This window comes from Ornithorhynchus anatinus, chromosome 3 (assembly GCF_004115215.2).
Source record: "Ornithorhynchus anatinus isolate Pmale09 chromosome 3, mOrnAna1.pri.v4, whole genome shotgun sequence".
NCBI lineage: Eukaryota > Metazoa > Chordata > Mammalia > Monotremata > Ornithorhynchidae > Ornithorhynchus > Ornithorhynchus anatinus.
In genome coordinates this window covers 64,509,190-65,368,339 of record NC_041730.1, presented here as the reverse complement: position 1 = coordinate 65,368,339, position 859,150 = coordinate 64,509,190, and the positions used below count along the sequence as shown (strand labels likewise).

The 859,150-nt window shown below is 43.6% G+C and overlaps 4 protein-coding genes, 2 long non-coding RNA genes and 7 other non-coding genes across 14 annotated transcripts; 10 read left to right on the top strand and 3 right to left on the bottom strand.

The window, feature by feature from the left end:
• Positions 1 to 120,992: 120,992 nt before the first annotated feature.
• Positions 120,993 to 190,173, bottom strand: LOC114810082. The gene is made up of 3 exons (XR_003757813.2): positions 190,108 to 190,173; positions 165,128 to 165,250; positions 120,993 to 121,089 (listed from the first exon to the last, which is right to left on the bottom strand). It is a non-coding gene; the product is annotated as an uncharacterized LOC114810082 (long non-coding RNA).
• Positions 190,174 to 215,595: 25,422 nt separating this feature from the next.
• Positions 215,596 to 235,343, bottom strand: LIPG (lipase G, endothelial type). The gene is made up of 10 exons (XM_007660210.3): positions 234,965 to 235,343; positions 232,422 to 232,615; positions 231,350 to 231,529; positions 230,230 to 230,341; positions 226,855 to 227,076; positions 225,592 to 225,834; positions 222,479 to 222,599; positions 221,139 to 221,357; positions 217,487 to 217,591; positions 215,596 to 216,098 (listed from the first exon to the last, which is right to left on the bottom strand). The coding sequence occupies exons 1-10, from the start codon at positions 235,059 to 235,061 to the stop codon at positions 216,077 to 216,079; spliced, it is 1,515 nt and encodes a 504-aa protein (XP_007658400.1). The 5' UTR covers positions 235,062 to 235,343; the 3' UTR covers positions 215,596 to 216,076.
• LOC114810949 lies at positions 230,794 to 230,931 on the bottom strand. Its single transcript, XR_003758638.1, has one exon. It is a non-coding gene; the product is annotated as a small nucleolar RNA SNORA7 (small nucleolar RNA).
• Positions 235,344 to 240,385: 5,042 nt separating the features above from the next.
• LOC114810164 lies at positions 240,386 to 264,956 on the top strand. The gene is made up of 4 exons (XR_003757884.2): positions 240,386 to 240,505; positions 258,835 to 258,901; positions 261,318 to 261,381; positions 264,873 to 264,956. It is a non-coding gene; the product is annotated as an uncharacterized LOC114810164 (long non-coding RNA).
• Positions 264,957 to 280,293: 15,337 nt separating this feature from the next.
• On the top strand, positions 280,294 to 286,692 carry RPL17 (ribosomal protein L17). The gene is made up of 7 exons (XM_003429075.5): positions 280,294 to 280,351; positions 283,965 to 284,017; positions 284,097 to 284,137; positions 284,931 to 285,065; positions 285,412 to 285,510; positions 285,731 to 285,922; positions 286,605 to 286,692. Exons 2-7 carry the CDS (start codon positions 283,978 to 283,980, stop codon positions 286,650 to 286,652), a joined length of 555 nt encoding a protein of 184 aa, XP_003429123.1. The 5' UTR covers positions 280,294 to 280,351; positions 283,965 to 283,977; the 3' UTR covers positions 286,653 to 286,692.
• LOC114810521 lies at positions 283,699 to 283,763 on the top strand. The gene has a single exon (XR_003758220.1). It is a non-coding gene; the product is annotated as a small nucleolar RNA SNORD58 (small nucleolar RNA).
• Positions 284,211 to 284,277, top strand: LOC114810532. The gene has a single exon (XR_003758228.1). It is a non-coding gene; the product is annotated as a small nucleolar RNA SNORD58 (small nucleolar RNA).
• Positions 285,224 to 285,290, top strand: LOC114810511. The gene has a single exon (XR_003758210.1). It is a non-coding gene; the product is annotated as a small nucleolar RNA SNORD58 (small nucleolar RNA).
• LOC114810535 lies at positions 285,589 to 285,653 on the top strand. Its single transcript, XR_003758231.1, has one exon. It is a non-coding gene; the product is annotated as a small nucleolar RNA SNORD58 (small nucleolar RNA).
• Positions 286,032 to 286,096, top strand: LOC114810500. Its single transcript, XR_003758199.1, has one exon. It is a non-coding gene; the product is annotated as a small nucleolar RNA SNORD58 (small nucleolar RNA).
• Positions 286,693 to 290,174: 3,482 nt separating the features above from the next.
• Positions 290,175 to 297,905, top strand: C3H18orf32 (chromosome 3 C18orf32 homolog). The gene is made up of 3 exons (XM_029060509.2): positions 290,175 to 290,232; positions 296,318 to 296,506; positions 297,575 to 297,905. The coding sequence occupies exons 2-3, from the start codon at positions 296,342 to 296,344 to the stop codon at positions 297,650 to 297,652; spliced, it is 243 nt and encodes an 80-aa protein (XP_028916342.1). The 5' UTR covers positions 290,175 to 290,232; positions 296,318 to 296,341; the 3' UTR covers positions 297,653 to 297,905.
• Positions 297,906 to 309,961: 12,056 nt separating this feature from the next.
• DYM (dymeclin) lies at positions 309,962 to 829,645 on the top strand. Of its 2 annotated transcripts, XM_039911491.1 has the most exons (18): positions 309,962 to 310,003; positions 334,713 to 334,905; positions 362,817 to 362,869; positions 363,603 to 363,696; positions 368,067 to 368,200; positions 391,824 to 391,902; positions 439,588 to 439,713; positions 452,204 to 452,346; positions 527,829 to 528,011; positions 536,965 to 537,143; positions 551,937 to 552,062; positions 587,618 to 587,731; positions 588,462 to 588,556; positions 638,389 to 638,553; positions 681,258 to 681,360; positions 741,627 to 741,809; positions 768,238 to 768,351; positions 829,237 to 829,645. In XM_039911491.1, exons 2-18 carry the CDS (start codon positions 334,766 to 334,768, stop codon positions 829,384 to 829,386), a joined length of 2,181 nt encoding a protein of 726 aa, XP_039767425.1. In that variant the 5' UTR covers positions 309,962 to 310,003; positions 334,713 to 334,765; the 3' UTR covers positions 829,387 to 829,645. The 2 variants fall into 2 exon arrangements, with proteins under 2 accessions (XP_039767425.1, XP_028916780.1); XM_029060947.1 differs by lacking the exon at positions 638,389 to 638,553.
• LOC114810430 lies at positions 482,060 to 482,197 on the top strand. The gene has a single exon (XR_003758130.1). It is a non-coding gene; the product is annotated as a small nucleolar RNA SNORA7 (small nucleolar RNA).
• Positions 829,646 to 859,150: the final 29,505 nt, after the last annotated feature.

Sequence of the window (859,150 nt, the reverse complement as noted above, 5' to 3'; positions counted from 1 at the left end):
CCTAACAAACTGGAAAAGGGCAGCAACGTGGCATGCGAACCACATCTCCTGAAGTTCCCAACAGGACAAAGGGTATATTTAAAAACAAAAACAAAAAACTTGTCTCATAGGCAAATAGACATCAATGTGACTGAATGTCTGGGTTGCTTGGTCTGACCCCGTTGGCTTCTTAGGATTGCAAAGGCCAAGAGCAATGCTTCCCAGTGCTTGAGTGTGGCCTAGAGGAAAGGGCTCAGGCTGGGGAATCCAACGACCTGGTTCTAATCCCGGCTCTGCCTCTTGACCGCTGTTTAACTTTGAGCAAGTCACTTGACTTCTCTCAGTTCCTCATCTGTGAAGTGAGGGTTCAATACCTGTTCTTCCTCCCTCTTAGACTGTAAGCCCTTTGTGGGACAGGGATTGTGTCTGATCTGACTGTCCCATGTGAACAACTGATAGTCACCAAGCTATGTAAAATAGCACTGGACAACAGGTCCGATTTTTAAGAGAAATTATGCCATTGGCAAGTAAAATCTTAAATAAAAGCTGAAAACCAGTCCCCCAGCATTTGTCCTGGTCCTTCTGCAGGTTACTCAGGTTCAGAGATTGACATCTCTCTGACATTTAAGCACATGAAGAGGTGAGGAAATGTCAACAAGGGAGAAAATAAACATTGGGTATTTGAGGGACTAGGAATCTACAGGCAGGGCCAGTCAGCCCCCTAAGCAGAGGTAGTAATAGTATTCATTTAGTGCAGAACACTGTATTAAAAACTGGAAAAAAAATACATGAATGAGAGTTAGACATGAACCCTGGCCCTCAAGGGGCCCCACAATCCTAAAAAGTGTGTCCGATGTTCTGAACTGGCCTCTGAGTCTTGCTACTTTGGCTGCCCATCACAGCACAAAATGGGTATCAGCTTTCCAGAGGAAAGCAACATATCCTTTAGACTGTAAGCCCACTATTGGCAGGGAATGTGTCTGCTAATTATGCTGTGCTTAGGACAGTGCTCTGCATATAATAAATACTCAAAAATACCACTGATTGACATCCAGCAGGCCTAATAATGAGCACTGAGGCAATAAATGTTCCAGTGGGACAAGTTTATAATTGCTCCATCCTGCTGTCAGTCAGTCATTTTTTTTGAGGACTTAACTGTGTGCAGAGCACTGTACTTGGGAGAAAAGAGGCGGTGTGGTCTAGTGGGAAGAGCATGGGCCTGGAAGTCAGAGAATGTGGGTTCTAATCCTGGCTCCACCACATGTCTGCTGTGTGACCTTGGGCAAGTCACAACTTCTCTGTGACTCAGTTACCTTATCTGTAAAATGGGGATTAAGACTGTGAGTCCCATGTGGGACAGGGACTGTGTCCAGCCTGATTACCTTATATCTATTCCAGAGTTTAGAACAGTGCTTGACACCTAGTAAGTGCTTAAAACAAATACCAATATAACAATATAAAAGATACACCTCCTGCCCACAAGGAATTTGCAGTCTAGAGGGGGAGACAGACATTAGCATATATAAATTACAATGCTATAATAATAATAATAATGTTGGTATTTGTTAAGCGCTTACTATGTGCAGAGCACTGTTCTAAGCGCTGGGGTAGACACAGGGGAACCAGGTTGTCCCACGTGGGGCTCACAGTCTTAATCCCCATTTTACAGATGAGGTAACTGAGGCACAGAGAAGTGAAGTGACTCGCCCACAGTCACACAGCTGACAAGTGGCAGAGCTGGGATTCGAACTCATGACCTCTGACTCCAAAGCCCGTGCTCTTTCCACTGTGCCACGCTGCTTCTCCTATGGGGTTGGGGAATAATACAGGGAGCAAGTCAGGGCAGTACAGAAAAGAGATGAAGAGAGGGAAAAAAGGGTTTAGTCAGGGAAGGCCTCTTAGATAAGATGTGTTTCAGTAAGGCTTTGAAGTCGGGGGAGAGTAATTGTTTGTCAGATATAAGGAGGGAGGGTATTTCAGGCCAAAGGCAGGACTTGGGAGAGAGGTTGGTAGTGAGATAGAGGCACAGTGAAAAGGTTAGCATTAGAGGAGTGAAGTGTGTGGGCTGGGTTGTAGGAGGAGAGTAGCGAGGTGAGGTAGGAGGGGGAAATCACATGATTTTTTCCTTGACTCAGGGATTATTGTTTAGACCCATTCCCTTGAGAAATATTTTAGGACTGGAGTTTAATGATAATTTTGCAATCCAAAGAGTCCCCTTCTTGGGTTAATGTTTGGTCTAAGGACACACAACAGAAACCAAATCCAGTTGGATCCAATCTGAATCTAATCCAATCCCATTCTAGCAAGCACAGCTATGCTGGGGTGAGCCTGGGGGCCAGAGAGGGCAAGTGGCTTATCCTTAGTCCCAGAAGTGGTGCCAGAAATAAACTCCCCATCCTCAGATACTTAGTCCCAGCTGTGGCCCTCAGAGCAGAGACCCTGGCTCTGCCCACCATGCCCAGGATCAAGAGAGGGAACGGAAAAGTCTCCCACCGACTTAGTCGTCCCAGGCGTCAAACCACAAACATATCAGTACAAGTAGTGAGATCACATCAGGCCTCTCATTTGGGCCTCATAATGTCCCTGAGAGATAGGGAGGAACCGGGTTATTATCCACGATTTAAAGAGGGGGGAAACCAAGGTCCGGAGAGGTTAAATGACTTTTTCAAGTTCACCCAATAGGGCCTAGAACTCTGATCTGATTTCCAGTCCCGGGTTTTTTCCCACTAGACCATGCTGCTTCTAAAAGGGAGCCAACCACGGAGTCCTTCAAACTGGAATGAACCAGGAACCTAGGGATACGCTGAGCAGCTCTGCCACAGTATTCTGTTCTACCAACTGATATTTATTGAGCACCTGCTGTGTGCCACATACTGCACTAAGCAGCTGGAACTACAGCAGAAGCAGAAAAACGTAGTCTTTAACCATGAGGAGCTTAGACTCTAATGGGGGACAAAGACATATAAAGAATGGAATCAGAAAAGAAAATTTAATGTACACCTGAGTGTGCAAATAATAATTATTATGGTACTTGTTAAGTGCTTACTATGTGCCAAGCACTGTTCTAAGTGCTGGGGTAGATACCAGGAAGTCAGGTTGGGCACAATCCCTGTCCCACACAGGGCTCACACTTTTAATCCCCATTTTACAGATGAGGTAACTGAGGCCCAGAGAAGTTAAGTTACTTGCCCAAGGTCACACGGCAGACATGGCAGACCTGGGATTGGAACCCATGACATTCTGACTCCCAGGCCCATGCTCTAGCCACTAAGCCATGCACAAGTGCTAAGGATTGTTGTAAATGAATCCATAACTTCTGGAGATGGTTGTTGGGTTGAGACAACTTGGGGTTTGGGGATTCACTAAGGATTAATTGAGGATTAATTTTTGATGAGGGCAGGTGATAGAAGGGCTTTGGTGGTGGGAAGGACTGGGATCTGGCAGATCTATGGAACAAGGGAGTGGAAACAGCACAGGTCTGGGAAGCAGAGGACCTGGGTTCTAATTTCTAATTCAGGCTCTGCCGCTTTCCTGATGGGTGACCTTGGGCAAGTCTCTCAACTTCTCTGTGCCTCAAATTCCTCATCTGTAAAATGCCTGTTTTCCCTTGCTCCCAAACTGAGTCGGGGAACTGAAAGGCTCTGGGCCTGATCAGGGACCAGGGCAGGCACCAGGAGGTGAGCTTGGGCCTGGGCTTTTGAGCTGGGTGGAATGATGGCAGCATTTGACATCTGGTCAAGGGGAATTCATATTCTGAGGGATCAACAACCAAACACTGAGATGAACCAGTCCGGCAGCCTCAGAAAAACCCACACTGGTCCTGATTAGGACCAGATTAGGTATCAGTCAGGGTTGTTCTTCCTGGCCTTTTTTGGGGCCAAGGAGGAAGTTGATTTCTGGTGAATCTTCCCCAAAAAATATTTCACTGACCCACCCCTTCCTCTCCATCCATGTGACTCCCTCTCTGGCTCAAGCTCCCACTCCCCTCAGACTGATTTCTGGCCTCTCTGCCTCTAGGCTGTCTCTTCTCCAGTTTAGCCCACATTCAGCTGCCAACGACATCCTAGATCTGTTAGAATTTGAGATCAAACAGTCAATCAATCAATGGTATTTACTGAGCACTTACTGTGTGCAGAGCACTGTACTAAGCGCTTGGGAGAGTAAAGTATAGCAGAGCTGCCAGAGCTGACCACAAGGAGCTTATTGTCTAGAGGGGGAGACAAGCATGCACGTAAATGCTGAGAGGCTGAGGGCGGGGTGAATAAAGGGTACAAAACACATCACTCTCCTCCTCCAAATCTTCCAAAGGCTTTCCACTTCTTTCACATATGACAAACAGTCCTGATCTTTGGCCTCAACGTTCTCCATCCGCTGGCACCCTCTTACCAACCAGCTCTCTTCCTCTACCTCAGTCCAGCTTCTCCCCCTCTAGACTGCAAGCTTACTGTGGGCAGGGAATGAGTCTACCAACACTACTATAATGTACTCTCCCAAGGGCTTAGTACAGTGCTCTGCACATGCTAAGTGGTCAATATATACAGCTGATTGATCGATCCAGCTTGCAGTCTTCATTCTTTCCAAGTTACCCTAACATTACCTCACTTGGGACTTCCCATCTCTGACCTATTACTCACATATTTTCTCTCGTGTGGAACTCCCCCTGCCCAGCTCTCAGATCCACCAAACCACATCTCCCCACCTTCACAGCACTTCTAGAAAATCATCTCTTCCATGAGGCATTCCCTGGCTAAGTCCCAACTTCATGGGTCATGCCATCATCCCATCAACTCAAGTATATTGTTTAGTATGGGTTTTTTTTTAATATGTGCTTGGTACTATTCTAAATGCTAGAGTAGATACAAGCTAATCAGGTTGAACATAATCCAGGTTCCATATGGGGCTCCCAGTCTTAATGTCCATTTGCAGATGAAGTAATTGAGACCCAGAGAAGTGAAGTGACTGGTGTCCAGAGTCACACAGCAGACAAGTGGGGGAGCTGGGATTAGAGCCCAGATCCTTCTGACTACTAGACCCATTGCTCCATCCACTATGCTTCTCTGTTAGTTATATATTCATTTAATTATTCATTGTCCTTTTTTATAATTGATGTTTCTGATCTCACGGGTTGTATACACTAGCTGCCTCCACTTCCTGTCCTCTAACTCCCTTATTCTTGAATTACAGCCTGGTCTCCACCCACTGAGACGGTTCTCTCCAAGATCACCAAGGACCTTCTCCTTGCCAAATTAAATGTACTCTACGCTCTCCTCCTTTACCACACTTCTGCCTTTGGTACTGTGGACCTCTCCCCTCTCTTGGAAATGTTAATAACCCATGATTTGTCCAACAGACTTCTCCCCTGATTGCTGTTCTCCTCCTACCTCTCGGGCTGCCCCTTCTCATTCTTTCGTTAGCTCCTCTTCTGTTGCTCACCCTTTTACTGTGGGTATACCTCAGGCTCTGTTCTGGGTCCCAAATCCTTCCCATTTTACATCCACATCTGCTCCCACAGCTGCAACTACCACTTCTACATGGATGACTCTCAAATCTACTTTGCAAGCCCTAATCTCTCTCCTCTACATCCAACATTTCCTCCTGCCTTCAGGACATCTTCACATGGGTGTCCCATCAGTTCCTTAGCTCTTAATGGGTTCCAAACTAAATTATTCATCTTTCCTCAAAATTAGATCTATCCTACAGTTAACTTTCTTATCACAGTCAAGAACACCATCATCCTCCCCTTTTCTCAAGCCCACAACCATGGTATTTTCCTTGACTCCTCACCCTTTTAACAATCCTGTTTAAGTTTACTGCTAAATCCTTGTGAGTTTTTCCTTCAAACATTACCAGCCTCACCCCTTCTTCATCCAGCCAACCCTTCTGTCCTGGGTGCTTGTTATATCCCAGCCTACCCACTCTTGTCAGATTGTTTATTCTTTGCCCTGCCTCCAGCCTCTCCCCTCACTGGTCTTCACTTCACACTGTTACCCAAAACAGTTTTTTAAAACATCATTCTGCACATATCCCCCCACACTTCCACATCCCCCATTCCTCTCTGCATCAAGCAGAAACAAGGCACTCAATCAGTTCTCCCCATCCTAGTTATCCACTCTCTTCTTCCACTATACCCCAGCTTGCACTTTTCACTCCTCTTAAGCTAACATACTCACTGTCTCGTTCTTATCTCTCCTGACCACTTGCTCATCTCCTTCCCCCTACGTGAAATGCTCTCCCTCTACAAAGTCATACTGAGCAACTTTGTTCTGCCTCAAGTCCTTCTGAAATGCTACCTCATCCAGAAGTCATTCCCTGATTAATTTTCTTCTCCCCAGGTCTAATCTTTCAGTAACTTCTACGGCAATCAATTGATGGTATTTACTGAGTGCTTAGTGGAGGCCAAGCACTTTACTAATCAATCAATCAATCAGTGATATTTATTAAGCACTTACTGGGTTCAGAGCAATATACCAAGCACTTGGTAGAGTATAGGGCAAGAGTGTTGATAAATATGTTCCCTGGACACAAGAAATTTACAGTTTAAAGGGGGATAAATTATGGATATGAATATAAGGGCTGTGGGGCTGAGGATGGTGGGGAAAATCAATTGCTTAAAGAATACAGATCTAAGGGCAGTTACACAGAAGAAAGAGGGAGTAGGGGAAATGAGGGCTTAATTGGGAAAGGCCTCCTGGAGGAGACATGATTTTATTAAGGCTTTGAAGGAGGACAGAGTGGTAATCTGTCAGGTATAGAGCAGAAGGTCAGGATATGGGCAAGGGGTTGGTGGTGAGATAAACTAGATCGAGGGATAGTGAGTAGATTGATGTTAGAGGAGCGAAGTATGTGGACTGGGTTGTAGTAGGAATTCAGCAAGATGAGATAGGAGGGGATGAGTTTATTGAGTGCTTTAAACCTGATGGTAAGGAGTGTCTGCTTGATGCAGAGGTGGATGGGCAACCACTGGAGATCCTTGAGGAGTGGGGAGACACAGACTGAACATTTTCAGCAAAGTAGCCATATGGATAGAGAAGAAGGGGTGGATTTTAGCGCTACTGTGAAGGCAGAACCAACAGGATGTGGTGACAGTTTGAACAAGAGGGTTGAATGAAACAAATGAATCTAGGATAATGCCAGGGCTATGGGCTTGTTAGACAGGGAGGATGGGGCACTATCTACACTGATGAGAAAGACGGGGGAGAACAAGTTTGGGTGGGAAGTTGAGCTCTGTTTTGGACATGTTAAGTCTGAGGTGTTGATGGGATATTCAAGTAGAGATGTCCTGAAGGCAGGCTTAGGAACATGCAACAAAATAGAGTTTGTAGACATGATCTCTGCCCTAAAGTAATTTACAGTCTAATTTATGTCCACATGTCATTCCCATTATAGCGAAAGCTCCTCAAGGGCAGAGACTCATTCATGGGCAATTATCGAGTGCCTGAGTGCTAGGCATTGCTATAATCACATGGGAGGATTCGCCAGTAGCAAGACAGGATCCCTGCTTTCAAGGAAATTCAATCTAACAAAGGAGAGGGACAAAAATTATTTACAGTTAGTAAAAGCCAGAAGAACAAGAATGAAGCACCAGAAACATAAAAGGAAAAAAACAGCTGAACATACAACTGAATGTATAAATATAAATAAAGCTCTAAATAAAAATATATAAATGTTCATATTCACTGAGGATAGGATTAAAGTACACAGTGCTAAGGGTGAGTATTGGGATGATGGGAATGGGGAGAGTTTCAATCATTCATTCAATTGTATTTATTGAGCGCTGTGTGCAGATCACTGTACTAACCGCTTGGGAGACTACAGTTCAACAAAAAACTGTCACATTCCCTGCCCATAATGAACCTACAGTCTAGAGTGGGGGAGACAGACATCTATACGAATAAATAAAATTACAGATACGTACATAAGTGCTGTGGGGTTTGGAGGGGGAAAGAGCAAAGGGAACAGTAAGGACAATGCAGAAGGTAGTGGGAGATGAGGAAAAGTGGGGCTTAGTCTAGGAAGGCCTCTTCAATAAGGCTTTGAAGGGGGAAAGAGTAATTGTCTGTCGAATTTGAGGAGGGAGGACAATTCCAGGCCAGAGTCAGGACAGTGGCAAGACAGAGGAGATAGAGTGATGGCAAAGTCAGGGGGACGACAGGATTTGGGTGGGAAGATAAGGAGCTCTGTTTTGGACATGTTAAGTTTGAGGTGATGGGAGGATATCCAAGTAGAGATGTCCTGAAGGCAGGAGGAGATGCGAGACTAGAGAGAGGGAGAGCGATCAGGGCTGGAGATGTAGAGTGGGGTATTATCCACATAGAGGTAGTAGTTGAATACATGGGAGTGAATGAGTTCTCCAAGGGAGTGGGTATAGATGGAGAATAGAAAGGGACTCAGAACTGAATCTTGAAGGACCCCCTCAAAGGAGACTGAGAATGAACAGCCAGAGAGATAAGAGGAGAACGCGGAGAGAAAAGAGTCAGGGAAGCCAAGGATGGATAACATTTCCAGGAAAAGGGGGTGGTCCATAGTGTTGAAGGCAGCTGATAGTTTTGAGGGAGCAAATAGTTATGTTCATGAGAGAAGAGTACAAACGTAAGATGGAGAGAACTTGATGGGGAGCTTTGAAGTCAATGGTAAGGCATTTCTGCTTAATGCAAAGGGCTTTGAGTAAGCATGGAAGTACTTTGAGGAGTGGAGAGATTTGTCAAGTGACACTGCGAAGGGATGATGCATGCAGCAGCATGGAGTAAGGCCTGAAAAGGGAAAAGTCTGGAGGCAAAGAGAGCAGCAAGGAGGCCACTGCAGTAGTATAACCATAAGAAGGACCAAAGCAGTAGTTGCTGGAGCAGACAGGAAGGGTCAGATCTGGGAATGTGTTAGGCAGAAAGAGCAAGATTAAGCAGTTGCCTGGATGAGTGGGCTGAAAGACAGTAGAGAGTCAAGAACGTTAACTAGAGGAGTAGCATGACCTGATCCCAGCTCCATCATTTGTCTGCTGGGGGACCTTGCGCAAGTCACTTAAATTCTCTGTGCCTCAGTTACCTCATCTGTAAAATGGGAATTAAGACTGTAAGCCCCATGTGTACAACCCGATTTGCTTGTATTTTCCCTAGTGCTTAGTACAGCATCTGGCACATAGCAAGCACTTAAATACCATAAGAAAAACACCATTGCCCTATCGGGAGTTCCCTACCCCTTTGGAGGGGCCCTGATGAACAAGGGCACAGAAAGATGGCAAGAATGTAGGGGGAAGCTGTGGAGAGAATGCTGAAACCACAAGAAACCTCCAAATCCATTGCTCAGGCAGTAGTGCCCTTCCCTTGTCAGGGATGCTAGCAGCTGCCTGGTTCTCACAGTCATTATCCCAGGGTGCCTTCAAGGAGACTCATGCCAAAGCATTCATTGTCCTAGGGTGCCCTTAGGCACCTTACTTGGCCATTCTGCAGCTCAGTTTACTTGGGCATAATTCCCAAAACAGTCACTCTCAGATTCTTTACTAAGAGCCAGGAGAGCCTGCCTTGTCAAGCTGCCTTCTCAAACTCCAAATATAAACAGTGCAAATCACGAGAGTGCCCTTAGCTGCTACATTCCCACTTCCTTAGCATGGACTTAGTGGTCCCTTGCTGTTTTCGCGGCTTAATATATTCTCTAATGATTGACTTTATAATTGACATTCTAATAAATAATCGTATTATCTTTGTAGGGTGGGTGTGAGTTTCAATTTCCTCTCTCGTTCCGTAATTGCAAGAGCGAATGATTCTTTTGGTTGTCTTCTCTAACGTTAGTCCTCTGGGAACGTAGCTTTCAACAAAGTGTAAATAATTATGATAATCAGAAGCCACTTCATATTAGCCACTTGAACACTCCTATGGTTATTGCTAGTGCACTTTGAAGGATTATCTCAGAAGGCCACTTGGACATTAAATAATTCTTTGATTTTTCATATGTGCCTATTGTTATCTTTTCCTGCTTTGAGTTCTCTTTCTAATTTATTAAAAAAAAATAAACACCAACAGCTGTTTAAGGTCACAAAGGAAAATACTAATGGTTAGATAATTCGGTATTAAGTATCATGAAAAGAAAAAAAAAGCCAATCAGATAAACAGTTTCCTCTCTCTAGACTAAAGCAAAATGATGCCACCACAGAGCCTATTCAAAACTATGTTTGGGTCCAGTAGAGGAAAGGAGGGGAACCCAGAAAAAAAGAACATTTTGGGGGAGATTCAGACCACTAATGTTTCATGAGTCACTGGGCTTGGAGGCTACCCTAACCTTATACAAGATCCACTGATTTGGGAATCGGGCTGTTTTTAGAAAACTGTATATATGCATATTGGTGTCCTTCATACTCAAAGACGATGTCACTGACAGTGAAATTTTACCTATAAGTGCATGCATGTATAATTTAACAAGTCAATAGGGCGCCCAGCCATTTTGTGAAAAGCATTACCTAGTGGAAAGACCACAGGCCTGGGAGTCACAGGACCTGGATTCCAATCCCACTCTGCTGGCCTGTTGTGTGGCCTTGGACAAGTCACTTCACTTCACTTTGTAAGATAGCGATTCAATACCGGTTCTCCCTATATCTTAGCTCCATGTGGAAGAGGGATTGTATCAATATGTCTATACTGTCTCTACCCCAGTGATTAATACAGTGCTTGTGGCACAGAGTAAGTACTACAAATACAATTATTATTTTTATTATTCTCCTGATTCATATAATTAAGGGATTGGAAAATAATCGTTCTCCCTCCTAAACTGGGAGCCCCCTGTGAGACAGAGACTGTGGCTGACCTTGATTGCATTGTATCTACTCTAGTGCTTAATACAGTGCTTTGTAATAACACTTAATGAATACCACAATTATGATTATATTATGCAATAAGAGGGTTGTGCCTTGTACTATCACACTTAATACGTAAGGTCCTGGCATTGTTTTCCCTTATGTCTCTGTTTTCCATCCCTTTCAAAATTTCTGTTCAAAAAGAGCTGTTGCTTTCTTTTTTTAAGGTATTTGTTAAGCACTTGCTATGTGTCAAGCACTGCTCTAAGTGCTGAGGTAGATACAAAGCAATCAGGTCAGACACAGGTCCTGTCCCAGACAAGACTCACAGTCTAAGTAGGAGGAACAATAGATATTGAATGCCCATTTTACAATTTCTTGATTGCAGTACCCCACACTAGTCTTTCCACAACAAGTGACTCCCTTTCACTAACAAATATATTGATCCCATCTTCCCCTGACCTGGGATTCTCTATTCCTTCATATCCTACAGACCACTGCTTACTCCATCTCCCCTTCTGAAATCATCTCCTCCTCCATTAATCTCTAATATCTGCATGATATATCTCCCAATTGCCACTTCAGCCCACTCACATCACCTAAGCACATAGGTATGTACCATATGTTCTATGAGAAGCAGCGTGTCTTAATGGAAAGAGCATGGGCTTGAGAGTCAGAGATCATGGGTTCTAATCCCAGCTCCGCCATGTGTCAGCTGTGTGACTTTGGGCAAGTCACTTCACTTCTCTGTGCCTCAGTTGCCTCATCTGTAAAATGAGGATTAAGACTGTGAGCCTCACATGGGACAACCTGACTACCTTCTATCTACCCCAGCACTTAGAACAGTGTTTGGCACATAGTAAGAGGTTAACAAATACCATCATCATTACTATTATTTCTTGCTAAGGTGAAATAAAATTCAAGGGTCTGTCTCCCCCTCTAAGGATAAACTCCTTGTGGACAGCTTTCCCAAGCACTCGGTCCGGTGCTTGGCACATAGTAAGTGCTTAACAAATACCATCATTATTATTATTATTTCCTGCTAAACTGCAATCAAATTCAAGGGTCTGTCTCCCCCTCTAAGGATACTCTGCTTGTGGACAGCTTTCCCAAGCACTTAGTCCAGTGCTTGGCACCCAGGTTACACTTACCCAGTGCTACTGATCAACTAGTTAGTGGTGATGGTTTGCAGTGAATCATCCACACTGCCGTGCCCAGTCCCTGAAAGCTAACAGCACAGTTGGTGAGCTGGCCGGCTAAGGTACGGATGCAGTACCCAGTGATCCCTCTCAGCAGTAGACCCTGCTGTGTCCTCACTGGGGAGACCTCGTTATGTATGAGCCAAAAGGGCATTTCAAGCACATATGTACATATATTCCTAAGTACATATCTTTAAATTATACTATATATACTATATAATATAAATTATTTATTTATATTAATGACTGTAAGCTCGTTATGGGCAGGGAATGTGTCTGCTATGTTGTTATACTGTACTCTCCCAAGTGCTTAGAAAAGTGCTCTGCATACAATAAGCATTCTATAAATACTACTGATTGATTAAAGCACCCAACAAAAATTCTTGACTTGGGAGGGATCATTCAAAGCTCTCTGTGCCAGTGGAGACTGCAGTTTTAAACTTAGAGCTCAGAGTATTTGGAGAATAATAATGATGGTATTTGTTAAGCGCTTACTATATGCCAAGTATTGTTCTAAGCACTAGGGGAGATACAAGGTAATTCGGTTGTCCCACCTGGGGCTCACAGTCTTAATCCCCATTTTACAGATGAGGTAACTGAGGCACAGAGAAGTTAAGTGACTTGACCAAAGTCACACAACTGATAAATTGCAGAGCTGGGATCAGAACCCATGACCTCTGACTCCCAAACCTGTGCTCTTTCCATTAAGCTTCTCTAGAATCTCAAGAAGAGTAGAGTTAGTTGGCTTTCCCCCAGACATTTTTAAGATTGACAGGGTTCCACCACCCCCTTCTCAAATGGGCTACAGGTAACAGTAACTGGGCTGAAAACGACTTGATTCCCACTACTACAATCCAGCATTACAGTGTTGTTGATCCTGCAAATCTCAAGGAATACAGAGCCACTAATCCAACCAATAAGCAGTAACTACTGTGTATACTAAGAACTTGGGAGAGTACAATCAATATCGGAGATACAATCCCTGCCGATAAGGAATTTACCATCTTACAGGGGAGAGATACATAATGAAAGATATGTGGGAGGAAAAAATGCTTCAAAAGCAATGTCAAATGACATGTACATAAAATGTGGCGAAAACTTGTAAGGGCAAAAGTGTTGCAGTTGTGCAAAGATGCTGAGTTGATAATGGGAAAGATGTGACCTGGGAAGAAGAAAATTAATCAGGGAAAGATTATTGGAGGATGTAGGATTTCACAAGAGCTTTAGAGATGGAGTAACTGAGGTTTGATGGATTTGAAGGAGGAGGGAGTTGCAGGCAGGAGGAAGGGTGTGAACTAGGAATGGGATTGGAAATAAGGCACACTTGAGAAGGTTATCTTTGGGAGAACAGAAAGTATGATCAATCAGTCACTTATATTTATCTAATGCTTACTGTGTAAAAAGCATAGTATTGAGCACTTGGGAGAGTACAGTGTAACAGAGTTGTTAGACGTGTAGTCTCCCACAACGAGATTACAGTCTGGAGGGATCGACGGGGAGAAGGAGAGAAGCTCTTCCTTTGACCTCCCTGCCTCCTATCCATATCTCACTCTGCTGCCCAGATCATTTTTCTAGAAAAAAAAAAATTCAGTCCACATTCCCCCACGCCTCACGAACCTTCAGGGGTCATTCATCCACTTATTTATCAAACTGAAACCCTTTACCATAGGTTACAGGGTACTCACTCAGCTCGCCCCTTCCTACCTTACCCTTGCTAATTTCCTATTTCAACCCAGCCCTCACACTTCTCTCCTCCAACGCAACCTACTCACTGCATCTCAATCTCATCTATATTGCACCCACCCCTTGCTCCTTCTGGCCTGGGACTCCCTCCCCTTACTTACTAAAGGCTTTCTAAAATCAAATCTCCTCCAAAGGGCCTTCCCCATCTAAGTCCTCTTTTCCCTCTCCCTTCTGCATTGTCTATGCACTTGGCTCCTACCTTTTAAGCACCAGATATTCACCCCACCTTCAGCCCCACAGCCCTGATGTACATATCCCAAAAGCATTGTATTGTCTGTCTCACCCTTTAGAATTTAAGCTTCTGGTGAGCAGGGAAAGTGTCTATCACCTCTTCATATTGCCCTCTTCTAAGCACTTAGTACAGTGCTCTGCACACAATATGTGCCGAATAAATACAATTGATTGATTGATTGATCACTATCCTACTGGGAAGCAAGGGTTAGGGAGCACTTGGGAGAGAAGCATGATGGCTCAAACCCAACCCAGTTAACGTAGTACTCACTGCCTCCCACCCTCCTAACTGGGAGCACTACCCCTAGCCAAATGGACATGGGAACAGAGTGACCCTGACTTGACTCTTCAATTAGCTAACTTCAATTTAATGAGGATTGTACTTTGGCCCCTCTGACCACCCAGACTAGCACATCAATCCAGAGTAGACGGAAAACTCCAGATCCAGTGGGCCAAGTCTACAGCAAATACAAAATTAAGTCCAAGTTTACAGCGATGTGGAGGAGAATCAGTTCAACATTTTTCTTCCCAAATTTGACTTGGAAAATTCCTGCCTTGGGCTCTCCCAGCTATCAATCAGTGGCATTTATGGAGCACTTATTGGATGCAGAGCACTGAACTAAGCACTTGGGAAAGTAGAGTACAACAGAGTTGGTAGACACCGGCCCTACCCATGAGGAGTTTACAGTCTACAGAAGAAGACAGAATCAGAATCAAGAATCAGGCACTCTCCGAGTGCTCCAGCTGTCTCTGGTCCACACCTATCCCACCTTCCACAGCCTCTCCTCCCCTTCTACCCCTACTTCCCTGCCACTGCCCCACTCTCAGAAACTGAGCTCCTCCAGAAGTCATTCAACTTCTCTGTGCCTCAGTTTCAGCTCTGCTACCCCACCGTTCCTTGCTGGCTTAGAACATTTCTGAAATGAGATTTATTTTTTTAAATAGTATTTGTTAAGTGATTACTATGAGCCAGGCACTGTCCTAAGCATTAGGAGAGATACAAGCTAATCAGATTGGACACAGTCCTTGTCCCACATAGGGCTCACAGTCTTAATCCCCACTTTGCAGATGAGGTAATTGGGGCACAGAGAAGTAAAGTGACTTGTCCAAGGCCACATAGCAGACAAGTGGCAGAACTGGGATTAGAACCTACAAGTTCCTTCTGACTCCAAGGCCCATGCTTTATTGATTAGGTCACACTGCTTCTCCCTCTTGGGAGGAGGACCCTAGTTGGGGACCTCTGCTATGGATTCCACCCTATAAAAGAAAAAAAAAAGCACCATATAGACATGACCATTTCATAAATATTCATTGCCTGATTGCGGATCAGTCAGGGATGGCAAGGGTGGCCTCGAGGTGCAGAATGACTCCAGGAAGACCTGGATTCCCAGTTATGGTCATGCTATACCCAAGGATGAAAGTAAAAGTATTCATACCAGAATGTAGGGGTGGGGCCGATATAATCTTAAACTCCTGACTAGTCCAAAATATGCCCACCCTCCCCTCCATACCTGGAACCCCCACTCCCTTCATATCTGACAGACCACAGCTTTCCTAATCAATCAATCATATTTATTGAACGCAAAGTACTGTATTGAGTGCTGGGGAGAGTAAAATATTCATTCAATAATAATAATGTTGGTATTTGTTAAGCGCTTACTATGTGCCGAGCACTGTTCTAAGCGCTGGGGTAGACATAGGGGAATCAGGTTGTCCCACGTGGGGCTCACAGTCTTAATCCCCATTTTACAGATGAGGGAACTGAGGCACAGAGAAGTTAAGTGACTTGCCCACAGTCACACAGCCGACAAGTGGCAGAGCTGGGATTCGAACTCATGAGCCCTGACTCCAAAGCCCGTGCTCTTTCCACTGAGCCACGCTGCTTCTATGATAGAGTTGGCAGAGGCATTCCTTTCCCACAGTGAATATATATTCTAGAGGGAGTGACAGATGTTAATATAGTTTATAATATATAAAGTTGTGTTCGTAAGTGCTGTAGGCTCGAGGGTGGGGCTAATATCAAATGCCCAAAGGTCAGAGATCCAAAGCTCTTTAAAACTTCAAAGATCTTCAGAGCTCTTCTAAAATTACATTTCCAGGAGGCCTTCCCATATTACTCTCTAATCTCCCCGTTTTCTATTTCTCACTGTCACTTCAGCCCTTCCAAGCCATCTAAGCATTTGAGCACTCCCAGATTTCCTAACCCTTATGTACATATCTTACAGATGCTATTATACCCTCCTAGCTGTAATTTAAATGTCTGTTACACTGCAGATAGATAGTAAGCATCTTGAAGAGCAGGGATTGTGTCTGGTAAACTATTGTATTCTCACAAGCAGTTAGTACAGTTCTCTGTACTCAGTAGGTGCTCAGCAAATGCTCCTGAAGAAGGCAGCCAGTCTTTGGGCAAAAAGGGGGTGGCGGCAAGGGGAACCCCAGAGGCGTCCGGGGTGGGTCAGAGGCAGCAACCTGCTGGCCAAAGGAGCAGAAGTGTCAGGGACCCAGCCCAGATTTCAATCAATCAGTGGTATTTATTGAGTGCTTACTATGTGTAGAGCACTGTATTAAGGTGTATTTGGGAGAGTACACTGCAACAGAATTAAAATAATGAGTTTACAGTCTAGAGTAGGTTGTTGTTTAAAGGTGTGTAAGTGCTTACTGTGTGCCAAGCACTGGACTAAGTGTTGAGGTATAAACAAGATTATCAGTTTGGACACAGGCCCTGTCCCACATGGGGATTACAGTTTAAGTAGGGGGGAGTAGGACTGAAGACTTGCTCCCTTTACTCACCACCCCCCAGTCCCATAGTAGATATCTGATATTATTTACTTATATTAATGTCTGTCGCCCCCTTTAGACTGGGGAGCTCATCTTGGGCAGGTAATGTGTCTGTTATATCATTGTGCTGTACTCTCCCAAGCGCTTAGTACAGTGTTCTGCACACATTAAGCTCTCAATAAATATGAGTGACTGATAGGAGGAGACAGACATTAATAAGAATAAGCAATTTATAATATGTAATTTAAAGATATATACACAACTGCTGTGGGGGTGGGGAGAATATCAAGCATCCAGAGGTCCAAAGGCTTTCCCCTCCAGGGTCGCGCCTGTGACCTATCCAGAGCCAAGCTGCCGACTGGTTACCTAGCACATTTCAGTCCAGCTCCAGGCCAAGGCCCCACATGGGAGTTGGCAGCCCAGACCACGCACTGCTGTGGAATCCCTGGCACAGATGGCTAAGTGTCAAAAAAAAAAAACCCACATAAAGAAGCATCTGCACTGAAATGGTTCCAGCCTGAATCGACAGTCCAGTATTTATTCTTTCATCAGTGCCTCTTTCATCAGTGCCCCGTTCTGCCTTATTTGCAACCTTATTTTGGTTTATGGTATTTGCTAAGCCCTTACTATGTGCCAGATGTTGTACTAAACACCGGGGTAGATACAAGTCGATCAGGTTGGACCCAATCTATGACCCACATGAGGCTCACAAAAGTGAAACCATCAGGCGTGATCTCTCTAAAACCTCCTCTGCTCCTCTCCAATATTACCCTTCTCCACCCTCTTCGAATCTCTCTATATTCCCTGCAATAACTCAGGATGTAATCTCTCACCCCCTCTACCTGTGCTTCTGACTCCATCCCTTCATACCTTTTTAAAACACTCGCCCCCTCCCTTCTTCTTTCTTTGACTGCCATCTTCAACTCTTTCTAATGGCTTCCTCCCCATTGCTTTCAAACATGCTTATGTCTCCCCATCCTAAAAATTTCCTTCCCTTGACCCCATGACTCCTTCCATCTCCCTCCAACCATTTCTCATCAAACCTCTTGAGAAAGTTGTTTACACCCACTATCTCCACTTCCTATCCTCCATTCTCTCCTTGATCCCCTCCAATCTGGCTTCCTCCCCTTTCACTCCACAGAAGCAGCCCTCTCTAAAGTAACCAGTGACCTTCTTCTCTCCAAATCTGATGGCCTCTACTCCATCCTAATCCTTCTAGACCTCTCAGCAGCCTTTGATACTGTAGACCACCCACTTATGGAAATTTTATCCAGACTTGGATTCACTGACACTGTCCTCTACTGTCCTATCTTTCTAACCTCTTCTCAGTCTCCTTTGCTGCCTCCTCCTCTGCCTCCCAACCTCTCACAGTAGGGATCCCTAAAGGTTCAGTCCTCTTCTATTCTCCTTTTACACCCACTCCTTTTGAGAACTCATTCTTTCCCGTGGCTTCAATTGCCACCTCAATGCAGATGATTCCCAAGTCTACATTTCCAGGCCTGACCTCTCTCCTTCCCTAGTCTCGCATTTCTCTTGCCTTCAAGACATATCTACTTGGATGTCCCACTGGCACCTCAAATTAAAGTTGTCCAAAAGTGAAGTCCTTTTCTCCCCACCCAAACCCCGTGCTCCCCCTGTCTTTCCCATCATGGTAGACAACACCACTATCCTCCCTACCTCACGAGCCTGTAACCTTGGCATAGTACTCAACTCATCTCTCTCATTCCACCTACATATTCAATCTGTGACTAAATCCTGTTGGTTCTACCTTCCAACATTGCTCAAATCCACCCTTTTCCCGCCATCCTCTAGACTTTAAGCTCATCCTCTACACTATAAGTTCATTATGGACAGGGAATGTGTCTGCTAATTCTATTATACTGTACTCTCCCAGTACAACAGTGCTCTGCCCACAGTATGTACTCAATCAATTCCATTGACTGATTGATTGATCCAAACTGTTTCCATGCAGATCCAAGCCTTATTACTGCATCGGCCTCCTCACTGACCTCCAGGCCTTCTGTCTCTCCCCACTCCAATCCACACTTCACTCTGCTGCTCGAATCATTTATTAATCAAAATGTTCAGTTGATGTCTCCCCACTCAAGAACCTCCCTTGGCTGCCCATCCTCCTACTAAAACATAAACTCCCTACTATTGGCTTTAAAGCACTCAGTCAGCTTGCCCAATCCTACCTCATCAATGTCCTACTACAGCCCAGTCTGCACACTCCACCTCTCTAGCTCTGGTCTATTTACTATGTCCCAGTCTCATCTACACCGACAAAACTTTTCCCACATCCTCCCCCAGCCTAGAACACCTTCCCCATCCATGTACGCAAGACCACCACTCTCTCCATTTTCAGAGCATTACTAAGGTCACAACTCCTCCCAGAGGGCTTCCACAGTGAAAACTTTTCCCTTCTGCATCATCTATGCATTTCAATGTGACTTTTGGACACCTGATATTCGTTCCAACTCCAACCCCACAGTCTTATGTGCATATCTTTAAATTACATGTTATTTATTCAAAATTACATCTGTCTCCCCCTCTGGACAATAAGTTCATTATGGTCAGGGAATGTGTCTTCTAATTCTGTTGTATTGTACTCTTCCAAGCGTTTAGTGCAGAGCTCTGCACATAGTAAATGCTCAATAATTGATTGATATAAATATATGTATGTTATATATATATGTTTGCGTGCGAAAGAGAGAGAAGAGAGAGAGCCTGCCTTAACCAATGAATGCAAAATACTATGTGAGAGAACACAGTTGTAACAGAATACACATTCCTAGTTCATAAGGAGTTCACAAGAGCCAACTCATTTCATTCATTCATTCAATAGTATTTATTGAGCACTTACTATGTGCAGAGCACTTTACTAAGCGCTTGGAATGTACAATTCGGCAACAGATAGAGACAATCCCTGCCCATTGACGGGTTTACAGTCTAATCGGAGGAGCATTTCTGTTGCTCCCAACTCTTTGCTTGCTCAATTCCAGTGGTCTATTATTTAATATAAGCTTGATAGGGCAGGGAACATGTCTACCAACTCTGTTATATTATACTTCCCAAGCACTTAGTAAGTGCAAACAATAAACACTCAAATACCATTGATCAATTGGTCGAAGCTGGAAAGATTGAATCGGTGCAGGTGATATATTTTGAGTGGGGGACGGGGGGAAGTATTCTGAAACCTGGCAGGGGACACTTATTTCTGCCTATAAAACCAGCAAAATCTGAAACAGACCTTCCCACCAGCACATTGTAACCTTTACTGAGACCTTCTGAATATCATCCTCAAAGATGTCTAAAATATGGGTGGGTGCAGAGTCTACAAACTGTAATCTCGCTGCGGGCAGGGAATGTGTCTACCTACTCTATTATATTGTACTCTCCCTAGTACTTAGTAAACTGCTCTGCACACAGTAAGTGTTCAATAAGTAGCACTGATTAATTTAATTGATAGATGTCTGCTGCTGTGGCTGGAGACCAGAGATTGCACCCATTCACCCTACTGGATATTTTTCTCACCTCCTCTCTTGGGTCTGAACCTCTCTTCCCTTTCACATATGACAGACACACCACTATTCTCCCTACTTGAAAGACTCTCCTGAAAAATCACATCTCCGCAGAGAGGCCTTCCCTGAATAAACACCCTCATTTCCTCTATCTACCTTCCTCTCTTCATCAACTCTGCATTTGGCTGCGTACTCCTTCAGCACTTTGATGCTCACCCCAACCCCACACCATTTATGCATTTATACTTATTATTTTATTTTAATGGTTGTCTCCCCCTGTAGATTGTAAGTTGTGGGCAAAGATCACGTCTACCAACTTCATTATATTGTACTTTCCCAAGCACTTAGTACAAGGCTCTTTTAACTGCTCAGTAAATTCCACGGATTGATGACTGCTCTTGTAATGTGTGCTGCTGGCACAGTGGAAATGGGTGAAAGAGTGTGGATGGCTCAGTGCAAACCACCAACACTACTGCCAAAACAATTTAAGGGGCAAAAACTTTCTCCTCTCAAGTCCTAGTGTTTGAACAAAGCTCATCCTGAGTGACAAGGGTCAGATAAAATGAATTTCTGTATTTTCAGGGTCAGGGTGCAAGTAATTCTCACTTAAGAGACTCTCACGCTCACGACCGCTGCCTCACTGTCACCTTTGAACCCGAGGACAAGACCTCTACTATTTGGGGCAGAAATTTTTCCTTGTAACCCAGAAGCAGTGACAGAACTGAATCATTTGGGAGGGTCTTTTACAAAGTCTCCCCCAAGTATGCATTTCCTCTTTTTCTCCTTCCCTCATTTTCTCTCCTCCCCTACAAATGGGTTCTGGTTGATTTTTTCCATCTGGCTTTTCTCGGCCAGAATGTTTGCCCACTGGGCAGACTGGGTTTGCAGGCTGGGTCAAGTTCCTGGGGTCTGGAATTTTTCAGGAGTCATTCCAGAATGGATACTTCAAAAGGAGCCAGGATAATGGGGCCATTTGCATTAAATGGATTCTTTCTGACTACTGCTTCATATGTCAATCACTTGGCCTATGGAAGGGCTCAGAGTCTCAGTTTCCCCAACTGTAAAATAGGGCTAAAGGTTCATTATCCATCTATCTTTGAGGGGATTTATTAAAAAGGGCAGGCTTATGGACTCACACCAGAACCACGGATTGCTTTAACAATTTCAAATCACCTAGAGAAACACTTAGTTTTCAGTTAAGCCCTTACTATGTGTCAAACACAATTATAAGCGCTAGAGTAAATACAAGTTAATTCAGTTGGACACAGTCCCTGTCCCATATGGGGTTGCCAGTCTCAGTAGGAGAGAGAACAGGAGAACCTAGGCATAGAGAAATTAAGTGACTTGCCCAAGATCATACAGCAGGCATTTGGCCAAACACGGATTAGAACCCAGGTCCTCTGACTCCCAAGTCCACGTTCTTTCCATTAGGCCACACTGCTTCTAGGATGCCTGCCCAGAGTACAGGTTCCCTCTTCTTCCAGAAACAACCTAACAGAGAGAACCAGCTGGATCCCATCTCATCATAGTTATGGTGAAGCCCAGAAGACCAAGCAAGCAAACTTCAACTTGCTCTGAATGGTGGGCAAGGACCCCAGAGAAAACCCATTTTGGTGGATACTAGAGTCAGAAACAATCAGGATAATTCCCTGGCATTTGGAATAATGGAAAAAGCATTGAAAGCATGGGGGCTTTTAATGCCTCCAGCTTCTGGTCATCTAGAATCAAGTTACTTTGGTCCACCGCTTGCTGTTTAAGAAGCGATCCTAAAAACAAAACTCTTTGACCTACGGGTCTGAGCGTTAGTGCGGCTTGGCTTGGCTCCCCCTTGGCTTCTTCCAGCAGCATTCAGCGTGGAAGCAGCGTATCCTACTGGCAAGAGCATAGGAGTCAGGAGACTTGGGTTCCAATCCTGTCTCCACCACTTGCCTGTTGTGTGACCTTGGCCAAGTCAATTTACTTCTTTGTGCTTCAGATTCCTCATCTGTAAAATGGGGATTCACGACCTGCTTTCCCTTCCCCTTAGACTGTGGCCTCATTTGGCTCACCTCCTCCTAGTGAGAGCTCACCTCCTCTAGGAGGCCTTCCCAGACTGAGCCCCCCTTTCCCTCTGCTCCTCCTCCCCTCCTCTCCCCCCCACCCTCTCCTTTTTCCCCTTCCCCTCCCCTCAGCACTGTGCTCATTTGTATATATTATTTATTATCCTACTTATTTTGTTAATGAGGTGTATATCTCCATGATTCTATTTATTGTGATGATGTCTTGTTTTGTTCTGTTTTGCTTTGCTGTCTGTCTCCCCCGTTTAGACTGTGAGCCTGTTTTGGAGCAGGGATTGTCTCTATCTGTTGCCAAATTGTACATTCCAAGCGCTTAGTACAGTGCTCTGCACATAGTAAGTGCTCAATAAATACTATTGAATGAATGAATCTGGGACAGATCTGACTGTACCAAATCTACTGCAGTGCTTGGCATATTGTAAGTACTTAGCAAATATCACTATTATTATTACTATTATTTCCATTCTGCTCCTGAAAACTCCAACTACACTAAAGAAAAGGAGGTGAGGGAGGAGGGCAGGGAATGTACTTGTTTATTGTTATATTGTACTCTCCCAAGGGCTTAGTATAGTGCTTTGCACACAGTAAGTGCTCAGTAAGCACGACTGAATAGTACAGTGCTCTGCACATAGTAAGCACTCAATAAGTATGATTGAATAGATGTATGAAAGAACAGACTCATTTTGCCAGCTGCCAGGAGCACCAGTGCGTTCAGAGCTAATCACATTTGAGTGGCTACTGTGTGCAGAGCACTGCTGTAAGTGCTTGAGAGAGAACCGCATTGACAGGCACATTCCCCACTCAAAAGGAGCTAATATTATAGAGGTTTAGATCTAGGCCTTGGGGCTGATCCCAAGGACTTAGTACAGTGAACTGCACACAGTAAGCACTCAATAAATACCACTGATTGCAGCGTGGCTCAGTGGAAAGAGCACAGGCTTGGGAGTCGGAAGTCATGGGTTCGTATCCTGCCTCTGTCACTTGTCAGCTGTGTGACTGTGGGCAAGTCACTTAACTTCTCTGTACCTCGGTTACCTCATCTGGAAAATGGGGATTAAGACTGTGAGCCTCAGGTGGGACAACCTGATTACCCTGTATCTACCCCAGCGCTTAGAACATTGCTCTGCACATAGTAAGCACTTTACAAATACCAACATTATTATTATTAGTTGACAAGGTCTCAGACTAGGACTAGGTGGCATAGTGGTTACAGCATGGGCCTGGGAGTCAGAAGGCAATGTGTTCTAATCCTGACTCCACTACTTCTCTGCTGGTGACCTTGGGCAAGTAACTTCACTTCTCTGTGCCTCAGTTACCTCATCTGTAAAATGGGGATGAAGACTGTGAGCCTTTTGCAGGATAGGGACTCTGTCCACCTTGATTTACTTGTATCTACCCCAGAGCTTAGTACAGTGCCTGGCACATAGTAAGCACTTAACAAATACCACAGTTATTATTATTCCCCCAGATTGCTAGAAACTGACTCCAGAGGAACCTAAACTAAACTAAAAAAACAGTGCTCCTAAAGCAAAGGAGATATTTACAGCCAAAATTCCCAATTATCCAGAGGCTAATTATCAGCCTTTTCACATCTCCTCCCTTCACTCCAGGTGTCTGGGTACCAAGCCAACTGTGGAAGGCATGCTGAAGGATACAACCAGCTAGGGTGAAGTTTGGAAATTAAAGTTGTAAAATACCAGTCAGACTGGGGTCTAGGCCCTATTACAAGAGAAGACAGAGCCAGTAAGAGGGGATTTTCAAATTTAAAACAAAAGCTAGTCCGGGCAACTGGGGATTAAGACCTTCTGGAAAGATAATGAGTCCTCAAAGGTAAGGTCACCCTTGTTCTTGTCTCTGTCCTTTCCCACAGCGCTTACCTCAGGGCCCTGCACACAGTTAGAGGGTCAACTCAGACTGCTGGCGAACCGGCTGGTGAGTCAGACCAGCTCCTTCCGCTACCCGCTTCCTCTCACTCCTCAACTCCCCTGGCCTCCTGCTCCACCCCTCCTCGCCCACTCACCAACTTGGACACCTGCTCAATCTCATCATCTCTAGCCACTGTACAATCTCTACCCTCAATTCCCTCTATCTGACCACAACCTCCTCACCTGCCTTGTCTTCCACACAACCCCACATATCGATCCTGCTCCACCACAGAGACCTCTGATCTTTTGAGCTGCTCCAATTTTCTAAGGTTAACATGCCCCATTTGATCTTCATATCCAAACTACCTTCCCTCAATGCATAAGTCCCATACCATCTACACTGCCCTACCCACTAAACTCAACTCTCTTGCTCCCCTCTCCCTTCACTGATCTCCTACCACTAACCCACAATTCTGGATCACTGCCACATTGCTCTTCTTCCACTCCTGTGTTTGAGCTGCAGAGCACCACTGGTGGAAATCGAGACACCAGGCTGACCTCTCCCATCTTAGATTTATCATTACCTGATTCAAGTCTGTCCTCTTCTCCTCCTGGCAATAATACTTCTTCATCCTTAATGACTTTTATACCCACTGTCTGTGGATGCTGCTCCAGATGTTTAACTTCCTCCTCAAATCTCCTGTTCCCCCACCATCTCATTCCCCTAAATCTGGCCATGTATTTCCTTGATAAAATTGAAACCGTAGGTTATCTCCCTAAAATTTCCCCGTCCCCTTTTCAGCTCTCCTACCTTTCCCAGCAGTATCTCAAGAGAAGATCTCCTGCTTCCTCTCAAAACCTACCCCCCACCACATCCCAAACCATCCCTTCACATTTTATCAAAACACTAGCCCCATTTCTTTCTTCCCTTCCTGATTACCATTTTCAAATGTTCACTTTCCAAAGACTTTTCCCCCACTGCTATCAAACATGTTCATATACCCCCATCTGAAAAAAAACCTCTTCCTCGACCCCACCTCTCCCTCTGGTTTTCACCCCATCTCCCTCCTACCATTTGAACAATCAATTGTATTCATTGAGTGCTTATTGTGTGAAAAGCACTCTACTAAGCACTTGGGAGAGTACAATATACAGAGTTGCTACTACACATTATCTGCCGACAGTGAGTTTCTAATCTAGAGGGGGGAGATTACAGTCTAGAATTTGCAGCCTCTACTTCCTCTTCTCCATTTCTCTCCTGTCACCCTCCAATCTGGCTTCTACCCCCTTCACTCCTTGGAAACTCACCTCTCTGAGGTCACCAGTGACCTTATTCTTGACAAATTCAATGGCCTCTACACCTTCCTAATCAGCTGCCTTGGACAATCTGGACTGCCCCCTTCTCCTGGAAACATTATCCAACCTTCACTTCACTAACACCATTGTCTGCTAATTCTCCTCCTGTCTCTCTGACAGCTCCTTCGCAGTCTCTTTCAGAGACTCCTCCTCTGCCTTTTACTCTCTAACTGTGAGAGTCTCTCAAGACTCAATTCTGGGTTCCCTTCTATTTTCTAGCTACACCCACTCCCTTGGAGAACTCATTTGCTCCTATAGCTTGAACTACTATCTTTACACAGATAATTCTCAAGTTTACCTCTCCAGCCCTGATCTCTCTCCTCTCTGTAGTCTTACATTTCCTCTTGCCTTCAGGACAAGTCTACCTGGATGTCCCACTGACACTTCAAACTAATAATAATAATAATGTTGGTATTTAAGCACTTACTATGTGCAGAGCACTGTTCTAAGCGCTGGGGTAGATGCAGGGTAATCAGGTTGTCCCACGTGGGGCTCACAGTCTTCATCCCCATTTGACAGATGAGGTAACTGAGGCACCAAGAAGTGAAGTGACTTGCCCACAGTCACAGAGCTGACAAGTGGCAGAGCTGGGATTCAAACCCATGACCAACTAAACATGTTCAAAGCAGCACTCCTCATATTCCACCCGAACCCTGTCCTCCCCATGTCTTTCCCATCACTGTAGACAACACGGCTATCCTCCCTATCTCACAAGCCTGTAACCTTGGCTTTAATAATAACAATAATAACAATGACATTTAAGCGTTTACTGTGTGCAAAGCACTGTTCTAAGCGCTGGGGAAGATACAAGGTGATCAGGTTGTCCCACGTGGGGCTCACAGTCTTTATCTTCATTTTAACAGTTGAGGTAACTGAAGCACAGAGAAGTTAAGTAACTTCCCCAAAGTCACACAGCTGACAAGTGGCAGAGTCAGGATTAGAACCCATGACCTCTGACTCCCCAGCCCAGGCTCTTTCCACTGAACCATGCTGCTTCTCTATCCTCGACTTATAATTCTTTCATTCAGGTAGTGATTGAGTGGAAAGAGACCAGGACTGGGAATCAGAAGACTTGGGTTCTAATCCCGGTTTTGCCACTTATCCGCTGTGTGAGACTGTGGGTAAGTCACTCAACTCCTCTGTGCCTCAGTTTTCTTGCCTGTAAAATGAGGATGATATACCCATTCTTTCTCCCCGTTAAACTGTGAGACCCATGAGGGACAGGGACTGTGTCAGAACTGATTATCTTGTCTACCCCAGTACTTAGAACTATTCTTGGCTCACAGTGAACACTTAAATATTACAATTATCATTATTATTAGTTGTCTTCAAGTCTAAGGCAGTAGCCAGTATTCAGTCAGCCTCCAGAATTCGAGTTAACTTTCGGCCCTTCCTCTTCCAATTAATCAATCAGTCATATTTATTGAGTGCTTCTTGTGTGCAAAGCAATGGGTACTAAAAGCTTGGGAGATTATATAATAGAGTTGATATACATGTTCCCTGTCCACAAGGAGCTTACACTCAAGATGGGGAGACAATCATTAATACAGAAAAATAAATTTTGGATATGTACATAAGTGCTGTGGGGTTGAAGGTGGGGTGATTAAAGGTCACCAATCCAAATGTGAGGGTGATGCAAAAGGGAGAGGGAGTAGGGAAAAGGAGGAAGGCCTCTTGGTAAAGATGTGATTTAAATAAGGCTTTGAAGGTGGGGAGTGATCATCTGTCAGATATGAAGGGGGAGGGAGTTCCGGGCCAGAGACAGGATATGGGTGAGGGGCTTGGCGATCGAAATCCAAAAGATAAGACGAAGGTCTCCGAAAGGAGCCCAGCCTGATGTGACCATATGTCATGAATGTCTAAGGTCACACTTTCGGGGGGGATGACAGTAGTGATGGTGACAAGCAAAGCAGCAGAAAGTGATAGAAGGAAAAGAGAAGCCCACCTTCCTCCTCCTCCTCAGCTGCCTCTGCCTCCTGGCTGCTTTACTGGGTGTTCTGGAGAGGCTGAAACTGTGACCAGGGGTCAGCAGTGGGAACCTCCGGTCAGCTACTCATAGTCATGACCATGGAGGCAGAGAAGGGACCTCAGTGGCGGCAAATGGACAGCCTCACCTGTCTCTCCTCTCCCCTGCTGCCATTCCATGCCAACGTGACTAGGTGAACATTCCATTCTTGTCCTCACCCCTCCCTACTTGTGCGTCTCTCTCTCTCCATCTCAATTTTTTGGCCTCGTTCCCACACCTTTTCCCCATAAAAGGTCCAGAAAATAGAGTTTCTGCAGCCCAGCTGTTCTCGTGCTTTGGCACAGACCAAAGTTTCCATTTCATAGTGCCTGTCTTTCCTGCCGCTGGACGTGCAGCCAAAATTCCTAACAGGGAGGATGCCTGGGTTGGGCCAGCCAAACGTGCCTCACCTTTCCCAGGCAAAACAAGCCGCAGGAGAAACGCAGCAGAGGTTCCCAACTCATCCTCGGGCAGTGACTCAGGAGGTAACAGAGGCAGTCATTGGTTTCGGTTCATCCCAGATCTTTTAACTGCTGGGATAGCGTTACTGGGCAATAATCCAAATGACACAACAGAAAAACAAACTGTGATTTTCCTGGAGGGATGCCTGAAGAGAAAGACAAAGACTAGCCCTTCCCCACCCCAATACTCCAACCCCAAATCCTTACCCAGAAGCTCCTGTGGGCCCAACAGGACAACGGGCCTGATCTCCCAGCAACTCCATCCTCCAGCTCTCTTGGGACCCCACTGACGGTGGCCTCATCGTGGAGCTTCAATCCAGATAAAACCCCCAAGCCAAACCTATAAGGGAAGAGACAGTACAAAAAAGAAAATTTAGAGCAATAGTTTAGGGCCCTCGGTGGAACAGATAGGAGAGGGTTTTCTTCATGAGAAATGGGTTAGTCAGGGAAACTTTCTCCCCTGGTTCATCCACTCTACTGCCAAGAGGTGACTGTCAAAGCCTGGGGCTGACTGTGAGCATCATTGCCACCTTCAACGCCTGCCCCTGCGATGCTTGATCCTGAACATGATCAGGAGAAGGTTTCCAGGATGCACAGGAGCCAACAGAGACATCGTACTCTAGGTCCCCATCCTGGGATACAACAGAGCAACCTTTCTGACCATCAGGGTCAGAACAGCTGAGGCAGTGGCGCTTAATGGAAAGATCCCGGGACTGAGAGTTAGGAGGCACGGGTTCCTGACCCATTTCTGCCATTAGCCTGCGGATTGCCCTTGGGCAAGTCACTTTATCCATCTGGGCTTCAGCTTTCCCATCTGTAAAATGGGGATAAGATAGATGTGAACCCCTTGTGGGACAGGGGCAGTGTCTGATCTGATAACCAGCCATGATCATAGATCCCAGCGCTTAGCATATACCAGGGGCTTAATTAACATCATTATGATTATGGCATTTAATATGGGATGTTCCCAAAGACAAAGACAATTATTTAGGACTCTGTGGGTGGCTAAAAAGGCCAAAGACAAACTATAGTTGCCTCCCCGCCCCCCCATCTCTCTCACACACATATAAATACTGTCCTAAGCAGGTTGGACAAGGGAGAGGTATTAGAATAGTTTTTTCCCTTCCTCAGCTTTCTATTACCTCTGGTTCCAAACCAGATAACAACACAGCCCATGGAACTGGAGGGGAGAGAGAGAGAGAGAAACAGACTCCCCTTGGTAGGTCAGCCTCCAGGTTCTCCACACTCAGGAAAGAAACTGTAGTCTGAAGAGGGATCACTTAGACATATCGGTGGCCCAAACCTCTGCCCCTTCTTGTATACCAAGGTCCTAGAGTCCCTACATTCATTTGCCTCTGCTTCCTGATGTTTGTCTTCAGAGCTGGGCCGGGGCTCAGAGTTGAGGCAGAGGGCTGCTGTGGGCCTCTGAAGAAACAAATCCCGGCCTATGGATTTACCCCCTCAGGAGTGTTCTTTTAGAAACCAGCCGATATCAGTTACATCTCAGCTCCAGGTAAACGTTTGTTGGCTGCAAAGCAGAACGAAACTCACAGCCTCCCCCAGCCAGCTTGCTTTACATCCCGCCTATCATTTATCACTCTGACGATGACATAGGACCAGCGAAACCCCAGCCAAAAATCCAGGAATAAACTCCCCTCTCCACAGCTCTGTGGTAATTCAGGAAACAAGGCCACCAAGTGCTAACGAGCCATTTAAGAAGGAACCAAGCAGGGTCCTGGCAAGAGGAGGCGGGAAGAGTTAGGCTGAACTCCAAACAGTTTTCCTACCTCAAAGACCCGCAGACTCCCAGAAGGCCCAGTTCTAGGAGACCAGCAGGAAACAATGGTCAAGTGTCCTGGCTTGAAGCTTCTCTCTGGGGAAGCCAGTCAATTGCCGGGCATGTTAGGAAAAGCAGGCTGCTTGGGATTGATTTGCAATGAAGGAAGATGCCTAGGCCCTTGAATGCCTGCTGAGGTTACCCAGTAACGAACCAGCTCAGTTCAGCTCAGTTCTTCCCACCTTAATCCTGACTCTGCCCCAGGCTTGCTGTGGGCCAAGGTCCTCAGGTCACTTTGCCCCTCTGGGCCTCAGAGTCTGTCATCCTTAAAATTGGGGGAAATGAAGCTCACCCATTTTACAACCAAAAGGAATAAGTCACTCACTTCTGACCATTATAAAAATAGAGATAATAATTATAGTGTTTATTAAGTGCTTACTATGTGATAAGAGCTGATGTAGGTATGAGGTTATGAGATCAGACTCAATCCCACACATGACTCACAATCCACCCTTTCCCCATGTTAACGGTTGAAGAAGATGGGCCCAGAAATGACTCAGGAATGCTAAATTTTGATAATGACATAGGAGGAGAACTTGTTTTACTGTATCTCTCAGCATAAAAGGAAGAGTGATTAGAGCTACAGTTCATTGTTGACCCAGAAGCAATTGTCTGACATCAACTCTTGGAGAAAGTGAGCTACTTGGGAGTTACGTAAGGGTGGCTAGGAACTGGTGATGTGGGTTTCCTCCTCCCTGCGGTGGGGTAAGAAGAGCTGGAGGCAGATGAGCAGGGGCCTTTGTCTTGTCTGGTCTGAGTCATAAGCAAACACTTTCTGAAAAGGTAACGACAGGCCCAACTTTGGGATATAACAACAGTGTGGACTAGTGGAAAGAGCCTGGACCTGGGAATAACAGGACCTGGGTTCCAAGTCCAGCTCTGCCACCTGCCTGCTGTGTGACCTTGGGCAAGCCACTGAACTTCTCTGTGCTGCAGCTTCTTCATCTGTAAAAAGAAGATTCAGTGCTTGTTCTTCTTCTAACTTAGACTTTGGGCCCCTTGTGGGACAGGGACTGGGTCCAATTTGTTTATATTTACTCCAGTGCTTAGTATAGTGCTTGGAGCAGAGTTAACACTTAAATACCATCATCATCATTATTATTATTATTGCTATTCTAAGCTTCAATGACAGAGGTTTTCCCAATCTCCTGACTCAGGGCCTTAAGCCCTTTGCTTGCGGAACACTTTTCTAGGCCAGAGAGAAACAGTGGAAGGCCAAGGCAGTCAATTTCCTTAGAGTGATTCTGCCTTCTAAATGGGCAACTCCTGTGACTTCTTGTTCCCTCACAACTCCTCTACATGCACTTAACCCCTAGGTTGACTGAAATGCTGAAAAGCAGCATGGTTTAGTAGCTAGAGCATGGCACTGGGAATCAGAAGGATCGAGTTCTAATCCCTGCTCCAGTACTTGACTGCTGTGTGACCTTAAACAAGTCACTGCACTTCTCTGTGCCTCATTTACCTTATCTATAAAATGGAGATGTAAAATCTGGGTCCAAAATGACTAGTTACCTAACACTTAGTTACCAGTGCCTGGCACATAGTAAATGCTTAACAAATACCATAAAAAATGCAAATATATCAATGCCTTTAATTTATGTTCTTTTTGAATGTTGTTTCAGTTGTCCAAAGAACAAAACAACTACTCTAAACTCGTGTTTAGAGGGGTGTATTTTTTAAAATAAAATTGCACATTTCTAAATAATATAGCCTTTTAAAGAAGAGTTTTGAAGATTTTCTTTATGCTCCTTTACAACGAATGAGTCGGTAAATGCAGGGGACCAAGGAAGCAGCACCAGCTGTGTCTGTTGACCAACTCTGATCTTTGAAAAGCAGTGGGACTGTTGGATGATGTCCACCTCTTCCTCCTTTTCTTTTTTCTTTCTCCTTTCTGACCCAATCCCCTTTAGACTCCCCCATTCTGCTTTGAGTCCCACAAAGCCCCAACCTTTCCATATTGGACACATTTAAAGATTGCCTTTGTAGGGCCATTATACTTGCTGTTTTCAGCCCATCTTGTTTTAGGTTCTCCCTTAATATCCTGAACTTATGGACCCTTTGTTCAAAGTCACCCACTCTCTGACTGTGGGCATGGCAGGCTGGTCTACCTGCCACCAGTGTCTCCCAGCAGTCTCTTGCTATCCTATAGCTGAGGCTGGAAATAACCATGATAGCAAACTCAGCAGGGTGGTGATTTGGGATAGTTAGCATAAGCTGAGAGAAATCAACTCTCTTTTTAACTGCCTTATTTGAAAAAAAATCCAAACTAATTTTACTGTACAAGGTAATTAAACACAATGAATAAATTAACAGCTTCCCTTTATATTTCCTCAACATAGTTACAGGATAAATTTTCTAGCACAAGTTGATTTATTTAGTATAAGAACAGTCCCCTTTTCTGTCTTCTCCCCGCCAATGCTTCCATTCCCGGGGGAAAATTCTGCCCTGGTCTTCCCCATTTTTTAAAATGGTATTTGTTAAGTGCTTTCTATGTTCCATTGTACTAAGAATTGGAGTAGATACAAGCTAATCAGCTTGGACACAGCCCATGTCCCACATGGGGCTTACAGTCTTATTCCCCATGATGTTTCTAGGAAGCTTCCTTAATGAGAAATGAAGACAGAAAAGTAAAACACTCTGAAGGCATTCATCTACTGCAAATCCCCATTTCTGTCAAGCAGTCACAGGTGGGGAGGGAGTGAAAATCGAGCCACAGAATCTCAGAGATACAGCAAATGTGGCCTTGCTTACTCAGCTGTTCATGAGAGCGCAGTCATGACTCCTCTCAACTCTACTGCTGCAATGAACATGAGGCACCTTCGGCTAGTGACCTCTCTTCCTCTTCCTATTCCTGTCCAAACTCCTTGGGTACATCTGCTGCCTCTATTTCCGCTCCTCCAACTCCCTTCTTGACTCTACGATCCAGCTTCCGCCTCTATATTCTACTGAGACAGCTCTCTCCAAGGTCATCAATTACCTCCTACTTGCCAAACCTCCTCAACCTCTCAGCTTCCTTCAATACCGTGAATCACTGCCTTCTCCTGGAAGCAGTGTGGGCAGAGATGTGTCTGTTATATTATTATTATTACTAATAATCATATTTATTGAGCACCTGCTGTGTACAAAGCACTGTACTCAGCGCTTGGGAGAGTACAATATAACATCAAACACATTCCCTGCCCACATTGACCTCACAATCTAGAATATATTGTATTCTCCCAAATGCTTAGTTCTGTTCACTGCACACAGTAAGCACTAAATATAATTGACTAACTAGAACAGTTCTCTCCTGGTTCTCCTCTATGACTTTTCATTGGCTTTTGCTAGCTCTTCTCCTACTTCTCACCCTCTAACTGTGCATATCCCTCAAAGTTCTATTCTGGATTCCCTTCTCTTCTCACACAACACTTACTCCTTTAGGCAGTTCATCCACTCCTAAGGTTTCAATGGTCAACTGTACATGGGTGACTCCCAAACCTACCTTGCAAGCCCAGATCTCTCTCCTCTACACTCCCACATTTCCTCCTGCCTCAAAGATATCTCTATATGGATGTCCTGCCAGTTTTTCAAGCTTAATATATCCAAAATTGAACTCATCTTCCCTCGCAAATCCTCTCGTCCTAATTGTCATATCATAGTTAACAATCCTCCCATTATCCCTCTCTTTCAATCAAAGGTATTTATTGATCACTTACTGCATGCAGAACACTGTACTAAGCGCTGACATCTCCAGCATCAGCCCCCTCCTCTCCATCCAAATGTCCACTACACTGGTCCAGGGATTTGTCACATGCCAGCTTGATAACTACATCAGCCTCCTCACTGACCTCCCCACCTCCGATCTTGCCCCTCTTTCATTCATTCAGTCGTATTTATTGAGCACTTACGGCGTGCAGAGCACTGTACTAAACACTTGGAAAGTACAATTCAGCAAAAGATAGAGACAATCCTTACCCAACAACGGACTCACAGTCTAGTAAATATCGGCGTGACAAAACACCAAGTTATCAGCCTTACTGTTTCAAATGAAGCAGAATTTGCATTGAGGAAGACACTACTTTCTTTTTCCTCAGAACTGTCATAAGACAGCATGGTCTAATAAATAAATAAATAAATAAATAAATAAATAAATAAATAATATAAGGCAGACCACGCTGCCTTATAAATAAATGCTCTATAAATGAATTATCTATTCATGTCATAATGCCCATTTTCCCCTTCTAGACTGTAAGCTCACTGTGGGCAGGGAACGTATCTACCCACTCTGTTGTACTGTACTCTCCCAAACGCTTAAAACAATGCTCGGCACACACAGAAAATGCTAAATAAATACCTCTGATCAATGATCTGATCTGGTCAATGCTCTCAATAGCAACCTTGGGCCCCAAGGAATCCACTAGATCACTTACTGTGCTCTTCCAAGTGCTTACTATAGTGCTTTCCACACAGTAAGTGCTCAATAAATACAAGTGAAAAATTATGATGCCTCCTTAATTCCCACTTCAGTCTCAATAACCCCCTGCCCAGTAATAATAGTTCTTTCCCTTTTCCCAGTTCCATGCTAGGAACACACTCCAATCAAGGTGCCACTTTGAGCTGTTCCAGTGAGAGGTGAATTCCTGCTTCTAATTCCAGTCACAGTGCTCTTCCCCAGCCCCTTCCAAACTGTGCAAGCTTGACTAACTTGCCATCAAGGACATTTAAACATTGCCATCGAATAGCTCCAACATCAAACCACCTAGTTTTCTTAAAACAGGTAACTGGCTTTTTGCATTTTTTTAGCTCACAGTATTCTACACTGACCTCTAAATGAAAAGATTAAGGAAGCTAGAAAAGCATTATCATTTTAGGTAAGAACATTAAAGTTTAAGGACTTAAACTTCCAATGTGGAGCAAAAAACTACAGTCTTATGGGTTAACTTTCCCTTCATTTCATGCCGATTTCCATGTGGCCATACTGCTGACTTTACTTTTCACTATTGTAGAGGATAGATGGGGAAAAAAAAACTGGCTTATTCCAGAGGTCTTCAAAGATCTATTCATTAAATGCGGTCATTTCTTCCCTCCAGTTGATGCCTATTCCTCGCACTTGACTAAACAATAGATTTACAATTCAAAAAAAAAATCACTAAATGTGGTGTGATGGGATATGCTAAAGAGAGTCGGGGCCCAACAAAGATGGCAAATTTGCCTAATAGGCCAAATAGCAATATAAGATTTTCAGTAGTTTGGAGGATACAGTTCGGTGGGGGGGCAGAAAAAAATCATGACTTTCTGCATTATACTAGGGTGATGTCAGTGCATTAGGAATGGAGGGCCGCATTTCACTTACTCCCACTGATTCATTCAATTGTATTTATTGAGCATTTACTGTGTGCAGAGCACTGTATTAAGCGCTTGGAAAGTACAATACAGCAATAAAGAGAGACAATCCTTGACCTCAATGGGCTTACAGTCTAGAGGCGGGGAGACAGACATCAAAACAAGTAAACAGGCATCAGTATAAATATAAATAAATCTAAATAAATCCTGCCCAAGGATGTCAGTCACTACCAACTGGCCAGTACCAGGACTGTGAGCCCCATGTGCAAAGGGGGCTGAGTCCAACCTGATAACCCCAGTGTTTAGAACGGTGCTTGGCACCTAGCAAAAGTGCTTACTTGAATCCATAATTCACTCTGCTGCCCAAATCATTTTTGTATATCATTATTCTGCCCTTATCCAGCACCACAGCACGTCCAACATCATTAGTGGAATGAGCAGAGGCCAGGGAATCAGAGAACCTGGGTTCTAATCCTCACCATACCTCATTATTGCTGTGTGACCTTGGTCAAGTCACTTTAGTTTCCTCTTCTGTAAAATTGGGAACTACTTGTTCTCCCTCCCACTTTGACTACAAGTCCCATATGGGACAGGAGCTTTTTCTAACTTGATTCTCTTGTATCTGTCCCAGTTTTTATAAAAGTGCTTGGCTCAAAGTAAGCACTTAACAAATACCACAATTATCATTATTCAGTGACGTGTGTGTGTGCATGAGGCAGCTGACTAGGTGACCACGGCATGCAAGTTTTCCTTAATGTGGTTTTCCGATAGCAAAACTTTCAGGCTGTCCCCTTCAACTTTCTAGACTGTAAACTTGTTGGGGGCCGGGAATATGTCTACCAACTTTTATGTTGTAATATTATACTCTCCCAAGCACTTAGTACAGTGTTCTGTTCATAGTAAGCACTCAGTACAAACAGATTGATTGATTCAATGATTACTCATTTCACTCTGCATTAAACAGAGGCTATTAACCAGTGTCTATGGCTCCCAATCAATGTCTTTCCTTTCCTCTTACCCACTTTCTTCTCCCTCTACACTAGAACTCACATTCTCTGCTCCTCTCAAGATAGCCTACGTACTTGTCTTGATTTCGTCCCTCCCTCTACTGACCCCTTGCCCATGTCCTTCCACCTGCCTGGAACTCCCTCCTCTTCAAATTGGATAGACTATAGATTTGACCATTTTCAGAAGCCCTTCTAAAATCACATCTCCTTCTGCACCACCCAAAAACTTGCAAACTCACATATTCCCATAACACTTTGCAGAGACCTTAAATTACCTATTATCTAAGCACAAAGCCCTGTACATATGTCCCTCTTTTCTCTTTCCTCCTATTTATAAATTATTTCTGTGTCTGCCTTCCTTGCTAGAATGGGATCTCCTCGAAGACATAGACTATGTCTTCCTAACTCTCTTGCACTCTTCCAAGTGCTTAGAGAAACAACTTATCTCAGTAGATAGAGCACAGGCCTAGGAGTCAAGGACCTGGGTTCTAATTCTGGCTCTGCCTCTTGTCTGCTATGTGACCTTGGGCAAGTCACTTAACTTCTGTGTGCCTCAATTACCTCATCTGTAAAATGAGGATTGAAACTGTGAACTTCATGTGGGACAGGAACTGTGTCCTACTCAATTTGCTAGTATCCATCCCAGTGCTTTGTATAGCCCCTGGCACATAGTAAGAGCTTAACAAATACCATTATTATTATTACTACCTTGGGCAAGTCACTTGACTTCTCTGTCCCTCAGTTCCCTCACCTGTAAAATGGGCATTCAATACCTGTTCTCCCATCTCATTTAGCCCGATGTGAAACCTAATAATTATTATTATGGAACTTAAGTGCTTACTATGTGCCAAGCACTGTTCTAAGCACTGGGGTAGGTACAAGTTAATCAGGTTGGACACAGTCTCTGTACCACATGGGGCTCACACTCTCATTTTCCATTTTGCATATGAGGGAACAGAGGCACAGAGAAGTTAAGTGACTCACCCAAGGTCACACAGCAGACAAGTGGTAGAGCCGGGATTAAAACCTAGGTCCTTCAGGACTCCCAGGGCCATGCTATATCCACTAGGCTGCACTACTTTTTATCTACCTCAGTGCTTAGCATATAATAAGCACTTAACAAAAACCACAGTTATTATTAATAGTAATAAATAGGGGGAAGACAGGAGGATGAGTATTATCATCAACAGCCTTTACTACTGTCTACTAGATACAGTTATAAAAGACCTGATCCACAGCCCATCTACTTCTGTCCTGAGGCCTTAAAATTTCAGTCTCTCTCCACGGTCCCTTGAAATGTGCATCTTTCACTCATGGGTCCTTCTCTCTCCCACACGAGGACCGGACCGAGAACAGGACCGAGCAGCTCACAGCAGCAGCAGGAGCTGTTTGGCTCCTTGCAATCACCTCGGGGAAAACAGTCTGGCACTTCTCTGATGGACTGTCTTCCCTGCTGGCAATTTCACTGGAAGTCTTTCAGGAAGGAAAATAAGATAATAATGTTGGTATTTGTTAAGTGCTTACTATGTGCAAAGCACTGTTCTAAGCGCTGGGGTAGATACAAAGGAATTAGGTTGTCCCATGTGGGGCTGACAATGTTCATCCCCATTTTACAGATGAGGTAACTGAGGCACAGAGAAGTTAAGTGACTTGCGCAAAGTCACATAGCTGACTAGTAGTGGAGTTGGGATTAAAACCCCTGACCTCTGACTCCTAAGCCTGTGCTGTTTCCACTGAGCCACGGTGCTCCTCAGTCAAACCACCAAAAAGTCATCCCCCCCAACCTAGAGAATAAAGTGAAAAGATAGGGAAAAAAGGAAGGGATGGCCATCCACTTGATATTTCCAAAATACAGGAAACTTAAATCTTCTACCATGACCTCAGGGTAAGGAGACAAACATCCCAATTTCAATAGGATAATCCCCAAAGTCCGGGGTCTATTCCACCACCTGCTCTAGGTGTTTTAGGTTACTCTCAGGCTTTGGGAAAAGCCTGGAAGTAACAGGATACTGCTTCTCTTTTTAAAGGCTGACTGAGATGCACACAGTTATGAGCCAACAGAAGGGGCAATGTAGGGGGGAGGGGAAGGCTAGCAGTAGTAATAGCATTAAGGATTTACCACGGGCAGAGTACTGTACTAAAAGATGGAAAAGAATAACCAGGGGTAGGGGAGGAGTTTAGACACAGTTGGCAAGGCTGCTTCATTTAGCCCATCTTAAATGGCAGTGTCCAGTGACAGCAGAAGACGAGGCAGTGGCAGAGGGTGAATATGCCTTCTCCTTTTCACCACATCCCCTCTTTTCTGTTTCCATTTTCTTTCCTTTCCCTTATACTCTTTTCTCCCTTTTTCCATACCTCATTCTTAGTCCTTTCTCTTCCTTCTCCCCGATGTCCTTCTCCTTCTTCTTCGCCTTCTTCCCTTAAGCCTTTCTCCCTTTTTCTTTTCTCTTCTCCTCTTTCCCCTCTCTCTGTCCACCTCCCTTTACTCTGTTCCTCCAGGCCCCATTTTTAGGTCCGGCCCCCTACAGGCCCTACCTACCCTTTCTGATCTAAGATGACCAGAATTAGATGTCCAGAATTCTGGCCACTTTACTTTCGAATCATTCACGCCAATGCAGAGTCTGGCTCCTTTCTCCCCTTGGAAAGCTGCCGTGGGCCAAGATCTTAGATAGGTTCAGGCACTGGGTTGGTCACAGATCTGATTGCTTGGCGGAAATCCTGAGCGATACCTTTCGAGCAGAACCCTTAAACAGAAGATCTAGAGTGGCTTGTCTTATCATCTGCTGAAAAGCTGTCTCTGACCCATTGCGACTCCATGGATACATCTCTCCCAGAATGTCCCACTCTCCATCCACAATCATTCTGGTAGTGTATACATAGAGTTTGCTTTGTAAAAATATGGAAGTGGCTTACATTGCCTTCTTTCATGCAGTAAACTTGAGTCTCTGCCCTCAACCCTCACCCATGCCGCTGCTGCCCAGAACAGGTGAGTTTTACCTTGTAGCACATGCCTTCCACTCGTTAGCCACTGTCCAAGCTAGGAATGCAATGAATATGCTTCTGCTCGACTCTCTCTCCCATAGCCAAGACTGGTAGAGTCCTGGAAACTCTCCAGGTGAGGTCCTGAGAGGGGTCTAGTGTGGCCAAATTACATAAGCCAAGCCAGCAGTACCCTAGATCTCCCCAACATGCTTCTTTATTCCCTCCATGATTCTCAACCAGCCTCTATTTCTCCCAGATCTCAGCAGACCTGGGAAACAATATGTGGGAAGTGGAGGGTGCTGATTGTTTTAATGACCCACCAAGAGACAACGTCTAAAAATCAAAGGGATAGGCCCTTGTGAGATCATCCAGTCCAGTCTCCAGTAGGGTATAATCATACTCACAATTGTTAAGCACTTCCTATATGCCAAATACTCTATTAAGTGCTGGGGTAGTTGGACACAGACCCTATCCAACGTGGGGCTCACAGTCTAAGGAGGTAGTAGAACAAGTATCTTATCCCCATTTTACAGATAAGGAAATGAGGGGCAGAGAAATTAAGTGATTCCCCGATGGTCACACAGCAGGGAAGAGGCAGCAGCAGCAGCTGCTGCTGTTTTGTGTTTATGTACTTCCACTAGGCCATACTGCTTCTCCAGCTACCTGGAGATAATGAAGACTATCTTCCTTAAACATAAACTATCCTTGGTTTATATAAAGGAAATGTTACATGATTTCTCTCCAAATTTAAAAAATAATTTATTTATATTAATATGTCTTCCCCTTTGTAATTAATAAAAATGGCATTTAAGCACTTATTATGTTCCAAACACAGTACTAAGCACTGGGGTGTATACAAGTAAATCGGGTTGGACATAGTCCCTGTCCCATGTGGGGCCATTTTATATAGGAGGTAACTGAGTCCCAGAGAAATGAAGTGACTTGCCCAAGATCACAAACTAGACAAGTGGTGGAGTTGGAATTAGAACCCATGACCTTCTGACTCCCAGGCCCATTCTCTATCCACTACGCCATGCTTTTATACTGTAAGCTCATTATGGGCAGGGAAGACCATCCCCTTCTCCTCCACACCTTATCTCACCTTGACTTCACAGATTCCGTCCTCTCCTGCTTCTCCTCATCTTTCTGGCTGCTCATTCTCGGTCTCCTTCGCAGGCTCCTCCTCCCCCTCCCATCCTCTAACTGTAGGGGTTCCTCAAGGGTCAGTTCTTGGCCCTCTTCTGTTCTCCATATTCACTCACTTCTTCAGTGAACTCATTCGCTCCCACAGCTTCAACTATTATCTCTCTGCAGATGACTCCCAAATCTACATCGCCTCCCCGTCCTCTCCCCCTCCCTTCAGGCTTGTATCTCCTCCTGCCTCCAGGATGTCTCCACCTGGATGTCTGCCCACCACCTAAAACACAACATGTCCAAAACTGAGCTCCTTGTCTTCCCTTCCAAGCCCTGTCCTAACTTCCCTGTCACTGTGGATGGTACGACCATCCTTCCCATCTCTCAAGCCCGCCACCTCGGTGTCATCCTTGACTCAGCTCTCTCATTCATCCCACACAACCAACCCGTCACCAATGCCTGCCGGTCTCACCTTTACAATATCACCAAGATCCGCCCTTTCCTCTCCATCCAAATGGCTATCTTACTGGTACAGGCTCTTATAATATCCCGGTTGGATTATTGTGTCAGCCTTCTCTCTGATCTCCCTTCCTCCTGTCTCTCCCCACTCCAGTCTATTCTTCATTCTGCTGCCCGGGTCATCTTCCTGCAGAAATGCTCTGGGCATGTCACTTCCCTCCTTAAAATCCTCCAGTGGGTGCCTATCAACCTCTGCACGAAACAAAAACTTCTCACTCTGGGCTACAAGGCTCTCCATCACCTTGCCCCCTCCTACTTCTCCCTTCTCTCTTTCTACTGTCCACCCAGCACGCTCGGCTCCTCTGTGCTCACCTCCTCGCTGTCCTCCGTTCACACCTATCCCGCCGTTGAGCCCTGGCCCACGTCCTCCCACTGTCCTGGAATGTCCTCTCTCGCCTCTGCCAAACTAACTCTCTTCCCCTCTTCAAAGCCCTACTGAGAGCTCAACTCCTCCAAGAGGCCTTCCCAGACTGAGCTTCCCCTTGTCCCTCTGCTCCCTCTGCTGCCTCTCTGCTCCCCCTTTACCTCCCCTCAGCTAAGGCACCTTTCCCCCCTTTCCCTCTGCTGCTTCCCCCCTCCCTTCCCCTCCCCTCAGCACTGTGCTCATTTGTATATATTTTTATTACCCTATTTATCTTGTTAATGAGGTGTACATCCCCTTGACTCTATTTATTGCAATTAAGTTGTCTTGTTTTTGTCCATCTGTCTCCCCCGATTAGGCTGTAAGCCCATCAATGAGCAGGGATTATCTCTATCTGTTACCGAATTGTACATTCCAAGCACTTAGTACAGTGCTCTGCACATAGTAAGCACTCAATAAATATCACTGAATGAATGAATGACTATATCTATGTCTCAGCTGCCTTCAACACTGAGGACCACTCCCTTCTCCTGGAAACCTTATCCAACCTGGGTTTCACTGACTCTGTCCTCTCCAGGTTCTTCTCTTATTTTTCTGGCTGTTCATTTTCAGTCTCCTTTGTTGGTTCCTCTTCTGCCTCCCACTCTCTAACTGTGGAGGTCCCTCAAGATTCACTTCTGGGTCCCCCTTCCATTCTACATCTAAACCCACTCCCTTGTAAATCTCATTCGTTCCCATGGCTTCAACTACCACCTCTACGCAAATGATATCCAAATCTTCATCTCTAGCCCATATCTCTCTCTCTCTCTCTCTCTAGTCTCATATCTCCTCCTGCTTTCAAGACATCTCTACTTGGATGTCCTCCCATCACCTCAAACTTAACATGTTTTGTTTCGCTGTCTCTCACCCCTGTTTAGACTGTGAGCCCGTTATTGGGCAGGGATTGTCTCTATCTGTTGCCGAATTGTACATTCCAACCGCTTAGTACAGTGCTCTGCACATAGTAAATGCTCAATAAATACTATTGAGTGAATGTTCAAAATAGAGCTCTTTATCTTCCCACCCAAAACCTGTTCTCCCTTTCCCATCACTGTAGATTGCACCACCATCCTTCCTGTTTTATAAGCCCATAACCTTAGCATTATCCTTAACTCCTCTCCGTCATTCAACCCACATATTCAATGTTACCAAATCCTGTCAGCTCCACCTTCACAACTTTGCTAAAACCCTCCCTTTCCTCTCCACCCAAACTGCTACCATGTTGATGCAGTCACTCATCCTATCCTGCCTGAATTACTGCATCAGTCTCCTTGCCGAAATCCCAGTCTCCTGTCTCTATGTCTCTCCATACTCCAGTCCATACCTCAATCCACTGCCCAAATCATTTTTCTACAAAAGCATTCAGGACATTCAGCCTTACATTGAGCCCCCTCCTACCTCACCTCTCTTCTCTCCTAAAACACAGCATGCACACTTGGCCTCTCTGGTGCTAACTTTCTCACTGGGCCTTCAACTCACTGTCTCGCCACCAACTCCTACTCCACATCCAGTCTCTGGCCTGGAATGCCCTCCCTCAAATCCAACAGGCAATTACTCTACCCTCTTTCAAAGCCTTACTGAAGGCACATCTCCTCCAAGTGGTCTTCCCAGACTAAGCCCCACTTTTCCTCATTTCTCACTCCCTTCTGCATTGCCCTGCCTTGCTCCCTTTGCACTTCCCTGCTCCCAGCCCCACAGAACTTATGTACTCTTCTGTAACTTTATTTGTATTGATGTTTGTCTCCCCCCATCTACACCATAAACTCGTTGTGGGGAGAGAATGTGACAGGTTTGTTAATTCAATGTACTCTCCCAAGCACTCAGTACAGTGCTCTGCACACATAAGCACTCATAAATATGATTGAATTGAATGTCTACCAACTCTGTTGGATTGTACTCTTTTAAGTGGTAAATATAGAAGTCTGTGTACAGTAAGTGCTCAATAAATGCTATTGATTGATTACACGGATTTTAATCCCAGCTCCGTCACTTGTCTGCTGTGTGGTCTTGGGCAAGTCACTTTACTTCTCTGTGCCTCAGTTACCTCATCTGTAAAATGGGGATTGAGACTGTGAGCCCACATGGGACAGGGACTGTGTCCAATCCATTTGCTTGTAGCCACCCCAGTACCTAGCACATAGTAAGCGCTTAACAAACACCACGGTTTTTTTTTACCTGCTCTTCCTTCCTTCCTGAGTCTCTGCCAGATATTTCTGGAGTGGAGAATCAGGGTCAGACATTGAGAGGTGGCAGGTAAAAGAAGTTGGAAATTACAAAGAAGAGAGAATTCTTCTTGTAAAGCAAAGTTTCCTGAAAAAATGGCACTGTCTACATAAGAATAAGCAAATCACTTCTAAATGGGCCTCCTAAACATTTTGTCTGAATGAAAACCATATTTAATTTGATTCAGACTTCAAGGTCACTGATCCTGTACACCCACCCAGATGTATTGGTTTCCAAGAGGCAAGAGAGAAATTTTCACCATCATCAGCCTCATTAACAATGAGCGGCCTTGGGGGCCTTACACTATAGCCTCATGTAACTAACATGCACTAACTTTTTTTTGCCCTGAGTGAAATCCAGGCCATAGATTTGGTTTCACTCGCCACCATGTGTCCCCATGAGCCAACTGTGGGAGCTTAAAAAGCTCCCCTCCAGCCTCTAGAGGCCATTCATCTGGCCCATGTAGTCAGATTCCTGGGTCTCTGCCACTCGACCCAATGCTGCCTGGGTATTTTTCTTGTTCATTAGTGGGGTCTGTTTCCTCAGGACTGAAGACAAGCGGAGTTGGTATTCATATAACAATTTCACCCAAAATCAGAGAACTCAACTTTTCACTGTGATGTACAAGGGTGAAAACAGGGCAGGGATTTTAGGAGGGATGGAGAATGAAATCCAGGGCAGGTTCCAAAGAGCCAACAGGCCAGGAAGTTGACAACTGGGGTCTTTTAAGCCCTGCCTACAGACCCTCGGGGCTTGTCAGACTCTGGCCTGAATGAGGCTGAATGTCTAGCTCAGACCACTGAGGGGACAACTGTTGTTAACAACTCTCCCCCCTCTAGACTGTAAGCTCGTTGTGGGCATGGAATGTGTCTGTTATATTGTACTCTCCCAAATGCCTAGAATAGTGCTCTGCACATAATAAGCACTCAGTAAATATGACTGATTAATTGATTTAACTGTGACAACAATGCAGTTTGGTTGTGTGCCTGGATCAGGGCATTGGGGCGCTGGGTTAAGAGACACCAAGAAAAATAATTTATCAGACAGTCAAGCAGAATGGGAATTTTTGCATCAACTAAACGTGGAATAATTTTGTTGTTTGGGAAAGTTGGGGTCTCCCTGATAGTCCTGTTTTCAGGATAAGAGGAGAGACAGCAGCCTAGTTTTTGGTGGTCCCAGGGCTGTTGGCTTCCATAGTACCAAACCCATCATATATTAAATTTGCCTGACTAGAGCACTATGTATGGAGTGAGTGGCATTAAACTAGAACTTCAATAGCCAGCAGAAGCTACATCACCATTAATGGTAAGACTTAAGTGTTTACTTTGTGCCAAGCACTGTTCTAAGTACTGGGAAAGATACAAATTGAACAGGTTTGACACAGTCCCTGGTCCCACATGGGACTTACTCTCAATCCTCATTTTACAGATGAGGGAACTGAGGCACAGAAAAGTTAAGTGACTTGCCCAAAGCACACAGCAGACGTGGCGGAGTGAGGATTAGAACCCAGGTCCTTCTGACTCCCAGGCCTGTGCTCTATCCACTAAGCCACACTGCTTCAATCCCTCAGCTGATATGCACAGGATTTACATCTTTGATAGCCATTGGTGAAAAGCTCCTATTTCTCTCAATATCCTCTGTTGAACCCCCAAATTCGGGATAGGGGTCGGGGGGAATGTCTCAGGGGTTGGTATCCCCAGCTACTCTGAACTTTTATTTCACTTTTTCAACTACTGCTGTTTGGACTTGTTTGAATTGGCTCGCACTAAAGGTACTCACTTCACCAGGCCAACAATCCAGAAGCCATTTTTCCTACCCCTATGAATTTATGGGCCGGCCTCACTGCCTTGTTCATCCCAGGGCTCTGGCCAGGCCAGGCATTACTGTACCTACCCAAAACAGGGTCCTTTAGACCCATTAGCTCTTCAAAGCCTGCAGGTCAACCCCAACTCTCTACCCCTTACACAAACTGAAAAGTTGGCAACTACGGGTGGTCCCGACAGCGGCGATGTCAATCAGCAAGCTACTCGGAGCATCCCCAGTATGCAGAGCAAGAAGAGGAACTTGAAGGAGCATGGAAACAGAAATGTTAAAACGGGAGCCAGCAACCTCATGGACACATAGGCTAGCTGCCGACACAGCAAATTGCCCTGGCTGACACCTTGGTCTTTGACTGATATTTCAGACCCATTGCCATTTATAGTCTCTCTAGGCCATATGCTTGTTGTGGACAGGGAATGTGTCTGTTTTACTGTTATGTTGTACTCTTCCAAGCACCTAGTACAGTGCTCTGCATACGGTAAGCGCTCAATAAATACAATTGAATGAATGGAAAGTCCTATTGCCCTTTCTGATTCCAGTGGCCCTTTTGGTTTGAGGTTTCCTGCCCCTCAATCCCCAGTGTCCCACCCTCCTTGCATGCTGCCCATGCTCTTAGGATGGGCACTGTCGCATCCTGCCAAATGCCTGGGCCACTGCAAGATAGACCTAATTCCCTTTGGGAGCTCGTTCTGCAACTTAATCACTCCCCATTCACCCCTGCTCCCACAGGAAGACAAGAGAACAGAATAACCTTACACCAATGACCTTGTTTTCCATTAGTGTTTCCATCCCTGCTGCAAACCCAGGAAGCCCTGAGAATCCTGCCAAAAAGCTTGAACGTGGGGAAGTTCCAGGGGAAGGAGGCCATGCTAAGGTTTAGCTAATCACCTGAGATGAACCATTTGACACCTGTCTGAGGTTCACCAAACACTAACAAACACAACTAGGCTTGACAGTAAGTACCTCCCAAACCAGAGAATTTCCATATTTTAAGGTTCCCAAAAGAACCTTAAAAGCAATATCACCCCACAACTCAGATGTCAAAGTTGTGATATCATACATAGGTGGTGGCTCCCTTTCACATTATGAGATTTGTACTAGGGAGATCCACAGGGGCAGTGTGAAAAGGTTTAGCATGTCACAGGACACAGGAGAGCATATGTGCTGCCTTCACGCACCATATTTAGTGACTAGTTTTCACATGTTGCTGAGCCCCACAGCGAGCTATGACCAAGCAATCAGTTTCCAGGTTTGCTATACCCCATCTCATTTTTTTTTAAATCCAGTCAGGGTTGTTCCCCATGAGACAGGATACTTACAGATAATTAGAAGCAGATTTGGGCTTTTCCTCATGTTCTCTTGCTTCCAAAGTAGAAAAAATACACACACACACTGCATTTACCATAGTTTTCCAGATTATTTTTCCTTTGCTGTGTAGGAGGGAGCCCACCATTCAACACAATAAGCTGTTTATGTCCCCTAAAGAGTTTTTGACAAACATCATCAGGAATTTCATGGAGCAATGAAAACTCCAGACACAGAGGAGAAACTGCCGTGACGCAATTTAGTTTACAAATGCCCGACCCTTACAACACATTGTTGAACGTTTGTAACCTTACAGGTAACAGCTCCAGCAATGCTCCAATAGGAAATAGACAAATTTTCCTCAGTGGAATCAGGAGATCCCACAAGCCAATCAGCTGCAGTTTTCGTTGAATGAGTCACACCATAAAGAGTTGAAGCATGCGATTTTGGCAGCACAGATTGCCTTGGCCACATCAAAGGATGATATTAATACTGTGTCTATAGTTTAATGTTCCATCTTTGTTAAGAAAGGGGAAAAAAAGCGGGGGGGCGGTGGCGGTTGGGGGGAGGAAGCACAATTTATAGACACTTGAACTGCACGGGACTGAATACATCAGTCTGTACATTTGCCAGGGGGCAGCAAAGAGATTTCTCATTGCTGGGCTGACCTAGTTATTATCTGGCACTCTTCAAATTGAGTCTAACACCCATGCAAAGTGAGACAACTGCAAACAATCAATCAATCAATGGTGTTTACTGAGCACTTACTATGTGCAGAGTCCTGTACTAAATGCTTGGGAGAGTACAACCTCGGGGACAGGCAGGCAGGAGACAGGTAGCTAGGCAGCACAGCCTGGTTCCAAACTCCCCGGCCTGGGAGGCAGGAATCAGAGAGGCCGAACTGCTGCTGTGCAGGTGCTCCAGTGTGTCTGGGGCCCTGAGATCAGGACGTGGTCAGTGATGCTGGGATCACAGTAGGATGAGTGACAGAGGAGGGCCAATCAGATGCTCAGCTAACATCACTAGACCCGGGGTGGGGGAACTGTGACTCGCAAACCACGTGCAGATCTGCTTCTCTAGCTACGAGGCTACAGGGAAAACCTAGGAAATGTTTGCTTCACCGTGGTTAGTGCTGCAATGTGCTGCTCATCATTCATTTATTCATTCAATCGTATTAATTGAGCTCTTACTGTGGGCAGAGCACTGTCCACTGTCCTAAGCACTTGGGAGAGTACAATACAACAATAAACAGACACATTCAGTATCCACAATGAGCTTACCATCTAGAAGGGGCGGGGGGGGAGTCAGACTCAATACAAATAAATAAAATTTCAGCTATGCCCATAAGAGCTGTGAGCCTGGGAGGGGGTAAGAGCAAATGAAGCAAGTCAGGGTGACACAGAGGGGGTGGGAGAAGGGGAAAGGGGGGGGGTGCTTAGTCTAGGAAGGCTTCTTGGAGGAGTTGTGCCTTCAATAAGACTTCAAAGGTGGGAACGGGGGGCATAATTGTCTGTAGGAATTGGGGAAGGAGGGCATTCCAGGTCAGAGGCAGGACGTGGGCTAGGGGTCGGTGGCGAGACAGATGAGACTGAGGCATAGTGAAGTTAGCACTAGAGGAGCAAAGTGTGCGGGCTGCATTGTAGAAGGAGAATAGTGAGGTGAGGTAGGAGGGAGCAAGGTGATGAAATGCTTTAAAGCCAATGGTGAGGAGTTTTTGTTTGATGCTCCAGCCCCTGCAGTGACCTTTGCTGTCATTCCTCTGTCACATGAACTCCAGGCGGGAGAGTTGAGTGGCACATTACCAACCCCAGCCCTCATTGCCTGAAGGGGGCCATGGGATGGCGATCGAGAGCTGAGAATGGAGAAGAATTATTTGAGGAGGGGATATGGGGCCAGGAAGGACGGATCAATACCAGCCATTCCTTTCCTGCCGGCCCCAATCATGTTTAGTGGTATGTAGACCTGGGCAGCAGCAGTGACCAGCACAGTGGACAGTGGCGAGAAGAATCCCAGAGATATCGTTGCCTTGACTGCCAGGGTCACAGTCGCCAGGGCCACTGCTTGACACCGCAATCGCAGTCATGGCTTCACTGCTGTTTCCTCATTTAAAACCCCATTTTTGCATGACTCCCCATGCTTTGTTCCAAGCGAGTGTCTCCTCAGATCCCGATGGGTTGAGGGAATCAGCCCCACCCATCATCCTCTATGTGGCAGCCTGAATCCAGGGGAAGGGGCAGGTTTGGGAGAGGCCACTGGAAAGCTGAGTTGAAGAGGAAGGGGACCTAGTCTTCCCACCCTGCTGACCCTTGTCACCTGCCCAAGACAAACTCCCTGCTGCCTCCACGCCCTGTCGTGGCCAGTCCCATGTGAACACTGGCCAGACCCTCTCCCCACCGGGATCTGAGGAGACAATTGCTTGGAACAAAGCATGAGGTGTCATGCAAAAATGGGGCTTTAAATTAGGCCACAATTTGATTTTGATTTGTAGCTCTTCAGTTCACAAGGCCTGGCCTCCCCAGCACTATGTTCTACTCTCCTACCCTTGCCAGAGTGATAAAAACCATGGAGTTTCCATCAATCAATCAGAGGTATTTACTGAATGTTTACTATGTGCAGAGCACTGAACTAAGTGCTTGGGAGCATACAATAGAATTACCAGACATGGTCCTCACCTATAAAGAGCTTACAGTTTCCTTCTCCAGTGACCTAGAGCAGTCCCAAAAGAGACTTGGGGAGCATTTCTGGAGGCACTTTATGTACTTGGAGTACTCAACATTTTAGTTTTGTTCCTTTGGAAGCCGTGGGCAGGAGGGGTCATCACGATGACAGGTGGAAACTAGCTGAAAGTTGTTTCGCCTTACACAGAAGCCACTAGTTCTCCTTCTGAGGAGAGCTGGGCAGGGCTTCTGACTCACTTTATGGCCTTAGGTCTAGTCCTTACCTACTCAGCATCTCAGTTTTCCTCATCTGCAAAGCGGACATAATCATGCCTATTCCCCACCTCCTTTCCGCCCACCAACCTGCCTCCCAGCAATGAGAGAATGGGTGAGATCATGAGTATAAAGAGTGTTAAGCTCCTGAGGAGGAAGGTATGATGTAAATCCAAGGAATAAAGGCTCTCCCTATTCAGGATTAAAGGTACAGAACCTTAAGCCGTGGCTTGGCTGAAATGTATTTCTCCATGTCCTTTCCAGTTCCACCTTAAGAACAATAATAGTAATAATAATTCATAACAAATATGGTATCTGTTAAGTGCTTACTATGTGTCAAGCACTGTTCTGAGCGCTGGGGTAGATAGAAGATAATCAGGTCAGACATAGTCCCTATCCCATGTGGGGCTCACAGTCTCAGTAGGAGGGAGAACAGGTATAGAGTCCTCATTTCGCAGTTGAGGGCCCCATCTGGCCCCATTCATGTCTCTGTACTGGAGAGAAAATTGTGGCGGGAGGGCAGCAGCAGAGACCTGGGGGCGGCTGATACGCCAGACAGAAAGGCCTCCCTTCCCACTATCTCGCCTATGTGCTGGAGGTTGCTGACCTGCTCGGGAACCTGGCCCATGGCCCACCAGCTCTTTTCAGACAGAAGACACACAAACACCCCCTCCAGAGTAGCCATGACCAAAGTCCAGCTCAACCGGAGGCTGGAGTCTGGCACTGCAAACAGCCAGACCAGAGGGAATGAGTTAGCCCTGGGTCTGCTTGAGTCCGGGGCACTGCTTGTACTCTCCCAAGTGCTTAATATAGTGCTGTGAACACAATAAGAGCTCAATAAATATGATTGGTGGCTTGGTGTGGTGCTGGGACCTGTGCCCACTGCAGGAGTGCACATGGCACACTTCTGACTGACTTTGAGTCAAGTCTTCCTATCTTACACCCGGTTTAGGAGATTGGATTCTCCCTCTCACCCCTCAATAATAATAATAATGTTGGTATTTGTTAAGCGCTTACCATGTGCAGAGCACTGTTCTAAGATCTGGGGTAGATACAGGGTAATCAGGTTGTCCCACGTGAGGCTCACAGTTAATCCCCATTTTACAGATGAGGGAACTGAGATCCAGAGAAGTGAGGTGACTTGCTCAAAGTCACGCAGCTGACAAGCGGCTGAGTCGGGATTTGAACCCATGACCTCTGACTCCCAAACCCGGGCTCTTTCTGCTGAGCCATGCTGGTTCTCCTCAAAAAGATCTACATGTGAGCCCGGACATTCCCAGAACTCGTGCACTGCTTTGGACTGATCATTAATCCAACAAAGGCTGAGGCCGAAGATTAACCCGAGCAAACTGAACTTTACAAAGAACCCAAAATCTCTATTGGCAATTCACAGCTGAAAGCTATCCCCGAATCTGCTTCTTTTAGGAACCCCACTACCCACTACAATTAACAAAGAAGCCAAAATTGAACTCTAGGAATGTGTGGACATGTTATGGTGTCAGCACAGCACCAATCAGTAGATATTTAAGAGGCAGCTGTTGTGTACCTCACTGGAGCGTACAAGAGAGTTTGTAGGTATGATTCTTACTCTTTAGGACCTTTAATCAAGCTTCAAAGTCAAGGCCGCAACCTACTTCCTTCCCACTTCTTTGGCCCCACCCCAGGCATCTCCTAAGCAGTTGTACTCATACCACCTAAGGTCCAACTTAAAAATTACAGCACAAGATTGGACCTCCAGCTGAGGCTCCTGAGCAGAATTTGTCTACCAGCACTGAATTAATCTTTGCAGCAGCCCAATCTGGCTTGGTTGAACAGAGGTGAGTGTTGGATGTCAGCAGGATCCCTAAGCAGCAGTAGTAGAGAAGTGAGCAAAATTGGGGTGACCACAACAAAAATCAGTATGTCCTAGTGGAAAGACACCAGGACTGAGTGTCAGGAGGCCTGCGTTTCAATCTTACTCTGCCTTTTGCCTGCTTTGTGATCTTGGACAAGTCAATTGACTTCTGTTGCTTCAGTCTCCTCAGCTGTAGAATGTACACTAAACACCAATTCTCCCTTCCTATTAGACTGGGTCCTGTGTGGGAGCAAGGAGTATGTCTGATCTGATTAGTCTGTATTAACCTCAGCAATTAATACTAATCCCACCCAATGGGCCTCTTTCAGGAGAGGAAATATTTCTTGAAAATGCAGAGATTGCTCAAAGACTAGAGCACACCTTAAAAGGGAATGCTTGTATTTCCCCAAATGTTACGATATTTTGATATTTTGTTAAGTACTTACTATGTGTTCTAAGTGCTGGAATAGATGCAAGGTTTCCAGGCCAAATACAGTCCCTGTCCCACATGGTGCTCACAGTCCAAGTAGGAGGGAGAATAGGTATTGAATCCCATTTCGCTGTTGAAGAAACTGAGGCACAGAGAAGAAGTGACTTGCCCGAGGTCACACTGCAAACAAGTGGTGGATCCAGGATTAGAACCCAGGTCCTCTGACTCCCAGGCCCGTGTTCCATCCACTAGGTCGTGCTGCTTCTCTAGCCTCCTTCAGCCACCAGCTCTGGGAGTGCGGGAAGTAGAGGCATTAGCTGCAATCTGGGGTGGGAGGGGAAGGAGAGGAGGGCAGGGTGGGGCAGAGTGGAAGTCATTGAGGAGGAGGTCTGGCAGTTTAGGAGGTTACCCAATCAACAGGGAAAGTCACCAGGGAGGATTGAGGTGCCCATTTTACTTCTGATGACTTTAAAGTTGGCTCCCCTTCATTAAACCAATTATGGATTCAGTATCGATGCTTTCATGTAGTTATATGGTCCATCTACAATTGACTGAGTACTTAATTCTGGATAATTTGGGTTAAAAAACAACAAAAACCAGAGTCTACCCTTAGTTCAAGAAGCAATTCCCCATTTATGGCATCCTTCTATGAGAAAATAGGACCCTGCTTATGCTTCAACTTGATACACTTTTCAAAAACCACCTTAACCCTCCATCCAAGGACTGTTTGTCTCCCCAGACTATCGTCTGCCAAGAGTGGAGACGGCCTCAGACTGAAGGACAATCCTCGTTCATGTCAGGAAGGGATTTCTAGCCCAATATCGGTATTTCCTGCCACACCCATAGCCACGGCCAGCAGCGGCATCTCTGGGTTGAAGGGCAAAGTTAGAAGAAAGGATTTTCTTCAGGGAGAGTCAGCCAGTCTCTTGACGCTAGTCATTAAAACGTCAGTGTTTGATGCCTAAGGAATGGCTTGAGCCTCATAACCAGGCAGCTGTTCCAATTGCTGAAAAATTGTTTGGAACAGAAAGTGAACAATCCTGTATCTATATTAAATCGAAAGAGAAATGCAAAGCCACAAGATACAGTTAGTGAGCCAGTCAGCCAACTGTATTTATTGAGTGCTTACTATGTGCAGAACACTGTCCTAAGCACTTGGGAGAGTACACTAACAGACGCATTCCCTGCCCACGCTGAGCTTACAAGTCCAGAGGGGGAGACAGACATTAATATAAATTGTATACTTGGAACACTCATCTAAATTACTTTTTACTAAAAATACGTTCTGTACCTCTCTCCTTAAGCCCTCGGCCAGGAACCTAAAAGGACACAACAGAGAAAGATATACATTTTCTCTCTAAATCCTGTTTCCCTTGTCTTCAGAAATTCATAAAATTCCAAGCTGTGGCTTTTCTCAGAGGTGTCATGACATTAGAAAATCATGCCAACTCTTCCCCCAGGGGCATTTTGAGAGAAATTGAAACTGCTTTCCCAACCTGGGGCACAGGTGTGCTGGAAACGCTCTTCTGAGAAGACAATTAGTTGATTAGCCAAAATTAAAGCCTGGGGCAAGGGAAGGAGTTGGGAAGGGTGGGGAGGGGGAAAGGGGAAGGAGGGGTGGGGAAAAGGATAATGGGAGGAGAAGGAGTACAGGGATTTTCCTGAAAGACTGGCTTAGACAACCATGCTAATTAATCTGAGTCCCGTGCTGCCAGCACTGATGTCGAAGAAGACTGAAATGTCCTTTGCGTTTCAGCAACCATCCCAAGTTGGGGATCTTGGCTCACAGCCAAAGGGGAAAACCACAGACTCTAATATTACCACTTGCCAGGAAAAAAAAAAACCCAACAAACACAAGAACATCTGTTGCCTTCTGACCCGCTGGTTCGCTGACTAAATCAGCAGAGTGGGAGGGGGCGAGTAAGCGCCGCCCTGGCTGAGGGAGAGACCAGGGTCTGTCAGTGAGGTCTGGGGGAGCCTGGATCATTCCCCTTTCCCTTCTCTCTTCTTCCATAGTCTTCACTCACTCACTGCCCCAAAAAACCCCTGTTGCTCCAACTCAGTCTCTTGGCTGCAGCTAAGAAAATGTTCCAAGAATTTGGCTGTTTTCTTTAGAGTTGCCAAGCCCAGGCACAAAGAACAATTCAGGCCAAAAAGTCAGGAAGAAGTTCCTCGAAGGGGAATTCCATGAGACAAGGCAGCATCTCCTCAAAGGAAATCATAACCAACAATTCAGAGCCGATTCCTGACATTCTTTTTTTTAAAAAAAAGTTTTTCTAGTATTTGTTAAGCGCTTACTATGTGTCAAGCACTATTCTAAGTGCTGCAGTAGAGACAAGTTAATCAGGCCGGATCAGGTCCCTGTCTCACATGGGGTTCACAGTCTAAGTAGAAGGGAGAACAGGTATTGAACCTTCATTTTGCAGTTGAGAAAACTGAGGCACAGAGAAGGTAAGTGAGTTGCCTAAGGTCATATAGCAGGCAAGTGGAGGAGCCTCGATCCTCTGGCTCCCAGGCCTTTGCTTTATCCACCAAGTCACACTGCTTCTCAAGCCATTCTCCCAGCTTCCCAGTGGAAAGGAATTTGTGAAAAGGACTCTTCCAGGACTCCACCATGGCTATAACGCAAAATTACACACCTCCTCCCCTGTCCTGGAATGCCCTCCCTCCTCACCTCCACCAAACTCTCTTCCCTCTTCAAAGTCCTACTGAGAGCTCACCTCCTCCAAGAGGCCTTCCCAGACTGAGCTTCCCCTTTTCCCTCTGCTCCCTCTCTGCCCACCCCCCTTCACCTCCCCTCAGCTAAACTCCCTTTCCCCCACTTTCCCTCTGCTCCTCCCCCTTTCCCTTCCCCTCCCCTCAGCACTGTGCTCACCTGCTCATTTGTATATATTTTTATTGCCCCATTTATTTTAATTCATGCATTCATTCAATAGTATTTATTGAGCGCTTACTATGTGCAGAGCACTGTACTAAGCGCTTGGAATGTACAAGTCGGCAACAGATAGAGACAGCCCCTGCCCTTTGATGGGCTTACAGTTAATGAGAAGTACATCCCCTTGATTCTATTTATTGCTACTGTTTTTGTCTGTCTCCCCCGATTAGACTGTAAGCCCGTCAGTGGGCAGGGATTGTCTCTATCTGTTGCCGAATTGTACATTCCAAGCACTTAGTACAGTGCTCTGCACATAGTAAGCGCTCAATAAATACTATTGAATGAACTGAATGAAAATTACTTCACTAGGGGTTACTCAAGACTGCATCGTGCGTTACCCTGCAAAGAGGGTACTTAATGCCCAGGGCAGCCTTTTGGGATTATCTCATCTCCATCTGTCCAGCTGTTTACAATGAGTTACACATGTTCTGTCTTTTCACAGTCTGAATTAGAGCACCACATCTCCCATGGGGACTGAAAGTGTTGTTCTTAAAATTTGTTGGAGAAATAGACAGGGCTTACTCTGGGAACCCTAACTGCTTTGTTACTATCCTCTTTGCTAAGTCATCTGTAGGTTGTTAAACCACACATAATAAATGACGACAATTGTGGTATTTGTTAAATGCTTACTATGTACCAAATACTGTATTGAGTGTCGGCGTAGATACAAGATAATTAGGTTAGACAGTTCCAGACCCAGTTGGGGCTCCCAGTGAACAGATATTGAATACCCATTTCACAGGTGAGAGAATTGAGACACAGAGAGGTTAAGTGATCTGTCCAAGCTCACACAGCAGGCAGGTGACAGAGCTGGGATTAGAACTCAGATCCCTGACACCCAAGGAAATCTGTCTGGGGATGGGGGCATTAACGGAGTCTATCTGATGCATGTATAAACTTGTCATCTCTTAGAACAGGGACATGGGAAGCTGTAGAATGAGGTAAAGATGATTTTGGAAAGTTACGGTGCAAAATCATTTGCAGCCTGGAAGGAGCAGGTGTTGCACACCATTCTTACTCTTTTTTATGGTATCTGTTAAGTGCTTACTATGCAGTAGATAGAAGTTAATCAGATTGGACACAATCCAAGACCCACAAGGGCTCACAGTCTGAATCCCTAATTTACAGATGAGGCAACTGAGGCACAGAGAAGTAAAGTGACTTGCCCAAGGTCACACAGCAGACAAGTGGCAGAGCTGGGATTGGAACCCAGGTCCTTCTAACTCCCTGGCCCATCCTCTATTCATTAGGCTACACTGATTCTTGAGTCTTTTTTGGTTTTTTTAAGACCAATATACACAGTAGAGAAACAAGTGACGGCCACAAGCAAACCCAGGGAAAGTTCCCCTCTCACTGTATATGTCCAACCCCTTTTGAAGAGTAAAATGTAAAAAAAGCAATTGGTGTCTTGCAGGGCAGTGGAGGATGGTGACCCGATTAGACTGTAAACCCGTCAAAGGGCAGGGACTGTCTCTATCTGTTGCCGACCTGTTCATTCCAAGCGCTTAGTACAGTGCTCTGCACATAGTAAGCTCTCAATAAATACTATTGAATGAATGAATGGTGAAACCAAGATGAGAGATTTTGGTGGGAACAGTGAGAAACCTGGGTGGATGCTAGTCAAATGAGAAGCAGCTATTCACCCTGCATCCACTTTCCCCAGGGCCCAGAAGCTATTTGAGTTCCAGCCAAACCCAGAAGATGTCTAGATCATAAGCTCACTGTGGGCCAGGAAAGCGTCTGTTTATTTTTATACTGTACTCTTCCAAGCGCTTAGTACGGTGCTCTGCACACAATCAGCACTCAATAAATACGACTGAACGAATGACAGAAAGGTCTGCTCAGTTCCCAGCAGCCCCAGACCAGATTGTGGCCACACATCCACAGGGGCATCCATTCAGGTTGCAGTCATGAACTCGGTTGGGAGGTTTGCGGAAGGATTTGGGGGGTGGGGGTTGGGGGAAGCTGGGAGCAAGACCTATCGCGGCCCCTTGCAAGCCCATGATGGCCTCTCTGGGCCAGGCTGAAGACTGCCCTAGGAGCCTGCCCAAGTCCCGAGGACAACAAGCATGGCCAAGAAGCAAGAGGAGTCAGAGGACAAGGGTTCTAATCCCAATTCTGCCACTTGTCTGCTGTGTGACCTGGGGCAGGTCACTTAACTTTTCTATGCCTAGTTATCTCATCTGTACAATGGGATTATGACTGTGAGCCCGATGTGGGACAGGGACTGTGACCAACCTGATTACCTTGTATCTACTCCAGCGCTTACAACAGAGCTTTGCACAGAGTAAGCGCTTAACAAATACCATTATTATTGTTATTACACCTAGGACTCCTGACATTTCAGTCAGGAAATGATATCCTGCTTGACTTGAAAAAACACTAAGGAGTTTCCACTGTTACAGTTAGATGAGCATACAATGGCTGGCAGTGGTTCCAATGCCTAATCTTCAGTTTTGCCAAATGAGGAAATGTGGAAATTGCAGAGTGATCGAAATGAGGCCTCAGGGCCTTCTCCCCAGATTTCCCCCAGTGACTAAACCTTCCAGGCAATTCCTCATCATATCGTGATGCGAGTTGAACCTGGACCAAGCTTTTTTGGGGCGAGGGCCTGGCCCATTCAATAGTTTGTAGACGGCAGTTGGGGTGGGGGCCGGGGAGGACAGGCAACAGAAGGGCTCCTCCCCACCAGCCCTGTGCTCACTGCTTCACTTCTCTGGGCCTCAATCACCTCATCTGTAAAATGGGGATTAAGACTATGAGCCCCACGTGGGACAGGGACCGTGCCCAACCTGATTTGATTGGGTCCATCTCAGTGCTTAGTATAATGCCTGGCATAGTGCCACAATAATTATTGCTATTATCTTCCATCTTCCCCCAATCCCACTGCCACTTTCCTGATCTCTGTCTGAAGTTTCCCCTTACCATGGACACCCTAGTGTCCAGAACCTTTGCCCCTGGCTTGGGCCTATCTTTATGAAGTAGACGGACACGCTCCTTTCAGGAGAGCAGCTCCTCCAAGGCCCACAGGCAGTGGGGCTGTTCGATCATCCACAGTCACCCCATGTTAGGGCCAATCTGTTGAGGGCAGGGAATGTGAGACTGCTTTTCGCCTTCTAGACTGTAAGCTCCTTGTGGGCAGAGAATGTTTCTACCAACTCCATTGTGTCATATCCTCCCGAACACTTAGTACACTGCTCTGCATGCAGTAAGTGCTCAATAAATACCATTGATTAATTGACTGGTTGAGGGCTTTGCCCTTGGAGAGATGGAGGAGCAGAAGTCTGAAACACTAAAACAGGGTTGGGTTACCTATGGCGTGGGAACCATATCTGGCTCCCCTGGAACCAACTGTGGCTTGTTGGGGCAAAGAGAGGCATATTTCCTAGAGCTTCGGGATAAGGGAAGTTCCGGCCGAACACCCACCACTCACAGTGCTGCTATTACATAGGGGGTGCCACAACCTTCCAAAAAGCCATGGTAAATTAAGTATCCCTGTTCACATTCCCCTTGCCCCTGGGGTGAAGGGTTGGATGTTAACCTATCCTAGCCGCCACTGAGAGGTGCATTTTATGAGGCAGGGTGCAAGCCATTTAAAATTGTTAGATGCACAATGAAGTAAACTAGAAGCAGAAAGAGCACGGGCCTGGGAGTCAGAAGGCCTGGATTCTAATCCCGGCTCTGCACCTTGCCTGCTGCGTGACCTTGGGCAAGTCACTTAACTTCACTGCATCTCAGTTTACCTCATCTGTAGAATGGGGATTCGATATCTGTTCTCCGTCCTACTTAGATTGAGAGGCACGTTTAGAACGTAGGCTGTCAGAATTGATTACCCTGTTTCCACTCCAGCCCCAGCACTTAGTACAGTGCTTCGGCACAAGGTAAGTGCTTAAATACCATAACTCTTATTACTATTTCAATTTTGTATGATTGATTCTGTACATTCCAACTGTTTTAAGTTTTCATTATGTTTACCAGGGAATGTGTTCACTGATTTTGTTGTATTGTACTCTCCCAAGTGCTTAGTACAGAGTTCTGCACATAGTAAGCACTCAAATACCACTGACTGATTTATTTAGTTTTTTTTTCCTCCCAACAAGTTTCCCGACCTTTGTACTAATGCGAATTCTCAGGCTGGGGAATCAGTCCACTCTGTCTCACTCCCCGACTTCTCCACAAGACAGACCCGGAAGCTGTGAGTCTTGGATTCCTAACTATGATAGCAAATTATAACTTCCTTATGTCTGCATGCCCTCTATAAATTGGGGATAACCATGCCTTCTTTCCTCAATCTGGGACTGCCGTCTGAGCCAGTAAGAAAGAGGGTAACAGCAGTGGTGAAAAGAAACTGGTAAGTAGATCCTTGCTTTACCAGGTTAATGGCTTCTGGTGGCATCCTGATGGAAAATGCTCATTTTGTATCCTTTCCTCCTCCCATCTCCTCTCTGTGACTCATTGTTTGGTTCCTTTAATGATAAAATAATTTTATGGATGTCTGGCTCATGCTGGTTTTTTTTTTTTTGTAGTCCAGCACCTAACACTTAATAAAGCACGTATATGAGAGCACTTATTTAAAAGGATTCTGATTCCAATTTTGCAATTGCTCTCTAAAGTTAAGGAGTCTTGGTATCAATCTACCATCAAGCTGATTTTTTCTCTAACCCAGTATGTTTGGGATGCATTCTAATTGCAGTTTAATTCCCCATATAAGTATTAACTCCATGCAGGTGAAGCAGAGTCTAGAGAAATAATTTCCAGTGCAAACAGCATCAGGGTAGCCCAGTGGGAATTTGGGCAAATAGCCAGAGACCCTCAGCATAGCTCAGGATTTTTAAGAGGTCGGGGAGTAGGGAGGAAGCAGTGACAACCAACTGTTGAGCTTAACCTGCCCTGGCTCTTTAGTGACTTTATGCAGAGTGGATGTACCTTCAGCAGCCACTCTCAGGGGACTGGAATCAGCCCAGGCAAGTGCCCAACTTGACCCAAAAAGCCAGTCCTCATCAGTGATCGTCAAACAGTGGATTGCTGTACACACCGCAGGGTTGATTAGACTTGGAAGTTGTATAAGACTATAAGCTGGTTGTGGACAGGGAACTTGTCTCCAACTCTGTTTTACTCTCCCAAGGGCTTAATACAGTGGTCTTGTCTTTTCTTATGCTGTCGAATCTTTTCTGATAATAATAATAATAATGGTGGTATTTGTTAAGCGCTTACTATGTGCCGAGCACTGTTCTAAGTGCTGGGGTAGATACAAGTTAATGTGGTTGTCCCACGTGGGGCTCACAGTCTTAATCCCCATTTTACGGATGAGGCAACTGAGGCACAGAGAAGTAAAGTGACTTGCCCAAAAACACATAACTTATAAGGGGCAGAGTCAGAATTAGGACCCACAACCTCTGACCCCCAAGCCCATGCTCCTGATCTTTCCACTAAGCCACACATTGCAACTCTATGTACACATCTGTCCCAGAATGCCCCACACCTCCATCTGCAATCATTCTGGTAGCGTATCCATAGAGTTTTCTTGGTAAAAATACAGAAGTGGTTTACCATTGTCTTGTTCCACGCAAAAAACTTGAGTCTTCATTCTTGACTCTCTCCCACGCTGCTGCTGCCCAGCACAGGTGAGTTTTGACTTGTAGTAAATTGCCTTCCACTGGCTAGCCACTGCCCAAGCTAGGAATGGAATGGGTATGCCTCTGCTTAACTCTCATTCCTGTAGCCGAGACTGATAGAGCACTGGAAACTCTCCAGATGTGATACAGTGCTCAGCACAGTATATGCTCACTACATACGACTATTGATTGAAGTCAGCACTAGAAGCCAAAGAACCCAAGTTACAATGTGGAGAAGGGTTTGCAGGAAGTGAGGCTTGGGAGTACTTTTTGAGGATCCCAGCTAATGTAAAGGAATCCTTCTGATGCTAGTCAGCCCACTGTGAGCCCATCAGTGGGCAGGGATTGTCTCTATTTGTTGCCGAATTGTACAATCCAAGCGCTTAGTACAGCACTCTGTGCATAGTAAGTGCTCAAAAAATACTATTGAATGAATGAATGAATACAAGAGAAGCTGTAAGAATACATGGGTGGAGAGGTAACTTATTGACCCCTATTTCCCCAAATCAAATTCCTCTGGCGTTTCCCAAGGACTTGACAAGTAACAAATCATATCTGAAAGCCTTCCCCTTTTTTTTTCAGGAGGAGAATTTGTGGGTAGGAAAATCCCAAAAGAGCAGTCCAGGGAGAAGGGAAAGTGAGATAATAATAATAACAATAATAATGTTGGTATTTGTTAAGTGCTTACTATGTGCAGAGCACTGTTCTACGCACTGGGGTAGATACAGGGTAATCAGGTTGTCCCACGTGAGGCTCACAGTTAATCCCCATTTTACAGATGAGGTAACTGAGGCCCAGAGAAGGTAAGTGACTTGTCCACAGTCACACAGCTGACAAGTGGCAGAGCTGAGAGTCGAACCCATGACCTCTGACTCTGAAGCCCAGGCTCTTTCCACTGAGCCATGCTAGGGCACCAGTTTGATCTGCAGGAGAGATGCAGGGGCTACTGGGTGGCCTTTCATGAATCCATGATCCATGCTTGAGCTCTAAAGGTGCATTTGATCAATCAGATTGATGGAGTGTCTACTGAGGTCACAAGAGGCAATAGGAAATATGGTATTGCAGATTAGGGGAGAGGTCGGGGTTGAAGAGGTAGATAGAGAAGCAGCGTGGTTCAATGGACAGAGCACAGGCTTGGGAGTCAGAGGTCATGGGTTCGAATCCTGACTCTGCCACTTGTCAGCTGACTTGTCAGCTGTGTGCCTGTGGGCAAGTCACTTAACTTCTCTGTGCCTCAGTTACCTCATCTGTAAAATGGGGATTAAGACTGTGAACCTCACATGGGACAACCTGATTATCCTGTAATTCTACCCCAGTGCTTAGAACAGTGCTCTGCACATAGTAAGCGCTTAACAAATACCAACATTAATATTATTTGGGAGTCACCTGCAAAGAAGTGATAGCTGAAGCCAAGTGAGCCTCTGAGCTCCACGAGGGAGTGTAGAGAGAGAAGATGAGGGGGCCCAGGATGTAGACCTGCAGGAGATTCACAATTAGGGAATGAAAGGTGGAAGAGCCAAGCTCAATATTTCCAAAATCTAACGTCTCATCTTCCATTCCAAATTCTCTGCTCCGCCTAACTTTCCCATTACTGCCCTCCCCATCTCTGAAGCCTAACAGTTTGCCATTATCCTTGACTCCTCTTTTCCTCTGTAACATATCCAGGATTCTCTGCTTCCACCCTACCCAAATGGCCACCTTGCAGGTCCATATCACATCATATTCCCAGTAGTCTACTGGATTGGGCCTACTCATTGGTCTCCCTGTCTCCAACCTCTTCCCTGCCCAGGCCACACTCTGCTGTCCGCTTCATTTTTCTAAGATATCACTGTTTTATGCTATTTGTGAACCACTTACTACATGCCAGACATTGTAATAAATGCTGGGGTAGATACAAGGTAATCAGGTTGGACTCAGTCCCTGTCCCATTTTACAGATAAGGGAACTGAGGCACACAGAAGTTAAGTGATTTGCCCAAGGTCACAAAGCAGACAAGTGGCAGAGCCAGGATTAGAATCCAGGTCCTTCTGACTCCCAGACCCACGCTCTATGCTGCTTCTCCTACAAACATCTCCCCACTCCTCAGAAACCTCCATGCCTTAAGCAGAAAATCCTGACTGTTGACTCTAGGGCAATAAATCAGCTCTCTCACTCGTATTTGTTCATTCTCTTCTTCTTAGGCTTCATTCCTCTCCACCCTACCTCATTCTTTTTCCTTGTACCTCATTCTCTCCTCTCCCACTCTGACCTCTCATTCAAGCTTTCCCCCTGCGTAGGACTTCCTCCTGCTCCAAATTCATCAGGCACTGACTTTCCCCATCTTCAAAGCCATTCTGAAACCTTACGCAGAAGGGAGAGGAACTAGGGGAAATGAGGGCTTAATTGAGGAAGGCCTTTTGATGGAGAAATGATTTTAATAAGGCTTTGAAGGTAGAGAGAGTGTTGAACTATTGGTGAACTTAGAAGAAGCAGCATGGCTTAGTGAACAGATTCCAGGCTTGGGAGTCAGAGATCATGGGTTCTAACCCTGGCTCCTCCACTTGTCAGCTGTGTGACTTTGGGCAAGTCACTTAACTTCTCAGTGCCTCAGTTACCTCATCTGTAAAATGGGGATTAAGACTATGAACCCCACGTGGGACAACTTGATAACCTTGTATCAGTGCTTGGCAATAGTAAGCACTTTAGAAATATCAGCATTGTCGTTATTAACTATTGGTTATAAAGGAGGAAGGAGTTCCAAGCCAGAATCTCCCCTGCTCCTCTCCACTCCCTCCCTTCTCCCCCCTTATATTAAACTCTCCCATCTTTCCCAGCAGTATCTCAAGAGGAGACCTCCTGCTCCCTCTCAAAACCTATCTCCTCCACCCACGCCTCCAACCCCATCCCTTTGCACCTTATCAAAACACTTGTGCCTTCTCTTCTTTCCTCCCAGACTTCCATCTTCAACTGTGCACTCTCTAATGGCTTCTTCTTCACTGATTTCAAGCATGCTCACACCTCACCTATCCTAAAAAAAAACCACAAAACTTCCATTGATCCCGTGGCTCCCTCCAGTTATCACCCCATCTACCTCCTACCATTTCTCTCCAAACTCCTGGAGCAAATTGCCTATACCTGCTGCCTCTGTTTCCTCTCCTCTCTCCTTGATCCCCTCCAATCTGACTTCTGTTCCCTTCATGCCACTGGAACTGCCCTATCAAAGGTCACCAATAATCTTCTTCTTGATAAATCTAACAGCCTCTACTCCATCCTAATCCTCCTCAGCTTCTCAGGTGTCATTTTCGACACTGTCAACTACCCTCTTCTCCTGGAAACATTATTCAACCTTGGACTTCACCAACACCGTGCTCTCCTAATTCTCTTCCTATCTCTCAGGCCATTCATTCTCAATCTCTGTCATGGGCTTCTCCTCTGCTTCCCACCCCTTAACTGTGGGAGTCCCTCAAGGCTCAGCTCTGGACCCCCTTCTATTCTCCATCTACACTCACTCATTTGGAGAACTCATTGGCTCCCAAGGCTTCAACTGCCATCCCCAGATGGGTGATTCCCAAATCTGCATCACCACCACTGATGTCTTTCTTCATATTTCCTCCAGCCTTCAGGACATCTCTACTTGGATGTTCCACTGACACCTCAAACTTCATATGTCCAAAGCAGAACTCATCTTCCCACCCAAACCTCATCGTCCCCCTGACTTTCCCATCACTGTAGATAGCATCACCATCTCTCTGTCTTACAAGCCTGTAAGTTTGGCATTATCTTCAATTTATCTCTTTCATTCAACCCACATATTCAGAGAATATGAATATATTCAGAGAAGCAGTGTGGCTCAGTGGAAAGAGCCCGGGCTTGAGAGTCAGAGGTCATGTGTTCGAATCCTGGCTCTGCCGCTTGTCAGCTGTGTGACTGTGGGCAACTCACTTCACTTCTCTGTGCCTCAGTTACCTCATCTGTAAAATGGAGATTAACTTCGAGCCTCACGTGGGACAACCTGATTACCCTGTATCTACCCCAGCACATAGAACAGCGCTCTGCACCTAGTAAGAGCTTAACAAATACCAACATTATTATTATTATTATTATATTCAATCTGTTGCCAAATCCTGTTGGTTCTACCTTCACCACATCACTAAAATAAACTCTTTCTTCTCCATCCAAACTGCTACTATGCTGATAACTCTGCTGCCTGGATCATTTTGCTAAAAAGAGTTTATTGAATATCTTCCCACTCCTCAAGAAGCTCTAGTGGTTGCCCATCCACCTCTGCATCAACAGAAACCCCTACCATTGACTTTCAAGCACTCAATCACCTCGCCCCCTCCAAGCTTACCCCCCGGTACTTTCCTACTACAACCTAGCACACTCAAATCACTCCTCTAACCACTAATGCACACACAACTACCCTTAACATTTCTATATGTATTTTAAAATGTCCTTACTGAAGCACTAATTCATATTCATATCCCCTTTCCTTCCTCCTCCTATATAAAAATTGCTTTAGTGACTGTCTCCCCCTCTAGACCGTGAGCTCGAGGGGAGGGATCACTTCTACAACTATACTGCAGGCTCCCCAGCTACTATTACAGTGTTCTGTCCCCAATAGGAGCACAATAAATACTTTAGATTGTTGGACTGACTTAAGGTAAGACCAGGTGAGTTTTGTGCTAACAAAACCAAGATCTGAAAGTATTACAATGGAAGGAATGTTCCGCAGTGTTGAAGGCGGCACGGAGGCTAAAGAGGTCAAGTGTGTTGGCAGAGTGAAATTCACGGTCAGATGGGTTTATGGGAATCTCTCCTTCCTCACTCCCTCCCTCCTTCCAAGAGGGTCTAACCCTGGGAAACCCCTGGGCTGCAGCCAGTCCCTCTCGGGAGATTTGCGCTTTGAGCCACAGCCCTGCATCCTCTGAGTCTGGGACAGAAATCTTCAATTTCCGGGAAAGGAAGGATTCAAATCTCATCCCAAGAATCTCATTACTCTCTTAGGCGTCCCACAGGACTTAACAACACAAATTAGAGATAAAAGCAATGTGGCCTAGTGGAAAGAGTACGGGCCTGGGAGTCAGGGAACCTGGTTCTAAATCTAACTTTGCCAATTTGCTTACTGTGTAGCCTTGGGCAAGTCAGTTAACTTTTCTGTGCCTCAGTTCTCCTATTCTCCCTCTTAGACTGTGAGCTCCAAGTGGGACAGGGATTGGGTCCAAACTAATTAACTCGTATCTACCATGCTGCTTAGAACTGTTTTTGATACAAAGTAAGTGCTTTACAAATACCATTTTAAAAAAAATTGCACAACCTATTACCACTTACCCACATAAAATGTACACAACTAATAATAATAATGGTATTTATTAAGCACTTACTATGTGCCAGGCACTTTACTAGGCACTGGGATGGATACAAGAAAATTGGGTTGGATACAGTCCCTGTCCCAAGTGGGTCTTAATCCCATTTTACAGATGAGGTAACTGAGGCACAGAGAAGTGAAGTGACTTACCCAAGGTCACACAGCAGACAAGTGGCAGAGAACCCATGACCTTCCAATTCCCAGGCCTGTGCTGCCAAGCTGCCTCACCTAGAGGTGGAGGAGGAATTGGGACCTGAAGGGTGGTTACCTCAGAGGTAGGACGAAGCTTTTGATCTTCCCAAAGGACAAAACATCTGCTTGACCCCAGAGGTCAAGGCAAGGGAGTTCAGCTTCCCCAGACTTTTGCAAGGTAAAACCAAGAGGTAGCCCATCTGTGATGAGTTACTCTGATAGACTCATTCCAAGGTGGCGTCTCCAGGAATGCACACTTTCAGAGTCCTCAACTTCCCACCCAGAACTGATGCCGACCCCAGAGCCAACTTACTCTGGTCAGAGAAATCATGTCAGCTGTACACACAGCTGGATGGCGTGTTAGAGAAAATTCACCCCAAGGCCTCTCAGTTTTTCCAGTTCTGCACATCATCACTTCTGCCAAAACCCCAGGGTGACCCTAATGTATTTTTCATCCATTTAGAAAACCAGTCGTAAACAAACAAGCATCTTCCCATCCCAAACTATCTGTCCTCTCCCTTATAGGGTATAAAGTCAACACCTGGCTCCTAGGCTGTGGCTTGTTCTCAAAGTGCCAGCCAAACCCAGGTGGTTCTGAGCAAAAGGAATCATCCACCTTTGGAGAGTTTGGAGAGTCCAAGATCCCACCCAAATCACTGCTAAGCAGCTACCACTCCTGCCTCCCCCTCTGGGGGATGGCTAGTCCAAGCACCTCCTCTTAGAGGAGAAAAGATAAACTGAGAACTAAGAGATGGGTTACCTACCAAACAATGCTATTTACTGAGCACTTACAGTGTGCCAAACACTGTACCAAGCACTTAGGTCCCATACTAGACTGTAAACTCCAGCTAGACTGTAAACTCGTTTTGGTGAGGGAAGTGTCTGCTACTTCTGTTGTATGTACAGTGCTCTGCACATAATAAGTGTTCAATAAATACTATTTATTATGATGATATGTGGTGCCAGAGGGCACAAATTGCCCCAGTTGCCAGCACCCACCCTCCTTTCCTCATGGGAACCACTGCCCAATCAGCTCTGGGATATTGACTGCCGCTCGGATGGGAGGAAATCAAGACTCCGCTTGCACGATTAATCATTTAATCAATGATATTTACTGATAGAGTGCTAAACACCGTGATAATAATAATAGTGGTGGTATTTGTTAAGCACTTACTATGTGCAAAGTACTGTTCTAAGCACTGGGGGGATACAAGGTGATCAGGCTGCCTCACATGGGCTCACAGTTTTAATCCCCATTTTACAGATGAGGTAACTGAGGCACAGAGAAGTCAAGTGACTTGCCCAAAGTCACACAGCTGGCAAGCGGCAGAGCCGGGATTAGAACCCATGACCTCTGACTCCCAAGCCCGGGCTCTTTCCACTGAGCCACACTGCTTCTCAGAGAAGTGACTGAGAGAGTACAACAGAAGCAAAACACACCTTTCTCAAGGAGATTGCAATCCAAAGGGAAACAAACATTATTTAGACAGGGGAAGCCAAAGAAAGAACATGTATAAAGCAGGGAGCAATACAGAAGCATCAAGATAAAACAGATGAATCATGGAAAGCATGAAAAAATACACACATCAATAAATAAGATGTGCATATGCTCGTGAGTGCTAAAAATTGGATTAAAGTCCACAAATGTCAGTGGTGAGTGTTGACATGATGATACTTGGAAAGCGGCATGGCCTAGTGGAAAGAGCATGGGCCTGGGTATCAGAGGCCCTGGGTTCTAATCCCAGCTCCACCACTTACCAGCTGTGTGACCTTGGGCAAGTCACTTAATATCTCCATGGGATTCAATACCTGCTCCCTCCTACTTAGATTCTGAGTCCCATGTGGGAACCTGATTACCTTGTGTCTATCTTGGCATATAGTAGACGCTTAAATACCACCACCATCATTATGATGATGATGACTGGGGTGTGAGCTTTTACGAGGGCTTTAAAGGAAGGGAAAGCTGTGGACTGGAAGATTTGGTGGGCATTAAGGAGTGTTCTACTCAGGAGGAAGGGCATGGGCAAGTGGTTGGGACTGTGAGAGATGAGAATGAGGCACAGATAGAAGGAAAGTTTGGGAGGGACAAGGAGTGGGAGCTGGGAAGCAGGAGGTGAAGAGAGCTGATATGTAAGATAGGAGAGAAATGGATGAGAGAGAGCACTGAAATCAGTGGTCATGAGCAGGTCCTACTTGACACAAGAGGAAATGGGAAGTCATCAGGGGTTTTGAGGAGTGGAGAAATTTGTGCTGAGCAAAGCTGAAAAAGGAGAATCTTTGAAGTAGCATGGAGTGTTTCCTGAGGGAGGAAATGTTGAAGGAAAGGAGGGCAGAGAGAAGATCGAAGCAGCATTCTAACGGGGTAATAATAATAACGTTGGTATTTAAGTGCTTACTATGTGCTGCGCATTGTTCTAAGCGCTGGGGTAGGTACAGGGTAATCAGGTTGTCCCACTTAAGGCTCACAGTCTTAATCCCCATTTTACAGATGAGGTAACTGAGGCACTGAGAAGTTAAGTGACTTGCCCAAAGTCACACAGCTGACAGGTAGCGGAGCAGGGATTAGAACCCATGACCTCCAACTCCTAAGCCCGTGCTCTTTCCACTGAGCCACACTGTTTCAGAAAAAGCTAATACACCTGTATGTCCTTGAATGGCTGCATAATTATACTAAGCATCCTAACGACAGGCTGTAGCTCGCAAATACATGGTCCTTAGCCATTGGGAGTTAGAATCAGTTAATATTATTTATTGAGTGCTATGTGCAGAGCCCTATCCTAAGCACTTGGGAGAGTACAATACAGCAGAGTTGGTAGAAACGTCTCCTACCCACAATGAACTTATAGTTATCCTTTTTATTAGAAGACACTCCGACAGTAAAATTCACCTATGATTGTGTGTGCGGATGACAAGGCCATTGCAAGACCTACAATCCCAGCAACACTATATACACAAAAATGATCTGTCCCTTGTTGGGTTGTCATACTTAGTGCTTGAAGTACAGATGAGAAAAATCATATTAGAATAAAAACAATACTCGACTTGATATATGCAGCAGTCCTCCAAAGACAGACAAACATTATTTAGATAATGAAAGCTAAAGAAAGAATATATATAAAGCAGGGAGCAGTTCAGAAGCATCAGAATGAAACAGATGAATCACTGAAAATACGGATAAATACACACATAAATAAGATGAACATATGTTCATGATTACTAACCATTGGATTAAAGTACATAAATGCCAAGAGTGAGTGTTGGGAAGATGATAGTTGGGAAGCAGCGAAGCCTAGCTGGAAAGAGCATGGGCTTGGGGCTAGAAGACTTGGGTTCTAATCTCAGCTCTGCCAGTTGCTTTCTGAGTGATCTTGGGCAAGTCACTTAACTTCTCTGTGCCTCAGTTTCCTCAACTGTAAATTAATTCTTACTCCCTCTTATTTAGACCTTGAGTCCCATATGGGACAGGGACAGTGTCCAAATTGATAAACTGGTATTTAACCCACCTCTTAGAGCACTGCGAGACACGCAGTAAGCACTTAAGTTAAAACTGTAAAAGATCTCCCACTGCGTATGGGATCCTATCTCATTTCTTTAAGTAGCCTACTTGATAGATAGTCATATAGTCGTAGATGGCATTTGGATTTTCAGAGTGGTTTGTAAGAAAAGTTGCATTTTTTTTCACCTTCTCAGAGGTGAGGTAAAATGAAGGAAGAGGAAGAAAGGGAAGGAAATGAGACTTGCCCTTAATGATGGCACATGATTCCCCTCCTCAATCGCCAGAAATTCCATACCTATGGCCTGACAGTCCAGGAATGCACCCACCCTGCCAGGCAAAGATAGTCCAATTCGGGACAGTAATCCCTACCCAATTTTAAATATGGAGGTACAGAAAAAGGAAGTGTCTATCCCAATATGACACAGAGAGTCAGCGGTAAGGTAAGGGTTAGAATCTAGGTCTGGTCCTCCCAATTCTCTTGCCATTCCCCTATGCTGCCTGTCAGCTAGATTATTATTACTGTGGTACTTGTTAAGTGTTTACTGTGTGTCAAGCACATTTCTAAGCTCTGAGGTAGATACAAGTTAATCAGGTCAGACATAGTCCCTGCCCACATAGGGCTCACATTCTTAACTTAGCCTGCTTTCCTTCCTGTAGCATGAAGTAGTGGCTAGACCATGGGCCTGGGAGTCAAAAGGTCATGGGTTCTAATCCCAGCCCCAGCGTTTGTCAGCTGTGTGACCTTGGGCAAGTCACTTCACTTCTCTGTGCCTCAGTTACATCATCTATAAAATGGGGATTGACACTGTGAGTCCCATGTGGAACAGGGACTGTATCCAACCTGATTTACTTGTATCCTCCCCAGTGCTTAGTACAGTGCCTGGCACATAATAAGCGCTTAACAAATACCATAATACTTGGGCCCCCGGACTCCTTGGGCCCCAAGACCCCTGGATCGGCCTGTGGGTTCTGGTCTGAGCTAGGTTGGGCACAGAGTCCTGTTCAGGGTGACCCAGAACAAATCTGAAGTTGCCCAGTCACTCTGAACAGAATTAGTTGCCGACGGGCCCTTTGGACCCAGTGCAATAACCAATCAATGAATGGTATTAACTGAATATTTACGGTGTGCAGAGCGTTATATTAAGTGCTTGGGAGAGTACTACAGCACAATAGAGTTGGTAGGCACAAAGAGCTGACAAACTAGAAGGGTAGACAGGCATTAAAATAAAGTTACAGATAGGGGAAACAGAAGTGTATAAGAGATGTACATTAGTGCTGTGGGGCTGACTGGGGCGACTATCCAAGTACTTAAAGGGAACACAGACTAAGGCATAGTTGACAAAGAGAGGAGGGCAGTTAGGGAAGTTTTCTTGGAAGAGATGTGATTTCTAGGAGGATTTTGAAGGAGGGGAGAGTGGCATACTGTCAAATATAAAGGGTAAGGGAGTTCTAGGCACAAGGGAGGACAGGGCAGTGAAATGGGAAGCAGCATGGCTTAGTGGAAAGAACCCGGGCCTTGGGAGTCAAAGGATACGGGATCTAATTCTGCCTCTGCCACTTGTCTACTGTGTGGTCTTGGGCAAGCTGCTTAACTTCTCTGTGCCTCAGTTACCTCATCTGTAAAATGGGAATTAAAACTGTGAGCCCCATGTGGGACAACCTGATTACCTTGTATCCACCCCAGTGCTTAGAACAGTGCTCAGCACATAGTAAGCGCTTAATACCATAATTATTATCATTATTATTATTAAATGAATGAGCTTGAGATACCAAGAGTAGATTGACATTAAGGGGACAGAGTGTGTGGATTGGGCTGTAGTAGGAGATCAGCAAGGTAAGGTAGGGCGGAGAGAGCTGACAGTGCAGTAGATCCAACGGTTAGGAATTTCTTTTTGATGCGGAGATAGATGGGCAACCAACCAGCGGAGGTTTTTGAGGAGTCGGGAGATATAGACTGAATAGCTTTTCAGAAGAAAGGTCCAGGTAGGCGAGTAAAGTATAGACCAGAGAGGGAGGGGCAGGAGGTAGAAAGGTCAGCAAGGAGGCAACAGTCGAGACGGGAAATGGCAAGGACTTGCATCAAACTGTAAATTTGTGTTTGCTATTGTAACTATTGAATTGTCATCTTGAAGTTCCGGGTCACTTTTCATAGTACAGCATTTGGCGTACAGTAGGCACTCAGTAAATTATTTAATAATCACTTAATAATGTTGAATTTAGTGAAATACTCCTCCCCCGTTAAAATTATAAGCCCTTTGTAGTCCAAGATCAGTGTCTTAATTTCATGTAGCCTCCTCAGCGTTGAGTACAGTGGTTCCTACATTGTTAGTGTACATCCCCCCTTCAAAGCTTTCCTCCAGAAGGCCTTCCCAGACTAAGCCCCCCTTTTTCCTCAGCTCCCACTCTCTTCCCCATCTCCCTGACTTGCTCCCTTTGCTCTACACCCCCACCCCATAGCACTTGTGTATATATGTATCTATTATTTTATTTATTTATACTAATGTCTGTTTACTGGTTTTGATGTGCATATATCTATTATTCTATTTATATTGATGCTATTGATGCCTGTTTACTTGTTTTGATGTCTGTCTCCCCCTTTTTAGACTGTGAGCCTGTTGTGGGCACGGATTGTCTGTGTTGCTGAATTGTACTTTCCAAGTGCTTAGTACAGTGCTCTGCACACAGTAAGTGCTCAGTAAATACGATTGAATGAATGAGTGAATGAATAGTGGAAAAAAATGCACTGACAGGTGAGAGAACATCAAGTGAACAGCTATTCACTTCACTGAATTCCACCTACCAAATAACAACAATAATAATTTTGGTATTTCTTAAGTTCTTACTAAGTGCCAAGCACTGTACTGAGCCCTGGGGAAGATTCGAGATAATCAGATCTGCCACAGTCCTTTTCCTACATGGAGCTCACAGTCTAAGTAACCAGGAGAGCAGATACTGAGCACTCATTTTACAAATGAAGAAACTGAGGCCCAGAGAAGTTGTGACTTGCCTGAAGTCACACAGCAGGGAAGTGGCAGAGGCAGGATTAGAACCCAGATCTTCTTACCCCTGCTCTTTCCCCTGGGCTATGTTACTTCTTTTAAATACTCAGACAAGTCTAGTCACTTGAAAACAAGACCTTCTGGTGAACATCCTATCTAGGGCTTTCCTGCCTTGTTCAAGCAGCTTTCCTCTTCATTCAGGGAAACTGGGCAATGGTCAAAGCAAATACCCTTAATTCATGTTTGGTGTTATGTTAGATCTCTGCTGAAACTGTGGATTTGACCGACATCAAGGAGAACTGAAGAAGGAAATACCTGGCATTGGCTCAGCTGCCCCAATTCCAGGTATGCAGATCTGGAGTCTGCACGAGGCTTGCTCTGCCCTGCTCTGTGGAAACCCCTGCCAGAGGCATTTCATCTGACCACATGATAGCAGCTTGGTTCCAAGTACCAACTCGGTTGTAACCGTAGAAGCTGGAGGCTGAGAGGATTCATGCTTTCAGGTTACACAGGGTAACGTTAAGAGCCGAGGCCCACATGAAGGTGGAGAAAGAAGGAAGCCTGGGGACTGCTGCCATCACCCTGCTTTCTTCTTCCTTCCTCCTCTTCATGCTCTATGCTTCCTCCACCTGCTCGACCCACCCAGAATGGCTGTAGCATGGGGAGCCACAGAGGTTTGAGGGGAGCAGTTGAGAATCAGTAGTGTCCGAAGGGGTTGGGAGGAGGGAAAGAAACCTAAAAAATTGCCCTGTGGGCTGCTGGGATCCCCAGACTTGTGGGAGGGCTAAGAGCATGAGCCTGGGAGTCAGAACCACCTGGGTTCTAATCCTGACTCAGCTACATGTCTGCTATGTGACCTTGGGCAAATCACATAACTTCTCTGTGCCTCAGTTACCTGATCTGTAAAATGGGGATTAAGACTATGAGCCCTTTGTGGGATAGGGACTGTGTCCAACCCGATTAGCTTGTATCTACCCTAGCTCTTAGTATAGTCCCTGACATATAGTAAGCACTTAAATAATTTTTAAAAAGGGGGGTTGCGGGGGAAGTCCAAACCCAGATGGATTAGCCAACCCAATCTGGTTCCGGGAGCTTGGTTTCATTCATTCATTCAATCGTATTTACTGAGTGTTTACAGTGTGCGGAGCACTGTATTAAGTGCTTGGGAAGTTCAATCCAGCAACAAATAGAGACAATCCCTGCCCACAACAGGCTCACAATTCTGCTCAAGCCACAGTCTTTCTTGAGCCATTACACAACTCCATTCTTCCTCCTCCTCCCCCCGTGCCAGCTGGGATCCTGAGACAATACAAGTCTCCGTATTTTGAAATCCCCTCAGAGGATAGAAGCTCAGGCACTCTTTTCTCCTGGCCAGAGCGCACCCAGTTACCAGGAAAAATGTGTGTGATGGTCTCTCTGTGTTCTCTGGCACAAATATTTGTCCTTGTTAATGGAGCTACGTCACTGGTAGTTCTTTTCTAGGAGAGAACCATAACTAGCCCTGAGTGAACTAGTCTAGTCCAGTCCATGATGGAGATAGACAGGTTGTGCTGATGTGATTAAATAACAAACTGATTTGTATAAGCCAAGGCCATTGGTCTCAGTCCAGAAACACATATCATAATGATGCCCTGAGCCTACCCAGGAACTTTCTCAGAGCAACTGAGAGGAATTTGCAGTTGCAAGTTTCCAAGCTGGCTGTGGGCCGGGAATGTGTCCTCCAACTCAGCTATATTTTACTCTCCCAAGCACTTAGTACAGTGCTCTGTAGAGGGTAAGTGCTCAATAAATATGATTGATTAATCTTACTGAAAGCACCCTGAGAGTAGGTGTGTCTCTGTTCAAGGAGGGCAAAGAACACCCACACTGACAAGAGGGAACAAAGCAAGCCAGAGGCAAAGATGAGCATCTGGACAGGCCCCTGAACCAGAATTTGGATGCTCAATTATGACTTTTATCGACTGGCCCTGAGGGCTCCAGAAAAGATTTACTTCATAGTAATTTTGTTAGGTGGAGATACCCCCCCCCCAAGCAATAACCCCTAATTCACTTAATATGATTATTACAAGAAAGATGGTGAACAACTTCTCCTAGTTGATCATGGCATTAATAAAAATAATAACAATAATAATAGTAATGGCATTTGTTAAGCGCTTACTATTTGCCAGTCACTGTTCTAATCTCTGGGGTAGATACAAAATAATTGGCTTGGACACACTCCTTGTCCCACACTGAGATCACAGTTTTAATCCCCATTTTACATATGAGGGAATTTCAGCACGGAGAAGTTAAGTGATCTGCCCAAGGTCACACAGCAGACAAGTGGCAGAGCCGGGATTAGAACTAGGTCATGCTGCTTCTCAAACATATTATGAACACATTAAGAACATATTATGTACACAAGCACTGTGCTAAGAACTATGGTTGATTCATAATCATCAAAACAGATACAGTCCCTGGCCTACATGGAGCTCACAACCTAAGAATTGGGGAGGGAGGTTCTGAAATCTCTTTGTGTTAAAATCTTGGGATATTTTTGGGATGATCCAGCCTAGAGGCCAAAGGATGAACTGGTTTAGATGAGGAGAGGGATAACTCCTGAGTTCAAAACTGGCTTCTTTCATCTCAGCACCACTCTGGCATACAAAGTCTAGGTTCCTGTGTTCCATGAACATGTGCCTGTCCCTCCTTCCACTTTCCACCATGGGCCTCCTTTGTTTACTCCTCAGAGGGGGGAATAGCCTGCTTATGATATCTGGCCTTGGGGACTACCATCACTGTCCCATAGAAGCAGCGTGGTATAGTGGAAAAAGCCTCGGCTTGGGAGTCAGAGGACGTGAGTTCTAATCCTGCCTCCACCACTTGTCTGCTGTGTGACCTTAGGCAAGCCACTTCACTTCTCTGTCATACCTCCCCATAATAAAATGGGGATTAAGACTGTGAGCCCCATGTTGAGCAACCTGCTTACCTTGTATCTACCCCAGTGCTTAGAATAGTGCTTGGCATATAGTAGGCACTTAAGAAATGCCATCATTATTATTGTTCTATTTCCAACTCCCAATACTGAGTGTCAGGAGTGGGTGCAAGTCCATGGCATTTCCTGTCAGCTTGCCACAGGTTGCAATCTGCCTTTGGGGAGCCTAGACAAGGGAGGTGGGCCAGCTTAAAGGGCTAGTGGGCTGCAGGATGTCCCTAATAAAGCCATGGGCTGCATGCAACCCACGAGCCGGCCTCTGAAGCCTGGGCTTAGAGATGCTAAAAACCAACTCGAGGCAGATGTGGTATACTGCATTTCAGCCTTTTAACGGACAGAATTTTAGGCTCAAACTCTCAATAGTAACAGATTCAAACTTTTCTGCAGGCAAAACTCATGTCAAGAAGACTCAAATTCTTCCTAAGTAGTGTCTGTGTCACCGCTATCTGGTTTGAATACTTATTGGACTCCATAGAGAATTATCTCAAGGTCTGGGGCTCGTCATAACATTTGCAGTCCCTGGCCAAAAAAACAAAAAAAAAAGCTCTCTGCTAGGCCATGCCTCTTTAAATAAGCCCAGCTGCTGCAACGATGATCTACAGCCTGGGACATCAGATTCAGCTTTTATTTGTCAAGGCCGTTTCTAGTCTTCTGTCCCTGAAGCCAAGCTGGGAATGTTAATTCTTATTTCTGGGAGTTCCTCACCTCTTCCTTCTCCTTTTGCCCCAGACCCTTCTTTCTGTCAAGCTTTTTTTAATGATATTTATTAAGCACTTACTATGTTCCAGGCACTATACTAAGGGCTACACTAGATACAGACTAATTACATTGGACACTGTCCATGTCCCACATGGGGCTCACAGTCTTAATCCCCATTTTACAGCTGAGAACTGTGGCACAGAGAAGTGAAGTGACTGGCCCCAGGTCACATAACAGACAAGGGGCAGAGCAGGAATTGGAACCCAGGTCCTTCTGACTTCCAAGTCCATGCTAGTTCTCAGGCTTCTTTCATGCTTTTTGCAGAGCTTTAGGAATAAGCGAAGAAAGACTGGTCCCCAGTCCACTTTGATTTTCATTTGACCCTCTCTACCTCCATCTCAACTCCACTGCAACTGCTTCCCACCCTCCCCGAGTATCATAGGAAGGGAGATGGGAAGGGGCTTCAAGAATCATCTCTAGAACTTTTCAAGTGGTGGGGGGCAAATGAAGGGAGATGGGGTGGGGGGAAGAGGAGTTCTACACCAAGAAGAACTCACAAAGGATGAGGATAATATTTTTGTTTCCTATTCATTTTGAAAGCTTTAACAGATAGGAAATACTTATTTTGGTTCACTAGCTCCTTGTGGGCAGGGAATGTGTCTGTTTATTGTTGTACTGTACTCTCCCAAGTGTTTAGTTCAGGGTTTGCACACTGTAAGCACTCAATAAAACAACTGAATGAATGAATGTGACTTTTTTATTTTGACTCAGCTGGTGCAGGACAGTAGCCATGTGCCATGTAAAAGATACTTCTATGAAAGAGTTTGAAAATCCCCACTCTGGTACATCCCCCGTTTCCAGCCAAGATTGCCTTAAGACCCATGGAAGAGAACAATCTAATAAATACTACTTAGTGATTTTCTTAATAATCAGTACTATTTATTGAGCATCTACTATGTGCAGAGCTCTGTAATAAACATATGGAAGAGTACAATAGAATTAGACTTGATCCCTTCCTCAAGGAGCTGACAAAATCTAGGAGAATTAGACACCATTATGAATTACACATAGAAGGAAGTAATACAGTACAAAGATATGCATATAGGTGTTGTGGGGGAAGGGATGTGAAAACCCAAGTGCTTAGGTGGTGTGGAAAAGCTGAAGTGGCATTTGGAAGGATATTGGGTGGAGGGCATAAAGTGAAAAGATGGTAAATTAATCATGGAAGGCCTCCTGGAGGAGATGTGATTTCAGAAGAGCTTTGAAGATGAGAAGACGTAAATGGGGAGGGAGTCCCGGGTAGAAGATAGGGTTGGTCAAGAGTGAGAATGAGACTGTAAGCTCACTGTGGGCAGAGAATGTATCTGTTCATTGTTGTACTGTACTCTCCCAAGTACTTAGTACAGTGCTCTGCACACAGTAAGCACTCAATAAATACTATTGAATGTATGAATGAATGAGATTTGCTTAACAATGTATGAATGAATGAGATTTGTTAAGCAATAGGTTTGCTTAACAGGAATGAATCAAGGGCACTGTGTGGGGTAGGAAAAGAGCATGGATAATTAGCCAGGATAGAGCTGATTGAAAGTCAATGGTCAGGAATTTCTTATGTAGAGGAATGGGTAAACACTGGCAGCTTCTGAGATGTGGGGAAAATGAATGTAGAATGACATTTCATAAAAATGACCTGGGTGTCAAAAGGATGTAGGTACCAGAGTGAGGATAGACTAGACAGGCATGGAGACAGAAAAGACTGATAAATTAGTGTGACCAAGTGGAAAGAGCATAGGCCTGGCAGTCAGTGGAGCTGGGTTCTAATCCCACCTCTGCCATGTACCTGCTGGGTGAGATTGGGCAAGTTACTCCACTTCTCTGTGCCTCAGTTCCCTCCTGCAAAATGGGACTTCAATACTTGTTCTCCCTCCTACTTAGACTGTAAGTCCCATTTGGGGCCTGATTATCTTGTACATACCTGAGCTCTTAGTACATAGCAAGCACTTAAATACTGGATCAGTTTATTGGCCATTTACACAGAGGGAAAGGGGCAGATTCTGGAAATGTTGAAGAGGAAATACTGCCAGGATTTGGAGAAAGGCTGAATAGGGTGGTTGAAAAACAGAGAGAAATCAAGGATAATGTCAAGGTTACAGGCTTGAGAAATGGGGAAGATGGAAAAGTTATATACATATAAGGTTAATTTCATAATTTATTCATATTAATGTCTGTCAGCAGCGTGGCTCAGTGGAAAGAGTCTGGGCTTCGGAATCAGCGGTCATGAGTTTGACTCCCGGCTCTGCCACTTGTCAGCTGTGTGACTGTGGGCAAGTCACTTAACTTTTCTGTGCCTCAGATACCTCATCTGTAAAATGGGGATTAACTGTGAGCCTCACGTGGGACGACCTGATGACCCTGTATCTCCCCCAGCACTTAGAACAGTGCTCTGCACAGAGTAAACGCTTAACAAATACCAACATTATTATTATTATTAGACTTGTAAGAGCACTGTGGGAAGAGAATGGTAGTTAAAACTGTGAGAGCAGCAAGCTCCCCAAGCAGCTGGGGCCAAGTGGAAAGATCACAGGCCTGGAAGCCTAGGTTCTAATCCCAGCTCAGCCATTTGTCTGCTGTGTGACTTTGGGCAAGTCATTTCACTTCTCTGTGACTCAGGTCCCTCAACTATAAAATGGTGAGTCAATACCCATTCTCCCTTCTTAGACTGCAAGGCCCATATGGGACCTGATCATCCTGTGCAATTATCCCAGTGATTTTGGCAAGGTGCTTAGTACATAGTAAGTGCTTAAATACTATTATTATTATAATTGACATAGTGGATTGAGCACGGGCCTGGGAGTCAGAAGATCAGGGGCTCTAATCCTGATTCCACCACTTGTCTGCTGTGTGACCTTGAACAAGTATTTAACTTCTCAGTGCCTCAGTTACCTCATCTTTAAAATGGGTATTGAGGCTGTGAATCCCACATGGGGCAAAAGATACTTGTAAAATATACTACCATGAACACATACTTCCATGTGTTCAACTTGATTTTCTGGTATCCACCCCAGTGCTTAGTACATTGTCTGGCACATAGTAAGCACTTAAATATCATCATCAAAATAATTATTAATAATAATGATAAGGAAAGCATATATCGGAGAAGCAGCATGGCTCAGTGGAAAGAGCACGGGGTTGGGAGTCAGAGGTCATGGGTTCGATTCCCGGCTCTGTCACATGTCAGCTGTGTGACTGTGGGCAAGTCACTTAACTTCTCTGTGGCTCATTCATCATTCAATAGTATTTATTGAGCGCTTACTATGTGCAGAGCACTGTACTAAGCACTTGGAATGTACAAATCGGTAACAGATCGAGACGGTCCCTGCCCTTTGACAGGCTTACAGTTTAATCAAGGGAGACGGACAGACAAAAACAATGCTCAGTTACCTCATCTGTAAAATGGGCATTAAGACTGTGAGCCTCATGTGGGACAAACTTATTACCCTTACCTGATTACCCTCTGCACGTAGTAAGCACTTAACAAATACTAATATTATTATTATTATTATTATATTGAAAAGAGAAGGGGAGCCCAAACAGAAGCTAGAGGGACATTCAGGTAAACACTTAATAAGTACTATTACTACCACCCATAAATTAGTAAATAGGAAGCAAAAGAGCCAGCCAAAAAGACCAAGAATGATCAGAGGGTTGAGAGGAGTAACAGGAGACAACTGAGTCAGAAAAGCCAAGTCTAGGTAGTGCTTTCAGGATAAGGGAATGATCCACAGTGTCTAGAGCAGCTATGTTGAGGAGGATTACGATTTTTTAATGGTATTTGTGAGGTGCTACTGTGCGTCAGTAGATACAAGATAATCAGGATAGATACAGTCCCTGTCTCACATAGGGCTCACAATCTTAATCCCCATTGAACTGATGAGGAAACTGAAGCATAGAGAAGTGACTTGCCCAAGGTCACAAAGCAGACAAGGAGCAGAGCCAGGAAGAAGCATACAGTAGAGTTCATTAGATTTAACAAGGGGGAATTCATTGGTCAATATGGAGAGAGCAGTCTCAAAGGAGGGAATAATAGTGATAATTATGGTACTTGTAAAGCATTTACTATATGCCAAGCCCTGAATTAAGCACTGGGATAGATCAAATATAATCAGGTTGGACATAGGCCTTATCCACATGGGTTTCACAGTCTAAGCAGCTACCACATCAATACACTCATCCTATCACATCTGGACTACTGCATCAGCCTCCTTGCTGACCTCCCAACCTCCTGCCTCTCCCCACTCCAGTCCATACTTCACTACGCTGCCTAGATCATCTTTCTACAGAAACGTTGAAGTCATGTCACCTCCCTCCTCAAAATCTCCAGTGGTTGCCAATTCACCTCCTTTTGTTTGAATAATAATAATAATTATGGTATTTGGTAGGCACTTGCTATGTGCCAAGCAATTTTCTAAGCTCTAGGGTAGACAAAAGGTAATCAGGATGGACATGGTCCCTGTCCCACATGGGACTCACAGTCTCAATCCCCATTTTACTGATGAGGTAACTGAGACACAGAGAAGTAAAGTGACTTGTCCAAGGTCACACAGCAGACAAGGGAAAGAGACAAGATTAGAACCCACGTCCTCTAACCCCCAAGCTTGGGATCTTGCCATTAGGCCATTTAATCCCCATTTTAAAGATGAGGCACAGAGAAGTGAAGCTTTTTTTCCAAGGTCACAGAGTAGACAAGTGGTGGTCCCAGGATTAGAACCCAACTCCTCTGACTTCTAAGCCTGTGCTCTTTCCACTAAGCCAAAATTAGAGAGGCAAGAAAGGTTTTGGAAGAGAGCAAAAGGGACCAGCTAGGATATATAATCAGTTTGAGCAGTTTGGACAGAAATGGGAGTACGGAGATGGACGATAGCTGAAGAGCATAGTGTGTTCAGATCTGGGGGGTTTTTTGTTTGTTTCTTATAGGATGCAGAAGTTATAGGAATGTTTGAAGACAGACAAGAAGGAGGTATTGGAGAATGAGCAGGTACAGATGCCAATCAGATGGGGCAGAAGATTGGGCCCAAGTGGTTTTAGAAGACAAGGTGAGGTGGGTTCTGACAAAAGTAAAAGGGGTAGATTTTGAGAGCAAGCTGATTATCTCTTCTTGAAAGACAGGTGTGGGGGTGGTAAGGATCGGAGAAGAGAGGAGATTTGGGGGCACTCACTCCTGATGGTTTCAATTTTGTCAAAAAATTAGCAAGGTCATTGGGAGCGAGAGAGTGGGGAGGTGGGGACGCTGGGAGTTTCAGGAAGGCATTAAAGATCTGGAGTAGTTTAAGGGCTCAGAGGAGGAGTTGGGGGGTGGTAGATGAATGCAAATAATTGTAATGGGAGGTAGAGGCAGATGACAAAGCTGTCAGATGTTGAGAAAGTGAGGGACAGAGCAAGAGCAGCATTGTGGGGTAAGGAGCAGGCCAGTTCTTCTCCCTCTCTCAGTGAATCAGATGGTGTGGAATAAATCGTGCCCCATTATATTTGTTATTTCAGCATAGAAGACTCCAGAACTTATTGTTAACATATTCTAGAGCCCTGCATGGTTCAGATTAGACCCAAAGATACTGAGCCTTCAGGATCAGGCATCAAGGATGAATTCAGAAAATTCCCTGACTTTCCCCAGCCTCTCCTTCTCAAGCAATCAGTTGGACTTATTGAGCACTTACTGCATGCAGAGCACTGTACTAAACACTTGGGAGTGTTTAATACAACAGAGTTGGCAGACACGTCCTTCCCTATTTCAGGAATTTCCAGTCAGAATAGCACTGCTGAGCAGAGGGAGCATTCTGAACGTGCAGAGTTAGTTGTTCCCTGGGCTAGTAACTTCCAGCAGCCTTCGGGATATCCATATATGTGTAATCGCACCTCTGGAAGTGAACTCACAGCCTGTTCTGATTTTGGCAAGATATACTTCCAGTCCAATTTGGTATTCAGTCCCTGAGTCCTGGAGCCAGTACTGGCTTGAGCATAGCTTGGGATAAGTATGAATCTGCCCCCAGATTTCTGGCCTGGGCAGGCTCTAATATATTCCAGCCTCCGTTGAACTTCATTCATTCATTCAATCTAATTATTGAGTGCTTACCTTATACAGAGCACTGTACTAAGCACTCAGAAGAGTAGAAGGCAGCAATAAAAAGTCACATTCCCTGCCCACAACGGGCTTACAGTCTGGGGTTGGGGGGGGGGAGACAGACATCAATACAAATAAATAAAATGACTGATATGTACCCAAGTGCTGTGGGGCTGGGATGGGGGAAGAGCTCTTTAGAGCATGTTAGAGCTATTCAGAAGGGAGTGGGAGATAAGGAAAAGTGGGGCTAAGTCTGGGAAGGCCTCTTGGAGATGTGCCTTCAGTAAGGATTTGAAATTTCAGCAAGATCAGATCTTGCTTTCTCACGGCAATTGCTAGCTGGGCCTAGGAAGTCAATGCCCGGGGTGGACTAAAGAAAGCCTTTCAATTGTCATGGCTGACCACAGAGAACAAAGCCAGGGTCTTGGTGGAGCCCAGCAGCCTGTTGGTGCCCAAATTCACAGGGAAAGATGGAGAAGGGACTTATTATGTGCCAGCCATTGTACTAAGCGCTGAGGTGGATAAGAGCAAATACGGTTGGACACAGTCCTTGTCCCACATGGGACTCACAACCTTAATCTTCATTTTACAGATGAGGTAACTGAGGCACAGTGAAGTGACTTGCCCAAGCAGACAAGTGGCAGAGCTGAGATTAGAACTCAGGACCTTCGGACTCCCAGCCCCATGCTCTATCTACTAGGCCATGTTGCTTCTCATCTTCCCAGTGCCTGAGCACACAAGCAAATATAAATCAAGACTTTTCCACCACCCACAGCTCCCGCTCCCTTTTGCATTGTCTATGCACTTGGATCTGTGACCTCTGGGGCACTTGATATTTGCCCCATCCTCTACCCCACAGTATTTATATATGTATTCATAACTTATATGTTATAAACTATTTATTTATATTAATGTCTGACTCCCACTCTAGACTGCACGCTTATTGTGGGCAGGGAATGTGTTAGACTGTGAGCCCCATGTGGGATAGGGATTGTGTCCAATCTGGCTGATTTCTACCTATCCTAGTGCTGAAAACGGTGCTTGGCACAGAGTAAGCGCTTAATACCATTAAAAAAAGGAGCATAAAGCCATCAGCAAAGCTGCTACTGGAGCAGATAATAATAATGATAATGATATTTGTTAAGCACCTACTCTGTGCCAAGCACTGTTATAAGCACTGGGATAGATATAAATCAGTCAGGTTGGGCACAATCAATGACCCTTCAGCTGTGGAGGACCTTTGTCAGAGCTCTTTTACTTGATCCTAAAACATAAGGATGTGCCATCTAACATTCCTCTTTTATTCATCCATCCATAACTTTCCTCTGGGAACCAGCTCATTTTGGACCTCATATCCACATTATTCAACTATTCAACACCCTCTTGGCTCTGCTATTTTTAGTCTGCAAGATTTCCTGTAGTAATGAATCCCAAATGTTTACCATCCGCTGTGTAAAGAAGTTCTTTTTGTTTGTTTGTTTGTTTGTTCCCTTCCCTTTCCAGGGCAGACCAGACAACAGCTCTCAGCCTGGGGCTCTCAGCCTTTTCCATCAACCTAAACACTCTTCCATCAGAATAGATTGGGAAGCTGCAGTCACTCATGGACCAGGACTTCCCTGTGTCCTCTCCAACCTCACTCGCTGCTCATTTGACCCCAGTCTCCTCTCTCTCTGCTGCCCCAAAGCACCCATCCCAATAATTAAGCATATATCCACTCAGTGCTTAGAGGATGGTTTGACACTTAGTAAGCACTTACATACCACAATTATTATTCAAATCATGATTATTACCTCACCCCACTGATCACATCTGTGCTTTCTGTCCTCATCCCTCGCCCTGTTATCCATTCTACAATCCTGTCTAAATTCTGTCTGTGAGCAACTCCATCAGGAGTAAGCTCCCCTCCATTCTCTACCCATTTCTATCCTAGGACTTCTCCTCCTTGTCATCACCAAGACCTGATTTTCACCTGACAACACTGTGTCCCCTGCCACTCTCTCCCAAGAGGATTCAACTTTCTTCCATTCCCCAGGCTCATGAGAAAAGGAACAGGGAATGACCTGTTCCTCCTCCCCCTAGTGCCATTTTAGGACTATCCCCACCCCTCCATCTTTATATTCTTTTGAAGCCCAAGTCGCCCAACTCAATCCCCGACTTCAGTGACTAAACGCAGTCATTTACCACCCATCCTGGCCCAGCCTTGGCTTTTAAGAGCTATTTTGAAACCTTATTCTCCTTCCTTCTCTGCTTCGGTACTCCCAAACCAATCCTTGGGGGACTTGGATATCCGATGATCTCCTCGCTAATTATAACAGTAATAATAATGATGGTGGTGGCATTTGTTAGGTGCTTACTATGTGTCAGATACTGTTCTAAGCTCTGGGGTAGATACAAGGTAATCAGGTTGGATGTCGTCCCTGTCCCACATGGGGCTCACAGCTCTAATCCCCATTTTACAGATGAGGGAACTGAGGCACAGAGAAGTTAATTTAAGAAATTAAACCCAAGCTCACACAACAGACACACAGCAGAGCCGGGATTAGAACCCAGGCCCTTTTGCCCATGATCACGCTCTATCCATTAGTCCACTCTGCTTCCTTCAGTCCAGTGTTCACACTGCAGAGCACTGTTAGAAGAATTCCGGCTGGGCCACTTGAATTCACTCTGCTCTAATTCTCCCCTTTCATCTGTTCAACACCATTCCTTCTCCTCCCACAGTGACTTTCCATGCTTAATACCCCAACCAATTATTTCAAGATTCAATTCCCTCCCCAAACTCCCAGCATCCTCTCCTCCCCCTTCTCTTGCCCCTGATGGACTTTGCAAACTGCTTTGTTAAATCTTTGATCTGTAAACACTCAATAAATCCCATTGATTGTTCTGTCTTAATCTCGTCAAGCCTGGTTTACAGTACCTTCCTTCACACAGATTTCCCTGCCTCTGGCCCTTCCTGCTTCCCCAGATAGTCCACACAATGTAAATAAAATCACTTTTTCCTCTCGCCACTTGGACTGTCTCTTTTTTTCAACAGTATTTATTAAGCACTTACTATGTGCTAGGCACTGTACTAAGCACTGGGGGAGATACAAGCAAATCAGGTTGGATTTAGTCCATGTGCCACTTGGGGGCTCACAGTTTAATCAGCATTTTACAGATGAGGCAACTGAGGCACAGAGAAGTTGCGACTGTCCAAGATCTCACAGCAGACTAGTGACAGAGCCAGGATTAGAACTCAGGTACTTTGATTCTCAGACCTATGCTCTTTCCATTGACCTCACTATTTTGCATCAACTACTCCAGTCTCTCAAAACCTCTACTGATTACCCATCCATTTTTGCATCCCACAGAAACCTGTGACCATTAGCTTTAAGACAATCTGTCAGTTCTCTCCCCTTTAATCAACCAATTGATCATTTGTATTTATTGAGTGCTTACTGTGTGCAGAGCACCATACTAAGCACTTGGGAAAGTATGGTAAAGTTGGGAGAAATGATCCCTGCTTACAGGAATTAACAATCTATAGGGGAAGGACAGATATTAAAATAAATTACTGGCATAAGAATAAATACATAAATGTGTGGAGCTGGTGTGAGTATCAGAATGCTAAAGGGGTACAAAGCCAAGTGCATATTTGACACGGGGATGGTGGGGGCAGGAAGGTGCTGGGGGAGAGGCAGGAGAAATGAGAGTTTATTCAGGGAAGGCCCCTTGAATGAGATGTGATTTTAGAAGGGTTTTGAAGGTGGGGAGAATGGATATGAAGGGGGAGAGATTCCAGGCCTGAGGGAAGACATGGGCAAGGGGTCAGCGGCAGATGAGACTAAGGTACAGAGAGTTGATTGGTGTTAGAGGAACTGAATGTGTTAGGAGATCAGTGAGGTGAGAGGGAGAGAGTTGATCAAGTGCCTTAATGCCAGTGGTGGGGAGTTTATGTTTGATTGCAGAGGGATGGACAACCACTGGAAGCTTTTGAAGAGTGGGAAGATACGGATTGCACAGGTTTTCAGAAAATTATTCAGGCTGCAGAATGAAATGTGGACTAGAGAGGGGAGAGACAGGAAGCAGGGAGGTCAGTGAAGAGACTGATGCACTAGTCAAGGTGGGAAATAAGTGCTTGGATCAGCTGTCATACTAGATTGGATGGAGAGGAAAGAGCAGATTCTGGAGATGTCGTGAAAGTAGAACCAACAGGATTTTGTGGTAGACTGAACACGCAGGTTGAATGAGAGAGAAAAGCCCAGGATAATTCCAACGTTTTACCTATCCATCCTCTTCAACCACTCCCAAGCTAGCACCTTCCATTCCTCCCAAGCCAACCTTCTCACTATGCAAGGGGTCCAAGTGTTGTGGAATTTTATTTGCTCTGCCATTCACCTGATGACCTTGAAAGCTTCACTCCAGATTTAATCAAATCTCAATGGTCTATTCTCAATCAGAAGCTGCTTCGCCCTCTTGATCGTTTGTTCCCCTTCTCTGTTTCTTGTCTAGAACTATTTCTTTCAATTGGAACCACAGTCGGGATTCCACATATGATGTTCCTTGAGTTTATAAAATGGCAGAACTCTGCCTTTTGTTTTGTATTATATATGCTTTTTAATGATGCCCAGCATTTCTCCCACAAAGCAGGGGGTCTAGGATCAAGACAGTCAACAGACAAATGCTGTAAAGAGCTACTGAAGGTAAGTTATTGAAGATAAGTCACGTGGTCTAGTGGAAAAAGCATGAATCTGGGAGTCAAAAGACCTGGTTTCTAATCCCAGCTCTGCCCCATGCCAGCTATTTGACCTCATGCAAGTCAATTAACTTCCCTGTGCCTCAGTTACCACATCTGTAAAATGAGGATTCAATTCTCCTCCCTTCTACTTAAAGTGTGAGCCCCATTTGGGACAGGGATGTGTCCAATCTCCTTAACTAGTATTTACCCTAGTGCTTAGAACAGTGCTTAATGTGATCATAACAACAACAATAATAATAAATATAAGGCTCAGCCCCTGTCCCTGAGGATCCAATCCAAGTAGGCAGGAAGAATCAAGGCAAGGACACATAGAGAAAATAGCATCCAGATGATCAAAACAGATAAATGAACCAAAAAGCACATACAAATATAAATGGGAGAGCCATATAGCCGAAGATATTGTAGCGATACACTGATGGCAGTAACTTGCTCTTACTTGACCCTTGTTAAAAATTATTCTACTTCCTGTAGGCACTTGAGAAGCCAGAAAGTTTGCTATTAGTTTCATAAGAAGGCCAAATGAAGTGAAATTCTCAACCCCACAGGAAAGACTAAGTCAGAATCGTTATTACTAATAAACTTCATGAAACAGCTGGATTTTTAGGAAAACACTGAAGGATTTATTCATTAAAAAAAATTGATACCCTGTGGACTTTGACCTACTCAGGGTTCCCAGAAATCAAATGGTGTTTCTCTTTTCCTTTCCCTGGGTCATAGGTGCAGTGGAACTTGTGTGGTGAGAAGATTCCTGCTTTCCTTTCTATTCATTTCCTTTCCAGAGGCAGTCCAACGTTTCATTCACAAACCTTCCCTGCTGCTGGCCGGAACTCCTCTCAACACCTATGCCCAAGATGCCGCTTTGCCAAGACCCAGAGGACAGAGAGGCACAAGCCCTGGACACAACCAGCCTGGCATTTTGTCACTGAATTATCCCATTGGCTCAGGGGAAGCCTGAAACTATCTGAAGCCCCAATTCTGAAGTTTGAAAACTGTGTGTTGGCAGAAAGAAAACATTCCCTCTTTAAAGATGTCAACACCTATTATGTGACCCTCCATCTAAGGGGCCTCCACATCAGTGATGACTGAAATAAGGCTCTGAAAATTCACTCTATCACTGTTAAAAACTCCTATTCAGAAACTTGGTTTTACAAGTGAACTCAAAGCCTTGAATGACCAATTTTGCTTGGATTGTCTCAAAAACGCAAGTACGGAATGGCTTCAAGTACCTCTGAGAAGTCTGTTCTTGCACTTTCCCTTCCCATCTGCCTGGGACTGAGAAAGAAACAATTTTGGGGAAGCAACATGGATGATTGGAAAGAGCATGGGCCTGGGAGTAAGAGGACATGGGTTCTAATCCCTGCTCAGCCACTTATAATTATATTTGTTAAGTGCTTACTATATGCAAATCACTATACTAAGCACTATGGTAGACACAAGATAATCAGGTCCCATATTGGATTCACAGTCTAAGTAGGAGGGGGAGAAGGTATTGAATCGACATTTTTGAAGATGAGATATCTAAGGCACAGAGAAGTGAAGTGATTTACCCAGGGTCACACAAAAGGTAAGTGACTGAGCTGGGATCAGAACCCAGAGCCCCTGACTCCGAGACCCGTGCTCTTTCCACTAGGCCACTCTTTCATCTGAGTGACCCATGGCCTAGTGGATAGAGCACCGACCTGGGAGTCGAAAGGTCATGGGTTCTAATCCTGCCTCGTCACTTGTCTTGTGTGACCTTGAGCAAATCACTTCACTTTTCTGGGCCTCAGTTACCTCATCTGTAAAATGGGGATGCTGCTATTTTTATTATTGCAAAGAAGAACAGTGCACCTGGGGATGAAGAAGGCTGTGCCTTAGCACAGTCTCCTCAGCCAGCACAAGCCCCTATTCAAATCCGGCTACTGTTATAAGGAAAATACGATCCAGCCAGTTTTATAAGGAAGCACTGGTGTTCTTGAAGAGCATCGTGTTAAGAAAAAATCGGATTATAGTATTCCCACTCTGAACAGTGCCACAGACCCATTTATACCAACTGTACTTGCACCAACATAAAGGTCATGTTACATCCTTACAGAAGGATGTTGCAGAAAGAGCTTTACCATGCTTTTGAATACTGTTCTTTTGATTTTGTGCTTTAGAAACTCATTTTATTGCAGAACAGGGTGTATTTTTAAAAAATGTATTGCAAGAACAATTTTCAGCTTGTGAAACTAAAGCTGAATTCAGTAAACTAAACTAGAGCTAATTCAGTAGTTTCACTGGCCTTAAAACACTGGTGAATTTTTCTAATTCCCAGTTACAACTCCTGTCCTCGCTACTCTCCTACTACAACCCAGCCTGCACAGTTCACTCTTATAACACTAACTCATTCACTCAATAGTATTTATTGAGCGCTTACTATGTGCAGAGCGCTGTATTAAGCACATGGAATGTACAATACAGCAACAGATAGAGACAATCCCTGCCCAATGATGGGCTCACAGTCTTATCTGGGGAGACAGCAGAGCAAAACAGAAAGAAACAAAAACAAGACAACATTATTATGATAAATAGAATCAAGGGGATGTACACCTCATTAACAAAATAAATAGGGTAATAAATAATAGATACAAATGAACAAAGTGCTGAGGGGAGGGGGAGGGGAAGGAGCAGAGGGTGGAGGGGGAGCAGAGGGAAAAGGGGGTAGATCAGTCTGGGAAGGCCTCTTGGAGGAGGTGAGCTCTCAGTAGGGCTTTGAAGAGGGGAAGAGAGTTAGTTTGGTAGGCGTGAGGAGGGAGGGCATTCCAGGACAGCAGGAGGACATGGGCCGAGGTCGACGGCAGGATAGGCATGAACGGGGACAGTGAGGAGGTGGGCGGCAGAGGAGCGGAGTGTACAGGGTGGGCAGTAGAAAGAGAGAAGGGAGGTGAGGTAGGAGGGGGCAAGGTGATGGAGAGCCTTGAAGCCAAGAGTGAGGAGTTTTTGTTTCGTGCAGAGGTTGATAGGCAACCACTGGAGGTTTTTAAAGAGGGGAGTGACATGCCCAGAGCGTTTCTGTAGGAAGATGATCCAGGCAGCGGAATGAAGAATAGATTGGAGAGGGAAGAGACAGGAGGAAGGGAGATCAGAGAGAAGGCTGACAATAATCCTCCTCACTGTACCTCGATCTCGTCTATCTTGATTCTGACCTCTTGTCCACATCCTGTCTCTGGACCAGAACGTCCTCCCTCCTCATATCAGGCAGACAACTACTCTCCCCCTAGCTTCAAAGCTTTATTGAAGCCACATCTCCAAGAGGCCTTCCCTGACTAACCCCTCTTTTGCTTTATTTCCACTCCCTGCTGCATCGCTCTGACCTCCTACCTTTTTTCATCTACTCTCCCAGCCCCATAGCCCTTATGTACATATCTGTAATGTATTTATATTAATGTCTATCTCCCCCTCTAAACTGTAAGTTCATTGTGGGCAGGAAATGTGTCTGTTATACCGTTATAGTGTACTCCCCCAAGTGCTTAATATGGTGTTCTGCACACAGTAAGCACTCAACAAGTACAATTTGCTGACTGACATCCCATGATGGGCTTTTTAAACCCCAGGCTACAACTGTCCTTCAGCTGCTGGGATGGCCTCAGCCTGGTGAGGCACCCGGCCTGGAGGGGAAGCATGATCAATCAAACAATCACTAGTACTTACTGAGTGTTTACTATGTGCTACCTGGCACTGTAGGGGGTAGGTTTGTTCTATCCTCAGGTGGCAGGCTTAGACTGGAGGTGAAATAAAGGCCCAGTAGACCCATTACCATTCCAAGGCTACACCAGGAGGCCTCCAGGCAGATAATCTGTTGTATTTTCCTAAGCACTTAGTACAGTGGTCTGCACACAATAAACACTCAACAGATATTAGCATTATCATTAGCATAGCATAGTAAGCACTCAATAAATGATCAAAGAATACCATTGATTATTATAATTAGGATGATGATAGTGGTGGTGGCATTTGTTAAGTGCTTATTAAGCATTAGGTTGATACAATAAAAACAGACTGGACACCCTTCAGTCATTCCTATTTATTGAGCGCTTGCTGGGAGCAGAACACTGTAAAAATAAATAAATGGTGGTATTTGTTAAGCACTTACTCTGTGCAAAGCACTGTTCTAAGCGCTGGGGGATACAAGGCGATCAAGTTGTCCCACGTGGGGCTCACAGTTTTAATCCCCATTTTCCAGATGAGGTGACTGAGGCATAGAGAAGTTAAGTAACTTGCCCAAAGTCACACAGCTGGCAAGCAGCAGAGCTGGGATTCGAACCCATGAACTCTGACTCCCAAAACTGGGCTCTTTCCACTGTGCCACACTGTGCCACTGTGCCACGCTGCTTCTCTAAGCACTAAGCACTGTACTAAGCACTTGGGAGAGTACAGTATAACTGAGTTAGTAGAGAGTACAGTATAACTGAGTTAGTAGATATGTTCCCTGACAACGAGTTTACTGTCTAGAGGGGGAGAAGAGGTTCACTGGCTAAAAAGGAGGGAGAAAAAGTATTAAATGCCCAATTTACGGATGAGGAAAATGAGGCCCAGAGAAGTAAAGTGACTCTCTCAAAGTCATGTAGCAGGCAAGTAGTGGAGCTGGGATTAGAAGCCAGGTCCTCTGACACTAATTAATCACCCAGTAGGTGCTCGACAACCTTATGGATTGATTGATAGGTCTCTTCCTCCCAGGTGTTACAACTCACCTGGAGAAAGAGTCATGGTGCCTGGCTGAATCAGGAACCCCAGCCAGCTCTTCTCCAAGCTGATCAGAGCTCTGGGAATGCGATGGGTGGGAGGAGTGATTAAAGGGAAAGACAGAGGAGAGGTTGAGAAACAGTGTGGTTTAGCGGATAGAGCATGGGCCTGGGAGTCAGGAGCATCTAGGTTCTAATCCCAAATCTGCCATATGTCTGCTGTGTGACATTGGGCAAGTCACTTAACTTTTCTGGGCCTCAATACCCTCATCTGTAAAATGGGGATTAAGAGGGTGAGCCACATGTGGGACAGGGACCGTGTCAATCTGATCAATTTGTATCTACCCCAGCGCTTAGAACAGAGCATGGCACATAGTAAGTATTTCAGAGATAACATAATTATTACTATTATTAACTACTCTGGCAAACTGGAGCCATCCTCTCCTCACATTCCCAAAAAGGACTTTCCTGGAGCGGTGACCACAGCTGGACCTATGCTCCTCAGACAAAAAGGGTTCTCAAAGCCACCCTGAGAAGTAGGGGAGTGAGCTCGTGCCCTGTGTCCCAGAACCCACGAACAGCCTCGCCTGGCCTTTGGGAAAGCAGGAAAGGATGAACTGCCTGCCGCAACGCAGGCTGGAGAAGCAGTATGGCATAGTGGATAGAATACAGGCCTGGGAGTCAGAAGGTTCTGCGTTCTAATCCTGACTCTGCAACTTTGGGCAACTCATATAACTTCTCTGTGCCTCAGTTATCTCATCTGTAAAATGGTGATTAAGACTGTGAGCCCCATGTGGGACCGGGACTGTATCCAACCTGATAAGCTTGGATCTATCCCCAGGCCTTAGTACAGTGCCTGGCACACAGTAAGTGCTTAATAAATACTATAAAAAAAATGCATTGAGTCATGCTTCAGAAAACAAGGTCGGTTGACAGCCCACCCTTGGGGACCCCAAACTCCACACTGCCCTTCCCTGTGGGATGAGGGGGGAGCACAGTCACTTGCCCCATTTTATAGCTAAGGAAACCAAGTCCCAGAAAAGAAAATTACTTACTCAGAGTTACCGTGCAAGTGAGTGGACAGACCCCAGGCTTTGTGCCCAAACCCCTGTGAGATACACATTACTGCCACCCACTTCCAAAAGTAAGTGTTAGCTTAGGAGATAACTATTTCTTCAACAGCATTGCAAAAGCACACACCCTTGTCAGAAGATAATAGTCTGCCAAAGAACAAACCAGATTCCTTGCTCCAAGGAAACTGCCAGCTACCATCACAAGATGCGTGACAGTCCATTTTCATTGTTTAGCTCTCGACTGGGAATTATTGTTGCTGCAATGTTTTGTCCAGTAACCACGCTTTGGGGAGTTTTTTGTTCAAATTTATTTGTTTTTAAAACGGAGAGCAAACTGTGCACATGCCCTGACTCTTCACAGAGCCTAGCTTGAAGCCCTCTGCAGCTGAAAAGCATTTTCTTTCTTCTCTTTCTAGAATCTTGTTCCCTGGGTCAGAGGGGCTCCTATCGGCTCCTTCTTCTTCAGCCCAGAGGTTGAGGAAGGTGTGTTAGCGGGAGCCCTAGTGCCCTGTCAGTCCCCTTACATGCAGTGTGGAGACACCACAGCATGGCTGGCTGGGAGAGAGGGTTTGTTTCCCCCCGACACACATACCAGAGAGACAGATACACACACAGACACACACAACGCTCCCCTTGCCTCCAGCCCCCACTGGAAAGAAGCAGCAACGGCATTTATCCTCAACTTTCAGAACATTTAGGAAGTGAGTGGCACCGATGGCAAATGTAACTGACCGTTGGAACCGGAAACTCCTTCTAGCCACAGTGCCCTATTTCTCTGGCTGCATTTATCACTATCCTGATAGGAAAAACAGTATGGCCTAGTGGATAGAGTACGGGCTTGGGAATCGGAAAGACCCGAGTTATAATCCCAGCTCTGCCACTTGTCTGCTGTGTGACCTCGGGCAAGTCACTTCACTTCTCTGTGCCTCAGTTGCCTCATCTGTAAAACGGGAATCAAGTGAGCCCCATATGTGACAAGGTCTGTGTCCAACCCGATTTACTTGTATCCACCCCAGTGCTTACTACAATGCTTGGCACATAGTAAGTACGTAACAGATATCACAGCTATTATTATTTATATTTTAATAATATTTGTTAAGCACTTATTACTTGTCAGGCACCAAAAGAGGGGTTGAGATAGATTCAAGATAATCAGGATGAACACAGTCCATGCCCCACTTGGGGGTGACAGTCTTAATCTCCATTTAACAGATGAGGAAAACTGAGGCACTGAGGTGTTAAATGACTAGGGTCACAGAGCAGACTTGGTGGAATCAAGATTAGAACCCAGTTCCTCTGATCCCCAGGCCCTGCTCTTAACACTAGCCCAAGTAGCTTCTTGTTTTCATCTATTTGTTTCATCCTTCCTCATATGTCTGGTACCCCGCATCCGACCCCTTATTCTTAGATTGTGAGACCCTTGAGGCCTAGAACTGTATATAATTCTTACCTATGCATTTTCTTTCTCAGCACTGAGTACATTGCTCTGCATATAGTAGACACTAAATGAATACTACTACTGCTACTATCTCCAGTAAGGACTATCTTATTCTAATAACTCCAAGAAACAGATACCAGGATCTAATCTAATTAGATAATCTATCTAATCTAATGCTACTGATGTCTGTCTACTTGTTTCATTTTGTCATCTGTCTCCCTCCTTCTAGACTGTGAGCCCGTTGTTGGGGAGGGATTGTCTCTATTTGTTGCTGAATTGTACTTTCCAAGCACTTAGTACAATGCTCAGCCCATAGTAAGAGCTCAATAAATACGACTGAATGAATGAATAAATCATTGGTATTTATTGAGTGCTTACTATGTGCAGAGCACTGAACTAAGAGCTTGGGAGAGTACAATACTGACTTGATAGACAACGTTCCCTGGCCACAGGGAGCTTACAGTCTAGAGGAGAGATAAAAGGCCTTTGGTTTTCACTAGGACAGAGAAATTCCCTCATCTCCTTAGTGGGAGTGAACTGAACTGTGGAGCAAGAAGCAGGCTCAGTACTTACTGATTGTCCAGGTTCCTCTTTGCAGAACAAGGGCCTTTCTGACCATATTCCTTTAGACTCTAAGTTCACTATGGGCAGAGAATGTGCCTATCAACTCTATTATATTGTACTCTGCCAAGCGCTTAGTACAATGTACTGCACTCAGTAAGAACTCAATAAATACAATTGATTGATTTCTTCCAGCCCTCCATGCCTCCCTGACCTGTCCGAGCACGGTACCTGCAAAGGCTATTTCGGGGGGAGGGAATTGCTGTGATCTGGAACCTGTCAAATGAAGCTGCTCCTGTTGAAAACTATTTCTCTCCAATCTGCCCAACCAGCTCTGAGCTGTTTCCTGTTTGAACGGGAGTAACCGTAAGTAAGCTCACTTGGGAAGTGTTATTTATGTGTCTTAATAATTGGAACACCAGGAAAGGAGGTCGATTACAAAAGGTTTTAGGGAAATGTGCACTCAGGCTACTTTATCTCTTCTCTACCAATAGGCTTGGCTCCCTGCCGACTGGCCCCAGAAAGTACAAGAAAGGAAGAAATATAAAGTTTGCCAGGCATAGCCTGTAGGAAGCTCTTTGAAAAAAACTGGAGATGAAAAAATAAACCATTTTTCAGGCTATAGCCCTACTTTTGGGGTGAGCTGGACAACAAAACCAAATTTTAAGCTATAAACAATCATTCAAAGATTAATAGCCACAAGGGTCACAACTGCTTAATCTCTCAAGTGTGATACTAGGTGGATAATGGCTTTTACCAAACATTAGCCAGAGCTCTGCCCTCACCTTAAAGCTTATTTTCAACTTTACCTTTAATCATAGCCCTAACCCTATCTCTAACCCCATCCTTTACCCTACTCTTTCTGCCCAATCCTATCTTATTGCTAACCCAAACCCTAGTTTTGCCTTTCAAAATTGATATCAGTGTCACTCCACTCCCAATTGTCCACATTGATCAATTTCCCTGAGGGCAGAGGAGAATTATTTCCATTTTGAGTTTTGAAACATCCCTGGTTCTATAAAGCAGACATTGCCTCCGCTTGCATCTTCATCAAGCACTCTGCTGGGCATAGAAATGGCTGCCTGATGCAAGTTGATTAGTAGGGAGGGTTAATATTAAGCCAGCAACAGAAGCTCTATTGTACTGTACTCTCCCAAGTGCTTAATTCAGTGCTCTGCACCTGTAAGTGCTCCATAAGTACCACTGATTGAGGAGCAGGGGCAGGAGAAAAAGAAAGGAAAAATGAGGCCAGTGAGGGAAAGGGCTAAAGAGGTAAAGGTCTCCTTCCTGAAGGACCAGAGACATGAAGGCATCTGGGGAGTGTCTCGAACTGCAGAGGGATCAGGGGAAGGATAAAGAGCATGGGGACTTCATAGCTAGCAGAAAAAAAGAAAAACCACAGGGGAAAATAGATCCGTTCTTAAACTGGCCTTGCCCAGGGAGGGTAAAGAAAAGCTGACTTTTGCTTCCTCTTGCCATTTGAGTCATGTGTTCTAATCATCCTCTAGATTGTAAACTCGTCTCTAGACTGTAAGCTCGTTGAGGGCAGGGAATGGGCCTGTTTATTGCTGTATTGCACTCTCCCAAGTGTTTAGTCCAGTCCTTTGCACAGAGTAAGCGCTCAATAAATATGACTGAATGAATGAATCATTCCTGCTGCTGACAAATGGTGATAAGCGTTTAGTGCATCAGCTAAACCTTTCTGAGAATCAGGTTAAACCTCACTTTTCTGGTCACATCCATATTTTGCTCTTTGGTGCTAGATAATAACAATAATTATGATATTTGATAAGTGCTTACTATGTGCCAAGCACTGTTCTAAGCGCTGGGGTAGATACATGGTAATCATGATGTCCCACATGGGGCTCACAGTCTTAATCCCCACTTTACAGATGAGTTAACTGAGGCACAGAGAAGTTAAGTGGCTTGCCCAAGGTCACAGAGCAGACACGTGGTGGAGCCGGGATTACAACCCACAGCCTCTGACTCCCAAGCCCTTGCTCTTTCCAGTAAGCCATGCTATCAGTCAATATTTATTAAGCACCTCCTGTGTGTGACACTGAATTACGTGCTTGAGAGAGTGTTAATAGAGGGAGAAGACACGACAATCCCAAGTAATGATGTTGGGGAATCAATCAATGGTATTTTTTGAACGCTTACTAAGTGCTTGGGAGAGTTCAGTACAACAGAGTTGGTAGACACATTCCTTGCCCACAAAGAGCTTACCGTCCAGAGCGGGATACAGATAATATAAATGAGTAATTTATCACATAATTGAAAGTTACGAACATGAAAGCTGTGTGGTTGAGGGTGGGGAGAATATCTATGCCCAAAAGACACAGCTCCAAGTGCACAGAGAATGCAGGAGGGAGAAGGAGTTGGGGGAAAGAGGGATTTACTGGGGAAGCCCTCTTGGAGGAGATGTGACCTTAATACTGCTTTGAGGGTGGGGAGAATAGGGGTCTAGTGCATGTAGATGGGGAGGGAGTTCCAGGTGAGGGGGAAGTTATAGGAAAGGGGTCACCAGTAAGGCAGGTGAGATCAGGGGACAGTGAATAAGCTGGCGCTAGAGGAGCTAAGTGTGGAGATTGGCTGTAGCAGATAACTACTGAGGCGAGGTAGGATTGGGGGAGCTGACAGAGTGCTTTAAAATCAATGGTAAGGAGTTTCTACTGGATGCTTATATATGAGGCTGGAGGTAGGCAAATTATGGAAGGGAAATAAAAGAGCTGAAGGGCAAAGTGAGGCAGTTCCAAAGGAATAGTAGAAGTAGTTATAGTATTTGGTAAGCACTTGCCATTTGCGGAGCGCTGCACAAAGTGCTGGGAAAGAGTATACAGATGGGAATTAGTTACAGATGTGGTCCCTCAAGAGGTTCCCAATCTACGAATATAGCTGACTGTGGTGAGTGAGTAGGGGTAGGGCTGGAGACGGACACATTGGGAACAATAAAACATTAAAGCACCATACGGGACGAGGACTCTCGTATTCAGCACTCAAAACAAAAACAAAAGTCAGTAGGTGGTTAGAGGAGCAAAATTTCTCCTTGTGATTCAAAGTCCGCAGCAATGACTGAGCAGCCACTAGCTTTTCCAGGATTCTATAAGACCTCATGCTGCAAGTACAAGGGCGGTGGAACACAGGACGGGATGGGGTCTCCTCCATGGTGCGGAGGAGAGCTGGTGTCGACCATCTGTGGTGGGGAGAGGACACAGTTCTCTAGGCCATGGTGAGGGGAACGGAGAGTACGTGGGGGGAAGAGGCTGCAAATATCAGTTGTTTCATTTTTCTCCGGAGGTGAAGAGGGGTCGAGGAAAGAAAGCAGCGGCATCTGTACCTGGCCCAGCATGTGCAGAGCATGCCGGGGGCAGGCGGAGAGTGGCTCGGCGGGGGTGGATGGGGGGACGGGGGACTGAGGGAATGCAGCGGTGAGAGGCTGCTATTACCAGATGCTTCGCTTGTGAAGAGAAAAATGAAGGGCAGGATGATGGAATATGGTTGCCGTAGCAGCAGCCGCACAGAGACGTATCTGTGCAGCAGCACCGGGAAGTATCTCTAAGGACAGTGGGCCTGGATAACAGCAAGATGATGCAATCATCCCCAAGACGATGGTGGAAATCACAAACACCAAAGAGCAAAAGAGAAGTTCCTTGGAAAGAAGGAAAGCAGAAACTGGAGTGATAAGAGGATCCCTCCCTAACGGCAGATAAGAGGAGCTTTCCCAAGTGAAGGGGTCATGACAGCTGAACTAGCAATGACCTCGTGTATGGACTGCTCACCATCAAGGACAGGAGTCTTCTTTCCTATGGAACTATCCTTCCTAATCCATCAATCGTATTTATCCATTGCTTACTGTAGACAGAGCACTGTTCTAAGCACTTGGGAGAGTACGATACAACAGATTATAGACCCATTCCCTGACCACCAGCAGCTTAAGGTCTAGAGGGAGAGACAGATACTGAAATAAATAATGAATAAATATGTAAGAGCTAACTTTCTAACTGTCTAATTTCAAAGCACTTACTCTCTATTGCTGCCTACTGGGGTTTTACATTTTGGCTCCATGCATTCATTCTTCCCTGGCCTAAACTCAGGGCCAGAAGCAAAACCTGGCCACAGAAAGGACTATCTTTATTAATAACAATAATAATAATAATAACATTTGTTAAGCACTTACTATGTGCCAGGAACTGTACTAAGCACTGGGATGGACACAAACTGGGTTGGACACAGTCCCAGTCCCACAAGGGGCTCACAGTCTTGATCTCCATTTTACAGATGAGGTAACTGAGGCTCAGAGAAATTAAGTGACTTGCCCAAGATCACACAGTGGACAAGTGATGGAGCCAAGATTAGAACCTATGATCTTCTGATTCCCAGCCCCATGCTCTATCCACCACAGCATACTGCTTCTTTAAATGGTATGAGAGGTAAGCAGCACCTCAGGGCACCAAAAAATGACGGCACGACCCCTCATGAATATGGTATTCATGCTGCCCTGCTCAAAGATGGCGTCTGCCCGTTTGTAGGGGCAGTGGGGGCAAGGCACCAGTGACCCAAGTAAAGCAATTAGTGGGTGGAGGTTGAGAAAAGCTTTCCCACAAAATGTTGCTTACAATGTCACTGTGTCACTGTACACTGCATGAACACTCCCATAATCCTCCTCACCTTCTCACCATTCTGCTTTCCTATCTTGCTCTTTTTCCTCTTTCCAAGCTATTTCTAGAAGGGATATTCTGCCTGCTCTCCAACTCTATCCAGGCTACCTGGGTCTCTGACCCTACTCCCTCATCTCTTAAAGGACCTATTGCCAATTTCCTCACCTCCCTTACCACTGTCTTTGACCGCTCACTTTTGAATGGCTCTTTCCTTGTGGGCAGGGAACATGTTTACCAACTATGTTGCATTGCACTCTCCCCAGTGCTTGTAACAGTTCTCGGCTCTCAGCAAGCACTCAGTAAATACCACTGATTGATTCCCTCTGCCATCAAGCACATTCAAGTCTTCACTGAATCTCATAGATTCCCCCAGGTATCACCCCATCTCCCACCTCCCTTTCCTGCCCAAACTTCTGAAAAGCATTCTATACGCACACTGCCTTTATTTAATCCAATTAATCAGCCATATTTATTGAGTGCTGTGTGCAGAGCACTGTACTGGGTGTTTGGGTGAGTATAATGTAACAGAGTTGGCAGACACATTTTCTGGCCACAAGGAGTTTATGTTTCCTTGCTATCAATTCTCACGACAGTACTTTCCTGGTTCTCCTTCTACCCTGATTTTTAACTGATTCCTTTTCCACCTCTCATGCCCTTACCATGGGCGTTCCACATAATCCTCTCTAGCAGCGTGACCTAGTGGAAAGACCATGGTCCTGGAAGTCAGAGGACCTCTGTTCCAATCCCAGCTCTGCCACTTTTCTGCTGTGTGACCTTGGGAAATCACTTCACTTTTCTTTGCCTCTGTTCCCTCATCTGCAAAATGGTGATTCAACACCTGTTATCCTTTCTACTTAGACTGTGAGCCCCAAGTGGGACCTGATTATCTTTTATCTACCCCATCACTTAGTACAGTGTTTGACACATATGTGTTCAACAATACCACCACCATTATTATTATCATCTCTCTATTCTCACTCTCTTGGGGAATTCACTCACTCACATAGCTTCAGGTACCACTCTAAGTGGATGATTACCAAATCTTTGGTTCTAGCCTTGACCCATCTCTGGCGATCTCATTCCACCTCATCTCTTACCTCCATCACATCTGCCCTTAGATGGCCCTCATGCACAACATATCCAAAACAGAACTTATCTTCCTAAACTCTTTCTTCCAACGAGCTTTCCCAACCCTGTTGTAACTAACTTAGATGTCATTTTGGATTCCTCACTGTCATTCTGCTATCACAATGAACCAACTGCTAAGTCTTATCGATTCTTCCTCAAAACTAATTTGGATCCAAGCCTTCCTCTACACCTAAACAGCCACCACCCAGATTCTAATAATTGATATCTCAGCCAGACACTACTGTATCAGCCTCCTAGCTGGTCTCCCTGCCTCCAACCTTTTCCTGCTTTAGTTCATTCTCTGTGCTGCTGTCAGGTTGATATTCCAGAAACAGCTGATTGGCCTGTCTCTATCTCAGCACATAAGTGCTAAATACCATAATATTAAGTGAATAAAATACCCCCCACCAAGATCCACCAGACCTTAGTTCTCCCCACCTTCAAAGCCCTCCTAAAATCCCACCTACTCCAAAAAACCTTCCCCAACTAATTTATCAACATGCAACAAACACTTTGTGTCTTTATTTATACCCACTCTTAGCACTTACATATATGCATATTCAATTGAACCTTCAGTATATTTATTTCTACCCCAGCATTTAGTACAGTGTTTGGCACATGGTAGGTACTTAACATAATTCTGTCATTATTAGTTTCATCATCATTATTAATAATAATAATAATAATGTTGGTATTTGTTAAGTGCTTACTATGTGCAGAGCACTGTTCTAAGCACTGGGGTAGATACAGGGTAAACAGGTTGTCCCACATGAGACTCACAGTTGATCCCCATTTTACAGATGAGGGAACTGAGGCACAGAGAAGTTAAGTGACTTGCCCACAGTCACACAGCTGACAAGTGGCAAAGCCGGGATTTGAACCCATGAACTCTGAGTCCCAGGTCCAGGCTCTTTCCATTGAGCCTCGCTGCTTTATTAAGCTCCCTGCTTGTAGATATTTTATGTCTGTCTCCCCCAGTAGAGAGCAAGCTCCTTTTGGGTAGAGAATGTGCCTTTTGCTTCGGTTATAATTTCCTAAGGCCTGAACACTGAGCAATATATTCACTAGGTAATCAATCATTCATATTTATCGAATGCTTACTATGTGTGAAGTACTGTACTAAATGCTTGGGAAAGTACAATATAATAATGCAGCAGACTTAATATGTCTAAAACAGTGGTCAATGAATCTGGACTAATCAATCATATTTACTGAGAACTTACTGTCCCCAGAACATTGTATTAAGTAAACATTGTATTAAGTACTCGAGAGAATACGATGTACAAGAGACACACTCCCTGCCCACAATGAGCTTACAGTCTAAAGGGGGAGATGGACACTGAAGTAAATAAATACATTATCGATATGTACATAAGTGCTGTGGGGATGATGATTGGGAGTTGGGGGTGTATAAAGGGAGCAAATCAGGGCAATACAGAAAGGAGTAGGAGAAAAGGAAATGAGGGCTTCGTCAGAGAAGGCTCCTTGAAGGAGATGTGCCTTCAAAAAGGCTTTGAAGAAGGGTAGAGTAATTGCCTTTTGGATATGAAGAGGGAAGGTGTTCCAGGGTAGAGGCAGGACGTGGGTGAGAGGTCGGCAGCAAGATAGATGAGATCGAGGTAAAGTGATAGGTTGGCATTAGAGGAGTGAAGTGTCCAAGCTGGGTTGTAACGGAGAGCAGCAAGGTCAGGGAGGACAGAGGCAAGATAACTGAGTGCTTTAAAGCTGATGGTAAAGAGTTTCTGCTTCACGCTGGGCTAAAACTGTCTAAAAATGAAGCCCACAGCACAAATCCGGCTGAAAGGTAATAAATAGGCAATAAAGATGGTCCCAAGGAAAAAGTGACAGTGGGGAGGCTTGGATTGGGCCAGCCATGAGGAGCTGTCCCTCTTCCCACCGCAATCTACCCAGGCTGGGCAGATTGTTCCTGCTTTCTGACTAAAAGGACTATTGTGGAGGGAGCTGGACATTGCTTTTCAGAATCACGGTAAAGAACCCAAGCATCATGGCCTAGTGGATCAAGGATGGGCCTGGGAGTCAGAAGGACTTGAGTTCTAGTCCCAGCTCCTCCACTTGTCTGCTGTGTGACTCTGGATAAGTTACTTCACTCCTTTGGGCCTCAGTTACCTCATCTGTAAAATGGAGATTAAGAGTGTGCGCCCTATAAGGGACAGGGACTGTGTCCATCCCTGTTGTCTTGCGTCAACCCCAGTGATGATGATGATGATGGTATTTGTTAAGTGCTTACTATGTGCCATGCACTGTACTAAGCACTGGGGTAGATACGAGGTAATTAGGTTGTCCCACATGGGGCTCACAGTCTTAACCCCCATTTTACAGATGAGGTTACTGAGGCAGAGATAAATTAAGTGACTTGCCCAAAGTCACATAGCTAAGTAGCAGAGCTGGGATTAGAACCCACAACCTCTGACTCCCAAGCCCAGGCTCTTTGCACTCAGCCATGCTGCTTCTGAACGGTACCTGATGGTCCTGAACGGTAAGCACGTAACCAGTACCACAATTATTATTATTATTATCCTGTACTAAATTTTCTTAGAGTCATAAACACTATCTTCTCTGAGCCTTCCCTAACCTACACAAACCAAAAAATTCCACCAGCTTTTATACCTAGCTATATTTGAATATTCTATTCCTTTAGGACAGGGTAACATCAGCCATTTACCTGAGGAATCAATCATTGGTATTTATTAAGCACTTACTGTGTGCAGAGCACTGTATTAAACACCTAGGAGAGTACAATACAGCAGAGCTGTTAGACACGTTCCCTGCCTACAAGGAGCTTACAGTCTAAAATAGCTTACATTCCAGATGAATGAATTTACACCCATCCTGAGAACTTGTGAATATTGTCAGTTGTACATTCGATTTTTTTTGACTACTCTATTTGGAAATATTTTTGTGTGTTTTTCCTGCTAAAGTGTAAGTTCCTTGTGGGCAGGGAATATGTCACTGCTTTGTTTTTGATTTCCCAAGCATTTTCCCAGTAGGCACTCAAATGCTACACTACTCCCATTACTACAGTGCCTAGCTTACTGAGTGTTTATTTATAGATTCAGATTTTTAATTGCCCTCTCAGCTTGGCTGCCTCAAAGCCAGGAGAGCCAGACAGCCTGTGTTGGCAAGATTATCCTAAACTTACCCCAGTGACCTGAGAAGTCTGCTGGAACGGCAGTTTCCAGGTGTGGTTTCCTTTGTCCAATCTCCCCTCACATCTTTGTTAAGAGACCTGAACATGGAAGAGAGAAGTAGGACTCACAGATCCCTGGGAAAGGGAACAAAGCAAAAGATCTCCGGGGAGTTCAGAAAGGTGGGCAGAAAATAGAGTGAGGTCTTGCTTTAAAATGAGCACACAAATGCACCTGGAGAAAAGTAATCAGAATGCACTCAGAGGTCTGAGTGGGAGAAACTTGGAAAGCAGCCCTGTTGGGAGACCTTACACTGAGCACAGCAAATCAGATGTGTGTTTACTATACAATCTGACTGTAAAAAAAAAAAAGAAAAAGAAAAAAAGGGGGGGCAGGGTGATAGAGAGTCTAGGCCTCCTACAGGAAATCTCAATGGAAAGGAAGAGGAAATAGGCAGCTGAGGTTCCCTTTAACATTCTTCTTTATGGATTTGACACTTTGAAGGCCTCGCCATAAAAACATTAGATGCCTTCATGGAAGATTTTCAGTCCTCCTCCCTCCTTGCCCAGCTATGATCTCTGTGTTTAAAGTTGCAACAATTGGGCCTTGAAATTCTACAGAGTGTTTGGGCCATGAACAAATTATCCTGGGGACCTCGGAACTAGGGCTTGAAGAACTTAGACAAAGCGTAAAATAAATCAGGGCTCAGGGCAAACAGGAATTTTAAATAAACATTTAAAATACTACCTACAGCACTAATCTTATACTCCCACTGGCTAAATCACTCTACACTGTCACCCTGAAATATTGGACAAAACTTCTTCATTTTTATTTTCCTAATCAATCACTGGGAGACAGGACTAACAAAGGTTGAGGCCCTCTATTACAGCTATTAATAATAATTATTATTATGGGATTTGTTAAGCACTTACTATGTGCCAAGCACTGTTCTATGCACTGGGGTAGATACAAGGTAATCAGGTTGGACACAGTCCCTGTCCCACATGAGGCTCACACTCTAAATCCCCCTTTAACGGATGAGAAAACTGAGGCCCAGAGAAGTGAAGTGACTTGCCCAAGGTCACAGAGCAGACAAATAGTGGAGCCAGGATTACAACCCACAACCTCTAACTCCCAAGACCAGGCTCTTGCCACTAAGCCTCGCTGTTCCCTGCTGTTATGAACAGCATTGCTTCTCAGCATTTGGCCATGTAAATATAAATCATACAACCTTTTGGCTGTATTTGGCTGAGAGCCGAAGGAGTCAGCCTGACAATAGGAAGGATGGCATTTATTAAGCATTTACCAAATGCTGAAAAGTGTGCTAGACACTAATGTAAAAAAACAAGGCAATCAGGTGGACACGGTGTCAGTATCTGTTCCACAAAGGGCTCGGAGTCTAAGAGGGAATGTGAGCAGATCTGTTATCCCCATTTAACAGATGAAGAAACTGTGGTCCAGTTTCCCCTGGTCACATAGACAATTGGCAGAGCCGGAACTAGAACCTGGGTCTTCTGACTGCCTGTCCCAGGCTTCTACCATGTGCTTAGAAATGCTGGAACATTGTAATCTGAAAGATGGTACAAGGTCCATCAGATCTGGGAGGCAGGGAGGATGGGTTGAAACAGGTGGGTTTTGGGGAGATATAATTTTTTGTTGGACAGTTTTTCATTATAAATCTCATCCAGGCAACAGTAAATGAGTCTTGCTTTGAGAGATCTGACGCGTTACACTATGAGCAGCTCTGGTGAAAGATTTGATCCCAAAGGATGTTGAAACTCCAGGCTGAAATGAGGTCTGGAGATTATGTGTGGATTTCAATTATCCATATCCCCTGTTTTATCCTGGAAAATGGAGAGTTAGCTCTCCTCTGCTAGCCATCAGGCTGAATTTTGGTGGCAATAATGCAGTGTAACTGTGGATACATACAAAGCACTGTCCTTAGCTTCTAGATGGTAAACTCGTTGTAGGCAGGGAACGTGTCAACTCACTCTGTACTGTACTCTCCCAAGCACTTAGTACAGTGCTCTGCACACAGTAAGCGCTCAATAAACATAATTGACTAATTAATTCTACCTGTTTGATGTTTTTAACCCAGTCCACCCAATGCCTAATACTGCTGATACCAACAGCAGAGTCATTGTACAAGTTGATCATTCTTTAGGAAATAAGAACAATAATTGTGGTATTTATTAAGTGCTTACTATTTGCCAGGCACTGTTCTAAATGCTGGGGTGAATATAAGCAAATTGGGTTGGACACAGTCCCTGTCCCACATGGGGCTTGTAGTCTTAATCCCCATTTTACAGATGAGATGACTCAGGCACAGAAATGAAGTGACTTGCTCAAGGTCACACAGCAAGCAAGTGCCAGAGCTGGAATTAGAACCCAGGTCCTTCTGACTCCCAGGCCCGTGCTCTATCCACTAGCCCATGCTGCTTCTTCCTGAACACACCTTTAGCTCTCACCTCAGTATGTTCAACAGCCACTAGGTCTGTCAACTGCAGTTTGGTTTCCATCTGTCTGACCGAGGTGGGATCTTTGAGCTGTGGACAGGCCAGGATAGTTGAGATAATGGAGAGCTACCATGGAAATTAGTCCAAGCCTAAAGGAAACCCAGCAGTTGGCCTACATGAAGTGTCATAAACTCTGCCTCTTCTTTCTATTCTCTCTTTCAGTTGGGTGGTCCTGGGCATTTAGAAAGTGGTGGGAGGTGGGTGTAACTGCAGAGGGGTTTTACAAAGTTGCTCGTGAACTTCTAACCTGGTGATCTGAACAGGAGGAGGGACACACTGGTGAGTCTTGGAGGTGAAGGTGAACATTTTGCAGAACCGACGATTCTGGGAGAATCACAAATGATGCCCACCTCCGCATCAACAAAAACTCCTCACCACTGGCTTTAAAGCACTCCATGACCCTTCCCCCTCTTACCTCACCTTGCTACATTCCTACTACAACCCAGCCGATAAACTTTATTCCTCTAGTGTTAACCTTCTCACTGTGCCTCAATCTCGCCTATCTTGCCACCAACCCCTCATCCACATCTTGCCTCTGGCCTGGAATGTTCTCCCTTCTAAAATCTGACAGATAATTACTCTCCCCTCCTTCAAAGTCTTACTGAAGGCACATCCCTTCCAAGAGGCCTTCCCTAAGCCCTCCTTTCCTCTTCTCCCATTCCCTTCTGTGCTGCCCTGACTTGCTCCCTTCATCCATTCTTCCTCCCAGCCCGTCAGCACTTATGTACATATCTGGAATTTATTTATTTCTAATAATGTATGTCTCCCCCTCTAGACCTAAAACTTGTTGTGTGCAGGGAATGTGTCTGTTTAATGTTATATTGTATTCTTCCAAGTGCTTATTACAGTGCTCTGCACACAGTAAGTACACAATAAATACAACTGAACGAATGGATGACTTTTCCAGGTTGGTCGAGACATCACCGAACCATTGGGATGCAGGGTCCTAGCCCTTGGTAGTGTAGCCTCGTTATGGGTAGGGAATGTGTCGACCAAACTGTTGTATGGTACTCTCCCAAGGGCTTAGTACAGCGCTCTGCACACAGTAAGCGCCGAATAAATATGACTGACTGTGCTTGCTGCTGTTCGCGCTGTAAAGTTTAGAGTCTGATTCAGCCACACTGAAGTAGTTACTGCAGTTTCTGGGTTTCATTTCGGCCCCAGCCTTGGGGAGATCAGCTTTGATACACCTAAATGGTTTTAAAATGATTCCAGGAGAGCCCTACATGCTATTTACAGTCCTTGTCAACCAGTAGCACATGGTCACTGTAGCCTTCTCTCCCTTTTCCACCTAAATGGTCATTGGCTTAGATAGATCAGGCAACTAATCCTCCTCGACCTCTTAGCTGCCTTTGACACTGTGGACCACCCTCTTCTCCTGCAAATGTTATCCAGCCTTGCGTTCACTGACTTTGTCCTCTCCTGGATCTTCTCTTGTCTCTCTGGCTGTTCATTTTCTGCCTTCTTTGGGGATCCCTCCTCCGTCTACCACCCCTAACTGTGGGTGTCTCTCAAAGTGCAGTTCAGGTTCCCTTCTGTTCTCCATCTACATCCACTCCTCTGGAGAACTCATTTGCTCCCATGGCTCCAACTACCACCTCTATATGGATGATTCCCAAATCTACATCTCCATCCCTGCTCTCTCTCCCTTTCTGCAGTCTCACACTTCCTCTTGCCTTTAAGATATTTCTATTTGGATATCTTCCCATCACCTCAAGCTTAACATATCCAGAACAGAACTCCCTATCTTCCCACCCAACCTCTGTCCTCCCCTTGACTTTCTCATCACCTTAAATGGCACCACCAACCTTCCTACCTCCCAAGCCCATAACCTTGGTGTTATCCTTGACTTCTCTCTCTCTCATTCAACCGACATATTCAATCCATCACCAGATTCTGTAGGTCCCAGCTTCACAACATCGCTAAAATCTGCCCTTTCCTCTTCAACCAAACTGTTGCCACATTAATATAATCATTCATCCTATCCAGCCTGGATTACTGCATCAGCCTCCTTGCTGACCTCCCAGCCTCCTGTATCTTCTCACTCCAGTCCATATTTCACTCTGCTGCTCTGCTCCTCAAAAAAATTCAGTGGTTGCCCATCCAACTCCACATCAAACAAAAACTCCTCATCATTGGCTTTAAAGCACTCCACCACCTTGCCCTCTCCTACTTCACCTCATCATTCTCCTTCTACAACGCAGCCTGCACACTTCGCTCCTCTAATACTAACCTTCTCACTGTGCCTCCATCTCACCTATCTCACCACTGACCCCAAGCTCACGTCCTGCCTCTGGCTTGAAATGTCCTCCCTCCTCAAATTCAACAGACAATTACTCCCCCCCGCTTCAAAACCTTATTGAAGGCACACTACTCCATGAGACCTTCCCAGACTAAGCCTCTCCTTTCCTCTTCTCCCACTCCCTTTTGCATCACCCTGACTTGCTCCCTTGCTTTTTCCCCGCTCCCAGACCCACAGAACTTATGTACGTATCTGGTATTTATTTGTATTGATGTCTGTCTCCTCCTCTCTCTCTCCCTTCCAACCTTGGCTGTGAGCTCTTCTGGGCAAGGAAAGTGTCTGTTTATTGTTGTATTGTACTCCTCCAAGTGCTTAATACAGTGCTTTGCACACAGTAAGCACTCAATAAATACGATTGAATGAACTAGTCCTCTGGTTTTCTGCATTAAGTGACTGTTTAAACTTAAGATGTAAGTAAGCAGCAAAGCTCAAACATAAAATAATACACTGACATTTTCATTTCATCCACAGTCAACAAATGTCCCTTGGCTAAAGTGGCACTAGACTCACTTGATCCTCACACTTTACAAATTTGGGAGATTTGACATTTAAACTCAGTATGACAGGATCCTGCTAAATACCCAAAATCCCAGTAAGCCCATGCAAGTAAAGCCCTACCTAAGTAGCCCAGATTGCTCAACTGCTACAGTGCAATCATCTGGAAAATGCTTGCTTGACCCTCTGGCCTGGAACCCCTCTCTATTCATATACGACAGACCCCCACATTCTCCAACTTCAAACCCTAATTAAAATTATATCTCCAAGAAGCCTTCCCCAACTAAGCACTCTTTTCCCTATTCCCTCTCCCTTCTACACTACCTATGCACTTGAATCTACAATAATAATGGTAGTATTTGTTAAACTCTTACTATGTGCCAAGCACTGTTCGAAGCTCTGGGGTAGATACAAGGTTATCAGGTTGTCCCATGTAAGGTTCACAGTCTTAATCTCCAATCTGCAGATGAGGTAACTGAGACAAAGTGCAGTTAAGTGAATTGCCCACAGTCACACTGCTGGCAAGTGGCAGAGCTGGGATTAGAACTCATGACCTCTGACTCCCGAGCCCGGGCTCTTTCCACTAAGCCACGCTGTACACTTTAAGCATTTGAGATTCACACCCATCCTCAGCCCCACAACACTTAGGTACATAGCTGTAATGTATTTGATGATTTCAGTGTCTATTTCCCCTCTAGACTATGGGCTCTTGTGAGCAGGGAATGTGTCTACCAAGCCTATTACATTTTTCTCCCAAGAACTTAATAGAATGCTCTGCACTTAGTAAGTACTCAAATATTATTGATTCTAACTGATGAGTTCTAGTATTCTGTCAGGTGTTTTCTCTTTAACTTAGCAGATTTAAGCAAATAAACCAACTAGACTCCAGTCTCTTGAGGAGTTAAACATTGGTCCGGCACACGCATGCACAGGAGTACGCTGCAGATACAGGGAAGGGAACAATGTATCCATGTTCACCTAGGCTAAATTTTAATCCTGCTTTGCCCACTAGTTTGCAGAGACCCTGGGCATGCCCCTTAGTGTCTAAGGTGCCTGGATCTCTAATCTCAAATGAAATGATCATAATAATCCCACATGGATATATACATCTTTAAATTATACATTACACATTATGTATTTATATTAATATGTCTCCCCCTCTAGAATATAAACTCACTGTGGGTAGGAAACGTGTCTGCCAAATCTGGGGAAGTGGTATGCCTAGTGGCACGGACCTGGGAGTCAGAAGGACCTAGGTTCTAATTTTGGCTCTGCCACATGTCTGCTGTGTGACCTTGAGCGAGTCATTTAACTTCTCCCTGGCTCAGTTACCTCATCTGTAAAATGAGGATTAAGATGGTGAGCTTCTTGTGGGACATGGACTGTGTCCAATCTGATTAGTTTGTATCTAATTCAGCACCTAGTACAGTGCCTTAACAAAGCACTTAAATACCATAAAAGCAACTCAGTTGTATTGCGGGCTCCCAAGTACTTGGTAGAGTGCTCTGCACATAGTAAGTACTCAATAAATACCATTGATGATGAGGATGTTGCATTAGAATAGCACTCTAAAAATGAAGCGAAAAAGTCAATAATTTGTATTTAACACTTACTGTCTGCAAATCACTGTACTGAGCACTTGAGTGAGAATAAGAGAGCAAGTAGACACCATCCCTATCCTCAGTGATAATTCATGTGTGGACTTTACATGCAGTTATTCTTGTTATGGACAGAGGACGTATCCACTACTTCTGTTGTACTGTACTTTCTCAAGTGCTTAGTACAGTGTCATGGACATAGTAAGCTCTCAATAAATACCAATGTCTGACTGATCTACTACTCTAGGAATTCATTCCCCCATTAGAGTGTAAACTTCTTGTGGTCAAGAAAGGGACACAACTTCATTCTGTACTTCCCAAGCATGTAATATAGTGCTCTGTACCAAGTGGATGCTCAATAAATATTAATACTATTAATCAATCAATGGTATTTATTGAGCACTTACTACATTCAAAGCACTGGACTAAGCTCTTGGGAGAGTTTTACTTCCTTTAGCAGTTCCATCGGTGCCATGTACAGGCCATACTCAATATCACATGGCAAGACAAGATCACAAACAATGACATTCTGAAAAGTAGTCAGTCTCCTAGCACTGAAGTTACACTCACCTCAACATAGCAGTGCTGGAAAGGGTAGGGTGAGGAGAATGAGCAACAGCAAGATATCAAACAACTGCTGTGTGGAATGTTGGAACTGAGGAAATGAAGCAAGTAGGGCAGAGGAAGTGGTTTTAAACAAAATTTCAGACAGCACTGCGTCCCAGCTGAAAATTGGGAATCAACTGCTGAGGATGGCATGCTGCTTTCGAGAAAGGAGTGGCTCTTTTTGAGCAAAAGCTTTGTGATAAATGAGAATGAAACTCAGAAAATGATCAGTCAGTGGTTTTATAGAGTGCTTACTGTGCAGAGCACTGTACAGAGCACTTGGGGAAATACCACAGAATAGAGTTAATAGAGTACTCTCTTTGCCCACAAGAAGCTTACAGTCTACAGGGGAGACAGGCACAAACTACATATAGAAGAATTAGTAGAGTATAAGGATATGTACTTAAGTGCTGTGGGGCTGGGGTGAGGCACATAGTAAGTGCTTAAAGACCATAAAAAACTAACAATAATAATAATGATGATGGTGTTTGTTAGGCAAGCACTGTTCTAAGCACTGGGGCAGATACGAGGTTATCAGGTTGGATACAGTCCATTTTCCATGTGGGGCTCACAGTCTTAATCCCCATTTTGCAGATGAGGTAACAGGCACAGAGAAGTGGAATGACTTACCCAACGTCACACAGCAGACATGTGGAGAAGCCAAGATTAGAACCCAGAGAAGCCTGGATTAGAAACCAGGTCCTTCTGGCTCCCAGGCCAGTGCTCTATCCACTAGGCCACGTTGACACACTGGGCAGTTGTAAGTCTCTCTTCCTCTCCCTGCCCCTTCCCACTGGGTGATGTGTGCTCTCAGGTTGTGAAATGGCCAAAGGGGTAGGGATGGGAGGGGGGAAGGGGGGAAGACAGCAGGACTGAAAAGGAGAAGCAGAAAGCCCAGATGATCCACAGATGGAAAACCACACCCTGAATCACTGAAGATGAACAATGAGTAAAGTACTTTCTTGTTAATTTTCACTTTTTTCAAAGCTGCTGCTTCCTCTTTCCCCCAGTTAAATGGGGCGAGAATGGGGGCAGAAGAATGAGGTATTCCTTCATTTCAAAAAGTCATGGGGACTTTCGATGGAGGCAACCCAAGAGAACTTTACCTCGTGAGGATGCCTGATGGCTGGGTTCCTATGTCTCTCCTGCTTTGTCATCTTTCTGGACCAACTGCTAATGAAGGGACATTTTCCTGCTCCTCCCTCTGGCATTTAGGATTGTGAGTCGTGAGGGAGTGTAGGTGTAGGGGATTTCAGCAAGTGAAAGGAAGGAACGTAGAGGGCAGAAGAAAAGGCCAACGGAAGGAGGATAGGCAGACAAAAAGACCCAGAAAGTATAAAATGGAAAACATCCATTACTTCTTCCTGTATTGAGTTTTGCTAGATTTTCTCATTATTAAAGTTCTTGTTTATCTTCCGCCTGATTGCTTCTGGTCTCGGGGCCTGTGGGACTAATTTGTATGCCTCATTTGCCTTGTGATTTCTTACTAAAGCACTTCAACCCAGCTGGGCAAATTAGCTCTGAGCCCAGAAAAACTAGGCTGTGGGCAAGTATCAGTTTTGATTAAAATGGAGAATCTATTTCTTGTCTTTCCCCTTAGATACCCAACATCACCCCATCCCCCAGGTTGGTTCTAATTCTGTACTTTTTCAAGCTCCTGACATCCCTGCGATACTGTTGCTGACTGTAACCCTGGTAAGTGTGAGAAGGGTAGGGGAAAATTTTCAGACTCATAAAAAGTCTTGATAAAACAAGGACTCTAGACTGTAAACTCGTTGTAGGCAAGGAACATGTCTACCCAGTCATGTGTATTCTCCCAAGAGTTCTGTAGAGTGATAGATTGATTGAGAGCTGGTGGGTTTCTTGGAACCCTGTCTCCACCCTCTGCCAAAGGGGCTTACTAGTAAGAGCTGGGATTAAGCAGCATAGTGTAATGGATAGAGCATTGGCCTGGGAGACAGAAGGTCGTGGGTTCTAATCCTGGCTCTGCCACTTGTCTACTGTGTGACCTTTGGGAAGTCACTTCACTTCTCTGTGCCTCAGTTACCTCATCTGCAAAATGGGGATTGAGACTGTGAACCCCATGTGGGACAGGGCATGTGTCCAACATGATATGCTTATATCCAACCCAGGACCTCGTACAGTGCCTACAAATACCACAATTATTATTATTAGAACCCAGATCCTTCTGATTCCCAGGCCATGTTCTACTAGGCCATGCTGCTTCTCACGTCAACTTTGTCAAGACATTAAGCAAGGCCTATTAGATGTGAAAAGTGAAAGCAATTGTATTCAGACTGTACACGGCACTGTATTAAGTACTTGGGAGCATGCATTGGAAGGAAACTACATGTTCTCTCCCCTCAAGGAGCTTCCACCCAATGGAAGGGCTGAGACGACGAAGTATTTACTTACTGTGAGAGGAGGAAGGAAAACAAAGATACAGTTGGCAATAGCAGAAGTATGAAAGATGAAGAAGTGAATAAAGAAGAGGCCACTCAGTTGTTTTGTGACCTTCCACTGGATTCTCATCTCTCTGCATTAAGCAAAACATCATAAGTATCTTTGAGGTTCTCCAACTCTCAATCAGTGGTATTTACTGAGTGTTTACTGTGTATAGAGCACTTTCCTAAGCGCTTGGGAGAGTACAATATAGCAGAGTTGGTAGGCGCATCCCCAGTCCTTGCCTATCCACCTCTCTATCAAACAAAAGCTCCTCACCGTTGGCTTTTAAAGCAATCCATCACCTTGCCCGCTCACCTCACCTTACTTTTCTTCTACAACCCAGCCCATATACTTGCTCCTTCAGGGCTAACCTTCTCACTGTGCCTAGATCTAGCCTGTCTCACCGCCGGACCCCTGACCCATGACCTGCCTTTGGCCTGGAATGCCCTCCCTCCTCAAATCCGACAGACATTTACTCTCCCCTCCTTCACAGCCTTATTGAAGGCAAATCTCCTCCAAGAGGCCTTCCCAGACTAAGTTCCATTTTTCCTCATCTCCCACTCCCTTCTGCGTCACCCTGACTTGCTCCTTTTACTTTCCCCCCGCCCACAGTCTCACAGAACTATGTATATAACTTGTGAGAAGCAGCGTGGCTCAGTGGGAAGAGCCCGGGCTTGGGAGTCAGAGGTCGTGGGTTCTAATCCCGGCTCTACCCCTTGTCAGCTGTGTGACTTTGGGCAAGTCACTTCACTTCTCTCTGCCTCAGTTACCTCATCTGTAAAATGGGAATTGAGACTGTGAGCCCCACGTGGGACAATCTGATCACCTTGTATCCCCCAGCACTTCAAACAGTGCTTTGCACATAGTAAGTGCTTAATATCATTATTATTACCTGTAATTTTATTTATTTGTATTGCTGTTTGTCCCTCCTCTTCTAGACTGTAAGCTCGTGGTGGGCAGGGAATGTCAATGTTATTGTATCGTACTTTACAAAGTGCTTAGTACAGCACACAGTAAGCGCTTAGTAAATACAATTGAATGAATGACTACCCTGCCCATAAAGAGCTTACAGTCTACACATCGACTCTCTTCACCTACAACTCTCTCTGTTCTTCCCAAACTAACCTAACCGTACCTCACTCTCCACTTTCCCACCTCCCTCCCCTCACTCACCCTTCTTCCCCAGCCTAGAACTTCCTCCCCAACAACTCCAATAGACTCCTGATTTTCTCCTGTTCCAAGCCATCCTAATATCCCACCTCTTCCAACTAACCTTCCTTGATTAATTCTTCACACTCCAAGTCTCATTAACCCACAGCCACCTCCAGCACTTAAATAATAATAATAATAATAATAATGTTGGTATTTGTTAAGTGCTTCCTATGTGCAGAGCAATGTTCTAAGCGCTGGGGTAGATAGAGAGTAATCAGGTTGTCCCACATGAGGCTCACAGTCTTTAATCCCCATTTTACAGATGAGGGCTTAATGCAAATGCCTATTTGTTCCTGTAACTGGCACTTACATACACATGAATAGAGAAGCAGCGTGGCTCAGTGGAAAGAGCACGGATTTGGGAGTCAGAGGTCATGGATTCTACTCCCTGGCTCCGCCGCTTGTCAGCTGTGTGACTCTGAGCAAGTCACTTCACTTCTCTGTGCCTCAGTTACCTCATCTGTAAAATAGGGATTAAGACTGTGAGCCCCAAGTAGGTCAGCCTGATCTCCCCCAGTGTTTAGAACAGTGCTTTGCACATAATAAGCACTTAAATGCCATCATTATTATTATTATGAATAATCAGCTGGAAAGTGTGTTTCCTCTAATTACTCTATGATTTTGCCTGTCCTCCATTATAGGGTGAGATCCCTGTGGGTATGTTTGTTTCCCCCCTTCTAGACTGTGTGCCCATTCTGGGCAGAGATTGTCTCTGTTGCTGAATTGTACTTTCCAAGTGCTTAATACATTGCTCTGCACACAGTAAGCACTCAATAAATATGAATGAATGAATGAATGAATAGGACAAATGTCCCTTATTCTTGATGCACTTTCCCAAACATTTTGTATAGTGCTTTGTAGCCATTGGGCAGAACTCATCCAAAACAGAACTCCTCATCTTCCCTGTCCTCCCCCATTTTTCCCGTCACTGAAGACTACATCACCAGCCTCCCTGTCTCACAAGCCTGTAACCTTGGCATTGTCTTTGACTCATCTCGCTCATTCAACCCACATATTCAATCTGTTGCCAAATCCTGTCTGTACTACCTACACACCATCTCTAAAATTCACCCCTTCCTCTCCATCTCAACTGACAATATGTTGATTTGAGCACTTATATCCTGTCTGGACTACTGCATCAACTTCCTCATTGACCTCTCTGCTTCCTGCCTCTCCTCACTCCAGTCCTTACTTCACTCTGCTGCCCGGGTCATTTAAACAACAACCGACCACCAAATAAACATTCAGCCTATGTTTCCCCAATCCTCAAGAACTCCAGTGGTTGCTCATCCACCTCTGCACCAAACTCCTCCTCAAAAGTTTTAAAGCATTCAGTCAGCTCACCCTATCCTAACCTTACCTCGCTGATTTCCTATTACCATCCAGCCCACACACTTCACTCCTCTAATGCCAACCTACTTGCTATACCTCAGTCTCATCTATCTCGTTGCCAACCCCTTGCCTATGTTCTCCCTCTGACCTGGAACTCCCTCCCTCTTCTTATACTACCATTCTCACCTTGAAAGCTTTACTAAAATTGCATCTCCAAGAGGCCTTCCCAGACTTATCCCTAATTTCCCCTACTCCCTCTCCCTTGTGTGTCACCTATGCACTTAGATCTGTACCCTTTAAGCTGAGTACATATCTATAATTAATTTTAATGTCTATTTCCTGCTCTGGACCATAAGCTCGTTATGAGCAAGAGTAATACTGAACTAACAATATTGTGTTGTACTCTCCTAAGCACTTAGTACAGTGCTCTGCACACAGTGAGGTCTCAATAAATACCATTGACTGATTTTTTTTTAATGTTTGTTAAGGGTTTACTATGTGCCAGAGACTGCATTAAGCACCAGGGACAACTACAAGCTAATCAGGTTGGACACAGTCCATGTACCACAAGGGATTCACAGTCTTAATCCCCATTTTACAGATGGGGTGGCTGAGGAACAGAGATGTGAAGTGACTTGCTCAAGGGCACAAAGCAGACAAGTGGTGAAGCCAGGATTAGAAACCAGGTCTTTCTGACTCTCAACCCTGTGCGTGCTCTATTCACTAGACCACAATTTCTCTGATTTGTGGGCAGGGAATGTGTCTGTTTGTTGTTGTTTTGTACTCTCCCAAGCACTTAGTACAGTGTTCTGCAAACAGTAAGTGCTCAATAAATACGATTTAATGATTGGCTAAATGATTGATAATTGGGGTCATCGGTGCCATACAAATCCTGTAACTGACACTGGCAATGGTTTCTTGGAAAGGTGGGTGAGAATCACAGGATTCTTGCTTTGCCAAAAGTGTTCATTTCCTTCCTTTGGGCTAACTTCATCCAACTGACCACAAGACAAGGAGAAAAAAATCTCTATTGATGATCAAGTTCAACATTTTCAATCACTCGTATTTATTGAGTGCTTATTGTGTGCAAAGCCCTGTACTAGCACTTGGGAAAGTACAATATGACATGGTTGATAGACACGTTCCCTGCCCACAACGAGAAGCAATGTGGCTTAGTGGAAAGAGCAAGGGCTTGGGAGTCAGAGGTCATGGGCTTAAATCCTGGCTCAGCCGCTTGTCAGCTGTGTTACTTTGGGCAAGTCACTTAACTTCTCTGTGCCTCAGTTACCTCATCTGTAAAATGGGGATTAAGACTGTGAGCCCTCTGTGGGACAACCTGATCACCTTATATCCTCTCCAGTGCTTAGAACAGTGCTTTGCACATAGTAAGCACTTGACAAAAGCCATCATTATTATTAGTATTATTAAAGTGGAGCAACTTCCAGAGGAAGAGGTTGTTCCAGTAAGGAAAGGTGAGGAGGCATGGTTGGGGAGAGAAAAGATTGTGGTTTAGAAAGAACATTTTTCTTCTAACCTTCAGGACTTTGAATCTAAATGCAAAATGTCTGAGTCCCAAGCTTGCTTACTTTTCCTTGTGTGTTCTAAGTCGTAAAACAACCAGATGAATGATCACTAAAACAACCACTGCGCATAGTGGAGACCCATGGGATTGGATGAAGAATTTTCAGGTTAACCAATGTGCTTTTACACTCCACTCTTCTTTCCCCAAACTTGACGTGCCGGGAGGCCCTCTCAATTGCTGGCCCCAAAATTCATTTGCCATAGAGTCTTTAAAGGCCTGCCATCTGGGTGATGCACCTGACCACCCCCACCACCATTAAATTACATCAAGAAGAGCATACCTTGGTGTGTGACATTATATTAGAGATCCTGAAGGGTTGCAAAGTACAGTTGGAAATTCAGTGGAGACATTACTACTGAAGTAACTATGTTTTACTAGGAGAAGAGGAATGTACCATGGCCTAGTGTATAGACCATGGGCCTGGAAGTCAGAGGACCTGTATTCTAATCCTGGCTCCTCCACTTTGCCAGTTGTGTGATCTTGAGGAATTTACTAAACTTCTCTGTCCCTAAGTGTCCTCATCTGCAAAACTGGGATTAAATATTTCTTTTCCCTCCACTTAGACTGTCCCTTGAGAGACAGGGATTATGTCTGACTTGATTAATTTGTATCTACTCCAATACTCAGTAATCAATGGCATTTATTGAGCATTTATTGTGTGTAGAGCACTGTACTAAGCTCTTGAGAGAGTACAATATATCAGAATTTGTAGCTATGTTCCTTTCCTAAAAGGAGCTTACAGTCCGCAGGGTAAGACAGAGATTTAAATAAATTATGGCTATGTACATAAGTGCTCTGGGGCTGAGGGTAGGGTGACTAGAGGGTGCAAATCTAAGTGTAAGGGTGATACAGAAGAGAAAGGGAGTAAGGTAAATGAGGGCTTAGAGAAGGCCTCTTGGAGATGTGCTTTTAATAAAGCTATGAGGTAGAGAGAGATGATCTGTAAGAGACGGATAATGGTAAGGTTGTGGGGAGGGTGGTGTAGTCAACTGTGATGGAAAAGTTGTACAGTGCTTGGACATAATGCTTGCTTAAAAAATGCACCAATTATTATTATTATTGAAGTGCAACAAGACAGCAAAAGCATGGGTTGGCCTGCATACAAAAGGGTCCTGAGGGGCCTTTTTAGGGCCAGACTCAGATCCAGACAGAGGAAGGGTAGCAGGATAGGTCAGGCACCTTTCTGTTGAAAATGGTATGGTTATTTTTGGGGTCATTTCTGTTTCTTTCTTTGACTCAGGACAGGTGAGAGGCCTCCAGGCTAAAGTTGACGTGAAGGGATTAATGGAGCTGGGTGAGTTGTTCTGAGTGTAAACCTTTCACTCCTTCCCATTCAACCACTTTTCAGTCTACAAGTGTTAATTCTCCAGGATGCCAATGCCCATTTCCAATCCTAATAAAAATAATTATGGTGCTTGTTAAGCATTTATTATGTTCCACGCACTGTTCTAAGCACTGGAGTAGATACAAGTTAGTCAAGTTGGACCTTGTCCCACGAAGGGCTTACACTCTTAATCCTCCTTTTACAGATGAGGCAACTGAGGACCAGAGTAGGGAAATGACTTGTCCCAGGTCACACAGCAGACATGTGGCAGAGTGGGGATTAGAACCCATGACCCTCTGACTCCCGGCCTGTGATCTATCCACTAACCATGCTGCTTCTCCTTCATGCAAACCAGTTGAGAGCACAGCAAGATCTGCTTTTGAGGGAGTACACACAAAAATACTGTTCTCCCTGGACATCGACAACATCTGGATTTCCAAGGAAGGCCCCCAATGATTTGTTCTGCAGATGTGAATGTCTTTCTTAACAAAGATGTATGGACTGAATGAGGGCACAACAAGGTCTGCTGCTTAAAGAATGGACAGGGATGCATTGTTCTGTGGCCTCGGACTGCAACAGTAATCTAACCTTCTGTAATATGTGGTGTGTCACTGACCTCTGTGGGACTGGGCAAGAGTATGGATGGCTCAGCACAAACCATTGTCCCTAATGAAAAACAGTTCCAGCATGAGTCCTACTGACAGTGAGCTCTAGACTGCAAACTCCTTGTGGGTAAGGAACAGGTCCACCAACTCTGTAATGCTGTACTCTCCCTAGTGCTATAATACAATGCTCTGCAAAGAGTAATAATAATAATGATGGTATTTGTTAAGCTCTTACGTGTGAAGCGCTTTTCTTAGCACCAGGGTTGATACAAGGTAATCAGGTTGTCCCATATGGGGCTCACAGTCTCAATCCCCATTTTACAGATGGGGTAACAGGCACAGAGAAGTTAAATGACTTGCCTAAAGTCACACAGCTGAAAAGTGGCAGAACCAGGATTAGAACCCATGACCTCTGACTCCCAAGCCCGTGCTCTTTCCACTAAGCCAGGGCAGACCTTCCATTCAGCCACTCAGTACTTATTGAATAGGCTTTCAGTAAATACCATTGTTTGACTGACTGAGGTGACTCATACTTGTGCTCAAAAAAGTCGCAAGCAAGTAACAGTCCAGGCCATTAGTCACTTGGTCACTGAAGAGGCAACAGCATTGAAGAGGCCATGAGGTGCAGCATGGCCTAGCAGCAAAATCAGGGGCTTGGAAGTAAGAGGACGTGAGTTCTAATCCTGGCTCCACCACTTGTCTGCTGCCTAGGGCAAGTCACTTCTCTTCTCTGTGCCTCAGTTACCTCATCTGCAAAACGGAGATTAAGATAGAGACACTGTCTAACATGACTACCTTGTATCTACCCAGCACTTAACAGTGCTTGGCACAAAGTAAGCACTTAAATGCCAAAATTACTATTATTACTCTTATTATTATTAGCACTCTAGATTCAGTTATCTATGCGTTGAGTTTGAGGTGGCAGCAGGGCATCCGAGTGGAGATGGCTTGGAGGTGAGATGACAGGTCAAGGCAAGAGATTTGGACTTGGGAGTCACTGGCAAAGAGGTGAGCTCTGAAATCATGGGAATGTAAACTTGAAGGAGGGAGTGTAAAGAGAGAAGAGTAGATGACCCAGAACGGAGCCATGGGGGTTGTCCACAGATAGAGGATGAGCAACAGAGGAGAAACCAGAGAAAAAATTGAAAAGGACTCCTAGAACAAGTAGCAGTAGTATTACCAGTAGTAATAGTAGCGAAAATATCTATTAAATGCCTACTGTGTGGAAAGCACTATAGCAACGGTCTCTGGCCACCGAGAGACTCACAAAGAGGAAGGGGAAGAGGGCACATAGGGAAAGTTGAAACAGAAACATAAAAGACAAGGATTATAATAAATATTACAGAACCAGCCAGGCCCTCAGGCTCCTCACGGCTCAGATCAACGGCCACAAAAGTCGCAGCCACAGGCATAGCAGTGGTTTCCCAATGTTCAAAAAGTTGAAAAAGCCCCATGCTGCCGCTGCTGGTGTTGGAGTCCTTTCTGGACTGAAGCAGGGGCTGATGGAATTGGGACAGCTTCTCTTCCACACTCTGGACACTGGAAGTCAGGAGTTTTGAGTTCAGTTCAGGAGTTCAGTTCTGAGTACTGAGAGCTCACCTCCTCCAAGACGTCTTCCCAGACTGAGCTTCCCTTTTTCCCTCTGCTCCCTCTGCTGCCTCTCTGCACCTCCCCTTCACCTTCCCTCAGCTAAGCCCCCTTTTCCCCGCCTTTCCCTCTGCTCCTCCCCCTTTCTTCCCCTCCCCTCAGCACTCCCCTTGCTCGTCCGCTCATTTGTATATATTTTTACTACCCTATTTATTTTGTCAGTGAGATGTACATCCCCTTGATTCTATTTATTGCTATTGTTTTTGTTTGTCTGTCTCCCCCGATTAGACTGTAAGCCCGTCAGTGGGCAGGGATTGTTTCTATCTGTTGTCAAATTGTACATTCCAAGCGCTTAGTACAGTTCTCTGTACATAGTAAGCGCTCAATAAATACTATTGAATGAATGAGTAAGGGGACCAGCGGAGGGCTCTCGCTGCTGGCGGTGCTATTAATTTATACTGTCTATCAAAGGCTCCTGGATTCCCACTGTGGTTTCACGTAAGCCCATTGTGGGCAGGGATTGTGTCTATTTTAATGTACTTTCCCAAGGTTTTAGTACAGTGCTCTGTACACAGTAAGCATTCAATATATACAATTGATGGATTAAGACCATAATGCGTCATGGAGGGCACAATTTTCCTGTGCTTCAGACAAAGGAAAAGGCCCAGCACCAACATCTCGACCTAAGAAAACATTTGACACCACAGTAGATCTGGGCTTTAGCCATTATTTGGCAAATCTGACTGCCCTGATAAGTTCAACAAGATTTTGAGATGACTTAGCAATATAACAGAGTTGGCACTGTAGCTGATGGACCTCAGGTAAGTCTTAAATGTGTCTTTGAAAAGGGAAAGTAGGATGAACTTGGGAATGTAGCAAGAGTTCACGTTGGCATTACTGGTAATGTCAGAGCAGAGGGTCCCCTGTCCAATTCATTCCTCTTTGCCACAGAGGAGTGGCTCTTTATGAGCAAAAATTTCACAAGGAAGGAAATGAGGCTAAAGAGAAAAGGGTACCAGGCACTGCAAACCTCAAACATGACAGCACAACAAGAGATAGCTATTTTTGTGCCCAGTAAGCCCACACTGATCTTTTCCAACACCCAAATAGGTGATTTCTTCATCAGATGTGTCTTCAAATATGAGGACAACCAAATATAGGCAAACAAAATAATATCTTAATATAAATATATCAGTGCTACTCCACTCCATGTCCCATTCCACGGGACATCACTGTGTTACAGTGCATGTCCATCATCCATGTGCCCACAGCCTGACTTAATATGTCATAATCATCATTCTGGAAAAGCCAGTCTGAAAAGCATTTCTCCTTCTGGAATGATATCAACTTGTAACTAGGACACATATGAAGGCTACGGGTTGGATTTTAAAATGCAGACCAGCGAGAGTAATGAAAAGTGTTTGTGTCGGCATGTTTAATAATGGTGGCATTTGTTAAGCGCTTACTATGGGCAAAGCACTGTTCTAAGCACTGGGGGGATACAAGGTGATCAGGTTGTCCCACGTGGGACTCACAGTTTTAATCCTCATTTTACAGATGAGGTAACTGAAGCACAGAGAAGTTAAGTGACTAGTCCAGAGTCACACAGCTGGCAAGCGGCGGAGTCGGGATTCGAACCCATGACCTCTGACTCCCAAGCCCGGGCTCTTTCCACTGAGCCACGCTGTGTTTGATCATCACTAGCAATGAAGCTTCACCACATCTCTGGGAGGAAGGTGATGTCTCACACTCTCTCTCCCTCTGTCACAGGCAGGGGAAATAAGGCCTCCAAAACTATTTTATTCAAAGGTCAAGTGATTTGTTTAAACAAGGTCTCAGAGTGACCAAGTGGTAAAAAGAACCCTGAGTTTCCTGGTCTAATTAGCAGATGTTGTTCTAACTGTAAAATAATGGTTTCTCCTCTTTCTTTAAGTGGTATTTTTTAAGCCCTTTCTACACGCCAGGTACTGAGCCCTGGGTAGATACCAGACAATAATAATAATGTTCGTATTTGTTAAGCACTTATTATGTGCAGAGCACTGTTGTAAGCACTGGGGTAGATACAGGATAATCAGGTTGTCCCACGTGAGGCTCACAGTTAATCCCCATTTTACAGATGAGGGAATTGAGGCCCAGAGAAGTGAAGTGACTCACCCAAAGTCACACAGCTGACAAGAGGCTGAGCCGGGAGTTGAACCCATGACTTCTGACTCCCAAGCCCGTGCTCTTTCCACTGAACCATGCTGCTTCTCTATCATGTTGGACACAGTCCATCTTCTACATGGGGCTCACAGCCTCAATTCCCATTTTACAGATGAAGGAACTGAGAAACAAGGAAATTAAATGACTTGCCTATGGTCACACAGCAGACAAGTAGAGAAGCTGGGATCAGAACCCAGGTCCCCTGACTCTCAGACCCGTGCTCTATCCACTAGGCCACGATGATTCTTCCTGGTTTTACTTTATTTACTAAGCTCTACCATATTGAGGCAGGGCCAGTTTCAGACATTTGGCTGCTCTGAGGAGGGGAAAACCTCACCGCTCTCTCCCTTTCCTCAGGACATCAACTATCCTTCAGTGTCCGTACATATGGCCTGTCCCCTGGGCCTGATTTAATGACATCACCTGCAGTCTTCTAGGAAGATCAGTCCGAAAAGCTTTTCTCCACAGTTGTTGCCATAGTTTAAGGAGCCAGGGAGCTCAACTCTGAGTCCCCAACTTCCATACCACTGATGTACCACTTCCTTCCTGAGCAATACAAGGCTGTGTTGCCACTATCTTAGAGAGGGGCAGAAGAACAGGCAGCTCTTGCCTCTTCCATCTTTTTGAGGGGCAGTTCTACCACCCTCATCCCCTCCCCTCCGAGCTGCAATCAGTACCATACCGCCACTCCCGCCCCCTCTGGCACGGCTCCCTGAGGCAGTTGTTTACCTCACGAACTATTTGAAGGTGGCCTTGTGAACAGGGCACTTTAAAGAAGGCTACCCTTCTTTGAAAATCATCAAATTCAGATCTGATCCCTGCACTCACTGATTTTACATTCTAAAACGGACATTAACATATGCACGCTGAATCTTCTGGGTGGATGGGATCTCGTTTAGTTCATTCTCTTGCCCTCAGGTTGCACCACTTGTGAAATATCCTGGGCAGATGAGGATTTGGGGGTGAGATTCAAGGAGCTCTGACAATCTTTTAGGCCCCCAGGAACACTGCAAAATAACAGACTGTACTAGTGGATGTCGGGATGTCCAGCGCAGTTGCATTACTAGTTCTTAAGAAGCCCCAGAGGATGTCAGCTAATATCAGAGTGGGATGAAACTATATGACTCCCCTGGCCCTTCCCAAACACATCTGCCTTATACCTAGAAAGCATTTTATACCTGGAGTTGTGGGGTGCTTCCGTCTGAATCCACCTCATCTTAGCTAGCTCAAGAATCTCTAAGAACTCCTCATAATAATGGTATTTGTTAAGCACTTACTATATGCCAGGCACTGTACTAAGCAATGGGGTGGTTACAAGCAAATCGGGTTGGACACAGTCCCTGTCCCCTGTAGGGCTCACAGTCTCAATCTCCATTTTACAGATGAGGTAACTGAGGCACAGAGAAAGTGAAGTGACTTGCCCAAGGTCACACAGCAGACCCGGAATTAGAACCCAGGTCCTTCTGACTTCCAGGCCCATGCTCTATCCACTCTGCTATGCTGCTTCTTATAACTCGTGGCTCCCGTTGGGTCAGGATCCAATCAGCAAGAATGGCCAATGCTAGACATTACAGAAGGAAGTTGGGATCCTCTGAATACACTCCTCTTTTAGTGAGAGGGATTATTTTTTCAAAGTACCTTAGCATAATCTCCAGGCCTACTGGCCTTTGACAGTTCTTAGAGGCTTAATTCTGGGACCTTTCTTCAAATACTTGTAAATATCTAACCCTTTTTCTTTTTCACAATCAACACCCACAGACAGGAAGTTATCTGCTAAATAAACATTGGGTAGCAGATGTATTTTCCTGGATGTTGTCCTCATAAGATGCTTGAAGGATACTGAATCAGATTCTTCACATTCCATCCACATTGGAAAACATCTCCTGGAGAGTAATCGATCACATTTACTGAGCTCCTACAGCACAGAGCAGTGTACTAAGCACTTGGGAAAGTACAATATAACAGAGTTGGTTCAGTAGCTGATGGACCTCAGGTAAGTCTTAAATATGTCTTTGAAAAGGGAAAAGTGGAATGAACTTGGGAATGTATGGTTTGAACCTGCCTTGGGGTGTGAATGGGGTGGTTTGTTGTGGTTTTGACCATCTCACGGCTGGAGGAAATCATGCCAACCAGGGAAAGCCATGTGCTTTTCTGCCATCTTGCCTTGGGCTTCGGATTGGGCAGTAACCTGGTTGGTCACTGAGCACTTCTGCGATCTGTTTGCCAAGGCGTCCAATCCAGGGATCATTTCATGCAAAATTGGGGCATTTCTGACTTGTCCAGGTCATGAGAATGCTCTGACTTGTCTAAAATTCTTACCATCCTCTGAAAAACCTTTCAGCCTTTAGCACTGTGAGTGGAATATCTATGAATGTTTCCCTATGTTTGCACTGAAAAAGTGCCCCTTTTCCCATGGTATGGGATTGGGCATGAAGCAGTGAGGGCACCAGTGTTTCTATTCATCAACATGCAACACTGACCACATTGTTCCAATCTGATCCAAGCTGCCAGGGTCAGGACAATTTCATAAACATAAAGTCACTGTACAATACCCATCAGGGGTGTTTCACTGGCAGACAGAATCCAGCCCAAACAATGTCAAGCTGCTAAGCTGCATTATTAATCCTGGGCCTCTCAAAATGAGAAAATACAAGTACTTTTAAGAGGATCCATACCGAATGGATTCCGTTTTCTTTTCTCATCTTTCCAAACTGTGGGAAAAGAATCCTGCCAATGAGAAGACTAGATACTTCCCTGAGGAAACACATTGCCCACTTTCACTACTTGGAGCAGAAGGAGAATATAATATCAACCGTAGTATTTGCTAAGTGCTATGTGCCAAGCACTGTGCTAAGCACTGGGGTAGATACAAGATAATCGCTCCTACATGGGGCTCACATTCTGAGTAGGAGGATGAACAGATACTGAATCCCCATTGTGCAGATGAGGTAACTGAGGCTCAAAGAAGTCATTTAACTTCCCCAAGGTCATGCATCAGGTATGTGGCAGAGACAGGATTGGAACCTAGGTGCTCTGATTCCCAAACCCATGCTCTTTCCATTAGGCCATACTGCTTCTCAGCAGCAGAATATGTATTATGTAGGGCAACTTGTAGTTTTTTTTAACCAATACAATTCCTCTAGAGTCCTCAGTTATCAAAATGAGTTTAGAGTCATCCAAGCCTTTCATAGACATTTGCTTGCTGCTATAGGAGTTGGTGATGTGATATCTGAAATTTCTGCTTGGTTCTCAGTACTCACATCTCTCGTTGATGATGGTATTTGTTAAGCACTTACTATGGGTCAACCACTGTTTTAAGGGCTGGGGTAGATACAAGCTAATCAGATTAAACACAGTCCCTGTCCCACTTGGGGCTCATAGTTTCAATGCCCATTTTATAAATGAGGTAACTGATGGAGGTGGGGTGCTCTGCGAGAGATGTATCCACGGTCATGGTGTCACTATGGGTCGGACATGACTCATCAGCATAAGACAACAACTGAGGCACAGAGAAGTCAAGTGACTTGCCCAAGGTCACACAGCAGACAAGTGATGGAGCCCAGATTAGAATCCTGGTCCTTCTGACTCCCAGGCCTATGCTCTCTCCACTAAGCTATGACTCGTCTGATTGAATCCAGGAAAATGTGTGCACTACATTCTGCACATCTCACTCAGACACCAATTAATTATCTCCATACCTATGAAGGTAGATGTGTATCATTAATATGGCATGGGAGGGCAAGAGTGATTCACCCCTGATCCCTCACATGAAAGAGTAGGCAGAAGAATTCGGATTCTTGTTTCTGATTGCAGCTAAAGCCAGTAGCACAATCCTTCACTTGCATAAATGAGTGACGGCTTGTGTTGTATCGTTGTTCTTCTGGGGGTTAGAACTGAGTACCAATTTTCAGACCAACAGATATAAAAATTACTCGGAGGGCACGGATCTCCACATGTACAACTGCAGGGGAAAGGTTAGGCTATAAAGAGATTAATGCTGTCTGAAAACAGTGAGATGGGGAGAAATAAACAAAACTTCCACTTCCTGGCCAGAAAAATGACTGATTCAGAAGTTACAACTCCTTGAAATCTGAATCCAAATCCATTTCCCAAACCATGCTGATACCTCCCAAATAAAAGGCGAAGAGCTCACTTGGAGACCTGAGTCTTTTCCTCCAGCTACCAAGAATTCCCACTTCCAGACTATAGGAGCACAGGATAACCAGGAACATCCCTTCAGAAGACAATTTCCTACACAGCAACCCAGGAACCTCAAGCATGGGAAAGCTTATGTTTCAGAGAATGTTCCCTCCTGCTTGTTCCCTGGTAAAGGAGAGGTGGATTCATCTTGGAGTAGGAAGGATGTGGGCTAGATCTAGGGACTTGTCTACCAACTATGTTGTATTATACTCTCCAAGTGCTTAGTACAGTGCTCTGCACACAACATTCAAAAAGTACCGTTGATGATGATGATCTAAAGAAGAACAACTCAACAATGTGATGGTGAGGGTGGTTGGAGCTTGCTGGAGAATATCAATCAGAGGCATTTAGTGAGAGCTTACCATGTGTAGAGCATTGTAGTAAGCACATAGGAAAGTACAACAGAGTTAGACATCTCCCAAGCCCACAAGCTTACAGTCTGTAGGGGGAGATACACATTAATATAAATAATTTATAATATGTAATTTAAAGATATGTACATAAGGGCTGTGAGGTTGAAGGTAGGATGAATATCAAGCCCCCAAAGGTCTCAGATCCAAGTACACGGATGATGCAAGAGGGAAAGGGATCCAGGGAAATCAGGGTTTAATTGGGGAAGGCTACTTGAGTAACGAGAGAGATTATGCAATCTGCTTCTTTAGAACCATTTTTTTTAAAAGAGTCTCTAAAAACCTTCCAGATAAGTGGCCAAAAGGGTTTAGAAGGAGTATGGCATAAATGGCATCAGACCTCAAGCTCATCGTGGGCAGGGAACATATCTCCCAACTCTCTTACACTGTATTTTCCTAAGTGCTTAATACAATGCCCTGCTCAATAAATATGATTGGTTGATTGATTGACCAGTTCTTCAAAGGGATTGGAGAGAGCAGTGATTGCTGCCTTCCATTATTGTCTAGAAGAGAGTCTTGGTTTTCAACTCCTCTCCTCCAAATCTACCTGACTCACACGAGGGTTATTAACGGAAAGGATCTAGGCTCCTTAGTCCCCAGAACATTAAAAAATGCTGGAACGGTAAAAGTCCCCTGTCCTTTCCCAACAAAATAGGAGGAAAAGTCCCATTTAAGGACGATGACCAGGCGGCCTGCTTTTCTGGTCGATGGGCTGACACCCTAAGGGCTTTAAGTGGGATCCATTAAGGGCCCCACTTTGGGCCAGAACTCCTCAGCTGTGGGGATAATGCTGCTAGTGGCAGCAATCCCGGCTGTTGTTGCTACGTGCGAAGAAGAGAAGGAAGAAGAGGAGGTGGACTACTGGGGTTGCCACCCCACTCCTGGCTACTTGGCCTCGGTAGAATTGTTGGATGGTGACTGTGGTGGTAGAGAAGAAAGGAAGACCTCCAGTTTCCCTACCCCTACATTTCCTCTTCTTCCCACTTTCACTCCACTCCTCTCTTTTGCCCTTTCACAAGGCCGACCCCCATCCTACTTTGAACAGTAGCCCCCCATCACCAATGCACCTGATCATCTTCCATTTAAAACTGCTCAGTAAGTCAGTGGCAGAGCTAAGATTAGGAATTTGGAATCCTCCCGACTTTGGATTTTCTATCATCAAGATGAAAAATTCTGGATTTTGCCAGAGTCAATTAAGACAAACCTTCTTCTTGAAAGGCAGCATGGCCTAAATGAGAAGGTACAGGAGTGACTCCAGAAACCAGGGTCTACCCCAGTTCCTGGACAGCTGTGTGACCCTGAGCAAGTTACTTAACCTCTCTGAGTCTTGAGTTCCTCATTTGAATCATAGAAATAGTAATACCAAATATCCACTTTGATTCTGAGCCCTGTGTCATGCAGGAACTCTGATCTGATCACCTTGCTTTGACCTCAGTCTTCTGCATTGTCATTAAGTACTTAATAAATACCAATTAATGAATTAATTAGTTCCTGGTTTAGAAATTGCCCTGCCCCCCTAATATCCTACATTATACACTTACATTACTAGACTGTCTAAAAATAATTTTCCTATGTCCTCTTCAGATTCATCCACATGACCGAAAAATGGAGTTGGTGAAAAAACAGATATGATTGACTGTTTTCTCAGTTAGGATCTGGTCCATTTTGAACAAGATTATGTAAAATCAGTCAATGGGATTTAGTGAGGATTTGCTGTGTGCAGCACACTGTACTAAGCACTTGGGAGAAAACAATGGAATTAGTAGTCAAGGACCTTACAATCTAACAGGGGAGATTTACACATATATACATTTATGGACCCACAAGTTCATATAAGTATATGAATATTGATAAACTCATAACTCATATTAAAATACTGCTGCAGTTTTGAGAACCATTAAACTAATTTAGAAGATTTTTACTATTTTTCATAAATCAGTTCCTCCTTTCTCACTGTCTTGGCTTTGCTGGAAGAGCTGGAAACCATACTATTTGGAAATAACTGTGGCCTAGTGAATAGAGCATGGGCCTGGGAGTCAAAAGGACCTGGTTCTAATCCCAGCCCCTCCACTTGTCTGCAGTGTGACCTTGGGCAAGTCACTTAACTTCTCTGTCCTTCAGTTCCCTCATCTGTAAAATGGGAATTAAGACTGTGAGCCCCACATGGGAGATGGACTTTATCCAACCTGATTAGCTTGTATCTACCCAAGTGCTTAGTTCAGTTTCTGGCACATAGTAATTTCTTAAAAAAATACCATTAAAAAAATGCTGAAGGGAGTTAGCATACCTCCAGTTAAAAGGTCTGTATTAGTCAATCATGTTTATTGAGGATTTACCATGTGCAGAGCACTGTACTAAGCACTTGGGAGAGTACATGATAACAATATAGCACTAGGAGGGCCTGCGGAAGATTTCACACAATGAATGAAAACCAAATGATTAAATGGGTCACTTTTTTGAAGAACGACCTAGTTGCCCACCAAAAAAAAACAAAACCCAAGGCCAATATGGTGTCTACCCTCATAGGATAAGCAGCATGGCTCAGTGGAAAGACCACAGACTTGGGAGTCAGAGGTCATGGGTTCGAATCCCGGCTCTGCCACTTGTCAACTGGGTGACTGTGGGCAAGTCACTTCACTTCTCTGTGCCTCAGTTACCTCATCTGTAAAATGGGGATGAAGACTGTGAGCCTCACGTGGGACAGCCTGATTACCCTGTATCTACTCCAGTGCTTAGAACAGTGCTCTGCACATAGTAAGCGCTTAACAAATACCAATATTATTACATTATAAGGATAAATGGAGATTTCTGGTCCCATCTGGCTTTCCGAACTCCCAAGGGAGCATCTGTTTTGAAGACGGTACAGCTGTATTTTTTTGTCATTAGGCTTGAGAGCCCAAACACAGATCTCTGCAAATTCTAATCTGTCACCGTAAACCCACTAATGCAAATGTATTTAACATTCTTTAGCATGATTAAGCAGGAGTTTCTAGTGGACTTTTGGGCTGAATACAGAAGGTGACATGCCTATACTCTCCGTTTCCCTAATCACTCCATTTCCATTAAAGCTGCATTTCAAAAGAGGAGCGTTTGTTCCCACTGAAACTCGCATTCCTCTTATTGTCAGGCAGAGGATCGGGGCTGACGCCATTCAGTTGGACCCCCGTCATTTGGGGAAATGGAAACCATTCAAAAACAGAATAAACCAAGTCCAGTGTCAAGATTAAGTCCTAGAAATGATGTGAAGAAAACGTTATATATTGAAATGTAGTTTTCCCTAGTGAGTTAGTATTCACTGACAGGTTTCATTTTCGTACAGTTTACTAAGTCATCGTAAAGATGCTAAGGAAACAATGGTTTCCAGACACATTTTAAAAATCATAACATGAAATTCAGGGAAAGCAAGAAAAAGGCATTATTAAGCACAGATGTTAGCTCTTTTCAGAGGTGTCAACAATTCATTTCAAGCACTTGGGTGCTCAAGCACAGGGGCAAGGATTTTTATGGGGGGTGAGAACTGGGAGGGAGCAGGTTTCGAGACATGAGAAGTCAGAAAAACAATATCTGGGGTCTTTTCAGTCCTGATAGGAAACTGTAGGGTCTTATCAAGGATGTAGGATGAGCAGGTCTAGTAGTCTGGCTCAGCTGTGAATATTAGCTCCCAGCATGAGTGGGCTATTTTACTTCTCAGCTCAGCTGCTATGAGGGACCTCTGGCCTTTATTTCATTTTGGACTTATTATCTGCACTTAGTATTTACAGTCTAGTACCTAGTCTAATTTAATTAAGTTGATTGGCAACTAATGGAGAAATAGCATGGCCGAGAAAAAAGAATATGGGCCTGAGAGCCAGAGGACCTGGTTCTAATTCTGACTCTGATAATTGCTTGCTGTGTGACCTTGGGAAAATCACTTAAACTTTTCTGTGCCTCAGTTACCTCATCTGTAAAATGAGGATTAAATCCTCCTTCCTCCCTCCAAATTAAACTGTAAGGCACTGTCCAAACGGATAAACATGTATCTATCCCAGAACTTAAGAACAGGGTTTGACACATAGTAAGCGCTTTCCAAATATCATTAAAGCAAATGAAAACAAATGTGGCTGACATCAAAAATGCTCAATTTCGCAGAGATGGAGGTTGGAGCCAGGGAATCAAGGTCTAGAGATTACCTAAGATTCCATGCGCCCAGTATTAGATTGTTTAGGTACTCACACAGTGAAATATTAGTAGGCTGTTCTTTCAGATGAACCTGTGACAATGTGCAGTAGTATTAAGCTGCCACATAAGACGTGTAGAATATGAAATGACAAACATTCAATACCCAGTACTTCTTTCATTACAAATTAAGCACGGCTAAGAGGGATTTGAAGAAAAAAACAGAAACAACTTGCCAATTAAAGTATCAGACTGGGATTATATTTACCAAATCAATCGTTAAAATTATATCTATGTTAAGTAGTATTCATGGTTCTATTTTGTTGATCACACCTTTTCTCTATGTGTCCTTGTCAATGGATCCATTTTGAAAGCAAGCTTCCTGAGGGTGAGGAAGCTCTTTTTTGGGGTCGATCATCATCCAAATAACTAAAACTAGATCCGAGATATGGCCTTGGACTCCAGCATCTACTTAGCCAAATTATTACTAATGATAATAATAAAGGAATTTATTCAACACTTTAAATGTGCCAAACACCTTGCTCAGAACAAGGTTAGAGATCCAAAATAAGAAATCAGTCTGAATGGTGAGGAAGCACTTATGTATCTATGTGTAATTTCTTTTTTATATTAATAATAATAATGTTGGTATTTGTTAAGCACTTACTATGTGCAGAGCACTGTTCTAAGCACTGGGGTAGATACAGGGGAATCAGGTTGTCCCACATGAGGCTCACAGTTAATCCCCATTTTACAGATGAGGGAACTGAGGCACAGAGAAGTTAAGTGACTTGCCCACAGTCACACAGCTGACAAGTGGCAGAGCTGGGATTCGAACTCATGACCTCTGACTCCCAAGCCCAGGCTCTTTCCACTAAGCCACGCTGCTTCTCCATCTGTCGTCCCCTCTAGACTGTAGGTACGTTGTGGACAGAAAATGTGTGTTCTATTGTACTCTCCCCCAAACAGTACAGTGCCCTGCACACAATAAGCACTCAATAAATACAATTGATTGAAGGAGGGAAGGACCTGTTTCACTTCCTTATCAGTGTTAATTCCCCAGGTTACATCAGACTCTAACCCATCTTTCAGCCAGGGGCGAAAGTTGGCTGGACCTGTCCAGGTGGCTGAACAGGAAAACTACAGGTGCAGAGTTGCCCATTCTGGGATGCATCCTTTCAGATTAGCTTCCTGCGGCTCTGAACCTGCCATGGCTCTGGCCCCATTACTAAATCTGGCACAGATCCGGCCCCGACACTGAGCCTGGCACAGATCCGGTCTTCACCAGGCTGCAGCAGGGGAAACTGGAGCAGCTCTGCTTCCAACTCAAAGTCTGCTCTTCTCAATCCTTCAAAGCCCTACTGAAGGCTTATCTCCTCCAGGTGGCTTTCCCAAACTAAGCCCGCCTTTTCCTCAGCTCCCCCTCCCCGTTGCCCCGACTCTCCTCCTTTTTTCTATCTCCACTCCCCACCCCCCAGCATTTGTATATATATGGACATATCTATAATTCTATTTATATTAATGACTGTTTACTTGTTCTGATCTGTATATTTATAATTCTATTTACTTATATTGATGCCTGTTTACTTGTTTTGATGTCTGTCTCCCCGCTTCTAGTCTATGAGACCACCGTGGGCAGGGACTGTCTCTCTTGCTGAATTGTACTTTCCAAGCGCTTAGTACAGTGCTCTGCACACAGTAAGCGCTCAATAAATATCATTGACTGAATGAACCCTGGCCACAACAGTTATAGAAGCCCCATCTGCCCCTCCACACCCTTCACCACACACCCACACAAAACCTTCATCACCAAGGCTCCCCCCTGCGGCAGTGCTTGCTCTCCATAGTAATTTCCAAAGTCTGGCTATTCTAGTGCAAAAATACTTTTACTTTCACCCCTCTTTTAACCAAAGAGTGATCATATCTAAAGGCAAAAAATGAGTTCTAGCTTCTTAAACTGCACCTCTTCCCATTTCTCTTTCAAAAAACAAAAGAAAGAAATCAATGGCTACAACTAAGATAGTCTGCTTCCGTGTGGGATTCACACCATATGGTAGTGTTTGAATAATGTTACTATTTTCCCCCATTTAATTCAAGTCTTTTGTTTAAAACCTGGCACAGTCAAAAACCCCCTTCAGCCCTAGCCCCTCCAAAATCCGTTAAAGAAATGTAGCGATCTCATTTGCAAGGACAGTAAAATCCCTCAGCAAATAATAAAATCCTTAATGAGCAATTAATCCTGCTGCGGATATTAACTTCTCATTGTTTAAAAGAAACGTGATCCTGGGAGCTGACTCAGCTACAAAGCTTTGGAGGATTGTGCCATTACTGCTTAAGGAAACATAAATTTTAACTATTCAGACTCCATCTTGGATTAAAAAACACTAGCCATCGGACAACCCTGATTGCGCCTTGAGATGACAGCGGCCAAAAGATGAGAATGGAGTAAAACAGAGTCGGAGCAACAGGGTAGAGCCATGCCAAGACTCTAGGGAATGTGACTCTTTCATGGGCATCAACCCCAGCAGGTGCACAGCTCTACTGTCGTGGAGGGCAAGTGGTACTTCCTTCAGAAGGTACATGGGCTACATACCCAAGGCTCTTGGGGGCAGAGGAAGAAGGAGTGTGCATAATGGGTAGCTCATGGGCCTGGGAGCCAGAAGGAGCTGGGTTCTAATGCCGGCTCCACCACTTTTATTCAATAGTATTTATTGAGAGCTTACTATGTGCAGAGCACTGTACTAAGCGCTTGGAATGAACAAGTCGGCAACAGATAGAGACAGTCCCTGCCATTTGACAGGCTTACAGTCTAATCGGGGGAGACAGACAGACAAGAACAATGGCAATAGAGTCAAGGGGAAGAACATCTCGTAAAAACAATGGCAACTAAATAGAATCGAGGCGATGTACATTTCATTAACAAAATAAATAGGGTAATGGAAATATATACAGTTGAGCGGACGAGTACAGTGCCGAGGGGATGGGAAGGGAGAGGGGGAGGAGCAGAGGGAAAGGGGGAAAAGAGGGTTTAGCTGCGGAGAGGTGAAGGGGGGGTGGTAGAGGGAGTAGAGGGAGAAGAGGAGCTCAGTCAGGGCACCACTTGCCTGTTGTGTGACCCTGAGCAAATCGCTTCACTTCTTTGTGCCTCACTTACCTCTTCTGTAAAATGGGGTTTAAGAATATTAGTTCTATGTGGGAGTTTCAACCTGATTAATTTGTATCTACCCCAGTGCCTGACACAGTAAGCACTTAAATACTATGAAACATACTGAAAGCAGCTCTGATGACTGGAAAGGATGAGAACACTTAGGTGTGGAGAGGAGAAAAAAGGGAGAATGGAGGTGACCACTCTGTAATCATTCCTTACCTCTGGAACAGCAGGGGCAAAGAAAAGAAGCATTACCTAGTGGATAAAAGGACCTGGGTTCTAATACCAGCTCCACCACTTGACTGCCGTATGACCTTGGACAAGTCGTTTAAATTCTCTGTGCCGCAGTTCCCTCATCTGTAAAATGGGGATTAAGATTGGGAGTCCCATGTGGGACATGGACTGCATCCAACCTGATTAGTTTGTACCTACCCCCGAGTTTAGTACAGTGCCCTATGCTTAAGTAAGTGCTTAACAAATTCCATAAAATAAAAAGAAGTAGGAAAAAGAAAGCTGAGGGCTGGGCTTCAGCTTGGCCTCTGAGAAGACACTACTAAACGACACTAGGCACTAGTATTAGGTGGGAGGAGGAGGGGGAGGAGCTTGAAAGCTCACACTGCCTTCTTCAGTGTCCTCAGTTTGAGGAAAAGCCGCAACGTGTGACTAGTGTGGGAGAGGGGGAGTGTAGTAGGGCGGATGCATAATCAAAATGGTAGAGGAGAAGAACGATCCTGGCTAGGTCACACTCCAGAGCCCCAGTCTTTTGTGTTTATCTACGAAGGCATCCCAGACACAGACGAGCGACTCGTCGTCTCTTGGTAACGGGGGATGGATTTTGGGGTGAATTCTGCCTGAGGCCAGCGCAGAATTCCTTTATCTCCCTGTTTCCACTTGACCAGCGTGAGTGGATTACGAATGCCGAAACACTAGAGGAGAGAGAACCCAGACCGAAATCTGTGGCTGAGTGTATTCTGTGAGCCCGAGAGAAATGGTTACCATGGCGAAGGGGAGTTACGGCAAGAAGGTTTATGCTATCTGACAAGGCCATCCACTTGCCATTTTCCTCTCTGAGGTCCCCGGCTAGTCCATTTTCACTGAAGTTGGATCTGGCTCCAGACCAAACACAAGAAAGATGTTAATGGGCTCCAGAAGGAAGTGGTTGCAAACAGGGTTTAATCTGAGGAGACTTCGCCAATCAAAGGGTCAGCACGGCATAGTGGATAGAGCAAGGGCTTGGGAGTAAGAAGGTCATGGGTTCTAATCCTAATTTTGCCACTTGTCTACTGTGTGACTTTGGAGAAGTCACTTCCCTGTGTCTCAGTGTCTGTGTCTCATCCATAAAATGGGAATCGAGACTGAGTCTCACGTGGGACAGGAACTGTGTCCCACCCGATTTCCTTTATCCACCCCAGCGCTTAGTACAGCCTGGCACATAATGTTTAACAAATACCACAAGTATTATTATTATCCCTAGGACTAATCACCTGGGGGTAGCTTCCAATCAGTTTATCCACTGAACAACCTCTGATCCAGCTCCAAAACATACCCACTAATTAGGAAACATCCCCCTGTCCAACCAACCTCTTCCTCACCACTTTCTATGTGGAAGAGAGCTTCACATCTCTATTTTTTTTTTATGTGGCATTCAAGTGCTTACTACGTACCAGGCTCTGTACTAAGCACTGGGGAAGATACAAGCTGATCAGGTTAGATACAATCCAAATCCCACATGTGCTCATAGTCTTCATCCCAATTTTACAGATGAGGTAACTGAGGCACAGAGAAGTGACTTGTCCAAGGTCACACAGCACACAAGTGGTAGAGCTGGGATTAGAACCTAGTCCTTCTAACTCCCCGGACAATGCTCTATGCACTGGGCCAAGATGCTTCTCTGCCTCTGATCAGGGTAGTTGTCCACAGATATCCCTGCACCCGCCAGTCAAACTGAAGGTGGTCCTATGCCTCCCCCAATTAGCTCCTTGAGGGCAGTGATTTTATCCATCCCCTCAGTTGAACACTCCCAAGCATTCCGTCCACTTAATAATGTTGGTATTTGTTAAGCGCTTACTATGTGCAGAGCACTGTTCTAAGCGCTGGGGTAGACACAGGGGAATCAGGTTGTCCCACGTGGGGCTCACAGTCTTAATCCCCATGAGGATGAGGTAACTGAGGCACTGAGAAGTCAAGTGACTTGCCCACAGTCATACAGCTGACAAGTGGCAGAGCTGGGATTCGAACTCATGAGCCCTGACTCCAAAGCCTGTGCTCTTTCCACTGCGCCATGCTTATCACTGAATGATTGATTACAGATTGGCTGGCGGCATCCAGCAGCCCAGGTCCTGCCAGGATTTCCCTGATCCTTGTCAGGTAATAGTAATGTTGGTATTTGTTAAGCGCTTACTATGTGCAGAGCACTGTTCTAAGCGCTGGGGTAAATACAGGGTAATCAGGTTGTCCTACGTGAGGCTCACAGTTAATCTCCATTTTACAGATGAGGTAACTGAGGCACAGAGGAGTTAAATGACTTGCCCACAGCTGACAAGTGGCAGAGTTGGGATACACTCTAGGTACATTCTAGACATCAGGCTAAGGGCAGATCTTCCTGGCCCTCACAAGCAGCAGCAAGATCATGGTTCCTAGCAGGGTCTCTCTTTTAAATGTTCTTATATATTTACTCCTTTTGGGCAGGGAACATGTCTACCAGCTCCATTACACTGTACTCTCCCAAGCGCTTAGTACAATGCTCTGCCCACTCTAAATGCTCAAATACCACTGATTGATTATACTCTGCATTTATATGTTTCACCTGAAGCAAAATATGCATTTTTAAATCTTTGAATCCCCCTCCACACACACACACACAATCCATAGGAACAAATCCATTCATTTCCCAGAGCCCAGAGCCATCACTGCTGAGCTGGCCATTCTGCGCAGACATGGATCCCGTCCAAGAGCAAGGAAAGGGAGAGAGATGCAGCCATGTTCTTAGTATAATTGCCCAAAGTTGTGAATTTCCCCGTAATGAAAGTATCCATCTGTCCTTCCACTTACTAAGTATTTCAACCAAGTTCTCGGACTTGCTCCTGGACACATCCCTTGGGGTTGGCCTGAAAAAGAATGTCTGGGATGTGTGTGAGGTGGAGAAGGGGGTGGGCAGGGAAGGATGTTAATTGCTCATTCTCCATCTTTTCAAAGAGCAGCCAGAACTCCATCATTTGGGGATAAGGTTACAACAGGCATGTCCTGCTGAATCCTACTCATTTCTTTATTCCCTCTAAGGCCTTCCCAGGCCCCCACATCTTCTTCTAGGTGTCAGGAAATGAGCACTATCTGAAGCTTCCAAATTGCCTCTCTGGACTTCACAGTCAGTCAGTTTTCCTAATTCCCTAGGATTTTTTTTCCACCCATCTTATTTTCTTGAGGCTGCTTGCAGTTCTCAACTAGGAACAACCACAGCCTGAATTGACCACAAAGAGGAGGGACAGATATGTAAGTTGCTGACTGATTGCTAGGTGAGACTGCTATTCATTCATTCAATCATATTTATTAAGCGCTTATTGTGCACAGAGCACTGTACTAAGCTTTTGGAAAAGTACACTACAGCAATGAAGAGTAACAATCCCTACCCACAGTGAGCTCACAGTCTAGAAAGGGATCTTCCTCTAATCTAATCTTCCTTTGGAGTAAAGTACTTCCCTCTCATAGGGAGAGGTTGAAAGAAGCGGTAGAAGCCACAGGCACCTGGCCTACGCCTACCGCAACCTCTTCCAATAGCTGAAGGACTTCCCTGCCTTTCCTCGGGCTTGGATCTTTGGCAGATTTGAAGCCGCAGTGATTTAGGAGCGGGAGAAGGGGAAAGAGGACACGCTACACTTCACAGTACACATCCCCGCTCTCATATACAGCCCTCAGCTCAAGGAGTTCTTCTGAGTGGGAAGGTGACTCAGTCAACAGTTCCCAGTGACCTGCACATAATCTCCCCTCCACCGATCCCAACCGCTCCCCAAAAGTCCCCTCCTCTCCAGACTTTCCACTCTGAAGGAGAGAGCGAGGAAGAAATCGAGTCAGAAGAACCACCCGGCTCCATGAGGCCTTAGATCTGCCATTTGATTGTGGAGGGGGCGAGGAGGAGCCAGTCTCCCCCATCCAAGCACCGCTCTCTGAGGCAGAGATGGCCCTCTTTGAGCCCTAAAGAAGCGGGAGCCAGCCCCACCCACAAGAGGAGCTGGTGGCTGTAAGGGCTGAGGTTGCAGGACCATGTCCCATGGGAGCCAGGAGGGCAGGAGGAGGAGGAAGAGAATGGGCAGCCCACCTCCGGCCTAACTGAGCCAAGCCACAGAGCTCATCAACTGAGCCCCGCAGGACGAGCAGGCTGGGGCCGATGGTGTAGTCTGCAGCATGGCTCAGTGGAAAGAGCCTGGGCTTCGGAGTCAGAGGTCAGAAGTTCGACTCCCGGCTCTGCCACTTGTCAGGTGTGTGACCATGGGCAAGTCACTTAACTTCTCTGTGCCTCAGTTACCTCATCTGCAAAATGGGGATTAACTGTGAGCCTCACGTGGGACAACCTGATTACCCTGTATCTACCCCAGTACTTAGAACAGTGCTCTGCACATAGTAAGCGCTTAACAAATACCAACATTATTATTATTATTAACTACCACCGGGAGGTGGACATCTTACTGCAAGATGTGCATGGTGATCCGTCTTGTGCCCGCCAAAAAGAGGCGAAGAGAGAGAAAGCTGAGTACTTGCAGAGGGGAAAGGGGATCCTGAAACTGCACATGCCCCACCTTGAGCCCTGAGCTCAGGTGCCCCAGCCAGCTTGCCAGCCCCCACCTCCCCCCCGGGGCAGGGGCTCACTACCACTCCTCCCCCCTCCTCACTCCCTGTAATCCCCACTCTGGAACCCTCTCTCCCTGTTCCCATTTTCTATTAGCCACTGGAGTAGTGAGAAGAAGTGTGGCCTAGAGGATAGAAGCTCCTGGGTTCTAATCCTGGATCCACCACTTGTCTGCAGTGTGACCTTGGGCAAGTTACTTTACTTCTCTGTGCCTCAGTTACCCCACTCATAAAATGGGGAGGATTGTGAGCCCCATATGGCACAGGGACTGGGTCCAACTCCAGCACTAAGTGGCACTTAGTAAGTGCTTCAATACCATTCTTAAAAAAAGCCCTCCTAAGAGCAGAGACCTTGGAAAAAGGCATAGACTTCAACTCAGCTGAGGGAGGCAAGTAAAAATCTAGGGAAGGAAGTTGCTAGGGGTGGGGAAATGGCACCCAAAGATTATCAATCGATAAAGTTTATCGAGCACCCATTCATTCATCCTTTCATTCAATCATATTTATTGAGTGCTTACTGTGTGCCAAGCGCTGTACTAAGCACTTGGGAAAGTAGAATACAACAATAAATGGTCCCTGCCCATGGTACTTAAACGCTGTACCAAGTATTTGGGAAAATACAATAAAGTACATGAGATCTCTGCCCTCAATGAGCTTACAATCTAGTGGGAGAGACTGGCATTAAAATAAATTATAGATAGGGGAGGTTGGAGTATAAGGAGATGTTTATAGGTGCTGTATATTTCACTCACTCTTCCCCCTCCTCCAAATTCAGTTGAAGACTGCACACAATCTTTCTAATGCACCAGGGATGACATTCCAAGTCTTCTCCCCACACCTATTACACTGCCCCTTCCTTCATCTCTTCTGCCTTTCTTACCTCCCCCAGAGGGAGAACGGGCATCTTAATCCCTTCCTTCCTTTGTAAACCCCCAATCAGTACTAAATGAGTGGTTGATTATGTCAGGGGCAAAGTCTGTGGGCTGGGTTATATAGTAGGAGGGGGAGAGCTGATTGAGTGCCTTAAAGTTGATGGTAAAGAGTTTCTATTTGGTGCAGAAATGGATGAGCAAACATTGGTAGTTTTTTAACAGGGAGATGTGGACTGAATGCTTTTCAGAAAAGTGATCTGGGTAATAGAGTGAACTATGGAATCAAGTCTGGAGAAACTGGAGGCAGAGAGGACAGCAAGGAGGCTGATACAATAGTCAAGGTGGGATAAAAGAACTTGGACTAGCATGGTAGCAGTTTGGATAGAGAGGTTAATAACAATAATAATAATAATAATAATGTTGGTATTTGTTAAGCGCTTACTATGTGCAGAGCACTGTTCTAAGCGCTGGGGTAGACACAGGGGAATCAGGTTGTCCCACGTGGGGCTCACAGTCAATCCCCATTTTACAGATGAGGGAACTGAGGCACAGAGAAGTTAAGTGACTTGCCCACAGTCACACAGCTGACAGGTTATAGATGGCGGATTATAGAGAGGTTGTGAAGGTAAAACCAATAGGATTTGATGACATGCTGAATATGCAGGGTGAATGACAGAGGTGATTGGAAGATAATGCCAAGGTTACAGTCTTGTGAAATGGAAATAATAATAATAATGTTGGTATTTGTTAAGCGCTTACTATGTGCCGAGCACTGTTCTAAGCGCTGGGGTAGACTTAGGGGAATCAGGTTGTCCCACGTGGGGCTCACAGTCTTAATCCCCATTTTACAGATGAGGGAACTGAGGCACAGAGAAGTTAAGTGACTTGCCCACAGTCACACAGCTGACAAGTGGCAGAGCTGGGATTCGAACTCATGAGCCCTGACTCCAAAGCCCATGCTCTTTCCACAGAGCCACGCTGCTTCTCTGGAAAGAGAGGGCAGGGACAGTTTCCCAACACCCAAAGCCCTTTATTCTCATTCATTCTCTGACTCTCTTCCTCAAAGAATCACCCAATCAGTTTTAAGAAGAAGAATTGTGGTATTTGTTAAGAGCTTACCATGTGCCAGGCCCGTACTAAGCACTGGTGTGGATACAAGCAAATCAGGTTGGACATAGACCCTTTCTGCATAGGGCTCACAATCTTAATCCTCATTTTACAGATGAGGCAACTGAGTCAAAGAGAAGTGAGGTGACTTACCCGAGGCCACGCAGCAGACCAGTGGTGAGCTGGGGTTAGAGCCCATGATCTTCTGACTCCCAGGTTCGTGCTCTATCCACTAGACCATGCTGCTTCCCTGTATTCTCATTCAGTATTTGATACTTTTAATTGAACATAGGCAGCAAGTTGGAACCTTTTAAAAATAGCATCAGCAATTTTCAAACGCAAAGGACGTGGCGATAGATGCTCTCCAGGTCATTCATTCAGGCTGAGGGCCCAAGTCTAGTGTACTGGGCTTTAGCCAGGAAGGCAATTAGCGGATCTGAGAGGTTTATTTTGTTTGGTTTGGGAATTTTACATTAGTATTGAAGAGACTTCTGAAAGTGATGATTCGAGTTGGCAAGTTCCTACAACTCCAGGCAAGTGGATTCCTACTGCAAGCAGAAAGCCCTGTATTGTTCCACACAGCCAGCTCTCACCACTTCCGAGTTACTGACTCATCCCTGTCAAGGAAAGTTACTAGTTCACTGAGGCTTTCCTGGTCAGAGAAAAAGCTTGCCAAGTCATTGAAAACCCCTGGAACTTTCAGTTTCATTCTTCTTTCCCAGGAGTGAGACAAGTACCTCTTTCATCTCACTCGCTGACCTCCGGCCACATCCTGCCTTTAGGCCTGGAACACCCTCCCTGTTCATATCTAGCAGACAATTACTCTTCCCCACTTCAAAGTCTTATTGAAGGCACATCTCCTCCAAGAGGCCTTCCTTGACTAAATGCTCCTTTCATCTTCTCCTACTCCCTTCTAGTCATCCTGAATTGCTCCCTTTATTCATCTCCCCTCCCAGCCATAGCACCTATGTATATATCTATAATTTATTTATATTAATGTCTGTCCCCCACCCCCAGACTGTAAACTTGTAGGCAGGGAATGTGTCTGTTTATTGTTATATTGTATTCTCCTAAGCGCTCAATACAGTGCTCTGTACTTAATAAATGATTGACTGACTGGCCCAAGAAAAATCAACAACTCTGGCAGTATCAGTCAAACATGGAGTCCTTACCACTTTCCCCCACAAACCCCAACTACAGATTAATCTAAGGCTCCCCACCTTCCCCTTAACACATGCTTGCTGCTCTTGGTGTTGGGTCAGGCAGACTGATCAATCAATAGCATTTACTGAGTACTACAGTGTGTAGAACACGGTAATTAAACATTTGGGAGAGTGCAGTACTACAGAATTGGTAGATGGTTCCCTGCCCACAAGAAGCTTACAGTCTAAAGGTGGGGACAGACAAAATAAATTACAAATATGTACATAAAAATAAATTACAAATACATACATAAGTACTGCTGGGCTGAGGGTGGGGCAAATAGGAAGCGCTTAAAGAGGATTTAAAGGGACTAGGAGCAGGGGAAATGAGGGCTTATTGGGGAAGGCCTATTGGAGGAAATGTGATTTTAATAAGGCTTTGAAGGTGGGGAGAGTGGTGTTCTGTTGTATATAAAGGGTAGGGAGCTTCAGGCCAGAGGGAGGATGTGAGCAAGAGGTTGCCAGCATAAGAGAGACTGAAGTACAATGAGTAGGTTGGTGTTAGAAGAGTAAAATGTACAGGCTGGGTAGAAGTAGGAAATCAGCAAGTTAAGGTGGAGGGGTGACAGGGGCCGGGCAAGCTGATTGAGAGCTTTAAAGCTGATGGTAAGAAGTTTCTATTTGATGCAGAGGTGTATGTTCTTGAGAAATGGGGAGACATGGACTGAACACTGTTTTTCATTTTGTGGGGTTTTTTTTGTTAGAAAAGATGACCCAGGCAAAAGAATGAAGTATGGACTTGAGAGGAGTGAGACAGGAGGTAGGGAGATCAACAAGAAGGCTAATGCAGTGAAGACAGGATATGGTAAGAGCTAGGGCCAGCATATTAGCAATATGGATGGAGAGGAGAGATTGGATTTAACGATGTGGTGAAAGTAGAACTTCCAGGATTTGGTGACAGATTCAATATTTGAGTTGAATGAGACATGAGTAGAGAATAATGCCAAGGTTATGGGCTGGGGAGACAGGAAGGATTGTGGTGTTTTTTTACAGAGAAAGACTTGGTGAGGAGAGGGTTTGGGTGGGAAGATGAGTAGCTCTGTTTTGGAGGTATTTACTTAGAGATGTTGGTGGGAAATCCAAGTTGAGATGCTCTGAAGGCAGGAAGAAATGTGAGACTGCAGAGAAGGAAAGAGGTCAGGGCTGGAGATGTAAATTTAGGAATCGTCCAGAGAGATGGTAGTTGAAGCCACTGGAGTGAATGAATTCTCCAAGGGAGATAGAGACTAGAAGAGGACCCAGAATTGAACCTTGTGTGAGTCCCACAGTTAGGGAGTGGGACACAAAGAAGGACCCCATGAAAGAGACTGAGGAGGAGGATGGGGCATCTCAGGGCGACTCATGAGCAACACAATCCTCCAGGAGAGAACTGCAGATCTTCCTCATTTTGCTTTCTAAACTACAGCACCCAACCCTCCAGTCTGACCTAGTTCTTGTAATTCCTAACCTACTTCCCGAGGCTGGGTGGGGCCCAGGGAGGTGAAAGCGAGCCTTAACAGGAAACCTGCCCGAGGTGGGGCCGTGAACCAGCTTCCAGGGTGGGGAGTCAGGAACCTCTACAGGTTCCGGTTATTTCAAGAGAAACCTCTCTAGGCTCTAATGCCTCGCTCAGGAGCACTGAGGGTCCGGAAGAGGCCAGAAGACTGAGGAGTGATAGGGTTAGTGATGCGGTCTAGGGACATAGCTGAAGATGGGATGAAGAACCAGACCTCATCTCCGCTAGACCGTAAACTCACTGTGGACAGGGAACGTGTCTACCAACTCTGTTATATTGAAACAAGGGCTTAGTACAGTGGTCTGCACACAGTAAGCACTCAATAACTACAATTGATTGATAAGGAATTGAGCATTGCCCTCGAGGATCCAACCCCATGGCTGAGCTAGAGTCATTTATGGAGGGTCCCTGTGCAGAAGACCACCAGGCCCCTTCCCCGTTTCCCCTTGCCCAGCACTGACACTTCCCAGTGCTTCTATTAGATGCATCCCAACTAGTCACCACTTCCACTATCAGTACCAGAGAAGCAGCATGGCTTAGGGGTTAGACCACAGACCTGGGAGTCAGAAGGACATGGGTTCTAATCCCAGCTCCACCACATGTCTGCTGGGTAACCTTGGGCAAGTCACTTCACTGAGCCTCAGATCCCTCATCTGTAAAATGGGGTCTAAAAACGTGAACCCTGTGTGGGATAGGGACCGTGTCTAACCTGCTAATTTGTATCTGCCTCAGCTCTTAGAACAATGCTTTGACACATAATAAGCACTTAGTAAGTACCATATTTTTTCCCCTTCCACCTGCACTGAGCCCTCTTCCTTCATAAAACTCTAGTGCAGACTAGCCGTCTATAGATCTGTACCCTTACATCCCAGGACTCCAACATGGTTCCCTTGCCTTGCCTCTTCTTCACCTCCTAGGTGCTGTTCCCAGGGAGTTGTGAACCTAAGCCTCCAAAGGTTGCAGAAAATGTGAGGGATACCCTCTCAGGTCCACACCCCAAGAGAGAGGTGCTGGCCAAGGGTGACTACTCCCTAGCTAGCCCTCAAACCTGCACACGCACACAACCCTGGCTAGGTGCCGGGAGATGGACCAGAGTAGAGAAGCAGAGTCAAAGTTTAAAGTCCGTCCCCGCTCCTGGGCACTTTTGCACAGTAGAAAAAGGGTTCCCAGTCATGACACCTAATAATAAAAATTTCAGCATTTGTTAAGCTTATTATGCATCCCTCTAGACTGTGAGCTCACTGTGAGTAGGGAATGTCACTGTTTATTGTTGTATTGTACTTTCCTAAGTGCTTAGTACAGTACTGTGCACACAGTAAGTGCTTAATAAATGTGATTGAATGAATGAACGAATGGTATCAAGCAGGATACTGAACACAAGGGTAGATATGAAGATAAATTAAATCACATCAGACAGTCCCTATCCCACGTGGAGCTCAGAGTCTAAGTAGGAGGGAGAACAGGCATTGACTCCCCCTTTTAATGATGAGGAAACTGAGGCACAGAGAAGTTAAATGACTCTCCTAAGGTCATACAGTCAGCAATTGGCAAGGCCAGGAATAGAACATAGGTTCCCTATTTTCCAGTCATGTGCCCCTCTTTTTTTATGGTATTTGTTAAGCACTTACTATGTGTCAGGCACTGTTCTAATCACTGAGGTAGATATAACAATCAGGTTGGACACAGCGCCTGTCCCATATGGGGCTCACAGTCTTAATCCCCATTTCATAGATGAGGTAACTGAGACACAGAGAAACTAATTAACTTGTCCAAGGTCACAGAGCAGATAAGTGCAAAGTAGCCAGGGCTTTGTGGAAAGAGCATGGATTTGGGAGGAAGTGGGTTCAAATCCCACTCCGCCACTTGTGAGCTGTGTGACTTTGGGCAAGTCACAACTTCTCTGTGCCTGAATTCCCTCATTTGTTAAAAGGGGATCAAGACTGCGAGCTCCACATGGGACAACCTGATTACCTTGCATCTATCCCAGCACTTAGAACAGTACTCGGCACATAGTAAGCGCTTAACAAAAACCATCATTATTATTATGAAGTGAAGAAGCTGAGATTAGAACCCAGGTCCTTCTGTTGCCCATGTTCTTTCCACTAGACCACAATGCTTCTCCCCTCCCTCAAGCTGGTCTCTCTCTACATGGATTCTAGCTTTCCTCATGATCACTGACCCCACCACAGCTGAAAGGAAGGGACTTAGGTTGTGTCATCCCCAGGGACGGGAGCCTCTGCTTTACACTTCCACAAGAGTGGCAAGGTTGACATCTGCCCTTACCACATCCAAGCATGGCTCAACTGGCCAATCCCAAAATTATTCCCTCTCAGAACCCTTACAATCCACACGTCTCCTGTCTCTTTCCATTCTTCCACAAACCCCCAATTCCTCCCACCTCTGATACAACTGCATCATGGAAAGCAACAAATCAAACAAAGGCGATTCAGCCGCTGCTCTCCTACTTAGCCCAGGCCTACTCCCTTCCAAACCCAGTTACTGGAGGAAGCCCAATCAGGTATGCATCCTTTTATCATTCCCTGGAGCCATACTGAGCCCAGATCTCCAAATTTTCAATCTAAATCACCTGGAAATGGGGGAGGAGAGGATCTGCAGAAGTGTCCTGTCTCTCTACGGCCCTCAGGACTAAGGATGGGCTGAGAAGCCCATCCCAAATAGGTCCTCATGAACCACAATGATAAGGATGATGAAGGAAAAAAAGAGGGGATTCCAGGCTGGACCACTCCCAGCCCAAACCCACTAGGTCCGGGCAGACCTGGTCCGACCTCAGTTTCCCTTGCTTTCAGCAGCACTGGCTCTGAGGGCAACCTCCTCCTGATCTGCTTGCAGGTACCCACACTCAGAGAAGGAGGGGTGAAGGGATGGGGGAGGGAGAAATTCCTTTGCTGGGAGGAAGCCAAGAGATCTGGACCTTGGCCAACTCCAAGTGGTGCCCGGACACCTCGGGTGGCCTCGTGGGATGTGAGAGATGGATTCCTGGGGAAGGAGCTGCCCCACCCTATGTCAGGAATGGTCACTGAGCCCAGCGCATTGGAATTTCCCTGCTTGGCTCGAGTTCAGATCGGAGCAGAGCGGCACGGAGGTGGCCCAGTGCCTGCAGCTGGAGTGAGCAGTTAGTCCCACCGGACCAGAGGAGGTTTCAGGTGGCGGGCTGGGGGAGGTGTCCATCAGGTGACATGGGAACCAAGGTAGCAAGGTGATTCTGAGCTTTTTCCCATCTCTGCCCAGTGGCCCAGATTGACCTGACCTCAGTTCTGGGATCGTTCCTAGGATTTGGGTCTGCCCTAGAGTTTCATCATCAACAGCATTAAGCAACTCTTGTGTGCAGAGCCCCAGATTAGGAGCCTGGACATGTGATGGTGGTGACAGAGTTGGCAGTCTTCAATACCAGATGCGGCTTGGCTTCGTCACGAGAACTATCGGATGGAGAGAAACTGCGCGAGAAAAGTGCCTGCAACACTAGGGGGTGGGAACAAACAGTAGAAAACAACAGCAGGTCTCTTCCCTGAGGAGTTCAGATTAGAACTTTGTGAGTTTTTAATGGTATTTGTTAACCACTTACTATGTGCCAGGCACTGTACACAGGCCCTGGGGTAGAGACAAATAGGGCTCAATTGCTATTTTACAGAGGCACAGGTAACAGGCACAGAGAAGTGAAGCGACTTGCCCAAGGTCACACAGCTGACAAGTGGTGGAGGTGGGATTAGAACCTAGGTTCTCTGACTCCTAGTCCCGTGCTCTTTTCATTACACCTCGCTGCCTCTCCATTGAACCTAATCTCCCCGATGTATGCCAACTCTGCTCCGAATGAGAGAAAGGGGGTGATATGTAGGAGGAACAACAGAGATGCGATTTTGAGGAAGAGTAAGCCGGGTGGGGGATTTGGAAGGAGCAGGCAGAATTTGAAGAGTACATTTGGAGCCTTTTCACCCAGCACAGAAACTCTAAATATTCTTGAGCCTTGCTTGGAAGCTCTTGAGTTTTGGAAAAGGGTGGAGGTGGTGACAACTGTTGTTTCGCCCCATAGCTGGAAACTTCTGGGGGTCAATAGTCATCACTCCCAAATTCAATCAATGGTATTACTGAGCACCTGAGTTCAACACACTGTACTAAGCCCTTGGGCTAAATACAACAGAAGTAAGATATCCATCTCCTTGCCTTGAAGGAGTTAATGATTTGAGTCAAATCGGGAATGATCTGAGGCCAGAAAGTCCCAAAGTTGACAGACACTCTGGTCCTTCACCCTCAGGGCCAAGCCAAGATTGTGGACAGGGAATGTTTCCGTTATATTCTGTTATAGAGTACTCTCCCAATCGCTTAGTACAGACATCTGCATAGTGAGTGCTCAGTAAATATGCTTGACTAACCCAAGCAAAGAAGCAAAGTCATCAACGAATCAGGCACTGGTATTTATTAAGCACTTACTGTATGCAGAGCACTGTACCAAGAGCTTGGGGTGCAATAAAGAAAAGCTGATAGATGTCATCCCTGCCCCAGTGAGTTTACAGTCTAGAAGGGGAGACAGACATTAATACCAATGAATTTCCAATATGTACCGAAGTGCTGTGGAGCTAAAGGTGGGGTGAATGAAGGGTGCAAATCCTAGTGCAAGGGAAAAGTCATCTTTCCTCAGTCACTGTATTCTATACATCTGGGCTTGAGGAGTGAAGGGGCAGAAATGATTGGCACAAGAAAGCCCAGAAGCCTGGAGTAGTGCTGACAGGGGGATCTCGGTAACTCAAATGTACAGAAGAGTATAGTTGCAGCCTAACACAAGATCTTCTCCCCCTGCCTGCCCGGCCCCCCCAACCCCAACCAGGTAGTTCAGGGCTCTGTATACACCTTGCCCCTTCCCCCTCCCCACCAACCTCTAAGTGACCTCTAGGCCTGCAGAGGAAAGAGGTCTTGGGCAAGTCATTTCACTTCTCTGTGCCTCAGTTACCTCATCTGGAAGATGGGAATTTAGACTTGGAACTCCATGTGGGATAGGGAGCTTGCATCTACCCCAGCACTTAAACCAGTGCCTGGCACATAGGAAGTGCTTAACAAAAACCATTAAAAAGGTCCCCTGACTCTCTGTGCTCTTTCCATTAGGCCACACTTCTCTAACTCACAAATCTCCTTGAGACCTCACCTTTAAGCACCGTGCTTAGATTTCTGCTAACTGCAATATCCCCGCTTCAGATTTCCATGGCCTCTGCTAGCATTTTCCTCAGGGCCACATTCAGCTGGATTGAAGTTGAGAGGTCCACACTGTCAGGCAACAATGTGTAGAACTGCACTAAGTCAACCTTGATGGGCATATCCATTCTCTTGCAATGCAAATTAAACTTACTATCCTATAGGGACACTGATAAAGGCACAAATTTATCCCCAAAAGAAGGATGGGGTGGGAAAACCAGTGCTGAGAACTCGATTACTGACCACCTCAGATATTCCCTCCCAGACTCCCAGACATGTGAATGGGGCATTGATTCTGGAGTTAGCATGGCCTAGTGGATAGATCACGGGACTGGGAGTCAGAAGGACCTGGGTTCTAATCCCAGCTCTGCCACTTGTCTGCTGTGTGACCTTGGGCAAGTCACTTCACTTCTTTGTGCCTTAGTTACTTCATCTGTAAAATGGAGATTAAGACTTTGAGCCCCCTTTGAGATATGGACTTTGTCCAACCTGATTATCTTGTATCTAACTCCATGTTAAGTACAGTGTCTGGCACATAGTGAACACAAATACTATTTTAAAAAAAAGAAGATTACTTGTGTTCTCTTTCCATACTGTGCATAAGGAAGAAGTCCCTCATGGGAAAGTGGAGGGCTTTTGATCCTGGCAGAAAGACAGCAGAGAACAGAAAACATTTCTCCCTCTGCGTCATTCGAAAGGTCTTGACGGGTTAGGCTGATCCCACACAGATAAAGATTTCCACACCGCCACGTCCCAGGTTATCAATAACAGGACTGATTAGGCCAACCAGATCCAATATCCACCCAAGAAACCAAAAGCAACAGTTGTCGTGTGTTGGATCCTCAGGAGACGGTGACAACCAATCAGCCAGCCGAGACTGTTTGGAATCAGCTCTCCACTTACCCTGGCCAATTCCCCAATCAGATTAGGAGCAAAGTGTGTTTGCACAAGTTTCCCCTACTCTTAGGCAAGGCTGCATGGGCACGTGCTAGGAAGAAGACTGTTACCCCATTCCATGGTTCGGTGCCACAGTGCCATCAATCCAGCTGGATCCGGGTCTTCGCTCTAGTCCGGGGCTTTAGCAATTCAGGTGAAAACTTTTCCAGGGATGACAAGTTTGAGGAACTGAAAAGTTCCTTCAGGACCAAGGGAGTGGGCTGCCTTAAACTTGAAGTGTGATTAATCGATGGTATTTATTGAGCATTTACTGTAAGCAGAGCCCTGAACTAAGCACCTAGGAGAGGACAATATGACATAGTTGGGAGACACAATCCCTGCCTACATAGAGCTCCCAATTACCTGTTACTGAATCCAAACACAGTCACTTTTCAGAGCTATCCCTGAGATACATATCTATGTCCAGCTTGGACACCACTAGATCTCATTATCTCTAGTTACTCAGTCTTTACCCTCACCAACTCTGAAATCCCTTGATCCGACCACAGCTTCCTTACTTGCCTTCTTTCCCACCCACCTGTTCCCTGCAAATCTGTCCTGTTGCCTCTCGACCAACCCCGGAGACTTCCAGCCTTTTGACCTCATCCAATTTTCTCCATACATCATGCTCCACTTAGTCTCTATACCCAAACTATCGACTTTTGACCAACAAATTGATGAACTCAACACCACCCTCTCCAATGAACTCAACTCAGCTCTCCCCCTCCCCTATCTCTTCATCAATTTTGTACCAATAACCCAGAGATATAGATCACCTCCACAGTTTGCTTCCTATGCCCCTGTACACGGGCCACAGAATACTGCTGGCAGAAATCTAGCTATCAGGCTGACCTCGTCCACCTCAAGTTCATCCCTGCATGCTGTAACTCTGCCGAGCAAAATTACTTCTCCATCCTTATTGACACCCCTGCCCACTGTCCTCAACAGTTGTTCCAGTTATTTAACTCCCTCCTCAAACTCCCTATCCCTCCACCTCCCTCATCTCTTGCCCCTAATGATCTGACCACCTATTTCATTGAGAAAATTGAAACCATCAGGCATGATCTGCCTAACAATCAATTGTATTTATTAAGTGCTTACTGAGTGCAGAGCACTGTACTAAGCTGTTGAAGAGTACCACACAACAATATAACTGACAGTGAATTTTGAGTGTAGAGGGTGAGGCCTAAAACCTTCCCTGCTCCTCTGCAGGCCTGCTCCACCTGCTTGTTCTTCAATTCTCCCATCTTTCCCAGTGGTATCTCAAGAGACCTGCCTTCTCTCAAAATTCACTCCATCCACTTGCACATCCAACCCAATCCCTTCACAGCTTATCAAAGCAGTTGACCCCTCCCCTCTTCTCTTTGTGACCTCCATCTTCAACTGTTCGCTCACCAATGGCTTCTTCTCTACTGCTTTCAAGCATAATCATGTCTCCCCTATCCTAAAAACCCCTCCCTTGACCCTACACCTCCCTCCAGTTTTTGCCCCATCTCCCTCCTACCATTCATCTTCCAACTCGTTGAGAGAGTTGACGACACCCACTGTCCTCAAGCTCCTCTCCTCCAATTCTCTCCTTGACCCCCTTCAATCTGGCTTCTGTCCCCTTCCCTCCACAGAAACCACCCTCTCAAAAGTCACAGATGACCTTTTGCCAAATCCAATGGCCTCTATGCCATCCTAAACCTTCTCGACCTCTCTGCTGCCTTTGACACTGTCTACCACCCCCTTCCCCTGGAAAGATTATCCAACCTTGGCTTCACTGACACTGTCCTCTCCTGGTTCACCTCCTATCTCTCGGCTACTCACTCTCTTACACAGGCTCCTCCTCTGCCTCCTACCCGCTAACTGTGAAGGTCCCTCCAGGGTCAGTTCTGGATCCCCTTCTATTCTCCATCTACACCCACTCCCTTCAACTACCACCTCTATGCAGATGATTCCAAAATCTACATCTCCAGCCTTAATCTCCTTGGAGTCACACACTTCTCCTGCCTTCAGGACATCTCTACTTGGATGTCTCACTGACACCTCTAACTAAGCGTGTCAAAAACAGAACTTTTAATTTTCCTACCTGAACACTGCCCTTCCACTGATTTTCCCATACTGTAGACTGAACCACCATTTTTCCTGTCTCAAGCCCGAAAACCTTTCCTTGACTCATCTTTCTTATTTAACCCACACGTTTAATCTGTCATTTAATCTTGTTGGTTCGACCTTCACATTATTAAAATCTCTATTTTCCTCTCCATCCAAACTGCGACCCCATTAAACCAAGAACTTATCCTATCTCGCCTTGATTACTCTATCAGCCCCTTTGCTGACCTCCTGCCTACTGTCTCTCCTCGCTCCAGTGCATCCTTCACTCTGCTGACCAAATCATCTTTTTACAAAAACTTTCAGTATGTATCCTCACTCAATAACCTCCAGTGGTTAACCATCCACCTTTGCATCAAACAGAAACTCCTTTACCATTGTCTTTAAAACATTCCCTCACCTCACTGCTCTCCTACTACAACCCAGCCCACACACTTCCTCTAATGCCAACCTGCTCAACATACCTCAATCTCACCGCTGTCCTCTCACCCACATGCTGGCTCTGGCCTGGAATGCACTCCCTCCTCATATCTGACAGACAATTACTCTCCCCACCTTCAAAGCCTTATTGAAGGCACATCTCTTCCAAGAGGCCTTCCCTAAGTCATCATTTCTTTTTCTCCCACTCCCTTAGGCATTCCCCTCACACTTGGATTCTCTCCCTTTATTCACCCCTCCCTCAGCCCCTCAGCACTTATGTACATATCCATAATTTACTTATTTTGATGTTTGTCTCCCCTCTATTCAATAGTATTTATTGAGCGTTTACTGTGTGCAGAGCACTGTACTAAGCACTTGGAATGTACAGTTCGGCAACAGATAGAGACAATCCTTGCCCATTGACGGGTTTACAGTCTAATCGGATTATAAACTCACTGTGGGCAAGGAACAGGTCTCCCAAATCTGTTATATTGTACTCTCCCAAGCACTTAGTTCAGTGCTCTGCACACAGTAAGTGCTCGATAAGTATGACATATGTGTCAAGCACACACACACACAAGCGTTTCTTTCTGTGTTCAGCAATTTCTGGCTATGTCCATGTGTCTGTGGGAACAGAGGAAAGCTCTAGGGATTATTGGGAAGAATAAAATTCAGGGGAGTAGGAGAAAAGAGTTTTGACTGATTTTTTCCCCCTCCTATTGCTTATTATTTCCCTTGGATATTTTTTACTCGTCCTTTAAATGTATAAAAATTGAAGGTCATCTATTAATACTATAAATTTTATTCGTAAAACACCTCAAATAAAGTACGGTTTCAAATTTTGTTTTCTCAGGTGGCAGATTTTAGGATTATTATTTTTGGAAGCATTCATAAAATAATGCAGAAATTCTCAGCCCTCTGGGAATTGCCACATGAGGCTAGACCTACTGTAGAGTGTGCTCATTTAATGTCCTTTTCCCCCCAGACACCACAGGAAAAAACAAATAGTTGCAGTTGTAGCAGGACCATGAGAGGCAGACTCTGCATTTTATTCCCACTGAGACCTGAAAGCCTTCCTGGAGGGGTAGTACTAAGGTTAGGCTCAAATTGCAGCATCGCCTAGTAGATGGAGCACAAGCCTTGGAGTCAGAAGGACTGGGTTCTAATCCCAGCTCTGCCACTTATCTGCTGTGTGACCTAGCACAAGTCACTTCTCTTCTCTGTACCTCAGTTACCTCCTCTGTAAAATCGGGATTAAGACTGTGAGTCCTTGTGGGACATGAACTGTGTCCAACCTGAGCAACTTGTATCTACCCCAGCGCTTGGAACATAGTAAGTGCTAAGTACCATTAAAAAAGATTGGGGGAAAGGGAACAAGTGGGCTAAGAGACTGGGCTAAGGGTACAGACAGGGTTGCTGGACAAAGAGACAAAATCAAATAACAATGTTTACTGAATGCTTACTTTGCCCAGAGCACTGTACTAAACCCTTGGGAAAGTACAATAGAGTTTGTAGACATGATTCCTCCCTGTCTAGGGAGGGAGGCAGATGTCAAAATTAATTTCAGGTAAGAGAAGGAACTAAGTGTAAGGATAGCTACATAAGTGTTATGGACATGAAGTGAGTAAGTGCTTATGGGGTTGGGACTAAATGCAAGGGTGAGGCAGGACAAACAGAAAACAGGATGGGGTGGGATTGGAAGCTGTCTTGGCTGAAAGAGAGAGAGGAGTAGAGATAGGGGAAAGAAAATATACAGCAGGCCTCAAAGCTTAGGGTGAGAGCCTCCAGTCCCATCTCCTCCCAAAGCATCCCTCGACTAACTGGAAACAGGCAGCAATCTCCTCCCCATTCCACACTTGGCCTGACAGCCCATTTCCATGTCATGGGAACCATGCCTCCTGAAGGCCTTAACAGCTCAGGAGATATATTTAAAAAAGAAAAAAATGTGTCCGATAGGCACATAGATTTCAGTGCGCCTGAATGTCTGGTTAGGTTGGCCTGCCCTGGTTGGCATGTTAGGAATGTGAATGCTGAGAACAATGCTTCCCAACCTGTTTTGCTTGAGGACACACCAGAGGAGACAACCTGAGGGCTCACACACTCCCTTCCCCTCCACACCCAAAATGGTGGAGGGGAAAGGGAAAAAGGTGGGATGAAGGAGCAGTTGTACATCCATATTGCTCCTCATGGGTGAATGCCACACTACACCACAACCTTTTATTTGTTTGAGTGGGAACACTGTAGTCAAAGATGGCGGTGCCTGCAAATTTTCAGAGCATGCTGGGAAGGTGCTAATTCACCCTCACTAAGAATCACTGTCCTAGAGAGCAGAGATTATGTGTTTAGGATTTATGAGAGTCAGGACCCAGCCCAGAACCAGGATAAGTGGGTGGTAGATCCTCATGGGCAGGGAGTGTGTGTGGTAGATCCTCTTGGGCAGGGAGCATGTCTACAGTCTCTGTTGTATTGTACTCTTCCAAGTGCTTAGTTCACAGTAAAGCACTCAATAAATAAGATTCATTAATGCCGCTGACAATTTAATAAGAGAGGTGGAGAGCCAAGAGGAGGTTCTCAGGGAGGGGAATGACATCTCAGGCGGCAATGTCATCTTCAGCAACATCATCTACGGTGGCAGTATCTTTGAGAAGCACAGTGGCCTATTGGTAAGATCATGGGCCTGGGAGTCAGAGAACCTGGGCTCTAATTCCAGCCCCACTGCTTACCTGTTGTGTGATCTTGGGCAAATCACCTGACTTTGCAGCCTCAGTTTCCTCATCTGTAAAATGGGGAATCAATGCCTGTTCTCCTTTCCCCCCAGACTGTGAACTCTATGTGGGATGGGGCTGTGTCTGACATGATTATTATGGCACATAAGCACTTAATATCACAATAATAATTATAATTTGGTAGGTAAATTCTTAAATGACAAGCAATGTACAAAGCACTGGAGTAGATAATTAGGTTCCACCTGGAGACTTGAGTTTAAGTAAGCAGTACTGAATCCCCATATACAGGTGAGGAAACAGGCACAGAGACATTAAGTGATTTGACCAAGGTCACACAGCAGGTAAGTGGCAGAGTCTGGATTAGAACCCAGGTCCTTTGACTCCCCAGTTCACACCCTTTCCACTAGAACACTATATGGTAATTACCATGGACTATTCATCCATTAATTTGTTCAAACTTCCCTCAGATAACTGGTTTCCCCTTTAAGAGACTTTTGTTTTTTCATCTGCGGAATGGAGAAATTACCATTGGTTTCTGACCTAAAGTGGCAGAGGAGGCTTTTGGGGTTGATGATTGTCAAGGTCGCTCCTGCCCACATTGATGAGAATATCACAGGTTGTTTTTTAATTAATTATGGTACTTGCCAAGTACTTATTATGAGACAAGCACAGAACTAAACTGTGGGGTAGATACAAGATAATCAGGTTAGATACATTCTCTGTTCCACATGGGCCTCACAGTCTACAGGAAAGGAAGAATAAGTATTTAGTCCACATTTTACAGGTGACTAAGGAAACTGAGGAACAGAGAAATTAAATGACATACCTGCCCAAAGTCACAAAGCAGGCAACTCTAGACTATAAACTCGTCCTCTAGACCATAAATTCTTTGTGGGTAAGGAATGTGCCTGTTTATCGTATTGTACTCTCTCAAGCGCTTAGTACTGTCCTCTGCATGCAGTAAGCACTCATTATGACTGAAATTGTGATCTAGTGGATAGACCTCAGGCCTGGAAGTCAGAAGGACTTGGATTCTAATCCCACTCTGCCACTTGTCTATGTGACTTGCGTACACCTCAACTTCTCTGTGCCTCAATGATCTCATCTGTAAAATAGGGATTAAGACTGTGAGCCCTATGTGGGACAAGGACTGTGTCCAACCTGGTTATTTTATATCTTCCCCAGTGCTTAGTACGGTGTCTGGCACATGGCACAAATACCACAGTTATCATCATCAATATTGAATACGATTGAATGAACTGGCAGAGCCGGAATTAGAACTTGGGTCCTCTTACTCTCAGGCCCGTACTCTTTCCACTAAGCCACAATCGCAGAATGAACAAGCATCCCAAAGAAGCTAAGTTTACCACCATTCCAAGGGCTCTTAGTCAAGCAGCTATTTCAAGACTCATCGATAAGTCGCCGTAGAGTTGAGAGAGGATACAGGGGGAGGAGAAGCTGGAAGAGAATGGGTAATGGATATAAACCCCCAACATCTCCCTGCTAAAAAGACTATAACAGTAGCTCTGATGACCATCTGTAGTTTCTGGGTATCAGTGGCCCTGACAACGGGGGGAGAAATTAACCCAGAATATCAAGATTGTAGGAGGGAATAAAAAAAATAATAATAGTAAGATTTATTAAGTATTTTTTTAAATTAAGCACTTACTATGCTCCAGGCACTGCTCTAAGCACTAAGGTAGATACAAGCTCATTAGGTTGGACACAGTTTAAGGTCCCAACATGGGACTCACAGCTTTAATCCATGTTTTATTAATACTAAAATAATGATGGTATTTGTTAAACACTATGTGTCAAGCAGTGTTCTAAGCACTGGGGTAGTTACAGGGTAATCAGGTTGTCTCACGCGGGGCTCACACTTTTAATCTCCATTTTACAGATGAGGTAACAGACAGAAAGAAGTTAAGTGACTTGCACAAGTTTACATAGCTGACAAGTAACACAGCTAGGATTAGAACCCAAGTCCTTCTGACTCCCAGACCTCCTCTCTATCCATTAGACCACACCATTTCCCATACCAAGCACTGTTTGCTAAGTAAGCCCGTCAAAGGGCAGGGACTGTATCTGTTACCGATTTGTACCTTCCAAGCGCTTAGTACAGTGCTCTGCACATAGTAAGCGCTCAATAAATACTATTGAATACTACTGAATGAATAAGCACTGAATTTTAAACCTTAAGTTAGATAGACAAGATAACTAGGTTGGACACTGTCCTTGTCCCACACGGGGCTATTTAGGTAGGAAAACAAGTACTGATCCCCATTTTATTGATGAGGAAGCTGCAGCACCTAGAAGTGATTTGCCCACGGTCACACAGCAGGCAAGTGGCAGAGTTTAAAATCCAGGTCCTCTAACTCCTAGAGTCTTTCTATTTGACCATATTGCTTCCCGGGGTGCTTTGTGGGTTCGTGCTTCCGGTGCAGGAACCCTGGAGAGGAGGCAGATTGGCCACTCCATTAACAATGGAAAAGCAGGGCCATCGATAGCAGCCCTTTTCAGTGAAAAGGACAACTTTCATTCAACCACCTCCCCCTCTAGACTGTAGACTATCAGCTCTGATGTAATGTATTCTCCCATGCACGTAGTACAGTACTGTGTGCTCAGTACAGTGCACACAATAAGTTCTCAATCAGTATCACTGATGGATCTCAATTGAACGTTGCCAAGGAATTGCTCTCACCCTGCTGGCCAGGTGTTGGGGCTCCTGTTTTATTTTGGAAGCCAACCCCAGTGTAATATGGGACGGAAACATTCAGTGGGTTAAATGTCCTGAAGCACTAAACGGGCTTCCACTGATCAATATCATTTAAACAAATTTAGGAGGAGATCCTTACAAACACAGCTTCTCTTATCGTAGGTGAGGCAAAGATAAGGGAGAGACATTCCAGCCTCCACTCTCCTTGTTTTCAACTCTCCCATATGCATCATTCTAGAAAATTTCTACTTTCAAAACTCAGTGTTCCAAGCCACTTCAACAATGCTGAAGTCACAAATGAAAAGGAACAAACAAGAGGGAAAACAAAATAAACCTCCTCCCAGTTCCAAACCCATGATGCAATGTTGTTTCTCCCAGTACAATAACCTTAAAGGACAGTGGGACGCACCGAAGGGCAGATAGTATAAGTCTAGAAAGCAGGGTAATGGATCTGGAAGGCAGGCTTTTGGTTTTTTTGGTGGGGTTTTTAAATGATATTTAAGCACTTACTATATGTCAGGCACTGTATTAGGTGCCGGGTTCCAAGCTAATCAGGTTGGATATAGCTGATGTCCTACCGCGACTCACATTTTGAATTCTCATTTTACAGATGAGGTACCTGAGGCACAGAGAAGTCAAGTGACTTACCCAAGGTCACACAGTAGACACATGGCAGAGTCAGGATGAGAACTCAGGCCCTTCGAGTCCCAGGTCTGTACTCTGTCCTTTGGGCCACACTGCTTTAGTTCCAGGTCTGCCGCTGGGCTGTTGTATGCCCTTAGCCAAGTCAGTGAAACCAAAGTCCCCTGACCCAGGGCATTTTCATTAACTAAAACCTTCACATCTCACCACAGTCTATCATTTCCAGGGCCACTAGCTCCTGATGAGCTAAAAAACACTTCATCTGGAGTACAGTACAGTCGTATACTACATTTTTGAAAGGGAAAATAAAGTACCAAAGTACCGCCTCTAGCCACATAGAGATAGTCTATGCACTATCTCCTCCCAATGACTCCTCTCCAAACTCCTTGAGTGAGTTGTCTACAACGCGTCCACTTCCTTTCCTTCAATTTGCTCCTTGACTCCCTCCAATCTGGCTTCCGTCCCCTTCACTCCGCAAAAATTGCTCTCTCAAAATTCACCAATGTTCACAAGAGAAGCAACGTGAACTAGTGTCTAGATTGTAAGCTCGCTGCGAGGAGGGAATGTGTCTACCAACTCTTCTTGTATTGTAGTCTCCCAAGTTTTGAGTACAGTGCTCTGCTCACGGTAAGCACTCAATAAATGTAATTACCTCACTTGCATAAGGAGGTATTTCTGCTCAACACCAGCTGATTTCAAGAGATAGGTAGAGTGGGATGGGAAAACAGATGAAGGCTCCTCTAATTGCCTCCAGTCAGGCCCTCCCCTCAGTTTCAGAGTTAGTCACTCATATTTATTGGGTGTTTACTCTAAGCACAACACTGTACTAAGCACTTGGGAGAGTAGAATATAACAGAAGTGATGGGCCTATCTCCTGCACACAGCGCACTTAGGGTCTAGAGGGGGAGACAGACATGAATACAAGTAAATAAATTATGGCTATGTACATAAGTACCATAGGTCTAAGGGGAGAGTGAATTAATGGTACCAACCTAACTGCAAGGTGATACAAAAGGTAGTAGGAGAAGAGGAAATGAGTGCTTAGTCAGGGACGGCCTCTTGGAGGAAATGTGCTTTTGAAGCTGGGGAGAGTGATAGTCTGATGGATATGACGAGAGAGGGAATTCCAGGATGTGGGCTAGAGAGCAGCAGTGAGATTGAGGTACAGTGAGTAGGTTGGAGTTAGAGGAGTGAAGTGACGTGTGTGGCCCACCCCGGAGCAGTCCATCAATTTCTAACAATAAAATGACAATGATCATATTTGTTAAGAATTCATTATGTGCCAAGCACTGTTCTGAGCCCTGGGATAGATACAAGGTAATCAAGTTGGATACAGTCCCTGTCTTACATGGGACTCACAGTCATAATCCCCATTTTACAGATGAGGTAACTGAGGTACAGAAAAGTTAACTGACTGCCCAAGGCCACAGCAAACCAGTGGTCGAGCTGGGATTAGAACCCAGGTCCTTCAGAATCCCAAGCCGGTCCTCTTCAATGGCCAAGCTCATGCATCCATGCATTCATTCAGTCGTATTTACTGAGCACGTATTGTGTGTACAGCACTGTACTAAGTGCTTGGAAAGTACAACTCGGCAACATATAAAGACAATCCCTACCCAACAACGGGCTTACAGCCTCACCCAATCTAGTCACAGGACTTCAAGATGAAGCAGGCGTCCAAGAAAAAAGACTGTACTGGGGACGGGGAATAATGATATAGTCCTTGACCTTGAAAAGCTCAAAAACTAAGGGGTTGAAAAGAAACAACTCAAATTAAAATTCCAAATTTCATTTTAGAAAAAAAACACACATAACCAAAATTCTAACATCAAGAACAAACCCTGGCCTCCAAACCAGAATGAGTGAGGGGAGGGCCTCTCTCAGCCAAATTGACTTTCAGAGCACCTCCATGGGGACTGCAGCCCTTGCTTCTACAACAGGCTCTGGGCCAGAGGAGGATTAAGAGCAGCTCTACCTTAAAGCAGAGGGTGGCATGGTGTGGGCCGGGGGTGGGGGGAAAACAGTCCCAAGAGATCCCTGCCCCGCTCAGCTTCCCCTCACCTTCTGAGGACAGCATTCAACCATCCCCTTCATCACACTTCTCCTACCACGTTGCTGTCTTGAGGGAGTCCTCTAAAGAAACAAAATGGTATTTGTTAAGTGCTCACTACATGGCAGACACTGTACTAAATGCATGGGTAGAGCTCGTTGTGGGCAGAGAAAATATCTGCTGATTCTATTGTATTGTACTCTCCCAAGTACTTAGTACAGTGTTCCACATGTAGTAAGCTCTCGATAAATACCTTTGATTAATACAAGCTGATCAGGTTGGACACAATCCATGTCCCAGGCGGGGCTCGCAGTCTTAATTCCCACTTTACAGATGAGGGAATTGAGGCACAGAGAAGTTGAATGTCTTGTCCAAGGTTCCATAACAGACATGTGGTGGAGACAGGATTAGAACCCAGGTCCTTCTGACTCCCAGGCCTGTGTGCTAACCACTTGGCCACGCTGCTTAACAAATGCCGCTCTCGTCATGATTATTATTTCCAGAGCTTATCAAGGCCTCCCCTATGCCACCTAGGAGGATCAATGATCTACAGATGAACCACCAGCTGGCAGAGCAGAGAGCTGCACACACCATCAGATACACTATCAGTGCTGCCCTGAAGTCAGAAGTGGATGGGAATGTGCTTGGGCTGGGGGGTCTGGGCAGAGTCTCCTTTCCCCGGGCAGCCCTCACTTTTGCGACTATATAAACCTGCTGCCAAAGATCGAAGGTCACCATCCTCAACAAATAACGTTCCGTATCACCTGTGTGGTTAGCGAGGAGTTGGCCAAGCTACAAAGCAATGGCGGGGGCCTTATTCTCTTGTAGCCGAGGTCAGCAACCTTTTTGAGCAGATGATCCAAATGGGAAAAAAAAAAAAAAAAACAAGCTTTGAGCGGCTGGGGCACAAAGAGCCAATCTCAAATTTAAAAGACACATTAATGTAGCTAAAACAATCAATGGTATTTAAGCACTTTGTGCAGAGCACTGTACCAAGGCCTTGGGAGAGTACAATACAACAGAATTAGTGGACATGTTCACTGTCCGTAATGGACCTACATTCTAAATGTCTTAGGCCTGGGATTCCTAGGGCAGGCATGTAGGTCTAAGTTCTGCTCATGCCAGCAGTCTCCCATCTCCAGTGGGAGGGTGGAGCGAGAATTCTCTGGTCCTCCAAATGACTCAGGGTGGAAAGAGTATCATGGAGCATACCCCCAACCAGGCCATCCTTGGGTCCCCGGGCAGGGGACCGGACCCGTGGCCTTCTAGGGGATGGCGGACCCCTGGGTGGACTGCTTATAGCTGGCAGGTACTAGGGAGGTGGGGGCCTGACCTTCCCTGCCCCCAGGGAATAATGGGATGGATAAGTCCAGCAGCCCCACTCCACCTGCCGCCCTTTTTAGGGAAGGTACGGGAGCGGCACCATGCACAGTTGCGGCCCCTGGTGCCGGGGCCCGAGATATTGGGTGGCAGGCTTAGATGACTCACTCTCTCTGACTAGAAGAGATTGCAAGATGAGTCAGACCCCAAGCCATAAGTTACCGACCCCTAGTAACTTATGGACACATTGCTCTAACTTTATAGTCAGTATAGCCCTCTCAGTTGTAACTACGGCAAGCCCACATCACAAGCCAAGAAGGCATACACACCAGTCTAAATCCTTGAGGACAGGAGAGAGAAGTTACAACTATTCACCTTAGCCCTCAGTTTCCCTTTCTGCAAAATGAGAACCATGCCATTCTTGCATCATTATTTAAGTGTGAATTTGAATACAGTTAATAAAAATCCATATTATCTTCTGCTGAACTGCCAAAAATTGCTGCTCTTCTCCAATTCCCAGTCCAGCTGAGATCCACGTGGCTAAAATCAGCCAAGGCCCTACAGTTCAAAGAATGATTAAAGCTGAATTTACTATCTAATGAGCACTAAATATTTCCATTATGACAGGCATCAGCTTTTTTTCTAGTCCTAGGTGTACCAAAGAAATAATAAAGAAGTTTGACTTTTGAGCAATATCAACAACAATAAAGTATTTGTTTTGTTAAGTGCTTACTATGTACCAAGCGCTGTTTTCAGCACTGGAGTAGGTAAAAGATAATCAGGTTGGACATCACACCTATCCCACAAGAGGCTCACAGTCTAGACAGCGAAGCAGCGTGGCTCAGTGGAAAGAGCACGGGCTTTGGAGTCAGGGTTCATGAGTTCGAATCCCAGCTCTGCCACTTGTGGGCTGTGTGACTGTGGGCAAGTCACTTAACTTCTCTGTGCCTCAGTTCCCTCATCTGTAAAATGGGGATTAAGACTGTGAGCCCCACATGGGACAACCTGATTCCCCTATGTCTACCCCAGCGCTTAGAACAGTGCTTGGCACATAGTAAGCGCTTAACAAATACCAACATTATTATTATTATTAGATAGAAGGGAATAGATTTAACCCCGATTTTATGGACAAGGGAACTGAGGTGCAGAGCAGTTAAATTACTTGCTCAAGGTCACACAGCAGACAAATAGCAGAGCTGGGATTAAAATCCAGGTCCCCTGACTCTCAGGCCCATGATCTTTCCACTAGGCCAGTGAAAGACTGCTTTGACTGCCAGGTAAAAGTAAAAAAAAAAACCACCCCAAAACATAGCAAAAAAACCTAATCAGTGGTGGGCCTTGGCTAAGAGAGACTGGCAGAGGCTCCCAAAAATGGAGGTCTACCCTGGAAAGCCCTTAAGCTCCAAGTAGAAAGCCCAGGAAGAGTGAACGTGGAAGGGGCTGGAGCGGCTCACCATGGACATGGACACTAGCTCTATACAGAGCCCCAGCTCAAGCCCCCTCGCACAATCTGGCCAGGATAATGAAAGCAATAAACCAATCCCCGGCCTTCCCCACCCATTCCAGTGACAGAGTCCATCAACGGATGATAAATTCTTTCCAGGCATTGATGTTAAACTTGGGGCTTTCTCCCCCCTCCCCATCTTGGTAGGGGTGGTCTCTAGAACCAGCGTGGCCTAGTGGAAAGAGCACAGGGCTGGGAGTCGGAGGACTTGGATTCTAATCTAGGCCTTGCCAGGTGCTTCCTGTGTGACCTTGGTAAAGTCACAGTTTCTCTGTGTCTCAGTTTTCTCAACTGTAAAATGGGGATTAAATAGCTATTCTCCCTCTTACCATGGATGTCATGGGGAACAGGGACTGTGTCTGACCTAATTAACTTGTACCTAGCCCAGGGCTTAGAAGATGAGAGCAGTGTTTGACATATAGTAAGTGCTTAAAGACTACAAAAAAAAATGGTTAAATCAACTGCACATCACAATTCAGTCACTTTAAAAAAAAAACCATCCGTCAGAGAAATGACTGTCCGTGACCTAGAAAGGCAAAACTGCAGCAGCACTGAAATGCCAGAATTCATTCATTCGATCATATTGTTTGATCGCCTTCTGTGTATAGAGGACTATACTATGCACTTGTGAGAGTACAACAATAAACAGACATTCCCTGCCGACAAGGAGCTCAGAGTCTAGAGATGGGGAGGCAGACTTCAGTACTAATGACAAGAACTTCTTGAACACCTAATTCCAGGAAAACTTACATTTCTCTCCAAAGCATCTCAGGTCAGGAAGGAACAGCATGGGGGCTTCACATCCCAAGATTTTCCCACCAGCGGCTCTTACAGGGCTCCGCTACTTCACCCATGATGTGGTGACTTGGCTCCCTGAAGGGGAAGAAGATGCAGAAGAAAACTGAGCAGAGGGTGTGCCTCTTTGGGACTTCCAGAAGAGAACCAGATTCCCAAAGATGAAAGAAAGCCAAACACATTTTTCTGTGGTATTTATTAAGGACTTGCTATGTGCCCAGACACTTTACAGAGCTGTGGAGAAGATAAAAGTTAATCAGGTTGGACATAGTCCCTGTTCTTCAGAGGCTTGCGGTATTCATCCCCATTTTACAGATGAGGTAACTGAGGCACAGAGAAGTTAAACCATTTGCCCAAGGTCCCTCAGCAGAGTTCTTCTGACTCTCAGGCCTGTGCTCTACCTATTAAATAATGTTGGTATTTGTTAAGCGCTTACTATGTGCAGAGCACTGTTCTAAGCACTGGAGTAGACACTAGGGAACCAGGTTGTCCCACGTGGGGCTCACAGTCTTCATCCCCATTTTACAGATGAGGTAACAGGCACAGAGAAGTGAAGTGACTTGCCCACAGTCACCCAGCTGACAAGTGGCAGAGCCGGGACTCGAACCCAAGACCTCTGACTCCAAAGCCCGTGCTCTTTCCACTGAGCCACGCTGCTTCTAGGTCACACTGCTCCTGCAGTGCACATAGTAAGTGCTTAAATACCATGATTATCATTATTATCATCAATCCAGACCAAAGCGTGCCATTACCCTTTAGTAATAATAATTGTGGCATTTAAGGGCTTCCTACAGGACAAGCATTATCCTGAGCCCTGGGGTAAATACAATATAATAGAGAGGGAGAACAGACATTACACAGATGAAGAAACTGAGGCACAGAGAAGTTTCTTGTCACCCAGCAGGCAGGTGGTGGATCTGGGATCAGAACCTGGGTCCTTTGGCTCCCGTTCCTTTACTCTTGTCACTAGGCTAGACAGTGTTTCCCTCAGTGAGCCAGATTTCCCAAGAATGCCCACCAATCAGGACTGGCCCCAGCAGTTTAATAACAGCTGAAGCAGCATGGCCTAGTGGAAAGAGCATGAGCTTGGGAGTCGGAGACCTGGGCTCTAAGCCCAGCTTTGCCAGTTACTTGTTGTATGACCTTGGGCAAGTCATTTAACTTTTCTGCCCTTCAGTTCCCTCTTCTGTAAAAAGTGGGGATTAAACCCTATTCCCCCCTACTTAGACCCATAGGGGACAGGGACTGTATTCAACCTGATTACCTTGTATCTACCCCAGTGCTTAGTACAGTGCTTGACACAAAGTAAGTGCTTAACAAGCACCATATAAAAAAGGCCCTGAGCCAGATGGTATTTCATAGCTCAATGGGGAAAAAGATGGAGGGAGAGTAAGCAGTAACGCTTTCTTGCATAACAACCTCCTTTCCCTTTCAGTCTACATGCCATGCTGCAGCTGCCAGGATCACTTAAAGGAAAAATCACTCATCATATACACACCCACTCCTCAAACACTTCCAACTGTTCCCCACACCCTCCATTTGGATCAAAAACTCCCTCCCGTGGTCTCCAAGGCTCTCCACCATCTCTCCATTTCACACACTTTCATCCACTCCACTCCAACTTCCAGTCCTCACTCCTCCCAAACTTGCCTTCCAACTGTTCTTCCCTCTCAACTCTGTCCTTCCAACCCATGCTTGAGGTGTTCTCCTGGTCTGGAACTCCCTGCCCCACAATCAAAATACACAAGGTCTCAGTTCTTTCCCACTTCAAAGCCTCCTAAAATTCCTCCTCCTCTGATAAGGCTTCTATGATTAACTTCTATTGTTCCAAGTAATTTCAACCTAACAGTCACCATTGTCTCTTAAGCTTTTATACTCAGCATTAGCATTTATGCATAAGTGAACATGTCTATGATTTATTCTGATATTTCACCTTGGTCTACCCGCTCTACAATATGATCCTTGCTCTTTCTACTATTGGTACATAATTTTGAAGTCCATGCCTCCTCCATTACAGTATGTTCTTTGTGGACAAAGAATGTGTGTTTTACTGTTATTGTACTTCCCCTAGTGTGCTGCCTTCAGCAGGTGCTCAATAAATACCATGGCTTCTACTATACCACCAGCACTGCAGTGGTTCTACTCCTTGACCTTCCCCCTCCCCAAATCAAGATGGGGAAACTTTGGCTGTCAGTCCAGCACCACACCAAGTTTAGCCAGGGGTGGGGATGCAAGGTTGATGAGTAGTACTATTGGAGAAACAGGAAGTTCTTCTCTCAATCCCTTCCTCCCATTTTAGGACCATGGCATATCCCACCCAAGTCCACCACTCACCAGGGCTGTCAGAGGAGGGAGAGTCAGGGCTCAGAACTGTTTTGTCTGCCCCTTAAACCACGTCTGCATCATCTCACCTACTTATCCTAGAACACAGGTTCCTGTTCTTGCAAAAGTGTGTTAAGACAAATTCTTGTAATAGCATTCATTCAGTTGTATTTATTGAGCACTTACTTTGTATAAAGCACCATACTAAGTGCTTGGGGGAGTACAATACAACAACAGACACATTCCCTGCCCACAACGAGCTCATATTCTGGGGTGGGAGGTGGGGGTGGAACGACAAACATTAATATACATAAAAAAATTAATAGCATTTCCCTGTTCCTATACTGCACGCTCATAACTTCTAATTGTTTCCTCCAAAACAGTGGCATGCTTTACCCAAATAAGCCTCCATGGTCAGGCACACATACCCCCAGTTCCCTAATAACATCCTAGCCAAAACACAACTTGACAGAAGTGACACACATATCTGACAGAACGGAGTGAACCCAAAAACAGTGGCTGATACAAGCTGGTCTGTGACCTTAGGCCTGTACAGGTATTCCCCACAGGATCATATGGAGAATACAAGATTATGTGGCAAAGGAACAGAATGTGCTCTTCAGCTTTTTCCAATTCCTTAGGCGGTAGTTGGACAAAGCATTAAACTACCTTTTCCTATGTTGGCTTTCAGTGTCATGAGTCACACTGCCTCCATGCCCAGCATAGCTACAGGGCAGTGGGGAGGTGGCCCAGTTTTAGGAAGAAGCACCAAGAGAAAGAAAGGTTATGGTCATTTCTCCTGCCAATGGTATGACTTGGTTGAGTCTGTAAAATTTCTTTCTTAACCAGCATCTACACCCTGACAATGGGACCCAAGCAGTTGAAGACAACTGTTTGGCCCTAATACTGGTATTTAAACTTGTTGTGGGCAGGCAATGTGTTTGCCAACCCTGTTTTCTCCCAAGCATTTAGCTTGGTATGTGGGCAAGGAACGTGTCTCCCAATTGTGTTCTCTCCCAGGCACTTAGGACAGTGTTCTGTAAATATTAAGTGCTCAATAAATACCACTGGTGGTGATAATAGCCAAAACAACATTCTTTAGCAGGAGGGATTCCTGACCCCAGATTCCTCTCTCTCTGTGTAGGAGTTCAGGCCATTGGGATGACTGGAGGTGGAAGAGAAGGTTGTTCTAAGTCTCCTCCAAGCCATCTGGGCCATTTTATCTAGTGAGGACCTGGCTATTTGAGGGCTTTCCCCTGCCCACCATGGAATGACCCTTAAAGCTAATAGCCAGCAGCTCTCAAAATCATGGTGTTTCTCTGTTGGAAGATGCCAGGCCACCCTATGGTTACCTAGGGCACTCAAACCTATTGGGGGGGCAAAAGGGGGGCAGAGGCCATGGGCTGGGATTCCCATGCTGGGTGACAATTAAAGGGGCAAAAGGCATTAAAATGTTCTGGCCTTTATGGAATGACTGTCCTGAGGTGATGGTTATGCATTATGCTTTCTGACCTTGTCAGGGGTAAGGACTTAGTAAATATTATCAGGAGGAAATTCTTAACCCAAACCATCTGATTGCTCATTATGTGCTGGCTTTGGGGTGGGGAAGTTGTGCTCCCTTGCTTGGTGTGTTGTATGGCAAAGATCAAGATTCAGAAGCCCCCAACTTCTCACATCCCCAACACACACACACACATGTATGCATAAATATCTACACACCCATCTTAGCCTATCTATTCTCACTGACCCAAGTCTGCACAAAAAGTTGCTCAAGAGAAATTTTTAAAAGCCCTCCTCCTGAGACAGATAAATTGGATTTTTATCTGAGGAAAAAAGAGCAAAAAAAAAAAACAAAAACCTCCAAGGGAAGAGAGAATATGAAAATAGAGCAAAGTGCAATACGAAGGCTTCAAATAAATCAGAAAAGCCAAAAAGCAACATGTATTTTAGTGATTTCCCCCAAATGAAAAGAATCTCAAAATTAGGGGTGAATACAATAGGCAGTTATTTCTGTTTCCATGCACTACTAGTGCTCCTGGTGAATCTCATATTATGGGGAGATCAAAGTGTAGTACATCTCTCCTACTTCATCTGTGAACCCCATGTCGGGCAAGGACTGTGACCTGATTATCTTGGATCAATGCCTGCACTTAGTACAGCACCTGGTACATAGAGCTTAACAATGACCATTTTTCAAACCATAGTGAGTCTCCCTTCAGAAATAACAATAATAATAATAATGCTGGCATTTAAGTGTTCACTATGTGCCACACACTGTTCTAATTGCTGGGGTAGATACAAGGTAGTCAGGTTGACCCACATGGGGCTCGCAGTCTTAATCCTCATTTTGCAGATGAGGTCAGCGAGGAAATCAAATAGAGACTAAGCCTTGTTTTAGAGATTTGGGGACTGAGAACCTGAACAGAGGAGTTGACTCCAGGGCTAGTGGTTTGTCTGGTACCCATCACTCATTGTCACCCCTGCTAACTGTGGTCATGCTGGGGCACAGAGTTCGAGTGAATAGATAAGCAGGGGTGCAGTATGTCACAAATTGTATCAAAGGACTTGTGTGTGCATGACTTGGTGACTGCCACATAGTGTTGATGGGAGGTGGGGTTAATAATAATAAAAATTATGGTGTTTTTTTAAGCACTTATGTCCCAGGCACTGTACTAAGTGCTGGGGTGGATGCAAGATAATCATGTTGGACACGGTCCCTGTCTCACATCGAGCTCCCAGTCTCAATCCTCATTATACAGATGAGGGAACTGAGGCCCAGAGAATTCATTTAATTGTATTTATTAAGCACTTACTATATGCAGATCACTGATTAAGGGCTTGGGAAAGTACAGGACAACAATAAAAGTGACAGTTGCTGCCTATAACCAGCTCACAGTCTAGAGGTGGAGGGAGATGGAAATATAAACAGACATCAGTAAGTGAAGTGACTTGCCCAAGGTCACACAGTCAGGATTAGAACCCATGTCCTTTTGACTCTCAGGCCCATGCTCTATCCACTATGCCATGAAGAGGACTGGATTGGGAATGTTGGAGCTAGGCTGCAAGATGGGATCTAGGTTGCTGGGGGTTACCACTGTATTTTTTTGAAGAGCTTACTATAAAATAATAATGGTATTTGTGAAGTTTTCTCTGTGTGCCACACACTGTTCTAAGCACTAGGGTAGATACAAGGTAATCAGGTTGTCCCACAAGGGGCTCACAGTCTTAATTTCCATTTTACAGATGAGGTAACTGAGGTACAGAGAATTTAAGTGACTTGCCCAAGGTCTCACAGCAGACAAGTGCAGACCCACATCCTCTGACTCCCAAGCTCACGCTCTTGCCACTAGGCCATGCCGCTTCTCACGCCAGGCACTGTTCTAAAGTCTGGAGTAGATGCAAATTAATCAGGTCAGATATACCCCTCTCCTACATAGGCCTCACATTCTAAGCAGGAGAGTGAACAGATCTAGAATCCTCATTTTACAGGGAAGCACTATGGCCTAGTTCAAAGAGCACTGTTCCAGGCGCTGGGATAGATACAAGCTAATCAGGATGGCACAGTCCATGTCCCACTTGGGGCTCACAATCTTAATCCCCATGTCACCGATGAGAGAACGACAGCACAGAGAAGTGACTTTCCCCAGAGTCACCCACAGAGAACCTGGGTTCTAATCCAGATTCTGCCACTTGTCTGCTGTGTAACCTTGGGTAAGTCACTGTTCCAAGGTGAATTGGAGCACCCACCATCTCAAGATCAAAATGCTATCTCATAACTGCATGACTGGGGGCTGCGGTGTGGCTTAGTGGAAAGAGCACGAGCTTGGAAGCCAGAAGTCGTGAGTTCTAATCCAGGCTCCTCCACGTGTCAGCTGTGTGACTTTGGGTAAGCCACTTCACTTCTCTGTGCCTCGGTTACCACGTCTGTAAAATGGGGTTTAAGACGGTGAGCCCCACGTGGTACAACCCGATTACCTTGTATCTACCCCAGTGCTTAAACAGTGCTTGGCATATAGTAAGTGCTTAAATACCATTGTTATAATTCCCCCATTTAGACTGTGAGCTCGTTGTTGGGTAGGGATTGTCTCTGTTGCCAAATTGTACATTCCAAGTGCTTAGTACAGTGCTCTGCACATAGTAAGCGCTCAATAAATAAGATTGAATGAATGAATAACTGCCTAAGCTACCAAAGAGGAACTCAGATGTGCAAGCCGAAAACTGCCACTGCTACCAAAGCCGCTGGACACTCCAGGCCAGGAATGCAGAAAAAGGTGTCCCTACCTCCCAAGTCAACCAAATAAGGTACGGAGGAGCCGGGGCACACACGGAGATTGGACAAGCAGAATTCGGAAGCCTGAATGTCCCAGAAAGACAGGTAATAAATACCTGCCGCCTCCGACGTTCTGGGCAGCGGATCAGGACTTGCAGCAGCCAGCTGCCTGTCGCCTCTGCTCAGAGCGTGGGATGCCCGGTCTGACTGCACCAAATGAGGAGCTGTGAGAGAGGTGAATGTCTCACTGCAACCTCAAGGGGCTGGGAAGTAGGTGCTTCCCCATCTGCTCGTAATGCATAAGTCTAGTCCTCCCAAGTGGGAAGTATCTGTAGGATGCAGGGTGCCAAACTAAGTATACGCCTTCCAAGATGAAGTTCAATTCACCATGTGTGAATAACTAAAATATAAGGGAATTCCTCTGAGGGAAATGAATCAATTCACCTCAATTCAAGCGCTTAGTACGGTACTCTGCACATAGTAAGCTTGCAATAAATACAACTGACAGACCTTGCGTGACTCGATAAAAAAATGTATATTTCTCCAGAAGGGAAAGTTCAGTTCACCATGTGGAATAAATCTTGCTTGGCTCAACCTGATTTCGATCTCTCAGTCTTGCCGCACGGATCCTCGAACCCAGCCCTGCACAATGGGTGATAGTCACTTAACTTTTCTGTGCCTCAGTTTCCTCATCTCTAAAATGGGGATTAAATCCTACTCCTTCCTACTTAAGAATGTGAGCCCCATGTGGGTCAGGAATTGTGTCCAACCTGTTTATCTTGCATCTACCCCAGTGCTTAGCACATACTAAGTATTTAACAAATACCATCATTATTACTGATGAGGAAACAGGCACACAGAAGTGACTTGCCCAAGTAACACAACAAGGAAGTGGTACAGCTGGGATCAGAACCCAGGTCCTCTGACTCCCAGGCTTGTGCTCTTTCTACTAAGGCCACACTGTAGCGACTTTCTAACTTGCAATACACCGTTGGACTGAAGAAAACCCATTGCTGATCTAGACCCTACCAGTCATGTTGGGAAGCAAAATCTTCAGGGTCTCATTCAAGGTCAGCCATCTTGGGCATAATGCAGGAGCTTAGCTCTCTAATCAGTGGTATTTATTAAGCATTTATTGTGTGCAGAACATTATATTAAGCACTTGGGAGAGCATAACCTTTGTGTTAGGAAAACTTCAACATAGTAACCACGATTCAGTGGTAATTAGGCTAGGGGACAGATGGTTTGGAAATCCCACCTTGACTGATTTTGTTACTTTTAAGTCCACCATTAACAAAATACTTTAAATCCTTGCCACTTTTATTTTTACTATTAATGTGTGGTATAAGTCCTGGGGTAGATATAATCCAATCAGATCCAGTCCCTGTCCCATAAGGGGCTAACAATTCATTCAATCATATTTATTGACCACTTACTGTGTGCTGAGTGCTGTACTGAGCACTTGGGAGAGTACAATAATAGACAAATTCCCTACCCACAATGAGCTAAGTGGGAAGGAGAACAGGAATTACAATCCCCATTTTATAGATGCGGAAATTGAGGCACAGAGAAGTGACATGCCCCAGGCCACACAGCAGAGACATGATAGAGCCAGGATGAAAACTCAGTTCTCCTGAGACCCAGTCTTGTGGTCTTTCCACTAGGCCATGCCACTTCTCCAGTATTTACTGTATATAGAATTTCTTGTATTAAATTCTGCAAAGCTGCAAAAATACAAAGAAACACAGAAGTACCATCTGTTACAGTAAGGCTGAAGAAGGGAGTGGGGAGAGGGATGGAACCATCACACCATAACTGATGCCAGGAACATACAAACTACTTCCTCCTCCATCAGATCTACTTGTGTCAACTGCAGAGAATGTTACACCCAGTATTCATTAATGCTGAGATAAGAAGGTGTTCCAATACTTCCCTCATGTGCTAACCTCATTGTGGACTGAAAGTTATGCTTATACCACAACTGACTATGCAATTGTAGATTTTATATCCATGTGCATTTTTGCCCACATTATATTATGGTATTTGTTAAGCACTTACTATGTGCCGAGTACTGTTCTAAGTGCTGGGGTAGATGCAAGGTAAGCAGGTAGTCCCACTTGGGGCTCACAGTTTTAATCCCCATTTTTACAGATGAGGTAACTGAAGCACAGAGAAGTTAAGTGGCTTGCCCAAGGTCACACAGCAGATAAGTGGTGGATCCAGGATTAGAACCCATGTCCTCTGACTCCCAAGCCCGTGCTCTTTCCCCTAAGCCACGCTGCTTCCCACATTATTGCTACTTGATTCTATTTATTGCTCTTGTTTTTGTCTGTCTCCCCCGATTAGACTGTAAACCCGTCAATGGGCAGGGATTGTCTCTATCAGTTGCCAAATTGTACATTCCAATCGCTTAGTACAGTGCTCTGCACATAGTAAGCTCTCAATACTATTGAATGAATGAATATCCACACACTAGAAACAGGAGCAGATGCAGATCTTTGAAAGGTTACCTGGTTCTAAGGTCCACCTACAGTGAATCGTATTAAGCACTTACTGTGCGCAGAGCACTGTACTAAGCACTTGGGAAGTACAATTTGGCAACAAATAGAGACAATCCCTACAAAAATGGTTCCAGGTCCTCTTCAAATTTTCTCAAATAGTGGACAAATCATTCAATTTCTGTCCCCCAACCTTTTCACACAAAAAAGGTGGGGGAATAACATCACTTTCTCCTACTTCACCAGCAAAATGAAATAGATCAATTTAGCTGTATGTGGCTACTGTGTGAAGGTAGCCCTGGTTACTTCAGAGACCATCTTTCTCACTTCATGGCATACAGTAATGAATACTAATTATAGTATTTATAGAGCACATACTTTGGGCCACACACGATGCTAATCTCCACGGTGATACGAGAGAATCAGATCAGACACTCCCTTTCTCAATGGAATTCACGGTTTAAGGGAGAAGGAGAGCAGGTATCTCCTTATTTCCATTTTACAGATGAGGAGACTTTGGCCCAGAGAGGTTAAGTTGTTCTTTGTTGTTTGGAATGGTATTGTCAAGTGCTTACTATGTGCCAGTCACTTTACTAAGCACCGGGGTCAATACAAGCTACCTACCCCGGTACTTAAAACAGTACTTGACCCACAGTAAGTGCTTAACAAGTACTATTATTATTAGAACAAAAATAGGAACATGTCACACTCTTGATCCATCTGGAGCAGTCCAGGAAGGAAGTAAAGCTCCAGAGGTCAGCTGCCCCTTGGTCCCCACGCCCCCAGGGGCTACCTCTCCCCTCCCAATCCTATAGAGGCGGAGCAGCTGCAGCACATTTGAAACTACTGGTGGTACATGGGGGAAGATCCAGTGCTTGGCACATAGTAAGCGCTTAAATACCATCATTATTATTACTTTGCTTGCTTGGGCCAGAGACCACCCTGCAGCAGCAGTAAGAAACCTGAAAACTGCTCCTTGTGTGGCTTTCTGTTAGCACTGTCCTCATTTTGTTAGCCTACAGCTTGGCTTTATGTTGTTGCTCTTGCCTTATTGATTCAATGCCCATCTCCCCTGCAACCTAGATGGGCTGTAGACCCCCTGTAGGCTGAATTATAATCCATGTTCCTTTCCCTGGCATTTAGAATGACTGTTTCAGCCCTGCTAGTGGCCCAGCAGAGAGAGCGCTGCTCCAGGCAGCAGTAGACCTTGGCTCTAGTTTCTGCTCTGCCTGTAGCTGGCTGACATGGAGAAGACCCTCAGTTTCTCTCCTTCCCTTCAAAGTCTTACTGAAGACATCTCCTCCAAGAGGTCTTCTCTGACTAAACCCTCCTTTATTCTTCTCCCACTCCCTTCTGCGTCACCCTGACTTGATTCTACACCCATCGGGCATAACAGAGTCAGAAGATCAAGGGTTCTAATCCCAGCTTTGCCACTGCTGTGTGACCTTGGGCAAGTCACTTCACTGTGCCTCATTTACCTCATCTAAAATAGGGATTGAGACTGTGACCCCCACATGGGACAGGGACTGCGTTCTACCTGATTTCCTTGTATCTACCGCAGCACTAGGTACGAAGTTTGGCACATAATAACCACTTGAATATCATAATTACTGCTCCCTTTCTTCATCCCCTCTCTCAGCCCCACAGGACCTATGTACATAGCTGTAATTTATATTGTTTGCCTCCCCCTCTAGACCGTAAGCACTTTGTGGGAAGGGAATGCACCTGTTATATTCTTCCAAGTGCTTAGTACAGTGCTCTGCACACAATAAACACTCAAATATGATTGACTGATGACCGCATATGCTCTTCACAATGTGCTGGGTCCCCTCCTATCTAAACACCTCCTGCATTCTATGCCCAGCGGGCACAACAGAGTGAAAATAGCACTGTCCAAGCCATTATCACTAGAATCAATTCTTCCATGCAGGTTCTTGCTCCTGAAGACTCCTCGGCTCGTTCCTGAGGAGACATTCCCCGAGCACTGTATTCTGCACAAAGTAAACCCTTAGAAGCATAGAGCTTCTAACAGTCAATTCTATTCTTTGCCAACTACCCTGGAAGAAGGTTCAATCCAAATGACTAAATTATAATAAATGACTCTTGGATTATCTATTCACAGTACATTCTCAATAATATGGGTATCAACAGTCTCCCCCTCTAGACTGTAAGCTCATTGTGAGTAGGGAATGTGTCCATTTACTCTTATATTGTCCTCTCCCAAGCACTTAGTACAGTGCTGTGCTTACAGTAAGCACTCAAAAATGATTGAGTAAATACTCGCCTGCTGTGTGACCTTGGGCAAGCCACTTAATTTCTCTGGCCTCAGTTACATCATCTGTAAAATGAAAAGTAAGACTGTGAGCCCCACATGGGGCAACTTGATGACCTTGTATCTACACCAGAGTTTAGAACAGTCCTTGACACATAGTAAGCACTTAACAAACACCATCATTTATTATTATTATACTCCATGCCCTACTCCCTGTGGGGGTGGGGAGCCGGGTGGCACACTCAAATGAGAGCCTCCTAGCTAAAGGTGAGAAGTAGCATGGACTAGTGGATATAGTGTGGGCCTGGGAGCCAGAGGGCTTGGGTTTTAATTCCTGCTCTGCCACTTGTCTGCTGTATGACTTTGGGTAAGTCACTTAACACCTCTCCGCCTTAGTTGACTCATTTTTATAGTGGGGATTAAGCCTATTCATTCATTCAATAGTATTCATTGAGCACTTACTATGTGCAGAGCACTGTACTAAGCACTTGGATGAGACCCATGTGGGACATGGACTATGTTCAACCTGATTAACATATATCTACCTCAGTGCTTAGTATAATGACTGGTGCATAAGTGCTTAAATACCATAATTTTAAGAAAAAAAGAAACCCCTTTGCTCAGGTGCCCAGCCCACATGGCTGAGCTGGAAAGTTTCCAGTGGACACTAAGAGAAGACTTATTTGATTTTCTGGTGTTTCAGAGCCCAACTTCAGGGATAAGGTGGGTGGGGGCGTGGGGAGCAGGGAGGGGAGAGGAGAGGAAAATCAAGAGTTGTCTATATTTCACCGATCTACCATCCTCTGCTAACATGCATCAGCAAGAGTTGTCTGAATGGTCTCGGTTGGGTTGGGCACAGTAGTTCCTGTGTTTCTCTTGCCTAACACCTGCCTATTGTGTCCAAACAGGATGAACAGGCAGCTCTTCTCAGCCAGTACCATAAGCAGCAGAAACTCCACTTCAGTCCCAGTCTACTCCGCCTCCCCCAAGGTGGGACTCTGGGATTTTAATCTCATTTAAGCGCCGATTTCTCCATAGATGGGCAACAGCACTGCACTCACTGGAGCTTACTGATTCATACAATTCTAAGGCTAGAAGAAACTTCTGTAGTCATCTAGTCCAACCTCCTGCCTCTGGGCAGGGCTGAGCTCAAATCAGATGGCTCAGCTCTCTTTCACCTCTCTTTCTGTGGGGCTGACAGAGTACTTGCTAAAATTGCACATTAGCCTCAGCCTTGATTCCCAGATTGGGTTCCCAATATCTTCCCTCATCATGCAGATTTCTCCCCTTTGCTTTCAGTCGGTGTATCTCTGGCTCTTCCTCCTCTCGCTGACACCGTGCCCAGGTCTTTCTTAGACTCTAATCTTTTAGAGGTCAGGTTGTTCATTTCTATTGCAGAGACTGGGGACATTTCTGTACAGAAGATCCAGGCAGAGTGAAACTTGGAAACAGTTGACGCTCTATGAACCTGTCATCAACAGCTTCCTTCGTTGTGGAGGCTAATTATGAAATGATAATCATTCAAAGTTACCATGGTATTTAAACTCTTGCTTTCTAATGGGACTCCTGCTGTTTTAAAAGCTTTATCCTCCCTCCCCAAGCCTCCCCACTCCTGCTCCTCCAATGAGACAGCTCACCACAGTTTTAAATGCCTCACTCCTTTCACCCCCAGCTTGAATACCACATTTGATTCAGGTTCACTGAATTTGTAAGCCATAGTTTGCCAATCCCTGCTTCATAGAATTCAGCCCTTTGTTCGGTAAGGATTGTCTATCTGTTGCCAAATTGTATTTTCCAAGTGCTTAGTACAGTGCTCTGCACACAGTAAGCCCTCAATAAATACAGTTAAATGAATGCAGTGCTCTCTGTACACTTTATGGGCTCAATAAAGACTATTGATTTATGGATTCCCTCTGGACAACAAGCACATTGTGAGCAGGGAAAAGCTCTGCTAGCTCTGTTGTACAGCACTCTCCCACACACTTAGTACAGTGCTCTGCACGTAGTATACACTCAATAAATAGCACTGACTGATGGATCATCCTCTTCTTCCACTACTCACCTGAGACTTTAAACCCTCTTTCAAGGATCTTCCCTCTACTTTTCTCTGTCACCGGCTGGGATATTAGGAAGCACAGAACAAACAATTAACTAAATTTGTTAGCCCAAATCTTCTCCCCAAGGAAAATAATGTTATTATATAAAGCCATGTCACTTGGAATGGATTAAGCTTCAGTCACTCCCCAGCAAGTTGATTTGGTTTTCTATAATCCGTCTACAAAATGTGATTTAAGGACCCCAGTACTGAAATAGCCTTGGGTGGACCAGCCTCAAATCACATTGAATGTTAATTACAAATCTATGTGTTAATAACAAATCTAATAACCAGACCATTTCAGAGGCAGTTGGAGACAAAACATTTTAAAGAATAGTTTGAGGATTGTTGTAGTCAACTGGAAAACTTTTGGTGAAAGAGCAGAACTCTCCATTATTATTTACTATAAATCTAATCTGAAATGATTGATCCAAAGAAAGTGACTTTACCAAAAAATAAGGAATTCCAACTTGCAAACTACCTAGGTAGGTCTATGTGGGCTTTTATATGACATGATTAAAGTTTAGAATGACCTGACCCCTTAGAGCCAAAGTAGGGGACTGATCTTTACCATTTAACATAAGAACATAACACCAAACTGTGTCAGTCCCGTTGCACTGAAGGATGATGAGCGAGACAGTAAGACAACTACCCTATTTGACATGCAACTGTGTGATTACAGATGAACTTCCCCCTAACTTGTTCTCTAAAAGCCTATTAGAGCTCCTCAACCATGTATTAACCCAATCTTCTCTTGCAAAGCATGCTGATGGTCCACCTCAAAATGTGCTCCAGTGATACACAGACTCCAGACCTCATGGCATGGGATGAGCCCTCTTGGTATTAATTCTGCCATTTGGCCATGAAGCCCTTAGAGGGCAATGGTAATCACCGAATAATAATGACTGTGGTATTTATTAAGCACGTCAGCCTCTTTGCTGACATCTCAGCCTCCTGTCTCTCCCCAGTCCAAACTACACTCTGCTGCCCTGATCATTTTTCTATAAAAACATTCAGGACGTCAGCCTCTTTGCTGACATCTCAGCCTCCTGTCTCTCCCCAGTCCATACTACACTCTGCTGCCCTGATCATTTTTCTATAAAAACATTCAGGACATATCACCACCCCCTTCCTCAAAAAAACTCCAGTGGTTGCCCATCCCCCATCCACATCAAACAAAAATCACCCACCAGTGATTTAAAAGCACTCCACCACTTTGCCCCCCTCCTACCTCACCTCTCTTCTCTCCATCTACAACCCAGACCACACACTTCGCTACCCTAGTGCTAACCTTCTAACTGTGCCTCAATCTCACCTGTCTCACTGCTGACCCCTAGCCCATGACCTGCCTCTGGCTTGTAATTTCCTCCCTCCTCACACCCGACAAAGGCACATCTTTGTTAAAGGCACATCTCCTCCAAGAGGCCTTCTCCTAAACCCCACTTTCCCTCATCTCCCACTCCCTTCTGCACTGCCCTGCCTTGCTCCTGATGCTCTTCCCCTCTCCCAGCCCCACAGCACTTATAAACTCATCTGTAATTTTATTTGCTTTGCACTGGTGTGTCTCCCCCACCTCTAGACTGTAAGCATGGTCAGGGAATGTGACTATTGTTGTAATGGACTCTCCCAAGCACTTAGTCCAGGGTTCTGAACAGAGTAAGCACCCAATAAATATGACTGTCAGGCACAGTACTAACAGCTGGGCTGAATACAAGCAAATCGGATCAGACAGTGTCTATCCCTCGTGCAAGGTCACACAGCAGACAAGTGGCAGATGCAGGATTAGAGCTCATGACCTTCTGACTCCCAGGCCTGTGCTCTTTCCACTAGGCCATGCTGCTTCCCAGTGCTTCCTGTGTTCACAGTACTGAAGTAGGAGCTTGAGAAAGAGTCTCAGAGTTGGAAGACATGATCTCTGCCCTCAAGGAGCTTACAATCTACAGGAAGACAGACATTAAAATCAAGTACCGTTAGGAGGACTAGGAGAGTACAAGGATATGGATTTGAGTGTCATGGGACTGGGGTGAAGATCAAAGTCATTAAGATGTACACAGCCAAGTGTAAAGGCAAGGCAGAGGGGTGGGTGATTACAAGGAACTGAGGCTCAATCAGGCAAGGCCTTTGGAGGGGATGGGATTTTAGGAAGCAGGGAGAGTGGTGGATTGCCAATTATGAAAGGGGAGGGAATCCCAGGCCCCAGAGAGGATGTGGATAAAGAGAGGTTGGTGGGATAGATGAGATCAAGGTACGGGAAGTAGGTTGGCATTAGAGGAGTAGTGTGGGTTGGGTGGTAGTAGGAGATCAGACAGGTAGGGTGTGGGGAGAGAGCTGATTGAGTGTCTTCTAGCTAATGTTAACACCCTGCAGTGCAAAGAAGTGTCAGTCTAGATGTGGTTCTGAGTGCTGCAGAACATCCAGTTCTGCCCTGTAGTCAGCCATGTGCCTCACGCTTTGGCCACCCTCTGTACCACAAAACACACCAGAAGTGACAGGACCCGGCTCATCTCCCATTTTCGAGGAGAGAACAACCTCCCGAAAGACACCTGCCATTTGCTGTTCGTCCTAACTTTTCAGTATTTGGGTCTTGGATATTTCCGTCCCTGCACTTCCCCTTCCCCCATTTCCCCCTCCCCCACTCCAGAACCCTTAGGTCGCCACATGAACCAGAGGACTCGGGATCACTCAGAGAATGTGTGCCAGGGCTCCTGGCCAGCCAATAACCCTGACAGGGCCACTGAGTGAAGCAAAGAGTGAAAGTTTGTGAGCAGCATCAGTAACTCATTTCAAATGCAAATCATCAGCCACCCACACACTCTTCAGTAGTGGATTGGCAGCCGATCTACTGCCCTAAGAAAGAAAAGGTATAAATTAGTAGTAAGGCATCTAATTGGACTTTGACCTTGAATAAGACCAGCTGGACTATATCTTTCACCTCCTCAGCCTGACTGCTCCTTTGGGTAGGGGCTGGAGCTGCTATCTAATGGAATAGATCAGTCTGTCATAGTCTGCTGCTTCCTTGGCTGCCTTCCATCTGGCAGCTCCAGGAAGGCCTTTCAAAGCAAATCACTTCTCCTCTTTCACAGCTCTTCGATGACTCCGGGGCTGGACCTGGACCACAAGATTAGTCCTGCCACAAGAGGCTGGCGTCCTCAGCCCCGTCTCATTTGGGAGTCGCAAGAATGGATTCATGCAGTTCCAGCCTGTTGCTTTCCCTGCTTTCTTCGTCACCAGAGCGCATCGTGGACGACAGCGGCAGACTTGGAACCCAAATTCACCGAAGGCGCCTTCATTCATTCGTCCAATTGTATTTATTGAGGGCTTGGAAAATACAATACACCTTCATCTACCTGGAACCTTCACTAATGGCCCAGAAAGACAGGGACCAGATCAGTAAATGTCTTTGCTGCTCTAAGTAGGAGGGAGAACAGGTATTGAATTCCCATTTTGCTGTTGAGAAAAGTTAAATGACTTACCCAAGGTCTCACAGCAGGAAAGTGGTGGAGCCATGATTAGAACCCAGGTCTTCTGACTCCCAGGCCCTTGACCTATCCACTAGGCCATGCTGCTTCTGAAGTTTCATCTCCTCCAAGAGGTCTCCAGGGAATTTTTCCTATCACCCAGAACTTGACACAAACTGATTCACTTCACTAATATATATATATATATATATATATATATATAAATTATTTGTAAGTTCTTCCAAGCACAGGATAATCAGACACACTCCCTTGGCCCACGTGTGTCTCCCACTTGCCCAAGATCACAGACTGGGAAAGTGACCAAACCAGGATTAGAACCCAAGTCTCCTAAATGTTAGTCCTGAGCTCGTTCCATTAGGAAGTGCTACTTTTGTACATACTCTATTACTTGAGCATGTGTCACCCACCTTTCCACTTCCCTTCTCCTAATCTAGAATATATTTTAGTGTCTACCTCCTGCTAGATTGTAACCTGTCAAGAGCAGGATGTTATACTCTCCCAAGTGCTTAGTATAGTGCCCTGTACACAATAGGCAAATTATATATGCAAATTTATATGAATGTCTGTCTCCCCTTCTATACTGTAAATTTATTATGGACAGGGAACATGTCAGCTAATTCTGTTGAACTGTATTCTCCCAAGTGCTTAGTACACTTTTAGTATTCAATACCACTGATTGATTGAATACTTACTGATTGCAGTGTGGTACAACAGCAGATATTCTAAAATGGAAACCAAACCCATTTTGACCTCTAGACTGTGATCCCGTTGCTGGGTAGGGATTGTCCCTATTTGTTGCCGAATTGTACTTTCCAAGCGATTAGTATAGTGCTCGGCACAAAGTAAGTGCTCAACAAATATGATTGAATGAAGACTGAAGAATGAGGGAGTTTTGCGCAATTCAAGTTAATTCCATTTTGTTTACAAGTGAGGTTGCTTTTTTAGACAGACTGATGACTTTGTGTTGCCTTCTACATTACCACCTTCTTGGAAACAATTTCTGGGAGTAGTTACGGAAAAGGCCCTCAAAAGATACTTGTCTACCATTAGATAGACCTCCCTCTTATGGCCTTCTGTACAGATTTGGCAATCAACTTGATTTGCTAAGAGCAAGGAGGAAACATATCACAGAGACTGAACTTTCAAGACAAGGCTGGAGTAATTAAAATATCCTGTTTTCCTTGGAACCTAAATAAGCCAAAATGACCCAACTTCTGCTAAAAAGTATCTTTTACTCAGAGAGACATGCAGTTTGAAGTGGAGATTTGGCTATGTCTTCCAGCCCAGACAGCAACCAGACAACCCTGGACCCAGCTGGGAGGGCATTGGTATCCAGCCAAGTTAGCCTATTGTTGCTTTTTAATTAGGAGTAAAAAGCAATGCTCCTTTATCCACCTAAATGGGTTTGTAAAAATCAGGAGGATTGAACTGTGAGTGAACGGGCCCAAAGCAGCTCATATCTGTCATTTGAAAGTTTAAAAGCGGTCTGCCCTTTGTACCAAGTTTATTGACTTATGACAGACCAAGAACTAGGTTGGGATGATATCCCAGAAGATATCCCTTGCCTCGATTCCAGATCCAGGAAATTAAATTCTCATCTAGTCCTCCAGCTCTGCCCTCTGCCTTGTCTTGTCTTTCTTCCTTCCTAGAATTGCATATCAAAATACTTCCCTCTACTCTTGTTCCCAAACAGTGCAGAATCAAAGAGCAACTCTTTTGTTGTGAAGACTGTTGAGGGAAGAGTAGGTTATGTAGGTAGGGACAATTGTACAAAAGCAGTGTGGTCTAGTGGATAAAGTACGGGCCTGGTAGCCAAAGGATCTGGGTTCTAATTCCACCTCCGCCACATCTTTTGTGTGTCCCTGGGCAAGTCATTTAATTTCTCTGTGTTGCAATTTCCGCAACTGCAAAATGGGAATTCAATGCTTGCTCTCCCTCCTGCTGAGAATGCCAGCTTTATTTGGGTGAGGGACTGAGTAACATATCTACCCAGTGTTTAGAAAAGAGCTTGACTCATAGTAAGTGCTTACCAAATACCATTTAAAAAAAAACAAAACTGGCCACAGCAGGCAGTGAAAGGGTAGAGAGGGGCAGAAAGCAAAGGAATAAGAGAGATTCCCCCAATCCACATTCATTCCTGCCCACAAGGAATTTACATTCTAAAAGGAGCCCAGGAAAGCCCATAAGGAAGACAGATGCAGAAACTGTTAATTACCCGAGAGAGAACACATTGGAGTAAAATCTTGAGGTCTTCATCCCTTCTCCCTCCCCAGATCAAAAACAGTAGCAGGTCAACATTCAAAAGGTAATACCACTTTCACCAGTTTCACTCTGTCCCCCAGTTAACCAAACACCCAAAAAAATGAGAGTCTCCAGAGCTGGGTAGCTCCAGATCTAAGTACCGTTTCATCAGTCTTGCCCAGCTCCAAACCTAAACCTGCCCCATTCTCCATTTTAGCAACAACTTGGGCAGTATCAAATCCAGGCTCCCATTCCAGCACCTGTGTGAAACCACCCTATTGATCCCATGACTTCCCAAGCTAGTTTTTCTCCCCAGGCATCCATTCTTTCCACAAGACCTCTAAAGTTCGAATTCCAAGATCAGCCTTTGTCATTCAAGCCAAGCTGGCCTTCCTAGACTCTCCAGCTACTAATACTGACTCTACATATGGCTTCTCAACTTCCTCTGCTTGTGGAGTGTGAGGGGAGGGAAATGAATCAGAATGATCAGGAATGGGTCATCGGTAAAACAGTAAGTGCTGGTGAGCTTGTTCCAGTTTGAATGATTTCCAGGCAAAAGCATTTTCTTTTTGGCACTGAAAGAATTTATAGTTGACTTTATTGTCTGTGTCCCTCTGTGGACTGTAAGCTAAGTGTGAGCAAGGATATCTACCAACTCCATTATAGTGTACTTTTCCAAATGCTTAGTATAGTGTTCTGCACATAGTAAGTACTCAATATCATTGACTGATCAAACAGGTATTAAATCCCCATTTCACAGATGAAACGGAGGCACAGAGAAGTTAAGTGACTTGCCCAAGGTCACACACAGCAGACAAGTAGAAGAGGCAGGATTAGAACCCAGGTCCTCTGAATCCAAGACCTGAGCCCTATCCACTAGGCCAGGCTGCTTCTCTCTGGGATTCCCCTTGTCCTCCCAGAAGACAGCAGGGCTCCCTGCCACCACTGTAATTTTAAATGTCTTGGCTCCATCCCCTTACAGGTATGAGTCTTTTTTAACTTTGACCCCTGCAACAGAGCTCCTTGTTTAGGATGTAAAATTTGCAAAAATAATTTTATTTTCAAAGTTAACATTTTGGGTTACCTGGACTCAAAATAAAAAACATAAGCCATGGTACTTTTGGCTCCAATTAAAAAAAAATAAATTCCCAATCCAAACCCAACCTATTCATTGTGCCTCCTTTTCCTTGCTGACCTCTTGCTCATGCCCTCCCTTTCCCCAAAATTCCCTCCCACTTCATCTCCAGCAAACTGTAGCTCCTCCAAAACCCTCCTGAAATCCTGTCTTCAAATCCCATCTCCAAGATGTCCTTCCTGATTACATCTCCTCCAAGAGATGCTCTCAAGCCCTCTTTTCCCCAGCTCACTCTCCCTTCTACATCACCTATGCAATTTGGATCTGTGACCTGCAGATATTTCATATTCACCCAACCCTCCAATCCCACAGCACTTGTTTACATATATCTTTAAGTTATATAGTATAAATTACTTAATTCATATTGTCTCCCTCCTTCTCTAAACTGTAACCTCATTATGGACAGGGAATAAGTGTGCTAACTCTGTTGTACTCTCCCAAGCGTTTAGTACAGTGCTCTGCACATAAGCACTCAATAAATACCAGTGGTTCATCTCTGTTCTCACCACACACTGCCACTTCAGCACTTAAGTCACTTCGGCACTTAGGTATTCACCCCCACCACACCATGTGCACCTTCATTTATGCCCATCTTCTTAAAGTCTGTGACCTCCCTCTACCTGTAATTTATCTAGTGTGTGTTTGCTCTGCTACCATCAAGTCTAACTCTACTGTACCCTCCCAAGTGCTTTAGTACAAGGATCCTGAGAGAGTGTGCACTAAATATTAATGAAGGTCTAGATTAAAATATCAGACAGCTAAAAAGTTCAGTTCAGAGTTGAGTGGTATGTGAGGGGTACAATGCCCACTGACCTCAGGGCCTCTAACTCTAGGACTTGCTTTTTGGTTAATAAATACTATCCCTACATAACAAAAATTAGTGCTTAGTCTGGGCAGAGCATCCTTTTCAGCACTGGGCAAAAATACACAAGTGGGAATTAAGCACAGTATCTGACCCTCAGGGGGCACTCAATCTAGAAAAGAGTAGAGGTGATTGATAAAATGAGATGACACAAAAGTGCTAACACAAAACAAAGCCCACCAAGGTGCTGAGGCAGGAGAAGCAGAATTTCAGACTCCTACAGCTCAGAGTCCACAGTCATAGCTGCGGCCACAGTGACCGTTACTGCAACGACTGCCACAGCAGCATGGCCTGATAGAACACAGGTCTGGGAGTCAGAAGGACCTGGGTTCTAATCCCATCTCTGCCACTTGTCTGCTGTGTGAGCTTGGGCAAGTCACTTCACTGGGTCTCAGTTCCCTCATCTGCAATATGAGGATTAAGACCGTGAGCTTCCTGTAGGATAGGGACTGTGTCCAATCTGATTAGCTTGTATCTACCCCAGCATTTAGAACAGTGCTTGATACCATCATCAGTGCCTTCTGGAGGTTTGATGGATGCAGCTCCAGGATGTGCTACATTTAGCGTGAGTCTGGGACTCAGAAGGATCTGAGCCCTGATTCTGGCTCCAAGACTTGCCTACTGTGAGACCTTGGGCAAGTCACTTCACTTCTCTGTGCCTCAGTTACTTCGTCTGTAAAGTGAGGACTGTGAGCCCCATGTGGGAGAGGGACTGTTCCCAACCCAATTTGCTTGGATCCAACCCAGCACTTCGTAAAGTGTCTGGCTCATAGTACGCATTTAAATACCACAACTAATATTATTACTCTAGATTGTAAGCTCATTGTGGGCAGGGAATGTGAAGTTATTACACTCTCCCATGCGCTCAGTACAGTACTCTGCACAGTAAGCACTCAATCAATACAATTCATTGAATGAACTGTTCTCTTCAGAGTGGTGGAAGATAGCTGGGATGGAGGTTTAGAGTGAGATCCTAGAAAGGTGAGGTGGTAGTCTGGTAGGACGGCACAGAGGGCCCTGAGAGCTCTAGTTTAGGTGGGGGAGGTGCTCAGAGAGGTGCCTGGAAGAGCTGAAGGGTCTGCATGAGAAGTAACTGAATTACTGCAGAGAATATTCCCGTCCTAGCATGTAGCAGAGAGGTTGGCCTACAACTGCAACACACAATGAAACCAGGTCTGTTGTATGAGAGAAAACTCCCTGCTGACCCAGGTTTAACCCCTGGGGATGTAGGGTCAGTAGAGGATTTATCTGCTGTCTGATAACAACAAAGCAAACATTTTTCTTCCCCAAGAGCCAGGATAGTTTAACCCTAAGTGAAGCCCCAGCTATAGAGACGACCCCTTGTCCTCTAGTATGGACCACATCTGAGGCATCAAAACCCCTCAGCCAGGCATGTTCAATACTCTCTATGCTTGCAGATCCAAAACCCACCCAGAATTTGAGCTCTCCTTCTCCTCTCCCTCCTACCCCACAGGAGTGGATCTCCAGAATAGCCACTATGAAAGTACCAAAAGGATATTATTACTTTTGTGAAACTTTGATTTTTGGCCTCTAGCCTTGGGTGGGGGTGGCGAGGAAGGGGGACCAGACCCCCTGGTACATCACCCCTTGAATATAGCTATTTATAAAAATTTTAAAGAGTCTTAAAGTCTACAGAACCATCCCCACAGACAACAGCTTTCATGTTGCATTAATTACTGTTTGTTCCCTTTCATAATCCTGGGAAAAAGCAAAAAAAGAAGCCAAAGAATGACAGAAGTGGGGGAAAGCCAAGACTGAGTTTCCCATCTTTTTCTCATCCTTGTTGATCTGACACAGGATGGCCCGTTTTTTTTTTTAAAATGGCATTTGTTAAGCACTTACTGCATACCAAGCACTGTTCTAAGCACTGGGGTAGATACCAGCTAATCAGGTTAACCACAGTCCATGTCCTATGTGGGGCTCACAGTTTATTCTCCATTTTACAGATGAGGTAACTGAGGCATGTAGAAGTGAAGTTACTTGGCCAAGGTCACACAGCAGACATGTGGCAGAGCTGGGATTAGAGCCTAGTTCCTTCAGACTCCCAGGCCCGTGCGCTGTCCACTAGGCCATGCCGCTTGATCAGTCCAAGCCCACATTCTCCCAGTCCATGGAGTTGGGGTGCAGAAATCCCACCCTCCAAGATGTCTTTCCCACAGTTACTCCCCAGACAGTGTGGTAGTGTCTCAGGGACAAGTCATTGAGAAAAATGCGAGATATCATGGAAGAAAAGCTGGAAGCTGTTTGCAAACCTTACCTGGTGCATAAATTCTGAACCAACTATACCATGCTTATTCTTGCTCCCTGGGAAGTTACGTTACTAATAATAATGATGGTATTTCTTAATTATTAACTATTTTACACCTTGTCCTGGTTGAAGTCCCCATGGAACTGCCTCTTCTGGACAGTTGAACAGCATTCAGTATTCACCCCACAGCACTCGTGCAAATAATCCAGAATTTTATTCCAATTAATGTCTGCCTCCCCCATTAAACCATAAGCTCCTCCTAGGCAGGGAACGTGTCTGTCGACTCAGTTGTATTGTACCCTCCCAGGCTCTTTGTACAGTGCTCTGCACATAGTAAGTGCTCAATAGATGCCACTGACTGCATAATGGGGCAAGGTAGCTTCACATTATTTTGAAGGTATTGCAACTGCACTGTCTGATATTTGATATTAGATATTTGATATTAGAGAAGCAGCATAGCTCAGTGGAAAGAGCCCGGGCTTGGGAGTCAGAGGTCATGGGTTCGAATCCCAGCTCTGCCACTTGTCAGTTGGGTGACCGTGGGCAAGTCACTTCACTTCTCTGGGCCTCAGTTCCCTCATCTGGAAAATGAGGATGAAGACTGTGAGCCTCACAAGGGACAACGTGATGACCCTGTATCTCCCCCAGAGCTTAGAACAGTGCTCTGCACATAGTTAGCGCTTAACAAATACCAAATTATTATTATATTTGGCACTAAAGCCAGAATAAAGGTGATTTGGTTGTGCCCCTGCGGCAGACAACAAAATGCACAACAAGCATACCGCGACCAACCTGATAATCTTGTAACTACCCCAATGCATAGTACAATGCCTAGCACATAATAAATACTTAAATGTCATTAAACAAAACTATTAGAGACTTCCAGAGAAAAAAAGTGGGAGAAAGCAAATTTCCTTTAAGGCAATCACTTTACAGCAAATCCTTACATGGCCAGGGACTTTATAGTTTATTTTTTCTTTTTTTAAAAGGTATTTTTTAAGTGCTTACTATATGCCAGACACTACTAAGCATTCAAGTAGATACAAGTTAATTAGATTGAACACAGTGTGCTTGTTGGGGACGTACAAGCACACCACCTTTGTTATGGCACTATTGCCAAATATCAGATAGCACAATGGTGATGCCTGCAAAATAATGTGAAAAAGTTTGTCTTGTCCCATCCAAAACACCCCCCAAAAAAAGCCTCAGTCTCAGGGAGAGTGAACTGTGGCCAGCATTAAGTCTTACCTGGGATCCCCTAGAACCACTTTATCTTCAAGAAGAATAGCAATTACAAACAACTACCGGAAGCCCAACCCCTCTTTTTCTTTAAAGGTTTAACTTGATTATGCCCCTTTTTAACATGCCCACCTAAATCTTAAAGAAGAATGGCAATTACAAACAACTATCAGAAGCCCAGCCCCTCCTTTGCTTTAAAGGTTTAACTTGATTATGCCCCTTCTTAACACCCCTCCCTAAATCCTTTACTTACTTGCTTGAGAGGTATCTCAGGTCACAAACTGGTTTCTGAAACCCAAGCCCCCTCTTTGTGACCCATTACAACCAACAGCCACGGGGCAACAAAAAGGAAGGAAAAAGCTTTAACTTACTTCCTCCCTCTCCAACCACGTGCTTCTTGAAGGGCACAGAGTAGCAGCTGGCCCTTAATCAGAGTCCTGCCACACCTGACTAACATTTGATTCCAATCTGAAGATCTCCATCTCCTCCCTAAGGTGGCTTCCCTGAGAACTCCAACCCACCGAGACCCAGAAAATGCTGTTATTTCCCAAATACGAGTAACATCACGGTAACAGCCGCAGATGATGCATTCCTGCGTGTTTCTTCCAGGCATTCTTGGTTAACCGACACAACTGACCTGGATTGCATTTTGACCTGGAGGGCTATAACCTCCTCTATGACTCAGCTATCCCTGAAGTCGGCTGATTGCCTTGAAAAATCAAATAATCCATCATAGAGAACAACTATGAGGTTGTGAAATCCAAAGCATTCATGGCCTTGTTAGGGCATTTATGGTCTTTTCCTCTTTAAAACAGAAGAGATTGAGTAAACTTTCCCATCATTTTGTTATTGGGGAACTTTCATTTCATCATTAAAGTATAGTAGAAATTTGAGAAATTTTGGAAACTCTCAGAGGTGAGGGGCTAAATCCACTCTGATTGACTTGGTGATCCACGGAATAGCTCCTGCTATGTCCCTGAAGATGGGACATTGAGGGCAGCTGGCTCAGTTTCAACACAAGATAAATCAATAAACATACAAAAACAGTATGTCGGTTAAGTGGTTGTGTGGACAGGATTATTCTCCCAGATTTCCTTTTTAAATAAAAATTTCCTCTTGAGATTTAAAAGCTACAGAAGCAGACAGCCAAAAATTGCAGGAATCCAAAAGTTCTCTAGTCAGAAAGGGTTATCTAATGACATTTGCCCTGTGAAGTTAAAGGTCACAAAGCCTAAATTATGGACTGATTAGCCTGGTTTGGCAGAGACAGGCAATCTCCAGAGCACTTTCTGGCTCCTTCCCCAGGTGGAGGGAGCAAGTTAATTTTGCCATCACAGCAGAACTTGCCTAAAGTGTTGAGGAGTGTTGAATGTTGAGGGTCTCTCATAAGTGAGAGAAGAGTTCGGAAATGCATGCTCCCCAAATGTTCTGAGGTCTTTAGATGAAAGGTCATTGACATAATAATAATTATAACTGGATACAACAAATGTTGAGGGGTAGTTGGCACTAGGAATATTAACGAATCAGGGAATTATCCTTGGCTTCGAGTCATAATACTTATCAGAGATTTTCTTACCTTAGTAGTAGTGCTCTATGCACAGTAAGCGATCAGTAAATACCACTGAACGATTGATAGTAATAGGGATTAGTATAGTGCTCTGCACACAGTAAGCACTCAATAAATGCAATTGAATGAATAACAGTATATATTAAGTGCTTTCTGAATACAAAGTGCCATGTGGCTTAGCGAAAAGAGCACAGGCTTGGGAGTCAGAGGTCGTGGGTTCTAATCCCAGCTCTGCCACTTATCAGCTGTGTGTCCTTGGGGAGATCACTTAACTTCTCTGTGCCTCAGTTACCTCATCTGTAAAATGGGGATCAATAATAATAATAATAATAAATAATGTTTGTATTTGTTAAGCGTTTACTATGTGCCGAGCACTGTTCTAAGCGGTGGGGTAGATACAGGGTAATCAGGTTGTCCCACGTGAGGCTCACAGTCTTCATCCCCATTTTACTGATGAGGTAACTGAGGCACAGATAAGTCACTTAATTTATCTGACAAGTGGCAGAGCCGGGATTCAAACCCATGACCTCTGACTCCTAAGCCTGGGCTCGTTCCACTGAGCCATGCTGTGAGTCCCATGTGGGACAACCTCATTACCTTGTATCTCCCCCAGTGCTTAGAACAGTGCTTGGCACATAATAAGTGCTTAACAAATACCATCATTATTATATACTAAACACCGGGAAAGAATACCTGTGTGAAAATTAGACAGTGTCCCTGACCCTCAAGGGGTTCACAGTCAATCAATTGTACTTAATGAGCACTTATTATGTGCAGAGCACTGTACTAAGCACTTAATAATAGTAATGGTATGTTTCAAGCACTTACTATATGTCAAGCATCATTCTAAGTACTAGGGTAGATACAAGCTAATCAGATTGGACACAGTCCCTGTCCCACATGGGGCTCACAGTCTTAATCCCCATTTTACAGATAAGGTAACTGAAGCACAGAGAAGTTAAATGAGTTGCCCAAGGTCACACAGCAGGCAAGTGGTGGAGCCCACATTAGAACCCAGGTCCTTCTGACTCCCAGGCCCATGCTCTATCCACTAGGCCATGCTGCTTCTCCAAACCCTTGAGAGAGTAGAGTACTATAGAATTATCAGGCCCATTTCCTGCCCTAAATGAGCTTATATTCTAGAGGGAGAAGCAGACATTAATATGAATAGATATGAAATTTATAACATATAATTTAAATATATATACATAAGTGCTGTGAGGTTGAGGTGGGATGAATATCAAATGTCCTAAGGTCAGAGATCCAGGGCATAGAAGAACCAGAAGGGAGAGTGAGCAGAGGAAAAGAGGGCTTAATTGGGGAAAGCCTCTTGGAGAAGATGTGACCTTAATAATGCTTTGAAGGTGGAGAGAGTGGTGCTCTGGCATTTATGGAGGGAGAGGGAGTTCCAGGCTAGGTAGGGACTGATGTGGGAAAGGGGTCAGTGGTGAGATAAACAAGATCAGGTAACAGTGAATAAGTTGGTGCTAGAGGACTGGAGTGTGCAGGCTGGGCAAGTGTAAGAGATAAGTGAGGTGAGGTAGAATGTGGCAAGCTTTAAAGCCAATGGTAAGGAGTTTCTATTTGATGCAGAGGTGGATGGACAGCCAGTGGAGGTTCTTGAGGAGTGGGAAGACATGGACTGAATGTTTCTGTTGATAAATAAACCATGCAGCAGAGTGAAGTATGGATTGGAGTGGGAAGAGAGAAGAGGCTGGGAGGTCAGCGAGGAGGCAGATGCGGTAGTCAAGTTAGGATAGGATAAGCTCTTGGATCAGCACAGTGGCATTTTGGATGGAGAGGAAAGGGTGGATTTTAGTAATACTGAGAAGGTAGAACTGACAGGATTTGGTGACAGATTGAATATACAGGTGGAATGAGAGAGATGAGTCAAGGACAACGCCAAGGTTACAGGCTTGTGAAACAAGGAGGATGGTGCTGTTGTCTACAGTGATGAGAAAGACAGAAGGAGGAGAGGGAAGATAAGGAGTTCAGTTTTGAACATGTTTAATTTGAGGTGTTACTGGGACATCCAAGGAGATATGTCTTAAAGGGCGAAGGAAATGAGATTAGAGGGAAGGAAAGAGATCAGGGCTGGAGATGAAGATAGATGTAGTTATTCCTCTCAAAACAGAAGAATAATGGAAAATAAAGGGACAACAGACCCATAAGGAAAAAATAAACAATAAGAACACAGAGAATCAATATAAGGGATCAAGGATAAATACACACATAAAATAAAAGTGGCTAGGGGAGCCAAGCTTTGAGCTTCTGGCAGCTCAGAGTCCAAAGTCACGGTCACAGAAACCACCAGAATGCTTCCTGACATTCTGTATTTTGTGGCAATGACCCGCTGTCACTGCTTTTGACTTTCCCGCTGAGATAATAATAATAATAATATTTGTTAAGCACTTACTATGTGCCAAGCACTGTTCTAAGCACTGAGCTAGATTCAAGGTAATCAGGTCATCCCACATGGGGCTTACAATCTTAATCCTCATTTTACAGTTGAGGGAACTGAGGTCCAGACACGTTAAGTGGCTTGCCTAAGGTTACACAGCGGACAAGTGGCGGAGGTGGAATTAGAATCCATGTCCTCTGACTCCCAAGCCCATGCTCTTGCCACTAAGCCACGCTGCTTCTCTTATGGAGCGAGGCCGTGGTCAAGACAGAGGTCTCGGGATCTATCAGTCAAGCAAGTAAGCAATCGCGTTTATTTAAGCACCCACTTTGTGCAGAGCTCTGTACTGAGCACTTGGGAGAGGACAGTCCAACAAAGTTAGCAGACATGTTCCTCGCCCACAGTGAGAGAAGATGGTGCAGTGGTTGGGCTGGAGAGGGAAGCAGCAGCTCTTACCAGCCAGTCAATCAATTATATTTATTGAGTGTTTACTGTGTGTACTAAATGCTTGGGAGAGTACAAGTGCTTAGTACAGTGCTCTGCACATAGTAAGCGCTCAATAAATACTATTGAATGAATTAATATAACAAACACATTCCCTGCCCACAATGAACTTTCCAGCAGCTCAGAAGGCAGCTCAGCAAGCCAATGGATGGGGGGCCTGAGATGTGCATCACCGCTGCTTCCATCTTTCTCTCTGAGGTGATCTATTTTTCTGAGGTGACTCTTCCTTAAATGAGCCTCATTGTTTCTGCTGAAGGGGAAGGTGCTTAATAAATGTTAGCAGTCAAAAGCAGGGGAGTAACACTGAAGCCAAGAAAGAATATATAAACAATATCTCTGGAGCTACCTTCACTTAAAACTCCTCAACACTGGTCTCTGAGATCTATATAAAGGAGGAAACTTAACCTACACAACACTCAGGTCCAGATATCTATAGGCCTAATTACTCGCAGACAGTAAATATGGCTTCTAGCAATATTTAGAAATGAAAATTTGCCTGAGCTCCTTCATTCTGGGGCTCCTCGGAGAATAATATTAATTAAAATAATTGTGACATTTGTTAAGCACTTACTATATGTCAGTCACTGCACTAGGTGATGGGGTGGATACAAGCAAATCTGGTTGGACACAGTCCCTGCCTCATGTGGGGCTCACAGTCTCAATTCCCATTTTACAGATGAGGGAACTGAGTCATAGAGTAGTAAAATGACTTGTCCAAGTTCAAACAGCAAGACAAGTCGGGGAGCCGGAATTAGAACCCATGACCTACTAACTCCCAGGCCCATGCTCCATTTACTACATCAAAAAGTAGAATATGTAAGTGTGGCCCATGTTTCACCAATTCCCAGTAGCACTAGCAGTGGCTCGGGGAGAATCAGCCATTGGTCACAAGTGTTCTGGTTGATTTTAAATACCAAGTTTTTGCTTTTTATTTTTAAATGGTATTCATTAAAGTGAAACCATTCGTAAATGGTTTTACTTGTTGCTGCCTAGTCAGACAACTGCGGTATCCTATTTTTGACAGGTACCTGGGAAGAGAAACACATTGTTTCTAAGCAAAGGGGTCAGTTAAGGGACCTCTCTGGCAATGCAGTCTAAGGTCTGAGTGTCATATCTATCAATCAGTGGTATTTATTGAGCACTTACTGTCTAGAAACGAGCTTACAGTCTAAATATCATTACATCAGAGCTTAGAACAGTGCTTCGCACATAGTAAGTGCTTAACAAATACCATCATTATTGTTATTATTATTACTACAATACTTTGCATATTTAATTAAGATAACTGCTCATCTCTAGACTATAAACTTGCTTCTAGACTGTAACCTCATTGTGGGCAGGGAGTGTATCTACTAACTCATTCATTCATTTACTCAATCGTATTTATTGAGCGCTTACTGTGTGCAGAGCACAGTACTAAGTTCTTGGGAGAGTACAGTACAACAGGTACAGTCCCTGACTATAGCGAGTTCACTCTATTATATTATACTCTCTCAAGCACTTAGTACAGTACTCTGCACACAGTGAGTGCTCAATGAATAGGATTGATTGAGACACCTTTACCGGCAAGAGGCACCTAATATATTTGAGTACCACCTGCAGCCAACAGCCGCAGCCTGTGGTCTGGGAGCAAAGATAAATTTACTAATAACAATGGCTTTTGTTAAATGCTTACTATGTGCCAAGCCCTGTACTAAGCGCTAGAGTGGATAAAAGCCAATTAAGTTGAACACAATCCCTGTCACATGTGGGGCTCACAGTTTCAATCCCCATTTTACAAATGAGGTAACTGAGGCATCATAATAATAGTAATAACAATAATGATAGGATTTGTTAAGCACTTACTATGTGCCAAGCACTGTTCTAAGCGCTGGAGGTAGATACAAGGTAATCAGGTTGTCCCACGTGGGGCTCACAGTTTTAATCCCCATTTTACAGATGAGGTAACTGAGACCCAGAATAATTAAGTGACTTGCCCATGGTCACACAGCAGGCAAGTAGTGGAGCGAGGCCCACACTCTAATCACTACATCATGCTGCTTCTCTGTTTGAATTTGAGTACCAATAGCCCCACACATCTCTCTCCCCATCAGCTGAAAAACGTATGCATCTCAACCAACTATTTCTTTGTCTTTGGGTATTCAGAGTCATGCACATGTCACCAAAAATCTAAAGTGGGAGGCAGGGAATTCTTCCTGCCCAGATGAGTCTGTCTGGTCACCTTAGGTTAACCTCTCCTTTTGAGTTTGCTCTTTGCTTTTTCCCAGGAATGATTTGCTCTTTGTTTGGCTTGTTTAGATCCCGAAACATTTCTGCAAAGTCTAGGGCATCCACCCTGCCAGCCTGGCCAAACCAAGCCAAGTCAGCCTTGCCCAAAGAAAACTTGAAATCCTATCCAATTTCATTTCTTTTCATGAAAACGCATTCTAAAGAGTGAAGAGACAAGAAAACTCTCCTAGAATCTTTGTGTTAAATCAAAGAACCCAGAGAAAAGGCCCATTCTCCAAGTAGACCACGCCCCCTCCCCTCCCCTAATGCCCTGGCAGTGAGTTCAGTGTTTAAGTCTTTAGCTCTGTGACGCTGAAAAGAATTCCCTGGTGTGAATGCCTGAGGAACTGAGAATCAGCACTCCCACCCGAGCTCCTGGTTTGGTTCTAGCCTACCGCTGGGGCATGAATCCAAGCCCTCTCTTGTTACTGGGGTCAGCCCCAATCAATCAATTTATTGAACGGTCACTTCCCCTTGACTCTATTTATTGCCATTGTTCTTGTCTGCCTGTCTCCCCAGTTTAGACTGTAAACCCCGTCAAAGGGCAGGAACTGTCTCTATCTGTTGCTGATTTGTACATTTCAAGCGCTTAGTATAGTGCTCTGCACATAGTAAGCGCTCAATAAATACTATTGAATGAATGAATATGTGCAGAACATTGTACTAAGCCCTTGGAAGAGTATACTATAACATTAAAATATATGCTCTATAACCAGGCCCCAGAAGGTGTGGCCTGGTCCATCTGGAATAATATTAATAATAATAATTATGGTATTAAGCACTTAATGTATGCCAGACACTGTACTTAGCACTGGGGAAGATACAAGCAAATAGAGTAGGACACAGTCCCTGCCCCACATGGAGTTCAAGTTCATTCATTCAGTCATATTTATTGAGAGCTTACAGTGTGCAGAGAATTGTAATAAGCACTTGAGAGAGTACAATACAACAATAAGCAGACCCATTCCCTGTCTACAGTGAGTTTACAATCTAGAGGAGGGGCAACAGTCTTAAACTCCATTTTACAGATGAGATAACTGAGGCCCAGAGAAGTTAAATGACTTGCCCAAGGTCACACAGCAGACAAGTGGTAGAACCGGAATTAAAATCCAGATCCTCTGACTCCCAGGCCAGTGCTCTCTCCAGTTGGCCACAATGAAGCCTCAGGTAACCCCAGATAATTGAATGATTGATTAATTGATCAGCAACTAGAACAAACCTGGGACTGCTCCAAGACTTGGATTTGTTTTAGAGAGATCCTGGGAGTCCGGTTCAGATCAGGGGTGTCCCGGGCTACTCAGGATCCACACCTAGCCGGGATCCAAATGCCAAGGCCTCCCCCAGAACCAGTCCGGGGCCAGGGCAGACTTCCCACGGCCTACACTGAGATGCACATGGCATCGCATGGCATGCAGCAAAATGCGACATCACACACGCCACTTTGCAGAAGTATGCCCGTTTCACTCAAGCCTAGAGTGGTTCTTGAGGGGGACCCTGGCACCACCTCCACCCACTCCAGAGCCACTGTGCTCCTTCCCATGATCAGATGAGCTCGGGCTCTGTCCCATGGGACTTGGTAGCAGGAGTTGCGGTGGAGGGAAGCTGGGCAACTTTTGACTATTTTTATGATCCATATTTGCATATGTCCCTTCCCTCCATGAATCCAGACTGTGCTACTTGTCAGCTGTGTGACTTCGGGCAAGTCATTTAACTTCTCTGTGCCTCAGTTACCTCATCTGTAAAATGGGGATAAAGACTATGAGCTCCACATGGGACCACCTGATGACCTTGTATCTACACCAATGCTTAGAACGGTGCTTGGCACATAGTAAGCGTTTAACAACTACCATCATTATTATTATTATAGCAAACTCTTGGAGGGCAGGGAAGCAAAGGAGAAATTGGGACACAGCCCTGTCCTCCAAGAGCTTGCTATTTAATGGGGAGGGAGAGGGCAAATACAAATATGGGTCATAAAAATAGTCAAAAGTTGCCTGAGCTTAAAATCATAAAAGATAGGGATAGAAGCATATAATTTAGGGAAGGAAATAAGTGCTGGGGGAGTTGGTACCACTGGCATGCCGGAGGCATGCTGGGAAAGCTTCTTGGAGCGAGCTGATGTTTGGCACAGTTTTGAAAGATGAGATGGATATGGATTGCTGAAGAGGGATTGAGCGAGTGTTCCAGAAAGCAGGGATAATCACAGGAGCCCAGCTCAGTGGAGAGGAAGATAGGCAGGGGGCAGGAGAAAAGGCGGCAAATAGGGTGCCTTAGCTGAGGCAGAGAAACATGCAGAGGTGAAAAGAAAATGAGGAGAGGGTCAGTGAGGAGAGGGCCAGTGATGGAGAGCAAGGAAGACCACAATTTGGTTTGGTCCGTGTGGCAACTCGGAGTCACTGGCTTGTGAGGAGGAGAGTGACGAAAGCAGGTTGCTACTTGAAAAGCATGATTTTCTGCTGCCATTTAGAGAAAGAAAAGGAAGGGTGGAGTGAGGCCAAAAGCTGGGAGACCAGCAAGGAGACCTTTTAGAGGATCCAGACAGGAGGTACTTAGTCAGTATTTATTGAGTGCTTACTGTGTGCAGAGCACTGTACCAAGTGCTTGGGAGAGTACAGTATAACAAGAGGGGCAAACCCATCAGATGTTCTAAAAAAGAACAGGACTCGGTGATGGATTTGGTAAGGTTGGGTGAGGGGAAAGAGGGGCTAAAGGTCACTTCTGGGCATGAGGGGCAGACCCCATCTAATTGAAAGTAATGGGAAAATTTGTATTAATCAAGGTATTTTCTTCCAATTGCCATGAGCAAAAGGTGTGTGCGTGTGTTCCCTGTTGCCCTCCCTAACTGACAACAATCCCTAAGATCAGACTACTCTTGGTCTATAAAAGATTCCAGGGCCCTTTTCCTTGCAAAGGTCAGGATGTTAACATCCTGCTCTTGGCCAACCTTCAAAGATGATGGAGTAGCAACTGGTTTATTACAACTCTCCAGATGGACAGTAGCCAGCACTTGGAGCCACTTCACAACATTCTCCACTGGTGCTCCCAGTTGAAGATAACCAAACAGGTGACTGCTGAGCCTGCTTCTACCTGCATCTGTGGGAATGCAGGAGCCAGAAATATGTGGTGAGATAATATAATGGTATTTTGTTAAGACCCGAGATAAACCCAGGGTTCATCTCTTCCAGGGTTAATTCCATTTCACTGAGGGCAGCCCTAAGTCATTAAACAATGGGGAGATGTTCCAGATATGTTAATTGCCACCTCTCTGCATCTCAAGACTCCAAAGTGAATTTAATTAACTAAACCCAGCCACCTCCTCCATTTGTATGCATGTGACTCTAGGATGTTTCTAAGGGCCTTGTTCCCTGCTCATTCCAGGGAAAATGTGGAACCAGGAAGCTATAGAGCCAGGGTCAGCCTGCTGCTGGGGAGATTTGAAGCGTGGCTCAGTGGAAAGAGCACGGGCTTTGGAGTCAGAGGTCATGAGTTCGAATCCCGGCTCTGCCACTTGTCAGCTGTGTGACTGTGGGCAAGTCACTTAACTTCTCTGTGCCTCAGTTGCCTCATCTGTAAAATGGGGATTAAGACTGTGAGCCCCACGTTGGACATCCTGATTCCCCTGTGTCTACCCCAGCGCTTAGAACAGTGCTCGGCACATAGTAAGCGCTTAACAAATACCAACATTATTATCATTATTATTAAGGTGACAGTCAAACTACAAAGTCAAAAGCTGAACAATTTCAATTCCCCAGGAAACAGAATCCTAAAGGGCAACACTAGAGGCCTCTCCTTAATGCCCTGGAATGGAGAGTGAACAAAAAGAAAAACCTAGTCGCCACAGGTCTGATTGGGCCTTGGTGTGGCCAAAAGAATTGCGGTAGGGGACAGTAATGATCCATTCATTCATTCATTCATTCATTCAATCGTATTTATTGTGTGCTTACTGTGTGCAGAGCACTGTATTTAGCATGTGGGAGAGTACAGTATAACAACAGACACATTCCTCCTCACAACAAGCTCACAGTCTAGACATTAATATAAAGAGGATAAATAAATAAGTAGATTAAAAATATATACAGATATATATTAATAAAGAATATATACAGATATATATCTAGACATATACATAATATATACATGTCCTAATGAGGATGAGATTCCTGGAAATGATTCTCAGCCTGCAGGAGACTTTGGAGTGAAGTTTGGGAAAAATTCTGCTCCATTTAAAATAATCTTGGCATTTGATAAACACTTACTATGTGACAAACACTGGGCTACATGCTGGGCTAGAGGCCAAATAGGCATTTGGGGCACATAGTCCCTGTCCCACATGAAGCTCACAGTCTAAGGAAGAGGGAGAATAGATTGGGCTTGAATGATCAGGAAATTGTCTGTGTGACTTTGGGAAAGTCACTTAACTTCTCTGGGCCTCAGTTACCTCATCTGTAAAATCGGGATGAAGACTGTGGGCCCCATATGGGACAACCAATTACCTTGCATCTACCCCCACCTCTTAGAACAGTGCTTGGCACAGAGTAAGTGCTTAAAAACCATCATCATCATCATCATCATCAAATATCTACCAGAAGCTTTGGAATTGGGGGAAAATGGGCAATGCCACCAAGAACATACTGGAAAAGTATCATGTGAACTCTTAAATTAGAGGGCAATGGGAGTTTTGCATTTTTCAAAGTACTTTATAGTCATCATCATTATAGACAATCAATAATTTTTAAGTAGCGGCATAATACTGGTAAATACTATGTAGCCACACAAGTCTCTAGCTCCAGGAAGTTTACTTAATGCACATATAATCCCACATCACTACAGACGTTGGGCAGGGAGAGTATCTATCATCTCTGTTATATTGTTCTCCCCCAAGTGCTTAGTACAGAGTGCTACACACAGCAAACACTCAATAAATATTACTGATGGACTGATCATTCCTGCCCCTAGCAGAAAAGCAAACAGACACAGAAAGTAGAAATGTGTCCTACAGCTAACCAGTAACAGCAGCTGCATTAGAATTCAGACCCACTGACCTCTAGAAGATGGGAAGAATGCTGGATACATTGTAATTTGAAAAGGGAGAATGTTGGATAAAATCACAATATAAATTTTTAAATGGTATCCAGTTCTCAGTCATCCTACCTCATGAATTTTCATGAGGACAAAGACAATGGCAATCATAATGGTATTTGTTAAGTGCTTACTATGTGCTAGGTACTGCTTTAAGTGCTGGGGTCCATAGAAGATATTGAGTTGGACACAGTCCCTGTCCCATAGAGGGCTCACAGTGTTAATCCCCATTTTACAAATGAAGAAACTCAGGCATAGAGAAGTGAAGTGACTTTACCCCAGGTCACACAGCAAACAAGTGGCGGAGCTGCGATTAGAACCCAGAGCCTTCTGACTCCTAAACCTGTGCTCTATCCACTAGGTCATGCTGATCCCTGATTCAACATCTAGCTCCATCATCTTCTACAACCAATCAACCAGTTCTTCTCAGGAAATAAGGTTCATATCAGCAGCCCCTCTTCTCCCCTCTCCACTGTCTTTGATGGGCTGCTGGAGGGGCCCCCTCTAATGAGAGTTATTTTCAAAGCAATCCAAACAGTCACCTCAAGCCCAGGATGAAATGGTCTTTGAGATAGCTCAGAGCGGTGGCTAATTTGAAGGTTACTGAGGCCTGGAATGTCTCAGATTAGAATCATTCCTTGGGTGTGAGTGCTGGAATTCTGCTTGGAACAGACACTCAGCCCTAGTTTGAGATAACAATTGTTTAACACCGTGTAGAGGATAAAGCATGGGTCTGGGAGTCAGAAGGTCAGGGGTTCTAATCCTGACTCCAACACTTGTCTGTTGTGTGACCTTGGGCAAGTCACTTAATTTCTCTACGCCTCAGTTTCCTCATCTGTAAATAATGAGGATTAAGAGTGTGAGCCCAATCTAGGACAGGGTCTGTGTTCAACCTGATTAGCTTGTATCTATCTACCATGTAGGGCTCACCGTCTCAAGCCCCATTTCACAGATGAGGTAACTGAGACAAAGAGAAGTGAAGTGACTTGTCCAAGGTCACATAGCAGACAAGTGGCAGAGCCAGGATTAGAACTCATTTTATTTTATAGTTTTATTCATTTTATTTTGTTAGTGAGATGTACATTACCTTGATTCTATTTATTGCTATTGTTTTAATGAGATGTTCATTCCCTTGATTCTATTTATTGCTATTGTTTTTGTCTGTCTGTCTTCCCCGATTAGACTGTAAGCCCATCAGTGGGCAGGGACTGTCTCTATCTGTTGCCGATTTGTCCATTCCAAGTGCTTAGTACAGTGCTCTGCACATAGTAAGCACTCAGTAGATACTATTGAATGAATGACTTTCTGACTCCCAGGCCTGTGCTCTATCCACTCTGCCAATCTACTGTAGCATACTCTTCCAAGTGCTTAATTCAGGGTTCTGCTTGCAGTAAGTGCTCAAAAAATGCTATTGATTCACTGATTGATCTCTTCTTCTTTTTGACCTGAGAAAGCCAGGGAACATCAGAACTCAGGGAAGGACCCATCAGCTGTGGGGGAGATGAGCGTATGAGCCGAAGAAATAGGGGATGGAACTGCAGTTGAGCTCACTTAGCAGATGCTTCTTCTCATGGCTCTGATTGCTCTGTATGTTCTCTGAACTCCTTCTTTCCTTTTCCAGTGAAGCTTCCCCATGGCTCTATGGGGTAGTTCCTTAAGTGTAGCATCTCCAGGATGTTTCAGTAATGATGTCTTTCCCACACTGAGCCCGGTTTAACCAGTTTGAGAAGCCTGCTGTGCAAACATCTCTCCATTCCACGCTGCCCTAAAGCATCAACCAACAAGACTTACACACACAGACACACACACTCTCTCTCCATTTACTTAGACAGAGGCAGCTAGTGAGTCACTCCACTGCTGCCAGGATCCTAGCCAGAGTGTTCTGGCCCAGCTATTAAAATGTAACACTGACCACATGCTCTAGGAATCACAGCGTGGATTCAGAGTCAAGCATGGCATAGCGATCGCGCTCAATGCAGCGTGTCAGATACAAAAGAAAGAGGGTTTATACATCACTCGGCTGCCTGGATCATTTTTCTAAAACATCAATCGGAGCACACACCTCCCTTTCAACATCCTTCGGTGGTTCCCGTTCTTTCCTGCATCAAGCAGAAACTTCCGATCGTCAGCTTTAAGGCCCTCAATCTTTCTCCCTCTTCTTCATTCTTTCCTCTCCCACTGCACCCCCAATTCTTGCTCTCCATTCCCCTCAAGCTAACCTAGTCAAGATTCCCTGTCATTAGAGAAGCAGCATGACTTAGTGGAAAGAGCACAGGCTTCAGAGTCAGAGGACATGGGTTCTAATCCTGGCTCTGCTGCTTGTCAGTTGTGTGACTTTGAGCAAATCACTTAACTTCTCTGAGTCTCAGTTACCTTATCTGTAAAATAGAGATTAAGACTGAGAGTCTCATGTGGGACAAGCTGATCATCTTGTTTCTAACCCAGTGCTTAGAATGGTGCTTGGCACATAGGAAGCGCTTAATAAATACCATTATTATTAATTTATTATTTATTTATTATTTATTTACAACCCCAACCTTTAACTTATGCCTGGGACTCAGTTTTTCCCATTTTCAAAGCTCTTCTGAACTCACGTCACCTCCAGGAAAGCATTCCCCAATTATTTCTCTTCCCTGCAGTTTACATTCTCCTAAATACCACCTGAGACCTTTGGCAACTATTGCACTTATGCATTCATAACCACCCCCAGAACTTCTGAGAAGTAGCGTGGCTCAGTGGAAAGAGCACGGGCTTTGGAGTCAGAGGTCATGAGTTCGAATCCCAGCTCTGCCACTTGTCAGCTGTGTGACTGTGGGCAAGTCACTTAACTTCTCTGGGCCTCAGTTACCTCATCTGTAAAATGGGGATTAAGACTGTGAGCCCCACGTGGGACATCCTGATTCCCCTATGTCTACCCCAGTGCTTAGAACAGTGCTTGGCACATAGTAAGCGCTTAACAAATACCAATATTATTAACTTCTGCACATATCAACTCGTATACCATTTTACTTAAGTTCTAACTTATATACTTACCCACTTCTTCCTCCTACCTGTAATTTACTTTAGTGTCTGTCTCCCCAATTAGAATGTAAGATCCCTGAGGGCAGGAGTTTGGTCTACTAATTCTACTGTATACTACCAAGCTCTTAGTACAGAATTCTGCACAGTGTAGGAGCTCAATAAATATTGTTGATCAACTGATTGAAGTGTAGGGAACACCTCTAAGACCTCTGAAGGATTTTTTTAGGTTTTTCTTAGAAAACCTACTGAAAAAAAATCTGTAGATCTGGGTTCTGACAATCGATTAGAAAATCTGACTCCCAGATACGTTTAAGATTCTGTAATTGCTCCACAAGGGCACTGTACACAGAATTGTGCCCTTTATTCACCCCACCCTCAGCCCCACAGCACTTATGTACCTATTCATTACTTATTTATATTAATGTCTGTCTCTCCCTTTAGCCTACAAGCTCCTTTTGGGCAGGGAATGTGTCTACTGTTATATTGTATTCTCCCAAGCGCTAAGTACAATGCTCTGCACACAGTAAGCACCCAATAAATACCACTGATTGATTGACTGATTGGTTGTGTTGGAGCTAGGTACGCCTTGTGCAATCCATTCCCTATCACCGATGAGATAAAATCTAGTTATATAGTAGGTCCAGTCCTGTTCGGACCTGGAGAATGCAACTAGGGACCAAAACACTGGTATTAGAATAGACTCTCACAACCCTGGGAAAGTCTTCCAATTCAGTAGTCCTAGAGGCAGTTCTTCAAGAGTTGCTATATGTAGATGAAAGCTCTTTAGGGGCACACCCCTAGAAGACAAAGAGATTAACAGATTGATTATGAATCCTTCTTTACAGAGTTAACCTAGTGATATGGACTAATGATAAATGTAAAAAAATGAGATATTGTATAAACCTCCCCCAAGGAGACTTTACCCATAGACAACCAGCGATCATCATCGGCAATGCAAAACTGAATGTCAACACAGTCTGTTGCACTTCATTCATTCACTCATTCAGTCATATTTACTGAGCACTTTCTGGGTGCAGAGCCCTGTACTAAGCATTTGGGAAAGTACAACTAACAGTAAACAGTGACATACCCTGCCCACACCAACTTGCAGTCTAGAGGTGGGGAGGCAGACATCAATACAAATAAATAAAATTATGGATATGTGCATAAGTGCTGTGGGGCTGGGAGGTGGGGAAGGGCAAAATGAGCAACTCAGGGTGATGCAGAAGGGAGTGGGAGCTGAGGAAAAGTGGGGCTTAGTCTGGGAAGACCTCTTGGAAGAGATGTGCCTTCAGTAAGGCTTTTTTGTGGGGGAGAGTACTTGTCTGCAGGATTTGAGGAGGGAGGTTGCTCCAGGCCAGAAGCAGGACGTGGGCAGTGAGACTGGCAAGATCGGGGCACAGCGAGAAGGTTAGCACTAGAGGAGCAAAGTGTGCGGGCTGGGCTGTAGAAGGAGAGAAGGGAGGCAAGGTAGGAGGGGGCAAGTTGATGGAGAGCTCTAAAGCTAATCCGATGATGTGCCGGTGGACAAGGAAGGAGGAAATACAGTGAAGGCCAGGATATCTTTTGGGAGGCAGAGTGTGGGCTTCAATCTTCATTCAGATCAAACTGAAGGTCCCCAGACTGTTGGCTATTCAACCCTCTGTAAGGTTAAGAGATCTGGACCTCACATTCAACTCCTTGCCCAGTTTCATCAGTGTCATTTGCTAGTCAACAAAGTTCTGAAACCAAGTCCTGTCAGAGAAGCAGGACTGCCTAATGGATAGAGCACGGGAGTCCTGGATCTGTCACTTGTCTGCTGTGTGACCTTGGACAATTCACTTTACTTCTCCATGCCTCATTTACCTCATCAGTAAAATGTAGGTTAAGACACATGGTTCAGGGACTGCGTCCAACCAGATTTGCCTGTGTCCAACCCAGTACTTAGTAGAGTGCCTGGCACAAAGCAAGCACTTAACAAATACCACAATTATTATTATTATTATGTCAGTCTACTATCATTGAAACTCTACTCACATTGACAAAGATTCACTGGCTGGGACATAGAAGGAGAATGGATGTCACTGGGATGGCCAAACAGTCCTCTAGACTGCAAGTTCATTACGGGCAGGGAATGGGTCTGCTAATTCCATTGTTTCATACTCTCCCAAGTACTTAATACAATGCTTTGCACATAGTAAACGTCCAATAAATACAATTGATTGAATGTGGGCTGGAATGTGGCAATTTGAAAACAAAGGGGACAGAGGAAACCTTTTAAAAACTCAGTAAACTTGGCCAGTGGAAAGCAATCTAATCCCCCGATTAGACTGTAAGCCCGTCAAACGGCAGGGACTGTCTCTATCTGTTGCCGACTTGTTCATCCCAAGCGCTTAGTACAGTGCTCGCACATAGTAAGCGCTCAATAAATACTATTGAATGAATGAACAATCTGCTATAAGTCAAAACTCATCTGTGCCAGGCAGCAGCCGCATGGGAGAGAATCGAGGGCGGAGACTCAGGTTTCTGAACGGAAGGAGGCAATGGTAAACCGCTTCTGTATTTTTACCCTGAAAACTCTATGAATACACTACCAGAACAATTGCAGATGGAGTCGGGGCATTCTGGGAAAGATGTGTCCATGGCGTCGCTCTGGGGCAGACACTACTCGACAGCATAAGACAGCAACGACAAAGCAAGGACTCAGCTAATATAACTGGAAGACAAGCGCAGCAGACTAGCAAAGCGTACTGGGATTGAGAAAGGGACCATTCTTTTTGCACAGTGAGACAAAGAGCCAAAAGCGAAAACACCCTCAAGTCCTCCAAACACTATACATGACAGCACAATAAAGGACAGTCTTTGTGTGGACATAGATGAAACTGTCCTGTCATTCACTCCCGTTACCTTGGTTGCTTCCCACCCACAACTGTGACCTCCATACTGCTCTGCCTTGCCCTCCCAAAACACCCCTGCTCTGAAAGGGAATCGAGTCAGACTGGGATTGGGAATGCAGAGTGGGAAAAAGGAGAGAGACCTTATGCTGTGTAGTGCTCAGAAAGGTTGAGGCCAGGTCTTTTAAAAAGATGGTTCTCATCTATCTGGAATGGCTTTGGTATAATTTTGCAATGAGGCAGGAGGTAGATGAGCTCTGACTAAACTGGTAAATATTTTTATTTCTGTCTCCCCCATTAGAAGGTCAACTCCTCGTGGGCGGGGAAGATGTCTCCTCAGTCTCTTGTTCCTTCTCAAGTACTTAGTACTGTGAATTGCTCCCAGTGGGTGCTCAATAAATATTACTAGTTCTAGGACAGCTTCTATTCCTACCACTACTATTATTACCTCCTTCTACCTTTCTAGACTGTAATCTCACTATGGGCAGGGAACTTGTCTACCAGCTCTGTTGTGTAATATTAATTGCGGTCTATGTTAAGCACTTACTATGTGTCGGGCACTGAACTAAGTGCTGGAATGGATAAAGCAAATGGGGTTGGACACGGTCCCTCTCTCACATGGGACATCACAGTCTCAATCCCCAGTTTACAGATGAGGTAACGGAGGCCCAGAAAAGTAAAACGACTTCCCCAAGGTTACAAAGCAGATGAGTGGCAGAGCAGGGATTAGAACACAAGACCTTCTGAGTCCCAGGCCCATGCTTTTTCCATTAGGCCATACTGCTTCTCTAATTGTGATATTGTGCTCTCCGAAGCATTTAGCTCATGTTTATCGTTATATCACTTTCACAGTAAGCGCTCAATAAATACCATTTAATGAATGAATGAAAGTTAGCACTCCATAAATACAATTGATTGATTGACGACCACTACTATTAAATGCCAGGTTTAGGAGCTATGATCTCTGATGTTCCCAGATTTCCACCTCAGAGGGCTTCTGTGTTCCAAGATTGGAGGATCCAAGGCCTTAGTCGGCGAGGAGGGGTACATTTTCAGGGGTGTGCAATCAGCACGTGTTGCATGTTTAGAGCCAGTTGAGCAGAGCTAATCCAGAGCCTCACAGCCCACCCCATGTTCTGGATCCAACCAGGGACTCAAGGCCTGCCTATGTCCCCAGGGATCCGTGAAAACCTCAAGGACTCTGTCTGGTCCTGGTTCCCCCACCCACCAGATCTGACAGGCATTGAGCAACTCACTCCCAGCCAGCCTCTCTGCCTTGCTCCATAACCTAGCCCCACCCCACCTCCTCCAATATCAAAGCCTCGCTAAAATGCTGTCCAGAGATAGATACCATCTGCTCCAGCGCCACTCCCTGCTCTCCTTGCTTTTGGCTTGCTTCCTTGTCCTCTCAATCCGCTAGGATATCCCTTGGCACCCTCTCTTCTCTGCCTTGAACCCATCTAAAAATCCCTAAGGCAAATACGCCTCTGCCAGAGAAAGCTAACTAGGCTCTGTCCTCCCTCCTCCCTCTTCTGTCCTAGGGAGGCCCGTCCAATTGGCTTGTACTGTTATCACATCTTTATGTTTATTAGTAACAGCCAGTTGTCAGGTATTCTGGAGATTATTAGGGCAAATTGCCCACAAAAGTTTTGCTCAATCAGTCATGGCCTCAGTTTAGCACTGTCTGGATACTGAGATTCTGAATTCAATCTCCTCAAGGGCAGGGATCGTGTCTACCAACTCTGTTTTACCCTCCCAAGGGCTTAGTACAGTGCTCAGCACAGAGTAGGTGCTCAGTTTTCCCCTAGTTGCTGAAGGACCTGGAATTTGGGTCTGGAATTTGAGAGAGCTGGTAGGCCCATTCTTGTACTTTCTCAGAGATCACACTCAAACTGCAGGCCGGTCGTGGCTTATTGTGGGAGCTGTGGCCCTGGCTTCTCCAAGGGAATTAGAATTGGAGGTTCTCAAAGTGGAAAGGGGCAAGCAAAGCAAGAAGAACAGTCTAAAGAAATGAACTCAACAATGAATGAGAAACCAGGAGGAGGAAATAATAAGAAAGGCACTGAGGAAGTGCAAGAAAGCTAAATCCAAGAGAGAGAAAGGGAGTAGGGGGAGGGCGTAACTTTAGGTCACTGTCCTTTAGGTCAGTGAAGCAGCATAGCTTAGTGGATAGAGCATGGGCCTGGGTGTTGAAAGGTCAGGGGTTCTAATTCTGGCACCACCACTTGTCTGCTGTGTCACCTTAGGCAATCACTTCACCTCTCTGGGTCTCGGTTACCTCATCTGCAAAATGGGGTTCAGACTGTGGGACAGGGACTGTGTCCAACTCGATTTGCTTGTAACCACCCCACGGCTTATTGCAGTGCCTGGCACAGAGTAAAGGCTTAACAAATGCCACAATTATCTAGAAGGGAGTGAGGGGGCAGGGTGATGAGGGGACTCAATCAATGGTATTTATTGAGCACTTACTGGATGCAGAGCACTGTATTAAGTGCTTGTGAGAGTACAACAGAGTAGGTACAAGAAGCTCACAGTCTAGAAGAAGCTCAATAAAGAGGAAACTGAAGGGAATCGAATGATCCAGCACAGTCCCATGAAACTTTCTATTCTTCTTTGGGAGGCTTCTCTCAGGCAATTTCCAAGAAGAGAAATCTCTGAAATCCCCCAACTGGAATCCCAACTAATGAGCCTCTTTCAGGAGTGGAAACATTTCTTGAAAATACAGAGACTGCTCAAAGACTAGAGCACACCTTACAAGGGAATGCTTGTATTTCCCAATAATGCAACTCTTTGATTTAATAATTTTTTTAAAAATGATCATAGGGCAAATCCCTCAATACCTCACTGAATCCAGAGCTGAAATCCAGGTTAATTTTCACTATACTTCTCAGGCCACTTTTCTATTCAGGAGAGGGGACCCTTCTAGCCATATTTCTTCAAAGGCCCTTTTGCTCCTGGAGGGAATGTAGGAAGGAGCAGGAGAAGATACTGAATGGGAATAGGAATTTTATCTCCACCTGCCCTGGCATTGATGTTGCCCTGTGGAAACCTGTGTTACTTTATCTGCTGGCTCTTCTGGTGTAAATTCCCTTCAAACTGGCTCAGTCAAGAGGCTCTTCCTATAGTCTTACATAAACAGCAGGTAACTGCCCTTTTAATTACTTGCTTTTTCTGCCCCACCTCATCTCCTTTCCCCAGCATACATTATCCTGGCTTCCTTTTGCTCTAGGAGAAAACTTTCTAGTGCTTCCTCTCCACCCAGAACATTAGCAGTTAGGGGAACTGAGTGAGGAAAGGGCATTAAGATGACTCTACTCTTACATTAACAAACATCCTGTGGCTCCTCCACTGATCTCTTAAACATACTAGAAATAACTCACTCCAACTCTTTCTATTGGGACCCATTCATCCTTCTCTTTCTCCTCCAATTAGTACATTGCTCTGCACACATTAAAAGCTTAATAAATACGACTACTACTAATAATAATTTTGGTATTCGTTAAGCACTTACTATATGCCAAACACTGTACTAAGCACTGGGGTACATACAAGATACCTCTAGTGGCTTATGCAGCTGCAATTGCACCCTCTTGTTTCTACCATTCATATCTCCACTGGGCCACAGAGAGCAGTGAGTGAGTAGGGATTCAGGGTTGCAGCACATGGCGAAGTACATCAGCCAGGATGAGCAGGGACTACAACCCACATATCCTGATTTCCAGAGTAATGCTCTTACCGGTAATAATAACAATAATATTAGTTGCATTGGTTAAGAACTTATTCTGTGCCAGCCACTGTACTAAGCGTTGGGGCAGATCCAAGCGAATCAGATTAGACACAGTCCCTGTCCCACAAGGGCTCACAGTCTTAATCCCCATTTTGCAGATGAGGTACCTGAGGCACAGAGAAGTAAAGTGACTTGCCCAGGATTCAAAACAGACAAGTGGCGGAGTCAGGATTAGAACCCAGGTCCTTCTAACTCCCAGGCCCATGCTCTATCCACTAAACCAACTGCAGGGCTCAAGAAGGAAGTAGCTTTCAGTGAGCAACCCCTATACTCAGAGCACTGAGGGGAAGGGTGGAATGTGACTTAGCCAATAATGACAGGTATGATTGAGTTCACCCAGGAAGAGCTTTGTTGCAGACAGACATACATTTACTGATGTATAAAATTATGCACTATATCAATTTTTATTTCCTCTCTGTCTTTATGGTACCTTATCTTGAGTTATTATAGGATAATAAATATATAACTGCCCATCTAAGTTGATATTACCTGTTTTAGAATGCAAGCCCTTAGAAGAGAAAACCCTTGGAAATTTCTTTGGGCAAGGCCATGAACGCATATGGGAGTGCTCACCATCATTTTCATTCATAGCAAAACCATCATGAGTTTCCAAAGCACCTTTCTTTCTGGGAATTCAAAGCACTGTAATATGTGTGATCTCCATGTGTCCTGACCACATCCCTGGGAGGTATGGAGAGGTAGGGTTTAGGATCTTCGATTCATAAAGAGAAAAAAAGAGAAATTAGTGACCTGCACAAGATCACACCAGTGAGTGGCAGAGTTGTGACTCTGTTTCCTGTATATCAGGGCTGTTTGCTCGAGATCACGTTATTTAAACGTGATCACCAGGAACTTGTCTACCAACTCTGATACTGGGGTTCTCCCAAGCGCTTAGAAGAGTGTTCTACACACAGTAGACACTTAATAAATACAATTGATTGATCACCATCATCACTTAGAGTACCAATAAATTTTATTTACCTTGCATCCTCTAAACTAACTATAAGGTTCTTGTTGGTGTCTACCAATTCTCCCAGTGCTTGGGAGAGTACTGTGCTATGCACACAATTAAGTGCTCAAAAAATACTATTGATTGACCTTGCTTCCAGGAAGCTCACAGATTCTGACTTGAAAGGTCAGAAGGAGGTGACTAACAAAAACCCCCTGTCTTGGTGAGAAAAAGAGTAAGACAAGGAAGGCAGCAGAGAACAGCACTCATGCTCAGGAACTGAATAGTATCATGGAGCTGGAGGGAGTCCTATAAACTCATCCAGCCCATTTTCCTGCCTCCAAGCAAGGGGTTTCCTTGATATGGGAAAAAGTTTGCTCTGTGTGGCCTAATGGCAAGAGCACAGGCCTGGAAGCCAGCTCTGCCACTTGCCTGTTATGTGACCTTGAACAAGTCACTTCACTTTTCTGCACCTCAGTTTCCTCATCTGTAAAATGGGGATTCAACACTAGTTCTCCCTCCCCCTGAGGCAGTGAACCCCTTGTGGGAACGGAACTGAGTCTGACTTGACTACCTACCCAAGGGCTTAATAAAGTGCTTGGCACATAGTAAGCATTTAACAAATACCATAATTATTGTTATTACCATTCTTTAAAAATTCTACAGAAGACTCCCCACCCAATTCTGATGCACAGAATAAGGAAATTCTTCCTTACAGCTACCTTAAATTCCACCTGAGGAAGTTCTACTGCTTTGTCCACAGGGCAGGTAGACAATTAGGTGCCCATTTTCAATAGTAGTAATAATAATAATAATAATGGTATTTGTTTAGTGCTTACTATGTGCCAAGCACGGTTCTAAGAGCTGGGGTAGATGTGAGGTAATCAGGTTGTCCCAGACGGCACTCACAATCTTAATCCCCATTTTACAGATGAGGTAACTGAGGCACAGAGAATGATAATTATTATTATTATTATAGCATTTGTTAAGCACTGACTATATGCCAAGCACTGTTCTAAGCATAGAGCTAGATACAAGGTAACCAGATTGTCCCTCATGGAGCTCATGGTCTTAATCCCTATTTTACAGCTGAGATAACTAAGTCACAGAGAAGTTAAGTGCCCAAACTCATACAGCAGACAAGTGGCGGAGCCGGGATTAGGACCCACGACCTCTGACTCCCTAGCCCATGTTCTTTCCACATTGTATGTGAGCCAGCAGTTTAGAGACCACCAGAGTATTTTCATCTTTTGGAGGTTTCATGTCCCAAATGAGGCAAATAAGCAACTATATTTTTTCACCATGATACAACATATCTAAAGTTGTTACTAGGGTCAGTGGAAAAAGCCCAGGTTTGGGAGTCAGAGGTCATGGGTTCAAATCCCGGCTCAGCCACTTGTCAGCTGTGTGACTTTGGGCAAATCATTTAACTTCTCTGGGCCCCAGTTACCCCATCTGTAAAATGGGGATTAAGACTGTGAACCCCACCTGGGACAACCTGATCACCTTGTATCCTCCCCAGCACTTAGAACAGTGCTTTGCATATACTAAGCACTTAACAAATGCCATCATTATTATTACTAGGCAACCCACGTTCACAGCTTTTACTCTGGAACAGTTCACCATTTTTAGAAAAATGAACAATCAAGGTTGGCAGCAACTTCAAGAATTGAACAGTATTTTACTTTATTTCTTTTCTTCACATTAAAAAAAGTTACTAGCTTGTTAATAATCCAAGAGCAAAAACTGATCAAAAAACTTTTCTTGTTTACATTATATACATCTGAGAAATAAATAGTACTCCAGGTAACATACAAAAGGACATTATATACAAATAAGGCTTCAAGATAACTGTATAAATATATGGCATGGTGAGAATTCATCACCCAAAATCAATTCTCAAAGTTGTCATGACTTTAGAGTTCAAAACTGAGACCACCAACAGCTTTGGTTGGGAAACGATCACAGAAACTGACAACAATCCATCGTTGCTGGCCCTCCGATTGCAACCTGGCCCTTGAGGTCTTCCGATGTCCATGTATCCAACAGCACTACTGCTTTGGAACCTTGACATGCTTCACTTTTAAAACCATAGCCAAAGCCCCCGCCTCCCTCTTCCCCAACCTCATCCTTGACCCACTTCTCCTTCGGAACAAACCCGGCCCATCCTTCCCCATAAAAATCCCACCCTTTTCACATAGCTCCCTCCTTCCAGTCAGATACAAGTGTAAGTGCTTAGGGCTATGGTTGATACTAAGAAACCCTCTCTATCTAGACTATCTGGGTCACAGAGGACTTGATTGCAAACTTGATTCCGTCTCCTGCCCGCAACAACTCTGGTCAAAGATCTAGAATCGAGAGTTCAGCGGTGCCTTATCCGGTGAGGACATGGTGCAAAGACAAGGTATTGGAGGATGGGGAAGAAGGGAGGGAAGAAATCAAGTGCAACACAAAGCCAAGGTTTAAAATGGGCTGTTCCACAATTCAATGAACTGATCTCACTTGGCAGGTGTTCGCTTGTTCTCTAAATAAGCGCAAACCTTACCTCTCCCTGAATGGAAGAAATTTTGCTAGAAACAAGGAAACTGGAAAGTAAAGTTGTAAGACTCCCCAGCTTCCCATTTCCCAGAGGCACAGTTCAGTGCTTGGCATATAGGTGGCAATTTAGTATTTCATTTATTCATAACAGTGAACTACATAAGACGAGAGGAAACTATCTCTTTCAAAACATGACCCTCTGTAGGACCCAGCTCTAGTGGACTGGACTAGCCAGGTTGGGCAAATCGTATTAATTCTATCTAACCCTGAAGGACCCAAGTAAAATTACAGCAGCTGACCAGAAGCCTTCAGTGCACCTCTGGGTCTTGTTTAACCCTCTCTGAATGGGAAGAGGAACAGTGCTGAGCGTTAGTTTATTTCTTTGACCCTGGGTGCTCCCATTGTATCCAACCCAGCACTTAGTACAGTACCTGGCTCATAGTAAGCGCTTAACAAATACCATAATAATCATTTCAGAAGACAGGTGCCGGTGGGTCTCCGTCAGGCATATGAAGAATCCCTTTGTGTTCCTTTTGTTTTTGTTTTATAGTACTTGTTGAGCACTTACTATGTACCAGACACTCTACTGAGAGCTATGGTAGATACAAGATAATCAGGATGGACACAGTCCCTGTCCCACATGGGGCTCACAGGCTAAATTGGAGGGAGGAGGATTTAATCCCCACTTTACAGATGAGGTAACTGAGGCACAGAGAAGTTAAGTGACTTGGCCAAGGACACACAGCAGGTAAATTACAGAGCTGGGATTGGAACCCAAGTCATCTGATTCCCAGACCTGTTCTCTTTCCATTAGGCTACGCTGCTTCTGTTTGTGCTAAGATTTTGTCTTGTGTAGAACACGGCGGCACCCTTACCACTTCAACTCTAGATCTGTAGTTTCCCTCAGCCTAAAAATATGAGTCTTTTCTAGAAACTTTATACCAACTTGGTTGGCAAAACAGGATTAGGGATGCTAAAATTAAAACAGAATCCAGACTCCTAAAGGAGGCCTCTTTGGAGGTTCGAGTTAGCATTATCCTAGGAAAGCCATGTATCTCCGCATTCCTCCTGCTCACAATCACTGCCATCATAGGTGATCAAAACCCTTCCCTGGGAAGAAGAGATCCTACAAGTAGTGCAGGAATGTCCTTCTATTTGAGTAGATCTCCAGAAGTGACTTTCTTCATGTGGTTTGCCTGTTCTGGGGCTCTGGATGGAAAATTTCCAAAGAACTCTCAGAGCAGACTTTCGGTAGAACTGAAAGAAATGGAGGAGAAGAAAATGAGGACTCTTTGACGACTACCGCGGAATTGGCATGCTCATTAATGCTTAACGTTTTAATCGGTACCTTTGGAACTGAAATTTGAAAACAGACTGCATATTAAAGTGACCACATACACCTAGCTAGAAATACCCCTCTTTTCTCCCCCCTCCCCAAACTTTGGTGCCTGCAAAAAGAATTGTGGATTTTTTGAGAACTTTAGAGTCAATGCTGTTGGCCCTGAAGGGAAAAAAACGACTATAAATCACTAATGAGCAAGAAAGCAGGAAAACCAGTAACCCAAACCAACTTCATGCCTTTATCTAAGTAGACCAAGCAAGGCACATTTGCAAGTAGATTAAATTTTGTCACCTAATCCAGTTTTGACATGCAATTTTCTGGAGTCCAGAAATTTTTTTTTTTTTAACAGTTGTCCCCTGTGCTTGCAAATGTAGGACTGTCTATCCATGGTTCAGGAAGAAAAAGTTTCCAGTGACCTATTGGTCAACCCAGGTCCTGGGGAAACTGTCCCATTCCTTCAGAGCACTTCATTCATTCATTCAACTGTATTTATTGAGAATTTACTGTGAGCAGAGCACTGTATTAAGCACTTGGAAAGTACAGTTCAGCAATAGAGACAATCCCTGCCCACCAGGCTTCCAGTCTGTCGGGGGCAGACATACTTAAAAACCCAGACAGCCACTACAGGGCTAGGAATAATAGAGCTGTCTTTCAAATTATCTTTTGAGCCCAACTACTCTGTCATTAGAAGGGGGAATGGTATGGAAATGGAGTTCTACTTTCTGTGTAGCCCTGACTTGCTCTCTTTATTCATCTGCCTCCCAGCCACACAGCACTTATGTATATATCTGTCATTTATTTATTTATATTAATGTCCATTTCTCCCTCTAGACTGTAAGCTCATTGTGGACAGGGAATGTGTCTCTTTATTGTTATACTGTACTTTCCGAAGCAATTAGTACAGTGCTCTGCACACAGGAAGTGCTCAATAAATATGCTTGATTATGTAGAACCTTGTGATCTCTCAGTGTTTTGACTACACACACCTCTTTTCCTCAAAATTCCACCCAGCTGAACCTACATGCATGGCAAGATTGTTGAGTATTATGCCACCTAGAAAAAAACATTATCAAACTGTTCCAGAAGGATGCTATTGGCAGTAGATATTATAGTCAATTACTAATTTCTGCAAAATTCTATGATGTCTAATGCTTCAATGAGGTGTGCAAGTACAGGGAAGTTCTGGGTTCTCTCTTTACTTCCTGGTCTCCCCCCCAACCCAGTACTTTCAAACCAACAAGGAGCCCAAAACGGATGGATGGACTGATGACAAGTGAACACTAAGAGAGGAAGCCCATGCTACCTTGTTTGGTTTTTCACTCTCCAGCCATCTCGACACTTCTTAAACCAGAGCGCCTGGCCAGGGGTTATGGTGGTCGGCTGAGGATCTTCAGCACAGAAGGTCAATCTGAGAGAAAAAATAAATAAGCAGTGATTAAAACCTAGGAACAGAAGAGTTTTCTAAAATGGACAACAGAGAGAAGGAAATTCTCATGGGCCTAATGAAAGATTTAAGATAATTGTTAAATAAACAATTATCGAGTTCATCATTGGTTCACTGTGGGTTCAGAATGTGTCCATTTATTGTTATATTGTACTCTCTCAAGCATTTAGTACAGTACTCTGCACACAATTAAGCACTCAAATAAGATTGACTGACTGACTGGTTCATGAATGGACTCTGAGACTAATGCTGGATTCTAGATTGTGAGCCTGTTGTTAGGTAGGGATTGTTCCCAAATTCTACTTTCCAAGCGCTTAGTACAGTGCTCTGCACACAGTAAGTGCTCAATAAATACTACTGAATGAATGGATGAAGAACTGAACGATTGTATTGAGATGAATGAGATCATTTAGGCCAAAAACAGACTGTATATTAGTTTATGCCTGTCTTCCTCTTCAAAAATAATAATTGTGGGTATTTTTAAGTGCTTAATATGCATCAAATACTGTACTAAGGGCTGGGGCTGATTCAAGATGAACAGATTGAACACTCCCTGTCACTCAGGGGGCTCAAGGGCTAAGAGGGAAGGAGAACATTTATAGGTGAAGTAGCTGAAGCCCAGAGAAGTTAAGTGACTTATCCAAGGTCACATAGCAGCAAGTGGCAGAGCTGGGATGTCTTACTCCCAAGCCCATGTTCTTTCCAAGGGGCCTTGCTATTAGAGTGTAAGTTCCTAGTGGACAGAGAATATATTGTTCACCCATTTGGTACTTTCCAAGGGCTGAATACAGTGCACTGCACCCAGTTGGCCCTCAGTAAACAGCATAGACTGGTGGAAAGAGGGTGGGCCTGGGAGTCAGAGGACATGGTTTTTAATCCTGGCTATGCCACGTCTGCTGTGTGACCTTGGGCAAGTCACTTAACTTCTCTGTGCCTCGGTTACCTCATCTGCAAAATGGGGATTAAGACTGTGAGCCCCACATTGGACAACCTGATTACCTTGTATCTACCCCAGCGCTTAGAACAGTGCTCAGCCGTTAGTAAGCGCTTAATCCCAATTACTACTGCTATTGCTACTAATCGGCTGGTGTAAACACAGTCTGAGGTTATCGGTAGTCTGGTCCCAGGGCCCGAACATGACAAATTTACAGAAGGAAATATCACAACTTCCTTTAAGCTTTGGTGGCGGGGGGCGGTGCAAAAGCATGGAGTGACTTTCCAAAGTGACAGTTGAGATCGCATACAAAGAAGGACGCCCATCTTGCTCTGGCCCTGGAGCGCAGGGGTTTGCTTGGTCTCCACCCGGTTTTGATTTCAGAAACGAGCCCGCTCTCGGAGTGGCGGCCCAACGTTACGAGGTGTTATACAAGCCGGGGGACCTGTCCGGCTCTGCACGGTTTATGGCCGGGTCTCCCGGGCAGAGGTGGGAAAGCTGCCTGCTGGCAGGAATCAGAGCGAGAGCTCCCCATACGTTCGACCCAGCAGCTCCAGACAAATTCCAGACCAAGCCTGACTTCTCTGGAGGTCAGGAATGTCGTTTTTATGTTGCCATTAGAACTGTAAGAAATTCAGGGGCCAAACTCATCTCAGTCTGTTGGACAGGGTGATGCTTGCGGTGAGTCTCTGAGAGGAACTTGGTCACACTTTTTCATTTAAAAAAAATAAAAAATGGTATTTCTTAAGTGCTTACTGTGTGCCAAGCACTGTACTAAGCTCTGGGGTAGATACAAGATACCAGGTTGGACACGGTCTCTGTCCCTCATGGGGCTCTCCATCTAGCGGGAAAGGAGAACAGGCATTTAATTCATATTTTTCAGATGACAGAGGAAGCTGAACTAAAGAGAATTATAGTGACTTATTCGAGATCACCCGACAGGCAAGTGGGCAGAGCCAGGATTAGAACCCCTCTGACCCTCAGGTCTATGTTCTTTCCACTAGGTCACACTGCCACTCAGGCTATTGATCTCTTACCCTTCCCCTCTTTTTCTTCCTCATCCTTCTCCCTCGTTAAGCCTCACTGAGGAGGCACAAGTCCCAGAAGTTGCAAGCCACCCACAACCCACTGGCAAAGCTGCTGAGAGAGGTAGCTCAACTCCAGCTGGCTAAAGATAAGGCCCAATTTCCAGATGGCACAACCTGGGTCTGTACTCCTCCCCTCCACACACTAAGTCACATGCAAACATCTTGGGCATTTTCATGCCGGCCTGGTCTGCCCTGACCCGAGGTGGAGAATTGGACTCAAAGGGCCCTCTAAAGAGGGGATGTTCACTCATATGACTTAACTGCAAAGTCGCCAGTGAATTATGTACACAATATCCTTAGCCTAGACGAGCCAGTGTTTAAAAGCTTTACAGAAGACAAGGGCTAGGAGAAATGGAAATAATGATTTCTAGTCATCCAACCCAGGGTGACAGAGTGAAAGATCAGTATGAATCAGGTCTCGTGGAAAGGCATTCCATCAGTCAGTGGTATTTACTATGCGCTTATTAGGTACAGAGCACTGTACTAACCGCTTGGGAGAGTACAGTATAGCAGTATTCGTGGACATGTTCCCTGCCCACTAATGTTTCTGGAGCCATTGGGAATCAGAAGGTGACTACCCTTTTGACCCTGAGTTTTCCTGCTGGATGCCTGAACTAGAAGACCAAGAGGAATCCACCCCACAACAACACCCACTCAGAAAGTGAGTGAGTGAATCTGAAAATGGTGAGTCAGTATCCTGAAATGCCATGTCTTAACTCTTCACTGTGACACTTATTGTTGCCTCCTACTCCTGTTGCTAATGAAGGTTCAGAGCTTTTTCCAGAAACTCTCTGATTCAAAGTTGGGGTTCCACATCTCTCCCTTACAGACCATGTTTTAAGGTGGCTTAGTGAAGCAGCATGGCCCAGTGGAAAGAGCATGGGCCTGGCAGTCAGAGGACCTGGATTCTAATCCCAGCTCTACCACTTGTTTTCTGTGTGATCTTGGGTAAGTCACTTTACTTCACTGTGCCTCAGTTTCCTCAACTGTAAAATGGGGATTAAATTCTTGTTATCTCTCCTACTTAAACTGTGAACCTCATGTGGGAAGAGGACTGGGTCTGACCTGATTATCTTGTACTTAGCCCAATGCTTAGAATAGTGTTTGACCCATAGTAAATGCTTAGCAAATACCATTAAAAAAATATACTTTTCTAAACTCAGTTTCTTCCACCCTGTGACACTTGCTCTGAAATATCTCTCAACCAGTATCATCTGACATCTGTAAAGTGCATATTACTCAAAGGGAGGAGGCAGTTATGCACAATCCTTTAAGCTTTGGGGGTAAAGGGTGCAGCTAAATTCTAAGGCAATTGTCCAGGCTCTGGGCTGGATTAAGAGTCGTGGGGCCCAGAGCAGGGCTGGATTGGGAGCTGTCTGGGCAAGGACTAGAGAGCGTGAGAGATATGGGAGATAGACATACACTTTGGAATTCTTTTCCCCCACCCAAAAACCTTTGGACCCAAAGGGACTGCTGGCTTGTCACTCACTTCTGCTGAGTTTCCCCAGACTTCACCCGGATGCGTCTTATGTGCAGCTCCTTCGTAGGGTTTTGGGGGTGAGACCAGTAGCTCCGCAGCTCCTTCCACAGATTGTACCAGGACTGAGAGGATCCCTCCCAGGTGAGTTTGATCTTCAGGAGATCACCCATGTCTTCTTCAGTGTAGACCAGAAAGGTGTTGGTGGCGTTCAGTCCAATCTCCTCGACTCTGCAAGTCAAGGAAGAAGCTAGCATCACTTTTACAGTCCCTCAGAGTAGTTGGCTGGGAGCGATCCTGCTGGGGACAGAATCATCAGTCTCATTCCCACTTCCCATGGGGAGACTGGCTCTGATTTACATTATGGGTCTGATTAGAGCCAAATGCCGTCGTTTGGCCTGGAAGCAGAATTCTTGGCTGTTTCTCGAGGATAAAAAGACACCTGGACCGTACTCCACCCTGCTACAGAAATGCAGGAACTCCTATTTATATCCTCTGCTTAGTCTGGGATGCTTGGTATGCTTCAAACAAGAAAGCAGTCTCTTTTAGAATCAAAGGATCATGAAATTAAAAAGAAAAAAGAAAAATCAGCACCTTGGGGGCCATTTTTTACGTGTGCATAGAATGCAAGAAGTGCTGGTCCCTCATCAGATTTTCCAGGCCCACCCAAACCCAAGGGCCACCATCTTGGATCCCAGAGGACCGCTAACTAACCGCTGTAAGGAAGATCAAAAATGTGAGAGAGATGGAGACTTCCAGCCCCGACACCATCCGTATGGCAGAGCCATGGCAAGCACTCATCGAAACCTCACTCCAGTGGAGAAACAGGAGCAAGTAGAGTGGAAAGGACCTGGGTTCTAATCCCATTTGCCGTGTGACCTTGGGCAAGTCATTTCAACTTTTCTGTGCATCAGTTACCTATCGATAAGGTAGGGATTAAGACTGTGACTTGCAGGACAGGGACTGGGTTCAACACTATTTGCTTCTACCCGACTCAGTGTTTAATTCAGTACCTGACACATAGTAAGTGCTTAAATACTACATCTATTTATTAAGAAGTCTTCCCTGACCAAAGGGCCGAACATGTAATTTGCAACAGATCCAAGAACCCAGGATGGAGGCATGAAGATTATGCCCCTTTAACTGCCATGAAAAAAAACTGTAATTTTTAAGAACTCCTCCCAGTTGGCTCTTTCCCCAGAAGTTTCCATTTTGCTGAACTGTCACTCTCTGCAACCCACCCAGAAAACCTTTACTGCTCGCCAGGTGCAACGGTGGCATCCTCTCCATCTGCCCAAGTGAACCAACTCATTTTCCCAGCACAGATAAAGGCAGCGGCTCCATGGACTTACATTTCCAGGGGAAGAGACTGAGAATCCGTGTTGGTGCCATAAAGGGTAACAAAAAAGGTTGGTTCGATCTCTCCCATGTCTTTGTAGCTGAAGACGTGGATTTTCATTTGATAATGGTACACTAATGAGATGAGAATATTGCATATGTTAACACAGGCTCTCAATTCCTTCACGACATACTGGCTACTGGCATCTATCTATTGCTGACAAAGGCTAAACACCATCTCTTTTCCTTCTAATTAAGTCCTCCAATTAAAGAGTCAAGAGACTTCTAATCTGATGATGCTCTCCAATCATACCAATCTGGTGAAGATTTCCTTTCCTGGGGATTGGGTTGGGGTTGGATCCAAACTTGTTGGCTAGGTCATTCTGCGTTTAATCTGATTATCATATATCTACCCCAACAGTGAGTCAGTCAACTGTATTTATTGAGTGCTTACTCTATGCAGAGCACAATACAAAGCACTTGGTTGAGTAAAATATAGGAACATAATAGACACATTTCCTGCCCACAAATAATGTTGGTATTTGTTAAGCACTTACTATGTGCCAAGCACTGTTCTAAGCGCTGGGGTAGACACAGGGGAATCAGGTTGTCCCACGTGGGGCTCACAGTCTTAATCCCCATTTTACAGATGAGGGAACTGAGGCACAGAGAAGTTAAGTGACTTGCCCAAAGTCACACAGCTGGCAAGTGGCAGAGCCGGGGTTCGAACCCATGACCTCTCACTCCAAAGCCCGTGCTCTTTCCAGTGAGCCACGCTGCTTCTCTGCTGGGCATAGAGTAAATGCTTAATACATACACTGGGGAAGCAGCATGGTCTAGTGGAAGATGGACAGACCTGGGAGTCAGAGGACCTGGGTTCTAACCAGCTCATTCACTTGTCTGTCTGTGACCTTGGGAAAAATCACTTAATTTGTCTATGCCTCATCTGTAAAATGAGCATTAAATCCTACTCCTAGTTAGACTGTGAGCCCCATGGGGGAGACTGTGTCCAACTTGAATATCTTATATCTACCCCAGTGCTTGGAGCAGTGCTTTGGCACATAGTAAGCACTTAACAAATACCATCATTATTGTTATTATTATTACATACCATTATCATCGTTACTGCTATTCCATCACAAAAACCACGTCGAGTTTCAAGTTAAAGACCGTTAAAGATCAGACATACCACCCAATTAGGAATGGACAATCATCTGAAAAATGGGCCACTGTGCCCTAATTTTTCCTTCATCAGATCCCAAGATATTCACAGAAGAATATTTGAAAAGAAAAAAAACAAAAACATTCTCATCCAACTCTCAGGATTTGAAAGTACTTGAATAATAATAATATTACTAGTAATATTTGTTAACGGCTTGCATTATCCCAAGCACTGTACTAAGCACTGGGGTAGATACAAGACAATCAAGACTATGCACTCCCTGATCAATGTGAGACTCACAGTGTTGTAGTCCATCATTAATCTTTCCAATGGTCCAGGACAGAGACAAATTATTTGTTACCTTTATTTTGCAAAGATGGTAGAAAAGAAAAACTCAGATTAACTAACTTGTCCCAGGGCAAGAATTGAAAGCAGGTTGCCTTCATTAGGTCTTCAGTAGTCGAAAATTGGCTTGGCCTAGTAGAAAGAGCATGGGCTTGGGAGTCAGAGGACTTGGGTTCTAATTCCACCTCTGCCTCTCATCTGCTGTGTGACCTTGGACAAGTCACTTAATTTCTCTATGTCTCAGTTACTTCATTTGTAAAATGGGAATTGAGGCTGTAAGCCCCATGTGGCACATGGACTGTGTCCAACTTGATTATTTTGAATCTACCCCAGTGCTTAGTACAGTGACTGGCACGTTATACACACTTAAATACCATTTAAAAAAAATAGATAGCATGGGGGCTGCCACTCAATCATAATTACTACTGGAACAAGGAGTTCCAGGCATATTCATCACTCAGTTTGATCGCAGGTATGAATCCACCTGGGAATCTGGCCCCATGTTTTTCCCTAGAAAAAGATTTGGTGCCAGTCTACTGCTCTGCCTCTGGTCATTCTGGCCTTTGCTTGTCCAAGTTCTGGCATGTTATAATTGCAAAATCAGACAACTCCAACAAGACCTGTTTGATGCATTGGTGAGCCCCACCCTGCTTTTATTTGCGCTCATCTTCCCATGAGTTCTGACAAAGATCCAGCAGAAGGGAATACCCATTCAAGAGGGGGCTTCCAGTCAGTGATGGTACTTTTCTAGAGTTAAAGAAATGTAACATCATGGTGGATTTAGGAGAAAAGAAATCCCTTTTTTACCCTAAAATTTATTCAATATGGAGTCCAGGAAGCAGACCCCTACCTTCCCTCCCTTGCAAGCATCTGAATCAGTAGATGCCATTCATTCATTCAATCATATTTATTGAGCACTCACTGTGTACTAAGCTCTTGTAAAAGTACAATCCAGAAACAAGCAGAAATTCCCTGCCCATAATGAGCTTATGGTCTACACGGGGAGATGACACTGGGTCAAATTCCTCAGGGAAAACTGGCCTGATCTAGTCGGCCGAGGTTCCTCATCTCTGGCTCACACAGGTTGAGCACGCATTCTCCAGCGATGAGACAGCAGTGAATGACCACAGACATCGATGAACAGAGCAAGGCTTTCAGACCCAGTGAAAAGCCAACCTCTTAGTGAACAGTCCTGCCACTAAGCTGGCCAAGATCCCTGTTACCATCAGGAATTAGATGAGGTGGAGGAGGAAGAGCTGTCTGATTGGACACTTCCTTTACTAAGCACTGGATTTTCACAGTCTCATAGCTTTGCTGTCAAAGTAACATTAAGATTCCTTTCCCTTTAATAAGAAGTTCCTCTTGGAGGCCCACACCCCTAGGTCTCCCGCTCTGGCCTCTGACCACCTTCAGCCGCTAGCTCATCTGTTAATCTACAGGAAAGTCGCTCGCCCTCCCCCAAGCCTCAGTGTCCTCATCTGCACAACGGATAGAAAAATACCCATCCTTCCTCATCTGGCCTCTTTACAGAGCCCATCAGAAATTCGGCAATCAAGGCAAAAGGTTGCAGAATTCTATATTAAGAAGAGTCTCCCTCCCTCCGGGAAGCAATATTATTACCTTTGAAGGGCATGCCCGCTCTGGTTTTTAGGTACATCTTGCTGTTCCTCTTGTTCCTTGTTTTCTTGGCATTGTAGCCAATGTTGTTGCAGCGGTTCTTCCTGCAGCTGAGGCAGATACCCTTCTTGAAACGGTTTGAGTCCGTGCACTGGAACGCAAAACTCTGCTTATCTTGGTTCACCAGGGAGTCCACAAAGAGGTGAACGGCTCGCTCGTGCTCACATTTCACCACCTCAGGGAATGCTAGTGGAAGGAAGGAAGAAGGACGGGGGAAAAAGGAGGCCCAGTTAGTCTTTCACCTAGTCCCAGCAGGAGCCAGTCAGCCTGCCCCTCTAGACTGAAAGCTCATTGTGGGCAGGGAACATATCTACCAACTCTGCCCTACCATACTCTCCCAAGCGCTTAATACAGTGTTCTGCAAACAGTAAGCGCTCAATAAATACGATTGATCGATCCATCGCCTTCCCCTGAGAGTGGGAAAGCTCATTTTGATTAGGACTTGAACGTGGACCCAGAAAGGCAGGAGATGGCTCATGGGTACCCCCTTCAAGATCAGTGCTGCTTTTGGAAATAAAATGAGAAAAAGCTCAAACTCTTAATGCCGCCCTAAAGGTCAGGGGCTGGGGGTATGGGGATTTCTGGAAGAGCAGCTCAAGCTAACAACTTTGGACTACTTCAAGGAGCCAGACTCCCAGACTACCAAGATGTCTCCCAGATTATCCCTAGAGTGCTTGGTTCTTGCCCCTGGATGCTCCACCTGCTGAACCCATGGGCTTCATTTTTGCTCAGTTAGCAGAATTATTTCAGCTCCAAATTCACTTTACCCAAGCCTAGTTGAAAATCAGTTATCTTCCCCTATAGTACTTGTAGTGCTTATTTAAGTGCTTACTGAGCACAGAGCACATTAGTAAGCTCCTGGAAAAAATACACGGCTAAGAGTCAGAGGCCCTTCAGGAGCTCACAGTCTTCAAGTAAGGTGGTGCATGACACTAGGGAAGATGAAACAAATTTTAAACTATTCCGAGAAGTCACGTTAGTCCATTTGAAAAAATAATAACCGGATAAAGTAGCCGTGGAGACAGAGGGCGTGCGTGAGAAGCTGGCACAGTGTGGCAACCTTAACTGGCTCCCAGGATGGTGCTCTGCTTCAAGGTCACACCGCTCCACGTGTAGCCAAGGGAATGTAGAGTAAATCCAACGAGAAAGGAAGGGAGGGAGGAATGGAAGGAGGGAAGGAGGGAAAGGGAGGGAGGGAGAACTTACTTCCATATGCAATTGATCCTAAAACATCATTTAGCCCACAGCCAGGCTGGAAGTCTCCCCCATTAGGGTAAATGTCCATGTGTCCCACTGGCATCTGGATCCCGATACTCAAACCAAAAGACTTGGTGTACGTGTGGAGGACGTCCACAAAGTCCGCGTCGTCTGGAGAGAGGCGGCGGTCTGCGTCCACTCCTTCGAACATAGGGCCCGCTGGATCCAAACCTAGACCGAGGAAAGAGAAGGAAAGGATGGGTTCAGCTCCTTGGGAATTGGCGATTGGTGGGATGAACCATCGAGGGATGGGTTACGAAGGGCGGTCAGCATTCGCGACTGCTTTATTTTGATGGGATTCTGGACCGTGAGAGGTTGGGCACTGGGATCGATGAATAGGCACTGCTAAAGTTTGAGCTGGTGGAAAGAGCGTGAGACTGGGAGTCCAGAGACCTGGGTTGCAGGCCCGGCTCTGCCACTTACCTGTTTGACCTCGGACAAGTCACTTAACCTCTCTGTGCCTCAGTTTCCTCAACTGTAAATTGGAGATTGAAGACCCATTCCCCAAAACTCTCAGACGGCACAGCCCTGAGTGGGACAGGGACTGAGTCTGATCTGATTATCTTATATCTATCCCAGCCCTTGGCACAGAGTGAGTGCCTAATAAATGTCACCCTTATAAAACCTCTAGTTTACTGCAGTGATTTTTAAAAATTCCTGTTTTAAGCAGGTGTAATGGATAAAAGATCTTTGCCCTATTTCCTTTATTTTTTGTATGAAGAAAGGAAAAAGGCTCTATGGGGGGATTAAATAATGTTAGGATCTAATAGTTTCTGCAGCATCATGGAAGCTGGGATGGACTGAAGGAATGTGAACTGAGGTAATATGATGGAGGCAGGTTAGGATTCCCAGGGTCACACAACTATCAGGTCTTATACGGCTCCAGCAAAAATGCAGTTCTACAGTAGACAATTCAATGGACCGATCCAGATCCTACTGGAGGGAAGGGAGACTCCCTAAAAAGGAAGAGTTAGCCAGATGCAGAAGAAACATTCTTTATTTGCCCCTGAAGAGTCCTGATTATCCAGTAGCTTCTGCCAGAAAACTAGAGGAGAAAGATTGAGCAAGGCCTCTAATTTAAGACATCAGTCAAACCCATGCACGCCGCAGGCCTACGGAGTCATCTGTTCCCAAAATAAAACTGGCAGAGGCAGGGGGCGAGGGGGGGGGGGCTTCCTTCACTAGTGCCCCAGGAGAGGGAACTCATTAGCAGTAGGGATTCTTCTCTGCTACAGTATCACCACCTTCAGGAAACAATGCAATGTGCAGCTCCATCCCTAGTATCCAGCCCCTAAATCACATAGTCAATCAATGATATTTAATAAGTGCTGACTTTGTGCAAAGCACTGAATTATGCATGTGGGATTTAAGCAGGGCTTTGAAGATGCCGCCTCTGACACTTAGGAATTTACTGCTTCTAGCAGCTTGGCGTAGGGGATACGGCACAGGCCTGGGATCAGAAGGTCGTGGGTTCTAATCCAGGCTCCGCCACTTGTCTGCTGTGTGAACTTGGGCAAGTCACTTCACTTCTCTGGGCTGCAGTTCCCTCTTCTGCAAAATGGGTAATAAGACTGTGAGATCCATGTGGGACAGGGACTGTATCCAACCTGATGAGCTTGTATCTTCCCCAGTGCTTAGTACAGAGCCTGGCACATTGTCAGTGTTCAACAAGTACCGTTTAAAAAACAAAAACCTTCCCAGCTAAACTATCTTTAGTACTTAGCAGCCTGGAAGAACAGGCTTCTTGTCCAAAATTATACACCCTCCTCTGTCCTGTCAGTCACCTCTGTGCAACAACTCAAGGGGAAGTGATCTGTTGTCATCTATAGTAAGAGGCAAATCTTGGATCTCAGAGTCCAGTCCAAACAGGGCAAAGGGCTAATTAGGGTTCCACCAACTCCAGATGACAAGGCAAGCTAAAAATGAAGTAACAATTTGCTAACAGCTGCCACCCAGAGGGTCAGCAGGGAGCAAAATCGTAGTGCCTCCTCACTCTTCCCTGCTGACCTGGGCTCCAACTTAGTAACCCTGAGGTGGTGACTAGCGAGGCTAGCTCAGTGACTCTCCAAGGACTCCTTCTCACAGACCATTCACTGAAAGATTTTTTGCTTGTTTGTGTCACTGAATCCCATTCGCCACTGATCTCCTGCAAGGACTCTGTGGTCCACAGCAGCCAGCTTGGGCCTTAAATCTCATGCCACTCATAAGATGGCGAGGGGAATGCGGACAGTGGAATCAGGAATGGCAGAGCCTGGAACTGCCTTCCCCACCCGGAGCTAAGGGAGGCCTGTCTAAGGGGCAGCCCTCCCAGCGGATACCTTCCCATCTTGGGAAACTTTAGTTCTTAGGAAGTTATGCTACATCTACAGCAGGTAAGTGTGTGTGCGTAATAATAATTGGGGTATTTATTAAATGCTTACTATATGCCAAGTACTGTTCTAAGAAGTGGGGTGCCTACAAAGTAATCAGATTGGCCAGTCCCTGTCCCACATGGGGCTCACAGTCTTAATCTCCATTTTACAGGTGAAGTAACTGAGGCACAGAGAAGCGAAGTAACTTGCCCAAGATCACACAGCAGACATGTGGCAGAACAGTGAGAGAGAGTGTGTGTGGGGTGTGTGTGTGAGAGAGAGAGCAGATGAATGAACTCGCAATAATCTAATAATAATAGTCACTGAGTTCTCGAGACAGATCTGAGAGTTCAAGAAACAAATCCAGTTTGCAGTTTGCTCCTGAGTAGTGAAAGGAGAAAGGTCTCTTTCTATAACAATAAACTACCCAAGTGATAACGAGACTATTTGATCTAGTGCTTTTCTTCCAAAGTACTTTCCCATCTCCTGTCTCGCCTTACATTCCAGTGAAGGTGGGGAAGGAATCATTATCCCCATTTTCCCCAAGAGAAAGTTGAAGCCCAGAAAAGTTAAGTGATTTGCTCAAGGACACCCTGTTGATCATTGGCAAAGCCCAGACTGGAAAGCTGGGTTTCCTGATTCCCAGCATAGTATTGTTCCCATTAGTTCAATGGTTTTCAATCTGTGTGTCACCCCACAGCTGCGGGACAGAGAGTGGAATTCCCAGCCAACTACCTTAGCCAGTCCTTTCACAGAACCCAAGATGAACGATTTTGCAATGTTTTCCCCTTCTTCTCACTCCCTGAATCTACTCCACTCCTACAGATTTCAGGCAGTGACATGGGTACCTTATCCTGTATTGGGCATGTCCCAACAACAACAACAAAAATATTTTGAAACATCCCAGCATTAATCTCTAAGGCTTTTGGGTGGTGGGGAAGAGGATGGATCTCCACCTGACTGCGTTTCTTACCTGTGATCCTGCCGATTGTTCCCTTAACGAAGTTGCCAGCGTACCCGGCAACGTGAGCTCCGAGACTATAGCCAATCAGGTGAACGTTCCCGAGGGGAAAATGATGCTTTTCCTGAAATTGCAAAGAAGTAGTCTATCAGGAGGTTGCACTCCCCTGCCTAAAAAAGTTAAACTACCAATCAATAGTATTTACTGAGAGCTTACTATGTGTAGAGTGCTGTACTAAGCGCTCAGGAGAGGACACTTACAAGACAGTGGGCAGATACATTCCCTGCCCACCATGGAGCTTATCTCTGGCAAGATGAACCAATTAGAGGTCAGACCATCACCCTTCCAGCATTTTGTCTTACGCTGTCGAGTCTTTTCTGACCCACAGTGACTCTGTGGACACATTTCTCCCAGAACGCCCCACCTCCATCCACAATCATTCTGGCAGTGTATCCACAGAATTTTCTTGGTAAAAACACACAAGTGCTTTACCAATGCCTTCTTCCACGCAGTAAACTTGAGTCACCGCCCTCGACTCTCTCCCATGCCACTGCAGCCCAGCTCAGGTGAGTTTTGACTTGTAGCAGATTGCCTTCCGCAAACTAGCCATGGCCCAAGCCAGGAATAGAATGGGTATGCCTCTGCCTGACTCTCCCTCCCCTAGCCGAGACTGGTAGAGTACTGGAAACTCTCCAGGTGCAATCCTTAGAGGGAACCAGCATCTTAATTTGCCCGTAATCATGCTCCCAGAGAAGGGTGATTATTACCCAGATCCTCCAGCTCAAAACCCCATCTTCCCGAATGATCCTGAATAAATACAGAAGCAAAGCCAGGATTTTTGTTTCCCTTGTCCAAAAACCATTTCCTTTTCCTTGTAAAGGCCTGCCCTAGGTTTGCCCTTATCGCCAGTAAATCATTAATCTCTGAAAGTGAATTTGAGCCCTGGGGCATCCACATGTTTTGGGGGCCCCATTCACAAGGTTAGTTAATATCTAGCTACTCTCCATCAGGATCAGGGAACTCAGAAGTCTGTAGATTCCTCCCCACTCCCAGATCCCTTCCCGCTGTGGGGAGTGGTTTCCAAGAGCAGCGGGCTGGTGTCTCTCGAGAAGCAGAATGTCTTGGAATTTACCTGCAACCAGTTCAGCATCTTAGCGATGTCTTTCCCAACCACTCTGGTGTGGTTCACGGCATCTGTGTAGAGCTGATGAGCCAGAGGAAGCCAGTCCACCACGACCACATTGGCCTCCTTCTCTCTCTCCTGGATGGCTGACACGAGCTTGTCCAGCCAATTTTCAAACATGCCACTCATCTGCAAGAGGAAGTAGAAACTTTAGATTCCCCCGGGGACTTCAAGAACCTCAGTGAAGCTGTCGACAAGCCGACCTGCTGACCTTCTGACTCTCTCGACCCTAAAGTTTTCATAAACTTCCTCGATTTGGAGATCAGACATCTTACAGTGGGTGGGGCAGAGATCCTGATACCCTCCTATTCCTGAGTCCTGGTGTAAGGCCCCTCCAACTTTTCAAACCCCGAGCTGCATTCAGCTGATGGGCTTCTCAACCTTTGGGAGAATGAATAAACACGGAACACAATCCTGCCCAGTTACAGTAGCACTGTCAGGAATCTGCTCACTGCACTTTGGTACCTGGATGAAGATTGCCATCAGGATGAATGAGTATGAGTGCTACTCTGATCTGAAGGTGGCAAATCTCAGAGTTTAAATCCCTTTGTTGAAGTATCTTTCATCATGAATTGCTCTGCTAGGACACGCATAAAAGCTCTAGCACTTTAAAAGGGCAGCAGGGGCCAACACCATTCGCTTCTTTCGGATTCATGGAGACAGTCAAGTTACTCCCCTCAGCCTCTACTGACACTGGGATACTGGAAGGCAGCAGCTGACTGATGTAATTAAGTGTAATTAAATGTGTTCTTAAGGGCTAGTCATGTTACATTGCTGCTTTGAGGAGTAAAACTTGTAAGCAGGCCATAAGCCAGCATTAAATACCACCAAACCAGGGACACAGAAGGCTCTTCTTCAGTGCAGTGACTGAATGCATTCTTCACAGATGCCTGAATTACAAGCAGCCGGCAAAGAGAGGGGAAACAAAAAATCTGGAAACATTGGTGATCCCTTTAATTGATCGGCACAAAGGAAAGCAGATACTATCTATTGCTTCAGAGTGCCCTCCCTCACTCCTCACCGTCCACCCGTGGATGATGAAGAAGGTCTTGGCAGTCATGTTGAATCCACAGTCTTCTAAATGCTCGTCATGACCTATGGTGAGTTTGCAGCCTTCGTGTTCTGGGTCTGTAGAAGTGCAGACCTTAAACTTCACCTGGTGTTTGGGGTGAATGTGTCTTCTCCCGGGCTCCACGTGCTCATCTGGGATGTCGCCTGGTGATGGAAGAATGAATCAATCAATCAGTCACATTTATTGAGTGCTGTGTGTAGGGCACTGTACTAAGCACTTGGGAAAGTACCAACAACAATATAGCAGATGCATTCCCTACCCACGACAAGCTTATGGTCTAGAAGATGACTTACTGGAGCAGAGTTCATGTTTCAACTCACTGAACTGGTCTTTCTCAACAAGTCAATTTTTCTAGTCTGTTCCCCTTCCCCATTCTTCCCTCCTCCTCTGTAAACCTTTCATCCTTTCCCTTTTCTCCCTCAAATCTCTGTGCTGCCCCACCACCTTCCCAAAGTCAGTCCTAAGGAGAAATGGACAAATAGCAGAGACTGAGTCACCAGGTGAGCAAAACAGCATTTTCCAGATGGACTAGTCATTTATTTCAGCCCCACCAAGAACAGGATGCCTACATTTTAGGAAATGGACTGGCTTCCTGGGACTCTGGAAACCACTGATGCCTGTAGGTTGTTTTTTTTGTTTCATTTTTTTTTTTTTTAAGTGGCCAAGCTGCTGTTCTCTCTCCACACTCCCTCTCTCTGTCACTAGGCCATCCTAAATTTTTTCCTTGATAATATATTGAAGAGTTTGGGAAGCATGCCAGCTCTCTAACCCACTGGCCCAGGAAAAAAGATCAACTTGGATTAATATCAACAAGGATTAAAGGAAAGAGGGGAGGGGGCGCGGGGAGCAAGGATAAAGGATAAGCAAGGTTAGGCCCACCAAGTGAAGCTGGTTGAACATGAGCTGTTATGGAGGATAAGGTTTCAAAAAAAGAGTGCCCCAAATTTTTAGCTAGTGTGCACACCAGAGAAAATGGCCAGATTTGAGCATAGCCATTGCTGGAATAACGGGAAACAAAAAAGGCAGAGATTTAACTAGTCACTTTACTACCTCTGCTGCCCTAGATTTACTAAACGCTCAGCATTTAGGGTCAAGTGAGAATCTGGAAGAGAGAGAGAAGGGAAAGCTCCTGGCTCCTCTGCATTAATATGCTCAGTTTCTCTTTATTCAATCACCAGTAGCACTTACTGAGCATTAACTGTGTGCAGAGCACTGTATTAAGCACTTGGGAGAGGACGATACAAGTCCTGGCCATCTCTGCACCCAGATTTCTCTGCAGATTCCAGTTACCAACCCTTCCTTAAAGCCATTACGGCATTACCAGAGCAATTTTTCAGGTGGTTCTAAATTACTTCTCCAATCATACAAATGGGTGAGCCAGTACAGAACAGTCCAGGGCTTTGCAGAGCCCCGAAACAGCGGTTTACCACAAACTGGCAAGGGTGTGTGTAATTTGTCCACTCTCCCTTCATCAAGAATTGGCGGTCCTTCCAAAGCATGCTGCAAAAGTGTGTGTGGTGGGGGGAGGTGGGAGAAGTGAGGAAGTGGAAGAACATGTGGTCCTGGCTGAGGCCAGGCACAGGTTATATCTTGCACATCAGGGAAGAAGGGGAAGAACGAAGAGGAGAGGCAGAAAAGAGGAAAAACTGGAAGAAAGAGGAGACAGTGATGGGAAGGAGGAAGCAGGCTTCCTCCTGGCACAATTTTTCCAGTAATCTCACAAAACCCAGCAAGGCTCTGGTCAAGGACAGGTTAGCTTGCTTGGATGGCAGATACCTTGACTTTATGCAGAGCTTTTATTTTCCTGAAGGGCTTTCATATTAGAGTTTATCTCATTTTTGTCCTCAAAACATCCTTCTGAGATGGGGATAATGCCTGCCTCTCCCTGTTTTACAGATGAAGATTCTGAGGTGTAGAGAGGTCAAATGACTATGTCCAGGGTCACACAACAGGCCAGAACTGGGACTAAAACCCGGGTCCTCCTACTCTTAGACACATGCTGGGACCGAAACCCGGGTCCCTCTACTCTTAGACCCGTGCTCTCTGCCACACTTCTCCCTCACCTACCCCCCATCCTCCTAGAAAGACAAATCGCTCTTAAAACAAACCATTGTGGAATGCGGGCAGCAGGAACTTTGATCATCTTAACTTCGAGAATCAGTATAAAAGGTCCTGAGGGGACTGGAGGGGGCAAAGAGAGAGATACCAACGCTACCTCGACCAACGCTACAAAAACCGAAAAACAGAGAGAAAAGTCTAACTTGAGAGGACATAAAAAAAACCTCTTCATTTATATCAAGCTCAGAGCCCAATTAGTCACGTTTTACGGAGGTTACCCTGCTACAGAGCCCGCAAGGAACAAGTGATCGCCCCGATCTGTTAGGCAAAGAAAGAAACGCGGGCGGAGGAGGAGGGGAGGGAGAGAGAGGAGGAAGAAAGATTTTAGGACGGAACGATAGAAGATAAATGAGAAATAAAAGAGAGAAGTTTACCTTTCAGCCTTCCTTCCGCAATTCCCTGGGCAGAACTCCCCGCTAGGATGCAACAGTAGATAGTCTCAATGAAGAGCAGAGAAACGAAGGGTCTCATTGCTTTCCAAAAAAAAAAAATGAAAGAAAAGAACCGAAACACCCAGGTCGGGATCCCGATAAAGGCTTCCCTTTCTGAAGGAGCTGGGGGAGGCAAGATGGGCTGGGCTTCCAGCCCAAGAAGAAGGGGAGCGTACGGAGAGTTAAAAGGGGGGATCGGGAGGGTGTAGGGGCGGGGGGAACCCCGCAAATTAAAGGAGACGGGGTGGGAGCGTGCGGTGGAGAGTTTGAGCCCCTCGCTGCAACCTCGGCCTCCGTGGGGGGTGATGTGGGGGGGGAAAAGTCGGTGGCTGTCACATCGAGGGGCGCCGGGTTGGAGGTTTTAAAGAACCCGAGTCATCTGACCCATCGCCAGATGGTAATTTGCCTAATTTATGCGCTTCCTCGGGCGCTGATTGGTCACACCTCCCTCCCCCAGCCCCGGGGGCGGGGGGGCTCCCCAAAGTTTGAATGAAAGCGGCGCAGCGCTCGTTCCCCGCTCACCGCGTGGCGCCCGGGGCCCCGCGCCCCTCCCCATCCCGCTCCCCCGCCGTAAAAAATTATAGTAAAATAATGTTGGGATTTGTTAAGCGCCTACTATGTGCAGAGCACTGTTCTAAGCGCTGGGGGAGATACAGGATCATCAGGTTGTCCCCCAGTTCATCCCCATTTTACAGAGGAGGGACTGAGGCCCAGAGAAGTGAAGTGATGTGCCCACAGTCACACAGCTGACCATAATAATAATGTTGGGATTCGTTAAGCGCTTACTATGTGCGGAGCACTGTTCTAAGCGCTGGGGGAGATACAGGATCATCAGGTTGTCCCCCAGTTCATCCCCATTTTACAGAGGAGGGACTGAGGCCCAGAGAAGTGAAGTGACGTGCCCACAGTCACACAGCTGACCATAATAATAATAATAATGTTGGTGATTGTTAAGCGCTTACTATGTGCAGAGCACTGTTCTAAGCGCCAGGAGAGATACAGGGTCAGCAGGGGGTCCCACGTAGGGCTCGCCGTCTTCATCCCCATTTTCAGATGAGGCCACTGAGGCCCAGAGAAGTGAAGGGACTTGCCCACAGTCACACAGCTGACAAGTGGCACAGCCAGGATTGGAACCCACTCCCAAGCCCGGGCTCTTTCCACTGAGCCACGCTGCTTCCCAAGAGCCAGAGCTGGGGTTCGAACCCCTGGCTCAGTGGAAAGGGAATGGGCTTGGGAGTCAGAGGTCATGGGTTCGAATCCCGGCTCCACCACTTGTCAGCTGTGTGACTTTGGGCAAGTCCCTTGACTTCTCGGAGCCTCAGTTACCTCATCTGTAAAATGGGATCAAGACTGTGAGCCCCACGTGGGACCACCTGATCACCTTGTATCCTCCCAGCGCTTAGAACAGTGCTTTGCACATAGTAAGCGCTTAACAAATGCCATCATCATGACCTCTGATTCCCAAGCCCGGGCTCTTTCCACTGAGCCACGCTGCTTCTCCCAGACCGCGCCCCGGATACACCCGCCCGCTGGGCCACCTCCTGGCAGGGCGGCTCCCCCGAATTAAGCTTTCCTGCCGCTTACTACAGTCCCCCTCTGCGGCCCGCAGCGCGCCCTAGGGGGGAAAGACTCACGGGGCGTGGGTTCTAATCCCGCCTCCGCCGGGTGACCTGGGGCAAGCCGCTTCGCTTCTCTGGCCGCGGGGAACCCCCACGTGGGGGCAACCCGATTGTCTTAGCGTTTAGGACAGTGTTTTAATGAGATGTTCATCCCCTTGATTCTATTTATTGCTATTGTTTTCGTCTGTCTCCCCCGATTAGACTGTAAGCCCCTCAAAGGGCAGGGACTGTCTCTATCTGTTACCGATTTATCCAGTCCAGGCGCTTAGTACAGTGCTCTGCACATAGCAAGGGCTCAACAAATACTATTGAATGAACGAATGCCTTGCACGTAGTAAGCGCTTAACGAATGCCGCCATCATCATCATTATTATCCGGTGACTTAATAATAATAATAATAATGTTGGTATTTGTTAAGCGCTTACTATGTGCTGAGCACTGTTCTAAGCGCTGGGGTAGACACAGGGGAATCAGGTTGTCCCCCGTGGGGCTCGCAGTCTTCATCCCCATTTTACAGATGAGGGAACTGAGGCCCAGAGAAGTTAAGTGACTTGCCCACAGTCACACAGCTGACAAGTGTCTTCTACCCCAGCGTTGAGAACAGTGCTTGGCGCATTCATTCCTTCATTCGATCGTGTTTATGAAGCTCCCACTTTGTGCAGAGCACTGGACTGAGCGCTTGGAAAGTTAAATAGGGCAGTAAAGAGAGACAATCCCTGCCCAACAACGGGCTCACAGGCACATAGTAAGCGCTTAAGCCTCAGTTCCCTCATCTGTAAAATGGGGATTAAGACTGTGAGCCTCATGTGGGACAACCTGATTACCCGGTAATAATAATAATAATAATAATGTTGGTATTTGTTAAGCCCTTACTATGTGCAGATCACTGCTCTAAGCGCCGAGGTAGATACAGGGTAATCAAGTTGTCCCACGTGAGGCTCACAGTTAATCCCCATTTTACAGATGAGGTAACTGAGGCACAGAGAAGTTAAGTGACTTAATAATAATAATGTTGGTATTTGTTAAGCGCTTACTATGTGCAGAGCACTGTTCTAAGCGCCGAGGTAGATACAGGGTAATCAAGTTGTCCCACGTGAGGCTCACAGTTAATCCCCATTTTACAGATGAGGCAACTGAGGCACAGAGAAGTTAAGTCACACAGCTGACAAGTGGCAGAGCCGGAAGTCCAACTCATGACCTCTGACTCCGAAGCCCAGGCTCTTTTCCACTGAGCCACGCTGCTTCCCGGTCTCTACCCCAGCGCTTAGAACAGTGTTCTGCACATAGTAAACGCTTAACAAATACCAACATCATTATTATTGTTAAGCAACGTGGCTCAGTGGAAAGAGCCCGAGCTTGGGAGTCAGAGGTCATGGGTTCGAATAGTGGCTCCGCTCCTTGTCTGCTGTGTGACCTTGGACCAGTCGCTTCACTTCTCTGTGCCTCAGTTCCCTCATCTGTCACATGGGGATGAAGACTGTGAGCCCCACGTGGGACAACGTGATCACCTTCTATCCTCCCCAGCGCTTATTCATTCGTTCAATCGTATTTATTGAGCGCTTACTGTGTGCAGAGCACTGTACTGAGCGCTTGAAAAGTACAATTCGGCAACAGAGACAATCCCCGTCTACAACGGGCTCACAGTCTAGAAGACTTAGAACAGTGCTTGGCACATAGTAAGCGCTTAAAAAGTACCATACTTTGTTATTATTATTATCATTATTTACTGTGTGCCAAGCACTGTACTAAGTGCTTGGCACATAGTAAGCGCTTAACAAATACCATAATTATTATTAGTAGCAAGCGCTCAATAAATACGATTGAACGTGTGAACAACCCTAACTCTGACCGTCCTGTCCGTCCCCTCCTCCTCTCCCTCCCCACGCACACACACACTAAAAAAAAACGCTAAGAGCCTGATCGGGAGAGCCTGGTGCCAGGCTTGGTTTTTCCTGGCTCAGTGGCAAGAGCCCGGGCTTGGAAATCAGAGGTCATGGGTTCTAATCCCACCCCACCACCTGTCAGCTGTGTGACTTTGGACAAGTCATTTCACTTCTCTGGGCCTCAGTTCCCTCATCTGTAAAATGGGGATTAAGATTGTGAGCCCCACGTGGGACAACCGGATCACCTCATATCCCCCCCCCCCAGCGCTTAGAACAGTGCTTGGCCCATAGTAAGTGCTTAACAAATACCATTATCATTATTTGTTATTATTATTATTCTCTGCCTGGGGTGGGGACTGAGGGGTCAGCAAAGTTGGGGGGATAGGAAGCCCTTTAACCAGCGTGGCTCAGTGGAAAGCACCCGGGCTTGGGAGTCAGAGGTCGTGGGTTCTAATCTCGTCACCTGTCAGCTGTGTGACTTTGGGCAAGTCACTGAACTTCTCTGTGCCTCAGTTACCTCATCTGTAAAATGGGGATTGAGACTGTGAGCCCACGTGGGACAACCTGATTGCCCTGTATCTACCCCAGCGCTTAGCTCACAGTAAGCACTTAACAAATACCAACATTATTATTATTATTATCATTATTATTATTATTCCACCCTTCCCCCTCCTCCCCGGACAGGGGATGGGCGGGATGATGGGCAGAGGGGGAGAGGAGCAGTGAGCCGGGACATGGGATGGGGACTCTGCCGAATAATAATAATAATAATAATAATAATGGTATTTGTTCATTCATTCATTCAAACGTATTTATTGAGCGCTTACTGCTTGCAGAGCCCTGTCCTAAGTGCTTGAAAAGTACAATTCAGCAACAGAGATGATCCCTACCCAACAACGGGCATATTTGTTAAGCGCTTACTAGGTGCCAAGCAGTGTTCTAAGCACTGGGGAAGATACAAGGTATTCAGATTGTCCCGTGTGGGGCTCAAAGTCTTAATCCCCATTTCACAGATGAGGTAACTGAGGCACAGAAAAGTGAATTGGGTTGCCCAAGGCACCCACATCCTGTGACTTCCAAGCCCATGGTCTTTCCACTTAACCACGCTGTTTAAGCGCTTACTATGAGTCAAGCACTGTTCCAAACGCTGGAGTAGTCCAGCGCTTAGAACAGTGCTTGGCACATAGTAAGCGCTTAACAAGTACTATAATCATGATTCAAGGTAAACAGGTTGTCCCACGTGGGAATCACAGTCTTAATCTCCATTTGACAGATGAGCCCAGAGAAGGGAATCGGCTTGCCCAAGGTCACCCAGCATTCAAGCGGAGGAGATGGGATTAGACCCCAAGTCCCTGGGAGCTGGAGGTTGGAAGCTGGGAGCTGGAGGTTGGAAACTGGGATTTGAGGTTGGAAGCTGGGAGCTGGAGGTTGGAAACTGGGAACTGAGGTTGGAAGCTGGGAGCTGGAGGTTGGAAACTGGGATCTGAGGTTGGAAACTGGGAGATGGAGGTCAGAAACTGGGATCTGGAGGTTGGAAGCTGAGAACTGGAGGTTGGAAACTGGGAGCTGGAGTTTGGAAACTGGGAACTGGAGATTGGAAACTGGGATCTGAGGTCGGAAACTGGAAGCTGGAGGCTGGAAACTGGGAGCTGGGACCCCGCAAGATCACCCCACTCCTTGTCTTACGCACCAGCCTCCTCCTCCTCGTGCTCCTCCTCCTCCCCCAAACCGGGCAGAGGCTTGGCGGGTGCGGGGTGGAAAGTTTTGGGATTTTGGTTTTGGAGGCGAAAGTCTTTTTGTCAGCAGTCCGGGGGGTGTGCTGGGGGTGGGAAAATCCTCATCCGCTGGGGCTTCCCTCCTCTAATCCGGATGGGAAGCGGATGGGGGTGAAACGATTCTGAAACTGGGAAAATGAATGGGAGGAGGAGGAGAGCAGAAGGAAAGGAGACTTTGACCGCCAGTAACCCCGGCGTGTGTGTGAGGTTTGTGTGGCTTTTTTTTTCTTTCTCTCTCTCTCTCTCTCCCTCTTCCTTTCTCCCGCCTTAATTGAGTCCCTCCTTAACTCTTTCCCCCGGTCACAGCCCCTCTCCAGGGAAGAGTCCAGGCGCCTGCTCGGAAACCATTCCACTCCACCATTTCTCCTCTTATCCCGCTCCCAGCCTCTCTCCCCGCATCCCCTTCACCCCAACCCCCTCTCTTCCCTTGAACCAGAGCCCCGAACCTGTCTGGAGGCAAGAGATGGGAACTAGCCTTTCCTGAAACAGAAAAGACTATCTGAGACATATTGACACCGATAGCTCTTTCCCCCTCCTTCCAGTTCCACCCTGCTCACCCCTTCCCACGGGTGACATTTGTCACACACACACAAAAAGATGGGGAACACCCTTCTGCCCTCCCACCCTAAGGGAGCTGCTTTGTGTCTACAGATTCCCCTTGTCCCCCAGGTAACAACAGTAGCAATGCTACTATATGTTTTGGTGGCATGTGAGTTCTCAGAGCTTCTTGCAGGTTTTGTTTTATTAAAATCCACCCGAGGGCAGGAATGTGGTCAGTCTCTATTACTCCCACTTTACAGGTGGGGAAACTGAGAGACAAAGTGGCTAGGGTGTGCTGAATTCAGGACTGGATCCCTCCAGCAACAGCCCTTCATTCCACCCTGCCATCTGTCCTCTCTCACCCAGTGCTCAGAACAGTGCTCGGCATGGAGTAAGCGCTTAACAAATACCATCCTTATTTATTTATTTTATTTTATTTATCCTTATTTTATTTATTGATAAAAACCTCCACCCCTAGACCAAAACCCCCTGGTCACCTAGCCTGGGGAAACCGGCTCTCCCCCTCAAAAATATAAGCTGATTCATTCATTAACTCAATCATATTTATTGAGCACTTACTGTGTGCAGAGCACTGTACTAAGTGCTCAGAAGTACAATTCGGCAACAGATAGAGTCAATCCCTACCCAACAACGGGCTCACAGTCTAGAAGGGGGTGGACAGACAACAAAACAAAACAAGTAGATGGGCATCAATAGCATCAGTATAAATGCATAGAATTATAGATTATATATAGTAATAAAATAAATAGAATAATAAATATGTACACATATACACAAGTGTTGTGGGGCAGGGTTGAGGGTAGAGCAGAGGGAGGGAGAGCAGAGAAAAGGGGGGCTGAGTCTGGGAAGGTCTCCTGGAGGAGGTGAGCTTTCAATAGTTCATTGTGGGCAGGGAATGTGTCTATTTTTATATTGTACTCACCCAAGCGCTTAGTACAGTGCTCTGCTCAAAGTAAGTGCTCAATAAATACAACTGAATTGAATCAACAAGCTCTGTCCCCTACCCCACAGTCTGCAGAGCCTCAGCAGAATTCCCACTGCCAGTGATGCCTTCAGACATTTGGCTGCCCTGAGAAGGAAAAAACTGCCACCCCAGTCTGTTCCATATGACATCATATGGAATATTTTGCAAAGGTCTCTCCAAACCTAGGTGAAGAATCGGAGTTGAAAGAAGTAATAAAGACAAACTAGCTCAGATCTCAATTTTTGTTCCAGAAACTGATTTCCACCCCACCCCACCCTGTTTCTTCTGAAGCTGCAGGAGGAAGAGAGGAAGGAGGGGGCCAAACTGTACGGTGGAAAGCTGTCCTGTGGAAAGGGCGCCATTCTGGGTGGATGGGGCTTGGCAGAAGAGGTAGCTCCAGGGTGGGGGGAATGAGGAGGTAGCTTGGTCTATGGAAAGGGCACGGGGTTGAGAGTCAGAGGACCCAGGTTCTAATTCTGACTCCACCACCTGTCTGCTGTGTGACCTCAGGCTAAAGTCCCCATGTCTCAGTTACCACATTTGTAAAATGGGGAATAAGAGTGTGAACCCTATGAGCTGTAGCTTGTATCTACCTCAACGTTTAGTACTAGCGTTTAACAAATACCATTTTTTTAAAAAGTGTAGACAGCCATGTAACAGTGTTTGGGTGTCCCTCTGGGGGCCACAGCAGAAGGTCCAAGGGCAGGATGGGGCAGAAGGTGAGATGAGGAGGAGGTGCAGAGTTGGCTACAGGCATTTGACATCACTGAGGAGAGAATTTCAAAAATCCTCAGAGATAAAATCTCCAGAGTCATGGCGCCGTCTCTGTCATACCTCCACTATGGTGCCCCGCCACCTCTCTGACCATCCCTAACTGTCCGATGAGAAGATCTCTCTTGATTAGTCTCTCAAGCTAGCCCTACCCACTGCTTCCCAACAAGCCCCTCGCTGTCTCCGGGTCTGTGTTCTCAAGTTGTTTTTCCACTTCTTTTTCTCCTCCTCCTCTCCGTCCACTGGCCAGTTTGCCTCAAATCAAGAAAGCTTTTTGATGCTTTCATCTAGTAGTCACCAGATATGGGTAGAGAGAGCCAGAACAATAGTGGCAAACCCCAAGGGGCTTCGTGATGCTCCTCTTGCCCCAGGTCTTCCTCTTCTTAACCTAGAATTACAGCTCTTTGATCCCTCATGGCCAGAGCTTGGGCTGTTTTTGCCACAGTTTGTCCCTCTCTCTTCCCCTTCCTGACCGCCGTCTTCAGTCATTCACTTTCCAGTGGTTTCTTCACTGCTTTCTAAAATGGTCATGCATCCCTTGACCCCATAGCTCTGTCCTAACATTCATTCCTCTCTTGAGAGGGTTATCTGCACATGCTGCCTCCACTTCTCTCCGACTCGCTCCTTGAAACCCTCCAATCTGGCTTCCTCCCTCTTCGCTCCATGGAAACTGCTCTCTTTAAGGTCACCAATGACTGCCTTCTTGCCAAATCCAACAGCCTCTACTCCACCCACATCCTCTTAATAATAATAATAATTATTATTATTATAGTATTTGTTTAGTGCTTACTATGTGCCAAGCACCGTTCTAAGCGCTGAGGTACATACTCTCAGCTCTTTTAACTCTCAACTGCTTTCAACTGTGCGAACCACTACCCTCTCCTACAAACACTATTTAACCTTGTCTTTGCTGAAACCATCCTCTGCTGGTTCTCCTCCTACCTCTCTGGCTACTCCTTCTCATTCTCTTTGCAGGCTCCTCCTCTGCCTCCCACCCTTAATTGGGGGAGTCCCTCAAGGCTCAGTTCTGGATCCTCTTTTACTCCCCATCTACACCGACTCCCTCAGAGAACTCCTTTATTCCCATGGCTTCCACTACCATCTCTAAGTGCGTGATTCCCAAATCTACCTCTCCAGCCCTGATCTCTCTTCTCCTTTGCAGTCTCACATTTCCTCCTGCCTTCAGGACATCTCTATTTGGATGTCCCGCCTACACTGCAAACTTAACATATCCTAAACAAAACTCCTCACTCATCCACTCAAACACTGTCCTTCCCCTGACTTTCTCATCACTGTAGACAACACAGCTATCCTACTTGTCTCATAACCCCATAACCTTGGCATTATCCTCAACTCACCTATTTCATTCAATCCACATATTCAGTCTGTTACCGAGTCCTGCCAATTCTACCTTCACAACATTACTAAGATCCACCCCTTCCTCTCCATCCAAACTGCTACCACGTTGATCCAAGCACTTATTCATTCATTCAATCGTATTTATTGAGCGCTTTCCCTGTGCAGAGCACTGTACTAAGCACTTGGGAGAATCCAATACAACAATCAGGCACATTTCCTGCCCACAATTTCCTGCCCACAATTGACAGCCATCAGTGCAAATAAATCAATTACAGATATGTACTTCAGTGCTCTGGGACTGGGAGGGGGGAATCAAAGCCTATCTTGACTATTACATCAGCCTCCTTGCTGACCTCACTGCTTCCTATTTCCCCCCCACCCCAGTTAATAATGGTGGTATTTGTTAAGCACTTACTATGTGCAAAGCACTGTTCTAAGCGCTGGGGGGATGCAAGGTGATCAGCTTGTCCCATGTGGGGCTCACAGTCTTAATTCCCATTTTACAGATGAGGTAACTGAGACCCAGAGAAGTCAAGTGACTGGCCCAAAGTCACACAGCTGACAAGTGGCGGAGCCAGGATTAGAAACCATGACCTCAGACTCCCAAGCCCGGGCTCTTTCCACTGAGCCATGCTGCTTCTCCAGTTCTTACATCATTCTGCTTCCTGGATCATTTTGCTGAAAAACCATTCAGTCCATATCTCCCCATTCCTCAAGAATATCTAATGGTTGCCCATCCACCTCCTCATCAAACAGAAACTCTTGCCATCGACTTTGAGGCACTCCATCAACTCCCTCCCTCCTACCTTACCTCGCTGGTCACCTACTACAACCCAATACTCACACTCCACTCCTCTAATACCAACCTACTCTTTGTACCTCTATCTCATCTATACCACAGCCTATTCCTTGCCCACGTCCTCCCTTAAGTCTGGAGCTCCTCTCCCTTCACTTCTGACAGACCACCCCTCTCCCCAACTTACAAAACCTTCCTAATATCACATCTCCTCCAAGAAGCTTTCCTGGTTAAGCCCTCATTTCACCTATCTGCCCTCCCCTCTGCATAGACTACTGACTTAGCTATGCACCCCTTAAACACTTTGATACTCACCCCAGCCCTGTAGCACTTATGTAAATATCCTTCTCTTCTTCTATTTCCCCTAGCTGTAATTTACTGTAATGTCTGCCTGCTCCCAAAGACTGCATACTCTTTGTGAGCAGGGATCGTGCCTAGAAACCCGAGTATATCATACTTTCCCAGGTACTAAGTACAGCACTCTGTACACAGTAAGCACTCAATAAATACCACTGGCTGATTGATTAATTGATTGATTATTTTTGAACCTCACTGAACTCTTACTTCTACTGAGCCTCAGTGGTACTAGTAATCTGGGAAGCAGAACCAGAGTGGAAATTAAGCCATACTGCTGGTGTTTTTTGTTTTTGTTTTTTATGGTAGTTGTTAAACCTTTACTTTGTACTAGCATTTAGAACAGTGTTTGGCACATAGTAAGTGCTTAACAAATACCATCATTACTAAGAGTTGGGGTAGGTACAAGCTAATCAGGTTGGACACAGTCCATGTTCTACGCGGGACTCACAGTGTCAATCCTCATTTTACAGATGAGGTAACTGAGGCACAGAGAAGTTAAGTGACTTGCCCAAGATTCATTCAATGATATTTATTGAGCATTTTCTGTGTGCAGAGCACTGTACTAAGTGCTTGGAAGAGTACAATGCAGTAATAAGCCGACACATTCCCAGCCCACAGTGAGTTTACAGTCTAGAGGGGGAGGAAAGGTCACACAGCGGACAAGTGGCAGAGCCAGGATTAGAACCCAAGGCCCTCTGACTACCAGACCCATGCTCTAGCTAGTAGGCCATGTTACGTCTCCACCTTGTTGTCTTCGAATAAAGAAACACACCCTGTGCTGGGCAAAGCTGATTGGGCATCACCCTTACAATGAAAAACAGTCTGGCAGGCTCCAATTTGATCAAAACCCTACACTCTGATTCATATGCAATTCTTAAGAAAGCATCACAGCCTAGTGGAAAGATCATGGGTCTGGGATTCAGAAGACTTGGGTTCTAACCCTGGTTCTGCCAACTGTCTCCTGTGTGACCTTGGGCAAATCACTTAACTTCTCTATGCTCAGTTTCCTCACTTGCTAAATAATTAAATCTTACTCCCTCCCAGTTAGACTGTGAGCCCCATGTGGGTCAGGGACTGTGTCCAACCTGATTAGCACGTGTCTACAGTGTCTACAGTGCTTCGCACATAGTAAGCTCTTAACAAGCACCATTACTAAGTACCAATATTACAGGAGTAGTTGAGGGAGCAGCACAGGAACAAGTGCAGGTCATTCAAGGAGAGTTCAAGTTTAAACCCCAGTTTGAATTTCAAAAGGAACTTCATCTCACCCACACTTTGAGGAGGTATTCTGGGGAGCTAATAACCTGCACGCTTGTATATCTGGGGACAGGCAGGTAGACTTCATTTCCTAAGCTCCTACTTCGGAGCATGCAGATTCAAGAAACCTCTGAGACAAAATCTATAGGAGTGTAAACTCAGTGTGGACAGAGAATGTGTTTACTAACCCTGCTATATTGTACTCCCCCAACTGCTTAGTACAGTGTTCTGCACGCAGTAAAAGCTCAATAAATACGATTGATTTAAGATGTGAGATCACTTATGTCTACTATCGAAGCTGAGGGCCAAAGTTCTCAAACGTCACCATCATTTTGCAACACCTGGCCAAACTATTCCTAAATTACTTGAACAACATACTTACTCAAATGCAGGCTGCAATATGCAATGTGTGTCCAAGGGGTTTGTCTGAGCCACATCCTACATTCTCTGAGAGCAAAGAGCAGGTCCAGGAGTATCATTTTTTCCATTGGCAAGAGACTTCAGGCTGCTCCCAAGAAAGAAGATAATCATCAGGGTGCTGTCTCAACCTCATTGCCCCTGAATCTCTCTCAGCCCCGATAAGTTTATGGAAAGGCTCCTGCCAAAGCCACCAGATGAGCTAGCTTTGAGGATTTGGGGAGCACTAAGCCGTAATGTGTGTGTGTCCCATACTGTAGTAGCCTCCTTGTTGACCTCCCTATCTCATGTCTCTCCCCAATCTGCCCGGATCATTTTTATACCAAAATATTCTGGCCATGTTTCCCCACTTCTCAAGAACCTCCAGTGTTTGTCCACTCACTCCTCATCCAACAGAAACTTCTTATCATAGGCTTGTCCCCTCTTAACTCTATTTGCTACTCTCCTACTACAATTCGGTCTGCACTCTTCACTCCTCTTATGCCAACTCACTGTACCTTGATCTCGACTATCTTACTGCTGACCTCTCACCCACATCCTGCCTCTGGCCTGGAACGCCCTCTCTCTTCATAGCCGATAAATGATCACTCTCCTCCGCTTCGGAGTCTTATTAAAAGCACATCCCCTCCAAGAGGCCTTCCCTGAGTAAGGCCTCTTTTCCTTGCCTTCCGTTCCCCGCTATATCACCCTGACTTGCTCCTTTTACTCATCCCAGCCCCACAGCATTTACACAAGCTCGCTGTGGGCAGAGAATATGTCTGTTTATTGTTGCACTGTACGTTCCCAAGTGCTTAGTTAGTTGCACACAGTAAGAGTTCAATGAATACAATTGAATGAATAAATATTTGTAATTCATTTATTTATTTAAATGGCTGTCTCCTCCTCTAGACTGTATGTTCACTGTGGGTAGGGAGTATTTCTTTTATATTGCTTTATTGTACTCTCCCAAGCACTTAGTAGAATGCTCTGCACACAGTAAGTGCTCAATAAAGTGCTCAATAAATGATTAAATAGAAGATTTATTCTTCCCTTGTACTGACATCAGTACCCCCTTTCAAAATATCTTCTATCTCTGGCAAAGCAGCATAGAAAATGCAAGCCATTATCTGGATTACAAAACCCGCTTTAGCTTGAAATATTTGAGACGTTCTCTCTGTTCTTCCATGTTGCTTAATGGAAACTATGGCCTCTAGTTCACTTCAAGCCAGGTTTGTTGGGGCCTATGCTTTCTCGCTGTTGCCAGGATGGGTGAGAGAGGAAGGAGGGATTCATTCATTCAATCTAATTTATTGAGCGCTTACAGTGTGCAAAACACTGTATTAAGAGCTTGGGAGAGTACAGTTTAACAACAGACACATTCCTGCCCACAACGAGCTCAGCAGGGGATCCGTTACCACAGGAAATCATGTAGGCCAAAAATAACAGGATTCAAGATGATTTTTGAATGGAAGGGAAGGTGATGGAAAACTGGGAATGTTAAGTATTATATCCCTATCCATTATTCAGCTCCTAGAAGGGCAGCTATTGACATTTCCTCCAAGCATCTTGAAGTCAAAATCAGACACAGAAAACCTGAGCAGGATGCATCACTGTTCTCCCCCAGTCATGACATGGCTCTTTAAAGTTGCCGCTTAATGTCCCAGGAATCTTCCCTTTGCCAAATCACCACATTCCCTTTAAATTTCTTAAGTGCATGCCCACATAGTGATTGGGAAGAAAATAAAGCTGAGGTTATGTCTGGGCAGAGTCCAGGATATTTGCCACTCTCAGAATGGAGGGTATAGAGGAGACATATTGCCTAGGTGCAGATCTGAACTTGCAGTTTTGGAGGGAGTATTCAGGATTAGGCAGCAGCACCCAAAGAGGACGAGCTACTGGAAACCACCTAGAAAATGGTCTCACCCTACCTGCTAGGGCCAGGACAACACTGGCCCCAAGTCACTCAACAAATCAATCAATTGTACTTATTGAGCACTTATTCTGTGCAGAGTACGATATAAGTGCTTGAGAGAGTACAATATAACAGAGTTGGTAGACACATTCCCTGCCCACAGTGAGCTTACAATCTAGAGGGGGAGACAAGACATTGTTAGAAATAAATAAATTATGGACACATAATAATAATGTTGGTATTTGTTAAGCACTTACTATGTGCAGAGCACTGTTCTAAGCACTAGAACAGGGCATAACATAAGTACATAAGTGCATACCATGTATATAAGTGTTGTGGGGCTAAGGGAGGAATGAATAAAGGGTACAAATCCAATTTCAAGAGAGGCACAGAAGGTAGTTAGAGAAGAGGAAATCGGGGCTTAGTCAGGAAGACCTCTTGGAGGAGATGTGCAATGGCCCCTGGGAATTCCAAACAAGAAGATACAAATAAGAGCATATATATTTTGCCTGCACATAGCTTAGCATAACAATGTCATGCATGTCCTTCCGTAGAGCATATCAAAACGTGCCCAAACCTAGAACATTTCTTGGAGGAAGGCAGGAGGATGACGACCGAGGAGTCTCTACTTGTTACTGAACCGCTGTGTTCTTTTCCCAGGAGTCTCTGAATTTGGCCACCTTTTTTGAGCCACAGAACTTGGTGGCAGGAGTTGGAGGAAAGCTAAGCCCTTAACATAAAAATACCAGACCAAAAGTAATCTGGTGCCACAGCGCTACCAGACAGGGAAGAGACCAGCAGAAAACAGACTGACCTGTATAAAACTGGATGACTGGTCACCCTCTCCTAGAGTTGCCAGCAGAGAACCAGCCAGCTTCCCACAGAATAGAAAGATTCAAAAAGGGGTTCTGGTCTGAGCACAGTAGTGTGAAGCAGAAATTCCTGAGCTCCAAGTCTTCCCTTCAGCCCCCTCTGTGAGCGGGAACAACTTTTTTCTTTTCCTACTTCTAAAATGAAGATTGTAGTAAAACATGGGAAAATTCCCCCAACCCCGAAATCCCACCGCAGATTACTAAATCAATAGGAATAATCCAGCTTGGCCTAGATGCTGTGGGAGAGGAATAGAACAGAATATGCTCTGTTCTCTGTAGAGAAGAAAACCAATTAACTCATGTTTGAAAATTTAAAAAAATGAGAAGTACTTAGGCAGCTTTGCACACAGCTTAGACAACAGTGAGTGTCTACTCACTTGCCTCAGGGAACAAATAGTGAAAAATTCCTTTGTCGAACTGCTCATCTCATTCCCGGGGGCAAGAGCAAGCTAGGAAATTTGTGTGGGCTGCTAACAATTTTATATATATATTTATTTTAGAGGCATGCAAGCAGTGCAGTTTACAATGAGCCAGAAATCCAGTGAAATGCCTATTTATTTTACTGCAATGTGGTCATTATGCTTTCCCTCCTGGGTCCAGGTGGTACAAGAAGACCATCTCATCTCACATCACGCTACGTGAGCTCAATTTCATTCATTCATTCAATTGTATTCATTGAGAGCTTACCGTGTGCAAAGCACTGTACTAAACACTTGAGAGTACCTTTCAGATGCTCTCAACACCTGCAGGAGATCGGAGCCACCCCTCAGAAATGTAGATCCAGTCAAGTTTAGTGTATGCACAGAGTTTATCTACAGGGCAGGGGGTTAGGCATTGATGGTTGGGGAAATTTAGTACCTCACAATCTTAAAGTTGCTGCTGAGCCATGAGATGGGGGAGAGAAAGAAGACAGTAAGAGGAACCACTGGATGGGTAATAGGGAACATTGATAGGGAGTGAAAATTCATTCATTCAATAGTATTTATTGAGCGCTTACTATGTGCAGAGCACTGTACTAAGCGCTTAGAATGTACAAATCGGCAAGAGATACAGTCCCTGCCCACTGACGGGCTTACATTCTAATTGGGGAGACAGACAAAAACAATAGCAATAAATAGAATCAAGGGGATGAACATCTCATTAAAACAATAGCAATAAATAGAATCAAGGTGATGTACATCTCATTAATAAAATAAATAGGGTAATGAAAATATATACAATTGAGCAGACGAGCAGTGCTGAGGGGAGGGGGAGGGAGAGGGGGAGGAGCAGAGGGAAAGGGGGGAAAAGAGGGCTTAGCTGAGGGGAGGTGAAGGGGGGGTAGAGAGCAGAGGAAGCAGAGGGAAAAGTGGAAGCTCAGTCTGGGAAGGCCTCTTGGAGGAGATGAGCTCTAAGTAGGGTTTTGAAGAGGGGAAGAGAATTAGTTTGGTGGAAGTGAGGAGGGAGGGCGTTCCAGGACAGTGGGAGGACGTGACCCAGGGGTCAATGGTGGGATAGGTGAGAATGGGGGACGATGAGGAGGTGGGTGGCAGAGGAGTGGAGCGTGTGGGGTGGGGAGTAGAAGGAGAGAAAGGGGGAGAGGAAGGAGGGGGGCAAGGTGATGGAGAGCCTTGAAGCCTAGAGTAAGAAGTTTTTGTGTCGTGTGGAGGTTAATAGGCAACCACTGGAGGTTTTTAAGAAGGGAAGTGACATGCCCAGAGCGTTTCTGCAGGAAGATGAGCCGGGCAGCAGAATGAAAATAGCAAGAGCTATCTCCTTTAGACTGGTGATGAAGATAATAGCTGTTGCTGCTAGGCCCTATTTTCATTCCCTGATATTTCATTTGTATTTATTAAGTGTTTACTGTGTGCAGAGCACTGTACTAAGCACTTAGCACTCTACTAAGCATACCAATAAGAGCTATAGGAACAACCACAGAGGTAGATTCAATTTTTTGATGAGTTGCAGTGCGATTAGTGCAAGATTTTCTTTCAAAGCTACCATTTTCCAAGACTAGTTTCTAAGGTTGTATTAACAAGGTGGCATAACAATAATAATAATAATAATGGTATTTGTTAAGTGCTTACCATGTGTCTGTACTAAGTGCTGGGGTAGATATGAGCTAATCAGGTTGGACACCATCCATGTTCTACACGGGGCTCACAGTGTTAATCTTCATTTTACAGATGAGGTAACTGAGGCATAGAGAAGTTAAGTGACTAGCCCAAGATTTGTTCATTCATTCGATCGAATTTATTGAGCACTTACTGTGTGCAGAGCACTGTACTAAGTGCTTGGGAGAGTACAATACAACAGTAAGCAGACACATTCCCTGCCCACAGTGAGTTTACAGTCTAGAGGGGGAGGCAAGGTCACCCAGCGGACAAGTGGACCTAGTGGTTAGAGCACGGGCCTGGGAGTCAGAAGGACCTGGGTTCTAATCCCAGCTCCACCTCTTGTCTGCTCTGTGAGTTTGGAGAACTCGTATAAATTCTCTGTGCCTCACTTACCTCGTCTGTAAAATGGGAATTATTACTGTGAGTCTCATGTGCAACATGGACTGTGTCCAACCTGATTAGCTTGTATCTACACCAGCACTTAGTACAGTGCCTGGCACCAGTAAGCCCTTAAAAAATACCATAAAAAAAGAGGAGGCAGCAGATTTCTAGTCACCTAAGAAGCCCAAGAGCTAAGAGACCCTCCAGGCTCAGCCTGCTGAACCAAGAGCAATTTGAAGATAGAGATGAGGCATCAATCAATGCTATTTATTAAACGTTGGCTGTGTGTGGAGCACTGTACTAAGCACTTGGGAGAGTACGATAAGTAGATACGATCCCTCTGCTCAAGGAGCTTACAATCTAGTTGGGGAGAAATGATCAGATTTAAGTGCTAGGGGAGTTGTGGGTGGTGAGTACTCAAATTCGTTGTGGGCAGGGAAGGTGACTACTGTTGCACTGTACTCTCCCCAGTGTTTAATACAGTGCTCTGCTCACGGTAAGTGCTCAATAATAAAGTTGGTATTTGTTAAGCGCTTACTATGTGCCGAGCACTGTTCTAAACGCTGGGGTAGATGAAGGTTGTCCCACATGAAGCTCCAGTCTTAATCCCCATTTTACAGATGAGGTAGCTGAGGCAGCAAGAGGTTAAGTGACTTGCCCAAAGTCACACAGCTGACAAGTGGCAGAGCGGAGATTAGAACCCATGACCTCTGATTCCTAAACCCGTGCTCTTTCCACTGAGCCACAATACGATTGAACGAAGGAATGAATCAAGTGCTTAAGGGTACAGATTCGAGTGCCTGGGTGATGCAGAAGGGAGAGAAACAGGATGGGGAGGATTCAGAAGGAAGGAAGTCCCTGTTTGAATCAGGCGGAGCTGTAGCTGAGCCAACAGGAGCACTAGCTAGTGCTGAGTGTTCTGATGAGAGGAGCCTTGGATGGAGAGCCTGTGGCCCACTGGCATTAAGGGTCAAGTGGTCACCAGGCACATGATTCAGCCCGGCAGCTCAGTGAAGGATAAAATCTGCAACTCGGGCCACATGGCAAACATCCACTCCTGGAAGAAAACACCTGTTATCTGAAGGGCCTGGTCTTTTTTCAGTTTGCTGTTAGCCAGAATTGATACTTTACAGAGACCCTGTCTACCGACTCTGTTACACTGTAATAATAATAATAATAACAATAACTGTGGTATTTATTAAGCACTTACTATGTGCCAAGCACTGAATTAAGCAATGGCCTAGCCCACACACTCCGCTCCTCTGGTGCTAACCTTCTCACTGTGCCTCATTCTCGCCTGTCCCGCCGTTGATCCCTGGCCCACCTCCTACCTCTGACCTGGAATGTTCTCCCTCCTCACATCCACCAAACTAGCTCTCTTCCCCTCTTCAAAGCCCTACTGGGAGCTCACCTCCTCCAGGAGGCCTTCCCAGACTTTGCCCCCATTTCCTCTGCTCCTCCTCCCCTCCCCATCGCCCCTACTCCCTCTCTCTGCTCTACCCCCCTCCCTCCCCACAGCCCTTGTGTACATATATACATGTACACATTTATTATTCTGTTTATTTTATTAATGATGTGTATATATCTATAATTCTATTTATCTATTTTGAGGGTATTGATGCCTGTCTACTTGTTTTGTTGTCTGTCTCCCCCCTTCTAGACTGTGAGCCAGTTGTTGGATAGAGATTGTCTCTCTTTATTACCCAATTGTACTTTCCAAGCACTTAGTACAGTGTTCTGCACACAGTAAGTGCTCAATAAACACAAGTGAATGAATGAATGGAAGGTTGGACAGTCCCTGTCCCACACTGGGCTCACATTCTTAATCCCCATTTTTTCACAGATGAGGTAGCTGAGGCACAAAGAAGTAAAATGACTTGCCCAAAGTCACAAGGCAGACAAGTGGTGGAGCCAGGATTAGAACCCATGACCTTCTGACTCCCAGACCCATGCACTATCCACTACACCATGTAGCTTTAGCATGTAAGCCAAGACGGGAAGATGCTCCAGGGCCACATTTCTCAGAGCTTTTCTCTCCCATGATCACCAGATAGCACCTGTCCACCCTGCCCTGCACTCCTATTAATTATTATTTATTCTTATTATCATGGTATTTAAGCTCTTATTATTCACCCTGCCCTGCACTCCCATTAATTATTATTTATTCTTATCGTGGTATTTGTTAAGCTTTTACTATGTGCCAGACACTTTACTGAGCCCCGGGTAGATACAAGCTAATCGAGTTGGACACAGTCCACATCCCACATGGGGCTCACAGGCTTAATCCCCATTTCATAGATGAGTTAACTGAGGCACAGAGAAGTTAAGCAGGTTGCCCAAGGTCTCGTGGTCAAGTGGCTGAGCGTGAATTAGAATCCAGATCCTTCTAACTCCCAGGCCTGTGTTCTAGCCACCAGGCCACACTGCTTCTCCTCTGCTGAAGCTGTTGGGCTCAAAATAGTCCCAGCAGAGTCAGAGAGGGGAAGCCCCTTGGAGGTGGGGATGGATAGAGGGAGAACTTTGGCATGAGGGGGGGCGGGGAACCTGGGACTTCCCCGGCCATATGAGTCAATCATCAGTGGTAATTTATTGAGTGCTTACTGTGTGCAGAGCATTGTACTAAGCAGAAGGGAGAGTACAATACAACAGAGTTGGTAGACACGTTCCCTGCCCATAAGGAGCTTACGGTTTAGAAAGGGAGACAGACAGTAATAAAAATAAATGTCACATTTGCGAAAGTTAGCTAAATATATTGTAGCAGAGTCTCAAGAGTTCCCTTGAAAGGCTTGTTGGGCTGCAGGATGCCTGATGGAGTGATTTGCAGAGAACAAAAACCCTCCAATGAGCAAAAGGGAGTCGAACTGCCGTTTATTCTCTACGGTCACTTTGGCTGCAGCCAAGTACCAGTGAGGAATTTGAATCTGAATGATGTTGCTTCAGAAATCAGATTAGGAGAAATATATGATGTGGGTGCCTCCCGACAAAGAGAGAAAGAGAGAGAGAGAAGGCTCAGCAGAGACTGAAGAGCCATATTTAAGGAGAAAGAAAGGGAAAAAAAAGCCCCAACAAATCAGCCTGGCTTCAGGAAACCCTAGGTAGATTAACTTTGTATTTAAGGACGGGGATTCACTGCTCTTTGTTCCTCTGCATGTGAGAATGCCTAAGTACCACGAGGAGATGATATTTGAAGGGTATCGGGAGAAATCATTGTTTTTAGGCTATCTTACAGATCAATAGGCAGGGTTAATTATGCAAAAGACAGCTTCTGCCTCCCTTCCCCTCCACTCCCACCCCCACAAGGAAAGTCATGTCTGAACTGCGGAAGAATGGTTCAAGGGAATTGGTGCAGGTCCCTGGGAGGAACTTAGTCAGAGACAAAGCCCCCGGAACCCCTTCTGACCTCCAAGACAAAGGACTAGATCAGGAACGCAGAGTTCTACAGAAATGTCCCTGTTTTGGCAGGGGGTGGGGGGAGGTGAGCAGGGAATGCTGATTTGACTTATTTAATCGTGTGCGTGAGCTTAGAAATAAACTGCCATCAGGATCACTCACTAAAGACACTTGTGACCTGCAAAGGGTGTTCACTCTATTCCTCCTCCTCTTTATCCGGTACCTCTTTCATTTCTTCTCTCTGCTTGCTATTCTGTTTTTCCTCCCTCGCTTCCTATCTTTTTTCTTTCATTTTTTCATAATCGCTAGACTGCAAGCTCCTTGACGGCAGGAATGCAGTCACTCACTAGCGTAATCTCCCAAGCGTTTAGTACAGTGCCCAGTGTACAGTAAGCACTATTAAATGATATGAATATAAATATAAAATAAATTCTATAAATTGAGTTGAAACTCTATGGAGGAAAAGTGGTTAAAATATTTCGCTTTCATATAGCGGTGTTTATCGTTCCCTTCCCCCCGCTCCTTTCTTTTTCTTACTTCCCCTGCTAATGTCACTCTGAATTATTGTTCTGAGCCTTTAACCGTATGTCCACCATGAAAATGACTTAAGGAACTCATTCCTGCATTGGGGAACCATTTTTCAAATCGTGGTCTTTAAAATAAGCCTCATTTACTGAGACATGGGATTTTAAAAGGACCTCTTTTTTAATAGTTTTCACTTTTAGAAGAACGACCAGTCCCTGAACAGGCCCTTTTCGAACTGCCTTGGAAGAGAGCTTCAATCCTCAGTTAAGAACTCAATCCCCTAGAAAGACTTCCAGCTTTTTGAAATGAGGTTGTTTTCTCTTCAACACTGGATCCAGTGGGTCAGATTGATGAGCAAAGGAGTAAAGAGTGGCTTGGGAGAAGCAGTGTGGCCTAGTAGATAGATCACGACCTGTAAGTCAGAAGGACCTGGGTTCTAATTCTGGCTCCACCACTTGTCTGCAGTGTGACCCTGGACAAGTCACTTAATTTCTCCGTGCCTCAGTTCTCTCATCTGTAAAATGGGGATTAAGACTGTGAGCTCTAAGTGGGACATGGGTTATATTCAACCTTATTAACTTGTTTCTCCCCAATGCTTTCAACAGTGCCTGGTAAATGCTTAACGAATACAAGAAAAGATGAGTCTTGTCTCTCTTCTCCAGATTAGTGGGATAGGAGAACTGTCTGAAGGTTTACGGTACCCCAGTAATCCCCCATATTGTTTTCAACAGTAAAGGGGGGCAGGCAGGGATCCCCTTCATTGCGGGGGACATTACAGTCCCATCTAGACTGTAAGCTCACTGTGGGCAGGGAATGTGTCTGTTATATTGTACTCTTCCAAGAGCTTAGTACAGTGCCCTGCACACAGTGAGTGCTCAATAAATGCGATTGAATGACTGACTGACATTCAACTTACAAGATACCTCACAGTGAATTATTCCACCCCAAGTGTACACTACCTGCTCAAGACTTCTCCCACCATTACATCAGCCTCCGGTTTGTTCTTCCCTTTTGCCCAAACCCCTCCCCTGACCCCTACCTAGCATGTTGGTGTTAACAACCTGACTTGCTCTTATCAAAAAAGCACGCCCAACCTAAGGCAAGAAAGAGCTTCTCACCAGTCAATCAGTGGTATTTATTGAATGCTTATTGTGGGCAGAACACTGTACTAAATGCTTGGGAGGGTGCATTACCACAGTGCTGTAGCCAGTCCCATGACCATGGGCTTGGGAGAAACCAAAAAGCTTCCCTGTGACCATTAAATGGCACCCTTGATGGAGAATCACCAATTGTGTAATAATAATAAGGTATTTGTTAAGCGCTGGGGCCGATATAAGATAATCTGGCCAGACATAGTCCCTGCCCAGTTGAAACTCACAGTCTAAGTAGGAGGGAGAGCAGGCATTTAATGGCCACTTTACTGATGAGGAAACTGAGGCACAGAGAAGTGAAGTGATCTGTCCAAGGTTGCACTGAAGGTAAGAGTCAGAATCAAGATTAGAAACCCAGGATCTCTGATTCTCAGGCCCTGCTGTTTCCACTGGGTCACCCTGCTGCTCTGAATCTTCTCTGAATCTTCCAGGAGAGTCCTAGACAGCCAGACTTACCCTGAAGCGTCACTCCAAAACCCACCAGTGACTGCCAACATTTCCAACATCCCCTCACAAACAACCCCAAATTCTCTGGTCTAGATAGGACTGACAGGAAATGAAGTGAGAGGACATGGGGGAAGATGCAAACAGAAAGAAGACTGATTCTAAATAAAAAGACTACTGCTTCACACTTTTATTTTAAACTTGCTCCTCCACCTACCCCCCAGTTCTTTTCCCTATTTTACTAACTCATCCTCTGGTCCCTCTCTCAATAAAATGCTGCTTTCTACCTCCCCTAAAGACAGCACAATAAAAGGATAGAGACTTAAACTGAAACATAAAGAATTTAGGTTAGCTACAGGGAAGACTTTACTAGGCAAAGGAATGAATCATCTAGAAAAGTTGTGACATCTTCCTGAGAATTCTTTAAGAGCAGATGGATCCATCCTGGGATGGATTAGAATGGACTAAATCGCTGAATAGCCTCCAGAGGCCCCATGATCAGTACTATGATAGACTACCCAGCCCTACAAAGAAAGAAAGGCAACAGAAGCCAAGCAACGTGGCTTAGTGGAAAGAGCCCGGGCTTGGGAGTCAGAGGTCGTGGGTACTAATCCCAGCTCCACCACTTATCAGCTGCGTGACTTTGGGCAAGTTACTTAACTTCTCTGTGCCTCAGTTCTCTCATCTGTAAAATGAGGATTAAGACTGTGAGCCCCATGAGGGCCAACCTGATTAACTTGTATCTACCCCGGAACTTAGAATGGTGCCTGGTACATAGTGAGTGCTTTACAAATACCATCATTATGAGAAGCAGCGGGGCTTAGTGGCAAGAGCACGGGTTTGGGAGTCAGAGAACGTGGGTTCTAATCCCGCCTCCTCCAATTGTCTGCTGTGTGAACTTGGGCAAGCTACTTAACTTCTCTGTGCCTCAATTACCTCATCTGTAAAATGGGGATTAAGACTGTGAGCCCCATGTGGGACAACCTGATTACTTTATGTCTACCCCAGTACTTAGAACAGTGCTGGGCACATAGTAAGCGCTTAACAAATATCATAATTATTATTATTATCTCTTCTCTATTTCACTCACTCTGCTTCCACCTCCCCCATCCACTATCACACACAGTTCATACCCAGGATCAAATTAAGGTTAAGGAAAAAAAAAAAGACTCAGGGGACTCTCAAGGATTTTTAAGGGAATTTTAAGGTTGAGGGGGTGGGGGAGATGACTTTTCTCAAAATCTTTCAAATCACCTTCTTTTCCTGCTTGGCTGATCCAATTCTTTTTCTCCCTTCTCTCCTAGATAGAGGTACAGCACAAAGAAGAGACAGCACAAAGAGCCCAGTTTCCCTGCTACAAAGCAAACAGAGGTGAAAGAGAGAGAAGAGAAAAAAATGAAACTGGACATGTGGTTTGCGTATAATGTGTATATATAATGATAATAGTGTTGGTATTTGTTAATCACTTACTATATGCCAGCCATAGTACTACGTGCTAGATACATAGGGTGGCTGCATTTCAATTTTGAGAAGAAGGGCCTATGTCACTCAAATTCATAATAACTATGCATTCTCTCTCTGGAAAAAGAAACCAGTGAAATACAGAACTTTCATACACCTGTGCATATCTACTCGTCATACGGTACTTGGTATTCACCCCACCCTCAGCCCCACAGCTCTCATGTACATATACATACATTTTTTACTTATATTAATGTCAGTCTTCTCCCTGTTGACTGTAAGGTCCTTATGGGCAGGGATCTCATCTACCAACTCTGTCATACTATGCTTTCCCTAACATTTAGTACAGTGCTCTTCATGTAGTATATACTCCATAAATACAATTGATTGAGAGAGAAACCATGATGAGGTGAGAGCTATTGCTGTCCCCTGTCTTGGGCTCCTCTACTGATAATAATAATAAAGATGGTATTTGTTAAGTGCTTACTATGTGCCAAGCACTGTTCTAAGCACTGATCTCTAGTTTCTAGCTTGCAATCTGATTGGCAGGTGGAATCATTTCCAAGAGCCATGCCTTACCCTTACCTTTCTGCCAATATATGAGTGCTTCAAATCATCACCCAGAGTCCCAAGAGGATAATACCAGGGTAAAACAATATGGCCTAGTGGAAAGATCATGGACCTGGGAGTCAGAAGACCTGGATTCCAATCCCAGCTCTGCCGCTTGCCCACTGTGTAACCTTCGACAAGTCACTTACCTTCTCTGTGCCTCTGTTTCCTCAACCGTAAAATAAGGATTCAATATCTGTTCTCCCTCCTACCTAGACCGTGAGCTCCACATGAGACAGAGACTGTGTCCAACCTGATCAACTTGTATCTACCCTAGTGCTTAGCATGGTGCTTGACCCATAATAAGCACTTAACGAATATAATAATAATAACAAAGAGGAGCAGTTCTGAGCTACCAGCACCTTCCCACAGACTCGCCCACCAGTCCCCATAGGCACAATTTTACCAGGAAAAAAAATAGACCCTGTCTGCCATGACTTCAGTGTAATGTTTTTCACAAAGCAGTAAAGCCACAACAAATCTCCTCCATCATTAGTGAAACATTAAAATTTTCTTAGTGTTACCAAGAAACACGAATTCAGCAACAATTTTTTCAACCTGACATTAGCTTTGGACAGTGCAGATTCAACCCATGTTTCACTGTATGTCCCTGTCTTCTTACTGTTGCTTAATATTCCTTCCACATCTCCATTTGGGGCAAAGTAAATAAATGAGTCTTTACACTGAGAAGAAGAGCCCAAGTCCTGAGGACATGAGACAAAGTTGAAAATGCAGAACAAATAAAGGGCGAGAAAGGAGAAGGAACAGACCTATGCTAACTCCAATTGGAAATTTCTTTGCAAACAATGTTTCCTGAAATGGGAAACTTCCACAAAACGTGGTGTTCGCTTCCCCAGATTAGTACAGATTTATGTAGTGCACATCACTACTCAATTTTACCTAGCATTTTTGTTGTAGTAGTTTCAGGGTTTATTAAAAAAAACTTCATTCATTCATTCAATCATGTTTATTGAGCGCTTACTGTGCGCAGAGCATTGTACTCCGCAATTAGAAAGTACAATTCGGCAACAAACAGAGACAATCCCTACCCAACAACGAGCTTACCGTCTAGAAGGGGGGAGACAGACAACAAAATAAAACAAGTAGACATTCATTTTTCTTGTAGTAGTAATAATAATGTTGGTATATGTATTTGTTAAGCGCTTACTATGTGCAGAGCACTGTTCTAAGTGCTGGGGGAGATACAGGGGAATCAGGTTGTCCCACGTGAGACTCACAGTTAATCCCCATTTTACAGATGAGGTAACTGAGGCACAGAGAAGTGAAGTGACTTGCCCACAGTCACACAGCTGACAAGTGGCAGAGCCAGGATTCAACCTGACTCTGAAGCCCAGGGTCTTTACACTGAGCCACGCTGCTTCTCATAATAATAATATTTATTAAGTGCTACGTTGTGCAGAGCACTGTCCTAAGAACTGGGAGAGACTACCCAGATGGGAATTAAGACACAGTCCCTATCTCTTTGGGGGCTCACAATCTAAAAGTGAAAATGGAAGATAGGGGACCAGTGATAGAAATATATAAGAACATAACAAAATGTTTTTCCAACATGAAGACAAAAACAAATATTTCCTGGTAATGTTTACGGGTTTTATTTATTGGACTCTTTGTTCCTACTGCTAAGCATATTTCCTGGCAAATGTTTGGCTTGTCTTTCCAAAGACTGATTCTCCCTGTCCCACATTCTAATCTACAGATTTTCCTGTGTCCCTCCCCAGTCATTCTCAACTGTGTGAAAAAGAAACCTGAACGGCATTCAGGTAAGAGTTCATTTGATAGCTTGGAAGTATTTTTTTTTAAATGGTACTTGTTAAGGGCTTTACTAAGTGCCAGGAACTGTGCTAAGATCTGGGAAAGATACAGGATAATCAAGGTGGATATAGTCCATGATCCAATTATTATAATAATAATTGTTAAGCACTTACTATGTGCCAGTCACTATAGTAAGTACTGAGATATGTACAAGGTAATCAGATTGGACCCAATCCCTGTCCTACATGGTGTTCCCAGTCTTAATCCTCATTTCACAGATGAGGTAGCTGATGCACAGAGAAGCTAACTGACTGGCCCAAGGTCACACAGCTGACAAGTGGAGGAACAGAATTAGAATCCAGGGCTTTCTGACTCCCAGGCCTATGCTCCATCCGCTAGGACACACTGTTTTACCCTTGACCTGGGGCTCTCTCTGTCTGTCAGAGCCTGGACCGGACTGAGGGGGATTAGGGTTAGGTACCCGCTCAATCTGGCCCTCTTGGCTGGGATCTATGTGATCAGCGGGCCGCTGATATGAGCACATCAGGGTTATATCTTTTCACTCATTCAATCATATTTACTGAGCACTTACTGTATGCAGAGCACTGTACTAAGAACTTGGGAGAGTACAATAGTACAAAAAATGGACACATTCCCTGCCCACAACAAGCTTACAGTCTAGAGGACTCTAACACAAAGTTGTTCTTAATCACGAGCCCTTCTATAACTGTTGGGGACTACTGGGGCTCCATCTGCTCTTCTCAAAGAGCTAACACTCTACTTTTCAGTCTATTCATCCACTCTCTCTCAGAAGATTAGGTTTAAGAGGCAGTTTGGGGCCTGCTGTCTCCAAGCAGCTGCCCTCACCTTAAATACCATAATTTGCTTTTATTGTTTGTTGTTGTTTGTTAAGCGTTTACTATGTCCAGGCATGGTACTAAGCACTGGGGTAGATACAAGCTAATCAGGTTGGACACAGTCCCTGTCCCATGGAGCTCACAGCCTTAATCCCCATTTTACAGATGAGGTAATTGAGGCCCAGAGAAGTTAAATGGCTTGTCCAGGTGTCACACAACAGACACGTGGCACAGCCAGGATTAGAACACAGGTCCTTTGAACTCCCTTGCCCGTGCTCTAGCCACTAGGCAACACCGTTTCTCAAGGGGCTTTCCTTCAGCCCTTTGCTTCATGTTAATGGCGGCACACAGATGGTCTTGTCTTTTCTTACTAAATATGCCTTGGGCCCATCTCCTCAGATACCCAACTCTCCTGCTCCATAAAACACACACACACAAACCTTTCCCAGTGTCAGCATTGCCCTAAATCATACGGGACTTACAAGTCAGCTTTAAACTGAATAACAGTTCTACTTTCGTCTTCTCCAACCTGTAACCAACTTCTCCAAGGAGGTAGTTGTTATGAGGGAAAATGATTATGGGTTATTAAATTAAAAGTTCAGTATGCTGGAGGACAAAATGAAGGGTATTAGAGGGTTGATGAATGTTCTATATAAATGAGATGTTCTGCCTCTGAAGTTCCACCTAAAAAGTTTCTTCTTTGACCAGAAGCTCCCTGAACTTGGCCCCATGTCTTATGTGTTCTCTATACCTTCCCCAGCCCTATGGACTATGGGCAAGAAATAAATTGAGAAGAAGGAGGAGAAGGAGGAGAATAATGGGGAAAGAGGAGGAAGAGGAGAATAAAGGGGAAAGAGGAGGAAGAGAATAAAGGGGAAGAAGGAGGAAAATAAAGGAGAAAGAGGAGGAGAGTAAAGGGAAAAGAGGAGGAGGAGAATAAAGGGAAAAGATGAGAAGGAGGAGAATAAAGGGGGAAGACGAGGGAGAGGAGGAGGAGAATAAAGAGGAAAGAGGAGGGAAAGGAGGAGGAGAATAAAGGGGAAAGAGGAGGAGGAGGAGAAGGAGGAGAATAAAGGGGGAAGAGGAGGAAGTGAATAAAGGGGAAAGAAGAGGAGAAGGAAGAGAATAAAGGGGAAGAGGAGGAGGATAATAAAGGTGGACAAAGAGGAGGAAATGAAGAAGGAACAGAAGGAAGAGAAAGAGGCGAAGAGGGAAGAAGAGGCAAAGGAGTAGGAAGAGGCAGTGTGGCCTTGTGGAAAGATCATGACAGGGCTAGGAAATATGTGTTCTAGCCTTAGCTCCACCACTTGCCTGCTGTGAAGCCTTGGAAAAATCACTTCACTTGTCTGCATCTCAATTTTTTAACCTGGAAAACGGACATAAACTAACTGGTTTTCCCTCCCTCTAGGGTGGGAATCCCACGTAGGAGAGGAAATGGGTCTGATCCGATTAGCTGGTATCTCTCTCAGTGCTTAACATGGAGAAAGTGCTTAATAAATACCATCATTATTATTATGAAGAGCAGCTGAATTGACTAGTTGATGCCTTGACTACTGCACCAGCCTCCTCACTGACCTCTCTGCCTTCCTTTTCTCCCAACTCCAGTCTAATTTCCCTCTGCTGCGGGAAAGACCTAAAAATTCAGTCCACATTTTCCCACTCTTCGAGAACCTCCAGTGGTTGACCATTCACCTCTGCATGAAACAAAAACACTTTCTACTGGCTTTAAAGCACTCAATCAGCTTCCCCCTCCTCCCTTCTTCATTGATTTCCTGCTACAACCCAGCCTGCATACTTCACTCCTCTATCACCAACCTGCTCACCGTACTTCATTCTCGTTTGTACCTTAGTCTCATTGTTGCCCCCTTGCCTATAATCTCCCTCTGGCCTGGAACTTTTTCTCCCTTCAGATCTGAAAGACCACCACTCTCCCCATCTTCAAAGCCTTATTAAAATCACATCTTCTCCAAGAGACCTTCCCCCAATGAGTCCTTACCTCCCCTACTCCCTCTCTTTTCGGTATCACCTATGAACTTGGATCTGTACCCTTTAAGCATTTGTTATTCAACCCAACCCTCTCCCATCCCACACTTACCTACATATTTGCAACTTATTTTAATTCCTCTCTGCCCCCTGTAGACCGTAAGCTCTTTATTGGCAAGAAATGTATCCAACAACTTTGTTGCAGTGTACTCTCCCAAGCACTTAGTACAGTATTCTGCACATTGTAAGTGCTTAAAAAATACCACAGATTGATTGAGGAAGAAAACCAGAAGAAACTTTCAGGTAAAGGCTTAAAGTCCATGAACTATATTGTTAGAGGACATGAGTCTGTGAGTTCCTTCCAAAACCCTACTCACCCTCTGCAAACTAGCTTCAGTAATGGATCTGAATTTCTTCTGGGGCATAAATCAGTATATTGACTTCTATTCTTTGAAATATTTCAGTCTGATTTGATTTGATTCTCAAATCTACCTCTCCAGCTCTGACCTCTTTCCTCTGCATTCTCGCATATCCTCCTGCCTTCAGGGTATCTCTATCTGGTTGTTCTGCTGACACCTCAAATTCAAAATGTCCAAAACAGAACTCCTCATCTTCCCTCCCTAAATCCTGTCCTCTCCCTGTCTTTTTCATCACTGTAGACGACACCACTCTACGACTCAGGAGATCTTAACCCTGTCATTATCCTCAACTCAGCTATCTCGTTCGAGCCACACAAAAGATCTGCAGGTAATCCTGTCACTTCTACTTCACGACATCCCTAGAATCTTCCTTTTCTTTTCCATCCAAGCACTCATCCAAGCATCAAATTACCATGATGTTCCAAGCAGTCATCATTTCCTGCCTTGATTACTGCAACTGCCTCCTTGCTGACCTCCCTGCCTCCTGTCTCTCCCCACTTCAATCCATATTTCACTCTGCTGCCTAGATTATTTTCCTGAAAAACCATTCAGTCCACATTTCACCACTCCTCAAGAACCTTCAGCGATTGCCCATTCACCTGTGCAACAAACAGAAACTCCTGCCATCAGCTTTAAGGCACTGGATCAGCTCACTCCCTTCAACTTTACCTTGCTTATCTCCTACTACAACCTAATTTGCACACTTCACTCCTCAAACACCAATCTACTCTCTGTTCCTCGATCTCGTGTATGCATCTGCTGACCCCTTGACTCATCCTTCCTCTGGTCTGGAACTCCCTCCCCCTTCACATCTGACAGTCCACAACTCTCTCTGCTTACAAAACTCTCCTAAAATCATATCTCCTCCAAGGAGCTTTCCATGACTACACCCTTATTTCCCCTAGCCATCCTCTCTTCTGTATAGACTATGCTCTTGGCTGTGTATCCCTTAAGCACTTTGATACTCACCCCAGACCCACAGTATTTACCTAAATATCCTTAAACTCTTCCGATTCCCCTAACTGGATTTTATTTTAATGTCTGTCTCTTCCTCTTTAGGCTGTAAACTCCTGTGAGCAGTGATCACATCTACCAACTTGAATATGTTATGCTTTCCCAAGTGCTTCGTACAGTGCTCTGCACACAGTAAGCACTCAGTAAATACAACTGATTAATTGATTGATTCTCAGTACTAGATTAGAGACTGCCCCCAGATAGAATAAGATCTGAAAAACTTCAGCATTTTTAAGCTAAAGTTTAAGGAAATCAAATATTTCCCCAGGGAATGATACATGTTAACAATCTATTATCAAATTATCATGGTGATAATTTAAGCTTAAAATTTAAGGAAATCAAACATTTCCCTAGGGAATGATACATGTTAAACAATCTATTATCAAATTATCATATATTGATTTGTGTGTTCAGAAAGATCTTTTAAATCCCTTAATTTTCAACCACTTCTTATGCAAAAAAAACTATTTTTTAGCACATTTGCCCCCAAACGAATCTGGACCCAAAAGAGGTCTACATAAATCTAATTTACAAATAATCCTTGCACAAACACAAGAGAGGCTGGAGGGCTAATTGGAAGTCACTACTGTAATCCCTACTCTCTTCAAGAATTCCAACTTTTTCCTTAAAAGCAAATTTTCCTTTTTTATGATATTTGTTAAGCGCTTATTATGTTTCAAATACCCTTCTAAGAGCTGGGGTCGGTACAAGTTTATGAGATTGGGCATAGTCTCTGTCCCACATGGGGCTCACAGTCTGAATTGGAGGGAGGCGGATTTAATCCCCATTTTGCAGACGAGGTAACTGTGTCACAGAGAATTGCCTTGACCAAAGTCACACAGCAAGCAACCGGCAGAATCACCATTAGTACCCAGGAACTCTGACTTCCAGGCCCTTGTCTTTCCAATAGGTCATGCGGAGCAGAATGAAAGGAATCCGTGTCCAAGTCATGTTTGCATGTCACAAAGCCATTGTCTTATCAATTTGCAAAACATCTTTACCAAAAACCAAAAGAGTAAAGGATGTGGTTCCAATTATGATTGTCATTATTAATAATAATAATATTTTAGATAGCCATATTAGTGCCATCTAGCGGTACCTGCTTCATTTTCCCTCAAGCCACAGCTGTACATTTTCCACTAGGGCCAAATGACACTCAGTCTTGGTCCAAGCAGGAAGAGTGGAGAATGTTAGGCCTTTTTTTTTTTTTTTTGCCTTTGACTAAACACCTACTATATTAGGTCCACACCAGTTTGTTGTCCTTTTTCTATGCGAACTCTCGAAGGGCAGGGACCACGTTTCCTGTATACAGTATTTTAGACAGTGCATAATACCCGGCCTTGTCCATCGCAGCCAGCCCGCTCACCAAATATTATTTGAAGATTATGAAGATGTTGATGTTGGCTTGATGAAGAGGCCCTATAAGGAATGGAAAGGGTGGATTTCTTAAAGGAAGGGAAAGTGGAGCCACTGGGCAGAGACAAATATCAAGGAAACTGTTGATGAGGGAACAGGGGACAACATGAAAGGCAGAGAGCAGAGGATGTCTGGGGAAAATTAGGGGCTTAAAGAGACAACCTTAAAGGCAAAGAGAGTGATACGGAGAGAAGATGAAGAGCCAGTGGAAAAAAAAAATTAAAGAAAAGAGGAGGCTTCAGAAGAAAGCAGGCATACAGGAGAGATTTAGAAGAGGGAAAATCAATTAATCAGTCAATCAATGATATTTACTGTGTGCTTACTATGTGCAGAGGACTGGCAAGAATCAAAACTAAAAGAAGCCTTTAAACCTTAAAAAATTTAAAAAAGATGTAAAAATTAAATACAGTTCCCTCTTCTTCTGGGACCAAAGTTCTCTTCTTTTTCTCGGGCCTCACTTTCCCAGTCCTTTCCCTTACCCTCCTTGGCTCCTGTTGAAAGTTGTATCTGAGAAGAGGCAGGCAGACTGAGGATCTGTAGCCTTCATTTTACAATCAATAGCATTTATTGAACGCTTAGTATGTGCAGAGCACTGTACTGAGTTCTTGGGAATCAGCAGGGTGTGGGTTCTAATCCCGTCTCTACCACTTCATTCATTCACTCATCTAATCGTATTTAATGAGCACTTACTGTGGGCAGAGCACTGTAGTAAGTGCTCGGGAAAGTACAATACAACAATAAACAGTCACATTCCATGCCCACCATGAGCTTACAGTCTAGACGGGGGGCGAGACAGACATCAATACAAATAAATAAAATAAGATATGTACATAAGTGCTGTGGGGCTGGAAAGGGGGTAGGGGGAAAGAGCTGTGTGACCTTGGCCAAGTCACTTCACTTCTCTGTTCCTCAGTGACCACATCTGTAAAATGGGGATTGAGACTGCGAGCCTCATGTGGGACAAGGATTGTGTTCAATTCTATTTGCTTGTAACCACCCCACCGTTTAGTATAGTGTCTGGCACATAGTAAGTACTTAACAAATACCATTACTAATTTTTTATGCACTGTACTAATCATTGGGGTGGATACAAGCAAATCGGGTTGGACACGGTCCCTACCCAAATGGGGCTCACAGTCTCAATCCCCCTTTTACAGATGAAGGAACCAAGGCCCAGAGAAGTGAAGTGACTAGCCCAAGGTCACCCAGCAGACAAGCAGCAGAGCAGAAATTAGAATCTATGATCTTCTCACTCCCAGGCCCGTGCTCTATCCACAACACCACGCTGCTTCTCCATTATTATTATTTTTTAAGATCTAAGACCATAAACCAGGACAGGACAAGCCTAGGATCCAGCCCTAGTCCCCTGGAGACCTCTACCTTAAATGTTACAATACATCCTTTGAACACATCAGTGTTGGACCAGACTCAGCTCCTAAAGGGAAAGCTCCGCGAGTGCTTAACTTCCTTTGTAAAACAACCAGCACACTGCTATTGGCAAATGGACATATAATAATTCCTTGTGACAGCGATGACGGTAACGATGATGATGACCATGATCAAAGTGAGTCATATTGTGTCTTCTTGAGGACTCTATACTTTCTTGTTAATTTTACAGGAGTCAGAAGGACTACGGTCTAATCCCGGCTCTGGCACTTAATAATAAAAATAATAATAATTATGGTATTTGTTAAGCACTTATTATGTGGCAGGCACTGTACTAAGCGCTGGGGTGGATATAAGCAAATAGGGTTGGATACAGTCCCTGTCCCATGTGGGGCTCACAGTCAAAATCCCCATTTTACAGATGAGGGAACTGAGGCACAGAGAAGTAAAGTGACTTGCCCAAGGTCAAACAGCTGACAAGTGGAGGAGCGGGGATTGGAACCCGTGACCGTCTGACTTCCAGGCCTATGCTCTATTCACTATGCCGTGCGCACTTGTCTGCTGTGTAACCTTGGGCAAGCCAATTCATTTCTCTGTGCCTCAGTTACCTTATCTGTAAAAGGGGATTAAGACTGTGAGCCCCATATGGGATAGGTACTGTGTACACCTGAATTACTTGTATCGACCCCAGCACTTAGTATAGTGCCTGGCACATAGTAAGCAATTAACAAATACCACTGTAATTGTTGTTATTTTTTGTTTGACATGATGCCAAACGGAGAGGCAACACTAAATTTGGAACTTTGCTCAAATAACAACTTCAGGCTCAGAAGGTCCCTTCTGAAAATATTTTTCTCATTTCTAAGTGTAGAGAATGTGCTGTGTGGAATGGTTTATCTACTAGAACACTGCACAGCTTAATGGGAGTTTAGTAAACATAAATGAGGTCGAGATGCCGGGGTCTTCAGAAATCTCAGGCCCAAGTTTGTTCAGAATTCTGTAGAAATTAGCTTCAAAGATCTAGAGATGGATTTCATTTGACAAATGCTGTCTGACATCATATTGCATAAAGAAGACTGAAGCGGGGAAAGAAAGGGAAGAGGGGAACATGGGAATTCCATAAATCCAAGGCTGAATAACAAGCAAGACTGGAAACCAGAGAAGGCCTAACTCATTTTCAGTCAAGTTCCTAATGGGTAAGGAACATGGCTACTAAATCTGTCACATTGTGCTCTCCCAAGTGCTTAGTACAGTGCTCTACACACAGTAAGCACTCAATAAATACCATTGATTGAGTAAATGTGATTGAATATTCTCTGTCCCTCAGTTTTGACTGTTGAGGTCTTGAACTGCTAGTATGAATTGCAGTAACTAACAATAATAATAGAAAGTGTGGTGTTTGTTAAGTGCTTACTATGTTACGAGTACTGTACTAAACACATCGCAAGCCTGCGATCACCCAACAAGGTGACATATGAGAGATTTCCAACTCTGCAATGGTGCGGATTTGATTCTGGGAGCTGGGAGGGGATAGAATAATGGTGGTATTTGTTAAGCACTTATTATGTGCTAGGCACTGTACTAAGAGCTGGGATGGATACAAGCAAATCGGGTTGGTCACAGTCCCTGTCCCACATGGGGTTCACAGTCTTAATCCCCATTTTACAGATGAGGTAACTGAGGCCCAGAGAAGTGAAGTGACTTGTCCAAGGTCACAAAGCAGACAAGTGGCGGAGCCGGGATTGGAACCCACAGTCTTCCGACTCCCAGGCCCATGGTCTAACCACTAGGCCATGCTGACAGGAGGCAGGGCTGGGTCCAGGGGGCGTGTGGGACAGTGGTATGGATGCAACATCGGAGGGAGAAGAAAGGGTGGCACGGTGGACACTACCTCGGAGGTGATGGGAGTGGTTGGAGTAGAGAGGGTAATGTCAGAGGGGGCACAGCTTGGCAGAGGCAATGGCGATTCAAAGTCTGGAAGCACCCGCTCGTCAGAAGTGGGGTCCGTTTGAACGGGGACCCAGGAAGAGAAAGCAGTGGCTCCAGAAGGAGGTTCAGGGGTTCAAATGGACTTCCGTACCACCTCGTTGCACTGGGGTAACACGATGACATCGTGCTGCCCTGGAGGAGGCAGTTATTTTTTTCTTGTCTCAAGGCAGCCAAATGTCCTTAAACGTTCCTCCTGATAATAATTATGGTATTCGTTAAGCGCTTACTATGTGCCAGGCACTATACTAAGCACTGGAGTGGATACAAGCAAATTGGACTGGACACTATCCCTCTCCCACATGGGGCTCACAGTCTCAATCCCCATTTTACAGATGAGGAAACTGAGGCCCAGAGAAGTGAAGTCACTTGCCCAGGGTCACACTGCAGACAAGTGGCGGAGCAGGGATTGGAACCCATGACCTTCTGACTCCCAGGCCCGGGCTCCGGGGCCAGTCTTTGAAGGTCAGGAGAGATCCCAGGGCACTGGATTCTAAGATTCTCCTGGGGTGCTTTTGGTTTTTTAATGGGATTAGGGAAAAAGAGAGGGGGAGGGAGGAGGGAGAGCCCATCCTTGCCTACTGGTGGAAGCGAAAACCCCGTGTGTTTCTGCTCAACCTGGTTTAAAAACTGGCAGAGCATTGGGGTGATATGGATTACACAGGTTTCAAGTTTCAGTTTTTCAATTTGGCAGGCACAGTTCAGGTCCATTAAGATTTCACACTCAGGATTTTCCTTGTGAATTGCTCCCAGGGCTCTGCCAAAGTGATAACGCCCTCTGGAGAGAGCCATGTCTGGTGGCCATTTCATGTCACGGCTCATTTATTGAGCGGCTTACCTAGGCCCCGGACAGGCCCGACAGAGAAAACAGAGTTCTGGCTATTGTTTTAGGTTCAGGTTTCCAAAGCTGGTTCCAATTTCACAACTGTAAACTCAGATTCTCCCTGCAAACTGCTTCTTTCCGGAGCCTGGCGGCGATCACTGTCAAGGGGCGGGTTGGGTTACGGTGACGTTCTGTGTACAGAGCACTGTACTAAGCACTTGGGTGAGTAATAATAATCATAATGATGATGGTATTTGTTAAGCGCTTACTTTGTGCAAAGCATTGTTCTAAGCGCTGAGGGGGTTACAAGGTGATCAGGGGTCTCACGTGGGGCTCACAGTCTTCATCCCCATTTTACAGGTGAAGGAACTGAGGCACAGAGAAGTGAAGTGACTTGCCCAAAATCACACAGCTGACGGGGCGGAGCCGGGATTAGAACCCATGATCTTTGACTCCCACTGAGCCACGCTGCAATGGATAGAGCACGGGCCTGGGAGGCAGAAAGTCATGGGTTCTAATCATTCCAAACAACTATGTTGAAAGTTTCATTAACAGGAAATCTCATGAGCTGGATTTTGACAGTTTTTAAAATGCATACACATTGGTTCCTATAGAATAACAATAATAATAATAATGTTGGTATTTGTTAAACGCTATGTGCAGAGCACTGTTCTAAGAGCTGGGGTAGATACAGGGTCATCAGGTTGTCCCACATGAGGCTCACAGTTAATCCCCATTTTACAGATGAGGTAACTGAGGGACAGAGAAGTTAAGTGACTTGCCCACCGTCACACAGCTGACAAGTGGCAGAGCCAGAATTTGAACTCATGACCTCTGACTCCCAAGCCCGGGCTCTTTCCACTGAGCCACGCTGCTTCTCTTACCATAGAAGTGTAGAGAAGCAGCATGATCTAGTGGATAGAGCACGGGCCTGGGAGTCATGGGGTCATGGGTTCTAATGCCGACTCCGTCACTTGTCTGTTGTGTGACCTTGGGCAAGTCACTTCTCTGTGCCTCAGTTACCTCATCTGTAAAAGGAGGATTTTGACTGTGAGCCCCACATTGGACAGGGACTGTGTCCAACCCTATTTGCTTGTATCCACCCCAGCACTTACTATAGTGCCAAGTGTCCACAGTGAGATTTCAACTGTTACAATGTAACTCGGTTATGTTGTTCTCTCCCAAGGGCTCAGTACAGTGCTCTGTACATAGTAAGTGCTCAATAAATACCATTAGTGATAGTGGAAAGAGCCTGGGCTTGGGAGTCAGCGGTCATGGGTTCTAATCCCGCCTCTGCCACTTGTCAGCTGTGTGACTGTGGACCAGTCACTTCACTTCTCTGTGCCTCAATTCCCTCATCTGTAAAATGGGGATGAAGACTGTGAGCCTCACATGGGACAACCTGTTTACCTTGTATCTCCCCCAGCGCTTAGAACAGTGCTTGGCATATAGTAAGCGCTTAACAAATACCAACATTATTATTATTATTATTATATTATTATATACCGTTGATGATGGTGTCCTGCCGCCCTCTGGTGGCTGGACAGCGTAGTTGCACTTTCCTAAGCGCCCATCTTAAGCCTATCAAGCAATCAATAAAAATAGTATTGATTGATTGATTGATTGCTCTGGGCAGAGCCCTGTACTAAGCTTTTAGGAGGGTACAATAGAGTTAAGAGGCACGATCCCTGCTCTAAAGGAGTTTAAAATCTAGGAAGGGAAGCAGGAAATAAATTGCTACTAGGGGGAGGCGTCAGAGGTACAAGATATGTACAGCAGTGTACAGGGAAGGGGAGTGGTGAGCACCCAATTGCTTAGATGGCCCAGAAGAGCTGAATTGGCAGTAGAGGGAAAGTAGAATGGGGAGATGTAGGAATAATCAGGGAAAGCCTCCTGGAGGAGATGGGATTCCAGAAGGGATTCGAAGACGGGCAGCAGCTTGACCTCGCTCGACAGCACAGGCCAGGGAACCAAAAGACTTGGATTCTAATCCCGGTTCTTCACTTACTGACTGTGTGGCCTTGGGCAAGCCACTTAACTTATCCGTACCTCAATTCCCTCATCTGCAAGATGGGGATTCAATACCTGTTGTCCCTCTTACTTACAATGTGAGCTCTATATGAGATCTGATTGTCACTTAACTTCTCTGGGCCTAAATTCCCTCATTTGTAAAATGGGGATTAACTGTGAGCCTCACGTGGGACAACTTGATTACCCTGTATCTACCTCGGCGCTTAGAACAGTGCTTTGCACATAGTAAGCGCTTAACAAATACCAGCATTATTATTATTGTAGCTACGCCAGCGATTAGTACAGTGTCTGGCATATAGTGTTCTTGTCTGCCTGTCTCCCCTGATTAGACTGTAAGCCCGTCAAATGGCAGGGACTGTCTCTATCTGTTGCCGACTTGTTCATTCCAAGTGCTTAGTACAGTGCTCTGCACATAGTAAGCGCTCAATAAATACTATTGAATGAATGAATGAATGACTAGTGAGCACTTAAACACCGCATTCAACATTATTATTGCTATTATTATTATTATGAAGATAAGGTGAGCAGTAGTCTGCCAGATGTGAAGGAATCAGTCAGTCAGTCGTATTTACTGAGCACTTACTATGTGCATAAAACGAAACTAAGACCTTGGGAGAGTATAATATAACAATAACCAGACACATTCCCTACCCACAACTTTCATTCATCCAGTCAATCAATTGTATTTATTGAGTGTTTACTGTGTGTGGACCACTGTACTAAACACTAGGAAAGTACAGTACAGCAATAGAGACAATCCCTGCCCACAGTGGGCTTACAGTCTAGAGTGGGGGAGACAGACATCAAAACAAGTGAATGGGTTAAATGGGCATATTATTTATTTTAAGGAATTTTTTTTGTTTTTTAATTTGTGGTATTTGATAAGCGCTTATTATGTGCCAGGCCCGTTTCTAAACACTGGGGTCGATAAAAGTCGATCAGGTTGGACACAGTCCCTGTCCCACATAGGGCTCAAAGTCTTAATCTCCATTTTACAGATTAGGTAACTGACGAAACAGAGACGGTAAGTGGCTGGCCCAAGGTCACACAGCAGAATAGTGGTAGAACTGGTGTTAGAACTCAGGTCCTCTGGCTCCCATTTCCATAATAATAATGATGGTATTTGTTAAGTGTTTACTATGTGCCAGGCACTGTTCTAAGCACAGGGTAGATGCAGCATAATCAGGTTGTCCCATGTGGGGTTCACAGTTTGAATCCCCATTTTACAGATGAGGTAACTGAGGCATAGAGTAGTTAAATGGGTTGGCCAAGGTCAAAAAGCAGACAAGTAACAGAGCTGTGATTTGATCTTAGATCCTTCTGACTCCCAGGCCTATGCTCTATCAACTAGGGCACACTGCTGGCTCAGTGGAAAGAGCTCGGGCTTGGGAGTCAGAGTTCATGGGTTCAACTCCTAGCTCTGCCACTTGTCAGCTATGTGACTGTGGGCAAGTCACTTCACTTCTCTGGGCCTCAGTTCCCTCATCTGTAAAATGGGGATTCAGACTGTGAGCCCCACGTGGGACAACCTGATTCCCCTGTGTTTACCCCAGCGCTTAGAACAGTGCTCTGCACATAGTAAGCGCTTAACAAATACCAACGTTATTATTATTATTAATATTAATAAGGGAATTTTAGAGAAGTTAAGAGGAAATTAAGAGGAGGTTAGTTGCCCTGCTGACCACTGGGAATTTCTATTCAAGAGCCATGGACAAACTCCATTCTGTCCTTCTCCTCGATATGCACTACCCCGCGCTGTGTTTCCAAAAGGAGCTGCTTCCTTATTCGCCAAATAATAGAGTTACACTACTAGATCCCGCTGGGCTCGACGGGGATTTGTCAGGAGGAAAGCTAGTGGAGGCCTCGTGACGTGAGCAAGCTTCCTTCAGAGACAAATAAAACATCACTTGAACCCATGAAAGAAGAGATTAAGTTTTCCCTGTCAGTGAGAAAAGTAATTTTTCACTAATGAGGACAATTGTTAGGGCTTAGGCAAAAGGTACTCATGTGAGACGCTCAGACTGCGTGATGTCTTTGCAAGCAGAAACAGGCCAGATTCCCTGTTGTGAGATTAAGTTTTTCTTTCACGGAAGTTTTCTTTCAGAGAAGCAGCGTGGCTCTGTGGAAAGAGCCCGGGCTTAGGAGTCGGAGGTCATGGGTTCGAATCCCCGCTCTGCCACTTGTCAGCTGTGTGACTGTGGGCAAATCACTTCACTTCTCGGTGCCTCAATTCCCTCATCTGTAAAATGGGGATAAAGACTGTGAGCCCCACGTGGGATGACCTGATTACCTGTATCTCCCCCAGGGCTTAGAACAGTGCTCTGCACATAGTAAGCGCTTAACAAATGCCAACATTATTATTTCCACCAGCCACTAGCTGAATTCGCCATTGAAGCAGGACTTGTGTAACCTGCTTGATGTTTGATTGTTCCTGGGACCTAGAGGGTGAAACTCATCTGAAAATCCAACAGAAATTCAGACACTTTTAATGAGATGTTCATCCCCTAGATTCTATTTATTGCTATTGTTCTTGTCTGTCCGTCTCCCCCGATTAGACTGTAAACCCATCAAAGGGCAGGGACTGTCTCTATCTGTTACCGATTTGTCCATTCCAAGCGCTTAGTCCAGTGCTCTGCACATAGTAAGCGCTCAATAAATACTACTGAATGAATGAATGAATGAAGATCCAAATATGTCATCTAAACGTACACCTCTGCTGGCGTTTCAGACAGACGCTTTCCCTTTCCCTTCTTTCTTCGCCATCCAAAAGGCTACCACATCGATCGAAGCCCTTATCACATGCTTGGACTCCTACATCAGCTTCCTCACAAACTTCCCTGCTTCATGTCTCTTCTCAGTCCAGTCCCTACTCCACTCTGCTGTCCAGATGGTTATTCTAAAAAAAGTGAAGTCCACCCTCCGCATCAAACAGAAACCTCCGCATCAAGAACTAAATCATCTCTCCCCCTCCTACCCTACTTATTGATCTCCAACCACAACCCAACCCATATTTTTCACTCGGCCTACTCTCTGTACCTCATTCCCACATATCCCACCACCGGCTTTTTCCCTGTATCCTCCCTCAAGCCTGGAATTCTCTCCCCTCTTCAGTCAATCCATCAGTCGTATTTTTTGAGAGCTTACTGTATACGGAGCACTGTATTAAGCCCTTGGGACAGTACAACAGAATTGGTAGGCATGTTCCCTGCCCACAGTGAACTTATATCCAACAAACGGGCACCATTCTCCTTCAAAGCCCTCCTAAAATTCCATTTCTCCAAGAGGCCTTCCCTGATTCGGCCCTCATTTCCCCTACCTGCCAATAATTCCATTCAAATCATATTTATTGAGCGCTTTCTGTGGACAAAACACTGTAGTAAGCACTGGGGAGAGTAGACAATAGACACATTCCCTGCCCACATCGAGCCTCACCACTGTGTCACCTATTTGGTCAAATTCATTCATTCATTCAATAGTATTTTTTGAGCGCTTACTATGGGCAGAGCACTGGACTAAGCGCTTGGAATGGACAAATCGGTAACAGATAGAGACAGTCCCTGCCCTTTGACGGGCTTACAGTCTAATCGGGGGAGACGGGCAGACAAGAACACTAGCAGTAAATAGAATCAAGGGGATGAATGTCTCATTAAAACAATAGCAAATAAATAAAATTACAGATGGATACATAGGTGCTGCGGGGCAGGGAGAAGGGGGAAGAGCAAAGGGAGCGGGTCAGGGCAAAGCGGAGGGGAGGAAAGCTGAGGAGAAGGGGGGCTCAGTCTGGGAAGTCCTCCTGGAGGAGGTGAGTCCTCAGTAGGGCTTTGAAGGGGGGGAAGTGTGATAGTTTGGCGGATTTGAGGAGGAAGGGTGATCTAGGCCAGAGGTAGGACGTAGACCGGGAGTCGACGGTGGGACGATCAGGTGGATTTTATTTATTTGCTCTTGTTTTAATGAGATGTTCATCCTCTTGATTCTATTTATTGCTATTGTTCTTGTCTGTCTCCCCCGATTAACCTGTAAGCCCGTCAGAGGGCAGGGACTCGTCTCTATCTGTTACCGATTTGTCCATTCCAAGCGCTTAGTACGGTGCTCTGTACATAGTAAGCGCTCAATAAATACTATTGAATGAACAAGGCCCGGCGAGGAGGTGAGCGGCAGGAGAGGAGCGGAGCGTGCGGGCTGGGATGGAGAAGGAGAGAAGGGAGGTGAGGTAGGAGGGGGCAAGGGGATGGAGAGCTCTGAAGCCAAGAGTGAGGAGCTTTTATTTGATATGGAGGTTGATAGATTTTTGAGGAGGAGGGTGACATGTCCACAGCGTTTCTGTAGACAGATAATCCAGGCAGCAGAGTGAAGTACGGTCACCCTTCTCAAGTAGAGCCATCAGTGCCTTCACCAATCTCTTCCTTCTTGTGTTCACGGATCACAGTCACTAATAAGGCAGGTTGTTATGGGCTCACCACAGTTGTTATAATAATATAATATGATGATGGCATTTGTTAGGCACTTACTATGTGCAAAGCACCGTTCTAAGCGCTGGGGAGGTTACAAGGCGATCAGGTTGTCCCACGTGGGGTTCACAGTCAATCCCCATTTAACTGAGGCACAGAGACATCGTGACTTGCCCAAAGTGACACAGCTGACAAGTGGCGGAGCCGGGATTAGAACCCACAACCTCTGACTCCCAAGCCCGGGCTCTCTCCACTGAGCCAATTATTAATAAAAGGAATTTTTCTTTTATTTAGATGCAAGCAGAAGCCATATGAGGCTTCTGTGAGAAGCAGAATGGCTCAGTGGAAAGAGCCCCGGCTTGGGAGTCAGAGGTTGTGGGTTCTAATTCCGGCTCCGTCACTTGTCAGCTGTGTGACTTTGGGCAAGTCACTTCACTTCTCTGTGCCTCAGCTGTAAAATGGGGATGAAGACTGTGAGCCCCACGTGGGACAACCCGATCACCTTGTATCCTCCCCAGCGCTTAGAACAGTGCTTTGCACATAGTAAATGCTTAACTAATGCCGGTATTTGTTGAATGAATTATTATTGAACGAATGACTTCTATTGTTATAGTGTACTCTCCCAACCGGTGAGTACAGTGCTAAGCGCTCAATATGAATGAATAAATATCCCTAATTTATTTATATGAACATCTGTCTCCCCCTCTAGACTGTAAACTCGTTATAGGCAAGGAAAGTGCATTCATTCAGTCATTCATTCAATAGTATTTATTGAGCGCTTACTATGGGCAAAGCACTGTACTAAGCGCTTGGAACGGACAATGCAACAGTTAGAGACCATCCCTGCCCAATGACGGGCTCACAGTCTAATCGGGGGAGACAGGCGGCAAAGCAAAACAGAACAAAACAAAACAAGACAACATCAAGATAAATAGAATCAAGGAGATGTACACCTCATTAATAAAATAAATAGGGTAATAAATAATTTATACAAATGAGCACAGTGCTGAGGGGAGGGGGATTGGGAAGAGAAGAGGGGTGAATAAATAGGGTAATAAATAATACATACAAATAAGCACAGTGCTGAGGGGAGGGGAAGGGGGAAGAGCAGAGGGTGGGAGCATTCATTCATTCATTCAATCATTCAATAGTATTTATTGAGCGCTTACTATGTGCAGAGCACTGTACTAAACGCTTGGAATGAACAAGTCGGCAACAGATAGAGACAGCACCTACTGCGCACAAAGGACTGTACTAAGCGCTTGGGAGAGGACACTACATTCCTGACCACAACATTTCTACCAACTGGGTTATATTGTCCTCTCATTTAGTAGAGTGTACTGCGCACAGTAGGGGGACAGTAAATATAATTGATTGATTGACAAGTAATAATAATATTGGTATTTGTTAAGCGCTTATTATGTGCAGAGCACTGTTCTAAGCGCTGGGGGAGATCCAGGGTCATCAGGTGGTCCCTCATGAGGCTCACAGTCTTCATCCCCATTTTACAGATGAGGTAACTGAGGCCCAGAGAAGTAAAGTGACTTGCCCACAGTCCCACAGCTGACAAGTGGCAAAGCCAGGATTCTGACTTCCTAGCCTGGGCTCTTTCCACTGAGCCACACTGCTTCTCTGTCCTTATTTATTGATTTGATTGATCGACAAGTCCTTATTGATTGATATGATTGATTGACAAGTCCTTGTTGATTGTTTGATTGATAGTCAAGTCCTTGTTGATTGATTGATTGATAGACAAGTCCTTGCTGATTGTTTGATTGATAGATAGACAAGTCCTTGTTGAGTGATATGATTGATTGATTGACAAGTCCTTGTTGAGTGATATGATTGATTGACAAGTCCTTGTTGATTGATTGATAGAGAAGTCCTTGTTGATTGATCGTTTGATTGATTGACAAGTCTTTGTTGATTGATTGATAGACAAGTCTTTGTTGATTGACTGATTGTTAGATAGACAAGTCCTTGTTGATCGATATGATTGATTGACAAGTCCTTGTTGATTGATTGATAGACAAGTCCTTGTTGATTGATCGTTTGATTGATTGACAAGTCTTTGTTGATTGTTTGATAGACAAGTCCTTGTTGATCGATTGATTGATAGAGAGACAAGTCCTTGTTGATTGATTGATTGATAGACAAGTCCTTGTTGATTGCTTGATAGAGAGACAAGTCCTTGTTGACTGATAGAGAGACAAGTCCTTGTTGATTGTTTGATTGATAGAGAGACAAGTCCTTGTTGATCGATTGATTGATAGAGAGACAAGTCCTTGTTGATTGATTGATTGATAGATAGACAAGTCCTCGTTGATTGCTTGATAGAGAGACAAGTCCTTGTTGATTGTTTGATTGATAGAGAGACAAGTCCTGGTTGATTGATTGTTGGATTGATAGACAAGTCCTTATGATCCCCCCACACACTTCCGGGTCCTTGCCAGCTTCAAACCGTTCATCCTTAGCGCGCATGCGCGCCCCCCTTCCCTCTGCCTCCCCCTCCCCGCGAAGTCTCGTCCGGCCGCCGTTCAGTCTCGCGAGACTTGGGGGTTTTCATCAGCCTCCCAGCATCCCCCGCGCTCCCTCTTCCCGGCCGCGGCCCCGAGGTGAGTGAGCCATGGCGGCTCCTCCGAGGCCCGAGGGCCCCGCCGCCATCCGCCCTTCATCGCCGCCATCCCGCCGCCGGCCGGCCCCACCCCGCGCCGCCGCGCACCCTCCCACCCTCGCCGGTCGGCCTGCCGGCTTTTTTCCCCGAGGATGACCCGCCATCGAGCCGCCAAGATGGAGAACGGGGGCTCGGGAGCCTCTCGCTTCCCCGCGCCGGGGAAGGGAGGAGGGCGGCTGGGGAAGGCGCCGGCGGAGCAGCAGCGAGGGGTGGGAGAGCCTCGCTCGTTCAATCCTGTGGATTCAGCGCCTGCCGTGTGCACGGCACTGTGCTGAGCGCTGGGGATGGACAGTTGGGCAGCAGAGAGGGACCATCCCTGCTCACGGATGGGCTGGCGGTGCAAACGGGGGAGAAAGCAAAACAAAAAGACAATATCATCCAGATAAGTTCATTTAATAGTATTTATTGAGCGCTTACTGGGTGCACAGCACTGTGCTAAGCGCTGGGGATGGACAGTTGGGCAGCAGAGAGGGACCGTCCCTGCTCAAGGATGGTCTGGCAGCCCAAAAGGGCAGACAGCAAAACAAAAAGGCAATATCATCCAGATAAGTTCATTTAATAGTATTTATTGAGCGCTTACTGGGTGCACAGCACTGTGCTAAGCGCTGGGAATGGACAGTTGGGCAACAGAGGGACCCTCCCTGCCCAGAGATGGTCTGGCGGTCCAAATGGGGGAGGCAGCAAAGCAAAACAAAAAGACAATATCATCAAGATAAGTTCATTTAATAGTATTTATTGAGCGCTTACTGGGTGCACAGCACTGTGCTAAGCGCTGGGAATGGACAGTTGGGCAACAGAGGGACCGTCCCTGCCCTGGGATGGGCTGGCGGTACAAACGGGGGAGGCAGCAAAGCAGAAAAGACAATGTCATCAAGGTAAATTCATTCAATCGTATTTATTGAGCGCTTACTGTGTGCAGAGCACTGTGCCAAGCGCTGGGAGTGGACAGTTGGGCAACAGAGAGAGACCGTCCCTGCCCAGGGACGGGCTGGCGGTGCAAACGGGGGAGAAAGCAAAACAAAAAGACAATATCATTCAGATAAGTTCATTCAGTAGTATTTATTGAGCGCTTACTGTGTGCACAGCACTGTGCTAAGCGCTGGGAATGGACAGTTGGGCAACAGAGAGGGACCATCCCTGCCCAGGGATGGGCTGGCGGGGGCAGCAAAACAAAAAGACAATGTCATCAAGATAACAGTGCTAAGCTAAGCGCTGTGCTAAGCGCTGGGAATGGACAGTTGGTAATAATATATACAAATGAGCACAGCGCTGAGGGGAGGGGAAGCAGAGGGAAAGGTGGGGGGGTGCAGTCTGGGAAGGTCTCCTGGAGGAGGTGAGCTCTCAAGGTTCAAATCCCAACCCCACCACTTGTCAGCTGGGTGACTTTGGGCGAGTCACTTCACTTCTCTGGGCCTCAGTTCCCTCATCTGTAAAATGGGGGTGAAGACCGTGAGCCCCACATGGGACATCCTGATCACTTTCTACCCTCCCCAGTGCTTTAGAACAGTGCTCCGCACATAGTAAGGGCTCAATAAATACTATTGAATGAATAAATGCTTTGCACATAGCGCTGAACGAATGCCCTTGTTGTTATCGATAAGTATAGATTGAGCAGGAGGGCACATTGGTTAGAGCACGGGCCTGGGAATCAGGAGGTCCTGAATTCACTCATTCAATCGTACTTCTTGAGAGCTTACTGTGAGCAGAGCGCTGTCCTAATTCCAGTCCCAGCTCCACCACTTACTGTTGGTATTTGTTAAGCGCTTTCTATGTGCCAAGCGCTGTTCTAAGCGCTGGGGTAGATACAAGGTAATCAGTTTATCCCATGTGATAATAACGATGTTGGTATTTGTTAAGCACTTACTATGTGCCGAGCACTGTTCTAAGCACTGGGGTAGGTACAGGGTAATCAGGTTGTCCCATGTGAGGCTCACAGTCTTCATCCCCATTTTACAGATGAGGGAACTGAGGCACAGAGAAGGGAAGCGACTTGCCCACAGTCGCAGAGCTGACAAGTGGCAAAGCGGGGACTCGAACCCGTGACCTCTGACTCCCAAGTCCACGCTTTTTCCACTGAGCCATGGAGGGCTCACAATCTTCATCCCCATTTCACAGATGAGGTGACCGAGGCAACTGAGAAGTTAGTGACTTGCCCAAGATCACACAGCCGACAAGCGGCAGAGCTTGGATTAGAACCCATGACCTCTGACTCCCAAGCCCATGCCCTTTCCACTAAGCCACACTGCTTCTCACATTTGCTGGGTGGCCTTGGACAAGCCCCTTCACTTCTCTGGGCCTCAGTCACCTCATTCAGTCGTATTTATTGAGCGCTTACTGTGTGCAGAGCACTGTACCAAGCGCTGGGAATGGACAGCTCGACAACAGAGACAATCGCTGCCCAACAACAAGCTCACAGTCTAAAAGACCTCGTGTGAAACAGGGGTGACGACTGTGAGTCCTGTGCTGGGCTGTGCCCAGCTGGATTTGCTTGTTTCCACCCCAGCGCTTAGTACAGTGCCTGGCACAGTAAACAATTTGCAAATACCAGAATTATTAATATTATAGGCTGTAAGCTCGGGTGCGGGGAGTGTGTCTTGTGCTGTACTCAGATCAATCGTATTCATTGAGCTTCTACTGTGTGCAAAGCACTGTACTAAGTGCTTGGGGGGAGTGTATTTTCATTCAGTCGTATTTATTGAGCGCTCACTGCCTGCAAAGCACTGTACAAGCGCTTGGGAGAGTACAGTATAACAACAAATAGACACATTTCTGCCCACAGTAGTGCTCAGTAATTGACTGACCATGGAGATAGGCTGGACGTGCGTGAAAATGAATGGGCTGTGGTCCTGGGCTTTAGCTGAACGAGTGGTTGGTTTTTAATCCATCGTATTTGTGGCTGTCTTGTGCGGAGCACTGTGCCAAGCGCTTGGGAGAGGCACCTAGGTAGGCATGATCTCGGTTCGCGAACGGATAGTGGAGGCAGGCCCTAAAATAGTTGGGGAAGAATAGGGGTGAGATTTGAACCGAAGTGAGAAGCAGTTTGGTCTAATAATAACGATGGTATTTGTTAAGCGCTTACTAGGTGCAGAGCACTGTTCTAAGCGCTGGGGGAGATACAGGGTAATGGAGAGGGCGCAGGCCTGGAAGTCAGAAGAACTTGAGTAAGTGGTTAGGTGGGAAGTGGAGATGTAAGTTGGGGGAACTAGAAATCTTGGCCTGGAAATGATGACTTTTCAGAGAAAGGAAAATTGATCTTCCTGAGTCATTTTCGGAGAGTGGGAATGGATGCTGCGATGATGACCTTCTTAGGACACCTTTGGATTAACTGTGAAAACAAGGAAATTCTGAGCAGCTACTTTGTAAACATAGAATTCAGACTTGTGCCCGCATAAACACAGAGAATATTGTAAATTTGACACTTGTACTATGTACTAGCTTGGGGTGCACAATAAGAGGGAGGGGGAACAGATAACGTCCCCCATTTATCACATTTGTTACCCTTAAAAGTGTCACTTGGCTTGCACGTAAATCTAAAAAGAATTATCCTTCTCCAGGTAATCTCCAAAGATGGTTCGCTACTCACTTGATCCCGAGAACCCCACAAAATGTAAGTAGCATATGCTTTTCTTGCTCTTTAATTAATTGAAAACACCAGTCGCTAACATGAAATCTGTCTTTATCCTCAGCATGCAAGTCAAGGGGTTCAAATCTCCGAGTTCACTTCAAGGTATGTGAGAGAAAAATATGTGGATTTTGTTTCCCAAAAAGTTCCCATATTGACATTGGAAGAGACCTTGTAGCTGCTATGATGACTTTCTTAGGACACCTTTGGATTAACTGTGAAAATACTAAAACATTCTGAGCAGCCACGTTCTCAAGAAATAGGATTTTTTTAAGCGTTTATCTGGTTCATGGAGAACTATATGATGATTAGATATATTCCTGAAAATTATTTGGTATATTATTCAAAATGTTCTCATTTATTAATGTACTTTGGTTTGATCAGTGATTATTGAGCAGTGTTTAGCAGAGTACAATTGTATGGTATTGTACTCTCCCAAGCACTTAGTTCAGTGCTCTAAACACAGTAAGTGCTCAATAAATATGTTCATGAGGTGTTGAATGGGGGTGAGTGCTTGGGTAGTGTGGAAGTAGGGGAAAAAAAGAGGGTCAGGAGCGTTTAGTCAGGGAAGATCTGGAGATGTGATTTCAGAAAGCCTAGATGTGAACGGGGAAAGGAGGTGTGAGGAAGATGTTGGTAGTGAAAAGAGGGAGGCGCAGTGGTGTCTAGAGAGGTTTTGAAGTGGGATAGAACTACGATGAATGAAGAAAGCTTAAACCAGTGGAAGGTTTTGAGGAGTGGGAGATGGGAGCGAAAACAATCCAGACCACAAAGTAAAAAGCATGGACTGACTGGACTGGAGAGGAGCTGAGGTAGAAATGAGTGCATTCTTTTGACTTCTGTATATGAGTTTGGAAATATTTCCTTGAACTAAGCATTTGACCTGGATTTTTCACAGAACACTCGCGAAACTGCTCAAGCTATCAAAGGAATGCACATTCGCAAAGCCACTAAGTACTTGAAGGATGTCACCTTGAAAAAGCAGTGTGTTCCTTTCCGGCGTTACAATGGGGGTGTTGGCAGATGTGCCCAGGTAGTATTTTACCTTTTGCAAAAATAATCCTAATAGGCTTTCAAATCGGCAGGCAAAGAGCAAATTTTAGGTAGTAATAGGGGTCCGTTTCCACATTTGTGGGAGTGGATGTGAAGTAGTGTGACAACATAGCTCAGTTTCCTTGTCTGTTTTTTTGGTTGCTGTGATGACATTCTTAGGACACCTTTGGATTAATCGTGAAAATAAATTTCTATTCTGAGCAACCTATAAATTGTTTTCTCAGATCAAAAATAAAAACCTTAGGGGGGTGGTAGGGCCTGAGAGAGGTCCTCTGGGTGAATTCTGGCAGGAGCATACCTAACTAATAGTAGTTTTTTGTTTTCAGGCTAAACAGTGGGGCTGGACACAGGGACGTTGGCCCAAAAAGAGTGCTGAGTTCTTGCTGCATATGCTCAAAAATGCTGAGAGCAATGCTGAGCTTAAGGTAGGTTCAATAATATTAGGTACGTTTGAGTGACGTGTGTTCTACAAGCGGGAAAATGGGATGAGATGAAGAATTTGATGGCGGTGATGACATTCTTAGGACACCTTTGGATTAACAATGAAAACAATCATCGACTGAGCCATCAGTCCGTATCGGGAGAAAAGCGAAATAGCACTGCTGAAATATTGGATTGATAGGCCTGCCTTTTCCCTTTTTTCAGGGACTGGATGTGGATTCTCTGGTCATTGAGCACATCCAGGTCAATAAGGCTCCCAAGATGCGCAGACGCACCTACAGGGCTCATGGTCGTATCAACCCTTACATGAGTTCCCCTTGTCACATTGAAATGATCCTCACGGAAAAGGAGCAGATTGTCCCTAAGCCCGAAGAGGAGGTGGCTCAAAAGAAAAAGGTGAGAGCTGTCGTGGCTGACAGATGCGTAGGTTTCGGGTGTCCGAATGAACGGGGTCTTAGGAGCGTCATGGTTTTTGCGTCGTACATCGCCATAGAGAGGCTCCTGGTTGCTGTGATGACAATCTTAGGACACCTTTGGATTAACCGTGAAAAGAAATATATTCTGAGCAATCATGTCAAGAATAGTTGTGCATTTATTCGCTTTGGTGGGAAATCTGGTTCAACAACTGCAAATTTGGTTAGATGTTCAGGAACCTTTGAAACCAAAAGTTCTGGTTAACAATCTGGTTATTTAGCGTGGCTTAAATAATGAAGAATTATACAATGGTCTTTTTTTGTCTAATTGGGTGGTTGGACCGATTTCGTGTGTTCGTTCTCTGGACCCCTTTAATGGCCAGAACCCATTGTGCTTTGGAGACTGATTTAACCTGTGAAAAAGCGAGATAAATTTAAGCTTTATTCCTAATGGGTTGGGTCCATAAATTTTTATAGTTACTATGAGGGAGTTTTGTGGCTAACTCTCATCTGTAAAGATATTTAAATAGGGTTTAGTAATAGGAGTACATCGAGGGTGTTTTTAGCTTGCCTAGTTGGGGCTGATTGACTGCCTAAAATATTCAGCTTGGTAGTTGAACTCTGTGTGACCCTTGTTTGTATTTTTTGTTGTGTTTTTCCTCCAGATCTCGCAGAAGAAGCTGAAGAAGCAAAAACTCATGGCTCGAGAGTAACTCTGATGTTTGAACATCCAAATTAAAAAATGAAATAGACTTGGTCTGTTCAGTTCTAAATTTTGACATTGGTGTTAGTTATTGGCGAGAAAAGCAAGTGATGTAGTTTTGATTAGGCCCACCTACATTTTTTCTCTCCCCGGGTTGGTTATTGGGGGTGGAAGGCAATTCAGGATGATTCAACCCTAGGCTTCCAGTTCTGTCAGACTTACAACTGCACAGCTAACTTTCCCATCAGATCCCCTCAAAAAGGTCCAAGGTATCTCCCTTTTCCCAAGCAGAAGCATGTTGAAGAACTAATGAGTTCACACGTAGACCTTCTAACAGATGAATACACTGGTGTGTCCCTTTCTTCTGTAGCACATATTTGGGGTAGAATTACGGGGATAGTTCTTTCAACATCCATCTGGTTGGAGTCAGATTGTAATAGGAATAGACGTGCACGTGAGCGCAGTGCTAGACGAGGCTTGTTGAGCACTGTGCTAAACAGTTGGGAGGACCAATTCTTCAAATAGGGAGAGGCAGCAAAGTAAATTAGAGAAGGATGTGTACATTAGGTGCCGTGGGGCATAGTGTGAGTATCTAAGTGTTCAACTGTGAAGAGGGAGGGTGGGTTGGACCGACTGCCTGCACTCTGGACTTGCAGAAGGTAGGAGTAAGAAATAAACTTCTTGCAAGTAGCTCAGTAGGGTGGGTTGGATTGACTGCCGCATTCTGGACTTGCAGGAGGTAGGAGTAAGAAAAACTTTTTGCAAGTATTAGCTTGGTAGCTAGCAAATACTGCACCTTGAAGATTCAGGAAAAAATGCATTTCCCTTGTGCAAGTAGTAAAGACCTAAAATATACGCCCCGATCTCGAACCTGTTAAAAGTCTGAATTGTCTTTAATTTGATCTGTGCTTTTTTGTACCTACTGTAGACTATACTAATCACTCGCGTGAGTACAATAAGAAAGGCACCATTTTTGTCCACATGGATTGTACCTCCATCAAACCAGGTTAGGTATAGACGTAAATTTGGTAAATGTGGTTTGATTTTCCATGCTCTTTCCATGCTTCTCCAGGTACTAAAACCTGGGGGAGAGTAACTACCTTCCCTGCCCACAACGAGCTTACAGCATAGAAGGGAAATAAATGTTATAAATTCAGACATCAGTGTCGTGGGGCCGATGGTGGGGTAAATACCAAGTGTCCAGAGGGTACGGATCCACGTGCATAGACTGGTTTATTAGGGGGTACTATAGGATCATTTAGGATAGGATCACAATCAGCAAATGATTGTGCTGAATATTGGAATGGCTTTACATTTCTGAGAAGCAGCGTGGCTCAGCGGAAAGAGCCGGGGCTTGGGAGCCGGAGGTCGTGAGTTCTAATCCCGGGCGCCGCCACTTGTCAGCTGCGTGGCTTTAAGCAAGTCACTTCACTTCTCTGTGTCCCAGTTACCTCATCTGTAAAATGGGGATTAAAACTGCGCCCCACGTGGGACAACCTGATCACCTTGTATCCCCCCCAGCGCTTAGAACAGTGCTTTGCACATAGGTAAGTGCTTAACAAATGCCATCATTATTATTTCTGGAAATCAGAGGAGAGGGGAGGCAGTACTCGAGGGGCGAGGTTGTCCGACGGGCCGGGGGTCGTTTATTCTGCTGCGGTGGCAGGGTGAGTGGGTGTCACGATCTGAGGTCTGGGGTGCCAGGCCCCACTGGGGGAGAGGGTGGGAGCCCAGGTGTGAGGAAAACACAGCTTTCCGGCCCAGAGTGCGAGAGGCTACCGTTGCTGCATCCTGGGGTGGAGCCTGGGCACCTTTCCCTTGGGAAGGTCCGGGAGAGGCAGCGGGGGACCTTCCTTCTCCGAAGCTCAGGAGTCTCCTTAGCCTCTCCCCTTTTCCCCCAGGCCCCGCCGGCAGCGAAGACGAAGGCGGTCGTTCCTGTGAATCTGGATGTTGAAGGTCAAGCCCCCCTCCCTCCGCCTCACCCCTTGAAAGGAGGAGAGTTCGAGTCCAGACCCCTCCCCGGCCCCAGTCACGGCCCCTCTTGGTCAGTGGGTCCTCTAGACTGTAAGGTTGTTTGGGACGGAGAACGTGCTCTTTATTTTTATGTCGTACTCTCCCAAGTGCTTAATATCGTGCTCTGCAAGCGCTGAAGAAATACCACTGACTGAGTCCTTACGTGTAAATTTACGAAATCCTCTCCCTATTAGTGATTATTCCAAGAAATGGAGTGGTGGTCCTATAGGATTAAATTTGCCAATGAAGCCTAAGGTCTCCCAGAAGATAATGATGATGGTATTTGTTAAGTGCTTACTATGTGCAAGACTCTGTTCTAAGCGCTGGGTGGGGGGCGGTGATACAAGGTGATCAGGTTGTCCCACGTGGGGCACGGTTTAAATCCCCATTTTACAGATGAGGTAACTGGGGCACAGAGAAGTATTATTATAGTAACCACTTAAATACCAATATTATTATTGTATCTCCCCAGTGCTTAGAACAGTGCTTCGCACATAGTAAGTGCTTAAATACCAACATTATTATTATTGTATTCCCCCCCGCAGTGCTTAGAACAGTGCTTGGCACATATAAGCGCTTAACAAATATCATTATTGTATCCCCGGCCCCCCAGCGCTTAGAACAGTGCTTGGCACATAGTAAGCACTTAATGAATACTGACATCATCATTATTATTATTATTGTTGTGTGTCCCCAGTGCTTAGAGTACTTGGCTTACTTAGAGTAAAGCGCTTACTATGTGCCAAGTACTCTAAGCACTTTACAAATACCAACATTACTATTATAGTAAGCGCTTAAATGCCAATATCATTATTATTCTATCCGAACAGTGCTGTGCACACAGTAAGCGCTGAACAAATACCAACATTATTATTATTGTATTCCCCCCCCCGCAGCGCTTAGAACAGTGCTTGGCACATATAAGCGCTTAACAAATACTAACATTATTATTATTGTATCCCCGGCCCCCCAGCACTTAGAACAGTGCTTGGCACAGAGTAAGCAAGTGCTTAACAAATAACATTATTATTATTGTATCCCCGGCCCCCCAGCGCTTAGAACAGTGCTTGGCACAGAGTAAGCAAGTGCTTAACAAATACCAACATGATTGTTATTTTATCCCCACTCTCCCAGTGCTTAGAACAGTGCTTGGCACATATAACAAATACCAACATCATTATTATAATTGTGCCCCCCCCCCCCCAGCGCTTAGAACAGTGCTTGACACATATTAAGCGCTTAACAAATACCAACATTATTATTATTGTATCCCCGGCCATGATGATGATGATGATGATGATGGTGCCCCCCCCCGCCCCCGGCGCTTAGAAGAGTGCTGGGCACGTAGTAAGCGCCTAAACAGCAGCGTTATTGCCGTCGGGCCCACCCTGCTCACGTGACGGGGGGGGGGTCCGACCCTGCTCACGTGACGGGGGCGCGCGGTGACGTCAGCGCCTTCCCGCTCCGCCATTGGCCGGGCTCCGGAAGGGCGGAGGCTGGGGGGGGGGGGGGCAGGAGGGAGGTGACGTTACCGCCGGAGCAGGAGGAGGAGGAGGAGGAGGAGGCGCCGGCCGTAGGTAGGAAAGGGGCGGCGGCCCCCGCGCGCTCCTCACCATCCGAACCGCCTCCGGGACCGGGAGCCGCACCGCGCACACACTGCCCGCCCTCCTCCTCTTCCTCCTCCCCCTCCCCTCTTCCCCTTCCTCCTCCTCCTCCTCTCCCTCCTCCTCCTCCCTTCCTCCTCCCCTTCCTCCTCCCCTTCCTCCTCCTCCTCCCCTTCCTCCTCCTCCTCCTCCTCCCTTCCTCCTCCTCCTCCCCTTCCTCCTCTTCTTCCTCCTCTTCCTCCCCCCTTCCTCTTCTTCCTCCTCCTCCTCTTCTTCCTCCTCTTCCTCCCCCCTTCCTCTTCTTCCTCCTCCTCCTCTTCTTCCTCCTCTTCCTCCCCCCTTCCTCTTCTTCCTCCTCCTCTTCCTCCTCCCCTCCTCCCCTTCCTCCTCCCCTCCCCTCCTCCCCTTCCTCCCCTTCCTCCTCCCCTCCCCCTCCTCCCTTCCTCCTCCCCCTCCCCCTCCTCCCCTTCCTCCTCCCCCTCCCCTTCCTCCCCCTCCCCCTCCCCCTCCTCCCCTCCCCCTCCCCCTCCTCCCCTTCCTCCTCCTCCTCCTCCTCTACCTCCTCTTCCCCCTCTCCCTCCTCCTCCCCTTCCTCCTCCTCCTCCTCTTCCTCCTCCTCCTCTTCCTCCTCCCCCTCTTCCTCCTCCCCCTCTTCCTCCTCCTCCTCTTCCTCCTCCTCGTTCTCTTTCTCCTTCTCCTCTTCTCTTCTTCCTCTTCCCCCTTCTCTTCCTCCTCCTCTTCCTCCTCATCATCTTCTCCTCTTTATCTTCCCCCTTCTCTTCCCCCTCCTCTTCCTCCTCCTCTTCCTCTTCTCCTCCTCTTGTTCCTCCTCCTATTCTTTCTCTTCCTCCTCCTCTTCCTCCTCCTCTTCTCCTCCTCGTTCTCTTTCTCCTTCTCCTCTTCTCTTCTTCCTCTTCCCCCTTCTCTTCCTCCTCCTCTTCCTCCTCCTCCTCTTCTCCTCCCCCTCTTCCTCCTCATCCCCCTTCCCTTCCTCCTCCTCGTCTTTCTCTTTCTCTTCTTCCTCCACCTCCTCCTCCTCCTTTTCTTCCTCCTCCTCCATACTTACTATGTGCCGAGCACTGTTCTAAGCGCTGGGGGAGATACAGGGTCATCATGTTGTCCCACGTGAGGCTCACAGTCTTCATCCCCATTTTATAGATGAGGGAACTGAGGCATCAAGAAGGGGAGTGACCTACCCAAAGTACAGTGTCTGGTACATAGGAAGTGATTAACAAATGCCACAATGTATATATATATATATATATATATATATGTATATATATATATATGTATATATATGTATATATGTGTGTGTATGCATATACATGCATACATATACACATATAGGTATATATGTACACATACATGTATGTGCATACCTATACATGTATATACACATATGCATATATGTGCACATATATGTATGCGTATGCATGTATCATGCACATATACATGTGTGTATATGTATGCATGTGTATGTATGCGCGTATGTATATATATGTATATGTGTACGTATATATACATAGCAGGTGATTAATAACATATATGGGCATGGATTGTCTCTATTGCCAAACTGTACTTTCCAAGCGCTTGGTACAGTACTCCGCACACAGTAAGCCCCCAATAAATAGGATTGAACGAATATATATATGTATATATACACACACACATACTAAGCATTGCAGGGGAGAGAAAAAAGAAGCAAATCGAGTTGGACCCAGTCCCTGTCGCACACTGGGCTCACAGTCTCAATCTCCATTTCACAAATGAGATAGCAGAGGCCCAGAGAAGTGACTTGCCCAAGGTCCCACGGCAGACAAGTGGTGGAGCCGGGATTAGAACCCGTGACCTTTTGACCCCCAGAGCCTTGCTCTGTCCACTACGCCAGGCCGCTTCTACGCTGGTTTGGGTCTGGCAGGTGACCAATGCGAGGAGAAGACATAATCCACTGAAATGTGTTTGTCCAATTGCTTGGGGAGGGCGGTTGTGGGTTGTTGGGTTTTTTTTAATGGTATTTGTTAAACGCTTACTATGTGTTAGGCACTGTACTAAACGCTGGTTGATACAAGATAAGCAGGCTGGACACAGTCCAGGGTCCACATGGGGCTCACGGTCTTAATCCCCATTTTACAAATGAGGGAACTGAGACACCGACAGGTGACTAAAGTCACACAGCAGACAAGTGGCGGAGCTGGGATTTGAACCCAGTCCCGTGTTCTTATCCATTAGGTGGTTTTTCCTTGGAGGTTGAGTTGAATTCAGTTCCCAGGGCTTGGGATCTCTCCTAAAGTTACTTCCCCAGATCAGGGTTGGCGGGCTGGATGGTTCCCTGTCTCCAGAAGAGGGTATGGCTTAAAAATGAGTTGTTGCATAGATTTGAGTCGTTCTTATCCTTAGACATCTCCCACCTAAATATCGTCAATGGTTTGCTCTAATAAATGTACTGATAAATATGCCTTGCTTTAAACAGACTGAAATTCATTCATTCAGTAGTATTTATTGAGCGCTTACTTTGTGCAGAGCGCTGTACTAAGCGCTTGGAGTGAACAAATTGGTAACAGAGACAGTCCCTGCCCTGTGACGGGCTCACGGTCTAATCGGGGGGAGACAGACAGGAACAATCGCAATAAATAGACTCAAGGGGATGAACATCTCATTAAGACAACAGCAAATAAATAAGTGGGACCTCAGGCCAAGAATGCTAAGATGTGTCTTGTGGGTTAAAACAGATCCGGTACTAGTATTTTGCAGATGTCTGGTCAGTCGGTGATATTTGAACGCTTCCTTTGTGCAGAGCATTGCATTAAGCATTTGGGAAAGTACAGTACAACCGAATTAGCAGACCCATTCCCTGGCCGTCACGAGCTTACAATCTAGAGGTGTACATCCCCTTGATTCTATTCTATTCTATCTTGATTGTTTATCGTGATTATGTCGTCTTGTTTTTGTCCGTCTCCCCCCGCTTAGACTGTGGCCCGTCATTGGGCAGGGATCGTCTCTATCTGCTGCCAAATTGTCATTCATTCATTCAATAGTATTTATTGAGCGCTTACTATGTGCAGAGCACTGTACTAAGCGCTTGGGATGAACAAGTCGGCAACAGATAGAGACAGACCCTGCCGTTGACGGGCTTACAGTCTAATCGGGGGAGACGGACAGACAAGAACAATGGCAATAAATAGAGTCAAGGGGAAGAACATCTCGTAAAAGCAATGGCAACTAAATAGAATCGAGGCGATGTACAATTCATTAACAAAATAAATAAGGTAACGAAAATATATACAGTCGAGCGGACGAGTACAGTGCTGTGGGGATGGGAAGGGAGAGGTGGAGGAGCAGAGGGAAAAGGGGAAAAAGAGGCTTTAGCTGCGGAGAGGTAAAGGGGGATGGCAGAGGGAGTAGAGGGAGTAGAGGAGCTCAGTCTGGGAAGGCCTCTTGGAGGAGGTGAGTTTTAAGTAGGGTTTGAAGAGGGAAAGAGAATCGGTTTGGCGGAGGTGAGGAGGGAGGGTGTTCCGGGACCGCGGGAGGACGTGACCCAGGGGTCGACGACGGGATAGGCGAGACCGAGGGACGGCGAGGAGGTGGGCGGCAGAGGAGCGGAGCGTGCGGGGTGGGCGGTAGAAAGAGAGAAGGGAGGAGAGGTAGGAAGGGGCAAGGTGATGGAGAGCCTCGAAGCCTAGAGTGAGGAGTTTTTGTTTGGAGCGGAGGTTGATAGGCAACCACTGGAGTTGTTTAAGAAGGGGAGTGACATGCCCAGATCGTTTCTGCGGGAAGATGAGCCGGGCAGTGGAGTGAAGAATAGACCGGAGCGGGGCGAGAGAGGAGGAAGGGAGGTCAGAGAGAAGGCTGACACAGTAGTCTAGCCGGGATATAACGAGGCTTGTCCATTCCAAGCCTTTAGTGCAGTGCTTTGCACATAGTAAGCGCTCAATTAATACTTTTGAATGATTGAATGAATGGAGGGTAAAGGCAATCCTATAGTTTTTCAGGTTTATCAGACTTTTTGGATAATCGTGTGGTTGCATTTAGTCTCCTTGCTGTGATCCCTTGGGGTGAATCAGCATTTTTAGCCATGTTTTACAAAGTGATTTTCAAGTTCACTGCCTACCAGATAGCTGATAAACAGCATTGTAAATTGTAGCCATATTCTGTGGCATTTCATTTTTAAGTTTAGAAAAAAAAATGCATTCTGGATTATGATAAACTTGACATGCCTACTTAATGTTTCCTGTAATTCTGAAGCAGCTGTCCAGTAGCTGGGTGACTTGGAGAAATGAATTTGTGTATCAGAGCACTGCTAATGTGACAAACTTGAATATTCCTCATGTATTTAATGTCAAAGGCTCCTTCACCCCTTCCTTATCATCAGTGGTCTTTATTAAGCACTTATTGTGTGCAGAACACTATACTAAGCTTTAGGGTGACTTCAATACAACAGTTGGTAGACATATTCCCTGCCCACCTCTTCTTCACCTTTCAGCACCCCTTCCCCTCAAAAAAATGATTTCTCCATCACGTTACTTTGAAAACAAGTATATTTTATTGTAGAAAGGATCACATATGAAATGTTATGGAGTTATTGTAGCAAGTTAAACATCAGGAAACCCTTGATTATATTTTAATAGGATAATCATGACATACAACGAAACTTTGTAAACATTACAGTTGTGGTCTCGGAAAACAGTGATGTAAGAGAGATAAGTCAGCAGGTTGGGGGAATTAATGTTAGGTTCTCATGAGCTCATTAGATTTTTCATTAGAAGCATTTTGCCCTCTTAAAAACAGTACAGATTTAAAAATGGATATTGCGCTGCTATTTTTACAATCGTAACATTCAAGCCAATATTTTGGACAGTATAAAAACAAACTATTCTGTATCTCAATTTCTGAGCCCTTAGTACAGTACAGCTCAATGAATACCGTTGAAAGGTTAACTGCACATTAAAAATGGATATTGGGCCGCCATTTTTACAATCATAACATTCAAGACAATATTTTGGACAGTATAAAAGCAAACTATTCTGTATCTTAATTTCTGAGCCCTTAGTACAATACAGCTCAATAAGTACCACTGAAGGGTTAACTGCACATAAGCTTCCTTTTTGTGAACACTGTTAAGGGAGTTTTGTATCGCAGGGGTAGGTGCTGTGTAGGTTGGGGCACCTGAAGCAAGACATATTTCAGTTTCTGCATAATGTAGCTTTGCTCCGTTTTATTTAGTTCAATACAGTACAGCACTTTAATCACATTTAAAAGGAACGTCCACCTCAGTAGACTAGTTCCTGCCCTCCATTTTCACTGACAGCCCTGTGACTTTCCTGCTTGTTTTGAGTCATTCATTCATTCAGTAGTATTTATTGAGCGCTTACTATGTGCCGAGCACTGTACTAAGCGCTTCTCCCTCCTATCGTGAGCCCCATGTGGGACAAGGACTATGTCTGACCTGATGGACTTGTAGCCACCGCAGCATTTAGAACAGTGCCTGACACACAGTAATTGCTTAACAAATACCATAACAATAATAATAAGAATAATTTGCTGGGCATGGCAAAATGTCCTAATGCAAAAAAAAAAAGTTGAATTGCTGAAAGAGGAAAGTCAATCCTACTCCCATAGTTCTGAGGATATTTATTAGACCTCAAGTACTGGGCTGATTAAGAGGAGGGATGGCTCTGTGATTTTTAAGAAGAAATGTACCAGCGTCGTACGTGTTCCAGCAGAATCAGACTATTCGAAATAATGTTGTTCAAGGTCCAACTGTTTTTGAGAAGATAGTTCCGATCTCCCAATTTAGAAATAGTTGAAAAGAGTGGTTCATTTAACTTTTGACTTTGACTTATTGACTCATTTGACTCATTTGACTTTGAGCTAAGCAATATCGTTTGTTTTGGCTAACGACCACACTTTAATGGCAAAATTTATGTAGTAACTTTCCTTAGAAGAGAAAGTTCTTCTAAAATTCTAAACCTAGGTGAAGTTCTACTGTAAGCTCTTTCTGCAGGCATCTTATAAACTACAGAATTTTTGTTTTTTGTTTTGTTTTTTTCATAATGTTTAGTTTGCGGTCTCCAAGCGCGAGGCAATGGTGTGCATTCCCTGTATCGTCATTCCAGTTTTGCTCTGGGTCTACAAAAAATTCCTGGAGCCGTATATCTACCCTTTAATAGCTCCTTTTGTTAACCGCATGTGGCCCAAGAAAGCTGTTCAGGCAACCTCTACCAACAACCAAGGCAAAGGAGATTATAAGGTAAGAACATTATAAGTGCTTAATACAGTGCTTTGCACACCGTAAGCGTTCAGTAAATATGATTGAATGAATAATGGACTTAGAGAGGAAGCTAGAGAAAAGTCAGCAATCCACTCTAATTCAGCAATGTGATGCATTTATTTCTCATAAGACATTTGCCTACAAAGTCAGTGTTTTAACATACAGCCAGCTCATGATTAATAATAATAATGATAATGTTGGTGTTTGTTAAGCGCTTACTCCGTGCAGAGCACTGTTCTAAGCGCTAGGGTAGATACAGGGTAATCAGGTTGTCCCACATTGGGCTCACAGTCTTAATCCCCATTTTACAAATGAGGTAACTGAGGCACAGAGAAGTGAAGTGACTTGCCCACAGTCACAGAGCTGACAAGTGGCGGAGCCGGAATTCGAACCCATGACCTCTGACTCCCAAACCCGGCCTCTTTCCACTGAGTCGTGGTCTGGTTTGGCTCTTATCTGGTTTGTGGATTAGAGTCTAGGTCACTCACTTATCATCCAGTCTCCTGGTGCCCCCTTTTTGGCTGTTTTGTGACCATCAGGGCCTCCAGTCAAGTTGGAGTTGAGAGGAAGGTGAAAAGAAAAAAAAAATCATTTGTATTCATTGAGCGCTTGCCCTGTGCACAGCACTGTACTAAGTTCTTGAAAGAATAAAGTATAGCAGAGTTGGTAGACGTGGAACCACCTATTCTTATTTCTCAAACCTGTTTATTGATGCTTACAGGTCAGAAGAGTTGAACTCATATCAATTTGCGTTTTTAATGCTCTGGTTAAAAGATTCGGTGGCGACACAAATTGCTGCTACTGACTGAAATGAGATTTTAACTTAGCTGTGAGTTTCATTCATCATACCATGTTGAATCCCAGAACATTGACAGTTTGCTCTGTTTTCCTATTGGTATGTTAGCTCTCACTACAAAAATCTGGAGAGGTCCATTTATTCCAACTCTTCTTTTAGAAGTCTCGTTGCTCCTTTTATCTCTCACAGTAAGGTAATCTGTTTTAACAGGTTATCTCAAACACATTTTACAGTACTGTTTCTCATTGCAGAATGTCAGCAACGGAGTCACCAGTGGAATCTCTTCAGAGGGACCCCCCCCAGAAGCCTGTAACAAAAAGACCGACTAAAGCAAATCATTCCGAAAGATCGCATTGCTTCAGAAATGATATTCTGTTATATGTACTTTGATGATGTCTTTAGGCCCCTTTCTATGAGACCCAAATAATGGGCTAAATATTTTGGAAATTCCAAAATGCGAGTCAAACGTATAGTATTTCTATTTAAAATGTGTAAATTATATTTAATAATCTCATTCCTATTCTTTCCTCACTGGAATAATTTCCATCTCTAACTCTGTGAATAAAATGAAATTTTACTCTATTAAATGACTGTCCGCAGTTCAAAGCCGCTGAAGGAGTTGTCCTTTAGTTCAAAGCTGCTGACGGCGAGGTTGAATCCATGATTCCGCTGAGCAAAAAATTACATTTTCTGGCACCGTATTGGGGAGAATAGTGTTCAATACTCCAGTTGTGAGACAGAGCCCAGGAGGACAGCTCGAGTTTGTTTTTGCGGTCGTGGTCTCTGGCCGCTCTGTGCTCAGCAGCACTCAGTGGGAGAGAATGGTTCCTCTCTGGGGTGTCGGAACTGACTATCACTTGACACTTCAACATCGGCAGACACCGCTCTGTCCTCCCCCTTTGGGTAAGCCGTCGTTCATTACGATAGATTGGTTCGGCAAGCGGGGGGTGGGTCTTTTCTGCTTCCTTGTGAAAGCTGGGGGTGCAGAGCAGAGCGTGGAACCACCACTGTCCACGGGAGCTTGGCAGACTGCAGCTGGAACACAGTAAGAGCATCAGGGCAGGACATTTTTAGGCAAAAGCAGTCATTTTGAGGGAGCAGCGTAACGTCACCAGACACCAGCGGGGCCTAGTGGAAAGAGCTGTGACTAGGAATCGGGAGACCTCGCTTCTAATCCCACCTCCACCACTTGCCTGCTGTGTGACCATGGGCAAATCACTTAACTGCCTCTGTCTCCTCACCTCTATAATAGGGATGTAATACCAGGGACCGGGACCGACCTGATTATCTTGGATCCATCCCAGGGCTTAGAACGGTGTTGCCTACACGGTAAGCACTCGACAAATACCGCTGTTATTATTACAACGGGCAAATCACTTGATTTCCTTGGGTTCGTTGGCCCACTGGTTACGCCACTATTCCCATAGAGATGGAGAGAGATGTAGGCACCGAGAGGTAAAGTGACTTGCCCAAAGTCGCACAGCAGGCAAGTGGCAGAGCCAGGATTAGGACCCAGGTTACTTATAGCTCAGTTAATTGTGCTTATTGAGCGCTTACTGTTTGCAGAGAGTACGCTATAACAGACATTCCCTGCCCCCAACGAGCTTACAGCCAGGAGGGAAAGCTTACTGCGTAGGCTCCCTGGCAGACAGAAAATGTTTCATTTTTTTGTTCTGTGCTTCCCAAGTACAATACACTGAACCCAGTGGGTACTTTTACTACGTTTCTGTATTAGCTGTAGAATATTATGCCTCAACCTAAGAGTCATACTTTGTAGTTCAGGGGACCGTTATTGTCTTTTTCAGTGTTTAAGAAGCCTAAAAATGGTCAGAAAAAAAAATTCTCAGAAATAAAAGATGAGGAACATTCCAAACATTCTGGATTTTCTGAGGTTCACCTGTAGGGAGACATTCCTGAATCTCTTCATCAGGCAAGCCTATAACTCTCTAGTTATAGTGGGTTCTATCAATTCAGTCAGTCAATCAATCAATCCTGTTTAGTGAACACTTACTCTGTGCAGGACCTTGGGAGAGTTCAATAAAACAATCAGCAGACATGTTCCCTGCCCATAGTGAGCTCATAGCCTAGCGGATTTAGATCTTCTAGATCCACTTCTCTGGATCCTGTAAGATTTAAGAACATAAACACTCCCGTCATTGGGCAGGGATTGTCTCTATCTGTTGCCGTATTGTGCATTCCAAGGGCTTAGTACAGTGTTCTGCACATAGTAAGTGCTCAATAAATACTATTGAATGAATGAACACTATTACTGAGGCAATCCAATACTCTTGTCTTTTCCAGTAGCAACGGGATGCTTAGAGGAACATAGAGAAGGTTGTCCTCCTTAGCCTCAATCTTTGAAATAAAGCTTTGGGCTACCGTGGATGGTAGAGTTGAGCTTTACTATTGAAGAGCTGAACTTTCCTCATAATCAATCAATGATGTTTTTGATCTCTTACTGTGTGCAGGGCACTGTTCTGAGCACACGAGGTGGTGGGCACGTTCCCTGCCCGCAAGAGACAGTCTAGAGGGGGAGACAGACATTAATATCCATAAATTATCCATATGTATGTAAGTGATGGGGGGTGAGGGTGGGGTGAATTTCAAGTGCTTAAAGCGTACAAATCTAAGTGCATAGGTGATGCAGAAGGGAGAGGGAGTAGGGGAATTGAGAGCTTAATCAGGGAAGGCCTGTTGGAGGAGATGTGATTTTAATAAGTTTTTGAAGGTGGGGAGGGGGTGGGCTGTTGTAGATGGAGGGGGAGGGAGTTCCAGGATAGAGGGGAGGACGTGAGCAAGAGATCGGCAGCTGAGATAGCTGAGACAGGCACCGTGAGCACCCTGGTGCTAGAGGAGTGAAGCGTACGGGCTGGACTCTAATAGGAAATGAGCGAGGTAATGTACGAAGGGGTGAGCTGATAGAGTGCTTTATAGCCGATGGATTTCTATTTGATGTGGATGGACGACTACTGGAGATTCTCGAGGAGTGGGGAGTTGTGAACTGAATGGTTATTTAGAAAAACAATCCAGCTGGACTGAATGGTTATTTAGAAAAACAATCCAGCTGGACTGAATGGTTATTTAGAAAAACAATCCAGGTAACAGAGTGGCTTGTGGATTGCAGTGGCGAGACAAGAGGCAGGTTGGTCAGCAAAGAGGCTGGTGCAGTAGTCAAGGTGGGATAGGAGAAGTGCTTGGGTCAGCAGAGTAGCGGTTTGGGTGGTGAGGAAAAGTGTGGATTTTAGTGATGCCGTGAAATAGAACTGACAGGACTTGGTGACATTGAATATCTGGGTTGAATGGGAGGGATGACTCAAGAATTTCAAGGTTAGGGGCTTGAGAGATAGGGAGGCTACTGATACTGTCATTTGTGGGAAAGTCCGGGGGAGGACAGGATTTGGGCAGGAAGAGTAGAAGTTCCGGTTTGGATATGTGTGGTTTGAGGTGTCGGCAGTATATCCGGAGATGTTCCGAAGGCAGGAGGAAATTCATTCATTCATTCAATCATATTTATTGAGCATTTACTGTGTGCAGAACACTGTATTAGTAATAATGTTGGTATTTGTTAAGCGCTTACTATGTGCAGAGCACTGTTCTAAGCGCTGGGGGCGGTACAGGGTCATCAGGTTGTCCCACATGAGGCTCACAGTCTTAATCCCCATTTTACAGCTGAGGTAACTGAGGCACAGAGAAGTGTAGTGACTTGCCCACAGTCACCCAGCTGACAAGGGGCGGAGCCGGGATTCGAACCCATGACCTCTGAATCCCAAGCCCGGCCTCTTTCCACTGAGCCACACTGCTTGGGAAAGTACAGTACAACATTCATTCAATAGTATTCATTGAGCGCTTACTATGTGCAGAGCACTGTACTAAGCGCTTGGAATGTACAAATCGGCAATAGGTAGTCCCTGCCCATTGATGGGCTTACAGTCTAATCGATATTCATTGATACTCCTTGTCCACAAAGAGCTTACAGTCTAGAGGAGAGAGACAGATCACTCCTAATAAATAAAATGACGTATGTATATAAGTGCTGTGCAGCTGGGAGGGGAGAAGAGCACAGGGAGCAAGTCAGGGCTAAGCAGAAGGGCGGGGGAGATGAGGCAAAGTGGGGCTTAGTGTGGGAAGGCCCCTTGGAGGAGAGGGGCCTTCAATAAGGATTTGAAGGGGGGGACAGTAATTGTCGGATTGGAGGAGGGCCAGAGGCAGGATGTGCAGGCTGGGTTGTAGAAGGAGAGAAGCCAGGAAATGTGAGACTGCAGAGGCGACAGAGGTCGGGGCTGAAGGGCTGAATCATCCCCAGTTGAAACCACGGGAGTGAATGTATTCTCCAAGGGAGTGGGTGTAGATGGAGAATAGAAGGTGACCCAGAACTGAGCACTGAGGGACTCCCACCGTTAAGGGGTGGGAGGAAGAGGAGGAGCCCGTGACAGAGACTGAGAAGGAGCAGCCAGAGGGAGAGAAGGAGAACCAAGAAAGGACAGAAAGGACAGTATCATTAAAGCCGTGGATTTGTTTGTGTGTGTGTGTGTGTGTGTGTGTGTGTGTTTTTCACTATTGGGGAGAGGGGAAGGTGGGACGGGAAGAGAGAGAAAAAGAGGACAGAGAGAAGGCACTGGGATTAGTCCCATGCTTTATTGAGTAGTTCTATAAATACTTCGAGATAGTTGAGCAACCTCGATCTCTGTGCCATTTCCTCAAAATCCCTAGGAGCCTCCCATGTGTCTGCCACTCAAAGCTAAGTGCAAGAACTCCCAACCCTCTTCCTTATAAATAGAAGTTTCAACGGACATCTGCAAAGCGTAAGCGTAAAATGATTTTTAGACAGACTGCCCTTTGCGAATCTAACTTTTTACCTTAGTAAAGGCTATGGCTTTTTGTATTAAACTACTTGATACAAAATAAAGTATTGTAATCAATGACCCTTATTAACCTGGAGTGTTTTCCAAGTACAGTTCTGTCTCTGTGCAGCCCCTCTGGCCCAATTTCAGGTTTCCAAATTGTACTTTTCTGGGAAATTCTTACGGTTCCCCCTATTTGAACATGGAAGGCAGTGGAACATGGATGTTGCAGCGCATAGTTATTTGGACCCTATTGGCCCTATTCCTCATTAGTAAAATGGGATAAAATACAAGCTATCATTTGGAAAAGCACACAAAAAGAAAAAAATACAACTCTTACCTTTTGGCAAGAATACCCGTCGGGTCTATTCTACTGTATTCTCCCACGTGCTTTGTACTGAGCTCTGTCCACCATATTAAGTATTCAGGAAACACCATTTATTAATTGATTACTCAGGTGATATAGGATGGGGTCAATTGCCAACTTGTAAAGTTTTAATGTATGAGCAGGTTTAGAAGAATAGCTGTAATTCATTTATATTAATATCCACCTCCCCCTCTAGAATGTAATCTCGTTGTGGGTAAGGAGTATGTCTGTTTATTGTTACACTGTACTCTTCCAAGTGCTTAGTGTGGTGCTCGGCACACACTAAGCACTTAATAAATACGATTGAATACATGAATGAAAGAAGGTAGAATGCTCTCTTTCAGGCCAGTGATTCAAATCTGTTCCTTCATATCACTGGTGGGCAATTATTTTAGCCCAAGGATTGATGTGGATGCTACCGATGAAAGAAAGTGGGGCTTAAAGCATGAAAATGCAACTTCTAGGGCACCCGTGAGCCTCCTACCTGAATCTGAGGCAGGGGTGGGTAGCCATTCACCTCCACATGATCCTACTCTGAGGGTGACAGTGTTCTGGGAGATTGCTAACTGTAGCCATGGCTCACGGGAAGGAGACTCTCCAGCAGAAACAGCTGCCAGGCTGAATACAGCTTGCGGGTCAGATGCAATCATCTGGTGGGCTGGATGGGCCCCACGGGCTATCTTTTGTCCATGCCTACTTTATGTTGTGCTATTGCATTGAGTTTATTGGATACATCTTATTATCACGGAGCATTAAGTGCTTCTTGTGTGCAGAGCACTTCGCACACACATACAAAATACACAGGTGAGAGTTAGACATGGTCCCTGGCCCTCCACAGGCTCAAAATCTAATAAGAAGGTGGGGAAGAACATGTGCCTTCGATGTCTATGCCTACAGATACAGTAGAACAGGTGAACACAGTATTGATTAATACAAAATAACATGGAAGACAAGATAATAATAATGTTGGTATTTGTTAAGCGCTTACTATGTGCAGAGCACTGTACTAAGCGCTGGGGGAGATACAGGGTAATGAGGTTGTCCCCCATGAGGCTCACAGTCTTCATCCCCATTTTACAGATGAGGGAACTGAGGCCCAGAGAAGTGAAGTGAATTACCCACAGTCACACAGCTAAGCGGCAGAGCCGGGATTCGAACCCATGACCTCTGACTCCCAGGCCCAGGCTCTTTCCACTGAGCCACACTGCTTCTCCAATAGGACACAGGCCACATGTGCAGTGGCAAAGAGGGCACGTAGGGGCCTTCTAAATGGTGTCGAGGGTGTGGGCATCCCCTCAGACATCCCCACAGCCCAGGGCATGCTGAGAGCAGTGGCCTTGCGTGTCACCATGGGAAGGTGGTAGTTATTCATTCATTCAATGGTATTTATTGAGCGTTTACTATGTGCAGAGCACTGTACTAAGCGCTTGGAATGGACAGATCGGCAACAGTTACCAGCTGTTCCGCTGTGGAGCCTGGTAGAGAAAGAGCCGAGAGAGCTTAACTGAGAGAGGAGTTAAATCCCTGCAGTCAGGCGTGTCCAGAGCACATAATAATAATTGTGCCATTTGTTAAACGCTTACTATGTGCTAACCACCATATTAAACACTGGGGTGGATGCAAGCAAATTGGGTTGGACACTGTCCCTGTCCCACAGAGAAGCAGCGTGGTTCAGTGGAAAGGGCATGGGCTTTGGAGTCAGAGGTCATGAGTTCAAATCCCAGCTCTGCCACTTGTCAGCTGTGTGACTGTGGGCAAGTCACTTAACTTCTCGATGCCTCAGTGACCTCATCTGTAAAATGGGGATTAAGACTGTGAGCCCCACGGGGGCCAACCTGATTCCCCTGTGTCTACCCTAGCGCTTAGAACAGTGCTCTGCACATAGTAAGCGCTTAACAAATACCAACGTTATATTCATTCATTCATTCAATAGTATTTATTGAGCGCTTACTATGTGCAGAGCACTGTACTAAGCGCTTGGAATGAACAAGTCGGCAACAGATAGAGACAGTCCCTGCCGTTTGACGGGTTTACAGTCTAATCGGGGGAGACATTATATGGGTCTCATAGTCTCAATCCCCATTTTCCAGATGAGGTAGCAGGCACAGAGAGGTGAAGTGACTTGTCAGCAGACAGGTGATGGAGCCAGGATTGGAACCCATGACCGCCTGACTCGCAGGCCTGTGCTCTATCCACTGCATCAAGCTGCCTCTCACTTGACCATGCTGCTTCTCACCAGGGGCAGGAACCTGTGGTATGGTGGGGAAGGGGCAGGGTTCCTGGTGGATCAACTCAGCTGTCCATTTGATCCTGCTAGATTGTGAAATCCTCCAGGGCAGGGATCTTGTCTTCCAACTGTATTATATTCTCTAATAATAATGTTAGTATTTGTTGGGCGCTTACTATGTGCCGAGCACTGTTCTAAGCGCTGGGGTAGACACAGGGGAATCAGGTTGTCCCACGTGGGGCTCACAGTCTTAATCCCCATTTTACAGATGAGGGAACCGAGACACCGAGAAGTGAAGTGACTTGCCCACGGTCACACAGCTGACAATTGACTGAGCCGGGTTTCGAACCCATGACCTCTGACTCCAAAGCCCGGGCTCTTTCCACTGAGCCACGCTGCTTCTCTAGGTGCTCTGCACACAGTATGTATTCAGTAAATGCTACCGATCCCAGCTCTGTCACTTGTCAGCTGTGTGACTGTGGGCAAGTCACTTCACTTCTCTGTGCCTCACTTACCTCCTCTGTAAAATGGGGATTAAGACCATGAGCCTCACGAGGGACAACCTGATTACCCCGTATCTACCCCAGCGCTTAGAACAGTGCTCTGCACATAGTAAGCGCTTAACAAATACCAACGTTATTATTATTATTATCGATCGAATCAGTTGTTCTTTAATGGTATTTGTTAAGTGCTTACTTTATGTTAGGCACTCTCCTAAGCGTTGGGGTCTTGTCTTATGCTGTCAAGTGATCTTCCACCCATAGCGACTCCATGGACACATCTCTCCCAGACTGTCCCACCTCCATCTGCAATTGTTCTGGTAGTGGATCCCTAGAGAAGCAGTGTGGCTCAGTGGAAAGAGCCCGGGCTTGGGAGTCAGAGGTCACGGGTTCGAATCCCAACTCTGCCCCTTGTCAGCTGTGTGACTGTGGGCAAGTCACTTCACTTCTCTGGGCCTCAGTCCCCTCATCTGGAAAATGGGGATGAAGACTGTGAGCCTCACATGGGACAACCTCATTCCCCTGTATCTACCCCAGCACTCAGAACAGTGCTCTGCACATAGTAAGCGCTTAACAAATACCAACATTATTATTATAGTATTCTTGGTAAAAACCTGGCAGTGGTTTACCATTGCTTTCTTCCACGCAGTAAACTTGAGTCTCTGCCCTCGACTCTCTCCCGTGCCGCTGCTGTCCGGCACGAGTGAGTTTTTGACTTGTAGCGCATTGCCTTCCACTCCGCATCACTACTGGGTGTTGCACCAGACCCCGTTGCTGAGGTTCCTCCCACATTCCACTCTGAGGAGACCGAGCGGTCTCTGATTTAACATTGTTCCCCCCCCCGGCCCCAGTCTCCCGAAATCTAGATTGATTCTTCCTCCCTTTCAGTTCAGTCGCATTTATTAAGCGCTTACTGTGTGCAAAGCACTACTGAGCGCTTGGGAAAGTACAATACAACAATAAACAGTGACATTCCCTGCCCCTAGTGAGCTCACAGTCTGGGGTGTGGTGGGGGAGACAGGCATCAATACAAATGAATATGATTACAGGTAAATACATAAGTGCCGTGGAGCGACGGGAGAGCGAAGGGAGCAAGTTAGGGTGATGCAAAAGGGAGTGGGAGATGAGGAAAAGTGGAGCTTAGTCTGGGAAGGCTTCTTGGAGGAGAGCAGTGTAGTTCAACCTCAGCGTGGCTCAGTGGAAAGAGCCCGGGCTTGGGAGTCAGAGGTCATGGGTTCGAATCCCGCATCTGCCACTTAGCTGTGTGACTGTGGGCAAGTCACTTCACTTCTCTGTGCCTCAGTGACCTCATCTGTAAAATGGGGATTAACTGTGAGCCTCACGTGGGACAACCTGATTACCCTGTATCTACCCCAGCGCTTAGAGCAGTGCTCGGCACATAGTAAGCGCTTAACAAATATCAACATTAGTCTTTCCTTATTCTTGGGAACCCCGTACTTTCCTGCGCCAAGTCGCACTGTTATGTGACACGTCTGGTCCGACAGATTCCACCGTTCCCTAACGACTCTCCGTTTAGCCAGTATTATTCAAGTTTCCACTACTTCGGGTGTCCAACCCTTCTCTCTTTTCCCTCACCATTGTCATCATCATCATTTACGGTATTCAGGGAGCATTACTGGGTGCTCAGTGCTGTTCTAAGCATTAGAGAGAGTATGAGAGCCACTTCCAACCCTTCTGCTCCCTTCCTTTCATTTGGATCACTCCAGTGACTCCCAGTTGCCTTTTGTCAGTGAACACCTAGCCATGGGCTTCCTGTTTCTCTATTAGTTGCCTCTGCCAGACTCTTATTATTCATTAACCTTTTGTCCTCTTCTACTTGGGTCCTTCTTCTTCCATTAGATTGCAAAGTCCTTGTATGTTCTCCAAATGACCAGTACACTATTTCACTGCTCTTTCCTACTACCACTATTCATTATTATTATTAATAATGATAACAATAATCACAGTATTTGTCAAGCACTTATTATGTGCCAGACACTATTCTAACCACTGAGGTATATACAGTCAGTTCAGAGTCCCTGTCCCCCATGGTGTTCACGTCTAAGAGGAAGGGGGTACGGGAATTTCTTCCCCATTTTAACAGACGAGGAAACCGAAGGCCACAAAAGTGAAATGACTTGCTCGAGGTCACGCTGCAGGGAAGCGACAGAGCCGGGATTAGAACTGGGGTCTCCTGACTCCCAGTCTTCTGATTTTTCCACTAAGCCACGCTGATACGCCATTTAGGTGTCGATAAAGAAGGTTGAAACTGATGCCGATTAAACTAAGAGTGAACGTACAAATCAGCATTGAGCCGATTGCGACTTTTGGCCACAAAACCGAATAATATACGAATGTTTAGTGTTCAGGCACCGGTATTTTGGATCGCTTACAAATCCACAGTGAAAATCCACAGTGAAAAACCTGAAAAGGGAAATTAACCCCAGGATATACAGCAGATGGGGAATCCCAGTGGGGCTGGATGCCAAGGTGCTCAGCTTGCGAAAGCCAAACCCGGGGCCAAACCAACGTTCTGACTTCCAGGTTTTACCATTTCCCACTGGTGACATTTCCAGGGAAGCAGTCCAATGTGAAGAGGAGCCCAGGGCTGCTCCATCATCCTGCAATTCCGCAAGGGTGCCCGAGATGTTCAGGCAAAGCGGGTGGGCACTGTTGGGAAAGGTTGGCGTGACACTGCTTGCAGCAGGCGTTTATCAAAGCCAACTCTGCCAGAGAAAATCCCACCAACTCCTAAACAATATGGAAAACTCCAAAAGGGTCCTCCCCGAATGGGGATTCAATCCATCCATCAGTCAATCAATCAATCACACTTACTGAGCACTTACCGTGTGTGGGCCACTGTATTAAGTGCTTAGGAGAGTACAGTAATAACGGAGTTGGTAGGCGTGATTCTTATCCACAACGGGCTTACAGTCTAGAGGGAGAGGCCGCCATCAATGTAAATAAATAAATTACGGTTATTTACATAACTACTGGGAAACTGAGGGCTGTGGGAGCGAGGGACGGTTTGAATAAAAGGTGCAAATCCAAATGTAAGGGCAACACAGAGTGAGTGGGAGAAGAAGAAAAGAGGGCCTAGTGGGGGAAGACCTCTGGGAGGAGATGTGCTTTTGATTAGGCTTTGCACGAATTGCTGAATTGTATTTTATCATTTTTATTTATTGCTCTGTTGCATTATTATTTATTGCTGAATTGTACTTTATTATTCTTATTTATTGCTCTATTGGATTCTTATTTATTGCTGAATTGTACTTTATTATTCTTATTTATTGCTCTACTGGATTCTTATTTAGTGCTGAATTGTACTTTTATTATTCTTATTCATTGCTGCATTGTATTCTTCTTTATCCTGTATTGTATTCTCCCTTATCGCTGTCTTGTACTTTATCAATCTTATTCATTGCTGCATTGTATTCTTCTTTATCGCTGTCTTGTACTTTTATCTTTCTTATTCCTCGCTGCATTGTATTCTTGTGCCCTGCTGCAATGTATTCTTCTTTCTTGCTGTCTTGTACTTTCCCAAGCGCTTAGCACAGCGCTCGGCACGCAGCGAGAGCTTAATCGATACGATTGAATGCCCGCACGCATGCAAATCTCCTCCCATGCCGTGACCTCCACGAGGTGCAGCGCAAGCCCCAGTGGGGCACTGCAGGCGGCCGCCTCCTGCGGGGAACTACATTTCCCAGGATGCCCGGGGGCCCCGCCCACGTGACCCGGGACCCGCCCCCTCGGCCAATGAGGACGGAAGTTTCCGCGGGCCCCTCCTGCGGGGAACTACATTTCCCAGGATGCCCGGGGGCCCCGCCCACGTGACCCGGGACCCGCCCCCTCGGCCAATGAGGACGGAAGTTTCCGCGGGCGCCTCCTGCGGGGAACTACATTTCCCAGGATGCCCGGGGGCGCCGCCCACGTGACCCGGGCCCCGCCCCTCGGCCAATGAGGATGGAAGTCTCCGCGGGCGCCTCCTGCGGGAACTACATTTCCCAGGATGCCCGGGGACCCCGCCCACGTGACCCGGCCCCCGCCCCAACCCCCACGTGACCCGGACCCCTCCAACCCTCCACCCCCACCCCTGGGCCAGTGAGCACGGAAGTTCCCTCGGGCGCCTCCTGCCAGAACTACATTTCCCAGGATGCCCGGGGGCGCCGCCCACGTGACCCTGGCCCCGCCCCTTGGCCAATGAGGATGGAAGTCTCCGCGGGCGCCTCCTGCGGGAACTACATTTCCCAGGATACCCGGGGACCCCGCCCACGTGACCCGGCCCCCCCACAACCCCCCCCCACCCCTGGGCCAGTGAGCACGGAAGTTCCCGCGGGCGCCTTCTGCCAGAACTACATTTCCCAGGATGCCCGGGGGCGCCGCTCACGTGACCCGGCCCCGCTCGCGGAGCATGGGCGTTGCGGCGGGCGCCTCCCGCGGGGAACTACATTTCCCAGGATGCCCCGGGGCTCCAGAGCCCCCACGTGACCCTGGCCCCGCCCCTCGGCCAATGAGGACGGAAGTTCCCGCGGGCGCCTCCTCCGAGAACTACATTTCCCAGGATGCTCGGGGGCGCCTCCCACGTGACCCGGGCCCCCGCCGGGCTGCTCGTCCGGGGAACTACATTTCCCAGGATGCCCGGGGACCGCCCCCGTGCTCCCTCCTCCGGCCCCGCCCCCGCCCCCGCCCCCGAGCTCCCTCCTCCTCCTCGTCGTCCTCGTCGGTCCCGGAGAGAGCGGCGGAAGGTGAGCGGGCGCCGGGCCGGGCGACGTGGAAAGATGGAGGGCCGAGCCGCCCATCGGGCCCACGCCGAGGCGCCCCGGACGCGGGAGGGAGGGCGCCCCCCGAAGGACGGGGCGGGGCGGAGCGGGCACGGGGGAGCGAGCAGGGAGGGAGGGCGCCCCCCGGCGGACGGAGCGGGGAGGGGAAAGACGGGGAGGAAGGGCGCCCCCTGGTGGACGCGGCGGAGGGGAAGGGCGCCCATTGGCGGACGGGGTGGGAAAGGACGGGGACACAGGGTGCGGGGGGGGGGGGGGGGAAGGGCGCCCCCTGGTGGGCGGGGAAGGACGGGGACAGGGTGCGGGGGGGGTGGGAAGGGCGCCCCCTGGTGGGCGGGGAAGGACGGGGACAGGGCGCGGGGGGCGGTGGGATAGGCGCCCCCTGGTGGACGGGGCGGGGAAGGACAGGCAGGGAAGGATGGGGACAGGGTGCGGAGGGAAGGGCGCCCCCTGGCGGACGAGGCGGAGAAAGACGGGGACAGGGTGCCGGGGTGGGTGGGAAAGACACCCCCCCCTCCCCCCCGGTGGACGGGGCGGGGAAGGACGGGGATAGGGTGCGGAGGGATGGGAAGGGCGCCCCCTGGCGGACGGGGTGGGGAAGTTCGGGGAGAAGGCGCAGAGTGGGAAGGACGCCCCCTGGTGGACGGGGAATAGGGGAAGGGCGCCCCCTGGCGGACGAGGCGAGGAAGTTCGGGGACAGGGTGCGGGGAGGAAGGACAGGGAGAAGGCGCAGGCCGGGGGGAAGGACGCCCCCTGATGGACGGGGCGGGGAAGGACGGGGACAGGGTGAAGGGGGGTAGGAAGGACGCCCCCTGGTGGACGGGGCGGAGGGGAAGGGCGCTCCCTGGTGGACGGGGCGGGGAGGGCTGGGGGGGCGCCTTACATCGGACACACAACCCCCTCCCCCCCACCGGTCACAGGCATCGCACTCTCCCTGCCGCTTAGCACAGTGCTCCGCGCGCAGCCGGCGCTCAGAAAGTGCCATCGACTGACCGGCTGTGGGGGTGACCCGCCAAGTTAGAGAGGAAAGGGAGGCGGGGAGACTCCGGTGGTGGGCGGGGATGTCTCTGGACACTGTGATAGCGAACTCTCCCGAGCGCTTAGTACAGTGCCCGGCACGCAGCCGGCACTCAGTAAATACCGTCGATTGGGTGTTGGGGTGGGCAGCCAGGTTAAAGGGGAAAGGGAGCCGGGGAAACTCTCCTGGTAGGCAGGGAATGTGACTGTTTATTGTGATAGTGTACTCTCCCGAGCGCTTAGCACAGTGCCCCGCACGTAGCCGGTGCTCAGTAAGTACCAGACTGGATGTTGGGGTGGGTAGCCGGGTTAAAAGGGGAAGGGGAGGGGGGAAATTCTGGTCGTGGGCAGGGATGTGTCTGGACATTGTGATAGTGTACTCTCCCGAGCGCTTAGTACAGTGCCCCAAGTGCAGTAAGCGCTCAGTAAATACCATCGATTGGTTGGGGTGGGCAGCCGGGTTAAAGAGGAAAGGGGGATGGGGGAACTGGTTGTGGGCGGTGACGCGTCTGGACATTGTTATATTGTAGTCTTCCAAGCGCTTAGTACAGTGCTCTGCACGGAGTAGGCACTCAGTAAACTAGGCACTAGGCACTAGGCCCGATTAGACTGTAAGCCCGTCAAACGGCAGGGACTTTCTCTATCTGTTGCCGACTTGTTCATCCCAAGCGCTTAGTACAGTGCTCTGCACATAGTAAGCGCTCAATAAATACTATTGAATGAATGAGTAAAGCACTGCTGATGGACTGGGGGGGAGGGGTAGGCCCGAGAGGGGCATATTGGGGAGCAGAAGAGGAGGTTGAGGAGTGGGTGGGCAAGCCCTTCAAAGGGCAGGGACCGTCTCTGTTACCGATTTGTCCATTCCAAGCGCTTACTACAGTGCTCTGCACATAGTAAGCGCTCAATAAATACTATTGAATGAATGATGAATGAAAAGGAGCGGGTCGAGCGGAACTGAGCGAGCGAGGGGCCGGAAGCCGGCGACATCATCGGAATGGAGGGGTTGGTTTGCTCCGTTATGGCCAGGGAATGTGTCTCCCAGTGCTGTTGTCTTGGCCTCTCCCAAGTGCTTAGTACAGTGCTCTGCACGCCATAAGCGCTCAATAAATGCCATCGACCGACTGGTTGTTTGAATGGCTCAGGCTGGGTGGAAAGCCAGGTGAAAGAGAGAAGGGTGATGGGGAAACTCTAGCCATGATGTCTGTTTATTGTTATATACTTTCATTCATTCAAAAGTATTTATTGAGCACTTACTATGTGCAGAGCACTGTACTAAGCGCTCGGAAGCGCTCTGCACACAGTAAGCGCTTAGTAAATATCATCGATCGACTGGTGGTTTGAATGGCTCAGGCTGGGTGGGAAGCCAGGTGAAAGAGAGAAGGGTGATTGGGAAACTCTAGCCGTGATGTGTTTATTGCTATATCGTACTCTCATTCAGTAGTATTTATTGAGCGCTTACTAGGTGCAGAGCACTGTACTAAGCGCTCGGAAGTGCTCTGCACACAGTAAGCGCTTAATAAATATCATCGATGGACTGGTGGTTTGAATGGCTCAGGCTGGGTGGGAAGCCAGGTGAAAGAGAGAAGGGTGATGGGGAAACTCTAGCCGTGATATGTTTATTGCTATATCATGCTCTCATTCATTCAATAGTATTTATTGAGCGCTTACTAGGTGTAGAGCACTGTATTAAGCGCTCGGAAGTGCTCTGCACATAGTAAGCGCTTAATAAATACCATCGATCGACTGGTCGTTTGGCTCAGGCTGGGTGGGAAGCCAGGTGAAAGAGAGAAGGGTGATGGGGAAACTCTAGCCGTGATGTGTCTGTTTATTGCTATATACTTTCATTCAATAGTATTTATTGAGCACTTAGTATGTGCTGAGCACTGTACTGAGCGCTCGGAAGCGCTCTGCACACAGTAAGCGCTTAATGAATATCGATCGACTGGTCGTTTGGGTGGCTCAGGCTGGGTGGGCAACCAGGTTTAAGAGGGAACGGAGGCGGGGGAACTCTCATTGTGGGCAGTGAGGTGTGTTTTATTGTTCTGTTGTAGTCTCCCAAGTGCTTAGTACAGTGCTCTGCACACAGTAAGCGCTCATTAAATTTGTCTGACTAAAGATGAATCAGTAGGGAGAGCGGGAAGCTCTGACATTTGGAAGTGTCTAGACTTGAAACTTATGGGCAGGGAACGTGTAGAACAGTTCTGCTCTATTGTATTCATTCATTCGATAGTATTTATTGAGCACTTACTATGTGCAGAGCACTGTACTAAGCGCTTGGAATGGACAAATCGGCAACAGATGGAGACAGTCCCTGCCCTTTGACAGGCTTACAGTCTAATCGACTGTACTTTCCCAAGCGTTTAGTACAGTTCTTTGCACACCGTAAGTGCTCAGTCAGTACCATTGATTAGTTTGGGAGTCAGCCGGGGAGAAAAGGGTAATAAGCGAGGGTGACTTTCTGGCAGGGAATTTGAGAATTGGACTAGTAATAATGATACTTGTTAAGCTCTTACTATATGCCAAGCGCTGTTCTAAGCGCTGGAGTAGATAAAAGGTAATCAAGTTGTCCCACGTGGGGCTCACAGACTTAATCCCCTTTTTACAGGATGAGGTGACCGAGGCACAGTGAAGTGACTTACCCAAGGTCACACGGCAGACAATAATAATGATATTGGTATTTGTTAAGCGCTTACTCGGTGCAGAGCACTGTTCTAAGCGCTGGGGTAGACACAGGGGAATCAGGTTGCCCCACGTGGGGTTCACAGTCTTAATCCCCATTTTACAGATGAGGTCACTGAGGCCCAGTGAAGTGACTTGCCCACAGTCATCCAGCTGACAAGTGGCAGAACCGGGATTTGAACCCATGCCCTCTGACTCCAAAGCCCGTGCTCTTTCCACTGAGCCACGCTGCTTCCGGAGTCGGGATCAGAACCCACATCCTCTGACTCCAAAGCCGTGCTCTTTGGCCACGGAACGGGTCACTAGGTATATGTGAAGGAGGGAAAACTGAGTTTTTTGTGTAAAAAAAAAAAAAAAAAAAAAAAAGCAGCCCCAACAGTCAAAATCATTTCTAAGAAGGATTTGTCTCTAAATAAAGAAAACTATAGATGCACGTGGTAGTCAACGCAAAATCTCTTGCGCACCTCATAGAAAACTAGTTCCTGGTCTTTCCAGTTGGTCCTGCTCCCTGCCTGTTCCAGTAACTGTGTCAGTATTTTCAATATAATCATTTTAGGAGGCCAGCCCTTTTGGACGTGTCAGGGATAAGGTGAAGTGACACTTGAGCTCACTTTTTCAGAAAGCGAAACTTAAAAAATGTGAGGCAGACACATAGAACTGCGAGGAACCCTGAGTATAGCAGATAAGTTCTACCCTTTGCCAGAAGCTTGGGTATTTCTTAAAAATATTGTGTCACTTTCCACAGGGCCTTTTTATTTGATGACTTCCGATGTCCCGTATCATCACAGAGAAGCGGCGTGGCTTAGTGGATAGAGCACGGGCCCGGGAGTCCGAAGGACCTGGGTTCTAATCCCGGCTCTGCCGCTTGTCCGTCGGGTGACCTTGGGGAAGTCACTTCACGTCTCTGTGCCTCAGTTACCTCGTCATTTTTAAGACTGTGAGCCCCATGTGGGACATGGACTGGTGTTCCACCTGACTAGCTTCTCCCCATCCCCGGTTTATAGTACAGTGCCTGGCACGTAGTAAGCGATTAACAAGTGCCATAAGGGAAAAAAAAAAGCTGTATTTTTAGAGACTATGTAGTGCTCTTTGATAGTGGTGCTAAGAATTCAGTATTTTGCGATTTTCTTCGCTGCGGCTACTGCAGTAAAAGAGGCGGATGATGAGAGTGGTCCTGTTTATTTTGTTAATGAGGTGTACATCCCCTGGATTCTATTTATTTCTATTGTTTTTGTCTGTCTCCCCCACAACTAGACTTTGAGCCCGTCAATGGGCAGGGATTGTCTCTATCTGTTGCCGAATTGTCCATTCCAAGCGCTTAGTACAGTGCTCTGCACATAGTAAGCGCTCAATAAATACTACTGAATGAATGAATGAATGAATGGTCAAAACTGGAGAAAGTTGTTTCCCTTTCTTGGTTTTCAATAGGAGTGTGTGCACACCCTGTAAATAAGCTACTCCGAGGCCCCGTACAAGCCAGCTGTAAAATGATGTGGGTGACATCGGTCTTGTGCCGGTGGGACAGTATGAAATTTCAAACCAGAAGACCACAAGTCCTTGGAGACGAGACACCCTCATGAGCAGGAGGAGTGCCTGAGAGTGGCCTTTTCTCAACTCTCCACACACTTTGCCAAAAACGTTGTCTGACGGGAGAGCGTGTTTTAGAATCACTGTGACCTTAAAGTGTGAATTAGGCTACCTGATTATTTGGGATGAAGAAAAATTAGAATTCTAAGGACATTGGTCTGTAGTAATAATAATAATGATGGTGTTTAAGTGCTTACAGTTAAGCGCCGTTCTAAGCACTGGTGTAGATACAAGCTGATCAGGTTGGACATGGTCCCTGTCCCACATGGGTCTCACAGTCTTAATCCCCATTTTACCGGTGAGGTAACTGAGGCCCAGAGAAGTGAAATGACTCGTCTAAGGCTACATACAGCAGACAAGTGGGGGAGTCTGGATTAGAACCCAGGTCCCTCTGACTCCCGGGCCCGGGCTCTATCCACTAGGCCATGATTTTTTCCTAACGCAAAGATATGCAATATTGCAATCCTTGTGGTCATAGAGATCCAGGGATACTCTTAATAAGGTGATGATGATCGTGGAGGGTAGTGAAAGGATTACTTCCCGTCTCTTCCAGAACAAGAATAATAATAATAATAATGGTATTCGTTAAGTGCTTACTATGTGCCACGCACTGTTCCAAGCACTGGGGTAAATACAAGGTAATCAGGTTGGACATTCTCTTAGTAAGGAGTTGATGATCATGGAGGGTAGTGAAAGGATTACTTCGCGTCTTTTCTAGAATAATAATAATAATAATGGTATTTGCTAAGCACTTACTTTGTGCCAAGCACTGTTCTAAGCACTGGGGTAGGTAGGTTGCCCCACGTGGGATAACCTGATTCCCCTGTGTCTACCCCAGCGCTTAGAACAGTGCTGTGCACATAGTAAGTGCTTAACAAATGCCAACATTATAATTACAAGGAAATCAGGTTGGACACAGTCCCTGTCCCACGTGGGGCTTCACAGTCTTAATTCCCATTTTATAGAGGAGGTAACTGAGACACAGAAGTGACTTGCCCAAGGTCACACTGTAGACAAGTGGCGGAGCTGGGATTAGAACCCACGTCCTCAGACTCCCAGGCCCGTGCTCTTGCCATCCACCTTCAGCGTAAAGTATCCACAGAGTCAATTATTCATCCGTTCACTTCACCCAAATAGATTGATGTCACTAACCACAGCATCCTTATTCTTGCTTCCGATGTACCTACACGATTGGCATCTGATGCCCCGCTCGGCCCAAAGCAGGGATCACGGTTTTGGCACATGACTGTGCCTACCGGAACAGTAAGCACTTAAAATACCATCGACTGATTTGACTAACAATTAAACTCAGTGCAGCCAGAAGGTCCTGCCTGGTTCGAACTTTGCCTGTGAATTTCATCTTTCAGAAGTGTGACCTAGATAACACTGTAGAGTGGCTTACGGCCACAGGCATTTTTCCCTTGACCAAAGAGGTCATTTCTTGGCACCGAATCCCCGGTTTTCTCCTCATCTAATGGTGTAGTTCAATAGAAGTTTTGAACGTGCCCGGGTTCAATAGTCTTTATATTCAAAATAATATCCAAGTCATCCACTTAATGAAAATTGGAATCTCATGAGGAGACCTAGGCCTCCCGTCTATGAAGCCCACTGTCGTTCAGCTCTTGGGTTTTAGGCGGGTAGTATTACGGAGCCTCAGACCTGACCTAAACTCTAGTTGTCTGCTGCATTAAGCGTCTTCTTGTTTAAAGGACCAAGACGCAGCCTCTGCCGATGGGAGCTTTATTTGATTGCCAGAACCGCCTTCCGACATGGTTCCGCCAGTTTCGCCACCTTTCATTGGGAACACGATGACCTGCTGAAATTAGCCTGCGGCTGTTTCGAGGGGCTAGATCCCTGGCAGATGAGAGCGAATCAGCCGCTGGGCAACCTTTCTACTAGCGTCGGACCCAACTCCCTTCAGTTGGAGGACACCCGGGGAGGGCTGAGTTGGCTCCAGAAAACCGCTTCTTCCCGGTTCCAATGCAACGAGGGGCACCGTTGTCCGGAGCTGGTTCTCGGTCCCTTATTGAGTGACCCAGGCTGGTGATTTCATGCGGCCAATTGTTGGCCCTCGGGAGATGGGACGGTTCTGCACCTCTCAACATGTAGGTTGAAAGGAGAGTAAACCTGACTCAAAGAATATCTCCCAAAGTTTAATGTCGTCTGTCAGCTAATGCAGTATTGACCCTGACAGACGTCAACAGTCATTATGATTAGCGTCCACAGCTTTGCACTAGCCCAAACCAAAGCAACTAAACACACTATCGATATTGATAAACATCAGCAGTCATTCTGACTAGCATAAGCAACTTTACATTAACCCAAACAAAAAACAAAATGCAGCAATGATATCGACAGATATCAACAGTCATTATGACTAGTGTAAGTCACTTTACACTAACCCAAATGAAAATAACGGTACGAAAATCCACAGATGTTTTCTGTGCCTGGACCATAGATCTAGCCTAAAAGCTAATGCCCCAAAGTGATTAGGTTAATTGGAGTTATCTACACAACACACCAGAGGTCACAATGGAACTTGGGAAGCAAAATGATTTCTCACAGTCAAGGCAAGAAATGGTTTTCTTCATATTATATTTGATTAAAACCATAACATTACCCACAGGGCGTCGTAATTTGATTCAAACAGTGCAAGATATGGCCTGCCCCTGAGAGGAAATACAATTTACTTCAGATAAGGCATATGTTAAGAAGATCAATTGGTTTCCAAGCCTATTTCACTTGTGGTGTGAAAGCATCCGTATATTATCCTGCTAATAATTATGGTACTTGTTAATAGCTTATTATTTACCAAGCCCTCACTGTATTAAGAGCTGGGGTAGATACAAGATAACTCGGTTGTACACATTCCCTTGTCCCACTTGGGAGCTCACAGTCTAAGTAGAAGAGAGTAGGATTTAAATAATAATTATGGTATGCGTTAAGTGCTTACTCTGTGCGAGGCCCTATACTAAGCACTGGGGCCAACACAAGCAAATCGGATTGGACACTGCTCCCATGTCCCACCTAGGGCTCATGGTCTCAATTGCCATTTTACAGATGAGGTAACTGAGGCCCAGAGGTTCAAGCGCCTAGTACAGTGCCCTGCACACAGTACGCGCTCGATAAATATGTCACATGGCAGACAAGTGGCTGAGTCGGGATTAGAACACACGACCTTCTGACTCCCAGGCCCCTGCTCTATCCACTGTGCCATGCTGCTTCTGTAAGAAATCCCCTACGCCATCCGTAAAAGGTCCATTTTACAGATGAGGGTAACAGAGGCCCAGAAGTTGAATGACTTGTCCAAGATCCCGCAATAGACAAGTGGCGGAGCCTGGATTAGAACACACATCCTATGACTTCCAGGTCCGGGCTCTTTCCATTAGGGCACGCTGCTTAACTTGAGAAAAGAAAATTTGAGAGTCAGTTCCATCCAAAAGGGACTCAACCTCCATGGAACAAGAGCATTAGCTATTGCTTCAGCTCCCTAGCACATTTAACGGCAGAATTAACTTCTTCAGTTGTCTGCCACAATCCCCAGCATGCCATATATCTGTTTATTCATGCTAATATATGTTAGGTTTAAAAATAATGTTATTTTATACCATGCCCATCTTTAAGGTATAACCCACTATAACCCCCCAGCATTGACTTTCTCCTTGGAGAAAATGAAATAGTTTGAAAAAAGCCATTTTGGTGGTTATTTTATATCATTTAATCTTTTAGGTGCTCGCAGATTTTTGTTGACTTGTTATAGTAGAATCATTGACATTACACTGGCCCTTAATATCCGTGGCTTCTATTTTATTCTTTTGAAGATGGGCACTAGTTTGTTCTTTTCCTGTCCTCAAATATTTCTCTGTCTCAAGGTCCTGTCCTCCAGTTCTCTTCTTGACCCCCTCCAATCTTCATTCAATAGTATTTATCGAGCGTTTACTATGTGCAGAGCCCTGTACCAAGCGCTTGGAATGTACAATTCGGTAACAGATAGAAACAATCCCTGCCCAATGACGGGCTCACAGTCTAATCTGGCTTCCGTCCCCTTCACTACACAGAACCTCCCTCTCAAAGGTCACAGATGATCTCCTCTTTGCCAAATCCATTGGCTTCTACTCTATTCTAATCCTCCTCAACCTCTCAGCTGCCCTTGACACTGTCTACCACCCCCTTCTCCTGGAAACATGATCCAGCCTTGGCTTCACTGACACTGTCCTCTCCTGGTTCTCTTCGTATCTTTCTGGCTGCTCCTTCTCAGTCTCTTTCACGGGCTCCTCCTCTGCTTCCCATCCCCTAACTGTGGGAATCCCTCAAGGCTCAGTGCTGCGCTCCCTTCTACTCTCCATTTACACCCACTCCCTTGGGATCTCGTTCCCATGGCTTCCGTTACCACCTTTATGCAGATGATTCTCAAATCTACATCTCCTGCCGTGCTCTCTCTTCCTCTGTGCAGTCTCACATTTCCTCCTGCCTTCAAGACATCTCTCCTTGGATGCCCCCCCGACACCTCAAACTTAACATGTCCAAAACAGAACTCCTTAACTTCCCACTCAAACCCCGTCCTCCCCCGATTTTCCCATCAGTATAGACAGCACCACCAGGCTTCCTGTCTCATAGGTCCATAACCTTGGTGTTATCCTCATCTCATCTCTCATTCAACCCGCATATTCAGTCTATCACTAGATCCCGTCTGTTCAACACTGCTAAAATCCTCCCTTTCCTCTCCACTCAAACTATCACCTGAATCCAAGCATTTATCCTCTCCCACCTTGATTACCATATCAGCCTCTTTGCTGACCTCCCTGCCTCCTGTCTCTCCCCTCTCCGGTCCATTCTTCGCTCTGCTGTCGGTGTCATTTTTATCCAGAAGCCTTCAGTCCATGTTTCCCCACTCCTCAAGAACCAGCCACCTCTGCATCAAACAGAAATTTTTATCATTGGATTTAAAGCCCTCAGTCACCTTGCCCCCTTCTAGCTCACCTCACTGCTCCCCTACTGCAGTCCAGCTCACACCTTTCACTCCTCCAATGCCGGCCTACTCACTGTACCTAGATTTCATCCATCTCACCACTGACCTCTCGCTCAAATCCTGCATCTGGCCTGGAACATCCTCACTCTTCATACACAGCATCAAAGCCTTCAAGAAGACACATCTCCTCCGAAAAGCCTTCCCTTTCTAAACCCTCATTTGCTCTTTTCCCACTCCTTTCTACATTGCTCTGACTTGCTCCTTTTCTTTCCCCCCGTCAGCCCCACAGCACTTGTGCATATCCATAATTTATTTATATTAATATCTGTGTCCCCTAGACTGTCAGCTCCTTGTGGACAGGGAACCTGTCACCAGTTCTGTTATACTCTCCAGAGCACACAATAAACGCTTAGTAAATATGATTGATTGCTTTCTCTTGCCCTCTAAGGTTTTCTCCTCTGAACTTGGCTCGTAGCAGTAGAAATTTTGTTCGCTATTCACAAGCTCAAGTGTTAGAATAAGGTTCAGTCAGTATGATCAGCTGCATTTACAGAAGTCCTTGAAACAGCGAGCATTGTCCAAATGTTAACTTGGAATTCACCTACGTGAGTTTCAAGAGATTTTCTTGAAGACTGTATAAATATGCAACGGATGAATGCATTTTTGTGACTACTTTTTTTTTTTGAAATGGAATTTGTTAAGCACTTGTGACAGGCACTATACTATATGCACTGGGGTGGACACAAGGTAGTTGGGATGGACACCTGCATGGGACTTTCAGTCTTAATCTCCATTTTTCTGAGGAGGTAACTGAGGCACAGGGAAGCGAAGTGACTTGTCCAAGGTCACACAGCAGACAAGTAGTTGAGTTGGGATTAGAATCCACATCCTCTAACCCCCAAGATCACGCTGCTTCTCTAGGCACTTCCGTTATTTAAAAAATTTGGTGTGAAACTGCAAAGGAGATAATTGGGGAGAAAATTTGCAGTTGCTCTCAGGCTAGAAATCACTATTTCTGAAATTCTATTGCATTAGAATTTGCTAAATTGGTAAAAGAGGTCAAGCAAGTCAAATACAACCATATGGCAAGCTGTATAGTGTAATAGAAAGAGCTCAGAATTGGGAGCCAGAGGATCTGGGTTCTATCCCATCTCCATCACTTGTCTGCTGTGTGATCTTGGGCATGTCACCTGACTTTTCTATGCCTGTTACCTCATTTGTGAAATGGGGATTAAGACTTTGGGCCCCATGTGGGCCAGGTACTGTGTCCAACCTGATCTGCTTGTATCCACCCCAGCATGTAGTACAGTGCCTGGCCCACTGTAAGCACTTAATAAATACCAGAATTATTATTATCATTAGGCCACTTTCCAGGCAACTTTAGGACTAAGGGTTTGGGAAATCAGCATTTCAATAAAAGTTCCAGTGTGTTTTTTGCTTTCTTTTTTTGAAGGTCTTTGGTTTGGTGACTTAGATTAAGTTCATTACATTTGGGCTTTCACACCTGTACAAATTCTTCTTTTGAGTTGTAGCCAGGTTAAATGTTGGAACACCATGTTCCTGCATGTCAGAAAAGGGAAAAGGCTCTGGTATAGTGTCATGCACCTGCTGGATACTTCATAAACGTTAATTGATGCACTCGTTGATCTGCCCCGATAGGTGGTTCTTTAGGTTCCAACCAAAGAGCTAAACATAATGAAACCTCTATGCAGTTGATGTGCCAAGTGCCAGTCATACAGTTGAATTATGAATTATAAGCCATCTGTAGGAAAGGAGCTCATCTTCCACTTCCGCTGTATCGTTCTCTTCCAGGGCTCTATACACAGTGAGCACTCAGTAAATACCACAGATGATGATGATGAGTCTTCATGGTGGAAGTTAAAGTATGAAATAATAAGGCTACTTTAGTCAGTCAATGGTTTTTATGTATGGAAACCTTAATCTGTGCAGAGCACTGTACTAAGCCTTTGGGAGAGTACAGTACATTAGAGTTAGCAGAGAGATTCTCTGCCCATAACGAGCTGACAGTCTAGAGAGGTTGATATTGTAACTGCATTACCTTTTTCTAATTGGAGAAGACGGGGAGGAAGAAGAATAAAGAGGGAGAGATGGAGACCCTCAGTTGGAGGGGTGGGAGCAGAGTCCTTTCCTCTTCTCCACTCTTAGTGGAGATTGAGGTCAGTGAATGCGGGGCCCAGCCTGAACTTGTCCTATGTCCAGTGTGCGTCATCCACCCGCCCCCATTATCAGTGCTCGTGGGCCTTGGCATGGAGGTTACCCGCCCACCAGCAGCAGAGGCAGGCAGAGAAGGGGTTGGGTCACCCCCTTGTGCCCAGGGGGAGGGGGCCGAGAGCAGCCCCAGCTTTCCCTGCTGCCCTCTGAACATGATGGGGAAACTTCTCCTATCCTCTTCCTGCCGGAGCTCTCTGTGTCCTTCCATCGGAGGACAAGTTGGCCGCCATTTTGGCTCCACCTCAACCCCTTTCCAGCTCATCGGGGGTGGGTCAGATCTGCTGCCTCCCGACCAAAAATATGTGAGGTCACGCCAATATGGTGAGGCATCTGAGCGGACCCTTACGCTCAAGACCCTCATTTGATCCCCAGCAGAGCCATATATGGCGAGTGAGCCAAGGCTTTCTTACCCTTCGATTAGACTGTAATCCCAACAAAGGGCAGGTACTGTCTCTATCTGTTACCGATTTGTACATTACAAGCGCTTAGTACAGTGCTCTGCACATAGTAAGCACTCAATAAATGCTATTGAATGAAGGAAATCAGATTGGTCACTTCTACTTCTGTTCCTCAGTTCCCCTACTCCCTTTTACTTCTGGATCACCCTCGCATTTGGATTTATATCCTTTTATTCAACCCACCTTCAGCCCTATAGCCCTGGTGTACAAATCTGTAATTTATTTCAATGTCTGTCTCTCCCTCTAGATAGTAAGCTCACCGTGGGAAGGGAACATGTATATCAACTCTGTTGTATTCTCCCAAACACCATGCACAGGGCTCTGCACACAGTAAGCTCTTAAATACCATTAATTGAGTCCCGTAGATTGTACAGCCCACTCCTAAAGTGCAGTTTAGATTGGTCTTTGTAGGCAAAGATATTTTTTAATTGAAATATCTTTTCCAAATGTGACTAGAAAACATTTTCCCATAATTTTTATAAATCATTGAAGAGGTATTTTAGCAGCTAATCTAGGTTATTTTGTAGATAGGCGCGTCAACTTGCTTTGGACGTCGAGCCCAAACAGTGATAAATAGCTCAGTTAATTTATTTTTGTTCGGCGAAAGTACAACTGCTGATTCGGACAGAATCAGGATACTATAAATAAACCATAGTTTGAGGGAGGAAATGTAAAGAAATTCCAAAAGACTCTAAATTAGAGTGGTTTACGTCTGTACACTATTCCAAAAAAGCGTTTTGATTACCTGCAAAGGTGGTTTGGTTACAAACTCAGAGGGAATTGTAGAATTCATTTTGGAGCAAAACTTATGGTAAATGTGAAATGAAATCCTACCTCATCCGATTTGTCTGCTTCTAGCTAAGCTACCTTTATTTTTTGTAAAATGATTAGATTTACCGTCTCTCCTTGCAAGTTCTTGCAGGATACTGCTGAGGCGAAAAGCACACTGTGGGAATTTAAATGCAACGTGGCCTAGTGGAAAGAATGTGAGACTGGGAGTCTAAGGGACTTGAGTTCTAATCCCAGCTCCACTGCTTGACTGCTCTGTGACCCTGGGCAAGACACTTCACTTCTCTGGCCTCAGTTACCTCATCTCTAAAATGGAAATTAAGATTGTGAGCCCAAAGCAGCGTGGCTCAGTGGAAAGAGCCTGGGCTTTGGAGTCATAGGTCATGGGTTCGGCTCTCGGCTCTGCCACCTGTCAGCTGTGTGACTGTGGGCAAGTCACTTCACTTCTCTGTGCCTCAGTTACCTCATCTGTAAAATGGGGATTAACTGTGAGCCTCATGTGGGACAGCCTGATTACCCTGTATCTCCCCCAGTGCTTAGAACAGTGCTCGGCACATAGTAAGCGCTTAACAAATACCGACATAATAATGTGGGACATGATTTGTGTCCAATCTGATAAGCTTGTATTTACCCCAGTGTTTAGAACAGTGCCTGGCCCATAGTAAGCATTCAATAATTATTATTATTATTAAAAATACCATAAAAAATGGGACATATCTCAGAGGGCTCTTATTAACTTAAGTTTCAGAACTCTGATAATGCAAGGTCTTCAAAGTGAGTCCATGGGCGAGTGTGCACCGAGAGAAGTGAAATGACTCAGTTACCTCATCTGTAAAATGGGGATTAAGACTGTGAGCCCCACCTGGGACAACCTGATCACCTCGTATTCCCCAGGGCTTAGAACAGTGCTTCACATATAGTAAGTGCTTAACAAATACCATTATTATTATTATGATTATTCAGCCAAAATTATTTTCATTATTGTAATTTATTTTAATGTCTGTCTCCCCCTGCAGACTGCAAGCTCTGTATGGGCAGGGATCACATCTACCAACTCTGTTGTATTTTCCCAAGTGCTTAGCGCAGTGCTCTGCACCTGGTAGGTGCTCAGTATATTCCACCGGTTCCTTCCCATGCTCCTTTCCCCTCTTTCTTCTCCTTCTCAAAGCAGCTTTCACATCTGATGTACATTGCTCTTTTGGTGTAGGAAAACTTTGGCATGTGCTGAAATAATCAGCTATCTTTTCAGCACTTCCCCTGTGATGTGTGATGTGAAGTGAAAGAGCAGGTTTTAAGGTGCAATCGGCATGGTGGTCCCAAAGCAGAAGTTGGAAACACAGAACGTTTGTAAGCAAGTACCAAATATGCCCTCCCCAAGCAGCAACGTGGTCTGGCGGTTGGTCAGTCAGTCGATTGTATTTGTGGAACGCTTACTGTGTGCAGAGCACTGTACTAAGCTCTTGGGAGAGTGCAGTATAACAATATAACAGACATTCCCTGCCTTCAGTGAGCTTGCACTCTAGAGGGGTAGATGGACATTAATATAAAAAATTGCAGAAATACACACAAGTGCTGTGGGACTGGGACTAAGGGAGGAGGGATGAACAAAAGGAGCAAGTCAAGGCGACGCAGAAGGGAGTGGGAGAGGAGGAAAGGAGGTTAGTCGGGGAATGCCTCTTGGAGGAAATGTGCTGTCAATAAGGCTTTGGGTGGGGAGAGAGTAAAGTCAATAAATGGCTTTGAATTATGTTCCTTTTGCTATAGTGTTAGCAGTTCTGTGCAGTTGTGTCACTTATAAACTGGCTGAGCAGATTTTTGATGCCTTCCTCTGGGACAGTGCTCCCATGTACCTCGAGGCCCCAGATAGTGTTTTCATGACTCCAAAAATTTGGGCCATGCTCCTGCGTACCCCAAGGCCTCAAGGCCCTATAACAACTGTTATATTGTTATTGAGGTCCCTAGACTGAACTCCCATGACCCTCAAAATATGGTGGTCCCTATCTTTAAGAAACTTACAGTCTCCAGGGGGACAGACATGAAAATAAGTTACAGATAGAGAAATGTCAGGGTATAAGTTCCCTCTAGGAGTTTAGAGACAGGGAAGTTAAAGGACCTGACTTTAAGAAGCGAGCAAAATTGGTAAAAACATTAAATGAATCCAGTACTCCTTTCCTCAGCCTCTATAATAATAATAATAACTATTTTGGTATTTATGAAGTGCTTACTATGTGCCAAACACCATACTAAGCGCAGGGATGATAAAGCAAATCAGATTGGACACAATCCTTGTCCCGCCTGGGGCTCACAGTCTCAATCCCCATTTTGCAGATGATGGAACTGAGGCCCAGAGAAGTGAAGTGATTTGCTCAAGGTCACACAGCAGACGTGGTGGAGCTGAGATGAGCACCCATGTCCTTTTGATGCTCTGGCCCATGCTCTATCCGCTACGCCATGCTGCTTCTCTGTCGTGCTTCTGTAATTCTTCTGTAATGCTTTGGTGTTTCTTGCATACCATGCTACACCAAGAATATTGTGGTTTGATTAGCTATAATTTAATGTGTTTGGAAAATGATTTGGGAAAGTGGCTGTGATTTTTTTTTCTCTCCAGTTAGGAGCCTGGAGAAAAGTAAATATGCTTTTTTGTACCCATTGTTGCGTGAAAGAAAAGATAGATGGTCTGGGTACAGGCATTAAAACTATTGAAAGTCAAAACTCTTTTGTTAAAGATGAACTAGATGCAGGTTTAATTCAACAGAGCATTTCAGTGTAGCCTGCCCTTTCCGTCATTGGCACTCAGGGCAGAAACTAATCTCCTGCACTCTGCTGCCACTTGCTACTATTTTTAATTATGCAGTGGAGTTGAGATCATCTGCTTTATCTTCCTGCTAAGAGTTCTTCCTCATATTTTGTGAAACTGCAGTCTTTCCAGTTGTGCATTAGCAGCACCTTTTAATTATTGCTCATCATCATTGAGGTCAGAGACTCCTCTGGTGTGTATTTTGTTGATAACTTGGACATTTTGCCAAGATGTAGCTGAGTAATCAAACTTTTATACTTTTTAAATTGTCTTATAAGTTGCTGTTTAAAGCCTCTAGAAAATATGGTAGTCATTTTGTGAGACCCAGTTACTTTTTAATAATAACCTCACCTTCACCAGGTTACTCGATATGCCCCCCCAATCCATGCCCTCACCTACAGGCATAAATATTGCTAAGAGGTAAATACTTATTAAGTGTCTATATGGGTAAAACTCTGAGGTTAATGCAAAATGTAAATTAATCAATGGGGCAGGATGACATCTGAAGGAATTCAGAAGAGAAGTAGCAGAAACCCTGCTTGGTGAGACGGCAAGGTAGCTACCCTCAGCGAATGCCCTCCTTCCTCAAATCTGACAGTTTTTCTCCGCCTCTTTCAAAGGTTTATTGAAGGCACATCTCCTCCAAGAGGCCTCCCCGGACTAAGCCCCACTTTTCCTCATCTCCCACTCCCTTCTGCATCACCCTGACTTGCTCCCTTTCCTCTCCCCCCCCACCCGACCCCCGGCCCCAAAACATTTATGTATATATATGTAATTTTATGTATTTGTATTGATGTCTGTCTCTCCCCCACCCCCAAACTGTGAGCTCATTGTGGTCAGGGAATGTCACTGTTTATTGTTGTGTTGTAGTTTCCCAAGTGCTTAGAACAGGTCTTAATCCCCATTTTACAGAGGAGGAACTGAGGCCCAGAGATGTGATATGACATGAACCGGGTCACCCGGCAGACAAGTGGCAGAGCTGAGATCAGAACCCAGATCCTTTGACTGTGACCCGTGCTTTTTGCTCTAGGCCCCGCGGCTTCATTCATTCATTCTTTCAATAGTATTTATTGAGCACTTACTATGTGCAGAGCACTGTACTAAGCGCTTGGAATGGACAATTCGGCAATAGATAGAGATAGTCCCTGCCCACTGAAGGGCTCACAGTCTAATCGGGGGAGACAGCAAAGCAAAACAGAACAAAACAATAACAAGACAACATCATCAAGATATAGAATCAAGGAGCTATACACCTCATTAACAAAATAAAATAATATATAAATGAGCACAGTGCTGAGGGGAGGGAAAGGGGGAAGAGCAGAGAGTGGGGAGATGCTCAGTCTGGGAAGGCCTCCTGGAGGAGGTGAGCTCTCAGTAGGGCTTTGAAGAGGGGAAGAGAGTTAGTTAGGCGGATGTGATGAGGGAGGGCATTCCAGGCCAGAGGTAGGACGTGGGCCAGGGATCAATGGCGGGACAGGCGTGAACAGGGGACAGTGAAGAGGTGAGCGGCAGAGAAGCGGAGCCTATGGGGTGGGCAGTAGAAAGAGAGAAGGGAGGTGAGTTAGGAGGGGGCAAGATGATGGAGAACTTTGAAGCCAAGAGTGAGGAGTTTTTGTTTCGTGCAGAGATCGATAGGCAACCACTAGAGGTTTTTGAGGAGGGGAGTGACATGCCCAGAGCGTTTCTGTAGGAAGGTAATAATTTTGGTATTTTGTTAAGTGCTCACTACGTGCACGGCACTGTTTTAAGCGCTGGAGTAGATACAGGGTAATCAGGTTGCCCCATGTGAGGCTCACTGTCTTCATCCCCATTTTACAGATTTTACAGATGAGGTAACTGAGGCACAGAGAAGTGAAGTAACTTGCCCACAGTCACACAACTGACAAGTGGCAGATCCAGGATTCGAACCCATGACCTCTGACTCCCAAGCCCATGCTCTTTCCACTGAGCGACTCTGCTTCTCATGATCCGGGCAGCGGAATGAAGAATAGACTGGAGCGGGGAGAGACAGGAGGAGGGGAGATCAGAGAGGAGGCCGACACAGTAATCCAGTCGGGATATTATGAGAGCTTGTACCAGTATGATAGCCATTTGGATGGAGAGGGAAGGGCGGATCTTGGCGATTATTATAAAGGTGAAACTGGCAGGTGTTGGTGATGGATTGGATGTGTGGGGTGAACGAGAGAGCCGAGTCAAGGATGACATCAAGGTTGCGGGCCTGAGAGACGGGAAGGATGATCGTACCGTCCACAGTGACGGGGAAGTAAGGGAGAGGACAGGGTTTGGGAGGGAAGATAAGGAGCTCAGTTTTAGACCTTCACATATCAGAACTGAAGGAGGCAGGGGGTAGAACTGCCGTTCCCTGGGAGAAGCAGCGTGGCTCAGTGGAAAGAGCCCGGGCTTGGGAGTCAGAGGTTATGGGTTCAAATCCCGGTTCTGCCACTTGTCAGCTGTGTGACTGTGGGCAAGTCACTTAACTTCTCTACGCCTCAGTTACATCATCTATAAAATGGGGATGAAGACTGTGAGCCTCACGTGGGACAACCTGATTACCCTGTATCTACCCCAGCGCTTAGAACAGTGCTCTGCACATTGTAAGCACTTAACAAATGCCAACATTATTATTCCCTCACGGGAGGCAGCGAAGCTGGTTCTGTGGCCAGTTCCGCAGCTTCTGGTCTTACAGGGACCACTTTTGCCTCTCGGACTCCATTTCTCTCTCCCCCCTCTCAAACCTCTGCCCTCCCCCCAGGCTCAAAATGAAAAGATACTTTTGGATCAGTCAATAGTATTTGAGTGCATACTCTTTGAAAAACACCATACTAAGACTGTAAGAGTACAAGAGAGTTAGAAGTCATTATCCCTGCCCTCAAGAAGCTCACAGTCTAGATAGGACTACAAATTACTTCTCTAGGGTCACCACTGTCCGTCTCTAGTTCCCTGCCATTCTTTTTTGGCATTTCATTGTAAAGACCATCCTTTTTCTCCCTCTCTTTCCCCCATCCTTCTCTCTATTATTATTCATCCCTCTGCATTCTTTACTTATGAGTGTTAGACTTCTAGGGCCTGATTCATTAGTAATAATGGTCGCATTTGTTAAATCTTTAGTCTGTGTCAAGCACTGGCACTATGTGCTGGTGAGGCTTAGACTGTGAGCCCAGTTCTGCCACTTAATAATAATAATAATTATGTTATTTAAGCTCTTAGTATGTGCCAAGCACTCTTCTAAGCACTGGGGTAGATACAATAATAATGCTGGTATTTGTTAAGCGCTTACTATGTGCAGAGCACTGTTCTAAGCGCTGAGGTAGATACAGGGTAATCAAGTTGTCCCACATGAGGCTCACAGTTAATCCCCATTTTACAGATGAGGGAACTTAGGCCCAGAGAAGTAAAGTGACTTGCCCACAGTCACACAGTTGACAAGTGGCGGAGCTGGGATTCGAACCCATGACCTCTGACTCCCAACCTCGGGCTCTTTCCACTGAGCCAAGCTGCTTCCCAGGTAATCAGGTTGTTCCATGTGGGGCCCACAGTCTCAGTCACCATTTTATAGATGAGGTAACTGAGGCCTGAGAAGTGAAGGGACTTGTCATACAGCAGGCAAGTGAGAAGGAGCATGACTATGAGAAGTAGTGAGGCTTAGTGGCAAGAGCATAGGCTTGGGAGTCAGAGGATATGTGTTCCAATCCTGGCTCCTCCACTTGTCTCTTGTGTGACCTTGGGAAAACCACTGCACTTCTCTGTGCCTCAGTTCCCTCATCTGTAAAATGGGGATTAAGACTGTGAGCCCCACGTGGGACAACCTGATTTCTGTGTATCTACCTCAGTGTTTAGAACAGTGCTTGGCACATAGTAAGCTCTTAACAAAAGCCATAATAATTATTGTTGTTGTTATTAAGTGGCAGAGTAGGGATTAGAACCTACGACCCTCTGACTCCCAGGCCCAAGCTCTATCCACTATGCCATGCTGCTTCTATTTCACATCTTATGCCATAAGGCAGTTTTCCCGGGTCTTCCCCAAACCGCATTCCAGGAGTGTTTCTCCAGGGGGACCCTGCATCCCCTCCACCTTGTGCCCGAACTATTGCATTTTCTTCTCAAGTCCCGGTACCCACAGGTGCCACTTTTGTTACTTTGGCATAGGGAGACTGGCAGCATAATGGCGCACCACAAGGCAACCGGCTCACTGTGAAGCTGGCCCCGGGGGTTGTCACAGCGGGAAGATGTGGGGCAGTTCTCTCTTCTGCTACTGACTCTGAGAGAAGCAGCCAGCTGATCTCAGCTGCCTGTCAAACCAAGCTGGGTACTGCTGCGTAGAAGCAGACGACAACACTGGAGCCAAATGGAGAGTAGAGGATTCCCTCTGTTAACCTCAGACCCCAATAAAATCCCAGTTTCGATATAGATCGTTTAGAATGATTATTTATTGGTAACTTCTGCAAAACACTGTACTAAACACTGGGATGAAGATAGGATGATCAATAAACTAGGTCCCTAGCTCCAGAGGGCTCTACAATGTAAAAACAGACATATAGAATATTGAAAGTCACAGACAATAATTACGGGGAGAAACAAGAACCGTTTAAATATATCAGCAGCCCAAATCATAATGTACAAGCAAGTACCTTAGCAGTACTTGGTGGGTGGGGCAGTCTTCAGACTCCTCACTGCTTTCCAGACGACAGTCTACGTCTTCAAATCCTGTTGTTAAATGAGGCATTAATAAGCTGTGCTTCAGTTTATTAAACTGAGGATTCAGTTTGAGGGCTGGTGCTAAGAAACCTCACTATTCAGAAGGGGTGGTTAGTAGTTGCTAGTGCTTAATTTCCATGAGCGTCTTAGTGCCCGGATAATGACCACTGTCAGTTTATTGGACAGTGGCAACATTTTCTTATTAGATTTGTGGGGAAACTTGTTTGAAATCGGGTATTTAAAGAACAGACATTGTTTGAAATGATTAAGGTTGTCTTCGGCTTTCTCTCCTGATGCTGGTGGGTTTGGCACAATTTTCAGAGATGAAAGTGAATTATAATTATTCCTCATTTAATGTACCATTTGTTAGGCAGATCTGAACCTCGAATTAACTAGCTTTGTTTCTCTATGTAAAAGGTAAATAATATGAAGAAGGGTATACACCCACTTAGGGGATGGTATGAAAAATAAATGCCATTTTCTCTGAAGGTTATAGCTCAGCCTGTCACTAAGAATATTTCTTTCTACTCACCTTGTAACTTCACTAGTCATTTTAGGCTCGGTCAGTCTTTTTTTTTTTATGGTCTCTGTTAGGCACTTGCTATGTGTCAAACACTCTTCTAAGTGCTGCGGTAGACATGTGTTTATCAGGTTGGACACAGTCCCTGTCCCACAAGGGAATCACAGTCTAAGTAGGACTGAATAGGACAACTTTCAGTTGAGGAACCAGAGAAGTTAAGTGATTTGCCCAAGGTCACACAGCAAGCAATTGGAGGAGTCAAATTAGAACACAGGTCCTCAGATTCCGAGGCCCATGCTCCTTCCACTAATCCATGTTGCTTTCCTTTTAGAACTTTATTCTAAACTACAAACAAAAAGGCTCGATAAATGAACCACTTCTGTGGCTGTGAGATTGTTGGCTTTTATTAATTTTATAAAAATAGGCCAGCTGCAGCAGAGTTAAAAAAAAAAAAAAAAGTACAATTCTGACTCTAAAAGACCAGGGGGATCTTCCCTAAGTGATTGGGGGCCTATGCACTGCTGAGAAGTTTTCTTTCCCTTCCCAACTATCAAGTGCTCAAACCTTCATTTTTCCTAGATAATTTCATGAAGCCCTGGGAAGCTGAACTACAAAGTGTCCATTTTTCTAGTTGAGGAAACTTAGAAGGTAAATTACATGCTAGAAGTTATCCGGCAAGCCACTGATTGAATCAGGAGCATCATTTAGAAGCCCCCAGTCCCGATGCATGGATGAGGCACTGAGAAATGTTATCTAATAATAAAAGTGGGATAGCAATATTATCAGGATTCTTTTTCTCAGGATCCATAAACCAACACTGAGCTTTGAGCTTTTGGGGTGAAAGGGCGGTTAATGGGTGACCGTAGTAAAATTGACCTTGGCTTTTAGGTGACTCTCACGATCCACACTTAATCATGCTGTTTTGCTTCCTGGCGCCAGAAGCACTAGTGGTGGGAAACTGGTTTGATGAGAAAGTTGAAAATTGAGATACAGGGTTGGAGAGCTTGGATGGGAAATACTCTTATGACGTTTGGTTGCCACTTTGGGGGGAAATGCTCCTTCAAGGAAATCTGCCCCGGTCTTTCTAGAAGCTCAGAGTTTGGCATGTTTTTGGAGGATGGATCAGCAGCATGGATTTAGAAACTTGAGTAATTCGGCAAGTACTCTGAACAATACAACGCACATTGGGGAATTGTACCATCATGTTGATGCAGGAGTTAATTCGTATTTTCCAAAGATATCAAAATAACTTTTTGTGCAGTATGTCTGTGAAGAGGTTTGATGTATACATTTTCATATCAATGGTATTTTTGAGCGCTTACTCTTCATTCAGTCGAATTTATTAAGCGCTTACTGTGTGCAGAGCACAGTGCTAAGTGCTCGGGAAAGACAATACAACAATAAACAGTGACAATCCCTGCCCACAATGAGCTCACAGTCAAGAGTGGGGGAGACAGATATCAATACAAATAAATAAAATTACAGATATGTACACAAGTGCTATGGGGCTGGGCGGAGGGATGAACAAAGAGAGTAAGTGAGAGTGATGGAGAAGGGAGTGGGAGAAGAGGAAAAGGAGGCTTAGTCTGGGAAGGCCTCTTGGAAGAGATGTGCCTTCAATAAGGCTTTGAAGGGAGGGGGAGAGTAATTGTCGGATTTGAGGAGGGAGGGCGTTCCAGACCAGAGGCAGGACATGGGCCAGGGGTCGGTGGCGACACAGGCAAGACGGAGGCACAGTGAGAAGGTTAGCACCAGAGGAGCAAAATATGTGGGCTGAGTTGTAGAAGGAGAGAAGCAAGGTGAGGTAGGAGGGGGCGAGATCCAAAGCACTGTACTAAGCACTTGGGGGAGTATGATACAACAGAGTCAGGCGAGACATTCCCTGCCCATGAGTTAACTGAGCCAGCAGGTAGTATAATTAGGAGGTAGTGTTCAATGTGGTTTTTTATATAAGTGCACTGTAGATCAAATGTGCTCTAGGAGAGTGCACAATAGAGCAATACATTACAGCATTTTCAACCAATAGTTCTCGTTTTATCAGCCCCATGGGAACATGCTTCAGTTTTTTTTCTTGAATTTTGGTCAGAATTTCCATGAAAAAAAATCATCATCAGGATCTCTGAGGGGCCAACACGATCTCCTGGTACGGGGAGCTGCTGTAAGGCCAGCTCTTAGTGCACACTGGTACCATTCTGATTTAAATGGGTAAAAATTTCCCTTCTTACCCTTTGATCCCTTGACTTCTGTGACTGGGTATAAAGGAAAGCATCTGCACATCTGCGACAGGTGAAACTAGAGCTCCTTCAACTCATCTGAAGGCCCCTTCCATGGCGGAAATAAGTGGAATGGGAAGATAAAAGAGCTCTGACAGGGGGCACATTTATCTTTTCCTTCATGTCCAGAGCCTCCTACTGACATCCCTATTGATTCTTGAGAAGCATCGTGGCCTAGTGGAAGCACGGGCCTGGGAGTCAGGACCCTGGTTCAAATTCTGGTTCTGCCCTCTGCTTGCCGTGAGACCTTGGACAAGTCGATTAACTTGTATGTGCCTCAGTGTTCTCAACTATAAAATGGTGATTCAGTGCCTGATCTCCCTCGGACTTAGATTGTGAGTCCTAGGTGGGACGAGGACTGTGTCTGACCTGGTAAACTTGTGTCTCCAGTGCTTACAGCAGTGCTTGACAATTAGGGCTTATAAAAATGCCATAATCAATTACTATACAAATGTATTAAATGAGGGAACAGTCATCTGCCTCTGTGAGCAAGGCCACAGTGAGAATGAGACACCTGAAGCACACACTTTGGGAATTTACCTGGATGTATTCATAAATTATGCTTTAGAATACCTTCTTAAAGGGTGAGCTCTGTGTCAGGCAGGGACTGTGGTCTGACATTATTCTCTAACAAGTTTAGTCGTTCCTCTCAATCTGCAGGTGCATTTTGAAGGGATGAAGTTTTAAAAGGTGTTTACCTGTCCAGCCGGAAGATGGGAGCAAACAGCAGCAGCATTAGTGAGCTTCCTGAAAATGAATATCTAAAGCGATTGTCTGGGACAGAATCTGTGTCTGAGAATGACCCATTCTGGAATCAGCTGCTTTCTTTTTCTTTTACTGCACCAACGAACAGGTAAGAGAATAATTCTTCTTCGAGGGCTGAGCGCCTAACAAATACTATAATAATAATAAAAATAATAATTATTATTATAATGAGACATAATTAAAAGCCACATTTTCTAAAAGACTGTTGGATATGCTTGCATTCCACTTGTGCTGCTTTATGAGCGCTACTCAGTTGAGCTTGGAAATGGTTAGGGGAAATTGAAAGGTTTTGAATTTAATCATTATAACTATGGCATTTCAGATAAAAAAAATTTTGGAATCAGACACAATCCCTTTCCCACAAGAGACTAACAATTTATTCTATTCCTGTTTTAAAGGAAAAAGGACTTGTCCAATGTTACACAGCAGGCAAATGATAGAGCTAGGGTGAAAAGTTGGGTCTCCTGACTCCTTCTCCAGTGCTCTTTTCCCTAGGTCATGCTCTCTCCCAGAAGCTCCGTGCCCAAGATTAAAATCCATATAGTGCTTTATTGATGCTTCACTGAATTGATTCAGTAGAGTAGTGTTTTTCTTCCCTTTCAGGAGGATACTCTTGAGACAGGTAAGTTATCAAAGTGACCAAGCTAAGGTTAAAAATTTGAGCTCATTTATTATCCCCTGTGTATACTGAGCACTTACTATTTGCAAAACCCCCCAACAAAAAACGAAGGCACAGTTCCTGCCTGCAAGGAATTTACAATCTAATAGGCTGTAATAGTTTGGCCTTTTGCTTTCCTCTCCAACCTCATGTCACTTGATCCATCAGCCACCAGACTCTGTTATAAAGCAGAAAATTAAAAAAAAGGAAGCTTTATATCTGTTTTGGTCCATCTGATTTCCTTAACTTTCCATTCAAATGCTAAAATATTTAATAGTCTACAGTTTGCAAAAGTAACTCATGTTCCCTTGTGTAATAGGTCGCTGTAATTCTAACATCTGCTTGAAGAGCTGAACTGGTCACTGCAGTAGTTAAAATCTTAGCTGGATTTTCTAGTTTAGTACTTGTGGTTGTAATGGTATTTCTAATGTGCTGCTAGGAGCAGTACACTGTATTAATTGCAGGGGAGCCGGGGAAGCCACAAGGACGCTCACCCTCAAGAGGTGCAATCTCAAGAAGCTCTCATTCATTCTTTCATTCATTCATATTTATAGAGCACTTACTGTGTACGGAGCACTGTACTAAGTGCTTGGGAGAGCACAATATAACAATAAACAGACACATTCCCTGCCTACAATGAGCTTATCTAGTAATAAGAGTAGAGGGAAGCCAAGCACAAAACCAACCCATATGACAAGGCTCAGCATACATTCTGTTAATAGGTAACCCCTGCCTCCCCCAGCCCAACCAGGCCATCCTGGGTCCATCCTCCTGACCCACTCAAGACTGTCGGGGCCGGGCAGGATTCCCGCTGCTACAATGACGCCTCCATCAGTGGGAGAATCTCAGGAAACTGTGGTTGTGACTGGACTCACTTGGATTTGCCCCTTTATTCACCCCTCCCTCAGCCCACCGCACTTCCGTCCGCATCCATAATTATTTGTATTAATGTCTGTCTCCCCATTTAGACTGTAAGCTCATCGTGGGCAGAGAATGTGTCTGTTATTTAGTTATATTGTACTCTCCCAAGGGCTTAGAACAGTGCTCTGCACACAGTAAGCACTCAATAAATACCAGTGATTGACGGATTGGCTGACTCTGGATGATCTGGGCGGCAATGCTGTGACGCCCCTGCCGGCCGGGCCCCTTGACCACCCAACCAAACCCTTTGGAGTTGGATTATAGTTGCGCACATTGCCAGGATCCAGACTGAGGGAGAGGGCTGATTTATGGAATTGGAAGTGGTTATGGATGGAATCAAAACAGATGATTTGCCTGGCATAGATGATGAGAACAGAGCTCAGTAAGGCAATCCTGTTTATTTAGCACTTAGTGTGTGCAGAACTTTTTACTAAGCATTTGGGAAAGTACAATATAACAGATTCCCTGCCCACAGCAAGCTTACAGACTAAAAGAGATGGTGGTGTCTTTCCTGTGAAAATTCATTCAATTGGATTTATTGAGTGCTTACTTTGTGCAGGGCATTGTACTAAGTGCTTGGAAAGTACTATTTGGCAACAGATAGTGACAATCCCTACCCAACAACGGGCAAGATTATTTCTGAATGAATTCCTTAAAAATTGTATTGAATGTATTTTGTTTGAGAGGAGGTCACGTAGCTTGGATTCATTCTGTATTAGCTTTTATTGAGCTCCTACATTGTGCATAGATTAGTCTAAGAGGTTGGGGCTGTGAATATAGTATAATTGAAGACTGTTGTTGCCCACAAGGAGTTTGCTGTGTAGTGTCTAGTACCAGCACTGAGTACAGTGCTCTGCGCAAGTACCATTGATTGATAATAGAGAACATGAAAAAAAATTGGAACTACACAAAAGAAAGCATACCAGAGTAGCATTTTGATTCTCTTGTACTTTCTTCCTTACCCTCCCTTCTACATCTTTAATCTTACAAAAAATTCACTATTGTGGAAATTAGTATTCATTTTAACATCAAATTATACTATATATATATGTGCATTTACATGTAAATTTATAGCTGCATGACTTTTAAAAGGAAAAGTCTACAATGAAAGTGTGCTCTGACAGTTTGCTACCTACAAAAGAAATGCAGAGGACATTCAAGTTCGCCATCTACATTTCTTCCAAGCTAACCTACTCACAGGGCCTCATTCTCATTTCTTCCTTCTCCAACCTCTTGTTCACCCCCTCCTTCCTGCCTGGAATTCTCTCCTCCTTCAGTTTGACAGTCAATAGCCTTCTTTCCGTTCTCAGTACCCTTCTGAAATCAATCAATCAATCGTATTTATTGAGCACTTACTGTGTGCAGAGCACAGTATTAAGCACTTAGGAGAGTACAGTATAACAGACATATTCCCTACCCCCAGTGAGCTTACAGTCTAGAGGGGGAGACAGACATTATACATTACGATTATGTACATAAGTGCTGTGGGCTGATGATGAGTGTAAATGAAGGGAACAGTTCAGGGGGTTGCAGAAGGAAGTGGGAGAAAACAAAATGAGGGTTTAGTCAGGGAAGGCCTCTTGGAGGAGATGTGCCTTCCAAAGGTTCTCAAGGTGGAGAGAGTAATTGCTGTCGGATACGAAGAGGGAGGATGTTCCAGACCAGAGGCAGGACATGGGCAAGATGTTGGCGACCATATAGACAAGGTTTCCTCTAGAAGGTCTCCCCGAATCTCTAATTCCCCATGTTTATGTATTCCCCCATACTTCCAGTTTGATTCTTCTCTATCACTTAAGCACTTACGAGCTTCCACTATATCTTCTATACCCTATTACTTAAGAACTAATCCATGTGCATATACCCTTTTTCTATCTTCCTCCTATTTGTAATTTAGTTTGGAGTTTATCTCCCTCAACTAGTTGGTAAGTTCTTTGAGGGCTGGTGTCTCCCCAGCACTTAGTACAGAGCTCCAAATAGTAATAAGCACTCAATGAATGCTATGGATTGATTGGTTAGACATCCAGCCCCCAAAGTCTACCTCCTGAAATAGTAGTAGTCATAGTATTTATTAAGCACTTAACCCATGCAGAACACTGTAATAAGTGCTGGAAAAGAACACATATTTGGTTAATAATAATAATAATAATGATGATAATTATTACGGCATTTGTTAAACACTATGTGCCAGGCACTGAACTAAGCGCTGGAGTGGATATAAGCAAATCGGGCTGGACAGAGTCCTGTGTAGGGCTCACAGTCTTAAATCCCCATTTTGCAGATGAGAAAACTGAGGCACAGAGTAGTGAAGTGACTTATCCAAGGTCACACAGCAGAAAAGTGGGAGAGCTGGGATTAGAACCTAGGTCGGTCCCCTGATTCCCAGGCCCATGCTTTAACCAGTAAACCACGCTGCTTCTAACAGTCACTGCCTACAACAAGCTTACAGTCCAGAAGAGAACTGTGGGTTCCAGAATGTTATTTACTAAAACAATTTCCTCAAAACACGTCTAGACATTTTCTCCCACATCATGGTCCTGAGCAAGACAGTACTCTCACTTCTCCTGTGAACCAGCCCCCACTCCCTGTAGTGGTATTTATTAAGTTCTTACTGTGTGTCAAACATTGTTCTAAGCCCTGGGATAGGTACAAGTTAGTTAAGTCAGTCACAGTCCCTGTCCTGCATGGGGCTCACAGTCTGAGTGCAAGGGAGACCAGGTATTTAATTCCCATTTTACTGCTGACAACAGGTACCACACTATTGTCTTTATGAATGCCCTAGTACGTCATGTTTCTGGCAGCCTCCTGGGTACAGATGGAAATATCACCATCTCCATCCAATACCTTTTCATAACCTTTTGCGCTATTTTTTCTTTGTTAGCTTATTGAGCCTGGAAACTTGTCAATGCTTTGACATCCTCTTTGAGAACTGGCATTCTCTGCAGCGACTGCTACCTCTTCAGGAAGACTGTAAACTCATTATGGTCAGGGGTCCGCTAATTCTGTTACATTGTACTTTCCCAAGTGCTTACTACAGTATTCTGCACATAACACTCAGGAATTACTACTGATTGATTCAGGATGACTATTCTGCCCTTCTCTGAGTGGTTTGACTTAGGGTGATCCTTCCGGCTAAGACTGTGAGCCCCATATGGGACAGGGATTGTGTCCAACCAGTTTACCTCTCTACCCCAGGCCTTAGTACAGTGCTTGGCACATAGTGCTTAATCAGTACCATAATTACCATTATTGACTGAAGAGTGGATCTGCAGTGTGTTATTGTACCTGCCCTTCATTGATTTCCATGACAATCATAACTCTACCCATCTGGGATGAGTTACCTAGAAATGCATGCCTTTCTGTGTTCCCCTTGATAAATGAGGGAACATTCCAGTATACAAATGATCTGTTAAGAGCTATTTCAAATGATTGACTGTTTCTGCTGTGAGAAGGAGGCAACTTCATTTTTCAACCGGAATCCCTTTGGATTTAGCAAACCAGGTTAGTGGCTTTAAGAATCCTTCTCTTCAAATTTAGTTATATTACTCAAAATTAATTTTCTTCTCCATATATTAGCTTTTCTACAGTTACTTAGCTTCTGTTATGAAGACTGAAATGATTGAGTGAGATCCCTTGTTAGAAATTGTTCCAAAGTAAGAGAGAACTTCAGTAATGTATATCCAAGAACTCTGGAGATTTCAGTTCTCTTTTATCTCCAAATCTGTTTCAGGTTTGTCTAAGGCAACACAACTTTATCAAGAACATTCATATTTAAAGCTTAGAAAACTTGAGTTCCTGTATTTTCATGTATAATTTGCTTTCCTAGTAAAATAATTCTTTGTAAATGAAATTCCATTTGAAATAAAATCAATGAAGCAGAACTCTTTCAAGGTCTTTAAAATACCACAATTATTCTGTAGTCTATATAAATAGTAAATGCTTTTTGGCGTAAAATATTTTAAATATCAACTATTTCTAAGTCCTTGCTACTTACCGTGCCTATATCTCCCCTCTCTCTCCCCGTTGACTCCTTGCTCACATCCTCCCTCCTCCTTGGAACTCCCTTGCCTTTTAATATTCTCCAGACCACTTCTCTCTCCATCTTTAAAACGCTACTAAAATCACACCTCCTCCAGGAAGCCCTCCCTGACTAACTGCTGACCTCTCCCTTCTATTCTCCCTCTCTTCTGTGTCACCTATGCACCTAAGTCTCTACTCCTTAAGTACTCTGAAACTCACCACCCTCATCCCGGCAGCAATTTTGTACCTATCTTCTGTTGCTTCCCCTCCCTGTAATTTATTTAACGTCTTTGTCTCCCATTAGATTGTAGCTCTTCGAGGGCAGTGGTCGGGTCTACCGACTCTGTTTTGCTCTCTCAAATGAAAGAGTCCAAAGTAGAACTTCTCTTCTCCCAAATCCTGCCCTCCCCCTGCCTTTCTTATCACCATAGACTGCACCGTCATCCTCCCTGTCTCCTTCGTTTTTATCCTCGATTCGTCTCTCATTCAGCCCACGTATTCAGTCCATCACCGAATCCTGTTGGTTCCACCTTCACATCATCACTAAAATCCATCCTTTCCTCTCTATCCAAACTGCTAACATGTGAATCCAAGCACTTATCCTGTCCCGCCTTGATTACTTTCATCCTCCTTTGCTGACCTCCCTGCCTCCTGTCTCTCATCACTTCAGTCCCTACTTCACTCTGCTGCCCAGATCATTTTTCTCAAAAACATTCAGTCTATGTTTCTCCACTCCTCAAGAACCTCCCGTAGTTGCCTATCTGCCTCTGCGTCAAACAGAAGCTTCTTGCCATCAACTTTAAAGACCATCACGCTGCCATGTCCTACCTAACCTCTCTGATTTCTTGCTACATCAACTCCTGCACATCAATTCCTCTAATGCTCACTATACCTCATTCTTGTCTATCTCACCACCGATCCCTCGCCCGTGTTCTCTCTCTGACCTTGAAGTCCCTCCTCCTTCATATCTGACAGATGATCACTATCCCCTTCTTTCTTGCTTTCTTTTTTATGGTATCTGTTAAGCACTAATGTGCCAGGCACTGTACTAAGTGCTGGTGTAGGTTCAAGATAATCAGGTTGGACACAGTCCCTGTCCACATGAGGATCACAGTCTTTATCCCCATTTTACAGATTAAGAAACTGGGGCACAGAGAAATGAAGAGATTTGCTCAAGGTCACACAGCAGACAAGGAGCAGAGCTGGCACTAGAACCCAGGACCTTCTCACTCCCAGGCCTGTGCTCTATTCACTAGGCCACACTGCTTATTAAAAGTACATCTCCTTTGAGAGGCCTTCCCCAACTAAGCCCACCTTTCCTCTTCTCTCACTCCCTTCTGTATCGTCCTCGCACTTGGATTTGCACCCTTAATTCATCCCAACCCTTAGTTCCACAGCATTTATGTACATATCTGTAATTTATTTATATTAATGTGTATCTCCCCTTTTAGAATCTACCCACTCTGTTATACTCTCCCAAGAACTTAGTACAGTGTAAGTGCTCACTAAATATGATTGATTGCTCTGCACACAATATGTCCTCAGTAAGAACCCTTGATTGACTTAATATTCAACAGAATATATGATTATGGAATTTAGGCACTTACTATATGCTAAGCACTGGGGTAGACTCAGCATAATTAGAGCAGACACATATGTATAGCAGCTGCATTTTAGAGATGAGAGTTTTTTCTAGGAATTCTAAGGATTTCATTTATTCCAATTAAAAGCAGCTGAATGTATAAGTTCATAGCTGTAATCACTCGGTCTGTCCCTGGCAGTATTCATATTTGAAGAGTTTCAGGATTATCGAACACATGCTTAAATATATACTCTGTCTTGTTAAAATAAAAATTGAATTATATCGTTCATTCGCTAAAGGATTCTTCGATACAGAGGTAATTTGATTTCATCTGCTATACATTGAACTCGATACCAAAAGGAAGTTATTTAACTTCATACCAAGTATCTAATTAATACCGAAAGAAGTTATTTACTTCACCCACTGTACATCTGACTCAATACAGAAACATTTTTAAGCTTCTTAAAATCAGTGTCAAAAATCAATACCCATTAAAAGCAAGCATACAGAATACATTTAAATCATATGTTGAGATACCTAATTCATGAAAGGATCGGCAGGATTTCAGGCTCCTCATATCTCAGCCCAAAAGTCCCAGAACTCCCAACCGTGGTTATGGTGGTGAGAAGCAGCGTCGCTTAGTGGATAGAGCCCGGGTCGGGGAGTCTGAAGGACTTGGGTTCTAATCCCGACTCCTCCACATGTCTGCTATGTGACCTTGAGCAAGACACTTCACTTCTCCGTGCCTCAGTTACCTCCTCTGTAAAATGGGGATAAAAGTGTGAGCTCCATGTGGGACAGGGACTGTGTCCAACCTGATTAACTTGAACCAACCGTCACCTATTCTGAAATAACCTCACAGCCAGTGACAGAAACGGCATGGGCAGAGAAGAGTTCAAGAGCAGGTGTAGATGGGAGTGGGGGAGCTCCCCGGCTTTCCATATGGTGCCACACACCTTGTTTATATGATAATCCTTTCTCCGGATGAGTTAAGCTCGTGGGCAGGGAATGTGTCTGCTCATTGTATATCGTACTCTCCCAAGCGCTTAGTACAGTGCTCTGCACTCTCCCAAGCTCTCAATAAATGTGAGTGATGGAACAAATGAAAGAATTAGGGCTTTTCTGTCCATCTAACAGGCTTGGGATAGGCAAGTAGAGTATCCGAAGGAGCGGTGACACAAGTTTAACTTGATGAACACTAGATGGTGCTCCTGCCAGGCAACCAGGCAGTTTTTAAAGCAGGATATCTTCTTTTTCAATGCTCAGCTCATGTATTCGCTGTGTTCCTTAACACTATTTTCTGGGATGTTTTGGCCTCGAACTTCAGTGCGAAAGCCTCACCTTCCCCAAAGTGTAACATTCCATAAAGTTCTTTGAAACGTTTTCTTATTTCTCTCTGACGTTTTTAATACGAATAGACACAGCAGCAGCAAGTTTTCAGGCGATGGCTACCTTTCCACTTGCACTTAAGAACAGCGAGCTACGCACTTCTAAGGCTTGTACAGTGGTCCGCGTTCCATATTTTTATGTTATTTATTATCGTATTTATTTTGTTAATGAGGTGTACATCCCCTTGATTCTATTTATCTTGATGATGTCTCGTTTTTGTTTTGTTCTGCTGTCTGTCTCCCATGTTTAGACTGCGAGCCCGTCATTGGACAGGGATTGTCTCTATCTGTTGCTGAATTGTACATTCCAAGCACTTAGTACAGTGCTCTGCACATAGTAAGCGCTCAATAAATACTATTGAATTAATGAATGAATAATAGAGTTGCCCCCAATCTCCAGTGGAGCGCTACAGCAGTATTGCTCCTGGCAGCTGAGAAGTCTGAGATGGAGGAACCTAATTTCCCAAGTTACGTTGGGGAAGCTCAAGTGGCGTTTTTACTTGGATGGACCACTGTCCAGCCAGAATCCCCTTTTCCTCCTTAGAATACCTTCCCCCCTTTCCACTACTGTGGTTCCTTTTTGACTAATACAAGCCCCAGTAAGGTGGAGCCTCCATTCAGATGGAGGGGAGGCATTGCAGTCTAATTTTGTTTTGTTTCATTGTCTGTTTCCCCCCTTCTAGACTGTGAGCCCATTGTTGGGTAGGGATTGTCTCTATTTGTTGCCAAATTGTACTTTCCAAGTGCTTAGTACAGTGCTCCGCTCACAGTAAGCGCTCAGTAAGTACAGTTGAATGAATAGTGGAACGAGCACATGGCTGAAATTCAGGAGACCTGGGTCCTAGTCTCGGCTGCACCACCTCCCTTCTGTGGGACCTTGGGCAAGTCCTGAATATTCTGTGCCTCAGTTTCCCCACTTGTCGAGTACCCGCTCTCCTTCCCTTTCAGACTGTGAGCTCTGTGTGGCATAGGAACTGTTTTCAATATGATCTTGTATCAACTTCTGGACTTAGCCCAATGTTTGGCACATAGTAAGTACTTAATAATACCATCATTGTTTTAGATTGCTTCTGCCACCGTGAATGGTGATCCGCAACTCACTAGATGGGGAGTGGGGGCTTGATGGCTCGGAACTTGGTTATTGGCTTGTATAGTCAGTCACTCGCATTTATTGAGTGCTTACTGTATGCAGAGCTCGGTACTAAGTGCTTGGGAGGTACAGTGTAGCAGACACATTCCCTGTCCACATTGAGCTTACAATCTACAGTATAGAACTAATTGTTCTGATCAATAAGGCAGTGATCCCATGTTTAAGGTCGAGGGAAATAGTTAATAGTGTGATTTTCATTCATTCACTCATTCAGTCGTATTTATTGAGCACTTACTATGTGCAGAGCACTGTACTAAGCGCTTGGAATGTACAATTCGGCAACAGATAGAGACAATCCCTGCCCAGTGACGGGCTCACAGTCTAAATGGGGGAGACAGCATGAGTGTGACACTCAGAGCTGTAACAGAATATATATTCACCTTCTGAACTAGTTTTATAAATGTCATCAGGCCACCAGCACTAAAGCTTCAGTGGAGAGACAAGTTTTTGGGGAGAAAGGGATATGTCTACTCAATTCAGCTTATTGAACTCCCTTCTGTTTTTCTGTAAATAGTTGTATAATCTCGATTCTAAAAGAATGTCTCAAAGCACAGCTCAAAGTCCCTTGGTAGGTAGAGCAAGGCAGAGTTGCCATAACATTAATAGGTAGATTATTCTGGAAAGCTGAAATAAAAACTTAATCGAAGTTAAAGGGTTGGTCAATCGAGGGTAAGAGGCCAAACTACTGAGGCAGTAGTTCCTAAACTATTCTGGCTAGAGGCATCCTGCACTCACTTTTTATATTTTCACCTCACCCTCTCCTCCTCAGTGCAGTTGAAAAGCTCCATCAAACAAGTTAGGTTTTTAAGTAGTGGCAGATTTTGATTAAATATTGTTATTGATTCATTTATGATTGCATTTCCAAAATGAATGGTCAGGTTCTATTGTAAATGCTTGGCTGCAATTTTGAATTAAACTTTATATTTAAAAAGGGCAAAATCTCTGACCCTCTACTCCCCACAAAGAAAATCAGTCCTAGAATTCTGACTATATATTTCATTTTAGTGGGAACTCAGGATCGAGGAAATCAGCTATCTGAAAAAGAAAGGCACTCATTTTGGGCAAATGTACTCACGGGAGAGAAGACCCTGCATAAATGAATTGGTTTCAAAAGAATTAAGAAAAAAGAGCATACAGCAGATGAGAAGTGAATATTGACATCTGATGTAAAAAAAAAAAAAATTGCCCATTGTGCTGAAAACATCCTCTCTGAAGTGCTGTTAGAATCTGATGAAGGCCTATTTATACTCTGCAGCTATGTGAAAAGACGCTCTTAACTCATCTTTATTAATCGTGTTTACTCACAAATCTCCTTCATGGCACCCCAGTGTGTCCTGGCAACCCCACGGGAGAACTGATGTGCTAAGAGACAGACTCCACGAATGTTTAGGGGGAAAAGGATCTCAGCTCATGCATTGACCCTTTCAGCCACATTCATCCATATAGGTGGTAACTGTTGGCAGTATCACCATTGAGTACAAAGCCTGACAGTGTATGTTCGGCTGGCAAAAAAAAAACCAAAAACGAGTCCAACATTTTAATCTTTTCTTCAGTGAAGTCCTGTCCAATTTCCATCCCAGTCAAGCTGCCAACCCATTCATTTCCCCCTCACTTCTTTTTTGATGGATTTCGTGGATTTCCTCAGCATGAAAGCAGGACAGAGGTTTTCATTGAGTTAGGCCGCTGTTCTCAACTGATGGAAAGGATGCTAAGTAAATGCAAAAGCTATTCTCCTTGGTCTGTATCTGGAAAGGAAAGGTGGTTTCTGTTTATATAGTTCACTTTCGCTCGGGATCTGCACGGAAAAATCTGACTTTTGTGAGATGAAACTATAGATTCCCTCCAGCGTATGCTGTTTCAGGTGCTGAACTCGCTTTCTGATTCTCTCGATCAATCAGTAAGCAGTATTGATTCAACATCCATTAAGTTTTGTAAACACTTGAGGGAGTACAACAATAGCAAGTCATGTGTTTCTTACCCTCAAGGGGTTTGCAGTTTAATCGCAGAGATAGAAATTATTTTACAGCCAGTGAAATTAAAAAAACAACCCAAAAGCAGACAGTTTAAATACAGCAGCACAAAACAGCTAAAAAGCCAAATGTACAGGTAACTATGCACATAAAATGTGTGTGTGTGCTGAGGATAGGAATAAAAGACAGAAGTGCTAAAGGTGGGTATTGTGCTGACTCAGTGAGTGAATTACTCTGGGAAAGCTTTCATTATTAGGCTTTGCTGAATAGTGACCCAAAAGTGTGTTTTGTGGTATTTCTCAGACACTTTATTTTCTCAAATGTCAAGGGCAGGTAAGAAAGGCAATTTTTCCTTCTCTCACCAAAATTCGAGAAGCTGCTTGTCATTTGAGACACTTGTAGACTCTAACCTCCGTGTGGACAGGAAACGTCGACCAGCTCTGTCATATTATGGTCTTCCAAGCGCTTAGTACAGTGTTCTGACCCAATAAGTGCTCAGTAAACATCATTGATTAATTGAATTGAAAGATTCCTAATTTTTTCTGGTATTGATACCTCCCAAAATGATTTCGTAGTAAGATTGGGAGAAACCTTGAATGGGGGAAAAAATAAATTGATTTCAAGTAGGCATTGATGACATAGTGAAAAATTCTGTCCAGGTAATTTTAGTCAACTACCTATTCATTCCACTGTCATTGGGTTAGTGTGGTTCTGGAATTCTCACGGATATTTTAATGACAAAACTAAAACAATATTGCTGACATTTTAAACTTTGATATTTATAGTTCTTTTATTCTAGTTACTGATTGACAGCATATATAATAATCTAATGGAAAGATATAAATGTGAATAGTTTTTAGGTTGTTCTGCTTTGGTGCTTAAAATTATATGTAACTTTTATCCTTTGAGCTTTTCCTTATGAATAGTCCCTTTTTTTAAAGTCAACATTCCCACAGTATAACCACTGAATGAGCTGATTCTTCTTGTTTTGTGAATGACTGCTGTAATTCCCTCTTTGCGTAGTTAAGGGGAAAAAAAGTCTTCAGGGAAGCGTCTATTTTTTTCTGAATGCTTACTTGTTGATTTACTCTAGTTGGTCATATACGGATAGTATTTGTCAATTGTTTTGTCAGCATGTGTTGCAGTATTTGAATCAGAGGATGTTATTATCCAGGTTGAAAATACATTATCAGCAAGCTGCTCTGACAGACATACTGCCTTCCTGCAAAGCTTTAAAAGGAAAATTATTTCCATGCTCCACCCACAAACTACAGGCACAGGAAGGAGAGAACCTGTTTTGTTTCCCTTTTTATTTTTTTAAGTGGTATTTGTTAAATTTACTATGTGCCAGACACAGTACTAAGTGCTAGGGTAGATACAAGTTAATCAGGTTGGACACAGTCCGTGGCCCACATGGGCCTCACAGTATTAATTCCCGTTTTACAGATCGAGGTAACCGAGGCACAGAGAAGTGAAGTGAAGTGACTTGCCTAAGGTCACACAGCAGTCAAGTGGCAGGACCAGAATTATAAACCAGGTCCTTTTTTCGTCCAGGGCAGTGCTCTATTCCCTCAGCCATGCTGCTTCTCAGCTCTTTCCACATTCTCCCCTTTTCATCCGTAGCCTCGAACAAAGGAGAGTGAATTGACTCACCCACGGTTGAAAGCTGGATCTGAAAGTCTGGGGTCCTATGCAGACCCAAAAGTCCCACAGGACCAAGCACATGAGCGGAATTACCAGCTCTCCATGATAGTACTTCAGTCGTGTCTCTGACCTCCCCTGCCTGCAGAACTCCCAACTGAGGGCTCAGGTCTGGCCTCATTGATTCATTCATTCTGTCGTATTTATTGAGCGCTTACTGTGTGCAGAGCACTGTCCTAAACTCTTGGGAGAGTACAGTACAAGAGTAGACACATTCACTGCCCACAGTGAGCTTACAGTCAAGAGCTGAGGGAGACGGACATTAATATAAATAAATTACAGATATGTTCATAAATGTGGGGCTGGGAGAGGAGGTGAACAACAGGAGCAAATCACAGTGACATGGAAGGGAGTGGGAGAAGCGGAAAGGGGTGCTTGGTCTGGGAAGGCCTCTTGGAGGAGATGCGCCTTCATTTAGGCTTTGAATGGGGGGAGAGTAACTGTCCATTGTCGAGGAGGACGTGGGCGACGGTCGGCGATGAGACTGACAAGTTCCAGGCCCAGTGAGAAGGTTAACACTAGAGGAGCGAAGTGTGCAGTCTGGGTAATAGTAGGAGAGTAGCGAGGTGAGGTAGGAAGAGGCAAGGTGACTGGCAGATGGGCAACCACTGGAGTTTTTTCGAGGAGTGGGGGATAAAAAAATAAATAAGTAAACAATAAATCCGTCTCCCTGACAGATTTATGCTATCAGTAGGATGTCCTCTACTGGCCCCCAGAAAAGCCCTCTCTAGCCTTATTGTAGGCACATCTCCTCCAAGAGGCTTTCCCTGACTTAGCCCTCCTTTCCTCTTCTCCCACTGCGTCGCAGCCCCACAGCACTTATATACATAGCTGTAATTTATTTCTATTGATGTCTGTCTTCCCCTCTAGACTGTCAGCTCTTTGTGGGCAGGGAATGAGTCTGTTGTTATATTGTACTTTCCCAAACACTTAGTACAGTGCTCTGCACACGATAAGCGTTCAATAAATAAGATTGACTGAAGCCGGCCCAGATCCCTCTGCCCAGGGCCGAACATCTACAAATGGGTAGCTTGGCAGGGAATGTGTTTTTTATTGTTATATTGGACTCTTCAAAGTGCTTAGTACAGTGCACAAAGTCAGTGCTCAAAAAGTATATGAATGAATGAATGAATGAAAATAGTACACGGAAGGCGGGCACTGCTGTGTGTCTGGTTGGGAAGCAGTTTTGTCCCCTCTTCCCCATTTTGCCAGTGTGGTCATTAAACCATCCAATGCCCCCAATTTCATTTGCTCAGTCTTTTTCTAAAATTATCTCCATTTCGTTCAACTTTTGAAATTTCCATCTTGTCTCAACAGAGAGAGTATGATAGTGTTTTCTTTTTCAGAGAAAGTGTTGTTTGGGAAATTGGGGTTTGCGTATGTATTCTTGGAAGCTCCTCAAATTCCATTTTTTTTCCATGCTTCATATTTGGTAGGTAAGGGGGTGTCTTAATAATAGACCATTTGGTGTGGAATTACAAGTGATTGAAGTTTGTATTCATCCTCTTTGCATTCTGGAGGCTCACATCTGGGATCTGTGTATGTAAACGTGAGTGTACTTTGTAAGGGCCCCAGCTGGGTTTTTGTTTTTGCAGAATTCTTTCATCTTGATGGAATTTCTCAGAAGTCTGATAATCTAGAATTTTACATGGGAACTTATGTGCTTTGGGCTTCCATGTTGATAGGAATAATAATAATAATGATGATAATTATAATGATAATTGTGGTGTTTAAGGACTTCTTATGTGCCAAGCACTGTACTAAGTGCTGGGGTAGATTCAAGATAATAAGGTTATACACAGTCCCTGTCCTGCATGGGGGCTCACAGACTAAGTACCTACTCCATTTTTTTTTCTTAACGGTAAATAAGTACAAATAGTTGGCAGGCAGAACCGAGTATAAAATGAATCATTTGGAAGATTTTGTTCAGTATTTCAGTCAATCAATCGATCATTTGTCTGTATCGATTGCTTATTCTGTGTGGAGCAGTGTACTGAGTACTTGGGAGACTATAATAGAGTTAGTAGACCTGATCCTAGCCCCAAGGAGCTTAGAGTCTAGTGAAGACGGCACGCCCTAAAATAAATTACATAGAGGGAAAAAGATGCACCTCACGTTTCTCTAAAGTAGTGAGGGTTAGGATTTTACATAATGTATTTATTTATTTATATTAAGATCGGTCTCTGTGAGCTTGTTATGGGCAGGAATATGTCTCTTGTTATATTGTACTTTCCCAAGTGCTTAGTACAGAGCTTTGCCCTCAGCGCTCAATAAATATGATCGAATAAATGAATAAAAGACCACTATTTTACAGCTCCGGTCCCCTTTATCATGTCGGTATTTGTTAAGCGCTTACTATGTGCCAAGCACTGTTCTAAGCGCTGGGAGGGATACAAGGTAATCAGATTGCCTTTATGGTAGCTCTATCCACTGAACTATTGGAGCAGATCATTTAAAAATATTAATAAAGTAATCCCTTCACGCTTTGTACAGGACAATAATTCTGAAATGATTATTTAGTTGGTAGACTTATTTTGTTTATTTTGGTAGTGGAAACTAGAATTCCTGAAGTGTAGCCTGCAATTAACACATTAAATTAGCTTTCTCGCTAGTAAATGTCCCCTCTAGTTGGTTGGTCAGTTTTGAAAAACAGCTTGTTGTGTAACAGTGCTACCCTGTCGATCGATGAAAGGATGCGTATTTAATGTCGTTACCATCTTTATATTCATTCAATCACATTTATTGAGCACTTACTGTGTGCAGAGCACTGAACTAAGTGCTAGCACTCATTCGTTCTTTAACTTAATGGCTTTTCTCTAACAGGGTTGGGGTAAAAAGCAAATCTAATAGTTTATGTCAATGTGGAAGCTCTCATACCACCTCACGAATCCTGGCTGCTGTTACAAGGAGGCATTTTCTGCCAAAGTGGTTAATGTAGCCTGTCATTTGTCTTTATAACAGAAAGATTATTCTGGAAAATGTTTTTACTTCTTTGCACATTTTTCCTTCTTCCTTGAGCTTAACTGAGTGCCATGGCTTACTTAGCAGTTCCCTTAGTCTTTAAGTTTGTCTTACATTTCCGAGGTGAGAGTTGACATATTAGTTATACATGATCCTCTTCATAACCGGAGAATCTAGTTATAGCAGTTTGAGGGGAGTCAAGTTAGAACACTGACATAGCCCCATGATATGTGTGTGTATATATATGGTTGGTCCCTTATACTTGGAGAAAACTCCACTGATGACAAAATTCACCCATGGGTGTTGGTGGGGGAGGAGTGCTGTGGAGCCCACAGGTGTGACCTCGTAGTACACACCACACACACGTGAACACATTCCCCATTGTCCCTTTTTGTGCTGCTCTGTTTTTGCTTTTGCCTCTCTGTCTCGTAATCAGGCACACCCAAGGTTGCTCCTTTTTGTGCTGTTATGTTTGTTATTTTCAGCATCTGGTGCTGTTTTTTTCCTTCTGCTTCTCTCATAATTTGAACAGAGTTTTTGCTCCAAAAACTCCACTTTTTCCCGATTGCAGTGTGCCAGGTCGCACTACTGCGGCAATGGACTCCCAGTTTTCAGCTGGAATAGAGCATTGTCGGAAGCCCTGGTTGACGATCCCCATACATAAGCTTCTTCTGTCCTCCTTGCTGTTGATTTCACAAACTCAGCTCACTGTCATTCATCCTCCTCACAAATTCCCACCTCCTCCCCCCCAACTAGGAGACTGACTAGGAAACTGACTGTGTTCCAGGACTTCACTATTTGCAGTCCCGTCTTGTCATTTAATAGTGAGCATTAAACGACACTGGTGGAATTGCTCAAGGAGTAGGATGTGGTATTTGTGGGGAGTCTGGATGTTACAGCCGTGGAGAAGATTGGAAGGCCCAGCAGCCTGGACAGCTTTAGTTTGGTCTGAACTTGCATACCACATGGCCTCCATATTCTGTTTGACAGTCTTCCAAAGGTTGTGCTGGCCTTCGTGATCCATGGCGATTATTGCTATTGTAATTACATTTGAGAATTATTTTCCCATTTAAGTCTCTGCTTTTAGATAATTTTTTGTGAGGCGAAGAAAAGAGAAGCAACATGACCTAGTGGAAGTCCAAAGGACCCGGGTTCTAATCCCAGCTCCTCCACTTGTCTGCTGGGTAATCTTGGGCAAGTCACTTCACTTCTCTGTGCCTCAGTTCCCCCTATCCATAAATGGTGATTAAGACTGTTAGTCCCATGGGGGACAGGGACTGTGTGACCACTCTGATTATCTTGTATCTACCCCAGCACTTACTACAGTACCTGGGACATAATAAGCACTTAACAAATACCATTAAACCACTCCCCAAAACTCTCCTTGTTCTAAAATTTCTTGTAGGCATATACAGATGCATTTTAAAATGATCTTTGCAGAAAAGTTGACAAGTTGAGTAATAATTTAAGCAGGAATGAGTAGTTAATGTTGGTTTTATATTTATAACACACCTTCTGGGGATGAGAAGGCTGGAAAAAAAAAAAGTGTCCTTTTAATTTTTGTATACATTGGCAAGGCTAATTTAACTGCTTATATTACATTACGTTTTGGGTGAATTGACTTTTCTTTCATGTTTGTTGTAAATGGGAAGCTATAGCTCCAAAGGCTTTTTTTGGATGCTATTTGAAAGTGTGACTAGAGGCCACAGAGTATCATTTTGTGAGAATGAAATAGAAATTGGATGCTGTCGTTATTTGCTTCTAATTTCACCTTTTCAAAAATGGCTCATTTTCTGTGGTCACTTATGCAGAGGTGCTACAGTCGAAAATGAATATTTAAGATGTAATTGAAGTTTTTTTAGAATATTGTCAGTCATCCAAATTGATTGAGTGTCTTTCTACTGTATGCAGACCACTGTACTAATAGGAGTTTTAAAGGACATAGAGCATATATCCCGTTTCCTCAAGGATCTTACACTCTTTAAGAGAGATAGAACTGTAAACCCATAAAAGGGCAGGGACTGTCTCTGTCCGTTACTGATTTGTACATTCCAAGCGCTTAGTACAGTGCTCTGCACATAGTAAGCGCTCAGTAAATGCTATTTAATTGAATTGAATAGGACAAGCATTGGAAATATTCAGCAGGTTAACAGACATAACCAACAGGAGCAGAAACTATACCCCTGTCAAGAGGGCTACTGAAATACCTGGTCCAGTGGGGTAAATAAGGCTTCAGGAGGCTAATTTAAGTGGTTTCCTACAGGATGGGATATGATCTTTTGAGTCTGGAATAAATCTCTCCACACAATCTCCCCACTCCTCAAAAAGCCTCCAATAGTTGTCCACTGCCCTCCTCATCAAGAAGTAATTCCTGAGCATTGATTTCAGGGCACTCAGTCAGCTCTCCCCACTACTTATTTTTGCTCCTCTATGACTAGATGTCAGCTCCCATGCTTCGCTTGTCTTGAGCCAACCTATTTACTGAGCCTCCTGGTAGACTCCCTCACTGCCGTCCTTACTGATGCCTTCCCTTCTGTGGTGAACTGGTTTGTTCTTCACATCCAGCAGACCATTGTTGTCTCCTTCTTCAAGACCCTTCTGAAATCATATCTCCTCCAGGAAGCCTTCCCTATTTAATCTCTGGCCTTTCCCCACATCATCTCCCCAACTGGCATTTTAGCAGCGCTACATTCCCCCAGCACCAGGGCACTCCCCACCCCATACTCCCCCACAGCCCTTACAAATAACCTTTATATTGGGATCTGTGAGGAGTGGGGAGATTGTGCGGAGAGATGTTTAAGTTGTTTTTCGGATAAAAATGTACAAAGAGAGATGGGACAATGTCTGGATGGTGCAAGGGGCAGTCAAGAGGTTTTTTTTTAGGAGGGGGAAATGTGGTTGTGTTGGAAAGCATAGGGGAGAATGATCCAGTGTTTAGAACAGTGCTTTGCACATAGTGAGCGCTTAAATGCCATCATCATCATCAATGGAGGGTGGCCATCAGGAAGAAGACTAGATGCAAATGTTTTGGGGTTTTTTTATTAAGGGATGAAGGGAAAGGTTCAGAGGTGCAATTGGAGGGGGTCAATTTTAAAAGTAGATGAGAGATCTCTTCTTAAAGGCTGTCTGAGAACAGTGAGAGAATCCATGTGGTGGGTAAGAGGGAGCTGGGAAGTGAGAAGGTGTTTTTGGTGGACTTTACACCAGATGTCCACCAAATAGTTTGCAAGAGCAAAAGGAGTGGACACTAGGGATTTAAGGAGGGAATTAAAGTTCTGAAATAGTTGGTATATTGGATAGAGCAGGACCTGGGAGTCATAGGACCTGGTTTCTAAACCTCTCTCTGTCACTTGCCTGATGTGTGACCCTGAGCAAGTCATTTAACTGCTCTGTGCCTTAGTTACCTCCTCTGTAAATTCTACTTCCTCTACTTAGACCATGAGCCCCAGGTCAAACAGGGACTGTGTTCAGCCACATTGTCTTGTATCTACCCCTGTGCTTAGTACACTGCTTGGCACATAGTAAGCACTTTATAAGTACCATTAATGGAGACATTGAAAAGGCCTCACATTTTTCTGAACCACCGTGCCTGTGCCTTTCTCCAGACCATGCAGCTCTTTCCACTGAATGACTTAGTTCAATTTTACAGAAAGTTGGTGTAGATAAAAACCATATTACAAAATATTTGTGAATACTGGCACTACCCGCCTTTCCTCCTCCCCCCCATGCCATTTTTGATATGGAACATATGAGGTTCCATGTAGATGAGTATCTTCAAAAATCCAATGTTCATCAAGTGGAGCCCATTTGGTTCGTATTAACCGTCAGTACTCTGAACCCTGGCCAACTTTTATTTTTTTTCCCCGTACCCATCACCATATCCTTTGGTCTAAGTACCTTAACACTAAAATTCAGTCTTCCGACTGTTATTGTCTTGGAAACATTGGCATATTTTTCTGGAACATTTTATTGCACTTTTATTTAGTGTAAATAGTGATTTGTTATGCCCACTGCCAAGGCATCTGGGCGTATTCATTTAACTACAGCAGTTTTGAACATATGCTTATAGACTAGACAATGCTAGAAGCTGATGCTACTTAACACCCAGTTGCTCACTACTTTATTCTAGTCATAAATGAAGAAAACAGGCAAAAAAAATGAGCTTTGAAGTCCCTGAGCATTAGAACATTTTGGATCTGGTAGGCTGAAATTAAATGAGTCCCATAAATAAAGACTCTTCATTGAAAAGCAGAGAAGCAGCATAACCTAATAGAAAGAGCACAGGCCCCTTGGATTCAGAAGGACCAGTTTTAGTCCTGGCTCTGCCACTTGTTTGCTGCATGACCTTGGGCAAGTCACTTTACTTCTCAGTGCCTCAGTTGCCTCATCTGTAAAATGGAAAATGAGGCTGTGAGCCCCTCTAAACTGAGCTCATTGAGGGCAAAAATGCCTCTGTTTGTTGTTATACTGAACTCTCCCACGCACTTAGTACAATGCCTTGCACACAGTTAAGCACTCAATAAATACGATTGAAGAAGAAGACAGGGCCTGGGTCCAACCTGGGTAGCTTGTACCTACCTCAGTGTTTAATACAGTGCCTGGCACATAGTGAGTGCTTAACAAATACCATTAAAAAAAGAAAAACTGACAGCAGAAATTTCCCCTTCAAGTTCATCAGCAGCAGCAGCAACAGCAGCACTTGCTGAATGTCTACTGTGTACACTGCATTGTTCTAGTTGGTTGGGAACCTCCTGTAGAAATAAGACTCGGCCCTGCCCTCAACTTTATAGTTTCTAGATATGTAATAGTTAAAAGAATAAGAACAAAGATAAATCAATGGTATTTACTGAGCACTTACTGGGTGTAGAGCACTGTACTAAACACTTAAGAGTGCAATACAACAGAGGTGGTAAACACGCTCGCTGCCAGCAAGGAGCTTACAATGTAGATGGGGAGACAGACACATTGCCACAAATTACAGATATGTATATAAGTGCGGTGAGACTGAGGGTGAGGTGACTATAAGTGCAGAGGTGATATAAAAGGGAGAGAGAGGAAAAAAATGTGGGCAAAGTTGGGAAGACCTCTCAGAGGAGATGTGATTGTAATACTATTGTAATAGATATAAATGATAACAAAACTAAAGAAGGAAATTGAATTAGTAACAAAAACCTTATTCACACTATTGCTTAAGTAGTTTAAGCAGCTACATGTCCGGGAAGTAGGCACTGCCTTTTGGGTAAAGTGCATTTTTAGGAGTGCCCTGAAGGCAGTCTCTTTAGTTATGAGCAAAGGGAGAGTTAATAGCGTACTGAGATAGACTGCAGAACATGGAAAACATTTTGGAAATCAGAACTGGCAAAGTCGAGAACAACTAGTGCCTCAGTGACACACAGATGTAGGGTGATTGCAAAAGTGAGGCCAGCTGAAGTTTCCTGAAATGTCTGAAGATAACCCATTGGGCAGAATCAAATATAGCAAATCAGTGATTACCACTGCTGTTTTAGAAAGTGTTGGGAATGGTCATATATCTCTTATCTGCTTATTATTTTTTTTTGTTAATGACTCCAACCTATCTTTTCATAAACCTTAATTACAGTACTTTTCACAGAGCTCTCAGTTTCAGCCAATGAAAAATGAAAGCTTGATGTGGCATTTATGTTCATTTGAGGCCAAAGAAGTTGCATATCTAGGCTTTTCAGCCGATGAAAAATGAAACTTTTTACAGGCGGAAGAAAGTAGTTTCAGTGTACAGAAAAAAAGTACTAGTGATATAATACCATAATTCAGAATTCAATCAATCAGTGGCTTATATTTACTGAACAGTTACTGTATGCTAAACACTGTACTTAGCGCTTGGGCGAGTAGAGTATAACAGAGTTGGTAAACACGTTCTCTGCCCACATCAAGCTTGCAGTCTAGAGGGGGAGGCAGATTTTAATGCAGATAAATTAGGGATATGTAGATAAATGCTGTGGGGCTGAAGAAGGGGTGAATAAAGGGAGCAAATCCCAGTGCCAGGTTGAAGCAGGAGGGAGTAGGAGAAGAGGAAATGAGGGCTTAGGCAGGAAAGACTTCTTGGAGCTCGATAAGGTTTTGAAAATGGGGAGAGTGATTATCTGTCCGAAACGAAGAGGGAGGGTGTTCTAGGCCAGAGGCGGAATGTGAGGTCGGTGGCGAGATAGACAAGATCAGGGTACAGTGAGTATTAGAGTATTACAGTGGCATTAGAGGAGTGAAATGTGTGGTTTGGGTTGCAGTAGAAGAGTAGTGAGGTGAGGTAGGAGGGGGCAAGGTGAGGGCTTTATAGGAAAAGGTAAGGAGTTTCTGTTCAGTGCGGAGGTGGATGGGCAATTACTGGAGATTCTTGAGGAATGGGGAAACGAAACATGGACATCGTCTGATCTGGTTATCTTTGTTTCTACCCCAGTGATTAGCACAATGTTTTTGGCACAGAGTAAGGCCTTAATCTTCTTCAAATGCCGTCGAATCGTTGCCGATCCATAGTGACTCCATGGACATACCCTCTCCAGAACGTCCCATCTTCTACCATAAAGACATTCGGGTATGCGTATCCATAGAGTTTTCTTGGGAAAGATAAGGAAGTGGTTTACCATTGTCTTCTTCTGCAGAGTAAAAAAATTGGAGTCTCTGCCATTGTCTCTGATCAACTCTGATCACTTGATCATCCACCTTTGACTCTTTCCCATGTGCTGCTGCCGAGCACAGGTGAATCAACTTTGATGTTTTGACTTTTCCATTGGGGCAAACCTATACAGCGGAGTTATAAGCTTCATCAGCGTACACATTCTGCTATCACATTAAGGCATCGATTCATAGGAGAGAAACACTTAAGAGATACCATTATTATCACTGTTACAGTAGGTATTCTAATACCTGGGCCCAACAATAGATGTCTAAAATCTATAAATATTTTTGTACATACCTTTTAATGACTCTGGAGAGAACACTTTGCCTCATCAAATTCATATTTAAAAGTCCTCACCGATGAGAATAAATCCTATTTTTTTCAACAAATGGGAGAGAAGTATAGTATATGTGGGTATTTGGCAGTAGTATTTATGTAGCGCTTTGAGATGTTTTAAAAGGTAGGTTTCTTGATTATACCATTTTGTGATACAAGGAAAAATGCATTAGTGTTTTTCAGCCTCATCGATATTGATGTTTTTCGTCTGGAAGGAATACTTAAATCCTGGCAACAATGAGCAGCCAGAAGGATAATTGATTTTTTCCTCTAACCTTATTATTTTTTAAAAAATAGCTTTAGTAATTTTTTTGCCTTAGTAAATAGTAAATTGTATTTTTCCTTGTCATTTGTTTTTAATTATAGTGTAGTTTATTAGGCCACCTAGGAGTTGAAACTTTAACATTTTAGAGAAATATAGCGCAATCACCTGAAACTCAGAGTGTGAAATAAATAATAAACTAATAATAAATAAATTTCCACCATGCAGCCGTGGAGAAGATTAAAAACTGGAAGATATAACAGATGCAGATTGTCATATCTTAGTTCTCATGACAAATAGTCCTTTGAGGCTGGGTACTAGGTATTAAACTGGAGGTGTATTTTTTTTTCAGCGAATCAGTTTGTTTATTGTAAATAATTGATGTCTCTTGTCACTTTTATTGCCCATTTCTTTAAGCTCCAGGAGGGCAGGAACCAAGTCTACCAGCTATATTGTACTCTTCCAAGTGCTTAGTACAGTGCTCCATACAAAGCGTGCACTCAATAAATACCACTGATTGACTGTGATTAACTTTCCGTAGTTTATAGTCTTTTGTAGTGACAAGGCCACCCCTCCACAGATGGTTGACCCCCGGAGGGCACCGGGGCATTTATGTTCATTTGAGGCCAAAGAAGTTGCATGTCTAGGCTTGCAAGTGCCATCTGTGGTCAGTGATGAAAATGTATTTTGGCTCTTGAGGATAGCTGGGAGCACCCATGGCAGAAGCTGGGATTAAAGCCTGGGGCCAGAGGAGCCTGGCACCCTGTGGCCCTTGGGTCTTGTTGAGCCCCTGGTGAAGAGGGCTGGTTAGAGGCCAAGGGGAAGACTAGTAGAGAATGAAATTAGGATCCTCGCAGCGACAGCCGTCACTGCCAGATCAACTCTAGCCTAGTGGAGGAAGCATGGGCCGAGGAGTCGGATTTCAATGCTGCCTCCACCGCTTGTCTGCTGGGTGACCTTGGGCAAGTTACTTTGTTTCTCTGTGCCTCAGTTCCCTCATTTGTAAAATCTCTAAAATACCAGCTTACCCACTGTACCTCGATTTTTGACTGTCTCGCCGCCGACCTCTCACCCACGTCCTGCTTCGGGCCTGGACCCACCCCCCTCTTCGTATCTGACAGTCAATTATTCTCCCCACCTTCAAAGCCTTATTGAAGGCACGTCTCCTCCAGGAGGCCTTTTCTGACTAAGCCCTCGTTTCCTCTTTTCCCACTACCTTCTGGTTCCCCATGATTTGCTCCTTTTATTTACCTCTCCCTCAGCCCCATGGCACTTATGTGCGTATCCATAACTTTTGTAATTTATTTATATTAATATGTCTCCCTCTCAAGACTGTGAGCTTGTTGTGGGAAGGGAATGTGTCTATGAACTCTGTTGTATTGTACTCTCCCAAGCACTTAGGACATAATAAACGCTCAATAAATCTGATGGATCGAATGGGGATTTTGACTGAGTCCCACGTGAGATGTGGACTGTGTCCAACCTAATTAACTTGTTTCTACCCCAGTGCTTAGTAATAATAATAATGTTGGTATTTGTTAAGCGTTTACTATGTGCAGAGCACTGTTCTAAGCGCTGGGGGAGATACAGGGTAATCAGATTGTCCCACGTGAGGCTCACAGTTAATCCCCATTTTCCAGATGAGGTAACTGAGGCACAGAGAAGCTAAGTGACTTGCCCACAGTCACACAGCTGACGAGAGCTGGGATTCGAACTCATGACCTCTGACTCATTCAATAGTATTTATTGAGCGCTTACTATGTGCAGAGCACTGTACTAAGCGCTTGGAATGAACAAGTCGGCAACAGATACAGTCCATGCTGTTTGACGGGCTTACAGTCTAATCGGGGAGACAGACGAGAACAATGGCAATAAATAGAGTCAAGGGGAAGAACATCTCGTAAAAACAATGGCAACTAAATAGAATCGAGGCGATGTACATTTCATTAACAAAATAAATAGGGTAATGAAAATATATACTGTTGAGCGGACGAGTACAGTGCCGAGGGGATGGGAAGGGAGAGGGGGAGGAACAGAGGGAAATGGGGGGAAAAGAGGGTTAAGCTGCGGAGAGGTGAAGGGGGGGTGGTAGAGGGAGTAGAGGGAGAAGAGGAGCTCAGTCTGGGAAGGCCTCTTGGAGGAGGTGAGTTTTAAGTAGAGTTTTGAAGAGGGGAAGAGAATCAGTTTGGCGGAGGTGAGGAGGGAGGGCGTTCCGGGACCGCGGGAGGACGTGACCCAGGGGTCGACGGCGGGATAGGCGAGACCGAGGGACGGTGAGGAGGTGGGCGGCGGCGGAGCGGAGCGTGTGGGGTGGGCAGTAGAAAGAGAGAAGGGCGGAGAGGTAGGAAGGGGCAAGGTGATGTAGAGCCTTGAAGCCTAGAGTGAGGAGTTTTTGTTTGGAGCAGAGGTTGATAGGCAACCACTGGAGCTCTTTCCACTGAGCCACGCTGCTTCTCAGAAAGACACTGATTCGTAGTACAATGCCTGGCATACAGTAAGCACTTAACAAAACAACCTTTTTTTAAAAAGTGATGTCTGCTGCCATTTTCTTGTTTTTGGTCACTTCTAACAAATACTTTAGGAAAAATAGGAAAACCCTGGCAGAGGCTGTGCTTTTTTAGGTAAGTGACATGACATGACATTGTTCTTTTAAAATAGACTGCACAGCACTGCTATTGAAGCACATTATTAATGGAAAAAGTCAAACGCAATTGTAGAGGGAGACAGCTGGGGAACGGGCTCTGGAGATGTGTCGTCCTTCAGTAATCGAGCTCGTCTCGCAGCCTTGTTCGGAGACTAGGCCCCACTTGGACAAAATGCCTGATGGGCAAGATAAATCCATCAGGTCATTTTGAAGCCGTGACGCTGTTTTCCTTCTAGTGCTGCTACTGTGATACAGGTGAATGTGTGTTTTTACTGTATGTTTTGGATAGAGAGCAGTATCGTAATTAGAGAACGTTCTTTCACTAATGTGCATCCGATTCAGAGTGATGGAGTGCCAGAAGAAATGATTGTGTGCATGCACAGTGTCAGACAAAGGGGTAGTTCAGCACAGAGCCCCTCTGTTAAAGGACAGCTGAGTGTATGATGAAAACTTATGTTTTTCAAAAGAATTATGTGGTTGAACAAATCCTCATTCAAGAAGAACACCTAGCCCACATCCTTTTTATTTTTCGTGCTATAGTTAGCTTTTTTTACAAGAGGCATACTTTATATATCATATTTCATTTATAGGATTGGATTTCCATTTTCCATTTTAATTTTTTTTGTTTTAAATAAAGCAATAAGAAAATGGAAAGTTTGGAGTGAAGTACTGGATTATGGCCATGCAAAACACCAAAAGGATCTTCCCCTTCCCTCCCCATATCCTCCCCCTCTGGCTTCCAGTTCACTTCAGCACAAACTTTTGAACCTTCTCCCCAGGGTCCTAAATAGGATGGAATCTGAGCACCACTTGAAAACCCAGCCATAGCATCTCTTAACTGCTTTCCACAAGCCAGAGTTCCTGTTTCAGTGTTTACCACTTCTTGATGCCATCCTGCAATTAGGGAATATTTGCACATTACTGTTTGTCAGGGGCAGGGATCCGCAACCTAGGGCTCGAGAGGCATAGCTGCCTCTTCTTGGGACTAAATGTGGCTCTCAATTAGGGCCAAGGAGGTGTCTCCAATGGACAGAGCCAGTGCGGGCCTGTCACACCACCCAGCCACCCTCCTCCACTCCTCTCCTCTCTCTTCCCCTCCCTCCTGCATCAGAGGCAGGCTAGTGGAGAGGTAGACAAGGAGAAGTTTTTGTTTTGTTCTGTTTTGCTGTCTGTCTCCCCTGTTTAGACCGTGAGCCCCTCATTGGACAGGGATTGTATCTGTTGCTGAATTGTACATTCCAATCGCTTAGTACAGTGCTCTGCACATAGTATGTGCTCAATAAATACTATTGAATGAACAAATGAGAAGTTGACATTACAGCCTTAAAGGAATGGAAGTTTTTCCGGTAGGCCTAAGACAGCACTCTTGCTCATGAATAAAACAGACGTCTGCGATAACAGATAACCACCATGAGGATTTTTGTCAACTAATCATCTGAGTCCTGCTCATGGAGATCTATTAGGCAGTTCAAAATGAGTGAACTTTTTTTTTTAACGGAGATAGGTCCTGAGAGTTTTGCGTGTGTGTATGTGTGCGCACGTGCACACAAATCCCTTCTCTCCAATTTTAGGTTGTTATGGGAAGACAGGAACCTAATGTGCTGATTTTTCACTGTATTTTCCCTGGAGATACTTAATAAATGATTGTGAGGGTGTGTCTGTTACAGAGAAATTGTAAGTTTTTAAGGGGAAGAGTGCTTTCTGTATTCAGTGATTGGAATAATACCAGCATCTGAGTACATCTCCCTTTTTTCTCCTAGTGCTGAGTTGAAGCTTTTGGAGGAAGCAACCATCTCAGTCTGCAAGTCTCTAGGTAAGAGAAGTGCCGTGGACTTCAGTGTTGCGGCATTGTTACTAGTGCCCTGCTTAATCATTCTTCTGTATGCAAATGTGGCCCTTTGTCGCCTCCATTAGTAATATGTTCTTCTCCAAGTCCTTTTCCATTATGTGTGGGAGGGTGTGGGTAGGGTGAGGAAAAAGGCCTTGGACACCAACACTAGTCCCGGCTCTGCCACTTGTCTGCTGTGTGACCTTGGGCAAGTCACTTAACTTCTCTGTGCCTCGGTTCCCTCATCTGTAAAATGGAGATTAAATCAAGACTGTGAGCCCTATGTGGGACAGGGACTGTGTCCAACCCGATTTGCTCGTATCTACCCCAGCACTTAGTACAGTGCCTGGCACATAGTAAGTACTTAACAAATGCCATAATTATTATTAATATTAGGGAAGGGGAATTTGGGGAAGGCCTGGGTAAAGATAAGGGAGTTTCAACTTCTAATTGAATCTCTGTCCTGTTTAAACACTAACATGGACTTAATTTCCATTTTATCCCACCCACGATCCTGGAAGTAGATTAATATGCATCTGGATTGAGCACAAGTCTTTGCCAAGACAAAATATTCATATTCAGACTAGCTAACTTTGAAATCAGGATCAAAACTTAGAAGTGGGTCTGATAGCACATTGGCATTAGGGTCACATAATTATGACCACATGGATGCAAGATCGCAATTAACGATTGGTTTAAAAACCTTCTTTCCCCATAGTTGAAAACAATCCTCGGACAGGAAATCTCGGAGCGCTGATTAAGGTCTTCCTTTCTCGAACTAAAGAACTAAAGATTTCAGCAGAATGTCAAAAGTAAGTTGGAAAATGAAAGGATAGCGTCTTTTTTTTTTATTTAATGTAGTTTTATGGATGTCTGAACTGTTCATTTGATGGCTGAAATAGAATCTGAATGCTTAACGGGCAAACTTCCTGTTTGGGATCCAAATTCTGTATCGAAAAGATGAATGAAGTATGAAAAGGATGATGGTGGTTATCGTTATCATCATCAACCACAACAGCCTTTTGTGCCTACTTTGTGCAGAGCGCTAAACAGGGTGTATGGGTTCATATAAGAGGATTAAAAGATGTGATTCCCAGCCTTCAGCATGCTTACAGTGCAGTGGGGGAAGTGAGGCTGTGCCAAATAATAGATAAAAAAGAAAAAAAACAGATTAAAATCAAAAGTAAGCAATTAAATTGTGAAGTAGATAATGAGTCAATAGCTGTACACATTAGTGAGGTTGGTGCAAAAGTGACAGGTCTAGGAAGGTGTAGGATTAATCAAAGACTGCTTCTTGATGGAGGTGACTTTTTAGGAGGGTTTGGAAGGTGGGGAAGAATATGGTTGGTGCCAGAGAGAAAGCCCACTGTCCTGTATATTCTCCCAGTTAGACAAATTCAATGGGGAAAAGTTTTCTGCACAGAGAGAGAGGCATGAACAAGGTAGAATAGTATGAGAGGTAAGGTTGGGTTAGCTTGGGAAGAGGATGAGTACAAACTGGGGTATAGGAGAACAAGAGAGGGGATTAGAGAAGGGAATGCTGATGGAAACTTTTGAAATCACAGATTCGGAGTTTTATTTTCTGTGAGAAGAAATGGGTAGGTATTGGAAATTTTTGAGGAAAGATGGAATGTGTTCCAAATGCTGTTTGAAGGTTATTATTATCTTTATTACACTCATTAAGCACTTACTATGTTCCATATCCTGTACTAAGCAATGGGGTGGGTACTAGTTAGTCAGTTTAAACCCTGTCCCTTAAGGGCTCACAGTCCAAGTAGGATTTAGTCCCCATTTTACAGATGAGGAATAGAGAAGTGAAGTGACTTTCCCAAGGTCACACAGCAGACAAGTGGCAGAGTTGGGTTTAGAACTCAGGTCCTTTGACTCCCAGGATGTTAGTCCTTCTTTCCGATGGTATAGTCCACTAGATGGAGGATATTCTGAAAAGGGAAGAATCTTGAGGGAGGGAGATCAATAAGGAGGCTGGTACAATAATTGAACTGGGAGGTAATGGGGACTTGAACCAGGGTGGTGGCAGTAAGGGTGGAGAAGGAGAGGGAAATAGAAGAACTGGCAGAATTTATAGACACTAAATAAAAGATAAATGTCAGAGAGGCATCAAAGGTTCTGAGCTTCTGGGATGGGGAGAGTGGAGGTGTTACTGGCACATGGGGTAGGCAGGAAGGCGAGGTTTAGACACGGAAGTTGAGGAGTTCAGTTTTTGACATATCGATGGTTCACCTAAATGGAGAGTTCCCAGAAGCAAAAAAAGAAGGAATGTGGCCTAGTGGAAAGAGCACAGGCTTGGATGACAGAGGACCGGGTTTCAAATCCTGATTCTGCCACTTACCTGCTATGTGACCTTGGGCAAGTCACTGAACTCCTCTATGCCTCAGTTTCCTCATCTGTAGAATGGGGATTCAATGCCTGTTCTTCCTCCACCTTAGACTGTGAGCCCCATGTGGGGCAGGGACTGATTATCTTCTGTCTACAGCAGGATTTGTCACAGTGCTTGGCCCAAAGCAAGCCCTTAAACAAATACTACAGTTATCATCATCATCAGTGGTATCTGAGCGCTTACTGTCTGCCGAACACTATTGAATACTAAGTGCTTGGGAAAGTACAGTATAGCAGAAACGGTAGACACGTTCCCTGCCCGAAACGAGAAGCAGCGTGGCCTAGTGGAAAGAGCATGGGCTTGGGAGTCAGAGGTCATGAGTTCTAATCCCGGCTCCGCCACTTGTCAGCTGTGTGACTTTGGGCTTCACTTCTCTGTGCTTCAGTTACCTCATCTGTAAAATGGTGATTAAGACTGTTAGCCCCACGAGGGACAACCTGATAACCTTGTATCTATCCCAGCGCTTGGAGCAGCGCTCAGCACATAGTAAGCGCTTAACAAATGTCATCGTTATATCATAGGACAGGTGATAGGACAGGACTCAAGATGTAGGTTTGGGAGTCAACTGCATAGCGATGGTTGCTGAAATCGCATGAGCAGTTGAGCTTCCCGAAATTAGTGGAGGGCTCAGAACTGAACCTTGCGGGATCCCCCAAACCAAAGAGTGAGCAAAAGATGAAAGCTAGCAAATGAAACTGAGGAGGAGTGTTTAGAGAAGTAGGAGATGGGTCTGAGTCCTGGGAACTACGAACCCATGTGGGACAGGTACTATATCCAATCTGATTAACTCATACCTACCCCGTCGATTTGTACGGTGCTTGATGGTATAGTAAACGCTTATTAACAAATACCAGAATGCTAATCTCTCAGCCTCATCAGTGTATTCATTGTTTAGCAGAATGCAAATGATTAAACAATAGTACAGTTGGAATACACAGAGCTAGGTACTTTCATTCTCAGTGTTCGTTTAATAGGATTTTAAATTAGGAAGAACGGCATAGGCTCTTATTAGATTTGGATGGTTTTTTTTGATGCAGAGTGGGATAAGATGCAGGTAATTCACTTTGGGTAACACTAGGAAGGTGAATCCAGCATTTAAGATATCTTAAATCTCCAGAACAACAACAAAAGCACATTGCAACTAAATTTTAAAATTCTGATCACCAAAGGGTAATAATAATAATAATAATGTTGGTATTTGTTAAGCGCTTACTATGTGCCGAGCACTGTTCTAAGCGCTGGGGTAGACATAGGGGAATCAGGTTGTCCCACGTGGGGCTCACAGTTTTCATCCCCATTTTACAGATGAGGGAACTGAGGCACAGAGAAGTTAAGTGACTTGCCCACAGTCACACAGCCGACAAGTGGCAGAGCTGGGATTCGAACTCATGAGCCCTGACTCCAAAGCCCGTGCTCTTTCCACTGAGCCACGCTGCTTCTCCAAAAGTGTATAAGGGTAGAAAAGTGTAGTGTAGAAAATGGTCTTAAGTAAGCATGTATCTTACACAACTATTTGCAAACTGCATATCCAGGGAATTGCTATTGTTTGTGCTGGATAGGAAGATTAAATGATGAAAGCAGGTAGATGTAGGTGGTTCTGCCACTTTAAGGCCTTACCAATATAAAAGCGAATAAAAGTATTTTCTCTCGTTGGGAATATTGGCTCATAGATGATCAGCATCCATTTTTTGCAGAATAAATCTGTTAAAATGAAGTGCTTCATATTTTTGAGATGCATGTTAATCTTAGACTATCAACTGGTCAAACTTTTATCATTAGTCAGTGGTATTTATTGAGTGCTTCCTATGTGCCAACCACTGTACTGTTTGTGAGAGTACAACAGAGTCAAGTAGACATGTTTCCTGCCCACAATGAGTTTACAGTCTAGAGGGGGAGACAGACATTAATATTAATAAGTATAACAAACAGTACAGTACATAACTAATGTAAACATGTAAAATTTACTTTGAATAAAATCCTGAAAATCAGTCAAGATAAGGAGTTTGGGAGATTATACCAGTATTTCAAATGGGGCCAGTTCTTTTAATTACATTAAGTGTTTGGATGTTTAAACTGATTTTGTCTTGCCTTTACTTTCATATGAGCCATCATCAGAATGGTGGTCTTTGAGAGCACCCCTGCCATTAGTTGAAGCAGCGTGGCTTAGAGAAGCAGCGTGGCTTAGTGGAAAGAGCCCGAACTTGGGAGTCAGAAGTCGTGGGTTCTAATCCCGGCTCTGCCACTTGTCAGCTCTGTGACTTTGGGCAAGTCACTTAATTTCTCTGTGCCTCATTTACCTCATCTGTAAACTGGGGATTAAGACTGTGAGCCCTACCTAGGACAACCTGATAACCTTGTATCTCTTCCAGTGCTTAGAATAGTGCTTGGCACATAGTAAGCGCGTAACAAATACCATCTTATTATTATTATTATCCACTTGTAGATCAGCTGCAAGATTAAGAACCCAACATCAGGAATTCACTTTGGGATTATTAATTACCTGGCTGGTTTTGAGTCATTATGTATGTACACACAAACTATGTGTACTTCACTCTTATATAGGAATTGATAAGAAATGAAAAATTCTGCAGGAACAAAACAGCCCAACAAAATACAGGTGGTTGACATAGCTTTAAAAGTTTATGGAACAGAACTGTTTTTTCTATTTAAGAAACTAACTGATAAGCTTTATTCATGTATTTTTTTCCGAACGTTTTTTTCTATTTAAGAAACAAGCTAATAAGCTTTATTCATATGTGTATTTTTTTCCTGTTTCCTTTCTAGCCACCTCTTTATCTGGCAAGCACACAATGCCTTGTTTATCATTTGTTGTCTGTTAAAAGTGTTCATCTCTCAGATGACCGAGGAGGAAATGCTGCTTCATTTTTCATATGAAGAACAATCTCCAGGGACATATGGTAAGTCCTGCTGTAAAGATACCTAATGAGGCACTCGTGAAGAGAACATTCAGCTTGTTAGGACAGGATTTAAGAGGAAAGAAGGGGTACTTAGAAAAAGGAACACTGTTTCAAACGTCCTCCACTTTCTACTCCTCTTCATTTAGTCTTTCCTTCAAATCCCTTCCCCTCATTTTGACCGACATTAATTAAAATCATCGTCATCAGTTTGCGGTCGAGTGTCTGTGAGGTTCAAGCCCTTCTTTAGGTCACTCCCCTCAGTGCTCCACATGATATCCGTATCAGAGCAACTCTTCTTTTCAGAGCTTGCCTTGTAATTTAGGTGATGGAAAATGTCTGTACTTTAAAGGTTTTAAGACACTGCAGAGCAATGCTGAAGGAAGTATTTTGGAGATGAAGGTAGGCAGCCAGCAATTTTTCTGGGATGGTTTACTTGCAATCCTCCCTGAAGGTAGAGCGATGGATTTTATAACCTCATCAAGGTCCTAAGGTTGTATAATTACAGAGTATTCACAGAAATCAATATAACCGGTGTTCCAGCATGAATTATTCACTTACCATTGGCTAGCTCTAATTTAGAGAGTAGATGTTGGAGATCATTAAAAATGGGTTGAATATTTTTCTTTGTAAAAAGAAACGGCAGCTGAATACAAAACAGGCAGGGACGGCTCCGCCGTCCAGCTGCTCAGAACATGACAGGTGGGCATGTCGGCCGTTCCTGTCATGTGCGCTGGCCTTCTGTTAGCTTCAGGTGAGCAGTGCCAGAGCTGTGACTGTTTGCGTGATGCCCGCTGACCTTTATCAGCTGGGGTCAGTCTGCAGACTCAGCAGGACCCTACCCTACCGGCACAGATCTCCCTTGGGCCTGCTTGAGTTGGCACCAAACCTGAGCCCAGTTTTTCTAGGGTTGGGAAGTTCTTCTCAAGCACCCCCTAATTGAGTCATTCATGGTTTAAGTTAGAGTGGAAGTTCCTGTACAGCAAGGAATTATGTCTTTCATCCCTGAACTAAGAACGTGGAAGAGGACAGGGCTCTGCACACCATCCCTGATCAGTAACTAAGTGGATTCCATTTCACCCCTTGAATTTGCAGGTTTTCAAAATCATGGGGCGAAATCGATCAGATGTGTTTGTAGAGTGCTTACTGTATGTAGTAAGTACTTGGAGAGTACAGTATAACAGAGTCGGGCGACATCTTCCCTGCCCAGAGCAAGCTTAGAGTCTAGAGGGGGAGATAGACATCAGTATAAATAAATTTTGGATATGTACGCAAGTGCCGTGGAGCGGAGGGAGGGGTGAATAAAGGATGCAAATTTTAGTGCAAGGGCAATGCAGAAGGAAATGAGAACTCAGTTGGGCAAGGTCACATATCGCCTGGGAGAGCTTTGTAGTGCTATCAGTGGAGATGATGCATCCTGGGGCTTGTGTGGTCATACGGGTGAGCTGGGGCACGGAATGGGAGCGGAGAAACAAATGTGGATCTGCTGCTGGGAAGCTCAGTCAGTAGTTGAAAGGGAAGAGAGCCCCTTTAAAGATGACAAGTAGTGTGGCCTAGTGGAAAGAGCACAGACCTGGGAGTCAGAAGGACCTGCTGTGTGACCTTGGGCTAAGGTCAATTTCAATTTCACTTATCTGGGCTTCAGTTAACTCATCTATAAAATGGAGATTAAGACTATGAGCCCTTTGTGGGACAGGGATTGTGTCCAGCCCTTAGCCCTTCGTGGAGCAGGGACTGTGCCCTGCCCAATTTATTTTACCTTCCCCAGTGCATAGTACAGTGCCTGGCACATAGTAAGTGCTTACAAATGTCATTATTATTATCATTATTATTATTCTACTATCATCATTATTGTTATTATTATTATTGTTTAAGAAGTCACTCATGCCACAACTCCATATCTCTTAAAAGTTTAGGCCTCGGGAGAGGAAGTCCAGAATTTTACCAAGATTAATTATTCCTATTAATGTCTGTCTCCCCCTCTAGACTGTAAACCTGTTATAGGCAGGAAGCGTGTCTGCCATTTCAGTTGTATTCTACTCTCCCAAGGTCCACGGCTGTGTGACTGTGGGCAAGTCACTTAACTTCTCTGTGCCTCAGTTCCCTCATCTGTAAAATGGGGATTAAGACTGTGAGCCCCACGTGGGACAACCTGATTCCCCTGTGTCTACCCCAGCGCTTAGAACAGTGCTTGGCACATAGTAAGCGCTTAACAAATACCAACATTATTAAGGTCTTAGTACAGTACTCTGCACATAGTAACACTCAATAAATATCATTGGTTGATTGTGCAGTTTAGATCAGGCTGTTTCACGGGAGGGTTGGGTTGGGTCAAGCCCTTCCAAATTTGGCCTATGCAGAGTACTCTAAAATGAATTGCTCACTCTTTTTCTGCCCTTTAGGAAAATCCAGAAAGTTATGAATGGGGGAGAATTAGCAGGGTTCTCCTTTATGCATTCTGTTCATCTACCCTACACAATAATATCCTACCTAAAATCCATTTCTCAACATAGGATATTGTAACTTGATCACAGTGAGTGTAAGTTTATTAATGACAGGCAAGATGCCAGGAAAGGAATAATATAGAAACGTAACCATAAGAACAGCAATTGAAAAATAGAAAAAAATAGTGGCATTTGGCATCCTTAAAGCAATTGGAAGACTATTTATTTTTATTTTTTGAAACCTAACCCTTACCTTGTGCTGGGGGAATTATAGCTATCCTTATATAATTTGTATTTGTAATTCTACATAGCACCCTCCAGTGACCAAAGCTGGCCACTACTCCTCTTTCTCTCTCTCTTTCTCTCTTTTTTTCCAGGGTATCGGTTAAGAGCTTACTACATGCTAGGTACTAAGCACTGCGGTAGACAGAAGCTTATCAGGTTGTACACAATCTATGTCCCACATGGGGCTCATAGCCTTAATCCCCATTTTACAGATGAAGTAACTGAGACACAGAGAAGTGAAGCGAGGTACCCAAGGTCACACAGCAGACAAGTGGTGGAGTAGGTATTAGAACCCAAGTCCTTCTGAGTCCCAGGCCTGGCCTCTATCCACTAGGCCGTGCTGTTTTGCTCTAGGCTGCTTTGCAATCATCTCTACTAGGTACAGTTTTGATACTAGTGCTAGCTTTTAGTACTTACGAAGCTAAAAACAGCTTCCAGTATCTGTTTTTTCTGTTTTTTCTTAATTTTACTTTATTGAACTTGGTTAGCCCAGGAACAACCACCCATTTCCCTCATTCCTTTTCCTTTTCCCAAACCTGGATTTTTCTCAGTAATACTGACTGAGGTCAGTATTTTTTAGGCTTTCCGTCTTTGTTCCCAAAATTCTTTGTTCTACTATCGGGGAAGCAGAATGGCCTAACGGATAGAGCACAAACTTGGCAGTCAGAAGGACCTGGTTTCTAATCCCAGCTCTGCCACTTGTCTGCTTTGTGACAAGTCACTTCACTCCTCAGTGCCTCAGTTGCTTAATCTGTAAAATGGGGCTTAAGACTGTGAGCCTCAGGTGGGCCATGGACTGTGTCCAACTTCATTATCTTGTATCATTATTATTATTATTATAGTATTTAAGTGCTTACTATGCACTAGTAAGTAATTATTATTAAGCACCAGCGTGGATACAAGCAAATTGGGTTGCACACAGTCCCTGTCCCCCATGAGGCTCAAAGTCTTGATCCCCATTTTACAGTAACTGAAGTTACTTGTGAGCCCATCACTGGACAGGGATTGTCTCTATCTGTTGCCGAATTGTACATTCCGAGCACTTAGTATAGTGCTGTCCACATAGTAAGCACTCAATAAACACTATTAAATGAATGAATGAACGAACTTGCCCCATGTCACAGAGCAGACAGCGACAGACCAGGCATTAGAACCTATGACCTTCAGACTCCCAGGCACGTGCTTTATCCACTGTGTCATGCTGCTTCCTGTATCTACCCCAGTGCTGAGTACAGTGTCTGACACATAGTAAGCGTTTAACAAATACCATATATTGAGGCACTCAGATTGAAGCCCAATCACATCCAGGGCCAGGCTGAAGATAGCCCCTGGGAATTCCAAATCCCCATCCCAACGCCATTACGTTGTGACTAACTATAAGGAAGTCCCATGTAGCGCTGCTGCGGGTGATGCTAACATTCATGCTTCACCCTTCAACTACTGCCTCCTACCTTCACTTCCCACCTTCCACCATGTTCTACCCTTCCGGTGACTTGGCGGGCATCCCCTAGCTTGCCAGCCCTGTGAATGCCTGGACCGCCCTGGCCACTGCTGCATGCCCGTTTACTTGCTTTGATGTCTATATATCTATATCTATATATCTATATAATTATAGAATCTATAATTCTATTCCTTTATATTGATGCTATTGATGCCTGTTTATGTGCTTTGCCCCCCGCTTCTAGACTGTGAACCCATTGTGGGCAGGGATTGTCTCTCTTTGTTGCTGAACTGTACTTTCCAAGCGCTTAGTACAGTGCCCTGCACACAGTAAGCGCTCAATAAATACGACTGAGCGAATGGATGAGTGAAGCAGCCACAGACGCAGGGATTAGGGTTGATGCCAGGGACTCTCTAGACTTGAAGTCCTGCAGCCATGGATGCACGGGCTGGATTTGGAGCCGGGGCCCCTACGGCAGTCTTTTTTTTTTTAAGTCTGGTATTCGTTAAAATCTTCCTATGTGCTAGGCACTGTTTTAAGCGCTGGGTAGATATAATCAGGTCAGACACAGTCCCGTGTCCCACATGGGGCTCACAGTCTTAATTCCCAATGTACAGATGAGGGACCTGAGGCACAGAGAAGTGAAGTGACTTGCCCAAGGTTACACAGCAGATAAGGGGTGGAGTCGGGATTAGAAGCCAGGTCCTTCTGACTCCCAGACCCATGCTCTATCCACTAAGCCATGCTGCTGTCTTATTTTAAATCTCCCTTTCATAGAGAAGCCACTTTGGTCATTGTTATGGCAGCAGAGACATTGCAAGGCAAGTTTGTTTGCATTTCTGGTTATATTATCTCACCGGCAGAAGGTTCTTTTATATTTCCAAAGGTTGTTTTCTTCTGTCGAGCTATTCTCGTTTTGGGGTTTTTGTCTTGCTTGACTTTGGGCAGTGGTGTACAGGATTTGGGCCATTCTGGTCTCACTTAAGAAAAGGTCTTGGAGGAGTAGGAAAAGGAACACTAAGGGTATAAGTGAGTTTTAAAATACTTAATGTATGTAATCTGTAATAATAAAAGAAAGATTCTGTAAAAATAAATTCTGCAATGAAACTACTTTCTATCAAAAGTACACTTTGAGGGATCCCAAACAAGAGATTTATAAAATGATCCTGGGAGGAGGTAATAGTTTAAAGAATCAAAAGCCACCGTAAGTAGGACAGAGTGTTTGGGTATGTATTTTTCCTCCTCTTCTCTCACAATGGTGAGATCCTCAGGTATCTGGAGACTGTTCCATGTGCACTTCCTGGGATGAAAAATGTTTACCAGTGGGACTTTTGGTTCTCGAGGGAAGTGACTCTGCAGTTCCATTGTAGATGAAGAATTCCTTCCTTTAATTCCATCCTGTTCACTTTTTGAGCAGTGACCTTTATGTCATTTTAGTCCAGAGAAGGCAGCCAGCCAAATTCTTCCAAGGTCAGCTGAAAGCCACCACAGGTATTAGGAGATGGAACGAGTTTGGCTGTCCTGAGCAGCGACTGAGGGCATCGCTTCTCTATTTCTACCCCGGAATGAAAGCCCTCTTCGGGGCTCAATGAATAACTTTGGTTGTTGAATCTACCTCTCATCAGCTGGCCAGAGGTGCGTTTTCTCTACTTGGCACTCCCCCAAAGAAATTCCAGTTCTGAGAACCCATGGGGTGATTCCTGATTTGAACCCTGAGTAGAACTCAAGCATTTTAAACTGGCTCAGATGCCCGGCATCTTGGTAATAGTTTAGCATACACGATTCCTGTTGACGCTCAAGTCATTGTAATCTTGCTGTGATCAGTTTAGATATTAGCATCTGGTGAAATAGAACTGGCATTTCTAGTGGAACAGATTCTGATGTAAAAAGAGCATAATTGCCAGTGAGCTTTCAGCAGACTGCCTAAATTTATAACCTTTTTTTTAATTTGACAGCTAATCTGTGGCCTATGATTTGAGAGCAATTGTTAGCTAGAGAATATTGCTGTCTTTTCTGAGAGATAACATTTGCTCTGCATGTAGTGATCTTGGGCTCAGGGCCCAATTTCTTTTTGTGCCTTTTCAGCAGATGTATTTTAGGTGCAGACGAGAGCCGTGTAGCATTTTGAATGGGGTTAATGCATTACTAGCTTACCAGTGTCTTTGCTAGGAAAACTCAAGCCCGAAGAAATTGCTGGAAAAAATTTTATGATATAGTTGAAAATTAAGCATGAGGTTAGTGTTGAAGCATTTCTTGTATTAATAATAATGAGCAGCAGCATGGTCTAGTGGATAGACCACGGGCCTGAGAGTCAGAAGGATCTGAGTTCTAGTCTCGGTTCTGCCATTTGTCTGCTTTGTGACCTTGGGCAAGTCACTTCACTTCTCTGTGCCTCAGTTCCCTCATCTGTAAAATGGAGATTAAGACTATGAGCCCCATGTGAGAAGTGGACTGTTTCCAATCTGATTATCTTGTATCTACTCCAGCGGTTAGAACAGTGCCTGGAACATAGTAAGTGCTTGCTTAACAAATGCCATGAAGAAAAATAACCGAGATGGAGTAAATGTTTCACGGAAGGTGATTTGGATAATTTTTTGCCTACTTCCGAATAAAATGAATCCATCAATCGTATATTAGGAACTTATTGTGTGCAGAGCACTCTACTAAACACTTGGGAGAGTACAACATGACAGTATAACAGACACATTCTCTGCCCCACAATGAGCTTACAGTTTAGAGGGAAGCATCACTTCACTTCCAAGGTCCTATATTTTGTAAAAATCAATTTTCCCATGCCATAAAAATTAATTATCAGCATTAAAACAGAGATGTAGATGCTAGGTGATGTAAGTCAAAAGGTCCCCAAAATGCACCCCACAGGCCAGTGATGATCCTGATACCACTTGAAACCATTTCAACTAAGTTTGAATGAAATAAGATGGCTGAATTTTGTTTAAAAAGGAAAAAATACTTTCCAATAAAAGGAGTGCATCATTCAATTCTGCCATTACTCGTGTCTTAGGGAATTAAGGAAAGTTCTCCTGACACCTCGAGCTTGTTTGGGTTTGGCAGGCTGAGCTATCAGAGGAAACTCGTGCACATTTGCAACATGAGTTTTCTATGAAGTAAGGTTTTGCAAGAACTCAACCTTGGTGTTAGAGGAGAATTGAGTTGATTTATTGCTCATTGCTATTCTGTGATACAGAGAAGCAGTATGGCCTAATGGAAAGAGCACAGACCTGGGAGTTGGAGGATGTGGGTTCTTAGCTCTGCCACTTGCCCAGTGGGTGAGCTCGGGCAAGTCTCTGAACTTCTGCGCTTCAGGTTCCTCATCTTAGAATGGGGATGCAATATCGGTTCTCCCTTCTTCTTAGACTGAGAGCCCCATGTGGGACAGGGACCACATCCAACCTGATTATCTTGTGTCTACATCCTAGTCATCACTTAGATATCACAATTATTATTTTTTATTATGTGGCCCACCAGCGACTGTCCTATCTATTAAGGGGTTCACCTCTCTGGAAAGTCTGGGAGCACCTGCTTTAGAGCAGTTGTTCCCGTAACTGTTCTGTTAAGGATCCCTTTTGGCCTCAGACACTTTTGGACCTCCCATCTCCATTTCAATTCCAAACACCCGTTATGCCCTATAACCACAGTTTATATTAATGGCCCGTTTTAACCCCCTTTCCTCCTCTCCTCTCAAGCAGCATGGCATAGTGGATAGAGCATCGGCCCGGGTCATGGTTTCTAATCCTGGCTCTGCCGCTTGTCTGCTCTGTGACCTTGGTCAAGCCACTTGACTTACCTGTGCCTCATTTACCGTGTCTGAAAAATGGGGATTGAGACTGAGAGCCCCGCATGGGACAAGGACTGTGTCCAACCTGATTTGCTTGTATCCACACTAGTGCTTAGAACAGTGCCTGGCACATAGTAAGTGCTTAAATACCACTGTTATTGTTAAGTAACTGCCAGATTAATCTTTGGTTATGCAAACTGACTTTCTTATTATACTTTGTTTTTGCCTATGCGAAGAACTCTCTCCCCCTCTGAGTCTCCCTGCTATTCCTTCCCATTTTCAAAGGTTTATAGATAATTCATTCATTCAATAGTATTTATTGAGCACTTACTATGTGCAGAGCACTGTACTAAGCGCTTGGAATCAACAAGTCGGCAACAGATAGAGACAGTCCCTGCTGTTTGACGGGCTTACAGTCTAATCATCTCCTTAAGGAAATATTCCCTAATTTTTCACCATTCCCAGTCAAGTTATTCTGGACTCTACTCCCGGCTTTGCCACTTGTCTCCTGTGTGACCTTGGGCAAGTCATTTCACTTTGCTGGGCCTCAGTTATCTCATCTGAAAAATGGGGATTTATCCTGGGAACCCCTTGTTTTTGTGTCCACCGCAGTTATCTTGTGTCTACCCCAGTGCTTATACTAGGGCTTGGTCCAAACACTGCCCTTAGACAGATATTGACTTTACTCATTTATTGTTTTTTCACTCTCTTAGAGTTAGCAGTTGTTTCTATGCTTTTCTTGCTGTTCCCACTATAGGTATATAATTGATGTTAAAAAGAGAAGCAGAGTGGCCTAATGGATAGAGCACATGGGTAGAGCACAGCCCTTGGAGTCAGAAGAACCTGGGTTCTAATCCTGGCTCTGCCACTTATCTGCTGTGTGACCTTAGGGAAATCACTTAACTTCTCTGTACCTCAGTTACCTCATCTGTTAAATGGGGATTAAGACTGGGAACTCTTATATGGGATAGGTCCTGTGTCCAACCGGATAAGCTTGTATCTACCCCAGAGGTTAGTACAGTGCCTGGCACATAGTAAGCACTTAGCAAATACCATGGGGGGGAGAGGGAGGGGAAATGCCTGCTTGTCTCCTTGAGAGCTGGGGTCATAACTTTTACTCCTGAGCTCCTTATACAGTGCTCTGCAAACAGAAGATGTTCAGTAAATACTATTGGAAGAAGAATGTCTTGTTGAAAGCCACCCCTAAATGTGTCACTTAGCCTCAGCTTCTCATTTTCTCAGTTGCAGAGCCGTGGGTAGAGATTTGGGTTATTAATGTAGACCAGTCCCAGTTCCAAAATTCATTATGGCAGCATCATTTTCGACAGCATTAATAAAGACAAAAGACAGAGACTGAAATAATGGTGGGCCCATAATGAACTTCTCATGTGTTTTTCTGAAGCTCAATGCCAAGGCATTCCTGAGAAGAATGGGAGAAAGACAGCATGTCCTGCCTCAACAGCAGTTCTGCAGATGAGATGAAGGCCACTTATCCTCATCTTCATCTAAAAGCATTAATATTAGAGCTGTTCATGGTAATATGTTGGAAAGGATCATTAAAGCTGTGGTCAGTTGCTTTCGTGACCACTGTATTTCATTTTTTTATGTTACTGCTTATCAGTTACTTAGGTGCCTCTGATAATAGTAATTATGGTACTGGGGTAGATACAAGTTAATCAGGCTGGACACAGTCCCTTTCCCACATGGAGCTCAAAGTCTTAATCCCTATTTTACAGATGAGGTAACTGAGGCCCAGAGAAGTGAAGTGACTTGCCCAAGGTCACTCAGCAGACAAGTGGCAGAGCCGGGATGAGAACCTCTAGGTCCTTCTGACTCCCAGGCCCGTGCTCTGCCCTCTAAGCCATGCTGCTTCTCAGTTAGAACCTCTGTAAGGTTACCAAGTTTTGCATTCCACTTATCTGGCCGTGCGATAGGGAGAGTTACAGTCTGGCACTATTTCTTAGGCCTGCTATAAATATCTTTTATGTACTTTTGTGCATAATAATTATGTACTTATGTACCTATCTGTAATTTGTTTCTATTAATATCTGAACCCCCTTCTACACAGTAAGCTTGTTGTGGTGAGGGAATGTGTCTGTCAACTCTGTTATGTTGTACACTCCCAAGCACTTAGTATGTTGCTCTGCACACAGTAAGTGCTCAATAAATACCACTGATTAATATGTTCTTAAAATAGTCCCTAGCAAGGGCCTGACCTAGACTGTATTAGGCTGATTTTTCCCAATGTTTCCCAGAAAGAAAAATTTGGGAGGTCCTTGGGATATGTTTGCAATTTTCCTGGCAAGCTTTCCTTTCTCTTAGGCACATAGAAATCTAAAGAAAATGGCTCATGAAATAAGTCCTGAATCTCAGGAATTCGTAGATATAACAATTTCCTACTAGAGCCTGGAGACAGGATTGGAGAGCCTCGGCAAAACACTTAGGGTAGACCAGGCCATGTCTTTTAAATCTCTCTTAAATGTCACATACCGACTCTAGAGGGATAGATTAACAGGGCTAAAGAAGGCCGCCAGCAATTTCTCAAGGAAACTTTTACCTCATCTTGGTGGTGATGGGGCCCAGCTCACTGGATTCCCTCAGGGTAAACTTGTCCTAGAGATGCCTTCTCCCTCTTTTTAATGTATCCTCCCCACCCCACTTGAATATTCTGGTCAGTCTTTTCACACCTTTGAAAAACACCAAGACAGGGAAATGGAGGAGAAATTAGAAGGTGGTGAGAATGGACTCACACCCTGGTGTTTATGGTAGTGGTTACTACTTATCTTATTATGCTTTTACTGAGTAGGCATACTCTCTGGTTAAGTGTTTTGCTGAATCTTTCTTTGGTGGTGTTTCATAAAAAAAAATAATCTTGCAGGGCAGTCTAATTTACAGTATACCTGATGGATTTTGAAGGGCATTTCATTGCTCTTCATTTGATAGACTTGGGCTTTAGATTGGGTGGTCATTTGAAGACCATACTTCTGCAGCACTTGGTCTCCCCCATAAGACGGTAAGCCCGTCAAAGGGCAGAGACCGTCTCTATCTGTTAACGATTTGTACATCCCAAGCGCTTAGTACAGTGTTCTGCAAATAGTAAACGCTCAATAAATACTATTGAATGAATGAATGAATGATTGATTTGGAAAAAAACATAGGACATCAGCTAGTTGTGGGCAGGGATCAAGTCTACCGACTCTTTTGTATTGTACTCTCCTGAGCACTTAATACAATAGTATTTATTGAGCGCTTACTATGTGCAGAGCACTGTACTAAGCGCTTGGGATGAACAAGTCGGCAACAGATAGAGACAGTCCCTGCCGTTTGACGGGCTTACAGTCTAATCGGGGGAGACGGACAGACAAGAACAATGGCAATAAATAGAGTCAAGGGGAAGAACATCTCGTAAAAACAATGGCAAATAAATAGAATCAAGGCGATGTACAATTCATTAACAAAATAAATAGGGTAACGAAAATATATACAGTTGAGCGGACGAGTACAGTGCTGTGGGGATGGGAAGGGAGAGGTGGAGGAGCAGAGGGAAAAGGGGAAAAAGAGGCTTTAGCTGCGGAGAGGTAAAGGGGGGATGGCAGAGGGAGTAGAGGGAGAAGAGGAGCTCAGTCTGGGAACGCCTCTTGGAGGAGGTGAGTTTTAAGTAGGGTTTTGAAGAGGGAAAGAGAATCAGTTTGGCGGAGGTGAGGAGGGAGGGCGTTCCAGGACCGCGGGAGGACGTGACCCAGGGGTCGACGGCGGGATAGGCGAGACCGAGGGACGGTGAGGAGGTGGGCGGCAGAGGAGCAGAGCGTGCGGGGTGGGCGGTAGAAAGAGAGAAGGGAGGAGAGGTAGGAAGGGGCAAGGTGATGGAGAGCCTTGAAGCCTAGAGTGAGGAGTTTTTGTCTGGAGCGGAGGTCGATAGGCAACCACTGGAGTTGTTTAAGAAGGGGAGTGACACGCCCAGATCGTTTCTGCAGGAAGATGAGCCGGGCAGCGGAGTGAAGAATAGACCGGAGCGGGGCGAGAGAGGAGGAAGGGAGGTCAGAGAGAAGGCTGACACAGTAGTCTAGCCGGGATATAACGAGAGCCCGTAATAGTAAGGTAGCCGTTTGGGTGGAGAGGAAAGGGCGGATCTTGGCGATATTGTAGAGGTGAAACCGGCAGGTCTCGGTAACGGATAGGATGCGTGGGGTGAACGAGAGAGACGAGTCAAGGATGACACCGAGATTGCGGGCCTGAGAGACGGGAAGGATGGTCGTGATAGAGAAGTCTGGGAGAGGACCGGGTTTGGGAGGGAAGATGAGGAGCTCAGTCTTGCTCATGTTGAGTTTTAGGTGGCGGGCCGACATCCAGGTGGAGACGTCCCGGAGGCAGGAGGAGATGCGAGCCTGAAGGGAGGGGGAGAGGACGGGGGCGGAGATGTAGATCTGCGTGTCATCTGCGTAGAGATGGTAGTCAAAGCCGTGAGAGCGAATGAGTTCACCGAGGGAGTGAGTGTAAATGGAGAACAGAAGAGGGCCAAGAACTGACCCTTGAGGAACTCCAACAGTTAAAGGATGGGAGGGGGAGGAGGCTCCGGCGAAGGAGACCGAGAATGACCGGCCAGAGAGGTAAGAGGAGAACCGGGAGAGGACGGAGTCCGTGAAGCCAAGGTGAGATAAGGTATGGAGGAGGAGGGGATGGTCGACAGTGTCAAAGGCAGCAGAGAGGTCAAGGAGGATCAGAATGGAGTAGGAGCCATTGGATTTGGCAAGAAGGAGGTCACGGGTCACCTTAGAGAGAGCAGTCTCGGTAGAGTGGAGGGGACGGAAGCCAGATTGGAGGGGGTCTAGGATAGAATGGGAGTTAAGGAATTCTAGGCATCGATTGTAGACGACTCGTTCTAGGATTTTGGAAAGGAAGGGTAGTAGGGAGATAGGGCGATAACTGGAGGGGGAAGTGGGGTCAAGAGCGGGTTTTTTTAGGATGGGGGAGACGTGGGCATGTTTGAAGGCAGAGGGGAAGGAGCCCTTGGAGATTGAGTGGTTAAAAATAGAAGTTAAGGAAGGTAGGAGGGCAGGGGCGATGGTTTTAAGAAGGTGAGAGGGAATGGGGTCCGAGGCGCAGGTGGAGGGGGTGGCACTTGCGAGGAGGGAGGAGATCTCCTCTGAGGATACTGCAGGGAAGAATGGGAAAGTAGGGGAGGGTGTTGGTGGGGGGGAGGGGAGAGGCGGAGGGGTGACTTTGGGGAGCTCAGACCTGATCGTGTTGATTTTCGTGAGGAAATAGGTGGCCAGATCATTGGGGGTGAGAGATGGGGGAGGGGGAGGAACAGGGGGCCTAAGGAGAGAGTTAAAGGTCCGGAACAATCGGCGGGGGTGACGGGCATGGGTGTCGATGAGGGAGGAGAAGAAGCTTTGCCTGGCGGAGGAGAGGGCAGAGTTAAGGCAGGAAAGGATAAATTTGAAGTGTGTGAGGTCGGCTTGGTGCTTGGACTTTCGCCAGCAGCGCTCAGCAGCTCGAGCATAGGAGCGTAGGAGGCAGACGGAGGAGTGTTCTGCACACAGTAAGCTCTCAATAAATAAAACCGATTGATGGATTGATCAGCAGCTAATCTGCTCACTCCTCACCCCATTCCTGAGCCATTTGTCCCAACTAGGTTGCTGCTCCAAGCCTTTCTGCGATAGAAGAATGGGAGTAAGGATTGCACTGTGGGGTTTCAGGGTCTTTACCCCACTACTTCTTGGACTCCTGAGGGCTTTTCTACTTCTCCTTTGAAGACCCCATAGTACCTCGATTTCCCCCTTTCCCTCCTTCTCCCCTCCAGCAACCCTCACCCCCCACTATACGTTCCTAGGAGGCTTCCAAGCATCAAGTCTAGGGTTATCTCTGCCCACTGTGCCCCTGGGAAGCTTCCTTTTTTTAAAAAAAAAAACAGTGTTTGTTAAGCGCTTACTATGTTTTAAGCACTGTAGAAGATAATCAGGATGGACACAGTCCATGTCCCACATGGGACTCACAATCTTAATTCCAATTTATTATTATTATTATATTATATATAATGTTATATTATCATTATAATGGTATTTGTTAAGCACTTACTATGTGCCAGGCACTGTTTTAAGCGCTGGGTTGGATACAAGCAAATCAGGTTGGACACAGTCCCTGTCCCACATGGGGCTTACAGTCTCAATCCCCATTTTACAGATGTGGTAACTAAGGCATAAAGAAGTGAATGGGCTTGCCCAAGGTCACACAGTAGACAAGTGGTTGAGCCCAGGATTAGAACCCGTGACCTTCTGAATCGCAGGCCTGTGATCTATCCATTACGCCATGCTGCTTCTCTGTCCACTAGTCTAGGCTGCTTCAAACTGCCTCCGGGATCCCCCTCATTTTTCCCCTTTATTTCCCCTTTTACTCCTGCTTTCCAAAGATTTGACCGCTGCCTTTTCATTTATTCTAATTCTACGAGTGGTGTGACTTTTATATAAATTAAATCATTAATTATCATTAATCATTAATCATCAAATGGATGAAGGGAGGAAAAACTACCTACACAAAAATCTAAATTTTTGGCTACTAATGAGCCTATATTTAGTTTTGCTTTGGGATTTAATAAGTTACATTTAGTAAAGGTTCACAAAAATAATTTTGAAACAGGCAAAGAAAATTATGTTTAGGGGTAATATTGTTTTGAATTCAGTTCTGAGTATAATGTTTCTGTAATCTGTGGAGTGAGGTCTAAAGTAAAGTCAACAACTTTACTAACTAAGATTTTGGTGTAAATGTAATGGATTACATCTGTTTAAATCATCTGCATGCAGTTTTTAAAAGCAGCCAATTCTAGGTTCATTCATTTGGTCATTTATTGAGCGCTTACCATGTGCAAAGCACTGCTGTGGTGCTTTAATTGTACAGGCAAAGCCCCCCTTTCAAAGGACCCCAATCTGGAGATTGATCTTGCTTTAACTTTCATTCAGTCTTATTTATTGAGCGCTTACCGTGTGCAGAGCTTTAACAGCTGTCATAACCCAGGATCTGTAGGCTATGCCCTACAATATATCCAATTACTGTGCTGTAGGGAAGTCTCTGCCCCACCTCTTCCCAGACACAAGCTTGGAGTCTAGTTTCTCTGCTTCAGGTGGGGTACTGGGAGGGAAGTAGCATGGGTGGGATGCATGAGAAGGGGGCAGAGGTCCTAGGCAGCCACTTCTACCTTGCTGTTCCATATGGTCCTCTTGGCTGAAGCAGCGAAACCTCCCCTCAGTCACTTCCTTCATTCCCCCCTTGAACAGGGGACTGGGCAAGTGACTGGTTTACAAAAAATAAATAAATCAATATTGGGTGATGGAAGGGCCCTGGGGAGACAGTCGTGGAGGCCGTATTTAGGGCAAGACAGTCCTTAGGAATACCCTGAGGGAAGGGGAGAGGAAAAGGAGTGTCCAGGAATGATCTGTAACTTCATTTCTAATTACCTGTAAGGTCCAGTCATCATGTCAGGCCTAATTCTGGAATGGAACGTACACAATCACATTTAAGCTTAATGGAAAATGTACCCCATAATATAACCATTCACCAAACAGCCGCATAGTTGAGAAACAAGTTGATGTATTCTGGGGTATGTCTGTAATGGGAAAGAATGTAAGTCTTTCAATAATACATTGGTAAATCAAGGATATGTGGTAACTATAATATATTTAAGCGCTTATTGTGTGCTGAGCGTGGTACTAAACGCTGGGGTAGATACAACATAGGTTGGACAGAGTCTGTGTTCCACGTGAGGCTCACTGACTAAGCCTTTTTACGAGATGTTCTTCCCCTTGACGCTGTTTAGTGCCATTGTTCTTGTCTGTCCGTCTCCCCCGATTAGACTGTAAGCCCGTCAAACGGCAGGGACTGTCTCTATCTGTTGCCGACTTGTTCATCCCAAGCGCTTAGTACAGTGCTCTGCACATAGTAAGCGCTCAATAAATACTATTGAATGAATGAATGAATGAATTTTAGAAATTTTCCCCATTTTAGAAATGAGGAAGCTGAGGCACAGAAAAATTAAGTGACTTGCCCAAGATCATGCAACAGGCAATTGGCAGAGCCAGTATTAGAACTCATGTCCTCCGAATCCCAGATCCGTGCTCTTTCGATTAGGCCACGCTCCATCTCTGTGAGCCAATATATGAGCCAATCGATTCCCAGAAATAAATGGCATTTAAAATACTTCCTTTTTAAAGGTTTTCCTATCTTATTTTTTCCGTTCTAAGAAAAATGATATCTGGGCTATGGACCAAGAAATAATCACCCTAGTAATGCTCTTTTCACTTCTTCCTCAAGCGTTCTATCAGTCAGTCAGTAGTATTAACTAAGCACCTACTGTGTGCTGCACATTGCAGCTGAGCCACAGAGAAGTTAAATGACTTGCCCAAGGTCACGCAGCAGACAAGTGACAGAGCCAGGATTAGAACCCAGGTACTCTGATGCCCAGGCCGTGCTATACCAACTGGGTCACCCTACTTCTCTCTTGGTACCAAGTAAGGAGCCTCAGGGACATACATGTTACATTCTGATAAAAATGTGTTGCATTTGTTAAGCTCTTACTATGGGCTTCAACTAGTAAACAAAATCCCTGCCCTCGAGGATTTTACAATCTGGTAAGGGATACTAAAGTCAATTTGAGATAAGAAGAAATAATAATAATTCTGGTATTTGTTAAGCACTTACTATGTGCCAGGCACTGTGCCAGGCACTGGGGTGAATACGAGCGAAGCAGTTGGATGCAGTCCTTGTCCCAGGAGGGGCTCACAGCCTCAATCCCCATGTTACGGATGAGGTAACTGAGGCACAGAGAAGTGAAGTGACTTGCCCAAGGTCACACAGCAGACAAGTGGCAGAACCCATGACCTTGTGACTCCCAGGCCCGTGCTCTCTCCACTAAGGCATGCTGAACTATGTACATAAGCATTATGGGTGTGTTGTGAGTGCTCAAGTGGCTTGAAAGTGCTGAAGTGGCCTTTGAGGGCTTCAGAGGAGGAGACATTAGGAATTAAAAAAAAATTGATGATATCTGTTAAATGCTTACTATGTGTCAAGCACTGTACTAAGCTCTGGTATAGATACAAGGTAATCAGGTTGTCCCAGGTGGGCTCATCGTTTAATCCTCTTTTTACAGATGAGGTAACGAGGGACAGAGAAGTTAAGTGACTTGCCCGAAGTCACATAAAGTGGCAGATTCGGGATTAGAACCCACGACCTCCGACTCCCAAGCCCGTGCTCTTTGCACTAAGCCACGCCGCTAGGGAAGGCCTCCAATTTCTGAAAAGCTTTGGAGCTAGAGAATGCTGTGGTCCCTTGATTTACTGCGCCTTAGGCAGAGCAGGGCAGAGTGGCCCGGGGAGAGTAAACTTGTTCATCTTGGCTTAGTCAGAACACTTGCGCAGGGGGAGAGTGAGTAGGTGGAATGCTTCTCCACCCACATTTCCTACGCACCCCCTCCCAGCTAGGCAGACAGGCAGGGCCTGAACAGGACAGCTGGGTACTCTGCTCTATTATAATAATGTTGGCATTTGTTAAGCGCTTACTATGTGCAGAGCACTGTTCTAAGCGCTGGGGTAGATACAGGGTAATCAGGTTGTCCCACATGAGGCTCACAGTTAATCCCCATTTTACAGATGAGGTAACTGAGGCACAGAGAAGTGAAGTGACTTGCCCACAGTCACACAGCTGACAAGCGGCAGAGCGGGATTCGAACCCGTGACCTCTGACTCCCAAGCCCAGGCTCTTTCCGCTGAGCCACGCTGCATTGTGTTCCTCTGGAAGCACTTCTCCACACATTCTTCACTTTTTTCATGCATCATATTCTACTAGAGAAGCAGCGTGGGCTAATGGATAGAGCATAGACCTGGGATTCAGAAGGACCTGGGTTCTAATCCAGGCTCCACCACTTGTCTACTGTGTGACCTTGAGCAAGTCACTTCACTCCTCTGTGCCTCAGTTGCTTAATCTGTAAAATGGGATTTAAGGCTGTGAGCCTCAAGTAGGGCAGGGACTGTGTTCAACTCAATTACCTTACACTTACCCCAACACTTAGTATAGTGTTTGGCACAAAGTAAGTGCTTAACAAATGCCACAATTATTATTATTACTATATATTATCATATATTTCTATATAGTGATGCATCTACTCTACTACCTAGCGTGGTGCTTGGCACATAGTAAGAGCATAACACTTAATAGTGAACATTATTATTATGCTGCCCGGATCATTTTTCTACAGAAACGTTCAGGACATGTCATCCCGCTCCTCAAAAAACTCCAGTGTTTGCCCATCCACCTCCACCTCAAACAAAGACTCCTCACCATTGGCTCTAAACCGCTCCATCACCTTGCTCCCTCCTACCGCACCTCGCTTCTCTCCTTCTACAACCCAGCCCTCACACTTTGCTCGGCTAGGGCTAACCTTCTCTCGGTGCCTCAATCTCGTCTATCTCGCTGCTGACCCAAGAGGCCTTCCCAGAGTACGCCCCACTTTTCCTCATCTCCCACTCCCTTGTGTATTGCCCTGCCTTGCTTCCTTTGCTCTTTCCCCCTCTCAGCCCCCAGCACTTATGTACATATCTGTCATTTTATTTATCTGTATTGATGTCTGTATCATTCACACAGCATCTCTGGGCTTCTCTGCCTCTTCCTCAACCAGCTACCACCCTGGTCCCAAATTTCTGGCCATGTCACAACTAGACTACCGTATCCGCTTCCTTCAAATACCCATCTTGCTTTCTGGCCAACCACATTGGGAACACTGCAGTCTCTAAATCAGACTTTCCCCAGGAAAAGTTGCCTGTCCAGCTCCCATGACTGTGGAGGGGTGCAAGTACAATGAGTATGAGCTGACCAGTGCTCTCTGTGCCACCTGGGAATGGCAAGAAGTGCCACGGACGTTTTAAGGTGCACATGTCCATTGTCCATCTCTGTTCAAAGAAGGGCAGCAGCCCCTCATGCAAGAACCATTGTGGGAGACCTCTCCTGGCCACTGGAAGTCTATTCTAGGCTTGCAGTGTGACATGATTAATTCACGGGCGGGGGACCTCCAGCACCTCTTTGCCAGGAGTCTTTTCCACCTACGGAAACTATACCTCTTGAGCGGGGGACAGAACCCCCAGAAAGAAGTGACTATCTTTTTCCCTCTTTTCTCCCCAGCGCTCAAAGCCATGCTCCCCACAGCTCGGTGGGAGGGTGGGCCCACAGTTCAGGTCGCTCAGAGGCCAAAGGTTTGGGCAGGCCCCTCCTCCCTCTCATACCCGAGCTCGCTCTCTGTGTCTCTCTGTCTTTCTGTCTCTCTCGCCCACCCCTCTGTCCCGAGTCCATGGAACACCTCAGTGATGGCAGGAGTGTTGGTAGAAGGAAGGGAGGACGGAAGGGGCAAGCAGACCACTCTCACCTCTTTCGCCCTGAGAGGACCAGGGACTGTTGGTTGCCTGGGTGGGTGAGGAGGCAGCAGCTGTGGGGCTGTGATGTGTTGTGAGGCCCACGTGTCTGGAGGCATTGCCGGCAGCCACTTCCCCCAATGTTGCTTGCTCGCTGTGGTCTTGGAGACGTGGTACGTACCTGTCCATTTCTGACCCTCACGATCTCGGTCCTGGCCCAGAGCCTGGTTTCCTGCTCCACCTGCTTCTACTGCCGCCGAACAGTTATAACAAAAACAGCAGCTCCAGGCCTGTACCTCATCCCGGAGAGTCCCCTCCAACTTACTGTTCACACTATCAGGCAGTCGTATTTTTTGAGCACTTACTATGTGCAGAGCACTGTACTGAGCACTGGGGAGAGTACAGTACAATTATAAACAGACACAGTGGTTCTCGCCAGAGTAGTGCTGTACAGTCTAACTGACCAACTGGCAGAAAAAATGACTTCCTGAAGACCACTGTGACTTTTGATCCAGATGTGTCCCACTGACATGATCTTTGCCACTAGACAGCTTTAGGAGGAAGGCAGAGAGCAGAACCAGGACTCGAATATGGTCTTCATTAATCTTTCAAAGACTTACGACTCAGTAAATCACCATTGCCTGTGGGCCATTCTTCATAAATTTGGCTACGTGGAAAGATTTAGCATCATTAAAGTGGTTCCATGATAGAATTCTTCATAATTGTGGTGTTTGTATAGCGCTTACTTTGAGCCAAGCACTGTTCTAAGCCATGGGGTAGATACAGTATATGCAGATCACATGTAGTCACTGTCTCATATGGGGCTCACAGCCTTAGTTCTTTGCTCTTTGCTACCAAAAAAAGTGTCAAGGTGAACTGTGTTCTTGCAACAGCTCTTCACCCTGATGCTTTGCCGATTGACTTCAAGACCGTGGAATGTGGGGTTGGCGAATAGAGTTGTCTAAATTAGGCACTCTTGAATTTGTGGTGACTCTGTGCCAACGTGACCCAGACATTAATCCGTGAACTACCATTTGTAGATGATTGTATGGAAGTGGTCAACAGCCTTGAAGACCTACAGGCTCACTAAATGTTTGGCCCAAACTGCCAAATGCTTAGGGCTGACAATCTAAAACAAAACAAAACAAAAAAAACCAAAGTTTTGTACCACAATTCCTGTCCAAATGGTACCTATCGGTGACGTGCAGCTTATAGTCGTCGAAAAATCTGCTCCCTGGGCAGCATGCTTTTGCACAGTGGTGTTACTGATGATGCGCTTTCAAGATGCATCACCATGGCCAATGTAACATTTGGGAAGCTGGAACATTTGCTGTGGAAAGAAAGGGGTGTCAGCCTAAAGACAAATATTGACATGTACCAGGAAGTTTTTAGCACAGCATTGTTATATGGCTTTGAGGCTTGGGCAACATAGCAGCATATAAAATAACTCAACCGGTTCTGTTTAGTCTGCACTATCTGAAGCAGAAAGTCAGTATAAAATGACCAAACCGCATCCCTGTCACCAGGTCTTGTATAATATTACAGAATCCCAGGTTACTGAGGTGCTGACAATCAGAACTCTCCTGCAATAGGGTGATCATCTAATCTTCGAACGGAGGGTAAAAGGATTCCCAAGATGAACTGTATGATGAACACATCCCAGATGCAGCACTGCCCAGTGGATAGTGCACAGACCTGGAAGTCAGAAGGACCTGGGTTCTAATCGTGTTTCCACCACTTGTCTGCTGTGTGTGCCCTTAGGCAAGTCACTTCACTTCTCTTTGCCTCAGTTCCTCATCTTTAAAATGGGGGTTAAAACTGTGAGCCCCATGTGGGACATGGACTGTGTCCTACCTTGTAGCCCGTATCTACCCCAGCACTTAGTACAGTGCCTGGCACATAATAAGCACTTAACAAATACCTGCCCTGCCAAAGGAAAAAAAAAAAGCAAGCCAAAAAAACAAAAAATCCAGGATCATGCTGCACAGATGGCTATAGGAGAAGGTCCAAAGACATGCCAAAGGCAACCATCAATGCTCAATTGATGCCAGTATTTGAGACCTCACAGCCTTTGATATTTCCGATCGGCTATTCAGTCGTACAGTGAAGGAGAAACACACTAGGTGAAAGGCGGTTTCTCACGCTGCAGAACAATTAGTGCACATCTGCTCCAAGAGGCCTCTCTTGACTAAGCCCTCCTTTCCTCTTCTCCCACTCCCTTTATTCATCCCTTGACCCAGCCCCACGGCACTTATGTACATATCTGTAATTTTGTTTATATTAATTTCTCTCTCCCCTTCTAGACTGTAAGTTCCTTACGGGCAGGGAATGTGTCGGTTGTTTTGTACTCTCCCAAGCACTTAATACAATGCTCTGGACACAGTAAATATAATTGACTAACCGACTGACCTTTACATATTCAATCTATGGTCAGCTTTATGCCTTAGTTTCCCCAGACACCTCAGAGTACAGTGGAAGTGCGTGAAACTCGGCTTGGCTCTTGGTGAGAGTCCAATGATGGTGGGGTGAAAATTAGTTTGGAAACACTTCAGGAGTTTTCTTGTCAATTGCCATTTGTAGGAGTAATTTTATCTTTCTCTGCCCTTCTTTTCCTTTTACTTGCAAATTGGTGTAGTGTCTCAGGGTTAAGAGAGTCCTCTTAAAAATTTTCAGATTTTCTGATTTACAAACCTCTCCTCAGTTGTGCTTGTTAATGAAAAATTGTTTCCTCTATGAAATTATCTTTCTATTCATATCTCCAATATTTCTGATCGTGTGTCTCATAAATACCTGTAGTTTTGACATTTTCTTTGAGTAGACACATTTAGGTTAGGATGTAACGCTGAAAGAAATGTTCTACCACCTTCAAGGTCTTTAAGGAGTCATCTGGGAAACACTCATTCCTGACATAAACAGCTTTCAAAGCTTGGCCCTGAAATGCCACGTTTCACTTGTACTAAACCTATTTTTCTTTTTTTTTAAGTGGCAATAAAGATTTGGGCTGAATTGCTTAATTGACCCAGCTGTAAACTTTGTTCTAGTGGAGGTGAGGTCATGAGTTAGAGTGATGCTTGGAATACAGAGGCAAGAATCTTTGCCACCCTTTTTAAGTTTAAAGTCAAGGTTTATTTTTCCTCCCTCCCGCCCCCAGGAAGGAAAATTCAATCAGGCAGTTTCTGGGGTGCTGAGAGCCTGTTCTTTCACCTCGATGATAAACAAGCTATGCTGGCTTCGTTGCTGACCAGTGGGATGTTGCTAAACAGGCCAATTCATTTGGTCTGAAATCCTCTCTTTAGGGAATCAGTGAGTGACTGAAAATATTACTCCTCGGGTCTGGGTCACTGACTCCAGAAGGGTGAGCCAAAGAGTGACATTTATAAGAAGACAACTTATTAGAGTATGTTGTTTGGTCTTTTGGGTTGGTTATGTTGGCTGATTTTTTTCATCCAAGTCCTGTTTACCTACTTTTATTACAGCCATCTCAGAAGTAGGTGGTGCTCCTTCTTTCCTTCACTTTTATCGCCTCATCCTGTAATCAGGCCAAGACCGCCCCCAGCTTCAGTTCAGTTTTTATATAATTGTTGAACTCTATTCCTGTTATGTATCCATAGTTGTGGTTTTGGTGTTTTTTTGTTTCATTTTGTTTTTGCAGGGGGCAGGGAGTTAATTTTTTTTTGTTACAGGTTTCAGTGTATAAATTGATGTAGCTTTATTAGCCAGGATCTAATGAGCCAGTTCTATTCATGTAGAGTCAGGAATTAATTTCAGTCAATCCCATTATTTGAGCACTAAACGGACACAATTGAGAGAGCACAATATTACAGAGTTAGTAGACGTGTTTCCTACCCACAAGGAGCTTATGATGCTTCACACTTTCTGCAAATATCTCTTAAGATGGTGCCAGAAAAGTATTTCCATTATTTTGGGGGAGAATCAATCCTATTTGAGGTTTACTGCAGTGCAGTGCAGAGCACTGCAGGAAGCATTTGAAAGAAGACAATATTGTAGAGTTGGTAGAATCGATCTCTGCCTTCAAGTTTACAGTCTAGCAAAGCTAGGAATTTGGTTTGTGACAGTGAATCACTGCAGTGGGTCATCATCATCATCATCATCATCAATCATTATGTGGCTTTGGGTCCCCTTTAGGGATGAAAAACATATCTGAGTTTCATAGCAATAGTGGATTTTGTTTTGAATGAAGTCCTAGTCAGAGTTGTAGAAGAACGCATTCTATGTTGTTTTCTAACTAGCTCCTCCTATTTTCTACTAGGTGTTGAATCTGAATCTGAAGATCTTATAGAAGAGCTGCTTTGCTGCTTGATTCAGTTGATCATTGACATTCCCCTCTTGTAAGTCACTGTTTGATTTTTTTTTTTTTGTTCAGTGTAGATGCTTTTGGATTTTCAGGAATGTATGGATGCCAAAATAATATTTCTTTTGTGGGTCACTTTTAGTATTGATACTTTCTTAGCAGTCCACTTACAGTCCCTATTACTAATCCATAGTAGTCCCCTGGGTGTTAGGAAATAATAATAATAATATTTATGTTATTGAAGTGCTTACTCTGTGCCAGGCACTGTAGTAAGTGCTGGGATGGATACAATAAACCGGATTGGACCCAGTCCTTGTCCCACAGGGGGCTTCTAGTCTCAATCCCCATTTTACAGGTGAGGTAACTGAGGCACCGAGAAGTGAAGTGACTTGCCCAAGGTCACACAGCAGACCAGTGATGGAGCCTGGATTAGAACCCATTATCTCTGACTTCCAGGCCCATGCTCTATCCACCGAAGCCATGTGGATAGACCACGGGCCTGGGAGTCAAAAGGACCTCGGTTCTAGTAAGTGGAACATGGACTGTGTCCAACCTGATTACCTTGAATATACCCCAGCACTAGTACAGTGCCTGGCACATAGTAAGTGCTTAACAGATATCATTATTTTAAAAAAAAATTTTAAATGGTCTCCCGAAGTTGTCTCTGCTTTGCATTATAATTCTGGTTCTTGTCAGTGCTAAACTCACCATAAAGCTTTTTAATGTATTTCTCTTTAGGCAAAGGAATGTAATATTAAAAATATGAAGTAACTTCTCAAACTGCATTTTAAGATGGGTTTGCTCATTATATTAGGCAAGGAAAGTCTGAACTGTGTGTACCTGTCTTCTCTGAGTTGATAGCATCAACTTTCTGGGAGTACAGCTTGAGGTGCATCATGGATGTTGTCCTACAATGCCTTAGTTACTGTTTCGATGGAGCCGAAAGGGAGTCAAACCAAACTACTATCGGTAGACCTGTATTAGGACAATAACTGATTTCTAGGCCCTAAAAGCTCTTGTCTCTGCTGACTTAAAAGCGAAAGGGAATTATTGGAGCCTTGGCTCTGAGGGTCAGGAGACCTGGTTTTAGTCTCCGTTCTATAATAATAATAATAATTTTGGTATTTGTTAAGCACTTACTATGTGCAGAGCACTGTTCTAAGCACTGGGGTAGATACAGGGTAATATAACTGCTGTGGGGCCTTGTGCAAATCTCTGTACCTCAAATTCACCATCTGTGCTAAGTGATCAAAGCGCTAACTGGTCCTAACTCACAAGAAAGTTGGTCAGATAAAAATGAGATAATTTTAAAGCATTTAGAAAAATAAAAGTGCCATGCAAATTCAATGTATTATGAAAATTTCTGCCGAGTGCTGTCATTATTATTATCATTCAGTTTGAATCTACCGTATTTATTCGGTTCACATGTGCCGCATCCACTGTACCGTACATGGCTTATGTATAGGAGTTTGACAAATGAACAGCCAGAGCCACTGGACACTCATTTTGGCACTAGCCACCTCTGTCGGGGTTCCTGCTTAGCCAGTTTCCTTGATACTCTCCCATCAATGTCGCTGATCTTTTCTATTTGAAGGACTTTTTTTACTACTAGTAATTGAACACTAGTACTTGATTAAGTTTATCTGGACTCAAAAATAAGTTTTTAATGAGCATTTTTGAGAACTCTCCAAATAATGTCACTTCTGAATGTTAAACATATGACCATTTGGATTTTAATTTTTTCCAAATGCCCCAGTGATTCCTTCATTCAGACCTGCCCAGTGAGATGCTTGGAGATCAGTGCTGTTTTCTGTGAATACACTTTACTTCCAAATTTATTTCTAACTTTTATGTATTTCATATGAGGGCCAGGACAGGGTCTCTTTCTTCCTTTGCAGTTCACCGCAGATCGTATTGTAGAACTCAGCTCCAAGTAGTGCTTAATGAATAAGGTTAAGAATGAGGATGAACAACATTAAGTCAGTACTCTTCTCACCTCCCCATTCCCCAGTTGTAAAAACACCTTTATTTTCACTCTTTTCCACTGCAGAAATGGTGGGAAGAGAGAGAGCAAAGTGATGTTTTTGGTGCGCAATCTCTTTGACAAGTTGCCCCGACAGTGACTGAGTTAAAACATTGTGGTGCGATTTGGCAGGGTCTGTTAATCATATCAGATACTTAAGCGTAAGCACTAATTAATCATGGCTGCAAAGTTTCTGGTACCTTAAGCTGATCTAGTCCCTTGTGTGAAGCCCAGAATTCTTAATTGCATAGTTTTGAATTACTTTAGCAGTATTAATTTCCAAATAAAGCAGTTGGCCAGAAAGTGATAAACAATATTAAGATTGCACAAAATGTTTCTCATTCTTTTAGTGTAGACTAATATCTCTTGTTGAGGAAGATTTTGTTTGGAGAAATTTTTGCCTTATTTAATCATGTCAATTTGAAATTAGATATTAGATGCCAATCTAAATTGATGATTGATTGAAATGAGGTGTGGAGTTCAAAACTCCAGCTACTTCATGCTAAACAAAACAAAAAAAAAGTCTCACCTGATAAAAAGTTTTATTTTTAAAAGTTTCTTAAAGATTGGGGCCATGCATTTTATAACATGGAGCTCAGTGAGAATGCTTAAATAGTGAATGTTCAAAAGATGTGATATCTGAAACCATTAAAGGTTCCGTTTGTCAGCGGTGTCTCTCGATCACAAGAACTGGTCACATTTACTAAGATCACTGAGATAATGCCTGGCATTTTAGTATATGATTAAAAATATAGGACAACAGAGCCTTGGTTAAAGCAGCAAGGCTTCGTGGATAGGGCGTGGACTTGAGAGTCAGTGGACCTGTTGTAAACCTGCCTCTACCACTGACCTGCTGTGTGACCACAGATAAGTCATTTACCTTCTCTGTGCTTCTATTTCCTCATATTTAGGAAATATTTAAAATGGGGATTCCAAACCTATTCTTCCTCCCCCAATATACTCTGAGTCCCATTTGGGACAGGGAGGGTGTCTGACCTGATTATTTTGTACCTTAGCCCGACACTTAGTACAGTGCCGGGCACCTATTAAGCCCTGAGCAGATACCATTATCATCATTGTCATCAACTTGGAATGGAACTGTAGCATTTAAAAAAAGGTAGGTGGTTTGGCCAAAGTGGCTCTGATCATAATGACCAGACCCTTTGACATGAAATTGGGTGTCTCTCCTTCACCGCTCCCTCTTTCCGTCTGAGCTCAGTGGTCAGTGTTAGGTTGGGTTTGGGTCTATTTTTGAGTGCTTTATTCACAATGAATGTGTTAAAGCAGAGAGCCATATACGGAGGGTGGCATACATTAAATAATAATAATAAAAAAGGAATGCCATTTTGGGAAACTCCTAGTCATGACTATTGGAAGATTTGAGTCACAGGAAAAAATTCATTTTGAGGGTTTGTCCAGGCTCTGCCAGACCAGAGATACACCACATTTCCACCTTGGTAGAAAAGCACTGTGGCCTAGTGGATAGACTCAGGCCTGGGAATCAGAAGGACTCAAGGTCTCAGCTCTGCCACTCATTTGCGGCGTGACCTTGGGCAAGTCACTTCACTTCTCTGTGCCTCAGTTACCTCATCTGTAAATTATGGATTAAGACTGTAAACTCCATGTGAGACGTGGAGTCTGTCCAACCTGATTTGCTTGTGTCTACCCCAGCACTTAGTATAATGCCTGACACACAGTGAGCACTTAACAAATACCATAAAAATGAACAAATAAATAAAGACATTAAAAAAAATGCAGTGAGACCAAAGAGGAAAGGGCACAGGACTGAGAATCAGACAACCATGGCTAATCCTGGCTCTGCCATTTGTCCGCTGTTGCGACGCTGGACAAGTCCGTTAACTTTTCTCAGCTTCTGTTTTCTCATCTATAAAATGGGGATTGAGTGACTGTTCTCTTGAAGCAGTATGGCGTAGCAGGTAGAGCACAAGTCTGGGAGTCAGAGGTCATGGGTTCTAATCCTAACTCTGCCATTAGTCTGCTGTATGACCTTGGGCAAATCACTTCACTTCTCTGGACCTCAGTTACCGCATCTGTAAGCTGGGGATTTAGACTGTGAGCCCCATGTGGGTCAGGGACTGTGTCCAAACTGATTTGCTTGTATCCACCCTAGCATTTAGTACAGTGCCTGGCACATAGTAAGTGCTTAACAAATACCATAGTTATTAATTATTATTAGAACCCAGTGAGGGACAGGAACTGTGTGTGCTCTAATTGCATTGAATCTCTCCCAGTGTGTAGCACTGTTCTTGGCACCTAGAAAGCACTTAACAGATATCGTTATTATTATTGTTGTTAATAATGGCATTTGCAGGCAACTGGGAAAACCTGTCAAATAGGCAACTTGGGATATCTAACTCAAAGACGCAGGAAATGTCCCATGCTGGACACCCAGCAGCGCATGATAGTATACAGGACATCACACCAAGAAGCAGCATGGCCTAGTGGATAGGGTATGGACCTCGGAGTCAAAGGATCTGGGTTCTAATCATGGCTCTGCCACGTGCCTGCTGTGTGACCTTGGGCAAGTCATTTAACTTCTCTGTGCTTCTGTACATCATCTATAAAATGGGGATTAAGATTGTGAGCTCCATGTGAGAGAGGGACTGTATCCAACCCAATTTGTTTGTATCCACCCCAATGCTTAGAACAGGGCCTGGCACATATTAAGCACTTAACAAATATCACTATTATTGTTATTATTATGAAATAATGATACCCCAATTCATCCAAGCCTAGAGCATTTCAATGAGGGGCGTCTCATGCTCCTTTGCGATCCCATCCCAGATCCCCATGGCCACAGGGATGGTGCTGCTTCTGGGCTGGGGGATTGGGCGGCAAGATCTGAATCCCTGCACCTTTAAATAAAAATTCCCGACGTAAAACTGTCCGGTGCCATATCTCTACTAATTGGGGGACAAACCAGCTAGACTGTAAGGTCGCTGAGGGCAGGGGAACGTTTCTGCCAACTCTGTTGTATCGTGCTCTCCCCAAGGCTTAGTACAGTGCTCTGTCCGAAGGCATCCCGGATTCCTGGAACTGGATCGGACTGGACTGGTAGAAAGCTGAGCCCTAGTAGGCTTGGGCCAACCCTGGATGCCCTCCCGGCCTCCCGCACTCCCCTGTTTGGGGCCTGGGGAGTGGCCAAACTGGAAGTGCCGAAACTTGTTTTCCAAGAGCTCAGTGGTGAGCCGCCCATGGGTCAGGGAATCTTGAAGTACCTCTGAAAGTAAGCTCTGGATCACTTCCAGTTGGGACCTCCTCACCTAAAGAAGCTCCTTTAGCGTGGGACTTTTAGTCAGTCGGGGAAGAACAAACAGAAGACGATGTGATGATAAGTGGGGATTGCAGAGGAAGAAATGTTCAAAGAAATCAGAGGTAAAAGCTGCTATATCGAGGCCTGTGATGCGTGCTGGCTTTTTTCAAGAACATGGAATAGATGCTGAAACTAAGCAAGCATATTGAAAACATTAAATCTTTTACGGGCTTGGAGTGCTTTCTTGTATAATTTTGTAATATCCAGACATGTTGTCCAAAGTCTTTCTGGCTGGAACGTTTTAGAACTCAATTACTGATTTGTGACCTTTCTGATGGCCAGCATGCCCCCTCTTCTGAAGCAGAAGAGATGCAGATATCTCCATCTGGGCTCCTTCTTGAGAAGCAGCGTGGTGTAGCACAGGCCTGGGTGTCAGAAGGTCCTAATCCTGGCTCCGCCACTTGTCTGCTGGGTGATCTTGGGCAAGTCATTTCACTTCTCTGGGCCTCAGTTGTCTGTAAAATGGATATTGAGACTGTGAGCCCCACATGGGACAGGGACTGTGTCCAACTCGATTTGCTTGTATCCACCTCAGTGCTTAGTACAATGCCTGACACAGAGTAAGTGCTTAACAAATTCCATTTTTTTCTCCAGTCTTTCATCCCCTGCTCCATCTCCCTTCTGCATCGCCCTTGCTCTTGGATTTGTATCCTTTATTCACCCACCCTCAGCCCCATAGCACGTAGGTACATACTGTAATTTATTTTAATGTCTGACTCCCCCTCTAGTCGGAAAGACTCCTTGTGGTCCGGGAACATGTCTACCAACTCTTACATTGTACTCTTCCAAGTGCTAAGTACAGTGCTCTGCCCACAGGAAGCGCTCAATAAATACTATTGATGGATTGATCGATTGATGCCTCTTTCTGTCACAGCTCTCCAAACCAGTTGCTGAGAATACTGAAATTCTTTCTTGGATAATTTTCCAAAAGGTGTATAGAGATTTTCCTTCTGGCCTAGGATTAGAATCCACTAATTTTAGTTGCACTGGACTTTGTTTCGGGTGTGACCTCTCTCCTCTTGAAGTAAATACTCAGACCCAGGAGGTTCTGGCAGAAAACGTGTCTGCTTATTGTTGTATCGTACTCTTCCAAGCGCTTAGTACAGTGCTGTGCACACAGTAAGCACTCAATAAATACGACTGAATGAATGAATGAAAGGCATTGCCCCCCCCACCCCAAAAGGCTGCAATTTGGTGCTCGTCAAGATCTCAAACCGCTGGTACTGCATCCAGCTTTGCACAGAGAATGCTTTCTTGTGGCTGCAGCACCACACCCATGTCCTGGAATCAATCCATCAGTCAATCAATTGTATTTATTCAGAGCACTTCCCGTGTGCAGAGCCCTGTACTTAGCACTTGGGAGAGTACAACAAGATAGGAGACACATTCCCTGCCCCCATGGAGCTTATAGTCTGGGTGGGGGGGGGGGGGAGAGGCACTAATATGCATAAATGAATTATTACTATATACATAAATGCTGTGGGGCTTGAGGAGGGGGTGATTAGTAAAGGGAGCAAGTCAGGGCTATACAGAAAGGAGTGGGAAAAGAGAAAAGGAGGACTTAGAGGTCTCTTGGAGGGGATGCACCTTCAACAAGGTGGGGAGAGTATTTGTCTGTCGGATATGAAAAAGAACAGAGTTCCAGGCCCTAGAATGTAGGTGACAGACCGGCGGCAAGATAGATGAGATGGAGGTACAGTGAGTAGGTTGGCATTAGAGGAGCGAAGTATGTGGACTACATTGTAGTTGAGGTAGGAAGAGCTAAGGAGGTTGACTGCTTTAAAGATGATGGTAGGCAGTTTCTGTGTGATGCGGAAGTGGATGGAGAACCACTGGAGGTTCTTGAGGAATGAGGAAACATCGACTGAACTTTTTTGTAGAAAAGTGATCCAGGCAGCAGAGTGAAGAATGGACTGGAGTGGGAAGAGACAGGAGGCAGGGAGTTCAGCAAAGGAGGCTGATATAGTAATCGAGGCGGGATAAGATTAGTGCTGAGATTAACGTGGTAGCATTGGATGGAGAGGTAAAGGTGGATTTTAGCAACCTTGTGAAGGTTGAACCGATAGAATTTAGTGATAGATTGAATACGTAGGTTGAATGAGAAAGAGGTGTCAAGGATAATGCTCGGAATGGGCTTGTGAGACAGGAAGGATGTGGTGCTGTCTACAGTGATGGGAAGTCAGGGTAACTCACCCCTCTCTTCCAACAAGCAGCAATCTTGGACAGGGCATAGCGGGCATGCTCATGTTTCACTCTGTTATTGTTTATTTCCCTTCTCTCCACAACCCCCCCCCATTTTTTTTTTTACTAAGATGAGATCCCAGTTTCAGCACACAGTGGTCAGCTTGGCTTAGGGGAGGTTTTTGAATTGTCTTTTTTTTCCCCCAGCAGAAATCTATTTTGCCCCCAAATGCATACACTGTAAGGGAATCCAGTGGCCCCAAATGAGACTCTGTGAGTCTAGAAGTCTAGGAGGTGGTTTTGGAGCTAGGTCCCATTCAGTCTTGCGCTGGAGCCAGCCCTGACGTTAACATGGCTCTTTGACAATCTGGTTATGCCTTTTCCAGCCACCTCCAAAGCCTTGTTCTCCATCATCCCTGATTGACCTGCCTGCTCCCCTCTGTCAAACTGCATCCCCATGAGCACCTGTCTTCTGTTAAAGGAGGTAAATGAGACTTCTGCTTAAAAGAAGCGAAACGCAGATATGTCAGTAGATTCTCTCTGAGCAGGAATTAATGGAAAAGCCTTTTGTTCTTATCTGTTTGGAACCACCTGGTTGATTAAAGGATGAATTGGCATATTGACTGTTCTTATTATTTAATTATTAGCTGAAGGCCCAATGAGAAGAGACTCCTGGATGAATTGGTAGTCATGCCCAAGGAAGCAATCGTGATATAGGAGAATGAACTTGCCTGTAGGGTTGCAAACAAATTGCTTTCCGAGGTTTCAGCGTTGGAAACGGTATCACTGATGAGAAAAATGGGATTTGGGGATTTTTTTTTCTTCAAGGGTTATTTGTAGGGCCCCAGTACAAACTTGGACTAACGTATAAGAGGCTGGAAGAGCAGGGTAAAACAGTGTTAGTGGTGGAGAAGCAGAGCAGCAGCCTCCAGAGGCCTGTCCATTCTACTCAAAAGAGTAGACATCCTATTGGATATCAGGATGGATATGCAGAAGGGAATGGTTGAGCCCCACAACTTGTTTCTTTTCTGTAGTAATAACAATAGTATTTGTTAAGTGTTTACTGTGTGCCAGGCACTGGGCTAAGTGCTGGGGTGGATACAAGCAAATCAAATTGGAGATAATCCCTTCCCACATGGAACTCCAACCCCATTTTACAGATGAGGTAATTGAGGTCCAGTGAAATGACTTGCCCAAGGTCACAGAGCAGCCAAGTGGCAGCAGGGATTAGAACCCATGACCTTCTGACTCCCAGGCCCGTGTTCTATCCACTACGTCAAGCTGCTTCCTTCCCGTAGAGAATTACAACTAGGCATAATTGCCATCTTCATTCTTCCCTGCTCACAACAGGAGATTGCGCCCAGTGTGCGACCCTATCGGACCGTGCCTCACCCTCTTGTGGTTTGGAGAAATGTTCTGGCTAAGGAGACAGCAACTGACATGTTTAATTTTTAAGCCCCAGGAGTCCTAGCTTGCCTGAATCATTTTATTATTTAAAATCTATGCTTCAACAGATGAAAGCGATGTAATGTTTACCTCTGATTAGAAAGATAGCCATTCCAGTTTAAAGGCTTAAGTCATCTGATATTCCATTTAAATGTGGGAACCCCCCACACACTTTTAAAGCCTATTGAAGACTCACCTCCTCCAAGAGGCCTTCCCAGAGGAAGCCCCCCTTTTCCTTAGCCCCCCTCCCCTCCCTGTCGCCCCGACTCCTTCCTTCTGCTCTACCCCCATCCCCACCCCACAGCACTTGTGTATGTATATTTACATATCTATAATTCTATTTATATTATTACCTTTTTACTTGTTTTGATGTCCTTCTCGACCCTTCTAGACTGTAGGCCCGGTGTGGGCAGGGATTGTCACTCTCTATTGCTGAATTGTTCTTTCCAAGCACTTAGTACAGTGCTCTATACATATTAAGTGCTCAAAAATATGATTAAATGAATATCTGAGAAAATTTAATTGGAGAAAAGGTATTTTAGTAGTCAAGTCCAGTCCTTGTCATTAAGTAGAAGTGTTCAGAGAAATTTAATAGTTAAAAAAATATTTGTGGGAAGTGATCGTGCCCGCTTCTTCAGATTCTGTGGTTCTGAATTTGAGAACCGCTTTGATTTAATCCTTTGTTATCATGCCCCTCTGTATTTTGAGTTATGTAATGGATTCTGGCCTCCTTTGCAGCTACTTTATCTATGGCTCCTAAGTAAATGGAAAATATTAATAAGGTTAAATAGATGCATGCTTTTTCTTTAGTATTAAGGTTGATCTTTTTGTATTATATGGAAATCAAAGTAGACTTATTTCCTTAAAAATGTGTAAAATGCTCAGTTAGGCATTTCTCTCAAAAAAATTAAGATTATAACCATAATACATTTCCCTTTAGACTGTAAGCTTGTTGTGGGCAGGGAACCTGCATACCAACTCTGTTGTGCCATGCTGTACCAAGCGCTTAATATAATTCTCTGCATGTAGTAAGTGCTCAATAAATACCATTGCTGATGATGATGATAATTAGATTCCTTAAAGTCAATGGTAATAAGTTTTTGTTTGATGCAGAGATAGGCAACAATTGGATGTTTTTGAGGACTGAGGAGATAGGGATTTATTTATTCATTCAGTCGTACTGAATGCAGAGTGCAGAGCACTGTATTAAGTTACTGGGAGAGTGCAATGTAACAGACACATTCCTTGCCCACAAAGCTTGTTGTGGACAGAGAATGTGTCTACCAACTCTGTTGTGTTCTTACTCCCCCGAACTCTTAGTACAGTGCTCTGAACACAGTAAGCGTTCAGTAATTACCATTGATGATGATGTAGACAACAAGTTTATCTTGGAAGGTTTTCTTTTCCTTGTATCACTTCTTATAGCACAAAGGGCAAGGAGCTTGAGTTGCCCACATTTAAGAGTGGGTAAACTCAGCTCTGTGGATTCTGTGTTCCAAAGTTATTGTAAATGCAAAGATAGTACCACTGTGTTGTGGTGTATTAATAATAATGTGTTATCATTATTATTATGACATTTATTAAGCACTTACTTTATGCCAGGCAGTGTACTGAGCTCACTGGGGTGGATGCAAGCAAATTGGGGTAGTTATAGTCCCTGTCCCACGTGGGACTCACAGTCTCAATCCCCATTTTACAAATGAGGTAACTGAGGCACAGAGAAGTGAAGTGACTTGCCTCAGGTCACACAGCAGACATGTGGCTGAACCAGAACTGGAACCCATGACCTCATGACTCCCTGGCCCGGGATCTATCCATTACACCATGATGCTTCTCTGTGCTTCTATTACATAGGAGCCAATGTGTATGCATTTTTTAAAATGTCAAAATCCAGCTCATTAGCTTTTCTGTTAATGAAAATTCCAATATAATTGGTTGGAATGATTTATTTCCTTCTCCTTCCCTGTTGATTTATGACTGTGTAGTTACCGGATTTGAATTTTAATAGTTTTTCTTTTGATCTCTAAAGGGAGAATTTTAGAGTAAATACATGAGGTCATCATCAACAGCAGATATTGAGTTCTGACAGTTTAAAAGCGCTGCAATCAGCTCATACGAGACATAGACCAGAAGTAAAAGACAGGTTTCTGGTCACAGTCTAATGGGTAGGGTGTTAGGGGAAACTGACGCTGAATAAAGAAGGAATGTGGTATCAAGATCTGTACATAAGTACAAAAGGAAGGGGAATGAGTATCCAAGTGCTGCAGTGGTACTAAAGTAGTGCTTTGCGGGTATCTAATTTAGGGACATAAATTTATCAGAGAAAGTCTCCTGGAGGAAATGTGATTTCTGCAGGGCCTTGAAAATGGGAAGAGCAGTAATTTGTCAGATATAAAAGAGGAAGGAGTTCCAGGCAGAAGGGAAGGTGTGAGCAAGAGACCACTGATGAGAGAGATGAGAACGAGGCACAATGAACAAGTTGGCTTGAGAGGAATGAAGTGTAAAAACTGGGATGTTGTGGGAGAAGAGTAAGGCTAAATAGAGGGGAGAGAGCTGATTTAGTGCCTTAAAAGCTGGTGAACAAGAGTTTCTGTGTGATCCAGAAGTGGAATGGGTAATCATAAGAGGGTTTTTGAGGGGTGGATAATGTTTTATCAGTAATTGTGGTATTTGTTAAGCACTATATGCCAGGCACTGTGCTAAGCCCTGGGGTGAATACGAGCAAATCGGGTTGGACACAATCCCTGCCCCTTGTGGGGCTCACAGTCTCAAGAAGCAGCGTGGCTAAGTGGAAAGAATATGGGCTTGGGAGTCAGAGGACGTGGGTTCTAATTCTGCCTTCTCCACTTGTCTGCTGTGTGACCTTGGGCAAGTCACTTAACTTATCTGTGTCTCAGTTACCTAATCTGTAAAATGGGGATTAAAAGTGTGAACCCCACATGGGACAACCTGATTACTCTGAATCTACCCCAGCACTTAGAACCGTGCATGGCACGTAGTAAGCGCTTAAGAAATACCATTATTATTATAATTATTAATAGTATTGAGCCATTATTGTACTCTCCCATGTGATTAGTACACTGCTTTGCACCTAGTAAGTGCTCAGTAAATACCATTGATTGATTGATTGATCACTCTGGCTGAATACTGGATTAAGGACTTGGGAAAGTACAGTATAACCAAGTCAGTAGCCATGTTCCCTGCCCACAAGGTGCTTACCGTCAAGAGATAAAACAAAGTCTAGAGTACACTAGTTAGTGACACAATTTGTGACTTAAAGGGGTTTACAGTGTAGTAGTAAAATAAATTGGAGGTTTGGGGAAGTGGCAGAGTTTAGCATTATGTACAGAAGTACGTACACGATGCAGAAGTGTTGATGTATCATTAGTGGGGATATTAAAGTGGAGAGGAGGAGAGGTTTGTCAGGGATGGCAAGTGATCTGGGCATCAAAGCGTGGATTGGAGTGGTGTTGGCTGGAGGCAGGGGGTCTACCTGCAGTACGGCATCCAGCGGTTCTCATCTGGGCACCTTTGTGATAATGCATCTTATCAGGCTCTGCTTTTTGAGAAAATATATAATGATTTTTAACAAATAATTGATTTTGGTCTGGTCGGTATAGAATTGCCCCCACCTCCAGTTTTAACTGTACATTCTATGGTTGAGTTAGTTTCTCTTTGAACTTGCATTTGATCTCCTAATTGTTTCTGTGCCTCAAACTGACCAGGTTGAAATGCAGCCAGCTATGAAAGACAATTCTAATGCAAACGCTGAGACTTCTTAAAATATCCATTGCAATGTGAGTTTCCCTGCTCTACTCTCGTTGATCTTTTTTCTTTAGCACTGCCGATTACCAGATCGGTTGGAAAGCCGGCAAAGACATATCGGCTCCTTAAAAGCCACTGGTTTAGAAACGTGGCTCCTATAAACACAATTCTCTCAACATCTCAGGTGGTAATTTGGATAGTAATTATGATTAGTGATAGGAAGTAGGGGATGCGAGAGTAAAAGAGCTCTTCTGTGCTTCCTGCTTTTTTATTTCAAGTGGATTAGTGAAAAGTACTAAAGGGGGGAGGACTGAAATGGACAAATAGCTAAAAATAAGGCCCCTGTATTTTTAAAAATACAAAGGTGGTGGAGTCCAGCGTTGGACTCAGGTCAATATGATGGTCCTAAACCCATCCCTACCTGTGGCCTGGTTTGGGCCGGGGTTAGGGCCCAGCTGAGCCAGGGATGGGGTGACCCCATCCCTCTCCCTCTTTTTTCTTTTCCTCCTTCCTGGGCCTCCCTCAGCACAGGACCACAGTTCCTTGCCAGAACAGCAGCCTTATGAATGTGTGAAAGAATCTTGCAGGCATAGAAATGCAGCTGAGCGTGCTGGAATTGCGAGTCCCAAGAGTCCACAGGGACAACTGTGCCTACCTGCTGGGTCCCTCTTGGGTGTAGCCCGACTCCACCTGGAAGAGAAGCCAGACGGTGACGGGCTTGGCAGGGGCTTTGTGGACCATGTTCAGTTCCCCACCCAGGAGAGTTGGTCTGGGCTAGGCCAGGCCTCAAGGCTTTGGCTTCTGGAAGGGTCTAGCTGTGTAGTCCAGTGCCGTACATTTGAATTTTTGCTTCATAAAAAAAAAATAAAAACCTTCCATGCATCTGTACTCCACAAAAGCCATTTTGTGTATCCACTTTCCTAGGGTGTTCTGGTTTCTAATGTGAACAGCTGTTCAAAGTCTTGTCCACATAAACAGCAATAAAAAGTTTTGTTTTCAAATGAAGTGGTAGAATCTTACATACTCTCTGAAATATTTGGCTCGCTGAAAGAGATTATGGCTTACTCTTTTGCTTTAGCAGCTACTTTTGTCATTTTCAAAGTACTATATGCACATAAAAATATTATTGACTTCAGAATGAGGAGCAGAAGATTGGTTGGATGAGAAAGGCTTCCAGTCATTTGACCCTCCCCTTACCCTGAAAAGTCATTCCTCAGTCAATCAGTCGTATTTATTGTGTGCAGAGCCTTCTACTAAGCACTTGGGAGAGTTCAGTAGAGGTAAGTTGACATGTTCCCTGCCCTAAATGAGCTTATGGTCTCAGAGGGGAGGTAGAAGCAAAAATAAATTTACAGATAGGAGGAAGCAATAGAAGAAAAAGCTGTGTACAGACATGGCACAGGGGTTGAGAGTTATTAAGTACTTAGTTGGTGTGAAAGAGATTAAATGGCATTTGGGGATAGGAGTAGGGAGATAAGAAGTTAAGCTGGAAAGGCCTCCTGGGAGAGAAAAGATCAGTGATAACCACCCCCAGGAAGAGAAACCACGGGTCAGTAGCAATATCAGCAGTATTTATTCAGTGCCTTTTGTGGACAGAACAGTCAGTGTACTTTGGCATTTCAAAGAAAGTTGGCTGCATTAAACTCCATGCAGACTGGCTGTTTTTTGTGTGTAGTTGATTGAGCACTTACTGTGCACAAAACACTCTACTAAACACTGGGAAAGAATTAGAGAAGCAGCATGGCTCAGTGGAAGGAGCCTGAGCTTGGGAGTATGCGGTCATGGGTTCGAATCCTGGCTCTGCCACTTGTCGGCTGTGTGACTGTGGGCAAGTCACTTAACTTCTCTGTGCCTCAAATACCTCATCTGTAAAATGGGAGTTAACTGTGAGCCTCACGTGGGACAACCTGATTACCCTGTATCTACCCCAGTGCTTAGAACAGTGCTCTGCGCATAGTAAGCGCTTAACAAATACAAACATTATTATTATTATACTCGTGTTTGAATAAGCTTTAGTCCTTTGTACATTCAGTCTCCTGTAACATGAGGATTGCATTTTTGCACAACCTCACATTAAAGAAAGTTCTCAAAATATAGTCTTCACCATGACCGGTACTTCTCAGGTGGTCATTTGTCTAGTTTTGACCTAGTTTGGCCCATGTCTAGCACTGATATGGCACCGGACACCTATTTTTATTTTAAAACCTGAACTTCCCAATACCGTGCTTGCTTACTGTCAGTCAGCCATTTGTATTTCCTGAGCGTTTACTCTGTGCAGAGCACTGTACTAAGCACTGGGAAGAGTACAGCTGTTGAGTCCCCAGCCTGAAAGTGATGTCCCAGGGCCCTTGGAGAAGGAGTACAGTGTCTCTGGAGCAATGGGGAGCATCAGGGGTTGTGTTGTAGAGTGTGAATTTCCATGAAGTGTCCTTTAGACTGTAAGTTCCGTATGAGCCAGTAACGTGTCTACTGACTATGTTGCATTGTACTCTCCCAAGCGCTTAGTACAGTGCAGTGTACACAGCACTCAATAAATGCCATTGATTGATTGATTCTATATGGTGTCCTCATGCTTTATTGCAAAGCCAGTGTAATGTGTATAATATTTGCCTTCTGCTACTAGTTTGACAAAAGCGTGTCTGGTTTTCGCATCTGCTGTCAGTGGCCACCTTAGATGCTATGCACTTGTGTATGTCCACAAACCATATCTCCCGACAACATCACACCTATCCAAACAGGCTTGCACTGCCAGATGAACATTCTCTAAGTTCCTAACAATGTTCCCAGACTGAGCTCCCTCTTCCTCTGTTCCTCCTCCCCTCCCCATCGCCCCAACTCCCTCCCTCTGCTCTACACCCCTCCCAGCCCCACAGCACTTGTGTATATATGTACATATTTATTATTCTATTTATTTTATTAATGATGGGTATATATCTATAATTCTATTTATGCATGTTGATGCCTGTCTACTTGTTTTGTTTTTTTGTCTGTTACACCCCTTCTAGACTGTGAGGCCGTTGTTGGGTAGGGGTTATCTCTATTTGAATTGTATTTTCCAAGCACTTAGTACAGTGCTGTGCACACAGTAAGCGCTCAATAAATACGGTTGAATGAATGAATGAAAATGCACAGTGAAAGACACAGTAGCAGAACTGAGGGTACACCATGCTGCTGTTGTTGTTCTTCCTCTGTTTTTATCTAGCTTCTCCTCAGAGCCTTTTTCAGATGGTAGGCAATGTTAGCAGTCACCTGAAGGTAGCATATGCCTCGGGAGGCAGCCCGTCTTCCTTTCCTTCCAAGATGGTCGCGGTTTGGCTCATTCAAGATGGTGCACATATTGGAGAAGTAGCGTGGCTCAGTGGAAAAAGCATGGGCTTGGGAGTTAGAGGTTATGGGTTCGAATCCCTATTCTGCCACTTGTCAGCTCTGTGACCTTGGGCAAGTCATTTAACTTCTCTTTGCCTCAGTGACCTCATCTGTAAAATGGGGATTAAGACTGTGAGCCCCAAGTGGGACAACCTGATTACCTTGTATCTACCCCAGCGCTTAGAAAAGTGCTTGGCACATAGTAAGTGTTTAACAAATACCAACATTATTATTATTATTTTTATCACACCACCTTAACCAGATGACTGCCACACATATGCAGAGTCACTATTGCCTCTCGCTTCGCCATCCTCTGTGCGTGCAATAGCCATCGTTTGTTTGGGTTGGTTTTTTTTAACATCTTCAGATAGAGAGGAACCTTTTTATAAAGGTTGACTTTTTAAAAGTGTATTTAAGCACCAGGGAGCTAAGTATTCCCTCCCTCCACCCTCCTCCCTTCCTGATTTTTTGGGGTCCTGGGGCTGCAGGGAGCTGCTTGATTTACTGGTGGTGGTGGTTGTGGGGGGGATTCATAGCTTTCTTTCATCTAGGGTTGGGTCATCGGGTGGGCCTGGGTTGGCTTGGCTCTCCCTGCCTTGGAGGAGATGGGGTCCAGGGTTGGCTCTCCCCATCAACAGGTCATGGGAGATAGTAATTCCTTCAAACTCTGAAAGCCAGAATTCGCTAACTCTGAGATAGACTTTTTCAGGAAACTCAGGCATTTCAGAGAAAATTGCAATAATATTATTGCATGGAATAAGTTAATCACTAGAATATTCCATAATATGTTGGTCTAAGGCAGTAGCTGTGGTCATTATTTTGGTTCCCCTACCCTCTCAACCTGAGTGTAATTGATGTTCCCCTTGATGGCACAATCACTAATTTCCTTTTAATAATATAAGGTAATGCAATAATGTGTAAGGCCAACAATCATTTTGCTTTTCAAATTAATTGACTATATCAACACAACCTCACAAGGAACATTTTATGTTTCTGAAAAATCATTATGCCCCATAATACAAGATTTCCTTATGTTGTATGACAGTTAATACGGTATTGTCACTCAAAACATTCAATTAGAACCATCTGCACTGAAGTTGACTAATGGTTGGCTCAGGTGGGTTGACTGCTCAGCTTTTCCTCCCGTGTTAACGTTTGCACCTGAAGTATGTGTTGATCAGCATTACTGCACGCACAAGCGTAATGGATGAAATATACATAAAAGGGTACTGGAGTTTTGGTTCGCATAGCAACTGTTACCAAGACAAATCTTGTTGTAAATTGGAGTTTCAAGAATGTTAAAACATAAGAACTGTTTCAGCAGCTGGTTAAGACTGAGTCTACTTAATAGGAGACATCTGGCTATCTGTTCATTTTCAGTTCATTAAAAAAAGTGTAAACACATGAAAAGTCTGAAATATTTTGGTTGATTAACAAAGCAGTTACCCCTGTGGTGACTGCCTCTGTGCATTTGTGTTGCTGCCATTATTTTTAAGGTTTATAACAGTAATACGGACCTTTCCTTCTTGGTTTCTGGACCCAATTGTGGGAGTATGTGCTTTTTGTCATTTCTGAGTTAAAGAAATGGCACAACAATTTTTTTAAAAAAGCTTTAATTGATGATATTTTCATTTTTCAGCCCTGAATTTAGAAATAAAATGTAAATGCTTGAGGCTTTGGGCTTAAGTTTTTTTGATTTGACTTTCCAAAATTTGTCGTGAATGCAATGCTTTGCTCCGTGGAAAGAGCCTGGGCTTGGGACTCAGAGGTTGTGGGTTCCAATCCCGGATCCACCTAGAGAAGCAGCATGGGTAAGTGGAAAGAGGCCGGGCTTGGGAGTCAGAGGTCATGGGTTCGAATCCCAGATCTTCTACTTGTCAGCTGTGTGACTGTAGGTAAGTCACTTAACTTCTCGGTGCTTCAGTTCCCTCATCTGGAAAATGGGGATTAAGACTGTGAGCCCCATGTGGGACAGCCTGATTACTTTGTATCTACCCAGCGCTTAGAACAGTGCTTGACACATAGTAAGAGCTTAACAAATACCAAAATTATTATTATTATTACTAGTATTTTTTAAGTGCCTGCAGTGATGAAGGAAGCTACTAAAGGCTTGGGTAAGAATAGAAAAATCAACTGTCACAAAGTCCCTTGCTCCCAAAGCCCTTGGAGACACAGCCTTTCGGCACACCCAGTCTGTGACAAGTGCCTTGGATCGGCAAAACCTCATGGAAAGGGAAACAACTTGCTCTGGGGTTCTAACCTTTGCACGATGTCACGCACATGCGTGCAAACCATCTCTTCTGTCACTGCACCCAAATAGATTTGCACCATTGGATGAATATATCCTGAGAAAGTTCCCTAGACCTCTAACAGCATTCTTAGGAGAATATGTCATGAAAACACACATTATGGCAAAACTGAATGCACCACACTGCTCCAGGCAAGCTCTCTTTGGTGTAAAAGCTGTCCCAGCTTCCCTGATTTCTAAAAATTGGGAAGGCTTGGCTTCTGCCAGTTTAGCCCTACATAAGGATTGCTGTCTTGCATAGCTAGCTGGATCTCCCAATTAATACTTTAAGTTGCTTTCCTTTTATTTGACATTTGTTCAGGCTGTTTCTACAAACAGATATTTTCTCACTGAAATAGAAAAGACACAGGAAAGCCTCATTAAAACATGAAAACTAGGGAAGGTCTGCTGTCTGAAGTAAGCTCGGTGTGGGCATGGAATTTGTCTGTTGTTATATTGTACTCTCCCAAGGGCTTAATACAGTGCTTTGCACACAGTAACATTTCACATTCACATTATGAATTGCAAAAATGTCTTTTACAAAGACATTTTTATTAGGGTGCCCTGGCTGTACATCACCCAGTGTGTCTAGGGGCATAGGTTTTTGAGTCTGTGATCTAAACTGAGCTTTCTGGTATTTATTGATCAGTCTCTCCTATGATGAATTGCTTTTAAAAATCTGCCTAAAGCATCTGCAGATGAAAGAAAATGCCTCATACCTCTCTTCTTTCCTTTCCCCCATTCCCTTCCTGCTGTTTCTGCATGTCTTCTTGCAGTTTGAGACTTTACAGGGGGTTTAACCAATGTGTAGGTCAAACCAAATTGTCTTTTGTCTCCTTTTGGAAACAGGGGGCCAAATTATTATAAATTCCAGATTCCAGATTAGCCAAGTTTCCACTGCACACAATATTTCTGTTCAGTTGGCTGAGGAGTGGTATTAATTTTTAGATAGCCTTGGAGTCAATTTTTTTTAAATATTTTGTTTTTTGAGATTCTCTTTCGCCAGCTAGATGTGGGGGTCCCTCAAGGATCAGTTCTTAGGTTTCCTGCTATTTTCCCTTTTCACCCACTCTTTTGGATGTTGAATTCTCCACCACTTCAACTACCATCACTATGTGGATGATTCCCAAATCTACCTTTCCAGCCCTAACCTTTCTCCCCTGAGGTCACTCATTTCCTCCTGCCTTTAAGACATCTCTATTGGGTTATCCTGGTGAAACCTCATACTCAGCATATCCAAAATTGAACTTCTCATCTTCCCACCCAAATCCTCTCCTCCCTGTGACTTTCCCATTACTGTTGAAAACACCATCCTCTATGTCTCACAAGCCCACAACCTTCGCATTACACTTGAGTCATCTCTCTCCTCCAACCTGCACATTAGTCAGTTGCCAAAGCCAGATGGTCCTATTTTCACAACATTTCTGGGTTCTGCCCCTTTCTCTCCATCCAAACTGTTACCATGTTGGTACAAGTATTTGTCATATCCCATTTCGACTACTGCATCAGCCTTCTCACTCATCTCTTTGCCTCCTGTCTCTCACCTCTCCGGTCCTTACTTCACCCTGCTGCCTGTATCATTTTTGTGAAAAAAAAGTTCTGCACACATTGTTCCACTCCTCAAAAACTGCCAATGGTTGTCCATCCATCTCTACATCATACGGAAACTCCTTAACATTGGTTTTCTGGCACTCAATCAGCTCCCCCTAGCCTATCCTTGCTGCTGTTCCACTACTGCTTTGTTTGTACACTTCGCTCCTCTAACATCAACCTTCTTACTGTACCGTAATCTTGTCTCTCTTGCCGTCGAACCTTTGTTCATGCCCTCCCACTGCAGTCTTTACTTCACTCTGCTGCTTGGATCATTCTTCTAAAAAACATTCTGTTCACGCCTTCTCACTCCTCAGAAACCTCCAGTGGCTGCCCATCCACTTCTGCATCAAATGGAAACTCCTTACCATCTGCTTCAGTGCATCCAGTCAGCTCGCCCCCCTCCTATCTGACCTTGCTGATTTCCTTCTACAACCTAGCCCATATGCTTCGCTCTTCCAAAGCCAATCTACCCACTGAATCTCAGTCTTGTCTATCTCACTGCCAACCCCTTGTCTATGTTTTCCTTCTGGCCTGGAACTTCCTCCTCTTTCATATATACCAGACCTCCTCTCTCCCCACCTTCAGAGCCTTATTAAAATCACCTCTCCTCCAAGAGGCTTTCCTCAACTAAGCCCTCATTTCCTCCACTTCTCCCTTCTTTATCACCTAGCACTTGGATCTGTACCTTTTATGCAGTAGGTATTCACACCACCTCAGTGCTTATGGAAATATCCATGATTTATTTGAATGTCCATCTCCTGCTCTAGACATTAAGCTCCTTAGGGGCAGCGAACATGTCTACCAACTCTGTTGGTATTCTCCCTAGCAGTTACTTCAGTGCTCTGCCCACGATAAGCACTCGGTAAATACCACTGATGGATTGAGAAGCAGCTTGGCTTAGTGGAAAGAGCACAGGCTTGAAAGAAGATGTGGGTTCTAATCCTGTCTCCGCCACTTGTCTGCTGTGTGACCTTGGGCAAGCCACTTAACTTCTCTGTGCCTCAGTTACCTCATCAAAATGGGTATTAAGACTGTAAGCCCCCACTTGGGACAACTTGATTACTTTGTATCTACTCCAGCACTTAGAACAGTGCTTGGCACATAGTAAGTGCTTAACAAATACCATTATTATTATTATTATTGATCGATCTTCATATCTGACAGTCTACTATGTTCCCCATCATCCAAACCCCACTAAAGTCACATTTCCTCCAGAAAGCTTTTTCTGATTAATCTCTCATCTCCCCACCCAGTTTTTTCACCTTTCTGAATCACCTCTGCACTTGAGTCTGTTCCCTATAAATACTTTGGTTTTCACTTCACCCTCCACGCTCACAACACTTTATACTCTGTTGCTTCCCCTTTCTGTAATTTCTCTACACTGTAAACTCCTTATGGGAAGGAAAATATCTGCTAACGCTTGTATTATACTCTCCCAAGTGCTTAGTACAGTATTCTGAATAGAGTAAGCACTCAACAAATACCTTTGAATGATTATAATTTATTTTCATCTGTCTCCCTCACTAGATTTTAAGTTCCTTGAAGGCAAAGATCATGTCTACCTACTGTACTGTACTCTCCCAAGTGCTTGGTAGTGCTTGGTACAGTGTTCTGCACATAGTAAGCACTTAATAAATACTGTGACTACTACCACTGATGTATTGATATTTCACTAAAGCTCATCACAGTTTGTTTTAAAGCTAATCAGGGAAGACTCAGGGGTTCTGAAGATGAAAAAATTTTCTATTAAGAGTATAAATCATTTACATTTACCCATGAAACATACAAATCCACATGGTTTCCGTCAGAAGTTTTACATTTCAACCAATCAATCAATCTTACTTATAGAGCACGTAGTATGTACAGAGCACTGTGCTAAGTGCTCGGGGGACTACAGTATAACAGAATTAGCAGACATGGTCCCTGCATATATTTTTCAGAGCCCTTACTTTATTGCCTGACACAGGGCATGTTTTAAACTGCCTTGAGACCTTTGTCTTTATACTTTTTGCTTTCTGCTGCTAGACCTAATTGAATTACCAACAGATTGTTGGCAAAAAGGAGTTTTATCATACATTTCCTTCCTCTTCAGTCATGATCTTAGTGGTCATCTTCTTATTTCATTGGTTCTGAAACCTGAGCATATAGGAAGTATTTCTTATATCAGGTAATTTCTTCCCCCCCCCCCCCCCTTCCTTCAAGAGGCAGCCAGAGAAGACGTTTGAGGGTCCAGCCCTCAACAGCCTCCACTCTAAATAGTTGTCCACCCAATTAGAAACAAATTGTAAGGTCCAGGGAGTGCAGGAACCATGTCATTTGCTATCATTTCTCCGCTGACCTCTCGCCTCCATCCTGCATCTGGCCTGGGAATGCTCTCCCTCTTCATATCCGACAGACAGTTGCTCTCCCCACCTTCAAAGCCTTATTGAAGGCACATCTCTTCCAAGAGGCCATCCCCGATTTAGCCCTCATTTTCTTTTCTCCCACTCCCTTCCGCATCACCCTGACTCCCTTTGTTCACCCCTCCCTCATCCCCACAACACTTAGGTACTTATCTGTAATTTATTTATATTAATGTCTGTCTCCCCACCTAAATTGTAACCTCATTATGGGCAGCAAAACTCCATTTTGCTGAACTCTCCCAAGTGCCTAGTATAGTGCTCTGCACATATTAAGTGCTAAATAAATACAATTGATTAATTGGTTGATTATGCTGGTTCAAGCAATTTTAACTTGTAACTTGTAAGTTAGAATACCTTAATAGCTTTCCCACTGTCTCACTATTTCCCTCTCCTCTTTAAGTCCCTGCTACCTTATTCTCCTTCTTAAAATGTTGCTCAGTCCACATCTCACCATTCCTCAAAAACTTCCAATGACTGACCATTCCCCTTCACTCCCGTACTGTCCACCAGTGCTCTGTATCTTAAGTATGAGCTTGTTTCAGCTATTACTCCGTACCTCACAGTTCTCTCCTCCCACACTAACTTCCCCAACTCCAACTCCTTGCTCACCCAGTTCCCATTCCCTGGAGCTCCCTCCCCTCTTTCCTTCCCAGCCACCCAAATCTGCCAGAATTCAGCTCTTCTAAAATCCCATCTCCTCCAATAAGCCTTCCCTGATTAATTCACAGCACCCTGTTTTGTGTCCTTCTAAGGGCCACTTATATTCTATACCCATTCTCAGCACATATGTACATAAATATTTTCAACATTCACTTATTTTGATATTTCATCTTGGCATGTTCTTTTACTCTATTCCAGGTCTGCTGTGTGACCTTGAGCAAGTCACTTCACTTCTCTGTGCCTCAGTTACCTCATCTGTAATATGGGGATTAAGGCTGTGAGGCCCACATGGGACAGGGATACTATCCAACCTGATAAACTTGTATCTACCCCAGCGCTTAGAGAAGTTCTTGGCACATTGTAAATGCTTAACAAATGCGATCATCATCATCATTCAACATTCAGTTATTCTGATATTTCATCTTGGCATATTCATTCTACTCTATTTCCAGGTCCGCTATGTGACCTTGGAGCAAGTCACTTTGCTTGTCTGTGCCTCAGTTACCTCAACTGCAAAATGGGGATGAAAACTGTGAACCCTCTTGTGGGACAAGAGCTATGTCCAACTCAATTTGCTTTCATCCCACCCCAGTGATTACTACAGTGCCTGGTACATAGTAAGTGTTTAACAAATACCACAGTGTTATTCATTCATTCATTCAATAGTATCTGTTGAGCACTTACTATGTGCAGAGCACTGTACTAAGCACTTGGAATGTACAATTATTATTATTTTTTATTTGATCCTTGTTCTTCCTCCTCCTTTCATGGTTTGTAAATACCATGTCTCCCTCATTAGATCATTGTGAAGAGGGAACTTGTGGTTTGGCCTTTGTACTTTCTCAAGTGCTCAGTTCAGTCACTGTGCACAGGCTTTTCAAATAAATACCATCACCACGACTACTAATACTCTGCTCATATTTTTATTTTGAAGTTTACGTGCCTTCCCCTTTCGATCCTAAACTCAAAGATGAGAATTACATCTTTCATTTCTGTGTTTCCTAAGTACTTAATTCATTCTCCACACCTAGCGGATTAAAAGGCTGTTGAGACGATAGTGGTGCTCAAGTGTGTTTTTCTCCTATACTGTCCTGTGTATTGGCCTAAGGTGAAGCATCTAACATTTATGAGTTAATATGTATAACCCATTGGAAAGCAGTGATAGCTCAAGTGACCTTTCAAGACGCTAAAAATTACAAATGCAGCTAAAGCGCACATGTTTTGGGAAGAGACTGGCGATTCGGGACCCAATTTAAGAATAGCAGAGCAATGTGTGCATCCTTAAAAGTTTCAGTTTTACCCTTACTGTGCTTCATTTCGCTACTTCATATTGATCCTTCTGTGAAATGAGTCTCCTTTTGGGCATCACTTCAACAATGAAGTGTGCATGAAATGGAATAGACTGAACTTTTAACAGCCTCCCTAGAATAAGCAAATGGAGCATATTTCCATGTAAATGTGATATTGAAGTTCAATCTTTGGGTCTCATGATAAGATGCTGTTTACTGTTTGCTCTGTCCTCTCTAAGTATTGCCCAAGTTTCTCTTCCTCAGTCCATAAACTATTAGGTGATTTAAGGCAGGGACCAAGTGCCACTTAACATGAGAACACAGAAGAAGACCAAAAAGAAAAAGCTTAGATGATAGTTGGGGTTACTGTTAAGTGATGCCTTACTGAAAAAATAATTTGAAGTCAGTGGCTGCTTCTAAGTGGGTAACCAGAGGATTAAAAGCTTAGAAAACTGATAAAAATACTGAGTTTAGTACGATTCAAAATTTCTCCATTTAGTAGCCAGTTATTTATAAATCTTATAAATCCTAGAATGTATGAAGGACAGATGATATATAGAAAGGCCTAGCCTTCCCCACTCAAGAAAAGTACACTTTGAAAGAGACAAGACACTTCCTGCCTTATCAACTTCAGGCCCCAACATCAATGCTTGAGGCTATAACATGTTTTCTTCACGACATTTATAACATAGAGTTGTAAGAACATGAAAAAACACATTAAGGACCACTTTTTTGATTTACAAAATGAAACTATGTTCTGCTTCACAAAATAAAGCCTTTTTCAGACTTGACACTGAATTATATTACATTTGGGTACTAGACACTCATCACTGGCACGATATTATTTAACTGGCAGTCTCCATGGGATGTTGGAAGTTATGAAATTCAGTCACAGATTTTTAAGATGTCATAAAAATGGCAAGTTGAGAGCTGAATTTTGTATAAATTAAAAAGGGTGAGTAAGAATTGTTTCATTAACATAATAAATCTCTGTGCTGTTCACTTAATGGCAAAATAGTTCTTCACATTTTGTCATTTGCTTCTAGCCTCTCTGAACCTTTTACAGATCTGCTAGTTCTCTTGATTTCCTCCCAGGGTTTGGGCATTTAACAGTCCAAATTCATTCCAAGATGAAGTGTGACACACAAAATGTTAGTCAGGGAACATATTAAATTTTTACCACATTGTGTTGGAAAGAGGACTGAAAAACTTGAGTAACTCCTAGTCTTAATATGTATGAAACTTACTTTACCCCCTTGGACAGGATATAAATTTCTACCCTGTGATGATTTTTAAATTTAGATTAACACTTGAAAAGGTGCCTAATTTATACCCTAGAAACAGAAGTTCTCTGTTTATTCCTAACTGCAATACTGGCAGCACAACTCTGGGATTGCTGCTGCTTTGTAGCTCAAGACTGTAAATTCTAGATTTCTTTTTGATGGAAATTTTGGTTATGTCAACTCCTTGAGTACAAGAAATGAAGACCATTATCCCTCTGCACATACAAGAATTAATTTTGGAGGTCCTTTAGGGTCCAAGTTCTTTTTCTTTCACATCAATCCAACAATCCTCTTCCAAATCTATTTGTCAGTTTCAAATGACAGAAAATACTTGGGCATTTAAAAAGATTTGAGGAATGCTTATGGATATACAAATGTATCCAATACAAATATCCCCCCTTCTAGACTGTGAGCCCGTTGTTGGGTAGGGATTGTCTCTATTTGTTCCTGAATTGTACTTTCCAAGCATTAAGTACAGTGCTCTGCACACAGTAAGCACTCAATAAATACAGTTGAATTGAATGAAAATTAAAGATTGACAGTCTTTAAAATATTCCTATTGTATAGCACCTATCTAAAATGACCTAAAATTCATTGACCTGAAGTTATAACCATATACTTTGGTTGTATTTTATATTTAGTCTTTATTTTCTTTCACATGCTACATCATTTTGTGCTATGATTTAGGAAGGGGCCAATAACATTAATATCTCCATTTTAGAGAGAGGGAGAAATGAGGCTCAAAGAGGTTAGGAAACCCACCCAGGATGACACCGTGATTTAGGGCTACAGCCCGGTTTCCTGATTTTCTTCCTAGTGACCTTTCTTTACCCTAACCCCTTGTCTCACCTCCAACAGGTACTCTCTATTTCAATTCCTGAATACTGGTCTGAATTGGGTACCACGTTAGTGGCAGTGTGGGGGCCTGGGAAAACTAATGACAAGTAAGTGGAGGTTTCCTTTTTTAAATGCTCAATCATCTTTCCTATATACTGAATAATGAAAATCAGTCAATGCTGCAGCTAGGTCTCTCAGAGTACAGAAGCACCTCTGGTTCCAAACAGTTGCTTTATATAAAATTTAGAGATGCTTCGTGCACTAATTGATGGCAGAGCCAAGGGTCCCTAGGTCTCTCCCGCCATCCTATCCAGTCGCTGCAGAGAAAAATCAACCCCCTCTTCTCCCCCACTTTCTCCACGTCCCTTTCCAATCAAGAAATTAATGATCCAAACCTTCAACCTTCCCCTACATGTGCCCAGGCTTAGGCGCAGGAAGCAGCAGGGCTCTGTTTGCCGGGAAACAAAGGAGGGAGGAAGGTATGGGTGGAAAAGGTGGGAGCTTCATCAGATTGAGCTGGTGGGGAACTCCTGTCCCGATTCTGTTCTGCCTTTGTCTGATGTGGAGAAATCCTATTCAGCTACTCTCCACCTCCATTTTCGTCCCCTCTCCTCCTACCGCCTCTGTTGCTTTCAGGTCTGCTGGTGGCAGATCCCAAAGCACCTCTTAGCTCCTGAGAGTCCCTGCTTCTGGCCCCGTGTCCACTGGAGGTTGATCGCTAGCACATCCAGATTGAGCATGCTTTCCCCCAGCTGTTCCCCTCTCACTTAAAAAGCATTGTGGCCCAGTAGAAAGAGCCTGGGCCCGGAAGTCAGATGACCTGGGTTCTAATCTTGCTTGGCCACTTGCCTCCTGTGTGACCTGGGACAGTCACTTCCCTTCTCTGGGCCTTAGTTCCCTCATCTGCAAAGTGGGGATTCCATATCTGTTCTCCCTCCTACTGAGACTGTGAGCCACATGTGGGACCTGATCATCTTGTTTCTCCCCCAGCACTTAGTTTGGTACTTTATACATAGTAAGTGCTTAATAAATATGACAATTATTACTATTGCTATTGCCATCATTATTATTAATATCATTACTACCATTGTGTTGCAGGTAGAGTGCTTAATCAAACTAACTCTCCCTCAGGGAGGGGGTCATTAGGAGTGAGTTTTTAACCTCTTTTAGTAATTTCTAAGCTTTGTCCTCCATTCAAGCAATCAAACAGTGATATTTATTGAACACTTACTGTGTGCAGAGCATGGTACTAAGCACTTGGGAGAGTAATACAATAGAGTTGGTAAACACGTGCTTTTAAGGATCTCACAACCTAGTCTGGAGATAGAAGTTAAAAATAAATTACAGATAGCGGAAGCTTCTTCTGTGTATGGGGCTAGCTTGATCTGTAGGGTTCAGTCCTCATTTTAAGGCTAAATTTAGGTACATGTAACTCTGGGAGAAAATGTACACCACAATACCGCCCTTTTGATACATTCTGGCTTTCGAGGAGCACATCACGACAGTATTGTGGGGAACACCTGTACACATTTCTGAGTTTTTTAAAAAATAAAACCCATATTGTAATAGGACAAGATTGTGGACCTCAAAAAGGATCTAAATCTAGAATGTTAATAAAGCTATACTTTTTCATTTTCTTTCTCCCAGTCCCTTATTTTTTCCCTTATTCCTGTAAATTTCTTCCTATATTCCTTCTTGTCCATTATGTCCTCAAACTATTTGGTGTTGGTCTGCCTTTATGTTTCTTTAACCTTTCTCCATTTATTTTTCCCGCTCCGTTTTCTTTACCTATTGCATTACTTTCATTGCCTTTATTACTCTCATAAGGAAGCACTTTGGCCTAGGGGAAAGAGCAAAGGCTTAGAAGTCAAAGGACCTCCATTCTAATCCCTACTTTGCCACTTGCCTACAGTTTGACCTTGGCCAAGTCATTTAACTGTTCTGTACTTCAGAGGAAATATCTGCGGTCTCTCCCTTTTAGACTGTGTCCCCCACATGGGAAAGGGACTGTGTCCAATCTAATTATCTTGTATCTACCCCAGTGATTGGTACAATGCTTGGCATGTAGTAAGCACTTAACCAAAGATCACAATGATTGTTATCATTGTTAGTACTATTAGTACTATTGGTGCCTCTCCTTATTTTACCTCCTCTCACTGTCCTTTTTTCTACAAATCAGTGTTTTCCTCTTTTTAGCTCTCTCTCATCCCTTTCTGGCCTTGTCCCCACTTTCCTTAAAGGGCCCTCTGCCTTTTCTTCTTTTTGTCTTTTGGCCTTTTTCACCTTGTCTTTATTTTTCAGTTAACCACCTCTCCTCCTCACTCCTGTCTTTCAGGGTCTATCTTTGGAAAGACTCATGAAAAAATTAATATCCCTCTGCTGGATTCAGTTTAGTGTTTCGTGTACGTTTACCTCATTTCTTGTAAGATGCCCTCTCAGGTACCCTGCCCGAAAGACTTTGTATCATGACGTTTTCAATATCATGAATTGGAACACTGACCCCAATTTACAAATGGAATCAATCAATCAGTAGTATGTAATGAGAGCCTACTTTGTGCCAGACACACTGGATTAAAAGCCTCATAGAGTACAATAGAGTTGGTAAATAATAATAATTGTGGTATCTGTTAAGTTCTCATTATGTGGCAAACAGAGCGCTGGGGTAGATGCAAGATAATCAGGTCGGACACACTCCCTGTCCTACATGGGGCTCACAGTCTTAATCCCCATTTTACAGATGAGGTAACTGAGGCACAGAGAAGTTAACTGACTTGCCCAAGGTCACCCAGCAGACATGTGGCAGAGCTGGTATTAAAACCCACGACCTCTGACTTCCAGGCCTGTGCTTTTTCCACTAGGCCACATTGCTTCTCCTCCAATCCCTGCCCTCAAGGAGCTTACAGTTTAACAGCGGAGAAGGACTTATGTACAAAGTTAAGGTTCCTCAAACCTCTTTTCCTTCTGCCACACCGGGATTTTTATTTTCCCTCAAGGCCAGCTGGGTTTGATAGCACACTGGTGCAGCCCTGGGGATGGAGCGTACAGATGTTGCCGTTTGGGAGAATGGGTCATGGAGAGCAGATAGGCAGATGGAAGCTCCCGGAGTGTGGCAGTCCCTAGCGCCTATTCCATCTGCCATTGGTTTGGAAAGTGCCCGGTTGACGTTTGCGACTCACCAGCGTGCCATGTCGAATGGGTCGAGAGCTTCCGAATGAAGACATTAAGTGATTTACCCTAGATCTGGTGGCATCTTGGTGGCATCTAGGTGATGAAGTCTTCTGACATTAAGTCCCATTTTCTTTATAGAGTAAAACAGGGGTTGGAATTTACTAAAGATATATTTTTCTCCCTTCTGCCCTATACTGAAAAAAATATAAAAAGCTGTTTTTAACTTCTTGGTGCCAAGCAGATAATGTTCCCAAATGCTTTAAAAATGACTTTTAAATGGATATTTTTCAAGTGCTTATTCTCAAAATTGTGGTTTTTTGACTGTCTTTCAATTTTTAATTGTAATTTAGGCATATTGTGTAAATGGATACTCCCAAAAGGTCAAATGCAAAATTTGTCCTAGTTTGAAACAGTTGTAATCTGGCTCAAATAGTGTTTTATAGTTAAAAGTCAATGAAGGTTGTGGTAAGGTGTATTAGTTTGGAGTTTTTCAGCACACTCTCCGTACAAGCATGTAATGCAATATCAGCATTTTGTATTCTTGAAAAAAATGAATGATAAAAGTAGGTATCCCTCTCTGTTTTCTTGTTTATGCATGTTGAACTGTTACTATTTAGCTTTTACATGAAGTAGGTTGGTGATTGTCACTTGTTGCCAGTTTTTCATTTCTTATCCTTCAAAGGAGCCTCGTATTTTATATTTTCCATATGAGATTCATTGACATGGGGACAATGTTGAATTTACGTGAAGATGTTTAGTTTGATTTTTGGTTTGCCAAAGTGCAGTGCCCAAACACCACTGGTAATAAAATATCTGTTGCACACTTTTGGCTTAGAAGACCTATCTGGATTATTATTATTATTAATAATAGTAGTAATAATAGTATTTGTTAAGTGTTTACTATGTATTAAGCACTGGGGTGGATACAAGCAAATCAGGTTGGACAGAGTACCTGTCCCATGTGGGACTCACAATCTCAATCCCCATCTTTACAGATAAGGTAAGTAACTGAGGCCCCCGAGAAGTGAAGTGACTTGCCCAAGGTCACACAGCAGACAAATGGTGGAGCCAGGATTAGAGCCCTTGACCTTCTGACTCCCAAGTCTGTGCTGGTAGACAGTATTAGAGAAGTTCCCTATTGATGATCTCTAACTTGTTGGGTTAAAATTTTCTGTAATGATGCAATATTTCTTGATTCTAGATGGCATTTTTCATTGAATTTGTATTTTCATCATCTCTAGCAGGTCTCTAAACCAAGGCCATCTCAAAAGAGGATGTTTTCTTCTCCGAGGTAGTTAAATGTCAGAGTTTAGCCAACACTAACACCAGTTTCTTGAAAGCTTTTGTCTTTATCCAAGTTTTCCATTCTGCAGAGCAGGCAGTAACACCAGGTCACACAACTGTCTTATTTTTTTTAAAACAGGAGATTAATAACTTTGCTCCAGAGGTAGTGTATCCTAGGACATTCCCTTACCAGATGGTGGAAAGCTCCTTGGCTAATATGCCAGCCAAAGCAAAATTTTTTGGCTTTTTAAGGTTCACTTGATTCTGGAGACTAGTGTAATAAAAATCTTGTTAGATTATAAAGGACCATAGAAGAAAAGTAAAACACCTGCCATTTTAAAATAACGCACTTTGCTCGATTGAAATGCGAATGTACGTTTATATGCTCTTTCCCCCAATAAATTGGCACAGGAGACAAAATTTATCCTCTGAAAATCAGAGGGAATCCAACATTAGCTGAGATTCCTTTTTCAAGTTAATTTTTTATTTCAACTGTTAAAATTACTCCAAGGTCTTTGGAGAGCTTGGAAAGTATAACATTCATTACAATGCAGTTAAAGTCTTAAAATAATCTACTCTCTGCTTTCCTATTTCCAGTATTTTTAATTATTTCCTGGAATTTTATGTTAGATGTAAATTTTCTAGAGAGGAATTTACAAAGTATATTTTGGGGTCCCATTTTTCTGTTTTTTTAAATTGTAGTGGTCCTTCTCTTAATTAATTTGAGAAGCAGCATGGCCTAATGGATAGAGCACAGGCCTGGAAGTCAGAAGAACCTGGGTTCTAATCCCAGCTCTGCCACGTGTCTACTGTGAGACCTTGGCCAAGTCATTGTATTTTTCTGTGCCTCAGTGACCTCATCTGGAAAATGGGAATTAAGACTATGAGCCCCATGTGGATCATGGACTGTGTCCAATCTGATTAACTTGTATCTGCCTCAGCACTTAGTAGAGTGCCTGGCACACAGTAAGCACTTAACATATACCTTAAAAAAATTGGAGGTGAATGAACAAACTAAATATACTATTTGCAGGTTTTGCTACTTTAATTGGCCTTCTCAATTCTTTCTTACTGGTGCTTCCTCTTGAGGCTGTGACTTTTGCCCGTGTCCCACCATTTGTTTTCAGAGGGATAGTGGCAGATCAGCTGACCTCATCATGAGCAGCAGTGTTGACTTGAAAAGCTCAGCCTCACAGTTCTTTTCCTATTTATCTTCAGGCAGTACAGTCAATTTCTTTCTCTTCCCTCCTCACTGTGTCCCCTCCCCCCCCAAAAAAAACCCCACCCACCAAAATACCAAACATAAAAGCAAAGTTCCTTGGCAATTTTGGGTTCATTCAGCAAGTGAGGAAGTTTGCCTTGATCTTTAGAGTTGACTGTTGAGGAGTGGCTTTGCTGCAGAGTCTTACTGTACTGTCCTGTCATTAATGGTGACTATGAAGCATAGGGAGTGTTTGAGGAATTAGTCTAGATACTGAATATGCAGTTTGGTACCCTATTGCTGCTGTGCCCTGCCTTATTAGTTTTAATTCCAGAAATACACAATTATCTGCAACAGCAAACCAATAAACAGTTCACTCAGTTCTTCAGTAATGAAGGGATTTTGCTCTCACAGGTTACTGCATTAAGGAATGCTTGGACTGTAGAATTCACCCTGGTCTGACACTATTTACATGGGCACAACTGTTCTTTTGACAGTGGGTTGTTTTATATCCAGATAGAAGAGTGTTGATTTATGAAATGTTCCCAAATCTCTCTAGCCAAAATGTATGGTGAAAACATGGCTTCTGGCAGAACTTCCATTCGTGTTCTCAGAGTGTGAGAGACTCCTGATCCTGCATTGAGCTTTTTAGCCGCACACTTTTTGGAGATAGTGATCATCATTAGTAGCCCTATTTTTGAATGTAAAGTTTTTTTTTTAGTGGTATTTGTTAAGTGCTTATTATATAATAATTATGGTATTTGTTAAGCTCTTTCTATGTGCCGGGCACCATGCTAAGCACTAGGATGGATACAAGCAAATCAGGTTGGAACATAGTCCCTTGTCCCACGTGCCAGGCACTGGACTAGGCGCTGGACACCTGAGTTTCTTTTTGGTGCTTTTATGCCAAAGCACCTTATATTAGTCATTTTAATTTGCTCCCCACAAAGCCTCTGTGAGGTAGGGATCAGGTATTATTTCACCCTTTTTACAGATGGGAAAACTGAAGTGTGGGGAGGTTAAGTGACTTGCCCAAGACCACACAGTACACAGGTGTCAGAGCCAGAACTAGAACCCGGGTCTTCCGTTTGCAGGACTGCAGCTCTCCCACATGCCACTTCTGAACCGCAATGTTGTTCAAGTAGTAATAATAGTAATAATGATGGTGGTGGTATTTATTAAGCGCTCACTACGTGGCAAGTACTGCTCAAAGTGCTTGGGAAGAACACGGCTTGGATCTCCAGAGGTTTGGCTCCTCACGGCAGAGTGCGGCTGTGGCATCAGCAGGAAAGGTTTCTGACCAAAGAACCACCCAAAATGTGCAAAGGGAACAAACCCAGCAGCGCAGCGGCTACCAAGGCCAGTGTCCGCCGGGTTGGGCAAGGCCAAGGCCATTTCGGCCTTAAGTGGATGCTGCAAGGAAAACAACCTCTATGTGCTCTTCACGATGGACGGCACTCCTGCTCACCTGTCGGCTCATTGAGCTTGATGCCTCAGTGGGAATACAACTGGCCAGGACCAGAGAGGGAGAGTGGCTTGCCGGGCAGACCCCTATAAGTATAAATCACTCTTGCACTTCATTTCTCTCTCCTGAAGTCCAGGACTGAGGCTTATCTGAAATTAGCAAGGGGAAATTCTCATTTGTTATGGAAAACTGGGACGATTTAAACCCCTGTTAACATTTCATTGTGTTTAACTGTCCTCCCCATGACTTTCCCATCTCCGTCGACACTACCATCCCTCCTTTCCATCTCACAAGCCCGTAACCTCAGCATTATCCTCTCAACACATTCTCTCTCGTTCAACCCACCTATTCGGTCTGTCACCAAATCCTGTCGGTTCTACCTTCACAACACCACTAAACTCCACCCTTCCTTCTGCTTTCCTCTTCACTGATCAAAGCTATTATTATATCCTGCCTTAACTACTACTACATCAGCCTCCTCGCTCACTTCCCTACCTTCTGTCTCTCCTTTTCAGCCCATACTCCACACTGTCGACTGGATCATTTATCTAAAAAAAAAATTGTCGGTCAGTTTTTATCTCCCCACTCCTCAGAAACCGCCAATGGTGGTCCATCTACCTCCACATAAAACAGAAACTCTTTACTGTCGGCTTTATAACACGTAATCAGCTCTCCCCCTCCTCCTGTACTTTGCTCATATCTTACTACAACCCAGTCCACACACTTCTCTCGTCCAACGCCAACCTACTCTCTGTATTTCTCTCTGTCTCATCTGTTCCCCATATTCAAAGCCCTCCAGAAGTCAAATCTCCTATAAGGAGCCTTCGCTGACCAAAACTCATTTTCCATACCCACCACTCATCTGTGTTACGTGTACATTCAATCTGTCAATGGTATTTATTGAGTACTTACAGTGTGCAGAGCACTGTAACAAGCGCTTAGGAAATGACAGTACAATAGAGTTGGTCGACATGATCCCTGCTCCCTGCAAGGTTACAATCTACAGGAAGAGACAGGCATTAAAATAAATGACAGATGTGGATCAGTACCCCTGAAGCACTCAATATTCATCCCACCCTCAGCCCCACAGGACTTAAGTATACCTGCTTACATTTCGCTTTTCTGTAATTTGTTTTTACGTCTGTCCTTCCCTCTAGGCTATAAAGCTCCTTGTGGGCAGGGAACATCTATACTGACTCTAATGTAATGTAGTTTCTCAAGTCTCTGCACACAGTGAATGCTCAATATATATCATCAACTGAGGGGTAATGATGTTTCATATTCTTAAGTGTTTTTTTAAACTCTTCAGAACAGTAAGGTCTGCCAACTCTGTTGTATTTTATTCTCCCAAGAGCTCAAGAGAGTGCTCTGCACATAGTAACCCCTCAATATCATTAATGATGACTGAAGAGCACTGAAGGGTATTAGTAAGAATAAAGTCAATGTTTGGGCCTAAAGGAACTTGCAATTTGAGGGCTTTGGTTGCGGGGGAAGATATTCAAATATATAATTAGGTAAATGTGAAGACGAAGAAGAATAAGACATGAGTAGCCAAATAGCACATGATTACTTATGCATTCCTAAAATGCATGCTGGGCTAATTGGAGTGATGGTTAGACCAGGATTGGCTTAATCTGGGAAAACTTCATGGAGGATGTGGGCTTTGAAGGAGGAAAGGGATATGGGTCTCCAGATTGTATCGATAGCTGTGTAGTTGTCTGGTGTTAATTTTGTTTAAAATACCCCATGAGCTCATTGTCATCAAAAAGAATCACTCATGGTATATTTTGGAAAGCACTGAATGTTTTAAAGATGATTATTTTTATTAAATACATCTTAATTTAATGAGACTTAATTATCCCGCATTTTTCAAAAGACCCTGGCTTGAGCCAGTGACGTGAAGTAAGATGTCATCTGCATTATATCATTCTTCTCTGTCATCATTTCTGCTCATGTTATTTTAACTTAGCTTTTAGAATTTAATCATAATCATGTGCGGTCCTAAGGCTGGTATGCAGAATTTGGTGGGTGGGAGTAGTCGCAGTTCTTTCCATTTAGAAATGGGGTGCCAAAAAAGGTCAGCAGTGTGCTTTGCTTTCAATTAATGATTCTCGAGTCCATATTTGGGACACTTCCCAAACGTTTCTAGGCAGCTGTAACTACTATATTACATAACTGCCAACATACATGTTGGCCTCAGTGGGTGTAAGTTAGGGAGTGAATCCAAGAGGAAAGATTATGTTCACTCTGAGCTGTTGTACTTTATGTCCTAATACTGAAAACTAGATAATTTGCTACTTCTTGTGTCCCGGATGCCAGTTCGTCTTCCCGCTTTCGGAAGATGGGCCTTGGTTTCATTATAAGTACCCTCCAGTCATCCTGACTTAGAATGCCTATTAGTTCGATTTTCACACTGCAACGTTTTGAATGAAGTGAGCTAAGTTATGGGTGGGTTGACAATCAAGCATAGTGCCCTTACCATTAAAGGAATATGAACAGGAGGTTTTAGAAACGGGGGTCTTTGACCTCTTTTGGTCTAGGATGAAATCCAACGCGAGTTAGCACTCAGTGAAAGTGATCCCTATTTGAATTGCGTTGTGAAAGGTGCTTGGAATTTCACTACAGTTAACCAATCAGCTAAAAAACTGTGGAGATTTTATATGGGGCAGTTCTCATTTATATATTCATATATCATTTATTTTTTTCCAGATGAGGAAGCAGGACATTTCCCCAAATATTATACAAATATTTGAACTGAGGTTATTTTAAGAGAATGACGTCTTATTTGTATTCTTATTTGAAAGCTGGAGAATGGCTTTCAAATATATGCTTCACTAATAGTAGAAGGGAAAAGAAGACAAGTGCAAAGTTATTAAGATGTATTCTATACAGCTAATGTATTTATTTATGCTTTTTTGCATTCTACAGCATCCTATTTTCTTTCTTCCCGAACCTTAACAGCTGCAGAGTTACGGGTCTTGCTTGACATGTTGGAGTCCTGTCGCCTCCATGCAATAGGCCTAGATTTTCATAGGTTTGGGGATTTCTCTATATTCCTCCTGCCTTCTCTAGTAACCAAAGTCCTTATCTATATATCTCCTCCATCCCAGCTAGGTCTTCTTCACCAGCAGAATTAATTTAATTAATTTAATTTTAGCTTATTTTCCCCCTAAATACCTGGACTGGATTTAGATTTCCTTAAAGAACAAAGCAAAGAAGGCCAAAAAGATTATTTAGTTACCCACTCCTATCGAGGTTAACTCTGAAGGGGGTCCAAAGGATCCTCAATGTTATTATCATTATTAATATTGATAATATTAATAATGACAGTGGTATTTATTCCTATGTACTTTGTGTCAGACCTTGTAATAAGTGGTGAGGTAGATACAGGATGATCAGGATGGACATATGGCTCTCACATTCTAGGTGAAAAGAAGAACAGGCACTTAATCCCCAGTTTACAGATGAGGAAACTGAGACATAGAGAAATCAAATAGCTTGTCCAAGGTCACACAGCAAGCAGGTGGCAGAGTTGGAATTAAAACAGTAGTGATAATAATAATAATACTCATGGTATTTGTTAAAGACTTAGTATGGGTCAGGCACTGTACTTAGCATGGGGAGGATACAAGCAAATTGTGTTGGACACAGTCCCTGTCCCATATGGGGCTTACAGTCTCCATCCCCATTTTACAGGTGAGGTAACTGAGGCACAGAGAAGTGAAGTGACTTGCCCAAGCCCACATAGCAGACAAGTAGCAGAGCAGGTATTAGAACCCATGACTCCCAGGCCCGTGGTCTGTCCATTAGCCTTGCTGCTTCATGTTAAGGTGCTCAGTTGATAATCTTTAATATTTAATAGAATACCGGATGCTACAAATAGCTAAATTTGGCTTCCATTTGTGCCCCCAACACCATTTTAATATTGAATTGTAAGGTTTTTTGAGACCAGCAGGGGACTGGCTTATTTGAACTAGCTAATATGCAAGAGTACTGATGTCGAAGATTGGAAAGCTGAGGTGAAGAGCTATTTTAATTTCATCTGGGCCGAAAAAGGTTCAAACACAATTTCTTCAGCATTGAAATAGTGGGTTGAAAAATGACCCAAGTATTTTTAGTGATCTCGTATCACTTCCCTTACTACGTCTCCAACGTATACTAAAAAATGACTACACATTTAATCAGTCAGTAGTATTTATTGATTACTTCCTTATGCATACACAGCATTATACCAAGCACTTTACTGCTAGTAGACACAACTATCCCTGCCCTCAAGGAGTTTACAATTCAGCGGGGAGACTGACACTAATATGACTTTCAGGGCAGGGGAAGCAACAGAGTTTAAAGATGTGTGCATAGTTGACCTGCAGGGAAAGGTGATCAAGATGTGCTGAAGGTGGGGAAATAGGGAGGAGAGATGAGAAATTAGTTAAGGAAGGCCTCCTGGAGGAGATGTGGTTTTAGATGCCATCTTTGAGGATGGTGAGAGCAGTGGTCTGCCGCTGCCGAATGGAAAGGGGAGGGAGTTCTAGGCAGGAAGGAGGGTAGGAGCAAGAGAATGGCGGTGAAGTCTTCGAATCCCACAGGACACTCAGCCAATTCGCCACCTGACCGTCAGCTTCCTGAGGGCAGGGATCATAAGGTCTTCCTACTTTACTGTATTCTCCAAAGTACTAAGTGCTGTGCTGTACCTTCAGGCATTTAATAAACACTGTTGATTAATTGGGTTACATAAAAATTAATGTCCCTTTCATGACAGCTTTGCAATGTTTGGGACTTATTTCCAGGACAAAAGTCTGTATAAGAAATAGTGTCTTTCCCCATTATGAAAATATTTAAATTCTTGAAAACATTTGAAAAATAGTAGTCCTTAATGTTTTAAATTGGAGAAGTTGATAACTGATTCCCTTCTTGCTAGGCAGTAAGGTCCAGAATAGGATTTGCGTAATAGAAATTTAGGATATCTTTGAATGACTTCCCATTTGGCTAATGTGAGTTTGCACCCTTTTCTGATACCCACAATTAATAAAAATTATCAGATTGATTTTAGCTTTTGATTTGAGCCAGGTCTGAAATCAATACATTGACCTTCAGAACCCCCAGATTTACTCTAGGAAAAATTCTTGGAATTTATAGTCCATAAGATCATATTTTGAAAATCAAATTCACTTTTGAAGTACAAAATCATGTAAAAATATTTGAAAAAAAATTTAGATGAATTTACAGCATCACCATGCCTGAATTTTCATAATTTGTTATGAAAGCCCATTTAAATTAAACTTGAGTAAAAGAATAACAGTTTGTAGTCTCAAATCTTTCCCAATCTGTGAATATACACTTCAGTTCAAGTGGATTTAAAAGCAGGTATTACCTCAGTTTTGTTTAATTTCAAGTGTTGCCTTGGCATTCTAAGCATGTCAGCAAATTGCAACTGTTTTTTTTTTTTTCCATTATTGCCAATGGAAATTGATGCCTTGGCTTCCGGGGCATTAGCCTTCTCCCATTTCTCCTAACAGCTGGCTGAGGGTCATATGGAGTATTTCATTAAAAAGTCAAATTTGTCATGCCGGAGCTTCACTGAAGAAAAGCAGCTAAATTTATGGGGAAATGAAGGACTCCTTGACCAGCAGCATTCGCTAACACTCAATTTTGTCCTACAGTTGTCCTGGATGGGGTTCCGTAAAGTTTCTTGGGCATCAAAGTTAGAAAGATGCAGGGCTTCTCCAGAGTGACCCCCAAACCAGCTACCCATGTTTTGTTGTCTCACATGCACCACAGGACTTTATTCCCTGTTTGTCCTTGGTCATATAAACACCTTGTTACTTCACCCTTTGTGGATAGTCCTGGGCCTTTCTCTTGCTGGATTACTCCTGATGAATCTCCTTGACACCTTGTTGCATCTTGTTAAATCTTGAAAAACCACAAAACATCTTGCCTTTCACACCCTCTGTCTACACTCCTGGAGTCCTGGGCCAGACGGAAAGGGCTCAGGATTTTTCCCTCTAGACTGTAAATTTTTCCCTGCTTTTCGTGGGCAGGGAACGTGTCTATCAATTCTGTCATAGTGTAGTCTCCCAAGTGCTTAGTACAGTGTTCTGTACATAGTAAGCACTCAATAAATACCATTGATTGTTTGACTGCAGAGAAAGTCGTCACCAAAGTACTGATGATTATCAGCTCTTTGTTACACTGCTCCCAGCACCCTTATCCCTTCTCAGACTCTGGGTTGACCATTCCCCAGGGACATTCCCCAGGGACATTTCTAGGTGTTTCTATACCCTTTGGGGCATCTTAACAGTCTAGGATATAGCTCATCTTATATGAACAATAATAATAATTGTTATATTTGTTAAGTATTTAATACGTCAGGCACTATCAAAGTGCTAGGGTGGATACAAGCAAATCAGCTTGGACACGGTTCCTGTCCCACAGGGAGCTCACAATCTCCACCCTCATTTTACAGATGAGGTTACCGAGGCACAGAGAATTGATTTGCCCAAGGTTACACAGCAGACAAGTGATAGAGTTGGGACTAGAACCCAGGTCCATCTGACTCCAGGGACCATGCTCTATCCACTAGACCACGCTGCTTCTGAAATAATCAGATCCCATGTGGGGCTCACAGTCTAAGTAGCAGGGAGAACAGTCCTCATTTTGCAGATTAGGGAACTGAGGCACAGAGAAATTATGTGATTCAGTGAAGGTCTCTGAGCAGGTATGTGGCAGAGCTGGTATTAGAACCCAGATCTTGGACTCTCAGGCCCGTGCTCTTTTCACTAGGCCATGCTGCTTCCCTGAAGGGCAAACTGACTTCTTCAAGCACATACACATCCAGGCACACACCCACTGTCCATCAGAAATAGCTTACTAGAACCCTCCATCCCAGATCAAATTTAGGGGCACTTCAGAACCACCCTTTGTGGGCTTCCCCTTTGAGAGTATGGGAGCTAGGGTGGGTTCATATGGTTCAGACCAAAAACCCCATCTGCTTCTTCTGGCAATCCAGTTCATCAGCCTCAAAACCCCTACCTGGCTCCTGGACCAGCCCTTATGTGATGCCAGGAGAAGGACTAACCCGTCTCCTGTCCCTAACATAGATGAAGGTAGAAGGGCACGCGTAAAGCATATGCACACTTTGAGTAAGTCCTCACCCCATGAGCTAGGAAACATTGCTGAGCCTGGGATGTAGCCATGGGATCCTAAGCAGGGCTGCACAGACAGGAGCTTTAGACTTCTCCCGGCCGCATTAGGAAAACTCTGACATTTGTCTCTTTGTGTTTCCCGGGAGTGTGCAGCAAGATTTCCGCTGAAGTTGGATGTTTTGTAGAGACCAAAATCTCTCTTTTTGCTTGTGATGGAAAAGGTGGTGATGGTAGTAGTAGCATTTATTGAGTGCACACGTGGTTCAGTGCTCTGTAGTAGGCACTTGGGAAGTACACAGTAATGACTATTCCCTGCCCACAAGGAGCTACATAAAAAGTAAATGTATTTATGAGAGAGATCAAAATTAAATAAAACAGCGGGATGCACATGATTGCCGAGGAGGGTGTTAAATAAGTTCAAAAGTGCTAATCTTGGCAGAAGGGATAATGTGCTTCAGACTGGTGGGAAGTTAATTGGGGAAAGCTTGTTGAAGAAAGGGGGATTTAGGGAGTGATTTGAATATGGGGAGACCTGTGATCTGTCTGATGTGGGGAGGGAGGAAGTTTAGAACTGGTGGTGGTCAGGGAGAGACTGCGAGGGAAGGGCTGGAGCCAGGAGAGTCAAGAATGAGGTACAAGAAAGTGGCTTGGAGGGAGTGAAGACTAGGAGTCTTCACTAGTTGGGGAATGGGGGGTGAAGAGAACAGATAGGTAATACGGAGCCAGGTACTTTGAAGCCTACTGTGAGGTGTTATCATCTGATGTGAAGAGACACTGGGAGCCAGTGGAGGATATTGAAGAGAGCTGAGGATATTGAAAAGAGTTGTGAGCTCAACGATACTTAAGGAAGAGAATCCATACAGCAGCATGTAGTATAGGTTGGAGGGAGGAGAGTCAGTCAGTCAATCGTAATTATTGAGTACTTATCATGAGTGGGGCACTGTACTGTACACCTGGGAGAGAACAGTGTAACAATATAACAGGCTCATTCCCTGCCCACAATGAGTTTATAGTCTAAAGGAGAGGCTGGAGGCTGGGAGACCACTGAGGATGCTAATGCATTCATTCAGTAGTATTTATTGAGCGCTTACTATGTGCAGAGCACTGTACTAAGCACTTGGAATGGACAAATCGGTAACAGATATAGTCCCTGCCCTTTGACGGGCTTACAGTCTAATCGGGGGAGCAGACAGACAAGAACAATAGCAATAAAATGCTAAATAAAATAAAATAATGCAGTAGGCTAGCTGTGGCAAGACCAAAGCAGAAGGTAGTGGAGTTGTTAATTGAGATGGGAAAGGTGTGCGTGGGGAAAGTGGATTTAGGGGGAAAGATGAGGAATTTGCTTTTCGACATGTTGAGTTTGAGGAACAACTGGGAACATTCAAGTGGCACTGTCCTGGAGGCACAAAGAGATATTTGATTGCAGGTTAGAAGAGAAGTCAAGGCTTTAGAGATAGATTTGGGAGTTGCCCACATAGAGATGATAGCTGAAGCCAGGTAAGAAGATGAACTTTCTGCCTCCTGTCTCTCCCCACTCCAGTCCATACTTCATGTTGCTGCCAAGATCATTTTTCTACAGAAACATTTAGTCTATGTTTCCCCACTCCTCAAGAACCTCTGGTAGTTGCTCATCCACCTCCTCATCAAACAGAAACTCCTTACCATCGACTTAAAAGGAGTGAACACCTTGCCCCCTTTCTACCTTATCTCGCTGCTCTCCTATTACAACCTATTCCGCACTCTTCACTTTCCGACTGCCAGCCTAATTACCGTACCTCGATCTCGTAAGTCTTGCTGCTGACCTCTTGCCCGTGTCCTGCCTCTGGCTTGGGGCACCCGCCCTCTTCATATCTAACAGGAAATCACTCTCTCCACCTTCAAAGCTTTTTTGGAGGCATATTTCCTCCAAGAGCATTTCCTGGACTAAACCCTCATTTCCTTGTCCCCCACTCCCTTCAGCGTGGCTCAGCGGAAAGAGCACGGGCTTGGGAGTCAGAGGTCATGGGTTCAAATCCCGGCTCAGCCGCTTGTCAGCTGTATGACTTTGGGCAAGTCAGTTCACTTCTCTGGGCCTCAGTTTCCTCATCTGTAAAATGGGGATTAACTGTGAGTCTCACGTGGGACAACCTGATTACCCTGTATCTCCCCCAGCGCTTAGAACAGTGCTCTGCACATAGTAAGCGCTTAACAAATACCAACATTATTATTGCTATTATTATCACCCTCACACTTGGATTTGCTCCCTTTATTCACAGCCCCTCAGCCCCACAGCACTTATGTACATATCTGTAATTTATTTATATTGTCTGTCTCCCCCTCTACATGTAAGCTTGTTGTGGGCAGAGAATGTGTCTACCAACTCTCTTGTATTATACTCTCCCAGTCAGTCAGTCAACCACTCATATTTATTGAGCACCTACTGTGTGCAGAGCACTGTACCGAGCACTTGAGAGAGTACAATATAAGAGTAAACAGATATTCAGTAATCTGACTCTGATGAAAACTCTAATTCAGAAATGGTAGAAATTTTGAGTTGCTTCCAATAATCTTGACAGACTCACCTGTGCAGTACCTGATTAACTACATCTAAATTGATAGGAATATTGTGCATCTTAATATGCTTGATATAATGTACTGATCAAGCAATTAACATTCTTAGATATTTAACTTTTAATTCTAAAAGAATATTAATGAGAGGACGCCACCTTGAATCTGTTTTAAAGAAGTTGAAATGGAATATTAATCTTTAAATGATGTGAAAGTAGAAGCAGGTCCCTAATTTAAATATCTATTATCCTTGTAACATCGGTATCAGATCGGCATTAAGCTTTACAGTAGTATAAAATATGAATTATGGATCTCTTTTGAATGAGAGCAATACATTGGAGTATTTCGTATCCAAGAAATACTTAAGAGCATACTAAAATTATCTTACTTTCTCATAATGGGACACCTAAATCGGGCTACTGGAAATACAACTGCAAGATTTCCTTCAGTCCAGAAAAGCAATGGTTTAAGTCCAGCCAGGAATTCATTTTAAAACTAATAAAGCATTTTCCATTAGTCCTTCACGGTTAAAGGACGGAAAAATCAAATAGGCAATATTACCCTCATAAATGACTTCAAATTACATTTTTCTCTGTACTATTTTAAGAATTTCATTTCTGGAAAGTTAACTAGATATAAAATGTTTTTGGACAGTGAGTGTTCAGTATGGTTATGAACTCTTAAAGGTTTCAGCTGTGTAGATAAAAATCTTCATTTCCTAAAAGCAGAACTTTTTGAGAATGTCCAGATCAACTGGTTCAAGAAGGACTGTAAGGCTTCGGGAAGGAAGAAGTGTCTCCCGTCAGGAATCAGAGAAGCACCGTGGCTCGCTGGAAATAGGACGGGCTTGGGAATCAGAGGTTGTGGGTTCTAATTCCGGCTTCATCACTTGTCAGCTTTGTGACTCTGGGCAAGTCACTTAACTTCTTTGTGCCTCAGTTACTCATCTGTAAATTGGGGATTAAGACTGTAAGCCCATATGGGACAACCTGATTACCTTGTATTTCCCCCAGCACTTAGAACAGTGCTTGGCACATAGTAAGCGCTTAACAAATACCATCATTACTATGATGATGATGATGACTGTGCCTCTGTCCTGAGACTAGAGGACCTGGGTAGAGGAATTGATTAAAGTGCTAGTGACTGGCTCAGTGCCACTCAATCAATCAATCAGTCATATTTATTGAGCACGTACTATGTACAGAGCACCAGACTAAGTGCTTAGGAGAATATACTACAGCAGAATTAGCAGACGTGGGGGGGCGACAGATATTAATATGAATAATGACTATGAGACTCGGACCTCCCTGCTTTCAAAACCTTATTGAAAGCACATCTCCTCCAAGAGGTCCTCCCTGACTAAGCCCTCATTTCCTCTTCTCCCACTCCCTTCTGCGTTGCCCTTGAACATGAATTTACTCCCTTTATTCACCCCTCCCTCAGCCCCATAGCACTTATGTGCATATCGATAATTTATTTCTTTATATTAATGCTTTGCACACAGTAAGTGCTAAATAAATACGATTGAATGAATGAATATTCGTCTGTCTCCCTCTCTAGACTGTAACCTCAGTGTGAGCAGGGACCGTATCTACCAACTTTGCTATATCGTACTCTCTCAAGCGCTTAGTATAGTGTTCTGCACACAGTAAGTGCTTGATAAATACAATTGATTGATGTCACATCCATGTTTTGAGTAGCTTCACTTGTGGCCCATTATTCTCCCTGTCTATCCATAGAGCTTCTAGATATTAGAAGATGATAATAATAGCGATTGTAGCATTGGTTAAGCATTAAGGCTTTACTAAGTGTTAAGCACTATACTGAATCCTGGGGTTGAACAGGCCCTGTCCCACAAGGGACCCACAGTCTAAGAAAAAGGGAGGATAGGTGCTTTGGACAGTATTCTCTGTATGTGTGTTCATGTTGACATTTAGGGAATGCTCTTGAAGCCTCTCAAGAAGATTGGTTTGCCATCTCTGTCAAGTTCAAGCCTCACAGGCTTAAGATAGATCTTAGAATAGTGCTCCAGCACATAGAGCAGTGCTTGGCACATAGTAAGTGCTTAACAAATACCATCATTATTATTATTGAGCACTGTTTTTAAAGTGATTTGCTGAATCCATGCTCTGGGTCCTCCCTGTGTATCAACACATATTCAGTCTGTGGTGTATCTATACACGATTATATGCAGAGAATAGTAGGTATTCTCCTTCAGCCTTTACAGTTAGCCCTTGAAGGGATCGTCTCCTTCTTGTTAGTAGGGTACCGACCCTTGGTTAAGTATGTTCCGTTCCCTTTAAAAGACCCCCTAAAAATACCAGTAATACTTAATGAACAACCATTTGTGCATAGTTCTGAGGTAGGCATTGTGCAAAACTCACATTAGCCTTAATAAGTTTATTTTGTTGTTGAAGGGGAGGTGGGAAGAGATATTTGTTTAGAAATAGCTGTGAATATTTATTAATAGTATTCAAAATATTTTTCAGGGCTCAAATTTAGAAAGGAGTTATTATTTCTCCAGAATTACCATGAGACTGAAATTTCTGCCTTGGTAAAAAAAAATTAGATTTTTTTTTTAGCTAGATTACCCTAGAAAGATGAACACAAATAGTCCAGAACTGTGGACTGGAGAAGTAGTATGGCATAGTGGGGAGAGCACAGGCCTGGGAGTCCAAGGACCTGGGCACAAATAGTCCAAAACTGTGGACTGGAGAAGTAATAATAATAATAATAATGTTGGCATTTGTTAAGCGCTTACTATGTGCACAGCACTGTTGTAAGCGCTGGGGTAAACACAGGGGAATCAGGTTGTCCCACGTGGGGCTCACAGTCTTTAATCCCCACTTTACAGATGAGGTAACTGAGGCGCAGAGAAGTTAAGTGACTTGCCCACAGTCACACAGCTGACAAGTGGCCGAGCTGGGATAGTATGGCATTGTGGGGAGAGCACAGGCCTGGAAGTCCGAGGACCTGGGTTCTAATTCTGACTCCATCACTTGTCTGCGGTGAGGCCTTGGGCAAGTCACTTAACCTCATCTGTAAAAATGGGGATTAAGACTGTGAGCCTTATGTGCGACAGAGACTGTGTCCAACCCAATTATCTTATATCTACCCCTGTGCTTAGTGTAATTCCTGACATATAGTAAGTGTTTAACAAATACCATAAATAAAACAAAAGGAACCCGACATTTTAAAATGCACAAGATTGCCAAGTCCTGAGACCAGCGCTGCAAGTCTTGGGGATATCTGAGTCAGCCTCTTGGTTTTTACTTTGTATACTTTCTTTTTAAACATTTCTGGTAATAGTACTTCAGTATGTGATGTAACTTCGGTGAACTACTCTTAAGCTTGTCCAGACGTGGAATTGAGGCACCTTTAATTTGGTTAATTAGTTCTTCTCTAAGTAGGCGTTAAGTACTTTTCTTTTGGCTTTCCATGAATGAGATCAGTTCTGGAAAAATATTTTGTTCCCCATTGGGGGATAATTATTCTATTTTTTGAGTGCTGTTGAGATTTCCATCTGTCTTGCCTTTGGATACTTTTTATATGTAGTTTTCCTGACCATCGATTTATTGGATTCATCACTCTTCTTTTGTGTTATCATCTCTCTCTTGCAGCAAGAACATGTCTTTTTTTGATGCTGTAGTGTTTTGTATAACAGATTCTTTTTAAAGACATCAGTGCTTTTAGTAAGCTAAGTAAAATTGTGGTTTTTATAATTTTTCTGTTGGATCAGGACAATGAAGTGTTCGGTTCCAGATATATATTTCCAGATTTACAGAATTTACCTCGATAAAGTAGAAATGACACATTAAAATTAAGTTATTTAACCCCTCTGTTTTGCATAGTAATGATCTTCTCTAAAAGGTATTATTTTCTTAAATAAATATTTGATTTTCTTCATTTTTTCTTAGTCCCATCACCAGAGTACTTGTTTTGTTTTGTTCTGTTTTGCTTTGCTGTCCGTCTCCCCCATTTAGACCGTAAGCCCGTTATTGGTCAGGGATTGTCTCTATCTGTTGCCAAATTGTACATTCCAAGCACTTAGTAAGGTTCTTTGCACATAGTAAGTGCTCAATAAATATGATTGAATGAATGAATGAATGAATTAGTGTCTGGATTTATGGTTATTAAATAGGGACTAAAACTAAAAACAAGATCTCAAGAATGGCTTTTAAAAATGAAACTTTGAAAGTAACTTTGTTTTCATTTAAAGGCATGAAATTTAATGAAATAGTAGAATATTAATATATGCTGGTTAAGAATTAAAGCCTAGAAAGAGGTTTCCATCTCTTATAGATTGAATTCACGTTTGATGTTTTAGTGTTCTATTTCTCAAAAATTTTGACATCAAACATTGTTTCTTTTCTTAATTATGTAAGATTTGCCTTAACAGTAGCTTAATAGTTCAAAATAATGACTGTTCTAAACTTCTTTCTACAGAGACATAACGTATGGAATTTCACTAGAAGCAGTGTCAACATTGGTCGTTTTCCTTTCCTGCCAACTCTTCCACAAAGAAATTCTGAGGGAGAGTATCAGTCACAAATACCTGATGCGTGGTCGATGGTATGTTATAATTTTGAATTGTAGGTAACACTAAAGAAATGTTCTTTTTAACTGAGAACAAATGACAATCCTGAAACCATGTGGAGGAACGTCAAATCCCCCAGTTTTTCTAGACCCTTTCAAAAGGGTTCTGCGTTTTTTCAGCATGGGGGAAGAAAATCTCTAGTACTGCATGGGCCCAGGCAGAATAGCTTGGACCTCATTCAAATGTGGTTCCATCTCTCACTTGATCCTGTGAGGACCAAGAACTGTGGGGTTATAGTGTATTTTGCCAGGGAGTGACATGCTTTAGAAATAGATAAATGCCTGCAATGTAAGTTAAGATATATAGGTCATTAGTGGTCATTGGAATCCGGGTTCTTTGCGGGCTACCAACTGTGCCTCCGTAGGAGTGGCACAGTCCTGAGCATAACACATGGATGTGTTGGCGCCTGGTGGCAATTAGTTCCTAGTGGCCCTACCCCATATCTGTCAGTGGAGCAGATAACTCATTCTGCCACTTTAAAAGAAGGTGACCAGGAGTCCTGACAATAATAATAATAATCGTGGTATTTGTTAAGCCCTTACTATGTGCCAGGCACTGTACTAAATGCTGGCGTGGTTACAGCAAATTGGGTTGGATACAGTATTTGTCTCACATGAGTTTCACAGTCTCAATCCCCATTTTACAGATGAGGGAACAGAGGCACACAGAAGTGAAGTGATTTGCCCAAGGTCACACAGCAGTCACGTAGCCGAGTTGGGATTAGAATTCATGATTTTCTGACTCCCAGTGCCTTGTTCTGTCCACTATGCCATGCTCCTTCTCCTGTTATAGGCATCATTTCCCTCAGTTTTGGCATTTGTTCTACCATAGGAAAATGCCCAGTGAGCCTCCCCAAAGTCCTATTTTCATTTCTAAGATTTCTGTTTTGAGATCACTGGCCTTGTTTCCTGCCCCATTTCAAACTTCAAAAAATACAGTCCATTTAACCCCAGGGAGCCTTCCTGGTTCCCAGGGGGTCCTCTTCATTATTTGTGTTCGGAGGATTTGGTGTCCTTAGAGCATAATTTCACCTCGAGTGACTGCACGGTGGTAGGTGTGGTTCTGTATGGAAGGAGTAACACATTTATTTACCTCCCTGACCCTTTCTCTAATCCCAAGGTTCATCAGCATCACCATCATCAGTGGTATTTATTAAGCACTTTTATTGTTAATCCAAATTCTAACACTGGCAATGATTCCTGAGGGAAGCTAAGGAGTCTCTTCTGGATCTCTTTAGGAATTAGCTGGAATGGCTTGGGGTCATTTATTGGAAAAATCCCATTTGTTTTTATGAGCCTCTGAATAGGTGACCTTTGTATCAGACCGATTTTGGTCCTCTGGTCTTTGTCTTGACAAGACCCAGTAAATTCTCTTACCAATATTTGTTTACTTTGCTGCTGCTTATTTGACTGAGGTTAGGCCTTGGATTTAGGCTTTAACTTTGACTTCTGACATTGCCTCGCACCTTACTCTCGATTTTTAGCCAAAACTGTGTTGTGACTGTAAGCTCGTTATGGTCAGGAACATGTCTGCTAATTCTGTTGTACTATGCTCTCCCAAGCGCTTAGTGCAATGCTCAATAAATACCATTGATTGATGAATTAATTGACTGAATATCTACATTGCTGTTAAGAGATAGAGTTTAGTATGCCCTCCAAAAGTTGTTTCCTTCCATCCTTAAATGGAACTCTGAAATATATTTGCCATGGACAATGGGTTTTGTAAAGCAGTACTTCACCCAGTGAAATCTTAATTCCCAAGTGGTCACTCTCTGAAAGTAGAGCTTTAGTGTAACTGCTAATAGCCTTTGGAAAACAGTGTGTGAGTTTAAAAAAATATACAAAAATCCCCATAAATCCTAAAAGTATTCAGTTCTCAAGCTCTTAAAAGCAATGTGGCCAAGTGGAAGGAGCATGGGCCTGGAAGTCAGAAGACCTGGGTTCTAATTCTGGCTCCACCACTAGTCTCCTGGGTGATCTTGGGCAAATCACTTAACTTCCCTTTGCCACAGTTTCCTCATCTGTAAATTGGTGGATTCAAAACCTGGTCTCCCTTCTACTTAGACTGAATGCCATGTTGTTCAGGGACTATGTCTTGTATGTGCCCCAATGATTAGTACACAATGCTTACCACATAATAAGTTGTTAACACCTACTACAATTATTATTACTATTATTATTAGTGTAGTGCTCTGCACACAGTAAGCAGTCAATAAATATGATTGATGAACACTTATCTGCAGGGCTATCTAATTTTTGGTTGAGTAATATGACTTTGAAAGAACCAGTTACAGGCTTCATGTAAATTTTGTAGAGTCTGAATTGTTGGTAATGGGTTTTGGTTGTTCTCTTTCTCTCATGCCTTTTAGATCAAACATAATTGTTCTACATTACTAAATCAGTCATGCATTTGACTTCACCTGCATTATGGCAATGATTCTCTTATTCCATAATCCTGCTCAGCATTGAATATTTGAGAAAATACTTTAATACTGTTTTGTGGAGTAGGAATTGAATATCCCTTTTTTTTTTTAATAAAAATGAGAAAGAGTAAATAAGGGAGTATTTGCAATATTAAACCTTCATTAGAGTTGGAATTTAATAGATGCAGAATATAGAAAAGAATATTGTTCCATGCCCAGAGATCATATTCTTTAAATCAAATATTCAAAGTGCAAGCTAGAAAAATAAGGGGAATTCAATTATAAAGTTAATATTGATCATTGTAGTTAGATTTTGTGGTTGCCCAAGAGAGGTGTCATCGAAAACATGAGATTTGGGGAAGGAAATAATTTAGTGGATTGTTTTCTCCTAGAAGGAAAGGATATAGCTTCTCTTTGATATTTGTATAATGGCTAGCATGATCATCATAATAGAAGTGTTTATTATGCGCTTACTCTGTGCAAAGCACTGTACTGAGCACTGGGAGAATATATACTGGTGGGAATTAAACATGGTCCCTGTCCCTTGCATGCTGATGCTTAGTATTATTTGATGATAATTTAATAGATTGGCTTCAAATGAGTCAATCATAGGAGAATGCCATCTAGTTTTGGTTTCTCCTCTATCCTAAGGTGTAGAGACTTAGGAGAATTTTTGGAAGAGACCAGTGAAAATTATTAAAAGGTCGGTAATGATGCCAGAGATGGGATTGACGGAACTAGTCACATGTCCCCCAAACTTAATCTCTCCTCCACCCACCTATTCTCCCCTCCTACTCCCACTTCAGCACTTCCAGGTCACCTAAGCACTTGGGTTCATTTCACTTCCCCCAACACATACATATATATCTTTAAATTCTGTTGTTTCCACCTACTAGTATTTTACTTTAGTACCTGTGTTCCCATCTATAATGTAAACTCTTGGATGGCAAGGATTGTGTCTGCTAATTTGGTTGTGCTTTCCCAAGTGTTTAGTATAATAATGGTATTTGTTAAGCACTTACTGCAGCCATGGATCACCTCCACAATGAGCGTCTTCTGCTCTTGTGCATGCTTTCTAGACTGTAAGCCCATTGTGAGCAGGGATTGTCTCTATTGCTGAATTGTACTTTCCAAGCGCTTAGTACAGTGGCCTGCACACAGTAAGCGTTCAGTAAACACGATTGAATGAATGAATGAGGCTCTGCTGGCACCAGAGCAACCTTGTATCTCTAAGAATTCATCTTCATCTACTTTTATTCTGTCTCTGCTCTTTCATCTGTCCAACAGCAATACTTTTCCAGCCTTACTATACTTTTCCAGCCTTATTGGCTTCGATGCTGATTGCCTGTGACAGTGGCTTCTGTAACTCTCTCGTCAAGCCATCATGACATGAGAAGCAACATTGCCTAGTGGATAGAGCATGGGCCTGGGGGTCAGAAAGTAATGGGTTCTAATCCTGACTCTGCCACTTGTCTGTTGTGTGACCTTGGGTGAGTTACTAAACTTCTCTGTGCCTCAGTTCCTTCATTTGTAAAATGGGGATTAAAAAGACCGTGAGCCTATGTGGGACACAATTATCTTGTGTCTACTCCATCGCTTGGAATGGTGCCTGGCATATAATAAACACTTAACAATAATTTATTAAGCCCCCTGCCCCTCTGCCCCCTAGTCATCTCTTGCCCCTAATGACCTGGCCACACACTAGATTGTGAGCCCGATGTGGGCAGGGATTGTCTCTATTTGTTGCTGAATTGTACTTTCCAAGCACTTAGCACAGTGATCTGCACACAGTAAGTACCCAATAAATCCAACTGAATGAGTGAATGAATGATAGAATTGAAACCATTAGGTGTGGTCTCCTTAAAATCTCCCCTGCTCCTCTACAGTCCCTTCCTCCTCCAGCCCCTTCTCCCACTCTCCTATCATTCCCAGCATTATCTCAGGGGGATATTCCTCCTCCTTTCTAATTCTACCCCCTCCATCTGTGCTTCTGATCCCATCCCTTCTTACCTGATCAAAGTAATTGCCCCCTCCTTCCTTCCCTCCCTGACTGCCATCTTCAACCCCTCATTTTCCAATGGCCGCCTAGAAAGTTTCCTCATTGCTTTCAATCGTGCCCATGTGTCCCCATCCTTAAAAAAAAATCCTCCCTTGACCCCACGGCACCCTCCAGTTATCACCCCATCTCCCGTCTACCATTCCTCTTTTCCTTGAGTGAGGTATCTACACTCTCTGCCTCTAATTCCTCTCCTTGACCTCCTACAATCTAGTTTCTGCCCTCTCCACTTCATGGAAATGTCTGTCTTTAAGGTCTCCAGTGACCTCTGTTTTGTCAAATCCAATGGCCACTGCGCCATCCTAGTCCTCCTCGAACTTTCTTCTGCCTTTAACATTGTGGAATGCCCCCTCCTCCTGGAAACACTCTCTAACCTGGGTTTCACCAACACTGTTCTCTCCTACTTCTCCTATCTCAGGCACTTTCACAGACTCTCCTCTGCCTCCAATCATGTATCTGGTGGGGTCTCAAGGCTCAGTTCTGGTTCTTCTTCTCTTCTCCATATACACTTACTCCTTTAGAAAACTTATTTGCTCCCATAGCTTCAACTACCATCTCTGTGCGGACGATTCCCAAATCGACCTCTCCAGCCCTGATCTCTTACCTTCCCTACAGTCTCACATTTCCTCAACTTGGATACTTGGATGTCCCACTGACTCCTTATATTTAACATGTCCAAAACAGAACTCCTCGCCTTTCTACCCAAGCCCTGTCCTCCTCCTGACTTTCCTATTACTGTAATAATAATGATAATTGTGGTACTTGTTAAGCACTTCCTATGTGTCAGACACTGTATTAAGTGCTGGGGTAGATACAAGATAATCGGGTTGGAGAGAGCCCCTGTCCCAGATAGGGCTCACAGTCTAAATCCCCATTTTACAGATAAGGAAAATGAGGCACAGAGAAGTGAAGTGTCTTGCCCAAGATCACAGAGCAGACAAGTTGTGGAGCCGGGATTAGAACTCACGTCCTCTGACTCCCAGGCCAGGCTCTTTCCTTTAGGCCCTGCTGCTTCACTAGATAGCACCACCATCCTCCTTGTCTCACTAGCCCTTAACCTTAGCATTATCCTCAATTCGTCTCTCTCATTCAACCCACACATTAATCTGCCCCAAAATCCTGTTGGTTCTACCTTCGCAGCATTTCCTAAATCCGTCCTTTCCAATCCATACAAACTGCTACTATGGCTGATCCAAACACTCATCATTTCCAGCCTTAACTACTCCATCAAGCTCTTTGTTGACTTCCCTGTGTCTGTCTCTCCTCTCTCCAGTCCGTATTTCACTCTGCTGCCTAGAACATGTGTCTGAAAATCTGTTCAGTCCGTATCTCCCCATTTCTCAAAAACCTCCAATGGCTGCCCATTCACCTCTGCATCATATTAAAACTTCTTGCCATCGGCTTTAAGGCGCTCAGTCAGCTCTCTCCCTTTTATTAATTCATTCATTCAATAGTATTTATTGAGCGCTTACTATGTGTAGAGCACTGTACTAAGCGCTTGGAATATACAATTCGGCAACAGATAGAAACAATCCCTGCCCAGTGACGGGCTCACAGTCTAATCGGGGGAGACAGATGGACAAAAAGGAGAACATAATCACGTTAAATAGAATCAAGGGGATGTACACCTCATTAACAAAATAAATAGGGTAATAAAAATATTTACAGATGAGCATAGTGCTGAGGGGAGGGGAAGGGAGAGGGGGAGGAGCAGAGGGAAAGGGGGCTGAGCTGAGGGGATGTGAAGGGGGGGAAGGGGAAGGGAGACTTTTACCTAACCTCACTGATCTTCTTGTACAATGCTTCCTGCCCATTCCACTTCTGTCACACCAACCTACTCCCTGTTCCTCAGTCTCATCTGTCCCTCCACCGTCCCCTTGCTCAAGTTCTCCGTTGTGCCTAGAACTCTCTCCCCTTTCGTATCTGACAGTCCACCACTCTACCTTCCCAGCCCTCTATAATCACATAATAATAATGTTGGTATTTGTTAAGCGCTTACTATGTGCAGAGTACTGTTCTAAGCGCTGGGGGAGATATAGTGTAATCAGGTTGTCCCACCTGAAGCTCACAGTTAATCTCCATTTTACAGATGAGGAAACTGAGGCACAGAGAAGTTAAGTGACTCACCCACAGTCACACAGCTGACAAGTGGCAGAGCCGGGAATCGAACCCATGACCTCTGACTCCGAAGCCCAGGCTCTTTCCACTGAGCCACACACATCTCCAAGATGCCTTCCCAGATTAAGCCTTCTTACTGCCACTATCTGCCCTGTCCTCTGTGTCAAATGTGAATTTAGCTGTGTACCCATTCAGCACTTTGTTACTTATCTCTGCCTCACAGTACTTAGTGGCAAGAGCCCGGGCTTGGGTGTCAGAGGAGGACGTGGGTTCTAATCCTGCCTCCGCCACCTGTCTGCCGTGTGACCTTGGTCAAGTCACCTCACTTCTCTGTGAGGTGGAACCCCAGGTGGGACAACTTGACTACCTTGTACCAACCCCAGTGCTTAGAACAGTGCTTGGCACATAGTAAGCGCTTAGCAAATGCCATTATTGGAGAAGCAGCGTTGCTTAGTGGAAAGAGCATGGGCTTGGGAGTCAGAGGCCTTGAGCTCTAATCCCTGCTCTACCACTTGTCAGCTGTGTGACTTTGGGCAAGTCACTTAACTTCTCTGTGCCTCAGTTACCTCGACTGTAAAATGGGGATTAAGACTGTGAGCCCCGCGTAGGACAACCTCAATACCTTGTATCTATCCCAGCTCTTAGAACAGTGCTTGGCACATAGCAAGTGCTTAACAAATACCATCATTATTATTATTTCCTGCATCCCTTATCTCTTTTAGCATCTCTCTATCCCTGTGGAGCTCCTTGTGAGCAGGGGTCATGTCTACCAAACCTTTTGTGATGTACATTTCCAAGCACTTAGTACAGTGTTCTGTGGAAGCATTGAGTAAATACCATTGATTGATTGATTTTGTACCAAACACTGTAACCAAGTGCTGGGGTGGAGACAACATAATCAGGTTAGACACAGATACTGCCCCACATGGGCTCATAGGCTAAGAAGGAGGGAATAAGGCATTGTACCCCCATTTTACAGATGAGGAAACTGAGACACAGAGAAGTTAAGTGATTCGCTCATGATCAAACAGCAGGCAAGAGGCAGAGCTGGGATTAGAATCCAGGCCCTCTGACTCCCTGGCCGATGCTCTTTCCACTAGGCCACACTGCTTTCTGTGCTCTGCACAAAATACTAATTAAATTGATTGATTGATTGATTGATTGGAATAGGAAAGAAATTAGATTATTTGCCCTGGATAAAAGAAGAGATATTTCTTCATCAATTTAAATTGAACCGATGAGAATAGCAGCTCTCCTCCATATCCACTAACACTCCCCCCCTCCTGGTTTCATTTCATGGAATGGTATTGATGCCAATTCCAACACCGAGCTGACTTTGTCCATTTCACATTCATCCTCATGTACTGTAATTCTACCCTCCCTTCTGCAAAGCAATGTAACTACTCTCTTGTTGACTCCCAAGTGGCCACTGTTAATACCAATTATTTCAGATTTTTAACTCTTTCATTAACCCACTGGTTCTTAACTTCCCTATTCTCTTCATTCATTCATTCATTCATTCATTTGTTCAATCAATAATATTTATTGAGCACTTACTATGTGCAGAGCACTGTACTAAGCACTTGGAATTTACAATTCGGTAACAGATAGAGACAATCCCTGCCCAATGACGGGCTCACAGTCTTGCCTTTGACGATCTTGCCAACTACTTTTTTTATGATACTTCTTAAGCAATAACTATGTACTAAGCAGGGGGATAGATACAAACTAATCAGTCAGTCATTCAATCTTATTTATTTAGCACTTACTGTGTGCAGAGCACTGTAGTAAGCGCTTGGGAAAGTACAGTATAGCATTAAACAGACACATTCCCTGCCCGTGATCAGACTGGACACAGTCATTCATTCAGTAGTATTTATTGAGCGCTTACTATGTGCAGAGCACTGCACTAAGTGCTTGAGCACTACTAAGCGCTTGGTCCATGTTCATTCATTCAGTCATATTTATTGAGTGGTTACTATGTACAGAGCACTGTACTAAGCTCTTGGGAGAGTACAATATAACAGACACATTCCCTGCCCACCATGAGCTTACAGTCTGGAGGGGAAAAAATCAATATAAATAAATAAATTACTAAATTACAGTTATGTGCATAAGTTCTGTAGGCCTGGGGGGCATGAATAAAGGGAGCAAGTCATGGTGACCCAGAAGGGAGTTGGAGAAGAGGAAAGGAGAGCTTAGTCGGGGAGGCCCCTTAGAGGAGATGTGCCTTCAGTAAGGCTTTGAAAATGGGGGGTCATTGTCCCACAAGGGGCTCACAGTCTTAACCCCCATTTTCATATGAGGTAACTGAGGCACAGAGAAGTTAAGTGACTTGTACAAGGTCACACAGCAGACAAGTGGCAGAGGTGGGATTAGAACCCAGGTCCTCTGACTTCCAGGCCCATACTCTTTCCACTAGGTCATTCTGAATGAATTTGTCAGGCATGAAGTTCCCCTAAGTCTTCCTCGTCAGATCCTCCTTATTCCTCACAAAACCCTCATCCTTCCCCACTGCCTCTGAAGAGAAGATCTGTCTCCTGCTTTCAGAATCTATCCCCTCTACCTATGTTTCCAACTCTAACCTTTCTTTCACACTCTCTAAAACACGTGCACCACACTCTTCCTCTTTCCCCAACTGCCATCTTCAGTCACTAATTTTTGGATGTCTGCTTCTCCTCTGCCTTCAAACACGTCTTTCTCTGGACCCCTTATCCAGCCTTATCTGGACCCCACTGCCCTGTCCAGTTACTGCTTCATCTCCCTCCTCCTTTTCCTTCCAAACTCCTCGAATGGGTTGTAGTTATCTGCTGCCTCTACTTATTTTTCTCCAGCTCCCTTTCTGACCCTCTACAATCATGTTTCCACACTCCTCATTCCATGAGATTTCTCTCTCCAAGGTCACCAATGACCTTTTCCATGTCAAATCCAATAGACATTACTCAATTCTCCTCAACCTATTGGCTGTCTTCCTGGAAACACTAGGTACCTTAATTGTACTGACACAGTTCTCTCCTTGTTTTTTTTACTGCTTTAGCCAGGCCTTCTCAAGCTAGTTTGTCACTTCTCCCTCAAGTTCCTAACCTCCACCTCCCCGACACACACTTTTTATGATTTCTGTTAAGCACTTACTAAGTGTCAAGCACTGTATTAAGAGCTGGGGTAGGTACAAGTTAATCAAGTTGGAAACGGTCCCTGTTCCACATGGGATTTACAGTCTAAGTAGGAGGGAAAACTGGTATTGAATCCCCATTTTTCAGCTGAGGAAATTGAAGTACAGTGAAGTGACTTGCCCAAGGTCACCCAGCAGGCAGGTGATGGGAATAGAGTTGGGATTAGAACCCCTGTCTTCTGGCTCCCAGGCCTGTGCTTTATCCACTAGGCCATGTTGCTTCCCTTAGGAATTTCATCTACTCCCATGGCTTCAACTGCCATTCTTATGCAGATGACTCCCAAATCTATCTTGTTAGCCTCAACCTTTCCGTTTTCTACAATTTCACATTTCCTCTTGGCTCTAGGACATAGATCCATGGGTGTCATGTTGGCCCTGCGAGCTCAATATGTCTAAAACTGGAGAATAGAAGGGGACCAGAACTAAAGCTCCCAACAGTTAGAGGGTGGGAGGCAGAGGAGGAGCCTGCGAAAGAGACTGAGAAGGAGTGGCCAGCAAGACAGAAGGAAAACCAGCAGAGGACAATGCCAGTGAATTCAGGGTTAGATAGTGTTTCCAGAAAAGGGTAGTCCACAGTGTCGAAGGCAGCTGAGGTGTCAAGGAGGATTAGGATGGAGTCGAGGCTGTTGGATTTGGCAAGAAGAAAATCATCAGTGACCTTTGAGAGGGCTGTTTCTGGGGAGAGAAGGGGGTGGAAGCCAGATTGAAGTAGAGAAGTCAAGTAGAGAATTGGGGGAGAGGAAGTGGAGGCAGAGGGTAGGCAACTAGCTCAAGAATCTGGCAGAGGAATGGTAGGAGGGAGTTGGGGCAATAAGTGGCGGGAACCATGGGGTCAAGGAAGGGTATCTTGGATAGGAGGTATGTGAGCATGTTTGAAAGCAGTGGGGAGGAAGCCATTGGAGAGTGAACAGCTGAAGATGGCAGTCGGTGGGGATGGCGGGGAGGGGGCATGTCTTGATAAGATACAAAGATGGGGGGTCTGAGGCACAGGTGGTTGGGATATATTTTTAGAAGGCAGGAGATCTCTTTTTGGGATACTGCTGGGAAAGATGGGAAAGTCAAATTAGGGGCAGGAGGAGGGAGGGACAGATACCCGCTTTTGATGGATGAGGTCCAGAGAAATTAAGTGAGTAGCTCAAGGTCAATACTGCAAGCAAGTGGCAGAGCCAGGTTTAGAACGGAGATCCCTTAACTCCCAGTCTGTAACCTTAAGGCACTCAACCATCTGTGTCTCTCTTTTCCACTCCCACTTCTCTGCTACTACCCCCCAGCTCACACTCTTTGTTCCACTCAAGCTAATTTACTCACGGTTTCTCCTTCTCCCCTGCCTCCAATCTTTTTCCCTCACTTTTCAAATTTGACAGATCCCAGAACTCTTCACTTTCAAAAATCCTTCTGAAATCTCCTTCAGGGTCCTTTCCTGATTAATTTTGGATCTCCCCTGCGTATGGCCCTCCACTGCCAGCTAGGCTCTTCTGTGTCACTCAAGCACGCTAAGTACTCCCTATCTCCCGGAACACTTTTCTACATATATTACCCACCTTATTACCTAAGCACAAACTCATGTACATTGTCCCTTGTTCTTTTTCTTCCTAGCTGGCATTCATTTTAGTGTCTGTCTTCCTTGCTAGAATGCAAATCCACTGAGGGCAGGGGTCAAATCTACTAACTCTATTGTACTGTCCCAAGCATTTAATACAGTGCTGTGCCCTCAGGAGGGGCCCAGTAAATACTTCTTATTGATTTACAAGAGGTTTTGGGCTTAAATGCAGCAAAAGGTGTATAATGTGGATATTAGTGGCCTGATTAATAAAGCTGTTGTTGAAGGTGGTAGACTATTTTCTCTAACTTTTTAAAAAAGAATATGATCAGGCCTGGTTTGAGTAGTCATGCTTGAAATCAGCTGGGTGGACTAGATGACCTTTAGATGCCCCTTTGTGCCCTGTATGATTTCATGGATTTACTTTTGCTATTCTCTCTACTACCTGATATGGAAGAGTTGACTTAATTATGCAATAATCCCGAAAATGGGCAGTGTTCTTTTTTGTCCAACTCTTTTCTTAAAATCATAATTGAAGCAAATATTTGGATCAAAATACTGCATCTTCCGTTCTCTCTTTTTGCTGCAAGTGGATTACAGGGGTCAATGAATAAGAAATTTGGATGAATTAAAAAAAACTCAGAACATAAGGCCAGGAGGAAAATTTGATGGATTCAGGATTAACTTCAGAAGTTTGTAAAAGTGAGAAAGCCATCAATTTAAGTAGATGTTACTTTTTGTAATTTTCTTGAATATTTGTGTGCCTGCCCCTTTCTACTGCTTTCACCTGATTTTATTGGAAACACATTGAGCATTCTTCCCAATTGAATCTCTTGATCGCGAGATACTCTACGAAAGAGTCTTCCCGGAAATTAGATGGACCAAGCGTATAGCCATATCCAGAGTTTCAGGCAACAAATTTTAGAGAAGGCAAGCAAGAAAAAGAGTGAAACGTATTGATGCATTTGTTCCGTGAAGTCAAAGGTCCGCTAAATTCATATGTGCCTCAGCAGTTAATTTTTTTTTTAGATGTGTGGGAAGAGCGACATCAATCTTTGCATTGCTTTTATCAACCATCAAAATATCTTTGTTAATTCTTGTGTCATAATTTAAAACCCGGAGAAATTTGAAAAACATTGAGTTTTTCTTCCTTACAGTCTTCCTTACACCAGCAGACTTGTGAAAACGTTGCTTTACAACTTCATCAGACAAGAAAAGAGACCTCCCCCTGGGGCTCACCTCTTCCCCCAGCAGTCCGATGGTGGAGGCCTGCTTTACGGGCTGGCTTCAGGAGTGGCAAGTAAGTTCTCCGGGGCTTTTTCCCCGAACTCGTAACTGTCGCTGTAGAGTATGTGTACAAATTACTTTCTGGGATTTGTCTAATGAGGTATGAAAAATTCTGTGCATTTGGCAATCTCAATTCTCAGCTGCATAATGCCTGTGCAGCTGGTTGAATCCGAGCTACAAGACAGTAAGTGCAGCAATTATTTTTTCTGAATTGTTTCCCCTGTAATAATTTATTTTGAGTGTGTAAAAATACCTGGAGTTATTGCTGCTTTTCCAAGTGTTTGCAAGTAAACATCCTCATTATGTGGGTTCAAATGCAGAACAGCAACCAGGTATGTTGTTGAAACACTAAGTATTAATGTTTAAAATTCCTTGCTCGGAGGACTAGTATATTATTCTGGAGCCCAGCTAGGTCATTTCAAGGTCCAGTCCACCCTAAATCCACCTCATGGTATTACACCCATTCAGGCAGTTGGCAGAGTTAACTGAAGGATTTTCTAACAAACCTTGCACATTGGTAAACTTGGGTTTTGGTCTAATGCCAGGGGGAATGAATTTCACTGCAAAGGACTTCCCCAGATAATTTCATGTCTCTACTTACCAGTATTCAGTTCTAGAGCTCTTCATTATAAGATCTAAGTTACTCCCATCTGTTCCACAGGGAAAGTGGTGAAAAGCAAATAAAACCGAATCGTGGCATCATGGGGAGATTTTTAAATTCATATCAGCATCTTGTCGTATACTTTGGAGAACAAGGAAGTCAATTGTAATTTAATTTGGTCATAGCCACTAGTTAGGCAGGATGTCATTTTTTTCATTACTTGTAGTTTTTACCAAAAAGTAGTCTACCACTAGAGTTTAGAATAATCCTTTAGACTTTTTTTGCTACTTTCCCTCTTTTCTCCTTCCTCTTTTATTTCTCTCTTTTCCCCTCCTCCTTCCTTCCCTATCTCTCTCTTTTTCCTTTCCTGTATTTCCCTTCCCTTTTCTTCCCTCATTTCTATGCTCTTTTCTTTCCTTCTCTTCCCAGTTCTTCCCCTCTCTCTCACATATTCTTCTTTTCCTTTTTCTCTCCTATCTTTCCTCTCTCCCTCTCTCTTTCACACTTCCTCCATTCAACTCATTGGACAAGATTCTTACTTCCAACTCCAACACTCGGTAAACAGATCAGTTACAGTCCTGATTACAGGACTGTAACTGATCCCACACAGGGCTCAGATGAAAAGGGAAGGAGAACTTGTGTCTTATCCCTAAACATTCACATTAATATCTGCTTTATTAACTGGTTATAAAAGTTTGTTGCAGATGTTTTTAGGAATTTTGTACATTCTTTCAGGAATTACTTTCGTCAGTTTGTTTAATGGATTTAGCCCTTAAAGCCTTAGAGACCAAAAATGGAATAGCCTTAAGGAACAATCTGCCAGTGTAGCTACATATCCTCATGGAGGCAGTAAAAGAACATGCCTTTGTTCTTAAAAAAAAAAGGAAGCATACCGGCTGAAAAAACACACTATATGTGTGTCAGGATATAGGTATGCCCACCAGTCTGTTAACTTTTCCTTGTTTTTACGTCCATTAAGTAGGTGGCAATATTTTAAAAGCTGAAAATGTTTTAATTGTGTCAGTAATTTTTCTTCTGGTGCAGCAGCACAGTGATCGTTTTAAATATGTGACAACACTTTAAAGGGAACTCTGATATTTGCTTATTGATAATTTCTTTAAAATTCTTCATTTTTAACTTCTGTGTTCACCATTCATTTAAAGTCATTAAAAGCAGCACCTCATATTTGTTTTTGTTCTGTATTGGTTAAATTTTGTACAGTTCCTTTTTGAAATGATTTTGAAAAAAACCCGAGTAAAAGTTATAATTCATGATGAAATAATGTGAGCACACTGCTACAATTTAAATGACAAAGGAAAATGTTTTTTTTACTACATGTAGTACTTTTCTAAGGCTGTGAAGGAAGAAGTAGCATGGCTTAGTGGAAAGAGAATGGGCCTGGGAGTCTGAAGGACCTGGGTTCTAATCTCTGCTCTGCCTGCCACTTGTCTGCTGTGTGACCATGGGCAAGTCACTTCACTTCTATGTGCCCTTATCTGTAAAATGGAGATTAAAACTGTGAACCCCAAGTGGGACATGAACCGTGTCCAACCTGATTTGCTTGTATCTCCCCCAGTGCTTATTATAGTGCCTGTATATAGTAACCCCCTATCACATGTTGGAAAAAAATTAATAAGTAGACCCTATTTATATGAAATGCAAACAAATTCCCACAGAAAGACTAGATAAATAGTAAATAGTTTCATTTGAAGGTCATTTAACCGGGGGACTTTCTTTATGTATTCCATTTGTCTCCTGGAAATAGAGTGGCAGGCTTTGGGGACTAACCCCTTCTCCTGGAGATGGTGCAGCCTGCTGCATGTAAATCCTGGGGTCCAATCCAATATTTAGTGATATTTTCAGAGACTCAGGCATATGAGCAGGCAACAAACTTCAAAACTGCTTAAAAGTAGGAGGTGTATTTGGCATCAGCATTTGAGACACTCATTCCCAGAGTTTGCAATGCTGTACTGTCTAAGGGAAGACTCTCCATTTGCAGGTATAAATTAGCTTTTGGTATGAAAGAAATTATGTTCATATTTTACATATTTCACTTACCAGAATTCAACTAGTGAAATTAAGGATGGCTTAGAAATCAATCCCAGAATAGTGGTAGGTAATTATGGTTTAGACTGTGAGCCAGTCATTGGTCAGGGATTGTCTCTATCTGTTGTCGAATTATACATTCCAAGTGCTTAATAATGTTGGCATTTGTTCAGCGCTTACTATGTGCCGTGCACTGTTCTAAGCGCTGGGGAAGACACAGGGGAATCAGGTTGTCCCATGTGGGGCTCACAGTCTTAATCCCCATTTTACAGATGAGGTAACTGAGGCACCGAGAAGTTAAGTGACTTGCCCAAAGTCACACAGCTGACAAATGGCCGAGCAGGGATTCGAACCCATGATCTCTGACTCCAAAGCCCGTGCTCTTTCCACTGAGCCACGCTAAGTGCTCTGCACATAGTAAGCGCTCAATAAATACTATTGAATGAATGAATGAATGAATGGTTCAAGCCCTATCTAGGAAGAATGACCTGCCAAAAAAGGTATATGAGTGTTATTTTTTGTATATTTGACCATATTTCAGTCTTTTCTTCCCATCCAACTATTCTAGTCATGACCAGACATCATTTTATCCATCTCTAGTCTTAAATCACATTTTAAGGAATGCTAAGAAACTGAGATTCAGAAATCCCAATTTAGAGAGAGTTGGCCCTCTCCTTATAATCTGTCAATGACTCAAAACTAGCACTGTTTAAATCTCTCTACAGGACGTTGAATAGGCTGAAAATAAAAATAGGTTTAAGAAGATTTTGGATAAATTCATCAGTAGTTCCATCAACCTGAAGTTTACCATATTTTCAGACCTTCTTTGCACATACTGTTTTAAGGACATCAGTGTGTCCTAGTGGATAGAGCATAGGCCTGAGTATCAGAAGAACCTGAGTTCTGATCCCGTCTCCACCACTTGTGTATGTGACCTTGGACAAATCACTTATCTTCTCTGTGCCTCAGTTACCTCACCTGTATTATGGAGATTAAGACTGTGATCCCTTTGTGGGCCAGGGACTGTGTCTAATCAGATTAACTTGAATCTATCCCAGTTCTTAGCATAGTGCCTGGCACATAGTAAACGTTTAACAAATACCATTTAAAAAAGTCTTGAAGACGATGCATGCTATTTTGAGATTGTATCCTGCGGGCGTCTGTATTAGATGCCTTGCATACTTAACACACTGTGCCCATGAAAATATAGTAGACCCCCTTTTCTGACCACTTGCCTTTCAAGACATGAGTTATACGTACATCAACTTTGCAAGAAGAGGTCAGTGCGAGGTTTGGTCCCAGAGACGCCAACTTCATGAGAGTAATGTGGTGATTGCTCACACAGCTTTCTGATATGGATTCCCAACGTCATTCATCCTAGGTCTTGTCAGACTTTGTCAGCCAGGACTGAAAAAACCCCAAACAGTGGCTAACTAAACTAACTGGCCTTGCTAACTCTGAAGCCTGTCTCTTCCCCATCCTTAGTCTCTGCCTCCGCCTCCTTCTTGATCACTCACTCACTCTGTTACACTTAATCAGTCAATCAATCAGTGATATTTATTGAGTGCTTAGTATGTGCAGAACACTGTGCTAAGCACTTGGGAGAGTACGCTATAACAATATAATAGACATATTCCCTGCTCTTAATAAACTTACAATATAGGGGGATGGGGGACTGAGATTAATGCTAATAAAGAAATTGCGGATGTGTATGTAGGTGCTGTGGGGCTGGGAGGGAGGATGTAAAGGGAGCAAGTCAGGGCAATACAGAAGGGTAGAAGGGAGTGGAAGGAAAGGAAGAGAGGGCTTAATCAGGGAAGATCTCTTAAAAGAGATATGCCTTCAATAAGGCTTCAAAGCGGGGAGAAGAGAAATTGTCCATTGGATATGAAGAGGGAGGATGTTCCAGACCAGAGGTGAAGTGAGTGAACGGTTGGCAGCGAGATAGACTGGGTGCAGAGCATGTACTAAGGGCTTGGAAAAATACAATAGAGTTGGTAGATTCTGATCTTTGCCTACAAGGAGCTTACTTTCTACAAGAGAAGACACTTCAAAATAAATTACAGATAGGGGAAATAGTAGAGTATAAGGATATACAGGATATATAAGTGCTGTGAGGCCAGGGTGAATTTCAGAATTCTTAAGGAGTTCGTAGCCAAGTACGTAGGTGTCATAGATGGGTGGGTGGGTAGGGAAAATGAGGGCTTAGGGAAGATTCTGTGGAAGAGTTGTGATTTTAGGAGGAATTTGAAGATGGGAGAAGGGTGGACTATCATTTATAAAGGGGAGGGTGTTCCAGGCTAGAGGGACGACTTGGCCGAGGGATCGGCATCTTGACTCTGTGGGATCAGTGCCACAGAGTGCCGTTAAATTACTTTTTCTGTTTATCCTCAGTTTGGTCTGGAGTATGGTGCTACGTTGTTACCACAGATGTCCTGACAGTGTTTTCTCCACGCAGTCTAGTCTTTTTGTATTGATTAGAGTTTTATATTAACTGGCATAATTTAAAGAATACAATTGAAGAGATTTTTAAAAAAAATTAACTTGTGGTTTTCCTAACGTTTTCAAAGGTAAAGACCAAAAGCAAGGGTAGGTTTGGCAGTACTTAGAATGAATGATTATGGCTTAATTTATTGGATTTACGATGCATTACATGACATAACAGTATTGTTTGTTTTATTAGAGAACTTTCCATCAGTACATGTAATTGCTTAGTTTATATTCTACTGACAATTATATTTGTGTATAATAGAAACCAATCAGTAGCTATTTTCCTTTGTCGCTTCAGAATATGGTATTGCATTCTTAATTCAATATTTAAAAGCGATTATGTGTGACGTTAAACATTCATTTTTATTGGAATATGGGAAAAGTATATTTTAGATTTCAAGGATAATTTTTAAATTTGATTTTCATTAATATAAAATCAGATGTGGCATTTTGAAATGAGTTTTATATTTCAAAATAAACTAACAGACCAATTTTTAGTGTAGTAGTCAATATTGTATATATTGTTTGATTTCTGATGAAACCATATCACTGCTTATTCTTTTTCAAAATATTTATGGAATAGGATTATCTCGCATTTGGGCCTATTTAATTTAATATCATTTATCCAATTAAAAAAAAATTGACCTTAATCAGGAAGTAGGTGATGTGATTTTGCCTATGATCTTGTCTTGAGATTGATGTAAATTGATAATTCAACTGGTAAAGATTAGATGGTAATATATTAAACCACCATCCATAAATAGATTTGAGGATAGGTAATAATGTTAAATTAGTAATAATAACAGCGTCAAAAAAGAAAATAAGTAATTCAGACCATGACTATCAAATTGAAATTTAGTGACTTTATTTCTCTGACCCATCTGTGTGAAACAAGTGCCATATTAGGTTGCATTTCCCCTTTGATTTTTAAGCTGTAACCAAACTGTAAAAGAGACATAATAACTATTAGTTACTGGAATGGGTTAGGGAGATGTAGAATTTTCTTCCCTGGAGGGCATTAAAATTGGGATATAGTTTCCTCCATGTGGAATGGTAGGTTTTGCTCAGAAATTATGGAATAGATAAAAAGAGGTCCTCTCTGGGCCTTACCATCTTGGGAATGAATACAATAATTTGTGAGTTGTGTTGGATTCTTTGGGAGATAAAATGTGTCTAATAAATTCAAGGTAATTTTACTTTCTGGGCTTTAATTTCATTTTTATTGAGGTTCCAGAAAATAAGTTTGGAAAGGTAAATACTCGTTTAAAACAGACCTTACAATACCTCAGTCAATTACCCACCCTCTTTCTGAAAAACAGCCAACAAAAAGAATTTAAAAGTGGCATTTTGTTCCCTGGCATATATGAGGGATGGAGTGGGTAAAAATAATGAACCGAGTCCTAAAGTCCTAAATATCTGTCTCTCTTCCGCCTGTTTCCATGGAGCCCCTTTGATAATGACCTGAATATGGGGTGTCCTGGTCCTGGGTCATCTGCTATCCTTGGAAGTCTAAATCAACACTAGGGTTTCCTCATGACTTTGAGCCATTTCTAGAGTAGGCCCAGATTGTCTCCAAGGTTCCTGGCTTGTCCTACAGCTGTCATTTATGTGCGGAAATAAACCAGAGCTTGGCTGGACCTTCTTTTCTGCCTTTAGGAATAGGTAAGGGAATTAGAGTTCTTCGTGGAGATTTCCTCCATGGCATCACCTCACTGAGGACTGGAAAGATTGAAAAATGTGTTAGCTATAACTGATCTACTGGTGGCCCTGGGAGTGAGAGGGTTTTTGCTTCCCTATTAATGCTGATCCTGGGTGGGTGCACTAGGGTTGGGATGAGGAATGGGCTAATTGCAACCATTTATTCAGAGCAGGATATAGTTCTACTTTTCTCACAACTATAACTGTATCTCCAGTTCTAATCGGGGCCTAAAGGAATACTCATTAAACTGGGGTCAAGCCCAAGTTGTCTAACATCTGGAGCAATCAGTAGGTGGTGCAGATGGGGGAAAAGTTCAGTATATCCATGGGAGTTGCATCGCTCTTAATCCAATCTACTTTTTTTCTCTGTCTCTCGACTCTTATTTGTAAATATTGAGGCCTCTAAGTGTATAAAGAGAACTTGTCTGTGCCAGTTGATTTAACTTTTTTTAAAAAAGGGTTTAAGCATATTTTCAGAGAATCATTGGCTTTGGAATGTGGGTAAGAAGACATTTTGAATACTTAGATCAGATTAGAGTTTATTTCTTTTTTGCCTCCCCTTTCCCCAGCTAGATTCTAATTTGATATTTTGTAAAACTTGGCTCATACCAGCCAACCTGGGGAAATGTGTTATTAGACATTGTTAGCGTGAGAGCCTCATCCAAATTGAACTGCCCTGATAGTAGTTCCTATGATATTTGTTCTGATTTACTAATTGTCCTGGATCTGTTTTTATTCATTTTTCCTTGCCTACTACAGTTTATTTGTCTGTTAATAAGAATCAGCGAAGCAAACCTAAAATAATTTCATGCTACTTCCTGGGAGGCTTGTAGAAAGTAAATGAGAGCGGACATACAATCTGATGATAAACTGGTTTAATTTCAGCAGGACTAATAATTCAGGGGAATAGTGTTGGGTTGTTCAAGTTTTGTCTTTAACGAGGGGGAAATTGATTATTGTTAAGGACTTTGCATTTTCAAGATATCTAAACATAAAATCTGAAACCACATGTCCTCCCTCATCTTCTACTTCACTATCCCCATCACATTTGGACTAGATATGCAGTGACCCATAGACATTTTATTGATTGGAAAACATACCTTCCATTGTCTTCTCCATTTCAGGATCGAAAGATGCTGTGGGCCAGCCTGTGTCTTTTATTTAGGACCGTGGCGGGGCATACTGTGTGTGAGGCCACGTGTGAGGGTCCCCAAACTGTCGGGACCACTGTCAGCCCCCTCCTTTTCTGGCTGGGAGGGTGAGAGATCTCTAGCAGTGTAAATCCTCAACAGGTCCCCCTTGCCTGCACCCCACCATACCAGATTGGTAGGGCTTACTGCGTGGGAGACACTACCCATCCCTGTGCCATCAGCACCTTCTTGGCTCCTTCTGTAACTGGGAGGAAAGCCTAGTAACACAAGCTTTTTAGAGTGTTGTGAAGGCCACAGCTGTGCCTGCAACTGTGACTATTCTGACTATTGGACCGGTCTGCCAGAAGTCTGAAACTCTCCTCCTCAAACCACACGGGTCTAATGCTCTGGTCTTATTTGTGGTTGTTCTTTTTTTCTACTTTGAAGGCACGTTTTTACTGTTCCACCTTTCCTTTTGTATCTCTAGCCAACCTCCTTCTTTAGTCTTAGGTTATGAGCACCTTGGGATCCAGGGACTATGCCTAATTCTCAACTGGGTATTTTTTTGTCGAAGCTCAGTAGAGCACTTTGCCCAAGACAGGCACTTAATAAATATTATTGCTATTACTACTGCTTCTGATGTAACTTTTCAGACTTTCTAGTGTTTCAATTCATATTACTTTCCCTGCTACTTTTAAAACTTTTGAGTATCAGTGTTGACTTAGAGGCAACCCCAGTTTACATTCTGTGAAGACCCACCTAGTGTCCAGCTGTTCTTTATTTCTCCTTTAGGGACCAAGAATATGAATACTTCTGACAACTAGCTCTACCAGCTAAAGCAGGAAATAGATAGTAGAGGAGATTTATGTATCTTATAGCTTTTGTTTTGTAGTGTTATGTCCCAGGAGAGTCATTTAGGGACGGGGGGTACGTGACTCAGCTTTACAGATGAAATAAAATACGATATTCCGTATCATAGGAAGAAAACATCGATTAACATACAGAAAAACATTGATAGTAAAGGATCCCACATCTGTTAAGCCCTCAACCCAGGAGCGATCAGATCCCTGACACTATTTAAGCCCTCAACCTAACAGCATTGAGAATTTCCTACCGCAGGCTGATCAGTCCTATTGGGTGTTCAGTACCTTAATGGGCCAGGCTGGCATGGGCGTCTCCCTGCCAAGCGGTTCCTCGGGCCCAGTCTGTCCCTGCCTGCCCTTCGGAGGACAGTAAGCAGCCAAGTACGGACCAAGATCAGCATGGGCATCCCATCGGAAGGACCCCTCTGCCCGGCTGTCTTGATTGTCCTCTTGGATAAGAGCAAGCAGCAGTATCAGGCGTTTCCCCCCAGCTTTTATACTATGCTTGTTGACCGTTACATCGAACTGAGCTTTCAGAGTAATGGCCCTAATCTACTAATTACATTTCCATTGTCCTGCTCTTAGAACACAACTTGCCCAGAGCCCTGCTAGTGGGGCCACATTTAGGTGTTCTGTTGGAGCTTATCCGTCTGGCTCACCCACAATCACAGGAAGTGATATGATGATGGGCAGTAAAGTTAACACAGTTTACACGAGGTGCAAACTGCACACTTGATGTATCTACCCCAGTATTTATGGCACTCAGTAAGCCCTTAACAAATATGATGATGATGATGATTTCTACTACTACATTTTGGGGAAATTTCCAGGGACTCAAGGAAATGTCACTAATTTTGACCAACTATGTCAGAAATACACAGTAACTAGACACAAAGACTTTTTTGTCTTGTATATCAGCCTCTCCATTTGTGCCAGGGTGACAACATTTTACCTGTTTTGGTGTTAATTTTTTCTTAATACTGCTGAGCCACTGTCTTGTTGCTTAGCATCAGAGGGATGGGTTAGATGATTCCCTAGCCACCTTTTCAACTCTATTGATTTAGGAAAAGTAATTTCAAAATCATTGTTCATCCGAGAGCCAGCAATAAGGGGTAATATTGAAAGAATGTAGTAATGGTTAAAGTTTTGAATTTGCCAAGTGACCTCAAGGCCATGGCTGTAGAGGGCCTTAGTCCACATGCCTTGGAGAGTATTTGCAAGTGCAGCAAAATGACATCCTCTAACACCTCTGTTGGTTGGACTGTGGTTTGTGTTCCAGCATATGGTCAACTGTCACCCCCTAGAAAAGCAGGGAATCCCAATTCCAAAGGCCCTCAGTACTCTCCCAAGCGCTTAATTACAGTGCTCTGCACACAGTAAATGCTCAATAAATATGATTGAATGATACCTCGTCTGCACAGGTACAGGGAAACAATCATTCAGTCGATTTATTGAGCGCTTCCTGTATGCAGAACACTGTATTAAGTGCTTGGGAGAGTACACTATAACAGAGTCAGTAGAATACATTTCCTGCTCACAAGGAGTCTACAGTCTAGAGGAGCTTGGAGGTAAGGAACACAATTGATTGAAGAGGCAAGGCTATCAAGAGATATGGATATGATGCTGATCCCTAATGCTCCAGATTACTTTTTGGAAATAAATGAGCAGCATTTATGTGGAATCACTCAAGGGCCTCAAGCCATTTCTCTGCCACCTACAGAAATGATGTCAGTTGGGATGATGAGTGTTGGGGTGGGATTCTGGGTCAGCGGAGCCATTTCCTCTTTCCTTAGGTATCGGCGGTATCCTGGCAAAAGTGATCTTCCCGAGATATATGGTACTTGTTAAACACTTTACTATGTGCCAAGCACTGTTCTAAATGCTCGGGTAGATTCAAGTTAATCAGGTTGGACACTGTCCCTGTCCCCAGTGGAGCTCTCAGTCCAACTAGGAGAGAGTAGGAGTTAATCCCCATTTTACAGATGCGGTAACAGAGGTTCAGAGAAGTTGAGTGACTTGCCCCAAGTCACACAGCAGACAAATGGCAGAGTCGGAATTAGAACCCAGGTCCTCTGACTCCCAGTCCCATGCTCTGTGCACTAGATTACGCCGCTTCTCATCTCTAGAGATGTGCCGGAATCCTGGGTGGCCTCCAGCACTCCATTCACCAGTTCTCCTAGGTTATGCCAGAGGTAGGGAAGAGTCAAAGGGCTCACTCTTGTCAGTCCACTTCTATTTAGCCACCAAATAGCTGCATTGTTCATTCATTCATTCAGTTGTATTTATTGAGCCCTTACTATGTGAAGAGCACTGTACTAAGTGCTTGGGAATTGTTGAAGGGGAGGCAGGCTACTCCTCTGAATCGATTCCCATTAAATTGGCATCCGTTGTCTCAGGATGGCAGGTTTTTCCCTCTTCAGTGTCAAGTTTCCCTTCACAGTTTCCCCCCACCAGCCCCAAATTAAAGTTCTTTCTTGGGAATTGATCTGTGGCAGGTTGGTTCCTTGGATAAATTCCCAATAAGACCCTTTAAATTTAAGGAAGAGGTTGAGAGTCAGTGTTGTGTTTCTCCCCAAGCTTGTTTCCCCAGTAGATTGTAAGGTCCTTGAGGGAGGAACTGTGTCTACTACCTCTGTTGTGCTTTCCCAAGTGCTTAGTACAGTGCTCATTGATTGAATTTGCAGCTGCCTCAATGAAGGGCGAGGGTTCAGGTTGCTGATCCTTGGGAGATTTTTTGGCACTCTTCCTGAATTGCTGCTTTCCAACTATACTGTACTCTATTTTAATGCCCCATCAAAATCTGACTTTTAGCTCAAGGAAAAAACAAGGAAATTAATCGACTAGCAGAATAATAATGTAGAACAAATTTGTCAGTGTTTAGTGATACAAGCCAAACGCCTTAGTACTTGCTGTGTGATCCAAAGATCCTGTGGAAGAATCGGTATCACAGGCCTTATACAGCCCCAAACTGTCCAGAAGACTAGGGATATTAAGAGAGGTGGTCAGGATTCTATTTGAAGCCCCATGTAGGCTTTTTGGAAAACCATAAAACTATTTGTGAACCTATTAAGAGGACATTCACAGACACAATATTTGTAAGTAATAATTTACTCAAAGAATATATATTTAGAAGAGGATGGAAACTCTATGGAAAGCTAAAAGTACCAATTCCAAAACCAGAAATCCAAACCTGTATTTCTTTGGATTAACCTTTCCAACGAGCCAGGAGAAAAAATACCAGTTTACCAAATGGAGTCTTAACTGGCTTTTTTCTCGGGGCAGGGTGGAGTCAGTTATTATCAGCAGTTCAGCTAGAAATACTGAGTGGGAGAGGGAAAGAGCAAGCCGAAGCCATCCGCAACTCCTCTTGAAGGATTCCTTCAGTTTGGCACCATTTCCCACAAGTTGGGATAATCTCCCTAAGGAAGCAGACGCAAAACTCTACTTGGAAGCCCTTGGTGGTTAGCAGTCTACTGGATGTCACCCCCTTTGCCCACTGGGAAATGTATTTTCAGCTCCTTTTTCTGCAGTTCTGATGCCCCCCTCCAAGAGAGGTTCAGTCGGCAGTTTTTAGAATGCCCCACAGGCCAACAAAAAAGGGTAGATGGGAAACATAAGGTCCTTATGGGCCCAATGAAACTGTTGGGCTATAAATTTTTAGTGGTAAGAAAGGGGAATTAATGCAGAAGTTCCCCAAATTTCTAGCCTTTACCTTTTTGGCCTTAGGGTTGTCTAATATTTTCAAGTTCTGTAAGTCTTTTCAATTCCTAGGAAAACATGGGTGAAATAAGGATATACTAAGAGTCATGATGAAAAAAAAATTTTCCATTTTTAGTTTGAGACAAAGCCGTAATGTGATTAAAACTTTTCACATGTAATATTTTAAAAGAGCCAAGTCTAATTAAATGTGTTCTGCCAAAATAGAATTTCCATCACAAACATAATGTTTTTGCAGAATAACCCTTGATATATGTTTTTTTTTCCATTTGTGCAAGCCATCAAAAACATTTTTTTCCTTTGCTGCTGTTATGGTTATGCTGACCAAATTATAATAAGCCAAAGTAATGATTCTTTGCTTAGGCAAATAATAATGTAGCAATGAAATTAACTTCTTTGGTATAGAAGATTAAATCACATTCCTTCCAGAAATAGCTGACAAAGAAATTATTGTATTTTTTTTGAGATAGTTATTACAGTATAGAAATGGTCATATGGTTTGCTTGATGGGTTTTATTATTTTGAGCTCAGAAGAGTTGACTTTCCTGGGGTGACTCACTTGGGGAAAGAAAAACTATATTAAATGTAGAAGAATGTGGCACCTTGAAACAGGCATCCTTGTGAAAAGAATAGGTTTCAATTTATAGCAGTTTGGGCTTTCATGAGGAAAGTGGCCTTCTAAATATAAAGGTGTAGTTGTAGTCCAAAGTTTTAATTTTTGTGAATCCTTGGGAAGTGCTTATGTGTTTTCACTGATTATTGCTTTCAATTTCAATTTTTCAATTTAGTACTGAGCTATTAAAGAGAAAATAGTATCTAGGTTATTGTTATAATAAAAATAGCATTCAAGTTCCAATGTCCAAAAGTCCTAGATGTTAGATAGGAATGTGGATAATTTTCTTTGTAATTGTTCATAAATCAGTAGAATAGATTTAATGATCCTCTAATGGAGTTTAAAATATTTTGAAACTTTCCCTTTAATGGTATTTGTTAAGTGCTTATTGTGTGTCAAGCACTGTTCTAAGTGCTGGGGTAAATACTAGAAATGTTATAAGATCTAGAGACTTCAAGAAGTGTTATTGCAGAATTGCAGAATAATAGAACTATTACCAAGCTTTCTTGTGGCTTGTTGAGGGTCACCCCTGACAGAATTTCCTGCAATGACTTTGAAAGTCACCATATCATTTCTCTTTTGCCAGACTTCTTGTTCATTCATTCAATAGTATTTATTGCATCCTTACTATGTTCATTGTGGCACTCAGCTCAAGGAGGTAAAATAGTGAATCTAATAGACAGTATTTCTATATTAGATTCAACCCTTGTTCTTATTTCCTCCTAATATTTCTTTTTGATTACATTTATAGTTTGAGAAGGGATTAATTGATGTCATTCAAGAACTTTAATGATATTAATCAATTTGTATAAAGAGCAAAAAATGTAATCCCTAAACCATATCCCATTTCCTTGGACTTTTAAAAACTTACAGATTTTATAGTTCCAATAATCTTTTGTAAAATGGTGAATAAAAAAACTTCAAAAATTTATTAAAATAAGTCAGCATGCTACTTTATAAAAAGTAACCTTCTAATCTAGTTCATTACTAAAAATGTCACTTCTGAAATACAAAGTAGTTATAATTTATTCACTGTAAAGCTGATAAATTCCATCTCAAACAGGCTAGTGTTAAATTTTTATTAAGCAGCTGTTATAATTTACATAAATCACAATATGTGTCCTTGGAGTAAAGTCAAGCCTTTAATTTAGTCAAAGTTTTTCTTGCTGACAGAATTTGTGAATGGCAGCAAGGGCTCTTAAATAAAATTCAACCTTTTTTCATTCTGAGGCCATGTTTATGTAAATACACAGTTTTAATATTTAAAATTGAATAACATAAAAACTGGCAATCATTCCCTCTGCTCTTAACATAGTATCACTAGAAGAAAACTTTAGACTTGGCCCTACTGATTACAGTCCATCCTTTTAAAAGCCACATTAGCCAAACTTTATGCCAGTGTACTTAATTATGGTTAGGTGCACTCTTTGTATATAATCTTAGGGTTTTTTTATGGTCTTAGGCACGTACTAAGTGCCAGGCACTGTACTAAGTAGTTGGGGTAGATACAAGATAATTGGGTTGGACACAGTCCCTGTCCCACATAGGTATCACAGTCTTAATCCCCATTTTACAGATGAGGTAATTGAGGCGCAGAGAAGTGAAGTGACTTGCCCAAGGTCACGCAGCAAAGTGGCGGAGCTGGGATTAGAACTCGGTCCTCTTACTCCCAGGCCTGTGCTCTTTCCACTAGGCCACGCTCCTTCTCGGACTGGGATTTTGAAACTATTGATCTTCCTCTCCACTACCTTCTTTCAACATCTTCCTTTAAAAACGGCAATCCAAGTAGTTAAACAGCAGTAGGGAGGGAGGACTGGGGTGGTATAAGACTAGGACCGTGTCCTGATCTGACTGTAGAAAAACTTGGGCATCTGCAAAAAGTAAGTTGGGTTCTCTGAACAGCTGTACTAGACCCATTTATGGGACTGTATCAGGAAGAATAATTCAAAGGACATAATTGCTGCTGCCCTACTAGCTCTATGTAGGGGTGGGAAACCTACAGAGAAGCAGCGTGGCTCAATGGAAAGAGCCCGGGCTTGGGAGTCAGAAGTCGTGGGTTCGAATCCCAGCTCTGCCACGTGGGACAACCTGATCACCTTGTATCCCCCAGGCTTAGAACAGTGCTTTGCACAAAGTAAGCGCTTAACAAATACCAGCATTATTATAGAGAAGCAGCATGGCTCAGTGGAAAGAGCCCGGGCTTGGGAGTCAGAGGTCATGGGTTTGAATCCCGGCTCCGCTACTTATCAGCTGTGTGACTGTGGGCAAGTCACTTCACTTCTCTGTGCCTCAATTACCTCATCTGTAAAATGGGGATTAACTGTGAGCCTCACGTGGGACAACCTGATTACCCTGTATCTACCCCAGCGCTTAAAACAGTGCTTGGCACATAGTAAGCGTTTAACAAATGCCAACATTATTATAGTGAGGTAGCTGTGGCTCTTCCTGATAGCAGGTGTGACTCTTGAGCACAGGTGTCTCATCTGTTAACAGACTGGACTCAATACGGCTGGTGCCGTTACCTCCTTCTAACACCTTTCTGGGTAGGAAGTAGCTTGTCCCTTCCTGCCCTCTGGAGCTGGAAAGGGGCTGAGGAAGTTAATAGCTCCGTTCCTCGGCCTCTGCCTGCGGAACATAGCTCTGGATCAGGTCCCACCCACCTCACCAAATAGTAGGACAAGCTCTAGTTGGTCATACCTGTCCTTTCCATCTACCCCCAGTCATCACACTTGCAATCCTCCTCAGGCTCTGGACTCTGTGCACACTGGCATGTGTCAGTTAATAATAATATTGATAATAACAATAATAATAGTGATGATACTTGTTAAGCACTTACTATGTGCCAGACACTGTACTAAGCTCTGGGGTGGATATAAGCAAATCGAGTTGGACACAGTCCTTGACCTTTGTGGGGCTCAAGGTCTCAATCCCAGTTTTACAGATGAGGGAACTGAGGCAAAGAGAAGTGATGTGACTTGCCCAAGGTCATACAGCAGACAAGTGACAGCTTAGATTAGAACCCATGACCTTCTGACTCCCAGACCTGCGCTCTATCAGCTAAGGCATGCTGCTTCTCAGCTGCATACTAGATAGGAATGTACAAGGGCAATCAATCAGTGGAATTTTTGAGCAGTCACTGAATGCGGACTTAGGTTTAGCACTAAGGAGAGTATAATAAGAGTAAGTAGGCCCTCAAGTAGCTCCCAATGTACTGGAAGGGACAAGAACACGTGCACAATAACCCAATTGATTGACTGTGAGCCCGTTTTGGGCAGGGATTGTCTCTCTTTGTTGCTGACTTGTACTTTCCAAGCGCTTAGTTCAGTGCTCTGCACACAGTAAGTGCTCAATAAATATGATAGAATGAAGGAATGAAAGAACATCCTTGCTCCAAGCTTGGTGCTTCCCACAAGTACCGATATAACAACTGGTGTACTCTGAGCGGAAGACAAAGAAGGACCCCTGTGCTAAGCACTGCATTTCCCAATCATGTTTAGCGGCATGACAGCGGGTTGTGGCACTCCAGGCGAGGGGCCACAGTTTTCCCCAATCAAACCAGGTCCAGAGCAATGGCAGCAGATGCACAGGAGGAGGAGGAAGAGGAGAAAGTTAAATGCAACAGCAGTAGACATGGTGCTTTGTGACTCTGGCGCTCACCCTGCTTCACCAGTGAACCAGGAATAAGTTGATTTTATCTCTCTGTTTCTGTCTCTGTGGCTCTGTCCTCTCTCCCATTCTGCTTTGATCCTCCACCCACCACTGTCTGTTTAAATTGTATGATTGGATCTGTGCACACCAGCTGCCCAAAGATATTCTATTTGGCTCTTCTGCATGAAATGGTTGCAGATGCCTGCTCTAAGTCATGTCCCATTTGTATATGAGATACATTTGTATTGGGTTCAGGGGATAATGCATGGCATAAGAACTAGAGTGAGCAAAAGGGGGAATTCAGTCATCCAGAGTTGAACAGAAAGCTGAAACTATCTCTATCGAGATTGATTTGTTACGGTTGCCACTGAATGCTAAAATGGTGATTTTCTGTTGCAGTTCTGTGAAAGCCCAGTTCCAGTACAGAATTACAGGAGTGGCACAATTGTGATCACCTCCAATTAATCATATTTATTGAGCACTTACTCTGTGCAGAGCACTGTATCAAACCCCTGGGAGAGTCCAGTATAACAAGAGTTGGTAGACACATTCTCTGCCCACAACAAGTTTATAGTTCAGAGGGGCTGGTGAAATGGCATTGTGGTGCTTTGGGAACCTCAGGAATAGAAGGGAAGGTAACCGTTTATTGGAAATTGGTCAGAGAAATCTTGTATCTTCTGTCACCAGGGTGAAATATATTTAGTGTGGCGGTTCACAAAAGTACCGGTGTAACCCTCACCTTGTTGAGATAACTTGATAAAATGTTTTTTGAAAATAATCTTTGAGTTTCAGTTGGATTTTTCACCTTTAAAAATATACAGTGCAGTATAAATGATCAGATTGGGTTATACTTTTAGATTCAGGAAAAACTGCGTTCAAAAATTGCAAAGCTAATGGGTTTTACTATTGCTTTTATTTTGAGGAATTACAAAGAACATGTACATATTAAGAGTTTACTATTATACTCCCTTTCCAGCAGTTGCCATTGGCAAAAAAAACATTTGATGACATAGGTATCTGTTAACGTGCAGAGCACTGTTTAGGCAGTGTTGCGTACTTAATTTGAGTTATTGGACTCAACTGAACAATAGCAAAATCTTGCCTTTGGGGAAAAGAGCTCTATATTGAAAAAAGAAGTTGATGTTCACCCAATAGCTAAACTTGTGCGACAGATTATGGGTGTCAGTTTTTTAAGGAAATTTCAGATTCTTTATTGAATAGGAAGAAGGCAAATCCTTCAAGAAAAATTAAAAGTTACATTTAAAAAATGACCAGTCCTTCCAGACATAACATTTCAAAATGCATTTTAATTCTGTTGACAACAGGGAGATATTGGCAATTCACTACACCACTGCTTTTATGTAAGTTGGCTGTGGCAGGGTTAGGGTATATTTCTAAATCAGTTTCAGCAGGGAACATATCAAGAAAAACTCGATATCAGTGTAGCCTTTGTTTTTTTTCCTCACTTTTAAAAAAATGACTTGGAGTTGCAAATTGGTTAATCCATACCCTATTTAGAAATTTTCTTTTGCTGAAATATTTAATGTTTGAAAAGCATTGTGACCTAATGGAAGAAGCACGGGCCTGGGAATCAGAGGACCTGGGTCCTAAACCTGGCTTTGCCAATTACTTGCTCTGTGATATTGGGCAAGTAACTTAACTTCTCTTTGCCTCAGTTTCCTCAGCTGTAGCATGGGGATTAAATACCTATTATCCCTCTTTCTTAGACAGTGAGCCTCATGTGGGACTGGGACTGTTGTCTGACTTAATTAACTGATACCTACCCCAATGCCTAGAACAGTGTTTGACATGTGGCATGCATTTAATAAATACCACATAAGCAAACAAACAAAATAGCTAGTAGGTGGCTTTTTTGAGGAGTTGGGAATTCTATTTTAGGAAAATTTAATTATTTGTTCATAATTTCCTCTTTTGGAAATTGTAATATCAATATATTAAATATATTTCATAGCAGTGTGATGTCAGTTTAATAGGCCTTCTAAGTGATCCTGCCCGAGATGAGTGGCTGTTCAGAAGATAACACATCCCCTTAGCTTTCATAGATATATGAGGATTACTCTCTCATTCAATCCATCAGTGGTATTTATTTAGCATTTACTATGTGCAGAACACTGAACTAAGCACCTGGGAGAGTACAGTACAACAGAATTTGTGGATATGTTCCCTGTCCATAACTAGTTTACAGTCTAGAGGGGAGGCTAATTGGCATAAAAAGAGTTGATAAATTTGCAATTCTATTACAATTTGTTTTATCCCAGAAATAATCTTGGGATTCAGGATTATAGTGGGGAAATAATTTTTGGAGAAGAAATAGTCTTAAGTTTTTGTTAAATTTTGAACATTTTAACCCAGATAAAGCACTTTGTAAAAAGGATGAAAAATGTATTTGATAGTAGTTATATGTTATTTAGCCAAAACTGAAGCGTTATAATTTAAAGGTTCAGTATGGAATGCTGTGCTTCTTTTGTGGTAAGGATCTGTATTACTTTCCTTGGAGATGAATATGAGTTAAAGTACTTGGTGTTCATGAAATCTTTGACAGAATGGATGAAAGAAACTTTGTATTTCTTTATTTCTATACAAACAAAATGTCTTTTTAATAAAATGTGATACTAGTAATGTCTGCTGTCTGGTAGTCATCCAATAAATATTTGCTACTGATAATTATGGTGATAATGATGATGATGAAATGCAAACTAGCTAGAGGAAATGTGAAATGTGGTCCATTTAAGGAGGATGCATAAGAATACTAGATTGAATTAAGAAAAAGAAAACCTTAAATGAGGTACGAGGAGATCTAACAATATTATCTATTAGTCTGTGAAGTAATATCCCCAGGGAAGGGCTGAAAGCCATATTTCTTGAGAAATTTCAATGCCGTATTGTTAAGTCAACTATAAAATATTCTGCATGGCACCAGATCCTGAAAAATGGCTTCAGCAATATTTTAGACTGGTTCTTATCTCTTATTTTTATGACATAATACTAAAGACTCAGATATACAGAAAGCGTGCTGTTTTTCTGAAGATGACACTATGGAAGGTGACATATCCATGCATGTGAAACCTGCCAATATTTTGATATGAAAAATTAAGTGAGAGCTAAACACTTTTTACAGTCCATAAAACATAAACTAGCACACTAGAGTTTTATTTGTGCAGTGTTAATACTCTTAAGACATCATTGCCTTTAGAACTTTACATCTTTGTGATTCAGTGTCAGTTTAGTTATTGAGAATGCAAAAAAAATCCATAGAAATATTCATAGAAATCTATAGCTCTTCAGTTTGGCAACTGCTTGCATATTCATCTTGATGCTTTGAGTAGTCTCAAGCTTAGAGAGATAATAAAACGCTACCGTTTATTCGGAAAGCTTTATGGTGACTTTTAAAATAAGAATGGTTCCAATGTCTTGGGAGATCTGACTTTTGCATCTTTCATTTTAATTTGGATGTACCAGACAGTAGTGTCAAATATTGTGAAAAGCATCATGGTTAGTCGATAGACCATGGGCCTGGGAGTTAGAAGGTCATGGGTTCTAATCCCAGCTCTGCCACTTGTCTGCTTTGTGTCCTCGAGCAAATCACTTAGCTTCTCTATGCCTCAGTGAACTCATCTGTAAAATGGGGATTGAGACTGTGAGTCCCGTGTGGGACAGGGACTGTGTCCAACCCAATTTGCTTGTATCCACCCCAGTGCTTAGTACAGATCTTGGCACAAAACAAGCACTTAACAAATACCATTATTATTATGGTATATAATAATAATAATCAAGTGCATCACTGATAATAGTGTCCCAAAGAAATGAAACATACTCAAAGAATAAGGAACAAGCTGTTCTGCGAAGTGGGTTGTTTTTTTTTTTTTTTAAGATTTACTGTGTTAAAGCCAATGTTGAGAAGATGGAATAATACCATCACCATCAGGAGAATGGAATAGTTTTTTTCCCCCCCATGTATGACAGTATGCCCAATTTTATTTCATTTACATTTTTGCCAAAACATCCTGTCAGAAAATGTTGTCTTTAAGGTCTGAAGGATTGAAGTGATTTTGTTCAAGTCACTGTTGTTGCAATTGTCAGAATTTCCATTAGAAATTCTGTTGAAGAAAATTCCCTTTGGCTAGAAACTCTTTCCAAGTTCTTACCCCAGAAGCTTAGTTTTTCTTTTTAAAATAATTTGAATGGAAAACTATCTGGTTGGATTTAAATGATGGGACAGTAGAATAAGTGGTTTCAGCTGTTTTTAGTACTCTTTAGAATTCCAGAACTGCTTTGTTTTGTAAAATTAAATTTTGAAGATTATTAGAGATGCATTTTTTAGGAAAAATGTTTAAGAGCTGAAGTTATTCGACTCAGCTATTTTTCAAGTATATCACTGTAAAAATGTAGCTCCATCCCTCAGAGTCATAATCATTTTTAAGTTAATCTGTCTATAATAATTTCAGTTTATGGTAATGCCCTAAAGATAAATGAGGCAGTTGCACCTGACCGACCCAAAGAGGAATTCAGGCTAATGCCACAAGGGCCAAGAACTAGCCCAGTTTACTTTAAATTGGGAGCTGGGATGGAGATTGGCTGCCGGACTCTGCCTCCAACTAAAACTCAGTGTGGGTAATGTCCTTAAAGACACTGTATGACCTAAGATCTGGATTGACCCAAAATGGGAACTTGGAATCCCAAAGTTGAACTGAGAAATTGAAATGGTCTTTACCAAGAAAGAGTGATTGGTCTAGGTAAAAGACCAGTGTCATATTGAAAAGCTGGAAGCGAAAAGGTGTTAATTGTTCACTCACATTCAGTGGACTTCTGTTTCTGCTTTTCTTTTGTCTTTTAAATGGTATTTGCTAAGCACTTACTATGTGCCAGGCACTGTACTAAGCGCTGGGGTAAATACAAGCTAATCAGGTTGGACAAAGTCATGTCCCACTTGGAGTTCACAGTCTTAACCCTCATTTTGAGACACAGAGAAATGAGGTGACTTGACCAAGGTCACTTTTCAGACAAGGGGTAGTCAGGATTAGAACTCAGGTCCTTCTGATTCCCAGGCATGAGCTTTATCCGCTAGACTATGCTGCTTCTCCCTAAATCACTAGTTTTAAATCACATAAAATGTGATTATTAGTCTGTGGACCATAAATGGTCCGTGATACTGTTTTAAGTTGACACACATTTTTTTGTCTAATTAAAGCAGTATCAAATCCAGGCCGAAGAATAGGTTCAAAGACACTTATTCATAAGAACTTAAACTGTGATATTTCACTGCAATTAAGCTATTGCATCAGTGTTATCTGACCCCAATCAGGTAATTAAAACCTAATCAATGAGATTCAGTGAGGGTGTATAAATTGTAGCTTCCTGTTTGGTCTATCTCAGTTTTTAAAATTTTCAGGTGAAGCACATCTTACACTAGTGACACAAACCTGGGGAACTCAAAGGAGAGATGGACATTTCCCTTGGCTTCACGGACTCTGTCCTCTCCTGGTTCTCCTCTTAGCTCTCTGGCCGATCATTCTCGGTCTCCTTCGCCGGAGCCTCCTCCCCCTCCCATCCTTTAACTGTTGGAGTTCCTCAAGGGTCAGTTCTTGGCCCTCTTCTGTTCTCCATTTACACTCACTCCCTCGGTGAACTCATTCGCTCTCACAGCTTTGACTACCATCTCTACGCAGATGACACGCAGATCTACATCTCCGCCCCGTCCTCTCCCCCTCCCTTCAGGCTCGCATCTCCTCCCGCCTCCGGGACGTCTCCACCTGGATGTCGGCCCGCCACCTAAAACTCAACATGAGCAAGACTGAGCTCCTCATCTTCCCTCCCAAACCCGGTCCTCTCCCAGACTTCTCTATCACGACCATCCTTCCCGTCTCTCAGGCCCGCAATCTCGGTGTCATCCTTGACTCGTCTCTCTCGTTCACCCCATGCATCCTATCCGTTACCGAGACCTGCCGGTTTCACCTCTACAATATCGCCAAGATCCGCCCTTTCCTCTCCACCCAGACGGCTACCTTACTATTACGGGCTCTCGTTATATCCCGGCTAGACTACTGTGTCAGCCTTCTCTCTGACCTCCCTTCCTCCTCTCTCGCCCCGCTCCAGTCTATTCTTCACTCCGCTGCCTGCATCTTCCTGCAGAAACGATCTGGGCCTGTCACTCCCCTTCTTAAACAACTCCAGTGGTTGCCTATCGACCTCCGCTCCAAACAAAAACTCCTCACTCTAGGCTTCAAGGCTCTCCATCACCTTGCCCCTTCCTACCTCTCCTCCCTTCTCTCTTTCTACCGCCCACCCCGCACGCTCCGCTCCTCTGCCGCCCACCTCCTCACCGTCCCTCGGTCTCGCCTATCCCACCATCGACCCCTGGGTCACGTCCTCCCGCGGTCCCGGAACGCCCTCCCTCCTCACCTCCGCCAAACCGATTCTCTTTCCCTCTTCAAAACCCTACTTAAAACTCACCTCCTCCAAGAGGCCTTCCCAGACTGAGCTCCTCTTCCCCCTCTACTCCCTCTGCCATCCCCCCTTTACCTCTCCGCAGCTAAAGCCTCATTTTCCCCTTTTCCCTCTGCTCCTCCACCTCTCCCTTCCCATCCCCACAGCACTGTACTCGTCCGCTCAACTGTATATATTTTCGTTACCCTATTTATTTTGTTAATGAATTGTACATCGCCTTGATTCTATTTAGTTGCCATTGTTTTTACGAGATGTTCTACCCCTTGACGCTGTTTATTGCCATTGTTCTCGTCTGTCCGTCTCCCCCGATTAGACTGTAAGCCCGTCAAACGGCAGGGACTGTCTCTATCTGTTGCCGACTTGTTCATCCCAAGCGCTTAGTACAGTGCTCTGCACATAGTAAGCGCTCAATAAATACTATTGAATGAATGAACATTTCCTCCTTTATATGACCATTTTCTCATTATGGTTTGAGTCAACATTTTACCTGGGGAAACAGGTAGATTTTTCTTCATGATATGATTGTTACATCATATCACAAACAGATGCCCCTCATTATGTTCTCAGCTTAGAATAAGACCCTACAATGCCAACTGACTCTAGAGATACATGCTAGATATCTGGCAAGTGATAACTGAAGATATTCCCTGCAAATTATTACCATACTTGAAGTCTTGTTTGTAGCTCAAGTGGATTTTTTTTTCTTTTTTAGGGTTAATGCCAGTTGGCATCCTGGCACCCATTCATCTTTTAGTGCCTGCCAGCAAACGCTCTTTCTTGCATTTGCAGCCAGTGAAAGCTGGCATCATAAAAATTGTTAGAGAATTTCTTAAGAGGACACTTTACAGTGTTTCCTGATCTACTTTTCAGAGGAAGTGAAATGCCAGCCAAGTGACTCTTTCTTGTGCGATTCACTAGAATTTGGTTGATACTTTCTAAAGCCACCCCAAAAGTCATTTCCACTGTTATTAGCGATTTCCTAGAATCACATCTTTCTATTTACCAGTGGTAGTTTTCAGATGGTGTCTGAGCATCACCAGGGGGTTAATATGCCATCGAGTCTAGGTGATATGGAGTGTGAGGCAACTCACCTGTGCTGAACCATCAGTTGGTTTTGGCGGTGGCGGGGATGGGTTTATTTATAAACCGAAATTACTTGTCAATTCAGTAGTTTGCCCTTTAATTATTTCTGTTTCTAGCCAGTTGTTCCTTCCCCATGTTCCATGGCACAGTGGAGTTCACAGAAACACTCTGCCACAGAAAAGAATCCTGTCACTTCACTTCCCCAATCCTTTTTCTGAGTGCTTTTTACAAGCAGGAGCATTCCCATTCCCCGATCAAGAGTATCTTCTTCTTCTTATGCATGCCCCAGTCAGTTGTTTCACCGCCGCTCCCATCCCTCTGATCCTCCACTTGTGTGACGTTGCTGGCAGCTTGTTGGGAAGGGCTAGCTGGCCAATTACCCTGATTGGCCCAGCTTTAGGAGTGCAGTTGCTTGGAGCAGTGGTTCAAAGCATTGTGCCCTGGAATGGTGGTGTGATTTTGGAATTGGTGAAATAAGTGCCCAAGAATTTCAGGGTGCCACAGTATTTGATTTCTTCATTGCTGTATACTTCCAAGCATAAGGTATCACTTAATCAGTTATATTTATTGAGTGCTTACTGTGTACAGAACACTCTACTAAGTGCTTGGGAGAGTTCAGTACAACAGAATTGGTAGACACGTTGCCTGCCCACAATGAGCTCACAATCTAGAGGAGGAGACAGATATTAAGATAAATAAATTACAGATATGTATATAAGTGCTACAGGACTGAGGGAGGGGGGAATAAAGGGAGCAAATCAGGGCGATGCAGAAGGGAGTGGGACAAGAGGAAATGAGAACTTAGGAAAGGCCTCTTATCTTAATGCATTATACTGAAGGCACTGAGCTCTTAAATCCAGCTTCAACTCATTGAGGTTTTTGAAACTGGCTTTGCTGTCACTATTAGAGCTGAGTGCCTGGCAGGTGCACATGGAGAGACAGGTGTCAGGTGAGTTTTGTTATCCCTGTGTAGTGGGGCTGTTTGGGCATGACAGGAGGAAACAGCTATTGACCTGATGGAATTCTGGAGGTGGGAGTTGTGGGTTGGTAGTAGGGGTGGTTTCCTTTGCTGGAGAGGTCATTATCTCCTCATCCTATTCACTCACTGCGTCCTGTCGATGACAGAATGGCTGTCCAGGGTGGTGGCCCCACCGCCCTGGGGGGTGGGATGGTTGCGTCCAGGCTCCCGACAGGCATTGGAATGGGTGTGTTTGTCCAGTTATGGGAAGCAGCATGGCCTAGTGGATAGAACACGGGCCCAGGAGTCAGACGAACCTGGGTTCTAGTCTCAGCTCTTCCACTTGTCTGCTCTTGTCCTTGGGGAAGTCATTTCACTTGTCTATACCTCAGTTCCCTCATCTGTAAAATGGGGATTTAAGATTGTGAGCCCCGTCTGGGACAGGGACTGTGTCCAACCTGATTAGCTTGTATCTACTCCAGTGCTTAGAACAGTGCCTGACACATGGTTAACACTTAACAAGTACTATCATCATGATCATCATCAGTTGTTACATGTGCGAGTTATACTGAGCCAGGAAAGTAGCAATGGTGTCGCACTGCTGCACGTTGATCAAGCATGCTTGCTTCTCGGTTGTGTGCCTCAGGTTTATTCCATTAAACTTTACTCAAGGCCTGCTTGAGTAGCAATTCTTCCGCCTTTTACTTTAGAAAGGAATATCCCTCTCATAATGGAAATCCCCAGTGGCTCAGAGCTCTTTGGCATTTTCATATGATCACATGGCTCTTCCATGTAGGGCCTCTCATTCCTTGGTGTTCTGTTAGTAATCGGTGGAATCAGTCTCAAACTGCAAGTAGTCTCCAAATAACTCTCCATCTTTCTCCCATCCCTATTCCCAAGGTCTTCTGGGTTTCAGGGAGGAGGTGACAAAGTATGTGAAAGTCTGCTTGGATTGTAAATTCAAGGGTGACAGTATACTCTTTCTCACTTGTTCTCAGTGCTGAGAAGCAGCGTTGCCTAGTGACTAGAGCATGGGCCTGGGAATCATTCATTCATTCCTTCATTCAATAGTATTTATTGAGCGCTTACTATGTGCAGAGCACTGTACTAAGCGCTTGGAATGTACAATTCGGCAACAGAGACAATCCCTGCCCATTGACGGGCTTACAGTCTAATCGGGGGAGACAGACAAAAACAAGACAACTTAATCACGATAAATAGAATCAAGGGGATGTACACCTCATTAATAAAATAATAAACAGGGTAATAAAAATATATACAAATGAATACAGTGCTGAGGGGAGGGGAAGGACAGGGGGAGGAGCAGAGGGAAAAGGGGGGAAAGGGGGCTTAGCTGAGGGAAGAGGAAGGGGGGAAGAGGAAGGGGGCAGAGGGCGGATGGGGAGCAGAGAGGGAGCAGAGGGAAAAGGGGAAGCTCAGCCTGGGAAGGCCTCTTAGAGGAGGTAAGCTCTCAGTAGGGCTTTGAAGAGGGGAATGGGTTTAAGAGACAAATCTCAGGGGCCTTCCTGGCTCCACGCTTGCTGCCCGTGGCGTTCGGCAACACTTGCCTGTCATGGCCTTGAGAAAAGCAGCGTGGCCTAATAGATAGAGCATGGGCCTGGGAGTCCGAAGGACCTGTGTGCTAATCTCGGCCTCACCACTTGTCTGCTGTGTGTTCTTGGGCATCTGTTCTTTAACTCATCTGTGCCTCATTTACCTCATCTGTAAAATGGGGATTGACTGTGAGCCCAATGTGGGACATGGACTGTGCCCAACCTGATTAGCTTGTATCTATCCCAGCACTTAGTATGGTGCCTGGCACAGAATAAGCGCTTAACAAATACCATTAAAAAAAAAATCCCTTTGCAGGGATTGCTCACTGTTTCTGCCCACAGGGCAGGAAGGAGCGGACGCAGGTGGAAATTGCCATACTTATAAGTGAATCAGTAGTCCAGATTTCCTCAAATAAGGCACTTTTGGACGCGCCGAGGCAGGCATTCTCACTCACTTCTAGACGGTAGATACTTAGTGAGAGGCACCTTGAGTCAGAGAAGCAGCAATGATAACAGAAAATAAAGCAGCCTGGCCTAGTAGAAAGAACATGGACCTGGAAGACCGAGGACACGGGGGCTAATTCCGGCTCTGCCATTTTGTTTGTTCTGTGACCTTGGGCAAGTCACTTAACTGCTCTGTGCCTCAGTTTCCTCATCTGTAAAATGGGGATTCACTCTCTGCTCTCCCTTCTATTTAGACTGTGGGCCATGTTTGGGACAGGGACTATGTCCAATCCGAAAACCAATAATCAATTCCCTCTTGGGCTGTTTCTATTGGACTTCCACTCCTTTGAGAGGCAGGGCTCTGGCAAGCAAGAATCAGTTGGCATATGCATACCAGGTACCCCATCACTAAATTCTGTCAGTTTTACCTTCACAACATTGCTAAAATCCACCCCTTTCTCTCTATCCAAACTGCTGTCACGTTAATACAAGCATTTATCATATCCTGCCTTGATTATTGTATCAGCCTCCTCGCTGATCTCCCTGCCTCCTGTCTCTCCCCATTCCAGTCGATGGTCCATTCTGCTGCCCGGATCATTTTCCTTTAGAAACATTCAGTCCATGCTCCCACTGCTCAGGAAACTCCAGTGGTTGCTCACCCACCTCCTCATCAAACAAAAACTCCTCAACATTGGCTTTAAAGCATTCAATCACCTTGCCCCCACCTACCTCACCTCCCTACTCTCCTACTGCAACCCAGCCCACACAGTCTTAGTACAGTGCTTTGCACACAGTAAGTGCTTAGTAAATATGATTGAATAAATTGCCTTATATCATTAAATTGTGATTGAATAATTGAACAGTCATTTAGTATTCATTGCACAATCACTGTGTGCTGAGCAATGTATTAAGGGCTTGGAATAGTACACAGTAGAGCTAGTTGACATTAACCATGGACTGATCTAACGGGATCAGTCTCCAAGTTAATCAGAGGCATCACAGGCAATGAATGACTTAGACTAACAAACAGACACTTGTGAGAGCCATGTAAAACAAGGAGGAGAGAATATAACATCTTTAAGGAATGTTGTTTGATCCCTTTAAGGTGAAGAATCTGTTCCTTTAAGAGATGGGAAAAGAATTATGCTACAACCAAACTGTTACTTGATTTCATGCATTGTAAATTTGCATAATGCTCAATTTTATGCTTTCTGAAAGTAAACAATTTGGTCATAATTTTAGTGAACGAAGTAACATTTCAGTACATCCTGACATTTTTATAATAACATAATAATTTAATGCTCATTTTCATTGCCCGCCGTTTTAATTGGTTTTAAGTTTTTGCTCATACCACATTTTCCCCATCTTAAATACCTTCCAACTCTTCTCACTACTATCACATTTACTTGGCAGCTTTGAAAGTAAGTTGAATTTTGAAAATGCAGACTTTCATTTCCAGCGTCACTAGTTCTCAAAATGAAGAAAGCTTTTTAAAGATCCAGAATTTTTTTAACTTATTACTCTACATGTAATAATTTTGAGTATTAAAGGAAAGAAGTTATTTTGATGATTAAGGTGCCTTTTTAAACAGAATAAGTGCTATCTATGGGTGGTGAAAACCTGTGATCAAATGGGAGGCAGGCATTTAACAAGGAAAACTAAAGGGGGATGGGTTGAGGTGGGTGGAGGAAGAGGACTGATTTCTTGAAAAACCAAAGCCATTTCACAGTTAAAGGAACATTAGTTCTGTGGGGGTGTTTTTAATGCAGTTGCTCTTCAAGGAGGTACTTCAATAAGTTTTCTTCAATAAGATAGATGTTAGTTACATTTTCTTCACCAACATCCATATCTCAACCCACTAAAATTATGGTATTTGGGTATATGTATTTTTTCATGGTAGTTGCTAAGCAGTTACTCTGTGCCAGGCACTGTACTTAGTGCTGGAGTAGATACAACCTAGTCAGGTTGGGAACAGTCCATGTCCCACATGGGTCTCACAGCCTTAATCTCCATTTTACAGATGAGGTAACCGAGAAGCGAAGTGATTTGCCCAAGATCACAATGCAGAGAAGTAATGGAGATGCGGGGTTAGAACACAGAGCATGTAACTTGTCAGTGTCTTCAAAAGTGTTCTCCTATTTAAACTGTGAGCCCCTGTAAGGCCCATGTGAGAAAAGGTGTATGTGGCTAATACTATTGGAGGAAGAGGACACCATGGCTAAAGGAGGAGTTTGATGCTCATCACCATCTTATCTCAGGCATACTCGAATCTAACCATCACGCACCCACAGTTTCAAACCCCTCAAGCCTGCTGCTCCCAAAGTTTGTAAGGCATGTTATCACTTCCTCCTCACTTTGCTTCAGAGGAGGGACCAGGGTGGTGCCCAATCAATTATTGAGTGCTTACTGCTTGCAGCCCCCTCTCAGGGTCACACCTAGAGGGTTTCCAGTACTCTACCAGTCTCGGCTACAAGAGGTAGAGTCAAGCAGAGGTCTGTCCATTCCATTCCTAGCTTGGGCAGTGGCTAGCGAGTGGAAGGCAACCTACTACAAGTAAAAACTCACCCACGCTGGGCAGCAGTGGCATGGGAGAGAGTAGAGGGCAGAGACTCGAGTTTACGGCGCAGAAGACGCCAATGGTAAACCATTTCCCTTTTTTTTACCAAGAAAACTCTCTGGATCCACTACAAGAACGATTGCAGATGGAGAGCAGGCCGTTCTGGGAGAGATGTGTCCGTGGTGTCGCTATGAGTTGGAAACGACTCCACAGTGTAAGACAAGACAGTATTGCTTGCAGAGCACTGTAATAGCATTTGGGAAAGTGCAGTGCAAGGCAGTTGGTAGACATTATCCCTGTCCACAAGAAGCTGAAAATCTATCGGGGGAAATGGACATTAAAGTATATTGCAGAAAGAGGGAATAGAATATAAGAAAGAGAACGTAACTGCTGTGGGGCTGGGTTGCTTATCACAGTGCTTAAAGTGTACCGAGCCGAGTGCATAGTTGTTGCAGAAGGGAGGGTGGATAGGGGAAATGAGAGGTTAGTCAGGGAAGGCCTCTTGGAGAAGATGTCAGTCAGCCAGTCGTATTTATTGAGCTCTTACTGTGTGCAGAACACTGTACTAATCATTGGGGAGAGGACAAAATCTAACGATATAACAGACACATTTCCTGCCCACATTTGGAGGGTTTGGAAGGTGGCGAGAGTGTTTGATTGTTGGATTTGAAGGGGCAGGGCGTTTCAGGCCTGAGGGAAGATGTGGGTGAAGGGTTGGTGGTGGGATAGATGAGTTGGAGGTACCAAGAGTGTGTTGGCGTTAGAGAAGTGAAGTGTGCGGATTGGGTTGTATTAGGGGATCAACAAGGTAAGATAGGAGGGAAACATAGGGGAATGGCAGCTTGGCATGGCTTTCCTGAATGATGGCAGTGTTCAAGGGCCCAGCTCTGGTCAGAGACCTTGTTTCTTTATTCTCCAGAAGCTTGACATTTATCCACTTGGCTGCCCCGGATGTCACTTTGTGATTTCCGGAGCAGGAACAGAAGCGGCATGGCCTAGTGGATAGAGCTCGGTCCTACAAGAGCTCGGTCCTACAAGTCAGAATGACCTAGGTTCTAGTCCCGGTTCTGCAGTTTGTTAATTATTCTCTACAATTCGGTATCAAGGCCCACGTATGCATTGCAATTCCCTTGAGAATCAGGTTGTGGTACTGCTTTGAAAAGTCAGACCAGATTCATTCAAATTGAGCACCCCCTAAGTGCATAGCACTGTACTAGATGCTTGAGAAAGTACAATTGAAAATTTCAAGCCTCAAAGATGCATATTGAAAATTTAAAATTCTTATACCACAACTGTGAATATTGGATGTTATTTTGATCTAGGCAATATATGAAGTTAACTTTATCCATTCCAGGACTTGCCAATTTTTTTTTCTGCATAGAAGGATTTTTGGGAGAGATAATTTTGCATCACAGTTCTCCCTGGTGTGGTGGAGGTGACCGATGACCTGCCCTCTATACTGTAAGCTCTTTGTGTGAGGGAATGTATCCATTTATTGTTATATTGTACTGTCCCAAGCACATAGTATGGTACTCTGCACACAGTAAGGGCTTAATAAATACGACTGACTGATTGACTGACCATTATCTTTTCCCAGATGTAAGTTCATTCCTAATGTTTTACATTCCAAAAGCTTTAGGCTAGATGTGATTATGTTCTACCATCCACACATTATAACCATACCTTGCATGTTGATGTCTTTGTCATCAAATTGAAATGTCTGGGTTTCAGCAATGAAGGTGGCTATAAAACCTTGGAACACAGTAGTTAATATCCTAAAGCTATCTGGTTAAAATGTTGTGTGAAGCTAGTTTAGTTTATTGGAAAGAATAATCCTAGGTTAGGCATTCACATGCCTGCAGTGAACTGAATGCTGCCTAAAATGCATTTTTTTCCCTACTCCGTACTTCCTTGTTCACCTCCCTCCCTTCTGCCTCTCCGTGTGCTGGCAGGCATCTGGTCATTTTACGGTGAATCTTTATAACTACTATTGATTCAGTGACAGCGTCGTCAAGTTCCTGTCACAGTTTGTCCCCTAAATTATCTCTGACTCTAGAACTGTTTAAACTAAGTTCTTTATGCAGGACTCCAGTTCAGTCTTATTTGGATTTCAAATGGCAAATGAATCATGGAGTAACAGCAGAGATAAAATAATACTGTCCAGCAAAAGAAGAATTCGTCCAACTCTATTATTTTTAAACAAATAGCATTATTTTTGTAACTGATGCAAGTACATTATGATTTTCCAATATTCTGTAGAAAGCTTGTCTCCTCTCTCCTTGCAAGTTTCTGCAGAAACCCAGACAGCGCTGAATTTATGGGAATTCTTAATAAAAATTGAAATCTAAAGCGTTAGAAGAAAAAGTAGGTTTGTGCATTTTATTAAATCAGTGGACTTGTGGTAACGATTTTGTTGATGTATCAAATCAGATATTTGACTTTATCTGATTAAATCTGCAACTGCATGATGAAAAAAATATATAAGAAAAGACTATATTGTATGCAAAGAGGTACTATAAAATTTCCTCTCTTTACCCTCTCCCTACTCTTTTTTTTATGGTATTTATTAAATGCTATATGCCAGGCACTTTTCTAAGCGCTGAGATAGATACAAAGGTAATCAGGTTGGACACAGTCCATGTCCCATATTGAGCTCACAGTCTTAAAAAGAGTACTGAGGTACAGAGAAGTGAAGTGACTTGACCAAGGTAACACAGCAAACAAGTGGTGGAACTGGGACTAGAACCCAGTTCCTTTTGACTCCCAGACCCATGCTCTACCCATTAGGCACGCTTGCTTCTCATTCTACTTGTCCCCCTACCACTTCCTTCCCCCTAGAAATGTGGGAAAATCTCTATTCCATTTTTTTTTTTGGAGAGTTAAGCTTTATTTATTTTAGTTTCATCATTTACTGGAAAATTTGCATGATGATTCTCCAGTGAAGTTCTGCCTAAGTGTGGTCACTCTTGCCAGAAAAGTGCATACAGTCAGGATTTTCAGTTGTCAGCATGTGGGGACTAGGGCTAATGTACTGTAAACATGGAAGTTTTGGAACCATAACAACTGGTGTATGTTAGTAAGGGAATATTTAACTCCCTGGAGCATAAATCCCCAAGGAAATAAAATCTGCTGCATATAGTATCTGCAGCATCTATTCCATCTTTGAGGAGGTGGGTTTCCTGATGAAATCCAGTTCAAGATCCTTGTTTCTTCTTGCAAGGGGTAAGTTTTTTTTCAGCTGAGGAGTCATTGGTCCAGTTTCTTCTTTAAATTATTTGAGGCTACGCTAGAGGTAAAAGTGATTTTTTGAGTCATTTTATTTTTAATTAATCGAAGCACTTCTCTTATCCCACCTTGATTACTGTATCTGCTTCCTTGTTCATCTCCCTGGATCCTGTCTTTCCCCACTCCAGTCCATAATTCAGTCTCCTTCCCAGATCATTTTTCCACAGAAACGTTCAGTCCGTGTTTCCCCACTCCTCAAGAACCTCCAATAGTTGCCCACCCATCTCCACATCAAACAGAAACTCCTTACTGTCAGTTTTAAAGCACGCAATCACCTTTCCCCCTCCTACCTCAAGCACTCTCCTACTGCTACCCAGGCTGCACACTCTGTTCCTCTAATGTCAACCTACTCAGTGTACCTCGATCTCATTTATCTTGCCACTGATATCTCACCCACGTTCTGCCTCTGGGCTGGAACACCCACCCTCTTCATATCCAGCAATTACTCTCCCCACCTTCAAAGCCTTATTGAAAGCACATTTTCTTCGAGAGGCTTCCCGTGATTAAGCCCTCATTTCCTCTTCTCTGCTTCTCCCTGATTTGCTCCCTTTATTCATTCATTCATTCATTCATTCATTCATTAGTATTTATTGAGCACTAACTATGTGCAGAGCACTGTACTAAGCGCTTGGAATGGACAAATCGGCAACAGATAGAGACAGTCCCATTGACGGTCTATTCGCCACTCCCCCCTCGCCCCAACAGCACTTACGTACACAAGAAGCAGCATGGCTTAGTGGATAGAGCACGGGCCTGGGAGAAGGCAGGTCATGGGTTCTAATGCCGGATCTGCCACTTGTCTGCAGTGTGACCTCGGACAAGTCACTTCACTTCTCTGTGCCTCAGTTACCTCGTCTGTAAAATGGGGATTGAGACTGTGAGCCCCACATAGGACAGGGACTGTGTCCAACCTGATTTGCTCATATCCACCCCAGTGCTTAGTGCAGTGCTTGGCACAGTAAGCACTTAAATGCCACAATTATTATTATAATTATTATTACATTTCCATAATTTAATTATTTATATGAATGACTGTCTCCCCCTTTAGACTGTAAGCTTGTTGTGATCAGGGAATATGTCTACCAACTCTGTTATATTGTACTCTCCCAAGTGCTTAGTACAGTGCTCTGCACGCAGAGTGCTCCATAACTATGACTGATTGATTCAGTTGGATGCATATAAATAGGGTACTTGAGCTTATTGTTTTTATTCAAAATAAGAGAAACTCTTATAAGTGCCATAGAAAGATGCACAGTAGTCCGTTTCCTGGAATGTTTTACATAATTACATACATGAATGCATATTGTTTTCATGAATATGTACAGTAAAAACTGGAATTCACAAACCTGTGTGTTGGAATTGGTACCATTTTTCTGTGGGGACTATTCTATATAAAGGCAAGGTCAATACAATCCTCCAGCAACTTCCCTGAGTTAAGGGAATTGTCAGTTCACTAAATAACAGTAATTATCCATTTCCTGCAGGGAATTTTGATTCAGATTTTAATGTCATGGATTACATCAGTTACATCAATGGAAAGTAGCATTCTTTTTTATATATTAGTGATAATTTTAAAATGTTACATTATTTTTCTTAAGCCAATTAAGTTGAGGAAAGTCCTCTTTTAACGCAGATTACTTCAGTAATTTTAAGTCATTTTAAGACCTAGATTAGGGCTCAAATGCTTTGCTTCTGGTCTTGTGGCTAGCCCAGTAGATTATTCTCCTTCTCTCGACAACACCTCCAATTTAAAAAATGAAACGCTTGCTTGGATGTCTCAGACAATTTTACTTCCCTCAGTTCTGAAACGGTGATATTTTGGCAAATAGTGTTGCAGCTCCCTTGGCCATTTTAGGGGTCAATTATTATGCAATTTGACAAACTAGTAAAAAGAAAAAAATTCCACTGTGCCATGGAAAAGCAGCACTTTGAGAAGACTGAAACAGTAATGATCCTTAAAGAAGAGCAGCAGTGGTTGCAAATGAGCTGTCCAGTAGAGACTCAGCGTCCCAGCATGGAGTGAAATTTATATTTACTGAGGAACTGCTTATGGAGCCAGATGCTGGGAACACTTTCTTCTGGAAAGCCTTCTCCTCTTTAGAGAAACAGGCTACAGAAATGATTATCACAGTCAGACAGTCCTTTGCCTCAAGATGATTTTACAGTCCACTAGATTGTAAGCTCCTTGAGGGAAGGGCTTGTGTCTGTTAACTATATTGAACTCTCCCAAGAGCTTAGTACAGTGCTCTCCCAGAAGAGGGACTTGATAAATACTACTGATTGAGGTTGCAGCCACCTGAGTGTAGTCAGTGATGATGATGGTGGTATTTGTTAAGTGCTTACTATGTGCCAAACACTGCTCTAAGCGCTGAGGTATATAGAGGTAATCAGTTTGTCCCACGTGGGGCTCACAGTCTTTATCCCCATTTTACAGATGAGGTAACAGGCACAGAGAAATTAAGTGACTTGCCTATAGTCACACAACTGACAAGTGGCAGAACCAGGATTGGAACCCACAACCTCCGATTCCCAAGCCCATGCTCTTTCTACTAAGCCACGCTGCTTCCCAGTTATATTTATTGAGCGTTTTCTCTGGACAGAACACTCAACTAAGCACTTGGGAGAGTACAATATAAGAAGAAACACGCTCCCTGCCCACAGTGAGCTTACAGTCTAGAACCCATATAGATAGGGCAGAGATTGCATCAGCCAACTCTATTGTACTGTCCTAAGCCCCTAGTACAGAGCTCTGTACCCAGTAAGTGCTCAGTAAATACCATTGGTTGATTTTTGATGGCCACACACCTAATTTTAAAGGGTAAGCACATTGCCACCATTACCAGCTAATAGGTTCCCACAGTGGCGAATACTGATGAAGAATACCATTTCTAATGCAATGTTATTGCAGCCCTCCTCCGTTTGACTAACTGATTATCATATGAGGTTTCGATTCACAGCCCGGCAGGGAGCAATGCTAAAAAATTGGATAAAAAATTATTAAACCCCATGGAATTGTAAATTAAACTGCACTTACCCCTTCAGAGAATGTGCAAATAACAGGCAAGGTGGAGGAATCCAAGGCACAAATAGTGACATCTCACAAATCTAGCTTCATTAAACAATGAGACCTGAGAGATGCACAGAGCCCAAGTATTGGCTCTCACTAGGAATACAAGGGATATATCAAAAGTAGCATGCACACCATCCAGAGCTCTGTCGGACTGCTCGAGAATGAAGACATCTACAAGGTCCCGTTGGAACCAGGTAGCTCATCTGAAACCAACAACATGAATAGCAAGTTACATGTAAACCAGATGGCCATCAAGACAGCTTTGCAAACAATGTAGAGATCATAATTTACCTACAGGCTCAGGTCTGGGTCCCTTTTATTCTCCATCTACACCCACTTCCTTGGAGAACTCGTTCATTTCCAAGGTTTCAACTACCATCTTTTTGTAGGAGATTCTCAAATCTCCAGCCCTGATCTCCTTCACTCTCTGCAATCTTGCATTTCCTCCTGCCTTCAAGACATCTCTACTTGGACGTCCCGCTGATGCCTCCAGCTTAACATGTCCAAAACAGAACTCTGTATCTTCCCACCCAAACCCTGTCCTTTCCATGATTTTCCTATCATTTTAGGCAGAATCACCATACTTCCTGTCTCACAAGCCCAAAACTTTGGTGTTATCTTCTACTCATCTCTCTCATTCAACCTACGTATTCGAACTATCATTAAATTCTGTCAATTCAACCTTCACAACTTCACTAAAATCCATCCTTTCCTCTCCATCCAAATTGCTACCACATTAATCCAAGCACTCATCCTATCCCACCTTGATTACTGTATCATTGCTTTCCTCCCTACCCCCTCCTGCCTCTCCCCACTTCAGTCCATACTTCACTCTGCTGGCCAGATCATTTTTCTACAAAAATGATGTTTCCATCCTCCTCCTCAAGAACGTCCAGCTGTCGCCCATCCACCTCTGCAGCAAAGAAAAACTCCTTACCATCAACTTTAAAGCACTCAATCACCTTGTCCCCTCCTTCCTCACCTCACTGCTCTTCTACTACAACCAAGCCCACACACTTCATTCCTCTAATGTCAGCCTACTCACTGCATCTCAGTCTTGTATGTCCCGCCGAGGACTTCTTGCCCATGTCCTGCCTCTGAGCTGGAATACTCTTCCTCCTCATATCTGACAGGCAATTACTCTCTACACCTTCAAAGCCTTATTGAGGGCACATCTTCTCCAAAAGGCCTTCCCTGACTAAGCCCTCATCCAAGCCCTTTGTACAGTGCTCTGCACACAGTAAGTGCTCAATAAATAGGAATAAATTTACTCTTCCCACTCCCTTCTGCGAGGCGCTGATTTCCTCCCTTTATTTACCCCTCCCTTAGGCCCACAGCACTTATGAACATATCTGTAATTTATATTAATGTCTGTCTCTCCCTCTAGTCTCTAAGCTCGTTGTGGGCTGGGAATGTTGTACTCTTCCTAGTGCTTAGTACAGTGCTCTGCACACAGTAAGTGCTCAATAAATTTGATTGATTGATTATAGCAAAGCCAGCAGTGTATCTTCAACACCTCGAAACTCTATATGGTCCTGCAAATAAAATTCCTAAAAAAGCGTGAGCTATCATATGCGGATTAAGTACGGAACATGTCTGATCAGTTGTGGGATACCATGGGTGAAGAGATTATAAAGATACCTCAGCCCCCACCAAACCTTGGACTCCTCTGTGAGCTTTTGTGCCTGATACTTGCTGAATTTATTTGCTCCATCCATGAATTCTGCATTCTGCCAGAATTAATATTTGAAATCATAAGGAAAAATATATTTGCTTAATAAGGGATAAAAATTCCCTGCTTATTTTCTTATGTTTGTGTCAAATAAGCATGGAATTTTCCCCATTTGAACAGTAGTAGAGGTGCTAACTGAGAAAAGCATGACTTTCTGCTATGATATCTCTGTAGAGAGCTTACGCTTTTTGCTTTCTTTGTCAGTAAATGAATAATAATAATTTAAGCACTTACTGTGTGTCAAGCACTGGTATGATAATTGTGCTATTTGATCATAAATACAATACAATTGTAATACATTGTAATACAATACATTGTAAATACAATACAATGTCACAATACAGTTGTGGTATTTGTTAAATGCTCACTATGTGCCAAGCCCTGTAATAATAATAATAATTGTGGTATTTGTGAAGTGCTTACTATGTACCAAGCACTAGGGTAGATCCAAAATAATCAGGTCAGACACAGTCTCCGTCCCTCCTGGGGCCCGCAGTTGAAAGGGGAAGAAGCACAGCTATTGAATCCCCATTTTACAGAAGAGGAAACTGAGGGACAGAGAAGTTAAATGACTTGCCCAAAGTCAAACAGCAGGCATAGGTAGAACAGGTATTAGAACCTAGGGACCCTGACTTCCAGGCCTGGATTCTTCCCACAAGCTCACGCTTTTCCTCCAAATGAAGTTTGGTGTTTAAATACACAGTGCTGGTGTTCTTCTAAAGATTCTGGTAATGTCACTTTTTCCAAAGAACTTTCTCATTCTAATTAGTTTAGAATGCCGCTAAGTTGTAATTCAAAAAATCCTACTAGAGATTTGATTGCATGAAGATGTAAATTTATAGAGCCTAAAATTGTGTTTAAAGTACCCAAACAAACCAGGCAGCCTCCTCAAAAATGTGATTTCAGGAGGTAAAAAGGAACTAGCCAAGCCAAAGGAAGAATGAAAGGGGAATTAGAAGTTCTGGAAATGGTTCCAGTCAGTCGGGAAGCAGCCATGCCAAAGCTCTGGAGCCTTGGTCTAGTCTCCCTGGTGCCAGTGATGTACAAGGGTCGGTCACAAGACCATGTGCTCTTTGAGCTCCCTCTGTCAGTTCCCTATGTGCAGTTGGATATGGCTTATTAGACAGAGGATGTCCGTTTTGAGGAGCTTGGCAATCAGACCGAGGCACTCTGTTTTGCATAAGGGTGAAATGAACATGATCTCCTTTAAAATTGTTCAAGTAGAAAGAGAACTTCAGGCATAAGTGCGGAGGTGTTCAAGAAGCATATTCAGCTGGGAATGAATGTTTGCATTCAAATCTAGAAAGAAGGTGTGTTCAATAAAAAAAAATCAGTACGGTACGAAAGCATGATGGGCAGATTTTAAGGGAACATTTGGCTTGCATTCATTATCTTCTCACTTCCAGATTGCAAAGTGCTTCATAAAAAATAGGCAAAAGTAGGTGAAAATTGATACTAACATTGACATTTTACATAGTTCTTTTTATAATCTCTAGACTGTATGCTTGTTGTGGGCAGGTAACATGTCTACCAACCCTGTTGTATCTTATTCTCCGGAGTACGTAGGAGAATGATCTGTGCACATTAAGGGCTCGATAAATTCCACTGATACCTGTGGGATGTATTATTGAAGGACCCCGCTTGAAGACAAACCTACATCAAATAAGCATTGTTTTTGCCTTGACTGACACCTCCGTTTTTTCATCATGACATGACATTCTACTTAGAGTCTCACTGTCAGAAGAATGATGCCTAATACCCCAACAACATTCTATTCAAAACCCGTAGTTAAACATGCAATATGAGAGAAGTGACTGTGGTTTGCTTACCTAATCATTGGTGATGTGAGAGAAAAATTCAGGTTTCCGTGGTCCAGTCTAAATCAGCAGATCATCCTTTTTTCAAAACAAATTTAATGCAATAATATTCTCTATGGGATACAATAATTGAGTTTCTATTACTGTATTTACATAGTCATGCAGTAAGGTGAACATGGCTAGTTCAATTTGACTACTAGTCCATTTAGTCTGGGAAATATATCCAGTTCTCCTACAACATGGGGATTTAAGTTTCTGCAGAACCCCACAGTAGGAAATCTTGCACTCTAGTAGTCATTCATTCAATCGTATTTCATTCAATTTGTATTTATTGAGCACTTATTGTGTATTTTTTTGTGTATTTTTTGTATATTTTTTTAAATGAAAAACAATAATTAAACTCCCTGCACTTGATAATCACCCCTCCCTCAACACTTCTGTACGTATCTGTAATTTATATTAAAATTTGTCTCCCCTCACTAGACTGTAACCTCTTTGTGGGCAGGGAATGTGCCTACCAATTCTGCCCTACTTTACTCTCCCAAATGCTTAGTAGAATGCTCTGCACAGAGTATGTGGTCAAAAATACCAATGACTGATTGATTGCTTGAAAGCATTTTTGTGGTTTCAGTTTTGTTCTTTTATATTTGAATATGCATGTGTATATCTGTCAGGGTTTGAAGATGATACTACCGATAGATTTTTATCAGCGGTTGCAGGTGTGGCTGCAAATCAATTTTTACAGTTTTTTAACATTTCCCTATGCTCATGTATTTAAATTCCTTTATTAAAACACCTTTTATTGAAGATTTTATATGCCAATATGCAAGTAGGTTTTCCACAAGTTCACTTTAAGCACTAGGGTTTTGTTGCTGTTGTGTGCATATGTTTGGTAGGTCAATAAGGCAGAATACATAAGCTTAGTATATGGAAAAGGCGGCAAGCCTTTAAGCAAACATGATTGTTTTTGTTTTTAAAAAAAATGTATTATCAGGGAAAGATTGTATATAGGACAAGAAGATTTAGGAGTGAAGATGGTTTTACTGTCCTGAGTTTTAGATGCCATATGTCATCCTTGGGGAGAAGTCCAGGAGGAAGGAAGAAATTCAAGATTGGAGAGCCAGTGGTAGGTCAGGTTTAGTGACATGGCTTTTGTAGGAAGGGGTGAGTATCAAAGAACTTGGAAATAATAATAATAATAATGATGTGGTATTTGTTAAGCGCTTACTATGTGCAAAACACTGTTCTAAGCGCTGGGGAGATACAAGGCAATAAGGTTGTCCCATGTAAGCCTTACAGTTTTTAATCCCCATTTTACAGATGAGGTAACTGAGGCACAGAGAAGTTAAGTGACTTGTCCAAAGTCACACAGCTGGCTAGCGGCCAAGCTGGGATTCAAACCCATGACCTCTGACTCCCAAGCCTGGGCTCTTTCCACTGAGCCACGCTGCTTCTCAGTGTTCTGGGAACACTGGCATAGTGCATAGTGAAGCAGGGAAAAGGAAGAATGGGGTGGAGAGATGAGCGGATTAGTCAGGGAAGGCCTCTTGGAGGAGATGGGAATTTTAATAGGACTTTGAAGATGGGAAGAGTAGTGGTATGTCATATGTATGTACATATTATGTACCTATCTTTAAATAATATAGTATAAACTATTTATTCATATTAGTGTTTGTCTCCCCCTCTAGACTGTAAGCTCAGTAAGGGCAAAGAACACGTCTGCTAATTCTGTTGTACTCTCCCAAGCGCTTAGTACAGTGCTCTACACATAGTAAACGCTAATAAATATGATTGATTGATTGATGAAGGGGGAGTGAAGACATGAGCAAGGTGGTCTATGTCGAGTGAGATGAGATCAGGGCATGTAATTAGTTTAGAGGGCCAGAGTGTGTGGTCTGGGTTGTAGTGGGAGAGGAGTGAGGTTAGTTAGGAGGGAGAGAGCTAACTGACAACTGCCTCAAGCTGATGCTGAGGAGTTTCTGTTAGATACAGAGACGGATGAAAAGCCACTGGAGGTTTTAGGGGAGCCTGGGGATGTGTGCAGAATGATTTTTGAGAAAAAGAATCCAGGCAGCAGAGTGAAATACGGACAGGAGAGAGGAGAAGCTGGAGCCAAGGAAGTCAGTGAGGAGGGTGATGCAGTAATTGAGAGGGGATATGAGTGCATGGTAGTAATTTGGATGGAGAGGAAGAGCTGGTTTATGAGCGCCAATATAGTTTTTAAGAAATGCAGTGGAAATATCAGGGAATAGAGAATACTGTATAGAAGTATTGAAGTTAGGCTGTATTGAATGCCAATTCTGTAAAACTTCATTACTTCATATCCCAACTACTCAGAATTTATGACAAACCATTCATAGAATTTACTCTTTATTCCCAAACTTTTCCATCATTTCTCCCAGAGAAAGGCAGGATTTAACTGAAGCTAAGAAACCTTTGCTCTCTTCTGTGTTTATCAAAACCTCAAACTATATGCGAGTCCTTTGAGTTAGAGAGGAATGTCCTGAAGCAGTGGGGATTTGGTGAGGGAATAAGTACAGAGGAAGTCTCTCTAGCCAGTTGCTCCAAAGTAAATTTAAGGAGACATAGAAAGGGTACATGGAGACCCTAGGAAGGTAAGGAATGTTTAGTAGTAGTAGTATGGTATTTGTTAAGCGCTTACCATGTGCCAAACACTGTTCTAAGTGCTGGGGTAGATACAAGATAATCAGGTTGTCCCACGTGGGAATCACAGTCTTTTAATCCCCATTTTCCAGATGAGGTAGCTGAGACACAGAGAAGTGAAGCGACTTGCCCAGAGTCACAGAGCAGGCAAGTGGTGGAGCCGGGATCAGAACCCACATCCTCTGACTCCCAAGCCTGTGCTCTTTCCACTAAGCCACGCTGTTTCTCTAAAGTAGTAGTAATGGTAGTGATAATAGTTGTAGTAGTAGTGATATTTATTGATCCCCGAGAACTACCACAAGAGGATGGAGAATGAATAGGTCAGAGAAGGGAGGGGATGACAAGAAGGGATGTGGGTGTGGTCCTTGTCACAGTACCCCATTTTCCATGGAGATAGTTTGGAGAGAGGTAAATAAAACCATGGGCCGAATAAACTTTTCTCCCTCGTGATTAAAAAAACTGTATGGCCACGAATGGGCAGGGAATATAAGCTCTCCATCATCTTGCCCCCTCCTACCTCACCTCCCTTCTCTCTTTCTACTGTCCACCCTATACACTCTACTCCTCTGCCGCTCACCTCCTCACGGTCCCCGTTCTCGCCTGTCCCTCCATCGACCCCTGGCCCAAGTCCTACTGCTGTCCTGGAATGCCCTCCCTCCTCATGTCCACCAAATTAACTCTCTTTCCCTCTTCAAAGCCCTACTGAGAGCTCACCTCCTCCAGGAAGCCTTCCCAGACTGAACCCCCCTTTCCCTCTGCTCCTCCTCCCCTTCCCTTTCCCCCCTCTCCTGCCCTCTGCTCTTTCCCTTCCCCTCCCCTCAGCACTGTGCATATCTGTATATATTATTACCCTATTTATTTTGTTAATGATGTATCTATATCTATGATTCTATCTATCTTGATGACGTCTGCACCAGACTACTTGTTTTGTACTGTTTTGCTTTGCTGTCTCCCCGTTTAGACTGTGAACCCGTTATTGGGCAGGGATTGTCTCCATCTGTTGCCAAATTGCACATTCCAAGCGCTTTAGTACAGTGCTCTGCACAAAGTAAGTGCTCAATACATGGCTCAGTGGAAAGAGCACGGGCTTTGGAGTCAGAGGTCATGAGTTCGAATCCCAGCTCTGTCACTTGTCAGCTGTGTGACTGTGGGCAAGTCACTTAACTTCTCTGTGAGTCAGTTACCTCATCTGTAAAATGGGGATTAAGACTGTGAGCCCCACGTGGGACATCCTGATTCCCCTGTGTCTACCCCAGTGCTTAGAACAGTGCTTGGCACATAGTAAGCGCTTAATAAATACCAACATTATTATTATTATTACTATTGAATGAATGAATGAGCAGCTTGATGAGAAATTTAATTCCGGTTTTCTCCTTCAAGGCTGCCTCTACAGGCTCACATGCTCCTGCCTTGGAGAAGCAGCGTGGCTCAGTGGCAAGAGCACGGGCTTTGGAGTCAGGGCTCATGAGTTCGAATCCCAGCTCTGCCACTTGTCGGCTGGGTGACTGTGGGCAAGTCACTTCACTTCTCTGTGCCTCAGTTCCCTCATCTGTAAAATGGGGATTAAGACTGTGAGCCCCACGTGGGACAACCTGATTCCCCTATGTCTACCCCAGCGCTTAGAACAGTGCTTGGCACATAGTAAGCGCCTAACAAATACCAACATTATTATTACCTTCTAATTTCCTTCTTTTTCTTTTCCCCTTCTCGTATTGGGCATCACAACCTTTCCATTGTCCTTTTCTTCTTTTCATCCTTTTTACTGTTTCCTTGTTTTTTCTCATCATATGCATATCCTCCGTCACTCATCCTCACACATAGCTTCTGGGCTAGTGGTCTGACCGCATTCCAGGATGTCATTTTTTTAATAAAGCTGTAGTGCCTCTTGATGTGAAATGTTTTACGTAGATAGCATGGGTGGAACTGCTTTAGGAATAGGTTATGGTCCCTGTGGTTGGTACAGGTCTCACAGTTAAGAAGATCAGACATTTCAGCTATTTTATAGCCTCCATCCTGTTGCCATCCCCTCTCTTTAATCTCCCAAAGACATACTGGTTTTGATTGATTCTGCTCAATCTCAGATTTTTACCACTGAACAGTTTACTACCCAGGTAACAGAATTAACCCCACTTCAGATTATTATACGTATACTCTTGGATTCAAAACTTTAAGTGGTTCATATTGAAGTGTTCCTGATCATTAGCATATTACCCTGGAACCCTGGACAGAACTTGCTAAAATCAGATGCCCCAGGAGAGAAAAATTATTAATTCGTACATTTATCTTTCTCCACAATTCTCCTAGCTTGTCATACCTGCTGTCCATGTTGGTCACTCCCATTTACATTCTAGATGCTTGCTGTTTTCCTGAGATTTTTTCACTTAAAAGATCATGTAAATGTGATTTTGACACTTTTTTCATTACTCTGTCACTAGTCTATCATTTTTTTGGCATTTATGACTGCAAAAACAGAGGTATCTCCTGAAATGCTTTCCAGTATATTTTTGACTTGATCCTTTACCCTGGGAGAAATAACTAGCCTCACTCTAAGTTACTGTCATCTTAGAACCTGAAGATTGCACACATAGTTGGATGCACCCACATGCACACACGTACACATGTACACACTATAAGCATATCAGACACAATCTTCTCCATCCTAACACTGTGAGCTCTAGACTGTAGAGCTCCTCTAGACTGTAAGCTCGTCAGCAGGGAATGTGTCTGTTTATCGTTATATTGTACTCCAGTGCTTAGTACAGTGCTCCTCGCACAATAAGCACTCAATAATTATGATTGACTGACTGATTGTGAGCCCTTGTGGGACAGGGACTGTGTCTGATCTGCTTATACAGTATCTACAGTATCTACAGTATCTATTGTGTTTAGTACAATGCTTGATGCATAGTGAGTGCTTAGGAAGTACCACTGTCACTAGCATTATTGTTATTATTTTTTATGGCATTTTGTTAAGCACTTACTATGTGTCAAGCACTGTTTTATGCGCTGGGAAATATACAAGTAAATCAGGTGGGACACAGTCCCTGTCCCACATGAGGCTCGCAATCCAAATAGGAGAAAGAATGGGTATTCAATCCCCATTTTATACATGCAGCAACTGAAGCACTGAAATATTATTTGATTGGCTCGGTCACACAGCAGGCAATTGGCAGAGGTGGGATTAGAACACGGGTCCTCTGACTCCCAGACCCATGCTCTTTCCACTAGGCCATGCTGCTTCTAGTTACAAACTATTCTAATTATTAATATTAGACTGTGAGCCCGTCAAAGGGCAGGGACTGTCTCTATCTGTTGCCGATTTGTACATTCCAAGCGCTTAGTACAGTGCTCTGCATATAGTAAGCACTCAATAAATACTATTGAATAATATTAAACATTTAAGATTGAACGCAATTAGGGAATTAGGAAACTTCTTCCAATACCGCAAGCCTCTGTACACGTATACGGCGTCTGACATATGAATACTTCAGCGCAGGTTTTCCTCAAAGTGAGTTTTGGCAGGAGAACTGCATGTGCAGGTAAACTTTCAGCCTTAACACATAATTACCATTAACAGATCATTGATGCTAACCGAACTGCTATCTTCAAAACAGAATTTGGACATTCGACTAGATCCCAAGACACCAATTTTTCACTCCTTCTGAGATTTACTCACTGACTTCGAGTTTAATTCAGGCTTAGCTGCAGTGCTTGGAGAGCATCACAAAGATGAGATGTCTTTGCCTATTATTTTGAATTTACTTGAGTACTTTCTTCTTGTTTGTTAAGATATGGTTGGGTTTTTTTTCACCACCCTCCCATTCCTATTTTATTTCATGTTTCTTTAGAAAAAAAATTGCTGTGTCCAGGTAGAGCAAGTTTTTCTTGAATTTTATTTTTTTTTTGTAGTCCATCTTGGAAATTAATGTAGCTGATTTTTGAGTATGCCTTTGTGCTTATTTCATTTTTTGTTAAACACACATCTGACTCCAAACACAAAGGCTTCCAGGCACAGTGCAAAAATTAAAAAAAAGAAGAGACTAAGCAGTCAGGAAAATAAACACTAACAGGGGAGCTTTCGGCAAAAAGGTTTTTCCCTTAACTCCACACTCTGTGGTTTTCTCTTTGGCTTGAGATTTTGTTGCCCCAGAGTTGATATCTGATTGAATTAGGCAGTTATTACATAATTGAATTCAAGTCTGAATGGACTTTCCCACATTTCTCATAGCTCACTTGGCTGTTCTCTTCCTCCCTTTTCCACAGTTAAAGAAATCCTTGATGGATACTATGTTCTCATACTGAATAGTAAAACCGTGATACAAATAAGCCGAGTAAAACTAATGATAACCAAGAACTATCTTTTAAAATGGTCTTTACACATCCATTTGCATTGGAATGTTTGAAGTTTTGTAATTATAGCATGGTTCTAAAAAATCTGAAATTGTTTTCTAAATCAACGGTTACAAAACATGACAGCCTTGATCATTGGTATGTAAGTCATCTGCCTCAATGTTTTTGAGTCGGGTATGGCAGCAGTTCTCATTGTTGGCAATCACCTAATAGAAAATCATAGAGTCCTAGAGCTTAAAGGGATTTCAAGAAGTAATCTAGTCAAACCCTCTGAACTCCCTGCAGGATAATACTTTAAATCATCCCACAGATGGAGATTCCTTAGTCTCCCACAAGAAATTTGGGCCAGTATTAAATCATTCTGACTTGCAGGAAGTTCAACATTTCTCTTATTACACACTTGGAGGGAGGCACTTCAAATTTTTGTTGTCACTACATATCCTTTTTGTATCATAGTGCAGACTAAAGAAAGGGGCAATTAAAGTTTTGTCTGGACAGTGTTAATCTATTAGTACCTTCTACCATAGCTTATTAAAAATACAAAATAAGTGGAGGAAATTATATAGAAAATAATCAATGAGGCATGTATTTTATGAGGAGAAATTTTTTTAAAAATGTATATAGACAGTGACCAAAGAGAGACTCCCTAAAACTGGTTGGGAGGGCACAAACACCGAGAGAGTGACAAATGGTTGAAAGGCATCTAAAGGAAGTGTGAGAAATTTTCAGAAAAACAAGAAAAAAAGGTCTGTAAGGTCTGCTAGGAAATGGAATAGTTTCCTAAAGATAGAAGCCCTTTTATCTCAAATGATATTATAGTTATACCATAAAATGAACTGGAGGAGTGCTATTTTTTATTGGCTGGAGCTTTGGATTCAGAGGTGAATAGATTTTCCAAGCCTCTTTGATTCATTCCTCAGAATTACAGCCATCTTGACATCATTTTCCTTATTGATATTACTGCTGGGATTTCTGTTTCATGTGAAAAATCAGAACCCAGATCAAGAAGTCTATTGCTTATGAAGTTAGTCATAAAAGAAAATGTGAAATCAAATCACGGACTGCTGATTATCCTCTCTCCTCACCGCCTTTTCCCATTAGAACCATAGGAATGGTATTCAGTTTGTTTATAGATGTGTGAACTGTTTAGAAAATGAATTATTTGATGAAACCCATTAAATATTGGTAGGAAACACGAGATGTGTTGTTTTCTTCTCCTTTTTTTCCTGCTCATTTCTACCAATGATTTTTTGTCTTTGTTTTCTTTTTTTCCTGTCTAATTTTCAGCTGTTTTGAGACCCTCACCTCAGGTGGAGGAAATAGTATTTGCAGAGCACTCAGTGGTTGCAGTGCACTGTACTAAGTGGCTGGGCAAGCACATCAGAAGCAAGAGACATTTGCTGCCCACAGGGAACCACTCTGATGCAGACAGACATAAATTATTTACACCAAGTTCCGAGAGGGTATAGATAAATGCATAAATGCTAGAGGTGGCTTTTGGGTTGATATCACCTGGAATATTGGGAGTTAATTGGGGTAAAGTTTTTGGAGGAAGTGAGAGTATTCTCTTCTAAGTGCTTTGCACATAGTAAGCGCGCAATAAATATAGCTGATTGATTGAATATAGAATGTAGCCCTCAAGATTGAGGGCTTTATTGACTCCCTCTAGCTATGTAGCTATTTTTTTTTTTAAATGGTGTCTGTCAAGCACTGTTCGAAGTGCTGGGGTATGTACAAGTTCATCAGCTAGGACACAGTCCCTGTCTCATTGGAACTCACAATCTAAGTAAGAGGGAGAACAGGTATTGAATCCCCATTATAAAGCTGAAGGAACTTAGGCACAGAGAAGTTAAGTGACTTGCCCAAGGTCACACAACAAGGAAGTGGTGGAACCAGGATTGGAACCCAGGTCCTTTGACACCCAGGCCTGTGCTCTGTCCACTTATTCGCAACACTCCTCTGCTTTCAGGTGCACCCCTGGAGGTCATCCTCAGTTGTCTTTTCTTTGAATCTCCTTCTGCTCCTTCCTCTAAGCCCTGGCTTCAGACCAGGCATATTCAGAAAATCAATCAGTCAATCAGTAGTATTTATTAAGCACTACTATGTACAGAGCCCTGTATTAAATGCTTGGGAAAGTACAATACAATTGGTGGTAGTCGCAGTCCTTGCTGAAAAGGAGCTTACATTCCAGAGGGGGAGATGGACATTAAAATAGATTCTGGAAAGGAGAAATAATAGAGTATAAGAATACTGGCATTAAGTACTGTGGAGCTGTGGGGAGTATCAGTGTGTATGAGGGGTACACAGCCAAGTACATAGTCAACATAGAGGGGAGAGTGGATAGGAGAAATAAATGGCTTAACCTGGGAAAAGAGCTTAACCTCCTCCTCTTGGAGGAGATGCAATTTTAGAATTTTGAAGGTGAGGGGAGTGGAGGACTGTTTGATAAGAAGGGTGAGGGAGTTCCTGGCCCAGAGGAGAATTTGGTCAAGGGGTTGGTGGCTTGATAGATGAGATTGAAGTTACAGAGTATGTTGGCGCGGTTTGTGGCGATTGGGTTGTAGTAGGAGATCGACACAGTTAGATAAGAGGGGAGAGCTGATCGAGTCACTTAAAACCAGTGGTGAGGCTTGTTACGGAAGTGGATGGGTGCAACCTTTGGAGATTTTGAGGAGTGGGGAGATATGGACTGAAACATTTTTCAGAAAAGTGATCCAGGCAGAAGAGTGAAGTATGGACTGGAGAGAGAGGAGAGGAAGGTCAGTGAGAAAGCTGATGTTGTATTCAAAGAGGGAAATAAGTGCAAGGATCAGTATGGTAGGAGTTTGGATAGAGAGGAAAGGGCATATTCTAGAGATGTGAAGGCAGAACAGACAGGATTTTGAGACAGGTCGAATGCCAGTTAGTTATTCATTCCTCCCAGTCTTGGCTTTAAAGTCTCTTGCAAATATGGAAGGTAGTGTTTCATACGGATAGATAATTTTGATTTTTGTAAAGTCCTCACTATATGCCAAGCACTGTCCTAAGTGCTGAGGTAGGCACAAGATAATCAGGCCCCACATGGGGCTCACAGTCTAAGTAGGAGGGAGAATACTTATTGAATCCCCATTTTGCAGATGAGGGAACCAAGGCAGAGAGAAGTTAAGTAACTTGCCTGAGGTCACACAGCAAGCACATGGCAGAGCGAGGATTAGCCTATGCCCTTTCCACTAGTGCCACCCAAAGCACACTGCTTGTATTAGTTATTTTCTTACATTAATGATTGTGAATAGGTTTTAGGAATATCAAAGAAGGTTGTGCTTATTCATCCTTAAGGTATTTTGTGCCTAGTTAGTGGCAATTAATAATATTAATCTTTTGTGGGTAAAGCACAAAACCTGAAACATAAAATAAATGAAGCGAAGTACTCAAGGACCGCTAATAAGTTCAAAGCTCTAGACTTCCATTACCCCGCTGGATTCACATAAAAATATCTTTTAATTTTTTTAATCAACTGTAAAATGTTTTAAAGAATGTCATTGCCCTAAATTACCTTTGGTTCATTATTTGCTTTGAATGTTGGGTGGAGGATTTTTTAACATTATCCTCAGAAACCTGTTAAAATAACACTGATAAAGCATTTTTAATAGCTCATAAGGTTCTTATATTTAATAACTTAAACAGATATTTTATAATATATAAACATCCAAGCTAACATAAAGGGTAGAAAAAGTGCTGCATATTATAATGCATGTATAAGTCAACCCATTTTAGAGAAGTGCTTGAAAGTAACCACCACGTGTCAAGCCAAATGAATAATCAGTTCCATTATTATTGAGTTGAATGAATTCTCATCTTTCTCTTTTTTTAAAAACTTGAGTTATTTTGACATTTTAATTTTGCCCTCTCTTTTTTCTAAACTATTTTTTAATTCAAGAAGAAATTCAGTGTTTCTAAAACATGCGTGTGGTATATTTTTTTCAGAATTATAGAAATTAGAAAAAGGAGTTGGATTGGGGATGACTCCATATTTCCTCTTTTGCTTTACACATTTCTCTCCCCACTCGCTGTTTTTTCAGTGACTTACAATGGGACCTTTTCTAAGTTTATTTAGCTGGGAAAGCATCCAGGTCATGGTTCCAGAAGGCCAGTGGTGGGATGGCACTATTTAACCTTTAGCTTTATTTTTGGGCAGTGTGACGCCATGAAGGCCTCTGTCGGTTCCTAAAGAAGTTCAGTGAAATTATATAAATGTAGAATAGTTACATAAACATCTAAGTTTCTTAACATTGCTTTTTCTCCTCTACGTGCCACTCCTGCACAGAGAGTTTTAGGCTTTAGTATGAGCGAATTGTGTTCTTAGATCAAAGCAGGGACCATTACATTTTCTTTGGTTGTTTTCTCTTTCATAGATTTTTTTTTCTTTAGAATTAGTATCTTTAGAGCTGGCATTTATTGAAAAAAAAATTCCTCTTCTTTTGGCTTCTCCAAATCCTCTCCCTAATTCACTTACTCTACAGGCATTTCTTAGCTTCCCCGCTGTCTGAAACTTCACAAGCCCTCTCAGGGGCTCAACCACAGCCTTTGGAAAAGTTTCACTTGCCTGACTGAATTCTGTAAAACTGTTAGGCTTTGAAGGAAAATCTTCATTAAGATTGAGTTTGGGCCTCCTTAAACTGTATCACACCAAACTAGGGTTATAAATGACCATCCACTTTTCAGAGCAATGCAAGGGAAATGAAGTTAGATCGGAAATTCCAGTCAGGATCCCGTTGCTAGCTCTGCAGAGGTGCCAGCAATCATGGCTGAAAGAGATTCCCAAACAGAGTGATGGCCAAAGCCAAGACTTAATCAATTTTACAATTTGGAAGGAATACCAGTTGGGGAACACAAAGATTGAAGTTGACAGAATGATATTTAAAGCCACGTAGGTTTAAAAATACAAATGCAGAACTTGATTGTCTAAAGCCATTCACTCTGTGTTTGGTTATGGACCAAAACTTTGATGACCAGTTCCACTGGCCCCCACACTTAGGAGATGGAGGTGGACGCCAGGAGAGTCACTCCATGGACCTTCCCCTTGAGGGAATTGTAAAGATGAATCTGAGCAATCAGAAAAAAAAATACTGTGGAGGAAGTAGATGGGCCAGGTAGTTGGAGAATCAGACTCGAGGCCATTTTGAGGTAACTGGGGTAAGGAGCAATGTGCCTGGAGAGCAGGATACAGGGAAAGTCTGGGCTCTGGACCCTGGATGGATACAGGACAAAGAAAGGGGTTGAGAGGATCCCAAAATGGGGTTTGGATACCCTGACCTGAGTCCTAGAACCCCTTCAGGGGTAAGACAGATCAGAGGGCGGGAACGGGGGTGAGGAGGGAATGTATTGATGATTATGATGATGGCATTTGTTAAGCACTTATTATGTGCAAAGCACTGTTCTAAGTGCTAGGGAGGATACAAGGTGTCCCAAGTGGGGCTCACAGTCTTAATCCCCATTTTACAGATGAGGTAACTGAGGCATAGAGAAGTTAAGTGACTTGCTCAAAGTCACACAGCTGATAAGCGGCTGAGCTGGGATTTGAACCCATGACCTCTGACTCTCAAGCCCGTGCTGTTTCCACTGAGCAACGCTGCTCTCTTTATTAGATCCTGAGAATGTATTAGATCCAGAGAAAAGCAGTTTGAATGGGATTTTTTTTTTTTTTACTTTAAGAAACCATTTAACATGGTTGAGAGCTCAAAATTTGGTGTCTGATGGTAGGGTCTGGAGGAGAAGCTCCGAGTAGTGTGGGAGGCAGTGGATGTAGGAAGCCATGGGTGCAGGAGCTGGTGCTTTGTCTGCGAACATCCTGTAGTCAACCCAGGAGGAGAGCGGAGACTGGTGCCTGTTGACTCCTATGCCCTTGAGAAGAGGCCTGGACTTCAGTCACAGGGTGGTAGCAGCAGTAGGGGTGCCTGGCTCCGCCACTCATCTGCTGTGTGACCTTGGGCAAGTCACCTCATCTGTAAAATGGGGGGATTAAGATTGTGGATCCTTTGTAGGGCAGGGACAGTGTCCAACCTGATTTGCCTGTATCTACTCCAGCACTTAGTACAGTGCCTGGCACATGGTAAGCATTTAACAAATACCACTATTATTATTATTACTATTATTATTAGTGAGAGCACTGATTAGGCTCCAAAACCTTTGTGTGAAGAATGACGAGGCTCCGCGTGCTTTCATTCATTCATTCAATAGTATTTATTGAGCGCTTACTATGTGCAGAGCACTGTACTAAGCGCTTGGGATGAACAAGTCGGCAACAGATAGAGACGGTCCCTGCCGTTTGACGGGCTTACGGTCTAATCGGGGGAGACGGACAGACAAGAACAATGGCAATAAACAGCGTCAAGGGGAAGAACATCTCGTAAAAACAATGGCAACTAAATAGAATCAAGGCGATGTACAATTCATTAACAAAATAAATAGGGTAACGAAAATATATACAGTTGAGCGGACGAGTACAGTGCTGTGGGGATGGGAAGGGAGAGGTGGAGGAGCAGAGGGAAAAGGGGAAAATGAGGCTTTAGCTGCGGAGAGGTAAAGGGGGGATGGCAGAGGGAGTAGAGGGGGAAGAGGAGCTCAGTCTGGGAACGCCTCTTGGAGGAGGTGATTTTTAAGTAGGGTTTTGAAGAGGGAAAGAGAATCAGTTTGGCGGAGGTGAGGAGGGAGGGCGTTCCGGGACCGCGGGAGGACGTGACCCAGGGGTCGACGGCGGGATAGGCGAGACCGAGGGACGGTGAGGAGGTGGCGGCAGAGGAGCGGAGCGTGCGGGGTGGGTGGTAGAAAGAGAGAAGGGAGGAGAGGTAGGAAGGGGCAAGGTGATGGAGAGCCTTGAAGCTTCTAAAGTGGCTCTGGAGCTCTTTTGGCTGGGTGTGCCAGGAATGTACCTAATAACTCTGCAATATTATATTCTCCCAAGTGGTTAGTACGGTGTCCTTTACACAGTAAGTGCTCAATAAATGTAATTAATCGATTTAGAGTTGAAGACCCCCACTGTCATCATGACATCCTTCAGCTTTAGCTTGCAGGAGGAGGATGGGACATGTTTTAGATTAAAATAACCCCAAATTAGCCCATCCAAGCTTCCTTTTTACCCCAAACTTGTGATACGGAGAGATAAATACCTTATTATATGGAACTCTTATTTCATCCAAACTGGAGGGGAAACTGGAGGCAGGAATGTGAGTTCAAAGCAACACACCAAACTAAGGCTTTTTTCCAAAGTAGTCTCTGAGGAAAATCCCACCCTATCCAGAGGTGGGTAGAGCTTTCTTTCCCACTATTGGCAGAAAATCCATACACCCTCCAGAATGTCCCAGTGGGTTCTGGGAATGTAAGTGAAACCACCCCTTTGCAGAATGAAAAACTACTTGTACTTACAGTGCACAGGCCTGAACCTGAGCTCAACTCTCAAGTTTTACCAAAAGGGATAGGATAAACCACAGTTTGAGATGATTTTTCTAATTGGAGACATTTATGATTATGATTAACCACTAGATTTCACAGCAAACTATTGCTTGAAGGTTAGTATTGTTTTATTCCCCCTTTTCTTCTGGGCTTGGATACTGATGCAGTCATATAGTAGGTACTTGGAAGACAGTATAAAGAGTGATAATAATAAAGTCTCTTGCCAGATATGGGAACCTTTTCTCTGCATAGAACCTATGCAGAGAAATTGATTATAGGGCCAGTGGCTTGGGCAGCATTTTTATCTCTCTCTTGAAGCTGCCTGTCACATTTCTCCTGGTTTTCTGAGTGCCTTTAATGAGGAGGTGAGCAGGGTTGCAGCCTGCTGCTAAAGTCTATGTGGAGGATTTTTACATTCAGGACCCAACTGCAGCCAAAGTGACCATAGCATAGTACGGATGCTGTGCCTTAGCACTGTATCTTAGCAGGCAGTTGCCTTGGTAACTGCCACAGTCTTCCCCACCCACATTAGCCAGCTAATTTTCAGAATTTCTGCTGGACTTGTCCACCTCACAGAGCAATGCCCTGGGTGTTCATTCAGAAACCATCACCACTGATGACAAAGCTCCAACAGGCAGAACTGGAAATAGAACCCAGGTTTCCTGGTTCCCAGAGAAGTGACCTTCCCACTGCTGCAGAGCTAGTATGTCAATCAGTCAATCAGCGGTGTTTATCGAATGTTTAGTGTGTGCAGGGCATTGTACTAAGCGGTTGGAAGAGTACTATTCTGGAGTTGATAGACATGTTCCCTACCTACAAGGAGCTTACAGTCTAGAGGAGGAGTTTACAGTCTGCAGTCTAGTCTAGCTTTTCTTCCAGGTCTTTTTGAGTTTTCAGTGGTAACCTTAAGGCAAGTATTTTTCGGTCCCACGGTTAGAGGAGAGGATAAACAGGAACTTTTAATTGCCACATCCCAGACGGTCCAGTTCCTCAATCCAATTCCCAAGAAGCCTCCCCCACCACAAGAGGAGTCTGTGGTTGGGTATGGAAAGAGAAAACTGCTGATTAGCAGCCACATCCTGCTGCCAGTGACCCATGCTAAGGAGGCAATCCTCTTTTCCCTTAGCCATAGCAACTTCCATCCATTTCCTCAAAGAATGCCACTGAAAAACTTTTGGTTTGCTACTGCTTATTAAAGTAGACTAACTGTCATAAGCTCCCTATTGCTCAATCTTTGATAATAGCAGTGCACACTATTAGCTTCCAATAAATAGAAAGCTTAGGAAAGTCAAAATTCTGCCAGATCTTAAAACTTTACGTGGGGACTTTTTTTTTTTAAAGAGGCCACAAATTATGGAAGTTTTACAGAGGTTATTCTCCCTCTGCCAATGTAAACCCACAGTCCTTTACGGTTGTTAAAAATGATCCTCTTATCCATTGAATACACTGATGATGGGGTCGACCATCAGGAATGATGGATGAGTCTCAGTCTTGAAACTTCAACAGTGAGAACCTGTACAGAGGACTTGATTGTTACGCTAGTGGCTTTTGCAACACCAGTTACACTCTCTTTTCCCTGCCAGTTATCATCTAACTAGGGCATGGAGTGCAAGAAGTGAGAAGGGGGCCAGTGCAGTGGTGGAGCACACAGTGGTCTTTGTGAGGTCTTTGTCTTTGTTTGTGAGTTTCAGGGAGAACCGGGACTAAAACCCAGGGTGAAAAGTCCTGACTTCCGTTGCTCTCTCCATTGGACTCAGAGCAGGATTTTTCATTCAGTATCCAGTTAGTCAGTTTGCATAGGAGTTGTTATCTTAGAGGAAATGTGACAGGACTGCGATCGTCGGGAGCTTTATTCTTGTAGCACAGAGGTCTGTAGAATAGCACGTACATGAAAACGGGAACTACTGCAACGTGAACATTAGGACGAAACAGAATCCCTCATCTTCCCTCCCAAACCGTGTTCTTCCACCGACTTGCCCATCACAGTGGACAATGCCACCATCCTCCTTGTCTCACAAATCCATAACCTTGCCATTATCCTCAACTCATCTCTTTTGTTCAACCCTTAAATTTAGTCTATCACTAAATCTTTTCGGTTTTACCTTCATAAAGCCTTTAGAATCCACCCCTTCCTCTCCACACAAACTACTACCCTGCTGATCCAAGTACTTATCCTATCACGCCTTAACTATTGCTTCAGCCTCCTCGCTGACCCCCTGCCTTCTGCCTCTCCCCTCTCCAGTCCATACTTCACTCTGCTGCGTGGATCACTCAGTCCATGTTTCCCCACTCCTCAAGAATCTCTAGTGATTGCACATCCACCTCCGCAACAAACAGAAACTCCTTACCATCGGCTTTAAGTCACTCAATCAGCTCTCCCCATCCTGCGTTACTTCACTGATTTCCTATTACAACCCAGCCCACACACTACACTCCTCTAACACCAGCCGACTCATTGTACCTACTTGTCTTCTTGCTGTCAGCCCTTTGCCCACATTCTCCCTCTGCACTGGAACTCCGTCAATCAGTGGTATTTATTGAGTGCTTACTAGGTCAGAACACTGTACTAAGTGCTTAGGAGAGTACAATACAGCAGAATCAGCAGACACATTCTCTGCCCACTTTTCCCCACCTAGACCACACCTCCTCCAAGAGGTCTTCCCTGATTAAGCTTAAATTTCCTCTGTTCGTCCTCTCTTCTGCTTGGCCATGGCACTTGGCACTGTGCCCCCTCAACACTTGATATTCACCCTTCTCCACCCCAGTGCACATATGTACCTATCCCTATATGCTCCCATTTCCCCTCTTTGTAATTAATTTTAGTATCCATCTCCCCCTCTTGACTGTAAGCATCTTCAGGGTAGAGATTGTGTCTACCGAATCTATTGTATAGAGTTATCTCAAGTGTTTAATAATGTTAATAATAATGTTGGTATTTGTTAAGTGCTTACTATGTGCCGAGCACTGTTCTAAGCGCTGGGGTAGACATAGAGGAATCAGGTTGTCCCACGTGGGGCTCACAGTCTTAATCCCCATTTTACAGATGAGGGAACTGAGGCACAGAGAAGTTAAGTGACTTGCCCACAGTCACACAGCCGACAAGTGGCAGAGCCGGGATTCGAACTCATGAGCCCTGACTCCAAAGCCCGTGCTCTTTCCACTGAGCCACGCTGCTTCTCCACTGCTTAGTACAGTGCTCTGCCCATAGTAGGCACTTAATAAATATCATTGATTCAGTGATTGGGGCAATACTATTCAATGAGAACAGTAATCACTAAGAAACACATTTAGATAGATAGATAGGACAAAAATGGAGTTGTTATTACAGCTTCAAATGAAGGACAGCTCAGTGACAAGTTCTGGGTACTCCTTAGGGAGAGTCTTCCTTTTTCATAGTTGTCACTTGCAGGGGAATGGATTCCCATCAGGATAATTGAGAAACAGTGTGGTCTAGTGGCTAGAGCACGGGCCTGAGGGTCACTAGAAACTAGGCTTCTAATCCTTTCTTTGCCACTTGCCTGCTACGTGACCTTGGGGACGTCACTTCACTTCTCCGTGCCTCAGTTACCTCCTCAGTAAAATGGGGGTTAAGACTGCAAGCCCCACTTGGGACAGGGACCGTGTCCAATCTGATTAGCTTGTATTTACCCCAGTGCTTAGTACAGGACCTGGCATATAGTAAGCATTTAACAAATGACTCCCCCCCAAAAATGGTCTGTGATGTGCTAAATCTGCTAGTAGGTATAATTAGCCAACTGATGACCCTTCACTTTCCTGCCTCTGAAATAAAGGGCCTTTTTACCACCTTCAGTACACATATCCTGACAACAAAAAAGGAGAAGTTTCTGCAAAGATTTGGTTAGCCATCACTCTGGTATCGATTTCTGACAGTACAGTTATTATAAGAAAGTTCAAAGCTTGGATTGGTGGGAATGCCAAAACATAGAAAAGGTCATCCGATCAAGAGGTATTGATAAGCTAAATAGAATGGTCTATGCTTCCTCAGAGAGGTGCCTAAAGTCAGCTATGATCACAGAAAGTAGTTTCTCCATAATAGACATCCTTAATATATCTAGGTTAATTAATCAATGAACGGTACTTCTTGAGTGCTTTCCATGTGCCAAGCACTGGACTAAGTGTTGGGAAGGTACAGTGCCATGGAGTTTGTAGATGCAATCACTTCTTTCTAGATTCAGAACAATGTTAGCTCATCATTTATATCTTAGTGCAGCAGAGGGATTGCTGCAGTTGTATTTGATGTTAAATGTGAAGCCAACTAATTTCAAATATGCTCTAAATTATCACGGGCACTGAAAAATTACTGGTTAATGGAAGGCTCATGGAGAAGAAAGTCACCTGAAAACCAGGCAGATTGTAGCTGTCCGTAACCAAAGACTGTTGCCCTGGAAGGGTGAGGAGCCCGAGGACTACTCCTGAAAGTATCGATCAATTGTATTTATTGAGCACTTACTGTGTGCAGAGCACTGTTCTTAGCACTTGGGAGAGTACAATGCAATAGAGTTGTTGAACATGTTCTCTGCTCCCAAGAAACCTAATGCCCAGAGGAGGAGTTTACAGTCTTGTTTTGTGCACTCCTTCTAATCTTCTTCATTTGGACTGCTTCATCTTTCATTTCCTCACTTTATGATTTGTAATTTATCGTTCATAATTTATTCTAACTTTTTTATATGTCTTCCTTCCCCACACTTAGATTGTGAGTTTCTTGTGGGGAAGGGGACCATGCATTTATCCCACTGCTTAGTACAACACTCTAAAGATGCCAAAATAATGATCTGAAAGGAGTTCTGAAGCAATATTAGAATAAAGAACTATGTCTACAAATGTCATCATAAATAGCAAGAGGACATTTTTCCATAATACTGTTTATAGTGCAGCCATCAAGACTGTAGGCACAGTGAGTCAATACCCCCAAGCTGGTTTGCTGAAAATGACTCAGAGGTTAAGGAACCTTTGCAGTGAAACAAGCAACACATTGTCCAACCTGCAACTCCTTCTGAATCTGACAAAAGGAAGACTCCTAGAGTTCTTTATCATGCCATGAAATTCAAGTGAAGAAACATGCACCACAAGTGGAAGGAAGCCAGAGCTGAGGAGAGCCAAGGCTTCACAGACTGCCATCAAACCGAGGATTTACATAAATTCCAATAGACGTTGTTTGACCACAAATAATGCTGTAGAGGCTCTGTCCTCACCACAAATGAGAAAATACTGGAGAGGTTGAAACAATATTTTCATAATCTTTTGAATGTACCTTTTACTATTGAAGATCAGGTCCTACAAGGGTTGAAAACCTGCTAGCTTGGGAAGATTTGCTTGATCAGTCAATCAGTGATATTCATTGAGTGCTCACTGAGCGCAGAGCACTGTACTAAGCTCTTGGGAAAGTAGGTTGACTTTCAAGTAGGCTTCGATTATGGGAAAGCCTATTTTCTGTCGGATTTGGAGAAGAAAGGATTTCTGAGCCAGGGAAAGTAGCATGAGAGTTGAGAGCAAGATACAGTTAGATTAGTTTGGGAGGAATGAAGAGAGTGGGTTGGGGCATGGTGGGTGAACAGATATATAAGGTGAGGCTAGAGAAGGCAGCGTGGCTCTGGGGAAAGAGTACGGGCTTGGAATTCAGAGGTCATGGGTTTGAATCCCAGATCTGCCGCTTGTCAGCTGTGTGACTGTGGGCAAGTCACTTAACTTCTCTGTGCCTCAGTTACCTTATCTGTAAAATGGGGATTAAGACTGTAAGCCTCATGTGGGACAACCTGATTACCCTGTATCTACCCCAGCGCTTAGAACAGTGCTCTGCACATAGTAAGGGCTTAACAAATACCAACATTATTATTATTATTAGCTTGGAAGCCAGTCGTCAGGACGTTTTACATGGTGTGGAGAAGAGAAGCAGTTAGACTGTGAGCCCGTTATTGGTCAGGGATTGTCTCTATCTGTTGCCGAACTGTACATTCCAGGTGCTTAGTACAGTGCTCTGCACATAGTAAGCACGCAATAAATACTATTGAATGAAAGAGCATGGGCCTGGGAGTCAGAGGACCAGGGTTCTGTTACCGGCTCTTCCAATTCCTTGCTGTATAATCTTGGGCAAGGCACTTAACTTCTGTGTGCCTCAATTTCCTCAACTGCAAAATGGGGATTAAATCCTACTCCTTCCTATTTAGACTGTGAGCCCCATGTGGGACAGGGACTGTATCCAACCCAATAAACTTGTATCTACCCCAGCGATTAGAACAGTGCTTGACACATAGTAAATGCTGAACAAATAGTATTAAAACACACACACACAGCCAGTGGGGTGGGGGTGAGAGGGTTGAAGTGAAGGGATTTGGGTGCTGAATGTTTTAGGGTGATGATCTGTGTGGCAGTTGGTAGTATTAGATTGAAGGAGCAAAGTCTAGTCCTTAGACTGTAAACTCGTTATGGACAAGAAACATGTCTACCGACTTTGTTATATTGTACTCTCCCAAGTGCTTAGTATAGTGATCTGCACACAGTAAGTGCTCAATAAATAGAATTGATTGACTGTTGATTGAGAGATTGGAGACAGAAAGACAAGTGAGGGGGCTGATTCAGTCCTCCAACCATGGTAGGACTAGGGTTTACAACAGAGTGGAAGCTGTTTAGTTGGAGTGGAAAGGGTAGATCTGAAAACTGTTCTGAAGGAAGAACGGTCAGAATTTAGCAATAGATTGAATGTGAGAGTGGAAGGATAAGCAGCAGATAGTCTTCATGTTAATTTACTCAGTTGGTAATCTGTTTATCTTTTACCATTTAATATTCATACTGGACACTACTGATAGGGAAATTTGAAATGGTTTCTGAGACCAAGTCTATTTAAGCTAGCCAGTGTGCAGGAGTACTGATGTCAAAAATTGCAGAGCTAACGTGAAGAGCTATTTTAGTTTCATCTGGGCTAAAAGGGTTCAAGAACTATTTCTTCAGCATTAAAATTGTGGATTGAAAAATGACCCAAGTATTTTCAATGATCTCTTATCCCTTCCCCTACCATACCTCCAACATATACTAAAAAATGACTACACATTTAATCAGTCGGTAGTATTTATTGATCACTCGTTCTGTGCATGCCTAGCATTATACCAAGAGCTTGGGAGAGTTCAGTAGAGTTAATAGACACAATTATCTCTGCCCTCATGTAGTTTGCAATTCAAAGGGAAGACTGACACTAATATACTTTCAGGATAGGGGAAGCAAGAGAGTTTAAAGATATGTGCATAGTGCTACAGGGAGAGGTGATGCAGAAGTGCTGAAGTGACAGTAGGTGGGGAAATAAGGTGGGGAGACGAGAGATTAGTCAAGGAAGACCCCCTGGAGGAGATGTGGTTTTAGATGGACTTTGACGATGGTGAGAGCATTGGTCTGCTGATTGGGAAAGAGGAGGTAGGCAGCAGAAAGGGCATGAGCAAGAGGATGGCAGTCAAGGATTCCCCATCAGACTGTCAGCTCCTTGAGGGCAGGGATCAGGTCCTCTTACTTTATTGTATTCTCCCAAGTAATAATAATAATAATAATAGTGATACTTAAGTGCTATGTGCCAAGCACTGTTTTAAGCACTGGGGTAGACACAAATTCATCAAGTAAGACCACATGGGGCTCACACTCTTAATCCTCATTTTACACATGAGGTAACTGAGACACAGAGAATTTAAGTCACTTGCCCAAGGTCAGGCAGCAGATGAGTGGCAGAACCAAGATTAAAACCCAGGTCCTTCTGACTCCTTCTGACTCCTAGGTCCATCCTCTATCCACTAAGCCATGTTGCTTCTCACCAAACCACACTGCTTCTCAGTACAGTGCTATATCTTCAGGCACTTAATTAGCCCTATTGATTGATTGGGTCACATAAAAATAAATATCCCTTTCGCAACAGCTTTGCTATGTTTGGGGCGTATAATTTCCTTGACACAAGTCTACTAAAGAGCTAGTGTCTTTCCCCATTATGAAAAGTTTTAAATTCTTGAGAACAATTAAGAATTAACAATTGGAGAAGGTGATAACTGACTCCTTTCTTGCTAGGCAGTAAGGTCTAGAAACAGATTTATTTCATAGAAATTTAGAGTATCTTCGAATGACTTCCCCTTTGGCTAATGTTAGTTTGCATCTTCTAGACTGTAAGCCCATTGTGGGCAGAGAATACGTCTCTTAATTGTTGCGTTGTACTCTCTTAGTGCTGTGCTTGGCATACAGTAATCTCTCGATAAATACGACAATGAATGAATGAATATCTATGAGTGGCTTCCCATTTGGCTAATGTTAGTTTCCACCCATTTCTGATACCCACAATTAATATAATTGTATGTAAAGCATCAGATTGATTTTAGCTTTTGACTTGAGCCCTGTTTGAAACCAGTGCATTGGCCTTCATAACGCCCAGGTTTACTAGACAAAAAATTTTCTGAATTATTAGTCCATAAGATCTTATTTCGAAAATCAAATCCATGTTCAAAGTGCAAAATCATGTAAAAATATTTAAAAAAAATTTTGGGTGAATTTTGCAACCTGCTGCAATTAAGACTGTCCTCCTTCTAGACTGTAAGGCCGATGTGGGCAGGGATTGTCTCTTTATTGCTGAATTGAACTTTCCAAGTGCTTCAGTGCTCTGCACACAGTAACCGCTCAATACGACTGAATGAATGGATGAATTTTAATAATATATGTTGATGATGTAATGAAAATCCATTTAAAAAAACTTGAGTAAAAGAGTAACAGTTTCTAGTCTCCAATCTTTCCCAATCTGTGAATATACACTTCAGTTCAAATTGATTTAAAAGCAGATATTACCTTAGTTTTGTTTAATTGTAAGTAATTGTCTTGACATTCTGAATCCAGCAGCAAATTTCAACTGTTGGGTGTTTTTTTTTTCCATTATTGCCAGTGGAAGTTGATGCCTTAACTTCTGGGGCATTAGCCTTCTCCAATTTCTAACAGATGGCTGAGGAGAAGTTTCATTAAAAAGTCAAATTTGTCATGTCAGGCCTTCTCTGAAGAAAAGCAGCTAAGTTTATGGGGAAATGAAGAACCTCTTGACCAGCAGCAATCGCTAACACTCAAACTTGGCCTACAATTGTCCCAGGTGGGGTTCTGTAAAGTTTATTGGAGTCATAGCTAAATAGATGCAGGGCTTTTCCTTCAGAATGACCTCCACACCAGCCACCCATGTTCTGTGGTCTTATACACATATTAGGACTTTCTTCCCCACCTCTCCTTGGACATACAGAAAACATCTTTACTTCATGCCTAGTAGATAGTACTGGGCCTTTGTCCTGCTGGATTACTTTTGATGAATATCCTTGACACCTTGTTGCATATTCTTAAATCATGAAAAGCCACAAGCATCCTGCCTTTCACTCCATGTTTCTCCACTCCTAGAGTTGGACACTCCTGAGCCTTCTTCCTGGGCCAGAGAGAAGAGGCTCAGGATCTTCCCCGCTGGATTGTAAACTCGTTGTGGGCAATGAACATGTCTTCTATACCCGTTATCTTCCCTCCCAAACCCTGTTCTCTCCCTTCCCATCACTGTAGACGGCACAACCCTCCTTCTCGTCTCACAGGCCCGCCACCCTGGTGTCACCCTTTACTCTATTCTCTCATTCACCCCTCATATCCAATCCATCACCCATGCCTGCCAGTCTCACCTTCATTCACAACATTGCCAGGATCCGCCCCTTCCTCTCCATTCATTCAGTCGTATTTATTGAGCACTTACTGTGTGCAGAGCACTGTACTAAGCACTTGGAAAGTACAATTCAGCAATAGAGAGACAATCCCTGCCCACAGTGGGCTTACAATCTATAATGGGGAGACAGACATCAAAACAAGTAAACAGGCATCAGTAGCATCAATACAAATAGAATTATAGATATATACACATAAAACAAGTAAACAGGCATTCATGTAAATAAATAGAATTATAGATATGTACATATATACACAAATGCTGTGGGGCAGGGAGGGGGATAGAGCAAAGGGATTGAGTGAAAGCTATGGGGAGAGGAGGGGGACCTGAGGAAAAGGGGGGGGTTTAGTCTGAGAAGGCCTCTTGGAGGAGCTGAGCCTTTAGTAGGACTTTGAAGGGGTAAAGTATGAACCACTTCCACATTAGTACAATTACTCATCCTATCCCGACTGGATTTGTGCATCAGCCTCCTTTCTAACCTCCCAACCTCCTGTCTCTCCCACTTCAGTCCATACTTCACTCTGCTGCCCAGATTATCTTTCTACAGAAACGTTCTGGACATGTCACCCCCTTCCTCAAAAATCTCCAGTGATTTCATATCAACCTCCATATCAAACAAAAGCTCCTCACTATTGGCTTCAAAGCTTCTTACCTCACCTCCCTTCTGTCCTTCTCCATTCCAGTTGGCACACACCACTCCTCTGGTGCTAACTTTCTTACTGTGCCTCGTTCTTGCCTGTTCCGCTGTCGACCCCTGGCCCACATCCTACCTCTGGCCTGGAGCACCCTCCCTCCTCAAATCTGCCAAACAATCACACTTCCCCCCTTCAAAGTCCTATTGAAGGCTCACTTCCTCCAAGAGGTCTTCCCAGACTAAGCCCACCTTTTCCTCAACTCTCCCTTCCCTCCGCGTCGCCCCAACTCTCTCCCTTTGCTGTACCCTGCCACAGCACTTGTGCATATATGTACATATCTATAATTCTATTTATTTGTATTGATGCTTGCTTACTTGTTTTGATGTCTGTCTCCCTCCTTCTAAACTGTAAACCCAGTGTGGGCAGGGATTGTTTCCCTTTATTGCTGAATTGTACAGTGCTTAGTACAATGCTCTGCACACAGTAAGCACTCAATAAATACCAATGATTGATTGACTCACTGAGACCATTGGCTCCAGGGTTCAGGACTTCTGGGACAGAGACTATGGTGGCTTGTGACTTAGTTAAGGGAGTTAGAAGAAGTAAATTTAGGAGGGAAGTTTTGTAGTTTGGTTACATGTAGGATTCCCCATTGAATGGATTATCTTTGAGTAGTTAAAGAAGAAATGAAAATAGCATTGTTTAGGAAAGTAGCAAATTATGATTTATTGAAAAAATTTGTTTAGACAGCTGGAAATCAAAGTTCCTTTTTCTAATAAGGAAAATCACCTTTCAATTGTCAGAGATATGGTAAGCTTTTAACTCATTTCCAGATGAGTTCACTTATATTTGCTTTACTACAGACTCCAACACTTGTAATGTATAAGGGTTTATTAGGTAATGATAACAAAAGAATTGCTAGACACAATAGAGCACTGCAGTTGGTAGTGATAATATATAATGAAATGGCTAGATATCCTCATTGGAAATACCGTAATAATATTCATGGAGTTCAAGTTCATTGATGAATGTTCTTATGATTAATTTTCTCTCTTTTTCCTCCATTAACTGAAGCTTGTAGTAGTTTTCGATTTAATGAAATAGCCTGCTGCTTCTTATTGCTTTATTTCCTCTGTCTAACCAGAAATGGTGAATGATTTCAGTGCATTTTTTTTACACTTTTCATCAGGAGTGGCTCCATTTTCTCCTAAAACAGGATGTACATTTGAATGTCTGCTCTATAATTTACAAAGCAGAGATTGGCAGATTAAAGATATAAAGGTGGATAAAATCTGTTTAGCTGCACATTGGATGTTATGAATTATTTCACCTTTTTTCCCCTTCTTTCAAATTGTAAATGTATTTCTTTCTATGGGGATAGAAGACGGATAATAACCTGGTTTGCGTTAGGCTAATTGAATTGGACTTAAAACTGTTTTAGGAACTAACAGTCACCAGATACTTCAAGAGACTTGGTAAATGTAAACATATGAAAAGAAATATAAAATAAAATAATTGAATGGCACATTTTTCTCTCTATATTCTGGAATGATTGTATGTTGTTTTTTCACATTCACTGTCAAGCAGAAAAATCATTGAAAATCATATTTGACTGTGCTAAAACATCATATTCAAGAATAAGATCCTATTTGAAAGCAGTTGAAATATTTTTGTTTCTCTATGACAGTGCCATATCAAACTATGTTGAAAAGAGGAAGGTGATGGCAAGAGTTTTTTTTTTTGATGTGAAGATTTCAGTTCTAAAATTTTGTTTTCCTCTATTAGGAGAAAAAATTCCAATTGGATGATTTATGTTTTTGAGCACCCAAATCCTTTTGTAAAAATACGTATTTGAGCAGTAAAGGTTAAGTTGAAAGGTTGGGAAAGCAGTGGACTGTGTGATACGGATTGGGAGAAAAGTTTGAAACCAGAGGGAGGACATAGGTAAGGGGTTGATGGTGAGAAAGATGAAACTGAATTTTTCTGAGTAGATTGGTGTTAAAGGAGTGAAGAGTGCAGGTGGGGTTATAGCAGGAGGTCGACAACGTAAAATAGGAGGGGAAAGAGCAGACAAGCTTTAAAGGCAAAGATAAAGAGTTTTTGTTTGATGCAGTGATTGATGGGTAGGCCTTGGGGGTTTTTGAGGAGAGGAGAGATGTAGACTTGAGCTTTTTAATTAAAAAATATATATTTTTTTTAGAAAAATAATCCATGTTGCAGAATGGGGTCTGGACTGGAGTGAGGGGAGACAGAAGACAGGGAAGTTAATGAGGAGGCTGATGCAGTAGTCAAAGCAGGGCATCATTCAGTGTTTAGAACAGTGCTTGATGCATAGTAAGCACTTAAATACAATCATCACCATCATCATAATTATGTGTGTGGATTAGCATATTGGCAGTTTTGGCTGGAGAGGAAAGCGTGGATTCTAGAGATGTTGTGAAGGTAGAATCAACAGGGTTTGGTGACAGTCTGAATATGCAGGTTGAATGAGAGAGATGAGTGGGATAATGCCAAGGTTATGGGATTATGAGACGGGGAGAATTGTGGTGATTTCTACAGTAGTAATGGAAAATCACGGGGAGGACAGGGTTTGTGTGGGAACCTAAAGAATTTGGTTTTAGACATCTTAAGATTGAGGTAGCAGCTGTAAATCCAAGTAGAGATGTCCTCAAAGCAGGATGAATTATGAGATTGGAAAGGAGAAAGGTCAGGGATAGAGTGAAGTTTAAGGCTAGAGTACTCTAATACCACTGCCCCACAATAGTTATGTAAATATTCTTATCTTCTAATATTTCCCCTATCCCTCGTCTATTTTAATGTCCTATAGACTGTAAACTCCTTCTGGGCAGGGATCTCTCTCAGCTCTTTGGAATTTAAATCTTGCAAGTGCTGTGTACAGTGCTCTGCGTACAGTAAGCTCTCAATAAGTACCAATAATTGACTGGGGAGGTAGATTTGGAAATCATCTGCAGAGACTTGACATTTGAAGCTGTGGGAAGTAAATGAGTTCTCCAAGGGAGAATAGAAGGGAACTCAAAACTGAGCCTTGAGGAACTCCTAATGGGAGGGGGTGAGAGACGGAAGGAGGAATCCATAAAAGACATTGAGAAGGAGCAGCCAGAGAGGTGGGAAGAGAACCAGGAGAGGATACTGACAGGAAAGCCAAGGTTAGATAGTGTTTCCAGGGGAAGGGAATGGTCCACAGTATCAAAGGCAGCTGAGTGGTCCAAGAGGATTTGCCTGGATTAGAGGCCACTGGATTTGGCCAGAAGGAGGTCATTAGTGACCTTAGAGAGGGCAGGTCCAGTGGAGTGAAGGAAGCCGAAGACAGATTGCAAGGACTGAAGGAGGGAATTGGAGAAGAGGAGATGGAGGCAGTTTGTGTTACCGACTCACTTGAGTTTGGAAAGTAATGATAGGAGGGAGATGGGGTGATAACTGGAGGGTGCGTGGAGTCAAATCATTACTAAAATGGTTACTTGAGTTATGGGTTCTTGCTTGGTGGTCACTGTTGCCTTGGTCTCTGATTGGCTAGTACAGTAGGAGAAATTCCTCTGAATAAGACATGGGCCCTGAGACTGCATCTACTTTCTCCCTGGATCCACTGGTTCCACAATTGAGCCGAAGCTTCACTCAATACTCAAGTTTGGGCAGATGGGGAACACAAGAGAGGAAGGGCAGGAAAGAAATGTGCACCATCTGCCCACCAAAAATGACAGGTAAATGCTCTTCATTCAATTCAATCATATTTATGGAGGGCTTACTGTGTGCAGAGCACTGTACTAAGCACTTGGGAGAGTGCAATATAACAATAAACAGACACATTTCCTGCCCAAGGAATAGGAGGAGAGTAATAAGCAGTGTGAGAGATGGTTGGAAAGCATGAAAATTAAAAGGATGAGAGAGAGAGAAAAGAATATAGGGATAGAGTTATAGGAACAGGCAAAGACAGAAAGGAAAATCTAAAAGAAGGCAAAAAAAAAAAGAATTGAGAGGCTCTGGAAGGATACAACGATAGGAGCAGGGATAAAAAGAGAGACACCCAAAGAGAGACAATTTGAAGAAAAAAAAGAAGCCAACAAAATGTCAGGTTTGTTGAGTTGCAGAAGAAAATAAGGATTAAATGTCAGGAAATTAAAATGTCAGAGAGAATTATGGGGGAGAAGAAAGGGAAAAGAAAGAAAAAGAGGAAAAGTACAGCTACAGCCAAGAGTCATGATCCAGTTATTTCTTTTAATGTGCCATTGATACTTATTTCTGAAATTCCCATACTTCTTGAGTAAATTAATCTAATCCTGTTGAAGATTGGGACGTCCTGGTAGTTACATATTGTAGGTCTGTTGATTGGATTTTGATGGCCTTGATGAGAATAGAATGTGCCCTCAGTATTTTATTTCATATTCCTTCCTATGTATTTAAATTTATGAAGAAAATACCATTTAGACAAATCATATCTTCAAAATAATCTGATTTAAGTAAACAGACCTGTGCATATTCACTTTAAAGCATTTCAGTGATGATCAAAATATTTTAGTGTCATGTTTTTATCTGTTCAGTAGTGCCTAAAGTAACAGGTTTTGCTGACACCTTTGCAGGTATACCCTGGTGATTTTAATTGTGTTTGGTATTGTCTTTGTGTCTCACACCTAAATCTTTACAGATTTTATATCCAGGATAAATATAACAATGACAATAGTGATATTAAGTTATTTCTATGTGCTAAGCACTCAAGTAGATACAGGATAATAGAACTGAGGCAATACCTATGCCACAGGAGGCTCACAGTCCAAGAAGGTTTTTTATCCCTGTTTTACAGATGAGGAAATCAAGCATACTAAAACTAAGTGATTTGCCCAGGTTCACAAAGCAGGCAATTGGCAGAGCAAGGACTGTAGCCCAGTGATTTTCCCAGTAGGCCATGCTGCTAACAGTTTTTAAAAATGATATTTGCTAAATGCTTACTACATGTCAAGCACGTCGTACTAAGCAGTGGGGTAGATACAAGCTAATAAGGTTGGATACAGTCCATGTCTCATGTGGGGCTCACAGTCCCCATTTTACAGACGAGGTAACCGAGACACAGAGAATCTAAGGGACTTGCTCAAGGTCACCCAGTAGACTAGTGATGGAGCTGGGATTAGAACCCAGGTCCTCTGACTCCCAGACCTGTGCTCTTTCCACTAGGCCATGTGATTCTCTAGTGTATATGCAGATAGTATACATTATATTGCCTTGGTTTTTGGGTCAAAATCTGACCAACTATTCCTTTATTTTTAGGATAAATTAATTTTCCTTAACCTAACATGGAGAACACTAGAAGGGTAACTTTAAAATCTTCATGGAGAAACTATAACCTGTAGAAACATAGTGGAATCCTGTTTTAGGATATTTCTTCAGATGTAGGAAAATAATTTTGCCAACAGGAAAATGAAGCCTTATTAAGAGTTTTGAGTCATCCCAACCAGGCATCAGCTGAAAGCATAAACTTTTTCTTTTCTGTTGGAAGATTCCTTTTGCTTGCAGTAGATCAATTTACTTTATGACATGGGTTGTGGAATGTGTCCAGTTTTTTCCTATGGAGAAAGATGTAGAAATGATGTTTACCACTAAAAATAAGAAAAAGGAAGACAGAGATGTAAAATGCTGTCTTAAATATGCAGACTGCTTCAGAGCACAGATAAAGGTAGTTCGAAAGATCACTGATTCAAATGGGTTGAAAAGCTAACATAAAATGAATGAGTTCAAAGTTTCTCAACATTTTCAAAGAAATATATTCATATATGCTATTTCTTCATTATGATTCTTTTGCAAGACCACTGGCTGTTTAGTGTATTTTTTAACCATATTTTTCTTTGATGAGTTTAAAACTCATTACTTGAAAAGTATCTGCTGGTCATTTTTCTCCTTTATGCCCATATTTTCCAAATGGATCAAGTAGATTACTACATCTTTTTGCGGTTCTTTACAAGTGCAATGTCTGATGACACCCGTCTGTCTACTAGCCCTGGTTGTTCTAATGAGTAATGGGCGTGGGCTTCCGAGCTGATGAATACTTAATCATCCCACCTACTTGGAGAAAGGAAGCCAGTAGCCTGTGGTAATAATACCATCACTTCTCCCAGCTCTTTGGAGTGCAGTTTTACAATCTGCTTTTGAAAATATCGTCTTAGAGTGCGTATCGAAATCTAGATACAACCTTTCACTGCTAAATATGTTTTGTGCAAGTGTAACCGATGAATCTTATAGAGTCTCTAGCCTGTAAACTCACTGTGGGCAGAGAACATTTCTACCAACTCTCTTACAGTGTACTCTCACAAACAGCATAGTGTTCTGCACACAGTTAACACTCAATAAATACAATTTGATTGATTGATTGGTTGATTGAGGTGCTGGAGATATTAGTAGCCCTTTTGGCAGGCTGTGGGCCTGTGTTGAAATCACCGTCCCTTGAGAGAGGAAACTACATGTAGTAGAATTGGTAGTAGTAGAAGAAATAGAATTAATTAAGCACTTACTGTATTAAGCACTGGGTAAGAATGCCCAGGTGAGAATTAGACACGATGTCTGTCCCTCAGAGGGCTGACAGTCTAAAGATAAAAAAGGGGAGAATTCTGTCCGAGAACTTTTTGATTTTACAGTGGCCGTGTTTGAGGAAGAAATGATTTAGAATCAAATGTTGATATCTGTCCCATTTTGTAGTTAATGATTAAATCAAAAAGTATATTGTCAAAATGAGAAGCAGAATGGCTTAGTGGAAAGAGCTTGGTCCTAGGAGCCAGAGGACCTGGATTCTTACCCTGCTTCCATCAGCTGTCTATTGTGTAACCCTTCATTGCTCTGTGCCTCAGTTCTCTCATCTGTAAATGGAGATTAAGACTGTGAGCCCCAAGTAGGACAAAGACTGTGTCTGTTCTGATTTTCTTGTATCTACCCCAGCGCTTAGTTCAGTGCTTGACACATAGTAAGCTCTTAAGTAGCCATTAAAAAAACAACAAAAAAAACCCCCTTGCAGTTCCTGGCTCCTAATCGTGAGTACAGGGAGACCCAAACAAATATCTGAGACACTATACAAACAAAACTAAGGAACATTGGTAAAATGCTAAAATAGATTTTGACCACCATCAAACCAAGGATTATTATTCATAAAAAAGAAGCTCCATGGCCCTGTGTGCACTTCCACAGCACTACGGAAGAGTCCATGTGTGTGACCACACCCGATCTGCAAACACAGACAAGGAGGGGATTCTGCAAAAATGACAGCAACCACCCAGGAATTTTCTGAGTACAATATCTACGTTCGTGAGTGAGACCGTACAAAAAGAACCTGCCAAATGTGAAAGCATGGCCTTAAACTCTACTGCACCTAGAGCCCTGAAGCAGCATGGCATGGAAGTCAGAAGGACTTGGGTTCTTATCCCGGCTCTGCCACTTGTCTGCTCTGTGACCTTGGGCAAGTTACTCCACTTCTCTGTGCCTCAGTTACCTCATCTGTAAAATGGGGTTTAAGACTAGGATTCCCACGTGGGGCATGGACTGGATCCAACCTGATTAGCTTCTATGTCTCCCAATACTTATTACAGTGCCTGGCACATAGTGCTTAACAAATACCATAAAAAAGCAACATGGCTTGGTGGCTAGAGCATGGGCCTGAGAGTCTAAAGGACCTGGGTTCTAATCCCGGCTCTGCCACTTGCCTGCCATGCGTCCTTGGATAAGTCACTTAACTTCTCTGTGCCTCACTTCCCTCATCTGTAAAATAGACCTTTCAACCCTAAGGCCCATGCAGAAGGTAGATTGTGTCCAACGTGATTGCTTTGTATCTACCCTAGTGCTCAGTACTGTGCCTGGCACATAGTATACACTTAAATAATGCCAGAGGTGGTATTATTGTTGCTGTTGTTGTTATTATTAACAGGAGACAGAAGTGACTGGTGATGCGAGGTTGTCCACTGAAACAATCCCTCTTGCCTGCAAATGCCCTGCTCTAATGTTCTGCCATTTTTCAAGCTCAGTCAAGTTGTCTGGAGGTTAACTATTTATTTTTGTTGATGATGGCCTTTTTGTGTTTGCTTTTGCCCTGGTTTTTGCAAGTAGTTACTGATGGTATTCAAAATAGAAGAACCAATCTGTAGTATTGAGGGCCTACTATGTTGAGAGTACTGTAATAAGTGCTTGGGAGAGAGTACGATGGTGTTTGCTTCCTTTAAAGTCTTAGAGATATTTTATTATGTGACCAGAGACTGCACCCTTTGTCCCATCCAGTTGTAATTCGCTCTGCTAAACTTCAGGGTTCTGGCTAAGAGGGGGGATGATTAAATGCAGATCAGCACCGCTATTGCAAAGATGATGAAAGCAGTGCCTGTCACATAGTAAGCATTTAACAAATACCATATATATAAAAAAGAGACTATTCAAGCACCTTATAATATTATGGTATTTATTAAGCACTTACTATGTGCCAAGCACTGTTCTAAGCATTGGGGTAGATGCAGGATAATCAGGCTGTCCCACCTGGGGTTTACAGTTTTAATCCCCATTTTCCAGATGAATAACTGAGGTACGGAGAAGTAAAATGGCTTGCCCAAGGTCACACAGCAGACAAGTGGCATAGGTGGGATCAGAATCCATGTCCTCTGAATCCCAAGCCCATGCTCTTTCCACTAAGCCACACTACTTCTGTAGCAAGCCCGTGTTTGTAAACAGTAGGACTTGCCTTCCCCTTGACTGTCAGTGTTTGAACTGTCCTCATTCTGATGATGAGAGGCCAGAAAATGCACCCTACATTTTCACAGGTTGTCATTTTGCAGGATGTCATTTTTCTTTGTCAGTGACACATTGTCCTTAGCACTGCCTTTGATCCCAAAGCAAATTCCATTAAGCTCAATGGTTTGCCACAGCTGGGGCTTCATAAATTCTATTGATTAGTTGATGTAATAGGGGAGAGTTAGGCTGTTAATGCCTTTGTTTTAGGGTCACTGAAATCACTGTACAAAAGAACAGTTGCCTGAGGCTGAAAGGCTAGGTAGTCATCCAGGTGGCACCATTCCCACCTTTCTCCGCCCTTCTGGGTGGCTCACAATAACCCTACTAGCAGGGGGGAGGGAAGCCATAAAATGGGGAGGAGTGAGTCACGAGATCTTGAGACAGTGTTAAGGGAGGAAAGGTGGTTGGAGGAAAGGTGGGTGGAAGGGGCACCAGATTTCCTCTTCCTTGGGCTCACCAGAGTCTTAACATGGCCCCCTTTGGACTGGAGAATTTTCGTGGATGAAAGAAAACCATAGAAGGAGGCTGGGAGAAAGGAAGGGGGCAGAACTCTAGGATAACTTTTGTAATGTTTTTAACAGAAATCATCTCGCCTGCTACATTTTAGGAGCCAGGAAACCCAGATTCAAGTTTCAGCTCCTCCACTGGCTTACTGTGTGATCTGGAGCAAATTCTGAGAAGGAGCGTGGCTTAGTGGAAAGAACACAGGCTTGGTAGTCAGAGGTCATGGGTTCTAATTCTGGCTCCGCCATGTGCGACTTTGGGCAAGTTACTTAACTTCTCTGTGCCTCAGTTACTTCATCTGTAAAGTGGGGATTAAGACTGTGAGCCCCACGTGGGACAACCTGATGACCTTGTATCTACCCCACTGCTTAGAACAGTGCTTGGCACATAGTAAGAGCTTAACAGATACCATCATCATTATTATTATTAACCTCCTTGTGGCTAAGTTTATTCATTTTAAAAATGGGAATAAGATAGATTGCTTAACAATTCTTATTGCCGGTCCTGTATGGGACAGAGAGACATGACTGATTGCATAACATTGAATTTACCACAATGATTAGCACGTAGTAAGTGCTTAATAAATGCCATGGTTATTAACAAATAACTAGAGGGAAGTTGCTTGCCTTTCTTGACGTCATTAAGGCTGCATTACCTAAAATCTGGTCAACCTCTCCACCCAGCAAAAAAAATTGCTTTCCAGGTACATCACCCTACATCCGTGAAAAGTTGCATTAAATGTGAGAATGATGTGAGAGTTCATCCAATTTAATTCTTGGTTTTTCAGACTCCAAACTGGGCATATTTCTCAGACAAAAGCAGAGAATTGAACAGCAACAAAAAGCTCTAAAATGTGTTTTCACTATATATACTGGATTTAGCATGATGGAAGAACTTGGTAAAGTTCTTCCCATAACACAAGCTCTTACTGGTATGATATGATCTCCAGGTTTGCAAAAGTCCACTCCATATAGGAAGAAATGTGCACTTGTATGAAGTGTCAGTCAAATCAATCAAACGGGTAATCCTGCTGCACAACAGAGTATTTTGAGTTTTTTTAAATGTTTCTTTAACTTTGCAAATTTTAATTTAGTGAAAGATCAATGGGTAATAAGGTTATAATCAGTCAGTGGTATTCATTGAGTTCTTCCTGTGATGGTAGCACTGTTCTAAGGGCTTGGGAAACTACATACAATAGACTTGATTGCCATGATCCCTGTCTGCAAGGAACTTACAGTCTGCCGGAGGAGCTTACAGTCTACAGGGAAACGGAATGTTTCACTTCTTTCAATTGTATTTTCCAAAGTGCACACCGGGAACTCAATAAATGTCATTTCTGCTGCTGTTACTACTACCGGTACTATAGGAATTTAAATCAGAAATTGTCAGTCATGATGATATCTTCAAACCATTTACATCCTGTCCCATTCTCACTGATTCAATAGATAATATAGTAGAATTTTCTCATAACACAAGGTTCGTCGAGAACACAAACTCCTGTGTTGTAGAACTACCAGTGTGATAAAGGTGGTTAAATGCCATTTGAATCAGTGCTCGTTTTGATTGCTTTCTAGTTGCACTGTGGATCTCCCAGTCCACAAAATTCACGGTTAACTCTTAAAAAAGGGATTACTCAAAATTTTCTCTCATCTTTCCTCTTCAGCTGGGCTGTGGACGGTCTTCACTCTGGGTGGAGTAGGAAGCAAATCAACCCCCCAGCAGGATGAGGCCTCACCTCTAGCCAGTCAAAGTGTCCTGCTTCTGCTCGTGTTGGCTAACCTGACCGATGCTCCGGATACCCCAAACCCCTACAGACAAGCCATTACATCATTTAAAAATACGCAAGGTTTGTACCTTTAAAAGATTTTCTCTTTTAACAAGCAAATAAGTCATCACAGTCCATTTTCTTTTTCTACTTGATCCAGATAGTTGACGGAAGTGGGAACCTCATTCAGACCAAGGAAAGCTAATCTGAAAAAAATAAATAAATAAACTCTATGCACACACTACCAGAATGATTGCAGGTGGAGATGGGGTGTTCTGGGAAAGATGTGTCCATGGAGTCACTACGGGTCGCAGACAACTCAAAAGCATAAGACAAGACAACCCCTTATTCTACATTTTGTCTTCATCCCTCTAGACTGTAAGCTCAGTGTGGTCAGGGAACTCTGTTATGTTGTAATTCTCCAAAGCACTTAGTACAGTGCTTTGCACACAGTAAGTGCTCAGTATATAGGATTGATTGATTGATCCTTCCAAGGAAGCAGGAAAAATCCCAGACTTGGGATGCAGCACTTTGATTTCACTGAAAGTCTCTAGATTTTACATCTGTGCTTTCCCTATAGTGATCGCCCTAATAATGAGTCTGTATTTTAAAATTGTACTTGTACATCTAGGTGCATTATTTATATAACAGCGTTAGAACTGATTACATAAGGTACAAAATCACAGATCTGTGACTCAGAAATAATGTTGTATTCCTCTGAAACCAAGATAAGGTTTTGACCCATTTCTATTCTAGATAGCCTGTAATCGCTTATGTTGAAATTTTAATCCACTTTAGATTACTTGCAATAATGAAGCGATGCCACTTTGCAGGTAATTAAAAATCCAAGGAGGAATTAGTCAATTGTTTTTATTGAGAGCTTACTGCGTGCAGAGCACTGTATTAAGCACTTGGAAGAGGACCGTATAACAGCATTGGTAGATGTGATCCCTGTCCACTAGACAGGGAGCCTGTTGTGGGCAGGGATGGTCTCCCTTTATTGCTGTATTGTACTTTCCAAGCACTTAGTACAGTGCTCTGCACATAGTAAGCACTCAATAAATATGATTGAATGAATGAATGCCCACAATCCTCATAGTCTGGAGGGTTACCTCTATAAAGATATCAAATTGTTCTACCCTGTGCTGATTTTAGAGTCACCTGGGCCCCTGAAAGAAACCAAACAAAAAACACCCCCAAAAAGCTAAATAGCCTAACTAGTTCCAGGGAAATTATTCAGAGAAATGGATTTCATTTGGTTTCTGGAAATCTATACCACTATTTGCCATGCCTGAGTGATTATAAATTTAGCCAGCACAGGTGACAGTCTTTTTCCTTTTGAGGGATATGTTTAAGTGTATCTCTCTGTGTGACTGTTTCTCAAGAGCTGGAGAAGCAGCGTGGCTCAGTGGAAAGAGCACGGGCTTGGGAGTCGGAGGTCATGAGTTCGAATCCCAGCTCTGCCACTTGACAGCTGTGTGACTGTGGGCAAGTCACTTAACTTCTCTGTGCCTCAGTTACCTCATCTGTAAAATGGGGATTAACTGTGAGCCTCACATGGGACAACCTGATTACCCTGTATCTACCCCAGCGCTTAGAACAGTGGTAGAACAGTGCTCGGCACATAATAAGCGCTTAACAAATACCAACATTATTATTATTATTAAGAGCTGAACATCTAGGAGTGAATGTTTTTGTAGGGAGATGGAAGGTGATTGAATGCTTTAATGCAAAGTGTTTGATGCAGAGGTGGCAACCATTGAAGGTTTTCAAGGATTGGGGAAACGTGGACTGAACTTTTTTTAGAAAAATGACCTGGGGTGCAGAGTGAAGTATGGACTGCAGTTGGAAGAAACAGGAGGAGGGGGGTCAGCAAGGAGGCTGGTGCAGTAGTCAAGGCAACCCACCTTGGGTTAAGGATAAGTGCTTGGATCAGCATAGTAGCAGTGTGGATGGAGAGGAGAGGTTGGATTTCAGCATTCTTATGAAGGTTGAACCAATAGGATTTGGTGATAGACTGAATATGTGGGTGGGATGAGAGAAATGAGTTGAGGACAATGCCAAGCTTTGGGCTTGTGAGACAGGGCGAATTATGGAGTTGTTTACAGTGATGGAAAAGCCAGGGGAGGACAGGGTTTGGGTGGGAAGATGAGAAGTTCAGTTTCAGACATGTTGTTTGAGGTGACAGCAGGACATCCAAGAAGGGCTGTCTTGAAGGCAGGAGGAAAATGCAAGACTGCAGAGAGGGAGAGAGATCAGGGCTGGATGTGTAGATTTATGATCCTCAAATGTATGCTGCCGAACTGCGCTGGTAGGATACATGAAGTTCTTCTTGGTACTGACCACTAGGAAAGAAGTAGATGGAAAGGGGTGAGCTTTTTGTAGTGTGGGGGTTCTCTAGTTTATCATATTTCCAGATAATGCTCTTGTTTAGGAAGGAGTTCTTGTCCCAGATAGAACCACAGTGCCACCATTATGAGAACTGCAGATATGACCTAGAGAAAGGGTGAAGATTTAAATGGACTTTTTTTGGAAACTAAAAAAAAACTGGGGGTGTGGGTGAGTTCTTTCTCAAATTTTACCAGTTGTTGGGTCCTAAAATTTAGGCCCAGGTATGCGTGTGAAAATGAAAGACAAAGGTGAAGAAAATGTTGAAAGCTGGGAAGTGAGTGTATTAGCCTTCAGTGGAAAGGGTTCAACACTTGCAGTCATATCCATAAATCATTGACTAAGTAATATTAAAAGAGATCTTGGTTTATAATGAAAAAAGGATGCGAGTGGTCAAGATTGATGGTCTTTTGAGTAATCATAAGAGTTTACTCTTTTGTTTTGTAAAATTATTTTCCATTCTGATGCATCAAATTTGGGAGAGTTCATCCAGGGTTGTCATGGTTTAAGAACATTGTGGTAACTGATGCTGGGTATTGTGTCAGAAAAAACCTTCCATTTTTATGTTGCAATGATTCCTGCCAGTTTCTTTGGGAAAGACTGGAAATACTGCTTCTCATAGCTAGTTGGATCTTTCTGTTCTACCTTCCTGCCTCCCTTCTCTGAGTACCTTTGGATGATTCATTTTTCCTGTTCAATCACTGGTATTTATTGAGCCCTTACAGTGTGCAGAACATGGTCCTAAGGGCTTGGGAGATAATAATTATGGTGTTTGTTAAGCACTTAATATGTCCCAGGCACTGTACTAAGCCCTGGGGTGGATACAAGCAAATCGGAGTGGACATAATCCCTGTCCCACGTGGGGCTCACAGTCTCAATCCCCATTTTCCAGATGAGGGAACTGAGGCCCAGAGAAGTGAAGTGACTTGCCCAAGGTCACACAGCAGACAAGTGGCACACCCGGGTTTAGAACTCCCGACCTTCTGACTCCCAGGCCTGTGCTCTATCCACTACACCATGCTGCGTGAGAGTACAGTAGAATGGAATTGACAGACATGTTCCAAGTTTATAGTCTCTAGGGGGGAGACAGACATTAATATAAATAAGTAATTTATAATACACAATTTAAAATTATGTACATATTTGCGGTAGGGTTGAGGGTGGGGCAAATATCAAATGCCCAAAGGTCACAGATCCAATAGCTTAGATGATGCAGGAAGGAGAGGGAGCCAGGGAAAAGAGGGACTAATCAAGGAAGGCATCTGAGAGGAGATGTGGCCTTAATAATGCTTTGAGGGTGGAGAGAGTGATGGTCTGGCATATTTGGAGGGGGAGGGAGTTCCAGGACAGGGAGGGGACGTGGGAAAGGGGTCAGTGGTGACCAAAGCAAGCTCACGGCCCAGTGAATAAGCTGGGGCTAGAGGAGCTGGGCTGTAGTGGGAGATCAGTAAGGTTAGATAGGAGGAGGTGAGCTGATTGAGTGCTTTAAAGCCAGTGGTAAGGAGTTTCTCTTCAGTGCGGAGGTGGATGGGGAGCAACTCAAGATTCTTGAGGAGTGAATAGATATGAACTGAAGATCTTGTAGAAAAATGATCCGTGTAGCAGCATGAAGTATGGACTGAAGTGGCCAGAGACAGGAGTCGGGGAGGTCAGCAAGGAGACCGATACAGTAATCAAGGTGGAATAGGATACGTGCTTGTATCAGCATGAGAGCAGTTTGGATTGAGAGGAAAGGGCAGATTTTAGCAATGTTGTGAAGGTAGAACTGACAGGACTTAGTGATGACTTGAATATGTGGGTTGAATGGGAGATGAGTCGAGGACAATGCCGAAGTTATAGGTTTGTGAGATAGGAAGGATGGTAGTATTGACTACAGTGATGGGAAAGAGGGAGGACAGAGTTTTGGGTGGGAAGATAAGGGGTTCTGTTTTGGACATGTTATATTTGAGGTATAAGTGGGATGTGCAGGTAGAGATATCCTGAAGTCAGGAGGAAATGTGAGACTGCAGAAAAGGAGAAGGATCAGGGCTGCAGATACAAATTTGGGAATTTTCTGCATAGAGATGGTAGTTGAATCCGTGGGAGCAAATGAGTTCTCTGAGGAAGTGGGTGTAAGTGGAGGTTAGAAGGGGGACCTAAGGGTGGCTCTGGGACAAGACAATAAGGATGGGGTAGGGGTGGCACAAGGGGTCTGGAGGGGTTGGATATTTGGGGAATTTTTCAAACAAGTAACAAGGAAAATCACAAGAAAGTGAACTCACATGATGTAGGCTGCAAAGTGGGAGAGACCAGAATATGAAATGTGTGTACCTATAAATGCTTAGCCTGTTCCCCTCTGAGACATTTTCGAAAAATAGTTCTCAATACTTGGAGTGTTTTGACTTTGTGTAAATATTTACTATAAAAACATGTTAGAGAACAAATATAATTGCCCATTTTCAAGAAGCTAATAATTATTGCCATCCACATCTCTAAGTAAGCAGCATGACCTAGTGTATAGACCACTGGCCTGGGAGTCAGAAGGACCTGGGTTCTAATCCTAGCTCTGCCAAATGCTTGCTGTGTGACCTTGGGTAAGTCACTTAACTTCTTTGTGTCTCAATTTTCCTGATCCCCCTCTTACTTTGACTATGAGCCCCATGCGGGTCTGGGATTGCACCCAACCAAATTCACTAGTATCTACTCCAGGGCTTAGAACAGTGTTTGACACATAGTAAGCACTTAACAAATACCATGAAAAATTTGTTTAAATGAAACTTCTAGATTGAATGATTAGATTAAATTAATTTGATTATTGCTCTTGCTCTTCTGAGGCATTGCCCTGCCTGGGACTTGTGGGTCAACACCTATGTAAAGGCATGGGCTTTTATAATCTCATTATTGTTTTCTTCAATAATCATGCTTATAAAAGCTACTCATCGTGAAAATAGCTGCCAACAATGAAGGATTCAGAAATGGCCTTTTTAATCTGAGTAATTGACATAATTGATAGAGTATTATTTTGTCAGTTCTCCAATAACAAAGGGAGTTATATTTTTGAAGAACCTTTTGTTAAGGAAAACTGATGTTATGATACTCTTGCATTGACTAAGGCCATGCACATACATAAATTTGTTTCAATATAATTTCGTGTTCTAACCAGATAGGTGTGTGTTGTCTGAAGAAAATTGCTTAATTCCCCAACAATGTGTTACCCAAACTATTTAGTGAAACATACATTATAGGAGAACTGATATGTGATGTCAGTTTTTCATTATGTGGCCCCTGAATCTAGCTTTTAAAATGTCATTCATTCCTTTAGTAAAATGTATTAAGCACCTATTTTATGCAAAGTACATAGCAGCTGTGGCCAGAAGGACCTGGGTTCTAATCCCAGCAACGCCACTTGTCTGCTGTGTGACAGTGGGCAAGTCGCTTCACTTCTCTGTGCCTCAACTACCTCATCTATAAAATGGGGATTAAGATTGTGAGCCCCAGTGGGACATGGATTGTGTTCAACTCAATTAGCTGGTATCTTTCCAAGTGCTTAGTTCAAAGCCTGGCACCTGTAAGTCCTTAACAAATACCATTAAAAAATTATTGAACTAAGCACTTAGAACGAGTGAATTTTGAGAATTTGCAGTGGTCCCTGGCTCTCAAGCGCTCACAATCAAAGATTAAGGGTGGGGAAAGAGGACTGGTAACAGGTACATAGGAAAGATAAAAGTTTTAAAAAACCCAATATGAGTCAACGACTGTGATGATTAGTTCAAAAAGAGCAATAGGGTCAACAGTCATAACCTTTTCAATGTTCTAGGGGTTTTATTGTACTGTCTGAAATGCAATTAATCATTCATTGGTATTTAATCTCTTCCTGTGTGCAGAGGACTATACTAAGCATTTAGGAGAGGCAATAAAATAGATTTGGTAGACTCGCTCTCTGCCCACAAGAAGCTTACAGACTAGAGGGAAAGAAAGGTATTAAAATTAATTAGAGATGGGGAATATTAGAGATGGGGATGACAGGGTATAAGATATGTTCAGAAGTGCTGTGGGGATGGGGTCAGTATCAAAGTGCTTAAAAGGTACAGACCCAAGTGAAAGGTCGCACAGAAGTGAGTGTGAAATAAAGTGCGAGCGTAGTCAGAAATCTTTTAGAGGAGGTATGATTTTAGTAGGGTTTTGATGAGGGGAGAGTAGTGGCCTGTCAGATATGAAGGGGGAGGGACTTAAAGGCCAGAGGGAGAACATGGACACGGGGTTGGCTGTGAGACACGGGATCAAGGCACAATGTGTAAGTTGGTACTAGAAGAGCCAAGTGTGTGGCTGGGTTGTAGTAGGAAGGGGCGAGCTGATTGAGTGCCTTAAAGCAAATGGTAAGGGATTTCTCTTTGGAGCAGAGATGGATGGGCAACCATTGGAGGTTTTTGAGATGTGGCTTGATCAAGATTTTTGACAAATGACCCTGGGAACATAGTGAAATATGGACTGGAGTGGGGAGACAGGAGGCAAGGAGGTCAGTGAGGAGGCTGAAGCAGTAGTCAAGGTATGATGTGATAAGTGTACGCGATAAACACTCAGTAAATTCCATTGGTTGATAGAGTGACTGAAAACGCCTCATACTGATGTAACTTTTTTTCCCTCTCCTGATGGAGCAGAGCAAGGGCTGCCGGGAAGTCTTGGTGGTATGGCCATAAGGCAGTTTCTTTTATAAGAAATATATTGATGACTGGTGAATAAGGGACCGCAGAATCTCTCACTGTTACAGCTTCTCAATCTGAGAAACATTAGGTTTTGCAAAGTCAATTATGTTTTATAGTTTTGGGGTTCCTCTTGGGTGGGGCAAGATTTCTTTTTCCATTGCAGTGACTGGACTCCCTCCCATCTCTTTCACATATTGATTGGGGAGGTGCCAGGAAGTTCTCGTGGCTTGGTGAATAGAGCATGGGCCTAGGTGTCAGAAGGACCTGGGTTCTTATCCTGGCTCTGCCACATGTCTGCTGTGTGACCTTGGGCAAGTTACTTAAATTCCCTGAGCCTCAGTTACCTCACCTGTAAAATGGGGATTTAGCATATGAGCCCAATGTGGGACAGGGACCGTATCCAACCTGATTAACTTGTATCTACCCCAGTGCGTAGAACAGTGCTTGACAAGTTCCACAATTATTATTATTATGATTATTATTCTCCCAAGTCCCGCTGCCTTCCTGGAGGGGAAGCTGAATGCCTACTGGCATTCAGAGAAGCAGCGTGGCTCAGTGGAAAGAGCACGGGCTGAGGAGTCAGAGGACATGGGTTCAAATTCCAGTTCTGCCGCTTGTCAGCTGCATGACTTTGGGCAAGTCACTTAACTTCTCTTTGCCTTAGTTACCTCAACTGTAAAATAGAAGACTGTGAGCCCACGTGGGACAACCTGATCACCTTATATCCTCCCCAACATTTAAAACAGTGCTTTGCATGTAGTGAGTGCTTAACAAATGCCATCATCATTATTATTATTATTATTATCTTGTTCCACAGAATACTAGTCCTAAATTGCCTTGGATAGCATTATTTAAATGCTCATAGTATCACCCAATTCTCCTCACCTCCTAAAAGGAACTAAATTAAGATACGAGCCAAAGGTTTTCACAAAGTAGCAATTATTTCAAAATGATAGGAATATCCTGTTAAGATAGGAAAAAATGACTCTAGTTTTAAGCGTGGAAGGAAAAGGGAAGGATAATTATCAAAGTGGGATGAGAGGAGTTTTGTTGCTTTCTCACACTATTGTAAAGGTCAGAAGGGAGAACTTTAGTGTCTGGCACATAGCAAGCGCTTAACAACTACCATAATTATTATTTAGAGCCACAGTCACCTCTCCAGAAGGATAAACTTGTGTTGGCTTTACATCACTTTGCTCTAAAGAGCACAGATGGTGGAACTGTTAAAAAATCTTTTCTCTTTGTGGTGGTTTTCATAGTTGATCACGGTTTAAAATATTTGGGCATCCTGAAAAATAACGAAATTGCAGGCCAAAATTTGTAGCCATTTTCCAGTATGTATGTCAAAGTTATTTTAGTGATTCAAGGTTATGCAGTTAAAATACAAAGTTTGTGAGCATTCAGTCTTACCCTGGAAATCAAAAAACATCAATTCCCCTCCCTTGGATTTTTAAATATATCAGTACTAGATAGAGAATAATACCTTTTCAGGAGTGCATATTGGCAGAAATCTTCCAAAATGGGCAGTAGGATTGTGCAGGGCAACACTATTCAAAGTTAAGGGGAAAATATTCGATTTTTTGCATTCACTTAAACCATAAAATACACCCATATACTTTAGTATTTACATTTAAATTTAAGTATTTATTTAGTGTTTGTATTGAGTCTCCGCTTTCTCTGGGTAGAAACTCCCCCTGTATCCCTAAATTTCAGCTCATGCGAATTTAGGACTCATCGTGGCTTTTTTCCCCACTGAAAGAATATACTAATTAGAGTAGTTACAATAGCATCTTCCAGATGGGATGTTTCCTTGCAATAGAAATGTTACGGTAAGAGAATGCAAATGTGAGCGAAGTCAAATGGATCTGCATGTTTACTTAGCTTGAAAGATTTTTTGTCTCCAAGAAAGAAATTGTTGTGGTATAAATGCTTTTTAAAGTTTTTGTCTGTTTTCTATATTCCAGATAGCACTGCTTTTCCCACTTCCAATCCTCATGCTTTCCAGATAAATTTTAACAGTTTATATACAGCTTTGTGTGAACAGCAGAAGTCTGATCAAGCCACCCTCCTCTTGTACATGTTACTCCATCAGAATAGCAATGTAAGGACGTACATGTTGGCTCGTACAGATATGGAAAATCTCGTAAGTATTAAATTGCATATTTCATTCTCTATATTTTGTACACCCAACACTGAAAAGCAGCTACAGAATTGTGTGTTCTAGTTAATATTAAGAAGTATTCTTACTAGTTGGTTCTTTGTAGAGAAGGGAAGAAGTATAGGTAGACTTCCATTTCATGGGTACAAGGTAATGTACATTTCTAAATCTACTGCTGGTTTCAATCTCACCACACACCGGCTTCCTTACGTCACAAACTTTGGGGGTCTAAGCGGAGAAAGGAGGGGAGTCACTTGGGAGTTGTGGAGAAATGGGAAACTATTTTGATTGAAGGTTGGGATGAGGGGTGAAAATGGAGAGGAAAGTTTAATGAGGGCGTGGGGCAGTAGAGTAGAGAGGGTGGAGAGTGGGGGTTACCCACCCATTAAGCAGACTCATCAGGGAGGGTCAACATATCCATTTTACTTGCGCCGAAGTAAAAATTGGATATTCTATCATGGAACATGTATGAATCACTGTAAATGTATTAATGTAGCTGTATTACTCATCTACAATTGAGTACACAATGCTGGCTAACTTTGGTAAAAATTGGGTATCCAGCCTTGGTTCACAAACCAATTCCCCAATTGTAACATTGGTCTTCAAAGCGTATTCCTACATACAACATTTCAACTTAAATCTTGGTTTCCAGAATCCAATTGCTTCTCAAGTCAGAGAGCTCCTTCTAAAAATCTGGCAGTGCGGCTGTGCCATTTCTTTATAGTTAAACTTCATACCAAGATGTGTGGAATGTGAATGTTAGGCTTCTCTAATCCTGGCTCTGATCTACCAGCTTCACCTTTTGCCTGCTGCGTGATTTTGAGCAAGTCACTTAACTTCTCTGTGCTTCAGTTTCTTCATCTATGTACTTGAGAGTAAATACCTTTTCTTCTCCCCACCTTAGACTCTGAGCCCCATGTGGTACTGGAACTGAATCTGATCTGATTGTGTCTTCTCCAGTGTTTTGCACACTGCTTCACACATAATAAGTGCCTAGCAAATACTATTATTATTTATTATGTACGAAATTAGGCTGGAACAATTTGTATCTGTATCCACTTAATGTGCCAGCATTTTATGTTTTTAAAGTTGCTTGCTCTTTATATAAAAATATATTTTTAGTGAAGAACTCAGGAAGACAAAATAGCATATTGGCTAGAAGGTTCTCACACAACCATTTCTATTGTTTTAGCATTTTGAACCTATTTTAATGTCCCATTCTAGTATAGGGGTTAAAAAGAGACAGTATTGTTTCTAAAAATAATACATTGCACTTTATACATCCATTAGCCTTAAGAAACTTCCCAAATTTGGTTTCAGACTATTGCAGGGAACACATCAGATTTACTAACAGAACCAAATAGACTGTAAGCCCGTCAAAGAGCAGGGACTGTCTCTATCTGTTACCGATTTGTATATTCCAAGTGCTTAGTACAGTGCTCTGCACATAGTAAGCGCTCAATAAATACTATTGAATGAACTAAACAAAGTCAAACTTGACTGACTTAAAAAAGCCTACAAAATAGTAAACAATCTGGCTTCACCACGTGTGGAGGTTTTGTAATGGACATCCACTGGGATGAGAATAAAACCTTAACCTTGGCTCACTCAATTAGCCTTATGTAATGACCTGCAAGCTGAGAGCAATCAATACGTATTAATTCAATTGAGTTGAATATTGGCTCTTGTGTCTCTTTTACCTGGGTGCCAGGTCTGTTTTCCTTTATTGACTGAATATGAGTATGATTTTCAAAATCAGCAAAGATTAAATGCTTGCATTGTCCTGTTAAGTTAATGACTAAGTAGGTGAGGTGCTGTTTGTATTGTCTTCAGCAAGAACAACTTGTACACCTGACCCCAGAAATTATTAATTGGTATTTGATTTCACAATTCAAGTTGTAATAGTCATAGTACTTATTAAGTGCTTACTGCATGCAGAGGACTGTACCACTTTCCTTATGTCTGCAAAACCCATATTTGGACTGATTAGATTTGAACTTCCAGGAGTGTATAAAAATATCTGCTCTAATCAATCATTGCTGTCTATTGAACCCTTACTGTGTGCAGAGCTTGGAGGAATAGAAAACATAGAGTTGGTAGACACTTTCCTTGCCCACAAGGGGCTTACTTTTTTTCAACAGAATTTATTAAGCGCTTACTACGTGTTGTACTAAGCACTGGGATAGATACAAGCTAATCAGGTTGGGCACAGTTCATGTCCCCCACGGGGCTCATGGTCTTAAGCCCCATTTTTCAGATGAGAGAAGTGAGCCACAGAGAAGGCCTGTGAGTTGCCCAAGGTCATAGATAAGTGACAAAGCCAGAATTAGAACCCAGGTCCTTCTGTCTCCCAGGCCCAAGCTCCATCTGCCAGCCCACACTGATTCATTTTGAGAAGATGACAGATGTTAAAATAAATTGATATGAACATAAGTGCTGTGGAGCTGAGGATGGGGTAAATATCAAGTACCTAAGGTTACAGATTCAAGTGTATAGGTGACAAAGAAAGAAGAGGGAGTAGGGGAAATGAGGGCTTAGTCAGGGAAGGCCTTTAGTAGGAAATGTGGTTTTCATAAGGCTTTGAAGGTGCAGAGAGTGGTGGTCTGTCATGTATGGATGTGGGAGTTCCAGGCCAGAGGAAGGAAATAAGCAAAAGGTTGACTGTGAGATAGGTGAGATCGAGGTACAGTGAATATGTTGACTGGGTTGTAGTGGGAAATCAGCTAAGTAAAGTAGGACAGGGAGAGCTGATTGAGTGCTGTAAAGCTGATAGTAAGGAGTTTCTGTTTGATGTGGAGGTGGATGAACAACCACTGCAGGTTCTTGAGAAGTGGGAGATGTGGACTGAACATTTCTTTAGAAAAATGATCTGAGCAGCAGAGTAAAGTATGGACTGGACAGGGGAGAGACAGGAGGCAGGGAGGCCTGCAAGGAGGCTGATATGGTAGTCAAGGTGGTATAAGATAAATGCTTGGGTCAGTGTGGTAGTTATTTGGTTGGAGAGGAAAGGGTGGATTTTCGAGTTGTGAAGTTTGAGGTGACAGGATCTGGTGACAGATTGAATATGAGGGTTGAATGAGAGAGGGGAGTTGAGGATAATGCCAGGTTTATGGGCTTGTGAGACAGGTGAGAACTCTTTGTGGATGGGCACTGTGTCTGTTTTTTCTCTTTTGTATGTTCCCAAGCACCTAGATACAGTGCTCCATACATAATAAGTGCTCCAAATTCACTGTTGAGTCCATGGGTAGCCACTCCACAGAGGTGACGGAAGCAGGCTGTTGCTCCCCAGTTTTCTGAACGAGGCCTCCAGCCTCTCTCAGTCCAGGGCTCTGACAGGTCTTGAGAATTTCCACTAAGGGCTGCAAAGTCCCAGAATGGAAGGTGTCTGGCCTGTCAGCTCTTTGAAACCTCTCTCTTTCCAACCTTCCCCGCCCACCCCAAATCCCTTACCACCTTTGGCCTCCACACTCCAAATGAAAAGTTAGCACCTCTGGATGACTGTATTTCTGTCCTTGAACTGAAAGATGACAGTGGTGGTGCTGAGACTCCATTCACAGATGTAAGTGTGACTGGAAAGCAATCTCTCTCTTTTTTTATGCTATTTTGGTTAAGCACTTACCGTGTTCCAGGCACTGTTCTAAGTGCTGGGGCAGATACAAGATTATCAGGTTGGACACAGTCCTTGTCTCACATGGGGCTTATCGTTTCAATCTCCATTTTACAGGTGAGGCCACCGTGGCACAGAGAAGTTAAATTACTTGCCCAAGGTCAAACAGCAGACAAGCGGCAGAGATAATTGTATTATTTGTTAAGCACTTACTATGCACCAAGAACTGATGTAGATACAAGATAATTAGGTTTGACATAGTCTCAGTCGCTGGAGCCCCTGGTCTAACATTACATAGCACTGTATTTAGGATAATGTAGAATCAGTCGCATTTACTGTTTCCTGTGTGCAGAGCCCTGTACTAAATGCTTGGGAGAATAGTAACAGAAATAATAGTAATAATTGTGGTATTGGTTAAGTGCTTACTACGTGCCAGGCACTGTAATAATAATGTTGGTATTTGTTAAGCACTTATTATGTGCAGAGCACTGTTCTAAGCGCTGGGGTAGATACAGGGTAATCAGGTTGTCCCATGTGAGGCTCACAGTCTTCATCCCCATTTTACAGATGAGGGAACTGAGGCACAGAGAAGTTAAGTGACTTGCCCATAGTCACACAGCTGACAAGTGGCAGAGCTGGGATTTGAACCCATGACCTCTGACTCCCAAGCCCGCGCTCTTTCCACTGAACCACGCTGCTTTCCACTGTACTTAGTGCTGGGATAGTCTTCTGCACTCAGTAAGCGCTCAATAAATGTGATTGGTTGAGTGATTGACCACCACTCTTCCCTTCTTCAAAACATTAATAAAGTCACATTTCTTCTTGGAGACCTTCCCTGATTGTCTTCATTTCCCTGACTCCCTCTTCCTTCTCTGTCTTATATTCGCTTGGATCTGTATACTTTTGGCACTTGATAGTCACCCTACCAGTTCTGTTTTACCGTTCTTTTCCGAGCTCTTAATACAGTGCCGTGCACACAGTAAGTGCTCGATAAATGCCATCGATTGCTTGATAAGTGAAGTGATTTCAGTAACTGTTGAAGGGCACTGCTGAAAAATACTTGAAAATTCTCTCTTCTCCCCACCCCATTTGTTCCCTTATCCCCTTCTTTCTGCTACTTTAGCACTTGAGTTCTCCTTCTTTTCCCTCGGGACACTTTTGTATAAATCTTCAAACTCTGTTACTTCCCCATGTCTTGTCTTATCCTCTTGAGTCATCTTCGACCCAGAGCTACTCCATGGACACATCTTTCCCAGAACACCCCATCTCCTTCTGCAGTTGTTCTGGTAGGGTATTAATAGAGTTTTCTTGGTAAAAATATGGAAGTGGTTTACCATTTCCTTCTTCCGTGCAGTAAACTGTGTTTCTGCCCTTGACTCTCTCCCATGCCACTGCTGCCCACCCAGCACAGGGGAGTTGCTTCCCCATATTTGTAATTTATTTCAGTATCTATCTCTCAAGCCAGATTGTCAACACCTTGAGGTCAGAGATCCCGTATACTGTAAGTATAGCATAGACTATAGACCATATGGAGTAGAGAGTATATATAGTTTATAGAGAGAGTGTATATAGAGAGTAGTATATAGTATAGTATATAGTATCTCTAGCTGTAAGCTTGTTGCGAACAGGGAATGTGTCTGTTAAATTTTACTCTCCCAAGTGCTAGTAGTGCTCTGCACAAAGTACGTGCTCAATAAATATGATTGACTGTCCCCTAAGTTTTTAGCACAGTGCTCTACACAGAGTAAATGGTCAATAAATACTATTGCCTGAGTGACTAATTGAGTAGTAGTAAGTTCAGTAACCCATGTGGTCTTGTCCTTGTATGAAAATGCCTTGGACCATCACAGTCCCCAAATAAGCCAGGTAATGGTAGGATAAAACTTCCATGTTTGTTGAAATAAGCAGCCTAGACCAGTAACGTGAGCAGATTACTCTGGTGGTGACAGTCTTAATTTGTGATTTAGAGTTAAATTGATAATACAGATACTGATAGAAGGATAAATGATTTGGCTCCATTTCAGGGTTCTTAGATCCCTTAATCGTCAGTAGAAATTTCAGCCATCTGTGAGAAATTGTTAGGCTTTATTGTCGAAAATTAACAATTGCCTGGAATTTGGAAGAAGGGTGGAGCTGATAAATGGATTTTAAATTGATGTGGTTCTCATCTAGTTAACCATGTGATGTTTAGCCTCTCTCCCCTAGAAAAGTTTCCGTTGGATTTGCTGCAGTCTGAGCATGACGAGGAAAGAATAAAGGCTTAGACTAGAGAAACGAGGCATTGCAAGTGTTCTGTGGAAGATGTGGCATAGCAGGGCCTGGAAACCATACCAGGGCGGTGCTGCAGCAGTTGTCATCACACTTCAGTCTTTTGATTCAGGTGCTGTTGAAAGTATTCACGTGGTCCATAGTGTGATTTCATTATAAAGGACTGCATACCCATACGAGCACCCCAAGCACACACAAGCACATACAAGCACAAAGGGTTGCTGCTGCTTTGCTTGTGTCCTGAGTACTTCTTGATTTATTATTATTGTTATTATTATTATTGCTTTCCATAGAGCAAAATACCTCATCCCAGTTTGTTCACCTCCTCAGAAGAACTGCTTGGGTTTTTTTCCTCCTCTCTTTCCTACCCTTTCTTCGCCTGGGAAGCATAATTGGCAGTCTTACTGTGTGACTTCCAAGCTTTTGAGAGGGATTTTTTGGCATCATCTTTCACTCAATAGTTTTTTTTTCTCTAGCTGAAAATGTTAAATTGGTTCAGTATGTTCTAAACTAGAGAGCAGCTTAACTCTCTTTCCAATTCAAGTGTGTATGTCTCCCTAAATCAAAATGTCTCCTTTCCTAAGTCACAATATTTCTACTAGAGTTGGGTGAATTATATTTATCTTACATTAAAACCAAAGTCTGCTCATTTTAGTTTTATTTACTTAGTACTTTGGTTTTAAGACTATAATGCATCTATTTTTCCCTTCTAATAACAATCTACTACTCAGTGGAACTGATCACTCACATGTAATTATAACAATTTCCAGAACATGTTTTTGCAGCCACGCCATCTCTGACTATGATCTCATCAGATCCCATAAACTTTGCAGGGACAGACTTGGTCAGTAATGGGAATGGAGCTCTCCACCGATAGCTCAGGTCAGGCATCGGGGAGATTTTTTTTGCCTTAACCACACTCTTTCTGGGGATGTTGAGGGAGTAGGTAGTGGGATGGAAGTGCTAAGCGACCAACTCGATCTGGTCATCATCTAGTGCTTCTGCCACCACCCACAATCTTCTTCTGCTCTCTGAAATTTTGTTCCGGTTATTCCTTGCTCACAGCACTGCTCCTGTCACCTGAACGGAGGTACAAATTTGTAGAGGGCCTGAAATAAAAGAGAATAAAAATAAAAGAGAAGCCGTGTGGTCTAATGATAGAGCACGGGCCTGGGAGTCAGAAGGACTTGGGTTCTAATCCTGCCTCCATCACTTGTCTGCTGTGTGACCTTGGGCAAGTCGCGTGACTTCTCTGGGCCTCAATGATCTCTGTAAAATGGGGATTAAAATTGTAAGCCCCATGTCGGGCAGGAACTGTGTCCAACCTGATTAGCCTGCACCTAACCCAGTTCTTAGTATAGTGTCTGACACATAGTAAACGCTTAACAAAGGTCATTAAGAAAAAGAGAAAAAAACCTAAGGATCTGAAGTCAGTGGTGGTGTGGGTGCTGCCTGAAGCTGTGTGAATCCCAGAAGAGGTATGGAAACAACTGTTATCCCTAAATTCCTACATTTACTCTCCTGGTGCCTCAGTTTTTTCCTCTGAAATGAAAATGGTCTCAACTCTTCTTGTTTTGGGTCTCACTGGGATTCTGGGGCAAGGGAAACTCCCTTTAGGCTCCTTGTGGACAGAGAATGTCTTATCTTTTTCTTGTTTTGTACTTCCCAAAGCCTTTGGGCAGTAAGTCAGTAAATGTGGCTACTACTACAACTGTTATGAATTGGAAAAAACCTGTGAAAAGGAATTGGTGATCCTGCTTGAATTCCTCTGAATTTCCATAAGAAAAGAGTAATCCAAAGGAGACCTATAATTTGATGATTTATCATTTCCTGCAGTCTAAACTGGGGGTGGTTTCTTCACTTTGTCCCTGTGTGGTTGTATACCCTATCAGTCAATCAGTCCATATTTATTGAGTGCTTACCATGTGCAGAGCGCTATACTAAGCTTCTGGGAGAGTACAGTGTAACTGAGTTGGTAGACATGCTGCCTGCCCATAGTGAGCTTACAGTCTAAAGAGGGAGACAGACAATATAAATAAATAAACCTTACTTGGCTTTATAGGAAGCCCTACACTGAGGCTATTGCTGTGGGTTAAATGCCCTGCCAGACTTTTTGTATTTTCCCCCTTTATTTCATTTTATTTTTTAATAGTACTTGTTAAGCACTTACTATGTTCCAAGCACAGGACTAAGCAATTGGGTAGATAAAGCTTATCAGTTTGGATACAGTCCCTCTCCCACATAGCGCTCACCGTCTAAGTAGGTGGAAGTAGTATTCAATCTCCATTTTCCAGATGAGATACCCGAGGCACAGAAAGGTTAACCGACTTGCCCAAGGTCACCCAGCAGACAAGTGGCAGGGCTGGGATTAGAAGCCAGGTCCCCTGACTCCCAGCCCTGTGCTTTTTCCAACTTGCCATGCTGCTCCCCTAGGACAATCTCCTTCGAGCCAATTCTCTGGTCTCGTGGGAACCAATGTGGCTCCAGATATTATTATTCTTGTCTTTTCTGGAGTGTCCTCCAGAGGAATCTAGCTTAGCTCTAAGTCATCAATGGTGTATTGAACAGTTAAATCCTGCAGTTTGGGTCATCTCTAAGATTGGCCTGAAAGGTTTAATCCAGGTCTTCCGGGACAACTCTGACCCTACCCGATGAAACTCAAACCTCCCTAACGAGCCCCAGAACTCACCCGGGCTCCAGATGAATCATCTGGAAAAGTGGTTCTCGATTCCCCCGTGGGTACTTCTCTTGGACCTGTATCTGGCCTCTCGGAAGGAAAGAGACCAACCTCCAGGCGTGATGGGAGGTGGAAAGTCGTCACGGTTTGGGCCAAAGTTCTGATAGACAGTGGGCTGTACATGGCAGCATTCATTTAGGGAAAGTGATAGCCCTTTTGGGTTTCAGCATTGTGCTCTATATTTCTAGCAGCCTAGTTGCTTTATGTGAATGTGCTTTTCACTCTTCTGTGGCGGGGGTGGGGGGTACTCTGACAGTCATGAAATATAGGACATAACACACCTGAGTATTGATGAAATACACTGTCAAGTTAAAAATGGAAAACTTGACCAAAAGCTTATTTCTAAATTCAAAGGAAATCGTAATGTATTTAATGCATTTCAAATTTAAGTATTAATGACAAAGAGGGCAGAAATACTATTTGAAATAAAAATAGAGACCGTTTTCTTCGACACCACCATTGCCTTCAGATCCTCACGTTTATTCCACACCCCCCGTCAATTTGTACATCCACTCAGGTGACAGAAGCAGTGCTGTGAATGACCAGTAACCAGGAAAATTCAGAGCAGGGGAAAAGATTGTGGGTGATGGCAGAAGCACTGCTGAACCTCCAAATGCTAGGAGATGTGGCCGTTGATTGTATTTCTAGCTATAGATGTAACTTGAATCTCGTCAGCTTTGTACTAAAAAAGAACAAAACAACATGTCTTATGAGCTGTCAACTGCTTACCTGAATCTCACTGCTAACTTCCGTTTGCAAATGGGGTAGTGGCCTAGTGGAGAAAGCAAGGGCCTGGGTGTCAAGGCACCTGGGTTCTAATTCCAGCTCTGCCACTCGTCTGCTTGTAAGCTCGTTATGGGCAGGGAACGTATCTGCTAATTCTGTTGTATTCTCTCAAGTGCTTAGTGCAGTACTCTGCACACAGTAAGCACTCAATAAATGTCATTGATTGATTGCTGTGTGACCTTGGGCAAATCACTTAGCTTCTCTGTACCTCAGTTACCTCAGCTGTAAAATGGGGATGACGACTGTGAGCCCCATGTGGGACATGGACTGTGTTCAACCTGAGTACCTTGTACTAGTCCCAGCACTTAGTACACTGCCTGGTAATCCATCAGTGGTATTTAGTGAGAATGTACTGTGTTCCTTGGCACGTTCCTTGCCCACAAGCACTTAACAAATACCATTAAAAAAATGGGGAGCCAAATACATGCAACAGTGGATAGAATGCGGGTCTGGGAGTCCCGGCTCCTGCCCTTTTCTGCTGTGTGACCTTGGGCAAGTCACTTAACCTGCCTGTCCCTCAACTACCTTCTCTGTAAAATGGGGATTAAGACTGTGGGCCCCATGGGGGACAGGGACTGTCTCCAACCTGATTAGCTTGTATCTACCCCAACATTTGACACATAGTAAGGACTTAGATTCCATCATCATTATTATTATCAGAGGACGTGTGGCAAGGTATGGAGAAGGCTTTTAGAGCCGGAGCTGGGCTCAGGAGGCAGTGTTCCTTCCTACTGACGAGAGGCGGGAGCTCAGAGATTGGTAGAAATGAGTAGTTGGCCTCCAGGATTCATGGGCGAGTGCCCAGCTATAAAGCTCTCTTCCTGTCTATTCAAACTTACCTCCAAGTTCATATTTACAGAAAGCTACTTGCGATGGGTGATGAGTGCTTTTACCCAGGTGAGCAGTAAACATCGCAGATTGAATCTATCCTATCCAGGCCGTGGGACAGATGGGGGAAAAAATGGATAATCAGGCAAAATGTTTGCATTTGTTCTATTTGCAAAGTGTTGCTCCTTTTCATCTATTTCACTTTTTACATAATCTTACAATGACTTGCCCCCTTCATTCACCACCCCATCCCCACAGCACTTATGTACATATCTGTAATTTATTTATTGATTGATATAAATGTCTATCTCCCCATTAGACTGTAAGCTCATTGTGGGCAGGGAATGTGTCTGGCTTGTTGCTATTCTGTACTCTCCCAAGTACTTAGTACAGTGCTTTTCACACAGTAAGCACTCAATAAACACGGTTGATTGATTGATGCATATGGGGGCGTGGGAAGGCATATGTGGGGTTAGTACAGCATGTCGTCCCACATCAGCTGCTTCATTCAGGTCCTGTTAACAGAATTGCCATAATTAGCAGCATATTTGTTAACCAAGGACAGCCCATACCCTAGGCGTGTGTTAGCAGCAACTGAGAGACTGTCTGGTGTAGAATACTGATGGTTTTAGCCATCGTCATCTAAATGACCTGTTAATAGAAACAAGTCTAGTTGGGATTACTGGGGTCTAGAGAAAGGTGGCACGAAGGGCAACAGGGAGGGATTAGCCCTGCTAGCCTTGGTCTGAATTTCAGGATTCTTGTACACACCTGGACATGTGCTTGTTCAAGATTAGCCAAAGCAAATCAGGTTCAGTAATCTGAAATTTCAGTGATCTGAAATTGCCTCAGTCCCAGTTTGTAATTGGCTTTCCGTTGGAAAAAAACTGTACATTCCATTTTTTGCATGTGGCCATTCAGAAGGCAGGAGTTGCCCCCATTACTGGAAAATATTGCTCTCTGCAGTCTGAGAAAAAGATACCAAAAGGTGACGTACAAAAAGGTCACACCTCAAGTTAGTGTCAGAGCTGGGAAAAGAGCCCACACTCCTCGCCTCTTACTTAAACTCTTACTCTTTGGGATGATGTAGTCCCTCTTGGGATGAATTGGCACAATAAATGTCTCTCAGATGAACTGGTATAACACAGCAGCTATTCCTCCGGAATCTGAGAAACAAGGCTAGGTTCTTAACAGTTCAGTGTTTCACAATTTTTGTAATATTTTTATTGTGAAAAAAAAATCTTCGAGACTGAAAAGCCATCATTTCATGTGTTGTTGAGCCGGCCAACAACCCAGGTAACTGCATGGCCAGTTTCTTTGATGTGTTTTTGGAAATTCATTGCTGCTCACTTTCACAGCCAACCCAAGTAGTAAATGAAACAGCAAAGTTGTCTTAAAACTGCTTCATGTTGTGCAAAGAGATTACAATCTATTGGAGTGTATGGCAGTTGGGGGATAAGGAAATGATTTGGGTTCGGAGGATGTTCAGACTAAAGCAGTTTCAAGTAAGATTGTTTTAGTTGGATGGAAATGGAACAGTTCTGGGCTGGTGCAGTGAACTTCACACTTTACAGGGAGCTTCAGCTAGAACTTGTAAAGGAACAAAACCCCCGGAGGCCAAATGTTTTAAGGCTCACGCAATAGGTGTGTCACAAAAATGCACATGCACCCGTTGTACAGGCACCAGCCTGTTTGCGTGGACAAGTGTGAGGTTTGGTCTGAGAGTTAGGACTGTGTGCATTTTGCACAGTTAGGTCATTGCAGGGAAAATTTAACCCAGTAAGTGCTACCGAGATATCGCGAGTGCGTATATAATTACCTGAACTTTTTATAATTAAATTTTTACCTGACTATTTTCCAGTGAGGATCGCACTAGAAAGCTGGAGAAAGGAGGTCCTGGAATAGTAATATCAGTGACCATAATTTTTTATTTTCTCAGAAACACATTGTATACTGCAACTGGAGTTGACTTGATGATTAGTACAGTAGGGTCCAAGGCTCAGGTAACCTTGGATACTAAGGACCCTTAGTTGGGATACTATGTTGTCCATAAGATTGCAAACTCCTTGTGGGAGTAAACTTCCCCTCTTTATCAACTCCAACTCCATGTTGGTACATAGGAAATATATCTACCAACTCTACTGTATTTTACTCTCTGTGGGCAAGTCACTTCACTTCTCTGTGCCTCAGTTCCCTCATCTGTAAAATGGGGGTGAAGACCGTGAGCCTCATGTGGGACAACCTCATTCCCCTGTATCTGCCCCTGCGCTTAGAACAGTGCTCTGCATGTAGTAAGCACTTAACAAATACCAACATGGGGAAGCGTTGTGGCTCAGTGGAAAAGAGCCTGGGCTTCAGAGTTAGAGATCATGGGTTTGACTCCCAACTCTGCCACTTGTTAGCTGTGTGACTGTGGGCAAGTCACTTCACTTCTCTGTGCCTCAGTTCCCTCATCTGTAAAATGGGGATGAAGACTGTGAGCCTCACGTGGGACAACCTGATTACCCTGTATCTCCCCCAGCGCTTAAAACAGTGCTCTGCATATAGTAAGTGCTTAACAAATACCAACATTATTATTATTACTCTCCCATTTGCTTAGTGCAGTACTCTGCAAATAGTAAGCGCTCAATAAACACCACTGCTTGATTGTCAGTCCATCTTTTCCTGCATTGTACTGCCTCAGTAGCAGTGTGTGGAAAGCTGGCAGTCTTGTGCTGCCTGATTCTCTAAGGCTCCAGAGTTCAAGCTAAACTCCCCTAAGGTTGCATATCATCTGAAGTGGGAGAAGAGTGTATAATAATTATGGTACTTAATTATGGTGTTTGGTAGGTGCTTACTATGTGTCAAGCACTGTTCTAAGCATTAGGGTAGATACAAATTAGTCAGGTTGGACACAGGCCCTGTCCCACATGGGGCTCACACTCTTATCCCCATTTTACAGATGAGGTAACTGAGGCCCAGAGAAGTTAAGTGACATGACCAAGGTCACACAGCAGCCATGTGGCGGAGGCAGGAGTAAAACCCAGGTCCTTCTGACTCCCAGGCCCGTACTCGGTCCATTAAGCCACACTGCTTCAATGGTTTATCACTCAATGGTATTTATTTAGTGCTTACTGTATGCAGAGAACTCTACTGAGCACTTGAGAAAGTACAGTACACTAGAGGTTGGCAGATACAATCCCTGCCCATAAGGAGTTTGCAGGGGAAGACAGACATTTAAATAAATTACAGACTGGGGAAAATTAACAATATGTTCCTGCTTCCATCTCAGGTGACATATAATCCCTCCTGGGTAAAAGGCCGTTATGCTGGGATCTATTATATCCAACCCTTGGAGTTAGTGACTGACTCTCTTTACCTTGGCTTTTCATCATTGTTGAGGATTACATTTCCCATTTTATCGATGGTGAAATCAAGGCCCAAAGAGGTGAAATTAGGTGCCCCACCAAATCACACTAGGAAAAAAGTGAGTGATCTAGAATTAGAACTCAGAGTCCTCGAATCTTGTGTCTGTGACTCATCTCCTATGGTTTCTTTCTATCTTAATGGAAATGGGAGTGACTCAGAAGGAATTTGTTGTTTCATGGCCAGAAAGTTGGGACCCACGGCCTGTGTTTGTGGCTAACTGGGGGGCGTAGTTCATGGCACTTTGATGGCGAGGAAGAATGCTCTTTTTTTCAGGCCCCCTTTTTGAGAGAAAAGAAACTTAAATATACACAAGTACAGTGATCAAATGCAGGAAACGAGTTGGGTATCTTCAGCAGTTCAAACTTGCCTATATTCCTTAAATTTTTTCATTTGTTGAAGAGAATGTTTTGCTCTAAATTACTTATCAAAAAGTACAATGTCATGTTCCTATAGCGGTTATAATGCCTTGAACTTGGTAAACAACTTTGGCCAGGCGCTTATGACAAAAAAAAATCTACAAGCTCAATTAGAAACACTACAGAAATGATTTTACATTCATCAGGCCAAAATACCCTTTTAGAGCTTGGTGATTATACTGGAATATTTCTGGTCATTTTTTTAAGGCATATGATCCATTACAGCTCTTGGCATTGCTCCAAGAGGGGTGTCACGCATTCCATCCTGCCACATTCAATTAGGTTGTGAAAATAGAGAAATAGAAGTTTTTAGTACCACTGACAGCTTGGTTGGAAATTTATGCTTTTCCTATATTCCTAGCGTGTAAAAACAAACACAAATAAAAATCCCCCACATTCTAATGTTCTTTCTGGGTTTGCTTGGTGATTGAAAAGTATTTTATAACTGATTGGGGAAGAATTCTTTTTTAGTACGGGCAGAAATTCCATCTCAGAACCCGAGAAATCACTTGCTTAGATTGCGCTAGCTCTTGTGTAGACAGAAGAAAACAGATGGGAGGTGTTTCAGTGTTTTCTGCCAATGGTTTGGAGGTGGTGGCATGTGTGGTGGTATAGCATCTGGGCTACTAAAGGATGGGGTGAGAAAAGGGCAGTGTAAAACCTCTGAGTTTATAGCCAAAAAGCCTTTGAAAGAATAGGTTTCACATTTTTCATTTCCTCCCTTGCAGGTTTTACCAATCCTTGAGATTTTGTATCATGTCGAAGAAAGGAATTCACACCATGTATACATGGCTCTGATCATTTTGTTGATTCTTACGGAAGATGATGGCTTCAATCGATCTGTCCATGAAGTGGTAAGTTGCCATTTCCTTGTGTATATGCACAGAATCGTTTTGACATGGATCACCAAAAAGATGAACTGCCTCCCTTGAATTTGCTGTGTCCTCCCCCTTTGGATTTATGAAGTGGTGCGTTTTTCCTGCAAGTCCATTAACCACCATTGTGAGCTTCCTCTCAAGCCTGTTTCTTTAGGGATATGCACAAATGTTTTTCCTGCCACTAGCTTCTCTTTTCTGGTCCAATTTGTTTCCTCTTTCCAGTTGAGCTTGGAAATGGTCAGGCAGGTTGACTCATGCTTGTTGAGTGAGCCAGGGAAAGGACCAGGGGGAAGAGCATAGGAAAGGAGTGGGAGGAAGGAGAAGGTGGAGAAAAGTAACCTGTTCCGTGCTGCTGGAATATCCTTAAACACCTTTACTAAATTCAGGATCCCTTGGGAAGAATTCCCCTGCCCAGACTAGATGGAGCTTCCTCCCTTGGCCTTTCTTTTGCTCCTCTCTGCCAGATTAATTGAAACCACTGTGTGTTGGCCATTTTTCATGACCACAATTTCAACCAGGTTTGATTGGTCTTGACCATCTGTGCTAGAGGTGGATGAGTACAAAACCCCAGAGTCTCCTAATTGGTAAAGTCATTACAAGGTAAAATCCATTTACATGGACTTATTCCGTTTTACTTGGAGTGTATTTTCCTTTTGAGATTTTTATGGAGAGCAAAAAACAAATATGATTTAGGAGGAAGGTAGAGTTGTTCCAGAATTAGCATATAAACCAGAATTTATTTTTGCTGGACACTTCCTGGCTTGTTTTTGCGGAGGCAAAACATCTATCTGTTCAGGCTCCAACGGCATTTCAAAATCCATACCATCAGATCATAAAGCACGATGACCTAATTAAACCAAACAGGAAGAGTTTGGCTGTAGATTTATTTATAGGAGCAGTCACCCATTTGAGGAGTGAAAATTTAGGCATGAATTTGAGGAGATTTTTTTTTCCCTTAAGATCTCAATCAAAATCCAATGTCACCATTGGCATTTAACTGCAACTAATTTGACAAAATGTGAGATTCTGCAAATCAAAAATTTCCCTCTCTTTTTCCATCCTTGTGTTTTAAATCTCTGTGTTCGAGGCATATTTCTACTCCCCAACTTTAGACAGCTTCAGACCTGCTGGATGGAGATAGAAAGATGTAAGATTTCTATTTCATGCCCACAGAAAATCAGCTTCTCCCCATAGCAAAATCTTTTCTCTAATATAGCAGTCATTAAAAAAGAGAAGGAAAATCTCCCTTGTAAAAGCATACGTCTTCTTCCTAAATTCTACAAATACAGGAGAAGCAGCATGGCTTAATGGATAGAGTGCAGGCCTGTGAGTCCAAAGGATCTGGGTTCTAATCTCAGTTCCTCCACTTGTCTGCTATGTGACGTTGGGCAAGTCACTTAACTTCTCTGGGCCTCAGGTAACTCCTCTGGAAAATGAGGTTTGAGACTGGGGATCCCCTGTGGGACAGGGACTGTCTAACCTGATTAGCTACCCTACACCTTAGTACAGTGCCCGGTGCATAGTAACTGCTAAACAAATGCCATAAAAAAAAATATGCAATATAACAATAATATAAAGACTCATAATTGTGTCTTCCATAAAGAAATACAAATTGAAGTTTGTTAAGGAAAGGAAAGATAAAGGCTTTTGGTAGCTGAGCTGTATTGTAGACAGTACATGGCACGACCATCCTTCCCGTCTCTCAGGCCCGCAATCTCGGTGTCATCCTTGACTCGTCTCTCTCGTTCACCCCACACATCCTATCCGTTACCAAGACCTGCCGGTTTCACCTTTACAATATCGCCAAGATCCGCCCTTTCCTCTCCACCCAGACGGCTACCTTACTGCTACGGGCTCTCGTTATATCCCAGCTAGACTACTATGTCAGCCTTCTCTCTGACCTCCCTTCCTCCTCTCTCGCCCCGCTCCAGTCTATTCTTCACTCCGCTGCCCGGCTCATCTTCCTGCAGAAACGATCTGGGCATGTCACTCCCCTTCTTAAACACCTCCAGTGGTTGCCTATCAACCTCTGCTCCAAACAAAAACTCCTCACTCTAGGCTTCAAGGCTTTCCATCACCTTGCCCCTTCCTACCTCTCCTCCCTTCTCTCTTTCTACCACCCACCCCGCACGCTCCGCGCCTCTGCTGCCCACCTCCTCGCCGTCCCTCGGTCTCTCCTATCCCGCCGTCGACCCCCGGGCCACGTCCTCCCGCGGTCCCGGAACGCCCTCCCTCCTCACCTCCGCCAAACTGATTCTCTTCCCCTCTTCAAAACCCTACTTAAAACTCACCTCCTCCAAGAGGCGTTCCCAGACTGAGCTCCTCTTCTCCCTCTACTCCCTCTACCACCCCCCCTTCACCTCTCCACAGCTAAATCCTCTTTTCCCCCTTTCCCTCTGCCCCTCCCCTCTCCCTTCCCATCCCTTCAGCACTGTACTCGTCCGCTCAACTGTATATATTTCCATTACCCTATTTATTTTGTTAATGAAATGTACATCGCCTTGATTCTATTTAGTTGCCATTGTTTTTACGAGATGTTCTTCCCCTGACTCTATTTATTGCCAATGTTCTTGTCTGTCTGTCTCCCCCGATTAGACTGTAAGCCCGTCAAACGGCAGGGACTGTCTCTGTCTGTTGCCGACTTGTTCATTCCAAGCGCTTAGTACAGTGCTCTGCACATAGTAAGCGCTCAATAAATACTATTGAATGAATGAATGAATGAAAAAGTTGCTCATCTCGTGTCCATAATTTTTTCAGGAGATTTATTTGCAGTTCAGTTCCCAAGCCAAGGTATTTAATTGAGTGTGGTCGGTCCAAAGTCTTGCCGTACCATAGACTGTTGCCTAGTAGTGCTATTTAGGTGTTTTTCATGCTGCCCCATCAAAAGGCCATAGAGTGAGCAGGAAGGGTTAGTTAGGTGTTTAGTTCAGTGCTTTGCATGTAGTAAGCACTTAGTAAATAACATCAACTGATTATTTCATTGATTAGGCTAAAAAATGATGTCAGGGCCCTGAAGTGAGTTACTGGCCCAATACAGGCCTGGCACTAGGGTCCAAGCAATGGAACTGGCATGCCATGCTTATTAATCAATGAGCAATACTTATTGAGCACTTAACTATGTGCAGACCACTGTGACCCAGATCCTGGTACGGGATGCTGGGGGCTGAGATTAACTTGGGAGAGATGAGTGAAACGTTAGCATTCTGTAATGTTTGTAATTTTTCTCTCCTAAACTTAGTTCAGGACTTTGTGGGTAGATAGTAATACCTACTGTGGAAACATGCTGCTGGGGAAGCAGCGTGACTTGGTGGAAAGAGCACGGGCTTGGAGTCAGAGGTCATGGGTTCTAATCCCGGCTCCACCACTTAGCTGTGTGACATTGGGCAAGTCACTTAACTTCTCTGTGCTTCAGTTACCTCATCTGCAAAATGGGGATTAAGTCTGTGAGCTCTCCGGGGGACAACCTGATTACCTCGTATCTACCCCAGTGCTTAGAACAGTGCTTGGCACATAGTAAATGCTTAACAACTACCATTATTATTATTATAACAAAAAGTAGAGGTGAAAGGGAATGGAGAGGTAAGTGGAAATTTAGATTGAACACTGATTAATCTTCAGCACAGACAGGGTGTGGTAGTGGAAAAGGGCCAGGGTTCTAATCCTAGCTCCGTGACTTGTATGCTGTGTGAGACCTTGGGCCATTCACTAAACTTCTCTGTACTTCAGTTACTTTACCTGTAAAATGTGGATTAAGACTGTGAGCCACATGTGGGATATGGAAGCAGCAAGGCTTGGTGGATAGAGCATGGGCTTGGGAGTCAGAAAGTCATGGGTTCTAATTCCAGCTCCACTACTTGTCTACTGTGTGACCTTGGGTAAGTCACTTAATTTCTCTGGGCCTCAGTTATCTCCCCTGTAAAATGGGGATTTAGACTGTGATCCCCATGTGAGACTATGAACTGTGTCCAACCCGATTTTCTTGTATCCACCCCAGCACTTAGTACAGTGCCTGGCACATAGTAAGTGCTTAACAAACACCATAATTATTATTATATGGACCATGCCCAACCTGATTGTCTTTTATCTACCCCAGTGCTTAGTGCAGTGCACATAATAAGCGCTTAATAAACACCATAAAGAAAAAATAATGGAGGAAGAAGATTGGGGCACTGGAGAAATTGCCTCCTGTAGATACTTGTCCCACAGGAAGTGGGGTGGGCTGAAGGTGAAGCCACAGCTACATGCCCAGGGCTTTCCTGGCATCAGATTTCTGCAGCCCACGGGGTTAACGCCTCTCCTGCACCCATCCTCATTGAAGAGAAACGCCCATCCCACAGGAGCGGGCCAGGCAGAACTGTCAGAAACACTGGGAAACTTGGGTGGCACGAGGACTTATTCCCTGCCCCACAGTCACTTTGACATTTCAAAGATCCTTCATGGTATGCAGTTTCAAAATAATAATTCACCTTTAAAATTACATTTTTATTCTTAAAAATGAAAGGGAAATGATAAACCTATTGTCCATCAGCAGCGCCTGGTTGACAGGATTTGATTGGTCTTTGCTCACTCTGCCCCAATCTTCTCCATCTTTCCGCTGACCCCTTTCCCACGTCCTCGCCCTGGCCTGGAATTCCCCTCTCTCCCTCCCCAGCCTCCCATATATGCCAGACCACCACTCTCCTCACCTTCAAAGCCATCTCCTCCAAGGGGCCTTCCCCAATTATACCCTCTTTTCCCTGGCTCTCTCTCCCTTCTGTGTAACCTATGCACTTAGATCTGCATTTGGCATTTGGCATTCACCCCACCCAAAGCACTTATGTACATATCTATACATCTATACATTATTTATATGGATGTCTGTCTCCCCCTGCTAGCTGTAAGCTGGTTGTGGGCAGGGAACATGTGTTTTGCATGCAGTAAGCGCTCAATAAATAACATTGATCGATTGGCTCAACCAACTTGCTTGATCTTCACAGTTTCCATTTTTCCTCTTTTAAAAGTCCTTTGCATCCAGAGTCATAATGGAGTGCTACTTTTGATTGCCATTGCACACTCTCAGATTTTTCTCACTTCAGATTATCATCGATTATTAAGATAATTATGAAAATGCACATCTGGAGCAATTTAAATGGTAATCAGGCATTGTGTTGTTTCGGCCTGATCCAAAGAGTTCAAAGTACCTGCTAGTGCTGTTAATAACACATCAGTCAACTTTCAAATGACTACAGCAACGAATTAGTAGTTACTGTCATCATAGCCAGATTGAAGTGGCAGGAGTGGAGCGAGAGCAGAAGCTTCATCACTGTGGCATGGAGGGCCCATGTCATCGGGATTTGTGGGGGTATTTATTATGCGCTTTCTGTGTGCAAAGCACTGTACTCCACACTTGGAACAGTAGATTACGACACTAAACAGAAACATTCCCTTCCCACAACGAGCTTACATTCTAGAGGGAGAGATGGACATTAATATAAATAAATAAATTATAGATATGTACGTAAGTGCTGTGGGACTGGGAAGGGGAATGAATGAAGGGAGCAAGTCAAGGCAGCACAGAAGCGATTGGGAGAAGAGGAAAGGAGGGCTTAGTTAGGGAAAGCTTCTTGATGGAGAGGGAAGATCTCTTGAAGGAGAGGCCTTAAATGGCCAAAGAAAGGCCCAGCCTCTGCAAGAGTGGGAGGGATCGTAGAGAGTGCAACTGTACATAGACTGGACGTAGACTGTATGGGAGGGGTCTCCAAGGACCATGCCCCCTCCCAAAAATAATGCACTTTCAAAGTTGTGGAATCATTGTTTCAGCTTAGCTTGCTTTATCATATCTTTCCAGAATGTTTACCCTCCCTTGGACTCCTCCGTAGATGAAGGGCCACCAGTGAACCAGTGACTATGGTCTGAATCAAGGGCCATGCGCTCAGCACACAGCTTTTCATACTGTAAGCTTTTAATAGCTATCAATCAGTAGTATTTATTGAACGTTTACTATGTGCAGAGCGCAACATATGAAACACTTGGAGAGGACAGTACAACAGAGTTGGCAGACACACTCCCTGACCACAGCGAACATTCGGTCTAGAGGGGGAGATAGACATTAATATAAAGAAATAAAAAATTTATCATATATGATTTAAAGTTATGTACATAAGTGCCATGGGGTTGTGGATAGGGTGAATACCAAATGTCCAAGGGTCACAGATCCAAGTAGTAATTCTCATTACTATTGCTACTTATTAGTTAAAGATATGGAAGGCAATAATTAGCTTCTTGAAAATGGACAATTATGTTTGTTCCCTAACATGTTTTTAGAGTAAATATTTTCACCCAGTCAAAACACCCAAGTATTGAGAACTGTTTCTTGAAAATGCCTCAGTGGGGAACAGGCTAAGTCACTGTAAGTAGACACATTTCATAAACTGCTCTTTCCCGCTTTGCAGCCTACGTTATGGGAGTTCATTTTCTTGTGATTTTCCTTGCCATTTGCCTGAAAAATTCCCCAAATAGCCATCAGAAAAATGCTGCAGCTCTCTTTTTGTTTATTCTTGCCACTTTCCTTGCCAACTCTACCTCATTCACTTGCTCAGTCCATGCCTTTTTTCATCACAACAATCACCTTCCTGCTTTTCCTGTCATTAAATATCACTTTCTTTTCTGGATTGGCTTTTCACCATCCCCATATAAGGATTCCCAAATTTCCCCAATTTTCAAAATTCTTTTTTTGATCCTAGGCCAGCTTCTTTTTTTAAAAGCAATCAATCAATCAATCATCTTTATTAAGAGCTTACTGTGAGCAGAGCAGTGTACTGAACACTTTGAGAGTATACAGTATAATAGAGTTGGTGGACATGTTCCCTGCCCAAAGTGAACTTAGAGTCTAGAGGACGAGTTAACAGTCTAGAGGATGGCATTTGTTAAGCGCTTACTATGTGCCAGGAACTGTACTAAGTGCTGGAGTAGATACAGAACAATTAAGCTGGACAAAACAATCAAGCTGGACACAGGCCATGTCCCATATGGGATTTACGATCTTAATACCCATTTTGCAAATGAGGCAGCTGAGGCACAGAGAAGCTAAGTGACATGTGCATGGTCACACAGCAAACAAGTAACAGAGCTGGGATTAGAACCCAGATTCTCTGACTCCCAGGACCTGTGGTCTTTCCTTTAGTCCAACCTGCCATATTTATTACCTTCCTCCCTCCCTTAATCACCCATAATTATCAAGCCCCTGCTGTGTGCAGAGCACTCTACTAAAGGCTTGGGAATGAATAGTCATGATCCCTGCCCTCAAGGATCTCACAATCCAGTCGGAGTGACCGATACAAAAACAGAGAAAGGAGAAAGCTAGAGACCAAATATAAAAATATGTGCAGTAAGTGCTACTAGAGACCGAGTATAAAAATATGTGCAGTAGGTGCTACAGGGAATGGTGAGTGTTTAGGTGGTACAATTGGGGCGATATAAAGTAGGGAAAACTAAAAGTTCCTGGGGAAGGTCTCCTAGCAGGGCTGTGATTTCAGAAGACTTTGAAAATGGGGAGGGCATCATATGTGAAGAGGGTGGGAGATTTGGGGGAGGGGAGGGTGTGAGCAGTAGGTTGTGTCTTTGAGTTCTATACTTTGACCAGCACCTTGTGGATGCACAGTAAATATAAAGAAGTCCGTCAGTCTGCCAGTATTAGTATGGTCAATGAATGGCTGGCGTGGGGCTACCATTTGTGTCTGATCATCACCAACAATGGTATTTATTGTATGCAGAGCACTGTACTAACCTCTTGGAAAAGTTCAATATAGCAAAGTGGGTAGATACGTTCCCTGCCTGTTTGAAGAAGCATGACTGAAAGAGAGTGAATACACTACTCCTTTGACCAAATCATGGATTTTCCTTTTGAGAACTTGTTCCGCAATTTCTTCTAAATCCGGGATTAAAGCTTGTGGATTTGATTCGTACTGACATAATATGAACCAAGTGATTCTAGTTATTGATTAGTTTATCCAAGTGATATCGACCTATTTCCAGTGTTCTTGTTTGATTCCATTCTTGGGCAGCTTGTGCGATGAATCCTTATTTAGTTTTTTGAGCTGTTTACCAGGCTGAAAGGATCCCATCTTGTCCTGTAGAATCTAAGCTCTTTGTGGACAGGACCGTGTCTACCAACTTTGTTGTATTCTCCCGAGCACTTAGAACCAGGCTCTGCACACAGTAAGCCCACAGTAAAGACCACTGATTGGTGGATGTGCCTTTATAGATTTCATTTTACTTCGGTGCGATTTCCTGGTTAGGAAGCTCCGTGCCTCAGCCTGACTCTTCAGTCCTCATCTTTTGCTGTCCCATATTAACCCCAGTCTAAGGAGAAGTTTTGCATAGGAACTTGATACTACAAATACCACAAAACAATAAGAGATAAGCATATTTGACCAGTCAGATTGTTTGCCAAGGCAGTTTGGTAATGTCTCTACAAAGTCTATTGGATTTGATGGAGTGGATGCATCTGTTGCCGATTTGTACATTCCAGTGCTCTGCACATAGTAAGCGCTCAATAAATACTATTGAATGAATAGTTGAATGAATGAATAGAATGAATGATTCTTCATGTCTTGTTTAATAATAATAACAGCAACAACAACATCAATGCCCTTGGCTTAACAACTGTAATTATAAGCAAATAGCTCAGGAAGCCTTTATCTGGAGTTAGGAGTAGGTATGTTCATCAGTGAATGTCAGCTGCTGAACAAAGGAAAGATGAATTCCCTGCCTAGTGGAGGAAGATCAGTTTCCATTTCCTCCTCTAAGAGAATGAAATGAGAAATTATTTTTTACAAGAGATAGTATCTATCCCCTTATCCTTTGTTCATATCCTGATGTATGAAAAATTAGTGGTTATTTCATATTTTAATTATAAATATACAAAAACACTATACATAGTCATTTTTAACACTCGGGAGCTAAGATCATCCTTAAGTTACAATGAACTTATAAAAATAGTATAAATGTCATATCTAAAGTAAAATGACCCTCGCCCACAGGAACTGGTTTATTACCACTTTGTTAATTAACCAAGTTACGTTTCCACTCATAAAGAGATCAGCTAATATAACTTGACCGAAAAATGACTTCCCGTAGAGAGTATTTCACATTTTGAGTGTTTTCCGGTGGTAATTGTGATATCACTCTGGCACCCCAACTTGTGGTGATGGTAGGAGAATGACCTAAATCTTTTTTCTTTTTTTTTTTTTTAACAAAGAAGTGACCTTCACATTGGGCCAGAGATTTCAAAAAGCAATGAGTTCTGTGTCTCTTAGGTTATTTGGCTCCCTCTGCCTTCAAACATGCCCACGTCTCCCCCATCCTAAAAAAACCCGCTCTTGACCCCACTTCCCCCTCCAGTTATCGCCCTATCTCCCTACTACCCTTCTTTTCCAAAATCCTAGAACGAGTCGTCTACAATCGATGCTTAGAATTCCTTAACTCCCATTCTCTCCTAGACCCCCTCCAATCTGGCTTCCGTCCCCTCCACTCTACCGAGACTGCTCTCTCTAAGGTCACCCGTGACCTCCTTCTTGCCAAATCCAATGGCTCCTACTCCATTCTAATCCTCCTTGACCTCTCTGCTGCCTTTGACACTGTCGACCATCCCCTCCTCCTCCATACCTTATCTCACCTTGGCTTCACGGACTCCGTCCTCTCCCGGTTCTCTTCTTACCTCTCTGGCCGGTCATTCTCGGTCTCCTTCGCCGGAGCCTCCTCCCCCTCCCATCCTTTAACTGTTGGAGTTCCTCAAGGGTCAGTTCTTGGCCCTCTTCTGTTCTCCATTTACACTCACTCCCTCGGTGAACTCATCCGCTCTCACGGCTTTGACCTTCTCTCTGATCTCCCTTCCTCCTCTCTCGCCCCGCTCCAGTCTATTCTTCACTCTGCTGCCCGGCTCATCTTCCTGCAGAAACGATCTGGGCATGTCACTCCCCTTCTTAAACACCTCCAGTGGTTGCCTATCGACCTCCGCTCCAAACAAAAACTCCTCACTCTAGGCTTCAAGGCTCTCCATCACCTTGCCCCTTCCTACCTCTCCTCCCTTCTCTCTTTCTACCGCCCACCCCGCACGCTCCGTTCCTCCGCTGCCCACCTCCTCACCGTCCCTCGGTCTCGCCTATCCCGCCGTCGACCCCTGGGTCACGTCCTCCCGCGATCCCGGAACGCCCTCCCTCCTCACCTCCACCAAACTGATTCTCTTTCCCTCTTCAAAACCCTACTTAAAACTCACCTCCTCCAAGAGGCGTTCCCAGACTGAGCTCCTCTTCTCCCTCTACTCCCTCTGCCATCCCCCCCTTACCTCTCTGCAGCTAAACCCTCATTTTCCCCTTTTCCCTCTGCTCCTCCACCTCTCCCTTCCCATCCCCACAGCACTGTACTCGTCCGCTCAACTGTATATATTTTCGTTACCCTATTTATTTTGTTAATGAATTGTACTGATTCTATTTAGTTGCCATTGTTTTTACGAGATGTTCTTCCCCTCGACTCTGTTTATTGCCATTGTTCTTGTCTGTCCGTCTCCCTCGATTAGACTGTAAGCCCGTCAAACGGCAGGAACTGTCTCTATCTGTTGCCGACTTGTTCATCCCAAGCGCTTAGTACAGTGCTCTGCACATAGTAAGCGCTCAATAAATACTATTGAATGAATGAATTTGAGGGTCCTACCCATAGTACCCTAGAGACAATCTAAAACTCATTCCAACTCTTTGGACTCTCTGAGTTTCTGTGTCTCAGCGGGTACTATTTTAGACTGGATATTTCTTCAGCTAAGTTGTTGCTTAGTAACTGTTGACATCAGGTGACACACAAATGCACTTTTCTACATAGCATGCATCTGAACAAAAGCTCGGTCTTTACCAGAGAGAACAAGGCTCATAAGGAGCATGCTGTTGTCGTCATCATCATCATCACCATCAGCAGTGGTATTTATTGAGTGCTTACTGTGTGCAGAGCACTGTACTAAGCATTTGGGAGAGTATAGTACAGTGGAGTAGGTGGACAAATTCCCTGCCTACGGGGAGCATACCTTCTAGGGATACCTTCCCCTGACCTCATTTAGAGTGACCCCCCACAAACAGCAGAGGGCAGGCCACGCTTGTGCAAAGCTCATTCTACCTGAATTGCGTGCTGAAGTTTCTCTTATATTCCCTAGGATATAAGTCGTTAAATGACCTGGCCCTTCCAAGCAATCTTGAAATATGTAAATTCTCCAAACTGCTCTGGAAGATCACTTTGGTCTGTACAAAAAATAAAAATAAAAGCCACAGTAATTTTTTCCTGATCAGAATCATTTTCAAATTTGCTTAATGTCCCCACTATCTTAATTCACGGGGTTTCATATCTTTTGTCTGCAATAGTCTTGATCAAAAAAGTAATGTCCCACTTGAAAAGTTTTATAAACAGCACAGAATGCTTTCTCAGAATTCATTCAGCCACCTTCATCTGCCAATGTCTGTATGAAGTGGGTAGGTAAAGATAATTTATGTCCATTTTATCAGGGGCGAATGGAAGCCTGGATTATTGAGGACCTCTCCACATATTAACTATTAGGGCTTCTATTGAACAACCTTTATAAAGCAAAAGAAAATTCGGTAACTTCTCACCTGAAAAATCTTGCTGCATTATGTCAGAAGACTAGCCTTTGGAGAATTTTTTTTTAAGGTATTTGTTAAGCACTTACCAAGAACTGTTCTAAGTGCTGGTGTAGATACAAGATAATCGGGTTGGACATGGTCCCTGTCCCACTTAGAGCTGACGGTCTTAATCCCCATTTTATAGATGAGGTAACTGAAGCACAGAGAAGTGAAGTTACACGGCCGACGAGTGGTGGAGCCAGGACTAGAACTCAGGTCCTTCTGACTCCCAGGCCCATGCTCTACCCATTAGAACACACTGCTTCACGTTTGTATATTAGGGAGCAGCATGGCCTTGGGTCTGGGAACTTGGCAACCTGGATTCTAGTCACTGGCCTACTGTGTGACCCTAGAAGCTCGCTTTACCTTTCTCTGCCTCTATTTAATCGTCTTTCAAATGGGGTTAATAATACCTGCCTCTCCCTTACATATGGGGATGTTGTGAGGCTACAAGATTAGTGATGTGAAAACACTTCAGGAAAAACAAAAGTGCTATAGAAATGCAAGGTATTATTATTTTCCTTTGATCCCTATCAGTTTTAGAAAGAGACTTCTACCGATAAAGAAGACCTGGCTTTTAAAGCATCTGTGCCACTGGAGGTGAGGAGAAGCAGCCTAGTGGATAGAGCATGGCCCTGGGAGTCAGAAGGACCTGGGTTTTAATCCCAGCTACGTCATCTGTCTGCTGTATGACCCTGGGCATGTCACCTAACTGCTCTGAGCCTCATTTACCTCATCTGTAATAATTAATGATTGTATTTGTTAAGCGCTTACTATGTGCCAGGCACTATACTAAGCTCTGGGGTGGATACAAGCAAATTGGGTTGGACACAGTCCCTGTCCCACGTGGGGCTCACAGTCTCAATCCACATTTTACAGATGAGGTAACTGAGGCCCAGAGAAGTGAAGTGACTTGCCCAAGGTCACACAGCAGACAAGTGGCATAGCCAGAATTAAGTGGCAGAGCTGGGATTAGTGACGGAGCCAAGATTAAGTGATGGAGCTGGCATTAAGTGGTGGAGCTGAGATTAAGTGGCAGATCTATAAAATGGGGATAAGACTTATGAGCCCCATGTAGGACGTGGACCGTGTCCAACCTGATTAGCTTGTATCTACCCTAGCACTTAGTACATTGTCTGGCACATAGTAAGCATTTAATAAATGCCATAAAAAAAAAAAAGAGGAAGAGGGCTAGGGTCTGAGGGCAGTGAACTGGCTGTTAGTTATTTGCGGAGCAGTAGCTTTAGTCCACCTCTCAGAAGCAGCTCTGTCTCCTATGATTTTGGTTCAGTGGTATTTCTGCCTCTCTCTGCCACTCTCCATCAATCAATTAAGCAATCAATGATATTTATTGAGCGCTTACTGTGTGCAGACCACTGTACTAAGTGCTTAAAAGAGTACAGAATAAAAGACCCGGTAGGCATGTTCCCTGCCCATAACAAGCATCACTGTAGAGGGGGAGACAGACCATTTTACGGATATGGACATAAATGCTGTGGAACTGAGGGAAGGGGGAAGCACCACTAATACTTGTGCCAGCCAAGCAAAGGCACAGGTGGAGAACAGATGGGTATTCACGCCCACACCTCTACATCATCGTATACATAACCTCACACTTGGGTGCTTACCTTTAATTTATTTTCATGTCTGCCTCCCCCACTAGATTGTAAGCTCCTTAAGGGTAGAGATCGAGCCTGCCAACTCTGTTGTAGTCTCCAAAGTGCTTAGTACAGTGCTCTGCACAGAATAGATACTCATCAAATAGGATCGATGGATTGATTGAGAGGAAAAGAGACAAGAAGCTGGGATGGTCAGAGGGCTCCATATGTAGAGATGTTAGAAGCTGTGCCAAATTCTGAAACTCTGAGAACTTCCACGCCCACCGTCCGTCCCCAGCACACACACGCCTTAGAGGTATGAGCAATCTGCCATGCTAAAGTTTTGTGCTCATGGGGGAATGTAATCAAGATGTGATCCAGGCCATTACCAGTTTAGTTTCTATTTCCATAGGCATGTATAAACAAAAAGCACCTTAGAATATAATCTCTACGTGCCTGTATTCTGGCTCCATATGACCACTGCAATTAACAGTTACATTTCTTTGCCCCTACTAGCTTTCCCATGGAAATGGGAGGATAATAAAATTAGGACAAATGTTTTCTCTAAGATCCAAAAAGACCCCATCGTACCCACCATCTACATATTCATAGTATACCCCGAGGGGCTTTCTGTGATGTAATGGAAATTCTCAATCCTGTATTTGTAGCCAGAGTCCTTATTCTGGGCACTTAAGCTTGGAGAGTCACATTCATTGACAGGCTGAATTATCTTCAGCATGTATGAATTAGGGCATCTTATAGACTAAGAGGAGACAAGTAGTCTTCAGTGTTTTCGCTTAATGTTAACTTAGAACCTGGGTAGCAATACCATCATCTCCAGTGAAGAATGATCTGTTTCATCGTTGTCGGGCACCATTTGTGTGATGTTTATTCCCCATCAACTTCCAGTCAGGGAGACGGTAGATTCCGGAGACGTTAAAACCGTACCTCTCTTATGGTCCTGTTTGCTCCGGCCAAGGCCTGGTTTGCTTCTAACTACAAAACTTCTCCTTGGTGATTTCATACTTCCTACCACTTTCTTAGCGTTGGCTGGAGTTCTAACAAATATTAATTTCCTTTCGGTCTCTCGTCTTTCTCTTTTCCAGTCCTTTTAGTGGGGAAATGTGTGCCAGAAATGTTCATGCTTCATTGCCTCCCGAATGACACCGAGCCTTTGCCAGGTTACACCTCTGTGGAACATAATGTGATGTAAGGTGGCTGTCCACAGATGCAGGCAGCAGTGGTGGGAACCTGAAAGGTGTTGACAGAAGGTTAACTGTTTTTTAAGGTTGTTTGATTCTCCTTGTTCGTGGGGCAACCCTGAAAGTTTAGCTCCCACAGTGAACTCGTTCTTTAAAATGTCTTTTGTTTCTCTGTTTATAAACTATCTTTTTTGATATTCACTTTTTTTTCAGTACAATGAAGGCTTCCTCTTCTCGTGATACTGCAGACTTTTAAATTTTGATTTTTGAAATGTTTAGACTTTCTCAATGTACTACTTCAATCGATCAAAAAATCCTATTTATTGAGCACTTATTGTGTGCAGAGCACTGAACTAAGCACCTGGGAGAGTACAATATGACGGTATAACAGACTTGATAGACACATTCCTTGCCCACAGTCAGCTTACAGTCTAGAGGGGGAGACAGACATTAATATCAATAAATAAATTACGATATGTACTTAAGTGCTGTGGTGCTGGAAGGGGAGATGAATTAAGGGAGAAAGTCAGGGAAATGCAGAAGGGAGTGGAAGGAAAGGAAGAAGAGGGCTTAGGAAAGGCCTCTTGGAGATGTGCCTTCAATAAGGCTTTGAAAGTGGGGAGAGTAATTGTCTATAAGATATGAAGAGGCCGGGCATTCCAGGCCAGAGGCAGGACGTGGGCGAGTGGTCGGGGATGAGGTAGACAAGATTGAGGTACAGTGAGCAGATCGGTATTAGAGGAGCGAAGTGTGCGGGCTGGGTTGTAGTAGGAGAGCAGCAAAAGTACGAGGGACCAAGATGAGTGAGTACTTTAAAATGCTACTTGTACTCAGGGTTTAAATATATTGCAGCCCAAACTACAGTTAGTTGCTCTGTTCAGAGGAAACACAGAACCCAGCTGCCCACAAAGACCCAAACATTTTTATTTAACGGGTTTGGGTGAGTTTATCAAATATAGCCTCCTAATGCCTTGAAATTAAGTTCTTTTATGTTTGAAATAAAATGGGACATTGTCATCCAAAAAAGGACATTGGAGCTTTCTGCTCAGGGGGCAGAATGGGCAACACTTTTGACCATGAGGGGTTGCCCATCTGCATGCCTTGACAGTCAGTCAAGAGAAGACAATCTAGAGAAGCAGCGAGAACTAGTGGATAGAGCACGAGCCTGGGAGTCAGAAAGACCTGGGTTCTAATCCTTGGGCAGATCACTTAACTTCTCTGTGTCTCAGTTACCTCATGTGTAAAATTCACTTTGGCTTCTCTGTGCCTCTGTTACCTCATGTGTAAATGGGGATTAAAACTATGGGGATTAAAACATAGTAAGTGCTTAACAAATACCAAATATCATAATTATTTTAATGGTATTTGTTAAGCGCTTACTATGTGCCAGACACTGTTTTAAGCTCTGAAAAAAATTACTGTTAGAGGGGCAGTTTTCCTCAGTACCTGGCAATGCCATCTGTTGATCCAGGCTGAATGCAGGAGAGGGGAGGATTTGATGGAGGGTTGACATTGGTTTCCTTATATCTGTTGCCCTCTTGGTCTCCTAGCTTCTGTTATTATTCTGCTTGGATTCTGGAGACTGAGTCATGGCTTTGGAGATCACCAGAGCCATGCTTAACTAGCCTCTGCTGGAAAAAAGTGGAAATTGCTAACTTTGGGTAATCTAGGTTAAGGACAGGCTACAATTAAAGCTGAGTTTTACTTGTAAAGTCTCCCCTGCTTAACTTCTGTTGCTGTTTTGTTTACTCCCAGCTAAGGGAGACCAAAGAGTATGCCATCGTGACTTAAGTATGCTCCATATGTCGAATAAATATTTCTTTGCTTTAAAGAGGGGTGATAGGGCTATTTGTGCAAGCAGAGAAGCATAGTAGCCTAGTGGAAAGAGGATGGGCCTAGGAGTCAGAGGACCTAGGTTCTAATCCCGATTCCACCACTTGTTTTCTATGTGACTTTGGGCAAGTTGCTCAACTTCTCTGTGTGTCATTTGTAAAATGGGGGTTCAATACCTGTTCTCCCTCTTATTTAGACTGTGAGCCTCATGTAGGATGAGGACCACCTCTGATCTGCGTATGCTGTCCCTACCCCAGCACTTAGAACAGTGCTGACACATAATAAGCCTTAATAACTATCATTAAAAAAAACACCCTACAAACTCCAGAAAATAACACTGTTGCAGTGGGGAAGCAACTTTCTTTCTTGAGGTAGCTTTCTTCTCCATCTGGCTGCTCAACCTACAGGGATGCAGATCTGAGCCAGACCACACAAGAGTCACACGTGCCTTTTGGGGGTTCAGATTCGCCAAGCCTTGGGATGATGGCAGCTAATTGCTTGGGGGAATTTGGGGTGCCCTGACTTGAGCTAGACAGGAGTGGATTGTGAAGGAGAAGCAACCCAAGGGTCCTCTATTTCCCTGTTTCAGGATTGCCCAAGCAGACATTTTCCAGATAATCTCAAATTGGAGTTTCAGCCCCCAGCTATACCCTGATCTTCATCTTCTGTGTGGCCATGGGTTGGGAGCATCAGTGCCCAGACTAAACCTCTGAAACAGCCACAAAAATACTGGTTGCAGCAGCTCTAGAATCAAATTCAGGATTTTATTGATGGAGTACATCACATTTCCAGAGTACTGCCACATAATTTAGGGGAAGTCACATGGCCACTTACCTGCTGTGTGATCTTGGGCAAGTCACTTAATTTCTCCATGCCTCAGTTCCCTCATCTGCAAAATGGGGAATCTCTTCCTGTGCTCCCTCTTAACTTAGACTGTGAGCCCCATGGGGGACCTGGTGATCTTGTATCTACCCCAGAATTTAGTACAGTGCTTGACACACAGTAAGCCCTAAATAAATACATTAATTATTTTCTCTTTTGGTCCTCAAAACATCCCTGTGAGAAAGAGAGAGGCAGATATTAGTATTTCCATGTTATAGATGATGAAACTGGTACCCAAAGAGGTTAAATGAGTTGCTCAAGGTCATAAGACAGTGTTAGAGCTAGGTATAGAGTTCAGATTCTCTGGCTCTCAAACCTATCCCCTTTCCAGTAGAAAAGGGGTCTGGAGCCTTTCGGGGTAGAAAATAGCCAAATAAATTGAAACCTTCGAGAAGTCCAAACAAAAGCTGATCCTAAAATATAAACAGAAGAGGTGCTATGGGGGGAATAGGTGAGAGAGAAAGATTGAGGGAGAGGAAGAAAGGAAAAAAAGGAACAAACTTAATTTTGGTTCATTTGGGAAGGAGGGAGGGTAGGTGCCAGTGACAAAGAACCAGATCTGTTGTTCGTGCACTTTTCACCTCTCAATTCCTCTTCCCATGCAGCCATCTCCACTCCACTGTGACCCTTGTTCTCACGATGGGAAAATGTCTTTGCCTAGTGTAGCTTAGGAGCGTGGAGTCCAAGGCAGGAGCTGTTCTTGTTCTTTTTTTTTTGTTTATGGTATCTGTTAAGCACTTAATATATGCCAGGGACTGTGCAAAGTGCAGGAGTAGATAAAAGGTAGTCAGGTTAGACACAGTCCCTGTCCCATAGAGGGTTTACAATCTTAATCCCCATTTTACTGAGCCCAGGGTCACACAGCAGACAAGTGGCAGAGACGGGATTAGAACCCATGATCTTCTGATTTCCCGATCTGGGCTCTAGCCACTATGCCAAACTGCTTCCTGTGTATTCCAGTGCCTCATCTGGCATCACAAGGCCCATAGGTTGCACTAGAATCCCTCTTTCTTTGCCCGGCTGGGTTCTGGTAAGTTTTGAGAGTCTGTCATTTCGAAGCCTCTCTGGAGGTGGTTGCATTTTCCCATTTTTTGTGATTATATCGACTAATGGTACAATTTTGATGCCTTTATGAAATTTATCAAATAGCTGAATATTACAAAATTGTTCTGATGCTCTTGTGTTTCTTATTTAAATCAATTAAGTCTGCAACTAACTAGCTAAGGAAAAATGGTGACGCCTGTGAATGTGAACTTCTGGTGCAAATAAATTTGATGAGTGGTCTCAAAGCTGAAAACATGACCTGCTTCGTTAAATCAGGTTTTTATGGTTAATGTTACCTAAGTCCAGTTTTTTAATACAGATCTTTGCTTCATATTATTTTGATTTTAGTTGAGTCTTGTCTCACTGACCCACCACATTTTGTAATTTTTGTCCTTCACTGGGTAATTAGGGCTTTATAAGCATCCACGGCTACATCTGCAGGGCAGAGCCTCCCTGAATAGTCTTGCTGTGAAACAAGTTGTTCCTTGGGCTTGGGCTGTGACTTAGCCTCACTCTTATTTGTCCGGCTCTGAGCTAACTCATGACTCTCTTAAAACTCCAAGAGATCAGATGACTCAATCCAAACTTTTAGTCAGTCCTGCCTTTCTTCTATAACTTTAAAGATTCACCTTTTCACTGCCACAGTCAGAGGGCATGTTCAGAGGGAAGCAGCATGGGAATGTACAACAGCTTGCAGGGAAGCAGCATGGTCTAGTGGAAGGATCACGCGCCTGGAAGTCAGAGAGTGTGGGTTCTAATCCCGGCTCTGCCATATGTCCGCTGTGTGACCTTGGACAAGTCACTTCACTTCTCTGTGCCTCAGTTACCTCATCTGTAAAATGGAGATTAAGATTGGGAGCCCCATGTAGGACAAGGACTGTGTCTAACCTGATTACCTTGTATCTACCCCAGCGCTCAGAACAGTGCTTGGGGCACAGAGTAAGTGCTTAACAATTACCACGATTATTATTATTATTCAATTCCATCCAGATGCTAATTTTTCATTTTGAATGGGTGGGAGGATTGGGACCTTGAGCCTGTTGTTGGGTAGGGATTGACTCTGTTGCCAAATTGTACTTTCCAAGCGTTTAGTACAGTGCTCTGCACACAGTAAGCGCTCAATAAATATGATTGAATGAATGAATGAATGGGGGTCGCCCCCCCCCGAAGGGCTGCTAAGGTGGCTACCGGAGACATTTGTGAAAACTAGGTGTTCATTTGTGGACCCAGAAGTACTAGGAGCACAGTATATTACATGCTTATATTACAGAGAAGAGTAGAAAGAGCCCAGGCCTGGGAGTCAGAGGACCTGGACTTTAATCCCTACTCTGCCACTTATCTGCTCTGTGACCTTGGGCAAATCACTTGACTTCTCTATGCCTCAGTTCCCTCAACTGGAAAATAGGGGTTTAATACCCGTTCTTCCCCTTACTTCAAAGTGTTAGCCCCCTGTGGGATTTTCCCAATATGCACTCCCCTCCTACTTCAACCATTCTACACCCCCAAACATTTGTTAGCACTGCCCCAGTAGCGCTTATGTACATATCTTCTATATTCTGTTATTCCATCTATAATTTATTTGTTGGCCTCTCCCACAAGACTCTAATCTCTTTGATGGCAGGGACTGTCTAGACTGTAAATTCCTCTTCTAGACTGTAACTTCCTCTTCTGGACTGTTAGCTCCCTTTGGGCAGGAAACCTGTCTACCAACTCTTTTCTACTGTACTCTCCCAATTGCTTAGTTCAGTGATCTGCACACAATAATCACTCATTAAATACCAGTGATGGATTGACTCTAACTTCTAACTGCACAACCTACGCTCATCCTCATCACCACCATCAACAGTAAGTATGTACTGAATGGTGACTGTGTGCAAAGCCCTGGACTAAGCACCTGGGAAATTCCTTTATACTGTAAGCTCATTGTGGGCAGGGAACTTGTCTCCCAACTCTGTTATATTGTACTCTCCCAAGCGCTTAGGACAGTGCTTTGCACACACAGAAGGCACTCAGTAAACATCAGTGATTGATTGATTCTAACTGCACAACCGATACCCATCCTCATTGTGGGCAGGGGATGTGTCTGCTTAGTGTTGTATTATACTCTCCGAAGCGCTTAGTACAGTACTTTGCACACAGTAAGCGCTCAATAGATACAATTGAATGAATGAATGAGTATCCATTCCTCAGCTGGAGCCTCCCTATGAGATTTTGAGAAGCAGCGTGGCTCAGTGGAAAGAACATGGCCTTGGGAGTCAGAGGCCATGGGTTCGAATCCTGACTCTGCCACTTGTCAGCTCTGTGACTGTGGGCAAGTCACTTAACTTCTCTGTGCCTCAGTTACCTCATCTGTAAAATGAGGATTAAGACTGTGAACCTCATGTGGGACAACCTGATTACCCTGTATCTACCCCAGCACTTAGAACAGTGCTCTGCACATAGTAAGCGCTTAACAAATACTAACATTATTATTATTATTATTTCTTTCTTGCCCCCAGACCACCCACTCGAAGGTGATCTGGAGGCTTATTCTTATCCCCATTGAAACGATTGGTCTTCTGTTACCCCCAAGGAACTGCAGTCCCTGATTTCACTGGAAAAATATTTTTTAAAAAGAAAACCATGGAAAAAAAAGAGGCAGGCCCTTTCATGCCACACGTTCAAACTTCTGGGTAACGGTTTTATTATTCCAAGGGGAATGTATTAAGTATGGAAGAAGCCAAAATAAATATTTAGTAGTTTCGGTGTCAGTTGTTTGATATTCCTCAAAGAGCCAGACATTTGGTTTCTTAGAAACTGTTAGGGCACAAGAAAGCAAAATCACACTGATACGACTGCTAAAATTTTTTTGACAACAAAATGTAGAGTGAATGGAGTTACTGTCATGCGTCCTATATCCCTGGCTTCTGAGCCAAAATTGGACATGAAAAGTGAAACGGGAAGGTGGCAGGTTTAATCAGTCTCCTGCAAAAAGAGATCCACCACTGGAGAATCTTCCTGCGTGATTTCCTCAAGTTCATTTTAGCCCTTCCCCATTTTCCACTTCATTTTACGGGCTGCTGGGTAGCATTGACAGGGTGGCTCATTTTAAATCACTTCAGCTTCACTGTAAGGAAATGGCACTCCAATAGTAATAGCTGTAATTTTCAATATTAATGCTAGTCAGAAGTAGGAATTGGGAATCTGGCACTTTTCCACGTGTGCTTACTCCTCCAGGAGCTAGAGTGGGATGGGATCAATAAAAATTAAGACCAAGTACAGGCCTGGTAGTCAGAGGACCTGGGTTCTAATTACAGCTCTACCACTTGTGTGACCTTCTCTGTGCCTCAGTTATCTCATCTCCCCGCTTTGTAAGCTCTTTATGGGCGTCTCCATTATACTCTCCCAAGCACTTAGTACAGTACCTCGCTTCTCTCCATCTACAACCCAGCATGCTTACTTTACTCCTCTAGTGCTAACCTTTTCACTGTGCCCCAATCTCGCCTGTCTCACCACCGACCCCTGGCCCATGTCCTGCCTCTGGCCTGGAACTCCCTCCCTCCTCAAATCTGACACACAATTGCTGTCTCCAACTGGAAAGCTTTGTTGAGAGCACATCTCCTCCAAAAGACCTTCTCAGACTAAGCCCCACTTTTCCTCATCTCCCACTCCCTTCTGCATCGCCCTGACTTACTTCCTTTGCTCTTCCCCCGCTACCCCAGCTCCACAGAATTTATGTATATAGCTGAAATTTTATTTATTTGTATTGATGCCTGTTTCCCCATCTCTAGACCATGAGCTTATTTTGGTCAGGGAATGTCACCGTTTGTTGTTGTACTGTACTTTCCCAAGCACTTAGTACAGTGCTCTGCACACAGTAAGCACTTAATAAATACAGTTGAATGAATGAATGACAAGTTGCTGCTGGGAAACTGTTGATTACCAGAATGTTGGCTCTGGGTGCTGGGTGAGGGCTGAAAAACAACATCAGGATAATACATTTTAGAATACAAACCCTTTTTAGGAAAAAGCTGAAAAATCTAGAGGGGCGGAATAAGGCATCTATGTGAACTCTTGAAGCTGATAAAAAATCACCATTTAAGTGGACCAGTTAAATATGCGCCTCAGATGGAAAAAATCCCCAGCAATTAAACAAAGTGCTCTATGGCTAACTGGTAGAGTTAAAAGAGGTGTTTGGAGAGAGAAAAACATTTTTTTAAGGTAAAAGTCACCTAAGTGAGAAGAGGAAACCCCCTAAAGCTTGACAGGTCAGGTCTAAACAAGAAATTAGTCAGGCCTAGGAGGGAATTTGAAGAACATCATGCAAGTGATGTTGAAAGCAATTCCCTGACTAGTGAAATAGGCCGCTTCATGATCGTGGTGTAAAAGGTGCACTCACAAAACAAAATGTAATAGCTGAGTGGCTCTAAGAATTCTTTAGTTCAGTTTTCACTATAGAAAGTGATAGAGAGATGACCTTATCCGAGTTGTTATTTTGTAGTTGAGAGGTTTGAGAAAATGAATTGGGTTATAGCCATACAGCAGATGTTAAAGCAAGCAGAATAAACCAGATGTAACATGCTACAGGAAGCAGCGTGGCCTAGTGGATAGAGTGTGGGCCTGAGGGTCAGAAGGACCTGGGTTCTAATTCCGGCTCCACCACTTGTCTGCCATGTGACCTTGGGCAAGTCACTTCACTTCTCTGAGCCTCGGTTGCCTCACTGTACCTTAGTAAAGTGCTAAGCGCTTAGTACAGTGTTTTGCAAACATTAAGCGCTCAATAAATATGATTGAATTAATCTGTTAAATGGGGATTAAGACTGTGAGCTCCATATGGGACATAGACTGTGTCCAACCTGATTAACTTGTATCTACCCCAGCGCTTAGTACAGTGCTTGGCATATAGTAAGATCTTAACAAATATCATAAAAAAAACCCAAGATCACTGGGAACAGATAGCTCTAGCCATCCTGTTCTGAGGATTTGGGTGGGGAAATGAATCAAGAACTTTGGAAGGAATGTATTAAGAATGTGTTACCTGTACAACTGGCAAGTACTGAGGACAGATGGATACTTTTTTTTTTCTTCCCATGGTTTGTTGAGTTCATTGTGGGCAAGGAACATGTCTGCCAACCTTGTTGAATCATACACTCCCAAGTGCTTAGTACAGTGCTCTGCACACAGTAAGCACTCAGTAAATACCATTGATGATGATGATAAGGATGAGTGTGGTGGCCAAAATGGAGCCCACTGTTCAAAATGCATCTCTTAGAACTCTTCAATGACTCTCCTTGGGTCCTTGTCAATCAGTGGTATTTATTGAGTATTTACTATTTGCAGAACACTGTACTAAATGCTTGGGAGAGTACAATGGAGCAGAATTAGCAGACACATTCCCTGCCCATAATGAACTTACGGTTTTCTTAAACACAAATTTTACCTTTAGCTTCCAGGCTTGCTGTCAACTGGCTCGCTCTTCTCTAAACTGCTCTCTTGTGTCATCCTCATTGATCCTTCTAAGTCAAACACTAACTTTCCAAATACCCTTCTTAAAAGCCACCCCCTCTTGGAAGGATTCCCTGATTGATTGACTAATCCTGTCACTTTTCCTGTAATATCACCCCTTCAGCCTGCCAAGAACCCTCCCTTAAGCACGTACCTGTTTTTTTATTTATTTGTGTTTGATTTATCCACTTGTTCTTATTTCTATTTTCTTGTGCTTTTTTAACTACTGTTATATCTGGCAGATAGAGCATAGGCCTGGGAGTCAGAAGGTAATGGGTTCTAATCCATGCCCCCACTTGTCTGTTTAGTGGCCTTGGGCAAGTCACTTTACTTCTCTGTGCCTCAGTTACCTCATCTGTAAAATGGGGGAGCAAAAGTGTGAGCATTGTGTGAGACAGAGGGTATGTCCAAAACGATTTGCGTGCATCCACCCCAGCGCTGAGTACAGTGCCTGGCACATAGTAAGTGCTTAACAAATACCGAAATTATTGTTATTATTATTCCCTATCAGACCGTAAGTTCCTGAAGGACAAAGGTCAGTATTTTATTCTTACTTCTTGAGTTACAGTATTAAATACTTAGAAACTTTAAGATGCAGTTTTGACAAGACCTGTTGATAAGTTGACTTTGGGTATCTCTTTCCTCCTGATGTTTAAAGTGGAGTTCATTTTTATTAACATTCACATCTACAATTTGGTTTTGCCATCTGAAATCATTAACATAGAAGAAATGAAAGTACACATTTTCAATGAAAACTTTCAGGAAAAACGAACATTTTACCCGTGGGTTCTAGCACCTCTAAGGAAATCAGAAGTGATACAATTATACAGCACCATTTTCAGATGAGATTCTTGTCAGATCTGAATAAAGTTACTGCTCTGTTAATTTTAGAAAGAAGGTATAATTTGACTAGCTGTGAATTTACCTGGACGACAGCGAGTCGGTCTATTTACCCTATTGTTTCCTCCCAAGTGCTTAGTACAGTGCTCTCCCACAGACACTCCATAAATCGGCTGTATTTATGGAGCTGATTTATTAACCATCTATTGTGTGAGAGCATTGAGTGAATAAAAAATATTTAGTACAACGATCAGAACCACTGTGGGCTTTTTTAACAGGGTATAGACATACAGACGAAGGGTACTGTTGAGAGTCGTAACAGATAGTGCTGTAGTTTTTTGATGATAAAGAAGAGATCTATGAACAGATCAAATCAATTGATGCTTTGAGGCTTGAAATAAAAAGAATTTTTGATGTATATGGCTATCTGAAGACTAATTGATGGGAAGCAGTGTGGCCTAGTGGAAAAAGCATGGGCCTGGGAGTCGGAGAGCCTGGGCTCTAATTCCAGCTCTGCCAGTTGCTTGCTATGTGTGACTTTGGGCAAGTCATTTAATTTCTCTGTGCCTCAGTTTCCTCAACTGTAAAATTTAAAATACCTTCATTCATTCAATCCTATTTATTGATCGTTTACTGTGTGCAAAACCATGTACTAAGCACTTGGGAGGGTACTATATAACAGCAAACAGACACATTCCTGCCCACAATGAGCTCACAATCTAGAGGGGGAGACAGACATTAATATAAATTAATAAATAGATAAATTACAGATATATACGTATGTGCTGTGGGACTGGAGGGGGGTTGAATGAAGGAGCAAGTAAGAGTGGCGCAGAAGGCAGGGGAGTAGAGGAGAGGAAGGCTCAGTCAGGGAAGCCTTTTTGGAAAAGATGTGCCTTCACTAAGCTTTTGAAGTGGGAATGAAGTACCTGTTCTCCCTCCTACTTAGACCGTGAGCCCCTTGCAGGACAGGGACTGTGTCTGACCTAATCAACTTGCACATTCCAAGCACTCAGTTCAGTGCTGTACACACAGTAAGTGCTCAATAAATATGATTGAATGAATGAACTTATATCCACTCCAGCACTTAGAACAGTGTTTGAAAAATAATAAACACCTAACAGATACCATAAAATAGGATATAATAATAAACACCTAACAGATATCATAAAATAGGATATAACTAGCAGGAATATTCAAACTTGCTTTGGGTCTGCCTTCCCCTATCGTGCTCCTCCCTGACTTCCTCTTACCAGCTCTGATAAGCTCACCTGCCTCTGGCCCCTCCACAGCCAGATTTGGGGTCATCTGCTTTTCGTGATCGCACCAGACTCTGCCTCATGTGCTCTATTTTTTTAAAATCAATCATATGGTATTTACTAAGTGCTGACTACATGTCCAAGTAGTGTACTAAGCACTGGGATAGATACGAGAATAGCAAATTGAACACAGTCCCTTGTCAAACATGAGGCTCACAGTCTAAGTAGGAGAGAGAACAGGATTGAATCACCATTTTACAGATGGAGAAATTGAGGACCAGAGAAGTTAAAATGACTGTCCAAGGTCAGATAGCAGGCTGGTGGAAGAGCCAGGATAAGAACCCAGGTCCTTTGACTCTCACGCCTGTACTCTTTCCACTAGGCCACACTGCTCCTTCTTTTACTTCTTGGCTTTTCTTCCTCCTCCTTTCTACTCTGATGACTATTTCCCTTTGTCTGGCTCCAGTTCCAATCCCTCCTCTCTCCTGGGGCTACCTTTGAGCCATTCAGAACCCAAGATGGTGTGCTAGATGGAAACAGCTTTTACTCTAGGTGTAGGCTATCTCTTTTCAAGGCGTTACTTGATTTAGGCCTTATTTCAATCCCCTGAGTCCTGGTATTAAACTTTAGTGCTATATGCAAAATAATCCTTACATTTTCTTAACATGTTCACTGTCAAAATGGATATGAGACCATTTATGAATCCATTCTAATTTAATAACAACAAAATGAAGCTCATTTAGTTCATTTGCACAGTATTTCTATTGTTGTAAATAAAATTGACATATATGTTGGCATATGCTATATGAAAGGTTTGGTCATTTTAAAGTACATCAGGAGCATTTTTTTCCTTGGAGGTTTCCCCACTGTGTAAAGAATATGGAATTTCCTTAAGGGAGAACTCCACCAAAATGAATGGGATGATTTGTTTAAAAAATGGTAATTGTTGAGCGCTTACCGTGTGCCAGGCACTGGACTAAGCACTGGGTTAGATACAAGCTAATCAAATTGGATACAGTCCATGCCCCACATGGGATTCACATTCTTCATCCCCATTTTACAGATGAGGAAACTGAGACACAGAGAAGTTTAGTGAATTGCCGAAGGTCACACAGCAGACAAGTGGCAGAGCCGGGATTAGAACCCAGGTTCTTCTGACTTCCGTATCCACTAGGAAATGCTTCTTTTCCCATGCCCAATGAGGAAGACTTGTCCATGAAAGGAAAAAAGGAACAGAAAGAGAAGTGTGAGGATAGGATTTAAATAAAGGGAGAAACATCGTGGCCTAGTGGATAGAGCCCAAACCTGGGAGTCAGAAGGACCTGGGTTCTACTCCCAGCTTCTCCACTGTCTGTTACGTGAACTTGGGCAAGTCAGTTCTGTGTGCCTCAGGTACTTCATCTGTAAAATGGAGATTAAGACTGGGAGCCCCATGTGGGACATTGACTGAGTCCACCCTGATCAGTTTATATCTACTCCAGTACTTAGTACAGTGCCTGGCACATAGTAAGCGCTTAACACATATTATTAAAAAAAAAGGAATGGGTTTAGAGTCATTGGTCATGGTGGGCAACGAACCTTCTGAGTCACCAGTGTGAGAAATTAACATCATTGCCCTGTGAACTGCTGTGCATATGTTGTCCTGAGATGGGTCTTAAATATGTCTGTAAGCTCATTGTGGGCAGGGAATCTGTTTATTGTTATATTGTACTCCCCTAAGAGTACAATATAACAATTGTTATACTCTCCAAATACAGTGATCTGCACACAGTAAGCTCTCAATAAATACGATTGACTGACTGACTGTCAGGCTACCGTATCTCTTTCTCCCATCCGTCCCCTCACTCAGCCTTCTGGATGTAAATAGACAAAGCCCCAGTCTACACTTAAAAAAACACTGCCAGTTAATCCAGCCCACTCTTGACTGACTTTAAAAAAATAAAATGGTAAAATGAGTCGATTTGACACAATTTATTGGTGGTAACTTGGCCACACCTGCCACTGAATAACTCACACGGATTGGCGGTGAATAACCCTTGGATCCTGCACATCTCCATAAAAAGGTTTGGGAAATAGGCCTCTTCATTAGACCACATGGGTGAACTTGTCACTTCCAGGATGCCAGATTTCATTAGAATAACAATATTTTTTATGTGTTTCCAACACATTTGGGAAAATTTATGTGTTTGGGACATGTGAATACCAGTTACTCAAAGTCTAAAGAGTTGAAATTCTTGTCACTATTTAGTTCTTCCAGTAAATCTTTTACAATTTGGAACTCTTACCCAGTATCAGGGTGAAAAAGAAATACTAAAGAAAAAATGAGTTTATTCATAAATAAGCCAAAAGGAATCCATGTTGCCTAAACTACTGAAAAAAAAATTAAATGAAGAAGTTTGGAATGTGTGATTAGAAAGCCAGGAATCAATATAGATGTTTTAAAAGGCAAGGGAGAGAGTACTTAAAGAAAAGTAAATAAAAATCAAAGGTTGAGATCCAAAGAAGAAATAACCAGTGCTTTTCTAAATAGCTCACTTATTTGAACCTGGGTGGTTCCAAACATTATGAAGAAGCGAACATGGCAACCAATCTTTAAAAAATAGAGGGAGGAAAAAAAAAAGAAATTCTGGCAATTGCTCTTTTGGAAATAAAATCAGTAGTATAAATTTTGAGAAAAAAAAATCAGTTGTGACAAAGTGTGCTCCCTCCCTTCTTGCTATTGTAATTCCTCTGCCCTTATATCTATTGTTCCCATTGATTTTGCTCCCACTCCCATTCTCAGTGGTAGTCACATGGGGTCAGGAGTGCGAGGGGAAGAAGCAGCATGGCGTAGTGGGTAGAACACGGCCCTGGAGGTCAGAAGGTAATGGGCTCTAATCCCAGGTCCGCCACTTGTCTTCAGTTCGGGCAAGCCATTTCACTTCTCTTTGCCTCAGTTACCTCATCTGTTAAATGGGGATTAAGACTGTAAAACCCATGCAGGAAAGGGACTGTGTCCAACCCGATTTGGTGCTCGTATCCACCCGTGCTCAGTACAGTGCCTGGGACATAATAAGCGCTTAATAAATACCATAATCATTATTATTATTGTTGTTATTATTAAGGTATCGCAAGTGCATGTGGTGTCTTCTCAGGACCTGTTTCAGATGACAAGTCACAGAGTCAGCCACCACAGGGCATATTGCCACCGGGGGTGGCCATGGGGCTGTAGTGCCTGAAAATGAAAGTGCGCAGCTTCCGCCACCCAAGTAGGACTTATCTGCTGGGTCTTGGGAAGAGAGCACAATGGTTCTGGAACAATGGAGCGGAGAGCCCAGGGACAAGAAAAGCGCTCTTAATCCAAAAGTCTTGGCAGTGTTGGAAACACTTCCGTTTGACATCATTACTTTCCCCTCTGTGCCCACTGTTATTCCCACAGCATCACAGCTTTTGGGGTGACTACCCTAGGGAGGGGACAGCATTTTTTTTTTCCCCTCAGGGCAGCCAGACGTATGAAGCAACTGGGCCTGTCTCTGCTTTTTCAGCCCTAATTGTTCCTTCATTGCAGGGAAATGTCCTTAAAAAAATGTAGGCTTCTCATGGAAGGAAAACTCTTGGAAAACAGTAATGACGAGAGAGACTTCAGGGTGTGATGGCCTCTTTATAATAAGCTAGGTGTGTACTGCTAACAACCCAGTAAAACAACCATTTAGACAATACTATGATTGTTCTTTTATTCTGAGTCTCTATCCAAATGGCTGGAACATTATTTGGTGCCAAAGTACCAGAAAGATGTCAACAAATTAGGCATTGAAAAATTGAAAGAATTTGGCTAGACAGTGACTAAGGAAGATGATAAAACTGTCTCCACATATTCAATGGGTGTGAACAGTGAAGAAAGGAAGGATTGTTTTGGATGAACCCCACAAGTAGGTCAGGTACTAATAGGATGAAATTGAGCAAAGGAAAGTACCAAGGAAGATTTCCTTCTTTGACATCTTTTAGCCATGCAATTATCTCCCATGGGAAATGAGAGGAGCGCTATTGCTTAATTCATTTTAAAATTTGACTTTTTTATTTATTATGGTATTTGTTAAATGCTTGCTATGTGTCAGACACTTGGGTAGATAAAAGCTAATCAAATCGGACACAGACCCTCTCCCACATGGGGCTCACAGTTCTAGCAGGAGGAAGAACAGCTACTGAATATTCATATTTGCAGTTGAGGAAACTGGGGCAAAGAAATGTTTGGTGACTTGCCCAAAGTCACACAGTAGGTAACTGGTAGAGCTGGGATTAAAACACAGGCCCTCTGATTCCCAGGCCCATGTTTTTCCACTTGGCCATGCTAGTTCAAAATATTCTCAAGAACAATTCTGTACTTAGAGCCAATTGGAAAAGACTTTTCCATCTTTATTATTGTTCTGTGATTCATAGGTTCCGCAGTTCAACTGTAAGAGTAATTTGATTTAAATCAACTTTTCCCCAGCATGTTACATGTTCAGGACACACATAGGCAGAAGTCAGTGATAGAAGAGCTGTCCTGTGGTTGAGGATCAATTCTATTTCTTTGTTATTCTTAGAAGGCTCACTAATGCTGCTCTTTTACACAAATTCCAAAGTGTGGCTGCATTTCTGTGAGTTTTTTTGTCTTGTTTTGTTTTGGGGGTTTTTTAAATGATATTTGTTAAACACTTGCTGTGTGCTAAGCAGTATACTAAGCACTGGGATTGATACAAGGCTAATCAGAATAGACACAGTCCATGTCATACATGGGGTTCACACTCTTAACCCCCAATCAATCAATCATATTTCTTTAAAGCTTATTGTGTGCGGAGCACACTGCTAAGCACTTGGGAGAGTACAATATTACAGAGTTGGTAGACATGTTCCCTGGCCACAGTGCAGCATGGCCTAATGGTTAGAGCTGGGACCTGGAAGTCAGGAGGATCTGGGTTCTAATCCTGGTTCTGCCACTTGTCTGCTTTGTAACCTTGGGCAAGTCATTTAACTTTACTCTGCCTCAGTTACCTCATCTTTAAAAGGGATTAAGACTGTGAGCCCCATGTGGGACATGATTTCTTTGTATCTACCCCAGTGCTTAGTACAGAGCATGGCACATAGTAAGCATTTAACAAATACCATTAAAAAAAACAAGCTTACAGTCTAGAGGGGGAAACAGACATTAATTTAAGTATTTAAATTATGGGTATGTACATAAGTGCTGTGGGGCTGAGGGAGGGGTGAATAAAGGGTGAAAATCCAAATGTGATGGGAGAAAAGGATTGAGGCCCTAGTGGGAAGGCCTCTTGGATAAGATGTGCTTTTAATAAGGTTTTGAAGGTGGGGAGAGTGATCGTCTGCCGGATATGAAAAAGGAGGGTGTTCCAGGCCAGAGGTAGGACATGGGTGAGAGGTCGGCGGCGAGATAGATGAGATCGAGGAACAGTAAGTAGGTTGGTATTAGAGGAGCATAGCATGTGGGCATTGAGGTAAGGAAGGAAGGGGCAAGGTGATTGAATGGTTTAAAGCTGACGGTAAGGAGTGTCTGTTTGGTGTGGGGTTGGATTGGCAATAACTGGAGTTTTTTGAGGAGTGGGGAAACATGGACTGAACATTTTGTAGAAAAATGATCCTGGGAGCAAAGTGAAGTGGAGAGAGACAGGAGGCAGAGAGGTCAGCAGGAATCCTGATGCAGTAGTCAGGTAGAAAAGAATAAATGCTTGAATTAATGTAGTAGCACTTTGGAAGGAGAGGAAAGGACAACTTTTAGCAATGCTGTGAAATTGAATATGTGGGTTGAATGAGAGATGAATTGAGGATAACGCCAGGCTTACGTGCTTGTGAGACAAAGAAGATTCATTCAGTCATATTTATTGAGCACTTACTGTGTGCAAAGCACTGTACTAAGAATGATGATGCTGTCTACAGTGACAGGAAAGTCAGGGGGAGAACAGGGTTGGGTGGGAAGATAAGGAGTTCTGTTCTGGACATGTTAAGTTAGAGGTGTTGGCAGGACATTCAACTAGAGATGTCCTGATGGCAGGAGGAAATGTGAGGCTGCAGAGAAGGAGAGAGATGAAGGCTGGAGATGTAAATTTGAGAGTCACTCACATAGAGATGGTAGTTTTCCATTTTCTGTTTTACAGTTTTAACTGAGGCACAGAGAAGTTAAGTGACTTGCTCTACGTTACAAAGCAAGAAAGTGGAGTAGTAGAATTAGAACCCAGGTCCTTCTGACTCCCAGGACCATGTTCTATCCACTAGGCCATGCTCCTTCTCTTCATTTGTTCCCATTACTTGTAGAAGTTTTGCCAAGTAATGCCCAAAGCATGAATAAAAAGTATATGAATTAAAGATGACCCAACTAGGCAGAATTGGTGAAAGAATGGAGTAAATCAAATTGATAAAGTGACCCTCTGGTTTTAAGAGGTAACATAGTGGACAATGTTTATATCAGCAAGAGGTATCAAAAAGAGTCTGTGCAGGAGAATGCTTGTCTGCTTCTTCAGCTGCAGCAACTTTAGTCTAGTGGCTGATTTGCACAATCTGATACAGGGGCAGGAGATGAAGAGAAGAAAATTAAGTTGGGAAAGGGTCACCTGAATTCAAATAAAATCCTCATTTGGAGAAAAGTCCTGGGAAATAGGGAATGTTGGACAAGTTAGCCATTTTTCCTTTCCCATAAAGTAAATTAATAAACATTATCATCTCTCAGAGTAAATGAATGAGTGGCACCAGCTTGTTCACTTGGGAGTGATTATGTGATCAGTAAGTGACTTGAAGATTGTCAGTTAGTAGTAGTAATAGTGTTTATTGAGGGCTTACTGAGATCAATTCGTTGTACTAAGCAGTTGGGAAGATACAAAAGAAGTATGAGACAGGAGTTTACACTATAAAATGGGGCAGCCAGAAATTAAAAAAATATATTTACAAGTTTTGGAATTAGAATGAAGGAATGTTCATTTGAACATACATACCTACACAAGGGTAGACTGTGAACTTGTGGTCAGAGCAAATGTCTACCAACTCTGTTGAGTTGTATTCTCCCAAATAGTACAGTGCTCTATACACAGTAAGCACTCAATAAATACCTTGGATGGATTGAGGATGGGTATAAATAAGTACTTAGGTAGAGTGCTTAGTACAGTGTTCTGCACACAGTAAAAGCTCAATAAACCCCTTGGATTGATTGATTGAGGTTGAATATGGCTCAGTGAGAAGCAGCGTGGTTCAGTGGAAAGAGCACGGGCTTGGGAGTCAGAGGTCATGCGTTTGAATCCCTGCTCTGCCACTTGTCAGCTGTGTGACTGTGAGCAAGTCACTTTACTTCTCTGTGCCTCAGTTCCCTCATCTGTAAAATGGGGATTAAGACTGTGAACCTCATGTGGGACAACCTGATAACCCTGTAACTACCCCAGTGCTTAGAACAGTGCTCTACACATAGTAAGTACTTAAATCCCAACATTATAATTATTAATATTATTATTATGAAATTGTTTCGACTTGGGCTGTTGGAAATTAATCGGAGAAGGCTTGTTAGATGAGGTAGGATTTTAGGAGGGCTTTGAAGAAGGAGGGAACAATGGCATAGGGAATTACAGGAAAGAGAGAGTTCTAGTCTGAGCGAAGGGACTGAGGCAGGAGAGTCTAGACTTCCAAAACTCCTCAAAAACTCCAGCGGTCTTCCACATCCTGCCTCATCAAGTAAACCCAATTACCATTGGTTTCAAGGCTCTCTTCACCCACTATTCTCTAGCTGTTATTACTCATTTCCACTAAGCTCACCGTCTAATGGTACTAGGTACCAGGTACTAGGTTTTTGAGGACTGGAGAGATAGAGGTCTGAGAGATGTTCCGAGAAATTAATCCCTGCAGCACCATCCAGAGGGGAGGCTGGAGGCTGGGAGACCAGCAGGTTGACTGATAAAGGTTACTGAATCTCATCTGTGACAACTACCTGCCCATTTTGGGGGTTAGGTAGGGATCGCTGCTGGTCGCTGGTACCAAGGGGCAGATAAGAGTGGCAGGAAGGAAGTCCTAGGCATAATCACTTACTCTCTTACTCCACTGCAGAATTCCTCTTCTTACATACCTTTAGTGACTACCTTGAAGTGATGACTTCCACATCTGCCTTTCTAGTCTGTACCTCTCAACCAGCCTTCAAGTCTACATCTCCTCTTGCCTCTAAGATATCTCCATTTGGATCCTCTACCAGCATCTCAAAATTAGCATGTCTTAAAGTGAACTACTCATCTTCTCTTCTCAACCCACTTCTCTTCTTTAATTTTTCCATAGCGTGGCTCAGTGGAAAGAGCATGGGGTTGGGTCAGAGGTCATGGGCTCGAATCCCTGCTCTGCCACCTGTCAGCTGTGTGACTGTGGGCAAGTCACTTAACTTCTCTGTGCCTCAGTTACCTCATCTGTAAAATGGGGATTAAGACTGTGAGCCTCACGAGGGACAACCTGATTACCCTATATCTACCCCAGCGCTTAGACCGGTGCTCTGCACATAGTAAGTGCTTAACAAATACCAAAATATTTTTTTTTAATTTCTGATGTACTTTACCAAACCCTTAGTACTATGTATTGCACTCATGGGACACTTATTATCACCACCACTGCCAACTGGGGTGGGTGGAGGAAGTTGCTACAGGAGAGAGTGAGAAGGCATTAGATCAAGATAAATCTCATGGGTAAAAAAAAGGAGAAATTGGAAAGAGATATTTCAGAAGGGGAGGTGGCTAGCATGGCAGGAGCACTGAAAAAAAGGAAGCGTTCCAGGATCATAAACCATCGGGTTCTTCAAACATATTACTACCACATTAAAGCAGAACAGATTGTATGTATTCTTTACTCCTGTAGCTGTAGCTGAACACTACCAGCTTATTAATTATTTTGTTGGGGAAAAAGATAAGACAAGAGAGTATATAAAAATTTGCCATAGTTTCATAGGCTGTTCCTCCAATTGTGCATTTTAGTTGTAAACCAATTTGACCTATGTAGAAGATTGGCACTTTGCATATACCATGTTGACTCATTTGGTTCTTCCTCCAGTTTACCTTTGTGATATCTATCTGTCAGTTTGTGACTTTGTGAGTTGGAGTGACTGGGCCAAGGTTCTGGTTTTTTGTCAGCTCATCATTTGCTCTTTCGACCCTCCTCTCCTAACCTGCAGGGCTGTCCTTAGTGAAGGGGCAGTAGGTGGTTTAGAGGGGCGGCGGGGAGTGTACTGCGAGGGTTGCCAAAGATCTAGATAGATCCCATAGTCCATCCCCATTTTATAAGGCAGGACCATATGTTGTACTCAGTGAATCCAGTATTTTACTCGGGATTCAAAATAAACTGCCTTAGCAGACTGATTTTTCCCTGAGATTCACTTACTTGCCGATTACTGCAAACTCAGCTGCATGGATGAAGCAGAGAGCAAAATTGACAAGACCTGTGTGCTGTAAATTACCAAAGTGACCATTTCAAACAGTGTGACACAATCCATTTGAAGGCGTTGAAGACCAGTCAATTGATGGTATTTATTGAGAACTTATTGTGTGCAGAGCACTGTATTAAGCACTTGGGAGAGTACAATTGCAGTACAATTAGCAGACATGTTATGTTCCCTGACCACAGCCAGCTTAAAGTATGATTAATTTACTTCTCTTTTGAGTTAAGCCAGACACTTTAAACTACATGATTAACTCATCTCAGCCCAAGCTCATCATCTTTTCTTAAATGTTTTTGCCTTTTTCTTTACAGATACTGAAAAATATCACTTGGTATTCAGAACGGGTTCTAACAGAGATTTCACTGGGGAGTCTCCTGATATTGGTGGTAATAAGAACAATTCAGTACAACATGACAAGAACAAGGGTATGTCTTTATTTCTGCTTTACCATTAATAAACACTCTGTGTATCTAGGCAGCCAGGTTCCATTACCTGGAATTTAGTTCCAAACAGAAACAGAGATAGTACTGCTCTCATGACATTTCAAAACAAATCAGTAAAAATAACTCTTATGCCTTGTCATGGAACTCCAAGGCAACGTCCCTGAACACCTTTATTTTCTTCTTCTAGAAAATAGAACAATAGCTTCAAGGTTAGAGCAAAGAATGAGACATTTTCTACAGAAAAGTTAGTTTTAAAACTGAGAACTGGATAGAGGAGTGACAGCTCTGACCATGTTCACTTCATATGCTAAATTCCACAAACTCAGGAACCCTGTTTGCTTTTCAGAAACTTCCCCTGTAAGATGCCTGAAAAGGTGGGTATCGATGGTAAAGGGAAGAAACAGAGAGGATTAGAAAGAGTAGCCAGAAAACTGCCCTCCCAACTTTGGATCCAATTTTAGGAACTTAGAGAGTGAATTCAGTGTTTAAGCAACAGTGCAGTATTTAAGGTTTGCCAAGAGGCCAAACAGCAGTGTATGATTGGTAGGAGCAAGGAGCAAGGGTTTTGGGATCTGCTGTTATTTTCCTTGAGGCTTATGTCGAGACCCCCTAACCGTTGTTATAATTGGGTTCCCATCCTGTGTGACTTTCACCTAGATTTAAATGTGGAGGAAGCAGATTGATTCCCTGTTTTATTTCTGCTTTTTAATAGGACAAATATCTTCACACAAATTGTTTGGCAGCTCTAGCAAACATGTCAGCCCAGTTTCGTTCACTTCATCAATATGCAGCTCAGAGGATCATCAGGTAAATATAAACTTTTTTAAAAATATGACTAACTCATTGGAGAAAACGTCTATTTTTGATAATCTTAGCTTTTGAAATTTCCTACTCGTATCCCTTGAAGTTGACTCTTCATCTTACTTCCTTTTCACCACACTCTCTCCAAGACGTAGGAGGATCCAGAGACCTTTTTATAAAGTAAATTGGCAACATTTTGTATTGGGTTTTCGTATAGTAGTTACTGTGATTCCTCAAGATTTTCAAACAGGGATCTATAATAAAACTTCAGCAATATATATGCTGTATGTTTAATTTTATGGAACATGATTCATTGACTAGTTAACTACAGACCTGATATGTTCATATGTATTCACAGCAGATAATTTTTCCCATCAGATCTTTATTTCATTGAGATGAAGTGATGAGTAAAGGCAGGAGAGTGAATAGTGATGGAGTCTCCTGCCAAGTCAAGTCACAAAGATGTCGGGACTAAGAGCCCACGAGCTAGAATTGATTACAGGGCTAGCAGTACGGGCAGCACATAATCACACTCCTTTTTCCCTGCCAAGGCTGCTCCTGCCACAGGAGTGGGCACTTCAGGAGAGTAGGTGGGCAGGGCAGTGTCACCCATATCCTGCACACAATTCATAAATACAGACTAAGTAGTAGGTTTTACCTCACATAATTTGGGACCATTGATTTTCAGGTTTTTTTAAAAAAAAACAGAAACAAAAAACAAGTACTTGCTTTCAACTTATATTATCTGATTTAAAAATTGGTAAGTGACCATGTTTATTTTAGGTATTGCTTTGATAGACATATGGTTTGTTTTATGTGACTTGTACTCCTGTCCCATCTTGGAAGTGTTACCTGGGTATTTCGGTGAACAGCAGAGCTCCAAGCCATCATTCTTCACATAACCTCTCTCATGTGGTCATTTCATTAGGAACCCTTGCCCCTGTTGACTATCTTTGAAATCTATAAATCTTTCTCCTATAGCTGCCCACATAGTGTAAAACACTGCATTAAGACACAACAGAGTACTGACTATTATAATTCTTTTCCTATTACCCTCCTCCCATCCCAAGTCTATATCAAGAGAGGATTGTCTTTACCCAAGTTTTGGTTGGTAAGATACACAATTTTTTTGTTCAGAGTTCTTCACTGACTGTTCATTCAGAACTGGACTTTTAGTTTTCCCAATTCTTCATAGAATTGCAGTCATGCTACAGTAACTTCCTCTTTCCCTTCTGTTCTCGTTTCTCCCTTTTGCTCCTGCAGACATTATTAATTGATCCTTATCACACATTCCCACCATCTGGACCCGCATTACCCTGGCAGATTGGGTATAATGAGAGTCAGGAAGCCAGTCTCAGATCTGGTCCAGGGATTTATTCAAAAACAAACATTTGAAAAAAAAAACCCAAACAAAAAAAACTGAATCACACAAAAATCCACAATTCATTCTACCACTTTGAGCTCACAGGTATTCCAGATATTCTAGTTTTATCTTTTGGCCTGTCTTTCATTTATTATTCAATCACAGATTTTAGTGCTGCTACTCTTTGTAGAACTTGGTTATTTTGGCTTGTAGACATCATTTTATGATGATTTTGTTAGGGCCATAATACACAAATATTTCTTCAACTGATGGGAAAAATCTGAGGATAATATATGGAATCATGGTAGAAGCAAAAGACATATTATCTTCCGACATGTTTAGATTAAATACAGGCCCAATCAGCTGGATAAGTATTTTTCTTGGAGTACTTTGAGAAGCACCTTGGCTTGGTGGAAAGAGCACAGGCTTGGGAGTCAGAGGTCATGAGTTCTAATACTGGCTCCGTCACTTGTCAACTGTGTGACTTTGGGCAAGTCACTTACCTTCTCCGTGCCTCAGTTACCTCATCTGTAAAAGGCAGATTAATGCTGTGAGCCTCATGTGGGACGGAGACTATGTCCAACCTTTTTAGCTTGTATCTACCCCAGCGCTTAGAACAGTGCTTGTCACAATGTAAGCACTTAACAAATACCATCATTTACTTACTTTCTTTCCATTTAGTAGTAATATTACCCCAAATGGTACTTATAGAGCACATCAGGTGAATTCTGGCTCAAGCTCCTTCAGAATCCGTGATAATGTTAACTAAGTGAAGGAGGGTAACCTGTTGACTTGCTTGTTTGCTTTAGATACCTGTTGGGTGTCCTTAATGCCAAGTGGTTGTTTTTGTTCAAGTTTCTGTTCAATGAAGTGTTGTTTTAGTTGGGGACCTACAAGTAATAGGGCCATGTGCCATGAATGGTACTCATAAAAATGCTTACATCACTGAAATAGATATTTTGATCCAGTTAAGTTTTTGTAAAGAACAAGCCATCTCTTGGATCCAGAAAATTTTAGGAGTAGATGAAATTTGAAAGCTACAGATTAGTGATTTGGGAAAACAGAAACACAAGAGTGGTAGCTTCTCTCTTTCTGAGAAGCAGCATGACTTAGTGGATAGAGCACAGATCTGGGAGTCAGAAGGACTTGGATTCTAATCCCGGCTCTGCCACTTGTCTTCTGTGTGACCTTGGGCAAATAACTTAACTCCTCCGGTCCTCAGTTGCCTCATATGTAAAATGAGGATTACGACTACGAGCCCGATGTGGGTCGTGGACCAGGTCCAGTCTCATTAGCTTGGGTCGATCACAGTGCTTATTTCAGTGCCTGGCACATAGTAAGCACTCAACAAATACCATTAAAAAAAGAGTAAAATGGCTCTTATTTGATGTTGCCATTTAAAAAATATGCACAGATACTGTAAAATTATTTGATGTCATAGTCCTGCAAGAAGTTAGTGTTAAAATTGAAGGCAGGTTTAAGTAGATTTCTTGAAAAGAGAACAAGTAGGGCCAGAAGTGGGAACAAATATGTTTTATATGTTACAGTGAGTTAATTTACATATTTGCAAGGACACCAATAAAAGAGTAAATGGACAGGCCATCACTAAGTGTTCTTTCAGACAAACAATTTTTTTACATTTCAGCTTTAAGACTGCTGACCTTGGTAATGAAATTCCCTTAGTTAAATAGAATAGAGAAGTCTCGAAGATCAGGAACTGACATTCGTTAAAAATCCTGCTCTCATTGTCTCCAGAGAAAAGAGGAGACCTAAGAAGGATGAAGCATTTTGGGGATCTCTGAACCCAAAAACTGTGATGTTCTCTATTATGGGGAAGGGAGATGGTGAAAGAGACCCATTTTCAAAGAAGCTCACTCCATCCTAGTAGCCCCTATTTTCCTGTTAATTAGTTGTGTCTAAAATGGCTGTAGCCCCACCGACAACTACACATACGAATAGTGACCAATATTAGTAGTGTCATCTTCAAATAAGAAACATCGGTACTGAAAATATATAAATTTGGTTTTAGAGCAGAGGTTGGCAACCTTTTTTTGTAGAAGAGCCAAACAAAATGAAACTTTTGAGCAGTTAGTGTTCAAAGAGCCATACAATTTATGTGCCCCCGCCCCAACATGAAACATGACATCATTACCTCACGCTGAGCACAGTGCAATGTGTTGATGTCATTGTGCCATGCTGCTGCTTAGTAGCAACAGCTACTGCTGCCAGCAGGAATGGAAGGAAGGGGAGGGGAAGAGAAAGGAGAGGGGAAAGAGGAGAGAAGGGTGAGTAAGGAGAGAGAAGAGAAGGAAAAGAAGGAGAAGGGAATTGAAGGAGAGAAGAGGACAGGAAGAGAAGCAAGTGGGGAAGGAGAGAGAGTAGGAGAAGGGAAGAGGGAATCAGCAGCTGGTAAGCTCCCAGAGAGTCTGTCAGGAATAAGCAGCCTTGATGGGGCTGGCCTGCATCCTAGATGGTGAGTGTATGCTGACCCCCAGGAAGCCACAGGCTTGGTCCCCCACCTTAGAAGCACCTGGGAAACCAGAAAGACATTTGGGAAACCCAGGGCCCAGACTCATGCTTCTCAGATTGGGGATTCCACACCCCAGTTTGCCCAGGGAAGGAGGTTTTTGTCTCCTGTATCAGCCAGATGGAGTGGGGATTTCCCTCGTAATTTGGATGGTTCTGTGGGCTTGGCCATGTCAGAGCTAGCCCTGGCCCCTACCCCTCCTCCCCTTTTGCCCACAGCCTCCTGACTCCTCACTTCCTCCATGGACCTGAAAAGATGTCAAGCCGGAAATAGAAGCAGGGGTGTGTGTGTGTGTGTGTGTGTGTGTGTGTGTGTGTGTGTGTCGGGCCGAGTGGGAGAAGGTACCTTCCAGCTTCCACCCCTCTTCCTGTTCCTGCTTGGCCCTTAGAGCTGATTTGGAAGAAATCCTCAGCCTACATTAACACCAGCAGGAGAAACTGGGTGGAAAGGGGGAGGGAGGATTTAGTAAAACCCACCATTATCCCACCCTGCTAATGAGGGAGGACACAAGAGAGAGGATTGGAGAAGGAAACAAGCTAGAGAAAGAGAGAACTAAATTTACATCTGGTAGTTCCTTTTGTGCCGCTGCTTAACTCAGCTGCCCTCAGACGCGGCAAACATGGGGGCCCATGTTAAGTGCTTGGGGCACCCAGCACAGTGATTGAAATTGCTTTCCTGCTTGGCACAGTAATATGAATGCTCTGCACACAGTCAGCAATAAGTCAGTAAATGCCAACATCAGGACTACCCTTTCCCCAGCATACATTAGGGGTGAGTGACCTCCTTCTCTGTCTAGCTTAACTGGCCTGCCATAGTGTTGCAATTTCTTGTTGTATGGTGCAGGTAATGGATATTTGTGTGGGGGGGTGAGGGTGGAGCAGCTTCTGCTCATCCTACCATCTGATGAGGCACAGCCCACCGTCTTCCCTTCCCCCGTACCCCCTTAGTCTTTTTCCAGCTCAAAGGGCAGTAGTGTCCACAGCTACTTCCTTACTTGCTGCCCAGCTTCCTGCATAGCTTGTTGCCATGGAGGTGAGGCTTATGACTTGGAGAGTTCCTATATTTGAGAGGTACATTTATTTCCCAGCAGAGCCACATCTGCTTCTCAACTCCTGTTTTAGGGGATTGACTAGTAAAATCAATCAATCAGTTGAACAGTGGCATTTATTGAGTACTTAGTCTGTAGAGAGCACTCTAATGAGCACTTGAGATAGTGCAACATAGTTTGTATACGTGATCCGTGCCCTTAAGGAGCTTACAATCTAGTGGGAGAGAGAGACACTAAAATAAACTATAAGTAGGGTGTAAACTATAAAGAGTATAAAGATGTGTATGTACATAATCAGTTGATCAATGATATTTATTGAGTGCTGGTATTTGTTGATGTAATAAGGAATTCTTTCTTGAAATAACCGCTTAGTCAAATGGCAAATATAAGTATAGACATCTGTATTTCAACCCTCACAGTTGCTCTAATGATTCCTTCCTTAATGTGAGTAGTAATTCAGTTTCCATGAAAGTTTTTTTGTAATTCTATAGAGACTGCCAGTTGTTAAATTGTCCATTAATAATTACGGTATTCATTAAATGCTTACTATATGCTAAGCACTGTTGTAAGCACTGGGGTAGATACAAGGTAATCAGGTTGTCCCACATGGGCCTCACGGTTTTAATCTCCATTTTACAGATGAGGTAACTGAGGCACAGAGAAGTTAAATGGCTTGCTCAAGGTCACACAGCAGACAAATGGCAGAGCCAGGATTAGAATCCTCGTCTTCTGACTCCCAAGCCAGTGCTCTCGCCACTAAGCTACGCTGCTTCTACAATTGATCAGTGGTAGATCATTAGCAGTTGATCTAAAAATATTAAATACATGTCACCTAGAATTCCAATAAGACAGCTTTTACAACAGACACTAAGTCACACTGTAGTCTTGGCATGGAATTGGAAAGATTTGAATGAATATTTCTATCCCTTTAAGTTGGTGGAAACGAGTGGGCACATATCTCATGCTTTCAAGGCATTCTCCTTAATTTCAGTTGGCATTAATATATATTAATCCTTTGGCGAAGTTTACCTCTGAGTGCCTGTGTGGCTGAAGAGGCCAATTTGGGACACATCGTGCCTATAGAAAGGTTGTCCCTTGTGTTTAATGTTTGCAGTGCTACTTTCTCTTTTTGTCTCCTTTTCGTTTTCGTTACAAAGCTTTGGCTCTAAAAATGCCACTCCCTTTCTGATGACAGTGTGCCATGCTGATCTCTCCTCTGCAGTTGGCTCCTAGCTTTCAGCTAGGCTTCAGTATTGTCTAAGGTGGTGTTTTATCGTGACCTCCAAATATTTCCTCTGCCCTGTTTGCTTTTGGCTTCCCATTTTCAGCTCACCCAACAGCACTCTTAGGTTATCCTGCTATCACTCATTCCCTTCACACAGCCCAGCTGGCATGGCTGTGTGACAGTGAGCCCACCTTCGATGCTCGGAGACTGACTGTTCTGGTGCATCGTTGTTCAGGATCTTTGTGATGTGATATTGAGTAAGGCCCATCAATGATGCTGATGGAACTGCTCAAAATTCCCAGATATAACACCACTGGGTGGACCAGGTCTTAGAGCTGAAGGTCCAGATCTAGTTTGATCTGGAGCCTATAACCACACTCTCACCCCATTCTTTTTGACAGTATCTCCGTGGATATGCCGGACTTCTTGATTTAGTTGCAAGAATCAGGGTGATGCTTAAGTAATATTAGCGTGACAGGGTTCACTGAGCATGTCCTGTGAGTGGTGGATAATTACGGATGTTTGGGCAGCATGTGAAAGAAATGAAAGATGTGATCCCTGCCCTCACTGAGTTCACTATTGAAAGGAGAAAGCAGCAGACATGAGTGGTCTAAGTCTGCAGCCTTTAAGAATGAGAGAATAGATGTAAAAAATACCCAAATGAATAGATAGTAAACAAAGCTAGGGGTGCTAAAGTGGCTCATGGTAGAGCTCAACTGGGAAGATTAAGGGTTAAATGGGGAATGCCTCCTGGAGAAGGTAAGTTTTTAGGAGGGCTTTGAAGGAGAGGAAAGACAGGGTTTGGTGAAGCTGTGGTAGGAAGCTATTCCAGATGGTAGGATAAAGCGTGAAAAGTTAGAAGTAGGAACGTGGAGAACACAGATACCCTTGGTCGTCTTTCAGACTACACTCAGAACTTCAAGCAAATACCTTGCTTGGCTGACTTAAAGTTTTTAAGGCAAACTCCATGTTCCACTTAGTTAATAGTGTCCAGTGCTTAGAACAGTGCTTTGCACATAGTAAGAGCTTAACAAATACCATTATTATTATTATTACTATTAATAGAGCAGTGGTGGGCTAACTACTTCCTGTGGACTCCATCCAGCGCCGTAGGCTTCATCTGGCCTGAAGGTCCACTGACACAGAAGAGAAGAGATGAGAGAAACATGCAAGATAGGTCTCACAGGAAGTCGCAGGCCTCCTTTCCTTCCTGACACTACCTCACTCTTCATCGCACTAGCCTACGCAGTTAGATACCTCTCCTTGTAGGAGTAGGAGGAAATCAGTTCTTAGAACTTTGATGATGATGATAATAATAATGGTATTTGTTAAGTGCTTACTATGTGTCAAGCACTGTTTTGAGTGCTGGGGGAGATACAAGCTAATCAGGTTGGACAGAGTCCATGACCCACATGGGGCTCACGGCATTAATCCCCATTTTATAGGTAAGGTAACTGAGTCCAGAGATGTTAAGTTCATTCATTCATTCAATAGTATTTATTGAGCGCTTACTATGTGCAGAGACTTGTACTAAGCACTTGGAATGGACAAATCGGCCACAGATAGAGACAGTCCCTGCCTATTGACGGGCGTACAGTCTAATCGGGGGAGACAGACAAAAACAATAGCAATAAATAGAATCAAGGTGATTTGCCCAAGGTCACACAGCCAACAGGTGGCAGAGACGGGGTTAGAACCCAGGTCCTTCCGACTCCCACAGGACCCTGCTCTGTCACTTTGGCTAAACTACTTCTCATTGACGAGCGTCGTGGCTCACCACACAGTTTCCAAACCACCCAGATGTGGCCCCGCCCCTATAATAGAGAATGAGCAGTCAGGTAACTTGGTTTCAGTCCAGGTTTTGACATCAAATTATCTGGATGATTTGGGGTGAGTTGCTTAACCCTCTGTGACTTGTTTTGTGGTTGATAAGTTAAGTAGGGGCAACTGCTAATGAGTTTTATAATAAGCAGATGAGATAATGTCTCTCAGATGCTTTGAACTTCTTGGAAGAAGGTTGCTGTATAATGCAAGGTGATATTATCATAAAACTACATGAGAGACTGTTTCTAGACTCTTTTGAATCGCTGCAAATGAATGTATTGGAGCATGATGCTTTGGGTGTTTCATTTTTGTTATTTAAAAAATGTCCTGTTCCTAATTGTCCTTTTTTCAAAATGTTGATAGATTACAGTAATCTAAGGAATGATATCATTATTCTGTCCTTCCATGTTTCTCTAGTCACTTGATGGAGAAGGGGGGAAAGTTATAATAATGTAATAATGTTGGTATTTGTTAAGCGCTTACTATGTGCCGAGCACTGTTCTAAGCGCTGGGGTAGACACAGGGGAATCAGGTTGTCCCACCTGGGGCTCACAGTCTTAATCCTCATTTTACAGATGAGGTAACTGAGGCACCGAGAAGTTAAGTGACTTGCCCAAAGTCACACAGCTGACAAGTGGCCGAGCTGGGATTCGAACCCATGATCTCTGACTCCAAAGCCCGTGCTCTTTCCACTGAGCCACGCTGCTTAATTGGTGAAACAGAATTCTTGAAATCATGGCTCATAATTGTGGCCACATTGTTGTAATAATTAACTGTAATACACTGTATTTGGATAGCACTGAAATATATATTTAATTTACAGTGAGATTTTCCTTACTGCAGTTTTGCTGAGGAGGCATCGCAAGCTGCATTGTGCAGTGTCGACCCTTGCTTTCACTATGACAGGTTTCTGTCACCCAGTGTTTTCATACTGGGGAAACAAGAGGCATAGCAGTGGGTGGTAGGTTTTTGTATTTTGGGTATATAACGTCCTTTCAAAGTGACCTAGTAAAAAGAGAAATAAATGAACTGGATATCAAAATTCTAGGATTTATTTCTTTCAAAAAATTGATTTTTTTAAATGAAGCAGCAAATAAAGGTGAAAATAAATAGGGTCAAAAATGAGGGAAATACTCATTTTTATCTTTGAAAATTTAAGAATCTGTGATACCTTGATACTCGAGTGCCACTAACTCCATTGGCTCTAAAGGGGATGAAAAACTCTCCTTGATGTTGTTCAAATTGAGGCCTTGGAACTGCAGAGAAAGATGCAGAGACACAGTGCAACACTAGGAAGCAATTTTAATGACAATTTCCCTTTAATCTTATAACATGATGCAGTATTCCCATTTATCTGATATTCAAATCAGTGCATTTGGAACTTAGTCTGCCTTTAATGTTTTAATTTTGGAATAGATTGATGGTGGACTAGATTACCCTGGTGGTCATTTCCAGAGATGAATCGTTAACTCTAGGTTTTGTTTGCATCATTTTTCTTAAATTTAAAATCTAAATTTTCAACCTAAAAGGTCTTCAAGTGAAAAAGATTTCTTGATCATTTTAGGATTGGGAATTGACTCATATATTTCGCTTCTGGTTGACTCTGGCAAGTTACTTGAGAACCGTTTCTCCATCTCCAGAGTGGGAGGGATAATGAATGTTTGTAAAGTGTTTTGTATTTCTGAGATAATGTTCATCTAGCCTTTTTGAAGTACTGAAAAATAATTTCCCCAGCAACCCTGCATGGAGAAAGGGGGAGAGGGTCATGTCACTATCCTGAGAGGTGGAATTCCATGCAAGGAAAATCCCTCAAGAAGGACACAGACCTGTATTAGTCCCTGGCTCCATATTCCATGATCAGGTTGCATAAACTCCAGTGTCTCGACATTGTACTAAATGAGTGGTTGTGCAAAACTTCACACCAAAGAAGCATAAACACGTGGGTGGTAACAATACAATTGTCAAGGATTTCATTGGATGAGGATGGCAGAAATTAATAACAGTATTGTTTTATCTTACATTGGCAGGGAGGGGCTCTGAGCCATGACATTGCTATGTAACTACTTCTTTTGAGATCATTAACTGACTCATTAAAAAGAAGAATTAACCTGCTGTTATTCAGCACCTACCCAGTAAACGGGTTCCAGTTTCTCTGCCTTTTAGCCTTTGATGGTCCCTGTTTGATGTCGTTTTAGGAGTCGCCAAACAGGAGAAAAACCCTCCAGTGCTCTCCCTAGAAAAATCTGGCATTCTGAATCACTGCTGTTTTGAGGGCAGCTGGATTCTAAACTCTGGAGTTTCTGCTCTGTAGCCTATTAATGGAGCTGACCTGCTTTCTAGCACGACTCTGATTTAAGAATCTAAATTGGGAACATTTCCACAGCTGCTGATTAAGGATCCATTTACATTTTGCTAAACTTTCAGAGATCAGCCACCTTTTAAATTTTGAACTTGATGCCCAAATAGCAGTTCAAATAACATGAAATCAGTTTAATTCAGCCATGCTACTGAAAATCTGTATTTCAGATTTTTAAAAAAATTTTAGGTAGTGGAATTATTAAATTTCAGTTTTAGGGAAGACTGTAATATTTATTTGTATTTCAAATGCCCTTTGAAAACAAGATATTTTGAAATCCTTAAGCATTTAGTACAGTGCCCTGCACACAGTGAGTGCTCAGTAAATACGATTGAATGAATAAATGAGTAGTGGCCATGCGCTACTCCAGAGTAAAGCCCTTATTGCCTCAGAGCCACATTGCATGTTGTGATCTAAGGCTCTGGGGAATGTAGTGGGAAGATTGACGGAGATTCCTTAGGATAACCAACTAGAATCTCACTAAAATTTTCAGTCTCAAATTAGAAGGATGTAAAGTGGACTCATCTGTAAATGCCACCTGTGTATCCAATCAATCAGTCATATTTATTGAATGCTTTCTATGTTCAGAGCACTGTACTAAGCACTTGGGAGAGTACAATAGAACAGAGTTGGTAGACTCGTTCCCTGTCCAAAACGACCTTACAGAGGGGGAGACAGACAACTATATAAATAAATTAAATTATAGATATGCACATAAGTGCTGTGGGGCTGAAGGAGGGGTCCTTGAGCAGGGGTGACGCAGGAGGTAGGGGGAGAAGAGGAAACGAAGGCATAGTCGGAAAAGGCCCCTTAGGGGAGGTGTGTTTTTAATAAGGCAGGTATTTATTGAGCATTTACGTGTGCAGAGTATTGTACTGAGTGCTTGAGAGAGGAATAATCATAGTAATTGTTATCTACTTACTATGCAACAAGCACTGTGCTAACCACTGGGATAGATACAAGACAAGCAGGTCCCGCATGGGGCTCATAATCTAAGCAAGGGAGAGAACAGGTATTGAATTCTCATTTTGCAGATGAAGGAACTGAGAAGGGAAGTGACTTGCCCAAGGTCACAGCAGGTCCATTTCGGATCCAGGATTAGAATCCTGGTACTCTGACAACCAGTTCTTTGCTCTTTCCAGTAGGCTGTGATGCTTCCCTTTACAGTACGACAGAATTGGTAGACAAGCTCCCTGCCCACAATGAGTTTACAGTCTAGAGAAGACAGACACTAATATAAATATATAATTCATGATGTAGAATTTGTAGATATGTAATATTAATAATTATGGTATTTAAATGCTTACTATGTTCCAGGCACTGTACTAAATGCTGGGGTGGATTCAAGCAAATCGGGTTGGACACAGTCCCTGTTCCACGTGGGGCTCACAGTCTCAAATCCCCATTTTACAGATGAGGTAACTGAGGCACAGAAAAGTGAAGTGATTTGCCCAAGGTCACACAGCAGACAAGTGGCCGAGCCGGGATTAGAACCCATGACCTTCTGACTACTAGGCCCGTGCTCTCTCCACTAGGCTGTGCTGCTTCTCAAGTACTGTGGGGTTGAGGTTGGGTGAATATTGAAAGCCCCAAGGTCACTGATCCAAGTGCAGAGATGGCACAGAAGGGAGAGGGGGCTGTGGAAAAGGGGGCTTAATCGGAGAAGGCCTCTTGGAGGAGATGTGACTTTAATAAGTCTTTGAGGGGTGGGGAGAGTGGTAGTCTGGCATATAAGGAAGGGGAGGATGTGGGAAAGGGGTTGGCAAAGAGATAAGTCCTTGTGTATTTCACTGTTGGACAGTATCATGCCTAGATAAGAGAATTCCCTGTCACCGTCTAGCCCTGTAATTAACTCTAGATTTTTTGTTGTGTGTTTGGTTTCCTTGGTGCGGGATACTGTATTTCCGTGGGTTTCTTTAGACCTCTTTTCAGCTCGGTGATTCGTTCGTCAAAGTCTTTTTAATCATTTGTGCCTTCTTGGAGTGTGCCTCTAGAATGCAGTCATTGGCACACAGCCGTTCTCAAATGACTGTCTCTAGGACTGAGGGTAATGACTAAAGTATGTTGAAATGGAAGAGTTCCCCTGTTTCCGAGAGGAATGGATGTGTACTGTAGCATCTACATGTAGGTTTCTTTTTGCATCCTCTGGCAGGACTGTTCTTCTGTGTCCCCACTTTGCATCTGGCTTAGTGGAAAGAGCCTGGGCTTGGGAGTCAGAGGTCTGGGTTCTAATCCCAACTCCACCACTTGTCTGCTGTGTGACCTTGGGCAGGTCACTTAACTTCTCTGTGCCTCGGTCACTTCATCTGCAAAAATGAGGATTAAAAAATGTGAGCCCCACGTGGGACAATCTGATTATCCTGTACCTACCCCAGTGCTTAGAACAGTGCTCTGCACATAGTAAGCACTTAACAAATACCATAATTATAATTATAACATCTTTGGCAATGGGAAATGGATAGACTGGGGTGACCCCTGTACCAATGTGTCCAGCTGGGTCATGTTAATGAGCTTTTCATAATAGCCAAATTTACTAAGCAGTTATCAGAGTCCAGATCTACTGATGAAGCCGAATACTTTCATACAGTCTATGAAAACCTCTAGACTGTAAGCTCATTGTGGGCAGGGAATGAGTCTCTATATTGTTGTATTGTACTCTCCCAAGCACTTAGTACAGTGCTTTGCACACAGTAAGAGCTCAATCAATGCGGTTGAATGAATAAATACGGTTGGTGCTGTTCCCTTCACTTTTTTCCATATCTGACATGCTCCAAGAGATCATGCCTGTTATGCCGCACTGTGATCTGAAGGCACTTTGTGATTCTGGGAGCATTCCATCAACAGTACTTGATCCAGGAATACATTGGCTAGATTGTGATGACAATCGGGAGTAATAAGATGCCTCAGTAATTGCCACATTTGAGTCTTTTTTATTTTTATTTTTTTTATTTTTAATGGTATTTGTTAAACACTTACTCTGTGCCAGGCATCATACTAAGCGGTGGGGCAGATACAAGATAATTGGGTTGAAGCAGCCTGGCATAGTGGATAGAACACGGGCTTGGGAATCAGAATGACCTGGGTTCTAATTCCGGCTCCACCACTTGTCTGCTGTGTGACCTTGGGCAAATCACTTCACTTCTCTGTGCCTCAGTTTCCTCATCGGTAAAATGAGGATTGGGAAGCTGAGCCCCATGTGGGACAGGGACTGTGTCCAACCTGATTTGCTTGTATCCACCCCAGTGCTTAGTACAGTGCCTGGCACATAGTAAGCACTTAACAAATACCATAATCATTATTATTATTTTTACAGTCCCTGTCTAACGTAGGGCTCACAGTCTTAATTCCCATTTTTAAATAAAGTAACTGCGATACAAAGTTAAGTGATTTGCCCGAGGTCACACAGCAGACAAGTGGCAAGACGGGGATTAGAACCCAAGTCCTTCTGACCCCCAGGCCCGTGTTCTAGCCACTAGGTCACATTGCTTCCATTTTTCTTTAAGCTGGCGATGATGGTGGCATCTGAGATTCTGTAGCAACTCCTTAGTACTCCATATGTTGAAGAAGAGCTCATGGTTTAAGCAGTATATCCCCTCTAGGCTTGTAGATATCGGCAGATAAACCAACATTCATTCATTCAACCATATTGATTGAGTGCTTACCATGTGCACAGCACTGTACTAAACAGTCGGGAGAGTACAGTATAACAATAAACAGACACGTTCCCTGCGCACAATGAGCTTACAGTCTAGTCAATGAATCAATCACATTTTTTGAGTGCCTTCTGTGTGCAGACCACCGTACTAAGCTCTTGGGAGAGTACATTATTACAGAGAACGTTTCCTACCCACAGTGAGCTTAGAGTCTAGAGGGGGAGACAGATGTTAATATAAATAGATAAATTGAGGCTATGTACTCAAGTCCTGTGGGGCTGAGAGAGGGGTGAATAAAGGGTGCAAATCCAAGTGTAAGAGTGATGCAGAAGAGAGTGGGAGAAGAGGAAATGAGGGCTTAGTCAGGGAAGGCCTCTTTGAGGAGTGATCGTCTGTCAGATACAAAGCAGGGGTGGGGGGCTCCAGGCCAGAGGCTGGACGTGGGCGAGAGGTCCAGAGACTTTGTCATTTTCCAAGGCTTTGTCTATTGCAAAGATTTCCTCGGCAGTTGGGATGAATACTATGTCTTTGCCCATTGGCAAGTTTTTCTGTGTTCTGAAGAATCTCATCTCCAACAGAAAGGAGGTATAGTGAGAATATTGAAATGCTATTGCCACCTCTTCCTGATTTCTTCCTTGCCTCTGATGAGGGTGAAGACACCTTCATTCTGCCGAGACTCCTCGATGGTATTCTCAGGACCGTAGAATGTCTTTTACAATGTTTAAGAGGTCTTGATTTTGTGGCGCGGCTCAGGTAGCCTTGGACATCCCACACGCTATCATGCATGTTCTTTAACTTGATTTGTTCGTCATGACATGGGTTTCTGTAAGCCTCCCTTCTGGCCAATATCTGAGACATTTGCATCAGTCCAATCTGGTGCACTTCACTTGCAGCATGGCCTAGTGGGATGAGTACAGAACTGGGAATCAGAACCCCCAATTTCTAATCCCAGCTTCGCCACTTGCCAGCTTGATGATCATGGGCAAGTCACTTAAGTTTTCCGTGCCTCAATTTCCTTATCTCTGAAATGGAATTTAAATGCCTGTTCTCCCTCCCCCTTAGCCTTTGAGCCCCATGTGGGACGGGGATTGGTTCAAGTCTGGCTACGCTGTATCTTCCCCGCTGTCTAGCACAGTGCTTGGGACATAGAAGCATTTAACAAACAATCATTATTCTTACTGAAGGCTTCCTGACAGACAGTACCATGATGAAAAAATGCTATTCGTTGTTCATATTGAAGTTTCCTATTTCCACAAGGGTGTTGTAATATTGCTGCAGAGCTCCTCGCAGAGGTCTTCCTTCTGAAGCTCAGTGTTTAGTATTATGGTGGCCACTTCTCAGCACAAGTTTGTGAACAAATATTTAGAGCTGTTTTTGTACACCATACAATAATACATAGAGTAGTACTATTCCTTAAGAAGACTGGCACATGTAAAATACATTTCCTTTTCAGTTTGGAAAGATTTACAGACACTTTTCTCATTCATTTTCTTGCTTTATGTTACTGTACTCAAAGTGTCGCAGGGGAAATTGAGAGGGTAAAGATGCTAAGGTGTTTGCCTCAGGTCTGTATTCAGGGGAGTTGTAACCAGAACTCAGTAGCCTATTTTCAGTGTTCTGTGGTTCTAGCTATCATGCAGCTGACTGTCTGGGCTGCTGTTCGAGATAGGGAAGCAGTGTGGTCTAGGAGAAAGAGCATGGGCCTGGGACCACAGGACCTGAGTTCCAATCCCAGCTCTGCCACTTTTTTTTTTTTAAGGTATTTGTTAAGCACTTACTATGGGCCAGACACTATTCTAAGCGCTAAGGTAAATACGGGGTAATCAGGTTGGACACAGTGCATGCCCCACATGGGACTCACAGTCTTAACCGCTGTTTTACAGATGAGTTAACTGAGACAGAAGAGTTGTGTGACTTGCCTAAGGTCACACAGCAGACGAGTGGTGGAGTCAGGATTAGAACCTAGATCCTTCTGATTCCCAGGCCCATGCACTATCCACTAGGCCATGCTGCTTCCCATGCTGTGTGACCTTGGGCAAGTCAGTTTCCTCAGTTGTGAAACAGGGATTGAATCCTACTCTGTTCTACTTACTGTAAACTCCATGTGTTTCAGGAACTGTGTCCAAACTGATTATTTTGTATTTACTCCAGTGCTTAATTCAGTGCTTGGTCCATAGTTAGTGAGAAGCAGCATGGCTCAGTGGAAAGAGCACGGGCTTTGAGTCAGGGATCATGAGTTCGAATCCCAGCTCTGCCACTTGTCGGCTGTGTGACTGTGGGCAAGTCACTTAACTTCTCTGTGCCTCAGTTCCCTCATCTGTAAAATGGGGATTAAGACTGTGAGCCCCACGTGGGACAACCTGATTCCCCTGTGTCTACCCCAGCGCTTAGAACAGTGCTCGGCACATAGTAAGCACTTAACAAATACCAACATTATTATTATTTATTATTAACTACTACCATAATAATGTTGAGATTGGCTCAGTGGAAAGAGCCCGGGCTTGCGAGTCAGAGGTCATGGGTTCTAATCCCAGCTCCGCTGCTTGCCACTTAACTTCTGTTCCTCAGTTACCTCATCTGTAAAATGGGGATTAAAACTGTGAGCCCCACGTGGGACAACGTGATTACCTTGTATCCCCTCAGCGCTTAGAACAGTGCTTTGCACATAGTAAGCGATTAACAAATGCCACCATTATTATATAATAATTCAGATGGCAGTGGCATAGAGTACAGAATTAAATTCAATTTAGAAAACCCATGCAAAAGAGGGGAAAGATGTAATATACACAAGGGAGAAGCAAGTGGTAATGGGGAGAAGCAGTATGGTCTAATGGAAAGAGCCTGGTCCCAGAAGTCAGAAGACCTGGGATCTAAACTCTGACTCTGACACTTGTCTGCTGTGTGACCTAGAACAAGTCACGTAACTTCCCTATACCTCAATTATCTCATCTGTAAAATGGAGTTAAGACAGAGAGCCCCATGTGGGACAACGACTGTGTCCAACCATCTTGTATCTACCCCAACCCTAATATAGTACCTGGCACATAGTTGGCAACGTAAGTGCATAACAACTACCGTAAAAACCCATCCCCAAATGGCATATGTTTCCTAGTCCCTTTTATTCACCCATTCATTTATTCAGGGTATATACTGAATGTCTCCTGCGGGCAGACCATTATACAAGGCTTTTGGAATGGTGCAGTAAAAATGTCTCAAAGGCACGCTGTTCGCTATTCTTCTTTCCACTATCTGGCCTCTCTTTCCCCAAACCTGTCTCTGATTAGCTCGGCTACGTCTTTACGCTTCTCTTAGTCAGGGCCGGGGAGGGCACAGAGTGATTCTCGTGGCTTCTTCCTCCCTGTCCTAAATGTGGGGCCCAATGGAACTGGTCATCACGGGGGCGCACACACACATACATAAAATGAGTGAGAGCAGAAGGCAAAATATTCATACGATTGCTGATAACACAGCATAGTGGATAGAGCACAGGCCTGGGAGTCAGAAGGTCAGGGGTTCTAATCCTGGTCTGCCACTTGTCTGCTGCGTGACCTTGGGCAAGTCACTTTACTTCTCTGGGCCTCAGTTACCTCATCTGTAAAATGGGATTAAAGCTATGAACCCCATGTTGGACAGGTGCAATGTCCAACCTGATATGCTTGTATCTACCCCAGCGCTTAATACAGTGCCTGGCACATAGTAAGTGCTTAAGAAATGCCATAATTATTATTATTATTATTATTACTAAGTGTATGGACAAAGGAATGAATACTAAAGATGGCTGTTAGAATGGTACAGAACAGGAGCAGTGGAAATTAATCTGGAATTTCCTGAGAAAGAAAGTGGGATTTCAGGGTGGTTTTGAAGATGAGGAGGGCTCTAGATTGTAAGTGCCTTGAGGGCAGGGAACAGGTTTACCGACTCTTTTGTTGTACTCTCCCAAGTGCTTAGTGCAATGTTGGGCAGACAGTAAGCGCTCATAAATGCAATTGATTGATTGATTGAAGTCAGTGCTTTTTAAGGGAGAGGAAATTGTAGGCCAGGAAAAGGGTGGGGGAAAATTGGTCTGAGATAGGGCAGTCAAGAACTGGGTGCTGTAAAAAGGTAAATTTTTGAGGAATGAAGAGTGTCAGCTGGAGCTTAATGTGGAGGAAGAGAGCAGATACATAAGAATATAAAAACTCCTAATAATAATTACAGTATTTGGTAAGCATTATGTCCAAAGTACTGTACTAAGCACTGGGTTGGATACAGGTAAATCAGGTTGGACACAGTCCCGGTCCCACGAGAAGCTCACAGTCTCAATCCTCATTTTACAGATGAGGTAACTGAAGCCTAGAGAAATGAAGTGACTTGCCTAAGGTCACACCAGGCAAGTGGGGGAGCCAGAATTAGAACACATGACCTTCTAACTTCCAGGCCTGTGTTCTATCCACTAGGCCATGCTTAGATCTATTCCGTTTAGTGGATCTTTTGGGCCTCTATTGATTTCAGTCACCCTTAGCAGAAGCCCAATAGGCTGAACATGATTATTCACCCAAAAGGCTGCACATGAAATAAGTGCTGTTAAAATGAACACAGTTACTATGGATATATTTTTCATCTACTCCTGTCTCCCATCCTCCAGGTCCTGGCTATTCAGCGGTGACCTGATAGTAAGAGAGGCCATCAGTCATGCTTCCTGAAAATATGTATTATTCTTTTTTCTAGGAAATTAATCATACAATTCCTGCCGTTGACTAATGCATTACATTTCCAGAATTTAAATTTAGTAACATTTGTCTGAGAGATGTTATAACAACCCATAAAAACTTCAAGGTATATGCAAAAGTGGAAACATATGCCAGTGGTCTTAGTGGCTTGCTGACCTAAATCTACAGGAAATCTTCTAAGCTGATAAACAATTGCAACATTAGGAGATGTGCCTGTGTAGTTAGTGGGAATGAATTGAGCATGTGCCATTGACAGCTGAACCAAAAGAGGAGTTTTGATAAGACAGCGATAAGATTATCAAGACAGAGTAGCTAATTGGCACACCCAAGACATCTCCATGCATACAGAATTTACTGTTTAGTGTCTGTCGTTTGATACTCTTGGTACTTTTCAGAGTCTCTGATTTCTCTGACTACACTGAGAATGTTTGGAGCCTGCCTGGAGCCAGAAAATTCTTGGAGGGGAGTTAATAGGAAAAATATTGTTGAGTTCCAGAATAATTCAGTCAATTTGGATGTGGGAAATGGCTCATTAACCATGTGCTGTGAGCAGCCCAGCACAAAACTTAACACCCTCTCTCCTCTTCTAACAAAAGAGTTCCTTCCCCCTTTAGTTTTAGAAACTTTAATTATTGAGAATTACCTAAGTAGAATCCTAAATGGAGAATCTCCTTGTTTTTCTATGACTTGAACTGTTGAACGATCAGTCAGTCATATGTATCATAAAATAATGGTGATAATGGCGGTATTTGTAAGCGCTTACTATGTGTCAAGCACTGTAGTATGTGCTGGGATAGGTGCAAGGTAATAAGGTTGGGCACAGTCCTTGCCTCACTTGGGTCTCACACTGAAAATGTGAGGGAGAACAGGTATTGAATCCCCATTTTACAACTGAGGAAACTGAGGCATAGGGATGTTAAGTGACTTGCTCAAGGTCACACAGCAGGCAAGTGGCAGAGTGAGGACTAGATCCCTGGTCCTCTGACTCCCAGGCCTGTACACATGGTGTAGTCTTAGGTGATTAAGCCTTGAGATTCTAGAGAGCATCTTAGAGTAATTAACTAGTCTAAATGCCTCAATTTTGGGACAATATTTAATAGAATAGATATTTTTAATTTTGCCTTTGAGCAGAGCTAATTGTTCTGGTAGTCATAGGATCTTAGTCGATTAGACCGTAAACCCATCAAAGGGCAGGGACTGTCTCTATCTGTTGCCGATTTGTACATTCCAAGCGCTTAGTACAGTGCTCTGCACATAGTAAGCGCTCAATAAATACTATTGAATGAATGAATGAATCTTAGATTTAGAAGGGCCTCAGGAAAGATAATCAGATTCAGATCTGTATTTCAGGCAGCTAAATATCTAGGATAGATGGATGTCTATTTCTCATTCAAGGATCTAGGCCCCATAATCTCCCTTGCTTATATCTCTTACTGTGTTTTAGAATTCTGGTAGCCAAGACATTCTTTATGTCTAAAGAAACTTATTTTATTTAATCCCATTTCCTCCTGTTCCTTTAAGTCATCCCGTAGCCTAATTTAATAATAATAAAAACAATAGTAATAATTGTGGTATTTGTTAAGCACTTACTATGTGACAAGCACTTATCTAAGCGCTGGGGTAGATACAAGGTTATCAGGTTGGACAAAGGCCATGTCCCACAAGGGGCTCACATTCTTATTACCCACTTTACAGACGAAGTAACTGAGGCACAAAGAAGTGAGGTGACTTATTCAAGGTCACACAGCAGACATGGGTCAGAGTCAGGATTAGAACCCACGTCCTCTGACTCTAGGGCCCATGCTCTTGCCACTAGGCCATGCTGCTTCTCTAGTATTAATATTATTTAGTATTAGTAGTATTGGCATTCAGTTTAATCAGGATATCAAATAGAAGTGATTCCAGGTCTGATCTCTGGGAGGCCTCACTTGATATGTTCCCTCAGGTCAATTCCAAGCTGTTGATGTGGCTTTGCATATGACTCTCACTGGCCTTTCTTCCCACCTGCCTACCAGGGGTCTGATCGACACCTTGCTTTCCCGGTTTAATCCATGGGGGTGGCCCTGCTGTTGGTCCCATGACCCTGGGAATCAAGAGACTTTGGTTCCAGTCCTGGCTGTGCCAGCAGTCTGACTGAAGAATCGCTTAGGGCATCCCATGTGTTGGGTACAGGCCCAGCGAACATCTTAAAAAGAAGCTGGCAAATGTGGGCAGTGAAGAATCAATTAATCATTGGTATTTATGTAGCAGCATGGCGTAGAGGATAAAGCTCAGGCCTGGGAGTCAGAGATCGTGGGTTCTAATACCGACTCCGCCACCTGACTGCTGTGTGACTTTGGGAAAGTCACTTCACTTCTCTCTTCCTCTGTTCTCTGTTCCGCAGTTGCCTCATCTGTAAAATGGGGATTGAGATTGGGAGTCCCAGGTGGGACAGGGACTGTGGCCAAACCGATTTGCTTGTCTGCACCCCAGCGCTTACTACAGTGCCTGGCACAAAGTAAGCACTTAACAAATACCACAGTTATTATGAATAGTGGTATTATTATTTTTATGTAAGCTCATTGTGAGCAGGGAATGTGTCTGTTTATTGTTATCTTGTACTCTCCCAAGCTCTTAGTACAGTGCTCTGCACACAGTAAGTGCTCAATAAATATGAGTAAATGAATTGAGCGCTTTCTATGTGTAGAGCACTGTACTTAGCACTTGGGAAAGTATAGTACAACAGAATTAGCAGACACGTTCCCTGCCCATAACTAGCTGACAGTCTAGAGGGGGAGACAGACATTAATATGAATAAATAAGTAATTTATAGTAGAATTTATAGAAGAACATAGCTGCTACCAAAGCAACTAACCCATGATTGGATTGTGATGTCATGACGCGCGGTCGGCCCTCTGCTGTGTAAAAGGGATCCTGCCCAGAAAGTTCTCTTGGGTCCACTGGGCAATGTGTGGGATCCCTGATGCAGTTGCTCTTTGCACTCCATTTCCTACTTTTGGATCTGTGACCCTGGGCATTTGATATTTGCCCCACCTCCAACCCCACAGCACTTAAACACGTATCTTTAAATTATAAATCATTTGTTTATATCAATGTATATCTCCCCACTCTAGACTGTAAGCTCATTATGCGCAGGGAATGTGTCTTTCAACTGTTTGAATTGTACTCTCCGTAGCACTTAGTACAGTGCTCTGCAGATACTCAGTGCTCAGTAAATACCATCGATTGATTATCAGAGACACCTCGGGAGGGGCCAATGAGCAAACCACTGCCGCTATAGCCTACTCCTCGCTCCTCGGTCCCCGCCCCTGAGGTCAGAGACTCCATCATTTATGGGATGGATCTAAAGTCTTACCCAAGCAGCGAGAAGCAGTGTGGTTTAGTGGATTGAGCACGGGTCTGGTAGTCAGAGGACCTGTGGATTCTAATCCTGGCTCTACCACTTGTCTGCTATGTGATCTTGGACAAGTCACTGAACTTCTCTGTGCCTCAGTTACCTCATCTGTAAAATGGAGGTTAAGACCGTGAACCCCTTGTGAGACAAGGACTGTATCCCTCCTGATAATCTTGTAACTACTCCAGGGCTTAGAATAGTATTTGGCACATAGTAAGAGCTTAACAAATACCATAAAAAAGTGCAGATAAATTAGAGTTATAGCTTCTTCCTGGTCTTTGTGGTCTGTCACTCTGTCATAAAAGATGATTGCCCTCTGGAAAATTTGTGTCTCACAAGGCCATGTTGTTCACTTCCTCATTACTACTGCTTTGCCAAGTGATTGCAGTTTTTCCCCGAATTCAGTGTTAAACTGAATGTAATTCCAGTACTTTTTCTTTTTTTTTTTCAAGTTGGGTAGAGCATTGGCCTTCTCTAATCCACAAAAATATATTATGGTCTCCAGACTTCTCAATCTGCCTTCTTCCCAGGCAGTAAAACAATGCACATTAAATAAAATCTGCCTTCTAAAAAGTTCTGGTGACTGAGCATGTGATCACTGCCCTTGGCAAGTAGGCACATAGGGAATTCATAAGGCAAGGGAAAGATTTTTGCTTAGATTTTCTGTGAGACTTGGGAAGGAACAATGTAGGGAGCACCGTGTGAGTTGTTTCCAAATTTGAGGTGGGTTAAATTCACATTAGTGCATGAAATGTGGACCGCATGTACTTTGCAGTGTGCTGCACTCCTGTCTGCCTTCTCACTCGTTGCTCTCCTTGTCAGGGAGGAAATAAATTTAAATGGTGTGGATTAGAGCGTGTGAATGGTGCTGCCCAAGCCATTATCACTGGAATCAATTTCTCTGAAGCTCATCTGTTCTTCCTGACTCCCATACAGGGGAAGAGGGAGGGGAAGAAGGAGGGAAAGAGGAAAGGAGAGAGGGAGGGAGCGAGAGAGATCAAAACTAACTGAGAAGGGGGAAAAAACCCCCAAACATTAAACATAGTAGCCACCACAAAGTGCAGCCCATCCCAGCACCCCAAACCCTCTCAACAATCCAAATTGTCAAAAATAGCCCTTCTCGGGTCAGTGGAAGAACCCTGCTTGCCTAGGAATTGCCTAGTGGAAGAGCTAATAGGATTACATGATCATATTTAAATTTTAATTTGTCTAGAAACTGCAGTTCAAATGATGACCTCCCAATTTTATTTGATAGATTTCCTCCATTTGCAGTTCCTACATAAGCTAGCAATAATATGCCCTTCAGTGATCTTGCAGGCGAACACTAAAACTTTACCAGTTCCCTGGCAGCAAAATGAATGAAATAAACATTCCTACTGATCAAAGACTATTTATTGAGCTCGATGTATGCCTGCTGCGGTGTTAGACATCATATCCATTCAGACCCCACTGTCTGGAATCTTACAGTCTGAAACTGAAAACGCTAACATGGACAACGATGAAAATGGCCATACAGATAGTCATGTGTTGTAAAAATATCACTTTGGTGCCCAAATCATTAACTCGATGTGCAACGTTCTCCTCTACCTAATACGCAGACATTTTTTCTTAGTCCGTATGAGTGGGTGAATACCCATTTGCATTTCTGGTTTAGGATAAGCATATACATTTCTGGTTAAAAAAAATTAAATAGAAAATTATGCACATGTTGGTAGAATTCTGATGTTTGATACTATTCTTTAGTTTCTTCACAAACCTCCTCCTTAGTAACGTCTTTAACTTTATGCCTTGCTAACCTTTTCTTTGTAGGAACCTATCTTTCTTTCCTTGCCCTTTCTCTCACCTCCTGCCTTATGACTTAATGTTTTGAGAAAAGACAAGTTTTCAGATTTTCAACCTGAGTTATGGGTGTGAAGAGGTCATTTGCACATTTCACTATCATGATTTAAGTGCACACTTTTGAAAACTTGATCCAGTTTTACCCTTGTATATCCATGACTTTTAAAAAAAGAAAATCGATAATATCAAATTTATGGAGTTAAAAATGAATGCCACATTAAAATCAATCTAAATATTATTTTGTTCCTTTTCATCTTATGTACCCCTCTTTGTCTAACCTTTTCTTTTGTTGTTGAAGAGTGTCTCTCCTTTGCATTTTTCGGTTGCATTCGGTTTAGAGAGAAGGCTAGTTAAGGACAGGGATTGTGTTTACACAACTGTATTGCACTCGGCCAAGTGCTGAGTATGGTGTGCTCTGCACACAGTAAGTGTTCAATAAATACTGTCAATTGAGTGATTGATCTACAGTATCCTGAAATGAACTGTAGCAATTTGCTTATGGAGAGGGCATAGCGACTGACCAGTGGGATTTTGAGAAGCAGCGTGGCTCAGTGGAAAGAGCACGGACTTTGGAGTCAGGGCTCATGAGTTCGAATCCCAGCTCTGCCACTTGTCGGCTGTGTGACTGTGGGCAAGTCACTTAACTTCTCTGTGCCTCAGTTCCCTCATCTGTAAAATGGGGATTAAGACTGTGAGCCCCACGTGGGACAACCTGATTCCCCTATGTCTACCCCAGCGCTTAGAACAGTGCTCGGCACATAGTAAGCGCTTAACAAATACCAACATTATTTCAGAAATGAAGAGGAAGATCATAGATTCATTCATTCAGCCGTAATTTTTGAGCGTTTACTGTGTGCAGAGCTTTGTACTAAGTGCTTGGAGTGTACAATTTGGCAACCATATAGATATGGAGTGGCATTCATTTCTGCATTATTCATGTAGCTGGCAGTATTTGTAATGCCATGGGGGAACCACTGAACCATGCTGACCCCAAAGTGGTAAATGCTTGGCCAACCCTGTCTTTCAACCTGATAGTCCCTCAAAGAGAATATTCAGCCAATGCCCATGATTAGAAACAAGGCTTAAGATGAGTCGAGAGATATACTCCCCCTACTCCCACTTTTCCTCAGAAAGAAGGAATAATAATAATAGAATTTGACTCTGTCCAAGAGCAAAGTCCTAGGGAAAACAACTACTCTGTCCCTTTATTCCCGCATACCCCAAAAGCCTCGGAACTTCTACCCATGTCAGGCTATGGCACTTAACCTAGCAAATGGTACTTAGAACTGCGGTGGAAAATTTCTTGTCATTGTTCTATTCAGAGGTGGACGGAGTTAAATTCTCGGCTTTTCTGCTCCTTTTCAGTTGTGAACACACTACTTTCAGGTGTTATGTTTTATTTTAGGTGTTGCCCATAAGTAATCTCTGGTTGTAAATCTCTTGGTGCAACTAATTACTAGGAGCTAACTTGTTCTAAAGAAGAGAGAGAAGGTGAAACCTGTAAAGTTTGAGTTGCGTGTCCACCCAATGAGGCAAGCTAACACTGTCGGTCAGTAGCATCATTCATTATTCCCTTTAATTAGGGAATGGTTGATTTGTTGGAGAATGGGGGAAGGGGAGGTCATTCATTCATTCCTTCAATCGTATTTATTGAGCGCTTACTGTGTGCAGAGCACTATACTAAGTACTTGGAAAGTACAATTCAGCAATAAAGAGAGATAATCCCTGCCCACACTGGGCTTATAGTCTAGAAGAGGGGAGACAGACATCATAGACTGTGAGCCCTCATTGGGCAGGAATTTTCTCTATCTGTTGCCAAGTTGTACATTCCAAGCTCTTAGTACAGTGCTGTGCACATAGTAAGCGCTCAGTAAATACTATTGAACGAATCCCTATCTTCAGAATCAGTGTAGGCAGCCATTACAAATGAAAGGAAAAATGTCTTTCAATCAGGTCTCCTTACCAGCTGCCAGATCACCTTCCCTTTCCCTCCCTTTCCTTCAGTTAAAAAAATCAGATTTTTCCCTTTCATGTTGGAGAAGATAGGGCAGGGACTATATCGTGTGCGATTTGTTTGGGGGCCAACTCAATGTAGGCCCATATATTATTGTGGCTAGCAAGTCTTATTTCCCCCCTCCCTCCCTTTCACGAGAAGCAGCATGGCCTAGTTAGTAGGTAGAGCATGAGCTTGGGAGTCAGAAGTACCTGGGTTCTAATCCCCGATCTGCCACTTGCTGGCTGGGTGACCTTGGGCAAGTCTTCTTAACTTTTCTGTGCTTCAGTTACCTCGTCTACAGAATGGGGATTAATGCTGTGAACCCCATGTGGGATACAGACTGTGTCCAACCCGATTAGCTTGTATCTACCCCAGTGCCTAGTATAGTGCCTGGTATAGTAAATGCTTAACAAATACCATTAAAAAAATGCCATTTTGGAAGTGGAAGGAAAGCACTGTAGAAATTATTCTTAAAACTCTCCATTCCATGGCGATGATGATTCATCTGTTATCCACGGATCTTAAAACCTTTCAAGTGCTAATTAATTCATGAAATGATTCTCTGTTAAATATTATTTTCTCCATTCTGTAGATGAAGAGAGAGGTAGAGAAGGTGACATCCATGGACTGACAATCAATTAGTGACAGAACTGAGAATAGAACTAGGCGTCCTTGGCTCCTCGTGCTGAACTCATACCTCTAGGGCAGGCCTCCCGGTGAATTAAAATTCCAAAATTCCATTGGAGAGAACATTAAAAGTAAATATTATAGAAGAGATCTAAAGCCATGCCATCTTAAACATGTTTTAGGAGAAAGTACTTTCTCATGCCAGGTCTGTTGGCCATTTCCCGGACAAACACTTGAGCTTCTCAATTTCCTCATCTGTGAAATGGGAATAAGATGACTAATAGGAATAAGGAGCCAAAGGAAGCTGTGATATACATAGTCCCATATGTAGGTAAATTGTACACATTGAAGATACAGGCCTGCACTAGATACAGTGCAGTGAAGATACAAGTGCTTCACTAGCATAAAAGGGTTCCTTATTTTTAGATTTAAGAAAAATGACAGATTCAGTTGCCCCCAATACATTCCCCATGTAATTCATTCAAATGCTGAATCCAAGAGATTTTATGTGATCTTAATTCAAATTTTGTATTTCATGCATGGTTATTAGAATTAACTCACTATGTACATTGTGTTACCTTGGTAATCCTCTAGACTGTAAATTATCTGTTATAGTGGTGGGGTTGTATGATGATGGTGATGATTATGATATTTGTTAAGTGCTTACTATGTGCCAAGCACTGTTCTAAGCACTGGGGTAGATCCAAGGGAATCAGCTTGTCCCCAGTGGGCCTCACAGTCTTAATCCCCATTTTACAGATGAGGTAATTGAGGCACAGAGAAGTGAAGTGACTTGCCCAAAGTCACACATCTGATAAATGGCAGAGCCAGGATTAGAACCCATGACCTCTGACTCCCAAACCCGGGCTCTTTCCACTAAGCCACGCTGCTTCTCTCTAGCATTTAATACAGTCCCCCACACCCAGTAAGAGCTCAATAAATACGATTTATTGATTGATTAGTCAATGTGTTTCCCTATGGAAATAGCTTTCATCCATTTTTTCTGCAAAATATTTTAGCAACATATATATATAGATGTACATCTATATATCTATAGGGAAAACAGGACCTGAACAAATCATTCTTAATAGGAAAATACAGGAGAGTGATTATTGCTGTAAAAACAAGCATTTATTGAAAGAGCATTCGTTACTCTGTAAGGATGGAATTTCTCAAAGCCACCTTACTCCAGCTCTACATCAGGTTTTCAACGGAAAATCCAATAAGCAATGCCTAATTAACGTGTGTTTTCATGATAATTTTCCTGCCAAAAGAGGAGCCTGAGCAAATATAATTTATCTGACTCTATCCTGCATATTTTCTGTCAGCCGAGTCATCTCCAGATTTATTTTTCTTAGAGAAATGGAAAGACCTTTTTTCTCTATCAAAATCAATTTTGCGCCTGTTCATCTCAGTTTTGATAAGCTCGTCCAGTGTATAATTCAGTCCATTTCCAGAACTAAAATTACAGCTTATGCTGCTGTTAGCGGTTTCAGAAAGGGTTTTTAAATTGTAATTTGTACTAATTTTTAGTATGTAGGTGACTCTCATATCCTTTTGAGCTCCTGAAACTTAAAACATTTTGCTCTCAGTCCACTGCTCTGAGTAAGTGTAGCACTGTAGTTACAGGTAACTTATGTGTGTTTTATGCAACATGGCAAAATGGAATTTGATTCTTTTCTTCTACAGAGAAGCCTGTGCTCTTTTATTTATCATAATCTTTTGATCTCTTTTGTGTTGATTGCAGTTCCAGAACTGTGATGGCTTTTATAGTTTGTGATAGATTGACCTACTCTAATTGAGTCTAGGATAATCTGTCTTGATTTGAGCAGACATCTATTAGTTCTGTGGCGTCTGGTAATACACCTATAAAATATTGATTTCAGTGGGTATTAGACAACAACGATCTAATTAAGATTTGTTTATGAACCTTGAGGGCTTGAAACCGCTTTTTAAAAGTTTCATTAAGCATTATTCAATTTTCTGTTCATATGAAGGTGTCCTTCCTATCTGAAGAAGGTGCCACTAGATTCGGTGTGGTTCATTCAATTGAATGGGATTTATTGAGTGCTTACTATATGCCGAACAGTGTACTAAGAGCTTGAGAGAGTACAGTACAACAGAGTTGGCAGACACGTTCCCTGGTTGAAAACGTTTATGGGGTACCCATACTTCTAACCATCCACGGTACCTATAAAGATTGCCTTTTGGGTTTTTTTTTGTTGTTGTCTGCATGGCTCAGTGGAAAGAGCCCGGGTTTGGGAGTCAGAGGGCATGGGTTAGAATCCCAGCTCTGCCACGTGTCAGCTGTGTGACTGTGGGCAAGTCACTTCACTTCTCTGGGCCCCAGTTACCTCATCTGTAAAATGGGGATGAAGACTGTGAGCCTCATGTGGGACAACTGATTACCCTGTATCTCCCCCAGCGCTTATAACGGTGCTCTGCACATAGTAAGCGCTTAACAAATACCAACATTATTATTATTCTTTTGTAGCCTTTGTGCACCCCACCTTCAGCACCACAACACTTATGTACATGTTTGTGATTCATTTTAATGCCCGTCTCCCCTTCTAGAGTGTAAGCTCCTAATGGGTAGAAAACATGTCTACCAACTCTCCTACATTGTACTCTCCTAAGAGCTTAGTATAGTTCTCTGCACACAGTAAATGCTCAATATATATGATTGATTGATTACCTTTACCTCCTTGCAGTACAGTGCACTTGAACACTATAAGGAGCCACTCTTGATGCACTCTCCTGCATATCTCAGTGCCTTAGTTGTCTTTCAGTGGCAGTTGTTCTCAATCAGTCGATCCTTACTGAAGGCACATCTCCTCCAGAAGCCTTTCCAGACTAAGCCCCACTCTTCCTCATCTCCCCCCCCCCCGCCACTTCTGCATCCCCCTGACTTGTTCCCTTTGCTCGCCTCCCTCCTCCCACAACCCTGCACCACTTGTGTACATATTTGAAATTTTATTTATTTGTATTGATGTCTGTCTCCCCCCACCCCCCTTCACTAGACTGTGAGCTAATTGTGGGCCGGGACTGTCACCATTTATTGTTGTATTGTACTTTCCCAAGTGCTTAGTACAGTGCTCTGCACACAGTAAGTGCTTAATGAATACAATTTAATGAATAAATCAATGAATCAATCAGTCCTATTTGTTGAGCACTTACTGTGTGCAGAGCTCTTTACTAAGTACTTGAGAGAGTACTGAAAAACAGAGTTGGTAGACACAGTCCCTGCCCACAGTGAGCTTAGTTATCAGATGAGATCTGTTTTGTCTGCAGCTTTGTTTTACTGCATTCTTAAAATATCTCTATAACCCTAATTTTAGTTGCTTAGTTGTACTTCACCATTCAGTAGTTGTTACAGTATTTCCCAACAAGGTAGCACCACCCTTAGTTTTTTTTGTATATATTGGTTTACAACTTCCATTTATTTAGTCATTTACTCCATTTTTCCTTAATCTTGTTAATATCAATTACATCTCTGTTACACCTACCTATTCTCTGTATTTAAATTATATGACTGTGTATGCCCACCTTCCTTTTAGGTTATAAAATAGCTCCCTATATCATTTATTTCTATTGGATTCTCTCATATCCCTGGTTCAGTGTTATGCACATCGTAAATCTCAGTAAATCAATCAATCCACTGATTTACCAAGCATTACGGTGTGCAGAATACCGAAGGAGATGCTGGTACAATACAAGAGAATTGGTGGACACGTTCTCTGCCCATAACGCGTTTACGGTCTCGAGGGGGAGACAGACTTTAATATTAATTAGTAAATAAATACTTTTAAATGAATGAATAAATGAATACTATTGTCATCCATCCATTCTTATCCTATGTCCCACCCAAGTGATGAGGTGAACAGAGCTTCAACCCACTGTTCTTGCAAAGTATGTATATTAGGAATGTGTCACTATCTGCCTACAAATAACATTTGGATAATGTCTACACTATTATTTACGTGTTGATAGCACTGTTGAGGTGTTGAAAATTGTTGGTTGTGGGCAGGCATAGCATTGTCATAATTGTAATGAAGAAATGAGAGTAATTAGCCCAGTAAACCAAATAGTGGGTTCAGGAAGGAGGGAAGGAGTAGTAATTGAAACAAAGAAAATAAAGCCAGTGAAGAATGGAATTGGTGAAGACTTTCCTAAAAATCCTTTAGCTGAGGAGTTTTAGGAGCTTTTATCATTAACAAACCATCTATCAGAGTGTTGAACTGGGCTTTAACTGCTTCGGCCCAAAAGAATTTCTTTGATGAAACTTTTTGATGCTTCACATAAGGCGATCAAATAGAAAATGAAACAATAGGTGTTGGAATTTAGCTAGAATAAACAATACCAAGTGGTTCAGGGAGTATAAGGAGGGTATAAGTCTAGATAAATGGGTGAATGAAGATGATGAGCTACCCCTAACCAAGAAATAGCATGACCTCATGGAAATAACCCAGGCCTACGAAACAGAGGACCTGTGTTCTAATCCCAGCTCCACCACTGGTCTGCTGTGTGACCTTAGACGAGTCACTTCACTTCTCTGTGCCTCAATTCCCTCATTTGTAAAATGGGAATTAAATCCTACTCACTCCTGCTTAGACTGTGAGCCCTGCTTGGAACAATGCTTGACATACAGTAAGTACTTAAGTGTAATAATAGTATAATAATAATGAAAATGCTTCCTGAAATAACAGGAGAAGTAATATTTTGCACTTAAAAAAAATTTTCAAAACCCCTTTTTTACTGGCCAGGAATTCCGCTGGCCAGCAACAGGAAAACGAGCTTGTGTGTTAGAGATGGCCAGGCGATTTAAGTGCGCAACGCGGGACAGTTAGGGGTAGGGAGATCACCAGTTAAATTGGGGATTTGTCAGGCAGCAGGATTGGGAGGAGATTCAGAAACCCAGCTCTAAAAAGTTGGCCGATTTGGATGTGACCCTTTTTGCAGAGCAGAGTCACTCCCAGCAAAGCTTTGTGAAGCTTTGAGAAGCAGCATGGCTCAGTGGATAGAGCACGGGTCTTGGTTCTAATACCAGCTCCATCACGTGTCTACCGTGTGACCTTGGGCAAGTCACTTATCTTCTCTGGGCCCCAGTCACCTCATCTGTTAAATGGGAATTAAGACCATGATCCTTATGTGGGACAGGGACTGTGTCTGACCTGATTAACTCTGTAAGCTCTTTGTGGGCAGGGAATGTGGCTGTTTATTGTTGTATTGTACTCTCCCAAGCGCGTAGTACAGTGGCCTGCACACAGTAAGTGCTCAGTAGATGTGATTGAATGAATAAACTTATATCTCCCCCAGTGCTTAGAACAGTGCTTGGCACATAATGTGTAACAAGTACCGAAATTGTTGTTGTTGTTTGTGCGGTGATTTTGACTGTTCTAGATTGTGTGACTCTTTTGGACCTGACATCTGTCTTAAATAACAGTGCAGTAAGCAGCTTTTTTTTCTCTCTTGGAGCCGGCGATGTAATGAACGCTCGTGCCTACAACACAGACCTGGGGAGTTAGGTTCTCCATTTTCTCTGTCATGTCGGAGAGGACACTCACCCCCTCCCAGCGGAATGGCAAATGCAGTAATGTGTGAAAACGCCATAAGCCCTTCAGAGGAAATGCTTTATGAATTTGAGATATTATAATAAGTGCTAGCCAAAGGATGAAAGTAGTCCTCTAGAAAAGTTGCATTCCACTAGTACCATTAGAGATATAGGCTTTCGCAATTATGAGCCCATCTGGGTGATTAAACTCCTTCTATGCTCTGCCTAGCTTATTTGTGCTGTAAAAACATTTTCTCCTGCCTCTTATCTTTATACTTATGGGTCAGCAGATTCTTCTGTCTGGATCTAATATTCAAATCCTTTTGTTCTTTCTTTCTACAGAATTTCATCTATTAGCAGACAAAACTCAGAGGAAAAAGACCCTCCTTTCTCAATTATAAAACATATGTTTTAGGCTATCGAGAGAGTAAATTGAGACTATTGATTAAATATGTAGTGCCTCATTAACCATTTCCCTCTGTCTTTCATTAAAACCCTCAGAAATCTCTTGTGATAAGTTTTGTGTGTGTGTGTTTTGGACCAGGACAAAGACTATTGCAGAATGAGCCAGCACTGTAGTATGCAGGGTGTGGCTGTTTCTTCTCAGAAACTTTGCATAGCTCCAGTGCAAATCATTTTTTGAGATGTTAACAGTTTCTGTCAATGTAGGAAATGTGGAAATATTTGGGTTTTTTTCCCCAGGTCTCTAATGTTGGTTCTCTTTTAAATCAGTGCATTGTAAGGATTTTTGGAGTGCTGGCTTTAAAAATGAGGGAAGTTTTGGCAAAAACTGCAAGAGGTTTGATCCTTTAATCCCCATTCAGAGAAAGGTTCTTTTCTTGAGCAAGGTGTGCAGAGAAATGAACTCACAAACTGTAATTTCCTTCCTCCTGGAAGGCCTATAATACTTTTAACTTGTAGGCTGCTGTGCCACTAAATTAAATTAAGACTTAGAGTGCATGTGGAGGTGGATATATTATCAATATCTAAATGTCATGTGGCAACTCTTCTGTAAAATGTTATATTTCCTTGCCTAACACAGCCGCTAACCTGTCCTTGCACTCCTTTTTGCATGTCTCTTCCCTGCTTACCTTTCTTCCTAATTTGCTGCCTTTTCCTGCTCCATCTTCTTTCCCCCGCCCATTCAATCATATTTATTGAACACTTACTGTGTGCAAAGCACTGCACTAAGCACTTAATCCCTAACCTCATTCTCACCCATAAAGGTGTAATAACTAATTCAAGAGAAAAAGGAAAACCAAAAAATTTAAAGATTAGCCACTCTTTGAAAAATCACCACCTCTCACTTGGATTTTGACAAGAGCCTTGCTAACGTGGGATAACAGTGATTACCTTGGAACTAACTCTGGCTTTTACTGTAGAGATTGCTGAGATTTTGAGATTTTTCTTAGTGATGAATAGCTGAAAACAGTTTAAGGCAGGACGTATATTTGCTTAGGTAGTAGTAATAATTGTGATATTTGTTAAGGGCTTACTATGTACCAGACACTGTACTAAGCACTGGAGTGGTTACAAGCCAGTCAGGTTGGACACAGTCCCCATCCCAAATGGGGTTCACAATCTTAATCCCCATTTGACAGATGAGGTAACCGAGGTAGGGGGAAGTTAAGTGACTTGCTCAAGGTCACACTGCAGACAAGTAATAGAGCCGGGACTAGAACCCAGGTCCTCCTGACTCTCAGGCTCGTGCTCTCTCCATTAGGCCATGCTGCAGTAGTAATAGTATTTGTTATATGCTTGCCATGTGCAGAGCACTGTACTAAGCACTGGGAGAAAAGACACGGGTGGGAATTAGACGTGGTCCCTGACCCTCACAGCACGACATAGTGGAAAAAATACGGGCCTGGGAGTCAAAGGACCTAGGTTCTAATCCCGGCTCCACCGCTTGTCTGCTGTGTGACCTTGGGCAAGCCACTTCATTTCTCTGTGCCCCAGTTATTTCATCTGTGAAACGGGGATTGAGGCTGTGTCCATTCCTATTAGTTTGTATCTAACCCAGCGCTTAGTACAGTGCCCGGTACCTGGTAAGCACTTAACAAATACCATGTAAAGAGAAAAAAGTGGGGAGAAGGGATTGGAGATGGACACATCTGGAGTGATGAAACATTAAAAGACAACACAAACAAATACTCAGGATGGGCTCAAAGTCTCGGTGGGGATGGAGGAGTCCAAGAGCATGCATGTGCAGCTATTATCCTTATCCCAATGCACATGGAACATGCCAGAATCGGGGATCTTCCATGGTGAGAAAGCAATGGTAATATGACTATCCATACATGTATGGCAATTTCCCATCATAAGGCTCTTCTTTTAATGCTTTTTCAGTGATAGTTTCATTGACTTCAGTACAGGTATTAAATACCCTATTCCTCACAGAGCTCTCACTCTGAGCGAAAGTGCCCTTTCCAGCATTCAGCAGGACTTTCTGTGTGTTGGGCAAACCAGGCCTCACTGAGCAGCTGCTGTGCACCAGCTCACAGAACTGCTGCTCCAACAGATACAACACAGTAAATCAAGACATCAAAGCAAATCTCAGAAATGAAATAAAGTAATAACCTGCTGGAAAGCTTGACATGCAGCAGTCAGGTGACCTAATGGAAACAGTGTGACTTAGCGGACTAAACACCCGAAGCGCTTAATACAGTGCTCTGCACACGGTAGGTGCTTAATAAATATGATTGAATGAATGAACAGCCACAGAACACCCATTGCAGGAGCAATAGAGTTAAATTCAGGATTTTAAAGCAATGGAGTTCATTGCATTTCCAGAGTACTTTCACATGACTTAGGGGAAGATACATGGCCTACTGGAAAGAGCACGGGTCTAGGAGTCACAGGTCGTGAGTTCTAATTCCGGCTCCGCCACTTATCAGCTGTGTGACTTTGGGCAAGGCACTTAACTTCTCTGTAACTCAGTTACCTCATCTGTAAAATGGGGATTAAGACCGTGAGGCCCACGTGGGACAACCTGATTACCTTGTATCTGCCCCAGCTCTCTGAACAGTGCTTGGCACATAGTAAGCGTGTAACAAATACCATTATTATTATTATTACTTAATTTATAGTGTGAGCCCCAGGTGGAACTTGGACTGTGTCCAATCTGATTATCTTGTATCTACCCTAGCGTTTAGTACAGGGCCTGACGCAAAGTAAGCCCTTAATAAGTACCGTTTAAAAAAAAAGGCAGTTTCTCCATATGTAGAATGGGGATTCAATGCCTGGTCTCCCTAGCACTGAGACTGTGAGCCCCATGTGGGACAGGACTATATCTGATCTGATTATCTTGTCTCCACTCCAGTGCTTAGTACAGTTCTTGGCACATAGTAAGGGCTTAACAAACACCACAGTCGCTATCATTACAGGTGCCCTTTTGAGAAGTCAGGTACTTCAAGCAGCAGTTTAAGGCTGACACTTAAATGTACGGAAATGTCTAGACTCAAGTGAGCATTAACTCAGCATATACAAAGCTTTTGGTGAGGATACTTATAGTTTTATGTGCACATGTTAACATTTAATTGATTAATAATGTTTTATTACTGGCACATATTCACACTGCCACTTGGTCATGTAAATTAATAAATTGGGTTAATGATTTGTTATGTTTTTATCACTTTTAAAATCAATTTTATATTAATTTTCTAGATCATGGGAACACACAAATATACCTTACATCATTTCCTATGGGAAATGGTTTCATTTACCGAATTCATTTACCATGGAATTTTCTTAGAACCGATTAAAAGCAGTAGCCAGGGTATTCAGTACTATGCGATGTGTCTTAATATGGCCCCTGCCCTTTAGAAACTTTCCATGTATAACTGCCGTCTTCTTCCCGCAACATGGAGTCACCTGGATTAGAGTGGTTGTGTTTGAATTAAAATGCATGTGTTCCAGTGTTTAGTACAGGGTTTTACATATCGGTAAGAACTTGCTAAGTGTTGCTAATAGGAATAGATGCTTTTTTTAAAAAAAAGAAAGCAAACTCCATCGTTACCTAGATAAATTAAAACTGTAAACAAGAATGCCAAGGTAGTGACTAGACTGTAAACTCACTGTGGGCAGGGAACTTGTTTAGCAACTCGGTTGTATTGACCTCTGCCGAGTGCCTAGTATAGTGCTCTGCACACAGTAAGTGCTCAGTAAATATCACTGATTGACCTACTGATTGATAGCGATGGGATTGCAGGAGGTGAGAATGATGGAAAAGTCCGCTGACATGCTCAGGGGATGGGAGGTGCCAGTTTACCAAAAATACCAATCATACTTTTGTGACTGAGCGTTTGGCATAATCAAATGTGGACTCAAGTATATACCCCCTTGGAAACCCTGCAGAGTAGCAGACAACAATGGCATTAGTTTGAAGATTTTGCCAAATAGATTAGAAATAGCTTTATCTGATCTGTAGTTAGAAGAAGAGTACTGTCTGTAATCATATTAGCAGAAGAATAGCCTGCTAGGATTCAGAGAGTTTAGGCGGTAGGAAGGAGAGGGAGCTCAGTGACCCTTTCTAAACTGAAGTTTTTTCTGATAAGATTAGCAGAGGATTTTTTCAAATGACCCGGGGGACCGCCATATGCAATGGAGTGGACTCAAACTTTGTAAACTCTTCCTGCAGAATGTCATCAAGTGACCAAGATTGTTCCGTATGCCCAGTTCTAGGTAGTAGAGCTTTCTGGTTGGTAAAATGCCAGAGAACAAAGTTCTTATTGTACGTGTCGTTCAAATGCTAGAATCTACATCCCTGATTTCCCTCCCTTGTAAGTGTATTGCTTTATAACTGTGCATTTAGTATCTCCACTGCAATGTGGTTTGTTTTAAGGGGATGTTTACCTGTGCAGGTCATTATTAGCATACTAGGTAGGGAAGCTAGGACCTTTTAGCCCCTTGGTTGTTATCATCATTATTATTATGATTACATTTAAGTAGTTATGTGTCAAGCACTTTTCTAAGCACAAGGGTAAATACAAATTAATTAGCTTGGAAATAGTCCTTATCCCACATGGGGCTTACATTCTAAGTAGGGGGCATAATAGGTATTGCATCCCCATTTTGCAGTTGAGAGAACTGAGGCTCAGAGAAATTACATGACTTGCCCGTGGTCACACAGCCGGCAAGTGGCAGAGCCGGGATTAGAACTCAGGTTATCTGACTTCCAGACCCTTGCTTTTTTTCACTGGACCACACTGCTTGGTTGACAGAACCTGAAACTGAGGGAATCATTGCCTCCAGAGTACTGAAGTCATTTCATGTTTGCACAAATAAAATCTGAATCCTTGGCAACCTGAACTTGCTTGGATTCCTGTGATAAAGAGTCCCGTAAATATTTGTAAGCTTGTGGGCAGTTCACATGGTTCTCAAATTTGCCCTTTTCCCAGAGAAATTTGGCTTCTCTGTGCATAAGTGTATGTGACGTTCATACTGTCATTGAAGATTAGGCGTGTGATCCCCCGAAATATTTCCAAATTCATATTGAAGGCCATTTTATCTAGTGTGCATTTTTCTAATTCTGCAGAAAAAATCTGACCAAAATATTTAATCAAATTTAGCAGAATTGGCTTTTTTTCCTCCATGGCTCCAGATTAAATCTTCTCTGTTCTAATACTTGTGGCATTTATGTTTTAATGACCCTAAACTCGAAACTTAAACTTTTTCTGAATAATTTTTTGTTGACAATAAATCTTCAAATCTCTATGTTCCTCTTGGTGAGGGGAGTTCATAAAGTTCAATGACTTTCAAAAAGTGAATACTTTGGCTTTTTTATGTTGATGAATGTTCCTTAGAGGGAATGAGAACATGCATTTCACAGGTGGGCTGATCCATTTCCATCTATACCTCACTTTTATAGTTTATCCAGTCTGTGGATTTAAAGGTATTGGCTTAAAATATATAGTATTTGAGTATGTACTGTGGATTTAGAAATCGATATATATGTTTTATTGCACCATCTGAAAAACAAATTGTAAAAGCAAATACCTACTAATGTTTCCAAATATTTCATGGCAAATGAAAAGTTTAAAAATTAGGTTTAGTTTCCTGAATTTTGTAACTGGTTATTTTAAAGATGGGCAAATAAATCTTTTTCATTTAAAGGTGGATTTTTAAAAATATGTATATTTAAGAATCACGTGAATGGGCCTGTACCTTAAACAGGTATAGTAGTTAAGGCATGTTTCATCTTAGTTCATTCACTCATTCAGTGGTGTTTATTGAGCACTTACTGTGTGCAGAACTGGATTAAGCGCTTGGGAAAGTACAGGACAACAGTAAACAGACACATTTTCTGCCCACAGTGAGTTAACAGTCTAGAGGCGGGGAGACAGACATCGATACGAATAATTAAATTAATAGTTAGGTATCAGTTTCTCCATTAAGGAAATTTCTCACTATCAGTCACTCAATCAATGGTATTTATTGACTGATTTACCTACTCTTTGCAGAGCACTGTACTAAGTGCTTGAAAGAGCATAATCCACTAACACCATAAGAGCTTCATCAGATGAAATAGTTCATCATGTACTTTATACCCATGTCATAGACATTAGAGAGGGGAAAAACTTGAATTGGACCCTTTTTTTTCCTTTATCCACAATCTGATCCCAGTCCGTTGCTTTGCCAGATTTGCAATAGTTTCCAAAATGTACCCACCCACAAAATTTTCACTAGTTCCACCCAATGGATCCAGTTGCGCAGACACTACGTTCTACTTGCTGTGTCATCCCTCACTCCTATTCATCTCTCGCTTTCCCCACAACAGCATACACTCATTAAAAATGAACCAAATGACTCATTGTAATGCTTATTTTCATTTGACTATCAGTAAATCATGTTAGAAAAATAGGCCTAAACCCTTAAAAAATGATAAGTAAACTTTGATCCTCATTGTGGAACCAGGGCATTTTGCCTTTTCCCTCCCCCAAGACCAGGATTCCAAGAAGGCTAAAAGTGCAACCGAATTGTTTGTATTTTAGCAGTTCCTTGGATCCTGCTCACAGGGACACATGGTCTGGAGTTAACTCAGGCAGAAAAGCTCTATGGACTGACATTAAACCTGAAGAAACCGCTGGTCACGTTTTTGCCAGAAATAATATTAATAATGACCTTATTTATTTAATAATAATGGTATTTGTTCAGTGCTTACTGTGTGCCAGCCACTGTACTAAGCGCTGGGGTGGATACAACCAAATCAAGTTGGGCACAGTCCCTGTCCCACTTTGGGCTCACAGTCTCAAAGGACTTGTTATCTGCTAAGGTCTGGAGTAGGTACAGATTGGAGAAGCAGCGTGGCTCAGTGGAAAGAGCATGGGCTTTGGAGTCAGGGCTCATGAGTTCGAATCCCAGCTCTGCCACTTGTCGGCTGTGTGACTGTGGGCAAGTCACTTAACTTCTCTGTGCCTCAGTTCCCTCATCTGTAAAATGGGGATTAAGACTGTGAGCCCCACGTGGGACAACCTGATTCCCCTATGTCTACCCCAGTGCTTAGAACAGTGCTTGGCACATAGTAAGCGCTTAACAAATACCAACAAATGCCAACAATAATACAGATGATGCCTGTTTACTTATTTTGATGTCTCTCTCCCCACGTCTAGACTGTAAGCCTGTTGTGGGCAAGAATTGTCTCTCTATATTGCTGTTTTATACTTTCCAAGCACTTAGTAGAATGCTCTGCACACAGTAAGCGCTCAATAAATATGATTGAATGAATGAATGAATGAATAATAAGATCAGACACAGTTGCTGACGTGAGGCCCACTGTCTACAGAAGAGGCAGATTAAGTATTTTATCCCCCATTTTACAGCAAAGGAAATGGAGACACAGAGAGGTTATGACATCCACAAAGTCACACAGCAGGCAGGAGGTCACACAACAGGCAAGTGGGAGAGCCAGGATTAGAACCCAGGTCTCCTGATTCCCAGTCCTGTGCTCTTTCTATTAGGACATGATGCCTCCCAATTTGAAGGAGAACTATAAAGATTTTTTTTTTAGAATTAGGGTAGGATTAAGAGTAGTTAAACCTCCCAAAATCATCCTACCTAGGTATCACCCTGTGCTGTGGTAGGTCAGCAAAGAAGTAGGAAACCATATCAAGGAGGTCAACATGTTATTGTTATTATAATTACTGACAATAATAATAATAATACTTGCTAAGTTATAACTATGTACCAAGCACTTTACTAAACAATGGATAGATACAAGATAATCAGGTTGAACACAGTCCTTATCCCAGTGGGGCTCACAATTTGCATAAAGGGAAGTAGAATTTAATCCCCCATTTACAGATGAGGAAACTGAGGCACAAAGAATTGAAGTGACTCTAATCCCATATCCCTCACTTGTTTGCTGTGTGACCTTGGGTAAATCACTTACCTTCTCTGTGCCTCACTTTTATCTCATCTGTAAAATAGGGATTAATACTGTGAGGCCCATGTGGAACATGGGCAGTGTGCAACCTGATTATCTTGAATCTACCCCAGCATTTAGTACAGTACCTGACATTTAGTAAGTGCTTAACAAATACTGATAAAAAATTTGTCAGATCAGGTCTTCTGTTTTCAAAGCCATTCAGAAATCCCAATAAATAAATAAAATAAATGGTGGTATTTGTTAAGTGCTTACTATGTGCAAAGCACTGTTCTAAGCGCTGGGGGATACAAGGTAATCAGGTTGTCCCACATGGGGCTCACAGTTATAATCCACATTTTACAGATGAGGTAACTGAGGCACAGAGAAGTTAAGTGACTTGCCCAAAGTCACACAGCTGGCAAGTGGCAGCAGCGTGGCGCAGTGGAAAGAGCACGGGCTTTGGAGTCAGGGCTCATGAGTTCGAATGTCAGCTGTGTGACTGTGGGCAAGTCACTTAACTTCTCTGTGCCCCAGTTCCCTCATCTGTAAAATGGGGATTAAGACTGTGAGCCCCACGTGGGACAACCTGATTCCCCTGTGTCTACCCCAGCGCTTAGAACAGTGCTCTGCACATAGTAAGCGCTTAACAAATACCAACATTAAGTGGCGGAGCCGGGATTCGAACCCATGAACTCTGACTCCCAAGCCCGTGCTCTTTCCACTGTACCACGCTGCTTCTCTTCCATTTCCTCGAGGAGGCCTTGCCTGGTTAATTTCAAATCTCCCCAGGTTATAAACCTGTAACTACTGCACTGTATTTGCAGCCTCCTATAGGACTTTTGAACATGTTGTACATACTTAATTCCTAACTCATATGCATATCCCCTTTTTTGTTTTCCTCATATCTGTAATTCATTTTAGTAACTGTCTTCTCTCCTAGATTGTAAAATCCTCGAGGTCAGGGATATCCTCTACTAACTCTAATGTACCCTCCCAAGGGTTCAAAAAATACTGTTGATTGATTAATTGGTTAAGTGTAGCAATATTTTGACCACAAATTCTAGACTAAAGCACTAAAGAGGATCGGTATTGTCCATCCTTCTCGGATTGTGAAATCAAGACCTATTCCAGACACCATGCTAGAGCAGTTTCACTACAGTCATTTATGAGCCATCATGACATTCAGTATGAAGACCGCATCGATCAGTGGTATTTATTGAGTGCTTTCTGTGTGCAGAGCACTGCACTTAAATTCTTGGGAGAGCATAATACAGTAGAGTTGGTAGACATATTCTCTGCCCATAGGGTGTTTACAGTCCACATTACCAACAGTAATACTGTGCCAAGCCTCCAACATTGAAATACACTTTCTCTGAGTTGAAGGAAGAAAGACAGCAGGATACCAAGCACTTGCTCTTGGGTTAGCTGAAATGTTAGTCTGCAGGCACAGCAGGCCACAGAAATACCTTGATTCATTCATTCGATTGTATTTATTGAGCAGTTACAGTGTGCTAAGCACTGTGCTAAGCACCTGGGAGAGTACAATATAATCATAAACAGACACATTCTCTGCCCACAGTAAGCTTCAGTTGATGCTGTATTGCCATGCAGTGCAGAGAAACAGCAGTAACAGGCAAGCCAACGTGGCCTTTAACCATCCATAAGGGAAGAGGGAGGGTAGGGGGAAGGAATTGATTTTGAGGAAAAGTAGTGAATATCCTGTGAAAAGAAGAGAGAGATTTACAAGAAATGACTGTAGTTTGTACTCCCCATGTGGGATAGGAATGGTACTACAGCACTTAGCATAATGCTCGGTACCTAGTAAGCATTCAATAAATCCTATAAATTGACTGAAGTCGTACATATATACTATGTGGAAACCAATGATGACTTTTTAGCCCTGGCCATATACTTTGGTAGCACTGACCTCAGCTTAATCTTTGAGTATAAAGTTCGATGATACATGCGAATGGAACTAAATTTTTTGTTAGCAAACCTCCTAAATATTTACCTCCCTGGCCAAATACTTTAGATCCTAGTTCACATAGGCAATTATTTGCAATCATGCCTTTGCAATCATGCCTTTGTCTAGTTTTTCCACAGTGCTTTGTCCAGTAATGTGAAAGTCTTTAATTGATTAAGTTTCTACCACTTCCTGGGTTGGGGGGAATATTCCACCGACTAATAGACCTAACGGGTGCCATAAAATCCATTCAATGGACAGTCATTTCCGCTACAACTCAGGAGCTGTGTTTCTTCAAACTCCCATGTTATCTCAAGATCGTGTTGTGACAACAGTCGTTTCACTGGGAATTGTTTCAAGAAGCTTACCGTCTAGAGGGGGAAACGGACATAAAAATCTCATAAAATAAGGAATTACAATGCATTGCTGAAGAGGGTGTGTTTTTTAAAGAATTCCAAATATTCATAGATTTGTGTTGTTTTTTAAGTTGGCACCAGTGTGTTAGGCCATCTCATCCTCCTCAGGCCAATCCTGGATTGTTTCCTCCAATATATTTTCCAGTGTGCAGTCCAACTTGATGTTAATCCTTTTATGCTTGTGGTTCCCAAAGGCGTTCAGTATTGGCAGTAGACTTTGCTCTTGGAAAATGACTCCTAGTGCCAAGGAGTTAATGACTCAAATGATGGAGCTTCCACCACTGTTGAGAAGTGTTTTCTGATATTCATCCCAGAATTTTCTTTGCTCAATTTCATCATATCATTCTTTATGTAGTTTTGTTGCCGTGTCATATTGAAAGTTCACATTGTATGAAATTTCTTCCTGGGGAGGCCTTTTTGTCGCTTTGCTGTTTTCTAAAGTCTTCCACTTTGGCAAATATATGGGTACTTCTCACCGATAAAATGAAGCATGTCTAAAGAATATAGAATGTAAGTATGAGAAAGATTCTCTGTCCCAGTTAAGTGACCACTTGTTCACTCATTCAGTGATATTTCGTAAAGACATGTGTGTTGAGTACTGTACTATGAGCTGTGGAGAAAAAGTGGAAGTGAAAGATATGGGTCCCTCTCAGGGTCGCACATGGTGAGTTTCCAGTGTTCTACCAGTCTCGATTACGGTAGGGAGAGTCCAGCAGAGGCCTGTCCATTCCATTCCAAGCTTGGCAGTGGCTAGCAAGTGGAAGGCAATCTGCTACAAATCAAAATTCCCCTGTGCTGGGCAGCAGTGGCATGAGACAGAGTAGAGAGCAGAGACTCAAGTTTACTGCGCAGAAGGAGGCGGTGGTAAACCAACTCCATATTTTTACCAAGAAAACTCTATGGATATATTACCAGAATGATTGCACGTGGAGGTGGGGCATTCTGGGAGAGATGGTGTTACTGTCGCAATGGGTCGAAGACGACTCGACAGCATGAGACAAGACAAGAGACATGATCCCTCCCTGTAGGGGCTTATGATCTAGAACAGTGAGCACTTAGCAGATGCCATGATTATTATTATTATTATTATCTGAAAATAGAAGTTTATCTACCAATTTTATTTTGTTTTCAAACTATTATTAATACCACTGTTAGCCACTAGCACAGAACTGTTTTTTGAACTGGTAATTTAGATTTGGAAATATCTAAATTTCCGTCAGCACACCTCAATGGCAATTGAAGATGATGAGCCAGTCATTACAGGATGATAGATGATATTTTTAGAGTGGCAGTGGTAGCAGAAGAAGTTGGTAGTGATGGTGGTGAGAGTGGTTGTGGTAACAGCAGTATCAACATTTATTGAGTGCCTATTTGATGTGATGCTCTATACTGGCCATTTGAGAAGTACAGAAAAATAACAAAGTGACCTTGACCCCAAGGAGTTTAGAATGTAGCGGGATAGGCAAGCATAAAATTACAACTAAAGGGGTCAAAATAAAAAAAAAAAGCAGGCATATATACAAGAGTGCTAAGGAAAGTGGAAGTAAATTCAGTCATAACATTGGCTCAAGGGATAGTATAGCTCAGGTTGCTGGGAAATTAACCAGGGAAAATTCCTTGTAGGAGTTGGGATTTTAGCTCTGGCCTTTCAGATGTGAGGAGGGTGGAAGTTCCAAGCTGTGGAAATGGCCTGAGCATGGGGATGAAGGGGAGAGAGTCAAGAGCGTCACGCAATAAAATGAGAGAGTCGAGAGCGGCTACAGATAGATGAAGAAAGGCAGCCAGCTGGGGAGTAGCTGGAGAAAAAAACAGGTACGTAAAGTGAGGCTAGATGGTGAATAGTCTTGAAGTCAATTGTGAGGAGTAGTAAATAGACTCGGAGAACAAGTGGAGGGTTTGGAGGAGAAAAAGAGATGTGGGCTGCTTCAGAAAGATGATCAGTGCAGGGGTGTGTAGTATAGATTGGAGAGGGGAGAGGCTGGAAGGTGAGAGACCAGTGAGGAGACTGACACGATAGTTTAGCTGTGGCAGGACCAGGGTGGTAACAGTTTGGGTTGAGAGGAAGGGGTGAATCTGGGAGATAGTGTATAGGAAAAGCTGGCTGGATATGCCAGCAGTTGAAATGTGAGAATTGAAAGGCAGTGGGAAGATGGGTTTACACCAAGGAGGCAGGCTTTTGGGATCGGGAAAATGATGGTGTTACAGGCAGTAAGGGATTTCAAAGTTTTTTAGTGAGAAGCCAAAACAATCTTATTAGAAAACCTTTTAAATTTATAGTCCCTGAACTATAGTTCTAAAGGTAAGCTCCCCCCAGACTGTAAGCCCACTGTAGGAGAAGCAGCGTGGCTTAGTGGAAAAAGCATGAGCTTGATAGTCAGAGGTTGTGGATTCTAATCCCAGCTGTGTGATTAGACACACCAAGCTGTGTGACTTTGGGCAAATCACTAAACTTCTCTGGGCCTCAGTTACCTAATCTGTAAAATGGGGATTAAGACTGTGAGCCCCAAGTGGGACAACCCGATTACCTTGTATCTACCCCAGCACTTAGAGCAGTGCTTGGCACATAGTAAGTGCTTAACAATTACCATTTGTTATAATTATTATTATTATTACCAACTCTGTGAATTCTCCTAAGCACTTAGTGCGGTGTTCTGCATATAATAGACACTCAAGAAATATCATTGATGAAATGTATGCGTAGTTAACATGTAGTTGGAAATTGTCTTCACTGTAATTCCAAATAATGCAATGCATTTAAAGATTGTTAGAGTTAAAATTTTAGCCATCTTTGAAAAGTTGAAATTGGTTGAATTGTGCTTATGTGGAAATTGTCAATTCTCCAATTAGACAATCTATCCAAAAGAAGAAATTGATTAGAAAATAAAATATCTGTAATCCCTGGGACCAAGTCAAGCACAGATTTTAAATTCTGGGGATTTTAGATTGATAAGCCACTGGCTGTGGTCTGAATGTACCAGAACCTGTTGATGAAATCTGTCGAGAATGGCGTATGAATCATCATCACCACAATAGAGTGCTTCACTTACTAAATGCGGGATCTAAATGCCATGTAAATTTACTGGGGGAAGGAGGTCCCAGAGTGAAACTTGCCCCGACTATAAAAATATGTACTTCCAATGAACTATAGGTATATTGTAAGCCACTTTGGCATGTGGACTGAGTTCTAGGAGGATGCCAGTTAGCTGATTAGGTTATCATTTAGGTTAAGCCTTCCTCAGGAGTGAAGAGGAAACATCTCTTCATTGTCATTTCCCCAATTGCCTTAATGAGGAAATAGTACCTGGGGCAGCTCCTCAAGAAAGTCAATATATAAATTTGCCCCTCTGTGGCTATCTTGACCCTTTACTCTTTCTAGATTCGCAAAGATAAAATTATTATATTGTTCGTGTTTATGTTTCTCCTGGAGTAGTCTTCTTTACTTCTTCCCATAATTCATTACTTTGTGCTTCAACCAGCTTTTGAATATACCTGCTAAAATTAGAGGGAGAGTTATAAAATACATGGAATAATCAAAAATTTCATTTTGGCCATTTGTTTCAACTCCATCTATCTTTGGAATGGTTGTCTTGATTTTTGCCTCCTTTTCTTCATTGTCCTCTGCAATCACCTCTCTGTGGAAACATTAATAAACAAAATGTGGAGAGCAGGAGAGGGAGAGAAGAGAATTAGGGGCCACAGAAAGGCACCTTGGATAATCTACCTCTGGAAATTGAAAGATGCAGTTCATATATGTTATTCTTTTTCTACCCCACCATTAAAGGAAGGTTGAGAAATGACATTTAGTCAACTCTCAGTTATCCCTTGTAATAGGAGTAAGGGAAAGCATGATTAATTGAATTCTATTGGAAATCCAGAAGCTTAACTTGATCCACTAGCTTTATCCTCTCCCTTCCATCCTCGTAGCCAAATCTTTCACCAAGGGAACCAAAGAACTTGATCATTTTAGTTTTACTGTTTTCCCCTGTCTCTACCAAAATTCTAATGCAGAAAGAGCCCAGAAAATGAGCAAGAGGAAGAAGGGGAGAAGAAACAAGACGCCTGTAATTTAGTTTACTAGATAGCCAGCCCCTACTCAATTGAAAATAGACTGTAATTAAGAGCTTTGAATTCCACAAGAATTATCCTTTTTTCTTTATCACAATTATTTCAAAATGAGTTATTAAATTTATGAAAACTAGATTTATTTTAAAATGTGCCTTTTCATCATTTTTGGCAATCTCTAAAGGACTAGAGTACCATAGTTATGTTGAGTAGTTTTGAAAACTTAGTTTAGAGGAATATTTCATATTTATACATTGCATAATCTTGGAAATTTTGTTCCGGCAAGGCACGGAGGAGGGTTTATTATTTTCAGTTTATATATAAAGACAAAGTTTGATCCTTATGAAAGAGCAAATGTTTTTAATGGTATTACTCCAGACCACATTTACTGATTTCCCAGGCTCCAGTTTTCTTGATGTTCCAAACTTCATAGAGGTTAGAATGCTGTCTCAGAGCTTTATTATCAAATCTCCAGGTATTAAGTATAATCTTTTACTGTTCACCAGAAGGAAATGTACATATAGTATTTATTATATATGTCCTTTTGGCTAAAGCATAAAACAAATTATATAATGTTCTCTTCAGACTATTATTTGAAAAAAAATCTTTAAAGGGTCTAATGTCAACTAATAGCAGTACATTCTAAACCTTGTCAAAATACAGCCAATCGTGTTTATTGAGTGCTTACTGTGTGCAGAGCATTTGTACTAAGCACTTGGGAGAGTACAGTATAACAGAGTTGGTAGGCATGTCCCCTGCTATACCGGCTTACAGTCTAAAGGGTGAGAAATGAGAAAAAAAGCTTCCTCTCTGTCCACCTTTGCTGCTTACTTTCCTTTCCATTTGTCCACTGCCTGTTGGAAGTAGAGGGTGGCAGATAAGATGCATGAGCTGGAGCTATGCTTGGGAAGAGGATGAGTAGGTTAATAACGAAGAAAGGCAGTATCCGATCACAGGAAGAGCAAATATGTCCGTCCCCATCTACTGCTCTGGAAACCACGGAAGCTACTCAAGATAGTATGTGTGTGAGCATTATAGTTTTGTAACCATTAACAGATATTTAAATGTATTGATTTTAAACAAACTGTCCGTTTGGGAAATACTTTTGTCATCATCACCTTGTTTGTTCCTGTTAATCAATAGATTAATGCCATTTAGTGATCAATTGCACTTATGTGTGCAGAGCACTGTACTGAGTTCTTGGGAGAGTACAGTAGAGTTGGTTGGCACAATCCTTGTCCTCTAGGTACCTGAATCAGTGGACCTAACTGACTAAATTTATTGGCTGATTTTCAGTTTTGTGAATTGTGATATTGATATTGAATTGTTTGTGGTTAATTTGATTGATAAAATGATTCACTTTTAAAAACAACAACATCCAGTTCCAGTCTTTATGAAATAGTGGACTCTGAGTTCAGTTTTTAGATATCCAAATTCAGATTTTCATTTGCTTGGAAGGGCAACGAGAAATTCATTTTAGAATATATTCTAGTTAGATGCTATTATGCCATCTCATTTGTCATCCTTCTGAAATGGGAGATTTTCCCTCAGATGAAAAAATGTATCTATATTAAACTAAATTTAATCTTAGCCCTAGAACCTACTTATTGTAATAATTTTTGAGAGGAATTACTTACACATATTTGGAACCAGATAGGCACTTACCTCAAATGACATTGAAATTCACAAGAGTGGTATATTTTTGGAAAAAACCAAAGAAAATAAAAAATGTAAAATATTTTACTTAAGAAATGAAACCTACCTGCAGAAGAGGAATAGTTAGTATAGCGGGGAAGGTAGATGTTCTTTCACATTTGGGTCCTGAAGATGGTATTTAAATTAAATTTAATTGAGCTTAAACTTTATATTATATGTGTATATGGAGATCATGTAGATGTGTTTGTCAGAAGCCTTTTTACCATATACTTTTTCCCCCTTAAAATTAAGCAAATCCAGAAGTGAAATTGTCTGTATGATTGTAGGGATCATCGGCATATATGATTCTGCCAAATAGGAGCAGATGTTCCTATTCTGTGGAACAAAACCTGATAGATCGTAAGTTCTGAATCAAAATGGAATTAAATGTTGCGGTATGGCGAGTATAGTGTCCTAATAATTAGAAATACTGACAGAATGGGTTTCCCCTGCTGGAATAAATGTTAGAAAGGGGATCTCTTTTTATAAAGAGCACCTGAGAGGAAAAGGTGCCTGTAAAAACCAATTATGGTTGCCTTTAAATTAATAAGGCAGTTTGGAATCAACTGGTTGTTGTGGGCAGGGAATGTGTCTGTAATATTGTTATATTGTACTCTCCTTAGTACAGTGTCTGCACACAGTAAGTGGTCAATAAATATGATTGACCGAATGACTAATACCGGTCTCTATTACTAAGACAGTGTAGGAACTCTTGTGGAATTCAAAATTGGTTCAAAATTTACATTGAAAGTAAGAAACCCAGAAACAGCCTGGTCCTGTAAATTGAACTGCATCTTTAGGTTGAGAAGAGGATGCTAGGTAATTTATTCTAATTGTTTGGAATTTCTCCCTGTTCTATTGGTATTCACTAACCGTGGAACCCAAGCTGGGATTACCATCTAAGAGCAGGGAGAAAATGGCTCTGATGCTTTCATTTACCAACGAAAGACCAAAGTCTTTCCTACCTCACCGTCATTTACGGTTGCCTGAGGAAGTCGATGCCCCCAACCCATGGCAATTCTGGGGTGGACTGATGACCTAAGGATTTTCTCCCTATCAGTTCTTCTGACCTTTCTAACTTCTTGTTTCTTAAGGGCTACTTTGCTGCCTTTCACATCATCCTTCTGACAGCAGACACAAACACCGCTTTGGACGTAAACCATGAATTAGCCTTCCTAAAGGAAAAACCCTCTCTTTCTGTTTTTCTCCCTCTACCCTTGTCTTTCAGTTATACGAGCCGCCACTTGCGGAGATATGTATATGTCTTGGACAAACTGTATTTCCCTCACCCTCACTGCTCTACGCTGCAGCAATGCTTCTCGACCCTCAGTGACAATGGAGAGGAACTCTTGTCTTTAACTTGCTCTCACATTCTAAGATCCTATGCTTCCAGGTTATTAACCTCTGCTGTCCATTTACTGCATGCTGCATGCTGTGTTTGATGGACCTTTGCATGCTTTAAGGAATGGATGATGGAATGGGTTAAAGGGAGAGTTTTATATTTCCGAGTAATTGTATTCGATGTTTATTATTTACAAATGATGGCTGGGTTTTGCTTTGTTGCCCTTCATGCGAAGTGTTTCACGCACAATGTACCTAAACAATTCCCTTGTCCCATACTGCAGGTGGGGAAAAACCTTCCACTACATCAAGAATCATTTAAATGCTCCCATTCTGTATATGAACTGTGTGTCTATTGGTGTAAGGCAGTGTCTCTGCCTTACTGATAACTTCAGTCTTACAAAGTGGGGAATGATGTTGGGCAGGTTAGACTTATAGGAATGCAGATGTGTTCATTTTTCTTTCTTGCATTTCATAGTCACTTATACCGATCAGTGATAAAAGAAGCATCCCCAGAATGCATTATAGAGGAATATAAATTAGCCAAATTGATGGTGGGAGGCATGAACAATGGTGAGACATCCTGTCAATCTCAAATACCATAGAAAATCATCCCCATTTATGGACAGTACCATGGACCAGTTCAGAGGGGCAACATGACATTTATGCTTTGTCCTTTCTAGTTGAGAGTTTAAGCAGGCTTTTGATATAAGTGAGGACATGAATTATGCCCACATCATATAGTATAGATGATTTAATGCATATCTACCTTGCCAAGTATTTTAGAGAACCAAGAAAAAAAAATTGCATGACAAACTTGACTATACCGTGGAAGGCCTCCAGAATAAAAATGCAGCTCTCCAACTAAAGAAAGCATACAATAGCATCAGACCACACAGTAAATATAAGTAGAAACAGCTTGATTGTCAGGGAGGGAAGTTGACATGGAATGCAAGTGGAACCGGCTTTCTCTTTGGAACGGAGAAATTATATGGTGCTCCATATAAATATGAATTATGAGTAATTACCACCCTAATTAGAAAAAGAAAACAACCCAACAAAAATTCAAGAAATATAACCGAACTCTTAAAAGTATGTTAAAGAAAAATAAATCCGCTGAAGTAAAACCAACTTCTTCCAGACAGTTTGTGCAATGCCTCTTTGCAAATGACTAACATCCTGTACACACAATGAGACATAGTTAAGGGCAATGTAGAATCTTGAGAAATATTATCCTGCCACAATATTTCCCTATGTAAAAGGCAGACTAAGCCAAGCGACTGCATGGAGCAATCACAACCTAGTTCATCAGCCCCAAAATAGCTTTCAGTTGTCCTAAAGAATGTTGTTTGGCAAAAATGTGTTTATTCCTTGCAGAGCTTTCTGACTAGACTAACATACATCACTGTTGTAGAGAGGTATTTGTCCCCTGTCCAAGCTCTGCCACTTAAAACTGCAGGTCCCCCAGCCATTATTCTACATAATTTTTCTTTTTCTACTATCCCATAGTCGTGATTAGCCATCAGCTGACCATCTAGAGTTGAACTCTGGGGAACTCAAATGGAGTAGAGTTGCAGTGGAGACTCAAAGGCTGGAATTCATTTCCCATGGCTGGGCAAGGAAGCCAGACTATTGACCTTTCTGTCACATTCAAAAAAGGCCTGTTTTCTTAGGTTTCTTTTGCAGGGTGGACGTGAATGAGCTAGGAGAGTTCCACGGGTTTGGGGGAAATCTGTGGATTCAGAAAATGTTTTCTCTTTTTCACCTTTTCCTTAGCTGACAGATATGTGCCACATATTCACTAATGAAATATTAAAAATAGAGCTATTAAGTTCTACTAAGTTCTAGGTATGGCCCAGTGGATAGAGCATAGGCCTTGTAGTCACAAGGTCCTGGATTCTCTGGTCCCGGCTCCACCACGTGTCTGCTGTGTGACCTTGGGCAAGTTACTTAACTTCCCTGGGCTTCAGTTACGTCATATGTAAAATGGGGATTAAGACTGGGAGCTCCATGCGGGACTGTGTCCAGCCTGATTAGCTTGTATCTACCCCAGTGCTTAGAACCGTGCCTGGCACATAATAAGTGCTTAACAAATACCTCTGCAAAAAATTGTATTTGGATTGAGAATTGCTGTAAGATAAAAGGAAAAATACTAGAGGAAAACAAAGTTGTTGTAATTCTGAGGTTGAGCTGGGATAAAATCAAGGCCATAAAAAATGGCTGAATGGTATTTATTGGGCTTACTGTATGCAGCCCATTGTCCTAAGCATTGGTATATATGAGAAGTCTATGTTTCAAGAGGCTCCAAAAATGAATTTCTGGCTGGTGGTGTCTGAACAGCTCATGTTCCTTTTCACAAGATTAAGGGTGTAAATTCTGAGCCTAGGTTGGGGTGCTGCTTCTGTTTTCCTTAGTTAAATATTTTCTGCTTTTGTACACACACTATCTTGGGGTGCACTGCTGAGCAGTTGTACCCAACTACAAAAAGAAGTGTGAAAATTGGTTCCATATATGTCATTCTCCCCATGAGTGTGTTTCCTAAAGTGTTTTTTAGTCTCTGATCAAAAGATCCATTTTTACTTAAGGATATTGGGGGGTTTTTTGGTCTTTTTTTTTTGCCACTGTCCAAAAATTTCCTTTTCTTCATCATCAGTTAGTGTCAGTTGAGTGTCCACACAGTCACATATTATAAAATAAATGTGATGCTGTCCAACATTCTTCAGTGATTTTCTAACAGATTGCCTGAGAGCAGTAACGGAAAATATAGTATAATGTCATTTTTGAAGAATGTAAGTTGAACAGTACTTTGATATTGTCATTTTAAACACTTTATGACTCAGGCCAAATTTGGGATACATCAGATTTCCTGTATTGAGACATAATATTTTGAAGAGAAATGTAGTTTTCATTCCCAAGAAACCTCTGTTAAGCAAACTGAGATAATCTGAAACAAAATATTTTAAATAAATAAATAAAATTCCCACTGGTGCTGAAAAGATTGAGATAGCACGTTTGTTTACCAGCTTGGGAAGCAGAGAGCTTGTTTGTTATTCCCTCGGCTATGTGCCAGGCAAAGCTCTTGTATTTGAAAAAAAAAATACTCCAGTTGAAGTTGAGGGAAATGCCCCAGATGTTGATCTTAGTATTATCTTTTTTCTGTATCTCTGAAAACTTCTAGAAATGACCAAAAGTCGGCAGTGGAGCAAGTTTTACTTTTTTATTTGAAGTACAGGGCAAATTGGGCTGAAAGCTTTGAGGGAGTCAGGTGGCCAGGAGGTAGGGTGGCCAGGAGGTAGGGCCCCCATAGTCAGAGCTCCAAAAGCTCCAGGTTGTCCCCAGAACTCCGTAGTCCTGGAGTTTCACCAAGGTGCAAAATGGCCCCATGCCGGGAGGCATAGGGACTTCCTATCTGAACTCCAGAGCCCACTGGCCACAAGAGGAACCCCAGCTTTTTAAGGCTCCCATTCAGCTCTGGGCCCAGGCCAGAAGAGGTAGGACCCAAAGCAAGCGGGCTAACTAGAGGAATCAAAGTAGAAAGAAAGGAAAAAAGGGATGGAAAGTAGCAGTTTGGAAATTCCGAGAATATCAAATGCAACAGATATATAAGCTAACTGTAATATTTTGCCATGTTGGAAAACCTAGAATAACTTCAGGAAAGACAGATTTTTTTTCCCTCTAGAAGTAATTATTTCAGAATGATTTCCAGGTACTCAGTTACCACTCCGTTGCTCTCTGCCAACTCACTCCATTTTGCTTGCCTGTTCTCTTCACCTTCTACCCACTAACGTGCTCCCTGCATTCATCCCAAACTCCCCTATTAACTGTTTTGATGTCTCTCTCCCCTCCTCTAGGCTGTAAGCCCGTTGTGGGCAGGGATTTTTTCTCTTTATTGCTGAACTGTACTTTCCAAGCACTTAGTACAGTGCTTTGCACACAGTAGGCGCTCAATAAATACGATTGAATGAATGGGAGGGAGTTAAAAGGCAAGATGAGAAAGGAAAGGGGCAATAGATGGACAATGGAAAAAAAGACAGTGAAAAGAAGGGGGGAAGGGGAAGAGGTAAAAGAAGGGAGAGAAGGAGAAGAGGAAGTTTAACATTTGTTGTTGTGCTGCATCACTTTTCCCTTCTGCCGCTATCATTTCTCCATTTTTAGCCCCCTCCTGGTTACCAGGGTGGGTCCAGCCCACCCTGTCCAAATTTCATTCTCACTGGGATAGTCTCTTGAGGGATGATGGCCCTCTTTCACTCCATGGAGTTGGCAACTGTAGGGAAGGAGGGTGACCTAGTGGAAAGAGTACAGGCCTGGAAATCAGACGACCAGGGTTCTAATCACAGTTCCATCACTTTGCCTGCAGTGTGACTTCGGGCAAATAATTTAATTTCTCTGTGCCTCAGTTACCTCATTCAGAAAATTCTCCTTCCTACTAAGACTGCGAGCCCCATATGATACTGGGACCTTGTTCAACCTGATTATCTCCTATCTACCCCAGTGTTTAGTACAGTGCTTGGCACAAAGTAAGTGCTTAACAAGTACCATAAAAAATGTTATCAATACTGCACTTTGGGACAAAGAATACAAAAATATTCTATTATAGTTTGTGTTGCAAATTGAGTATAGTCCATCTTCTGAGAGAACATTTGGGTAGGATATAGTTATGAAATGAACAAAAGGGAATTTCAAGAAATGTATTTAAAGCCTAATAACAATCAAATCAATTTTTATCAAATCAGCCCATGAGGGCCATTGTGTCATGTCATCAAAGTTCTTGTGTTCGTACCTACAAAGCTCTGTGATCAACATGCAGCAACTCCTGGATGGTTGTCTTAAAGGCTTTATTTGATGTTTTTAGGCTGTTGAGTTGAAAGTAGTACAGTTGATCATAGTATCATGAATTAGCCTTAGGATTTGGGCAGAACTCTGTATGCTAGCTGGCTCCAGATACGTTTGTACAATCATCATCTTCATATCTGTTGTGCTCTTACTGTGTGCACAGCAATGTACAGGAGAGTCCAGGTCAACAAAAGCATGTACTAATACTGTGAAGAGAACTTGGTGTTGTTTCCTGCACTTATCCTATCTGACTTGATTCTAAGATCGTGTCTTCCATGCTGCATTTTGGCTTGAACTCACATTGCAGTTCAGCGAGTGTGTGGGTTTCGATTTTCTTCAGGGTATTGCCGGGCTTGAAAAAAGTGAGATGCATCAGCAATCACTGCTTTCACCTTTCATGAAGATGATGATTATGGTGATGTTTTAGTGACTAGTGCCATTTCCTCTGTGTTTCTTAGGGTGAGGAAAAAGCACACACTTGCCTAAGCAATTAGTTACCTTTCTTACTTGTACATGGCTACAGGAATATAATCAGACATGGACACCTGGCAATCCTCCTACCTTTAGCTGTAGTAGGAACTTCCTCTACTTTCTATCGTAGCGGGTTCTCATAGATGGTCAGAACTGTGTTCAGCAGGTGAAAGCTTCTTCTGTCTACAAGATTTCATAGGTAAAAGAGTAACAGCAAAGATGCAAATAAAGGAAACAAAAGCAAGCAATTAGGTAGATAGATGGAAACAGGCTTGACTCCCAGATCTGTGTCCTCTCCATTAGGCCACACTGCTTCCTTAAGGTTGTCAACTCCATGGAGTAAATGAGGGCCATCGCCCCCGCAAGGGACTATCCCAGTGAGAATGAAGTTTGGACAGGGTCGACTGCCACCATAGACCACCCGTTGGAACCAGGAGGGGGCTAAAAGTGAAAAAGCTATAGTGGCAGGAGGAAGAGCTGTGAGAGGTGGTGACAGAAGGGAAGAAAGGTGGCTGATGGGGCGACATGACACGGAGGTAGTCAAGAAAGAAGATAGCTTTATTGCAGTGACTCATTTTTCACTGTTAATATCGTCCCTGGTGCTTGAGCAAAACGTATTCTTTGAGGGATCTTTTAAATTCACGTGTCCATCCAAAGCACACATTGCAGGAATAAATTTGAGTTGATAAATTTGAGTGTTTTTCTGGAGAAAGGTGATGACTGGCACATCCAGCCCAATTCATCTTTAAAAAAACCCCAGGATCACAGTTGAATTACGTCAAATGATTAATCATGCATTTCAATAAGATTAACTCATCTAATGATGGTATTTGTTAAGCGCCCACTATGTGCCAAGCACCACAGTAAGTGCTGGCATTGATTCAAGGTCATCAGGTGGAACCGGGTCCTGGTTCCACATGACACCTCTTTTCTTTGTGCTTTTCCTCTGGGTGAATTTCTCCATCGTAGTAAAAAAAAGTACCTAATAGTCGAGGCCTTTGATTTAAAATTTCAGAAAATGTTCATGAAAATAATGTTATGACTAATTGCATGCGGTATAAGTTTGCTTTCCTGAGAGGGTTTAATTGGGCTGCTAGTTTTACTGTCTGAAAATAGAAGGACATACCAAATAATATCTAGGTAAAATTCCATTGATTCATTTAAATCAAGGCATTAACTTCTAAATCATTTAGGGATGTACCATTTAAAACTATTTAGATATATTTGGGAAGTGCTTCATTTATCAGAATAATAAGAATGATTTATCGACAACTAACCAGATACATTGGTTACTTGATTACTATATTAGCCTCCTTGCCTTCTGTCACTCACCACTCCTGTGCATACTTCATTCCACTGCTCAGATCACTTTTTGACAAAAACATTCAGTCCACGTTTCCCCACTCTCCGAGAGCCTCCAGTGGTTGCCCATCCACCTCCACATCAAACAGAAATTCCTTACCATCGGCTTCAAAGCACTCAATCACCTTGCCCCCTCCTACCTTACCTCGCTGCTCTCCTACTACACACCAGTCCGCACACTTCTCTCCTCTAATGCCAACCTGCTCACTGTTCCTTGATCTCGTCTATCTCACAACTGACCTCTTGCCTCCATCCTGCCTCTGGTCTGGAACGCCCTCCTTCTTCATTCCTGACAGTCAATTACTCTCCCCTCCTCCAAAGCCGTATTGAAGGCACATCTCTTCATAAGAAGCCTTCCCCGACTTAAGCCCTCATTTCCTCTTCTCCCCCTCCCTTCTGCATCACCCTTGCACTTGGATTTTCTCCTGTTATTCACTCCCCCCTCAGCTCCACAGCACTTATGCATAAATCCCTAATTTATTTTTATTTATATTAATGCCTGTCTCCCCCTTTATACTGTAAGCTCATTGAGGGTAGGGAACTGGTCTACCAATTCTGTTTTACTGTTATTTTGTACTCTCCCAAGTGTTTAGTACAGTGTTCTGTACACAGTAAGCACTCAATAACTATGGCTCATTGATTGATTGATTGATACATATTCCCAAACTTGAAATGGCACTTCCTTAAACCAACTCGAAAGAAACAAAAAGTCCACTAGAATTTTTTAGAAATTTTTTTTTGACAACCATGGTGATCTACACTGAAAGGCTACTTAGGTGCGTTATTGTTTTTAATCCCTTGGAGAGAAGACATTGTTATTGAAATGAAGCAGTCAGAAGCAACATGGCCTAGTGGAGAGAGCAGGAACCTGGGAGTCAGAGGACTTGGTTTCATAACCCCCTCTGCCGCTTACCCGCTGGGTGGTCTTGAACAAGTCACTTAACTTCTCTGTGCCTCCCTTCTATTTACCCTGTGAGCCCCATGTGGGTCCTGATTATCCTATATAATAATGTTGGTGTTTGGTAAGCGCTTACTATGTGACAAGCACTGTTCTAAGCACTGGGGTAGATACAGGGTCATCAGGTTGTCCCACGTGGGGCTCACAGTCTTAATCCCCATGAGGATGAGGTAACTGAGGCACTGAGAAGTCAAGTGACTTGCCCAAAGTCACACAGCTGACAGGTGGCAGAGCCGAGATTAGAACCCATGACCTCTGACTCCAAAGCCCATACTCTTTCCACTGAGCCACGCTCCTGTATCTATCCTAGATTTTAGTTCAGTGCTTGGCATATAGTAAGTGCCTTAAATATCACAATTATTACTCATGCTGTTATTGAAATATGGATCTGTGACTACTTGGAAATGAATCCTTGTTGTGAGGAGACAGCATGATCTAGTAGAAGGAGTATGTCTACTCCAAGTTTTGCCACTGGCTTGCTGTGTGACCTTGGGCAAGTCATTTAACTCTCTATGCCTCAGTTGCTTCATCTGCAAAATGGGCACTCAGTATCTGTTCTCCCTCCTACTTAGACTGTGAGCCATAGTGGGACCTGATTATCTTGTATCTGCCCCAGTGCTTGGTATAGTGTTTGACACATAGTGAACACTTAACAAATGCTGCAAGTTTTATTGAAGTGATAAAAACCTTTAACAAAAAACCTTAAAAGTTATTTCCAACCAAATGAGTCTAATTTACAAGGTTTCTCAAGAATTTTGGCCTATAACAGGTAATTCTTAACAGAGACTTGAAATAATTTAACAAAAGAATACAATTAAATCATAAATGTGTCAATTTGTTAATATGCCTTTCATTCCCAATTGGTCATGGGTTTTATTGGGAAGAAAATGACTCTGATTCTGTGCATATGTATAGGCATTCTTAGACCCTGGCTATGGACATTACAAATAAGAAAAATAAGAATTGCCCACAGAGTTACAACTCCATGGGGAATTTTTGTTGGGCACAGACGAATTCCCTTGTTTGGATTTTGCCATTTCCCTCGGGCTGCCATTTTCAGTGAATTTTATGCTAGTATTTGGAAGTGCAAACTTGCAAAACTGCTTATTATAGAAACATTTTTGTTTTTCAAATGCCAACAGATTCTCATATTCAGGGGTTTCCGAATATGGAAGAATGCTGTTCCAGCCCATCCTTGCCATGTCACGACACAGGCAGTTGTGTAGTGATTTGACTTCCAGGCTTGAATGTGAAGCGGTGGTGTGAATCAAACAGCCTGTGTAAATGTTTCTGAGCAGTTTAATCATCAGTGGGGAAGCTGAGGAAAGTCTTTCCTTATAGTGCATTTCACTCAGCCATACAGTCATCTATCCACCAATTCTAGTACCACCCCAGTGAATGAGAATTGCGCCAAAGTTATGATGCTCATTTTGTAGGGAATAAGACACTGAGATGCAAATATCATCCATCCGGCGGGCTATTATTAGGAGTTGAGCCTCACCTTGGAAGACCAGGTGCTGACCCCAGCTGGAGGTGGTTGAATATCACATTAATAATAATGATAATGGCATTTGTTAAGAGCTTACTATGTGCCAGGCATTGCACTAAGCTCTGGGATGGCTACAGGAAAATCAGGTTGGACACAGTCCCTGTCCTGCGTGGGGTTCACAGTCTCAATCCCTACTTTATTGATGAGCAGGATTAGAACCCAGATCCTCCTGACTCTCAGGCCCATGTTCTATCCACTAGGCCATGCTGCTTCTCCTAGATATGATTTAGTAAAAAGACGTTTGCAGTTACATAGCTGTACCAAGCCAAAATTTCATTTGTTTTAGTTTTTAATTGCCTGACTTGATTCCCGTTTGTTTTCCACTTTGGTGAAATAGAATTGTTATTCTTAATTTTAAGTAGGCTTACTCAGGATTAATTACACATCTAATGACACTCAAAACAGAAGCTGAGACATAGAAAGGACCTGACACCACCCAGAATCCCTCCCTTTCCCCCTTTCCCCTGCTCACCTATGCAGGGATTGTTCTTCCACAAAGTTTGGTCCATTCTAGTTTTAGCTGTCTTTGCTTGGGGCTTCTGATGCACATCTACCAGTAGTAGTGCTATTCATTCTCAGGAAGACGTTCCTTAGCGTAACAAAAGATTTGGGGTGGGGAGGGTTTGGTTTACTTTATGTTGGGAACAGTTTTTCCCTTTTGGAATGGTGGTATTTCTGACAAAACCATATGCATCCACAAAATTTCCAGTTATCCTTTGAATTCCAATGACAGCCAAAGAACATTCTCCCATTTCAGTTAATACTGAGCGGAAAAGAAAAGCACAGGGAAGAGAAAAAATAAAGGGCAACTGCACCTAATTTATATTGATGACTAATAGGCCTAAAGCCTTGCTGTCAACCCTCAGAGTATAGTGACTAGCAATTATGCTTTCTCTTCCACTTAAAAAAAGTTTCTGGGTTTCTTTTGAGCTGAAACCATTGTTCATTTCCCGTATATTTATATTTTTATGTAAATAAGATTTACAAAGGAATTTTTTGAATGTTCCAGTCACTTTTAAGCCTTGGTTTGTCATTCTCCATGCTCGGTATTTTAAATTCTTTTTGCTGCGTGAGTTCCTTTTCAAATGGCACGTACTGTCGGTCCGTTGAAGCTCAAGTGTCTATTCTTTTTGACAAGGGGAGATTTCTGTGTTCAATTTATGGTTTCCAGGCTCCTGGTCTGTCATGGTCTGTTGCAGCCTGCATGGTGTTCAAACTCCGGAACCAGGCAATAGAACGTGTGGGTCCACAGCAGGCCTATCTACGTGTTCCGGCAGATACAGAGAAGGGTAGCATTTGTAGGAAAATCATTGATCCAGTTTTCTAGTTGTCTGTCCCTTTTCTGGTTCTGTGGGGGACAGACAGAGAATTGGGTGGCAGAGGGTGCCCAGGATTCTCGAGTTGCGTCTGTGGCTTTCCCTTAAGGCAGTGTTCCTTAAGAACATAAATCCCACATTTTAGTAGAACTGCAGTTTATATCTTCTGGTCATTCAGATCCACACTTGCAAAATGATTTTGAGTAAGATGTAAAGCATCCATTTTATGAAAGTCTAAATTTCTAGACTTTCTAGATGGAAGCCCTATGGGAGCTGCTTATATTTAGTTCCCATTCGTGAGTTTTTTACTTTCATCGTCATCATCATCAGTGGCATTTATTGAGCACCCATTATGTGCACTGTATTAAGTGCTAGGGAGACTGCAATACAGCAGAGTTGGCAAACACATTCCCTGTCCACAGAGAGCATAAAGACTACAGAGTAATGATTAAAATTCAAGAGCAATGAATTAAGATGCTGAAGAAAATAAATCTGGTAAAGTGCATTGCCATGTTTCTCTTACCTAAAAGAAAAAATATTCCCCCAAATATGTGTCACTACTCAAATTTTCTGCATTTGTGAACATTTTATTCCTTCCTCAAATCATCTTGCTTTTGCCAACCTGAATTATCCAATCATTCAAGCTAAGGTCAGTTCTCCTATAACATGGGTTTTTTTCGTTCTTAAGGAAAACACCTAAAGGAATACACAAATTAATATACCCTCAGTTTTCTCAGAACACATGTTTTCACTACACAGTTTGAGTATCAGTCAGTCAATCAACTGTATTTATTGAGTGTTTATTGTGTACAGAGCACTGTACTAAGTGCTTGGGAGTGTACAGTATATAAGATTTGGTAGACACTTTCCCTTCCCACAACGAACTTACAGTCGAGAGAACATTGTTGGCAAATGTTCGTCTGACAGTTCCATACTCATTTGAACATAGGGCAGCCCAGTGTCAAACTGCACGGCTCAGACACATATACATGGAGTCAGAGCCCGTGATGGATCTTGTAACATTTTTTGCCTTGAACAGAGTCTCCGTATTTTAGAACTGAGTATCCTCACACCTTGGCTAAACACACAACCGTTTCCTCTCTTATTGCATCAGTTCATCCAGACAGATGTACATTGTTAGAAGACCATTCCCTAATCGCCCAACAACTCTCTACCCAATCAATCAATGGTATTTATTGAGCACTTACTGTGTGCAGAGCATTGTACTAAGTGCCTGGGAGAGTACAGTATGTTACTAAGAGTTGGTAGTCACGCTCCTTGCCCACAAAGAACTTTTAGTCTTAACGGGGGAGACAGACATTAAAATAAATTATGGATGTTTTCATAAGTGCTGTGAGGCCAAAAGCACGGTGACTATCAAGTGCTTGAAGGGTACAGAGCCAAGTGCATTAGGTGACACAGAAGGGAGAGGGCATAGGAGAAAAAGAAGGTTTAATTGGGGAAAAGCATGGAGGAGATGTGATTTTAAGAAGGCTTTGAAGGTGGGAGAGTGGTGGTCTGTCAGATATGAAGGGGGAGGCCAGAAGGAGGACGTAGGGGGTTGGTGGCAAGATAGATGAGCTGGAGGTACAGTGAGTAGGTTGGCATTAAAGAAGTGAAATGTATGGACTGGGTTATATCAGGAAATCAGTGAGGTGAGTTGGGTGGGAGAGAGCTGACAGTGCTTTAAAGCTGATGGTAAAGCGCTTTCTGTTTGATGCGGAGGTGGATGGACAACCACTGGAAGGTCTTGCGGTGTGGTGAGACAGGGGCTGAAAAGTATTTTTTGAGAAAAATGATCCGGAAAGCAGAGTGAAGTAAGGACCGGAGTGGGGAGAGACAGGAGTCACTCAATCCATCGTAGTTTTTGAGCACTTCATGCAGTGTACTGTACTAAGCACTAGGAAGAGAACAGACAGTTCAGCAAGGAGGCTGTTAGAGTATGTGATAAGTGCTTGGATTGGATACCTAAAATGCATATTGGAAAATCGGGTTACGGGAGAACTGCAGTATCTGATTTGATGTACCAGCCAGCTGGGTCCCCTTAATCCTCCACTCCGCCAAATGGACACACACTCAATCTCGTCATCACTAGTCATCACTGTCTCTTCCCTCCCCAACTCTGAATTATGATTTTCTGTCTACAGTCTCCTAACCCACCTTCTCTGTCACATCTCTCCGTCCCATAAAACTGTTCTCTGCCCACACAGAAACCTCTAATTCCTCCACCTTTTTCACTTATCATAGACTATTATGCCCTTTTTGGGCTCCCTGCTCCATCTCCCCTCTCTGGATGCATACATTCACACCTCCAACTCTGCCTTCACCTCCGGACAACTTTCTGACTCTCTTGATTTCCTATCATCTTGCACCGTCATTCCCTAGTCCTAGATCACGGCCACAATATACTTCTTCCACTCCTGGGCTTTAAATCTGCCTTTTTCAATCACTTCTGGGTTGAATTAGAGGCAGACAACTTGAAGGACAGCCTCTTTATAGTTGCCAAATAAAAACGACAGGCTTTTGGTCTTGTAAAAGCAACTAGCTGTCTAAAAGAGGTGGGAAGTTTCAAGGTAATTTGCTTTGCTATTCATTAAAGTGTTTTGTGTTCATCTTTTCACTGCTACTAGAAATAGGAAAATAAATGAAATGTTCAACTACCCCTCAAGCACTGTCTTATGTTCCAGAAATTTATGTGCAGGATTAACACACAGCTATGGAAAAAAAAAAAGAAATGTCCAAGTGCCCTCAGTGGGATCCAGGAACTCAAGGCCTGGGACCCTCTCTTTTTCCTCATTTGGACAAGCAGTACTAACAACTTTTGTCCGATCTAGCTCAAGTCATTTTGATGCTCTTTAAACAAGGAAGAGACATATAATATAAGATAATCTCTCCATAAGGTGAGACATGGAAGGTGGAAAGGGCAAAGAGAGATGTCCCTTAGCTGCAGAGGGGACAAATTGCCTAATTTGTCTCTATGGCAGTGCCAGCCTTGCCTTTTGATGTGGATCCATTGCCTGCCTAATGCTGACTGTTTATTAGAGAGAATAGAAGTGCCGTAGAATGGCATTCATCACTGTGCTAACTCTGGTTTCTACCCTCTCCCAAATGGGTCAGGCCAGTATCAATCAATCAATCATATTTATTGAGTGTTTACTCTGTGCAGAGCACTGTACTAAGCACTTGGGAGAGTAGAGTATAGCAGAGTTGGTAGAGACATTCCCTGCCCACAGCTCGTTGTGGGCAGGGACTGTGTCTGTGTATATTTATATTATATTCTCCCAAGCACCGTATAGTGCTTTGCACAAGGTAAGTGCTCAATAAATATGGATGAATGAATGAACAAGTTTACAGTCTTAAGGAATCAAATGAGTTACTTAGATTTACAGTGCAGCAACATGACAAGGCTGAGATTAGCACCTGGGGCCTCTGAGTCTTAAATCAGTGCTTCTCTTACTAGACCAGTTTAATGAAAATAATAATTATTATAACAGTGGTAATTGTTAAGGGCTTTCTGTGTGTCTAAGCACTGAGATAAACACAGTATAAGCAGGTCAGACACAGCCCTTGTCCTGCATGTGTCTCACAGTATAAGAGGGAGGGAGAACAGATATTAGGGATAACAGATATTTTCATTCATTCATTCAATCATATTTATTGAGCACTTACTCTATGCAGAGCACCATACTAAGCATTTGGGAGAGTACAACATAACAATAAGCGGAAGCATTCCCTGTCTGCAACAAGCTTTATCCCCATTTTAGAGGTGAGGTAACTGAGGCACAGAGAAATTAAGTGACTTTCCCAAGATCACCCAGCAGGCCCAGCAGGATTAGAAGTCCCAGGCCCATTTTTCCATTCAATGGGCCACACTGCTTCTCAGTTCTCATTTACCAGACTGAAGTTTTATAAAAAAAAGTAATGGTGACTTTCTTTTACTGCATGCATGAGTTGCCAGGAAAAATTACCTGGACAAGGGTTTAAAAACTAATATTTTACTTAACAATTGGTTTACTCTAGTGCAGCTTGTCTGTACTTCATTGAAGTGCACAACTCTTTGTTTCCCCTTGGATGAGTGAAATGAGCACTTTTGACGCGAGAGATCAAAAAGAAGTGATGATCAATGACTGTTTTACAAGTGGTAAAATTGCTCCATGCCTGCCCATAATCAAAACCATAGATTTGATTTTTGTGGTACAGAGTACATTTTTTGAGTGAATTAAGTTGGGAAAAAAAAATCAAACCATATGTAGTACCTTTTTTTAATGAGTTATGATTATAATCCCATTTCTCAGGTGGTCTGCTTTTTTAACTTCTTTTTAAAAGTCCACTTTTTATGTCTTTGGTTTGAAATATCTGATCCAGGGATGTACATTGGGCTAGACAAGATTATTTAGTTTCTGGGCGAGCATTCTCTGAACCTGGTTTCCAGTGAAATGCAAAGCAACGTGGCCTAGTGGATAGAGCAAGGATTTAGGAGTCAGAAGAACCTGGGTTCTCATAATGACTCTGCCACTTTTCTGCTGTGTGACCTTGGTAACTCTCTATGCCTCAGCTCATCTGTAAAATAGGGATTAAGACTGGGAGTGGGGCAGTGTCCAACTTGACTAGCTTGTTTCTACTCCAGCATTTAGTATAATGCCTGGCACATAGTAAGGGCTTAACAAATACCATAAAAAAAGTGAAGATTAGATTGAAACCTGTATTCATTGGAGTATGCTTCTTTCATTTTCAGTCATGAACTCCAGTGCATTTGATTTTGTTTTTAAAAGCCAGTAATGATAAATAATCTATCTTGAGCAGTTCAATTTCCTAGTTGGGTTTTTCCCTTGCCTTCATTAACTGAACTGCCCTATTCCAAGATTTCATTTACTAAAATAATAATGAGCCCGATTCTCCCAGGACCTCAGGTTACTCTGTGGTAGTAATTTAGGGATTAAATTACTCCAGGGATTTGCAGTCTAATGGGGGAGACAAGAAGACTTAAATTCTATATAGGGAGAGCAGGAGGAAAGACCTGGGTATAGCAGATGGTAGTACAGGTAATTTCCATAGCTGAAGCAGTTGAACCCCTTGCTTGTGCCGTTCCCTCCTGCCTGGGCGGATAAATAATGTATATTAATGTCTTTCTCCCCCTCTAGACTGTGAGCTCCTTGTGGGCAGGGAATGTGTCTGTTGTTGTGTAATACTCTCCAGAGCACTAAGTACAGTGCTTTGCACACAGTAAGCAGTCAATTAATACGATTGAATGAATGAATGGAACTCCCTCCCCCTTCAAATCGACAGGCCTCCGTCCGAACCCCATCTTTAAAGGCCTACTAAAATCATATCTCCTCCAAAAAGCTTTCTCTGACTAATCCGTCACCTTTCCACCGTATTTTCCCTCCCTTTTGGGTCATCTATGCACTTAAGTCCACTTAAGTCTCAGTCCTAAGTATTGAGTTACTCGGCCCCTCCCACCACAGCACAAATGTATGTATTCATATACTCAGTTGGCTCCCCTCTTCGTAATTTATTTTAATTGCCCGTCTTCCCCCTCTAGACCATAAGCTCTTTGAGGGCAAGGACAGTGTCCTTATTCTCCTGCGTGCTTAATAGGGTGCTCTGCACACAGTAAACACTCATCAGATACCACTGATTGAATGTACATAAGTACTGAGGAAGGACGTAATAATTGTAAAAGTGGCTGTTGTGTTAATGTGACTAGGGATATCGTGGATTAATTAGGTAAAGTACTCAATAAATACCATTGATTCATTGATTCTTAGAGGCTTTGGGAATTGAGGGTTTTGAAGATAGCAATTAGAAGGAGCACTCAGGTAGTCAAATCACCACTTGCTCACAAGTTGTATGTACATCTCCTTATACTCTGTTTCCTCCCTTACCTGTAATTTGTTTTAATGTCTGTCTCCCCTGTCTGATTTTAAGCTCTTTGAGGGCAGGAATCATGACTATTTATCAGTCAATCAGTGTTATTTATTGAACACTTAGTATATGCAGAGGACTGTACTAAATGCTTGGGGGCACACAATACAACAGAGTTGGTGGACGCTCGCCCTGTCTACAACGAGCTTACAGCCTAGATGGGAAGACAAATATTAATATAAATTAATAATTTATACTACCTAATTCATCTAATTATATATGTACATAAGTGGCAGTAAAGTGTGCTACACCCAGTACACTTTCTCCCAAGTGCTTAGTACAGTGTTTTGCAGCAGAGGAAGTGCTCAATAAATACGATTGATGACAAAAATAATAATAGATACCATTTGCACACAGTAAGCACTCAATAAATATGTGTGAATGAATGAGTTGACGGAAAAAGGAGTCCCAGGCAGAAGCAATGGCATAGACAAGGAGTTATTGAAAGGAAATGGAGGTACAGTAACAAGGTGATCAGGAGGGTGGTGGAGGTTATGAATGGTAGCTTGACTAAGCCCTCATTTCTTCTTCTCCCACTCCCTTATGCGTCACCTTTGCACTTGGATTTGCACCCTTTATTCACCCCTCCCTCACCCATAACACCTATATACAAATCTGTCTGATTTCCTCTCTAGACTGCAAGCTCGTGGTGGCCAGGGAACATGTCCACCAACTCTTTTACACTGTACTCTCCCAAGTATTTAATACAGTGCTCTGCACATTGTAATGTTCAATAAATACCACTGATTGATTGATTGATTAATTTTCCCCTCTGCACTGTAGCCCCGTGTGGGACAGAGACTGTATCTGATTTGATTGTGTTGCATCTACCCCCAGAGCTTAGCACAGTGCTTGGCATCTATTAAGCACTTAACAAATACCATTATTATTTGTTATAAACTCTAAGTTTCTCCTCCCTTTAGACTGTAAGCTCCCTCAGAATGTAAACTCATTGTAGGCAAGGAACTTGTCTACCAACTCTATTATCTTGTAGTCTCCCAAGCACTTAGTACAGGGCTCTGCGCACAGTATGTACTCAATAAATACCATTGATTGATTATTATCATTATTATTATTTATATGATCTCCTAAAAACTGGAGATACCAACAGGCAGGCTTGAAAAAAGAAATAGGCCCTATATGGAAATATGCCTATATGGCATTAGTGCAGGAAGGAATTATCTTCACAGTACACTTAATGCGAAAACAAATATCGATCACAATATTGGTCTTGCAGACACACTTTCATGCATGGATAGGATCTGGGGATCAGTGGTATCATCTTCCAACGCAAAGGCCTGCCATAGAATGTAAAGTTGTTAGTATTAATGTCTTTCTTTTATAGATCAATATAGTGAGCTTTGTCGTAGTGTTTCGATAAAGCATTTGGAGCCCGGGTTCCTAATATTCATGTGAAGCACTTACAACATAAATAAAAGTGGTGGGCGGGTGGTAACCAGGTAGGGTTTGCTGAATAAAAGTGACTTTTAAAAGCAATATGAGGACAGAGATTTGTTGGATTGGAAAGCTGTTCCAAGCGTATGGGGGTGGCATGAAAGAAGACACAGGGAAGAGTGGGCGAGAGAGACAAAGGGTGCATTTAGGAGAGAAGAATGGGGAATGGGGACAGGGTGTAGGAGGAGATGAGATCAGATGCATAAATCCAAGTTGAATTGCAAAGGCTTTTGAAGACAAGGAAGTCTGAACTTTATTTGGTGGGAGAGCCAAAGAGTGCAGAGATTAGGCAGGGAGGTATGGTCAAAGAAGTGCAAAAAGAAAAGAATGCTGGCAGTTCACATTCAAAGGGAACAGAGATGAAATCGGCATGGTCAAAGGGTAGCTGATTACAAAAAATGTATGTAACTGAAAGTGTGATAGAAGGCCAAGGAGAATGGAAAGAAGAAATTTTAAAGTGTTGGGTGAGAAACACACACTTTTCCAAAGTCAAGTGCAGGTAGGTAGTTAAGGCACCTTTTTAGCATCCTGGAGTATACACTTTTTCCGAGCTAACCTGTGAATGTTAACTCCCAGGAATAATATTCAGCCTTTCTTTCATTTGAAAACACAAACCCCCTAGGATGATCAACTGCCCCCTTACTAAATGTGACAATGCTGAAACAATTGCAATTTTATCAGATTAAAAAGAATTCCTCTCTGACTCACTTTGAAGTAGCATGACTCATATCACATGACTCTACCCTCTAGGCCTGTTCTTACTTTTCCCCAAGGTGGTTACTGTCACATGCCTCTAAGGCAGATATTTATCATTTCCACTTGGCAGATAGGGAAAATTGAAGCAGAGAAATTAAGTAAATTGAGGCCCAACGAGAAGAAAGCATTTCAACTGGAATTTCCAGTTTGTATTTCTGGATTCCCATTCCTGTTTGGGGACTACAAGACCTTACTTTGTATGGGTTAACATCATCCAAGATGATCATGCAAGATATTGAAACTGAAGGACAGTGAGGTTATTGCTGTGTTTGGTATATGGAAAATGAAATTTTGACTGAAGGTTGCTTCAGCTGTGTAATCAAAAGAGAACTCAGAGTTCTCCCTGAGATGTATTATGAAATATGTTACGAACCCCAAATGTGTCATTTTATCTTTTTGTGATCCATAAAGCTTTAGATGATTCTTCTGAGACCCCCGTAAACCTATCTTCAGTAATTTAGCTTGTACTTTCCATCCCTTATGCTTATTCTACCCTGATACAAAATTTGGAAACAATCACTTAGCAGAAAATTTGATTCACAGATTGGTCATTCAGTCAATCGATGGCCCTTAGAGTGCTTACTGCATAGTGTACACTGTTCTGAACACTTGGAAAAGTACAGTACAACATAATTTTTAGACATGATTCCTGCCCGCAAGGAGTTGGCAGTCTAATTGGGGAGGTAGATATTAAAATAGATTAGGGATAAGGGAATGAGTAAGGAATAAGGATATTTACATAAATATTGCGGGGCTGGAGTGAAAATTACAGTGCTTAAGGGGTATGCAGTCAAGTGCGTAATTGATGCAGAGGGGAGAGTGAATAAGTGCCCGTAGTTGGGCAGGGATTGTCTCTATCTGTTGCCAAATTGTACATTCCAAGTGTTTAGTACAGTGCTCTGCACATAGTAAGCGCTCGATAAATAAGAGTGAATGAAGTGAAATAAAGGTTTTAGTCTGAGAGGGCTGCTTGAAGGGGATGTGGTTTTAAGAAGGTGGGGATAGTGGTGAGCTGTCACATATGATGGGGGAGGGAGAGTTCCAGGCCCGACGGAGAAAATGGACAAGGGGTTGGTGGTGGGCTAGATGAGATTGCGGTACAGAGTGAATCTTCATGTCAGAGGAGTGGAGTGTGCAGATTGAGTTCTAATAAGAGATCAGCAAGGTTAGGAGGGGGAGAGTCGATTGAGGGCTTTGAGACCAACGATAAGAAGTTTCTGTTTGATATGGAGATGGATGGGCAACCATCGAAGGTTTTTGAAGAGTGGGATGTATTGGCTGAACAGTTTTTCTGAAAAATGATCTGAGAGAAGCAGAAACAAGTATAGACTGGAGACGGGAGAGGCGGGATACAGGGAGGTCAGCGAGGAGGTGGGGATGAATTTCAGGCATGCGAGGTTGGATTGGTGTCTAGATTTCTGCCAGGAGCATTCCACAGCTTGTGTGCAGGAATGGAAGAAGTGGACTGTGAGATGATCCATGACTGTGGATTGGTGGTGCAAGATCACTGGAGGGACAGGGGAGTGAGAGAGTTGAATTCATTGGAGAGGTTGGTGTCGAGAGTGTGGATATGTATATCGAGACAAGGTAGGTTGGGTATGGAGGCCAGATGGGGCATGAATGACTTTAGAAAATTGGATGGGATCAAAACATCGGAGGTCTCGGTCGGGACACAGGACAGATTTGAGGAGAGGGGAAGTATAGGAGACAAGGCAGGTCATAAGGTTGTAGTCAGAGAATGGAATTTCTGAGTTGGTGGGGTAAATTAGTGCCTTTAGCCTATGGGGCATATTAGAAGGTTTCCCTGACTAAGGCCTAATTTCCCCTATCAGATCTGCAACACCTATGCACTTAGCTCTGTAATAATAATAATAATAATTATAGTATTTATTAAGCACTTACTATGTGCCAAGAAGTATTCTAAGCGCTGGGGTAGATGCAAGGTAACCACATGGGGCTCACAGTTTTAATCCCCATTTTACAGGTAAGGTAACTGAGGCACAGAGAGATTGACATGCCCAAGGTCACACAGCAGGCAAGTGGTGAAGCCGGGATTAGAACCCACATCCTCTGACTCCCAAGCCTATAGTCTTGCCACTAGTTCAAGCTGCTTCTCTGCACTCCTTTAGAACTTTGATCCTCATATCTCTTAATTTCTTTATTGATATTAATGTCTATCTACCCCTGTAGATTTGTGGGAAGGGATCACATCTACCAACTATATAATATTGTGTTCTCCCAAGCACTTAATATAAAGCTCTGCACACAGTAAGCGCTCATAAGTACCATTGATTGATTTATTGTTAAGTAAAATTATTTAAATTTATCTTCCTTTTTTTAAATGGTATTTGTTAAGCACTTATCATGTGCCAGGCACTGTTCTGTTGGGGTAGGTACAAATTAATTAAGTTGGACACAGTCCCTGTCCCATATGGGGCTCCCTTTCTTAATCCCCATTTTACAGATGAGGTAACTGAGGCACAGAGAAGGGAAGTGGTTTGCCCAAGGTCACACAGCAGACAAGTAGCGGAGCCGGACTTAGAATCCAGGTCCTTCTGACTCCCAGATCCGTGCTCTATCCAGTAGATCAGGCTGCTTCTCACTAGGCCACGCTAGAATTCTTAAAAATCCTAGAATGCTAGCCTGGAAGAATGAGGAGCTGAATTCTCCTTTTACAGCTTCAATGTGTCCATCGTGACCTCATTCAGTGGCAGAACAGAAAGGAGAACATCCCTCCTCTGCTTTTCTTTCATTTCTTTTTCTCTGCTAGACCCAAGTTTGGGTCTTACCTCAAAATCTAGACTGAAACTTTGCCGTGAGATGTGGCTAGCAGTGTCTCAGAATGACAAAAGCATGAACTCACTGTCTCTGTTCCTATCCCCAGTTAGCAGGGAATGATATGCCTGTCACTGGTTTGGAAATGGAACAAAGATTCTTCAGTGTTCGTTCATTCGTTCAGTCGTATTTATTGAGTGCTTACTGTGTGCAGAGCGGTGCTGCCCTGCACCCAGAGTCCCAGGGTTTACTTTCCTCCACAGAACTTTTCCTCTCTTCATTTGGGGCCAAAGTGAATATTTTTAAGGATGATATTGTTTTAAAGCTTTTTCTAATGTGCTGTTTTCAGTCTCCAGACTTCTGTTAATAAATCTAGCCCTCCATGCACTTGAATATGCACCCTTTATTCACCCCACCCTCAGCCCACAGCACTCAACGTACATATCTCTAATTTATTTATTCATATCCAATAATTAAGGGGAGAAATACCCCTCTCTAGACTGTAAGCTCCTTGTGGGTAGGGAATGTATTTACCAACTCTTTTATCTGGGACTCTCCCAAGTGCTTAGTACAGTGCTCTGCAAACTAAGCACCCAATAAATACTATTGATTGACATATTTTAAAGGTCGATGTTATTCCAAACCTTCATGAGAAGCAGCGTGGCACCGTGGATAGAGCACGGCCTGGGAGTCAGAAGGTCACAAGTTCTAATCCCAGCTCTGATACTTCTCTGCTTTGTGACCTTGGGCTAGTCACTTTACTTCTCTGAGCTTCAGTTTCCTTGTCTGTAAAACAGAGATTGAGACGTGACCCCCACGTGGGACAGGGACTGTGTCCAACCTGATTTGCTTGTATCCACCCCAGTGCTTAGTACAGGGCCTGGCACGTAATAAGCATTTAACAAATGCCACAATTATTATTATTATTATTTTAGCTATTTGTCCCAGGCTCCAGCACTCTAGTAACATGCTTAATTTTGATGAAACATGGACATTTTAAAAAGTAAGAAGAAAATTAGAAAACCATTTTAAAATATCCAAGAATCTAATAGGTAGCCCTGTCATATGGTTTAGAATTAAAGGAATCTTCTAGTTGGGTAGAAATTTCCCTAGTTCTATGTATGTGGAATTATTTAACTTGGGTACATAAAAGGATGTTCCCATTTCCAAAATTTTATCCCTTTCCTGTATTTGCAGATAGGCTATTCCTAAGTGTTTTGGTCAGAATAAGAAATCATTTTGACATATAGTGGAATTATAAAATATATGTTCTTGTGCATTTGAATTTTTTCCAGTATATAAAATAATTAGAAAGGAAATTGATACTTTATTATGAAAGAAATGCTAAATTTATGTTTGGGGTGATTTTCCTGGTCTGTAGTACAAACCGTTTTATTTTAATGTTTAGCACAACAGTGGTGAAATAAATTGATCCGATTGTCACAGAAAGAAGTGCTCATTCAAATATAAATGAGTAAGCCTTTACACAAGCAATGAAAATTAACTGTTGCCTAGTAACCACATGCAACTAAAACTGACACCTGGAAAATTTAGAAGGACCCAGATGGGCAGCCATGACCATGTGAGCATTCCCAGAGAAGAGTTTATGATAGGGGTAGGCCTCCAAAGCACCTCTTATTAGAAATAATAGTGACTAAGGTATTTATTAAGTGGTTACTATGTGCTGAGCAGTGTGCTAAGTGCTGGGGTGGATATGAGTAATTAGATTGGACACAGTCCGTTCCCCAGGATGCTGACGGTGTCAGTGGGAGCAGGCAGAATGAGGACAGTGAATTACAAATGACAGTAAGAACCATAGTAAACAAACCAAGAAAAGAAGGGATTCTCTTCTTACTGTGCAGTCTCAAGGCTGTAAGCTCAGTGTGGGCAGGGAAGGTGTCTAAAACCTCTGTTGTAGAGTACCCTCCCAAGCACTTAGTACAAGGCTCTGCCCATGGAAAGCGTTCAAAAACTACCATTAATTGACTGATTGCAGACACAGTCCTTAGTTAATAATAATAATAACTTGCCATGTTATTATTATTATTTTTATGGTACTTGTTAAGCACTTACTTTGTGCCAAGGAGTGTTCTAAGCACTGAAGTAAATACAAATTAATCAGGTTGGATACAGTTCACACTGTGGTGTCTAGAGTGACTGGTACAGGTTGGGATGGAAGTGGTCCAGTCCCCCTGCTCTTAACAGGACTTTGGGCTTAGGCCCTGCACACCTTCTGCCCCTGAAGGGTACAGGGTTCCCCCCAGCACCAGTTTCTGAGAGGCCAGGGAACCGACTTCCTCAGTGTGTGGGTTCTCCACAAGATTTGCCATGATAAAAATAATAATAACTGTGGCATTTGTTAAGCTCTTACTATGTGCCAGACACTGAACTAAGCACTGGAGTGGCTATAAGTAAATGAGTTTGGACACAGTCCCTGTCCCACAGGAGGGGCTCAGAGTCTCAATCCCCATTTTACAGATGAGGTAACTGAGGCACTGAGAAGTGAAGTGACTTACCCAAGGTTACACAGAAGACAAGTGACAGAGCCAGGACTACAATCTTCTGAGTCCCAGACCCATGCTGTATCCACTACGCCAAGCTGAGGAGGGGTGGGGATCAGGCAACTCAGTTTGGTTCAGGCAAAGGTTTTTGTTTTTAGGTTTTATTGCCATGCCTGTTTTTTGCTATATCTTCTTTTAAGGGTCATCAGAGGGGAGTAAAAACGATCCGTTTATTCATGTGTTAGAATCACAATGTTCCAGAATTCCTTGGGCTGAGTTCATTAATGCAAAAAGTATGCCATTATGGGTCAGTTGTAATTGCTGCCGAAATCCTGTCTTGTTGCAGTAATTCAGTTAATAGGCAGCAGATTTGAGCTGTTACTGCACTATCTTCAGCAGTGCTCTATGTGATTAGGGCTGCAGGCTTTCATGATCAAGCCAGGGTGCCCAAAGGAAATCCGAGATCATTTATGAGGAAAACATCAAGTTTGAAAATATCAGTACCAAACAGATCGTGGTGGGTTTTAATAATACGGAATTGGCCTGAATGTGGAGTGTAAATATTGAGTCTCAGGCATTCCCCAGAGGCGTACACCACAGAAATGCAAATGTGCAAATAAATATGAAAAGACTTTTCCACTAAATTACCGTCTGATCCGTAGTGTTTGCCCTTTTAGGGCCTCAGATTTTACACAAAGAAGTCTAATCCAAGCCTCACTCCCGCTTTAGCTCTTCATCATTGTGGAATATCTGAGCTTTCCCTTGCTGGATGTCTACTCTTTTCATGTAAGGGCCAGAGCTCCTTGGCTGAGTCGGCATGGAACAACTGGATTTTTCCCTGGAGATATCTGGTTTTGACTTGAATCTTCAGAGGGAAAACTTTCCCTTTAATGCCCAACCAACATATGCGGAATTTTAGCGCCGGACAGACAAAGGAAGTATTTGGAGAGTTGTATACCACTTGTACCCCTCTGGAGCTTGGTTCGGGATCGCCGATACCGGCATAGCTCCCGTGGTTGATAATTAGCAATTAGGGCCCCAGTTCTGTCCTCCCAAACCCCTGCCTCCATGGCTTAGATTAGCAACCCATTTCTGAAAGTTGAAGTCCCCTTCTTTTTTTTTAAATGGTATTTGTTGTTAAGTACTTACCTTGTTCTGGGCACTGTACTAAGCGCTGGGGTAGATACAAGCAAATCAGGTTGGACCCAGTTCCTGTCCCACGTGGGACTCCCAGTCTTAATCCCCATTTTACAGATGAGGTAACTGAGGCACAGAGAAGTTAAGTGACTGGCCCAGGGTCACACAGCAGACAGTTGGTGGAGCCAGGATTATAATAATGTAATAATGTTGGTATTTGTTAAGCACTTACTATGTGCAGAGCACTGTTCTAAGCGCTGGGGTAGACACAGGGGAATCAGGTTGTCCCACGTGGGGCTCACAGTCTTAATCCCCATTTTTACAGATGAGGTAACTGAGGCACAGAGAAGTTAAGTGACTTGCCCACAGTCACACAGCTGACAAGTGGCAGAGCTGGGACTCGAACCCATGACCTCTGACTCCAAAGCCCGGGCTCCTTCCACTGAGCCACGCTGCTTCTCAGATTAGAACTAAGCTTCTTCTGACTCCTAAATCCATGCTCTATCCAATAGGCCACACTGCTACTCTAAGAATGCTGCACCATGCTTGTTCCTTGTTGGGTCATGGTGTCCACTCAGTGATGGTGATGAGAAATGCGTGGTGGTGTTCTTGTGGTTTGTGCCCAGATGAACTTCATTGTTTGGAGTCTATAGGTGTTTTAAGAACTAGCCATAGCCACCATTAGGAATTGGATGGATTTTACCGAAGCAAGCTGGAGTAAAGCTTTATCCTTTTACACTTAAATTTTCAGAAGAGTAACAGAATTTAAACATCATCTTTTTGTTTGAAAGTTGCCCGTATTCTCAATGAGCGTTTTCATATTTCAACTAACCATACATGATCTTTCTCACTTCTTTGGGAGTCCCTCCCAAGCCTCCTGTCTCTCCGCACTCCAGTCCGTACTTCAATCTGCTGCCCAGATCATTTCTCAACAAAAATGTTCAGTCCATGTCATCCCACTGCTCGAGAACATCCAGTGGCTGCCCATCCACCTCGGCATCAAACAGAAACTCCTTACCATTGGCTTTAAGCGCTTGCCCCATCCTCCCTCACATCACTGATGTCTTACTACAGCCTACACGCACACTCTGGTCCTCTATCTCCAGCTTACTTACTCTGCCCCTTATATGGTCTACCCCTCTGCTGACCACTTTTCCACATCATTCCCCTAGCCTGGAACTCCCTACCCCTCCATATATGCCAGACCACCACTTTCTCCACCTTCCAGTCATGTTTAAGGAGGTTACATCTCCTCCACGAAGTCTTCCCGAATTAAGCCCTCTTTTCCCCAGCTCGCGCTCCCTTCTGCATCATCTTTGCACTTCAGTCTCTGACTTTTGGACAGTTGATATTTGCCCTGACCCCACAGCACTTAGGTATATATCTTTAAATTAAAGTAGTATATATATTGGTTATTTATTCATATTAATGTCTGTCTCCCCCTCTAGACTGTATTAATGTCTGTGTCCCCATAACAAGTACCCTCTAGTCTGTAAACCCGTTATGGGCAGGGAGCATCTGCTAATTCTGTCATTTTGTGATCTCCCAAGCACTTGGTACAGTGCTTTGCATAGTGAAAATACTCAATAAATGCCAACGATTGATTGACTTATTAGATTTTCCTTTAGTCTCACTAGATCAGATTCTTTAGTTCTATAATTTTTCTTGACTGCTTGTACCTTTTAAAATAACGTTTTTTGAAACTGCCAACATTTTCCGGGTAGAACTGATGTTTGAGTATACCTTACTAAGCAATATGTAGGTTGAAACCCATTCAAAATCAATTAGAATAGAAACCAAATACAATAGGTTTTAATTTAGAGAATGAAATGTGAAATTACTATTACCATGATTAAATGCTTTTAGAACAGTGCTTGGCACATAGTAAGTGCTTAACAAGTAGTATAACTATTATAATGATGATCATTGACCTTTTATGAAGACACCCCCGAATATTAAATATTAAACACCTTGCCCAAAACATGCTTGGATTTGGAAAGAAAGCAAGCTTTCTTTTTTTATATTTTGGTCAAAAGGCCTGAACTAAAATCTGAAAAGGCAAAAGGGAAGGATATTGGTGTGAATACAGATTCCATAATGGTTCTAATAATGTGTGACTTCTCTCTGCCTACCAAATCCCACCTGAAGATCTCAAATCTCTTTACGAATGAAGGCTGGTGTAGCCACAGAACCAGTAGAGGGAGTACAGAGTACGAATTTGTGTAGGTCCTATGTTAAATTTGGGGGTTTTGTATTTTTTTTTAGTGCAGGTCTCTTGAAACATTAATCCCTGCAAGTTAATCCCTAACAGAATGCAGTAGTCTTAAACTGAGTTGTATTTTTTTTACTTCCATCAATTAACATTGTTGGTCTAAAGGCAGTATAATAAGCCTAATTAGCTAGTTATTAACTGACTTTGAGCCACATGTAGGACAGCAACCAGCACTTAATACAGTGCTTGATACATGGTAGGCACTTAAATACCATAATAACAATGATGATGATAATAATAAGCATTCAGGGACACTCAGTAAATATTTATGGGTGCTGATCACCATTATTTGTCTTTAGGCAAATAACCTAAGTAGTTTATGGTACCAAAATATTACATTTAATTTTATTACATTTTCACTACTGGAATTAAGCAAAATGAGTTCCCTTTTTTCCCCAGCAAATGAGAACTGCAACATAGCCAGCACTCTGTGTCTCTGAAGTTCTTCTTCTTCTTCTCATCGACTGTTTTCTCTCTGTCCTTGCATGTCTCCCCTGTTAGATTGTGAGTTCCTAAAGAAGAGGGACCGCGTCTTCACGTTCTTGTTTGCTTCCAAGTGCTTAGTATAGTGTCCTGCACACAGTGCCAAGCCATCAATCAATCAGTAGTACTTGTTGAGCACTTACTATGTGCAGAGCACTGTACTAAGCACTTGGGAAAGTACAGCATCCGTACATCAGTACATGATCCTTGCCCACAAGGAGCTTAAAGTCTACAGGGGGAGACAGACATTAAAAGAGATTGGGGAAATAGAGTGTTTCAGAGTAGAGTTCAATAACGTAGGAATTTGGTAAAGCACTGATCATGAGGGGGAGTCACAGTGAAGCAGTACTCTAATGGAGATGAGGCAATAGTTTAAAAGTCTGTGGCCATCTCCCTGCAGGTCGTGGAGGTCAAAGGAAAGAGAAGAATCATTAATACACAAAGCATTAGCTTTAAAACTTTTTTCAACTATCGTTTAAGGTTTTCCAAAAGGCTCGTATTTTCTAGCAGCAACTAAGAAGAATAAAGCCTCCAATAATATCTGAGGTTTATGGGACTGTAAGAGTTGCAATGGTAAACAAAAACTTTGAATAAAAGGCATTCATTCATGTGGCTTTTCTGCCCAATGAACATTTTCTGTTTAATTTTAGGGAGGATCAAAGAGGGGATCCCGAACCTTGGGATCTGGTTTCTGACAAGTTTCATCATTCTGAATTGAGTTACAATCTCAGTGCATGTATTCTGCAGAGAATTCTCCTCTGAATGTAATTACCTGGTTTCTATTTCCTACAGCTATCTTTGTCCTCTTAAAGCTATATCAGGAGTGGCTATTTGGTACATTTCCCCACTTAAGAGAAAGACACTTTACACTTAGGAATTGCTCAGTGACCAGTAGCAAGAAGTTTGGAAATTTTCATTCTGGTTTTTCAGTTAGGACAACGTAGGAGGAGCTTGTTTTCAAATTTCCCTTAGCTTTCCGTGTTCTCAATTCCAGGTAGGCCAGCTAAACGTAGACAGAGATAGTGCCATCAAACTTGATGAGAATGATGGGATTTCTATCCATTGACTGTGCCATTTTCTTAAAGCTCTAATAAAACCGAGAGGCAGAATGCCATAAACCTCTCAAATCAGGCAATCTGGTACCGATTTTCTTTGGAGTATACTGTCTCACAGATTAACTTCTCAGGTCTTTCATCATACTTGAATATAAAATATGAAATACAACTTTTAAAGTATCTTTGCCCCAATTCTCCCATGAAAGTAGACTGGAATCCCGGGTAAAACGTCATGCGTCATTTCTAAACTTCACCTCTGCATATTCAGGGACAGACATGCATGTTAAACCGCATGTAAATTCATTCAGAAGTGGAAGAGTGCAGGAGGGCACAACCCTGTTGTGTCACATCCAGTTATTAAATATTTTTCCACTTAATCCTTTAAAGGTTAAAAACACAGAACCAAACTGCAAATGTGGCCTTGTGAAAAATGTAAAGTTTTCAAGCTCAGATGTTGAATTCTTTTAATCAATGTCAGCTTTATTATGCTTCTAAATGTAAAACAGATAGAACATGCCAATCTTGCAGTGTTTTCAAAATATCATGCAACAGGAGAATGATAATCTTCCAGAGTAGAGGTTATGTTATGTATGGTGCTTACCCTAATGGTGATGACTCTCTTTATGGCAATATTAATTCATATAGCATTTCTTGATTTTCTAAGTGTCCCATTAGGAGTGTTCCTGAGTTGTAGTAACAGCCCCACAGGAGTTACTTGGGGGGGAGAGAGGGCTCCATTTCTCCTCCTCCAATCATTTTATTGAAATGGGTTTATACTACTTCATGTAGCCATGTGTGGATTGAGTGTTCTGAGAGAGTGTTCTGTTTCCCTACTACTGCTAGGAAGGGGACAGCTGGATGGCTTGATCGTGGGGTTGGCTGGAACCCCTAGTGTCCATTAACGTAGCACTTGATTGTTTGGGGGAGTCCATAAGGGACTGGGTGGTTCCTGGGGCCCCTGTGTCAGGATTCTGGAGCACCAGAACACCACAGGCTCCCAACTTCCATTGAAGGTCCTTAAAGTGGGAACCCTCCCGACCTAGAACACAGTGGGGGCACTTTCAGTCCAGAGCAGCCCCTGCTTGTCTCCAAAGGCACAGCAAAACCCCCACTGGTCTCAGGGTCACTGGCACTATAAGCAACTGTGAAATCAGGATTTCCAGCAGTAGCGTACTCTAATGCGATTCTATAGACTGTCAACTCTGCCTTTAGTCTGTAAACTCCATGCTGGCAGGGATTGTGCCATCCTTCTTGTCTCACAAGCCCGTAACCTTGGTGTTATCCTTCACTCCTCTCTGTCATTCAACCCACATATTCAATCCATTCCTAAATCCTGTCAGTTTGACATTCACATCATCGCTAAAATCCTCCCTTTCTTCTCCATCCTAACTGCTCCCATGTTCATCCAAGCACTTATCCTTTCCTGCATTGATTATTGTTTTAGCCTCCTTGCTGACCTCCCAGCCTTCTGTCTCTCCCCACTCCAGTCCATACTTCACTCTCGTGCCTGGATCATTTTTTTCCAAAAACATTCAAGCCTGTTTCCCCACTCCTCAAGAACTTACAGTGATTGCCCATCCACCGGCACATCAAACAGAAACTCCTTTCCACTGGCTTTAAAGCACTCAATCACTTTGCCCCCTCCTCACTACTCTCCTACTCCAACCTAGCCGCACACTTTGCTCCTCTAATGCTAGCTTTCTCACTGTACCTCAGTCTCATCACTGACGACCTCTCGCCCACATCATACCTCTGGCCTGATGCACCCCCTGTCTTCATATCTGACAGAGAAGTACTCTCACCATCTTAAAGCCTTATTGAAGGCACATCTCCTCCAAGAGGCCTTCCCTGACTAAGCCCTCTTTTCCTTTTCTATACTCCCTTCTGCATCGCCCTGACTTGCTCCCTTTATTCATCCCCCCTCCCAGCCCCACAGCACTTATCTACATATTTCTGGCATATCATTTATCTGTAATTTATTTATTCATGTAATGTCCTTCTTCCCCTCTAGTCTGTAAACTCATTATGGCCAGGGAATGTGTCTGTTTATAGTTGTACTCTCCCAAGCGCTTAGTACAGTGCGTTGCACCCAGTAAGTCCTCAATAAATGTGATCGACTATTGCATTGCCATTGATGAATTGGTATTTCTGAAAACCTTATTATTAAAACAATCAGTGGAATTTATTGAACACTGCAGAGCGCTGTACTAACGGCTTGGGAGGGTACAGTATAACAGAGTTGGTGGACATGTTCCCTGCCCACAATGAGCTTACAGTCTAGAGAGGTAGGCAGACATTAAAGGGGATAGATATCTTGGCAGCTGCTGCACCAGCATCAAATATGCTGCTAGCCTGGGCCCTTGGAAATGAGCAGGGACTGAAGAGATTTTTATGTTAGTCACCTCATGCTAAAAATAACAGAAATTGTTTATAATTACTAGGGTAGCTTTATGTTTATAGATGTTCTTCCCACCATGCCACCTTTCATGCTTTATGTAATTTTTCATGGATCATTGTGATAATAAATTTGTTACCCATCGTGATCATTTTTCAGTTGTTATCCTTTCATTCAGTCGTATTTATTGAGCACTTACTGTGTGTAGACCACTGTGTTAAGCACTCGGGAAAGTACAATATAACACCATCTAGCCTGACACACGTTTTTAGTTTCTTTAAAAATTTAGATTTTTACAAAAGTGAAATGGAAATGCTTTTATTTTCAACTTCTTACAGTTACCTATGTGCAAGATCATTTGTTGAAGGGAGAGATTGGGGTGAAAAGGAAAACAAGAAAAGCAGCATGGCCTAGTGGATAGAGCATGGGCCTGGAAGTCAGAAGGACCTGTGTTCTAATCCAGGCTCTTCCATTTGTGTGCCTTGTGACCTCGGGCAAATCATTTCATTTCTCTGTGCCTCAATTACCTCATCTGTAAAATGGGGATTAAGATTCTAAGTCTTATGTAGGACAGGAACCATGTCCAACCTGATTAACTTGTATGTACCCCAGCGGTTAGTACAGTGCCCGACAGATAGTAAGCGCTCAATAAAAACCATAAAAAAACAAGAGAAAAGATAGAATGTGCACTGTTACTTTTAGCCATGTAATACGGCATGTGCTTTAAGAATGCCTGCCTACAAAGTTCCAGAATTTGAATTTGGAGGTCTTTAATCTTCATAGATTTTAGCCAGGAGCCCTTAGGGGCAGCCTCTTAGGGTATTTTTACTAGGTACACTCCCTATAAGATGAGGGAGGAAGAGAGATGTTGTATTGGGCTGGAAAGAAGGCAGGGAAAAAGGAAGAAGCATGTGGAACTTAACTAACATTGGACCTATTTGAAACTCTCTATATAGTCAATACTTTTTTCCAGATACTCATTATCCAGTTGAAGAATTAGGCAAGCCCCTTATTTCTTCTTCCTTTTTGGCCATTTAACCATTTGTTAGCATCACCAGAGAAGCAGTGTACCCTAGTGGATAGAGCATGGGCCTGGGAGTTAGAAGGACCTGGGTTCTCATCCCAACTCTGCAACTTGTCTGCTGTGTGACTAGGCAGATCACTTCACTTCTCTGGGCCTTAGCTCCCTCATCTGGAAAATGGAGATTGAGACTGTGAGCCCCATGTGGGACAGGGACTGTGTCTACCTGATTGACTGTAGAGAAGCAGCATGGCTCAGTGGAAAGAGCACGGGCTTGGGAGTCAGAGGTCATGGGTTTGAATCCCAACTCTGCCACCTCTCAGCTGTGTGACTGTGGGCAAATCACTTAACTTCTCTGTACCTCAGTGACCTCATCTGTAAAATGGGGATTAAGACTGTGAGCCTCATGTGGGACAACCTGATCACCCTGTACCTACCCCAGCGCTTAGAACAGTGCCCTGCATATAGTAAGCGCTTAACAACTACCAACATTATTATTAGTAGTACGGTGCCTAGCACATAGTGAGCACTCAAATACCACAATTGCTATTATTACTAGAGTAGGGGACAAGGACCATAAAAGAAGAATTAATTTGAATTCATCATTTAACAGTTTTGGTTAATGATTTTGGGGAGGGAGGAGCTACAACTAGCTATAATAACATATTTACTGTATCTCTGTGTTTCATGTTATCTCTTCTCGTCATTGATGTAGATAATTGAGGGTTCTGAAGATAGGATTGGAGCCAAAGTCTTTAGAGATCTGACTATCTAGAGTTAAATACCCCAAACAGCCAATTTAACTCAATCAATCAGTAGTATTTTTTTGAAATGATTGCCCTTCATCTCCAAAAAATGAACCTATTAACCTCCTTTCCACCATTAAGTAAACTTTGGAAAAATAGTGATAAAACTAATAATGCTCCAATTTAAAATTTTAAAAAATCATGACCTTTTTTGGTATATAGGATTCCTTGAATCTATTATCAGGTTATTCCTTGAATCTAGTATTAGGTTATTTTTAATAGAGCAGTTAGTTTTGTTGAGGCTCTTTCAAGCCATTCCCATTTTAATGAGAAGATGGTTCTCGTGCCATTGAAACCACAAATAGTATGTACTGAACTATCTTCAATGAAGAAATGAAGTTTATCTTTCTTGGTGGTTCCTTTGGTTATGTTCTATTATTTCATTAAACTACAAAATAAAAATACAAGTACATTTTAGTACATCACATTCTTTGCAGGTTGGACCCATGAACTGACAGCCAACAAGTAGAACAGAGTAATTTAGCTTTAACTCTCTTAAACAGGCAGTGTTCTCTAAATTGTAAGCTCCTTGTGGGCAAGGAACTTCTCTACCAACACTGTTTTATTGTACTCTCCCAAATGCTTAGTACAGTGCTCTGCACATGGTAAGTGCTCAAGTAATGATGATGATATATTATACTCTCCCAAGTGCTTAGTACAGTGGTCTGCACACGGTAAGTGCTCAGTAAATAAGATTGATTGATTGTTCAACTTGGGATATTTCAGGTTATAGCAAATGGCACTCACAACTTTTCTAAATTTAAACCAATTCAGCTTTGCAGCGCGTTGATTTTGGTGTTACGGAACTATCCACTTTATGGCACTAGCTTCAGAGGGAGGGGAGAGCATATGGAAGCCCTGGGAAAATAGGGTAACAATTTTAGAAGTGATGGAAGGAGAAAGGGAACAAATGCTTAAAAGCCTGGGAGTGGCGGTGGAACAGAAGAAGCCAGGGCACGGAAAGGAAGGGAGACTGCACCAGGGGGAGTCAGCACATTCATTTTATTTCTGATAAAGTAAAGGTCTACCCTACCATGGAGCCCAACTTACTCAATATAAATACGATCCATCAGTAGAATTTATTGAGTGCTTACTGTGTGCAGAGTCCTGTATTAAATGCCTGGGAGAGTATACCCAAAAGTTGGGGTAGACACAATCCCTGCCCTAAAGGAGCTTACAGTCTATAGAAGGAGCTTACAGTCTAGAGGACATCACTAGGGCTATATTACTCATCTATAATTGAGTATACAGTTTTGGGTAATTTTGGAAAATGTAAGTGATTCAACCTTGGTTCCCCCATTTACAGCATTGTTCCATTGATAAAATTAGTTCTGATTTACAATGCTTTGACTTGCTAGCTTTGGGGACCAGTTGGCATTAAGTCCCCAAGGGCTTCCAGAAAATTTGCAGAATATAGCATTATATAGTAGGTACCTACATAGCAACAAGTATCCCAAGTCACTATTCGATACATCGAAATGAATAGGGGGTGGAATTAATCCAATAACCAGACTTCAAACACCTTATCAGTTAATAAACAATGACAAAGAAGTCCAATTTAAAAGTTATTATTAGTAACTTACTGCTTGGTTTTATGAAACCATTCTGAAAGAGTGTGTGTGTGTGTGTAGATGCTGATGTGTTGTGACTGGAGATAGAACCTTTGTAATTTAGGAGGGTGCCACAGTGAAAACGTATTTGTATTCCACTGCTGACAGTCAGGCTTTATCCATGGCTGAGCGTGAGGCTGAAAAGAGTAATGTGTGGCCTGTCTCTTCCATAACGACACAAAGAGTGGCCTTTACTGGGAATTGCAGTTGTTTTTCATAGCATCTGGCACTGTTTTCAGTTCTGCCTCTTGGTGAAGTGTCTTCTGTTTGAGAGCCATCCCCTTTCTAATGGCCGCAGGCCAGATTTGTCTGCCGGCCGCCTGCCTCCCAGCAGGCTGGAGTTGTGCTGTCCTGCTCGAGGCTAGGCTTCACTGTATCTCTGAATTATTTCTTCTGTCCTCCGTGTTCTCCGGTCTTCAGCTCACTTGTCTGAAGCCAATTCGCAATACACATTTCTTCAGTTCGGGCGGACTGACTGTATTCCAGGACCCTGTGGTTTATGATTCTTTCTGGCCTTTTCAGTATGGGACATAGATGGTTGATAGGACTGTTGATCACATCCCTGCCTTTTCAGACACATTCGCTCGGTGGATAGCCTCACTCCAGTAGCTGCATTTTAAAATGTGAGCTGATCAGTTTTCCAAATACTGACCATGGTGACTGGCTAGAGATTGAGGGCCTTTTTAGTCCTATTAATTTAAAAGATACAGGGAAAATGAGTGATGAATTTTTTCAAGTCTTACTTTGGCAGCATTTCTCATCTCTTCCCTTTCCCTCATTCTATTTCTCTTTTTCTTCAGGGGGTATTAATAATAATAATATTGACGGTATTTGTTAAGCATTTACTATGTGCCAGGTACTGTACTAAGCGCTGGGGTGGGTACAAGTAAATCAGGTTGGACATAGTCCCTGTCCCATGTGGGGTTCATAGTCTCAATCCCCATTTTACAGATGAGGTAACTGAAAACCAGAGAAGTGAAGTGACTTGCTCAAGGACACATACCAGACAAGTGGCAGAGCTACAGATTAGAACCCATGACCATCTGACTGCCAGGCCTGTGCTTTTATCAACTATGTCATGCTGCAGAGCTTATTAAGTGGCAGGCACTTTACTAAATGCTGGGGTAGAAACAAATTAATCAGATTGGGGACATAGGGCTTTCCCTTTCCCACATAGGGCTCACAAACCTAATCCCCATTTTACAGGTGAGGTACCTAAAGCCCAGAAACTTGCCCAGGGTCACACAGCAGACAAGTGATGGTTAGGACCCAGGTCCCTCTGACCCCCAGGCCTGTGCTGTATCCACCAGGCCTTGCCGCTTCTTTTACTTAGTTCTCCAACCAGGGCGATACAGGAGGAGGAGAAAGAGGTAGACCAGGAGCTGGGGAGGTGATGGGGAAGGTGAAGCAGGCCCTCATATTGGCCCCCCAAACCCCTGGGTCAAGTGACTACTTCCACAGCCCCGGGGCAGCTCTTCTTCCTAGGTTGAACCCCAGCCTATGCGACAGCTACCCCCACTGTAATAATAATTGTGGTATTTGTTAAGTGTTTACTATGTGCCCGGCACTGTACTAACGCTAGATCACTCCCGCCCAGAGTAGGCTTCTTGCTGAGAAGCAGCATTGTCGTAGGGCCAGAAGCCCCTGGCCACCCCCTTCACCCAGCACAGACCATTCCCGTCCCCCGTGAGGTTTCTCTTTCAGCTGCCTGACTTCCTGGCCCGTGGACATTGCTACTTCTGGACTGGAGCCCCTTTACTCATGGAGGAGACCTTGGGGCTTAGCGACCTAGAGCTAGGGGAAGGCGGAATTCCTCTCCCACAGAACACACATGTGAAGCCGTGATGTCATGACTTCACCATCCCGAGACCCACACCCACCCAGCTCCACCCAGCTCTGCCATCACTGTCCGGAAATTTGCCACTTGCAAGAAAATCTTTCTAATGTATTCAGTTTGTACCGATTATTTTATTGCACCTACAACGTATTTCTACCGTTTATTTCATGAAAATGTAGAGATAGAATACGTTTGTTTTGAAATATTATATAAAACTTGGCAGGTAGACGTTGAACGTAGACATGAGTGAGTACCAATTCCATGCACCTTTACCCCTTTCATTTTCCGGTAGAGTCCTAAATAAGCCTAGATTTTAAAGTGTAGTCTGAAAGGGCGATCCCATGGCTTAGTGGGTAGAATCTGATTTTGGGAGTCAGAAGGACCTGGGTTTTAATCCCAGCTACAACACGTCTGCTTTGCGACTTGGGGCAATTCACTTCACTTCTCTGGGCCTCAATTACCTCATCTGTAAAATGGAGAGTAAGACTGTGAGCCCCATGTGGGACAGGAACTGTGTCCAATTTGTATCTAACAGGTGTCTCACCTGTATTTAACTTGTATCTACCCCAGTGCTTAGAACAATGCTTGTGACATAATAAGCACTTAGCAAGTACCATAATAATAATATTTATTATTATTATTGTTATTATTCATGGAATGTTGGGACCCTACCCACACTCAGAATTTTTAAAATGTTAACCTACAACAGCCCCAAACATTTTCAAGTGGCCCCTTTGAATTTCTGGGGGTGCCTACAGATCCAGGCTGATCTTTTTTTCTGTTTTTTTGTTTGGTTTTGTTTTTAATGCTATTTATTGTATTTGTTAAGTGCATATCATGTGCCAGGCACTGTACTAAGCACTGGTGTAGGTAAAAGCTAATCCAGTTGGACACAATCCATTTCCCACTTAGGGCTCACAGTCATAATCCCCATTTTAAAGATGAGGTAACTGAGACACAGAGAGGTTAAGTGAATTGCCCATGGTCAACGATTAATGTCAATGCCCAAGGTTATGGAACGACTACCCTCCTGAAAGAGACTACGAGCTCTAACATGCTCTGCTCCCTCCACAACCCTTAATACAATCATGGTAAATGCAGATAATAAAAATAATAATGCTGGTATTTGTTAAAGCACTTACTGTGTGCCAAGCACTGTTCTAAGCACTGGGATAGATACAAGGTTGTCCCATGTGGAGCTCACGGTCTTAACCCCCATTTTACAGGTGAGGTAACTGAGGCAAAGAGAAGATAAGTGACTTGCCCAAAGTCAGCCAGGATTAGGACCCACGACCTCTGACTCCCAAGCCCGTGCTTTGTCCCCCTACAATCTTCCAACACCCTTCCTACAGACCTGACAGCTTCAGAAGCTACTTCTGCCTGAGGCCTGTCATCATGTCAAGAACTAGAAATACCATTGATTGATTGAGGATGTAGATGGATTATGAGTGTTGGAAGATGGTGATGCAATGAGTACAGAGTAAAAGGATTCTCTCTTGCAAATTCCATTCAGTATCTTACACTGCCTAGTGATCTTTGATAAGGCTTGTTATAATACTAAAACCTCACTCATTTTCAGTTCATGAAAATGTCAACTCTAGAAGCTGTGGGGAATATGGTAGTTATAACCTCCTTCCATAGTCTGCTCTTGTCTTATGCTGTCGAGTAGTTTCTGACCCATGGATGCATCTCTCCCTGAGCGTCTCACCTCCATTTGCAGTAGTTCTGGTAGTATAGCCATAGAGTGTTCTTGGGAAAAATAGGGAAGTGGTTTACCATTGCCTTCTTTGGGGTGGTAAACTTGAGTCTCTGCCCTCGACTCTCTCCCATGCCGCTGCTGTCCGGCACAGGTGAGTTTTGACTTGTAGCAGATTGCCTTCCGCTCACTAGCCACTGCCCAGGCTTGAATGGAATGGGTATGCCTCTGCTTGACCCTTCTTCCTGTAGCTGAGATTGGTAGAGTATTGGAAACTCTCCAGGTGAGAAAATTCTCCAGATGTGATCCTGAGAGAGGAGGAAACTTCCATAATAGATACGCTGTAATGAAACTTTTCAGAGAGCTGTATGATCAGGATTGAGTTGAGACAGTGAAGTTCTCTGATATTCTCTAAAGGCATTTATTTCCTCTGTGCCTTGGTAGGTCTGTTTACCAACTCTCGTGAATGTACTTTTACGTGCGTTTAGTAGAGGGCACACAGTGAGCATTTAGTAAATATTATTGATTAATTCACTAGCATTGGGAAAATACAGATAATATTTACCTCATGGGGGTACTTAGGATTAGTAAAATCTACATTTGTGAATCGCTTTGAGTTATATGGATGATTGGTGCTGAAAGACTTCAAGAGTGTTATAAGAATTTCCATTATAATGTTTGTCATTCAGTCATAATTCACCAAAAATCTAATTTGGGGCTCATAATTTTTAAGTTAGATCCCAGTAACAAATGTATTTTTTAAGGTAAAGTTGGAGAAAAATACTTTTTCTGTTGTTTAGTATGAATGGAAAAGATACTCTTCCAGGCATAAAAATATCTATGACTTTTGTTTTCTTTAAAAGAAAGAAAAAAGAGCCCTAACTTGGAAATACTGAGTTTGTCAAATAAATTCTCATTAAGAGGTTGCACCGTGACTTTCTGAGAAATATTTGAATTTAAAACATTAAAATGAAAGTCACAAATATTTTAATAGTCTGAAAATCAACCACAATGAGCAATACAGAATTAAAGTATGTTGCCTAATGATTAAAATTCTTTTGTAGTTCCCAGAGCAATAAATATTCAGGAAGAACATCGATATGACCCAGACATTTGGAAATAAATGTTAAAAAAAAAACAGATGAGACATAGTTCAACTTTTCTTTTCACTTTTGGAATTGAACATCAGAATGAATGTACTCTTTAATGAGTTATCTAGAGAAGAACTTTTTAATGAGTTATCTAGAGAGAATCCCAAATCAGAACAATTCTTTTCTGGCTTTTTTATTAAAATAAGTCTATTTAGTGAAACAATAACATTTCATTTAGTGGTGCTTGCTGTCATTTTTAAACACACCATAGGAAAATCAAAGTGATACTACTTCTCAAAATGTTAATTCATTACAAGTTAAGTCCCTTATTGCCAGATTAGTCAATACTAGCAATGTGGAATTAGAAGAGCCTGAATCTAATAAAACCACAAGAAATTCTCAAATCTCATATTGGCTAATTGTTTAGATTTTCATCCGCTCTGCAAACTTTTACCTGAGTGGTTAACAGGGAGCTGTTGAAATGTGAATGAAGTATAAATAGACACAGGATGACACAAAAAAAAACCCTGAATAATTAGCTACTAAATAAATGAGAGAGGATTGTCTTTAGTTTATGCAAAGTATAAATGGATAATAATAATAATAATAATTGTGGTAAATTTTAAAGCGCTTGCTGTGTGCTAATCCCTGGGGTGATTATTCATTCAATCATATGTATTGAGCACCTATTATGTGCAGAGCACTGTACTAAGCGCTTATAAAATACAGGTTGGGCACACTTCTTGTCCCACATGGGACTCTAGACCAAATGGAAGGGAGAACAGGTCTTAAATCCCCATTTAACAGATGAGGAAATGGAGCCTTAGAGAAGTTAAGTGATTTGCCTAAGGTCACTCAGCAGGCAAGTGGCAAAACGGGCCTTAAAACCCAGGTCCTTAGGCTCCCAGGCCAGTGCTCTTTCCATACCAGTGTGGCCTGTTAGAATCAATCAGCTGTAATTATTGACCACTTACTATATACAGAGCACTGTACTAAGCACTTGGGAGAGTACAGCAGAATTAGCAGACATGTTCCCTGCTCATAACAACCTTACAGTCTGAATTGCAGACTAGATGAAACTTTAACATTGTTTTTTCAGGTTGCTTTGTGATTATATTTATAGTCCAAATTTTACCCTTTATCCAATCTGATTTTTTTTGCACATGGCCCAAGTACCAAGCAGTGCCACCTTAGAGGGCAAATATAGACTGAAAACAAGTCAGAGAATATTCAAAGCACATATGACTTTATATATACGAATTGTACCATTGTCATCTCCATTGAGAAATGAAGGTACTTAGAGTGATCACTAGTCATGAAAGTCATTAGTCATTAAAGATGAATTAATTCCCAATAGCCCTTTCCACATCCTTTCTTTCACAGTTGCTCTTTGTGGAACCAGGGCACTCCCTACTTTGCATCTTTCTAATACCTTTGTTCTATAAAGTTCACCCATATCTGCTTGGGGGATCAATCACCACCATTAACAGCATTATTTTTTAATGACATTTGTGAAGCACACACTACTAGTCAGGCACTGTAATAATAATTACGGTATTTAAGTGCTTACTATGTGCCGAGCACCATTCTAAGCGCTGGGGTAGATACAAGTTATCAGGTTGTCCCACATGGGGCTCACAGTCTTAATCCCCATTTTCCAGATGAGGTAAGTGAGGTACAGAGAAATGAAGTGACTTGCCTAAGGTCACCCAGCAGGCAGGTGGCGGAGGCGGGATTGGAACCCATGTCCTCTGACTCCCAATTCCATACTGTACTAAGTGCTGTGGTAGATATAAGGTTGGACACAGTCCATGTTCCTCATGGGGCTCACAGTCTTAATCTCCATTTTACAGGTGAGGTAACTGAAGCACAGAGAAGTTACGTGACTTGCCCAGAGTCACACAGCAGACAAATAGCAGAGCTGGGTTAGCATCTAGGTCCTCTGACTCCCACACCCATACTCTTTCCACTGGGCCATGCTACTTCCCACATTTATTGAGTGCCTGCTGTGTGCAGAGCATGGAAGTATATATTTAGCTGTCCTGACTATTCATGGGAGATGTAATTTATTTATTTATACTAATGTCTGTCTCCCCCTCTACACTATACTAGACTAGACTGTCATTGTGGGCTGGGAATGTACCTCTAAATATATTGTTATATTGTACTTTCCTAAGTGCAGTGTGAAGTGCTTAGTACAGTGCTCTGCACACAGTAAGCGCTCAATAAATACAGTTAACTGATTTACTGACTGTCACCAAACTTCATAGTCCGGGATCTTTGTATACATATAGATAGATAAGTTAGATATAACTAATAATTGATGCAGAGAAAACATCTTAGCAAGACCAGTTCTCACAGCCATATGCATGATTAGATGCTGCTAGTCAGTCGTATTTATTGAGCGCTTACTGTGTGCATGGCACTGTACTAAGCATATGGGAGAGTACAGTCTAAAAATAGACACATTCCCTGCCCACAGTGAGTTTACAATCTGGAGGGGGAGACAGACATCAATATCAATAATTAAATTACAGATAGGTACATAAGTGCTCTGGGGCTGGGATGGGGAATGAATAGAGGGAGCAACACAGAAGGGAATGGGAGAAGAGGAAAGGAGGGGAAGGTGCGGCGGGGCCACTTACTACTGCTTTCTATAAATTTAATTTGATGCCACATTCGCCAGAGAGTCTGACAGCTTCCCAGAGGCCTTCTTGATTTGATACTCACTTTTTTTCTATTGGAGTAGCAGAATTCAGAAGTATAGGAATTCTGACTCAAGGTGTTTTAGAAGTCTAACACTCTGGAAAGACTTAGAGGAAAGCCCAATTGAAACCCATCTCAATGAGTTTTTCATCAGGAAATCTGACTTGATGTGGAGATGTCAACTCAGTAGTCTTTTGTGGATCGCTTGTGGGTAGCTCATACTTTTCTTCCTCCTCTGTGATTTCTTCTTGCCCCTGGATATCATAGTGACCCCTTTTGCATTTGGCAAATTTCTATTAATTTTTTTAAGCATGCTGGTGAAAGCAGCAATTTTTAGGGTAGTTCTTGCTTGGAAGCTGTCATCAAAATGAAGCTCAAAGGGCAAGTTCTAAGTTCAATGAGCACCCCATATTTTGAGGTAAATATGACTTTGAAAACCAATAGCAGAAACAGTAATAAAACATTTTTCTTGTGTGATGTGGGTATCTTTCAAACTGCCAGGCTCCTCAATATCGTGATGCTATTTCTATTTAAATCTACTGATCTTTCACTCCGGATTGAATTTTACAAGTGGTGCAATAAACATGCTCTCGGTATATACATCAAGAAAAAAAAAACAATTCCCAGTTATGTTTTGGGAAAGAAGTCAATGCACTGGAACCATGTAATTATGTCTAGAAGCTAGAAAATTAGAACCTATTTAGTTGTCTTAATAAGTGATCATTTTTTTGTCTCTCGCTTTTCAGCTTATTTTCTTTGCTGTCTAAAAAACATAACAAAGTTCTGGAACAAGCTACACAGTCCTTGAGAGGTTCCACAAGCTCTGATGATGTTCCTTTGCCAGATTATGTGAGTATCTTTCACTTCCTTAGGAAAAAAAAATAAATAAATTCACCTCAAGGCAGTCCTGAAAGTTAAAAGGAAAAAAAAATCTAACCTAGTAGACAGTGGGCTTTCTAGACTGTAAGCTCACTGTGGGCAGGGAATGTGTCTGTTATACTTATATATATTCCCCCAAGCGCTTATTTCAGTGCTCTGCATTCAGTAAGTGCTCATTACGATTGACTGACTGACTGGGTGGGATTGGGGGAGGGAGAGGTGATGGCCCCAGTGGTGAGCAAACGGATGCCAAGCCAGGCTTGTTGCCCAGAGAAGCTGCATGGCCTAGTGGCAAGAGCACGGGCTTGGGAGTCAGAGGTCACAGGTTTTAATCCCCGCTCCATCACTTATCTGCTGTGTGACCTTGGGCAAATCACTTCACTTCCTCTGTGCCTCAGTTACCTCATCTGTAAAATGGGGATCGAAAGTGTGAGCCCTTATGGGACAGGGACTGTGTCCAATGTGTTGTACTGTATCTACTCCAGCACTTAAAACAGTACTTGGCACATAGTAAGTGCTTAACAAATACCATAATTATCGTCATCGTTATTATTATTGTTACTATTATTAAATGGGAGAAATGTATTCGCAGCTGCCGGCAGCCTAAGAGACAGCAGACATGGACTAGGGCCAGGGCAGGGTGGCACGACACCTCTCCAGTCCAGTTCCTGCCGTCCCAGAACACCTGTTCTGGGACATTTTCCTCCCCACAAGCTGACTTCCGGCTGGTTCCGGCTTCCTTCCAACACTGCCTAAAGGGCAGATAGTGTGTCGTAGGCCTCACCTGTTACAAATCTCTTTGTCATAGCACCACTCCCCAAAACAAAGCTGCAACACCAAAACAAAAGAATCTTAGGTATGACATCATGTCTGAAATGGAAGGAGAAAATGAAAATTGCAATCACAAATGGCAAATAGAACCAAGGCTTTTGGAAGATAGAAGCCGACTGTGAGCTGCCTTGAGTTTGCAGGTTTCAAACTACGACACTTCAAAGAACCCACATTTAAATATTCCGAAGGAAAGGGTTTGTAGTCTTTGCAAATAATCTGTGCAATATTTTTTTCAAAGTCCAAAATTGTGGGACGTAATAACTCTCTCCCAAATGCCAAACAAATCTTTATATAGCATCATTACTCTTATGGGATTGTTGAAAATTACGTGCCTTTTTGATCTATTCAAATGCAATCCTATATATTGGTTTGTAAGAGTTTCTGAACCTTTTTGATCTATACAAATGCAATCCTACATTTTGGATTGTAAGAATTTCTGTTTGTTTCAGAAATAATTGGTAGAAATGATTACTCTGAGTTTCCCTATTATGTCAATTACATTATTTTCCGTACTGCATTTATTACCAATCAAAAGATCCCCACTGCTTATTTTTGAATTATTACTATGCAAAAGCCTTTTCAAGATTTACTCCTTCTGAGATCGAGCCTAGAACATAATTGTTCTCATATTGATAGAAAACCCACCAGGATTTACATAGTAAAATGGACAAAAAGTGGATTTTTAAACGTTATCCTCATCAAGATTTATTGAGTGCCTTCTAAGTGCAGAGCAGTGTATTCAACACTGTGTTTTTATTAAAACTCTTTTTTGCTTCTTACCTTCTTTTTTTAGGTTTAGTCTAATTTCTTTTAGGCCATTTCTCTCTTTTTATCCTATTTAAAAATAGCTTCCTCGCTAAACTTACATGTTAATGTTAAATGTACCCTGCCCACCATCATCAGTGGTATTTATTGAGCACTTACTATGTGCAGAGCACTATACTAAGCACTTGGGAGAGTAAAGTACAACAGAATTTGCAGACTTGTTCCCTACCCATAACGAACCTATGCCCAGGATAAGATTTCCACAACCTAGCATTTAGCTGTTTGTTTTGAAACCGAAAATATTGTAAAAATGTATTTTCAAAGCAGAGGAACATTTCTATTTAGTAAAATAATATACCCCAGTATGATTATGGACATTTGAATCTTCAAAGCTTTTCCTCCTGAGTAAATGGGCTGTTTGAGACCCAAGTCCTAAACTGTAGTTTGTTGCGTCTTTTAAGATAAAGGTACTAAAATATTTTGAAAATAATTGCTGTGCAAAAATGTAGCCTGTCATGAGCCCATTGTGAAAACATGAAGAAGATAAGAGAGCAAGAGGGTTGCCAAAGATAAGCGTGCAAATAATGAAGGAAAGAAGTGAAACCACTCAATATGTGAGAGCTGGATCAACAATAAAGTAGCACTCAAGTAAAATACATGAAATGGGAAGTAGGATTACTTAGAAGTGTGAAACAAAAAAAAAGCAAACAAAACCTTACCTCCTTATTATTATTATCATTATTATTAATGGTAATATTAGATGAGAGATGCATAATGAAGAATTACATCGACATTATTATAAACAAAAGTCATGAGATGTTAGGGTAAAAGTCTTAGAGACTACGTAGTGGAAATTGGGTAGAGACGGAATTTAAGATTAGTGTTTTTGAAGCCCAGTCTCAAGCTAAATCTGAAACATGTTTCCCTCCTCTGCCTGCTTTCTTGAGTACTTTGATTACTTCAAGAGAAATTATCCTCATCCTAGTATAGAGATAGGCTATTGAAAAACTGCATTTCTTCCATTTTGGGGACTGACCGCCAAATATATTGCTTCACTGTAAATAAAAGCCTTATTGCCGGAACTAGAAGCCCCGAAACTTATGAAGGAAAACTTAAGGGCTTTCATTAACGGCAACTTTACAGGGGAATTTAGTTGAAATGATGATACAATTTTTGGTAAAAGTCAGAGTCATTTTGCCTGTTTCCTGTGGCTTCTTTTGCATTTCTGGGTCTTATGTTTGTGCTGATGTGAGTCTGTGGGAACAACGCTGTCCGGATATCAGTGGTTGATAAACACAGATAGCTATGTGCGTCTAGACCTGTTATTTTGGTAACATTGTGTCACTCCATTAAGATGTTATGTTTGTGGTTCCAAAGTTTCTCCTTATTACTAAAAACCCAGGAAGCACTGTTTGAGGTTTTCTGTAGTTATGTTGCATATTCTGGATTGTTGAAACTAACACATGCTTTCTACACCTGCAATAAAGTTATTATTAGAAAGATCTGTTCTTTCTGATTACTTTCTAGCAACCTACAAACCCAGCTGGAAAGAGGGAAACTGTATGTTCAGAAGTGACTTCTGTTTGCCTGAGAATGGTTTTGATTGGTATTTGTTTTCTACAGTTTTAATTAATTGAAAAACCATTATGCTCTTACACTTTATGAATAAATACGTCCAACTCTCCTATAACCCAGGGATTGTGTTCCTGCAAAACCTTGCATTAAGAAAAAACCCTCATTAGAATAGTTGTTATAATGATGTTACAGTAATGTTAATATTAAAACAATGTAATGTGTACAATGTATTGTACACAGGTGCACATAAACCCAGTGCTTAGAACAGTGCTTGGCATGTAGTAAGTGCATAACAAATACCATCATTATTATAAACCATTTCTTCCAACACTACAGTGCTGCACTGTATCCAAACAGGCTTGTATTGGCAAACAAGGTTCCCGAGTCATTAACAACATTTTAGCCAAATCTCATAGTGAAAACATGCCTGATGTCAGAACTAAGTGTCCCAAAAGGGAAAACTCTTTTCCTAGGCTGCTTCAGTGATTGCCTTAGTCGAAGAAGCAAAGTTTCCCGGCATTCAACCTTCATCAGAAATCTGTAAATTTCTTTCCCTGTTCTACCGGCAAACAAATGGAGCAGCATTAACCTAATGAAAGGGCAATTGTTAGAGATGCTTCTTGGAGAAAGAGACTAGGCTTGTGCAACTTCTTTCTTTTTACCCTTCCACCCCCAACAAAGGTGGAAGGGCACAAAAGGAAAGGGTCATTTCATTGGGTTTCAGTGGCTTTGTTAGAGAACTACAGGTTGTGGTAAAAATGTCAGACTGAATCAGCTGCTTAAATATATTGTTCTGTAATTTGTAGATGGAAAGAATTTTGAGTTTTTGGTAGGGTTTGGACTTTGAACTTGAGGTTTCCCTGTTTTTCCTCAAACCATCAATGTGGAAGGGCAACGTGTGGTAGATCGTGAAATGAGTGTAGCAGCACATCTCTGATCTGAAAGGTTATTCATAAAAGTGATCGCCATCAAAAAGTGATCACTTTTAAAGGGACTTTAAGCCCCTTGTGTGCAGGGAACATGTTTGCCATTGTATTGTACTCTCCCAAGCACTTAGTACAGTGCTCTGCATGCAGTGTGAACTCAATAAATACCATTGATTAATTGATTGATTGAGGGATTGGTCAATCCAGGAGTAAACCAGACTTTGTCAGAGTGAAGCTATTTTACTTGTCCAAAACCATTCACTGTTTTATTAATAGTAGGGGAAATATGGCCTTGTGGAAAGAACATTGCCCTCTGAGTCGGAGGACCTGGGTTCAAAAACTGTCATTGGGCTGCTGAGTGACCTTGACCAAGGTACTCAACTTCTCTGTCCCTCAGCTTTCCCATCTGCAAAATGTGAATTAAATACCTGATTTCCAATGGACTTAATGTGGACTTTGAAGAGATCTGGTTGGGTTACATCTGTCCCACTGCTTAGTTCGGTGCTTGTCCCAAAGTAAGTGCTTAACAAATACCACAATGATTAGCCAATGTTCCAAGACTGAAACAGTGAGAAATACTCCACAGCCCTTATATACACATCTTTCGATCGTATGCTATGAATTATTTCTTTATATTAATGTCTGTCTCCCCATCTAGACGGTAAGCGCCTTGTGGGCAGGGAACGTGTTTGCTAATTCTTTTGTATTGTACTCTCCCAAGGGCTTAGTACAGTGCTCTGTATATAGTAAGTGCTGAGTAAATACCATTGGTGATGATGACATCTTTGAAGTCGCTTTCTCATTGTCATACAGTTTTAAGTTTGAATCTCACGTGAGAAAACCAGCTACACTTTTCCCTTCAACTTTTTTTCCTAAGTTTTTACTAGCAAGTGTCTTTGCCAAGAACCATGTAAATTACTAGGCCAAGTATTAGTGCTTTAATCCACTTTTTTTTTTTGGAAAGGGAAAATGAAAGACTCTTAATGCAAACGTGGGTTTCTGAGTGCATACTTTCTTCCCGAGGCTTGAACGGAGCATATTAGGAAAGAGTTTAAATAAGTATTTAAAAATAAGTATATGTTTTCATTCTCACTATAGAACATAGAGTGCTCTCAGAGTCTACCCAGAAGTTTTCGAGTTTATTAAGAAAATGTTTATCCTCATTACACTGTATAATTCACAAGTCAGTTAAATAACAAATTAGAAAGGTAGCAAGCTACAAAAACATTCTTATTACAGCTTCAGGATAACATGCTTATATGGGTATCTCAAGAGACACCTGGAGCCTTCAGCTATACTGGGCTTTGGGTAATGAGGGGAACTGCCCTGTCAGTTTAGAAAAAAGCAAAATGTTTTTTCCTCACCTACTGTATGTCCACTCCAAGGGACACTGGCCCACTCATCAGCCCAAATAGTATAGAGGCAAGGAAACAAGAATGTTTGGGGAAAAAAGGAGTGTATTTACATCATGTCCCAAGGGGCATAAGTCCATTTGAGTTGACTGGGGTTGTGAGGTGTTATTTTTATATCTAAGTTAAATGATTAGGAGTTTACTTAGACTGTGAGCTCCATGTAGACAGGGACTGTGTCCTACCTAATAATCTTGTATCGACCCCAGCCCTAGTACAGTGCTTGGAACATAGTAAGGGCTTAACCACTACCAACACTAGTATTCAGGAGTTGTTGAAGAATATACATTTCAATCAAGTTGAATCAAATTATCAAGGCCAATTTAAAAAAATCCAACAAGCGTAGGCCTTGGAAAATTTCTTGGTGAATTGTACTTTCCAAGCGCTTAGCACAGTGCTGTGCACTCAGCGCTCAATAAATAGGATTGAATGAATGAATGAATGAAGATTTGAGAGCTCAATTTGGTTGCATGGTATTTGTTAAATGGTTACTTAGGTGCTGTACTAAGCACTGGGTTAGATTCAAGATAATGGGTTGGACACAATCCCGCCCTGTCCCACAAGGAACTCAGTACAATAGTTACTAGATGAAGTTCATTTTATCTGAGGTTCTCCAAGTGCTTCACTCGTTTTTATGAATCATATTATGTTAATGATAATTTCTTTCCCCAATCTCAAAGTGTATGGACCTCATAATAAATTTCTGAATTACAGAGATGAATGATATTATTCCTGCCTTCTAATTTAAAAGCCAGAGACTAAATGGACATTGGTCCTTGCATCATTTAGGAGCTCTTTAGCCTCCCACTGAACTGAAGCACGGTGGCCTAGTGGATAGAGAAGCAGTGTGGTCTAATGAATAGACACGGTCCTGGGAGTCAGAAGGACCTGGGTTCTATTCCAGGCCCCACCACCTGTCTGCTGTGTGACCTTGGGCAAGTCACTTCACTTCTCTGTGTCTCAGTTACCTCATCTGTAAAATGGGGATCAAGACTGTGAGCCCCATTTGGGACATGGACTGTGTCTAAACTGATTACTTTGTATCTACTCCAGTGCTTAGAACAGTGCCTCGTAAATGCTTAACAGAATGCCATTACCAAAAGAAAAAAAAAGACAACCTTAGTACTACTCACTTCAAACAAAAATACAAAAGACAGCATGAATTATGCCACTAACCAGTAAGTCACTTCTGCGCCTCAGTTCCCTCATCTGCAAAATGGCGATTCAATAACTGTTCTCCCTCTTACTTAAACTGTGAGCCCCATATGAGACCTGATTATCTTGTATCTACCCCAGCGCTTAGTACAGTGCTGTGGCACATACTAAGTACTTAACAAATACCACGAAGTATTATTAACATTATCATTATTACTGTTATCAGAGCAAGAAAGGTTAAGTAACCTGCCTAAAGCCATCCAGCAGATAAGTGAAAGACCTGGCAAGAGAAACAAAGAATTCCCCATCTATTACCCTAAATACTGCACAGCGTAGGTGATCCAGAAAGGGTGTTTGCTTTTCAAAACTAGCCCTTTTTTTAAACTTGATTTTAAAACCATATCCAAATTGGTTATGCAAGTTCCAAATTCTCCCATTATAGTGGGTAGGGAACACAGTAAAGAATGGATGGGTTGAGTGACCATAAAATATGAGAGGGCTTTGATAGTGGTGGAAATGGAAATGATTTATTATGGGAACCCTGACTAGGAACATGTGGTCCCAGAAATGTGTTTTTATGTGTTCCTTCCCATTTTCACCACTGGGCTTTTGAAGGATGACTAAAACATCAAAGCCAAACAAAAATAATGTCAGTTAGAGTTAGTCTGGGCTGGAGTGTATGGACCCCCACCCGGTCCGCCTTCGTCATCTTCATCCACACAACCCCAGATGTTGTGACGGCAGCTTGGATGCGCTTCAGGATAGTGGCAAAACTGGCCCCCGCAACTGAGGCCTGCCGGGGCAAACCTCCAAGACCTATGTGGCCTTGCCCTATAGCACTCCTCCTTCTGTCTCTGCTGTCTCTTTTACTGCCCGTCTATATCTGTTTCAGTGCCGCTGGGGTAAGGTCTGAAGCAGCGTGGCTCAGTGGAAAGAGCACGGGCTTTGGAGTCAGGGCTCATGAGTTCGAATCCCAGCTCTGCCACTTGTCGGCTGTGTGACTGTGGGCAAGTCACTTAACTTCTCTGTGTCTCAGTTCCCTCATCTGTAAAATGGGGATTAAGACTGTGAGCCCCATGTGGGACAACCTGATTCCCCTATGTCTACCCCAGCGCTTAGAACAGTGCTCGGCACATAGTAAGCGCTTAACAAATACCAACATTATTATTATTATTATTATTGAAGAGCAGCTCAGCATGAGCCACTCAGCACAGGCATCTTCCTCCTAGGGGCTTCACTGGGCTGGATACAGGCAAATCGGCTTGGACACAGTCCCTGTCCCACATGGGGCTCCCAATCTCAATCCCCATTTTACAGAGAAGTTAAGCGACTTGCCCAAGGTCACACAGAAGACAAGTGGCAGAGTCAGAATTAGAACTCATGACCATTTTATTACATTGGGACCAAGTAGAGCAGGGCCATTTGAGGACCTAACTGTTTTGGGGGCTCACTCTCTCACATTCCCAGGTCCTGATCTGGATCCAGAGGGACTGTCTCTATCTGTTACCGATTTCTACATTCCAAGTGTTTAGTACAGTGCTCTGCACATAGTAAGTGCTCAATAAATACTATTGAATGAATGAATCCAGAATTTGCCAGGATATCCCAGGAGTGTGGAAGCAAACTAAGTACTTCAGTGCCCCCTTGGAGGCTGCCACTATCCCATGGCTCTGACATCCTGTTCAGAGAATCCCTGAATGGGAGGATTGATTCCAAGGTTCTACAGGTTATGTGCCTCAAAGAACCCAGAGGGCCTGCGCTCTAATTACAGCTCCTTCATTTGTTTGCTGTGTGACCTTGGACAAGTCACTTAACCTCTATGTGCCTCAGTTCCTTTAACTGTAAAATGGAGATTCGACTGTGAGCCCTATGTGGGACAGAGACCATTTCCAACCTGATTAACTTGTATTCAGTCAAGCGCTTAGTACGGTGCCTGGCACATAGTAAAGCACTTAACAAATACCATATAAAACAAAAAAGCCAGGGGAAATGGGAGAAAATGTTAGTTCAGCCCAGAGTCTCTTGAACAAGTCAAAATCTCAGAGGGACCCAATACTCAGCCACCCTCCTGGGAGTGCTTGACCTTGGGGGTGGCCTGGCCTTGAAGGGGGTCTCCTGGAAGTACATCTGAAAAGAGTTCCCAAGACACCCTAAAAGCTCTGGGCCCAGACCAGAGGAAAATTAAATAGGGGTGTGTGGCCATTGCCCTTCTTGTAAAATGCTAACTATTGGCTATGTCCTGGGATATTCCTGAGCCGCGAAAAGTTGCCTGAATATTACACAGTTGCCCTAGACGGGAACAGGAATTTAAGATTATCTAATAAGCACATGCGAGACGAGAGCTGTTCAAGGAATTTATGCTTCTGTCTTCAACCGATAATTAATATGAGAGCATTTAACTCAGAATATCCTATTGCCTCTGTTTCAATCCACGTGTGGTCTCTGGACCGAGAACTGCTTCCTCCAGATTCAGCATGCAGTTGGGGCTATTTTAGCTCTTTATGAAATCCAACACAGATGGAACAGATTGTTCAATCTGTAGTTGAACCAACTTTAAATGGCACGCTGCAGCGAAGACACTCTTGCTCAAAGTGTTGTCTCTGAAGCCTGGTAATTCCTTTGAATTGATGTTTCTACCTCTAGCAGTTTATTTCCTCATTAGTCTCACATAATCGCTGAATTTCAAACACTGGAGCCTACTTCCCTTAAATGATATTTTAAAAAGATGGAGTGTTTGGGGTTTTTTTTTTTGCTTTCTAGCCTAGGCTTATTTGAAGGTAGTGTTAATAGCACATACTTTTATCACAAATTGTTTTCAACTTTTCCAACCACCTTCAAGTGCCTCCATTTCAGTCACTCATGAGTGTTTACTCTTTAATGTAAATTTAAAATTTCCCTCGGCTGCACTCTCTGGACAGCTGACCTGGAAAATTGGTTGCACCTCGTTACTTTAGCCTATTAGCCATCCAGTGTTGAGATAAATTAGACTCTTCTCATATTTCCCATTATCAAGGAATTATTAACTAAAATGTTGAAGATTATTTTTTTAAAAAGTGAAAGATATAATAAATGGGGTGACAAACTATATGGTTATTTCACCCATTGGTATCAATTCCCAATGATGCGGTTGCTTATGTGAGAGTTAGTTTCTGGGCATTTTCTCTTGGAAATAATTTTAGCCCAGGATTTTTCAAATCTCCCAAAATGAATACTCAGATCCATCATAAATTGTGGATAGTTGCCTAGCTTCATCCATTGGAGACGATGCACAATTCTGTCTAGCGGTTTAAGAATTTTTTAAAAAGTTTTCTCAAAATACTAAACTCAATTTTATGTTTCTACCAACAGAATATGAAAGGAAATGGGATGTTTTTTAATTGAAGTCTGGAAGTGATTAATTAACTTTCCAATCAAGGTTAAAGAATACCAACAAAATAAGCCATGCATATTAAATTCAGTAGCAATATGTGATAGATTTGTGAGAACCACTGATCAGAGACTGATTTTACTTGGCCTTTTACCATTCTAATGAAGTTGCTTGCTTGCTCTGCAGGGTGAACATTGTTTGGAAGCCCTGTGTTGCCAGATTTCTTTTTATTAGTCAGAATGCTCTTTTTTTTTTTTTGGTTACATCCATTAGGATTCCTCTCTTTCCCTTCCCAGTCTGCCTCAACTTGTATTCCATCACAGGGGTAAATGAAGTCCACCATTTAGATTTTTCTTTGATTTATCCTTGATTTATATGGTAAATAGAAAGCAGCTGTCTGTTTAAGCATCTAATTCTTGAAACCCTTAGGCCCCTCAAGCGGCATCTGGAAATAATGTAGCTTGTAAAACAAAGCTAAGAAGAAAAAGCAATGTTTGTTTTATGTGGGATGAATGATTTCGGTTGGGGTCCTTTAATTCGGCCATTATGAGGGTTATTAAAAAGCAGTATTACAAAAGTGGTTTCAACGAAAAGAATTTTTTTTGTAACTGGTATCTTGTTATTACAGTTGATTATAGTCAAAGCTGCAAATACTTTATAAATAGGCCTTCATTTTAGTTCCCCCAACTGGGAACCGAAGAACTCATAATCTTACTCTCCTTTGTATGACTAGAAATGAAACTCTGCTTATTTGATTTAATTTCTGAAAACAAATTGTATTTCAGAATTCAGTTCTGCTCTTTCTGTGGGAAATCTTCATGAAACCCCAAGTACTGTCTGAAAGAATAATACCGAACAGGAATAACTGTGGGTTATCATCTGAACCTGGAAAAATAACATGGAGAGTTACATGGTTTATACAGACTGTAAAATTATTATTCCTTTTGGAATGGGACTTTAGGTGAAATTCAGCTAGATAAAGTTCAGCTACTATTTAATTACTTCACAAGGACGTGGGATTGAAAATCCAAGAGATTGAAATTCCTCTCTCTAGAGAATAGGTACCGTCCAGGAATTGGTAACATAAACTAATCCCTGCATCCCCAGTGGTCAACAGTTCAACCCTTGCCTCAGTTATGCTCACCTCATTATCGAGCCAGAGAGCAGTCACATTGTGGATGCTCATGTTTTTAGAATGAGACCCCAGCAAAGCAAACTACATTGGCCAATGAGTAGAGTTAGGAGTGAGTGCGACTGTTTTTTTCACAACCAACAAACTTCAGACTCACCTATCGCTAAAATAACTCGGAGTCCCCCGAGCAGTGCAAACCCACATAGGTTAGAGTTATTCACAAGGGCCAGTACTTGAAGGCGATTATAATAGTTGACAGACGTCGTATAAAAAAAACTCTTTGTAATTTTACATGATCAGTGTGTGGCACTGAAAGTATGTGTTTGTGTGTGCCTTTTCAGACACACACACACACACACACACACACACACACACACACTCTTCCCTCCATCCCCCAGAGGTGAATTTTGGGTATACATTTGCCCGTTATGCTTGATGAAGACATTGCTGACGAAGATGCATGGGTAGTGGACTGAAGAGGTCATTCCGGAATCCTCAGGCCCTACCATACTGGATCACACCCAAAGGCCATCCTTCATTCTTTCGTTAATTCATTCATTTGCATTTATTGAGTGCTTACTGTGTGCAAAGCACTGTACCAAGCACTTGGGGGAGTGCAATATAACAATAAACAGACACATTCCCTGCCCACGATGAGCTTGTGCAGTCATGCTTTTCGCACTGTCACTGTGTTTCCTTGCCCTGAAAGTAAGCAGTAGGTGGAAATCTACGGTGGGGTGCATTTCCTGCTTACCTTTTAGGGAGTAAGAAGACAAACTTTCATGAGAATAACCCCAAAGTCCACTTTTAAAATGAAAAGAAATATGTATCTATATGTGTACATAATACTGTTTTAGAGGATGTTGATGAGATGTACGTGCTTGGTACTGTCAGGGAAGGCTTTGTGGAGGTGTGTTCCCTGTTCAGTACCAAGCACATGTATCTCACGTCATCCTTTGTGGAGATGTTTTTCAGTTAAGTCTTAAATCATGGAAAGGACTTGGTTTCGTGAGAGAGTTGTGGTGTTGTGAACAAGAAGAGATAGCTTTCATTGTCTTTGTAATAGACATTGAAATTTGTTGTTGAACAAAACAAAAGCCATTTGTTAATGAACCATTCATAGCTCCTGGGTTTTGGTTTTTGCAGAAAAGATAGGGCAGTCTTTTATGGCTCAGAGATGCCACAAAGGAAGTATTAAAACAAAACGATTTAACCCTTCCCATTATGTGTCCCAAAAGGTATCACCCTTTTTAATCCTCTTTGTGCATTTCACTTATACATTTTAATTATAAAAACTCATTCATGGTTAGATTTGCCTAAAATGAGGATGAATATGATCTGTTTTGATACCTGGTTTAGTAAATAGATATTAAGTGGCATTTGGTTTTATTGATTTTTTTCTTTCAAATTCATTGGGTAAATTTGCACTGTAATCCCCTCATTTCATCTGATCAAACTTAAAACAAAAGACATAAATTCCAGGACAGTTCTAGTTTATGAAGTTCTAATTGTCCTGTGTGTAACCTAGGCTTGTACTGAATGCTACCCCTCCTGAGGTGAGCACTGTCCAGCAGTTTTGACTTGCGGCAATTGCATTGACATTCACTCAGTTTGAAAGTGAAGTACTTGGTTTTTAACAAGACTCCTCTGTGACTTCTGCAACTGAAGATGGGTTCATTTTTTTCATCCTGGGAATTATTCACTTGGGAATTAGCATTCCCTCTAGTCTTTAAACTCCTTATTGACAAAGATCCTGTCTGCCTACTCTGTTGTGTTGAATTCTCCCAAACACTTAGTAGAGTGTTCTACATTTAGTAAATGCTCAATAAATATGATTCATTGACCTATTGCTTTTTGAAAAAATTGAGGAAATCCTAGTAGGATCCATAATTTTGTCACCGTATTTCTTTATAGCAACTACGTGCGAGTTTACATTTGTGTATTTAAGCCATGTGATTATGTCCAAAGAAAAGGTTTTCTGTGAGAGAACTTTACGATTTGTAAATTGGACTCTGAATTGTAGTATATTCCACACTCTGACGTGGATGACTATAGTTAGGCAGAGGAGAATTTTCCATTTCCCATTAGGGAATGACTCCCTTATGCTTGCTATGATTTCTACAGATGTGGTCTGAGATTTATTCCTAAACTCAGTGTTACATTAAAACCAGGAGATTCTGCACCAGAACTTTCACAAGATAACTGACTTTGTTGGCTCTTCACAGACCCTCCTGCCTCCATTCTCTCTTCTCTCCTGCTCATACTTCACACTGATGCCCATATGATGACTGTGTGGCATAGACTGTGTCAAACATGATTAGCTTTTATCTACCCCAGTGCTTAGTACAGTGCCTGGCACAACAAATAACATTTAAAAAATCTTTTTTCTAAGACATCATTTTTTCACAACTCTCCCTATTCCTGTAAAACCTCCAATGGTTGTCCGTTCATCTCCACATCAAGGGGAAACTCCTTTCTATCTGCTTCAAGGTACTCAGTCAGCTCTCTCCCCACTATTTAAACTTGCTCCTCTGTACTACAGCCCAGCTTACACATTTTTCTCATCTCAAGCCGCAGAACTCACTGGGCCTCATTCTTTTCTCTCTTGCCGCTTGTTTCTTCTCATGTCCTCTCTCCTGCCTGGAACTCCCTCTTCCTTCAATCCGGCAGACCACCGTTCTCCTCATATTCAAAATCCCTTCTGAAATCCTCCAGGAGACCTTCCCTGATGCATTTCTTCTCTCCCTACCCTCTGTCCCCCAGTTAACATGAGCAATTCAGCACCACCAAAGGATTCTGGTACTTAGAGTCCGGTACTCCCTATCCTCCATAACATTTATATACATGTCTTTAGCTCGTTACTTCCTTCTACTTGTAATTTAAAACTCACCTCCTCCAAGAGGCCTTCCCAGACTGAGCTCCTCATCTCCCTCTACTCCCTCTGCCGCCCCCCCTTCACCTCTCTGCAGCTTAACCCTCTTTTCCCCCCATTTCCCTCTGTTCCTCCCCCTCTCCCTTCCCATCCCCTCAGCACTGTACTCGTCTGCTCAACTGTATATATTTTCATTACCCTATTTATTTTGTTAATGAAATGTACATCGCCTCGATTCTATTTAGTTGCCATTGTTTTTACAAGATGTTCTTCCCCTTAACTCTATTTATCGCCATTGTTCTTGTCTGTCTGTCTCCCCCGATTAGACCGTAAGCCCGTCAGATGGCAGGGACTGTCTCTATCTGTTGCCGACTTGTTCATTCCAAGCGCTTAGTACAGTGCTCTGCACATAGTACGTGCTCAATAAATACTATTGAATGAATGAATTCATTTTAATGTCCCATCTCTGCCACTTGTCTGCTGTGTGGCCATGGGGTACTTTCCTTTACTTCTCCATACCTCAGTTACTTCATCTGTAAAATGTGGGTAGGGATGTGTCCAACCCAATTTCCTTGTTTCCACTCCAGCACTTAGTACAATGCCTGGCACATAGTGCTTAACAAATACCACAATTATTATTACCATCATTATTTTTATGTCTGTCTCTCCCTTTTGGTTGTAAGCTCCTTGAGGACAGGGATCATGTCAACTACTTCTGGTGGACTCTTCCATGCTCTTACTACAGTCCTCTGCACCAAGTTTTTTTGATTAGGTTGACTGCCATTGACTCATGGAACCTTTAATAATATATAACAGATATATCTGACCCTCCTTTTTCTAATGACTAAAAATCTTACCTCATTCAATCATATTTCATTCATTTGTATTATTGAGCTCATACTGTGTACAGAGCACTGTACTAAGCACTTAGGAGAGTACAATACAGCAATAAACGGACACATTCCCTGCCCACAACAAGTTTACAGTCTAGAGGGGAGGAGACAGGCTTCAATTCTAATCCCGAATCCACCACTTATCTGCTGTGTGACCTTGGGCAAGTCACTTCACTTCTCTGTGCCTCAGTTTCCTCAGCTGCAAAATGGAATTTCAGTACCTGGTTTTCCTCCTACTTAGATAGTGAGCCCCTTGTGGGACCTGATTATCTTGTCTCTACCCCAGCATTTAGCATGGAGCCTGGCACATAGTAAATACCATTAAATACTATTGTTATTATTATTATTGTTACCTTTGCCTCCCACTCCCAGTCCACCCTATTGCTTCATGCTGCCACCATCACCAACTCTTCTTCTCCTGTGAGGAATAATAATGGATTGTAAATGACTGAAATTATATTTTCTATATGGGATCTTGCTAATATTACTAATATAATAAGTAATATCATATTGGATCTTGCCAATAGTGCTATTATAATAGGTGTCTTAGCCCTGCAACCTTATTCAGTCTTTTGAAATTCAAATAAGCAGTTCAGACTGAAATCTGGATAGTCTGAAAAACCTCCACTTTAGTAGTGGGTTATAGTCTACCCATGTGTTGTAGGAAACCCCAGTAGAGCCCTTTTATAGCTGTGAAACAAACTTGAGATTTCTCAAAGTGCTTTGAGTCTTTTCCTTCAATGTTTTGTTCCATTTCATGAGAGTGATGTTTATTAGGAACCAAGAGCGAGCCTGTCAGGGAACTTGGGTCTATCCCTCTGAGCCCTAACTCTCTTTCTACTTCTGCTGGGTGTGTATCTATATTAGTGTGTGGGCACTTGGTTTGCGTATGCTTGTTCATAGGTGTCCTGGGTGTGCATGTCAGTTTGTGCTTGGCTGTGTCAAATCAATCAAATTGTATTTATCGAGCGCTTACTGCATGCAGAGCACTGTACTAAGCACTTAGGAGAGTACAATAGAACAGAGGTGGTAGACAGTTTCCCTGCCCACAAGGAGCTTATAGTCTCCTTTGTGCTTTTCCATCTCTAGGTTATTGGTGAGTATTTGATTTTTCTGACTTCGGTAAAATGGCTTCATTCTCCTTCTTTTTTTGGAGCCAGGAAAGGTTGTGGATTAGTATGCTCTGGCTCCTTGCCCCCAGGTCTGTTCCCTGAGTTCATAGCACCTGTCCCCTGCACCCTTTTTTCAAATTTCTGATGAGATCCAGGACCAACCCTTTGGCCTGGTTCAATTTTCCTTACCTCTGGACTCAGTCCACATCATATTTAATCCCTGGGACTTTTTTGGATCTTGAGGTATTTTGTGATTTTGGTGAGGAAAGGTTTTCTGCAGAGTTCTGTGGTTTGGGCTGGGCCCCTGACTTTTCTAGGTTTGGAGTTTAGTGGCAGTCTGAGCACAGTTAAAATATGTGGTCAGTCCAGTTTAATGCCTGTTGAATAGTGACTGTGTCCTAGCTATCATCTGTGCACTTTTTCTCAGAGCTTAGTACACAAAGTGTGTGTACTTGGGTCTGTCTCTTTGGGTCCCAGCTCTCTTTCTATTTCGGTCTGGGTGTGTATCTATGATGTGTGGGCACTTGGTTTGTGTATGCCTGTTCATAAATGTCTGGTTTTCTGCATGTCATTGTGTGCTTGGCTATGTCAATCAATCAAACTGTATTTATCAAGCACTTACTGTGTGCAAAAGCTTAGGCTTTTGTAGAGAGGATGTAAACTTTACCATCGACTAAGTTTAGAGTGCCTACAAATATGAAGTCATTTGTGGCTTAAATGTATTTGAAGTATGCCTATTGCTAATAAGGCCCTAGATGCAAATGCAAGGTTATAAAAATGTGCAAATTATGCTAAACAGATGAACTGATCCCTGACCCCCAAACAAGATAGAAAGCTCTGCATATTGAGTAAAATAATAGAATCGGTGCTGGAAACGACCTTAAGACATCAACTGATCAGTTTCCGAACTCCAAGGAGCTCAAAGAATATAAACTATCTCCAGAGTACTAGAAGGTCTCAGTCTCTTCCCACTAAAAGTAGAGAATCCAAAATATCCAGATAAATACAAGACTTTTTTCTTCCCCTTATTTTACTTTGGCTACCTTTTTTCTGTTTTATATTTAAAGAGGTGGGTGTTTTTCTGGGAGAACAGATCATTTTGTTCCTCACCCCTCTCTAACTATATCAGGCTTCCTAGAGAATAAAAATTGGGATTTTAGTGGGAAGAGGAAGATGGATTGACAGTTTATCCCAGTTTAACCTAGGTCCGCTGACTCCCAGACCTTTGCCCTTTCTTCTAGGCCACATTGGGTAGGGAGGAGAGGTTTGAGATTTAAAGGAAAAAATGAATGAAAATTCAGAGGTAGAACTAAAGGAAATAAGTAGGATATTAAAGCACTGTGTGCCAAGCACAGTACTAAGCACTGGGGTAGATATAGATAATCAGGTCAGACACAGTCCCTGTCCCACAAGGGGCTCATAGTCTAAGTAGAAGGGAGAATAGATATTGAATCCCCTTTTACACATAAGGAAATTGAGACACAGAGAAGTAAGTACCTTGCCCAAGGTCACATTGCAGACAAGCGTCAGAAGCACCCTGGCATACTGGATAGAGCACAGGCGTGGGAGTCCACAAGATCATGGGTTCTAGTGCCGGCTCTGTCACTTATCTGCTGTGTTACCTTGGGCAACTCACTTCACTTCTCTGGGCCTAAATTTCCTTATCTGTAAAATGGGGATCGAGACAGTGAGTGTCAGTTGGGACAAGGCCTGTCCAACCTCATTTGCTTGTATCCACCCCAGCGCTTAGTACAGTGCCTGGCATATAGTAAATGCTTAACAAATACCATAATAATGATAATAATAATTAGTATTATTAACCCAGGTTCTCTGACTCCCAGACTGTGCCCATTCTACTGGGCCACACTGCATATGGTGGAAAGGTTGTTTGAGATTTAAAAAAAAGAATGAACAAAAATTCAAAGGTAGAACTAGAGGAAAGAAGCCAAGGGACTTTTTATATATTTTTTAGAATGATTTTACAGAATTGAACTGTAGTCACGTACTGAAACCTTTAAAGAAATAATTTTGTGGTGTTAGGTAATAGAGTATCTTCTTCCAGGTCTCTTGTTGAAATGTCCTTATGACGGACTTATGAGTCCGTCCGTCCCCCTCCCCCCACCCCCTCCAAACCATTTGAGACAGAGATTCACTGAAACTGCCTGTATAAGTGACAAAGTGAGTAATCACGTCACTATTTCCCTCTTCTCAGGATTCTTAGTCTGCTAGGCAATGACTGGCACTTCTGACAGTATCATAATGCATAACCTCGAGCAGGTCACTTATCTTTCCCTTTGTTTAATTTTATGTTTTTAAAAAAAGAGAAAATAACATTTGCCCCTCAGGGATATTGTGTGGGCTATTTAATGGAATTTCACCTCAACTTGCCTTTGACTCAGTGATTCAGAATAAGCAATTTCATAAACATGGTGTTTTCCAAGAATCAACTACAGCAGTTTCCAAAGGACTTAACATGCCAGGGAATAGGTTATGCTTCCAGCAAGACCTTTTCCAATGTTTGTAATGTACTGTAAAGCCCAATAGCCATAGTAATAGTAAGTGCGTTTGCTGAGCACCCACTAGGTGCATTGTAAGTACTTAGTGCTGGGGTTTACAAAACAAAGAAGTGACGTTCCCTGCCTACAAAGAAATTATAATCTAAAAGGAGAGACAGGCAAAAAAAAAAATTCCAGTTGGGGAAACTTTGGAAAGTGTTTATTGTCATGGTGAGCCATCAAACTCCTCACAGTGTGCTTCAATTCTCTCCACTAACTCTCCCCACTTTTTGTATTGGCTGTCTTTACCCACTCCTTCCAGAACTCACTTTGCTTCTTCATTCCAAATTCATCTCCTGGTGGTGCCTTGCTCTTGATTCCCCTGCTTCTGTCTCTTCTCTCACACTACTCTCCGCCACCACCAGCAGCCAAATCTACCTGGCCACAGCTCTCCCCATCTTTAAGCCCTCCTAAAAGCCCGTTCCTTCATGAAGCATTCCCCAAACAATTCACAACCTCCCCCCCGTCGTATCAACCCAGCAACCATCTTTAACACTTACATTTTTTATTTTAGCCTTTTCTTGAGCATTTCTGTTCTCTATATATGTGTTTTTATTTGGATTTTATTTGTATATTCAATTTCTTATTTTGCTACTTTATCTTGCTATACTTAGAACTGTTTCCTTTTTATTCTCCCCTACACACTTTCTACTTGTAAATAATTTCTATCTGTCTCCCCCCAATTGGATTGCAAGCTCTATGAGGCAGAGTATGTGTGTCTTGTTTCTGTCGTGTCCTTCCCACGTGCTAATCAGTGCTTTGCCCTCAAGAGGCACTCAATAAATAGCAGCAATTGATAGCAATAAGAATTAATCAATTCACCTATGTCAATTTCTCTGAGATAATAATAATGTTGGTATTTATTAAGTGCTTACTATGTGCCGAGCACTGTTCTAAGCGCTGGGGTAGACATAGGGGAATCAGGTTGTCACACGTGGGGCTCACAGTCTTCATCCCCATTTTACAGATGAGGGAAATGAGGCACAGAGAAGTTAAGTGACTTGCCCACAGTCACACAGCCGACAAGTGGCAGAGCTGGGATTTGAACTCATGAACCCTGACTCCAAAGCCCATGCTCTTTCCACTGAGCCACGGGATCCTTGGATGAAAAGGCTGAGGAGCATATTTCTTTGTCCCTTTTTTATGCACTTATTTTAAGCATCTGCCTCTGTACCTTCATAGGTCTTAGGATCTGGCAGAATGGTTCTGCCAGCAGACGTTGGCTTGGAAAGCTGTATTTTTAATAATAATGATAATAATAATAAGCAGTTTCAATCTGCCAGGCACTGTACCAAGCGCTGGGGTGGATACAAGTAAATCAGGTTGCACACAGTCCCTGTCATTCAATTGTATTTATGAAGCGCTTAATCCCCATTTTACAGATGAGGTAATTGAAGCAAGAGAAATGAAGTGACTTGCCCAAGGCCACACAATAGATAAGCGACAGAATCAGAATTAGAACCTTCCAAACCTTCTGACTCCTAGGCCCCTGCTGTAACCATTATGCCGTGCTGCTTCTCCATGCGCAGGGTTCTGCACTTTTGGTTGCTTTTTGCCCAACTCAGCTGAAGTCCATCTATGGAATCAAACTTTGGCCTATTCAATAGATTTCCAGTTGCAAAGCAAGAGACTGTTGTAATTTTTTCAGAGTTAACATAACACGAGAGTTCAGCAGTGAATATCATATGATTCACAGATATTTGGAGCTGAAAAATATCTGTATGGATATTTTAAATACTAAACCAAACATTTACAAGAAGGGCCACATTCAAATAATGTGTTTAGGAAGGTCCTTATCAATGGCTCTTAATTATCTATAACAGATTTCATCCTGCCATAGTTTTTGCACTTGTGGCCATTTGGGAATTGTTTGTGATTAAATTACTAGTACTGCTACTTTGAAACAGAAGCATGACGAGAAAGAGTTGAACTGATCCTAAATGATTTTTCAGGACTGCTGTTGCCCATATTTAGATTTTAGCCAAAGCAGAGTGAGCTGAGAAGGCTGCTGCTGAAGTGTATGACATCTCTTCCAAAAGAATCCCTGTTCTACTGCATCTCTTTGATTGATTGCAAATATGGTACAGTGTGTACACAATCTGTTCCACTTGAGACTGTCTGTGTATGTTAACATCCCAGACATCTGACCTTAGGGAAGCTCATTTTTGCAACTACTTAACAAAAACTGAACTCCCCTGATTCTTATTTACAAACTTACAGGACAGCGGACCAAATAAAGATTAACCACTTAAATCCCGTTTTCGGATCGCTGTCTGCTGTGCCTTTTAGGTAGAGGATGTCCGTGATCTGCGTAAACGAGTAGCTCCAGCTGAAATTCCAAGAAATGAATACAAGTTTGAAAATGTCAAAACATTATTGTTAGACTTCTCCCTCAAACAACCCATAAAAGACAGAAGAGATTGAGTCCCACCCACTGCCAGGACAGCTCATTCAACTTGGAAACACTGAACCCAGTTCTCCCGGGGCCAAAAATTAGGCCTCGTTAGTAAATTAGGCACTTTGGAAGAGCATTCGTTCTCAGACTATTCGGGGATCATTTAAGTGCATTACTTTATACCCGGGGCTCTTACTGCAACATGCACCAAGTAGTCCTCTAGTTGGTGGAAAGAATGAATACTCCTCCCAAAGCACCCCGTTTACTAGCAGGAAGTAAACGTAAGCATTGGGAAAGTAGGGCTCACTGTAAACAAAAGCCAGTTCCCACACTGCTCTTTCAACTTTATAGTGTCCTGGGAAAAGGCCAAATTGGATTTTCCATGTATGTAAAATCCCAAGGTTTGATCACAAAATGATCATTTTGCCTTAATTCTGACTAATTGAGTTTTGCTGACAGTCTCCTCCCACCCCCGAAACATGGCTTTTTATTTATTTATGAACAAAAAGGGAGAGGCTGCCAGTTTTCATTTTGGTTGTTTGTTGTTTCCAGTTTTGATAAGCGATGTTTGTAAAATATCCATGAAAATAATCACTTGATCACAAGTTTAGGATGGGACTAATGAGAAATAGATCGTAGGACCGAAAGGAACTGCTAGTACTCTGCTTCACCTTTCTCTGCCCATTTTGATTGGATTTCATGGAAGTTTGTGTTTGTAGGAGAGCGCTAAATGATTTTAGGCCAGGCAGATGGCAATGGCAGCAAAAAAATGAGAGTGGCCACAAGAAAGACAACATGACGTTGGTAAATGTGAACAGGGTCAGTGCAGATTTGCAGATCAGATGTGGTTTCTGCAATGCCTGCTAACTCGTAATGTATTTGCAAACTCATGCAGTGTACCCCTTTTGGCTCACTGATTTTTTTCCCTCACTAACTCTGCATTCTATATCCAATCCCACCTTTCTTTCCCCTTTTATCCAACCTTATTCTTCATTCTAGTCACCACTTCTATATTCACCCCCACTATGCTCTTCTTTTAATAGTCATTGTGTTTTCTCTCCTTTCTTCCCTACTGCCTCTTAGCTCTTCATTCTCCTCTATCACTATGTTCTCCTCTCTGTCCTTCCCACTGATTTCTGTTTGCCCAAGCAAAACAAAGGAAATGGGTTATCTTTCTCATTGTCCACAGCAAAGGGATCCCGTTACACTTTTGTAGGGTTGGAAGATAGGAGGCATGGGTGGAGGATGTCAAGAAACTCCAAAGAGGGGGTCATGAAATAGAGGCATTGACCACCTCTGCCCTAAAATGGATGCTGGCAAATTCCTAATAAATATGAGAAGTCGAAAAGCAGCGTGGCCTTTTGGATAGAGCACGGGCCTGGGAGCCTGAAGGACCTGGGTTCTAATTCCCACTCTGCCACTTGTCTGCTCTGTAACCTTGGGCAAGTCACTTCACTTCTTTGTGCCTCAGTTACCTCATCTGTAAAATGGGGATTAAGTCTGTGGCCCTCCCATGTGAGACATGGACTGTGCCCAATCTGATCACCTTGGGTCTATCCTAGTGCTTAGTACAGTGCCTGGCACCTAGTAAGTGCTTAATAAATACCATTTAAAAAAATATATGGACTAGTATAAGGAGGTGGTGATTGGGACAGTGGGAGAGAAAGGAGTCGAGCTCTGTCTGCCTCTGACTCTCTCTTAGCTCTCCTAGGGTCTGATCCCTTTCCCATTTCTCTGCTATTCCTTCCCAAAGCTCTTCCCAACCTGCTTTTTACATAGCCCTCCGGGTTGGGTTAAGTGACAGTTTGGTTGCTAATTGGTCAGAAACTCCTGGTGCGAGAACTTTGGATAGCTAACATTCCTAATGTATTCAGGTAGTTGATGATAAGCAAACATGGCACTAACTTTTCATTTTGACCACAGCGTGTGTAAAGGGCTGGGGTCAAGGAGAGGAGAGCTTACTGGCCAATCTGGCTACCTGTGCACTCTTTCCTTTGAGAATTTATTTCAGAACTACAAATCCAAGCAAGTGGGGAGCATTTAAACCTGGGGCACTTGTGGGAGTTGGGGTAGGAGTAAAGTACAATGGGAGAGAAATCACATTTTCACCTTTTACTATCTTGGGGGCAAATGATCCTTTCAAAATTCCAATGCAGTTGGTGGGCATCATGTACTATTGTGTCATCTTTATTGCAAATGTAAATTATTATGATCATAAAATCTGAAATATTACCATCATTCTGAGCCTGATGTAAAAAAAAAAATTGTTTACTTTGGTCTGTAATTTTTTTGGCTGGTGTGTGCACTCAGCTCATTAGGAAGTGAAATTACGTCGACTTCTCTTCCTTTATCAAAATCCACATAACGTGGTTATACAGGGCTTAGGCCTGCTTGCTTAAAATTGATGAGATGTCATGAGCAGCAATATTTAATCTAAATTTTGCTCCCTTCATTCAGAATGCTATTAGGGAGCCCTCAGAATTCGGCTTCTGGTCCCTTTCCTGTTTTGGCTCTTGGGCTCTGTCCCGCTGGATAGGAGCTTATTTGTGGTTGCTTTTTAAACCCGGCTCTGGCCTTGATGATAAAAACGGTAATTGAAAAGAGGCCAAGCTTGAAGAGGTGACAAGGTTTTAGTAAAGAAATAAAACCACGTCAGCAGACCTTTACAAGGATGTACCTGTAGGCATGTTCTATTTGTAACCACTTCAAAAGATTGCAGCTTAGGCTTCTTAATGAGGTATGTTGCTAATATCTAAATCAAACCCAACCGTATTTTCTAAATTGCTCATAACACTTTGGAGAAGGAGTTCGTTTTTGAATACTACATAAGCCAGATCCCCTCGAAAGAAGTGTATTTCTGGGCAGTAACGTGGGGGTCATTTATTGAAAGCTCTTTGTGGCCAAGGAACATGTCTACCAACTCTGTTAAATCGTACTCAGCCACGTGCTTAGTGCAGTGCTCCGCACAAAATAAGTGCTAAATAAATGCCGTGGATCCACTGTTTGGAATGAAGGAGAATCATTTGCGCTACAGTATCAACTAACTGCCATGTGCAACCTCTCCCAGTCTACTGTGTGTGCATGGGTGCCCTTAGCATTCTTTGCTGTTAGTTGTCTTCCGAATGAGCAAATGTCTCTCATTGCTTTTTCCTGACTCCATGTAGCTAGGAAATAAATTGTCCTGTGCCTTTTAGACTGTAGTTCAGTCAAGAAATGAGGGAACTGCCTGACAGGGCTATACCTGCACTATTTTACATCTGAATAGCAGCTTTTCCTGAGGATACCACCAACCTCAGGCTGTGTAATGATTAGCCTCAGCTGGGATTGTGTGTGGCATTTGGCCTTCCCTTTTAGAGAAGCAGTGTGGCTTAGTGGAAAGAGCCCGGGCTTGGGAGTCAAAGGTCATGGGTTCGAATCCCGGCTTTGCCACTTGTCTGCTGTGTGACTGTGGGCAAGTTACTTCACTTCTCTGTGCCTCATTTTCCTCATCTGTAAAATGGGGGGATTAAGACTGTGAGCCTCACGTGGGACAACCTGATTACCCTGTATCTACCCCAGCGCTTAGAACAGTGCTCTGCACATAGTAAGTGCTTAACAAATACCAACATCATTATTTATCCATGCATCACTTCCTTCCTCAGGTACCCTTAAGTGTTCACTGCCCAGGTGATTGCTGGTATGTTTGGAGTGCCGAGAGGCCAAAGAGTTTAGGAGGAAAAAAAACCCACAGTGAAAGAGTATTTAAGTCTAGTTAGGGTATTTAAATCAGCCAGGTCTAATGACACACACCCTGGGATACTTACAGAACTGTCAAAGGTAGTTACAAAACCAGTAATTATTATTCTTTAAAACTCTTGAAGGACATTAGAAGTCGCTGAGAATCGAAAGAGCGTACTGTTGTGCCCACAGTGGTAGTTGCAGTCTGATAAACTTAACTTAAATGATCCAATAATTAATGTATAACCAGTGAGAAGAGTAAAGGGTCTTTGGAAATGTATCATTCTAGCTGCATTTCCAGAGTCAGAAATAAAATCTGAAGTCTCTTACAAAATTTCGGGAAATGGTGCTAGACAAACAAGATAAACTTTTGTAAGGGCCAAAAGGGATTAAAAAAGGAAACTAAACAAATACCATATTTACTTGCATAACTACCCAGCTTTTTGTATAACTTTTGCAGCCTATTGCATGGGAAATTAAGTCTAGTAATAAGGGAGAGCAGAAAGGAAGGGAGGGGAGAATGAAGAGAAGATAAGAGGGTACTTGAAACTGCTTCTCTTCTTTTAGTTCTACTGCACTTTTCAGTAGGTACCCAGTGAATAAACTGTCCCTGTCCTCCTCTGTTGTTCCCGTTCTCACCTTTTTACCACCCCACTCCACCTCTGAGGCAGTCTTAATGAAGCTTCCACCCTCACTTGCTTTGTCAAAGTCTCATCCTTTGGCTCCTCATACCTTCACCCCCCTTCACCTACGCAGTCATAATGTATTAACTGTCCCCAGATGCTTTGTCTCATTCCTTTCGGTTCCTCCTCCTCTCCAGGTATGTAGCTGTCACTGCTTGCAATTATGTGATACAAAGAGTAATTTTTTGAGAAGCAGCTTGGCCTGGTGGAAAGATCACGGGCCTGGAAGTCAAGAGGACCTAGGTCCTAATCCCAGCTCTCCCATTTGCTAGATCTGCTGTGGGAGGCCTTGGGCAAGTCACTTAACTCCTCTGTGCCTCAGTTTCCTATCTGCAAAATGGGGATTCAATACCTGTTCTCCCTCCTACTTAGATTATGAGCCCCAAGTGGGACCTGGAGTAGTGCTTGACACAAAGTAAGCACTTAACAATTATAATGATAATATATTATATCAATTTAATATAAATTGGATATCGGTCAGCGATGGAGTACTGAACTATTTTGAAAAGGCCATTCTGGTCCTAGGATGTATCATTTAATCAATCAGTACTATTTAATGAGCATCTACTATATACAGAGCACTTTCCTGCATTTCGAGGAGTAAATCTAATCTCTACCTAAAAGGAGTCTACAACCTATAGGGCTAGAGACACTTAAAAAAATGAAGACAGAAAGAAGAAGGAAAAGGAGATATGTATGTAAATTAGTGCTTAATTAATGCTTTGATATTCACCCCAGCTCTACAGCACTTATGTGTACTCATTTAATCATATTTATTGAGCACTTACTGTGTGCAAAGCGCTGTACGAAGTTCTTAGTACTAAGCATATATACCCACCTGTAACTGATTGTCTCTCTCCCCCTCTACTCTATAAGCTCATTGTGGGCAGGGATCATTGGACACTTTTGTATTGTACTCTCCCAAGCTTAGGATAGGGCTTTGCACACAGTAAACACTCAATAAACACCAGTGATTGATTGATTTATTAATAGTACCTTGGGAGGTTATGAGCACAGCAGTGCTTAGATGGCACTTACGGATTGAAATGGCAGTTGAGGGGATATAACTGGAGAAATAAAGATTTTGTGAGAGAAGGCCTCCTGGAGGAAGTTCTTCTGTGATTTCAGATGACCTTTGAAGATAGGGAGAGCTATAGACTTGGATTGAGCTGTAGACATGGATTTGATGTGGAAGGGACTTCCAGACAGGGAGAAAGGGCATGAGCAAGAGAAGGGTGACAGGAGAAACAAGAGTGCCGCAGTGAGTCGGTCATCTTGAGAGCATTGAAGAATCAATCAATCAATTCATTGAATGCTTACTGCATGTAGAACACTGTACCAAGCGGTTGGGAGAGTAGGCTATAACAGAGTAGGTGTGAGTAGGGGGCCCAGAGGGAAAAAGTGGATATGTATAATAATAATTGATAACTGTGGTATTTGTAAAGTGCTTACTATATGCCAAGACTATACTAAACACTGGGATAGATACAAGATAATCAGGTCCTATATGGGGTCACAATCTAAGTAGGCGGGAGAACAGATATTGAATCCCTATTTTGCAGTTGAGGGAACTGAGGCACAGAGAAGTAAAGTGACTTGCCCAAGGTCACACACCAGGTAAGTGGCAGAGTCAGAATTAGAACTCAGGTCCTCTGACTCCCAGGCCCATGCGACTCCTTCAAAGTCTGAAGGAAAGAGCTGATTGAGGCCTTAAAGCCAATGATAAGGAGTTTCTGCCTGAGGAATGGGTAGCCATTTGAGGTTTTTGAAGAGTGGGGAGAAATGTCCACAACAATGATTTAGAAAATGATCCGTTCAACAGAGACAAGTGTGAATTCTAAAAGGGAGAGACTGGAGGCAGGTAGGATACTGATACGGTAGCCAAACCAGGATTGGACTAGTATCTGCCTACTTGTTTTGTTTGTCTTCCCCTTTTAGACTGTAAGCCTGTTGTTGAGCAGGGATTGTCTATTTCTGTTGCCTAATTGTACATTCCAAGCACTTAGTTCAGTGCTCTGCACATAGTTAGCACTCAATAAATACGATTGATTGAATGAATGAATGAATCTGGACTGCCACTGGTGGCCATTTGGATGAAGAGGAAGGAACTGATCCTGGAAATGTGGAGGAAAAACTGGCAGGATTTGGTGACCAATTGAAAAATGGGATTTGAAGAAGAGACATGGAAAATGTCACCATTGCAGACATCATAAATGCGGAGGATGGTGGTGTCATCAGTGTTGGGAAAGTTAAGTATTATTAGAACCTTAATGTGAAGAATCTGAAAATAATCCTTTTGCTATATTCTTCCCAGGTTAGACCTGTATCATAGTGGCAGATTAATTTGTCCAATCTCCTCTTATGTTCAGTAGGGGTTTTAGTCAATTATTGGACAAACAATCCATAAGGATTGCTAAAGGGAACACTATGGATATTAGATGTGCATCCTTAAACATTCGGATGGATGTCAAGAAAGGGCATCTATCAGAAGGTTCTTCCCAGCATCCTGTTCCCCTTACTGGAAAGAGAATACAGGATTGGATAGATACTGCTAATGTATTAGTGTATCAATTATAATGCTTACGACAGATTTACATAGTCCCCACTTTGAAGGTTTTAATACTGATGTAGTTCCTGAGATGTATAAAATAGGATTCTGCATTCATTTATCTTTTCTAATTCTCTCCTCTGCTGTGTCCTTCCCTCTATCATTTCCATCTACCCAGTTTTCTCACCCCTCTCCTCCCCCATCCTCACAACTTTCTATCTCTCCCTGTTCGGAAAATGCCCCCTTTTCCTCCCCAGTTTTCCCATCTTCCTTCCAGTCTACTTCTTCTTGCTCCCCTGTACCCGACTTGGCCCAAACCCATGTCCAAAGCACCACAGCAATCCAAATCATTTTGGAGATGAAGAGAAATCAAAACGAAAAGCCCTTCTCATTCTGATGGCTTTCTGGGTGGTGGGGCAGCCATCCAGGTGACTTGGCGATGAGATATTTGTACATTCCAAGTGCTTAGTACAGTGCTCTGCACATAGTAAGCGCTCAATAAATGCTATTGAATGAATGAATGAATGAAAGTCACCATGGCTGAGAAGGAGGAAGGGAAGGGGTGGCATCCACCGTACTAGGAGAAGAAATGTGGCCTAATGGAGAGAGCATAGGCCTGGGAACCAGAGGACCTGAATTCTAATCCTGGCTCTGCCAGTTTTTGCCTTGTGACCTGGGGCAGGTCTCTTCACTTTTATTTTTTTTTAAATGGCATTTATTAAGTGCTTACTGTGTGCCCGGAACTGTAGTAAGTGGTGGGGTAGATGCAGACAAATCAGGTTGGATACAGTCCATGTCCCACAAGGGGCTCACAGTCTTAATCTCCATTTTACAGATGAGATAACCGAGGCAAAGGGAAGTGAAGTGACTTACACATGGTCACACAGCAGACAAGTGGCAGAGCCAGGCTTGGAACCCAGGCCCTTCTGACTCCTAGGTCCATGTTCTATCCACTAGGCCATGCTGCTTCAGTTCCCTCGACTCTAAAATGGGGATTTAAGATGTGTTCTCCCTTCCTACTTAGACCGTGAGCTCCATGAAGACAGGGACTGTGTTTGACCTAATCGACTTGTACCTACCCCAGCATTTGAACTGTATTTGATGCATAATAAGTACTTAACAATACCATAGAAGAAAAAGAAGAACAGGAAGCTGACCTTTTTACAGCAGCAGTAGCCCTGATGGAAAGTGTCAGAGGTGGGAAAATCAGTGTCACAAATCATCCCGCTGTGGGAGTAACTATTTTTCTGTTAGGGCAGGGAATGTGTCTGTTTATTGTTATATTGTACTCTCCCAAGCACTTAGTACAGTGCTCTGCACACAATAAGCACTCAATAGATACGATTGAATGAATGAATGGCCCACCCAGGAATGGCATTATTATGTATGTATTAGATAGAGTGGACAGCACAACAAAGAGTAACAAAAACGTTTAATAACTTGGAAATTGTCCTGTAAAAAAAATGAGCATTGGGGTTTTAGCCTGAAAAAAGTTAAGGCCAAGAGGTAACTTAATAGGTGTTTTTATATTTTGTTTTTAATGAGGACAATTTTGTTTTGGTTAGTTGCCATACTGTCTAATATTCATCTTTGAATTAAACGGCACTTTATTTCTTCCACTTTTCTTACTCAGGGTTGTTTGATTTCAAGTAAATCCATGTTCAGCTATACATTTTTAAAATACCAATCATGCTTTATACTTAAATGGACTTCTTGGAATCCTAGAATATTAACTGAGAAGCAGTGTGGCTCAGTGGAAAGAGCCTGGGCTTCGGAGTCAGAGGTCATGGGTTTGACTCTCGGCTCTGCCTCTTGTCAGCTGTGTGACTGTGGGCAAGTCACTTAACTTCTCTGTGCCTCAGTTACCTCATCTGTCAAATGGGGATTAACTGTGAGCCTCATGTGGGACAACCTGATTACCCTGTATCTACCCCAGCGCTTAGAACAGTGCTCTGCACATAGTAAGCGCTTAGCAAATACCAACATTATTATTATTATTATTATTAACTGTCCTGACTCAGTTATTCACTCAACTCTGAGTAACCCTAAAGAGAACTAACACTAGACAAATTACTGTAGTTCCCCCAAAACATAATGTTTTCGTTAACATTGGTTGGAGAATCTAGGCCACACAAAAATCATGCTCTCCATGATAGAACAATTAATCCATCTGTATTCATTGAGCACCTGCTATGTGCCCACTACTATACTAAGTGTTTGCAAAAGAACAGTGAAAAAAAGAGACCTGATCTTCAAGAAATTTACAGTTTTGCAGAGGGAACAGGAAAAAGAGTAACTTACAGATAAGAGGAAGAAGGAAAAGGGAATATGTACATGAGTCCTTAGGAAATTTAAGATATGCATCTACATTCTGTGGGAGGCTGTGAATACAGAAGTATTCAAGAAGTGCCACTCTTTTTAACTGGAGGTTGTAGGGATATACTCTGGAGAGATTCGAAATTAACTGGGGAAGTTCTCCTGGGAAGAGATGTGATTTAATAATAATAATGATGGTATTTGCTAAGCGCTTACTGTGTGCCAAGCACTGTACTAAACGCTGGGGTAGATACAAGCTAATCAGGTTAGACACAGTCCCTGTCCCACATGGGGCTCACTCACGGTCTTAATCCCCATTTTACAAAAGAGGGAACTGAGGCAAAGAAAAGTTAAATGACTTGCCCAAGGTCCCATAGCAGACACGTGGCGGTGTTTGGATTAGAACCCAGATCTTTTTGACTCCCAGGCCCATGGTCTATCCAGTAGGCCTTGATTTCAGGAGAGCTCTGTATGAGTGAGGCAGAAAAATCAGCAAAGAACATAGATTCATTCAATCATATTTATTGGGTGCTTACTGTGTGCAGAACACTGTACTAAGATGTTAGTGCCACGTCTTTTAAGCACAGTATATTTTTTAAAAATAATAATAATAATGGCATTTATTAAGCACTTACTATGTGCCAGGCACTGTACGAAGTGCTGGGGTGAATACAAGCAAATAGGGTTGGATGTAGTCTCTTCCCCCTGTGGGGCTCACAGTCTCACTCCCCATTTTACAGATGAGGTAACTGAGGCACAGAGAAGTGAAGTGACTTTCCCAAGATGCACTCAGCAGACGTGTCTGAAGCTGGGATTAGAATCCATGACCTTCCAGCTCCCAGGGCCATGCTCTATCCAATACGGCGTGAAGCCTCTTAAAGGATCAGAGTTACCTGACTTGCTGGTTTGGAATATGAAGGAAATTGGGAATAGAAAAATGGGGTCTCCAAGAATATGGGCAGGCCAAAATTGACACTGCTGCCAGCAACAAACCAGTGGTGGTGATTTTGGAGGGTTACAGCTCTTGCTGCTGTTGTGGAAGGTGAAAGAAGAAGGGGTTCTTCCACAATGGCGAGCATAGCCACTGTCACTGCAGCTGTGACCATCAGCCCCACAGCAAAGTGTTCTAGCCCAGGGTCATGGGAAGAACCCCCAAAAATCTAATTCCTCTGTGACATGATCTTCTTGAAGCCCGTAAGGGAGTCACCCTTTTTCTAATTGTTGTACACCAGGCTGGCGTGTCTTCTGTTACTGTCTCCCTTCATGAACTTCTTGTTCATGTTTTCTCCAATTTAGCTCGCCACAGAGCAGCTGCTTGGATGGCTTGCTATGCCTAGTCAACATGGGGTGTGATGAAGAGTGGTCAGATGCTGGCAGAGTAACCGTATCCCAGGATCTTATCGATCGAGTTTGCCATTTGATATGAATTTTGACATAAGAATGGTATCAGTGATACTTATTGAGGGATATTGAATGCAAAGTGCTGTATTAAGCACTTGAGAGAGTGAACAAAGTTTACTACTTCCTGTTATAACCTTGTTCTTCCTCTTGCTCAGTTTGTAAATAATTTTTTATCACTTCTGCCCCCCATTAGGCTATTAGTTTCTTGAGAGCAGGGAATAATTGTGATATTTGTTAAGCGCATACTATGTGCCAGGCACTGTTCTATATGCTGGGGTAGAGGCAAGATAATGAGGTTGTCCCATGTGGGGCTCACAGTCTTAATCCCCATTTTCCAGATGAAGTAACTGAGGCCCAGAGAAATGAAGTGACTTGCCTAAAGTCACCCAGCTGACAAGTGGCGGAGCCGGGATTAGAACCCACGACCTCTGTATCCCAAACCTTTGCTCTTGCCACTAAATCATGCTGCTTCTTGCATGGCACATAGTAAGTACTTAACAAACACCACTATTATTATTTCAAGCAAATCAGGTTGGACACAGTTCCTGTCCCTCATGGGGCTCACAGCCTTAATTCCCATATTACAGGTGAGGTAACTGAGGCACAGAGGAGTTAAGTGACTTACCTATGGTCACACAGCCAACAAGTGGCAGAGTTGGGATTAGAACTCAGTCCTTTTGACTCCCAGGCCCATGCTCTAGCCACTAGACAACACTGCTTTAGTGGAAGATAGTCTATTTCTGTTGCACTCTCCCAAGTCCCTAGCATTCATTAGTCATACAATAAATTCTATTAGTTGATTGAAGCAAGGCATTCAATCAGTGGAAAGAGCCTGGGCTTCAGAGTCAGAGGTCATGGGTTTGATTTTCGTCTCTGCCAAACTTGCCAGCTGTGTGACTGTGGGCAAGTCACTTAACTTCTCTGTGCCTCAGTTACCTCATCTGTAAAATGAGGATTAACTGTGAGCCTCACGTGGGACAACCTGATTATCCTGTATCTACCCCAGTGCTTAGAACAGTGCTCGGCACATAGTAAGCGCTTAACAAATACCAACATTATTATTATGATTATTCAATGCTTAGAACAGTGCGTGGCACATAGTAAGCGCTTAACAAATACCATTGTCATTATCATTATTATTATTTCTCTCCTCCCTTTCCTGTCCAGACTCCCATGGGTTGTATGCACCCATTGCTTATGCACCCATTGCTACCATTTCCACTCCTCCAGTTCACTTCTTGACCATCTACAAACTGGTTTCATTCCTCATCACACTCCCCATCATTTCCTTCTTGACTCCAAATATGCTTTTCCAGGCCTGACCTCTCTCATCTAAAATCTTACATTTTCTCTTGCCTCCAGGACATCTGAACATGGATGTCTCTACCAACTCCATTATATTGTACTCTCCGAAGCACTTAGTACAGTAGTCTGCACCCAGTAAGCTCTCAGTAAATACGATCGATGATTGATTGGTTGATTGATTGGATGTCCTGCCAGTTCCTCAAGTTAAACGTGTCCAAACTGAACTCCTCATCTTCCCTCCCAAATCCCCACCCCTACAGAACTTTGCCATCATAGTTGACAACTCCACCAGCCTCCCCATCTCTCAAGCCTATGATCTGTGCATTGTCCTTGATCCTCTCCCTCTTTCAGCCTAAACATTTCTAGGCTCTGCCCCTTCCTCCACATCCAAATAGCCACCATATTAGACCAAGCACTTGTCACATCCCGACTTGACTACTGCATCAGCCTTCTTACTGATCACTCTGCCTCTAGCTGTGATCTCTCCTAACTCCAATCTGCATTGTACCCAGCTAGCCTTGGTCAATTTTGGAAAATTATATCTGCATATGCCTTCCCACTCCTCTTAAACCTCCTTTTTCTTGACACCAAAAGAAACTTCTGCCATTGACTATCAGGCACTCACTCAACTCTCTCCCTCCTGCTTAACCATTCTCTTCTCCCCGACACCTCAGCTCACTCACTTCATTTGTCTCAAACTAACCTATTCACTGCAGGTAGTTCTCTTATCTCCAGCCAACAACCTCTTGCCTTTTCCCTCCTCCCTTCTTGAAACTATTGCTAAGTGCCCAGCCCCTTTCATTTTTCCTCAACCAGGCAATCATATTTATTGAATGCTTACACTGTGCAAAGCATAGTGCTTGGGAGAGTGCGATACAGCAGTAGACACATAGAGTCTGTTTTTTTCTCACTAGACTCTAAATTCCTTGAAAGCAGAGATCACATCTACTAATTTTATGGTATTTTCCTAAACACCTAGAAAAATATTCTGCACACAGCAGCCATATAATAAATATTATTGATTAATTGATTGGCAGTTTCTTGTCCTCAAGGGGGTTGCAACATAATTGATGGAACGTAGATTAAACAAACAAGAAATATCTTGTTTGTTATTTTATCAAAATTGAGAATAACAAAAAAGGGGCAAGACAGCTAAAAGCTCCCTCAGCAAGAGGTTGAGGGAGACAAGGATCCATTTCTGTGTATGACTAAATTTGTCTATATATACTCTGAATCTCTGTCAGACAAATGGTTGCAATAGTAGAGAAAGAAAATTTGTTGAGGGTATGCTACAGAACCAAGTGTGAGAACCACTGCACGCTACTTGAAACTGCTATACTTTTCAGTGTATGTGTATTTTTTTTCCTGATAATTTAGATTGTTTTGATCCAACTGATAGAAATGTAGATATCAGGCTGACCTCATCCACCTCATATTCATGCTTGCATGTGTTAACTCTGCCCTCTCCTCTGCCCAGCAGAATTATTTCTCTACCTTATTGACACCCATGCCCATTATGCCCATTACCTTTACCAGTTGTTCCAAATGTTTATTAATAATAATAATAATAATGTTGGCATTTGTTAAGCGCTTATTATGTGCCAAGCACTGTCCTAAGCGCTGGGGTAGATACAAGATAATCAGGGTGTCCCAAATGGGGCCCACAGGCTTCATCCCCATTTTACAGATGAAGTAACTGAGGCACGGAGAAGTTAAGTGACTTGCTCAAAGTCAAACAGCTGACAAGTGGCAGAGGCAAGATTAGAACTCACGACCTTTGACTCCCAAGCCTGTGCTCTTTCCATTAAGCAATTCTGCTTCTCAAGCTCCTTTAACTCCCCTCTCCTCTCCCCACACCTTACCCAAACCTTGCTCCTAATGACCTGGCTACCTTCATTGAAAAAGTTGAAACTATCAGGGGTGATCTCCCTAAAATCTCCCCTGCTCTTCTCCAGTCCCTCCCTCCTCCTGCCCCTTCTTCAGCTTTCATTCATTCATTCAATAGTATTTAGTGAGAGCTTACTATGTACAGAGCACTGTACTAAGCGCTTGACATCCATCCCAGTGGTATCTCAAGAGATCTCCTGCCTTCTCTCAAAATCCACCCCCTCCACCTATGTATCGGACCCCATCCCTTCACACCTTGTCAAAACACTTGTCCCCCTCCCTTCTTCCCTCTCTGACTGCCATCTTCAACTGTTTGCTCTCCAGTGCCTTCTTCCCCACTGCTTTCAAGCATGTTCACATCTAAAAAAACCCTCCCTTTACTCCCTCCAGTTATCGCCCCATCTCCCATCCCTCTCCAAACTCCTTGAGTTCATTCATTCAGTCAGTCATTTTTGTTGAGCACTTACTCCATGCAGAGCACTATACTGAGTGCTTGGGAAAGTGCAGTACAACAATAAACAGACACATTCCCTGCCCACAACAAGCATACAGAGTAGAGGTGAGTGGTCTACACCGGTGGTCTCAAGTTACTCTCCTCCAATTCTCAGCCTCTACTCCATCCTAATCCTCCTTGACCTCTCAAATGCTTTTGTTACTGTCGACCACCCACTTCTCTTGGAAATATTATCCAACCGTGGCTCCACTGATACTGACCTCTCCTGGTTCTCTTCCTATCTCTCTGGCCACTCATCCTCAGTCTCTTTCGTGGGCTCCTCCTCTGCCTCCCACCCCCTAACTGTGGATGTCACTGAAGATTCAATTGTGGGTCCCCTCTTGTTCTCCATCTTCTTTGGAGAACTCATTCACTCCCGTGGCTTCAACTACCACCTCTATGTGAAAGATACCCAATTCTACATCTCTGACACTGATTTCACTCCCTCTCTGCTGCCTCACACTTCCTCCTGCCTTCAAGACGTCTCTACTTGGATGACCTGCCATCACCTCAAGCTTAACATGAACCTAAATAGAACTCCTTATCTTCTCACCCAAACCCTATCCCTCCCCTGACTTTCCCATCACTGCAAACAGCACCACCGTCCTTCTGTCTCACAAGCCCATAACCTTGGCATTATCCTTGACTCCCCTCTCTTATTCAACCCACATATTCAGTCTATCACTTCATCCTGTCGGTTCAGCCTTCACCACATCACTAAAATTCGTCCTTTCCTCGCCATCCAAACTGCTACCGTGTTAATACAAACGCTTATCCTATCCCGCCTTGATTACTGTATCAACCTCCCTGCTGACCTCCCAGCCTCTGTCTTTTGCCACTCCAGTCCATACTTCACTCTGCTGCTGGATCATTTTTCTACAAAAACATTCAGTTCATGTTTCCCCTCTCCTCAAGAATCTCCAGTGTTTGCCCATCCACCTCCACATCAAACAGAAACTGCTTACCATCAGCTCTAAAGCACTCAATCATCTTGCCCCCTTCTCTTTCACTTCACTACTTTCCTTCAACAACCTAGCCCGTACATTTCACTTCTCTAAACGCCAACCTATTTACTGTGCCTCGATCTCATCTATATCACCACCGACTTTTCACCCACATCCTGCCTCTGGACTGGAATGCCCTTTCTCTTTATATCCATCAGACAATTATTCTCCATACCTTCAAAGCCTTATTGAAGCCACATCTCCTCCAAGAGAGTTTTCCTGACTAAGCCCTCATTTCCTCTTTTCCCACTCCTTCTGCATCTCACTGACCTTCTTCCTTTATTCACCACCACCACCTCCCACAGCATTTATATACATATCCATAATTTATTTATATTAATGTATATCTCCCCTTCTAGATTAACTCGTGTGGGCAGGGAATGTGCCTGTTACATTGTTGTTTGTACTCTCCCAAGCACTTACTATAGTGCCCTGCACACAATAAGTGCTCAATAAGTATTATCGATTGATTGATTGATCCAACAAAACAAAAGCAACTTTGACACAGTGGAAAAATTGAATGAATCTAAAAACATTGAGCTTCCTCACACTCTTTGCAGTTGAATTTGAAAATACTGAACTAAACAAACTGGATTGTGAGTTATCTTAGCACGCCTCAGTTTGGTAAAGCCCAAGATCAGAATCAAAGTGAATCAAACCTCCCAATATATTAATGTGTTATCCGTGTTTGTAACATAGTTGGGGGGGGGGGGTCCATATCTTTATTTAAAATTGCATTTACTAATTAATAATGAATAGTGCTGACAAACTCCGTTACTCATTTACCTTTTATGCAGGAGATTATGTTGCCCCAAATTCTAGGGCCATTTCATAAAGAGTGCGTAGTATTTGCAAGGCTACTGACTATATATTTATATCCTAGCATAAGTGAAATGCTAATGTGTAGTGCCCTGCACACAGAAAGCGCTCAATAAATATGATTGATTGTGTGTATAATGCTTCTGAGCATTCATGTTTTGTCTTTCATATTAGTTTAAATTTATTGTCTTCATATTTCAATTAAGATTTTTGTCTTTCATGTAATGTAATTTTTCAAGTTGGTTAGGGGTAATGAGTCTTTTAATGGGAAAAGAGCATTAGCTGATAGCTTTTTTACAAGAGCTAGAATTAGCTATTAGATCTTAAGCCCACTGTGGGACTCTGTCTAATTCAGGGTTCGGTACAGTGTGTAGCATTTTTAAATGCCCAGAATTATTTTTCTTGTCCACAAAAAAACTCTTCCCTTTTAAGTAGATGCTTGAAGACCTGAGTCAAGAAGGCCCATGGCCGAAGGAAAATATTTAGTCATCCTGATCTTGTCCGTAAGCCACCCCCAGGGGGACAAAGTTATTGTTCCAGTACACTAAATGATGCCCTAGTGGCCTAAATAAATTAATACATCTCTCAGAATTCCTTACTACTTCCCATGGAGTAAGTTACTGGAAAATTGTTATATAATATATGAGCTAGCGAGTCATAATGTATTTCTTTTGACTTTGCTATTCAATGTAAAATGAGTAAGGTAGTTATTTCCACCCCACTGCCCAGTTAGTTCGTTGTCTGGAGAAGTGTACTGGAGAGTGTCATGTTAGACTTTAATTGACTATTGTTAAGCATCCCGTGTATCTTGAAGGAAGCTTCAAGATGTTACCAGCATTGCTGGGCCACTATGAATTATGCAGACCTTCAGGGAATGCCTTCTTCAGTTGTTCCATTTTCATATTCCATTGAAATAAGAATTCTGGGCTTGCCAAATTACGCTGAACTCTTTCTTCTTGCCCAAAGGTATTGAAGTAGAAACTACATTATTTTCACTTTGTGATTATATGTAAGGGAACTAGGATTAGGGGAAAGGAAGCAGTGACCCAGCCATCAAATCTCTCAGGTTTTTTCATAGTGTCAAGCTGAACAGAAAATACACTGAGGAACGTCTTTTTTAATAGTGATTTGCCCAGGATTTGGAAGTAAATTGGAGGTAAATTCATGCTTTTCCATGGTGCTATCTCAGATCTTTAGTGTTTAAAACTGGTATTCTCAACTCGTTGCTCAGGGGAACCATGATACTACTCTGAAATGTAAGAAGAGTGTTCTCTTAGGGATGAAATGACACAAGTATTGAACTCCGGGAAGCCAAAAAACAATAAAGTTTGAAAGTTGTGGAATGGAATGGAAAAAATTAAGGAAAGAAGATTCTGCAAGTTATTTGTACTGAGCAGAATATGAAAATTGATATGCAAATTAATGAAGGTACCAATCTGTACACTTATCAGATTTGTGATTTTCCCAACAAGAAAAAGGCAGAAGTCCTGGCTTCACTTTGAGGTTTTGATGACGATGAGGAATATTTTATCAGATTGACCAGAGCCATTCGGACAGATTTTGAGAGAGGATTTGTTTCAGATTGTCCAATTTTGGGATTAATGGAATTAGCATGTTTTCCTAAACAACAGTCCACTTTAAAAATAAAAACTTTAAAGTTGACTTTAAGGCAACTGTCGACAAAGAACGGATAGATGATCACGATTATCATTGGTTGCTACTTTGTTTCATGTACATAATTATTTATGCTAGAGCATAGTGAATGTATGCTGAAGGACTGCATTCCCTATTGGTTGTTGAAGGGAAGATTTTCTACCAGATTTTAGCTCAAAGATCCAGAGACCTTTGGAGCCAGAGTTCTACCCCAGACATCTACTGTTAGTAGAAAAAGTGTCGAGTTGACTTGAGACTAATGTGCTCCGAGGCAATAGTTGTCTCAGTAGCAAAGGCCTACAAAGGTAAAGCAGTAATTGGGGTCACCACCCTGACAGTTTTCAATCAGCGTATTCCCTTTTAGCCAATTCAGGCCTAACCACTGGCTGTTTTTCCTGGGATGGAAAAACCATTTTTGTAACTCTCTTTCCCCTTCCCTCACCCCTCACTGAGTGGCATGTGAGGGATTGAAGTGTTGGCTTACATCAGTCCTGCTTCTTCTTGCAGCTGTTAATTATTTGCTTCCCTGCCCTGAAACAACATCTTTTGGGTGATGGGAAGAATGTTTTAATCCTTAAAGGATTAAAGGTCGAATTACCCCAAGGAAGCAGGGAGATAGACCAGTAGCTTTGAACATTTCTAAAAGTTAGGTGTTTCATGGCTTAAGAAGAAATGATGAGATGGAGAGATCTGAAAAGACAAAACACGTTAAAGGATGAGATGGCTTTTCTCTTTCATCTAAGCTATTTACATTGTCTCAGTTTTTATGACAGAATTCATTTGTGGACCGGTATTTTTGGCACCTATCTTAATTCTATATTTTTATGTATAGATGTACTGTGTAGAAACTGTTCTTTGAATTCAGTGATGCTGCTGCTGATGGTGAGATCCTTTTCATAGGGAATGGTAGCTCAAGACTATGGTTAAAATTCAGTCCAATTTAGAGTCTGGTGGCTGCAAAGCAGCAGTGAGTACGTGCCAGTGAATTAGTAACACAAAGATAACAGAGCTGTATCACTAAATGATTGGCTTTGAAGGCCATTTGGGCATTAATTTTAAAAGCAGCTTTCTTGTCCATTTCCTCCTTCTCTTTGTGTTCTCCTCTTGGCAAAGCCCCATTAATTTTGTTGAAGGTTTTATTTTCTGCTGAAAATGCAGGAAATTCAGACAACTCTTTTGGAATTTCCCCAAAACTAATACAAACAAGATTCATATGCTTCTCTTAAAGTTACTAAAAATAAAGTAAATGATTTGAAACTGTATAAATTCCCCCATAAGGGAGGGGGGAAGGAATTTATATTACAAGAACAGCAATTGTGTTTATTTCAAAACCATTTGAACAAGGTAAAGTATTCTTCTAAGTGCTTATGTGTCTATTTGGTAAATTATAAAATACAGCTCTTTATAAAACTGTATATAAAGATCATGTGAAACATGAAAATTGAAGCTTAGTTCTTTGAATATTAAATCAGCTGAAATTTAGAGATTTGAATTAGTTGAAAAGAACACTTTGATCTGAGATTCATTCATATCTTAAAAGCTGAAAGCTAAAGCATTGAAAAGGAAATAATATGGAAAAAATATACAATACCTTTTGTGTTTTTGTGAAGAAAATATGAGTTGCCAGATTTTATCTATTTATGTATTTTGGGCTAGAATTACCTTTGATATACAAGAAGGTGGTTTACTTTAAAAAAACATGCCTTTTTACAGAATTGCTTATGTTTTCCAAGAAGCATTTCCCTGTTTCTGTCCAGAAAACCTTAAAGGGATACTCATTTTTTTGTGTGTGATCTCTTTTGCAAGACTAGAAGGCAGAAGTTTCTCTTGAGTCTATTTTGTTCTTCACCAAAGAGCTAGGGAATTGATTTGGCAGCACAGGTAAGTCATCGAACATTTCTCATTTAATTTGTCATTTCTAAAATTAAAAGTACTTTGAGAGCATGAGGTAAAAAAAAAATCTATTGCTGAAAATAGTTTTGAGAATTTAAAAAAGTCCCTTAGATGATTTTTGTCATCACTTGACAAGTATTGACTAATATTAGCTGAAGTAGCAGCTCTTTCAGTTGTATTTGTCTTTGAGAGGGGTAGCTAGATTGGTCCCAAGTTACAATTTTTGAGGATTTTGGTATTAGAACTTAATTAACAAAAAGAGTAAGTGTTTTTCTGGTGATCCAGATCCTCCTCCTTGAGTAGGAGTTTCTGAGTGTCTCCTTGGGAGCAATAATGCTTTCATGTGCTAAATAGTAATTTATCAAGTTCATTGACTCTTGTTAATGCTCCTCCCAAAATGCCTGGCTTCCTGGAAGTAGCTTTCACAGCTGGATTGCGAGTTGACCATTAATGAATGACAAAACAGTAGTTAGTTCTGAATTGATAATTGCTGTCCCTTTATTAATAAAATTGAATTTGTTGGGAGCTTTAAATACAAAATTGCAATCTGAATCTTATTCTAGACTAGCAGAATTGTCCAGGTTTCACCTAGGATTAAGGTTGCAGAGACAGTAGGGAAACCCAGAAACCAGACCAGACCGTGCGGGTAGGAAGAAAGGCACTCACAAAACTATCCTCAGCAATTAGACAAGAGGGCGAGAGTAAGGAAGAATAGAAAATGCATCCACGGCAGGCATCAAAGCCTCAACATCCAAAGGGGTGGAAGTGGGATATGTCGGTTGGGGCAGAAACAGCAACAATTTCTATTCTTATTTGCACCTACTGCGTGCCGCTGTCGTGCCTGCTATCCCAAAGTTCTTGCTTCTGCCTGGAGCCCAACAAGAAGAGAAGGGCAGGCGAGGAACAAAAGGTCTACACTAATGGGGCCACCATCATGCCATAGCCATAGGGAGGCTCTTTTTAGCGTGGGGGCAAAGTCCACAAGGTGGATCCCAGGAGATGACAATCTCTGATTTTTAAATGTCATTGACAAAATTGAAGCTATAGTAGTAGAAGGAGGAGGAGGAGAAGTAACAGTAGTAGTACTTATTGAGCACCCACTACATGTAGTGCACTGTACCAGACACCTGGAAAGTATGAAACAGAGAATTGATTCAGTCCCTGCCCTCAAGCAGTTTACACTCTAATAGGATGTCTACTCTGCTGCTTTATTAGAGGACACAAGCTTAAAAGGATGTGTTAAAACAGATTCATCGTAAACTGTTACATCCAACTGGAGGATGTTAACTAAGCAGTTTTGAAGACTGCATCAACTGACTAGAAGGGGCACTTTTTATAAGATTCATTTTGGAAAAACTCAGTATTAAAGAAAATGCTCTGATGATGCCAGAAAGAAGAGCGATGAGATCATATAATAATAATGTTGGTATTTGTTAAGCGCTTACAATGTGCCGAACACTGTTCTAAGCGCTGGGGTAGATACAGGGTAATCAGGGTGTCCCACGTGAGGCTCACAGTCTTCATCCCTATTTTACAGGTGAGGTAACTGAGTCACAGAGAAGTTAAGTGACTTGCCCAAAGTCACACAGCTGACAAGTGGCGGAGTTGGATTAGAACCCATGACCTCTGACGCCTAAGCCCATGCCCTTTCCACTGAGCCACACTACTTCTCTAAGGAGAGGATATTTTAGAAAAATGCCTGGTGTCCAAATTTATGATTATTCCCATAACAAGAAATCTTCACAGATCATCATATTTAATGCTCCAACCTGAATTTTATGTCCTGATTCTCCATCTTTGTTTTCTCTCAATAGCATTCCAACTTTCACACAGAGAATCTGATACCCAAGTAATGACCCAGAAATAAAAAAGCTGCAGTCTTATATAAAATATTGTTGGCATAAATTGCTACATAATTCTCAGTGGATTGGAGCAACAGCTCAATAATTGGGTGTTGCCTTATCTGATAAAAATGTGTCCAGTGGAAAAGAGACAAGGAAAGGAAACCATAACAATTTTGGGTGGGTGAAAAGTTAGCTATTGTAACTTGCCATCTGTATGACACTTGGATATGCAGGGTGATATATTTTACAAATTCACAGAGCTAATTTGATCTTCAGAGGAAAAACAGTAGGGTATACATTTCATGATATTGTCATCTTACCCTTTTATCAATCGCCATATAGTTTAATGAGCTAAATTGTTATTCCCTTTCACACCTCTTTCCTTTATGAATAATAATGGTAATTTTGGTTTTTGTAAGTGCTAACTATGTGCCAAGCTATGGGTTATAAGCATTAGGCAAGATACAATATGGTCAGGTCAGACACCATCCAACACATAGCTGCTCTGTTCATCTTCCACTCCGATGCATCAGGACTAGTGTGCGAATCTTAACTATTGGGCTTTTAGGCCTTTGCACCTTTATAATGTAGGATTGCATTTTTGTGCTTCCTTGCTCCCCCATTAAGTGTTAACTCCCCAGAGGCAGAGTTCTTTCTTGTAATTCCTCAAAATACCCTGCAAAAATAGGTGCTGAATAAATACTATAGATATGATTGTTGATGATGATAATGAAGAAAAATTTTGCCTGTAGTTCCCTTCAGAAGTTAACAATCATCTTGTTTTAGTTTTGTTAACTAATTTGTTACTGGAGTGCTTCAGGTTTAACTCCATTCCAGTTGGAGATTTCATAGCATATTGAAGGCTTTACAGATTAGTACTTCACAGGCTTGTCTTGGTCAGGCCCATGGGTCCCAAGCCTCTAGGAGTTGGTCATGATGGCATGAATCTAACATGGCCAGTCTTGGACCAAGTTGAGATGACCTCCTGCAGTCCCCATTTGCAGTCCCCAGCATGGCCTTGTGGAAGGAGCACAGGCTTGGAAGTCCTCAGACCTGGGTTCTAATACCGGCTCCACCACTTCCCTGCTGTGTGACCTCGGGAACGTCACTTAACTTCTCTGTACCTCAGTGCCCGTATCTGTAAAAAGGGGGTTCAATACCTGTTCTCCCTCCTACTTAGACTGTGAGCCCCATTGATTAGACTGTAAGCCTGTCAAAGGGCAGGGACTGTCTCTATCTTACCGATTTGTACATTCCAAGCGCTTAGTACAATGCTCTGCACATAGTAAGTGCTCAATAAATACTATTGAATGAATGAATGTGGAACCCGATTATCTCATATCTCCTCCAGTGCATGGCATGTGTTAAGTGGTTAACAAATACGCCATACCACCCTGAACGCGCCCGATCTCGTCTGATCTCGGAAGCTAAGCAGGGTCGGGCCTGGTTAGTACTTAGAGAAGCAGCGTGGCTCAGTGGAAAGAGCCCGGGCTTTGGAGTCAGAGGTCATGAGTTCGAATCCCAGCTCTGCCACTTGTCAGCTGTGTGACTGTGGGCAAGTCACTTCACTTCTCTGTGCCTCAGTTCCCTCATCTGTAAAATGGGGATGAAGACTGTGAGCCCCACGTGGGACAACCTGATTCCCCTGTGTCTACCCCAGCGCTTAGAACAGTGCTCTGCACAGAGTAAGCGCTTAACAAATACCAACATTATAAATACTACAGTTATTGTAATTATCACCCATCTGATACTGAGTCCAGCCTGAAACTGGGGTCCGGAACTCATTTCCAGAGAACACTAGCACCTGTACCCAGTTGCCCCAGCAACCCTCAAGGCAACTGTGTGTGAGTGAGTGCCTACCAGAAGTCAGCCCTGGACCACTTCCACATTCTCTAGGCTGTAAGCTCCTTGTGGGTAGGGAATGTGTCTGCCAACTCTGCCAACTCTGTTGTATTGTACTCTCCCACGGACTTAGTAGAGGGCTGTGCACATAGCAAATGCTCAATACCATTATTATTATTATTATTGTTATTAATAAATACCATTGATGGTTGGCCAGGACTCACTGCCACTCTTTCATGCCTCTCTCTGGACCTAATCATGGGTGATGCCCAGGACTGCTCAAGAAGAGCTCTACCATAGGTGATGAGGGAGATTAAAATGTAGCACTTAAATGATGGTCCCTGAAATGTCCTGATTTCACTCTTCATGTCTAATTTTCAGCAATCTTTCCTTATTCACAGTGGGATTTTTAGTGGTGTTTGATACCTACTCTTCTTCAGTTAGAGACCTGGTTTAAGGGTAGCAGCAAATGGTTCTTTAGGGTCATCTAACTCTGAGACATGACCAAAAGTAACTCAAATCCATGGTGACTGAAGAAAGTCCTGTGTAAACTGAAATTAACCTGGTAAGGGAACTGAGAAACAGTGGTATTTTTCAGTTCCTCTTGGGTATATTTGCTACATGAAGCTAGAAAGTAAATATTGCAGTGAGCATGGCATTGCTATTTGTTTTAAGAATAAGATTAGAGAAACATTGCATTTTTGAGCAATCACAGCACACGCATTAGTGGATGTATCAAAGCTGAAGGACAAGACAACAAAACAGCCCACGTTCATTGACTGCTAGGGAATACATTGCTTTCAGTGTCATTTTCATTGGTAAAAAAGTATACACAGAGATAAAGAAAGCCACAATATTTTAGAAGAGAGGCCTTGTTTCCCAACTATGTTTATCCATCCAGCATTTACATCCTGAGCTGTGTCGTGTTTTCCTCTAAGGATTTATCAGGCTTTATTCAGTGGACTTATTACTGTGTGTCTTCTATTGCTCCCCTTATTAGTCTGCTTCTTTGCTTTTCCTGTAGTCTTTGCTCTAGTTCTGAATGTTCCCTTCCTCTGATTATTCCTTTCTTTTCTGTCCTCAGTATTTTCTGAAATTTATTTTCCTTGTTTTCTACAGTTTTTTTCAATAGCCTTCAAACCTTCAGGCAGAAAAACCACTCAAGTTGTGACAACCAGCAGCTGTACTTAGACTGTTATCTCATCAGATCTTCTAAACTAACCAGACTGTGTCTTGTTCAGCTCATAGGAGGGAAACTCTCCTTTCCCTTAAATCTCCCCTCCCCCCAGTGCCTTAGCAAGGAGCCTTGAATCCAGGTTGTGGTTTCTTCCTTATCAATTTATCACTAAAGGCAGTACCCCAGCGTGAGATTGCTAGTAGGTTATGGCAATAGGTGCTGTCTTTCAAGGAATATAGATTTGAGGTCTGGATGGATCGTCATCACTAGAGAGCTTTGACATTTTTAATGTTAACTATGGGGAAGAGAATCTGAGTTATCAAGAAATGAAGTCCAACTACAGGAGAAGCAGCATGGACTTGTGCATAAGGCATGGACCTGGGAGTCGGAGGGACCTGCGTCCTATTCCTGGCTCCACCACTTGTCTGCTGTGTTACCTTGGGCAAGTCACTTCACTCTCTTTGTCTCCATTACCTCATCTGTAAAATGGGGATTAATATTGTGAGCCCCATGTCGGTCATGGACTGTGTCCCACCTGATTAACTTGTCTCTTCTCCATCGCTTATTACAGTGCCTGGCACATAGTAAGCTCTTAATAATAATAATAATCTTATTGAGCACTTACTGTGTGCAAAGCAGTGTACCAAACACTTAGGAGAGCAAAATATGACATCAGACACATTTCCTGCCCACAATGAGCTCACAGTCTAGAGAGGGAGATAGGCATTAATGGATGGATTAATGGATAAATGAACTAATTAATAAATTAATACATAAATGAATAAATGAATGAATGAATAAATAAAGAGAGCGTGGCTCAGTGGAAAGAGCCTGGGCTTCGGAGTCAGAGGTCATGAGTTCAACTCCCGGCTCTGCCACTTGTCAGCTGTTTGACTGTGGGCAAGTCACTAACTTCTCTGTGCCTCAGTTACCTCATCTGGAAAATGGGGATTAACTGTGAGCCTCACGTGGGACAACCTGATTACCCTGTATCTACCCCAGCACTTAGAACAGTGCCCTGCACATAGTAAGCGCTTAACAAATACCAACATTAGATAGATAACTCCCATTCTCTCCTAGACCCCCTCCAATCTGGCTTCCGTCCCCTCCACTCTACCGAGACTGCTCTCTCTAAGGTCACCCATGACCTCCTTCTTGCCAAATCCAATGGCTCCTACTCCATTCTGATCCTCCTTGACCTCTCTGCTGCCTTTGACACTGTTGACCATCCCCTCCTTCTCCATACCTTATCTCACCTTGGCTTCACGGACTCTGTCCTCTCCTGGTTCTCCTCTTACCTCTCTGGCCGGTCATTCTCGGTCTCCTTCGCTGGAGCCTCCTCCCCCTCCCATCCTTTAACTGTTGGAGTTCCTCAAGGGTCAGTTCTTGGCCCTCTTCTGTTCTCCATTTACACTCACTCCCTCGGTGAACTCATCCGCTCTCACGGCTTTGACTACCATCTCTACGCAGATGACACGCAGATCTACATCTCCGCCCCGTCCTCTCCCCCTCCCTTCAGGCTCGCATCTCCTCCTGCCTCCGGGACGTCTCCACCTGGATGTCGGCCCGCCACCTAAAACTCAACATGAGCAAGACTGAGCTCCTCATCTTCCCTCCCAAACCCGGTCCTCTCCCAGACTTCTCTATCACCGTGGATGGCACGACCATCCTTCCCGTCTCTCGGGCCCGCAATATCGGTGTCATCCTTGACTCGTCCCTCTCGTTCACCCCACACATCCTATCCGTTACCGAGACCTGCCGGTTTCACCTCTACAATATCGCCAAGATCTGCCCTTTCCTCTCCACCCAAACGACTACCTTACTTTTACGGGCTCTCGTTATATCCCGGCTAGACTACTGTGTCAGCCTTCTCTCTGACCTCCCTTCCTCCTCTCTCGCCCCACTCCGGTCTATTCTTCACTCCGCTGCCCGGCTCATCTTCCCGCAGAAACGATCTGGGCATGTCACTCCCCTTCTTAAACAACTCCAGTGGTTGCCTATCGACCTCCGCTCCAAACAAAAACTCCTCACTCTAGGCTTCGAGGCTCTCCATCACCTTGCCCCTTCCTACCTCTCCTCCCTTCTCTCTTTCTACCGCCCACCCCGCACGCTCCGCTCCTCCGCCGCCCACCTCCTCGCCGTCCCTCGGTCTCGCCTATCCCGCCGTCGACCCCTGGGTCATGTCCTCCCGCGGTCCCGGAACGCCCTCCCTCCTCACCTCCGCCAAACTGATTCTCTTTCCCTCTTCAAAACCCTACTTAAAACTCACCTCCTCCAAGAGGCGTTCCCAGACTGAGCTCCTCTTCCCCCTCTACTCCCTCTGCCATCCCCCCTTTACCTCTCCGCAGCTAAAGCCTCATTTTCCCCTTTTCCCTCTGCTCCTCCACCTCTCCCTTCCCATCCCCACAGCACTGTACTCGTCCGCTCAACTGTATATATTTTCGTTACCCTATTTATTTTGTTAATGAATTGTACATCGCCTTGATTCTATTTAGTTGCCATTGTTTTTACGAGATGTTCTTCCCCTTGACGCTGTTTATTGCCATTGTTCTTGTCTGTCCGTCTCCCCCGATTAGACTGTAAGCCCGTCAAACGGCAGGGACCGTCTCTATCTGTTGCCAACTTGTTCATCCCAAGCGCTTAGTACAGTGCTCTGCACATAGTAAGCGCTCAATAAATACTATTGAATGAATAGATAGATAGATAGATAGATAGATAGATAGATAGATAGATAGATAGATAGATAGATAGATGCCTATGTGCTGTGGGGAAGGGAGGGAGGATGAATGAAGGAGCAAGTGTGAGAGGTGCAGAAGGGAATGGGAGAAGAGAGAAGGGCTCAATCAGGGAAGGCTTCCTGGAGGAGATGTCTCTTTAATAAGCCTTTGAAGTGGGGTAGAGTACTTCACGAACACCATTGAAAACAAAACTAAAACTTCTCCTTACCTGTCATTTGTTTAAATGGTTTGTTCCCTCAGGAGTTTGCCTACTCACTGTATTGTACTCTACCAAGCACCTTGGTACAATGGTGTGCACAGAGTAAGCAGTCCAGCAATACCATTGATTGATGTACATTCCAAGCGCTTAGTACAGTGCTCTGCACATAGTAAGCACTCAATAAATACTATTGATTGAATGAATGAATTCTGTCCTTGGACACTCAGAAAGCAAGAAGTTCTAGAAACTAAAAATTGCCTTTTAATGTTCTTAAGGTAATTCTGGCCCCTCATTTATTGGGGTGTCCTTGTGCCGTGGATTGAGCTGCCATAATCATTGTAATAAACAAATAGCAGTTGCAGGCCCATCGTCCTCTAGCTGCCGCTTTGGCTATATAGGAAACATGCCACATCTATCTTAGCAGCTCCTCATCCCCACCTTGCTCTTACTTCTGCTCTTAGCATGACACCGCTTTGGCCCCTGTCAGAGAGGGGAGAACTCACCCTGAAGCAGGATGCATGTCGGTACTGGGGAGAAAAGAGGGAGCAAATCTTGGTCTGGGGAGCACCACTGAGCTTCCTCCGCCACAGCTGTTCAATCAATCAGTCAATCAATCCTCTAGACTGTAAGCTCATTCTTTCAACTGTATTTATTAAGTGCTTACTGTGTGCAGAGCACTACTGTGCTGTGTGTGCTTGGGAAAGAACAATACAATAATAAACAGTGACAATCCCTGCCCACAAGGAGCTCACAGTCTAAGGGGGAGGAGGGAGGCAAACATCAATACAAATAAATACAATTGCAGATATATATACATAAATGCTGTGGGGCTGGGTGGTTTTGGGGGGAGAGGAAAGGGAACAAGTCAGAGTGACGCAGAAGGGAGTGGGAGATGAGGAAAAGTGGGGCTTAGTCTGGGAAGGACTCATGGGAGGAGTTGCCCCCTCAATCAGGCTTTGAAAGGGTGGAGGAGAGTAATTGTCTGGTGGATATGAGGAGGGAGGGCATTCCTGGCCCGAGGTAGGATATGGGCCAGGGGTCGGTGGCAAGACAGATGAAATGAAGGCACAATGAGAAGGTTAGCACAAGAGAAGCGAAGTGTGTGGGCTGGGTTGCAGAAGGAGAGAAGCGAGGTGAGGTAGGAGGGGATGAGGTGATGAAGCTGTTAAAAGCCAATGGTGAGGAGTTTTTGTGTGATACGGAGGTGGATGGGCAACCACTGGAGATTTTTAAGGAGAGGGGTGATGTGTCCTATGGGCAAAGAACGTGTCTGTTTATTGTTGTATGCTTCCAAGCGCTTAGTACAGTGCTCTGCATACCGTAGAGAAGCAGCATGGCCATAGTGGATAGAATACAGGCCTGGGAGTCAGAAGGTCATGGGTTCTAATCCTGACTCCGCACCACTTGTCTGCTGGATGACCTTGGGTAAATCACTTAACTTCTCTGTGCCTCAATTACCTCATCAAACCTGTGAGCCCATGTGGGACAGGGACTGTGTCTAACCCAATTTGCTTGTATCCACCCCAGCAGCACTTAGTACAGTGCCTGGCACATAGTAAGTGCTTAACAAATGCCATAATAATTATTAGTAGTAGTAAGCACTCAATAAATACAATTGAATGAATGAATGAATGAATGAATCATGCTTATTGGGCACTTACTAGGTGCAGAGCACTGTACTAAGACCTTGGGAGAGTATGATATAACAGGTAATGTTCCTTTTCCACCAGGAACTTACAGAGTAGATGGAGAGACAGACATTAAAATAAATTACTGGTACGTTCATAAGTGCTGTGGAGCTGAGGGTAAGGTAAACAGTGGGGACCTTGTACCTGGGGGCTTAGTCAGCCATGACCTCGTGAGACACAGCTGGGCTTAGTGGAAAGAGCACAAGCCTGGGAGTCCGAGGACCTGGGTTCTAATTCTCTCTGCCATTTTCGGCTGTATGACCTTGGGCAAGTCCTTTAACTTCTCTGTGCTTCAGTTACCTCATGTGTAAACTGGAGATTAATATTATGAGCTCTATGTGGGACCGGGACTGCGTCCAATCCAGTGCTTAGTAAAATGCCTGGCACATAGTGAGTGCTTAACAAATACCATTTAAAAAAAAAAGGCCTCTTGGAGATGATGTGATTTTAGTAAAGTTTTGTTAGTGAGGAGAGTGGTGGTCTGTCAGATAGGAAGGGGAAAGGAGTTCCAGATCAGAAGCAGGATGTGGGCAGGGGGTCAGTGGTAAAATAGATGAGATTGAGGTACAGTGAGTAGGTTGGCGTTACAGGAGTGAGTTTTGTAAGCTGGCTTGTGGTAGGAAATCAGTAAGGTAAGATAAGAGGGGGCAAAGGTGATTGAATGCTCTAAAGCCACTAGTAAGGAGTTTTCATTTGTTGTCTAGGTTCTCAAGGAGTGGGGAAACATAGACTGACTGGTTTTGTAGAAAAATGGTCCCGCCAGCAGAGTGAATTTTTGGCTGCAGCAGGGAGAGACAGGAGGCTGGGAGATCAGCAAGGAGGCTGATGCAATAGTCAAGGCGGAATTGGGTCAGCAGAGTAGCAGTTCAGATGGAGGGGAAAAGGGTGGATTTTAAGGTAGAACTTACAGGATTTGGGAGCAGATTGAAAATCTGGGTTGAATGAGAGAAATGAGTTAAGTGTAATGTCAAAGTTATGGGCTGTAAGATGGAGGATGGAGGAACTCTCTACAGTGATGGACTGTTGAGGTTCATTTACTATACATGTTGCTGTGCTACATAACCAGCACTGCATAATGGTAAGGAAAGAGGTGACAGGGGCTCAAGCAAGGAGGTGGGCTTTTAAAAAATTTTTAATCTGAATGGAATTCAGTGTGAAATTGTTACTTTGGTCATTATTATTAAGGGCAGTAATACTGCAGGGCCTCTGGACTGGCAAGCCCACAGGTGCCAGTTTCTATGAACTGCCAAATCTAGGAGGTGCCAGAGCTCAAGTGTGGCAGGCCATAGCATAAATGAACCACTGTTAAACCCCCTAAGCAAACACAAAAGACACACAGAGAAAAAGGAAATATTGTACCAGGAGTTCGGGTATTCTTATGTTACTGGTAGACTGTGAAGGCACAAACCCAGCAGATTGCAGAATACTGAGGTAATGGAGCAGGGGTGGATGTTAGGAGAAATTCATAGTCTAGGGCCTTTGACCAAGAAAAATCACCCTCCAGTTCTTGGAAATTGATGGTGCCATCAATAATCATTTGGAATTCATCATTTATGTCCAAAGACATTTCATAACATGCAGTAAAAAAGTCATAATCACATAGTTTTATAATAGTACTAGCAGATTTCACCCAGTAGGTGTGAATGATCCTTACTGCAGGGTTGACATCATTTATAGCTGATCCAAGTGTTGGAGTTACGGCTCCAAGTTGACTTCACATCAAGCGTTCTTTTCTTTTTACTTACTTTCAGATTGGGGAAAAAAAACATTAAAATGCCATTTTTCAGGCGGATGCTTCAGTTTGCTTGCAGCCATTTGAACTCTTTTGCCAGCTGTTTTTTAAATCCATTCTTCCACTTCATTTTGAAGATGCATATCTTAATTAGAACATACATTGTTAATTAAAAATTCATTGCAGGTAATTATCTCAGAGACTCAACTTCTTTAAGGTTTTATCCATTTCCATTCTCCAGGTATTTCTAATGATCCTTAACCTTTGAATTCCTGCTGTTAGCCACAACTACCCTCCCTCTGCGGATAATTCTCACATCTTCCTTTCCAGCTTTGACCTTTCTCCTTACCTCTCTCCTTCCCTGCCATCTTACATTTCCCCCTGCCTTCAGGACATCTCTACTTGGATGGTGTGCCAACACCCCGAACTTAACACATCCAAAGCAGAACTCCTCATCTTCCCACCCAAACCACATCTTCCCTGTCACCATAGACGGCATGACCATCCTACATCTCACAATCCTATAACCTTGGCATTGCCCTCTTCTGTTATTCTACCCACATATTTGGTTAGTCACCAGGTCCCATGGGTTCTTCCTTCACAACATCTCTGTAATCTACCCCTTCTTCCTATCCAAATTGCTACTGGGCTGATCCAAGGACTACTGCACCTGCCTCCTCACTGACCTCCCTGCCTCCTGTCTCTCCTCTGCCCAATCCATACTTCACACTGCCACTGGCTCATTTTATTTAAAGAAGTTCGGCCCACATCTACCCACACCTCAAAAATCATCCATCTCCACATCAAACAGGAATTCCTGACCATCATCTTTAAGGCTTTCAATCAGCTTTTCCCTTCATACCTTAGCTCACGGATCTGTGACAACCCAGCCTACACAGTTTGATTCTTGAATGCCAACCTATTCACAGTACCCTGAAATCATCTGTCTCACCGCCTAACCCTTGCCCATGTCCTCCCTCTTGCCTGAAACCCCCATCCTCTTTATATCTGACAAACCACCAGTCTCCCCATCTTCAAAGCCCTATGAAAAATCACATCTCCTCCAAGAAGCCTTCCCGACTAAGCCCTCACTTCCCCTATTCACCCCCTGTCCTGTGTGGCCTATGTACTTTGAACTTTATCCCTTAACTACTTTGATATTCATCTCACCAGCAGCTCAACTGCACTTATGTCCATTTCCTTATATTCTGTCATTTCCCCTATCTGTAATTTGTTTTAATGTCTGTATCACCCTCTAATCTGTAAGCTCCGTGTAGGCAGGGATTGTGTCTATGTACTGTATTATATTGTACTCTCCCAAGTGCTTAGTGCAGTGCTCTGCACTAAGCACTCAAATACCATTGGTTGATTGATTGATTGATTGCAAGCCTTTTCCCACATCCTACCCTCATTTATTCATTCTACCTTTTAAATGAGGGTAACCCAGGAAGGAGTCTGCCTCATTTAAATTTAGCATCAGCGAAGCAAGGAACTCTCTTTACATGCATGTAATACGAAAAAGAGTGCCAGTCATTCATCCATCTTTTCGGCCCACATTTACAAGCATGGATTTCATTCATTCAGTCATATTTATTGAGTGCTTACTGTGTGCAGAGCACTGTAGTAAGCGCTTGGAAAGTACAATTCAGCAGTTCATTCATTCAATCCTATTTATTAAGTGCTTACTGTGGGCAGAGCACTAAGTGCTTGGAGAGTACAGTTCAGCAATAAAGAGAGACAATCCCTGCCCACACCGGGCTTACAGTCTAGAAGGGGGAGACAGACATCATAAAAGTAAACAGGCATCAATATAAATAAATAGAATTATGGATATGTACATATATACACAAGTGCTCTGGGTCAGGGAAGGGGGGTAAAGCAAAGGGAGAGAGCCGAAGCAACACGGAGGGGAGGGAGAGCTGAGGAAAAGGGAGCTTAGTCTGGGAAGGCCTCCTGGAGAAGGTGAGCCTCCAGTAGGGCTTTGAAGGGGGGAAGAGTTTGACAGTTGTGAGAAGGGAGGGCATTCCAGGCCAGAGGTAGGACGTGGGCCAGGGGTCGACGGCGGGACAGGCGAGAACGAGGCACAGTAGGAAGGTTAGCACTAGAGGAGCAGAATGTGTGGGCTGGGATGAAGAAGGAGAGAAGGGAGGTGAGGTAAGAGGGGGCAAGGTGGTGGAGAGCTTTGAAGCCAATAGTGAAGAGTTTCTGTTTGATATGGAGGCTGATAGGCAACCACTGGAGATTTGGGGGGAGGAGGGTGACATACTGAGAACATTTCTGTAGAAAGATAATCTGGGCAGCAGAGTGAAGTATGGACTGAAGTGGGGAAAGACAGGAGGTTGGGAGGTCAGAAACGAGGCTGATGCAGTATTCCAATCAGAATAGGATGAGTGATTGTACTAACATGGTAGCGGTTTGGATGGATCTTGGCGATGCTGTGAAGGTGAGACTGGCAGACTCAGGCTCTGATGACAGATTGGATATGTGGGGTGAATGAGAGAGAGGAGTCAAGGATGATACCAAGGTTGCGGGCTTGTGAGACAGGAAGAATGGTTGTGCCATCCACAGTGATGGGAAAGTCAGGGAGAGGACAGGATTTGGGTATGGAGATAAGGAGCTCTGTTTTGGACATGTTGAGTTTTAAATGGTGGCAGGACATCATAGTAGAGATGTCCTGAAGGCAGAAGGAGATGCAAGCCTGAAGGGAGAGAGAGAGGGCAGGGGAGGAGATAAAGATTTGGGTGTCATCCATATAGAGATGATAGTTGAAGTTGTGGGAGCGAATGAGTTCACCAAGGGAGTGAGCGAAGATGGAAGGGTCTCATTGTCAGTGTCCACTTTGACAACAGACATATGTATATTGAATTTATGGAAAAAAGCCTGTTCAAACTATTTGAAACTTGAAGGGGGGTGGTCGGAGGAGGGTGGAGAACAGGGTTCATTTTTCTTTTGTTTTTTGTTTTTTGCCTGAACTACCTGTATTTCAAATACCTTTTTTTTTATCATCTGTCTTCCATTGTAACCATTTAGAAGGTGGTAGGAGAGTTGGTGGAAGGAATTGTCAATACTAAAAGGTTAATACTAATAACTACTGTGACCTGTGGACATTTGATATTCACCCCTCACCCAATCCCCCAGCACTTATGTACATTTATTTTAATTATGTATTATAAATTGTTTATATTAATGTCAGTCATCATGGCATAGTGGATAGAGCATGGGCCTCTAAGTCAGAAGGTCATGGGTTCTAAACCTGCCTCTGCCATTTGCTGTGTGACCTTGGGCAAGTCACCTCACTTCTGGGCTTCAGTGACCTCATCTGTAAAATGGGAATTAATGACTGTGAACCCCATGTGGGACATAGACTTGTCCAACCAGATCTGCTTGTTTCCACCTCAGCATTTAGTACAATGCCTGGCACACAGTAACCACTTAAAAAAAACCCATAATTATTATTATCCCTATTGGACTGTAAGGTCATTAGGGGCAGAGAAAGTGTCTGCTAATTCTGTTCTCTTGTACTTTCAAAGCACTTAGTACAAAGCGCTGAATATAGGTAAATGCTCAGTAAATACCACTGACTGATCACTATAGAATAGATAGAGAAAAGATGAGAAACTTCTGCCTTACTTTCCTTTTATTCCTTATCAACCCTTATCCTACTCAAGACATCCATCTCCCAAGCTCTCTGTCTTTCAGATCAGTAGACCTTGGACTGGCATCCATCAATGGTCATCAACGTTAGCTCCTGGACAGTGAGAGTGGTAAAGCAGCCGGGACCCTACATCAGTCCTGCTGGAAAACACCAAGAAAAGGGAGTTGGAGGGGACCAGAGAGTTCCAGAAAGCAGAGTTTTGGCTCAGGGAGTGAGGAATCTCCAGTTTGGAGCACTCCAGGCCAGGAAATTCCCAGAATAGAACACTCCATGCATGGCAGTCGAGAGACAGTGATTCCTCTAGGTTGAGAGAGTCTCTAGGGAAGGGAGAGCGGGTAAATTCCTGGAGCAGAGCACTGAGGGGCATGTAGGAACAAGGACTCTCCAGAACAGGATTAGAGAAATCCCCAGAGGAGATTTCTCCAGGGTGAAATCTGTTGGGAAAACCATGGGAGCACACTAAGTAGTTCAGACAGCTTCTCAGAGTAATGAGAGGAGCCAGCAGGAACCCTCCTACACAAGCATGGCTAATCCACGATGCAGCTAGTATACACGTGCACATACATAGATACACATGCACACATACACACACACACACACACACACACACACACACACATAATCAGGAGTGTGCTGAATTTGAGTAATGCTAGATTTTTCTGGAGAATTTGCAGGAATTTTTATGGAGGGCTTTTTTCAGACATGACATAATCTTTTATAGATGTTTATGAAAATGTTAGTAAACGAAGTTTTCTTTGGAATTGTGTGGTATTTAAAATGTCTTGTGAAAAAGTCAGAAACCTGATTTGGCAAGAAAATGTTTTGATTCATTGTTGCTAGAATAATCAGTTGAGGCATAAGCACAAAATATCATTTTCTTAATGTTTTTTGTCACTGACTTGCTTGTTAACCCGAAAGGGAAACAGAATCGATACTTTAGTTTTCCTGATTTCAACATACATGTTCTGTTTTGACTCCCCAAATTGCCTAAATGTTATTACCATGGTGATATAACTCTGGATTTCAGACTTTGTATTTCAGGCCGCCTTTATAACTGTCAGTGCCTGCCAATTTGGGGTTGATGTTAACGATGCATTTCAGGAGAAGTCCAGTAAATCAACAGCTCTAATAACACTGATTCATTCTTGATTTTTTTTAATTGACTTTCAGCGTCGGTTGGGTTTCTATTTAGAAGGAATTTCTATAAATGTTAATGGTAGGTGATCAGAACCTGCGTTCAATCAATCGATCGTATTCATTGAGCACCAACTGTGTGCAGAATGCTATAATAAGTACTTGGGAGAGTACATATTAACAGAGTTGTAGATAACATTCCCTGCACACAACAAGCTTACGGTGTTACTTATACCCTATGGCTGGGTTAGAAGGATTATTTGTTCCCCTTCCTTACCTTTCAAAAATAGAATGGGCCTTTTCCAAAGAATCCACCTGTGCTCAGAACTAGTTCAATCTGAAATCCTGAATGTGACCCAGCTGCCTCACCAGCCTAAAGAGAAAATTCATTCATTGCATAGTATTTATTGAGCACTTACTATGTGCAGAGCACTGTACTAAGCACTTGGAATGTACAAATCGGCAACAGATAGTGACAGTCCCTGCCCTTTGACGGGCTTACAGTCTAATCGGGGGAGGTAATAATAATAATGTTGGTATTTGTTAAGTGCTTACTATGTGCAGAGCACTGTTCTAAGTGCTGGGGTAGAGACAGGGTAATCAGGTTGTCCCACACGGGGCTCACAGTCTTAATCCCCATTTTACAGATGAGGTAACTGAGGCACAAAGAAGTTAAGTGACTTGCCCACAGTCACACAGCTGACAAGCGGCAGAACCGGGATTCGAACTCATGACCCCTGACTCCCAAGCCCGGGCTCTTTCCACTGAGCCCTGTTACCAAAAGGAATGATAATAATTGTGGTATTGGTTAAAGGCTTACTATGTGTCATGCATTATGCAAAGCACTGAGGGTAGATACAAGATAATCAGGTTAGACCCAGGCCTTGAGTCCCCACTTTATAGTTGAGGATAGCAAAGTATGGGGATTTAAGTGACTTGTCCAAGGTCACACAGCAGGCACGTAACGAAGCCAGGATTAGAACCCAGGTCCTCTGACTCCCAGGCCCTTGCTCTTTCCACTCGGACACTCTGCAGAAGAAAAGCTGTCTTGTAGCAGGGTAGAAAAGCACCACTCCACCTTCTTCCATAATGGTGTACTTAGAAAAAGCCAAACTGCCCATGTTTTGTGTTGGCTCTTTCTGTGAATAGAAGAAATATGTGAGTAGGTATTGGTATAAATGTTTCTTTTTCTTTGGAAAGCAGCTCTTCCGCTTTTTAAGGTAAGTTTTGGTTTTGTTTAAAGCAAGGCCAAGACCCAGGGGTGGGAAGTTGGATTCCATAGTTGCAGCCACATTCTTCACAGAGAAGTACCAAAGCTTCATTCCCTTGTCCACTTCAGGGTGCATGGAGGGTTCAGTCTGGAGCCTACAGGCCAGCTGCGAAAAGGGAAAAGGGATAACAGCTACAGCACCGATTCCTCTTGGAATGTGTCTGTTTTTTTGTTACATTATACTCTTCCAAATGCCTAGTACAGTGCTTTGCACTCAGTCAGTAGACTAACTAACCCTTGTGGAGCCACTCTGAAGCTGTGTCAATTGGAAAGCAAATTTATTTAACAGCAAAATGCAGTTTTTTATTAGGGGGAATTGGGAGGTGGGGAAAGCTTCTGTTTTAACCAATTTATCTGCCTCCTGCAAATACAAATAATTTTCAAGCTTCCATTATAATTCAGTAATTGTTATTTCTTATTTTGAGCTCCATGGCATGCAGGAATTGTGTCTGAACAGATTATTTTGTATTGGCACCAGTGTTTAGGACAGTGCCTGGTACAGAGTAAGCTCTTAGCAAGTACCCCAGTTATTATTTTGATGACTTTGGAACAGATATATTTTAACACTGTTAGAGATTAAACAGGGTTCATGACTAATCCAAGTCCATTAAACTCTAGAGTTCTAGGAGCCAGTACTTTTCTTAAGCATTAATTTCATGAAGAGAAATACATTTCCCCCCAAATTTTGAATTGCTCTTAATTTTAAAAGTTGATATTTGACAAAGACCTCAAACTGTTTTCAGAGATTTGCCCTTAATCCCTCAGCAGTACTTTTTCAAGTGACATCACTTGAGAAGTTTCATTGCGTTTTGTGTGTGCTTGTGTGCAGGGGAGGGGGGCGCGCGGGTACTAGCTACCTCTTGGATTAGCCATGTTTTTGTAGGGAATGTTCCCCCTGACCCCTCTCACTACTCTGGGTAGCTTTCTTAACTGCTCTGGCAGTCAAACAAATTCAAAAATCTTAAATCCAAAAAATTAGAAAAACTTCTGAGCAGTAACTCAGTTCCATAAAGATAAGTTATTGTGGCATCATCATCATTTTTGTTATGCCCAATAAATTGTCCCTTAGTGTGTTTAATGAACTGATGCAAGGATTGTATGATTAGTTCATCTAGTAACACTAACTTTCAATAGGGAGTGAATTGGAGATATATACTCAGTTCTGTCATAAAGTATGCTTTCATGATGTGTTTTGGCTAAAGTGTATTGGGGGAATAAAGAGACATTCTTTCAACAGTGTGAGTCTGTTTTGGATACCCCATGTCAGAGTGTCAGAATAAACAGTTTGAGTACTTACACATTTGCACAGAATCGGAACAAGAGAATGCTAAGCCTAAGTGTCCCGAAATATAGTATTTAGCAAGAACTCAAGGCCCACATATGAGGATGCTGCAAAAAAAACTTTACTGGGAAGTCTACCTTCATCTTCTTCCTCTGTGAATCCGTTAGATTGTGTCTACCAACTCTATTGCATGTACTCTTCCAAACGCTTAGTGCTGTGCTCTGCGCACAGTAAATACTCAATAAATACAATAGATTGATTGATTAGGATCCCCAACTCGTTGCATCCCTAATCCATCCAATGCTACATTTGAATCAAGGACATTTCAAATTTTAAAGCCTAAATGAACAAACTAATCCGAAAGATTCTTGAAAACATGATTTAGTAATATTTTGAAGAATTATTATTTTGAAAACATGATGCAATAATATTTAGAAGAATTATTATTTTCATTCTAAAGGACACAAAAAAACTATACACCACATACCTGGAAAACTTAGTTATCCAGACTTTTCCAAGATGTCTGCACTTACCAGGCAGTCCAAGTTTCACAAATTGTAGCTCTCTATGTAAAAGCATTGGAAACACTGCTGTAAGCAGTGAGGAACCACAAAGTGAAAATGAGAATATAATATTGTTCTCGGCTGACAGAACTCATTGGTTTAATAAAATGGACTTCCACAGTCATATAGTTCTTTAAATATAAGTGTACATAAAACTAAATGCTGTGCATTGTACATAGCAATCCTTTAATTTTGTATGTCTTTTATTGTTACTCTATATCAATAAAAAATAAAGCAATTCAGTTGTCCAGAATATTCCTATATCTGGTCCATCTTGATATGTGCTCATTCTGATGATTTCAGTTTTACAGTAAATATTGAAAAATTGTTCTCTTTTTGCCTTAATTAGATTTTTAGGGAGAAAATTATTTGCCTTTATCTTTGCTATTTTTCTTCTTTTCCAAAGGCCCAGGACCTAAATGTAATCGAAGAAGTGATTCGAATGATGTTAGAGATCATCAACTCCTGCCTGACAAATTCTCTCCATCATAATCCAAACTTGGTTTACGCCCTGCTTTACAAACGGGACCTCTTTGAACAATTTCGTACACACCCTTCATTTCAGGACATAATGCAAAACATCGACCTGGTAAGTGTAAATAGATCTGTTAATGATTTGCGAGAAGTCGGCAGAATTTATTGAGTTCCCACTGTTTGTAGAAGGCCCTGTCCTGTAGGAGACTCGTCCTGGCCCATGAGAAGTTTACAGTCTAATTGCAAGGGAGGCAGGACAACAATACCAACACACAAGTGCAGATGACAAACCTGTGGAACTTGAAAGATTGTAAATATAGAAAAAACTCATGTTCATAGCTATGTAAGTATACAGAAGTATTTAGTGAGAGTTGGAATGATTGGATTGATCTGAGTTAGGTAGATTTTATTTAGGAGGGAAAGCATCTTGAGGAGATGAGTTTTGAAGGTGGGGAATGAACATGGTTTGGTAAATGCTATTTTAAAATGTAGAGACTTTTTCAGAAGAAGTTATCCCCATTCAGTTTGGGATACCTAAATGTATTATTTTTGTTTTGGCAAAGGAATCTCCCTTCTTAGTACCCTCACTTTCCTCCTTCGCAGGGGGAAGTTGGTTTAGAATCAGTGAGGCCTGTATAGTAGCAGAGCCTAATCAGTCTCACCATCAGTGGTATTCATTGTGGGCTTACCAGGTGCAGAGCCTTGTTTTAGGTTCTTGAGAGAGTGCAGTACAACAGAATCAGCAGACATGGTTCCCTGCCCATAACGAGTTTATAGTCTAGAAGGAGAGACAGACATTAACGTAAATATATATATAGTCCATATAGTATTGGGGATCCGGGTCACAATCCCGTTCTCTTGTACCTCCCTACTCCCTAGAGATCGCCTACTTTGGGACTGCAACAGACAGAATTCCTGTTCTGAGAACCAAGTCTGCAGCCCACAGCAAAGAGGCCAGTGAAATACACCTGGTTAGACTGCTCTTTTTTACTCTTTTTTACATGGAAAAATTGCAGTTCAGGCAGCATCAGTGCAATTAAGTTAACTTTCTCACTGTCCCTCCCTACTCCAAGTCCTCGCTGGTGCCCCAGATCCATCAGGCCACAGATCTCCCCCCATCTTCTCCCAGGTCACCTCCTGAAAATTCTCACCGCAACCTTGATGTAGTCACTGCCTCCCATTGCACTTAGGTGCATATTGAATTATATACCCTACTATTGAAGCATTTATCCCTTATCTTTCTTTCCTTTCTCTTTTACCTTTTAATTATCTCTCTCCCTCCCATGCCCCAACCTGCCCCTCTGTTAGGTTATAAACTCTTTGAGGGCAGGAATTCTGGTTTAATGTATAGAGCAAGGGCCTGGGAGTCAGAAGGACCGGGGTTCTAATGACAGCTCCGCCCCATGTCTGCTGTGCATCCTTGGGTGGTAAGTCACTTCACTTCTCTGTGCCGCAGTGTGTGAGCGGTGTGTGTGTGTGTGCGAGCCCCATGTCGGACAAGGACTGTGTCCAACCTGATTAACTTGTACCTACCCCAGCGCTTGGAACAGTGCCTGATGTAGTAAGTGCTTAACAAGTAACGTTATTATTATTATTATTTTCCTTTAGCTCTCTTGTACTCTCCCAAGTCTCAGTACAGCATTTCAGCACTTCCTTCAACCAAGAAATTGGTGCTCATCGCCCACTCCCCATTGCACTTGCATACATACCTTTTTCTCTATTGCTCCCCACTACCTCTAATTTATTTTAGGGTTTGTCTCCCTCCACTAGCTCCTTGTAAGCACATTGAGGGCAGGAATCATGTCCACTAACTCTGTTGGTGTCTCCCAAGCACTTAGTACTCTGCTGTGCACAGAGTAAGCACTCAATGAATACTCTTCTTTGATTGACTGACACAGCGCTGTGCACATAAGTGCTTAGTAAGTACTATTGATGGATTGATTAGTAATCAAGTGATTCATCGAAATGGTGTTGGCTCATATGCAATCAAATGAGATGCTTCAATTAGGTTTGCTAAATTAAACCGTTCAAGTTGAGCACAGGGAAGGGAGTAATCCCCTCCCCAATGCCCCTACTTGGCAAATGTGAACACTTTCAGAATGTCCGTGTTGTTTTAATGACTCATAATTGGAGAAAAACGTGTAGACCTGGGATTTTAGAGTTTTGTTGGTTGGCCACATTTAGTAGGAAGCCCAGAAAAATTGCCACTGGGCCAATGATTCCCAGATCTTTCCTGCCAAGATCAGACTTTGGCATCTGACTGAATTTTCACAACTTCCCTCTTCCCTGATTTTTTTTATTTTAGGAACTTTATCCCTTCGTCACATCCCCATTCTCCCATCTTTCTCCTCCTTTTCCCCAATCAGTGCTCCTTTTCCCTCACAGAATTCCCAGGTTCCTTGTCATCCTCCCCACCCCAAACCCAACTCCACCACCTCCGCACCTGGGAGGCGTTTAACTCCACTCATCCCTCCTAGTTCTCAATGAGCTGTTCATGGTAGCGTCTCCCACATTAACCTGGGGTCTTTAGGTTCCATCTTGGGAAACCCAGAATTAGGCCCTGCAAGGTATAATAAAGATTGTGAATGGGGATGTTTTTCCCAAGGGCGTCTATTAGGTTTTCCACCACTGTTCTTAGGGACTTAGAAATCAAATGTGTTTTAAAGTTGATTGGGATAAGTGCATCTTTTTATTGTGGATCTCTTAGGGTTTAAACTTGGTACTTAACCTGCAGTAGCTAAAGAGCTGCTTGATCAATCAGTCAATCATATTTTATGTATTGAGTGCTTACTAGATGCAGAGCACTATACTAAGTGCTTGGGAGAGTACAGTGCAACAGAATTAGCAGACACATTCCCTGCCCATAATGAGGATACAGTCTAGAAGGGGAGACACACTAATATGAATAAAATTATAGATGACAAAATGGTAAAATACTATGATCACTTGGGGTTAAAATAAAGCACCCAAGAAAATGGTTAACTAAGACAAGTTCATTTTCCTCAGAAAGACAGTACATTTATCCAAAAAGCATTACTATTATCATTATGTTATTATCATTATTCTTATTGTTTACATAGTAATAAATTATTATTATTACATGATATTTTGTTAAATGCTTACTATGTGCCAGGCACTGTACTAAGCGCTGGGATGGATACAAGCAAATCGGGTTGGACACAGTCCCTGTCCAATGTGGGTCTCAGTCTCAATCCCCATTTTACAGATGAGGTAACTGAGGCACAGAGAAGGTAAGTGACTTGCCCACGGTCACACAGCAGGCAACTGGTACAACTGGGTTTAGAACCCAAGTTCTAATGAGAATGGAAACTCAAGGACCAGAGAAACAGAAGCAACTTGAGAAGCAGTGTGGCCTAATGGAAAGAACATGGGCCTGGGAATCAGAATATGCTCTCCACACAGTAAGCGCTCAATAAATACTGTTGAATGAAGGAAGAAACCTGGGTGTTAATCCCAGCTCCGCCACTTACCTGCTGTGTGACATTGGGCAAGTCACTTCACTTCTCTACCTCAGTTCCCTCATCTGCAAAATAGGGATTCAATACTTGTGCTCCCTCCTATTTACATTGTGAGCCCCATGTGGGACCTGACTATCGTGTCAGCCCCAGTGCTCAGTACAGTGGTTGGCACATAGTAACCGCTTAACAAATACCATAGTTATTAACCCCCATCCTCTGTCTCCCAGGCCTATCCTCTTTCCACTAGACCATGCTGCTCTTCTTTCTTGGACCAGGATTATTTTAACTTCATGAAGAAATTTAGCATCCAGATGATCTTCCCAGTCTCCAGAAATCTGAATTTGACAGGACTTCTTGTATCCCCATTTGTTTGCTACACTTTTGTGTTATGTTATTCATTCAATCGTATTTATTGAGCATTTACCGTGTGCAGAGTACTGTACTAAGCGCTTGGAAAGTACAATTTGGCAACAGATAGAGACAATCCCTACCCAAAAATGGGGTCACGTTGTCTTCAAAATATTACCTGCTAGTCTTGTCGAGTTTGAGTAGGCAACCCCGACAACATGCAATGTTGGGAAGAGATCCAGGGGATTCAAAAATATTTAACTGAGCGTAAGGATATTTGGTTTGGACTGAGCTTCTTCTTTACCAGTCTGTTGTTGTATTCCTGGGCCAAGAGTCTCACAGGCAGGAATTAGACTAGAGAAAGAGAATTGTTGTCAGTCAGAGAGCATGCTCTTTCATGAGTCTAAAGAATTCGCTTCTCTAAAGGCTATGAATCTGACTTGCCAGGATCTGAGTATGTATTTCACTACTGGTGCCGCCACTTGTCTGCTGTGTGACCTTGGGCAAGTTACTTCACTAAGTCTCCGTTACCTCATCTGTAAAATGGGGATTGAGACTGGGAGCCCCACATGGGATAGGGACTATGTCCAACCTAATTTTCTTGTATCCACCCCAGCACTTAGTACAGTGCATGGCACATATTAAGCACTTAACAAATACCATAATAATTATTATCATTATTATTACCATAGACCTCATATTTTTCTTCTCTTTTCTATAAAGAGTGCCAGTGGAAGGCACTGTTCAAGGAAAAGATAGAGATGGTATTGTTCTGTTGATGCGTTCTCTGACCAGCGTTTGGAGCACTGCCGCATAAATAGGAAGATATTTTTGCATCTTGCAAGATTTGGCAGTTTGAAGAAAGAAAGGATGATTGTGTCCACAACTAAAATTAAAGGGGAAAAATGTTCTTTGCTTCTCTTGGGTAAATACTGAGCTGGGTTTTCCCTGTTACAATTTTGAGAAACAGAAACTAAACAGGCTTTTTAAAATTTCATTTCAAATTCATACCCAATCATCATTATTGATTCCAGACTGACTCTTGCACCTTAATAAGATTTTGAATTAACATGTGTTTTTCCTGTGAGCCGAGAGAGGAGAGCATTATACTACGTAATTGCTATATGAAAAGTGAATTTTCTATTGTTTTTTTCCTGAATCATAAAGATGAATTCAGATGGCAAGATATAGTGGTCAGAATCTTAATAGTATTCTCCATAGGCTTACAGCTGAATTAAATCACATGCCAAAATGCTGGCCTTTTTAACAATGTGAAAATGTTGTTATTCTGTTCTAACTTTTTCATGCAAATATCGGAAATTGCTTTTCTATCGAGGTTTTCCGGTGAAAGATCACTATTGAAAACTTAAATGATATGTAGGTATACCTTACTACAACAAAAGTTGTTCCATGGTGTATAATGAAACCCCGCAGAAATATCCATTTGAGTTTTCACCCTCTCACAAAACACATCCTTCAAGTGGAAAATCCAGGTGTATCCTGACTCACCTATCATTCTGAGTTGTGTGAACCAATAATAGAGAGTAGAAGGGGGGACCCAGAACTGAACCTTGAGGGACACCCACAGTTAGGGATGGGGAGCTAAAGGAGGAGCCCTTGAAAGAAACTGAGAATGAACAGCCAGTGAGATAGGAGGAGAAGCTGGAGAGGACAGTGTCAGTGAAGCTAGTGGACTAAGTGACCTTTGGTCACAGATATTAAGGGAATTCTCCAGCGACAAAATTCCTGTGAATAAGAACCATTTATGCAACCAGTGGCTAAAGAGCTAACTGTGAGTAGGCAAAACTCTGGTCAGAAAATTTCCTAATGACAAAATATCATTGTTTTTGAAAAAGCTATGTAAGTTGAGTGATTTCTTTTTTTCCCCTCTCCACAGTTTAGTACTTACTGTTTTCTGTGCCCCTTTATATAGAAGCACATAAGATGTTTGAATCAATCACTTTGTTTCCGCGTAGAACTACCTCTAGTCCACTACCTCTAGTCCACTAGAACTACCAAAGATCACAAGTGATCACCCATCTTTAAAGTACATACCTTATTTTCCCTACTCATGATTCATTACATGGCTGTACAGAGGTCCTGGGCATGTTTCCGTATTTTTTTATAATGCTCCTCTACTCTTACTGTCCTTTAGTAGCCCCAGAAAGTGATCTCCTAAGAAACATAGGCTCCCAGCTGTAGCTTTAACCTCTGTAGTGTATATGTCCTCTATATCAGGATTCTCACACAAATAATTGTAACGTTTCATGGAAACTTAAACTAAAAAGAAAACTACAGTAATAATAGTGGTATTTGTAAATTAATTCATTCATTCGGTCATATTTATTGCTTGCTTACTGTGTGCAGAGCACTGTACTAAGCATTTGGGAGAGTATGACACAACAGTAAGTGCTTACTATGTGCCTATGACACAACAGTAAGTGCTTACTATGTGCCTAGCACTGTACTGAGCACTGGAGTAGATACAAAATAATCAGATGAGACACAGCCCCTATCCCATGTGGGGCTTACAGTCTAAGAAAAAGGGAGAACAGGAATTTAACCCCAATTTCCAGTTGAGAAAACTAAGGCACATTGAAGTTAAGTGACTTGCCTGTAGTCACACAGACAGACAAGTGGACGAGCCGATTTTGAAACACAGTTGTCTGACTCCCAGGACTGTGTTGTTTCCATTAGGCCACACTGCTTCTCCAAGTAACGCTAATCTTCTCACTGTACCTTGATCTTGTCTATCTCACCGCCGACCTCTCGCCCACATCCTATGTCTGGCTTGGAATGCCCTCTCTCCTCATATCAGGCAGATAATTGCTCTCCCCCATTTCAAAACCTTATTGAAGGCACATCTCCTCAGAGAAGCCATCCCTAACTAAGCCCTCCTCTCCCCTTCTCCCATTCTCTTCTGCAACAATCTTACTTGCTCCTTTATTCTTCCTTGCTCCTAGCCCCACAGCACATATGTATATATCTGTATATATGTGTAATTTATTGATATATTTATATTAATGTCTGTCTCCCCGTCTATGAGCTAGTTGTAGGTAGGAATGTGCTGTGGTTATATTGTAGTGTCCCAAGCACTTAGTACAGTGCTTTGCAAACAACACTCAGTAAATATGATGGAATGAATGAATGAATGAAGTACTGTGCTATCAAATCACCTTATTTTATCCTGTTTTATTTACTTAAATTTTGTGCTCTATAGTTAGAGATTGTACTGTACCAAAATAGTTAGCTCTGCACTCTTTTATATATTGTCCTAAACCGATACCTGTGCCATGGATACATCAGTAACTGTTTTGGGATAGTAATCAATCAATCAATCAGTCAATCGTATTTATCTAGTCCTTATTGTGTGCAGGGTACTGTAGGAAGCATGTGGGAGAATACATTACAACAATATAACAGACACATTCTCTGCCCCCAGTGAGCTTACAGTCTAGAGGGGGAGACAGACATTAATATAAATAAATAAATTATTGATATGTATGTAAGTCCTTTGGGGCTGGGGATGGGGGTGAGTGGTGAATAAAGGGAGCAAGTCATGGTGATGTAGAAGGGAGTGGGAAAAGAGGAAATGAGGATTTAGTCAGGGAAGGTCTCCTGGAGGAAATGTGCTTTCAGTAAAGGCTTTGAAAGTGGGGATATGAAAAAGGAGGGCATACCAGGCCAGAGTCAGGACGTGGGCAAGAGGCTGGCGGCAAGATAGGTGAGATCGAGGTACAGCGAGTAGGTTGACTTCAGAGGGGTGAAGTGTGCGGGCTGAGTTGTACAACCTATTGTCTCCCCCGATTAGACTGTAAGCCCGTCAAAGGGCAGGGACTGTCTCTATCTGTTGCCAACTTGTACATTCCAAGCGCTTAGTACAGTGCTCTGCACATAGTAAGTGCTCAATAAATACTATTGAATGAATGAATGAATGAACCTATCTTTTCTCCCATATCTCTCCTTCAGCAAACTTGCCCTACACAGTTTACTTCACCATCTTCCCCCCACCCATCTCTGAAACCCACAACCTGGGCATTATCCCTGATTTTTCCCTACCTTTAGACTCCCATATTAAACTGTCCCGAAACCCAGTTGGTTTTTCCTCCACAATGTTTCTAGGGTCTACCACCACCCTGATCCAAGCACTTGTCATATCCCTGATCAATTATGGAATCGGCCTCCTTACTGGTTTCCCTACATACAGTTTCTCTCCCTTCCAGCCCTTACTTCATTTTGCTTCCTAGATCATTTTTCTTGAAACATTTTCCAGCACATGAATGTACTTTCCTAAGAATCAATCAGTCGTATTTATTGAGTGCTTACTGTGTGCAGAGAAGCATACTAAGCACTTGGAGGAGTACAATTCATCCGTTTCTTCTTCACATCAAGAAGAACTCCTGGCCATTGGCTTTAAGAAACTCAACCAGCTCTCTCTCCCTCCTACTTCTAGGTCCCAGCTCACAATCTCCTTTCTTACTCACCTGTCCAGTATACCTTGTTCTCATCTCACCTGTCCCCACACTTCCTCCTGCCTGGAGCTCCCTTCTCTTCAAATCAGTGAGACCACTGCTTTCCCCATCCTCATAGCCCTTCTGAAATCCTACTTTAACGTTCTCCTCAAATTACATCCCCGTAACTACCACCTCAACCCCAACACCAAATACACAGTTATGTACCTACAAGAACCTGTAGCATTTCAGTACATCTCTATCTAGGTGTCCACTTTTCCTTTTTCATTTTCATTTGTTTACCCCAAAAGGTTATAAGCTCCTTGGGTAGAGATCATGTCTATAAACTACTGTTCTTTCCCAGACAGATGTCTGTCTCCCCCACTCTAGACTGTAAGCTCGTTACGGGCAAGGAATGTAACTGTTTATTGTTGTATTGTACTCTCCCAAGTGCTTAGTACAGTGTTCTGCACGCAGTAAATGCTCAATAAATATGTTTGAATGAAGGAATGAATGAAAGTGCTTAGTACAGTGCTCTGCACACAAATTGGCACTCAGTAACTACTGGTAATTAATTGATAAGACTTTATCCATCCACTCTACCTAACAGTAAGATAAGATAAGGTTTAGGAACTCATGAATGGGTTTTCAGTCTTAAGGAAAAGCAGAAACTTTAATAAATGAATGGCTAATTTTTAAGCATTTTCTCCAAAAGATAGTTTACTGGAAATGTTCCCTCTGGGAAAGATGATCGGGACTGCCCAGCTGAAAATACCTTGGAACAACCATCTTGGCAACAATATTCTTTCTTAGTTATAAAAATCTGTGTAAGGTTACAGTCCCAAATTAATTAGCCAAGTGAAAGTACAATATACCAAATCACATACTGTAAACGAGTTCATGTGGAGGGAGTCAAAATGCATCTCAAGAAATTGCATTTATGAGGACTAATGGAGATAATTAAGTTGATATTATACAGTGTGAATGCTAATGAAATATTAGCTAGTAATAGGCAATTAATCTGGAACCATCACAATTAAGGTGACATGAGCAGATTGCATTTTTGAATTCCAAGTTTCAAGAACTTGTGACCCATGATAAATCTTTTTAACTTGAATCTTTGCTTGTCTTAGAAATGACTTTTCTGGCGATCCAAAGCTCTTTTACATATATTGTCTCATTCTCTCATCAGTCAATCAGTCAGAGGTATTTATTGGGTGCTTATTGTGTGCAAAGCACTATCCTAAGCATTTGGGAGAGTAAAATAGAGTAAGTAGACATGATCCCTCAAGGAGCTTGCAGTGTAGCAGTGAAGACAGATATTATAATTAATTACAGGTAGAGGAGGAAACCAAATGTAAGATTATGTACATAAGTGCAAAGGGTGAGGTGAATATCTAAGTGCTTAGTGGGTACCAACACAAGTGCGTGGTTGATGCAGAAGGGAGAAAATGTAGGGAGAGGAAATGAGAGATTAGTCAGGGTAGGCTTTGAGCATAATTTCTTGGAACCTAATTTATTTAGATTTTCTTTCTAAATTGGTTTTAGATTTTCAAATTATCATTTGTAGTCTCTTGTGAAAGCTTATGCTAGTATGGGATCATCCTGAGAATCAAAAAATTGCTTTTTATGCCCAGCTAAAGCCTCTCCTGCCATTTCTTCCTTTGTGGACATGGAAAACTACTTCCCAATATTGACACATAAGAATCCTTCATTGCTTGAAGTTATGTCACTTCCTCATCTTTTACATAAACTAAAAACCCAGGTCCTTTAACCTTATCTGGTCGCTCTTCTCTCATATGCCCAATTTTACCATATCCTTTTAAAAGTGTGGTGGCCAAAATTGAGCACATTGTTGAGAATAAAGCACACCAGTCGGTTCCACCTGCAGAACATCACTAAAATCCTCCCTTTCCTCTCCATCCAAACCGCTCCCACAGTTTGGATCCTATCCATCCAATCAATCATCCTATCCTGCCTGGATTACTGCATCATTCTCCTTGCTGACCTCCCAGCCCCCTCTCTCTCTCCTCACTCCAGTCCATACCTTACTCTGCTGCCCGAATCATTTTTCTACAAAAACATTCAGGATACATCACCCCACTCTTCAAAAAACTCCAGTGTTGCCCATCCACCTACACATCAAACAAAAACTCCTCAACACTGGCTTTAAAGCACTCAGTCACCTTGCCCCCTCCTACCTCACCTCACTACTCTCCTACTACAACCCAGCCTGCCCACTTCACTCCTCTAATGCTAATCTTCTCACTGTTCCTCAGTCTTATCACTCTCGCTGCTGACCTCTAGCCCACGTCCTGCCTCTGGCCTAGAATGGCCTCTTTCTCTAAATCCATCCAACAATTACTCTCCCCCCTTTCAAACCCTTATTGAAGGCACATATACTCCAAGAGGCCTTCCCTAAGTCCCTCCTTTCCTCTTTTCTCATTCCCTTCTGCATCACCCTAACTTGTTCCCTTTGCTCTTCCCCCATCCCTGTCCCATAGCACTCATGAACATATCTGTAATTTATTTATTTCCATTAATGTCTGCCTCTCCCCCTCTAGGCTGTAAGCTCGCTGTGGGCAGGGAATGTGCCTGTTGTTGTATTGTACTCTCCCAAGTGCTTAGAACAGTACTCTGTGCACAGCAAGTGCTCAGTAAATCCAATTGAGTGAATGAGTGAACACATCACTCAAAACTCTCCAACTGATTGGGAGAGTACAGTACACGATACCTGCCTGCAAAGAACATACAATCTAGTTGGGGAGACAGACAATATAATTAAATAGAGGGAGAGGAAATGACAGAGTATAACGATATATACATAAGCACTGAAGGGTGGTATCAAAATCCTTAGCAGTATGAGTACAAATGTATAGGTAACATGGAAGGGAGAGAGAATAAGGTAAGGAGATGAGAAGCTAGTCAAGGAAAGCTTCCCTGAAAGATATGATTTTAGTAAGATTTTGAAGGTAGATAGAGTGGTGACAATAATAATGATAATAGTGACAGTATTTGTTAAGCGCTTACTATGTGCCAAGCACTCTTCTAAGCACCAGGAGAGATACAATGTAATCAGGTTGGACACAGTCCCTGTCCCACATGGGGCTCACAGGCTTAATCCCCATTTTCCAGATGAGGGAACTGAGGCATAGAGGAAGTGAAGTGACTTACCCAAGGTCACATAGGCAAGTGGCAGAGCCGGGATTAGAACCCACATCCTTTGACTCCCAAGCCCATGCTCTTGCCATTAGGCCACACTGCTTCTTTTGCAGGGAAGGTGATCTGTCTTATATGAAGCAGGAGGGAGCACCAGACAAGAAGGAGGACGGGAGCAAGAGTCATGGCTAATGCCTTTCCCTGTGTGCAATTCTATGTATTCAGTTCAACCCTGGCCTATAACAAACTATCCTTTCCAGACTTGGGAGAAAGGAAAGGACTTCCATTATCCTTATTTTACAGGTAAATTACAGAGACATTAAGTATGTTGCCTAAAATTACCCAACAATGGGAGATCCAGGAAATCAGGACTATCCAGCAGACTATACTAAGAGAGAGTAGCAGTTTTTCATTTGTTTATAGGTGAAGTGGAGATAGCACGGACTTGGGACTCATAAGGCCTTGGGTTCTAATCCCAGCTCCACCATTTGTCTGCTGTGTGGAGTCACTTCACTTCTCTGGGCCTTAGTTACTCATCTGTAAAATGGGGATTGAGACTGTGAGCCCCATGTAGGACAGCCACCCGATTTGCTTGTATCCACCCCAGCGCTTAGTACAATGCCAGACATATAGTAAGCACTTAAATACCACAGTTATTATTTTTTATGATGATGATTATTGGTGCTCAGTTTGAAGTAATACAATTTCCAAACCCCCAACTTAACAGTTAAGTTTGGAAAGATTGGAACACATCATAATCATTTCACTGTAAAATCAGTTCTTCCATAATGCAGATTTTTACAACATGTTTTGGAAGGGGTGCAAACAGCAGAATTACAAAACATTCTTCCAGCAATGCATGTTAGTCAATCAATATAATTCAGCACCTGCTTTGTGCAGAGTTCTGCTCTGATTGATTGTAAGAGTACAAGAGAATTAGGAGACATGATCACTGTCCTCGAGGTGCTGACAGTTTTGTAGGGGAGAGGAAGAAGGGAAAGGGTATGTGTATATGAGTGTATCTGCCCTTTCCTCTCCATCTGAACTACTACTGTGCTGATCCTATCCTATCCTGCCTTGGCTACTGAATCAGCCTCCTTGCTGACCTCGCTGCCTCTCCTATCTCTCCCCACTCCAAGCCATACTTCACTCTGCTGCCCGGATCATTTTTCTAAACAAGCGTCAGTCCATCTTTCCCCTCTTTTCATTAACCTCGAGTGATTGCCCATTCACTTCTGCATCAAACACAAACGCCAAACCTTCAGCTTTAAAGCACTAAGTCAGCTCTCCTGTTCCTATCTTATTGATTTCCTAGCCAGTCCATACAATACACTCCTCTAGTGCCAGCTTGCTCACTGTCCTCCAGTCTTGTCTATCTCGTCACCGACCCCTTTCCGACATCCTCCCCTGTCCTGAAACTTCCTGCCCCTCCATATGCTCCAGACCACCTCTCTTCCCACCTTCAAAGTCTTATAAAAATCACATTTCCTCCAAGAGGCCTTCCCCAGTTAGCCTTCTTTTCCCTTGTTCCCTCTCCCTTCTGCCTTGCCTGTGCACTTGGATCTGTTCCCTTTAAGCACATGGTATTGACCCCACACTGGGCCCCACAGTACTTAGGTACATATTTGTAATTTATGTATCAATATTAGTGTCTGTCTGTCCATCTAGACTGTGGTCAGGGAACTTGTTCACCAACTCTTGTATTGTTCTCTCCCAAGTGCTTAGTACGGTGCTAGAGACATACTGAGCACTTAATAAATACAATTGATTGTCCTTTCCCAAGTGTTTAGTACAGTGTATTGCATGCAGTAAGGAAATAAATAAATTTCATTGATTGATTGATAAAGATGAACCTAAGGTGGCGGCGTGCCTGAATTTCCTCCAACAGCGTGACGCAGTGTCCGAAGAAACAGTCTAGCGCATATATGCAGTGTCGGATGTGAGGTTGAGTACTGCAGTGCAGGTTTACCATAAAGCAGGGTTCAGCAAGGATGCAACCCTTTACTGTAGCTTTGTTTCTAAATACCCTGATGCAACCTGTTTGTGCAGAATAGCTGAAGTAAATGAAGCCTTTGAAGAGCTGGTGCTCAAATTGCCAATCATGCAATTAAAACACACATTATTGTAGCTTACTTCATTGTGAAGATGTAATTATGAAATAATAATCACAATTAGAATCATTTGAAATTGATATAGTACTTTTCCATTTCCTAATGGGACTTAGAAAAGAGGGGGAAAGGGAGAGAGCAACAAGAAGAGAGAAAATAATAGTAATTAATAATAATAATATTTGTTAAGCTCTTACTGTGTGCCAAGCACCGTACTATGTCCTGGGATAGATATATACCATCAGATGAGACACAGACCCTGTCCCACGTGGGGCTCACAGTCTGAGGGGAGGGAAGGAGGGCACTTATTCTTAGTTGTTTTCAGTCAATGGTATTATAATAATAATGATTGTGGTATTTGTTAAGTATTTACTCTGTGCCAGTCACTGTACTAAGCATTGGGGTGGATACAAGCAAATCGGGTTGGACACAGTCCCTTTCCCATTTGAGGTTCACGATCTCAATCCCCATTTTACGGATGAGGTAACTGAAGCCCAGAGAAGTGAAGTGGCTTGTCCAAGGTCACAAGGCAGACACATGGTGCCGGGATTAGAACTCAAGATTTCTGACTCCCAGCCCTGTGCTGTATCCACTACGCCATGCTGTATTGAACCCTTACTGTGTGCAGAGCACTGTACAAAGCCCTTGGGAGAGTACACTTGGGGCATGGGGAGGTTCACTGTCAAAATTCCACAGCACCATGCTTGCTATGTTGTCAACATCTCACTTTCACCGCCATTATCCTCATCTTCTTCCTCTTCTTGTCCCACTCCTAACACATAACTCAACGACTCGGTCCCTGGTACATGTGATAAGTGTGTGTGGCTCCTGAATAAGGACTGTTCTTGCCCTCTGTCCCAGTGCCCATGAGAAGCAAGTGTCTCCCATCCCTACCCAGCTTGGATGGCCCACCTCTGCTGGCTGATGGTGGCAGAAGGCAGGTGGTCATCATTGTGTTTCCGGTAGTGCATAACGAAGTGTTCTTAAGAAGTTGGTCTAGGACAGTTCCAACTAGGATCTTGCCAGCAATGGAGAGAACAGTGAGAATTCAATGATATTTCCACAGTCAGCTCTCCCCGCTTCCTTTTAGAGGCTGTAATAGAGATGTGGCCTCTTTGTGACTGTGGTATTTCCTCAGTGTTCCAAATAACAAGGAAGAGCTTGTGCCCGTGACTAAGGAGCACACCCTCTGCCTGCCTGTAGATCTTGGCTGGTATTCTATCAGATCCGGAAGCTCCGAGACTTCACGGCTCCAACTGCAGTGGCACTTCAAATGTTATTGAGGAAAGAGGATCCACACCTGTTGGCAGGCAAAATATTCTCCATAGAGAGTCATCCTCAAAGGTTCATTCAAGTGTCACTGTCATCTATTGAAAATTCTGTTTTTAATATGAGACTGGAACCATCTCTCTTTCATTGGTGTTACGGTAAGCCCGTCAAAGGGCAGGGACTGTCTCTATCTGTTATCGATTTTAAATTCCAAGCGCCTAGTACAGTGCTCTGCACATAGTAAGCACTCAATAAATACTATTGAATGAATGAATGAATGGTGGTGGTTTGTATGAGGCCAGTTGCAGTCTTCGGGGATGCAGAGGATCTTTGGTTTGGTTTCCCAGCTGCCCAATTGATCGTGTTCCATAGTCACGGCCACTCATCGGTCACATTAGAAGAAGCAACCGGTGCTTCTAGCCTTAAAAGTGTTGCTAAATTTCTCATGTGGGTTTGTTGTTCTCTGTGACTGAACATTTAGCCTCCTGAGTGGTTTGGATGCCACTTTGAAGTAAGTCGGCTTTATTGTTAGTGAAAGTTTGGAGCATCTCAAAGAATAGGCCCTCCAACTTGTGGCTCCAAGCAGAGAAAGAGTAATAGCATCATTCGATGGATTGATCCTTTGGATCTCTCTGTCAGAGGATGATAAAATCAACAAGGTGCCATTGTTTAGCTCCTGGGTGCATCCAGAATGTCTTTCTCTTATTCAGTAAGGGAAAAACTGATGATGATTCCAAGTTACTGTCCAGACATCCACTGAGCAGGAGTAAGCTATCCTCTGTTATCCGATGATTTGCTGTACAATTCAGCATCACCAATCACACATGCGTTGAAATTTCCCTTGAGAATCAACCTATCTGATGTTGGTGTGACTGGAATAAGCCTGACGAGATCAACCTAAAATCTTTTTTTCCTCCTTATTGGTGTCAGCCATTATAGTGGCATATGAACTGATGATTATGTCATAGCACTCAAATTTTTAAAGAAGGTTGGAGGTTATTAGATACTCCCTTAATGCCTTTGAATGATTAGGATAGCTTGAGACAAGCGATTGTGACTTCAGAGCTTGGGCCTCTGAACCTTTGTTGAGAAGAGTACAGAGCTCCCTTAAGACTGGAATTTCCAACACCTACACCTTCTATCAATTCCTTCTTCAACAGGAAGTCTTATCTCTCTCAGGGCTGTATTATCTTATCTGACCAGCACATGTAGAGCAACTACCATTCTACCTTCCTGGCTCCCTGCTGTTCTCATTATAATAATAATAATAATGATAATGACTGTGGTACTTAAGTGCTTACCTGTGCCCCTCACTGTACTGAGTGATGGGATTAGATACAAGATCATCAAGTTCCACAAAAGGTTCACTGTCTAAGTAGGAGGGAGAACAGGTATCGAATCCCCCATTTTGAAGATGATGAAACTGAGGTACAGAGAAGTTTTTACTTGTGCAAGGTAACACAGCAGACAAGTGGCAGAGCAGAGATTAGAATTTGCGTCCTCCAACTCCCAGACCCAGGCTCTTTCCACGCAGCTTCACAAGTCCCAGTGTTCAAAGATGCGATTGTTTTTTCAATTTGTGTTTATAGGTTTTTGTTTGCTTTTGTACCACCAAGTTAAGGCTCACCTTAAACTTAGTTTAAGTCTAGTAAACTTAGTTTGGGTTTGGATGAGACAGACACAATTTATGGATCCCCGCTTCTGGCTAAGATCACCATTTGAGGTTTTTTATGTTTTTGCTTGGTTTTTTTATGGTGGCTTTTTTTTTTTACCGTATTGCCACTATTCCAGTGCAAGGTCAGTGCCACCCATCACCGTTTCTAGAAAAACAACTTAAGCACATATCATGCTTATGGTGGGAAAAGCTAGTCAGGTCATACCAGGAATTAGGATACTTTTGAAGGGACAGAAGATCAGGGGTGCTTAGAAGGCAAAGCTTAAAGGGAGTGAATCTGGAGGAACAGGAGCAAAGAGCTGAAGAAGGTGGGAGATTAAAAAGGGTAAAAGGGAGAGCAAAAAGAAGGAAGGAAGAAGAAAGATGGGAAAAGGAGAGGAACTGGAGTACTTACCCATTGCCATCACTTTCTTCCGACACCACCTCCATCTTCCAACACCAGAGAAGAGACACCCGTCTCGGGGACAGGTCAGTTAAGACAGAGCTGTCATCCTCCTCTGGCACTACCATGGTGAAAGTGGCAGTTTGTAGAATCACTGTTCCCTTTAGCACCACCCAGAGAGGAAGCAACAGTACCATCTGTTTCTGAGTTTCTCAGTTTGGGAATGCTTCTGTTCCTGAGGTGGTCCCTTTGTATTAGGGGTGCCATTTCCCACCCGTGTTATTTATCCAAGTTGTGACCTCTTTGGAGTGGTGCAGATTTCATCATACTCTTCCATTCTTTGGAATCTTTAAACGGGATTACTCCAGTGTGTTCTCCTGGGAACAGTCACTGAAGACCCCCTCAGAATTTTAGCGGTCACACAGTGTAGTATCGTCTTATATGACCTCCCATTGATCACTGAGCTTACCTCTCCTTGGAAGCATATCTCATCTTTTTTCCAAATTAAGTTTTATTGGTTAAAATTGATCCTTGGAATATCAAAGAATTTTGGCTCCTCCTACCAAAAAGAGGATCCCAGTTGCTATTCACTGTGCCGGTAATGTTTTAATTTTTATCCTGATTTGAACTTAAGGGAACCCTTAAAGATATTTTCTGCATCATGTTGTAGAGGATAGGGGCCATTTCTCTTCTATACTGGGTAAAATCCTCATTGTGCCTAGTATAGTTCCATTCAGTGTTGGTGAAGATTTGGGGTGTGTTTCAAGTTTTATAGTATTGATCGTGGCTAACAGATATAACTGTGGAAGAGGGACATGTTGCTAAGGTACTTTGGTGGGGGAAAAAGAAAATTGGTATTCTGAGCTGTCTATGCATGGATAAGTGTTTTGCTCCCAAGTTTAGAGTTTTTAAAAGTCAAGGTTTGTGTGGCTGGTTCCACATCATGTTTAAGTAGAGGTGCCAGTGTTTTTGTCCTTGACCTAAAGCGTTCTCTAAAATCTTCTCCAAGTAGACAGCTAGTCATGGTCTAGGATTCAAATTTTAATAAATTCACCCTCATCACCAGACTAAATTCCACCAATTCTTCCGCTTAAAATTAAAAAGGGGAGTCCCAAAAGTCTCAACATTTCTGTTTTCAAAGCCATGAGTTATTTAAACTTTATTTCCTGGCCTTTAAAGAAAAAAAAAGTTCAGAGAACAGCTTTTAACAGCCAGGAGAGAAGGTCTGACTGCTTTAGACCCTCATCCCCAAAGGCCTGGAGCTTCACATTTCTGTAAATCTGTGATCTGGTGAATGTCACCCCCACGTTTTGTGACAGGGGGTTAAACGTGACTCTGACATTGCTCAAAGGTCCAACTGACTAATCAGAACATGACATTGGACAATTACTGTTCAAAGCCAATGGTATAATTGAAGGTAATGTACTGTACTTAGGTTTCATGAGTTGCAGCCAAGGTCTGCTCTGAAATATGGTAGGCAGAGGAAGGTTGTAAAACACCCACTGTGGAAAAGTATGTTCCTTTGAAATGTTGGCTCTGAGTTAGACTAACAAAGCATTCATTTCCATTTTAGCCAAATTGTTGCTTTAAAATCCTTCTATTTTTGGTTGACGCTCTTGGAAACGTTGTCAAAAAGAAGTTTATCGCTTTTTAACAGTTTTGATGGTTGCTATGGAAAATGATAATAGCCGAAGCACAGTTGTTATTGTGGTTATTGCCTTCCCTATTATTAAATCACTATTGTCTGAACCATCTAGCTTGTTGGTCGGAAATACCAGCTTACAACCCTGAATGAATTGGATTGCAGATAGTTTTAAAAATCTTTTTTGATCTCTCAGCCTATTCCAAATGAATCTCTTTTTTTTTTCCAATTTCAGTATTCCTTTTCTAATTCTGAAGGAAAGGAAAAAAAGAAAACTGAAATTGAATTTCAAATTGCTACTTAAAATATCCATAGGTTCAAATACAGGTCCTACTGTTGAGATCTTCTGAAATATAAAAAAATGAATTCCAAAAACATTTAAAAGAAGAAATCAGTAACAATCATCAGGTTCTTAGGTCACACCACTTTTGAGTGACCATACTACATCTCTTGTCGAAATGGGAAATTCTTGAGAGATGGAACAAGTAAATATTGGTCCCACCTGGACAATACTGCATCACCCAATGGAATTTTATATAAGAAAGTAATTACCATATTTCATCTGAAATTTTTTTATTTCTGTCAATATGTAAACTCTGTCTTTAGTCTTGAACCAGAGAAATAGAGAGAGATACATAGATAGATAGGTAGATAGATAGATAGATAGATAGATAGATAGATAGATAGATAGATAGATAGACAGATGTTTGCATACATTTTTAAAGCCCTTAAAATCCAGTGACACTGGGAAGAAAGGGAAGGATCAGAAAGTAAAAAGAAATTCACTTGCCTATATCTGTTCCCTGAAATGACATACCAAAAAATCTTACAGAATTAATTGTTAAAATTCATTCATTCATTCAATAGTATTTATTGAGCGCTTACTATGTGCAGAGCACTGTACTAAGCGCTTGGGATGAACAAGTCGGCAACAGATAGAGACGGTCCCTGCCGTTTGACGGGCTTACAGTCTAATCGGGGGAGACGGACAGACGAGAACAATGGCAATAAATAGAGTCAAGGGGAAGAACATCTCGAAAAACAATGGCAACTAAATAGAATCGAGGCGATGTACAATTCATTAACAAAATAAATAGGGTAACGAAAATATATACAGTTGAGCGGACGAGTACAGTGCTGTGGGGATGGGAAGGGAGAGGTGGAGGAGCAGAGGGAAAAGGGTAAAAAGAGGGTTAAGCTGCGGAGAGGTAAAGGGGGGGTGGCAGAGGGAGTAGAGGGAGAAGAGGAGCTCAGTCTGGGAACGCCTCTTGGAGGAGGTGAGTTTTAAGTAGGGTTTTGAAGAGGGAAAGAGAATCAGTTTGGCGGAGGTGAGGAGGGAGGGCGTTCCGGGACCGCGGGAGGACGTGACCCAGGGGTCGACGGCAGGATAGGCGAGACCGAGGGACAGTGAGGAGGTGGGCGGCAGAGGAGCGGAGCGTGCGGGGTGGGCGGTAGAAAGAGAGAAGGGAGGAGAGGTAGGAAGGGGCAAGGTGATGGAGAGCCTTGAAGCCTAGAGTGAGGAGTTTTTGTTTGGAGCAGAGGTCGATAGGCAACCACTGGAGGTGTTTAAGAAGGGGAGTGACATGCCCAGATCGTTTCTGCAGGAAGATGAGCCGGGCAGCAGAGTGAAGAATAGACTGGAGCGGGGCGAGAGAGGAGGAAGGGAGATCAGAGAGAAGGCTGATGCAGTAGTCTAGCCGGGATATAACAAGAGCCCGTAACAGTTAAAAGTAAATGTAATCGTGAAAAGGAACAATTGTTGACCACACACAAAAAGAACTTCAAAGATAAGACAGTGTCCGAATATGAATTTGAAAAATGTTTAAATGAAATAACTTGGTGCCCATGTTTTTTACTTCTTTTTCAAAAAGGAAGTGATTTTTGCACTGGGCTGATTCCTTTTTCTCCATAGAAATTATTATTCCTTGGTGTAAAGCAGTGAGGTTTGTTCCTCTTTAGGCAATGGCTGATTTGCATCTCGTACTTGAACTAAATATTTTAATGTGAAGTTTTTATCATTTTATTATAATTACTATCTTTTCCTTTAATTACTGCCTTCTGAGTATTTCTAGCATCCTTACCAACAAAAGCATTTATTGAACACCTGTTGGATACAGAGCACTGAAGTAGATGGAGAAATCTCCGCCAAGGAAGAGCTTACAAGGAATGCAAACACATTACACATGTGGACAAAAATGCATAAACAAATCTCCCATTTGAAAGGAATTGGTGCTGGAAAATTACTTAAGATTAAAGAATAGCCATGACTTTGTATGGCAAGCCTTCCAGCAAGCCTTAGATTCGAAAAGGAGCTGATGCTGGAAAATGACTTAAGATAAAAAAATAACCATGACTACGGACCAAGTCGTACGCAAATAAGAAAAATGCTTCCCAATTTCCACGGCGTCTTAATAGCGCTAACGTTTTCTGTCTTCAGAAAAAGCATTAGGTTGTCCTGCTGCAGACAGCAGAGCTGTCCTGTCCAGTGGTACAATAGAGAAACTTGCCTTGGGCCTCAACCCTGCAGGTTGGTAGACCTATCAAACAGCTAATAATGTTGGTATTTGTTAAGCACTTACTAGGTGCCGAGCACTGTTCTAAGCGCTGGGGAAGATACAGGGTAATCAGGTTATCCCACGAGGGGCTCACACAGTTTTAATCCTCATTTTACAGATGAGGGAACTGAGGCACAGAGATGTTAAGTGACTTGCCCACAGTCACACAGCTGACAAGTGGCAGAGCCAGGAGTCCAACTCATGACCTCTGACTCCAAAGCCCAGGCTCTTTCCCCTGAGCCACGCTGCTTCTCCAAAGCTACCACCCGAAGTGGGAGGGTGGGAGGGGTAGCCGGTGTGACCTGACCAGTCATCTCCCCATTCTGGCAGTAGCCACCCGGAGTCTGTACCTGGGACTTGTATGGTCACTAAAGTGAAGAGAGGCAATGGAATACCCTTTGAGACACCCCCACCCTCACCCCATCTGTTAAAAGGGGGCAGGAAAAGAGCAGAACTTCCACTCTGCAGGGGAACAGATTTGCCCCTTTAATGAAAATTCCAGTTTGGGTTTGAACCAGTATGGGGTTAACTATTTTACCAAGAAAACTCTATGGTTACACTGCCAGAAGGACTGCAGATGGAGGTGGGGCGTTCTGGGAGAGATGTGTCCATGGCGCCGCTATAGGTCGAACATGACTCGACAGTATAAGACAATAACAACAACAACATTAATAGGAATCACATTGCACAGATAGAAGCAAACAATCAGTGGTATTTTTTGAGCACTTACTGTGTGCTCATCACTGTACTAAGCTCTTGGGAAAGGACAATACACCTGAGTTGGTAGATGCAATCCCTAGCGGACGAGATATATTTTGCATCGGATTGCATCAATCAGTCGATAGTATTTAGTGAGCGCTTACTATGTGCAGAATGCTGTACTAAGTGCTTGGGAGAGTGCAATACAACAGGATTAGCAGACACATTCTCTGCCCAAAACAAGCTTACACCTCATGTGTTTTCTCATTCATTCATCCAATCATATTTTTTGTGATCTTACTGTGCATCAAGCACTGTACTAAGCACAGAGAGGACAGTATAACAATATAACAGACACATTCCCTGCCCACAGTGAGCTTACAGTCTAGACGGGAGACAGACAGTTATGTAAATAAATAAATTACAGCTATTGTACATAAATGCTGTGCGGCTTGGAGGGGGGATGAATAAAGGGAGCAAATCGGGGTGACTCAGAAGGGAGTGGGGGAGGAGGAAATGAGGGCTTAATCAGGGAAGGCCTCTTAGAGGAGATGTCTCTTCAATAGGGCTTTGAAGGAGGGGAGAGTAATCGTCCGTCGGCTACGAGGAGGAAGTGCATTCCAGGCCAGAGGCAGGACGTGGGCAAGAGGTTGGTGGCAAGATAGACGAGATCGAGGTGAAGCGAGAAGGTTAGCATTAGAGGAGCAAAGTGTGTGGGCTGGGTTTTAGTAGGAGAGCTCTCCAAATTGGCTTAAGAGCCTGCCCTGTTCCAGCTGCTGTTCAGGAGTGCTTTTGGCCCTAAACTCCTTCCCATTTCCAGCCTGCTGGAACTCTGGGAACCATCTAGGGGGAAGGGAATGGGAAGGCCTGAAGCGCACTACCGTGCTAACGTTGGGTAACCTGAGCTTCTTGAGATGTGGGACTAGAAACTCCTAGAGGGCAAGAACCATAACTCTTACTCAGTTTTACTCTCCCAAGCATGTGATACAATGCTCTATACACAGGAAGCACTCACTAGATGCTATTGATTGACTGACTAGTGTTAAGTAGCTTCAAAAAACACTGGGCAGGGAGCATGTCTACCAACTCTGTTATAATGTACTCTCCCAAGTGCTTAGTACAATGTTCTGCACACAGTAAGCATTCATTAAATAAGATTGATTGATTCTATCTGTGCAATCTGATTCCTATTAATGTTAGGTTATCTCCATACTGGTTCAAACCCAAACTGGAATTTTCATTAAATAATTTTTCTTCAAAAAATAGCCTTGTCCTTTACAAGTATAGTCAATGGCTTATTTAAGTAAAAAAGTAAGTTATCAACTGTCTCTTTTTTCACTAATGGCAACAATTAATGGGCATCCTTCTGTTAATAGTTCCTGGCTCCAGCTGTATTAATTTGCAGAACAAAAGCAGTTGAGTGTGCTTTTTCTCATTAGAAGCAGGTTAGAGAATTGTCATTATATGTTTGTCCTAATAATTTAGGTTCAAAATGTTACCTGTTTGTAAAATTCATTAAAGAAATACAGTGAAGGAAATATCTTGATCTTGTAATGTAGCATGCCTGATTGAAAGTGGATGGGCCTGGGAGTCAAAGGAACTGGGTTCTAATCCTGTCTCCACTACTTTTCTGCTGTGTGACCTTAACTTCTCAGTGCTTCAGTTCCCTCATCTAACATGGGGATTCAAAGCTGTTCTCCCTCCTGCTTGGACTGTGGGCCCTATGTGGGACATAATTCTCTTGCACCTACCCCAGCGCTTAGTGCAGTGCTTGGCACATAGTAAGCACTTAAATATAAGAATCTTTATGATAATAATGATGGTATTTGTTAAGCGGTTACTGTGTGCTAAGCACTATCCAGTTCTACTTGATAATTTTTACAACTCTCCACCAACTCACCCTAATGTACACATTTGCTCTCTTCTCCCTCCTTAGTTTTCTCTGTTTCTCCCAAATGAACATTTTACCTGTAACTTACTCCTAACTTTACCTCCTCCATCCTCTCATACTCTGTCCCCAAGTTGGAATTTCCTTCCTTCCCATATTCAAAGCCCTCCTGAAATCCTTCCTCCTTCAACAAACCTTACCTGATTAATCCTAAGCCTATCAGCCATTCCGCGTACTTAGGCACTTATCTATCCTGATCTTCAGCACATATCTTTCTATCTAGACAGGTCATTAGTGGAAAGGGGGCTTGAGGAGGGAGTTAAACATTTGGAACAACTGACGAAGGCATTCATTCATTCAGTAGTATTTATTGAGTGCTTACTATGTACAGAGCACTGTACTAAACTCTTGGAATGTACAATTTGGCAACAGATAGAGACAATCCCTGCCCAATGATGGGCTCACAGTCTAATCGGGGGAGACAGCAAAGCAAAACAGAACAAAACAAAAACAAGACAACATTATCACGATAAATAGAATCAAGGGGATGTACACCTCATTCACAAAATAAATAGGGTAATAAATAATATATAAAAATGAGCACCATGCTGAGGGGAAGGGAAGGAGGAAGGGGGAGGAGCAGAGGGTGGGGAGGGCAGGAGAGGGAGAGCAGAGGGGAAGGGGGCTCAGATGAGGTGAAGGGGGAAGGGGGAGGAGCAGAGGATGGAGAGGGAGCAGAGGGAGAAGGGGGAGCTCAGTCTGGGAAGGCCTCTTGGAGGAGGTGAGCTCTCAGTAGGGCTTTGAAGAGGGGAAGAGAGTTAGTTTGGCGGAGGTGAAGAGGGAGGGCATTCCAGGACAGCGGTAGGATGTGGGCTTGGGGTCGACGGTGGGATAGGTGTAAATGGGGGACAGTGAGGAGGTGAGTGGCAGAGGAGCAGAGTGTACGGGCTGGGCAGTAGAAAGAAGGGAGGTGAGGTAGGAGGGGCCAAGGTGATGGAGAACCTTGAAGCCCAGAGTGAGGAGTTATTGTTTCGTGCAGAGGTTGATAGACAACCACTGGAGGTTTTTGAGGAGGGGAGTGACATGCCCAGAGCGTGTCTGTAGGAAGATGATCCGGGCAGCGGAATGAAGAATAGAGTGGAGTGGGGAGATCAGAAAGAAGGCTGACACAATAATCCAGTCGGGATATTATGAGAGTTTATACCAGTAAGATAGCCATTTGGATGGAGAGGAAAGGGCGGATCTTGGCGATATTGTAAAGGTGAGACAAGCAGGCATTAGTGACAGATTGGATATATGGGGTGAATGAGTAAGTTAAGTCAAGGATGACACCGAGGTTGCGGGCCTGTGAGACGGGAAGCATGGTCGTGCCGTCCACAGTGACAGGGAGGTCAGGGAGAGGGCAGGTTTTGGGAGGGAAGATAAGGAGCTCAGTTTTGGACATGTTGAGTTTTAGGTGGCGGACAGACATCCAGGTGGAGATGTCCTGGAGGCAGGCGGAGATACGAGCCTGAACGGAGGAGGAGAGAACAGGGGAGGAGATGTAGATTTGGGTTTCATCTGCATAGAGCATGGATGTCAGTAAGGATGGAGAAATTATTTTGCCGGGCAGAAGAGAGGGCAAAGTTAAAGCATGCACAGATAAACTTGGAGGGGATGAAGTCGACCTGATATCAAGATTTCTGCCAGCAGCACTCTGCAGCTCGTGTACAAGAGCAAAGGAGGCAGACCGAGGAGGTGATACAGGGCTGTAGATACATATACATCAGTTGGTTCCTTCAACTATTTACCTGTGTTTGTGAATATTTTTTGTCTGTCCCCCCCAACTAATGTATAAATGCTTCTTGTGGGCAGGGAACCTGTCACTTCTTTAGTTGACTTTACCAAGTACTTAGTATAGTATTCAAGGGATGATCAATAAATGCTATTACTACTATTACAACTTCTATGTTTTTTGAAGAACTTCCTGGTAACCACATGACAAGTATTTGCAATAAAAAAAGGGATCATATTTTTCCCAGCCCAGCAGCTTGGCCTAGGAACCAATAGCTTAAAAATAAAATAAACCTACAGGTGATGGCATTTTTTTCTTTTTCGTATTGAAAAAGAAAGCTGGTAGAACATACACTTTGGGAATATTACCATGTTATCACAGTGTTTTGTTCTCCAGATGATCAAGGAGGTCCCAGCAAAGGCATCTAAACCGCTAATAATTTACACTTCTATATGGAATGAGAATAAAATCCCTTGCTCCTTTTATTCACCGCCCTCCCCCACTCCCCCCAGTCCCACAGTACTTATGTACATATCTGTAGTTTATTAATTTATATTAATGTCTGTTTCCCCCTCTAGACTGTAAGCTCATTGTGGGCAGGGGCTGTGTCTGTTATACTGTTATACTCTCCCAAGCACTGAGTACAGTGCCCCCACACAGTAAGTGCTCAGGAAATACGATTGATTGACCAATACTTAATTTTATCCATTAGTTTCAATCTTCTCCCATCAGACACTATTCTATTAAACACAGAATTGATGAGTCTGGTTTTTACTTTCTTTTCCCACTGTTTCCTATCCTCCAGTGTGACTGCTGATGGTTAGTGAGAGGCTCAGAGTTCATGCATGCAGTAAAAGAGAGAAAGAGCAAAAGAAGAGTTTGAATAACTGTCTCCTCAATAATTGAGGTGTCCTCAACCATCCCTTAAACATATTTTGCAAAAATAATAGAAGCCAGAGTTTGTTGGAGCTTCATTAATCAGAAACTTAGTCATCATTATGGCACTTAAAGAAGTGAAGTTGAAACCAATGCTGAGCATCGGGTGAGGAAGTGGTGTCTGTTGAATTAGTATCTCATGCATCCACCTTTTTAAATAACATATTTTGCATTTCAGGTGATCACCTTCTTTAGCTCACGGTTGCAACAGGCTGGAGCTGAGCTGTCGGTGGAACGAGTCCTGGAAATCATCAAGCAGGGGGCTGTTGCTCTACCCAAAGACAGACTAAGAGTAAGTCTGATGTGCCAGAAAGTAGTCAATTAAACACTACTGTTTGATTCAATCTACACACCAATATTTTGGTTAAGAACACAGAGTGGGTTCCCCAAAGCCTGGCCTCGCTTGTGTTTGGGGATTTGTCCCACATGTGAAGTGCAGGGGTCACATTGGGCTGTCCTCACCAAGTGCTGATGTTCTACAAGGATACAGGGACTTCCATGTCTGCACAATTCTTTCGTGCATTTTTGGCAAATCTTTGACTCACTTTTCAGGACCTACTGCTCTCTCTGAGTTGAAAAGTGCCTTGAACAAGAATGGGTTATCTAGATCAAATGCCGCCCTCCCATTGCCATTCCAAGGCTCTTGGGTCCGGGCTCAACCCATGCAGCCCTCTCAGAGCCCATGAACCACACCAACCCCGAGGTGCCTTGAGAGATTGTCCCAGGCTTCCACACCCCAATCAGGGTGCATGTAGGGTGTCATCTGATTGAGCAACCCCACCCAAACTCTCTTCCCGCTCCTGATGCTTTTTTCTCTCTGAAGACAGCCGTCCTTGACCCCACCACCATCCAGACCTAGAGGAACTCAGGACATGTAAGGAGTCTAGCTGACTGTATTTGCCCCTGCCCCTCTTGTAATAATAATGGTATTTGTTAAGCGCTTACTATGTGCCAAGCACTGTTCTATGCACTGGGGTAGATACAGAGTAATCAAGTTGTCCAATGTGGGGCACACAGTCTTAATCCCTATTTTACAGATGAAGTATCTGAGGCACAGAGAAGTTAAGTGGCTTGCCCAAGGTCACACAGCAGAGAAGTGGCCAAACCGGAATTAGAACCCACGTCCTCTGACTCCCAAGCCCGGGCTTTTTCCACTAAGCCACACTGCTTCTCTACTAAGCCACGCTGCTTCTCATCACCCTGCTCCTTTCACCCCTGCTCATCCGCTCTTTATCTAACTCATTGTCGGACGTTTCATCCTTTCTAATTTCTAGGAAATATCATTTGTCCTCCCTGCGCTCTTCCCAAATTCTTCCCCCTGTGTTCAGTTAATCAATCAATCATTCATTGGTATTTACTGAGCACTTACTTTGTGCAGAGCACTGAACTAAGCACCCAGGAAAGTACAATACAGCTGAATGGGTGATCGTGTTCCCTGCCCCTTTTTGTCCTTTTACCTTTTGGTTCTTATAAATAAGATCATTCAAACAACCTTAATGTAAAGTGTTAACTTTTAAGTCTCCCAGGTTTGAGGAAATGAGGATTTGTTTCTTACCAGTTAATTAGCAATATCTATACTTCATGAAAGCAATCTGAGTTGCAAAGTGTAATGTGTACCAATGATGTTATTTTGATAATGGCCCAGGTAAATGATGGTAATTAAAAGAGAGGTAGTTATTCTCACACCATCTATTAAACTGTCAAATCTCCTCAACATATTAACAACCATTTTGCTTGAAAAAGACTTCTCCCTACCCCCAGATCATGTTGATCATCATTTTTTGCTCCGAGATGTTTGTTTCTAGGACTGTAAATGAATGACAAAAACTCTTTAGGCTAATGCACAGCTTGCTGCAGTATTTGAAAGTGATGGAATGTCTTGAATAATGCTTATATTATTACCAGGAAGAGGGGCTTTAACCTTTCTGGTAACTCATCCTCAGTGATAAAAGGCTACTGGGACTCTAATTATATACTATGAGATTGATATAGAAGAGGGAGGTTCAAAATGGAAATGAAAATTATATTTTCATTAGTAACCTTTGAGAGTTTGCAACACAGTTTGATTTTATCTTAGAATAAACTAAATATGGATAATTTCAGAGTGGGGCCAGCTGTGATCTTAATTTGATGTCTTGGTTGCCTACTCTTGCCCCATACACTTGAGAGAAAGTGGCATTCGGCTTGGCAGGAAGAAGCAGATGAGCCAAAAGTCTAAAAATGTCAAGTGTATTGGGGACTTGGAAGCCATGTCCGTCTTTTTAGCTTATGAGCAAATAAACTGAAAACTGGAAGCCCATTTTTGCATACCATATTATCTGGCTTTCTACCATGTAAAATATTTTAAATCAAATATTATTTGACATAGTTCTATAAAATATTTATATACTTGCCCAAGTAGGAATGTATACTTTTTAGGTATATACTTTTTAGTTTAATGCATCTGTTCAGTTAAAAAGCAACTCTGCTGTTCAAAATAAATATAATTCATATAACTTGAAACATTCTGCTCTTAATAGTGCACAGTGTTATTCAGGCCAGAAAAGTCAAGACTGAGTAATTACCTTTTTTTTTCCAGTGCCTTCTGCATAAACAGGGAGATAAAGGGCAGGTGCTGAAATCACAACTGCTTATTTCTCATCTGCCCGTGGGAGGATAGAGATGAAGTTAATTCACTTTCCTGGAGCTGAGGTAGAAACCACAGTTCAAAGATACAGTTATCTCCAATGCAGACAAGCAGTCCACAATCCAGGCTCCCTCTGCTTATTAGCAGCCATTTAAAGATCATGGTGATAGGTAAAAATTGACCCCAGTCTGTGCTGGTTTAAAAAAAAAAGAGAGAACACTCAGTCTTTCTCTCCCCCTTGGTGAATTATCTATAGTTTGAGGATTAGGAATGTGAGAGAAGTGATACTGTGTCTCATGTCTGGAGTTATCTTGGGTATTTTGAAAGGGAGTTAGCAAACAGATAATTCCTTTTGCACTAAGTAGGAAAACTTGTTTGGGAAGCAAGGAAATAACTGGACTCTGAGTTTTCATTTCAAAGAATAAGCAATGTGGATGGACCACCTTCTGTTATTTTAGAAGGAACTTCTTTCTGGCTAAGAGTTTAGAACAAAACCACTTAAACAAAAGCATCTATTATAAGCACACTTTATGGAAGAGTTTTACTCTGTAGGCTCCTAAGATGAAACCACAAAAGCTTCCCCAGCTCCCACCCAAATTCCAAATATCTTTACTGGATTTCACAATTTCTCCATTCTCCTTTTTTTGACCCCTTCTTTCTCTACATTCTTATTGTCCCTCCCCCTTGCCCCAAACTTCTTTTTACTCTCTTGTCTTATCTGCATACCACCTTTTCTGGGGGAAAAAAATGCCATTTGTTTCCATTCACCCTCTATCACTTGAAGGTGTGCTTGATTCCATGAGAGTGAGTCTGAGGCATGAAAATGACCTCTTCTCCCACAATTAATTCATTCTGGAGCAAGTTGCTCACCTGTAGCAAGCAGTTATCTAACATTTTGCCATTCTTCCCAGTGTATGTACCGTATCATTATGGTGTTCACCAGGGAAGCAGCAGATCTTAGGGGCCATCGGATCAAGAGACTATAGTCATTTAATTATATTTACTGAGCGCTTACTGTGTGCAGAATACTGTACTAAACAGACACATTCCCTGCCGACAACGAGCTGTATGGTCGTCAGTGTCATTGGTCTTAGTTGTTTTCTATTCTATCTCCAGAATTGCACCGGAGCAGAACAAGGAAACCTATGATAAATCAGTGGGTGGTATTTATTGAGTGCATATATGTACAGAGTACTGAACTAAGCGCATCATAAATCTAGTATGTGTATCTCCTCCAAGAGGCTTTCCTTGACTAAGCCCTCCTTTCCTCTTCTCCCACTCCCTTCTGTATCACCCTGTCTTGCTCACTTTATTCATCCCCCCTTCCCAGCACCACAACACTTCTATGCATACCTAGGATTTTATTTATTTATATCACTGTCTCCCCTTCTAGCTGTAAGCTTGTTGTGGGCAATGTGGAATGTGTCTGTTATATTGTTATATCATCGTCTTCCAACTGCTTAGTTCAGTGATCTGCACATGGTAAGCACTCAGTAAGTTCGACTGACTGACTGATTGTTACTTGGAAATAACACGCTGCTTTGGGAAAGACCTAAACCTATGTTTATCTAAGTTAAGTTATAGGTTTAAGAAAAATGGCCAGGGTGCCCAAGCCACTCTGCAGCAAGAGGGCATTTTATCTTGAGAATCAGTTAAAACGAGTCTAAAATGATCTTCGAGTGCTTTGAAAGGGAGGGAGAGTTTAAATTTAAGGTGGCCAAATTCTTAGTGTACTTCAGAAGGACTTTTGATACTCTGGAGACATCTCTAAATGAACCAGCAAAGGAGCTAAAGGGAAATGGGGCAGGTTAGTCTACTGGATTCTTTTTTTCTGCTTTCCCTCTTCCTGGGACAGAACTTCTTCAGAATAAAGTTCATCTTACTTAACGTAGACTCATCTTAGGGTTCATTTCTCCTGCCGGAACCTACATTTGTAGAACTGAATAAATGTACTATATACATGTGCATATAGTGAAGGAAGAAACAACAAATATTTCAGAGAGGGTAAATGCCTCCTACTAACCCCCAGATAGCATGATTAAAATGGGAATATTTTGGCAATTAACTTTAACAGAAATATTCTTATTTATTTATTTTTGGTCTGAAACTTTCCTGGAATTGGCAATTCTGGAATGGAATCTGGTCAAACATACTTTAGAACCTGGTACTTGGGTTAATTTTCTTTTCTAACTTGTAGCCATTCATGGCTCAGGAATTTGCTTAAAATTGGGATCAAGGGCAGAATTTACTAATGGACCTGTTTTTTTTAATGTTAGACTTTTCTGCCTGTCTTGGATATGGTCTTCAAACACAGTTGATTAAAAAAAAAAACTGAAAACTATGATAGCTGCAGAATGTTTAGTTCTAAATCTTTACTTTGAGGTTTGGTGGGCTCATTTTTTTAAGGTCTTTCTTTGAAACTCCTAAGCGTACTTTCTGTAAAAAATGTATAGCCTAGTGGTTAGCTGAGAACCAGTGTGGCCTAGTGGGAAAAGGCACTGCCCTGGAAGTCAGAGTGACCTTGGACCAAATGACCTTGGTCAAGTCACTTAACTTCTCTGTGCTGCTGTTTCTTCAACTGAAAAAAATGTATTCAATACCCATTCTCTCTCCTACTTAGACCTGTGAGCCCCATGTGGGACAGGGACTGTGTCCGACTTGATTTAAAATATATCTACCCCAGCACTTAGAACACTGCTTGACACTTAATAAACACTTCACAAATACTGTAATAATAAAGCTAGAGATTGGAATCAGGTATCCCTGTTTTCTATTCTTTTCCCACCTTTGTCACTGATTTAGCAATGGGACAAGTTTCTATAATCTATCAGTGGTATTTACTAAGCACTTACTATCTTCAGACCCTATACTAAGTGCTTGGGAGAGGATAATACAACAGAGTAGGTAGACACATTCCCTGCCTGCAGTGACCTTACAGGCTTGAGTTACTGCATGCTTCTTCATTAGTCAAGTAGATTTATTTACATATGTGTCCCTTGCATAAAATTAGCCAGATATAATATGTATAAGTTGTTGAAGTGAATTTTTATTGATGATGATGGCCTTTTTCACAAAGGCTCAGTTCTGAAGAGGCTTATTTGCATCCTCTCTCCTCCTCTCCTCCTCATCCCCTCTCCCTGATAATGGTAGAGCAAGGAGAGGAAGAATGAATGACCAGCCCCTTGCAAAGTTACAGTTTTTCCTTCTACAACTATAACCTCATTCATGTGCCGAAGAAGTTAGAATCCCAAGGACAGTTCTGAAATCAATTGTCTTTAATGGAGGATGAAGAATGAATTGCTTTTGAATAGTGTAAAGTAATGAAATCATCAAGATTTGAGGTCACAATCGTAAGTGATCTACAGTTCAATAGTTTTAGGACATTGCTGATTATGTTTTCTTTCTCCACTCAGCATTTCTAACAAGATTTATTTTGATTGAAAGTGAAAATGAGAATGAGAATGCTGTATTTTGATTATATTTAAGTGGTAACTATAGGAAGCCTGTGGGTGGGTGTGCTAAACATACCTCAAGAAGGTTTCAAGAAAGAGATGTCAAGTTTTCAAAGAAATTAAAGACTGCTGCTGCCTAAAGCATTAATATGAGGAGCGGCGTAACCTAGTGGATAGCAACATGAGAAGCAGCATGACCTAGTGTAGAACAAGGGCTGGAGAGACAGTAAGGACCTGGGTTCTAATTCCAGCTCTGCCACTTTTCTGCTGTGTGACTTGGGGCAAATCATTTAATTCTTTGTTCCTCAGTTACCTCATCTGAAAAATGGAAATTAAGACTGTGAGCCCCATGTGGGACAGAGACTATGTCCAACCCAATTTGTTTGTACCCACCTCAGCAGTTAGTACAGTGTCTTCCACATAGTAAGCACTTAAATAACACAATTGATAGAATCCTTTAAATATAACAACCAGTCACTGTATCCACGACATTTATGACATTCTCAGGGCAGAAAGTATGTTAAAAAATATTTCAGTTAATCAGTGGTATTTATTGAGTGCTTACTCAATAAATTTAATACAATAAAGATGTGAGAAGCAGCATGGCCTAGTGGATAGCAACACTAGAAAGAGTTCAGTATAAAAGAAGTGGTAGTTATGATCTCTTCCCTCAAGGAGAATGGACCTAATAGTCTACAGGGAGAACTTGTAGTCTAGCTTACTTCCTTTGGGAAGCATATAGTTCTGGAGGAATTGGGAAAAAGTGAAATAATTGAACCAAAGTTATCCATAAATATCTGATTCTGACAGCTCAAAGTTTCTAGACTCTAAATTCATTGTGAACAGAGATTGTCTTCTAACTCTGTTGGATTGTACTTAGTACAGTGCTCTGCACAGACTAAGCATGTTAATTGATGATAATAATAATAAGTATGGTATTTGTTAAGTGCGTACTATGTCCAGGCACTTTTCTAAGCGCTGGGGTAGATACAAGATAATCTGTTTGGACACAGTCCCTGTCCCACACAGGGCTCACAGTCTCAATCCCCATTGTACAGTTGAGGTAACAGAGGCCCAGAGAAGTGAAGTGACTTGTCCAAGGTCACACAGCAAGCGACAGAGCTGGGATTAGAACCCATCACCTTTTGATTCCCAGACCCATGCTGTATCCACTAGATCATGCTGCTTCCCATGTTTGATGACATATTTGATGGTTTTGTAGCATCTGAAACACCCAGAACATCCTGGCACTGCTTGCAGACAATGAAAATATTGTTACTAACTGTAAATGAGATTGAGATCATTACCTAACCATCATCACACTTTGTGTGTCTCTGGCAACACAGGCTATACAAGTAGTATATCATACTCTCCTAGGTACTTTGAGGAAAGTGCAGTGTACCTATGGTCACCAAATATACATAACTACTGAAAATCTAACCAAACCTGGAGCTTTGATTAATAATAATAATAAAAAACTGTGGTATACATTAAGCACTTATTATGTTCCAGGCACTGAACTAATCTCTGTGATAGATACAAGATAATTAGGATGGACATAACAGTCCCAGCCCCTGCATGGGAATCCCAGTCTAAGAGGGAGGGAGAAGAGGTATTTAATTCCCGTTTTACAGATGTGGAAACTGAAGCACAGAGAAACTGACTTACCCATGGTTACCCACCAGGCAAGTAATAGAGTCAGAATTAGAACCAAGGTCTCCTGACTCCCAGGCCTGTGTTCTTTCCACTAGGATATATTGCCTCTCTTTGAAATGCCTACATGCTATCAACTGTTCCCCAAATGGGCATTTGTACCAAACTGAGGAATATTGTAGTGGCTTTCCTAGTCAATGGCAGATTCTGTTCCAATGACAAAATTTTGAAAATTTTGAAAAGTGGACAGGGAACATATCTACCAACTTTGTTATCCTCTCCCAAGTACTTAGTACAGTGTTCTGCACACCATAAACATTCAGTAAATACCATGGATTGATTAATTGATTATTCTTATGGTTGATACCATTTAAAATTCTGTAATGCTCACTTCAGTTCATTCATTCAGTCGTATTTATTGAGCACTAACTGTGTGCAGAGCCCTGTACTGAGGCTTGGGAGAGTACAGTGCAACACATTCCCTGCTCACAATGAGCTTACAGTCTTGGGGCGGGGGAGGGAGGTAGACAGACATTAATATAAATAAATTACAGATATATATATATAAATTCTGAGGGGCTGAGAGTGGGAAAGAACAAAGGGAGCAAGTTAGGGCAATGCAAAAGGGAGTGGGAGAAAAGGAAACGGGGGACTTAGGGAAGGCCCCTGGAGATGTGCCTTCAATAAGGCTTTGAAGTGTCTGTCAAATTTGAGGAGGGAAAGCATTTCAGCAGAGGCAGGATGTGGGCCAGGGATTGGCGGTGAGACAGGCGAGTTTGAGGCACAATGAGAATGCTAGCACTAGAGGAGCAAAGTATGCGGGCTGGGTTATAGTAGGAGAGTAGTGAGGTGAAGTGAGGTAGGAAGGGGCACGGTGATGGACTGCTTTAAAGTCAATAGTGAGGAGTTTTTGTTTGATAAGGCTGTGGATGAGCAACCACTGAAGTTTTTGAGTAGGGTGAAATGTCCTGAATATTTTTGAAGAAAAATGATCTGGAAAGCAGATGAAGTAGGAGCTGGAGTGGGGAGAAGCAGGAGTCTGGGAGTTTAAGAAGGAGGCTGATGCAATTATCCAGGCAGGATAGGATGAATGTATTAACATGGGAGCAGTTTGGATAGAGAGGAAAGGGCGGATTTTAGCGATGTTGTGAAGGTGGGACTGACAGGATTTAGTGATGGATTGAATATTTGGGTTGAATGAGAGAGAGGAGTCAAAGATAATGCCAAGATTACGGGCTTGTGAGGCAGGAAGGATGGTGGTGTTGTCTACAGTGATGGGAAAGTCAATGAGAGGACATGGTTTGGGTGGGAAGATAAGGAGTTCTGTTTTTGATGTGTTAATCTTGAGGTGACAAGAGGACATCCAAGTAATGATGTCTCGAAGTCAAGAGGAAATGCAAAACTGCAGAGAGGAAGAGCGATCAGGGCTGGAGATGTAGATTTGGGTATCATCTGCATAGAAGTGGTAGTTGAAGCCATGGGAGCAAATGAGTATTATTCAGTTATGTAAAATGCCTAAAAATAATGCCAAGCTAGATACCCAGAGTACTTCACTTAAATTTAATCCATTTGTTCCTCTGAACATACTTCATGTTATTTGAGGTCAGCACCCCTAACATAGGTTGTTGGTTTTTTTAATGTATTTATTAAAGAATGTGTCTCTTGAGAAGTAACATGGCCTCGTGGAAAAGGCACACGCCTGATAGAGGACCTGGGTTCTAATCCCAGCTTTGCTAATTGCTTGCTATGTGACATTGGGCAAGTCACTTAATATCTCCGTGCCTCAATTTCCTCAACTCTAAAATGGGGATTTTAATTAATTAATTTGCCCAAGGTTACACAGCAGACAGGTGGTGGAGCCGGGATTATGAACGTAGGTTCTCTGCTCTCAAGGCTCATGTTTTGTCCATTAGACAATGCTGCTTCTCTTGGGGTTCTGCTTAGAGTTCCTCCAAAAGGTGGATTTCTGTAGCTGCTGCCCTGGAAGCCTGTGTATCAGAGCAACAGGTGGCAACTAAAGCAAACATGCCTTTTGCTTCATACATATGAAATCTGCATGCAGGAAACACACAAAAACTGCATTTGCAATTTGCAATTGATGTAAATACTTGATTTTTCTGAAGATGAAGAGTCCAGTTGTGATGGCTTTTTTGTGGTTGTTGGTCATTCTCTTTTTTCTTTAAGGTAACTCTTGGGTATTTCTTCTAAAAGATTCCAAAGTACTTTAGGGCTGGTCAAGCCAGTGGCCTTAAGGTGAGGCCAGTAGCCTTCAGGTCTTGAATGAATCTCAGTCCTTTGTACTGTCCAATGTAGTAATTGTAATGATAATAATAATGATTGTGGTGTTTGCTAAGCATTCACTATGTTCCGAGCACTGTACTGTACTAAGTGCTGGCTTAGCTACAGGATAATCAGGAACTAGGAGGAAGATCAGCTGTTGATTCCCCATTTTGTAATCTCCATTGAAGACACATCTCCTCCAAGAGGCCTTCTCTGACTAAGCCCTACTTTCCTCTTCTCCCACTTCTGCGTCACCCTGACTTGCTCCCGTTATTTACCTTCTCTTCCAGCCCCACTGCACTTATGTACATGTCTGTAATTTATTTATATTAATTCTTCCCCCCTTCTAGATTGTAAGCTCGCTGTGGGCAGGGAATGTGTCCATTTATTGTTGCATTGTATTCCCTCAAGCGCTTAATACAGTGCTTTGCCCACAGTAGGCACTCAATAAATCTGATAAATGAATGAATAAATTTTGCAGATGAGGGATCTGAGGCACAGCACAGCATCAGTCCTCTGCTGTGAGCACTTTAGCTATAAATGGGGCCTTCCATTGAAAATTTATCCTTTGCAGGTCCTTTGCAAGATGCTGCATCCCTGCTCATTGCACACAGTGCTCTGATGGGAACCTGACTGCCAGGGAAGGACCATGGCCTAGTGGATAGAGCTCGGGCCTGGGAGTCAGAAGGTCATGGGTTCCAATCCCGGCTCTTCCATTTGTCCGCTGAGTCACCACGGGCAAGTCACTCTAGATTGTAAACTCATTGTGGACAGGGATTGTGTCTTTTTATTGTTATATTGTACTCTCCCAAGCACTTAGTACAGTGCTCTGCCCACAGTGAGGGCTTGATATATACACATGAATGGACTGATGAATGAATGAACTTCCCTGGGCCTCAGTTACCTCATCTCTAAAATGCATCCAACCTGATTAGCTTGTGTCTACCCCAGTAATTAGTACAGTGCCTGGTGCATAGTAAGTGCTTAACAAATTCCATAAAAATAAAAAGTGGAAAGGTGAAGCATTGTGAGTGGCACTGTGCTAACCACTACTTCTACTGAATTTGTCTGCTTGGGTTCTCAGTCCTGAAGTCTCGCGACCTCGGCTTATCCATCATTTCTAGTCCAAGCCTCTAACTGTGCACTATCATCAGAGTTGCCTTCCTGAATAATGAGCATTATCATTATGTCTGTTTTTCAATCCATCCAGGGTGCCACACCTAAGATGCTTGAGCACAGGGATCATGTCGACCTACTCTGTTGTATTATACTCTCACAAGCACTTAGCACAGTGTTCTGCACACAGTAAGCGCTTAGTAAATACCATTGATGGGATGATTGATAAATGCCCTTTTTGTTTCAGAAAAAAACAGTGACAGTGTAGATTAAGCACTTCAGTGAGTTCACCTACTGTGTGGCCAATAGCTCCTTTCACTACTCGAGAAGCCGGTTTGCATTTAGGTCATTTGGAGCTGAGGTTTTTGGAAAGAGAATTCTTAAGAATAAGTTTGGGGAAAGGGTTTAGGATTTCCCCCCTCCCCCCGCCCCTTCCTCTCCCACTACCCTAATAAACATCCCAGTACTCTTTCACAAAACAAACAAATGGAAGCCACATTTTTTTTCCCCCTAAGTTTTGGACTTTTTTAGGTATTGCAAAAAAAGTCTTTTTCCACATACGTTCCTACTTACGTTCAAGCATATTATCTGTCAAAGACTGCCAGGTCTAGCAGTAGTATTGTGCTCTCAGGAGTCCACAACCTCTCTGTAGAGCTCCCAAAGAGAGTTAGTTAGCGTTGTAACTGATTCCATATTTTCGTACTGCTTTCAAGGATCTTTTAAAAAGGGATGTTCAGTTCACTTTTTACTAGGTGCCTTCAGGATACAAACATTCTGAGTTCATAGTGTTATTACGTTAAATTTGTATTTAACATCATTTAAATAAATTAATTACGAGGTGGCTGTATTTGAGGGGAGAGATAAAATTATTTTGAAAAACCCCTATTGAAATTGAATGGTGGTGTCAAGAACCCAATCAACACTGTGTTTGCTTCCTTATGACACTTACTTGTAGAATTAAAACAGTATTTTCTCCTAAGTATAAGAGTTTCCTTCTGGCCTTTTTACTGTGGTAAGGGAAAAAATTCCGAAGAAGGAGGGAAAAAGTCAAGTGTCATGTAGGCAGTCTAGGATACAGTGACAGTTTAATTTCATGTGTCTTCTTGGCATGAAGTTGAAGACACACTAAGGTTTTTCAGACAACTCCCCATCAAAAAGTAATTTAGAGGTCACTGCAGCATCTACATAGAGATCTCATTACAAGCCAGCTCTTGAACTTCTAATTTAAACACTTTTCCATGTAAAATACAATTCTTATTGTAAACTGGCCAGAATGTCTTCCAGGAGACAATAATAACTATACCTTCATTTGGAAAGGGCTTTTAATAAAATCACTTTTTTCTTACAGAAGAACAAAATCTCACAATCCTATTTGCCTCTGTACCTCAGAAGTTGTATTGTTCCTCTCTATTTCCAAGATTCAGAGGAATAAATGTTTTGAGTTCATTACTATGTCATAGAGATTTTGAGATATCTTAGCTCAATTTATCCCTACTGTTTTAAAGGAGTTGAACGCGTATCTCATCATAACCTTTGCTGCTGGAGCCAGCTTCCAGTCGTTAAAATAAAAAAAATCTGGGTTCTACTCTTGGCTTCATTGTTGACTCATAACTAAACCTTATGAAAATCATTTAATATCTCTACCTCTATTGCCCCTTCTGAAAAGCTGACCTAATGATACTTATTCAGTAAAATCTGTTCCATCATCTTCTCTGATGGAAGCCCTTACGGAAGTATGAGACGTGAATAGACATCAGGGTGTGGGTGTGAGTGTGAGTCTGTGTGCTTTACGCCGGCTCCTGGGTTGCAGCATTCAGGGTTTAGATCTAGTCGGCCCTCCGAACGAGCAGTCTTTCCATGCGCCCATGCCTGCGTGGGCAGAACTTATGGCTCTGTTTTGTGACTCACATGTATCGACAGCAGTTTGGCTTGATGGCTAACAGGACTTTAGCTGGGCCAAGGAGAAGCTAGTGCTCAGGGGGCTTTCCCCGGCTCACTGTGTCACTATAAATACCAAAGTATTCTAATTGTCCGGCCTCTTGGGAGCCAGCCCCTGGCTCGTTGTCTCTCTGTAAAGAAGTTTCTGTCCGGTTTCCCCCAGAGAAGAGATTATGTGGAAGTCTGACCTGTGGTTGCCTGGAATTTTAAATGTGCATCAAAGGGAAATCCTGTCCCGTTTACCTTGGCCTCTCCCCTTGCCCCTCAGACAGCCCTGCAGTTCTTATCAGAGTTGGACGAGCCCAGTCACTTCAGTTCTTTTTCACAAGAGCCTGAAACAATTCTCCTTTTTTAGGCTCCACTCCGGTCATATCTTCCCTACAGCTATTCCCCAGCAGGCAGAGGCCACAGAAAATACATACATACAAACATATATACATATATATATATATACATACACACACATATATATTTAAATGGTATTTGTCAAGTGCTTTCTTTCAGCCAGGCACTGTGTTAAGCACTGGGGTAGCTACATGCTAATCCTGTTGAACAATGTCCATGTCCCATCTGGTGCTCACAGTCTTAATCCCCATTTTACAGATGAAGTAACTGAGACACTGAAAAATTAAGAGACTTGTCCAAAGTCAGACCGCAGACAAGCAACGGAGCCAGAATTAGAATTCAGTTCCTCTGACGCCCAGGCCCATGCTCTTTCCACTATGCCACACTACTTCTCAAGTTCGAAAGAAAGAGAGTAGAGAGAGAGAGAGATGTGCATATTTGCTACAGGTTAATGTACAATAAACCTTCTTCCCTTGCAGGACACCTATAGTAAATAGCTCAAGATTAATTAAAGGCTACACATTTGCTTTTGCCTATTAATCGCAGCAGTCATTTATGACTCTGGGAACTACAAAGCGATTCCATTTAAATAACCAAACATTTACTTTATGAACCAAGCAAATTTGCTCTTGTGGTCCTTCATTCTCCCACCATGAGCCTTCCCCTCCTCCCCGCCCCCTTTTTTAATCAAACCTTCCTCATTTTTCCTCATTTGGTAGGTTTCTGTAAGTATGGATAATTAATATTCATCATATCTAAACCTAGTATAATTATATGATGATGGTTTTAAAAAAAGACCTTTATGTCAGAACCCTTATCTTCTCTTTCCTATGCCCAGTTGTAACTGCAACTTGTAGATTTAAAAAAAAAATGATATAAGAAATTCTCCTGTTTTTTATCTGGGTTTATCAAATTATTTGATGTTAACTAATAAATAAACTGCATTCCACTCCCCTCACCCACTCCTCAGTCCAGTTCCCAAAGACAACATTCTCATTTTAGATTTACAAAGAATCCAGTGGACGCATTATCTTATGGTCCCAAAGCAGTAGACGAATTAAGGAAAATGGATTCAGACTTTTGCCTAAAGAGGAAGTCTGGTGTTTCCCTGGCTCATTGACTTGCCCTCTTGTCTTTTTGAAACATTATTATTGGGAGATGAAATGAACGTTCCTCTTCCCTGTAAACCCTAAACCTGACTGCCTTTTTCTCACTGTTGCTGTCACATCTGTTTGAACGGGTGTAGCTAATCAACCACAGACTCCTTCCCTGTTAATCTAAGGCCTGCACACCACGTGAACAGCTCCTCCGTTTTGGGTAATGAAGGGCCTGAAGTTATTATTCAAGCCATTTCTTTTCTTTTCCCCCTTCCCTTCAGGGGTCAACTGACTAGTATTTTTTTTATGAGTTCAAGGCTTAGTTTTTAAATCTGAATACATCGAGCCAGTTATTTGACTTGCAAAAATAAAGCTGGAAATCCAAATCAGAAGAAAAAAAATCAGTTCTTTAGTGGGTATAATCTAGGTCACTGTTGAACACTGTCCAGCAAAATAATCTCACCAACAGTTTGTGGCTTTAGAATTTTTAAAAAACTTTCTAAGCACCATACTGTGAAGTGACAAAAAATACTAGAGCATGAGAGACATCCCAACTTTCTAGCAAAAAACAATTCAACAAAATAACTATCTACCTTTGGTTCTTTGCTTACGCAGCTCTTCATTTTGGTGTTTACTTTTTGCAACATACCGCAGTCTATGCTAAAAGAAAAGATTAATTTTAGGCCTTAGTTCAGTTGATGAAGACATTTAGATCCTCAGTGCTTTTAACACTTTTGACGTCCATATGTTTCTCTATCTGTTGGTTGAAGCGAATAATAGAGGTGTGCTTTGGCAGTTCCATTTTTTAAAAAAGGGAGACCACATGTTTGTGAAGTACTATCACATTGTGCTTCAGTAAGAACTGTAAATGGAATCTGGCAGTTTCACTGTTTGCATGGTGCTATTTGGCTCGGCAGTGATAAGCAATAGACAGTCTGGCTCCTTCAAGGAGTCTTTCAGTAACGTCTGAGCACTCGACAGTTCCGAAACCCGCTGGCTGACTTTCCCCTGTGGACCATTCATTTATCAGGAAATGAAATTGGTTACAGAATTTCTCACGTTGCCAAACCTCACTGACGAAATCGGGTTTGTTCCCAAGTTCAGGAGTAGCAGAAACACATTAACTCTTTACTCTTGTTCATCTCCGTGTCTTTAGCCGAGAGTCTCAGTTTGTCCTTGTTTACATCTCAGGGGAACTGTATATGACGTAAGACCTATTTTAATAGATTTTATTTTTCATTTTCTCTACGGATAACTTTCCTTAATTGCAGTTTCAAATTTGTAGCAATTTCCAGCTGATTTTTACTTAAATGTGTATCATATTGTGAGCCAACCTGTTGGAAGATTAACCTTGTCATTTAAACTGTGAATCAAAGTGTTAAGTGCAGAAGAACCCAAATGATGGGCAGACAAATGTGTGAAATAATATTGAAAAATGTTTGGGCAGGTAGAGATTTAAACAGATGACAAAACTGATACTCTAGTTCGCGGGTTCGATAGGAGTGGCCCGAAATCATCGACGATAAGCTAACATGCCGACATGGAAAATTGTCATGGTTCTGCCATAACACGTGTGTAGACTATGCATTTTGGCTAAAACGTTGGTGAGGGAATAAGGACCATTTGTCTGAGAACACAAGCCTGCTTGGGTGTAGCATGCTGCCGTGTCAGAAGAAACAGATTGTGTGTCCACATGCGGCATTGGGCCCAGGGAGTGCTACAGCGCGGAATTTCCTTAATTCCAGGTTTTTTAGAAACGCAGCCGCAGTGTTGTAGGAGAAGTGGGTGAATTGAAAAACTAAGATGTAAATACAGAGTATACTGAGTCTTCACTTGGCTTTTCAGCTACGCGTGCATTTTACTGAGAATCATAAAACTCAAGGCATGCCTACTTCCATGACATTGTTCTTCTTGTTTGGAGTGTTTTTTTAATGGTATTTGATAACTGCTTACTGTGTGCCTATGTGCCAGGCACTGTACCAACCGCTGGGGTAGTTACAAGCTAATCAGTTTGGACACAATCCCTGGGTCTCCCAGTCTTATTCCCCTTTTTCAGATGAGGTAACTGAGGCACAGAAAAGTTAAGTGACTGGCCCACGTTCACCCGGCAGGCAAGTGGTGGAGCCGGGATTAGAACCCAGACCTTTCTGATGCCCAGGCCCCTGCTCTGTTCACTTCAGATTTTGTGGGTGGCTTCTTCAGAGATTACCAGACTGAAAAGCCAAATGGTACCTTTGGTCATGCAAGTTAGTATGTAATTAATGATAAAATTGATTTAAAGAGTAGTCTTTTTGAGAAGCTGTAAACACAGAGACCTCTCCATATATTTCACTGCCTTGCTTTTTTTTTGGCATAGCTCCTTTAAACCTGCCTTCGGGATGGTTAAAATCCAATGGAGTTGCAAAACTAGCCCCATGAAGGAGTCTTGTTGGGAGTTCCCCTCAAGGTAGTATCTCTTGGCCAGAATGAAGCCTGTGATGACTCACTAGTTTTCTCTCGCTTTTAAAACCATTATTGATGTTATGGATGGTTTTGTTTATTATAAACTGAGAAATGATTTCCATCAAGCTATCCAGTGGTTATAGCAGATCTGCTTCCTCACTTCTTGAATCTTTTCATTTTTCTAAGCAAATTTTTCCATTGTAGTAGATTGCTATGTTTAGGACCGCCTGTAGCTGTAACCTCCTGTGTATGGAATTAACAGGCCCAGGGTTAAAGCCCAGTGTGCATATGGCAATTATTATGACTGTGGAAGTGGTTGCTGCATTAATTGATAGCAGTAGCAACTAGAAACAGCCTTATTTCATTTTCATTAGTTCTTATGACAAGAGGCTATAAACAGGATCTTTTGGTAACCTTATCATTATCGTTCTTTCCCCCCCTTTCATTAAAAATGTGATGTCTGATATCTGGTATCAGGGTGAAATTTGGAGGGGATTTCTTAAACTTTTTAGAAGGAGTTTCACCTCCTTGAACTTCTGGGTTTGAGATCTTTGGCAGTTTAGAAAACGGTTGCCCTTTCTTACAAGTGGATTTTCGGCTCTTATTTGCATAAACGTAGCTGCCTTCACAAAAACCAACCTTTAACCTGTGTAGCCAGAGACCTTACTCATAATCTGAAACCTGAAGAGAGACGGAGATTCCATGCAGGGTAAACAAATGAATCATGCCCATAATCCACCACTGCTAGGCTTTTATGATTTCAAATTTCATTTTCAAAATTGTCTTTCCAGTTTCAATTGTATTCCAGAATGCTGAGCAAATTGAAGAGGGTGGCTGTTTTTTGAGGGACTTGTGCTTTTGTTTCCTTTCATTCACTTTTTAATATGTTTTTATCTAAAGGACACATTCTTGGAAATCAAGGACTTTCTTCAAACAGGCACTTTAGAAAGATTGCAGCAATGAAAGGATTCCAATAGAGTATTTCTTCATCCTCTTTTGTTTCCAGCAACCTTGGCCATTAGTAAATGCCAGTCTTATCAAGTATGTGAATTCTGTATTCTTGTTGTTACAGATGAAAAATAATAGCTAAGACTTGCCTTCTTCTCCAGAAGCTTACCTCTTAATGGAATGAAAAATTTGGGGACTGGATTCTAGTTCCTGCAGTGTATTTTTCCACATTGCAAAGTTGCTGTGCAAATGCCCCAATTAACAGCCCTTTCTAAAAGAAAGCTCACAAATATTGTGGGTGTTTTAGAGCAGCACCCAATGGAGAATATGTAAGATATTTTCTTAAAATGCTCCCATTGTCAGCCTACCTTTAGGCATGCAAATAAACTGTTGTGGGTAGAGATTGTCTCTCTTTATTGCTGTATTGTACTTTCCAAGCGCTTAGTACAGTGCTCTGCACACAGTAAGCGCTCAATAAATACAGTTGAATGAATGAATGAACTTCAACATTGAAACTAACTCCAGTGGATAAAATTCCTAATTTTTCAAAAACCAGATTATCTCCACTAAAATCGTGAGTCATCTTGATCTGAAGATCAATTGTAGAGGAAAAATTCATAGACAGATCTCCTTGATGAAAACCACCATTTCTCCAAGTCCCCAAGATTCAAACACAGAGACGTTAAATGAAGGTTCATCGTGGTTAATACTTATTGGTACTGAGATATCAGTTGAACAGAAGAGTGCTTGGTAGCCCCCTGAATTGCACACAGGAAGAAGTAGTACAAAGAGGTATAGGTAAAATTCACTCCAGCTAGCAATCTGAAATTATTTTATTCTGTACATTCAAGTTTTTAAGATATTCCTAATATTTAGTGTCCAATAAGTATTTCCTCAAAGTTTAAGACTGTGAAAGAAGTGAAGGTATAGAATGAGTGAGTAGTAAAAAAGGATATATGTTGAGTGCATTTGCCCCTAATTGAGCTGATATGAGCAACGTTTTTTCCATATTTCGCTGGACATGTTGCACAGTACTGACCAGAGCAGAAGCAGCTTACCAAGGAGCAGCCCTCACCTGGTATTCACTGGATCAGTCAATCAATGGTTTTTATTGAGCACCTAATGTGTGCCAAGCACCGTACTAAGTGCTTGGGAGAGTACAATGCAACAGAGTTGGCAGACACATTCCCTGCCCATAGGAGTGATAACAGGGAAGCCTCAACAGGTATAACTAGCCACACAAATCTAAACCACAAAGTGTGTGTATATATGTGATCAAAATACATAAAAGAGAGATGCTTGCCTGCAAACCTGCTTTTGTGAAGCTTTCTGATGGAGACAAAAGCTACAGAAACTGAATATGCATTTAGGAAGACATGAACAACGAAAGGTGTTAACCAAATGCTCACTTTTCTGTTTCTCATTTGGTATTTGTTTAGTTGACATAAGAATATTCCAAACACCTAAAGAGAGTGGTAGTCCTACATTTTACTTATATTCATATATTGGTCAATAGAGAGGTTTAGTGTTAAGAGCTTGGGCCTGGAAGTCGAAGGACCTGGGTTCAGATCCCAATTCCGCCACTTACCTGCCATGTGATCTTGGGCAATTCACAACTTCTCTGTGCCTTAGTTCCCTCATCTGCAAGATGGGGATTCAATACCTGTTCTCCTTCCTTCTTAGATTGTGAACCCCATGTGGGACCTGATTATCCTGTATCTACCCCAGTGCATAAGACAGTGCTTGGCATGCAGTAATCGCTTTACAGATGCCACAATTATTATTTATGCTCTGAACATTCATTGCAGTATAGATGTGTGACTGCCTGGAAGCGAACCCTTTATGTGAGGAGACAAACAATCTAGTGGAAAGAGCATGGCCTTGAAAGGGAATGTGTCTATTTATTGTTACATTGTATTCTCCCAAGCGCTTTGCACACAATAAGTGCTCAATAAATATGATTGAATGAATAAATTAATTAATTAACTAGAACCCTGGGTTCTGCTCCTACCTCTGCCACTGACTTGCTGCATGACCTTGGGCAAGTTACCTAACCACTCTGTGTCTCCTTTTCCCGCACTGTTAAATGGGTACTAATACTTAGCTCTTCTATGTCATTGTGAGATTAAAATGAGCTAAATCATGTAAAGGGTGCTTTGAAAAATGTGTGCTTTGCAAATTCAGGATATAATTTTTGTGCCTAGAAATGACATTCATTTTCAAACTTAAACCACATCTAATTTAGGTGGGTGTCATTTTACAGTCCCCAAACCTAAATACCTGGGAAGGAGAGGGAGAAGCAGGAGAAAGCAGAGCTAGAAGTGGAGTTGATAGATTTCTTTGATTCTGCCCTTATTAACTGAATTTGTTATGTCACCTCCCGGCCTATGCGGGTGACAGTTGTCTAGCTTGTCCCATCCTAGTTTTAACATTGTTGACTGAGAATAAATTGAAGTGGATAAGACAGTGACTGGAGATGAAGTGAGCAGAATAGGAAGGCATAGGCCAGTTAGGCATTTAGTCCAATGCTCTGCACACAATGATTGATTGACTTTGAAGACAAAGAATTTTAACCTGGGGACAGCTATTGTGTGGGGAGAAGTGTGTTTAAAGCAGCAAAATTGGAAATCTATCTTTTTTACGGTGTGAAGGCCTGACATGCTTAAGCAAAACATCACACTACTTAATTACTGTTTCTAGTTCATGTATTTTTCAGTCGGGGAAGTCTAATGCAAATTAGTTTGACTCTTCTCCCACCTAACTCATTCCCAAGAGCCCTGTCATATATTTAAACCACTTCATCACTGTTGTATACCTTATTGAATTACCATTAAAAAGGCAGTTCTTAGTTGGGTTTTTTATGGTATTTGTTCATTCATTCATTCATTCATTCAATAGTATTTATTGAGCGCTTACTATGTGCAGAGCACTGTACTAAGCGCTTGGGTATTTGTTAAGCACTTACTATGTGCCAGACACTCTTCCAAGAGCTGGGAAAGATACAAGTTTATCAGGTTGGACACAGTCCATGTCCCACATGGCGTTCACAGTTGTAATCCCCGTTTTACACATGAGGGAACTGAGGCACAGAGAGGTTAAGTGACTTGCCCAAGGTCACTCAGCAGACAAATGGTGTAGGCAGGATTAGAACGCAGGTCTAATAAGGCTGAAAAGGAAGTTGTGAAAATGTGGAGAACAGTTTTATTGCATTAAAATTTTATTCTCATTTCCTAGAAAATAAAAGGTTTGTAAACACTTTCTTACCTTTCTGGGAAAGAACTCAAGCAAAAAATGACAAGTTGATTTTTTTATTTATCTTTCTAAGATTTTGATAATCAGGCTTTAGTCACAACAGCGCTCAAATATGATTGATTGATTGATAAGGCATTTATCAGGTCTCGACTTAATCTCCAAATACTTATATCCAAAGGAGCAATGAAAAGGAAAAGTGAGGGGGTTTCAGCCTATAAATAAACAGGATCTCAGTGAACCAGCCACTTCCTTCCTTTAGAAGTGAAAGGAGATGAAAAAGATCATTCCTCTGCAGGGATTTTTTTCCCTGAATTCAAACGGGACCTACCATCTTTATAGCCCAGACTAAATCGTCATCTGATTGTCAAAGCTGCATCAACAATTTCATTAATAGCAAGTTTTTAAAGTGCCTGAACATAGAAAGCACTTAACAAATGCCATCATTATTGTTTATAAAATTCAAAAAAAATACACAGAACTATATAGTTGATAAAATGTCCTGGAGATATTTCACCAGTAATAACTAAAGCTATTGTTTAGAAAAAGCTCAGCATGCTTAAAAGGACTAGTATTATGAGAACTTATTGCAGAGTAGATTTTTTCTATATTTATTTGGAAAGACTTTGAAAATGCTTATAAATGGGAGCATTGTGAAGAAGAGGGGAGAGAAGAAAAACAAAAGATATGTAGAATATTAGGCCATGAGGATCTTAGAAGCCACATTGATCCAGAAACAGCCAGAGTGCAAGAGACTGTAATGACTGAGATGGAAATCCTAGGTGAATGAACAAGGAACTGAGAGTGTTAGAGCAAAACATGAATTCCTATCATCACCTAAAGTTTTTCCACCACTTGTAAACAGCAGTGAGTTGTATGTCATTCATTTCCTTAAAATGTGGTGAACAATGAAAACATACACTTAGAAAGAATCTCATCAAGGGTCGAATACAACATTGGGTGCTTTTAGTCACTTTGAGCATAAGTGGTAAGGAGTGAAGAGACACTTCCTTTTTCTGCATGATAGGGACATTATTGACTGATCTCCTAATTATGTTCTATTTATGAATCACATTACAGTCAACTGGATGTGACAAAAGCAAGAGAAAATATGGTATTTCCATGCAAGCTTTAGGACAGTTTGTCTATCTTGACAGACATTAATTTGGCTAAGCTATACTCTGTTCTAAATGTTTCCTAGCTCTTCGACATATGCAAGGAAGGAAAGTAGCCTAGTAGCTTACATATGCAGAAGGAGAAGAGTTGAGTTTGAGAAAAAAATTCTTATTTTCTGTGTGTGTGCGGGTGCACATTCATGCCCAATCGTACTCTCACACACACACACATCTATTGTACCTTATCAAGTCCTAGTTATCTGGCATCCTTTTGGGTTTTCTTTCTTCTTTGGTAATGCATTGAATGAGTAGGTACCTGCAAGAAACAGGTAAAGAGGCTGAATAATAAAATAATGTTTGCAGCATAAGAGAAAATATACATTCCAATTTTCACTACCTAAAAACATACTGTCTAAAAAAGGGTATCCATTTTGAGTTTAAAAGTAAATACTAAATGTCAGGAAAATAAAAAATGGCAATTCTATAATGTTCAAGACAAATTTGTATTCAAGTTTAATTGTGTTCCTCCCAATTAATTTATTTGCTCAGCTTCCTTATAAAAAGTAACAAAGATTTTAAAATACCCTTATATCAGTCTACCAAGTTTTACGGTTTTGTGTTTTAAGGTTTTTTTAAAAAAGTTTCAAGTAATTTTGGAAACAGTTGAAGCAATTAGGTCCCAGTTCACAGTTCTGCATTGAGACAGTGGAACACATTCTTTTCCATTACACTTTCTTCCCTCACTGTAGTTTAAATTATAGAATATATAGTTTTTTAAATCATATCCTATTAGATCACGGTCAGTTTACTTTCCTTTAAGGCTCGTACTATGAATTGTCCACAGCAAGGATTAAATGTGAAATAAGCTTTACTGCAAGGATATTTACTTAAAACAATGATTTGATGTGCTAATAGAGGCTTCTATTTTTACTTTTTCTTTATTACTAGAAATTGCTATTTCTTACATTGAAGCTTAGAGAACTGATATCTTGAATGTTTCTTCCAAAAACCCTTCTTGACCATACAATTAGTAAAGTGCCAAGTGCCCTGCAGGTGCTGAAAACATCCTTATTGAAAAGCAGCATGGCATAGTGGATAGAGCACAGACCTGGGAGTCAGAAGATCATGAGTTCTAATCCCGACTCGGCCACTTGTCTGCTGTGTGACCTTGGCCAAGTCACTTCTCTGGCCTCAGTTCCGTCATCTGTAAACTGGGATTAAGACTGTGAGACCTATGAGGGACAGGGACTTTTTCCAACCCAGATATCTTGTATCTACCCCAGCACTTAGAACAGTGCCTGGCACATAATAAGTGCTTAACAAATACCACAATTATTATTATTAACTGACCAAATGGGAAATAATTTTCTGGACCATTCCATTCTGGCATCCATTGATTTGTCTGTGAAAGTATTGTATTTTCTTATATTTTCCCATTCAACTGATGGAACTAGGGAAACTGAAAAATTGTAACCTTATACAATCCTTGTGGGTAAGATTCATTAGGTGTCTAGAAATAGAACCGTCCTTATATCACTATAGGAAGAGAGTGAAGAGGAGAAAAAGGAGGAGGAGCAAAAAATATGGAGCTTGGTTCTTTTTGCTAGCCCATCTTTCCTCTCTCCCTTCCAAATACAAACAGTGCAACATTTTTGCCCACCTTGAGAAGCAGCATGGCCTAGTGGAAAAAACACAGGTCTGGGAGTCAGATGACCTGGGTTCTAATCCTGGCTCCGACTCTTGTCTGCTGTGTGACCTTTGTTAAGTCACTTCATTTCTCTGTGCCTCAGTTACCTCATCTATAAAATGGGGTTTAAATCCCCCTCCCTCCAATTTAGATTGTGAGTCTCATGTGAAGACAGGGATTGTGTCCTACCTGATAATCTTGTATCTACCCCAGAGTTTAGAACAGTGCTTGGCACACAGTAAGGGCTTAACAAATACCATTATTATTGTCTCTATACTCCCAGCTTCCCTTACTTCTGCCTCTATCAGTTATGTATCATTTTGAATTCCTTTAACTTGGAAGAAATTTTCTTTATTTTGCATATAAAGGAGCAAATGCCCAAAGTGAAACATTGTAACCCAGTTTGTAAGCATTCGAGTGGAATTGGAATGCTCCCACAGAATACTCTGAGTAGGTTTTCACTGTGTAAGTAAATTCTCTCTTCCTTTGTCTCTTTATATTGTCACAAATTTGAATTATACATACAAGCATTTAAAAGCCAAAAAAATTAAAGAAAAATTCCAACTAATAAATGAAATGTCACTTGCAAGGATGAATTCAGCTACCCAGTAAATTCAGGCCAGTGAATATTTGATGAATTTATATAGCATCTTCCAAAGTATTTCCCTATCAGTCATCTCATTTTAATCTTAGCATTGACCCTGTGAGTTATAGAGAGGCCAGAATCACTGCTTCCATTGTACAGATGAGGAAACTTAGGAAACCTGGAAGCAAAGAGACTTGGCCAAGATCAAAAAGCAAGCCAGTGACAAAGGTGGGACTAAAATCCAGGTTTTCTGACTCCTAAATCAATTGATCAATCATATTTATTGACTGCTTCCTGTGTGCAGAGCCCTGTAGTAAGCACTTGGAAGAGTAGAATATAACAGAATTCATAGACACGTTCCCTGCCCAAAATGAGTTTACAATCTAGAGAGGGAAACAGAGATTAATATAAATAATGGATATATACCTAAGTGCTGTGGGACTGAGGGAGAGGTGAATAAAGGAATCAAATCCAGTGCAAGGGTGACGCAGAAGGAAGTGGGAGAAGAGGAAATGGTTTAATCACGGAAAACATCTTGGAGGAGATGTGGCTTTGGAGGTGGGGAGCGTAATTGTCTTTCAGATATGAAGAGGGAGGGTGTTCCAGGCCAGGGGCAGGTTGTACGTGAGAGTTTGGTGGCTAGATAGACAAGACTCCTAGCAAACATGCTCCTTCAACTGGGCCAAACTTCCATAGTTCCTGACTCGTGGATCAAATTTTCAGAATTCCTGCTGGGATTCCTGCATGCCACCCTCACGGTCTCTCCCACACCACGAGCAGTGTGACTAGAAAATGCAGGTGAAATGGCTGTTTTCCCTAGCCAGGAGATCGTGCTTTCTGATGACTCCCCTTGATTAATGATTCTGCTTTTCATCAAACCTTCACTACATTGGCCACCAATTAAGATTTCAACTTTCCATTTCCACTCTGCCCAGAGTCAACTAAATTCTTCCTTAATAGTAGGAGTGGGGAATTATATAGTTCAAATGGGCATTAACAGGCTTCTAAAATGTTCCCTCCATCAGGGTGAGATTGGAGGGGGGAGTTTAAGCTACAGAAATGCAGTTGCTTCTGCCCACAATAGCTCCTTTCTGGCTCCATGCCAGGCATAGAGAGTTAGAAACCGCCACATGCAGCTGATCTCAGGGTCACAGCATCGCCAAAAGGTTGCTCACTGCATCCACGTCTGGCCCTGAGCCAGTATGGAGCCCCACTGAGCGCAAGCATCTGATTCCAACCTGGGCCATGTCCGGCTCTTAAAATCCAGCATTTACCAGAATCTCACTGCCTTGCCTTTCCCAAAATTTCTGCCTGCTATGGCAAATGCCAACCAAGAGCCTGACCTGTAATTATTTTTAAGGTATTGGTTAAGCGCTTACTATATTCCAGGCACTCTAATAAGCACTGGAATAGATACAAGCCAATCAGGTTGGACACAGTCCCTCTCACACATGGGACTCACAGTCTTAGTCCCTGTATTACAGGCAACTGAGGCCCAGGGAAATCAGGTGACCTGCCCAAGGTCATATAGCAGACAAGTGGTAGGGCCGGGCTTAGAACCCTGGTCCTTCTGACTCCCAGGCCCTTGCTCTATCCAATAGGCCATGCTGCTCCTCATACATGATGCTGATGCATAATGTGTGGTTCAAAGTAAGCACCAAGTGAATGTTTTTGAATAATGATGTTGTAATAGTGGAATTTGTTAAACACTTATTATGTGCCAAGCATGAACTAAATACTGGGGTAGATACAAAACTAATCATTAAAACAGAGTTGGTGGATATGATCCCTGCCCTCAAGAAGCTCACAATTTAGTGGGGGAGACAAACATTAAAATAAATTGCAGATTCAGGAAATGGGATAATATAAGGATATGTTCATAAGTGGTATGGGGCTGGAAAGACTATCAAGTTCTTAAGGGGTAAAGAAGCAGCATGGCCTAGTTGATAGAGCATAGACCTGGGAGTCAGAAGGATATCCAGGTTCTAATTGTGGCTCCACCACTTGTCTGCTTTATGACCTTGGGCCAGTCACTTAGCTTCTCTGGGCCTCCATTCCCTCATCTGTAAAATGGGGAATAAGACTGTGAGCCCCATGTGGGACCTGGACTGTGTCCAAAGTGATTAGTTTGTATCTACTCCAGTGCTTAGTACAGTGCCTGGCACATACTCTGCCAGTATGTGCATAGACAAACCAAAGAGCATAGACAACACAGAAGGGAGGCCAAATAGGGGAAATGAGGACATAATCAGGGAAGGCCTCTTGGAGGAGATATAATTCTAAAAAGGCTTTGGTGGGGAGAGTAATGGTCTGTCAGATATGAAGGGGGAGGAAGTAACGTATATAGTGTCATATATACACACACACACTGTATTAGAATGTGTAGATGCTTACAGGCATCAAGCAATTTTAGAATTGGACAAATTCATTTTGCTTCTTAAATCCGAATGGACTGCTTATTCAACCCGGAACATAGTTCACTGTTTACTGAGTCTTCAGAGTTATTTCAGAAGAACTGAAAGGTAGTACGTCAGTCACCCTGTACATTTTCCAGTACTCAAAGATTACAGAGCCAAAGGTCTGTAGACTGAATAGGAGTGTTAGTCAGCATGTCCTGACTTTGACAGATAAGGGCCAGTTTCCTAAGCTGCTCTGCTCAGAAAGTTAACAATTGGTGACAGTAAGTCTGTGTGTTCTTAAAACCATTGTTATCATTTTCTAACATTTACAGAGTCTAAGATTTGAAATGTACAGAAATCAAGGAAAACCTCTTCTTTCAGAAATGGACTTGCAGATTCTCTCAGACTCTTGTGGGTTTTTTTCTCCTTTTTGGGGAGATGGGGTCTGAGAGGGTAGAGGGAATGTAAATTTGGCAAGCTACTCTAGCAGCATACTTAATCTGGGGTGAGGAGGATATCAAAATTGGCTGTTCCTCAATAACCACTGCTGAAATAACCACTGCTGAATAGTACAGAAAGGTAAAGTGATGTTAAGTGTCCAGAGTCCAATTACCCAGGGGCCAACCAGCTGGAAGAGGCAATATCAGAAAGTTAGACAGGATGGAGCCTGTGGATGAATGAAAGGAAAGGACAAGAATTTCATTTCTCCATTCCTTTGCATCCGCAGCAGGGATAAAAAATAAAAGTGTCACTGGACACTGACCCTGTGAAGCTCATGACTGTCTCCATCTGAGACCTCCTGTCTGATATGTTTTGCAAATGGAGACGTTGTGTCAATGCTAAAATTTCTCCCATCAAGCCTCCTCCTGTTAGATATGTAACTATTTCATCTGCCATCTGGTAGAAAAATTTAACTCTTAGACCCCATTTTCCATCTTGGCGGAATTGCTATCGCCATGCAGATTCTTTTCACCTAAAATATTTCAGTACTTTCTTCAAAATGTAGGGATTGGAGTATGGATCTCGAAGTCCTAAATATTTGATTTCACAGAGGACTAGTTTCAGCACACTGAGGACCCAAGGGATAGTTTTCAGTCCTATAGATACCATAAATTCTGAATCGTGCAGAAGAGAAAGAGAAAAGAAATGTCATCCATCCAATTATCCATCCAGTCCAGGACTCTGAAAGGGGTTTGGAGGAACAAATAGAATGTTTGCCTTTCTTGATATATGTCTTGGTCAGGATGTGTGTGTATATACGTATACACACACACACACATACACATATATAAAACCAAACTTTTTTCTCTACATCCTTAACTTTCCCTCTGGTAATAATAGTAGTAGTCATAGTATTTATTAAGCACTTACATTAATTACCAAATTACATAAATTCCTAACATTTACAGAGTCTAAGATTTGAAATGTACAGAAATCAAGGAAAACCTCTTCTTTCAGAAATGGACTTGCAGATTCTCCCAGACTCTTGTTTTTTTTCCTCCTTTTGGGGGAGGTGGGGGTCTGAGAGGGTAGAGGGAATGTAAATTTGGCAAGCTACTCAAGCAGCATACTTAATTTGGGATGAGGAATGAATTGTAGAGCACTTTACTAAATGCTAGGAGAAAATACACAGGTGGGAATTCGACACATTCCTTGTCTCTTATGGGGCTCACAATTAGTAGTAGAATTAGTCGAGGCAGGAGTCTAATAGTGGTATTATGAATATAATACGACAAGCCCAAAATAGTACACGTATGCATTTAAGTGGAACTGGGATGTCCTTAGAAAGTAGGTTTTCCAAGTAGAGTACATTTTGTCCTCTCAGTGCTTTTAATATGTCAAAAAGGTGAATTATACCTACAAACAAGGCCCACATTAAAAAGCATATAAAATTGAGAAAAATGTCCCTTGCGAGGATGAAATATTAGGGGAAACCTCGTGACATTTTCAACCTGTACGACTTCCTGTGGTAATGACTTCCATATGCTTACCACCCACTCTTACCATGTTGGAGAATGCAAAAGCTAATATAAAATTCCTAAATGGAGCTTTGATTTTTAATTCTGTACATGTTAGGCTTACACCCAGATACATGTATATCTACACATATAATGTATGTATAGAGAAGGAACCCACCTGGAAGACAAGGTGGTTAGTTTCCGTGTCATTATGGATACCAGACAAGTGAACAGTCTCTGAGCCTTCAGCAGTTGAGCTCCTAAATCCTTCTGCCTCTGGCCTCAGCACTGTAAAATCACATTCTTTCCTTGAACTACCTACCTCAGCCATTCACTCTCCTCACATGGTGTGAAACTCTGGTTTAGCTTAGCTTCGAGGACCTTCAGAAGAAGATTCAAGATCCGTCTGTTTACTTTAGCCTTTGAACCGTCTTGATTGAATCATACAGACCCCATTAAGACTAATCCCCTGGCAGTAGTATTATAGTAAGGCAGAGAAGGTCATTCTTTATTCATTGCTGAGTTAGAATGGCACTCTCGGACCTGCAGTAGCAAGAGTGGAGTTAGATATGAGAGTGATTTGGGGACTCTGAGTCACGAGGGGCCTGAAATTCCCCTCCTCTAGACACAGTATTCTAGTTTACTTTTTGTTTTTAATTTTTTGTCTTTATCCTTGTCTCTCATATTGATTTTGTGCTTTCACCTTTCCTTAGGTGTCTTTCACCAGTCCCTTCTCTCTGCTATATTCTTAGGTCGTGAGCCCCTCGGGGGCTAGATATCATGCCAGCGTGGGTAGTGGATAGAACACAAGCCTGGGAGTCAGAAGGACCTGGGTTCTAATTGCCAACTCCACCTCATGTCTGCTGTATGACCTTGGCCAAGTCACTTAACTTCTCTGGGCCTCCATTCCCTCATCTGTAAAATGGGGATTAAGGCTGGGAGCCCCATGTGGAACAGGGACTGTATACAACCCTATTAACTTGTATTTAGCCCAGTGTTTAGAACAGGGCTTGGCACATAGTAAGTGCTTAACAAGTACCATAATTATAATTATTATAATGTCTAATTCTCACCTATGTATTTTTTCCAAGCACATAATACAATGCTTTTTACATAGCAGAAGCTCAAAAAATACTATGACTGCTACTGCCATAAATAGAAAAGGATGGAAGGAGGGAGAGAGAGAGAAAAGAGGCCTATATACAGGTAGGCAGGTCAGCTTGTACTGGGGAAGTTGGGGCAGTTTGATATTGTAGCAGAACATTTCTTCTCATCTATGGGTGGTTTGTAAGCTTACCAGGATAGAGTGGCCATCGAAGATGGTATCTATAATGGAAAATATTTCTGTGGTAAACAACATTCCTCCTCTTCTATACTCCTCTTCTTCCAAAAGCAAAATGACCCTGAAAAAGCCTCAGAGCTCGGATGTTGTCAGTTCTTTCAAGTTGAGCATACAGTAGTCCTCTTTAGAAGAGGCTTGTAATTTTCTAGTTGTTTTTCTTTTTACACCAAAGCGTGGTCTTTTTTAGAAAAGGCATGTACAGTAGTTTGTACCACATCCTCTTGCTCTGAATAAATAACTCCATATAAGAGTGTGTATTCATTATTCAAAAGATTTCTGTATTCAGGACCTAGAGTATAGTGTGGTAATTGTTTACATTTAGAATGTCCCTTTAAGAGACTCTTTTAAAAAACTTGGGGAAGATTTTTCAGGGTTAATTGAGATTTTGTTTAATTTTCATGCTTATAGTGGGTTAAAAATGGAGTTATCCATGGTAAATGGAAGAATGTAGTCAGATTTGGAGAGGTTTCTGGGAAAATAGAGTGTGGGCTAGCAAAAGAGAAAATTAGCCTAGGTACTTTAATTTTTCATTTTTATAATCAACAGTCTACAGACTATAAAGTAAGAGTTGACTTCCAGAGGTATACCAAGTATTTATGTAGAAGAGACCCCCAGATGGTAGAAAACTGCCCACATGGGAGTCTCTCGTAATAGCCCGGCTAGATTACTGTGTCAGCCTGCTCTCTGATTTCCCTTCCTCCTCTCTGTCCCCGCTCCAGGCTATTCTTCACTCCGCTGCCCGGCTCATCTTCCTGCAGAAACTCTCTGGGCATGTCACTCCCCTTCTTAAAAACCTCTAGTAGTTGCCTATCGACCTCCGCACAAAACAAAAACTTCTCACTCTAGGCTTCAAAGCTCTCCATCACATTGCCCCCTCCTACCTCTCCTCCCATCTCTCTTTCTACTATCCACCCCGCACGCTCTGCTCCTCTGCCGCCCACCTCCTCACCGTGCCCCGGTCTCGCCTATCCCTCCGTCCACCCTTGGGCCACGTCCTCCCTCTGTCCTGGAATGCCTTCCCTCCTCACCTCTGCCAAACTATCTTCCCCTCTTCAAAACCCTACTTAAAGCTCACCTTCTCCAAGAGGCCTTCCCAGACTGAGTTCCCCTTTTCCCTCTGCTCCCTCTATCCCCCTCTTCATCTCTCCACAGCTAAACCCTCTTTTCCCCCCTTTCCCTCTGCTCCTCCCCCTCTCCCTTCCCCTCCCCTTAGCACTGTACTCGTCCATTCAACTGTATATATTTTCATTACCGTATTTATTTTGTTAATGAGATGTACATCACCTTGATTCTATTATTTTGTTAGTGAGATGTACATCACCTTGATTCTATTTATTTGCTATTGTTTTAATGAGATGTTCATCCCCTTGATTCTATTTATTGCTATTGTTCTTGTCTGTCCATCTTCCCCGATTAGACTGTAAGCCCGTCAAAGGGCAGGGACTGTCTCTATCTGTTACCAATTTGTACATTCCAAGCGCTTAGTACAGTGCTCTGCACATAGTAAGCACTCATTAAATACTATTGAATGAATAATTCTCCCATTTCCCAAGTTTATTCCCTGCTAAATGGGCACTTGGGGAGGAGAATTTGTTCTCTCAATGCACTAGAGGGTCTTTTATCACAGGCACGGGAAACTCAGAGCCCCAGAGCTGCGTGTGACCTCGTCCACCCCATGTTCCCTCACGGTTCCGTACAGCCCATAGCACAGTTGGCCACCACAGGTTAGGAGGAGGAGGAAGATGGAGCTGAAACACCGGGCCCCTGCCTTCCGAAGCTCAGCTCCTGGATTCTAGTCAGTCAGTCAGTATTTATTGAGCACTTACTATGTGCAGAGCACTGTACTAAGCACTAGGAAGAGGATGATATGACAGTAAACAGACACCTTCCCTGAGCACAACAAGCTTACAGTCTAGAGGGGTTATGCTTGTGCTGCTGCTGCTGCCACTGACTGACCTCTGAGCTATCCAGGGCTCCGGGGAATACATCCTCCAGTCCTCCGAGTCCCAGAAGCTCAAGAAAGTAGTGGCAAGAACATCAGCCCTCTCAGCCCAAAGTCCAGACTGCTTGGCAGATTGTGGGGAGTAGTCCTCTCCTCCTGGCTCTTTCCTGATTTTCTCATCGTCATCCAAGGGGAAAATCAGTCTGGGGGAGGGATGACTGCCTTTCTACTGTGACTCCTTCAGTGTCACTCTGTCTTTGTTTCTGTGCTGTGCTCCTGCCTCTCTGTTGTTCATCTATCTCTCTCTCTCTCTCCTCTCCCCCCGCCTCTTCTCCCCTATTACTGCGTCTCTGGCCTCACCCCCCATAGAATCCCTGCCAACCGATACTATATTTTTAAGAATTAGTTTGGTACTATTCACCCATTTCATTTCCTTGTGTCTCATTTAATAATAATTTCTTAGGTCGCTAATGATCATGTACAGAATAGGTTGGTAATTGGCAACTTTTTGACAGGATTGAATTCGAGTCTGATTTATGTATTGCTCCCTAGTGGTCTCAAAGAATTAATGCTCCTTCCAAACTGCCTAATTTACTAGTAGTCGTTTTAGTATCTATGAAGCCCTTACTGTGTGCAAAGCACGGTACTAAGATCATAAAGTAGTAATAGTATTTATTATTATAGTAGTAATTAGTATTTATTATTAGAGAAGCAGCGTGGCTCAGTGGAAAGAGCCCGGGCTTGGCAGTCAGAGGTCATAGGTTTGAATTCCAGCTCTGTCACTCGTCAGCTGTGTGACTTTGGGCAAGTCACTTAACTTCTCTGGGCCTCAGTTACCTCATCTACAAAATGGGGATGAAGACTGTGAGCCTCACGTGGGACAACCTGATGACCCTGTATCTACCCCAGCGCTTAGAACAGTGCTCTGCACATAGTAAGCGCTTAACAAATACCAACATTATTATTATTTATTAAGTGTTTATTGGGTTCAGAGCCCTGTATTAATGTGAGAATTAGACATGGTCCCTGTTCCTGGATGGGGCACTGACAGTCTAAAACCAGAGAACATAAAATTAGGCACCAGGAGAATTGGACTCAATGTTGATAAATTGGCTTGACGGGAGAGTGAATTATTGAGTTTAAAAGACGGCAGTAAGTAGCACTCATATAGAGTGTTCGACCAGGCCTCTCATTGCAGTGACTTTCTGCCAGTCAGAGGGCCCAAAATGGGCTTTCCTCCACTATGACCACAGCTTAAACCAGGACCCACAAAATGTAGATTGCAAGGTGTAATGGCCCAGTGATCCCTTTTACCCAACCCTTTGGGTGAGTCTAATTAAACACTGAGTTTAGCCCATTATATGAGCAGGAAACAGCAGCCACATTTAAGTACCTTGAGAGTACTAGCCCTCTAGTTCACCACTCACAGATACTTACAACTGGTTAAGGGGAGAAACAAGAGCAATTATACCATGTCCATCCTGGATGTGTTCTTCTAGACCTTCTTCCTCAAGATCCCCCTCTGCATATCTGACGCAGTGCGTGGTTATTGGGTGTGATTGGAAGAAGGTGTGCGAGAGAGAGAGATAATGTGTGTTTATGTGTCCTCAAAAGAAGAGAGGGGAGGGGAGGGGGTGTCTGTTTCATTGTTGGGATAATTTTAGAAAATTATTGGCAAATCTGGAGCAGGATGTGGGTTTGCAGCTGGCTTCAAATGAGGCTATTATTTGCATTTTTTAATTTTATATATTTTTAATAGTGGTATTTGGTAAGTGCTTACTAAGAGCTAGGCATTGTGCTAATCTCTGGGGTAGATACAAGCTAATCAGGTTAGACAAAGTCCATATCCCACATGGGCTCACAGTCTTAATCCCCATTTTACAGATGATACAACTGAGGCATAGAGAAATTAAGTTACTTGCCCAAGGTCCCACAGCAAACAAATGGCAGAGCTGGGATTAGAACCCAGGTCGTTCTGTCTCTGTTTTTTTTCTATAGCAGGTTGGTCTTGTTAATTGGTAGACTGTAGAATAGTTCAAGACCCCTTAGAAAGGTTTTCCCTGTGGGATGTTTGTGGACAGTTTTCTGGGTTAACCTATTTATAAGAGGTTATGTATAAACATGGCCACATCTCCCCCATCCTAAAAAAACCCACTCTTGACCCCACTTCCCCCTCCAGTTATCGTCCTATCTCCCTACTACCCTTCCTTTCCAAAATCTTAGAACGAGTCGTCTACAGTCGATGCCTAGAATTCCTTAACTCCCATTCTCTCCTAGACCCCCTCCAATCTGGCTTCCGTCCCCTCCACTCTACTGAGACTGCTCTCTCTAAGGTCACCCATGACCTCCTTCTTGCCAAATCCAATGGCTCCTACTCCATTCTGATCCTCCTTGACCTCTCTGCTGCCTTTGACACTGTCGACCATCCCCTCCTCCTCCATACCTTATCTCACCTTGGCTTCACGGACTCTGTCCTCTCCTGATTCTCCTCTTACCTCTCTGGCCGATCATTCTCGGTCTCCTACGCTGGAGCCTCCTCCCCCTCCCATCCTTTAACTGTTGGAGTTCCTCAAGGGTCAGTTCTTGGCCCTCTTCTGTTCTCCATTTACACTCACTCCCTCGGTGAACTCATCCGCTCTCACGGCTTTGACTACCATCTCTACGCAGATGACATGCAGATCTACATCTCCGCCCCTGTCCTCTCCCCCTCCCTTCAGGCTCGCATCTCCTCCTGCCTCCGGGACGTCTCCACCTGGATGTCGGCCCGCCACCTAAAACTCAACATGAGCAAGACTGAGCTCCTCATCTTCCCTCCCAAACCCGGTCCTCTCCCAGACTTCTCTATCACCGTGGATGGCACGACCATCCTTCCCGTCTCTCGGGCCCGCAATCTCGGTGTCATCCTTGACTCGTCCCTCTCGTTCACCCCACACATCCTATCCGTTACCGAGACCTGCCGGTTTCACCTCTTCAATATCGCCAAGATCCGCCCTTTCCTCTCCACCCAAACGGCTACCTTACTATTACGGGCTCTCGTTATATCCCGGCTAGACTACTGTGTCAGCCTTCTCTCTGACCTCCCTTCCTCCTCTCTCGCCCCGCTCCGGTCTATTCTTCACTCCGCTGCCCGGCTCATCTTCCCGCAGAAACGATCTGGGCATGTCACTCCCCTTCTTAAACAACTCTAGTGGTTGCCTATCGACCTCTGCTCCAAACAAAAACTCCTCACTCTAGGCTTCAAGGCTTTCCATCACCTTGCCCCTTCCTACCTCTCCTCCCTTCTCTCTTTCTACCGCCCACCCCGCACGCTCCGCTCCTCTGCCGCCCACCTCCTCGCCGTCCCTCGGTCTCGCCTATCCCGCCGTCGACCCCCGGGTCACGTCCTCCCGCGGTCCCGGAACGCCCTCCCTCCTCACCTCCGCCAAACTGATTCTCTTTCCCTCTTCAAAACCCTATTTAAAAATCACCTCCTCCAAGAGGCGTTCCCAGACTGAGCTCCTCTTCCCCCTCTACTCCCTCTGTCATCCCCCCTTTACCTCTCCGCAGCTAAAGCCTCATTTTCCCCTTTTCCCTCTGCTCCTCCACCTCTCCCTTCCCATCCCCACAGCACTGTACTCGTCCGCTCAACTGTATATATTTTCGTTACCCTATTTATTTTGTTAATGAATTGTACATTGCCTCGATTCTATTTATTTGCCATTGTTTTTACGAGATGTTCTTCCCCTTGACGCTGTTTAGTGCCATTGTTCTTGTCTGTCCGTCTCCTCCGATTAGACTGTAAGCCCGTCAAACGGCAGGGACTGTCTCTATCTGTTGCCGACTTGTTCATCCCAAGTGCTTAGTACAGTGCTCTGCACATAGTAAGCGCTCAATAAATACTATTGAATGAATGAATAAGAGAATTAAAAAGAAACATTTTAAGCTATGTGAATATAAAGAAAAGAAGATGCACCAAGTTCAAAGCCCTAAATTTTTGACCTGCCCTGTAATGGTCATCATCATTATCATCATCATTATTATGATTACAGTACTTTTTAGGTGCTTATCATTTGCCAAGCACTGTACTAAGTGCTGGAGTAGATACGATATCATCAGATTGCTCAAAGTCCCTGTCCCTCACAGGAAGTAAAATTTACCATTTTCAGATGAGAGAACTGAGGCGTAGAAAAGTTAAATTACTTGCCCAAGGTCATACAGCATATAAGTGGTGGAGCCAGGATTACAACCCAAGTCCTCTAACTCCCAGGCCCGTGCTCTTCCTACTAGACTACACTGCTTCCCTTCAGGACCCTCAGATTTTGAGATTGGTTGTGGTTTTGTTTTCAGTTTACCTAATGTTCTGGAGCTTACCTTAATTTAAAAAACAAAGAATGCTAATGAATTAAAGCATAAAAATCCTATGTTCCCATGGCTGAAAGGCAGGTCTAATTTAATAGATAAAGAAAACTGAAGCAATAAATGGGAAGGAAGTAACCTCTAAAGTTGAGGTATTTCAGAAATCTGATTTTATAAAGATTATAAATCATTGTATTATCCCATCAATGGGCAATTTTCCATAGTATCACACAACTTCAGATTTGGTTGTGTTTCATGTACAATCCCACCTTATTTGGTGAAGAATGGAAATTTGACTTATTAGCCTATTCAACCTCCACTAGGGTCTTGGCAAAATTAACATTCTCTTAGCAGTTATTTTCTTCATAGTGCAGTATTTGAAATACCACCATAAGTCCATTTCCCATCAGCCCAGTCTGTCTCTTCCTATGTAATAGTCTAGCCTGTGTTTCCGTGGTGCAGAAGTTGTAAATGAGCAATTACACATTTTTTTGCAGCCAACGGGATCATTTTGTCATTTTTGCCAAACTCTAAAAAAAATTGCTGTCTGGGTGGTGAGTTGATTTCTCTTTCTAATGGAGAGGCAACACTAATAAGGTCAACAGTTGGCACCATCAGAGCCACTTTTTATGTTTTATTCAGTCACTTGCCACTTGTTTATTCATTGTGTCTGAGACCTCCCAGAAGCCATTTCTCAGTTCTCCAGAAGGAAGCTTTTCCTCACCTTTCCTTTCCGAGCCTATGAACACTTGTCAGAGTCTACTAGATGGAGGCTTTTGTCTGAAACTAGGAGTGAAGATCTGGTTCCTTGTGATCTCTCCCCACATCAAGGCTAAATCATTTGTCTACCATTAATTGAATTGGGTCCGGAAGTCCCAAAACTGGGTGCTGGCAAGTTGTATCCACCCACCCCTCTTTCATCGTTACCGTGAACTCTTTGATGGTCATTGTAGTATGGGAACACAGCTAGTTTCCTGGGTGGGGGCCAGGGTGCGGTGAGAAGAGAAGGCATATATAATCAAATTATTTGTTCAATGTTACCCACATCACTCTAGAATTGTGCTTAGAGTTGTCTTTTCCTATTATTTCCTTTCTGTTTTTCACTTCAAAACATACAAGCATTCTTTTGTCCTCTGACTTTATCTTTCCCATTTCATGATGAGACTCTCTGGGCTTCAAGAATGTCCTCATGTGATTTGTCCTTTTGTCCAAATACTTGACTCTACCAAATTGTGCTTCCGCTTTTTATTCCTCCTTCTGACTTCTCTTCCTTCACATTATGGTGAATATCACCAAGGTAAAATGACGAGGACCTTTTTCACATTACAAATTTGGGTTCTTTATTTGAATGATTGTCCTAAGCCTTCTGAAGCCTTTCCAGCTGGTTTCAATATTTAACAAATGTTTGGCCAGTGAAGGTACTGATGTTAAGGCTACTTTTTTCTTGAAGTATTTCTTGTACTCATCAGTCAGTGGCATTTATTGGGCATCTAATTGATTGGGCAACTACAATTCATTGATTGATCTACTGAGTGCTAGGCACTCTTTTAGAAGCATGGGATAAATCGACAGTACTAAAACATATGTTCCCTGCCCTCGAGAATCTTTAAGTCTAATGGGGGAGTCAGAAAAAAATATTAATAGTGAAATCTGGATATAGAGTAAATATAAAGCAGGAAACAGTGAATATGCATCAAGGCAAAACAGCCAAATGGAAGAGTCCTCTACACTGTCCGCTCATTGTGGGCAGGGAACTTGTCCACCAACTCTGTAATATTGTACTCCCCAAGCACTTAGTACAGTGCTGTGCACACAATAATTGCTTCATAAATATGATCGATTAATTAATGAATCAAGGAAGGCCTCCTGGAAGAGGTGGGGGTATTGGAGGACTTTAAAGATGGGAAGGGCTGAGGTCTGATGGATTTGATTGGGGAGGGAGTTGTAAATGGGGAGGCAAAGTGTGAGGAAGAACTCAGAGACAGGAGAGAGAAGAGCAAGGTACATTTAGCAGGGGAGCTTTGGCAATGCAAGAAGAGTGAGCTGGGGGTGTCCGAGAGATATTCAATCAGTGGTATTTATTGAGCCCTTGCTATGTGCAGACAACAGTACTAAGCACTTGGGAGAGTAAGATACAACAGAATAACTAGACACTTTCCTTGCTCATAATGAGTTTACAGTTTAGAGGGGGAGACATACAGTGATATTAATCATCATGTTGACTGGCATCCCCAAGAATCAGGGTAGAAGGGAATGGTAGTGAGGAATAAGAACAAGGCATCAGAGTAGCTGCAGAAGGTGGTAGAGGGGTACAATGTGAGATTAAATTGAAATTAAGTTATGCCAACCCCAACGTTTAGTGAAAATGCTTGACTCAAAGTAAGCGCTTAAATCCCACAATTGTTATTATCATTCAAATGAGGGGAAGTTGAGAGAAGGAGAGGGTGGGAGAGAGTAATCAAAGTGAAGGCAGGGCAAGGAATAGATCATTTCATCCCCTTTTCCTAGGAGTGGGAGAAATTAAGGCCCTCTTGAAAGGGAATGGCAAGAAGATAGTGTCATCAGTCATGAGCACTAAAGGGCAAGGAAAAGGAGCTGGGCAATAGTGAAGGCTCATATCGGGTCTTCATATGGAGCGAGCTTTCCATGATCCTCTGTAGAACTTCGTCATGGAGGAGGAGGAGAACAGTGGGTGGGAATGCAAGAGACAGGGGTGAGGTGACATAGTCTTTTTGGTGATGGGAGGCTTAAGAGGGGCTATTGGAGAGTAGAACAGGCTTGGGGTTGGTGCACTGTGGGACATATCTTCAATTGCACACTCTTCCCTCATTAAAATTCTCAGCTGAGACACCAGCAGTCTCCCTAAGCCTCTAAAAGTTGTGAAGTCTATATCCTCTCCAAGTTGTTCCCAGGTGGGAGAGATTCAGACATTCATCTCCAGGATAGTCATCAACCCAGTGCATGAGGTTCGGTGACACACATCAGAGTTTGCCCTGATGGGCCCTGAAGATTTTTTTTCCTCTTGCCTCTGCACAGGTGGAAGGGATTCAATCAAGGCACTAGGGTTCTGGATTCAATATTTGGTTTTTTAATGATTCTAACCAGGGCTCCTCGAGATTACATCCCTCCAGGTTGTATAACTACATAGTCCTCTCTCAAACACAACAACAATCACGTCCAGTATAAAGACCCTGATGGTAAAATCAGTCAATTATGTTCACAGATTACTTGGTAGCGTCACACTTTTTGTCAGAAATTTTGTAGTCCACAAAATCTTATATCCCACTGTGGGACTCTTGAATGTGCTTTTAATGCCCAAACTAAAATCCACATTATTCACTCACTATTATTTCTTTAAAAGCATAATTAAACTGCTTCTCACTTCATACTCTCTTTTGCTCCCTTTTAGTCTGAGATATGGAATGATAAGATGGTCTGTGGAGCAGTGATTTAAAGTTACTAGTAATTATAGTATTTGTTAAGTAAGTCTTGGGTGCAGAGCACTGTACAAAGCACTGGGAATAAAACACGGTCTCTGCCCCTCTAAGTACATGTTAGGGCTGTAAGCGGTTGTCTTCATTTAATCTAGACAGGGAATGTCGGAGCTATCTAGACAAAAGGCATTTCCCCATACTCTACTCTTGGAATAAATTGTATTATTGTTTAAATGATTTGGAAGGTCAATTCATGATTAACTGTGTTACTTTTTTTTTCTCTTTCTACCACCCTTTATCTGATCCATCCCACCATCCTCCTTATGTCTTTTCTGGTTTTACTTATTTCCATGCTCGTCTTCCAACCTCTGGTGTCCTCAGTGGTCAGGATGGCGGGGGGGGTGGTCTCTGCTTGGTCTTATCTGAGCCCTACTGGGAGTATCACCCACAAATGATATCTATTTTGCTACTGCAAAGAAAATATCAAAATAATATCAAACAGATGTAATACACACTACAGTCCAAATTCCCAGGATCAGTTTAATAAAATAGACTTGCGGGTATCAAAAAGTAACAATGCAATTACTTATTTACTTCTGACAGAATCTTCTCAGAAGGTATTTTTTGACATTCTCAAAGAAGAATATTGTTTATATGAGTATTTGGCTGAGATATTCTAGATAGTGCTATTTCTAGAATAATTTTTCTCCCTAAAATAGCAGATGAGGTGATTCAGTATTATTGTTATTATTATTATTAAGGTGTTTGTTAAGGGCTTGCTATGTTCCAAGCACTATACTATATGTTAAGGTAAATGCAAGATATTCACACATGGGACTCACAGTCTTAAGTATTTCATTCCTTTTCTCAGTATAGGATAGTACAGTGTATAGGACAGTGACTTTGGTGATCTCTTAGCTACTGAATTTTTTAAATTAAGGGTTTTATATAGTTTGGCATCAAAACAGTAATCAAGCTAAAATCCCATCAGTCGATCAATCGATCAGTTAATAGCATGTATTTTCCACTTCTTGTGTATTTCAATAAGCATTTAGGAATGCACAAAAGAATTAGAAGACACGATCCCTGCCTTCAAGGAGCTTACAGTCTAGCTGGAGAGACAGACATTTAAAGTACAATATTAATGAATTATATAGTATATGTATTTAAGTGCAGCAGGGATCGTAGTTACTTAAATGCCTAGCTGGCCCAAAGGGGCTGAAGTGGCATTTAAGGGATATAAGGAAGGAGATTAGAGATTTCTTGGGGAAGAGCCCCCAGGGTAGGGGTCACATAATTTTAGAAAGGTTTTGCAGATGGGGAGACGAAGGTATATTGAACCCTACAGTTGGCCTCATCATCATTGAAAACAGCATGGTCTAGTGCAAAGACCATAAAACTGGGAGTCAGGAAACCCAGTTTCTAATCCAGGCTCTACCATTTGCCTACTGTGTGACCTTGTTAAGTAATTTGACTTCTCCTGCCTCTGTTTCCTCATCTGTAAAATGGTATTAAGTATCTGTTCTCCCTCCCTCTTAAACCGTGAGCCCCAAGAGGGACAGGGACTGTATCTGTTCTGATTTTATTGTATCTCTGCTAATGCTTCACACAGTGCTTGGGCCAAAAAAAGCACTTACGAAATACATTTGTGTGACCAAATAATAATGTTGGTATTTGTTAAGCGCTTACTATGTGCAGAGCACTGTTCTAAGCGCTGGGGTAGATACAGGGTAATCAGGTTCTCCCACGCAAGGCTCACAGTTAGTCCCCATTTTACAGATGAGGTAGCTGAGGCACAGAGAAGTTAAGTGACTTGCCCACAGTCACACGGCTGACAAGTGGCTGAGCCGGGATTCGAACCCATGACCTCTGACTCCCAAGCCTGGGCTCTTTCCACTAAATGAATAGTGCATGCGCCTGGGAGTCTGAAGGACTTCGGTTCTAGTTCTGTCTCCACCACTTGATGATGATAATGATATATGTTAAGTGCTTGCTATGTGCCATGCACTATACTAAGCGATGGATACTTAAACACTGTGGTAAATACAAGCTAATCAGGTTGGGCATAGTCCATGTCTCACAGTCTTAATCCCCATTTTCCAGATGAGGTAACTGAGACACAGAGAAGATAAGTGACTTGCCTAGAGTGACACAGTAGACAATTGGCAGAGCCAGAATTAGAACCCAGGTCCTTCTGATTCCCCGCCCCATGCTCTATCCACTAGGCCTTACTGCTTCTCACTTGTCTCCTATGTGACCTTGGCCTAGTCACTTCACTTCTCTGGATCTCAGTTACCTCATCTGGAAAATGGGGATTAAGACTCTGAGACATGGACTGTGCCCAACCTGATTAGCTTGTATTTACTCCAGCACTTAATACAGGACCTAGCAGTTAATGCTTAAAAAATACCATTAAAAAAAACCTTTCTCCTTGAGCAGAAAAAGACAGCACAGTCTTGTGGATTGCACTACCTGGAATGTTGGTATCTGTCAACTTCATCTAATCCAAAAGCCTCATTTTAGCCATTATTTTCAGCCTCCCCTCTCATCCAATAGCCACACTGACCAATTTGATAATTCCTTCTCTCCCCGCCCTGCCCACCTCTGAGGCTACTTGCCACTGAGCAGGAAAATAGTCAAAGGATAAATGGGAAGGGGGAAAACAGCGTAGCTAATTCTCAAACTATATCATCGGCCCCTAATAACTGAGCATTGGATAGATTTGATTGTATTTGTCATCTTATCATCAAGATCTGGGAAAGACATAGCCTAATTGACTTTGCTAGGGTTGGTCATTGTTCCCAAGCATTCACATACTATTTACTGAAAGCATCAAAAGGAGGGAAGACTTGTCCATAGCTCGCAAAGCTGACTCATTTGATACTTTTCTCAATCAGTCTTAATTATTGAGCACTTGCTGTGTATGGAGTACTGTCCTAAGCTCTTGGGAGAGTACAATACAACAGAGTTGGTAGACATATTCCCTGCCCACATCGAGCTTGCAACCTAGAGGGGGGACGGACATTAATATAAATAAATAAATTACGGATATGTACATAGCCTTGGGGCTGAAAGAGGGGTGAATAAAGTGAGCAAATCGAGGTAACAGAGAAGGGAATGGGAAAAGAGGAAATGAGGGCTTAGTCAGGGAAGGCCTCTTGGAGGAGATGTGTCTTCAATAAGGCTTTGAAAATGGGGAAAGCAATTGCCTGTTGAATGTAAAGAGGGAGGGAGTTCCAGGCCAGTGAGCTAGAGGTTGGCGGCGAGATAGACGAGATCAAGGTTCTTGAGGAGTCGCGAAACTTCGACTGAATGTTTTTGTTGAAAAACGATCTGGGCAACAGAGTGAAGTATGGACTGGAGTAGAGAGAGACAGGAGGCAGAGAGGTAGGCAAGGAGGTTGATAAAGTAATCAAGGTGGGCTAGAATAAGTAACTAGATTAATGTGACAGCAATTTGATTGGAGAGGAAAGGGAGGATTTTAGCAATGTTGTGAAGGTTGAAACAATAGGATGTAGTGGTAGTTTGAATATGGGGTTAAATGAGAGAGATGAGTCAAGGATATTGCCAAGGTTATGGACTTGTGAGACAGGAAGGATGGTGGTGGCTGTCGCAGGGATAGGAAAATCAAGGGGAGGACAGAGTTTGGGTGGGAAGATAAAGAATGCTGTGTAGGACATGTTAAGTTTTCCCACACATCCTCTTGGCTTACTGCTGCAGAGGCCTGTGCTCCCATTTAATAAGACCCACCAAGATTCTCCTGGCGTTCCAACAGAATGTCACCCCTTCAAAATGATCTCAGTCTAGGACATATTGTGAAAGAACAGTATTTGTCCTCCGTTCCAAGCAGACCCCTAAATTCCATTTCTAACATGCCTCCTGGCAGAACTTTACAGATACCGCTGAGCTTTAACTTTGGCATAACTTTTTCTACATCTCCTCTTCCCCCCCGCTTAGCTTGTGAAATTCAGAAGTCGCTGTCTATCGTATTTCATATTATCAGCGGCATTTTCACCTCTACACTTCAGCCCTGGCAGAGGTTTTGAGGTGAAGGTGTGGAGTCTCCTGTCATAAGAGATGGATGAGTCTCCATCTAGGCATGGCGATTTCGGGACCTAAAGCCTGTGCAAGGGGATTGATTGTGGTGTTGTGTATCAAACAGTACCACTCTCACTCTCTCGTTCCTGCCAGTCTTGTGCCCAGGTCACAGGGTACAACGAATGAGGAGGCAGCCAGGGATGCAGCACATTGCAGAGTGCACACAAGAATATTATGTACACAACCCTGTAAATTCTTTGTGGGCAGGAAATGTGTCTGTTTATTGTTCTATTGTACTCCCCCAAATGGTTAGTGCAGAGCTTAGTATAGTGCCTGGCACATAGTAAGCGCTTAACAAATACTGTAATTATTATTATTACAGTGAACCCATTTAAAGCCCAAACAACCACAGCCTTTTATTTTCTCTGCTGTGCCATAGCACTATAACTCAGCAGGCAGTTACACTGAAGATATAAAATATGGCGAGCCCCATTTGGAGGAAACTGACAGCCCCAAAAGCATTTTGAGACAAAAGAACTAGATTCTGCCTGGAAGATTCACTATTTCCTGGGGGGAATTGAGCTCTTTGGGAAGTACATTAACTAGATTAAACTAGTTCTCGTTGGCTACAATTTCACGTTGGCTTTGGGTCATTCTTTTAGTGACCTGAGCAAGTGGCCTTATCTCATAAAGTGCCAAACTCTTCCAGTTGGACTCTGGTCCATTCTTTCATTCAGTCATATTTATTGAGCGTTTACTGTGTGCAAAGCACTATACTAAGCACTTGGGAAAGTACAATATAACAATAAACAGACACATTCCCTGCCCTCAACGAGCTATCCAAAATTGTTTCATGCAAATCAGTTCATCAGCTCTCAATTCCTGAGGCAATTTCCCCTCCTCTTCTCCCACAATCCCAAGGTGGGTCATAGGCAGGGCTGGTTTTGTTTGCCCCAGAGTTCTATTTTTGAGTTTTTATCTCTCCTCCCCGACTCCAAGTAGGGCCCCTTTCAATGTGGCCTGCCTCCTGGCAGGCCCCTGTTTTCATGACTAATTTAGTAGGTCTCCAGAGTGGTGGTCACTGTTAATTTTCAGTATGATACTGAGAAAAGGAAAATTCTTCCATTTCTTAAGTTGTTTTCCATCCTGTACAACCAACTCTCAATTAAATGTAGGACCGAGTGGCCTGGGATGATTGGGACACTTGTCCATTCTGGATAATCCAAAAACCTCATTTTAGCTAGCCATTATTTTCAGTCTCCCCCCTCACCTAGTAGACACACTGACTGATTTGATTGTTCCTATTTTCCAGGGCCCGCCTATCACCAGGCTACCCGCCATCGAGCAGGGAAATAATGATCATTATGGTACTTGTTAAGTGCCTACTATGTGCCAAGCACTGTTCTAAGCACTGGAGTAAATACAAGCTAGTCAGTACAGAAATGGCCAGAGAGCAAGCAGAAGAGTGGAAGGCAGCATGAAGAATCTTCATACTAGATCCTCGGCCCTCAAATAAGGGATCATTGAAATGCATTTTGTAAATGGTATTTGTTAAGATATTACTTTATGCCAGGAACAATTCTATGTATTTATGTTCAGAAGTGCTGGGGTAGAAACAAGCTAATCAGGTTGGACACTGTCCCAGTTCCACATGGGACTCACAATCGTAATCCCCATTTTACAGATGAGGTAACTGAGGCCCGGAGAAGACTTGTGCCACAGAGAAGACACACACTTGCCCAAGGTCACAGAGCGGGCAAGTGGCAGAGCCAGGATTAGAACCCAGGTCCCTCTGACTCTGACTCCCAGGTCCATGCTCTATCCACTGAGGAACACAGATCCTATTTGTTTGCATTTGATTGTATCTGTCATTGGAACTGTTTTATTTTTCTTTATAAATGGTACCTTTGCTACCTTGAGGCTCTCTTCCTGCCATTTACATTTTTAGTAGTAGTAGGTTGTGTATTTATTAAGCACTTTCTGTGTGCTGGGATAGATACCTGTTAATCAGGTTGAACACAATCACAGTCTAAGCGGGGAGCAAAGACAGGTATTGAATTCCCATTTTACAGTTGAGGAAACTGAGGCACAGAGAAGTTAAATGACTTCCCCAAGGTCATACAGCAGGCACGTGGCAGAGCCAGGATTAGAACCCAGGTCCTACAACTCCTAGCCCCATGCTCTTTCCATTAGGTTACACTGCTTTTCCAGCATTTAACATTAATTTGCTTAGTCTCAAAGTAGCACCATCTGCCATCAGTTACGTGGGTTGGCTAACCACTGAAGATCACCCATTGTCATATCAATAAGAGGTTTGATCTGGTTTTTAATTTTTTTTAATGTGCTGCAAAGCTATTTGAATTAAAATTACATTAAATTCCCTGGAGCTGTGCCAGGTGCTTACTACAATTTCTGATGCTATCTCTGTAATCTTTAGGTGTGGGAGAAAAAACTCTATTGAACTTTTGTGGTAACAAAGTTATTGCAGTTTAGCTCTACATCTGTTCATTGAACTTCCTGTGGTTTTTTCACCCAATCATATGATTGACAGCACAGACGGTCTTTAAAGTCTTGGCTCTGTCTCATTATACCCACCTCCCAACCGCTAGATCAGGGCTCTGCTTTGTCTATAAGATGGAGTCAGGAATTCCCAATGTGTCAGGTTGATTCGCCAGTGCTGATAAATGTTCTGGGTTATGCTTGAAATTCTAGCGTTACCTCTGACTTCAAAAATGAAAACATCAAAAATGATGTAAATGGCTTTGGCTAGAAATCTAGTTCAGGAAATGGGTTATTCCCCTCCCCCAAGTGAGGTGAGTGACTTGGCAACTGCTTTCAGGGAAGAAAGTGATAATAATAATAATTGTTATGGTATTTGTTAAGCACTTACTATTCATTTATTCATTCAGTCGTATTTATTGAGTGCCTACTATGTGCAAAGCACTGTGCTAAGTGCTGCAGTGGATCCAAGCAAATCAAGTTGGACACAATCCCTGTCCCATGTGGGGCTCAGCGTCTCAATCCCCAATTTAAAGATGAAGTAATTGAGGCATGGAGAAGTGAAGTGACTTCCCAAGGTCACACAACAGACAAGTGGCAGATCTGGGATTAGAACCCATGACCTTCTGACTCCCAGGCCCGTGCTCTGTCCACTTCGCCATGCTGCTTCCAAGTTGTTAGAGCTATCTGGAAGCAGTGGAGAATCCCTCACTACAACCTGAGAGGCAAACAGGCATTTGGTTTGAGTAACATAGGCTAAATATTGGTTCCTCATTCTCAGAAAAATTTCACTCACGGGGTCGGGAATCTACCTCACAGATGGAGATTTTTTCTTCTCAAGCTATCACCAGTCCTTCCTCCGCTTTTCCCAGAGTTCCCATATTCTCAATTCCTGTGATTCCAAGAATTTGGTCACCAGAAATCCCGGGGTCAGAGAAGCCAAGAATTCTGCGGGGAACTGGGTATGCAAATTAAAAGTAAAATTAAGCAGCGGTAAGAGGGAGAGTCAATATTCATTCATTCAATAGTATTTATTGAGCACTTACTATATGCAGAGCATTGTACTAAGCGCTTGGAATGAACAAGTCGGCAACAGATACAGTCCCTGCCATATGACGGGCTTACAGTCATTAGTGGCTATAGCTAATGCTTGATTTATGGTAAGGCCCCTCAGTTTCATCCCTTAGACTGGTTCTAGACTTAGTAATAATAATAATATTAATAATAATGTATTTATTAAGTGATTACTATGTGCCAAGCACTCTTCTAAGCCCTGGAATAGATACTGGATAATCAGGTCCCCCACGGGGCTCCTAGTCTAGATAGGAGGGAGAACAGTTATTGAATCCCCATTTTGCAAATGAGGGAACTGAGATATGGAGAAGTCAAGTGATTCGTTCAAGATCACAGAGCAGACAAGGGGCCAGGCTGGAATTAGAACCCAGATCCTCTGATTCCCAGGTCCTTGCTCTTTCCACTAGGCCCCGCTGCTTCTCTAACCCTAATCCTGGACTTATGCCCAGAACCTTAGAATCTTTGGGGAACATGACCTGGTGGTAAGAGCACAGGCCAGGGAGGCAGAGAACCTGGGTTCTAATCCTGGCTCTGCCACTTGCCTGCTGTGTAACCTTGTGTTCCTCTATTTTCTCATCTGTAAAATGGGGATTCAGAGCCTGCTCTTCCTCCCATTAAGTCTGTGAGCCCCAAGTAGGACAAGGACTGTCTTGTAACTACCCTGTGTTGCATTCTCCCAAGTGCTTAGTACAATGCTCTGCACACAAAACACGCTCAATAAATACAATTTATTGATTGATACCCCAGGGCTTAGTACAGTGCTGAGCACATAGTAAGTGCTCAATAAATACGATCAACTGACTGACTGGCACAAACCTGCCTGGGAGACATTTCAGTCACAAAGTCACGAGAAGGGGTTCTCAGCATCCTGGTTCCCCTCTCCCATTGTGAGTTAAAGCACCAGACACATCCACTCTAAGTCAGTGCCCTTTTGTGACACAGTGTACAGTGTGGTGCCAGAGCTGTTGGGACAGAGTGTTATCATGCAAAGAGTTAGTAATTTCCTAATTTTCTCTGTCTGACTCTGGACTGAAGGACAATTAGTCATTTATGGTACGTATAAAGTACTTACTTTGTGCCAAGCTCTATGCTAAGCACTGGAGTAGTTATACAAATATAACAGATCATGCACAGAAATGAAAATAAGAAAGCATTTAGCTAATTGATCTGAAGTTTAGATTCGGGAATTTGGGGGTTGAATTGGGATGGGTAGTTTGGCCCATCTTTATCAGTAAATAGAGTGTCTTCTGAGCATTTTCAAAAGTCAGTTGTCCCAAAGTTTTATTTGGCTTTTTGTGGATGTTTATTTAAAACTCTTACTACATATGTGCTACACTCACTTATCCTTCTTAATCTGGTCCACATAAAACCTATTACACAGAGGTCACATTCCCATTCAAACACGTTCTGGAGATACAATATGTAAAAATAACTAATGATTTACTCCTTCTTTTCAGCTGTTTAAGGTGTATGCAACACACTACATCCTCTGACTCTGTGTTTAGAAATGGTTCACTGTAGGAAAAAAGGCACAGCCTTTCTCGCGATCATCATATTGTGACCTGGGAGACCAATCTAGTATCTTTCTGCTGTTTTAAGTGTTCTAGCCTCCTAGCAAGAGATTTTAGGTGCTGGTGAGAGGTGCCGAAGAAATAGCCCAAGAAGTGGCAACAAACTGTTCTACAAGAGTCAATTCCAGGAAAGGGAGTGAGAAGGTGGTGGGTTGGAGAAGCAGCGTGGCTCAGTGGAAAGAGCACGGGCTTTGGAGTCAGGGCTCATGAGTTCGAATCCCAGCTCTGCCACTTGTCGGCTGTGTGACTGTGGGCAAGTCACTTAACTTCTCTGTGCCTCAGTTCCCTCATCTGTAAAATGGGGATTAAGACTGTGAGCCCCACGTGGGACAACCTGATTCCCCTATGTCTACCCCAGCGCTTAGAACAGTGCTCGGCACATAGTAAGCGCTTAACAAATACCAACATTATTATTATTATTAATCCTGACTTTTCTCAGTTTTCTTCTTGGAGGTTAAGGGTTTGGCACAAATTATAATAATATTGTGGCATTGTTCCTTCTTTGTAACTCCCCATCAGTTCACTAATCCACATGACCTAGAAAGGCCCTTTCTGTGCTCTGCCCTCCTGACTGGGATTTCCACTAAGGATTTACAGATTGGTTTAAACTCTGGATTAAAACAAGTGTGATAGAACAGATGAGGCTGAGTGCATAATGGTGGAACTGAACCAGTCTCTTTGAAGGATTGGGCTTAGCTGGCCTTGGCCCATAACAATAAAAAAGAACAGGGGAAAATTGGGAGGCCTTACAGGAAAATGGTGTGGAACTTGAAGCTGAATAATAATGCAAAGTATGCCTCCCATCTAATAATAATAATAATAATAATAACCGTATTTGTTAAATGCTTACTGTGTGGTAAGCACTGTTATGAGCACCAGGGTAGATACAAGGCAGTCGGGTTGGACACAGTCCCTATCCCAAATGGGGCCCACAGTCTCAATGCCCATTTTACAGGTGAGGTAATTGAGGCACAGAGAAGTAAAGTGACTTGCCCAAGGTCACACAGCTGACAAGTGGCCCAGCCGGGATTAGAACCCAAGACCTCTGACTCCCAAGCCTGTGCTCTTGCCACTAGGGCTAGCTAGTTACAGGCCCAGAATAAGTCTGCTAATTCTATTGCATTGTACTCTCCCAAGTGCTTAGTCACTTTATCGTATTTATTGTGCACTTACTGTGTGCAAAACATCGCACTAACTCTTGAGAGAGTATAGTATGAAAATATATTGGACATATTCTGTGCCCACACGAGCTTAGTACGGTGCTCTGTACATAGTAAGCACATAGTATGCACCCAATAAATACCATTGATTGATTGAATGATTGATCAAACTATGCACAGTTACATGCCTAATGGGAAGAGCAAGGGCCTCAGTGTCAGAAGGATCTGGGTTCTACTCTTGGCTATGCCATGTGTCTGCTGGGTGACCTTGGGTAAGTCACTTAACTTCTCTGGGCCTGTTACTTCATCTATGAAATGAGAATTAATACCGTGAGGCCCTTGTGGGACATAGGCTGTACCCAACCTGATTAACATGTATCTACCCAGTACTTAGTACAGTGCCTGACATATAGTAAGTGCTTAACAAATACCATTAAAAAAATTAAATATACATTTTTCATATTTGAATTTGATACTAACAGTGGTAGAATGCTAACCATCTGTGCAGGTGTGCTGAAAGACCTAAGCATGATAGACAAGTCATTCTAGCCTGGAGGCTCAAAATAATCACACTTTGCAAACTGTTTCCTTGTTGCAGTTTGGAAAGCAACGTGGCCTAGTGGATAGAGCATGGGCATGGGAGTGAGAAGTACTTGGGTTCTAATCTCAGTTCTGCAACACTTCTGTTGTGCGTCAGTGGGCAAGTCATTTCACTTTTCTGGGATTCGTCTGTAAAATGGGGATTAACCGAAGGCACATCTCCTCTAAGAGGCCTTCCCAGATTAGGCCCCCACTTTCCTCATCTCCCACTCCCTTCTGCATCTCCCTGACTTGCTCCCTTTGTTCTTACCCCATCCCAGCCCCATAGAACTTACGTACATATCTGTAATTTATTTATTTGTATTGATGTCTGTCTCCCCCCAAGACTGTGAGCTCACTGTGGGCAGGGAATGTGTCTATTTATTGTTGCATAGTACCTTCCCAAGCACATAGTACAGTGCTTTGCACACAGTAAGCACTCAGTAAATATGATTGGATGAATGAATGAATGAGGAAGACTGAGCCCCATGAGGGACAGGGATTGTGTCCAACCTGATAAGCTTGCATTTACCCCAGCACTTAGTACAGTGCCTGGCACATAATAAGAATTTAACAAATACCATTTGAAAATTTTAAAAAAGCCTATCTCATACTCTCCTAACTTTCCTAAAGATTTTGCTTGAGGAAAGCAGTCTTTTCTAGTGGCTGCATGCCAAGCTAGTTTGTCTGCTCCACTTGCCTAACAGACCTTGGTCAAAACACATTTGTTTGAGACTTGGTCTGATCTTCCCTATGTCTTCAAAAAACTTGTTAAAATGTTTGTTCTTCCTGCACACATCCCTTTTGTACTGTCTTCCTTTATTGGAATTTCTACCTCTTGGTCTATGTGGACATCACTGAAGCAGGTCCTATCAGGATTTTATATGCAAATAAAAAGCACTGTTATTTTTGTGTAGTACCACCTGAAACCCTGGAGATGATAATAATTCTCATATTTGTTAAGCGCTTACTGTGTGCCAGACACTGTACTAAACACCGTGGTGAATACAAGCCAATCGTGTTGGACACAGTCCCTATCCCATGTGGGGCTCCCAATCTCAATCCCCATTTTACAGATGAAAAAACCGAGACACAGAGAACTGTAAGGTGACTTGCCCAAGATCAGGCAGTAGACAAGTTGGGGAGTCAGGATTAGAACCCACCACCTTCTGACTCCCAGGGCCTTACTTTATAAAGTTCTTGATCTTGATTTGTTCAAGCATCTACAGCTGATTCACCTATCTCTTCATTAATAATAATAATAATGTTGGTATTTGTTAAGCGCTTGCTATGTGCAGAGCACTCTTCTAAGCGCTGGGGTAGATACAGGGTAATCAGGTTGTCCCACATGAGGCTCACAGTCTTAATCCCCATTTTACAGTTGAGGCAACTGAGGCACAGAGAAGTGAAGTGACTTGCCCACAGTCACTCAGCTGACAAGTGGCAGAGCTGGGATTCGAGCCCATGACCTCTGACTCCCAAGCCTGGGCTCTTGCCACTGAGCCACGCTGCTTCTCTAACCGACCACCTTGATCCTTCTGTTATGGATTTTGATGATTTCCCAGATATTTGACTTTTTTTGGATTGTTTTTTTCTAAGGATTTTCAGAAGAAAAGTGTGCCCCAGCATTTCTATCCCCCAACCTCCTTCTAACCCCCTGCCTTCACATCTGATTCGTGGGTAGGAGGAGGGTCCTTGGAGAAAATATTACACTGGCTGAAATTGCTTTCTCCAGGTAATTTCAATCAAGCTAATTTTCATCATTTTTCCATATTCTTCTGGGGTTCAAACTGGGCAGGATACAGAGGTACCAACTGTTAATATTGAGAATGGGGGAGGAGCGAGGACAGGGATTTTAGTGGGATGGGGATGAAGACTGAGAGGGGACAGACAAATAAATTTCAAATAGCTTACAAGCAAGAAAGCCTCTATTTGGGGTCTCTTCAGCCTCAAATGGAAGCTCTCAAATCTGGTCAGAGCCCCAGGATGAACAAGGCTGGGGGTCCAGTTCAGAAAACTGTGCAGTACAACCTAAAAACCAAAGGCCAATGAGATGGGTGCATCTACTGCAAAGGTTATAGAATCTGTTCATTTCTGAATTGATTCATGGCTACTGGAGAGTTGGCACTAGGCATCATCATTGATCAAGCTGAGAAAGGCTTAATAATAAAAATAATAAAATCAACATTAAGCTGTTACTGGGAATAAATTTAACACCCACTTGGCCGGGCAACACCCTTTTTTCTAAGGAGTGGGCGTTAATGCGAAGAGTGCTGGACCCAGGTAGAGAAGCAGCGTGACTCAGTGGAAAGAGCACAGGCTTTGGAGTCAGAGGTCATGGGTTCGAGTCCCGGCTCTGCCACTTGTCAGCTGTGTGACTGTGGGCAAGTCACTTAACTTCTCTGTGCCTCAGTTACCTCATCTGTAAAATGGGGATTAAGACTGTGAGCCCCACGTGGGACAACCTGATTCCCCTGTGTCTACCCCAGCGCTTAGAACAGTGCTCTGCACATAGTAAGCGCTTAACAAATACCAACATTATTATTACCTTATCAACATGGAGATTGTGTTTATTGTAGGGAAGGCTATGGATGCTGTTCACTGCATCCACTGTGGCTAGATCAGTTATTGTGATGGCTATTAAGTAGTTCTCACTTCTGAGAAGTGGGGTCCCAGGGCCCTCAGGATTATTACTTCATATAGACATCCAAGCTGTTATAGGGTCTGGACTATCTAAGCATTTCAGTCCCATTCCCATTTGCTCTCTGCATTTTGCTGATTGCCATGGAAACAAGTGATTTATTTTGGGCACCAGGTACTTTTTAACAGTGCCCTTTCCCAGCCCCTTGTTTGGGAACAGGGGGCAGAGAGTAGATGGACTTTTATTAAGTACATTCCATTTTGGTTCCCCCCAAATGTGGGAAAGGAGAGGAATACCGAGTTTTCCATTTCAAACCACTGATTAGCTTTGTTGAATCGAAAGCAATGCCCCTTGAAGTACGGTAGTGGCAGAACTGTGCTATTTCCCTTTTTTACTCCTTTCAAAGAAGCATGATATCACTAGCTTTTTGTGTCCTTTCCTCAAACCTTCTGAAACAAGAAACCTAGAACTTATACCACTAGCTAGAAAAGATCTTTCAGTTCCTTGAGTAATTTCATATCCAGGAACAAAGAAATCAATACAACAGTCACAGTAAAAAGACCAGAGAAGAATGAGGCTGAGAATTTATTGAGCACCCATCATGGGAGAAGTTGCCCCGGCAGGGCCGGGGTGGCACAGGGAAGAGTAGTCTGCTGAGTGACCTTGGGCAAGTCAATTGACTTCTCTGTGCCTCAGTTACCTCAACTATAAAATGGGGATTAAGACTGTGAGCCCCATGTGGGATATACTGATTGGCATGCATCTACTCCAGCATTTAGTACAGTGCCTGGCACAAAATAAGCACTTAACAAATGCCATAAATAGTTGTAATGAATATATCCTGATATATCCTTGCTACTGCCTGTAATATCTTTGTTCTTCTCATGCTCCCACTATTTGTAAATAATATATGTTATCTTGTCTACCCATCAGAGTCAAGGTTATTTTGCTTTTGGTGTACTCCCCCAAGAATGTAGTGCAGTGCTCTGCAGGTAGTAGGTGTTCATTAAATACCATTGATTGACTGATTGACGTAGTCCTTGCCCTAAGGGAACTTATACATAATAGGGACAGACTACTATAATCAGTACTTAATTGTAACAAAGAGTGAAAAAGGGAGAAGTGGGTCAGGAATTATATAAATAGTTACCGTTTGGATTCGAAGAGGATAACATGTATGGGCAGGCTGGAGAATTGGGAGGGTTAATCAGGGATAGTTTCCTGGAGAAGAGGGGCCTTAGAAGGGATGGTAGAGGGAGATCTCTCAGTGGAAAAGGGATAGTTTAGGCATAGGCTTGAGAGCAGAAGAGGAAGGATTAAGTGTGAAGAGCTTCGAGAAGGCAGGGATAACTGAAATGGAGGTTGCAGTTTGGGGTGTATCGTGAGGTCAGTGTAGGATGGCGCTAGCGGTTGGAAAATCTTGGAGGGTAACAGAAATGGCCAGCCGCAGGCTGGATAAAACAGAGGGATGGGTTGGTTTTATTGAGAAAATCAGTTTTAGCATGAGGGTGTTCTAGTTGAAAGAAGCAACATGGCCTGGTGGAAAGAGCACGGACCTGGGAGTCGGAGAACCTGGGTTTTAATCCTAACTCTGTCACTTGTCCACTGAGTGACCTTGGGAAAGTCATTTAACTTCTCTGAACATCAGTTATCTCATCTGGAAAATAGACACATTAAGATTAGGATTGTGAACCGTATGTGGGACAGGAACTGTCTCTAACCTAATTATCTTGTATCTATCTCAGCATTTAGAACAGTGCTTGACACATAGTAAGCACTTAACAAATGCTGTGGAAAAAAAAAGAAGAAAGCCCTTTAGCAGAGACTACCAAAGTCTAAGAAGTAAGTCTAAGACTTCCATGAGACTAGGAAACTGTTTTTGTTTTGTTTTTAATGGCATTTGTTGAGTGCTTATTATGTGCCAGAAACTGTACTACTTGGATGTCCCACCGACACCTCAAACTTGTGTCCAAAACAGAACTCCTCATCTTCCCACCCGAACCCGGTCGTCCCCATGACTTTCCTGTCACTGTAGACAGCACCACCATTCTCTCTTTCTCATAAACCCATTATCCTCGACTCATCTCTCTTATTCAACACAAATATTCAATGTCACCAATTCCTTTTGGTTCATCCTTCCCAACATCACTAAAATCCACACTTTCCTCTCCATCCAAACTTCTACCACTTTAATCCAAGCGCTCATCCTATCCCACCTTGATTACTGCATCAACCTCCTCACTGACCTCCCTTCCTCCTGTCTTTCCCCACTCCAGTCCATACTTCACTCTGCTGCCTGGATCATTTTTCTACCAAAACGTTTATCCCATGTTTCACCACTCCTCAAGAACCTTCAGGGGTTGCCCATCCATCTCCACATCAAACAGAAACACTTTACCATCGACTCTAAAGCAACTCAATTACCTTACCCCCTTCTAACTTACCATCCAGATTTCCTCCTACAACCCATCCCTCACACTTCACTTTTCTAATGCCAACCCACTCACTGGACCCTGATCTCATCTATCTAACCTCCAGCCTCTCACCCACATCCAGCTTCTGGGCTAGAATGCCTTCTGTCTTCATAGTCGGCAGGCCATCACTCTCCCCACCTTCAAAGCCTTATTGAAGGCACCTCTCCTTCAAGAGGTCTTCCCCAACAAGGCCCTCATTTCCTCTTCTCCCACTCTCTTCGGCAGCCCTCTTGCACTTAGTGTCAGGTTGAACACAGTCCCTGTCCCACATAAGGCTCACAGTCTTAATCCCCATTTTGTAGATGTGGTAACAGAGGTACAGAGAGGTGAAGAGACTTGCCCAAAGTCACACAATTTTCAACATTAGGAGATCCCATCGTCTCCCTCACCACCCTAAGCAAAAATACAAGGAAATCTAAGGACAAAATCCCTAAAATCTTAGATGGAGCAAAATCATTGAGGTCAGTCAGAAGCCTACAGATTGTGTAGTACTGTCCCATGTTGAGAAACAGTTCTCTATCACCAGATGACTTTGCTGACCACATCGTCCAGTAAAAAATGTAACCGAGTCAGCAAACACAGGTCCCTAGTCAATGCCTTGTGTCAGGAAATAACAGTTTTGGACCTTGGTTACAATTTCACACTGACTCTTCTTTGAATAAGTGAGACTAGCGGAACATCATCACCACCTTCATAGCCCTATAAAGGAGACAAGGTATAAAGGGAAAAGTAAAGAGAAAAGTAAAGAGCTTTGCATTCCTAGATAAAATTCTTCCATCTCTTCACCCCAGCTTCCTATTCTCACCAACACTGTCATTCTTATTTAAATCATAAATCATCATGAATATCCTTATTCGACATTGGATAAAAACCACCAGTGTACTTGGTTTTACATTCATTCATTCAGTCAGTCATATTTATTGAATGTTTACGGTGTGCGAAGCACTGTACCAAGCACTTGGGAGAGTTCAGTAAATCAACAGACACATTCCCTGCCCACAACCAGCTCACAGTACAAAAAAAGACCCCGGCCCCACCTACCAGCCTTAAAGTACTGAAGCAAACAGAGGGAATAAAGTTAGTTGTCCTGACCTGTTGGCCGGCATGATTGTTCAAGACTTATTGTGGGCCCACAGTAAGATAGATATCAGAGAGCCAAGGGAGAAAGGTTGGTTTTTTTCGAAGGCTTAACACAGTGCTTGGCACAGAATAAGCACTGAGTAAACACCATCATATTTAGTGTTAAATCCTTATGGGGCGGTGGAAGAATTTTAATTAGAATAATGAAAAACTTTGCAGGTATTTTCCTCCCAACCCCGCATCAAGCTGGCACTCAGGAAGGGGATTTCTGCCCAGCCCCAAGACAATAAAGAATTGATGAGTCACCCAAGAAAGCTTGGGTAGAGAAAGCCCAGGATACTACCTCAGGAGAGAGATCAGAAGAGAAGCAGCGTGGCTCAGTGGAAAGAGCACGGGCTTTGGAGTCAGGGCTCATGAGTTCGAATCCCAGCTCTGCCACTTGTCGGCTGTGTGACTGTGGGCAAGTCACTTAACTTCTCCGTGCCTCAGTTCCCTCATCTGTAAAATGGGGATTAAGACTGTGAGCCCCACGTGGGACAACCTGATTCCCCTATGTCTACCCCAGTGCTTAGAAGAGTGCTCGGCACATAGTAAGCGCTTAACAAATACCAACATTATTATTATTATTATCAGAAGGGGCAGTGCGAGGGCGGCTGATCATCTCTTAAATCTTATTAATACCACTTGGTCAGGGCCAGGATTCAGTCATCCGTGGTCGGGGGTTGAATTGGAGCTGCCTAGGTAGATGCTATTTGTGCTAAACTGGTGTGTTAAATTAGCAGTGATGACCACACAGGGGAAGTGCCTGGATACTTATTTCCATGTTTGTGTTTCTCCCTCAGGCACAAACAAAACATGAATAAATATAAAAATAAACCTGAGAGACCATATGGCCAACAAGACACGTCAAAGAGAGAGAAATTCTAATAGGGCCATGTTGTTGGCCCAAATGAAGGAAATACTAACTCCAGGAAGCTGAGATAGTTGATCCAGGGCCCCCCTCTTCATTATTCATGGGGAAAGAAGCTCAAGGGCCATTGTCATCCCTGCCCTCCCCGAGTCACATGATGGCAGTTCATTGCTGGCCCTGGCCACATCCTTCTACATTATGTAGTGGGTCAGAATTGATCTTCTCCCAGAGATTGCTTTAGTGTGGCTTTTCTCTGTGGCACTGCCAAGTTGCTGAAACAGGAAGTATTTAGAATTTGATTTTTTGAAAACGTTTTCATTTATTTCCTCCACACACACACACACACCCACATCATAAAAATAGGCCCAAGTCCTTCTGTGGTGAGGTTCTTGTTCTTGACAGCTATCTGGTCACCACTCTGTGGGTCCGTCATGCTGCTGATTCAAACACTTGGTAGCTGGAAAAGTCTCTCTCTCTCTCTCCCTTCTGATGATCTGAGCAGTACAAGGAGAGAGGGGAGGACTAGTGTCTCCAAACAGTAACTGTAGTTTTTGTTAAATACTAACTTTTTCCCAGCACTGAATTAAGTGCTGAGGTATGTAGAGATCATCAGGACACACAAGGTACCTGTCCAATATGAGGCTTCTAGTCTAAGGAGAGGGAGAACAGGTATTGAATCTCCATTTTACAGATGAGGAAACTGAGGCACAGATAAGTTAAGTGACTTGCCCAAGGTCACACAGCAGGCAAGTAGAAAAGCTGGGATTTATAACCCGGGTCCTCTGACTCCCAGGCTGTTCTCTTTCCACTAGAGTATGCTACTTCCAAAGTTTGGGAACCCACCAAATTTTGGCCCCGCCAAGCTTTCCGATTTCACTTTTCCCCCAATTGTTTCTCCTGACGTGGGAGTGGAAGGGGTTAACCCAAATAAGCAATTCAGCCACAGCGAGCCTCCAAGCCCCAAGTGGATTTAAGGGTGGCCTGTGGGGGTGGAGAAAGGAAGACAAGACTGAAAACCACGCGTGGCTCCTCTGCCTGCCTGCCGCAACTCTGAGAGAAGAGCCGCCCCAATCAGGCACTCGGTGCCCGGGAAGCAGGCTGCTCCAGTTCCACCAGGGCCAGGAAGAAATAGGTCAATTGTAAAAATAGAACAAAAAGGCAAAAGCCTCTGATTAGGTGCTAAAATGTAAGTGTTGCCTTGGGACTGCCGTCCCTCACACATCCTTGCTCACCAGACATTTCGAGTTGGAAAAAGCAGACATTTTTCACATAAAATGGGCCGCGCAGGAGGATGGGGGGTGCCCAACCTTTCTGAACTCTTTTCCAAAACAGCGGGCAAGTCGCTCCATCCCAATTTCCCCCATTTTGAAGTAGAAGCCATTGCCTGCCGTGTGCACAGACGTTTGGGTCCATCGCAACCCGAGAGAGCCCATCGTGAGGGATGGGCTGGGATGGATCAGTGCAAAGCCAAACTCTTCTTCAGATTGCCCGTCCTCTCCTCCCCGTCCCCCCGCCTTCCAGCTTATCCCCATTCCATTTGGGGAGGGCTGTAGTGCTGGCTAACAATAAGGGGCTGGCACCTACTCCCTGGGGTTCTAAAACAGGTAGCAGCCACCCACTGGGGTATTTGGTAATAATAATAATAATAATAATAATATTTGTTAAGCACTTAATATATGCCAAGGACCGTTCTAAAAACTGGGTTAGATACAACATAATCAGATTGGACCCAGTCTCGGTCTCACATAGGGCTCAAGTCTTAATCCTCATTTTACAGATGAGGGAACTGAGGCCCAGAGAAGTGAAGTGACTTGCCCAAGGTCACACAGCAGACAAGTGGTAGAGACAGGATTAGAACCCAGGTCCTTCTGACTCCCAGGCCCCTGCTCTTTCCATTAGACCGTGCTGCTTCTTGGATCCACAAGGCAACTCTGCACCCATGGCAGTAGTCCAGGAAGCGGCACCCTGGACCCCTCTGGTTTGACCCGACTCCCGGTCTATTAGCCGGCCTCCCCTACTGCACCACAGCTGGTGCTGGGACCTGTGGACTGGCTCGGCCCAGGCTCCAGGTCCCCAGTCCAGAAAAACGCTGTCCAACTCCGGCTGCAGCAGCAGGGACCTACGGCCTGGGGAGTGGTGAGGGGGGATGCTGATGGAGTCGCTCTCTCAAGCCATTAGCAGGAAGGCTCTACTGGCCTCACTGGGCTCCAGTCAATCAATCAGTGGTATTTATTGAGCACTTGCACTTACAGTATACAGAGCATTATGCTAAGTGCTTGAGAGAGTACAACGGAGTTGGTAGATATGATCCCTGCCCTCAAGGAGTTTACAGGCCAACAGAGGAGACAGATATTAAAATAAATCACAGGCAAGGGAATCTTCCCTCTCAGGGTCGCACCTGGGGAGTTTCCAGTACTGTACCAGTCTCGCCTTCAGGAGGGAGAATCAAGCCGAGACCTACCCCTTCCATTCCTAGCTTGGACAGTGGCTAGCGAGTGGAAGGCCATCTACTACAAATCAAAACTCACTCGTGCTGGGCAGCAGTGGCATGGGAGAGAGCCAAGGGTGGAGACTCGAATTTACCACATGGAAGGAGGCAAGGGTAAGCCACTTCCATACTTTTATCAAGAAAACTGTATGGATACACTACCAGAACAATTGCAGGTGGAGAGTGGGTCTTCTGGGAGAGATGTGTCCGTGGCGTCGCAATGGGTTGGAAACAACTCATCAGCATAAGACAAGTCAAGGGAATTTACTGAATATGAAAAGAAGGATTTATGCAAAAGTGCTAAGGAGTGGGTCCTATATCGCCATCTCCCCCACCACCAGCACACACACATACTCTCTCTCTCTCCCTCCCTCTCTCTCTCTCATATGTTTCCATTGCACTGCAGGTAATTTGGTTCTTTATCTAAAATCTCCCCCTCTAGACTGTACCCTCTGTATGGGCAGGGAACGTGTCTGCTAATTATGTTGTATTCTCCCAGGCACTTAGTCCAGTGCTCTGCACATAGCAAGCATTCAGTAATTACCATTGATTGATTACTCCATGATAAACTACAAAAGAAACTGGGCAGAATCTGGGTTATCGGTGGTCTGAAAACCATCTCGACTGTCTCTTCAGTGCAGTTGGCAGGGCTTTTTTTTAATGACAGGAAGCGTTAAGTCATACACTGGGAAATAAAAATCACCTCATTTTCATTGCAGAAATTTCCCGAGCTGAAGTTCAAGTACGTGGAGGAGGAGCAGCCTGAGGAATTCTTCATCCCCTACGTCTGGTCCCTGGTGTACAACTCTGCCGTGGCCCTATACTGGAACCCTCAGGACATCCAGCTTTTCACGATGGACTCTGGCTGATGCAGGCACCCCACCTCCCTCCCCTCCCCTATTTCCCTAGCCACAAAGCAGCTTTTCTAAATACCTTATTCTTGGGGGAAAAGAAAAAAAAAACCCGCCAGACTGTCAGCTCGGGTGCATACTTCAGACCTGAGGCTTCAGAGGATGGAGCTTGCTAGCCATGTACAGTTTGATTTTGAGACTTGGTACTAGGCTGCAGCAGAATGCTGAATGTTGATCGTGGTGCACAAAAAAGAAATAAAAAAGTATATGTGCAATATGCAATTTTATTTATAAACCTAAAATCTAGAGCTTATCCAGTGACACGTTGTGTAAGGTATGCAACAGTGTAAGTATTGCCTTTTCTTTTCGCATAGGGTTTTGTTTTTGCCTTTCCTTAGGATGAGTTATATGAGGAAATGCCAAACCTAAAAGGTGATGAAACGGTCATTTGCTAGGGAAAATTACACAGGTGAATTCATTTTAATCACCTTTCAGGGTAGCATGCCTGAGTCCAGCTCCTTTTCCGGGCACTTTTGGTATTAGCCTTTCATCCAGTCTGTACCATTATCCAAAAGAAAGAGGAAAAAAATACTCCCTTTTTAAGGCTTTAAATTAATGTAGTGTGGATTTGCTCACTAAACCGCAGCTGGAATCTAAATGGATCCTAGTGTGATGCAGGTGAGTTAGAGAGCTGTACCTTGATTATTGTTTTGGGAGGAAAAGCTTCATTCTCTAAGTGTCTCGTCTTTTGGTCGGCGAGTCAAGACACGTTGCAGGAAAGACTAAGTGACTCAAAGCAATGCCCTCTGCAGAGTGAGGCATATTTGTTCCAAGTCCAGTGACAAATCCCCTCCTAGGTTTGGAGCTCTGGGCTTCCCTGGGAAATCAGTCCCCACAACTCAGTGTCTGCAGAGGAAGCCCCAGATGAGGAAGCTCCCAGCAAGAGAGAGCCAAGCAGAGTAGGACGTGAACGCACTTTGAGCGAGTGTCCGACTTTAGCCTCCGGGAAACCCTTTCCTTCAGGAGGAAGCTCTTTCAGTAGGATTTAGGGTTCATCCGCAGAGTCCAGAAGCTACATAGCAGCTCCATTTTCTCCCCAGTTCAAAACTCCTCGTTGCCCTTTCAGATGTAAAGAAGCTATCTACCAGACGTGTAAGAGAGAAAATGAATTTACCGTGGGTCAATTTGATAATGTGCTGTTGTGGCAGACTAGCTTCTTTCTGTCCCTCCTTCTCCAGGCACAGGGGAACCTAGAAGCCCACTCACTTCAGAATCTCAAGGCAGCCCCATGACTGGACAGGAGGGCCTGAAAGATATGAGTGAATGACGGGTTTGCTGGCCCATCACGAAGTCCTTTTCAGGCAGCCTTCGGAGGCTGTTCTGAGACTCCGGCAACTATTCCATTCTCCTGCCCGAATTCAGGCACCCAGACGAGAGAGTTGTGCCCTCAGAGGTGTGTTTCTGGAGTTCCCGCCCTAATTCAGGCCTCTGGTTCCAGTGTGCTGTTCTCACTTCCTTGGGGCTCTCTCTTCTGGTTCTGGAAATCGTCCCCCTATTTATTGAAAACCGCAGATACGAAGTTCACTTGCATAGCTTCTTAGGTGTTAATGGTGACTTCCTAGTTTCAGGAAAGAACCAGTGGGAAGGTTGAATCTCAGATCTTTTCAGGCTAAAAAGGGAGAAATAAGTACAGACTATATCTCTCTGGTTTTCGCTGTTTTTTTAAGCCTCTTCTAAAGGAATCTGAGGGCCGAGTGGATTTTTGTGTGGTGGTGGTTGGTGGCGTGATTTTGTCACTTTGCACTGAGCAAAATTAAGGCAGTTTGGGGCAGTGCCTGGCCTTACCCGGGGGTCCTCAAGGAACACTTGAAATTTTAGGGTGCGGCCGAGGGGTTATTCCCTGATCGAGCTGCAGAATCCAAAAACAGTTGCTTCAGGTGCTTTAGACAATCAAAGAAACTCAGATTTCCAGTGAACACCCTGGTTAGATAACAAAACTTGGAGGGAAGTGGGGAAAGCGCACCCAGTGAGCCAAGGAACAACAAAGCTTCCCTGTGGGTCAACGAATGCTCCTACTGTCATCTCTCCCTCCCACCACACCGAGGTGCTTCCAAAGCAAATCATTTTCCCCGTGCATTCTTTTAATTAACCGTGCAGCAGAGAGAGGGGCCCAGTGGACGGATACACAGCGTGGGCCGAAATCCAGAGTGGAAGCCCGCAAGCCGAGCTGGCAGAGGGAGATCCCCCCGGCCCCGTGTTGCTAGTCTGATGGATTATGAGAGGGTTCCAAGAAGCATCTTGGTGTAGTGGATGGAGCACAGGCCTGGGAATCAGAAGATCAAGGGTTTTAATTCCAACTCCACCACTTCTCGGCTGTGTGACTTTGGGCAAGTCACTTCACATCTCTGTGCTTCAGGTACCTCATCTGTAAAGTGGGGATTGAGACAGGGACTGTGTCCAACCCGATTTGCTTATATCCACCCCAGCGCTTTGTACAGTGCCTGGCACATAGTAAAGCGCTTAACAAACACCATAATTTTTTTTTTTCTGGAGACTTGGGAAAGCTAGGCAGATGGCCCAAAGTCTGCCGAACACCACACCACGGTCACGGCGGGGCCACCTCCCTGAGTCCTGTAGTGTGCCACCAACAATGCCGATGGGATCCTTTTCGATACTTTGTTGGAAAGGTCTATCACACAATAATAAAAAAGTAAATATTAAACACAGATTCAACCTGCATTCATTTTGCAGACCAATTTGCTTGTGGCCTGTAACACTGGGCCAAATGATTTGGAAATCTCTTCTGTCATTTTCCTCATAGTGTGGGAGGGTGGAGAGTGTTTAAGAAATTGTCAGAGATTTCTTCCCAGGCCGGGGGCCAGAATGACTCCTCTGGCTGAGGACTGAAATTGATTCATTGGAGTGACCCTCTTTCACATTTTTCTTCATCCTTCTTTTCCTCAAGGAGGAATTCAAGGCACCTTTCAAAAAAAAGCCCATCAAAAGCCACCTCTAATTCCCAAATCATCTAGTGGGGAAGGCAATGCTGAAAAGTAGCAGCTACTGACCTGCAAAGCAGCATGGCCCAGTGGCTAGAACACAGGCCTGGGCATCAGAGGACTTGGGTTCTAATCCCAGAACCTCCACTTGTCTGCTATCTGAACTTGGGCGAGTCACTTAATTTCTTTGTGCCTCACTTACCTCATCTGTAAAATGAGGGTTATGACTGTGAGCCCTACATGGGACATCAGTTCAGTCAGTCAATTGTATTTATTGAGCACTTACGGTGTGCAGAGCACTGTAGTAAGTGCTTGGGAGAGTACGATACAACAATAAATAGACACATTCTGTTCAATCTGATTATCTTGCATCTACCCCAGTTCTAAATACAGTGCCTAGAACATAGTAAGCACTTAATAAATACCATTAAATAAAAAAACCTGACCTAAAATAGAGAGCTGTTGCTCAAGTCCCAGGTAGCAAATGGCTATGAGAAACCAGATGGGAGACAAGAGAGAAGTGGGGAGAGAGGACCTGAAAGGATGAAATGATGAAGGAAATACAGAGGCCAGAACCAATTGGCCTGGCCCTGCCTGGGCCCCTGAAAGAGTGGGGAGGGGAAGGGAGAAGAGGAGGAGGTTTATTCAACTAAGGGTGGGGAGGGAACCATTTATAAAAATAACCAGTCCCACTTTACGTGACCTTTCACTGAAGGGGTCCTTATGGTTTAGTGTTTCCCGCTAGAGTGGAATTAGGGGAAATGAGGGCTTAGTCTGGGAAAGTCTCTTAAAGGAGATGTGATTTTAGAAGGACTTTGTAAAGGGAAAGAGTGGCGGTCTGTCTCGCGAAGCGCGAGGAGTTTCAAGGCTGGAGGGAGGATGTGGGCAAGGAAGAGGTCAACGACGAAACAGACGAGATCGAGGTACGCTGAGTAGGTTAGCGTTAGCGGAGCTAAGTGTGTGGGCTGGGTTGAAGGAAATCAGAGAGGTCAGTTTGGAGAGCAAGAACTGATGGAGTGCCTTAAAACCAACGGTAAAGAGTTTTTGTTTGATGTGGAGGTGGATGGGCAGGGAGTATGTCTACCAACTCCGTTGAATTGTACTCTCCCAAGCATTTGGTACAGTGCTCTGTACACAGTAAATAATCAATGAATACGACTGATAGATTGGTGGAACTTTGTGACTGCAAGTCTTCAGATGATGGTCTAGTTGTTGGAGAGCATGATTGGGAACCAGGACTTCAGACTATTTTGCGTAAGCTTTATGCGAATTATTATACCTGTGAAGTCAATGTCCCTGAGATGTAATTTCCCCAGCTGTATAGCAGGAATAATACTTTTTGGTAAATTGCTTTTGTAATTTCTAATCTGATCTACAGACACACCTTCCTCATCATCTGGGTTTGAACTTCGTAGTCGCCGGCTCATGGCTGGTCCTAAGAAAATTCCTGGCCTGGTCCTTTTCCAAGAATGCTGCTGGAGCCACCACCACCCCAATCTGCTCTGCTCCAGGGATTTGAACGGCTTCTGCTCCCTCAACACCCTAACACCCTCAGTAATGAACAGGCCTGACAGGGTGAAGGCGGACAGATAAGGAGAGAGTATATGGAGCTGGCAGTTGGAGATGTGTGGAGCGGGATCCCCTGTATCTGCTCAGCCTCCTCAGCAGAGAGGAGATGCATTGGAGACAACTGCAAGTGTGATGAGAAGCAGCATGGCCTATCGGGAAAAGCGTGGGCCTGGGTTCGAGGACCTGGGTTCGAGGACCTGGGTTCTGATCTAGCCCTCTGCCCCTTAGCTGCTGTGTGACCTTGGGCACGTGACTTCTCTGTGTCTCAGTTTCCTCATCTGTAAAATGGGGATTCAACACCTGTTCTCCCTCCCTCTCCAACCCTGAGACCCATGTGGGACGGGGACTATGTTCAACCCATTATCTCATGTCTCAGATAGTAAGCGATTAACAAATAACCAGTTATTGACCAGGAACTACTGCCCCTCCCCCTTCCCTCAAAAGGTTACTCTTCCTTCTCCCCCACAACCATTGGCATGTGGGATGCAGTGACATCTTTTCACAGGTGATGGTAAAATGCCACCCAAACCCTTAAAGTCCTCCTGTAAAATCTCATCAAGAGGTAAAATCTCCCTCGAAATCTGGCTTGTTTCCTCTCAACCCTGCAATGGCGACCACTGAGTAACAGGCCTCAAATCCTCGATGCCCCCAGTGTGGGCCTCGAGAGCGGCAAGATGAACTTAGGAGTTCCTCCTTGGACAGTTCCCACAAATGTTCCTCTGTAATGTCAACACACCTCTGAGTATTAATATGCTGTTTTCTTAATCAGGCAGTTGCTCTAGAAATCCAGCTGTTTCACTGAGAGGGGAGATGAACTTCTAAACCCTAAAACAGCCAAGTTTATAAAGCGTCTGGCAGCCGACAGCTTCGTTTATAATTTAAAACGTGGAAAAAGAAAAATCTGAAGACATGCCCGGCCGAGCCCGGTGAACAGAGCCGGTCACTGCCGGATGGGACTTAGTCGTCCCCAGCTGCAAGCGAGAACAGTGGGAAAGTGATTGATGTTTGCGCTTTGGCCTCTGCCGCTGATGAAGGCCCAGAGGTGGCTCCTCTTTGCGGAGCTGCAGGTGCCCCAGGTGTGGGCAGCCCGTTTCCGGTGGCCCTGGCCTGACCCAGGGGTGATTGGATCTGCCCCAGGGATGGAGAAAAAGCCACCCTGAAGGTTCTCAGGGTGGAGCTCTGGCTTCAGGCACAGCAGGAGGCCTAATTTGCTGTTTACAATTTCTTAGCAACTAAAAATAAAGTGAAAATGCATCAAATATTCCAGGTTTTTCCACGTCATGATAAAAAAAAGCAAACATCCTGGTCCAGAATGCATAGCGCCCAGGTTCCAGCCTAAGCAGCCCCCGGAGGAATATTAAGGAAACCCTCCTTGCAGGAAGACTCCCCGCATGAAGAAGCCAGCAGAGCTCCAGTGAGTGGGAAAGAATGTTGTTGGAATCCCCGAGGCCCATGCCTGCCACGGAGGCGGGCTCATGGAGTTTCCACCTCACAGGCCATCCTGGCGGGGCGACGGGTTTGTCTGGAGGCCGCTGAGGGAGAGCTGGCAAGGCGGTCCTGGGCCAAAACTCTGGCCATAGGGGAGGCTGAGGAGAACCGGTTCAGGGAGCTCCTTCACGGTGCCTAGCCTGCCGGATCCATGCTTTCCAGCCCAAGCCGGGCTGGGAAGATTGATCAGCCACCTGTTAGGGGAAGACCACCAAGTTCCCCTCACTCTCTTTTGGGGCTGAAGTTCCAGGGGACTCCCGGAAGGACGAGCATCGTGGAGGGTGCGATGCCAAGACGACACCTGATCCCAAGGTAAAGAATCCGAAGAATCCATGTATTGTCCCTCAGGCTGGGTAGGGCAGGGGTGAGCTCTCTGTGTGTGTTTGCCTGAGGCCCCTCCCCCCCGCCCCAACCGGCCCACTTGCACCCCAGCCAAGGAGCCCACTGACAGGGGGTGGGTGTAGGCCAGAGCAATATAGGCAATGGGGGCTGCTGGCCAGAGAACCAGGATGGTGATGGTGCTCTGAAGGTGCTGATATGGCCACTCCCCTTACCCTGCCCTTACCTTGCCCGACCAGCCATGCCCTGGTCCAGAAGCCAAAGCTTAGCTAGGGATAGGATGAGTCTTGCAAATCTTATAAAAGAGCCCAGAGACCAGAATCCTGGCCGAGAGACAGTTCGCCCTCCCTCCCTATCCTCCCTATCTCACTTCCCTTCTCCCTTACCTCCATCCTTCCTCCCCCCACCCGTCTCCCTTTCCTTCCTCCTTCCCTAGCTCTCCCTGGGGCAGATCGTTTTTGGTCTCCGGCAGACCAAAGACTGACTGTGTCGGGGTAGAAAAACGAGCAGATCTGGGAAGAGCAAGAGTGTGAGGTGAGCGGGGATGCAGTGAGGGAGCAGCGGATGCCATCAACCCCAAGAGGTGGGAAACCCAGTCCAGAACCAGTGGAGGAGGGTGCTCATTCTCAGGGAATTTTCCTCAAGGCACTAACTTTAAGCCAAAAGTAAAACAACCCCCTTAAAGCCTACAGATTCCTCTTCCTAGCTCCAACCCCAAAACCACCGCCACCGCCATCTGTCTACCCTTCAGGTGAAGATTTGCTCCAGCTACGCCCGCTCAAGACCCCAACACATGCTCTGCGATGTCAGGCACAGCTGGTCCATCCCCACGCGGTCCTGCAGTCTGGGTATGTGTGGTGGGGGAGGGTGGTGGGAGGGCATCAGGAGAGGCCTGTCTGGAGTTCTGAAGTCCCAACAGTGGCCACTCTGGTCTCTGTCCTAGAGGGGGGCTAAATAATAAGAATAAGGGTGATGTTACTTGTTAAGCACTTACTATGTGGAAAGGACTGTTCTAAAAGCTGGGATAGATACAAGTTAATCAAGTTGGACACAGGGCCTGTCCCACATGGGGCTCACAGTCTGAGTTCCCCACCCATAGCCCAGAGAAAGCGTGACTACCCGGGCCCCAATTCTGCCCTCAAGGTGCTGTCCGGTGGGCCCACCGGCTCCCCGTTCCTAGGACGATCAGTACTGCCCAGATTGCCCAGTGCCTGAGCAGAGTGTACCGTGTGTATCGAATGCCCCGGCCCACGGAGGGAGTGCTGGGCTGGGAGTGCTTTCCTGGTTCACGAGGGAGGGTTCTTACCCTCCCCGCGGCACAGGCTCAGGCAGGTGGACGTGATCAGTGGGAGGTTTCTGTTTCCCATCAAAGGGTCCAGAGCAGAACCCCAGAGGAGGAGACACCCAGAGGGGACTCATTCCGGGTGCCAGGCGACTGCAGCGTTGGCTCTTTTGGCCAGCCCCAGACTGTCCAGTGACCCTCGATGCCTCAGCGGCACTGGCCAGGGCAGCTCATGACGTAGCGGAAACCTTCCCCGAGGGCAGAGATGACCCGTTTCCAAGGCCTCGTGCCCCGACTCCCAGGACGTGCTGCCTGGGAGTGACTCCTCAGAGCCGCCCGGGAGGCTTGGGCCTGGCGCCCTGTGGCCAGGAGAAGGTCAGGGGAACGCCCAGTTCTGACCAGCAGATCCATTCCCCATCCAGAGTCAGCAAAATGGGGAATGAAAAGAAACACACAGAAAACCCAGTCTTGGCAAAAGCCAACAAATTCCATCTCTCTGAGCAGCTTTGGCAGCTCTCCTTGGCCTCAGCACCAAGGAACCCCCGCTGCCCCCCCACCCTCCCGCCCTCCACCCCATGCCTCCCTCTGGTCCAGCTGACGGCCTCCGTCAGCATATTTCTACTAGAGGGGACCCACCCAGGAACCGGTCACCAGAGCTCAGAGACGCCTTTGCGGTCACGTTGGGGTCAACCAGTCCTCAGGCTCCAGGGACGCTGCTTCCGTGTCACTCTGTTCCTCTCCCTGGTTATTTTGTTCCTCTCTACTGCTCCTGTCTAGCTTTTCCTCCCCTTTTTCCCCTCATCCTTGTTTTCTCATACTAGGATGTCCCCTCAGCTCTCCTCCTTCTTCCACTTCTCTTTTCCTCCTCTCCCCTTTGCTCTCCTCACCTTCTTTCTTCCCCTTTCTTCCTGCATCCCCCTGAGCCATTGGTGTCTCCCACTGATTCCCTTTGGGGTTCTCTTTGCCATCTCTTTGCTTTTTCCTCTTAGTCAATAATGAGTCCCTCCTCACATGATGCTTCTTCTTCCCAAGTTTAGATCAATCCGTGGTAATTATTCAATGCTTGCTGTGCACTTAGAGAAGCACAGGCCAGGGAGTCAGAAGGTTATGTGTTCTAATCCTGACTCCGCCACTTGCCGGCTGTGTGACTCTGGGCAAGTCACTTCACTTCTCTGGGCCTCAGTTACCTCGTCTGTAAAATGGGGATTGAGACTGTGAGCCCCACATGGGACAGGGACTGTGTCCAATCTGATTTGCAATCTGATCCACCCCAGTGCTTAGAACAGCACCTGGCACATAGTAAGCATTTAACAAATACCACAATTATTATTATTATTTCTTTGGAGAGCACAATATAACAGAGTTGGTATATATGTCCCCAACCCACAAGGATATTTATTTATATTAATGTCTGTCTCCTCCTCTAGATTATAAACTTCTTGTGGGGAAGGAATGTGTCTACCATCTCTCTTCTACAGTACTCTCCCAAACGCTTAGTACAGTGTTATGCACACAGTAATATAGTTGATTGATAGAGGAAGTTTACAGTCTAGAGAGGAGCTTTCAATCTAGAGGAGCTTACAGTCTAGAGAGGAGTTTATAGTTTAGTGGAAGCTTGTAGTCTAGGAGTAGCTTACAGGCTAGAGAGGAGTTTACAATCTAGAGGGAATTTATAGCCTAGAAAGGAGTTTACAGTCTAGAGGGAGCTTACAGTCTATGAAGGAGTTGCACTCTAAAAGGAGCTTACCGTCTAGAGAGGAGCTTACAGTCTAGAGAGGAGTTTACAGTCTAGAGGGAGTTTACAATCTAAACGGAGTTTACAATCTAGAGAAGAGGTTACAGTCTCAAGATTCACAGGAGCCTCTAGGCCAACTTCCCTCACAGGGGAGGGTGGTGGGGGCGGTGAAGGGACCCAAGGACAGGCTGGGAAGGGCAAAGAAGCATGAACCAGTGGCAGAGCCCATATTCCCCAGTGCCCCCGGCTCCTCTGCCTTCCATACACTTCAGATTGACCCAAGAGAGGTTAAGCAGCGATTCAGAATCACCCAGCAGGGCAGTGACAGCGCCTGGCCCAGGCCCTTCCATCCATCTGTCCCGGCCCCTCCATCCCACTGCCTCAAGCTTCGGAGCTCTGCCTGTCGTCTCATCATTCACAGTTTCACACCCAACATCTTCAGCCTGGGAGTCTTCATTTAAGAAGAAACTCCCTCTCGCAGGGTTTGAGCTCCAAGAATTGCTCCCGGCCGTACACCTCCCCCAAAACAGTTCTCTTTCCTAGTCTTTGGGGCCCAGGCCGGAGGGGAGACATTGCAGTAGGAGTAATAATAATAATAATGATAATGGCATTTGTTAAGTGCTTATTATGTGTGAAGCACTGTTCTAAGCACTAGGGAGGATACAAGGTGATCAGGATGTCCCACGTGGGGCTCACAGTCCTAATCCACATTTAATAGATCAGGTAACTGAGGCACCGAGAAATTGAGTGATTTGCCCAAAGTCACACAGCTAAGTGGCGGAGCCGGGATTAGAACCCATGACCTCTGACTCCCAAGCCCGTGCTCTTTCCACTGAGCCACGCTGGACGACCCTGAAGATGATAATAAAGGGGATTGCACCGCCCAGTCTCCCAAGGTACCCTCCACCCTCCTGAAGAAAGGCCAGTTTCTGAACACCACCCTCCAAGCCTACCCTTGAGAAGAGAAGCAGCGTGGCTCAGTGGAAAGAGCCCGGGCTTGGGAGTCGGAGGTCATGGGTTCGAATCCCGGCTCCGGCACTTGGCAGCTGTGTGACTGTAGGCAAGTCACTTCACTTCTCTGGGCCTCAGTTACCTCATCTGTAAAATGGGGATTAACTGTGAGCCTCACTTAGGACAACCTGATGACCCTGTATCTCCCCCAGCGCTTAGAACAGTGCTCTGCATATAGTAAGCGCTTAACAAATACCAACATTATTGCCCTGCCTCACCTGCCTCCAGCAGAGAGGAAAGTGGAATGGAGCTGGCCTCTCCACAAGGGGGCGCTAGTGCTATGAGTGCGGTTCTGCCCTTTCCCCAGTTCCCCCCCAAAACACTCACAAACACACACACACACACACACACACTTCCCCCACCCCCCATCTTTCTCTCTCTCTCTCTCCTTCCCTTTCAGTCTCCCTCCTTTCTCTCAGTCCCTTCAGGCCCCAGCTCTAGAGTCCCCGCCTCCGAGAAACTTTTCCTATAATAATAATAATGATGATGGTATTTGTTAAGCACTTACTATGTGCCGAGCGCTGTTCTAAGCGCTGGGGGAGATACAAGGCAATCAGGTTGTCCCGTGGGGGGGGGGCTCACAGTTTGAATCCCCATTTTACAGATGAGGTAATTGAGGCACAGAGAAATTAAGCGGCTTGCCCTAGGTCACACAGCAGACAAGTGGCGGAGCAGGGATTAGAACCCTTGTCCTCTGACTCCCAAGCCCATGGCCACTAAGAGATGAAGGGGGAGGAGGAGAAAAATAATAATAATAACGTTGGTATTTGTTAAGCGCTTACTATGTGCCAAGCACTGTTCTAAGCCCTGGGGCAGATACAGGGTCATCAGGTTGTCCCACGTGCGGCTCACAGTTAATCCCCATTTTACAGATTAGGTAACTGAGGCACAGAGAAGTGAAGTGACTTGCCCACAGTCACACAGCTGCCAAGTGGCAGAGCTGGGATTCGAACCCATGTCCTCTAACTCCCAAGCCCGGGGTCTTGCCACTGAGCCACGCAAGAGAAGGGGAAAGGGGAGGGGGATGAGGACAACTGAGTCCCACCTGACCACCACCCAAGGCTCCTAGGTGAATGTTTTACGTTTGCCCTTCGTGGCTCAGGTGGGAAGTTGGAGGGGTCTGGAGACTAGTCTTGGTATCAGTAAATGCCTCCACAGGGCTTGAGACAGGACCCCCGCCCAGCATCGCCACCACCAATACCACCCCGTGGAAGCAGCGTGGCTCAGTGGAAAGAGCACAGGCTTGGGAGTCAGAGGTCATGGGTTCTAATCCCGGCTCCACCACTTAGCTGTGTGACTTTGGGCAAGTCACTTAATTTCTCTGTGCCTCATTCACCTTATCTGTATGCAGATTAAGACTGTGAGTTCCACATGGGACAACCTGATCACCTTGTATCTACACATAGTAAGCGCTTTACAAATACTGTCATCATTATTATTCCCGCCAGCTCAGAGGAGCCCTGAAAGAACAAATAATCAGGCTAGACAGTTCAGGTCACCAGCCTCCCACTGGCAATTGGGACTTTCCAGCTGGTTGACAGGAGGCAGCCTGATCCAGGGCTACTTCATAACTGCCTGGCGGAGGGAGGCGGGCAGGAGGGGATGAAGGAGCGGCAGAAAGAGGGTGGGCAAAGCTGCCATTTTGCCGGGCATGGACTTCTGCTCCCAGGTCAAGGTGCCACGGTGGGAAAGAGCCAATGGTGGGTGAGGAAGGAAGCAGGGGACGCTCTCCCCCATTTCCCAGACTGAATCTTGAGGTGATGGAAAGTTTGTTTTTTTATGGTATTTGTTAAGCGCTTACTATGTGCCAAGCACTATACTAAGCACTGGGGTAGATACAAGTTGCTCAGAGTGGACACTGTCCCTGTCCCACATAGGGCTCACAGTCTTAAGCCCCATTTTACAGATGAGGCACTGAGGCACAGAGAAGTGAAGTGGCTTGCCCAAGGTCACACAGCAGACAAGTGGGGGAGGCAGGATTAGAACCCAGGTCCTTCTGACTCCCAAGCCTGTGCCCCGTCCACTAGGCCACGCTGCTTCCCTGGTGACCGTCAGCCGCAGTCCAAGGGGACTCGGGCCGGGAGGGGAGGGAGGGAACCAAGAAACAGAGGGCAGTGGGTGCAGTTGGCTTTCATACACACACACACACACACACACACACACGTAATTCATAAGCCCCATCTCCCCTCACCCCTCCACCCCCACGTGAGCAGCAGAGTTCCATCTCCCAGACTGGAAGGCGACCGGGACCTTGTAATTAGGCTGTCGTGCCGGAGCCCCCGTTCTGTAATCCCTGCTGGCTCCGGGAAAGAAGCACAAACCCCCAGCTCCCAGTAAATAATAATTTCCCTCTTCCCTGGGTGGCAGCGGCCCCGGCTCCGTGGCCTCCCATCTGTGGTCGGGAAGCTCAGAGTGTCCTCCGCCCGGCAGCCCCCCCGGCCCTTGTTTTCAGGTTTGACCCCAGAGAGGGCTTCTCTTCAGTCCCTTCGGCAACCCCAGACACTTTTCCCCCTCCCTCACCCCCCATTCCACCTCCCCACTCCCCGGCTCCAGGCTCCCCCTCCTCCTCCCCGCTCCTCCCTGTAAGTAGACAAAAGCCTGAGTCACTAGGGGCCAGGCGCCCGGTCACCGACCACCAGTGACCGGCGAGGCCTCCGAGGAGGGGAGGGGATGAGAGGATGTCTCTCATAGTTTTCGTTCCCGGAGATCGGACCGCCTTCCTACCCTAACTCCCAAGAGCGGGGAAGTTTGAGGGACTTGGCCCCGGCGTTGGTTAGAGCCAGCCGGGCAGCCAGCTAGGGAGATCAGAAGGGAAAGCCGGGTACCGGGGTCGAACCGGCCTTGGGATACCGTCAAGCCCGGAGGCCACCACAGGCTCTGGGATTTGGTGCACTCTGGGGACAGTAGGGAGTGTTCTGGAGAATTTCAGAATCCAAGACGAATTCCTTCCGCTCTGGCGGGCGAGATGGCACTGGGGAGGCCTTAGTCTACTCATCTGTAAAATGGGAGCCATGTCATTCTGCGCCGACTCCAGCCAGCTGCCAGGAGCTCCCTCCCTCCCCGCCCCCCACCCCCCGAAATTCTTGTGGAGGCTTTGGCAGGTATAATGAGCTGGAGCCAGGCTGGCACCTGGGGCAAAGAGTAGCCCGCCAAGCCACCCTTCCCAGTTATGACTCAGACACTGCCGCTGCCCCCCTCTCACGGCTCTGAGCCAGACTCCGGGCCTGCCCCACCGGGCGCCAGCCTGTGCCACGCCTTCTTCCCCACCTCAGCCTGACTCAGGAGCGGGGTCAGGATCATGAAACAGCATGGCCTACTGGAAAGAGCACAGGCCTGGGAGTCGGAGGACCTGGGGCTTAAACCCGGCTCTTCCACTCGCCTGCTCTATGACCTTGGACAAGTCACTGAACTTCTCTGGGCCTCAGCTGCCTCATCTGTAAAATGGGGCTCTAATATCTGTTCTGTATCTAAATTAGACTCCGAGGCCCATGTAGAACACGGTCCGACCTGATTAACTTATATCTAACCCAGTGTTCAGTCCGGTGCGAAACAAATACCTGAGTGATTACTGGGGGGTGGAGAGATAGGAGACTCCTCAGAGGTCCGAGCGGGGTAGGAGGACCCATCGTCCCCACAGCTGTGGCTGTGGGAGCCCAGTAGTTATCTTCGTTGGCATATTGATCTAGGCCAAGTCACCCCGCAAGGGTCAGGAAGCCAGAGGATGCTGACTGGATCAGACTGGCATGCCTGGATGGGCAGAAGTCCAGTATTAATAATAATAATAATGGTATTTGTTAAATGTTTGCTATGTATCAAGCATTGTTCTAAGTGCTGGGGTTGATGCAAGCTAATCAGGTTGGACACAGTCCCTGTCCCACATGGGGCTCACAGTCTTAATCCCCATTTTACAGATGAGGTAACTGAGTCACAGAGAAGTGAAGTTAGACCGGTTCTTGGCTGGACTTCATGCTGCCCTGGGAGGGGAACTCAGAGCACTGGGGGAGGTGCTGGGGTGGGGGGAAGAGGCGAGGAGACCCTCCAGTTCTGGGCGATTTGGGCTGAATCAGGTAGACTTCCGCCCACTGACGGTCGTGCGATGCCTTCTCGCCATACGCTGGCATGGGTGGCATCGCGCATGGCTTGCGTCTGGTGTGCTGGAGGGCAGGCGCCAGCCATGCCCGGGAGCCGTCCGTGGGTCTGGAGGAGCTCCACGGCGTCCCGGCAGGCAGCGGCCCGGCCATGGCCCGCGTCCGTCCTCTCCCGGCGCCGGCGCCGCTAAATTTCCCCTCAGTCCCATCCCTTGGAGCCACGCGCGGGGAGGGAGCTGAACCTCCCCTCTCAGAATTGCTTAATAGGAAACAATGTTTGGTGGAGGACAAACAACTTATTAAAACCCAAGCATCTAAACTGGAAACATCTGGTCGGCTCCCCTCAGCTCCCTGCCGGCCCCAGCCCCGTTTGCCCCCTGCCCACGGGGCCAGTGCCCCCCCGCAGAGCCAGGCGTGGGTGAGGCTCCGGGAACAAGGGAAACCAGGTTCCCATCCTGGTGCCACCTCTGACTCACTGGGACACCCCAAATGAGTCACTTCCACTCTCTGGATCTTCTTTTCTCCCTGCTCCTCCTCTTCTGGGGGCACCGTCCCCACTCTTCTTCCTCATCCTGGGTCAGCTAGAAGAGTTGGCTGCCAGGGCAACCAGACTCTCCAGGCCTCCACGGTCCCCACGGCCCCACTATCCAGGTACACCCCCCCCCCCGCCTCGGACTGACCCGACCGTTTCTCTAGCCCCACGTCTGCCCACAGCCCAGCGGGCACTGCTCACGTGGCCCCTTGAGTCTGGGGTTTCTGTGCTGTCAGAGTCACCATGGACCTGTGGGCGGGAGTTCAAGGAGCTGCCAGCCTTCTGAGCAACCTGGGAAAGTCACCAGATGACTCCGAAGCCCTTTATGATAGTTTCTAGTGCTGGAAGTTCAACTGGCAGCTATAGGGCCTAAAGGGAGGTGCCTGGGTGGGGGAAGGGTGCAGGGGGGCGGGAGGGGAGGAGGAGTCCAGTGATCTTAGCAATAAGGGCAAAGTCAATTTTTCTTTTCTAGGAGCAGGATGTCTTTGAGCCATGAGTGCTCACCCTCCCCGCTGCCCTCCTGCTGTCACCTGCCCCTCTCTAGTAGGAGAGTCTTAGACTGGAAGGGGAGGGCAGGGCTCCCTGCTTTGGCAATGAATCAATCGATCGATCAATTGTAGTTTTTGAGTGGCTACTATGTGCAGAGCACTGTACTAAGCTCTAGCAAGGGCACGAGAGAATTAGTAGACGTGAACCCTTTCCTCAAGAAACATACAATCTAGCAGGAAGAGAGAGAGGAGAGAGAGACTAAAATAAATTACAGGTCCGGAAAAGTAATAGAATATAAAGATTTGGACATAAGGGCTATGGGAGGGGAGCCTGAGGAAGCATTTACATGAATGCTTAGGTGGCATAAAATAAATCAATCATTTATTGAGCTCTTTGTGCAAAACACTGTATTAAGTGCTTGGGAGAATACAATATAATAGAACTGGTAGACACATTCCCCACCCGACTGAGCTTATGATCTTGAGAAAGTGTGCTGAAGTGGCAGGCGAGTGAATATAAGGTGGGAAGCTGGGGGGAAGTGGGAGAAGACTGGATAAGCAGGAGGGAGAGTGCTGATTGAGAGCCATGACTTCAATGGTCAGAAACTTCAGCTTCATCCTGAGAGGGATGGCCAACCATTGGAAGATTCTGAGGAGAGGAGAATGAAATTTTGAAAGAATGATCCAGGAAGCAAAGGGACACCTGAGTTGGAGATAAGGAGGTCAGAGAGGAGGCTGAGTCAGTAATTTAGACAGGGTACAAAAGGCTGGTGGCAGTTTGGATCGAGAAGAAGGGGGCTGATCCTAGAAATGTTGTGGAGGAAGAAATGGCAGGATTTGGCGATTGACTAGATGTGAGGATTGAAAAAGAGAGATGAGTCAAGGATACTGCCAAGTTTGCTGGCTTCTGAAATAAGAAGGATGGTGATGATGGGTAAATTGGGGAGAGGAGAGAGTTTGGGTGGGAAGATGAGGAGTTCTGTTTTGGAAAAGTTAAGTTTGAAGTGTCCGTGGGACATCCAAGTAGAGATGTACTGAAGGCAGGAGGGAATGAGAGACTGCGGATGAGAGAGCTCAGAGCTGAAGATGTAGATTTAGTCAAAGGAGATGGAGATGTAGTCACTACCTGTCTGTTCTCTTTTCCCTCTAGACAGTGGGACAAGGACCATGCCTGACATGATTGTCTTATATGATGATGATGATGATGATGGCATTTCTTAAGTGCTTACTATGTGCAAAGCACTGTTCTAAGTGCTGGGGGAATACATGGTGATTAGGTTGTCCCATGTGGGACTCACAGTTTTCACTCCCATTTTACAGATGAGTGAACTGAGACTCAGAGAAGTTAAGTGACTTGTTCACAGTCACACAGCTGACAAGTGGCGGAGCCAGGATTCGAACCCATGACCTCTGACTCCCAAGCCTAGTCTCTTTCCACTGAGCCACGCCAGTGCTTAGTACAGTCCTTGGGACATAGTAATAATAATAATCATTATTATTAGTGAATCCCATGCTCAAGCTAGAGAGGCTGATGGAAAGGGGGCTTTTTATCAACAGAAAAATAGACCATTGATCACCTTTAATCCTTGAGGGCCAGGACAGACCCCTCACCCTGGCCTCCCCGGGCTGACTGAGCCTTGATGCTGGGGGTGTCCAGTACAGCTGATGCTACTGTTGCCAGGGCCCTATGGGGAACAGATAATTCCATCCAGAGGGAGACCTTTCTCCCTACACGCTCTGAGCAGCCACCTCCTTTTTGGCTCACCTACCAGTGGGGCTGGGATCACCCGGAGCCTCCCCCTTGCTCATTCATTCATTCATTCATTCGTTCATTCATTCATTCAATCGTATTTATTGAGCTCCTACTGTGCAGATCACTGAACTAAGAGCTTGGGAGAGTACAATTGATCCCCTCTAGACAAGGATGAAAGCTTCTCCATGAAGGCATTTCCAGTCTTAGCCCTCTGGATTGTTAACTGGGGAGTTTTCAGAGCTTTCTCGGGGAGGGAAGAGGCTGAGGGGGCTGGGTGGAGCACAGGAAGGGGCTTGATTCATTCATTCATTAATTCAATCTTATTTACTGAACACTTACTGTCTGCAGACCACTGTACTAGCACTTGGGAAAGTACAACACAACAATAAATAGTAACATTCCCTGCCCACATCTCCCTTCCAGGAAGGACTCCTCCCAACTGCAGTGTTTGGGTGCCCAAGAATGCCATTGCACAGACACGGCAGGGTAGGCAAGCAGAGCAGCATCCCAGTCATGACCCGTGGTCCCCACAGGGTTGACCCCTGGCCTGGATAAGGGCAGGTGGGGACAGGCAAAGCAAAGGAGGCATGGACTCTTCTAATGCCAATTTACACACTGTACCTTCAACTCATCTATCTCGCTGCCGACCTCTCACCCACATCCTGCCTCTGGCCTGGAATGCCCTCCCTCTTCATATCCATCAGACCACCACTCTCCCCACCTCCAAGCCTTATTAAAAGTACATGTCCTCCAAGAGGCCTTCCCTGACTAAGCTCTCATTTCTTCTTCTCCCACTCCCTTCTGCATCACTCTTGCATGTGGATTTGCACCTTTTAATTACCCTTCCCTCAGCCCCACAGCACTCATGTACACATCCCTAATTCATTTATTTAGATTATTGTCCATCTCCCCCTCTAGACCTTAAGCTCATATGGGCAGGGAACATTTCTATCAACGCTGTTGTATTGTACTTTACCAAGTGCTTAGTATCGTGCTCTGCACACAAAAAATGCTCAATAAATAAGATTGATTGATTAGCTCTCCATTTTTCAGCTGAGGAAACTGAAGCATGGAGATGTGAAATGACTTGCCCATGGTCACACAATAGGCAAGTGGTTGAGCAGGGATGAGAACCAAGGTCCTTTGACTTTCAAGCCCAATTTCTTTCCCCCAAGCCACGCTGCTTCTCCCAGGCAGCAGAATAAACCAAGCTCTTAGTACAGTGCTCTGCACACAGTGAAAGCTCAATAAATACAATTGAATGAACATGGAAATGAGGTTTCAGGTCCCCTCTCTAGAGGATTCAGTGGGCAGCAGCGGGTCCCCAGAACTTGGCCTCCCTGTGACATTGGTTCCGAGCAATGATAACAATAATAATAATGATAATTAATTGTGATATTTGTTAAGCACATACTCTGCATCAGGTACTATACTAAGCACTTGGGTGAATACAAGAAAATCGGGTTGGACATAGTCTCTACCCCACATGGGATTCACAGTCTCAATCCCCCTTTTTACAGATGAAGTAACTGAGGGCCTGAGAAGTGAAGTGATTTGCCCAAGGTCAAACAGCAGACAACTGGCAGAGGCAGGATTAGAACCCATGACCTTCTGACTCCCAGGCCCATGCTTTACCCATTATTATTGATCTAGGCCCTCCCAACTTCCTTCAGCTCTCTCACTCCCCTTCCCCCCATCGCCACCACTCCCAGTGGACTTCCGGGACTCAGAAGTACCAACCTCCCAACTCAGCATGGAAACTAGTAAACCAGATGTCTCAAGCCGTAATTCAGAAATGCATACGTCTTCAAAGGCTGATTGTTTTCCATGTCCTTTGGGCAAATTTAGAACAAGTTTGTAAAACTGGAATTTTAATAGCTGACATGTTGTTGGGGTGGTATGTGTTGTTGGGTTGGTTGTGGCTCCCTCCTGCTGCAGCCCTGGAATTTGGGTCCGTTTCTTAAAAGGGAAATGAGATTCCTCATCTCAAAGGTTCCTCTCTCTTTTGGGTGGCCATCAGAGCCTGTTTCTTTCTCAAGGTGGAAGGGCATGAAGGTTCGGGGAAGGAGTCTGGATCCCAGAGCCCATGAGAGATATTGAGCAAACTATATATCCCAGTCAATGAAGAGACCTCTCCTCTTACAGCCTGGTTTCCCCAACACCACCCCGGGAGGACTGAAGCCTGGAGACAGCTCTGTGGATGGAGTCGGGGAGGGGGAGGGGTGGTTCTCCCTTCAGACAGGGGGTGTTGGAGGATGCAGACAATCCCGACCTACGGCCTGATAACCCTGCCGCCTCCCATCTCCCCAGGCCCCCTCATCTCATCTCTCCTCTGCGATCTCAGTGCCAGTCAGAAATTGACTTCTCAAAAAAACTTGCAGTGCCTTCAGAATCACAGCCCTTTAGACGAGTCCTCCTTGAAACAGTGGTTTCAAACTCCAAGCCATCCAGCGGAGGGTTTTAAGAGCCGGGGGGGGGAACCCACGATAAGGGTGCGATGAGGTGTCTTCCAGCCCCGGGGGGTGGGGAGGCGCCCTCATTCTCCACCGAGCTCAAACCCGGCCTTGTGGATCGCTCTTGGGGGGCACCCCCCAAAACCATGTGTAAACAGAGGCCCTGTCCCAACTTAGTGGCCAAGGGGCTGTGGGGGTAACCTCCCTGGGTGCCACAGGGCCAGGACCCCTGCCTACTCCAAGCTTCCACCTGGGAAAGCTTAAGAGGCTTAGTAGGAGCAGAAAACACAGGAGTGGCTTGGAAAATACCCAACTAGGGAATCGGAGTGGGCATACTGGGAAGCCAGGTGTCTTCCAGTGCCCAGGGTCTAGCCCTGAGCCGGTTAGCTCCCAGGGGTCCTGGGGCTCGCAGGTCCTCCAACGGCTGGTCTAAGCCATGTGCCGAAGGGTTGGGAATTCCTGTGGGGGCAGGGGACCCAGTGCAGAGGAGATTCAAAGTGTCCAGAGCCCAAATACCAGGATCAGGATTTGTCCAAGCGGGCTGGGAGACGGAACTGGGTCAGTCAGTCAGTTGTATTTATCAAGCACCTACCTTGTGCAGAGCATTGTACTAAGTACTTGGGAGAGCGCAATATAACAGGCACATTCCCTGCCCAAGATGAGCTTACAGTCCATCTAGGAGAACTTGTGAAGAAAGAAGCAGCAGTATTTGGTGGCTGTTTGAAGGAGGAGAGACAAGGAACTGTGAGGAGCCGATGATTCAGCCCCGGGGAAAAGGTGATCAGACTGTAAGCTCCTTGAGGGCAGGGATCGCATTTGCCAACTCTATTGTATTGTACTCTCCCATTCGCTGAGCATACTGCTTTGCACGCAGTAAGAACTCATTAAATACTATTGATTGTTTGATTGGTCCCCTTAAACGGGATGGGGCAGAGGGGAACCAAAGAGAGGAGGGAAAGGGGAGAAGAGAGACAGTGGCAAAGGCTGGGGGAGGGGTCTGCTGCCTGTAGCCTCCACCACCTCTGCCCCTGCCAAGACCCCCACATAGAAACGACTAAGGCAGCCAGCCCAGGATGGGGGTGTTGAACAAACTGCTGTGTGAGGGGCCACAGAAAGTGTGGCACATCTGGTTCCACTCCTGGGCCCCTAGGATCTGGTCCCCTGAGCCTCCACAGAGGCTCCCAACCAGCTCCAATCGATCGTATTTATCGAGTACTTACTGTGTGCAGAGCACTGTACTAAGTGCTTGGAAGAGTACAACACAACAGAGTTGGTAGACCCGTTTCTGGCCCAAAAGGAGCCTACAGCCTCCAGACCCGTGAGCTCTGATTCCAGAGGAGCAGCAGTGGAAGTTTCCAGGGCTGGAACCCATGGAAAGCGACTTGTGGACGCCATCCATCCTCCCTGGCTTCTTCCTGTTCCTCACTCCACTCATCCCCCCTGCCACCATCTCCCTACTTCACCCTCCTGGTGACTGGTGTCCATCTTGGCCTATCATTATTTTTAAAAAGGACCAGTGCCTCTAGACTGGGGATTGAGGCAGTGGCTCAAATTTTGTATCGATCCAGACAAAACCAGGCAATCCAGACTGGACAGGACCCCGCTTCCCTCATTCGGGACTGGATGGGGTTCTGCCATCCTCAATCCCAACTGGCTGGGGCCTTATCTCTGGGTTGGATAGGACTCCATCTCCCTCAATCTGGGTTAGACGGGGCCCTCCCTCAATCCAGGTTGGACGGAGCCCCGTCACCCTTGATCTGGATTAGATGGGGCCTGGTCTCCCTCAATCCTAGCTGGATGGGGCCACATCTCCCTCAGTCTGGGCTGGGCAAAGCCCCTCTCCCTCAATCTAGACTTGACAAGTCTGTGTCTCCCTCAAATTGGAGCCCCATCTTTCTCCACCAGGCCTGGACCGGTTCCCGCCTCCCTCAGGCTGGATGAGGCCCTATCCTGGATGTGGGCATTAGGTGTGGAGGAAGGAGTTGAGCCACACACTTGGGAAAGTGGGGGCTGGTTCTCCTCCTCACTGTGCTTCATTTGCTACTAAAACTACCCCTCTATCCTGCCTTGACTATCCCTCTGCCTGGCTGCTCCAATTGCCCGACTCAGGAAAGAGGTCCAGCGAGGGAAGAACATCATCTAAGATAACCAACCCTAAAAGCCAAGGGCAGGTGTGGGATTAGAACTCAGAACACTGCCCTCATCAATGTGCCAGAGCTGTCCCCTGGCTGCTCCTCCCTCTCTGCCCCAGTGTCCTTCCCTCCCCTGCCTCCCAACCCCCAGGTTCCACTGCCAACCAGTCAGGTCTGCATCCCCGTGAAATCCCTAAAGCATTCAGGGCTGTGGAAGCACCAGGGAGCCTGGAGGGCAACCCCTCCCTGGACCCCGGGGCCTCGCTTCCCGGATTGTGAGGCAGGCACTGCGGTGAGGCCATGATGAGAGGGAGGCATTCTGGCCTGGGTCCAGAGAGATGAGCTCATGTGGAAAGGGAGGGTTGGGAGTGAGGAGGAGTCACCCGGCCTGGGAGGGGAGGAAGCCCAGGGGCAGGTAAGAGAGGCCTGCTGAGCCAAGGAGAGCCCCCTGATACTGAAGAGAGGCCTGACCCTTGTTGGGGAAGAGATGAGCTTACCCCAGGCCTCTGGGTGCCCTGCTCTCCTCAGGCAAGGGCCCTCCTTTCACCCTCCCCAATCCCTCGCTGCACCCTTCTGAACCCTTCTTTGGCCCTCCCTGACCCCTCCCTGGGCCCTCCCTAGGCTCGAACTAGTATTTATAACTAAGAAACGTCAGCAGCCCACTCCCCTGGCCATTCCCCGCCCTGCTCCCCAAAATGATACCAGAGTCAAGCAGAGGGTTGCCCATAACTTCCTCACCACCTGAGTAGCTGACGTAGCTGGCAGGAGATGGCAGGGTTGGAGGGGTGTGGATTGGTTTATTTTGTAGGGTTTCCCCACAGTGGTTCAAAATGTGGACCCCAGCCAGCACCCAGCTCTGCCCCCTTCTCGGAGAAGCTCTCCTGGACACTCCTGCTCAGGGAACCTCCTGACAGGGACTGTGTGGGAGCAGGCTTGGCCCCGATCTGCAAGAGGGCAGTCCTACGTTGGGTTAGAGAAGCCGTCTTGGCAGGTGTGAGCACTGCCGTCTGTCTGGCAGGGCAACATGTGGGGGATTTACTTCCACCTTAGGCTCCAGCTCTGTAATTAGTTTCATGTCTCAAGGGGCGGGCAGGTATTTTCCCAGCAGCTCAGCAGCGGCTGCAGGAACTTTACTAGACTGTAAGCTTGTTGAGGGCTGGGAATGTGTCTTATTGTTAAACTGTACTCTCCCAAGCACTTAGTACAGTGGTCTGCCACAGTAAGCACTCAATAAATATGATTAACTGACAATGCTTTATTGCACCTAGGGGTCTGTTGGGGGTGGGCATAAGACAGAAGAGAGGTCACCATTGTCCCCGCTCCCAATTATACCCTACCCTTCGCAGCCTTTGCCTGAGGAGTACAGCGAAGAAGATTGAGGGGACAGGGCTCGTGACACTACCATAACCCCTGGGGTGCAGTGGCAACTGGGGGGGACACCAAAATCTGCACCAGTCATCCCCTGGCTGGGTTTCAGCTCCCTGCTCCAGTGTGGTCCCCCGGGGAGCTGACACATCACTGGCACATTGCTGTTCAAAGAGAGTGGATGGGAGCAAACGGTGGGGGCGAAGAGGGCCAGGGGAGGGAGTAGGAATCGGATGGAAGAGTTGAGGGGCAGAGGGGAAGTGGATGGAGTCCAGTGGACAACTAGGGGGTCCCAGGTGGAGGAAGCTCCCCTGGCCACAGGGAGATGGAGCTCGGGACCTCGGTCCCCAGTGGGTTGAAACTAGGGAAGGGCCGAGAGCAGGGGCCCTTTGATTCCTTACTCCATGTGTGGCCTCAAGCGAGTCTTCCCCATGGCCCCTTGGGTCAGATCAGGCTAATTATCCTTCTGGGTGAAGCGTGTTTCACTGTCTGGCTGAGGATGCGTCAAGAGTCAGGATTTCACCTCAGGCAGAACCACCCTTCCAACAGAGACAATTCCATCAATACCGTCAGCACCGCCGTCGCCACCACCCCCACCCCCAACACCGTCATCCTCGTCCTCATTACCCTCATCATCCTCAATGAATGATATTCCAAACCCCTGACCAAGGTCCCAGCTGGGGAAAGATTTCAATACAGTTGTTGCAGTTGGAGTTTGAATGAGGAACCCCCCTAGTGATTCCCTGCAGCTCCCCGCTCCTGAGGAGGACATTATGCCATCTTAGCTCTTGCTGTAATTCCCCCAGCCAACAAAGTCCAACATAGACACAGCACTCATCGGTTCACATCACGGGGACATGCCTCTGCTTTCTACCCCAGGTGTGCTCCCTGGCCTCAGTGGCCATTAAGCTTTTAGTGCCTAATAGTAATAATTGCAGTATCTGTTAAGCGCCTACCATGTGTCAGGCACTGTATTAAGCACTGAGGTAGATATAAGATAACCAGGTCAGGCAGAGTTTGCACTGCCCCACATAGGGCTCACAGCCTAGTGGCTATGGTCTTTCATTCATTCATTCATTCATTCATTCATTAGTATTTATTGAGCACTTACAATGTGCAGAGCACTGTATTAAGTGCTCGGGAGAGTATAATACAGCAATAAACAGACACATTCCCTTGCCCACACCCATCTGCCCTTCACTTCTGGCAACTTTTCCTCAATATCCTGCCTCTCAGGACCACCTTCCCAGCATGTGATCTTCTCTGCTGCTACCCCCAGTAAGAGGAGCGAGGGAGAAATCGGGAAGGGGAAGACTCTTTCAAAATCGTGAAAATCGGGGGTGGGGGGAGAAAATCGGAGAGGCCTATCTTCAGCTCCTTCCTCGTTCCCCATGCCCCAGCCGCAGGCTTCCCAGAGTCCCCACACTCAAGTTGGCCCAGCCCAGCTGGTGATTGGCTGGTTGGCTGGCTGGCCACAAACCACTTCACCTCTCTGGGCCTCAGTTTGCTCCTCAGGAAAATAGGATAATAATCCCATGTCCTATGCCTCCTCCCAGGGCTAGAGGAAGAATGAGGTAATGTCTGAGAAATGCTTTGAGCTCCACTTTAGTGAGACGCTCTATAAATACGTCCTCACCATCATTATCCTCATTACCATCCTCCAGAGAACTGAGAGGCAGCGTGACTGAGACTTCCTGCCTGTATCCCTCAGCACATAAGGTTCCTCCAGGGCAGGACGACTCAGTCCTGTTCTCTTTCCTTCATTCTGCCACCCAGCTCTCAGCTCTGCCCACAGACAACTCTCAGTGCCCTGCTGACTGACTGACTCAGGTGTCTTCAAGGAAGCAAAGAGCTGGTGGCACCTGGCCTCCCAAGGAGGAAACCCTCTGGGTCAGAACAAACATGTGGAAAAGGAAGTGCAGGCAGGGGAGAGGGACTGGGGGTGGGGGAAGTTCCCCACAAAGACATCCCATGCTCTAGTTGTCCCTGCCTGAGGGGCTGGGGTTGCCTACCTTATTGTCAGACGCCCATCCCATCAAACCCTACATCTTGTGGCCGAAACCCAGGTTGAGTGTGTCTTGTTCCTGCAGAGTGAGGTCAAGCTGGTCTTATTGCCCAACTCCCCAGATGGCCTCTGGGGTGGTGCCCCTCCAGCCTGGACCCCTGGGGAAGCGGCAGCCCTGGCTCAGGGCAGCTCAGTGAGGGCAGGGAATGTGTCTGTTTATTGCTGTTTTGTCTCCCAAGTGCTTAGTACAGTGCTCTGTACGCCGTAAGTGTTCAATAAATATAATTGAATGAATAAATGAGCAGGGGTGTCAAACTGGATGGTGATCACCCATTTCTCAGCCCAAAGGGCTCCCTGGTTTCAGCAGCAGGGATGAAAGTCTCCTAGAACAGCTGTAAGAAAAGGTTTGTTCCTTCCCTCTGGTCAGCCACCAACATTGGACCCTCTCCTTGGGGAGTTTCTCAGGCGCTGGTAGCAGACATGTCCAGCGCTTAGTAGAGTGCCTGGCACTTAATAAGTGCTTAGCAAATGCCACAGTTATTACAAGCCAGTGGCCCCACAGACCCAGTAGGAGCCACTGAGGGAAACTTGGCCCCATTTATTCCAGGACATCTCCTACTGGGGTCAGATGCCTGGAGTTGCCCGGGACTTTAAACCCAAGAGGTCGGGGACCAGGAGTTCAGTCCATACTGCAACTTCTCCCCCAGCCTACCCCGCAGAACCTCCCATCATGTCTCAAGCCCAGCATCGCTCCTAAGAAGAGGAAGCCCCTCAGTCACCCTTGGAGAGCTCAGAACTTGGCCCTCTGAGAACACTGACGTGACCATAGATGAAAGTAACTCAGTGACAGCCCATTTTTGGGTGGGATGGGGGAAAGGCGGAGGCCCAAGACGGGGGCTTGGGAAGAGCAAGGGCAACAGAGAGGAGGGTTTCATCTGGGGAGGGAGTGGTTTTGCTCAGTCACTTTCTCCCTCTCGCAGGGTACAGGAGGCAAGACCTTGGGATAGACCACAGCCCTGGGAGTCAGAAGGGCCAGGATTCTAATCCCAGCTCCTCCACGTGTCTGCTCTGTGACCTTGGGAAAATCATTTCACTTCTCTGGCCCTCAGTTACCTCATCTGTAAAATGGGGATTAAGAGTGTTAGCCCTGTGTAGGACAGGGACAGTGTCCAACCTGACTGGCTTGTATCTTCCCCAGTGCTTAGAAGAGTGCTTGACACATAGCGCTTAAGAAGTACCATAATAATAATAATAAGAAAAAAGCAGAGTGGATCCCTAGAGCCCCTCTCTGGACACTGCCTGGGCCCTAAATGGTCAGTCATGGCCTTCAGAGGAATCTGGAGGATTGTCCAAGAGCCTCTTACAGACTGAGGAAATAGGAGGGTCACTTGTGCATTTTACATTCTACGTAGAAGAACCATCTTATTTCATCTCACCGTGAATGCGGCAAATTCCTTTTCTGGATTCTTTCCCCTCTCTCTTCCCCTCTCACTGACCCTCTCACCCTCCACCAATGTCACCGGAAGCACAGACATGGGAAGTGGAAGTGGCAATGGCTGAATCCGCTCCAAGCAGCTATGGGCAAGGGGAGACCAGTCGCTCCGGGCCACAGTATGGAGCCCCACAGTCCCACTCCCTGTGCAGGGCCTCAGAGAGCACAGGAACACCATCCAAGGCCCCATTCCGTCCCTCAGGAGACGGTTTGGGCCTCAGAGAAGACAGGAGTGCCATCTAAGCCAGTGGTGCTACAGCTGCTATCCTGGAAGTCTTCCTGGCCCACCAGAGGTCTGTTGTGAGGTCTGGGAGCAGGCTGCGACCCACCCTCCAAATTCTGTGGTCAGATTCACCCCAGTTTGGCCCAGCCCCTCCCTACCCTACCCAAAGCCCCCTCCTCCTACCCTGCAGGATCCCTGAAAGCCAGCCCTTGCTGCAGATGGTGCTGCCTGCTCCGAGTGACAATTGCTGAACTTGGCTTGGCATCAACCCTCCGGTTTCAGATTGCCACAGGTGCCCTGATCCTGACCCGGCCCTTTCCTGTGGGCTAGTGGCGTCTGGCACTTCACCCTATAGATTCCAAGCCCTTCTTTGGTGCCAGGCACTTGTCAGAGTGAAGAGACCCTGCAGGACTAGCAGCCCAGATCCTCCAGAGAGGAAGAAGGGGATGTGGAAAAAAGGTTGGGGTCAATTGGGGTCAGTTGATAAAAAGAAAGGTCAGGGCTCCAGGTGGGAACAGAGTCAGTAAGTCAGTCAATCATATTTATCGAGTGCTTACTGAGTGCAGAACACTGTACTAAGGGCCTGGGAGAGTACACTAAAAATACAACAGACATATTCCCTGCCCACAGTGAGTTTACACTCTAGAGGGGGAGATGGACATTGAGATAAATAACAAATTACAGATATGCACATAAGTAACGTTGGACTGGGAACGGGAATGAATAAAGGGAGCAAGTCAGGGTAATGCAGAAGGGACAGGGAGAAGAGGAAAAAAGGGCTTAGGCAGGGAAGACCTCTTGGAGGAGATGTGCAGCTCTTCCATAAGAGATTTCCCAACCAGACAACTCCAGGACCCCATCCCACTGGGAAAGTTGGGGAATGGAAGGGGTAGGAGCAATGAGGTCAACAAAGTCAAGAAAGAGATGTTCACAACAGGTTTAGGGCCCTGCCAGGGTGGCTATAACTCGAGCAGGGAGGAAGGACAATGGACTCGGATCTACAGTGGGACGGGGCCCGACCGGTGTGATGTAGGTTTGAGTGAGAAATGGCATCAAGGGATCTGCAGGGAAGAGCAGAAGACAGAGGAACCATCCTTCAGGGCAGATGTGAGGCTGGAGGGGGATGAGGTGGCTGGGGCTGGGACTGGGGTTGGGACTGAGGCTGGGTGAACCAGGTTAGATTGGAATTGACGGCAGGACAACCAGAGAATCCAGGATGTGATCTCTGCGGCCTGTGGGAGTTTGGGCTGGGAACCTCCCCGACTTGTGCTGCCTGGGTTTCGATCGATGTGGATTGTCTGAGGGGCCACTGCAGGGGGTTCTGGGCGGTGCACTCTGTGCCTGGCTTGTGAGTGCTGGAAGAGGAATGAGAACTTTAATGAGATGCCTTGTTCCATTCACATTATGTCCTCATTATGCCCGGGCAGCTGGCCCTCTGGGCCTCCCCTGGGCCTCGGACAGGGAAGGGATTGGGCCTGGGGGGCGAGGGGGGATGAGCCCCCAAATTCTTCTCCACTGCTCTGCTGTGGTTTGAGTTAAATGTATTCTTCCCCTTTAAAGTGTGTCGCCTTGGGAGAGAACACAGCCGGCGGCCCTTTAGAAACACGATGTTTGTGGTGTTTCTCTGCAATTAAGAAAAAAAAATGTCCAACAGTTCCTTTTAGGAGTGTCTGCATCTGTCCCACCAGCCTTTTCCTCCCACCACACACCGGGCTGGGATCTCTTCACAGACGACTAGGCAACACAGGGAGTGCCTTCCTGTTTTCCCAAAAAAGAGGCCTCAGATTGCACTCCCATGCCTCAGGCCAGCTCCCATTCATTCATTCATTCATTCATTCATTCATTCATGCAATTGTATTTGTTGAATAATAATTAATAATAATAATTTTGGTATTTGTTAAGCTCTTCCTATGTGCCAGGCACTGTTTTAAGCACTGGGGTAGATACAAGATAATCAGGTTGGACACAGTCCTCGTCCCACATAGGGCTCACAGTCTTAATTCCCATTTTACAGATGAGGGAACTGAGGCAAAGGGAAGTGAAGTGACCTGCTCAAGGTCACACAGCAGACAAGTGGCAGAGCCAGGATTAGAACCCAGGTCCTTCTAACTCCTAGGCCTGTGCTCTATCCACTAGACCATGCTCGAGTGCTTACGGTGCGCAGTGCACTGTCCTAAGCGCTTGGGAGGGTACAATACATACAATACAGCAAATGGATATATTCCCTGCCCACAGTGAGCTCACAGTCCAGAGAAGAGTTCTCTCCTTTGCTGTTGGAGGGTTGGGGGTTGGGGGGGTGGGGAGGGGATGGGGAGGAACCCCTGGGGGGGTGGGGGGGGGCTTCCCCAGGACTCTGGTTGCAGAGTTAGGATCTCTCCCTCTCTGAGGGGCCTGACTGGGCCCTGAGGCTGAGAAAGGCTGGACAGAGCCACTTGGTTGCTGAGGAAGAATGTAATAATAATGTTGGTATTTGTTAAGCGCTTACTATGTGCCAAGCACTGTTTTAAGCGCTGGGGTAGACACAGGGTCATCAGGTTGTCCCACGTGGGGCTCACAGCCTTAATCCCCATTTTACAGATGAGGTAACTGAGACATCGAGAAGTGAAGTGACTTGCCCAAAGTCACACAGCTGACAAGTGGCCGAGCGGGGATTCAAACCCATGACCTCTGACTCCAAAGCCCGTGCTCTTTCCACAGAGCCAAACTGCTTCTCAATGTGACCTATTAGGATTAAGCTCTCCCTGATCCTTCGCTCAATCAGTCAATCAATTAATCAATGGTATTTATTGAGTCCTTACTGTGTGCAGAGCTAGGTATTAAACACTTGG

Excerpts from the sequence above, each read along its gene's own strand:
- LIPG (XM_007660210.3), bottom strand. The coding sequence starts at position 235,061 with ATGAGACCCTTCGTTTCTCTGCTCTTCATTGAGACTATCTACTGTTGC. Across the intron at positions 222,600-225,591 it reads AGCGGGCATGCCCTTCAAAG|TGTACCATTATCAAATGAAA; the intron begins GTAATAATATTG and ends TCATCTCATTAG. Across the intron at positions 217,592-221,138 it reads TCTGGGGAAACTCAGCAGAA|ATTGACCTTCTGTGCTGAAG; the intron begins GTGAGTGACAAG and ends TTTTTCTCTCAG.
- RPL17 (XM_003429075.5), top strand. The coding sequence starts at position 283,978 with ATGGTTCGCTACTCACTTGATCCCGAGAACCCCACAAAAT. Across the intron at positions 284,018-284,096 it reads TCCCGAGAACCCCACAAAAT|CATGCAAGTCAAGGGGTTCA; the intron begins GTAAGTAGCATA and ends CTTTATCCTCAG. Across the intron at positions 285,923-286,604 it reads AGGTGGCTCAAAAGAAAAAG|ATCTCGCAGAAGAAGCTGAA; the intron begins GTGAGAGCTGTC and ends TTTTTCCTCCAG.
- C3H18orf32 (XM_029060509.2), top strand. The coding sequence starts at position 296,342 with ATGGTGTGCATTCCCTGTATCGTCATTCCAGTTTTGCTCTGGGTCTAC. Across the intron at positions 296,507-297,574 it reads AAGGCAAAGGAGATTATAAG|AATGTCAGCAACGGAGTCAC; the intron begins GTAAGAACATTA and ends TTCTCATTGCAG.
- DYM (XM_039911491.1), top strand. The coding sequence starts at position 334,766 with ATGGGAGCAAACAGCAGCAGCATTAGTGAGCTTCCTGAAAATGAATAT. Across the intron at positions 363,697-368,066 it reads ATTTCAGCAGAATGTCAAAA|CCACCTCTTTATCTGGCAAG; the intron begins GTAAGTTGGAAA and ends TTTCCTTTCTAG. Across the intron at positions 588,557-638,388 it reads GCAGCTCAGAGGATCATCAG|TTATACGAGCCGCCACTTGC; the intron begins GTAAATATAAAC and ends CTTGTCTTTCAG.